The 950,004-nt window shown below is 46.4% G+C and overlaps 1 protein-coding gene across 1 annotated transcript; it reads right to left on the bottom strand.

The window, feature by feature from the left end:
* Window positions 1-227,882: 227,882 nt before the first annotated feature.
* On the bottom strand, window positions 227,883-860,206 carry ARL6 (ARF like GTPase 6). The gene is made up of 8 exons (XM_086922390.1): window positions 860,045-860,206; window positions 692,385-692,533; window positions 609,241-609,302; window positions 498,557-498,625; window positions 446,393-446,487; window positions 406,527-406,656; window positions 288,085-288,140; window positions 227,883-228,916 (listed from the first exon to the last, which is right to left on the bottom strand). Exons 2-8 carry the CDS (start codon window positions 692,505-692,507, stop codon window positions 228,891-228,893), a joined length of 561 nt encoding a protein of 186 aa, XP_086778516.1. The 5' UTR covers window positions 692,508-692,533; window positions 860,045-860,206; the 3' UTR covers window positions 227,883-228,890.
* Between the last annotated feature and the right edge of the window lie 89,798 nt (window positions 860,207-950,004).

Here is a 950,004-nt window from a genome sequence, read left to right as displayed (position 1 = left end):
AGTTTGTGATGAACAATCGTCACAGGGGCATAGTGATAAATGGTTAATCAAATGTGATTGAGCTGGGTATCCTACCATTAAAGTAAAAAAATTCAATCTCATCCTAGTCAATAAGTAGCGGCGCAAATTGTTGGAGACAAAGGAGGGACAAGAAGCATGACCCTTGGCCACACTAGGCAAGGTCTGGTAGGTTAAAACCGTAATTTTACATTAATTGTGTTGCCAAATTTCAAGTTCACACGTGGTGAGGAAAGCTGCTCTTAGCTTGGATATAGTGAAAGACAAGCAGTTTGAGGATGAGTCATACAAAAATGCTAGGCACAAATCTGAAAAAGACTGCTTAACATAAGCTAGCCACGGAATACTGTTAACTTGGTCTAGATTATTTATGTCTTTTATCACTGCTTGATTTATTGTGACCGAATCCCTTTTCCAGATTCTGAGCCATAGAAGGAGCGGAGCCATTTTAATAAAGTTGGTTAAAAAAGGAGACCAAGTTCTTTGTGAGCAACCAGGTTTGGACAAGCAATTTGTCCTCCACGATGTGCAAGGCACCCACCTGGGCTGTGCCCCATATTTCGGGCCAGGTAGACTTCTACCATTTCCCTGATTGGCTTTTTGCCTATATTAGAGGCAAATTTCCACAGAGCTGCTAGGCTTCTTTTCCTTTTGTTTGTTCTGTTTTCTATAATAGTAGTCCAATTTAATTTGGAGTCAAAAAGAATACCCAGGTACATAAAACTCTCTACCACTCCAGGGGGCTTGTCTGCTTTAAGAGATTTTGGCTTTTGCCTTCTTGACCCAGCTGCCATGACAAATGTTTTTGATTTATTAACAAACGGTCTCAGATCTGCCATATAGTTTGTGTATGAACCAATCAGGCACTGTAATGCCAATGGTGTTCTGGCCAGTAGGACCGCATCATCTGCGTAGAACAGAACTGGCAGGCGTAAACCACCTACAGATGGAACGTCCCTACTTTCTGCGGTTAGAACTTCGTTGAGGCTATTGGTGTACAATGAGAAAAGGGAGCTAAAACGCACCCCTGTCAGACCCCGTTTTCAATATGAAACGATTTGGTGCATTCCCCCTGTTTACCAAACATGACAACAGCCCCTGCTTCTCTATACAATTCTCTGATAAGAAGAATTATGGCTTTGTCCACGCCTATTGGCTCCATGAGAACCCACAATTTAGTGTGGCTGATACCGTCAAAGGCAGTGCACAAGTCTATAAAAGTCATGTAAAGCTGACCCTTTTTAGCATGAACCTACTTAGCTGCAATCAAGGCTAAATTTAGGCCTTGATCAACCGTGCCCCTCCCCTTTCTAAAAACACATTGAATCTCAGCTAATACATTATTTTTGTATGCCCAATCCTCTAATCTATTTAAAAGAAATCTCCCCATTAACTTGGTAGTGCTATCCAATAAGGAGATTGGACGATAATTTGCTGGGTTCGATGGGTCTCTCTTCTTGTATATAGGAATAATCAATGATTGTTTCCAGGATGCTGGCAGGGGCGTAACAAACATCCACGCAGCCCCCACGGTGTGGCGGGCCCCCAGTCTTCAGTAGGCGAAGGGGGCCCCTCAGCTGTTCGGTAGAGAGCTGTGAGAGAGAGGCTTGTTCTAAAGCAGCTGCAGTGTGCAGCCTGCTCTGAGCTCCTGCGCTGACCCCGGACTTAAGAGAAACAAAATAACAAGCTACATTGTTTCTCTTCAGTCAGAGCCAGGCCCGGAAAAAAGGATGGGGTTGGGGGCCCCAGAGAGAGCATTCTTCACAGGGCACAGCCTCTGAGAAGGGACGAGGCAGCGCAGAGCTGACAGGGGTAGGAGAAGGATTGCAGCTCCAGGAACAGGATCTGCTGGGGCGCATTGGAAGGTAAACAAGCATTTGCAATATATGGTTTTGCAATATATGCATTTGCATATATGCAAGTCATATATGCTTTGGATTGGAATTGTTAGTTGTGGAATTGTGTTGTGTGGATTGGATCTGTGTAGTGAAATAATGTGGCATGGTGTGCAGTGTAATTATGTGGATAGTAATTGTGTGGTATTGAGTGTACTTGAATTATGTGGAGTGGGATTGGGTGTCATGGAGTGGGATTGTGTGTCTAGGAGTGGGATTGTGTGTCTTGGAGAGAGATTATCTGGAATGGTATTTTGTGTTGTGAAGTGGTATGTAATGTAGTTTACTTATGTGGTATGCTGTTAACTATTGTAGCATAATGTGGAATTTTGTGGTGTAGATTGGATGTATGCCGTGTGTTGTGTAATTGTGTTGTTGGTTTGAATTATGTAGTTTGTTGTTGAATTATGTGGTGTTGAATGAAAATGTGTAGAGTTGAATTTGTGTGACGTGGAAGTGTACGCTGTTGAGTGAAAATTATGTTGAGTGGTATTATGAGGCATGGTGTGAAGTGTAGTTATGTGGAAGGTTGCCACGTGGCATAGACTGGATTTATGTGGAGTGTATTTATGCAATATGGAGTAGAGCATAATTGTGTGGAGGAAGATTATGTGGCGCTGAGTGGTATAATGTGGAGTGTAATTATGTTGTGTGATGAATTGTGTGGGGATGACTTGTGGAATTGTGTGACATGTGGAATTATGTGGCATGGTGTGATGTATAATTGTGCGGAGTGGAATGATGCAGCATGTTGTAGAGTTGTATTTTGTGGAGGGTAATTATGTGTTTCGGAGTGGAGTGTAACTATGTTGTGTGAAATATAATTATATAGGTTGAAGTGAAATTATGTGTAGTTGAATTGTGTTGTGTGGAGTGTAATTATGTGGTTTGGAGTGGTATTAAGTAGTGTGGAATGTTATTATGTGATTTGGAAATATGTGGTATGTAGTGAAGTGGAAATATGTGTTTTAATTTTTTTTATTTTTAGGATTCTAATTTTGTGGTATGGAATGTTGTAGGGTTAAATTATTTATAGTTGAATTGTGTGGCTTGGAATTATGAGATGTTCAAATGTGCTGTGTGTGGTAGACTAAGCATAGCTGCCAAAGTTTCAGATTGCGATGTGTGACATTTTCATAATTTCATTGTAATTATGAGTGACATTTCAACAACTATTAGTGACACTTTCTCGTGAGCAAAATCAAGCAATGAAGAGGAGGGAAACATATAAATATTAGAAATTACGCCCATTTGAGCAACTAGAAACTCTAAGGAAGTCCCTGAACTAAAGTGCGCTAACAGCAGGCTACTGAAAACTGAGCCGAGTCAGATTGTGTGAATGTCACCCATTATTACAGTTTAATTATGAAAACGTCACACTTACCAATCTGAAACCTTGGCATCTATGAGTGAATCAGTGTGAAAATGTGCTCTAATTGAGGTGTATTCCTCTGCACCCTCATGGTGACCAGCCGGCCTGGTGTTTTTCCAAACCTGCTAGCGCCAAGCAGTTTTCCATTAACTACATGTTATTATAACTCTACAAAATAAATACATAGGATGTTCTCTACAGAAATCAGAGGTTTGCCTGCACCAGGTTACACTTACTCCAGCACTTTAAAAGTGGCAGTTCATTCAAGGTCCAATCAGGCCTCCCATAATGTCTGGTTACTCTGCATAGAAATACTGCTAAATTTTTTTAAATGCTAATCTGTGGACAGATTAAACCTTTCAAAAAAAGCTGCTTTTATCTATGAGTAATCAGTCCGTTTCTGGGATGCTAAAATCACAGTAAGACCCAGTAACTTACCCTATAGTGCCTCCTCAGTGATCTTCTGTCTGAGGTAGGGTGCAACTGGGATCTAAAATATTTTAGGACTATGTGGTCTAGACTGCACTGGTCTGAAGTGTTTCGTCCATTTAGCTAGGAGTTTGAGGAGGGGAGATCCGAGCCTGAAGCAGTATGTGCAGTGGTGCCTCTGATGCTTCCAGACTAGAGTTAGACCAAAGCTCCCTGTGCCACGGTAGGCACCTAGACCCTCGGCACAATGAGCTTGTCTGTGGAGCAAGGTCTGTAGGTGCATTAATACAACACCTGCTGGACGGAGGGGGGCTTGAGGCCTCTTCTCTTTGTGTGTAAATTGAGCCTCACGGACCTGCGACCAGCAGGCAGAGGCCCCAACTTGAGAGGCTCGATGAGGCAATATAGTAGACTGTTAGAGCATGCCTCTCGATGGTCTCTAGTCAAAAGAGGAGCATTGAGGAGTGCAGGAGGGCCAACATGCGTTGGATGTCTGCGAGGTGACTGACCACAGAAACAGGTGGAACTACGACAGATGACTGGAGGCGCTAACCCTCTGAGGAGCAATAATTCATGGCAGTAAGGGGAGAGGAGGTTATGTCTATGCACTCCGAGAGTGTATTGTGCCGTATCAATACAATGTCACCTGGGTACATTAATGCTTTCGGAAACCATTGTCACTCATTTAGCAATTACTCAATGTAACACCCCTGTTAGACATGGGTAGCGTGGTGCAGAGCGGGCGGGCCACACTCCGGAGGAAATGTGTACAGGATCTGCGCAGCACACACAGGCGACACACAAGGCACACTACAAAAAGAGACAAAAACTAATTTTTATCAATTCCTCTCGGCAGTATGAGGTCCGCAAAGCGCCTGGACACCTACGGGTAGTAGTGTGCGCTATAAATTGGCATGGCATAACATAATATAACAGACACCACACCAGGTTAGAGGAAAATAACTTGTGTATTGTAAAATAAACACATCGGAAGGGATTCACAGGTGCAGATAAACTGTGCCAGCCGGCACTAGGTAATAATTCAAATGGGGACTATTTACAGGGCAGGGCCAATCGGGCCGCTGCCAGAATCATCACACAATACAACTAGGATAAATGTACAGTCCATTAATAAATGTGTAACATCCAGTTCCTACTGGCAAGTCAAGGTACTGGGCGACCTTGTTATAAGTATCAGGCCTAAACATAAGGCATCCTCATTAGCATAACCAACATTAACAGTGGGCAGAATCATCAGTAGTAAATGTAGAACAGCCAGTACCTACTGGCTGGGTCGGGAACTCAGCAGTGTCTCACGATAGGCATCAATCACTGTGTGAGCAGGCCTGAAACAACAACCCCTCAACACCTCAGACATAGAGACATACGTTTTGCAGTCTCATTAGGCCGGGGACACCCTAAATCAGGCCCATTATGCATAGAACCTTAGTAGTATTAGGTATAAACAGGTGAGCACCGAAACATGACAGTCCTGGAATATCACATGAGCATGAATACAACATTCCTAGACATAACTTACAATATGCATACCTGCATTAGCATGAAAACCACAACAGCATAAACATGTGAGCATAGGGGCTTATTATGCAAAACAGCCTTCAGTGTAAGGGCATCCACACATTTGCATAACATCAGGTATAGCATTAGGCATAAAATTAGGCATCACCATACTCACCTGGGGCCTAAACCATGAGCATGACATTAGCAATCAGTGTCAGCATTAGGGGAGAACCATTACCAGTAGCGTAAAAGCATAACATTAGGCACCCAACCCTAATTAGCCTGGGCGTTACTATTAGGCTGTAAGCACACTAGGCGTAAAACCACCAGCATTACATTGACGAGAAAACACCTTATGCATGATGGTGGAGCATAAACATTAACAGTGATGCAGTTATTTAGGGAAAGCAGCACACATTATAAGTGCCATCAGCCTTTGGCGCCACCGTGTCCTGGGAGCCCCTGTCCTGGGACTCTAAAGTACCCCAACAGTAATGTCTCCTGGTGCAGGTTAGTTTCAGACGCTACTACGTCGAGGGAGCCCCTCTCTGGGACTTTACAATCAAAAATTAGAGGGCCCACAAAGTTCTGGCCAGTTGTGGGGTCCCCTCCTGGGACCCGAGGCTTAAAGAAAAATGCCTCACGTTGCAGCGACCCGCCACTGCGGCGTCGCTGTGTAGCCCCCGGGGCACTGTGGCCCTGTCCATGGTGGAGCCCCACGGGAGCTTCAAAACAAATATGGCCCCAACATTAGGGCCCCCAAAACAACAAGGGGACGTCGGAGCCCCCTTGGAGCAGCTGTCCACTGTCAGGTGGGGCAGCTGTACAGCGCATCACCTGGGCCTTCCTGGTGCCCCTACCGGCACCCAAGAAGCTTCCCAGAGCCCCCACTCACCGGGCTCAAGGGAGGAGAGACTGGTCTTCACCGGGGTCCCTCTCCTGGGGCCCGGGGCTTCTCAGGCAGCACACGGGGCTCTCCTCACCACACGGGAGCCCCGCGTAGAGTGTGTGCAGGCTTCCGGGCTCCTCTTCTCTTCCGCAGAGGTCGCGGGGCTCTCCTCAGTGCATGAAAGCCCCGCCTGCAGCTGCCCCTCACCAGACTTCACCCGGGCCACCCCCGGGAACCGGGGCTTCAGTGGGCAGACGCGCGGGGCTCCCCACAAGGCATGGGAGCACCGCTGGAGTGCAGACTTCCTCCGGCCATCGTCTAGTGTGGGGTGGGCTCCCGCCTGGAATCCCTTTCGGTCGGCTCCTGGCATTGTCTAAGCCCTGCCCACAGTCAGGCAGAGGTCCCTGGCTTCCGCGTCGTCTCCGGGCCCGCGGCGGTGATCTTGGCAGTATCTCTGCGTAGCACTGAGGGGTATACTCTCTCCTGAGTCCAAGCACCACGCAGGTTAGGCACCCGATTAATTTTAAACAGGCAGTCCTTCTCGTTGCGGCTGGGCCGCGGTGGTGATTTTGCGGCAACCCTGAAGTGCGGGTAGGCTCCTGCCGGTTTTAAATCGGCAAAAGGGCAGCAAAACGCGGGGTGGGCCCCTGCTTAATCCAAAGTCATGCGAAGCGCCGCCACTATGCAGGATGGGCACCCGCTATTTACATATGCAGAAATGCGTCCATCACGCGGCTTCCAGATGCAAAAATGCTGCCACAACACGGACCAGTCGAAATGCAGCGCCCACCAGGCGCTAGGAAGCACCAAAAGCTACAGGGGTGATAGAGTAGCGCTCCCCCTTGGTAATTAAGAAACTAGTGCTCACAAGGTGCCAGGTAGCAGGCAGCTAGGATTGCAGCCCTCACAAGCAGAGCCCAGTCAATTAAAATATAGTGCTCTCGCAGCACAGCGCTGCCGGTGTCAGCTCCTCACCTCCTGGGTAGTAGGGTACAGCGCTCTGCTTCTCCAGGCGCTAGCCAGCAGGCAGGGCACAGTTGTAGCGCTCACAAGGGGCTAGGTAGGAGAGCAGCAGGCACTACTGGACAAGATCAGCTGTCAGTGGGCCCTCATCAGAACAGGGCTGTAGGTCCTAGGAACCATCATCCCCTGTAACGTGGCACTCCTCCTGATACAGCAGCCTTTAATCCAGCAGTGGGGCTCTCACTAGCCCTGTGGACAGCAGAGGGGTACAGTGGGGTGCAGGGGCCAGCACCCAGGCCCGTGTGGTGGTACCTCCTGTCAGCAGGTCCCCTCACATTCAGGTCCATAATCAGTCTGAGCACATGGTGGCACATCCCCCCTATTTATACGCCCCTCACCCCACCTACCGGACAGTGCCAGAAGCTCCTAGAAGCACCTGGGAAATGGGTCCTAACTGGTTTAGGGGGAGGTGTCCAGCACCCTGGGTGCCAGGTTTCCCTCCAAAAGCTCGGGTTGCTGGGAAACAACAACTAGACTGGTAACCCACCTCAGTCAGGCAGCACAACCCACAGCCATGGCATCCATTTTAAAAGTAGCATTTCTACACAACAGCGCAAATAAATCTGCGCACGCCATTGCGCAGCATGTATCACTGCATCTCGCACCACACATGGCCTATACATTTTTCTACCATGGGGGAGATATCCTCAAATGGGGGGGGGGGGGGGAATTCGGGGGGGGGGCGATAAAATTCTGGGAAAAGGGCCAAGTCCAACAACCCCTAATCAGTGCAGCTATATATCTATCTTGCATCTGAAAAAATCAACGCTCTGACACAAGTAAGAGTTACCAATACACCTAGGTCACAGAAGTTACGGGACCTTCACAATTAACATTTTTGTTTTTCATTCCGGTATGTCTGCTGCTGAAAGTAGCTATTACCACCATCTGAACGTTTTGAAGAAAACAAGAAGGAATCAGCCTGGAAACAAACTCCCACATGTTATTCCTTTAATACTTTCTCATCGTTATTACCGTTCCCCCAACAACAAAACAGCGCTATGGTGTCATCGTGTTGGAATCTTAGATATCGGCTCCTACATGCAGAGCGGCCGTTTTTGCACATCGCTCCCCGCAGGGAGGTGGAGGTTATCCCAGGTCACATCACCCACTCCAGAGTTCCGGTGTCCTTCTCAACCCCTTAGCTCCTTTCAGGAACCAGTCCTTGCATATGTCGCACTCGAAATGGCTGACATCATAGGGCTGCCAGTGCATGCCGCGCGCCTGTAACAAATCCTCACAAGACCTAACTTTATGGACATACTACGGAAATACGTCAAAATGTTGTGGGTATAGAATTGTGAAATTTGTTCAAAACTGACTCCACTTTGGGGGGGGAGTACGCTGAGAAAGATGGCAGCAAACTAAGGTCACAAAGTTAATAAACAATTTTAGTGCTGGAACACAAGCCAATTGTGGGTATAGAAAAGGGACATTCATTACAGGACTACCACACAGGCAGCTGTACTGCATATGAAATTTACTGCATCGCGTTTAGGAGACAGGGGAAGCATCAGAAAACAGAGGCGGCCACATGGAAATAATACTACACCAGCATTGAATAGCAGCACTGGTACCCGAGGAGGCGCAATGCCTGTTATGCTTGATTTTGTATTTCAGTGCGGTGATGCGGATCACCACACTTAAATGCGTTAGTCTAACACCAGATGTGTGGTACTTGGCAGGGCTGAATTAGGTGGCGTGCATTTGGACAATTATTGTGTGTATCATGCAGAGGATGAAAAGTAGCAGAAATGGCGTTGATGCCGTAGAGGCTAGCAGGAAGAACTGTTTTGGGTGGTCAGTTGAATAGATTATTTAACATGTTTTAAACTACAACAGTGGCATTGGCGAGGGCAGTGGCTGAAAGGCTCTGTCTTTACTGGTAGGCAGTGGTGAGATGGGGACCGGCCATCAGTCTTTCTGTCGGTGGTGGACTGGGGAGCAGTGGGTGGCGGTCACGGGTTCGCAGTGACATCTGATGGGTGGTTTTAATGGGGGCGAAAAAGCATAACTGTGGGTTTCGTAGGGGTGAGAGTAGAGTTAATGGATGTGTTGGTAGCAGGCACAAAGGCAGTGGTCTGTGTTGGGGGTGGTTAACTGAGCGGGCTTTGCTTGAAGGTGGGTCATCAAGTAGGAGGATGTGTTTGGTGATCCGGCTGGAGGCAGTGTTATGTAACTTTGCTGGAGGGTGCAACAGCAGTATTTACTGATATATGTAAATCACCCAATGAAAGGACGGATGTGACCAATGTAGGAACCAGAATCCTTTTTTTATGGCTGGAGTGAATCCTGCAGTATGAAGGGTCGCTGGCCTGAGAGCTCTTGACTGACGCGGAGAATAGGGGCCCCTCTCCATGTACTTTGCAGTGGGCCCCCCTCAAGGTTTGTTACGCCATTGGATGCTGGGGGCCCCATTTGACAACAGACTTAAAAACTTGGGCCAGGAGATGGCCCAAAAAATGTTTTGGGCAACAAAAATATCCAGTGGGACCCCATTCGGACTGCTGCCGATTAGGACAGTGCAAGCTCAGTTTCCTGTAAGGAGAATTCCAACTCCAGTTGAACCAGTGGTGAATCTTCAGAGTAATTAGTATCCTATCCTTCTGTGAATGAAAAATAGTCTGGAAGTGAGTCAACCAAGTGATCATATATTGTGGTGTTACAGAGACTTATGACTGATATTATTACTTTGGTCCAATGGATATCGCAGATAAGACTGGTGAGTATTAACCATGTAGAAGCATTTCGATTGGCATTATGGTCATGCTGGCAACCATGCCCTATGCACTGAGGAGATCACTGCTAGTAATCTTGCATGGGTGGCCACTAATGTAATCTTGCCTGATGTGGACACTATTACACCATTATAAACAATGGTAGCTCAGGATTTTTTTCACTGATCAAAAGTAGCTCTTATTATGGAAAAGGTTGGCGACCCCTGTGTTAGATTTTAGAAACAAATCGGGAGAGTATATTTTCCCCATTAACTTCTATTGAAATAGACCCAAATTCAGGTGGGAAACAGCTAACATTAAGTTTTTTTGGACTAAAAAAATTGCGAGTCTCCTGCTTGAATCGGTATTGGCATGAGAAAAATATTCCCTTTTCACCGGTTGTAACCGTCTGATTTATTCCTGCATTTCTACTACTGGTTCCTCTGGAGTATTTCCCGTGTCTTTGACATTTTCTTCAGAGTTGGAGTTGATAATTATTTAGTTGTCATGTTCTGCCTGCGAGGTAAATGTAGTGTCTTGTGATTTAAAGATGACAGGACCCTTTTGGTTCCTAATGGACTCCGTGGAACAGTGCCATAAGTGCATGGGTGTGGGTGATAGAATTCATGATGAAGAATGTTTCAGTTAACGGTTTCATGCTGACGAATAAAGATGTTTAATACCTCGCTCGTGTGGCATGATCATTGCATGTACCCGGGCAGGTGAGGATGCTACAACTGGCAGCGTGATAGGGGATTAAATAAATACCTCGATCAGAAGAACCGAGAGTGCTCTCCCAGAGAGTTTGCCGTGATCCAGCAACCTTCTTGTGCGTGCCACGTGTGCCTCAGTCGAAGTGGAATTCGATAATTGGCCTATGTGGAGTCCAAAGTGCCAATCCAGCCAGAGCAAGTCCTGTGAAGAAAGTGAAGGCCTTACAGAGAGTTTGTTTGTCATCAGCTAGAAGTGTGCTGGTAAAGTCGGAACAAGAGATACTGTGGCACAGTCTAAAACAGTGCAGTCACTCATACAGTATGACAACGCTAAGGGCAGCGACAACCAGGTACAGAGATGCGCTAAAGGCAGTAATAGTTGAGTTCAAGAAAGCGCTAAAAGCAGTATTTTTTTTTACACAAACACTAAAGCAGTAGAAACCAGATACAATGCACAGAGTTGAGAAGGGTGAAGAACCCATGCAAGAAACAAAGCCGCTAATCACTGCCATAGAAGACAGCGCATCACAACCAGAGAGCAGGCACGATTACCCAAATGTTAGCACGTGGCTAGTGCTTGACAAAGGTGCTTGTTCAAGCCGGAGGCAGACGCTGCGGAGCGACCTCCACTCCAGACAGCAGAAAATTCCACAGGTTATGATGATGCTGCATTCCTAAAACCACCACCTCCTTACGATACCGCCAAAAAGTAGAATATTGGTGACAGATGAACTGAATGAATTGAATCCTTCAAAAATTTCATTGATGCACTGATGCACTGGAAGAAGCAAATGACAGAAAGAACATTAAATATCTAAAGAATTTGGTGGGTGAAAGAGTAAAAGAAGTGATAAAGAAAATACAACACAGTGGTGAAGTGACTGTCATGGTCTCACAAAAGCCTACCATATCCTGAAGACGTCAATGATTATGAAGACACGTATAGTGTTTTGTCTTATTTCTCATCCCATTCCCCCTTCCCCTTGACGCTCTTTTACAACTTCATTTTTGCAAAGAACATTGTAGTTGAAAGGAGTTTCAGGAGACATTGGGTTCAATCATCTCCCTAAAGGAAGGCCTGGAGTTCAGATGAGTGGCTTTGACAGAAGGCCAAGCCACAAAATCTATCTTCCTTGTGGGATACATGGACCAAGACCCAGACCATATTGATGCCCACGATATGTCCCAAGCACTAGCAGCAGACATTTTAGATAAGCAAGATACGATGCAGTTGGTACATAACTTACAGTTAGAAATGCATAGATTACATACTGAAAATGAAGAGTTACGCAAAAAAGTTGTTTGTTTTAAACTAAGGGACAGTCCCTGGGCTACATCACCTAACAAGGGGGCAAAAATCCTTTCGATTATGGCTCTTGTCCTAAAATGTTTCAATCATCACATTTAATGAACATTCTAAACCTGTACAAGTAACAGCTGCAGTACCAAATCCTATTCGCTTAGCTGTGCCTAAAAAAGATTCACAGGAGATAGTTCAAAGTTTCCAATTTTTATTAATCAGTGTCAGTTAAATTTTTTATGTAAACCTCAATCTTTTCCTACTGACTCAGCCAAGGTTGCTTTTCTATTATCCTATCTTGGGGGTGTGGCAGCAAATTGGTCAATACCTCTAATGATGATCCGATTTTATCCAATGGGATGGCTTTCAAAAAAGCCATACATCATTTATTTGCAAAGCATGTTTTTGAAGGAGACAAGGAACTAAAGATTTGTTGTTTTTTTTTAAATCTGTTCTTATTAATTTTCACATTATGGCAAGTCATACATGAGCTTCACATATACATCAAACTGGTGCTTGTTAAAGATGCTTTGCACATAAATCCGCTAATCAGGTCCACAACATTATATGTATATGCACAGACATATTATCAGTTCACCATACAGTACGTATTTTATGTTTTAATCGTCTCATAATAGTTACGTGTTTTTGACTGTTGTGCAGCTTTTTTCACCTTTTTTCTTTTACTTTTTTACTTTTCAAGCTGGTCGGACCCTCTAAGGTGAGTGTAACTTGTGCTCTACTTCCATATTCTGTCAATGATTATGCATGCAAACAGTTTAAACCATGGGGGGCATAAGACAATGGTACCAAATAATAAATAATAAGTAGTGGTGTTTGATCTAGGCTGTGATAGTAACGCTTGGCCCCCTGGTTATTCTGTTTTATGAAGAAAGAAAAAAATATGTTCGGCCAGTGTTTATTTCTTGTTGTTGGTTGGATTGTGAGGGGATCCACCTGTCGTTGTTGTGTGTTCTATCTGCTCTATATCTTAGTCAGCATCTTGACTTATTCTTGTTGTATATCTCTTCATATTAAGTTGTTACTGTTGTTGGGGTGAGGTGGGCTTGTCGTTATTATGGACGTGGGACAGAGCTGACAGGATCTCATCCCAGCTGCTAGCAATGAGGATCTTGCGAAGACCTAGAAAGACCTAGCATGTCTTCCCTAAGGAGTGCTACACTCTCTGCTTTTGCCCATATGAGCATGGAGCGTATGCACATTATGATGTGTGGGGGATGTGGGGCTTTTCACTTTCTGGTGATCAGCTTCTTTGCTACCACCATCCCCAGATCCAGCAATCGGGCAGTAACTTTATTATTGCAGTTCCTGCAATATAGATATAAAATATATGTATGCCATTCTGGGGAGAGGTCTCTGCTCGTGCAGTGTGCTAGGTCTTCTGCTATTGCTTTCCAGTATTCGGTCAGAGTAGGGTATCCCCAAAGCATGTGTAGTAAATCAGCATCTGTGAGTGAGCATCTGGGGCATGGTGCGCTTTGGCGTTAGGAATATTGAATAATCTTTGCAAGTGGGTGGTAAGCTCTGTGTATGATGAAAAATTGAATCTGGTGTAGACATGTGTTTGGGGCTCTGCAAAATCAAAGACCAGTCTGAATTTGAGAGTTGTCAACCTATCTCGGCTGTATTATGCCTTAGCGAGCCACGAACCATTTGGTCAAGTGTCCTCCTTGACCCATGATGTGTACATATTGCACTGTAAGGTGCGTGGCTAGTTCTGTGGATAAATCACCTCATTTGGCGACTGGTGCTGCTATGAGAGAGCGGTGCAATAGTAATTGCCAGGGGGTAGTTCCTCTTCTTCCACAAGTGTGATGTACGGGAGTAAAACCCCATCGCGGTATAAGTTTCCTATGTCTTGGACTCTCGCCATTGCTGTAATTCTACCCTTCTACTGGGAGGGCGGGAGCATATTGAGTGGATGTATGGATTATGTATAGTGTCTGCAGAAGCATTCATACACCACGCAAAGCAGTAATGAGTATGAGGGTTTGGTTTTGGCACAGGGATGGAAAAGCCTCAGGGTAGAAATAGGATGGGGTGACGTATAGTTGGAAGTTCATAAAATAGTATAAGAAACGGGGAGGATTACCATCTTTGTCAGTGCCACCCTACCCGTTACTGATAGTGGCAGGGTCTTCCAAAAGGCCATTTGGGACTTGACTGCAGTTAGGGCTTTGCCTAGGTTTCCATCTAGTAGTTCTGATGGGTTACGATATATGCGTATCCCGCGATAACAGAATGTGGCTGCGCACCATTTAACTTGTTTTCCGTTCAGTGTGTAGACCGGGGCTATAGCACGTTCAACAAAGGAGTATAGGGGGGGCGTGGCCAGCAACATGGCCGACTAGGTTGTACCTCTCGTGAGCTCCGCCAAGCTCTTCTTCTTCCGCCTTACTACACCGTCCACGAACCATTATTTGGTGATCCGGAACATGTCCTGAGACCTGTGAATCTGGGGGCACCGTTTGCAGACTGAATACGGCGGAGGGGGGCGAAACGCGGCGCGCTGTCCCGGACGGCAAGAATAGAGGCCCGATCCCCAAGATGGCGGCGACCTAGGTCCCGGAACACGGAGGTCGGATCGGAGGAGTCGGAACGCCGGAGGGCACACCGGGAAGCGGCGCGGCTCCCTGTCGGGACTCCGGAGTTGCCTGCCTCCTTCCCTACCCCCAAGAACATCACCCCCCACCTGCGATCCCTCGGGCGGGGCCCCTGAGGCCGGTGCGGCGGTCATAGGAGCACGCTTTCCTCCGGTGCGGCGGGGCGGAGTGGAGAGCCCTGCGGGAGTTGCTGCTGCTGACCGGGGATACTCTACACGGGGGCACGTCTGCCCCGGCGCGGCTCGTGGGTGCCTGGCGGCCGACGCCACGAAGACATCGAAGGCGACACCGTTCAAGGTGAGGTCCGGCCGGGAGGCCCGTGGAGTCCCGCTGCACCGTCCCCCGCACCCTGCTGCTGAGGGGCCCGGGGGCGAAGAGACAAAGTGGCGGCTGCCACTGTGGGGGACTAGAGACGGCCCGCTGAAGATCCGTTCCTACCCCCCCTCCCCCAGCTGATGAAGGCAGGGGCGCGGTAGAAACACCTGCAGCCTCTCAAAACCCCGACATCAGGCACTGGCCAGCACCCAGGGATAGTAGATACATCAGGGGAGGACAGTTGCGCCTCTCTCCCCCCACCCTTCACCCGCCAGCATGAGATACAAGGGGACGGGACCGCTGGCGGCGATCGGTCGGATAGGCGCACACTGCTTTGCTGCTGGGGCGGGACCCTCTGAACATGGAGGCCTGAGGGTGGTCACCCGCGCCGTGACTAGTGGCACACCTGGGTTAACATCACAGACCGGTGGACACATCATGGGGAAGAAGGAGGTCGCCGCTCGGGCCCCGAGACAGGGTACCATAGACCGTTATGTGACGGCACCTCCTGCCACGGAGTCAGAGGCCCAAGGACCGCGCTCGGACACGGCGCTCCTGATGGACGCCATCCAGACGTCGCGAGAAGACATAAAAGCATCCAGGGCAGCCCTTGAGGTCAAGATTGGCGAAGTGGGGTTGGAAGTTATATTGCTACGCCAGGATTTCTGCAATTTGACTGAGAGGGTGACCACGGCTGAAACTCGGCTGGGAGGGCGGAGGATACGCTCACCACCCTTAAGAAGGCCATGGCAGACCTTCAGACGTCGCATAGGCAACTCCAATGGAAGGTGGATGACGCAGAAAACAGGGCACATCGCAACAACCTGCATTTTGTGGGATTTAGGGAAGGACTCGAGGGGACCAACACGGCGGCCTTCCTCCATACATGGCTGCAGAGGACCTTCCCAATGGCACGCTTTTCCAACTGCTTCATTGTTGAAAGTATTTACAACAAGGGGTGGTGAGGGACAGAGTCTCTGAATTAAGCAGAAAGCTCTCACCCAGTCAAGAGATCAGGGCTAGATCCAACACCGTTTTTTAGCTCACTGCACCATCCCAGTTTCAGAACCTGGCTGTATGCAAATTAGTCTGTTCCTGTCCCAGTGCATGATGGGAACAGGGCAAACCAAACTACAAAAGCCAATTCTTACACTGGGAAGGAAACAAGCTCCCGGGGACCGGTTTCTGGCATTACAGCCGTCTTCGGCCCGGTTTGCTTGAATCCTGATGGTGCAATGAGCAAGGGTCTCACATCTGAGAATACCCTTCCACGCTTAGGGTAGACAAAAATATTTACAACAAGGGGTGGTGAGGGACAGAGTCTCTGAATTAAGCAGAAAGCTCTCACCCAGTCAAGAGATCAGGGCTAGATCCAACACCGTTTTTTAGCTCACTGCACCATCCCAGTTTCAGAACCTGGCTGTATGCAAATTAGTCTGTTCCTGTCCCAGTGCATGATGGGAACAGGGCAAACCAAACTACAAAAGCCAATTCTTACACTGGGAAGGAAACAAGCTCCCGGGGACCGGTTTCTGGCATTACAGCCGTCTTCGGCCCGGTTTGCTTGAATCCTGATGGTGCAATGAGCAAGGGTCTCACATCTGAGAATACCCTTCCACGCTTAGGGTGGACAAAAATATTTACAACAAGGGGTGGTGAGGGACAGAGTCTCTGAATTAAGCAGAAAGCTCTCACCCAGTCAAGAGATCAGGGCTAGATCCAACACCGTTTTTTAGCTCACTGCACCATCCCAGTTTCAGAACCTGGCTGTATGCAAATTAGTCTGTTCCTGTCCCAGTGCATGATGGGAACAGGGCAAACCAAACTACAAAAGCCAATTCTTACACTGGGAAGGAAACAAGCTCCCGGGGACCGGTTTCTGGCATTACAGCCGTCTTCGGCCTGGTTTGCTTGAATCCTGATGGTGCAATGAGCAAGGGTCTCACATCTGAGAATACCCTTCCACGCTTAGGGTGGACAAAAATATTTACAACAAGGGGTGGTGAGGGACAGAGTCTCTGAATTAAGCAGAAAGCTCTCACCCAGTCAAGAGATCAGGGCTAGATCCAACACCGTTTTTTAGCTCACTGCACCATCCCAGTTTCAGAACCTGGCTGTATGCAAATTAGTCTGTTCCTGTCCCAGTGCATGATGGGAACAGGGCAAACCAAACTACAAAAGCCAATTCTTACACTGGGAAGGAAACAAGCTCCCGGGGACCGGTTTCTGGCATTACAGACGTCTTCGGCCCGGTTTGCTTGAATCCTGATGGTGCAATGAGCAAGGGTCTCACATCTGAGAATACCCTTCCACGCTTAGGGTGGACAAAAATATTTACAACAAGGGGTGGTGAGGGACAGAGTCTCTGAATTAAGCAGAAAGCTCTCACCCAGTCAAGAGATCAGGGCTAGATCCAACACCGTTTTTTAGCTCACTGCACCATCCCAGTTTCAGAACCTGGCTGTATGCAAATTAGTCTGTTCCTGTCCCAGTGCATGATGGGAACAGGGCAAACCAAACTACAAAAGCCAATTCTTACACTGGGAAGGAAACAAGCTCCCGGGGACCGGTTTCTGGCATTACAGCCGTCTTCGGCCCGGTTTGCTTGAATCCTGATGGTGCAATGAGCAAGGGTCTCACATCTGAGAATACCCTTCCACGCTTAGGGTGGACAAAAATATTTACAACAAGGGGTGGTGAGGGACAGAGTCTCTGAATTAAGCAGAAAGCTCTCACCCAGTCAAGAGATCAGGGCTAGATCCAACACCGTTTTTTAGCTCACTGCACCATCCCAGTTTCAGAACCTGGCTGTATGCAAATTAGTCTGTTCCTGTCCCAGTGCATGATGGGAACAGGGCAAACCAAACTACAAAAGCCAATTCTTACACTGGGAAGGAAACAAGCTCCCGGGGACCGGTTTCTGGCATTACAGCCGTCTTCGGCCCGGTTTGCTTGAATCCTGATGGTGCAATGAGCAAGGGTCTCACATCTGAGAATACCCTTCCACGCTTAGGGTGGACAAAAATATTTACAACAAGGGGTGGTGAGGGACAGAGTCTCTGAATTAAGCAGAAAGCTCTCACCCAGTCAAGAGATCAGGGCTAGATCCAACACCGTTTTTTAGCTCACTGCACCATCCCAGTTTCAGAACCTGGCTGTATGCAAATTAGTCTGTTCCTGTCCCAGTGCATGATGGGAACAGGGCAAACCAAACTACAAAAGCCAATTCTTACACTGGGAAGGAAACAAGCTCCCGGGGACCGGTTTCTGGCATTACAGCCGTCTTCGGCCCGGTTTGCTTGAATCCTGATGGTGCAATGAGCAAGGGTCTCACATCTGAGAATACCCTTCCACGCTTAGGGTGGACAAAAATATTTACAACAAGGGGTGGTGAGGGACAGAGTCTCTGAATTAAGCAGAAAGCTCTCACCCAGTCAAGAGATCAGGGCTAGATCCAACACCGTTTTTTAGCTCACTGCACCATCCCAGTTTCAGAACCTGGCTGTATGCAAATTAGTCTGTTCCTGTCCCAGTGCATGATGGGAACAGGGCAAACCAAACTACAAAAGCCAATTCTTACACTGGGAAGGAAACAAGCTCCCGGGGACCGGTTTCTGGCATTACAGACGTCTTCGGCCCGGTTTGCTTGAATCCTGATGGTGCAATGAGCAAGGGTCTCACATCTGAGAATACCCTTCCACGCTTAGGGTGGACAAAAATATTTACAACAAGGGGTGGTGAGGGACAGAGTCTCTGAATTAAGCAGAAAGCTCTCACCCAGTCAAGAGATCAGGGCTAGATCCAACACCGTTTTTTAGCTCACTGCACCATCCCAGTTTCAGAACCTGGCTGTATGCAAATTAGTCTGTTCCTGTCCCAGTGCATGATGGGAACAGGGCAAACCAAACTACAAAAGCCAATTCTTACACTGGGAAGGAAACAAGCTCCCGGGGACCGGTTTCTGGCATTACAGCCGTCTTCGGCCCGGTTTGCTTGAATCCTGATGGTGCAATGAGCAAGGGTCTCACATCTGAGAATACCCTTCCACGCTTAGGGTGGACAAAAATATTTACAACAAGGGGTGGTGAGGGACAGAGTCTCTGAATTAAGCAGAAAGCTCTCACCCAGTCAAGAGATCAGGGCTAGATCCAACACCGTTTTTTAGCTCACTGCACCATCCCAGTTTCAGAACCTGGCTGTATGCAAATTAGTCTGTTCCTGTCCCAGTGCATGATGGGAACAGGGCAAACCAAACTACAAAAGCCAATTCTTACACTGGGAAGGAAACAAGCTCCCGGGGACCGGTTTCTGGCATTACAGCCGTCTTCGGCATATAGCCAGGTTCTGAGCTGGGATGGGGCAGTGAGATAAATAATGGTGATGGATCAAGCCCTGATCTTTGGACTGGGTAAGAGTGGTCTGTTTAACTCAGACACTCTGTTCATCACCACCCCCTTTTCTAAATCGTTTTTGGCCACTATAGGTGTGGCAGGGTATACTCAGACATGAGTCCCTTTCTCACTGCTCCATCAGGATTCAAGCAAGCCGGGCCGAAGAAGGCTGAAATGCCAGAAACCGGTCCCCGGTAGCTTGTCTCCTTTCTGGTGAAGAATTGGCTTGGTAGTTTAGTCTGCCCTGTTCCCATGATGCACTGGGCCAGGGACAGACTGATTTGCATATAGCCAGGTTCTGAGCTGGGATGGGGCAGTGAGATAAATAATGGTGATGTATCAAGCCCTGATCTTTGGACTGGGTAAGAGTGGTCTGTTTAACTCAGACACTCTGTTCATCACCACCCCCTTTTCTAAATCGTTTTTGGCCTCTATAGGTGTGGCAGGGTATACTCAGACATGAGTCCCTTTCTCACTGCTCCATCAGGATTCAAGCAAGCCGGGCCGAAGAAGGCTGAAATGCCAGAAACCGGTCCCCGGTAGCTTGTCTCCTTTCTGGTGAAGAATTGGCTTGGTAGTTTAGTCTGCCCTGTTCCCATGATGCGCTGGGCCAGGGACAGACTGATTTGCATATAGCCAGGTTCTGAGCTGGGATGGGGCAGTGAGATAAATAATGGTGATGGATCAAGCCCTGATCTTTGGACTGGGTAAGAGTGGTCTGTTTAACTCAGACACTCTGTTCATCACCACCCCCTTTTCTAAATCGTTTTTGGCCACTATAGGTGTGGCAGGGTATACTCAGACATGAGTCCCTTTCTCACTGCTCCATCAGGATTCAAGCAAGCCGGGCCGAAGAAGGCTGAAATGCCAGAAACCGGTCCCCGGTAGCTTGTCTCCTTTCTGGTGAAGAATTGGCTTGGTAGTTTAGTCTGCCCTGTTCCCATGATGCACTGGGCCAGGGACAGACTGATTTGCATATAGCCAGGTTCTGAGCTGGGATGGGGCAGTGAGATAAATAATGGTGATGGATCAAGCCCTGATCTTTGGACTGGGTAAGAGTGGTCTGTTTAACTCAGACACTCTGTTCATCACCACCCCCTTTTCTAAATCGTCATTGTTGAAAGGACACACAGGGATCTGCTGGCAAAGCCCCCGGAGGGGGCGAGACCCCGACCAATTATTGCCCGCTTCCTGAACTTTGCAGACCGTGATCTCATTCTGAGGGAAGCACGAAAACTGGGTGAAATACGATTCGAAAATGCAGTGATCGTGATCTTCCCAGATTACAGCCAAGAAGTCCAGAAACAGAGACGCTCCTTTGATGCGGTGAAAGCAAAACTTAAAACTGCAATACATGCTACTCTTCCCTGCAAAGTTAAAAGTCATCTACCGGGACAAGTCGCACTTCTTCACACACCCCGACGATGCATGGCAGTGGTTGGAGGAGCGGCCCCCGCGACACGGAGCGACGGGGGAGCGACGGGAGATGCAGGATAGGCCTTAAATCATGGAGGCCTCCTGGGGGCTATCGAAGACTCCGAGGTCAAAAGGAGCGATGGGGCGCAGGAGGTTGACGACAACCCCGTATCTACAGTTGACTCGGAACACCAACCTGCGGCGACGATCGGCCTCCCCGGAGGTCAGGGATGACGCAGGATCCAGGTTTTGCTGCCTGGAGAGGGCCCCTCGATCGGAAGGAGAGGAGGACAGGGTCAGAGCTACATTTGGGGAAGAGGACAATGACACGCAGTCTATGCATCCGCTGGTGTCAGTGATCCGGGAGATGGAACAAGATGCACCCGGGGAAAATTCAACCCCACAGGACGCTGTCCAGGACTCTCATTCGTGATTGCGGGACACTATGGACAAGAAGTTTTCGGCTCGGCTGGAGTGCACGCAAGTTGATAAGCCCCCTACAAACTATCTTATTTCAAGTTATTTGATGTATATTGTTTTTCTGCACGTAATTCGGGTGCAAGACAGTTTTGGTTGTTATTGGACTACTGTCCGGGAAATGGGGTGCTAGGGATCTCTAGGGGTGGGCGATAGACCTTCTCTTCCTGGTAGTCCTTGACGATGTTGGCAATGGAATAGGGGCTGGAGGGAGGGGGAGGTAGGGTGGCGGGAGACAAGGTTTTTTTTGGCAGTTTCTTGGTTGTGGGTTTGTGGGGGAGGTTGCTGGGTGGGATGGGGGGTAGGGGGTGTTGAGGGGAGAGGGTTTGGTGGAGCATGTCTGGATGAGCATACGCACACACGACCCGTCGGCCCTAAATGACGGACTATGGCCGCGACTAACCCTTAATGAATGACATGAGGAGAGATGCCCGAGTGGGGGAAAGTGGGTAATTAGATGAGCTTCGAGTACTTGCTTGGAATGTTAATGGCATGGGCTGTAAGATCAAACGTGGATTAGTGAATATCTATGTGAAGAGGTCTGAGGCGGAGGTTATATTGCTGCAAGAAACACATTTACAGGGCAGAAACTGCACCTTCCTGGCGAGAGGGCACTATAGGGTACTGGCCCATGCGGGATTCACGTCTGGCTCAAGAGGGGTTGCAATCATGATTAAAAAATATCCACCCATGACCATAGCGCAGACCTGGATAGATCCACAAGGAACATACGTGGGGGTGCAGGGTCATTGGAAGAGAAAGGAATACACGTTCATATCGGCATATGCCCCACCCAAACTCCAGGCAGCCACGCTTCGGGGAGTTGTGACATACTCCTCAACACGTCTGACACAATCCAGGTCCTGGGAGGGGACTTTAATGACGTGATGGACTTGGGAGCAGACAGGATGGGAGATATGGACAGGCCGACTAGTCCGACCTTGCTGCCTGCCACCATGGGAGCCATTGGCCTGGTGGATGTCTGGAGGTGGCTACATCCAGAAAGCCGGCAATACTCCTTTTTTTGGGGGGCACATAAAGTGTATTCCCGCCTTTACTATATATTTATGGCTAGGCAGGCGCTGTGCATCACTGATGAGGCAGAATACCGGGCCAGGGGGATCTCGGACCATTCACCTCTGTTACTCAAGGTTGGAGGCAAGAAAGAAAAACGACCTATGGTACTGCGATTGACGGCATGGGACCTCCAAAATTTAGACATACTGAGAGGCCAACGGGCCGACCTGAAGGTTTATGTAGCAGAAAATGAAGGGACGGTGGCCTCCCGGGTGACATTATGGGAGGCACTCAAAGTGGTTATGAGGGACAGGGCACACAATCGGCTGGCGGAAGACAGGAAAAAAGTGCAAGCAGAGGTGCTAGCCTTGAGAATCCAAGATGCTGGCCTTAGAGCAGGAGTCTTGATATGGTAGCAAATCTGCCCAGTGTCTGTGGCATTTGTTGGGTTATTCGGTGGATGTCTCTTATGTTAGCAAGAAATCGTCCGCATGCAGTGATATGACGTGTGTGCCATCTCCCAAGGTGATGCCCTCCCCTATTTCCGATCTGAGCACCTCTGCTAGTGGCTCAATTGCTAAGACAAAGAGCAGTGGGGAGAGGGGGCATCCATGCCTCGTCCCTCTGCACGCTTTTACCGGTTCTGATACATAAGGGCCTGTTTTTACCCATACCGTTGGCGCGTCATAGAGTAGTCGAACCATGGTAAGGAAATAGTCCCCTAATTTGTATTTTTTCTAGTGCTGCAAAGAGAAACACCCTTTCTAATGAATCAAAAGCCTTCCATAGAGCTAAAATAAGGCATCCTGCATGTGGCCAGTGGGCGTGTGAGTAAGTGGCTAGCCTGAAGAAGCGCCTTAGGTTTAATGAGGTACTCCTAGAAGGTACAAACCCATTTTGGTCTGCATGAACTAGTGAGGGTACCACTTGTGTGAGCCTGTCAGACAGCAGCTTCGCTAATATTTTATAGTCGACGTTTAGCAGGGGTAGTAGTCTGTAAGATCCCGTATCTGTAGGGTCTTTATCCGGTTTTGGTAGGGATACCAGTCTCACTTCCCTCATGGATGAAGGGAACCTCTTCGTGTTGATTTCTTCTGTGTATAGTGTGTGCAAGTGGGGAACTAGTGTTGTGTGATATGCTTTGTAGAATCTGGTTGGGAATACGTCTGGGCCAGGCTTCTTCCCATTTGCGAGGGCCATGATTGCGCTTCTAATTTCTTCAGGGGTTATTTGTGCGTCCAATTGTTGTCTCTGTTCTAGTGTTGTTTCGGGTAAGCACACCGAAGCTAAGAACGTTAAGAGCGTCCCATGATCTTACAGATTGGTACAGTTTAGTGTAGTGTCGGGTCATTGTGTCATGTTTTTCATGTTGTGCATATACTAGCTGTCCTGTCTCGGTGCGTAAGGCTTCTATGGGGTGATTTGTCTGTTCCTGGCACGGGAGCCATGCCAGCATTTTACCTGCACAGTCAGCAGCAGCGTGTGTGTGCGCTGAATGTGCTGCGTAGGTATGGCAATGAATCATTTCGAGCAGGTCTGTGTGTTCGGCCCATAATGCGTCTAGCTTTCTTGTATTTTGGTTGTCCGCTGACTACTTAGTTTCTAGCCCTAACAGCTGCTGCTCTACTCAACTGAGTCTGCCATTCAGTTGTTTACAAATTTTCCAGGTGGCCCCCAAGCAGTGGCCTCTCAGGGTCACCTTAAAGGCTCTTCATGTGTCTACTAGTGACCAGTTTGTTAGTCATTCTGTGTGGGGCCTGTGCTTTAGATGTTGTTACGGTGCGTGTTGGGTGGGATATAACCTATACAGCTCCACATCTGGTACTGAATTTAAGTCACCTCCTATAAGCCAGGGGAGTCAGCTCCAGCTAGCTAGTATTCTTCTAAGTTTCCTGAGACATGAGTTTTGATCCACATTCAGGGAGAATATAGTAAAGATTATTGGTGTAGGGCTTGACCATTCAGTGTACCCTTCACAAACACATATCTACCCTCTGGGTCTATGACCACTTCATCTGCTGTGTGTGGGATGCCTGCCTTAACCCATTTCATTGCAAAAACACAGTTGATGGACAGAATGCAGAACAAGGTCTTACATTCACCCCAGTACAAAGATCTGGGCCTAAATCCATTGTTTTTTTTGTTTTTTGCACTCCACACCACCCTAGGTCAGAAAATGGCTATATGCAAATCAGCCTTGACCCTGTGCCTCATGGTGTAGGGCTTGACCATTCAGTGTACCCTTCACAAACACATATCTACCCTCTGGGTCTATGACCACTTCATCTGCTGTGTGTGGGATGCCTGCCTTAACCCATTTCATAGCCCCTCTGGCCGGGGAGGAATAATTTGTGCTGTAATCTTGCCCCCTCCATCGCTTGCAAAGGTGGTCTGCTTCTTTCTGATGAGGTGTGTTTCTTGTAATAGTGCAATGTTGGTATGCCTGCATTGGAGATATACGTATAGTGAATATCTGTGGCTGGGCATGTGCATGCCCCTCACATCCCATGTCAAGATATTGGTCTGTGCCATGTGTGTATTCTGTGCTTCCTTGTATGGGGTAAACTTTGGAGACTATCAGCAACCCGGGTGCCTAGTTAAATATCCAGTAACAGGGTAATCGTAACAGGGATTGGGGGTGTAATTGGGTAGTGCATAACTCTATAAGGGGAAGATCGCGGCCGATACTCATCCAAACTGTGGGGCCAAACAGTGGCAACTGTCATGTTGGGAATGACTGAACTCAGGGTAACGTGTGCTGTATTTGTGTGTATTGGGGTGCACCCTGTTTCCAAGTGGGGATAGTTGCAGAACAACTGCCCTTCTTCAATTTGTCCTAGGAGTGCAGCTGTCCTGGTGGGAAGAGCATGTTGTGGTAGGGGTGCGCTGTTTTCTAGCCTTAATTGTTAGCAACGCAGGGTGCTTGTGTTAACCTCTTCAAGGTTATGTTTGATGTTTGCTTGAGTGTAATGTGTATACCAACTTTGAAAGGATACATTATACTGTGCAATTGTCTATTGTCTATATTATGTTCTCCGATGTCTGCAGCGTGATATCAGGTAGCTGGATGGAGTCCCGATCTTCAGACCGCGTCGGTGAAGAGTTAGTGGAGCTCAGGGAATGGGCTGAGTGTGTGTCCAGCACGGAGAGTTGTAAGGCAGTTTGAATAGTTGTGGCTACTTGAAGGGCCTCCTGGCGCTCCATCATACTTTGCTCCTTGTCTGGTACGACCATCGGTGCTCTTGCTTGTCTGGGAGTCCCTCCTCTGCCTCGTCAGCTGTTCCTTTTGTTTTGGCACAGTGGGTGTGACTCTTCAGGCAGTCTAGGCTCTGCTAGATGGCTTGACTCTTCCAGCCAGTCCCATACTTCAGATGGTGTGTTAAAGAATCTTACTTGACCTTTTGTAGCTACTCACAATCTGGCTGGGAACATCAGGGAGTAGTGGATGTCTAATGCCCAAAGTTGTCGCTTGACTTCTGTAAATGAACCTCTGCGTCTGTGTACTTGTAATGTGTTGCCCGGGAACAGCATTAGGTGTTGGTTTTGTATTTTAATTTCTGTGAGCTTGCGGGTTTCTCTGAGCACTGTGTCTCTGTCTCTGAAATTTAGTAGTTTAAATAGCAATGGGCGTGGTTTGATCCTGGGGGCGGTTGATGAGCTGGCACTTGGTGCGCACTCTCCACTACCAATTGCAGCGAAAGAGAGTCCTTCGGGAGGAGTTCCTGTATCCAGTTTTCTATGTATCTGACTGGATGTTGTCCTTCTTCTCCTTCAGTGAGACTGACCACGTGTATGTTGTTGCGACGCGAGCGCCCTTCGGCATCTTCTAGCAGGTCTTCAAGTATGTTGACACGGTCTATGATGTCTTGAAGTGCTGCTGCATGGCTATGGGTGGTAGGTTTCAATTCTGATAGGGCCTGCTCGTGTGTTTGTACTTTAACTGACAATTTACGGTGATCTGCTCTGAGCAGGATGAAGTCTGACGCAACTTTGTCTATTTTGGATTTGAGCATTGTGCGAGTATGGTGTAGGGTGGCACCTATTTTTTCCACTGCTGCCAAAACAGAATCGAGTTTGGATGAAAGTGTTAAGCTTGGGACTTCCCCTGCTCCTTCCTCTCCTGTGTGCTGTCCTCCTTGCACCTCTGATTGCACAGCGAGCTGCTGCGTGCTGCTCCTTAGGTGACCCCATTGCTAGCTTCTGTGCTGTGGGCATGTGGGTTTTACCGGGAGATTGCTTTCTGCTGCGTGCAGTTTGCACTGGGCTGGTACCTGGCTTTGTTCTCCTTCGTTTTTCCAGTCGGATGTCCGGGAGGTGTCAAACTGCGATATTTTGCTCAAGGCTTCTGTCATCTGGTTGCTTATGAGCCCCACTATTCCTCTCTGTGGATAGGGAAGAACGTATCTGTTGGTGCCTAGTGCCTGTTGTAGGGCCAGGTCCCTGGAGAGTCCAACGTTACTCCAGAGTCAAGGGGCAATGTATGTAGGTTGGGGACTAATTCCCCTTGGGTTTCGCCTTAGACATTGTGTTGGCATTCTTTGTTATGGACTTGGGGATTGGTCGGATGTCTGTTGCAAATCAGCAGCATCTGTTGGGGGTCTCTTGCCATGCCGAGTCTTAGAAAGTAGTGTTTCTTCTGGAGGATGCGTATCGGGATAGGGGCAAGTTTCCACTTTCTATTAACAAGGCATTTGTTACCTTGGGTCTTGGCCTGCCCGATGAGGTATAAGTGCTGCTTGGTACCAGCTTATGCTGCAATTTAGCGGTGCTAATAGTCACGTGGCTTCCGGCTTGGCTCCGTCAGGTGTATCTGGGCTGCGGACACCGCTATGGGGGTTGTCGCTTAGTGTGCCCTTAATTTATCTGCGTGGTTGCAGTGTGGTCTGCGCCTGAAGTTTTTTGCATTTAGCTTACACGCTGCTAACAGCCTCTCTTTTTGCAACCCAGGTTTCACAACGAAGGCCTGCTTCGTCGTCTTGGGCCCGTGCTGGCCGGAGTTTATTGTATTTTATGGGGTACCTAAACTCCCTCTGCTATAGCTGACACTCTGTTGTGCAGGCAATTGTTTTAGTCCCAGGATGCAGAAAATGGAGGAGGGCGCTAATAGTACTTTGGCCCCGGTGAATCTTATCCTGCGATCTGGCCCGGCGGCTCCTGCTCCTCCAGCACGTCCCCCAGGGCTGGCATCTTACCTTTGGGAGGGAGGGCGAGGGGGGAGAGAGAAAAGTATACCAAAATATTTGAGTGTGAAAAAGGCCTCTTTATTAGGAAACAGGTGCACATTACAATATATAAAACCCTGGCAAAGCCTTCCAAAACTAGACCTCACAAAATAAATAATTAACTACAAACCCCGCCCCCAACCCCCTCCCCTAAAGTTCTTTGGCCCCTCCCCCACCCAATAATACAGCATTAAAACATTACATTAACATTATAAACAGAACATCATCAATAAACATTACATCATCAATTAAATCATTACGTCATCACTTAACACATTACATCATCAACAACCCCAATCACATAATGAAAACCAGGCCCTCGATAACCAAAACCCTGCCTGACCCTTCACCCCTGTCAAGACCCCCCAAAACCTGAACGGTCAAGCAATGACCAACTTCCCCTTTACCTGTCAATCAATGAATCAGACCAATACTCACCAAAAACTTTACAATAAACAGCACCGAAACAACAAAACCCCGCACCGCACCTGCTCCTAGCGACAATACAAACCAAAAAACCCCTTGTACACCTGTTAACAAGAAAACAGCCATTGAACACAAAAGTAGAAACTACAAAAAAGGAAGGAAATATAAAATCTCTACAAAAAAGAAGAGGAAAGGAAAAAATCCCCAAGAGCGAATAAAAAATTATTATAGGGAGGGAGGGACAAAAAACGCTAACTATCTTCCTAGCCACCAGGTCACCAAACCTAAAATGGTGGCTAGGAGGCGGGAACACCGGGGTTTATAATTGGGCTGGCAAAACCCTACTAGGCCAGCCCAATTCCAGAAAATTCTACTTTAAGATTAACCCCTCGCAGCCCTCCCAAAATGCCCAGGCGGAGGAGACCTCCCTTCGGTCAGCTCCCTCCCCCAAGCCCCCCTTGGGAGGGAGGGCGAGGGGGGAGAGAGAAAAGTAGACCAAAATATTTGAGTGTGAAAAAGGCCGCTTTATTAGGAAACAGGTGCACATTACAATATATAAAACCCTGGCAAAGCCTTCCAAATCTAGACCTCACTAAATAAATAATTAACTACAAACCCCGCCCCCACCCCCACCCCCTCCCCTAAAGTTATTTTGCCCCTCCCCCACCCAATAATACAGCATTAAAACATTACAATAACATTATAAACATAACATCATCAATAAACATTACATCATCAATTAAATCATTACGTCATCACTTAACACATTACATCATCAACAACCCCGATCACATAATGAAAACCAGGCCCTCGATAACCAAAACCCTGCCTGACCCTTCACCCCTGTCAAGACCCCCCAAAACCTGAACGGTCAAGCAATGACCAACTTCCCCTTTACCTGTCAATCAATGAATCAGACCAATACTCACCAAAAACTTTACAATCAACAGCACCGAAACAACAAAACCCCGCCACCCAGAAAGGTAGGGGGGGGGGAACTACACCACCCCCCCTTTCTGCCCCCCAACTAAGAAAATAGAAACAGATACTAACAAAAGTCAACGTTGCATCGTCAGTGATCGTGCCAAAGCTTCACGCAACTCCAGCAAATACAGGTCCATCCCTATTCTGGAAAGGTGAACACCATCGTCTCTGAAAAATTCCACTGTCTCAAAGCGAATCTCTCTATGAGAAATCCTGCTGAAACCAAGCAAACAGCAACATCTGGAAACCTCAGAATTTACCTTTTTCCTGGCTCTGTCTACAGCCCTGGGATTTATCGCTCCTCTCCAAATCCTACGCGGAACTAGTTCCGTCCAGAAAACATGGCAACCAGCCCAAAACTCTTTAATAAGACTCAAATCTTTCTTGATAGCTCGCAACAATACAACACCCTTAGTGGTACAGAGATCGTTCTCCCCCAAATGAATCACCAGAATGTCAGGACATAGCCCGCCCACCATACTGTTGTTGAGACATGGAATTAACTCTCTCCAGAGCATACCACCTTTCCCCTTCCAAACCATGTCGAACATGCGAGCATTAAAACCCAGAAGCTCTCTGAAGTAACTCTGCGCCGCCTGGACTCGGGCCCATTTCACAAAGGAATGCCCAACTATCCAGACTGTCACCACTGGAGAACTGGGCCCAGCTACAGATCCTATAAAAGAAAACACAGTTAAAGCTTATGGAAAGGAAGATGACGCATGCGCCTCCTCCGCCTGGCCTCTTACGTAACGCTGAAAGCAGTTCGAAGACCAACGCCCCAACCTCATGATATCCCGTTGCGTCCAACCTCTATTAAAAGCTTCAGTTGCAGCACCAATCCGAAAAGAATGTGTACCATATAAATTCCCATCCAGGCCCAAATGGTGTAACGCCTTGCGCAAAACCATGCGAAATTGGTATGCTGTAACAGGACTGTTATCAATATGCTGGAAAACAAGAGCATCATCACCACCCCCTGATAAAGAACGCCAGCGCCGGGCCAACAGCAAAGGGCAAGTGATCCTAGGAGAGCGCGCTTCCAACCACACTCCTTTCCCCAACTTCTTCTGATCAGTTTTGGAACTAGATAACGAAACATGCACCCCCTCATCAGAACAAAACACATCACGCCAAAAAATTCCACACTTACATTTTGAGCCCAACAACTCCGAAACCCTAAAAGCTCCAAAAAACATAAATGCCAATAACATGGAGAACAAGCAAGACTCAAAGTCATCTGTACAAACCGAAGGCAGAATAGTTATCAGCCGAGCCAGCATCTGCCAAGATAAAGGGGCCCTTAATCTACTGGAGTGACCTTGTTCTCTAGCCCAGCCCTCAAGCATCCTCCTGCCAATCTCACCCGCCGAAGGGGAGTAACCCCAAACCAACTTACCCATGAAAGCTATCCCTGCCAATTTTCCTGCAATAGTCACTCTGGTCAAACCTTTATCCATGAGATCTAAAATGAACTTCACCACATCCTCAGAACGACGCCAAACCTCCTCACGCCTGCAAGCGCCGGACTCCAGAAACTCCCTCCAAGCCAGAGAATAAGCTGAACGCGTAGACACAAATAAAGAACCTACCACCAGTTGTAAAACCCGACGTTGCCTACGTGCCACAGATGAATCGGCATCGGGGTTGGTGATCTGTCTGCCTCCCTCGCCAGTCCACGGAATCTCCCCCACTGTGAACGAGACAAAGCATCCGCAATGTCATTGTCCACACCAGGAATGTGCAAGGCACGAAAGTGAATGTCGTGTTTCAAACAGCCCAGCACGAAGACTCTCATGAGCTTCAAGACCTGTTCATCCCTAGCGTCTGTCGATTAACAATCTCCACCACAGCCATGTTATCCACACGAAAAAGCACCTTCTTGTGTGCCAAGACCTCCCCCCACAGAGTCAATGCCACCAGTAAAGGGAAAAGCTCCAAAAAGGTTATGCTGTGACCACCATTCAACCACTCATCCGGCCATCGTTCTGCACACCATCTCCCATTCCAATACAAACCAAAACCATCACTGCCTGCTGCATCAGAAAACATTTGCACATCCCACTGGAAGTCAACATCCCGAACCAAAGGTACACCATTAAAAGAAGAGAGAAAAAATTTCCACATTCTCAAATCTTCTTTGACACCAGCAGACAAGCGGACACGATGGTGAGGCAAATGCTGACCTGCAAGGGCCCTGCCCAATCTGCGACAAAATGTCCTTCCTGCTCTCACCACCCTACACGCAAAATTGAGATGACCTAGCAACACCTGAATATCTCTCACCAACACTTTTCGTTTTGACAACATGGTTTCCAGCAACTCCAGCATATTCACTTTTTTATCCTCGGGCAAGCAAGCCCGCATTGCCACAGAATCAATTTCAATTCCCAAAAAGGACAAAACAGTGGCAGGACCCATAGTTTTCTTGGGAGCCAAAGGAACTCCCAGATCCTCCATAAGCCCTTGGAAAGTGTCCAGAGCAGACTGGCACTCCGTGGAGCCCGGGGACCCGACAAAGAAAAAGTCATCTAGGTAGTGCGTTACCAGTGAGGGACCAGACTGATGAGTAAAGTACCATTGTAAAAAAGTACTGAAACACTCAAAAAGAGCACATGAAATGGAGCAACCCATCGGCAATGCATTGTCCACATACCATTTTCCTGAAAATTGTATGCCCAGTAGACACCAGTCATCCGGATGGACAGGCAGCAGCCGGAAAGCAGACTTTATATCACACTTAGCCATCTCAGCAGCTGCGCCCGCGGTCACAACAAGTGACATGGCCACGTCAACTGAGGAATAAGAGACCGAAGTAGCATCTGGGTCAATAAAATCGTTTACAGACGACCCTTCTGGCCATGACAAGTGCTGAATAAGCCTGAATTGTCCCGGGTCTTTTTTAGGGACCACTCCAATAGGTGAGATTATCAAATTAAGGATCGGCCAATCATGAAAAGGGCCAGCCATCCTTCCTTCATGCACTTCTTTATTCAACTTTTCTTGCACCACTGCGCCATACTCAGACGCTGATTTCAAATTGGCAGACCATCTCCTTTGTCTGGAACCCATGTAACCCAAATGGAATCCAAATTCAAAACCGTCCAACAATTTTTGTTTCACAGCTTCATTATCATAATCCTGAAGTGCAAGGCGCAACTTTTCCAACTTAACCGGCGTATGAGCCCTTGGGTCCAACACCCTGAGTACCTCTAGATCCCCTACCTCCTGAAAACTGCTGGGACGTCCCTGAACCACCTGCACCTGACTGTTTCCCCTGTTGACCACCTGCTGGCTTGTTATCCCAGCATCTGGCCAATGGGTGCCGCCTACCACAACCGGAGCATTCATGTCTGAACTTACAATACTCTCTACTACAGGACCCCTTGTTAAATTCCCAGCATGTGCCAAAACCAGACTGTGTGTTTGAGGTACTCCCCACCCCTCCCTGGGTGGGTTTGCCCTGAAAGGGCCGGTAAATTAATGGGAGACCACTGGCTGTAAAAATCGTCTTACACCCCGATGCAGATCCCATAGTATGCTGCCATAAATCAGTGTCCAGTTCCCCCCACTTGGCCTCCGGATCCCAAGCCATCCTGGCCCTAAACTCCTCATCATACTGGGACCAAGCAAACCCCCCACCAGTAAGCTGCGCCTTACGGATAACATCCATGTATTTAAAAAGAGACACGCTGCGCTCAGGAAATTTTTCGCAATACACACTCGCATAAATAAGGAATGCAGCCGTCCAATTCTCAATAGTTAATGGAACTCTAGGTCGTTTTGCCAGTTCAAACTCTTCTTCTTTTGACCCTTCCTTGGACCGGACTTCCCGGTGTAGCAGTTTAAGAATTTCAACATATTCTCCCTTCCAAATACGCTTTTTTGTAGCCAACATTAAATGTGCACCCAAAGGCATCGTGACTCCCATATACGGCAATTTCTTAATTTTCAATTCCTTGCTAGCCAATGGCTCTTTTACCCCGCTTGGAGCTTCAGTGCTAGTACCACTCTCCACTTTACCTGTTATCTCCAAAACATCGTCAGTTCCTACAGCAGTATCTTTAACGTAACGTCCCTTCAGCAACCGCCCTTCACCAACCCCAACAGCTCCTTCCCCTCCTGTGCCCACAGACACCATAGTAGGTTTGGCCTGTGCAGCTAACTGCTCACCTGGTAACAAAGAGACCACTCTCGCAGGCTCTGCCCGTGGTGCCGATACCAATGTATCCTGTCTTCGAGGCACCCTGACTGACGGACCGTGTTCTCTTCTCTCCTTTACTTGTCTTTGCACCGCCTGAGCCTGAAAAACACTACTAGACACATGAGAGGGCTCCCCCCCTCTACCTCCCGAAACTCTCCTTCTTCGGGACTATCTTCATCATAATCCAGGACCACTGAATCGAGGTCAGCAGGAAACACCACACTACGGGTCTTACCTAACCCGGCATCAACAATATTACATTTTAATTGTTGTGAAGAACCTCCAGGAGGGGGAGCAGACTGTACACGCCTGTAACACCCCTTGCGCTGACTCTGTGGCTCCATAGCCGACGGTAAGGTGGACCACCTACACCTGCTATTCGTTGGGGCCAGCGGGGTCACGCCGGACCCTCGTGTGCTGACCGTGGCGGGTTCCCTCGATCGAACAGAGAGGGCCGCGCTAGGCATTCTCCTCACTTCACCTAGGCGAAATTGGACTGGACCACGCCCTGCCAAGTCTGGACCGCCACACCTATCCCTGTCCTGAAAAGAAAAAGTTTGGACTGGTGTGCTAGGATCCCTAAATACAAAACCTGACGCAGACCCTGTCCCCTGCAAATCGGAACCAACAACCTTCTCTTGAAACCTATCCAAAGAACGCCCTCTAGTACTACCCCTCAAAGGCACCCCCCTGACCGGAGAGTCGCCTATCACCCCTTCATCCTCACTCCAATCCAGATTATCAACCACCACCGCTGAAGAAGAAGCCCGAAGAGGAACCCCTGTACACCAATCGTGACCCTCACCATCCTTCTGTAATCCACGCTGCGCCAAACCTGCAGCACCAAAATGCTCCCACCCCGGAGAACCAAACATCAAAGAGGGGCCTCCTGCACCCCCGAGCAATATGGAACAGCATCCCTAGGCCCTTGTACAGGCCCACCACTTACTTGCCTGAAACCCCTGTCATGCTCTGACGTTGTGCCAGGAAAACTAACACCCCCTACACTCCTTACAACAGGTTGCCAAACCCCTGCAGAATTACCCACCACTGCCCCTCCAAGCCCCAAACTCCCTGCACCGGGTACATGACCTGCAACATTGACATCACAAGAAAAAACACCATGGCCCACCTGTGGCACACCCCTACCCCTGAAAACGGTCATCCACCTCCATGAACCCAAAAGACCCAGAACCCCCTGGCCGAGAAGCCTCCCGCCCCAAAACAACACCAGAAACGGAACCCCCCTCCCCCATTTGAGCCCACTCTCCCTCTCCCCTGGAAGCCCCCCCCCACAGACAAAGCAGCACCCACAGAAGAACCAGGAGTAGAAAACAATAAAGGGCTGCCCACATTACCCTCCACCTCCACCTGACCAACACCAACATCATGAGAAGAAAATACCTGACCAACATGAGGCTCCAAACCCCCAGAGCCCTCCACCCCACCTGATACAAACCTGCCTGAAACCATCCTACCCACAACACGTTGTCCATGCACTAAATGTCTAGAAGGGGTTAATAAAACCTGAGTGCCTGCATCCAATGCAAACTGTGTCTCAGCCACAACCAGCTCTGAAGTATCTAAACTGGGCTCAACGTGCTCCTGGTATGCCCCCTGTAAATCGCCAAATTGAACAGAGCCCCTGCGCGCTCCTCGCGCAGTCACCACATTCTCAGGCTCCAACCGACGCTCAATCAGCGGGTCCGATGCGGAGCGCTTCTTGCTCCCTCTCCGCCCCACCCTCCCCCGCCTGCCTGTTGATGGGAAACCCGAAGCTAACGCTTCATCGTGAGCCACATTGCCCGCCCGCACCGCCGAAGGAACAAACAGCGAGCCTCCCGCCTCCCTCGCCTGCCCTGCAGTAGTGCCAGATACCGCCGGAGCTCCCCCCGCCCCCACCGCCACTCGTGCCTGCACAGCAGGGGCCGGTCGCGCCGCACTCGCGCACACCAAGGGAGCGCCAGACACCGCCGGAGCTCCCCCTTCCACAACCGCCACTCGCGCATGCACAGGAGGGGCCGGTTTCCTCGTACGGGACCGGCCCCTCTCACTTATCTGCCCAGAGCGTCTGTTCTTCGGAGAGGAGCACGCCATAACCGCGGCAGACATGCCAGCGGAGGCCTGGCGCTGAGGGCGCGCCGGCCCCCCTCCCACCAACAGATCCATGCGACCTGCCTCGGACAGAAGCCTCATCGCTTCTAATACACGATAATCCTCCATGTAGACGATGAAAACAGGAAAATTACACCAAAAGAGGGCTACCTAAAACTCTAGAATGAACACCACACAAAAAACGCTAACTATCCTCCTAGCCACCAGGTCACCAAACCTAAAATGGAGGCTAGGAGGCGGGAACACCGGGGTTTATAATTGGGCTGGCAAAACCCTACTAGGCCAGCCCAATTACAGAAAATTCTGCTTTAAGATTAACCCCTCGCAGCCCTCCCAAAATGCCCGGGGGAGGAGACCTCCCTTTGGTCAGCTCTCTCCCCCAAGCCACCCTTTGGGAGGGCGGGGGATCTCCTGCTTCTGTTTGTCGAGTGTTGTCTCTTTGATTTGGTGAAGTCTCTCTGCGGCCGGTGTAGTCATGGCTCCATTCGCCGCTATCTGCACGATGGTGATGGGGCTAAGTTGATTTCCCTGCTCTCGCAGCTCGTGTTGGCATTGGGAGGCTCCTCCCACACTCTTACATGTACGTCCCTGATGTTGGGCGGGCCAGTCCATCTTCTCGCCTGAGCCACGTACAGCAGACCGGGTCGGTGATACGGTGAGTCACTTTGTCTCTGTTTATGTCGAGACTGAGTCGTTGTGGCTCCGATGTCGCTTTTCCTTAATGGTTTTCAATGCTGATGGCGGGCCCCGGGGCTTTCTGAGTGTTTCCTTACTGGAGGTTGGAGTTTTGTTCATGGCGGCTCCGGAGGTTCGCGTCTCGCTGCAGGCCTTGCGTTGTGTTCCACTGACTCTCAGTAGCTTTGCACAGCTCAGTTCGTACCAATGTGCTCACAGGGTGTTCATTCTATTATGGCGCTCTGTTTTGGCGTTTATGGGGCGGTGATCTGTGTTGTAAATTACGGATAACCGAGGTTGCTGGGATGGAGCTCTACAGAGCTGCGTCCGCCATGCTGGCTGGCTAGCTAACAAGGAACTAAAGATTTGTTAACATATATTACAACCTTTAATAGACTCCTAATAGACACAAAGTGGCCTGAAGAAAAAAGAACTTCCCTTTTTTATTGTGGTTTAAGAGAAGATTTAAAAGATGCCCTTCCCCATATTGTGTTTCACCCAGATGAGTACTCAGAATTCATGATTTTAGTTGTAAAATTAGATTATAGTTTAAGAGAAAGAAAAGGGCAGCGTCCCAAATCTGACACACGATTTTATCAGCTGAAATCTGAAAGAAACAATACAGGTGGTAGGAATGCTGAAGTTGAACACATGCAGATAAGAGGCATTAAAGGGCCCTTAACGACAGAGGAGAAGGAACGTCATAGAAAGTTAAATTTACGTTTATATTGTGGCAAAGCCTGTCATTTTGCTCGAGATTGTCCCAAAAACCCTAAAAGTAAAAATGTAGTGGTTCTTTCCACTTCATCAGTAACGACTTTGGAAAACTAACTCTCTTGACTCCTAAGGAGATCGTCGAGTGCAGAGAAAAATTCCCAAGATCTTCCAGTATTTGGTAAATACAGTGGACTGTTTTCCTCGCCATTTCACAATACAGGTTTCATTGATTTTCATAAAATCAAAAACGACATATATTCAGTGCTTAATATGTGCCGGTGCTTTTCAGAGCTTAGTACCGGCACCTCATTCTCAGGGCCGGGTCTACATGGGTGGCTGCTAATAAGGGGCTGCCCCACTAAAAGTAAACAAGAGAAAACCCCCCAGAGTCACTTTCTGCTTTCATGAAAGGCTCCAGTGCTTAGTTTCAGCCTTCAGGCATTTTGTAACCTGAAACTCGTTGTAGGGCTGGGCGTAGTTTGTGTAGCGCCACTACGCAGAATTTTGGAGCAAAAAATCGCAGAAAAGGGGGGCGCGTCCTGAGGGTCCGTGTGCCTGGGACAGGGGTCCCTCATGCCTGGGCAGACTCCCTGATCTCCCCGGCCTGGTTGGAGCCCGGGAGCCATGCGGACCTGGAGCCCCGGGAGCCCTGCGGCCCCGGGAGCCCTGCAGCCCCCGAGCCCTGGAGTCCCGGAGCCCTGCAGCCCCGGAGCCCTGCAGCCCCGCAGCCCCCGAGCCCTGGAGCCCCGGAGCCCTGCAGCCCCGGAGTCCTGCAGCCCGAAGCCCTGCAGCACCCGAGCCCTGCAGCCTCGGAATCCTGTAGCCCCGGAGCCCTGAAGCCCTACAGCCCCAGAGCCCTGAAGCCCCCGAGCCCTGCAGCCCCGGATCCCTGGAGCCTCGGAGCCCTGGAGCCCTGGAGCCTCGGAGCCCTGGAGCCCTGGAGCCTCGGAGCCTTGCAGCCCGAGCCTTGCAGCCCCGGAGCCCTGGAAGGGCAGGCGGGAGCCCTCCCGCAGAGGCTCGGGGCAGGCAGATTGGCATCATGTCGGTCCCGGCCATCTGGTCGCACCTTTCCACTCGGCCATCTGGTCGCACCCAATGCTTCCCAATGGGGCGACCAGATGGCCGGGCTTCCCTGGAAGTCCCGATGAGGTGCCATTCACCTCCCGGATCCCAGCCAGGGCTCCAGGAGGTCGGGCACGTTGGTGCCCTGCGTCCCCTCCGTCACTCGGCACGCACAGGTTCCCAGAAAGAGGGGTAGCCTTCCTCCGGATTACTAGGGGCAAGGGTATGCCCGGACATCTTTCCGGGGCTGGCGGTTCCCTGCCGGGGACCAGATGGGCGATGACCGGGCAATACCTCCCAGGAGTCCGGGGCTCCCTCCTCCAGCCGCGTCGTGGCAAAGTACCCGGGACGGGCTTCATGGGTCCCAGGGCAGTCCTACCAATGCCTGAGGCCCAGCATGGGGTTTCAGAGCCCCCCCTGAGCCCTGCAGCCCCAAAGCCCTACGGCCCAGGAGCCCTGCAGTCCGGGAGCCCTGGAGCCCTGCAGCCCCGGAGCCCTGCAGCCCTGGAGGCCGGGAGCCCCGGGAGCCCCGGAGCCCCGGAGCCCTGCAGCCCCCGGAGCCCTGCAGCCCCGAGCCCTGGAGTCCCAGGGCCCTGCAGCCGCGGAGCCCTGCAGCCCCGGATCCCTGGAGCCTCGGAGCCCTGCAGCCCCTCAGCCCCGGAGCCCCGGAGCCCTGCAGCCCTGCAGCCACGAGCCCTGCAGCCCCGGATCCCTGGAGCCTCAGAGCCCTGGAGCCTCGGAGCCCTGCGGCCCCCGAGCCCTGCAGCCCCGGAGTCCTGGAAGAGCAGGCGGGAGCCCTCCCGTGGAGGCTCGGGGCAGGCAGATTGGCGTCATGTCGGTCCCAGCCATCTGGTCGCACCTTTCCACTCAGCCATGTGGTCGCACCCAATGCTTCCCAATGGGGCGACCAGATGGCCGGGCTTCCCTGGAAGTACCTATGAGGTGCCATTCGCCTCCAAGATCCCAGCCAGGGCTCCAGGAGGTTGGGCACGTTCGCTTTTGGGGTACACTGAGCCGTGCGGTGTGCACTTGTTTTCAGAAAGAGGGGTAGCCTTCCTCCGGATTACTAGGGACAAGGTACTCTGGGACCCCTCTCGGCCTAGCAGTCCTCAGCCGGCAGCTGGATGGGCCAGGATGCCGCCCCACCCCGAGTCCGTCCCTGGGCCTCCCGCATAGCAGGATGCCCTGGACGGGGTCCGGGAGGGCCTGGGGAGGTGTCCCCTGCACCTCCGGGCCTGGGGGCCCCCTTACTGGCTCCAGGGGACCCACTGGGCCCAAGGCCGGGTGCTCTGGCCCTGGGCCCCGTCCCCCGGCCTGCCGGCACTGCCAAAGGCCCGGGACATGGTTCCGTTGTGCCTGGGGAGCCTCCCCTTGCTTGGCTGGTTTCAGGAGCTCCAGCCGGGGCCCCACGATGGCCCTGGGAGGGCGGCCTCCCCACCCGGGGCTCCGTCCTGGGTCCTGCTGAGTGGCAGGGAGCCCGGGACGGGGTCCGGAGGGCCCGGGGAGGCTCCCCCTGCGCCTCCGGGCTCGGGCCCGGGACGCTCCTGCCTCTCAGCCCCTTGCCGATGGTCCTTTTTCTCTGAGTTTGCTCAGGCAGACCTCCGTGAGGTCTGACCATGCTGAGAGGGGGAATGCAGTCCCTGGGCCCACCCGCCGGGGCTCCCAGGGGCCCGCGGTTTGCTCCTGCCTCTCTGCCCCTTGCCGATGGTCCTTTTTCTCTGAGTTTTCTCAGGCAGACCTCCATGAGGTCCGGCCATGCTGAGAGGGAGAAGGCAGTCCTGGGGCCCGCCCGCCGGGGCCCCCAGGGGCCTGGGACGCTTCTGCCTCTCAGCCCCTTGCCGATGGTCCTTTTTCTCAGAGTTTACTCAGGCAGACCTCCGTGAGGTCCGGCCATGCTGAGATGGGGGAGGCAGTCCCGGGGCCCACCCGCCTTGGCCCCCAGGGTCCCGGGAACGCTCCTGCCTCTCAGCCCCTTGCCGATGGTCCTTTTTCTCTGAGTTTTCTTAGGCAGACCTCCGTGAGGTCCGGCCATGCTGAGAGGAGGAAGGCAGTCCCGGGGCCTGCCTGTGAGAAGTTGGCCTGATATATGATGCTCACTAGTTCTAGTGATCACCTTGTATCAGTCCAAACAACTCTTATGGTGATTGGTTGTAAGTCAACCTTATAGAGCAGCTATCCTAATGGTAGCATGGACAAAGCAGTCGTAGGCTAAACTCTTTTGGCATGTGAAGCCAGCTGTTTTACCACATATAACCCCTTGAATACCAAATGAAAGGACACCACACAGGTAGTTATGAAAATAAACAAGATATTTATTAACTAACAAACACCTCTGAACTCTTTATGAGATCAGAGGGCTAAGCACATGACAAGACTCCTAAGAAAAATACGTTTAAGTTGCACAATTACAATGTTGCCCTAGGGGCACAACATACCATATACTAAGTAAGTGGAATGTGAAAGTCGATAGAAGAAATCGAGCTGTCCAGAGGCTGTAGGATCGCTGGGACTACACTATCCTAACTCTAGGTAAGTAATAGGAGGCCCATGGGACGCGTGTGCAGAGTGTGAACTCACACGCGAGATGCGTAACAACGTCTATGGACAGTACAGTTCAAGTAAAAGGTGAGTACGGACAATCCTGACTAGTTAGGACTAAAACGACTGTGGAACTGGACACTAGGAGAGTCAATCTACCCTTGAGCACCGAAATGCCCTTGTTACCTCACCCACAGGCTGTGGGTGCATAGGTGCGAAGTCGTGTCGGGTTCCGACGTTGAAGTCTATGGAGCCTGAAAGAAAAGATGCTGCAGGCGACCAGGAGGAAGATGTCCGGTGTGATCCAAGGGTGGATCAGTGAAGAGGAGAACCTGAAAGCAGAGGGACAATGTTCAAAGTCACTAGCCAGTGACTGGAGTGGAACCAGGAGTGGAACCAGATGTCGTTGTCACGATCAGGTGAAGAGTGGACGCTTGTCTCTGCAGTTACGTGGACCAGGAGGTGTCTTCGATGACCAGGATGGAGGCACGAGCTGTCCCACGCAGGCTCTCGCTGTCGGCGGTGTCGGATCCGTATTTGGAGTCAACAGGCCTTGGCAAAGGCAACCCACGCTGTGAGTGGAAACGGCGTCTGGAGTGGACCAGGAGGGTCCAGGGTGCTTCTCCTTTGCAGGGAAGCAGGGGCCAGTCTGGAGCAACCAGACCAGCAGATTGGATTTCAAGGTTCGTCGTCTAGGAGGTCACTAGCCAGCCGGCAAGTGACCAGACAATGCGTCGAGCAGCAAACAGGCAGAAGGGCCACATGCAGATCTCGTGGATGCTGGAGGGCTGGTCTTCGGTGCAGGAGCTGCTCGGGGTCGGGGCTTCTCAGTCCCCAAAGCACTTGGTCGAGATTACCTCAGAAGTCGTGCTGGAGCAAAGTGCTGCTTCTTCCAAGATGGCTGGTCCCACGTGTCTCGTCGCACCCACGGATCTCAGCTGTGCTGCAGATGTAGGTAGAGGTCGGAGAGGTCATTAGCATCCTCATCTCTAACAGTGAGGAGCTTGTCTCTTCCTTTACCTTCAAAGGAGAGCCACAATATAGCTGCCCACTGACTCTGGGGTACCTGCTGTACTTTGCAGGCTCTCTCCAAAGCAGTCATCCATTCTGTCTGGGAATCCGGGTCTCGTCGGGCTCTGAAGTCTGGATCCTCGAGGGAAGACGACAAAGGGAAGCCGCTGGACGCTGATGGTGCCTGCTTGTGCAGGGTGGACACTCCTTGCCCACAAGGGAGATTTCTTCAGTCTTCTTGGCAGAAAGTCGAAGTCCAGAGTTTCTTCTTGTAGAGTTTCACTTCAGGATTATTCTAATTTGGAATGGGCCCAGCTCCTACCTTTATCCTGCTAAAGGGGGCTGTACTATCACTAGGTCCCTCCTATGGGTGGGACCAAGAACGGGGGTGGTTACACCCCCTATCCTTTGTCCGGTCTTGCGCCAGAGCTGGGGCTGGAGAGCCCCAGGAACTGGTTTAGACCGATGTATGCACAGGGACACCTTGTGTGCCCCAGGCATGTCTCATTCCTTTCATCCCTGTCCTACCCAATACACAAAATCCTGTCTGCCCAGGGTGGTGCTAGCACCTCTCAAGGCAGGAAACCCTTTGTCCAAGCCTCCCTCGCTGGAAGGACTCCCAGCAGCAGGAGGTCAGACTTGTGTCTGTGGTGGCAGCATCCATTTTGTGATGCTGAGGCTCGGGTTAACTTTAACCGGGGTTCACATTTAGGTACATGTCGTGTCCCTCTAAAAGGATGGAATGCTACCCCCGTCACCAGCACTGGTGAGGGGTAGTATTCCAATTCGTATGACACCTTACTCGACATGTTTGCTATGCCAAAGTTAGCAATAACCATGAGGATTATAATGCACTTAAGAGTATATGGTATAGCGTTATCATGGAAACAGCTAAAGGACTTGGCTCCGAAAGCTGTAGACAGGCTCAGCTCATGCCAGAGCACTATCTCACATAATTCCAAGCACTCTGCCTCCAGGATTGTTAAAGCCTGCCATAGGAGTGACTTATAGGAGTATATGTGTCCATTTTAGGGTTAGATATAGGTATACTATATCTAAAGCAAAGGGTGATTACACCACTTTGCCCCAGCTGATTGATCAGCCAGTTGTGTCAGATTTGGAGGGCCAGCCAGTGGTGGCATAATACATGCTGCAGCCCTGGTAGGCCTTGGGTTCACTTATGCCCTGGGTACCTATGGTACACTGTGCAAGGACTTACAAGAGTGATCCAATACCAATTGGTAAATGCACCTAAGGTACATGGATGTCAATTTAGAGAGAGAACAGCTAGGCTGTGGGTCTAATTAGCAGGCCCACAGCCAGGGAAAGTCATAAACCAGTGAAGCAAAAAGCAACAATCTGGGGTGACCATAGGATTGCAGACCCTACTATCCTACACCGCCCGCCCACTTTGCTGACATTAAAAGTAATTTTTTCTAATTTAGCAAAGAGATGATTTTCTTTTAACTTTGAAAATACTGCACGAACATGTTGGGTATGTTCTTCCGGGTTCGTAGAGTAAATGAGGATGTCGTCTATGTATACTATGACACAAACGTCCAGGAATTCGTGTAGGACCTCATTTATAAAGAATCGAATGGCCGCAGGGGCATTACACAACCCAAAGGGCATTACTGTGTACTCAAATAGACCAAACTTTGTCTTGAAAGCTGTCTTCCACTCATCCCCCTCTTTTATTCGGACCAGGTAGTAAGCTCCCAGCAGATCTAGTTTAGTGTATACAGTAGAATGTCTTTATTGATCCAATAACACAGGTATTAGAGGAAGAGGATATTTATTTTTATTGTAGCCTTATTTAGTCCTCTATAGTCGATACACGCGCGCAGAGATTTATCCAGCTTCGGGATAAAAAAAAGTGGAGATGACACCGGAGATGTGGAATGTCGGATGAACCCAGACTGTAGTAGGTCATCTAGGTAGGTTCTTAAATATTTGGTCTCTTCGTCAGTCAAAGCATATACTCTGTAATTAGGTAAAGGGGCCCCTGGGATGAGATCTATACGGCAGTCATATGACCGATGTGGGGGTAACACACTAGCCTTCACTGGATCAAAAACGTCTTTAAAGTCAGAATATTCAGGAGGGAGACTTGGTTCGTCTTGTGTAACACTAGCACAGTGTATTATTGAGCTCTGTTCTGTACCTGCTTCACGATAGCAATTGGTTCTACAGAATAAGGAATCCAAAGTAACTGTTCTGTTCACCCAATCAATTTTTGGGTTATGAGTTGTTAATCAGGGTACCCCGAGAATCAAGCCAAAATTAGGGGTATCTATCAGATCAAAGCTAATCATCTCTCTGTGCCCGTTTAGACAGACCATGACAAGGGGACTTGTTTGTTTTGTGATTAATCCAGAGGTCAATTCATACCCATCCACTGCACATACTGCTTCTAGACAAGGCTTTAGGCAAATAGGAAGACCTAATGTGTTAGCTAACTTATTATCCACAACATTTCCTGTTGCTTCTGAGTCCAGTAGGACAGGGAGAGAATGTATAACTTGGGTAGTAACAATTAAAAAGATCTGAATTATGAAATGTCTAGGTATGTGCGGTACCATGAAGGCGGCAGAATTAGAGGTTTGATTAAGATGTTTTCTCGAACAAGTAACCTCCCCCCTTGTCGAGCTTAATGTTAATGTTAATGTTAATGTTATATGGACTTATATAGTGCACGGCTGCCCCAGCCAAGGGGCGTCCCGACGCTTACTGTTCGTACCCGGGGGGGCTGCTGCTGATGGAACTGCAGATGACATAACATAACTAACAGAAGAGGTGGGTTTTTATGGGTTTTCTGAAGGACAGGAGATCTTTCAGTCCGCTTATCTGGGCTGGAAGTTCATTCCAGAGCTTTGCTGCTAGGTATCTGAATGAACGACCGCCCATCCGAGCTAATTTAATGCGGGGGACAGTGGCCAGGTTCTGTCCCTCCGACCGCAGAGTGCGTCTGGGAATATAAGATGAAAGGAGTGGGCACAGCATTGGGGGGGAGGCAGATTTCAGGATTTTAAAAGCGAGGCATAAGGCTTTGAAGTGGATCCTCTTTTCTACCGGGAGCCAGTGTAGTTTCATAAGGGTATTAGTTACTGACTTGTGGAGGGGGAGGCCCGTCAGAGCTCTCGATTTCTCTGCTACGTTAGTCCCTAGCAGCAGGGAGCTAGCGTAGTCCAGCCATGAGAGAATGGCTGACTGTACCACCAGTTGGCGAGTTTGGTGGTCAAAATATTTTAGGATAGGCCTTAGGTTTCGTAGAATCCCGAAGCAGGTGGCCGCCACTTTTTTCGTGTGATGGGTGAAATTCAAAGCAGAGTCCACCCATACTCCTAAGTTTTTTACATTTTTGAGCACGGGTGGTTGTCCCAGTGTCTCAGGCCACCAGTTATTCCCCCAAGCCGTTGTATCTTTGCCTACCAGCAAGATCTCTGTCTTGCGGGCGTTGAGTTGGAGGTAGTTTGATGTCATCCAGCTAGTGATGTCAGCGAGAGTCTGTTTAAAATTCTGCGCACTCAGGCCGCTCTCGTCTTTCAGTGCCACCACCAACTGGGTATCGTCGGCGTAGGACACTAGTGACAACCCGCGTTTCCTGGCTACCTCTGGTAGAGGTTGAACGTAAATATTAAATAAAGTGGGGCTGAGGGCAGACCCCTGGGGCACTCCCTGTTCGATGGGGCATTCTTTGGAGAGGTACGGCGGGATGGAGACCCTAAAGGATCTACCTGACAGGAAAGCCTTGAACCAGCTAAGGGCTTGACCTGATACCCCTGCTTCCTCCAGCCTGAACATCAGCACCTCGTGTGAAACCGTGTCGAATGCAGCACCGAGATCTAAAAGGATCAGTGCTGCTGTTCCTCCTGAGTCAAGTATAGTCCGAAGATGTCTATCACACTCAGGAGGGCTGTTTCGGTGCTGTGCCCGGCCCGGAAGCTATGTTGGGACCTGTCTAGAATGGAGCTGGACACCAGAAAATTGGTCAAGGTGGAATTAACATGGGCTTCCGCCACTTTGGCTGGCCAAGAAAGTAGTGATATGGGCCTGAAATTTTCGGTTAGGTTAGGGTCTAGCGTGGGTTTCTTTATGATGGGGGTGACCCATGCTTGCTTCCAACTGGGGGGAATATTGGCCGTAAGGAAGGACAGGTTTATAATGTCTCTAAGGGGGCCTAGTACTGTCTCGTCTGCTTCTCTGAATTGTTCAGGTTTAAGAGGGTCTGCGGGTGAGCCTGATTTAATTTTATTACAGAGTGTCAGAAAGTTTTCTTGGCTAAGTGCCGGAATGGTGGCAAGTTTGGGCCTATTCGGGTCAGCTGTAGGAGTGAGTTGTGGAGTGGCCGGAAAGGCGTTATAGATTTTCTGGATTTTGTCCATGAAAAAAGAAGCCAAGTTATCAGCAATTGGCTCGGCTGAATACCACTCGGAAGGCGGGGGGAGCGAGTGAGTAAGTAAATTAAAAACTGCTCGAAAATAAGGCAGAGTGCAGGAGGGAAGTTTCAGGTGAAATTAAAATAAATTTAAAATGAAGGGGAATCGCCGCGATAAAATCCGCGAGGGAGCCCCACAAATAGCACACTTAAATCTGGCTATTCACTGGCATATACAGAAATTCAGCAACAACCTCCTGGCTTTCCGCCTCAGGAGAAGTTCACACAAACAGCATATCTCGCGTCTGCACCGGGGAGGCTCCTTATATAGTGTCCCTCTAGTGCAGGGAATGAAGACTCCCAAGTCAAAATGGCCACTACAGGAAGCCCGGGACCTAGGGACTCAGCAATTGGCTCGGCTGAATACCACTCGGAATGCGGGAGGAGAGAGGGAGTAAGTAAATTAAAAACTGCTTGAAAATAAGGCAGAGTGCAGGAGGGAAGTTTCAGGTGAAGCTTCCCTCTTGTACTCTGCCTTAGTTTCAAGCAGTTTTTAATCGTTAATCGTTTCCCGACTCAGTTGAGGAGATAGAGGAAACAGTACCCTTTCGTGAAGTTTTAGGTTTTACTGGACATTCTCTGGCAAAATGTCCTGCCTTGCCACAATATAAACATAATTGAAGTTTTCTGCTTCTTTCTTTTTCCTCTGACGTGAGTGGACCTCTGAGTGTCCCTATTTGCATAGGCTCAGGTTCAGGGAGTTTATTATCTGTGTCTTTCTTCTCATGTCTAATAAAAGTTAACCGCGATTCAAGTTTGGATTTATCTCCCTTTCTTTCTCCTAGTCTGTGTTCCAATTTCACGACTAAATCTACATAGTCAGAATAGTCTTCTGGCAAATCAACGATATGAGCCAGCGCGTCTTTTTAACTCGTCTCTCAAACCTTTATAAAAAAGGGAGACGCGCTTTTCTTCTGGCCTACGTGTCTCGGTGAGTAAACGATTAAAACTAGTGAGATAGGTCAATAAATCCTTGTTACCTTGTTTAAGATTTAAAAGCTCATTATCGCTTGCCTGCATAAAAGTGTGTTTTGCAAAAAGGCTAGTCATAGTACGTTTACATTGATTCCAATTATGCAGGATGGGATCATCTCTATCCACAAAAGGAATTGACCAGTTGGCTGCTGTACCGCCCAAATAAGACAAGACGAATGCCACTTTCGTAGCATCAGTAGGGAAGTGTTGTGGTTTACAAACGAAGTGTAATTGACATTGATTGATAAAAACATGGAATTTGTTACTATCTCCATGAAAATGTTCAGGTGCTGCTAAAGGCACAGCATTAGGAACATTAACAGTAACCTCAAGTGGGGGGTAAAGTTGCATATTTTGCTCGCGCCCCTGTCTCTGAGGAGGTTTTAAACAAAGGCGTAAAAGCTGTGTTCCACTGAGATTCCCTAGGTTTATACCTGCTTAAATCCTGTTTTAAAAAGGTGTTTTCCAACTTTAATTTCTCTATTTCTGTTAGGGTTTGTGCACAGCAAAGAGCTTGTCCCCTCTCATTGCACTAGTGGTCTCTTTAAACATACTACTAAAAAGCCTTTCTTGTTATCTCAGCACCTCCCTAAGATTTCTGTGTATGTTGCTCAATGTATTCACAAGTTTGGACATTGCTGTCTTGTTTGTACATTGGACCTTGCTTTTACCAAGGCTTATTTAGAAAACATTGGACCTCGCTTTTACCAAGGCTTATTTAGAACACTCCTCCCTAGGCCATGTGTTACTTCATCTCATTAGCATAATAATTGAAGCTCTGCACACCTGCTTATGAGAACCACACCCAGTTCTTCCAGCTCTTCGAATCACACCCAGCTCTTCGAACCACACCGAGCCCTGTCTATAAAAGGCAGCCCCTGAGCCTCACGCAGTGCTTGTGCTCGTCTACCTCCCACTTACCTGAGAACAGATCCTTCGGTGCTGGCACTCCTGCTCTCTCCAGACCTTCATTGACTTCAACGGGCGCAGCTTCTGGCTCTTCCTTCTTCTGGTTTCCAGCTACTTCTTGCCTCAGCCCCTCTTCTGTCCACTGCAATCGACCTGCAAAAGAGAAAGAGGTCAAGGTTAGACTGATCAGTATCCCTTTTCAGCAACAAGTAAGTGCAAAACCTTTTATTACCTGAAAGAACTTTATCGGCGATTTCTGGATTCATGTAAAGACAATTTGGAACAAGATATCTCCCACAAACTTTGTGGTTCAAACCCTTTGTTACAAGAATACTTTGTGGAACTTTGTGAAATAAACATTGTTTTACATGGAACTTTTTTAAGAATCGAACAGAGGAAACCATTGACAGCAAGGCAAACAGTAAATCGAGGACTTGCACAAATTACCTGCTGTATTTTGATGTAAAAGTACAGTATTTGTTTTATATAAAGTCTGGAAATGTGTGAAAAGTGAGTTTGCTATTAAGAATTTAGGCTTTAGTTATATTAAGGTGAATGTTATATGTTGGTAATTCTGATAATGATATTCGTTTGATTTTGCAGAAGTTTTACAGTAATAGAAAGCACATCCCAGAACAGAAACAAATTCCAAACCTGGAAGCTTGACACCAGGATCCAAGAGGTACTTTTAGAAGAGAATTTCTAATAAGATTAAGGTTTAGTCAGGAACACATTTAGGGATAGGTTGCACTTATCTGTTCTTTGTTTATGTTTCATTAGGCACCAGTTTCTACAGAAGTCAGAGAGGGCTGCAGACTTTAGCAGTTTTTCTACAGTGGAAACACAAGAACGGTGTTTTCTCTCTTTTTTTATTTTATCCACTTCCCCCCTTCCCTTGAGCTTCTGGTTCTTAGTGCACTGTTTTAAAACTAGTGTGCTGGAACAAGCAGTTTCAGGGTGGGGTCGGACTGTCTTCAACCTCCATCAGAACTGAACAGAAACTCAGGTGAGCTGGGCTTTCACAATTTCCTCTTGCATATGTTGCAATATGCCAGACACTGATTCATTATGGGCCAAGTCCTCGTTTAGGGCCTGCGTCATATCTGTGGCGTCAATGCCCTCTGTTTCTTCCCCGGCATTCATCGTCCAACAGAACTGAATATTTTAAAGGCTTGTGCATCTGTCAAACAGTATGTTACTTTTTCTAAATATCAGATGGTGGATTACAGAGTCACATATTGACACTAGATTAGTCTGTATCATGTAGAAAAGAAGGCAGATGACCTGGATGCATATAGGACCCCAAAAATCCTAATGACATTTGTTCAAATATATTACTTGTGGATCTTGGGCCAGCAGAAACAGATTGTTGAAAATGGAGTTCTTCAGTTTAATCAAGAAGGCTTTTGACAGGGATTCTGTACCAAACAAGAAGAGAAGCAAAATCTAGATCTTTATGTAGTATTCACTTAGCTTGCCCAAGCTTTCTATTCTGTGACTCAAAACAGCTGTTGTCAAAATATGGAAAAGTTGGGGACTGACATGGGTATGATATCTTTAATTGGGATTTTGTACAATTATACCTCAATAACTATACCCAAGGCCTGGAGAGGGCATTTAGTAATTCTCAAAATGACATGGAAGGGGAGGGATAGTGCTGCTTGTGGGCTTCTGTTCTATTTTTTCTCTACATCACTGAATTTTCATATGGGTAGCATGACTGGGTTAAGGATGTGTCCATGTAAAGTAAAAGTGATGCCCTCCTCCATGCAGATTATACAGCCCAGGGTCTGTATTATGGATACAGTGCATTGTTCTATTCTGTGCCACCATGCACAATTTTATTCTATGTGCAGAGCAGGACAGATTCAGAAGATGCACATTTTTACAGTGGCCAACATTGTGAGGTGTGTGAGATGTAGACAGAGAGGATTTAAAGTGGAACTATATTATTATACATTATTCAGTTGTAATATTGCTTCTGAAAATATCTTTCAGGATTGGTGGGTACCTCAATTTATGTTCTACGCTAGTTGAGGATGTGGGTGGAGTCAATAGAGTAAGTGGATGGAGCCATTGGAAGAAGTGGGTGGACAGACCACTGGCATCACAGCGTGGGGCAAGATGGCTGCTGACAGTCCGTAGGGAGTAGCCGCTCCTCACCTTGCTCCTGCAGGACGGTGGAAAATCTATGGAAATGCCTTTGAGGCACTGCTGTCTGCTGTTGTTGCTGCTAAAGATTATGGGGGAATATTCTTTATCCATTTAAAGTGATTCAACGCATCTCTATCTGGGTAGTGAAGAGTGGACCAAGACTACCTGCTGTATTCTTTTGGTTTAACTAGCTGAGAACTGGTATTTTTCGCGCAGGAAGTGCGGTAAAACAAACCATGGCCCCGCGGGTCCCGAAAACACAGAAGGAACCGCAAAACGATAAAGAAACAGACAAGGATACCTCTAGTGATCCGGGTGTGGCCGCAACAACTGCCAACCTCAGATCGACACCGATGACCCAGACACGGAGAAATAAAAAACAAGATAATGCGGAAGTCGGCATCAAGAACACCGAGATGCCGAAAGATAAGGACAAGGAAAAGAAAGCCGCTATATCTAATAAAAAGGGCGTTAAACGCCAGAACTGTGAAGTTTCTAGTAAGGAGGGAAACCTACGGGAATCTACCCTCCGTTAGTCGTTTGGAGTCCAAGATACGGCTCTGGTAACCCCCGCATTATCTGCACTCATGGTAGCAAGCGGGACCGCAGGTGACCCAGCAGAGTTGGGAGAGCTGGGAGAGCCGTCCACAGAGCCATCCACAGACTTGCCTGATGCTGGGACTGGGACAGGGGCGGAGACAGGCTCCGCAGTCAGGGAGAGCGGCGTGCGGATACCAGAGGAAATGGTCCGAGTGGCGTCTCTCGCTGTGGCTTCATCAGGAGGGGTTCTGTCGCAGGCTGCATGGAGTGAAGAGACTTCCGAGCAGGGAGATCAGCTAGCGCCTGCGTTCGAACGGGGGAACTCAGTGGCTGGTGATGTGGTGAACGCTGGCGGTGTACAGCCGCAACAACCAGGCTTTGAGGATATTATCGATATCACTGAGCATTGCGGTAAGGATGGGGCCGAAGGGGGTGAATCATTACTACCGACTGTGCACGAGACTGAGAGCGGGACTGATAAGGGTAAAAAATTGATGCCAGAAGCTTTCAAAGTCATATTCCCTCCTGCTACATTAGTGTCTGTGCATGCACGCTCCAAGATACAAAGTAACTATGCGAATTCAGAGAGCAGGGCTGGTCCCCCCAGGCTCCATAAGGAAGGACCGGAGGACGGTGTGCCCTTACCTCTTCCCACAGAGCAGGCAACACGACTCAAGGACATTATTACTGCATCACATAGGGGCGATACTAGGCTAAAAAATCAGAATGTTTGTGAAGTCAGTAGGCTACAGCCACGAGATGAATCCCTTAACCCTGGTTCTCCTAGTGACGAGTGTTTCTACTCTGTGAATGACGAGGAGGATGAGGAAAAGACAGCCTCTGGCTCTGTAACAGAAAGCGACGAGGGCAGCTCAGAAGCAGAGGATGGTTCAGACTCACCAGTTTCGACACCAGAAAGTGACCAAACGCATAAGGCGTGTACCAAAAAGAGGGCTAAGAATTTGAGAAGCCTCAAGAGCAGGTCTCATAATAGGGCAAAGTTTAATATGAGCCCCTCACATCCGGAAATATCTAAAAAAACTAGACTGGGATTACTCAGCCACCTCCCAGCTCTATCAGGAGAGGAGCATTAATGTATCTCGAACCCAGAATGATACCCCAGGGCAGGCGACCACCATGGATATGCTATTTGCTACCCTGAAACAAATGCAGGGGGAGGCCAGAAGTGAATCTCGAAGGGCAAAGCAGGCCAATAAAAAAATACAGGGGTCACTGCGCAAGGTGAACAAACTCTATGTAGATATGGCAGCTAGGGTCACGGAGGTGGAAACAAGAACTGAGAGACTGGAGGAGTACGTTGGGAAGTGGAATGAGTTTAAAGACGAGCAGGAAAATATGGCGTTGGATGTGTACTGGAAACTTGAGGATTATGAAAATCGACAGCGGAGAAATAATGTCAGGTTTTTGGAGGTTGCGGAAGGGAAAGAGGGACAGGCCATGAGGGCTTTTGTTGTTAGCTTACTTAAGGGGGCTTTCCCGGAGTTGTCTGCCTGGAATTGGGAGAGCGAGATACAAAGAGCACATAGGTTCCCTATGGTACAAAGAAAAGGGTCAGCCACTGATAAGCCAAAGGCAATTTTGATATATGTAGGAAATTTTCTATTAAAGCAAGAAATCAAGGAAAAAGCCAAACCTGAGGCTAGGCGATCCTACAATGGTATGATGTTTTTTGCCCGGCCGGAATTCGGCAACGCAACAGTGGAAAGAAGGTGGCGCATGAGGCAAATGATAACCCCTTTCCAAAATATGGGCTGTGAGGTCTATCTAATGTTTCCATCCCGTCTCAAAGTCATAGATGGTGGGCAGACAAAGATCTTTTTCTCAGAGATTAAAGCTCAAATGTATCTGGATGAGATGAAAGAAAAAAGAAAAGGTGGCTCAAAGTCTATGACGGTGGCCTTGAGATGTCCAAAATAATGAGACGTACCATTAGGGGAAGAGATATGGTTAAAAGTGGTAGCGGTAGCCTGAAGCAGTGTACATTGCAGAGGCACACGAAGGATCTAAGAGGAGCAGGGGTAGGAGGGGCGGGCGCCACTTGGGGGCACAGCTGTCACGCATAGGTCAGGACTGACCTATTTGCCCGTAAAGGGGGGAGGGGGGGTACAGAGCACATTGTGTTTTTTAGGTTTGGTTATTACATGCAGGAAAGCACTGAGAAAGTTGGGATGTTTGAATGGGTGAATGGGTTGCAAAGAGGGAGAATTGATAAAATATTATTGGTTACTGATTTGAGCTTGATGGGATACCTACTTGATGTGCATTATTGAGTATGCGTATACTTTCGGTTAATGTTTGCGGCCTAAATGATCGCACCAAAATGCAGCGGGTTGCAGTATGGTTATGATCTTTAAATGTGGATATGGTCTGCCTACAGAAAACTCATATAGAGGGAGAACAAGGTCATCTATTAGAGCAGTTGGGATTTTCTGTATTAGCATATTCCAAGCAAGGGGCCAAAAATAGAGGAGTGGCAATATTAGTGAAATGTAGAGATGTTATAGTAAGGAGAAAGCTGGAAGATCGATGGGGAAGATGGGTACTTATAGAATATAAGGCTAACACAGAGTGGGTCACTTTAGGCAGTATATATGGCTCGACGGAAGATGATCCGGATATTTTAGACTTTCTAGACTTACAGCTAGCCACATGGCCCCCCACTGTTATTCTGGCCGGGGATTTTAATATCAATGGGGCAGGAGGACTGGGAATTTCTTCTGGCGGGGGGTACCGTGGTAGGAAAAAGAGAGTCTGGCGGTCATTGTATAACCTCACAATAAATAATGCGTTATTAGATGTATGGGGGACACTAAAGCCTGCTGAGCAGGGATTTACCTATTACTCAGCCCCACATAAAAGTTGTGCCAGATTAGATAACTTTTTTGTCTCAAACTCTCTACAATCCAAAGTTAAAATCGAGAGACTCCCTCGGATAGTTTCCGACCACAACCCCTTGATTTTAACATTAAATGCTGGTGGGATTACTGACCTGACTCGGGTCTGGACATTTGAGAGGGGGTTGTTAAAAGATGATGCTTATATTAAACATATGAATAATTGGATTAAGATCTTTTTGGATATTAATAGAGGAACTACTGCAACTGGAAATATGTGGGACTCTTTTAAAGCGGCCGTACGAGGGGAGACAATAAGTTTTAGAGTAGCAACCCGAAGGAGGGACAGACAAAGGGAGGGGGAACTTGTTCAATTGCTGGCAGAGGCTGAGGAGGAATTAACTCAGAGTGTGATTACTGGGGCCCCTCTAGAACAGGTTCTGATTAGAATAGCGAAAGATAAGATGGAGGCTGAGGAGAGTATAGCTAACAAGGCAGCTAAAATATAACTAGCGAATAGAGAAAGGTGTTATGAATTTAATGAAACTGTTGGCCGCACCCTTGCTATCCTCACAAGGCAGAATGTGTCGATGGGGCAAGTAAGGGAGATTCAGGATGATGCAGGAACAACTGTTGCAGATCCTGATGGGATTCAAGAAGTCTTTAGGAAATTTTATATTTCTTTATATGATCAAGAGTGTCCGAGTGACTTATCCAAAATATTTAACTATTTGCGAGATATACCGGTAGCTACCCTAACAGAGGGTGAGGCTACCAAGCTTGAGGCACCGTTTACTCCAGAAGAGATAATGATCGCTTTAGCCAGTCTCCCATCTGGGAAGGCCGCTGGCCCTGATCAAATTCCGCTAGAATTTTTTTTAATATTCTGGGATGTAATTAGGGAGGACTTTATCACCACAATGCAGCAAGCGCAGATAGGAACATTGATCCCAAATAGCTGGGCGGGGGCTGATATTGTAATTATTTTTAAAAAGGGCAAATCACCTATTCAACCTGGATCATACAGGCCAATAACCCTAATGAACGCAGACACAAAGGTGTATTCAAAGATACTTGTACTAAGAATAGCAAAGGTAATCAATACCCTGGTTAGTATTAACCAGCATGGATTTGTACCAGGGAGGGGTACTACTCACCATATTAGAAAGGTCATTACTTTATTTGATGCCACAGAAGTTGTAGGAGACCAGCTCGCAGTGATGTTACTGGATGCTGAAAAAGCTTTCGACCGGGTCTCCTGGGACTTTCTCTGGTTTATTATGAGAAGGGTGGGATGTGGGGGGGACCTGGTGAAAGCCCTAAAGGTATTATATACCGAACCAGTTGCTCGCATAAGAGTGAATGCAGGGTATACGCTACCATTTCAGATAAAGAGGGGTACACGACAGGGGTGCCCCTGCTCCCCACTTTTGTTTGCCCTCTACATGGATCCATATATAAGACGTTTAGATTTAAATGATAATATCTGCCCAGTAGAGACACGCAGGGGCCAATGCAAAATCATGGCCTACACCGATGACGTTGCTATTGTTACACCTAAACCCACAGAAGCTATAGTCTTGGTGGAGGCAGAGGCGCAATTATCTGGAGAAGTGTCTGGATATGCCCTCAACACCGCAAAAACACAGATCATTAAAAACAGTAAGGTGGTTTGCATAGATCATCGGGTGGTACAAAGTGGAGTATATTTAGGAGTAACAATAACACCAGATTTAGACAATCTTGTGGAGGTAAATATTTTACCGATAATAAATAAAGCACAGAAGGACGGCATAATATACACTTCTCGATAGTAGGCAGAACCAATATAGTTAAAATGATTTTTCTTCCAAAGTTTTTGTATATATTTAGGGCTATACCTTTAATGTTTGACCCAAGTGGTTTAACGCTCTAGAGCACTTGGTAAACCGATTCGTGTGGGGAAATGGAAAGACCCGAAGGGCGCTTAGATACATGGCATTGCCGAGAGAGCGAGGGGGTGGGCTTTGCCTGATTTAAAATTATATTACTGGGCAGCATCCCTCCAATATATGGCAGGCCTACTTGGTGGGACGGAGAACGAAAGGCATGACGAGCTAGAAACTTTGGCAATTTACTCACTGGTGTTAGGAGAACATGCAGAGAACTTATTATTGAAGTTCACAGAGTATAGCTATTTCAAGAGAATTAAATTTAAAACAGTCATGGCTGCTCATAAGATGTGGACTTCTTTTTAAAAAAAATTCGGATTAGGCAGGTATAATGCCTACACTAGACTGAGTAATAATCCTAATTTCCGTTGGCGATATATTTTCAGGAGCAGTATTCTCTGATTGGGGAAAGCAGGGTGTTATTAAAATGGGTGATCTGATAGGACCGCAGGGGGTCTTGCAGTTTAGTAGTATACAGGCACTACATGAATTAGACGCAACCCGTTTTTTTAAGTATCTGCAAATCAGAAGTTTTATCCTGACAAAAACTGGAGGGCCTGCGGGATTTGCAGAAAATCCCATTATGTATCTCCTACAGGCTGGTACAGATTGTACAATTAAAAGGTTTTATTCCGAATTAATAGAGCACCAAGCAGATGATTTTCAAAAATACGAAGGAAAATGGATGCAAAAACTGGATGCAGAGAAAGAAAATTTTCGTAGATCACTGGAACTAGGGCAGAAACATTTGTGTTCAGCACTGCTCTAGACGCAACATTTTAAGACATTTTAAGACACTATATTTTCTATATTATACCCCACTTAGGATTGCACAATGGGGAGGGGTAGCTGGTATTACGTGTCCCAGATGTGATAGCACTGAAGCTGATCTAGCCCATATGTTCGCCACTTGTACCCATTTAAAAACGACCCAGGAGGTAATTTAAGTATTTCTTAAAAGATCATTAAGTATAGAAATCAACTTAACACCTTCAGTTATACTCCTTGGGATAGAGGATAATGGTAGGCAGAGCAACTATGAATATTTTATCTTTGTGGCTATGGCTGTTTTAAGGCTCTGTATCGCCACAGCATAGTTGGACCGTATACCACCAACATTCCATCAATGGCTAGTGAAACTACTAGCTGCCTATAATCTTGAAGAAGCAATCTATGCAAGGAGGGGTGAAAGAGGCAAGAAACTAGGAAAGGAAATATGGAATCCTATACAGATTTGGAAAGAGAGATCCGGGGTAGGATAGAAAAATTAAAAGGATTTAAGAATCAATTTATTTAATTATTTAAATTAATTTCTCGTTTCTACCTCTATCTTTTCTTCTTTTTTCTTTTTGTCCTTTTTGTTATATTTGTATATCTGTATATTCTTATATGATTAACGACAAACCTTACACGTAATAATGTAATGAATGGTCATGTGCTTATGTGCTCTGTTCAATAAAATGGAGGACAAAGAAAAAAAGGAAGAAGTGGGTGGAGTCGGGGGAAGTGGGTGTGACCTCCTACAAACATTTGAGCACCTAGACTTAATAGTTTACAAATTAAGCACTGCCAATGCTTATAATGGTACACTCGCATACACAAACAAAATCGCATTCCTATTATCAAATTTGCAGGTCATGAACTCTGCATCAGCCCAACTCAGAAATACTTGGTCAGGCAGGCCATGGTAAGTGATTGATAGGTTACTGGTGGGGTGGCCCATAGCCAGCAGACAAACACACAAACAGGAAACTCAGGTCTATCCCCCAGATAAGGACAGAGACACCACAATGGTCCAGGGAAATTGGCCCAAATAAAGCATGGCCAGACGGGTGCACAGATTCCTAAAACACCATAAAGTCAGATGCCACATGAAGTTAGGAACGCACAACCAATCAGGACACAGCACACACAGTACACGCAGTGATCACGAGCCTCCCATGCCGGACATCTGGACACATTACCCACTGGCCCACATTGTGTCCATGAAAGGTCGAGGCCATCTACATTTGTTATTAGGGACCTTTTATTTACAACTCTACAAACAAGGCCTGCATTCTTTTGCCAAAAAAAGATTGCCAAAAGTACTTTTATAACATCCAAAACTGTATAAAACTCGGTCTGATTGATTGTACTTTGAGACAGTCCTCAGACCTGTTTCTATAAGCTATACTCTCAGTCGAAGTGTTTAATTAAAACAACTGTTCCTGTTTTGCCAAGTGCTTCTTGTCTTTTGTTTTTCAAGGTAAATTCATATTCAGGCAATATTTTGATGAGCCTGCCAGGATAGATTGGTACCCGGAGCCTGACTGCAGCTTAAGGTAAGGGACACCGCCCGGATGGATTCCATCTGCACAGCAAGGAAGGTGAGCAGACGGTGCAATTGATTGGAAGTTCCGTTGAATCTGCGGAGCAGAGGTCCTTCCTGAAGCCGCTGTCAGAGGGGAAGAGACCACATCTGATCCTTAGTCCCCAGCATTTGGCGTATGGCAAACTAGAAGGAAGCGCAAAAATGTAACCTGAATGCCCTGCTACTGACAGAAATCTGGCATGTTACCTATTTTATGTGCCCGCACTGAGAAGTTGCATGGTGGCTTAAGAGGAGTTCCGGCAGAGGTTACCTTTTTTCAATAGTAAGCATGCTAGGAGGGTGACTTGGTTGTTGCTTGGACTGTTGGGCATGACACAGATGGTACGCTTGTCCCTGGATGTGATACAAGGTTGAGGCCTCACCGCTTGGACCGCTGGGTGTGATACAGATGGTACACATGGGCCCTGGGTGTGATATAGGGCAGACACCTCAATCTTATTTTTCTGTCTAAAAGGGTTTTCTCAGTACTACTGGTCTCTTAAGTGCTATTGGTCTCTGAAAGAAGTGAGAGGTGTTGTTTGCTTAGACCACTGTGCATGACACAGATGGTACCTTAAGCCCCTGAGTGGGAAGCAGGATCCAATTTGGACGTAAGGGATAGATTTGAATCTGGGAGATCAGGTGTAGCTTGTGTTTCAGACTATCAGGCTCACTTAGTCCAGTGACCCGTGAAGGTCTCTCCCTGGTCACAGGATAGGATGTGCTAGGAGAGGGCTAAGGTATTTTTGACAAAGTCATCATTTTTTCTCAGTCAGTTTTTTTTAAATTATAGTTTTGAAATTGATACAAGGTATTTGATGTTGTGATTATTTGGTACTGTGGTGCTGGTAGATCAATGCAACTGTATATTTTCTGAATATTGCACTTTTGTCGACGTCTCAATGTGCTATATGAAAATGTTGCTAATTTCACAATCGTTATTTCATATCACAGTAAAGTCTGCTATTTGCGGCCAATTTTATGACACTTTAACAATTGCACTTTCTTCCAGGTTGTGACCCTTCCTATGCATTACTATTTTGTGAAATGTGTACATGATGCATCAGTACATAGCATTGAGCTCATAATAAGTAGTTAGGATCAGCAGTCTCACCGCATAATATTTTCCCCACGACCATAGTAGAACTTTAAAATTCCCAAACAATCCCTGGAAAACTAGGTGTCTCTGTCCCTTGAAAAGTGCCCAACCTATCATGGAGTCGCCACTAAAACACATGCAAACCAGGTTCCCCACACAGGCAAAAACAGTTAACAAGTATTGCCATGAATGGCACGCACACACTAAAGCAAACGCGTTTCCCTAGCCAGAAGAGGGAACCTACAACACTCATATATTCGAACACAAGACACACATATAAACTAAATACGAAGGACAGAAGAAGGACAGGAGAGAGGCACTATTAGAACTGTGGGCCATCTTTGAGGAGAGCCAGGCTGATAATCCTATCCCATAGACAATAGGAAAAGCGTTCGCACCTCCCCGGCCATATGCAGGTATGGAGGTGCTCTCCCCGATGCCAGCCATCCCTGCATTAATATACTCCAACCCGCCAGGTGAGGGGACCAGAGGATCCCCTACCGAACAACAGACTGTTAGGTCTGGGCATGAGGGCCTAAATGGCCGGCCGGCCCAGGCACCACCTCAGGCCAATGCTAGGGCTCCCCAAAACTCAACCACCCCGGTCCGTCGCTTTCAATCCATCAAGCCACAGTGGAACAAAAAGCACACACTCCTGCCACATCAAGTGAACACACTCGGGTAACAGGGAGAATCATAGCCCTTCTGGACAATGACAGAACTTGAGTAGGGAAACACAATTTTAAGTGTATTTACCTCCCACAAAGCTTTTTTGAGTCTCTTTGAACCTTAGTAGCAGAGATACAGCCGATACATGCACATATAGATGTGAAGTCAATGCCTTCTTCTATTTTGCATAGACTAATACTCTACAATTAGCAAGAGCGTAAAGAGAGCCATATGCCTAGCATCCAACAAGCACAATCTTTTTTCTGACTTAGGGAGAGTATGCCACGTTAATATCTGCCCTCACCTAGCTACGCCTACTAGGCTAACAGTGTCTATCATTGTGTCGAAATTTAGGTCTTTATTAGAGAAGTCTCAAATACCATAACCAGATCAAGCTCCAACGACCGAGGGACCCTGTGTTCCTGAGAGTTTGTATGTAGAGAAAATTGTGAAGTAATAGAATATATAACTCACGTATAAAGAGCAGCCATTAAGTAATACCATTTATGAATAGGCTAGACATTGTACCTGTGAATTACTGTAAAGTATAGTGTTCTCTCAATTCAGTCAATTAACTGTATGTATATCTATTGTAGGACAACCATAAGGATCCAGTAACACGACAGACAACAAATCAATAGTCTTGATAAAGGTGGCACATAATAATACGCAAACCACCGAAACGCGTCGACGCAAAAATTCATCTTTTTACCCCCCCGGTGTATATAAGATTGTAAGGTTATAAAACCAGGGGACGTTAAAATTTAAATTGTGAATGTACGCTTTGTAATTTCTAATTTGTATGTTTTACAATTGAGTTTTGTCTGTCCTTCATTTTTGTGCTGGTCACAAAATTATATAGTATTTTAATTGTTTTTTAACATTTTTTCCAGTGCAATTGTAAATTGTCTTTTTATTGTTTCAATAAATTGTTATGTAACTTCATTTTTGATTAATTTCTTTAGTTAGTGTGTTTATATTTGATTGTGGTTATAGCTAATTCCAAGCTTCTCCTGTACACGACCCAAGGGAATCATTCTGTTTGATTTAGGTTTAACACCCCAATTCCCTTGTTCACTTCAAGGGGTTCCTCTCTCTTTTCATAATAAAACATCTTTGAGGAGAGCCAGGCTGATAATCCTATCCCATAGACAATAGGCAAAGCGTTCGCACCTCCCCGGCCATATGCAGGTATGGAGGTGCTCTCCCCGATGCCAGCCATCCCTGCATTAATATACGCCAACCCGCCAGGTGAGGGGACCAGAGGATCCCCTACCGAACAACAGACTGTTAGGTCTGGGCATGAGGGCCTAAATGGCCGGCCGGCCCAGGCACCACCTCAGGCCAATGCTAGGGCTCCCCAAAACTCAACCACCCCGGTCCGTCGCTTTCAATCCATCAAGCCACAGTGGAACAAAAAGCACACACTCCTACCACATCAAGTGAACACACTCGGGTAACAGGGAGAATCATAGCCCTTCTGGACAATGACATGACTAGCGGGAGTGAGGAATGGGGTCCCAGTCCGCTGGGATCTGGCGATGAGGTGGGAGAGCCAAGGGTTTGCTCAGGTAGCTGAACAAACAACAGGTAGCGAGTTTGAAGGCAAGTTGCGACCAAAATAAACCGTGCAATACGCATAAAGAAGAAGGCAATCTTAGTGGCAATTAGAGCAAAGGCATGAACTAAGGAGAGAGAGAGAGAATGTGCCTGTGCCATAGAAGCTCAGCCAGAACGTAGAGCAGCATGCCCTCCTCCTGAGGGGAGCAGGGGTAGACACAGAGCTCTATTCGAGGAAGAGTCTGTGGCAGAACTAGAGAAGAGGCTTCCGGCTGGGATCCAAGCCTCACTAGATCATCAGCATAGGAGACGGACTGACCAGGAAATAAGAGACCAAGGAAGCCTGGTGAAAACTCAACTAAGACATAGGAGACGTAGGATGGCACCTTTGCATGCGCACCAGGGGAGCAGCGACAAAGACGTCTGCTGCTCCTCCAGAACGCGCAGGACAGATAGGCTGACCCCACAGGAAATAGTGGCCTGAGAGAAGGTGAGATCTTCACACAGCCATTTTGCCACTTGCTAATTTGGTGGACCAAGAGAAAGGCCCAGTATGATAAGCCCTGGCAGCAGTAGCAATCTTTCAACCCAGAGGACATGGCTGTTGCAGAAGACTGCATTCGGCATGGAGAGGGAGATCCCAAGTGGAGCTTCCCCTACAGCAGGATTGCTTGAGAGGATGGGAACACAATATTAGGGTAAAACCAGTGGAGCTCCCACAAACCAGCATGTCACCACTACCGCAGAAGAGCCCATCAGGGACCCTCAAGTATCCTTGTCTCGGATGGATAAAGAGGGGCTAAGGACCAAATTGCCGCCCTTGCTGGATGAAGCAGGAAAATGGATTCCATGCTTTGAGAAGAACACAGTGGGATTAAATCTAGCGATGTTAAAAGTCTGCTAAGCAGTCTCATCGGAGAACAGACTAACATGGTGTTCGCCCAAACTCGCATCTCAGTAGTAATGCTGACAAACTCAGAACATGATGGGGCCAAATTCAAGGCATCAAATCTGGACGGCCTTGAGGGCAATGTTCCCTCACTGCCCAGATGTAGGAGGGTGAATGGTGGAAACTATGAAACCTAGAGAGACCATAACTGTGTTTTTGGATAGAATGAGGGAATTATGGGGACAAGAGACAGGACAGCCATTGACTGACATGGGCCCGCAAGTTGCGTTCTTTTATTACATCCTCAAAAAAGCGTTTACCTACCGAGAGAAAAAGGGGTTTGGACTGTAGTAGGCTTAGATACCAAACCCTGGCACGAGATACAGGCCCACATATTGCACTATTACAAAAAGAAAACAAGAAAAGGTGATGGAAAAACAGGAGCAAACCCATATTTAGGTAATGGTTGGCAGCTGCCAGACCTCAAAGAATGTTACTATTGCCACAGGATGGGCCACATGGCCGACAGATACCGGCTAAAAGCATATCATGTACAGAGGTTAATGGACATGAGCCAGTCCCCACAAAACTCCCATCCACAAAGCCAAACACAGGGGGACTTGAACAAACCATGCACACAGACTCAGGGAAGTCTACCAGCTACTATACCACATAATAGAGATCCAGTAGGTTGGCAAGCGCATGGTAGCAGCAACAGACAGGAAAACAGCCCACCAGGGACCAGGGCCACTTCTACAGCAGGGAGGGCTAACTGTCTGGGGAGGCAATGCCTTCATGCAAAACAGAACTCAAATATGCAGTAAGTCAAAACCCCCAATAACTAATCATCCATTTCATGTGTACCTCACAATTCACTGTCTCAAATTTCAAATGGAGGACTAATGAGATAATATTAGGAATCCACACCTTTACTTGTGCTCGGGAAATCCTGGGCTGCTGGACGTGGTTTGTCGATCGGATATCCTCACTAGAGTTTGTCATTCTGAATGCCTGCGAGAGCCTAGCTCCTTTTCTGCTGCTGATTCCCCAGGGTGGGCTAGCTGACTAAACCTCAGAGGGAGGGAAGTCTGACAAGGGGTTGGGGGCAGGGCAGCTCCCCACCAGTCCTTAAAAGCAGGCACCCAGGCCCCAGCACCCACAAGTCAATTGGGAAGGGTTCCAATAACCAAATCGAAAGGACTCCATTCTCGGGCCCCCAGGCCAGGACCAAAATTGCTTCATTGCGTGAGGTTCCAACCGCGCCTCCAAAGGCTAGCAGCCTCAAACCAATGGAAACCCACTTTATGTTCCAAAACAAAGCTGTCCTCTAGTGTTGGGAGTCAGGGTTCCAATATTCTCAGGACAGTGAAAACCCATCACCTCCACGACATAGGATCCGACAAGTTGCAAGGCGCCGAACAGCGCCAAGTCAGTCGGGAGAGAAGGTCTGCCCGAACAGCCAACTATCCAAGTCCATCACTTTCATTGGACAAATTTTGACAAATTCTTGAAGTTAGATTACAGGTTCTCCATGCAGCAATGTTTTCTCCTCCCTTTCCCTAAACATTTTCCAAGCATCCAAAAGCCTACTAACCAAGTTGTAGGAATGTTGGATCCTTCTAGCATGGCTACTCCCACTTTTGCCTGGTGTCTATGTATTTTTGACTTAGTCTGCTGGGTTCCTGCTAATCCGGATCCCAGCTGCTGTGCTCTCTCCCTGAAATTGACTTGTGAGTACTTTAGTACCTTCATAATTTGCTACTGGTATAACCTTATCAGTCCCTAGTATATGGCACTAAGGCACTCAGGGCAAAGGTTTACCGGGGTCTCCCATGGGCTGCAGCATGTATTGTGACACCCATGGGATTCCACTAAAACTGTGACTACAGGCCTGCCATTGCAGCCTGTGTGAGTTGGGACTTGCACCTCTCAGGACAGATATATGTTTCCTTATATCTGAGGTCACTGTGCTTAAAACTTATAAGTCACCCCTATGGCAGGCTCTCCAGTCCTGAGGGAAGGGTGCTTGGTTCAAGTTTGAGGGTACCCCGGCATGAGCAGGACACCCCTCAAACCCTGGAGTCAATTCTCCAGGCTTTGTAAGTGCAGTCAGCCATCCTATTGTTATATAGTGGACATCAGCCATTACAAGATGTCTAAAGATAGAGTGGCTGCACCGAACCTGGTCATGTTTGCTATCTGACGTATTGGAACCATTCCCCAACACTGATTTCGGTGCTGGAAGTATGATCCCCTGTTTTGTGCAACTTCCTGTACTCCTGCCAACAATCTTTTAGGGTTTGCCAGCAAGCTACTGCTGCATCCGACCACATAAACGATTCTGCCCTCCTGCTGCTGAGCTGAGCTCAAGCAGGAGAAGGTAGAGCAATAGGTTTCCTGTCACAGGGGGGTGTGACTACCTCCCAGACAGGATTTAGTGTATTGGGTTAGGGTGGGGACACTTGCCAACACCACCAGACTACTTTGAAGGTCATATTTGGTGCCCTCCTTGCATACTCCAGTTTTAGCCAGTTCAGGAACCCTTGGTTCCTGCCCTGGTGTGGAACTGGACAAAGGACAGGCGAGTATCCCCTCTTCTGTCCAGCCCCTCCTATGAGAGGGACCGCCGAGTCATCCCAACCCTTTCCTTAGGGTATTCAAGGGCTCCCCTGTGGGTGGGTCCTCAGATTTGTTGTGGGACCAGACTCAACCCTGAAACTAGAAACCAATGCAGTTCACCAAGCGTGTGTGCTTGCAGGATTGTCTCGAGTAATTACAAAGTTGTACTGGCCATCTCTATACACGTGTTTCTGGATCATTATTCGTCGTCAGTAGAGATTAGACATCAAATATTTGGGGTTGCTGAGCAGGCTGCCAAAGTATTCTCAGGTCACAGTACCTCTCAAAGGCGCGCAGGTGCCTCTCCACGAGCTCGTCAGCTCAACCGGCTCGAGGGAGCCTTTTAAACAGGAAACCAATGTGGGATCACACTGCTTCACCTCCCAGCGGGTCTCCCCTGAGCATTGTGGTCAATGCAGTTAGTGACAGCTGTGCAGGGTTTTTTAGGAGGATTTCAGATACTAGGGGCGCTCTGCCTCAATTTCTACGTTAAAGAGTATTGTATAAGTAGGTAAGTAGGTAGTGCGTAAAGAGCGAATGGAAAAAGCCCTTAACCGTCCAAGAGAAAGTCAAATGACTTTAACAGCACATAAAACAGCAATGCTCTCGCACATACAACAAGGTCTAATTAGAAATAATCATGTGTAACACAAGCAGGTAAAATAAACAGATGCAGATTCTTGGGTATTTTTTCTTTTTAGAGATGATGGTTTAATGAGTCCACACTCGAGGAATAGTCCACAGTCAGCCGACACGTGTTTCGTCGTGTTATGGTGAGTCAACACGACTCTTCAGGGCTTGTGGCTCAACCTTGTTAAAGTGGGTTGAGATTAGTTTTAGTCTCGTTGGAATATTCAGTGTGTGGATGTTATCGAAACACGGCGACCGGGAAACAGAAGAGGAGGGATACCATACTCCTGTATCTTTCGGATGTGAAACGCAACCGTTTTGCAGTGCCAAGAGTTGGATCCCATCCCGGTACGGCTTAATACGTACACGTATTAAGTGTGAACTTTTGAAATCCCGCATTACTTGGCGGGTGGAACACTGAGAGAGGAACATATCCACGTTCTTAGGAGTTAAAACGAACCAATACCAGTAAATCTATTTGAATATCGATAACATCCACACACTGAATATTCCAACGAGACTAAAACTAATCTCAACCCACTTTAAACCATCATCTCTAAAAAGAAAAAATACCCAAGAATCTGCATCTGTTTATTTTACCTGCTTGTGTTACACATGATTATTTCTAATTAGACCTTGTTGTATGTGCGAGAGCATTGCTGTTTTGTGGTCAATGCAGTTCACCAAGCGTGTGTGCTTGCAGGATTGTCTCAAGTCATTACAAAGTTGTACTGGCCATCTCTATACACGTGTTTCTGGATCCTTATCCGTTGTCAGTAGAGATTAGGCATCAAATATTTGGGGTTGCTGAGCAGGCTGCCAAAGTATTCTCAGGTCACAGTACCTCTCAAGGCGCACAGGTGCCTCTCCACGAGTTCGTCAGCTCAACCGGCTCGAGGGAGCCTTTTAAACAGGAAACCAATGTGGGATCAAACTGCTTCACCTTCCAGCGGGTCTCCCCTGAGCATTGTGGCCAATGCAGTTCACCAAGCGTGTGTGCTTGCAGGATTGTCTCGAGTAATTACAAAGATGTACTGGCCATCTCTGTACATGTGTTTCTGGACCATTTTCCGTCGTCAGTAGAGATTAGGCATCAAATATTTGGGGTTGCTGAGCAGGCTGCCAAAGTATTCTCAGGTCACAGTACCTCTCAAGGCGTGCAGGTGCCTCTCCACGAGCTAGTCAGCTCAGTCGGCTCGAGGGAGCCTTTCAAACAGGAAACCAATGTGGTATCGCACTGCTTCACCTCCCAGCGGGTTGCCCTTTGAGCATTGTGGTAAATGCAATTCACCAAGCATGTGTGCTTGCAGATTGGTCTCGAGTAATTACAAAGTTGTACTGGCCATCTCTATGCACATGTTTCTGGATCATTATCCGTCGTCAGTAGAAATTAGGCATCAAATATTTGGGGTTGCTGAGCAGGCTGCCAAGTATTCTTAGGTCACAGTACCTCACAAGGCACGCTCCATGAGTTTGCCAGCTCAACCGGCACGAGGGAAGCCTTTTAAACAGGAAACCAATGTGGGATCACACTGCTTCACCTCCCAGCGGGTCGCCCCTGAGCATTGTGGTCAATGCAGTTCACCGAGCGTGTGTGCTTGCAGGATTGTCTCAAGTAATTACAAAGTTCTACTGGCCATCTCTCTACACGTGTTTCTGGATCATTATCCGTCATCAGTAGAGATTGGGCATCAAAAATTTGGAGTTGCTCAGCAGGCTGCCAAAGTATTCTCAGGTCACAGTACCTCTCAAGGCGCGCAGGTGCCTCTCCACGAGCTCGTCAGCTCAACGACTCGAGGGAGCCTTTTAAACAGGAAACCAATGTGGGATGACACTGCTTCACTTCCCAGCGGGTCGCCCCTGAGCATTGTGGTCAATGCAATTCACCAAGCGTGTGTGCTTGCAGGATTGTCTTGAGTAATTACAAAGTTGTACTGGCCATCTCTATACACGTGTTTCTGGATCATTATCCGTCATCAGTAGAGATTGGGCATCAAAAATTTGGAGTTGCTCAGCAGGCTGCCAAAGTATTCTCAGGTCACAGTACCTCTCAAGGCGCGCAGGTGCCTCTCCACGAGCTCGTCAGCTCAACGACTCGAGGGAGCCTTTTAAACAGGAAACCAATGTGGGATGACACTGCCTCACTTCCCAGCGGGTCGCCCCTGAGCATTGTGGTCAATGCAGTTCACCAAGCGTGTGTGCTTGCAGGATTGTCTCAAGTAATTACAAAGTTCTACTGGCCATCTCTATACACGTGCTTCTGGATCATTATCCGTCGTCAGTAGAGATTAGGCATCAAATATTTGGGGTTGCTGAGCAGGCTGCCAAAGTATTCTCAGGTCACAGTACCTCTAGGGGCCCGCAGGTGCCTCTCCATGAGCTCGTCAGCTCAACGACGCGAGGGAGCCTTTTAAACAGGAAACCAATGTGGGATCACACTGCTTCACCTCCCAGCGTGTCGCCCCTGAGCATTGTGGTCAATGCAGTTCACCAAGCGTGTGTGCTTGCAGGATTGTCTTGAGTAATTACAAAGTTGTACTGGACATCTCTATACACATGTTTCTGGATCATTATCCGTCGTCAGTAGAGATTAGGCATTAAATATTTGGGGTTTCTGAGCAGGCTGCCAATGTATTCTCAGGTCACAGTGCCTCTCAAGGCACGCTGGTGGCTCTTCATGAGTTTGTCAGCTCAACCGGCTCGAGGGAGCCTTTTAAACAGGAAACCAATGTGGGATCACACTGCTTCACCTCCCAGCGTGTCGCCCCTGAGCATTGTGGTCAATGCAGTTCACCAAGCGTGTGTGCTTGCAGGATTGTCTTGAGTAATTACAAAGTTGTACTGGACATCTCTATACACATGTTTCTGGATCATTATCCGTCGTCAGTAGAGATTAGGCATTAAATATTTGGGGTTTCTGAGCAGAATGCCAATGTATTCTCAGGTCACAGTGCCTCTCAAGGCACGCTGGTGGCTCTTCATGAGTTTGTCAGCTCAACCGGCTCGAGGGAGCCTTTTAAACAGGAAACCAATGTGGGATCAGACTGCTTCACCTCCCGGCGGTCGCCCCTGAACATTGTGGTCAATGCAGTTCACCAAGCGTGTGTGCTTGCAGGATTGTCTCGAGTAATTACAAAGTTGTACTGGCCATCTCTATGCACGTGTTTCTGGATCATTATCCGTCGTCCATAGAGATTAGGCGTCAAATATTTGGGGTTGCTGAGCAGGCTGCCAAAGTATTCTCAGGTCACAGTACCTCTCAAGGCACGCAGGTGCCTCTGCACGAGCTCGTCAGCTCAACCGGCTCGATGGAGCCTTTTAAACAGGAATCCAATGTGGGATCACACTGCTTCACCTCCCAGCGGGTCGCCCCTGAGCATTGTGGTCAATGCAGTTCACCAAGCGTGTGTGCTTGCAGGATTGTCTCGAGTCATTAAGAAGTTGTACTGGCCATCTCTATACATGTGTTTCTGGATCATTATCCGTTGTCAGTAGAGATTAGGCATCAAATATTTGGGGTTGCTAAGCAGGCTGCCAAAGTATTCTCAGGTCACAGTACCTCTCAAGGCGCACAGGTGCCTCTCCACGAGTTCGTCAGCTCAACCGGCTCGAGGGAGCCTTTTAAACAGGAAACCAATGTGGGATCAAACTGCTTCACCTTCCAGCGGGTCTCCCCTGAGCATTGTGGTCAATGCAGTTTACCAAGCGTGTGTGCTTGCAGGATTGTCTCGAGTAATTACAAAGTTGTACTGGCCATCTCTGTACACGTGTTTCTGGACCATTTTCCGTCGTCAGTAGAGATTAGGCATCAAATGTTTGGGGTTGCTGAGCAGGCTGCCAAAGTATTCTCAGGTCACAGTACCTCTCAAGGCGTGCAGGTGCCTCTCCACGAGCTAGTCAGCTCAGTTGGCTCGAGGGAGCCTTTTAAACAGGAAACCAATGCGGTATCACACTGCTTCACCTCCCAGCGGGTTGCCCTTTGAGCATTGTGGTAAATGCAATACACCAAGCATGTGTGCTTGCAGATTTGTCTCGAGTAATTACAAAGTTGTACTGGCCATCTCTATGCACATGTTTCTGGATCATTATCCGTCGTCAGTAGAAATTAGGCATCAAATATTTGGGGTTGCTGAGCAGGCTGCCAAGTATTCTCAGGTCACAGTACTTCACAAGGCACGCTCCATGAGTTTGTCAGCTCAACCGGCTCGAGGGAAGCCTTTTAAACAGGAAACCAATGTGGGATCACACTGCTTCACCTCTCAGCGGGTCGCCCCTGAGCATTGTGGTCAATGCAGTTCACCGAGCGTGTGTGCTTGCAGGATTGTCTCAAGTAATTACAACGTTCTACTGGCCATCTCTATACACGTGTTTCTGGATCATTATCCGTCGTCAGTAGAGATTAGACATCAAATAATTGGGGTTGCTGAGCAGGCTGCCAAAGTATTCTCAGGTCACAGTACCTCTAGGGGCCCGCAGGTGCCTCTCCACGAGCTCGTCAGCTCAACGACTCGAGGGAGCCTTTTAAACAGGAAACCAATGTGGGATCACACTGCTTCACCTCCCAGCGGGTCGCCCCTGAGCATTGTGGTCAATGCAGTTCACCAAGCGTGTGTGCTTGAAGGATTGTCCTGAGTAATTACAAAGTTGTACTGGCCATCTCTATACACGTGTTTCTGGATCATTATCCGTCGTCAGTAGAGATTAGGCATCAAATATTTGGGGTTTCTGAGCATGCTGCCAATGTATTCTCAGGTCACAGTGCCTCTCAAGGCACGCTGGTGACTCTCCATGAGTTTGTCAGCTCAACCGGCTCGAGGGAGCCTTTTAAACAGGAAACCAATGTGGGATCAGACTAATTCACCTCCCGGCGGTCGCCCCTGAGCATTGTGGTCAATGCAGTTCACCAAGCGTGTGTGCTTGCAGGATTGTCTCGAGTAATTACAAAGTTGTACTGGCCATCTCTATACACGTGTTTCTGGATCATTATCTGTCGTCCGTAGAGATTAGGCATCAAATATTTGGGGTTGCTGAGCAGGCTGCCAAAGTATTCTCAGGTCACAGTACCTCTCAAGGCACGCAGGTGCCTCTGCACGAGCTCGTCAGCTCAACCGGCTCGAGGGAGCCTTTTAAACAGGAATCCAATGTGGGATCACGCTGCTTCACCTCCCAGCGGGTCGCCCCTGAGCATTGTGGTCAATGCAGTTCACCAAGCGTGTGTGCTTGAAGGATTGTCTCGAGTAATTACAAAGTTGTACTGGCCATCTCTATACACGTGTTTCTGGATCATTATCCGTCGTCAGTAGAGATTAGGCATCAAATATTTGGGGTTGCTGAGCAGGCTGCCAAAGTATTCTCAGGTCACAGTACTTCTCAAGGCGCGCAGGTGCCTCTTGTCAGGACACACTCCGCTGAATCCGGATGCAGCAAGTATGTTCCACCTCCGGACCTCACCAACACACTGACGTAAATATATACACAGGGTGTTCGAGTGATCGGGCGAGGGAAGGGAAGGAAGGGAACAGCAGGGAAGGGACACCTCTAAACGAAAGTACACAAGTATTATTACATTCAAGTATACAAACTACTCTCTTTATTTCTCACTAGTGGTATTTCTATTCACCTGGAGCATGCTTGCAATGGCTCCTTTTTCTGCAGAGGTTTCAATAAACTCATAAAGTCTTCCTCCCCTATGTAACATAAGATATAGGTTAGTGACCTCAGCAAGTATACCTTCTTAGTATTATAACGAGTGTAATCTAGTAACATACCCTCTGATTCATGAGAATCAAACATAAATAGGAACTCTCCTTCGTAAGACACATTTCATCAGAGTGCTGAAGAGCTCCAAACAAAAACTGTAGTACTGAATCTATTCTCAGTAAAAGACAAGAATCACCAGTTTGTTCCTTCCTTCCAGGCTCCTAAATCAATGTTTTCTGAGTCAATGGGGTTCCTTCACCACACTGACAATATATGCCCCATATCGAGTACCTCAAGGTTATTGAATCCAAATACGGCAAGACATAGTTAAAAGCACCACTGTCTTCCGCTTTGGCAATTATAATCCACAGGGCTCAGAAATACTCCTTGACCAGTCCTCCAAACACGGCAAAGTGTAGTAAGGCTACTACCACTTTCCGCTTTGGCATTTATAATCCACAGGACTCAACAAGCATTCACTCATGCTTCTTTTCGTAATGGTAATGCGCGGTGACTCCACTGCATTCCACTCTCTCTGTATCCTTGCGATACTCAACAGCCGGTTACCTTGAAACACGCAAATCGGGCACCAAGTTAAAACGGACAAGCCTCTCCACTTTCTGCTCTATTTGGGGTTTCTGAGCAGGCTCCCAAAGTATTCTCAGGTCACAGTACCTCTCACAGTACCTTTCAACCCTGAAACTATGTCGCCTTTCAATCGTCTGGACACTTGGATGTCGTTAGACTTCGTCTGGAACCGAGACTGCACAAAGGAAGACTTCTACTGCTCCTGGACTTGCTGTTCTTCAAGTCTTCTGCGTTGCCTGTGTCTGTTCTTCATCGAGGTTCTCCAGAAGGCCTGTGGGCATCAAGGACATCCAAAGTAATCTCCCTTGGAGTGAAAAAGTCATCCCCCTGCATCTGCTCTCACCCCAACAAAGCTGACTGGCCGCTGCTCCTAAAGTCCCACAGACATCCAGAGGCTCAGCAACACAGGTGGTTGTTCTATGGCTCTCTAGATGCCTGACCTGTTTTCCCTGTAATTTGGAGGACAGTATCCCTCGTCTGGGCTGCTGGGAATGAACCCCTGTGCACCGCGTCAACTTGCTGTTGACATGGCTTGTTGGCTCTGCACGCCAGAGATCTTCGGGCTACAAGAAGCTCCAGCCTCCAGCACCTCACTTTCTGAGGAACAGAGTCCTCTCTGCATCTCCTGGAGGCCCATAGGATTGAATGTCAATTACCGAATCGGTAATTACTGATTCGGTAAATACCGAAAAATTCAAGGGTGGCAGGGTGTCACTTTGACACCCTGTTGCACCCCTGATTAGTGCTTGTGTGCCACATGGCACAGGTGTTTATGCACATATTTGCATTTACATTGGAATTCGTTATTTACCACCAACTAATAGTTGGTGGTAAATAACGAATCCTTAAAGCCCTATAGCACTGTTTACAGTGCTACCTACATCTCAAAACACAGATTCTGTAAATTTACTGATTCAGTCATTTTACAGAATCTGTAAAATTAACTATTCAGTAAATTTACCCAATCTCTGTTTTTAATGCCCTACATGTCAGTATCCAAATACCGGTCGGTAACGGCCGAAAATCGGTATTTTCGCCAGTTACCGACCGGTATTTGGATACCTACATCTGGCCCTAACTGTCTTATCCTAAAGTCAACCGTGTTATTCCTGAGGTCCTCTCAAACGATGGAACCCTCCACATGACTTCCGCAGCCATAGCACAGACTTTTGCTGACTTCTATGGGTGCCTTTATGCTTCTCGACCCTCAGGTATGCCTCTGGCCACCCTGCTAGACGGGGCTGGTACCCGACTGCCTTCTATCCCCCAGGACTCTGCAGAAGCTCTGAACCGCCCCTTCACCCTGGAGGAGGTTCGAGATGCCATCTCCCTCCTGCACCCCGGTAAGAGGCCTGGTCCCGAGGGATACCCGCAGGAATACTACTCAGCCTTTCGTGACATCTTGCCCCCCCGCCTGCTGGACCTTTTCTGCCATATAACGGAGACTGGTTACTTCCCCCCTGAGTCAGACTTGGCCACGATAGTGGCTATCCCGAAGACTCAACCGCCATCTCTGAGCTGTGCAGACTACCGCCCAATCTCGCTGATCAACACAGAGATTAAGCTCTTCGCAACAGTCTTGGCCCAGAGACTCTGGTTCCTCCTGCAAGAGCTGGTCCACCCCGACCAGTGCGGGTTCATGCCGGCTAGAGGTACCCGCCACTGCATCCGTCACCTCCACCTGGCCTTGGCCCACCTTGATCGACTAACGTCGTACCTAGTCCTCCTTTTCCTCGACTTCGAAAAGGCCTTCGACGCAGTGAACTGGGATTACCTGCAGGACGTGCTGGACATGATGGGCTTCGGCCCCTCGTTCTGCCGCCTCAACAAAGTCCTTTACACCAACCCCTGAGCCCGGGTACTTATTAACGGAGAGCTCTCCAAGACCTTCCCGATCCGTAGCGGCACACGTCAGGGGTGCCCCTTCTCGCCACTTTTGTTCGCAATGGCGATGGAGCCTCTGGCGGCGCTCGTCCGGCAGGACCCCCTCATTCAAGGAAGGGCCTGGGACACGAGCCAAGTGGACAAAATAGCCCTATAAGTGGACGACGTGCTGCTCTACCTGGCGGATCCAGCGGATTCTGGCCCCAGGTGCCTGAAGATCCTCTGGGCTTTTGAGGAGGTCTCCAGACTTCGTCTCAATGCAGCCAAGACCACTCTGGTCCCACTACACCCCTCAAGGGAGTGCTATGACTGGCAGTCGACTATTCCCCACAGGAGACACTCTGTCAAGTACCTCAGTGTATGAGTGGCTCTCTTACCTGAGCTTGAGTGGGCCCTGAACATTACGCCCCTGGTCGTCCGAATGAAGGCAGACCTTAAGAAGGGGCTGACTCTTCCCCTGAACCCCCTGGGCAGAAGTGCACTCTTCAAAATGATGGTCCTCCCCCGTTTCCTTTATATCCTGCAGAACATCACGATCCCCCTTCTGAGCAGTTGGTTCCGCGAACTCGACAGGGCCCTCACCCGGTTTCTCTGGGGAGGCAGGAGATCGCGCATATCCTTGGCACAGTGCTGCATTCTCCCCTTTGATGGAGGTATGGGGGTGACCAACCTCCACCTCTACTACCTGGTCACAAAACTTATCGTCATCCACGACCCTGCCTATGGGGTGGAACTCAACGCGATGGACTTTCCACAGGTCCAGGCACTTCTGTACGGCAGCCCAGTGCCACAAGCGATGGCCCAGGTCACTAAAACGGTGTTCCTGGCCTGGTGTACTGCCCTGAGAAACATGGGGTGGGACCGGAAACTCACTCGGCAGATGCCACTCTGGCAGGGGGCCTGGATGGGGGAGGTCTCGTCCCTGCGGGGGTTCCGACGTTGGGAACTTGTTGGAGTTTTGGTGCTCGGAGATGTTTGGGTGGGGGATCACATCCGCTTTTTCGTGGACCTACGGCAACGCCATGCTCTCTCTCACTCCCAACACTTTCGATACTTACAACTATGCCACGCCCTCTACACTCAACTCTCACCACCTGTTTCCCTTCCGGAGTTTAACCCATTGGAGGCACAAGTGATGATGGGGAATCTGGGCAGGGGGGGAGAGTCCCGCATTTACTGGTCCCTAGTGAATAATGGTCCTGCTTCCTTAGACCGGCTTAGGGCCCGCTGAAAGGGATGGCTGGGCCCCCTAGAAGAGGCAGATTGGAGGGATGCCCTTATGGCGACCAAAACCCTGACCACGTCCTCCAAGCTGCGTCTGGTCCAATTATACTACCTCCATGCGGCATACCTCACCCCGGCACGGCTATTCCGAGCCCGACTGAGACCCTCTTCGGAGTGCCTGAGATGTGGTACGGCCTCTGCCAATTTCTACCATATGGTGTGGCTCTGCCCGGCGCTGGCAACATTCTGAGGGGGGGGTGGAGCAGGAGCTCACACAGGACCTGGGGTGGGAAGTTCCACACGACCCACTGCGGATGCTGTTGGGAGTCTTTGATGGCCTAGACGGTTCTAGGATGGACAAACGCCTCTTGGGGGCGGCTGTGGCGGTGGCCAAGAGGGACATAGCACTGCACTGGTCACAGGCTAAGGCACCTACTGTAATGGGGTGGGGGAGGGGAGTGGACTGGTGTGGGATCCAGGAAGAGGCCCTATTTGAAGCCCGGGGATGCCCGGACTTATTTCACAGAGTGTGGGGTAAATGGTTTAATATGATGCCAGCATGATATTCTGTTTTCTCTCTGCTATACAAATTGCTGTGTTGGATTGTAATGGACTGACCCTACCTGTAACATCCATCCTCCATGACCAGCTCCCTTTGATGCTTAATGAACTGCACCCAATGAATTTTCTTTGTTTATGCAAAACCAATAAAGTTGATTATCAAAAAAGAAAAAGGATGGTCGACATGTTTCAGCCCTTGTGTTGCCTCTATGGGTCAGGTGGGCTTTCTTCAGGACCAAGGTGGTTAAGTGTGATTGAGACTGTGGGTGTCTCTGTGATTGGTTTTCCTCAGGAATGATGTTTCTTGAAGAAATTTGAGGATTTTAGATATATTAATCTGTGTCCGGTGGGGTCCAGTAGTACCTGTATAAATAAAAATAGAGGGTGGGAAATAAGAAGCACAGCTAGATAGAGAAGGGTGATATTGGTCAGCTTTCTATCAGTGCTGTCTGGAGTGCGTGAATTAATATAAAGCAACAACATTAAAAAGGCAATTCTTTATCGTTGGACCACCAAAAGTCCGTTAGGCAAAATAATTCTCTCTCATTCTAAATCATTGCACAGAAATCGGTATGTAGATGGCAAATTCTCTCTCTAAGTTCTACAGTTGTCTGCGAATTCCACTGTGTTTATTCTCATATGTGGGTCGCAATGTAACTGTTATTTGCTAGGCTATATCTTGTAAAAATCCTGGTGACTAATGTTATTTCTTGCTCAATAAAGTTCTTCTTGTTTAGTGCCAGTAATTTTCAATATTGACAATCCAGGCATTAAGTCACATAACGCACCACCTCAAGCTCCATAGTCAAGCTCTATATCTATGTAAATATTGAAAATTACTGGCACTAAACAAGAAGATCTTATTGACTAACTACTTGTTTTTTGTTTTTTTTAACATTTCTTTTATTTCCTTAAATTCAGTTTCACACCTTTCAGTCCATCCAAATTCTAGAAAATCAATCGAAGATGTTTTTCATTTGCACTTGTCTAATCTGACAGTAAGGCTAAATTGATCAAAGCTTTGCAATACCTGTCTTACTCTCAAATCATGTTCTAGTTAATCTTTTCCGAAAACTAAAACATCATCTTGATAAATCTTCACACCTTCCTGACCCTTCAAAACTTTTTCAGGTGCTCTTTGGAAAACTGAGGCTGCAGACACCAACCCAAATGTTAACCTGATAAATCTGTATGTGCAGAAGGGAGTTATAAATGTGGTAAGGTCTCTAGACTTCTCTTCAAGCATTATTTGGTGGTATGCAGACTTAAGGTCTACAGTAGAAAAAACCTTCGCACCCTTTAACAACATGAGCATGTCTGAAATCTTTGGAAGAGGATATTTATCGACTACAACCTCTTTATTTAACTCTCGCAAGTCAACACAAAGGCGAAGACTTCCATTTGCCTTCCTAGCAGCTACTACTGGAGCCAACCATTGAGTTCCTTCTACTACTTCAATGATACCCTCAGGCTTTAAGCTTTTCCAACTGCAACTTAATCACTTCTCTCACAGCAAAAGGCACTCCATGTACCTTTCCTGAGACTGGAATGGCTCCACTGATCAGTCATATACTGTCAACATAACCCTGAAGAAATCCTAGTTCATGGGCCAATACAAAAGGGGCCCCCTGCAACGAATACGGGCAGACGTCAGGGGAAAATAACACTATTGTCAGGAAAAAAGTCCACCCACGCGGATTCAACAATGGCTCATAAGGAGTCCACTAGTTTCAATGCATGACAAGGAACTCACCAAGGGGCGACATAAGGGTCACAGGGTGGAATACATTTCAAGTATAAATGTACAAAATCTTTATTTTCTTTTCTTCATATTTTGTTTGTGTACTAGTTATTCAAAACATTAGAGACCTGACGAGAGGAGAGTCTTACCTACTGCAATAGTGAAATCCTAGTTAATTTCTGAGTACTCTAGGAAAATCCTTTTTTAACGTTAGAGAGTAACAGTCATCAATGCCTTCTTCTACCTTCACCTCTCTTACTTGAAAATTCTCTTTCAAAATGATAGGGGGATCATTGTTGGGATCAAGTATCACACCTAGATCTCTCTGGTGAAACCAGCTCAAAATGCTGTCGCCTTTTTGAGAAATGTAAACTTTTCTAGAGAGATATCTTTCTTTGTATTCTAATATACCCCAAAAATAACCTAGAAGTTTTATAGGTTCTCCACCATAAGCATAGGGTTTGATATCAGGCTTCAATATCTTGATCTTGTCACTGAGAAAGTGTAAATAAAATTCTTTGAAACAATAGTAATCTTTGCTCCTGAATCGAATAGCACTCTGGTCTTATTCCCTTCAACTCTAATGTCATCTAATGGACTTTTCTTGTTATTAGAGGTCACTTGTAAACAATTTGCCCACAATCAACATCAGAAGGTTTGTCACTGTCACTATTATATCCTTGAGAGATTGCGTTAACTTTCCCTTTGTAAACCATGGCTTTACAAACTGTAGTATAGTGCCCCATCTTTTTACAATTCGAACACGTAGCTTTAAGTGCAGGGCACATCTTGTCATTAGCAAGATGACCAATGTTAACACATCTATAGCATTTGGGAAGAAAAGCAATGTTCTTTTTGTTCTTAACATAGTTTGTTTTATTTGGATTTGTTTCCCTAGAGAAATTCTATACCAACTGAACTGCATCTCCCCTCGATTCATGTTTTGTAATGACTTCTACACACTTGAGTGAGTGTTCGATCTGTTTTGCCGTCAAAAGTACTTCATCTAATGAGGGGTCATCCTTTTGCCATAAATCATCTCTCACTTTTTCTATATGGCAGCCTAGCATAAATTGATCTCTAATGCTTTCCTCTAATAAGACACCAAACATGCAGGATGAACCTAACTTTCTTAAGGCAGTGACATCTTTTTCTACAGACTCTCCTTCATTTTGAGTCCATCACCAGGAGATGTTAGAAAAAATGGAGGAGCTGTAACATTTTGAATGTTGAAATAACATAAGTAAATAAAGTAAGAATAAAATATAAGTAATTATAAAACATCTAACTTCAATGTGTAAGAACAGTAAATAGTGCAATGTTAAATAAAGCAAAGAGTTATTACTATAAACCAAGTGTATAATACTGGAATTGCTTATGTAAAAAAAAAATTATAAGTGTGGACACTTAATGTAATTATAATAATGTGCAACACTAAAATTCCAAAAAGAAGTGCAATGTGTGGATCACTGTAACACTATATATTGGAATGTGTAAGTGATCATACTGAAAGAGTAATTGCACCAAAAATGAAACGTGAAATATAGATATTTCAGACATATAATGTGTTAAACACGCAAGGTGTGCGTGCCACTGCAGAACATGTAATAGAAGAAAAATTTGCCATAAGATGAAAAATTGCCATAAGTATTCCGTGAATGTTTAAAATGCTTCACGCTAAACACGCAAGGTGTGCGTGTCACCGCAGGCCAGAAGCACAGAGAAAATCTTCTGGTCAAATAACTATGTAACCTCTACTTGTACTAATATGGCCACCACAGACCGTGCATTGCGTAAGAAGCATAGCTTATCGTGTGGGCATCAGAGGTTTCCTGTAAACGCGTCACTCAGATGGTGTGGCTGCAAATGAGGTGTTAGAGGCAGCGATGCTAAAGCCAAGAACAATAAGGCAGGAGTTCAACTTTTTAAGTGGCTTATGTTTAAGCCAGCACTGAAACAGTCTTGTGAGTAAAATGTTTATTTTTTAATGAAAATAACATAGGGGATGAGCCCGCGTCGGAACCTCTCAACCCGTAATAATATAATAAAGAGGCAAGTAAACGTGGCAAAAATCTCCCAATCTCAGATAAGCTAGCCACAGCGTCTCTGGAGAATTTTTATTTTTTTTAAATTTAAGTTAATTCAACCAGTTTAAAATATCTTAATTGTTGAGGAGAGAAAGCTTGTCTTGAGCATCAAAGAAACAGAACAAACAACTTTGAATAGACTCACGTATTTTCTTGAAGTGGTAAATGTTCAACTGAGAAATGTGAAGAGAAGTCCTTTAAAAGTAAGCTCCAGCAGTCGTCTGTTGTTAAGATGCTAATGATGTTGAGACCTTGGATCAAAATTATACGCTGGGGTCGTGCCCTTCGCTCGTCGCCAGTGTAAAATAGTATATTCGTAAATAATGAGGAATCCGACGTAGAGAAAGTAAAGTTTAATCCAAATTGAAAGGTTTCATCCAACCACCAAGGCTCAGCTGTATCAACTAATCTCAGTTACCAACATTCCCTTCACCAGCTTCTATTACCATGGTGCAGCTCAAGTAACACTAAGCATAGGTAAATGCCACAATACCGCAATCAGTGAATAGGTAAACAAGCTGAGAGACCTTAAAACCCTTCAATATCTCCAGTCTTTTCAAATTGTCCTACTGCAAGAGACTTGTTCACAGAAAGATCTCCAGTTGGAGGTCTACACAAATCACTTGATCCCTGTAATCAAACACCACAAAGACAGGCGCAGCAAAGGGTCTTCTTGCTATTTACATATCCATCACCAGTGCAATTGAGTCCTGGGAGCAACACAGCTATGATGCTGGGCTACAAGTAGTAGGAATATCACTCAAAACTTCCAATGGCCAAACCAAGGAAATAACCTTGATAAACGTTTGCATCCACCCAAACGCTAGATCAAGGACAAAGATCTCTGACAAGCTGATTGATATCACAATAGGCTTAAGGTTGGAAAGGCCCAGTAATAATCACATTATATCAGGTAACTTCAATATGTGGCTAATGAGTGCCCTACCTGCAAATAAGATCACAGACAAATAAGTCAGCCACTGGATGACATGCCTCAAGACACTTCTGGGTGGCAAAAAGACGACAAGAGAGAACGGTCCTTACAAGGTAATCTTAAACACTTTGGCATTAGAGCTTTAAATGGACGAATACTCTTGGACAAACCACCTGGCCTCTCATATTTAACATCTGGGACATCTTCAATTGATTACACTTTTGTCAGTCTCCCCCTGCTGAACATTGTCTCCTCCGAGCGACCCTTGACCTCCCAGGTAGGTCGCTCCCCCTCCGCTGCAGCGCGACCAGTGCTTGTGCCACCCTTCTGCTGCCTCCTGGTGCCCCGCACCCGAGTGCCGTTGCTGCCGCTTCCTGCTGCCTGTGTGCCTGTGCCCCCACCCATTTTCTCTGTACCCTGTGTGCCTGTGCCCTACTCTCCGATTTTCACCGATTTTTCCCGCCGCTGCCTCCCCTGCGGCCCGCCCCCATGCATATTCGCTGCCTGGCATCCCGCCTCCCGCCTCCCAGCTGATCCTCCCTCCCCACCTCCCCTTAAATGGCAGCCGCTGCATTGTAGAGAGAGCGACCCTTGACCTCCCAAGTAGGTCGCACCCCCTCCGCTGCAGCGCCACCAGTGCTCGTGCCACCCTTCTGCTGCCTCCATCGTGCTCCTAGTGCCCCACACCCGAGCGCCGTTGCTGCCGCTTCCTGCTGCCTGTGTTCCTGTACCCCGCCTGTTTTTCTGTACCCTGAGTGCCTGTGCCCTGCCCTCTGATTTTCGCCGATTTTTCCCGCCGCTGCTTTCCAGCTGATCCTCCCTCCCCACCTCCCCTTAAATGGCAGCCGCACGCAGCGGGTGCGCCGCTGGCGCACCGAAAGCGCGCCTAAGGCAAGCCCGTCTGCGCCCATCACGCCTGGACCGCGCCCAGCGCCAGAACCCCTGGCCCTCACACTACCCATGACACCCGCTACCGCTACAACGCCAGCCCCCTCATCGTACTCAACCACGGACGCACCACCAACTGCTACAAGGCCACCCCCAAGTGCACCCACGGCCCCTTCACCTGCCAGAACTGTAACTTCTCCTGCAACAACGACGCCGAGACACCCACAGCAACGGAACCCAACCAACTGCGATGCATCCTGCTCAACATCCGCTCCGCAAGCAAGCACGCCGTCGAGCTCTGGGACCTGCTCACCACCACTTCACCAGACGTCGCCTTCTTGACCAAGACCTGGATGAACGAAGCCTCCGCCCCAGACATCGCAGTGGCCATCCCCGACGTATACAAAATCTCACGCAGAGACCGCACCAATGGAGTGGGAGGAGGCCTCGCCATCATCCACAAGAACACCATCAAGGTCTCCACAAACACCGACGACACCCTCACCACAGCCGAACATATGCACTTCAAAATCAACACGGACCCCAAGACCAACCACATAGGCACCCTCGTCTACAGACCACCCGGCCCACGTCCCGATTTTGCAACTCCATCGCCGACTTCATCAGTACGCACGCTCTGACCTCCACCAATTACATCCTGCTCGGTGACCTGAACTACCATCTAGAAAACAACAATGACAGCAATTTCTCCACCCTGGTCGACAACCTCGCCACCCTCGGACTGAAACAGATCGTCACAACCCCAACCCACATTGCCGGCCACGCGCTCTATGCCATCTTCACCGCCAGCCCCCACATCACCTTCAGCCACTACTCCGAGCTCACCTGGACCGACCACCACTGCGTCCACTTCACCCTCCAGAAACCCGTCACCCACCACCGCACTCCACAGATCCCCCGCCGTCGCTGGGGCAAAGTCACCAAGGAGCGACTGGAAACTCACCTCTCACTCAACCCACCAACCAGCCCCACCGACCCCGAGGAGGGGGCCTGCACCCTCAGGCTCTGGTTGGAGGACTGCGCCAACACCATAACACCTATGAAACAACCCACCGACAGAGACACCAGCCAGAGAGCCACCTGTTTCACCCCGGAGCTCCTAGCCTCCAAGCACACCTGCCGGAAACTCGAGAATACTGGCTCAACGATAGAACTCCCGCCAACCACACAGCCCACAAAGACGCCATCCGCAACCACCACCACCTCATCAGGACCACCAAAAGAGCTGCATTTCAAAAACCGCCTCGACAACAACGCCCACAACAGCAAAGAGCTATTCAATATCGTGAAAGAACTCTCCACTCCTAGCTCCTGCACCAACGACATCCCGCCATCGCACGCCCTGTGCGACACCCTCGTGGCCTTATTCCACCGCAAGATCACTGACATCCACAACAGCTTCAACCCCCGGACGCAGTCTACGGACCCCACCACGATGAACCCCCCAAGCCCCACTGACCACAACCCTCTGACCACTTGGACCAACGTGAGCACAGAAGACATAACTAAGACCATGAGCACCACCCACTCAGGCTTCCCGTCTGACCCTCTCCCCCACCAACAAAGCCAACAGCCTCATCGCACCCCACCAGCTTAACATCATCAACCTCTCCTTCGAAACGGCGACCGGAGAGCTGGAATCACGCCAAGATCAATGCCCTCCTGAAGAAATCCAAGGCTGACCCGAGCGACCTCAAGAACTACCGGCCCATCTTCCTGCTTCCGTGCCCAGTGAAAGTCATGGAAAAGATCGTTAACACCCAGCTCAGCCGCTACCTAGAAGACAACAGAATCCTGGACCCCCCCCATTCAGGCTTCCGCAGCAATCACAGCATCGAGACCGCCCTCATCGCCGCCACAGACGACATCAGAATCCTACTCAACAACGGCGAGACAGCAGCCCTCATCCTCCTGGACCTCTTTGCCGCCTTCGACACCGTCTGCCACTACGCACACGCCTCTACGACGCAGGAATCCGAGACAAGGCCCTGGACTGGACCACCTCCTTCCTCACCGACAGAGCCCAGAGAGTCCTCCTCCCCCGTTCCATTCCGGAACCACCAAAACCATCTGCGGCGTCCCCCAGGGATCCTCCCTCGGCCCAACGCTGTTCAACGTCTACATGGCCCCCCTCGCTCGCACGCCAGACAACACAACCTCAACATAATTTCCTTCGCCGACGACACCCAGCTGATCCTCTCCCTCACCAAGGACCCCCTCATCGCCAAATCCAACCTACACCAGGGCATGAAGGCTATCGCCGATTGGATGGAGGCAAGCAGGCTCAAGCTGAATACGGACAAGACTGAGATCTTCATCCTCGGGCCTAACCCCTCAGCGTGGGATGACTACTGGTGGCCAGCATCACTGGGAACCCCCCCGGCACCTACCAACCACGCACGCAACCTAGGAGTCATCCTCGACTCCAAGCTCAGCATGACCAACCAAGTCAACGCAGACTCCTCCTCCTGCTTCCGCATGCTCCGCAAGATCTACAGATGGATTCCGATGGACACACGGAAAACCGCCACCCACGCTCTCGTCAGCAGCCGACTTGACTACGGAAATGCCCTCTACGCTGAAGCCCCGCCCAAGCTCATCAACAGACTCCAAAGAATACAGAACGCCTCAGCACGCCTGATCCTTGACGTCCCACGCAGGGACCACATCACCCCGCACCTGAGAGACCTGCACTGGCTCTCCGTCGACAAAAGAATCACATTCAAACTCATGATCCACACACACAAAGCACTCCACAAGACCGGCCCTGCCTATCTCAACAAGACTCGCCTTCCACGTACCGAACAGGAAACTCCGCTCCGCCGACCTGTCCCTGGCCGCCGTCCCGCGCATCCACAGAACCACTTCCGGGGGCAGATCATTCTCCCACCGTGCCGCCAAGTCCTGGAATGCCCTCCCCCTCCACCTACGACAGACCGCAGACCTCCCGGCCTTCAGAAGACTGCTCAAGACCTGGCTCTTCGACCACTAACGGCAGCTGCCCTCCTCCCCCCAGCGCCTTGAGACCCTCGCGGGTAAGTAGCGCCCTTTACAAATCCCTTGATTGATTGATTGCTCCTTAGGATTTGGAGAAAAAATGGATAGCAACCACCGACCACAAGAGATAACCCTTGATATTGTTCTGGATGACTATGACTGTGCAGCAGATCACGGGATCAAAGGGGACACAATCAATTTCTACACATCAGGTGCACTACAGACATCCTTTCAACCCTGGCCTCAGAAGCTAAACAACTACTGACATTCACTCATATACTCGAGGGAGACCCTCTGTCTTGTTGGGTAAGCTTTACTGAAAAATTCGCAAGTCAGCAGGAAAAGCCTGCCCTAGCAAAAAAGAAATCCAAAGCATAAAAAAAACACCGTCCCTCAAAGATGGGGAATCAACCACTCGATAAGGAGAGCCACTAGGAGGGCACACTCGCTGTGGAGAGCCCTTAAAAGATCACCAATGGACCCAATAACATTATATAAGCTAAGTGAGGCATTATGAAAGTTAAAAGAGGAGAAAAAAATAATCAAATGGAGAGGTGGAACCCCTTCTGGTCAAAATTACTGCATGACATCAGGTCAAACAGCTCTGCAAACGTTTGGCGGATAGTAAACTGTGTGGGCAGAAACCTCCCAAATGTGGCTTCCTCCAACATCTCAGAGCCAATCTAGTAACTACTTCCCGCTTGACCACTTCAATCCGCTGGCACAGTCTCGCGTACAGGGAGATGGCTCGGAGGTTATTACATTCCTGTAACCTCAGCCCTGGACAGTGAGCACAAAATATCCTGGTACTTTATCACTGAAAGTCTGGTCCAGAAACAAAGTTCAAATGGACGCAGCGAGGGTGTGGTAGCTCCCGGGCGGATTCCAAGCAGCAACATTCTGGGCTGCACAACTAACAGCGCTTTTCTTCACCATCTTGCAACTGAAACGCAATCACAACCTGCTTCTGTTGCCAGCATCATCTCTAGGGCTCCTTTGGCGAAATGGCCTGAACTTCCTGACAGAACAGGGGGATATTGTCCCAGTCAGCCGGTCGTACATAGGTGGCATGGGTGGTGCGGTTTCCAGAAAGGGAGTGGAGTAACCTTTCTGGATAATCTGGAGCACCCATTGGTCAGATGTTATGGACCTCAAGTAGTGCAGGGGATGGAGGATCCTGCCACCTACTGGATGCATATGTTGGTATGTGGGCAAGCTTTATGGGTTTGAAGGCTACGGTTGCTAGAAAGGGGGGTAGCGGTCTAGATCGACCTCTGGCTAGGGGTCCCATGTTGTCTGTGGGACCCATGGGCATGAAAAGACTAGGAAGTCTGTAGGCCTTGGTTGCTGAGAGGGAAAGGACATGGTTGGTAGCCCCATATATAGCCACAGAAGAATGAAAGGCAGACTGGGGATGGCAACAGGCCATGGAAACACCGAAGGGCCTGGACGTAGCCTGACTGTTCTTTTTTTTTTTAACCTGCCTTTATTGAATGTAGTACGGCACAAAACATGGTATTACAGCGCATTCGACCAATAGTCACCCTTTATTAGAGTGAATATAATAATACAACAGCTTTTGGGGTTGGGTATCGTGCCTCCCCTGCTATGGTCGTCAAATGTCTGCACAATTTCCCATTCAGTAATCAGCTCAGCAGCTACTGAGCTCTGACTGCCCTTAAAATGCTCCAGCGCTGAGTCTGCCTGTTCGCCAAAAAGGCGGGAGCCATCAAAGGGCATGTCCATAAGGGAAGCTTGAACATCCCTGGAGTAGCCAGTAGTTTTCAGCCAGGCATGGCTCCTTAAGGCCACTGACGATGCTATTGCACAGCCCAGCGAGTCGGTTGTATCCAAACTGCAGTGAACAGTGAACTTTGCTGAATCCCTTTCATCTGTAATTGCCTGTGATAGTACCTCATGAGCAGCACTCGGGTAACTTAGGCCCACATGCATCAAGGTATTTAGTAGTCGCAAACGGTGCGAATCGGTAAATTCGGCCGTTTGCGATTCCTAAATATCTTTTTTGGATGCATCAAACATTTTTGGGAAAATCGCTATTTTTAGCGAATTCCAAAAATGTGATTGCTTTTAAGGAATCGCAAATTTGCAATTCCTTAAAAGCAATGCATGATTGCATTTTAAATTGCGAATTGGCAATTAGGGGGTGCAAATTACCACGAGGTTGAACCTCCTGGTAATTTGCGAAAAAGTTTAAAAATGCTCAAAATTGCATTTTAAACTCTGTAATGTTACAGACACACATGTCCTTAGGACATGTGTGTGTCAAACATGCACTTAAAAATGCATTTCAGGGGTGCAGGGGGGGGGGGGGGTCCTTTGGACCCCCCCCTGCACCCATGTAATGCATGAACATTTTGCGAATCGCAAATAGAAATTCGCAAAATGTCAATGCCTTCCCATTGATTCCTATGGGCCTTTTGGCCCGTAGGAATCAATGGGAATTGCGAAATCGCAATTTAGAATTCGCATAATCCTTGCGATTCGGTAAAAATTGCGATTTTCACAGAATCGCAAAAATTATGCGAATAAATTAATGCATCCCATTTTGCGATTCCTTATTTGCGATTCCCTATTTTTCGCAAATAAGGAATCGTAAAATGTCCCGATGATGCATGTGGCCCTAAATCCTATACTTTGTGAGTGTATAGGCCCAAGAGACATGCAGTCTTTACTGACTGCAGTGCTAGGTTAATGGAAGAAAACATTGTCTTGCCAAAGGTATCAAGCCTCTTGGATTCCCTATCCGTGGAGTTTTTAATATTGTGAGTTTTAATTAACCGTACAATAAAGCTATTCTATTTTATTCTATCCGGTGGAGTGGCAGGGAATTCCCCACGGTCGACTCTGGAAGTAGAAACCTGGTGGTTCTCCTGGGTAGGGTGCTAAGTGAGCAAACTGGGGTCCCCAGGAGCAAGCTGATGGCAGCCGGTAATTCTCCTGTGCACAGGAGCACTTGTGCAGGGCTTGGACCAGGACCCAAGCAGTAGATCAGTGAGGACCTCATTAAATAGAAGGAGAGGTTCAGAGGGAGCAACTCCAGGCTTAAACAATTCTGTCAAGATGTTCGTCTTGACTGCCACTGAGGAAACCTGAAGGTCATGAGCTTTAGCTACCTTTTGCACCACCATAGCAAAAGAAGCCCCTTCCACCATAGCCATGGCAGGAGGAGAGACCAATGAGGTGTCAAATGAGGTGCCCAAACCACTGGAATCTGCCAGTTCCTTGTACCAGTTGTCCTCAGTTTCCTCAAGTGGGTTTTAACCGAAAGGGTCCTGAGACCCCTCCCAATTGTCCCACTCTCCAGTCCTATCATAAGGAAAATATACTGTCTCCAATTGGAAGGAATGGCCCTGGTTAGCAGCAAAGTCAGCGTCGGGTGACGCCTATTTGGCTGCGTTTCAGAGTCAGAAATGATAATGGGGTTAGTGGTGCCAGGAACGACAATACTGGAATGGACGCCACGGAGGGTCGAGCTCTCGCAGGAGAAGTTGCTCTGTATCTGACCCCAGATCCATGGGGCCCAACTGGCGCTGAGGGCGACCCAGCTGGTGTAAATCCAGTGGGGGCTCCCTCCAAATCCTTTGGGCTCAAAGGCGCTCCAGAGGGGTCAGAACGCCCAAATAAGAGGCACATGGCCTCATACAATTCCTTGAGTTGAGCGGGGTCACTCCAGCGCTCGGAATACACTGCGAGGCATGCTGCGGACCCTGGAACAGGATTCACGGAAAATAGGTGGGAGTGAGGCCTAGATATTTGTCAGCGTTCCTGTGCGTCGTTCGAAGACTTGCATGGTGAAGTCGAAGAGTGCTTTGACTTCATCCTTTCTGTGGTGGGACTTACCAGAGAAGATTTTGATCTTGAAACATCGAAATGTCGAGATAAGCTCCACAAGCAGCTCCAGGACCTTCCATGCAACTGACATCTTGATGGTGTGGGGTTGTCCAACATTAGGCGGCAAGGAGCTTGAGGGAGCGCTCCCTCAACGCCTCCAAAGACAAACCAGAACTAGATCTGTCACAGACATTGGCCTGAGACGTGCACCACAGAGTTTGAAACCCTTAGGTTTTTGGGGAACATCCTTGTCACACCACGTCTTGAGAAAAAACAAAAGTTGAGGAAAAAGTTAGTCGAAAAATGACTTGAGGTAGCTCTCTCCGGATCAGCGTGCTGGGGTGGTGAAATTGAACAACGCCACCTACCAGTACGCAGAGGTACTCCTTGAAAAGTTTCTGGATCCAGTCTGATGCCCGGGGATAATTCTAAGGTAAGGAATCTGCAGCTAGAAGTCTCTATCAGATATCCCTTTTATTGGGATATTTGATTTCCATAGCACCATTCACTAAGCCCTGCGCTACATTCAAATTCCAACATAGAATAATTCTAGAAATGTTACAAAAGTTTAGATTTTTCTCTAAACCACCTGTTTGTGAAACTGATTTCTCAAGTCCTTCAAGTCCTTCAAGCTAGTTTTTTTTTCACAACCAATTTTATTGAGCATAAGAGTATCAAGAATGTGGTATCTTCACACACCAAGATCACCACAACAGTATCAATGTAATGATGACATATACAGTAATGAATGAAACAAGTGCCAATGAAGCTCAGCTTTAAAGATGCCCTAGCAGCCTACCCTAAACCCCAACTACCCCCCCCCCCCGTACCCAACACCCTCCCCCACCACACGTGTACAGAAAGCAACACAAAGAAGATGCACAAAGAAAAAGCAGGTATAGCGCAGCCAGGGCTTTGCCACTCGAGGCCGGAAGTGTCACTGCGATCAAATGTCCTCCTCCTGCTCCGCCGGGGGTTCCAAGGACAGGCCACGGTAGTCGGCCCACCGCTTCCAGATCTTGAAGTGTTTGCGTGGGCAGCCCCGCGCCTCAAAGACCGGTTGTTCAAGGCCCATGAAATAGTCCAGCCCAGCCTTCCATGCAGACAGGGGGGGGCCCTCACAGACTTCCATGCCCGAGCTAGGTCACGCTTGGCCACCACCAGACCCAGGAGCAACAGATGGCGCTTATACATGTTGCCCCCAACCCCCTCCATGATATGCAGCAGGCCCAGCCGGTGGGTACGAGGAAGATCCCAACCCAGGACCTCAGCCAGGCAACTCCACACACCCCTCCAGAATCCAGCCAGGCGACCACACGACCACACCGTATGTATCAGGGAGCCAGGCACTTCCCCACAGCGCAGGCACTCCGGTGACGCAATCAAGCCAGCCTTCCACAGACGCTCACGTGTATAATAGGCACGGTGCAAATATTTGAATTGTATCAGGCGGAGCCGAACCGCAACAGCGGTGCCGCGCGGGGACTCCAGCGCCTCCCTCCAATCGTCCTCATCGAGGGCGCCCACGTCCACCTCCCACGCCTCCCGAAGGGAGCGGAGAGTGGAGGAGCAGTGAATAACAAGTGACTGATAGATCCTAGAGACCTTCTTGTCTCCCAAGTCTCCCATAAACACTTTCGCCTCGAGTGGGCTGAACTCCGGCAGGGAGTCGAGGCTGGCAATGCTCGGGGCAAGGGCATGCCGCAGCTGGAGGTAGCGGAAGAACTGGGACTGAGGCATCTGGAACTCCGCGCGGAGTTCCTCAAAGGACTTGAGGGTGGTACCCGACATGACCTGGCCCAGTTGCGCGATTCCAATAGCCTCCCAACCCTCAAACCCGGCCAGGGCCGCAAGTTCCGGAAGCATGCCATTATGCCACAGCGGCGTTTCAGCTGTTAATTTGCCCCACCAACCCATGCGGCGCAGAGACTGCCGCCACACTGCAAATACCACTTTAGTGACCGACGGCAACCCACGGAGTATACGAGCCGAGTAGAGAATAGTGTGGAGCGTGCGATCTCCCATGAGAAGTCTCTCCAGGGCATAACCCTTCAAGCTAGTTTACCACTGATCCACATAGTGATAAATGTAGGCCTTGATGCTCCATCTTGTAGTTACATGGGTGGAAGATCCTTTGTATATCTTGGTCCCTGTGCCTGGAATAGTCTCCCTCCATACTTGAGGCTGATAGACACTCTTGAACTGTTCAAGAAGAAACTCAAAACCCACTGTTTTAACAATTAGTACCCTTCTTGTGTCTGTCCTCCCTCTGCCATATTCAAAACATAATACCTCTGACACCATTGATACCGATCTTCTTTTCTACCAGTTGTATTTTTTATTTATCCCTGGATTGCAATTAAATGCACATCAAAAGTATTTTTTAGTTTCACCAAGACATGTTGTCCCTGTGCAGGACTTGCTAGAAACCTAGCTTGTTGCTTTGAATGGTGTAAACAGTATGTACAAGACGAAATCAATACTCAAGACATATAAACCATAATTGCATTCAACTTACATCAATACACTTCTCAAGATGAATGACTGTACAATTTATACAAGACAAATGACTATATAAATTACAAACATGGAACTGTGCAATTTTACAGGCCGAAAATAGCCCTACTCCTCTCTTAGATAGTGGTACGGGGACTCCTCTCGTTAAAGTCCTCACAGTACACTAATGTTTTTTAAGCCAATGGCAGGTCGCCTCAAGGTTTGAACCCAGATTAGAACTGTACCAGATGGGCTCTAAGCTGTCAACAATTCTGGACGCAAGTTTATCCTGGGTTCTTTTAGGCTCGCCTCTCGAAAGAGTATAACCAACGCGTTTTGACCTTCTCCGTGGCGCTTCTTATACCAAAGGTCTTGATCAGGGTGAGTATTTGACAAGGAGGACTGGTGGTACCAATTCTGGTCTTTACGTGACGTAAACCTTCTTGGCTCTACGATGGATAATGGTCTTGGACTGGACTTGCTGGCGTGTGGCTTGAATCGGGGCCTTGGGGAGAATCTCCCCATTCAAGAGCTTCCGCTAGTCCCCAGACTTTGTTCGAGCGGGACACGGCAGAGCAGTGAACTTCCCTCGGGCGCTCGCGTGTCAACGCATTGTGAAGCAGGCAATGAATCTCTATCTTCCTCTTGCTGCCAGTCTCTCGCTGTGGTCCTACATGTCCTCCCACTGCCAGCGCCGGGACACTCTGTTGAGTAGTCACGCGCTTTGTAAATGGTTGTAACATAGCATAACATAACATGTAAGGTTAATGATGTCCTCTTTCTCTAACATCAGCATTTCACTATTGAACTGTGCACACCCTTCCAATGTTGACATGAGGCACACAATCTGTTTGCCATGTTTAATGATCTTCCCTATTACAGCTGCAGCAGACTTGTGGTGTGGGTTGAGACTCTCAGAGGGGAAACAGCCTTTACAACAGAAGCATTACAACAAATGCCATTATAACGCATGTCGTTACAACGCAAAAGCCTTGTTGCCGGTAGTAGAAGGTGTTGGAGTTCACTCCAATACCTTCCCTACTGTTGCACACACTGGAGTTGGAATACTAAATTATACTATTCCAACTTCTAGCGCACCCCCGAAAGCAAGTCGGGGTAAAGGTATGCGTTGTAATGCATACGTTGTAATGGCATGCGTTGTAACGTCATACAACCTTCTCAGAGCCAACTTAGAATTTTTGGACACTATTCCTATTTTAGTGTCCTTCAGTATATTTCCATACTCCAAATCTGCAGGCTGTGTCATATTTCTTGTATTCTTTGTACAGGAAATTCAACCAAATGTTAACATTTTCAATGCTGCCTAAAGATCTTCTAGTTTGTTTGTGCAGAATGTTATTGAAAACTGGTTGATCTTTGACAGGTGTCATCTGTAGTACATCCCAAAACACTATATAACATGTTTCCCTCCAAATAGAGTACCGTAGTTGGTTCGGAGAACTTCTTGCATTCTCAGAAGAACAAAGGCTAGCAATAAGCTTGAAACCACATGAACCTCATTTATAATCAGGATCTTCCAATTTTTAGGAACCCTTATCACTTCATGCGTTTGTGACAAGCATCACTGGAAATCTTATGGTACTCCCGTTTGTTGTCATGCTTTACTTGCAACATTTTAAGTTGATGCAAAGTAATACCTTTGGAAGAGGTGTGGTGTCTCGGCTAGGGTGACTGTCTCCGGAATCTGGGGATCATGGTTCGATCGGCAATAGCTTGCTTAATCTTCCCGACGGCCCCTAGCGCCTAGAGACCCTTACGGGTGGTTGTGTGCTTTACAAATGTGGATTATTATTATTATATTATTTTATGTGCAGCTAGTCCAGTGGGTACTGTCACAACACAAGAATGGTTACAATCTGTATTTTTATTGACATATGCAGTAAAAGCTTTTATCAGCAAACCTTTTCCAGTGCCTGTTTGTCCAGTAACATAGTGGAGTGTAGGCTTGAATGTGGTGCATGCACATTCAGAATTATTGTGCAGAATTCGATCATCCACTGATACAGTTGCTTCTAGGTAAATCTGCATTTGTTCTCTATTTAGTTGAACTACTAAACTGTCCAAGTCAATACACTGATCCATTCACCTGATTCATAGAATTCTGCACCTCTTTCATAGCAATGGTGTCTTCATTCTTAATAACAGGCTGGCCAAGAAGATCTTGACTAAGAGTTCCTGAACTCTGGCTGCCTTGTGAACCATTTTCACAACCTTGGCTGCTATTGTCTTCTCTTGTGGAGTGTCATCAGTCAACATTTTCAAATAGCAAAAAACACAGTTGATGGACAGAATGTAGAACAATGTCATACATTCACCCCAGTACAAGGATCTGGGCCTAAATCCATCGTTTTTTTGCACTCCACACCACCCTGGGTTAGACACTGGCTATATGCAAATCAGCTCTGACCCTGTGCCTCATGGGAACAGTCCAGTCCGAACTACCGAGCCATGTCTTTCCCAGACCGGAATCAAGCATCCAAGGACGGGTTTCTGGCTATCAGCCTTCTTCAGCCTGGATAGCTTGACTCCAGTGGTGTGGAGAGCCTGGGACTCACGTCTGAGTATACCCAGCACACTCGGGGTGAAAATTGCAAAAAACACAGTTGATGGACAGAATGTAGAACAATGTCATACATTCACCCCAGTACAAGGATCTGGGCCTTAATCCATCGTTTTTTTGCACTCCACACCACCCTGGGTTAGACACTGGCTATATGCAAATCAGCTCTGACCCTGTGCCTCATGGGAACAGTCCAGTCCGAACTACCAAGCCATGTCTTTCCCAGACCGGAATCAAGCATCCAAGGACCGGTTTCTGGCTATCAGCCTTCTTCAGCCTGGATAGCTTGACTCCAGTGGTGTGGAGAGCCTGGGACCACGTCTGAGTATACCCAGCACACTCAGGGTGAAAATTGCAAAACACACAGTTGATGGACAGAATGTAGAACAATGTCATACATTCACCCCAGTACAAGGATCTGGGCCTAAATCCATTGTTTCTTTGCACTCCACACCACCCTGGGTTAGACACTGGCTATATGCAAATCAGCTCTGACCCTGTGCCTCATGGGAACAGTCCAGTCCGAACTACCAAGCCATGTCTTTCCCAGACCGGAATCAAGCATCCAAGGACCGGTTTCTGGCTATCAGCCTTCTTCAGCCTGGATAGCTTGACTCCAGTGGTGTGGAGAGCCTGGGACTCACGTCTGAGTATACCCAGCACACTCGGGGTGAAAATTGCAAAAAACATAGTTGATGGACAGAATGTAGAACAATGTCATACATTCACCCCAGTACAAGGATCTGGGCCTAAATCCATCGTTTTTTTGCACTCCACACCACCCTGGGTTAGATACTGGCTATATGCAAATCAGCTCTGACCCTGTGCCTCATGGGAACAGTCCAGTCCGAACTACCAAGCCATGTCTTTCCCAGACCGGAATCAAGCATCCAAGGACCGGTTTCTGGCTATCAGCCTTCTTCAGCCTGGATAGCTTGACTCCAGTGGTCCATCACCACCCCCTTTTCTACCGCTTTTGGCCGCCATAAGTGTGGCAGGGTATGCTCAGACGTGAGTCCCTTGCTCACTTTGCCACTGGATTTAAGCAAGCCGGGCTGAAGACGGCTGGAATGCCAGAAACCGGTCCTCGGAAGCTTGTTTCCGGTCCAGGGAAGACATGGCTTGGCAGTTCGGGCTGGGCTGCTCCCATGAGGCACAGGCTCAGACTAATTTGCATATAGCCATGTCTGAACTGGGGTGGCAGAGTGGGCTAAAGAGCGGTGATGGATTACACCCAGATCTTTTGACTGGGTGTGAGTGTTTGATTGATTCAGATGCTCCGTCCATCACCACCCCCTTTTGTACCGCTTTTGGCCGCCATAAGTGTGGCAGGGTATGCTCAGACCTGAGTCCCTTGCTCACTTTGCCACTGGATTCAAGCAAGCCGGGCTGAAGACGGCTGGAATGCCAAAAACCGGTCCCCGGAAGCTTGTTTCCGGTCCAGGGAAGACTTGGCTTGGCAGTTCGGGCTGGACTGCTCCCATGAGGCACAGGATCAGACTGATTTGCATATAGCCATGTCTGAACTAGGGTGGCAGAGTGGGCTAAAGAACGGTGATGGATTAAACCCAGATCTTTTGACTGGGTGTGAGTGTTTGATTGATTCAGATGCTCCGTCCATCACCACCCCCTTTTGTACCGCTTTTGGCCGCCATAAGTGTGGCAGGGTATGCTCAGACGTGAGTCCCTTGCTCACTTTGCCACTGGATTCAAGCAAGCCGGGCTGAAGACGGCTGGAATGCCAGAAACCGGTCCTCGGAAGCTTGTTTCCGGTACAGGGAAGACATGGCTTGGCAGTTCGGGCTGGACTGCTCCCATGAGGCACAGGATCAGACTGATTTGCATATAGCCAGGTCTGAACTGGGGTGGCGGAGTGGGCTAAAGAACGGTGATGGATTAAACCCAGATCTTTTGACTGAGTGTTTGATTGATTCAGATGCTCCGTCCATCACCACCCCCTTTTGTACCGCATTTGGCCACCATAAGTGTGGCAGGGTATGCTCAGACCGGAGTCTCTTGCTCACTTTGCCACTGGATTCAAGCAAGCTGGGCTGAAGACGGCTGGAATGCCAGAAACCGGTCCTCGGAAGCTTGTTTCCGGTCCAGGGAAGACGTGGCTTGGCAGTTCAGGCTGGACTGCTCCCATGAGGCACAGGATCAGACTGATTTGCATATAGCCATGTCTGAACTGGGGTGGCAGAGTGGGCTAAAGAACGGTGATGGATTAAACCCAGATCTTTTGACTGGGTGTGAGTGTTTGATTGATTCAGATGCTCCGTCCATCACCACCCCCTTTTGTACCGCTTTTGGCCGCCATAAGTGTGGCAGGGTATGCTCAGACGTGAGTCCCTTGCTCACTTTGCCACTGGATTCAAGCAAGCCGGGCTGAAGATGGCTGGAATGCCAGAAACCGGTCCTCGGAAGCTTGTTTCCGGTCCAGGGAAGACATGGCTTGGCAGTTCGGGCTGGACTGCTCCCATGAGGCACAGGATCAGACTGATTTGCATATAGCCATGTCTGAACTGGGGTGGCAGAGTGGGCTAAAGAACGGTGATGGATTAAACCCAGATCTTTTGACTGGGTGTGAGTGTTTGATTGATTCAGATGCTCCGTCCATCACCACCCCCTTTTGTACAACATTTTCAAATAAGTAGGAAACACAGAACATTCAATTTAGTCTTGAACTGCATTGAAAGCATCCTCATAGTAGTCATAATGACTCTTTACCCCAAAATGTTAAGAGAACTTTCTCTTACCTGCATTTTGGCAACTGAGTTTCCAGTGGTTGGTGAGACTCGTTTTGTTGTGTCTCACTAAACAACCATTTGACCCAGAGACAATACATTTGTCACTTTCAACATTTTCTTCTACATTGTTTCTGTATATATAGAACTGAACTATTCAGACAGAGGTTTTCTAATTGAACACTTCAATTTGGGAAGTAAGTGTCCAGCATATTTACTTTAACAATGTCTGTGCTATCAGGATCAGTGTGCAAGATATTGAATATCATCAATAGATTAGAAGCAAGTCCTAAACTAATACAAATGCTGGATTTGGACTTCCCATATACATTAGCCAAACTCAATGGGTCACATGACTCATAACAACTTTCTTCCACGTGGGAAAGCATCTTCAGGCTAAAGCTATACAACTTCTTTGTTAAAGGTTACTTTTCTGAAATCTCTTCCTACACCTCTTTTGTTTCTGCATTTTTAGACTTTGTAAAGTAAGAAGTAACATATCTAGCAACGGCAATAACATTTTCAGGTACAAACTGAATATGCATGTTTGCATTCCACATGGACAAAATGACAGGTTTGTAGTCATTGATAAGTTTGGATTCCTCGACTCTATTAAATGCTGTTTGTATTTTTTTGAGATTTGCCAGTGGCTGTATGTCTGACTGCAGACATGAAACCGTTACTCTTCCTTTAGAGATATAAGTCCAATCAGCACTTGGTGGAGTATTTTCCGTTAGTTATCTTTATGGGACAGCAGCATTTTCCACATTCATGTTTTTGAAATCACAATGCTTGCTGTCTAAGAGTTTGGTTCAAAGTCTAATTGGGAATCTCATGTTATATACTGCTCAATGATTGATAGTGTTGACACAAGAGAATCCTGTACAAAGTTTGGAGGAATGTTTACCCACAGTAACATGTTAATATGTAGAGCACCTCTAGCTTGGTATCATTTCCTCCAAAAGTAGTCAACAACGTCCCCAAGAGAAAGATTTCATTTGTTGCAGATAAAATGCAGTAGAGCTTGAAAACTGCGGTTAAAGTACCTCCAAACATTTGCTGGATCTACCAAGCACAATTCACCCTGTGTTTTAAAGTTGCTGGCAACAATTTTGGAGTCAGCTTCTCTGAGGATGTCATGCAAATAATCCAAGGGATTCTCTGCCCAGCTAAGATTTCCGAACTAGGTAGTTGTAACTAAGTTGTGCAAAATGCACTTCAGCTCACCATGCTCATGAGATTGCACTCAAGATTCTCATCTATCCCATGCACTTTCTAAACAAAGTATTGTGCACACATATTTTGAAACCATCCTCCTGTTTACACACTATGTGCATCAGCATATAATAAAAGACAGAGTTCACTTTCAAAGAGAACATGAAAAAGATAAGGAATGTTTAGTCTGAATAGCGGATCTTCAGAGTATAGTCTAGTTGGTTTGCATTCTAAAGCAGGGATATAACGGTTGGGTTCTCTTGTTGGAAACAGATGTTCAAAGCAGCAAACTTCTAAACCATTTTCCCACACACACCTTTGGCGTGTTTCATCTGATAGAATTCTCATGCATCTCCCATTAACATCCCTAGAATGTAGAGGGTAAATACTGTACTGTTCAAATATCTCTTATACAGAATCAACTTTTCCAAACTATTGACTATAAGTAGGCTCTGAATTGGGTGTGCCCAGTGAATTACATGCTGATCTACAGCTACATCTTTGTAGAACGTGTTTTCTTTTGAGGTCTTCTATGGCTTTCTTTACTTTCTCGGTACCAATAAATTCCTGCAATATTTTTTTAATCTTTGTTGCCACACCATTTACCAGAGTCACTAGTATTTCCTCTACATCTTGATCTACACCAAGTGTTTCAACATTCTCTTTAAAATCTAGTGGAATGTGCACAACTTTTCCTTTAAGACTTTTCACTCATTCACTTGGAGTAATTTTGCAGTTTTTGTCTGCATTCTCACTATTTCTTGGAAAGTATGTATTGTTTAGATCAGAATACTCTCACACACATTCAGCTCTTGTACTTCAGGCAGTATTGCCTCCTCTGCAATTAAAATACAGAGCAAGTTTATACCACTGAATAAGGTCTTCCTCTTCAGTTTTTGCACACATATAAACATTTCTAGTTTGTGCTTTGTAGTTTGTACGATGAAAAAAATCACATACCTTGTTTGGAATTGCAGCAGATGTGACACTAAATTCCTGTATTTTTTGCCAAAGTTGTCTAAACAAATACCTCTATTCTCTAACTAGTGGGGTTAACTACTACTTCGTTTACACAGGGTGACTTTCAAGTTCATCCAAAGTACACTAAGTGAATATCTTCTGAAATATTTGTAACTTCAGACAGAGTGCCAGGCTAAAAAGCTTTATTCAAAGCTTCTAAATGCAGAGCTGGATTTTTCACAAAATACAACCTTTCTAACTAGATTGCACATTTGTGTGTGAATCACAGATAGCATTAAAACATGCGGAAAAGTTCTGTTACATTCTCTTTTGTTAGGCAAGCCAACAAAAGTTCTTGAAGATTGGATAGTTTCCTTACTTACTACACAGAGATCCAGAGTTCACAAAATTGAGATTTTCTGTTTTAAAGTAGCACTGTTAAGCATAACCCAAGCTTCTCGATTGACTCTTGCCTTTTTTAATTATTTCATCAGTATATCTAGGTATTAGGTTTACGTTTGGTATTGCTATACCTTGTTTCACCTCATATGAGTGGTCATCTAAATTAACTGCAAACAATAAACTATTGGGTTGAAAGTAGCTTTCTTCAATAAAAGAAACCTTACTACTGAAAGTGTGTTTCCACTACCCCTCAATAATGCTGAAAAAGTTGGATTTGTTAATTTGCTGCTTTTGTTGGCACTTCTTTTTTAGACATTACACTAACCTTGCCAAAGGTCTAATTTGGTGGAGGATTGTCAAATTCTAGCTCTTCTCATCACTTGCTTCATTGATTTCATATTATGTACTACCCTTGTGCGAAAGAACTGACGTTGAATTTCCTTCGATTTTTTATACCTTACAGAAGAATGATCATATTGTCTACTTTAGATGTTCTACTTAAGCTGGGCCGGACTGGCTACCGTGCGTTTTTTGCTGGGGTGACAGGGTGGGGTCAAGGGTTCACTGCTGAGGGGCTGATTATGTTCCTGGGAGCTGCCGGCGTTTCTAAATAAACAATGCAAAACAAATAGCTTTAAAGTGTGCTTTTTTAAACATGAGTTTTGCATTGTTTATTAAGGAAATCCCAGCCCTGTACATAGGTCTACTTTCAATGAGGCAGATCGATCATTCTTTCTGTCACCTCCACAACTGACTCTTTGTTTTATACATTTTCTAAGAAACCTTTAAGAACTCTTAAAAATATTGTGGGTTTTTTCTTTTGACTTTTTTCTCTATCGATTTGAGTTGTACTTTCATTCCATTGATAATAGTATGCATGTCTGTTCTTCTCCCTCTTCTGCTCTTTGGTAGGTATTTTCCTAGAAACTGAACTCCTGGAGAACAAGGTTGAGACAATAAAAAATCTTTCTTAATATGTGTACACCTTTACTGGTACATGATGTGTTGAGCTTTGTTCACGGGGAAAGCTGAATATTGAAGAGGCTTGGCCTACTTATAGGTGATGTATGTTGTAAGAGACTGGTCTCTTCATGCTGAGCTTTGCTCAAGGTGACAGCTGTATGTGGAAGAAGCTGAGACAATTAGTAGGACATGTGTGTGCCGGGGTACTGGCCTCTTGATACAGAGCTTTGTTCAGAGTGAAAGCTGTTTGTAGAAGTGGCTTGGCCTCCTATTAAGTGATGTGTGTGGTGGGGGATTGACCCCTTCATATGCAGCTTTGTTCAGGGTGACAGCTGTATGTTGGAGAGGCTTGGCATACTAGTAGTTAATGTGTGTGGGTGGGGATAGGAATCTTCAAGCTCAGTTTTGTTCAGGGTGAACATTTTATGTAGAAGAGGCTCCGGCTACTAATAGGCGATGTTTGTGGTAGGGTACTGGCTTCTTCATGTAAAACTTTGTTCAGGGCGAAAGCTATATGTATAAGAGGCTCTGACTTCCAGCAAATGACTTGTGCGTTCCGAGGCAACCCTATATATCTTGAGCTTTGTTCAGGGTGACACCTGTATGTAGAAGAGGCTCAGCCGATATATAGGTGAAGTGTGAGGTAGGGCAATGGCCTCTTCTGGCTAAACTTTGTTCTGGGCAAAAAGTACATGTACAAGAGGCTTACCATAGTAATAGGTGATGTGTGTGTTGGGGGACTGGCCTCTTTGTGCTCAACTTTGTTCAGGATGAAAGCTGTATGTAGAAGAGTCTCAGCTTACTAATAGGTGATGTGTATGCTGAGGAACTGGTATCTTTATTTCCCAGCTATTTTCAGGGTGGAATCTGTGTGCAGAAGAGGCATGGCCTACTAATAGGTAATTCATGTGGTGGGGGACTGGACTCCCCATACAGAACCACACCACATACATCATTTATTATTTGACCAAGATTCTTCTGCACACTGCGTTGACCATAAACAGAGGAGTTCACCCAGAGGCCAGTCCCTTACCACAGACATCCTATATGATTTGGGTGAGATTCTTTTACATACAGTGTTTGCCATACAGCCAGCTTTTCTGTGAGAGGGCAGGCCCCACCACTGACATCACGTATGAGTTACGCAGGCCTCCTTTTACCCATAACATATATTCTCTTGGAGAAAGTAGCCCCAGCCACAAGAGACATCACCTATTACTCGAGGAAGCTTATTCTACATATAGTTTTTGCTCATAACTGAACTCTTCACAGAGATGTTAATCCCCCACCACAGACATCCAATTGCTTGGCCAAGACTCTTTTACATACAGCTTTTGCTCTGAGCAGATCTATTTACAGAGAGGCCAATCTCCTAGCAAACACAGCAGCTATTAATTGTCCAAGCTTCATCTACATATGGATTTCACCCACAACAGAGGCATGATGAGCTCTGGACAGGCCAGTTTCCCATCACGGACATCACCTATTGGTAGGCCAAGCCTCTTCAACATACAGCCTTCACCCTGAACAAAGGTCTTCATAGAGACATCAATTCCCTTCTAAATACATCACCTAAAAGTTGGTCAAATGTCTTCTATAAAAAGTGTTTGTCCTGGCTTGATCTCTTCACAGAGAGTGTATCATGCTGTCACCAGAACCTAATATGTTGCAACTACATGGGACCTTCTTTTTAAAAAGTGTCCTTAGCCTCATCATACAGACATTCAATTTATATGTGTATAAATGTTTTTTGATATCCTACATTTCGTTTTAATCAACCGTATTACCTTCAATAAACTCAGGTTCCTACAGAACATGTCTGCAACATAGCATACATTTGTACATAATATATGACACAAAAATTTGCTTAAACTCCATCTCTGTATGCAATTTAACCACTTGGCTGCTAAGGTACAATTACTCTTTCACTGTAATTTCCATTGAAATCAATGGAAAGTCCATGACGAGTTACCCTTGTCATTAGCAGCCAAGAGGTTAAAAAAACATACATTCACAATTTCTATATCTTCTATATCTTAAATTCTAATCAATTCCATTAAACGTACAGCAACAAAATACTAATGTCAGAACATACCTTTTATAGTTAAAGTGCTACAGATTTTTCCCAATATGTAACTGCTTATAGAAATACTGGAAATACATTAATATACTCATCAAATGTGGCCTCCTGAATTTTTCAAGTCTATAAAACTGTTCCATCCATACTCCACACATTTTTCATTGTGCTAAATTAATTCATACGTTTTAAAAAGTTTACAAAATAGTCATCACAAATACCTGAAAAAGAATCTGTTGGTTTAAGGTAGATGAATGAAGAAATTTGCACAACACTCAAATCAGCCCACTTCTGAAAACCAGAAGCAAAGGAGAGTTCACCTCCTCATCAATCAGAGATACACTTTGCTACTGAGATGTCTGTATCATAGTCCAGCTGATTACTCTCCTAATCAATGATAAACATGATGCATTGTTGGTTTCTAGAACCCTCTGTATAACCCAATAAAGTATGTTTTAAAAAAAATCAATCAGAGATAAACCCAATGTTAAAAATGGGGTATGTATCATATACATCTGTAGGGTTAAACTCACCACCCAATAACTTTGCAGCATTTTTCAAACAAATTACTGAGAACAATCACTATTGGTTGAACCTAATGTAACCTCTATTTACATTTTGAACTAGATTAGTGCATCCTTCGCAAATTCTCAACCTATAAACTTCATTCACTGAAGCTACTATATTGGGATCTGCGGATCCATCGCGCTCAGCAGAGCCCCTCCCTGTGTACCTCTGTGATGATCTGTGGATCCACAAAACACCCTTAATATGTACAAGGGAAAGGGAGAAACTGTCAAAACTCATTTACCTGCGTATCCTGTTATTTTCTGTTGGGAAGTTGAAGATAGTTCTAACCCTCCCCTGTATCTCTTGCTCCCCTGCACTGAAGGAAACAATGCACAGGTATCAAGAAATCAAAGGGAAGGGGGAAGTGGATAAAATAACAAACAGAGAAACAAACACAGCTACACTTGCAGTATTTTCATATGGAGTGAATTCCTGAAGTGTTGTTCCTGAAAAGAAAACATAACAAGATTCTAAAAATCTCCAACGCATTTACTTAGATATTTATAGAAACTACTTGGACTTCAAATACCTCTCTACTCTGGTTATATAGCTCACCAGAGCTGTGGACCTATGGACTTGATCAGGAATGACCTCTTCCTTTAAATGGAATAACACCTCATTATTATAAGTAAAACCCAATATATTTGAAGCACATGAATTTCTACTTTACGCCACTGGATGGCAGTACTCACTGATCTTTAGCCCACAGTGATTCTTAAAAGTTTCCTGTTAGCTTCGTATTGCTGTGATATATATTTGTCTCACAATATCACAAAGAAAATAACCTTAACTGATCAATAAAGTTCACAAAGTTCCATAGGTCGTTAGTCTGTAAAGTCTCAGTTCTGTGCCCTATAACCTTCACCAGGGGCGGATTGGCAATGCGGGCATTCGGGCATCGGCCGTCGGGCCGGTATCTCCGTGCCCTCTGTGGGCCGTTTTTTTTCTCCCTTTCCCAGCCGCACAGTGAAGCTGCATTAATTTCTCTGTCTCTGTCTCCGTGATCTCTGGACTAGGAAAGGGGAGAAAAAAAAACGGCCCACAGAGGGCACGGAGACAGAGACAGAGAAATGAATGCAGCTTCACTGTGCAGTGATTATCCGCTGTGGCCTCTCCTTCACCCCCTGCCCAGCAAAGCAATCAGGGGGTGATTGTTTGCAAAAATCGGCCTCCCTGGGGGGCAGGTGTTGCCCAGGCCTTTGAACCATTTTCACCTCGGGCCCATGCAGCACATAAACAGTGTTAGGTTTTTTTATTTGTTTGTTTGTTTTTAATTTAATGTGATTTTATATAGCACGATCTTTACCAGAAGGTTTCAGAGCGCTTTACATAAGAATCAGTTGCGAAACATAAGGACTTAGGATTACATGCGTTACATAAAAGATACAGGCAGAAAAAATTGCAAATGTACAAGATGTAAAGTCACACAAGGAAGAGATACAACCAGAATGAAAAATTGCAAATGTACAAGTAGTAAAGTCACTCAAGGAAGAGAAACAAATGGACATACTCTAAGAGTCACATAGGAATGGCAGAGAGTACCATCTTCACCTCAGCCTCCCCCTGGCTACCATGGATGACCCAGCAGCTGTGTTTTGTGCTCCCCTGCCAGGACTTTGCCCTGAGGCTTGGAGGGCTGGGGAGGGCTGGTTAATTTACTAATTGCAGGGGCCTCACTGATGTTCATGTGCTCCTGAGCTGAAGGTCTGGGGAGGGCTGAGTAGGTTAGTAATAGCAGGGGCTTCGCTGCTTATTAGGTGCTCCTTCCCTGGAGGGCTCGAATAACTTAGTGACAGAAAGGGGCCTTGCTGTTTTTTTAGTTGCTCAGCATGGCGCCATTGTCACCTTTCCCCCGTGTCTCCTGTGCAAGAACAGTATCCTCTCACTTTAAGTCATTTCTGCGCCAAACATCCTAAGGATTTTGGGGGCCCTGGGCCAAACATATTTTTGGGCCCCTGTTCGGAACAGATTTGAATTTATAATCCAATTTCTGATCTTTGATGCCCTCTTTCAGCTGGTCACTGGACAGTGCACTACCATACTTGTCCAAATTCCTAATGTATTTACATCTAATATTCAAGGACATTGACCTGTGTAACCAAATGGTGTTTCATGAAAGGGCACGCCCCTTGAATGGGGGCCACGCCCCTTAATTGTGGGCCACACCCCTTGAATGTGGGCCACTTTTTTCGTCAGTGCCCGGGCCAAATTGTGATCCCAATCCGACCCTGACCTTCACCAAATAACACTGGGGGAAAAAAAAAGCACAGTATCCATGAATGTTTTCCTGCACTTAATTGTAGAAACAGAACTATAGTTAGAGAAATCCTTCTTTCCCTTTAAAAGACAAAGTTTCTTTTATCGTCATGAACTTGGTCCGACTTTCGATCAAAATTTGCAGGAAATATCCTTCTTTAAATGCAATTAAACACTTACTTGCAGTGCGGTTGATTGTCGACTTGATACCTGATTAATGACTCTTCTCTGTTCTTTCTTTTCTTTGTAGGCGGAACCTTCGTGGCTAAGGATCGGGTTGCTGGAGCGCAGGAAATTCTGGGGACACGATGTGCAGGAGGACCGGTACCAGAAAGGAAGGTTTGGGACTAACAGGAGGAAAGAAGATGGACGGAACAACTCTAGAGAAAGACCGGAGGCAGGAGAAATTAGGAAGGATGCGCAGGTAAGTGGAGATCAAACGAGCACAAGCAACCAGCAAGGCTCGGGCAGGCTTTTATAGACTGAAGCGGGCGGGGCTCTCACGCGCTGCACGTTATTGAAGAAACAGTTTGAAAACGTGCAGCGCTCATTAATATTCTGACAGGAAGGCTTTCTTCGCCCACAAAATCAAGACCACTTGCTTTTCTTTATAGCATAAAAGGCCACTTTATTCAGGATATATGAATTCCCATCAGATAACCGTTTATTATTATTATAATATGCAATTTGGCAATTGAAAACGAAACCATTTGTCATCTTAACTTTTTAACTATAAATATGAATTCAGACCGAAACCATCAATATATTTTTCTTGTATTCCAAACTGAAATAAACTTCCCCAACATTTTCTTTACATCCTTCCCCTCAATTGTTCTCTATAAGTCCCCCTACCCCCCAACTAATGACTGGAGAAGCCCGCTCTAGACTTTTCCTCCCCGAAATTTTTGCCTCAAACTATCTGCTAGGGATGCTAGGGAATATCATGTCCTGAAGTGGCGAATATATATATATATATATATATATATATATATATATATATATATATATATATATATATATATATATATATATATTCGCCTTTTCAAGGTATTGAAAGACCTCACTGCCAAAAAAGTCACAACGACACACCAGAGCTCTGTTGAGCATTGTGAAAAATTGGCAGAGTTTTTCTTGGAAAAGGTGAATGCCATCTATCGGTCCTTTCCTTCGGTCACTCCCTTGGCCAATCCATCTTTTAAGCCATTACCATCTGAGGGACTATATTCCTTACCTATGTTAACATCAGGTAGCCTAGACACATTGGCCAGCAGAGTGAAGTCTGGGTCCCCAGAGGATCCACTTTGCCCTGATGTGTTCAAGGACCTAGCGGTACACGATATCTCACCGCTATGTTCCTTGATCAACTTGTCACTAACATCTGGCAAAGTCCCACTGAAGTGGAAGCGAGCCATGGTTCGGCCTATTCTTAAGAAACCCAGCTTGGACGGGAGCAAGCCGGAGAGCTATCGGCCGATTTCACTCTTGCCGTGGCCGGCTAAGGTTATGGAGGCGCACGTAAATGCCGTCCTCTCGGAACATCTTTGCCGCGCAGATATCCTCGACGCTACGCAGAACGGGTTTAGGGCTGGTCACAGCACGGAGACGGCTCTGCTTTACATGGTGGAGCATCTTCGCTCCGTGCTTGACGCGGGACAAACGGCAGCGCTTGTGTTATTAGATCTAAGCGCTGCCTTTGACACCGTCTCGCACCCTATCCTTCTGCTGTGCCTAGAGGAGGCTGGTGTCACCGGCACCGCTCTCGAGTGGTTCCGGTCGTTTTTAACCAACCGGGCCTTTAGCGTGACCGTCCCACCTTACCAGTCCAAATTCCATCTGTTAAACCTGGGGGTCCCCCAAGGCTCCTCGCTGAGCCCTACGTTGTTTAATCTGTACGTAAGGCCGCTAGCTGAGGTTGTCAAACAATGGGGTATGACCATGGTGTCATATGCCGATGACACCCAGCTGGCGGTCACGATCAGCGGGGATGCCGAAGTCGATGCCCCCAGGTTTCAGCAAGGACTGCGGGCGGTCGCCAGCTGGATGACGTCCAACTGTCTCCAGCTGAACGCTAGCAAGACCGAGGTCATGGTTTTTGGCAGACAGCCGGAGCTGTGGGGAGAGAGATGGTGGCCGGGGGATTTGGGTCCTGCTCCCATCCCAGTCGCCGAGCTTAAGAACCTCGGGGTCTGGCTGGACCCCTCCCTCACGTTTGTGTGCCATACCAAACGCACGGCTGCATGCTGCTTTGGCATCCTGCGCGGGCTCCGTCCAGTGCTTAAGTTCTTCGATGCCCCTACCAGGCAACTCATGATCCAAGCTACTGTCATCTCCAGGCTGGATTATGCGAGTTCCTTGTTGGCCGGTCTGAATCTGGCAGAGATCGGGCGCTTACAGAGGATTCAGAACGCCGCAGCTAGAGCGGTGGTAGGCCTCCCAAGATTCTGTCCTACTTCCAGTACCCTGCGGTCACTGCATTGGCTTCCGGTGGCCCAGCGGATCCAGTTTAAGGTCCTCTGCGTCGCCTATGAAATTCTGAAGGGGTCCCCAGCAACGATCCTTACGGCCCTCCTGGCCAACTACATCCCAGCGCGACCCTTAAGATCTGCAGACCTTGAACTGGCCGTTGTGCCGCGCTTCAAGCGGAGTAGGGCCGGTGGACGCTCGTTTCAAGTGCGCGCAGCTGCCCTTTGGAACTCCTTGCCCCCGGCGATTCGCGCTATGAGAGATTTGCTTTCCTTTCGCCGTGCGGTGAAAACCTTTTTATTTCCTTAGTCTGTATACATATGTTTGTTTTTTGTTTTGTTGAGTTGTGCAGCTGCCTTGTCGGGCGCCAGGACGCTCCTTAGCTGGAGCATCTGTGCGCCAAATAAAAACGCATAACATAACATAACATAACATAACATAACATAACATAACATAACATAATATATATATATATATATATATATATATATATATATATATATATATATATATATATATATATATATATATATATATGTATATATATATGTATATATATATATACTGACATATAACCATTATATATATATATACTGACATAAAACCATTGAAATTCCCATGTTATAGTTATTTGGACTTACTATAACTTGCGCGCCTGCAATGTACTGCTGATGACGTGATCAGTGAATTCATGAGTGATGTCACTGACCATGTCATGAGCGATGTAATATGTGACGTCATCAGCAGTGCATTGCAGGCGCGCAAGTTATAGTGAGTCCAACTAACTATAACGTGGGAATTTCAATGGTTTTATGTCAGTAAAATTTCCAGCTAACTATAACTGGTGTGAAACCTATGTTTTTTTCAGTGAATTTAATAGGTTTTTTAAATGCAAATTCCTAACTATAACTGGTGTGAAACCTATGGTTTTTTCAGTGAATATATATATATATATATATATATATATATATATATATATATATATATATATATATATATATATATATATATATATATATATATATATATATATATATATATATATGGAAACCAGATCCTGGAAGAAAAGCACAGTCCACCTTCACGAACTGCAAACCGCCACACACCAGGAACGGACCAACTCGAAGAGGTTAGAATTTAAAGTGCAGTTTTATTTTTAGCCATACACAACATGACGCGTTTCAGCCGGGTTTCCCCAGCCTTGATCACATGACGTGTTTAGGAAAGTAACACCCTTAAATACCATGTATTAATTTAGAGCCTTCCCTCTTTTCCATTGAGAGAGAAAACAGACTGAGTCATTTCTAAAGTGCATTGAACATGAGTGCAAAATATATATCGAAGTGCACTCCTATTTCTTAAAAAGAAACAAAAATAGTTCAAAACATCCAATTGAACATAAATTTCAAACATCGTTACCACCATATAAATGGTACTTGGAGAAGAATTAATTCATTATGTCATAAATATTAACATCTGAAAAAATCCGGGGCCAGTGCCCAAATCCTGCTCCAATAAATAGAATTGACAAAATTACACCAAATGACAAAAATTAATTGATCATGGTAAATTACCCAATGTGCAAAACGTGAAAATGTGGCTAATACTAGCCATACATTAAAGTGAGTTAAAATCAGATGATTGGGGATGCAATCAATAAGCGGGACAGTTAGAAGCATAAGGAAATACAGTAATTCATATAGTTACAATCAAAAACAAGAGTATGTAGAGTATCAAAAACGTGAAGGATCTTTTAAAACACATTATCAAATATATATATATATGTAATACAAAAGAACTTAAAATCTTATTAATTTTTAGTCGGATCATCACTAAGTGCAATAAAATAATTGGAATATAAAGAGGTCAGTATAAAACTGATAAAACTCTCATGGACAGTCATATTAAGACATACTAAAATATCCAAAGTTAATTTCAACACCAAAATTTTATGTTAAAATTCATTGCAGTCAATAAAACCAATGTCCGTAATAAAAAAGCTAAAGTTCATATATATACATACATACACATTCAACCCGTATAGAAATAGACCACAATCAGTTGAGGGTAGACACTTCATGAATATATAGTCACATAAATGAGGATAAAGCGTTGATGTTGCGCCCAACATCAGCTTTTTAGATAACCAATTCTTGTATAAGACTTATTGACGATAATGCTGTATCTGTACTTATAAGAAATGGGCCAAATCTTCCCCCGTATTAAGACCATTAGGTATCTTTGTATTAAGTCTTACTATGTAGTGACTCTCTAATTGGCGGAGTTTCTTTTCTCTGTCACCACCTCTTATAGATTTTGGCACAGAGTCAATTACATAATATTTCAAATCGTCCAATTTGTTTTGATGCACCAGTTTAAAATGCCGGGCAACCGGATAAGATGGATCAGAATTCACGATTGCCCGCAAGTGCTGGAGGATCCTATTAAAAACAGGGAGTTTGGTACTGCCAATATATTGGAGATGACAAGTACATTCTAAAACATATACAGCACAGTCAGTTTTACAAGTATAGTATCCGTTAATCTTATTCAAAGTTCCTGAGAAGGGATCAATAAAAGACTGTTTATTTATACCGAACTTACATGCACGACAAGAGAAGCATTTTACAAACCCCCTCTTGTCGGTCAACCAATTTGTTTTGTCCACCACTTCAGGATTAGTTTTAACTAATGCATCCCGCATAGACGGAGCTCGTCTGAAAGTGATGGTGGGTTGATTTTGAAGTTCAGGAGATAAAGTGATATCAGTGTGCAAGATAGACCAATGTTTACTGATAATTTTTCTGACAGCCTGCTCCTGATTACTAAAAGTAGTAATTATCCTTATCGATGGAGGAACAATTGTTGAAGCAGGACTCATGTCAGTTACTTCACTTTCGTCTAATGGGACAACTGCATTCATTTTATCCAAAGCCCATTGTAGATCTTTGTTCTTGTATCCCCTATTTAGGAATCTATTCCTAGACTCATTTAGGCATATGTCCAAATCCTCTTTCCTACTACAAATTCTCTTTATACGTAGAAACTCACCGTAGGGAATACTTTTTATAAGATGCCTAGGATGAGCGCTACTGGCGTGAAGGATGGAGTTTCCAGCAGTCACTTTATGGTGTAGCTTAGTGCAAATAATCATATCATCAATAAAAACCTCAACATCTAAAAATTCTACCCTTAAATCACTAACTTGAGCTGTAAATTCCAAGTTCTGGGCATTAATATTGATCTTACTGACAAATTCCAAAGCCGATTCTTTTGTGCCTTTCCATATAACAAACACGTCGTCAATGAATCTCCACCATTTGACGACGTGTTGTGAAAAATCAACCTTGTGTGTATGCATGAGGACGTGCTTCTCCCACCAGCCAACGTGCAAGCACGCATAGCTGGGAGAGAAGCACGCCCCCATTGCCACACCTCTAAGTTGTTGAAACAGTTCCTTATTAAAAATAAAGAAATTGCTAGTCAAACAAAGTTCAATCATATGCAAAAGCATTTTGTTGTGTTCATTATAACAAATATTTCTATTAGACAGGAAGAACTTAATGGCCTCAAGACCATCATGATGGCTAATACTGGTATAAAGGGAACAGATGTCCATCACTAAAAAGTGGTACCCATCTTCCCACATCACATCTTTAAGTTTTTCTAGGAAATGCCCTGTATCACGGATAAAAGAAGGTAATTCGGCCACATAGTCGTGTAAAAAGAAATCCACATATTTAGACATGGATTCTAGCAGGCTACCTTGAGCCGAAATGATAGGGCGGCCTGGCACCGGGATGATCCGTTTGTGAACTTTCGGGAGTAGATATAATGTAGGGGTGACAGGATGTTCAGTTCTCAAAAAATTGTACTCATCCTTATCAATCAATTTCTCCCTTTTCCACTTCATTAACTCCTTAAAAACCTGATCCTTCACCTTTAGTAGGATAGGAAAAGCAACTCGTTTATAGCAATTGGCATCACTAAGTTGTTTATTTGCCTCTTCCATATATGCATCACGTGGCCACAAAACAATATTTCCACCTTTGTCTGCTTTATTTATTATAATATTCTTCTCTTTACTCAATTTATCAATTAAGCGAAAGTACTGTTGCTCTTTAAAGTGGACTTTTTTGTGTGAAGAAATGCATTTAGTGTGTAAGGCCTTAAGGTCATTAATTACACAATCACCAAAAATATCTATAGCATCTCTTGCCATGACTGGCATAAAAGTAGAAGATGGACGAAAGGGAGTAAGAGCAGCACTGGCACTCGAAATACCCATACCTAAGAGATCCTCTTGTGTATTTGGAATATTGTCATCATTATCATCTGCCAAACCGCTAACTGTACGTAAAATTGGGACATCGGAAACTTGAAAACGAGAACTGGGCTGATTACTGGCAATGATAGATGTTGCTTTTGCATTAGCTTTTCTAAATTTATGAAATTTTATAAGTTTAAGTTTCCTAATAAACTTAAAAATATCAATACGTGATTGTACATACTTAAAATTACTTTTAGGACAAAAAGGTAGTCCCTATGACAAAAGTTGCAGTTCAGCAGTATTTAATTCCAGTTCTGTCATATTAATAACAGTATTGACAGTAGATGTACCAATATCCATTCCGTGACTTCCTTGGGTATTCAATTTCTCTTTTTGTAGCCTCCGCGCTTTCCTCCTCTCTTTGCGTTGCCTGTTGCGTTTGCTACATTTTGTTGCTGCGTCTGAGGTGCCCAAGATCTTAACGTTTGACGCCGGTCCTCGACCATTAACCCCAATTCTTCCGAGGGAGTAAAGCTTTGGGGTTCCGTCATGTTTAAATGCATCTCACTTTCATTTGAAGTTAGTTCATCATTGCTACTAGATGGTATGCTTAAACTTGAGCTAGATGCAACTTCAGAGATGGTTCCTTGATTTATGGAAATTAATGGCGGCTGGAATTTATTAGTGGCAAGCTTTTTTACATTATCAAAGCGTTTCGCAAATGTAAAAATACGTCCAGTCTCATAGTCGCGCTTGTCGCGCGCAAATTTAGAGATTTTCCGATTCATAATCACACTTTCATGTTTATCAAGGCGCTTTTGTATCTCATCCCTTCCTTTTTTAACAGCATCCTTTTGATCCAGTGCATCAAGTTCATTAATCAGTGTCTCAATTTCCGCCGCTATTTCCACTCTATCTATCTCGGCGTATTTCACCAACATTATCACCATATTCATTGAGCATTCCAGATTATTTGTAGCCCATTCCTTCAACATGAGTGGATTCGGTTTATCAAACGATGGGGCAATTAATACACGCAGTCCTCTAGGCACCCTGCCTGCCTCTTTATACTTCTCCAGGGATTTACGAAATATAAATATATATACATACATACATACATATATATTATTTATTTATTTATTTTTATTATTTTTTTTTTTGGGTAGGTGGGTGGATTTCGCTTGAGGTGAAAACCTCGCCATCTTTTCCATTCCTGTGCCTTAGCCTACGCCTAATCTCCTCACAGCCTAGCGCGCGCTAAACTTCCCTAACGCTCCCTTCCTATCTCGCGTATGGACTGTTCCATGTGCGCGAACACCCCAGGGGGAGACAGCTCGCGCCGCTCCCCCTAAGGGCCCATCGCCCACAAAATCAAGACCACTCGCTTTTCTTTATAGCATGAAAGGCCACTTTATTCAGGATATATGAATTGCCATCAGATAACCGTTTATTATTATTATAATATGCTATTTGGCAATTGAAAACGAAACCATTTGTTATCTTAACTTTTTAACTATAAATATGAATTCAGACCGAAACCATCAATATATTTTTCTTGTATTCCAAACTGAAATAAACTTCCCCAACATTTTCTTTACATCCTTCCCCTCAATTGTTCTCTATAAGTCCCCCTACCCCCCAACTAATGACTGGAGAAGCCCGCTCTAGACTTTTCCTCCCCGCGATTTTTGCCACCCAGGAAAACCAAAGAGTTTTCCTGGCCCCCACCCTCTACCTAATCTGAAGCGATTCACAATTTAGAATTACACCACAAATTGACTTGTAGCTCCTGAGCCAGCATATCCCTGATTTCCATTAAATAAGAAGCTATGCCTAAGTGTGACAAATGTACTCCGTCGTCTCTAAAAAGGTGACCTTCGGTGCTTGTGATATTCTCATGCACAATACATTTGATCTGCATCACTGTACAAAATACCCTCATTGCTTTATTCAACTTTCTCCTTGTTTTCTCTACTGCAGCATGACATCTGGCATTTCTCCAAGATTGTCTATCAAATTTTAGATTTTTAAATTTTTAAATATTTAAATATTTTAAATATATGTATCAGTGTTTCACTTTGTGTATAAGTGGCTGCATGGGTTGGTGACTGACTCACTGTTTGTATGTGTTTTTAAGACAGCGTATGTGCAGGACTGTATGGGTGGATGAGTGTGAATATGTGTGTGTTAGTGAGTGAATACCTGCCTCACTAGTGTTTTTATGAGTAACTACATATGTTTTAATCTAGTATATGTGAGTATTGATGTATATAAGTGAGTATATGTGAGAGTGAGAGATTGAAAGAGTTCCTGTTTAAATAAGTATTTGTTTCTATAAGTGATTGTTTAAGAGAGTAAGTATGTGTAAGTTTCCTTAGAAGTAATGTACTAGTGTGTGTATAGCTGTATATGCAAATAAATGGATGTTCAATAGTTTATTTGCATGTGTGAGTATGTGTGTGAGTAACTTTTGGATGACTGTCGGTGTGTAACAGGATGTATATGTGTATCACTACATATGATGAGAGAGTATATGTATGAGTGACTATATAGAACTGTTGCTGAATGAGAGGATGTGTATATAGATGGTGGAATTACTGAATTGGTTGTTGTAACTGGTATGGGTATCTCAATTTTTTTGAAAATGTTAGTTTCTATTTTTGAATATGTGTTTCAAGGGTTACATTACACCCAAAGGAGGTCTGTCAGTCTGTCACAAGGATGGTGTCATCAGTGATGTCATGAGTGATGTCACTGACCATGTCATGAGTGATGTAATATGTGACGTCATCAGCAGTGCATTGCAGGCGCGCAAGTTATAGTGAGTCCAACTAACTATAACGTTGGAATTTCAATGGTTTTATGTCAGTAAAATTTCCAGCTAACTATAACTGGTGTGAAACCTATGGTTTTTTCAGTGAATTTAATAGGTTTTTTAAATGCTAATTCCTAACTATAACTGGTGTGAAACCTATGGTTTTTTCAGTGAATATATATATATATATATATATATATATATATATATATATATATATATATATATATATATATATATATATATATATATATATATATATATACAGACATATATGTTATTTATTTATTTTTATTATTATTTTTTTTTTGAGTAGGTGGGTGGATTTTGCTTGAGGTGAAAACCTCGCCGTCTTTTCCCTTCCTGTGCCTCAGCCTACGCCTAATCTCCTCACAGCCTAGCGCGCGCTAAACTTCCCTAACGCTCCCTTCCTATCTCGCGCATGGACTGTTCCATGTGCGCGAACACCCCAGGGGGAGACAGCTCGCGCCGCTCCCCCTAAGGGCCCATCGCCCACAAAATCAAGACCACTCGCTTTTCTTTATAGCATGAAAGGCCACTTTATTCAGGATATATGAATTGCCATCAGATAACCGTTTATCATTATTATAATATGCAATTTGGCAATTGAAAATGAAACCATTTGTCATCTTAACTTTTTAACTATAAATATGAATTCAGACCGAAACCATCAATATATTTTTCTTGTATTCCAAACTGAAATAAACTTCCCCAACATTTTCTTTACATCCTTCCTCTCAATTGTTCTCTATAAGTCCCCCTAACCCCCAACTAATGACTGGAGAAGCCCGCTCTAGACTTTTCCTCCCCGAGATTTTTGCCACCCAGGAAAACCAAAGAGTTTTCCTGGCCCCCACCCTCTACCTAATCTGAAGCGATTCACAATTTAGAATTACACCACAAATTGACTTGTAGCTCCTGAGCCAGCATATCCCTGATTTCCATTAAATAATAAGCTATGCCTAAGTGTGACAAATGAACTCCGTCGTCTCTAAAAAGGTGACCTTCGGTGCTTGTGATATTCTCATGCACAATACATTTGATCTGCATCACTGAACAAAATACCCTCATTGCTTTATTCAACTTTCTCCTTGTTTTCTCTACTGCAGCATGACATCTGGCATTTCTCCAAAATTGTCTATAAATGAATTCAGTCCAGATGAGGCGAGTGGTCGGCCAATTGGTTTTCAAAACCGCTAAATCTAATTGCATCTTTTTGATGAGCGTTAGGCCAGATAAATCCACCAGATTATTTTCTCCTAGATGGATAATTAGATAATCCGGGCAACCTCGTACATGAAACATATTTGTTAGCATTGGGAACAAATCAGTCCATTTCATACCTCCTTTGCCTTTCCACACCAATTCATGCTGGGCGCTGGAAATACCAAGACATCTTCCGTAAATCTGTTTCTCCGCAAAAAGAGCTGCCCATTTTACAAAGGAATGACCTACCATCCACGTTTGCTTTTTAAATTTTGATGTAACTCCCCGAACATTACCTAAATAAGAAAACAGAAATTAACCTACTGCAAAACATTTTGACGATTGTCAATGCATATTTATTTGCGTACATATCTTTTGTAACAACTGGGTTTCCATCTGCCAACACGTTGCAATATGTCCAGTCCCAGCCCCAACCTAGCTGCCTCTGTAGCCGCCCCTATTCTGAATGAATGCGTGGCAAAATTTTGCGGGTTCTCTCCTAAGAACGTTAAGGCTCTTCGCAATACTTCTAAGAATTGTGCACTCGTTATTTTGTTTCCAGTCTCGTGAATGAAAATGTGGCCTTGCTGAAAAGAGCTTGAAGAAGAAAATCGTACCCATTCCTGTACTGGGCAGCAATGCGCTATCCTGCTGTCATTCAGAAAAACCCATGTACCCCTACCCAACTGATCTGTTTTGGACCTCCTAACCCATATAACTAGTTTGTGCTCAAAAACTGAAATCTCCTTGCTGCATAAACCCCGATCTCTCCCCAAACCCAAAACTTCTGACACCCTGAATGCACCAAAAAACATCCAAATCATAGCCAATCTAAAACGCCCCAATTCCAAAACATCATAACAAAATAACGCCAGCTGCTCTAACAACTGTTGTAGTAGCTCAAAAGTAATGGGGGCCCGTAGCTGTTGAAAATTAACTGTCCTCCTCTTGAGTCCCCTCAACATTTTCCTAACTAAAATAGTATCTACTGGATCAAAACCCCACAACAATTGTCCATAAAATGACATACCCGACAATTTCCCTGCAATGGTCGTGTGAGATAAACCTTTATACATTAACATTAGAACAAAGTCACAAATATTTACACTCTCCTTTTCTGCTGACCCTGTCCCACTTAAAACCTGTTTATAGTGTAAAAAGTATTCCCATGCTTGTACATAACTTCGTCTAGTCGAAGGGGCAATGGACTGCTCGACTAGCTGTACGATCCTCATTCCCCTAGGGCCCAAAGGTTGTGTGGCACTCTCATTTTGCTGACATCCGCCCCCGGCGCCAATTCTCGGAACTTCTGCCAATGAGAGCGGGAAAGGGACATGCTTAGCTTTGAAAATCATATTGAACTGCAAACTCAATAGCAAGAACATCCTCAGCAATTGTAAAACTCTCACATCTTTGGCTTTCTGGTTATTCACTAAATTTACCACTGCTGTATTATTAACGTGAAATAAGACAGATCTATTTTGGAATTCATGACCCCATGCCAACAGAGCAATAATCAAAGGAAACAGCTCCAAGAAGGCAATACTGTGGCCTTGATTCTTCCAATACTCCGGCCACCTTTCGGCACCTTACCTCCTGTCCCAGAATACTCCGAAACCACTTGATCCAGCAGCGTCAGAATAAATTTGTACTTGCCAAACGAAATCCTCATCCATGAATTGCAACGGTATTCCGTTGAAACTTTCCAGGATACACAACCACACTCTCAAATCCTCCTTAATTCCCTTAGTCATGCGAACTCTATGGCGTGGGAGAGAAGCACCTGATAACGCCATGCCTAATCACCTACAAAATGTCCTCCCTGCTCTCACTACTCTACACGCAAAGTTCAAATAGCCTAACAAGAGCTGTACTTGTCTCAACTCAATCTTCTGTGCGTCTAGGACCAATAGCAAAAATTATCTGATTTGTTGTATCTTACCCTCTGGGAGGCACACTGTCATCTTCAGTGTATCAATCTCAATGCCTAGAAAAGTCATTATCGGGCCAGGCCCCTCTGTCTTGTCAGGAGCCAATGGGACCCCCAAAGACTCTGTCAGTGCCTGGAATTGAGTGAGTGCTTCCTTGCAATGGCCCGATGAGCCTTCCCAACAAAAAGGAAATCATCTAAATAATGACAGCTGACGCCTTTGGCACACACTTGAGAAAATACCCACTGAATGAACGTACTAAACATCTCAAAAAGCGCACATGAAGCCGCACAGCCCATTGGTAAAACTCTGTCCACATAGTATTGGCCTTGAAAAAACATACCCAGCAGTTCAAAATCAGAAGGGTGTATTGGTAGTAAACGGAAAGCAGATTGAATGTCGCATTTAGCCATTCTTGCCCCTTCTCCCATCCGTGTCACTAACTTAATCGCTTCTTCTACTGTGGTGTAAGACACTGAAGTATCAATTGCCGAGATGAAATCGTTAATGGAGCCACTTCTGGCCAGGACTGATGTTGTATCATCCTATACTCTCCTTTTGTCTTTGTTGGAATGACACCTAATGGGGACACCATTAAATTTGGTAAAGGACAGTGCTGAAAGGGGCCCGCTATCCTGCCTTCCTTGATTTCTGCGTCTAACTTACGACGAACCTCCTCTGGCAACTCTTTAGCAGAACGTAAATTGTCAGCCCACCTACAATGATGGGGGCCCTGATATCCAAGCTTAAAGCCTTCATGGAACCCCCAAAACAATCTAGCCGCTGTTTCAGTATCTGGATACATGTCTAACCAAGGCGTCAAACTTGCCAATCTAACTGGTGTATGCGCCTTTTGGAAAAGCATGGAAAGGGGCGCCCCTTCCCCTATATGCCCAGTTGTTCTGTTCGTTAAATCTTTGTTGGTCACTGAATCTTTGGCCGCCGAAACCTCCTGCTGGGGAACCACACTGCGTGAGTGGATGACGTCCTCCACACTGTGAACATTCATGTTTAAAGCGGCACAATTGTCTACTACACATTCCTCTATTATAGTTCCAACAGGCCCCCGTCCGAGAGCTGAAAGCCCTTCCCCATGCACCCGCCCCAGATTGAGCGGGACGCCACAGAAAGGGCCAGTAAGGCACTGGCAATCCGCTTGCCGTGTGTGTCGTTGCCAATGGGTGAGAAGTGGACATCCATTGGAGCCAAAGTTCTGAGTCCACGTCCCCCCACGGCTTCTCAGCGCATATACTAATACGAGCTCTAAATTATTGGTCATAGTTCAACCATGAGTATGCCCCAAAATGCAGCTGCGCTTTCCTGACTATATCCATGTATTTATAGAGGGCAACTGACCTCTCAGGATATTTCTCGCAATAAATACTTGCATATATCAGGAAAGCCGAAGTCCAGTTTTCAATGGTACGAGGAACCCTCGGACGTCATCCTAACTCCCATTCCTCTTCTTTTGAACCTTCTTCAGCTTGCACATCCCGGTGTATTAACTTGAAAATGTCAACAAACTCATGGTTCCATATCCTCTGTTTGGTTTTGTCTGATAAGTGCATCCCCAAGGGCATCGCAAGACCCATGTAAGGAAGCCTTCGTTTAACATTAAGGGACACTCTTATCAGAAACTTCGTCTTGTGCCCGCCCTTCTTCTAAACTAGCTGACCTATTCTGTGACTCTCCTGTACCCGTTACGCTAAGCAGTGTCAGAACTCTCGATGATACAGACCCGTCTACCAACCCACTCTTCCCACCTTCCATCTCCCCAACAGGTTTTACACTAGGTAAAATTCTTTCATTCCTTTTTCCTTGCATCTCATCCCACGCTGCCCACCAATGAGGCTTACTGTAACTCCGTTCGAGACATAGGCTCTTGATAATCTCTCGGTGTTAGTTCTGTATTAGAAGAGTCCGCACTTGACCTCTGAAACGATAAAAAAGATTTTTGTGTTGCCCCCCCCTTTTTCCCCTTTTGCTTTATATACCATACCTGAAACTGTTTGTTTAGGAGCCTTTTTACTATTAAAATTATCTCTGCCCCTTAGCGACAGCCCATCCTGCTCCCTTGTACCCTGTCTAGACTCGTACAGCATCTCACTAGTACTGGGACATACCCCGTCCCCAACCCCGCCATCAAAGGTTTTCCAAGCCGAGCCAGAACTCCGCTCCAGAGGTCTGCCCGACCGCACAAAATCCGCTCTAGATTCGCTACTATTGACATAACTAAGCTCCTCAATGGACGGTGAAACATTAGAGGTAGCCACTTGAACAGATGGCACAGTAAAGAAACCACCCATCTGCGCGTCCGAAAGGTTGCGAGAACCTTGCAAAGAGCTGAAACTTTCTTTGTAATTTTTTCCCTCTGTCGTGTTGTCACCAGCAGAGTTTGAGTGCTCAACCCATACCCATTGTCCTTCCCAGCTCCTGTTCTGGGTGTCGCTCATGTCCTGCGTTGCAAACGGTGGCGGGCGAGCGCGTGGGAATAAATATTCTGTATCCCATCTCCTTACCGCCAAGCATGAACGAACTGTGTCTCTTCCTTCCCCAATTCCTTTGTCATCTCCTCCTTCCTCCTCACTGTCTGACTCTAGGTCAACCTCCAAGTCACTTGTACCCTGTGGCTCTTGACCTAAGTTCATCTGTGTATGCGCACGGGGTCCCCCATTTTTGCCAATGGTTGGCATTCTACTCCTGACTCTGTGTTTTCCTCAATCCCACTCCTGTCCAGTGGCATGTTACTCTGTGTCCTGGAAAGGGGCACCTCCTTAATAGGCTGCGCCGCAAACTCTTCCCCCTCCTTGCTGTCGCTGGAATAAGCAACCAATGAGCCTTCTCGCCCCCTTTCTATAAAAATCTGACTCATGGCGCTTGACCTGTTATCCTGACAAGAATTGTCAAATCCCTTCTGAAGGCGCATTAATGGGGGTTATGTAGGCATCCCTGGGACCCCCAGCCCGCTTTGGGTGACTACCAGTTTCTTCACAGCCTTTTCCTTCCCTTTTCTCTTGATGGCTGCCTGCTTAGCGCCACTAGAACCCCCCTTTTTAAGTACTGGAACCTGCGCACTCTCATCAACAAAGTCATGTATGTCATCCTCCTGACTCACCGCTTTCTGAGGTGTGATGGAAATGCCCCTGCGCATATCCACGAATTTCCTTGTTGCACCAAGTCTTGCTGTCCCTTCAGCGCCTGTGCTCAACGAGCGCGCTCTCCTGCCTCCTTTTTTGACATGCGCTGTCTGACAAGCTTCTATCGCAGACTTCACCCCTTCCGCCGCTTTCGGCTGTGGAGGACGTTTGGGAGGGAGCATCTCCTGAACGGCAGCCTGCGTCAGCACACTCTCTCTCCCTCCTGCTGAATGACTCTCAAAGCTGCCACCAGCTGCTCACTCATATTCATGTTGGCGAAAACTCTCTGTATTTATGGCAACCTCTGCACCCTATTATCTCGAACAAACGACCTTGTGGGGCTAATTTCGCTTGAGGTGAAAACCTCGCCTTCTTTTCGCTTCCTGCGCTTCAGCCTATGCCTAATCTCCTCACAGCCTAGCGCGCGCTGAACTTCCCTAACACTCCCTTCCTATCTCGCGCATGGACTGTTCCATGTGCGCGAACACCCCAGGGGGAGACAGCTCGCGCTGCTCCCCCTGAGGGCCCATTCCTCTTTAAACAACTGAAGGAGTTTTTAGCCCTTGCCAACAAGCTTTGTTAAAACCAAATGAATAACCACCTGATTCATCATTGGGCCGTTTTGCGAGTCTGAAATAGCGATTCATAAGGAACAGCTATTCCAGACTCGTAAAATGGTATTCATGTAGGAATCGCAAAAAAATATGCGATTCCTACACATTCCTTATTTGCGATTAGCAAATTGCTAATCGCAAATAAGGAAAAACTCCCCATTCATTCCTATGGGCCAAAAGGCCCATAGGAATGAACGGGGAGTATAACTTATTTGCGATTAGCAATTTGCTACTCGCAAATAAGATTGCGATTTGAAGGGTGCCAGGGGTGTCCAAAGGACACCCTTTAGCACCCCTTAAATGCACATTTGAACAGGTGTTGCGCACACACATGTCCAAAGGACATGTGTGTGTGTGTAACATGCAAAAGAAAAAAATGCACTAAAGTGCTTTTTACTCTTTTTTCGCAATTTACCACCAAGTCAGACTTGGTGGTAAATTGCGACCAAATATTGCGATTTCGCAATTTCTAAATGGTTGATGAATTGCATTTAAGGAATCTCTATTAGAGATTCCTTAAATCCAATTCCTCACAAATATGCGATTTCGGTAATAGCGATTTTTGCATTTGGGATGATGAATCCCAAATGCAAAAATCGCACTCGCAAAGGGCCAGATTCTGAGAATCTGGCCCTTTGCGAGCGCATATCAGCTTGATGAATCAGGCTGTAAGTTCAATAAACTTTGCTAATTCCTTTGCTATAATGCATATGCAATTTTATTCCTTTGCTATAATGCATATGCAATTTCCAGAATAGTTTACCAATTAACTCAGGATATCCTTGTAGAGAACTCCTACAAAGCAACCCATGACTATTACACATCTCCTGAATGCTGTGATGAAGGGCAAGCTCGCTGTTTAGAGCAAACCCTGACAGTCGTCCCCCTCAAAGGCCCCCTTACAGGCAGTGGTTTACACAGATTCCTCAAATAAAATGACCTGAGTAAACGGGGAGCATGCACATTAGAAGCTGGTTCCCATGAGTTTTCTGTGTTATCATAGCCTTTCCAAGCTATCAAATAAAATAAATGACCATGAATTCTTTTAGCATCTACAATTCTCTGAACTTCATATTCAAGATGACCTGCTATAGGGATGGGTGGAGGTGGGGTTCTTTTTCGGGTAAGGGAATTATATGGTTTGAGTAAGGACACATGAAACACAGGATGTACCGGATAATCATCTGTGGGGTCTAATTTTACAGTGACCGGGTTCAATAATGCTATAACAGGAAAGGGTCCTATGAATCTAGGTAGTAATTTTCGAGATCCTTCAATATTTAAGTTTCTCGTGGAAAGCCAAACTTTATCTCCTACTTCATAAATGGGTGCTTCGGTTCTATGTCTGTCAGCTTGTTTCTTCATTTGTTCTTTGTAATTAGTCTAATGCTTTTTAGCTTTCTCTTGTATTTTTAACAAATTTGTTAGTCTTTCCGTTACTTTTGGAAGGAGTGAGTCATTTAAAAGAACTGGTAAGGCCCTAGGATGATAGCCTTGCATAAAATAAAATGGAGTGCAATGGGTTGCTGTATGTATTGTGTTATTGTATACAAATTCTGCAATTGGCAATGCTTCCAACCATTCACTTGTATAGTATGCTAAAAGGCATCTTAATGTTTGTAGTAACGTCTGGTTTAAACGCTCTGTTTGTCCATCTGTTTCTGGATGGAAAGCTGTAGACAGAGCTGCTTCTATTTTTAATTTTGTACAAAGTGTTTTCCAAAATTTAGAATTAAACTGACTACCTCTGTCAGAAACAACTTTACTTGGTAATCCATGGAGACGTACAATTTCTTTAAGAAATATGTCCGCAAACTCTCGTGCAGTATGTAACTTTATCAGGGGAACAAAATGGGCCATTTTGGATAAATAATCTACTATTACAAGAACAGTAGTATATTTTTTAATGGGAGGCAAATTCACTCTAAAATCCACACTTAAGGTATGCCATGGTGTTTGTGGAATGGGCATTGGAATCAATAAACCAGCCGGAGCTTTATGTGATGTCTTTTGACAAGCGCATGTAGGTCAGGTTTTAACATAGTTCTTAATATCAGTATTCATGGTTGGCCAACAAAAGTGCTTTCGCACATTTTCTAGAGTTTTCAACCAACCCGGATGTCCTGCCAAAACCGAAGCATGATGCCAAGTTATATTCTGTTTTTGTAAACCAGAAGTTGGTACATACAAAAGAGTTCCATGATACATTAGACCATGTTGCACTGTATTCGACTTATCTTTTAACCAATCTTGAGGGTTGATTTGTAAATGTGAATTGTATAAGACATTCATGAAATCCTGTTGTATTGGCGCTAATACTTTCTGAGGTTCAATTATGGACTGTCCTCTTTTTTCTTGATTTGTATCCAAGGAATGCCCATACCTCGATAATACATCTGACTGAATTTGTTGTGTACCAGGTCTATACGTTATTACAAAGTCATAGGTACTAAAAACATTCAACCCCCGCATTTGACGTGGTGTTAATGCTTTAACTGAGCTAAAGAATTGTAAATTTTTATGATCACTGAAAATAGTGACTGGAAACTTAGCCCCATCAAATGATGATGCCACTCAGTAAAAGCTACTTTAATGGCCAAGAGTTCTCGCTCAGCTACCATATAATTCTGTTCTGCAGGCAACAGTTTTTTGGAGTAAAAGGCGATGGGATGCAATTACCCATCTTCCGGGTCACGTTGTGAAAGCACTCCTCCATGTGCCACCTGCGAAGCATCAGCTTCCACATAAAATGGGAGATCCGGGTCAGGATGCTTCAAAATGGGAGCAGTAATAAACTTGTGTTTCAAAATCTGAAAGGCCTGCGATGTTGCAGCATCCCACAAAAAGCGCTGTCCTTTCCGTAACAATTTAGTAATGGGGGCCACAATGTCTGCAAAGTGAGAAATAAATCGCCTATAAAAATTAGTGAAACCTAAACTTTTTTGTACTTCCTTAAGAGACGTGGGATCTGACCATTCTGAAATGACTCTTACTTTCTTTTCATCCATAACAATGCCTTGTGGTGTTAAACAGTATCCTAAAAAGTCAACCGTGCGGGCATTAAAAGTACATTTTTCTAGTTTAGCAAACAAATGATGTTCTCTTAATTTGGCTAAAACTGCTCTAACATGGAGGGTATGTTCTTCAGCATTCGTTGAATATATTAGAATATCATCTATGTATACAATAACACAGACATCCAGATATTCATGTAACACTTCGTTAATAAAAAATTGAAATGCCGCAGGGGCATTACACAGTCCAAAGGGCATGACTGTGTATTCAAATAAGCCAAATTTAGTTTTGAAGGCAGTTTTCCACTCGTCATGTTCTTTTACCCGAACCAAATGGTACACTCCTCGTAAATCTAACTTAGTATAAAAGTGGAGTGCCTAAGCCGATCTTGGAGTACCGGAATTAAAGGGAGCGGATATTTGTTTTTAATTGTCGCCTTATTAAGCCCCCTATAATCGATGCAAGCGCGTAGAGAGCCATCTGGTTTCAGAATAAAAAAAAGGGGAGAGGACACAGGTGACGTGGAGTGTCGAATGAAACCAGATTGTAGCAATTCGTCCAAATAAGTTCTTAGATAAGTAGTCTCTTTTTCTGTTAGTGCATATACTCTGCTACTTGGTAAAGGGGCTCCTGGAATTAAATCTATACGACAATCAAAGGAACGGTGAGGTGGTAAGACACTTGCTTTGATTGGATCAAAAACATCTCGAAAATCTAAATATTCAGGAGGAATACCTGTGACTTCTAGGGAAGCAGTAATTGCACAATGTAATACAGAAAGACGGTCCTGAGTTGCTTCTCTGTAACAAGCAGAACGACAAAAAGATGAATCTAAAGTAACCGTTCTGGCAACCCAATCAATCTTTGGGTTATGGGTAGTCAGCCAAGGAACGCCCACAAATAGACCAAAATTAGGGGTATCTATTAAATCAAAGCTAAGCTCTTCAGTATGTCCATTTTGACATACCATAGTCAAAGGACTAGTTTTTTTAGTACACAATCCTGAAGTTAGGTCTGAACCATCTACAGCGCATACTGTCTCTGGATGTGTTTTTAAAACTATGGGTAGATCAAGTTTTTTAGCCAAGGCAATATCTACAAAATATCCTGTGGCTCCTGAATCCAAGAGCACTGGGAGGGTATACCTCAATTGGGTGCTCACAATCAAAATGACGTGTATTAAGAAAAGTTTGGGAATTTGTGGTACTATGAAAGCAGCAGAGAAAGAGGTCTGGTTGTGACTTTTTCTCGAACAAGTGATCTCTGCCCTTGTCGAGCATTTTAGGTTTCCGACTCAGATTCTATTGCAGTTAACAGATTTACTTTCTTTGAGGTCTTAGGTTTTACAGGACATTCCCTGCCAAAATGACCAGGCTTACCACAATACAAACATAGCTGAAGCTTTCTTCGTCTTTCCTTTTCCTCAGAGGTCAAAGGTCCTCTGAGTGTACCTATTTGCATGGGTTCTGGTTCTGGAAGTTTATTCTCTACTTCCTTCTTATCATGTTTAAAAAAGGATAATCTAGGTTCTGTCTTACCTCTATCACCCTTTCTCTCACCTAAGCGATGTTCCAACTTGACCACTAAATCAACAAAATCTGAATAGTCCTCTGGGAGATCAACAATGTGGGCCAAGGCGTCCTTCAGATCATCTCTTAGACCTTTATAAAAAAGAGACACTCGTTTCTCCTCAGGCCATTGAGTTTCGGTCAGTAGACGATTAAAAGAGGTAAGATAGGTCAATAAGTCTTTTGATCCGTGTTTCAGATTCAAAAGCTCATTATCACTGGCCTATATGTAGATGTGTTTTGCAAACAAATGGGCCATTGTTCTCTTGAAACAATTCCAATTATGCTATATTGGGTCGTTCCTGTCAACATAAGGAATAGACCAATTGGCCGCTGTTCCTCCCAAATAAGAAAGGACAAAAGCCACTTTGATGGCATCTGTAGGAAACTGTTGAGGTTTGCAAACAAAATGCAACTGACACTGATTAAGAAATACCTTAAACTTACTGCTGTCTCCATGAAAACGCTCTGGAGCTGCTAAAGACACTACATTAGGCACATTAATCGTAACCTCTACAGGAGAAGCTAAGGGGTTTGAAGTTTTAGGTCTAGTACCTGTATCTAACGAAGGTTTAAAGGTAGAAGGAACAGGCGAACTCCACAAATTCTCTCTGGGTTTATAGCGAATTACTTCTTGTTTTAAGATTTTATTTTCCTGTTTTAAATGGTCTAATTCGAGCCGCATCTATTGTAAAAGAACTGTGACTGACTCAGTTTGAGTCAGATCGTCAGCCAAAGCTTGGGCCCAATTGGAAGCATCAATGGTGTCTTGATCTAATGCAGTATTCATCTTTCCAACAGAAGTAGGATGAGGCTTGTGCTTCTGTCAAAACTCGTTTACCTGCGTATCCTGTTATCTTCTGTTGGGAAGTTGAAGATAGTTCTAACCCTCCCCTGTATCTCTAGCTCCCCTGCACTGAAGGAAACAATGCACATGTATCAAGAAATCCAAGGGAAGGGGGAAGTGGATAAAATAACAAACAGAGAAACAAACACAGCTTCACTTGCAGTATTTTCGTATGGAGTGAATTCCCGAAGTGTTGTTTCCTAAAAAGAAAAGATAACAAGATTCTAAAAACCTCTAATACATTTACTTAGATATTTCTAGAAACTACTTGGACTTCAAATACCTCTCTACTCTGGTTATATAGCTCACCAGAGCTGTGGACTTATGGACTTGATCAGGAATGACTTCTTCCTTTAAATGAAATAACACCTCATTATTATAAGTAAAACCCAATAAAGTTGAAGCACATGAATTTCTACTTTACGCCACTGGATGGCAGTACTCACTGATCTTTAGCCCACAGTGATTCTTAAAAGTTTCCTGTTAGCTTCGTATTGCTGTGATATATATTTGTCTCACAATGTCACAAAGCAAATAACCTGAACTGATCAATAAAGTTCACAAAGTTCCATAGGGCTAGTCTGTAAAGTCTTAGTTCTATGCCCTCTAACCTTCACCAGATAACACTGGGGAAAAAAAGTGCAGTATCCATGAATGTTTTCCTGCACTTAATTGTAGAAACAGAACTATAGTTAGAGAAATCCCTCTTTCCCTTTAAAAGACAATGTTTCTTTTATCGTCATGAACTTGGTCCGACTTTCGATCAAAATTTGAAGGAAATATCCTTCTTTAAATGCAATTAAACACTTACTTGCAGTGCGGTTGATTGTCGACTTGATACCTGATTAATGACTCTTCTCTGTTCTTTCTTTTCTTTGTAGGCGGAACCTTCGTGGCTAAGGATCGGGTTGCTGGAGCGCAGGAAATTCTGGGGACACGATGTGCAGGAGGAGCGGTACCAGAAAGGAAGGTTTGGAACTAACAGGAGGAAAGAAGATGGACGGAACAACTCTAGAGAAAGACCGGAGGCAGGAGAAATTAGGAAGGATGCGCAGGTAAGTGGAAATCAAACGAGCACAAGCAACCAGCAAGGCTCGGGGCAGGCTTTTATAGACTGAAGCGGGCGGGGCTCTCACGCGCTTCACGTTATTGAAGAAACAGTTTGAAAACTTGCAGCGCTCATTAATATTCTGACAGGAAGGCTTTCTTTCCTCTTTAAACAACTGAAGGAGTTTTTAGACCTTGCCAACAAGCTTTGTTAAAACCAAATGAATAAGTTCAATACACTTTGCTAATTCCTTTGCTATAATGCATATGCATTTTTTTTCCTTTGCTATAATGCATTTGCAATTTCCAGAATAGTTTACCAATTAACTCAGGATATCCTTTTAGAGAACTCCTACAAAGCAACCCATGACTATAAGACATCTCCTGAATGCTGTGATGAAGGGCAAGCTCGCTGTTTAGAGCAAACCCTGACAGAAACAGTTTACTTTTAGCTATTCCTATTCTCTCATTTTCACTTGAAAATTGACTAGATAACATGTCAACCATTTACTTGCTTCAGTTGCAATATACCTGTGCACTCTCCATTATATGTATTGTTATGAGAGAGGCCCCCACACCAAAGGGACAGGGTACTGTGTAAACTCCAACATAAGACTGGTATTTCCTTTTGTCTTCAACCTAACCAGAATCTTATCTCAATCACAGTTCATGTATACATGTGTGCCCCACTATCAAATATAATGCCACAGAAATACAAATAGTATAAAAATATGTTGTATTTATTAAAAGTGATATCGTACTATTACCCCCACCACTATAATATAAACAATGTGTCAATCTAAAATAGAACATGGATTCTATTACATAATCAATCACACCCCATAATTAGAGCTCCAATAAAATATGAGGTGTAGATTTTGAATCCAATAAAACAACATATGTCCTGTATCATACAGAAAATACAATAGAAAAAAACAATATCAATTCATATAGATAAAAAGGAGAGAAGAGAGCTAGAACACATAAGACAGTACACGTTATCCTCAGTTTATCAACAAATCCATATATATAATCACAACAGGCAACTGATTAGTACAAAGTTTCCATCTACTATGCCAGTATGTTCCACAGATTTAGTCCGTTAAACGCATCGTTGCGTTTCGGTGGTATTGCACAAATATAGACCACGTTTATCAAGACCACAATTGTAACTTTCATTTGGGATCATTGTCATTGGAACCTATATATAAATGCACAAATATCACTATTATAGTAGTTATACGAACCAACTTTCTTGATCTTTTGTTTCAGTTTCTTCATTACATGTATATACAAAGAAATGTGTGAAGCACTATTCTACAAATTCCAATTGTATCAATTCTTCCCCATAGTTCATATTGTGGCACCATGATACCAATCTGGGGTTGACCCGTATATATCGATCATATGCAACTAGTCCCACTTGACCACACACAAGTATCATTGATAAAGACATCACCAACTTTCATTCTATTAAAAACCATTCCATATTTTCAAACTCTCATATTACTATCATGCTCTTCTATATGCGATGGTAATGTTTACATCTCACAAAACTCACTGATCAGGCTCTTTATTCAGTCCCCATCATGTATCGGTTGCACGCGTTTTAAATACTAAGCGGATAATCGGGCTCTGTCTGTCCTTCCACACTGTTGATAAGTCCAGCACCTTTTTTTCTACATTATAAGATGGACGACAAAGTAGAATGACAATATATATATATAAGTATTCTTCCTTTTTATAAGGAGTATCATATCAATACTGAAATCTGGGACAACCACAGTGGGGCTTCCACAAAACAAATTGTCAAAGAATATTTTTTTTTAAAAGGGAGATGTCCCACCTTATTATTGGGTTATAGCACCCTTTTTTATAATTAAATCAGGTTTCTAATTAGCGATTGGCCAATCTTTGTCTTTGATTGTTTGTCAATAGAAACAGCCTCCACTCGACCTCTATGGGCCCGTTCTCTGTAGATACATAAATAACAGAGAATGAATGGCTTGCAAATCGGGATTTTTCAAAAATGTATCTGAGATCATTTTTCAAAAGAAACCTGTCCTTCTATCCTGGGATTGAACCTACGCTAAGTCCTCTTACCTCCGCACTCGTATCACATGTGGCGTCCATACGGCTTGCTTTTCCATATGTATTTACCTCGTGGACCAAGTTTTCCAGCGTTTACAGCCCTGCCACTTCTCATCACGTCCACGTGGATGTCTGTTTCCTATTAACCCATGTGATTTCTAAAAAAGTTTGACTACCCTACTTGGTTTTAGTGCCGTCATGTTTTAATTGGTTATTATCTACAGCAAGGCTTACAGGAGTTCTCTATTTGAACCATTTGATGTAGGCACCGCCACATTCCACACACTTACCATATTTAAGTCAAAATCAAAAGTTTAAGGAGTGAATTAAAGTTGTTATTATCACCTCTTTTTGTATGATAGCTTTAAGTAAGTCAATTTTAATATTTATTTGCTGGCAACATCACAATGATCACAAAAAATATTAATTAGGGGTCAGAAATATATAGTCTCATAAGATCCCTTATCCTTTGCTACACCCACATCCTCCCGTTAGTGTTCATCATACATTTTGATGTGGTTAGACAAACTGTGCAACCCAGCCGTATAGTTCAGTTGGTGCATTCACCTAGTTCTTAAATTACATTCCCACTTCAAACTGATTATTTAAAAGTTATTAGAAATCTGTTGTACCTGTTCCTCATGAGCAGTGTTACCCTACATATAAGTACATTTGTCCATTCCTCACAGTATTAAGCCTCCAGATGTACCATTGTTCCCTCAATTTCCTCTTTTCCTCTAGACAACCAGCACGTTTATTTCCTGTAATCTTCTCTAAGATGAACCAGCGGAAATCAATATACCTGTGTTTGACTTGTGTATAGTGCTCTACCAATGGGTCATTTAGTTAACTGTTTTTTAATGCTGATTTCTTCTTTGTAAGGCGTAGTCTTAGCTCCCACCCGGGATCACCTACATAACCTAGAGCACACTAACATTGTAGGAAATATATAATATTGCTACTATGGCAATTGTTAAGGCCTCCAGATGTAACCTTGATGCCATTATATTCAATAAATTTACTGACTATGCATTGGTCGCATACTACACAGTGTCCACATTTGTGGTTACCAATGGCCCTACCATGATTTAAGTTCTCTCTCACTTCCCTATATGAATGAACCAAGGCATTTCATAAATTTTTGTTGCGTATAAAGGCAAAAATAGACTTCCCTAAAAGTGCATCTTCGCCCTTATTTAGAATATTCCAATTTTTATTGATAATGTTCTTGATTTGATTACTCACCTTGGAAAATTGACTAACAAAACTATGCTATTGTTTAGTCGTTCCCTATTGGTTCTATTGAACATATTTTCCCTATTGTAAAATCTTGCTCTTTTGAATGAATGGCTAATCAGTTCTTTGGATAAGTCCTATCTTTTAATTTCTTTTTCAAGGTATTTGAATGTTTGTAGAAATCTTCCAAACTGTCCAAATGGTGTGTTGTCTCACTGTAATCTAGGGTGGAAGATGAATAATGAAAAAGGATGTTCTTATCATTGGGCTTTGTATACAACTCAACCTCCAGAGTACATCCCTATTTTAATGGTGATGTCTAGAAAAGTGACCATGGTGTTGCTCCATTGTACTGTGAATTTGAGGTTTGGATCCTGCAGGTTTAACCACTCTAGGAATTCTGCAAGCATTTCACTTGTGTCTTCCCATATATCATCTATAAATCAATACCAGTTGATTATATTTTTTAAAAAAGGGCGCCATATCATTAAAAACATGCCTTGCTTCAAACTCACTCACATAGAGGCAGGCCAGACTTGGGACACATGTGGCCAACATGCTGGCCCCCTTGCATTGCATAAACAGTTCATATTTGAATTAAAAGATATTATTTTGTAAGACCATTGATACACATTGTGTGATGAACCACTGGTTGGCCCCCTGAATTTCTTCTTGTTGAAAATTCTTCTCTACCACAGCTATTGTATCATCCTGGGGGATATTGGTATAAAGAGCTTCAATATCGAGGTCATTAACATTTGTGTACTCTCGTTGAAAATGTTCCCCCTCCAGGATTGAGACAATATGTTATGAATCCCTAATATATGATTTTTGCTTAATATCCAAAGGTTTTAAATTAAAATCCACATATTTGCTTATTGGTTCCAATAAGGAATCCAAGCTGCTGACAATGGGTCTAAGCGGGGGTTTCACCTAATCTTAAAGGATTTTGGGCAGTCCATAAATGCTGGAGTGATAGGATTGTCATCCCGTGAAAATCTTAATTCCCCATCATACATCCAGTCATTATCTCTGGGAGTATTGAGTAGTGCCTACACCTCATTTCTCAAAGTAGTGAGACTACTGGAAGGTACTTTTATATAGTCTTTCTTCACCTCAAGGAGCCCCATCAAACGCCTATCATAGTCTGCTGTGTCAAAAACAACTACATCTCATCCTTTGTTAGCAGGCTTAATTGTAATACTATTGTCATCCTTTAGTGAGTTAATGGCCTCTCTTTGTCCTTTCAACATAATATTTGGTAGCCAGCTTGAATCCTGTAGGAGTTTATGTATATTAATCTCCACCACCCTCTCAAATAGCTCCACATTTTTATTTACCTGATTTATGGAAGGTGTAAATGTTGTTTTAGGTTTTAGCCCAGAGTTATTTTCCGTAGGTGGTCATTGTCACCCTTCAAAAAATCTATATAATCTGATTTTTCAATTTCTTTTTTATCTAAGATTCCTTTCTAATTCAAAAGTATTCACTTTGGCAGTTGGGGCAAAACTAAAACCCTTTTCTAAATCTTCTTGTTCAGCCCTATTTAATTCTCTCCTTGACAGATTAATGATGGGAAATGTATTTACCTCCAGTATCTTTGATTCCATCTTTTTTAATTATTGTGCGGGAGGGTAATTTCTTATAGATTGATCCCTTCCCCGGTTTAGGTTGTTCCCGTGCCCTCTCCCTGGCACCGTCTAAAAAAAGCCTCATGTGCCGAGCTCTAGTTCTGTCCCCTCTGTTCTTCTCTGTGGAGCACCTCTTCCTTACTGCTGGAGGCTGATGTCTCTGAAAAGGCCTCCTGTTTTCTACTGCTGTGAAGGATGTCTATCCCACCCTTGTTCCTTTCTCTGCTGGTAATGTTCTTTATTCAGGTATGGATATCCTATTTCAGAACTGAATCTATTAACATCATGTTTCAGTTTGTTAGTTTTCTTGTTGATCAAGTATTTCCTATATTCATTTACCTCTCTGTCCAACTCTTATAGTTTTCTTTTAACATCCTCTAATATTGTACAGTCTTTGAAGCTGGACTCTAACCCTTCAATGGCCTTTTTTATATTAATGCCCTCATGGGCTGTTTAAATAATTAGTGAAATCCAATCCCCACTACAGCGATTGGCTATTAATGTCCAGATTTCTAGGATTTTTTTATTCTCAACATATAGACCTGGTTCATTTCTAATTTGCAGTCCTACTGGCATTACTCCAGCTTTAACATATTCCACCAAGACGTCTGCATGAAGTTCAGTTTTTTCTTTACATTTTGAATCATTCCCCATTTGTAACTGTTGCAAGAAGTTATAGTGAACGTTTTTCCATTTTTGCAATTCATATTTATCATTTTATCATATTGGTTCTTCTAAAACCCGTAGGTCTTGAAGGAATCCATGATTAAGTAACTTCACAATTATAGAAACAATATATTTTGAAGTTTCTCGCTGGCGACGTTAGAAAATAACTCTTTGATCAGTCAATCATGCTATAACATGTAATGGTATGAGAGAGGTCCACCCACACCAAAGGGACAGCGCTCTGTGTAAGCTATAACTGTAACTGTTCACCCTAACCAGACGTTGCCAATACCACAATTCTTATCTCAATCACACTGCATGTATACATCTGAGCCCCACTATCAATTATAGTGCCAAAGACATACAAGTAGTATAAACACATTTTGTATTCATTAAAAGTGATATAATACTTTTAGTCACACCACCATACTTACAAAAACAATATGTCAATTTAAAATGGAAACAGGAATTCTATTATACAATTAATTACACCCCATAAATAGAGATCCAATAAAATATATGAGGTGTCGATTCTGATTCCCGTGAAATCAACATAAGTCCTATATCATATTTAAAATACAATAGAGAAAAATAATACAAACTTAAAATATTCTTTGACACTGTGATTGGGGGAAGCCTTATTATGGTTGTCCCCAATTTCAGTGTTGATATTATACTCCCATTAAAAAGGAAGACTACCTCTATATATATTATCATTCTCCGTTGTAGCCCATCTTTTAATGTAGAAAACAAGGTACTGAACTTATCAACAGTGTGGAAGGACAGACAGATCCTGAATAACCACTTAGTATTTAAAAGAGCGCGCAACAGATACACAATAGAGACTGATTAAAGACCCTGATCGGGGAGTTTTGTGATTTATAATCATCACCCTAGCATATAGAAGAGCATGATAGTAATATGAGAGTTCGAAAATATGGAATTGTTTTTAATAGAATGAAAGTGAATGTTTCCTTTATCGATGATATAAGAACGAATGAGATAGTAGTATTGATGTGGGTGCATAACGGTGAAGTTGAGTATGTTGAAATGTGTGTGTGTTGTCTAGTTTGACTAGTTACATATGCAGGATATATACGGGTCAACCCCAGATTGATATTATGGTGGCACAATATAAACTATGGGGTAGAATGATACAATTTGAATTTGTAGAATAGTGCTTCGCACATTTCTTTGTATATACATGTAATGAAGAAACTGAAACAAAAGATCACGAAAGTTGGTTCATATAAGTCCTATAATAATGATATTTGTGTATTTATAAATAGGTTCCAATGACAATGATTCCAAATGAGAGATACAATTGTGGTCTTACTAAAGGTTGTCTATATTTGTGCAATATCATGGAAACAATTCGACCCATCTAACAGACTAAATCTGTAGAACATAACGGCATGCTAGATAAAAACTTTTTACTAATCAGATGCCTGTCATGATTATGGCACGGATTAGTTGATAAACTGAGGACAAAGTGTACTGACTTATGTGTTCTATCTCTCTTCTCTTTTTTATCTATATTAATTTATATTGTTTTTCTCTATTGTATTTTAAATATGCTATAGGACACATGTTGATTTACTGGATTCAGGATCTGCACCTCATATTTGATCGGATCTCTATTTATGAGGTGTAATCGATTGTGTAATAGAATCCCTGTTCGATTTTAGATTGACACATTTCTTTTTAAGCATGGTGGTGTAACTAAGTGTACTATATCCCTTTTAATAAATACAAAATATGTGTATACTACTTGTATGTCTGTGGAATTATAATTGATAATGGGGTTCAGAGGTATACATGAAGTGTGAATGGGATAAGAATTGTGTTGTCAGCAGCGTCTGGTTAACTTGAAGACCAAAGTGAATACCAGTCTTAAGTTACACTCTCCATTATATTATAGCCTTCCCTCATAGACCTTTCCACAACCTCAGTTTCCATTGCAACCCTTTTGAAAGTTCTTACAAGCAAGCTGAGAGTCAACATTTCATAAAGCTTTGTCAGCACTGTAGGTCTGCTTAAGATTCTCACTGAAAGCCATCTTCGACTGTTAATAAATATAAACCTTTTACAAACAACATAACATTAATGATAATTCTTCTCCTAATAAGAATATGCAATGTAAGTAGCAGTTATTCACTACCTACCTACCGTTCATCATTCCCAACTTCAGCCAGCCACAACCTTTGCACTGCTTTTTTTTTTAGAATCCTCTTAAAACTCCATGGTATTGGTGAAAATGTATCATTCTGCTACTGACTCCTCCTTTGCAAAAAACACAGTTGATGGACAGAATGCAGAACAATGTCTTACATTCACCCCAGTACAAAGATCTGGGCCTAAATCCATCATTTTTTTGCACTCCACACCACCCTAGGTCAGACAATGGCTATATGCAAATCAGCCTTGACCCTGTGCCTCATGGGAACAGTAGAGCCCGAACTACCAAGCCATGTCTTTCCTAGACCGGACTCAAGCATCCAAGGACCGGTTTCTGGCTATCAGCCTTCTTCAGCCTGGATAGCTTGACTCCAGTGATGTGGGGAGCCTGGGACTCACGTCTGAGCATATCCAGCCCACTCTGGGTGAAAATTGCAAAAAACACAGTTGATGGACAGAATGCAGAACAATATCTTACATTCACCCCAGTACAAAGATCTGGGCCCAAATCCATCGTTTTTGTTTGCACTCCACACCACCCTAGGTCAGACAATGGCTATATGCAAATCAGCCTTGACCCTGTGCCTCATGGGAACAGTCCAGCCCGAACTACCAAGCCATGTCTTTCCCAGACCGGAATCAAGCATCCAAGGACCGGTTTCTGGCTATCAGCCTTCTTCAGCCTGGATAGCTTGACTCCAGTGATGTGGAGAGCCTGGGACTCACGTCTGAGCATACCCAGCCCACTCGGGGTGAAAATTGCACAAAACACAGTTGATGGAGAGAATGCAGAACAATGTCTTACATTCACCCCAGTACAAAGATCTGGGCCTAAATCAATCGTTTTTTTGCACTCCACACCACCCTAGGTCAGACAATGGCTATATGCAAATCAGCCAGATGTGAGTCCCAGGCTCTCCACATCACTGGAGTCAAGCTATCCAGGCTGTCTGGGGCGAGCCCGCCTTCAAGAACCAGTCGTCGAGGTAGGGGAAGACTGAAACCCCTAACCTGCGCAGATGAGCTGCGACCACCGCCATCACTTACGTGAACACCCGTGGGGCGCTGATAAGGCCGAAGGGGTGCACGGTAAACTGAAAGTGCTCGTGACCTACAGTGAACCTCAGGTAACGCCGGTGGGCCGGCAGGACGGGGATGTGAAAATAAGCATCCTGCAAGTCCAACGCTACCATCCAGTCTCCCGGGTCCAGGGCAGCTAAGACCTGAGCCAAAGTCAGCATCTTGAACTTCTCCTTCCGGAGGAAGCCGTTGACGTTCCACAGGTCCAAGATAGGGCGTAGGCCCCCTTTGCCCTTCTTGGGAACCAGAAAGTAGTGGGAGTAACAACCACACCCTACTTCTGGCCCAGGAACGCGCTCGATGGCCCCTTTGGCCAAGAGGGCCGTAACTTCCTCTCGCAAAAGATTCAAGTGATCCCCCGACACGCGGTGGTACTGCGGTGGCATGGCTGGAGCGGTCACCTCGAAGGGGAGCGAGTAGCCCCTTCGGACGATTTGCAGCACCCACCTGTCCGAAGTGATGTTGCGCCAGTGAAGGAGGTGATGGCGAACTCTGCCCCCCACTGGCGTCATGTGGGCCTGAAAGCTCGGACTAGGAAGGCTTTGAGGCGGATGCTGCGGGGGTGGATGTGGACTGGCCTCGCCGTTTTCCCCGGGCACCGCCACAGCAGTTACCACGTCCGCCACCGCGCTGGATGTTAGTCTGCAGCCCATGGCTGGCAGGATGTGTGGGGGCACCCCTTCCTTGGCCACAAAAGGAGCAAAAGGCAGCAGGTTGCTGGCGCGGGGCCAACAGGCCCAAGGACTTGGCCGTAGCCCTGGAGTCCTTAAAGTGCTCAAGCGCACTGTCTGCCTTGTCACCAAAGAGGTGACGGCCATCAAACAGCATGTCCATAAGGGTGTTTTGGACATCAGCCGAAAAGTTGGCGGACCTCAGCCAGGCGTGCCGACGAATCACCACAGTCGTTGCCATCGCTCTACCTAGCGAGTCCGTTGTATCCAGTCCATACCGGATGGAATACCGTGCCGCATCTCGACCCTCGGCAAGGGCTTGGGCGAGTGTAGTCCGGGCCTCCTCCGGACATTTTGGCAGCACGGCCGCATCCGTGTCCCATAGAGAGTGGGTATACCGGCCCAAGAGGCACACAGTGTTAACTGACCGCAACCCCAAACTCAGTCAGGAGAACATCTTCTTGACATACTGTTCGTACCTCTTGGATTCCCGATCGGGGGGAGCCGTCGGGAATGCGGTCTGGGAATTAGAGGCCTGGATGACCAGGCTCTCTGGGTGGGGTGGGTGGACAGGAATCAAGGGTTGCCCGGAGCCGGGCGGTGGCATCTGGCCACGTTCCTATCTACAGGGGGACCTGTAGCGGGCCTGGACCAGGTGCCCAGAAGAACGTCACATAAGGCCTAATTAAATGGCAGCAGAGGCTCCGAGGAGCTTGCCTGCGGTTTAAGGACCTCAGTGAGGAGGTTAGTCCTCACGGCCGCGACGGGGAGTTCAAGGGATAAGGCCTTGGCCGCCCGCGTCAACACCACACTATAGGCAGCCCCCTCCTCCGTAAGCACTGTAGGGGGGGAGACAAAACCAGTGTCTGGCGAAGTGTCCAGACCACTGGCGTCCCCAAGCCCACCTGCCCAGTCCTGATAAGGCTGACACTCACGTGCCAGAGGGTCCTCAGACCGCTCCTAATCCTCCTCGCCACCCATCTCCTGATACTCAGGGTCAAAGGATGGGGCCGTGTCATAGAAGTAAAAATCTCCTACCGGCGCCGGTCCTGAATCGAGGGTAGGACCGGGGGACAACGTCGTCCTGGGACGGTGTCGGGGGCGACACCCTGGGGGCCGGCGCCGGCAAGGTCGTAAGATCGACTGGCGACGACCCGGATCCGGAACCCGGATCCGGCGGGGCCCTGCGGCGACGGGACCGAAGTCGCAGACGGCGCCGGGGCCGAAGCACCCGGCACGCTTGGGGACCCAGTCGGGGCCGCTGGGCCCGAAGGCGCCACGGAACCTGACGGAGGAGCGAGCGACCTCATGGCCATGAGGAAGGCCTCGATCTCCTCCGGCGTCGCGTTCTGCCCAGGGACCGTCAGGTGTGGAGCAGGCTGCGACACCTGCGGCTCCGGTGGAACCGCGTGGGTCGTGTCACCCGAACCCCCGGCCGCGTCGCGCGAGCTTCGGGGGGAGTCAGAAGAGCGATGTTGCCTTTTCGACTTCTTGTGCCTCTTACCTGAGGACTTGGGGCCCTAGGAATGGTGTCGACTCCCGGAGCTATGATGACTCTGGCCCTGCGACCGGTCCCTCGACCTCCTTCCAGACCGGGACCTTGAACGGCGTTTGCTCGAGGCGCTTGCGGGACGGCTCCCGCGTAGCCTTCTACGTCAAGGCCCGGCAGTCGGGGCACGACTTGTCATCGTGGTCAGGCCCCAGGCAATGAAGACACCGGCGATGGGGGTCAGTAACCGACATCAGTTGGCTGCAGTCGATGCAGGGTTTGAACCCGGGCATCCCTACCGGCATCGCCTGAGTCGTTCGACTCGAAAAACAGATCAAAAAGATCCAAAAAGTTTAGTCAAAAATTGACTAAAGGGTACCACTTTCCCCGGACCTGCGCTGCTGGCGCGGTAAAAAGAAGAACTGACGTCAGCGCGCGAGGGCAGTGTCTAAGTACTCCGACGATGTCATACCGGCACCAACAACGCCAACGACGGACGCGGAGCTGCAGACGACGCCTACCGACGCACAGAGGTACTGCTACGCAAAATTTTCCGGATCCAGTCTGACGCCTCAGGATATTCTAAGGTGAGGAATCTAATACTAACCTGTTTCTTTCAGATAGTTGCGACAGGACTGTATTATTATTATTTTTCGATCATACACAGCTTCAATTGCCTACAACCCTGGGGCCGGCAGCGTTGAGTACTAGAAGTTATAATGAACATACACAGCTTAAACGCCGACATCCCGGGGGCCCGTCAACGAATGTGGGATAAAGCGAAATCTGTTTAAATGCTGCTTGTACGACAAAAGTGACACGAATGACCAATCAAGCGACCCGTTCAGTACTTCATATCTCAACCTTTGAGAATCTGGTGAACTTTAACATAACTCCCCCCTCCCCCCATCTGCTAATTGCACAGTAAGACCATCCATTTCTAGTGCCACGCTAGCTTTCTGGCTATCTCTGTCGTACTACCTTTGCAGCTGACATCTACAATAACATATCCCCTCCCGTGACCATGGGTGAAACTCAGGGACCTCTTTACACCAGCCCTGTGGAATTCTCTTTACCTGGATAATGTACCAAATCATTAACATCCCGTTAACTCTTCCGAACAATGATCATTACCCCCCGACTCCAACCATGTAACATACGGTTCCCAGATATCAACCTCTCAAGTCTCGAACGACTGGGCATCAGCTCACAATACTGGGTCAGTTGATCCTTACAATAAGTCACTGCTTGTAACCAGCCAGCGACTGCGGGTGGTCTCAATCTTTTCCAGTGAATTGCCACTTGGCGTTTAGCCAACAATAGCAGCATTGCCACCAGTTTTCGAGCTTCCTTTGGGACTTCTTGGACATATCCCAAAAGCACTACCAATGGAGTGGGTGGAATTCGAACAGTAGTAATATCCCCAATGTGCCTTGCTACTTCCAACCAAAATTGCGCTACCGGTACGCAAGACCACGCCAAACGTATAAACGTTGGATCTTGGCTCCCACACCGCCAGCATTTAGTATTGTGTATAGGCTCATTCGGTATAGCTGTACCGGTGTGCGGTATACCCTATGTAGAAAGTTGAACTGTATTAACCGAAGTCTGTAGTTTGGTGATAAATGCTCCAGCTGCGAGCACCAATACTCCCACTGTTTGTCTGTGATTGGTGTTGCAATGTCTCGTGCCCAATCTACCCTCGAGGTGTGTGTCGTCATTGGAGATGCACTTTGTGTGGTACTATAAATGCGTGTGATCAATTTTTTGGGGTAGGGATTAGACAAAATATTTTCTAGTGCAGGGAGGACCTGTGGTTCTCGGGGGTATTCAATATAGCGTGCCTTACAAGCTGCTCTGATTTGGTAATATAGTAATGTGTCTGCAACCGAAGGCGTCTGTTCTCCGCACATTTCCTGCAGGGTCAAGAAAGTGGCATCTGGATATAAATTGCTTCCCTTTACCAACTTGTGTGTTTCCACCCTTAGGGTGGTCGCCTTATCCATCAACGGTACTAACAGCGGGTTACCTCCTATGGGCATAGATGGTGCATGCCCAACGCGTCGCTTCGACAGTGTCAATTTCCTGATGGGGTGTTTTGTAACGCTTGTACTCCACCACGTTTATCGGGATCGGTGCGACTCTATCTATCTCAATCGCAACATGTGGTTGATACGGTGTTGAGTGGTGCCAGAAATGGAGAAACTGTGCCTGAGTACTATATGCATATAATTCAAAATCAGGGGCACACAGACCCCCTTGTTCAAAGGACAGTGTCAGCAAGCTCCAGGAGACGCGAGGTTGCCCGCCCGTACCAGCTCAAGTACCACTGTCCTGAGCCGTCTAAAAAAGTGCACAGTGAGTGGCATTGGGATATTTACAAATAAGTATAGTAGTTTCGGTAGTATAATCATCTTTACAATTGCTATAAGCCCCAGCAGCGATAGCGGCAAACATTTCCACCTCTGTACCTTGGTTTCAATCCAGTCTATGACTCTCCCATAATTTGCCGTCCACAGTTCCTGCATAGATCTGCTTCTGACGATACCCGGGTACCGTGTCTCAGACTCCACCCACTGTATGGGATAGTCAGTATCATATACATCCGTCCCGTCCGTAGGTGCTAGTATAGTCCGCTACCACTATCTCTCCCCACCTGGCATTTCCGAGGATGTGTGCTGCCGTCGACAGTAAGTGTGTCTCTTGTAGTAGGCATATGTCCGCCCGCGTCTCAACAGATAGGCTTGGACCAATTGCACTTTTCTACGGTCATTGAGCCCCCTGATATTCCAGGAGATGCATCTGAGTGATGTCACTTTGGTATTCGGTGCGAAAGTGCCCATAATATGAGGATATGGTCCTATGCGTGCAGTTACAATGGTTCGACTCTCCCGGCCATGTGGTCACACTATTGACATTCATTGTGAGTTCGGCTAGACTGTGCAAAGCAATATATAGCAAATCTAACTTGTGAAATATAGCAACCCAGTCCCCCCACCCACACCAACCCCCCAATCAGGTTGTGACTTCACCCTCCCTATCCCCAAAAATCTTAACCTATCTGTCCCCAACTGTGAACTTCTGGGATTCATCCCGTGGGGGTGTACATGAGTTCGCCGGCAATTCAGAAGCAACTATTTAGGAGAACTGTTAAACAATTGAGGCACAACTATAATAAGGATTTGAAAATAAAGTATGCCCAGACCTTAGCTACATACAAAAAGCTAATCATGGAAGAAAAAAACAACTATTTTACTAAGAAAATATTGACATCCAAAAACTCCAGTAAAGAGCTGTTCGCTACTATCAAAAAACTAACAAAACTTCCGACAAAAGAGTTATCAGATAACAACCCAGATTTTTGTAAAATATTGGGCCAGGCTTTTGCCGACAAAGTGGAACTAGTGTATAAAACCTTTACTAAGCCACCTGATGAATCTAATTCCCAAAGGAGCGCCTTTACTCCGAGTTCTCCTGGCTTTTCCTTCTCCCCTCCGACCATGGAGCAAATTATCAAAACCATAGTGGGTATTAAATTAGGGGCCCCGTCCGATCCTTGCCCCCCTAAAGTCTTTCATCTCTTCTCAGAGACCCTTGGCAAACAATTGAGTGATCTTTTCTCAGGAATAATACTGCATGGAAAATTCCCTGTTACCGCTACTAAACAAACCTCATCTAGTCCCTGCCAAGCCTAATAACTATCGGCCAATCTCTAGAATGCCTTTCTGTTCTAAGGTCCTGGAGACAGTGCTTAATACTCAGCTCACTGCCTTTGTCTCCTCGAATACTCTGCTTGACCACTCTCAATTCGGGTTTAGAGAGGGGCATGGAACAGAAACGGCCCTCATCGATGCAAGTGAGGAGCTAAGAAAGTCATTGGACGAGGGCGGGAAAGCCTTGATATTATTTGATCTGTCAGAGGCCTTCAACACCGCCAATCACAAAATTCTTATCAATAGATTGTCTGATCTGGGCGTCCAAGAATCCGCTACGACCCTTTTAACATCATATCTCGCAGAAAGATCTTTTTGAGTTGAAACAAGTGGGGTCAGTTCCCAAACCTTTAATCTTCATTGCGGAGTGCCACAGGGCTTGTCGCTGAGCCCCACACTGTTCAATGTTTATGTGTCCCCATTGGCTGCTTTGATTAGACAGTTTGGTTTTTCGGTAATCTCCTATGCGGATGACACGCAGATAGTCGTGTCCATAACCAACAATGAAGACGAGGTGGCTGATCGCTTTAACATCTGCATGACCCATGTCAATTCTTGGATGCAATCCAATTGCCTTAAACTGAACGGCACAAATACCGAAGTTTGGGGGCATGGCTTGGACGGCAAGCATGGCGGACGCAGCTTAGTTGAGCTCGTTCCCCGCCAGCCAAATATCCGCAGATTGATCCTGTACTTCCCAACAAGCAGTGACCCCGAGGGTCGAGTTCGGAACCGGAGACCAGCGGGCTGCCGCCAGAGATTTTTTGGCTGGCTGTGTGCCCTGGGGGCTGGGCACCAACGATCCGAAGCAGTGCGGCCTACGGGGTCAACGGCAGCTGGGGTACTCGAGTTTGGCGACCCCAGTGGCTGCAGCGTGGAGGCGGCTGAAGCCCGGACGGAGGTCGGCAGGCTAGCGGCGGCAGGAGGGCGCGACTGTCCCCCGGAGCGGCCCAGAGAAGCCCCAGCTCCCAGCCGGGGGGTGCGGACCTCGCCGACGGTCCTGGGAGAGACACGGAGCTGAGGGATCCGGCCCGTGTGTTGGGGCAGCACAGCAACAAAACGGCACTGTAGGCAGGAGGCAGCCCTGCTGAAAGCCCCCAGATCGGATCTTACCGGGTGACGCCACGAAACGGAGAGGGCAGCAAGCTGGGAGCCCTGCCGTACCCTTGGTGAGAAAGACAGACGGGGGAGAGGCCTGCACAGGCGGCCACAGCCGGGGACCTCGATTTTCACGCACCCCGGGAAGCAGCTGGGGGGCCTAGCCTTGGCAGACACTGGCGGAGCACTGTGCAGCTGAGTCTACACCACCTTGGGGCCCCTGCAGAGTAAGCGGTGAGTGAAGGGAGGGACTACTCCTGCAACAAGGTACGCGGGTGGAAGTTCGTGGGCCCCGCCGACGTGACTGCGGACGGGCCGCTCGCCCGACAGGAGCCGGCAGCTGCCGGGAGACTATAGGAGGTGGTGTGGGGCCCCGGAGACTCGGGCAGCCGCGGTAGAAGTGAGGCAGAGGCGGCCTGGGATAGCGGAGACAGCGGGGGTGGTGCCTCATTCAGCGTCCCGGCGGTCATCTCGGACTGCGGTGGGCCCCCTAACGAGGAGTGCAAACGACGCCCGGAGGCACTACTGAGTGAACTCAGACATTGACGCAGCTGGGCAGCCATGACCCGTGGAGCAGCTGGCAGTGGGGGAGGCCCCAAGCAGGGTCCGATGGACAAGTTTGCCGGCCCAGGGGCAGCACCGGGGCCCCCGGTGGATCTCAGGTGGCTGGGCCAGACAATGCGGCGCTGATGCCGGCCATTACTCAGTCCCACGATGTGTTAGATGCGAAGATCGGGCCGTGGGATCAGACGTTACTCTGCTGCGCCAGGATCTGCGCAACGCGGTCTCCCATATCACGGAGGTCGAGACACGCATCTCAGGGGCAGAAGACGACATAGTGACCATAAAACGTAAAGTGGCTAATCTGGAATCCGTCCTAAAAGGCTTGGCGCACCGGGTGGAGGATGCAGAAGGGCGCGCCAGGCGCAACAACCTCCGCTTTGTTGGACTACCCGAGGGCTGTGAGAAGGGAGATATGGAGGGCTTCCTGACGCGGTGGCTGGAAAGTTGGATGTCCCCGGACACTCTTTCTCGCTGCTTTATCATTGAACGAGCACACAGAGCCCTGATGCAAAAACCACCGGAGAGAGCGCGACCACGGCCTGTAATAGCTAAGCTCCTCAATTACCACGACAGGGATGTGATCCTTAAGCAGGCCAGGGCGAAAGAACCATTGCGGTACGAAAACCACACTGTCATGATCTTCCCAGACTATACCCGCATGGTGCAACAGCAGAGCCAGTCTTTTGCAGCAGCCAAGGCCTGACTGCGGGACCTGAAAATACAGTATGCCCTTCTATATCCCGCCCGTCTGAGAGTAGTGTTTCAATCCCGCACACATTTCTTCGACTCCCCGGAGGAGGTGTTTCTGTGGACAGATGAAATCAGACCGTTGAAGGTCACCCCACATCCCAGCCAAGAGACACTGACTCCCAACAAGATGAAGCACAGACAGAACCCTCTTGTGAGGGACTGCGCAAGGGCAATTGGAGATCCAGATCAAGGCAGCGGTCGGCGTCAGATGCGGCCTCCGAGACAGCAATGGGGGCGACCGAGAGACAGAAGAAGGGCACGTGAACTGACTTAGAGACATATAGCAGACCAACTGTTACAGCCCTCTGCTTCATTGAGGCCCCGTCCTGGGGCATATCTGGGGACCCTGTTAATACGGGGAAGAATGTGAGACTTTAATGCATGAATGAAGGTTCTGGAGAACGTCTGGAGGGTGACTGGGCATGGGGGGGGTTTCTAGCGGCGGGGTGGGGGATCTTCTGGGTGGGTTGGTGGGTGTAGGTTTCAGGGCAGTTGCATAGGGGTATGGGGATCCATTGGTGGAGAAGGTCGTCGACCCCGCGTTTGGGGGCTGTCATTGGTGGAGATTGGAATGATGTGTTAGATCAAGCGCGTGATAGGTACAGGCCGGGAGGGTGTAGGGAGGCGACAGGGCACACCAAATTCCATGATATGATTAGGAATCTTGGTTGGGTTGATACATGGAGACTTATGCATGGTACACGGCGGGAGTACACCTTCCTCTCTGCAGTCCACAAATCCTTCTCCAGGCTGGATTATATCTTTGCTCCCCTGGCGGCCCAGGGTAGGGTGGATGCCACGGATATTTTGCCGCGTGGGTTGTCGGATCACTCCCCCACGACAGTTAATATAGGACTGGATCAGCGGCGGCAGCCATTTCGTTGGCGTCTCTCGGTCTGGCACTTGCAGCTAGGGGACTATCAAGCACATATGAGAAAGGCTATCGTGCAGTACCTAGCTGAAAATGTAGGGACAGTGGCGACCAAGGGGACACTTTGGGAGGCTATGAAGCCCACGCTACGGGGCGTGGACATTGCATGGTGCGCAGCGGCTAAGAGGAGGCGTAGGGAGACCCTGACTCAGGCCGAAGCGGACATTAGGGAATTGGAGCGACGTAGTGGACAGGATGGGGAGGACCAACAGGTAGAGCAGTTGCTGCTGGCGCAGCAGTCCTATGCCTCATTGTTAATGGACGAGGTGCTGCAGATGTGGCTGGCTACCCGCAGCAGAGTGTATCAATGGGGGGATAAATCAGGGACGATGCTCCATAGACTATGTCAGGGACAGTTTCATGCTCAGACTCCTCCGAGGATTCTAGATGATTCCGGCTCCTTGATGACAGACCCCAAGTTGATAGCGAGGGCTTTGCGGCGTACTATGCGGACCTATACTCCCCACATGAAAGCATAGACGCGGACCTGATCACCAAATTCATAGACGACTTGCCGCCACGAGCGATCACAGATGAAACCCGCGAACGCCTAGACAGGCCTCTGACAGAGGATGAGTTGGGAGTTGCTCTTGTGGAACTGAACACTGGGAAGGCTCCGGGCCCTAATGGCTTCCCCAGCGAATTCTTTAAGAAATTCCATCTGCAGCTGGTAGCCCATTACAGAGCAGTAGTAGAGGAGGCTAGGGAGCAGGGTAGCCTGCCCCAAGACTGGAGACACGCCGAGGTGGTGGTGTTTCACAAACCAGGTCGACCCGCTGAGCAGTACGCATCGTATCGTCCGATTTCTTTACTAAATGTGGAGGCCATGGTTTTGGCCAAAGCGCTGGCCAATAGATTGCTACCATACATTTCTGAACTTATCCACCCAGATCAGGCCGGATTCATGCCCCGGCGGGCGACTCGGCACAACATCAGGAGAGCTCACGTCGCGGTTGCGGCAATTCGGTCCTCTGGGGCGCAGGCGGCGCTATTCCTGGCTGATATGGACAGGGCATTCGATTCCCTCAGCTGGACGTATCTGTTCTCGCTCTTGCCACGCCTGAACCTAGGGCCGGTCTTTGTGTCATATGTGAGGTTGCTGTATACCGAGCTGACGACCTCCGTTAGAGTGGCGGGGGCGGTGTCATCGAGATTTGCCATTCAGAGGGGCACCAGACAGGGCTGCCCCCTCTCTCCACACTTATTTGCCTAGGCAATGGAGCCCCTGGCAGCCTGGGTCCGGATCGATGCGCAGTTACGAGGATTTGAGTGGTCGCGGGACATATCAGACCGTATCGCGTTGTACGCGGATGACGTCCTGTTCTTTTTGACGGATCTTAATAGATCGGGGCCTCGCCTGCTACGTATACTGCAAATCTTTGGCGAAACCTCAGGCCTCTACATGAATCCCCGCAAATCTACACTCTGGGTGCTGGAGAGTGGTCCGTCGCTGGGAGACTGGGAGTCGGAACTGCAGAAGGCAATAGGGGGCTTTAAATACTTGGGAGTATTTCTGACAGAGATACCGGCAGTCGCATGGGAGCGCAATGTAGCACCGGTCTGAGAACGGACCCAAGCTGATTTTAAAGTGTGGTCCCGTATGCCGCTGACCATCTATAGTAGATCGGCTATTTTTAAAATGGTGGCCCTACCCAGACTGCTGTATCAGCTACAAAATTATCAGTATCCAATCCAGCCCTCTTGGTTCAAGCAGGTAGACTACACCCTGGGGAAATTCCTCTGGGTGGGCGGCTCGATTAGGGTGGCGTTGCGCAGGTGTTTTCGCTCAACATATTGTGGGGGGGGCTGGCGAACTCTGATGTTCATTCCTACTACCAGGCGTCACATCTGTTAGTGTTAAATGAATGGTGGTATGAGGAGAGAGGTGACCCGGCCTACGCACTAGAGAGGCTGCTGATGGAACCTCATACGCTCCACACATGGCTCTATGAGACGAGGGGGCGCAGGGCTCTGCCGCCAGTGACACAGGTGGTCTTTGAAGTTTGGAGACGTGTGTTGCGGCGGATGGGGTGGTGGCGGACCCTGATTGAAGAAACCCCCCTGTGGGGCAATGCCCGCTTACCAGGCCTGGCGGCCCTCTCGGGATTTACAGGCTGGGACGCCATCGGTATTTCCCGGTTGGGGGATGTTATGTCGGGAACGACGCTTAAGTCATTTCAAGAGCTAAGCACAGCGTTCCACATGCCCCGCACGCAGTTCTTCCGGTATCTACAGTTGCGCCATGCCCTGGCCCCGGATCTGGAGGGCTTGACATCCCTTCCTGAGTTTAGCCCGCTGGAGGGCCGAGTCTTTAATGGGAAATATAGACACAAAGAAAATCTCACGTATCTACCAGTCCCTGATCATACACTGCTCCTCAGACTTGCAGGCACTTAAGGAAACCTGGGAGGCTGAGGTGGGGCCACTGGAGGAGGACTGGAACGAGGCGCTGGGGAGTCCTAGAGGAGCGGCCATATTGGTCCGTCTTCGATTGATACAATTCAAATACCTTCACAGGGTGTACTATACAAGAAAGAGGCTTTGGAGGGCGGGCCTAATTGGTTCCCCAGATTGCACTAGGTGTGGACATGAGGAGGGCACCCTCTTCCTTACAGTATGGAGTTGTGAACGATTAAGTAGATTCTGGAGTGGCGTCTGGAATGGTATGGATGAGGCGCTGGGTTGGGTGCTCCCGCGCACGCCGCGTTTGAGGTTGTTGCATGTGCTGGAGGGGGTGGGAGGCAACATTTATAAGCGACACCTGCTTTTACAAGGTCTCACTGTGGCCAAGAGAGACATTGTGAGGGCCTGGAAGAACCTGCAGGCCCCATCGCTCATAGCATGGAAAAGGGGCCTAGATTTCTGTATGGGGGTGGAGAAACCCATATTTCTGGCTCGGGGCTGGCCCAGCAAACACTTCAAGATTTGGAAGAGATGGGCTGATTACAGGGGTATTTGGCTGGAGCCACCAGTGGAACCAGACCCTGATCTGGAGGTTTGAGTACTCTCAAGTGTGGGCTGTGTGTGTGTGCATGACCGAACATGTCGGGAACCGTGCGGGGGGGGAGGGATCCGGGTGGGATGGAGTTTGGGATAGTTGGGGGGGACAGGGGAAGGGTACAGGAGTCTGCGACTTTCTATGTGATCTATCAATAAAATGTGTTTTAAAAAAAAAACAAATACCGAAGTTCTACTCTTGGGTGCCAATCCATTGACTTGGTCTCGGAGGTGGTGGCCTGTAGTTTTGGGGGACTGCCCAATACCGTTCTCTAAGGCAAAAAATCTGGGGGTCACGTTTGACTGTAGGTTGACCTTCGACAGTCAAATTAATGGCCTTACTTCCAGCTTCTGGTCAATCCTTAAAATGATTCGGAAGGTTCACCCCTTTGTGCCTTTGGAGGCAGTAAAGACGTTGGTTACTGCGCTGGCGTTTTCTAGACTAGATTACAGCAATGCACTGTAGGTGCAGATTCAAACCCAATTTCTCAAAAAGATGCAACGCCTACAGAATGCAGCAGCCAGATTAATATTGAACATCCCTAAGCACACAATCAGTTTCTCAACAGTTGGGAGCATTGCATTGGCTCCCGGTTAAGAAGGGGATTGTTTTAAAGACTCTCTGTATCACATTCAAGGCACTTCACGGAAGAGGTCCTGCTTACCTAACCTCACATATAAAATACTATGCACCGTCCAGGAATCTTAGATCTGCACATCATAGACTGCTGCAACTGCCCAGGATTAAGCAGGTACGATGGGGTGGAAGGAGCTTCCTGTTGGGAGCCGCCAAGTTTTGGAATCGCCTTCCGCTCACAATCAAAAACAGCTTAGATCTTCCAGCATTTAGGAGGAAAGTAAAAACTTGGTTGTTCCAAACTGATATATAGTCATTACACTCTAGCTTCTCGCTCCCTGAGTCCCTAGCGCCAAGACGCCTCCGGGCATTCGTTGCGCTCTATAAATTGAATAATCAATTCAAATCAAATCAAATTCTCCCCTACACTTTTGGTAGGGTGGCCAAGAATGGATGACGTGTGGACCCAGCACCTCGCACTATCATTGCAACACTTTCAGCCAACCTGGCATTATAGAGCTTCATCTATCTGCCAGTGGGTATGGCGCCCTGCGACAGGCATAGTGGGCTACAACAGTCATGGCATAATTACATTAGCTAACATAACACTGAGAGCATATATACACGTATCTGAGGTTCCAACGAACATGTCACTCTCTTCAGTCATTATCACTTAAGGTTCTTTCTGCGTGCGAGTCAGTCCCTGTTACTTGCTGTATGTGCTCCTTTGCCATCTGTTTAGCGTAAGACAGGGCGGCCTTTGCGTCTGTAAAAAAGGTGGGTCTTCCGTGACCCTGAACTCTCAGTTTGGCAGGGTATATTAAGGCATATCTGGTGCCGGTCTGTTGGAAAATGTTCTTGGCCGGCAGGAATTCTCTTCGGGCGACTTGCACCTGCAACGTGAAGTCCGGGTATAACGCTATGTTGTCGCCCTTGTATTGAATGGAGCCTCTCTCCCTGGCGAGTCGCAATATCGTGTCTCTGTATTTATAATTTAGTATTCTCGCCAGGATTGGTCACGCTGGAGCTCCAGGTTTTGGTCGCGGGACTAGCGTGCGGTGAGCTCGTTCAATTAGGAACATGGCGGATAGGTCCTGTCCAAAGAGATCTTTCATCATCTCCTCTATATACCGCTCCATGTTTGGGATGTCTCTGGTTTCCGCAACTCCTGTAATACGGACATTGTTCCTCCTCAATCTCGCTTCTAAATCTTAATTCTTCTGTTTTATTAGTTGTAGCACACCATCCATCTCTCGTATTTTCTTGTCCATTTCCGTCAGGCCTTCCTCCGTTTCCGTGATCCTAGTCTCCAGCACGCTTACACGACCTTCTTGCTTCTCTACCCGATGGGTGATCCTGTCCATGCTTTCTGCCAAGGAATCCATTTTGGAATCTATACCCTGAAGGCTGGTTTTCAGTTCTTTAAACATTGTTCTGATATCTTCTTCAGGCGTTGGCGTCGTGGTATTTCCCGCTTGCTGTTCTTGATGTTCGGCATCGTTGTCTCCGGATTTGTTGACCCTCTTGTCAAAATTGAGCTTAGGCTGGCGTGTGTCAGGTTTCTCCATTGCAATCCCGCGTGCACTCCAGTGTGCGCTTTATGGCGAAGGCAGCAGAGCTAATGTGGTCAGCAATTTCTATCCTACGCCGTATCGTTTGTGCTTTTGGGCGTTGTAATTATAGTACCGTAACAACTGCCAATGGCAGCTACGACTTCTCCGGTGCGTACTAGAGCACTTTTCCGGGGCTGCTTCCTAGGCTTGCGTTTCTGGGGAATAGCAGTTAGGTTGGCATGCACACTGCCGTCGCTGTTTCTGCATCCTCTGCTCGCCGCTCATCAGGTTACACGCCAGTAATTGTGCCGCCCGATTCCAGCCAACCCCAGGTAACACAGTGCGCACTGTCAGGTTAGTAACCAATGTTTCACGGGAGCGAAGAAGAATCCCCACACCTCCAAGGCACAGAAGCAAGAATGCGAATAAATACACACTCCTGTCTACTGTCCCCTAAAAGTATGAGGGAATTTACCCTAGGAGTGTCCACCACTCTCCTCATACGAGGGGGTATGCAGGATACAGCAGGAGTCTTAGGCGGATGTCCAGGCTAGAAGACAAAAGAAGCAATACACACACTATATCCTACTTCACTAACCTGTACACAGCAACCATTGACATGCGTTATAATCAAGCTTGCTTACCCCAAATGTAGATCAGGCAGACTGTATCGAGGAGTTCAATAAGGGGAATCAGGATACTCAGTATAGGGATATGAGGATTAGAACTCTCGAGGGACATTCACACCACACAAAAACATAAACAAAAAAATGCAGGGATGTGAGGAGACACTGGCCGGCTGTTTGTGGGCAGGAACAGCGGAGCAACACTCACACACGAGGAGAGACACTTAGCCCTAAAAGTAGTCAAGGGCGGAGCGCTCTCGCTCAAAAGGAGGTATCAAATAACCAAGGGTTCACCCGGTATACACCATGCACACAGAGCAAGAAAACAAAGGAACCGAGCGAAATAACGCCAGCAATATGCGTGAACAAAGTAAGGGTAGACGCGATAAGATTCTCGCGTAAGAAATCAAGAAATGCCGAAGCTCGGCAAAGACACGCTCACAAGGTATGAGATCAGCCAGCAGTTGTAGGGTCAGGGCAGGAATGCTCCAACGCGGGAAAGGGTCCAAGGAGCCACGAAGAATCCACAGAACGCCAAGGAGACCTCGCGCTATGAACCAGGAAGAGGAAAGGGGGGCGTGGTACCGGAACAGTAAGCCAAGCGACGGCTACGTTCTGCCATGCCCCTTTTCAGCAGCTAAGGGAGCGTCTAAAAATTACCCCGCTGTTTGGTCTTAGGGACCGGGGAATAAGACCATAGCCCAACTATTTCGCATGTCAAGGGGCTACTTCCTAACAGTACCCCTCCTCAAAGGCCTATTCAGAGGGCCAGGCTTAGCAGGATGAAGTCTGTGGAATTGTCGAATCAATCTGATGGCATGTATGTTTTCTGCAGGTTCCCACGACCTATCTTCTGGGGGATATCCCACCCAATCTATAAGGTACTGAAGTTTGCCTTTTGTTTTCCGAGAATCTAGGATTTTTCTTACTTCATATTCAGATTCTCCGTCAATTTGGATTGGTGGAGGAGGGATTTCAGGGACAATAGACGGGATGTATTTCTTTAACAAGGAGCTGTGGAAAACAGGATGTATTTTCATGCAAGGGGGTAGTTGCAACTTCAGAGTGACAGGGGATATGACTTTCTCAATGGAGAAGGGACCTATAAACTTGGGTTGGAGTTTTTTAGATCTTTCCATCCTTAGATTTCTGGTGGACAACCACACCTTTTCTCCTATTGTATACATGGGTTCGGGTCTTCGGTGTTTATCTGCTTGTTTTTTCATGGCTTCCTTGGCCTTACATAACTCCGCCTTTGCTGTTTCCCACGCTAACTTGATTTGGGCATGGTGTTCATCTAGGGAAGGTACCGGGGAGCCTTTAGGAGGGATCGTAATAGGGATCATCCTAGGGTGTTGTGCTTGCACAAAGAAAAAAGGAGAGACATGTGTAGCTGAATGGTTAGAATTATTGTAGGCGAATTCAGCCAAGGGTAATGCTTGGAGCCATGTGGATGGAAGAGAAGTCAACAAACAACGTAGATATTGTTCTAGGGTTTGATTGGTCCTTTCTGTTTGTCCATCCGTTTGGGGGTGATAAGCAGTGGATAGTCTGTGATCTATTCCCAGCATAGAACACACTCCCCTCCAGAACTTCGAGACAAACTGTGGACCTCTGTCGGAGATAATGACCGTGGGTAAACCGTGTAATTTGACAATATCTCTAAGAAAGACAGATGCTAGTTCTTTGGAGGAAGGCACTTTTTTCAGAGGGATAAAATGACTCATTTTGGACAATAAATCTACAACCACATAGATCGTGGTGTAACCTTGACAAGAGGGCAATTCTGTCATGAAATCCATGCTAATCGTGTGCCAAGGATGAGGAGGAATGGCTATGTTTTTTAAGAGGCCTGTGGGAGCACAATGCGACGCCTTTTGACGAGCGCAAGTGGCACAAGCTTGGACATATGCTTCTACCTCCTTGAACATAGACTCCCACCAAAACCACCTGTTGCATAAGTCATAAGTCTTCCTGATGCCTGGATGACCAGCCAAGGTGCTACCATGACACCAGTCTAGGATTGTCCGTCTCAATTCAGAAGCAGGGACAAACAATTTGTTGTCATGATAGAACAAGCCTTCTCTAATGGTGTGTAGAGGATCCTTTAACCAGCCTTCCTGTGACAAATCTAAGAGTAGATGTTTGATTTGCTCAAGAAGGTTATGATCTTTTTCCCCCACTCCCAATATTTTGTTTTCAGGTATTATAGGACGAGGTTGTTCGGGTTCCACATATTGCTCATGACCAAGCCTTGACAGGGCATCAGCTTTTCCTTGCTGTACTCCCGGGCGATAGGTAATTGCAAAGTCATATTCGCTAAAGAATAATAACCAGCGCATTTGTCTGGGCGTGAGGGCTCTAGCTGCTTTGAAAAACTGTAGATTCTTGTGATCCGAATAAATAGTGACAATATGTGGTGATCCTAGTAGATGATGCCTCCATTCCTGGAAGGATAATTTTATAGCTAGTAATTCTCTTTCACCTATAGTGTAGTTTCTTTCCGCGGGCAACAGGGTTTTTGAAAAATACGCTATGGGATGCATGTGTCCGGTCTCAGGGTCTCTCTGTGAAAGTATGCCACCCACCGCGTATTGAGAGGCATCCGCCTCTACAAAAAAAGGTTGAGTGCTATCTGCATGATGAAGAATCGGCGCGGAAGTGAACTGGTTCTTTAAGTCACAAAAAGCTCTCTCTGCTTCCATTGACCAGTGAAAAGGTACACCTTTTTTCAGGAGTCTAGTTATGGGTGTTATAGTGTCAGAGAAATGATTAATAAACCGCCGATAAAAATTGGTGAACCCCAGGAATGATTGGATTTCCTTCACTGAAGTAGGACTTTTCCAGTTCACCAAAGCTTCAATTTTCTTGGGATCCATCTGTAGGCCATTGGGTTTGATAGTAAAGCCCAAAAAAATCCACTTCAGTAGTGTGAAACATACTTTTGTCCAATTTGGCAAACAATTGATTTTCTTTTAGTTTGGTAAGAATCTTTCGTACGTGTTCCACATGGTCTTTCTCGTTCTGTGAAAATATGAGGATATCGTCGATATAGACGATAACAAAAATGTCGATATATTCACGTAAGATGTCATTGATAAAATACTGGAACGCAGCCGGTGCGTTGCACAGACCGAATGGCATCACACAATACTCATAGAGCCCAAAGTTGGTGCGGAATGCTGTCTTCCATTCAACGCCCTGTTTGACGCGTATTAAATGGTAAGCACCTCTGAGATCGATTTTTGTGAAGATTTTGGCTCCTTTTATTTGCTCCAGCAGGACGGGAATCAGAGGCAGAGGGTACTTGTTTTTTATTGTTATTTTATTCAAAGCTCTGTAATCCAGGCAGGCCCTGAGACCGCCTTCCCGTTTATCAATAAAAAACAAAGGAGAAGACATGGGAGAAGTTGAATGTCGGATAAAGCCTTTTGCCAGCATGTCATCCAAATAATTTTTTAGATAGTCGTTTTCTGCAGGAGTTAATGCATAAATCCGACTACTGGGCAAATCTGCACCCGGAATCAAGTCAATTCTACAGTCGTAACTCCTGTGAGGAGGTAATTTAGTTGCTTCCTGTTCATTGAACACCTCTTCAAAGTCTGCATATTGTTCAGGCACTTTCAGATCTTGACCTGTTTGGACTGCAAGTATAAGGGGAGTTCAGGTTCTCGGGCTTCCACGTAACAGTGGGTTTTACAATACAGGGACATCAAGGTAACTGTTCTTTTGTTCCAGTCTATAACGGGATTGTGTATTTGTAACCAAGGTACTCCCAAAATCATACCAAAATTAGGAGCGTCAATGAGATCAAAAACAGGACTTTCTGAATGCCCATTCTGAAACACTATAACCACAGGCGGGGTTTGATAACTTATCATCCCCGAAGACAACTCGGACCCATCTACTGCTCATATGGATTCAGGCTGGGATTTTGCAACAAAAGACAGTCCCAACTGTGCAGCCAATTTGATATCGAAGAAGTTTCCGGTTGCTCCTGAATCAAGAAGGACAGACATAGCGAATTGCTTGTTACAATTGTACGTGATTGTAATAGGTAGTGTGAAATGTTTCACTAGCTGTGTTTTGTTGTTAGAGATCTGATGAGGGCTGTAGCTCGAGGAAGTGACCTCCCTTTTCCTCAAGCTTGCTAGTTTTCCAAACTGGAAAGACTGCTAGCCGATAGTCTGGGTGTTTTAGGGCGTACTGAACAGTCTTTAGCATAGTGGCCAGCCTTTCCACAGTACAGGCATAAGTTTAACTTTCTTCGCTTCTCTTTTTCCTCTGTGGATAAAGGACCACGTATGCCCCCGATTTGCATGGGTTCAGGACTATCTTTGGGTACTGGTTTCTCCACTTTAGGAAACAGGAACCTAGGTACAATGTTTTGTGTTCTTTCCCCCTTTCTTTCATGCAATCGATTATCCAATTTGACTACAAGATCAATGAAAGAGGCGTAATCTTCAGGGGGTTCACTATTTGTGAGAGTAGGTCTTTTAAGTCTTCACCCAGCCCACGATAAAACAAAGAAGTTCGTTTTTCTTCTGGCCAGTGTGTTTCTGCCACCAAACGATTGAAGTTGGTGATATAAGACAATAGATCTTTAGAGCCTTGTTTTAAATTGAGCAATTCAGTATCACTTCCTTGCATATAGGAATGTTTAGCAAAGAGGCTTCTCATTTATTCCTTAAAGAGATCTAAATCGTAGCGCTGGATCATTGTTCTGGACTAAGGGAACCGCCCATTCTGCAGCATTCCCCACAAGAAATGAAATTATGAAGGCTACCTTGGCTGAGTCATCAGGAAAAGAAGCTGTCTTACACAAAAACTGAAGTTGGCATTGGTTCATGAATACATTGTATTTGGTGCTATCCCCTGTAAATCGTTCAGGCACGGCCAGGGGAACAGGATTAGGGGTATGTACAGTGACTTGAACAGGGGAGGTGTGTGTTTCGCTGCTAGCCCCTTGGTCTGTTTCAGGGGAGGGCATGGTGAACCTAGCGGGTTGTATATATTTTGTTCTGGTTTTGGGTAAGGTGCCTATGTCTCTCTCTCCTGTTCTTAACTACTGCACTTCAGCCATGAGCCTTTGATTTTCGACCCCCAATCTACCCACTTCTGCCTGAAGGGCTACTAAGGCTGCCGTCATGTCTTCCACTGAATGAACCTGGAGGTCTACAGGAATTAACGAAGGGTCAGGATTCATCTTCGCTCAGGGGAATGGAAATTCGTGGGCTTGGCTTTCTGTCAGGTTAGTAACCAATGTTCCACTGGAGCGAAGAAGAATCCCCACACCTCCAAGGCACAGAAGCAAGAATGCGAATAAATACACACTCCTGTCTACTGTCCCCTAAAAGTATGAGGGAATTTACCCTAGGAGTGTCCACCACTCTCCTCATACGAGGGGGTATGCAGGATACAGCAGGAGTCTTAGGCGGATGTCCAGGCTAGAAGACAAAAGAAGCAATACACACACTATATCCTACTTCACTAACCTGTACACAGCAACCATTGACATGCGTTATAATCAAGCTTGCTTACCCCAAATGTAGATCAGGCAGACTGTATCGAGGAGTTCAATAAAGGGAATCAGGATACTCAGTATAGGGATATGAGGATTAGAACTCTCGAGGGACATTCACACCAGACAAAAACATAAACAAAAAAATGCAGGGATGTGAGGAGCACTGGCCGGCTGTTTGTGGGCAGGAACAGCGTTGCAACACTCACACACGAGGAGAGACACCCGGCCCTAAAAGTAGACAAGGGCGGAGCGCTCTCGCTCAAAAGGAGGTATCAAATAACCAAGGGTTCACCCGGTATACACCATGCACACAGAGCAAGAAAAGAAAGGAACCGAGCGAAATAACGCCCGCAATATGCGTGAACAAAGTAAGGGTAGACGCGATAAGATTCTCGCGTTGGAAATCAAAAAATGCCGAAGCTCGGCAAAGACACGCTCACAAGGTATGAGATCAGCCAGCAGTTGTAGGGTCAGGGCAGGTATGCTCCAACGCGCCACGAAGAATCCACAGAACGCCAAGGAGACCTCGCGCTATGAACCAGGAAGTGGAAAGGGGGGCGTGGTACCGGAACAGTAAGCCAAGCGACGGCTACGTTCTGCCATGCCCCTTTTCTGCAGCTAAGGGAGCGTCTAAAAATTACCCCGCTGTTTGGTCTAGGGGACCGGGGAATAAGACCATAGCCCAACTATTTCGCATGTCAAGGGGCTACTTCCTAACACGCACCAATGCTACTATGGTGGTCTTGATATGAGATCAGGGCCTCTTCATACTCCGCAAGGAGGGGGGGAGGCCCCGGCGCCCCTCTACCAACAGCGCGCTTCCCACACTCCAATCACGGCATCCACCATGCCCATCCAGTCAGCAAAGGTGAAGGAAAAGGAGGGGGAGGGCATACCATCAGTGCACCACCCTTGCGATGAAGGCGTTATTTCGGACAATTTGTATGTTGATTTATTTTATTCAGTTCGCCAGGTGGCCATGTATTTACTTGCAATTTGCCAATTTAATCCAGTTTTCCAGCCTGTTTCTGCAGTGCACAGCATATGGTCACTCCATCACCCACCCCCCAGCAGGATCTCCAGGCTGAACTTCTCTAATACTGCACAATGAGGGGTCTCCACCACCAGTCCAACACTTCTCACGGGCCCGAGTGTTATATGCAAAATGGCGGCTGGGCGAGTATCTCCCTGTGTCCTCCGCCACTATTCACGACGCACGGGCCCCGTACCTGCAGTCCCAAGCCAACGTCCCTAGATTGCTCCCGCGTCTACTTCCGCCTCGCGTGGCAGCTTCTCCCACGTCGGATGTGTCCGATTCCTCTCTGTTCAGGCGGCGCATGGGACGGGCCTCTAGACATCCACGTGCCGCACCATCACCGCAGTACAGCTGTCCCACCAGTCGTCCTCACTCAGTGCAGTAGGGCCCTCGGCCCCCGCTACCTGCAGCCACGTTCGGCTCCGGTGCCCGGGCCCAAGCCCGCCGATGCCGCAACTCGCCTCCGGCGCACATTTAGCACCCGCCCACCTGCGTCACAGCTGCGTCCTCCTGGGGCAGACGCAAATCCAGGTACGGGCTCCGCAGTCTCGGATCGGAAAGGAAGCCTCGTCGCAGCAGCTCCACCGCAACCGTCTCCGTCACAGCAGGTAGGCTGCAGTCTCTGGCACAATTGCTTAGCTGGGCACCAACTCCAGCATCTCCTCAGTACGGGATCAAGACACAGCACGTCAATGATGGATTTTGACGGATATTTATAGCTTCGGCCGGTGGAGCTGCTCTAACAAGTAGCTATACCGCAGCTCGGCAAAGCCACGCCCCCCGACAGGACCGTATTTAGTTGCAACAGCACTGGAGGGGATTTCTCCGGTGGGTAAGTCCTGAAGAGTCAAGAAACAAAAGAGGGTCCCTGAGAGTAGATAACCAGGAGAGGAGGCAGGGAATTACAGTCCAAAAAACGAAAAAGAACCTCTCCTAGAATCTTATATAACAATAGGTAATATATCCTTCAATTTATATATAACATCATTGTCCCACACAAGAAAATTTTATAAGAAAAACATGTAGATTTATTATTTCAAATTCATCAAAAGGCAGAAATTCATAAAAGACATAAATATATATAAATATACATTTCCAGGAAAGAGAACTGTATGGCTGACTTTGGTCTTGCACCTCGGTTTCAAAGTAAGGCAGTATCTTGGTTTAAGTGCACAACCACGTCTCGAGCTTGCCACACAAAAAAGCTCAACTGTGAAAACAGATACAGGAATTTTTTCAAGGTAGAGACGGTGCACGATAAATTCAGTCCAAAGAGCTCAAAATTTTCAAAGAAAGTTCTTTTATTGTATTTCAAAATTCTTTAAAAGGCCTCAGCCGACGCATTTTGTTCCCAATAGGAACTTCTTCAGGGCTTATGAACTGGTAAATAGACAGGTAAGTGTGGAAGTAGAGGGAAACTCCAAAGGTATATGGGTCCACCCCTTTGTCCTAGGCCACAGTGTTAGACTCTCCGTCAAGTGACCTTAATTAGAAATAATTGTAATATGTAGTCCCAAGGAATATATCGGAGACCCTCTTCAAATCAATCAATAGAAAAAGTAGAACAACAGACCTCCACCACAAACACCCATTTAATATACGGTAAGAAGTAGAGTGGAAGAAAGATCTGGTTCGCCCCAAGTGGAGTGTCCTCCGGCTTAAGAAAAAGAAGGGCATGTATAACCCCCAAGGTATTAGCCAGGAAACCTCCTTCCCTTGAGTTACGGGCGAGGAGTACCGAAAATGTGCAGGTCGAAGGGGACAGTTCAAGTTAATCAAAAAAACACAACATATAGCCCCTAAGCAAATTCACACATTCGGACATCCTCTCAGCCATTCACGATCACAACGTCATACAGTACAAGACAAAGGACAAAATAGTCAACAGACCACTCATCTAAAGAAAGAAATACAAGCAAAAACAATGCGCCGACGCGCATTTCGGAAAGGACTAAGGGCCAGATGTAGGTAAATCCGATTTACCGACTCTTAAATACCGAATCATACCGATTCGGTATTTAAAAGTCGGTAAATTGGAAGGAGGCAGATGTAGGTAAAAAATTACCGAATCTGTAAGAGTCGGTATTTACCGATTCTGTAAATACCGAATCTGTATTTCCCATTGATTCCTATGGGCCTTGAAGCATATAGGAATCAATGTGAAATACAGATTCGGTATTTACAGAATCGGTAAATACCGAATCCTTCAAGGGTGCAGGGGATGTCACTTTGACACCCTCTAGCACCCCAATTCTGGACTTGTGTGCCATGTGGCAAACAGACATGCCCTAAGGGCATGTCTGTGTGTCACATTGCACAGGTGTGCATGCACAGATGTGCATGCACACCTGAATTCGGTATTTTACCACCCAATAGGATTGGGTGGTAAAATACCGATTTTTAAGGGCCTGTGGCACTCTTAGGAGTGCCACCTACATGTGGTTTTTCCTGAATCGGTAAATATACCGATTCGGTATTTTACCGATTCTGTAAATTTACCGATTCGGTAACTTTACAGAATCGGTAAAATATAGGCCCCCTACTTCTGGAAACCCTAATACCGGTCGGTAACAGCCGAATTCGGTCGTTACCGACCGGTATTAGGGCTCCTACATCTGGCCCAATGTGTCCAAAAGTTCCTTCGTCAGGGCGCAAAGAGGGCCAATTTGTGTACATTAGTTTCTTCCAGGTGGAGGATTACTTGAATCTTTTCAAAGACCATAGTTTCTTTAGAACAACATTTCCGTGACAATATCTTGAAGTAGATGAACAAAATATAATACACTGTCTGTGGGGACAATGAAAGGAAAGCTAAGGCAATAATTAGTGTCATCATTACTAAACGCTGCTGGAGAAGCCACCACCGAGTACAAAAAGACATACTGAGACTCACAAGTGCACGGAAAATGAGTGAAGGAATAGGTGTATCAAATGAAGTGAGAATACACCAAGAAAATACAAAAATAGAGTCTGAATTTAATAAACAACCTTAAACCCCAGGTATCACCCAAAGGAGGCGACAAAACGCTAGAAGCCAACCTCCACCCAATTTTGACAGAACATGAGTTCAACAACCTACCAAGAAGAAGGTAGATCACGCTAATTCAGAAATAGCCCAACGCTATGGGGGTCCAGAGATAAAATCTAGTAAGAACAGGCTACAATTAGTGAAAGTAGAAGTTCTAAGGGGAAATAGATTACATCCCAAACTCTGGGGCCCTAATCCATGAGCCCTCTGTACTGAATAAAGGTCTACTTACTTTCCAAGGTAAGATCAAGGTAAATATGCTAGGTAAGAACAGGGGCTGCAGTCGTCCGGTCCAAAGAAACAACGTGAATTATATTAGTGCACACTAGAAAAGCAAACAGACAAGAACACGGGGATAAGTACTAGGAAAATACACTGTTAGAGGAATAGTCCTATATCCTAGTCCAAAGAGGCACGATACTGGAAAAGGGAAGAACGTTCCACCTAAGTAGAGATAGTACAAACCTAGGGAAGGCACCGATATCCTGCCGATGATTCTACGAGCCTCTCAAAGGTAGCGGGCACTCTATATGCGATTCCCCACCACTTTATAAAGTCCTAGGGGAAGGAACACCGAGGAAAAGGTAGCCATCAGGTACGTGTTCTGCGTGGCTGCAAACAAATAAGGCAAGGAATAAATCACTGACCACCCATGGGGCCACTAAAGCGCACTGACTCCCCTTCCTTAAACCCTCCTATAAGGCTCCCATAAGACTGAATCGTCGTGAACCAACTGACCTGTGAGAATAAACGTTCGCATCCGTCTCTTGATCTTCTTCGGTCGTGAGGTGTCCTGAAGAGGCCTTTCAGAAATTCCTTAATAAGTCTATGAGACCACTGCGAAGATTGATCCAGTTGTTGTCTGTATCTAGAAATTGCAGCAAGGGGGATCTTAATGGAGGAATGCAAGAGTCCCGCCTTGGCTAGGTGTGAGAAGTTGGCCTGGTATATGATGTCCACTATTCTAGTGGGCACCTTGCACCAGTTCAAATGACCCTTATTGATGGTAGGTTGTAAAGTCAACCTTAAAGAAAGCTATCCTAGTGGTAGCTGTGGAAAGCAGCCTTCAGGCTAAGACTTAGAGGCGAGTTAAGCAAATTGTTTTACTAGTTATAATCTCTTGAATGACCAAATGAAAGTACACCACACAAGGTATATATCAAATATATATGTATTTATTCTAAGCACAACCCCTCTGGTCTCTTTATGAGGTAAGAGGTAAAAGTACAATACAAGGAACTTAATAAGCATACAATAAGTTGCACAGTATACGTTTCGCCCTAGGGGCCTCACAAACCATATTCTAAAATAGTGGTATAAGAAACACGTGAGGGATAGAAAGCAGACCTAAAGCCTGTGGTACCGCTGTGGCAACTAGGAACTACCCAAGGTAGGGACGTAGGAGGCCCAAGGGGACGCGTGTGGTGTCTAAACACAGCCGCGGATCACCATTGACTTTCTATGGAGAACGAACAAGTTACAATTTTAAAGATTAAGGACACTCCTAGTTGAACTACGATGGAACCCTTTTAGACTTAGACACTTCGAGAGTCAAGACCCACGGGAGCACCCTAGTACCTAATGTACATGCAATCAATTTAGAGAGGAAAGCAGATAGGCTGGGGCCTGAATAGCAGGATCCCAGCCAACTAAGTAAAAAACCTTCAAAACACCAGGCAAAAAGTGGGAGTAACCATGCACTAAGATTCCACCTTCCTACACTAGGTGCAAGAGATAGTGGATGAAAGTGGATGTAAAGAATGAGCACTGCACCACAGACAGAACCATTTCCATTTTGCAGAGTAACATTTGAGCATGGAAGGAGCTTGAGAATTTGGAAAAATTGATTTGCAATCATTGGGTATGTTCAAATTTTCAAATTCAATGAAGTGAGGAGCCAAGCCAACAAGTGAAGAGAAGAATTTGAGGATGAATCACTTGCCCCTTGTCCATGTAAAGAAGATCCTCCCTTGGAAGAAAGAGAATCGGAGTACACTCTGATAGGCAAAGTAGCTCTGTGAACCAAAATTGCCTTGCCCACCCAGGAGCGATGAGAATGATGCGGCACAGCTCTAGTTTAATTTTTTGGAGAACTCGAGGAATGAGGGGAAACTGGGGGGGGAGGCTTTAGGCAAATCTTCCTGTCCAGGAGAGCAGAAAAACATCTCCCCACGTTCCCGGCTGAGGAGTCCTGCTGGCGTAATCGGTGTACTTTTTGTTGAGGTACATAGTGAACAGATCTAATGTTGGGGAGCCCTAAGACCGAAACACCATCTGCAACATCTGGTCGTTGAGCTCCCATTCGTGGCACTGTTTGAACAACCTGCTGATAGAGTAGGCCCACTGATTGTGGGCCCCTGGCACATGCTTCACCCGAAGTGAAATTTACTTGAGGAGATGTCATTCCCAAATCTTCTGCGCTTGAAGACAGAGAGAGCCTGAGATCTCGTGCCACCCTGTTTCTGGAGATAGAACATAGTGGTGGTGTTGTCCATCCGGACTAGAACTGGAGATCCCCGAATCCGAGGCAAGAAAGCATTGAGGCCCACAAACACCGCTCTTAACTCTAGAAGGTTTATGTTACATTTTGATTCCTCTTTGGACCATTTCCCGAGCACCTGTAGCTCCTGAAGGTGAGCTCCCCAGCCCTCCATGGACGCATCTGACGTCATCACAAACTGAGGAGTTGAGTGAATGAAAGACAGACCCTGCGTAAGGTTTTCCCTAGTCCTCCACCAAGAAATTGTAGCTTTCATAGTCGTCGAGATTTGGATCATGTTGTTGAATCTCCCCTTAGATTGAACCTATTGAGTCTTCATTTGCTTCTGCAGTGGGCGCATATGAAGACGGCAATTGGGAATTAGTTGATTGCATGAGGACAGCATCCCCAGCAAAGATTTGTACTTTCTGACAGAAAATTACCTTTTTGATGACAGGAGGCGTGTCATCTTCTGGAAACGCGAAACCCTTTTGAGAGTCTGAAAGGCTTTGCGAGATTTGTATCGATGCGAGCTCCTAGGAAAGTCAGAGAGTTGGAAGAATTTGAGTAGAGTTCCTGGCTGCCTAAAACGAAGGAGCTTTTATTAACCAATCGTCCAGGTAGGGGAATGCCTGGTGACCTGAACGTCTCATATAGGCAGCTATCAGAGCCATGCATTTGGTGAAGACCCTGGGGGCTGACTTCAAACCGAAGGGAAGCACTCTGAACTGATAATGGCACCCGCCACTTGAAACCAGAGATATATTCAATGCTTAGGATGAATGGGGATGTGAAAATAAGCTTAGGGGAAGAGATGACGTATAATAATCCTCTTTTTCCATAAGAAGAAGGATTTCCTGCAGAGACAACATCTTGAAAGATTGTTTTTTGATGAATTTGTTCAGTAACCGAAGGTCCAAGACCTGCCTCCATTTCCCTGTCTTCTTTTTGATTAAGCAGAAGTGGGAATAAAGTCCCAAATTGCGCTGATGTAAGGGTACCTTTTCTATGGCGCATTTGGAAAGAAGAGCTTTTATTTCCCTCTTGAGATCTGGTAGATGACGATATGGTACCTTTGGAGGGGTTAGTTGGAGGATACTGAAGAACTCTAGAGTGTGACCGTGACGGAAGACATCCAAATCCCATTTGTCCGACGAGATGGACATCCATTTTTGTACAAGGTTTGAGCAGGTTGGTTCGAGTCGTGAGACTGTAGTGGCAGGGGCCTGGAGAAACTCATTGCCTCTTGTTCGAATCCTGCAATCTTCTGGCAGATTGCTGCCTTTTACAAGCAGTGGGCCGTGAATAGGACGATGCAGTGCTGGACCTGAAAGGTTGATTGTATCCCTGATAGGTGCTTTGAGGGTAATGTTGAAACTGCTGTTGGAACTGCGGTCTGGGTGCATACTGCCCTCGAACTCTGCCCCGAAAGGACTGGAAACCACGTTGTTGTAGCAGGTGTCTGTGTCCTTTATAGACTGAAGGGTTTCATCTATATGACTGCCAAATAAACATTTGCCATCAAAATGCATATCTAGCACCCTAGCCTGAACCTCAGGATGGAAGCTAGTCGCCTTCAGCCACCCCCTGACGCACCGCTGGTCCTGCCATTTGACAAAATGAAGTAGAAGAAGTAGAAGAGATATCCGTAGCAATCTCTATAATTTCAGTGGAAGCCCTTTCTCCTGATAAGATATCCTTTGCTTCCTTTTTTTCATCTTCAGGAAGTGGCTCTAAAAGAGAAGAGATGTTGTATTTTCCCAGAATGGCCATAGCGTTGGAGGCTCTTGTGGAGGTAGCTACCAGAGCAAAAAACCTTTTCCCGATGTTGTCCAGCCGGCGTTCTTCTTTATCCAGAGGTGCAGAACACTGAGATGGTGGGGTTTTTGCTCTTCTTTGTGCTGTCTGCATGATTACAGAATCTGATCTAGGATAACCAATGCGGCATGTGGGTGAATTATCAGGGGCTTTGTACTTCTTGTTCAGTTATGGAATTACCACTAAGATAGCAGCTGGTATCCGCATGAATTTTAGACCCTCTTGGCATAAGTAATCCACTATGGGAATTACCCAAATGGATCGTTGAATGCCTGGCTTAAAGTCATACAAGAAACACTCAGTTTGCTTAACTGGCATAGGTAGATCAAAGCGCTTTGAGGCACGTTCTAGAAGAACACGAAAGTTCCCGATGTAAGCAGGGGGAGAGCCTGCAGGAGAAGGGATAGGAGATGATGGCTTGGGAGCTATGTAATCATCCTATTCGTTCGGGGTGTCAACATCATTGTGTATCTCTCCTTCCTCTGCTTGTTGTTGATCCACATTTTGGGTATTGTCAGGAATAACAATAGGAGGAGGCAAAACCCTTTCCCTTATGGGCCTAGGTGTTACTTGTCCTGCGTGCTCTACAGGAGAATGTTGAGGAGGCGGAGGATGTTGCAGAGCATTCGCCTGGTGAAAGCGTCTGTAGTAATCATTTAGCATGTGATGCAAGTCTGTTACCAACTATACTGGAATGTTTAATTCAAAATACTTTATTTTGGCCTAAAAGGCCATAAAAGTAAAGTAAAAATACAAGACATACATAGAGAATTAAAATACATTCATCTAATGCTCGCTACAACGCACAAGTAAGCATCTAATTTGTAGAAGGTCATGATGGTTTTAGACAGGTCCCACTGGGTTGTCACAGCAGTTTAAAGGTTAACCTATTAAGATAGCGCTATATAAAGTGCATGTGCAATATATAGGCATAATGTTGCTGTTTATCTACTGCCAAAAAATGATTTCCATTCAAATATATGTACAATAGATATGCATTAATGCAAATATTATGCTAGACCGTTGTGCTTAACCATCGGCATAAGCTGGTTGAATTACATGTGAAAAAGGTACAAAGGTTAAAACTATTTAGATGCTTTTAAGAGTAAGTTCAACAATCTAGCTTTGTCTAACCGGGACAATCCATTCATAACATATTAAAAATATTTCTAAAAATATAAAACCTGTAGAAGGGCATAACAGATAAAACTATTTTAGTAGTTACATCGAAACTAACAATTTGTCCTTCTAAAAACTGTGCATTTTCAGCTTAACTACTCATAAAAAGTGATGCACCCCAACTAATGAATATGAGCTTTGGCCAGGATTCCTGGCAATACAATTAAAGTGTTATATTCCCGGTAAAGCGCCGCTGCAGGCAGTCTTGTGGAGCGGCGATGTTGACATCGCATACGAACTACATTACCCAGCGGACCTTGCAGGACACGGGAAGTTACTTAGGGGAACCTCTTCCTGTTTCCTGTGTCGGATATTCTCGGACTTCGGACCCGTTTGGAAGTGCTGCGGCTGCAGTACTTTGGTGTTCTTTGTCCCCAGCTGGTAGACGGCGATTCCTGTGGCTTTCTAAAGCGTTCTTGTTCGTTCAGGTTACCGATATCTCTCACCCGCCCCCCCCCCCGTGTCCTCCGTTGGCGAGTCAGGTAGACTCATGCGGAGGACGTTTTTGGAAAGTGATCGGCTAGAGAAGCCCGACCCAACTTTGCCCTCCGTTGGTGGAGCTGTACCAAGCTCATGCGGAGGACGAGCGATCTTCGAATATCAGGCATAGGAGTATATCACATTGCGACTTTGCCCTCCGTTGGTGAGCCGACTCAGTGGCTCTTGCGGAGGACGAAACCTCTACATTTACCAGGCTTGGTAGTCAGCCTGTTGTTATGGGAAGTGCGCCTTGCTGCCCTGACATAGGATCACCTTGGCTTTGTTGAGATACGGTATTTACAGTCTCGTGGATACTAAGAACTAGGTTTTGATTCAAGTGCCTTCCTCCTTTCACTATTCGCTGATGCTTCATTGGATTAAGGTACTGTTTCTTCAAGTCTATATTTGTACATTCTGCTTGGGTGATTTAACCCTTACTGGATTACTTTGACTTACGTTTGCTGCTGCCTATGCTGTTCCTCCATGAGGTCCCTTTATCAGTTAGAACTATAACTAATGAGGGTATGTACGCTATTCATCTTGTGTTCTATGCATTCCTGCATTCTTAGTATTAGGACAGAGTTGAATGTTTGTTGTGCGTTATGTCTTACAGGTGGGAATAGCGTTGTGTTCAGCAGCACATAGTTCCGGATGTGTGTGAAGAGAAGTATCTTCCACGTTTCAGAGCCTTTCCTTTTCTTTACAGGTAGACATTACGAAGGGGCTAGAGCTGGGGCATGTCAAGTTGTATACTGCTATTAGGGACTAAGAGATTGATTTGACTCACGTATTTTTATGTTTGTCGTTTCAGATCTCCTTCCCCGCAGTTCCCTCCCCTCCCCGCGGGCTTTATTGCCCTCGCCTGATCCTTCCTTAACCCTTGGCTATAACAGCAATCGGGGTTTGGATAGATCAGGAGGTGGCCCTTGTTTTACATCACGCTGATTCCGAGGACTTGGAGGATAACATAAAGAATGTTTTAAAATTTTTGCCCTCTCTTTGTCCTGATAAAATTATTGGCTAGTAGGAAACGACTGAGGCCAAATACTATGAGGTGGGAATTGTTTGTTTTTAATATCCGCAGCATGTCATTTAGTTTCCTCACACTGGAATGTTAATAGATGGTTCCCTAAAATGACGAGGATCTTCTTCGTCATAGGGCTAACACACTTGAAAAGGTTCTGGCTGTGTACAGTAGCCATATCATTGAATGAATACTCTCCTGCAAGGTAAGAGGAAGGATTAATATCCTCTAAGTCCTCATCATGAGAGTCCTGACACTTAACTTTTAGTTGAGAAGGACTATACGCAGGCCAAACATTCTATCATCTTCAGGGTCCTGAAAGTCAAGCCAATGTGCTGGAGGCCGGAGGCACATTGAAAAATCCTGTATCTTTGAAGGTCCCAAATGGATTTTACTCCTGTTGAAGGACCTGTTGACGGTACCTTCAATGGAATCGACGCTGATACCACCACCATCAGCGGAAAGGAGGACAGCGTTGTCGCCGGAGTGGTCGTAGACATAGAAATTCTCGTTGCAGGAGGAAAACTCATCGATGAAGGTCACGTCGACAGAGATGGTCTTGTCGACAATGACGCCGTTGTCTAAGTCACCTGCGGGCCCGCTGATGCAGCAGCCGTCGACACTGTGACCATCGACGTTGTCACCGTCGCTGTATAAGCCGTCGACGGCGAAGAAATCGCCTCAGGTCTACTGACAGTGATAGCTCTCATCAACGACAACGGACAAGAAGGAAGATCTCTCACGAAAGTCAGAGAAGCAGAGACTGGAGCAGAAGATGATTTTAAAGTCTCTTCTACCTGTTTTCTGTGACGTTTCTACTCAGCTTTTTCCTGTTCCGGTGATTTAGATCCCTGGAGGAAGAATGGGGTTTTTCCTCAGTGTCAGAGCCAGATTCAGAAAGAGCTTTATTCTTCTGGAGCCAGAAGATCAGTCTTCCTTTCCTATCCTTGAGGGTCTTGGCCAAGAAGGTTCAGCAGTATTTGCATTCCCTGGGTTTATGGTCATGGTAGAGGCAATAGATACATTGCTTGAGGGGATCTTCTGAGAAAAGTCTAAATTTCCCACAAGTTTTACAGGGCCTAAACAACCCTTTTTTATCTGGCATGGTGAAGGTCAACCGCGAAAGATCTGCTGCGTAAAGTACACACAATTTTAAGTCACAGAAAGGAATACCTTGAGCAGCTGGAGGTCAAAATTTGAAAAAAGCCAACTGTCACTGAGCAGAGCTCAGAGACACTCCCAATCACAAGACGTGCGGTAAGAAATATGAGGTTTGGTGGCTCTGTGGAGAGGGTTACTCTGAGGTCTCTGCTGTGATTGGCTGAACTTTGGATGTTGTAAAATGAGGTTGATGGAGTGCTCGATTGAATTTTCTCTCTATGGAGGTCTATGTAATGTATTCAATAGTACTATTTCTACTGTTACCGTGGGACTCCCACCATGACAATGGGGAAAATTCAAGCATATGAATCTATAAAAGATAAAATACTGGAGAAGTGTGGGTGTGCCTGACTGAGCATGGGGTGTATACGTGGTTCTGTGTCTGAGCGTGTGGGTGTATCAGTGTAGTTGTGTGTAATTATGTTTGCAAGGAAATGTGCATAGAGAGTGTGCATGAGTGAATGTGCAGGGTTTGTGTTTGTGGGTGTAGTTTATGTGTCTGTGTGAGTCTGAGTATATGGGTGTGTGGTTGTGTGTGCAAAGAAATGTGTGGAAATGTGTGTTGTGTATTGTGTGTGTGACTGAATGTGTATGTGTGTCTGTATATATGTGTGTAGGAGGTAGGGAATGTTCATGGAGGTGTGTGTAGGTCTGTCTGTAGGTCTGTGTGCAGGTGTGTATATGGGTGTGTGTCTGGGGTTGTGGGTGTGTATGAGCAAGGTACTGAGTGTGAAGGTGTGTATTGGTGTCTGTCTTTCTCAAGTGTATGTATAGGTGTGCCTGTGACAATGTGTCGGGCTGTATCTGTGGTTGTGTGTGCGACTGAGTGCCTGGGGTGTATGTGTGAGTATAGTTGTATGTGGCTCTATGTGCATGTGCCAGGAAATGTGCATGGAGGTGTGTGTTTGTGGGTCTCTGAGTGGGTGTGTGTGTTTGTGCCTGTGTGTGTGGCGTGTATATGTGACTGATTGTGTGTGTAGGATGTGAAGGTGTGAGTGGTGTACTTGTCTGTGTCTGCTTTTTAAAAAACGTTTTTTGAGATCCCGCTGAGTTAACATTTTGGTGTGTATGTGTGTAATTGTTTAAGCATAGCTGTGTATGTGTGTCTTATTGTGTTAGTGTGTGTGGTTGTGTGTGGGATTAGTTTCCATAGGAAATGTGTGCAAGGGAATGTATGTGGAAGTGTGTGTTGGTGTGTTTGTGAATGTGTGTGTGTGTGGGTGTGTGTGACCGAGTGTGTGCTTGTAAGGTAAAGGTTGTGTGTGAAGGAATGTGTAGGTGAGTGTAATGTTCTTGGGTGCGTGTCTGTGTGTTTTTCTGAACGTTTTTATGGTTTAAATAGTTTTATTATTTTAAAGCGAGATCAAGCATAACAACAGCCACCACCTACATCCACCGGCCGGTGGGGAACTTTTATTAGAGCGGAGAGATAAAATGAATAGGAAGAAGAGAGAAGGAAAGAAGAGAGAAGTTAGTGGAGGCTATCCCTAAAGCGAGTGTGATGTGAGCTTGGCGAGTAGTCAGTAAGCGAACGAGGCGGGAGATGGACTATCATGCTCATGTCAGTGGGCGATTGGAGCCGGTGAGGAGCACTCTGAGGTATTTAGGGCATGTGAGTTCTGTAAATTAATTAGACAAGAATTCTATGGTAGACCACCATGTTTTCTCGAACTTGGGGAGGGAGTGGTAAGGCCTCCCGCTATCTTCTCAATACCCAGGAGTAACCACAACTTATATAGCCAATGAAGGTGAGATGGAACCTCTGTCTTGCCCCATTTAGCCAGCAATACCTGTTTGGCCGCCCCCAGTGCCAACGCTTTCGCTCTGCCTCTCCCAGATTTGAGAGGATACATCAAAGCATTCGGTAGTCCTAGAATTGTGAACGTGGGGAGTTTTGGTAGGTCCGTGTGGTATGTTGTGTCAATGTCCCAGAGACTTTACACCCAAAAATCCTGTATTATCGGGCAAGCACATAGGATGTGGGCGAGTATGCTAGATTGATCACAATTATGCCAGCAAAGCCCTGTACCCCCCGGTTTCCACTTAAGTAGCCGCTCAGGGGTGTAGTACCAATAGTGTGCGATCTTTAAGAACACCTCTTTACCTGCTTTACTACAAGCTGATGCCTTGGCTCTGTGTACAATATCACTCCATTCCTTGGGGGAGAACTCATATTCCAGTTCAGCCTCCCATCTACGATGCACAGGTGATTTGCCGGTCTGTCTGGGGATGTTTAAAAATGTGTAGATGTCCGACAGCAATCGTTTGTCCGATGTCCTAGTGATGAACCATTTCTCAAATTTTGTGAACTTGCGACTGGCGTGAGTGCTTATCTGTGGTTGTGTGACCCAATGACAAAGGGACAGATGCTGCCAGTAAGCTAGTTTAGGGATGCCGTAGCCCTCTGTAAGGCTGGAGAACTCCATTACCCCACGCACATCATACAAATCCCCAATATGTTTACAGTTGGCTTCTTGCCATGGGAGAAGCTGTTCCCAGTAGATGCCAGCAGGAAATTGGGGTTGCCGATAAACAGAGTCAGAGGTGAGATCGGGTTGGATAAGCCAAGTGGAACCCGTACTCTGTCCCAGACTGCTATGGTGGCCCGCAGGACCGGTGACATGTAGACTCCGCATGGGCGTTGCTTTCGGGGGAGCCACAGAACCTTCCAGATGTGCATGCCCGCAAGTGAACGGTCAATGAAGCACCAATGCTTTCCTGACTCTAACTTGAACCATTTAAGCATGTAGCAGAGTTGGGCAGCCTGGAAGTACTGTTCGGGGCATGGGGCCCCCAATTCCCCGTCCCCTTGTTTAAGGTATGTCAGCTGATGGGCCATTCACGGTCTCGTACCCCTCCAGATAAAGGTGCAGAGGAGATGTTGCATTTGTGCTAGCATGTTAGGAGGGGGACTAAGTGGTAATGTCTGCATAATATACAGTATCCGCGGGAACGTGGTAATTTGACGGCAGCCAATCTGCCAACCCAGGATAGGGTATACCTGTTCCAGCTCGTGAGCTCTCATCGAATCCCAGCTAGTACGGTGGCATAGTTGACTTGCGCCGTTTTGGAGACCGTAGGGAACATCTGCAAGCCCAGGTACTGGATGCCTTCTGTAGCCCATCTGAAAGGGAATCTCGACGACAGCACCAGCTGATTAGCCAGCTGGAGGGTGAGGGTCAGGCTCAGCGCCTGTCTTTTATGGGGATTGATCTTAAACCTTGAGGCCTGGCTAAACAGCTCCAGCTCCTCCATCAGGGCAACCAGCGAGAGCTCCGGATGGGTTAGGAACAGAACCACGTCGTCGGCATGTAATGAGATTTTGTGGAATCTGTCTCCCATTTTGATACCAGAGTTCCCCGGTTGTTGGCGGATACTTTCTGCAAAAGGTTCCATATATAATGCAAAGAGGAGGGGTGACAACGGACACCCCTGCCTTCATCCCCTCTGAATGCTGAACGGTCGCAAAGTGACCCCATTCACTCTAATCCGTGCTTGGGGGTCCGCATATATGCAGTCCACCCACTGTAAGTAACAGTAGCTGGCTCCATATTTGCGTACCGTCTGTTGTAAATACGGCCAGTGCACTCGGTCGAAAGCCTTTTCGGCATCGACGGAGAGGAGGACCGTAGGTGTCTGTATGTTGGGTTTTGTCCAGTAAACGGCACATTTGCCGGGTCCCATCGCTGTAGTTGTGTTCTGGAATAAAACCTGACTGGTCGGGGTCTATCAGCCCCTGCATAAGGGGCGCCAATCTGTGCGCTAAGATGCTCACAAAAATCTTAAGGTCGACATAGAGCAACGAGATGGGGCAGTCGGAGACACAGTCCATGGGGTCTTTCCCGGGTTTTGGGATAACGACCACTTCCGCCATAGTCATAGTCGGAGTCACCCTGCCCATGTCACTAAAGGAGTTAAAAAGTCTGGCCAGCACTGGGGCTTGGTCTCGGACGAAAGCCTTATAAAAATTGGCCAAGTACCCATACTCCCCTGGAGCCTTCTCTGAGGGGAGGCCGGAGATGGCCTTCAAAACTTCATTGATGCCAATGTCCGCATTGAGGTTTGTTGCCTCTGCAGGCGGGAGGGAAGCTACTGGTACGTACGGTATATATTGCCTGGCGGTGTCAGGGACTAGATCCTCTGCACCATAGAGTTCGGTGTAGAAGGATTCAAACCGGCCGGCTATGTCAGCGTCAGAGCTCAAAATTGCCTGATCCTGCGACTGGCACTCTGTGCTCACAGCAATGTCGCAAGAAGTTTCCCCGCTTTGTTGCCGCCAGTGTAGTACCGCTGTTTGGACCGTAACAGTGAGTATTCTGCTCTGTCACAATTTAACAAAACAAAAAAAAAACCACTGTCACAATTGAGGGCCTTTAGCTGCTTCCTAGCGGCATTGAGCTGTCTCCTGACTTGGACGGTCCCTGTCCTACGGTGCACCCCCTCTAACTCCTGGACCTAGGCTTCTAGCTTCCCCCTCTTCTCTTGTCTGTCTTTATTGACTCCCCCGCTATCACTTTGCACCGCCCTCGGATGACTACTTTGAGCAAATCCCAGAGGATGGCAAGCGAGGTATCCCCGTCTTTGTGAATCTCAATGTACAACGTGATTGTTTCCTGAATGGCCTTGAGATGCACCTTATACCACAGTAAATTATGATTAAGTCTCCACTGCTTGTGACCTTGAGGCACCCCTCGATCAGCCAGGTCCAGCCGAATTGGGGAGTGATCCGACAGGGCTGCAATCCATATTGAAGCATCAATAGTATCCCTGGTTACCCTGGGGGATGTAAAAAAACAGTCAATGCGAACGTAAGCCTGGTGAGCCACTGAAAAGCACATGTATTCCCTAGCTGTCAAGTTAAACTGCCTCCACACGTCTGTCAAGCCTAAATCCATCAGTCTCAGCCTCATGGAGTCTGAGAGCGCCCCAGAATGGCCCTGCTGCTGGGCGGAATGGTCTCACTGCACGTCATGTGTGATGTTGAGATCTCCTCACAAGACCAAGTCCTGGTCTGAGGAGGCCAGAATAGCGTCTAAAGTATCACTGAGGAACTGCTCCTGCCGCTCATTTGGGCTGTATAGGGATGCAATACTGTATGTGTGTGGGCCTAGGAGTACCCTAATGGCTAGCGCCATGCCTGGGACCTCCACCTGGGTGCCCACCACCTGACCCCGAAAGTGAGTGGCAAGTAAGATGGCTACCCCTGCCTTCTTATCCCCAGAGGAGGAGAAGAATTTCTTGTCAAACCACCCGGAGCGGAATCGCTTTCAGTCGGCTCGCAATAGGTGAGTCTCTTGTAGGAGGCAGATATCGCTACCCTACTTCTTCAAAAGTGTGAGCACCGCCCATCTTTTCACCGGGGAGTTGAGGCCTCTAACATTAAGGTTCAGTATGGCTACTTTAACTGTTGGTTCGGGAATAGAGCTTCAGACTAACAGTGGGCCCCAGTCCTACCCTAGCCCTGCCCCACCACTCCCAAGATCCCGCCCTGGTTTGTGCCGCCCCATCCCACACCCTGCTCCGTACTCTGTTGCTTACCTTCTGGCTAAAAGGATAGGAAAGACAAGAGGGAAAGAAAAGGAAGAAAGAGAGAGATAAAGCAAGAACTCAAGGATCGCCAAATAATTGGCAGTACTCGCACAATCGTGCTTGGGTCCATGTGTCCGATGGTCCTACATCTCGTCAGCGATGTGGAGCCCCAATTGCCGGAGCCGGTTGCCATCGGCCCTGGTCCGGACGCATGCCTGCCATCTTGGAAGAAGAGCGCAGTGTATGGATTCTACTCTTCAGCTTCTGGAGTGTCCACCGACCTTTCTCTGTGTTGGAGCTGTCGCAGAAGCTCCTCCCGCTCCTTCAGGCTTTCAGTAGCTGTGGGTCTGGAGGATCTCGCCCTGCTGTTCCTAGTTCGACCTCCTGTCTTCAGCTTTCCAAGCACAGCGGCGTCGTCCTCAGTAGCCCCCGGATCATCGTCTTCAGCTAAATCCAGGCCCAGCACTTCCTGTGCCTCTTTAAGGGCCTCCCGGTCCCAGACGAAGGACAAATGGAAGGGGTGACCCCAACGATATTGAATTCCTTTGTTCCATAGAAAGACAGTGGTCGCCTCAGGGCTTTGCGTCGTTGGAGGGTGAGTGTAGACAAGTCCTGATAGATGCTGATCTGGAGGCCTTCATAGGCTATAGACGCTCTGTCTCTGTTGGCCGCCATTATGATCTCCTTATGCTGGAAAGAGTGGAGACATGTGAGGATATCCTGGGGTTGTCCTGGGTCACGGGTTGGTCTCCCGGCACGATGGGTGCGATCAAGCACATTTTCTTTCTCCACTAACAGTGGCCCCACATGTTTGAAGAGCCGGATCACCTAGTCCTCCAGCTTACACTAATCAGCGAGGAGTGGAACACCCTTAATGCGGATATTGGATCTTCTGGAGTGGTTTTCGAGATCTTCTAGTTGGAGAGACAGCTCCTCGTTGCGGTCTTTGAGCTCCCCCACTGCTCTCGTATCTTGCGCTTCTGTGGCCTAGTATGTATAATCCCCGCTCTGTCTCATGGGTCGTTTTCCTCATGTCTCCCACCACATGGTGGCCTCTGTGAACTGCTGGGAGCCGCAGGTTCAGTCTTCCACAACCCGGCCTTCGGGAAAGGTCTGGGAGTGCTCCAGGTGTGTCCCGCTCCAAGACAGGTCCGCTTTCCAGAGCTATGTGGTAACACTCCTTTCCCGCTAGTTCTCTGCCATGTCAGGCGTCTCCTGGCAGGGATCCGCATCTCTCGTGCCCACCACTGGCCTCACACTGTTGGCTGGCCGTTTACTCGGTCAAAGCACAAGCATAGGCTCCCGCAACAACGTGCCGCTGTGTCATGGCTTCTCGCCCCCCAGGAGGCCTCGATGCTCCCAGTCTCTACGGGGCCGCACTTGCGCAGGTCGCCGAATGCCTTCAGTATCGCTCTCCACATAAACGGACTGCCACGCACTCAGAGGCTCTCAAAGCCGGGCGGCCACCACAATCTTCACCCTCCAAGGTGGCGTTCCAGACATTGAACCTGCCATGTGCCGCACCTGGGGTGTGTCTTCAATCCCGGGAGCCCCACACTCGAGCCCTGCGCGTCCTCACTCGGGGACCGCACTGCAAGCTGGGCCCCCGGAGACGGCGCCCCCGGTGCAGACTCAGGCCACAACACCAGGAGCCTATTTAGGCCCCAGGACGCTGCTGATCGGGATGGCGGGAACGGCTAGACACCGATCTGTGCCCAGAGCGCCATCCATGGCAGAGGGGACCGCCCACTACGACTGAGGCCTTCCCGGCAGCACCGTACTCGCCCGCATTTTGCACTGGCCTCCCTAAAGGTAATGCGATGCGTGGCCGAGCCGGCACCGGCCGAAGGAGCGTACCGATGCAGACCAGCTGCGTCAAAGTGCTTGCCGCTGCCCTCTGGCGCCCGAATCATCGCCAGGGAGACTCCCTGCAGTGGCACCGCTCAGGGCAGCCCAGCATTCCAGCTCAGCTCCTCACGGGCCGCGCCATGCGTCCCAGCCACGGTTCGCTACATTGCGTCCTTTTGGCTCTGGGGAGCGTCTCTGCAGGATCCCCAGGGGATCGGGGGTGGCACCGTATACAGGCGCTCCTCTGCTTAGTAAGGGTACTGGATATAGGCAAAAGCGGAGGCTTTTTCCCCCTGCCATGGGGAGCGGAGCTCCGTAGAAACGCTGCTACTCCGCCATCTTGGCCACGCCCCTCTTTCTAAATGTTTTTTAGGTTCTATGCAAAGCTACAGGGGCCTTGTTGAGTACCGCAATGAATCCACAGTTCTGCTTAACAGTAAAGAAAAAACCTTTTTTTATCCGTTTTCCACCTCTGAGGGTCACACTATGACCCCCCCAGCCCATCGAAGGGGTCAGGGTACTTCTAGCCGCATACTATTTTTTATCTATTTCTGCAGAACACGGAGACCAAGTCCTCAAGTCCTACGATGGCAGCTACATCTTGCTGTTCAGATTGCGGACAGCCAATCGCAAAGTGAGGTTGAACTCGCAGATCCGTAGATCAACCGCAAATGATCTGCTGCGTGAAGTACACAAAATGTTAACCTTAGTTTCTCATCAAAGACTACTGAACGCATTTACAACAAATCACAAAAAGCATGCTTTCTTGACCAAGACCTTGCTCTCTGCCAAATTTGGTGTAATTCCATTCGGCCATTTTAATGGTATCACTGTTCAATTTTCCTGGGGAAAGCTGCATGGGAAAGACACATTTTGAGACCACCCCTTTTTCTTGGCCTCCTGTTTCACGGATCACCCTGATATTTTTTAGGAAGGGGCGGCAGTGGATGAGACTTTAAAAATAAATGAAAAAGTTTCATGAAGATTCGTCTAATGGCACCAAAGTTATAAGTTATAAGCAAACCAAAAAATGCTTTTCGTGGTCCTAACTATAACTACCAGATGCTGATATATATTTATTATGCACCTCTTACAGGGTGAATACTAAGCCTGGGCAAAGCACTACGCTAGCGTAGTTTGCGAAGATTGCGCTACTTCGCACTCAGCGAATTGCACGTAGCACAGTGCAAACACATTTTTTGTTTGCTCGCAGTCCTCAACGTCAAGTTGGAGACCGCGAGCAAGCGAAATAACATCCCGGCGAGACTTTTTCCTCGTTTGCGATCAGCAACATCAAGTTGTCGATCGCGAGCATGGAAAATAAACCTCCCGGCGAGATTTTAAACGTGGGGAGGTCAGGTTTCTCATTGCGATTAGTCACGTATGCTCGCGACCGCTCGCGATGAGAAACTACCAGTCCGTGTTGAGAAAGCTGCAGCTCGAGTAAATATCTACTCGAGCAGCAGAAAACGACACCTCGCACTGTGCAAGATTCCGTTTTCAATGATTGCACAGTGCGGACAAGTATCCGGCACTGTGCAATAATCGCAAACAGGGTACTACGCAGTTTGCGGAGTGCTATGCGTAGCTCGCGTAGTGCGAAGTGCACTTCGCATAGCTACGCGTAGCATTACTTCGCGAACTACGCCCAGGGTTAGTGAATACCATAAGTCCCGAACAACAAATCTCTGCTTTCAACAAGAAGCTAGTAAAGGAACAAACGTTCATGTGGTAAAAACAAGGTTTGCTTCTTGCTCCAGAGTTATCGTAATACAGTTAGGTATTAGACAGAGTTCCCATACTTTTTAAAAAAAATAATTGTTTCAAGTCATGATAGAGACCTTCAGGTGCCTCTGGCTGAAATGGAAAGGGGAGGGGGTCTCTTATTCTGTGAAGCCACGTGAGAGGCAGACAATGAAAGAAGAAACACATTCTCGCCTGGGTGCCTGCTACCTAAAATACATTTTAATGTGCAATTGGTTAAACAGCAAATCGAAAGGCTGCTTGAGAGCCAGTATACAGCTTTAATTGATGCAGTAATTTGAGGGCTCATGAGGAAAAGATGTGTTTTCTTTTTTTAGAGGTAAAGTAAAGGTGTTATCATCTGCGTCTTTAATACAAATCTTACAGTGTCTTATTTAGACTTTGGTGTATGGGAAACGCCACCATGAATGTCTTATTAGCTCTGTTACAGGTACATTACTGCCTAAAGGCATTTGTAATCCAGCAGATGGGATATCCCTGGTATTTGGACATAGTAGCCCATCCTCTAAACTCTAAGTAAGCCCTTAATCTTTTTTCACATTTTGCAGCATAATTTCTTTTTCTGAGTGTAATACAGTTTTAAAATAATGACTTACATATTCACAGTGCTTTTAAACACAGATAAGGAACTTGCAGCACTTTAAACACGTCACTGTTTCCCAGTGCACCAATCAGTATTAATTTCTGGGACTGTCGGGTTACAGACTTCAGTAGTGATCGCATTAGCCAACTGAAATTTCATAACATAAAACAATGCATTTCCCACTTATTACTTTAACTTGCATTTATTTTTCATTTGAGGTGTAAATGTAAATTGATACTTGTATAGCGCACTACTCACCCGCAAGGGTCTCAAGGCACTTGTACGAATACCGCTGTGGAACCCATCCTGGCTTTCCCTGTGAGGCGTCCACTCCTGGGCACTCCCAAGGTGGAGGCCAGGCATCCTTAGCGTTGTGGGAGCCGTTGTGGAGATTAAGCAAGCTATTGCCCAGAGTTGCAGAGTGGGACTCCATGATTGGAATAGGCACCGAGGCGAGAATTATCAGGTCCGTGGAATTTTGAGCCCAAGACCCGCCAAGGCGGGGAATTGAACCCTGGTCCCGGGCCAGACCTCTGCATCAGGGTCTGCCGCTCTAACCATTGAGCTACACTTCTCCACTGCATGTTATACCAACAATACAGTTGCAGAATATTTTATTCTTTTTAAGCACATTTCAGGCCCTATCCCGAAACACCCTGACCTTACCCCATAGCTCTCAGGATCACAGTTCTCATAATTTTTTAATACACGCCAACCTCAGAATGAGCTGCAAAATACTTTGTGGGAGGATGTCTTTGAGGTCCTGCCTCCAGGGCAGCCAAGCACACATCAGATCGAGAATTGTGTGTCCCAGAAGCTGCAGCTGGAAACGTGGTCCACACTATAGCTACCCAGTGCTGATATATTTATTATGCGCACCTCTTACAGGGTGAATACCGTAAGTCCCAAACAACCCAGTTCTGCTTTCACCTAGATATCTAGTATAGGAACAAACGTTCTTGAGGTGAAAACAAGGTTTGCTTCTTGCTTTGGAGTTATAGCAATAGCGTTAGGAATTAAAGAGAATTCTGAGTTGTAATATACAGAATACATCCGAGACAAGCATTTCCTTTTAATGCTCTTAGGAAGATACACTGTAGGAAACCTGTTTGTAGGCCACCCACATAAGGCTGATCTAATATACTTTTTCTATTTCTTTGTCTTTCCTTTATAGTTTTTGTTATATCATAAGGTTTACATGTATATGTAAGTCAGCCTAGGTCCTCCTAGCTGCTCAGCCAGAGTGAGAGATGGTGACGGAATGTTGGTGTGACTGTGATGAATGGAATGCCTGGGTGCCTGTGTGGATGAGTGGTGACAGTTGGAGATGGGCTGAGCAGCTAGGTAGGCTGCTCCTGGTGGGGGTGGCGTAGGAGATAAGGGAGCTGGGTTAAGAGCTGTTATATAGCTGATCCATGTTTGCTACCACTTGACATGGATTAATAAAGAAGACTTTAAGAACTTACAACCTGGCTACCAGTGTCTTCATGTACAAAGTACAACAGGTTTTTTTCCAAAAATATAAAAAAGATGAAAAAGTGTTCATACTGCAAAGAAACCCACTTCAAACACAATGTACTTGAATAAATAGAAATTGAGAGGGGGGGGAGAGAGAGAGAGAGAGATAGAGAGAGAGAGAGATAGAGATAGAGAGAGAGAGAGAGAGAGAGAGAGAGAATACCATAGGCATGCTCTGGGCTACCTCTCCTCTCTGAATAATGATAGTATTTTATAGGAAGGGTTCTAGCAATTGAACACGGTGTAAGAACTATAGTGTTCCTTGCTATTGTGATGTAACTTTAAGAATTATGTCACAATGCAGGGGGCGCTAGAGGGCGCACTGCGGGATGGCTGACTGCTAAGTCAGCTCCGCCGGACGGGTGCGTTTTCACGGACCCCTTGGCCCCAACTTCATCCTGTTCTCCGTAAAAAACAGCGGAATGGACAGCTAAACGATCCGGCTCCGTAATGCATTGCCGCCGGCCAGCAACTATGCAGCACGACGGAGAAATCGGCGAAAATCCTCCCGGCGCTGGCAGGCTGGTCAAGATGGCGGCGCGCGGTCGCGGCGACCGCAGCTAAAACCGAGCGCTGTCGCCCTCGGAGGACCACAGGACTCTCCACATCCCGGCGCACAGTCGGTAAGAAACGGGAACTGGTGTAAATCAGCTCCGATGTGCGCATACACTGGGCAGATCTTTGAGAATGCACTGTGCGTTCCACGGCGACCAAAATGGCGGCGGCGGTGACACGCAAGATAGGTGACTCTGCCCCAAGCGCTGCCGGCCCCCCGTTCCACGGCGCCAGCAAGTGAACAGGTACGGGACAGCAAAACAGCGCAGCTAAGGGGGCGAGCAGAGGAGATAGGCGGCTGGGAGCTCGCCGGCGGAGGTATGGCGGTGCGAGGCTTCCCAACACTATAACGCGACGCACCAGAAGGCGCGAACCAGAACCGCCAACACTAACGGGACCACCTCACACGGACAGGCTGTTACGTGTAGTGCACAGCAGTCTCATAAGCATATCCACCATCACGAGACACGCCTGCGTGACACCGGACGCTGCCCTGGGCCAGTATGTGGCTAAGTGGCCATTCCAATGAATAGATCCCCAACGCAGGGGGTGGCTAGAGCGCAATTGCGACGCACACGGACAACGTCCAAACCAGCAGCCCCAACGAGCCCGACTGTCGCTAGCCCAGCCGCACCCGCGGGCACCATGGGGAAGCCCGATAGACAGCAAACGAAACTGCCTTTCGAGGCGAAAAAGCAAACGGCGAAAACGGGAGCTGCTATGGACACTGACGGAGACCAGGCTCTGGGAGACGGCGCCGGCATGGAGGCAGTACTAAGGGCTATCCAGCAGAGCTTGCACGACATGAATACCAAAATGGACAGCGTTGTGGCAAGGGTGGACTCGCTGTCAAACAAACTGGAAAATCACGGCGAGCGGCTGGTGGAGGCGGAGCAGAGGATCTCCTCGGTAGAGGACCACTCCAGGGACATAGCGAAAACACACAGCGCCATTGAAAAGACCCTGGAAACCCTGAAGGCGAAGGTGGAGGACCAGGAAGCGAGGTCCCGCCGCAACAACGTACGCATCTCGGGCCTGCCGGAATCCACCAACACAGGCAGGATGGAGACGTACGTGGAGAACATGCTGAAAGAAATCTTCGGGGCTGAAAGCTTCTCTGACGTCTTCCTGGTCGAACGGGCTCATCGTTCCCTGGCCCCCACTCCAAAACCGGGGGCTACGCCTCGGATAATCATCGCTCGAGTGCTCAACTACAGGGACAGGGACGCCGTGCTTCGAATGGCGAGGGAAAAAGGCGCCATCACCCACCAGGGCAACTCGCTGGAGTTCTACCCAGACCACACCATGGCGGTGCAGCAGGCACGGAAGGAATTTGCTCCAGTGAAGAAGAAACTTCGGGAACTAGACATTGGATACGCGATGCTGTACCCAGCAAAACTTAAAATCCTAACGGATGGCAAGCCGGTGGTTCTCACGACGGTCCAGGCCGCGCAGGATTATGTCAAGAACCTCACCAAACGTCGGAAGAATCAGGAGACTGCGGCCAGAATGAGCGACAACGACTGATGACAAAATAACTGCTCTGTGTGCGACATTGGAGTACTTTCTCGAACCTGGCAGCGGGCGACGGACACTTCTGACACAGTGCACCCGCACGTCGCGATACACAGGACTGATGTTGGCGCTGCTGATGAACTATGGAAGGGAGACGCCATCGGCAGTATCGCAGTGAGTACACTTGGGGAGTGTTGATGCAGTACCCGGACACGTGCTTTGGGTCTCACCCGATTAGAGACATGCGGCCGGCTGGCTGTACTAACTGCTCTATCACCGCGCTACCCTGAGACACTAACTACAAGGGTCTGTGACACTGCCTGCATGGGTATTGAAACCTCGGAGGGACATGAAGGGACTGACACTGATCGTGTCATGGTTGCGGGGGATTGGAGGCGGGATGAGGGGACTAGGGGGAGTTTTATTGACGCTATCATCATCTAGAGATCGCACCCGTCCACATCCACTATGTGGGTGGAGATGTGTGCTTCGGGCGGCACCCCCAGGAGGGTGTTCCCCACAACAAGTTTAATCACAGTTCTGAAGTTCGGGGGGGAATGGCTTTGGCAAAGTTTGGGTGCTAAAGTGGGAGGCGGGGGGTTGGGGAAGCTGGGTAGAGTTAATATGTTTGCACTGTGTCTGAGAAGCATTGCGACCTCCTTTATTGCCTGTATTCTGTGTGCTGTAAATGAGCTGTTCCACAGGTGGCCACATAGATCACGCGACGCACAATTTCACCTGTCTACGCACTAATGGCATGCTCTGACACACTCAATTTCATCACATGGAATGTCAGGGGGCTGGGGAATCCAAAAAAGAAACGGCAGATGTTTGCGTACTTTGACAGACTTCAGGTAGATGTGGCATTTCTGCAAGAAACACACATGGCACCCAATTCCACATCCAGGTTGGGCTCAAAATGGGCGGAATCAGCCACAGGCGCATATTACTCGACGTACTCCCGTGGCGTCAGTATCTTGATCAAGAAAGGTACACACTTCAAAATCAAAGACACGTACACTGACACAGGAGGGAGATATGTTATAGTGGCAGGTGAGACGAGACACCAGAAACTAGCCCTAGTGAATGTGTATGGTCCGAATGTGGATGATGCAGCTTTTTTTGAACGGTTGTGGCACACTATAGCGGATATACAAGCGGACAATGTCATCTGGGGAGGGGACTTCAACGTGACACTCAGGGACGGGCTCGACAGAGCGCCGCACACACCCGAGCAACATACCAAGGCGAGGGAAATGCTGCTGGACGCAATGCCCAATTTACATGTAAGCGATCTGTGGCGGCTACTACACCCGGGGGAACAGGTTGCCACACACATAAATGCTGCAAATAGAAGCTGGTCCAGATTGGACTATTGGCTGGCTACACAGGACGTCCTTGCATGGGTGGAGCAGATAACACACCTCCCGAGAACACTATCGGATCACGGCCCTGTACTTTTGAGGTTGCGGATCCCACACTATGTCCCGCCACCCTTCACCTGGCGCTTTAATGCACAGGCCCTGCGTGATCCGCTATATGTCGACACGGTCCAAAAAGCGATCACCGACTACTTTGAATTGAATGCCCCCACCACGGAGGACCCGTGCCTCCTATGGGAAGCGTTTAAAGCCACAATACGGGGCGTGTGCATTACCACGTCCGCTGGCATATTAAAAGATATTCGTCACCAACTAAAAAGAAGGGAGGAGATGCTTCAAGACCTGGAGCAGAGATACACAAACACTGGAGACACAGCACTGCTCAGTGACATTCAGACACTACTATTAGAACACAACACATTTGCTGACGACGAACTTAAATATATCTTCAAGAGAACGACGGCTAGGAGATATGGGGAAGGAGGCAGACCGGGCAGGGCCCTAGCAGAAAAGATTTGTTCGGGGAGGGCGCCACAGCATATAGCGACTATACATACCAAACAAGGCACTCGTGCACATGACATGCCGACCATTCTGGGTGAATTCAGAGACACCTACGGGGCACTGTATGAGGCCAGAGCTCAAATATCTCGGGAGGAAATTTTGGAATACATGGCTGACGTTGAAATCGCCTGGCTGGCTGACGGGCACAGGGAGTATTTGGCTAGGCCTCTCACGACACAAGAAATCATAGACACTATCAAACGACTCCCCAATGGCAAAGCGCCGGGCCCAGACGGCTTCGTCATAGAATTCTATAAAACATATGCAGACACACTAGCGCCCCATCTGGTGAATCTGTACGAGGCCGCACACGAGGCCCAAACACTGCCACCGTCCATGAGGGAGGCGTTGATCATCGCCCTACTGAAACCGGGCAAAGACGAAGAACACTGCGACTCTTACCGCCCCCTCTCCTTAATAAACATAGACACCAAGATATTGGCCAGCATCCTAGCAGACCGACTGAAGCCACTAATGCCGTTGTTAATAAGACCTGACCAAGCTGGTTTCATTCCGGACCGATCGACCACGCACAACACTCGCACCCTTTTCGCACTGGCACACTACTTGGCCCCGGATATCAAAGCTGTCGCTGTCTTGTTGGATGCGGCTAAGGCATTCGATACGATTGACTGGCCGTTCCTTCAAGCAGTCCTGATCCGGATGGGATTCCCCCCGCTATTCACCGGATGGATTACAATGCTATACTCGGGCTTGTCGGCCCGCATACGGGTTAACAAGCATCTGTCGTCCCCTATACCCATCGAGCGAGGCACTAGACAAGGGTGTCCATTATCGCCAATGCTGTTCGCCCTTATACTGGAACCCTTGGCTTGTAAAATAAGACAACACCACCACTATTCAGCCATTCAGTTGCCTACGCGACCCATACACATAGCCTTATATGCAGATGACATGGTCCTGTACGTAAAAAACCCCGAGACGAATCTCAATCCACTTCTTAGGGAATATATTAAATTCGGCCAATACTCGGGACTTCACATCAATTGGGGCAAATCCCTCATACTCCCGCTGACGGATGGAACCCGGCCCATTGCGCTGGACTACCCCCTGGAATGGCAGGAGGAACCGACGAAATATTTAGGCGTCTGGTTCCACAGAGACCCAGAGCTGGTCATTCGCACCAACTACGGGAGGACTGTCTCCACGCTAGAAGATAAGGTCAAAAGATGGATTGGGCTACCGCTCTCACTGGCAGACAGACTTGCCATTGTGAAAATGGTGCTCCTGCCCAAATTCTTATATCTCTTCAATAATATACCTATCAAGCCGCCGGCCGAGGTGTTCCGCAACATCAAATCCCTCATGCTCTCCTTAATATGGGCGGGAAAACAGGCTAGATTGGACCTGCAAACTCTGACTCTCCCGTACGCTAAAGGGGGCTTCAGGGTGCCAGATATTTACCTATACTACCAGTGCGCTCAGGCACAATTCGCGCACTATTGGTTCCATGAGGTTCCTTTTTTAACGCACGTAGCAGTAGAACATGGAGACGCTGATCCCGTCCCACTAACTAGTATATTAACACACAAGCGTCCCAGGTTACACGACCATGACATCAACCCAGTAAACACCACAATAGAGGCATGGCAGACACTGAGCAAGATGGCGCGCTGCACACCAATCTACGCACCGGCACTCCCGTTGGCGCACCATCCGGCACTATCTGTCACACAAGAACAGGTGGGGATGGACCTCCTGAAACGTGCTGGCATAGACACCCTAGGGGATCTATATAAAGATGGGCTGTTTGTGCCACTGGACCAACTGACATACATTCAGAATCCAACTCTGCTATTTAGTTTCAACTATTACCGTTTACAGAGGGCGGTGAAGGAGCATTATGTGACCTTCCCGGCAGAACCACAGGCACTCGCACCACTGACACTTGTGCTCAACACCCCCTCAGCGTCACACTTGGTGTCCCGACTATACCGCAGTGCGCAAGCTAGTAACGGGGGCAACACTGCCAGAGCCAGGGAGAAATGGCATGCAGCACTGGGGGATGACATTACGGAAGAGGAATGGGAGGCCACCTGCATTCTAACGGGGATGCTGACACCAAACGGGAATCTTAGACTGATTCACTACAAATACTTGCACCACATGTACCACACGCCTGCAAGGCTACACAAATATGGTCTGAGGGACAACTCTAACTGCACTAGGTGCGGGCAGGAACATGCAGATTTTATTCACTTGGCGTGGCACTGCGAAGCGGTGGCACAATACTGGGATCAGGTGGTGCAGACGCTCAACACTATACTGGGGGCACAATTGCCGTGTACAGCTAAGGTCTGTCTCCTGGGGTTAGTGCCGCAATTGAGGGCGAGACGGCGTAAACTTTGTGTGATTGCACTACTGATGGCGAAGAGGAGAATATCCTTACATTGGAACAGTAAGCGGAAGCCCACAGTAAAACATTGGTTGGAGGACTTGGCCTATTGTAGAGACACTTTAGTCACGTACGAGGAAGAGTTGCCTATGGGATCCCGCCCCAGAGACTTCTGGGAACCATTACAACAGTACCTGGTGTCAGTGGCCACTGTCAATGACGCGTGCTGAGCGCTCAACCGACACAAGATGTTTGCCACTCTGGGATTCTATTGGCGGGGCGATGAGGGGGGGAGAATGTTGTGACACAGTGCTTTGAGTTTTTGTAAGGGGTTCTTACTTTGTTGTTAGCATCATCCTCTCTAGTTTTTGGGGGGTTTGGTTGAAAATACTGAAAATGTAAGACAGACCTGGCGTTTATACTATGCGGATGCATTGTTCATAAAGACCGAGACTACACTGATACCGTGAGAGCGCCGCCGGACCCATGGTTGTCCGCTGATGGGCTGTGTATGACTAAGTCTCTGATTCGATCATGCGTGCTAAGCATAGCCGGCCTTTTCAGGTTGTAGGCGATATTGATTGTATTATTATTGTGACAATGTGCAATAAATGTCTTACCCAAAAAAAAAAAAAAAAAAAGAATTATGTCACAATGCAGGTAGGTAGGGCATTTGCCCTCTAACAAAGTGCAAAGAGTGAACCAAAAATGTAAATATCTGTACTCATAAACCCCCTTTCTCCTTGTGGATAGATAGATAGAAGAAGAAAATGATCCTTCATGGCACCAGTGGAACCCAGAGACTTGATCTTCTCTTATTCTCCTGGAATCCAGATGTCTCTGATATCTCTTATTGACTGCATGCTTGCCTTTGACTGTGTACAGTGCTCTGCTGTTTTATGCCTAGGTTGTGCTGCACAAATACCACATACATACTTATATACACACACACTGCAATCACATCATCAAACCACGCTCTTTTTGCACTTCTAGTAGGAGGATACCTCTTGAATCCAAAATACCACAGCGACAGTTAAATATTATGAACTCACATATGTGGGGTATAGAACGGAGGGGAGTTGGCCTAACGGCTATGGCGCTCGACCTTGGACCTGAGGAACTAGGTTTGAGTCTTGGTAATGACGCTAAACATCCTCTGATTCTGTGCAAATCACTTAATCTCCCCGTGCCTAACAAAAATGAATGTGTGTCCTCATGTAACAAAACCGGTGCTATGTGAAGCGCTCTGATACCCGATTCGGGTCAAGTTCGCGCTATATAATACTCTGCTAAAAAAAAGATAATATGACCAATTATCCAACTAGACCTTGACTGCCATCAAGGTCCTAAATCAGTATACATCCACCTTATCACCCTAATTGAGTTTCCATTGTCTATTTCGTCGGGCAACTGGTTGGTGAAATCGACCAGCAAGTTGTGTTTGGAGACACATGTCTTGCAGCATGGAAACACAAATCAAGTTGAAGGACTCTGGAAAATCCCTTCTTTTGGCAACAATTCAAATCTTTGTGACAACAGACAAATCCAGTGAAGGATATCTCACTTGCAGTATGGGACACGCATTTTACAAATACTTTGATCAACTCAATCCAGACGCCCCAAGATAGGAAGTTACTGCTGTTGCTGCAGCAAACACCTACTATTGTCATGGATCAGACGTCCTGAATGACAATATGCATATGCACTACAAAAAACACAGATAGGAGGGATGTGTCCCTCGAACTATGCAGCAAGTTCACAGAAATAAAATAGTGTGTTTAACTCGCAATCTCAACATCTCTGAAGTTTGCTTAGTGCGGAGAAGACATAGAACAGAAGCTATCAGTTGACTGCTATCAAGTACTCACAAGTTGGATATACTTCTGCGTATGGTGAACTAGATTTGGGAGAATCCTCAAACTGACCTCCGTGAATCTAGTGCTATAGTGGTTGTACGCACAAGGTGTGTTTGCACAGAGCCCTATACATTTTCATCTGAGGGAATTAGAGCACTCTGTAGTAGAGGCAGAGCTATCATTACACACCTTTTGTGAGGAATGCCATTCTGAACATTTGACGAGCACACATGCAGGACTCTGGAGAGAAAGGATGAAACAGGCTGTTGTTTGATATTCTTTCCTCAGAACGTCTTAGTAACTGATATGGAAATCTTTATAAATTGAGTAATGTATGGTAAACGTGTCATGCAAAAGAGCAAATTACTCACCTTCAGGAGATTTAGGACTAATACTTTATCTCCCTGTTATGATCTGTGGCTTCTGAGGATGTTGGAGGTCTCTTTTGATAATATTTTCTGTATTACAGGTTCAGCGCAATGCCATCTGACTATACTTTAGTATTCAAATGAGAAGTATGAAAATATTTCTGGGACCAGCTGATGCTGGGGATATTTTTCCAATGAATCTTTAGGAAGCTAGAACATGCATCAGAAAATATATTCAACGTTTAAATCTGTTCATGAAAGTAGATAGTTTAACACATACACTCACCAACAAATGCAGCAGGAGGGAAGGAGGGAGAGAGGTGGGAAGGAAGTGTGGTAGGGAAAGAGGAGAAAACATATTAGGAAAAGAGGCATTGGTCAGGAGTGATCCTCTTCCAGAATTTCTCTATAAAAAATGAGTGGGGGGTTGTCCCATTCAAGCCTCTGTGTGTAGCCACGCTGTCCAGCCTGCTTGCGAGCAGAGAAGCACAAGGAGTTAATCAATAGGGCCGGGCTATTACAGCTACCCTAGAAAACAAACAAAGTCAATTTGACACAATGTGTAATCCATGCTTAAAATTCCTTTCTCGAGAGTTTAGAGAACTTTCATGTCCTGTGTATCTACACATCCTAAGACTTGCTCAACAGCCAGATGGAACCTCAGAATCTTCTCCATGCCAAGGAGATCCCAAACACTGTGAAGCCATTCAGTGTGGGCCAGGATCTTGTCTATACCCCAACTGGCTGTAATGACTTGCCTAGCAGCACAGAGGGCAAGTGTAATAACTTTACCTCTGCAACATTGCCATGGGTAGGTTTGTAAATTTAGAAGTCTGAGGAGTGTGCAGCTAGGGAAAGGTGTCAATTATTCAATTTATGTCAGACCGTACCTCCTACCAATATCTCTTCAGTTTAGGGCATCTCCACCCACAACAGCAACTCCCTGTTACAGGGGACATCCATTGATCTATTGATCCATATGGGCAGTGGTGTGAAATTCTAAGAAGGGCCTATATACCTGCAGCATAGAATGCTGAAGTGTGGGCTTAGTGGACGACTTCTAACCATTCTTTGTCCGAGAAGGTACTTTCCAGCTTGGTTTCCCAACGCTTCTAGGTCGGAGTCTTCTGTCTGTGCATGATGTGGTTAAGGAATTTGTAGAGCTCATACAATATCCTTTTGTCAACTTTTTTGGTAAAGATCCACTATTCAAATGGGGCAAGGAGTCTACTGGCTCCAAATGTAATAGTAGTGAGTATAACCCAAAGTTGTATGCAAAGATAACATCAATGTTCCCCCATGGGATCCCACAGTTAATCTTTATCTGTTTGAACGAAAGTATTCCTTTCATATCAGCAAATCCCCTATTCCAGTGTTTCCCAAACTGTGGTCCGCCGACTCCCAGGGGTCCGTGACACATTCCCAGGGGGTCCGCGGGCAACAGTTTCAAAAGCACAGAAACGTTTCTTGTATAATTAGCAGATTTTCAGCAACAATAAAAGTGTCAAGAGAATGCCAGTGATTAATGTACCTGCTGGAGAGCGAGGAGAGTTTTATTCAGTGGCAGCTTTGATTTACCTAATGTAGCACAGAGGGTTAATGTGCCTACTGCAAAGAACGTGTAACATGCATCTTAAAAAGCAGTATTTGATGTGCCTAGGTTCGTAGTTACTGCTTTTGTCACAGAGATTCTTTTGTTACTGTGCACTTCATAAGTGACAATCATAATCTAGCAGAGGGACCTTTAAACTGTCATCAAAGAGCTGCTTGCAAACTGCATGGTACCAGTTAGTAACTTATATTTTGTCCCAGTTATTAATTATTCTGATGCTGCTAAAAAGATATATTTGGGTTGAAATACAATTTTAATGTTAAAGTCAAGGCTAGCCACTATGTTATGTTCTGAATCCTGGTTTTGTGCTTTTCCAGACCAAGCACTCTTTAAACATTTTATATACACACTGATTTACATGTATGATTCAATGTCTCTATATGTGTGTGATGTAAAGTGCTCTGACATCCTACAATGGTATGGGAGATACTATAAAACAAATGAAACATGTGACAGAGGGGCTATTACTTCATTATAAAATTCTAAGGGCTAGATGTACGATCTGTTTTTATATGTGCGAATGGGTTCGCGAGCCTGTTTGCGCATGCAAAAACCTATTGGGCAATGATCATAGCCTATTTCGCGAGTCGCAATTTGTTTGCGACTCTCTAAATAGGTTTTGCAACTTGCTATTTGGAAGGGGCATTCCCTTCCAAATAACGAGTCTCAAAACCATGTACAAATGTTTGCGGTCGCAAAACAGTCACAATTACCACCTATTTCAAGTGGATGGTAATGCATTCGCAAATGGGAAGGGCTCCATGCAAAATTATTTTTTAAGGGCAGGCAGTGGTCCCAGGGACCTCTGCCTGCCCTTAGAAAATGAAAAGAAAACGTTTCATTTTCTTTTTTTTTAAATGCAGGGTAAACAGGCTGCATTTTTTTTTAAACTGCTTTATTTATAAGCAGTCTGAGACATGGTGGCCTGCAGAGCCCAGCAGGCCACTATCGCTGGGAGGGCTGGCATTCCCAATGGGCTTGCAAATTGCGAGAGGCTCATTAATATTAATGAACCTCGCAATTTGCGACCCCATTGGGGGTCCTCGGCTTCCAGTGGTAACTCAATGGGGGTCCTCAGGAGTCAAAAGTTTGGGAACCACTGCCCTATTCTATTGTAATTGGATTCATGCCAGGTAGGTAGTGGTATCCAAGCACAACCGGAGTGTAGTTGGGGATAACTATTGTAGGTTTCACAGGAGAGGGGACCATTGTTCAGACCTCTGGAAATCCCGAACGCATCCCAGGCCAGCACTGTAGCTCTTATGATAGAGGAGGAATGTACAGCTGTATGTGATTTCAAAGAAAAAGGATTTAATGGAATACCATTACTGAGAAACCATTTCATCTAAACCATTTAATGGACTGTTATGTTGTGCTTTCACCTTATTTCATGTGTATTGCTTTAAGGCTCGTGTTAGAGCGAGCCACTCTGTAGAATGCCTTTGCTCCTTGTAAGTTCGAATTCTATGTTGGGGCAGTTGAAGCCTTCCTGAGCTACTGTGCAGCTGTGCTTCCTGGCTCCACCTGTTTTATCCTTTACCTTGAATAAACCTTGAGAGATGAAACCTGCCTCCACCTCTACTTTACAATTGGCGACGATCGGGATCAACACCCTACAACCTACAACTTCGTGAAGATTTTTTTTTTTCCTTCCTTTCACTACCTTCTGACAAGAAGAAACGAGAATCGTTTTTGGACTATCCTCCGAACCATCAACATTTCAACATCTATCAAAGATTGCCTGGTTCATATTTTTTTTAATTAAAACGAAGACTTACTTTGAGGCTTCGGTTGGTTGCGCATGCCGGCATCTTTCAATCGTGAGCTGGATTCTATGCACGATCTCCCGACGCGCGACCACGGAATGCCATACGTCAGTCACGCATTCCTTGTTTGATCGCGTGATGACACAATCGCGCTAGGTCACGTTGCTTGACCCTGCGTGGCGGCCATTTTGGATTGGTCGTGAAGCTTCTCGGTGGTTCCTCAGTCACCGAGACAGATATTTAAAAAAAAAAAAAAGGGAAACGAACATAAACGAACCAGCGCTGACTCAGCCTCTGGCTCATACTATTGAGTGACGTTTGTTTCAAGTAAGGAGGGTGAAGATAAACAGGTGAGACTGTCGGGGCACTTGTTTTTTTTTTTTACAAATTGTATTCTATTGAATATGAGGTGCTATTGAAAAAACCTTTTTACGTACTCTCTATATATGGATTCTGGGGATCAATCCCAAAGTGAAAGCGTTTCTGAAGAAGTAATGGCTCAACAAAGTTTTGTTATTAGTCCCCCACAACCCTTTTGGGCTACTGGTTCACAGCCAGACATGAAGTGGGTGGAATGGAAAGAATATTTTAATAATTACATTTGTGCAATTGATGAGAATGCTAAAATGAAACCGGAGCAAAAGAAAAGAATACTTCTGCATTCTCTAGGTCCTAAAGGATTAAAAACATATTCACGCATGCAGAAGTTAGCTGATGCTGATTTAAGTGAATTTGACAATGCCATTGCTGATATGGACAGATATTTCGCACCTAAAGTGTGTATAGGTGTAGTGAGGCACAAATTCTTCCAAAGAAAACAGAAAAAGGATGAATTGGTTGATGAATGGGTTGATGACCTTAAAAAACTTGCTATTGACTGTAAGTTTGGAGACTTGCATGACGATCTTATTCGAGACCAACTGGTTATGCACAGCGACAATTCTCCGATTCAAGATCGCCTTTGGGTAAATGGCGATGCACCTCTTGACGATGTACTTGCGATAATGAGGAAATCGGAAATGTCGGGGAGATGCGCCACTGTAGTTAAAGATACTGATAAGGATTCAGACAAAGCATCATCTGCTGTCTTCAAAATCCAAGGAACACCAAAATATCAGAATAAGCAAGTTCAAAACAAGAACTTTGGTCAACCTTTCAGGAATCAAGGAATGGATAACAAGGTGGAAGATAAAAGGTGTTACCGTTGTGGTAGCAGAGAACATATGGCTTACTACAAGTCATGCCCTGCCCTACGGAAAAAGTGTAGTGTTTGTGGTCTTATAGGCCACTTTAGCAAAATGTGCCGCAGGCGTACTAATGTCAAATGTATCTGGAATGAGGATGTGTGTGTTAATGAAAGTAGTGAAGATGAGGATGGTTGTGTAAAGAATGTGAGAGGCAATTACATGTTGAACATTACGGAGGAAGGCAATTACATGTTGAACATTACTGATGAAGCTATGGAGGGCAAACCTATCTGTGAAGTCTCTTTAGGTGGTGTTAAAGTTAAGGTATATGCAGATTCGGGATCTCCATATACGATTGTCAACGAAGAGATATGGAAAAAAAAATTTCACACAGAAAATAGGTGACAAGTTAAATGCCTCAGATGTTAGTCCTGTGAGTTATACAGGTGGAAGAATTGACCTTTTGGGTTTCAGATGGCTCACCTTCATTTTTAAAGGTAGGGTGACCAGGGGCAAGTTATACATAGCCAAAAAGGGACCTTCTGTTCTGGGGTGGTATGACCAAAAGAATCTTCACATCATCTTAGACCCTAATAGCAAGGAGAAAGTGCTAGTCGTAGATGAGTGCAGCAAGTTGGAAGATATATTGAAGAGTAAATTTGCCAGTGTGGTAAGCGGACAGTTAGGCAAGCTTAAGGGTTTTGAGCATAGAATCATGCTCAAAGGGAATGCACAACCCAAAGTGCATAAGGTTAGGCCTATTTCCTTGTTGATAAGAGACGAAGTCAGAAAAGAAATTCAGGGTCTATTAGCTAAGGGTGTTATCGAAGAGGTAGACTCTTCGGAGTGGATTAGTCCAGTAGTCGTAGCGAGGAAGCCCAACGGCAAAATCCGTTTATGTATTGATTTACGCCATCTTAATCAAAATATTGTGATTGAACGATTCCCCTTGCCCAAAATTAACGAGATGGTTTCCTCCTTAAGGGGAGCGACTTGGTTTTCCACAATAGACCTTTCTGCTGCCTACCACCAGGTAGTCTTAGAACCTGAGTCAAGGCATCTAACAGCCTTCATCACACCATTTGGTTGTTTTCAATTTATAAGGATGCCTTTCGGCCTTGCATCAGCCGCGGCAGTGTTTCAACGCTTAATGCACAAATTGTTTGGAGATATGGATGGCATTTGTTTTTTTCAGGATGATGTTCTAATTGCTGGCACTGACAAAGAAGATCATGACGCGAAGCTGTGGAAAGTTTTTAACACACTTAGTTCTGCTGGTTTGACTGTCGAATTGTCTAAATGCAAATTTGGTGAAAGAAGTGTCTCATATCTTGGCCATATAATTAGTGAGGAGGGTGTCAGACCAAAAGCTTCACTAATAGAGAGCATTGTTACCTCACCTGCACCCGATTCTAAGGAGGGAATCAAATCCTTTTTGGGAATGGCTGAGTATTGTGCCAAGTTCATCAAGGACTTTGCTTCAAAGGTATATATCATTAGGTCCTTGCTAAAGAAAAATGTGAAATTTGAATGGACTAAAGAATGTGAGAAAGAGTTTTCCGAAATCAAGTGGGAGTTGCAGAAAGTGAGCGCCTTGTCTAGTTTTGACCCTAATTTGGATAGTTCTCTGACAACTGATGCAAGCGACAAAGGTTTGGGCGCGGTCTTGTCACAAGTCGATGAGAATGGTAAAGAAAGAATCATCTTATTTGCATCCAGGGCTTTGTCACCAGCTGAAAGCAGATACCCTATTATAGAGAGGGAAGCCTTGGCTTGCGCTTGGGCCTTAGAACACTTTTGTGCATTTGTTTGGGGGAAAATGGTTCACATCAGGACTGATCACAAACCGTTAGTCCACATTTTATCCACTGATGGCACTGCAACTGCTTCTGCTAGGTTGGCAAGGATCTCTATGCGAATGAAAGAATACATATACAATATCATGTGTATTGCTTTAAGGCTCGTGTTAGAGCGAGCCACTCTGTAGAATGCCTTTGCTCCTTGTAAGTTCGTATTCTATGTTGGGGCAGTTGAAGCCTTCCTGAACTACTGTGCAGCTGTGCTTCCTGGCTCCACCTGTTTTATCCTTTACCTTGAATAAACCTTGAGAGATGAAACCTGCCTCCACCTCTACTTTACATGGACATTTTCAGAATGAATGGCATTTACCTTTTAGTAGAAAACAATTCATGGAATGTCTTTTTGGCCGAAATTGGCCTTTGAATGCATATTGTTTTAGAGTAAATACAATGGTTGCAGGTCTTACTTTCCGCAACAATTTTGTCGGAGATATTTATTTCAATGCATTACTTCAGGGGACATTATTTCATATTTATATCTTTTACATGGTCAAACAATTACTTCAGATGCTTTTAAATCCTGACCCATCACCACCCTATCACAATCAATACCTGCCCCCTACAACCCTTCACTATACCTAAACTACTCTCATCCCATGAAGCCTAAAAGCCCTTTCTACCCCAAAAAATCCACCATGCCCGAACCATAAAATAAGTCACAGCCCTAACTCCACACATTCCTCAACACTAAAAATCTCTTTCCACACCCTAACTCCACCCATCCAAGCCATCCATATCCCAAAGGCACACTAAACTACTCAGCCATGAACCCTAAAAAAACCTTTCTACATCTAAACCCCACCTATCCCTGAATTCTTAAAAAGCTATACCTTACTAAACTCTACCTCATCCTGAACCCAAAAGATTCTTCATCCCCCCAGTGATAAACCCATAATTGAACCTTAAACTAGCCCTAACGTTGCCCATCCATGAACCCATAAAACTCCTCAACACCCTTACACTCCACACATCCCTGAAACCTAAAAACACCCCACACAACCAAACTTCAGTCATCTGTGAACCCTAAAAACCCACACCACCCCCTACACATCACCCATCTCTGAACCTTAAAAACCCCTTTCTATGCCGGAACACCAATTGCTCCTGACCCCTGAAAATCCCTCATCACCCTAAACATTACCCATTCCTGAACTAAACCCCAACAGTAGTCCTGAACTGCACCAAAGCTTAATGCATTTATTTATTTATTTTTAAACCAAAAAAAACCAGCCTCAAGCCATCTGCTCCGGGACCTTTATCAGACGGCATGCTACTAATTACTTGACGCATGTCTTCTACTGTGACCGGCAGGTCTATGTATTCACGGGCCCCATTATTACATCACGCAAGCGCTACCGTGTCTAAGTAATCCGTTATGTTTTCCTCTGATGGGTTCGTGTTTGATGTGTATAGGCACCGATAGTAGCGGGACATAGTGGTCAGAATATCTTGTGGCTTCCTGGCCAAATCTCCATCAGCTGACCTCAGTTCAATGATGTACTCAGCACATCTTAAAGTACGCAATAGGCCTGCCAGCATCTTCCCCGCCCTGTCTCCCTCATCATAGCACCTAGCCTGCATGTATTTATGTAGATAGGCCGTTTCCCGCTCTGCCTCCTCCTGAAATGTTGTAAATTTTGACCTGATCAATGCAGCAGTGGAAGGGGAGGGGTTTGCTTGAAAATCTCTCTCTAATTCCCCGATTTCTTTCTCCAGCCGTCCCAGGGTATGGTGAGGGATATCTTTTAAGACACCAATTTTTAACGCTATGCAATTTCCCCTGATAACCACCTTAAAAGCCTCCCAGAGCACCCCAGGAGAGTCATTTAGCGCAAAATATTCCTCTATTTTCTCCCTTAAGTCTTCTCTGAAAACCTGTCCAGCAATGCGCCCGATGGAAACCTCCAAGCAAATGGCTGTATGTACGGCTCGAGGATTCTCAATGTCAGCACCGTAGGCGCATGATCAGAGAAAGTGCGAGGGTAATGTCTCGCATCTGAGACCCAAGTGTGAATATCTTTCGACACCGGCCACTAATCTAATCTTGACCACGAACCCCTGTGGTGTGTAACGCATGCGCCTTCCCTCACAGTTGGATGTAGTGCCTTTCAAGAATCAATCACATGGAGATCTAGTATAATATCTGATAGTGTCTGTGCGGCTCTAGGATGATGTCTCGGAACACCCCCTGTCTATCAAGTGTGGGTGACAATACTACATTGAAATCTCCATCCGAAAGGATCGCCATCGTTCCTAATGCTTGTATCCATTGACAAACATGTTGGAAGAATTCCGGACTGTCCGTGTTTGGAGCGTATATATTCACTATCAACATCAGGGTATCGTATACCGTGACCAGTAGGAGGACAAATCTACCCTCATGATCTGCGACCATATGGTGTGTTTTCCAATGGAGGCCTCTGCGTATAAGAATGGCCAGCCCCCTAGAGTAGGTCGAATGGCCCGCTACCACTATATCACCCCACCCTGCATTCCAGAGGATACCTGCCGCCGCTGTCGGCAAATGTGTTTCTTGGAGTAGACATATATCAAGCCAGCGTCTCAGGAGATAGGACTGGACCAATCTCACTTTTCTACGATCATTTAGACCCATTATATTCCAGGATATGCATTTGAGTGATGTCGAGTGAGCATTCTGTGCGTTAGAACCCGTAGTACCAGGTAGCTTTCTTGTGCATGCAGAACCAGCTGTTGGGCCGGGGTGACCATGTGGCCCCATTTGTGTCACTCATTCTCTGTAAATTTAGACAATTCGATGCAATATGGGGCAAATCCAACATGTAAAACCTAACATCCCTACCTCCCCCACCCACACGAACCCGCAATCAGGTTGTGACTTCACCCTCCCCATCCCAGAAAACCATAACCTATCAGTCCACAGTTGTGAACTCATGGATTCATCCCGTGGGGGTGAACGTGAGACTGCCGGCAGTTCTCCCCTACACTTTTGGTAGGGTGGCTGAATGTATGACGTGCAGCCTTAGCCCGTTGCGCAACGAGTGTATCTCACCCAGCTACCCCAGCAACATATAACCTATCTTGCTGACCTTTGAGCAGAGCGCCTTCCAATAATCGGACAGTGTAATCACAACTACATAAATACGCCCCCTACTTAACATAACATGTAGAACTATGTGCACACTTATCTGTTTGTCCAGCTATCATGTCCATATACATCAGTCGTTATCGCTCAAAGTCCATTCAGTCTGAGATTCAGTCATTGTTGCTTGTTGTCTGTGCTCTTTCGCCATCTGCTTTGCGTATGTAAGGGCGGCATTAACGTCTGTGAAAAATGTGGGTTTCCGGTGACTCTGAATTCTCAATTTGGCCCGGTAGATTAAGGCATACCTGGTGCTGATCTGTTGGAATATTTTCTTCGCAGGGAGAAACTCTCTGCGGGCGGATTGCACTTGTAACGTGAAATCCGGGTATAAAGCTATGTTGTGGCCCTTGCATTGAATAGCGCCCCTCTCCCTTGCAAGTCGTAAAATCGTTTCTCTGTCTCTATAATTTAGTACTCTTGCTAGAATTGGTCTTGACGGAGCTCCTGGTCGCGAACCCAATGTACGGTATGCTCGTTCTATTAGGAACATGGTGGAGAGGTCCTGTCCGAAGAGATCTTGCATCATCTCCTCAATATACTTCTTTATGTTCTGAATGTCCGTAGTTTCTTCAAACCCTGTAATACGGATGTTGTTCCTCCACGATCTTGCTCCTAAGTCTTCGTTCTTCTGTTTTATTAGCTGCAGTACACCATCCATCCCCGCAGTTTCTTGTCCATTTCCGTCTGGCCCTCCTCCGTTTCCGTGATCCTCATCTCCAGCACGCTCAGGCGTCCCTCCTGCTTCTCTACACGCTGAGTGATTCTGCCCATTCTCTCTGCCAGTGAATCCATTTTGGAATCTATCCCTTGAAGACTAGTTTTCAAGTCTTTAAATATTGCCCTAATATCATCTTCAGGCAGTTGAGTCGTTATTTTCTTTACAGGCTGTTCCTGCTGTCCGACTTCAGTGTCCGCAGCTTTGTTGAATTTCTTATCAAAGTTGATTTTAGGCTGACGAGTTTCTGGTTTCCCCATGTCAGTGCTGCACAATTGCTGGACTATGCGTTATAATGGTGGTAATGGAATTGATATATCCTGTGTGCTCCCGTTCTAATTAGTAGCCACTTTGCTCCGAAGATAATGGTACCAACGCATTCACCGGATTCTCAGTCACTAATGTCTGCCTCTGTCGACCATGTTGCCCACGTCCAGGGTTACACTCCAAGCACATACATCCAGAGAATGAGAGCTAGTTTGTTTGTTCTCTGCTGATCCTACCTTAGCAGCCTCAATCCACGCCCTCAGCAGTCAGTGTTGTCCTTCATGGATTAGTGCTCTATTTACAACATTACGGGTCCCAGGCTTATGACTATGTAGTGTGATCAAAGCAGGGTGTAGGCCATCAGGTCTGGGCTTGTACAGTAGTGGCAGCTGTTAGAATGAAACCGAGGTCAGCCAGCTCTCCATGAAGTATAGTCTCCAGCCCTGCTCCCCACCAGCATGCCCCTTTCGCTCAGGACTCGTCAATCTCCTTGATCAAGGAAAGGGGGGGGGCACCTCTATCAATCCTCCTGCAGGCAAATTTAGCGCTGCATTCACTTTTTTCACTGTATAGTTCTCCAGGCAGCCCAACATGTGCATTTAAACCATTCTGTTGTGACTATTACATGTTCTGTCTTGCATTGCACAACAGTTTGGTAGGGCAGCGATGTCCACGTTAGATTCCCCTGTGCAGTGGAAACACTGGGCCCCAACAGCTATATGATGTCTAGTCAGCGAAGCGCCGATCACCAGCCAGGCCCGCCGTGCGAGGCTCGGCCGCCTTCCACAAAATGGCAGCCGCGTGAGTGCTCTTCTAGCTTTCCCCGGTATGACGCTCGGGGAACGGGCGCCCGCCGCGTCAGCAGTGAGTCTCAGGCGCTCGGAGCCGGAGCGCGCTAATTCCAGTCACCGAACGCCTTCAGTAGCGCCACTCTTGCATTCTGGGTCCGCCTCACCTCATACACGATCCGAGCCTCCAGGCTCTCGCGCACCGAGTTGGCTCCCAGGAACGGCTGCACCACAGGTACCCCGCTCGTTCAATGAGGTTGCCTCAGTCTCTTACAGCCACAATTAATGCGGGTGTCCTGGCTTGAACTCGCTGCCGTTTTTCCTCGCCGATTGCGCAGTTTCGAGCGCCAGTCCACCGTCGTTTTTGTCACGCCCTCTGGGGGCACTCCAAACTCCAGGTCCCGGCTTCGCTTATTCAGATTAGGCAGGAGGCCTAGTATTGGCAATGCCACTTCACTCGTTGCTGTGGTCGGTTTTCTTATAGCTGGCTGAACATGTCATCCAGGTCACTGTCCTCGGCACCCCCGCAGCATCGGACCGCAGTCTAGCACGTCTATGTCGGATATTTGTCTGATGTTTTCAGCTTCGGCCGGCGGAGCCGTTCTAGCAAGCAGCCATTCCGCAGCTCAGCGAAGCCACGCCCCCAAGCTTAATGCATTTTTGATTTTTTTTCCTTAAATCTAACTTTCCTTCAACATGTTTCCTTTAATATTCTTTAAAATTACCTTTCCTTAAGATTTTCTTTCCATGATTTGGTTTTCTTCAACGTGGTTTCTTAGTTTTCGGTTTCTATTAATTTACATACATCAGAAATTTCCACCCAACGGTCTGTGTCACGTGAGTAGCCGCAGCATTTTCCAAATACATATTCCTGTAATCTACTGATCTTTGAAGCACCATTGTTTTTCGGAGGAGAGCCTTTTTCATTCTAGAAGATATCTTAGCTGAGCCGGCAAGCAGTAATTGGAGGAGTTGGGTACACCCAAACCCCCTCTGTTTCGTGGGAAAATGTGATCTTTCTTTCCATGCCTGGATCCCTATCCTCCCACCCCCCAAAATAAATATGTCCAAGAGGTGTTGAAGTTTCTCTATGAGTCGAGGAGGCTGGATGGGAAGGGTTTGCATTATATATATTTATCTTTAGGAGAAAGGATGCCCAGCCTCCTCTCCCATGACAACCAGCCCTGTTGGCAAGAATTAGAAACTATTTTTTTACCATAGGTGAGTAACAGGTTCTGCATCACATATTGGTTGGAAGGTGGTGAACCAATTCTTCCAGGCAGTTCATCCAAAGACATAGGTGAAAATATAAAACAGATGATATAGACTACAATTACTACTGAAAATAAGTACACATATTTCTTTTGACTGACTTATTAAAATGATTACATTCTTCAATCTTATTTCTGACTTTAACTCCATTCCTCAGTCAATAATGATAAGTGGGCTGGAATGTGCTACTTTTGCGTGACTGCCGCCACCAACGCTCTCTCCCTGTTTGCTGGCTACAAGAATATGATCATCAATATGAGACCTTGGAAGAACTACATGAAGTTCTACTAAGACATGCATAACATCATGTTTAAAACCATCAAGAGTTAGAGTGGCCTTGTTTTTACTGTTTTACCCACTGTGCATGAAATCTAAAACAATTTTCACAGAAAAAGATCAAAGAAGCTCTAGTTGAGCATCTAGTAGTATTAGAAACAGCGAGTAAGGATCCGCTCGAAATTTTGTGATCAATCGACCTGCTTTTTTCACATTCCCACTAATAAGATCAGATCTTTGCTGGGAAGCCCCTGGGGAACTAACTCATGGTATAATAAAGAATGTAGGGCAGCGAGAGCGAGATTGACTGTAGCTATCAAAAATACGGATCCTATTAGAATTCGCAACACCAGAAGGGATTATAAACAGGTACAGGGTAAAGCAAAAAAACAATGGGTTGAAAGGAGATGGGAAGATCTAAGGGAGGCCAACACCCTGATTCTCAACAATTTTGGTCGCTTGTGGCAAAAAACAATTTTGAGCGCACACCTCCCCATGCCAATAATATTCCGGCAATAGCATGGCACCAACATTTTAGTGAGCAATACTCCATTGGCAACATCACCGATAGATTCCAGATGCCCCACGATTTGGATACTCCAGCACGTACCATTGTATTCACTAGGGTACAGATCATGAGTTCCCTAGATGCCATCATACCTGCAAAAGCCCCTGGCCCAGGTGGCATCCCAGGGTGATCTCTTTCGTGCAGATAGGGCTAGCTGGACAACCTATTTAATGAATTTGGCCAATGATATTGCTGGAGGAGTGGAGTTCTGGACTTTTTGGTTCCGTCCAGAGGTGTCAGGGAACAACACCCAAAGACCCCGGAGTTCCACCTGCCTTGGTGCGCAAATGAACAGAAACACGGGCTTCTCGATGGTGGCGTCAAAGACCAAAGGTTTATTACTGCAGGGACACAGAAGTCACAGAAACTACGCATGGGCAGTAACCAGGAGCCTGTTCGATTCGTACATAGAGGGTTGCTCCTTATATACTGAAAATTGTGCTCTAGGCAAATATTTCACATGTTAGTACATTCCCAAACCTTTGTGTCTTAAACAATAAATATTTGGCGTTACACAGGAACTGTCGATAATATCTGATGCCAAACATCACGAAGAGGGGTTCCCACTAGTCCATCACAATCCCTTGTCAATATTGCATTCAAGAGCCGGACCGCCTCATCGTAAATTTCGTTACCTCCCCCTAATAAAGGCCCAGAAGGAAAGGAGCAGAGCCAGGTGCAGAAGATAGGAAAGCGGGATAAGAGATGTTTGTGGGTTGTAAATGGGCAAGGCTACCGGCTTCGGCCGCCTAATCATGATCGGGACAATGGACACGAGAACCAGTTCAGGTGAGCTGGCCTCGGGCAGAGGAGGCAGCCTTTGTTGAGTCATGCAGCTACAGCGTGATCTGGTTTAAGGTGCACGTGTCATGAAAGAGGTGAATCTCCGGCTAAGGCTACGTGTCCTTAATCGAAATGAAGTGATCAGAGGTTATTGCGTATGTGAGGGCAAGAAACACGAAATGGCGGCCATGATCTAAGATGGATGCCGTGGGTAGATCAGAAATGTGTTCATAACAGGAGTGCTCTTGCTCGTATCGTAGCGAAAACACCAGGATATGCTAAATGGATCATTTGCGGTTCGCTGATACTAATATTATGTATTTCCGACAATATTGAAAACACGGGTTCAAATCGTCACGGAACCTCAGACCCTCCTTTTGCCCTTACATAGGCAATTACTCAGTCTATATCAGAGTCTAGTTCTATACTCATCAGGTCAGTGACATGTTGTTGTATCATCATCCTTTCTCGTGCCTTTTCTCCAAACGCAGGTGGTTTCCTAAAACAGGTTGCAGCACAAAGACTACACAAAGCGGGACCACACTGGATAATCAGGCAGCATGAGAATAGGAATACTAAGATGACACCGATGATCATTAGAACCTTCCACCCCCACGCTGAGATCAGAGTCCAAAACCACTCCATAAAGGACCAGTTTCCCTTGTCTACATGTATAGAGTCGGAAATCTTGTGTAGCTTAGAGATCGCCTCATAGACCGTCGGAGCATTATTAGGAATAAAGACACAGCAGCTCGATTGGATCATTCTGCATACCCCACCTCGATCTGCAAGTATAACATCTAGAACCATACGGTTCTGCAACGTCATGAGTCTATCCGCCTGAAGCTCAGCTGTCAAATTACTAAGGGCACCAGCAGTTTCAGTAATAGTAGATTCAACTACCCGTGTTAGCTGACGTATGTTTCTACTATTGGCCATAGGCCCCCAGAACGGAAGGAAGCCTTTGAAGAAGTCTCCAGCTTCCTGACCAGCAGTATCTTCCTTGCTGAAGACACCTCTCGCTATTCTGGTTCTGTGGTAATCAGATGAAGCAGTGTATGTTGGAGGCAACAATCGAGCAATATAGCATGAACCTGAAAAGTCAGCAGGTAACCATGTATATGCCCGGTCTCGACAAATGAAGTAGGTACCCCTAGCAGTAAGGAAGGCAGGGGAAGAGTTAGCCGGAAACACATAAGTCTCAACGCACTCACTCCTCCCCAGCTGAGCTCTCGGATTTCTCCCGTTACCTTGCAAACAGACCTGACCTCGTGTGGTACGACCCAGATTGGAGTTGAGCTTTTACGCTTGCTTTCTCCTAAACTAAGGCGATACTCTGAAGTATTCCAACTTAAATACACTCGCAGTTCGTCTCTAGGGTATGATGGAGTATTATTGACATCCTTGATCATGTCAATAATTCCCTGGACTAAAGCTTTGTTGGCAGAGTTATATCTAGTGGAACGTGGTGGACGTGGAGGATAGGTCTCAAGGGCATAAGCAAAGATGGTTTGAAGGGCCTGAAATGATCCATTATAGCTGAAAGGCAAAACCAGATAGGGAATACCTTTATCCATAGTGTGGGGTATCAAGCCACACACCCAGCAGTCTGTAGTGTTAACTACCAGTTGGTGTTGGTGCAAGAGCTGTACAAAAGTGTTGTTCATGAATTCTGAACGTCGGGCTTGCTCATGTTCAGGAAACGAGTGAAAAGAGTGTATAGAAGAAACAGTAGAAGTGGCAGGATCAAGGGGAGGTACTGTAGTAACTGGCACAAAAATCAGATTTATACTAAAGACGATTCCACCCACCAATGTTGCTAAAATAATCAAAAATGTAATGGCACATTGCATCAAAAAGCATTTGCTACGAAGAATTCTGTAAAGTCTGTTTCTGCGAACGTAGATCACATTTTCTCGTTGCAGCGCAGGAAGCTCCATCTTCTACAATCCGCTCGCGACCACTGATGATGTGTACGTAGATGAAAATGCCTCTATCAGCCCTGGGAGTTCCCAGAACCAACAGAAAGATCGACCTTGTGTCAGACCCCTGCAAATTCAACTAGGCACACAGCCACGACCCTACGGCTACCCAGACGGCAAGGCAATTTAAAAAACAATAAACAATAGCAAACTTCCTGGCTGAAGGCAAAAGTTCAAAATTTCAAAAACATCACAGTATGCAGTTGCCTGCTTTATTTGTCCATGTTACGTTTTCTCAAGTTATATCTCTGCTTCGCAGGTACTGTCTGATCGGCAAATAGCGTTTCACTGGTAGTTGTTGCAATGTTCAGGTTCGCAGATGACAGAGTTCCTTCTGATGCAGGTGACAAACGTTCAGTGTTCAAAGGAGTCTTTTCTGAAGGAGAGTCAGGTTTTGAAGTGTCAGTAATCAATTCGGCATCGCTGAAAGAGATGAACTTCGGTGTACTTTCAGATTCGGAGGCACCAATTCCCTTCTTTACCCAGTCGTCGTAAGGGAGCGGCAGGGGTACACGCTTTACATGTGATGCGTGTACCCAGTGCTTGCGGCCAGCTACACGAACTGCTGTCCTCGTTGCCAGTAAGATCTGGAAGGGCCCCACAAATCTCGGTTGAAGGTTCTTCGTCCTCGCGAAGTTCTTGATGACAACGAAGTCTCCCGGTTTCAGCTGATGCCCTGGACTCTCCGGAGGTTTTGGCAAAGCATCGAAAACCTGTTGATGAATAAGACTCAATTTAGCAGTCAAGTCGTAAAGGTAGTCTATCAACATAGGATATTCTAGAGAATTAAATTCCTTAGGCCTTGGCACACCCCAGATATTTGCTGGGCGGCCAAAGACTATTTCATATGGGCTAAGCCCTACTCTAGAATGTACAGTTGCTCTCGTTGATAACAAAGCCAAAGGAAGTGCGTCTGGCCAGGCTAAAACCCGTGGATGCCTGTATTTTAGCTATCTTCAGCTTGAGGGTACCATTGTAACCCTCCACTAAACCAGCTGACTGGGGATGGTTCGCACTGTGGAATTTCTGTTTCAAACCTAGGCCTGCACATACACTCTGCATAACTTTCCCTATAAACTCACTTCCGTTATCCGACCATACAATCCGTGGCATTCCAAATCTAGGGAAATATTCTTTGAGAAGAATTTTGGCAGTCGATAAGGCAGTATTGTCCTTCAGTGGGTATGCTTCTATCCACCTGGAAAAAGCACAAACCACCACTAGGACATATTTTAAATTATTACAGCGGTCCATGTGAATGAAGTCTAACTGTATCACTTCGAAAGGGCAGGAAGGAGGAGCGAAATGACCAGCAGGAGTTGGAGTTCCCTTGCCAGGATTATGCATCAGGCATACCATACAGTTTTTCACCACTCTTTCTGCACACTTACTGATTCCCTCATTTTTCCAGACTGGAGCCAACATCTTACAGATACCTTTAGAACTTATATGTGCTACTCCATGCGCCATCGTCACCACTGCAAGCACATACGCATCGGGCAACATCCAACGCTGCTGTTCTGTCAAATCAATCCAACATCCATTCGAGTCCAACTTGCCCGTACTCTCTCTCCATACACGTTTCTCTTCCTCAGTTGCTTCTTTCTGAATCTCTTTCACACTTTCCATTGTGTCCTCACACATTCCAGACTCAGCGATCCATCTTGCAGTCGTTGCAACATACATTCTACTCATCATGTCTCTAGCTGTCTGTTTAGCAATTTCATCAGCAAAAGCATTCCCACGACCAACATCATCCGTGATTGCTTTATGAGCACTGCACTTTACAATCGCAACTTCAGTCGGCAAGGTTAGAGATTCCAACAAGTCGTTAACTAGCTGACCATGTTGAATCTTAGTCCCATGGGACGTAATGAAACCTCTTTCTCTCCATAAACGGCCAAAACTATGGGCCACGCCAAATGCGTACTGACTATCTGTAAAGACATTCACTCTCTTGCCCTTAGCTAAAACACACGCTCTGGTTAAGGCTATTAATTCTGCAGCCTGGGCAGAATTCTGACTCACTCTTGCAGTCTCCACAATCGTCTTCAAAGTCGTTACTGCGTAAGCAGCAGTCACATCACCATTCTCCAATTTAAAACATGACCCGTCCACATACAGCGTACCATCTGGATCTGATAATGGAGTATCCCTCAAATCAATGCGTCCTTTTGTCTCTTCCTCCGTTTTAAAACAGCAATCATGTGGCTCGGAATCACTCGACTCTTGATTAGCCGGCAACAGTGTCGCTGGATTCAATACATTACATCTTTTGATCTGAATATGACTCGCTAGTAATGTCAGCTCGTAACCAGATAATCTTGCACTAGTAAGGTGTTGTGTCTTCGTTCGGTTCATGAGTGTGTCCACTGCATGAGGAACCATGACCACTAGCATGTTGTTCATTACCAGACCAGCAGATTGTCGAATGGAAGCCGCAGCTGCCGCTGTAGCCCTCAATCAACTAGGTAACGCTCTGGCTACCGGATCCAATGTTGATGAAAAATACGCACAAGGGCGTTGTTTGTCACCAAATTTCTGTGTCAGGACACTCAACGCGCAACCTTCTCTCTCGTGAACGTAGAGCGTGAATGGCTTACTGTAATCAGGTGTACCCAATACAGGAGCTGAACACAATGCTTTTCGTAATTCAGTAAAACTCTCTTGACATTCATCAGACCATGGCACCGGACTCGGAACATTTTTCCCAGTCAAAGCTACCAATGGTTTCGCAAAAAGAGAAAAATTTGGAATCCACTGCCTACAGTAGGAGGTAATACCTAAAAAGGCACGTACTTCTCTCTGTGTGCGTGGAACACTCATTTGCATAATTGCTTTTATTCTTTCTGGGGTCAACTTCCTTCCCTCCTTTGACAAGAGATGACCTAGGTAGGTCACTTCTTGGCAGCAGTATTGCATCTTGGAAGGTGACACCTTGTGATTCAAATCAGACAAATGATGCAATAACGATACTGTAGCTGCTTTGCAAGTTTCCTTGTCATCGGCAGCCACTAGAAGATCGTCTACATACTGTACTAGGGCAGAACCTGGAGGAAGGACAAAAGAATCTAACTGACTTTTTAATGCTTGACTATAAATAGACGGACTTTCACAGTAGCCCTGTGGAGCGCGTTTAAATCTGAAACTTCGACCTCCTAGACAGAAGCCAAAAATATCTCTGCTTTCCTCGGCTATCGGAATGCTGAAAAAGGCATTCTTCAAGTCGATGACTGAGAACCAAGTGGCTGTAGCAGGAATCAATGTTAACAAGGCAGTAATGTCTGGCACTACAGGAAATTGCGGAACCACAATCTTATTAACTTCTCTAAGGTCTATGACAAACCTGTACACTGGAGGTTTCGTAGGATCAGTTCGTTTCAGAATCGGCAATACAGGACTATTACAAACATTTCCTCGAGTTTCTTCAACCACACCTTTCTTAATCAAATCTTGCACAATCAATAAAAGTGCACGTTCTCCTTCACTAGATATTTTATATTGAGGAATTCTTGGAAATTTTACATTTGCTTTCAAAGTGACTACATATGGTGGTATTTCTAAAAGGCCTACATCATTAGGACCAGTCGCCCAAAGAGAATCAGGGAGTGAGCGCAGCTCTGGCGGGAGTGCATCCATTGACAAGTACATTGGAGAAGTGATTCTTTTACCCAACGTAAGCTGTACCCCTTTGGGAGAACAGTACAATGTCGCATATAGTCGTTTTAACAAGTCTAAACCAAGCAGGTTTTCATTACAACCCGTCGTCAAAATCAAGGGTGCTTTCAATTGACACGGTCCAACAGAAATAGACAAAGGACCAGATATCGGGTTGTAAACAGGGGCGCCTGAAAAACCTACAGAAACATTTGTTGAGCCAGACAAAGGTGCGCCAGGGAGTTTCGCATGAATGATAGAACTTTTTGCGGCACCAGTATCCAACAGAAACGGTTCGACTACACCTGATGTTGCTACTGCGACATAAGGCCCACTCTGATCCACTGGAACTGATACTACTCCCTCTCTCTGTCCATGGCTGTCCTAGTACCCATTTTGCTGAAATCCCTCATCCACTTCACAATAGTCTTCAACAAGATATTGCTGAGATCTATTTTGTTGAGCTGACTGTCCATTTCGTTGATCAAAGTGATTGGAGGGACGATCATTCGTTTGCGGAGGCATAGCACCTCGTCCTCGACCTCTAGAATTCTGCACAAAACCACCACGACCTCTCTGAGCTGCTGCTGCATTATTTTGCGCTAAGATCGGACATTCATTTTTGTAGTGACCCTCTTTCTTACAGTACGCACACTGGTTCCACTGATATTGAGGCCTGGTTGAACTATAATCTGTCCTTTGGTACGAATTTTGTTGCATATTAGTCTGATTCGTGCGAGGCGGATACGCCTGCTGTAAAAGAACTTTAGTTTTTAAATCTTTCGTTTTCTTCTCTGATTTCTCCTTTTCCTCTTTATCCCTATTTTCGTAGTACTGTGCAGTCGCAAGTATTTGCGCAGTTGTAGAAACAGCCCACGCACTCTCTGAATCCTTTAATTTATTGCATAACTCAGGTAACAAATTATGCACAAATTTATCGACAAACAGTCTCTGTCCTCCTTCTGTGCTCATATCCTGACCACTATGATCTACAAAAGTCTCTTCGAACCTCGTGAAGAAGTCGGAGACACTTTCATCTTTCTTTTGCTTGCATGCGGATAATTTATCCCAATTAACACGCAACGCAGGCATCAGAGTCTTCATTAAGTCAATTATTCTACCTGGAAGATTAGCAATTAGGGGTTCGGGTTTTGCACCACCTACTTGCTGACCATCCGCTGCAGTGATAGCTGCCCAATCACCACCTAAGGCTACTTGATGATCCTCCCTACGAATTTTAGCCCACACTGGTTGTGGAACTACATTTCCAAATAACATGTCGATGTCCGCTAAGTTCATTATACAAGCCTCAACTGTCTGTGTTAATTCCTTGTAATATCCAGCAGGATTCTTGCGCGGATCTGGCAAGGCCTGTTTCACCGCTAGCACTTCAGCTCGCTTCCACGGAATGTGTATCCACACTCGTTGGAACTGTGCTGGAGCAGCTGCAATACCCGCATTATCATCACGTTGTATTGCTTCGCGCCAGATTGGAGGAACCTCCCTCATAGGATATTGGCGACTTAGCTTCATTTTACCTTTCTCTAAATCTCTCGGCGAACGAAGAGATGGATCATTCCTAAAACTTAAAATCAGTTCCATCGCTTCTTTTATATTATCGCCCACTATCATTCCAGCAGCAAACTCTTTTTGAATTTTAATTAAATCTTCCAAGTCTGATTCAACATCATCTTCCTCTATTTCCTCACGTAACAACGAGCACATCTCATCAAAGACGTACCGTTGCGTTGGTTCCTTCCACTGCATAAACGTATCTAGTACATCTCTCGTACTATATCTTCTACTTTTCGTAATCCATCTGAGAGCCGTGGAATCTAAAATTCCCCGTTCTTCAGTACTTGGTAGCTGACTACGTCTCTGAACTGAATCAGGAGTAGGAGTCTTAATTAAAGATTTATATAAAGGAGACAGTATATTAGCAACAGAATCAGTGATTTTTCGACGTACAGAAAGTGGAGCTAACACACTTGCAGACGTAGAGAACACAGTAGAGGTAAGAACAGATAGCGAGGCAGTAGGAGTATCGAGAAAAATAGTTTGTGAAGTAGTAGGTGTAAGCGAGACAGATACAGGTATAGAAGTCGGCAACCCAGGAAGAGGAGAAGCCGTAGGAATATTCACATTAACCACAGGAGGTACAGGAACTTGATTCTGAGGAACAGGAACACCAGGTTGTCCAGCAACCGGCAATTGAACATTCGGTACAAGTGGAGCCGTAGCACCTTGTGCATACGGTGGAGGTGACCGTAACAGATAAGACAACAGAGGATCGTTTTCGGGGTCCTCCAGTATCTTAGCTGTTTTCGATGGCAAGGCAGGATAGCACTTGTCAATCGCTAAATTATGCTCTCTAATGGCCACCTCAATAGCCTTTTCGCACTCATTATCTTGCAGCTGTTTAGTTACTTGCTCTAGAGTTAACTCTTCTTTCTCTTTCTGTTCTTTCTTAAATTTCTTCATTTCTCTCTGTTTGGATTCCTTTCGCCAGTAACGGAAAGAATCAAACATTGCCGGCCGGGCTTTCTTACTAAACAATTTCGCTTCTAAATTATCAAGAATCTCGGGTTCAAAACTACCATGCAGTGGCCAACTAAGGACACCATCCTTCTTAGTATAGCGGACCCATACCTCATTATAGGATATAGGACCCACACCATGTTTACAACATAAGTCATAAAGGGGAGTCCCAATCGGAGGAACCAGACAGGAATCCTCCAATCGTGAGTCACGGTTGCAACCAAAACAAGACAACATTTTCCGACTTACCATTTTCAATCCGGAACACAAAACAAACAAAACACGGAACAAATATGTGCACTCGAACCAAGAACTTAGGCCTACCAAAACCAAACTAATGTATCGATACCCAAACTGAACCAAATAGATTATCGTAACCAGAACAACTAGTGATAATCTTACAAAACCAAACCAAACCAAGAACCGATCAAGGATTTTAACAATCCTCACAAAGTAACCAGCTAGCTATCACTAAATACTTAACTGAGGCACTGAAGACGTCACCAAGGAGAAACCCGTCACGTTTCGCTGTACTAAGGGCTGCACCTCGGGTCCAAGACAGGGCGACGGTCAAGGCAACGGCCCACTGCAGCCGTCCTGAACGGGAACCCTCGTGGAAGAGAACTTCGGGCCACTTTTGCGATATGCCGGGATCGATGAAGTGGGGCGCCTCCCTCAGGAATCTTCACACGAAGCTTCTCGAACTCTTCAGGCTTTTGGACCGGTACCGAATGACGTCGCCCCACGTTGGGCGCCAATTGGAGTTCTGGACTTTTTGGTTCCGTCCAGAGGTGTCAGGGAACAACACCCAAAGACCCCGGAGTTCCACCTGCCTTGGTGCGCAAATGAACAGAAACACGGGCTTCTCGATGGTGGCGTCAAAGACCAAAGGTTTATTACTGCAGGGACACAGAAGTCACAGAAACTACGCATGGGCAGTAACCAGGAGCCTGTTCGATTCGTACATAGAGGGTTGCTCCTTATATACTGAAAATTGTGCTCTAGGCAAATATTTCACATGTTAGTACATTCCCAAACCTTTGTGTCTTAAACAATAAATATTTGGCGTTACACAGGAACTGTCGATAATATCTGATGCCAAACATCACGAAGAGGGGTTCCCACTAGTCCATCACAATCCCTTGTCAATATTGCATTCAAGAGCCGGACCGCCTCATCGTAAATTTCGTTACCTCCCCCTAATAAAGGCCCAGAAGGAAAGGAGCAGAGCCAGGTGCAGAAGATAGGAAAGCGGGATAAGAGATGTTTGTGGGTTGTAAATGGGCAAGGCTACCGGCTTCGGCCGCCTAATCATGATCGGGACAATGGACACGAGAACCAGTTCAGGTGAGCTGGCCTCGGGCAGAGGAGGCAGCCTTTGTTGAGTCATGCAGCTACAGCGTGATCTGGTTTAAGGTGCACGTGTCATGAAAGAGGTGAATCTCCGGCTAAGGCTACGTGTCCTTAATCGAAATGAAGTGATCAGAGGTTATTGCGTATGTGAGGGCAAGAAACACGAAATGGCGGCCATGATCTAAGATGGATGCCGTGGGTAGATCAGAAATGTGTTCATAACAGGAGTGCTCTTGCTCGTATCGTAGCGAAAACACCAGGATATGCTAAATGGATCATTTGCGGTTCGCTGATACTAATATTATGTATTTCCGACAATATTGAAAACACGGGTTCAAATCGTCACGGAACCTCAGGAGGAAGCATCCCGGACTCGTGGAAGGGGGCCGAAGTGATTCCAATTTTAAAAAAAGGGGTATATGGATTTGCAGGAATATACAGGATATTTGGAGCATGAATTTTGGTAGGGCAGTGGTTTGGCTCGAAGGGCAGGTGGAAATCTGGTCCCGGCTACCGCTTTCGACGGCGGGCAAAGTGGCTCTATTGTCGTAAATAATTAATTTACCGGTGCTTAATTTCTATAATCAATAAGAATAACTCATAATAAAATAAGAGGCAAAATCCGTGATATTTGAGGTTTCTCAAAAGGGTTTTATTCCTATAAAAGGAATTGGGTGATTAGTATATTGGCTCGAGCCAAGGTGGCATACCATTCCGTCACCACATAGGTTCGGGAAGGGACAGACTGACAGAGTCAATGGTAATATGCGGATATGCAAGTATGCGACAATACATAATTGACAGGCATTCATATATATAGTCAATGCATTACAGTAAAGGCATATGCAGGAGGCGTAACAGCTGAGAAGAGAGATAAGAATACATATACGTAATACAAGAGGCGTTACAATAGGCGTGCATGAAGGCGTGGACAAGAACGTCATTGTACATGATGTCACAAAATGGGTGGATCCATAAATGAATCCAGCAGTGTCAGCAGAATTACATGGCAGAGATGCGCGCGCAGCGGGGTGACGTGTAATGTACGTGTAACTTGAGGGGTGAAGGGGGACTTGACATTTAGTCCTACAAGTGTAGACGGATGTCTGGATGTCAGATCAACCTAATCCCCAAATCGTATCTAATATCTCATGTTTAAGGAACTGCATTATCTGGAGGGAAAAGGTCTCTCGGACAAGTGGTTATTTCTATACTGGTTATGAGTGCGTGTATGAGCGTCTGCGTGTCTACATGAGACGCGAGGGGGGCGAGGGAGGGCATGGGCCTACCATGGAAACAGGGCCATGAATTACTTGCATAGAGACAGTGAGGCCTACCCTCTGCCCTGCAGCTGGAAGGATGTTGACGTGAATCTACCAGACAGGAATGTATTTTCAAGGAGTGGAGCAGATAATTCGAAGGTTGAAGGCAGTCTTGGCAGGCAACGGGTTGAGCCGAGCACCGTTAGCCGTGCCAAAAAGTAAGGCAAGGGTCACTGGCACAGAGGCAGCCTGGGCTGAGGTTTTCGAAGTCAGAAGGCAGGAAAGAGGCTCGATGGCAGAATTCAGGCCTACTTCGCCAGAGCTGAAAAACGTGTAAGGTATACCACAAAAAGACGTTGGCATAGCATATTTAGGAACTGAATATCCAATCCGTTCATGGCGGATCGGAAAGAGAACATGTTAACGTTGGACGCAAATGTATTTGCGTCTTCATAACTAGCACAGGAGGGAAGTTACATGTACTTCAAGCTCGTACATGGAGTCGGTGGGGTCTAAGATAGGGGACACAATCGATCATATAATTTATATTACCTCATTCCCTCCTTGTCCCCTACGGACCCTTCATGATATATCGATCTGCATGAATCGATCAATCTGTTCATGTAACATCATTTGCTCTTCTTTCTTCTTTTGACGTTTTGAATGGGATTTTGAACGCGGAATACATGATGTGGCGCACAAGCCGCAAATCGCCGGCCCACATTGTAAACACAGGCAGCAACTGAATACTATGAGAAGGCCAATACCTAGGAAGGATAGGATCTTCCATCCCCAAGCGGTTAACGTTGTCCAGAACCAACCGGACCAAGTCCAGGTGCCTGGATTCTGATGTATCAGACTTGCAATTTTATGGAGACGTGTTATAGCTTTATATACCGTTGGCGCGTTTTCTGGAATGAAAACACAGCAACTTGACCCGATGACCTTACAGGCTCCACCCCTATCAGCTAGGATGACGTCAATAACGAGACGATTTTGAAGAACAACAACCCGCATAGCGGACTGCTCCTCTGTTAAGTTACCTAAAGCTGAGGTAGTTTCGTTCACTACTGCTTCAAGTGTTCTGGTTAATTTGCGTATCAGTTTACTGTTAAAAACAGCACCTAAGTAGGGGAAGAAACCTTTATTAAAATCTGTGTATTGCTCCCATGCTGTTTCAGTGTAGTCGACAATCGGGAGGTCTCTTCGGAGTCTATTGTTTACTAGATTGGTGTTTCTGTGATAGTCAGGAGGGGCTAGAAAAACAGGTGGCAGAAGGAATGCAATGTAACAGGTACCATCCCAATCTGGAGGCAATCGTATGTATGCAGTATGGCCACAGACAAAGTAGGAATGACGCGTAGCTCTAAACGTAGATTTGCCTTGATCACTGAATTCAATTACAGTAGTACATTTACTATGACCTAAGTGTATGGAACCATTTTTCCTGATACATAATTCACCTTTGACTGGTAACACTGACATAGCAGGCAATACTGGTGCAGTTTCGGATTCAACAGTAAGAATCATGAGGTTGATTGTGTAATTACCTAATCCATATACTTCATTTTCTAGATCAGTTCCTGTTCTAGTGGGAAGTCCTTTCCTGTCAGGGTAACAGACTTTAAGTAGAACTGAGTTCAGGTTTCCCCAAACCCAATTCCCATCGTAGACAGCAATATCAGAATTTAAGGAATTAATCAACCTAAACCATGCCCCACAGGAGCCATTGTGAGTGAATGGGTACGGAAAAAGAGGCAGAACTCCCTTGTATTTCTGGTAGGGAGGGAGGCGGCCACATATCCAACAGTTTGTAGCATTGTTAGTCTGATGAGAGTGATGTAACATACTAATGAATGTGTTGTTGCGCAGCGCAAGTCTGTAGGAAAGCTCATGTGGAGGTAATTCGCTAAAAGAATGTTCGGCAGTGACGTTATAAGCAGATTGTACACGCTTGAAAATAGGGTAGTAAATGTGCAGCAGGATACTAGCAGCGATTATCAGAAGACTCAGAAAAAGCATGATTAACAATGTCACTATACAGTGACTATGAAGTGATTTACAATATGCATGTTTCTTCAGTATTCTCTGCCTATCTCTCTCTCTGTCTCGATCTAGGGGATACATGTCAGAAACTAATTTAACCGATTCACCTAGGGGAGGACTTAAACAATTAAACTGTCTGACTTGCTAGATCGTAATTTAAGTCTATATTTTTCAGAGTCTGTTTTCTCAACCAAAGGGAGCTTTGAGTCAGTTTGTGTAGGAGGGCAGGGCTTAGAGTCCAAGTCCGAAGGGAGTCCGTGGAACTTCTTCACGTGGCTGGAATGTAGCCACCCCTTCCTGCCCTCTACTTTGACGGCTGTCCTCGTTGTTAGAAGAACCAATTTCGGGGTTTGCCAGCGGGGCTCCAACGGACTTCTCCGATCAAAGTTGCGGACAAAGACGTAATCACCCGGAACCACCTCGTGGGGCTTCACATCGGCATTGTCGGGAAAGGCTGCAGCTACCTGTGAACGACAAGATTGTAGTGCAGACATCAAGGAGGCAAGGTAATCTGTCAGCATAATACAGTCAACATCTGTAATCTTTCGCGGAACAGGCGTCCCCCACATATTCGGAGGCCTACCAAAGACCACCTCATACGGGGATAGCCCGGTTCGAGAATGGGCAACCATCCTCATATAGAAGAGGGCTACCGGCAAAGCAACTATCCAGTCAACGCCCTTCTCTCTACAGATTTTGGAAAGTCGGATTTTCAGGGTCTGATTATGACGCTCCACAAGACCTGCTGCCTCGGGATGCCGGACACAGTGGAATTTCCACTGATAGCCTAACAAGAGTGTAATGTGTTTCACAAGCTCGGATGAGAATGGCTGACCGTTATCTGAGTACACGATACGGGGCAAACCGTACCGCGGGAAGAACTCGCGAACCAGTTGCTTGGCTGTGGTTGGAGCAGTATAATCTGGGACTGGGTATGCTTCTGTCCATCGGGAAAGTGCACATACAACTACGAGGACATACTTGAAACCTCGGCAGCGGTCCATCTGGATGTAATCCATCTGGAGGACTTCAAAAGGGTGATCGGGTGGCTGAAATCCACCTTGCTCTACAGGGATGCTTTTACCTGGATTAAACTGACAACAAATCATGCAAGTACGCATTTTCTGTTTGGCTGCTGCTCGTAAGTTCTTGTTGTACCATATGTGTTGGATGCTATCTAGCATTGCCTTTTCTCCTAGGTGCGCTGGACTATGTATTGTGTTTATGATGACCTGAACCATAGAGTCGGGGAGAAACCATGTAGATTTTCCCTTCGTCATCCATCCCTGATCTGTTTGGATCCCTCCTAGTTCAGTCCACTTCTGGATTTCGTCTGGTGTGGCATGTGTCTGTATGTCAATTACATCATGGGCGGGATCCCTGACTGTCATGCAGTGTGATGGTGTCGGAACTATTGTCTTTGTCAAGTCAGTTGCATGCATTTGATTCTGAGCCGTTTGCTTAGCTGTTCGGTCTGCCAGGTCGTTACCCTGGGAGATCGTGTCGGTAACCTTTGTGTGTGCTTTACACTTCATTATAGAGATTGCAGTAGGTAGATGTATTGCATCTAATAAACCTTGAATGAGAGGACCGTGCTGGATGTTGGCACCGTGAGAAGTTAAGTAACCTCTCTCTCGCCAGAGGACTCCAAAATCGTGAACGACTCCGAATGCATAACGTGAATCAGTGTATATGTTGACTCTCTTATTCTTGGCTTGAATACATGCTTGTGTCAGAGCGATGAGCTCTGCGGCTTGAGCTGACAAGGTGTCAATACAATTTGTTTCTATAACTTCGGTATCTGTAGTGACTGCGTAGGCTGCCACTAATTCTCCTGTACCTGTTCTCATACATGAACCATCCACATAAAGTGTCAGGTCCGAATCTGGTAATGGGACATCTGTCAAGTCCTGTCTGGGTTTTGTTGTAATAGTAATGACTTCAATGCAATCATGTGCCAAGGGATCTACTCCGTTTACTGGCAACAATGTGGCGGGATTTAATGTGCTACAGCGTCTGATTTCTATGTGTGGTTGAAACAATGTCAATTCATAACCTGTCAGTCTTGCTATGGTCAAGTGTTGGGTCTGTGTGCGATTTAAAAGAACTTCCACGGAATGTGGAACTTGTACTGTCAACTGATGCCCTAATACTATGGTATCGCTCTGTCTGATTGCTAAAGCTGTCGCTGCTACTGATTTCAAACACGCAGGTAAAGCCTGAGCCACCGGATCTAATGTGCTAGAAAAGTAAGCACACGGTTTGTGTGAACCTGCTTGTTCCTGGGTGAGGACTGACAAGGCAGTACCTTCACGTTCTGTGACAAAAAGTGTAAAAGGTTTACTGTAACATGGTGTTGCTAAAACAGGTGCTTGGCATAAGGCTTTCTTTAAGTTATCAAAAGCTTGTGTATGTTCCGGAGTCCAAGGGAGGATAGTCGATGTCGCTGCCTCCTGGGTTGTCAACTGGATGAGTGGCTTTGCTAGAAATGCATATTGGGGAATCCATTGTCTACAGTACGAGGTGAGGCCTATGAAAGCCCGCACCTCCTTTTGTGTCTTTGGTGGTGACATGTTTACAATTAACTGAATGCGATCAGGAGTGAGCTGTCTCCCCACTTTGGACAGCAAGTGACCCAGGTACACAACTTGCTGAACACAGAATTGCAGCTTCGAAGGGGACACCTTGTGCCCCTTGTCGGCCAGGAAATTCAGAACTGTCAGTGATGCATTTTCACATTCGGGTTCGCTCCGTGCGGTGATCAGCAGATCATCGACATACTGGAGTAGGGCGGTGTTCGCTGGCATGTGAATACTGTCGAGTTGTCTTTTCAGTGCTTGACTATAGATGCTGGGGCTTTCTGTGAACCCTTGAGGTGCGCGTGCAAATTTGAAAGATCGTCCATTTAAACTGAATCCGAACAAGTATTGGCTTTCTGGATCAATTGGAACACTGAAGAAGGCGTTCTTGAGGTCAATTACAGTAAAGAACGTCGCTTCTGAATCAATAGCTGTCAGTAATGAAGAGATATCTGGGACCACAGGATACTGTGGTACAATGCATTTATTCAATTCGCGTAAATCGATAACTAATCGATAAACTGGTGGAGCATTTGGATCAGTACGTTTAAGAACTGGTATGATAGGAGAATTACATACATTGGAGTCAGTTTCCACAACCACTCCTTGTGCAATGAGCTCGTCAATAATCCTCAGTAAAGCCACTACAGCATCTGGAGGTAACTTATATTGTCGAATTCGTGGTAGTACCACTCCTGCTTTGAGTGTGACTCGATATGGTGTAATGTGCATACACCCTACATCAGTGGGGCCTTGTGCCCACAAGTGTGCAGGTACATTCTGTAACCGGGGATCCATATCTCTTAACACATAATGACCTTTAAAATCTCGCAAAAATAAACTGACTCCTTCCGGAGAACAGCATATTATAGCTCCTAGAGCTTTTAGTGTCTTTATTCCTAATAAGTTTTCTGGGCATGATTTTGTGAGTAGTAAATCTGTAGTCCGTGTCAGAGGACCTACTGCAAGGGGGAGTGGCTGTGATACCTCATTAATGATAGGTTTTCCTGAAAATCCAAGGGAAACATTCTGTGAGCCTGAGAGGGGTGCCCCTGGAACCTCGTTGTGACTGATTGTGGTCCTGCTTGCCCCTGTATCAATCAAAAACTTTCTGTCTTTTCCTAGCACCTGACTGTGTACATAAGGACCCTCTTGATCTACGGGAACTTCAATAAGGGGCAAGTCAAATTCCCTCTCTAGGCTGTTTCATGTGTATCGTTGATAATCAGGGTAGTCGTTCTGTGCGTATTGGTACATCTGTTGTGTTGTGTTCTGTGTTGCAGTTATAGGTTGTTGTTGTGGGACTGCCACCGTTTGTGATGAAGCTGGCATAGGCGGAATATGTTGTACATTCTGTGGTACTTGTTGCTGGACCTGATCTTGTCTGGGTACGCGCGGTCTCTCCTTGGTCTTACCCGTGGAGATATTGTGTTTCAGAACAGCACAATCGTTTACATAATGACCTGGCTGTTTGCAGTAGTTACACGTCCCTTTAACAGGGGCTGTCGTATTACTAGGCTGGGTCCCACCCTTTTTATGTCCTTCGGCGGGAACTGACTGGGCAACTAGCATTTTCATTTTCGTGTCTTTCATGCGTCTTTGTTCATGTTCTTGTTCTTCTCTAATTCTATTCTGGTGGTACTGTAACATTTGTAACATTTGTGAAGGGGTGTTCGCTTGCCAAGTACTTTCGACTTTCAATACTCTGCTCTTAACCTGAGGCAGTGAATTCTCAACTAATTTCGTTACGAAAAGATGTGGATATGACTCGCTACTTGCTTTCAGACCGCTATTAATGCCAAAACATTTTTCAAATCTGGTATAGAAATCACTGGTATCTTCATCGGGTTTCTGTTTACAAGCTGAAATGGCACCCCAATCTTCCTTTTTAGTACTTAATAAACGTGGCAACACTTGTACTAACAATCCTGGTAATGCTTTAACTTTATCCCCGAGCCCTTGGCCCGGAATTCTAGTACTTTCTTCGTTTTCTAATGCAGCCCAATCAATCTTTTTGTCTCCCACCTCCCACTCTTTTTCTTTGAGTTTCTCGTATATTCCGGGAGGCAGTAACACTTTCAATATTTTCATAATATCGGGATAAGTATAGTCACCCATTAGTATCATGTCTTTTATTTCACGGTGGAAACCTGCCGGATCTTTGTCATGACTAGGTACCAATTTTTTCATTTCCAATAGTTCTATTTTAGTTATGGGGGTGTACACAAACACACGTCTAAAGGTATTGTCTGCGTTCTGTACTGGGTGCACTTCTCGCAACGGATTTTGTCCGTCCATGTAATACATTTTTCTTCCCATGACATGCGCTGCGTCGGTCTGTGGACATAGAAAGGCGCTATATCTGTGTCGGTGTTCTAGAATTACTTTGATTAGATCAGTACCTAGACCTCTCCATTTATTCATGAGTAGTTCTATTAATATATCAGGCAAGGGGCCTGGATCAGAGTGTTGGCTTCTATACAATAAGAGCAGATGTTGTATCATGTATGTACCAGCTAAACGCTGTTCACTCGGTGTCAGGTTCAGGAACGTATGTGCTAACGCATCATCACCATATTTCTCAGAATTGTCAGCCCATTGCACGGCTGACCTGGCTAATTCTTGTTCATCCATAGAATCAAGTACATGGTACCCCATTCGTTCTCGAAGTCTGTTATCAGTAGCTTGGAATAAGTGTTCAGGAGTTCTTGGATTGCACATGGCTTCTTGGAATATTCTTTTACTTTCTGGACGCACTGGGCGCATTGAATTATTGAAGGGTCTTCCCTTACCTACATATGCTATTGTTTCTCTAACTGGTAATTGTGTCTGCTCTGGGGTCTGGTCTGGCTCGTCCTCCTCTTCTGAGGATTCAACTTTGTCTGAATCTATTTCCGGTGGTGGCTGTCTTTTCTCATGCATCTTTATTATTGCATTTCTTATTCTTCGGTACATATTTTCTACACAGGCCTCTTTATCGTGATTCCCGTCTGCAATATTCTGGCCCCACCGGTGGAGTGCTTTCACGTCGTCCGGGTTCATACCCGGCCTATCCACTTCCCTTATGAAACAGTTTATAAGAAACCGTAATATCTTGGCTTTCGTATCCACTTTCTGATAGGCCATGGCCTCCTTAATACTTTCAGGCCCTACTCCTGTCTGTACGAACTGATATATTCGATCTAGATGATCTACCATTCCAGGTAGTGTTAACAAAAAATTCGTAACTCGCCGCAGACGTACTGATGCGAGCAACATTCTTTCGTCATTCTTTTTACCAGGCACTGGATCATATCTACAGTCTGCAAGACGATCTCCATGTAGTGTAATATCGCCTGTTCTAGGTGTACGTTGTTGTGCTAGGTCTCTATAGGTCAGCCGATGGGCCGATGGCGGGGTCTGGTAACCTGTCGCTCCTCCGGACGCGCCTCCTGAGGCGCCAGCTCCGAAGGGGTTCGTTGAGTGAAAAGCGGAGGGAGCAGGCCCAGGAATAGGTGGAAGGACAGCTGGAAGACCAGGAGGAACAGGAGGAGGAGTGGCTTGTCGGGGAGGAAGGAGCTGACCGTCTTGGTCGGCAGGTGGAGGTGTGCGTGGCGGTGCGGTATTTGCGTATGTGGGAGCCACATCATCTAGATAGGACGCAAGAAAAATGTCCTTTGCTGTTTTCTGGTGTATTTTAGTCGGGAGCAGTGGGGGTGGTAGTTCTTTTGGTACCTCCGGGGTGGCTTTAGGCAAACCCTCAGTCAAGAGGGGGTACATGCCGTTCATGAGTGTGTTTCGCTGCCTGTCTACCTGTTCTAATTTTACTCGGATACCTTCCTCAACTAATACGTTTTCCTGGGCTTTCTCTGGATCCTCCCTCCTTTTCTCTTCTTTTCTAAGTGCTTTTTCTGTACGCCTATGTGATTCTTTACGCCATAATTCAATGGCATCCTTCTGTGACTGTCGGGCTTTCTTTTTCCACAATGCTTACTCTACCCTCATGATGCAATCTGCATCCCATGTCCCAGTAGCAGGCCATCTCTGATTCTCGGATAATTCTTTAGTGTAATCCACCCATAAGTCGAGGAATAAAACGGCATCTAGGCCATGTTTGTGGTACATAAAGTACCCTGGGGTGTCCCTAGGTGGAATGGGAACAGCTTCTTCCAATACCCCTTTTCTAGTTTTTATCTGTCTTAATTTGGAGAACAAAGGCATCTTGAAAACTGGCTACTTGGTTCTTACTCAGATATGAACATACTGAACACAATAATCCCAATAATTACGATCGAACAATCACTCATACCACGACATCTTAAGACACATTAAAACATTTTAACATGAATGATGACAATTAAAAGGTAACTTGCTAACTGCATAATACTAGATACACTGCTCAACAGTGTAGACTGGATATACTGCTAAACAGTACAGATACACTGTCTAAAACAGTGCAGACCAGGTCTGTGTACCCACACCTGTCTTGACCGGCACAAACTAATGCGCACGTCTATATGCGTCCCCAGCAACGGTACTCACCGGGAAGCACGAGAACGGAAGGCCTCGGAAACCCTGGACTGGATTCGGACTGGATTCGGACTCGACTCGTGACGCTGATACTTCGGAACGTCGGAACCTGGTGGGCCTCCGTATACCTCGGATCTTGCTCTCTCAGCTAGGCTCTGGTCGGGATCCTCCGCACTTCTCACCGCCTCGTCTGGGTGTCGATCGCAGCCTCAGTCACCTCCGTTGGCCTGAGGGAGATACAGGAAATCCTGCGGGTACGCGTAGTTGTCCGTCCGGCTGTGGCAGGGGGCCAGGCCTGCAACGCACCACCGGCGCGTGAGATGGGGGAGGGGTCCCTGTTCGGGCGCCAAATTGTCGTAAATAATTAATTTACCGGTGCTTAATTTCTATAATCAATAAGAATAACTCATAATAAAATAAGAGGCAAAATCCGTGATATTTGAGGTTTCTCAAAAGGGTTTTATTCCTATAAAAGGAATTGGGTGATTAGTATATTGGCTCGAGCCAAGGTGGCATACCATTCCGTCACCACATAGGTTCGGGAAGGGACAGACTGACAGAGTCAATGGTAATATGCGGATATGCAAGTATGCGACAATACATAATTGACAGGCATTCATATATATAGTCAATGCATTACAGTAAAGGCATATGCAGGAGGCGTAACAGCTGAGAAGAGAGATAAGAATACATATACGTAATACAAGAGGCGTTACAATAGGCGTGCATGAAGGCGTGGACAAGAACGTCATTGTACATGATGTCACAAAATGGGTGGATCCATAAATGAATCCAGCAGTGTCAGCAGAATTACATGGCAGAGATGCGCGCGCAGCGGGGTGACGTGTAATGTACGTGTAACTTGAGGGGTGAAGGGGGACTTGACATTTAGTCCTACAAGTGTAGACGGATGTCTGGATGTCAGATCAACCTAATCCCCAAATCGTATCTAATATCTCATGTTTAAGGAACTGCATTATCTGGAGGGAAAAGGTCTCTCGGACAAGTGGTTATTTCTATACTGGTTATGAGTGCGTGTATGAGCGTCTGCGTGTCTACATGAGACGCGAGGGGGGCGAGGGAGGGCATGGGCCTACCATGGAAACAGGGCCATGAATTACTTGCATAGAGACAGTGAGGCCTACCCTCTGCCCTGCAGCTGGAAGGATGTTGACGTGAATCTACCAGACAGGAATGTATTTTCAAGGAGTGGAGCAGATAATTCGAAGGTTGAAGGCAGTCTTGGCAGGCAACGGGTTGAGCCGAGCACCGTTAGCCGTGCCAAAAAGTAAGGCAAGGGTCACTGGCACAGAGGCAGCCTGGGCTGAGGTTTTCGAAGTCAGAAGGCAGGAAAGAGGCTCGATGGCAGAATTCAGGCCTACTTCGCCAGAGCTGAAAAACGTGTAAGGTATACCACAAAAAGACGTTGGCATAGCATATTTAGGAACTGAATATCCAATCCGTTCATGGCGGATCGAAAAGAGAACATGTTAACGTTGGACGCAAATGTATTTGCGTCTTCATAACTAGCACAGGAGGGAAGTTACATGTACTTCAAGCTCGTACATGGAGTCGGTGGGGTCTAAGATAGGGGACACAATCGATCATATAATTTATATTACCTCACTATCCAAAATGGTGGTGTTGCCAAAATTATTATATCTATTTGCGAATATCCTGATCCCCCTCACGCAACATTTTTTTAAGTGCCTTCGCACTCTCCTGCTGACATTGGTATGGTCCGGTGGACAGGCCAGGGTGTCCTGGGCCCTCTTGACACTGCCACTACGGCAGGGAGGTTCAGGCGCCCCAGATATGCAGCTCTATGCGCTCTGTGCACAGGCTCAATTTTTACATTTTTGGGTACACCGCACGCCATACCAGCCCCATGTAGCGGTGGAAATAGATTCAGTAGCCCCAACTTCGCTAGATGTCGCCCTTTATAAAAGGGCGTCGCGCCCTAGAGTTGATGTGGACACTGCGGATATGCTACGGTGGACTTGGAGAGAGTTGCAGCACAGAGCCCGCCTCCCACTGTTGTTTGCTCCTGCAATCCCCTTGAGAGGAAACCCGATGCTGGCCTGCTTAGAGGATGGTGGTGGAATGTTGGAGTAGGATGGTTTTCAGTTGAGGACATTTTCAGATCCATACCCTGAGGGTCAATTCCGCTCTCCACCTGTAGGAGACCGGGATGGGGAGGTGCAATTTAGAGAGAGGTTTGAATATCATAAATTGAAACTGGCTTGTACTACACTATCAGAGAATTTCCCAGAAGCCCCCCCGACATTAGCTGCACTGCAGGACATACTGGCGAGGGCGTCACAACGAAAGCTGGTCACTAGATTGTACAAAGCTATGCAAGACCAGGCCCCGATTGTGAAACCTAGATCGTTCCAGTTGTGGAATATGGATTTAGACCCCCAGCTGTCGGATAAACAATGGGACTTCTGTTGTAAACAATTGCTTGAGCTTTCCCCGCATTATAGGTTGTGTCTGGTGGATTTCAAGTTTCTGCAAAGATATTATAGAACACCGACTAGTCTGCACCGCATGAATCTTCGTGATGATGCTCGATGTTGGAGGTGTGGGTTTGAAAATGCTAATTTTATACACATGGCATGGAACTGCCCCAAGCTGCAGGAGTTCTGGCAGGCGATTTTTGATGCGATTAACCAAATCTTAGGCAGAGCAGACGACCCCGCCCCACATCAGGGACTATTAGGCCTTGTATGTGATACAGTACCCTCTACGAGGAAGTTACATGCACTCCTGCTGTTATATGCTAAAAGACAGGTCGCTTTAAGTTGGGGGAGGAAAAGGGCTCCTACATTCAAAGGATGGCTGGCAGATGTGGCCTATGGACAGGTACAACTGGAAACGTTCTGGGAACTGATGCCGGCTGCCCCCAGAACCAGGGATATTTCGGAGCCGTTTCTATCTTGGGCTAGGACCAGGGTGGGCTCCCCTACTGCTGAGGGATCCTTGGGACAAACATAACTACTGAGTGGATACTATGTTTGGCTCTGCAGGGTGTTAAAGATGGAGAGGAACCATAAGATTATTGACCTCAAGGTGTGCCTATTTACTGTATGTACGATACCTGCTCAAAATCTTTCATAATGTGTACTCTGACTAAGCTGACTTGTTCCAGGTAAACGAAATGTGTTAATAACATGTCGTCTTTGCGGCTATTGATGCCTCGTTTGTCTACTTTGCTGTTCATCGCTCTGAACCTAAGAGTCCATGACTTATACCATGGCTTAATTTGGATTTTTGCTCATTCTTTCATGTGCTGGATGTAATTGTGGACTTGACCGGTCCTTGTTCTATTGGTTGTATTACTGTTATCTGATCCTATGACCTGATGTAGCTCGTGAGAATTACATTTGGAGAATATATGTCTGTACAATTATATGAGCTGGATTGTTTGAAAATCTCAATAAAGACAAGCTAAAAAAAAACATTTAAAAAGGGGACACCCCGCCAACTACTGCCCAATAAGTTTAATAGACTGCCCAAAAGGTCTTCTGCCGATCGCTCCTATCTAAAATCCAGACCTGGATGGATGAGAATAATATCCTCTCTCCATTACTGGTGGGTTTCCTCCCGGAAGACCAGCACTATTGATCAGGCGTTTCACCTCCTCATGCTGTATTGGAAGGTGGTTGTGCTGGGCAAAGGCAGTTTATACCTCACCTTCATAGACCTCAAAACAGCTTTCGACCTAGTCTCAGGGATCTACTTTGGCAGGTCCTTATGAACATTGGAATGCCTCCGGGAATCCTAGAACTACTGGTTAGGCTACACAATGACAATTTTGCTTGTGTGAGGTGGGGAAACCAGGGGCAACTCACTGACCTGATTTAGATCCGGTGGGGGTACGCCAAGGGTGTGTTCTGACCCCTACCCTTTTTTCCCTTTATGTTAATCAAATTGCTGACCTGTTATGTTCGATTCCGGCTGATGTTCCATCCTTGGCGAACCAGAAAATTGCAACATTGCTGTTTGCCGACTATACCCTTCTGGTATCTAAAACTCCCATGGGCCCCCAAAACCTTTTGGATCAATTTAAGGCCTTATGCGATATGAGGGGTTTGGTCATCAATACCGCTAAAATTAAGCTGATGATGTTGAATCCCTGCAAAACTTTTAAACGAAATTTGGTCTTGGATAATGTTCCATTGGAGAGGGTTAGCTCTTTTGAGTACCTGGGTATAAAGCTGTCTGACAGTATGACATGGAATAATCATTTAGATAAGGCGTTCCTGAAATTTTCACAGCTAACCGGGCCTTGCGGCTGGCGATTGGCCTATCGTACACCAAACCAGCTCTCAAACTCTATAGCGCTAAGGTAGTGAGCAGTGTTCTTTAGGGGGCAGAATTGTGGGGTGTAGTAGACGTAAGCAAGTTAACTGTGGAAAACCATTTCCTTAGGAGCCTGGCACCCCCCTTCTCCCCTTGAAAATGGACCTGGGAGTTAGGTCAATCAATCACCAAGCAAGATTGCGCCCTTTGTTCTTTTGGTACAGACTGGTTACTATCCCTGATTTGGCCCTTTACGCTGCTGCTTTTAATGAAGTTTCTGCCCTAGATAGAAATAAAACAATCGGTGGATTAAATATGTGAATACCATCCGGTCAGCAATTGGTCTCGCAAATGAGTTTGTTGGTCCCCAGTCCCTGCATACGGAGGACCAAATAAATCTCCAATACTGGTCATGGGGAGAGCAGACAAAATATTTGAAAATCCATCATGGTAGTCTAACTGATGTTTTTTTAGACATTAAATCTGTTAAATGTTTTGAGAGCTACTTTGATATTATCAAGGAGCCTGGGGACAGGAAACTGTATAGTCAGTTTATATACGGCTGTTTACCTATTAGTGCTTTTATCAATTGTTGGTAGAACAACAACAGCCAGCATAAGGGCTGTCCCTCTTGCTCAAATCCAAACAAACCCGTTGGCCATGTATTCGTTGCATGTCCAGCGTATGCAAGACCAAGAAGGAACTGGTTGGCTCCTGTATGTAGACAGTTGGGGACCCACAGTCACTATGAAGCTATACGTATCTTAAAATCATATGCGAAACCACTATTTGTAATGCAGTCGCTAAATTTCTTGGCCAGTTTTGGGCTATTAGGCGGAGGCTACTGACTACCCCCTCAAGTGCTAGGATCCAACTGTTAGAATATATTATGACCTGAGGGTGTTTCAATTCCAAAGATAATGTCTACAAAATCTGGTTTTAAGCACTTTTAATGTGTTTTATTATTCTTACTCTTAATGTATAAGGCGCAAAGGGCCACCAACGAACAATATAGAGTTGTTGGGCTGTACAGAATAACAACTGTGACAATAGTTATTTAAACAATTGCACTTGCACTTTAGTCTTTATCCTAGCTATTTTTAATAATGATTTTAAATAGTTATGTTCCTTGTTGATCTTTTTCGTGTTTACATGACTGTATTGTATTTTAGGAAAATTGACTCCTTAGAATCTTGTGTACGGATTTTTTTCTGGGACTAATTCTATTTCGAGCACTATTGATAAAAAACTATATGTTTGTATCTTTTATGGTATTATAAACCGAAATAAAGATTTTATGAACAATTTCAACGGTCACCTTTAGGGATCTAGCTAGCTCGTGACCTATTCTTCATCAGATTCCTCTTAAATACCTAGAATCATTTTCTACACTAAACCCAACCCGTGCCACTAACCCATTTCTGTCTGTTGGTGAATTACATCATATGTCTTGATTAACAGCTGCACCTTTGAAGTTTAATGATCCATTTGTTGAATGGCTTTGCAGGCTGTTTCCTGGTTTTCTTCCCTGTCACCAGTCTAGCTCTCTTTTATTTCTTTAATCAAGTGTTACAAATTTAATGCAAAGTACACTAGGACATCAAGGCGAAGCAGCACCACATATACAACCTAAATAAACACACAAATCTGTATATAATAAAAAGGTAATTTATTAGGAAACAAGGTTTGTTTATTCTGTAACCTAATTATGTGCATTTCTCTGAAACAGAACTAGACTGGATTCCCAACTCCACCTTAAATTACATTGAAACAGACAACGTATTAAAGGTGCTTTAATTGAATCATTTCTGCATCTATTGGTTTCTCTCCTGTGTGTATTTGGGTCTATGGCTCAATGGCAAATCTATTAAGCAGGCATCTGGACCATGTTATATTTACAATATTTAATGCACCATCTCCACATTTGATGATATTTTATAGTGGGCATTTTGCAAAACTCACAGCTCTGAAGAACCATTGTTTACACCCGACACTCTCTCTCTCGATCTCTCTTTTGCGCCCCCTCCCCTCTCTCCGAGTCAGTCTGTGAAAATGTACAGTTCATTGGATAATTATCCTAGGAAGAATGCATTCATAATGTAGACTGTATGTTTTATTCACAGTAAGAACAGGGGATCTTGTATGTACAAAATGCACAAGAATCAAAATAATTGCATGAACATATTTCCCTAACAACATTTGAATTCATGTCCTAACACAATTTATATTTTCTCTAATAATATGGATGTTAAATTAAAAACGTTAACAGCCAATATTACATCTGTAGAAAAAAAATGAAGAATAAGTACAAAACTCTTGAAATGCAGTTTCTCTACACATTCAAATTGTTTAAACTCACTGATTTATGAAGCAACATAAATTAATAAATATATTTAATCTTTTGCAGTTCATCCACTTCTGTATTACTGTTTGCTCAAGTAGGGAGTAGCCTGATTTCTATCATTTATATGCTACATTATTCAAAACATAGCACTTACATGTTCATGCCAATGTTTAAGGGTCAAAGAGAAGATCAAGTACACCATTTACAGAACCTTTATACAACCGTTGGTCCTAATGGCTGAATAGCTTTTCTCTTTGATGTTAACAGACGCTTGCATTTAGTGTTCTTTGAAGGCGTACACTTTCCAAATAATATTTCAAGTCTTCACTGCTTGAATCTGGTCTGATGGTAAAAAAAAAAAAATATTTAGGGACATGCATAAAAATACTAAGTGCGCTGCTGTTAAAAATATTATTACAAAAGTAAAAGACAGAAACTCGGGAGTACGTTAGTAACTTATGTCAGGTACCCAGAAAATATTTGATAATCACAACATAAAATAAAACAGAAAAGAAAAACACAGAAAAACAAAAATGCATTCGCTACTTAACAAATGGCAACACAATTGTGCGCATTACCGCTTGCTAATTTTGAGTATTCATAGGGCCTAAAAGAAATTAAAGATGTTGTGAGCTATTTTGGGATTTCTTATTTAGTCTAGAGGGCCCAGATGTATCAAGCCTTTCTGTGTTCGCAAACGGGCAGATTTGCAGAATCTGCCAGTTAGCAAATGAAAAAATTGCTTTTTCTATGTAGCAAACCAAATTTGCGATTCAGTAACCTGTTACCAAACCACAAAATGGGTTTGTGATTCGGTATTAGGAAGGGGCGTGTTTAGGTCATCTCTTCCTAATACCAAATCTCGTTCGTATGTATGAATGTTTTGTGACCCACATGTGCAGTCGCTAAAATTCGCATTTTACCACCTACTTTAAGTAGGTGTTAACCCATTCGCAAATGGGAAGGAGTCCCCAGGGGACCCCTTCCTCTTTATGAATGTTTGTAAAAACATTTTTAAGAGCAGGCAGTGGTCCCACTGACCACTCCCTGTTCTTAAAAAATGAAAAGAAAACTTTAGATTTTTCGCTTTGTAAAGCTTCTCGTTTTCATTTAAGGAAAACGGGCTGCTTAAACAAAAGATTGCTTTATTTAAAAGCAATCACGGACGTGGTGGTCTGCTGATATCAGCAGGCCACCATCCTCGTGAATTTCGTGATTCCTAGGGGGTCGCAAATTGCAACCTACCTCATTAATATTCATGAGGTAGGTCATTTGCGACCCACTAGGAATCTCAAAAGATGTACTATACACCTTCATACATTGTATTTTGCGACTCCCTAATTGCGTATCCTTGTGATATATCTGGCACGAGATTCACAAAAACATATTTCATCGGTCAATAATAATGACCTGAAAATTGAGACATATCCTCAGGGGCCCCCTATTAATGGCACTGGCATTAAATGTAAATACATTAAATGTAAAAACAAATCACAATCATTTCCAAGAATTAACTCACTATATCTGTCTTTGCCTTTTATCCCTTCTTAATTTTCAATACAATGATTTGTCAAAGATATTTTCTCAAAGGAGACACAACAGATATGATGCGCTACTGAGGAGAAAGAGGGACCAAGCCCCGAGTCACAGGTAACTTTCATTTGCAATTTTATTCTACACATAGGCACAAAGTTAATAGCAGCCTAAATTTGTAGCGCTATGTATGTAGTCTGTGTAGACACAGTGGGTACCGGATGGCTTTTCTTCACATCTGAATGCAAAATCTGCAATGGAGAACTCTTTAGTGATCCTCAAGTTTTTTACCTCATGTTTTATACTTCATGTTTCTAACGAGCATGGCGCATTGCACCGGGAAAAAGCTTTGGTACACACTTCGAGCATTCACTGCAACTCATCTTAACAACTGATCACAAGCACTGAGAAACAGTAACATACCAGATTATGAAAAGGAAGGCAATTCAACGAATAAGAAAAATTGAGAAACGTCTTATTAAATTCAATGACTTTGCTGGACCAGTATCTTACATCTGTAACACAGCTCCACTAAAATCAAAAAGAGTTCGAAAGAAAGTCTTCTTTATTGTTAACCTCCAAGCTGGCAAAATTAAACGTTCATGTAGATGTCTGGAGGTGTAGTGGTGGATATCTAAACTCAAAGATCACCATCACAGGTTAACGACCAAGACAAAGGTTCCTAAAATACATGTATTCCACTGAATATTTATTTCAAGAGAAAACAACGGAGGCATCAAATAACTAATCCTAGAATATATTCGTGGCACAGACATGAGCAAAAGCAGGGTGTTTCTTAATTTGTCCCACTTCTTCTGAGGAAAAAGCAGAAACTTTTAGTAGGCATTCATACAGAAAATACTAGAAATAGGGCATGAAATGGGGCAAGCTACAACCTTAAGTAATTTTTTTATTGAATATTAATGAAATCATCCTAATATAAAAGCTCTAACCCACATCTGCCGCTTTAAAACAAGCTAAACAAGCATTGGAAAAGCATAAGCGAGATCTACTTGGCTTTACCAATGTTTTTTAGCCATGTCTCAAATGGCTAAAAGTGAAGCTAAAAAGATACACTGCCCTGTCTGATTCTCCATACTCCCATTAAGAAGCGAGACAGAGTAAACACAATCGGATGAATTTGATCTAAGGATTCTTGAAACAATCCTAAAATCCCTGATCCCCATGTTCCGACAGAGTGGCAGTAACTTCTTCCTGCGATTGTAATAACACTTGCAGAAGAACAATATGTGATCAATACATTCCTTGATCGGAGGGCAAGAGGGGCAGGACATGTTTTGGCTAGTATCATGGCACCCCCATTTAGCTGTAAAGTAGCGCAACAGTAGGGTTCCAAATCGAAATTTAAAGTACAAAGTTTTTGCCAAAGGGGTTCGAGGGAATCCATATATTCCTCCATAAGGTAAGAATCTTTGAATTCTAGGAAAGCTAGTGCAAGAGGACCCGAACTCCAGTTGCTACTCAATTCTCCATCTATGTATCTCCAGTAAATCCCCTTGAGTGCTGCCTTGGCACAACCAGAAATTGTTCCTGGGTTAGTTCACAAATGTTCGCATTCCAATTTTGCCAAGTAAGTCTTAATGTGCACTAACCAGGAAATCCTAGAAACTCCAGCCTACCTAAGCAGCATCGCGAAAGTAAACCTGTCTGATACAGTGCATGGTCCGCTGAAGCCCACAGCAGTCTCCAGTAGAGCAGAGGTTTGAGGGCTGCTTTATGAGCGATAGACCTGTGGCCTAAATCCAACCACATTGGCAGGAGTGGGGTACTAGTTGGAAGGTTTGCCAAAGATCGCAAAAATGTGTTCTCAACCACCTCCAATGTGGTAGTCCTCTCATGTTTCCACAGTTCTACCCCATACAAGGCCCCGCCTGTAGCTTGTAGGTTAAAGATTTGGATGGCTGCAGATACTGGTCGGAAGCTAGAACCCTTAAACCCCTCAGGATACCCTTTATTCAAATCGCAACCCTAGTGCCAGCAAGGTATGTGCACTTGTGACTGTTTGTTAAGTAGTAAAATACAGCTATAATCGGTGTTCAGTGGGTTTCCTAGAACTTTTGGCCCCAGTGCTACTGCTCTATTCAAATCATTATCCTAGTGCCTGCAAGGTAATTGATATTGATTGCTTGTTTAGCGTAAAATATAGCAATAATCAGTGGGTTTCCTAGACTTTATAGCCCCTGTGCCACTGGACCTTCTGTAACATTCAAACCATAACCCTAGTGTCTGAAAACTAACTGTACTTGTGACAGCATGTTTAGTAGTATAATATAGCAATAGTCGGTGTTCAGTGGGTTTCCTAGAGCGTTTGGCCCCTGTGCCACTTCACCTGCTACACCATTCAAATCATGACCCTAGTACCTGCAAGGTAATTGCACTTGGCTGCTTGCTTAGCTGTAAAATTATGCAATATTGGGTGTCGAGGGGGTTTCCTAGACCTTTCAGCACCTTGCCACAGCATCTACTGCACCATTCAAATCAGGACCTTACTTTCTGTAAGGTAATTACATTTGAGACTGTTAGTTCAGTAGAAAAATACAGCAATAATCGGTGTTCCGCGGGTTTTTAAGAGCTTCTGGCCCCTGTGCCACTGCACCTGCTGAACCATTCAAATCATGACCCTAGTACCTGCAAGGCAATTGCACTTGACTGCTTGTTTAGTAGTAAAATTAAGCAATAATGGGTGTTAAGGGGATTTTAGCCACTGTGCCACTGCACCTGCTGCACCGTTCAAATCATGCCCCTACTGCCTGCAAGGTAACTGCACTTGTGACTGCCAGTTTACATGAAAAATATAGCAATAATCAGTGTTCAGTGGGCTTCCTAAAGCTTTTGGCCCCTGTGCCACTGCTTGTTCATTCGTATAAATATTGAAATAATTGGTGTTCAGTGGGTTTCATTGACATTTTGACTCCTGTGCCACGGCACCATTCAAATCATGACCCTAGTGCCTGCAAGGTAAATGTACCTGGTACTGCTTGTTTAATAGTAAAATATAGCAATAAACAGTGCTCACTGGGTTTCCTAAACCTTATGGCCCCTGTGTCACTGCACCTGCTGCACCATTTAAATCATGACCCTACTGCCTAAAAGGACAAATGAGGAAACCGCTTATATACAGTAATATACATGTTCCAAAAAAGGCACAGTTGCAGACGAAATATATAATTATAGTATAGCTAAATATAAACACAAAAGGTTTCATAAAAAGAGTCTTTAAACTTATTGAACTCTCCAAAACGAGTTGCTACCGATTTCATAAATAAAGCATAGGCTTTACACATCAAAGTGAAAACCAAACACTGTAATTTGCCCCAGATCACTTTAAGTTAGGCTGAAGCTGAGACTGGAATGCGGTTTTGTACTTTGTTCCTAAAAAGGCAGTTTCTTAAATTAAACAGACTCACCAAAGAAGAGGAATTTTGAAAAAAACGTGTTAAATATGAGAAAGTCTCTGCAAAAAAATCAAAAAAGTTATTTCATTCATATGCAGAACGGTTTCATCTCAGGAGTACTAGTACATCATACTAAATCAGTGCACGTTTTTTTTGCAAGTAATAGTTTTCAAACATGATTTTTGAAAAGGTCATGCTTCCAACTACCCTGACAATACCAATAGTGAAGTTTATGTCCAACTAATGAATGCAAATGATTTGTGCAGCTTGAGATGGCTAGGTCTAAAATAAAATACATTTTTTAAAAAGGCACATGCAGGCTCCATGGATAAAATACGCTGCATTCCTCTTTCCTATAAATGCTCTCACTTTGAAGGCAGTGGAAAGCAAAATAAACACCAGGCTCCCTTGAAGACACAGCTTGACATTTGACCTCAGTCTTTGAATGCCCAGCAAATATGACTAGATAAGAATAAGATTTACCGGCCTGTTATTTACAGAAAACAATTGGAGGAAGAATGAATACTGTAAACACAGCTTTGGCATGGGGAGATACAAACTCGAGCTGGGGAGCCGAAAGCAGATAAAGCCAGCAAATGGAAAGCCAAAAAACGTGAGTTACAAAACACAAAGCCAATAGCAAACAACACCTGCTTACCAATACAAAAATATACATATTTAATCAAGTGACACTTCCGCCTTGGATCACTAAAATATTTAAAAATGACCTATTCCAACAAAGGCTTTACTAAGGTGTGAACAATGAGCAGAGAAGACTAAAATATTTCTCCGCTTGAGAACAATTTTATATTTCCAAAATATGTGCCCAATCGTTTACAAGAGTAACTTGTCAAATAATATCCCAGTATTTCCAGTAGAAGTTAAATACGCTCAATTTCCATTGTGGTCGAACAAATTAGAAAAAGAGCTTACAATTTTTTGAACTACCCTCTAGAACAGAGAGAGTGCAATAGGAGTGATTGTAGAGGAACAGCTGGACCCAAAAGTATTTGGCTCTCTTATTTTGGGGGCGTTGTGGAATTTGGACACCGGAGTGGTATCCAGAGAACATGAAGCGCTGTAACCACGTTAGGCTCTTTGGAGAATGTCAACTGATCCTGAATCCTCTATACTGGAAGAGATAGAGGCATTCTTCTCGAAGTTACTTGTCCCCATCTGAATATCAAGGCAGTCGCCTTCTCAAAACTATCAGGAGGCCAAATCCGCAGATTGGTGAAGGAAGGGTTCATAATATTGAGACCCTCAGACACGTTCACTAGATTCTAATTTGAAAAACACTTATTGATGAGACCCAATAAGACTTTGTCAGCAGACTCAGCCAAGGCTTCTTTAGAGGGTATTAAAAATGAGGCATCCCGGGGGGGCGTGGCCTGGCTTGTAGCCAAGCGCAATGGCCGCACATTAGAGGAGCTCCGCGCTCGTAACTGTTTAAAACTCGTTATCCAAAGCGAAATCCGTCCCTGGAGAAGACAAATACATGGGGAAAACAATTGTTACTCCATAGAGATGATAGGAGCCGCTGGAATCCCCTGGGAACGCAGTGTAAAAGTAACGTGAGCGGTGGCCGGCTGAAGACTGCTTGAACGCAGGGTGCAGAAAGAAAGCGAAAGTGTAGGCTGGCCTTGGAGTGTTTCGCCCAGTGGAGAGCTGGGAACTTTACTGAACTTTATCCGGCAATCTCCGGCAGCTGCGGGCTCTAGAATTAAGCCCTGGGACCCAAGTGAGACTGAAACATCAGAGTGCCGGCTGTGGCCGCAGCGCAGGCCCGTTAGTGGCCCGAAGGTAATCCCGCCTCGCACAGAACTCCAGTGTGTAGCTGACTCCAGAACTCGACTGAGACAGGACACTGAGGCAATTGCAGGCCCTTGGGATGTGAAATGCCCACATAGATATCGCTGTTGATACGTCTTTCAAACGTCAGCAGCCCAGACAGGGGAGGCAGGGGAGGCAATCGTGATCACCCAGTGTTAGAAAGGGGAAAAAAACCTTTCTAACACTGGGTGATCACGATACCCACTAGGTTTCATCCTTAGAGGAGTAACCTGTTGGGCATTCATAGGGAGATAGAGAGATTTCGCCTTGCGCATGCACGTGTGTGAGTATTGATCACATTTACAGCACAGAGCGAAATAACATCACACCTCACTATCTAAGTTTGATAGCACTTTATCTCATAGTCACTCCTTTGTTGTTAATTTACTATTGATTGGGGTATAGGAGTGCCTACTCATGCCCTTTCTCTCTTGTTGGTATTTACTGTGACGGGGGTAGCATTCCACCCTTCTAGAGGGAGAAGACATGTTGTTCTAACTATTCCCGGTTAAAGTTAACCAGAGCCTCAGCATCACAAATTGGATGCTGCTGCCACAGACACAAGTCTGACCTCCTGCTGCTGGGAGTCCTTCCAGCGAGGGAGGCTTGGACAATAGGTTTCCTGCCTTGGGAGGTGCTAGCACCACCCCAGACAGGATTTTGTGTATTGGGACAGGGAGGGCTCAAAGGATTGAGACATGCCTGGGGCACACAAGGTGTCCCATGCATAGTCCAGTTCAAACCGGTGCAGGGGCTTTCCTGCCCCAGCTCAGGAGCGAAACTGGAAAAAGGGAAAGGGGTGTAACCGCCCCCTTCCCTGGTCCCACCCATAGGAGGGACCTAGCAGGTAATCCAGCCCCTAAGATCAGTATATAGGTAGGAGCTGAGTCCCTAGGACTTTAGATTATCCTGACTGAAACTTTGAAATGAAACTCTGGACCTTCATCACTCTACTTTGGAAGAAGACGACTGAAGAATCTCCCTTGTTGTCAAGGAGTGACCACCCTACATAAGCAGGCACCATCCAGCGATCGACGACTTGCTTTGCCGCCGCCTCCCGCCGGAGCTGAGCCCAGAGCCTGACAAGAACCGGATTCCCAGACATCCAACATCCCGATCCACAGTCCCTGCAAAGCTGAGACCCGTGGAGGCGACGTGAGACGTGGGACCGGCCATTTTGAAAAGTGTACGACCTGCTAACTGTGCAGCCACCGAGGTCCCCTCGAAGCTGTGCATTGGGGTTTGAGAAGCCCCAGCCCCGAGCAGCATCTGCACTAAAGATCAGCCCTGCACACTCCACGAGTTCTGCGTGGGGCCCTTTTGCATTTTCCTGCCCGAGGCGTCTGCCCAGTCACTTGCCCGTTGGCTAGTGGCCATCTTGGCGACGATCCCGTGAAACTACACCGCTGGTCTGGTTGCTCCAGACTGGCCCTTGCTTCCCTGAAAAGAAGCAGCCCCTCAGACCTTGCTGGTCTGAGTAAGAAGCCTACATCGATTCCTGCGTGGGTTGCCTTTGCCAAGGCTTGTTGCCTCCAATCTTGAAGCCGACACCGCCGACAGCGAGAGCCGTCGTGGGACAGCTCGTGACTCCATCCTGGTTGTGGTCGATGACTCCTGGACCACGTGGCTGCAGAGACAAGCTTTCCATCAGCGCCTGATCGCATCCCGACTTCGCCTGGTTCCATCCTGGTTCCACGCTGGTCACTGGCTAGTGACCCAGACTCTGTCCCCTCTGCTTTCAGGTCCTCTACATCTTCGATCCACTCTTCTCTTCTGGCCGCCTGCAGCATCTTTATTCCAAGGCTCCATAGATCTCCACGACAAAACCCGACACACTTTTGGACCTATGCACCCGCTTCCTCTGGGTTAGGTAACGCAAGTACTACGGTGCTCCTGTAGAGGTTTACATCCCTAGTGTCCTAGTTTCCAGTGGTTAAGTTCTATTCCAGTCGGAAGGCTCCTAATTCTTTAACTTTATAACTTTTACACACCCATTGACTTCAATGTGTACACTTGTGTGCTTTTAGACTCTACACACTCATCCTGTGGGCCTCCTGCTCCCTAACCATTGTTAGCTCAGTGTAGCCCCAGCGATTCCCAAGGCCCTAGGCCTTACCATTGTTCGTATCGTGGTACTTATACCACTTTTTTAATACATGGTTTGACGGGCCACCCCGCCCTATCCACAATTGTGCAACTTTTGTCTATTCTATTGTTACTTGTTTTGCGCTTGTGCTGCTGTGCTCATAAAGAATTCAGGGGTTTGCTTAGAAATAAATACATATATATTTTCAATATATATCTTGTGTGGTGTCCTTTTATTTGGTATTAAAGGGATTTCATATGGTAAAACAGCTGGCTTCACATGCCCTCTTGAGTTTAGCCTAAGACTGCTTTGTCCATGCTACCCCTAGGATAGCTGGTCTATAAGGTTGACTTTACAACCATCACCATGAGGGTTGTTTGGACTGGTGCAAGGTGCTCACTAGAATAGTGAACATCATATACCAGGCCAACTTCTCACACTGCCCACATCAGGTGGGCGAGTTCATCAGTTTTGTTATTAATTATAAGCTCAGAGAAGTGAGGAACAGACACGCACACAGAATCAAGAGGAAGTATAGGCGGGCAGAGGTAGTTTGAGGGCGAAGAGATCACCTCCCAAAATTACGTTAACAATATTGACATGGAATGTCAATGGGTTGGGCAGTAAAGTCAAAAGAACGTTTGTTTTACAGTATTTGAGACCGCATGGCCCAGATGTGGTTTTGCTCCAAGAAACCCACCTGCAGGGTAACCACTGTAAAGCACTTGATGGGTATGGCTATAGGCTCCAGGTGCATGCAGGGTATACAACAGGCTCGAGGGGAGTGGGAGTCCTAATAAGGGCCTCAACACCGTTGATCGGTCAAAGATGCTGGTTTGATACACTGGGGAGGTACGTGGCCATTTAGGCAGGATGCGAAGAGCAGATCGTGAATTTTTGCTCAGTAAATGTCCCCCCACGCCTTCATGCAGATACCTTTGCGCAACTCGGTAAAGTTCTCCTGGAAATGCCACTAGGTACGATGGTGGTTGGGAGCTACATGAACGCAGTGATGGATCCCCAGATAGATAGATTGACGAATGCAACTGGGGCGACAGGGAATGTACCACTGAAGGGGTTCATAGAAGCTATGGGCATGACCGATCAATGGAGGGCACATAACCCAATGGGTCGTCAGTATACACACAAGCCGGCGGTGCATAAAACCCATTCCAGACTGAACTACATCGTCTCCGTGACCTCACAAATAGAACAATTCAGAGATACGACACTTAAAGCACGGGGTATCTCGGATCATGCACCCGTTACGGTTTAACTACAAGGTCCACATAGACATACCACCCTACCTCCCAGACTAGATACATGGCTTTTTAGAAACAAACAATTTGCACATAAGGTACAGGCACACACTGCACAATACTTTGACCTCAACGAGGGCACAGTAGACTCTGCCTCTACACTATGGGAGGCCTATAAAACAGTGATCAGGGGTTTTATCCAGGCCGAAATTGGAATCTATAAGAAAGAGCAAATTAAAGAGTAAAAAACCCTGGAACTTGAAATAACACAATTGGGGGAGGAACTGGGAGAGGAGGGAAGGACCGATTGTGAGGAGGCTTGTCAGCTGGTTTACAAGAGACAGGAACTGAAAGAACTGAGAGGTAATAAAGCAAAAGCACATGCACTAGCAGTCCAGAGGAAAATATATGATGTGGGGGACAAAGCAAATAAGCTAATAGTGTGGTTTGAGCGCAGGGACAGAGATAGGAGCTGGGTCCCAGAAATACAAAACCTTGGGTGAGGAAGTAAACGAGTAGGAAAGGAAATAGCGGAGGAATTACCTAAATACTACGAGGGCATATATACCTCCAGTACAAAGCGGACAAGGGGAGACTGTGATGCTCTGCTGTGCAAAATGAATCTCCTGAGCTTAGAGAAAGATGACAAACAGGCCTTGGACCAAGAAATAACGTGGAAGAGGTCACGAATGCCCCAGCTGAATTACAATATGGGAAGGTAGCCGGTCCTAACGGTTTGCAGATAGAATCTACAAAAGTGTGGCGAGCAAGATAGCTCCACACCTTTTAAATATGTACAAGGATGCAAGGGGAACTCCCAGTAGATTTGCGCACAGCTACTATCGTAGTAATCCCCAAAAAGGGCAAGTCCTGACTGAATGTGGGTCATATAGAGCCATATCGCTTTTGAATGTGGAGGCAAAGGTCCTAGCCAAGGTCCTAGCAAACAGGCTGAGACCAGTGATAGCCACACTGGTCCATCCAGATCAATCAGGAGTCTTGCCCCACCGGAGTATGCAACTGAATCGGAGGCGATTGTACAGGATTTTACACTGGCACAAACAAACGCCGGAGAGGGCCGCAGTCAGGCGCACAACGCCCATTGGACTCAAAGGGCTTCAGCCCCCCCGTTGTGTGTGTCAGCCCGGGTTGAGACAGCTTCCCGGGCACACAAAACAGCCGCACCCGAGTATTTCACAAGTCTTTTAAAGACCTTTTGTGTGTTAATGAGGCTTTGATGTCCCCCCCTGCTTAGAGCCCCTGCAGCTCCACTCTGCATTTTGCTTGAAGAATCATACCCCCTCCCCCGAAATTTTTTCTTAGCGACCCCCCCCCCCCCCCCCCACGAAATTTGACTCTAGTTGCTCCTCTGGCCGCAGTCTTCCTATTGTTAGACACGCATATGGCGTTTGATAGTATAGAGTGGCAGTTTATATTTGCCACCCTGGACAGATTAGGCTTTCGTCCTGAGTTCTGCTCCAGGGTGAAGCTTTTATATTCAAACCCACAGGCTAGAGTGCGAGTGAATGGAGAGGTTTTCCGCTCTTTTTCCCGCAGTAAAGGCACGAGACAGGGATGTCCGCTGTCGCCGATGATTTTTGCCCTCGCATTGGAACCTCTGGTGACATGGATGCGTAATGACGCTGTACTACAGGGGATACCGGGGGGAGGGGACTGGGAAGATAGAATATCTCTATATGAAGATGAGATCCTTGTGCATCTAACTGATCCATATAGGTCGGATCATAGGGTCCTTCAGGTCTTTCGACTGTTCTGCACTAACTCTGGGTACACAATCAACTGGACTAAATCTCATATGTTCCTGCTGGCCAGTGAAATCCCACAGAGACTAGCAACTAATGTTCCCTTACAAATGAAAACTAGATTTGCCTATCTAGGCATGCAGATTTCCACAAATGATGAAGACTTTCTTGTGGAGAATGTACATCCACAGACACAGAGGTTAAGAGAGGACATGGAACATTGGAGGAAACTGCTGGTGTCACTGATGGGAGAGCGGTCCTCTATAAAATGATGTCACTACCCCGGCTATTTTATGTAATACAAAATACTCCTCATGTGATCCCACAGAAAGTATTCAGAGATATAAATAGTGAGGTGCATAAACTCCTCTGGTTCGGCGGTAGCGCCAGAATAGCCCTAGGGAAGCTGCAGAGGGGAGTATTCGCATGGGGATTGGCTGTCCCTGATATCATCAAATACTACTGGGCTACACAATTGATTGTGGTCTATGACTGGACCTTTGAAGAGCGTGGAGACCCAGCATTCAGGGCAGATCACTGGGCGATGGGGACAAGGGGCTACATAGCAGCTTTATATGGCGGACACACAGATAAGTATTTGCCTACGCATACGGGATCAATTATCCAAGTCTGGAAAGAGCCGACAAAACACGTGGGGTGGAAGGGCAAGTTAACAGGGATAACGCCATTGTGGGTCAGTGAACAATTGACAGAACTGAGGGCTCTCGGGGAGACTTTCAAGAAATGGGAAGTGCTTGGGATTGAGAAATTATAGGATATATTAAGGGGCCAGAAACCACTTATATTTATGGAACTCCACGGGAGAGAAGGAGTTGGCGGAAAAGGAAAAATATAAATACTTACAACTCACACATGCATTATACCAGCACATAAGGGAGGGTGATACCCTTCCAGACATTACCCGCTGGAAGATAGATTACTGATGGACCCGATGGAGACTAAAGCCACCTCCTTGACATATAAAATGTTGCTCTATAACTCTCCTAATCCGATAGATCCTCTCCGGGCAGCATGGGAGACGGACTTGGAGCTACTAGAAGATGACGACTGGGAAGAGGAGGTACAAAGCCCCAGAGAAGTGTCAATAAGAGCCAGGTTCCGCCTGGTACAGGTGTGTATATTACATAGGTCATATGCCTCCAGATCACTAATACATAAACTGGGATATGGATTGTCCGAATTCTGTGTTAGGGAATGTGGAGAAATAGGTACCTTTTTCATATTTTGTGGGACTGTAAATATATACATGAATACTGGAAGGGAGTGGCAAAAGGCATGTCAAAAGTCACGGGGATAACAATTCCAGTTGACTCACGCTGGATGATTCTGTGTGTAACAGGGGAAGTGAAATGGCCGACGTACACAACGTACACAAAGTGGCTGCGATGGTGGCAAAACGAAATATAGCCCAAGGGCAGAGAAAGTGATCTACAAAGCCAAAGGTTGTCCACAAAAATAGGATAACATTTGGGGATGATGGCAGAAATACTATGGGTATTAGGTAGAATAGGGGGGAAGTGGCAATTCCAAATTAGGTTAAAACACTCCGAGAGTTCACTAGGGACTCAAGGAGAGGGCTGTGATTGTGGGTATACTGTCAATAACGACTATATGCTCTGTACATGTACCATGGAAATGGAGACACTGTTTTATACTGAGTTTGTTTAATACAAATATTAATAATGTAATGAGGCATTACAGCTAGATTTCTCTACTGGGAATTTACTCTATATGGAGCTTTCATGATTTTCATGCAAGCAGCTGGGAATGTTCTGCAGCTCCTCGTGTTACCTTCTACGTTCTGTCCTATTTCCAAATAACCCTGATTTTCTTCCTTCTCTTTCTCTGAAAACTATTGTTATTTTATTTTTATTTCATCATAGCTTTGCTTTATTCCCTTACTTCCTTTCTACAACCTTTCACTACAGTGATCTTTTGTTTGACCAGAATATTTGGATCACACTTGACTTTGCTAATGATAAAAGTGGTTCAATTTCTTGTTGGCATCAGGCGCCAATTTTTACAGTGATATCTATTTGATTAGACCTATGATATACGTTTCTGCATTGCGTAATTTATTGTTTAATAAATGATTTTAGCTAAAATAATGATGGACTGGACTTGTATATCTATAAATATTTCCAAGCAGCGCAGCTGAGGCTTAGCTAAGTGAATCCCAAAAACCTGAAATAAGTTTTGGCCCTCACAGTCTCTGCTACCCACAGGACATTGATCAAAGGGACCAAGCAAAATGCACAGTTGTGCGATTATTATACTGACTACTTCCCTTGTCAGTGTGTCTTTTTGCGCCACTATACCAGCACAAGCTAATGACACTGGTACAAGATAAAATATAATCCCTATATGAGATGCCAGAACCTTTAAGGATTGTCTTGTGCAAGGGATTAAATGGTTCAAGACAAGTTACGTTACTGCCAACTACGAGGAGTGAGACGACATGGTGCACACAGTGACACGCCATTGTGTCATAAGGCTGGAGCACCTTCACCACTCAACTCAGCCTGAAGCACTTTCTGAAACACTTGGTGAGAGGAGGGAGCCTTAATATTGGCTCTTGGCTAAATTCAAGTTGAGATATAAACACAGCAAGGACGATATCAACTCTGTCAAGAGTGAACAGGAGGCACACAAAGGAATTGAAGAGCAATAAAATCTATTACAAACCTTGGCATAAGTAGGCTGAGTTCATCAAGCAAACTCACTTCATCTTGAAACAAAAGAGTCTCACATTAACCCAGAGCGAGGCTCCAATGATTAACAACAAAAGGGTGAACATAATTTCAGAAAAACATCATGAAGTCAGGGCAGACTAGCTGCACAGCTGTCCAGCTAAAGATCTCCAAGTGGTGCTTACCAGCATTTCTCCTGTGCACTAAAGGCCATTGGCGAGCACAAAGATACCCATGATAGAATCTGTGGGGAAGTCCGAGAAGGTAGTCCCTCAAAGAGTCAGGACCAACTCTCAATGACTATCAAGCAGGAGGTGCGCCCTCAGAAGTGTCTTCAGGGTGGCATAGTATATATGTATTGTGACCCAGATAGGGAACAATATTAAAAACACTCATACAGACTCACTGACACCATGAAAAGATTGTGCTGCACTTTGGAAGCCATAGTTAGAGCCTGGTCTTCAGACAAACTGAGCACTCAAACTGAGATGCTACAAGGACCCTTACAACACCAAAACCAACTTCTGCAATGCCATGACCAACGTGGCAAAATAGATGAGCAGCAGCTGCTTCAAAATCACCTTGGATAAAACAGAGGCACTGATCTTAGGAAGAAACACCACCATATGGGACTACAGTTAGTGGCTGGCAGAACTCTGACCAAAACTCACATTGACAGACCATGCGCGCAACCTCAGCATCATCCCAGACAACCAACTCGCCATACAATGACAAGATAACACAGTTGCCTCCTCCTGCTTACACATCCTCTGAATGCGCAGACTTTTCAGATGGATCCCCATCGATACCAGAATGACCATCACGCAAGTCCTTGTTACCACTCGCCTCGACTGTGGCAATGCTTTCTATTTCGGAATCTCCACCCAGCTCCTGAAAAAACTTCAGACCATACAGAACACTGCGGCCTGACTCATCCTGGACTTCACCAAACAAACTTACATCACTCCTCATCTCAGAAACCTCCACTGGCTCCTCATCCAGAAGAGATGCCAGTTCAAGATCCTCACGCACCCATAAAAGCTCTCCACGATCCAGGACCATTGACTGAACTGCCACCTGCCTGCAAGACACCTGTGTTCCGTCTCACTTGCACACCCCCTGCATCAGTCGCAGCCACAGTGGAGGCTGCTCCTTCGCGTTCATCGCTACCAAACACTGGAACGACCTACTTCTCCACCTCCGAACAGGAGCGCCCTGGCGGACTTCATAAAGAGACTCATGACCTGGCTTTTCAACAGAGACCTAACACCCCCAGCGCCAATAGACCCTTAGGTGGTGACAGTTCTGTGCTATACAAATGCTGAGCAGGATCAGCTAAAGGTGTCAATTTACTGGGCTATTAAACTCAACATCTTTCTCAAACAAATAAGCCTGCATCTGTACCTTTTTCACCCTTGCTAGAAGTAATGCTTCCAATGCAAAAGTCTCTGCATGGTGTACGTGAAGTAATCATAGATATTATGATGGAATGAAAACACACACTGTGCTTTAAAAATCTATAGCTAAGGATATGTGTGTACTAAATTAATGTATGCCTGCTCTGGTAGGGCTAGTGGTACCCCCGCAGCCACCCATCTCCTCAAGAAGTAGTACGAGGAAGCAGAAGAAGGGCAGATAAAGGATTCCTCGCAAAGCTAATCTTCAATTTACACCTTAATTATTCCAATACTCGTTAAGAGATAAGGAGCAATCCAATAATTTATCCGAGGTATACCATATATGGTAGTAGATTCACCAAGGTCCACAAGCATTGTAAATTAATATTGAAATGTAAAACCAAGGGAGCTACAGAAAGAATAGAATAGAAAATAAGAGCATTAGAAGTAAAAATCAGGAAAAGCTTCAAAGATTGCCAAATCTGGGGACAAATAGAAGAGTAGCCCTGTCAAGAAGGATACTAAGTAAATTGAAAAAGAAAGAATGACTAGCAAGTTTTCCATTCACCATTAGAGGGATGAAATCGATGGTTGTAAGGAACCAGGGGAAATGAGGGCACAAACTAACATATATGTAGATCAGCTAGCACCTGTGAAGCCTAAGCTTCAGATGGTTACATCATCTTTAAAAGAGGACAACAGAAATCCAAAAGAGACAAATGTGATCCCCTCTTGTATTTGGATACAGTTCACACGGGTAAGAAAATCCTTAAATGGAAGCCGTTGAATAGCTCTCATCCCCAACAAACTTTTAAAATCTGCACCTCCCTGATGACAATATCCTTCAAAATTTGAAAGAAGTGGCTGTTGTTAGTACCAAGGCAGGGAAAAAGGTGTCTGAAGTAGTTTTTTCTTTCAAAGTTGATCCATAATCTGATACTGGAGGTAGAAAGGGAATTAAAAACCCAGGGGCTTAGAATAATGCAAAATGCGGACGCAATGCAAAGAATGGAGAAGATATTTCTAAATAATTATGCAGGGCTCTGCAATACGCAGATAAATCTATTAGATGCGGATGGCCCTGGGGAGGCGCAGAGTAGTTTTGTTGGGGTCAATAGAGGAAAGCAAAAACGTACTGTCCCTCAAAATAGTAATAACAGCTCAGGTTGTCATCTATGGCTAAGCAACAAATACTCCTGCTTACGTAAGCTTCACACGGAGGACTTCAACTTTAAGCTATATTTATTAGGAAAAATGCCTGCCAGATAATCTAGGAATTCTCTCCTGGAATGTTCATGAGTTAAAGAGATTGTTACATATGGGAAGTCTAAACAAAATGTTGTTTGAAAATCTAATACTTTGTTAACAGGAAGCATGGTTGTCTGGCACTATACCAGTTTTTGATAGGTGTTATACAAAATTGTAGAGAGGTGGAAAAATGGGAACATGGAGCCCAACGAATAAGTTACGTACCTTCCGTAATGCCTTATCTGGTAGAGACTAGATCTAGCTTCACATTTCTTCCCTTAGAATTACTCCTAGGCGCCAGACTGGATCCATTAATGTTTCTATAGTAGTACCTCTGCGCGTCAGTAGAGGGTGTCAAGCGACTCCGTAATGACGCTGTCCTCCGGATAAGACATTGTTAGAATCCATATATGCCCTCCTCTGACATGCTGACGTGAGTTCTGTCCGCGACTACTTTCCGCACTAAAACACAGAGCCACGTATAGAAACTGCCATGAAAACAGTGTGCCCAAAAATGATTCTTTTTTTGAAAGACACGTATATTAAGTATCAGTGGTTGTTTGATATATATATACAAGCAGCCTGTCCCGACGTTGTCCGAGTATGAATTGCTGCCGGCCAGTAGTATATTGTTTTGTAGGATTTCGTTTTGATAGCATTTCTTATCTGTGACAGGCCTGTGAAACGCTCCGATTCACAGTGCACTGCTGATGCACTTAAGAGTGCTTTTTCAGTAGTGTGTGAACTCGAGTTTCCCTACTTTATTTTTCCTTGCAATATTATATAGCGCAAACTTTACAATTACATTACAGAAGAACACATTCATTTGTGGTAGGCATGGGGAGACAAAACGATTTGCCTGGAATCACAGGATGTTGAGCTGATGCAGAGATTCGAATGTAGCTCCCCAGCTCTAAAGTTTGCAATTCTAGAACTTGTGGCAGGAGGTGCGTCTAAAAGTGTATGTCGGTGCTGGCCATCGATGAGAGAGAACTGTCCATTTTTCAAATGGGTGGTGAAAAATTATCAGTATGTTGCTGGAGATGTGGGCCGCCGTGCCAATCACAACACCCAATACAGCGTTGGAAAGGGCAGTTGCAGCAGAAGGACATAGGCTATGCAGACGCCCACCATATACATTTAAAAGGTAAAAGAACCGTGCCAGCAAAGTAGCCCCTTGTGGGTGTGTCTGCGTTGTGCTGTGGGCGTGTGCTGGGGGGCGTGACAAACGCTGGGGGCGTGTGGTACGTTCGGCCCTTCATGCCATGTCTCATATCGTGTGCTAATCCCACCCTGCTCCCTTTAAATACCCCTGCACCCCATAATCATAACCCACCCTTCCTCCTTAAAATACCCCAACACCCTTAAACACTAACCCATCTTAACCCTATAAATACCCCCTGTACCCCAAAACCCAAACTTAGCTCTGAACCCTATACATACTCCTGTACCTCAAAACCCAAACCTACCCCTGAACCCTAAAAATACCAATGCACCCCAAAACCCAAACCTACCCCTGAACCCTAAAATACCCCTGTACCCCAAAACCCAAACCTAGCCCTGAACCCTTAAAATACTCCTGTACCCCAAAACCCAAACCTAGCCCTGAACCCTAAAAATACCCCTGTACCCCAAAACCCAAACCTAGCCCTGAACGCTAAAAATAACCCTGTACCCTAAAACCCAAACCTACCCCTGAACCCTAAAATACCCCTCTACCCCAAAACCCAAACCTAGCCCTGAACCCTAATAATACCCCTACACTTTTAGACACACCTCCTGCCACAAGTTCTAGAATTGCGAACTTTAGAGCTGGGGAGCTACGTTCGAATCTCTGAATCAGCTCAACATCCTGTGATTCCAGGCAAATTGGTTACTTGTTATGCAGTCCGCCATGATAAACCAATTTTGCAGACGCAGATTTAATAATTTTGCCTGAGGCCTGCCACCAGGCTCCCGTAGCTGAGCTGGGGCAAGGCAAGCTGGAACTGCGCAGGTGCAGAATGAAGGCTTCTGGAAAGGCGCAACACAAGGAACAGCAAATTTAAAGTGCGCACTCCTCTCTGCCTAGAAATAAAACTGGCTGGCCATATTCTGCAAATAAACGTAAAGATTATACATCAGTCACAGTGAAATGCACTTAAATTGTGAATTGGAAAAAACTATAAAATGTAAATTAGTACAGCCTGTCAGCTCAGATTGCATATGTAAGAGGAGAAAGTGAAAACATACTACAAAGTGGCCAGGCAAAATACTCACACTTTAGGGATAGTGTGTATCCAAATATATAAAGTCCACCAATTTAACCTTTGGGTAATGCACCATCATAAATCCTCGATGGTGTAAGCACCATTCTATTGTGGGTGTAACAGAAATGTACAGTATATACACAATGAAGCAAATTAAAATACAGAGAATATCTTTACGCTCTCTGATAATAGAGCTGGTAACGCCCAAGTAGGTCTTCACTACCTCAGAAAAAAATGTAAACCATACATGCAGTGTGGTGGAATGCAAATCCACTATAAGGAATCATATCCCAACTCCTAATACATGGACTGATCAAGAGGTCATTATGCTTTTGTACTGAAAAATAAAATAAAATGTAAATAACACACAATAAGATGAGTATGAAACAGTGTGTATTTTCCTATATCTATTCAGCCAGGTTATAAGAGAGACAGAGAGCTAGAGGTGTACTGATAACTCTTCGTTGGAGTTTAACCCCCTGAGCAATCTACAAATTTAACATAAGTATGTATCTTGATTCCAGCCTCCTGAGCTGGAGCTGCCTATTGCCTTCCCTCTGGCTCTTGGGGACAGCGTTGAAGACAAAATAAACTAAATCCTTAGTAATGCCCTGATTGTTTTTTCAAATCTGTTTTATTGTTTGTTTTTGGTGCGACAATGTACAGGGAAACAGTTATTTATGTATTTTCATACATTCGGTATATCCGTATCGGTACATGTTTGTGCATTACTTATTTCAGTATAGCATCAAATGGTGTTTACACTCTACATGACAGACTGTCCATTGAGTCCTGACTGTCGTTTCTTCAACAGAAAAGAGACACATACATTACTAGAGTTTCAGTTATCTCTAAATGTTATGTAGAGCTGTGGCAGCTCGCAGTGAGCTATAAAATGTTACATATGTAGTGCTCTACAACAGTGCTTCCTGTTTCGACATTGTGATCTTATGAACAGATGAATCAAGCATGAACAAAGTAACGAGAAGAACAAGAACAATACCTGCCCATAATATCCTCTCCTTTCCAGCTTAATATTGCCCTGATGACATTGGTTAATGTGTCTGGCTACTGGATAGCTTTTGTCATTATTGGCTATTACCCTGAGGTGTTGCAATACTCTAATGTGGACTTGGTGTATACTGCTTCCCACATATCTCTTTTTGCATGTGCCCTCAAGCACATATACCACAAACTCACTTTTGCAGCTATATGTGTCTCTGATCTCAAATGGTGTGCTTCTGAAAGGTGTCTGTATAGTGTTCACATTGCGGCCATAGCTGCATGCTTTACATTTTGAGCTGGCCTGTGATGGATTGCGGTCCAGCTCACCCAGCATAGATTTCGCTCTCCTAAATTATATGAGAGGGACACGGGGTGCTGCGGGCCTATAACAGGGTCAATCTTAACAATATTCCAATTTTTATAAAGAATATTGTGACGTTTTGCATGGTAACCTGTAATGAGACGCGGTATGCCTGGACTGTCTGTTTTCTTCTTGTTTTTGCTCATGCCAAACAGCATTCCCTCTCTGTTTAAATAAAAAAAAATCGTAAATCCGGTATTTGTAAAGCGCTAACTATTCCCCCTTACGGGTCTCAAGGCACTGGGGGCCGTCATGGAAATTAAGTGAGCTACTGCACAGAGTCACATGGTGCTGAACTGATCTGTCACAGGAGCCGGGGATCGAACCATGAGCCCTGTGCTCCGAAGTCTGCTGCCCTGGCCGCTGCACCACACCACACCCCAGTTTTGTTTTTTGTTTCTGCTGCCATCAGAACCTCCTGACTATAGCTCTTGTGCTCTCAATCTCTTAAAGAGATCCTCTGTCACTTCTCTTAGAGCTTTTTCACCACTACAGTTACGTTTCGTTTCATACGCAAGCATTCAGCTGTTTTTAAGTTTTGTAGGGTGGAAGTTGGTGGCATGTAAGATGGAATTACTGAGGTGGACTTTCTATATGTACTGGTGTTTATTTTGTTGTCCTCTATGTATACCACCAGGTCTAGGCAAGTGTACTTGATTGATGCTGATGTCACAGGTGAATGTGAGGTTCAAATCATTGTTGTTTATCTCATGTGCGAATCTGTTAGCCGACTCAGGTGATCCCCTCCAAAGGATGAACAGATCGTCAATGTATCTGGTCCAAAGGACCACGTTTTTTGTCCATTCCCTGGCATGGCATGTCTGGAGTACCTTCTCCTCCCGCAGATTCGCACAGCTGGAGGCAAAGCGGATTCCCATGGCAGTCCCATGTATTTGCTTATAGATATAATTTAATTTGCGGGTTTCTAACGCGCTAGAATCGACTCCTGAAGGAGTATCTCTGCGCAATAGACCGCTGGGGAACCCGTCCTGGCTTTCCCTGTGAGATGGTCCCTACTGGGTATCTCCAAGGTGAAACCAGGCATCCCCGGCGTATGTGGGGGGCCGTTGTGGAGATGAGGCAAGCTAATGCCCAGAGTTGCCGAGTGTGATCCCTGGTTAGAGTAGGCACCGAGGTGAGAATTATGGAGTCCGCCGACCCTGGTCCACGACCCTGCCGCGTCGGGAATTGAACCCTGGTCCCGGGCCATCCTCTGCTCCCGGGTCTGCCGCCTCTAACCAGTGAGCCACACCACTCCACTTATGTATGCTGGTCATACATAAAAAGATTGTTATCCAGACACCATTCAGCCATACTAAGAAGCACCTGTGTGTGCTGGTGCAAGTATAAAGGTCTGGAACCTAAGTAATGAATCAAGGCTCTGAGCCCGTTGGTGTGCTTAATGCTCGTGTACAGAGCTGTAACATCTAAGGTCATGAGTACACACTGTTCCTCCCATGGCACATTGTATATTTTCAGCAGAAAATCCCCAGTGTCTTTTATGTATGAGGGTAATTTACATACATATTCCTGCAAGAAATGACCTATATATCTTGATGTATTTTCAAATAGCCCTCCTTTGGAGATGATAGGTCTCCCAGGTGGATTGCTTGTGTTTTTGTGCACCTTGGGAATAAGGTACAGTATGGGCGTTACAGGGTAATCCGTTTTTAAGAAATCAAATTCTCCCTTTAAAATCAACCCTAAACCTCTCCACCTGTACAGCTCTGTATGAAATCTTTCTTTTAAGGCTTGAATGCTCAAGGGACCCACCCTACAGTAGCAGGCCCTGTCCCGAAGTTACCTGGATACTTTCTTATTATACATTGTCAAAGGCCAGAGTAAAACATTGCCTCCTTTGTTGGGCCACCTTACGCCAATATCCTGTCTTTCCTTCACTTTGTTAATGACTTGCTTATACAGCATTGTTAAATTATGTTCTGTATGGAGAAATGTGTTACTTAATTCAATGGCAAGTTGTTTTAACTCTTTTATCACATTTTCGCCTAAATGTCCAATGAGTCTCCGGGCATGACAGGTAGAAATATCGATTTGGTTTGGAAAGGGGTTGTACGGATGCTGCCATATATGTCCAATCCCGTTTCTGCTGATAGTTCCTCAACTGGTCTATTGCTTTGCTCGGTTCCTCCTAGTAATCCATCCAGGACTTGCAGTAATGCCATATTCTCAACAGTTAAAAGTTCCACGCCTGAGGTGTTGGTAGTCACGTTTGGCATGCTGCTGGCTTTGTTCTTAAAATATTTTTTTAATTTTAATTTCCTGATGAAATGAAAAAAATCAATACGGGGTTGTGTATAGTCAAAGTTAGTTTTTGAGCAAAAAGTAAGTCCTAATGATACATGTCCTTTCTGTGACAAATTGTTTAAGATTATCAGTCAAATTAAGAGATACTAGAGGGACTTGCTGAGCAAAATATCATCATAATTTTGACCGACAGGCGGGGGGGGGGGGGGCGATGGGCCTAACAAATGAATTGTAGGATTAACAGCTCCTGTATCTCTCTTGTTTTCCTTTTAAATTGCATATCTTGTCATTTTTACATGGTACTTTTATGGCGTTAAATGTAAAATGCCGAATAAAGAACTTGAATTGAAAATTGAAGTCCTAATGATAAAATCTTTTCTTCCTGTTTGTTTAGTTCAATATCTGTGAGATTTATAACTGTGTTGTTGAAGTGTTCATCACTTTCTACTTCCTCGGTATTTGTTTGGCTGCGTTATTTATTGTACTTGACTCCCCAGTGTATGTATGTATGTATGTATGTATATGTATGTATATGTATATATATATATATATATATATATATATATATATATATATATATATATATATATATATATATATATATATTCACCCACCATAAGCTACAGTAAGTAACTCACGAACGGCCACTTCAAGCGTGCTGTTTCAGTTTCTTTTAATGGAGACAGCAGAGCAAAGCATTACGCGTTTCGCCTCCACGAGGCTTAATCATATGCAGCATTGCAGGGGATGGGTTCGTTTAGTATTTGAAGGTAAACGTAGCTTTAAACATTGAAAAGGGACTAGTGTCCAACATTTCGAATTTTAAGGGGACAGCAAGGTTTTCATGATTCGTTGTGCATCACAATGTCAGTAAGTACCAGTAGTTACATCAGGACACTTCCATGAAAATAAAGTATTTCCATAATACCTGTGTTCCGACATTGTGCAAATCTCTAATAATGTTTTACTCTGTGTTGATTGAACCACAGTATCCAGAAAGCACCCTTGCTGTGACTCTTTGTCATTGTAGTCCTTCAATGTAGTCCTTGGCAAAATTATCACTTCAGATCAGCCGACAGCCTCTTTCATCATGCCTTTAATAGGAAAGATTCCATGTGTGGCTTGTATTTCCCGGCGGCGGCGTTTACCAAAGTTCATTTCGCTACCATCCACATTTTGTTGTTTTCATTTTCGTCATCCAAAGAACATTGCTCAGCACGATGGGCTCGGAGACAGTCTCCTTCGCCAACCCTGGCTGTGACCGTGTCCGTCTCTCCAGTCGAGGTGGGCCCCTCAGTGAGGCCACTTCCATTCCCCTGTAGTAGATTTTCACTTCTTCACAGCCGGCGGGCGCTTTTTAAACTGGATACTCTCCAACGTTTCATATCCTGACAATAAAGCGCCTCCACCAAACGAGTCAGAGCCGTATATATATATATATTGCGAGGAGTGCTGTTTTTCATTCAATTCGCGCACATGCCAGAGGTGCGCTGGAGGCTCCGGTTCTACAAAGCGGCAGAAATCAACTGGCACCTGCTTCCAAAGCATCTTTGTTTCCCGTTTCCCGGACCAGTTTCTGCCCGCTTCGAGTGTTGTGTTTGCCTCAGCCTTCTGCCAGCTGGCAGCTTGTTACTTAACGAGGAGTCGGCTGCATTGTCTGTTCGGCTCGACATTTTGGCTTAACTTTTGGCTGCACTGCGCTCGAGGCTTGAACTGAGAGGGATGTGTAGGAGTGCAGGACTTTCTATCTACGTGCATACCCCACTTCACTACTGCATCTTTACCTTCTACTCTGTCTGCCGTCCCCTGGAATACTCGCCAGCAGCACTGTCTTCTGGGAGTTGAAGTTTCATTTGTGCCACCATGGTCGAATCAATATGTGACTTGGGGGCGGGAGCTTACTTACCTTCCAATGAGGGTGGTACTGGACATTTTGAAGATGCAGGTGGGGCCATCACGTGTCAGCAACAGCAACCGAAGAAGGCTTATTGCCGAAATGCATTTTGCTACGCTGTCTTTCAATAAATGGCTCCTGCACAGTTCCCTCGTGTGGCCTCTTCTCCTTTCCTAAACTGCGAGGAGTGCTGTTTTTCATTCAATTCGCGCACATGCCAGAGGTGCGCTGGAGGCTCCGGTTCTACAAAGCGGCAGAAATCAACTGGCACCTGCTTCCAAAGCATCTTTGTTTCCCGTTTCCCGGACCAGTTTCTGCCCGCTTCGACTGTTGTGTTTGCCTCAGCCTTCTGCCAGCTGGCAGCTTGTTACTTAACGAGGGGTCGGCTGCATTGTCTGTTCGGCTCGACATTTTGGCTTAACTTTTGGCTGCACTGCGCTCGAGGCTTGAACTGAGAGGGATGTGTAGGAGTGCAGGACTTTCTATCTACGTGCATACCCCACTTCACTACTGCATCTTTACCTTCTACTCTGTCTGCCGTCCCCTGGAATACTCGCCAGCAGCACTGTCTTCTGGGAGTTGAAGTTTCATTTGTGCCACCATGGTCGAATCAATATGTGACTTGGGGGCGGGAGCTTACTTACCTTCCAATGAGGGTGGTACTGGACATTTTGAAGATGCAGGTGGGGCCATCACGTGTCAGCAACAGCAACCGAAGAAGGCTTATTGCCGAAATGCATTTTGCTACGCTGTCTTTCAATAAACGGCTCCTGCACAGTTCCCTCGTGTGGCCTCTTCTCCTTTCCTAAACTGCGAGGAGTGCTGTTTTTCATTCAATTCGCGCACATGCCAGAGGTGCGCTGGAGGCTCCGGTTCTACAAAGCGGCAGAAATCAACTGGCACCTGCTTCCAAAGCATCTTTGTTTCCCGTTTCCCGGACCAGTTTCTGCCCGCTTCGAGTGTTGTGTTTGCCTCAGCCTTCTGCCAGCTGGCAGCTTGTTACTTAACGAGGAGTCGGCTGCATTGACTGTTCGGCTCGACATTTTGGCTTAACTTTTGGCTGCACTGCGCTCGAGGCTTGAACTGAGAGGGATGTGTAGGAGTGCAGGACTTTCTATCTACGTGCATACCCCACTTCACTACTGCATCTTTACCTTCTACTCTGTCTGCCGTCCCCTGGAATACTCGCCAGCAGCACTGTCTTCTGGGAGTTGAAGTTTCATTTGTGCCACCATGGTCGAATCAATATGTGACTTGGGGGCGGGAGCTTACTTACCTTCCAATGAGGGTGGTACTGGACATTTTGAAGATGCAGGTGGGGCCATCACGTGTCAGCAACAGCAACCGAAGAAGGCTTATTGCCGAAATGCATTTTGCTACGCTGTCTTTCAATAAACGGCTCCTGCACAGTTCCCTCGTGTGGCCTCTTCTCCTTTCCTAAACTGCGAGGAGTGCTGTTTTTCATATATATATATATATATATATATACCAAACAATTCCCACCACTTCCGACCACTTCCGTGTTCCGGCGAAGAAGGAACTCAGACCACCACAGCAGATCAGGCAAGATGTAAGTTTATTTGCGTTTCACCCGCAGCCTGCAACGACGCATTTCGGGCTTCACGAGCCCTTGATCACATTCCACATATATATATATTTACCAACGAAAGCACAAAGGTGCATAGAAGGGATTGGGAAGAAAATGGAGAACTAGTTTGCGGAGCAGGAATGACTGAGTGGGGCAGTAAGGAATCTGCGGCTAGATCTAGTCTCTACCAGTGAAGGCGCTACTGAAGGCAAGCAATGTATTCATCTGATACAGACGTCTAGCCGCAGATTCCTTACCTTAGAATAGATACCCAAGCAATATCATTCTGGAGAAGGGTCTGCAAATTGATTCCAAGACATATCCCAGAAAAGGTATGGCAGACAGGAGGGAAGAACACTCCATATAAACATAGCACTACTGTGCCCCTGGGAAGAGCAACCGGTCCAAGAGACCGAGGAGAAAGGCTAAGGACAACAGCTAAAACTACAGGGCCAAACTCTCAGCCATAGAATAGTGAAAGCAGAGGACTCCACCCAATAGCTGATAAAGCATCACAAACAATAGCAACAATCATGGCCATAAATCACATTAGGCAATGGAAGAACTTCAAGAGATAGAAGGCTCTCCGGGACTATGCAGCGTAGAATCCAGAGAAAAGAAGGAAAAAACACATAGATATATATATATGTGATCAAGGGCTCCAGGGCCCGAAACGCGTCATGGCAATCATGAGGGTGCACAGTGTGAAATAAAGACGCTTTAAAATAACCTCAATGGGTCCGTCTTCGTTATTTGGCCTTTACTGAATATCGAAGTTCCAGTCATATATATATATGTATATATCGTCACACGTTCCCAAGAATTGATGTCAGGAAAGAAAAACGGCCAGCACTCCGATGTCGTGATCTTGTTAATTATTTTATTTCCAAACCCCCCAGCACCCCCGACAGACGCGTTTCGCTCAAGGCTACGTCAGTGTCTACTGCTGATGATATCACATATTACATCATTCATGACATGGTCAGTGACCTATGGTTTTTTCAGTGAATTTCAAAGGTTTTGTAAATGTCAATTTGTAAATGTATTAATTGTTATATTTATTTATTTTTTATACTGCTTTACTACACTTTTTTAAACTATTTTTAGATATTTTATTTTTTAAATTACATTATACATTACATTACAAATATACTTTCTAAGAATGAATTACTTTACTTAAAATACTTTGCAAATAGGCAATAGACTTTTAACTACAGTAGTTACAGTTGTTGCAATGGGCAACACAATTTCAAACACAATGCAACATTTAGCTCAATGGGAATTTCTAGTTAAATGCAATTAGTTACTTTATGGATTACTTTTCTAACCACAGGACTGGATCATAGATTCAGTCCTGGGACATCTCCTGTAAACAGTTGAGTAAAATCGTTTTGCTTACAGTAGTGATTTTTTAAGGAATATTATTGTATTTTAAAAGTTGACACTTAGAAACTTTTTCACCAATGTTATCCTATGGGAGGAAATTCACTTCCCAGGTAAGTAGTGTTATTGTTACTTTTTCTTACTCAGTGGTGGATCCTGGATCGAGCACTGGTGCATCTCCTGTAACCAGTTAAAGAATGTGTTTAAGTTATACAGGCGATTTTTAAGGAATATTTGTAGTTTGCGAAAATTGACGCTTAGAATCTTTTCTTGTGAAAACCAGACAATGGATTCTTATGTAAAGAAATAGAAGTTACTGGTAAGTACGGTTAGAATTACTTTTCAGGGTCAGTGCTGGGCTAAAAGATGCAGCACTGGGTTCTCTCCTGATAACAGGTGAGTAAATCGGAATTCGTTTTTCGAATGATTTTAGGTGAATATTTTAAAGTTCAAAAATTCTACGCTTTGAAGAATCTCCAAGTGAAACCAGTCAATGTTAGCCTATGGAAGGAAATTCAAGTTACTTGTAAGTACGGTTAGAATTACTTTTCAGGATCAGTACTGGGCTCAAAGATGCAGCACTGAGGTATCTCCTGATAATAGGTGAGTAAATCGGAATTCGTAGTTCGGCTGATTTTAGAGGGTCCCTAGGGTCAAAGTAGCCCACTAGGTACCTCCAATAAGCGCCACAGAGCTGTGTTGCAGAGAGGAGAAAAAAGGGGCGTGGCCTCTGAACACCTGTCTGCAACGCAGCCCCCTGGTGCAAACTGAAGATACCTGTTGGGCTATTTTGCCCTCAGGGACCCTCAGTATTGAAAGAGAATGAATTCCCCAACTTAAATCCCGCAACGGGGCACAGTGGTGAAGGAAGGGAACGTGGCCTGAGGTGACATGTCTGCAAACACATCCTGTGGCGTGTTTTAAGTTAGGGAATTCATTTCTCCTCAATCCTGTGGGTCCCTGTGGGTTAACTAGCCCACCAGGTACCCCCAGATGTTCAAAGATGTGGCAATCAACTGTGTATAAGGGAAGGAACTTGCACATCAACAATAATGTATTTATTTTACCCCTTGCATGCTGATGACGGCACCCGTCCGTCATGCATCACGGTGGGCGTGTGCTGATGACGGCTGGGGGCCGTCATGAACCCACCCTTAAATTAAAACGGCCGCACAGCGCAAAAATTCGCCGCGCACGCAAGGGGTAATACTCGAATAAATAAAATAAAACGAATAGCACCTTTAAAAAAAATAAGGATAATAGGGGTTTTGGATTGGGAAGTATATTAAAATTGTGGACAGAAACTGTACACAGTAACCAATAAATATACTTGTTTTAAAAAATAAATACAAAGGTATTTATTTTAATACTCTTATAATAAAAGAGAGAAATAATTAAAATAAAAGAATGAGCGAATACGTATGAGGATATAAAACTAAACTAAAACTGTTTAACAAGTTTCACGTTTACCAAAACACGTGCGCAAGTTAAACAGTGGAAATGTGAGCACGTGTCAACTGAAAAACGTGACAAAAAATGGGAGGAGCACTAAATTGGTTCCATAGTGACTTCAATAACCAAAACGTATATAAACCACACCTGTAGGATGATTAGTTTTGTTTCTGTGATTTAATTACGAGTGACCAAACTACGAGCAAGATGAAGTATACGATCGTCGGATTCATCTTCAGTTTATCGTCCATTTCCTCAGAGAGAACATAAAGTTAATGTATATATTGTAATGTATAAAACATTATGTGCCCTCCAGAGGAGTTGGATGTATGTCGACGGAAGGAGGAAAGAATTTTAAAGAGAGGTAAATTAATGGTATAAGTTTATGCCTTATATATTTTTCTAATGCAAGTAGATTATTATGATTTCTAAATGAAGTATGTAAAAGTATAATTGTACTTAAGAAACTAAATGACGTAAGAACAGTTCATGTATTATCGTCGCAAATTGAAAATACTACGAAGACGCAGAAAAAAGAAGGTTTTAAATATGTAATTCTCTTTTTCTTCTAGAGTAAAAATAGGTTTATCAGTATGTATATTGTGTAGTACTGTGACGTATTTTCACTCATGAAGAACTGGAGGTTTATTGTTGCAAGCAGTAAACATGAAAAAAATATTAATGTCAATTAACAAATAATAAAATAATCCTTTTTAACAGTCACAATGTTTTCATAAAGAGTAGTTGAAAAGAAATGCACAAAAAACAAAAAAGAAAGATGAAGTAGTGAGGGAGTGTTTGTAGTAGCACTTCTATTCTACTTTATCTGAAAGTAAATCATGCCCTCCTATATTAATAAGAATTTGGGGCAACACTTTAAAAAAGATTTGTATAGAAAATAGGGTTTGCGGAGAAAAAAAGGAAGTGTGTGCATATTTCTTGTGAGAAAGCGGCGAAGGCTGCGAAACGCGTTGGGTGTTGTTGTTGCCGAATAAAAGCACTCAAACAAAGCTGAACGGGGCCTCGACTCTCTGTCATTGAACGACTGAAGACGGTAAACTTTGGATTTAACGGGGTGAGGCGAAACCCCGTCGAGGCCCGCCATTAACTAAGAGGCGCAGGCACGAACTTCGCCAAGCTTTTGGAATATATATATATATATATATATATATATATATATATATATATATATATATATATATATATATATATATAGATAGTCAAAAGTTTCTTCAATACCTCTTCAGGAGAAAAACACACGAACACTTAGATCTCCCAACAGCCTTTTAATTCGACAGTTTTAAGGCAATCACTCTACGCGTTTCGGGTCAGTGACCCTTGCTCACGATATATATCTATATATATAAGCCACAAACTGTTCCCAACTTGCCACAGAACAGGAGGAGACACAGCGGGATTTCAGGAAAGGACTTTCTTTCAAAAGAGCAGGCATGACGCGTTTTGGGCATTCCCTTTTTCAAATGCCAGCTCCAACAGAGTTACTCCCATCAGTCCTTTCTAAATACCTCCAGTCATTCTACCATTGGTGGCTGATCTACTGAACAGATCGCCTGACCGCACTGTGCTCGCCGTATTGCTGACGGCGTCCATAACCCAGGCACCCGGTTCAATTACGGAACCGCCCAGGGGTGCATTCCGTCCGGAGCAGTCCGCCCGGACCCGTTTCCTATCCCGCACGGCCTGAACGGGGCTCCGTTCACGCCCCCCCCACGACCCGCCGAGCCTTCCTTGAGGCCACACTACCTTTCCTGCCTCCTCCTTTGTCCTCCGCAGCACCTGCTCTATATCTTCACTCCCCTTGGACCTCACTCATTCCCTGTAAATCCTCTTGTCCCTTGGACCCTTCATTCTCCTTGGACCCTCTCTCCTCCTGCCCCCCACCAGTACGGGGCTCCGTATCTGGACTTGAATGCACACTCACTTCCTCGACTCGGCAACCCGGTCCTGATGAAGATCCTAAATCAATAGGATCGAAACGCCGTCGACCCGCACTACAGCGCACCTCATGGCACATCTCCTACTTCTGGTTCCAAAACTAATTACAATAATCTACTCACAAAGAAGGAACCGATAATTTGCATATACTGTGATCCAATTTACCTGCCTGCGCCATTTCGTTGTTTTTTCACCTTTGTCACTTGAGCCGTCACTGTTTGTTTCACTATCACGTAGTGCACAAAAGCCCCCTTGGGTTGCCACCGCATTACTTGCCACAAGTGCTGTTATACTGTATCTCCCTTAATTGTTTTTGTCTGTAAATATATGATGCAATATGCGCTTTTTGAAAATAAAAAATTGTGAGTCTCTTTTTCCTTTTTCAGGTGTTTTGCAATGTAATGTACATGCAAATATACCTGCTTTCTAATTAAATCCTTCTGGAGAGTGTCAGGGCGACGCATAGTCTCGTTCCTCTTCCTCAGATGTCCCGGGGTCTCATCCACAGGATCGGCATGGGCTCCGTTTCTTCGTGTCCTCTGGTGTTTGCTTTCGCTTCCTCTCTTGGCAGCGCATTATCCTTCCCCTTGCTTACGCTGCTTTCTTTTGATAGGGCTGTTGGAGAAGACGTCATCCGGTACGTCCTACGGGGCTCCCCCCCCAGGACGCTTAGTGAAGAATTAAAGGGACACTCCGTAGCCTGTGTATGGAGCAACAGTATTTCAGTCTCATCGCTTATCGGAAGTAAGGTACCACCTCTCCAAGTCCATCCTCAGCCCCATGACACATATTCAATTGAGTTATCAGTACATTCTGGAAACCTCTCAATATTTGAGCTAGTTTAAGGCTTGTTTTAGTAAGAGTAAGCGCTAGATATTCAAAAGTAGATTCCCTTTCGAGAAGGATACCATTCAGACGGATTGGTGCATGTAGATTTTAGCTGATTAAAGACCATATATTTAGTCTTGGTGATGTTAATTACTGGCCCTCTAGTGTTGCAAAAAGAGTCAAAGCTGTAGAAGATGTTCTGAATACCCATTGGAGATTATGAAAGAAGGGTATCATCAACAAACATCAATGCCTTTGTTTGAAAACATCAAACTTTGAAAACATCAAACATCAAAGTTTGTGTGAAGCAATCTTAGGGCGTCATTATACTTTACAATATTCAATTGATCTACCAGCCACTGATGTATAAGCAAAATAAAGTCAGGCCAGCATGCATCCCTGTCTGGACCTCTGTTAACAGTAAATGGTGCAGTAAGCTCCCCATATTTCCCGTATCTAACCTGGGCAAGATTTCCCTCATGAAGTTTCCTAATCATGTGTGTGACAAAGATATATATGTTTGTATTCTGTGGTGCTACAGCTTCATGTCAGCAGTGTGTGTAAGGCCGTATCTGTCTCTGACACCACATCAGGATCCCCAAGGCGCTGCATACTGCCAAGCGAGGTGGTGCATACATCAAGAATTGCCGTGCGGGGAGATAAAAAATGTGCATAATTCAATGAACTACAGGCTTGATAGACAGTGCGTCAAAAAATCTTATGCCTCTTTCTTCCACAACTCTATACTTTCTGCATCTTTCACTTTTGCATGTTAATTTTCCTCCTTCGTTTCTTCCTTTGTCACTGTTTTCATATCCTATCCAATCCAATTCAATTGATTGATATACTTTGATAAAAAAACAATAAAATCATCCAAACTGCCAACAGTCTAAAATAAAATAGCAACATTAAGAACAAATAAAAGCATACATACAATAAAATAATGCAACAATAGGTAATCCCTACATAAATAAGATATTGCCCCCAACGAGTGTTTCACATGTTTAATTAGCCTGAATTTTCCTTATGTGCCACAAGTAATTTAGAAATTTAAAATTTAGAAACAGCATAAGAACATAGAGATTATTCATTATAATAATAATAATATAGCTCATAGGCATCTCTTGCCCTTCTTACAATAACATCCCTAAACCGAAGCAAGTGAAATTCTGGGTTACCATATAAAACAAGTTACCTACCTGTACACTGTGGGTATCCAGTATTGATATCTTTTATCAATTCACATACTTGAATCTTCCCCGTTGTCATGGTGGGAGTCCCATGGTAACCGTAAAAACAGCAGTACTGAAACATTAGCATAGACCGCCATAGAAAAGAAAAACACAATTTAGTAACCTTTCAACATCCTTTTATAACATTCAGCCAGAGTAGAGACCTCAGAGTATCCTTCTCCTACATGGCCACCGTACCTCAGATTTTGAGTACGAGTGCTTATATAAATAACTCAGAGGTATAACATGGTGAGCTTAATCAGGGAGGAATGAGGGTTGCATGCTTAATCTATAAAAGATATCAATACTTGGTAACCACAGTGTACAGTTAAGCAACTTCTTTTTTTCCAGTATTGTATCTTCTATAGATTCACATGCTTGAATCAGACTAGTAAGCAGTACACCAAAACTAAGAAAATAATGGCGGAGGATAGGCAAACTATCCCACCGTGACATTAAAGAAAATACTGTAAGGCAAATAAAAGATACATAAAATCAGGTATATAGGATGAAAGGATAAAAACAGCAAAAAGAAATACAAAGAAAAAAGGCTAATAGCTGTATACCCTAAGCAAAGAGTTGTCATAGTGCAGCTTGTCCAACTGCTATTTCTGCCTTCTTCCAATCATGAGGCAGTAATGCTTCGTGAACGTGTGAGCGTTCACTCACGTTGCTGCCCTGCAGATGTCAGGTAGAGATGCTCATGCAAACAGGGCTGAAGAAGTTGCAACCATCCTTGTTGAGTGAGCCTGCGTCTTTGCAGGAAGCAGACGTCCACTTTTCATGGCAGAAAATTATCACTGAGGTGACCCAACGAGCAATACTAGCCACTGTCAAGGCTTGTCCTTTTTTAGGTGCAGAGAAAGTTATCAGTAATTGAGACAATTTACGAAAAACCTTTGTTCTTTGCAGATAAACCTTCAAACAATGTTTAATGTCCAGTGAATGCAAAGCTTTTTCCACCACCGAGGATGGATTGGGAAAGAAAGTAGGTAGAACTATAGGTTTGTGGAGGTGATACTTTAGGTATGAATGAAGGATTAGTATGCAGGATTACCCTGTCTGGTAGAAACTGAAGATATGGCTCTTTTATGGTGAACGCCTGGATTTTGCTGATACGTCTAGCTGACTTGATGACCAAGAGAAATGTCACCTTCCAAGAAAGAAGCTTCAACTCGCATTTGTGAACAGGCTCAAATGAAGGCAGCATAAATTGTGACAGAACTGTATTTAGCTGCAAAGTACTTAAGGAGGTTTAACAGACGGGTAAGCCATAAAAAGTCATTTCATAAACTCTTTGATAAATCGACTGGACCATAATGATGATTTATCCAAACATTGCCTATATCTAGATATGGAAGCGAGGGGAACTTTTATGGAATAATGCGGAAGTCCAGCTTTGGCTAGATGCAGAAGATAAGGCACCACCTGCTCAGGTGTGGAAGAAAAAGGGTGATATGTCTGTGTAGTACACCATGTACAGAATCTCTTCAATTGTGCCATGTAACACGAGAGTGGAAGGGGTTCGAGACTTCTGCAGTATATACCTGCATTCCTCTGATAGTTTCAAACTTTCAAATTTAGCGTGGTGAGGAACCAATCTGATAAATGAAGAGAGGGAATTTGTGGATGAACCACTTGGCCCTGGTTCATGCACAGATGATTTTCCTTTGGTGGAAAGACGATTGGAGCACACTGATAGGCAATACAGTCCGGTGTACCAGAATTGCCTCGCCCATCCAGGGGCAATGAGGATGAGACGACATGGTTCTCACTTTATTTTTTTGAGAACTCGAGGGATGAGAGGACACAGGGGAAAGGCATAGGCAAACATCACAGGCCATGAAAACTGGAAGGCGTCTCCCCAAGAAACCGAATGAGGAATTTTGCCTGCAAAAAAAGGTAACTTTTTGTTGAGGGGTGTAGCAAACAGATCTAATGTTGGACAACCAAAAAATTGGAAGACCATTTTCAGCTGTTAGTTGTTGAGCTCCAATTCGTGGAGTTGCTTGGATACTCTGCTGATAGATTCTGCCCATTCGTTGTGGACTTTTGGTATACATATTCCATCTGCCAGGAGACATGGTTGGCAAGACGCCATTCCCAAATCTGCTGAGCTTGAAGTGAAAGCACTCGAGATAGCGTGCCACCTTGCTTTCAAAGGTAGAACGTGGTGGTGGTGTTGTTCGTCATGATGAGGACCGAAGAACCTTGGATCCGAGGTAGGAAGGCTTACTGTCTGAGGAACACCGTTTTAATGTGGCATTACGAATCCTGCTTGGCCAATTGCCAAGAACCTGCAATTCCTGGAGGTGAGCCTCCCATCCTTCCATCGACACATCTGAGGTCATCACCAGCTGCAGCACTAAGTAAAGGTAGGAGAGCCGTTGGGAAAGGTTTTCATTGACCATCCACCAGGACATCGCAGCTCTCATCCCATCCAACTGTACCAGCAGCAGTCGCATGCAGAAATGGCAAATGGGGATTAACTAGGTGCAAGAGGACATCATCCCAGCATGGACTTGTATACTCTCACAGAAACTGACTTTTTTTTTTAAATAGTCTTTTCATTGAAACATAACACATCTGTATAACACAGAGCAGGGCCCTCCCAAATCAAGTGGAAGAATGACCCCATCTCCCCACAACCCCTGTGAAATCTAGAGTTCATACAGCGTCCCATTTTGAACATTGCTGACCTCATGTAATACACTCTGTGTAATATCTTGAGTTGTATCAGGCAGAACCGTGCCCAGATCGCCACTTCGCTTGGGACTTGTAACACTTCTGCCCATTGTTCCTACTCAAGTGCGCCAACATCTTGCTCCCAAACCTCTCTGAGCACGGTAGTGGGGTCTGGTGCGTTATTGATTATCTTTCTGTAGAAAAGGGAAATGGTTTTGCCCCTGATTTGCTCAGCCAAGACCCTATCGTCTAGTGACCAGGCGTCTGGTAGTGTATCACCTTCCCTCAGATATTTCCGAATTGCATGTTCCACCTGGATATATCTCAGCCATTCTCCCTTTTCATCTCGTAATCTCTCTCAAATTTTTTTTATTCTATATACGCTCCCCCCTCCAGATATCTCCCAGTTTTTCCAATCCTATGAGCTCCCATCTAGCAAAGCCCTTCAATTTACTGACTTCTCCAAGGCAGTCCCCCACATATAATGAGGTCATCCCCAATAGTTTATTTTCCCAACCCAAGTACTTTGTGGCTGTCTTCCATATTTTCACTACTGTTTTGGTATGTGTGGGGAGTTGTTTGCCTGTCTGTTTTGTGAATAACAGTCCAAGTGGGCCCTGCGTCCCCATAGTTAGTCTATCAACCCTGTATGCTGGCTCAGCTCTGTCATCGAACATCCAGCCATTCACATTTGCTAGTTGAGATGCCCAGTATTTTCCTCGTACATCTGACACTGCCAGTCCTCCCTCAAATACCCTCCTTTGTAGCTTTTTCAATGCAATTCTAGGGGCAGCCCCACTCCATATCAAGGATCGAATTTCGGAGTCTATTCTGCGAAAAAGGGAGGGAGGGACCTCATACAATGAGTTTTGAAGTACGTAGAGCATGTAGGGGAGAGCCATCATCTTAAACAATGCCGCCCGTCCCATAAATGTCAGCAGGAGTGTGCGCTAATGCTTTACGTCATTAATAAGCCGATCTACCTGTCACCCCAGGTTTTGGGTGTAGAATTCCACTGGGTCACGGGTAATATATATTCCCAAATATTTAAAGTCATTCTCCTGAATGGGCACGTTGCATCTCGATGTTAAAGTTGGGGCCTCTCGAGTCAGAGGGAAAAGCAGGGATTTACCCCAGTGTATCCGATATCCCGAACATTCACTGAATATCCGTAAGATATGCGCCAGCGTAGAGTGATATCCGGTCTTCCCCCTTCTCCCCAATCGGTATCCCCCAGATCAATGGGTCCTGCCTCACCCAAGCCTCCAGTGCAAAGAGGATTGGGGAGAGCGGGCATCCCTGTCTTGTTCCTCTCTGAAGATCAAAATGTTGCGAGACTGTTGCATTGACCCTTACTCTGGCGAGGGGTTGGTTGTATAAAAGGCTGACCCAACCAATGAATTAGGGTCCGAGACCGCAATGTTCAAGGACTGCATATCGGTATGGCCACTCCTCACTGTTGAACGCCATACTCACGTCTAATGATAGTAGTGCTGTCTGCTCCTGTGACTGTGCTTGTGCCTGAGTCATATGGAGAATTCTAAAAAGTCGACGGAGATTTAGCCTTGTGCTCCGATGTGGCATGAAGCCCGACTGGTCCGGATGTATAAGGGACTCTAACGTTTCCCAGCCTCGTAGCCAGGAGTTTGGCCAGCCCCTTTATTAAATAAAATAATTAGGGACATTGGCCTGCATGAGCTGCAGCAAGAGGGGTCCTTCCCCGGCTTTGGAATTACCGCTATTACTGCCGTTCTTTGGTCCGCCGGTAATATTCCGTCATCCAACGCCCGGTTAAACATGTTCTATATGTTTGGCTAAAACTTCAGCCATTGCATTATATAGTTTAACTGGCAGGCTGTTGGGGCCCGCAGCTTTCCCAGATTGAAGTGCTCGTGCCGCGGCACATACCCCGTGACTGACTTTTTTAAGGACAGAAGCTGTGTCGTGTCCTGAAGACGTAAAGGCTTTGCTGAGAGCTGTGTCGATGCATGTCCCTAGAAAAGTCAGAGCTTTGGAAGGGATGAGAGACTATTTTTCCAGATGGAGACAAAGTCCAAGTGACTAGAAGAGATTCTGAAAGGCTTGCGTTGAGATTCTGGCGTCCTGAAAAGTCAGAGCTTTCATTAACCAATCGTCCAGGTAGGAGAACACCTGGTGACCTGAACTTCTTCGGAAAACTGCTATAGGGACCATGCATTTGGTGAAAACTCAGAAGCAGATTTTAAACTGGCAGGAAGCACTTTGATAATGGCACCCTGATTCTTCCAACCTGAGAAATTTGTGATGCTTGGAATGTATGGAAATATGGAAATAAGCATTGAGGAGATCCAGAGAAGACAGATAATCCCCTTTTTCCATGAGAAGAAGGATCTCCTGGATAGAAAGCATCCTGAATGATTGTTTCTTGCTGAACCTGAGGCCCATGACCTGCCTCCATTTCTTGGTCTTCTTCTTGATGAGGAAAAAGTAGGAGTTAAACCCCTGATTGTGTTGGTTGAGGGGTACTTCTTCTATGGCATGCTTGGAAATAAGTGATCTTATTTCTTCTTTAAGATTGGGAAGATGACAGAGAGGAGCTTTGAGCAGTGAAACATTTTTGAGGTTGCTGAACAAACTCCTGGGTATGATTGTGCTGGAAGATGTCTAAAACCCATTTGCTTGCAGAAATGGAATACAATTTTTTACAAATTTGGAGAAGGCAGGAATGAATTAAAGTGGGACTTTGGTGGCAGGACCTGGTGATTCTCATTGCCTTGCCTTCTGTTGGAATTTTGAGATTTTCCGGCAGACTGTTGCTGCTTACGCCCTGTTGCTATTGAAAAAGAGGGTGCTGCATTGGATCCGAACATTTGGTTCTAAAAGAATGGTTGGTAGGTATGCTGTGGATAAGGTTGGTATCGCTGGTGAAATTGTGCCTGAGATAGGTATTGCACCCGAATTCTTCTTCGAAAGGACTAAGTGGCATTGCTGTAGACTGCCTAGTGACTTAGCCATATCTGAGTCTGATTTTATGGACTGTAGTGCTTCAGCTATGCGCTTACCACACAGACACTCCCCATCAAAGGACATATCAAGCACCTTGGCCTGCACTTCTGGACAAAAGGTAGTCGCTCTCAACCAACCCTGTCACCGCAGCACCGCTGCTCCTGCCATCTGTCGAAAAGCAGTGGATGACACATTCATGGCGATCTCGATAAGCTCTGAAGATGCTTTCCCCCCTTCAGACAGAATGTCCTTATCCGCCTTTTTATATGTTCCGGAAGGTATTTCAATAGAGCAGAATTGTCCAGACACATCTGTCGGTCATATCTTACTAGGATGGCCATGGATCGGAGCCTCCAGTAGATGTGGCTGCCACAGCAGGCAACATCTTTCCGATGTTGTCAAGAAGGTGACCTTCCTTTTCAGGTGGAGCCATACATGGAGACAATGGATTTTTGGCTTGCCGCTGTGGTGCCTGCATAATGACCAAATCTGGCCTACGAGGTCCAATGAGAAATGTGGGTGAGTTTTCAGGGACCTTTGGTTCAGCTTTTGTACGACAGCTGGTATGGGAGCAGGTGTTTTATGAGCTTGAGGCCCTCTTGCCACAAAAAATCCCACTGAACACTGAGTGCCTGGTATAAAGTCACCCACAAAACATTCGGCCTGTTTAGCTGGCATAGGTAGATCAGAGTGCTTGGGGGCAAGCTCTATTAACCATAAAAGCCACCAATATCTGCAGGTGGTGAACCTGCAGAAGGTGAGATAGGAGATGGCAGCATGGGATCTATTTAGTCATCTTACTCCTCATGAATGTCCAGATCAGTATGGATCTTACCTTCCTCCATTTGTTGCTGATCTGCATCTTAGGTGTCCTCCGTGATGATGATCGGTGGAGGCAATACCCTTTCTCTGGTGGACTTAGGAGTGCTTTGCCAGCAAGCTCAATAGGAACCTCTTGAGGAGGTGGAGGCCGTTGAGGAGCGTTAGCGTCCAGTAAGCATCTATAATAGTCATCTATCATATGACTTAAGTCTGACACCAAAGAAACCGGAACATTAACTGATGGTTCCCTAAAGTGATGGCAATGCTCCTCTCGGTCATCAAAGGATACTGCTCCTGAAAGGAATCAGGTTGCTGTATAGAAGAAGGATCTCTAGCCATGAAAGAACATTCCCCTGAAAGATAAGCAGATGAATAATGGTCCTCAATGTCCTCCTCATCCAAGACCTGACATCTGTCCTTAACTGGGATTGAATATAAGCAGGGCCAAACAAGCCTTCATCCTCAGACTGAAAATCTAATAGACGAGCTGGAGGTAAAGGGGATATCTTTGAAAAATAATCAAAAACAACAATTCCCTTTGTGTGTATTTGGACAAATCGATAATAAATCATACACCATTCATTCCAAGCATAGCAATATCATCAAAGAGTGCTGACCGTTTGCAAAAATCCATATATATGAATGTTTATTCTGTAAAATCAGTAAAAAAAGTCATATCATTTATTTATTTTGAAGTTTTATATAGCCCTGGCCAGGTCCAAGGGTATCGGAGCGCTTTACAACAGTCGTATTGCACAAGATCAAAACTACAGTAGTAGTATAGAACATGGACGGAGAGTTTCAGCGGGTTATGTCACCAAGGGGCTGTTGAAGGCTTGATTTATAAATACAATTAAATCCTGCTTGAAACTTATGCTTTAGAGAAATCAATCCATCTCCTCTGTGATTTTAATTTTCATCTCGAAGATGGCTTAGACTCACTGTCGCCCTAACTGATCTCATGACTATGGCAGGTTTAAACCAAATAGTTACAGGCCCTACACACCAAGCTGGGCATGCCCTTGATGGCCTCTTCACTAATAGCAAATTCATTACGATCAAGGAAATTCGGCCTTTAATTTGGACAGATCACTCAGCTATTATTTTTGAGTTGCATGATCCTCCCACTGACAAGATCACCTGCCCAAAGCAACTTACTAGGACCTACCGTAGTTGGAAACAGGTTGACAGCAATATGCTCAATGGTCAACTGTCTAAAACTCAAAATAAACGTCCGGAAGATGTGGAAGTAGCTTCACTTCAATTCAATAACTGGCTCTCATAAAAATAAGATAGCCCCATATAAAAAAAAACCTCAGACAAAAGAAAATCACCCACGGGTCCTTGGTTTTCGGAAACCCTCAAGAGCTAAGAAACAAAAGTGTAGGTGACAGTGAAGGCACTGGAGAAATAATTATAACGCCCTCAAACTCTCCATCCACAAATCTATATTGGCTGAATATATAAGCCTGATAACGACACAGAAGCGCTCCTATTTTTCTAAACAAATTAAGGAGGCAAAAAACTACTAGGAAACTTTTTCAAGTAGTCTCTAAATTGTCTGGACCGTTAGAAAAAAATAGAACTGAGCCATCACAAGAGTTTTGTAACTCCTTAGCGCAACACTTTTGTTTAAGAAAGTGGAGCAAATATAGATCATATTTGACACTAATACTCGCACAGCTAAAAGCATCTTAGCCAATGTTGGCTCTCCTGCTGACACAACTTTTTCAGAATTTAAGCCAATTACCAACGAGAAGACCACCACTCTTATTCAGCAGGCCAAATCAGGCTCTCCCCATGACCCTCTTCCCCCCATTGTCTTAAAGCAAGCCCCTGAGACTCTGGTTCCCAGCCTTACCACCATATGTAATTCCATGTTTGCTCAGGGTATATTTCCTACTATTTGGAAAAAGGCATCTATTTTGCCACTACTAAAAAACACACCAACCTTGATCCCACGGAACATAATAATTCTAGACCTATTTCCTGCCTTCCTCTACCTGCAAAACTGGTGGGAAAAGTAATGAATGAACAGCTAACCCACCATCTGCATTACAACAACTGCCTGTACGAACCACAGTTTGGAATTAGGGCAGGACACAGTACGGAATCAGCCCTAGTTCAAGCCACAGATGAAATTAGAACAGTTCTGGATACAGGGGGAGCTGCTGCTCTGATGATTTTGCTCACCTTGTCGGCGGCGTTCGACACGGTAGATCACAATCTCTTACTAAAGCATCTGGATTCCGTTGGCATCTCCGACAAAGCACTCACACTGGTTTCTTCCTTCTTGTCCGGTAGAATACAATCAGTAGCTTTGGGCAGCTACAAGTCTCCTCCCTTTGTCCTCCCATGTGGAGTTCCACAGGGCTCATCCTTGAGCCCCACTCTTTTTAATATTTATGTATCCGAACTGGCGACACTTAATAGATACTTCGGACTAGCTCTGACATTTTATGCAGACGATACACAGTTTGTCTTGTCTGTGTCAAAAAATACTCTACCACCGATGCTAAATTTTAGGGGCTGCATGCTGGCGGTCAGGTCCTGGATGATCTCTCATTGTCTTAGACTGAATTCAGATAAAACTGAAGTAATAATTTTTGGCCATTTTCTGCCAAACTGGTCACAGAGTTGGTGGCCTGACGAATTAGGGACGGCCCAATTCCAGTCACCAAGGCTAAAAACCTTGGCGTGATCATTGACAATAAACTGAACTTTGAGGCACAGGTTAATGGCGTTTCCTCATCGAGTTCTTTTTATGTTAAAATATTCAAAGAAATACTACCTTTTATTCCAACAGACAGCAGGAAAACGGTGATTACCTCACTGATTTTTCCCAACTTAGACTATTTTTTATTTTTATTTTTTTTTTAAGACAAACGGTCCCAAACTTTATTCAGTTTCACAGATAAGCCAGTAGTTATTCATACAGTGTCAGAACAACGGATTATTGCAACAAACATTAACCCAGCAGATAGTACTTGTCGACATATTAGTTACACATGAGTGAAAACAAACAATTGCTGGTGGAAGTGCATCAGTTCATAAATGACGGTGCCAGGAAATGACACATGGTGCAGTGCCTACGGTTCATAGCACTGCAGCAAGGAACTAGCGTGTTCAAAACGAAAAGCCAACAGTCATTGATTGAAATGGAGTTCCCTGGTCAATGTAGCAGGGGATAGAGGCGGCATCACACCCTCCGGTGTCGTGTGGGTCGCTGGGTGCCCGCTTCCTAGACCTGGGCGCATCTAAGCAGCTGTATATGAGATGCAGACGAGGAAGGGTGGTCGGGCGTTATCAAGAGCATAGTATGAACGGCCTCTGTGTCAACCAAAAGAATTAACTGGGTAGTCGAAAACAGGGGGGGGGGGGAGGAACATTTCAATAACCGTTAGACTAGTATTCGTGTGTGTGGTAGTGCATCTAGGATCCTGGCTGTGTGTGGTGCACCCTGTGTGGGTCGTGCAGGGGCGGGGACAATGGAGGAGGCGGCGTCGCCGCGGCTGCAGGGCAACAGGGGGGGGGGCTGAGCGGCGGGGGGGGCGAAGGCGGCAGGGGGCACCTCCATCGCGCAGGGTCCCAGTCATCGGGGGGGGGAGGGGGCGCGCGGGACAGGGGGGGGGGGGACGGGAGGGGGAGGGGGGGGAGAGGGGTGGTGAAGTCTGTGCCAGGTGCGGACAGCAATCAGGTGGGCCCTCCCTGTTCTGCGTCGAGTCGGTACTCTATGCCGGCTTGGGTACACGCGCGGTGATATGTAATCAGGGCAGCGTCCCAGTCTTGGGCGATCGGGTATTTCCGTAGGCCCGCGGTTTCCTCCCTATGGAGTGACACACTCTCCGCGCAGGCCCAGTTGGCAAAAGAGCGACGCCAATCTGCAGGGCGTGGCGGGGTGGGACTCTTCCATCGTCGTGTGATAAGACGCTTGGCCGTAATAAGGCCCAAGTCCCAGAAGCGTGCCCGTAGCTTGGTCTGCTTGGTTCTCTTGTAGAGTCCCAATAGGCATACTTCCCACGTCGTGGGGAGGGTTTCGCCCGTGGCCGCTGTTAGCATACCCGCGACCGCAGACCAGTATGAGGTAAGATGAGTGCAGCTCCAGAGTGCATGTAGGAAGTCCGAGTCCAGGAGGCCGCATCTGGGACATGCCGATGAAGTGAGCCCGAAGTAGCGGTTCAGTTTGTCCGGAGACAGATATGCACGATGGATGATGTAGTATTGGATAATCTTGAATCGTGCGTTACGGGGAATGACCCTTGCGCCTGCTAAGATAGCGTTCCATTGGTTGTCCGTCCAGTCTGAGCCATGGTCGGTCGTCCATTTTTCCCTCAGTTTCTGGGAAGAAAATTGCGTATGGCTGTGTAAGGCTTGTGCGAGCCAGTGCACAATGTGGGACCCGTCTCCCATCACATGCAGATATTGGATGAGTAGGTGAGTGGACGGCTCGTGGCTGAGGTCACCCCACGCCCTTGCCAGCTCATGAAGGAGTCTGGCGTGCGTCAGAAATTGACCCACCGGTAGCCCTGTGTCCGCGGCCAAGGTCTCGAAGGGCAGCAGCTCTCCGTCGCTGTACAGGCCGCCCAGGTCATCCAGGTCTGCTGCAGTCCAGCTGCGCAGCTCGGCCGAGGACAGTGTGCCTGCGCCCAGGGGTGTCCCCAGCAAGGGTAGGTTCGGAGCATAGGGCACCGTATGTTTGGTGAGCCGGAGACTCCGTGCGAAGCACCGCTTTGCCACTGCTACATGGACCTGCGTGGGGGGCCGGCCCAGCGTCAGTGGGTGGAAGAGTGTGAGTGCCTGTACGGGGGATAGGATGGTATCGGTCGTGGCCGTGTCTGCTAGGTTCTTATCGCTCAGCCAATAGGCAACCCACTGCAGCTGCGCTGCCAAGTAATAAAGCTCCTGATTGGGAACCGCCAGGCCTCCAGCGTCTGTGGGTGCATACAAGGTCTTTAGCGCAACCCGGGGTCTCCCCTTATTCCAGATGAGGCGTCTGGTGAGGGTGTCTAGCCCCTTAAATATACGTACCGGTACGTACACTGGTAAATTAGTATAATAATAGAGAAGCCGGGGTAGCATTATCATCTTGGTCAAAGCCACTCTGGCTGGCACATTTAAAGGGAGGGAGTTCCAGAATGTGACCTGGGCCGTGAGCGAGGAGATGGCCCTCACTAGGTTCCCCTCCAGGAGATCCATAGGGTCTCGGTATATTAAGATCCCTAGGTACCTAAATACCGTCGGGTGCCATCGGAGCGTCTCCCCCATCATACGCACATCGCACTGTGGCATCTCGCCATCGAATGCGTAGGTCCCTGATTTGGCCCAGTTGACATGGAGCCCCGACATGTCTCCAAACGTCCGAAAGGTGTCCGAGAGCGCCGCTGGTATGCGCGTGAGGTCTCTGACAAATAGCAACAAGTCGTCGGCGTACAGAGACACCGAGTGAATGCCGTCCGCCAGCGGAATGCCCCAGGTGTCTCCGGAGGTGCGGAGCATCTCCGCCAACGGCTCCATCGCCAAGGCGAATAAGATGGGGGAGAGGGGGCAGCCCTGTCTGGTACCTCTCCCAATACGGATCCTGTCCGAGAACAACCGTCCGGTCCGGACCCGGACCTCGGGTGCTTGATAGAGGAGCCCCACCATCTGGACGTAGGTATCTCCCAGTTCGTACTTCTCAAGGACCCGGAGGAGATACGGCCACTCCACTGAGTCGAATGCCTTTTCCAAGTCAAGCACAATGCATCCTGAGCGTGGTCAGGTCGGGGTTGCGTAACGCTGGACCCTGAAAAACCGGCGTTAGTTGTGGGACGTGCTCCGTGTGGGTACGAAGCCATTCTGATCAGAGTGTACCAGAGTGGGGACCAGTGGTGCAAGCCTCCGGGCCAGGGCCGCTGCAAGTATCTTGTAATCGGTATTGAGGAGCGCTAACGGCCGGTACGAGCCGAGTTCGTTCGCTTCTTTACCTGGTTTCAGCAGGGAGACGACGTTGGCTTCGTTCAGGGACGCCGGGAGTTCAGCGTCTTCCAGCGCCGCCTTGTACACCTTCAGCAGTTCCGGTATTAACACCAGAGAGTAGGCCTTGTAGAACTCCGCCGGGAGTCCGTCGGGGCCCGGCGCCTTGCAATTGGAAAGGGAGAAAATCACCTCTCGCAGTTCCTCACCAGTGAGCGTGGCTCCCAACTCTGCTTGTTGGGCAGCAGTAGCGGTCGGGAGCTGCAGTGCCGCCAGGTAGTCCGTGATCTCCGCTACCGTGGCTCGTAGTCGTGAGCTGTACAGGGATTTGTAATGCGATGTGAACGCATCATGGATTTGTTGCTGGGTATAGACCTCAACGCCCTGGGCCGTGCGGATGGATAGGACCGATGCGGACTGCGTGTCTTGTCGCACCAACCATGACAGGAGCCTGCCAGGCTTATCGCCCGTGCTGTGGGTGCGCGCGGAGTGCGCAGCGAAGTTGATATTCTTGAGGCGCTCCATCAAGGCAGCGTGGTCCGCTCTGGCCGAGATGAGTTGGGAGTCATCGCCCCCCACTGCCCCCGCTCTTTATCCAGCAGTGCCTCTTCCGCCTGAACCAGGTCTCGCTCTACTTGCCTACGCAGACCCGCTTGTACACTGAGGCAGCTTCCCCGGGTCACCGTCTTAAAGGCGTCCCACTCGAGTCTCGGGGAGGAGGTCGAGTCTACATTGTCCTCGAAGTACTGTAAGATCTTCCCGGAGATTTCCTCTCGGAATGGGGTGTCGAGCAGGAGGTCCGGTTGCAGGCGCCACGTTGGTACGGGCGGGCGTGGGCGTTTCCATCCATATACCAGTGTGTGCGGGTTATGGTCCGAGTGGGTCCGACCTAGGTAGTCAGTGTCGGACACAGAGGGGAGCAGGTCGCGGGACAGCATGAATCTGTCCAGCCTGACATGTAGTGAGTGGGCTCCCGAGTAGTAAGAATACACCCGGGCGGTGGGGTTTCTGACGCGCCAGGCATCCTGTAAGTTCCACTGCGTTGCCCAGTCAAGGAGGGCCTTGGAGGTCGCCTGTACCGGGGCGATTGCCGCTGGGAGAGACGAGCGATCAAGGGAGGCATTCAACACGCAATTGTAATCCCCGCCCACCATCAGAGGTACGTCCGGCCATGTCGCTATCGCTGTCGACAGTCGTGTGAAGAATTTCCCCTGTTCTACATTAGGTGCGTATATGGAGGCTATGACAATCTGCTGCCCGTCAAGTCTGCCCTGTATGAAGACGTAGCGTCCCTCAGTGTCAATATTGCTGTGTGTTAGCGCAAACGGGACCCCGGGCCGGACCCAGATCAGGGTCCCCCTCGCAAACGCTGAGAAGGCTGTGGCAAATATCTGTCCCCTCCATTTACGGCGAAGCGTGGCTACCTCAGTGGCAACTAGGTGTGTCTCCTGTAGTAGTGCAATCTGGATCTGATGCCTTTTAAGATAGGAATATACCTGGTATCTACGTGAGGGTGTGTGCATGCCCCTGACATTCCAGGTACAAAATTTAAACGTAGTCATCACAGTGTCGATTGTGGCCAAGCGTCCACCTCCCCCCTCCCGGACCCCCACCCGCCCCGCCCACACCCGTACAGCAGCGGCGAATAGTGAGCATTTTTACCTCACGCCCCCTCCCACAGACCCAAGGATGCACGCAATAGCAAGTCAGTACCAACACTAGTCTCAAAAGAAAGAACTTGAACATAAACATAATACCAAAAGGGCAACAACAAAAACAAGTCGCCGCCCAAACGCTCTATCGAGCTCAATCAATCCGTGAGTTCAATGGGGGGTTGACTAAGTACAGCACTGAAATTAGACAAGGTAGTTCGTTATGCCGAAAGAGCCGGAGCGGCTCCCCTCCACGGGCAGTGGGCCAGAGGAGCACCAAGAGTCAGTGATAGCGTCTGTAGCCAGTTTAGGGTTCCCAGTGTCACTTGACCCGGACAATTGGTCCCATGGCGGGGCCCCATCTTTCACTCCCCCGGGGGAGGGGCACTAACCTCTAGGGGTCCGTCCACCCCTTCAAAGTCATGTAATCCGGAAGGCGGGGGGGGGGGGGGGGGGGGGTTCGGTAGCAAAGCACAGGCCTCGGAGAAGGCGGCATTCTTGTCTGCCAGGGCCTCCAGGAGTATCTATGTGAGTCCTCGATCGGGCCATCGGTGGGGATGAGCTGACCGTTCCTCTGTGCGAGTCGCGTTGGTCCAGCCAGGGCTGGGTTGGGGAGGAGTACTTATGATATCAGATCTGATGTTTGGGGGGTGACGTCTGGCAGGCCCCCTGGGTTCGAGTCGTCTGGTAGACCGTACATGTAGTCGTCGTCCTCGCTCCCGCGCGAACGCGGGCTAGCGTTGGAAAGCAGTAGAGGTGATTGTGACCCGCTGATCACAGCTGTTATGCGGACGGCTTCCAGTTGTTCATTCTGTATTTGCTCCGGGGTTGGGCCTATTTCCGTTTCCACGGACGGCGACCCGGCCCTCGAGGTGCGCCGCTGCCTCCGTCTGCGTGTGCCTCGATTCCGGCGCTGTTCTCTCGGCGCGGGCTCGGGGTTCGTGTCCACTCCCGAATCCAGCCAGGCCATTGCCGCCTCTGGGGTGTCGAAGAAGTGGGTCTTGTCTAATGCCACCACTCTGAGGCGTGCCGGAAACAACAGCGAGTATTTGAGAGCCAAGCGTCTGAGTCGGTGCTTCACCTCGAGAAAGGATTGACGTCTCCGCTGAACTTGTATGGTATAATCGGGGAAGAACATCACCTTGGCGTTGTCTATCTGTATGTTTGATAGTTTCCGCGTCTCGCGGAGGATGGCATCTCGGTCGCGGTAATTCAATACCCGCATGAGCATTGGCCTTGGGTTGGAGCCTTCCGGGGGTGGGCGGGTTGGTACTCTGTGTGCCCGCTCCACTACAAAGTGTGGCGACAGTGTGCCTTCTGGTAATAGTTCTCTGAGCCAGGTCTCCATGTGTTCCGCCGTCTCTCTCCGTTCCCAACGTTCCGGCAGGCCCACTATGCGCACGTTGTTCCGTCTGGCCCGTCCCTCCGCGTCCTCCGCCCTATCCTCAAGGAACTCCACCCGGTTGAGCAGGTCCTGGACGTGCTTGTCCGTCTGCACCAGTTTAGGAGTGGCCTCCGCCATCGTGTGCTCCAGAGTCGTGGTGCGGTCGGACAGTTTCTTGTGGTCCGCCCGGAGGAGTGTCAGATCCACGGCCACCTTGTCGATCCTGTTCTCCAGCGACGTACGGGTCAGCTGCATGGATTCCTCCAGGCGCTCCATGGCCGCCAGCATGGTGTCCAGCTTGGAAGCAGTCTGGTCAGCCTCTGTGTTTTTCACCATTTTCCCTTTGCCGAGGGTCCCTCCTGTGCCAGTCTTTGCCCTGGTCCCCCCTGACATGTGGGAGGCCTTTGCGGCCGGTCAGGCGGGTGGGTATATTCTCGCAATGCGTGGCGGAGGGGCCAGAGCACGTGAGTCTCTCGGTCAGGTTCTCTGTGTCACCTGTTGTGGATGCCGCGTGGTCGTGGGCGGGGGGGGGAGGACCGCCCCACCGCAGGGTTCCGGGGTTCCGTGGTACGTGACCGTCTAGGGAGGACAGGGTGGTTGCGTGGCGGCTGTTGTGAGGATTCTCAATTGTGGCGGTCAGCGCCGTGGAAGTTCTGGTTGCTGTTCGCCTGTGCCACGTGGCGGTCCGGCGGGTCGGAGTAGTAGGTTTCTCCCGATGTGTCCGTCCACCGAGCCTGGGAGGACGCGCTCTGCTGGACGATGCCAGGCGACACCAAGCGCCGCGTGCGGGTCTACCTCGTTCGGTACAAGTCCATTGAACGTGGGGCGTGTGAGCTGCGCAGGCTTCGAGGCGCCAGGGCGGTAGAGTCTCTCAGCGTTGGGCTGGGTGTCAGCGGGGCCGGTGCAACGCGGCCACAGTTCGCGAGTGGCGCGGTTTAGGCCTCTCGGCGCCAGGAGGGTCCGGTGCCGAGCCGTGACGTCTTTTACAAGATGGGCAGGTGCAGAGGCCTGGTAGGATAGGGCCGTGCAGTCTCCGGCGGCGGTCCGCTGGGCCTGGTGGTGGCGATGTCTGTGTGGGCCTCGCGGTGGCCCAGCTTGGCTGCTCACTGGTGTCTGCTCAGCAGGTTCGGGTGACTCCAGCGCTGGTAGGTGCGGAGGGGCGGTGATACAGATCGCCACGGGCCGGCTCTGTGTGGGTGCTCGCAGCGCCTGGGGTCCTCGGGTGGCTGGGTCGCCGAGGGCTTCTGGCACCGTGTCGCGGGTTCCCTTCCTGGGCTGGGCCTATGCTGGGGCGGCAGTTGGGCCCGGGGGGTCCGGTGGGTCGTGCTGATCTGTGTACGTCGTGGGCCGGCAGGGCCCTGGGGCACCGGCGCCAATGTGGGTCTCTGGCCAGGCTTGCGCACTCACCCCCTGGTAGTTTCGGAGCTCGGCGGGGTGCCCCCAGCGGTGGCGGGCGAGGTGTGCTGGTCTCGCGGCCTACCGCGGGCCTTGGTGGTGAATTTTCCGCCGGTGTCCGGGGCCCCTGCAGAGCTTGGTCACTGGTGGGCGTCCGATTCATGGGACGAGGCGCTGTTTCTTTGCTGGGCTGCGCGTTGCAGGGCACTCGTTTTGCGGCCCACCCCGCAGGGCCGGATCCCCGGCCTCAGGTAGTTGGGCCTGCCGGCCGGAAGTGCGCTCCTGGCAGCCAGTCGTCAGGGCCGCTGCCGGTCGGAGGGTCAGTTGCTCCGATTCGCCCGAAAATTGCCCTGGAGGTGGGCCGGGCGTCCGGGTGCACTCGGTCCGAGTTTGGGCTCAGTTCCGTCGGGAATTCAGGATAAATAGCCCGTGGCAGGGGAGCTTCGCTCGGAGCTCAGCCCGGGCACGTCTTTCTACATCGCGTGCTTGGCCACGCCCCCTTCCCAACTTAGACTATTGTAATAGTTTCTATCTTGGTGTGCGTGAGAAACAACTCAATAAGTTGCAAACGATCAAGAATGCGGCTGCTAGGGCTTTGCTGGGAATTCCTAAGTATCATTCAGGTCGGAAACATTTGCAAAAGCTGCACTGCCTCCCAGTCAGGAACCATATTATCTTTAAGGTCCTTTCATTACCTACAAGGCACTTCATGATTCTGGTCCTAAGTTCCTGAGATGCTTGTTATACTGGTATGTCCCTAAAAGGCATCTGCACTCAGAAGGAGCTAAATTGTTAGCAATTCCAAGATTTTTCAAAGCCAGCTGGGGTGGCAGAAGCTTTAGGGTGACAGCCCCAAACTCTGGAATGAACTTCCCTTCTCCATTAGAACACTGCCAACCTTGTTTGCTTTCAGGAGGGTCCTAAAAACTTGGCTGTTTACTAAATAGAGATCTGTGCCTTTCATGAACTTGCTTCTCTAGACCTCAGCGCTAAGACACCTCTGGGTTTTTCGTGAGCTTAATAAATATATTAACATAACACATTGTTACAAAAATCTCAATAAATGAGCATGGGAGAATATCATAGACATTCATTTTTTGTCAGTTAGGATTTGAAACAAGAAAGGGACGATAACATACAAACCTAGGCTAGAGACACCTTAGGAGTGGATAGGACCCTTAATCAAAAATAAGAATGTACCCGTTAATCCTGCAAGTAGGGAAAACCAAAAAAACTAATTTCCTTAAGCAGGAGGAAGCACGGGACGAAAAAGGTAAAAAAGGCAAGGGTCAAAACTATGCAAATTGCAATAGCGAAGATCTGGAATATTTCACAATAATGATTATTCTTTCTTTCTTTACAGCAGCCAGCAATAGGATTACCAGAAAAATAAAGAGAAACCGAAGTTCAAGCAAGGAGTCAGGTAAACCGGGAATCAGAATATCGTGGGAGGCCTGGCGGGATCCGTGCTGGTACAGCAAGCACGTTGCCAGCACGGATCCCGATTTTAAGTACCACTCAAGCTCCCCTCTCGCCTGCTGGCAAGGAATGGCGGGCAGGGCTCTTGTCTCTGTGCTCGAGCATGGAAGCAGCTGGAGTCAGCACGCCCCACTGACCCGACAGTCCCGGAATTGATTTTAACTTGAAGAGGTCTACCTATGTAACCACAGTAAGGAGGAACAATTATTTTGCGATCGTTCAATCCCAGAACTCGAATGACAGAAATATATTCAGAATATATTAAGACTACATTGCATTGAAGGCTCACGGAGAGAGCCCCACATTTATGGGCATACCCTAAAAAAGGATCACTGAAAGAATATCGATGACAAAAATATAGACTTACCAAAATATCGAGTGAAAAATATAGAATGCAAAAATATCGACTCCTTATCTCCAAACAGGTAAGTACAAAAATATCGAATCAAAAATATCGTTGTAAAAAATATAGGTAGTCAAAATATCGAATTTTTTAAATGTCTTAAAAGTAATTGAAAATTAATTAAATAATAAATATAATTAACTTAAACATACTTAAAATACTTAAATAACCTTAAAATTAATAAATAATTAATGTAACTGAAAAAAACATAAATTTTTTAATACATATATATATATATATATATATATATATAGCCACAGATTTCTTCTTTCCACGTTTAGGTAGAGTAAAGACCACGGCACAGCAACAGATGGATTTCAGCGCTTTATTTACACACCAGTGCAAAAGATAACGTGCATCAAATGGACGGTCTACCATATATATATATATACATAATATTAATAAAAAATATACAATATTTTTACCGTAGGAAAGCGAAAGGGTTACATTTACTATTACCACTCCAGTGAGTGGAACAGTAGAGAAAACATTGGATAGCGTAGCAGTAAAAATTACTATTCCCACTACAGTGAGTGCAACAGTAGGGAAAGTGTTGGATAGTGGTAGGGTAAAAATTACTATTCCCACTCCAGAGAGTGCAACAGTAGGGAAAGTATTGGATAGCGTAGGGGTAAAAATTACTATTTCCACTCCAGAGAGTGCAACAGTAGGGAAAGCGTTGGATAGCGTAGGGGTAAAAATTACTATTCCCACTCCAGTGAGTGCAACAGTAGGGAAAGCGTTGGATAGCGTAGGGGTAAAAATTACTATTCCCACTCCAGAGAGTGCAACAGTAGGGAAAGCGCGGGATAGCGTAGACATAAAATTTACTATTCCCACTCCAGTGAGTGCAACAGTAGGGAAAGCATTGGATAGCGGGAGGGTACAAATTACTATTCCCACTTTAGAGAGTGCAACAGTAGGGAAAGGGTTGGATAGCGTGGAGGTAAAAATTACTATTCCCACTCCAGAGAGTACAACAGTAGGGAAAGCGTTGGATAGCGTAGTAGTGAAAAGTACTATTCCCACTCCACAGAGTGCAACAGTAGGGAAAATGTTGGATAGCGTAGGAGTAAAAATTTCTCTTCCCACTCCAGGGAGCTCAACAGTAGGGAAAGCCTTGGATAGCGTAGGCGTAAAAATTACTATTCACACTCCAGAGAGTGCAACAGTAGGGAAAGTAAATACTTCATATATGAATAAAAATAAATTAAATATTAATACCAATTACAAATTAAAAGTAATTAACAATTGTATATAATATAATATTAATCAATTACAAATACAAATAAAAATTAATTATTAAAAATAATTACTTACTAATACAAATTATTTACCAATTAGCAATTAATTATTAATTAAAAAATTACAAATTACAACAAAACAAAACCAATAAATAAAATTAAAATATTTAATTAATTACAATTACATTACTTCCCACCCTATTCCCCTACAAACCCACAACCCGCAACAAAAAATAAATTAATAAAATTAACATAATAATCGACTAATCAATTAATTAAAATAAATTACCAATTATATTTTATTTAATTACCAATTAAAAATTTTAATATCAATTAATTCAAAATAAATACTAATAAATAAATTTAAAAATGTAATTAATTATAATTAAATTACTTCCCACCCTATTCCCCTATAAACTCACAATCCGCTACAGGAAATACATTAATAAAATTAACATAATTTTCAATTAATCCATTAATTAAAATTAATTACCAATTATATTTTAATTAATTACCAATTAAACATTTTAATATCAATTAACTCAAAATAAATACCAATAAATAAATACAAAAATTAATTAATTATAATTAAATTACTTCCCACCCTATTCCCCTATAAACCCACAACCCGCTCCAGAAAATAAAATTTACATAATTATCAATTAATTAAAATTAATTACCAATTATATTTTAATTAGCACCAATTATATTTTAATTAATTACCAATTAATTAATTAACAATGAATTCAAAATAAATACCAATAAATAAATAACATATTTAATTATTTATAATTAAATTACTTCCCATCCTATTCCCCTATAACCCCACAACCCGCTACAGAATTATATTACGCAACAATTAAATACCATAAAATTAATTAATTAAAATAAATTATTAAATAAATATACACTTTTCACACATATACCCACATAAAAAAACACTTAAAAAAATTGGATATTATTAAAAAATGTATATTAACTTACTTACCTCAAATTCAATATTTTTGCTGTCTATATTCTGTCCATTCAATATTTTTGTCGTCTATATTCTGTCCATTCTATATTTTTGTTGACTATATTCTGTCCATTCTATATTTTGTCCATTCTATATTTTGAATTCGATATTACTGCTATTCTATTCGATATTTTTGTTGTCTATATTCTGTCCATTCGATATTGTGTCCATTCTATCGTTTTAATTTGATATTTATGTAAATCGATATTAAAAACTCAATATTTTGAGTGTATACCCCTAAAAACAGATGGGTGGCACTTGATCTTGAGGAGACAGTTCCCAAGAGTGATCATCGAATGATAACACTTCACCAACTCAGATCTGAAGTTGTGGGAGATACCAAGTCTTTTTCCTGAAGAAGGTGGTCAGATCATTTTAACCCACCGAAACGCGTCACACTGGTTCTTCAAAAGCACTAAATCAACCCTATCTTGGCCAAACAAGAAACTGTACAAAATAGTTGTCTGACCAACGAATTTCTTTGCGATTAGTGTATAACAATGACAAAAAAAATTAACGTCTATGATATTCTCCCATGTTCGTTTATTGTGATTTTGTGTAACAATGTGTATGATCTTTGTGAAATTTTGATGTGGCTCTATATTTAGAGAGTTATTTTATCTTGAAACAATCCGTATTTTTATTATATGCACTCTTTATATGACTAACTGATTTTACAGAATAAACGTTCATATATTGGATTTTTGCAAAAGGTCAGCTCTCTTTGGTGATATTGGTGTGCTTGGATGAATGGTGTATGATTTATTATCGGTTTGTCCAAAAACACACAAAGGGAATTGTTGTTTTTGATTATTTGTCAATTTGGTGTCCTGTCCCTTTGTGTAAGGTGGACCCCTCTCTTGTTGTTTGAGATATCTTTGAAAAGCCATGTATTTCTTTCTGTGGATGCAGGGAGCTGGTTTTTCCTCCCATCAAGAGGTTCGACAACAGCGCTGTCACCAAAACAGACGTCTGTGACAACTTCAAAGTTGTGCGGACGATCTTTGTCTGCGGGGCAGCCTTTAGCAGGCCGGTGGAAGGCGTCAAAATCCTCGTCGACAGAGATGGTCTTGTTGCCAAAGTAGTCAAAGTCAGTTGAGAGCACGACGATGCTTCTGCTGTCGACATCGTAGTGGCTGTCGTGCGTAAACGTCAGAATAAGCGTAAGCGGCGGAATCTTCGACGATGAAGCCATTGACGGATGAGATGAATGGTCCCTGACAGGAGTCAGGGGAGCAGAATTTGACGCTGAAGAACATTTTTGAGTCCAGTCTGAGGTTTTTTGAGGTGTTTCCCCTTAGACTTACCTTTTTCTGGGACTTGGATTTTTTTGAGTCCTCATGATAAAAAGAGGAACCGTCTTCCTTTGCCTTTCTAGAGGAAACATTAGCTTTTTCCTCTGGTTCAGACCCAGAGTCTGAGGCAGCCTTCTTCTTTTGGAGCGAGAGGAGCAGCTCACCCTTCCTATCATTGAGGGTTTTGGCTGAAAAAGTGCGACAATATTTGCATTCCCTATGTTTATGGTCAGGGTAGAGGCAATACAGAGACTGTTTGTGGTGGTCTTCTGAGAAATGTCTACACTTCCCACAGGTCTTGCAGGGCCTAGACAGCCCTTTTGTAGGCTCTAGCATTTTCATAAAAGAACATGCAAAGACACAGTTCAATAGTACCTTGAACGTAGCTGAAAAGTTGAAAGCTGGAGGTCAAAAGTTGAAGAAAAGACACTGTCACTGAGCAGAGAGACTCCCTATCACACAACGTGGGGCAAGAAATCTGAGGTATAGTGGCCCTGTAGGGGAAGGATACTCTGAGGTCTCTACTCTGATTTGCTGATCTTTGGGTGTTATAAAATTATGTTGGAAGGTTACTAAATTGTGGCTTTCTTTTTTTGTGAAGGTCTATGCTAATGTTTCAGTACTGCTATGTTTACTGTTGGACCCCCACCATGACGATAGGGAAGATACAAGCATGTAAATCTATAAAATATACAATACTGGAGTAAAGAGTAGAATTGTAAGAAATTGAGGCTGGTTTCAATCGTGTTGTAGTAACAAAAAAAGGTTTCGGACTGGGAGCGATCATTTTTACATTTCTGGGTCAAGTCCCTGATCAATGAAACTCTGAGACTAAGTGTGACATAACGTTAATGTGTGTGGCATTGGGGCTGGGGGGCGGGGGTTGGATTGTCAGGATGTACCCAGTCCCCAACACCTTGCAGAATTATGGGTGAGGTCACTTGCCTCATGATGTTGTTACAAAGGAATTCCTGGTTTAGAGGCTCAGTCCATTCTCTGTACTTCATCTAGGCAACATACCCATCCCTAGAAAATAATGTATAAGGGGAGAGCCTGATTTCAGAGAGGCCTATGTAATAAGACAGTTTTTTTAATGTGCAGAAACCATGGGAGTGAAGCGGTGCCCTCCACTGAAAGGCCATCTCTTGCAAGTATATCTAAATACTGCTCTGTGAGGATTTGTCCCGAGACGTTCTCAGTATAACAGGGGTCTCATATGGGCTTGGTGATAAATACCTAAATACAAAAATACTTGAAGAAGATTGTGTGAGGCTAAATAAGGATTTAAAAAAAAACATTTTTTATAGTAGGCAAATATTTTACATCGCTCTGACTTCATAACTCAGTCCCATATGTTGGACTACTAAAGCACGTTGAGTTGTACACAGCTAGGGTTGCTGAGAAAATGCAACCACCAAACTTCTGCTTGAAAGACTGCAGTCCAGCAACAGTGGTTAAAATATGTTATCTGTTTAGTCAATTTCCCGGATGCAGCTAACGAGGGGCCGGAGTAACTGAAGTCCCTAACTTCCATTCAAGCGAAACCTCTTTCTCGAATTTTTCTTGTGACCTACTGCTACAACTTTAGGCTTTTAGACATTAATGATAAGCTTCGATTCGAAGCAAAATTTCTAAAACCTTGCCAGAAGTGACTCCAAAAATGAATGTAATACTGCGTCAGTGGCTTACAGTAAAAATTACTATAACTTCATTAAAAAGGAAAAGGGCTAGGGTATAGCCTTGCTAAACACTTTTAAGAAGATCAAAGTCCTTGGTCACATTACCATCCTGGCCATGGCAAACATGCTACAGTGTTCAAAAGTAATAATTTTACAAGTTCAACTGGGCCAGGCTCAAACCCCAATCTTTTCATAGTATCAGATAATCAGGGTCTGTCCTCAACATCAAAGACATTTTTCAGATCGTGATATGCAAGATAGACATCTTTTTTAAGCTAGACATATTTTGCTTGGACTATTATTCCAATACCTTTAGAGAATCTGGATGGGCTTTAGTCAATATCTTATGATGTAAGTGATTTAAGGTGATAATTTGCTGGGTCTGTGGTATTTACCTTTTTAGGTCTGGCATTAGCGAAGACCTGATTATACTAAAACGTGTATAATATACTTACATATCGGGGATTTCAGCCACCTCTATTCATCCATTGGTCTGTTGCTGTGTCATTCACATTTTGCTTCCATCCATTGGAGATTAAATCATGGGGCAGTGGGCGAGCCTATATAAGCCACAGGTTAACTTCACCTTGAGTGACTGCATTTTGCTCTCTCACAAAGAGCACATCCACAAACAAGCTAGTTCCCTTCATTGCCAGTGTTTTTGTTTTTACTTTAGTGTTGCCTTTGTGTTTACAGCCTGAAGTGATAGCAGGCCACCTTGATACATATTCCATCTTTATCCAATCCCATCTCTTGCCAATGCTGTAGTAAATTCATTTTGAGGTGTTTAGCTGTTCTGATAGATGCTATTTCATAGCATACTAGATCAGATTGTGTCTATTTGAAACTGCTCTGAAATTTAACTTTTTTCTTTCTTATTCTTTCTTTTCTTTGTTATTTTTCCTTCTTTAGCTTTCATTCTCTCTTGCTTTCCTTCGTTCTTTTTCTTTCCTTCTCTAGCTTTCCTTCTTTCTTTCTTTTTGGTTTCCCTCTTTTTCCATCACTCTTCCCTTCGTTCTTTCTCAAAAGCAAGAGGCTTATAGCCAGCACTAGACTGGCTGACCTTATTTAGGTATGTGTTCGCCAAGACCTTTCGATTTTAATAAAATTAGGAGTATAACAGTTACATATAAGGGTTTCAGTCAGACTACATTCATTTGTCTGTGGCTGGTGTCAGTCTTGTTTTTCTTCCACCCACTCCAGCATGCATTAAGGGGGAATGTAGCCACCCACTTCACCCATTGGCTAACGTGATTATGAGTTTCAGCATGTTGCCCTTTTACAGGGAACACATCAACACACCAAGTAGTTCCCTTCAGTGCTGATGCTAGACCTATTTGCCTTGCCAATGTTTGTTTGAATATTGGGACTATTTCTGCTCCTTGCTATGCCCCTGGAATGTTTTCTGTTACAAGAATTACACTGGCAGTTTTAGTACAAACAGCAACCAACACTGAGGACTTTGGTTATAAAACCACATGGGGACTGTAAGGTCCGGCACTTTTCCGTAATGTTTGCATATCCTTTTCTTCCTTCTTCTCCCTCCTCCCTGTTCTGTCATGTTCTCTATTCCAACGGGTAGGAGTCTGATAATAAAAAATAAATCCAGGTCCTCAAAATGAGAGTACCCACACCTTTCAACCACTGGCACAATTTAAGAACTGGGTACAATAATTATGTTATCAGCAAAAATGTAGGAGAGATGTCAGATTTGAGTAAAAGGTACAGGGCCCTAAGCAATTAAAAATATCCTGTCTTGGTTGTTGTAGGTATTTATTTTTACTGCTGAAAATACTTTTTTAGGTCAGTAAAGGAAATTAGTTTAAAACAGAATTGTTTTAATATAAAGAAGAGGTCTTCAATGTAGAGTTTAAACAAGATATGGCCTAAGCATCTTTGTACTGGTAATACTTTTTCCACACAGGTTTGCTATTGGTAGTTGGTGTGCAATTTGTTTTGAGAACCGATAAAATGGAAATAAATAGTCTCATTAAATGCATAGAAGAAAAAACAATAACTGTTTTGGATAAAAGCCCATATGAATTGACATGAAGAACCTACCTTGAAGCCAATCTACTCCTTCTTGTAACCCCTCACCTTTAAGTCCGTCACTGGCACTGAAACACACATATAGGTGATAAATTAACAAAACTCTTAAAAGTAACAAGATGACCAATCATCCCTTAAATGCATTGGTTAGATTGATCAGTTGTGTATAATAATTTAAATAACAGCAAGATTATTGTTTCACAGTGAAGGAAATGGTAAACAAGTAGAAACTAACTTCCACGAAAATCAAGGTACTAACACTTCTGCCTATTACAGCATCTCATGTTAAATTCACTGAGCCTTTCGAAGACCCACTTTGAAAGAATATTGACACCTTTAGGAAGTGCCACAGACAGTAACTTATGTGCTTCCATGGTGCCTCATTCTCCCTAGGTCTGCGGAGCTGCGAGGAAGGTGAGGTGTGCTCTAAATGGTAGGAGCTTAAAAGAAAATTCACCACATATTTTGTGCCCATCAGTTTCTCTTAGGTGTGCAAAGTGCATAATCAGTGAATTCAAATGCCACATTTTACACTGAGGACCAACACACGTATACGTTCTAGAGGAATGTGAAAACTGGAGACAATACAAGCATGTCCAGGCCAGCGACCCGTAAGAGCGTATGTGCGGCGAGGTAATGTAAAAGAAACTGCAGACCCATGCTAGGGAGGAAAATTAAGCAAGTCAAGGTATCAAATATACTCTTCAGGATTGAGGACATGTGGCCTATACAACAGTTTCAGTTTTACATTTCAGTTTATTAACAATTTGCGTCATGCCTAAACAGGCCATACAAACAGTTCAGATATACACAACTCAAATCATGTCTGAAAACATATACTTTTGCAACTAAGATTTTTTTTTAGTACTAATATACTTTTACATGCCCACCTACAAGCATTTAAAATCAACAAGTACTTGTTTTAACCCCGACCCTTCTATGTCTAATAACAATAAAATCTCTCCTATTTCATAATAAAATGACTGACCTCAGCCTCCTACCACATGAACATTTCTTCCGTATTAATTCCATACAGGGTTAACATTATCTCTGTACAAAATTAAAACCAGTTTGGTGCAGACTAATGCAATCATTTCATGAATGTGAATATTTTTATCTCTTAGGCATGTAATCAAAACATTAGATAAAAGAATCACCAAGTACATAGAACAGTTTCTTATATTAAAAAGGTAATTACATGATAATAGGAGTGAAACTGTAATTCAACAGTCCTCTTTAAACCATATTCCCTTAAATAAAACAGACAAAAGAATGTTTTATTCTAAAAATTATCACTTATGAATCTATAGTGGGTATTTTTTCCTATGTGCAAGATTAGACCGAAAAGTGCATGTTCTATTTCTATTAGGAAAAACTACCCTTCCTCGTGATACCCTTTCTTATATTTGGGGGTATAACTAAAACATAACAACCTCCATATACCCAATCTATCTCCCTACTGCAGGGAGCCTTTTTTCTTAATTAACTGATTGTGAACAACAGCCAAGAATTTCCCTACTACATTACACACGAGCATGCTATCACATCCTACCATCAATTGAAGGAGATCCTTTGTATGTCAAATCTGAATGAATCAATGTAAAGCTCGGTAGCAACAACGTTCAACTCGCTGCGAAACTGGAGGAAATTATAAGTAAATGCAAAAAGGTCAATGGTCCCCTTAATAGAAGGGACAAATGGCTTTCTCCATACAGGGTTGCTGGGCCAGCTTCCACCGTATAAAAACTGTTACTTGCCCCAATCGAACATGTAATTCCCACCTCCTTATGTTTGTGCCCTTTATATCCCGCAAGTATGATTGGATATGCCCTGGTACTTTACATCCTTTAAATGGCGCAGGTTATCTTTCTTACACACATCTTCTAAATCAGTTCTCCTAGCACCCTCCTTCACTAAATGCTTTACTATTTGCTTATGATGTATAACGGACAGCCCTTGGAGTTTCTCCCCTACTGTAACATCTAATGAAGCCTTAATATTGAGTAGAAAGCCACCCACCTGTCAGACTGTTCTCTTGCAGGCTGGAATTTATAATTTGGCAAGTTTTTTCTTTTGTCAATATCTTTAGCACCGTTTGGCGAAATTTTCCAGAAACAAAGGTTAGCTCAGGTCAGCTCCTGTCCTAAAAGTTTCAGGGTGATTCGTCGAGAGGGGGCAGAGAATTTGCATTTCCATAGGAAACTTTAGACATGGCTACAGCCCAAACTGCTGAACGGAATTACACCAAATTTGCCAAATAGGTAGCTCTTGGTTCAGAAAGCGCCCTTTTTTTTAAAAATGGTGTAAATCGGTTCGGTAGTTCTTGAGAAATTCCAAAAATAAAATTATCGATAACTGAGCACCAAGCAACCATATATGTGAGTAAATGGGAATGTGATTGATTCTTTGCATGACTGACTAGGTGTGTGAGTAACTCTATGGATGAGTGGCAGTGTGTGAGTGTCTCTATAGGTGTATAAGTGCATATGATAGTGCTGTATTGATGAATGACTGCATGTATAAGTGACTGTATAGGTGAATAAGTGGATGTGTATGTAGACCTAGGAATCAGTGAGTGGGTATGTAGTAACTGGTATTGGTGTATGTGCATGGTTTCAAAAATGGTACTCTGTATTTTAGAGTGGGTGTATCAAAGGTTATATTAGGTTGTGAGGAGGTGCATCTGATTATCACATGGATGATGTCATCAGTGATGTCATTTGAGATGTCATCAGTGGTGTCATCAGTGATATCACTGACCATGTCATTAATAATGTAATATGTGACGTTATCGGCAGTGCATTGCGGAGGTGCGAGTTATAGTTAGAGGAACTAACTATAACGGCCGAATTTCACTGGTTTTGTACGAGTGAAATGTGTCCAACTAACTATAATGTCTCTGAAACCTATATTTTTTTCAGAGAATTACAAAGGTATTTTTAAATGCTAATTTCTAACTATAAAGTCCTGGAAACCTATGGTTTTTTCAGTGAATTTCAAAGGTTTTTTTAAATGCTAATTTCGAACTATAACGTCCCTGAAACTTATGATTTTTTCAGTGACTATATATATATATATATATATATATATATATATATATATATATATATATATAGGTCAAGGTAGGCTTTATTCGACTGCTGTTATAGCAATCATAAAAGCACAAGAATAATAACATTAAAACATCAATTAATCTTAAAACTGCAGTAATAAAAACCATAAAAATGACAAGAGTCAATTCTACTATAGTTCCTTCATCGTCATGATTTCCCTTTGTGCAAGTACCTTCTTGAACAACATAGTTAAGCACCAGGCAGTTATTTCATTCTCTAAAAACTGTAGCCTAATTAATGCTGGGCGGCATTGCTGCAGTCCCTGTAGTATTAAAATCAGTAAAATCCATGCTTTCCTCAAAACTACATAAAATTTACAAAATAAAACCAGATGACTAGTGGACTGAGAAGAGTGATTGTCTCATGGAAATAAAGGCAATACCTGTAACCAATCATTGGTTTTAGGAAAGGTCACGAGTCTGTAAATAATGTCCAGCCTGAACCAAGTTAATAACCGCCTGTCCCAAGTGCCAGGTACAAAAGTAAAGTAAGGTTCAATTTTAAAGCAGGTTACATTTAACTGATGTTGCCTTACACTGGGTTGAACAATTTCTCCTGTCATTCTTGTTGTGGGCAATAGCTGAAGGCACTTCTTTCTTAGGGCCTTTCTAATAATTGCCTTTATGGACCTAGGATCAGTAAAGTATTCTGGGTGATCAATATCATTCATAGAGTCACGCACTCACTTTAGCCAGGGGATCTTTAAAGCCCCTTCTAGTTTTAGGCAGTCCTGTAGGATCTCCCAATTTAGCTTTGGTTGATCCTTTGTTCACATCCTGTGCCACAGGAAAATTGGTTCTAACTTAATAAGATCAGAAATGAAATGAAAGAAAGACCCAGTTCATTGTGGCAGGCATAAGATGGTGAGCTGGCAGGTAGGGATAAAATATATCATAAAAACGAGTTTTCCACAGTTTGTATGGGGTAGGTATTAACAAAACCCCATAAACCTGCCCTGTATATTATGTTAGCAATGCATTAAGCCTTGTAAATTTGGATGAGCTCCCCTGGCAGCTTCCTTCCCAATTTTCTAGAGATAGATGCCAGGGCGGCCGTTGTCTTAACAAGTGGCAGGTTTTTTTGCAAGAATGGCTAGAGCCCTCAAGTAACCTTGATTGAATAAAATGCTGAGGTAAGAAAAACTCTTAGTCTGCTCTAATTTTTGCCTGTTAACAAACATACTTTTCAACCTCTCATGAACATGAACTATTTGATTGAGGTAACTGCAGGCAGCCCACTGGGGTATTATATTGGAAGACTACCAGTCCCAGCACACATCATGTTGATAATGTTCACTTGTGATGAAAAGTATCAGGTGATTTCTATGGTGCATAATGGCAATAAATAAGGGACTAAGATACTGGTTTGTTTTTTGCTTGCAGTTACTCAATTTGCAGACAGCCTATGAGGAAGAGTGGATAACTCGAAACGCGTCAGGCTCTGCTGGCGCTGATTGCATCTGTAAACCCCCCCTTACTGGAGAAAGCAAGCAGGGAGTGCACTCTGCTTTTGGGCACCTTGTGAAACTGTATATTTACGGCAGGTCCGGCCGGGGAGAGCACCGCCGAACACTGGAGCGGTTCCGCTGCTGGTGCAAACATCGGCAGGGCGGACCTGGTTTGCTGATAATTTGAACAGGGAGGTTATCATGCAAGTGCTTTCGTGAACATGAACTATTTGATTGAGGCAACTGCAGGCAGCCCACTGGGGTATTATATTGGAAGACTACCAGTCCCAGCACACATCATGTTGATAATGTTCACTTGTGATGAAAAGTATCAGGTGATTTCTATGGTGCATAATGGCAATAAATAAGGGACTAAGATACTGGTTTGTTTTTTGCTTGCAGTTACTCAATTTGCAGACAGCCTATGAGGAAGAGTGGATAACTCGAAACGCGTCAGGCTCTGTTGCCGCTGATTGCATCTGCAAACCCCCCCTTACTGGAGAAAGCAAGCAGGGAGTGCACTCTGCTTTTGGGCACCTTGTGAAACTGTATATATATTACCTACTGGCGGTCGCCAGTAGGTAATTATAGTTAGGATTGTTTTCTATAGGAAATCTGCAACATTCTATTGGGAATAACTTTGACGCCGGTTGAGGAATCTGCCTGTAATTTTCCTTAAATTTGCCTCGCTGCGCTCCGCTCCTTCCTTGAAAGTTTGGGGATATTCGTCAAGCGGGGGCCGAGATAAAAGGGGGGTCCCAAAACGTGTTTTCCCCATGTTAATTTCCATATGGCGGTTGGACTCACTTTTAGCCCGAACGGCTGAATGGATTTCCACAAAACTTGGCAAAATTGTAGGGACTGGTAGCCCGATGTGCCTTTGCTATGTCTCAAGATATGTGCTCCAGTGGATTTTGAGTAATTTAGGTTCAAAAAAATATATATATCTGGGCGGAGCCTAACCACACATCTGATCTGATTGGCTGTTAGCACTTCATCCAAGAAGTGTTGGCAGCCATCTTGGGACCAATATATATGATAGCACCTCATTAAAAAGCATTGTAGTTAATAGAGGGTTTTAGGACTTTAGTTACATTATAAATCATTTGTTGATGGTACCATACTCATTTTAGGAATTGTGGTGTGTTCTAAGGTGATTTTACCATGTGAAAAAGCCTTCTGCTGTGATATCATGAATCATGTTTGAAAGAAAACTAATATCTCATGATTTTCCCACAGTGGTTTGGAAGGGGATCTATAAGCTAAACTGAAAGCATATTTTCTGTAAATTCACATTATCTTTCTCAGTCATGTGAGAATGAAGTCTGACATTCTCAGTAAAACATGTACATCCAACAAGGACAGAGACTGTCAGTTGATTCCTTTGTGTTCTACTGCAGCCTCCTAGAGTGTTCTAAAGAATAACTAGAGAGCTAACAGTCCTACTTATTATAAAGGTATAGCACACCTGAAGCCATCGTGATGGGAATAAAGTGGTAACTCTTAAAACATTTAATTTAAAAAGGAACAAAATGAGGGGGTATATTATGCCATAGAAAGTATTATTAGTGCTGCAGAATGAAAAAATAGGGCAAATTTTGAGTGACTTCTCAAATCCTCTTCTATTTCATAAAAAAATTCTGACATGTAGTCTCCCAAGATGGCCACCAGAGATAAAAGAGCCCAAATGTAGCCCAAATATCACCCAGATGTAGCCCAAGTATAGCCCAATGACAGAATGTCCCAGAGTGTTCTAAAGAACAACTAGAGCGCTAACAGTCCTACTTATTACAAAGGTATGGCACACCTGAAGCCATCTTGATTGGAATAAAGTGGTAACTCTTAAAACATTTAATTTAAAAAGGAACAAAATGAGGGGGTATATTTTGCCATAGAAAGTATGATTAGTGCTGCAGAAAGAAAAATTAGGGCACATTTTGAGTGACTTCTCAAATCCTCTTCAATTTCATTAAAACATTCTGACATACAGTCTCCCAAGATGGCCACCAGAGACAAAAGAGCCTAAATGTAGCCCAAATATCCCCCAGATGTAGCCCAAGTATAGCCCAATGACAGAATGTCCCAGAGTGTTCTAAAGAACAACTAGAGCGCTAACAGTCTTACTTATGACAAAAGTATGGCACACCAGAAGCCATCTTGATTGGAATGAAGTGGTAAGTCTGAAAACATTTAATTTAAAAAGGAACAAAAATGAGGGGGTTCATTTTGCCAAAGAAAGTATGATTAGTGCTTCAGAAAGAAAAATCAGGGATCATTTTGAGTGACTTCTCAAATCCTCTTCTATTTCATTAAAAAAAATTCTGACATGCAGACTGAAACATGCACTTTGAATACAAGCAGCAGACTTCCCTGGTGAGCAGTAGCTTTACTACAGTGATCTAATGAGCAACTAGAGTGCTAACATTCAGAATTTATGGCAAATGTGTGACACATCTGAATGCCTTCTTGATGGAACCAAAGTAAACAAGCATTGAAAATGCAATAGATCTCGCCCTCATTTAAGTTAAAGCCATTCTGTTTGTAATGAGGTGGCTTTTTAGCTTTGCTTTTATTAGTGTTTTTAAACGTTCATGTAAATAACATGCATCTGTATGCATATATGTATACGTATGCATGCATTTATATTTGTATTTATATAGATATACAGATTATATATGTTATATGTATATATGCGGGCCACATTTCAACAAGGGTTGCAGTGCAAATGTATCGCCCATCCCGGGCTGCATTACTCATGAATTATAACTGGGCATTTTGCTTTTATATTTGTCTTCGAGCTATATTATGCAAATTTCATTTACAGTTCTCCTAACGATTGTGTAATAATGTAGGCGCTCGTTAATGTATACCGTTCTAATATGGCGGCCATTCATGACCATTTCACTGCAGTCCGTTTTCGCTTGTATTATACCTCATGACGTCCTTTTAAAGAGACAAGTTTTGATACTCTTTGCACAATTTGACAAAGCCCTATGGCGAAACGCGTCGTTGCTGTTTACTTCCCTGAAAATAAACTTGCTGTGGAACTACCCCCTGCGTGTGCTACTTTCCTTTGGATTTATTGTCCGTGGATTCTGGAGCTGTGATTTCGTAACGGGCACACCCCTGTTCTGTGTGCACCCGCTCACAAGTGCATCTGGCTGGTGTTTGGTAGCTGTGGAGATTTTTTACCGGCTGCACCGAGTTTGTCTACTTATATCCCGCATTGCCTATACCTGGAATATATTGCCGAGTGAAGAAACGAAACGCATCAAGGCAACCTCATTCTTTCCGGTAAGGCGCGGTGTGCGCATTCAGTGACTTTGTTATCATTTTTCTTAAAGCGCAGACATTAACTCAGAGCGAAGGGGGAATACAGTCAATTCTTTTTTGGTAGTTGCGGCTGCTCTACCATTTAAGCATGTTTTGCGAGGCAGAGAAAAAGAAGCTGAAAAGGGAATGTTCAAAAACAAGAAAAAACCTGACGGAACACAAAAGGCCGGCACTAGTCAAGCGAGTGGGGGCAGTACTACTCTGAACACGAAACTGGTCTCATTAGAACGCCTATATGAACGTGAGATCAGGAAATGGTGGGAGGCGACATCATTACAAAATTATATTGATGTTGACCGCGTTCCCAGAGGCCTGAGGATTTATACTATCCCAGCGTACGAGAACCCAGACCCCCAACTGCTGGATGCATGGGCAGAACACACTGCAGCATCCTATAAAGGAAGTTTGAAAATACTGGTTCGCTTTGCCTGGAGTGATAGAGAAAAAGCTTTGGCACAGATCAAAGAGTTGGAAGACGAATTACTAAAGGAGGAAGATCAGGTCACTTTAGGAGAAAAACGTGAACAAATTAAAAAACGTCTGAAAAAATACGAACAAAAAATTAAACAGCGCAAGGAGGAAAAATTCGAAAGGGATGAAAATGATTATCAGATGGGAAGAGTGCTTACTTTTGCTAAAAAATATGACTACACAAGGAAGCAATTGAGAGAGAAGGCAAGTGGCCCAGCCACTGTGGAACCTGCCACATCGATATCCGATGCCAATGCAGATGACGTGATCAGCGAAGATGGAAGCGAGGGAGCTTCTTCTTTTCACGTGGAATACAAAGTAATGTGCAACAACCAACTAGAGGGAGGCAGGGGCAAGCCCCCGGAAAACCAAGCGGCAAGAGGAAGACGAGGCGGGGGGCTGCGGGAAGAAATCTACCAGGTTCTCCACCCATCACACGCAGCATGAAGAAGTTCTACAAGAAGAAGAACTAAGCTCTGACCAAGAAAACAAAGATAATCTGACCATCATAAATTTGACCGATAAAGTACTCACGGAAGAAGAAAATTCCATACTGAAACTGGGCTTATCCTTTTGCCCACGAAAAAACTTTGAATTTGCGCAGACTAGAATTGACGTTTTCAAGTTCACGAGAAAATTAAAACTTCATAAATTTTTCAAATTAAAACCACACAGCGAGCATGCTGTTTCTGTTAGTGACACTGAAACTGAGGAACCCAGATGTCGGGATTTGGGAGGCCTCCGAGCCATGGAGGGCCTTTTTCAAGAAATTAACAGGGGAGGAGACGGCGAAGTGACTAATACTCAAACATTGGACAATCTTGAAGTATCACAAAAAAGTGGGAACAGTGCATTCAAACCAGTTTCCACTTTTATGCCCATCATGGGTACTGACGCGATAGATACTTTTTCGGATGCTGTTTTGAGGGATCTTGTAAGGCTTAGGAAAACCAAAACACCCATACCGGTACATGAAAATGTCACCAAATCTCAAAAAACCGCATTACAGACTTTATGCGATGACTCCGGCCTGGTATGCAAGCCTTCAGACAAGGGGGGCAATGTTGTCCTCCTTACAGCTGCCCAATATGAAACTGAGGCTCTTCGTTTATTGGGAGATACCAACACTTATAGTACTGTGAGCGACAAAATATATATTCAGAGCGTGATCGATTATCATGACATGATATTAAAATGGTACAATGTTAATATGTTGAGTACTGATGAATATCTATTTTTACGTTGCCTAAGCCCTGTGATTCCTACTTTTTACTACCTCCCAAAGGTTCATAAGGACATGTGTAATCCCCCGGGGAGGCCTATTGTAGCCTCCAATGGGAGTCTCACAGAGAACCTTTCTATTTATGTGGATTTGTTTCTCTCACCTTTGGTCATGTCGCTACCCTCTTATTTAAGAGACACAAAACATTTTTTGACTTGTATTGACAAAGTCATGTGGAAAGACACTTACTGTATGATGGTACTAGACATCACCAGTTTATACACTTGCATTGCACATGGTGATGGCTTGAGGGCCATGGCGAGTTTTCTTGATAAACGTCCAGTACGCTTTTATGAGCATAACAAAATGTTACTGGAATTCATGAGTTTTAGTCTCAATAACAACATTTTTCTTTTCAGCAAACAATTGTTTAAGCAGATGTCCGGAGTTGCTATGGGAGCCTGCTCCGCTCCCAGTTTTGCTAACCTCTTTGTAGGTTGGTGGGAGGAGCAGGCGTCCTGGAGAAACATTAACCAGGAGTGGGTCAACCGGATAATAGGGTGGTATCGTTACATAGACGATCTTTTCATCATTCTAGAAAGCCCTGTTGAAACTGCTAATGCCTTCATAGACGTACTTAACAACAATGATGTGAACCTTAAATTTTCTGGCAACATCAGCAGGACCACTGTTAACTATCTGGACCTCACTGTATATATTGACAAAGATGGGATGATACAGACCAAACTGTTCAGAAAAGAAACGGCGGGGAACTCCACGCTGTTTGCCACCAGTAGTCATCCTCGCCAATTGATAGAAAGTATCCCTTACGGAGAACTTTTAAGGTTAAGGCGGAACAATTCTAATGATGATGACTTCAAAAAGGCAGCGGATGCTAGCCTTCAGAGATTCAGGATTAGGGGCTACCGAGATGATGTTTTAGCTCGTGCCTACAACAGAGCCAAAAAGATGAAGAGAACAGATCTGTTGAAACCTAAAATAACAACTAAAAAATCTAGTAATGGGGCATTTCGCCTCATCACTACCTTCTCTCAAAATGCGGGACAAATTAAAAAGATATTCAAAAAGAATTCGAATATCCTAATGTCTGACAACATCATCAAAGCTGATTTACCTACCAACCTGCTTATTACTTTTAGGAAGGCTAGATCTCTTAGGGATCATTTGGTTTCTAGCCATTACCTTGCTCCTGAAAGAATCTCAAAATTACCTACACTGAGTGGTTTCTACCCCTGTGGCCGGTGCAAGGCATGTAAATATAGTAAGCGGACGCTTACTTTTAAGATACCAGGTCTGACTGTTCCAAGAAAAATCACGAAATTCTTGACATGTTCCACGCCTTATGCGATTTACTGCCTTACCTGCCCTTGCGGTTTGAACTACATTGGCAGCATGACTAATGCAGTGAAACTGAGGATTTTAGAGCATATGCGTGCCATTGCCAAGAAAGATGAAACCTACCCTGTAGCCAGGCACTTCGAGAGGATGCATAAAAGTAACAGGGATCTGTTATCCTACATTTGTCTCGATAGTGTCCCGGCCAATATCAGGGGAGGTGATCGTCTTCTTAAACTTAGACAGTTGGAATCGAGGTATATCATCGATTTACAGAGCAAAAGTCCTAATGGACTTAACATGCATGAAGAGCTTTCAGTACACTTGGGGTAACAGAGTTGTACAGTTTGCCTGTATCTATAACCTGTCTGAATTCATTGAACCATCTTTTCTGTTTCTTTCACAGTTTTTAATAATCCGTTTTGGACATCCATCTTGGTGTATACATTGACAATGTAGAGATGTCATCTGGTATAGGACTTTCAAGCATTGATTCTTGCCCATTCAGGGCTTAATACTTCCATATCCACACAGAGTGACGACTTTGAAACAGTATTTACAGCATTTATGCTTTTATTTTTATAAATGTTTCATCTTGTATTCTGCATATGTAGAAATGGCACAGGTTTGTCATTTTTGATGACGGGACTATTTCTCTTGTGTGTCATGTCATTACTGTTACTCACCTTTGGATATGTATGTACGAGTGCCCATTGCGGGCCACATTTCAACAAGGGTTGCAGTGCAAATTTATCGCCCATCCCGGGCTGCATTACTCATCAATTATAACTGGGCATTTTGCTTTTATATTTGTCTTCGAGCGATATTATGAAAATTTCATTTACAGTTCTCCTAACGATTGTGTAATAATGTATGCGCTCGTTTATGTATACCGTTCTAATATGGCGGCCATTCATGACCATTTCACTGCAGTCCGTTTTCGCTTGTATTATACCTCATGACGTCCTTTTAAAGAGACGAGTTTTGATACTCTTTGCACAATTTGACAAAGCCCTATGGCGAAACGCGTCGTTGCTGTTTAGTTCCCTGAAAATAAACTTGCTGTGGAACTACCCCCTGCGTGTGCTACTTTCCTTTGGATTTATTGTCCGTGGATTCTGGAGCTGTGATTTCGTAACGGGCACACCCCCGTTCTGTGTGCACCCGCTCACGAGTGCATCTGGCTGGTGTTTGGTAGCTGTGGATATATATATATATATATATATATATATATATATATATATATATATATATATATATAACCTACTGGCGGTCGCCAGTAGATATATATAGTTAGGATTTTTTCCCTATGGGATTTCTGAAAATTCTATGTCTAATAACTTTGGCGTTTGTGGACGGAATCGGCTGAAATTTTCAGGAAAATGGCACATTTTGTTTCTGAGCAGCTCCTGGAAATTTGGGGGGGGTTCGTCAAGGGGGGGCCGAGAAAAAAGGGGGGTCCCAAAACGCGTTTTTCTCATGTTAATTTCCATAGGGCGGTTGGACTCACTTTTAGCCCGAACGGCTGAATGGATTTCCACGAAACTTGGCAAAATTGTAGGGACTGTTAGCCCGATGTGCCTTTGCTAGGTCTCAATATATGTGCTTCAGTGGATTTTGAGAAATTAACGTTTAAATCAAGATATATATCTGTAACAGCGCTCCGGGCAGCGATCCGGTTCGCGTACTTTTCGCGTTTCGGAACTTTGCGCACGGAAAGCTGATTGGCTTTTCGGTGTCTGTCAACATTCTAAACAGTCCGGTGCGGCCGCCATCTTGTCTCTCGGTAGGATCGAGAGACAAGAGGAGGCCAAAACAAAGGGGGAAATTTCGATAAGGGGGCATAGTAGATCCTCCCTGACCCCCTAGGTTTTATGTGGAGGTTGTAAAAGGTCCCTGCAGGGCAAAAAAAACAAAACATATATATATATTTTTGCGTGGTGAGCGCCTAGTACGCGAACCGGGAAGCGTTCTGGGCAGCGTACTATAAGGATAACAGAATGATAGACTTTTCTAATACTGTATGTTAATTATTTGTTGTTTTTGTTGGTTTTTTTTGTTTTCTTTATTTTTAATTTTTTTTTATTATGATTGTGTTTCATACTTTATTAAACTTTCTAACATTTCATTGTCAGAAATGTCAAAATTGAATATAGGGTGTAACTTTTTTTCATTTTGAAGCAGGTTGTCCACTGCTTCAACACATTGTAGAAGTTTGTGGTCTCTACTTTCATCCATAAAGTCATCAATTTTGTCTTGGCTGCTCTCCTTCAGTTCAATTGAAAATGTAACTTGTTGTTCGCCTTCCATTTTGCCTGAAATTTTGAATAAAAAAATATATATTAGTAGAGATTGGGTACTGTTGGGATTAATTTTAGATAGGCAGTTTTTATCAGTGAATTTTTCTTTTGGCAGTGTATAGTATCAGAGTGGAAATATGACTATAAAAAAGTGTATGTAATTTAACGAAGAGAAGCCTAATTCCATTCATAACTATAACAGAGAAGTCTATCTAAATCCATAACTACTACAGAGGGATAGTGTATATCTATCAGAAAAAGTCTACCATATCAAGTTATAGTGCACAATATACTTCAGTTTTAAAAATAACAACTTACCTTCAGAAACAAGTTGAAGTCTTAGGTAAGTATTGAAATGTGATGTACAACAAGAAGTAGTAGTCAAAATGGCTGTGTTTTCTTCTCTTCCTTTATATATATTCAGGTATATAACCAATCAAATATCAGGTAATAAAAGTAGAAAATGAAAGTAACATTTTCATTGGTTGTCAATTCCAACACTTCAGATGTGTTTTGTGAAGTAATTTACCTCAAGGTATTTAGAGAGGTCTACAGGCTTAATGGCTAAATGGAATTTCAATCAAATTTGTGAAAATGAAAGGGATTGTTATGTAGTATAAGCTAATCTATATTTGGTGAGAGTGTCTCCAGTCCTTTTTCTGTGAATTACTTTCCCACCTTTTTTTTGGACCGCTTCCCGGGAAGCGGTTTAGTCCGCGAACTAGAAGCGTAACGGGAGTCCACCATTTTGTGTTTCGCTCGAATTAAGATATAAAATGGAGGTTAAATAATGTTCAGAAAGGGTAGAAGGGGACACGGTACAAGTATTTTGACCCCCCAGGTTTTCTGAGGGTGGCTGAGGAGGACCATATGTGCGGAGAAAAAACATTTTTTAAATAATTTTGGGCGGTTAGCTTCCAGTTCGCGTACCGGGTAGCGCTCTTTGAGCGTAGTTTGTTGAAAATTACAGAAATAAGTTAGAGAAAAGTATTAATTGTGAGTGATCAGATGAAGGGTAGCTCTGAGAAGAGCTTTTGGGTTTATGGTACATTTAGGTACTTATAAGTAGGTACCAATGCACAGTCTTAAATTCAGAATGAAAATTCTGTTGCCCTCATCTAAGAAGTGAACTCCATCTCCTCTGTAGATATCTTGCATGTAGTAACGCAAGTTATTGTTGTACAGGGAGCCCATTCCATGGTCTCTCATGAAAGCTGAAACAGATTTGTTTACATGCTTCCTCGCTTTCTCAATTTGTGGACCAAATTGGTTGGACCACCTCCATTTCTGTCTTTGGCATATATTGGAATATACCAAGGCAGTTTGAGGAAAAAGTGCCATTAATTGCTCAAAGGTGTCCTTTAAAAGCATTTCCAGACCTACTCCTGTTAAAGTGCCCAAATCATTACCTCCACAATGCACTATTAACAGGTCAGGTTTTGGCAAATGCATAAAGGTTTTCACCAATGGTATCAATTGGTGACATTTTAATCCTCTTTGGCCCAACCATTTAATTTCCACATCTTGTAAATTGAGGTTGTGTAAATTTCTGTTGTCAGCATACCTTTGAGCCCAGTGGATGTAACTATGTCCAACAATCCAGACCTTAAACATGGTGGGAGAAGGTTGGGCTGCAGTCAGATGAAGTGTGGTAATGAAAGGGCAGTTGAAACAGTAGGAGTTTGTAAAGAAAAAAAACTGTGGATTTCCAATGCTAATGATTCATTAGCAGTGATTGGTGCATTTCCATTTCTGAAAACAGAAAGTTAGGGTGCATGGATGTGTTCTTTGAAAGATGTAATTTGAATGGTCAAGGAAGAAACTTTTAATGAAAGATTGCACTGGATACGCAGGTGCACTGAGAGTTCAGAGTTCAATTGAAACATTGTTGTGTGAATTTGCAAACATGAGAGGTCTTCCAGGAGGTCGTTGCTATGGAAAAAAGGCAGAGAGGGCAGAGGGGGGAAGGGTTTTGATTTGAAAAAAGTGAGGGAAGAGTTATGATTGGCTAATATGAGAGATATGTGAAATGAATATCTGTATTTCTGTGCTTTCAATAGCTGCAGCCTCTGGAGTGCATCCTTTTTCTTCTGCTGAAGACAATTTGGTGTATTTCTGAGACTGTTTTCAAAACTCAAAAAGTATTTGCTAAGGTGAGAAAAGATTTATTTATTTTAGATAGAGAATAGTATGATTTAAGGAGAAAATGATGAAGAAAGCTGTGTTTTAAAACTGTGGCTTTGTCTGTAGTGATATAGAAATAGATTTTGTTACTTTGAGAAATTGTAATTGCATATTCGGTGTAGCATTCTGGTATGCAGTAACTCAAGTTATTGTTGTATATGAAGCCCATTCCATGGTCTCTTATGTAAGCTGAAACAGATATGTTGTTTTTAAAAACCATTTTATAAATCAATTACATTTCTGGATATGTACTGCTAGAGCTTCATAGGTTGTTTTGGGTCATATTTATAAGGCATTTGAGTGTCTTTGATGTTATTTTTTCCTTTTTAAATGGAAAGCATTCCTCATGGGGCAAGTGTCTTGTAAATACGCTCCCACCTGCGCTTGGCAAATTTAGATTTTGATTATGGGAGTTACATGGTGCTAGGGCATTCCAGAAAACGCTTTCATGTGTCTCAAGGACATTTTCAGTCATTTCCTCTTGAATGCAGGTATACAATTGATTTATATGCTGTGTTTAAAATCGATTATTTTCTATGATGTTATTTTTTCCTTTTTAAATGGAAAGCGTTCCTCATGGGGCCCTGAGCAGTTCTTAGTCATGTTATTTAATGGGAGGTGGATAACATGGCTAAGAGCATTTGCTGCATAATGCATGAATATCGTTGACTTTTCAGCGATATTCATGCATTGCGGCCGTTTTTTTTCGCATTTGCGAGCAGTTCTTAGCTATGTTATCCAATGGGAGGTGGATAACATGGCTAAGAGCATTTGCTGGATAATGCATGAATATCGCTGACTTTTCAGCGTGATATTCATCCATTGCGGCCGTTTTTTATCGCATTTGCGATAAACCTTGCTAAGGAGAAAATGATGAAGAAAGCTGTGTTTTTAAACTGTGGCTTTGTCTGTAGTGATATAGAAATAGATTTTGTTACTTTGCGAAATTGTAATTGCATATTCGGTGTAGCATTCTGGCATGCAGTAACACAAGTGTGCTTGGCAAATTTAGATTTTGATTATGGGAGTTACATAGCCATGTTAATAATGTCCAAAAAATGGTGCTGAGCAGTTCTTAGCCATGTTATCCAATGGGAGGTGGATAACATGGTTAAGAGCATTTGCTGGATAATGCATGAATATCGCTGACTTTTCAGCGATATTCATGCATTGTGGCCGTTTTTTATCGCATTTGCGATAAACCTTGTTAATAGCAATGTTTATCTACGATAAAAATCGCAGATGTGCGGCGATAAATTTTGTCTCTAAACAAGTTATCGCTAGTTGTTGGTAATATGCCCCCGGGTTTTTGTTTGCAGGAATCGGGATGCGGGAGAGTAGCACTGAAATCAGTAGTCTGACGCCTGAATCGGGAGGGTTGGCATGTCTTGATTCTCTACAGCTAGGGCCATAAACTACGGGGCATATTATCAAGCCTGTGCACTAAAATTATCGTCGCTTTATCGGCCGAAAACGGCTGATAAAGCGGCGATAATGGGCTTCATAATATGCTCTGTGGAATTCCAATCGAAGCCCACGTTAGATGTGAAGACATCTAACATGGGCTTCGATTGGAATTCCACAGAGCATATTATGAAGCCCATTATCGCCGCTTTATCGGCCGTTTTCGGCCGATAAAGGGACGATAATTTTAGTGCACAGGCTTGATAATATTTCCCTACATTCGCAGGGCTAGGTGATAGGCTGGGACCAGCCTGGCATGTAAAATGGCTGCCGTGCATGACAAAATTGTGGCATTGTAAAAAAGGCAAGTTGGCGCAGACATTGTTTATCAATAAGGATTCATTTATAACAATGGGGCATATTATCAAGCCTGTGCGCTAAAATTATCGCCGCTTTATCGGCCGAAAACGGCCGATAAAGCGGCGATAATGGGCTTGATAATATGCTCTATGGATTTCCAATCGAAGCACATGCTAGATGTGAAGACATCTAAAATGGGCTTCGATTGGAATTCCACAGAGCATATTATCAAGCCCATTATCGCCGCTTTATCGGCCGTTTTCGGCCGATAAAGCGGCGATAATTTTAGCGCACAGGCTTGATAATATGCCCCAAAATATTTTATCGCACTGAGAAATTGGTGGTCAACACTTCCTGATTTCCTTCGAATCGAACGTTAACAGACGTCACGCAGCAAAAAAAAAAAAAAAGCTCACGCACAGCCGCTGGAACACATGTATCAACATATATGAGACTCCTCAGCCACCCTCAGAAAATATAAGGGATTAGGATACGTCTCCCGCACCTCCTTATACCTAGTAATTTAATTAAAACGAAGCACAAAATGGCGTATTCCCGTGCAGTTTGCGGCCCAGTTCGGTGTTTGGGAAGCGCTTCTACCGTGAAAAATATATTTTTTTTATTTTCCCCAGGGGACCCTTTAAAAATCCCAACAACATTCCTAGGGGGTCAACAGGGGTATACCTTGCCCCCTTTCATTAAATTCCCCCTTCGTTTTTCACCTCTTCTTCTCTCTCGATCCTACCGAGAGATAAGATGGCGGCCGCTCCGGACTGTTCAGAATGTTGACAGACACCGGGGACCCAATCAGCTTCGCATTGCAAAGTTCCGTTTCGCAGGTGGGAGCGTATTTACAAGAAACTTGCACCATGAAGAACGCTTTCCATTTAAAAAAGAAAAATAACATCATACACACTCATATGCCTTATAAATATGACCAAAAACAACCTAAGAAGCTTTAGCAGTACATATCCAGAAATGTAATTGATTTCAAATAATGACTTACTTCATTGGTAGGCCTTCACATGTATTATTTCCTTTGTTTTCTTAAGTGAAAATCTTATCTGCAACCATGTGTTGGCCTTACCTCAAATAAACAAAACAGGCGATGGACTGAATGAGGATCAATGATACACTTTCACCCCAGTCAAAAGATCTGGGCCTAAATAAACCTGTAGATAGGCCACACCTTATCGTTATTCTGAATTAATCATTTAAAATATTAGGGAGAGATTTATGACTGTTGTATGCCTGTTTTGTAGCACTGTGTGTCATTTTTGTGATGCAGTGCTGGTGCAAAAGATTTGCTATGTTAAATAATAAGTAGGGCATTAAGTTTTTGATGACTGTTATTCATTTACTGTTTGGTAATAGTGGTTATTAACATTTTTTATTATATTTTTCAACAGATTCAACTGCAGATTCTTTCATAGTTTGGAAAATGCCTACAAAAAATAGAATTAGAAAGGCTAGAAAACGTCAAAGACAGCACGGTGATGTTTTATTGCAGCAGTCCTCTTCCCTAAATACTTATCAAAACACCAAGAAAGCTCCGGGTAAGAGCACAAAATCTTTCTTAAAAAATATTTGTAGTAAAAAAAGTATTTATCGCCAAAATGTTTCAGTTCAGAAAAAGAAGAGTAATTTAAATGCAAAGGAAAGACCCATGAAAAATGTTACTGGTAGAGGAAGAGATAACTCTGTGCATGATAGTAGAAGGAAAGAACAGTTTAGGGAGATTCGAAAACGAATGTTCCGTAATAGGATAATAGTTAATTTAATAAAAAATATTAAGAAATGCAAACAGAAAGCGGCATTTTATAAGAAGAAGAAAAATGTAGAGAAAATTATTGATCATGCTTTTGAAATTAAGCGAAAGTTGTTTATTTTGGTAATCAATAGAATTAGGAAACTAAGCAAGGTAATTTCTGATTTCAAAACAAACAGTAGATGGAAGAGAGTAGTAAATCGTAGCAACTTTTGTGAAGTTTTTTCCGGAGAATGGATGCATAGTTCAAGTTCTGAGGCATTTTTTAATGAGGAGAGTTATTTTCAGGATAATGATTTGGTGCATGCAGTTGACACCAGTGGTCGAGCTTATGAAGTGAAGGATGGTTGTGCAGTTGAAAAAGAAAAACTTGTGACAACAGAGACAGAAGAGGCGCTAAGTGATGAGGTTTTAGGAAGACGCCCTAAGGGTCCTGTGTACATTTGGAAGTGTAGTTCTATTTGCAGTGTGCGACAGGTTTCCATCAATTTGCTTTGTGATTTTATACGGACATTTAATAAGAAAAGTTTGAAGCAGAAAATGAAGTTGTTGCAAGATTTAGATCCTTGCAGAGTGAGACAAATGACAGGTTTGCGTGGTCATTCACTGGCTTGTCTTTCCAGGAGAGTATGCCAGAGTGTTTTTCATCATTTCAGGATGCTAGCAGTGCATCATAATAAAGTGAGAAAATTAGTGAGAATGTTGTATTATGCAAAGAGTCCAGCAATTATGCTTAAACAATTATGTGCTGCTCTTTTGCATGGTTCTGAAATAGATGTGAAGAATATTTGTGAAGAAATTGAGTTTTGTTACTTTAGTAGTAAAGATGAGAATGTTCAAATTGACCCTGAAGTAGAGAGTAATGTTGAAGATAATGTACAGGTTTACAGTACAGATAATTTTCAGAAAGAAATTGCCACGTTTCAGATGAAATCAAGTGAGAGGCCTAATTTCACTTGTGTATGTTGTCGACGCACTTACTATAAGAATCAGACTAAGGTAGTGGATTTATATGCAAAAAGTGAAAGGGAAAATAATAGTGAATGGAAGGATTTTGCCACATACTTGATGGTAGAAAATTATTTTGATTTGGGATCGGATCAACGTGTGTGTACTTATTGTTGTAATAAATTAAACCAAAACCAGATGCCTGCTAGGGCAGTTCATAATAATCTGGAATTGGTTGAGATTCCTTCTGAATTGAAGGATTTAAATACTTATGAATCTATTTTGATTCAAAGTATCCATCCCTTTCAGGCTATTGTAAGAATGGAGCCAAAGACAGGGAAGTTGCCTCCAGCAGATTTACAGAGAGGATTAAAGGGAAGAGTTGTTTATTTGCCTCTAGATTTGAATAAAAACATTAACACAATTGGAGTAGAAGAAGTGGAAGAGGAACCTCTGGTTATCTTGGTTAATGGGGTTCCGACAAAGAATAAGAAAATATGGCAAGATTTAGTGGATGTTAGGAAAGTGAAAAAGGCAACAGTGTATTTGAAGAAAAATAATAAGTATTATAAGAATGTGTATGTTGCAGAAGAGGAAGTAAGTGATGAAGAGGATAGCGATTTGTGTGCTGGCCAAATTGAGAAAGTAGAGGCCTCTAAAAGTGAAGAAATATATGAACATTATAGTGTTCATCCTTTGCATTCCAAGGAAGTCATGGGGAATGTTATTGAGTTGTTTCAAATGAAACAAGCCAAAGGGAGTCCCATTAGTGTTTGGGAGGAAAGTTTGGAAGCTCGGTGTTTCCCACAGCTATTTCCCACAGGTCGAGGAGGAAGATATGATGAGCGATCTCATCAAATTCCTGCGTCTGAATACCGGACTTTACGATTGTATGCAGAAGATCCTAGGTTTCGTCAATGCATTCCCTATTTGTTTCATCTCCTGTTTGAAAGCGATCTGTCTGGACTGTCATATGCAGTGAACCACATCTTAAAAAGTGGTTTACAGATGCGAAATATCTCGGCAAGGGACTTTATGCATAAAGTCAATGTCCAAGATAGTATTTTGGATTCTCACTTAATTAATCTCATGGCGTGTCAGCGTGGTACTAATGAGTACTGGTACCGTCGTCATGGTGATTTAAAATGTATGCTGAGGAACTTAGGAACTCCGACATGGTTCCTCACTCTGAGCTGTGCCGAGTATGGCTGGGAAGACTTACTTGAATTTCTACGAGAAGCAAATGGAAATATTGAAAACATTGAATTCAAGACACCTGGAGAACTGTGTTCTTTGGATCCTGTGAATGTATGCAGGTACTTCAATCATAAATTTGAAGCTATGATGTCTTTCATCACAAATAAGAAGAATCCACCTCTTGGAGAGGTGTTGGATTTCTTCTGGAGAAAGGAGTACCAAGCAAGAGGTGCTCCTCATATACATATGTTGTTGTGGATCAAGGATGCACCTAAATTTGGAACAGATCCGGATCACTTAGTGATGAATTTCATAGAACAGTATTCTACGTGTGCTGTCCAAACGCAACGGAGAAGAAAAGCCTAAGAGAACAAGTTCTACGTTTCCAAAGCCATCGTTGTGGAAAGTACTGTCGTCGTAAATTCAGAAACAAGGACAAGTTCTACACCAAATGTCGTTTCAACTTTCCACGACCGGTGATTTCTAAAGGAAAAGTGAACAGTTTGATGTCTTCACTACGACATAATGTGACGAGGAAATCACCCAAAAATACATACAATTTGAAAAGGAACGAAGAGTCCAAGTACATCAACGACTACAACCCAGTGATTTTGTCCATGTGGAATGCTAACATGGATATACAGTTTGTGGGTGACAACTGTATGGCTGTGGCTCGGTATGTGACATCTTACATCACCAAAAAAGAAAAGACAGAACTGAAGGATATGTGGGAGGACATTTCCCATGAAAAGAGCCTCAGCAAGAAGTTGTACAGTTTCAGTCTGAAGATGTTGTCGCATCGAGAAATCGGAGCTTACGAATGTTCAGATCGATTGTCTTCAGCAAGTCTCTATGCCAAATCCAGGAGTATTGTTTGGGCGAGTCTTGGTCTTGCTGCAACGCGAAATCGGGTTCTAAAACCTGTCCGGGAAATTGAATATTTGGCAGAAAAGGAACCAAACAGTACCGACATTTTGAAGACCAACATGTTGGATACATATTATCCAAATCGAAGCAGTCACCTTGAGAATGTTTGTCTATATGAGGTTCTACAAAATTATATATTCAAGAGGAACATCAAAGAAGATATTGAGAAAGGAGTGTATGCTGTAATTGGAAGTGAGGGATGCCTGGTCAAGCAAAGAAAATGCCAATTAGTAAACCATCGAAAATTGAGTGGCGAATCTCCAGAAAAAAAGGAGTTTTTCTATTTAGCACTTTTGCAACTTTTCAAGCCTTGGCGTGCAGAAGAGGAACTGCTTGGAGATTTCCTCTGTTACGAAGACTCTTTCACTGCTGCTAAGGAGACCATAGAATGTCCTGCTTTTCACAAATATCAAGAAATGCTAACTTTGGAAATTGAGCAGGAAGCAACGATTGCAGCCGAGATTGCCAGAGACAGTTCTCAGGACAGTCAGAGTTCTGTTTCATTGAGTCAAGATCCACTTGGAGGACCTATTATCGAAAATGAAGCTGCCACTGCTATGAATGAAGTGGAAAGAGCCATGGCACATGCTCAGGAGGATTCAGTTAAGTTAGAAGACTTGGAAAAACAACTCAACGTTGAGCAGAGGAAAATATATGATGAAGTTACCAAGCAAATTGAGCATGGATTAAGTCATGAGAAGAAAGAGTGCTCATGTACATCGTTGAAGCCTGTCCGACTGTATGTGAGTGGAGAAGCGGGAACTGGAAAAAGTTTCCTCATTAAAGCAATTTCATGCTATCTGCAGGAAAGGACTGAGTCATCGCTGTCTTGTGTTGTCACCGCTCCTACTGGACTTGCAGCACATAACATTAAAGGTATTACTTTGCATCGTCTACTGATGCTGCCGGTGAAGCATGACAACAAATTACAATACAACAAGTTATCTGGGGATGCTTGCTGTGAAGTTTCAAGAGTCTTGAGGAAAATGAAGCTACTTATCATTGACGAAGTAAGCATGGTTTCCAATGTCATGCTTGCCTTTGTGCATTTGAGAATGCAAGAAGTACTTAAAACTGAATATGATGTGTTATTTGGTGGCAAACACATCATTGTTTTCGGAGATCTGCTGCAGCTGACACCAGTAAAAGGACAACCTGTGTTCAAAATACTCACGCATGAAGATACCAGGAAGTGCTTAGGGAGCATTGGCAACGTCAATATATGGTTAAACTTCAATTATGCTGAACTGCATGAAAATATGCGTCAGGCAAAAGATGAAGATTACAAGAATATTCTACAAGATATTAGAATTGGAAAAGTGACCGAGCATGGAAAAGAAGCTTTAAATGCACGATTACTTTCAAATTTATATCCCGGACAAGAGATTGTGGCAGAGAATATTTTTCAGAAAATTACTGAGAAGAAATCCGGAATATGTTTGATGCCAACTCTTGCAGAATGTGCCATCTTCAACAACAAAATGTTGAATTTAGAAAAGCAAGAGATTGTGAAACTTGAAGCTATTGACAAAATAGAGCATATGGGATCAACAATTATTTTGTCAGAGAATTTGAAATCAAAATTGGATTCATTAGAGAAGACTATATCTAAAACAGCGGGTTTTGAAAAGACTCTGAATGTGTGTTTAAATTGCCGAATCATTTTGAGAAGGAATTTACATGTTGAAAGAGGTCTGGTAAATGGATCAATGGGTAATGTTGTTGATTTTGAGAAATACAAAAGTAGAGATGGAATTGAATTTTTTAAAATTAAATTTGATGGCATTGAGGAAGTACAGGTAATTGGTCGTTGTTCTGCTAGGTTTTTGCTTGTTAAAGACTTATATGTTCGCCGTAAACAGTTTCCTGTTTGCTTGGCATATGCGGTAACAATCCATAAATCGCAAGGTTTAAGTGTAGACAGTGCATTGGTGAATATTGGCAGTTCTGTGTTCAAGGAGGGTATGGCATATGTGGCATTGTCACAAGTTAGAACTTTATCGGGATTGTACTTGATTGACTGTGATGTCACAAACATTTGTGCGGATCTAGATTGTGTTAAGGAATACAATAGGTTAAGAAGAGAGTATGCGCCACATTTGCCTCAATATCCTTTGTTTGAGAAACGTGTGGTAGGCCGGAAACGTAGAAATATCAGTAATAGTAGGGAGGTTGTAGCAAAAAGACCAAAAGTCGATGAACCGAAAATTGTTAGCAGAAAGAAAGTGGATTCTGTTGAAGATGTTGTCGGTTTTCAATTTGAAAACAGTTCTGGTGTCAACTGCTATGCAAATGTAGTGGTTAATGTTCTCTTTTCACTAGAGAGTTTAAAAGAACAGATTCTGTTGAATTCAGAACAAATTTTATGCTGTTTGTTGAATTCTGTTTTCGAGAAATGTAGCACTGATCGTACAAAAGTAGAAAGTGTGTCTGAAGTTCGTTATCTGTTAGATGAATGTTCAGGTCAAACAGACTTCTCTGAAAATAATCAGCAAGATTGTCAGGAGTTTTTAATGTATATGCTTGATGTATTGCAAGATGAGGGTGTAGATGTAGATCACCTGTTTGGGGTTTCTTATCAATGGCAGTACTACTAGTGTAGACTCAGAAAGATTTATATATTTAACTTTGCCAGACAGTAAATCAGTCTCCTTTAATAAGCTAGTAAATGCAGCGGATCACAACATGGAGTGTAGCCAATGTAAATCTGAAATGATGTCAACATTATTTATACGTAGATATGGACAGTATGTCATTTTAATGATCCAACGATGTAGGCCTGATGGGTCAAAATTGTCAACTTTAATAAAACATTTTGTGGCTTCTCAGCTTTCAATAAACAGTGTTATCCTGAGCACTCAATCAATGTTTTAAATTGAAATTAGAAAATAAGTTCAGGTTGGTGCCCACGTCGTCGCACGTAGCCAGAGCGTGCCTTAATGAAACTATCGAAGTGGTGAGGATAGGAAGCTTACCTCTAGACTGAGCACCAAATTTACAATGAAAACGATGTTTTCTATTTTGAGTTCATGATGTTTTATTCAATTTCTCTGAATTATGAATCATAAGGCTTTTCCAATGTTATGTAGTTCAATTCACCAACATAATCATCATCTTGTCAAACTGAGTTTAGTGCATTAATCCACTTAGTAACAACACCCAATGCATTTCGGGTCGTATGAGAACCATGACCCTTCGTCAGGGGTCTGCAACAAATGGAAATCAAACAGGACCAAAGTTAGTCACTCACAAACTGAAATCGACTCGAGAAAGCTACGTGCCATACATTTACAGTGCTAACTCTAGAAACGGAAAACGGAAAAAACCGTGCGCAATAAAAGATCCCAATACACCAAAGGAAAGTGGTCGCTACACTTTAAAACAAAAGTAGTAAGCAGAAGGCGCTTCACCATAGTGTCAAACCAAAAAACACACTGGTTCTTTACATCTAACAAAATCAAACGGTCAATGCGGGGCACTTACGAGAACATACACGCATCCGCGCTTCTGTGGATTCAAAGGTTACTGAGCATACCAGCTACAAGAAATCTAATAGGATACGCAATAGATCATGTGACCGCGACCACAACCAATGAGGAGATGGTTCCCCAGTCACATGACACGAGTATAGAAGCTTCACAACAAATCGCGCGAACAATGCCTCAGCAAATACATGCAGATTAAACAAACGTAAAGACATAATGAAAAATACATTGATGGAAAATTGCGAATAAAGGCTCAACTACATAAGCAAAATAAATACAATATCAGCAAAAGGAGGAATGATTTCTATGGGAGCAGGATATTGCGAAAGTCAAAGCTGTGGATAAAGATGTTATAGGACCCACGAATGTTCAATGCGATCATTTAAACCCACAGGGTGGGTCGAGTTAAGTTTTTTGATCCAATAAAATTCAGCTTTAAGTCGTTGTTTTATGGGATCCATGTCAGGACGCTGATGGAGTACCTCAACCACCATGAATTTTAGTTGAGAAATTTGATGGTTCATCTCTTTCCAGTGACAAGCCACTGATGACTTAAGATTATTGAGCCTGATATTACTTTTGTGCTCAGTGATGCGCACTTTGATTTTACGTTCTGTTTGTCCAATGTATATCTTGCCACAAGGGCATTTAATGAGATATATACAGTTAGCAGTGTCACAAGTACTCGTGTGTTGTAGTTCAATGGGAAAACCTTTGGTGGGATGCATCAATGTTTTGCCACTCATAACGTTGTTGCAATGGGTACAATTAAAACATTTGGACATACCTTTCCATGTTTTCTTCTCCATGACTGGAGTATTCAGCAATTCTTTAAGATTTTTCGATCTCTGGTATGCAAACGTGATTCGCTCATTATATAGATCCTTTAAGTCAGGTTCTGATTGTACCAAATGCCAGTGCTTGTTGATGGCTTTTTTGATCTTTCCTGCATCAGATGAGTATTTGAGTACGCATACCGTTTTTTCTGTGCTTTGTTTGGTTTTGAAGGATAATAAATCAATCCTTTTCATTTTATCTACCTTCATCATGGCTTGTATGAGGATGTCTTCAGGATATCCCCTCTGTTTATATTTCACGGTTTGTTGTGAGATAGACTCTCTTGCTTGATCTTCGTTTGATGTGATTCTTTTAAGTCTGATGTATTGAGATACGGGCAAATGTTTTTTCAATGCCTCAGGGTGGAAACTTTGAAAAAGGAGACAAGAATTCCTGTCAGTCGGCTTATGGAACACTCTCGTGTTGATTTCTTGATTACAAATATTGATTTGCACGTCTAGAAACGATATGGTGTCTTTACAGATAGTGTGTGTGAACTTTATCCTTTCGTTCAAACCATTAAGAATCTTGATATTATCTTCCAGTTTTTCTTTCTCACCACACCATATCAAGAAAATGTCATCAATAAACCGCTTGAACATGATGAGACCTTCAATCCAACTTTCATTCTTCAAGATGTGATCCATTTCGAATTTTTGCATAAAAATATTAGCATATGAGGGGGCCCCCCCAAAACCCATAGATGTTCCGTTGATTTGGTTGAAAAATTGTCCGTTCCATTCGAAATAACTATGATACAGGGCAAACTGCATCAATTCTAATATCAAAATTCTTTGATATTCTTCCAAGTCGCTGTGAAGAAGACTCCATTCAAGTGCCTCTATGCCTTCCCTGTGCGGGATAGAGGTATACAGTGCAACCACGTCTATGGTACACAACCAATATGTCTTACCTGGTAATAGATTTACTTTACCCAACATGTTCAAAAAGTCAGTAGTATCCTTTATATGTGTCTCACTCCTTTGGACTAAAGGTTGTAGATATTTGTCCACAAATTTGCCCACTGGTTCTGAGATAGATCCACAGGTCGAGACAATGGGTCTAAATGGTGGTCTAATGGGATCCTTATGTATCTTAGGCAACATGTAGAGTTGCGGTCTCCTGGGATATTTTAAATGAAAGTAAGCATGGGTCTTTTGACTTATCCATTTCATAGTTAGAGCGTGATCCAAAATTTGATACAGAACCTTCTGAAACTCCTGTGTAGGATCTGTTGTTAGTGGTAAATATGTTCCTTGATCATTCACATGATTGTTTACACTTGAGGTGTAAAATTCTGTGTCCATTACTATAAGGGCACCGCCCTTATCTGCTTTTTGAAAAGTTAAATCTTTATCTTGGCTTAGATTTTTGAGAGTATTCCATTCTTTGGAATTCAAGTTGTTTCTCTGAGGTTTATTGAAAGGAATCTTTTGAATATCCGACATTACTGAACGTTCAAATGCCTCTAAGGTCTTATGCGTAATAGGTGCACAAAAGGTACTTGGTGGTTTGAATTCATGATCCCATGTGGGAATGTCAGTCGTTTGGCTGATGTCTTTAAAGAAATATCTTAACTTCAAGTTCCTGAAAAACTTAAAAAGAGTGATTTCAGTTTCTCCAGCATTAGATCTATAGGTAGGAACGAATGTAGTGCCTTTGTTCAATACTGCAAGCTGCATATTGGTGAGTGGTTTCGCAGAAATATTGATCACTAGGTTATCTTCTGCACTTGACTCCGTGTTCGCCTGGCGATTTCTTCCTCTGTTTCTTTTTCTCTTAGCCCTTCTTGTTGTGACAAACCTGGTGGCGCATTCGCTGCTGGACTTATGTCTAAAAAAGCCGGTTGTTGACCAATTGATTGACTGGTAGATGGTGTCGCACTTGGTTTGGTGGTCTTTGTAAGTGGTGGTCTGTTATGTGCGATATCTGATTCCGATACAACACTTTCTGTTGAAGATGTGGCTGTTGGTTGTTTTTTCTGGGATTGATTTTGCCATTTGCGTTGATTATAAATTTCAGCCCACGAGTACACCTCTTCAAGCTTGTAGTCTAAAGTATCACGACGATACTTTCGAATTTTCCTCTCATTGACCTCTTTAGCGTAACGATCAAGTTTTTGGTTGATCTCCTCTAACAATTTGTCAAGGTCTGGGATTTTATCTAGCTCTTCTTTTATGGTTTTGATCTCTTCTTCAATCTCTTGTAATACTTTCACTTTAAAACATTGATTGAGTGCTCAGGATAACACTGTTTTTTGACATAGGATTTCAGCCTCCACTAATCCTTCGAGCACCGCCTACCAATATGCAACTGGATGAAATAGCACAGTCGACAACCAATAGAGCTGAAACATTAGTATACTCCACAGATGCAGCTAAGGAAATCTATGGGCTCATCCAGGAGACCAAACGAACCACTCCTCACAAAACGACTACAGCACAAATTCTAAGGCAATTTGAATACATCAGTAAAAAAGAAATCAACCAAAGGTTGCATGCAACCACTTTGATACATTATCATCGGAACCAAAGGATCCCCAGGGGGCTCAGGATTGCGCTGAAGCCAATGCTATGCGCCAACAATAAACGATTTTTAGAGAAGTGGTATCAAATTCTGAACAAATGTTCTCTTGATCTTATTTTGTTGATAGTAGAAGAACTGTCCAAAGTATTACAAGAGATTGAAGAAGAGATCAAAACCATAAAAGAAGAGCTAGATAAAATCCCAGACCTTGACAAATTGTTAGAGGAGATCAACCAAAAACTTGATCGTTACGCTAAAGAGGTCAATGAGAGGAAAATTCGAAAGTATCGTCGTGATACTTTAGACTACAAGCTTGAAGAGGTGTACTCGTGGGCTGAAATTTATAATCAACGCAAATGGCAAAATCAATCCCAGAAAAAACAACCAACAGCCACATCTTCAACAGAAAGTGTTGTATCGGAATCAGATATCGCACAAAACAGACCACCACTTACAAAGACCACCAAACCAAGTGCGACACCATCTACCAGTCAATCAATTGGTCAACAACCGGCTTTTTTAGACATAAGTCCAGCAGCGAATGCGCCACCAGGTTTGTCACAACAAGAAGGGCTAAGAGAAAAAGAAACAGAGGAAGAAATCGCCAGGCGAACATGGAGTCAAGTGCAGAAGATAACCTAGTGATCAATATTTCTGCGAAACCACTCACCAATATGCAGCTTGCAGTATTGAACAAAGGCACTACATTCGTTCCTACCTATAGATCTAATTCTGGAGAAACTGAAATCACTCTTTTTAAGTTTTTCAGGAACTTGAAGTTAAGATATTTCTTTAAAGACATCAGCCAAACGACTGACATTCCCACATGGGATCATGAATTCAAACCACCAAGTACCTTTTGTGCACCTATTACGCATAAGACCTTAGAGGCATTTGAACGTTCAGTAATGTCGGATATTCAAAAGATTCCTTTCAATAAACCTCAGAGAAACAACTTGAATACCAAAGAATGGAATACTCTCAAAAATCTAAGCCAAGATAAAGATTTAACTTTTCAAAAAGCAGATAAGGGCGGTGCCCTTATAGTAATGGACACAGAATTTTACACCTCAAGTGTAAACAATCATGTGAATGATCAAGGAACATATTTACCACTAACAACAGATCCTACACAGGAGTTTCAGAAGGTTCTGTATCAAATTTTGGATCACGCTCTAACTATGAAATGGATAAGTCAAAAGACCCATGCTTACTTTCATTTAAAATATCCCAGGAGACCGCAACTCTACATGTTGCCTAAGATACATAAGGATCCCATTAGACCACCATTTAGACCCATTGTCTCGACCTGTGGATCTATCTCAGAACCAGTGGGCAAATTTGTGGACAAATATCTACAACCTTTAGTCCAAAGGAGTGAGACACATATAAAGGATACTACTGACTTTTTGAACATGTTGGGTAAAGTAAATCTATTACCAGGTAAGACATATTGGTTGTGTACCATAGACGTGGTTGCACTGTATACCTCTATCCCGCACAGGGAAGGCATAGAGGCACTTGAATGGAGTCTTCTTCACAGCGACTTGGAAGAATATCAAAGAATTTTGATATTAGAATTGATGCAGTTTGCCCTGTATCATAGTTATTTCGAATGGAACGGACAATTTTTCAACCAAATCAACGGAACATCTATGGGTTTTGGGGGGGCCCCCTCATATGCTAATATTTTTATGCAAAAATTCGAAATGGATCACATCTTGAAGAATGAAAGTTGGATTGAAGGTCTCATCATGTTCAAGCGGTTTATTGATGACATTTTCTTGATATGGTGTGGTGAGAAAGAAAAACTGTAGATAATATCAAGATTCTTAATGGTTTGAACGAAAGGATAAAGTTCACACACACTATCTGTAAAGACACCATATCGTTTCTAGACGTGCAAATCAATATTTGTAATCAAGAAATCAACACAAGAGTGTTCCATAAGCCGACTGACAGGAATTCTTGTCTCCTTTTTCAAAGTTTCCACCCTGAGGCATTGAAAAAACATTTGCCCGTATCTCAATACATCAGACTTAAAAGAATCACATCAAACGAAGATCAAGCAAGAGAGTCTATCTCACAACAAACCGTGAAATATAAACAGAGGGGATATCCTGAAGACATCCTCATACAAGCCATGATGAAGGTAGATAAAATGAAAAGGATTGATTTATTATCCTTCAAAACCAAACAAAGCACAGAAAAAACGGTATGCGTACTCAAATACTCATCTGATGCAGGAAAGATCAAAAAAGCCATCAACAAGCACTGGCATTTGGTACAATCAGAACCTGACTTAAAGGATCTATATAATGAGCGAATCACGTTTGCATACCAGAGATCGAAAAATCTTAAAGAATTGCTGAATACTCCAGTCATGGAGAAGAAAACATGGAAAGGTATGTCCAAATGTTTTAATTGTACCCATTGCAACAACGTTATGAGTGGCAAAACATTGATGCATCCCACCAAAGGTTTTCCCATTGAACTACAACACACAAGTACTTGTGACACTGCTAACTGTATATATCTCATTAAATGCCCTTGTGGCAAGATATACATTGGACAAACAGAACGTAAAATCAAAGTGCGCATCACTGAGCACAAAAGTAATATCAGGCTCAATAATCTTAAGTCATCAGTGGCTTGTCACTGGAAAGAGATGAACCATCAAATTTCTCAACTAAAATTCATGGTGGTTGAGGTACTCCATCAGCGTCCTGACATGGATCCCATAAAACAACGACTTAAAGCTGAATTTTATTGGATCAAAAAACTTAACTCGACCCACCCTGTGGGTTTAAATGATCGCATTGAACATTCGTGGGTCCTATAACATCTTTATCCACAGCTTTGACTTTCGCAATATCCTGCTCCCATAGAAATCATTCCTCCTTTTGCTGATATTGTATTTATTTTGCTTATGTAGTTGAGCCTTTATTCGCAATTTTCCATCAATGTATTTTTCATTATGTCTTTACGTTTGTTTAATCTGCATGTATTTGCTGAGGCATTGTTCGCGCGATTTGTTGTGAAGCTTCTATACTCGTGTCATGTGACTGGGGAACCATCTCCTCATTGGTTGTGGTCGCGGTCACATGATCTATTGCGTATCCTATTAGATTTCTTGTAGCTGGTATGCTCAGTAACCTTTGAATCCACAGAAGCGCGGATGCGTGTATGTTCTCGTAAGTGCCCCGCATTGACCGTTTGATTTTGTTAGATGTAAAGAACCAGTGTGTTTTTTGGTTTGACACTATGGTGAAGCGCCTTCTGCTTACTACTTTAGTTTTAAAGTGTAGCGACCACTTTCCTTTGGTGTATTGGGATCTTTTATTGCGCACGGTTTTTTCCGTTTTCCGTTTCTAGAGTTAGCACTGTAAATGTATGGCACGTAGCTTTCTCGAGTCGATTTCAGTTTGTGAGTGACTAACTTTGGTCCTGTTTGATTTCCATTTGTTGCAGACCCCTGACGAAGGGTCATGGTTCTCATACGACCCGAAATGCATTGGGTGTTGTTACTAAGTGGATTAATGCACTAAACTCAGTTTGACAAGATGATGATTATGTTGGTGAATTGAACTACATAACATTGGAAAAGCCTTATGATTCATAATTCAGAGAAATTGAATAAAACATCATGAACTCAAAATAGAAAACATCGTTTTCATTGTAAATTTGGTGCTCAGTCTAGAGGTTAGCTTCCTATCCTCACCACTTCGATAGTTTCATTAAGGCACGCTCTGGCTACGTGCGACGACGTGGGCACCAACCTGAACTTATTTTCTAATTTCAATTTAAAACATTGATTGAGTGCTCAGGATAACACTGTTTTTTGACATAGGATTTCAGCCTCCACTAATCCTTCGAGCACCGCCTACCAATATGCAACTGGATGAAATAGCACAGTCGACAACCAATAGAGCTGAAACATTAGTATACTCCACAGATGCAGCTAAGGAAATCTATGGGCTCATCCAGGAGACCAAACGAACCACTCCTCACAAAACGACTACAGCACAAATTCTAAGGCAATTTGAATACATCAGTAAAAAAGAAATCAACCAAAGGTTGCATGCAACCACTTTGATACATTATCATCGGAACCAAAGGATCCCCAGGGGGCTCAGGATTGCGCTGAAGCCAATGCTATGCGCCAACAATAAACGATTTTTAGAGAAGTGGTATCAAATTCTGAACAAATGTTCTCTTGATCTTATTTTGTTGATAGTAGAAGAACTGTCCAAAGTATTACAAGAGATTGAAGAAGAGATCAAAACCATAAAAGAAGAGCTAGATAAAATCCCAGACCTTGACAAATTGTTAGAGGAGATCAACCAAAAACTTGATCGTTACGCTAAAGAGGTCAATGAGAGGAAAATTCGAAAGTATCGTCGTGATACTTTAGACTACAAGCTTGAAGAGGTGTACTCGTGGGCTGAAATTTATAATCAACGCAAATGGCAAAATCAATCCCAGAAAAAACAACCAACAGCCACATCTTCAACAGAAAGTGTTGTATCGGAATCAGATATCGCACAAAACAGACCACCACTTACAAAGACCACCAAACCAAGTGCGACACCATCTACCAGTCAATCAATTGGTCAACAACCGGCTTTTTTAGACATAAGTCCAGCAGCGAATGCGCCACCAGGTTTGTCACAACAAGAAGGGCTAAGAGAAAAAGAAACAGAGGAAGAAATCGCCAGGCGAACACGGAGTCAAGTGCAGAAGATAACCTAGTGATCAATATTTCTGCGAAACCACTCACCAATATGCAGCTTGCAGTATTGAACAAAGGTACTACATTCGTTCCTACCTATAGATCTAATGCTGGAGAAACTGAAATCACTCTTTTTAAGTTTTTCAGGAACTTGAAGTTAAGATATTTCTTTAAAGACATCAGCCAAACGACTGACATTCCCACATGGGATCATGAATTCAAACCACCAAGTACCTTTTGTGCACCTATTACGCATAAGACCTTAGAGGCATTTGAACGTTCAGTAATGTCGGATATTCAAAAGATTCCTTTCAATAAACCTCAGAGAAACAACTTGAATTCCAAAGAATGGAATACTCTCAAAAATCTAAGCCAAGATAAAGATTTAACTTTTCAAAAAGCAGATAAGGGCGGTGCCCTTATAGTAATGGACACAGAATTTTACACCTCAAGTGTAAACAATCATGTGAATGATCAAGGAACATATTTACCACTAACAACAGATCCTACACAGGAGTTTCAGAAGGTTCTGTATCAAATTTTGGATCACGCTCTAACTATGAAATGGATAAGTCAAAAGACCCATGCTTACTTTCATTTAAAATATCCCAGGAGACCGCAACTCTACATGTTGCCTAAGATACATAAGGATCCCATTAGACCACCATTTAGACCCATTGTCTCGACCTGTGGATCTATCTCAGAACCAGTGGGCAAATTTGTGGACAAATATCTACAACCTTTAGTCCAAAGGAGTGAGACACATATAAAGGATACTACTGACTTTTTGAACATGTTGGGTAAAGTAAATCTATTACCAGGTAAGACATATTGGTTGTGTACCATAGACGTGGTTGCACTGTATACCTCTATCCCGCACAGGGAAGGCATAGAGGCACTTGAATGGAGTCTTCTTCACAGCGACTTGGAAGAATATCAAAGAATTTTGATATTAGAATTGATGCAGTTTGCCCTGTATCATAGTTATTTCGAATGGAACGGACAATTTTTCAACCAAATCAACGGAACATCTATGGGTTTTGGGGGGGCCCCCTCATATGCTAATATTTTTATGCAAAAATTCGAAATGGATCACATCTTGAAGAATGAAAGTTGGATTGAAGGTCTCATCATGTTCAAGCGGTTTATTGATGACATTTTCTTGATATGGTGTGGTGAGAAAGAAAAACTGGAAGATAATATCAAGATTCTTAATGGTTTGAACGAAAGGATAAAGTTCACACACACTATCTGTAAAGACACCATATCGTTTCTAGACGTGCAAATCAATATTTGTAATCAAGAAATCAACACGAGAGTGTTCCATAAGCCGACTGACAGGAATTCTTGTCTCCTTTTTCAAAGTTTCCACCCTGAGGCATTGAAAAAACATTTGCCCGTATCTCAATACATCAGACTTAAAAGAATCACATCAAACGAAGATCAAGCAAGAGAGTCTATCTCACAACAAACCGTGAAATATAAACAGAGGGGATATCCTGAAGACATCCTCATACAAGCCATGATGAAGGTAGATAAAATGAAAAGGATTGATTTATTATCCTTCAAAACCAAACAAAGCACAGAAAAAACGGTATGCGTACTCAAATACTCATCTGATGCAGGAAAGATCAAAAAAGCCATCAACAAGCACTGGCATTTGGTACAATCAGAACCTGACTTAAAGGATCTATATAATGAGCGAATCACGTTTGCATACCAGAGATCGAAAAATCTTAAAGAATTGCTGAATACTCCAGTCATGGAGAAGAAAACATGGAAAGGTATGTCCAAATGTTTTAATTGTACCCATTGCAACAACGTTATGAGTGGCAAAACATTGATGCATCCCACCAAAGGTTTTCCCATTGAACTACAACACACGAGTACTTGTGACACTGCTAACTGTATATATCTCATTAAATGCCCTTGTGGCAAGATATACATTGGACAAACAGAACGTAAAATCAAAGTGCGCATCACTGAGCACAAAAGTAATATCAGGCTCAATAATCTTAAGTCATCAGTGGCTTGTCACTGGAAAGAGATGAACCATCAAATTTCTCAACTAAAATTCATGGTGGTTGAGGTACTCCATCAGCGTCCTGACATGGATCCCATAAAACAACGACTTAAAGCTGAATTTTATTGGATCAAAAAACTTAACTCGACCCACCCTGTGGGTTTAAATGATCGCATTGAACATTCGTGGGTCCTATAACATCTTTATCCACAGCTTTGACTTTCGCAATATCCTGCTCCCATAGAAATCATTCCTCCTTTTGCTGATATTGTATTTATTTTGCTTATGTAGTTGAGCCTTTATTCGCAATTTTCCATCAATGTATTTTTCATTATGTCTTTACGTTTGTTTAATCTGCATGTATTTGCTGAGGCATTGTTCGCGCGATTTGTTGTGAAGCTTCTATACTCGTGTCATGTGACTGGGGAACCATCTCCTCATTGGTTGTGGTCGCGGTCACATGATCTATTGCGTATCCTATTAGATTTCTTGTAGCTGGTATGCTCAGTAACCTTTGAATCCACAGAAGCGCGGATGCGTGTATGTTCTCGTAAGTGCCCCGCATTGACCGTTTGATTTTGTTAGATGTAAAGAACCAGTGTGTTTTTTGGTTTGACACTATGGTGAAGCGCCTTCTGCTTACTACTTTTGTTTTAAAGTGTAGCGACCACTTTCCTTTGGTGTATTGGGATCTTTTATTGCGCACGGTTTTTTCCGTTTTCCGTTTCTAGAGTTAGCACTGTAAATGTATGGCACGTAGCTTTCTCGAGTCGATTTCAGTTTGTGAGTGACTAACTTTGGTCCTGTTTGATTTCCATTTGTTGCAGACCCCTGACGAAGGGTCATGGTTCTCATACGACCCGAAATGCATTGGGTGTTGTTACTAAGTGGATTAATGCACTAAACTCAGTTTGACAAGATGATGATTATGTTGGTGAATTGAACTACATAACATTGGAAAAGCCTTATGATTCATAATTCAGAGAAATTGAATAAAACATCATGAACTCAAAATAGAAAACATCGTTTTCATTGTAAATTTGGTGCTCAGTCTAGAGGTTAGCTTCCTATCCTCACCACTTCGATAGTTCTCAGCTTTCAATATCAGGAAGGACTTTTGTAACTCTAGCAATTATCTATCACGATGGTCCTTCAACAACATCAGGACATTATACAGCTTATTTAAAGGCTCGAAACGGCTGGTCATTCTGCAATGATTCCGTTGTAACTTTCAAAAAAAAATTGCCGTTTGACCTTAAAAATTCTTACCTGTTGTTTTTAAAACCAAAATTTTAATGAAAGAATCTCGGGATTTCCTGTGAAGAATTGCAAAAGATTCATGAAGTAGAGGGAATGTAAGTCTGCAATGCTGTCTAGATTATTGGTGCAAAAGTTTTAATTATAATGTCAATTTAAAAATCCAACTATATAAACCTGATGCAAGTAAGTCTGCTTCATAGTAAGCAGTATCAATGTCATAGGAAAAGGAGAACATGAGTGACAAAGAAGGGTAAGATATTAGTAGTCCTGGATTGTGAAAATAATCTTAAATGTTTTCTTTTTGAAAGTTGCGAAAACAGAAAATGTCGGGATTTGATTGGAAGAATTACAAGACTTGCGAATCGCGGCAACATGATTTGGCCTAGTGGAAACATGTGATAGAATGAGAGAAGTCTTTTCTTGTATGTAACATATTTTTCGAATCGATCGAGGTTTTCTTTCAGAAAGTGGCGGGCTGAAAATATTTATAGCACAACAGAGTGGAAGCTCTTCATAGGAGATCCTTCGACGTCATTGAAAGTAAGTTAATTTTAAGGAGTTTTGAATTCAGATTTCTTAGGTTGTATGGGTTTTTTAAACACAATCATTTTGATTGTGTTTTTTTTTCCCCGCTGTTACATGATGAATACCTTCAAGTCACTGATTTAAGTGAAATTTGATACATTCTGAGAACAGCAAAAATAAACCATTTAACATGTATAATTAATATTCTGCTTTTTGTACTTATGAAATACATTTAGAAATGTGAGGTAGATATGGAGAAACTGAGTCTTCTGTAAGTGTCAATTTTAATGCTTACAGTGCTGTACTTCTGTGTACTGTTTTTTTTGAAAACTGAATAGGCCTCACCTTAAAGAAACCTCTTGAAAGGACACATCTTATTTGCATCCTGAAACAATCATTTAAAATGTTAGACACAATTTTATGATAGCTTTACATCTCTTTTGTGCTGCTATTGCATCACTATTGTGAGACATTAGCAATGCAAAAGAAGCACCATGTTCCAAAATAGGCCTCATTTCTTCAGCATGAAGATACTGTTACTTTAAAATATATATCTTTAGGATTGTGTACGGGGCGTAGAGAAGCAGAGGCTTCTGTCAGTGTCAAAGTTGTTTAAAAACTGTTTCTTCTTGATCCTTTTCCCTTCTTTTTTCTAATTTTTAAATACATGTTCTAATATTTTTGGAAATGTTTGTTCTCTCTTTTACAGATTGAAAGTATGAAAAATTTTCTTTTACAGTTAACAAGAATTATAAGGTAAATGTTTTGTACTTTTTTAACCTTCATTCCACTGCTGCTGATGTCACTGACTATGTTATGAATGATGTAAGAAGTAGGCATGTTTTACTACAATGGTAGGCCTTGACAGCTATTATCTCCTCTGTATTCTTCAACAAGCATTAATTTTGATATGCAACCCTGAGTACGGTTCACTTTAAACAAACTTTTAGAGAGGACACACCTTATCGTGACCCTCAATCAATCATTTAGTCTATCACATTTAACATCTATCAGTTCTCCTGCTTCATTTCTTTAATCTTTACTTTCCTGTGTTTGCTACTTCTCTCATTCCTTTCTCTATTACTTAATTATTCTACTCCTTCCAGTATTTTTTTCACTCCCTCTCTTCTCATACTTCTTCATTATTATTCACTAATTCTGTCTCTATTAATGTTACTGTTTCTGAATGATCTCCAAAAATTTTTAAAACAAGAACAGTAAGTATAAGGATAGGAAACAGACATTTATGTTACAAGAAAGACAGCTATAGGAAGTAAACAAAAGATACTGTTACTCGCAATCCACTCCTGATGATGTCACTGACTATGTCAAAAATTATGTAATATATGACATGATCAGAAGTGAATTGCGGGTAACAGTATGTTTTCTTTACTCCCTATAGCTGTCTTTTTTGTAACATAACTGTCTGTTTCCTTTCCTTATACTTACTGTTCTTTTTTAAAAAAAATTTTTTTGGTTCGCTCATAGTTCGCGTACCGGAGTGCGAACTAGGAGCGAACTAAAAGAAATAGAGCTTGGCAGAGTTCAAAGACTTCTACCAATTTTTTTTTATAATGGGAAGGTAGTTCTGAAAAGAACTTTTTTTGGCTTTTTGTTATTTTAAATTTTTTTTATTATTTTTCTGAACATTTATTATATTTTTTTGATTTTTTCAGAACATTTTTTTATTTTTTATTTTTTGGGGGTAGGGGGGAAACAAAAATTATTCATCGAAGAGGGCTCAACAGGAGCAACAAAAAAAAGAAGAATTTATTTTTGGGGGCGTTTTGGACATACATGATTTTTGATTGCTCTATTTATAAGAGTTATGCTACTTTCTCGGTAGCATAATATTTGATTGCACCACACGCACATTTGTTTCACTTCCCCCATGTCCATTTGAATATTCGGGATCAACTCCCTTGCTTCTGGTCCCGAAACTTCTGGCACGACCGATCTTCTGGCTATTGCTGGGGAATTTTGTTGTTCGTCCCGAAGCTGAGCAGCACTATAATTATTTGGGTGCCACCTACTCATGTGCCTGTGCGTTGTAAAATTCCCAAAACTATATTTTTTGTCCGTCCCCCTTGAAAGGCGATCATCACAGATACGGCAGAAGACATATCTGGCGTTCACTTTCTTTTGCCCTGGTGGAATTTAAAAAAATTGCCAGATGAAATTTTCCTTCCTATTGTACCTCCTGGGCTCCTCTGGCAAATATTCAGGCTCTTCCTCCTCTTCCTGATCTTCCTCTTCTTGAAAGATTGGTTGAGTAGGTGGTCCTTTTTTTCCATGAGGAGGTGGAGGTGGTGGTGGGGGAACACTACCAGAAGCAACAACTGAAGCCATTTCTCTGGAATGTAAAAGGGTCTTTCTCTCACCAAGATGAAAGTCAGAGTGAGGAAAGAAGGAGGGGTTTTCATCATTTGGGAAAAGCCAAAGTTCTAAACCAATGAAAAGTGTTAATTTTAGATCACATGACCTAGTATTACATCATTAGGAAACCAAAAGTGAAATGAACTAATGAAAAGTGTTATTACCGAGTCACATGACCTGCTGTCTTTACGTTTCGCGCTTTGCGCCGCTATCCAATCCGCTTCCGGGTCCGCTAACTTGGCGCGTCGGATAACGTATTACGCGACAATGCAAAACGTCATGATAACGTAACAGTTACGCTTAAGGAACGATTACCGGCTCGCGCACCAAGTCGCGGCTTTGAATTGAGCTAACGGGAAGCTGACCGGTTCGCGGACTAAGAGCGGAACAATATTTTTTATTTTTAACAAATGTATAAAAGACATGTACAATATATTTTATGATTTAAAGAAGAATACATTTTACAGATACAAATATTAGCTTTCAAAAAACCATTGAAATTCAATGAAAAAACCATAGGTTATAGTCCATATATAGTTAGAATTTGCATTTACAAAACCTTATTTTACTCGCATAAAACCATTGAAATTCCATATATAGTTAGATGCGCTAACTATATATCGCGCACCCGCAATCCACTGCTGATGATGTCACATATTACATCATTCATGACATGGTCAGTGACATCACTGATGACATCACTGATGACATCTCAAATGACATCACTGATGACATCTCAAATGACATCACTGATGACATCACTGATGACATCTCAAATGACATCACTGATGACATCACTGATGACATCTCAAATGAAATCACTGGTGACATCACTCATGATATCATTCATGTGCTAATACAATGAACCTCTTCAGACTCTAATATAACCTTAGATACAATCAGTGTAAACAGACACTCACAGACTGTCACTCATCCATGGAGTTACTCACACAACTAGTCAGTCATGCAAACAATCAATCACACCTCCATTTCCTCAACTATACAGTTATACAAACTTTACTTATTCAAACATATACTAACACATATTTTCTCTCTTCTACAATCCCTGATACAAGTTCACAATGATCCATACAGCCACTCACACATTCACTAGCTCTTATGCACAGTTATTTATATATGTCAACTCTCACATGTACTGTGTTTTACATATGTACTTACTTTGACATGTAGCACTGAGATATCCATTCACTCACCAATACACTCATGCACACAGTTAACCTCCCATAGAGCTGTTTCCACATGCACTTTTGAAACCATACATGTAGTGAATCCACTGCTCACACATTTATGCACAGAGTCATACACCTCCCAGCCACCCACACACACACTCAGTGTCCCATACAAATACTTGGCCAACTAATGAATAACCCATATAGTTACTCATATAGCTACTGATCAACACATGCAGCAGTTTATAGAACAACAGACATAATGATGCACAAATTAAGACAGTTTAGTCACTAACCCATGCACTCAGTGAGACACATTTAATCACTCACTCATACAGTCAGTCATGCACCTACTAAATCCTTCATCCAGACACTTATACATCCACTCATTCTTCAATATGTAAGACATATTTTAACTTTACAGAAACATACAGTCACTGGATGTTGTGATCAGTGATGTCATCAGTGATGTCACTGACCATGTCATGAATGATGTAATATGTGACATCATCAGCAGTGGATTGCGGGTGCGCGATATATAGTTAGCGCATCTAACTATATATGGAATTTCAATGGTTTTATGCGAGTAAAATAAGGTTTTGTAAATGCAAATTCCTAACTATATATGGACTATAACCTATGGTTTTTTCATTGAATATATATATATACACATACACATACATATATATAAATGCATATGCATATATATATGTGTTTATGTGTGCGTGTAGAGAGAGGTAGAGGTGTAGAGGTAGAGAGGTAGAGGTAGAGAGGTAGCGGTAGAGAGGTAGAGACTAGTAGAGAGAGAGGTAGAGAGAGGTAGAGAGTAGAGAGTGAGTAATAGAGAGTAGAGAGTGAGTAGTAGAGAGTAGTAGAGAGCAGTAGAGAGAGTAGCAGAGAGTGAGTAGTAGAGAGTAGTAGAGTGAATAGTAGAGTAGTAGAGAGTAGTAGAGAGTGAGTAGTAGAGAGTAGTAGAGAGTAAGTAGTAGAGTGAGTATTAGAGAGAGCAGTAGAGAGTGAGTAGTAGAGAGTAGTAAAGAGGGAGTAGTAGAGTGAGAAGTAGAGAGTGAGTAGTAGAGAGTAGTAGAGAGTGAGTAGCAGAGAGAGAATAGTAGAGAGTAGTAGAGTGAGTAGTAGAGACTAGTAGAGAGAGTAGTAGAGTGAGTAATAGAGAGTAGTAGAGAGTGAGTAGTACAGTGAGTAGTAGAGAATGAGTAGTAGAGAGAGTAGTAGAGTGAGTAGTAGAGAGTGAGTAGTAGAGAGTAGTAGAGAGTGAGTAGTAAAGAGTGAGTAGTAGAGAGAGAGTAGGAGAGTAGGAGAGAGTAGTAGATAGTGAGTAGTAGGGAGTGAGTAGTAGAGAGAGAGTAGTAGAGAGTAGTAGAGTAGTAGAGAATAAGTAGTAGAGAGTGAGTATTTGAGAGTAGTGGAGTAGGAGAGAGTAAGTAGTAGAGAGTAGTGGAGAATATTCCAAAGTTTGGCACAGCACCACTTGCACAATAAGTCCAATCAAATCATATCACTTAGAGTCCTTATTGAAGTGCTGAATCTTGGTGTATATTCAAATGATTTTATTTTCCTTAAGTTTATGTACCACAGCCAGCCGAAACGTTTCATTCTGTACAACAGAACTTCTTCAGGGCGTTCTTATTTCCTTCAAGTTATGTCGGTATCCTGTTGTCATATAACTAGATATTTCTTCCAAATGTTAGACGAGACGCAAGTACATTCTTATTCAAAGTGACTAGGTATCAATTTTCCCCACACAATTCGAGCAGACTTGAGTAATTTATAGCATCCTCAAAGTCAGTCTTTCAAAAATTCCAAAGTATAGGACATGATAATCCAAATCCAAATGTTTCTCAAGAAAGGTCATTTTCAATCGTTCGGAATATCGGTGTTTGGGCAGATATGACCCAGGGACCCCCAGTATGCAAGGGGAATTAGTCTCCCCTCTGCAAACGCGCCAGTGGCCTGCGTTGCAGAGAGGTGTAAAAAGGGGCATAGCCTCATTACACCTCTGTGCAATGCAGCCCCCTGGCGCATACTGGAGGTTCCAGGTGGGCTAGTTGGCCCACAGGGGCCCCCAGTATGCAAGGGGAATTAGTTCCCCCTCTTCAAACATGCACCGGGGCTGCGTTGCAGAGAGGTGTAAAAAGGGGCGTGGCTTCATTACACCTCTCTGCAATGCAGTCCCCTGGTGCATACTGGAGATTCCTGGTGGGCTTTCAGGTCTTATATAGTTAGGAATTAGCATTTAAAAAACCCATAAAAATTCACTGAAAAAACCATAGGTTTCACACCAGTTATAGTTAGGAATTAGCATTTAAAAACCTATTAAAGTCACTGAAAAAACCATAGGTTTGACACCAGTTATAGTTATCTGGAAATTTTACTGACATAAAACCATTGAAATTCCCACGTTATAGTTAGTTGGACTCACTATAACTTGCGCGCCTGCAATGCACTGCTGATGACGTCACATATTACATCACTCATGACATGGTCAGTGACATCACTCATGACATCACTGATGACATCATCCTTGTGACAGAGTGACAGACCTCCTTTCAGTGTAATGTAACCCTTGAAACACATTTTCAAAAATAGAAACTAAAATTTTCAAAAAAATAGAGATACCCATACCAGTTACAACAACCAATTCAGTAATACCACCATCTATATACACATCCACTCATTCACCAACAGTTCTATATAGTCACTCATACATATATTCACTCATCATATGTAGTGAAACACCTATACATCCTGTTACACACCGACAGTCATCCAAAAGTTACTCACACACATAATCACACATGCAAATAAACTATTGAACATCCATTTATTTGCATATACAGCTATACACACTACCACCTTACTTCTAAGGAAACATACACATACTTACTCTCTTAAACAATCACTTATAGAAACACATACTTATTTAAACAAGACCTCTTTCAATCTCTCACTCTCACATATACTCACTTATATACATCAATACTCACATATACTAGATTAAAACATATGTAGTTACTGATAAAGACACTAGTGAGACAGTCATTCACTCACTCACTAGCACACACATATACACACTTATCCACCCATACAGTCCTGCACATATGCTGTCTTCGAATCACATACAAACATTGAGTCAGTCATTGATGCATCTATGTGCTAAGTAACACCCCCACCAAACCATACAGACACTCATACTGATACTAAAAAAACATCTAATAACCCATATACACACACATGTAGATACTCACCAACCCATGCAGCCACTTATACACAAAGTGAAACACTGATACAAAGATGTAAATATTTAAACAATACTTGCTAATATATGTATTCACTAAGATACACTTAATAAGCCAGTTAACTAATCAATTAAAAAAAAAAAACATCCATTAAGACACTTATTTAAACATTTATTCTTCCATCGACCTTTACATATACATATATAAAACATATTTCTTTTTCAGAAAGACACACATTCACTGGATGGTGTCATCAGTGATGTCATGAGTGATGTCACTGACCATGTCATGAGTGATGTAATATGCGACGTCATCAGCAGTGCATTGCAGGCGCGCAAGTTATAGTGAGTCCAACTAACTAGAACGTGGGAATTTCAATGGTTTTATGTCAGTAAAATTTCCAGCTAACTATAACTGGTGTCAAACCTATGGTTTTTTCAGTGAATATATATATATATATATATATATATATATATATATATATATATATATATATATATATATATATATATATATATATATATATATATATATATATATATATATATATATATATATATATATCCTACTGGGGGTCGCCAGTAGGTAGTTATAGTAAGGACCTATTTTCCATAGGAAATCCACAACATTCTATTTGGAATAACTTTGGCACCGGTGGACGAATCAACGTGAATTTCTCCAAGAAAATGGCCTGCTCGGTTCCGCTCCTTCCCTGAAACTTTGGGGGTGATTCATCAAGTGGGGGCCGAGAAAAAAGGGGGGTCCCAAAACGTGTTTTCTCCATGCAATTTTCCATAAATGTAAATGTACATGTATTTATATAGCGCAAATCGCCCACATCGCAGGCATCTATGCGCTTGCTTAGGGAACCCGTCCTGGTATTCCCCTGTGAGATACCCCGGCAGGGTATACACAAGGTGAAAGCCAGGCATCCCGCCGCGAGGGGCCGTTGTGGAGATTAAGCAAGCTATTGCCCAGAGTCGCAGAGTGTGAACCCGTGAGTCGAGTAGGCACCGGAGCGAGAATTATCGAGTCTGTGGAAATATTGAGCCCAACCCCCTTCGGGGCGGGGAATTGAACCCTGGTCCAGGGCCGATCTCAGCTTCTGGGTCTGCCGCCTCTAACCCCTGAGCCACTTTAGCCAGGGCTACAGCCCGAACGGCTGAACAGGATTACACGAAATTTGGCAGAGAGGTAGAGTTCGGTTCGCAGATGCTTTTGGTTAAATGGTGTAAATCCGTTCAGTAGTTTTTGAGAAAATTGCAAGTAAAGTCATAGCGATATCTAGGGACGGAGTTCAGCACGCGTATGGAAATCCGTTCAATTACGAGCGCGAGCTGCATGCTGATTGGCTGTCAACTATCTGTCAACACTCGAAACCAGGAAGTGTTGGCGGCCATCTTGTGCCTCGGTAGAACCGAGTCACAAGAAAACAGTAAAACAAAGTTGAGAAATAAGGGAAGGGGGCAGGCTAGAAACATTCTGAAACTCTAAGCTTGCTCAGGGGGTCGTACATTGATGTTTAGGCTCTATTTTTTTTTTTAAAGAAAAATCGCGGTGTACGTATACGGAAATCCGTACAATTACGAGCAGGAGCTGGATGCTGATTGGCTGTCAATACTCCAAACCAGGAAGTGTTGTCAGCCATCTTATTTGTCACGAGAGCCGAGTCACAAGAAAACAGTAAAACAAAGTTGAGAAATAAGAAAAGGGAGCACAGTAGAAACATTCTGAACCTATAGTGTTGGTCAGGGGGTGGTACATGGATCTTTAGGCTCAATTTTTTTTTTTTAAATAAAAAATCGTGGGGTACTCGTCCAGTACTCGTACGCGGTGGAAAAGGTGGGAAAAAAAACTAGAAGTCCGTTTTATTCATTAGGTCCCGGGGGGCAAATTACGGGGTCAAATATTTTGCATAATGGGGGCTTGTAAGGTACCTCGAGCACTGGGGAACGGCACTGCTGTGATTTTCTTTTGAAGTATGCGGGGGGTTACGGTCCTACTCCCAGCAGTCTCGGGGAGCGGCACCACTCAGGTCTTTTTAAAAAAAATATGTTTTGAGTTCTCCCTCCCTCTATCCCCGTACACATCGCGGGGAACGCCACATTTTAAGGGCAGTAATATGTAAAATGATCTTCCAGCTACGGGTATCTGCACTGTCTGGAGTTTTTTATTAATGTTGGGAGGGTGGGCTTGATAATACGTCCTTGTTAATTCCCATAGAAGCCCATGTTCTGGTGTTAACATGGGTTTCTATGGGAAATAACAAGGCCGTAATATCAAGCTCATTATCGCCGTTTTATCCGCAGTTTCCTGCCAATAAAACAGCGATAATTTTTACACCGGTCTTTGATAATATGCACCTAAGTTTACTGGTCAAAAAAAGAGCAATGGGCCATATTATCAACAAAAGTACATTATCGCCGCTTTTATCAGCAGGAGACGGCCGATATAGCGGCGATAAAGGGCTTGATAATAGGCCCTTGTGAATTCCCATAACAGCCCAAGTTAACACCAGAACCTGGGCTGCTGTGGGAATTTCCAAGGCCCTATTATCAAGCCCATTATCGCCGCTTTATTGGCAGTTTCCTGCCGATAAAAGCGGCGATAATGTATCGCCTTTTGTTGATAATATGCCCCTTCGTTCCGTGCCCTGCATCGCATTTTGCGATGCAGGGCGCAGGATACGAAATTCATTTTATTAATTTGATTGTTTACTTACCTGCAATCATCCAGATTCCGCTGTTTATAACCCCCCACCCTGCCCCTCCCCTGTGTACCCTTCCACAACTCCTCCCACAGGTCGCGGCTGAGTCAGTTACTTGTACTTACCTTAAGCATAATAAATAATAAAACAAATATAAATTATAAAATGATCACCTGTGGAAGATACAAAAAAACAGTTACAATATATATTTTACAACACAAAATAATTTGTAAAACATTTCATTTGCCTTTTTTGCTGTTCTTAGAATATATTGAATTTCACTACAAACAGTGGGTTCAATAGTACTCATCACATAACAGTGGGCAAAAAAAAGACAATCCATAAGAATATCTAAAAAAAACCCAGTCAAGATTCTCAATAACAATATAAAAAATAGAAGTAAAACATATCTTAAATGTTTTTTCTAAGAGCAATTACTTTCGTAAATATAACACATCTCAAATAATCATAAAATAACAAAACATTATGATAAATTTTCTTACACTGTAAATGTTACTTACAAATATATGCTGACAAAATACACAGCAAAAAGTCCTTAATGGTTTCACACACGTTTCTTTACAGCCAAATAGTATGCATCAAGTCCTTTGTTTGGAAGTTGTTCAATAGTAATCCTCAACGTCCGCCTCCCAGCCTTCTGATCCAAAACCACCAACATCATCTACGGGTCCCCCAGGACTCATCCATCAGTCCAACGCTGTTCAAAATCTATATGGCCATCCTAACACAAGTAGCCCACCACCACAACTTCAACAACATCTCCTAGACAAAGAATACCCAGCTCATTCTCTTCCTCACCAAGAAGCCACATACCATCAAAAGCAACCTCCACGACACAATGAAGGACGTAACCAACTACATAAAGAGCAGCACTGTAAACACAAACTGGCACAAGATGAAGGCACTCATCCTCAGACCCACCCCCTCAGCCTCAGACAACTCCTGCTACCTGACTGCACTGTGAACAGTACCAACACCTACCAACCATGTCCACAACATAGGATTCAACCTCAACTCCTCCCTCTCCATGTGTAACCAAGTCTACACCGTCTCCGCGTACTGCTATAACACCCTCCACATGCTCCGCAACATTTACATGTGGATCCTAACCAAAAGAAGAAGAACAGTGACACAGGCCCTCATCAGCAGCAGACTGCACTGTGGCAAAACACTCTACACATGAATTCCAGCCAAACACCTACAACAACTACAAAAAATCCAAAAGACCTCCACCTGAGTGATCATCAATGTCCCCGGCTGCATCCACATCACCCACCACCTGATACACCTACACTGCCTCAATATCAACAAAAGGATCACCTTCAACCTCCTCACCCTCACTTACCAAATACTCTACAACACCAGACTACTCTACCTTAACAGCACTAATCCTGAAGGGAAAACTTTGATCTTAAAATTTTGCCTTTAAAAATATTAGGTAAGAATTTGGTAACTCTTTGGGCAAACATTGCTTAAAAACTAATTGAGTATCATTACAATGTATCCAACCTTTCAGACATTTTAAATAAACAATGTGATGTCCAGATGTGGTAGAAGGTCCATCATGAAAAATAATAGCAACAGCTACAAAAGTTCTTCCTGATATTGAACCTTGACCAGCTACAACATCTTTTATTAAAGTTTTCAATTTTCTTCCATCAGCTCTACAACGTTGCAGCATTAAAAAAACATACTGTCCATATCTTTGTATAAGTAATGTTGATGACATTTCTGATTTACATTGGCTACACTCCATTGTTTTACTTGCTACTCTAATTAGATTGTTAAAGGACACTGATTCACAGTCAGGTAAAGTCAAATATATGAATCTCTCAGTGTCTATGTCAGTGCTACATGTAAACAAACAATTTCGACAGTCATGACGCCATTTATAAGAAAGGCCAAAAAGGTTTTCAACATCTATACCTTCATCTTCCAGGACACCAGGCATAAACATTAAAAATTCCTGACAATCTTGCTGAATATTCTGCGTAAATTGAGTACAACCAGAACATATGTCCAAAACATTTAGAATATCAGAAACACTTTGTATTTTACTTTTATCACTACTACATTTCTCATAAACAGAATTCAACAATGAACAGAATCTTTTGTCCCGATTTTCTACAATTTGCTGTTGCAAACTTTCAAGAAAAAAAACAACATTAACAACTACATTAGCATAGCAGTTGACACCACAACTATTTTCAAACCGATAACCAACATTCTCTTCAACACTGTCCTTTTTGCTTGCAAGCGCAACTTCAGCTTGTTTTTTTTTCTTTCTCTACAGTTTCACAACAGATATTCTCAAATCTTCTTTTTCTACCTACCACACGCTTTTCAACTACTGAATATTGACCTAAATTGGGTGCATATTCTCTTCTTAACCTATTATGCTCTTTCACACAATTTGCATCTGCACAAACCTTTGTCTCATCAAAATCAATCAAGTACAATCAGATAAAGTTCTGACTCGAGACAAAGCAACATATGCCATACCTTCTTTAAACACAGTACTTCCAATATTCACTAAAGCACAATCTACACTTAAACCTTGAGATTTATGAATGGTCACCAAATATGCCAAACAAACAGGAAACTGTTTTCCGCAGACATACAAATCTTTTACAAGCAAAAAACGAGTTGCACAATGACTAACTTGTTGTACTTCAGCAATTTCATCGAATTTGATTTTCTAAAATTCAATCCCACCTCTATTTAAATAATTAACAAAATCAATCACGCAGTTTTGGCATTAAGCAGATTACAGATTTGTTTTCTGCAATTCTCATGTATATTTTCTCTAGGACAATATTTGCATTTGGAAACAAATTGGAAAGTAATCGTCTCTGTAAAGCTTGTTTGCCATGTTTGGTCAATTTTCCAATTCTTATATCTTGAAGAATAGTTCCATAATCAACATCATTTGCCTGTCGCATATTTGTAGTAAGTTCCTTATACTGAAAATATGACCACATGTTTACATTGCCAATACTCCCCAAAGACTTTCTAGTATCTTCATGCACCAGGGTTTTAAACACTGGCTGTCCTTTTACAGGAGTAAGTTGTAGAAGATCTCCAAAAACTATGACGTGTTTTCCTCCAAATAATACGTCATACTCTGTTTTAAGAATTTGCTGCATTCTTAAATGCACAAAGGCAAGCATTAAGTTTGAGACCATGCTTACCTCATCAATAATGAGAAGCTTAATTTTCCTCAATACTCTTGAAATGTCACAAGAAGCTTCTCCAGATAGCTTGTGGTATTCTAATTTGTTGTCATGCTCTACTGGTAGCATTAATAAACGATGTAAAGTAATTCCTTTAATATTGTGAGCTGCTAATCCAGTTGGAGCAGTGACAACACAAGACAAATGCGACATAGTTCTTTTCTGTAGAAAACTTGTGATTACTTTAATTAAAAAATGTTTTCCTGTTCCAGCTTGTCCACTCACATACATACGGATAGGTTCAAATGATGAGCAAGAGCACTCTTTCTTCTCATGAAGTAATCCATGGTCAATCTGTTCTCTCACTTGCTCATATATTTCTTTCTGCTCAAGATTTAGTTGTTCTTCCAAGTTTCCTAAGTTTCTTAGATCTTCTTGACCTTGATACATTACTGTTTCCACCTCTTCCATAGCAGTTGCTGCTTCATTTAAAACAATTGGTTCTCCTAATGGGCCCTGACTCATTGGAGTAGAAGTTTGACTGTCTTGAGAACTGTCTCTAGCAATCTCAGCTGCAATTGTAGCTTCTTGCTCAATTTCGTCATTCGACATTTTCACATAATTAGCAAAAAGAGGACATTCTATAGTATCTTTAGTTGCATTGAAGGAATCTTCATAGCTCTCAAAATCTCCAACTAATTCCAATTCTGAAAGCCATGGCTTGAAAAGGTGCAAAAGAGCTAAATAATTAAAATTCCCTTTTGTCAGGTGTTTTGCAACTCAGTTTACGGTGATTAATCAAATATCCCTTTCTTTGTTTCACCAGACATCCTTCACGACCAATAACGGCAAATATACCATTATTAATGTTTTCGGTAATATTCTGTTTAAAAATATAGTTTTGCAGCACTTCATAGAGACAAATGTTCTCAAGATGATGACTTCTATTTGGATAATATGTATCCAACATATTTGTTTTCACAATATCAGTACTTTCTGGCTCTTTTTCAGCTAAATATTCAATTTCTTGTACAGATTTAGGAACTTGGTGTCGTGTTGCAGCAAGACCTAGACTCACCCAAAAGATTCTTCTAGATTTAGAGTACAGACTTGCAGATGACAAGCGATCCGAGCATTCATACGCTCCAATTTCTCGATGAGAACATCTTCAAACTGTAACTCTATAAATTCTTAGACTCTTCTCATGGGAAATTTCTTCCCACATTTCCTTCAATTCCGTCTTTTCTGACTTTGTTATGTACGATGTCACATATCGAGCAACAGCAATGGAATTGTCTGCAACATATTGAATATCCATATTAGCATTCCACATAGACAAAATGACTGAGTTACAGTCATTTGTGTATTTTGACTCTTCATTTCTTCTTAAGTTGTAGGTATTTTTTGAGACTTTCTTGTGATATTATGTCGAAAAAATGACACAAAACTGTTCACTCTTCCTTTCGATATTACAGGTCGAGGAAATGCAAAACAGCATTTGTTGTAGAATTTGTCCTTAGATTTGTACTTTCGACGACAGTATTTCCTACAACGATGGCTTTGGAATCGTAAGACTTGTTGTCTTAAGTCCTTATAACTTGTGTACTTTTGGGTACTTCACATGTAGCATATTCTTCAATAAAAGACAACACAGTATCATCTGAGTCTGTTCCAAATTTGATCCATAATAGCATATGTATGTGAGGAGCACCTCTCGCTTGATACTCCTTTCTCCAAAAGAAATCCAGAACCTCTCCAAGAGGAGGATTTTTTTTTATTGGTGATAAAAGACATCATAGCCTCGAATCTATGATTGAAATACCTGCATACATTAACAGGATCCAAAGAGCACAATTCTCCAGGTGTCTAGTATTCAATATTTAGTATATTTGGATATGCCTCTCGAAGAAATTGAAGTAAACCATCCCAAGCATATTCAGCACAGCTTAGAGTAAGGAACCATGTAGGAGTTCCTAAGTTCCTTAGCATACATTTGAGTTCTCTGTGACGATGGTACCAGTACTCATTAGTACCACGCTGACATGCCATCAGATTAATCAGCTGGGATTCTAAAACATTATCTTTCTGCTGTACTTTATCCATAAATTCCTTTGCCGAAACATTTTGCAGATATACACCTGTTTTCAATATATGGTTTACTGCCTAAGAAAGTCCAGACAAATCACTCTAAAACAAAAGATGAAACAAATACGGAATGCATTGTCGAAATCTTGGATCTTCTGCATATAATCTTGATGTCCGGTATTCAGATGCAGGAATCTGCACAGGTCGTTCATCATACCGTCCTCCTTTTCCTGTAGGAAACCACTGAGGGAAACAACGAGCTTCCAAGCTATTTTCCCATACACTAATGGGACTTCCTTTTGCTTCTTTCATTTGAAATAACTCTATAGCATTCCCCATCATTTCTTTGGAATGCAGTGGATGAACACTGTAATGTTCGTAGATTTCTTCAGTTCTGAACACATCCACTTTTTCAATTTGTCCAGATGGCAAGTCACTATCTTCTTGTACAGATAGTTCTTCTTCTCCCACATACACATTTTTGTTATATTGATTATTTTTTACCAGATACAACGTTGCCTTTTTCACTTTCCTAACATCCACTAATTCTTGCCAGATTTTCCTACTCTTAGTAGGAACGCCATTAACAAGAATAACTAAAGGTTCATCCTCTACATTTTCTACACCAATAGTTTCAATATTTTTCTTTAAATCTAGAGGCAAATATACAACTCTTCCCTTTTATCCTCTCTGTAAATCAGAGGGAGGCAATTTTCCTGTCTTAGGCTCCATACGAACAATAGCTTGAAATGGATGCACACATTGAATAAGAATAGACTCATAGGTATTTAAATCCATCAGTTCCGAAGGAATATTTACCAACTCAAGATTATTATGCACAGCTCCAGCAGGCATTTTGTTCTCATCTAATTTGTTATAACAATATTTACAAATATGCTGATCAGAACCCAAATCAAAACAATTCTCTACCAACAAATAAGTTGCAAAATCCTTCCACTCATTATTATTTTCCTTTTCACTTTTTAAATACAGATTAACAGTCCTGGTCTGATTTTTATAATGAATTCGTCGACAACAGATACATGAATAATTTGTCCTTTCACCTGAAATCACCTTAAACTGTATAATTCCTTGCTCAACATTTTCTACACTGCACTGTCCTACTTTCTCTTCCACGTTTTCTTCTATTAATCTCTCACTTTCTCCACTGTCTTCCTGAGGACCAAAGTAACTAATCTGAATTTCATCACAAACATTTGTTACATCTGATACAGATCCACGCAAAAGAGCACTGTTCAACTTTTTTAACATTAGTGCTGGACTTTTTGCATAATACAATGTTCTGACTAATTTCCTCATCTGAGTATGATGAACTTCTAACATCCTGAAATGGTGGAAAACACTTCGACATACTTTTTTAGAAACACAAGGCAGAGAATGACCTTGCAAACCAGTATTTTCTCTCACGCTGCAAGGGTCTAGTCCTTGCAACATCTTAATCTTTTGTTTAACACTTTTCTTAGTATAATTACGTAAGAAATTGGGTAAAAAAATCAATAGATTCTTGCCGTAGACTGCAAATACTGTTACAATTCCAAGTGTACACTGGAGCTTTAGGACGTCTCCCTAAAACTTCACCAGCTAACACCTCTACTGCATTTCTAGAAACAATTTTCTCTGTCTCAATAGGACAATCATTTTTAACCTCATAAGCACGACCACTGGTGTCAACTGCATGCAACAAATCATTACTCTGAAGATAACTTTCTTCATTGAAAAAAGGCTCAGAACTTGAACTATGTTTCATTTCACCCCAAGAAAAACTCACAAAAATTACTTCTGTTAATTAATCTTCTCCACCTACTTTTGGCCTTCATTAAATGGATTGGCTTATCTAGTGATCTAACTCTATTGATTACTAAAATAAACAATTTTCTTTTCAATTCCAAAGCTTTCTCAACTACATTTTCTTTGTCTTTCTACTTCTTATAAAATACTGTTTTTTTCTTACATAATTTATTTCTTTAATTAAATTTGTCATAAATCTATTATAAAACATTTGTTTCCTAATTTCTATAAATTGATTTTTCCTCCTTTTACTATACACAGTTTTGTCTGCACTTGATTTTCCATTATTCTTCTCTGTATTAGTATTTTTTTTTAGTTGCTGATACTCTAAAAACATTTTTCTCTTTCTGAACACTACTCTTAGTCTTTAATTTTTTCCTCAAAAAAGTGCTCTTGCTCTTACCAGGACTTTCTTTCTGTTTGTTAAGACATCTCTCTTCATGTAAATCTTCTTGATGACTTCTCTTCAAATACACACTTTTCTTTCGTTGCTTTCGCTTTTGGTACTTCGTTGGCATCATAGAGTATTTTCACTATCGATAAACACAACCTATAATAAAAAAATATATATAACATTTAAAAAAAAAATATATCAAATATTCTATTATATTATTTACAAGAACAGAGGGGCATATTACCAACAAGTAGCGATATTTATCGCTAAATAGGCTTAGCGACAATTTTTTTTTATCGCTGCCTATCGCTGGATATGTTAGCGGAGAAAACATGCTATTAGCATAGTTTTCTCCATTGTGCTAAAATATGCAGCGGTAGCGGCAAAATACGTGAATATCGCTGAGAATACAGCGATATTCTCGCATTAGCGACGAAATGCTCTTAGCCATGTTATCCACCTCGCATTGGATAACATGGCTAAGAACTGGTCTGGGAAGGTGTTAGCATTTGGAGATATTCGCGCTTAGAGCTAATATTTCCAACGCTACGCCTGCCTTGCTAATAGGCGATAGCGACGTTAGCGACTGCTTTCAGGCGCTAACTGGTTAGGTACACGCACTTTGCATGTCATTAGCGATAAACATCGCTGACATGCAAAGCGGGCCCCAAACTGCTCGCTATCGCCTAAAAGCTGTCGCCAACATCAGTTAGCGACAGCTTGCTAATAGGGCGATAGAATTATCGCCACTTAGCAGCCGAAAACGGCCGCTAAATCGGCAATAATTGCCTATCGCCCCCCTTGGAAATATGCACCAGAGGGAAGAGTATGAGGACAGACCTCGGACAATAAAAATAAAAGGACTTACGACAAAAGAACAAGGAGTATGAAACAAGGATAATATAATAAAAAATCAGAGAATAAATAGACACTGCAAAATAACGGAATAAAGAAACAGCTGCGGCCCGTGGAGGGAGTTGCGATGGGGCAGGCAGGCGGGGCGGGGGAGGGGCAGGGTGAGGAGTGATAAACAACGGAATCTGGATCATTGCAGGTAAGTAAACAATTAAATTAATAAAATGAATTTCGGGACATATTATCAACAAAAGGCGATAGATTATCGCTGCTTTTATCAGCAGGAAAATTCTGATAAAGCGACAATAATGAGCTTGATAATATGCCCTTGAGAATTCCCATACCATCCCAGGTTAACACCAGAACCTGGGCTCCTATAGCAATTTACAAGAACCTATTATCAAGCCCATTTTCGCAGTTTTATCGGTAGTTTCCTGCCCATAAAACATTGATAATTTTAACACCGGTCCCTAATAATATGCCCGTCAGTGCCATATTATCAGTAAAGGGCGATACATTATCGCAGCTTTTACCGGCAGGAAACTGCCACTAAAGCGGCGATAATGGTCTTGATAATATATCCTTGTGAATTCCCATAGAAGCCCAGGTTAACACCATAACCTGGGCTGCTATGGGAATTCACAAGGATATATTATCAAGACCATTATCACCGCTTTACCGGCAGTTTCTTACCGATAAAAGCGGTGATAATGTATCGTCCTTTATTGATAATATGGTCCATAATCCCTAAATGTACAGAGACGCACAAAATGATATTAAACAAAAAACATAACAGCATGCATTATAGCAAAACACATTCACTACTATAAAACGTTTGACAACGGACGAATATAAAAGCATATTATCAATAGAGGTGATAACATTATCAACATTTTATCTGCAGTTTCCTGCCGATAAAGTGGCGATAATTGTATCACCGAGTCGTGATAATATACCCCATAATTCCTTAATGTACAAAGATACACCGCACACACGCACTCCCATACAACTTTTCAACTCACCTTTCAAATTGAATTCTAGATTAACAACAATACCACTCACACAGTGGAAATTCTTCTACAAAATCTCTTTAGTTCAGTGTTTGCAGCACAACCGTGAAATTTAACATTTTCCCTCTCATTTTACACATACATATATATAAATAACCAATTACAATCCTGTACACATTAATTCAAAAGAACACACACATTTCTATTGGTTTAACATTCCAAAGCTTTCCAACTAACAAAACTTTCAACCCTTCCCCCATTCCACAATCTGCCAGTTACCATAGAAACACTTCAGGGAACACCTAACTCAGCACACAGGTGAAACGTTCATCATACATTGTTGCAAATTGAAACAGCAAGTATGCTTGACTGGAGAATATACCAGCTTATTTTATGTAAAGTTATTTTCTATCACTTTTTCCTAACCAATAAAAATAAGGCTTTTAAAAAACAGAAACATGCAACCTAGTTTTCTGTCAAATGTTGTCAAACAACCAATCATTTCTTTTGTTTTTTCAAAACGGCATGCTGTCCAGCATTTTAGAAAAATCTTACTTTTCAAACTACCATTTCATTTACAGACGCCATCAGAGTGCATCCAGACCTCTCTTCAAAATGCTTACAGTGTGGCTTGTGGGACACAGCTATATTTTCTGGAGCCAAAGGTACGCACAACAGAAACAAATTCACAAGAACCTAGGTTTACCAAATGTGGACATTAAATGGATCGGACAGAGAGGATTAAAGTGGCACCAATTGATGCCATTGGTGAAATCTTTTATGCATCTCCAACACCCTGACCTCATAATTGTGCACTGTAGTGGCAATGACCTAGGCACTTTGACTGGGGTAGCTCTGGAAATGCTTATGAAGGACACCTTTGCACAATTGATGACACTGTTCCTCAAAACTGCCTTTGTATATTCTAATATATGCCAAAGCCAGAAATGGAAGCTGTCCAACCACAATAGTCCACAGTTTGAAAAAGCTAGGAAACATGTGAATAAATATGTTTCTGCCTTTCTCCGAGACTACCGAATGGGGTCCATTTACAACAACAATCTGCGTTTCAATATGCATGGCATCTATAGGAGAGATGGTGTACATTTTACAGATGAGGGGAACAAAGTCTTCCTCATAAACTTAAGACTCTGCATCGGTACTTACTTGTAGGTACTAAAATTTCCCAATAAACACAACAGCTCTTTTTAGAGCCACACAACACATAAACAAATACACTTCATAAATATCTAAAATTATTTTTATTTTTCTTGCTTACGTACGCTTACGTGACGACTTTCAACATTCCAGCTGTACGTCGTCCATACGTGCTTGGTATTACCACCCCCTGAGCAACACTATAGGATCAGAATGTTTCTACCCTATGCCCTTTCCTTATTTCTCAACTTTGTTTTACTGTTTCCTTGTGACTCGGCTGTCGTGACAAATAAGATGGCTGCCAACACTTACTAGTTTGGAGTATGGACAGCCAATCAGCATTCAGCTCCTGCTCGTAATTGTACGGATTTCCGTACGTGTACGGCGCGATTTTTCTTTTTAAAAAAAAAAAGAGCCTAAACATCCATATATGACCCCCTGAGCAACCTTAAAGGATCAGAATGTTTCTACCCTGCCACCTTCCCTTATTTCTCAACTTTGTTTTACTGTTTTCTTGTGACTCGGTGCTACTGAGGCACAAGATGGCTGCCAACACTTCCTGGTTTCGAGTGTTGATATTATCAAACCCATTATTGCCACTTTAGCAGCACTTTCCTGCCGATAAAGTGGCGATAATTTTGTCACCAAGGCTTGATAATATGGTCCAGAGTGCGTAGTGTACAGCAGCTTCTCTGTAAAATCTATAATTACCTTCGAGCAGTGACAACAGATACCTTACAACAGTCTGACAAACAGATCCACAACCTTATTACACCACTTTTGAGTCACTTTTAACGTGGGTAAAGTGACACAAGGAGCTTGTAAATCTACGTCTCACTTTTCAAGAAAAAATCTCAACTCCAGACTCGGCGAGACAGTTTTAATGTTCTTTTCTGTCTCTTTCTCTCTCTCACTCTCTGTGACATCATTTCTCTTTCACTCTTAAACTTTTAGACACTGCTGTCTACTTGCACATGTAAAAGAACAGCCCAACTGAAGTTTTGAATTCCACTGGCTGAAGTCTTTGGCCGCAGTGTTTATACAACGGTAAGCACAGAGGCCTAGATCTACAAAGCCTTTATAGCATTGCATTAGAAATAAGTCGACATATTTACAATCCCGTTATGCCACTTTTGTGTCAGTAACGTAGTAGGCACTTCCATATAGACACCACTTGAACGCGGCATTATAACAAGTGAAATGTACGAGGCACACTGCACACGTAAAACCATAGTTACCTTGACTTGTAATGCTTCAGCTCATTTACTCACATCTACATAATTCTAAACTCTAATTTTTTTTTTGTTTTCCAGATTACCAATCGGACATCTTATGAAGTCCATTTAACAATTTGCTTATAATATTGTTTGTTATTAAACTTATTTTTCTACTTGTTTGCAATATAGTTATAATTAAGTTTTGTTTAGTTATTGTTTAATTAAAAGTTAATTTAAAAAAAGTACATCCTTCTTTTATTTTAGGGGGGGGGGGTGTATGACGGTCCACAATAGAAATAATGTTGAAATAGTATAGTAAGATATTTAAGACTAGGATTGAAAACTAATGACTTCTATTTCCTCTGAATAGACTACAACTTAGAAAAGAAATCAAAATAATACGAAACAATGTGTACCACATTTACAAACCTCTTGCAACATTTTCCCATGCAAACTTACCCCCCTACAAAATTAAATGTTTGGGCCTCAATCACAGCCCTCAAACCACGTAAACAATCACCCCACAAAGATTTCTATATTCCCCTGTTGAGAGAACTACATTGGCTCCCAATACGCCAACGGGTTAAATTTAAGATCTGCTGTACTGTACACAAATGTCTACTCGGAAACGGTCCCAACTACCTAGCCCAATTACTACAGCCTTACAAACCGGACCGAGATCTACGGTCAAGCAACCAACTCCTGCTTAAACCACCTTTTATCAAAAAGACCAGACAAGGTGGCCGAGCCCTCTCCTCAGTGGGGCCGACTTTGTGGAACAACCTGCCCCTTAGCCTCAGACAGACCTCCAATCACCTTACATTTAGGAAAATGTTAAAAACTAATCTGTTCATGGAAATATAACTAACTGCTGTCCTTTTTGCAATCTCAGGTTATCTATAAAGTAGTTTTTTACCACCTTTGTTGCAGTCAAAGCGCGGAGATAACCCAACCGGGCTCGATTCTTGCGCTATAGAAGCAAATAAATAAAATAAATAAATATTGTACGAGGAGCTGCGTGGCCCTCCGCCTACTGCCCTGGAGTCCACGACGCCCAGACCAGGTTGCTGCAGTGTCCTGGGGGGAAACAGCCATTACAACGCGGTCATAACCACACGTGATCGTCACCACGAAGTCATTAGCATGCATTTCGGGCCATATTATCAACAAAACAAGATAGATTATTGCCGCTTTATCGCCACTTTCCCGCTGATAAAAGCGGGGATAATGTATCGCCTTTTGTTGATATCGCGTTTTGTTGATAATATGGCTCGAAATTCGTTTTATTAATGTAATTGTTTACTTAGGTGCAATCATCCAAATTTCGTTGTTTATCGCCCCTCACCCTGCCCCTCCCCCGCCCCCCTGCCTGCCCCATCAAGTCCCTCCACGGGCCGCGGCTGAAAGACGCGGTTGCGATCTAGTAATTTACCACAGAGTTGTGGGGAATCCTTGGTGAGGCGCGCACTTCACCGAAGACATTCCGGAGTTCAGACTCGTTTTCAGTTGCTCCTTAGACATTCCTGAAGAGAAAGTGCAAATATTTCTGAGAGAGTTAAAGAACATTGTATGTCAAGTTAGTGAGTAAGTAAACTTACCTGACATTATAGACAATAATGAATGTACTCAGTCGATGTATTTTCTCTAACTTAAAACAAGAAACAATAAAATTTGTGTAAAGCAAGGTCTTAAGGGAAAAGAACACATTGAGTTAGGAATAGAAGGAAGACTTTTGAATTAAGAAGGAACATTAATGAAAAACACAAGATATTGAAGGATTGAGAGAATAGATAACAAGCAAATGCATAAAGAAAAGGACTCTCAAGGCAGCATGGTCACCTAGACACAGTAGACCTCGGCGGTCACTTCAGGCCCTGTCCGGGTGGGCTCAGGCGGAACTTTAAGTATGGCTGATCCCTCTTTGGAGTGTGATACATCTACACAAGATCAACTGGTGCCCCCTACATGACTCCAAATGAATGTATCCTTAAGGGTCTTAGGAGAGAAAAAGACTTCTCATAGTCACAGATAAGTCATGTGGGTTCTGTTGCGAGGGGGTTAGCTGCAAAGGGAAGGTTTATTATGCCATATGTCTACTGCCGGAGGAGGTGGACACGCTCCTATCAGATGTTGAGGTACGTACCAGGAGCTGGAGAATTATTTCTTGCACCTAGACAATGGCCTGACCACTGGCAAACCACTTTAATTCTGAAACTTCAAAGTTTTATTGCACAAAGCTAGCTGGTTTAGAGAGTGTTATTGTTTGTACTAAACTGTCTGACTATTGTATTGGAAGAAATTAGGAGGGATTGTATGGAGCGGGGGAGGCGGCTCCTGACACCTTGACCAGGGCGACTGGGGATCGCACCACTGCCCAAGGGTTGGGGGGTAAGAGTATGGGGTTTAAAAGGGAAAGGTCACGAAGGGAGGGGGAGGGACTTTAAGCTTATTAATGGTTTAGTTGTATCAGCAGCACTCTTTGATGAGGATTCGGATGTGGGAACAATGGATAAAAGAAAAGAAGTTCCTGATATGGCAACTGTGGTTCCCTCAATTATTAAGCTAATTACTTGGAATGTGCAGGGACTGGCAATGTTAAACAAGCGGAGACTGGTGTTTTCTTACGTTATAAGATTGCTGTTGCATGTTTGCAGGAAACTCATGTATGGGGGGATGCAATATCATGTATAAAACAAAGGTGGAGGGGGAAGCTCTATGCAACGTCCCATTCTGGGTTCTCCTGGGTGCTCTTATTTGTGTAATCCCTGGGTGCCGTTCCAGGATCTACATCATGTTGTAGACCCAGATGGTCAATTTGTTATCCTGCATGGAAGGTTGGATGGGCGGGAGATTTGTATTATTAATGTGTATGCCCTTGTCCGGGAAAACCCCGGGTCCGGATGGGCTACCGTCCGAGTACTAAAAAGCCTACCGGCCCTCCCTGGTGCCACATCTCAATGCGGTACTTGCAGCGGCCCTAGATACAGGACAGCTTCCTCCCTCAATGCGTGAAGTGCATCTGGTGTCACTGTTGAAGCTGGGCAAAGACCCAGAGAACATGGGCTCCTTCCGACCCCTGGCTCTGCTCAACACCGACTATAAGATACTTGCGAAGATACTTGCAAAGATACTGGCAGACAGACTGGCACAGGTCGTTCCGGGGCTGGTCCACACGGATCAAAATGGCTTTGTGCCTGTACGTAGTACCTCGCTCAATTTACGTTGGTTCTTCAGAGTGGCCACCTATGCAGCGGAGGAATGGCCCAGGGCAGGCTGCCTTGAGCTAGATCTCGAGAAAGCCTTTGACTCCTTGGAGTAGCCCTACCTGTTTGCGGTGCTCGAGAAATGTAACCTTGGTCCGGAGTTTATTCTACTAGTATGCCTTCTCTTTACTGGCCCCACTGTGAGAGTCAAGGTAGGCCCCTACATTTCAGACCCCCTTCCCATACAAAGAGGCACTCGTGAGGGGTGTCCCCTATCCCCGCGTCTATTTGCGCTCATGATGGAGTCGTTGGCGGAAGTGCTGCGCACCCAACCGGAGGATGGGTTGCTTCTGGGAGACGCTACCCACCAAGTCTCGCTTTACGCGGATGACCTCCTCATTTATATCAGAGATATTAATCGTGTTCCCGCCCAAATAGTACAGTTACTGGAGGACTTTGCAGCACTTTCCAGATTGACAGTCAGTGTAGCTAAATCATGTCTCTACCCTTTCAAATATGGGCTGCATGAACTGGGCTACACTATAGGTGGCAATCTGTTGCAATGGGCGCCCACTCCGTTTCGCTACCTGGGAGTCCAGATTTACCACCCCCGCAGGACCTCTTCGAGGGGAATCTCGGCAAAGCGGTGACATCTATCAAGTCGCAGATGCGATTCTGGAGTACGTTGCCGCTGGCTGCGACGGGTAGGATAGCACTCAGTATGTCAAGGTTCCAGACCCAATCCTCGGGAGCGAAGAAGGATCTCGACTCTCCCTCAGGGCACCACCAGATTCGTTTTAGTCCCGGGATACTAGTAACTACCCTTAAGGGAGAGAAGAGACAGCTCAGGACCACCAAGTTGAAGGAGAACACAATACACTCAGGTTCTGCAGACTTATGGAGTCAGCTCTGAAGTCCTATCTAGAGGCAAACAAAAATAATAACAAATTAAGTCTGACAGCAATTATTAATGATAATGTATATATCCCCCATACGCTATGTCCCGTCTCAGGTTGTGTAACCCACTAGACTCACCATCTTCAATAACGAGGATGCGTAGAATGAGGTCAAAATTCCACTCTGGAATATGCATCAATGTTCTGCGTAGAATCCAGTTGAAGTCAGAAAACACTCATGAGGGAAAAGGATCCTTACACCGAAGTCCCAGGATATTGAAGAGAAGAACTGCTCTCCTATTGAAAGTGTAACCTTGTACGTTTCAGAACTTCCATAAAAGTACTTTGCTGGCATACGAAAACCGGTAACACTGCTGTGAAGGAAGGCAACACACTCAAAAAGTTCCTGCCACCACAGAAGGAAGTGGCCAGGTTCGTAATTGACCAGAACAAATAACAAGGCGGCCGCGAGGGAAGCGGTAATGCTGCAGCAAGGGAAGTGACAATGCCCTCCAGGACAAAAAATAAGGCAGCCGCGAGGGAAGCGGTAATGCTTCAGCGAGGGTTGCGGCCCGAATCAAAAGAGGTAAATGCGGCAAGATGAAAGCTTTCAAAAATAAATGCTGCTAAGAAAACCAATGCCAAATTAGGCATAAGCAAAAACAGTAGTGGGCGTGTGCAGCACTATAAACAAAATACGAGATGGAATAATAAGAAGGTTCCCAAAACTCAGTAGTAAAAAAAAAATAACAGAAAGACAAACCAAAGTACAATAAACTTATCACCTAGAAAGTGTGCAGTCCAATCCAGGAATCCAAAAATGTTAAGAAGGAAATCCAAATGGGAACAAGGATCCAAACAGACACCAAAGCAAGGTAGAAAGGCGTGGTCCAACAGGAAGTCAGTTGCCAAGCACCTGTACTTGGGAGCAGGCTTCTTTTAAATGTTAGGTCATGTGACAAGTCATGTGACAGGTCATGTGACAGGGTTTAGGAGAGCACACAACCATATTCCTAAATGATGCATTCTGGTACATGTAGTATCTTTGTACTTCAATCAGGGGCAATACTAATTTGTAACTGTTCTCCCCCCCTAAAGGCCTTCCCACATGTCTAGGTGTGGAGGGATAAACTGCACGAAACTTCCTTACTAATGAAGGGGCATGTACATTCGTAGCTGGTTCCCATGTTCTATCTTCCGGGCCGTATTCCACCCAATCCACTAAATATTGCAATTTTCCTAGATATCTTCGAGAGTCTTTGATGTGTTTCAGTTCGAACTCTTCCTCCTCGCCATTTATAATAACAGGAGGGGGTGGAGTTTCAAGACATGAAGGGTTCACATATTGATTGAGTAGCTAGGTGTGAAAGACTGGGCGAATTTGTGTTTCTGGTGGTAAATTTATTTTTACGGCTATGGGGTTGATAATTTTCAGCACAGTAAAAGGCCCAATATACCTAGGTTGTAATTTTCTAGGACCTGCTAATCTCAGATTTTTTGTAGCTAGCCAGACTTGATCCCCTATCTGGTAATCAGGAGCAGGTTGTCTATGAGTATCTGCTTGTTTTTTCATTCTCAGTTGGGCTTCTGTCAGTTCTTGTTTAGCTTGATTCCAGATATGTGTGAGTTGTGCATGATGTTCTGAAACAGCAGGGATTTGTGAGATGGAAGGGGGTAAGTAGAGAGGCAGGAATCTAGGATGATAACCATAGGAGAAAAAGAAAGGAGAGATCTTGGAGGAGTGATTTGAGTTATTGTAAGCAAATTCTGCTAACAGGATTGCTTGTAACAAATCTCCTGTCACTGTACTTAAAAGGCACATAAGATATTGTTCTAGTGTCTGGTTAGTTCTTTCTGTTTGCCCGTCTGTTTGTGGGTGGAATGCAGAGGAAAGACGATAATCCATGTGAAGTGTTGTGCACACTCCTTGACAGAACTTCAACACAAATTGAGGGCCTCTATAGGGCACTATCATAGAAGGTAACCCATGTAGCCGTATGATATATGTTATGAATACTTCTACCAGGTCTTTGGCAGTAGGTAATTTTTTGAGGGGAATGACGTGTTCCATTTTAGACAGCATATCTACTACAACTAAGATAGTAGTGTAACCTCGTGACGCAGGTAAGTCAGTAATAAAATCCATACTAATCAAAGACCATGGAGTATGAGGTATAGGTAAGGGATGCAAAAGACCAGCAGGTGCACAATGTATTGCCTTTTGCCTTGCACATACAGGGCAAGCTTTAATAAATTAATGTATTTCTTGAGGCATGTTCTGCCACCAAAACCATCTCTTGCACAATTATAGAGTCTTCTCACTTCCTGGATGTCCTACTAAGGGTAGAGCATGACACCATTTAATGATTTTAACCTGCAGATCTTTAGAAGGGATATATAGGCGATTATCGTGAAAATAGTGACCGTTCTGTATTTTGTTCAAGGGGTTAGCCAACCACTCTTCTGCGTTAAGTGCCTGGTATATATCAATCAGTTCTTCATAAAATGATTCTTCTGTAAGGGTCTTTTTCACTCCAATTGCAACTATCTTATCAGGGGAGATTATGGGTGGTGGGGTGTCGATTACCATTTTGATTTGTTTTCCTAATCGTGATAATACATCCGCTTGTACTTGTTGTGCCCCTGGTCGGAAGGCAATGACAAAATCGGATTCACAAAATAAAAAAACCCATCTCAACTGCCTAGGAGTAAGAGCCTTTGCTGATTTAAAAAAAACTGAAGGTTTCTGTGATCTGAATAGATAGTGATAACAGGAGGGGATCCCAAGAGATATGTTTCCATTCCTGGAACGCTAACTTTATCGCTAAAAGTTCTCGTACCCCAATAGTGTATTTTGTTCAGCAGGAGAAAAAGTCTTTGAAAAACAAGCCACTGGATGGAGAGTTCCTGTCTTGATATCTCTTTGTAATAAAACTGCTCCTTCTGCGTATTGAGATGCATCTACTTTAACATAATAAGGCTGTGTTTCATCTGCGTGTCTCATGATAGGAGTGGAAGTAAATGTGTCTTTTAAATCTTGGAATGCTTGTTCTGCTGTTGCATCCCATTCAAAAGTTACTCCTTTCTTTAATAGTCTGGATATTGGAGCAATGAGGTTTGAAAAATGGTCTATAAGGAGTAGTTTCTGTCCTGTAACTCCAGTTCTGTAGTAGGGGTATCTCTGTTATAGTCATAATCTAGTGAATAGTCCCGCCCATGTGCGTGGACCCCGGCAATCAAAAATAATCTCTTAAGTTGTCAAAATAATGCAGAAACTGCAAAGACACTTAAGAGAGAATTTAAAGACAAATAATGCAGCCTATATCCACAGGCTACACTGTCCAGTACTTCAACTAGAAATTCCACCAAAAAAACACCACACACAGTACAGCTTGCTAGTTTCTACCATAGAGAAACCTGCCTCCCCCAGTCAAAGACTCAGGAATGATAGAGAGGAAGGTAGGGACAGACAAGCCCCATAGGCTGCCATTATGTAGCTTAAATAGGATACTGTGCCTTTAAGAGAACTTTCCAGAACTTCTCCCAGTATCCCAGAATGCATAGCAGGTCCCTCTACTTTCAGTTCTTTTTGAAGGCGAAGCACGCCAGACCTGTCGCATTCCTTACATGATGAGAAATCTCCACCGGGGAGGAGGGCAGGCGCTTATGACTATAACAGAGATACCCCTACTACAGAACTGGAGTTACAGGACAGAAACGACTCCTTCTGTAGTAGGGGATCTCTGTGTATAGTCATAATCTAGTGAATAGAATGGCAAGCCCATCCCCACAACAAAGCGGCGGTGGAGAATAAATACATAATGCCACTATTGTGCGAACAAATTCCGCAGCGAAGCCTGTCCAACCTGAGCGTCTGCCCTGGCGTCAGTGTCCAGGCAGTAATGCTTAGCAAAGGTATGAACCGACTTCCACGTGGCTGCCTTGCAGATTTCAGCAATCGGCACGTTACGGAGCAGAGCCGTCGTGGCAGCTTTGCCCCTGGTGGAATGAGCCCTAGGTCTTATTAGCCTTCTGATAACACAATTGTATGCAGGACACAATCCACCTAGAGATGGACTGCTTAGAGGTCGCAAGACCCGTCCTGACCGATCCATAATTGAGAAACAACTGGTCAGACCTACGAATATCTTTGGTTTTATCCAGATAAAATTTCAACACCCTCCTAACATCCAGAGAATGGAGAGACCTCTCCGCTGGGGATGAAGGGTTCTGAAAAAACGTAGGCAAAGTTATAGTCTGGTTGACATGAAAATCCGAAATAACCTTGGGAAGAACTTTAGGGTGAGTACGCATAACAACCTTAGCAGCATGAAATACAGTATAAGGTTCATTACAACACAACGCCTGAATTTCACTCACCCCGCGGGCCGATGTAATGGCCACGAGGAACGCCGCCTTCCAGGACAGGTGCTGCAACAAAGCCTTATGAATAGGTTCAAAAGGTTCCTTCATCAATCTGGACAGCACCACATTCAATTCCCATGAAGGCGAGGGAAGCCTGACAGGAGGGAATACTTTCTTCAATCCTTCCAGAAAATCTTTGATCACGGGGATCTGGAAAAAGGAAGTCTGTGAAGGGCATTTCCTGTAGGCAGTCAATGCAGCCAGATGAACCTTAATGGAATGCACATTAAGGCCAGACTGCGCCAAATGTAAAAGGTAAGGAAGGATGACATCTTCCTTACAGGTCGTAGGATCATGGTTCTTAGACTGGCACCAGATACAAAACCTCTTCCACTTGTAAGCATATGAAGTCCGAGTGGAAGGTCTCTTGGTCTCCTTCAGTATGTCCATGCAATCGTCAGGCAGATTCAGATGGCCATATTGCACTATCTTAGGAGCCATGCCGCCAAACTCAAAGACGAGAGGTTGGGGTGTAACATCCGTCCCCCGAACTTCGTGAGAAGGTCCGGCCTGCACGGCAACCGAATGTGAGGAAGGAGAGACCGGTGAAGTAGGTCCGTGAACCACCACTGCCTGGGCCACTCCGGGGCGATGAGTATCATCCGAGCCCTGGACCGGGCCAGCTTGATGAGCACCGCCGGAATCAGGGGAATGGGAGGAAAGGCGTACAGAAAGCTGTTCGTCCAGTCGATCCATAACGCATTCCCCAGCGTCCCTTGCTGGAAGTACCTGGAGGCGAAGTCTCTGCACTTGCTGTTTTCGGCGGTGGCGAACAAATCTACGTCTGGAGTTCCCCACCTTGCGAAGACTTCTCCTAGTACTTCGTCGTTTATGACCCATTCGTGGTTTTCCTGAACCAGTCTGCTCAGTGCATCTGCCTGAACATTCTGCACACCTGGCAGATGGGTGGCCGTTATCGTCAGTCCTCTGGCCAGGAGCCAGTGCCAGATCGTCTGCGCCTCCTGTGACAGAGTGCGCGATCTCGAGCCCCCCTGCTTGTTGAGGTAATACATCGTGGTGGTATTGTCCGTCTGTACAAGCAGAGAGTTGGTCTGGAAGGACGGAAGAAAGGCCTTCAGCGCCAAGTGAACAGCCCTGAGTTCCAGGAAATTGATGTGATACGTGGCCTCCATCGGGGACCACGTGCCTTGAATCTGTAGAGTCCCGGAGTGCGCTCCCCATCCCAGAAGAGACGCATCCGTCACGACAGTCTGCGTGGGAATGTCCTTGTGAAAGGGAACCCCTTTGAGGAGATTCTCCGCCGAACACCACCACTTCAGAGACTGAAGAGCATGCAGTGACAGGCGAATCTTGTCGTCCCAAGATCCTCTCCTCTGATCCCACTGGTCCTCCAAGCACTCCTGCAGCGGTCTCATGTGCAGCCGTGCGTGTGGCGTCAGGAAGATACAAGAGGCCATCGATCCCAGTAGAGAAGACACCGTCCTCACTGTTGTAGATGGAGTCGTCATAAGAGCCTGAGCCTTCCGAAGGAGTGATAATCGTCGCTCTTCCGAAGGAGACACGCTTGCTGACAGCGTATTGATGGAGGCTCCCAAGTACTGTATGCATTGGACCGGAGTCGGAACAGACTTGGCCATGTTGATGTGCAGCCCCAGCTTGTTCAAGAGAACGCACGTCTTCTGGAAGTGTGCTCGCGCTTCCGAGAAGGAGGATGCCTTGATCAACCAATCGTCCAAGTACGGGTAGACGAACACCTTGTTCTTCCTCAGGTGTGCTGCTACCACCGCCATGCATTTCGAGAATGTTCTCGGCGCAGACTTCAGTCCGAATGGGAGTACTGTGTATTGATAGTGATTGGTGCCGACTTGGAACCGCAGGAACTTCCTGTGTTTGTGTGCAATGGGCACATGGAAGTAAGCATCCTGTAGGTCTATAGCGCGTAGCCAGTCTCCCTGTTGCAACTGAGGGTAAATCTGATGCAACGACAGCATGCGAAACCTTTCTCTGCGAATCCATTTGTTTGCCTGTCGAAGGTCCAGAATGGGCCTGAACTCGTTCTTGTCCTTCTTGCGAACCAGAAAGAACCGGGAGTACAGACCTCTTCCTCTCTGAGACCGAGGTACGTCTTCTATCGCTCTTTTCCTCAACAGGATATCCGCTTCCGCCTGAAGCTCGCGCAGCTGAAACTGCGAGCTGACCGGGGGAATAGCTGGAGGAGCGCTGGTGAACCGAAGACTGTATCCATTGCAAACAATATTCAGCACCCACTTGTCCTGAGTAATTTTTCTCCACTCTGCCAGAAAAAATTGAATGCTTCCCCCTACCGGAGTGGGTAACAGATCCGGGGGAAGTAGGTTCCTAGGGCCTAGACCCCGCCTGGCCCTTGGGCGCTTGGGCCGACTGCTGGCCTCCCCTGCCCTTCTGGCGCTTCTGGAACGGCTTACGGAACTGGTGTTGCTGTTGTGATTGTCCCGAAGCCTGTCCCCGTCCTCGGCCTTGTCCGCCGAACCGCCGTTGGAATGGGCGGTACTGCTTCTTGGTCTCCTTATGCTTCTCCAGGCCTACAGCCGTCAGCGTCTCGGCCTCCGCCTTCGTGCGGGCCATCTCGTCGTCCGCATGCTTCCCGAAGAGGGTCTCACCGGAGAACGGTAGATTGGCTACCCTCTGCTGAGCATCCGGCTTCAGGGACGTAAGCCGGAGCCATGCGTGGCGCCGTTGGTTGACTCTGTGGCAAAATCCGTGAGTAGCCAACAGGGAAGAGTCCGCTGCCGCGCTGATAATCTGGTTTGCAACCAGCATCCCCTCACTCAGTACTTCCACGAAGTCTTCCCGCTGCTCCCGAGGTAAATGCTCCGCAAAGCGCTCGAGGGAGTCCCAGAGGGCACGGTCGTATTGGCCCAACAGTGCCGTGGCACTCGCCGCTTTCATGGAGGTAGCGGAAGTGCCACAGACTTTCCTCCCCGCCGAATCCATCCACCTTGACTCCTTATCCGGGGGAACCGTGGAGGACGGAGTGGTGGCATGCTGCTTGCGGGCCGCCGTCACAATGACCGAGTCAGGAGGAGGTTCCGTTCTTAAAAAGGCCGGATCCGAATCGGGGGCCCGGTACTTCTTCAGTAATCTTGAAGGGGCCGCCTTCGTCACCGCAGGGGTGAGAAACAGGGCCATCGCCGGTTCTTCCAGGCCCGGCACCAGGGGCAGGAGAGGACGAGACAGATGTTTCTGATGTAAAGTCTCAAAAATGACTGATGTCTTCGAAGTGGGCACCGTCAGGGATATGCCCAACTTCGCCGCGCCCCGTAAAAGGACGTCATGGAACGCCACCAGGTCATCTATCGGGGACACTCTCGTGTCCGGTGACCCCGATAGGGTGAGAGAATAGTCCCTGGTCCCCGAGGACCTCGTGTGTGAGCGAGACTCGCGCCTCCTACGGCGGTGTCTCGACCTCGTGGATGATCTGCGTCGCGATCTCTCCTTCCTCCCAGAGCGAGAACGAGATCTGCCTGCACGTGGACGCTCCTTCGGTTTACGTGGAGGGGTCTTCCTCGGTTCCTCACGGGGTTTCGTCGGTTCCTCACGGGGTTTCGGTTTTGGGGTCCCCTTAGGAGGAACAGGTAGGGACGGCAGGGAAGTGGACCTCGGAGGAGGAACCTTCGGCTGCGGGGTGGGCCCATGTGGAGGGACCGGAGGCGGAGGAGGGTCTCCTGAAGGCAGCGGTGGTTTGGGCGGAGGATCCTCCTTAGGAACAGGAGGAGGAGGCGGAGTCCTGGGCCGAGAAGGTGTGTATACCTCCGAGTACACCGAGCCCGGTGACCCTTTCGGCAAAGGGTGCGGAGAGCCAATCCCATCAGCAGGCGACCGCTTCCTCTTGCGTCCTCCGCTCGAAGCAGCGTGACTCCTGGGACTAGAATCCCTCTTGCGTCGTTTTGGAGAGGCTGACCGACTCCTAGACGCTGACCGCTGTCTGCTGTGCGCAGAGCGACGCTTCTCCGGCGTCGAACGACGCTTCCTTGACTCCGGCGTCGATCGCCGTCTCTTCGGCGTCGACCCTCTCGTCCTCGGCGTCGACCGTCGACTCCTTGACGTCGACCTCCTCTTCCGTGACGTCGTACGCCGTCTTCTCGACGTCGAGCGTTCCGTCTTCGACGACGAACGTCGCCGTCTTCTCGATGCTCTCGACGTCGAGGAGCCCCTCGACGTCGACCGGTGCCTTGACGTCGATCGACGGTGTCGCCTCGACGGCGAGCGTCGGTGCCGCTTTGACGGCGAGCGTCGGTGCCGCTTCGACGGCGAGCGCCGATGCCTGTCACTTTGCCTTCGACGTCGGTATGAAGACCTCGACGTCGACGAAGACGATGACGTCGACGGCGGCTTCGACGGCGGCTTCTCCTTCGACGTCGAGTCATCACGTCGTCTCGACCCGGAGCCCCGGGGAGAAGGGGAGCACACCGCCGTCATCCCTCTCGACGTCGTCGTCGATGCAATCGACGTCGACGGAGACCGGGACCGTTTGCCGGACTTCCTGCCCCTGGGGAGCCCCCCAGGGGCCTCGGCAGAGGCAGAGGGAACCTTCCCAGCCTGCCCAGACCCACCTGCAGCCTGCAGACGCCTCTCCTCCAGGCCAACCAGCCTGATCTTCAATCTGTCCCTCAGAGTCCGAGCAGAAAGCTGCTTGCAGATGACGCAATCCTCAGGGACATGATCTTCTGGGAGGCACACGATGCAGACATCATGATGGTCAGTCTTAGCCTTCTTCCTCTCACATGCTGGGCACTTAACAAAAAGGCAAGGCATTTTAGAGCCCTAAAACGCCTAAAACAGCACAAAACAGGAGAAGAGAACACCAAGAAGTAAACTGCAACACTTTTAGAAGTCAAAAGTGCCAAAAAATTCCAATAAACCCTTGAAAAAGGGAGAGCTCAATGCCAGGGTCCTGTAAGCAGGAGCCGGAAAAAAGAACTGAAAGTAGAGGGACCTGCTATGCATTCTGGGATACTCGAGAAGTTCTGGAAAGTTCTCTTAAAGGCACAGTATCCTATTTAAGCCACATAATGGCAGCCTATGGGGCTTGTCTGTCCCTACCTTCCTCTCTATCATTCCTGAGTCTTTGACTGGGGGAGGCAAGTTTCTCTATGGTAGAAACTAGCAGGATGTACTGTGTGTGGTGTTTTTTTGGTGGAATTTCTAGTTGAAGTACTGGACAGTGTAGCCTGTGGATATAGGCTGCATTATTTGTCTTTAAATTCTCTCTTAAGTGTCTTTGCAGTTTCTGCATTATTTTGACAATTTAAGAGATTATTTTTGATTGCCGGGGTCCACGCACATGGGCGGGACTATTCACTAGATTATGACTATACACAGAGATCCCCTACTACAGAACGTGCCTATAGAAATTAGCGAATCCTAGAAAGGATTGCACCTCCTTCACAGAAGTAGTGCTAGACCACTTGGTAATAGCAGACACCTTAGCAGGGTCCATGTGAATATACTCCGGAGGGATTACAAACCCAAGGAATTCAACTTTCTGCGAGTGAAAGACGCACTTATAAAATTTGGCAAAAAGATGGTTCTCATGTAATCGCTGGAGAATTAACTTAACATGTTTGACATGTTCTTGTTCATTCTGTTAGTAAACCAAGATATTGTCTATATAGACAATAACAAATGCATCAAGATACTCTCTTAATACCTCGTTGATAAAAAATTGGAATGCTGCAGGGGGCGTTGCACAATCCAAACGGCATTACACAATACTCGTAAAGGCCGAATTGTGTGCGGAATGCCGTTTTCCATTCATCACCCTCCCTAACGCGAATCCGGTGGTAATCTCCCCGCAGATCAAGCTTAGTGAAAATCTTTGCTTTGCGAACTTGATCCAAAAGACTTGAGATGAGTGGTAGAGGATACTTGTTTTTTATGGTGACCTTGTTCAAGGCTCTATAATCCAGACAGGCTCTCAAACCACCTTCATGTTTAGGAATAAAAAAAAGAGGGGACGAGACAGGAGAAGTCTAATGACATATAAACCCTTTTTAAAAAAATGTCTTGTAGATATTCATATAAATACTGGGTCTCGGGTCTGTTTGTACATACATCCTACTGACAGGTAAATCTGCACCTGGTACAAGGTCAATCCTACAATCATACTTTCTGTGTGGTGGTAATGCCACTGCTTTCACCTCATCGAAGACTTCTGCAAACTCTTGATTTTCTGATGGTAAGGCAGAAAAACTAGTATCAGTGAGTGTGCAACTAACAGAAGGGTTTATGAGTGAGGTGTCACGGTAACAATGCAACAGACAATAAGGGGAGCGGAGAGTGACTCTTCTGCTGGTCCAGTCAATGTGAGGGTTGTGCATTTGTAACCAGGGCACCCCTAAGATGGCGTCGAAGTTGGGAGCGTCTATCAGATCGAACTGAATCTTTTCAGTATGACCATTATCACAAATCATGCCAATAGCAGGAGTTTGATATGCTATTAACCCAGAAGATAGTTCTGTAACATCCACCGCTCTGACTTTTTCAGGGTGGGTTTTAGGTATAAAGTATATCCCTAAAGATCTAGCTAGGCTAATATCCAAGAAATTTCTGGTTGCCCCAGAGTCCAACATAACAGATAGGGTGGTTCTAAACTGACATGAAAGTAAGAATACCACAGATATAGTTAAATGTTTGGGTACTACGGTCGTGGTGTTAGCTAAAAATTGAGAGACCCGTAAAGCCTCAAGACTTGGGGAATCGGTTTTAGAGTTCTCCAAGTCTAACAGTTTTCCGAATGGACAGAGGATCCCATCTTAACAACAGGAGATCTTATTACTCCTTTTGGTTTAACAGTGCAATCTTTGGCATAGTGTCCTCCTTTACCACAATACAAACAAAAATCAAGTCGTCTACGTTTATCACGTTCTTCTTTTGACAACGGGCCTCAAATACTGCATAGGTTCCACATTATCTTTTATTTCTTTCTTCACATTTCAGGTTACAAGAAAGAGAGGGAAGTTGTTTTTGTTTCGTTCCGCCTTCCGTTCACTTAAGCGATGATCTGATTTGACCACTATATCAATAAACGAAGGACAGTCCTCTGGAGGGTTCACTATTTGTGATAGAATATCTTTCAACTCATCTCGCAGTCCTCTGTAAAACAGGGATGTTCGTTTCTCTTCTGGCCATGGCGTTTTGGCTACAAGATGGTTGAAAATAGTAATGTAAGTTACCAGATCTTTTGACCCCCGTTTCAGTCCCAAGAGTTCGTTGTCACTAGCCTGCATGTAGGAATGACGTGCAAACAGATTTTTCATGCTCTCTTTAAAACGGGATAAATCATACAAGATGGGGTCATCTTTTTCTACAAGAGGTGCTGCCCATAAAGCCGCATTACCTGTTAAGTATGATATGATGAAGGCGACCTTAGCGGCGTCATCAGGAAAGGAAGATGATCTACACAGAAATTGAAATTGACACAGATTCATAAATACGGCGTATTTGCTACTGTCTCTATTAAATCTCTCAGGCATAGCTAAAGGCTTTTGTGGGGTTGTAACAACTGTGAGATTAACAGGCGAAGATGGTACACCAGAAGGAGAAGTAGAAGAAGGGGATGGTACTAGAAAATGAGCAGGTTGAATATAGGTTTTCTTGGATTTGACATCTGCTGTGCTAGTGTCTGACTGTCGTTGGGTTTTCAACATATTTAATTCTGAGGCTAATCTCAAATTATCTGACTTCACAGTTCTGAGTTCGTTTTGTAAACTGGTTACGACTGCAACCAGTTCGTTCATAGTTAGGTTTTGAGTCTCCGGAGACATAGCCCCACCCATAAATGCACCAAAGGCATCATCCTTATCTATCTTCGCTCAGGGGATTAAATAAACGTGGGCTTGGCAAACTGTCAAGGTACCAGACCCAATCCTCGGGAGCGAAGAAGGATCTCGACTCTCCCTCAGGGCACCGCCAGATTCGTTTTAGTCCCGGGATACTAGTAACTACCCTTAAGGGAGAAAAGAGACAGCTCAGGACCACCAAGTTGAAGGACAACACAATACACTCAGGTTCTGAAGACTTATGGAGTCAGCGCTGAAGTCTTATCTAGAGGCAAACAAAAATAATAACAAATTAACTCTGACAGCAATTATTAATTATAATGTATATATCCTCCATACGCTATGTCCCGTCTCAGGTTGTATACCCCACTAGACTCACCATCTTCAGTAACGAGGATGCGTAGAAATGAGGGCAAAATTCCACTCAGGAATATGCATAAATGTTCTGCGTAGAATCCAGTTGAAGTCAGAAAACACTCATGAGGGAAAAGGATCCTTACACCGAAGTCCCAGAATATTGAAGGGAAGAGCTGCTCTAATATTGAAAGTGTAACCTTATATGTCACATCAGAACTGCAGACACATCTCACCATGCAGTACTTACACTTCATGGGACGGGGCAGACACTTGACACAGTGGTTTGCGGCCTCGCTACGAGCTCATGCAGCAGTCAGCCTCACAACGCTTCGCCACAAGTGGGAACAAGATCTGGATGCCCAGCTCACGGACAAGGAATGGGCCCAGATACTTGAAAGCGCCACATGCATCCCTCGGAAAATGCGCTTTAGGCAGATACAGACCTACATCATCCACAGAGCATACCTCATGCCGGCAAACATCAACAAACACTTTAATCGAGAGGATGCCACATGCCCGAGATGTGAGGAGAAAGGGGCTGATTTGCTACACATGTTTTGGCTTGCCCAAGGGTGGGTACATATTGGAGAGAAGTGGCCACCCTCCTACAAGAATGCACTGACCGGGAACTGCCTTTCATTTGGCCCACATATTTGCTGCATAAATTTCGCAGAAACCCTAACGCAAAAGATACATCCAGATTTATAGATCTGGGAATGATAGTGACCAAGCAGCTGATCAGCAAAAGATGGAAGGCACCAGACCCTCCCTCCCTACAAGCTTGGCGACACTCTATCCTTGCATGGGCCAAAGCGGAAGGTTTAGCCATTAAACAAGAGGAAACCCTGGGATTGCGGAAAACCCCTATTGCCACATATTGGGACACTATCTACTATGTGCTGCATCGCAGCCTTGACACACCACTCTCTGACCCCCCTGGCACGCAAGCCTTGGACAACGAGCGGCCTGGCAGGCAACTGTAGCGTATGAGCCACAACACTCTCTAGCAGATATGGACAGATTATCTGTGACACTCAATAGGAGCACATCCTGGGTAAGAGATGGTAGCTGGACGTTGTTAGCTGCATGAGCTGTAGGCAATTCTGCACATAGAAATGAGGAGGGGAGATACCGGTTGTTCATTTGGTTACATGTGTAGCGCATTCCCTCTCCTTTATTTTTCTTTTTTTCCCCTTCCCTGTCATGCGCACAGTTTTCAGTTTTTGTTCTCTTATTATCTATCGAATCTATGATGGACACTCAATTACGGCTGAACACCAGCATCCCTGCAGGATCTATGAGACAATACATGCAGTGACATATGGTAATAGACGTTAGCCAGTGGTCCTGCTCCGAAGGACTCTTAATGTTCAGGATCATTGTGTGTACTTACCCACTTGCATTATTACATTTTTTCCTTCATGCACCTGGTTGCTACTGTCAATTCGCAGAAGTGAATGTAACCTCTGTCCCTGATTATTTTGCCTACAGCACTAGGCATAAACTGTTTCTCTAATGTATGTATGCACTGAACCAAATATGCTGGATGTCTCCCCCAAATAGTTCTTGATCCTGTATACCTAATGCTATACCGTAACTTAAAACTCAATAAAATAGATTTAAAAAAAATAATAATGTGTATGCCCTTAACTCTTACTGTTCGCTTTTTCCTGCAGTGGTAGCAGCAGCGACCCCATACCTAGGATACAGAGTGATTCTGATGGGTGACGTTAACTGTATGGTTGATGGGGAATTAGATCTGGAGCCCCCCAGACAGAACACCAAACCAAGAATCACAGGCACACTGAGACACATTGCTGGGATTGGGGCTGAGAGATGTTTGGAAAAGTAGGAATCCGATGGGGAGGGCTTTTTCCTGGTATACGCCTGCATCAAACACTCATAGCTGAATAGATCAGTGTTTTTGTAACCGATGAGATGACACCGGAAGTTCAAGATATATCCTATTTACCCAGATATATTTTGGATCATTCCCCAGGGCTACTTACGCTGGATTTAAGACGACCACGAGCAACGATACCGACATGGAGGCTGCAGGTGGAGGCATTATCAGACCCACCATTTGCCAAGACAATTGAGGAAGGACTTACTTATTATTTTAGGGAGAGCTGGGGGACGGTGGCCAGAGGGGCCACAAATGGAAAGCGATGACGGTAGTGGTGAGGGGTGTGTGTATAAAAAATTCCTATGGAGTGAGACAGCAATTGGAAAGAGATGTGAAACTGCAGGAAAGAGAATTACAGAGGGTCGAGTCCCTGCTTCATTCACATCCTCAACATTTAGTGGCCTGGAGTAAGGCTCGCAGGGTCCTGATGGAATCCTTTCAGCGCCTAGGTAAATAAAACTGAGTGGCATATAGACAGCGACTCCACATGGAGGGGGACAGATCAGTTGCGTTGCTTGCGAAACTGATGAAAACCGAGAAATCACCCCCATTGTACAAATGATGGATTCACATGGAACAGGCAGCAATATTAGAGGTGCTAACTGCACATATGGAACAGGTATATGCCTCTGGGGTCTCTCCTCCATTGGAGAGAATAAATGAGTTACATGCGACGGTGGACCTGCCATGCCCGGATGGTGAGGCGGGAAACAGACTTGAAGACCCATTCACTAGAGAAGAAATCCTGAGTGCGATTCAAAGATTGAAACCCGCAAGCTTTTGATTCTGTAGATTGGGGGTATGTCTGGGCAACAATGAGGGCAATGGGGCTGGGACCAAAGTTCTGAAATTGTCTCCAACAAATTTATGCGGACCTACGAGCTAGGTTACGACAAGGGGGATTGATATCCTGAGCTTTTGAGCTGGTGAGGGGTACTAGGCAGGGGTGTCCCTTGTCGCCTCTATTACTTGGGACAGCTATGGAGCCACTGGTGGAGGCCTTACAACGTCGATTGGAGATATGGGGGATAAGATTAGGAGATACAAATCACGTGGTGTCTATGTACGCAGATGACACTTTAGTATATTTGCGTCAACCAGCCGAGACAGTCCTGAAAATGCAGGACATATTATACCAATTTGGGGAGGTTTCAGGCCTGCAAACTAATACCAATAAATCCAGGTTGCTGCCAGTTGATTGTTGGCACAATGCCCACGGATGGCACTCCAGGAGGATGGGCTTCCGTAGGTGGATTCTGACCCTAACTACCCTGGATCGATATTTGGACCTCAATATAGGGCAGGTGATAGAAGGGATAAAAGTTGTGATTCGCTTCAGGCAAAAGCTACCACTGTCCTTCATGGGCAGAATTGCAATTATTAAAATGATAATACTTCCTCGGTGTCTGTGTGCACTACAGCATTCCCTATACGAAGTACCGGCACACTTCTTTAAGTCTCTGAATGCATTACTAATAGAACTACTGTGGGGACCCAAAAGGAAAAGAGTGAGTCTTGAGACGTTGCACAGGACATGGCAGACATGTGGATTAGAAGTCCCACACTTAGAGCTATATTACATGGCGTCCCAGCTCCAGCATTCAATACATTGGCTAGTTGTGAATGACAACTGGGAGAAAAGATTACTAGCAGGCACATATGGAGGGCACTCATTAGCAGCGGATATAGGAACGAGTAGTTTAAAAAGTTGTGAGACACGCCCCTTATGCCCCAGACATGCCCCTATGGGTAGTACAACCATTTGCCAAAACAGAGGCCTCAATGTCGGTCCGAAGATGGAAGGAGGGTGGGTGCCTGACGATGGGGGATCTCTTCCACAACAAACAGTTCATTACTAGGGAAGATGCAGAGTCAATGTTTGAGCTGGGCACAGGGCAATTCTTCCAATATGAAAAGATACATCAAGTCGTCAGAGAGATCTGGACCTCCGAAAAGTGTGTCTGTATCTACCCACTGGATGAAAACCCTTGGAGTAAGTGTTTTTCATGGAGGGTGGGGGTGAAAACTCTCGCTCTCAAACTCCCTTTTGTGGGTCAGGGAGGGTTTCTGTGGATAGATCCTCAGAAGGTTCATGGATTTAATCCTGTGCCCATGTCGGCGACTTTATCTCCGCTCCCTTTGCCCCTCTCTCCAGGGCCCCTCTTCAGCTGCTCCGATAGCGCTGTAGATGTGGCACTTGTTGCTGAGAAGTGTAATTTGTTTCTCCGAGAGTGCAATACTGCTGCTGGGGACCATTCACGTAGCTTCAAGCCTGGGGTGTCCAAAGGCGGCCTGTGGTGCTCCACGCGCCTCTCTACCGTGCATGATGATACCCGGGGTTACGAAAACGAAACTCTTAAAAGTCCACATGATAAACTGACTTCGATCTGTACATAACGGTGAATTACGATATATTCCTCGTATTTGAGGGCTGGTTTTGCGGGGGATGCCGTTAGTTTTAAAAACCTAACGTAATTATGTGTGTTATGTGGGTACATGTTAACGAACAGCCCCCCCCTCCATCTCCAGTAAGGAGTACGTTGAGCCAGTCTGATCTTAGAATGTCCTAGCGATCGACCAACCCCCTGTCATAAGGAATACATGCAGGCGTGTTTTTATGTAACACAAAGCATTCTGGTACTTGCAGTGCCCTAATAATGAGAATGGTCCCAAGGTTGATGGTAGAAACCCAGAACAGGCTCAGACAGCCTCAAACCATGGGAGCTGTTCATATTGCCTTTGTGTGGTTTTTTAATGATTAAATGTAAAGGGCCACCTACTTGAGACTTCAACAAGCGTTTACCTGGCAGTGCTAACCTGTTAGTTGTACTGTATCTACTGTTGCAAATGTGCAGAATAAAAGTAGGGAAAATGTTGCTTTAAAATAGTAGCCCTGTTGCTCGGAAACACAATGTCTGAAAGCAGGAAATTAAGAATGATAAACAACCCCCCCCCCCCTCCTTTTAAGTAGACGTGATCTGCAAAATGCCAGGCCTGCAGTGCCAATGGTAATGCCTGCGATGTATGTTGTGAACAAAGGCACAATGTAATTGAGACGCTTACCGACTGTGGGCTAGACCCCAAAACTACAGAATCCATGGCCTGTGGCAGTGCCGCTTCCAGGAGGGTGGGAGGGTTCCTGAGCCCCTGCAGTGGTGCACAGGTGACCTTTGTAATAATCGCAGTGGTTGGGTGCCCACTATCCGGTGCTGTCCAATGCCAGGGTTGATTAATACCAGGGCTGCCCAGTCTAGATTCTGTTCGTGCCTTTCATCCACCCCCCCCCACACATTTCCTTATCTCACCCTCGCCATCCTTGTTTAACTTGGTAACACTGTTTGGGCTTTGATTGCACCTCGTTAGTATCAGTTTAACACTCAAGTATATGGTGACCAGTCCAGTTATGCAGAGGGCCTTCCAGCACAAGGTGACACTTGTCTTTGCATTTTTAACTCATTTTAAATCCTTTGAGCTAAAAACATTTATTTTTTAAATCGGCACATTATGCAACAGATGAAAGATTATGTGGCAAATGCGGAAGATCTATAATTGTGCGAAAATTGCAGCACAATTGCATGATTTAAGTGGCCCTAGATGGAAGCAGGCATGCGTCTCACATGCTGCTAACTCTGGAAGGACAGAGTGCTGGAGCTGAAACGTCAGGGGTGCTTGGTGAAGCGGAGGTTGCAGTGGGAATGCATCCTATCACATGTCACTGCCTTTGTGAGGCAGAAAGTACTGAGACAGACTTTTACTTCCAAACTAGCCGTCCTCTCTGGAAGGCTGTGTCTCTGTACAGGGAAACGCCCCTCATTTCCAGAATTAAAGGGCCTCTAGGGCCGGAGTAGTTGTAGACACATCTCAGTAACCTGTGACCACTTATCTATCTTAATAGAATGTCGCATACTTTAAACTTCCCAAGAGCAGTGAAAAGAGCTCAACCCTGTTGCTGGAATGTAAACTTTCTTTTGGGTTTTGTTTTTCTCAAGCGCCGGCTACTGTCTTGGGACCTTCAACCTTCTGTGCGAAGAACGGATCAGAGAGACGGGATATTCTCAGCCTAAAGTAAGAGTGCTTGGCGAACATATCTGCACAGTGAACATATTTTCCCACTGTATTTCGTGAGAGCTTGTTTTACTCAGTAGAGATTTTGTGAATATCCTTTTGTGAGCACACAACATAGTAATGTATTGCCCATCCAACAAAGGGGATTGACTCTTGAGGCAGAAGTTACTGAAATCCAACTGGCTATGTGACACTCCTTTCAACAACCTTGGAAGGATGAAAGGTTGAGATGTGCATGAAAGGTTTCCACTTTCTGCTTCATATTCCCAACCCACCGAGTTATCACTCTCATTTCCTCTTGGCTGCTCTCATGTTGTCTGGGAGGTGCGACTATTCAAAAAATCTTTTTTAAATGACTGTGTGAACTGTTTGTGCCCCCTTCTAGACACCAGTTATGAGCAGGAGGATAGAGTAAATGTGCAGAGAGGCGGCAGACCTGCCAACTCACATGATACCAGCCTGTGTCACACTATATTGGCTCCCCTCACATGGTCACACGGCGAGGAGCAGCTATCACGCGGTGGGAGGTAAAACAGCCGGAAACATGAGATGGGGGAAACTAAAGGGCACACAAGAGACAGCCATGGAAGCTGCCTGGTAAAAGAGGAAGAGAAAGAGGAGAGTAAGCATAGACAAGATAGATAGAGATGGAATCGTGTCTTAACTTCCATTTTTATTGAAAATGATGCCATGCTGCAAAGTAATGGATCTTGCCAATTAGTGCAACTGAAAATGTTTGCCTTTGTGAGACCAGAGATTCTACTCTGGAGAAGTTCCACTGCCAGGAACTTAAATATGCTGCTGACAAACTCTCCAATGAACTTCACATCTTCATGGCAGGAGTGGATGGCTTTCCATTCAGCGTGAACTGTTTAGATATATGATAAAGTTAATTATGAGTTTGGATCATATTAGCAACCGTATCACTACATTTATTTATTTTATTTATTTTGAAAGTTTTATATAGCACGAACAAGACCCTTGCGGGTATCAGAGCGCTTTACAAGGTAAGTGTCTAAGATACATAGGTACACGGTAAATAACAAAGTTCAATGCTAGTCAATGATAGTGTAAACACCCTATCGTAGATACATAGGTATATGGTGCAAAACAAAACGTTCCATGAAGAACTTTTCTCTAGGCTCCAGATATTGCAAAATACTGCCGCAAGAATGGCTCTGAATAAGCCCAGACGTACCCCGTCCCGTCCCCTGCTGCAGTCCCTGCACTGGATGCCCATTAGGAAGAGAGCAACCGTAAAACTTCTTATCTTGGTGTTCACATATTGCATTATAAATGCTATAGGTGTCACATTTGCGAAAGTTATAACTATTGGCATTGTAAATGACAAAGCTATTAATTTCGCTATTTTCAAAACCAACACATAAAAAAAAAATTGTCATTTACAATACCAATAGCTCAAACTTTCCCAATGCGAGACCTATTGCATTGCAAATGCTTGTTATTCAAGGGCTGTATATATTACATACACAAGAGAATGTGAAATGAAAATAATAAAATATTTAAAAAAGACTTAACCTTAAATTACACCATGAATGACAACTATAGGAAGTCATTGAAGTTTCAAAGTCTATAAAGACAGAGATGGCATTCAACAAATGATGAAAGTGCCCTTTGAGCAGAACTCATATGTGCAATCATGATAGTGTGATGGTTAAGATAACCATCAGATGGGGGACTAATAGAGTCCACTAATTAATACGAAAATGAGTTGACTTAGTACCTGAATGTGCAATGATAAATGTAAAATGTAATGCTGAAATGACACGCATTTCAAATGTGCTAATTTGCAATGGGCAGTCATAGTTATCTGTATAGGCCAAAGAAAAGCTAAGAAGCAAGTTTTCTATAACTGGGAGCAAATTTAATGCTGAAATGTGCATAACGTGAATTACAAGGTGGATGTTAAAGTGGCATGATTAGAAAAGCTTGTCATAACTGCCGGATGTTACGCTTTAACAAATACATTACTTTTCAAAAGCAACATTTGTATTTACTAATGACAAAGAACATCCTATTCCCTTATGTTTCATAGAATGTTTGAATAGAATAACTTGTGTATTTTCAAGAACGTTTCTTGAACCAATTAAATGGAATGCATTAGCTAACAGTGACTTTGCCTTTTAGTTAGTAGTTCATTGTTCTCGCAGTGAAAGAAATTGAGATGTAGATTGTCGACCTACACTCACTCACTACACTCAAGTGCCCATGGGAACTATGGGCCAGATGTAGGTAAATGGCATTTACCTATTCGTAAATACTAAATTTTACCGATTCAGTATTTACAAATCGGTAAATGCTATGTAGGCATTTTTACCGATTAATTTACCGAATCTGTAGAATTCGCTGATTACCGAATCGTTATTTACCGATTCGGTAATTGTCATTGATTCCTATGGGCTTTGAGGCCCATAGGAACCAATGGCAATTAGCGAATCAGTAAATACTGATTCGGTAAAATTACCGAATTGACAAGGGGGAAAGGGTGTCACTTTGACATCCTGTTGCACCCCTGATTCAGGCTTGTGTGCCATGTGCCACATGGCACAGGTGTACATGCACAGATGTGCATGTACACAGGAATTCGTTATTTACCATGCAATAGTATTACATGGTAAATAACGAATTCTTAGGGGCCTGTGGCACTGTTTGCCGTGCCACCTACATATAGATTTACTGATTCAGTAAATTTACCGAATCTGTATTTTACAGAATCAGTATTTTACAGAATCGGTAAATTTACAGAATCGGTAAATTTACCGATTCTGTAAAATGTAGGCCCCCTACATCTCAATCACCAAATTCCGGTCGGTAACGTCAGAAATCGGCCGTTACCGACCGGTATTTGGTGACCTACATCTGGCCCTATGTCTTATGTTTCCAGAATCTAACTAAGCAATACTGTCTGAGGCTAACCTGGTGATAAAGTTTTCAAGCTGCATGTATTTTTGTGGGAATGAAGAAGCTGAACCTGCTTACCCAAAAATGCTTCCCTCCTAATGGTCCACAGTTGAAGAAACCCGATACAATGTTTTCGACATGTATTCCTGACTTTTCTATTAGTGCATTTTCCTAGTTAGGCGCAATGCTTATCTATTTTCCCATGCCAGACTATTGACAGTTGTGGCTACTGCCTCTGCTGTTACTCCTTTATTTTACTTTCCTATTTTGCTGTTTAACAGATAGCTAATGTAACTGCACGCCAATTTACTTGGAGGTATTGAAACTCGGCTGAGTTTTATGAACTACTCTTTATGAGAAGTACTGCCGCTCTAATTTGGCTTCGAACCTTAATGCCCCTCTGAGCACACTCTTTTTTTTCCTAAATTCGAACACTTCATGGGATCTGCAAATCTAAAACTATGAGCCTGATCTTTCGAATAGGGAATTATTCCTTTATGGAACGCGATTAAGGCAATATTTGATGCTTTATTTTAACCATTTTTTTCAAAGATATTTCTATAAACATATTTGATTTATGGACTGATTGAAATAAAAACAACAAAAATAAAAGAACTTTACTAATCTCTTAACGAGAATAAAGGTTTTGAAATCATACTTCAACTTTCATCATTTATTGAACTTAAAACTGCTGATGCAATTTAAATTTGCGATGTTTTATTTGCTCCTTGACTTATAATACAATATTCAAAGAGCCATCACGGAAAAAAAGTGGAGGAAACGGGGCTTAACCCTGAAAGGGATGGTAAATTGGTAAAGGAACCAAATCTCACTTGTTTATGTAAGATTAGTTTGGGGCCTAGTCCATGTTATCAGTGGTAAAGGGGTGTTTGTGCCACCCTTAGTGACCCAAGTAAACTACTGACAGAAGGCCTGCCATTGCAGACTGCAGGAGCAGTGCAAACTGCTCAAAGTCGACTTTGTCTACACTATATGTGGCTAAGTCAATGCCAGTCACCACTAAGAAGGCCGCTTAAAGCCCAGGATGCAGTGTGCCTTTTATCAAATGTGTGTAAATGTGGGTTTGTATGACCCTATACTGCCTTTACCATTAAAGGACGCTATAAATGATAGACGGCCCATAGGATAACATAGGCTGAGACCCGGCACACCTGAGGCTGGCAGCTCCATTATGGCACTGCCTAAATATGTAGTGTTTGGCTTCAAACAACGTGCTTTCTCACCCCTGACACAAATGACATGTCGAGGGTGATGTGGCATGTACCCAGATGGCTACCTTAGAGGTTGCCTGCCTGGTTGCACAAGCGTCTGTGCCCTGTCTGGCAATCCTGCGTTTCCTGCATGTGTAGCTGCCAAGACAGGATTCTGCCCTCCTGCAAGGTAGTGTGAACAGGCCCAGGAGTCAGCAGCAGAAGCTTGGGCAGGAAGGAGGTCACACCTCCCTCCTACCAAGCAGACTAGTGAAGTGGCACCTCAAGGAGGTGAGCTTCAAAGGCTGCACTGCCTTTGATATGCATTTGGTCTGACTCCCAGAGGAGGAAAGAATCCGTCCCCCGTCCCAGGCACATTTGCACCCAGACAGGTGGGAGTCAAGGAGTTGTACAGACTAAGAAGGCTAGGCACACCTCCAGGGTGAGCAGCATTAGGAGTGGCAGAATGGAGGGTTCTGGGTAGAAAAGTTGACCTCATCCCTAGATGTGGTCATCTTAGGGGAGGATTAGCTGCAGGAAGTAGCAGCCCATTGGCTACTTGCTCCCACACCCCTAACTCTCCTTAATTTAGGTTTTAAGGGACACTCCTGACACCAGAACTTCAGTTCTGAACAACCTGCATTAAAGAGTACCGAAGAGGAGACTTCTGCCAGAGACAACATGACTTGCCCCAAGCAAAAATGGGATACCCTGCACATGTGGCAACACTCCTTGAAGGGCCTGATTGAGACTCATCCTAGGCTATCGCTTGGTTTGCCCAGACAGAGGGACCACTGCGAAACCCTTAAGCACCCTCAGACTCGGCTGGACTAGTGGCACTGGTCCCCAGCAAACTGCAGGTAAAACAATGCTCCGGATTCGCGGAATCGCTGGCAATTGGGCCACCAAGGGATCGTCCAAATCCAGATGTGTAGTGCATTGTGGGAACTGTAGTCTTGCCTTCCACAAAGTTACAAGCAGCTACCGCGTTTCCGGAACCACCGGACGTCTAAGTGATTTTCAGCTCCACTTACCTCTGCCAAAGCTTGTTGGTCGTCAGTCCGGCAATCAACCCCTGCATTCGATGCTGCACCTAGAAGGTATCCCATCCGACATCCTTCAGACATCAGCAGGGACCCCTTAGCTGTATTTTTGCATTCTTGTTTCCTGCAGCACTGTTTTAGGAGTAAAAGCAACTCTCTCGTGGCTCCCGTTCAGTACCAGGCACAGTCAGGACAACTCTGCAACCGGGCTCCATGGGCCAGGTAAAATTGAACTGAATGTCGTGGCTTGGTCCTGGGACCCGCATCCCCTTTACCCTGCAAGGGTACAATGCAGCTGGACCAACAAGTGACTGATTGTCACTAGGGGTTTTTAGGTCTCGGACCGGAAATGCTGGCTTGCCAGCTTCCGGTCAGAGAATTAATGATTTTGAGTACGGAGCTTGAACCCGCCTCTGTACTCGAACTCTCCTCAATTGGCTGGCTTCCTAAACGGAGGCCAGCCATTGGAGGAGAGATCCATCACTCCGATGTAGCCCCGTCCTTTTCGGATTTGGTGGCGTAATTTTTGCTGTTCTTTAGACAGTGACGTCATCCGTCACTCAGCACAGCAAAACACGCCCCCAAATCCGAAAATGGCCGTGCGTTTCTCCAAGGCATTTTCTCCTTGCCTCGGAGAAACGTGGTGGCGTTTTCGGAGCTGCTCGCCTCCTTAGGAGCTGCTCGGCTTCGCTCGCCTCCTCCCTTCCCTCTGCCCTCCTCGTTGCGCTCTCGCCTCCCTTCCCCCCCCCCCTGCAGCTCTCCTCCGTCGTGCTAAAGATCACATCGGACCGCATTTGGTCCACTTCTTCACTCCTCCCTAGGAGCTGCTCGGCTCCGCTCACCTCCTCCCTTCCCTCTGCCCTCCTCCGTCGCGCTCTCGCCTCCCCCTCCCTCAGCTCTCCTCCGTCGTGCTAAAGATCACATCGGACCGCATTTGGTCCACTTCTTCACTCCTCCCTAGGAGCTGCTCGGCTCCGCTCGCCTCCTCCCTTCCCTCTGCCCTCCTCCGTCGCGCTCTCGCCTCCCCTCCCCCTCCCTCTGCTGCAGCTCTCCTCCGTCGTGCTAAAGATCACATCGGACCGCATTTGGTCCACTTCTTCACGGAGAGGCTAAGTTTGGGTCCAAGCCAGAAGACTTTCAGCAGGTCAGGGAACCCGCAGTCCACTCATCTGTCAGGCGCTGTGCCCCACTAGAGGTACGCCGGAGGCGCGCTGTCCAGCGATGCGGTATAGGAGCAGGTGTCCCATGCAATGTGTGCCCTGGACTCCTCCTGCCAGGTGCGCACAACTCTCAAACACAGTGCCCAGGAAAGTTCGGCTCAAAATGGTCCAGACAGGGCCACTCCGGTACCTGCATCCTCCGACCGTCGCGCTCTCGCCTCCGGCCTCCCCCTCCCTCTCCCTCCCCCTCCCTCTGCTGCAGCTCTCCTCCATCGTGCTCTGCCGCTTCCTGGCCCCCGCCCTCAAATCCAAAAGCAAACAAAAAAACGGCCCACTTTAAGATAGGAGTTTTTTACCTGAGCTATGTTACTCCCTACAGCAGGCGCCTTCGCCTCTTGAGCTATGTTCTGCATCCCAGGGCTTTTGGTTAACAGGCTTCGCGGTTGAAGGGGAGCATTTAAAGTACAGCGCGGTTTTACTGAGAGCTGAAGCGGGGTCATGCCGGCTGTGCAAGCTGCGCTGTAGTTAACACGTGCAGGAGAGACGCCGCACTCGGCGTTACCAGGACATTAGTCGGTGATATAATGTCCCTTCCAGGCAGAGGGATTACCGACATCCTTTGTAATCTCACGCGGATGTGGCGCATTCTGCAAGTCCTCAGAGCTGCAGCTCGGTCTTCAGATTCCAATGCAAAAAATACGCGGGGCCATGTCAGCATGTGTGACGATTCAGGGCACAAGCAGGCAGCACCGCAGCAGCATACAGTGCCTTGAAACAGAACACCTGCAGAAACCACTTTTTCAATAAGACTCGTCTACCCTTTCGTGACAGCAGGAGATATGCCTTTCACACCGTCCCTCTCACCGCCCCCTCTTTCTCTCAATGTTCTCCTTATCTCTGCTTTCTTGACAGAAAGGCGCGAGGCGCGGATGTAACAAGGCAGGGGGGAGAGGGCAGGTGCAGAGGAAGGCAGAACAATGGGAAAAGTCAAGTGACTAGGGAGAGAGAGAGAATAAAAGCAAAAAAGAGAAAGCCCCAGCGGCTGTTAGGTAATGAGAAAGTTCACAAGATACGGGGGCTGAAAGAAACCCAGAAACAGGAAGAGACTACAGATAGGAAGAGGAGAAAAAACGTACGAAGGAGAGAAAAAAGCATGGGAGGAGGGATCAGGGGATGGGTGAATAGGTATACGGAGGACCGGACAGAGGAAAAACAGAATTTGAATGATGCCTTCCTATTCAAAGCACCCTTATCCTCGACCGGGTCTGTCTGGTGCTATGTAAGCCACACACACGAATATAGCACGCACAAACCATCAACACTACCCTCCAGCTGCTGTGAGCATAGTGCAACAGCTTTTATGAAAGGCCCAACGAGCTCCACCAGCCGAGCGGGTCCCCCATGGTTCCCTACACACAGCTGCCCTTTGCTCCGATTATGTCCCGGGCCAAACCTCATGTCTCCTATTTAATTATCTATGTGTCCCAGGTAGGCGCGAGACTTCTGCAGGCAGCTCCTGCACCCAGCTGGAGGTCGGCGCCCTGGGCGTGGGCACAACTTGCACCTGCTAAAGGCCGGCCAAGTTCCTGCAGGTCATGTGGCGCCAGTGTCTGACCTCAATACACTGACAGAGTCTGAGACAGACCACCACCCTCCCGCCTATATGTGCAGACACACACACACATATATATATTGGTATTGGCGATTGGTGCCTCGAAGTCCTGTGTCCAGTCGGCTGCTTCCCAGGATGACCCCACAGAATAGATGTGCGTTGTCTTGCCGGGACCCAGAAAGAATGGAGTGCAAGTAAATTGAATGAATCTTGCTTTTCTGAGAGGTTCTCGTGTTGGATGGTAAACTTGATTTTTTTTTGTCTATGCATGAAGATTGAACATTGGCTTCCATGTTCGGAAACTGCAAAAATACACTTAACCTGTGTTTAATTCAAAAGGTGGGGTCATGTCTTCTGTAACTGGCGCACGGGAGGGTGGCAGATCTGTATGTTACACATGCCAAGTTTATCTGGGTGTTTCCACTCTGCAAACATGCCTCCTCAGGGACAAAACTAGACAGAGCATTTCAGACTGGACAACCCAGTGCAGTAGACAGCGTACTAGACTATGATCAAAAGAAATATCATAACGGGACCTGCAGAGCAGCTCAAAGCTGCCAGCTTCCTGAAAACATAAACTGGGGTTTAACAGGTCATGCATTTGCGAGCTATTAAGCTATTGGCATTGTAAATGACACTGCCATTTATTTATGATTTAAAAAAAAAATGTTATGAGCAATGCCAATAGCTCTACCTTTAATAATGCCGAGACCATTGCATTGTAAATGCTTGTTCCTATTGACAGCACTGTTACATTTTAACAGTATTATTTTGCACTGATTTTATATTGGTTCAAAAATCTATAACTCCGGTTATATGTATGCTATTCCGTTCATTTTGGTGTCTAAATTGAAATAAAAATACACTCTATTTGTATAAATTAGTGTCGGATTTCTCTCGAGTTGTGTCACATACTTATCATCCATTTTTGGTACTCTGAAATGCTTAACAACACGTTTCTCTAGTAAAGCCTGACTGTTCTTTGCCACACTACCAGGACTGAGCTCAGGATCTATTAGTGTGAATCAAAGGATCATTTTTGGGATATCATGATAGTATTAGGTGGTGAGGTCTAACAATTACATCACATAATTCTCCATCTTCCTACAAACAGTGCTCTAGAAAGTTGTCCTTTAGATCCAGGGGCCTATTTTAGACACTTATGGCCAGATGTAGGTAATCCCAGTTTACCGACTCTTAAATACCGAATCATAGCGATACGGTATTTAAGAACAGGTAAATGGGATGTAGGATATTTTTCGTTAAAAATTACCGAATCAGTAAGTTTCGGTAATTACCGAATCGGTAATTGCCATTCATTCCTATGGGCCTGGAGGCCCATAGGAATGAATGTCAATTACTGAATCGGTAAATACCGATTCGGTAAAAGGGGGAAACATTGAAGGGTGGCAGGGTGTCACTTTGACACCCTGTTGCACCCCTGAATTGTGTATGGGTGCACATGTTGCAGACATACATGCCCTAAGGCAGGGGTACTCATAGTACGGCCTGCGGGCCAGTGGCGGCCCGGCAAGCCTTCCCTGGCGGCCCGCGGACCTTGCACACATCATACCAGTGTTTGATTTTTTTTTTTTAAAAGAGTGTCTGCAAACTAAGTTACAGCAGCGCGACTCCTAGACTCTGCTGCTCTGTGGGGGCCGGCCGGGGGATTCCTGCCATAGTTGGAGTGGAGCTGCAGGGGCAGAGGTGAACAACACAGCCTCATTTACATGCTAATGGTCTTTTAAAGACCTGTTAATGCGCTCGGTGCATCTGTGTGTGTGTGTGTGCTCCGAAGCTGTCTCAGCCCGGGCTGACACAGAGGCAGGGTGAGAAAAGAGGGAGAGGGAAAGAAAAGGAGACTAAGTGAGGAAGGGAAAGGGAGAACGGGTGAGGAATTAAGAGAGGGAAGGAGGGAAAGGGAGGGTGGAAGCAGGGCTCAAGTCAAGGTTCCACGCGGGTGGACAGCGTCGCCCCACTTATTTTACCGGGAGCTCGATAACTGGAGCACATGGAGCAGCACATTCACTATTTGGCCTCTCTGGGGTGAGATTGGAGCTCATTCAGAATGCTGCTCACGCACTGGCTTCTCTGATGCAATCGCATTTAAGGGGCGAGCAAGAGGAGGCAATGAATCTGAAGGTGCAAGCCACCTTTCGTGACATCACTTCTTGTTGTGACGTCAGCGTCCCCCTACTTCTTTTTTTATTTATTTATTTATTTATAAAGTTTTATATAGCGCGAACTTGATCCCGAAGGATATCAGAGCGCTTTACAATTTGAGGCAAAGGTAACAAGATGAACAATAATGGATGGTACAATTATATGCTCGGCCATCCATCATTCACCTATTACCCATCTACCTATAAAATCATCCAAGCATCCTCGCCAGCCTCTTCCCATTCATCAGTTCTTGTGTCCATCCCTGCCTCCATCCATCTATCGATCCATCCCTGCCTCCATCCAGCCATCCATCCATCTATCTATCCCTGCCTCCATCCATCTATCCCTACCTCCATCCATCATCCCTGCGTCCATCTAGGACTTGTGCCCTGGGTGGAAGGGAAAGGGAGGGTAAGGGGGGGGAAAGGGAGTGACAGAGAGGGAGTGAGGGAGGGGAATGGAGATCGGGTGAGGGAGCGAGAGAGTGAAAGGGTAGGGGGGAAAGGGAGGGAGGAAGGGAAAGGGAGGGGGAGGGAAAGGGAGTGACAGTGAGGGAGGGAAAGGAAGACCGGGTGAGGGAGGGAAAGGGAGACAGAGTGGGGGAGGGAAAGGGAGTCACAGATTGAGGGAGTAATGGAGGAAGAGAGTAAGGGAGGGAAAGGGAGACCGAGCGACGGAGGGAAAGGGAGACAGTGAGGGAGTGAGGGAGGGAAAGGGAGACAGAGTGAGGGAGGGAAAGGGAGACAGAGCGAGGGAGGGAAAGGGAGACAGAGTGAGGGAGTGAGAGAGGGAAATGGATGCAGGGAAAGGGAGGGAGGGTAAGGGAGGGAGGGTAAGGGATGGAGGGAAAGGGAGGGAGGGAAAGGGAGGGAGAGAAAGGGAGTGACAGAGTGAGGGAGTGAGGGAGGGAAAGGGAGACGGAGAGAGGGAGGGAAAGGGAGACAGAGTGAGGGAGGGAAAGGGAGACAGAGCGAGGGAGGGAAAGGGAGACAGAGTGAGGGAGTGAGAGAGGGAAATGGATGCAGAGGGAGGGAGGGTAAGGGAGGGAGGGTAAGGGATGGAGGGAAAGGGAGGGAGGGAAAGGGAGGGAGGGAAAGGGAGGGAGAGAAAGGGAGTGACAGAGTGAGGGAGTAAGGGAGACAGAGTGAGGGAGTGAGGTAGGGAAAGAGAGACAGAGTGAGGGCGGGAAAGGGAGACAGAGTGAATGAGGGAGTGAGAGAGGGAAAGGGAGGGAGAGAAAGGAAGGGAGGGAAAGGGAGTGAGAGAGGGAAAGGGAGGGAGGGAAAGGAAGGGAGTGACAGAGTGAGGGAGTGAGAGAGGGAAAGGGAGACAGAGTGAGGGAGTGAGAGAGGGAAAGGGAGACAGAGGGAGGGAGACATAGGGAGGGGGACAGAGGGAGGGGGACAGAGCAAGGGAGAGTGAGAGGGAGGGAGGGAGACAGAGAGAGCAAGAGAGAGAGATGTGTGTATGCCGGGTCTGGTGGCTCAGTGCATGAAGGTGTCCGCTGCAGGGACCAGTGACCAACCTCATGGTCAGTTTTTTTTTTATTGCTCTAGCCCCGCCCCCTCCCCCACTGACCCCGCCCCCACTGGGGCGGCCCTCGGACACAATTCACAGTGTAAATTTGGCCCCCGAGAGAAAGTTTGTGAGTACCCATGCCCTAAGGGCATGTATGTCTGCAACATGGCACTGTTGGAAAAGCAAAAACATGCTTTTTCAAAGGTTTTGATTATTTACCACCAACTTCTAGTTGGTGGTAAATAACGAATCCTTAACTGAGGATTGCACTAACTTGAGTGCTCCCTACATCCTGGATTCGGTAATTTACCGGATCGGTATGTTAAGAATTCGGTATTTAACCGAATCCTTAAATTACCGATTCGGTAAAATACCGAATCCTACAAAAATGCCACCTACATCTAAAAAGCCCAATACCGGTCGGTAACGGACGAAACTCGGTAATTTCGGCCGTTACCGACCGGTATTGTGCGACCTACATCTGGCCCTAAGACTGTATCTTCATCCACTGCAATCTCCATAGCATCTAATGGCAGTAATGTCTAGAGGCCCAGGGCATCACAAGCGGACCAAACTTATTACATAGCAGGAATAGATTGTGGGACGAGAATAAAAACACCCAACCCTCGAAGTAGACAAGAGATTGGACGTTGTCCAGCAAAGGCAGTGGTACGAGGTTGTGTTGGGAAGGGAGACACTTGGCGCTGATATACTGGGGCGGAGATTGCATTCTGCTATATTCTTGTCCATATCTACATAAAACCAGATAGCCAAAGCATAGCTGCAAGGAAGCTAAGGAGTAATAGGACAGACCGGCTTGTTTAAAAGTCTGACACACTGCCTCTCAAAACATCTAAGCAGCATTCACCTAAGAAGAGAAATAATAGGTCACTGAGTCCACAAACATCTTGCGATTCCTGTGAGCTGAACATAGAAATGTCTGTGGTTGAAGGTGAGAACATTACACGGGGAGAAGCTTTGCTGCTCGTCTTAAGAAAGACTTACAGGGTGAAATCTGCTACCAAGTGAAGAAAGTGAACTATATGGAAGATGTGTTAAAGATGGTACTCAGTGTTGCATCACTCAGACAGAGATAGATGTTACATCCCTGGAATCCCTGTACAATCAATGGAGATACAAAACAGAAAGCAGAGGTTCAGGGGTGCAATAAGTTTGAGGGCTGCATAGTCACTTCAATCATACCTTAATCCAAAGGTACAAAATTATCAGTAACCTATTTGATACAGGTCTTATTACATCATTCAAAAAGTGAGCTTTGATAAGCTATTTTCAACTTGACAAAGTGTAATCACATCATTCACACAGTTCCGGCTGCTGCTTCAAAATAATTTTGTCTCTGGTTGCACTATTCTAAAAATATACAGGCAATTGTTGTCAGATGGCAACATTCATCTCACCTGGAGTATTGGATGATGATGTTGGAATTGGTGGGAGGAGACCGTGATGCCCAACCAGGGTGAGGGATCACCACCACAAAAGAGAAGCTAAATAAACATATTTCACCATGCCAGGAATGCACAGTAGTCTCTCCTGGAGCAGAGAAAGAAAGCAATCAAAGGTTCTCCCATGAGGGCCAGACATGAGAGGGAGGAGCTGGAGGCAAGGAGAAAGAAAAAGGGTTGTGGGGAGTATTTTCCTAGCTTTAGCTAGGTCATGTGGTGCTTGGGTAGGTGGACTCACCTTCAGTAAGGACTGATAGGAGAAAAGGTTGAAAGAACAAGTTACTTACCTTCGGTAACGCTTTTTCTGGTGGATACAGTATCTGCCCATGGATTCCTCACCTTGTGATTCCTCACCTTGTGAATATCCCCTGCACCAGCAGCATTCAGAATGTTTTTGTAGCTCTCCACGCCGGCGAGGACGATGTCGTAGAACATTGGCTCCGCTCGCGACTCCGCTGACGTCACTGGAGCCATAAAGGAGCCTCGTTGGCGTGATGTCAGTTCTGCCCTTTTTTTCCGTGCCTTCGAGGCACACGGACGGACCAACATAAATATATATAGTATACATAGTATACAGAATTCAACCAACACACACAGAGTGAAAACAATGCTGTAAAACACTTACATTGAAAATAAAATAGACAATATTAACATTGTAGGTATAAAAAGGTGGACAACCGGGAGGAGGATGGGTCAGTGAGGAATCCACAGGCAGATACTGTATCCACCAGAAAAAGCGTTACCGAAGGTAAGTAACTTGTTCTTCTGATGGATACATCTGCCAGTGGATTCCTCACCTTGTGAATAGAGTCCCACAGCAGTCTCCACTCCCTTTTATACCAGAAAATCTTGAAGGACAAAAAGCGCAAAGTGACCGTCCCTCCTCATTTCTAAATCTAAGCAATAATGCTTCGCGAAAGTGTGGAGGGAGGCCCAAGTTGCTGCCCTAAAAATGTCCTCAACAGGAACACCTCTAGATAAGGCAGATGTAGAAGACTTTGCCCTGGTAGAGCTCTTAAACCCTCTGGAGGTTCCTTACTGGCCAAAGAGTAACAAATCTTGATGCAAAAGACAATCCATCTAGAAAGTGTGCGCTTGTGCACCGCTCTGCCCTTCCTGCAGCCAGCAAAGCCCAAGAAGAGCTGGTTATCCACACGATAGTCTTTAGTTCTATCAAAGTAGAAGCTCACCATCCTCTTTGGGTCCAAGCGGTGGAGCCGCTCCTCCTCCATGGAAGGGTGAGGGGGAGGATAGAAAGATGGAAGGGTAATGGACTGTCCCAAATGAAAGAGAGTTACCACTTTAGGTAGAAAAGCAGCCCTGGTCCTGAGAACCATTCTATCAGCAAGAATAGTCAAGAAGAACAGAAGTTACTTACCTGTAAACTGTGGTTCTCCAGTATTAATGTATTTCATAGATTCACATGCTTGAATAATTCCCCGTCTTCGAAGTGGGAGTCCCACGGTACATAACATAGTAGTAAAAGCATATATACATAACCATATACATGATATATACATATATATATACATAAAATAATATTCCATAATATGTATATTCTTTTCAAAAAATAAAATCTTAAAGTACCATAGAACAAAATAGGCCCATAGAAAGCATTGAGGGAGAGCTCACTTTAGTAACATATCAATGTCATTATAATAGTCCACTTCCCAGCCAATCAGGCTGTAGCACCCTCTAGAACCTTCTCCTCAGAAGCTCAAGCCCTCAGATTATCGTAGCACAGGAGTGACCAAGAGTGCATGAGGAGAAGAGAGCCTCTGACTGGAGGAAGGGCGGGTCGCATGTGAATCTATGAAAGACACAAATACTGGAGAACCATAGTTTACAGGTAAGTAACTTCTGTTCTTCTCCAGTATTAGGGGTGTCTTTCATAGATTCACATGCTTGAATAAGAGTAGAAAGCAGTAAGCCACAATAAGATCATAAAAGGCAATAAAGAAAGTTGCATCACATAAGCATATACAGGCAACAGTGCATAACCATATGAAAAAACCTTTTATGATAGGAGGCGGGAAGCAACAGAGGCTTACCTTATTTGAAGAGTTTTCGAAGCACCGCTTGGCCCACAGCAGTGTCCGCAGCATTGACTGTCTCCAGACAGTAGTACCCCGTAAACGTGTGCCGACTGGACCACGTTGCCACCCTACAGATCTGATGCAGAGGCACTCCTGCAAACAGGGCAGTAGAGGAAGCAACTGCTCACGTCGAGTGCACTCACACAGGAGCTGAAAGAGGCTTGCCAGCTCGTTGATGGCAGAAGGAGATGGCAGAAGAAATCCAACGAGTGATTGTTTGCTTAGTGACCGGATGACCCTTACGCATCCTTCCATAGGCCACAAAGAGTTGGTCAGACTTTCGAAATGCAGCAGTGCGTTGGATGTAGAATTTGAGGCATCGGTTCAGGTCAAGGGAATGAAGAGTACGCTCAGCTGGGGACTGAGGATTAGGGAAGAAAAGTCTTGAGAATGATTGGTTCATTAAGGTGGAAGTCCGATGGAACTTCGGAATAAACTTAGGGTTTGTACGATGAGTAACAGCGTCCTTCGAGAATTGGAGAAAGGGCCGCTGTATGGTAAAAGCGTGGATATCAATCACTCTCCTGGATGATGTAAGTGCGAGGAGGAGGGAAGCCTTCCAAGTAAGGAATTTCAATTCCGCTGAGTGAATAGGTTCAAAAGGAGGTTTGAGAAGTTGGGCTAGGACCAGATTCAGACGCCAAGCCCGTGGAGGACACCGGATAGGTGGAAACTTCCGAAACAGACCTTTAAAGAACTGGCGAATGATCCAAGAAGAGTACAGAGACGAAAACGGGAAAGTGCCGCCAAGAAAACCTTGAGGGAGGAATGTGAAAGTCCCGATTTTGCCAAAAGGAGGAAGAAAGGCAAGATCTGCTCAGGAATAGCGAGCATAGGATCAATGTTTTCTGAATGGCACCAGACACAAAACAGTTTCCACTTTAATTTATAGGTCTTAATGGTGGAAGGAGCACGTGCTTGAGCAAGGACCTCTCTGCAGTCCGGATCAAGATTCAGATGGGCGAACTCATGGTGTTCAGGTTCCAAGCGTGAAGCTGGAGAGATGCCGGGTCTGGATGGCAAATCTGACTCCGAGACATGGTGAGAAGGTGAGGCAGCGGATGAAGAGGGATCGGATCGTACTGAGAAAGAAGAAGTAGATCCGTGAACCACGGTCATCGTGGCCACCTGGGTGCTATCAAACTCATTCTGTGCAGCAGGGGAGGTACAAGAGGGATCGGCGGAAAGGCGTACATGAATTCGTTTGACCAGTTGATCGAAAATGCATTCCCGCTCGATCCTTTGTGGGGATGCCAACTTGCGTAGCGTGGGCATTTTTGGTTGACTGGAGTCGCCAATAGATCTATATCTGGCGGCCCCACCTGCGAAACACATACTCCAGAGCTGACTGATGGAGTTCCCACTCGTGGTTGTCTGTGGTCGATCTGCTGAGAGAGTCTGCAAGGGCGTTGGAAATGCCCAGGACATGAACAGCAGTCAAGTGAACACGATGTTGTATTGCCCACTTCCAGATCTGTTGTTCCAGTTTGGAGAGCAGAAGAGACCTTGTACCCCCTTGCTTGTTGAGGTAGTGCATACTGTTGGTGTTGTCTGTATGCACCAACAAAGACTTTCCTTCCACCAGTAGTTAAAATGATTTTAGGGTGAGAAAAATGGCCAGGAGCTCCAGTCGATTGATGTGCCACTTGCGCTGGTCGACTGTCCCTTTGCCCTTGATTGACATCTCCTCGAGGTGTGCACCCCAACCATCTAAGGAAGCGTCCGTCGTAAGGGTAAGGGATGTGGCCGGCTCTTGAAACAGACACCCTGTTGTGATGTTTGGAAGGTGAGCCCACCATTCCAATGCGCCCTGGATGCGAGGGATCAGGAAGACTTTGTCGTTGAACGACCCTGACACTTGCTGCCATTGCTTGTCCAGTTCTTCTTGAAGGACTCACATGTGCAATCTGCAATTGGGGATCAGTGCTATGCAGGACGACGTCATGCCCAGAAAGGATTTGAACATCCAGACAGAAAAAGACCTCTTTGAGCGTAACAGAGCCACCAGTTTGATGATGCGATCTAGGCGTTCTTGCGAAACAAACACTTTCGCTAGACGTGTATCTATCAATGCTCCCAGAAAGACTCTCTGTTGGGAGGGATGGATATGTGACTTTTCGTGGTTGATGGAAAGACCCAAGCTTTGGAACAGTGAAAGGCAAGTCTGAGTGTGTTGTTTTGCTGCTTGGAAGGTTGATGCCTTTATTAAGCAGTCGTCCAAGTAAGGGTAAATTTGTATGCCTTGTAGGCGTAGATAAGCCGCAACCGGGGCCATGATTTTTGTGAAGACCCTCAGCGCTGAGCGAAGTCCAAAAGGTAGAACATTGAATTGGTAGTGCTTTGATCCCACTTTGAAACGGAGGTATTTCCTGTGTCTTTGATTTTGATGGATTGACACATGGAAGTATGCGTCCTGGAGGTCGATTGTAGAGAGGAATTCTTCTGGATTCAGGAACTGAAAGATTTCCAGCAAGGTCAGCATACGAAATGTCTGGACAAATTTGTTGAGGGCTCTGAGGTCTAAGATCGGGCGCCACTCTCCCGACTTTTTTCTGATCAGAATAAAGCAGGAATAAAAGCCCATTCCCAGTTGTTTTCGAGGAACCACTTCGGCTGCACCCTTCTGGATCATAACGGCAACTTGTGCAAACAGTTCCTTTAGATGTTTTGGCGGAGGACCAGATGGCGGGCGGTTGGGTGGGAACTTGATGAATTCCAGAGCGTGACATCTTTGGATGACTTCCAAAACCCAACAGTCGGAAGTTATTGCTGACCAATCTAAAAATCTTTGGGAGATTCGACCTCCAATTTGCAGAATTGGAAAACACTTGAAGTTGCGAAAGTCATTTTTTATTGGTGGAGTTACCACCTCTGTAAGTGGTTTTCCGTCTGTATGGTCTGTGTTCGGTCTGTCGAGATTGCGTTTGATTTGAATAACGCTGCCTGTTGTCGCTGTAGGAGCAGTACTGGGAGGAGCCACGAAATTTAGAGGATGTACCTCTACCACGTGCGCCACAAAATTGCCTCTTCCGGTAGTGCAAAGAACCGAGGGCGCGAGCATTGTCTGTGTCCTTTTTAATAGATTCCAATGCGTTGTCCACATGTATACCGAAGAGGGACTCACCATCGAAGGGCAAATCAAGTATCTTCGCTTGCACCTCCGGTCGAAAAGACGTAGACTTGAGCCAGCCTTGTCTCCGTAAAACTGCAGCGCCAGTTAACTGCCGGAAACCAGTCGAGGAAATATCGACTGAACAGTCGATAATTTCAGAGGAAATTTACTCACCCTCTTGCACGATTCTTTGTGCTTCAGCTCTGGATGCTTCAGGGAGGAGGTCAACCAATGCAGCAATTTCCAACCACATTTGTCTGTCGTAACGGCCGAGGATGGCCAAGGAATTTGCAGCCCGTACAGTGGTTGCAGCCATGGTTGACATTTTTTTTCCAATGGTGTCCAGACGGTGACCATCCTGGTCCGGTGGTGATGTCAAGGAAGATGAAGGATTCCGTGACCTCTTTTGAGCTGCCTGAGTAATGACAGAATCAGGTTTTGGCTGGGAAACTAAACAGGCAGGCGAATCCACAGGAGCCCTGTACTTTTTGTCGATACGTGGAAGTACAACTGGCACAGAATTGGGCCATTCCATCAGTTTAAGTCCTTCTTTCCATATAAAGTCTATGATTGGGATGGAATGCACCTGCTGCAATGGCTGGTCTTTAAAATCATAGAGGAAGCAGTCCTCTTGCCGGACCTCCATCGGTAAGTGGAAGTGTTTGGCAGCCCTTGACATCAAAAGATGGAAACCCCCAATGTCAACTGGAGGCGACGCCAGAGGAGAAGTAGGTGGAAGCGACAGAGTCTGCGCCTGGTAATTGTCCCAATCTGCCATTGCAGCGTCATCATCTGGGTCTGTGTCCGTATTATTGCCAGTATCCACCTGAATTGTATGCTGTGGAATAGGAGATTGGACTGGTGCAAGAGAAACAGACGGCTGTGTGGATGCGGGCGGCGGTGAAGCCGGCGTGGAAGGTGGGAAACGACGGTTGTAGTCGAAGAGCATGTGTTGCAGATTGGAGATCAAGTACAGAGGCAACTGTGCCTTAGGAACATCAGGCGAATCTTCTGGAGCTAAGATACGCAAGTCTTGCTCCCGTCATCATCATAGTCCTGATACTTAATCTGTAACTCTGATGGGCTAGTGGCAGCCCTAAAATTATCGTCCACATAGTAGCCCTCGGAATCGCCCTCATCATAAGACGTGAATAGTTGAGGTGGTGGACCTATGCGAGGTTGCAACGGGCTCAAATCCAAAGGAACTGGACACTTGACCGTAGTAGCCGTGACAACTGTGCAGCTGGTTGCAGTTGCCAGTGAAAATGTTGTAGTCGCCGGTTCCGTCGACGAGGACTTCGATTCTGTTGTCATCGAGTGCCTAGCCGAAGACTTTCCTAACGTCGACGACAATGGCAATGTTTTCGACGACGAGACCACTGTTTTCGTCATCGTCGACACTGCCGTCGACGAAATTTTTGACGTGAACGAAGGTGTCGTCGACGAGGAGCTCGCCGTCGACGGGATGAAGGCCGTCGTCAATGAAGTTGAAGGCGTCGACCATGAGTGACTCGTCGACGAAGTCTTCGTCGACGAATGGTGTTTTGACTGGTTCATCGATGAGGCAGATTTCTTCGCCGTCGACGAGATCTTGATAATGGAAGCAATAGGCCGGGCCTCCTGGACCAGCGTCGACGAAGCGGTAGTCGTCGACATAGAGCAAGATGGCGCTCGTTTTGGAGGACGAGGGCACAGAGTGTATCTGCGACGCCAGAGAACTAAGTCCCGTAGGCGTAGAGGCCGGCATATCCCGTGGGGAGTCTGATTTTGAAGCGTCCACAAGCTTCTTTTTCTTAAGGAAAGGAGAAGGAACATCAGACTCAGACCCACGCTTGAGAGATGCCACAGATTGATGAGAAGACACACTCTCCATATCAGATGCAGGATTGTCTGAGGTCTTCAACTTCTGTAGCCACAGAAGGAGACGGGCCTCTCAATCTTTTAAGGTCTTATTAGAAAATGTCCTGCAAAATTTACAACTCCTCACCTCATGGTCCGGGTACAAGCAATAAATGCATTTCTTATGAGGGTCCTCAGAGAAAAGACAAAGTTTTCCACGGACTGAACAGGGCCTGAATAAAGATTTCTTTGTAGTAGACATACTTGAAGGTTGAAACTTGAAGTTGAGGAAAAAACTGAGTAGAGCTCAGGGAGACTCCCTTCACACGACGTCCGGTAGAAAGTCTGAGGGCTTGAGCTTCTGAGGAGAAGTTTCTAGAGGGTGCTACAGCCTGATTGGCTGGAAAGTGGACTATTATAATGACATTGATATGTTACTAAAGTGAGCTCTCCCTCAATGCTTTCTATGGGCCTATTTTGTTCTATGGTACTTTAAGATTTTATTTTTTGAAAAGAATATACATATTATGGAATATTATTTTATGTATATATATATATGTATATATTATGTATATATTTATGTATATATGCTTTTACTACTATGGTATGTACCGTGGGACTCCCACTTCGACGACGACGACGGGGAATTATTCAAGCATGTGAATCTATGAAAGACACCCCTAATACTGGAGAATAAGGGTTTTGAACTCAGAGCTTGAAGCTCACTTACCCTCCTTGCCGAGGTAATGGCAACAAGAAAAACTGTTTTTAATGACAATAACCTCAAGCGACACTTATGTAAGGGCTCGAAGGTAGAACCCATCAAATAGGTTAAGACAGGATTTAAGTCCCATTGAGGCACAATAAAAGGAGTAATAAAAGGAGTATGAGTTAAGGAAGGGGTAAGCTCTCAAGACTCATGGACCTGGGTCAATATGTAAGTACAAGAAAAGGGTGGTCCGAGTTGGGTAGATATATTTTACAATTATTTTACATTGGTATGTACTTGTAAACACCACAGTGGTGTTTACAAGTACATACCAATGTAAAATAATTGTAAAATATATCTACCCAACTTGGACCACCCTTTTCTTGTACTTACAATAAAAGGAGTTGGCGAATATTTGTTGGTAAGGCCCTTAATGAATTGTAACACAATGGGTGATTTAAACAAGGACGGCTGGTCCGGCAAGCAAAGGAACGCAGACAAAGCCGATAAATAGCCTTTCACAGTAACCACAGCAAAACCCTGCTGACCCAGAGACAGAGCAAATTGAAGAATGTCAGATAAGCGAGCTCTTAAAGGATCAATAGACTTCTCCCCACACCAATGAACAAATTTGGACCACCTATATGAATAAATTGACTTGGTGGAAAGACGTCTGGCGGACAAAATAACGTCCACCACGTCAGAAGGAAGAGAAAAAGAATTCAGGTTGCCCCGTTCAATCTCCAGGCATGAAGGTGTAAGGTCTGGAGGTGGGGTTGTAGAACTTGCCCCTGCGACTGCGAGAAGAGGTCTGCCCTTAGAGGGAGACGGTGCGGAGGGCACGTGCAGAGGTGAAGGTCTGTATACCACACCCTTCTTAGCCAATCCAGGGCGATCAATATGCCTTGGGCCCAGTCTTGACGAATCTTCCTCAGAACTCGAGGAATCAAGGGTATGGGAGGAAAAGCGTAAAGGAGATGTGAGACCCAACTCAACTGAAACGCGCCCCCCAAATCTCCCTGCATCGGAAACTGGAGACTGCAGAATGACGGGCAGTGAGCGTTCTTGTGAGTGGCAAACAGGTCCACCCTAGGAGTTCCCCACGACTTGAAGATAAGACGAACCACCTCTGGATGAAGCCTCAACTCGAGGTCGGCTGAAAACTGCCGACTGAGACTGTCTGTACGCACATTTAGAACTCCGACCAGATGATTTGCCATCAGACAAATCTGATTGTCCTGAACCCAGGACCAGAGACGCAGAGCCTCTCTGCAAAGGCAATCCGATCCCACTCCTCTCGGTTTGTTGACATACCACATCGCGGTAGTGTTATCCGTTAGGACTCGAACCGACTGACCGCGAAGGGAAGGGAAGAAAGGCCTTGAGTGCTAAACGTATCACCCAGTAACTCCAGAAGGTTGATGTGAAGCAACCTTTCCTCTGGAGGCCAAAGACCCTTGATCTCCAGGACCCCCAGATGAGCACCCCACCCTACAGTGGATGCATCCGTTATCACTGTGGCCACCGATGGAGGGAGATGGAAGGGCTTTCCTTGGGACAGATTGCCCTCCGCGCTCCACCAAGACAGATCCGCTGCAGCTTCTCTGGAGATCCCCACAGATTCCATGAGATCTGCGTTGTGCTGATACCACTGCCTGCGGAGACACCACTGGAGCGCCCTCATGTGCCAGCTTGCATGGTTGACCAACACAATGCAGGAAGCAAACAGACCGAGCAGGCGAAGGACCTTCAGGACTGGAACAACCGCTCCATTGTAAACACAAGGGAATAATTTCCTGAATGTCGAGAATCCTTTGTGGAGGTGGGAATGCTCGACAGACAGTAGTGTCTAGTACAGCCCTATAAACAGGTTGCGGTGAGCAGGCACTAGGTGAGACTTGGGCACATTTATCGAAAAACTCAAATTGTACAACAGCTGCGTTGTCACTTGCAGATGATGACACACCCTCTCCTGCGACCCTGCTTTCATCAGCCAGTCGTCTAGATAGGGGAAAACCGAAATCCCTGACCTACTGAGATGGGCTGCCACCACTGCCATCACCTTGGTGAAGACTCGAGGTGCAGTAGTAAGACCAAACGGAAGGACCGCAAACTGATAATGTTGCGACCCTACCGTGAAACGGAGATACTTCCTGTGCGACTTCAGGATCGGGGTATGAAAATACGCGTCCTGCAAGTCGATCGACACCATCAAATCCTCCTGTTGCAGCGCTTGAATAACCTGAAGAAGGGTGATCATCTTGAATTTTTCCTGCTTCAGAAAAAGGTTCAAGATTCTGAGATCCAGGATTGGACGTAACCTGCCATCCTCCTTGGGTATCAGGAAATACCGGGAGTAGCATCCCTGACCCCTTTCGTGCTCTGGAACCACCTCTATCGCACCTTTTTTTAGTAATGTTAGAACCTCCACATGCAGGAGAAGAAGGTGGTCCTTCGAGAAAACTCCTTGGCAAGGAGGGTAATTTGGAGGGAATTCCCGAAAGGGAAGAGCATACCCATTCAATCAATCAATCAATCAATCAAAACATTTATATAGCGCGCTACTCACCCGGAGGGTCTCAAGGCGCTTGGGGAGGGGGGGTCTGCTACTGCTCGAACAGCCCGGTCTTGAGCTGCTTCCTGAAGGCGAGGTGGTCTTGGGTCAGGCGGAGGTGGATCGGGAGGGAGTTCCAAGTCTTGGCGGCCAGGTAGGAGAAGGACCTTCCTCCTGCTGTGGCTCTTTGGATGCGGGGGATGGCGGCGAGGGCGTGGCTGGTCGATCGGAGCTGGCGGGTGGGAGTGTAGAAGTTGAGGCGGCTGTTGAGGTATCTTGGGCCTTGGTTGTGTAGGGCCTTGTGTGCGTGCGTGAGGAGACGGAAGGTGATTCTCTTGTTGACCGGGAGCCAGTGCAGGTCTCAGGTGTCCGGAGATGCGGCTGTGTCGGGGGATGGCGAGGATGAGTCTTGCTGAGGCGTTCTGGATCCGCTGAAGTCTCTTCAGGAGCTTGGCGGTGGTTCCGGCGTAGAGGGCGTAGCCGTAGTCCAGTCGGCTTGTGACGAGGGCCTGGGTGACATTCTTCCTGGTCTCGGTGGGGATCCACCGGAAGATCTTGCGTAGCATGCGCAGGATATTGAAGCAGGACGAGGAGACGGCGTTGACTTGTCTGGTCATGGAGAGGGAGGAGTCCTGGATGAAGCCCAGGTTGCGTGCGTGGTCTGTCGGTTTGGTTGCGCTGCCCAGGGCGGGGGGCCACCAGGAGACGTCCCAGGCGGAGGGCGAGGGGCCCAGGATGAGAACTTCCGTCTTGTCTGAGTTCAGTTTCAGGCGGCTGGTCATCATCCACTCGGCTACGTCTGTCAGCCCTTCGTGTAGGTTGGCTCTGGCGGTGGCTGGGTCGTTAGTGAGGGAGAGGATCAGCTGAGTGTCGTCGGCGTAAGAGATGATGTTGAGGTTGTGTTGGCGTGCATGGCTGCGAGGGGGCTCATGTAGACGTTGAAGAGGGTGGGGCTGAGCGATGATTCCTGTGGCACGCCGCAGATGACTTCTGATCTGAACGGAGGAAGGCGGACTCTCTGAGTCCTTCCGGCGAGGAAGGAGATGATCCACTCCAGTGCCTTCTCCTGGATTCCGACGTTGCTGAGGCGCTGCACTAGGGTGCGATGGCAGACAGTGTTGAATGCTGCGGAGAGGTCCAGGAGGATGAGGGCCGCAGTCTCTCCGTTGTCGATCAGGGCTCGGATGTCATCGGTGGCTGCGATGAGGGCGGTCTCGGTGCTGTGGTTGGCCCGGAAGCCAGACTGCGAGAGCTCGAGGGACCCTTTCATCTCGAGGAAGGCGGCCAGCTGCTTGTTGACGGTCTTCTCGATGACTTTGGCTGGAAACGGGAGCAGCGAGATGGGGCGGTAGTTTTTAAGTTCGGTGGGGCCCTCTGATGGTTTCTTCAGTAGAGCGCTGAGTTCGGCGTGCTTCCAGCTCTCCGGGAAGGTGGCGGTGTTGAAGGAGGTGTTGATGATGTCCCGCAGGTGCGGAGCGATGACAGCGCCGGCCTTGTAGAAGACGTGGTGGGGGCAGGGGTCGGTTGGAGATCCGGAGTGGATGGAGTTCATCGTACGGATAGTGTCTTCGGTGGTGATTGGGGTCCAGGCGCGGATTGAAGTGGTGAGGGGCGTTGGTGCGGTCGTGGGGAGCGTTGATTGCGTGCTGAAGCTGTTGTGTATGTCTGCGATCTTGTTGTGGAAGTAGGAGGCGAGGGAGTTGCAGAGGTCTTGCGATGGGGTGATGTCGTTGTTTCCGGCGTTGGGGTTGGAGAGCTCTTTAACGATGTTGAAGAGTTCCTTGCTGTTGTGTGCATTGTTGTCCAGTCGTTCCTTGAATGTAGTTTTCTTGGTGGCGCGGATCAGTTGATGGTGTTTTCAAGTGGCGAGCTTGAGGGTGGTCATGTTATCTGGTGTAGGGTTTCTGCGCCAGGCTCTTTCGAGGGTTCGGCAGTTCTTCTTGGAGCTCTTGAGTTCGTCGGTGAACCATGGTGCTTTCTTACTACCGGGTCTGCTAGGCGGGGTCCTCAGTGGGGCGAGGTCGTCTGCGCAGGTGCTGATCAACTTCGTGAGGTTGTCGGCTGCCTGGCTGGGGTTCGCTGAGCTGGTGGGAGGGTGCTGGCTCAGGGATGCGACGAGCTGGTCGGCAGTGATCTTGTTCCAGCTCCTGCGTACAGCCTGTTGTTGGTGATGGTGGGTCGTGGTTCTTCTGAAGCTGAAGTGGATGCAGCTGTGGTCCGTCCAGTGAAGTCCGGTGGTGTGGCTGAAGACAATGTCCTTGCTGGAAGAGAAGACGGGGTCGAGTGTGTGTCCGGCGTAGTGGGTGGGAGTGGTCACCAGCTGCTTGAGACCGAGGTTGGCGAGGTTGTCCAGCAGGGTGGTGGTGTTGCGGTCATTGTTGTTCTCCAGGTGGAAGTTGAGGTCCCCGAGGAGGATGTAGTCAGCGAAGGGGAGGGCGTGCGGGCAGATGAAGTCGGCGATGTCTTCGCTGAATTGTGTGCGTGGTCCCGGGGGTCTGTAGATGAGGGTGCCTCTGAGGGTGGTCTTGGGGTCAGTGTGGATCTGGAAGTGTATGTGTTCGGCGGTTGTGAGGGTGTCGTCGGTGTTGGTCGTGATGCGGATAGTGTTCCTGTGGACGATGGCGATGCCTCCTCCGGTCTGGTTGCCGCGGTCCCTCCGGGTGATCTTGTATCCGTCCGGGATGGCGATGGCGGGCGCTGAGGAGGCGTTCATCCAGGTTTCCGTGAGGAAGGCGACATCTGGAGATGTGGTGTCGAGGAGATTCCACAGTTCGATGGCGTGTCTGTGGACGGAGCGAGTGTTGAGCAGGATGCACTTCAGGTGGTTGCTGCTGGTGGTCGGCCTGGTGGGTGATCGAGTAGTGCAGGTCCGGATGCAGGTGAACTTGCAGGAGTGGCAGCTGAAGGGTCCGTGGGTGCGTTTCGGGGTGGCTTGGTAGCATCCCGGGATCCGCCCGGTGTTGAGTGCGTTGAGATCGGAGGAATCGTAGGTCCGGCGGGTGGGCTGGGATCTGCAGGGGCCAGGGGGTCTGGCACTGGGCGCGGTCCAGGCGCGGACGGGCTTACCTTTGGCGCGCTTTCGGCGCACAATCGGCGCGCCCGCTGCGCGTCAACGCTGCGCGTCAACGCTGCGCGTATGCCCGGTCTCCATTTATGGCGAAGTGGGATGGAGGGAGGAGCTGGGAGGCGGGAGCGGGGAGGGTACAGAAGAAAAAGGGGGCGTGGCCGCGAACACGGCGGCGGGGAGCGGGGCGGGGGGCACAGGGGCACAAGTTAAAACAAAACGACACGGATGATACAAGTACAACAAAGCAGAATCCCAAGGGGGGAAAACGGCAGTAAATACAGGGGTGGAACTAAGTGTTAGCACGAGGGGAGACAAAGAAACAAACAGTCAATGCAGTCAATGCGATCCCGCTAGGGCAGCGGGGGCGGGGTCGTGGCGGCAGGCTCAGCGAGACTGAGTGCAGCAGCGGGATGGAGGGGCACACTCTGCAGCTGGTGGCCGTGCGGTGCGGGGGTGTCCTGGGAGCAGGTCACCCATTCTCCATAAGATTGAGAACCCAAAGGTCTGTAGTGACCAATTCCCAATCTTGCAGAAAATAAGTAAGCCAACCCCCTACAGGATCAACATGATCCTGAATGGCGGATTTAGAGCTGCTTTGGTGTGGTAACAGGAGGGGAGATAGAGGAGGAGGAGGAGGAGGAAGAGGGCTGACGACCTCGTGGGCGACCTCTATTCTTGCCCCTGTAGGTTCTATACAAGGTGTTTTGCTGCTGCTGTTGCTGCTGCTGGGGTTGTTTGTAGGAGCGAAAGGACGATCTCCCAAAGCCTCTATACCTTCTAAAAGATGAACCCCTAGGCTGAGATTGAAGGCCCAAACACTTGGCCGTTGCCTTACTCTCTTTAAATCTTTCCAGGGCCGCATCAGCCTTCTTGCCAAAGAGACCAGAGCCATCGAAAGGTAGATCCTAAAGTGTTGCCTGTACATCAGGGGAGACCTCTGAAGATTTTAGCCAGGCACTTCTACTTGTAGCCACAGAAGATCCCATGATACTGGTGACAGAGTCTGCTGTATCCAAACCACTCTGAATCACCTGACGAGCAGCCGCTTCAGTGTCCTGTAACAGCTCATTAAAAATGTTTCTGTCATCTTCGAGCAATTTTGGGGCAAGTTGTTTCGCTGATTCCATAAGGGCATGGATATAGTGGACCATAAGACAGGTGGCATTAGTTGACTTAAGGGCGATGCTAGCTGAAGAAAACACCTTCTTAGCGGACTGGTCGCTAAGAAGGTGTCGTTTTTGACTGTGGGAAGGCACCAGTAAACTTCTTTGAACAGTCTGCCTGGACTACTAGACTCTCGGGAGAAGGGTGTGATGATAAAATACAGGATTGGTAATTGCCTCATTAAATGGTAGCAGAGGTTCTACAACAGAAGTAGGAGAGTGGAGAACTTCCGTCAGTAAGTTAGACTTAAATCAACAGAAGGAGGCTGAAGGTCCAAAAGTTATGCTGCCGTTTTAATAACTGAATGGTAGGGAGCAACATCCTTTGATGGAGCATCCGAAAGAGGAGAAAGTTCCTATTCAGGAGACATATCAAGTCCACTTGCCTCTTTTAACTCCATAAAACAGTCATCAGAGTCCTCAACCTCACCTTCCTCCATTTCCTCTAGATGAAATCTCTGCTCTTCCAAAACTCTCTGAGCCTCTCTCCTAGATCTTATTCTAGGGGCCAAAGCCGGTGGAGCCGAGACTGACTCCGAAGGACCTGGATCTGGCGTCGTACACGGATCTGTCGGCACAGCCTGCGCCGATCGAGGTCGAGCTGACGGCACCGGAGAGGATGGAAACGGCATCGACGTCCTCGGCACCGGGAAATGCCAAACACGGCGCCGTCGAGAGAAATGGCATGAATGGAGCCTCGGCATAGGCCTGAGGCACTCCCAAATTAAATGTTAATGGACCCATAGGACCCCCAGGTGCTCCAAAGGGGTACATAGCTCTATGGAATACTCCATACATCGCATTTAGATAATGCGAAGGATCTTGTCCTAAGCTCGGAAAAGTATATGCCCCAGGGACAGACCCAAATGCAGGCGTTACTGTGTTCGGGCCAACCGGCGCCAACAGCGGATCCGATGAATCGCCTGCTCATCCGGCACAGGAACCTCTTCTACCGGAGCTGGAGAATGTCCCGAAGTCAGTGAAAGAACCGGCGTCGGAGATCAAACAGGAGAAACTGCAGGTGATGCCAATTTCTCCAGAGAAGCTGGAATTGAGGGAGAAACTGGATTCGAGGGAGAAGCTGGATTCGAAGTAGAAGGAGACACGAAGTTCTTTTGGCGCCAATGGAATGTAGAAGCCAACTTCGGCGCCGTCTCTCTATCAGAATGATGTTTCGGAGAGTGCCTCTTCTTCTTCTTATGCTTCTTGACTCTTGAAGCATGCCCCGACGTCGATCGAGCCCGACCTCGACCTGGAGCGAGACCTCGACCTCGATCTTCTTCTTCCTCTTTTTTCTTTCATTTTTGCCATGAAGAGCTTCGCTTCTCTTTCTTTCAAGGCCTTTGGATTCATTTTCCTGCAACAGGCATATCCCTCGACGTCGTGATCCGACGATAGGCACCAGACGCAGTCTTCATGTGGATCAGTAATGGACATATGTCCTTGGCATTCCCTGCAGGGCTTGAACCCGGACTTCCTCGACGACATCCTTGAGAAGAAACAAGAAGAAGCACAGGAATACAGCCAGAAACACAAAGTATCAAGCCAAACAACGGAGAGTCCCAGAAAAACCGTTAGCGTCGACGGCACGGAAAAAAGGGAACTGACGTCATCAATCTGACGAGGCTCCTTTATGGCTCCAGTGACGTTAGCGGAGTCGCGAGCGGAGCCAAGGTTCTACGACGTCTTCCTCGTCGGCGTGGAGAGCTACAAAAAAATTCCGAATGCTGCTGGCACAGGGGATATTCACAAGGTGAGAAATCACAAGGTGAGAAATCCACTGGCAGATGTATCCATCAGAAAGGTAAAGCTTCATTTATCTGCAGCTGGCACCACTATCAACTATTCCATTCAGTTCAACCCCAGTTTCCTTTCATTTGAGGTAGCAACTCCTGTTTGGGGTGGTACCTGGAAAGTTTTTCCAATTTGCAAAAATATCTAAAATGGAAAGGAAATTTCGCAGAGGTTTCCGTCTGCCCCCACAGCTTCTGCGGTTACAACCACACTTTTGGAACTGGGTCACACTGCACATGCTATCCCTCATTTCTACAGGGTACTGAAGGCTGACAGACAAAAAATTGATCCCTTTGTTCGTTGGATATAGGACATCGACCTAGAGTCGCCACTAACAGATAAAGAATATAGCTCAACTCATGAGCAAGTGAAGCAGATTACGAGAAATGCCAAATTTTGGCTGACACATTATATTTACCTCCGCCACATTTACATGACCCTTCTGCAAATGCATGGGATTTACTCTAGCAGATCATCGACATGTCTAAAATGCAGAGGGAGGGCGTGGCTTGGATGCCGAGGAGGTAGGCAGCGTGAGCTCGGAGCTCCGCGCCCGATCCCGGAAAATATCCTGAAAATCTGATCGGACCCCGACGTGATTGATATCATCCGACACTGGAAGGTACCACGGAGGGTCCGGTGCCCACGGAGGACGACACCGGGCCATTCCAAGCCAGTTATCCGACTCTGAAAGTTGGACTCAGGCGCGAAGTCCTCGACCTAAAATGGCGGCGGTGGCATGAGACACGGAGACGACGGAGTCGCCGGGCTGGAGCCCTCCTAGGAGCTGCTACCCCTACAGGTCGGAGGAGCTAGCGGTTGCATCGCACCCCTCCCTGGGTGTTGGAGTGGACCTTGGGCGAACCCCGGGCGGTTGAGATCCGCCCCTTGGTAGTGGAGGCGACAGGGTGGCTGTGAACCAGTGACGGTGACCCCGGGCCTCTGAGCACGACTGGCGCCATCCGGGCTAGCGGTTGATCGGAGGCTTTGATCCCTAGATACAGCCTTGGATCCGGAGGCCTGAGCAGCGCCCCGGGCACGAAAAGGACAGGCTTTTCCGCTGCGGCTGCAGGGACCCATCCTGAGGGCTGAGCCCGGCGACGTGCGGAGGGAGAGCAGGGACAGAGTTGGAGACCACCGCTCGAGCCGGCCCAGATGGGGAAGCCAAATAAGAAGGGAGAAGGTGCGACCGATACAGAGGCTGCGGAAGGAGCGGATCGAGACCAATCGGCATTACAGCGGATGCAGGACCGTATCCTGGAGGCCATCGCCACCACAAGGGACGCTTTGCAACAAGATATAGCTCAGGTGGCGACGGGATTGGGCCTCCTGAAGGCCGACCATGATAAACTTAAGGACAGAGTGAAGTCCGTGGAGATCACGGTTAAGGAATTAGCCCCGGGCCATGCAGCGGTGAAGGCGCAGATGTCGGAGGTGATGGACCGCTTGAAGGTGCTGGAACGGAGGGCCGAAGATGCGGAAAACCAGAATAGGCGCAACAACGTACGCCTCGTGGGCCTGCCGGAAAAAATTGAAGGCGACGATATGGTGGGCTACCTCGATAACTGGTTGCGAACGGAGGTGGCACCGGAGGGACTGTCCCCCTTCTTCTCACTGGAACGGGCGCATAGGGTTCCGGCGCGCCCGCCGGCCTCAGGCCTCCCACCTCGCCCAGTGGTGTTCAAGTTGCTCCATTACCGGGACAGGGACTGGCTTTTGCAGAGGGCGAGAGAGGCAGGGCCCTTTCAAGTGGACAACAGCAGGGTCACTATGTTCCCGGACTATACGTTTGAGACGCAGCGGCTCAGGGCGAACTTTCTGTCCCTTAAGCGGGAGCTCCGCGATGAAGGCATCAAGTACTCTCTGCTGTTCCCCGCCAAGCTGAGAGTGGTGGTGGATGAACAATCTCTCTTCTTCACGTCCTCTGCGGACGCTTGGACCTGGTGGGACACCTATAAAGCGGGAACGGACGGTGCTAAGGCCAGGGAGGAGGAGGCCAAGGTGGCGCAACCGGTCAGGAAATCCCAACGGATCAGGAGGAACCGCAGGAGGACCGGCAAACCTTCGGTGTCGCAGACTGAGGCGGAGAGGCAGGCGGCCCTACAGGCGGTAGTGGACTTATCCAGGACTACCAGAAGCCAGTCCGGGAAGGGTACGGGCTCAGAGGACCCGGGCACGGGCTCGGAGACGGGACAATCGGAATTTGGTGGAGCCCGGGGCCCTATTGTGACGCCGCAGACTTCGGAGGAGATACTTGAGGCGTGTTGAACTGAACTAGTGGAGTGGACTCGCTGGTTGGACACCGGGGCACTGGGCCCGTGGCAGTGGGACGCTGTTACTTGAGGTCTTGGGGCGCTGTAATGTGGGGATTGTGGGGTGGAGTGCGCGGGGTTGATTTGCTTTGAGGAACTAGCGCATCGAGCCACGCCTTACTGGCCCCTAAGGTCACCGCAGTGGAGACTGCGGCCATTACTGCCTTTCTTTGAGGGGTGGTTGGGAGTGTTGGTTTGGATGGGGGTACTTCCAGTTGCGGGGGGGCCTGTCCTGGGGGGGTGGGTGTTGCGAGCAGTTGGGGTTGCTCAGGGGGTAGTTGTTGTTGGTGGGGTTTGGCTTCCTGTTTGGAGAGGGTGGGTGGGGTGGCCCGTGGTCGCGGAACATGCGGGGACATTGTTCTTTGTTGTCTGGTCCAGTTGTGTGGGGAGGGATGGCTAGTACCGGGGCATTGAAATGTGTGTCCTGGAATGTGCGGGGTATGCAGTCAATGACACGCAGGCATAAAGTTCAGGCATACCTCAAGCGTAGGGGGGTTCATATAGCGTTCCTGCAAGAAACGCATCTTAATAAGCAAGAGGGGGCTGCTCCGCAGAGACGCTGGAGGGGGCAGCTGTTTTACACGACGTTCTCAGCTTTTGCAAGGGGGACACTGATTTGGATACGGGCGGGGGTCCCCTTCCAGGTGACGAAAGCATTGGTGGACCCGGAGGGCAGGTATGTGGCGGTGGAGGGGAGGCTGAGAGGCAGGGTAATATCTCTCTGCAATGTGTACGCCCCTAATGTAGATCTGCCCGCATTTCTGTCTACAATCTCGGGCAAACTGGCGGGTTATTTAGCAGGGCCGGTCCTCCTGGGGGGGGATTTCAACTCAGTCGAGGATGTGTTATTGGATAGGTCCCATCCCCCACTGCGCGCGTCCCCAGTGTATAGAGTCGCCAAGCGCAGGTTGGAATGGCAGGAGAGCTGGGCCCTCAGGGATGCGTGGAGGGCGTTACACCCCACTACTAGGGACTACTCTTTTCACTCGTACCTGCATGATCTGCACGTAAGGCTAGATGCGTTTCTTTGTTCGCCTTGCGTGCTCCCTGCAGTGGGTGGGGCGGAATACTTGGCCAGGACGCTGTCGAACCACAACCCATTGTTGATATCTCTGAACTGGATGGTGACTGTTAACTGCGTGCCAACATGGCGCCTGCAACCCGACACCCTGGATGATCTGCTGTTTAGGGAGGCTCTGGGAGAACGCATTGAGAGTTACTTTGAGGAGAACAGTGGCTCGGCCTCCACGAGGGCGGTAGAGTGGGATGCGTTTAAGGTGGTGGTGCGGGGACACTGTATTGGGCACACGGCTGGGGCTCGCAAGACTTTGATGGACGATTTGGATAAGGCTGAAACGCGGCTGAGGGAACTGGAGAAGAGTCGCCCGAATCACCCTGAGTTGCAGGAGGGGCTTAGTGGTGCACGGGAGGGGCTGGCTGTAGAACTGGAACGGCTGCGCAGCTTTGACCATAAGGCGTACATGACGAGGGCACATGCGGAGGGCGATAAGGCGGGGTCTATGCTGGCATGGCTCGCTAACCCAGTCAGGAGGGGCATGCCGATCATGATGATCCAGGAGGTGGGGGAGGAGCCCTGCCATACTCAACCCGGGATCCTGAATAAGTTTCGTACTTATTACGAGGGGCTCTATGAAAGTGGTGAGACAGGAGGGGCGGATGAGCTAGGAGAGTTCTTGGACGGCTTACAACTGCCAAGGGTGGAGGACTCAGAGGCGGAAGAGCTGGGCCGGCCCATCACTCTTGGAGAGATAGGGTGTGCAGTAAAGCAAATGGCCAGGAACAAGACCCCGGGACTTGACGGGCTCCCGATCGAATTCTACAGTAAATATCTAGAGTACCTTGCTCCGCGGCTGCGCGAGGTATACAATGAAGCTCAAACGAAGGGTAGGCTCCCGACCTCCATGAGTGAGGCCCTCATGATCCCGCTCTTAAAACCGGGCAGAGAGGGGGCGGCTCTGTCCTCGTACCGTCCGCTGTCCATGTTGACGACGGACTACAAGATCCTGAGTAAAATTCTTGCCAACAGACTGCTGGTGCACATGACGGGCCTTGTTCATAGGGACCAGTGCGGTTTTATTCCGACACGCAACACTACCCACAATATTCGTAGACTTACGAGACTGATGGGTGCGGACTGGCCGAGCGCCGTTTCCCCATTTGTCCTTTCTATTGACATAGAGAAGGCCTTTGACAGCCTTGAGTGGGGTTACCTGTATGAAGTGATGCGACGCTTCGGACTGGGGGACGGATACATAAACTGGACTAAGGTCCTGTACACTGACGCGGTAGCGAGAGTTCGAGTGGGTACTCTGATCTCGAGGCAATTCCAGGTCAGGCGTGGCACCAGACAAGGATGTTCCCTATCCCCGCTCCTGTTCGCTTTGGCGATGGAACCCTTCGCTGTGGAAGCCAGGCTGGGCCGCCACTATGCCGGTTTATCGTTTAGGGGCAAACCGCACTTCATTTCTTTATACGCAGACGACCTGTTGATGTTTCTGGCCGACGCGGGCCCCGAGCTCGAGGGGGCACGGCGGCTACTAGGGCGGTTCGGCCGGTTGTCGGGCCTGAGGGTCAATTGGCCTAAATCCTGCCTGTTCCCCCTGAGGTCGGGAGAACCGTGCCCACTCACTGCGCAAGAACTTAGATGGGAGTCGCGCTGTCTGCATTATTTGGGGGTCTATGTTTATCATACCCCGGCTGATTTACTGGAAGGCAACATCACCCGCTGTATTAATGCCCTGCGGGGGTCCATGGACTTCTGGTCGACCCTGCCGTTATCCCTGGCTGGTAGGATCTCCCTGCTCAAAATGGTGGCCCTGCCCAGGCTTTTGTATTATTTTAGGACGCTTCCGGTGTGGATCCCGAGCTCTATCTTTAAACGCCTGAGATCTCTGGTCATAGCGTTCTTGTGGGGCACGGGAAGGAGGCGCATAGCGCTCGACACTCTGCTGCGCCCCAAGGATGAAGGAGGGATGGCGGTGCCGGACTTTGAAGGGTATTACCTGGCTGCGCAGCTGCAGATTTTTACTCAGGAGGTTGCGAGAGTGTATAGAGGCCCTGAAGACGCGAGAGTAGATGGCACCCCGCGGCATGTTCTGGCGTACATCATGCTGCACCAGAAGCTCCGGGTGGGAGACTTGACGGTCGAGGAGCAGACGTTTCGACTCTGCTGGGACCGGGCCCGTAAGCGGGCGGGAGTCCGCCTTATGTATGCCCCTGAAATTCCGTTGGGAATGGTCACGGCCCTCCCGCATGGAGGGGACTGGTCGCGCTTGCTAGGCTGGGAGGAGGCGGGGATACAAATGTTGGGTGATCTATATGAGGATGGGGTGTTGCTGCAGTTTCAGGACTTGCAGGAGCGTTTCGACCTGCCGAGGGGCGACTACTTGTTGCATGCAGCGGTAACAGGCGCTATGCAAGCCCGACGGGGGGGAAGGGTTGCAGGAGCCGGGCATCTCTATGGCCTGTCAATATACGATGATGGCAGCGGGGACCTATAGGGCTGTCACCTGCTTGTACTCTAGGATGCAGCGGGAAGCCTTGCAACCATTGACGGCCCTGAAGGCCAAGTGGGAGCTGGACCTGCAAGTGGAGATACCTGACACGACCTGGGGCCAGTTACTAAGGCGAGCACGGAAGAGCTCGAGAAACGCCAGGTTTCAATTAATCCACTTCTATGTCATTCACAGGGCATACCTCACACCGGGGAAAATACAACAGTATTTTGGGGTAGACAACGCTGCCTGCCCCAGATGTAACACAGTCGGGGCGGACCTGGGTCACATGTTATGGGATTGCCCCTCTCTGGGAGACTACTGGCAGGAAGTTGGGCGGGCCCTTAACAGCGCGACGGACAGAGATATCCAGTACACTAAAGCGGTTGGCATCCTCCATTGGTTCCCGCACACGCCCAGAAACAAGACTACTAGCAAATTTATAGACTTGGGACTTATTCTGGCCAAGCGGGAGATTACGAGGAACTGGAAGTCGAGAGTGGGGCCCACATATAAAAGATGGTATGGGGAATGCCTGAGGTGGGCCGCATGTGAAAGTACCTTGAGATACCAGGTGGCATGGAGGATGAATGACGAGAAGGCTCTGGAGAGGGCAACTGCATGGGAAATGATGGTGCAGGCGCTCCGTGACATGGACGCTGAGGAGTTGGAGGGCGAGGGTGAGCTAGATGGAGCAGGCCCTGTCACTGTATAGGAGAGCACACCTTAGCGAATGTCTGTTCCTCCTACAACGCACCAGGCACTTTTATACTACTGATACGGCGCAGAGCGACCACGGGGGAGGGTGGGAAGGAAGCTGGAATTGGCGGGCTGTTGGGGTACCGAAATCGGGGGAGGGGGAGGGGTGAAAATCATAAAAGCAACCCAGAAATGCTTGTCTACTACCACTGACAGACAATGTAAGATGCTACGAGAAGCACTCATGGATAAGGCCACCCACACCGGAGGAAGGGTGGGCCTCCCGGATAACTGAAAGACTAGTTAATACTACTCTTGTACACAGTGAATTATTATTGCTGCTTATCTTGACTGTACAATTATAAGGGTGTTGCAATAAAAATGATGTTACAAAAAAAAAAAAATGTCTAAAATGCAGAGAACAGAGTAATGACTTTCTTCACATGACATGGAGTTGTACGCATCTGCAAACATTCTGGCGAGTCGTGTTGCCTGAATTAATGGACATTATAAATATTCCTCCTAAGCTCGCAGTGCGACATTGCTTGTTTAATCTTAAACACAGGGATTAGTGCAGGAACACTGTGTGTTGCTATTCAAATGATGAGGTAGCTTGGTCCGTTACCACATCCTGGGCGAGAGATATGGGGAAGGGGGCTATCAGAGATGGCATTCGAATGAAGACGGTTATGACAGATACTAAACTCCTTGAAGATCTATAATTATGGTAGTGCTTGATACGCTGATACGCTGATACTAGAAAATGGAATGGAGCCAGTGGAAAAGTGATGTTGTGGTTGAATGATTTGCATTGGGAACTACAGATGACACCTGTGATTATTACTATGGTCCTAATTTATGTTTCCACTCATGTCGCCTGTACCATGGTTTATATTGAACTATATCAAGGTAAAACAAAACATAACAGTTAACATATTCCCTAATAAAGTTTATGCTCCCTGTAATGAAGTCCAGTAGTGACTGACTCATTCCAAATAGTGGGTTAGAGATTAAATGTTCTTCAAGTCTAGTCAGACTTTTGACCTGTCAAGTTTCTTTAGAACCCGCTGTTTCGTTTCAAACATTACTTGATGCCTTTAATTCATGAGCAGGAATAGGTAGTAAGTACATTCGTAACAGTAAATGGTAATCACGTTCAATACTACAAATACCATACAAAAGCAAATCTCAACAATTACCAGATGTGCCAAGGTTTATCCTTAATGTTTTCCAAAGACAGCAGCTGGGATACTTTCACAGATGACAGGGCATCCCTCAGGTCCATCTTGTTAGCGAAGAATAAAATGGGTATTCTTTTATGTTTTATGTCTGGGGATCAGAACAGATTAACAAGAGTGTCAAGTATGATTATGTAACAAACATAAAAGAAATGTAAAAAAGGAGGCCCTCAAGAAAATAATGGCCATATTTATCATTTCATGCAAAGCAGTAAGACACCTTGCTGTGCTACGCTGCTTGAAAGGGAGAGGGTGGGAAGGCTCCATATATATATAAAGATATGGCACATTCCGGCTCTCTGCTTGCACTGGAGCACAAACGCTGTCTAGCGCCAACACAGGCACTCTTTTAAAAAAAAAATGTTTTAATATATATTTTTATTGAAAGAAGAAAAACAAGAGGAAATATTACACATATCAGGTGTCATACAATAGAATATATTACAACGGTGAGTAGGCGAATAAGCGTGTGGAACGTCAACATGAACAGGTATATGAAAAAGGAGAAACAGTACGATCCACAACCCCGTTAAGCTGACGCCAGCAAGGTCCGTCCACCCACGATTCAGGATAATTAAGACCAGAGTAGACACCTAGATATGTGAGAAAGATCGACTCAGGATAAGCAACCCACCTCTCATAAAAAGGGCAAAGGAAAGAAAAAGGCCATAGAACTAAACAAAGACAAAATAAAACCCCTCCCCCCCTTCCCCTCTCAGTGCACCCCTGCAATAGCTACGGCCTAACCCCACTAGCAGCGTGCCTGTCGCCCAACAACTAATACCTAAAAGAAGGAAAAGAGTGGAGGAGGAGATGTCATACAGGCTCCCGGTCCCCCTCACTCCCCGCTAGAAGCAAACCACCCCTAAATATAGTCAACACATTGTGAAGCAGCAATTACAAAACAACCGGGGCAGTTTGTGAAAACCGCCCGACTCCCGCATAATTATAGGCTGCAAGTCCCGTATCAAATGAAGCCTTTTTATCAAACCCAGACAATCAAACTCAACCCTGGCCATCTGATTTTTCGTGCGAGCTCTCTCCAGTCGAACCGCTATCTCAACAGGAGAATCAAAACGTTCAAGAAAGTCAAAGTCAGTACGGTAGGATCGAACCCAAAGTATTAGTACTCGAAGTCCACAAGTCAAACGGAGATATCTGTCCACCAACAGTAAGTCACGAGAACGTAATTGAACCAACTGGGAGGAAAAGAATGATAAATCAATCCGATAGTCACTGAAGAAATTATCCTGGAGTATAAGATCAGCTGTGTCCATCTTGGGCGGTATCGGCATTGAGTATGATGAGCTTTTGGTAGTTCCAGGCTCGCTAGCTGTTGTTCGGGAGCCGACAAAAAACACCAGATCTGGTTTCCGCACGGGGCCCTCTGTCTCAGGCAACACAACGTGTTTCAAATCTATCGAAGGGTCGTAGTCCGGTCCCAGACACATATTTTCCGCTGTTACGACCATTTTATGGATGATGGTGGTGACCTGCGAGTGAAGCGCCCCAATGGCGGCCATTACGGTCTGCAACGACGGCGCACATTCCACCCGCTCCATATCCTCTCGTGAAGCGACAGATCAGATATTTGACCCCAGAGGTCGACTACTCCGGGGTAACAGGCACAAGCGGGGCCGACGTTAACGGTGGGCACCAGTCATTCTCACGGTCTAAACACCGTCGCCGCCAGAAAGGATCCAGGCCCGTCGACCCCGGGGGCTCTGCAGGGTCTTCGGGCGACGGACCCCCGTCCACAGCAACCGGTGCGTCTTGCCGCCGTATCCTCACAGGCACCCTTTTAACATGGTGCAAGTGTGCCCGAATTACAGGCAGGATTGATTTTGTGCAGGAAGGGGCAAATTCCTGAACAAAAACAATCTGAGACTTTTTTCCCTCTTTCCATGCAGAAAGAGTAAAACAATAGGAAGAAAAAGATATTTTGCAACGTTACGCCTCTGCTGGGAAGGTCCCAGGTCTACAAGTTTTGATAAATCTGGGAATGCGTCTGAATCCATGGGTGGATGCTTGGGAGGACCCACGCTCCACTCCTGGAATGCAAATCAGCAACTTTAGCTGCATTGTATTACTTCAGATTTACCAAACCATGCAGGGCCAAGCAAGGTGGCCTTGCATGGCCTGGTAAATCTCATTATATGTTTTGCTTTGCCCTGCGTCTTCTAGCGTGGGGCAAAAGCGACAAAAAACCCTCGATAAATACGCCCCAAGCAGTATATCAGTGCATGATATTTGAAGTTGCACTAACTGCCTGGGCTGTCAGTTCTAGTTTAAAAAGGCATTGGTCATCGGCAATCGAGGCACTTTTACAGCCAGCAGTACATCGAAGGCTATGCAGTACTTTGAGGAAAAATGAATTCAGGGAAGACAATATGATGCATTTGGAAAGCTAATGTCAACAAATTAATATCACTGTATTTCAAAAGTATATTTTGAAACTTGTGACTAGAATTAATATTTCAATGAATCCTACCTACCAGAATAAACTGATCTCATACTTCGGTGTATGATAACAGTAGAAGGGTTCATTTTCATTTTCTTTATGCAGGAGCTGTAGGCAAAATGCTAAAAGTGTTTACTCGTAGTGTAGAGTCAAAGACTTAAAAATTGCACTTGTCAAGCAACAAATAACAGTTTTTTCATGAGAAAGCAAAGTACACATGAAGATCATCCCACCATCACAGAAGAACAAGGTATTTGGTAACGCCTTATCTGGTAAAGACTCTATCTAACCGAAGATTCCTTACCTTAGGATATTCCCCTGGCATCAGGCTGGATCCAGAAATTTTCAAGCAGTAACTCTGTGCACCAGTAGGTAGGTGGTTTGTTTGGCTCTGTGTTAGGGTAGTCCGTACCGAAGTGACATGTGTGGTGCTACCCCAGCACCCTGACTTCAGTTTCTTTTCACGACTTTCCACGCCAGGAGTGTGGAGTCACAAGGAAAACTAACAACTGGTGTGAATGTCTAAGGTCCTTAGAAGGGTGTAATCAGTTTGCAGAGTGCAGGGGATCAGTAAGGTATCAGTGACTAGAGTCTCTACCAGATAAAGCGTTACTGAAGGTAAGTAACTCACTCATCTGATAAAGACTTCTAGGTGCAGACACCTTACCTTTGTTATAGATACCCAAGCAATACCTACCAGGGGGTGGGTCTGTAAACAGATTAGACCAAAATGTCCTGTGACTGAATAGGCAAAATGCCCATCATGAGGGACCTGACTGTCCAGACTGTAGTACCTGGTGAACGTGTGTAGTGATGCTCAAGTTGCTGCCTGACAGATTTCCAGGACAGGGGCTCTGCTAGTTAACGTAGTGGTCGTGGCATTGGCTCTGCTGGAGTAAGCTTGCAAACCCTGGAGGTTGCTTTTTGGCCAATGTGTAGCAGATCTTTATGCAGTACACAAGCCATCGCGAGATGGTCTGTTTCTGCACTGCCTTCCCTTTCTTAGCTCCGACATAACCTAGAGTTGATCGTCTACCCGGAATGTGATCGATGTGGTACAACATTGCTCTTTTTGGAAGCTGACGGTGGAGTCTCTCCTCTTCCTTAGAAGGATGAGGCGGGGAAAAGAAGGTAGGCAAGGTGATGTTCTGGCCTACATGAAAGTTTGTCACAACCTTAAGAATAAAGGAGGTACGAGTCCTCAGAACCAGCTTGTCTGGGTAAAAGACGGTACAAGGAGGGTGAACAGAGGCTTTTACTGACCCTCCTGGTCGATGTAATGGCCACTAAGAAAGCCGTCTTGGGGTTACCAGAAGTAATGTCTTGTTGTGCAGTGGCTTCAAAGGCGCACAGATGAGTCACAACCAGACTGAAGTCCCACGGGGGCATGATAAATGGTGTTAATGGAAACAAATATTGGGGACCTATCAGGGTCCTAGTCACAACAGGTGACTTGAACAAAGAAGGGTGGTCCTGCAACCATAGAAAAGTCAAAATGGCTGATACATAGCGTTTAACTGAGACCATAGCAGAGCAATACTAGGCCAAAGACAGCACAACAAGTAAAACTGGGAATGGAGGTGCAGAGAGAGAGTCGATATTCCTGAATGCACACCTTGTTACAAATTTGTGAGAACTGCAGGCGTTGACCATTGTACATGCATGCCTGGCTACCAGAATAGCATCGCAGATTTCAGGAGAAAGATTGAAACCTGGCAACTATTGCTGCTCAATCTACACGCAAGAAGGCAGAGGGTGCGCAGGTTTGGGTGCAGGACCATCCCCTGTTGCTGCAACAGAAGATCCGCCCAAAGAGACAGTCTGAACAGTCAATCAATCAATCATCAGAATTTGTAGAGCGCACTACTCACCCGTAAGGGTCTCAAGGCGCTGAGGGGGGAGGGGGGGGGGGGGGGTCGCCACTGCTCGAACAGCCAGGTCTTGAGTTGTTTCCTGAAGGAGAGATTGTCCTGGGTCAGCCGAAGGTGAGTGGGGAGGGAGTTCCATGTCTTGGCTGCCAGGTAGGAGAAGGATCTTCCTCTGACGGTGGATTTCCCAAATCGTGGGACGGAGGCGAGGGCGAGGCTGGCGGATCAGAGCTGGCGGGTGGGTGTGTAGAATGTGAGACGGCTGTTGAGGTACTTAGGGCCCGTGTCGTGGAGAGCCTTGTGTGCGTGGGTGAGGAGTCTGAATGTGATCCTCTTGTTGACGGGGAGCCAGTGAAGGTCTTTCAGGTGGGCAGAGATGTGGCTGCGGCGAGGGATGTCCAGGATGACTCGTGCTGAGGCGTTCTGGATGCGTTGGAGTCTTTTCTGAAGTTTGACTGTGGCACCAGCGTAGAGGGTGTTCCCGTAGTCCAGACGGCTGGTGATGAGGGCCTGGGTGACCGTCTTCTTGGTTTTGGTGGGGATCCATCGGAAGATCTTTCGGAGCATGCACAGGGTGTTGAAAGTAGGATGAGGAGACGGCGTTCGCTTGCTTGGTCATGGCGAGGGAGGAGTCCAGGATGAAGCCTAGGTTGCATGCGTGGTCCATTGGTTTGGGTGCGCAGCCCAGGGCTGGTGGCCACCAGGAGCCGTCCCAGGTGGAGGGAGATGGTCCGAGGATGAGGACTTCCATCTTGTCTGAGTTCAGTTTCAGACGGCTGATCTTCATCCATTCTGCGACGTCTCTCATTCCTTCCTGGAGGTTGGCTTTGGCGGTGGCGGGGTCGTTGGTGAGGGACCGTGGTTGCGCTCAATAACTCAGGATACCAGATTCTCCGTGCCCAATCCAGAGCCAAAAGAATATATCGGACTCTGTTGTTCCTGATCTTCTTGAGAACTCTGGGCAGGAATAGAATTGGTGTAAAGTCATAGAGGAGGCCAGACTTCCACTCGAGGCAAAAAGCGTGTCTTGGTGATGCTGCCTTGAAAACTCCAGCATGCAAAACTGCTGACACTGCGCATTCTCAGCAGCGCTGAACAGGTATAACCAATGCCCTTTCCACTCTTGGAAGAGACCTTGCGATACTGTCGGATAGAGACGTAATTCGTGATCCACTAGGTATTGACGACTGCATTCACCACCAACAGCTGGATCCTCTTCCCGCGTGAACCGCGCCCCCTTCCAGTGCCACGCCTCCCCTCTGCTAATTTGAACTTAAGCAAGCCCAGCAACGCGCACCGCGGGACGCGCGGGTCGGAGCCCGGGGCGAAGACCGGGCAAAGAGCGGGCCGTTAGAGGCCGTTCAATGACGTAAGAGACTGGACTGGGCCACCTTTCTTATTTCCCCATCTGGTTGTACCCCCCTCCATCTTGCTATTACCATTATCATAGTTTAGCAATAATGGTCGTTACTAGGGGAACCAAAACCAAAGCTCCGGGTAGCGTGGGCAAATTGCTTGGTCCTATGGACGACTTCATTACGAAGGCGAATACGTTCATAGACCAAAGCATTTCACTAATAGAAGAAAGGGTCTCCTTAGACCTGGCATTCGCCAAAAGATCCTCTTTGGGGAACTTGGCGGAGGCTAGATCACCTGCTGTAGGAGCCCCGAACGCTGAGGTAAACCAGAGTCGAGAGAGACGCAGTTTACCTAATACAGTTGACTTATCAGTGTTCCACCTTGGAGACTCACAGCTTAGCTTTGACCTAGAAAAAACACCGGACCTAGTCCCACAAACCTTACCACAAATCTCGTCCATAGACAAAATGATAGAAAGGGGAAGGAGGGAGGGGGCGATAAGTAAGAAAAGGGTTCCCCTTAATCACCCAATACCAAACAACCCGACCCACATACCTAGCGCCCCACAACATCGAGCGGATAGAGTAGAACAAATAGGAGTCCCAGTGTTAGTCCATCACTCAGAGAATGAAACACCTATCCTGGTAATCTTGGATTCTCCAACCACCACACAAACACATAAGGGTCCACGTGATACGGAGGACTCCCAGCTACTACTAAATAAGATAGCTAACATATTTAAACAATCTTTGCAACCCCTAGAACAACGATTAGCGCACTTGGAGTCACAGATCCTAAAACTCGTAAAAACCCAACAACCCAATCATCTTGCAGGGCCACAAAAAACAGGGGGAAATAATAATAAAAAACCACATTCCATAAAAACAACAAATGTTAATCCGAATCCATCTAACCCCCAAAAGAAGACTCTTCAGATAACACTCCCCAGTCCCACCCCTACCAACAATACACCAAAGCCAGCTAACATATCACATCCAACTACTACATCGACTATACCTAACAATCCAACAAACACTACCTTACTGACCTCGCCAGGACCACCAATCACACCTGCCCCAAATGTTGAGGTATCTAACAAAACTGCCAATAAAACTATAAACAAATCATCTATCAAAACTCCGGTCCCTCAGATTTCAGTTCCAAACCCCTCGTCCGTCAGGCCCAGGAGAAACACTGCCAAAAATCTAGGCCAGTCAAGAGCTCCAGCAGATTTTCCACCTGAGGCCTCACCGTACGTAGTGGTTATGGCCGGCGTTCCCGAGTTAACAGACCATAACTCGGAACCTGGCTGGTCTTTAAAAAAAAACAAGGCACAGCATTGGTTGCAGACCAATCGTCCGATCCCTTCAACCTGGCATGGAAGGATTAGATCTATTTCCAGGGTTCCATGGGTGGGCAACACCAGAAAAACGATCCCAGGGGACTGTATAGTGATAACTTTCGAGGACCCACGCATAGCAGACTATATTTGCTCCTGGGAAGACATCTCTTCAAACGGAGGTATTAAAATTAAGTCACTTTCTTTTTTTCTACCCTTTTAGACAAATAAACGGACCTCCCCAGGAACAAGAGCCTCCTTGGCCCATCCCACTCCCTCGACAGGATGATTTAGTGAACACCAGATATTATGGTCCCCCTAGACTCTACGATCCAGATTATTCCTGGCACACAGTGGGACCACGTTACCAGGGGGGAGGTTGGGCAGATAGGAGACCATACACACAAAGGCAGGTGACCAGAGATCAGCCCCGGTGGGACCCTTGGCATAATATCCCGCTGTTCAACAGGTATAGTGGACTTGAAATGGTCGATTGACCATCAAAAGAAAGCGTACCCACCAATTTGCATGTACTTTCTAGCCCTGGGAATCTGAATGTCTCTTCGGCACCCACGGACGCCGAAGCTACACCCAGAGCAGAACAACTAAAAGACGTGAGTCCTCCGATCTATATACTCTATTGGAACATAGCAGGCCTTCGTTCCAAAATTGAGGACGGGACCGCACAAAATTTTCTAAAACCTCATCAAATAATCTGTCTCCAGGAGACATGGTCAATACAAGAGCTACATTTACAAGGATATAAAACCTACTTTGTCCCAGCACTAAGTAGCACAATGGGAAGACCCAAAGGTGGGTTAGTAACCTATATAGCGAACACCTTACCCCACCTAAAAGTAGCCAGAATTTCTCAGGATTCTAATTATCAAATCCTTTCTCTCTCCTTTGCAAATAAGGAGACCATCTTCTTAATCAATTTATATAATAACCTTGAGGAAGACCAATTCATAAATCTCCTCAGTAATCTACACAAGAGATTAAAACAATCTTATCAATGGAGATTTAATCAGGGGATAACCCACTTAATATGGGGAGGAGATTTCAATCTCCATCCATGTCTAACGACTAATCCACTCTGTTGTGGGATGGTGGATGAATTTGATGCCCCATTAGTACACTTCACACATAATAAAGCGGGGAATATTCTAAACGCTGTCCTCTCGGACTTGGATCTGCAAATTGCTAACCGCCAAAATGCAGATTCTAACCTACTTAATCCGACCTATATGGGTAGAGGCCATCACACAACAGTTGACTATATCTTTTTATCTCCGGGTTTGACAGGCATAGTGAAGGATTTTCGGGTCATTGATAATCTACTTAGTGACCATTCAGCCTTAAGGATTAATCTTCAATTACCTGAACTCAAACCCCTAAACTCGGACATAGCAATCACGCTTGCACAGAATAAATTAGAGATTGGTAAACAGAACGGTTTCACAATCAAATGGGGAAAAATCAATCCTACTGAACTCACAAAAAAACTGATAATCCAGGCATACCCAAACATCTTAAAATGCCTGGATCTCTCCTCAAGCTATGAGGAAGTTCTAACGAACTTCAATCACATCTTAGAGTACATTAAGGATTTACTTCTGCTAAAACCCAGAACAAATCACCCTGCAAAGAAAAGATGGTTTAACCATAACTGCGCAACCGCTCTAACCAAACTAAAATCAGCACTTCATAATAAACCGAGGGACGCAGCCCAAATCCAACTCTTAAGGCGTCAATACATAGGGGAACGAAAATTGAGAATTGCACAATTAAAGCAGAAACTCTGGGACGATCTTCACAAGAGTGCTGTATCAAAAAACAGTGAGCTTTTCTGGCGTACTGTCAGAACCCCATTTCTCTCTGACACCGGCACCCCTAGAATAGAAGTTGCCATAGATGAGCACACATGGGTTGCACACTTCTCCAAGATCTTTAAAAGTACTCTACCCACAGACTTATTGCCCCCAAAAGTACAGTATCCCATTCCGCTCCTGTTCGATATTCCTGATCTTTTGGTAGCATTGCACAAAAGCAAACTGGGCACAAGCTCCAGGCCCCGATGGGGTCCCAGTGGACTTTTTTAAAAACAACCTAGATCTCTGAGCCCCCACCCTAACAAGAGTGTGCATAGCGGTGGCGAATGAGGGAGTTCTAAATTCCTGGACTAAGCCAATAATGGTCCCCATTTTTAAAAAAGGGGACCGCCAAGATGTGCTATCGGCCCATCTCTCTGCTGGACTCGCTCGGGAAAGTAGTGGGGAGAGTTATCCTAGAGAGTCTCCAGCAGTGGAGCGAGGATCGAGGCATTATCTCCGATATCCAATTTGGCTTCCGGGAGGGTTTCGGAACAGTAGAACAGGCCCTCAATCTCACCCTAATAATGGGAAAATATATACAGGCCAAGGTTACCAAGATCTACATGGTCTTTGTCGACCTCTCCGCGGCGTTTGACTGCGTATCGCATGCAAAACTGTGGACGGTCCTAGCACAAATGGGTGTAGAATCATCTCTTTTGGACTTTTTGAGGGAACTCTATTCCGGCGCAACGGCCAGAGTGCGATTCGGCCTGAATGGCGAGTTGACGGACCCGTTTACCGTAGGGCGTGGAGTCAGGCAGGGATGTGTCCTGGCCCCCTTCCTCTTCTCACTCTACACTAATGGTCTGGAGGGGGAGATGTTGAGGGGGGCTCAGGACCTCCCACGCATAAACCAGCGCCTGATTCCCTCCCTGCTCTACGCGGATGACGCCGTCATTCTCGCGCGCACACCACGCGAGCTCCAACTCTCACTGAATAGGTACACGACCTTCATGGGCAATCTGGATATGCGGGTGAATGTGAAGAAAACTTTTGTCATGACAGCAGGAAGGGGGAAAAAAAGAACAAAGGCCATCTACCTCGATAACCAAAAGCTTGAGGTCACCCCCCAATACCCTTACCTGGGCATCATGATAGATGATCATTTGACATGGAAGCCAGCAGTAGATTCAAGGGGACATCTCTTTAAGAGATCAATAGCCGCTCTAACGAGCTTTTCTCAGAGATTGGGAAAAAGGCCCCCAGTGGAGCTATTGAAAATTTATAATGCTAAATGCCAGGCTATCGCCCTATACGGAGCGGGAGTATGGGGATACACCGACACTAGCTCCATTCAGAAGGCTGAAAATGTTTTTCTTAGACTTCTCCTAGCCACCCCGAAAGGTACTTCAACCTATGCCATGCACCTGGAATTAGGAATACCCTATATAGAGGATATAATCAAAACTGAACCAGTGATGCTGTGGCGGCGCATCTGGACATCTGATAAAAATGCGCTGACCCAGTCCATCATTGCTGATTCGATGGCCCTCGACAAATCCTCTAAAGTAAAATGGCTCTCTTATGTAAGAAACTTCTTCAAAGATCTAGGGTTAGTGAACTACTTCCTTGAACCAGAATCTATAATGGACATCTCGAAGAGAGACCTTAAACAATTAGCACTAAGACACTTGGAGTCTCTAAGACTGGCATCTGAATCATTAAAAACTGCGGTAGTCCATGCAAACATGGTACAAATAGCCCCAGGAATTCACCCGTATCTGACACTCCAAATATCAACGTATGAGAGAATGTTAATAACCAGATTTAGGCTAAATACTTTTTTTAGATTGGTTACGTTTCCATCGAAAAACTGTTGGGAAGTTATTCTCCCACCTTGTCCGTGTGATGGACTATCAATACAATCCAATCTACATGTGAATATGCTCTGCGAATTCCATCAACCGCATAGAAAAATCTGGTTACTACCAATATTGAGGAACTGGGGACTGAGACAATGCAGGCCCGCTCTTCTTAGACTCCAAATGCTGGAAACTGAAAATGTCTGTTATTTTGTAAGTAACTTTTTAAAATGCATCATGAAGCACAGGAAAAATTTATAAATGCCCTCATTAAGGATATTCTGAGCTGATTTCCGATGACATTTTTATAATCAATCTTCTTCTATTGTATTAGCTCTCTGTATGAATTTTTTCTAAAATCGTGCGTCTCGACTACATTAGTTATGTAAAAATGTAATGTGTTTTATTAATTGTCTCTTTTATGGTTTTTCCTTTGTGAATAAGCCGAATAAAGAATTTTATATATATATATATATATATATATTGACAACTGAGTTTGTCCACCCTGGCGTTCAGTGAGCACGCCAGGTGTTCAACCACCAGAGAAATGCCCTGATGTTCTCGCCATGTCCAGAGGTGCAGGGCCTTTTGAAAAAGGGTGCACGACCCCACTACGTCCGGTTTGTTGCAAGTACTACCTGACGGTGGTGTTGTCCATGAACACCTGCACTAACCTTTCCTTGAACAAAGAAAGAAATGCTTTCAATGCCAACTGGATCATCCGGAGCTCCAACAGGTTGATATGAAGCAGGACTCAGCCGGAGACTTGAGTCCTCTTATAGCCACCTCTCTTAGAAGGCCGCCCCAGACTAGGAGTGGCACATCTGTCACTACAGTCAGCTTTGGTTGGGGAAGGGAGAATGGTCTACATTGACCCAATCGTGGTTCATCAGCCACCACTGCAGATTTTTTGCAGTTCCCTCAGAGATCTGAAACATGTTGGGGAGGTTCCCCATATGCTGTTCTCAGATTCAACTGCTGAACCCTGATAAGCCAAAGGGCATGTATCACAAGAAGGATGCAGGAGACAAGGAGGCCAAACAGCTGCAGAGTCAGTCTCTTCCAAAATCCAGGATAGAGGCTGAAACATCAGTTCTTAGCCTGAATATCCTGGACTCACTGCACAGTAGGATAGGATCGAAGCTGAACTGTGTTAGGAACAACCCAGATAAAAAAAAGGGAGCATCTGATAGGTGTGACTTTGGCATCTTTATAATGAATTCCTGCAGGAGGTCAGCCATAGTGTGAAGTTGGGGGAGTTCGCCTTCAATCGTTGAGGTAGGGGAAGATTGGAACCCATGACCTCTTCAGACGTGCTGCAACCACCACCATCACCATGGTGAACATTTGAGGTGCACAGGTAAGACCAAAAGGGAGCATGGTGAACTGAAAGTGCTAGTGGCCCACTGAGAACCACAGGTAACGTCTGGGCAAGCAGGAGGGGGGATCTGGAATTAGGTGTCCTGCAAGTCAAACGTTACCATCCAGCCTCTAGGATCCTTGGCAGAAAGGACTTGAGCTAAGGTGATCATTTTGAACTTCTCCTTTGTCAGTAGAGAAGATAAGTAATCGCACGCCTCATCTTTCTATGGCACCAGAAATTTGCAAAAATAACAACCAGAACCTACTTCTGATGCCAGCACCCTCTCGATGGCTCCTTTAGCCAAGACAGCAAACACTTCCTGACAGAGCAAGGAGAGATGGTCCTTGGTCAGCCAGACGTACATGGGTGGCATGGGTGGAGCGGTGTCTAGAAGGGGATGGAGTAGCCCCTTTGGACTATCTGCAAAACCCACTTGTTGAATGTTATATACTGCTAGTGATGCAGGTGATGGCGTATCCTGCACCCCACTGGATGCCTTTGTCGTATGAGGGCAAAGTAAAGGGGTTTGGAGGCTGCAGCTGCTGCTGGGGAGTGGGGACTGGCCCAACTTCTGGCTAGTTATCCCACGTGGTCTATGGGAACCGTGTCCTTGGCCACGAAAAGGCTGAGAAGCCTACTGACCTTGCTGCTGGGAGGAAAAGAATGCAGTAAGCACTTTCCGTAGCCACTAAAGGGGTGAAAGGCAGACTGGGGTTGTTAAGGACCAGGTATAGGCCCAATGACCTGGCTGTAGCTCTGCTATCCGCGTTCCAGCGCTGAGTCCTCTTTCTCACCAAAAAAGGGAGTGCCGTCAAAGGTCATATCCATGAGCGAAGCGTGGACATCTCCCGAAAAGCCAGTGGCTCTCGGCGAGGGCAACCAACAAGGAAATTGCTCTGCCCTGCGAATCTGTCGTATCTAGTCCACATCTGAAGATGAACCTCACCGTGTATCTGCCGTCTGCAATTGCCTGTAACCGTATGGTTCAGGCCTCCTACAAGAACATCAGCAGCACTTGCGCAACAGAGTCTCAGATTGTATTGGTATATCGGTCTAAAAAGCACACAGCGTTCACGGACCACAGTGCTAGGCTGACAGATGAGAACATCGTCTTACCAAAGGTATCCACCCTCTTGGATTCTCTATTCGGTGGAGTGGTAGGGAATGTGCCAGAGTTGAATCGGGAGTTGGAGGGTTGGACCACCAAGCTCTCTAGGGTGGGGTACTGCTTGAGGAAACTGGGGTCTCCTGGAGGGTGGCAATGGCGGCGGGCAATTTTTCTGTGCACTGGAGCCCCTGCCCCTGAGCAGGGCTTGTACCAGGCCCGACTATGACAGCGGTAAAGGCGTCATTAAATAGGAGTAAATGTTCGGAAGGGGCAACTCCCAGTTGAAGCCCCTCTGTTAACACTTTCCTTTTGAGTGCCACCAAGGATATGTGAAGGTCCAAGACATCATGTGACCTTAGCACCACCATGGCGAATGAGGCACTCTCCTCAATAGCCACGGTAGGGGGAGAACAAGCCAGTATTCAGTGAGGTGTCTAACCCACTCGCATCTGCCAGTTCCTCATACCAGTTGTCCTATGTGTCATCTAGGGGATGGATGCTGGGATCCATAAGGGTCATCAGACCTCTCCATTTAGTCTCCCAAGTTTGGAAGGACAATGGGGATGGCGCTGCTATGGGGCGTCAGTGGCACCGGGAGTGCTGGTATGGGATCAGGTGCCAAGGAAGGTTGCGGTGGGTAAAAAACAGGGGAATGATTCAATTCAGGACAAATCAGAGGTGGGAATCCTAATACATGTGAGAAAACAAAGTACCTCTGACACCATAAATCAAGAATTCACTTATTCCCAAAAGATTTTTTAATTATCCCTGGGTTATAATCATATATATTATATTACTTTGTGTTCATTTGTTTTACAAAACCTGAAATCCCATCACGAGACAAGCTAGAACATGACCCACTTGCCTTCTTTTATATACATCAAAAAAGAAAATGTTTAAAAAAAATTGTGATCAACAGTTATATACAGTGCAATCAAAGAAACTTAAACATACAGTGCTTTTTCAATGAAGATATATAAAACAAACACAGTGTTGCCAGACAAAAAATTCAAATTCCATATAACATCCTGAAAGTTACATCAGGCGAAAGGTAGTCCTACTGAATTCTATCAAATGAAAGAGTGCGAAGTGCAAATGCTACTTACCAGTATGCATCTGTTCTTGGCATGTAGGGCTGCTGACATTCATATCTGTGCATAGATCGCCGCCTAGTGTTGGGTCCGGATGATTGCACATTGTTGTCCTGGAAGAGTCTTCGAAGTATCACGAGATAGGTGGCTCCTCCCCTGGACTACAGTGCGCATGGGCATCGCCTCCATCCCCAGATTGTTTTTTAGCCATTGGCAGAGATGGAGTGAAGTATGTGAGTGATGACCATGCTATGAGCATATATATATATATGAATGGATACTGCAGCTGCTACAGGCGCCGGGGAGGAGGGTGGGCGATATGAATGTCAGCAGCCCTACATGCCAAGAACAGATGCATACTGGTAAGTAGCATTTGCAGTTCGAGGCATGTGGGCTGCTGAATTCATATCTGTGCATAGAATACATAGCAGTCCCTCCATTAGTGGCGGCTGCCCGTGCCAGCTGCAGCAGTCTGAAAAAGTGTTTTGAGAACAGCCTGACCCACAGCTGCCTGCTGTTTGGAGTGCACGTCTACACAGTAGTGTTTAGTGAAAGTATGTGTGGTAGACCATGTGGCTGCTCTACAGATATCTTCTAAGGGAATGTTACCTAGGAAAGCCATAGAGGCCCCCAACTTCCTGGTGGAGTGGGCCCTCGGTGGGATAGTGAGAGTGCGCTTAGCTTTAGCGTAACAGATTTGAATGCATTTCACGATCCACCTAGCGATCCCAGCTTTGGAGATAGCGTTTCCCTTGTGGTGTGTGGCAAAAGCAACGAAAAGCTGCTTGGTTTTGCGAAAATCTTTTGTCCTGTCTACATAGTACATCAAGGCTCTCTTAACGTCAAGGGTGTGGAGCATCCGCTCCGCCAGCGTCTCTGGGTTTTGGAAAAACACCGGCAACTCAATTGTTTGGTTGATATGGAATTGAGATACAACCTTGGGTAAGAATTTAGGGTTAGTGCGGAGCACAACCCTGTTAGCATGTACCTGGAAGAAAGGTTCTTGGATGGTGAGCGCCTGCAGCTCGCTAACCCTCCGTAGCGATGTAATTGCTACTAAGAACGCAACCTTCCAAGTCAGAAACTGAAGCTCACAAGAGTGCAGTGGCTCGAAGGGAGGACCCATCAGTCTTGTAAGAACCACATTGAGGTTCCATTCTGGAGCTGGTGGGGTCCTAGGTGGGATGACTCTCTTGAGTCCTTCCAAAAAACCCTTGATAGCAGGGACCTTAAAGAGTGACAGGTGTTGCCTATTCTGGAGGTATGCTGCCATAGCAGACAGGTGAATGCGGATGGAAGAGTACGCTAAATTGAATTGATACAGGTGGAAAAGGTAACAAATGATGTTTTGAATGGAAGCATCTAGCGGGTCAATATTGTGGTTAGCACAGTAGATGACAAACCTCTTCCATTTAGCCGCATAACAAGCTCTAGTAGTGGGCTTCCTTGCCTCCCGAATGATGTTCATGCAATCGGGAGGAAGATTGAGGTAGCCAAACTCTAGGACTTCAGGAGCCAGATCGCCAGGTTGAGCTGTTACGGATCTGGGTGCTGAATGTCGCCATGGCTCTGCGTCAGAAGGCTGGGAGTGAGATGAAGCCTTTGATGCGGTACCACGGAGAGTTCCAGAAACGTGGTGTACCATGGTTGGCGAGCCCATGTAGGAGCAACCAGGATGAGAGTCATCGAGTGCTGCCTGAGCTTGCGTGCCACCAGCGGTATCAGAGGTGCTGGGGGGAAAGCGTACGCAAATCTGCCTGACCAGTTCATCCACATCGCATTGCCCTGTGATTGCGGGTGTGGGAACCTGGCGGCGAAGCTTTGGCATTTTGCGTTCTCCTTTGTGGCGAACAGGTCTATCTCTGGATGACCCCACTTCTGGAAGTACGGTTGGAGTACTGATGGATGTATCTCCCACTCGTGCATTTGATGGCTGTGCCTGCTGAGCAGATCCGCCATCTGGTTGTCCTTGCCCGAGAGATGCTCTGCCATGAGGAAGATGTTCCTCTGAATGGCCCACTTCCACATGCTCTGAGCCAGATGAGACAGCTGTGGAGAGTGTGTGCCTCCCTGCTTCTGAATGTAGTACATGGCCGTCATGTTGTCCGTCCGGATCAACACGACTTTGTTGCACAGATGTACTTTGAACGCCTTTAAGGCCATGAAGATTGCCATCAGTTCCAACACATTGATGTGCATCTTCCTTTGCTGTAGTGTCCATAGTCCCTGCACAGTGTAATGGAGTACATGCGCTCCCCATCCCTGGAGAGAGGCGTCCGTTGTCAGGATAATCTGTGGGACAGGCTCTTGGAATGGTCGGCCCTTGCAAAGGTTTTGTGGATTCCACCAATGCAGAGAGTTGTATGCCCGACCGCTCACCAACACTAGGTCTGTCAGTTGCCCATGAGCCTGAGTCCACTGACGTGCTAGGCACTCCTGAAGCGGACACATATGTAGTCTCGCGTGCGGGACAATGGAGATGCAGGAGGCCATCATGCCTATCAACTGCATGAACACCTTCGCTGGAAGCGAGTATTGGGGTCTGAATCGTTGGATCAGCGCCTGGATACTGGCGATTCTCACTGAATTCGGCTGCGCAGTGGCTGCCAGAGTGTTGATTGTCGCGCCCAGATACTGTCGCACGTGGGCGGGCTGGAGATGGGACTTTGGGTAGTTCAGAGAGAATCCCAGATCGTGCAGGAGATGAATGGTGCGTGACACATGGTCGACGCACTGTTGTTCTGTTTTTGCTTGAATGAGACAGTCGTCCAGGTAGGGGTAGACGTGGACGTTCTGGCGACGGAGATGCGCCGCCACAGTCGCTAGGCACTTTGTAAATACCCTTGGCGCCGTGGTGACCCCGAACGGCAGAACCCTGAACTGGTAATGCTGGTCTTGAATCGTGAATCTGAGATACTTCCTGTGGGAAGGATGCAGGGGGATATGAAAATATGCATCTTTCAGATCCAGCGTAGCCAGGAAGTCCCCCTGCTGAAGCAGAGGGAGTACTTGCTGTAACATGAGCATATGGAAGTGCTCCGAGAGAATGTACCAGTTGAGGGGCCTGAGGTCCAGGATGGGCCTGAGGGATCCGTCCTTTTTTGGGATCAGAAAATACAGGGAGTAAACCCCTGTTCCCCTTTCCTGCAATGGAACGAGCTCTATTGCCCCTTTTTGCAGCATGACTAGAACTTCCTGCTGCAACAAGGTCAAGTGCTCGCCGGACATAGGACGGCTCCTTGGGGGTATGTTTGGTGGAATGGAAGTAAGTTCCAGACAGTAACCGTACTGGATAAGAGACTTGACCCACCTGTCCGTGGTGATGGATTTCCACGCGGGCAGGAACTGCTGGAGTCTCCCCCCGACCGGTGTTGTATGGTCGGGGGGCAGTGACAAGACGTCACTGCTTGTTGGCGGTGGTGGACCTGGAGCTGTTGTTTCCACGTCCCCTGCCCTTGACGTTATTGCCTCTGTAGCCACCTCTACCCTTGTTGTTGTATGAGGTTTGGGTGTTACTTTTGTAATACTGTGTGGACTGCGATGCCTGACCCCTTGAGGTGCCTCTGGAGTTGGAGCGGCGAAAGGAACCACTCCGAAACTGCTGAGACTGGAGGGCCCCCATAGACTTGGCAGTGTCTGTATCTTTTTTCATCTTTTCCAGCGTCGCATCCACCTCAGGGCCAAACAGGTGGTCATGATTAACTGTTTGGTTCAGTATTGTTTGAATATCGGGCTTGAACCCTGAAATTCTAAGCCAAGCATGCCGTCTAAGCAACACACTGGTGTTGATTGCCCTGGAGGCTGTATCGGCCACATCCAGCGCACATTTTATGGATGCGTTTGTGATGAGCTTTCCTTCCTGAATCAGCATTTCTCCTGCCTCCTTGTACTGGTCAGGCAAGTGTTGCAGTAGTGACTCTAAGGTGTCATAATGAGCCCTATCATAGCGTGCAAGTAGGGCCTGTGTGTTTGAGATTCTCCAAATATTAGCTGCCTATGCAGCAATTCGCTTCCCTGAGGCCTCGAAGATTTTGGACTCTTTGTCTGGGGGAGGAGCGTCACCAGTGGTCTGCGAGTTCGCCCTCTTCCGAGCATTGGATACAACCAACGAGTCCAGTGGCAAGTGTCCCTTGATGTATGTTGGATCCGAGGGCGCTGCCTTATATTTTTTGTCAATGCGAGGGTTGATGACACGCGCCCGGGTGGGCTCTTTGAAGACCTCCGTTGCGTGTTTCAGCACCCCCTTAAGCATTGGCAGTGTTTTGACTGACTTTTCGGCTACTGAGAAAGTGTCAAATAAAAAATCCACATCCACAGGGTCTGAGTGCAGCTCGACATCGTGGTTAGCCGCAGCTCTCTCGATTAGAGCGTTAAAGGCCGCCGAGTCCTCCGTCGGCGATGTCATGGCCGCAAAAAGCTGCGTGTCCTGGCTCGACTGCGGGTCCTCTGGGTCGCCTCCGGCCGACCAAGGTTGGTGTTCCTCCTCCGGATCCGAGTACGCCGGGTAGTTGTACTCGACGTCCTCATCATCAGCATCGCCTGCGGTGGAACGCGTTGGCGAGTGTTGTAGGGCTTGTAGAGACAGAGGCTCTATAGGAGCCGACGATCCCGCAGAGTCCCTCTTATTCTTCAGAGGGATCCGAAAATGTTCCAACACCGGCTTCGTGGTGATTTTCCTCTTGAGGAGAGACAGTTTTCCAGTATTGGCGTCGATGATGACCTCCCGACGCTCCTCATCAGCAAGTGGCTGGAGCCGAAGCTTCGACACCACCACGGCTGCTTTTGGTGTCAAGACCTCCTTCGATGGCTCGCCCTGTTTCGGCGCGAAAGCCTTCGGCGTCGACTTCGGCGGCAGGGTAAAGCGGATAGGCGTTTGCGCCTTCGCAGGCTTCGGCGTGTGCTTCGGCGCCACGTCGTCCGATTCGGGAACCACATCGTCCTTCCGTATCCGCTGCAGGGATTCCCCTACCTTCTTCGTTAAGGCCGGAGAGGGCTTGACCGGCTCGAGCGATCTCCCCGAGTCGGGAGTCGGTTCGATGAAAGGCACCTTCTTCGGGGCCGACACTTGACGCGCCTTGTCTCCAAGGGCCGGCGCCGGCCGTGCCTGGGTTGCGGCGTCGCCTTGACGCTTCTTCGGAGCCGTCTTCGGGTTTTCGACCCCGACCGTCGTCGGCGCTGACGCAGCCGCGTCAGACAACTTCGCCTTCGGCGTCGACCCCGATGTTTTCGGGTCGGCCATTTTGGCATGGCTCTTCAAGTCGGCCATTTTGAATTGTTTGGAAGTCGACGCCTCCAGACCCTTCTGCACCACCGCACCTTTCACTTTCGGTTTTGAAACCAAGGAAGCGTGGCCCGATGGCTTCACTTTCGTTTTCCTGGACGTGAGTGTTGCCTTAGAAATGTCCGTGACCGGGCCCGGAGGCGGGGCTGCTGGACTTATAACAAGGTCTTGGGTAAGGCCCGAAGGCGATCCCTCGACCTGGGCCGCATGAAGGGGATTGACCCCTGAGTCTGGTTGGGGATGCTCCTCCTCCGAGCTATCCCCCACGGTGGCAATAGCCCGATCGTCGTCCCCTACCTCGTCGGCGACTTCGTCAAAGTCCTCATCACCCGCGTCGTAGGCATCCCCTTCGGACGCGGGACTAGAGTCCGAAACTTGTACGTCGTCGTCGTCTCCAACAGATTCTTCGAATATGTTGTCTGGTGGGGGTGCCGGGGTAGCCGATAACTGGGCCTGGAGTCTAGCGGCCCGACGAATCTTGAGAGTTTTCTTGCACCGGAATTTCGAACACGCCATGCAGCTGTCTTCGTCATGGGCCGTGACAAGCATTTATTGCACACGGGGTGCACGTCGAGGTGTGGATATTCGGAGTTACACACCGGACACTTCTTGAACGGAGTCCGCTCCATAGCAGAAGTGTAGAGTAGGCCCGTCCGCGCCGAGAGCACGCGGAAGGGCAGCAAGAGTTCGGAGCTGAGAGTCAGACAAGAAACCCGAACGAAACTATACCGACGCTCAGCCTAAAGACCTTTTGGTCTCGAGTAGAAAAGTTGAACAACTATCGGTTCCGACAGAGGGAACCGAAACACATCCGAACCCAATGGCGGAAAAAAACAATCTGGGGATGGAGGCGATGCCCATGCGCACTGTAGTCCAGGGGAGGAGCCACCTATCTCGTGATACTTCGAAGACTCTTCCAGGACAACAATGTGCAATCATCCGGACCCAACACTAGGCGGCGATCTATGCACAGATATGAATTCAGCAGCCCACATGCCTCGAACACCGGTTTTACTTTCCTGTCCTCAACATAAATTACTCTCTAAGCCAAGGAGAGGTCAAAAATGATAATCAGAACTCAATGATATAGCCCTACTTAACGGGCTCTATTGTGTCCAATTTTAGGACCTAGCTTCTACTCGGTTCTGTATGGAGCCTCTCTAAGGATAGAACCAACACGTTTCGACCTGCTAAATGGCACGTCTTTATGGGAAGGTCTTCATCAGGGATGGAAAGTTTTCAAAAAGGACTTATATACCTAGGTGAATTAAAAACATGAAATTAAAACTACCGTTATTATCAGTGTCATGTGCACTATTTTACAAATGTGAATCTATTGTGAAATGTGAACTAACACATACCATGTATGTATCTTGTAGAGCGAAGCAGGGGAATTCCTTTGTCTTTGTTGTTTTCGCACCAATGTGGCATATGCTGGAAAAGGCAAATGACTACGTGTTAACTAAAAGGACAAATCCTATTCTTGGTGTTATGAGCGATTTACTAATATTCTTTAGATGTGGATTATTCTGATTGTATCGGGGGAAAGGCAGTGACATTATCGAGTCAACAGTGACTATCAGAGATATACTTAACTGAGAGCAGTGCAACCCTTTCGCTTCAGCGTTTTATTACACCGAGGGCATCTTTGGCTGCAAAGTGATTGGGTAGAAGCACCCGTGCCGCCACACAAGTGCTGCATGCACTGTGCGCATTACATGGTTTTTAAACAAGTTTTCCCTTATCTCGTTTGCTCCTTCAAATACGGTAAATTGTTAGGCCTCCGCCAGGGTTCCAATTCCAATGGAAGAAATCCAGGTTCTCAATTTATTACGCCGGCGTGCAGCGTGTTCCTGTTGTCTTCAATCTCCTCTAGCAGACGGGCTTCTGTATTCTCGGCTCGTTGTTTAACAGCAAGACACCACATGTCTGTCTTCTGTTCAATTATTACCCAGCATGGGAGCTGGTATAGCACTTCCGCTTTCGGGGCCGGAACTCGGGTTGCCTGACCTTGTCCCGTTTCCGGTTATTAATTTCCATATTTCCTGACATCTCGAACCGAATTGCCGGTTCGATCCTGCTGTGTGACTTGAAAGTTATATTAACTACAATCAAATAAAATAAAACTGATCTTGCATAGTAAACATTTCACCTGCAGTAGTACTGTTGTTCACTTGTTTTAGATATGAATCATTAAGTTGGAATATTAGTGAAAAGAGCAGTCCACAAGGATATACCAACTTGCTGGTTTTGCCCAATTCCAAAGTTGGATGTTTTATTGACTTGTAATGCTTAGCCACTGGTGGCGTTTCTTGAGGAATAGATCAGGAGGAGGAAAGAGGGTCCAACAGCCTTTCATAACCCATGGTTGATCTCACTCATCTCATTAAGCCCATTATCAAATGTGTTTAGATACATGATAGTTTTTGGCTCAAATCTTGATAGGAGGGTGTCAATGTTGTTGCCCGACACATGCTTCAAAATAGTCCATTTTATTTTGTCGGTCCATGATGGTATTCTAAGCAATGTGCTACTATTGGTGCTCTTGTGACGCTGCATCTTATTTTGGAGCAATGTAGCATTATTCTTTTTTTGATTGCCTGGGTAGTTTTTCCAATGTATGCTTTAGGGCAAGGACACACTATGCAATATATTACATTATGGGTATTACAGTTTGCAAACACCTCATGCTTTACAAACGTCTTGCCATATGTAAATATGGAACCTTCTATAGTGCTTGCGCAAGATGAACAGTTCCCTCATCTTTTATGCCCTTTGATTGGTGGTAACAACAGTAAATTCCGAATTGGCTGGCTGTTCTTTTTTTTCATAGTGTTTGCCCGAACCAATCTGTCTTTTATGCTCCTATTTTTCTTAATTGCAAAGATCAGAGCCTCTGCCAGTGGTTCCAGTGCTTTCACTCTGTTCCAATTCTTCCGTCCAATTTTCTTGACATCATTTGTACTGCCAGAGAAGGTGGTTAAACATACTAGGGGTAGACAGTCGCTTTTTTCTTTTCGTACAAGCAATGACTCCCTTGGCGTGTACCAAGCTCTCTCCATCGCCCTTTTGAGGAGTTTTCTTCGATATTGGCGTTCAACAAGTGTTTCCAAAAGTATTTTGGCATAACAGAAATAATTGTCCTTCATAGTGCAGTTTCGTCTTGTCCTCAAGAATTGGCTAAATGGCAGGTTTTCACGAAGGTTCCTTTGGTGAAAACTCGAGAAATGGAGTAGAGTGTTTTTATCCGTTTTCTTTGTGTATAAAGTTGTACACAGGATACCATCTTCGTGTTTTATTAGGAGGTCCAAAAAGTTCATCTCCACATTATTGACATTGATCGTAAACTGGGTGTCTCTATTCCTGTTATTCAGCCAGGTTTGGAACTCCATCAGTTGTTCTCGTGTCCCTCTCCACAACATAAAACATTGTCAATATAACGATACCACATTTTTAAGTGGCCGTCGTATGGATTATGGTTGTAAAAAGTAATGCCCCAGTGGGCTGCAGAACCAGCGCGGCACGTCGTCATCTCTCCTTCGCTGCAGTGCCAAATAAAAGTCCCGACTACGTGCTGCCCAGGTTCTGCAGCCCACTGGGGCGATACTTTTTACAATAACAGAGCAGTTTGACTGGGCCCACTGGGGGTAAAGTTGCTCCTTAAACAGGACTACAGGTACCAGCATGCTGTGTATTTACTCACCTGGGAACCCATGTGGGACTAATTGATGGGCGGTGCGCATGCAGTCAAATGGTGCCTGGGAGCGGTTACTAGTCTGCTGTATTTGCTTTCCACTGAAGAAGGAGCTGTGATGGCTCTGAAACGCGTCTGGAATCGATTTTAAAACTGACAGGGGAGGCATGTCTTTCCTGAATAAATGGTGAAAACCAGCTTGCAGTCGGTGTATCCTTGCCTTAGGGCACTTTGTTTTGGAGATATATATATATATATATATATATATATATATATCTCAGGAACACTCCAATCTTCACAATATAAGAAAGGCACTGACTCCGTGAAATTTCGAATTCCAAATAAGTTTTATTCCACTTTAGGCTGCTTTGACGCGTTTCGGCGGTTAGGTCCCGCCTTGTTCACTATATTTCTGCATTCTGTGACTCAATTTATACCCCTGTGACATTATATTACATCATGAATGTTTGACTCTTTTTTCACGGTATATTGCAGCTTGTTTCACATTTTGACTGCCCTGTTGCCATGACTGTGCTAGCAACGCTTGGTTTTGACAGACATAGAAGAGTTCTTGAGGCATGCACATTCCTACATAACGTCATCATTGCTTGCACGTTTTGCAGTTACTATAGAAACCTCCCCGCAATGACAGCCTAGTGATTCCTTAATTCCTTCCAAAGCGCCTGGCTGGTGTGGTTCGGCGGTCCCTGTGTGCGGAGTTTTTCTAACAGTGAGTTTTGCCGTGTGTGTTTCACAATTAAACGGGCTCCTTGAATTACGCGCAGTTAATTGGCGCTTGTGTCCCGTCATGTATTGTGAATAATCACTATGTATGGAACAATATCTTGTGGTTTGGTTAAAATATTAAACTGTGGAGTGGGTTTGGGGACTAGTGCCTAGGGTGATTCCGGTGCGTCATGTATCGGGCCCATAAAAATGCGGAGGCCCCAGGTTTATACCCGTGTGTAGTGTAATAGCCTAACTATGTGTATCGCATGCTTATAGTGCTTGGCTATTTCAAAGTACCGCTGGCGCTTATCCCTCTTCTCCAAGTGGACTAAACTGGGAAACTCTGATAGTTATGGTATGGTATAATTCTAGAATAGTGGTAGATTGTACTAGGTTAACGGCGCCACTGGGAGAGTTACACTTTTCTTGTATGTAAGTAATTGGGTAATGATTTTAACGGTGCTAAAAGGAGAAGAGAACCACTTCCCTCTTCTGGTTAGGCTATGCCACAGACGTTTGTTACTCCCTAGCACACGTGTGGTATTTTAAACAGTTAAATACAGGTGTTTTCACATTTCACTTCATACAGCAATCAAAATAAATTTCTAGATCCTTTTGTTCAGGGTTTTGTCGTTGTTTAATGAAGGAGACGTCACAGCCAACACGTGTTTCGTCGTACTGGGGAATGTAACCCCCGACTTTTTCAAGGCTATTCTTCGTTGCTGTAGTTCGTTGTTGATTGAGGTGATACTTCCAACCCTCAATGGGGTTCTGGTATGGCTATCGTTGTTTTTTATTGTTCCAGCTTCTTTGATGTGAACACCATATAGTGGTTCACTCTCTGCTAGCTTTTCGTCAGGTTCCTCGCGGGGATTATAATACGTCCCTTCTGCTTCGCGTAAGAGGCACTGCCTCTTACGCGAACAACGATAGCCATACCAGAACCCCATTGAGGGTTGGAAGTATCACCTCAATCAACAACGAACTACAGCAACGAAGAATAGCCTTGAAAAAGTCGGGGGTACATTCCCCAGTACGAAAAAATAGTTATGGTATGGTACCCTAATGGATGTGCGCTATGAATGTAACTATGATTTTTTACTCCACCTGTGTTTGTCACACGGAATCTTTCTTTTACTCCTCATTTAGATTAAAATGCATACAAATATACATATTTTTTAACTCCATATAGGTTTCCCATTGTCAAAAATCGAGAACAATGTTCAAAATTGAGTACACACGGCCAAATGCAATGATATTTAAATGATGAGACGACATGCCTGTCCGTAATAGCTTAAACTACCATTTGAAAATCTCCAGAGTCTAGGGGTGGTGGTTGTGCTCATATGTACAAAGTGATGTGAGGTTAAAATGCGAACAGCAGATGTTTACTGGAATGGAGAACGGGAACTGGGAAGAGGAAAGGAACTATTATTAATGCTCCTACGGCGACTTACAGATGTACGCTAAGAGCCTCATCTGCATTGAGGCCGTTAGGTATCTTGGAGTTTAAGAGGATTATATATCTTGACTCCAATCTCCTAAGTGTTTGGAGACGGTTCCCCCCCCTGATGTTTTTAGGGACACTGTCGATGACAAAGTACGACAGTACCTCAATGTCACCTGCGTGGACCGTATTGATGTGTCTGGCCACAGGATAGGCCGGATCATCATTTGTCACTGCTCGAAGGTGCTGGAGAACTCTCACATGTACAGGGTGAATTGTACTCCCCACGTACCGCTTCCCACAAACACAAACCAAAACGTATACCGCGTATTCCGTTTTACAGGTGTATTTGTCTCTAATGGAATATGGTTTTTGTCTGAAAGGCACATCCACCTTACTTGTGTTTATACCATGCTTGAATGCCTTACATTTTACACATTTTTTGAAACCCTTTTGGTTGGTAAGCCAATCTACAGGTTTTTTGAGGATTGGGGCGTTGCAGACCAGATGATTTCTCATCGATTTGGCTTTTCTGAAAGCAATAGAGGGTCTTTTTCCACATATTTCCCCGATGGCAGGGTCATTTTTGACCAACGGCCAGTGTTTAGTGAGTATTTTCCTGACCTGGGTGTGGTAGGCATTAAAGCCTGTGATTAGTCTAGGAGGCTCTTTGGTTGGTTGGTGATTGTGTGGCAGGGACCTGTTTTTGTGTAAACAGAAGATCTTTTCTGTTTAATGTTCTGCATTTGGTATCTGCTTTCTTGCATGTTTCTTTGCTGTACCCTCTTTATTTCAATCTAGAAAAAAGATTTTCTTTTGCCTCAGTGAGCCCTGTTTTAGTGCTGCAATTTCTAGTCATGCATAAGCATTCTGCATAAGGGATGGATTCTTTCAGATTGTGGGGGTGGAAGCTTTGTGCGTGTAGCACAGAGTTTCCCGCAGTAGGCTTGCGGTAGGTTTGTGTTTGGATTTTATTGTGTTCAGTGTAGAGTTCTAGGTAAAGGAATTGTATGGAGGTGGTATTGGTGGTGCATGCGAATTTTAAGTTCAGTGCATTGTCATTTAGCTGTGCAGCAAATGATTCAGCCTCCTCTTTTGGTCTTTGCCACAGTATAAAAATATCATCAATGTAGCGTTTATACATGACTACATTCTTGGTTAATGTGGCTGCGTGTTTGACTCCTAGTACCTGTTCCTCCCACCAGCCCATGTGTAAATTCGCATAGCTGGGAGAGAAACAGGTACCCATAGCTGATCCTTGTAGTTGTTTATAGTGGAGTCTGTTGAAAAGGAAGGTGTTGTTGGTTAGGCACCATTCTGTCATTTCTAATAACATTTTAGTGTGGTTGTACAATGTTATAGGTCTCTGCCCCAGAAAATGGTTGACGGCTCGTAGTCCGTCGTGGTGTCTGATACTAGTGTACAGAGACTGCACATCCAAAGTCATAAATACATAATCAGTTTCCCATTTGACATCGAAGATTATATATATATATATTCACATGTATAGCAAGTTACTGTATCGCCAATTACAAGGGGTGGCCATGGGGGCCAGCTTCTCCCCAAACTTCGCATGTTTACACATGGGAGCATGGGGGGCGCTGGTCCTCAAAACCACACACAAGCAGGCATATCTGAAGAATGTAGCAGGATGGTATCGATTTATCGATGATTTGCTTTTAGTATGGAGAGGCAGCAAAGAGGATGCTATAAGATTCATCCAAGATATCAATCAAAATGAACTCAACTTAAAATTTACTGCCTCATTTAGTCAGAGTTCAGTAACATTTTTGGGAACTGAACTATATATAGCTAATGGTCGATTGGAAACCAAATTATACCGCAAAACCACCGCGGGTAACAGCATTTTACATGCGGCCAGTGCACACCCCGCACACCTTGTTTACAGTATCCCTATGGGGAGATGCTGCGCATGAGAAGGGTGTGCGGCAATCCCATTGACCTAGAGAGGGCTCAACAGCAAAGCAAAGCTCGTTTTCTAGAAAGGGGCTATACAGAACAGTCAATTGAGAGGGCCAGAATCAAATCTTTGACAAGGACTAGAGAGGATCTGCTAACATAAAATGGCAACAGTGTTCAGAGTGATGTTGAGCCAGCTGAGGGTATTAGACAAACTGAAAAAGAAAAAACCTTCAGAATAATCACTGGCTACAGCAAACAACACAGAGATTTACAAAATGATAAATAAAAATTGGCCTATTGTAACAAGTGATCCAATTATTGGAACCAATTTACCTAAGAGGGTGTCATTAACATTCAGTAGGGCACCCTCTCTTAAAGACCAATTAGTTGACACTAACCTGAGCCAATTGAAAAAAGTACGTGGTGGCAGAATAACAAGGGATTCTTCAGGTGTAAAGCCTGTAAGGCTTGTAACCACGGCGTAAATGTCAAATCAAACACAGATGGGTTCAGTGGCTTACAACACCCTATATCTCAGGTTTTAACATGCAAAACTGAGTTTGCAATATATGTATTGCAGTGTCCCTGCTCACTGAAATATGTGGGAAGTATCAAGCTACCAGTACACAAACGTATCCTCCAGCATTTGAGGGCCATCACCAATGGAGATAATACGTATCCGGTAGCTAGGCACTTCCGTGATTTTCATCAAAGTGTAAACACTTAATTGAAATATTTTGTCATTGACGCGGTCAAGGCTACTAGACGTGGCGGAGACAGAGAAGCCAAATTACGAAGATTGGAAACCCGCTATATCCTCCTACTCGACACTAAGGTCCCTGGAGGATTAAATGTCACTGAAGATATGTATACATGCCTCCCATAACTTAAGCGACCTAACTGTTCTATTTTGGCCCCTTCACAGTTATTAATATCATGAGCCTGGTTCCTACTATTTTTCCCGGCTGGGAAAATAGCAGTATTCTAAATTGGGGATATAGCATTATGCTGATTGAATATATGCTTTCAATATTCTGTGATGATTTGAAGTAGATCTATTTAGCACTTTAGTTGCTGCTGTTTATATGAATTATGTTTCCTAAAAGAAGGGCTAATATCATCTTTTAGACCATAAGGGTCCTCATGCCTTATTAGTCTACAATAAGATGATCTTATTTATAGTTTTATTCACACTAAGGAATTTTTTCACTTGTAGGACAATCAAAGAGGATATTTATAATGACATATTTGTGGATTTGTAGATTTTATGCATATGGGCTTTTTTTAAAACTTAGAATTGTGATAAAACAATGATTTTATAATGTTTTATCAATACTTAGATAAAGAATTGTGGCTGTTTCTAATGTATTTTTTATCTATTAGAAAATGTGTTAGTACGATTGCAGTAACAAGTGAGATTCGCATTCTTTCCACATATTTATTACTATATGAACTTTAATTGTTCATATGAGTAGAACAAATTATTTGCACAGCTGCGTATTTTGCACAGAAATCCAAAGAGACTATTATCTGAGGATATGAATTTTGCACTATTGCGTAATTTGCAGTCAGCCTAAAATGTAGCAACATAATTTCACTGTACTGCCAACCAAATAGACATAACTGTATAGAATAATCCACGTCAAACAGCGTTTCTCTAATTGAATCAAATGATACATATATGATGGGGTATTTGACCGTGATTTATTTTTTTGTTGTTTGGAAAATTGCCCTTATTATTGCTTTTAATCCACAATATTTGGCTTTATTAATGCAGAGATTGAGATCACAGTATTTAACCGCAATTGATTTTACATTGTATTTATTCTCTGTAAAAAAACGATACTGACTCATATAATACCTCTGCTATGTCATCATAACTCCAGTATTTTGTCTATGTTTATTATCAGCCCGATCAGGTGACGTTGTTTTAACTAATTGCTGGCACTTTAAATGAGCGTTCTCTATACTAGAATGTTGTCATGTGAGCAAGGCTCCTCGGAGCCGAAACGTCATGCGGCTGAATTTGCACAAATAAAATCTTCAGCACTTACTTGGTCCATGTCCGTGCTGTCTCTATCGCGGCGCAGGAGATTGTTACTGGTTGGAAACTCGGTTTACCGGATATATATACATACATAAACATGCAGCCAAAAACCATTCAACAGGCTAAGATGCCAAGATTGCATTGGATTTTTCATTTAAAATAAAAATACGTTTATATAGTATATCTGTAAAATAGAACATGCAATTCTCTGGTGTTCTAATATAGCCTTTTATTTTCAAAGAAAAAGACAAGTAATAGCAGGCAATTAGCCAATAGGCTGCATAGATAAAACCACAACAGTAATTAATTGGCGCCATGCCCTTAAGACCTCCCTTCTCTCATCGTGTCCCACAGGTGACAGTTAGGTCAGGTCTTTTTTATGGCGTAACACCATGTGTAGGAATCAAGAAGAAGGAAAATGCTACTATAACAAAAGGTATTAGTCCGGGGAGGCGGGTGGGTTACTTATGACTTTGATGAGTATTCTCCTGGATGAGAACCAGGATTACAGGTAACTACTTAGCCTTCTCTGCCAGGGGATACTCAGCAGTATTCATAAGCACTGGATAGAATAGCCAGCCAATCCCCACAATCCTTTGAAAGAACACCAGTACAGTTACAGAAACTCTAGGGATACTTTATCCAAGCAGGTTCCTTAAAGAGGCTTGCCCAAAGTGAGCATCTGCCTGAGTTTTAAAGTCTAAACAATAGTGGTGAGAAAATGTGTGTACAGATTTCTGTAATTGGAATATTTTTGAAGAAGGCCGTAGTAGAGGCCTTTCCCTTGGTGGAGTGAGACTTTGGTTTACCAGTTAGTTGTCTATTAGCCAGGTGGTAAGACAATGTAATGCATGAAACTATCCATCAAGAGATGGACTGTTTGAAAGATGAAAATCCAGTATGCACAGAACGATAGTTCACAAACAAGTGGTCTGATTTTTTTAGCTCTTTGGTGCTGTCTGGATAGAATTTGAGATCCCTTTTGAAGTCTAGAGAATATAGAGCCCTTTAAGGGTGACTGGAACGGTTTGGAAAAAAGGTAGGAAGAGTAATAGATTGGTTAATATGAAAGTCCGAGACCACATTAGGTAAAAAACTAGGATGAGTGCTAAGACCACCCTGCTTGCATGAAAAATGAGATAAGGTTCTTTACAACACAGAGCTTGAATCTCACTCACTCTGCAAGCAGAGATCATTGCCCCTAAGAAAGCAGTCTTCCATGACAAATGTTGCAGGTACGCTTTATAAATGGGTTCGAACGGGGGGCCCATCAACTTAGAAAGAACCACATTAGCTCCCATGGGGAGAAGGAGATCTAATTGGTGGATACACTATCTTCAAGCCTTCAGGGAAGTGCTTACCCACGGGTATCTGGAAGAAAGAGACCTGTGTGGGAGATTTTCTGTATGCTGTAATAGCAGCCCAATGCTCGTGGATTGTCTCTTAGTCTCTTTCAGAATGATCATACAGTCTGAAGACAAGCCTCGATGTCCATACTGGAGGACCTCAGGAGCAATGCCGGCAATCTCAGAGATGGAAGGCTGCGCTGGAACACCGTCCCTCCGAATTTGGATAGTCGGTCCGGACGGCATCGTAAACTCCTGTGTTGGGTCTCAGATAGCTGAAGAAGGTTCGGGTACCACCACTGGCAGGGCTACTGTAGTGTGATCAGGATCATCCTGGTCTTGGCTCTGTAGAATTTGTTAATCATCAGAGGAATGTGCCGAATTGGTGGAAAAGCGTAAAGTAATGTCACTGACCATTCGATCAAAAGCGCATTCCCTCTGGAGTCTGGTAGATGGAATCTGGATGCGAAGATGCAGCATTGTGCATTGTTGCATCCGCAAACAGGTTGATGTCCGGCAATCCCCATCGCTGGAAGATGTCTTCCGCAACTTCGTTGTTTAACACCCACAGTGTTTGCATGAACGTTGATAGTGCCTGGTAGGTGAATCGCAGAAATGGTTAGCTTCCTTGCAAGCAGCCACTTCCATATATTGAGACTCCTGAGAGGGGGCTCTTGATCTGGCCCCTCTCACTTTGTTCAGATAATACATGGCTGGGGTGTTGTTTGTCTGAATCAACAGGGAGTTTGTCTGGATGGAAGGGAAGAATGCCTTGAGTGCAAGATGTACGGCTCTCAGCTCTAACATACTGATATGATATTTCTTTTCCGCCTCTGGCCACAATCCCTGTACATAGAAAGGGCCCATGTGAGCTCACCAACCCTGGAGGGAGGCGTCCGTGATGATCATCTGCTGGGAAGGTAATGATGGAGCGGCACTCCGTTCAGCAGGTGAGTATGTTTTGTCCACCATCTGAGTGAATCCTTGGCTACCTGAGGTAGAGCCACTGTGTCTTCCAAGCGGTTCGAGGTCTATGACCACTGATCCTCCACAGCCTGCTAGAGAGGGCGCATTTCCTGCCTGGCATTGGGGACAATGAAGATGCAGGACGCCATTGAGCCCAGAAGAGAGGACACTTGTCTGGCTGTGGAGGGGTGTGTGCGGAGGAGAGTGTGGCACTTGTTGGTTATTGAGGATGACCTCTCCTCCAAAGGACACACGCTTGTGCTTACGGTATCCAGAGTAGCCCCCAGGTAATAGATCTTTTGTGTTGGATTGAAAATAGACTTCATGTAGTTGATTTGTAGACTTAGACGGCCCAACACTCAAATGCAGCATTGGAGGTGTCTCTGCAGCGGACCGGGTGACAAACTTTTCAGCAGCCAGTCGTCCAGATACGGATAGATGAAGATTTTCTGCTTGCGTAAAGAAGCAGCTACTACTGCCATGCATTATGAGAAAGTGCGGGCGCTGTTTTTAACCCAAACGGGAGGACTTTGTACTGGAAGTGCTTCGATGCCACCTGAAAACAAAGGAATTTTTGATGCGTTATGAAAACTGAAACATGAAAGTATGCGTCCTGAAGATCTATGGAGCACATCCAGTCCCGTTGAAGGAGTTGAGGAAAAATTTGGTGCAGTGCTAGCATCCAAAATCTTTCTTTGCAGATGAATTTGTTTAAGCGCCTTAAATCGAGTATGGGTCTGTACTCCGGAGTTGGACCTTTATTTACAACCAGGAAGTAACAGGAGTAAATTCCTTGTTGTTATTGGGATAAAGGAACTTTCTCTATAGCGTCTTTTTGTAGTAGAGTATTCACCTCTGGCTGAAGTAAATGGCGTTGATGGACAGACACTCCCCAAGGTCGTATTGGTGTTGGAGGGGACTTCAATATGGGTAAATAGACATTCTGCACAATGTTGAGCACCCATTTGTCTTTTGTGATTTTTCTCCACTCGTCCAAGTGAAACCTTATACTTCCACTCACCGGAGTGTGCAACAGGGATGGGGGAAGCATGTGCTCATTGCTTTGCCCGCTGTTTTGATGAGGAGGGTGTTGATCTAAAGGCCCCTCTTCCTCGTCGACGTTGGTGCTAATGCATCCTGGATTGTTGCTGTTGTGACGACCATTGAGGGGTTTGAACGCTCTCCTGGAAATGCAGACGATCATAAGGCCGGTATCTGCGCCTGAACTCTTTATGTTTTTCAAAGCTGACTGCCTTCAGCATGTCCAATTCTGATTTTACTTTGGACATCTCATCATCGGCATGGGTGCCGAACAGGGAGTTTCCGCTGAAGGGGAGGTTCATGATCCTCCGCTTCACTTCAGGCTTGAGACCTTTAAGCTGCAGCCAGGCCGAGCGCCTGATACAGATGCCGTGCGAGTATCCATGAGCCGCAAAAACGGAAGCGTCAGCTGGCGCGCTGATCACCTGGTTTTGCCACAAGGTTACCTTCCTGTAAGATCTCTTGGAAGTCTTGTTGGTCATCCTTGGGCAGCTTATGGTGAACAATGCAAGAGAATCCCACAGCGAACTGTCGTATCTCCCTAGGAGCATGGAGGGACTAGCCACCTTCATATAACACGCATAAGTGTTGCACATCTTCTTCCCTAGGGAGTCCATATGTTTGCTTTCCTTCTCAGGTGGAACCGAAGAGGAGGCAGCCCATGGACGCGCCTTCTTAGCTGCTGCCACTATTAAGAATCCGGTGGTGGATCTGTTCTAAGAAACAGAGGGTCCCGTTCAGGAGCTTTGTACTTTTTAATAATGTGTGGTGGAGCCGATCCTACCGTGGCTGGAGTAAAAAGAATTGTAGAGCTGGTACAAGCAGCCCCAGAACCAGAGGGAGCAGAGCCCTTGCTGAGGACCTGTGATGGACTGTCTCAAACATTACTGATGAAGAGGTAGCCGGTGTAGGCATTTCAAAGTTCAGCTTATTGGCTCCCCTGCTTAGGACTTCATTGAAGGTGGTCATGCCATCCACTGGAGACACTCTAACTGGCGGTGTAGGAAATAGAGTCGGTGAAAAGTCCCGAACCGAAGACAGAGAGGACGCTGTAGACCAAGAAGGTGATCACAGAAATGCTATATAAACTTATTTTTATTTTAACTGAAAAATTCAATGCAATCTTGGCATTTTAGCCTGTTGAATGGTTACAGGCTGCATGTTTATGTATGTATATGTATATACATGTATATATTTGTATGTTTGAAGGTAAAACTTACATGTTTTTAGCTAGCAATAAAATTAAACTTGTAGTCTGTGAATACCAAAAAAACAGTAAACTTGCATCAAAGTATAAGTTTAACGCTATGAATCAGGACCCCAGTTTGCTTCAACAAACCAGGTGTGTATGATCCTCCCGCTTTTGAACGGTGGGCTAGAGCAGGATCTTGGGATTCAGGCACAGATATTATCAGATTAACTTAACAGCAGAGTGTGATTAAAATCGGGCTAGTCGTGCTTATTCTTTATAGCCTAATGGGTTGTTGGTCACAGAGTGAGGTAGGATATCTATGTTTTCAGGGAAGGTATATGCCCAGGTAGATGAAAACGGTCAGGTGTATTATGAGATAGTTTGACAGAGTCTGGAGGTCTCAACTGAGAATAATAGCCCCTTTCAGTGTGTTCAAGAGGAAGTGTTGTACTGTGAGCATATGTCTTCATGCCAACCCTAGAGAACAAATTGGGTGGTACCTGAGATTGCGCAATTATAAAAATTCAAGGGCCATTTTGATAACTGCTCTATGTATAGACTGGGATTAATTTGATCTTGTCATCTAATGTGGGGCAAGTCTCTAGCCTCAAAAACTACTTTATAAGGAGGCAAGGAGGTCTAGGCGGTTATGACTGAACAATGGCCATACTTACTAAGACTCTTTAATGGAAGGCACAACAAAGAAATGTTTGTCTTTGTTATGAGACAATAGAAGAAGACTTTGAATATGTTCTTAAATCGGGGCACTGAGAAAAAGACAGTGCCCAAGAAGACAACATGTTGAATACATTTCTTAGGGAACTGTGTAGAAACTTAAGTTATCCCCGAGGAAAACAATTCCAAACTTAGATTTAGCTATTTAAACGTGAGCCTAATTTTATTGTCAGCTACATTAAAACAACAGTTAAGAAATGTTGCCTCACCATGACTTTTGTGAGATTATTTCTTGCCTCTTAAGTGTAAGGCAGGAACTGGAAATCCGTGCTTAGAAGGGAATTGGCATCCATTTCCTGGCACTAGAAGCACAAATGTCTATTCTTACATTTTGTAAATGCAGAGATTGATATACATATTTTGTCTATGTTCATCAAGATTGGAGGGATGAGGAAAATTAGTGTCCGTTTCTTTCCCCTAAGTACTAGACGAGGTTAATCAGAAGTGAAAAAGGACACTTGTTACACCTTCTAACCTTCGGTTTAAAGGATGAAGAGTACCCTCAAAAACTCAATGCAATCGGAGGTGCGGTATATATGTTTCATCCGCCCCGCATTGTAGTTGTGGCAGTTATCATCGGGTTATCTTCTGTGCGTAAACTGCCAGCCTCACCCGAGGCACCTCTGGGTTATTTGGTGCAGTGTCCAGAGATATGAGGGTTTCCCCACTATGCAAAGTGCAAAAAGAAAAAGAGAAAAAAGTGATGTGCAAAAAATTGGTTTAAAAAGGGGAAATAGCCCCGGAGATTTATTAAGGGGTGTATTTCCACTGTTTTTTAAAAAAAAGAACTGTACTTTATGTAGACCGAGTTACTTGGTCTATAAGTATTTGTGGAAAAAACGTCGACATGTTTCAGCTCCTTCGGCCCTAGGGGTCTATGGAGCCTTCGTCAGGACTTATACAAACAAAAAACATAGAGATTATACTCACACTATTTGTGCAGTATCAGTTTATCATTTTTCGATTTCTGAAAAAGAGTTACATGTTAGTATAAAAATACATACTTGTAATCACAGTACAATTTCTTTGCATTGGGGGGAACGTAAATAAACATTGTCCTATTGTGGAACAAGGTTAAGTCATGCTCTACTTTCAAAGCAAGGTAGCAAGGGGGAGGGGTTCAGTTGTTGCAGATGGCAGGGAGATTTTGAAATACTCGGCAGGTGTTATGAGTAAGTATATCTTAGGTTAATGCATCAGACCAACGAATAAGTTTGTGTGTGTTGGCTGGTAAAATAGAGGAAAATCACTAAAGATGGATTTACCAGATCCTATAGGTGCAGAAAATTTCATATGTATAAGTGAAATGAGGTGACCCCCGCAGAGTGCAATTGTATATTGTATTGTATTTAGGATGCTTATATTTAGGCATGATGGATGTTTCTGCCGTCCATTCTTGTTATTAAATATGGCTTTGTAACAAACCATGGCCACGGGACGCAAAGAAAACAAATTGCGTAGTTTTTTAACAAGGCATTAGACGATAAGCATAATGCGTGGCGCGGAAAGTAGTTTGTTGAGAGCAAGCGTCCTGTCCAGATTAATCGAGCGCTTTGCCATATACTGAAAAAGTACTTCATGGTATTTTTTTATAGCGTGCAGACTAATCCGTAAGCGTCCTACCTTAATTACTCGAGCGCTTTGCCGCTTCAGGGGAGTTGGCTTTTTAAAGCCCAGAGCTGTTAAAAAAGAAAGGGATAAGTGCTGTGAGGAAGCGCGGCTTTAAAACGTACCTTACCGATATAGCGGGTGGTTCTCCCTCAGTCGCCATTACCCGCGTGTGGGAAGTATCCTGACTTGTGCTGGCTCTGCCCCCGGATACCATTGGTGTTCCGGTAGCTCTGTTTTTAAAGGAGCAAGGTTACAGATTGCAAAGTATTTAAAGGGGCCTCATTATTTACGGAAAAGTACGCCGTATGGGTTCTGGAAATACGGATATGCTTGTATACTCGTAAAAAGGGGGCCTCATTATTTACGGGAAAGTACGCCGTCTGGTTTCTGGGAATACGGATATGCTTGTGTATTCGTAAGAGGAATGCGCATTAACATTTGTTACGTTGGACACACGGTTATAGACAGAATTGTGTGTACAGGGGTGTACTTACAGTTGTTGATGGTTGATTTGACGGAGGATCTACCGTGCAAAATGGTGCCATGCAATGTCATCATTTAAACCATGCTAACAAGTACGTAATCGGTCAACCCACCGCTGCTCTTTTTCATATAGCACCTTTTCTGCATTGTTTGACTTGTCGGTCAACATCTCGATCACTGTCCAGTGTATGTCATCACAGGAATGATTCATTTCTATAAAGTGTGAACACAATTTGGTGGTATTTTTCTTCAGCCTGATGTTACTTTTGTGTTCGCTGATTCTTGTTTTAATTTTGCAGCATGTCATCCCTATATACTGTTTTTTACAGGGGCAGCTCACCATGTATATAACATGGGAAGAATTGCATGTAGTGTGCTGTTTTTGTGTCCATGTGAGACTTTCAGATAGCTGTAGTGTTTTGGAAGCAGACGTTGTCTTGCAGGCTGCACAACTCCCACAAGGGTAATGTCCTGTTACTGGCATCATTGTGGCATCTCTTATTTCTGTTATTAGTTTTGGTTTTTGGGGGCGTGTGTGCACTAGAGTGTCCTTTAAGTTCTTTGATCTGCGGTTTGCAAACCTGGGTCTTGGCCAATCAAATTTGCCTGTGTTCACAATATGCCAATTTTTATTTACAAGTTTCTGTATGGCATATGTTGCTGGATTAAAGGTTGTCACACAGGTTGTAAGGTCAGGTATTGGTTCCTTTTGGTGAGTTTGTAGGAGGCACTCTCTGGGTTGGTTGCCAGCTCTTTTCTTGCATTTCCTGATTGTTTTTTCAGTATAGTCTCTGTTTTTCAATTTTAAGCTGAGCTCCTCTGATTGAATTTTATAATCCTCACTTTTACTGCAATTTCTTTTAAGCCTTAAAAATTGGCTATACGGTAAATTGTCCCTAAGGGGTTTAGGGTGAAAGCTTTTATACGATAAAAGGCTATTTTTAGCCGTTGGTTTCGTATAGGTCTTGGTTTGCAGTATGTTGTTTTCGGTGAAGATGGTGAGATCCAGGAAATCCAGTTTTTGATTATTGCAGGTATAGGTGAAATTGAGCCAAGGGTCCAAGCTGTTAAGCCAAATTATGAAGTTGGGCAGGTCTTTTTTGATATCCCAAATCATAAAAATGTCATCTATATATCTCTTCCAGTATATAATACTGGAAGAGAATGGGTTGGTTTCATTGAGGACATGTTGGGATTCAAATTGGCTAACATACAACCCGGCCACCGAAGGCGCAAAAGCGCTGCCCATGGAAGTTCCATGGACTTGCATGTACAGATCGCCATCATATTCAAAGAAGTTCTCTTTTAAAGCCATTTTGCAACATTGTAGGATAAAGTGTCTTGGTGTGCTGTAGTGCCATTCTTCCATGTAGAGTACATCCTCCAGCATCTGTAAAGTTTCGTCCTGTGGTAGACTTGTGAATAATGACTCGACGTCTAGTCCTACCATAGTCATAGTGTTCGGATCAAAAGGAGTATCCATGATCTGCACTAAAAGATCCCTTTTCCTCACAGCACTTATCCCTTTCTTTTTTAACAGCTCTGGGCTTTAAAAAGCCAACTCCCTGAAGCGGCAAAGCGCTCGAGTAATTAAGGTAGGACGCTTACGGATTAGTCTGCACGCTATGCATAATGGCCATCACCCAGCACCTTGCCGAGCATGCCTAAAAAAATACCACAAAGTACTTTTTCAGTATATGGCAAAGCGCTCGATTAATCTGGACAGGACGCTTGCTCTCAACAAACTACTTTCCGCGCCACGCATTATGCTTATCGTCTAATGCCTTGTTAAAAAACTACGCAATTTGTTTTCTTTGCGTCCCGTGGCCATGGTTTGTTACAAAGCCATATTTAATAACAAGAATGGACGGCAGAAACATCCATCATGCCTAAATATAAGCATCCTAAATACAATACAATATACAATTGCACTCTGCGGGGGTCACCTCATTTCACTTATACATATGAAATTTTCTGCACCTATAGGATCTGGTAAATCCATCTTTAGTGATTTTCCTCTATTTTACCAGCCAACACACACAAACTTATTCGTTGGTCTGATGCATTAACCTAAGATATACTTACTCATAACACCTGCCGAGTATTTCAAAATCTCCCTGCCATCTGCAACAACTGAACCCCTCCCCCTTGCTACCTTGCTTTGAAAGTAGAGCATGACTTAACCTTGTTCCACAATAGGACAATGTTTATTTACGTTCCCCCCAATGCAAAGAAATTGTACTGTGATTACAAGTATGTATTTTTATACTAACATGTAACTCTTTTTCAGAAATCGAAAAATGATAAACCGATACTGCACAAATAGTGTGAGTATAATCTCTATGTTTTTTGTTTGTATAAGTCCTGACGAAGGCTCCATAGACCCCTAGGGCCGAAGGAGCTGAAACATGTCGACGTTTTTTCAACAAATACTTATAGACCAAGTAACTCGGTCTACATAAAGTACAGTTCTTTTTTAAAAAAACAGTGGAAATACACCCCTTAATAAATCTCCGGGGCTATTTCCCCTTTTTAAACCAATTTTTTGCACATCACTTTTTTCTCTTTTTCTTTTTGCACTGTGCATAGTGGGGAAACCCTCATATCTCTGGACACTGCACCAAATAACCCAGAGGTGCCTCGGGTGAGGCTGGCAGTTTACGCACAGAAGATAACCCGATGATAACTGCCACAACTACAATGCGGGGCGGATGAAACATATATACCGCACCTCCGATTGCATTGAGTTTTTGAGGGTACTCACCATCCTTTAAACCGAAGGTTAGAAGGTGTAACAAGTGTCCTTTTTCACTTCTGATTAACCTCGTCTAATACATATTTTGTCATCATAGTATCCCCACTTTGCGTTTAAAGAGGGAATCTTGTGTGTCTTTAGCTGGTAAGGGACACGGCTGCAATTGCTCCAGATAAAAAGCGCAACATGTGAACTAATGACATGTCTAACAATAGAAGTTTAGCCCAATCAATTGACACCCAGCATCTTATTATTAAGATTAATTATTGTCCAATCACTAACCCAAGGGAAAGGATAATCAAACAATCTCACCTGCATGGTTAAGGAGGGTATCAAGTTCTTCTTTGGCCACAACCATTCTTAGCCTGTCACTGCTGTCAATGACAAAGATAATTGCCTGCCCTTCTCTGCAAAAAAAATACATATTTAAGAGTTACTCAATAAATAGTACTGATTAATTGTAACAATGTATTGTACTTTCCTGTGATAGTGTTTTGCTGGTGGTACTACACACTTCCGCTAAGAGTTGCAATATGTAACGTTTTGCACAGTGGATACTACATGCCTTTGCACAACTTGCTTCAGCGCCTCATATTGCACACTGTGCTGCATCCGGTTCTCTTGTAGAGCTGGTCATTAATAAGACCAGCAGCGCATGTAGGAAGTGGTGGGTCAGTAGATAGTGGTAACAAAAGGGATGCTAGGACTAGGGGAGAAGTAGAGTATTTATGTTTCTTGGGGTTTGACACTGTCCTGTCCCCAATTTGGAAGAACAGTTTACAAATGTATGGAAAAGACAAGAGGGGACAGGCTTCAAGTCAACATGTTCAAAAAATGTACTATGCAGGGTTTAGTCTCTGCAAGAATTTCAGTCACTTGAAGATTAGCTTAGCTTACTTGATGCTGTGTGCCAATGTGTGCACTTGCTCAGAGATTCTTAAATGTAAGTTTTGCTAACATAAATGCTGCCAAGAAATTTCACAGGAAGCAAGAAATATTACGTGAGTTATCTTTACGTAGTTATCAGACTAAGGTTAGCAATCTTACCTGGAGGACAGGAAACCCTGATATGTATAAGCAAATACATTTTTGATGCGAACAGAAGCCTTAGCTAGGGACTTTGTAACTCTCACCAGTTTTTTTAGGACACGAAGAGAAGACAAACATCTGATTCATATGGACAAACAGCCAAAACACTGGAGCTTGCAACAACGAGCATGAATACATTAAAGTCTCCCCATTTGATCAAAGAGAAAGATTTCCAACTCATTAGCTTTAAAGGGCTGTATCACCGGACCCATGCAAAACTTCAACGCAAAGTAGTGTATATTGCTGTGTCTCCCGAACACTGCTCTCCTTCTACGGTGCTGCTTTTTGAAAAAAGCCAGCCAGGGGTTTCCGGCATTGCTTTACAGTAATGGAAAGTCTTTAACTGTTATGTCTGCACTCCCATGTCACTGATTGTCTAGACTTTGAATGTATGCAATGTTTTGGGAAATCAGCTTTGTTTCTATTATAGTGCTAATATTCAAAGAATTATTGCAGGAATTCATTAAATTACTTGGTGTGGGTGTTTCTGCTGTTTTCCGAATGGTTGTTCCCATTTGCCAGCCTGCAAATTTACATGCTACCCGAGCACACCTGTCCAAGACCACAAGCCAACTGGCCATTCTGAACATCATGCTAGAGCAGAACAGAGGGGTGTGAAATAGGAACGGAGGAAGACGTCCATGACAGATGAGCCCTTTAATTATGTTTGGACACGCTGACAGATTAGTATTTTATGGCCCCGAAGCTGTGTTTGGCTGGGAAACCGTTGCCCCTCTATTTTCTGATGCTGCTTAACTCCAGACATTCTTAATTATTTATGGCACTGACAGAATTCTCACATACTACACAGGTGGCGTTCTCTATTACAGCACAGCAGTCTTTAGTGCTTCAGTACAACTTATTCGAAAATACCTCTTCCTGGGCCAGAGTTTGACACTTTAGGGGGCGCTTGCTCCATTTATAAAGTGCTTATGCAATTGCAGCGGAAACACTTTGATCAAAACAGAAGGTTGAGTAGGGTACAAACTTGCTATGGCAAACTCAACATTTTTAGGTCTCACCTAGACAGCGCCTGCACTGTTTCTACGAGACATGCTGTATTCAGGATATGGGCTTTATACTCCGCCCATGTTCCACCTATGTATTTTACTGTCTCCTTTCAGTGCCTTTCAGACTTGTTGGTATTTCATTGGTTTATATCTTTAATAGTTCTTAGCGCTGCATCAGCCTCGCTCTTGCTCGTTAATAATTATTTAGGTATGTGGGCTTCAAGTTTAAGTTTCATTTTATATATTTATTTTAATAGATATTGGCTTTAAGTTTATGTTTTTTACAATAAATTAATTTTATTAGCATTTACAACACGCTGCGCTTTAGCTTTACATGTTGAAAGCTAAGCCGCGGCATGCTGCGATTGCTACTAAAGTAAATAAATGGGAAAAAAGGTGGGCCGCTGCCTTTCTTTTCTATTTATTTACTTTGGTAGCAATCGCCAAACACGCCTCTTTAGCTTCACACGTTTAAAGCTAAAGCGCTGTGTGCTGCGATTGCTACAGAAGTAGTCAAGTCAAGTCAAAATAAGCTTTATTTGAATTCCCACGTTAATCACAAAAGCTACATTATTGCATCCATAACAAAGTTGAATAAAAATCAGTATAAAAGATAAAATAATTTAAAAAGGTTTAAATACTACAGTACATAGATGAAAATACAATATTCCAGTACATTGTCAATTTAAATTTTAATTACAGCTGTAGACTGTAGCCTATAGATGTTTCCTACAATTGAGGACGGCACACAGAAATCAAGCATTTGCAGGTACAAGTAGGCTGGACGGCATTGTTTAAGGCACAGCTGCAGTAACAAGGGTTTGCTATGTTTCTTCCTCATCTCAGAAAAATGTTCACACAATAGGACAGTGTGCATAGTGATCTGCAAAGAGATGTCGTCACAAGTGCATTTCCCCAGGTCAGATGACCAGTTATCAACGATGGGGAAGCTGATTAATTGATGGAAAATATCCAAATGGAACTGAATCAGCATAACCTGTGGCGCGCGTTGAACACATTGGGTAGATAAAATTGCAAATTAAAACTAGTCAATATAATCTGATTCCTCAAAATTTCGGAATTTCAGATGCTAATCTTGTTTCCTCTAATAATGATAAGCATTTCTTTTTGAGTACTTTTCTTTGGAGGAAAACCAAGCTCTCAGGATGGTCGAAGTACTCAGGATGACCAATGTCTGCCAGAAGGTTGTGCACAAATTTGAGCCAGGGAACTTTGAAGGTGAGTGATGATCTAAGACAGTCAGTTATAATAGATCGGTTCAGTGTAGTATGCTCAGATGATCAAATGTTGTGCCATAATAACACTGGTTGTATCCTTATCAGGTCTGAGATATAAGGAACTCCTAATTCTGTATAACAGACATAAGTTGCACTACTTTTCGGAACAGCAAGGTTTCTTAGAAAAGCATTTTCTTCTGATTGAAGACTATTACTCTGCCCATGCCCCCCATAGTTCAGACTCATACATGGCAGTGGGTCTACATTTCCCTGGGATGTTTCAATCTTTGAGTACTAGCAAACTGCAGTAGTGCTCTTGTATTTTTAACGAAATGGAGGTGCCTAGATTTTACTGCCCGTTGCCGTTTCCCAGTATGACTGAATACTATCCCCAGGTAAGAGAAAGTAGTAGTGTACTAAATGTATACGCCCTCAATAAATATGTCACGACAAAGAGGGACTGTGTGCCGAAGTTTCATGGCAAAGGTTTTACTGGTGTTAATTTTTGGGCTGGGGTCCCACATAAAATTCACAAATTCATCGACTAGGCCTTGCAGTTCGAGAGGAGTATGAGCCATTAAAACGGTATAGTCGGCGTAAAGCAGAGCCGGGATTGGACGATGGCCTACTTGGGGTAAATCAGCGCACTTGCTTGCCAAGGTATCACTTCCACTGTTGAGACAGAGATTAAACAGGAAGGGGGCAAGTATGCAACCTTGTCGTACTCCTCTTCTTTTATTAAACGGCTGAGTACAGTTACTGTTGAGGCCATAGCGTACTCTGCCACAACCTAGAGCATATAAATCTCTGAGGAAATTTACAATGGTGCACTCAACTCCCAGGCTAGTCATTATGGACCATAGTTTCTCGTGGACCATAAAATTAAAAGCAGAAGATACGTCCTCAAAAACTAAAAACAGGTTCCCTTCCTTAATGTGCGTGTATTTATCAATGAGAAAATCCAAGTTAATGGCCTGTTCTACGGTCCCCAACCCAGACCTAAAGCCGTACTGCAGGTCCGAGAGAATATTATTAGACTCTGCCCAGTCCTGTAGGCGATCGAGAAGAATGCGCCGGCCACCTTCACCATGGATTCTAAAAGGGAAATTGGGCAAAATTGTGTCAGACTATTACAGTCACCCTTCTCATATATAGGGAAAATGGGAGACTCAGGCCAGGTTTGCAGAAATCCCTTTTCCCAACAGGCTCTGAAGAGAAGGGTAATGATGGGGCCCCACATGTCAGTGTTGAACTTGAACAAATCAATGGGGATCCCATCCGGGCTTGAGGCTTTGCCACCCTTGCTTGTCTTCAGTGCTACAACTACTTCATCCAAAGTGAAAACCGCGTAACTCCTTTGGTTGGGGGTTACAGATAGTGGCAGACTCACTAGTGAAGGGTGCAATGGGCAGGGGATTCGCAATGTCGTTCGTGGAGGAATATAAATCTGTGAAGTGGAAAAGCCAAGCAGCCCGAGTAATGGCTATCTCAGCTCGGGGGCAGTCCGCAGGGTCGTAAGATGGAGTATTAATAATATGACAGAACATAATGTTGTCATTAGGCAGACTGGTTTCAAGTAAACGATTCCAGGTATCCTCCTTTAGGCTTTTTGTCGGTTGGAAAATTGACAATTTATATGCAGATCTGCATTCTTGTACCTCCAAGACCTGTCTCAGTTTTTTTGCTAGAGCGAGTTTTACATCTCTAGGTGTTTTTGAACATGCTGAGTCAAACCAGCCAGGATGGGAAGCCCTAGGTTTACTCCGGTTGACGTTGAACCCTTCGCCAATGCCCTTTTTTATGTGGTCGAACGCTAGTATAAACTCGTCTGCCTCCGTGTTCTCATCGAGGCACAGTTCAAAAGCCTCCCTCTCTTTCCAAATTAATTTAGCTAATAAGTTGGGTGGGTCCACCAGGGACCATCTTAATACATACCCATTTCAACAGGAAATATTAATGTTCTGCAAGGTGGTGGCTCTATGTGCGTCACCCCTTATAGTCAAAATATTGATGTTCAGGGCAACACTTTGGGGAAAATGATCGCTAATTGCAATGTCATGTATAGAAAATCCTAAAACCAACTCAGAATAGCACTGGGAGTAAAGTAGAAAATCAATCACGCTGTTCTCACCTCTGCCATTGTAAGTGCAACTCACTGAAAATGGAGTACTAAGAAGCTTGTTACAAAAAGCCAGGTTATGTTTAAAAAGAAAATCATCTAGGGAGTCCCCATAGGCTGAATGGGAGAAGAGAGTAATATCATTATTATTGGGAGACGTCATGCCACAGACCCTATTAGATGGATGCAGGCAGGCGCGAATGTTAAAATCACTGCTCCATAGGATAATTGGGCTCTTGCAATCACCAGGAAAAGCTGTCTCTAAGTCATGATCTAAACGGTTAAGAGCTAGAGTAAATTCCTGAGTACAAGCGTTGTTAATAGCGATAGAAGAGTGTGCAGACATTTGTAGAATGACAATTTGATAAAAATGCACTGGTAGCAATCACAGTTGTGTTCAAAGGAGACAACAAATTCGAAATGTAAATACGCAAGCTCCCTTTGGGATGTTCACTGTTTGATTGAATCGCTGGACAATGATATGTTTTGAAGCCAGTTAGATGTATTGGGTCCAGTGACCAAGGTTCCTGTAGGCATAGGAATGTAAAATCGGGGGGGGGGGGGGGGCTGGCGTGGCTTAGTAAAATGGCCGGCTAGACGTGTTCTCGTTCAGCTCCTGCCCAATGCCTCCATAATCCTTCAAACTCCTGGCACTTTGGAACTTTTTAGCACAGCTCCTGGGGTGAGAAGCCACCCTGGACCTCCGCAGCACCGCAGCAGTGTGGTAATCTGCACCCCGATAGAGCTACGCCCAGTCGCCCGCGGCGGACCCGCCGGAGCCTGCAAATGGTGGCCGCCGTGTTGAGGAGCGAGTGAGGGGCGCCGGAGCAATCGCAGAAGCCCCGAGGGTCGTCGGAGTCCCTGCGTGAGGGGACAGAGCGGAGTGCAGGCCCCAGGCAGGGAAGTGCGGCCGGCCGGCGGAGATGAAGCGGGACCGTTGGGCGGATCGCCGCGGTCCCTTGGCGTCCGCACCTACGTGAGGCCGGTGTGGAGCGGCCTACTCGCGTCCTGGCTGCGGCTGCTGGAGGACACCGGGAGAGCCCGCGGTAAGAACAGTACCAGCTAGGACCGGACTGCCTGGGTGTCGTTTGTCCCCCCTCGTCCCCTGGGGGACGGCTGGACCCGGTGGAACTTCAGGGGTGAGATAATCCTGGACTGCTGGCTCTTGGAGGGGGGCGATTGGAAGAGATAGGCCCTGCACGGCTGGTGAGGTGTGGTCAGCCGATGCCACGGCTCCTGCTGCTTGGGGGAGACGTGAAAGCCCGCAAGTTTGATTACCCATATTGAGGAGAGACCCCCCCTGCCCGTCCTTGCAGCGCGGTGCCACGGAGGTCCCCGATTCAGTGACGGGGTGGACCGGTGGGTAGAGGATCCGCGGTTGCCCAGAGAGCGAGACTTTGGAGCCTGGGAGTGGGATCCCCGCAGGGCCGGGGTGTGGAGTGCGGCACCACGGCGGACAGTATATTCCTGACGAGCGCGATCATACCATAGGGCTGCAGCCGTGTGTTGATGCAACATCCGCCGGCGGCGCCTGGAGACGGTGTGATAGTTGGCCTGGACGGCGTGGACGCTGATTTGTGGCCGACACCGACGGAATCTGCGTGGCTGCCTCCGGGGTCTGGCCGAGACTTGCGAGGTTGTCACAGCTGTGGTTGCGCTGGACACTCGCGACCCCCCCCCCCCCCCTGCGAGCTGCCCTTTGAGACGCCCTCGGGCAGTCGCGCCACTATGGGAATGGACCGGCAGACAAGGGGAGCCCAGGTGAATAAGATTGTGCAATACACAGTCCCAGGCCCCACAACGGCGGAACGCCCCAGAGTAGACCGAGAGATGGAGGCCCACCAGGATACAGCAGCCCGGGACAAAGCCGATATCTTAGCTGCAATTCGCGACTCCAGGGTGGCGTTGGAAACCAAAATGGACGGGATGGCCATGGACATTAACCATCTGCGCCTAGACCTCAGGAAGGTGGCGGACAGGGTTACCACCACGGAGGGAGACTTGAGTGTATTACAAGCTGTGGTCCGTCAGCTGAGGGAGATGGTCGTGGCTCTCCAGGATCATACGGCCCGGTTGGAGGATCGGGCGGAGGATGCAGAGGGGCAGTCCCGGAGGAACAACCTTTGTTCCTGGGATTTCCGTAGCAGACAGAAGGGCCAGCGGCGGACCTGTTCCTTGAGGACTGGATTGGCAAGGTTTTTCCGACTCTGCAATTATCCAAATTGTTTGCAGTGGAGAGGGCTCACAGGACTCTGGGACCGCCACCGAAGCCGGGCTCCCCACCTAGGGCCATCATAGCCCGGTTCTTTAACTTCAGGGACACATTTGCAGTACAGGTCCGCCTAAATTTGACAATCATGACATCCATATATTCCCGGATTATACGAGGAAGGTTCAGGATCTCCGGAACGACTTTCTACAAGTTAAGAGACGGATGCATTAAATATAGCCTGCCCTTCCCGGCCAGGCTTAGAGTGCAACACGGCGACAAGACGCATTTCTGCGACCGTCCGTCGGATGCGGATGGACTCGCTGGGCCTGGCGGGCCACGACCACATGCAGGACTGGCAGGAGCAGAGACGTCGAAGCGGATGACGGCGGAGCCAACGGCACGGAGGGGAGGTTAGCCCATGGGAAGAAGTGCTATCGCAGAAAGCAGGCGTATCACAGTGGGCCCAGACGGTACTCTTCGGACGGAACTGGAGGCGATCCCAATCCAGAACCAGTTCTCCCCATTGTGTCTGGTACAAGAAGCACAGTCGGATTCGGGGGGTGCCCCTAACCCGGCTGTTGACACTGCAAGTGACAAATGACTGATGGACCTGGTGGCCAGAGCCAAATGCATGAGGTCTTGGGCTATGTGAGTACCTTTATTCTCCGACCCGGGGGGAGCTGTACAGGCCCGAATGACTTATGGAAGGGGCTGTTCTACTGGGGATGGGGGGGGGACAAGAAGAGGAGGGGTGCTGGAAACCTGGGGGTTTTCTTTTACAGTGGCTACACTATTGTGCCGAGCATAGAATTAACTGACCGGCTGTAGAGTGCTGAGTCGGCCGGCTAGACCATTGGTCGGGCAGGGCTGCATAGCACTAGTCAGTTGGCTGAACATCAAAGTAAGGGGAGGGAGACCCTTCTGGACTGCTACACATATCATTGTTGTGTTTTTCCTTCTTTCTATTCATTGAGTACAAGTTGAGGGGGATGGTTTAAAGGGGAGGCTGGAGCTTTGGGGCAGGGTTCAGAGTTTTCTGACCAGGATCGGATTAGGAGATGCAGTACTACCGCCTGCGGGTGGGGGGTGTTGGAGATCCATGTTTTGGTTGTGGGGGGAATGCTGCCGGGCCGGAGTGTAACCTTGCTTGGGGATGTATAGGTTGTCCGTTTTTAATTCGGAGGGTCAGTGGCACTGTGGTGGGGGGGTCATCTGTATGCGAGCTGGGTACTGCGATATCATGGACTACTGACTCAGGGCAGGTGATTAGTACAAATTTGTTAACATGGAATGTTAGTGGGCTCAATAATATGATTACGCGAATTAGGGTGGCTACCTACCTCCGGCGCTACGGCGTCAGCATTGCATTCCTACAGGAGACACACCTTTTAAGAGACTGTCTTAAGTATGTCCAGCGTAGGTGGCGGGGGCAATTTTTCGCCACGTCTTACTCCGGGTTCGCCAGGGGTGCATTGATATGGGTGGCACCGGGAGTCCCTTTTAAGACCCTGCACACTACACTGGATCCGGAGGACAGGTTTGCGATAGTAGTGGGGATGTTAGATGGTCGCAGTGTATGCTTGGTGAATGTTTATGCCCCGAACAGCAATGAAAGGGAGTTTCTGGGTCGGTGCTGGGACGGTTGGATATGGTCCCCGACACGGAGCTACTTGTCACAGGGGACTTTAACTGTGCCCTTGATGGAGAACTAGATAGATTTCCCCCTAAATTAGACGCCAAGCCTAAGATGAGGGAGGCGATGAACCATATGCTCCAGAGTTATGGCGTGTTATGTATGGAGGCACCGCAACCCGGCCCAACAGGTGTATTTGTGTTACACACCTGATGCCAATACCCATAGTAGATTGGATTACTTCTTCCTCCAGGGAACGGCAATGTATAACGTAGCGGAGATTCAATATTTGTCTTGCTACTTGTCCGACCACACCCGCACCTGCTCACGTATTCGATCGGCAGACCACGGCCCAAGATCACGCTCTGGAGACTCAACACAGAAGCCTTGAGTGACCCTACCTATAAAGAAGCTATTTCGCAGGGGCTCGAGAGGTATCTGAAGGTGAATTGGGGCTCAGCTAGCACCAGGGCGAATGATTGTGGTGCCATGAAAGTGGTTCTTCGGGGGATCTGTTTGTCTACGTAAGTAGGGGTAAAAAGGGTGCTAGAACTGGACCTCCGCAAATATGAGGACCGTCTGGCAGTGCTGGAAAAAGACTTTCCCACAGAACGGCAGCCGGAGTGGATGGCCAAACGCAACAGTTGGGGGACACATGGGCCTCACTCGGCAAATTTACTAAAACAGCCAGTAGACGGAGATGGTATTCGGAGGGCGATAAGGCTGGGAGGCTGTTGACGCGTCTAATTCGGGTGGAAACCCAGCCTCACCCAATTCTGGCACTGAAGAATGAGATGAGCCATTTGGTGTATACTCAACAGGCGATAAATAATGTCTTTCAGTCCCATCTATGTCAAATTTACCTAGAGTCTCAGTCCTCAGCGGACCCCTAGGGTGTGGAAAAATTTCCTGAGGGGGTGCAGCTGCTCTGTGTGGATGCGGAAAGTCAGGAGGAATTGGGGGGGTCCCTCCAGGAAGAGGAATTATGAGCTGCAATAGCCCAACTGCAGGCGTCGAAATCCCTGGGAATGGACGGCTTAGCTGCTGAACTATATAAAGAGTTTAAGGGGGTTTTGGTCCCGAAACTCCTTGAAATTGCGACGGAGGCTTACGACCGAGGCTCGCTCCCAGACTCTATGCGGGCAGCGACGATAGTCGTGATCCCCAAGCCGGGCAAAGATCCTCTTCTTCCCGGAACGTATAGGCCTATATCCATGCTGAACGTGGACTTAAAAATTATCAGTCAGGTGCCGGCCAGCAGACTCCTCCCCTACCTTAGGCGACTGGTCCATGAGGACCAATCGGGTTTTATTCCGGGCAGGAGGGGGTTGTTTCAGATGGAGACGGAGCTTCCCTTGCAGACGCCCGACGCCCTGGGTCTCTTGTTTTGCTGCTTTTTCTTGCCGGGAATCCTGTTTGCCGCCACTCAGCCCAGTTGCCGTTCTCCCCCGCCGCAGGCGCCGCAGGTCACCAGGCGCAGCCGCAGAGCGGGGGGAACCGAGCACTGAACACTACATCACCCAGGAGCCCTCATCTTGGCCACACCCCTAAACGCGCCCGGAAGCGCTTGAAAAAGGCGCCCCATCAGCTGGCGAGCGGGTTGTTTCAGACGGAGACGGAGCTTACCTTGCAGACGCCGGACGCCCTGGGTCTCTTGTTTTGCCACTTTTTCTTGCCGGGAATCCTGTTTGCCGCCACTCTGCCCAGTTGCCGTTCCCCCCCGCCGCAGGTCACCAGGCACAGCCACAGAGCGGGGGGAACTGAGCACTGAACACTACATCACCCAGGAGCCCTCATCTTGGCCACCCCCCTAAACGCGCCCGGAGGCGCTTCAAAAAGGCGTCCCATCTCCCGCCTCGTGGGACGTGCGCGGGCGACGCCGGGCTGAGCCCGGGCAGAGGGCGGGCCGTCTGTGGCCGTGAGGGGCCAGAAGAGGCCGGGCCTGGCCACTCCCCTAAATCCTTGGACTTTGCATGGAACATAGATCGGATGATTTTGATCCGGTTTCGTACCAAACGGACTAACTAACCACTCACTGTTGGACATTGTTATTATTGTTTTTCCCAAGCCTATAAACCCCCTTAGAGTAAATCATGCCCCGACGTAAAGAAAATGGGGGTTCACTTCCGCCTAAACCTAGTGGGGGAAGCCTTACTGGCACACTAGATAGTTTCTTCACCAGGGCAGTAGCTGTCCTGGAATGAGAAATAGCAATTACTGAGGAAAGGTTATCATCAGAGTTCCTCAGCGCCAAAATATCATCTTTGGGTAGTATTTCAAGCAGTGTAACCTCCGAGAGGCGAGTCAGCCAACGCCTCATAGACCTAGGGATACCAGAAAATAGTACTGTTTCGAAAGAGCAAAGCATTATCAAAATGGGGAACAGCACACAGGATAGCATAACCTGTAATGATGATAAAAAACAGGGTAACACACTCCCTATAAAGATCAACGTTTGCCCCACAGTAGAGAAAACTTCCATCTGTAGCAAACAACCAGGGAATAGAAAATGGTGTGGGGGTGGCCCAAGAGCTAAACGGGCAAAAATTTCCAAGCTTGCGGCTAAAAAGATTAACCCCCCAGGAACCCATAGCCAAACACAAGCTCCTGTCCAGCATAATAGCGCCCCAGCAACGCTTAATATTAGGCACCATCCCCTGCCCAAAAGATCATCACTGACCGCACAGGGAGAAGGTAACCTGATTGGTCAAGTAGAACAGCTGGTAAGGTCGTTTACACTCTCCCTCATAGAGAGACTTAGAGTGGTTAGTGCAAATGTAGAAAAGTTACAGCAAACCACCACAGATAACAATCACTTGCTTCAAGAGTTAGTAGGTAGCAAGAGGTCGTTAGGATATGAACTACATCCAAGCACAGGGAATGGTACTAATAATTCAATCACACTTACCACCAGCCAACCCCCCACAGCACAACTTAGCGGAAACCTGGACACGAGGGACAAAAGTCGAGTGGACAGAAAGGGTAGCCCCAAAAACCCTGGAGGCTGCTGTAGTGTACTGGGGGCCCCCCAAATTCCTTCTAGAAGAAGACCCTAAATCGGCCGGACAGCCCAACGGGCCCATATACCCTAGCAGTATGGCCCAAGGCCTGGGTAACCGTTCCATCCTGCACCTGCCCCCTCAGAGTACCCCACTAGTAATAGTATTGGGGAATGTTCCACCATTGCCCTTGGAGGGGAGGGAGGACTTTTTTCAGATCAAAAACAAAGTCACCCACTGGCTAGCAAATAATACCGATAGTGGACAAAATATTGGGCACAACATAATTATGGCACGTCGAGTAGCTTGGCTGGGGCGTACTAGGAAATGTAGAGAAGGTGACTGCATAGTAGTAAATTTTAACAGCACGATACCTGTAGAAAAGATTCTGAAGGAAGCAGAGACATGTACCGCTCCGAGGGGACAAGGCATAAAAATTCTACCTCTGGGGTTCTTTTATATGCCAGTGAAAGACTGTGCTATTAACAATAGGAACAGGATGCACCCTAACACGCACAGAAAAGGAAAAGATGGGTGGAATACAATACCTGTCAAGTCGTTCAGGGGACAAACGGGGGGGGGATTGGAAACCATCTCACATATGGAGGTCACAAATAGATTCAACATTCTCTCAGGTCTAAACGACTGTGATTGACTGAATGGTCCCGTTGCTAATCCCACTTCCTTCCACGGCCTTGGTCTTCAGCTCGACTGTCCCGTATTACCCAGGGGTAGTACGGCATTAACCGCTGCTACTACAACGGATAATGTTGGCTCAACGGGTCTATCAATAATGGTTGGAGACTGTGAGGATCACAATACTGGAATAACACGGCTTGGCACATTTAGTGCGAGCACTGGGGTGGCCATAGATGGCAATTTAGAACATAACATCTTCTCTTGGAATATAGCGGGGTTTGCAAGTAAGGCCTCAGATCCTTTATGGGTGCAGACTGCAAAGCATTACTCTATCATCTGTCTTCAGGAGACATGGGCAACCAATAGTAATATTGCACTTGAGGACTACAAATCATTTTGTGTTCCGGCAACAAGTTCCAGAAGTGGGCGGGCTTCGGGCGGCTTAGTCATCTTTTTTTCTCTGACACTAAGATGCAGCGTTAGGGTTCTTCCCTCAGGCAATAAAAAGTTCCAGGCCATCATTTTGGGGAAAGAAGAGAACAGTATGTGTGTGATTAATTTTTACAACGCAAACAGTCAGGGTGAGGGCTGTAGGATCACAGAATTGCACAACTTTATCACCCAATGTCGGGGACCTGCTAGAAGGAACTTGATGATTGCTGGGGATTTTAATGTCTACCTATGTGGTGACCCCATGTTATATACCATAGCGGACATGGGCTGTCCCCTGTCATCGGGACTTCATTTTGAACACACAACCCAGGGTAATGTCCTGAACCATCTAGTAGACGAGCAAGACCTTCTATTCTCTATGAACATTGCCCCACCAATGACAACACAAAAAGAACCCACCTTCAAAGGAGGAAGTCACGGAACCTTCATTGATTTTATCCTAGTCGACAGAAACCTTATGACACTCCTACTAGGTTTTCAAATAGCCCCCAGCGCTTACAGTGATCACAACCCAGTTTGTGTCTTGTTAGGAGGGAACCTCATGAAAAAACTAAAAAGGATAACACAATAAGAGATAACGTGCTGCAACCCATTAATGGCGGGCGACGCTTAAAATGGAACAAGGTGATACCGACCGAATTCCATGAAAAATTAAAAAAGGATTGTGAAAAGGACTTTTTAACTTGTCTTAGCTCTAACCCCGAGAGCGAAGGAGTCCTTACAGCCTTTGAGAACATTGCCCGAAATGTAGGAAAGATGTTGGAGGTACGGGGGGTAAAACCACCTCTGGTGGACCCAAGTGGTACTGCAACAATTGTTCCAAAGCAGAAAGAGATCTGAAAGAGGCCCTCAAAATACTTCCCCGAGATAAAGTCTTGATCAGCTCACTCCGACTAAATTATAAAAAGGTGCTGACAAAAGGGAAGACTGAGCTGAAGAATGTGTTATGGGAGGAACTCAAATCCCTTGACCCTATCTAACAGCTCTAGATTCTGGTGCACAATCAACCAATCACCTCTAGTATCGACAGGGGCTACTGAAGTGGGGTCAAATATCACGGAGGATGAATGGGTGAACCATTTTGTTACCATCTTCGAGGATAAAAATGTACAACCAGCATCCTTACACGAGAGGTTAGGGCAGGACGCGATGGTATTTTCAGTAGGTGAATTAATGGAGGGAATAAGTAACCTTTCCAACAAAAAGGCCCCAGGCCCTGACGGCATCCCTCCTGACCTTTATAAATCAGACCCAACATTTTGGGCCCAAATCCTCACAGCCGTGGGAAACGCTGCAGCAGAAAAGGCTTGTCCAGCTTTATGGGGTCTCTCAACAATAGTCCCCGTATTTAAAAAGGGAGGCCGAAATTGCACACTAAATAATAGGCCTATATCCCTGATAGACTCCATCGTAAAAGTCCTAGGGGGCGTTATCCTGAAGAGGCTGTCCACTTGGGCAGAGAAGAACCAGATCATCTCCGATATACAGTATGGGTTCCGCGCGGGTCATTCTACCATGGCCCAATGCCTCAATCTCTACCTAATCCTGGGTAAATACACCATCGCACAACCAGGAACCGTCTAAATGGCCTTCATGGACCTTTCCTCGGCTTTTGACTGTGTCAACCGGGGAAAGTTTTGGGAGTCCATGGAGGCCATGGAGGTAGAGCAACATCTGGTGAATTTCCTAATGGACCTACATAGTGACACAAAGGCTAACGTCAGATATACTAGGGACCTCAAGGTCACACAAAGCTTTAGTACCAGTCAGGCAAGGGTGTATCCTGGCCTCCCTTCTTTTTTTTCACAACCGTATTTATTGAGAGTTCAAGCATGATTTGGCACAGCCCTCCACAGTCAGGAGGAGACTGACAGCAACCGACAAATAGAAAGCATAGCAATGAACCCAGAATTTTAGAAAAACATACCCTAATCCCCTCCCATCCCTCCCAACCCCAGAAACACCCTCTAACACCCCCCTCAACTACCCACCCCTTATCCCACCCTAACCCAGTGCACGTGTTCACAGTGTAGCAACCGGAGATGGAAAGCAAAGGTGGCGTCAGTCAGCTGCCTAAGGTGTGGGGTCTGCATCAGGGGGCAGTACATCGTCTACAGCAGCCGGGGGATCTAAGGCCAGACCCCTGTAGTCCGCCCATCGTTTCCAAATTCTATAGTGTTTCCGGGGACACCCTCTGGCTTCAAAGACAGGTAGTTCCAGGCCCATAAGAAAGTCCAGGCCCGCTTTCCATGCACTGAGGGGGAAGCACGCTCGCTCTTCCAGGCCTGGGCCAGGTCTCGCTTGGCCACCACTAGTCCCAATAGCAGCAAATGACGTTTGTAGGCGTTGCCCCCAACATTCTCCAGGACATGAAGGAGACCCAGTCTAGGGGTACGGGGCAGGTCCCACCCCAGCACCTCCGACAGGCAATTCCAAACCCCCGCCCAAAATCTGGTCAGCCTCCCACAGGACCACACTGTATGGAGAAGCGTCCCTCTTTCAACACCGCACCTCAGACACTCCGGAGCGGCAATAAGACCCGCCCGCCACAGCCGCTCCCTAGTATAATAAGCCCTGTGAAGGTATTTGAACTGAATGAATCTAAGACGGACGGCTATAGCAGCACCCCGGGGGGATTCAAGGGCCTCACGCCAATCATCATCATCCAAGGGGCCAACATCATTCTCCCAGGAGGCCTTCAATGTCGAGAGAGAAGGGGAACAGTGCGTCACCAAGGAGCGGTATATCTGAGAGACCTTCTTGTCGCCTAGATCACCCATGAACAGTTTTGCCTCGATGGGACTGAAGTCGGGGAGTTGCTCCAAGTCCGCCAGGCTAGGGCCGAGGGCGTGGCGGAACTGAAGGTACCGAAAGAATTGGGACTTAGGCATATTGAACTCAGAACTAAGGTCTTGAAAGGATTTAAGTGTAGTTCCAGTGAGAACATGACCGAGGGACGAAATCCCAATCGCGTCCCAGCCGCTAAACCCGGACAGGGAAGCCAGTGCCGGAAGCAGGCCATTATGCCACAACGGCGTCTCGGCCGTCAGCCTGCCCCACCACCCCATACGGTGCAAAGCCTGCCGCCAGACCGCAAAGACCACCTGAGTGACCCTGGGCAACATCCTCCTCCGCCTGGCCGAGTACAGCAACGTGTGAAGTGTGGCACCACCCATCAATGAATGTTCCAGGGCATACGCCGGATCAGTACGGTCCCCATACCACCACTCGTTAAGCACCAGGAGATGAGAGGCCTGGTAATAAGACAACATATCCACGGACGCCAAGCCGCCGCAGTATGTAGAGAGAAAGCAAGTACGCAGCGCCACCCTAGGGGCACCTCCGGCCCACAAGAACCTACCCAACACCGAGTTGACACTCCGGAACCATCGCGGGTCGATTCTGTGTGGATGATTCTGCAGTTGGTAGAGAAGGCGAGGCAGGGCCACCATTTTGAAAATGGCCGACCAACCATAGATATTAAGGGGCATACGTGTCCAAGCCTTAACGTCCATCTGGACCCTGTCCCACACCGGCTGAATATTGCGATCCCATGCCACTGTGGCCGAGGCCGAGAGTAAGACACCCAAGTATTTTATACCATCCACCGCCATCTGAAGGGACGCAGCCCACGGGTAGCGCACCGAGTCACTCCCCAACACCCACAGGGTTGACTTGCGCGGGTTAAGAAATAGTCCCGACGCCCGACCAAACTCATGCATTATCTCAAGAACGCGGGGGCCCGTGTGATGCAGATCGGTCATAAAGAAGAGCACGTCGTCGGCATATAGAGCTATGCGGTCCGAGTGGTCTGCCCCCCACACAAAGCCCCGATAGAGCGCGTCTTGGCGCACCCGGGCGGCCATGGGTTCCATGGCCAGCGCGAAAAGGTACGGGGAGAGGGGGCATCCCTGCCGAGTACCCCTGGCCACAGGAAATCGCACGGAGATCGCTCCCGAGAGGCGCACCGATGCGGTGATATCAGTATAGAGCAACTTAACATAGGAGATGAAAATCGGACCCAGGTTTAGTAGCGGCAGAAGGGCAAAAAGGTAAGTCCAGCTAACCGAATCAAAAGCACTGTCGATGTCAGCCAACAACAGTGCCGCTTGGTCCCCGGTCTCCCCTATCGCGTCCAGCGCGGCCTGTGCCCGCCGAATGTTGTGCCGTGTCGCTCGGTGTGGCATAAAACCGGCCTGATCCGGGTGGACAAGGGCTGAGATGTGCGGAAGTAGGCGGTTCGCGAGCGCCTTGGCCAGGAGTTTGGCCTCAAAATTAATGAGGGATATGGGACGGTACGATTCATGACGATCAGGGGGTCTGCCCGGTTTTTGAAAGACCACAATTTCAGCATGACGCCAGTCCGGGGGAAGGCTACCATGCTCCCGCGCCAGCTCCAACGCCCGCCTGTAATGTGGCCCAAGCTGTAGGTGAAATTTCCGATAGAATTCGCTGGGGAACCCGCTCGGCCCCGGTGCTTTACCCACATTAAGCTGGCCCAGCGCGTCGCCCAGTTCCTCCGCCGTAACGGGGAGCTCCAACGCATCACGCACATCATCGGAAACCGCACTCGGGTGAACCGCCGCGAGGTATCCCTCAATGCCATCAGAGGGAAGACTTTCCCGAGGGGCATACTGACGCTCATAATAGCGTGCAAAGCTCGCCGCGAGGATCACGGGGTCCGTAATTGCCACCCCCGCGTCATCAACAAGCTCAGGTAAAGTGAGTGGTTGCAGAATCTGCTGACAAAGCCTGTGGAGCATGGTACAGGACTTGTCACCCCACTGATACACCCTGCTACGCGTGGCTAGCCACGCCTGGCGAGCCTCATCCAGCAGGACCGAGGAGTAAGACTGCTGCGCTTGTAAAAGCAGCCGCAGTGTCACATCCGCGGCCGCCTCCCTATGTCGTGTCTCCAGCGCCTCTACTCGCTCCGCGGCCGTAACGATGCTTTCCTGACGAGCCCGACGTGCGGATACGCACCAGGCTATATCCACACTTCTCAAGGTGGGCTTCATAGCCTCCCATACCGTCACCGCGTCCACACCAACCGTGAGGTTGTCCTGCCAGTAGCGGGCAATCGCCCCGCGCAGATGTTGGGAGTAGTCCGGTCGCTGTAGATGCCACGTAGACATCCGCCACCGGAACGGCTGGCGCGGTTTACATAGGTCAATTAGAACCGCCACAGGGGAGTGGTCAGACAGTCCGCGAGGCCGGATCGCCGCCCCCTGTACTCTGTCAAGGAAGGCCCCGGGTACAAACACACAATCTAGGCGCGAGAGGGAGCCATGCACAGCAGACACATACGTGTATTCCCGCCTCCCCGCATGCAAGTGCCTCCAAGCATCCACCCATCCAAGACCATCCATCAGGGCATTCAGCCGTGTAGGGGAGGCCACAGCCGCGACCCCCCGTCCCCTCTGCCTATCCAAAGCCACGTCTAACACATCATTCCAGTCACCTCCAATCACAGCCAGGGAACGGGGAAGCTCGGTCCATAATGCAAACAGCCGCTCCGCAAGGGTCCACTGCAGCGGGGGAGGGGCATACACACTACCGAACACCACCGGCTCCACACCAACCCTCCCCTGCACAAACACAAACCGGCCCTGGGGATCTAGCCATTGACGCTCATGTGTATAAGCCAACCGTCTGTGGACCAAAATCGCCATGCCCCTCGACCCCCTAGTAAACCCAGCGTGAAACACTTGGTGAAAGCCAAACCTCTGCAAACTCAGTGCCTTGGTACCCAACATGTGCGTTTCCTGAAGAAAGAGCACATCTGCCAGGTCCCTTTTCGCCCAGCGAAGTACAGCCCCCCGCTTGATCTTGTCCAGGAGCCCCCGGACATTCCAGCTCAGTATACGCATGGTAGTGCCCGAAGACACAATCTGTGGAGCATCAACCATTGTCTCGATGGGCCAGTTCCTGCCGCCCCTGGGATCTGACCCAGGCCTCCAACACCCCAGCCGCCAACATCATAAGAAACACGTGCACCCCCTTGAACACAGCCCCAGACCCAACTACCCCTCCAAACCCGACCCAACCCACAAGAGACCAAACACCTGAGTACCCCCCTCCCCCACCCCCATACCTCAATGAACAATGAAGTATCTGTCGCGGTATACGGTACTTCAGGCCCAAAACACAGCGCCCAAAGCCAGCCATACCAATGGATCCCAACCAGTCCCCCCCCCCGAACTAAACAGACACGCTCTCAGAACCACCCCCCAGTCCCAACAGGAGGAGGCAGCCCATAGTACGTGCCCCGAACCCCATCAAACATATGGCAAAGTCACAAGCAAAGCACCACAGGGAGGCACCAGACCACAAGGGCCCAAGTATACGCCAAAGAAGAGGTCAATACTGCACCAGCCAATGTCCGTTCCACCGACCAGGGCTCAGCAGCCGCAGTGCACAGTCACAGAAGCAGGCAATCAGCAGATAATCCTAGCGAATGGCGATCAGGAGTCTTTGCCAGATTGGTCCGTATCGGGCTGTGTGTCCCCCAGAAGGGGATCCCGGGACAAGGACCTCCGCCGGGAGCGGGACTTGCGGTGTCGTTTTCCTTTGCCTGACGGGTTGCTCCGGTCCTGTGATGAGCCACGCGACGACCCGGAGTGCAACCCCGGCTGGACATGCGGTTGAAGTCTGACCGCCTCATCGGTCCAGTTGAAGACGGCCTTCGGTGTATCAAAGAAAAGAGTCTTGGAGTTGAAGATCACCCGGAGGCGAGCAGGATAGAGCAGCGAGTATTGAATCTTCAGGCCACGCAGCTTGGCCTTAGCTGCCAGGAAGGAGTGCCTCTGCTGGTGGACCAGTTTGGTATAGTCTGGGAATATCATGATCTTGTGATTGTCGTAAAGCAGAGTGTCTTGAAGCCGTGCCTCCCGGAGGATAACGTCCCGGTCATGGAAGTTGAGGAACCTGGCAATGATCGGGCGAGGCCGCTCCCCGGCCGGCGGTTTCTGCGTCAGGGCGCGGTGTGCACGCTCCACTACGAAGCAGCGCGACAGGGTGTCCGGGGGTAGCCAGCCCTCCAGCCATCGGGATAGGAAAGCATCCATGGGCCCTTTCTCACAGTCCTCCGGAAAGCCAACAAAACGTAGGTTGTTTCGCCGCGCCCGCCCTTCGGCATCCTCCACACGAAGCGCCAGGCCCCGTTGAGTCTGCTCCATGTCGGCAACCTTCCGCTTGAGAGCGCCAACATCCCCTTCCATCGCCGCGACCCTGGTCTCCGTTTCAGTAATGCGGGCGACCGCATTGCGAAGATCCTGGCGCAGCAGCATCACATCGGCACCCACCGCGCCAATCTTCGCGTCCAGCATGTCGCGGGACTGAGTAATGGCTGCCAGCAACGCCGCGTTGTCCGGTCCAACATTTTGGCTCCCACCAGCCGCTCCAGCCCCTCCACCAGGGCCGGTAAATTTATCAATGGGTCCAGTCTTAGTGGCGGCTGACCCCCTGGTCATGGCGGTCGCAGGGATAACAGATCAGCAGCACGCACCTGAACGGGGGTCGCACCGTGCGGTAGTCCTCTCCTCAGGTCCCGTGCGGGGCGTCCAGAGCACACCAAGCCGCTCGGCATCCCTTCGCCAGCAGCCCGCAGATCACAGGTAGGCCCCCAGGTAGCACCGCTCACCAGCGCACAGCAGGTCGCTGCCGTCGACCCCCGCAGGGCAGGTCCCCAAGTGTCCACCCCTGCCGTCCGCTCCTGTGCACCCCCCAGGCCCAGGGCACCGCAGGGGACACCTCCGGTCCGATCGGCTGTTTAGGGCCCACAGAGAACTCCCGGGGCCCCACGTCCCACAACAGGTCCCGTAGCACGAGGTGGGAGGGAGGGGGGGGCAGCACTCACTGTTCGATGGACCCCCTCCGCAGGTCGGCGCCAGGCCCACACCGGGCCCACCAGTACTCCCGGCACAGCGCCGAAATGGGTCACTCCAGGTCAGTCCACAAGCTCTCCGGCCACTGCTCCGGGGACCACAGGGATAGGACAGGGCAACAGTCCAGGCCCAGCGCCCGACCGACCCCTCAGCCCCCGGGGGCGCCGATGCGTCTGCACTCCCGGTCCAGAAGATAGGGCCGACGACTCCGGGTGGGGAACCACCAAACTCGAGGTCACGGCTCCACCAAGGCCGAGTAGGCCGCAGGTCTTCCACGGCCCCCACTAGGCTCAAGCCCCCCACCGCTGGTATGGTGGGGAGAGGCGGGGGATTCTGCAGCCGGTCGCTGGCAGCAGGCAGCTCCTAATCACGGCCAAAGAACAGCGCCGCAGGCTCCGGGTCGAGACTCCCAGTCCGGGTGCGCCAAAATTGAGGCTCCGGCTCGTCCGACTGGCACCAGGCCGCTCACCGCTCTGGATCGCCGCAGCGCCGAGGAAGGTCCCAGCGCGTCACTCTCAGCACCGGATTGCTCCTCGTGTCATCCGACGCCGGTACCCCGGACTAAATACACAATTCGGGTCCGGGGGCCAGGAGAAATCACAGGATAAGTATCGGGCCGGCGGGAGCTCTAGCAAGCTACGTCCGCCATGATCGCCCGCCAAGCCACGCCCCCGCCTCCCTTCTTTTTAACTTATATAATAATGACCTAGAAGATCATTTGGTTAAGACGGGTAACTGACTACCCGTATGTGGGACGTCGGGGCCTGCCAGCCCTACTGTATGCCGACGATGCTGTCCTCCTAGCCCGTACCCCTAAAGGGCTACAAACACTATTGAACGCCTTTTATGGATTTATGTTAACACGAAATTTACATATAAACACTAAATCCTACGTGCTGCAGGTGGGGAAGGCAGCCAGAAAACAGCACCCATTCAGGGTAAATGGAATTAGGGTGCCTACATGCACTTCCTTTTCTTACCTGGGGGTACTTTTAGACCTCAATAGATCAAGAGGAGAGAGAGGACCAGGTAAGCTGGTCCGAATCCCCAGGGTTATATGTTCTATCAAGAAGGACCAGTACCATGTATGTATTTAGAAGGTGAAGAGACTCAGAGTTGTACGTTTTCCGAAGAAAAGGAACCGCTTGGATTTTTTCATGAAGCCCTCACCCACCGACCTAGTCGGTGACATGCTTCATCATCGGGCCCACCACAGTGACACTGAATGTGTCCCGGGTGTGCTGCGACGCCAGATGTTACTGCGGAGCTGGTATTCGTGCTGAGTGTGCAGTGAAAAGGTGAAGGAAGTGAAAGTTAAAATGCCATACAGGAAGTCCCAGTACCCGAGGGATCAATTAAATTTAATTTCTGGGCCCCTGTTAGCGGTTAAAAGACAATCGGATGCAGTGGAGTTAATTTATGAACTCCTGCATCCCGTGTGGTCGACATGTTTCAGCCAGGCCTTTTTATTAAAACTGGCTTTCCTCAGGACCAAATGATATGTGAAGAAGTGCAATTTAAATAATGAAACTAAATTATAGTGATTGTGTTAAATGATAACAATGTGTTGCACGCCCTAAAGTGCGTATATGTGTTAGAGGGGGATTCCCTCTGGTATTGATAGGCTTTATCTGTTGAAGCCTTCTTGGGTCACCTGGCAGAGATAGAGACCGGTAATGCCGGTCTAGATCCTCCTTGGAACCTACGTCCTTCTGCGGTGCCCGGTACAGTTGAACTGGGTTGCACTTATGAACAGGAAAAGGGGAGAAGTAGCCAGGGCCAACGCTGCGTTCTTTGATTTTGCAGCCAGAATGGGCAACAGACCGGTGGCGGCCATGCTAAAGGTCTATCGCTCCTAGAGTCCCGCGATAGCTACCTATGGGAGCGAACTCTGGGGAAACAGCAATAACGAGTGTTTACAAGTCGTTGAAAACAAATTTTTAAAACAACTCTTGTGTGTCCCACAGGGAACCCCCAACACATCAGTGTACGAAGAAACTGGCCTGCCTTTCATCAGTGATACTCTGTCATTGCGCCCCCTCATGTTCTGGTTGCAATGTTGGCTCAACAAACACCTTGGGCTAACACACAGCTTGCTAAAAGAAACCCTGAGCCTAGAACACATGTCTAAAATACCTTGGCTGAGATATCTTAGTGATAGTTTTGGCAAAGAGGGGCGACCAGACTTATTTCTAAACCCGGCAGGAATATCAAGAAAAGATCTTACATTCATAAAACAGTCATTTATTACTCGCAAGAAATTAGACAGAGAGGAAAGGGATTTGTTGAAGCCCAACCTGCGCCTCCATTTAATGTTAATAACTTCACCCGCCGAGGAGCAATACTTACTCTGACCATTACCAGCATATGAGCGTTTTCTTTTAATCAGGTTTAGGTTTAACCTGTTTCATATTTTACTGGCAGTCCCTAGAGGATTTCACAAGGGGACGGTGTTAGCACCCTGTGGCTGCGACAAACTGTCTCCACAGGATCTGCTCCACTTTATGTTCTTTTGTAAATACTACGAATTCCCCAGGGCTTTTTACCTTAAACCTATTTTAAAAAGAATGAATTTTGTACAAGCTCGCCCTGCGTTATTTTATTTACAAATGCTGAACCCAGAAAGTATACCTCATGTGGCTGGTTTTTTAAAATGCACTATGAAGTATAGGAAATGTATGGATATGTAAGACCGCTAAGAGTAAAACCTTGTGTCTTCTGTTCCCCTCTGACTGTGCAACAGTTTAACATCTTATGTTACGAACAGCCGGACTTTTTAAACTGTATTTTGCCTTGTATATTTTTATCTGATAGCTTGGAATGCTAGTTTTAATGTTATATGAACTTTTATGGTTTTGTACTAAAAAAAAACGAATAAAGTACTTTTGAATTTGAATTTTATTCCGGGCAGGAATACGTTGTGGAATATTTGTCGCCTGGCCCATGTCATGCAGGCCCTGGGGGAACGGGCCCAGCAAAAAACACTTGTATTTCTTGATATCAAACAAGTGTTCGACTCGATCCGGTGGGCATACCTCTGAAAGGTGCTTCTGAAACTGGGACTGGTGGAGGGGTTTGTAAAGTGGATACAACTGCTTTACACCCGACCGGTGGCCAGGGTCCGTACAGGGCGATACATAAATTGAGCCGTTTGGAGTTTGCAATAAAACTAACAAACACAGGTTTTTGCCAATAAACAACAACAACAACGTTTTTGGGCTTTAGTTAACGAGTCTCATCGAGCGGGTGAGTTTGGCATCAGGGTTCTTACCATGTCTGTAATTTTGTAAGTTTGTATGTTTTGTTTTTTTGGAATTGTTTGGGGGGTTTACGTTGTTTCGTTTTTTGTAGAATCTGTGGATTCAATACCTCTTGAAATCTCACGTCATTGAAGGACAGTGATATCGTTTTCATTAAATTGAAGGTTGGAGCACACCATTAATTGGTGAGTGCCTCTCTGTTTCTTCATGATTTTTTCATGATTTTGGGATATTTTGTTTTGTGCCCTCATTTGTTATGTGGGCAGTTAGGCCTTATGCGTTTCTCTTTATCTATAGGTGGCCAACCTCCTTGATTGGGGTGCTGTTTTACCATTATATAGGTAATGTACCCTAACCCATTTATTGGGCAACGTCTTCAGACATTTTACACCAATTTTAGTTGTTTTGCCTGATGCTCTATTTGGTTTCTCGTAGGTTCCCTCCCATTCCCCGTCCTGAGGAAGACCCGTAGCTGAGGTGTTGATCCTCCCACCAATGCGCAAGGGTCGAAACGTCGACAATCTCCCCCAATTGTGAAGCCTGAACCCCTTCTTCCCCTTCCCCTTCCTTAGATAACGTATATTTTGATCATTTTTGACTAACTACGTGTGTCAGGCTCCTACGAAGGGATTTGTACCTTTGTTTTTTCTTGAATTATTGACTTCTCTTTCAGAATTCAGTTTTCCTTTTCCTATCACTTGAGCACCACTTTTTTGCACTTTCTACTGCACCTGGCAGCATCCCTTAGATTTTCATAACTTCCTTGTTTTAATGAACATATTTATATAAATGTATAATAAATTGAGAAATAATATATCTCTATGCAAAGTTGTTCTCTGAATTAATTATGGGTACTATTTTCTTGCTTTACATTTGAAACGCATTTGGTCTTTTTCATGTGCTTTTCGTTTTTAGGATTAAGTCATATTAAGTAATTTTGATTGATTATCTGGTTAAACTTATGAATAAGAGTCTAGGACCATTTCTTAACTGTACCAATCGATACCCAGGTCCTGTGGCCTTACTGGGTGATACCCCATTTTCTTAATTGTGCAGCGCCATCAACACTTCCCAGAGGTGGTGCAGATGTTCCTCTCAACTGGCGCTGAACACTGCAATATCATCCAGGTAGGCAGCACTGAAATCCTCCAGTCCAGCCAACACTGGTTGACCAACCTCTGAAAGGTGGCAGGGGCATTCTTCATCCCAAAGGGCATAACCCGGAATTGGTAGTGCCCTTCTGGTGTGGAGAATGCTGACCTCTCTTTAGCCCCATCAGTCAAGGCGATCTGCCAGTATCCAGACATCAAATCAAACGTGCTGAGGTACCGTGCAGCCCCTAACCGATCAATGAGCTCATCAGCTCTGGGGATGGGGTGTGCGTCAGTCCTGGTGACTGAATTGAGCCCTCTGTAGTCCACACAGAACCGGAGTTCAGGTGTGGCACCCGGCGAGGCAGCCTTTGGGACCAAGACCAATGGCCTGGCCCAAGGACTGTGTGAGGACTCAATAACCCCTAAAGCAAACATCTTGGAGATTTCCTCCTTAATGTAAGCCCTAACCTTGTCAGTCACTCTGTAAGCCTTGTGCATCACAGGAGGACTGTCTCCACTGTCCACATCATGGACGCACCACTCTGTGACACCAGGAACCAAGGAAAATAGATGAAATGCGTTACTTACCTGTAACAGCAGTTATCCAGTATTGGTGTCTTTCATAGATTCACATGCCTGAATCATTCCCCGTCGTCGAGACGGGAGCCTCCGGTACATAAAAAAGTAATGTCCTATAGACATACATAGAGAAAATAGGCCTAAGGACCTCTCCTTAGTAGCCTTTCTTTGTCCTTATGTAAAAAGGACCAAACTCTCACAGTCAGCCAATCAGCTCCGACCTCCCTCTAGAACCTTCCTGGGAGGAGCCTCAGTCCCTCAGATTTTCGTACGCACCCAGCTAGGTTGGCGTAATATTGTCAGAGAGGGATGTGAGTCCTTCCAGGGGAGGCGGGAGGGTTGCATGTGAATCTATGAAAGACACCAATACTGGATAACTGCTGTTACAGGTAAGTAACGCATTTCTTATCCAGTATTAGGGGTGTCTTTCATAGATTCACATGCCTGAATCAGAGTAGCTAGCAATCAGATATGCACATGTGTGATGTAAAGTCGTCCTGCAGACATGTTAGACAATGCATATATTATCATATAACATGGGGACAGCATAATTGGAACATCACAAGAGCAAAGAATGTGCATACCTGGATGGCGGGATGTAGGAAGGCTCACCTCACTGAAAGAGATGGCGAAGCACCGCCTGGCCCACTGCCGCATCCTTCTGAAGTTCGATATCCAGGCAGTAGTGTCTGGAGAAAGTGTGCGGTGACTTCCAGGTCGCCGCTCTGCATATGTCCAAGATTGGCACCCCAGCGAACAGTGCTGCTGACGTGGACATTGCCCCGGTGGAATGAGCAGTAACATGATCAGTCAAAGGCCGTCCGGCCTTGTCGTGGCAGAATGCAATCGCCGAGGAGATCCATCTCGAGATGCTTTGCTTCGTAAGAGGCAGGCCCATTCTTGGTCTGCTGTACGCCACGAACAGTTGTGAAGACTTCCTGAGAGCCTTGGTTTTATCCAGGTAGAACTTTAGGCATCTCTTGAGATCCAAAGAATGCAGTGCTCTTTCTGCTGCTGTGGAAGGGTTCGCAAAGAAGGACCTAAGGACAATTGGTTCATTGAGATGAAAGTCCGAAGGCACCTTTGGTATGAATTTAGGGTTCGGTCTCAGCACCACCCTGTCCTGTCTGAACTGCATATATGGTTCCTGAATGGACAAAGCTTGTAGCTCGCTAACTCTCCTGTCCGATGTTAAAGCGAGCAAGAGCGCCGTTTTCCAGGAGATGTATTTGATAGATGCTCGATGAATGGGTTCAAACGGATGTCTCATGAGTTGGTGGAGTACCAGCTTCAGTTGCCATGTCGGAGGGACTTTCTGAGGCCTCGGAAAGGATCTGTAGAGCCCCTTCAGGAATTGCTTGACCAGCCTACTTGACCACAGAGAAGGTCCCGTGAAGGTTCTGGTGAACCTAGAGATAGCTGCCAGGTGAACCTTAATGGATGCATGTGCCAGTCCTGACTGTGCCAAATGTAGGAGGTATGGTAATATCTGTTCAGTGGTGACAGCGAGCGGTCGCAGGCCCTGGTCTGAACACCAAATGCAGAACCTTTTCCACTTGAGAGAGTAGGTTTTGTTTGTACTGTCCGCTCTCGCTTTTGCCAGGACATCTCTGCAGTCCTGTGGGATATTTAGGTCACAGAACTCTGTGCTCAGGAGCCAGGCCGATAACTTGAGTGATCGGAGGTTCGGGTGCTGTATCTGTCCGTTGGACATAGTTATGAGGTTCGGGTGCTGCCTCAGACGAATCGGTGTCCTGATGGAGAGGCGATGAAGATCCGAGAACCAGTGCTGCCTCGGCCAGAACGGGGCAATTAGGATCAGGGTACAAGGCTCCGCCTTCATCTTCCTGAGAACCCTGGGAATCATCAGAAATGGTGGAAAAGCGTACGCAAATACGCTGAACCAACCGATGGAAAAAGCATTTCCGAGTGACCTTGGTTGGGGACGCCAGCTTGCATAGTTTGGGCATTTGGCGTTCTCCTTGGTGGCAAACAGGTCGATTCCTGGGGCCCCCCATTCTGAGAATATGTGATCCAGCGTACTCTTGTCGAGCTCCCATTCGTGGGAGAGGGATTTCTGTCTGCCTAGGGCGTCGGCAATGGTGTTGACCTTGCCCGGGACATAGTCCGCCCTGAGCGTGATCCCGTGGAGTACAAGCCAGTGCCAGATCTTTTGCGACTCGCGTGATAGAGTGAGCGAACGCGTTCCTCCCTGTTTGTTGAGATAGTGCATCGTCGTGGTGTTGTCCGTTCTGCCGAGCACCTGGGAGTTCTGGATGCGTGGTAAAAAGGCATGTAGTGCTAGATACACAGCCCTTAGTTCCCGAAGATTGATATGGAGTTGCTTCTCCTGAATTGTCCATTTGCCGCTTATTTGGAGATCCTGGAGGACAGCTCTCCAGCCTTCCAGGGATGCATCCGTGGTGATCACCAGAGGTGCTGTTGGAAGTAGGAATGGCAGTCCTATAGACAAATTCCTGTGATTTCTCCACCATTCCAGGTTTGTAGGTTCGAACTCTTAGGGACTTCCTTGATGCCACAGCCGTGGCCAGAGATATTATCCTGTTTTTCCTGTCCTTTGAAGGAAATGCCCTTGCGCATTCCGTGTTCAAGGTCGCCCCGAGGAAGGTGATGTTTCTTGTTGGGGTCATGCAGGATTTCTCGTGATTGAGAGTCAATCCTAGCTGCTGAAAGAGATTGGTGCAGGCGTTGGAGGATTTGGTCGCGCCTGCAGCTGAAGGTGCCTTGACCAGCCAGTCGTCGAGGTAGGGGAAGACTTGGTGACCCATTTGACGCAGGAAAGCTGCCACAGGTGAAAGGCACTTGGTGAAAATCCGCGGTGCGGATTTGAGGCCAAACGGTAGGACTTTGAATTGGTAGTGCTGCCCTGCCACCTCGAATCTCAGGAATTTTCTGTGCCCCTTGAGTATCGGGATGTGGTAGTAGGCATCCTGGAGATCCAAAGATGTCATAAAATCTCCTTTTTCCAGTATGCCTAGTATTTCTTGGATCGTCACCATCCTGAACGACTGACTCTTCAGGAAAGAGTTTAGTGCCCTGAGGTCTAGTATGGGCCTCCACTTTTTCTCATTCTTGCGTATAAGAAAGAAGCGGGAATAGAATCCTTTCCCTATTTGAGACGAATGAACTGGCTCGATCGCATCGCTCCTTTCTTCAACATCGCAGATATTTCCTGGAGCAGCAGGCGTAGATGTTTGTGCGGAAGCCTGCGGGGAGGGGTTGCTCCAGCCAACTGGCGGAACCTTGTCATCGCGATATCCATCGCGCAGTCTATAGTTTCTGACGCCGATTCTTCACCATCTAGCAGAATCCTCTTTGGATGAATCTGGCAATTCCGACAGGTATGGGGCTATGTGTGCCCACAATTGTCTATGATAGCGTCCCAAGAGCGCTAGGGCGTTCGCGGCCTTTACCATCATTGCCGACATTGAGGAAAACCAGTTCCCAATGTTGTCCACTCTTTTCCCCCCTTATCAGGAGGAAGCGACAAAGGGGCCGAAGGATTCCTGGAGTTCTTCTGGGTCGCCTATGTCACTACGGAGTCCGGCTTAGGATATCCTGTTAAACACGCCGGTGCTGTATCTGGCGCCCTATACCCCTTCTGACTATAGGTAATCGATAATCGGTAATGACCTTAATGCTTTCTTGAGAGGTTCTATGAAGTCATACAAGAAGCAGTCCTGTTCTTGAGAGGCCATTGAGATCTTAAAACGTTGATCAGCCTTCTCTACCACCTTGTAATAGATTCCAGAATTGTCGGAATGTCCCTCGTCGACGAGCCAGTCGAAGAGATCGCAGTCATAGACTATGCCGTCGTAGACGAGCAGTCATAGACGAGGCCGTCGTAGACGATGCCATAGACAAGCCATCTTAGATGAGGCCGTCGTAGACCAGGCCATCATAGACCAGGCCATCATAGATGAGGCCATCATGGACGAGGCCATCATAGACGAGGCCATCATAGACGAGGCCATCATAGACGAGGCCATCATAGACGAGGCCATCATAGACGAGGCCACCATAGACTAGGCCACCATAGACGAGGCCACCATAGACGAGGCCACCATAGACGAGGCCACCATAGACGAGGCCACCATAGACGAGGCCACCATAGACGAGGCCATCTTAGACTAGGCCATCATAGACGAGGCCATCGTAGACAAGCCATCGTAGAAGAGGCCATAGTAGACAAGCCATCATAGATGAGGCCATCATAGATGAGGCCATCATAGATGAGGCCCTCATAGATGAGGCCCCCCTAGATGAGGCCCTCATAGACGAGCAGTCATAGACGAGCAGTCATAGACGCTCTCGTCGTCGACGCTCTCATCGTCGTCGAGCCGTCGTCGAGCCGTCGTAGACGAGCCGTCGTAGACGAGCCATCGTAGATGAGGCCATCATAGATGAGGCCATCATAGATGAGGCCATCATAGATGAGGCCATCATAGATGAGGTCATCATAGATGAGGCCATTATAGATGAGGCCATCATAGATGAGGCCATCATAGATGAGGCCATCGTAGATGAGACCATCGTAGATGAGGCCGTCGTAGACGAGCCGTCGTAGACGAGCCATCGTAGACGAGCCATCGTAGACGAGCCATCGTAGATGAGGCCATCGTATACGAGCCATCGTAGATGAGGCCATCGTAGATGAGGCCATCATAGATGAGGCCATCCTAGATGAGGCCATCATAGATGAGGCCATTATAGATGAGGCCATCATAGATGAGGCCATCATAGATGAGGCCATCATAGATGAGGACATCATAGATGAGGACATCGTAGATGAGACCTTCGTAGACGAGGCGTCGTAGATGAGCCATCGTAGATGAGGCCATCGTAGATGAGGCCATCGTAGATGAGGCCATCATAGATGAGACCATCGTAGATGAGGCCGTCGTAGACGAGCCCTCGTAGACGAGCCGTCGTAGACGAGCCGTCGTAGACGAGCTGTCGTAGACGAGCCGTCGTAGATGAGCAATCGTAGACGAGCCATCGTAGATGAGCCATCGTAGATGAGCCATCGTAGATGAGGCCATCGTAGATGAGGCCATCGTAGGTGAGGCCACCATAGATGAGGCCATCATAGACAAGGCCATCGTAGATGAGGCCGTCGTAGACGAGGCCGTCGTAGACGAGCCGTCGTAGACGAGCCGTCATAGACGAGCCATCGTAGACGAGCCGTCGTAGACGAGCCGTCGTAGACGAGCCATCGTAGATGAGCCATCGTAGACGAGCCGTCGTAGACGAGCTGTCGTAGACGAGCCGTCGTAGATGAGCAATCGTAGACGAGCCATTGTAGATGAGCCATCGTAGATGAGCCATCGTAGATGAGCCATCGTAGATGAGGCCATCGTAGATGAGGCCATCGTAGGTGAGGCCATCATAGATGAGGCCATCATAGACAAGGCCATCGTAGATGAGGCCATCGTAGATGAGGCCGTCGTAGATGAGGCCGTCGTAGACGAGCCGTCGTAGACGAGCCATCGTAGACGAGCCATCGTAGACGAGCCGTCGTAGACGAGCTGTCGTAGATGAGCCGTCGTAGACGAGCCGTCGTAGACGAGCCATCGTAGATGAGCCGTCGTAGACGAGCCATCGTAGACGAGCCATTGTAGATGAGCCATCGTAGACGAGGCCATCGTAGACGAGGTTGGCTTCTTAGTCTTTACCTCAGACGGTATAGAAGACGCCCTTCTGAAGGGTCCCATGACCAGAGGAGGTGATTTTGACGGCTCAGAAGTCGTCTTTTTTACATGATTTTTCTCCAAAAGCCAGGCCTTTACTCTCCTTTTCCACAGAGTGAGGAGATTTTGAAGGACTGTGCCCAGAAGACCCATGAGTGGTCTTTTTGAGGGCCTTCTCAGGACGTTCCCCTGAGGAATGAGTCTGAGGAGATTCTCTTCTCTTTTGAGGTCTCCTAGACGTTGAGGACAACGCCTCATCTCGGTCACTGGAGAAAATAAAAAACCTCCTTTCTGGTCTTAGTGACTCAAAAACTTACTTGAGAAAGTGCGACAGACTTAGTCTTTGGCCTGCGGTATAGACAGTAAATGCAGTCGGTGAGAGGATCAGAGCAGAGCAACCTCTTCCTTACCAGACCTTCTTTAAAGAATGTATTTGAAGATAATCCATAGTAGAAAAGAATCCTTGACAACAATGTCATTTAATGAAGTGAAAAAACACAGAATCTGAGCAGAGCTCAGAGGAGACTCCCTTAGCACAACGTGCGGTAGAAAATCTGAGGGACTGAGGCTCCTCCCAGGAAGGTTCTAGAGGGAGGTCGGAGCTGATTGGCTGACTGTGAGAGTTTGGTCCTTTTTACATAAGGACAAAGAAAGGCTACTAAGGAGAGGTCCTTAGGCCTATTTTCTCTATGTATGTCTATAGGACATTACTTTTTTATGTACCGGAGGCTCCCGTCTCGACGACGGGGAATGATTCAGGCATGTGAATCTATGAAAGACACCCCTAATACTGGATAACAGAGAATTGCCCCAACAGCTGGCGACAATCTTGCTGCTGATCAGGGGTCAGTGTGGCAGAGAGGCTGACACCATCCACTGACCCATCTTGCTCTGTCGCAGACTAGAGGTCAGGAAGAGACTCCGTCTCCTCCTCCATTCCATCATCCGTTGCTAGGAGCATGCCCACTTCAGACGTTTCTAAGTGGGGCTTCAGGCGGTTAACATGTAGGACCCGCAAAGGGTTCCTTGGAGACCGCAAGTTCACCAGATAGGTGACATCACTCTTGCGCTCCACCACCTCATATGGACCGGTCAACCTATCCTGGAGCGCACAAGGCTCCACAGGGGCCATGACCCAAATTTTCTGTCCAGGTTGAAGCTCAATCAGAGTGGCATTCTGATCGTACCACCGCTTCATCTCTTCCTGGCTGGCTTCCAGATTCGCCTGAGCGAGATCTGTGAATCGCCGAGTCTGGTTCCTGAAGACCAGCATGTAACTATATACATCCTGAGGAAGTTTCCTGGGAGATCTTTCCCAGCCTTCCTTGACCAGACTCAGGTCCTCCTACAGGGTGACCATACAAATGCTCAAAGGGGCTGAACCCTAGGGACTTTTGTGGCACCTCTCGGTAGGCAAACAGAAGGCATGGCAAGAGGACGTCCCACTCACGCCTCATTGGTTCTTCAAGACCCATGATCATGCCCTTAAGGGTCGGTTGAATCTTTCAACCAGCCCATTACCTTGTGGGTGGTAAGGAGTGGTGAACTTATAGGTAACACCACACTCCTTCCACAGAGACTTCATATAATTAGGAATGAAGTTTGTACCTCGGTCAGACACCACCTCTCTGGGGAACCCCACACAGGAGACGATCCCCATCAGTGCATGTCCCACCACGGGGGCCGTCACTGTCCTGAGCGGAATGGCTTTCGGGTACCGGGTAGCATGGGCCACCAAGACCAGGATAAACCTGTTGCCCATGGCTGTCTTGGGGTCCAGTGGTCCCACAATGTCAATGCCCACCCGTTCAAAGGGGTACTGACAACAGGGAAAGGTTGGAGAGAAGCCTTGTGCTTCCTTCCACTTTTCCCACTTGCCTGGCAAGTTTGACAAGTCCAACAATGAGTATCTGAACACTTCCGCATCTGGGGCCACTAAAAGTGGGAGACAAGCCTTTCAAAGGTCTTGTTCTGCCCCAGATGTCCAGCTAAAGGATCGTCATGAGCCAACCCCAGTAGGAAGGCTCTGAAGCGCTGGGGTACCACCAGCACACGGGCTGACCCAGGCTCAGCAACCTTAGGCTCGCTATACAGGAGACCATTCTCCAAGTAGAGCATGGACGATGGTGTGATGAGAAGGGCAGATGTGTTGGTGGTTCCGCTGAAGATGTAGGGTAAGATTTTGGCGTTGGCTCATGAGGGCATGTAGGAATGACATCCATGAAGGAGAGGAGTTGTTCTGGTGGCCAGGAATGGATTGGGTGTGGAGCATTATGTCAGGGATAATGTGGCATGTACAGTGAGTTTAAGTTGGGTTTGGACATCATTGGACCCATGTATGTTTTGAACGAATGGAATAGGAATGGGTTGGTTCCGGTGGATTATGACACACAGTGGCCAAAGGTACAGTTCGTGAGGTCAGCCAATACAGAAGAGGTGTTGGAGTTTTTGCAAACCTTGTTCTTTAGGGAGGGCGCTCCAGCTGAACTTGTCACGGACCATGGTGTGCAATTTACATCCAAAGAGTTTCAGGTGTTCATGTCTCATTTGGGGATAAAGCACATAACAACATCTCTTTACCATCCTCATAGTAATTGTCTAGTGGAATGCAGCAACAGGGCCATCAAGCATAACATGGTCATTGGGTTGAATTGGGAGAGAGAACTTATCGATTTGTTGTGGGCAATGAGCACCACTCCATGTGCTACCACCAATGTTTCACCTTTTGTTCTGTTGAAGGGAAGGATGGCAGACACCAAACTGGTCAGACCTTGGATGAATGATTTGAAGGTGTTACGTGTTAAACTATAGCAGGTCACGGACAGTTTATGAAGGCTCAGGAGAAGTATGCTGGCACAAAATTGATGAAGAGAAGACGGCAATCTGTTTTTAACAAAGGTGATTGGATAAAAGTAAAACTACCAGGCATTGTGGCAAAGGGTCTTTCCAAGTTCTCCAAGCCCATGAAGACTAAGGTGGTCAAGGACAGGATGGCGAAGCTAAGCGATGAGAAATGGTGGAACAAACAGAAATTGTCCAAGCAAAAAGGAACAACCCCAGCCGGGTCTGGTGACTTAGTGGACTAAAGCAGCCACTGTAGGGGCCTGTGCTTGACCTAATGGTCACAGGTTCAAATCCTAGCAGGTCCACTCAGCCTTTCATCCTTTTGAGGTCAATAAAATGAGTACCATTGAGTTGGGTAGCAATAAACATCTGTTATTCAGCATCAAGATACCCTTCTGGGTGAACATGCGCTTGCATATGCATGTTATGTTATGTTATGTTAAATGTAGTGAGGGGCATTGTAAAGTAGAGAAGGAGGCTTTGTATCTCATAAGGTTTATTGAGATAAAGGATGAAACAGGTGGAGCCAGGTAGCACAACTTACAGCTGTAGAGGAAAGCTTCAACTGAACACTCATGGAACAAGAATGCAAGAACAGTAATAGACATTCTACAAGGTGCCACGCTCTATAGCGAGCCTTAAAGCAATATACAAGTAATAAGGGAAAAACACAACATAACACATCCCCCCCCGTCACAATGAAGGAAAAAGGGGAACAGCAGGGGAAAGGTAAGGGACAAGGGAAAGAAGGTAAGGGAATAAATAATTACTTCACATAATCCTTAAGCCAATAAGGCAACACTCGTGTCCTATTAGAAACCTTAACTGAAGGTTGTGTGGGTGCTGACACGGCATCATTACCAACAGCAGGAGAAGTTACAATTGGGGAGGAAGGTACATTGTCCTGTACGTGACCAGAATCGACCAAGTTGGGTTGACCATCATGAGAAACAGGAGAAACGGTTACCCCATCCCCCTCCCTTACTTGAGGCAAAGATCCATTAGGCGCAAGTTGAGATTGCAAACTGCTGCCCTGGAAGTAATCCTCAACCCAATCAAAGTCAGTCGGTTGGTCTCTTCCACTCTCCACTGCACCATGGTTTGGACAAATATCCAAGGCCACATCCTTCAAGTTCCAAACTTTCCCGTCACTTAACCTGACTGAGTTCCTGAGAACCTCCAGAACTTGTTTAGGTGAATCAAATTTGTTCTCCCCCTTCAAAACTCTGTACGGTTTCTTAATCCTGACCCAGTCACCACATTTAATAATGATATTTTTCACGCCATGGCGCTGATCATAGTAGGCTTTACTCTTGTCATGCACCAATTCTAAACTTTTCTTGACCTCAATAGGTGACCACTGCTGGACATTATCTTTGAAAACCCAAGACGGGTTGAATTTACACCTAGGTAATCTACCACGCATCATCACAAAAGGGGAAACACCAGTACTGTTATTTAAAGTCACCTTGTAGGACCATACAGCTTTTTGTATTTCCAGTTTCCAATCTAAACCTTTGTAGTTTGCAGCTTGCAAAATCCCCTTAATAACTCTATTGAAACGCTCAACGGTTCCGTTCCCACTGGGATTGTACAAGGAGGTCGTTTTGTGTGTGATACCACACTTTGCAAAATAATTCTGGGCAACCTTGGACAAGAATTGTACACCATTGTCCGTCAGGATGTTAACAGGTAGGCCCTCCATAATAAAAATTTTATCCAAAAACTTTAACACAGTCTGAGTATCCACACAGTCCACAAACTTCACTACCGGCCACTTGGTGAACAGATCAATGGCAACAAGCCCATATTCCTTTGGGTCACCTACAGGGCCAAAAATATCCACTGCGATGGTTTCCCAAGGCATGTTAGGAATGAGTCCCTCACTCATGGCTGGTCTAAGGGTCCTCAAAGACTTGTCTGCAGAATTGCAAACCGAGCAACCTCTGACAAATGTTTCCACCTCACTGTCAACTTTGGGCCACCAAAACAAACTTTTGACTGCCAGTTTAGTCCTTACAATACCGAAATGTCCCTCGTGACATAACTCTAAGACTTTTTTCCTCAGCCCAGAGGGTGGAACAATCCTGTCCCCCCGCATAAGAACCTCCTTTTCAAATGATAATTCAGAACGTACCTCCCAAAATGGCTTCACAGTGCTCGTCAAAAATCCCTCTTTCGGCCAGCCGTGACAGATGAACTTGGTAACCTCCATTAAATCCTTGTCAGCATTATGTCCACTTAACCAATCTTCCCTGCTAATAGCTGGAAACCCGGAATCATGAATGAAAGCTATACTAACATCGCCCCAAGGATCATCAACGCACTCTTCTAAGGGAGAAGGGAGTCTAGATAAACAATCAGCGACAACATTGTCTTTACCAGGTACATATGTGATCTTGTAAATGTATTCCTTCATCCTCATAGAGATTCTTGCCAACCTGGCCGAAGCAGTAGCTGTGCCATCAGTGGATAAGATGTGGACCAGCGGTCTGTGATCAGTCCTAATGTGAACCATTTTCCCCCAAACAAATGCACGAAAATGTTCTAAGGCCCAAGCACAGGCCAAGGCTTCCCTTTCTATAATAGGGTATCTGCTTTCAGCGGGTGACAGAGCCCTAGATGCAAACAAAATTATTTTGTCTTTACCCATGTCATCCACCTGCGACAAGACTGCACCTAAACCCTTGTCACTTGCGTCCGTTGTCAGATAACAATCTAAATTAGGATCAAAGCTAGACAAGGCGCTTACATTTTGTAAATCCCGCTTGATTTCAACAAACTCATTTTCACATTCTATAGACCATTCAAATTTTACATTTTTCTTCAAAAGGGACCTGATGTTGTATACCTTTGAAGCAAAACCTTTGATGAACTTGGCACAATACTCAGCCATACCCAAAAAAGATTTGATTCCTTCCTTGGAATCGGGTGCAGGTGAGTTGATAATGCATTCTATTAGTGAAGTTTTTGGTCTGACGCCCTCCTCACTAATTATGTGACCTAGATATGAGACATTTCTTTCTCCAAACTTGCACTTAGACAGTTCAACAGTCAAACCAGCCGAACTAAGTGTGGTAAAAACTTCCCACAACTTGGTGTCATGATCCTCTTTATCATTGCCAGCAATTAGAATATCATCCTGAAAGAAACTAATACCATTCATGTTACCAAACAATCTGTGCATTAGGCGTTGGAAAACAGCCGCGGCTGATGCAAGACCGAATGGCATCCTTATAAATTGGAAACAGCCAAATGGTGTAATGAAGGCTGTTAGGTGCCTAGACTCAGGATCTAAAACTACCTGGTGGTATGCAGCGGAAAGGTCCACTGTGGAAAACCAAGTCGCTCCCCTTAAGGAAGAAACCATTTCATTTATTTTGGGCAAGGGAAAACGTTCAATCACAATATTTTGATTTAGATGGCGTAAATCAATACACAAACGGATTTTTCCGTTGGGCTTCCTCGCTACGACTATTGGACTAATCCACTCCGAAGAGTCTACCTCCTCGATGACACCTTTGGCTAAAAGACCCTGAATTTCCTTCTTAACTTCCTCTCTTATCAAGAGAGGAATAGGCCTAACCCTATGCACTTTAGGCTGTGCGTTGTGTTTGAGCATAATTCTATGCTCAAAGCCCTTAAGCTTGCCTAGCTGACCACTTACAACATTGGTGAATTTATGTCTTAAAATATCTTCTAATTTGCTGCCCTCATCTACAACTAGTACCTTCTCTTTGCTATTCGGATCCAAAATGATATGGAGACTTTTCTGGTCATACCACCCCAGAACAGAAGGTCCTTTTCTTGCAATGTATAATTTGCCTCTGGCCGTTCTGCCTTTAAATATAAAGGTAAGCCATCTGAACCCTAAAAGTTCAATTTTACCACCAGTATAACTTACTGGACTAACATCTGAGGCATTTAATTTATCTCCTATTTTCCGTGTAAAGCTCTTTTTCCATATCTCTTCGTTGACAATCGTATATGGAGACCCCGAGTCCGCATATACCTTAACTTTAACACCACCAAAAGAGACTTCACAGATAGGTTTGCCCACCATCGCTTCATCAGTAAGGTTTAACATGTAATTGCCTTCCTCAGTAATGTTCAACATATAATTCCCTCTAATGTTCTTTACACAACCACTTTCATCATCACTACTTCCATCAACACATTCATCCTCATTCCAAATACATTTGACATTAGTACGTCTGCGACACATTTTGCTGAAATGGCCAATGAGACCACAAATACCACACTTTTTCCGTAAGGCAGGGCATGACTTGTAGTAAGCCATATGCTCTTTGCTACCACAGCGGTAACACTTTTTGTCCTCCAACTTATTATCCATTCCTTGGTTCTTGTAAGGTTGATTAAACCCTTTGTTAAAAGATTGTTTGTTCTGATACTTGGGTGTTCCTTGGATTTTGAAGACAGCCGATGACGCCTTATCAGAATCCTTAACAGTGTCTTTAATCACAGTAGCACATCTTCCCGACATCTCTGATTTCCTCATTATCGCGAGTACATCGTCGAGAGGTGCATCTCCATTAACCCAAAGGCGATCCTGAATAGGAGAATTATCGTTGTGCATCACAAGCTGATCTCGAATAAGTTCGTCGTGTAGATTCCCAAACTTGCAGTCAATGGCCAGTTTTTTAAGGTCATCAATCCATTCGTCTACTAATTCACCCTTTTTTTGTGTTCTTTGGAAGAATTTGTGTCTCACCACACCTATACACACTTTAGGTGCGAAGTATCTATCCATATCAGCAATGGCATTGTCAAATTCATTTGAATCAGCATCAACTAATTTTTGCATACGTGAATATGTTTTTAATCCTTTAGGGCCCAGTGAATGTAAAAGTATTCTTTTCTTTTGCTCTGGTTTCATTTTGGCATTTTCATCAATAGCACAGATGTAATTATTAAAATACTCCTTCCATTCTACCCACTTCATGTCTGGTTGTGATCCAGTAGCCCAAAAGGGTTGTGGGGGGCTAATGACAAAACTTTGTTGAGCCATTATTGTTTCAGAACTATCTTCACTGTGGAGTTGATCCCCAGAATTCATATATGTATATACACAATGCAAGTATTTGAGCAGTAATGTCTTTTAAACCACAACCACAACACTTGGTTGATCAAAAATAGTAAGTGCCCCGACAGTCTCACCTGTTTATCCTTGTCCTTCTCTGTAGATGGAAACGTTATCCAAAGGTGTGAGCCAAAGATGAATAGCGCTGGTTCAATAAAGTTCGTTTTCCTTTTTTTTTTTTTAACTGTCTCGGTGACTGAGCTTCGGTAATAGCGTTTCCCGAGATACTTTCGACCAATCCAAAATGGCCGCCACGCAGGGTCACGCAACGTGACCTAGCGCGATTGCGTCATCACGCGATTATCCATGCGTGCGTGATTGACGTAAGGCATTCCGTGTTGGTCGCGCGTAGTTAGAAAGCGCTTGGAACTCGGCTACTCAATTGAAAGATGCCGGCATGCGCGACCAACCGGAACAAGTAAGTTAATAATTTCTTAAACACAAGGAAAAGAAAAATACATACGAACTAGTCTTTGAATCCGTTCCGCTGAAGGCTCAGGTGAAAGTAGATATAACTCTTCCAAGCAATTTTCTCCTTCTTTTTTTTTTTTTAAAAAAAAAAAAAATAAATAAATCCGAGGTTTTAGATTGCAGGGTGTCGATCCCGATCGTCGCCAATTGTAAAGTAGAGAAGGAGGCTTTGTATCTCATAAGGTTTATTGAGATAAAGGATGAAACAGGTGGAGCCAGGTAGCACAACTTACAGCTGTAGAGGAAAGCTTCAACTGAACACTCATGGAACAAGAATGCAAGAACAGTAATAGACATTCTACAAGGTGCCACGCTCTATAGCGAGCCTTAAAGCAATATACAAGTAATAAGGGAAAAACACAACATAACAGGCATGAGGAGTCCAAAAACGCTCCTGGACATTCAGAGGATCAGAAAGATTCTGGATCAGGAAGGTCTGTTAAAATGAGGAAAGCACCTACTTGTTTCAAGGATTATGTGAGGTTCCCTTTTTAAGTCTGGTATATTTGCTTTTTTTTGCATGTTTGGGGGTTTTGGTGTAATTAAAGATGCAAAGTGCTCACTTTAACGAGAATGCCATTATTCTCTATTCAGTACAGTTTCTACTGCGCATATTTGTAAGGTGATATTACTTACAGATATGCATTATCTGGTTATCATACTTGATTGCATTTTCTTTTTGTATTAGTTTTGTTTATAAGGTGAAAGATGTGTTAGGTTCTGGGTTTAGAACTTTGGGCACATGAGCCACCTTGGCAACCACAGTGTAGGTGGAATGAGAATGTTGGGGAACAGTCTGGAAGTAGCTTGTTGTTGTTTGCTCTGCCGGTCGTATACATGCTACTTCTGCAATACATTGTGAATAACCTACTTAGGAGTCCTGTGTGATTTGGTGATTTTTCAATAGTGTATTGAATTTGGGAAATAGGACGCTATTATTCAAATAATATAGGTGGATATGGCCAATGTTGTCCATTGGTGGCAAGTTTGTTATGTATAGACTATTCTCACATATTTTCAGTTCTGAATTATATATATTTTTTAATATTACTTGTCAATGTAACTAAAAGGCTAGAAAGGATGTTACAATGCATCAAGTATCTATGACACCCCTTCCGTTTGTTATCTTTTTCATGAGCTCACGATAAAAGGGAGGAAGATCAATGGGAGCAATGTTAAGGAGCGGGACACTAACTAAAATGTCACAGATCATAAAAATATATTTTTTCCTCCAGGATTCAAGACCCAAAAAAGTGAACTAGTATTCACACTTGCTGAAAATTATGTCAGTAGTTTGCAAAACAACTGGTCCCAAAGTTAACATCTCAAAGCCTAGTTAATGGGGCCATTAGGCATCTGAAACAGTTACTTTTCCAATTATTCTCCAACGTTAAAGACCAAACATGGGCTACCACTGCTGGGAAAGGACTGTCAAAAACATAAGTCCTTGGGTGAAAGATAAAAAATCCTCATGTTTCTCTTGGGGTGGAAAAGAGATGACACAAGTTCACACAGAGTATTTGCCAGATCAGGGTGATAAAGTTTCAGCATACATTTAGCCGTTTAATGTCACCATTTTGTGACCTGGAAAGCAGATGTTTGATTCTGGAAAGTTGGGCTACAGTTTAACTAAGGTTCCTGTCCATTTTACGCCCTTACAATGACCTTCATGTACACCCCTGTCTAGAAGGCGCTGCTTCTTGCTATGTGGTGTAAATGGCTAGGGAGTGGGGCCACTGTCATCTCCATGCTAAGCAATACAGCTTCAGCTTCCTCCACAACTGGTCACAACAGCACAGGAAAAATATATGGGTACAAAAACAAGTCACAATGGAAGTAGTGATTACAGACTCCTAAGCACTGAAATGTGACTATCCTGTCAAGGAAAAAAGTTGCTACTGTCTCTAACTTCACCTTTACCATCCAGATTTCCGATATGCCAACTGAAGGAGGATCCATATTTCCACAACTCTCATTGCGCTTGTTAACGCTTGAAGGTTACCATTTGACCTTTAGAACAATAAGATTTGTGTATGGACCTTGACAGTGAATGGACAAAGTTATATTGTTAAGAAATGCGAGCTAGAAAAAGCAAGCACTACAATGGTTAACCCAGCATAGTTCCCTAAAATAGGTGCATATATGTGAAAACTTTCAAGGGACCAGAGGAGACATTTCTCAGAGCAAGGTTATCTTAGCAATGGCATGGAGACATCAAAATAAAGTACTGATTTATGTATCCCAGGAGATGGACTATATGATTTTCTACATGTATCTGTTTTATCCAAATCACTTGTTACAGCTCAGTGCATTTCAAAGGGGTCAGGCCTATTACTGCGAACAAGAAACTGCATCAGAGAAGGTCAAAGGAGGTCCAGAGACTTGCACGCTTACAGGAGAGGTACAGCTCTCACCTTTTAACATAGTGAACTGATGCTTGTAGAAACTAGGCATACATTGATTCTCTTCAAGGCAACTTACTTCCTTTATAGTGGAATGCCGTCAAGCAGAAGGCCTTATTGCAGGCCAGCTGTTTATCAAGTTTCAATAGCAGATTTGGGAGACTTTCTCATCTTCCATTATTAAGGGTCTATAAGGGGAGATACCTTCACTGGGTTTATCCGTATACCTCCACTGGGTTTATCTCCTCCGTAGGAGAGGGTTTCTCGCTTGACCCGACATATGAATGGGACAGATTAGAAGGGGTAGTGCTTAGAAGGCTTCTATCCCTCCCCTAGGGTACTATGGTTCACACGATAAGGAGAGAGTCCAATCTGGACTCTTGGAGCCTGATGGTCTTTACTCTAGCCCTGATACATTTCAATATTTTGTAGAGAATGATGAGGTGTTAAAAGTCTTGAAATTGTGTTGGGGGGAGATTCGATGCAGCGAAAGAACTTGGGCAAAGGCTGTTAGAAATAGATTAATTACTCTTAGGAACCTCCATTATATAGAGGTACAATTACATCTCCGTCCCCCTTCCCAGGCAAGCGCGCCTTAAATGAATCAGTTGCTTCGGTGTCCGAATTGAATTACCTTATCTGCGCAAGAAACCCTCCATCAGTTTCACAATCCCTACCTACACTGGGCCAGGACACTGTTTTTCCTTATTTATTGCAGCTACCAGACCTAGGGCTGCGAAATGAAATATTAAGTGTCATGGTGGGTTGCAATCCAATTTATTAATCCCGCCTATACTGGTTCATGGCCAGGATGAGCGAGGTCTCTGCCCCTGCACCCTGAAAGTTAAATGTTCCCTACTGCATATATTGATGGATTGTATCTTTTATCTTGTAAATCGAATTACGTTTTTAAGACCTCTGTTTTTTAAATACGGTGTTGTCCATTGGAGGAAAGCTGTTGACAGAAATGCGTTAACTAGATGTAGCTGTTGGAACTGCTCGGTTTTTACGGTCTGTTAAACAGAGTTTTAATGATGAACTGTAGTGGGTCGGGGTGTTGGGTAGTTAGGATGGGACGTTTTTATGATCTTAATTATCATTTGTTTTTTAGAATGTTTTATGGACAACTGTCTAAATAAATAAACTTACTTTATAGTGCAAATGTATTAAGCAAAGGTGCTCCCAGTTCCCTCTTACTCCCTACTGTGCTGCAAGATCCAGAAAAACAAACATGGCTACAACAACTGAAAAGAAGACAAAGCAGATAGTGGGCTGGACCGGAAATATCACCGTCAGTTTTTCATAAAGCATTCAGAAGCATTTTGTCTGCATGTCCTCATTACAACCGAAATAATATTTGTTATGGTACGGTATTAACACTTACTGACCCTGACGAGATGCTGACGTTTTTTTGCCGATGGGTAACACACTACTCCAAGGATGTTCATCCATGCAAGGGATTGTCATGCGTAACGAAATACAGGCTATCATGCTGTTTATCACACAGTTGTAATTTGGTTTTTAATAATGTATCGTGCAGTTCTGATGTCCAATTGGCATTTATAGGAATTTATAGGAATTTAAGGCAATTTGAATTTTATGGGATGCTTAGGCTATAAGGAACGTGATTAAGTTTTAGGAAATTACAATTAATTATTAGAACATATTGTCTCTCAGTTTTACGACATTTGCAAACATTCGGCAAAAGCAATTGTCGTGAGATTTTATTATATATGGATGTAACAAACGGTCATTCCGTCAAACTGTAAAATAAACTTCATTCACAATTAACTGTATTTCCAACACAGATCAAAAGAATAGAAAATTATGCAGTTACAATTCATGCACTGTGTAGCGGATATGAACATGTCATGAATGGGCATAACACATGTAATATTAATTCCCGATTACCCAAGAGAGTCACTAAGAAGTTTATTACATTTCAGTAACAATAAGGGTATTCTTGTGATGGGGGATCAATATTTGTGGATATCCACTTGGTTATGTTATTGTGAGTTGACTGATTCTGATTCTTAGTTTCAACCATATCAGGTGTTGTTCCTTCAGTTGCTCTTTAAGGGAGATTAGTTATTGGATTATATGAAACTTTGTTGCCTTTTTGGTTCTGAGGGCTAAATGATATTGGAGGATGGAAGGATATGAGTTGCACAGCTATCGCAAATACTGATATATGACACTATTGTTCTTATCATTATGGAGTGGTATTTAGGTAGGTCTAGTCTGCCCTTTCCTATGGTTTCAGGTAGGAATCGCCAGGTCTTCATTATTTTCCAAAGTCTTGCAGCTTGCAATGAGAAGAAGGTACCACTTATAGCAGTTTTGCAAGGTGGTATAATTAGCTTAGGAGGTCAACTAGATTGCAGGTCTCTTATTTGAGTATATCTTAAGTGTCAGATGTAGGAAAGCTGAATCAGAGCTGCTTATTGCCTACCACATAATCCAAGACTCTAGAAAGTAAATGTTCTGGCAATGTGCAGCAAGTGAATGGCTTTTAAAGCAGAGGAGATCTCGCCTCATAGGTTAATGTATAGTTTTCACACTACTATTTTCTGAATTCTTTGTAGGAGTTTCATAAGGAAACCCAGTTATATACACAGTTGGGACATAATAAGAATATGGCTGCCTAGACCTTCTGCCGGAGTTCTAAATGCACGAAGGTACGATTGGTCGATGTGTATGCATGGTAAGAAATTCATGCTTTGTTACTTGGTTAATTTGAGGGTTCATTGAATGGGCAGAGTCCATGATGACTCCAAAGTTTCTTACTTTTGTTGCTATTGATAGATCCCCACATTCCTGGGGCCAAGCTGTCAATTGAAAAAGGATCATAGTCTTTTAAAACTCCATATAAGAAAATATCATTTTTTTATGCAAAACGTTTACGGTGAATTGATTTTATTAGGTATTTAATCACACAGTCTGTCACCTAGTCTTCACCTTTCGCGATTTCTAGGATTTTCCAGTTCTAGGACGGTATGTGTACCATCATCATTTTTATACCATGTGAGATTAAATGATTTCATGTATTCTGGCAGGGAACCAAGGTACACTTTGAAGTGAAATGGGGAATTGATCAGTTGAAATGATCAACCATTGAGGTACTACTGCCTTAATGTTGCATAGTGGGGAAGTGGATGTAGGTTGGTCATGATTTGTCCTAAAGTAGGAGGAGATCCAGTCCATGATGCATCATTTAAAGCCTCTTTCTTTCCAGCTGTTTAGTCTGAAGTTGTGATGCATGGCGATGAAGACTGCAAATAGGTCAAGAAGTAATAGTAATAGTGCTGCGACATGTTGCTATCTATAGTGGTTTTCTGACCATTCCAGAGGGAGAGCATTACATTTTCAGTACATCTTCTTGGGCAAAAAGAGACTTTTGCTGGTCAGATTGCAGGATCTTCCCTTCAAGGAAGTTTGAGATATAGGTGCGCACAAGACACTGTATGGTACTGTGCCAGTTTACATTAAGGAACGTCTGAGACACTATTTGCCCAGGAGCTGCCTACTGTCTTCCGAGGTGAATCTGCTGACCTGTCCACACTTTAGGAAACCAACCTTGAGCGGCACGGACTTTTCAGTCTTGATACCTCAGATTTGGAATGGATTGCCAGAGAGTCTGAGGAAAGAAACCACCCTCCTTGCCTTTCTTCGGAAAAGTCTGAAAACTCTTCTCTTTATACAAGCTTGGCAGTAGCATGTTATTACAGCCCTCAGGTAAGTGTCAAGAGACCAGTGGTAATGGCACGCTATATAAGTGTTATTAAAATAATATAACAGGTGAAGACTGCCCTTCGTAACAGATACAAGGAGTGGGACATTTGAGTTTGACCTGTACTTGTTTGAGTATGCCATGTCAATGTTGCTTTTTTTGTTTTTATAGAGTGACTTGAGCTCGACTGGAAATGTGGCTGTGAATAAGGAATTGTTGATTATGTTCATTGCAGGTATTGAGAAATGTTGTAAGAGTAGGATACATTTTCTTGATGTTTGTAGATCCTATTTAGTGTTTAAAAGCGGATTTTCGCTAGCGGATCTCCCTATTCATATAACTGAAGTTGAAGGATAGACAGTTAAGTCTTTTTCTTCCTTATTATGTCATTACTCGATGGCTCCTTCCATTTTAGTTTTGGGTGTGTGAAAGTTTTGAACAGATCATTTTGTTTAAAGTTTTGCTCGACCAATTGTTCTGCTTGATGATTATTATTTCTTTTAGATTTAACATTGCAGCCAGGTGAGATTCTTGTTATTCCATGTTTAGTTTATTCCAATGCTTTTATGTTGCAACGGACAGTCTACATGTGATAATAAGTTTCACAGGTCACGGGTGAAAGCAATGAGAAGAGTGAGGTTGCATGTTAATGGGTTACATTCTTTTGATCATTACAGTGTCTGGAACCCTGAACATTATTTCCAGTGCATATCCTGGCGTGTGTAGCCATGGAAACGAGTTGACAGAGAATGTGCCCTTCAACACTTGTTATCAAATTTCTCAGTTGGTCTGTCAAACCAAAAATACAGGTAACCAAAGATGCACAGGTTAACATATTTGGTGGATATACCTGATAATGAATCTTGGAGGGTACCTATGAAGGCTCCACTGGTTGCATCTCACGAGCAGCGATACATAGCCTGAAGGTTGCATATCTTAAGTTTTGAAGTTACTTTCAATTCTTTAAATATCAGTGCTCGGACTCATCCCGCCTTCTCATGGCAAATATGTATATTGATTCGACATTCTGGTGTGATTGCATTAAGGAATAGCTGTGTCATCATTAAGCCATGTTTCAGTGATGAAAAACGGACAGGTCTTGAGTCACTTATTAGGGCAAAGACATTTAGTCTATTCTTTACGGTAGAAACACATTAGGAGTCTGTTTGGAAAAGCTTTTAGTTACATCTAAAGACAAAGGCCAGAAAATGCTCTAGACTAGGAGAATGTTGTAATCCCATTCTTCTGGATAATCTTTCAGTTCAGTTTCAGAAATGTTTTCCTGTCGTACCATTATCATATTTTAAATTAAATTCTATGTCAGGACCGGAGGCGAGGATTATGCTATTTTTTCTTCACTTTATTGAATAGCAGCCATTCAAAGAGCTTCACAAAATCACTATTCCCAGAAACCCTAGGGAATAACAAGATTTAAACAATAGAGTGTCCCAGTACAGAATGTCCACATAAGTCCGCCAATCACAGGCCTCCGTGGTAACAATAGTCCTCTGTCAACTTCCATTCCCCCTCTTTCTTCTTAAGTCATGGTTCTTTGTTCTCTAGCTGTAATGCTGTAGTGATTATATTGCTTGCTTTATGCTGTTGTGCTTTATGTTAGCATTGTAATAGAGTCTATCGTGGTCACGTGTTGGCGGTTTGTCTGCCGTTGCGACTGCGGTTTTCCTGCCTCTGCCACCGCATTGAGTTTCACTCAGGTGGTTGTGGCAGGCAGCGCCGCTTCTTGCATTTCCTGGCACGCACCGGCCGTCGGCTGCCGCTCGCCTCATTGGTTTTTTTGTCAGAGAGTAGCCAGTATTTGTTCGGAAGTACTGTTTTCGCCTTACTTCTACCGCATTGTAAATCTTTCGATTTTCCCTCAGCGCGAGTCCGCATCTCGGAGGCGGACTCGCACGCGGCCGTGGGAGTGCTTGCCCTAACGGCCATGACGTAGTGCGGCTCACGGCATTCCTCCGGCTGCTAGAGGTCGCATTGCGTCCTCGGCGGGGGGGAATTTCTGGGATTCCGCGCTGCACTCCCGGAGCTGTCAGCTGTGTCGGAGCCTGCCTTGCCAGCTTCTCACACCCGGTGGGCCTGTGTTATTTTGCGCGCATGTAACGATAGTGAACGCTCTCATTGGAGTCTGTATCTCCAGTCATTAGACAGTGAGTGGCCTTTATTTTGCCACTTGAGGTCTGTTTTCCTGCAGCGCTTAAAACGATCCCGGCGAATCTGTACAGCAGAATTTCCTGCTAGGGCCCAAGAAGCAGGCCACCCTCCTAGAGTTGTTTGGGGCTGTTTGGGCCCAGGGCTTGCCCTTCTCTGGAAAACTGCTCCCCTTGATTTTGGCTGAGACCCAGCCTCCCACAGCCGAGGTAACCCCTCTTCTAGTAGCCCACTTACCTTTGTTGTGTCATCACCGTCTGGCATGGACTCTTACCAGGACAATGACTATGCTGATGACCAGTGGGAGGAGGACCCACTAACGGCACTCCAGTGGGATGAGGACTTTTATGACAAAGTTGATGAGTCCATTTACAAAGCGGTGACACAGGCTCTGGGTCCGTTAGAGGACTGCCTCTCTCGGCACATTGAGCAGGTCTGTGAGAAGTTAGCCAGGATTGCACAGCCCACCCCGGCCATCCCGGTCCCGAGCGTCTCCACCGCCACTCCTGAGACTAACGCCACCAACGCTGACCCGCAGGCCCCCCCAGCCAAACACCCTGAGGAGGCAGGGGTTGAAGGCGTTGGGTCGCTTATTTCCCCAGACAACCTCTCCGCCTGGGCCCAGCGCGTGATAGTGTTCCTTGGGAAAGTGAACTGTGTTATCAACACGGAGCGGCGACGGTCCCTGTTGATTAAGGTGGACCCAAAGCTTGGGGATCTTGCCAACTCTGAGGCTGGCGCCGTTGCTAGGGGCGGCCTCTTTAGGGATCCTTTTCTCCGAAAGCTTGGACGTTTCGTAAACACCTTTACATCTTTAGATAAGGCTCAGCCCTCCATTAAGAAGGTTTTTCACCCCTGGGTTTTCAGAGGGGCTGGCCGAGGCAGGGGCCGCTCGTCCGGCGGTCCAAATCAGACTAGAGGACAAGGCTCCAGGGGCGGGCAATACCAGGGTCAAGCAAGCTTCGGAAACTTCTATCCGACAAGAGGACGTCGTGGGAAGAACAGAGGCAGATTGCAGAACTTTCCACCTCAGAAATGTGAGGAAAATGTGTTTTTTGGACAGTTTTTTAGGTTTGCAAGGGATTCTGGGTAACAGAACCTGGTGAAAGCCAGTCAAGTCACCCCATCCTGGATTCCCCAGGGTGTCTAGTTTTCAAAAGTGTATAGGTTTGCTAGGTTTCTCTAGGTGCCGGCAGAGCTAGGGTTCAAAAACTACAGCTAGGCACAAAATAGGGTAATTTTTCATTGTGAAATTGTGATGTGTATCCGTTGCGTTTTGAGCCGTTTCCTGTCGTGGGCACTATGCCCACCCACACTAGTGAGGTACCATTTTTATCGGGAGACTTAGGGTAATTCAGATTTGTAAAGTAAATGTTATTACCTATTGACTATCGATGCATTTCTGCCTTCCAAATGAAAGACTATGTGTAAAAAAGAAGGCATTTTGAAAAACGACCGATAATTCTCATGCTAGTATGAGTATTTCCAATTTCGGAAATGTGCAAATATCTACTGTTTCTTAACTCTATATTTTTTTCCCATTTCAGAAATCCATAGGTGTCTTTCATACCGATTTTTAGATGTATACACTTTCCCAGAATAATTGCTATGTACCCGGTACATAATAAAAAAACAATGCAAGTCGCTGCTCAGTTTTTGGCGCTGGGTTCGTCGGGTTCTTGGTCAACCTACAAGTCCTATATATCCTAACAACCAGTAAGGTTCAGTGGATGTAACGGTATATTGCTTTTAAATAGCTGTCATAATTAGAAGAAGTTACAAGTGCAAACGTAGACACAAAAGGCTGTTTTTTTCAATTTTTCCTATATTTAACTGTTAGTTTCTATAAAGAAACCTTGAAGGATCTACATAAATGACCCATTGCTGAATTCAGAATGTTGTCTACTTTTTAAACATGTATAGCTTTCCAGGATCCATAATTGCTTTCATACCCATTTCTACCAATAACTGGAAGGAGGTTGAATAGCAACAATAGGCTATGCCCCAGAAAAATGCCAAACCTGTGTAAAAAATGTTGGTTTTCTGACAAAAGTTTGTAATGCCCTAAAAGCTGGTAAAATGGTGATTTCAGCCTCACAAGCCCTTTTTTGATACCATTTGCAGGGAAAAAACAGACGCTTTCATTTTGAGCAGTTTTTTCCCATTTTTCCCCCCAAAAACAAACATTTAGCTGTATTTTGTCTAATATCCCGGTCCCCTCCAGGGGAATCCACAAACCCTGGGTACCTTTAGAATCTCCATGATGTTGGAAGAAAAGGACGCAAATTTGGTGTGGATACCTATGTAGACAAAAAGTTACAGGGGCCTAAGCGTGAACTCCCCCAAGTAGCCCAAAGAAGGCTTAGCACAGGTGTGGAGGGGGGGGGGGTGGACTAGCAGCGAAGGGGTTAGTTCACTCACTGGTGTATGTTGTACTAATAAACAGTGTGGATTCCAAAAATTGTTGCAATAACTACCATCCATTTATCCTCACTTTGTAGTCCTTTTCCTTTTCCCATCTACTGCACAAACGAGCACTACTCTTTCACACCCCTTTCTTTTCAGCAACCTCTTGATTGATATACACTGGGTAATGTCTTTACCTTTTCTATTTATTTATGAAAAAGACACGATGTACCCTAAAGAAAAACAGTAAGCGTCTTTTCCTTTTCCAGGTGCATATTTGATTGTTATTTTGTCATGTATTAATTACCATGTGCTGATTCCTTCATGTATTAAATTGTATTTGAATTCTAAACCTCATTTGCTTGATGCACGCTAAAGGAGTCTAGAACCATCTGGTATTTATATTAACTTAGTTACTGCAGCATGGATTATTGGAACGATTGTCCCACCTCAGTATCTCCTTGAAAAGTGTTTGAAGGCTCCTGATGTATTAAACCTTTTTGTTGCTATTTGTGTACCAGGCGCATTCCAAAAGTCGCCCTTGCTGAGAGATGAGAGCACTTATACCACGTGTACTTACCTCACCTCTCGGCGCTCATTTTCTATCCCTTTCTCTGCTTGCTTCTGTCTCCTGGTTAATGATAGGAGGAGAGAGCAGGAAGCTCTCAAGAGGCAATGGACTGCATGGTGAGAGGAGCGATGAAGCAGTAAGGTCAAAAAGGTAGATGGGATGTCCTGGTACATTTCGCCTCGAATCTGGAGATAGTTGTGGGTCATGTTTGTTCACTGCAAGGCCCTGTTATATCTTGTGAGAACAAGCCTGTTGCCTGTAGAAAGTGGAAAGTTCTGATATGAAGCTAATAGAATAGCGGGTGGAAACAGAGAAAAAGTGAGACTGAGGTCAACAGTGTTGCCATCACCGTTTTTGATCTTGGTTAAAACTAATGCTCAAGCAAAGAAATTCTGTGGATATTTTCTTGCGAACCTTTGAAGGTTGTTTGCAGTATAATGGTAATATAGCATTCCCAAGTCTGTTGACTACTTAGCCACATGCTTTCTTAACCAAATGGACAAAAATAATGTTTTAGAGTCTACAATGTCTGTATGAATGAGCAGCATGTTTGCTGGTAAAAGTGGCAATGTACACAGAAATAAATAAACAAAAAACGCTTTGATCGCAAGGTCCAATGTAACCAACCCTCTTTTCAAATGCATTCTCAAGAAGTAATGAAAGTGTAGAAAATGTATTTAGCAATTATTTTTATTTATTAAAGACAAGCCCGTGTTATTTCCAATTTGCATGAAAACAATCATTTATACTATTCTTGTTTCATGGACCACCATTTTACTGTGAGGCTTATTTATGTAAACTATACTTCACACGTACATTACAACATCTGCACAAAGAAACTTCAAACATATAACCAAAATGCTTACTTGTAGTAGTGTTCCCAAAGACTTCTGTATCTGCCTTGACCAGACATATCAAACACTGTAAAAGACAAACTGTACAAGAGAAAAGATATCAGATTTGTATAAAAAGAGGCTCTTCGCCCAAATAATAGGTTCAGCTGTCACAAACAAGTTGATCAGTGATATCTACAACTGAACCTAAATGTGTTTTAGTACAAATCACATGCATTATACAACTTCTGTGATAAAATGTTACACCTTCTCCATAAAGGCATGTTTAGTGTTCCATAAAAAAGAAAAATATATAATATTCCTAAACAATAATTTTCAATAGATAAACGGAACTAGGTTGGTGCTACTGTGCTAACAAATATATTGTAGAAAGGTTTGTTCTTCGGACAGGTACAATTGTTCGAGCAAATCTTGGTGAACTTTAAATATCTTTTAAATAGGACGCACATTTTTAGGATTTACTTAACTATGTCCCAGATTGAAGCCCAATCAGCTTGGGAAAGGAGTGGCAGTATAGCAGAATATATATAAATTATAGGACCAGGTATTAAAACTCCAGTACATCAAAATGACACCATTATCAGCTAAATTGCACATTATAAAATGCCTCAAATATTGGATTCATCACAAATAAAAAAAAGAAGGCCTCAATTCAAACAGTAGTCTTTAAGGTCCAGCTAAAAAAAACATGAGTTGTGCTTGCCAACATAAAGAAAGAGAACGGTTGCAAGAAATGTTTGCTATGGCTGGTGATCTAGGACTTCGAAACAAGAGTGGTGCTTCAATATGTACTCGGGAGCTTCGTCTAATGAGACAGGGTAATGACTTCTATATGGGGTCTGCATCCGAGCCTCAATAATTGGCTTAGTTTTCAATTTCGTTTTCGAAAGAACCCAGCTCATCACACTGTAATATGCCGTAAATATAACCCCAGCCCACTGCACTTCACTGCACAGACACAGGGACACTGACATACTGAATCTTAGGGACTCTTACCCAAAACCACTGCACTGCACCCGAAGTTAACTGTAACTGAGAGCAATGCATCATAGGAACACTAGTCCAACACACAGCTCTCCGTCATAGTGACATCAACCCTGCAAGATGTACTCCTAATCTACAGATTTGAGTCAGAACTTATTTTAACAAGCATTGACAAAGCCAATAGGTCTCACCTATGTGAGATCTAATTGCTTTTTTGGAGTGCAGTGGTGTGGGATTGTGTGGCATAATGTGCGGTGGAGTGGAGTCGCATTGTGTGGTGTGGAGTGTTATTGAGTGGGCGCACAGATAGATGTAAATGTGGCTACTATTAGTGAGCATAGAAAGGTTGTATTTGACCCGACAGAGCTGAAATTGGGCTGTGGTATCTTTTTTCTGCAGCATTATCTAGCACCTGAAAAACACATGTTATTTCTTTATTTACAGTTTCTTAAATAGTACCACACTGCTCTGTAAGGAGCCAGTGGTCTTTAGGAAATGAGATAATGGAGGGGGAGATTGCTTTGCGAGACGAGTCTCTGTGGTAAAACTGCTGACTCCCCTTCCAGGAGTTAGGGTTGTGACCCCAATGCCTCCACACCACAACACATTGTGATCCAGGGCTAACTGGCTTACTTTAATTTGCCTCAGTTCCCATATACATTTAAGAGCACTTACAAAAAGATAGATGCGTGCATGAAGAGGTTATAATAAACAACTTACATTTTATTATATCCAAAAGCTATGTGAAAAGCAGAAAGCCTGCATACTGAGACGACGTGCTGCTCACTTTTGGGTCCAGATAAAATGGGCTGTGTTGAGCAGTCATCCAGCGAGGGCCGGATGAGAGCAGAAATGGGGTATTGAAGAACAAAAAGCAGCAGTAATGCAAGACACGCCTTTCGCCACTGTGAATTTACAAAGCCCATCCCTGGCAGCCCTGGGAGGAGTAGATGAATTCTTCAAGCCGCTTTAAATAGTTTTCTGACTGAGGCTGACGTGGGAAGTCGGGGATGTGCTGTAACCTGCAGGTTCAAGGCCGCAAACATGATTGTGTATAGAATAGAATATTTTAAATATATTCATTCACAACACAGAATGGTCTGTCGTCCGTCTTACAGAATTGCTTTTAATTTACCCTTTTTAGGTTTCGACCTGGCCGTAGGCCTGCGAAGCAGGGCTACGCCCAGGCGAAAACTTTTGTTTACAGTATGGGGGACTTGAATCCGCCCCTTCTACCATTGGCTAGCTCCATAAATGGAGGCTAGCCATTGGAAGACATCAGTGTCAATCACTTTCTCCCGGTCAGAACGCGAATCGTGGGCGTTTCTGATTCTTTTTTTAAGTCCCGCCCCTTGATGACGTGTGTCCCGGGCCGCGCTGTGATTGGCTGCCAGCCCGGGACACCCCCGTGACGTCATTCCCCGGGCCGCGCTGTGATTGGCTGCCGGCCCGGGACCTGACTTGTCTATCCGTGGCTGCCAGCTGGTAATTTCAGGATTTTGACAGGTTAGTATTGGTTTTCTGGGGGTGTAGAAAGCACCGGGTATAGAGGTGTAGAGGGTACCGTAGCGAAGCAGAGCATCCCCGAGAGGGAAGCAGGAGGCGGGAGGCTTGGTGCAAGATATTGCTGGCAAAAGAGTAAGGGCTCAGACTCGGGCTGGAGATAGGGGCGAATAGCGAAGAAGCCGTACTCACAGTTGCTCCCGGCCGCCCCCAGCTTCTCCAGTCTCAGGTCCGGTTTCCTAAATCGCTGTTCAAGGCACCCAGAGTTCTCATTTACTAGCCATCGTGTTCCGCTTGGTACGGCACTCCTGTGACTGCGACTATGAATCGATGAAGCTGTCCGTGGCCCTTTTTCACCCTCCCACCAGCCAGAGCACCTTCACATCCGAACGCTCCTCTCGCCCGTTGTCCGTGGCCCTCTCCCTCCCGCCCGCCCACTGTCCGTGGCCCTCTCCCTCCCACCCGCCCACTGTCCGTGGCCCTCTCCCTCCCACCCGCCCACTGTCCGTGGCCCTTTCCCTCGCGCCCGCCCACTGTCCGTGGCCCTTTCCCTCCCGCCCGCCCACTGTCCGTGGCCCTTTCCCTCCCGCCCGCCCAATGTCCGTGGCCCTTTCCCTCCCGCCCGCCCAATGTCCGTGGCCCTTTCCCTCCCGCCCGCCTACTGTCCGTGGCCCTTTTTCACCCTCCCACCCGCCCTATCCCAACCCCAGCCAGAGCACCTTCACATCAAACGCTCCTCTCGCCCGTTGTCCGTGGCCCTTTCCCTCCCGCCCGCCCACTGTCCGTGGCCCTTTCCCTCCCGCCCGCCTACTGTCCGTGGTCCTTTTTCACCCTCCCACCCGCCCTATCCCAACTCCAGCCAGAGCACCTTCACATCAAACGCTCCTCTCGCCCGTTGTCCGTGGCCCTCTCTCTCCCGCCCGCACACTGTCCGTGGCCCTCTCCCTCCCGCCCGCACACTGTCCATGGCCCTTTTTCACCCGCCCTATCCCAACCCCAGCCAGAGCACCTTCACATCAAACCCTCCTCTCGCCCGCACACTGTCCGTGGCCCTCTCCCTCCCGCCCGCACACTGTCCGTGGCCCCCTCCCGCCCGCACACTGTCCGTGGCCCTCTCCCTCCCGCCCGCACACTGTCCGTGGCCCTCTCCCTCCCGCCCGCACACTGTCCGTGGCCCTTTTTCACCCGCCCTATCCCAACCCCAACCAGAGCACCTTCACATCAAACGCTGCCTTATCTGGGTTTAAAATGCGGCAGGGGAGGGCGTGGCCAAGATGGCGGGGTGAGCGGACGCTTCTTCCCGCAGCTCCTCCGGCCCGACTAGGCCCGAGCCCTTTTTTGTTAGCTTCTCTCCCCCCGCTGAAGCTCAGCGGCTGAGAGACGGGCAGCGGAGACCCTGGGGCACACATTGATGCTACTTTGGCCCCGATCGCTCCGGCAGGAGCACGCTAAGAGACCGATAGCCGGACAGTGGAGCGCCTTGGAGGCGGAGCAGAACGGAGCGCTGTCCGGATGCCTCGGCTGGGGCCTGGTGCTGATGTCTGGCGATCTGGAGTGGAGCTCGCCCCGGTACTCGACGGGGATCGTCAGAGAGACAATTGCTGTGACATTGCTGTGACATCGCTGAGCGAGGACCCTGCCGTGTGATCGTGGTGGGGCTTGGACTTGCGGTGGTGGCCTCTCACGTTGTGTGGGCCCCGGCCCCTGGCCAATTGGCGACAGTGCTTAGGATTGGAGCCAGGTCTACTGTTTCTCTTCGCTAGCTGGACGGCCCTGGATAGAACTTTCCTCTGTGTACCTGGCTCTTGGAGTGGCCCTGGTGGCATCGCCGGGCCTGGACGATCTGCCCGGCCCTGCCCAACCGCCATCTTGTCTTCACGGCGACAGTGACGCAGCCCTCCTTCGGTGTCGCTTGAGGCCGTCTCCTGCACTTCTGCCCTTGCACGGCTCTCCCTTCCTGCGGGACGCGCCTGCCGGGGTCCCCCTGCGGGGGTCTCTGTTGAAATCTTGGCTGGGCGCTGTACGGCATACGGCCCTCTGTGACTAGACTGGCCCGCCATTTTGTCATCTATGGCGCAGGTCCCCCGGTGTCTTTATCTGGCCGGGCGTTCCCTCTGGAGGGGCTCTACCTACGGTTGGAGACTCATCGAGGGCCGAGCCTACTGCAGGTGGCCGAGACCGGTGTCCCTGCCTCAGTTGAGTGCGACAGTATACGGAGCACGAATGTCCGGGAAAGGAGGATCGAGGAAGGGAGATCGCACCCAGCCGGACATGCTTAGCAGGGCCCAGCAACAGCGAGACAGAGCGCAACCGTCTCCGGGTTCTTCCAGGGCGGCTGCGGATCCGACCGGAGGTGAGCCCCCCGTCACGAGGTCCTTCATGGAGGAACTGTTCAGCTCGCTTAAGGCTGACTTCCAGACGCTGAAGCAGGAGGTGGCCAGTGAAGTACGCGAGGTCCGCAGGGAGGTGGAGGGCCTCGGCGAACGGATGGAGACGGTGGAGGCGGCGGCCCAACGTCGGGACGACGAGATTGTCCATTTGCAACAGGACGTTCTCCGTCTCAGGGAGCAACACATTGAACTCCAGGCCCACAACGAGGACCTGGAGAACAGGTCGAGGAGGAATAATATACGGGTACGGGGTGTACCGTCTACAGATGAGGGAACAGACCTGGTGGGCTACCTGCAGGACTTGTTCCGGGAGGTTCTGGGAGAGGCCGCGGACTTCCCGATCCGCATCGACAGGGCCCACAGAGTCGGCCGACAGCGGCAGTTGACGGCACCCCCGCCGGACATCTTGGCCTAACTCCCTGACTTTCCGGTGAAGGAGCGCATCATGTCCGAGGCCCGCAGAAAACAACCGTTGACGTTCCGAGAGCGACCTGTGGCGCTGTATCAGGACCTGTCCGCCATCACGCTACAGAAGCGCAGGTCCTTCAAGATCGCAACCGATTTCCTACGTGAACACGAGACACCGTACTCCTGGGGGCATCCCTTTCGTTTGATATTCCGCTGGAACGGGGTACTGCATCAGCTGCGCTCCTTGCAGGATTTCAGCGGGGTCTTGGGTCTCGCGGCTGCGGAGGAGGATGGAGCAACACCGTCCTGGAGGCGCTCGGATAGAGGAGGACGACGGCGGTCGGCGAGGAGGAGATCAGCGGCGAGCGCTGGGCGACCTGACTCACCCACCATCAGAGCGGACATGGCCAGCGCTCTGAGAGAAGCCGCCAGGGACTCGGCCGCCACGAACGGTGTGGCCTTGACGGCGTAGACTCACTCCGGGGGGAGATGGACATAGCTTCTTCGGTGCCAGGTTTGGGGGTCGGAGGGGGGGAGCGGGGAGAACGAGTGGCCGGACGTCCACTTTTGGTACTTTCTGCAGACTTGTCCGTTTTGGGACTTGACTGGGACAATGGGTTGTTTGTGTTTGAGTGGGAACTTGGCTAGTTGCCTTTGGTTCGTTTTGGGTGGGGTTGAGGGTTGTTCAGGGGTTGGGAGGGAACCGTCCGGTATTTCATATGTTCACGCTTGGTCCTATTTTGCCTGTCCTGCGCTGCTGCCCTGCGCCCCTCCCCCGCCAGCTGCCTACCCGCGGCATAGCGTCTCCGGACCCTGGGAGATATGTCGTCCCTGAAGGTGGTGACCCTTAATGTTAAGGGTCTGAATAACCCTGTAAAGCGAAGGGCGATTTTGTCTCTGCTGGAGGGGACACAGGCTGATATATGCCTCCTGCAAGAAACCCACTTGCTGTCCAGTGATTGTCACAGAATGCGCTCTGCCAAGTTTCCCACCCAGTTTTTCTCCTCTGCTGCGTCCAAAACTGCGGGGGTGGCTATTCTGCTGTCGAGCTCCTTCAGGGGGGAGGTGTTGTATAAATTTGCTGAACAGAAGGGGAGGCTTTTGGCATACCGCCTCCGCCTGGGGGGCACGTCGTTTACTGTTGGCTCCTTGTATAGCCCAAATGACCATCAGGAACGCTTTTTGGATTCAGTGCTGGTGGACGTACCTGCCTCCCCTGATCATCATGTCCTACTAGGGGGTGACTTAAATATTGTCTTTGATTCTGCATTAGACAGGTCAGCGCAGCGATTCCCGCAGACTGGGGAACTTTCCCAGGCCGGGAAGGCGAGAATCACCGACATGGACTTGCATGACCTCTGGCGCACCCTCCACCCTACAGATAGGGATTATTCCTATTACTCGCATGCGCACCGGACCTACGCACGGTTGGACTACTTTTTGGTTAGTGGACCGATGCGTGCCGCTGCTACGGCAGCGGACATTGGGGTCCTGACACTGTCTGATCATGCGCCGGTCGTGGGCACGTTCGCGTGGCCGGCGTCCTCCCCCCCTCGGGGGTGTGGCGCCTTAGGGACACCCTTCTGCACAAAAAACAGTTGTAAAACATATTGAGGAGGCGATCCGGGAATACCAGGCACACAACAGTAACTCAGACACTTCATTGGCGACACAGTGGGCGGCGCTGAAGGCGGTTCTCAGGGGGGAGTTCATCTCCATCTCCTCGGCAGAAAACAGGGAGCGGCAGCGTAAGAGGGAGGAGCTGACCTCCCAGGTCCGGGAGCTGGAACAGGTCCACCGTCGTACGGGAGCCCCGAGGGTTTGGAGGCAGTTGAAGGCTGCCAGGAAGCTCCTGTCGGCGCTGGACATGGACAGGGCGGAATACGCGGCGCTGCGTCTGAAACATGCATTCTACACAGGGGGCGATAGGTGTGGCAAACTCTTGGCACATAGGCTTCGTGTCGCGCACCAGCGTAACGTAGTGAAGGAACTCTTGGGTGCTGACGGGGTGGCGGTTTCTGGTGATGCGGCGGTGGCGGAAACTTTTTGTAGTTTCTATGAGGCGCTGTACGCCGGGGAGCCCCCCTCGTCGCGGGATGCCGTGGAATATCTGGAATCCGTGGCCCTTCCGGCACTGGACTCCGCTCAGGCGGAATACCTTGAGCGCGACATCCACGTTGAGGAGGTGATTTCCGCGATCGCCAGACTTAAGCACGGGAAAGCCCCGGGCCCGGACGGTTACACGTCCCTGTTTTACAAAACCTTCTGCCCGGTTGTGGCCCCTATCCTCGCCCGGCTGTTTAACTCTTTCTCCGAATCAGGAGCCATCCCGCCGGATCTCCTGGGAGCGACGGTCTCAGTGATCCCGAAGCCTGGGAAGGACCGGGCCTTATGTGGCTCATATAGGCCCATCTCGCTCCTGAATGTCGACCTCAAGTTGTACACGGGGATTTTAGCTTCCAGGCTGGCCCTGCACCTCCCGGGTCTAGTTGAGGCCGACCAGGCTGGCTTTGTACCTGGCAGACAAACTGTCGACAATACTAAACGGGTAGTGCACATTCTGGAGAAGGCCTCGCGGACCCCTGGCGAGCGGATGCTGCTGGCGGTGGATGCCGAGAAAGCCTTCGACAGGGTTCACTGGTCTTACCTCGAGCAGGTGCTCAAGAAACTGGGCATCGGTGATAAATTTTGCTCGATGGTTTTCAATTGTTACAGGAACCCTTCAGCAACGGTGAGGGTCAATGGGTGCAGCTCCCGTAGTTTTGCAATCGAGCGGGGCACTAGGCAGGGGTGCCCGCTTTCCCCACTCCTCTTTGCTCTATACATGGAGCCGTTTGCCCAGAGGATTCGCCAAAACCCGGATGTGATCGGGGTCAAGATGGGGCGGTATGTTCACATGGTCAGTCTTTATACGGATGATGTCCTGCTGACCCTGGACGATCCCAGGAAGTCCCTTCCTGCCAGTATCCACGAGTTGGATGCTTTTTCGCGTGTGGCCGGTTTTAAAATGAACATGGGTAAATCGGTGGCTCTAGATGTGTCTCTGGCCACGGATACTAGGCGGGACCTTCAGCGGCTCTTTCCCATGCAGTGGTCATCATCCCTGGTGCCATACCTGGGGATTCTGCTGGCGCCGACGTTGCCAGAGATGGTAACGGCTAATTACGCCTCTCTTAGTAAAAAGATCAAGGAGGAACTTGGCCGCTGGAGCAAAGGTCTTTTGTCCTGGCTTGGCAGGATTGCTGCGGTCAAGATGACGGTTCTGCCCCAGATTCTATATCTTTTCCGAGCCTTGCCGCTCCAGCCTCCAGCGGGTTGGAACAGGCAGACGCAATCTGACATCGCACGCTTTGTCTGGCAAGGCCGAAAGCCGCGGATGAAGAGGGTTCTCTCCACGCTCGCCCCGGAGGCGGGGGGCCTCGGTATTCCGGACCTCCGGAAATATTTTCAGGCGGCGCAGTTGCGCTACCTTGTGGAGTGGAGCAGGTGGGAATCCGATAAGCACTGGCTCTTTCAGGACCAGGCGGTGGCAGGGCGTACCCTCCAGGAAGTTCCATTCTTGCGCCGGGTTCACCGCCCCCCCAACCTTTATGCTTCCTTTGTCACGCGGGTTCCCCTGAGGGTGTGGGACACAGTTTGTGAGGTTCGGGAGCTCACCACGTTCCCTTCGCCTTTTACGCCAATAGCGGGTAATCCTGACTTCTCCCCTGGGATGGAGCCGGGCGCTTTCTCCCACTGGAGGACGGCGGGCTGCCGAGTGCTCTTTCAGATTTATGGGCCGGAGGGAGTGGTCCCCTTTCAGCAACTTCGCCAGGAGTTCCAATTGCCGGAGTCGGGTAGACTACGATATATGCAGGTCCCGCACTGGGCGCTTCAACCCCAGGTGCGGGACACCGCTGATCGTCAGATAACACCATATGAGCGGTGGCTGGTGACCCGCGCCTCCGATGCTAAACTGATCACCGATCTATACAAGTTCTTACAGCCCCCTTCGTTTCACTACTATAACCCGGGCAGGGAACGATGGCACAGGGAATTGGGTAGGACACTTAGCCATAAGGAGTGGGACCAGATTGCACACCGTGCGAGACACTCGGCATATCACACTGGCCTCACTGAAACATTCACCAAGGTGTCCACGTACTGGTATTACACCCCAGAAAGACTGCACGAGATGAACAGACATATCGAGAGGGAGTGCTGGAGAGGTTGTGGTCAGGTGGGGACCCTTTCACATATTCTTTGGGATTGTCCCTTGTTGGCCGCTTATTGGAAGGAAGTTCTTGATGAGGTTGATATGCATTTTGAGATCGAATTACCGCGCTTTCCGGCGTACGTATTGCTGGGCCTTCCTAATGGCCTGATGTACCCGTTGAAGTCCCGCAGGGGCAGGCAAATCGCGATAGCGCTGGGCTCAGCGGTTCAGAACATCCTAATCCACTGGCGCACCACCACAGTCCCCTCCATCACTGGCTGGTTGCACAGGCTCTGGCATGTGCTGGGTATGGAAAAATTGTCACTCACGGTAGCGGGGGAGGTGGACCAATTTGATGAGCTGTGGCAACCCTTTCATGCGCTTTTAACTACGGAATTTAGGGAACTCACCTGTCCGAGGTACCTCAGGCTTCTAAGGTTGACGCCCCCGGTGGTTTCAGCTGACTAGGAGGGGCAACGGGGCTAGGCTCATGGGGGGGGGGGGGCGTGGTGGGAGGGCAGGTAGTGTTATTAGCGGTACATTGGACGGGGGGGTGGGGGGGAGTTGGGGTGCGTTGGGGTGTTTGGGGGGGGGTCCTAGGGGAAGGTGGGTTGGGTTTCTTTGTATTATTGCTTATTTCTCTTTGCTCGGACTGATGGTGTTGACTATGCTCAGATTGGAGATGTTGCTTATAATCAGCTTTTCTCATTTGCTGTTGCTTCCTTTTCCACAGCGGACTAGTCCACCGTCACACTTATGGTATCATGCTTATCTTCTTCGCTTGAATGTATGTAACCCTAACCTCCTATTCCCTCTCCCTATGTTTTTGTCTTAATAAAATGCTTTAAACCTAAAATGCGGCAGGACAGCGGCCGGCGGCCTTTGTCACAGAAATCAATGTTTATATTGGGATAATTCATTTAAATAAAATTGGACTGCATGTAGGATCATTATTTCAAGAGTGGCATTAATAAAGCATTGTTTTTTATAAACTGTTATGTCGTCTAGCATATTTTTGCATAGAAATAAAAAATGAGTGTGGTGGTCAAAAGGCTCACTGTGCAGCGGAGTCAGAACTCTCCTGTGCCATTTGTGTATGCAATTCTTTGACCAGATGTATTTTAATTTATTATGAAAAGGACTCTATATATTTTGAAAATCATAATTTCGTAGTGAATGTGCCACTGATAGCGTGTATAGACACAGAGTGCCAGGGAGTCCTCAGCCCCACTTTTCAAGAAATTGCTTCTAACCTTAATAGCCTAATGTTCTCTTCCAAAAGTAGTTTTCGAATCCCCAAAGCTACCTGAAAGCAGAACACTGCAAAGACAACAGTAAGAGATGATAGCGGAGCTTATCACATGCCTTACGGCCTCCTTGGAAGGTATTAAATGCAGAGAATCCACGCACTTGTGTGGTCCTGAGTCAGTTGCCTTTTTTCTCCTCATGCCACGTGGTACCAATGCTTGCATTATATCCCTGGGAGATTCCGAAGAGATTTTCCTGGAAACTGCCTACTGTCAGAGCATGTCTTCCTGAGGTTTGGGTTTCTTATGTTTAGATTTTGCAGAAAGTTCAGAAAAATTGTTACTAAAGCTCCTTGAAGCGCTTTCTTCCCAGTGGGCGAATACCACGCAGCTCCTTCAAGCCGGTGCTGCAGAAATATCCCAGGCCACTGAGGCTCCTCGAAGATCGTGCACAGGCCGTTCAGCTCGTTCACGCCTATGCTGACCCAGGGCACAGACAGTACAGCGCCTTGAAGCCAGACAGAGAACACAGGCAGCTGCTACTCATTGAATCCATTACTGCTTAGAAATCAAATCACCTGCCGCCGCCGGGCAGCACAGGTCGCTGAAGCCCCCTGAAGCCCTTGCGACCAGGAGAGCACAAACCACTACAGCTCATTGAAGCCCTTGCTGTCTAAAGTGCTTTACCGTCTAGAAATCGTCCGCCCCGGCCGGACAGCGCAGGCCATGCAGCTCCTTGAAGTCTACCAGGAGGGCACACACGATAACAGCTCCTTGTAGCCCTGCCTGCCTAGATAATTTTTGGTCTGAACCCCCTTCTAGCCCTTATGCCAGAAACAGCACAGGCCTCTGTGACACTTTAAAGCAGCGCTGCAAAGGAAGCAAAGGCGGCCCAAAGCGTACATGATGCTGCAGCTCCTTGAAGCCAGAATGCCTAGAGAACATAGCGCTGCTGGACAACGAGTAGCTTAGAGCACACATGCCATCTGCTGTCTTTGAAGGCCCAGCGGCCTAGTGAGCACCGGCTGCAGCAGCTCCTTGAACCCTGTACTGCTCATTGACACCCGTTGCCGCCTTCTAAACTCAGGCCCCGTAGCTCATTGAACCCCCTGCTGCCTAGAGCGCTTCAGGACGCCGCATCTCATTGAAGCTGCTGCCACACAATGAAGGTAGGCCGCTCCAGCTCTTCCACTCCTCCCGAGGCCCTGTGAATAAATGCAGGCCGCTGCAGCACTTTGTAGCAGACACTACCTGCCTACAAAACACAAGGCGCTTGCTGCAGCGCCTTGAAGTCTCCGCTGGCCAAATAGAACTTCTGTAGCTCTTCCGCTCTCGGATGGCTCAACAGCACAGACGGCTAAGACCGGTCCATCCCGCGGTGAACCGGAGAAAAAGCGCTATGCTTTAGCACCTTGAAGCCTGTTGCTCGTGGTGCTCCTCCCACTGTGTATCTGGATTCTGGGACCAGCCTTCAGTTTTTGGCTCGGGAACAGCCCGAACCTGCACCGCCTGCCGCCCCGCAGCCTCGCACGGCTATAATTATGCCGGTAATTACAGGGGCGAATTAAACCTTCACTTCTGTTCTTTCATATGATAGGTCTGAGAGCGGACATTTACTTGTGAGAGGGGGGGGTGGGGGCTCGCAGTGTGTGGGAGGGCTCTGTGTGGGGGGGCTCGCAGTGTGTGGGTGGGCTCTGTCTGGGTTTGTGTGGGGGAGGGGCTCTGTGTGGGTGTGTGGGGGGGCTCTGTGTGGGGGGGCTCTGTGTGGGTGTGTGGGAGGGGCTCGCAGTGTGTGGGGGGGTTCTGTGTGGGTGTGTGGGGAGGGGCTCACAGTGTGTGGGCGGCTCTGTATGGGTGTGTGGGGTGGATCTGTGGGGGGCTCTGTGTGGGTGTGTGTGTGTGGGGAGGGCTCTGTGTGTGTGGGGGGGCTCTCTGTGGGTGTGTGTGTGTGGCATTTGCGAGAGATTAAGCTATTGGCATTGTAAATGACAATGCCATTTATTTATCTGTTTTCAAAACCAACACATAAATAAAAATGTTGTCATTTACAATGCCAATAGCTCTAACTTTTGCAAAGGCGAAACCGTTGCATTGTAAATGCTTGTTTATTTTATTTTTGCTTTTAAAATATTGCAAAATACGGCTCACTGCCTTCTTTGTGTGGTGACGGCCTTCAAAGACCGGAATTGCATTGATGCTACTTAAAAACAAGCATCAGAAATGCAAGAGTCTCGCATTTTTTGGAAGGGTTACAGATATTGGCGTTGTAAATGGCAATGTCTTTTACCAGTGTGTTATAGAGTGGATGTATGTGGTTTCAGTGGAATTATGTGTGTTGGATTGGAATTGTTAGTTGTGTAATCGTGCGGCGAGGAACTGTGTGGTGTCCAGTGGAATTGTGTGGTGTGTATTGGATTTGTGTAGTGTAAATATGTGGTATGGTCCGCAGTGGAATTATGTGTATAGTAATTAAGTGATGTAGAGAGCAGTGATGTAGAGTAAAGTTGTGTACTGTATAGTGGCATGGAGTGGTGCTGCGTATATTGCAGTGGAATAGGAGTGCTAGACATAGTTGTATCATAAGCCATTACGATTAGTTTATCTTAAAGTTCTAAGTTTAAATAGGTTTATGTATTAATTTCCTGATAATTGTTCTGTAATAAAATGATGCTCCCGTTAATTCATTTATTAGGTATACCCCCACCCCATCAGTCAAATATTAAGATTTGCTAATCTTTCTATTGGAAACTGTTCATGTTTTCCAATATATATCTATCTATATATATATATATATCTATATATATATATATATATATCTATATATATATATATATATATATATATATATATATATATATATATATATATATACACATATATATATATATATATACACATATATATATCTATATATATATATATATATATATATATATATTACCTACTGGCGGTCGCCAGTAGGTAGTTATAGTTAGGATTTTTTTCAATGTTAAATCTCAAAATTCTATCTGGAATAACTTTGGCGCCGGTTGACGAATCTGCCAGAAAATTTCCTCAAAATGGCCTCGCGGCGTTCCGGTCCTTCCCTGAAAGTTTGGGGGGGATTCGTCAAGCGGGGGCCGAGATAAAAGGGGGGTCCCAAAACGTGTTTTCCCCATGTTAATTTCCATAGGGCGGTCGATTTCACTTTTAGCCCGAACGGCTGAATGGATTTCAACCAAATTTGGCAAAATTGTAGGGACTGGTAGCCCGATGTGCCTTTGCTATGTCTCAAGATATGTGCTCCAGTGGATTTTGAGTAATTTAGGTTTAAAAAAATATATATATCTGTAGGCGCGCCCCGGTACGCACTCCGGGGAGCGCCCCGGGCACGACACGCGAGGTGCGCACGGAAATCTGATTGGCTCTTGGGTGTCTGTAAACATTCGAAACAGTCCGGAGCGGCCGCCATCTTGTGTCTCGGTAGTATCGAGACACAAGAGGTGGCCAAAACAAAGGGGGAATTGACCATAAGGGGGCAGGGTAGATCCCCCCTGACCCCCTAGGTTTGATGTGGGGCTTAAAAAGGGCCCCGCGAGGCAAAAAATTATTTTTTTTTTGTTTGGCGCGGGGGCGTGCCCGGAACGCGCACAGGGGAGCGGACCGGGGAGCGTACCATGAGGAAAAATGAATGATAGAGTTTTTTAAAAAATGTTGCCTTTTTTTAGAAATTGGAGGTAGTTCTAAAAAGAACTGTTTTTTTTCTTCTTTTTGTTGTTTTATATTTTTTATATTGTTTTTTGAACATTTTGTACCTTTTTTGGATTTTCTGAACAGTTTTAGATTTTTTTGTATTTTTCATGGGGAAAAACGAAAAAACAGGGAATTAAAAATGGCTCAACTGGAGCAAAAAACTAAAAGAAAATAAAAAATTAGGATTGATTGGGGCATTTATGGTTGTCCCCAGCAAGGACGATGAGCTTTACGCTCTGTTCTCCGTAGGAGATGGTCTTCCCACAATATTTACAGATAATTCTGAAATCTGCAAATCGGGGCTGAATGCACAGCATCGTCTCACTTTCCTCTGGTGCAGACGCAGTGGGTGTTTCCTTTTTGAGCTGGTTCTTGTTGATCGGGGAGGGTTACTGGCCAGTTCCCTCATTTCTGCAGCAGAATAGTTTATAGGATGTTTGCGCTGCATGTGGCGTATCATTGTGTAGTTCCCAAATGAATATTTTTTATTTGGGTTTCCCCTGGAAAGTTCCATGCCACAAATTTTGCAACTGACCTTGGGTGCATTTACTTTTTTTTCCCCCTCTGGGAGAGTAAAAAACTCCCAAATAATGTGTGGTCTTGGCTGGTATGGGGTATTGTGTTCTTCCAGCCATCTTGAAGTCCCCTCCTCCTCCTCCTCCTCTTCCTCTTCTTGAAGACCACCAATGATATCTTGAGGAGGTCCTTTTGATGGTTGTGGTGGTGGTGGTGGTGGTGGTGCAGATGCACCAGCTGCTGTTACTACTGAAGCCATTATTTATGAGCAAAAAAGTAGAGAGAGCTACAAACAGGTCTTCCTAAGTCAAAGGACAAAGTCAGAATAAGGAAAAAAGGTGGGGTCTTTCATCCTTTTGAAAAAAAAAATGAATTGAACCAATGAAAAGTGTTATTTTCAGGTCACATGACCAGGGGCTTCATCATTATGAAACCAAAACTGTTATGAACCAATGAAAATTGTAATTTTCAGGTCACATGACCCGACGCGCTTACGCTACGCGCCCCGGGGCTCGTCGCGTAAGCGCGTCGGATGTTTACGTTGCGCGATCGTATTCGCTCGAGTACTTCCGGGTGCGCTTACGCCGCGCGTATCACGCGGACGCGGCTACGCGATACGTCACGATCATGTTTTCGTTCGCGATATTGGCGCTTACAGGACGCTCCCCGGAGCGCGCCCCGGGGCACTTTATAAAAGTACGCTTTTCGGGGCGCTTCCCGGGGCGCGCACCGGGAGCACTCCAAAGCAAAAAATAAAAAATAAAAATTTGGGAAAAATTGTAGGGACTGGTAGCCCTATTCTTAAGTGGTTTTACGAAAATTAACTTTGAAAAAATATATATTGTGCTACATTGGGCTATATATATGTTAGAGCCAAAATGTAGCCCAATGTAGCCCAAAGATGGCCACCAGAGACAAAAAAAAAAATAGCCCAAATATAGCCCAACTGTAGCCCAATGACAGAATGTACCACAGTGTTCTAAACAACTAGAGCGCTAACAGTCTTACTTATAAAGTGAGACTTATAGTTAGGAATTAGCATTAAAAAAACCTATGAAATTCATTGAAAAAACCATAGGTTTCAGACCAGTTATAGTAAGAAATTAGCATTTAAAAAACCTATGAAATTCACTGAAAAACCATAGGTTTCACACCAGTTATAGTTAGGAATTAGCATTTAAAAAACCTATTAAATTCACTAAAAAAAACATAGGTTTCACATCAGTTTTAGTTAGCTGGAAATTTTACTGACATAAAACCATTGAAATTCCACGTTATAGTTAGTTGGACTCACTATAACTTGCGCGTGTAATGCACTGCTGATGATGTCACATATTACATCACTCATGACATGGTCAGTGACATCACTCATGACATCACTGATGACATCATCCTTGGGACAGAGTGACAGACCTCCTTTCACTGTAATGTAACCCATGAAACACATATTGAAAAATATAAATTAAATTTTTTTTTAAAAATGGAGATACCCATACCAGTTACAACAACCAATTCAATAATTCCACCATCTATATACACATTCACTCATTCACCAACAGTTCTATATAGTCACTCATACATATACTCACTCATCATATGTAGTGATACACCTATACATCCTGTTACACACCGACAGTCATCCAAAAGTTACTCACACACATACTCACACATGCAAATAAACTATTGAACATCCATTTATTTGCATATACAGCTATACACACACTACCACCTTACTTCTAAGGAAACTTACACATACTTACTCTCTTAAACAATCACTTATAGAAACACATACTTATTTAAACAAGAACTCTTTCAATCTCTCACTCTCACATATACTCACTCATATACATCAATACTCACATATACTAGATTAAAACATATGTAGTTACTGATAAAGACACTAATGAGACAGTCATTCACTCACTAACACACGCATATACACACTCATCCACCCATACGGTCCTGCACATATGCCGTCTTCAAAACACATACAAACAGTGAGTCAGTCATTGATACACCTATGTGTTAAGTAACACTCCCACCAAACCATACAGACACTCATACTGATACTAAAAAAAAATCTAATAACCCATATACACACACAAGTAGCTACTCTCCAACCCATGCAGCCATTTATACACAAAGTGAAACACTGATACATATATTTAAACATTACTCGTTAATATATGTATTCACTAAGATACACTTAATAAGCCAGTTAACCAATCATTTTTTTTTTTTAAAAACATCCATTTACACACTTATTTAAACATTTATTCTTCCATCGAACTTTACACATACATATATAAAACATATTTATTTTTCAGAAAGGCACACATTCACTGGATGGTGTCATCAGTGATGTCATGAGTGATGTCACTGACCATGTCATGAGTGATGTAATATGTGACGTCATCAGCAGTGCATTACACGCGCAAGTTATAGTGAGTCCAACTAACTATAACGTGGAATTTCAATGGTTTTATGTCAGTAAAATTTCCAGCTAACTATAACTGATGTGAAACCTAAGGTTTTTTTAGTGAATTTAATAGGTTTTTTAAATGCTAATTCCTAACTATAACTGGTGTGAAACCTATGGTTTTTTCAGTGAATATATATATATATATAGATATATATATATGCATTAGCAACCCCTACAAATTAAGAAATGCTTCGGGGGTGATATGGGCATGAGAGTTTTTACCAATTGATACACAACTGGGTTATGTTCACATATGAAAAGTTTGCACTAGATCAACTTTTTAATATGCATTTTATCCAGAATTGTGGTTTTAATTCTCGTTTGCATTTTGACTTATATATTATGCAATGCCTATTTTAAATAAATAAATATTTATTTATATATTTATAAATATTTATAACATCGTTATTGACACCTATAAATGTGAATGAAAAAAGCATTTTAGTATCGATGGGATATACAGTTCAGACTACAATGTTTATTTCTTCCATGTCTATGATAAGATGTTACATCACGATTCAGAGCACCGTCACTTTAAAAATGTGAAGACACTCAACATGCGCGTCATGTTATCAATGCCTCCTGAATGCCGAAACGCGCTATGGCAGTGGTTCAGGGCATGAAATAAAACTTATTGCACTAGAACCTGTTTCCGCATTTGTCTGTTCCTGTCTGAAAGGAGTGTGAGAGGCGAAGTAAGAGATATGATTTACCGAGTTGGCTTCCTCGGTAGTAGCGCAACCCCTCCTTCAATGTAAGTGCCGTGCAGCAGGAAGCAGTTTTTTCTGCGGTGACCGGAACACACCAGTTTCTCCCACAGGGAGCAGCCGCGGTAGCCCCCCGGACAGCGGAATATGCCCAACATCGGAGCAAAAGGCAAAGCCTGTGTCGGAGGACTGGAGCAGCGCCTGACAACTCACGGAGGCAGGGACTCGTTAATAGTCCGGTGAAGGAGTGTGCGCGATACAATCACCTGTATTTATCCACCCGGTTTGTTTCTTAATCTAATTTGCCCTAAAGAAATACGCCATGTCCGCCAAAGCACTGAGGAGTCATGAGGCAGCAGCAAGCCAAATGTTTGACAATTCCCCAATCGGCGATATGGTAATCACTGCGCAAGCTAACAGCTCATCAAAAGGGAATCCTAATGCCAGAGCGCTTTTTAAATGGCTGGAAAAGCTTATGAAGGCGGAGCAATCCAAATGGTGGGAGCACCGATCCCTCAAAAGATATCTAGAGGTGGGGAGAATTCCAAGGGGGTTACGGATAATGCTGGCCCCCAGTTATGAAAACCCAGACCCGCGCATGCTCGCAGAATGGGCCGATTGTAATCTAGATTCATCACGCAAACTAGTTGAAATCCTCATTAAATATGGCAAGAGTGATCGTGCTGCACTTCAAGTGAAGATAGATGAAGTGAATGAGGACATTGAAAAATTGGAAGTCACGGGGGTGACCAACAAATTTCGTGAGGAGATGATGATACCATTACAGCGGGAGGAGGAAGTCATAAAGAAGCTAAAGGCTTTTAAATTCCAACGGGACAAGTTGGATTATGAACATGGCCTAGTGTTCACCTTTGCTAAAAAGTATGATACAGTAAAGGCATCACATAAGGTGGAACCCATCCTCACCACACCACCAAATACAAGTAGCTCTGTGCCCATATTCACCTCAGGGTCAGATCTTAGTTCAGCGCCAGAGAGTAAATCAGACAACGAACAAGCGAGGTCCCAAAGGTCAGGGTTTCCAAAACTCTCCCTGGCCCAGGAAGTAGACTGCCTTCGGCAGGACAGAAGACATATGTTGCGTCTACGTGCACCAAGTGCAAACACCAACAGAAACGCAACCAGAAACATCGGGAGAGACGAAAGTGTAGCAACCACCGGCAAGCAAACAGATGGAAGCACAAGCAGAATCAAAAGGAATGAGTAGTGACTCTCAAACAGTCATAAATCTGTCTAAAGTACCACGTAGTGAAAATTAACGGAAGATACTGGCGCTGGGACTCTCTTACATCCCAAAATGTAATTTCAACTATGCCAAACAAGCATAGACATGTACAGATTCGTCGGCAAGCTCTAATTGCCTAAGTACCATCTTCTGCAAGGATCACCAAGCCACAAACAAATTGATGTGCAGACAAGTGAGATCGAAAGCCCGTCAGTATTAACAGCGGGTGATCTTGAATTACTACAAGATCTTCAACAACTTCAGTATGAAAACCATACTGCTGAACCCAGCTGTAGCCAAGACATGACACCGTATGGGGGAGCTATAAGGACTCACTTCAAACCTAAGTCTACTTTCTGTCCAATTATGTTACGGGACAACATTGACATGTTTAGTGACAAGGTGACACAAGAACTCAAAAACCTAGACTTGAAAAATGCAGGCGCTCAAAGAAAATATACCAGACAAGACAATTCATATTTTCAACTTATGAAAAAATTGCAAACAAATGAGGATATAATAATTCGCCAGCCTGACAAGGGCGGTAACGTGTTGCTGTGGCCGCATGATCTGTATGTTATGTTATGTTATGTTAATTGATTTTATTCAGCGCAACAGCTACCCGCAGGTTTCCCGACGCTATAAAACCTAAAAACAGAGATAAGAATATAACCGGTGCAGACAATCTATTGGTTAAAGAGCCAGGTCTTTAAGTCCCTGCGGAACTTCTGGTACTGAGGTTCGATACGCAACGAGAAAGGCATAGAGTTCCAAAGTACTGGGGCCAAGTAGGAGAAAGATCGCCCCCCTATCCTAGTTCTTTTGATCCTCGGAACTTGAAAGTTGTGCTGGTTTGCAGATCGAAGGGATCGTGAGGGACGATATTGATGCACTAGCGCCTGAAGGTAGTGTGGTGCTATTCCTGCGTTAATCCTATGCATATAGCAGAGAGTTTTGAACTTAATGCGATTCTCAATCTTCAACCAATGAAGATCGCATAATGCAGCTGAGGCTGAGGTTCTTGCTGGGAGATTGCAGAGCATTCTGGCGGCAGCATTTTGGACTATTTGTAGCCCGTGTAACACCTCCTTTCCCACTCCTAGATACAGAATGTTACCGTAGTCAAGCCTAGATGTAATAAGTGCTTGGACTACCGTTCTTTGAGTGGGCAAAGGAATCATCCTGAGTATTTTTTTCAGCCATTTCAATATGACAAAACAAACAGAGGTTACTTTTCCTGCTTGCTGCCTCATGGTTAGTTGGTCATCAACCATAAAACCCAGATTCCGGGCAAATTGTACCGGAGTTGGGAGAAGCCCAATTTGGGGGGGGCAATGTTGGGGGCTACAAAGGGTTTTATCTTTGCCAAAGAGCAGAAGCTCCGTTTTATCCCCATTAAGGATACATGGAGGAGGCGCTTAAACAGCTGAATGACAGAGAGTGCTACAGACGCAGTACAATGCAAACAGTCAAGAACTCATGGAATAATTTTTACACAAAACTACTGGCATGCAAGAGTGCAGGGCTGTTAACCACAGAGGAGTTTAAGTTCTTAAAGAAAGACAATCCTGTTATGCCTGTAATTTATTTTATACCGAAAATACACAAGATGTGTCTAATCCACCAGGAAGGCCAATAACATCTGCCTGCATCACCATAATGCCTCGAGAGACGTTGACTTTTTTCTTCAAGAACATATGAAAAAACGTCCTTCTTTCGTTCAAGACACAGGTGACTTGTTAAGAAAAATAAGCTATGTCAAGTGGGACTCGGAATGCATACTCATTTCACTTGATGTCTCTTCCCTATATACTAGTATTCATCACAACGATGGGGTCAAGGCAGTCGAGCACTATTTGAATATAAGACCCATGTGTTTCTTTCTGCATAACAAAATGTTGCTCACTATGATTTCAACCTGTTTAGAGAATAACTTTGTCCTTTTCCAGAATCAGGTGTTCCAGCAAGTGAGAGGCGTAGCTATGGGGGCTTGTTTCTCCCCTAGCTATGCGTGTTTGCATATGGGACTATGGGAGGAACAAGTCCTCGGGTTGACCTATGGTGAAATAATGTCTAACCATGTTGAACGTTGGTACAGGCATATTGATGATTTGCTAATAATCTGGAGAGGTATGTAGGAAAGTGCCCTCCATTTTATTGAGCAGATCAACAGCAATAACCTGAACTTACAATTTACAGCCCAGTTAAGTAAGAGGTCTATTTGTTTCTTGGATGTAGAAATCATAGCTGCACAGGATAGGCTAGAAACAAGGTTACATAGAAAACCAACTGCAGGTAACACCTTGCTACATGCCACCAGCCATCATCCTCTACACTTGATTCGCAGCATCCCCTTTGGGGAGATGCTGAGGATTCGGAGGGTATGCAGATTAGATGAGGACTGTGAGATTGCAAAAAGAGAGAGTCGAGATAAGTTCCTGGCGAGGAGCTATTCTCAGATTGAGATCGATAAAGCCATTGAAAAAATGAACAAAATGGGTAGATCTCAAGCTCTGGCTTGTAGAGCTGACACCAAAAACCAGCATCAACCACAGTCAGAACTACCATCCCAATAGATCCTGACATATAGTAACCAACACAGAACACTGCGCAGGAAAGTCAATAAGAATTGGGTCCTGATAAAGAATGATTCAGTCTTCTGGGCCAAATTGACTAGAACACCTAACATCATCTTCAGAAAAGCACGCTCAATGAATAGTTCATTAGTCAAGAGCAGCCCGGAAGTAAAAACGAACAGTTCCTGGTTGTATTCTAGTAGAGGGTTTGTTAGATGTGGGACATGTAAGGCCTGTAAGCCTGGGGTGAGCAAATCAGAGTACACCATACCATTCAAGACAGATCCCTTGCCCATCAAAAAAAAAATTACCTGCAAAACAGAATATGCAGTGTATGTGTTGGAGTGTCCCTGTGGCCTGCGGTACGTAGGAAGTATGAAGCTGCGCTCAACAAGAGGATACTCCAGCACATAAAAGCCATGAACAATAGCGACATGTCGTACCTGGTTGCGAGGTATTTTAAGGAGCACCACAGCAACAATGTGAGCAATCTGAAATATTTTGTTGTGGACACGGTCCCCCCTTTAAGGCGGGGAGGCAACCGGGAAGCTCTCCTGAGGAAACTAGAGACCAGATATATACTGGAGTTGGATTGTAAAACGCCACATGGCCTCAACTCCAGTGAGGATTTTTATACTTGCCTTTGATAGCACAGCGATATGTATATGAATTCTCTTTTCACCACTGCCTCAGCATTATTTTTAGTCTTCACTATATGTACTGTATGCACTTTTGAACTTTAAGAACCAATTGGTGGTTCTGTAGGTGGCACCATATTTAGTAAGCACTAGCACTTTTTTATGCATGGCCATGGAAAACAGTCTAGACCCACTGGGGCAATATTGTTTAACACTGTATATGATTGCATTAGCAACCCTCACAAATCAAGAAATGCTTTCGGGGTGGGGGTGCTAGGTGGCGCACATATGGAATGGCCGCGCTTTTGTGAGGCTCCCGTAGTCCGGTCATTTTATTCTTCATTTATCCTGTGATCCTGCTAAAAGAGGGAAATAAGGTGACTTGCAGCGGGTTTGGAGGACAGTTGTGGTGCTGGCGGTGCTTTTCTCGCTGATCGCGGATGAGCGGATACCGAATGCCGACCGCTAATGAGATACGAGCAGTGTGACCCCTGGGCTGCCCTGGAACAGTGCCTGGGAGTGAGCAGCAACGGAAGCGCCGCGGCGGACATGAGGTGTGAGGGTCGCGCGCGTACATGCTGGGAAGAACGAAACTGTAAATGCGTTGATCGCGTGCTGGTAGGCAGAGGCACAAACTATTTTTGAAGTGAAATCCTCCTTGTGGCAGCACTCCCGGAGGAAGCTGAACGAACTGGGTGAGTGCAGAATATTCTACTGCTCTATGGGACACAACATGGTGGCTTGACGCGGTGAGGCGTGAGAGGCCGGTACAAGATGGTGACCGGGTTGCTGGCTGCAGCAGGGATATATCATTAGACGCGGCAGAGTGCTGGAGGTGCACTGCAATATAAATTATCAAGGAGCAAGACAGTAATGGCGATGGGCAGCGATGGGGGTGCAGGACTGGGATATTAATCAGGAGCCATGTACTCGCTGCTAATGCATTGGGTTTCCTAGCGATGCTGTGAGCGCATGGTGCACAGCCTACAGTGGAGCACTTTTAGGAGCACCTTCAGAGCCAAGAACCAAGGAATATAGAGCCAAGCGCCATTTAAGTTGCTCTAAGGAATTGAGGCTGGATAGTTTCATAGGAACAATTGCAGGTCGTATATGACAACGTTATTAGAGGGGGGCCCTGTCTGCATTAGCCCAGCTCTCAGGGAGTTCTGACCAGATATTGAAGTGACCAGGTGCTACACAGCTGTGAGCTGCAGAGTGTGGCATAGGAGCCTGCATTGAAGGGGTGTAAGCTACGTTGCAGTGATCTGTGGCACTGACAGCTGGGATTCGTGGCTGGACTGGGGCACTCTGTAGGACACTGTGGTTGCAGCTGCTGCCGTAGACGCTGTTATCGACTAGAGTATCTGCAAGAAGGGGAAGTGCGTCTGCTATCTGCATGATGGGGAGGACAGATGCGCGCCAATCGTGCCTCACGTTTGAAACCAAAAAGAACGGGTGCCAGCCACTACGGAGCCGGAGCAGGGTGTAGGAGATTCATCCACTGAGACAGATGCTGACATGACCAACGACATGCGCACAATCCTTTCTGAGATGCGCCAAGGGTTCGCAACAATGGCGGACAAGATGGATACCATCACGACGCGAATGGACGCCATTGCTCACAAGTTGGAAGGGCTTGACACGCACCTGAAGGAAGCGGAGCAAAGGATTTCGGACACGGAAGATGTCACTGCGCAGCTGAAAACCTCAGTGTCCCGGATGGACAAATTGATGACAATTATAAATGCTAAAAATGAGGATATTAAAGCCTGAAGTAGACGAAATAACATCCGAATTTTGGGCGTGCCTGAGAGCACAAACACTGGCAGGTTGGAGGGCTATGTTGAGAAGATGCTGGAAATGGTGCTTGGCAAAGACATACTGTCCCCACAATTTGTTGTTGAACGGGCACATAGATCCCTTGGCCCTAGACCGCTGCCCGGTAGCACACCTAGGCCCATCATAGCACGTCTCCTTAATTATAGGGATAGGGATGCTGTGCTGAGGGTGGCTAGGGAGAAACATCAACTGAACTATAACGGAGTGGCCTTTACCAACTTTCCTGATTTTACACCACTTGTGCAGGAAGAGAGACGCAAGTTCAACGCAGTGAAGCAGAAGATGAGACAGGCGCAAGTGGAATATGCCCTGTTGTATCCGTGCGCTTACGGATCACATATCAAGGTACTCAAACGATTTATACGAAACCACAAGTAGAAGAATTTCTAAAGAAACGGAAAGATACGGTTTTGGAGCAAGACGACGCCTGTGAAGCACACCTCTCGGATGTGGAATGACATACCTCCAGTAATACAAAACGCTGTCTTGAAGTACAGGGAGTGATTAACTGTAACACAGAGTGGTCTGACACTGTATTTCACACTTATTGTGCCACACCTGTTGTGGATAAATAAATGAACTGTAGAAGAGCAGGACAATGCGGAGGAGACAAACTGGACCCCCTCGCTGCCTAAACGGAGACGGCCTGGCTGCCGTAGGTCTCCTGTACTGGGGCGAGGTACACGTGAGCCACCTGGAGGGTTTCCCCAAATGGGAGGGCCCCCACTAAGTTGTGTTTCTTTGATGTTGGGGGGTGAGGGATACTGGCATGATTGGGATGCTTCAGTGGGTGAGGAGGTTGGAGGAAGGGAGGTTGCAATGTTGATGACAGTACATGTTATTATGCAGTGAAGGCATGGAACGTACAGGTTCGATTAGTGATACTTTATATCAAGGGGCTGGATTATCGATATAGGGGGTTGAGACATCACGGTAGGGGAGGGTAGTGACTCAGATCTGAGGATCTTGTCCTGGAATGTCAGAGGATTGAACAATACACGGAAATGCAGGCAAGTTCTGGCGTATCTAAACAGGCAGCAGACTCAGGTAGCAATGCTGAAGGAGACACATATACCTCCACAGTCACATAACACATTTGCTACTAAATGGGCGTTCTTCCGGGCGTTCTCTTCTTACTCCTCATATGCAAGGGGTATTGCCATCTTAATTAAACAACGTGTTCCCTTTGGGCTGGCAGGTACAATATCAGACCCTCAAGGACGATATGTTATTGTATGGGGGAGAATGGGTAGGGACTCTGTGACGTTGGCAAACTGCTATGCTCCAAATGTGGATACACCCCGATTTTTTCGAAACTCTATGGGGACAGATAGTAAACATAGGGTCTATGCATGTCGTATGGGGAGGTGATTTTAATGTTGCTTTGGTTCCTACCCTAGATAGGGCTGATGGTACAATGCTCTATCATAATAAATCGCGAGAGGTGATGGCTGGCATAATGGAAGATGGGAGCCTGGTGGATCGCTGGCGGCAATTGCACCCGATGGGGAGGGAGGGAACGCATTTTACCTCACACACGGGACGTGGGCAAGGTTAGACTATTGTTTACTTTCTAGAGGATTAGGCATGGGTCTTAGACATGCTGCACATCTCCCTCGAACATAATCCGATCATTGCCCTGTGAGTATCACGATCACTGTGCCTGGGTATGATAGGCCGAGGCCAACGTGGCGGATGCAGCCGAATGCCTTGCTTGACTTAGTATTTAGGACTGAATTGGAGGAGGAAATAAAGGACTTCTTCACACAGAATACGGGCTCTGTGGATAGTGTAGAGACTATATGGGAGGCCTTAAAAGTCACAATACGTGGGTATTGTATATCCAAGAGCTTTGGGTTTTGAGAGATAGTCAACGTACATTACAGACTCTAGAACAGGATCTGAGGCGCCTAGCAGACCGCATGGTAGAGTGAGAGTCTGGGCAGGTGCAGAGGGAGTTTAGGGTCAAACTGTCTACATATGAGGAAGAAGCGGCCAGGGAAGTCAAATTTAGAGGGCGACACTGGGTGGCACGTAGGTATGGGGAAGGGGAGCATCCGGGGAAAGCCTTAGCTGAGATCACCCGATGCCCGAGATTCAACAACACTGTCTTGGAGATAGAAACACAGGGGGAGTGCTACGTCATGATACGGGAGGCATCTTGGACACTTTTAAGACACACTACACTGCTTTGTACACCCCACAAAGAAATGATGACGTGAAGCTTGATGACTTCTTGGGTGATGTGGCAATATGCTGGCTTATTGATGTACATAGGCAATTCTTCAGTGCTCCATTAGAAATGGATGAGATCAGGGAGGCCATATTGTCACTGAAGAATGGGAAGGCGCCGGGCCTGGATGGTCTGCCTGCTGAATTTTATAAGTGTTATGTTTATATTATGGCGCCTGTCCTGCGGGAAATATTCCAGGAATCCTTGGAAATTGGGGTCCTCCCTCCCTCGATGCAGGAAGTGGTCATTACATCCTTTTTAAAGCCCGATAAACCTCCTAGGAAGCCTGACTCTTATAGGCCTTTGTCACTAATTAATTGCGACACAAAAATATTGGCAAAGGTCTTGGCTGCCTGACTAACATTACTCATGGGGAAGATTGTTCTCCCTGATCAATCGGGGTTTGTTCCGGGGAGGGCCACTACCCACAATTTACACACTCTGTTCTCCTTGATACAAACGGTGGCGCCGGAATTTCCGGTTGCGGCTGTCTTTCTAGATGCATCTAAGGCATTTGACTCTCTGGAGTGGAGTTATTTGTTCAAAGTGTTGCAACGGATGGGTTTCCCGACACTATTTGTGTCCTGGATCAAATTGCTATACTGTCGACCGTCTGGCAGAGTATTAATCAATGGACATATGTCTACTGCCATATGTATATCTGGGGGTACACGCCAGGAATACCCACTATCCCCATTGCTTTTTGCAATAACGATTGAACCATTATCATCCAGGTTGCATCAGATTCATCGTGATGGAGCATTTCAATGTTTTTCGCTGCAAATTTTGATATCGCTATATGCTGATGATATCACGTTATATGTTAGGGAACCTGAGCAAAATCTTAACCCCCCTCTTGAGGGAATTTTTGGTGTTCGGACAGCTCTCAGGTGTCAATATTAATTATGGAAAATCACAGTTTTTCCCGCTTACGCCTGCTGTCTCTAAATTCCCCATTAGATTATCCTATTGGATGGTGTGAATCTGATCTTAGATACTTAGGTATACAAATATCTAGGGATAGGGAGGAAACTCTCCGATTGAATTATGGCACAGCAATAACGAAGCTGGTGAATAAGATCACCTGGTGGATATCTTTGCAGTTATCGTTGGCAGGACGAGCTTCTCTTGTGAAGATGGTGGTGCTCCCCCAATTTTTATATTTATTTCTCAATATTCCATATTACCCTGGAGCCTTTTTTTCAGGACGCTTCGCACTGAATTGATACTATTAGTGTGGGGTGGTAAACAGCCTCGACTTAAATGGTCAGTCCTCATGCAGCCATATGATAGGGGAGAATTTGATATTCCTGATTTTGAGATTTACTATATTAGTGCGCAAGCTCACTATGCCAATCACTGGATGGCGCCTACGCCATTCATGCCCCAGATAGCCGTTGAAGACTGGGTGGCACGGCCTCTCCCTCTGTGGCATTATCCATGGACCTTTAATGCTGTTGAGACGCCTTTTATAACAGTTACCTGCACAATAGACGCCTGGAGGTGTATAGCACACCTTCTGGGAACGCATCTCTTATATTCACCACGACTTCTGCTCACATACCACCCAGACGTGGTCCTTCCATAGGAAGCGGGCTTCCGCGCTATGTGTAAGCGGTTGCGGGTAGGTACATGGGGGGACTTGTTTCGTGAGGGAAGGTTTCGAACAAAGGAACAATGGAACAATTATTCCAGGATACGCACCCCACACCACTGGAGTTTTTTCTATATGTAAGATTACGACAGGGACTGAGGGCGCTACTTCCGGACTTTCCATGCAAGCCGGAAACCTTCGACCCATTGCATCTCATTCTTAGCTCTCCTGATGGGAAACACCTAGTATCGGGACTATATCGCACAATACGGGCACATAAGGCAGGAGTAGATAGTTCGGCTCGTGCCTATTGGAATGAAGACTTGGACCAAGGGATATCGGTTGATCAATGGAGGTACTGTTGTAGTGTTACGGAAAGTGTTTCATCCAGTTGTAGATTTAAGGTCATACATTACAAATTTTTGCAACGTGTATATTACACTCCCGCCAAAAAACATCGCTTTCATCTCTCGGATCATGACAGATGTGACAGGTGTTGGAGAGATGGGGCGGGATTCATACATCTGGCGTGGGAATGTCCAGCTATTTGGGAGTACTGGACGCAGGTACATGAGGCCTTGGAACAAATGTTGGGCACTGGAGTGACACCCCTTGATGATGTTATTGGGATATACAGCACACATACCCAAACAAAGTAGGAAGTTTTTAGACATTGCTCTATTATTGGCAAAACGTAGAGTTGCTTGCCGCTGGGGACGGGGGAGAGCTCCGAAATTCAAAGAATGGATACGGGATATTATATACTGTCAGGGGTAAGCTTCTGTATATGCAGAGATGTTACCGATGGCCTCTCGGCCGAAGGATATCTGGGGGCCCTTACAAACTTATTTGCTACGTGGGGAGGGGGAGACTCTGATGAGCCTGCATTGCAAGGAGAGTTGGGGACTGAGGGCCGGGGTGAACCGTCCTGACTACATGACCACTTTCCATGACCAAAACACTGTTCCTGTACCTGAAAGCTGCAGACACATTCTATGTATGTTCTTCCCTTGTACTGTGGCATAGGGTGTGGACGGGCTGAAAAATGATGTTATGCTTATTGCTCTGCTGTGTGTTGCTACCTCTATGTTTCCATGAACCTGATTCCTGAGAAGTCCTACTAGTTGTCGAAATTTTGCCTCACAGAGGAGGACTAATTGGAGACCAGCTGTCGCAGATGAGTTTACTGATGGATATGAATTGAATATGAATCCAGTACCTATGCTAATGAATGAACTTTACATCACACTGTATGAATATGTATGATTGTTCTTGTTTGCAAAATGATATAAATAAACTTAATAATAATTTTTTTTTAAAAATGCTTTCGGGGGTGAAATGGGCATGAGAGTTTTTACCATTTGATACAAGATTGGGTTATGTTCACACATGAAAAGTTTGCACTAGATTAACTTTTAAATATGCATTTTATCCAGAATTGTGGTTTTAATTCTCATTTGTATTTTGAATTATATATTATGCAATGCCTATTTTCAATAAAAAATATTTATTTATATATTTATAAATATTTATAGCTTCGTTATTGACACCTATAAATGTGATTACAAAAAGCATTTTAGTATCGATGGGATATACAGTTCAGACTACAATGTTTATTTCTTCCATGTCTATGATAAGATGTTACGTCACGATTCAGAGCACTGTCACTTTAAAAATGTGAAGGCACTCCACATGCGCGTCATTTGATCAAGGCCTCCTGAAGGCCGAAACGCGTTATGGCGGCGGTGCAGGGCGTGAAATAAAACTTATTGCACCAGAACCTGGGTCCGCATTTGTCTGTTCCTATCTGAAAGGAGTGTGAGAGGCGAAGTAATATATATATATATATATATATATATATATATATATATATGTATATGTATGTATGTGTGTGTGTGTGTGTGCGCGCGCGTGTGTGTGCGTGCTGAAGATACCATTTGTTTATGTGGTTTTATGCTCTGTTACTATGTTACACCCTCATGTCACATCTGCACAATAAATAAAACAAGCATTTGCAATGCAAGCGGTCTCGTATTTGTGAGAGTTTAAGCTATTGGCATTTTAAATGACAGTGCCTTGTATTAATCTGTTTTTATAATTAACACATAAATAAAATGCATTGTCAATTACAATGCCTATAGCTCAAACTCTTGTAAATGCGAGACCAAATTAATCTTAAAGGAGCGGCCATCATTATCCCGGGCTACTTGGAAAGTGAAAGCACGCATGGTGTGCTGAATTTTGCAGGAAAGCACATTGTGCCTGCAGTAGGAACAAGCATTGAAAATGCAATAGGTCTCGCCTTTTATTAAGTTAAAGCCATTTGCTTTGCTAATGGTATCGTATAGCAAAGCAAATGGCTTTACCTTATGAAAGGCGAGACATAATGCATTTTTTTTTTTTTTTTGTAAAATTTTTATTTTGCAAAACACAGAGAAAAAACAATAAACAAAAGTTACCGCATCGGGTGCACAGATGATCCCACACAGTGGGAAAGCAATAAGGCAAGACGAGGCAATAATGCAATGCAAGAGAAGTGAGCAGATTCTAGGCTCCATCATCCGCAAGAAAGATGTAGTCTCATACGTAACCCCAAGGCGGGGAATTCTTCTAGTCCAGCCGGTAGGAATTCCAGAGTCACAAAGCCGTTAAACTAAGCCTCGTCCCAGCGGCACAGATGCCCCGATAGCGGAACACAAACTCAACTTCCCTCAACCCACCCCCCCCCCCTCCCGTGACGGCGCCTCATTCATTCCCCACTCATCCATCACACATACTTAGAGCTGAAATAGATGTAGTGTCCTCAACGATGCCGGGCACACTGCCGAGGGCAAACCAGTAGAGAGAAAGGACACCAGGGGACCCCATATGTGCTTAAAGTTTTTGTAGTTGCCTAGGAAGATGTCCGCCATTCTCTCAAGACTCAGGAGCCTCCACAGTCTAGCGTGCCAAAGTGAGATCGCCGGCGCCTCCTTCCGCTTCCAGGCTGCCGCCAGCGTGAGCTTGGCAGCGCCGAGGCAGAGCCATAGAATCTTCTTGTCCGCGCGTGTCTGGTGCTCAAGGCCAGGATCCCGCAGGCCCAGGAGTACGGATGCCAAAGAGTTATCGATGGGATACTGCAAGATATCTTTAATATGGGATAGGATCTCGTCCCAGAAGGGTTTGATGATCGGGCAATCCCACCAGATGTGGCGGAAGTCCCCCAGTAGGCCACAACCCCTCCAACATCTATCCGGGACGGCCGGGTAAATACGGTGAAGCCGGGCGGGGACCATATACCATTGTGTGAGAGTTTTTAAGTGCGCCTCCCTCAGGAGAATTGAGTGGTTAAATTGCGTCATGTCCCTCCACAACGCCGACCATTCGCCATCGGCGATGTCCCTCCCCACCATCTCCTCCCATTGTTCCATGTAGCGCGGTCTAGGGGAAAGGGCAGATCGAAGCAACAGTTGGTATAGAAAGGAGATGGCCCCCTTCATGGTAGATGTTTTCAGCAGGAAGGCCTCAAAGTCGGAGGGAGGCCTCGTGGCAGCCTCCCGTACTCCCGGTGACGTGGCCCAGTGAAGCAGTTGTAAATGCCTGTATTTTTCAGTTGGCTGCACATGGTAATCCCGCATGCAATTCTCAAAAGTCAGGGGGTCAGGGCCGTGGAACAGATGGAGCAGTGCACGGCATTCTCCCTCTCTCCAAGTATCAAAGGGGCCCTTGGCGAGTGCCGGCGGAAACGCCGGATTGAAATGCAATGGGGTGAATGGAGACGGGAAGGTCGTCCATCGCTCATCCCCCGCCAAGGTGTCCCATACTTTCAGCGTAGTCCCTGTGGGCGTACTGATGTACGCATTCACCGGGCGGTCACGCTTGGGCTTCCAGGCCAGATCCCAGACGGACCGGCCAGCCACGCTCCGGTCCATATGCAACCAGTGTTTTTCGGAAAATTGCTGTGACCATTCCACCATGACTCTCAGTTGGGCAGCTTTATAATAGAGGTGTAGATCCGGGAGGCCGACCCCCCCGTCAGCCCGTAACCGCCGCAGGAGTGCAAACGAAAGCCGTGCCCGACCTCCCTGCCAGACAAATTTTAAGATCAATGTTTTGAGCTGTCTAAAAAATGAAGTGTTCAGTGGAATCGGTAGGGCCTGAAAAAGATACAAGTATTTGGGGAGAAGGACCATTTTAATGGCATGCACCCTTCCGAGCCATGACAGGAATTTGGGCTTCCACTTCTCCAGTTCGGCCCGCGTCTTGGCCAGCAGGGATGGGAAGTTGGCTGCAAATAAGCCACCCACCGTGGGAGTGAGGCGGACTCCTAAGTAAAGTATCGAGCCCGAAGTCCAGGCCAGTGGCGTCGACGCGCTCACCCGAGCAACGTCGGCCTGTGATAAGGTTAAATTCAGGACATAAGACTTGCCGTAGTTCACCTTGAAGCCGGCCACTCCCTCGAATTCCAGCAAGATATCCCGAACGTATGGGAAGAGCTAGCGGGGTCGGCCACCGACAGCAGAACATCATCCGCAAAGAGAGAGATTTTGTGCTGCTCCCCTGTGAATGGTATGCCCTTCACCCCCTCATGCTCCCGGACCGCCATCGCCAAAGGTTCAATGCTGAGCGCAAACAACAAGGGAGAGAGGGGGCACCCCTGTCTGGTACCTCGCGAGTGCTGGAAGAAGGCCGATAGGTGGCCGTTCACCGCCACCCTCGAGCGTGGGCTACAGAAGTTAGCCCTCACCATGGTGATGAATCTGTCGGAGAACCCAAACGCCCGCATCGTGTGAAATAGAAAGCTCCAGTCCACTCGATCGAAGGCCTTCTCCGCATCTAGGCCCACCAATACCGCCGGAATGCGGAACCTGTCCGCCTTCTCAATGAGATGAATCACCCTGCGTGTATTGTCGTGCGTCTGGCGGCCTTTGATAAAGCCGGACTGATCCGGATGAACAATGGCCGGTAGCAAGTCCTGGAGGCGGCTCGCTAGAATCGCCGAATACAGCTTCGCGTCAATATTAAGTAAGGCTATGGGGCGGAAGGAGGTACAGTGCTCTGGATCCTTCCCTGGCTTCGGCAGGAACGTAATCACCGCCTCCGCCAGAGTCCCGGTATTCACTCCGGACGTAGCCATGTCATTAAAGAGGGCAACTAGGAAGTCGCACACCTCAGTTGCGTAGGTTTTATAGAAGACTGCAGTGTACCCGTCCGGGCCGGGGGCTTTATGTAATTTCAAGTTTTTAATGGCGGAGAGGACTTCCTCCCTCGAGATCGGAGCCTCTAACAGGTCGTTCCACGCCCTGGAGACCTGCGGGAGCGGCAAGCGCTGCAGGAACTCCCGCTGCGCTGTCGCATCCAGCTCCTCGCCCGTATACAAATCGGCATAGAAGCGGCCAAATATGTCCGCCTTCGCCCCGTCACGATGATAGAGAACTCCTGCGGGGTCCCTGATCCCCCCTATGTATTCACGTTCCCTCTTGTCCCGCAGTTGCCGGGCCAAGTGTCTGCCAATCTTATTACCACTAGAGTATGAATGCCGCCCCAGTCGCAGGAGAGTAAGCTCGGCTCTGTTTGCATAGTGTGCCTTCAGTTTGCCCCTAACCGCCGTCAGCGGACGCAGGGTCACCCTCGAGGGATTGAGCTTATGAGCCCTCTCGAGTTCAAGCACCTCGGCTTCCAGTGCGTCCCGTTCCTTCCTACGCAGAGTGTTAAGTTGCGAATTGAGGCCCAAGCACGTCCCTCTGATCGTCGCCTTAAAGGCGTCCCACGTAGTCGTCAGAGAAGTATCCGACGGGGGATTGCAGTCGAAAAATTCACGGATGGCCAGGCGCAAGGCTTGGTTGGAAACCTCGTCTCTAACCACCGACGCCGGGAAGTACCACTTTAAGTACCACGGTAAATTATATATATATAGCAGTGCCTAAAAATCATTAGTAGTAGGCTAGAAAAAAATATAGGCCCAACTAGGCCCAAAACTTAGCAGCCTATCTACCTCATTATGTAAAAAGAACTGAAAATGTAGCCTCAGCCAATCAGCTAACCTCACCCTCTAGAACCTTCCCAGCCCAGGCAGTTCTCCTCAGATTTTCCCAGCACAAGTGAGAAGTAGTATCCATAATAAGAACTGCCCAGCCGGGGAGGAGGGTGGGTGCATGTGAATCTATGAAAGATACCAATACTGGATAACTGTAGTTACAGGTAAGTAACTTGTTTTCTTATCCAGTATTGGGGTATCTTTCATAGATTCACATGCCTGAATCAGAGTAGCAAGCAGTAATAACCATAACTGTCGGTAGAGGAAGGTGGGAGACAATCCAAACCATATATCCCCACACAACCTGGAAGGTACTAGAGCAATAACATATTTCAATACATATGCAAAATCATGACAATACCTTCATATAAAATATATCTATATATAGAGCATTAAAACAGTATATTAGCACACATGTAGCAATAGAAACAAGAAAAACCATAACAGGCTGACCTCAGTGAAGAAGATGCTGCAACACTGCTTCTCCCACTGACGTATCTTCATGTAGCACCGGCTGCAGGCAATAGTGCTTGGTAAAAGTATGCACACTTTTCCATGTAGCAGCACGGCAGATGTTTTCCAGGGTGACCCCTGCAAATAGGGCTGTAGACGCTGACATCATCCTGGTGGAATGCGCCTTAACCGTTCTTGTCAGGGGCTTGTTCGCTTTCTCATGACAGAAGACAATGACAGAGGAAAGCCATCTGGCTATAGTTGCCTTCGTCACTGCCTGACCACGTGTAGCTTGTCCATAAGCTACAAACAGTTGGGTAGATTTGCGCAAATCTTTTGTCTTTTGTAAATAGAATTTGAGGCATCTTTGGACATCCAAGGAATGCAGCATCCGTTCAGCTGGAGTCTTGGGGTCTGGAAAGAAAGTTTTTAGTTTCACCGGTTGATTGATGTGAAACTGGGTCGGAACTTTGGGAATAAACTTAGGATGAGTTCTAAGTGTCACACAATCTTTTGAAAAATGTAGGAAAGGTTCTGATATAGTGAACGCTTGTATCTCACTTACTCTCCGGGCTGAAGTGAGGGCTAACAGAATAGCCACTTTCCAAGTCAAGAATTTAAGTTCTGATTTATGAATTGGTTCAAAAGGCCTTTTCAGCAATTGAGATAACACAATATTGAGATCCCACTCAGGAGGAGGAGGCCGCACTGGAGGGAAAACTCGAAATAATCCTTTAAGGAACTGTTTAATTAAAGAGGAAGAGCACAAAGATGGTTTGTTGTAACTCTTTCTGAATCTGGATATGGCAGCAAGGTGAACTTTGATAGAAGAAAAAGCGAGACCTGATCTGGCTAGAGACAGCAGATAAGGCAGAATCTTCTCTGGAGGAGCCTGTAGTGGATGGACGTCATGCTCCCCGCACCATAAACAGAATCTCTTCCATTTGAAGCGATAGGTTCTGATGGTAGACTGTGCACGAGCCTGAGATAGAACAGCTCTACAGTCTGGAGAAATCTCCAGGTCCTTAAACTCTAAGAAATCAGGAGCCAGGCGTGCAAGTGCAGCGACTGAGGATCTGGATGAAGTATTTGTCCTTCCTCCCTTGTCAGCATTGAAAGTGTTGGCTTGAGGCGCAGTGGAGGTTGATGGGAGAGTATCAGAAGCTCCTGGAACCAATACTGTCTCGGCCAGCGAGGAGCAATTAGGATTAGAGAGCAACGCTCTCTCTTCATTTTCTGTAGAACCTTTGGGATGAGAGGAATCGGTGGGAAGGCATATGCAAAGATTCCGGTCCACCTCATCAACAGGGCATTTCCTCTCGATCCTTGCTGGTGGAACCTGCTGGCAAAGTATATGCATTTGCTGTTCTGTTGCGTGGCAAACAGGTCCAGTGTTGGTGTGCCCCAGAGCTGAAAAATTGTTTCCACTTGGCGTTGTTCGAGTTCCCACTCGTGACATCCTGTGAACGATCTGCTGAGATCGTCGGCCAGAGAATTCTGAATTCCCTGAACATGCTCCGCTCTGAGGGAAATTTTGTGATGGAGTAACCATTCCCACATTTCCTGCGCTTGAAGAGACAGGGCTAGAGATTTTGTGCCCCCTTGCTTGTTTACGTAAAACATGCTGGTGGTGTTGTCCGTGCGCACCAGCACTGCAGAGCCTGCAATTCTTGGCAGGAAGGCTCGCAAGGACAGGAAAATGGCCCTCAACTCGAGGCAGTTGATGTGTTTGTGCTTGTACTGATGGGACCACCGTCCCTGCACTTGAAGGTCTTGGAGATGACCTCCCCAACCCTCCATGGAGGCATCTGTCGTTAGAGTAAATTCCGGTAGGGTCTGAAGAAAAGTGAGCCCCGGAGACAAATTGTTCTTTGCCGCCCACCATAGAAGAGCTTGTTTCATCTTGGGCGTGACCTTGATACGGTCCTCGAAAGATCCGTCTATCTGCCGCCACTGTCGATGCAATTCCTCTTGGAGAGGCCTCATTCTGAGTCGAGCCAGTGGAACTAGATGGAGTGCGGAGGAACACATCCCTAGCAGGGAAACAAACTGTCGGACCGAAAGAGACTTTTTTGACCGTATTTGACTTGCCAGCTTTGTGATCTTGTCCTGACGAATTTGGGTCAAGAAGGCCTTGCACTGAGAAGTGTCTAGTACTGCTCCTAGGAACGTCAGAATTTGTTTGGGTTGAAGTTGAGATTTTTTGACGTTGAGGGTCAGGCCCAGATTCGAGAACATTGATAGAGCACTTTTGACCGATTGCCTCGTTGAAGTCTTCGTTGGACTCTTTATTAACCAATCGTCGAGGTACGGGAATACTTGGATTCCCTGTGACCTCAACGCAGCTGCAACTGGGACTAGAGTCTTGGTAAAGATTCTTGGTGCAGACTTCAGGCCGAAAGGGAGCACCTTGAATTGAAAATGGACACCAGCCACTGTGAATCTCAGATACTTGCGGTGGTTTGGATGAATTGGAATGTGGAAGTAAGCGTCTTCCATATCCAGGGAAGCCATGAAATCGCCTTCCATGAGGCAATTGAGGACATCCGTGAGCGTCACCATGCGGAAACTCTGCTTTTTCAGATATTTGTTTAAGTTTCGTAGATCCAAAATTGGACGCCACTCTCCTGAAACCTTTTCCACAAGGAAGAAGCGAGAGTAAAACCCCAGATTTTTCTGGGATGTTGGGACTTTCTCTATCGCATTTTTGTGTAGCATTTTCATGGCTTCCATGTATAACAAATGAAGACGAGGAGGGGAGGGACCCCTGGGCGGTGATGTTGGAGGTTTCTGCAAGAACTCCAGAGTGTGTCCGTGTTTGACTATGTCCAGAACCCACTGATCTGAAGTTATCTTCCGCCACTGTTGATAAAAGGCGGAGATCTTGGCGCCCACGGGGAGGGAAGGAAGGGAGGATGGTGTCCGGCAAAACTCACTGGCGTTTATTTGAATCGCGTCCCTGGTAGTTAGAACGTCGTTTCCCTCCTTGACGAGAGAAATCCGCTGACGATGACTGCCGATAGGACTGTTGGTAGTACGGCTTATTCTGAGGTTGATACTGGCGGTTTTGCTGATTTTGATAATGTCCTCTGGAAGAAAAACCACGGCCTCTTGCTCCTCTGAAAAAACCTCGCTTATACTGTAGTGTACCAAGCGATTTGGCCGTATCAGTATCCGTTTTGATCGCAAGCAATGCTTCATCTATGTGCTTGCCAAACAATAACTCGCCATTATAGGCCATGTCAAGTATTTTGGTCTGGACTTCAGGTCTGAAAGAAGTCGCCTTGAGCCATCCCTGCCGTCTGAGAACTGCCGCTCCGGCCAATTGTCTAAAGGCTGTATTAGATACATCGAGGGCGCAATCGATAATCTCAGAAGCTGCCCGCTCGCCTTCCATGACAACCTTCCTGACCTCTTCAACACGGTCATCGGGAACCAAGTTGATGAACTCCGACAGATCTGACCACATTTGTCTGTCATAACGTGCTAAAATTGCCAAAGAATTAGCAATCTTGACAGTAGCAGCGGCATTAGCTGAGAACTTCTTCCCAATCGCATCCAATCTCCTGCCCTCTTTGTCTGGAGGCGTTGAAATTGGTGCAACCGGATTCTTGGATCGTTGTTGAGCCGCTTGTGAAATCACTGAGTCAGGACGCGGATGACCAATCAAACATGAAGGAGTATCCGGTGGTGCTCGGTACTTTTTGTCGACTCTTGGAAGAACCGCCGGGATGGAAGCTGGCGTCTTCATAATATTAATCCCTTCTTTCCAAATATAGTCAATGATAGGGATAGATCTGGACACCCTTCTATACCCTTCTTTGAAATCATGAAGAAAACAGTCAGTCTGCTCAACCGAAACTGTAATTGCAAATCGAGCAGCTGCCCGGTGCATGATGTTATGAAAACCTCCTATGTCTTCTGGCGGAGAATCTGAAGGTTGTGGCAAATTAGGAGAGGGCATAGGAATGATGTAATCATTCCATGGTTCCGTAGGCGTGGAATCCGGAAGTTCCCCATCCTCTCTTTCATCCTCATCTGGAGAGGAGACGTCAACATCCTGACCTCCAGTCCCGGGGTCAACATCCTGCCTTGGAGAGTGCGAAGGATGTGGCGGGGAATTTACTGGCATGTCTACTGGCACAGGATTTGAAGTAGGCAGAGTTGATGGAAACCTCTGACGATAATCAGCCAGCATGGCCTGCAAATCCTGAATTAGAAAAGACGGAAGATGAGTCGTGTCTTCTGTGTGTTGTTGCTCCTGATGATAAGGAGTAGTTAAATTTTCCTGATAGTAATGAACCTCATCATCATCCTCATCCTCTTGATATTTTATGTGTAACTGGGAAGGGTGATGGGCCACTCCAAAAGGATCGTCATCATCCCCTTCATTATCAGAATCTGCCTCCACGTAGTTTTCCAAAATATGCGAAGGCAAGAGGGGAGACAAATGAGAGTAACTCTGTCTCTGAAATGATTTCATCTGAAAATGGGTATACTGTACCCTTACCGGAGATGTGGGCAATAAATGCGTAGACGGCACATTCAAAGATGCCAGCGCTGCTGTCGATGGTAGAAGTGAGACAGATGTGTGAGTTGCCGGTACTGTCGTCGACGGTATCGTCATTGGTGTTGTAATCGTGGACGAGGACTTGTTTGAAGGCGTCCTAGTAGACGGATCCGTCGACGGACTCTTCGTCGTCGAGCTTGTCGTCGACGGTGCTGAAACCTACGTCGACGGGTTTGTCGTCGACGGGCCTGTCGTCGACAGGGTCTTCGTCGACGGGCTCTCCGTCGACGGGCTCTCCGTCGACGGGCTCTCCGTCGACGGGCCCTTCGTCGACGGGGTCTTCGTCGACGGGATCTTCGTCGACGGGGTCTTCGTCGACGGGGTCTTCGTCGACGGGGTCTTCGCCGACTGGATAGTGGAAGCCTTCGTCGACGGGGGAGCTGTCGACGAGAGCGTCGACGGAAGCGATGACGAACGCTTCGTAGATGGTGATTTGGTCGTCGACGGAAGACTCGTCGACGACGAGCTTTTCTTCGATGATTTTTTCTCAGAAGAAGAAACCATGACGGACATCACAGGAGAAGTAATTGCCGAGGTGGTAACAGTACTTGAAGAAGTAGAGGACGTAGAATAGGTGGTGACAGTGAGAGAGGACACCAAAGAGACAGCTTTAGTGCGGACTGTACTCACAGTAGAAGACTCTGTTGACGCAGCACTCCTTGTGGACTCAGAGGGTTTATGAGAGAATTTAGGTTTTTTCAATCTCTCAGGAGAACACCTCTCTTTGGAACTGGCTCTCTTACTTGAGGTAGAGGCTCTGTCCTCGTCATCTGTGGCAGACAACTTTAGCCACAAAAGAACTCTTGCCTCTCTATCCCTGGTGGTCTTAGGAGGGAAGGTTCGACATATCCTGCAATCCTTCACCACATGTGAAGGATGCAAACAATAAATACAGTCCGAGTGCTGGTCGTCCACATGGACCCTCTTCTTGAAGCATGAAGCACAAACCTTGAATAAAGCCTTCTTTTCCGACATCTTGAGAGAATAGAAGAAATTTTGAAGAAAAACTGAGTAGGCACTCAGGGAGACTCCCTTACACACGAAGTGCGGTGAAAATCTGAGGAGAACTGCCTGGGCTGGGAAGGTTCTAGAGGGTGAGGTTAGCTGATTGGCTGAGGCTACATTTTCAGTTCTTTTTACATAATGAGGTAGATAGGCTGCTAAGTTTTGGGCCTAGTTGGGCCTATATTCTTTTCTAGCCTACTACTAATGATTTTTAGGCACTGCTATATATATATAATTTACCGTGGGACTCCCGCCTCGACAACGGGGAATGATTCAGGCATGTGAATCTATGAAAGATACCCCAATACTGGATAAGAAAACAAGTTACTTACCTGTAACTACAGTTATCCAGTATTGGTATCTTTCATAGATTCACATGCCTGAATCATTCCCCGTCGTCGAGGCGGGAGTCCCACGGTAAATTATATATATATAGCAGTGCCTAAAAATCATTAGTAGTAGGCTAGAAAAGAATATAGGCCCAACTAGGCCCAAAACTTAGCAGCCTATCTACCTCATTATGTAAAAAGAACTGAAAATGTAGCCTCAGCCAATCAGCTAACCTCACCCTCTAGAACCTTCCCAGCCCAGGCAGTTCTCCTCAGATTTTCCCAGCACAAGTGAGAAGTAGTATCCATAATAAGAACTGCCCAGCCGGGGAGGAGGGTGGGTGCATGTGAATCTATGAAAGATACCAATACTGGATAACTGTAGTTACAGGTAAGTAACTTGTTTTCTTATCCAGTATTGGGGTATCTTTCATAGATTCACATGCCTGAATCAGAGTAGCAAGCAGTAATAACCATAACTGTCGGTAGAGGAAGGTGGGAGACAATCCAAACCATATATCCCCACACAACCTGGAAGGTACTAGAGCAATAACATATTTCAATACATATGCAAAATCATGACAATACCTTCATATAAAATATATCTATATATAGAGCATTAAAACAGTATATTAGCACACATGTAGCAATAGAAACAAGAAAAACCATAACAGGCTGACCTCAGTGAAGAAGATGCTGCAACACTGCTTCTCCCACTGACGTATCTTCATGTAGCACCGGCTGCAGGCAATAGTGCTTGGTAAAAGTATGCACACTTTTCCATGTAGCAGCACGGCAGATGTTTTCCAGGGTGACCCCTGCAAATAGGGCTGTAGACGCTGACATCATCCTGGTGGAATGCGCCTTAACCGTTCTTGTCAGGGGCTTGTTCGCTTTCTCATGACAGAAGACAATGACAGAGGAAAGCCATCTGGCTATAGTTGCCTTCGTCACTGCCTGACCACGTGTAGCTTGTCCATAAGCTACAAACAGTTGGGTAGATTTGCGCAAATCTTTTGTCTTTTGTAAATAGAATTTGAGGCATCTTTGGACATCCAAGGAATGCAGCATCCGTTCAGCTGGAGTCTTGGGGTCTGGAAAGAAAGTTTTTAGTTTCACCGGTTGATTGATGTGAAACTGGGTCGGAACTTTGGGAATAAACTTAGGATGAGTTCTAAGTGTCACACAATCTTTTGAAAAATGTTGGAAAAGGTTCTGATATAGTGAACGCTTGTATCTCACTTACTCTCCGGGCTGAAGTGAGGGCTAACAGAATAGCCACTTTCCAAGTCAAGAATTTAAGTTCTGATTTATGAATTGGTTCAAAAGGCCTTTTCAGCAATTGAGATAACACAATATTGAGATCCCACTCAGGAGGAGGAGGCCGCACTGGAGGGAAAACTCGAAATAATCCTTTAAGGAACTGTTTAATTAAAGAGGAAGAGCACAAAGATGGTTTGTTGTAACTCTTTCTGAATCTGGATATGGCAGCAAGGTGAACTTTGATAGAAGAAAAAGCGAGACCTGATCTGGCTAGAGACAGCAGATAAGGCAGAATCTTCTCTGGAGGAGCCTGTAGTGGATGGACGTCATGCTCCCCGCACCATAAACAGAATCTCTTCCATTTGAAGCGATAGGTTCTGATGGTAGACTGTGCACGAGCCTGAGATAGAACAGCTCTACAGTCTGGAGAAATCTCCAGGTCCTTAAACTCTAAGAAATCAGGAGCCAGGCGTGCAAGTGCAGCGACTGAGGATCTGGATGAAGTATTTGTCCTTCCTCCCTTGTCAGCATTGAAAGTGTTGGCTTGAGGCGCAGTGGAGGTTGATGGGAGAGTATCAGAAGCTCCTGGAACCAATACTGTCTCGGCCAGCGAGGAGCAATTAGGATTAGAGAGCAACGCTCTCTCTTCATTTTCTGTAGAACCTTTGGGATCAGAGGAATCGGTGGGAAGGCATATGCAAAGATTCCGGTCCACCTCATCAACAGGGCATTTCCTCTCGATCCTTGCTGGTGGAACCTGCTGGCAAAGTATATGCATTTGCTGTTCTGTTGCGTGGCAAACAGGTCCAGTGTTGGTGTGCCCCAGAGCTGAAAAATTGTTTCCACTTGGCGTTGTTCGAGTTCCCACTCGTGACATCCTGTGAACGATCTGCTGAGATCGTCGGCCAGAGAATTCTGAATTCCCTGAACATGCTCCGCTCTGAGGGAAATTTTGTGATGGAGTAACCATTCCCACATTTCCTGCGCTTGAAGAGACAGGGCTAGAGATTTTGTGCCCCCTTGCTTGTTTACATAAAACATGCTGGTGGTGTTGTCCGTGCGCACCAGCACTGCAGAGCCTGGAATTCTTGGCAGGAAGGCTCGCAAGGACAGGAAAATGGCCCTCAACTCGAGGCAGTTGATGTGTTTGTGCTTGTACTGATGGGACCACCGTCCCTGCACTTGAAGGTCTTGGAGATGACCTCCCCAACCCTCCATGGAGGCATCTGTCGTTAGAGTAAATTCCGGTAGGGTCTGAAGAAAAGTGAGCCCCGGAGACAAATTGTTCTTTGCCGCCCACCATAGAAGAGCTTGTTTCATCTTGGGCGTGACCTTGATACGGTCCTCGAAAGATCCGTCTATCTGCCGCCACTGTCGATGCAATTCCTCTTGGAGAGGCCTCATTCTGAGTCGAGCCAGTGGAACTAGATGGAGTGCGGAGGAACACATCCCTAGCAGGGAAACAAACTGTCGGACCGAAAGAGACTTTTTTGACCGTATTTGACTTGCCAGCTTTGTGATCTTGTCCTGACGAATTTGGGTCAAGAAGGCCTTGCACTGAGAAGTGTCTAGTACTGCTCCTAGGAACGTCAGAATTTGTTTGGGTTGAAGTTGAGATTTTTTGACGTTGAGGGTCAGGCCCAGATTCGAGAACATTGATAGAGCACTTTTGACCGATTGCCTCGTTGAAGTCTTCGTTGGACTCTTTATTAACCAATCGTCGAGGTACGGGAATACTTGGATTCCCTGTGACCTCAACGCAGCTGCAACTGGGACTAGAGTCTTGGTAAAGATTCTTGGTGCAGACTTCAGGCCGAAAGGGAGCACCTTGAATTGAAAATGGACACCAGCCACTGTGAATCTCAGATACTTGCGGTGGTTTGGATGAATTGGAATGTGGAAGTAAGCGTCTTCCATATCCAGGGAAGCCATGAAATCGCCTTCCATGAGGCAATTGAGGACATCCGTGAGCGTCACCATGCGGAAACTCTGCTTTTTCAGATATTTCTTTAAGTTTCGCAGATCCAAAATTGGATGCCACTCTCCTGAAACCTTTTCCACAAGGAAGAAGCGAGAGTAAAACCCCAGATTTTTCTGGGATGTTGGGACTTTCTCTATCGCACTTTTGTGTAGCATTTTCATGGCTTCCATGTATAACAAATGAAGACGAGGAGGGGAGGGACCCCTGGGCGGTGATGTTGGAGGTTTCTGCAAGAACTCCAGAGTGTGTCCGTGTTTGACTATGTCCAGAACCCACTGATCTGAAGTTATCTTCCGCCACTGTTGATAAAAGGCGGAGATCTTGGCGCCCACGGGGAGGGAAGGAAGGGAGGATGGTGTCCGGCAAAACTCACTGGCGTTTATTTGAATCGCGTCCCTGGTAGTTAGAACGTCGTTTCCCTCCTTGACGAGAGAAACCCGCTGACGATGACTGCCGATAGGACTGTTGGTAGTACGGCTTATTCTGAGGTTGATACTGGCGGTTTTGCTGATTTTGATAATGTCCTCTGGAAGAAAAACCACGGCCTCTTGCTCCTCTGAAAAAACCTCGCTTATACTGTAGTGTACCAAGCGATTTGGCCGTATCAGTATCCGTTTTGATCGCAAGCAATGCTTCATCTATGTGCTTGCCAAACAATAACTCGCCATTATAGGCCATGTCAAGTATTTTGGTCTGGACTTCAGGTCTGAAAGAAGTCGCCTTGAGCCATCCCTGCCGTCTGAGAACTGCCGCTCCGGCCAATTGTCTAAAGGCTGTATTAGATACATCGAGGGCGCAATCGATAATCTCAGAAGCTGCCCGCTCGCCTTCCATGACAACCTTCCTGACCTCTTCAACACGGTCATCGGGAACCAAGTTGATGAACTCCGACAGATCTGACCACATTTGTCTGTCATAACGTGCTAAAATTGCCAAAGAATTAGCAATCTTGACAGTAGCAGCGGCATTAGCTGAGAACTTCTTCCCAATCGCATCCAATCTCCTGCCCTCTTTGTCTGGAGGCGTTGAAATTGGTGCAACCGGATTCTTGGATCGTTGTTGAGCCGCTTGTGAAATCACTGAGTCAGGACGCGGATGACCAATCAAACATGAAGGAGTATCCGGTGGTGCTCGGTACTTTTTGTCGACTCTTGGAAGAACCGCCGGGATGGAAGCTGGCGTCTTCATAATATTAATCCCTTCTTTCCAAATATAGTCAATGATAGGGATAGATCTGGACACCCTTCTATACCCTTCTTTGAAATCATGAAGAAAACAGTCAGTCTGCTCAACCGAAACTGTAATTGCAAATCGAGCAGCTGCCCGGTGCATGATGTTATGAAAACCTCCTATGTCTTCTGGCGGAGAATCTGAAGGTTGTGGCAAATTAGGAGAGGGCATAGGAATGATGTAATCATTCCATGGTTCCGTAGGCGTGGAATCCGGAAGTTCCCCATCCTCTCTTTCATCCTCATCTGGAGAGGAGACGTCAACATCCTGACCTCCAGTCCCGGGGTCAACATCCTGCCTTGGAGAGTGCGAAGGATGTGGCGGGGAATTTACTGGCATGTCTACTGGCACAGGATTTGAAGTAGGCAGAGTTGATGGAAACCTCTGACGATAATCAGCCAGCATGGCCTGCAAATCCTGAATTAGAAAAGACGGAAGATGAGTCGTGTCTTCTGTGTGTTGTTGCTCCTGATGATAAGGAGTAGTTAAATTTTCCTGATAGTAATGAACCTCATCATCATCCTCATCCTCTTGATATTTTATGTGTAACTGGGAAGGGTGATGGGCCACTCCAAAAGGATCGTCATCATCCCCTTCATTATCAGAATCTGCCTCCACGTAGTTTTCCAAAATATGCGAAGGCAAGAGGGGAGACAAATGAGAGTAACTCTGTCTCTGAAATGATTTCATCTGAAAATGGGTATACTGTACCCTTACCGGAGATGTGGGCACTAAATGCGTAGACGGCACATTCAAAGATGCCAGCGCTGCTGTCGATGGTAGAAGTGAGACAGATGTGTGAGTTGCCGGTACTGTCGTCGACGGTATCGTCATTGGTGTTGTAATCGTGGACGAGGACTTGTTTGAAGGCGTCCTAGTAGACGGATCCGTCGACGGACTCTTCGTCGTCGAGCTTGTCGTCGACGGTGCTGAAACCTTCGTCGACGGGTTTGTCGTCGACGGGCCTGTCGTCGACAGGGTCTTCGTCGACGGGCTCTCCGTCGACGGGCTCTCCGTCGACGGGCTCTCCGTCGACGGGCCCTTCGTCGACGGGGTCTTCGTCGACGGGATCTTCGTCGACGGGATCTTCGTCGACGGGGTCTTCGTCGACGGGGTCTTCGCCGACTGGATAGTGGAAGCCTTCGTCGACGGGGGAGCCGTCGACGAGAGCGTCGACGGAAGCGATGACGAACGCTTCGTAGATGGTGATTTGGTCGTCGACGGAAGACTCGTCGACGACGAGCTTTTCTTCGATGATTTTTTCTCAGAAGAAGAAACCATGACGGACATCACAGGAGAAGTAATTGCCGAGGTGGTAACAGTACTTGAAGAAGTAGAGGACGTAGAATAGGTGGTGACAGTGAGAGAGGACACCAAAGAGACAGCTTTAGTGCGGACTGTACTCACAGTAGAAGACTCTGTTGACGCAGCACTCCTTGTGGACTCAGAGGGTTTATGAGAGAATTTAGGTTTTTTCAATCTCTCAGGAGAACACCTCTCTTTGGAACTGGCTCTCTTACTTGAGGTAGAGGCTCTGTCCTCGTCATCTGTGGCAGACGACTTTAGCCACAAAAGAACTCTTGCCTCTCTATCCCTGGTGGTCTTAGGAGGGAAGGTTCGACATATCCTGCAATCCTTCACCACATGTGAAGGATGCAAACAATAAATACAGTCCGAGTGCTGGTCGTCCACATGGACCCTCTTCTTGAAGCATGAAGCACAAGCCTTGAATAAAGCCTTCTTTTCCGACATCTTGAGAGAATAGAAGAAATTTTGAAGAAAAACTGAGTAGGCACTCAGGGAGACTCCCTTACACACGAAGTGCGGTGAAAATCTGAGGAGAACTGCCTGGGCTGGGAAGGTTCTAGAGGGTGAGGTTAGCTGATTGGCTGAGGCTACATTTTCAGTTCTTTTTACATAATGAGGTAGATAGGCTGCTAAGTTTTGGGCCTAGTTGGGCCTATATTCTTTTCTAGCCTACTACTAATGATTTTTAGGCACTGCTATATATATATAATTTACCGTGGGACTCCCGCCTCGACGGCGGGGAATGATTCAGGCATGTGAATCTATGAAAGATACCCCAATACTGGATAAAGATGTGATCCAAGCGAGAGTAGGAGTGGTGCACATGTGAAAAGAATGTGTAGTCTTTCATGGCAGGGTGGAAAAATCGCCATCCGTCTACTAGACCCAACTCCCCCACCCCTTGCTGCGTGGAATCAGAAAAGACCCCTGTGTCCGCCCTACGCCCCCCCGAGCTGTCCAAGTCCCTGTCCCACACCAAATTGAAATCGCCCAACAGGAACAAGAGCCCCTCCGCAAAGTCCCCAATCTTCACCAGCAATTCTTGCAGATACTTGTTCTGACCTGCATTGGGCAGATATACCACCACAAACGTACACAACCTGCCCTGAATGTGCCCCTTAACCATCAGCCAACGACCCTCCCTGTCGTGTCGGACCTCCACTGGTTGAAAATGCAACGTAGCCCTGAACAGAAGCGCCACCCCCCGGTGCTTCGTGACAGCAGAGGACCTGTAAACAATGGGGTACGCCCTATGGCGGAGCCTCAACTCATCCTTCCGTGCCAAGTGGGTTTCTTGCAGACCAACTACATCGAGTTGATGATCCATCACATACTTCAGTACTCTCTGCCGCTTCTGTGGCGAATTCATGCCCTTAACATTCCACGTCCCTACACTAAGCGGCATAGCGGATATAAAACCCAGAAACCGCTCTCAGCATGCCAAGTGCCACCCACCCCGCATTCAGCCCAGCCCTCAGGCAGTAGACAACCAGTAGCTTCCAGAACATTCGCGGCACGACATCGCCTACAGTAAAGTACGTACTCAGCAGCAGACACACCACAAACACCCCCTTCGGCCCTCCGTCACGGGTCCCCCCCCACCGTCCCCAACAACCCCCATCCCAACCCCACCCCAAGAGATATGCAAACCAAACATAGCACAAATCATGGAACCCCCCCGACCCCAAACCCCCAAACTCCCCAACACCCAACCCTACCCGTAGAGGAAAGAACAACAAGCAAAAGAAGCGGAAATCATAAAGGATAAAGAGAATACTCATCAGCTCCAGTAGTCCAAAGTACGTGAGGGGCCTTCCCAACCGGAAGTGGAGCAGGGGTGCCAGTTGGTCAACCCCCGCGGCCATGGTCCGGGGTGTCTTCCCAAAAAGTACATCCATACCCCAGACCGAGGCACCGAAGCCCCTCCGGCGCCGATCCAGGTCAGTTCAAATCGGTGGTCATGCCGCTCCAGAGCTGTGTTGCGTAGCCGCCAGAGTGGCCGAGGCCACCGAAGCCACTGCGTCGTCCCTTTCCTGCAGACTAGAGGCACGATCCGGCCGCCGCCGGTCTGGGGAAGCCCCCACCCTGTGCCAAGAGGACGAGCGGTGACGTCTCCGAGATGGCGAGGCATTCGCCTCCTGTGAAGAAGGGACATCCTGCAGACCCAAGAGGTCCTTTGCTGCTTGGAGAGAATTAATCTGTGCCAGCCGATTCTGCCATCGGAAGATGATCCTGAAGGGGTGTCCCCATGAGTAGGAGATGTTGCGTTCTCTCAAGAAGGAAGTCACCGGACGAAACTCCCTCCTCTTCCGCAGTGTGGAGGCTGCCAAGTCCTGGTATAGTTGAGGGGCATGGCCCCTGAATTGCAGTGACGGGATGTTCCTGGCCTTGCGGAGAATGCGTTCTTTGATTTGGAAATCATGAACACAGACGAGGATGTCAGGAGGGGGACCCCCTCCGCGCCTAGGCAGACCCACTCTGTGTACTCTGTCCATCTCGATTTCCCTCACCTCCTCCTCGTCCAGAATCTGTAAAAACAAATCCCGGACGTAGCCACGCAGGTCGCCCGCCTCGCCGTCCCATGGCACCGCCCGAATGCGGATGTTGTTCCTCCTGGAACGGTTTTCCAGGTCCTCCGTGTGCAACTGTAGGTCCAGATTCTGTTTGGTGAGGCGGATGATATCCTGTTGCAGCAAGTGCACATCGTTAGCCATGCTCAAATCATGGTCTTCCAGGGTCGCCACTCTTTCGCCAATGCCGTCCACGTCCCTGCGCACTTCCCTCAGGTCAGAGGCCAATTGAGCCCGGAGCTCAGAAATATCCTCCTTGATGGATGCAAAGAGTTCAGACATGAAGGCCTTAGTAGCAGGCGCCTCGTCGTCCGACACCTTCTGTGAGCCACTGGCCCCCGGGGACGCCGGCTGCTGAGATGACTTGGAAGCTCCATCCTTACCCTGTCGACCCCCCTTTCGTAGCACGGTGGACATCTTGGCTGGTAGCACGCAGACCGGGGGAACAGACCTCCCCAGTCAGACAGGGATCAGGTGCTATGGGAGCTCGTGGAGCCCGTGAGTCGCAACGCTTCCTCCCAGGCAGCTCAAATGGAACCCCCTCACTGTCCAGGGATCACCGGAAGGCAGATCTGAAGCAGGCGACCCAAATGCCGGGGGTCAGGGGTACCCACCACCAACTATGTGCGATCAGGAGGTAGGGCTTGTTAGGACAATGTAGTAACAGTCCACTCCGTGGTCAGCGCTATCCACGCCGTGGCCTCCGGGAAGCAACTGAAATGGAACTGCGTCAGACTCAGATGAGGCGTGGTCCCAGGGGCAAGGGTGCAGCAGTCCGGCCCCAGCAATCTGTCCCCCTAACGGGTTCCGTGATCCCAACGACCCTACACTGCTCACACGGGGCCGTGGATCTTGACGCCGGTCGCCCTGGCACCACGTGGCAAATGCAGTCGTCCAGCCAGCCCACGCCTATAGGCCAAATGCAGCGTCACAGCGGTTGTAGGTAGCGCCAGGGCCCGCCGCTCCAGGTATCATGGCCGCTCCCGCCCCTTCCTGGGGAGTCAATCACCCTGCCAACGAGCCCGCGCTCGGACCGGCACTGCCGCCGGGACCTTTCCTCGTCTCTGCACTGCCTGCTCCACTATCAGCACTGGGCCCCGCGTGATTCCACTCCCCTCCAACGGCCCTGGTCTGCACAGCCCGCCGGTAATCCGCCGGCTCTGGACGTTCCGGTGTGTGCTTACCGCACCTCCTCTGTCCGGTCGCTGCTGGAGTCACCTCCACGTTCCGGCTGTCCCCGCCGTCCTCTGCAACAGGGCTCCGATGCCCAGGCTCGTTCCCCTGCCGGCAGGACCTCTGCCCCTACCTCCGGCAGGCGCTGACTATGTACAGGCGGCACCTCTCCAATTACCGCGAGTGCCGCAGGTCACCACGCCGGCCCCCCGACCACGCGAGGCCGGTGCTTCACAGGCCCCAGAGGCCAGTTGTCCCCGCGGACGTTCCCAGGGTCACTCCGCTCCTCTGATGGCACCGCTGCACTCCGCTGCGTTGGGGGCACTTCCGCCACCCCTCTGGACCCGGGCAGCTACACCAGGACCGTGCTATCAGTAGCTTTTTCGGATCGGCGCCGGAGGGACCTGGAAAAGCGTCCTACTCCGACGCCATCCTGGCCACGCCCCCCATTGCATTTTTTTTTATAGCGGTAACCTCTACCGGAGTTATGAAAGTGCTGCAATGTCAGATCATGCTGGTACCCGATTCACTGTCACTCTTATCATGCCATCAGACAGTAGAGAGTGAGTAGTAGAGAGCAGAGTGAGTAGTAGAGAGTGTGTAGTGATTAGTAGAGAGTGTGTAGTAGTGTGTAGTAGAGTGAGTAGTAGAGAGTGTGTACTAGAGAGTGTGTAGTAGAGTGAGTAGTAGAGAGTGAGTAGTAGAGTGTGTAGTAGAGAGTGTATAGTAGAGTAGTGAGTGTGTAGTAGAGAATGTGTAGTAGAGTGTGCAGTAGAGAGTGTGTAGTAGAGTGTGTAGTAGAGAGTAGTAGAGAGTGAGTAGTAGAGGACCCCACTCACCTCAGTTTGAGCTTCTGCAGGTCATCGGTCAGGTTGTCCCGCTCCACCTTCATGCGAGAGCGTTGGTTGGTCACCATGTCCACCTGCCGCCTCAGCTCGCGCATCTCCTCCTCAGTAGATCTCGCTGATGCGGGTGAGCTCCTTGCCCTTTAGCCGGTTGTCCTCTTTGACCAAGACCTGGTTCTGCTGCTCCAGGAAGCGCACCTTCTCGATGTAGCTGGCGAAGCGGTCGTTGAGGTCCTGCAGCTCCACCTTCTCGTTGGTCGTGGTCTACAGGAACTCCTGGTTCATGGCGTCGGCCAGATTGAAGTCCAGCATGTCTGTGTCGGCGTAGGCAGAGAAGCAGGGCCGCCCAACTGGCCAGGAAGCTGGAGTATGAAGGGGCAGCCGAGCTCCTGGACAACTGGTAGACCCTGGAGGACAGGCTGCTGGTGGAGCTCCCCTTGGAGCCCAGGGAAGCGCGGGCCACCGAGGGCGAGGAGGCCCCCGAAGGCCCTGCGGTAGGTGGACGCCCTCTGGCTGGAGGAGTAGGACTGGCTCATGGTGGGGGCTGGTGGTAGTCCTGGAGGATGTGCTGGGTCCTGTGGCTGCTGAGGGCTCCCTTAGGTTGGCCGGTATTAGGTAAGGTGGAGTGAGAAAGATCTGGCCGGCCCAGAGACTATTTGTACTCTTGCTGACGTCAGCAGCGTCCCAGGACCACCCAGCTCCAGCATCCCCCCTCTCATTCCGATGCCTGAGCTGACAGTAACCTCACAACAGCTGTCAGGCTTTTTTGGGATACGAGGAAGTTAATGGACAGGGACACGCAGCGGGGAGGTGGGGGTGGCACGGTTTGGCCAATGCCAACCAGGACCGCTGCTCTGTGGGGGCTGGGAGCAGCCCTGCAGCCCAAGAGGCTTGTAGGGGCATGTGGAGATTGTCAGCAATGGCACAAAGGTTTACCAACAGGGAGGGGTCTCGGACAGGCTGGGAGGGCTGGGGCAGACTCTGGCACCTGTCTGACAGACAGCTCACTCGGGCCCCATCCATACCGGCCTGATTACGTCACAGCTGTGACCTGTGTTTGACCAGGGACCGGCTCCTCCCTCAACCCAGCCAGACTTCCAGAGGTGTCCTCGAGTAGCTTGTCCTGCCCCAGCCCTGTTGGCTGGCCACAAGCACAAGCCCATGGCTGCTTCTATCCCATAACAAACAGAAAGGAGCCTCGCCCATAGGTTGATAGGGGTCATGGAGTCCCAGAATACAACCGTGCATTTAATCTAGCGCCTGGATACCCTATCGAGTGATTTGCAGCGCTATATAAATCTCGATTGATTGACTGATTGAATCACGCGTCGAAGAAACTGCTGAAAATCCCGATTGAAAATGAAATTTAACTTCTGTGAAGAGCAGGATGCTTGAAGCTAGAATGGACCAGTGCAGGGGGCGGCCCCTTCCTCTCTAGGAGCTCCCGGGGCTTCTGTGTGCGAGGTTCAGCAGTATCTCGTGGTCTGCCTTCCATGCGACTCCCGGGGGTGTTGTGTTACTCTGTGCGGCGATGAGGTGCATGGATACATTAACATACAGCAGACGCATTAACCCGCAGAGCTATCTTGATATCAAATCCAGTGACCTACATTCCCCACACATATCGCTTGCAGAAGCTTTACCCCACAGACCGGATCGAATCAACTTACCTGCATTTGACCCTGTGACCCACAGTTTCCGCACAGGTGCATTCACCCACTGCACTATCTTTGCAGTTTGTAGAACTCTGCTTTTAACTCCGCCGGGAAGGAGTCAAGAGGAGCGGAGACAGAAGAGGGCCCGATAAAGACGGGCGCATTCCGAAGCGGATACCAATAGCGCAGCAGAAGAACTCCCTCAGGCCACGTGGTGTGAGTGTAAATCAGGGGCCCAAGAGATAGTGAAACACAGACCACGCGAGGACAAGTAGGGACTGAGTGAGAAGCACCAGCACAAAAGTTCCATGAGACGGGAGCGTGAAGCACAGGTTACAAGAGGACGAGTACAGACGGAGTGTGCAGACATCATTAAGCGCGTACCTTCATAGGACCCGCACCCTCCAGTTCTGCCCCCGCCATAACCCCAACTGAATACAACATGCAACACTCCACATCACATTTTATAATAACCAGCAGATTTCTGTGGGGTAAAAAAGGCCATGTTTAATTCTCAACATTGAATAAACATGACAAGCATCCATTATGCATATTGATATTCATATTTACATTTTAAAACAACTCTTGTACATTTCCTGTTCCCCCAGCCCTAAGGGAGGAGCCCCATCTGGTTCGCATCTCGCGCTGGGGTATCCTACGCCAGGTGCCGTGCACCTGCCCCCTAGAGTGGTAGGCCCGCACTCCTGTTCCTTGTCCGTGATTACCGGGGCCCACCCCTCTACCACCAGGCTGCCCTGGGACGGCCAGGAGGCTCGAAATCTGTCGCCCTAGCCTCCCCAGCCGGTGGTGACTTCCTCCCCGCGGAGAGCTTACCATATCCCCCCTCAGAGCTGGCCTATGGAGTCCGCCAGGCGGCCTCCCATCAATCACTGTTTAGTGCTCGCAGGTCTCTTTACCGCAACAACGCCCCCTCCAACCACTAATCTCAGGGACGGGTGGGTGGGAGTTTCAAGAAGGTTTGATCCAGTGACGGCGGGCAGCTGCGGGGCACACACGGTCCAGTAGTGGTGCAGGGAACAGAGACCTCGGTCAAGGGAGTTTGACCTTAAGTAGGCCCGAGGTCTCCGCCCTCCCACCACACCGGATGTGCGTCACCCGCGACCCGGAAGGACTCGGGGCGGCCGGCTGCCTATTGGCTGCCAGGCCACCCAACCAGCAGAACGGATGGCGGGGCCCGGAGGGGGCGTGCCCTAAGGGCGCGCCTCGTGATATTCGTCGCTTGGCATAGGACCCGCACCCTCCAGTTCTGCCCCCGCCATAACCCCAACTGAATACAACATGCAATACCCCACATCACATTTTATAATAACCAGGAGATTTCTGTGGGGTAAAAAAGGCCATGTTTAATTCTCAACATTGAATAAACATGACAAGCATCCACTATGCATATTGATATTCATATTTACATTTTAAAACAACTCTTGTACATTTCCTGTTCCCCCAGCCCTAAGGGAGGAGCCCCATCTGGTTCGCATCTCGCGCTGGGGTATCCTACGCCAGGTGCCATGCACCTGCCCCCTAGAGTGGTAGGCCCGCACTCCTGTTCCTTGTCCGTGATTACCGGGGCCCACCCCTCTACCACCAGGCTGCCCTGGGACGCCCAGGAGGCTCGAAATCTGTCGCCCTAGCCTCCCCAGCCGGTGGGGACTTCCTCCCCGCGGAGAGCTTACCATATCCCCCTCAGAGCTGGCCTATGGAGTCCGCCAGGCGGCCTCCCATCAATCACTGTTTATTGCTCGCAGGTCTCTTTACCGCCACAAGGGTGGCCAAGGCCCTCAGGTCTGACACCCTCCCCACCTGCGTTCGCAATGAATGACCAAAGTTCTCTTATGAAAGTGTCTGTTCCTAAGTCCGACAGGTGTACCCCGTCCTGGTGGTACATTGCTTCTCCACTGATCAACCTGTGTTGTAAGTAGCGCAAGCGGCCCTTCGCTGAGCACAACCTTGCCACTTCACCATTTAGTCTCCTCACTGAAACGCTCAAAGACCTGACCCGGACTCCTGGGCCCCATGTCCTGCGCGAGAACATGCCTGACCAAACAATCTTTGCTGCCGGGAACGTGTGCCCTAGCCAGGCAAATTCTGCCAGCAATGCCTCCTTGACGGCCAAGCGTCCTCTGTCGACCATGTCGTTGCCTCCCAAATGTATCACGATCCAATCCGGAGACTTGTGACGCCTCTGAGCTCTGAGTTCCTCGACTGTCCGCCTCAAATGTCGGATCCGCATCCCGCCGACACCATGCCATACAAATTCGGTGTCGCCCAAGTCTGCCGGCTTCACCACTTGACGTTGCTGCAAGCGCACCGCCGCACGACGCACGAAGAAGTGCCCCAGAACCCATACCACCGATTCGGGCATACTAATCAGAAGGAGAGAGAAGACATTGTTAAACATCGACCAGCATGAGGAGGACAATTCCAATTCTGGTCATACCAGATCTGGCCTAACGTATCTTTTGTAGCAGCCGGACGACCAACGCCCGACCCCCTTTACTGCGTCAGGAGAGAGGCCTGCCCCGGCCGCTAAGGTTGCCGCCCCAATTCTGAAGGAGTGAGAGGAAAACCCGGCAGACCCCAGACCCAGGTCCCCCAAGGCCAACCTGAACACGGCCTTGAATTGAAACTGTGACAAGCAGTGGCCGTTCTTGTGTACAAACAGGGCCCGGCCCCCTTCCGCTGGACGTACGGCTAAGTAGGCTTGCATCCGTGCTACCGGGCAAGCCGCCACCCCCGGGGCGGGGCGAAGGCGGATGGTGCTACCTTTCCCCCCCTGATCCGTCTTGGAACGCCTCAGTAGGACTACCAAAAACAACAAGTGATGGACTGAATGTGGATCAATGTCACACACTCCCCCAGTCAAAAGATCTGGGCCCAAATCCATCGTTTTTTTGCACTCCACACCACCCTGGGTTAGACAATGGCGATATGCAAATCAGCTCTGACCCTGTTGCCCCATGGGAACAGTCCAGTCCGAACTACAAAAGCCATGTCCTTCCCAGAACGGAATCAAGCATCCGAGGACCGGACCGGTTTCGAGGTAACACCTCTCATCAGCCCGGCTAGCTTGACTCCAAGTGGTGTGGAGTGCCTGGGACCCACGTCTGGGCATCCCCAGCGCACTTAGGGCGGCAATTGCAAAAACAACAAGTGATGGACTGAACTTATCGCCATTGTCTAACCCAGGGTGGTGTGGAGTGCAAAATAACGATGGATTTGGGCCCAGATCTTTGGACTGGGTTGAGTGTGTGACATTGATCCACATTCGGTCCATCACCTGTTGTGTTTGCATATTCCGCCCTAAGTGCGCTGGGGATGCCCAGACGTGGGTCCCAGGCACTCCACACCACTGGAGTCAAGCTAGCCGGGCTGATGAGAGGTGTTACCTCGAAACCGGTCCGGTCCTCGGATGCTTGATTCCGTTCTGGGAAGGACATGGCTTTTGTAGTTCGGACTGGACTGTTCCCATGGGGCACAGGGTCAGAGCTGATTTGCATATCGCCATTGTCTAACCCAGGGTGGTGTGGAGTGCAAAATAACGATGGATTTGGGCCCAGATCTTTGGACTGGGTTGAGTGTGTGACATTGATCCACATTCGGTCCATCACCTGTTGTGTTTGCATATTCCGCCCTAAGTGCGCTGGGGATGCCCAGACGTGGGTCCCAGGCACTCCACACCACTGGAGTCAAGCTAGCCGGGCTGATGAGAGGTGTTACCTCGAAACCGGTCCGGTCCTCGGATGCTTGATTCCGTTCTGGGAAGGACATGGCTTTTGTAGTTCGGACTGGACTGTTCCCATGGGGCACAGGGTCAGAGCTGATTTGCATATCGCCATTGTCTAACCCAGGGTGGTGTGGAGTGCAAAATAACGATGGATTTGGGCCCAGATCTTTGGACTGGGTTGAGTGTGTGACATTGATCCACATTCGGTCCATCACCTGTTGTGTTTGCATATTCCGCCCTAAGTGCGCTGGGGATGCCCAGACGTGGGTCCCAGGCACTCCACACCACTGGAGTCAAGCTAGCCGGGCTGATGAGAGGTGTTACCTCGAAACCGGTCCGGTCCTCGGATGCTTGATTCCGTTCTGGGAAGGACATGGCTTTTGTAGTTCGGACTGGACTGTTCCCATGGGGCACAGGGTCAGAGCTGATTTGCATATCGCCATTGTCTAACCCAGGGTGGTGTGGAGTGCAAAATAACGATGGATTTGGGCCCAGATCTTTGGACTGGGTTGAGTGTGTGACATTGATCCACATTCGGTCCATCACCTGTTGTGTTTTCAGTAGGACTACCAGGCCACTCGGGGAAAGAACCATGTCCCGGAACCGCAGGCCCCCCCATGGTCCAGTCTGGAGGCCCCGACCAACTCCCCCAAGCGGAACGCCACGTAAAAGGCTAAGCAGAAGGCTGCTCCCATCAAGGCCCCCTCAAACGGTGAGACACATACAGATGGCAAGACCCCCAGGATGTCAATCAAGGTCGGGAGATCCAGAGGCCTACGGCAGTCCCGCCTCGGCCCCTCAAGTCTAGCCCACCCAGTCAAGGCCTTTCTGATGAGGAAGGAGGTCCCTGGGTCCTGCACCCCCGCTACCTTGGCAAAGAAACCGATCGCCGATAAGTTGGCCCTGGCATAGGCAACGGCCCTGCCTTGCTCCCTTAACACCTGAGGAAAGCCATGTATTGAGTCTGGGGAAAACATTTTTGCCGCCCCTGCCCGCTCTGTGAAAGACCTGTACACGTTAAAATGCTGTTGATAAGCCCGCCTTGTACGGTCACTCAGGGAGGCACCTACCAGCCCCGCTAAAGCGGGGCTCCAATTGTCCACAGTGATGTAGGGAATGTAGTCATTCGCTCCTCCGCCTGTGGGTGGAACCTCCGGAACTCCTGCAACTTGGAACGAGACAAAGCATCAGCAGCATGATTATCAACACCAGGTATATGCGCCGCCTTGAAGGTTAAGTTCAATTTCAAGCAAGCCAGCACCAACAATTTTAGCAAGCGCAGTACATGCGGGCAGGTAGCCCCCTGCCTATTGATAACCTGGACAACGGCCATGTTGTCAGACCAGAAAGTCACAGCCCTGTCCCTGAAGCGCTCCGCCCAGATAGTCACGGCCACCGAGATAGGGAAGAGTTCCAGGAAGGCTATATTCTTTGTCAGGCCCCTCTCGTGCCAGGCAGGTGGCCACACAGCACCACACCATGCGGTCCCCAGGATGGCGCCGAAGCCAATGCTACCTGCTGAGTCAGTAAACAGGCCAAGTTCCGCACTGGACACCGGAGGGGCAGGCCACACCACCCGCCCGTTGAAGTCTCTAAGGAAACTACGCCATACCCTCAGGTCCTCCTTCACTCCCGCCCTCAACCGCACCCTGTGGTGCTTTTGGGTGAGACCCACCATAGCCCGGGCGATAGACCTGGAGAAGGGGTGACCCATCGGGATGATACGCAGCACAAAATTCAGCTGCCCTACCAGGACCTGGAGCTGGTGCAGGGTCACCTTGGGGCCTGCCAGCGCCGCTTCTATCGCCTGAGAGAACGCACGCACCTTATCCATGGGCAACCTGCACTCCCCTGCTACAGTATCAATTTCAATCCCCAAAAAGGACATGCAAGCCTCAGGGCCCACAGTCTTGTTGGGTGCCAGGGGGACCCCGACTCCTGAAACATGTGTACCAGGTCACTGAGGGCCTGGGCGCACCTGCCTGATGCAGCTGGGCCCATTACCATGAAATCGTCTAAGTAGTGTACCACATCCAAGCAACCAGACCTGTATGAAAAGACCCACTGCAACATGGAACTGAAGGTTTCAAAGTACTTACACGACACGGCGCATCCCATAGGCATACATTTATCATAGTAAAACTGATGATGCACCTGGAAGCCTAGCAAATGGTGATCCTCTGGGTGTACTGGCAACAAGCGGAAGGCCGCTTCAATGTCTGTTTTTGCTAACAGGGCCCCCTGCCCAAGGTCCCTCACTTTCTGTACAGCATAATCAAAAGACGAGTACGTCACTGTGCAAAGGGCAGGGTCAATGGAATCATTCACGGAAGATCCCTTCGGGGCAGAGAGGTTGTGGATCATCCTAAACTGCCCTGGCTTCTTTTTTGGTACCACCCCCAGAGGGGAGCAAACATAGTTGTCCCAGGGAGGGGCAGGGAATGGCCCAGCCACCCGACCCAGGGAGCGCTCTTTCTCCACCTTCGCTACTACCACTGATGAGTGAGTCCTGGCTGACAATAGGTTATTGCAATGGCTAACGGGAGTGACATGTAAAGCAGGGATGCGGAAACCTTCAGAGAAACCCTCACACAAAACTCTGGCCGCCACCCTATCAGGGTAAAGGTCCAGCCAGTAAATCAGTTGTTCAATATCAACCGGGGTAGGCAACTTAAGCCTGGGGGGTTTGATGTCCTTCGGGGCAGCACCTCCCCCCCGCTCCTTTGCTTTTTTATTGCACTTGAACTCAGGGTGGGAGGCGTGACCGCAGTATGAACATGCATGTTTAAACTTGCATTGTCCGGGAGGCCACGTGCGCCCTTTGCTATTGAAGGCCCAACAAGTACCTCTTTTTTCCCCTGGGCCCCCCCTGAGATGTCCGAAAGGGCTGCCTAGCGGGCTGGTCCCTTCTGCTAACACTCTCCAGCCAAGCATTCACCTCCACCTGGTCCCAGCCAATACTTGGGTTCTGCTCCTTGGCCCACCGGAAATCTCTGTCATAATTCTACCACACTGAACCCCCATGCGTCGCATGCGCTTTCACAATTTTGTTAGTGTAGAATACCAAAGGGATAGCTAGATCCGGGCTCTTCTCCAAAAGCACTGTTACAAAGACATGGAAACCAAAAAGCCAGTTGGTTAAAGTCTCCTCCACCCTTGGCCTCCTCTCCTTAAAAGATCCTTCTTTGCCCTCTCTCTCCTTGAAATCTATATCCCTCCTATTGGGCCTAATTAAAGAAAAGATGTCCACGTAAGCGCCTTTCCACATTTTTTCCCGCATCTCCTGGGTCACATGTGTCGCTAGCATGCCTGATTGTGATAATACATTACCCTGCATTCCCCCAAGCGACCCGCCAATTGCGCTGGCCCTCCCTGTATCGCTAGCTGGCTTACCTCCTGAAATACACGGTGCCAGCAGAGTTGCCGGGGGTTGTGATCCGCTCGCTCCAGAAGTACCCGCCCTGCGCGACTCTACCACCTGCGCAAGTTGTCTCTGGATGTCCTGCAGCGCCCCCTGCCCAACGGCCTGCTGAGGAGCCCATGGCGCTGTCGCCCCTGTGCTCACTCGCTCTCCCCCCCCACTTGGGGACGACAATTGTCCTACCAGGGTAGACAACGATGCTAGGAGGCCCTCCAACGGATCCTGCACCACCACCGGCTGCGGTGGGGGCAGAACCAACGAGCCCCCCCCGGGGCCAATGCATGTAAAGCCTCCCTGATTTCAGACAACAATGACCCCACCGGATCTGCTGGGGGGGGGGGGCAATAGGTGTCACGAGTGGTACTGGGGGGGGGGACCACTACTACTTCGGGTATGAGTGGTAGAGTATGGACGGGACCTACTGATCCCTCGCCCTCCTCCTCCGATACCGGGGTATGCCTACGCTTTTGGCTCTTGTCCCCCCCTTTGCCCTTCGGGTGTGCTTTGCCCTTCTTCTTCAGTGGGGGAAAAGCTGCTCTAGGTGGTACCCCTTCCCTGCGTGGCCTCTCTGGTAGTGGCTCTGGCTCTGTCTCCTCCTCGCTCCCTGTATCAATATCTGGGGTGTCCTCACCCAACTTGCGCAGCAACAGTTTCATTATTTGTGCCAACTCTGGGTCGGTGCCCTTCCTTTTCTGCCCTCCCTTTTTGGGCGCCATCTCGACACTGCCCCTTTAACGCGCGTGCTGTTAGCGTCTCCCTGATTTCCCCGGAGCGCGTCTGCGTCGCCTAGCGACCCTACCCAGCGCACTGCCTAGCAACCTTGCCGCGTGCTGCCACAGAGTTCCCCGCTCCCCGCACCCGGTCACCCCAGAGCCACCGCCCACACCGCCCGGCAGGAGCCCGCCCCCAAGAGACCCCGCGTGCAGCCGCAACACAACAAAGCGGGAAAGCAAGTACCTCTTTAACCCAACACTTCCCCCCCGCGCACTACGGCTGCCCACGAGGCCCCCTGAGGCCCGACCCCTCACCTGGCAACGTGCACGGTACCCTGTGCTCGATCTCTGCCGCCGATACCGACATCAGCTGGCCACCGCACTCCCTCGATCGTCCCACGGGAGCTGCAGGCTTAAGGGCCCCGACGCCTGCCTCGATCAGGATCCCCACAGACACCGCCCGCTCTCCCTCGACAATCCAACGGGAGACGCGGGAAAGTTTCAAGAAGGTTTGATCCAGTGACGGCGGGCAGCTGCGGGGCACACACGGTCCAGTAGTGGTGCAGGGAACAGAGACCTCCGTCAAGGGAGTTTGACCTTAAGTAGGCCCGAGGTCTCCGCCCTCCCACCACACCGGATGTGCGTCACCCGCGACCCTGAAGGACTCGGGGCGGCCGGCTGCCTATTGGCTGCCAGGCCACCCAACCAGCAGAACGGATGGCGGGGCCCGGAGGGGCGTGCCCTAAGGGCGCGCCTCGTGATATTTGTCGCTTGGCAATGCATTTCCAGTATAGTAGACAAATCTTTTTAATCATGCATTTCCGGTATAGTAGACAAATCTTTTTAATCAATGTCGCCGCATTGCAGGTCGCACGAAAGACACCTCTGTTGCCTCGATCAGGGAGGTAACCTTGGGGAAGAGTATTTTTATTTATGTGTTGGTTTTGAAAATAGCTAAATTAATAGCTTTGTCATTTACAATGCCAATAGTTATAACTTTCGCAAATGTGACACCTATAACCTGGGGTTGCGCTGAGTGATGCTGTGGTGGTGCTGAGTGATGCTGTGGTGGTGCTGAGTGGTGCTGTGGTGCTGCTGAGTGATGCTGTGGTGGTGCTGAGTGGTGCTGTGGTGGTGCTGAGTGATAATATGGTGGTGCTGAGTGGTGCTGTGGTGGTGCTGAGTGATGCTGTGGTGGTGCTGAGTGATGCTGTGGTGGTGCTGAGTGATGCTGTGGTGGTGCTGAGTGGTGCTGAGTGATGCTGTGGTGGTGCTGAGGAATATGTGACGTTATTCCGCAAACTATAATCCCGCATACCAGGATTCCGCATTTATTACAACGCATGAGCCATTACTCCGCAGTACTATCACTCCTCAATCTTTTACCCCGCATATAACTTTACCACGCATGCCTTTACAACGCAAAGGCATGTGTGGTGAAGTTATAAACTTAGTAAATGTACTTACCACATATATATCCATACTAATATAATAAAGAGATAGCCCAAACATTTGAGGCGGGTAATCTCACGAACCACAGCACCAATCACAACACCCAATACAGCGTTGGAAAGGGCAGTTGCAGCAGAAGGACATAGGCTATGCAGACGCCCACCATATACATTTAAAAGGTAAAAGAACCGTGTCAGCAAAGTAGTCACTTGCGGGCGTGTCTGCGTTGTGCTGTGGGCGTGTGCTGGGGGCGTGACAAACGTTGGGGGCGTGTGGTACGTTCCGCCCTTCATGCCATGTCTCATTCCATGTGCTAATCCCACCCTGCTCCCTTTAAATACCCCTGCCCCCCATAATCATACCCACCCTTACTCCTTAAAATACCCCAGCACCTTTAAACACTAACCCATCTTAACCCTATAAATATACCCTGTACCCCAAAACCCAAACCTATCCCTAAACCCTAAAAATACCCCTGTACCCCAAAACTACCCCTGAACCCTAAATATACCCCTGTACCCCAAAACTCAAACCTAGCCCTGAACCCTAAAAATACCACTGTACCCCAAAGCCCAAACCTACCCCTGAACCCTAAAAATACCCCTTTACCCCAAAACCAGCCCTGAACCCTAAAAATAACCCTGCACCCCAAAACCCAAACCTACCCCTGAACCCTAAAATACCCCTGTACCCCAAAACCCAAACCTAGCCCTGAAGCCTAAAAATACTCCTGTACCCCAAACCTAGCCCTGAACCCTTAAAATACCCCTGTACCCCAAAACCCAAACCTACCCCTGAACCCTAAAAATACCCCTATACCCCAAAACCCAAACCTAGCCCTGAACCCTTAAAAATACCCCTGTACCCAAAAACCCATACCTATTCCTAAACCCTAAAGCTACCCCTGTACCCCTCAACCCAAAACTATATCTGAACCCTTAAAATACACAAACACCCCAAAACATATACCTTAGTACCCCAAAACATATACCCCTATACCCATACTTACCTTATCCAAACATTTAAAAAAAACATGCTTTTTCCATTCATGCATTTACAACGAATTTCGTTGTAAATGTATGTGTGGTAAAAGCATATAAAATGTAATGCAATGCGTTATAATGGCATTGCGGAGTCATGGTACTTTCGTGATGAAAGTATGCAGAGTGATGGTATGCGGAAAGAAACTTGCAGAATAATGGGTGTTTACCCTCCCCTGGTAAGTACATTGGTGGCACGGCGGCCCACATCTCCAGCAACATACTTATATTTTTTCACTACCCATTTAAAAAAATTCACAGGTCTCTCTCATTGATGGCCAGCACCGACATACAATTTTAGACACACCTCCCCCCACAACTTCTAGAATACCGAACTTTAGAGCTGGGGAGCTACGTTCGAATCTCGGCATCAGCTCAACATCCTGTGATTCCAGGCAAATCGCTTTGTCTCCCCGTGCCTACCACAAATGAATGTGTTCTTCTGTAATGTAAATTGTGCTCATGCCATGTTGTCGAGTTCGCGCTATATAATATTGCAAGGAAAAATAAAGTAGGGAAACTCGAGTTCACACACTACTGAGTGAACGCACACTCTTAAGTGCATCAGCAGTGCACTGTAAATCGGAGCGTTTCACAGGCCTGTCACAGATAAGAAATGCTATCTGAAAGAAATCCTACAAAACAATATACTACTAGCCGGCAGCAATTCATACCCGGACAACGTCGGGACGGGCTGCTAGTATATATATATATATATATGCACAGGGCAACTTGGGGAAGATGTTTAAGCACAAGGCAGCCCGGCCGTGGGAGGATGCACCGCCCGTGTGAAGGAACGACGGGTCTACATGCCGGTACCTTACCGGCAATGGAAGCACGAGGATTGCTTTGAATGTACAGACAGCGTTTAAAATAGTGGCCCACTAGAGGGCTTTAAAAAGACAATTGAACAAGCATTATTGTAGTTTAATGTTCGGCGAATCATCAGAGACTACGAAATTGATACAACGACACCCAGCATGCCGATGGAAAGCCCATGTGGGAGTGGCTTGCAGAATTGGGAATAAAGAGGTCTGTAGTACATGGCCGCCGCTAAACTTGCTTTGCCCTATGAAGAAGAAGCTTGCCGCCTCGAAACGCGTCAGGGCTTCTTTGAACAATTTCTGTTTGTGAAGCTGCCTGTTGCCAATAAAGGTTTGTTGACCGAATCCCTGTGGAGTGGCGTCCTCTATGCACAGGGCAACTTGGGGAAGATGTTTAAGCACACGGCAGCCCGGCCGTGGGAGGATGCACCGCCCGTGTGAAGGAACGACGGGTCTACATGCCGGTACCTTACCGGCAATGGAAGCACGAGGATTGCTTTGAATGTACAGACAGCGTTTCAAATAGTGGCCCACTGGAGGGCTTTAAAAAGACAATTGAACAAGCATTATTGTAGTTTAATGTTCGGCGAATCATCAGAGACTACGAAATTGATACTACGACACCCAGCATGCCGATGGAAAGCCCATGTGGGAGTGGCTTGCAGAATTGGGAATAAAGAGGTCTGTAGTACATGGCCGCGCACTAAACTTGCTTTGCCCTATGAAGAAGAGGCTTGCCGCCTCGAAACGCGTCAGGGCTTCTTTGAACAATTTCTGTTTGTGAAGCTGCCTGTTGCCAATAAAGGTTTGTTGACCGAATCCCTGTGGAGTGGCGTCCTCTATGCACAGGGCAACTTGGGGAAGATATATATATATATATATATATATATATGTGCAGGAACTCCAAAAATGCCACCTCCACTCTTAAAGAACTGGCGAAGCAGGAGACAGACCACAGGTTTCAGGAAACTGGTTTTTATTTGCAGGTTTTTCTAGTACAACCGACCATGACGCGTTTCGGGCTTTGCAGCCCTTGTTCACATGCAAGGAGTAGCTGCATTAGGTGATTTTTAAAGTGCATTGTGCTCCGCCCTTAGGCCGCCTCCCACTAGGTCACATGGTCTATTGGCATAAACAACAGACTTAATGCGCCTGAATACACAGTTAAGCAACAGATTTGATGCAATGATGCAATTTTGTTGATGGTGTATTCATATTCATTAACCATAATGGAAATTGTTTATAGGCCAATTAATATATTAGTCCAATTTCTGCATAAATGCATTTACAGACTATAAACATCATTTTCTATGTACATTAACATAGGGTTCAAACCCACAAATGAAAAGAGAAAAATAACCGGGTAAATCCGATATGTCACCATAAATAGGGATGAACAACCTAGGAAACTAGAACAATGTCCTTTATAATGAATTCCAAAGGACCTATGTACATATGTGTGAGGGAATGGGCGGTTGGATGTGCAAATGAGCAAAAAAAGTGCTGTAGTGTCAAACACCTGAAGCTAAGACAACCTTGTCTAGTGTGCAAAGAGGCTAAATCTAAAGTGCAAATAAATATATATTTTACATTTTTATTTTTTAGCAAATATTTTTTATATATATATATATATATATATATATATAATATTTTTTAAATTACTCTTTTCGCCCTAACAACTAATTCCACCCTGCTCCCTTAAAATACCCCAGCACCCCAAAATCCTAACCCATCCTTACTCCCTAAAATACCCCAGCACCCTTAAACACTAACCCATCCTGACCCTAGAAATACCCCTGTACCCCAAAACCAAAACCTAGCCCTGAACCCTAAAAATCCTCCTGTACCCCAAAACCCAAACCTAGCCCTGAAGCCTAAAAATACCCCTGTACCTCAAAACCTAGCCCTGAACCCTAAAAATACCCATGTACCCCAAAACCCAAACCTAGCCCTGAACCCTAAAAATACCCATGTACCCCAAAACCCAAACCTAGCCCTGAAACCTAAAATACCCCTATACCCCCAAACTCAAACCTAGCCCTGAACCCTAAAATACCCCTGTACCCCAAACTCAAACCTAGCCCTGAACCCTAAAAATACCCCTGTACCCCAAAAACCAAACATAGCCCTGAACCCTAAAAATACCCCTGAGTGGTGCTGTGGTGGTGCTGAGTGATGCTGTGGTGCTGCTGAGTGGTGCTGTGGTGCTGCTGAGTGATGCTGTGGTGGTACTGAGTGGTGCTGTGGTGGTGCTGAGTGGTGCTGTGGTGCTGCTGAGTGATGCTGGGGTGGCGCTGAGTGATGCTGTGGTGGTGCTGAGTGATAATGTGGTGGTGCTGAGTGATGCTGTGGTGGTGCTGTGGTGATGCTGAGTGATAATGTGGTGGTGCTGAGTGATGTGGTGGTGCTGAGTGATGCTGTGGTGGTGCTGGGGTGGTGCTGAGTGATGCTGTGGTGGTGCTGAGTGGTGCTGTTAGGTGCTGAGTGATGCTGTGGTGGTGCTGAGTGATGCTGTGGTGGTGCTGAGTGATGCTGTGGTGGTGCTGAGTGGTGCTGTGGTGGTGCTGAGTGATGCTGTGGTTGTGCTGGGGTGGCGCTGAGTGATGTGGTGGTGCTGAGTGATGCTGTGGTGGTGCTGGGGTGGCGCTGAGCGATGCTGTGGTGGTGCTGAGTGGTGCTGTGGTGGTGCTGAGTGATGCTGTGGTGGTGCTGAGTGATGCTGTGGTGGTGCTGAGTGATGCTGTTGTGGTGCTGAGTGGTGCTGTGGTGGTGCTGAGTGATGCTGTGGTGGTGCTGAGTGGTACTGTGGTGGTGCTAAGTGATGCTGAGTGATGCTGTGGTGGTGCTGAGTGATAATGTGGTGGTGCTGAGTGATAATGTGGTGGTGCTGAGTGATAATGTGGTGGTGCTGAGTGGTGCTGTGTTGATGCTGAGTAGTGCTGTGGTGGTGCTGAGTGATGCTGTGGTGGTGCTGAGTGGTGCTGGGGTGGTGCTGAGTGCTAATGTTGTGGTGCTGAGTGATAATGTGGTGGTGATGAGTGATGCTGGGGTAGCGCTGAGTGATGATGTGGTGATGCTGAGTGGTGCTGTGGTGGTGCTGAGTGATGCTGGGGTGGCGCTGAGTGGTGCTGTGGTGGTGCTGAGTGATGCTGTGGTGGTGCTGAGTGGTGCTGTGGTGGCGCTGAGTGGTGCTGTGGTGGTGCTGAGTGATGCTGGGGTGGCGCTGAGTGATGCTGTGGTGGTGCTGAGTGGTGCTGTGCTGGTGCTGTGGTGGCACTGTGGTGGCACTGAGTGATGCTGGGGTGGTGCTGAGTGATGCTGTGGTGGTGCTGAGGGGTGCTGTGCTGGTGCTGAGTGATGCTGTGGTGGTGCTGAGTGATGCTGTGGTGGTGCTGAGTGATAATGTGGTGGTGCAGTGGTGGTGTTGAGTGATAATGTGGTGGTGCTGAGTGATAATGTGGTGGTGCTGAGTGGTGCTGTGTTGGTGCTGAGTGGTGCTGTGGTGGTGCTGAGTGATGCTGTGGTGGTGCTGAGTGGTGTTGTGGTGGTGCTGTGTGATAATGTGGTGGTGCTGAGTGATAATGTGGTGGTGCTGAGTGATGCTGGGGTAGCGCTGAGTGATGATGCTGAGTGATGCTGGGGTGGGACTGAGTGGTGCTGTGGTGGTGCTGAGTGATGCTGGAGTGGCGCTGAGTGATGCTGTTGTGGCGCTGAGTGGTGCTGTGGTGGTGCTGAGGTGGTGCTGAGTGATTCTGGGGTGGCGCTGAGTGATGCTGGGGTGGTGCTGAGTGGTGCTGTGGTGGCGCTGAGTGATGCTGGGGTGGCACTGAGTAATGCTGTGGTGGTGCTGAGTGGTGCTGTGGTGGTGCTGAGTGATGCTGGGGTAGCGCTGAGTAATGATGGGGTAGCGCTGAGTGATGATGTGGTGGTGCTGTTTGATGCTGGAGTGGTGCTGAGTGATGCTGTGGTGGTGCTGAGTGATGCTGTTGTGGTGCTGAGTGATGCTGTGGTGGTGCTGAGTGATAATGTGGTGGTGCTGAGTGGTGCTGTGGTGGTGTTGAGTGATAATGTGGTGGTGCTGAGTGGTGCTGTGTTGGTGCTGAGTGGTGCTGTGTTGGTGCTGAGTGGTGCTGTGGTGGTGCTGAGTGATGCTGTGGTGGTGCTGAGTGGTGTTGTGGTGGTGCTGTGCGATAATGTGGTGGTGCTGAGTGATAATGTGGTGGTGCTGAGTGACGCTGGGGTAGCGCTGAGTGATGATGCTGAGTGGTGCTGTGGTGGTGCTGAGTGATGCTGGGGTGGCGCTGAGTGGTGCTGTGTTGGTGCTGAGTGATGCTGTTGTGGCGCTGAGTGGTGCTGTGGTGATGCTGTGTGATGCTGGGGTGGCGCTGAGTGATGCTGGGGTGGTGCTGAGTGGTGGTGCTGTGGTGGCGCTGAGTGATGCTGGGGTGGCGCTGAGTAATGCTGTGGTGGTGCTGAGTGGTGCTGTGGTGGTGCTGAGTGATGCTGGGGTAGCGCTGAGTAATGATGGGGTAGCGCTGAGTGATGATGTGGTGGTGCTGTTTGATGCTGGAGTGGCGCTAAGTGATGCTGGAGTGGCGCTAAGTGATGCTGGGGTGGCGCTGAGTGATGCTATGGTGGTGCTGAGTGGTGCTGTGGTGATGCTGAGTGATAATGTGGAAGGCAAGGGAAGAAAGAAAGAAAGAACGAAAGAAAGAAGGAAGAAGGGAGGAAGGAAAGAAAGAAAGGAATGAAAGGGAGGGAGGAAAGGAAGGAAGGAATGGAAGAAAGAAAAGGAAGGCAAGAAAGGATGGAAAGGAAGTAAGGAAAGAAAGGAAGGAAAGAAAAGAAGGAAAGGAAGGATGAAAGGAAAGAAAGAAAGGATTCTAATTGCAAGTGTCAACATGAACAGACTTGTTTTGAAGATGTAGTCCTGAAATTTGAGATTCCACAACAGAGATGGGCTGTGAAGGACGGAGAGGCGACAGGCAGAGGCCACGCGCGGTGGACATCAAAGGAAGGGTGGGAGGGGAAAAAACGCATTAGCGAGCGAGAAAACCCATAAATACCAGGGGGCGGGAAGCAGATTGCCTTCAAGCTTTCAAGCCTTTGCGAGGCCAAACGCGCGCCTGGGGAAGCTTCATGGTTGAGTGCACAACATGCATTGCACGAAATCCGGCTGGTTTCATAGCTTTTCGTTTAGTAGTAATAGGTTCAGAGTTATAAATAACTGAACCTAAAAATGGTGTGCTGCAGGCAAACAGAGCGCCAACGCAGCCTCCGCAGAGCGGACGTTCCTGCCCCGTGGAGTCCGTTCCAAGGAGAACGGCAATAAGACTCTCGGCCAGTTGTGAAATGCACAGACAACTGCGCGGCATGGACCAGGCTACAAAGGGGAAGGAAGCACTGATTCACTCAGCTGAGACTGAAAGCGCGAAGGTTCCACAGCTTTTTAGGACTCAAGCGTTTTAACTTAATGATAATTGTAAAGAAAGGACACCACAGGCTGATGAGCGTCACGTAAACATTAAAGAACGCATCAAGTTGTGTGTGGGCTCAGAGTCTCATATATTCGAACCTCTATGTGTTTATAATACGCATGAGCACTACAATGAAAAGGAAACATCTAAATCCCCCCCCCCCGACCCTAGGATGAGTTGAAAGAAGGAAAACAACCACGAGAGAGAAAGAGTATACGCACAGGAAGGTAATAACAGAATAAAGAGCAGAAGTGAGGAAATACCAGTAGTAGGTGGGGAAGGGAGGGAACAATGAGATGGCCAAGAGGGGAAAAAATTGTGAAATAAAATATATTGAGAAAGGTGGCTAATCTGTTCCCGCCCTCTCTTCCCCGATTCTGGCATTCTGATAAAAAATCTCCTCTTGCTGTAATTGGGGCTCTGAGCGGCCACAGTACACGCTCCGCGCTTTCATTTTCGAGAACAAACATTTACCCAGGTCTCAGGCTGGCCTGCACTTTCCTGCCCAGGTTCGTGGTCAGTCCTGGATAAGGTTACCTCGGCCCGCAGCGGAGCTCACACTGCCCCGACTGTTCCAAGCGGGGCCGCCCGGGCTCTGCGGCCCGAACACTCACAGAGAGTGTTTCCAAGCAGATGGGAGGGAGTCAATAGCGCCAGCTGAACACAGGCACTCCGAAAAACACGCTTCATTGGAAAGGACGGTGATGCCGGCCAATGGGAAAGAGGGGCTGGGCTAAAAGGCCGCTAGCAAATCTCCTTCAAGATCATAAGATCTCGCCAGCGACACTGCGCATGCGCAGCCATGTAATGTAAATGTAAACCTAAAAACTCATTAAAGAAAATAGTGCTTACAGACTAAATTAGAGATGCTGTGTAACAACAGAAGTAAAAGGTCCAGTCCTCATGGGAGGTTACAAATGAAGACAAGGAAGTACTAGGGAGGATAACAGGCCTATTAACGAATCAGAAGCCAGCATTTACAAAGGGCAATGACACAAGCCAATTAAAAATATGGGCAGAGGGGGGGCGTGGCTAGCAGCCAAGCATGGCGGCCGCATAGCGTGAGAGCTCCTGAGGGCACTGTGGCCTTATAGCAAATTCGTCACACTTATCCGCTACCCAGCCCGCCTGAAGCGGCGGCGTTCGGGTCCGGGACCGAAGCGGTGTCACCGGTCCGATTCTAAAGTAATTTGGAGGTCCGGAGCCTAGCGGATTCCAGGCGACAAGTCTGGGCCTACTGACGGGAGAGCAGCACCCGCCTTGCGTAACACCCAGGCCCCGGCGGAAGTGCGACCGAGCCAGCAGAGAGGGGTGGACGCATCCCGGTACCAGCCTGACAGCTCACAACCTGCCTGCAACAACTGGTGGCATCACCCTGCGACACCCGTACGGACACTCCACCTGTGCGGGGCCGACACAACGCGAAGGGACGTGCGGATCCGAACTTGGCCGCGCTGAGCGGCGCTAAGATCTCGACCCTCCCCCTCCCCCCCCCCACCCCCCCCGGGGGCCTGGCGGACTGCAGGGAACGGCTGAGGCGATCTTCACGACTCGCTTGGCCGAAGGATCGCCGTGGAAGCACAGATCAGCTCCGACAAGAGGTGAGAGACATCAGTGCCCCCGGGGGACGGCGCCATACTGTGGATCAGCGCAGGAGCTCGCAAAGGGGCCTCGGGGCCCGCATACTGCCCAGCGGCATCATCAGCAGCCCTGGATTAGTAGGGACATAAATCCGATATACTAAGGCCCGCCTGGCCTATGGGGGTGCGACTGCCCGGGACCGGGCCCTGCACAGTCCGGAGTGCCTGAGAGTGGTAGACCAGCCCAGAGAACCTCAATTGGAGGCCGCTGTGACCGTTACTGCACAAGGTGGGGATATCGAGGGGTGAGAGCGCGGACCACAGAGAGCGGCTTACGGCGACTCAACCTACAGCCCACACAGTAACCGCCGGGACTATCCTGCATCACCACAACGGCCAGTGAGGCCTGCATAGAGGGCAGAGGGTGATACTCTGTCCAACGCACATCAGCCTATTGCTCCCTGGCTGGTACCTACAAACTGCGTAACAAAACGTGGCGCTGAACACGACTAAACAAGGGAAAAATCCGGATTTCACGAGCCCCAGCACCATGGCGGGCAAAGGCACTAGGAGTGGATCCACACAGGCCAAGTTGGACAAATTTGCATACGGACAACAAGGTCAGCCGCACAATGTAGGGCGCAACTCCACGGGTAATACGCAAGAAACGGAGGGAACGAAGAAAATAACGCTGGAGGACATTATGAAAACACTCTTGGAGGTAAAAACTACAGTGGGCGCCATCTCCTCCGAAGTCTCCCTGCTGCAAGCGGACTTTCACAAAATGGCGGAGAGGGTGTCGCAGGTAGAGGTGGTCACGAAGTCGCTTATGGAAGACACCTCGGAACTACAAGTGGCCATGGAAAGGATGCAGAAAGTGACCAAGCTCCTGCACGACAAACTGGACGACCAGGAAGGGCGTTCGCGACGCAACAACGTGCGCATCCTTGGAATTCCAGAGACGGAAGGGAAGGGGGCCATGGACCTCTATGTAGAGGATCTCATCAAAAACAAATTGCAGCCCAAAGGCCTGTCCCACTTCTTCTCGGTGGAGAGGGCACACAGAGTCCCGGGAGGCCCGACCAAGACGGGAGCAGCACCAAGACCTGTGCTGGCCCGGCTCTTCAATTTTAGGGACAGAGATGCGATCTTACAGGCGGCAAGAAACTCACCGCCGGTGCGGATCCAAAATGCAACCCTAGCCTTCTTCCCAGACTACACGGCTGAGGTGGCCAGGCGTCGTAAATCCTTCACGGAGGTTAAAAAGGCACTACGGGACAGGGAATTGCCATACTCCATGTTATTCCCCGCTAAACTGCGAATTGTGGCTGAAGGAAAGACTTGTTTTTTTGATACGCCGGAGGTGGCACAGGAATGGCTGGAGGGCTGGAGACCAGCGGGTCAACGGCATCGCCCGCATCGAGACCGGCTGCAACATCGTACCGAACAGACAGTGACCAGTCAGACCTCCCAATCACCCCGTCAAGGGGGCGCGGAAGAAACGGAATCAGATCTTGAAAGGGACCCGCTGGACTCTGGACAACCGGCTCCGGTTTGAAGCCGGACTATATTCGTATGGGACTGAGTATGCCGCGGAGGCCACGGATCTGGCGTGGCTGAGTAAGGTGGGCACAGGCAGTGCCCGTAAGGGACTCACCGACCCCACGAGCAAGTAAGATGTCAGGGGGAGGACTAAAGCACTCTGCAAAGTTGGGGAAACGGGCGGGGGTTGGTCCGTGGAGCAGGGTAGCAGGGTGGGGGGATGGGACCAAAGTTTTCTTGTTAGAAGTTATGTTTTTGTTCATAGTCATCATTCAACACATGCATCATACTGCCACCCCGAAATTCATATGTCTCCTGCACAGCATGACACGAAGCGACACATGTGCTAGCCCTAAGGACGTGCTAGGTGCAATGCTCTCTCACCGACTCAATGGCCAGACCACTTAACAACACGCCCACTGAGGGCTCCCCTGTAACTGGGGGGATACCCCCACTGCGCATGCTAACATGGAATGTCAGAGGCTTGGGTGACAAAATTAAAAGAGGCTTAGTACTGCAGGCCATAAAGCGACACAGCCCGGATCTGGTCCTCCTACAAGAAACCCACCTCACGGGGTCCACCTGCAAAGCACTTGATAGGCGCGGCTACACAATAGCGATACACGCAGAATTCACTACCGGCTCCAGGGGAACGGGTATACTGGTGAAAAAATCATCCCCCTTTATCATAACCCGTCGAGTGGCGGACGACCAGGGTCGTTTTGCTGCGGTCCATGGTCAATGGGAGGGCAGATCCTTTAATGTGGTATCGGTATATATCCCCCCAGCACTACACTCTGTGGCCCTGCCAGCACTAGGCAAATTCCTCCTTGACCTCCCTGATGGAGATACGATTGTTGGAGGAGACTTTAATGCAGTCATGGATCCACTTAAGGACACCTTCCCCTCTAGGGCCCGACCACGGGGAACTACACCACTCTCGGATTTTGTAGAAGCCCTAGGCCTTGTAGATCTCTGGCAACAATTGCATACCGAGGACGCTCAGTACACTTACTACTCAGCTGTACACAATAGCTTATCACGTATAGACTACTTCATGGCACTGGGGTTGGGGCTGGATATGGTGGACAAGGTGGACTGCCCAGGGGAATCTCTGACCATTCTCCAATTGTTCTGTCACTTGCCACCGGAGAGAAGAAATGTGCACGGATGTACCCAATTTACCCCAATTTTTTAAAGATCCCCAAGATTCGGAAAAAGCTCAAACTTGTGACGACGCAGTATTTTGCTGAAAAAACAGGCACGGTGGTATCACCGTCCATCTTGTGGGAAGCGTACAAAACAGTCCTCCGGGGGGCGGCCATTGCAACAATAACGGGGCACAAACGAGATTCCCGAAAGGAACTCACAGACTTAGAACTGGCACTTGACACGGCCAACAATGCACACATGACAGACCCCTCCCCGACCACGACACACACTCTCATGGTTCGGCAACAACAATACCTAGCTCACCTTAAAACGACGGAAAAGGGATACATCGCAAACACTAAACATAGAATATATGATGTGGGAGACAAGGCGGGTCGAATGCTGGCATGGTTAGACAAGAAGGGGAGTGGAGCGAAAGGTATTCAGAGATTACACACGGAGGATGGGCGGACACTGACACACCCAGAGGACATAGTTTGCGCACTAGCACAACATTATCAAACAATATATACACCAGACCGGAGGTTCACACCGCAAATGGCAGCAGCAACTCTAGTGGATATTGCCGTACCCAGCATCTCACAGGAAGACAGGGATACCCTAGAAATAGACCCAACGGAGGAAGAAATTCAGCTGGCGATCCAGGCGTTACAGTCTGGAAAAGCACTAGGCCCGAACGGGATACCAGTAGAGTGGTACAAGTCCATAGCTCCAGAACTCAGTACCCCATTGCTGGCCATGTACTTGGAAAGCAGGGATAGAGCTGAGTTGCCGCTGGATCAACGCACGGCCACGATTGTGGCGATACCCAAACCGGGGAAACCCCCGACTGAATGTACCTCGTATCGCCCGATATTATTACTGAATATTGAGGCCAAGATATTAGCTAAGCTTTTAGCCACCCGCCTGCTGCCCCACCTCAGCACCCTGATCCACCCTGACCAGTCGGGCTTTATGCCCCACCGGAGCACTGCGATGAATCTCCGGAGAGTCCATAGTGTGATGGCCCGTGCACACCTCCTCTCGGAGCAGGCTGTGATTCTCTCTCTTGACGCTAAAATGGCGTTCGACCTTGTAGAGTGGGAATACCTCTTTAAGGTACTAGAATGTATGGGATTTGGGCCAAAATATATAGCATGGATACGACTGCTTTATACGAAGCCAGTCGCACAGGTGGTGGCCAATGGCCATATATCGCCGAGGTTCCTATTAGGCAGGGGGACTAGACAGGGCTGCCCCTTGTCTCCCTTGCTCTTCGCACTGGTGCTCGAGCCCCTGGCTATTCAGATCAGGTCTACGCCCTTATTTGCAGGCATTAAATGGGAGGAGGGATGGGAGGACAAAGTCTCATTATACGCAGACGACATGCTCATCTACATGACTGCACCGGATACCGGCATCCCGGCCCTGTTAGACCTCTGTAACGCCCACGGGCACACATCGGGCTACACCCTAAATTGGTCGAAATCTATCATATATACACTAAAAGGCCCGGCACCAAGGTAGCAAGATGACTGTCCTCTGCTTACGACGACGGCCTCCTTCAAATACTTAGGTATTGTTATCACGAGCACGGAAGCGGACTTTTTTGCCAGTAACTTAAAACCGCCTATGGATCGCCTACGGGCGGACGTTAAGCATTGGGCGGCCCTGCCCCTGACCCTACTGGGTAGGGCAGCATTATACAAGATGATGGCGCTCCCGAGGCTCCTCTATGTCCTAGAAAACACCCCGCACCTAGTGCCACCACGATACTTCAAGCAGATCGTAGCGCTGGTCACTACCTTGCTTTGGGACACTGGCCCGGCACGGATAGCGTACGACAAGTTGGTTAAAAGCTGGTATGAGGGGGGAATAGCGCTCCCCAACATTCAACTATATTACTGGGCGGCCCAGCTTAAAATCGTAAACTACTGGATCCACGCCCCGAAAGAGGACCCGGCCTATCGGGCAGATTGGTCGCAGCTTGGGACGGAATGCATGCTGTCTGTGCTCTATAATAAGTCACAACTTAAGAACCTACTCGGTCCGACCAAACACACAGCGGCCCTGTGGCACATGGCGCAGGCCCGGTTGGGATGGGCAGGTCGACTCACCAAAATGACACCCTTATGGGACACAAAGGCATTAGGGAACCTCAGAAGCTGTAAGGGATTTGAGCGGTGGGATTCCATAGGCATATCTACGGTGGGGGACCTCTGGGACAATGACACGATAGTACCATTTTCACACCTACAACAGCAATATAACCTTGGACCCACAGAAACATTTAGATATGTACAAATTAGGCATGCACTACTACGGGCGATTCCTGCAGGCACCACTCTGCCGGACTCCTCCCCGTTAGAAGATAGACTGCTAACGGAATTCATGGTACAAAGCGCTACCTCCCTCACATATAAAAAACTGATCAATAATCTCAAAGACCCAACGCTGAAACTTAAAGAAAGATGGAAGGGGGAACTGGGTGAGACAGATGAATTTGAGTGGAATGAGGCGCTGGCCTCCCCGAAAGAGGTTGGAATCTCAAGTAAGCTCAGACTGGTGCAACTTAAAATCCTGCACCGCATCTACTATACCAGGACACTGCTGCATAAAATACTGAGAGCACCACATCCCTTTTGTTTGAGAGGCTGCGGGGAAGAGGGGACACTGCTTCACACACTATGGGAATGCCCACAAATACGAGAATTCTGGAGACAGATACTGCGCTCGATCTCCCAAGCCCTTAAACTCTCTATACTACCAGAACCACGCAAGTGCCTTTTGAACATCTGGGACCCCAATGACCTGGGTAGATATGAACTGATTTGGGCAACTTTGGCTATGACAGTGGCCAAGCGGGATATAGCACAGAAGTGGGGCGCACCAGAACTACCCACCGCAAGTAGATGGGCTAAGAACATGGACATCCTAATGGTAACAGAAAGGGCAGTGTATGTCCTACGCGCGGCGCCCCGCAAGTGGAACAAAGTATGGACGGCGTGGAATGTATACAGAGGAGATATCTGTGACCCCTTGCCGGAGGGAGACGACCTGGACTCAGAGGGGGAGGAGGAGTAGCAAAGCGGATAGGGGGTGTCAACCTTGTTCAAACTACATTACGGCATTGTTGGACTGGACCTGGCGATGTGCCGAAGTGCACGCTGGGAAAATGCTGTTGCGGGAAGTGGGTGGAGACACAATGGCAGTGATGACGCATGGTTGGGGGGGGGGGGAAGGGAAGTTTGTTATTTCTATACTATAAAAAGTGATACTAACGATGAATCGTAAACGAAAGGGGGGGAAATAGAAGACTACAATACAAGTGAATGGACCGCCTGTTGATGTACCTACAAGTCTTCAATGGTTTATTGCAGCACAGTCCTTACTATAATGATGTTTCTTGTTACATACGTAAAGTTAAAATGTAAAAACTGTAACCAATACCATATGACTGTATGAAGCTGACTAACCACTATTCCTTCCTAACAATAAAGATTTAAAAAAAAAAAAATATGGGCAGAGAGTGGGCAGAGCTTCAAATCCATACTCGAATACAGCATGCCTCGCAGAGCAGCGCATGTGCTGCCTAGGCTCAACCTAAAAATGTGTAATACTGTACAGGTAGAACTTCCTAGGGTTGCATTTCAATTCACACAATGCCAATGTAGCTTATCTGTTGGTGCATGGAGAGGACCAATGTATATTATATGAAATACATTTATGTTAATTATTTTACCCTTTTCATTGCATACATTTTCTTCACTTAAGTATAAGCATATTGTCATTATGGAGATTATTAGAAGATGCCATAGGCAAGCTGTCACTTCTTCAGTTGGAGGACAACACAACAGATTTTGCATCAAGAGAAGATATTCTGTTGTGTAAGGGGAGTGGAAATGTGGACCTGCAGTTCACTGACTGCAGGTGGAAGCAACAGTTATAGAGAGGATTAAGTAGAGAGATTGATTGTTATACAGTATATGTTGTCATAGGAGATGAAAATGGTTTGTTGAGGATGATGTAGAGGTAACACTATAGAAACCACACGTCCAAGAGAGGGCAGGCTTACTATGGCTGAGGAGGGACCCGTAGGCTTAACTAGGAACTAGGAACTGAGAAATTGCATGAATGGCAAACGTTGGGGAAAGCTAATGAGGGGAGGACAATTTTTGTAATGGGTGTGAGAAATTTGAGATGAAACAATGTATTATTTATTTCTGAAAGACGTAATAGGTTGTGCTGTAAATTAGGCAGCGTGCGTAAAAATGTGAATTTTAACCTGACTCAGTAATAAAGCAGGCTTTAGTGGAACAATATGCATTTTTCTTTCACACAGCGTCCACAACTGGGATTTAAGGCTGTGTCAGGGCGCTTATCGACAATATAAAGACAGAGGCGTACAAATGACAATAGCGCAGTATAGAACGTACAGACCAGTGAGGAGCACTGGAAGTTAAGTGTGCCCTTTCAAGCAGCAGCGCACATTCATTTCTTGATTTATGTAGAGCCAAAGCGCTTTGTGGCAGCAAGCAGAGTCGGATTGGCAGAGCAGGCAATGTTTTTAGTCTGTGGATCAAGCAACTCCACAAACCTGGGCTGATTTTTCCCAGAGAGCTGCAGCTTCAGGTGAGAGGTAGTCTGAGGGGGCCACATATTAGGCCAATTAATTGTTATTTGCAGAATGACAATAGGGAAGCTTGAGACGCACATCATGTGGTGCACCTCCTTCAATCCAGGGCCTCAGAAGGTGTCAGTGAGCCTTTGTCAATCAATCAATCAATCACAGCATTTCTAAAGTGCGCTAAATACCCGTGAGGGTCTCAAGGCGCTGGGGGGGGCGCTACTGATCGAAGAGCCAAGTCTTGAGAAGTCTTCTGAAGGCCAGCAGGTCCTGATTCTGTGTAGGCTAGTAGGGAGAGCGTTCCAGGTCTTTGCGGCGAGGTAGGAGAAGGATCTGCCGCCGGCGGTGGTTTTCCAGATACGGGGGACTGTGGCGAGGGCGAGGTTGGCTGAGCGGAGGCTTCAGGTGGGGGTGTGGAAGCTGAGACGGTTGTTGAGGTATGTAGGCCTGGTGTTGTGTAGTGTTTTGTGTGCGTGGATGAGGAGCTTGAAGGTGATCCTCTTGTTGACGGGGAGCCAATGCAGGCCTCTCAGGTGGGGTGTGATGTGGCTGCGTCGGGGGACGTCGAGGATCAGTACTGCCAAGGCGTTTTGGATTCGTTGTAGTCGTCTCAGGAGCTTGGGTGTTGTTCCTGAGTAGAGGGCGTTCTCCTAGTCGAGTCTGCTGGTGATGAGGGCATGGGTGACGGTTTTTCTTGTGTCGGGAGGAATCCATTTGAAGATCCTGCGGAGCATTCGGAGGGTGTTGAAGCAGGACGCGGAGACGGCGTTGACTTGCCTGGTCATGGAGAGGGTGGAGTCGAGGATGACCCCCAGGTTGCGTGCGTGGTCTGTGGGTTCCGGGGCTGTGCATAGCGATGTGGCCCACCAAGAGTCGTCCCAGGCTGATGGGGTGGGTCCGAGAATGAGGACCTCCGTCTTGTCTGAATTCAGCTTCAGTCTGCTGTACTTCATCCAGTCGGCTACGGCCTTCATTCCTCTGTGGAGGTTGGCTTTGGCGGTGTGGGGGTCTTCGGTGACGGATATGATCAGCTGGGTTTCGTCGGGGTAGGAGATGATGTTGAGGTTATGTTGTCGTGCGACGTGGGCGAGCGGTCCCATGTGGATATTGAACAGCGTCGGGCTGAGGGAGGATCCCTGTCGGACGCCGCAGATGATCTTGGTGGTTTTCAAGCGGAAAGGAGGGAGGCAGAGGCTCTGGGTTGTGCCGGAGAGGAAAGAAGTGGTCCAGGCCAGGGCCTTCTCTTGGATTCCGGGGTCATGGAGGAGAGCTGATAGGGTGCGGTGGCAGACTGTGTCAAAGGCTGCTGATAGGTCCCGGAGGATGAGGGTGGCTGTTTCTCCTTTGTCCATCAGGATCCTGATGTCGTCAGTAGCGGCGATGAGGGCGGTCTCGGTGCTGTGGTGCAGTGCAATTAACAAGTCGTCGGTGTGGGGAGGAGGCTTTTGTCCCCCACAGCAGCTCACAACGACCAGACACACAAGCCTCAGGTGCCTGCTGCCAGTTTTCTCGGATTGAGGTAAGGAGTTACAATTAAATACTGTGCAATGGAATGGGAGAAAAAAACATACCATAAAAGTTATAAATACCTTTGCAATTAAAAAAAAAGAATCTGACTAGAAACAGATGAGAAGAAATCACCTTCTTTGGCATGAATGGTTGCGAACTGCAAATGTGGGTCACTTTTGTTGGAGTGCCCGGGCCAATTTCTATTCCAATTTGACCCTGGCAGCAACCTCGGAACATCAAGGACACTTCCAGACCAGAAAACAGGTCCAGAAAGTTACCGTACCAAGCACTCTCTCCCCCATGCGGCTGACTACACGTGTGGATTAAAAAAACAGAACAAACAAACGGGCAGAGTGTGTGAGCTCTGCCGATGTAGTGATAGACGTAAAAAGTCATATTTACAGCCTGCTTCTGGGGGGACATCAGCCGCCTGTGTACTTATTACTGAGTGCAATGTCCTTCTCGAAGAAGGAGCTTCTCGCAGCTGCAGCAGAATAAATATCAATGATGCGCTATGTGCACACAGGGTGACTAACCGTCCGTAAATTTCATGGACCGTCCGTAATTTGCACCTCACGTCTGTTGTCCGTAAGGATCCTTTTTCGGGACGCCTTTTGTCAGTAATTTTGGGCCTTGTAGGGGGCAGAGCTGTTCCCCTGTGAGAGGCCTCAGCTGCCTGATGGGACCGCCTCGCACACATCCTTGGAGCACAAGAGCAGCCCCACCCTGCCCATTGTCATTCTGTATGCAGTTGATTGTCACATACAGAATCTCAATGGGCCAGTTTGGGCTGCTACAGCATGTGGTGGCCTCCTCCTGCCAGGTCTAGGACAAAGTTAAAAAGAAGCGGTTATAGCTCTTACAGTCACATGATTTCAGAGGTGAAGCATTTTTATTATTATATAAAAGGAAGCTATAGTTGTTGCTTTTTTATTTATTATATGCAACTAACATTCATTGACAAAGCCAATAGTCATGGCTTGTTTTAGGTCTAATGTCACTGGATGCAATGATAGCAACAGTACAATACCAGTCGGGCGGCACATTATTCTCAGCACATATTTCTCGCTGAGAAGTTTTAAGTCACACCCTTAATTACATCAGACACGCCCCTTGGAGCGACCCCCAGTTTTTTCATCCCACTTAAATCCCTGGAAACAACACCATGTCACATTCACCTCATGTCCTGACACTGTGCATCATGCATCATGCATGACTTATGACAGCCAAGTTTTCAGATTGCCTATGTGCAGGGGCATAGTGAACCCTCCTCCACCCCTTGCTTTAGGAACTACTGCGAGGGTGAAGTTCTTGATTGACCTCTTCTGTCTGCAACTGGATGGATGGATGAAGGGTGGATAGAAGGATAGATGGCTAAGTGAAAGGGGAATGGAGAGAAAAAGGGAGGATGGATGGATGGATGAGTGTACGCATGGATGGATGATTGACAGAATGGCTGGGCAAATGGGTGCATGGATGAGTGAAAAGAAGAATGTAAAGATGGATGAGTGAAATAATGCATACATGAGTGAAATGGAGGGTGTAGAGCTGGAAGAATGTAAATGTAAATGTACAGGAATTTATATAGCGCTTGCTTAGGGAACCCGTCCTGGTATTCCCCTGTGAGATAACCCCGGCAGGGTATCCGCAAGGTGAAAGCCAGGCATCTCGCCGCGAGGGGCCGTTGTGGAGATTAAGCAAGCTATTGCCCAGAGTCGCAGAGTGTGAACCCGTGAATCGAGTAGGCACCAGAGCGAGAATTGTCGAGTCCATGGACATTTTTTAGGACTCAAGACCCCGCCGAGCCGGGAATTGAACCCTGTTCCCGGGCTGACCTCTGCTTCCAGGTCTGCCTCCTCTAACCAGTGAGCCACACTTCTCCACTGCAGAATGGATGAATGGGTGGATGGATGAGTGAAAGGGTGAATCGGTGGACAGATGAGTGACTGGGTAGATGGATGAGTAAGTGAAAGGATGTGTAAAAGGGTAAATGGTTGGATGGATGAGTGAAAGGATGGATTTGGTGAAAGGGTGGATGGATGGCTGAGTTAAAGGGTTGGATGAGTGAAATGATTGATGGAAGGATAGATAATAGATAGGTTTGCAAATGGTTAAAAAGGTTTGGATATGGATGGGCACACAGATGGAAGGACAGAATGAATGGTGAAAGATTGGATGACGGATGAAAGAATTAATAGATGACATTTTGAGTGACACCCAAATGCTATTTGAATGTTACACTAGTAATTGTAAATGTTTGCATGGTTTGTTTTAGGTGTAAGGCTTTAGGGAGGGCCTTATAGTGCCCTGAGCTTTGCTTGAGATGTGTATTGTGTTTGTAGCAATAGGCAAGGCGTCAAAAATAAACTATGCAATATTGTATAGACAGTGCCTTCTTTAAGAAAGCTGCAGGGAAAAGCGCCTTTGAGACTTCTGTCAGCTAGTGCAACTCTCTGCGAAGCCCCCAAAAGCAAAGTCAGATTCCATATTTTGAGTCCTCCTTGCTGAAACACCCATAATGCGTTCCCTATAGTGGGTTCATCACAGCAATCCTCCCTTTAGTTCACCTATGCGTGCCGCTTTACATCTCACAAGGGTGTGGAAATGTACCCAAAAGTGAGCACACTGGTGCAGGGCCACCCTCTTGTCCACGCGTCCAAAGACTAACAAAAGAGAGATTGGTACTTGAGCTGAAGTAAAACAACAAGTTTATTAATCACTCATGAGTGAGACCATGTCCACACAACACTCTCATGTATTGTGGGAGCAGGTACACTGAACTCACAAACCATCGTCCGTATATGCAGTTTTGTTGCAAAGTAAGCATACGGACAGAAATGGAAAGAGCAAGTTTAAACACAGCTATCAGCAAACAAGGGCAGATGGATGACCACTTGGTCAGTCAATAGGGAGGGGGAGCAGGAATACTTATGGCAGCAATAAACGATCAAATGATAGTCTCTAAGACCAGGTGGACCGGCAGATACAAACCCCCCAGCACCTACATTGCTGAGTCATGTCAAAAGAGGTCAACTAAACATTTATCGCCAATACATGACTGGCTCCATGCCCCGGTGGATCACCCCACATTTAGACTAGAGACAGGGACAATGACGCAGCGCACCTGTCTACATTACTTGTATGGAGGAAGGGGTAGGGAGAGACTTCTCTCTGCAACGAAGTGACGGTGGAGACATGGGAGAGGGCGACTAAGAGGATTGGATGGGCACACAAACCAACAAAACAAATGCCAATTTGGCACTGTACATGGTTAAAGGACTTGCATAAATTAAAGGGATTCCACCGGTGGGATGACATCGGTATCTCGGTTCTGGGTGATCTGCGAAAAAGGGGAGCGCTGAAGTCCTTTCAGGCATTGAGGTTGGGGTATGGATTGCACCAGACTCAGTACTTGAAATATGCGCAAGTACGTCATGCATGGAGGGCGGAAAGGGCGCTTTCGGACCTCCCCCCTGGAGTATGCACCGCTTGAGGGTCGTCTGTTGCAGGAGCACGTCCCAACTAAACTGGTGTCCCTGACCTATAAAACATTGATTAACAATATGCCCGATGGCCTGGGGAAATTGAATGGCACAAGGGAACTCGATCTGGGAGAGATGGACTCTCTTGACTGGGAGACAGCCCTGATGCACCCTAGGGAAGTTGCGATAAAGTCTCAACTAAGGCTTATACAATTTAAAATCCTCCACAAGGTCTACTATGATAGACATCGTTTACAACGGATGGGGTGAGCCAGTGACCCTAATTGTCTGCGATGTGGGTGCGTGCAGGGAGACTTGTATCATACCATATGGGACTGCAGTGTCATTCAGGACTACTGGGCCAAGATATTGAGCGAATTAAGTTATATTCTGGTAATGTCCCTCCCGGTGGAGCCTAAACTGGTGCTGCTAGGTATCACAATCGAGGTGGATCTGACTCGCCAACTCTTGATCTTCCTTACACTGGCCCTGGTGGTAGCTAAGAGAGATGTGGCTAGAGTTTGGGGTGCTCCCATCCCTCCTCGACTAGATGAATGGAGAAGGTGCATGGATATTTACATGGCAGCTGAGAGGGTCACGTACAAAGCCAGAGGTTGCCCCAAGACGTTCTATAGAGTTTGGGGGAAATGGAGACGGTACTATGGCCTGGATGGAGGACTGTGATGGTGGGAGGTGAGGCCACCCTGTTGTCCCGGTACATGTGGGGGAGATTATGGATGGCACTGTGCAATGCTGTGATGGGTGAAGCACCTCAGTATCCATGTGTACGGGTTTCTGTGAGATGCGGGGAGGGGTGGGTGGGGAGGGGTGGGTGGTGGGTGGAAGGGGGGTAGGATATTGTGGACAGTCTTATGTGACATGCATGTTATGTTTCCATGCTTCAAAAGAGCAAAGAAAAATATAAAGAAAAAAAAAAGAGGTCAACTAAAATAGATGACACAAGCAGGGTGAAAGGACGAACAGCAGAGGATGAAGGAAACTAAATGGAAGCCACAGCCAAAATGGCTGTTGCTTATGCTAATACAAAATATTACACGTTTCCACAGACAATCCTTTTAGCATAAGCTAAGACATTTTCTTGTCCCTTCCACGGGGTAGGATATACATCATGAATATCAATTAACATCATTTCACAAATTTTTCGTTCCATTGCTAAATGGGCCTATGCATTTTGGATATTCGTTTTAGATGGTACACAAGTAGTACAAGTGGAAATACAGAGGGAGCAGAGCATTGGTCCACATTGTATGCATAAACAACAACAGAAGATAATTGCAATAAATATGAATAAGGCAGACAATACTTTCAGACACTAGACAGAAAATAAGTTCCAGAACCATCCAGTCCAGTCCATGTTCCTGAGTCTTGATGTATCTCAGTGGCTAATTTATGCAGTTTGGAAATGGCATCATAAACAGAAAAGGCGTGGTCAGGGATAAATACGCAACAGCTCCTTCCGATAATGCGACATGCTCCATCACAATCAACTAATATTATATCTAGAACCATTCTATTTTGCAAAGTCACAATTCTCGTAATTTGGAGTTCTTCTGTAATATTTCCAAGAGCCATTGCTGTTTGATTAGTTGCAGCCTCTACCAATCGGGTCAAGCGTCTTATTTTTCTACCGTTCAAAGCTTCACCAACAAAGAAAAATAGTACCAAATTAAAGTCAACATATTGCTGTAATGCAGTGTCAGTTTGATCCACTTCAACATTTTATAGTTCTTTTGAATCGGTTCAAGGAAATGTCATTAAACAATTTTTGATAGGATGCAGGTGCTAAGAACACAGGGGGGAAGCAAAAAGGAAACATAGCATATTCAGAACCATCCAATTGGTCGATGATAGTAACCTTTACTTCCACAAATGAAATAAGTGCTATGTGAGGATAGAAAACTGCTATTGTTTGTTCCAGTGATATTCAATACTGTAGTACAGTCACTTTTTCGCATTGGGATACTGCCAAAACTGCTCACACAAAGATTTGCTTGGGATCTAGTAACAGCGATAACAGGAGGCCCGTTACCCTTGGTCATTTGAGTGTTGGGAAAAACATAGCGTGTGGAGGAATTTCCTTTGCGATACTCCTCCATTTCCCATATAGTTCCTTTGGCCTGTGGGAGGCCTTCATCATCAGGGTAACAAACCTTGTTTAACTGTAAATTAAGTCTTCCTACATCCGGTGGAGCAATATTACTAACAGCAGAGGCTCACAACAGTGCGAACCAGGCTCTACAAGAGCCATTATGTGATAATGGCAGGGGAATGAGAGGTGTTCATCCCTTCTTCTGATGGGCTGGCATCATTCCACATACCCAGCAGTTGTTAGTATTTGTAGAATTATAAGTATGATGCAACATTTGTGTGAAATTGTTATTGAGATATGACATTCAATGCTTCTTTTCATGATAGGGAAGAGTGAAGTAATAATGTTCCATGAGGACAGGAGTAATAGCAGGCAGTAAGTTTCGAGCCGGAGTTACTTCCTCCACAACCCAAATTATCATAGCAATGATGACAGTAGTCAAAGTCAATACAGTAATAAACATTGTGTAGTCGCAACAGATCTTTACAGCTGTTGATTTCTTCTCCTCAGGCCTGTTCATCTCGTCGACAAACAACAAAATAGATGGCACCCTAAAGTACTGGGCAGGCGTTGGTTTCTTCACTAACGTTGAGACGAGTAGTCACTAAAAGGCTACCACCTTTGTAGTCAGTCTTTAAACACTCAGGAAAGTGGCCTAAACAGTCTCTTTTTGCAATGAAGTGTCTCTCTTCCTGGATCGAAGTAGGTATCTAGATGCGCCGGGTATCGTGTTGTCCGGGAAGACTTCCTTAGGCCCTTCAGGGGACGCAGCTCGCCCTCTCTCTGTGACCAGCATGTCGCAGTGATCTGTCAGCACAGCAGGGCTTACGAATGTATGCGGAATCTTTCAACAGTGGCTGGCGTGGACCCAGTTCTTCCTGTTGGTCACTCTGACTGCAGTTCTTCCTTTTTTTAATAAATCATTTTATTAAACAGACTCGACAGCAGGTACAGTGCCACAAAGGTCAATAAGTAAAGCACAGCGAAATCAAGTACATGTGTAGATACAACAGGACAATACATTGGAAATCATGGGGAGGGGGATCATCATTGTCCAGGTCGCGGGGAGGAGTACATATGTCACCACGGTATGCATTCCAGGGGGCCCATATCTTGGACCATTTCTGGGGACAGCCCCGGGCCACATAAACAGTTTTTTCCCTTACCATGCACCAATCAAGATCTTTTTCCCAATCAGTAACCGTGGGTGCATGTGAGGCCCCACAAAGTTGTGCTATGTTTCTCTTGGCGATCATTCAGCCGAGTGTGACCCACTGTGCGGCGTGTGTGCTGAGGTCGGTTAGCTCCCAGATGTTAAGAAGGCACCTGGGCGCTTCTGGCTTAACTTCAACCCCCAATACTTCGCTAATAACTGCATGGATGTTAGACCAATATTCCTGGATTGGTTTGCAATGCCAAATAATATGTATAAATGTACCCGTCTGAGTGAATCCTCGTCTACAAGACCCGTCTGTCAGCCCCCCATGTGTACCAGTTGAGGACATGTTATGTAAATTCTGTGCAGGATCTTTAATTGCACTAGGCGAAGCCGCATCGGGATCGCGACCATTTTGGGGGATGAAACCGCAGTCTGCCAGTTTTCGTTGTCTAATTCAATTCCATCTCTAATCCATTTCTCCCGTAGTGGCAGTAGGGGGTTATCCATGTTAATGAGTTTGATAGGTAAGGGATATTGCCTTTTCGGGTAGGTGACCATCTAATAGTCTGTCCTCTAATGGGGAGCTATCTGGTGGAGAGGGGTTGTCTTGCAAAGCTGTCTGTAGTGAGTGCCTGATCTTGAGGTATCGGAAATGCTCTGTGTCAGGGAATAGTGGTTTTTGAGAGCCTCGAAGGACTTCACGCCTTCTGTGTTCCACAGGTCCCTGATGTGAGAGATACCAATCAGGTCCCACCTGTCGAAGCCTTTGGAGTTTCCCAAATCTCCTAACTTTTGCGAGTCCCATAGGAGAGTGGTGAGGGTCAGCCTATTGCTCCAGCCAAGTGACTTTGTTGCGGAGTGCCATATTTTAACTGTGTGATTGGTAGTGCCAGTAAGTGGGTATCTATCAGGTTTGGAATATATTGCACGGGTGTAGGTCCTGTTCGGAAGGAGCCAACGGTCCATATTGAACCCCGGATTGTCAGGGCAGCCACAGGTGCAATGGTTTATTGCAGTAAGGTGCGCTGCCCAGTAATATTTTTTAATGTCCGGTAGCCCGATACCCCCATCGTACCAGCTGAGCGTACGTTTTTGGAAAGCAATAAGCAGTCTCCCACCCCATAGAAGGTCCGGCTGGAGCCCTTCAATCTCCTTAAAGTACGAGTTTGGGACAGGATAAACCGAGTTTTGTAAGGCGTATAGGAAACAGGGTCTGACTGCAGTTCTAGTAGCAAGGAGGACCTGCTCTGGGCCACGCCAGCGAGGTGCCAAGGAACTTGTCAGTTGAAACGATTTTGTAAAAACAAAATCTCCAGGCCACAGATCATGACCAACACCTTGCGACCTGTCTGGAAGAGCTTCCCGTACCTGCTGTTAAATAGAAGACAAGCTATCAGTTAACTGGGACAAATAGTCACTCATAAACACGTGGGGAACATCATGTATAGAGCGAGGCTTAGGGACCCCCCCAAATATTCATGGCCTCCCAAAGACGATCTCATGTGGCTTAAGGCCAGATCATGCATGTGGTATCGATCTGATAGAAACAAGGCTAGGGGCAGTGCATCAGGCCATTTCAAAGACGTGGAAGCCTGTATTTTAGCAAATTTCAGTTTCAGAGTGGAGTTGTAATGCTCTACGAGGCCTGCGGACATGGGTGAAAAGCAGCAAGAAATTTCTGCTTAATCCCCAACCCTTTCATGACATATTCTACAACTTGCCCAATGAAATGAGGTCCATTGTCACTCTATAGGACCCGACAAATGCCAAGGCGGGTAAAGAAGTCCTTTAAGAGACCTTTCGCTGTTGTGAGAGCTGTATTATCCTTCGTAGCATACGCCTACACCCATTTACTGAAGGCACAAACCACTACTAAAACATATATCATATTATTAAAGCGCTCAAACTGAATGTAGTCCATTTGCAGGACCTCAAAAGGTGCAGATGGTGTCACAAACCCTCCTGTTGGGAGTTTGCTTTCCCTTTCCAGGAATATACTGGAGACAGACCAGACAAGACTGGACTATCTTTTTAGCAGTGCCTGCAATACCAGGATGATCCCAAACTTGCATGAATTGTTTTGCCATTGAGGATGCACCAACATGTGCCGGCCCATGTGCCATGTGAATCAAGGGGTATAAGTATGCTGTGGGTAACCTCCATTTGGTCATATCTTTATTCCTCCAGCAGCACTCATCATCCAGTGTTCCCTCCTTAGACCATTGGTCTAGTTCGTCAGCAGAGGCAGATTGTTGGATGTCCAGCACTTCCTGCCTGGCATCATGCCAACGTTCAGCTTGTGACTTAACCAAATACACAGATGTGGTGCTTCACTGCATTGCGTCCTCACGGGCTGTGTGATCCGCAAAGGCATTACTTGCTCCTGTTTTATCAGTCACCTTCTTGTGTGCACTACACCTAACAATTTCCACTTTCTTAGGATGGGTTAGGGCAGTAAGAAGATTATGCATTAATTCTCCATGTACTATCTGTGTCCCATGTGAGGTGAGGAAACCCCTTTCTTTCCATAAGCGGCCAAAATTGTGTGCCACCCCAAATACGTACTGGCTGCCGGTGAAAATGTTTACATGTAAGTCTGTACTAAGCTCACATGCTCTCGTCAGTGCAATCAATTCAGCCGCTTGGGCCGGCTTCTGTGGGATGCGAGCTGTCTCAACTACTGTTGGATGTGTCGTAATAGCATAGGCAGCAGATGTAGTGCCATTGGGTAATTTCAAACATGACCCATCAACCTACAACTCCCCATAAACAATAAATAGAGGAGTATCTTGTAGGTCAACACGACCCTTTGTTTGCCCTTCAGTGAGAAATATGCAATTATGTGGTTCTTGGAACTGAGGCTGAGTAGCTGGAAATGGTAGTAGTGTAGCAGGATTTAGTGTCAAACATCTTTTTAATGTGATATGAGGGGCCAAAAGTATCAATTCATATCCTGTCAAGCGAGAACTAGTCAAATGTTGTGTTTTCGTTTGATTTAGTAAAGCATCAACTGAATGGGGTACTAACACCAGCAGTTTGTGTGACAAAACGATTCCTTCACTCTGACATATAGATACAGCCGTTGCTGCCACCGCTCGGAAAAAATTTAGGCAGCGTGCGAGCAACTGGGTCAAGGACAGCTGAGAAATATGCACAAGGACATTGTTTATCACCATGTATCTGTGTTAAAACCAAGAGGGCACTACCTTCCCTCTCATGTACATAGAGTGTGAAAGTCTTAGTGTAGTCTGGAGTTCCTAATACTGGTGCAGAGCAAAGAGCTGCATGTAGCTGTTGGAAGGCATTCTGACATTCAGTAGTCCATAGGAGGGGCATTGGAGGGATTTTAGTCAAAAGGGTCAACAAAGGTTTAATAATGTGCGAAAAACTGGGGATCCACTGCCTACAAAATGAAGTAAGGCCAATAAGTGCACAGACATTCTTCTGAGTACGGGGCACAGGAGTATCTAAAATGGTCTGAATACGATCTGGTGTGAGTGCACGTCCCCTCTTTAGACAGGAGGTGACCTAAATAGGTAACCTGCTATCTACAATATCGCAATTTCTTTCGCGAGACTTTGTGATTATGTAATGCAAGAAACAATAACAATAACAGTGTTCCTTCTTCAACCTGCTCAGGGGTATCTGCAGCTAACAAGATGTTGTCGACGTATTGGATAAGGGCCACCCCTTTTGGTACAGGAAAGGAATCAAGCTGTCTTTTTAATGCCCGACTGTAAATGCCACGACACTCTGTATAGTCCTGCGGAGCTCTACAGAATCTGAAGGATCTATTTTTCAGTGCAAATCCAAAAAGTTAAGGACTGTCTGGGTGAATAGATATTGAAAAGAACGCATTCTTCAAAACAATAACCAAAAATGTAGTGGTAGTGGGAGGGACCATAGTGAGAAGTGTTGTGATATCAGAAACTACTGAATATTGGGGCACTACAATTTTATTAACCTTCCGCAAATCAATAATGAATCTGTAAATTTTAGTGTCAGTGTCTTTTTTCAAAATAGTAAGTATAGGGCTATTGCAAGTATTATAGGGGACTTCTTCCACTACCCCCACTTTGATCAAATCCTGAACAATGTGTGCTAATGCTTCTTCACCTTCTCGGGATATTTTGTATATTTTGTATTGTGGCACACGAGGCAGTGTGACACCTTCCCTTACTTGAATATACACAGGTGGAATAACCATTTGACCCACATCAGTATCTGAAGTGGCCTACAGAGCACAAGGTAGGGATGCCAGAGTGGCATCCTCATTGATAAGACAGGACCTCTCAACCATTGGATAATTTTCATTCAGTATAAAACACACACCTTCCGGAAAACAATGTATTGTAGCACGAAAATATTTAAGCATATCGATACCCACAATTTTATCTGACATGCTAGGGTAAAGCAAAAATGGACATGCTGCAGTTAATTTGTCAAGTCTGAATTCAAGTGGCTCTGAAAGCGGTCTAGGTATAGGTGTTCCATCGAATCCTATCGATGTTATCATTGTGCTGGACAGGCGAGCCCTAGGAAGCAATCTTTTAGACAGAGCACTACGAGTGGCCCCTGTGTCAACTAGAAACCGATCAGTAGATCCCAAGACATTTGCGTCAACTAAGGACCCATTTGATCTACTGGCACCTCAACGGGTCCATTACCCTATCCTAGGCATCCGAGTAATTTGGCCCTTTTTCAACTGCCTCAAACCTGGGAAGAGCTCCTGCACCTCCCTTGTTTTCTGAATTCCCTGGACGTCCTCTCATTATTCCCCTTCCAAGCTGGCACAGCGGACCTCGCAAAAGAGGGCTCTCATACAAAAATGCCGCAGTTCGGGCTGGAATGTTCCCATGAGGCACAAGGTCAGACTGATTTGCATATGGCCATGTCTGAACTGGGGTGGTGTGGAGTGCAAAAAAACGATGGATTTAGGCCCAGATCTCTGTACTGGGGTGAATGTATGACATTGTTCTCATTCTGTCCATCAACTGTGGTTTTTACATCTGCAATCCAAGCAGAGGGAGCGCCCCTCCTCACAGGCAGCTTATGTCAGCCAGGATAGGTGTGGAATTATCAGGCAGGAAAGCCCACGGCAGCAGGCCCCATGTTTTAGAGTTAGGGCACCCCCAGTAGGTAATACATGTCCCACACTTCCGCCCCCACTAAGTGAGGACCTATCACTATCAGGCTCGGTCAGGTGCCGGACTGTTCCGCCAAGCTCTCATTACTCCCTTTGCTCACTTTGCCACTGGATTCAAGCAAGCCGGGCTGAAGACGGCTGGAATGCCAGAAACCGGTCCTCGGAAGATTGTTTCCGGTCCAGGGAAGGCATGGCTTGGCAGTTCGGGCTGGACTGTTCCCATGAGGCACAGGGTCAGACTGATTTGCATATGGCCATGTCTGAACTGGGGTGTTGTGGAGTGCAAAAAAACGATGGATTTAGGCCCAGATCTCTGTACTGGGGTGAATGTATGACATTGTTCTGCATTCTGTCCATCAACTGTGGTTTTTGCATTTGTCACCCCGAGTGGGATGGGTATGCTCAGCCGTGAGTTCCATGCACTCCACACCACTGGATTCAAGCAAACCGGGCTGAAGACGGCTGGAATGCCAGAAACTGGTCCTCGGAAGCTTGTTTCCGGTCCAAGGAAGGCATGGCTTGGCAGTTCAGGCTGGACTGTTCCCATGAGGCACAGGGTCAGACTGATTTGTATATGGCCATGTCTGAACTGGGGTGGTGTGGAGTGCAAAAAAACGATGGATTTAGGCCCAGATCTCTGTACTGGGGTGAATGTATGACATTGTTCTGCATTCTGTCCATCAACTGTGGTTTTTGCATTTGTCACCCCGAGTGGGATGGGTATGCTCAGACGTGAGTCTCATGCACTCCACACCACTGGATTCAAGCAAGCCGGGCTGAAGACGGCTGGAATGCCAGAAACCGGTCCTCGGCACGTTGTGTCCGGTCCAGGGAAGGCATGGCTTGGCAGTTCGGGCTGGACTGTTCCCATGAGGCACAGGGTCAGACTGATTTGCATATGGCCATGTCTGAACTGGGGTGGTGTGGGGTGCAAAAAACCGATGGATTTAGGCCCAGATCTCTGTACTGGGGTGAATGTATGACATTGTTCTGCATTCTGTCCATCAACTGTGGTTTTTGCATTTGTCACCCCGAGTGGGATGGGTATGCTCAGACGTGAGTCCCATGCACTCCACACCACTGGATTCAAGCAAGCCAGGCTGAAGACGGCTGGAATGCCAGAAACTGGTCCTCTGAAGCTTGTTTCCGGTCCAGGGAAGGCATGGCTTGGCAGTTCGGGCTGGACTGTTCCCATGAGGCACAGGGTCAGACTGATTTGCATATGGCCATGTCTGAACTGGGGTGGTATGGAGTGCAAAAAAACGATGGATTTAGGCCCAGATCTCTGTACTGGGGTGAATGTATGACATTGTTCTGCATTCTGTCCATCAACTGTGGTTTTTGCATTTGTCACCCCGAGTGGGATGGGTATGCTCAGACGTAAGTCCCATGCACTCCACACCACTGGATTCAAGCAAGCCGGGCTGAAGACGGCTGGAATGCCAGCAACCTGTCCTCGGAAGCTTGTTTCCGGTCCAGGGAAGGCATGGCTTGGCAGTTCGGGCTGGACTGTTCCTATGAGGCACAGGGACAGACTGATTTGCATATGGCCATGTCTGAGCTGGGGTGGTGTGGAGTGCAAAAAAACGATAGATTTAGGCCCAGATCTCTGTACTGGGGTGAATGTATGACATTGTTCTGCATTCTGTCCATAAACTGTGGTTTTTGCATTTGTCACCCCGAGTGGGATGGGTATGCTCAGACGTGAGTCCCATGCACTCCACACCACTGGATTCAAGCAAGCCGGGCTGAAGACGGCTGGAATGCCAGAAACCGGTCCTCGGAAGCTTGTTTCCGGTCCAGGGAAGGCATGGCTTGGCAGTTCGGACTGGACTGTTCCCATGAGGCACAGGGTCAGACTGATTTGCATATGGGCATGTCTGAACTGGGGTGGTGTGGAGTACAAAAAACAATGGATTTAGGCCCAGATCTCTGTACTGGGGTGAATGTATGACATTGTTCTGCATTCTGTCCATCAACTGTGGTTTTTGCATTTGTCACCCCGGGTGGGATGGGTATGCTCAGACGTGAGTCCTATGCACTCCACACCACTGGATTCAAGCAAGCCGGGCTGAAGACGGCTGGAATGCCAGAAACCGGTCCTCGGAAGCTTGTTTCCGGTCCAGGGAAGGCATGGCTTGGCAGTTCGGGCTGGACTGTTCCCATGAGGCACAGGGTCAGAGTGATTTGCATATGGCCATGTCGGAACTGGGGTGGTGTGGAGTGCAAAAAAAAGATGGATTTAGGCCCAGATCTCTGTACTGGGGTGAATGTATGACATTGTTCTGCAATCTGTCCATCAACTGTGGTTTTTGCATCAGTCTCTGTACAATAGGCACACTGATCAGAAGACAAATTTACTCGAGAAAGAGGGTGCGCTCGGGGTGTATACACTGGGAAACTGGGGAAGAGGCGGTCCAAGAACTATCACTAGCCTTTAATCAACTAGCTACTTCTGGTAACATATTAGCGACAAATTTGTCGACAAACAAATGCTTACCTGTATCATCGGCCAATGACTGGCCGCTAAAATCATGGAATATCTCCTCAAATCTTGAAAAGAAATCAGAAACTGACTCATCCTTTTTCTGTGTACAAGATGCTAACGTAGTCCAATCTATTTTCTTAGGGGGTTTGAGAGTCTTCAACTTAGTCACAATAGTTTTAGGAAGATCGAATATCTCCTTCTGAGGTTTCTGCACAGGCTCCCTGTCCACATCTTTCTCTTCTAAATGTTCCCAGGTATCACCAAATGCCACATTGTCATCTATTTTACATATTGTTCTCCACATATCAGGGGGCAAAATAAGCCTGAAGAACATATCAATATCTGGCAAGGTCATAGTTCAGGAGCTGATGTCTCCTTCCACCTCCTCATAGAAGGCGTCTGGATTTTTCCGAGGTTTGGCCAAAGCAGCCTTAAGGGCCATAAGATCTGCTCTGCTCCTAGGAGTATGAACCCAATTATATATAAAATATCCCTTTGCATCATTGAAAGTCTTATCATCATTTGTTCCCGCACCCTTCGGGGGAACATACAGGGGTGTAGCTTCACGCATTGGTCTCATAGCAGACTAACTACTGTTGGGATCATTCACATCCACCGGAATATCCGTCTTCTCTGTCTGAGATTCTGTTGTCTCAACGCCTGCTTGCTGCTTTTTAGCTAATTCTTTTTCCTTTTGCATTTGCAATGTATCATCCCGTAATTTAACCGCTCGTCGAATTGTGTCAGATATGTTTTTGAAAGGGTAGGTCCCATCTCTTAACTGCCTATAATCTGTCTTCAAATCATTTAGGCCTGATTCGTCAGAGATATGTTGCCAATTGTATAATATCCCCCAACAGAGCTTTCCTAAATAATATATCTATTTTGCATTTTCCCAAGCCTGAACTATAGTTGTGAGGATCATCGCTGTAGTTTTCTACCCTCAGGGGTACTTGGAGCGGGAAATTTATACGGGGGTGGGGGTCGTTTAATAGGATACCATCATCCTGGGGCATATTAAGTAGTGGATAGATAGGGAGCCTAATAGGATACTGGCGATTTACCGCTAATCGACGTTTTCTATCTTCCGTTTCTATTCTTTCCTTCATTTCCTTGTCTTTTAATTACACCCCTTTCTGATATATCATATTCAGCTGCTTTCTCTGCTATAGCTTCCGCTCTCTTTGCTCTTTCTTGCACTTCTTTATCCCACATACATATACAATCAAACATATCCTGTCTACTCTTTCTTTTAAATAAACACTGTTCTACATACTTAACCTTTTTAGAATCAAATGGCTAATTCACTGGCCATTGTAAATCGGACTCTTTCTTTGTGTATTTGTTCCACAATGTACATTATGGGACAAATACCATATTTGATATACATCTCTGTATTTGGCGTCCCTTCTGGAGGAGCCGGCAGAATTTGCTCTAAAGTATTCTTGGTACCACGAGAGCAGCAACACCACTTAAGGAGTGTGCTGAGAACAGACATGTTTTCACAAGTATATGTAAAATATTACTACTCCAAACAAATATTCCAAAAGGAGAAAAATCTCCACATTACCTGTCTTCAGTCTTTGCAAAGAATGAATACTAAACCCCGCCAAAAAAACAAGCAAATCAAGAGTGCTGCTTCAGCGACCTTACCAAACAAAAGTCTCCAACTCCCACCTGTCAATCACTGGTCAACCTAATGGTCACTGCAAAATACTCCAAAGAAAGCCCCAGTCTAGATCGGCTACTACCCGGAGGGTCAAATCACGAAAACCGGAAACGTCACGTCAGTCTTCAAAGCCAAGGGTCTCCTCATGCAGTGCGCATCCTCAGTAATATTTCGATCCTCTGTCGAGACCACTCCTTCGGACGTCCGTGTCTCCGATGGGGCCCCACGTGTCGGGCGCCAACTGTGGAAATGTACCTAAAAGTGAGCACACTTGTGCAGGGTCACCCTCTTGTCCACGGGTCCAAAGACTAACAAAAGAGAGATCAGCACTGGAGCTGAAGTAAAACAACAAGCTTATGATTCACTCATGAGTGGGACCACGTCCACACAACACTCTCAAGTATTGTGGGAGGAGGTACACTGAACTCACAAACCATCGTCCTTATATACAGTTTTGTTGCAATGTAAGCATATGGACAGAAATGGAAAGAGCAAGTTTGAACACAGCTATCAGCAAACAAGGGCAGATGGATGATCACTTGGTCAGAAAATAGGGTGGGGGAGCAGGAATGCTTATGGCAGCAGTAAACAATCAATAGATAGCCTCTAAGACCAAGTGCACCGGCCGCTACAATCCCCCAGCACGCGCATTGCTGAGCCATGTCAAAAGAGGTCAACTAAAATAGAAGACACAAGCAGGGTGAAAAGACAAACAGCAGAGGACGAAGGAAACAAAATGGAAACCACAGACAAAATGGCTGTTGCTTATGCTAATACAAAATATTACACGTTTCCACTATCGCACTCAGACATGAGATGCTAGTAACAAAGGGCCAGATGTAGGTAATCTCGATTTACCTACTCTTAAATACCGAATCATACCAATTCGGTATTTAGGAGTAGGTAAATGGGATGTAGGTCATTTCTCTTTTGAAATGAACGAATCAGTAAGAATCGGTAATTACCGAATCGGTATTTCCCTGATTCGGTAATTGCCATTCATTCCTATGGGCCTGGAGGCCCATAGGAATGAATACAAAAGGGGATGATGGACGGAGCGTTTGAGCCAATCAAACACTCACCCCCAGTCAAATGATCTGGGTTTAATCCATCACCATTCTTTAGCTCACTCAGCCACTCCAGTTCAGACATGGCCATATGCAAATCAGTCTGGCCCTGTGCCTCATGGGAACAGTCCAGCCCGAACTGCCAAGCCATGTCTTCCCTGGACCGGAAAAAAGCATCCTGGGACCAGTTTCGGATTCATAATCCTCATCAGCCAGGCTATCTTGAATCCAGTGGCCAAGTGAGCAAGGGACTCACGTCTGAGCATACCCTGCCAACTTAGGGCGAACAAAGCGATACATCCCCTTTTGTACCTGGCGGGGTGGTAGGATTCCAAGGTGTTTGACATGAAACGCAATATGTTTCATTCCAAAGTTAGCATTTACCGCAAGGTTATAATGCACTTAAGAGTATATGGTCTGGCTGCATCACAGAACAGCCTCAGAGAATAGATTCCGAAAGCTGCAGAGGGGCTCAGCTCATGCGTGGGCACCCTTTCACACAAAACCAAGCACTCTGCCTTCAGGATTGATAAAGCCTGCCATAGGAGTGACTTTTAGGTTTATATGTGTCAGTGATTAAGGGTAGATATAGGTAGCCTATATCTTAGTAAGGGGTGCAAGCACCACCTTACCCAGGCTGCAGTAGCAGACCTGCGGTGCCATTTTGGAAGGCTCCCAGGGGTGGCATAATACATGCTCCAGCCCCTGGTAGGCCTCTGGGGTACCTATGCCCTTAGTACCTAAGGTACCATATACTAGGGACGCACAAGGGTAACCCAGTAACCAATCTGGAGTGTACCTAAAGTACATGCAATCAATTTAGAGAGGAAGCAGCTAGGCTGGGGGTCCTGAATAGCAGGGCCCCAGCCAGACTAAAGTCGAAAAACTGTGAAACACCAGCAAAAAGTGGGGGTAACGATAGTAAGCAGATCCTACTCTCCTACACCTGGCACTAAGCACCTCTATCTATGCAAACTTCTATTTTTCTAGAGGTGACACACAAGCACTTTAATGTAAAACAACTGATAGTTGGCTATTACATCAGCCCCAAAACAAGAGGATGTATAGGGCAAATATTATGATTCACGCTTGCTGGGCAATTTACCTTTGTAGCACATTTTAACCTTTGAAATACCTAGATTGTTCTTCTCTTCCTTCTTCCGAATTTTCTCTTTTACTGGTGTGATCTCAATTTTCTATTAATTTTAACTTTCTGATGAATGAATTTATCTGTATGATGAATTGTTTCTAACTGGATCATGACAGATGGGTATGGTAATTCCTTAAGGTATACAAACCGGACTGTACTTACCTTTAGCTGGCTTCGGTACCAGCACTGAGCGATTTAAGTGGCCACTGCACGATGGACCTGATTATTATAATCATCCAACAGTCTGCATGTTGCACAAGCCATGTCCTAGTATAAGGAAGAACCTGAATATATATTGTGAAATGTGTTTTATGAATCGTCTATTTTTATGTCTTTTAATCATATTTTATGCTTGCTTGTTTCTTTGCTTTTATGACACGAGTTGTCCAAATAAAGCTTATATGAAGATGATGAGATTGACTATCCACCCTGCCTCGTTAAGTCCAGTTCATGTTCTAGGTATATATAGTTCTATACAGCACTATGCTTACACGGTTAATATACACAATACCAGGGCATTATGCATTACACCTTTATGACATACTATGTTAAACTACAATGTTCATTCAACACAAAGTCAAAGCCAGGTCAGTCTCCAAAGTGCTGCTATATTGTTTTAGTTAAGAGTTAATTGTTTTAGTCTATCTTGTTCTAGACAGTTGTGGATCTGATCTATTCGGGATTGGTTTGGTATAGTCTGGAATCAGGTTATTTAAAGGTACTCAGAAAAGCCAAACCTTGATTCTTATTGTTTTTGCCTAGAACTGTTCACGAAGTAAAATGTAACACATTTTCTAGAATCCTAATTGCCATGTTAGAAAACGTTTACAATGCACAGAAGATAGCAGGGTTCTGACACACCACTGATGCATTACATGTTACAATTACCTTAAAGCAATGGTCTGTATTATTGCACCAATGTTTACTCTTTTTCTCCTGGAGCTGGCTCGAACTCCCCACTTGAGACTTCCACAATTATTTTTATTATACATGTGGGGGAGAGGTTTAAATGGGGCAGGTGTATACCTTAGTTATTTACTACCTCAGTAAGTTACACCCTACCTGTTACCCTTTTTTCTACACCAATACTCTTAGAAGTCTGGTTCAGCCTGGGAGGCTTGAACATCACTTCTAAAAGACACAACATCTTCTACAATCACCAACGCACGGGAAAACTCTACATAATGATACTTTAATAACATAATGACAAACAACGCTTTGAAGATTCTATGGCTATACAGTAGGGGCCTCAACCATCCTATTAAACAGAAGAAAACCACAGATTACTGCTACAAACTTAAAGGGGACATTATCCTACTACAAGACTAAAAAAAAGGGGTGCCCTGAGACAGAGTATGCATAACCAGTGCATACAGAATAGGGCTTCTCTGTACCAAACGGAGGAAGAACAGAGTGATACCCTTGATCTTAAAGAGTTGCACTGAATAATAGCACACATGACAATGAAGGTAGATGGCTAATCACAATGTCAATAAAGAGAGAAGGGAGACCAGGAGCTAGTTAACGGTCCAGTACCCGTACTCCAAGCGCTAGACGTGAAGTAAAAAAAGGGGGACACTGTTCCTGGCGAGGGATGCAGTGAGTCACTCACTCACTAAAGAGGGGGTAAAGAAAAGAAAGGAGGAGGGGTTCGTAGGCGTGGAACTCAATAAATGAGAGGAAAGAGCAAGTCTTGCCTCTTGTAGCCCTCACACACCCCATGCACCAGACAGCAGTTCTCAAAAGATCTCCACTAAAGTGACTCTTTGGGGGACCCGTAGGGCATTCCAGCGCCGGCCCGACGAGGAGCAACTGCCTGATGATGAAGCAGGACATCCTTCGGGGTGTGTGAGGGCCACAGGGCCACAAGAGGCAAGACTTGCTCTTCCCTCTCATTTAGTGGGTTCTAGGCCTAGGATCCCCTCCTCCTTTCTTTTCTTCTTCCCCCTCTTTGGGGGCTTAGATGGCTAATCACTACAGCATATATAATAAATATGTAAGCCGAAACAACTGATGACCTCTATTTCTGGACAGATCTGAATTAAAACATCTGTGAACATCCTGGTGACTGAGATGGTAGTGGTTGGAGATTTTAATTTGTCTTGTGATATAACACAATGCAGGCTAGTCACATGCAAATACAGACCAAGTAAAACTCATACACAAATAGGACACCTCTATAAACGGGATAAGGTCAATGACATAAGGCACCTATATAATCTTATATAAGCATATTTACTGTCTTTTTGACCCCTAACAGCTCTCTAACCAGGATAGACTACCTCCTAGTTAATGATGTACTGACCACCATGGCTACCAACCACAAACTTGAGCCAATACTAGTCTTAGATCACTCCTATATTGCCCTAGATTTAGATAAACATACGTACACAAGTAACATTAAGTCATGGAAAATGAACGAGGGAGTGCTAGATTATCAAGAGGCTAGAGAACAAATCCAAAAAGCTATACAAACCTCTTCAATGAAAATGCATCAACAGGCCTCTCCCCTGATATGGGATACCATGAAAACTAAAATTAAACTAATAATGGTCAGTATTACAACCACTTAAAAAAACTGAATCTAAACTTTGATGAACTAGGAACATAAAATATATCCCTAGAACACGACTTCACACAGTCCCAAGATCCAGGCACCTTGTTGAAGATAAAATATCTGAAATAAGAATCTAATAAAATAATCAGTAAGAGAGCACATACGTAGGTCACTAATGGTAAAACAAAATATCTCAGAGTTAAGTAAAGCTGGAAGGACTCTTGCAAACAACGTATAGGCTAAAGGAAACAAAGGCAACTTTGCAGCTATTAAAGACAAAACCAGGAATATTAACATTTCAAACCGAGAATATACCAGTATGCTTTTGGGAATTTTACTCAAATCTTTACAACCCAAGAGAGCATCCTGCAACAGATGATTATCAGCATAACCTCGTAGTCTGCAAATCAAATTCAGAACTCAACAAACAAATAGATAAATCAGAGATTATTAAATCAATGAACTCATTACAAAATGACAAATCACTGGCTCTGGATAGAATCCTCTCATGCTTTTATGAAGAAAAAAAATCTAACATCCCTACTAGGGCACTATTCGCATATTACGCGGAATCAGGCAAAATAGGATCCAGGGCCTCTGAAGCGACCACTGTAGAAATCCATAACAAAGATGAGGACCCATAGGATACAGGCATGGATTCCTAATAAATGTAGATTTCAAAATATATGCTGAAAATCTCACAACGTGATTGAAAAGAGTAATTCCAATAATAATCCACCTGGATCACTGACAGAATATCGGAAACAGAATTTTGCATTGATATAATATCGTGACAAACATATCTAGGACCAAAATATCAAGAAGGTAAATCGAAATAGGTAAGTTTAGATTTACTATTCTTAATTCCACATCTACGTACCTTGAAGATATATATCGAGGTAGATATATCTTGAGCAATATACATTTAAACGTTTTGCTTGCCTATAGACCATTGTATGTCGTTAGATAACAATGCCCTTTAGTAATTTATGCTTCTTTGTCTCTTATAGTTTTTTTGATTTTAATATGTATGTCCTGATGAAGGTGATGTGACCCATTTTGACTTTCACTGAAACGCTGCATCAACAGATATTTGTAAAATATTTTTTTATTGAGCAGTGCAACAAAATGAAATGCTTTTATGTATTTGAATATTGTGGTAATGTATGAGATGTGTGTTTTTTAACATTACTATGTGTCGTGCATACCTTTTAATCATATAATAAATGAGCATTCTTGGAAGGATAGCGAGACAGAGCCTGTGATTTTTTAACATTGTTGCATATTGCCCTGGATGTGTACTCTTGCAAATATGATGCTGATGTGTCTAATTGTGGTGTAAAGACAAACGCAAAGCATGAAAGGGAACTCAATTTGTGTACAATAGGGATGAAAAATGACTTAGCAGTCTCAAGAGAGCATTTTGAAAAATGCCTATGCATCAAAATATAAGAATTACCCTAAGTAGGGTCCCAAAGATTCGTTACATGGTGGGGAAGTATAGGATGCACGAAAATGATGATTGCAACCCAAGTTAACTACATCATCAAAATGATTATATTATAAATATCTAAACGATTTTAGAAACTATTAGACAAACGGACCTCTGACTTCATATGGAAAAACAATATAGTTAGAATATCACCAATGACGCATAAAATAAATAAAGAGCAAGGTTGCATGGGCCTACTAAACTTGTCCAATTATCACATTGTGTTCCTAGTCAGACAAGCAACATGGTGGTTACAGACCAATAAATAAGATCTCCATAGTTCCAGACAAAAAGAAATCTACTAAAACCCAATATGCTTATCTCAGAACTAACAATGACAAATCTAAAAGTTAAAAACTCTTTTAACATTGTTAAAGAGTCAATTTATGCATTGAGATATCAGGATAAAAGATTCACTAATAAAATGCAAAATTCCACGTTTGTTTCCCTCTGGAATAATCAATCCTCACATCAGGAAATAATATTCTTGGAAGACAGGGGGAGAAAAGATATACTACAAATACAAGATTTTAGCTACCCGAAGGACCGATTAACATTTCAAGCACTATAACAGAAGAACATCCTCTCCATCGGTGGTTTTACAGAGTCCTCAAGTGCAAAGTAGCAATGAGCAAAATAAATAAACCACAGGCCCCAGAACTAATTAACTTCCTGACCAAATTAGCTCAGCAGTGACACATAGTTGCAAAATGGCACACACTCCTCAAATTTAAAGCCTTAAAAATAACATACAAAAAAGAGAGAAATGGGGTATTATTTGTTCCAAAATGTGCATTCAACCTCACCCAGAACAAACATGTTTAAACATCTGGACATTCTCAATCAAAGCAAAAAGATCTCCTTTATTATCCCACTGTACAATCTGGACTATAAATAGATTCTTCTGGAACTCATGTAAACTTCACAAACTAGGCTGATTCACCTTAGATGTATGCTGGAATTGCTTAAAAAAACAACAGAGACTTAGGGGCTGATTACGATTTTCGTCATAAAGCCTCCAAACGGGATTCAGATTTTCCCAACACATTGCAGAACCTATGTTTCCAACAAACTCGGAAACATTTCCGACCAACCGATTATGTTGGAAAGGTAACTGTTCAGTCTTTCCGACACGGTTCCGACAAGCATTCGGAGACTCCGAGTGGGTCGGAGCTGAATCGTACAGGTCTATGGACTGCATTTTCAACCGATGTTTAATAATGTCGGATTCGGACAGCCTTTCCGAATAGGTCTGTCTGACACGAAACTGACTTTGGGGGCCCATAGCAGGCCCCCCTACATCCGGAAGCCTCCGGTTGGGGCCATGGGGTATCCATGGGAACCCTCTTTACAACCCTGCACAGTGTGGCAGGCTCCATGGGGTACCAGGGTGAAAGGTTTTCCGCAAACCACCCCTTTTTTAAAGGGAGCCGGTGTTGTCGGTCGGAGCATTGAAGCGAATGGGAGTCTGACCGAACGGTGTTCGGAAACATCGTAATCGGTCAGACTCCCCGAATCCAAGTCGGCCGGAAATGATTCCGACAAGGAGTTGGTCGGAATGTTTTCCGACCAACATCGTAACAAGGCCCTTAGAGTGCTTGCTATATAAGGGCAAACAAATCAGAACCTTCTGGAAAGAAATAGAGAAAACCATAAACAACATATTCCTAACAAATATTTTATTAAACTTTATCAACATAGCCCTAGGCCCATGGACTCCACTCAACAAAACAGAACGTGGCTGTCTTCTTATGGACCTACTACAAACAATGAGATTAAAACTTGCCCATGGGAGTGGAACCGCTTTATAAATATCTTTTATCACACCTAGCAGGGTAGGTCTACTTTATACGAAGCTCGGACAATATCATCCTTAAAAAACATTCACAATCAAGTTTCCCCAATAAACCTGGAAGAAACAAGACCTATACCGGGAAAAATGGAAAACCTCAATAAACATCATACTCCATGATGCTGGTTGAGTATGTACAAGTGACTCCATCTTCAAGAGGCAGAATGGTCTGACTTTGAACCATTCCTCCATCTTTCTACTTCTCACATCTATACCTCTCTGTCAGTCACACTTCTACTGTGTACCCTCCTTTGAGCCCCCCATCCTGCTATTTCCTTTACCTTATTGTTATAATTAAAACTGTTCTTGATACTTAATGATGAGAGGAGAGGTGGAAAGATGCTGGTGGTGTGTTGATAACACATTTAATTATATAGATCATAAACAAAAGCAGGTGAAATCATCTTTGGAAAATAAAGAAGCCTAAAGTAAAGCAACGAAGAGAGGCCTAACACGAAAATGTTAAACTGAATACTTTTTTAAAAGAAAATCAATATTTTGCCTCAGGATACAAATAGCCAGTTGCAAAAAAATGATAACACAAGTTATCTATGTTTTTCCTTGACTTTGCATCACTTTATGAGCCAGAAGAACATACTTATCAATTTGCACTTGACTTAGAAAAATCTGGAACATCAATACCGGTCTCCTACATACTTATTATTTTTATTTTGCGCTGGTCTAATCCACATTGGAGTATGAATAAAAGGAAACTAATTTGAATCACGGTAGGGTCCAACTCGAAGTTATTATTATTATTATGGAATTTGGTAAAGCGCACGGCTACCCCCACCGGGGGTGTCCCGGCGCTGAGGACAGGCACAGCAGAGATTTAGACGACTAGCAGCGTGAGAACAGGTATGTTTTTAGTTTGGATCTGAAAAGGGTTTCTGATTCGGTGAGTCTGAGGCCAAGCGGTAGGGAGTTCCATAGCTTGGCGGTAACCACAGCAAAGGCTCTGCCACCTCTTCTCGTGCGATGAAAACGGGGAGGTAGCAAGAGACAGAGGTGGTTGGATCTCAGGGAGCGGACCGATTGGACCTGCTTCAATCTGGCTCTAAGGTAGCCTGGCCCGTGGCCATTGAGCGCTCTGAAGGCCAGGACCAGGGCTTTGAACTGTATTCAATGAGAGATTAGGAGCCAGTGTAACTTGACAGATCAGTCTTGCCGCCGCGTTTTGGACAATTTGCAGTCAATGGCATAAGTTTGCAGGCGCCCCTACATACAGACTGTTTGAATAGTCCAGGTGTGACGTGATGAGGGCGTGCACAACCGTCCTCATTGAGTCACCTGACAGATAGAAGGGTTTTTTTTTTAATCATTTTTAATTTGCCAAAACAGGCAGAAGTGACCTTTTGGATTTGAATTTTGCATGACAGTTCATTATCAAAATGGAATCCAAGGTTCCGGGCAGAGTGAGCAGGGATGGGGGGTGGGTTGAGCTCAGTTGGCCACCATATGGAAGGCAGCAAGGGGGTTTTTAGATTAAAAAATAGCACCTCAGTTTTATCTGTATTTAGTTTTAATATGTTTGATGTCATCCAATGAACTATTTTGGTGAGGCAGGATTTAAAATTGTCGAGACCTTTGTCAGAGTGGTCTCTAAAAGAAAGGATAAGCTGAGTATCATCAGCGTAAGAGACCACTCTGACACCGCAGTCCTCAACCACTTTTGCCAATGGTGACATGTAGACATTAAAAAACAGCGGGCTGAGCGCCGAGCCCTGTGGGACTCCACAGTCCAGGCGCATCTTATTTTTTGACAGGTGGTGACGGCACCAGACCTGTTGCGTTCTGCCTGATAGGAAGGATTTTATCCATGCCAGTGGAGTGCCCTGTATTCCTAGGTTATATAGCCTATTCAGTAGTATGGAGTGGGTCACGGTGTCGAAAGCCGCGGACAGATCGAGGAGGACCAACATGGCCACCTCGTCTCTGTCCACGTTCTCTCTTATGGTCTCCGATACTTCCAAAAGGGCCGTCTCTGTACTATATCCGGATCTAAATCCGGATTTAGAGTCATGCAGGAGGGAGTTGGACTCTAGGTAGTCGGCCAATTGCTCCTGTACTACTTTTTCCAAGATCTTAGCAGGCTTGGGTAGAAGGGAAATGGGTCGGTAGTTGCTGAGTACCGACAGGTCGGCATCCACTTTCTTCAGTATGGGGATGAGCATTGCCTGCTTCCATTCCGATGGGAATATACCAGAGGAAAGTGAAGTATTCCAGATGGAAACTAAGGGGGTGGTAATAAGTGGACCCAGCTGCGTGAATATTAGAGCTGGGACGGGGTCGAGGGGGGAGCCAGATTTACATTTTTGCATTCTGTGTAGGACTGAGTCTTTGATGATAGGGTCGAATGCGTCAAATGTGGTGGTGCTGGCCGCAGGAGGGGGTGGAGTCTGCAGGGCCTCATCGAGCCCTTTAGGTGGTGTAAATGCAGTGAAAATCTCCACAATCTTTTGATGAAAAAAGTGAGATAGGTCATCACAGAGTTCTTGACTAGGTGAGGAGGAATACGGAATTGTGGGGAAACTGTATTCATGCTAATTAATATTGCTGCAAGGTGCAGTATTTAGCGAGTGGGCAATTTGCACCAGATTCCAAAGTGCAAATGAAGAGTCATGCACAAACTGTGAACGGTTTCACCTGTTCCAAGCTAAGCTGCACAAACCGCCGTTGTACACTACCATCTCTTAACCTATCGAAAATCTTTATGGCAAACATCCATGTAATTATTACGAAAAACAGAGGTCCGTAGGATTAAGTTATCAAAAGGACAAATGCAAATATAGACTCCAATCAGTACTATATTTTGTTTTCAGTACCCAGCCGGGCCTGAAGTTTTATTTCAAAATATAAACAAGTTTAAAAGACCATCAGAGAGGCCTAATGCGAACGTTGATAGGGTACAAGCCTGTACCTATCCAAAAGTACACTCCAAAAGGATTGAAAGAAAATAGGCAAGAAAGCAAGGAAAAGAGGCTAAAGAATATCAGACAAAAAGAACATGGGAGCCAATTGTCCCTTGCATCAGTGGCATATTTGCATGGCAAGTTCAGACAACAAATTCATGTAACAATTTCAACACGATGGTAAGGTTACAGAATTTGACAAAGTGTCGACGACGTTTCGATCCCCGGCTCCTAGTGAACTGGGATCATCATCAGGACATAAACAATGTTTTGCCTGTATGTGCTTTTTCTGATAAAAGTGAGATTGAATAAGAATGGGAGAGAAGAGGGAAAAAAGATTATGTTTAAATATGGCACTAATTAAAGTTGTTCTTTACAGGTAAAATGCACAAACCATACATTGATTTCATGCCATTGTGACGTTGAATTTCAGACAACCTATATTCCAATGTGCCAATCTCATGCTGTACAGAGTGGTGAGAGCAGTTTGGCCTGAGTCGGTTCGGTTTATGGCACCGTGTGTATTTAGGCGCTAATGTGGTTGTGACTACCGTTGTTGCATTGGGCCAGTCGTGCCGTGGTGAAGATTCATGTGGGATTTATAACAATTTCAGGACATGCCGGTAGGGGTGCCTAATGAGCGAGTCCGGACATTGAGGGCTGTGGTCAAGACAATAAATCTTATAAGTGTCAAAGTCATGCATTGTGTGGGCGGGCGTGACAGAGGTTTCTATATGCCTCATGATATAAAAAGTAATACAGGCGAGTTGCGCACCTCTGCAAACGATCCTCACGAGTCTCCTATGTTGCTGGGAGAGACTGTGGGGTAGAAGTTGGTGCCTAAATGAGAAAGAATAAAATAAGTCTCAGGGCTTGAGTGAGTGAGTGCGCCCGTGAGTTTGTGGCGAGTGGGAGCAGAATATTACCTCGATGTCCTGTTATAATGAATATAACATGATGGCCGTTTGTTCCATAACCCGCTGTGGGCTTCCGCTGGAATTGGCCAGTATATTAAATTAGACCGCTTTTGGTTCTGCGTTTGATTTAGTTTCTGAAAACGGACAATGGGAAATTAAGGTTTGCAAGGGAAGGCACCACGGGTTCGTGGCAGGTAGAGCGAACGCGAAGTCAGGAACCCTTACCTTTCCGTTGAGACAGTGCTCCTTCACTCGCGATCCGAGCGAAGAACGGGCGGTGTGCTCAATGGCAATCCGCCGGCTTCCCGAAGTTGTGGAAGTAAGCGTCAACGCAGAGACGCGTGTAATAATCATTGTCGGTCATCGAGGCAAGAGTGGGAGTGGCGCAAGGTCGGAGTGGGAGTGGCGAGGGGGTAACATTTCATCAGTGCAAAGCACACAGAAAATGATTTAAAGTTGCCCCACTTATATTATGGGCAAAGGTTTGGCAATCTGAAGACCTGAAATTAACAAAAGATATTATCCAAGATTGTCTAAAACTTGATTATCATATCCAAATCCCGTGGCTACGATATGTTAGAGAGACCTTCTTTAAGATAGGCCTAGGTAAAATGTATACAAACCCAGAACTACTTGGTAGGGATGCCAAGGAGATTATTAAAAACGCCTTTAAATCTAGTTTGGGTTCTTTTAGGACAAATGACCATCTACTGAGCGCACAAGGAAAACCAGTTCGCCAGTTTTATTTGTCATATATTATGAACACACAATGGCGTTTTTATCTAACAAGATTTCGCCTTGGTACCCTACATTTCTTGTTCGCTTTTCCAAAACAGGGGGGTTGGTGGGAAAAGCTACCCCACTGCCCCTGTAATAATAGGGTTTCACAGAATACTCTCCATCTTCTGTTTTTTTGTACCTTGTATAAAGTACCAAGAAATGTTTTCCTTAAACCCTTATTGGCATCATTTCAAACACGTTATTATAAAGAAGCGTACGACTGTTTGCTATCCCTGTCAACTGTACATATTTGTAATGCCGTCTTAAATTTTATCAGATCAGCTCTGGTGATTCGAAATAGATATTGATGAAATTTGGTTTTTAGAAAAGCATGTAAATATGTGCAATGTCTGATTAATTTTTATCATTTTTATGAATTTATTATGTTTACTTTTATGGTTTCTATATGAAATCGAAATAAAGTTTTGAAATTGAATTGAATTGATTTAAAGTGGACTGTGCTGAAGGCTTTAAAGTTACCACCCAGAGGAGGCAGTTATATTCATTATAACAGGACATCGAGGTAATATTCTGCTCCCACTCGCCACAAACTCACGGGCGCACTCACTCACTCAAGCCCTGAGACTTATTTTATTCTTTCTCATTTAGGCACCAACTTCTACCCCACAGTCTCTCCCAGCAACATAGGAGACTCGTGAGGATCGTTTGCAGAGGTGCGCAACTCGCCTGTATTACTTTTTATATCATGAGGCATATAGAAACCTCTGTCACGCCCGCCCACACAATGCATGACTTTGACACTTATAAGATTTATTGTCTTGACCACAGCCCTCAATGTCCGGACTCGCTCATTAGGCACCCCTACCGGCATGTCCTGAAATTGTTATAAATCCCACATGAATCTTCACCACGGCACGACTGGCCCAATGCAACAACGGTAGTCACAACCACATTAGCGCCTAAATACACACGGTGCCATAAACCGAACCGACTCAGGCCAAACTGCTCTCACCACTCTGTACAGCATGAGATTGGCACATTGGAATATAGGTTGTCTGAAATTCAACGTCACAATGGCATGAAATCAATGTATGGTTTGTGCATTTTACCTGTAAAGAACAACTTTAATTAGTGCCATATTTAAACATAATCTTTTTTCCCTCTTCTCTCCCATTCTTGTTCAATCTCACTTTTATCAGAAAAAGCACATACAGGCAAAACATTGTTTATGTCCTGATGATGATCCCAGTTCACTAGGAGCCGGGGATCGAAACGTCGTCGACACTTTGTCAAATTCTGTAACCTTACCATCGTGTTGAAATTGTTACATGAATTTGTTGTCTGAACTTGCCATGCAAATATGCCACTGATGCAAGGGACAATTGGCTCCCATGTTCTTTTTGCCTGATATTCTTTACCCTCTTTTCCTTGCTTTCTTGCCTATTTTCTTTCAATCCTTTTGGAGTGTACTTTTGGATAGGTACAGGCTTGTACCCTATCAACGTTCGCATTAGGCCTCTCTGATGGTCTTTTAAACTTGTTTATATTTTGAAATAAAACTTCAGGCCCGGCTGGGTACTGAAAACAAAATATAGTACTGATTGGAGTCTATATTTGCATTTGTCCTTTTGATAACTTAATCCTACGGACCTCTGTTTTTCGTAATAAATGATTGCCCAAGGTCCTTAGGTACTTATTTGGGTCCCCCTTGTTTGTGAAAATATAAACATCCATGTAAGGCATAATTTACAACCAATTTGTGGTGTCATTTTATGGGCAAACAGGAGCTTTTCCCCAAAATCGAATCGAGACACACTTAATCAGTGCCTAAAGTGGTGTATAGTAGTGCTAGGTGTTCATAGCTCTACTAAACAACTACAACAGCAGAAACAAGCACTTTCTAAAAACAAGACTTACAATTGCTTTAACTTATGAAAGCATCCCGGAGCATTTACAATCACTCTATGCAAAATTAATAAATTCAACAGTGGGCAATGGTGCTACCATGTTATTTTTACTTCAGGATACATATGCAAAATTAAAGTTTCTCATATTCATGACCTCAGTGGCATTCTTACTGGTTTGCAGCAAAAAGGATTCATTAACAACTTACAACAAAGACAAATGTTCATATGCTTGACATTTTTTAGTTAATTAAACAAGGAATAGAAAAATCAATCAAGTTACCTGGACGTTTTGAATTTCTCTATACTGAAGCCTATCGTTGGGACTATATCCTGGGTTTGAGCCTTGGAAGAAAAAACAACACTCAATTACTGCAAAGAAAATAATCAAAACATTATAACTTGCAGTGCTTCAAAAACCACTTGATGAAACAGTTGCTAAACATTTCCCAATACCTATTTCTAGCGTGGCTATATATATATTGGACAATATAATGATATAATTCAGCAGAAAAGCTGTATACCATCTACTGCACAAATGTAAAGTAAATCTTTGATTGTGTAATTAATTAAAAAAAACATTACAGAAGAATATGACACAGTTCTAAGAATTGGTCATGATTAAGACATGCTTTAAGAATACATAAATGACAAACTAATTCTGGCCATTAGAGAGAGAAAGATAAAAAGATTCTTAAAATTGATCAGAATTAAGACATGCTCTAAGCAGTGTTGCCTTTGAAGGAAAGCGAGTTCTTCCCAAGTATGCTGTTGCAAAGTAGTCTCCGTGGTTACTTCTGTAAAACTTATCTTTGCTAAAGTTGCTGAAACTCAATGATACATTTTACAAAGCCGCTGGCCATGTCTATAGGATTAAAACATTCCTTTATTGATACGGAGCATGATCTAATACTTAAGCATCTAAAAGATGGAGATAAAAACGTAGTTTGTTCATATAAAATACATTGACAGCAACATATTAAGTGAGCCAGAGATTCCTTTCTAAAGAGGCAAAATTGACAGCTCAGGGTTTGATGAGTATTTTGCTTTAACTCACCCAAATCGAATAATCCAAAACTAAGTCCTGCAAGAGCTCTTTTTAATCTGATCGGTAGTGTTACTTCAATTATATAAGGTTGCACTAAGCCTTGAACATAGGTTTCCAATTAAATATTGACATACTCAATTGTAAGGCAGCAGGTATAGTTTAAGTCGAAGGAAAGCAGAAGGTTTTTTTTTTAACTGTGGTTTTAAAATGAGAGATAGGGGCGGAGGGAGCAGATGCGCTCGGCGATCTCTCCGCTCCGGCCACTGATCAGCAGCTGAAATAGAAGAGCCCGGCGGTTTAGTCGGGGGGATTTTTGCCTGGGAGGGCCTGGGACACGGGGCCCCACCAGCGGTGCTGGCCAGCGATGCCTGTGCCCAGTCCCAGGGATTGATATTGAGGCCTTGTGGTGGTACGCAGACCTCCAGGAAGACGAACAAAATGTACTTACCTGTAAACTGTGTTTCTCCAGTATTGGTGTCTTTCATAGATTCACATGCTTGAATAGATTCACATGCTTGAAAAAGTCCCCGTCGTCGAAGTGGTAGTCCCACGGTACATAAAATAGTCGTAATATATATACATAAAATATATCATATATATATACACATAAATAAATATATATAATAAGAATAATAAAAAATGTAAAACACTTTAAAGTACCATAGAACAACATTGGGCCATAGAAAGCATAGAGGGAGAGTTCACGTTGGTAACCTATCCATGTCATTATAATAGTCCACATTCCAGCCAATCAGGCTGTAGCACCCTTTAGAACCTTCTCCTCAGAAGCTCAAGCCCTCATATTTTCGCAGCACAAGAGTGACCAAGAGTGCATGAGGAGAAGAGAGCCTCTGAGGGGAGGAAGGGTGGGTCGCATGTGAATCTATGAAAAACACCAAAACTGGAGAACCACAGTTTACAGGTAAGTAACTTTTGTTCTTCTCCAGTATTAGGGTGTCTTTCATAGATTCACATGCTTGAATAAGAATAGAAAGCAGTAAGCCAAAATAAATAAAGTCATAAAAGGCAATAAAGAAAAAATGCAATCAAATAAATGCACATATTAACATTGCAGATAGCACAAGAAAACCTTTTATGACAGGAGGCGGGAAGCAACAGAGGCTCACCTTTATCTGAAGAGATTTCGTAGAACCGCTTGACCCACAGCAGTGTCTGCAGTGTTAGCTGTCTCCAGACAGTAGTGCCTCGTGAACGTGTGCCTGCTGGACCACGTTGCCGCCCTGCAGATCTGATGTAGAGGCACTCCAGCAAACAGGGCGGTAGAGGATGCAACTGCTCTCGTCGAGTGTGCTCGCACCGGAGCAGAAAGAGGCTTGCCCGCTTGTTGATGGTAGAAGGAGATAGCAGAAAAAATCCAGCGAGTGATGGTCTGTTTAGTGACCGGATGTCCCTTGTGCATCCGCCCATAGCCCACAAAGAGTTGGTCAGACCTTTGAAAGACAGCAGTGCGTTGGATGTAGAATTTGAGGCATCGCTTCAGGTCAAGAGAATGACAAGTACGCTCAGCGGGAGACTGAGGGTCAGGGAAAAAAGTCTTGAGAATGACAGGTTTGTTAGGATGAAAGTCAGACGGAACCTTTGGGATAAATTTAGGGTTTGTATGAAGTACAACAGCGTCCTTTGAGAATTGAATAAAAGGTGGCTGAATGGTGAAAGTTTGGATGTCGCTCACCTGCCTGGAGGATGTAAGTGCGAGGAGGAGGGAAACTTACCAAGTAAGGAATTTCAAATCCGCTGAGTGGATTGGTTCGAATGGAGGCTTGAGAAGCTGGGCTAAGACCAGATTCAGACGCCAAGCAGGAGGTGAACGCCGGATAGGTGGGAATATCCGGAACAGGCCTTTAAAGAACTGGCTAATGATCCGAGAGGAGTACAGAGATGTGGCAACATCATGGCGAAAGCGGGAAAGCGTGGCCAGGAAAACTTTGAGAGTGGAATGTGAAAGTCCCGATTTTGCAAAAAGGAGGAAGAAAGGCAGGATTTGCTCAGGGGTGGCGAGTAGAGGATCAATGTTTTTCGAGTGGCACCAAACACAAAACTGTTTCTATTTCAGTTTATAGGTTTTAATTGTCGAAGGAGCACATGCATGAGCAAGAGCCTCTCTGCAGTCAGGAGCAATATTTAGATGTGCAAACTCATGCTGCTCAGGTTCCAAGCATGAAGCTGGAGAGATGCTGGGTCTGGATGGCAGACCTGTCCATGGTTCATGGTGAGAAGGTGAGGCAGGGGGCGAAGAGGAATTGGCTCGCACTTGGAAAGCAGAAGAAGATCCGTGAACCATGGTCGACGCGGCCACCTGGGCGCAATCAACAGGATACGACATGGTTGTGCTCTCATTCTGTTTAGGAGACAAGGAACTGAGGGATCGGCGGAAAAGCGTAAGCGAATTCTCTCGACCAGTTGATCGACAATGCATTCCCGCTCAATCCTCTGTGGGGATGCCAACTTGCGTAACGTGGGCATTTGCCATTGAGTGGTGTCGCAAACAGATCGAGATCCGGATGGCCCCACATGCGAAAGACTATCAGCCAGATTCATCAAACCAGAATCGGCTCGCAAAGGGCCAGATTCTGAGAATCTGGCCCTTTGCGAGCGCTATTTTTGCATTTGGGATGCATCATCCCAAATGCAAAAATCGCTAAATTGCGATTAATTGAATTTAAGGAATCTCAATTTGAGATTTCTTAAATGCAATTCATGAACCATTTTTAAATTGCGAAATCGCTATCTGGGCCGCTATTTACCGCGAAGTCTAACTACGTGGTAAATAGCAAAAACTTAGAAAATTGCACTTCAGTACATTTTTCTAAGTTGTATGTTACACACACACATGTCCTTGGGACATGTGTGTGCGCAACACCAGTGGACATTACCATTTCAGGGGTGCAACAGGGTGTCCTTTGGACACCCTGGCACCCTTGGAATTGCTTCCCTATTTGCGATTCGCTAATTGCTAATCGCAAATAAGGAATGACTCCCCATAAGGAAGCTGTAGGAATCGCTAAAATGATTGTGATTTCTACATGCATCCCGTTTTGCGAGTCTTCAATAGCGAATCCTTAAAATTTGCTATTAAGGATTCGCAAAACAGGACTTTGATGAATCTGGGGGTGTAGTCCAGAGTTGGCTGATGGAGTTCCCACTCGTGGTTGACTGTGGCAGATCTGCTCAGAGAGTCCGCGAGGGTGTTGGAGATGCCGGCACGTGGACTGCAGTCTAATGGACTCTATGCTGTATCGCCCATTGCCAGATTTGCTGTGCTTGTCTGGAGAGCAGAAGAGATTTCGTACCCCCTTGTTTGTTGAGGTAGTGCATACTTGTGGTGTTTTCCGTACGCACCAAAAGAAACTCCCCTTCCACCAGCAGACGAAAGGACTTCAGGGCGAGAAAGATGGCCAAGAGCTCCAGACGATTGATGTGCGAACTGCGTTGGTCCGCAGTCCATTTGCCGTTGACGGACAAACCTTCGAGGTGTACGCCCCAGCCCTCCAAAAACACGTCTGTCGTAAGGGTCAGCGTGGGGCGGGTTTCCTGAAACATGCGCCCTGCTGCGATGTTGGGAGGGTGAGCCCACCATTTCAATGCTCCCTGAAGGCGAGGAGTCAGCGAGACTCTGTTGTTGAATGTGCCTGAGACTTGCCACCATTGCTTGTCCAATTCTTCTTGGATTACTCTCATGTGCAACCTGCAGTTGGGGATCAATGGTATGCAGGACGACGTCATGCCCAGAAAGGATTTCAATATGCGGACAGAAACAGACTTTTTTGAGCGCAGAAAAGCCACTAGCTTGGAAATGCGAGCTTGACGCTCCTGGGAAACAAACACCTTTGCCAGGTTCGTGTCTATGAAAGCTCCCAGAAAAACTTGTTGTTGAGACGGAAGGACATGTGACTTCTCGTGATTGATGGAAAGACCCAAAGTCTTGAAGACCGAGAGGCAAGTTTGAGTGTGCTGTTGAGAAGCGAGAAATGATGAGGCCTTTATCATGTAATCGTCTACATAGGGGTAAATTTGTATGCCCTGTAGGCAAAGATAAGCCGCTGCCGGAGCCATGATCTTCGTGAAGACCCTCGGTGCGGAACGAAGGCCGAAAGGCAGAACCTTGAACTGGAAGTGTTTCTTTCCTACTCTGAAACGCAGATACTTTCTGTGTCTGTGATGGATTGGAACATGAAAGTAGGCATCTTGGAGGTCGATTGTGGAGAGGAACTCCCCGGGGTTTAGGAACTGTATGATTTCCAGCAAAGTCAGTATTCGAAATGTCTGGGAATTGATGTACTTGTTGAGGGCTCGGAGGTCTAATATCGGGCGCCTCTCCCCCGATTTCTTTTTGATGAGAAAAAATCGGGAGTAAAAGCCCGTCCCTTGCTGTGATCGAGGAACCACTTCGACTGCGCCTTTTTGAATCATGACTGCAACTTGTGCAAACAGTTCCTTTAAGTGTGCTGGTGGGGGACCAGATGGTGGGCGGTTGGGTGGAAACTTGAGACTTCTAGGGCGTGGCCTCTTGAAATGACATCCAAAACCCAACGATCGCAGGTTATTTGTAACCAATTCAAAAAATTTCGGGAGATTCGACCTCCAATTTGCGGAGTAGGAAAAGACTATGTGTTGTGAAAGTCATTTTTTGTTGGAGGAGTTACCTCCTCTGTAAGTGGTTTTTCTCCTGTATGGCCTGGATTCAGTCTGTCGAGACTGAGACTGGTTGGAAAAACGCTGCCTGTTGTCCCCGTAGGAGCGGTATTGGGAGGAGCCACGAAAATTGGAGGATGTGCCCCTACGTGCTCCACGAAAGGGCCGCTTCCGGTATTGAAGAGAACCTAGGGCGCGAGCAGTGTCCGTATCCTTTTTTATGGATTCCAAGGCGTCGTCCACATGCTTGCCGAAGAGGGACTCTCCATCGAAGGGCAAGTCAAGTATTTTAGCTTGCACCTCCGGCCGAAAATACGTAGACTTAAGCCAGCCTTGCCTCCGTAAGACTGCAGCGCCTGCTAATTGCCTAAAGCCAGTCGAGGAAATATCAACTGTACAGTCGATCATTTCAGATGAAATTCTTTCACCCTCCTGCACGATCTTTTGTGCTTCAGGTCTGGAGGATTCAGGAATGAGGTCGACTAAAGCAGCAATTTCCGACCACATCTGTCAGTCGTAACGGCCGAGGATGGCTAAAGAATTTGCAGCCCGTACTGTTGTCGCAGCCATCGTGGAGAATGTTTTGCAGGATGGTGTCTGTCAAGACAGCAGCCTTCCTGGTCCGGTGGCGATGTCAAAGAGGAAGCCGGATTCCGTGACCTCTTTTGGGCAGCCTGCTAAATGCAGAGTCAGGCTTCGGCTGAAAAACTAAGAAGGCAGGCGAATCCTCAGGCGCATTATACTTCTTGTCAATTGGTGGGAGTACGGCCGAAACAGAATTAGGCCGTTCGATTAGTTTAAGTCCTTCTTTCCATATGAAATCAATGATTGGAATGGTGTGCACCTGCTTCAATGGCTGATCTATAAAATCATAGAGAAAACAGTCTTCTTGCCTGACGACCATAGGCAAGTGGAAACGCTTGGCTGCCCTTGTCATCAAAAGATGGAAACCCCCAATGTCCACTGGAGGTGATGCCAGAGGAGAAGTAGGTGGAGGAGACGGAGTTTGAGCTCAGTAATTTTCCCAGTCTGCCAGGGCAGCGTCATCATCCGGTTCTGTATCTGTTTGATTGTCAGCATCCACAGGATCAGGATATTGTGGAACAGGTGAATGGGCTGGTGCAACATGAACAGACGCCTGTGTTGAAGGAGGCGGTGGAGAGGCCGTGAAGAAGGTGGGAAACGACGATTGTAATTGTCTAGCATGTGTTGCAGATTGGAGATCAAAGACAGTGGTAACTGCGCCACAGGAACATCTTGGTCAACATCATGTTCCGGAACTGAGATGTACGACTCTCACTCATCATCGTCGTCATAGTCTTGATACTTAATAGGGAGCTCCGACGGGCTACTACTTGCCCGAAAGTTATCGTCTGCATAAGAGCCATCCGAATCACCCTCTTCTTCAGACGCAAACAATTGAGCCTGTGGACCTGAACGATGTTGCAAAGGGCTCAAAACCAAAGGAGCTGGACGTTTAACAGTTGTAGCCGTCACAACTGTGAAGCTGGTTGCAGTTGCCAGCGAAAATTGTGTCGTCGACGGTCCCGTCGACGAGGTCGTTGACGACGTCGTCTTCGAGGGCTTCGCAGAAGACGTTCCTGGTGTCGACAAGGAAGGCTTAGTTGTCGACGACCAAGCTGATGTTTTCGTCGATGAGGACACTGGCGTCGACGGTGACGGTGCTGCCGTCGACGAAACTTTCAACGTCGACGAAGTTGCCATCGACGAAGCAGCCGTCGACGAAGTACACTGGCACTTGGCCCTGTAGGGAGACAGACTTAGGAGAAAGGGACTAATCGCGGGCCGGATTCCGCGGAGGGTGATCAGTGAAGAGGAGCCGGCCCCACTTCCAAGTCTCTATGGACGACGGGCACGTGGCCCCAGATAGAGGAGAACAGGGGTGGAGGGCCCGGCACGCTGCCTGGCTCTGCTCCTGCGGGACACTGCCTGATTTAATAACAAGGAGTGGGAGATGGTAAACCACAATATCCTGATGGCCACCCCTGGGAGACCCATTGCCAGCCCACCCCCCCATTGCACTACAACGGCACAGGGAGGCCAGCCCCCCCATTCCCCCACAGAAGGGTCAGGACTGTTTGTTGGACTGAGCGTTCCCAGGGCAAAAAGTGCCACGATTCCAGCACCCCGTGTTACGCTATTGGCCCACTCCGCTGGACTGTCCTGAGCTGAGGAGGAGGTGACAGGTGCCCCGCTCCCACCGCTTCGCTCCTGTAAATGGGGGGCTACTCTCCTCCCTACCAAGGAGGCCCCCGGGCCCCATCCCAAGGAGCAGGATGGCGACGGGCCGTGTCAAAAAAGACCGCACGTTACAGGACATGCTAGTCAAGGCTCCGATTCAGGACTGCCTGATCCCCCGAGGGCACTGGCCGCACTGAGGGAGCGTAGCTGACGGGTTTTCCCTTCCCATGTGAAGATCAGGGGGAAGGGGTGGTGACCCCAGGTGTATGAAATTTCGTGATCCCTAAGGAAGGAGGTCATTGGTCGAAAATCCCTCCACATCTGGAGCCTGATCGCCGAGAGAGCCTGGTATAATTGGAGCGGGTGTCCTCGTAAATGTGTCTCTCTGCTCGCCCAGAGGGTATGGACGACGGAGAGACTTCCCATTGCTCGCTCCTACCTCGATTCCCTGTTACGTCGCTCAAAGAAGACCTGCAATCAATCAAAGGAGATTTGGCCTGGGATCTGCAAGGTGTAAGGAAGGAGCTTTCAGATATAGGGGACAGGTAGACACGCTGGAATCGAACGAGACCGCCAGAGAAGAGGAAATAGAGCAACTTCGACAAGAAATAATTCGCCCCTTTTCTCCCAGATCCTAGATGACACTCCTAAAACATTCGCTTGGACAGGGCCCACCGGGCTGGACTCCCCAGAGCCCTGAATATGCCACCCCCGGACATCCTGGCCGGTGTTCGCAGTTTCCCCCTAAAAGAAGGGGCCAGATGCTCCGATGAGACACATTTACGAGGAAACCCGCTCCAATTACACCAGGATCTCTTGGTGATCACGCTCAAGGAGAGGAGAGATTTTCGACCATCCGTATGGGATCACGAAATTTCATACACCTTGGGCCACCCCTTCCACCTGATCTTCACATGGGAAGGGAAAACCCGTCAGATACGCTCCCTCAGTGCGGCTAGTGCCCTCCTCCAGATCCAGCAGCCAGACGCATCGGCGGGTGGGGGACCGGGGGGGCAGATCGGAGACCAGAGCCGGTCGCTGGCAGCGACAAGGAAGGAGACGGAGGAGTAAGGGTAAGGGGGCCCTAAAACCTGATACCAAAGTAATGGCGCCAGAGAGGAGGGCAGTCCTGGAGAGTCTGGCGGGGGAGTGAGCGTCTAGCGGTGTAGACTGACACTGCAAAGCTTACCCTGCCTGCCACTGGGGCACAAACAAACGCTCTCCGGGGCTGTGAGGGGGTGATCCCCACGAAGACCTCTGGCCACCAAAAACCCAATTCCATGGTCCTCTCGTCGAAGGGCGGAGACAGCCTGGATGGCCTTCTTTCTTCCAGAGACTTTATCTTGTAATCTAGGGAGTATGATTTTTGGGTTTTAGTTTCTGTAAGTTTGCTAGAAATGTACCACTGTATTGCACTACTGAGGGACACTGCCGTACCACCTTTTACATTCCGGATTTCCGGATTACACGACAACACAGGCGGGGGGTTGATGGGACAGGTTAGTTCCCCACAGCAAGATTACACTCTCCCACAATGGCCATAGGCGACACCTTTAAGGTGATTTCTCTGAACGTCAAAGGGTTCAATATACCAGGCTAGGCTATCCTCTCTTACCAAGAGCACACTAGGGCAGATATCTGACTCCTTCAGGGGACCCAACTTTTGGTGGGTGACTCTCAGCGTCTTTAATCTAGATCCTTACCGCAGCAGCTGCCAGACGGCAGGGGTGGCCATACTATTTTCACGCACATTCCAAGGCTCAATCGTCCCCAAATTGATGGAACTTATAGGCTGTCTTCTGGTTTATCAAATACAGCTGAGGTTACAGATGCTATCACAAGGCACCCTCTACGCACCTAATGAAGGGCAAGAGTGATTCATCCAGGAGGCTTTAGCGGCGACCCTAACATCGCAGGACAGACTGGTCCTGATAGGGGGCGACCTTAACATAGTCTTTGATAAGAACATGGACCGCTCCGCACACAGGTAGGGGAGCACCAGGTCAATGTCAATGGATGGCCTCGTCTGGTTAAAGGAGGGAGGGCTAATAGATCTGTGGAGAGCATCCCATCCTGCCACCCGGGACATTACATTCTACTCGCATGCACACATATCTTACGCCCACCTAGATTATTTTCTAGGCACCTCAGACCTACGCCAACTCCTCCACACGGTTGAGACAGAGCCGAGAGCCCTCTCCGACCACTGTGCTTTGATACTCGAGATCCATTCTCCCCAAAAGCAGCACATGCATCGGCAATGGAGGCTCAGGGAGTCGCTGCTCCACAAAACCTGAGGTGATAGCAGGCTCAAGATGGCCACTGGTGAGTACTTGGAGACTAATGACAATTAGGAGGTGCAACTCCAGGTTACCTGGGATGCTTTAAATGCAGTGCTTAAAGGGAAGCTGATATCCCTTTCAGCCACCAAGAACAAACAGAGGAAGCTTAAGCAGATCAAGCTGCAGGATGAGAATAGGGAGCTGGAGTTTATCCACCACCGTACTGGTGCCCCCAGGGTTTGACCTCAGCTAGAGGCTGCACGGAAACCACTGGCTGGCCTGGACCTTGACAGAGGGGAATATGCTCTGTTGCACCTCAAACACTCATTCTACCTGAAGGGGAACAAAAATGGCAGACTCTTGGCCACCCAGTTCCAAACCCAACGACAAGCCAACACAGTCCATTCCCTCCTGACAACGAACGGGGAGGAACTGGTGGGCGACGATTCCATAGCTGACCTGTTTAGGGACTTCCATGCGACACTTTACTCGGAACCAACCCATCCCCACTGGAGACCTAGAGCGCCACCTCCAATGCCCTCCTGTGACCAAGCTGACTGACTCCCAAGCATCCTCCCTGGATGAGCCAATACGTGTGGACGAGGTTATTTCCGCTATCTCAAGGCAGAAGCCGTTAAGGGTCCTCGGGTACCGACGGCTTCTACTCCGGGTTTTACAAGGCCTGTGTGGAGCTTTCCACAATCCTCACCCAGCTTTTTAACACTATCGCTGACACAGGCTCCCTCCCGGCTTCAATGCTTGAGGCGACTATTGTCGTCATCCTCAAGCTTGGAAAGGACAAACGGTTCTGCGTTAACTACCGCTCTATATTTCTTTTGAATACGGGCTCAAAGCCCTTCACGGGCATCCTTGAAGCTCGCCTCGACCCCTTGATGCAGGGTCTTATCCACCCTGATCAAGCAGGATTTGATCCGCAGAGGCAATGTCCGGACAACACCAAACAACTCTTGCACGTTATAGTCCAGGAGCAACGCAGAGAGGGCTCAAGCATGTTACTCTCACTGGACGCTGAGAAGGAATTCTATGAAGTCCATTAGCCCTTCCTCCAGGTGACACTGGCGCACTTTGGGTTCAGGGAGAAATGTTTATTTTGGGGTTTTAGTGGCTACGGGGCCCCGTCGGCTTCAGTGAGGGTCAACAGATTGAGCTTGTAGAGCTGCCCCATGCGCAGAGGTACAAGGCAGGGCTGCCCGCTTTCCCCTCTCCTATTCACTCTCTATTTGGAGCCCTTAGCGCAGAGGGTGCAAGACCATCCCCTAATTAGCGGGATTCCCTTAGGAGGGGAAGAACATCCCATCAGCCTCTACACAGAGGATGTTTTAGTTATGCTAAGCAACCCAGTTAGGAGCTTGCCTCCCTTTTCTAACCGAACTAATAGAGTTCGGACAGGTATCTGGAGTTCGCACGAGCCTCCACAAGTCGCAGGCCCTCAACCTCACCATCCCCCCTCAAGGAGCTGGAGACGTAAGCGAGAGCACATGCGATCTGTTGGGAACCCAACTCTATTCCCTACTTAGGAATCCATCTATGCCTGACACTAGAGAAGACAAACGTTCTAAATTACGGAGCATTGACGGGTCGAATTCTAACTGAACTTGACACTACCCACTCTCTTTACTGGGCCGGGCTGCGGCCATAAAAATGACTACCCTGCCCAGGGTCCTCTATTTATTTCAGGCCCTACCATTGCCCCCCCGGCGGGTATGATCACAACCCATCAGACAGCCTTGAGCCACTTCATATGGGCTGGTAAACGACCCAGAATGAGCAAGGAGCGGAGCTGGCGTCCCCCAGGGTAGGGAGGCCTAGGGGTGCCTTGCCTTCTTAGGTACTACCAGGCCGCCCAGCTTTGCTACTTAGTGGAATATACAAGGCAGAGTCAGAGAAGCACTGGCTGTTTATGGACAGAGCCCTGGCCGGAACATCGGTGGTGAGGGTCCCGTTCCTGCCACAAGCCCATTGTGCTCCTAACTTATACATCTCACCAATAACTTGTTCTTTACTACAGGTGGGGGACGGATGCATGCGTAGGGGAAAGCTGACTTCTCTGTCGTCCCCCTTGACTCCAATTGCTGTCATCCCGGACTTTACGCCAGTATTGGGAGCACCATTCCAGGTATGGCAGGAGGCGACCTGCAGGTCTATAGGACACTTTTTAGATCAGGATGGGCTGGTCCCATTTGACAACCTAAGAACAGGTTATGCTATCCCCAAATCGGAGGGCTTTCAATACCTCCAAATTAGACACTGGGTAGCACACCCGTTGATTCGCCAGGGAGCGGGGAGGTTGCTGACACCGCACGAGAAATGGCTTCAGGGCAAACACACAGACAGACCTCTCAGTTTGAAGTTATATGTTTTATTTCAGGCCGCCCTGACCAACGACGAATACCCCTCCCAGAAGCGCTGGGAATCTTAACTGGGATGTTCACTTTCCTGTAGGGAATGGCGCAACATATACCACAGGCCAGATACAGCACCTATAACATAGCTAGTACTGAAACAGCTGTCAAACTTACTTCTTATCGGTACTTAACCCCGGTGCGACTTCATAGGGTTAACCCGGCCCGCAGCGATGCATTCGGGCGCCAATGTGGGGCAGAAGGCACACTCACTCACCAACACTGGGAGTGCCTGGGTTTCACAGCGTTCTGGGCCTCAGTATTGGATGACATAGACACTCACCTCTCTACTCTGCTACCTAGATTCCCATCATACATACTGCTAGGCCGCCCCAACCCCCTCACCTATCCTCTTTCATCTCGTAGAGTGTGCCAGAGTAGCATAGCCCTGGGGGCCGCCCATAAGACTATCCTGGCCCTATGGGGCACTCCCACTTCTCCGACCCACGTGGCTTGGCTGAGACGCCTATGAGACATATTGAGGATGGAGAAACTCACCCTGACATTAACGTCACTAGGGGAGACATTTAGAACCATCTAGCGACCCCTCCTTGAGTTACTAACTATGTAAATCAGAGAGCTGACCTGCCCTGTTATCTGTGGATACTCTGTCTGGCCGACTTAGAGACAACTTAGATCACAGAAACACACATGTACATCCTTCTATTACCCTGACATCATAGCTTTGCTGCAAGTGGTACTGGGGAGGGGTGGTAATAGGGTGGGATGGGAGGGGGTAGTTTTGTTCCTTTTGTTCTCTCTTTCCCTCTTTCATTTCTCCTTAAAGGGATTTAAAAGTTGAATTATTACTCTGTGATTCGGAGAGACCTTTTTTCTCAAAGTGTATAGTTATCTTTACATGCCAATGCAACAATGAAACCGATTTAAACCATAAAATGAGAGATAAATTTGAGTCCCAAGCTTGATATTGGACACTGTTGATGGGAGTTCTTGCGGTAGGAGGTAAATATGTTATGTCGGGGGCTGGAGGTCTTTATCTCGCACCCCCCCAAAGCTGTCCATTCATGTGTGCAGCACAAACGTTTGAGGGGCGGTATGGTTTACGATCCATTAAGGTAGAAATAGCAAAAAATGAAGTGAATGCAAAAAAACTGAATATTGAAGTGATTTTCAGTAAAGGGATTGGGGTGGAATGTTCCCCCTTTCTTAACTCCCTATCCTATACCTCATACAGATGTATGGATATTACTCTGCTCTCTTCAATTACGTTGGGGGGCGGGGAAAATGGATGTTCCTCCGGTGACCTCTGGTGGATGTACTGTCTATGCGATAACTTAAATGCCAATAAAGAAATATGAAAATGTTTTTTAAAACATCGACCATAAGAATGGTATGGTGTGGGAAACACTTCAAAATCCGTACAGCATAATCAATGGCATATATTTTGCTTTGATGATATTAAATAAAGACTTCCCTCAAGGACCTGTTAGGTTGATTGCCAGTTTCAGAAGCGCAAATGATATGTGCTTGCATTAGTGGCTATTTCCTCTTTTTGACTGGGTAGGGTGAATTGACTATTAAACCATAGGCCCACATATTTATTGGATTCTGCTAGCTTGATATTCTATATTCCAACTACTCTTTCTAATCTCCCTGCTACCAATGTGCTATATATTGGATTTTTCATAATTTAAAACTAGTTGATTGAAGATGGTTCAATATGGTCAAAAATCACAGTGCATACATCAGCAATTGGTGGGCATGCTCTTTCATTGATCAGTTCGATTGCAATGTTCGAAACACAAAGATGAAAGAGTAGTGAGGTAGGACACAGACCTGTTTTAGGCCTCTAGTCGCGTAGAACATTCTAGTTAGCAAAATGCTGTCATCAAATTTCACTAAAAACAGAACGTTCGTAGTATAGTACGCAGTCCAGAACACAATACAACACGCATAGAGGTCCGTTATATTGGGGACTATGTGTTTGCTGACTGACATCGGAAGAGTCCGAATATTGACCATGTCCATTGTGCCATGGCTATTTCTGAAACCTGTCTGATTCCAGGGGTTTAGCTCCAAGTTCTAAGATCATTCTAAAGTAAACATACATATTGTTTTGCTTCTGTATCTAACAGGGCAATCATTCTACATTTTTTAATTTTTTTATTAAAGTTTTGCATCAATAGACATATAACCAATATAATAGCAAAAAGAAAACATTACAACATTTTACCCAGTCACATTTTACCCAGTATGGCTGTCAATATAGTGATTCCATCATCCACATTGTGCCAAACGTTGTCCATCCAATGGTATTACAGACATTACAGAGGGCACTCACCACAGATTACATTTCAAATAGTTAGTCATGGCACTTTACAGGACCTTACAACCAATCTGGCAGATGATTCTAATTGCATAGTCCAGGTCGAGCTGTGCTTACTCAAGTATATCTACCCTACGTCGCCGTCAGCAATGCTGAGCCAACTGGTGAACGGGGACTAGATATCTTTGGGGCGGGAACCAGCCGGTAGGAGGTCCCAGTAGCATGACAGTTGATCCGTACAATAGGTGATATCTTTCACCCAGGCCTTTATAGTTGGGGGTGATAGGGTTCTCAAGTGCATGGCCACCTGTCTTTTGGCCAGAAGTAGCATTAATGCAGTGTTTTTCACGGATGCCTGGGTATTGTGTATGTATCTCAACAGTGCCACCAGAGGAGTCCTCTGCAAGGTTTGCTCAGTTATTTTCTCTATGTGTGTTAAGTATCTCCACCCAGAAAGTGGCTATGGGTCGGCACTCCAAAGCCAAATGTAGGAAAGTTGCTGGGGGGAGCCCGCATCGCCAGAAACTTGTGTCAGGTCGTAATCCCATGCAGTGTAATATTGTCGGGTGCCGTAGATGTGGTGTAAATATTTAAAATGAATTAGCCTAAGGCGGTAGTTGGGAGAAAGTTGCTCTAATTGACTGAACAGAAGGCCTATTGTTTATCTGTAATTTCTTCTCCAATGCCTACCTCCCAGGCGGTGCGTGATTGGGGGACGAGGATCGGGGAGTCTCTTTGTGTAATGGTATATAAACAAGTCACTAGCTTGTGGGCTGAAGGTACTGTGATTATGTGTTCCAGCGCCGGCAGCGGCGACGGGGTGGGAAATGTACTGTATCTTGCCCAGCACGCAGCTCGTAAATGGTAATAATACAGTAGTTCATTTAGTGCGGAGTGTTGTGGTGAGCTACACATTTGTTGGAGTCTAAGGAACTTCCCGTCAAGGTACAAGTCGCTTCGACGACGATTTTGTTTATCTGTGCTCGAGCCTTTGCAGCACTTTCCAACAGCGGGGGGGGATTCGTTGGCTATTTGCTATTGGCATTGATGGTGCGTATAATACGCTTAGTTTTGCCCACTTACAGAGACCTCTCCAGGCCCAACGCAGGGTTTCTGTGGTGTCGATTTCGTGTCAAGGGCGTTTGTAGTTTTGGTATAGTGCCGTGGTCAGGGGTAGGGGGCCAACTGGTCTATCTCAATGGCCACGTGTGGTTGAAATGGCGGTGGATGTTGCCAGAAGTGTAAAAATTGGGCCGGGGCCCTGTATGAATATAATTCAAAATCTGGAGCAATCATTCTACAATTAGTTGGCGAGGTACGTGAGCCTTTTTTTGCAAAGGACAAAGACCACTGGTTCTTGTATAAGGATGTTCTTGGACATGCTTTTGTAATCCATACATTAAGGCATTAGGTTGCAGCCCGTCTGGTTGTGAGAACTAAGAAGGGAGACATTCAAGAGTTTTGGTAAATCCAGTGGGTTTTATTAGCATAACAATGAAAGGCAGTCCAAAAAAGCAAACAGGATTTTGGTCTATAAACCAATGGTGGCACTATCCAGCCCCATTTGCTGTGCTGCAGGTCTGTGGACAGGTATATATTGAAAAGAAGAGGTGCAATTTAGGAGCCTTGGGGAACACCTACCTATTGTGAGAATGGCGATGATGAGAATGAAGGTAATGATACAATATGTGCTCTCTCATTCATCTAGCTTTTAAGTAACAATAAATGGGCCACGGTATCAAAAGCAGCTGACAGGTCAAGTAGGAGTAGTGCTGCAACTACCTTTGAGCTCCATGTTACTGATATCATTAGAGATCGCAATTAGTTCTGATTCAGAGCTGATTTCCCTATGGAATCCTGTTCATGATCTCTGAGGGGATTGTTTTTCTCTACAAAGTCTGAAACCTGGATAAATGCTGTCTGGTCGGTTCGATATAGGTATGTAGTCTGACAGATTCTCCAGTCTGTGCTTTTCAAACTTCCAATTTTTCTAGTTGATCGTGATTTGTTGATAAGTGTTCCGACTGTATAGCTGCAGAGGTAGTTTCAAGGACATTTTTTACTATATTAGCCGGGGGAAGGGGCAACAGGCAAGTTGGCAATACTGACACACATATTCACCTTCTTTGTTTATTTCATGGATAGGTGATTAACCCCTTAAGTGCAGGGGATCTGATGTTCATGTAACTATTCCACACTACCTTTCAAGTGTGGAGGGTGCGAATGTCACGCCCTGAGCACTACAGGGGGAAATCCTTCTGGTGCTATCACCAAAGGGATTTCGGGCAGATGTAGGTAAATCTCATTTACCGGTTCATAAATACCGAATTTTACCGATTCGCTATTTATGAATCTGTAAATGAGATGTAGGTAAAAATTCGGTATTTTTTACCGAATCGGTAAGATTCGGTATTTACCGATTCGATAAATACCGAATCGGTATTTGCTATTGAATCCTATGGGCCTTGAAGCCCATAGGATTCAATAGCAAATACTGATTCAATATTTACCGAATCGGTAAAAATACCGAATTGCTAAGGGGGACAGGGTGTCACTTTGACACCCTGTTGCACCCCTGTAACTGGCTTTTGCGCCATTTGGCACATATACATGCCCTTAGGGCATGTCTGTGTGCCACATGGCACAGGTGTACATGCACAGATGAGTGTGAACAACAAGGACCCCCTGTTCCAAAACTAGATAGTTCATACAGGGAAAAGAGCAATACGTGAAGAAATAACACATTCGATAATAAAACTAGGGAGTAAACCAGTATGTAAAGCACACAATTCAAATGGAAATTAAACAAATTAGATTTATTAAAAAAAGGGTACACTTTCAATTATTTTCTTAAAAACGACATAGTCAATACAGTGTAATTAAAATATGCACAAAAGCTTCTCCAAAATTAATGGATCAACAAATACGCAAACATTTGAACATACAAAATACATAAAAAGTTCGGTGGCAAACAATAGAAATTATCGACGCGCGTTTCGGCGTTATCAGAACGCCTTCATCAGGAGCCACATTCAATCTGGAGGACACAAGATGGGTGTTCTCTGTTAGTTTCTGGAATTAGTTCAACGTCTGTTTCAGTTTTAGAAATATGAGTCACCTGGTTATAGGATGTATTAAATCTAAGATCAGAGGGTTGCAAGTTGCACATTCGACTTTCAAACTGTCAGGAAGGTACTGGTCTTTCTCTATCAGCGTGTTACAAATAGTCAATATGCACGTGTATTCTAACTCCGAAAAGGGACTAATTCGGTCCGTGTTTTCAGAAATACTGCCAGTTAGATTTTTGTCTCTTCGAGATATTTACGGCGTCTAACAGCTAATGAAGCACGCGTTTATCTTCCGAAGGACAGTAAACATAGGTCCGTGTCTCCGAACCATGTGCGCCGTGCAGGTGAACACACTCGGCGTCCTATAGCCGTTGCAATTCAACGGGTGACCAACTTGATGTGCGGTCTCCCGAAAAAGATAGAGTTCGGTCCGTTGCTTCAACCTGTGGGACCTGCGCACGAGGTGTCGATCAGCGTCCCGCAGCCGTTGGAATAGGAAGGTTCTGGTGCTATCACCAAAGGGATTTCGGGCAGATGTAGGTAAATCTCATTTACCGGTTCATAAATACCGAATTTTACCGATTCGCTATTTATGAATCTGTAAATGAGATGTAGGTAAAAATTCGGTATTTTTTACCGAATCGGTAAGATTCGGTATTTACCGATTCGATAAATACCGAATCGGTATTTGCTATTGAATCCTATGGGCCTTGAAGCCCATAGGATTCAATAGCAAATACTGATTCAATATTTACCGAATCGGTAAAAATACCGAATTGCTAAGGGGGACAGGGTGTCACTTTGACACCCTGTTGCACCCCTGTAACTGGCTTTTGCGCCATTTGGCACATATACATGCCCTTAGGGCATGTCTGTGTGCCACATGGCACAGGTGTACATGCACAGATGTGCATGTACAAAAGAATTCGTAATTTACCATGCAATTGTATTGCATGGTAAATACCGAATTCTAAAGGCCCTGTAGCACTGTTAGAAGTGCTACCTACATCACAAAATACATTTTCGGTATTTTTACCGAATGGTAAATTTACCGATTCTGTAATTTTACCGATTCTGTAAAATTACCGATTTGGTAAAATTACCGAAAAATTACGTTTTTTTGGCCCCTACATCTCCATAGCCCTTTACTGGTCGGAAACGGCCGAAAATCGGTATTTTCGGCCGTTTCCGACTGGTAAAGGGCTACGTACATCTGGCCCTTAGTTTTTTATCCTCCAACTCAAGCTGCAAGGAAAGAGCATGCCTAACAGTACAAGTGCAGAGCATCATGTGTCCTGAGGTCTTAAGTTTGTTTGAATTGAAAGCATCAAGAGCCTTAGCCTCCGACTGATTTCACTGTTATTCATGCTCAGGAGCATATCAAAACCCCACCAAGCACCGACCACAATTGGAGAGGTACTGTTGTAAAGGGGAGGATGTCCTGTTTCCAATGTGACTTCTTCCTAGTGTATCCCAGCTTGGGGATCGCCACAGGAAGACCACCACAGAGCAGAGATCCACCCACTCGACCACCATGGATTTGAAAGGTGGATATAGCAGCCCTCCAGATATCAGGTTTTAATCCCAATCTGCCCCTGCAAGGGTACAATGCCCACTAGCCACCAAGGTTTGGTAATATGATAAAGGAGAATGGAGGTGAAGGCAGGCCCGTCATGACACTGTTCAATATCACCTATGTCTCGTACTCAAACAGACATTCTGCTGCCTCCAGTGTTGAAGTGGATCAGGAGGCAGAAAGACCACTAGACACCAGGGATATATGTATTTTTTTAGACAACAGAGTGGGGTGCGGCCTGCTACCGGGCCGCATTCCCCACTCAAATAAACTTTCTGCCCTTAGGGGAAGATTGAGGAGTTAACCCTAATCAGCAATGCCCACGGGGAGGGAGGGAAAGGGTGGCAGAAAACCCACTAAATAAGAGGGAAAGATGTTTCCCTCACACCCTCAGGAGCAGATTGATAGTTCCCATTAGGGGTTAGGCGGGTTGGGATGACAGAAAGTGCACTTGACACCAGAGGTGATATTACAGAAAGTACCTTCCAGGAAGGGGAGGGAAGAGGCAAAACAGGCATTAGCAACAGCTCCTTGTCCCCCCAGCACCACCCCCCCCCGGTATTAACCATTGTAGAAGGGGTTGAATATACTTGTGAACATGGATGATACCGAGAAACACCTTGCACTGGAGCAATCACTATAGGGCATTCCCTCATTTGCCTGAGGAAAAGGCTCCATGAGAACTAAGGAACACTATGATTTGCGCCATATTACTATTGTGGGAGCAGAAGCAAAAACATCTTGGGTGATGCAGTGGCAGTGCACCACATAGGTGTCTCATTGTCAATACACCCTCAAGGGCTGCCTTGCCAGGGGGTATATGGTCCCAGCATCCACCCAAGAGCAACCTCCTCTTCACAGAGAGGTCAGTCTGCATACAATGTAAGAAAGAGCTGCAGTTTCAACCTGAAGCCACGTATTTCCCTAGTGTCACCACCTCAGAGCTGTAGCACACTGTCAGAGTTCGCATATGTGCTGAGAACAGTTTTGTGGGTTTTTTGGCATTGGGCACATTGTCCTATTCTGTGTCACACAAATCTAATTACGGTTGCACAATGGAGCAAGCAGGGACACTGCGCCCAATGTATAATTCAGTCTCAGTTATTTTCTTGTAAAATAAATGGGGGAGGGGAATGGTCCGTTTTGGCATCGAGCCACATCCCCCATCCCAGGACCCCAAACAATATCCACCACCCCAAATACTGCAGCCATAACTATGACAACTAAGAGGAAACTTGAATTCTTTTGGGTGTTTTTTTAAATATGAGCCTGAAGGGAGGGTATAACCTCCTCCATTCGGCCTCCATGTGACAAAAAGACTTTCTGGTGCCTGGGGTTAGGATCTGAGGCTATGATTGGTTGATACCCCACATCGTTCCTTTATTAACTCCAATCCATGGTGTCTAGTGGGCTTTTAAACCCCTAGGACAGGAAGAGAGGAGTTCTCTACTGCTGGGGTGGATGCTACAACTGGCGACGAGTAAGGGATACATGCCCTGAAGAAACAAGACTGCTCTCCCTAAGAGTTTGCTGAAGTATAGCAAACTGCTCGTGTGTGCCACGTGCGCCCCAAGAAGCAGGCTACAGTTGGCATATGTAGAGTCAAAGCATTACTCTAGCTAGTACAAGACCCTCAAAACGGGGAAGGCCCTACAAAGGAGCACTGTCAGAAAGTCTGCCAGAAGCCTACTTGTAAGGTCGAAAAAAGAGATACTGCTCCACAGTTCAACGCAGAGCTGTCGCCTATACAAAGCAGAGACGCTAAATGCAGCAACAACCAGGTACGAAGAATTGCTGAAGGCAGCGGCAGCCAGGTGCAAAAAAGGGCTAAATGTTGAGACGACTAGTCACAAAAAACACTGAAGTCAGTGACAACCATGTACAGAGAGTACAAAAGTACTTACCAGCACAAGCGAGGGAAGTGCCACACAACCTCAAATCGGGTGTGACGACCAAGCCCGAGTGAGCCGCTGATGCGTGCAAAGTAGCAGGTTGCATCCAATACATCGAAAGGCCTTCGGAATCGGCAGCGTCAAATACAGTGCAGCAGCATTCCTGAAACCACCATCGTTATTCGACACTGCCAAATAGCAGAATATTGTCGCCAGATGGAAGGCATGGATCGAAACATTTGACGACTTCATAGATGCTCTAGAAGAAGTAGATGACAAAAAGATCCTCAAGTACTTTAAGAGCCTTGCAGGTTATGGAGTGAAAGAAGTGATATAGAAAATATCACAAGCTGATGATATATCGTACCATCAGATCAAGGAAACGTTGGAAACCTAGTTTAATCCAATGCCAAATGTCGACTATGAAAGTTACATTTTCAACCAGGCAAGACTGCAAGCTGCTGAAACGATGGATGAGTTTGTTGAAATACTTGATGCCCTCATCAAGCATGGCAAGTTCAGTGAGTTTAATGACGAACAAGTCATGCGCCTCAGTCATGAATGGTTGTCTCTCTTATTTGTTCAGACGATGTATGCAGAGAGAAACACTAGGTCTAGAAAAGGTACTCATGGCTGCAAGAGTTGAGGAACGTGCAGATCGGCAGGCTACAACCCAGAATGAATCAGTATTGATCTTGAAAAATAAGCTGAAACACAAAGCGAAGGCTCAGAAGATGATGTCTCTGATGAAAAAGAAATTGTGTTTCCGATGTGGATTCTCGATTCCACACTAATGTAAATGTCCAGCCATTGGACAGATATGTAAAGGCTGTGAGACAGAAAACCAATTCATAACAGTCTGCAAATAGAAAGAGAAACTAAGTGTGTCAAGACAAGAGAAAATGGGTGCCAGAAAGTTCAAGAAGCACTCTATCTACGCCCACATGGCCAAATGGCAAAATCAATTGAGGCAAGTAGATACCGTACAAAGTCGATCGTCATCAAATTCATCATCTAAAGGCTCTTCAGCATCATCATCAAGTGCAGAGAAGAAGATGGATGAGCAATGGTTACGTCAACTGCAGAAAGGCATGCTCATGTAAGATTAGCTGCTTGTAGAGAACACAAGCCAAAGACTGATTGCCACGTGAAGCAACCAACTCATTTGGACGATGCCCCAAGATCACACTAAAGGTGAATGGCTGCCCTGCAACTTTCTTTATGGACAGTGGTAGATCGATCAATATCATGCCGACAGAAAAATACAACAAACTGTCTCCGATACCACGTCTAATGCCATCGAAAACAATGGTGTACACATGGGCTGCCCTACACCATTGCAAAGTCAAGTGTAATTTTGGGCGACCACGAGGCATAAGAAAATGTTAGTACAAACAGCAATTCATGCCCTCCAAGGTACTTCGTTGAGTGCATATCCACAGTTTCAGCACCGCAGTTGACATGGAACTAATATCCATCAACTACAACCTCATGCACATTCTGAAATAGAAAGTCAATTCCCTTCATTGTGTCAAGACAATGAAGGTGCAACTTCACATTAATGAGGACATTCGTCCTGGTGCTCAGTGAGACCGTTGGATTGCTTTTCATTTACAAGAGGCCTTTGAGAAAGTACTAGAAACATTATTAAAGTATGACATCAGCGAGTGCTCTAGTGGTTCGAAGCCATGGGTTTAGCCCATAGTGGTTGTGCCAAAAAAGTACAGTGGAGGTGCGGTGCACTTTTGTGTTGATATGCGCCATGCCAACAAAGCAATCAAGAGAGGAATTCATCCATATCCACACATAGCGGACATTATTACACAGCTGAATAGTGCCAACGTCTTCTCCCGTCTTGATTTGAACAAAGGATACCATCAGCTCGAGCTGGAAGAGAACTGTGGGTACATTATAACTTTTTCAACTCATGTTGGTTTGTTTAGATACAAAAAACTTAGCTTTGGTATGTTGTCAGATGCAGAAATCTATCAGGATATAATTTGCTGAATAATTCAACCGGTCACACATGCTTTTAACTACAGTGATGATATACTAGTGTTTGGGAGCACACGAAAGGAGCATGACAAATCTCTTACACAAGTATGCCGTCTGCCCGCTGATGCAGGTCTCACTTTAAATGTAGAGAAGTGTGAGTTTCACAAGACCAAACCCAAATTCTTTGGGCATATTTTCTCTGAAGAGGGATTGACTCCTGACCCTGAAAAGGTACAAGAATTGTCATCCACCTGTCTCCCGCAAGATGTAACCATGCTGCGATCCTTCTCAGGCATGGCCAGCCATTACTCCAGATACATTTGTTTGTGACTTTGCCACAGAGAGTGACCTGTTAAGAGACTTCGCAAAGAAGACAATTCCCTTCCAGTGGTCCCCTCATGTGACCAAAGTTTCAAGAAAATCAAACATCCAATTGAAAATGTAACTGAAATGGCTTACTTTGATCCAAAGTTACATACTGAGATTGTAGTATATGGCAGCCCGGTGGAGTTGGGCACAATCCTTGCTCAACACAAAAGAATCCAAATGCTCAGGGACACATGTGGAAAGCATTTCACCCTTGTCGCTGACCACCAGTCGTTGCTCACCATTTTCGGTAATCCGAAAGCCAAGATGCCCCCTCACATAGAGAGGTGGGGGTCCAGACTGCAAGAGTATGATTGCCCTATTGTGCGTAAGCCAGGGAAGGCTCAAAAGTCGAAAGCGGCTAAGAAACATCTAAAGTGGCTAAGGCATTCATCAATTTCATAGTAAAATATAGGACTCCTGCAGCTCTCACCATTGAGCAGATCATTTTTGCTACCAACACAGATCACACTCAAGGATATCATCTGACCACAATCATAGAGAAAACATACTCGACCTCTCACAGATGACGTTGAATATCAAAAATTAAAAAATGTGCGTGGAAGAACTTTCTGTCACTCAAGAAGGCATTATACTAAGAGGTTAAAAAATGATCATACCTGGGAGCTTGAGGCAACAAGTCATTGAACTAGCGAGGGCGTGGCTTGGCCATCAACAGAAATGGACACGTAAGCACGAAGCTCCGTGCCCACCTCCAGTTTTATCCTGCACACCTTTGTCCTGCTGTCCCTAGGGAGTCGGGCATAACTATCTCCCGCTGCGTGGACCCTGCTGAGCCGCCCGGCGTGGCGAGCGCCGACCTGCAGCTGCAGAACGCTACACTTCCGAGGAGTTTGTTAGTCCGCCTCTGGCCCTCTTTTTGCGGCCCACAAAGCCGGGCTCATCCCCGGCCTCGAGTGCGGAGTTATCCGAGCCGGAGTGCGTGTAAGCCGGCCACCACCCACGGCGAGAGCCGGTGTACCGGCGGACTACTTGAACCGAAGATACCAGTGGTCTGAGAGGTCGCGGGGTGACCAGAGATTCCGGCGGTGCCCTGCAGTGGCCTCGATGGGCTGAGGAGGCGCTACACCCCCGTGACGCCCGGGCCTCGAGGTGAGGCTGGCAGTGTGGCCTGCTAGGCCCCGGCGGTTGCGGATACATCCAGCGGCCCATCCGCCTGTGTGCCCTGAGCGAGCAGGGTAGTGGAGAAGACCGGCTGCGCCGTGGAGGACCCCGCTGCTGCCTTTGGGAGGCAGCACTGCACACTTCCAAACCTGGAGCAGTTGGCCTAGGCCCTGACCGGGAAATCGCAGGGCCTATCTGGCGGAGCTGAATGGCTGCCCCATTTGGACGCGGTCCTGCCTGCTGACCCGAGGTGCCGGCGGGCACTGGGTGCCGGAACCACACGTTTTGTCCCACTACCCCAGTGCTGCTTCCTGCGGCTCCGGTTGCGGAGTTGGGCAATCAGTCGGCGGCCCTCGACGGACCGGGTACCGGCAGCCGGGGACCCGGGGACACTATCAACGGGAGGGGATCTCTGGACCGTGCGACAGGGCAGACATTGGTGCTATGAGTGCTGGGACCCCGAGGGGATAGCGCGGGCCCACCTGCACAGCTGGAGGATTGCCTGTAGCTCGCCATCACATCCGAATTGTGGCACAGATGATTGACTGAGATTGGCACTGTCGCCAGCACGGCTGCACGGCTTGGTCACCCCTGATACTGCTTCTGGGGCTTTTCGGGTCCTCTGGACCCTGGAGTGATCCTGAGTTTTCCTGAGACGCCCGACGAGCAGGGCTAAATCTGGACACCTTGGAGCCCTGAAGGTCATCCTGCGTGGCAGCGGGGAACCTGCTGATGGGAGAGGCCCTACCACCTCCGTGATCAGAGGTACGAGCTGCTGCTATTGAGGGGTGCTCCTGGCGAACCTATCTAGGGGGGACCTTCGTAGACACAGTGGCAGTACAGTGAATGAACGCCGTCGCGCGATGGGGAAACTGCGCCCGAAACCGGGCGCGATGCCCCCTGACCCTGTGGCGGATCTACCCGGAGCCAGGGACCTAGACCTGTCCGGAGACCCCACAGCGGGACTACAGCAGTGCCAGATGGAGCAGATTCTGAAGGCCATCGCTGACACGATGGAGGCCCTACACCACGACATCGCTCAGGTGTCCATGGGCCTGGGACTCTTGCGGGCAGACCACTGGAAGTTGTGCCACGCAGGCCGAAGCTACGCTGGATTCGCTGGCACCAGCTCAAAAGGCGACAGATGCCACCCTGGGGGACCTGCAGAGGAGGGTTCAGCTCCTGGAAAAAAGGGCTGAGGTTGCAGAAGGCCGCAACCAGCGTAACAACATACGCGTGGTGGGTTTGCCAGAAAAAGTTGAGGGGATTGACATGGTGAACTACCTGGAGACCTAGCTGCGTGAGGTGGTTGCTCCTGAGGGGCTGACTCAATTTTATACGCTAGAGCGGGCTCACCGGGTCCCGGCCCTTCCCCCAGCGCCTGGGCGACCTCCTCAACTAGTTGTAGCGCACCTTCTACACTACAAGGATAGAGACCTGATCCTGCAGAGAGCGAAAGCAATGGGACCCCACCAAGTGGACAATGCACGCGTTTCCATCTACCCCGACTATTCTTTCGAGGTTCAGCGCCACCGCTTCTCATTTTTAGCGGTAAAGAACGCTCTTCGAGAGGAGGGAATCCGATACTCTCACTTGTTTCCGGCCCGCCTACGAATAATGTTAGATGGCAAATCCTCCTTCTATAATACTCCTGAGGAAATGTGGAACTGGTTGGAATCTTACAAGGTCGGGACGTATGCTCGCATGGCAAATGGGGAACCGAAGAACACTGCACCTAAACCTAGGCGGAGCCGACGGAACAGGAGACAACCAGCGCGGATGCCCTCTCAGTCACAGACTGAACTGGAACACAAGGAGGCCCTCAGGGCAGTTTCCACTATCTCCAGGGCGGTGACCTCTAATTCTGCAGTGGATTCCGGGTCTCGAAGGGGGTCAGATGATGCGACATCTGAGGGCTCGGGGGGCGGTGACAAAAATCTACCCCATGTCACACCGCGGACAGCGGATGCCTTTTGGACGAGTGACCCCTGTACCCCTCCCATTGTGGTATAGTACGAGAGTGTGATTAAAGGTCTGGGACGGGGGAGGAAGGTGTGGTTTATGAGGTTGGAGGTTTGATGTGATGATGGCAACAATTGCTTGGAAAGTCTTTATGCTGGCTGCCTGGGGCTATGGGACAGCAGAGGAGTTGTTTGGGAGGTTTTGTTACCTGATCATGAGAGATTTGTTGCCCACAATGTTGTGGTGCCAAGCCCCCTCGCTCTCACACAAGCAGTGAGACTCTGGTGGCTACCAGAGACTTTCTTTAATTGGGGATTTTGACTTTGGATGGGTTCCTGCGGTTTAGTGCCCGTTCTGGGGGTCGGTGGGAAGGGGGTTTGTTGGGCTGTTGTGGGGATTCGTGGGACTGTCAGTGCGCCCGGGGATTTAAAGAGGAAACGATTCACATGTATAATTCTGAATGGGGACCCTACCTGAACTGAAATGTATCACCTGGAATGTGAGGGGATTAAATTCCATGATGAAGCGCCACAGAGTACATGCCTATCTTGTGCACAGGGGGATCCAGGTGGATTTTGTGCAGGAAACACATCTTGATCAGACTGAGGGGCGGGCCTTACAGCGCAGATGGCGGGGTCAATTGTTTTATACTACCTTTTCTGCCTTTGCACGGGGGGTTCTGATATGGGTGAGAGCGGGAGTTCCCTTCCAACCCCTGACTACAATGGTGGATCCCGAGGGGAGGTTTGTGGCAGTGCAGGGCCGGTTAGCTGGGAGGGACTTGACACGAAGTAGTGTTTACGCCCCGAATATAGAGCAGACTGCCTTCTTTGCACGCTTATCTGGTAAATTGGCAACAGTCTTGGCTGGCACGATCCTACTTGGGGGGGACTTTAACTCAGTTGTTGATATAGAGCTGGATAGATCACACCCACCACTAGCTCAGTCCGCAGTACACAAAATAGCAAAGGGGAGACGAGATTGGCAAGACATTTGGGGCCTGGTTGACACATGGCGAACGCACCATCCTTCTGAGAGAGACTATTCATTCTATTCTACTCCACATGACCTACATGACCTACATGTCCGGCTAGACAGTGTTTTATGCTCACCAGATGTTCAGGGTTTGGTCCGCCATAGTGAGTACCTGGCGAGAACGATCTCTGATCATAATCACTGTTTGGTGGTGGTCCAATGGACTAGGCAGCGGCAGGCGATTCCCACCTGGCATTTGAACCCGCTGGCGTTGGAGGACTCGGTTTTTAAATCAGGAGTGCAGGAAGGTATGGAGCGTTACTTTGCCGACAATGAGGGGATGGCATCGAGCAGGGCACTTGAATGGGATGCCTACAAGGCGGTTATCCGGGGGGTTTGTATCTCCTCCACAGCGGGGACTCGCAGGACTCTGTTGCAGGATCTTGCAAAGAGCGAGGATCGGTTACGTCAGGCAGAGCGGGCCAGCCACGCAGATTCAGTGTCTCACGACGCGGTTTCGGCTGCACGCGAAGAGGTCGCAGCACAAATGGAGAGACTCCGCTGTTTTGACCATAAGGAGTACCTCACCCGGGCTCATGCTGAGCGAGATAAGGTGGGCTCCCTGTTTGCCTGGTTGGCTAATCCTGCCGCCCGCGGCACTCCGATTCTGTCCCTGTCTACTGTGGAGGGCCATTTGGTATATTCCCAGAAAGAAATTAATGACCAATTCTTTGCTTACTATAAATACCTTTATAGGAGCGCGATGCCAGACATACCTGGAGACCTTGATGATTTCCTAACAGCTGCCCAAGTACAGCGCCTAGATCCGGAACTAGCAGTTAGCTTAGGAGGAGAGATAACGGAGGGTGAGATTCGCACAGCGATCAAACATATGGCTCGCCGTAAAACCCCTGGTGCGGACGGTTTACAGATCGAGTTTTACGCAGCATATGTAGACATACTGGCCCCGCGATTGCAAGCTATTTACAGGGAAGCTTGGGACACCGGGGTATTGCCTGCGACTTCCCGGGAGGCACTTATAATCCGGTTATTAAAGCGTGGGGGGGAGGCCAGCTCTCGATCGGCTTATCGACCATTATCCATGCTTACAGTTGATTATAAAATCTTGAGCAAGATCCTAGCGACACGACTCCTAATGCACATGAGGGCCCTGATTCATCCGGATCAGGCTGGCTTCATTCTCCAGGGCACCACGACGACATGTATAAGTCGGCTCCTACGGATCATGGGGGAAGATTTCGAAGGGGTCCCAGAGGCTGCGGTGCTTTCAATCGACATTGAAAAGACCTTCGACAGTGTTGAATGGCCCTACATGTTCCGAGTTTTGAAGGCATTTGGATTGGTTGACCGGTTTGCGAAATGGACTGCATTGCTCTATAATGCAGCTAAGGCTAGAGTGAAGACGGGAGCCACGATATCGGCCGCGAATTGGGTGGGCCGTGGGACACGGCAAGGATGTTCACTATCCCCCCTCTTGTTTGCGCTGGCCATCAAACCCTTAGCGTCCCATGCTCGATTAGGACAGGCGTACGAGGGTTTGACGCTGAGGAGTGAGACCCAATATATATCTCTGTACGCAGACGACCTGCTGTTTTCTTGGCAGATATAAACGACTCGCTACGTGGACCCAAACTCCTACTTCACAGTTTTTGCCAACTCTCGGGACTGAAGGTCAACTGGGGAAAGACCTGCCTTTTCCCGATGACCCCTAGAGAGCATGCGCCCCAGATCACTGGGAACCTTCGTTGGGAGCATCACTGTCTCCCGTATTTGGCACTCATATTTATCACTCTCAACTAGACTTGCTGGAGGGCAATGTGAATAGGGCGATCAGGAACCTACAGAGTAACATGGGGTTTTGGCGTACCCTGCCTCTATCGGTGGCGGGGAGAGTGGCCATGCTGAAAATGGTGGCGTTTCCTCGCCTCTTGTATTTTTTTCGCACATTGCCGGTGTGGATCTGTGAGGATGTGCAATCACAGGACGATGCTTCGGGACAATTTCCACCCTTTCTATCCCTGTCTCCCATTCTGTATTCACAGACCGGGCAAGGAGAAGACTGGCCCTTTAAGGAGTTTGATGGGGCATACCAGGTGACAGAGTCACGTGGTCCAGAAGGCAGCTACATCAAGGAAGACGCGAGAGAGTTACGGCGTTCACTGGGACCACACCACATCGCGAGCCAGGAGGAGACGCCAGTGATGACATTCCTTGTACCGCCGTGAGAGAGCAGAGGGACGGATCCCAAGGACCTGAAGGGTGCGACGTCGACGGAGGAAGCCTACGACGCCGGAGGAGCGAGGACCGGAACAGACGGGCAGCCAGACCCTACCTGGCAAAGCGAGCACGCCAGCCACGGCCACAGGGGGTCATGGCTGCACAAGGTACGAAGTCGCTTGCAGTTTTCTTGGGGTCGCGGAGCGGAGGAGGGAAAAGGAGGGGGTGAAGGGGGCGGAACCCAGTAGTTTGTGGTTATAACGGCGCGCAGAGGGTCGTTTTTGAGATAAGCCGCACGCACACTCGTGAAGGTTTGGTGGCAACTTACCTGGCTTCCTGCGTCGTTTCCATATCAGAACCCCTGCCTTACGGTTATTTTTGTTCTTGTTTTCTTTTTCCCTTCCCGGCATCTGCAAGCCTATCAGTCCTGTAAACCAGTCCGGAAGACCTTTTGTTTGGAAACCCAAGAAAGAAGAAGGATAACCGAGTGGGACTAAGCTACGTTCCCAGAATCCCTTGTTTGTTTTGGACTGCATAGCTACACCTCCCTGAATCCTTTGGTCTTGACTGTAAATAAACCCTAGCAAGCACAAATCACCCCAGTTGTCCTGGTCTGCTTCTCCACCGCGCTACACGTGGTGTCAGAAGTGGGATCGCGGTCGCCTCACCATGGAAAATCGCATTCAACAATTAATACGAGTCCAGGAGAAGCTAGAATGGGCGGTAGAAAAACAGATGACTTCTGCCTTGGCTGACCGGGAGCTCATCAAGGACAGTCTTGCTAATCATGCCGAACAAATGTTAAAAGTAGCAGACGACCGTAGAGAATTGACAACCCAACTACAAATACGGGCAGGAACCGGTCCGAATGTCTCCTTACAAAAATATGTCACCGGAGAAGACCCCGACGCATTCCTTCTCAACTTCGAGAGGGCAGCGAGGGCATCAGGCTGGCCCGAAGCAAAGTGGCCTTTCTTTTTGGCCCCTCTCCTTACAGGAGAAGCACAGGCTGCGTACCAAGTGGCCAATCCAAATGGTAATACCCCTTATTCAGAAATAAAAGAACTGATACTGGATCACATGTGGATGGATGCGGAGGCCTATAGGGTAAAATTCAGAAAAGAACGAGGCTCTCCCGCAGACAATCCCAAAACCCTGTATTTCAAATTAAAAGCTGTTGCTGATAAGTGGCTAAAGCCCCAAGCAAATTCTAAAGAAGACATAATGGCCATGATTTACCTCGAAAAGTTTTTGGAAGCCCTTCCCTATCCCATCCAGAGGTGGCTCAAACAACATAAACACCTCAGTCCAGAACAAGCGGTAGAGATGGCCACTACTTTCTTCCGGACCCAACCCAGAGCCTTACCTTGGGACAATAATAAACCTACAAAGCCAATGACTGTGCCAACTAAAACAGAGAAAAAACCAGTGAAACCATCTCTAGAACCCATAAAGCCTAGACCATTCCGACTGGAACCTCCTCCCTTACGCAACCCACAATGCTTCGAATGTGGAGAGTGGGGACACATTGCCAGGAATTGTCCTAGGAAAAAGCCCCAGGAGGAACCCATGGACATTGGTTGTATTTCACGTTCCATCCTGTACTCTGCAGAATCAGGACCTAGCTTTCACGTAAGTGTCAGAGTGAGGGGGGTGCCTATAAAAGCCTTACTTGATTCAGGGTGTAAACAGTCCGTAGTACTTCAGTCGATAGTAGCACCATATAAAAACAAAACCAGAGATACAGTGCCCATAAGGTGTGTTCACGGGGATGTCAAGGTATACCCCTTAATTAAACTCCCTGTCACACTTCATATAGGCCAAACCTTGGAGATAAGCGTTGGGGTTGTTCCTACCTTACCAGAACAAATGATCATAGGACAAGATAACCCTTCCTTCTTGAATCTACTGGAGGAAAAACTACATAGAGCTAGTCCCTCTAACTCTCCCCATCCCACCTTTTTAACTCAAGCCCCTTGGTTGATTGATAAAAGCGTTAGATGCGCCCAAAAAATGACCCAACACTGACATCTGCTTGGTAACAAGCCCAACAAAACCCACAGGCAGGGCCGATCTCTTACCCTTGCTTTTCAATACAGAACGAACTGCTGTACAGGGTAGGGAAACAAGGGGACTCGGCACAGCTGGTTGTACCTCAAGCCTTTTGAGAGCAGGTCCTTTTCTTCGCCCACTCGCACTTACTGGCAGGACATAGAGGGGCCCAAAAAAACATCCAAATGTTGTTACAACACTTCTATTGGCCTGGCATATTTGCCCATGTCACCCGCTTCTGCAAGGAATGTGAGGTTTGTCAACGGAAGAACCCTTACAGACCACCTGCAGTTCCTTTACAGCCTATCCCAATTGTAGGTAACCCATTTGAAAGGGTTGGAATGGACATCATTGGGCCACTCCCACGCACCAAGAGAGGCCATATATACGCACTGGTTGTGGTTGACTACGCCACGAGATATCCCGAGGCCTTCCCTTAACGGACTCCTACAACCCAAAACATATCCGAGAAGTTGTTAGAACTGTTTTCCAGAGTAGGATTCCCTCGCGAAATCTTAACAGATCAAGGGACCCCCTTCGTTTCGAAATTGATTAAACAAATTTGCAAAACTCTGGATGTCTCTCACATTAGGACGTCTGTATACTACCCCCAAACGGATGGATTATGAGAGAGATACAATGCCACACTGAAGCTAACGCTAAAAAAACTCCTGACCGTGGAAGGTAAGGAGTGGGACCTGTTGCTTCCATTGGCCCTATATGTCGTAAGGAGCCAGGTTCAGACCAGTTTAGGCTGCTCCCCGTTTCAGCTTCTGTATGGGAGAGAACCTCGGAGTCTTTTAGAGATCACCAAGGAAGTTTGGGAACAAGAGAGGAAGAGGAAACAAAATTCTTTCTGGAGTATACCAAAGGTCTTCGGTCAAGACTACACAAACTCAGAGAATTTGCAGATTCTAACCTGGAAAAGGCACAGGTGAAACAACAAATAGTGTACAACAAAGGCAAGAAGTGACAACAGCTCTCTGTTAATGATTGGGTTTTAGTCCTTTTACCATCAGCCATAGGAAAAACAAAGTCAGGATGGCAAGGGCCATACAAAATTGTAGAAAAAGTTGGTCTAACTTCTTAGAAGATAAGGGTAGCCCCTAAAAGGGTCCAACTGTATCATATAAACCTTCTAAAGAAATGGCTGGGTCCCCCTCCCCGGGACACACAGAAAATAGACCAACCACCACAGACCATGACCACCGTACAACAGTTGGTCATATACCCAGATTTGACCCCAAAGCAGAATAGAGACCTTCATGATACTTTGGCCCCTTTTGAAACCATCTTCTCTGATTTGCCCGGAAAAACCAAGATGGCAGAACATGCTATACATACAGAACCAAGGAAGATAGTAAAACAAAAACCTAATAGAATTCCAGCTGCAAGAAGGCAGGCCATTGAACAAGAAGTAGAAAACATGTTACAGTTAGGGGTAATAAAACCATCCACAAGTGAATGGTCTTCCCCTATAGTGCTCGAGCCAAAACCGGACGGGTCCGTCCGTTTTTGTATTGACTTTCGAGCTGTAAACACCATCTCAAAATGTGACGCATACCCTATACCGAGAGTTGATGAACTCATAGAGAAACTAGGGGAGGCCCAGTGCATCACTACCATTGACCTTACAAAAGGGTACTGGCAGGTGCCCCTTAAGAGGGAAGACCAGGAAAAGACGGCCTTTGTTACACCTAGTGGTCTGTACGAGTTCACGGTCTTACCGTTCGGCTTGCACGGGGCACCAGTGACGTTCCAGAGGTTAATGAATCAGGTATTGCGACACCATCAATCATATTCCTCAGCCTACCTTGATGATATTCTTATATTCAGCCCTGATTGGAAAACACATCTACAACATGTCACTCATGTGTTACCAGCACTTCAGGAAGCAGGTTTGCATATCAATGCAAAAAAATCAAGAGCAGGCTTTAGGAAAGTAAAGTACCTGGGTTACCTGCTAGGAAATGGGTTTATTGAGCCACAGTCCGAGAAAGTAAAAGCTATAGTGGAAGCCCCCTTTCCATCTACAAAAAAAAGAAGTAAGGGCTGTCTTGGGGCTTCTTGGGTACTATAGACGGTTCATACCCCAATATTCTGAACTAGCTACACCCCTAACTGACTTAGTTCAGAAAAACGTGAAAACCAAGGACCTCCAACAACCCAACCCTAGGGCAAGACAGGCTTTTACAGACCTCAAAACAGCGATAACCTCAGCACCTGTTCTCTGCTCTCCTGATTTTTCCAAACCCTTTTTGTTACATACAGACACGTCAGAACACGGGTTGGGGGCTGTTCTGTCTCAATCTTCACCTGAGGGAACAGAACATCCTGTAGTATTTATCAGTCGCAAACTGTTTCCTCGAGAACAACACTACCCTACCATAGAGAAAAAATGCCTTGCGATCAAGTGGGCAGTGGAAAAACTGAAATACGATTTGGAAGGTGCTCATTTCATGCTTTTTACTGATCATGCACCACTCCTCTGGATGAGTCGCAACAAGGGGAACAATCCCAGAGTCCTTAGGTGGTTCCTTTCCCTTCAGCCTTATTCTTACACAATACATCATCGGAAAGGTGAGGACAATGGGAATGCTGATTTTCTGTCCCGTCTTCCTTTGTTCCCCGATCGTGAACAATCTGGTGTAGGGGTGTGTGAGGATGTGCAATCACTGGACGATGCTTCGGGACAATTTCCACCCTTTCTATCCCCGTCTCCCCTTCTGTATTCACAGACCGGGCAAGGAGAAGACTGGCCCTTTAAGGAGTTCGATGGGGCATACCAGGTGACAGAGTCACGTGGTCCGGAAGGCAGCTACATCAAGGAAGACGTGAGAAAGTTATGGCGTTCACTAGGACCACACCACATCGCGAGCCAGGAGGAGATGCTGGTGAGGACCTTCCTTGTACCGCCGTGGGAGAGCAGAGGGACAGATCCCGAGGACCTGAAGGGCGCGACGTCGACGGAGGAAGACTACGACGCCTGAGGAGCGAGGACCGGAACAGACCCTACCTGGCAACGCGAGCACGCCAGCCACGGCCACAGGGGGTCGTGGCTGCATAAGGTACGGGGTCCCTTGCAGTTTTCTTGGGGTCGCGGAGCGGAGGAGGGAAAAGGAGGGGGTGAAGGGGGCGAAGGGGGCGGAACCCAGTAGTTTGTGGTTATAACGGCGTGCAGAGGGTCGTTTTTGAGATAAGCCGCAAGCACACTGGTGAAGGTTCGGTGGCAACTCCCCCCCCCCCCCCCCCCCCCCCGCTTACCTGGCTTCCTGCGCCGTTTCTGTATCAGAATCCCTGCCTTACGGTTATTTTTGTTCTTGTTTTCTTTTTCCCTTCCCGGCATCTGCAAGCCTATCAGTCCTGTAAGCCAGTCCGGAAGACCTTTTGTTTGGAAACCCAAGAAAGAAGAAGGATAACCGAGTGGGACAAAGCTACGTTCCCAGAATCCCTTGTTTGTTTTGGACTGCATAGATACACCTCCCTGAATCATTTGGTTTTGACTGTAAATAAACCCTAGCAAGCACAAATCACCCCAGTTGTCCTGGTCTGCTTCTCCACCACGCTACAGGATCCCAGCATCGATCTTTCGGAAACTCCGTTCCTTGACTACGGCATTCATCTGGGGATCGGGCAGGCGAAGAGTTGCTTTGACCACCCTGATGCGTCCCAGGGCTGAGGGAGGACTAGCGGTCCCTGATTTGGAATGGTATTACCTGGCAGCGCAATTGCAATGGCTTACGCAGGCAGTAGCTCGGGAGTTCAGGGCACCAGAGGGTCCACAGGGCAGACTAATTCCCAGACATGTATTATCTTTTATAGTATTGCGCCAGAAGATAGAATTAGATCACCTCACTCTTGAAGAACGTACCATTCGTCTCTGCTGGCATCGGAGTCACAAACGATCAGGTACCACTCACCCGTATTCCCCGGAGATTCCTCTGGGAATGTGTACGGCTCTCCCACACGGCGGCAGTTGGTCGGCGTTGGCTGTTTGGGAAGATCTCGGTCTGCATATGATTGGAGATTTATATAAAGATGGGGCCCTGCTGACTTTTCAAGAGTTGCACACTGCTTACGGGCTCCCGAGAGGAGGTTATCTGCTTCATGCCGCGTTGATAGCTGGCATCCAGAAACAATGGAATATGGGGCTCTCTGAGCCTCCGACCTCTCTGGGCTGCCAATACGTGGTTATGGCGGCTGGTACTTACAAAGCGGTGACTAAAGCGCTGCGAGGCCTCAGGGTAGTTACGCGCTATATAAGTTTAATTTTCATTTCATTTCACATGCCTTTACAGGAGACTATCGACAGAAAGTTTGTTGCCTCTGGAGGGTTTGCGAAGTAAATGGGAAGCAGATATCGGAAAACCCAATCCTGAGACGACTTGGCCCCAGTTGATTTGACGCACCTGGAAGGGTACTTGGAACGTTAGATTTCAACTAGTTCAGTTTTTTACGTTACATCGGGCGGACTTAACTCCGGTTAATATTTTGCAATATTTTAGCGGCGCCACATCACGGTGCCCAAGATGTAGAGTTGATGGTGCTGATTTCTCCCACATGTTTTGGTCGTGTGCAAGCCTAACAAACTACTGGACGGCAGTGGTAGCTTGTTAGAATACTGTAACAGGCCGACAGATAGAGGCGGACATGGGAACCGGCTTATTGTTATGGTTCCCACATACCCCCCGGACGAAGGTTACTAGCAAATTTTATGACCTGGGTTGGATTCTGGCCAAGAGAGAACTCACCATGCATTGGAAATCGAACGTAGACCCTAGCTATCTGAGGTGGAAGGCGAATCTACTGCACTGGGCGCAGGCTGAGGGAACGCTCCGATTGCAGCAGGCCAGGCGAATAGATAATGATAGAACCCTAGCAGTAGCTAGAGCTTGGGAGGCATTGGTGACAGCGCTCCAGACTCCTACGGAAGGTTCAAGCGAGGTAGAGGAGGATGTGGATTAGGGTTACATAGTCAACCGAAACTGGTCCTAGAGAAGGGAAGATGGGCGGAGATTTTCACAATGGGCTTATCTTGAGGAACAGGCCCCTCTACATTAACTACTGTGGAGAATTTACGGTTCAAGGAAGATACCCATGTAGGAAGTGTTTCTTATGTATTAGTCGCAGGCGCACTGACAGGGGGTGGCGGGTACGGGAGGGGGGGGGGGGGGGGAGGGTTTAGGTTTATCCCTGCGGGTCCAGAGTATCATTTAATGCTATGTGAAATTTTGGTAAAACGACTTGATGTGTTACTGTATATGATGCTCTTCTTGTTTGCAGATAACAATAACATTTGTTTACAAAAAAAAGTCATTGAACTAGCACACATAGGAAATTGTGGCACGACAGCCACCAAGAGAGCCCTTACAGACTGAGTGTGGTTTCCTCGCCTTGACGAGCGAGTTGAGAAGGAACTGAAAGCATGTCACCTGGGTAACTGCTTATCTCCCAAGATAACACAGTATCCGCTAAATATCTCGGACCTTCCCAAACAAGCGTGTTAGAAAACTGCAGTTGATTTCTTTGAACCTTTAAACAATGGCCATCCTCTCATGGTAGTCACTGACGAGTACTCCATTAGTGGAAGATTTATCATCGATCACTTCTGACAAAGTCATCAAGAGGATGGATGGTATTTTTGCAGCGTGGGAGGTTACCTCCATCCTCTTGAAAATTTGTGCAAGCACCTCAGCGACTCATTGAGGAACTCTAATGTATATATGTTGTCTGCATTTTTTAGTTAACAAAGGGGGAGATGTAGTGTTTCGTGATCATGTGCAGTAGGATACTTGTGGTCCTAGGCGGACTCTTTACAAATTAGTGAAATCAATTGGGAGGTATTGGCGTGTGTCTGGGTGAAGTCAATAAAGTCTATGACGCAGTGTGTTCAGTTACAGTTGCATGCCGAAGAATAAAGACGTGTATCACAGAGCTCCATGTGTAGTAGTCATTTGGGGCTACAGAGCTGGGGTGGAAGCTACAGGTTACCATCTCTCTGCAGGCCCATATGTCAAAACAGCTCAAAATAAAAAAGCTGGGCTTTGCCCCAGTCAAAATAATAAATATGTAGCAGTTTAGATTAAAGTTTGAACGTATAAAAACTTGCCCAGTTGGTCAGCAAACTACACGCTAGCATATCCACATAGTCAGTATTAATATGCATCTTTATCACCTTTACCGACTTTTGATTTCTATTGATTAGTAATATCTCCTGGGGCCTGCTTAATATCTTGAATTATATTCTGGGACCTATGCGTTATCCTTCCTCGTCGGGGAAGTTGTGGCAGTCTGCGTCCCTTTATTCGAAGATGTCACAAGCTTTGTTTATGATCTGAGGGACGAGAGAGTTGCATTCAGATCATTAAACATGTGTGCACCTTCCTATAGTGTATAATGTGAAGGCATACCAAGTATTGCATACAATATTCTATGTGTAGCTGCTGCAACTCTTTTTCCACCAGCAAGAACACTCTTTCTACACCTCTATTGTGCAGTCTGGACATATTGATAGAGAATTGCCTTTGTATACTAATTCTTTGCCTTATCTTACCATGCGAAGATTTGCATGGTAATCACAGTAATTAAGGATACATGCCAAGATCAGTCTCGAGCGAGCTCCAAGCACCAGGTGCACTGTTATTGTATGGAATCACTTTCCACAATACATACTGCAGATAGTTTGGATCTGCCATATACATACATGTATTTACATTCTGCCCAGGTACGTACAGAATAATACAATTTGTATGTAAAATGTAAGAATGCTGTACTGCATTCTTCGAAGATTATTAAGAGCCAGAAAGAATGACAACCAATGATAATAATAATAATAATAAATTTTATTCGGTTGTTTTTCTTAAACATCAAAGTATACATAAAAGATCCATCAGCTTCCAATCTTGAGATTATCAGCCTGATTCTTCAAGGGTAAATGGGCTCGCAAAGGGCCAGATTCTGAGAATCTGGCCCTTTGCGAGCTCTATTTTTGCATTTGGGATTCATCATCCCAAATGCAAAAATCGGTAATAGCGATTTCGCTATTTTGCGATGATTTACATTTAAGGAATCTCAATTTGAGATTCCTTAAATGCAATTCATCATCCATTTTAAAATTGCGAATTCGCAATTTCGGCCCGCTATTTACCGTGAGGTCAAACCTCGTGGTAAATAGCAAAAACTTAGAAAAATGCTTTTAAAAGCATTTTTCTAAGTTGCATGTTGCACACACACATGTCCTTTGGACATGTGTGTGCGCAACACCTGTTTGTATTTACTTTTAAGGGGTGCTACAGGGTGTCCTTTGGACACCCCTGGCACCCTTTAAATCGCTATCTTATTTGCGATTAGCAATTTGCTAATCGTAAATAAGGAATATGTAGGAATCGCTTTTGTTTTTGCGATTCCTACATGAATGACGTTTTGCGAGTCTGGAATAGCGATTCCTTATGATTCGCTATTTCAAACTCGCAAAACGGCACTATGATGAATCAGGCTGTAAGTTACAAGAGAAAAACGTTCATAAATTGATATTATAAATAAACGTGTATTGAAAAAAAAAGGATAAGAACTATAAAACAATCAGCTTGCGCCATATAAAAATATATAAAAATGCAACCTAATATACAGGACACAATTAATTAATTCCTATAGCCATAACTTCCACAGTCACGTTTAGTTCCATTATTACAACAATCAATTACTGTTTAAATTACAATCTTTTGGCGCTTAATCCAGAAGTAACATAAAAACGGCTTACTTCAAACTAGACTGACAACTTATTTTAATTTCTGTGACTAGGCTAGTCTCTAGGCCAAACAGTTTCAAAGCAATGTATTATTCATGGATGTTTTAATTGTGATTCTTTCGAATGTTCATTTTTATGGTATAATGGTATAATTTACAGAATGATAATAAACAAATATATATGATACAGTGGAGAACTACCTACTACCCAGGGGGGCCTCGGAGCCCCTTCCTTCGAGTCTTACTTCCTGGCGGCACAACTTCAATGGTTGTCTTACTGGACGGCGGGTCGACACGCACATGAAACATGTACCCCAACAGATAGGATTCCCACACCAGAGCTTACTCGCCTCCTCCTCCCGGGTACCAAACCGCGACGTACATATCCCCTACAGGTCACGGTGGCGCGCCAGTGCATGCTCCGGGTTCACCGCAAGTCACCCGGTACACCCCCATACTCCCCTTTACTCCCGCTGGCTGGCTGGCCTAGACTTGAGACCTACTTCCCGGCTAACATGCTGACGGCGTGGACGGCATGCGGGATCACAGACATAGAGTCCCTCTTTGAAGAAGGACAGCTTAAACCATTCCAGCACCTGGTGGACGAGTACGATCTCCCCCCGGGTCAGTTCCTGCAGTATCACCAACTCCTCGAAGCTTTCCGCCCCCATCACAACCTCCACGCTGGAGGACCAGACATACATCCAGTCATACATGCTATCCTGCGCATGGGGGTGGGACGACATTTGGTCACCTGGTTGTACAAGGCGCTACGTGAACTCGTAGATACACCCCTGGTGACCTTGCGCACCACATGGGAGGATGACATCGGACGTCCACTGCATGAGTCGGAATGGGTTCAGGCCCTTAAGGGCTCCAAAAAAGACATCTAGGAATGCCCGCTTCAAAAACATACAGTACAATATACTCCATAGGGCGTATTAGACGCAGGTGCGATTGCAAAAATTCTATCCCGACACTCAATTTCTCTGTCCCAGGTGCCACGCCCCGGACGCAGACTTTCGCCACATGTTCTGGAGCTGCCCCGATCTCCACTCCTTGTGGCGGACAGTCCATGATGTTCTGAGGGACCTCACGGGACTTACGACCCTGGCCACTTGGGAAGCTAGCGTGTTAGGCATATTGAGAATACAGAAGCATCTTAAAGCGCATAAGCGTTTCATCTCACTAGCATTATTACTAACAAAAAGGTGTATAGCCATGCACTGGCGATCCTTCACAGGCCTCCCTCTAGCGGCTTGGGTGGGGGCGGTATGTAAATGGGCAGCGGCGGAGGAGGACGCACTGCGCGAAGAGTAGGTTAAGGGAGCCCGAAAACACCCCATTTCCATGGAGTGGGCCATGCTACTCCACCGCTTTAGACAGTCGACGCACGGCAAAGACCCTGATGCCCACCCGTCCACCCCGCCACCCCTCATCCCCCCACGCAGGTACGCTCGCGGACCCGACCCCTGCTGATGGCACACCTGTGCTGCCTACAGTTGCCTCCTACATCCCGTGATTTTGCCAACTTGACCCTGCCAATGACCTGACGCAGACTCCCCCCCCCCCTCTAAGGACCCTAGCATATTATCGCACGACTCACTGACTCATATGTCACCCGACCCGTATCCTTCCTTATCTGCCTGCACTCTGCGCCTACATGCTTCTTTCCCGAGTTTACACCCCCAAATTCTCCAGCGATACTGGTACATGGACTCTACAGATTCGATCCGCTTGCCACCGATATAAATGGAATCTTGTATGAATGTTTTACTTCTTATTGTATTGTTCAAATAACAAAATGCCAATAAAAAATAAGTTAAAAAAATATATATATGATACAGTGGAGAAAGAGGTACAAGTATGTGATGAAACTGGAATTCACACTGGAGGAGGGATAATCTTATTTACATTTCAGTAAAGTATATTGCAAAGATCCAGAACACAAAGTGTTCCATACTAACTTTTTTCTTAGATATGCCTAAAAGTGTCCCATGAGCTATGTCACCAAATCATACCTCAAATTCTAACTATGTTTGCGTGCCTGCAGAGCATGAAATGTCAACAATGACATTTCAGGAGTAGGGTCACATATGTCCTCTTCTTGGATTATTCAGAGATTTCTGAATGTCTTAGCTGCCTTACCGTTCAGTCATTAACCTCCAATAATGATTAAATCATCCCATCTGGGAATTTCAGACGGGAAGAAAGGCTTGCATATGCAGTATCTGGATCTCTCAGTATGGAGACTGAACATCAGTGCTTGCAACAGAGATCTCTAGGGAATTTCTCAAGGGAATTAACCCAGAATGTATAGATAGTGGTCTCTCAGCATCCTTCAAACTTGTCTTGTACAGGCAAAGAAAAATGTTTCAGAGGCTGTGCACCTTCGATAGGTCTTCTCTACCCACTTGTGGTATTCCAGGTGTGTTGGAACTTTCTAAGGAGGTTTTCTTTGTGTCTCTTTGGGGGTCTTCATTGTCAAGATTGTGCCCTGTAGGTGGGACTCTTTGTTGGAGGTAGGGTGATGGATGTAAAACGCTAATCTCTGCTAGCATGATTATTTTCTACCACTGTTATCTCTCAACCTCCATATGAGTATCTATTGCCAGGTTGGGATCTTCCTTCGAGAAGGGATCATAGGAGGTTCATCTATTGAGAGCTGATCTTAAATGGGACCACAAAGGCTTTAAGTCTCATGGACATTTGTGCAGACTTTTCTCTGCATTCTGGGGCAGAACCCATGGTTGGTTGTGCTGTTTATCAGCACAACCAAGCTAACCTGGCTGATGAGGGCTGTTAGCCCGAAACCGGTCTCAGGATGCTTGTTTCCGGTCCTGGGAAGACAATGCTTGGCAGTTCGTGCTGGACTGTTCCCATGATTCACAGGGTCGAGAGTGATATGCATATAGCTGTATCTGAACTGGGGTGGCGAAGTGAGCTAAAGAACGATGAGGGATTCAACCCAGATCTGTGACTGGGGGTGAGTGTCTGAAAAGTTTCAGTGCTCCGTCCATCATCTTCCTGTTTTTGCTTTGTTTGCCCTAAGTTGGCAGGGTATGCCCATTCGTGGGTCCTGTAATCCAGCGCCCTTCGCGGGTGAGAATTCAAAGATGGCGCCCGCGACTAAACCGCCGGAACGAGAAATAGGCGGTCTAGTCTTTCTGGAAGAGGATCCAACAGCCCGGCAGAAGGAGGAACAAATAGCGGGAGGAGAGAACTTCAAGGGAGACGGAGGTTTGTTTTACGCCGCTTACCCAGACTGCTGTTTAGGAGACTGGACCGGAACCTCGACCCAGAAGAAATACGACATAGAGGAAACAGAGAGCCCGTCGCCAGAAGAACCGCCTAGTGGCAACGCGCAAGAGTCCAGCCGGCCCGGAGTGGAGGAGGGGGGCAAGACTCCGACAGTCACGACCCAGGAGGGCGGAGTTCCTAGACAAGTACTGTTTTTTAGTTATTTCACTGAGGGCTGGTGGAGGGCAGGACTGTGAGAAGCCCTTTGGTTAAGGCCCCTTCCCTCCTCCTCATCACGTGCACAAATCCCTTCCTTTCTAAGCTCAAGGCACATCCCTGATTGTGGGTGACGGTGGCGGTGAAGTAACCGACCCAAATCCTGTGTTGCTGACCTTGTTCTATTGTTCTCTTTGAGGATATGGGCCACACACACAACCTCCTGGCCTCCCGGCAGTAAGGAGAAGCCAGTCAAGGACCACAGAAGCCCCTCCCTGGCGAGAAGGCCACATAAGCTATCCTTCCTGTGACACTCTGACCGGACTGACACCCAAGGAGCCCTCTTGTTGTTTAAGCATGATAGATCTGTCCCCTTTTTCTTTGGGACCCCTCAGGACCTGTTCAATGTCCTATACCAGCAGGTCAATAAAGTATTCACTACCCCGCGGTCCCGACTCTGCGCCCTCTATATGGTGTGGGGGGAGGGGGGAGATGGGGGCAAGGGGACGGTTCGGGGATTGATCACAGTGGTGTCAGAAGTGGGATAAAGTCATTTAAGCCCAACATGACCCAACCCGTCACCATAGAAGCCACGATCACCCAGTTAGCTGAGGGACAGAGACACCTACAGTTAGTCCTCAAAAGCCAAACACAGGCAGCCCAGAAAGAAAGAGAAGCCTTCCAATCTGCCCTGAAGGAACAAGTAACCCTGTTGACTACGAACCAGCAAATCCAGGACAAGGCTATCCTACGACTCACTGACGCCAGGGTTCATCCTAATATTCCCAGCTTGGTGCTCCAGAAGTACCAAGAAGGGGAGGACCCCGATTATTTCTTTGTAAATTTTGAGAGGGTGGCCACAACTGCCAGCTGGCCTCCCGAACAGTGGGGTCAGTATATAGCCCCCTCCTGTCTGGTAAATTACAAGCTGCCTATCAGGTCGCTAACCCTGCTGGTCTCACACCCTACCCAGAGATAAAGAAAACAATCCTCGAAAAGCTGGGGTATGACACCGAATACTATAGGTCAAAATTCCGTAAGGAGAAGTGGGTGGCGGGCAACAACCCTAGAGCTCTGTACTATCGGGTCAGAGACCTGGGAGAAAGATGGCTACAACCTAGCCTCTCCACTATAGAGGAGGTTACAGAAAAGGCATATCTAGAGCAGTACCTAGAGGCTCTCCCTACCAACACCAGGTCCTAGCTAAAACAACACCCCCATTTGACTGCGCAAACAGCGGTAGAGTTGGCCTGTGCCTACCATAGGTCCCAGGACTTTAGATCCCAACACGTAAAAACACTTCCAACCCTCCCCCACAAAACACCCCTCAGACAGACCGGGAGTAGAAGTGATAGCGTAGGAAGAGGGATAATGAAACCAGCATCACAACCCTTCCCTTCAATTACAGGTCCTTAGTATTTTGAGTGTATGGAGTGGGGGCGTATAGCCAGACACTGTCCAGTGAAGAGTGAGACAGTAGAAGGTATGGAGGTTGGTTTGACCCGGGGCAGAGTACTAGCTACAGGGGGAGCAGAGCCCCGATATAGGAAGATCATCCGTCTAAACGGCCGGTCTATTAACGCCCTGTTGGATACCGGGTGTCATCACACGGTAATATCCAGCGACCTGGTCCCCATTAGACACATCAAAGGTGAAGGTCAAATACAGGTGTCCTGTGTCCATGGGGATGTCAGTCTATACTCTGTGGCCAATGTCCTAATGGAAATAGAAGGGGAGCCCCAGGTGCGACAGGCGGGCATAGTCCGGACACTCCCAGAAAAGGTCATACTGGGAACAGATCTTCCCTGATTTGATGAGTACTTGGCAAGCGTACCCAAAAAACTCCCTGAGACAGACTGGCTGTAAGAAGTGCCTTTTTCTACCTCCGAGTAGCCACACAGCGAACCCAAAGTCCCAAAGTCCAGGTCAGAAAAAGGAAGGAGCCGGTGGCTTACGCAAGGTCCTTGCGCCCCCCCCCCTGTCACTTGTCTTCTTTCCTCCTCAGAAGAGAGCGAGTGGCCAGTCCGTAGCTTCAGGACGGCTCAACAGGATGACTGCACCCTGGCCCATGCATGGAGCCAAGCCCACAAAGAAAACCCTAACAAGGTAGTACCATACTTCCTTATTGAGAAGAGACTCCTTTATAGAGTCAGTGGGACCCCTCCTTCACAAAACGAGCAACTCCTTGTTCCCCTAGCATTTAGGGACAGGCTTTACACATAGCGCACAGACAGGTTGGGGGTGGACACTACGGACAGGAGCACACTCTGTGCTATTTACTAGAGTAATTCTATTGGCCTGGGGTCTACAGGGAAGTTGCCAGGCTTTGTGCCTCTTGTCCCAGATGTCAGTTAGTCAACCCCTCCACAGATAAAAAGGCCCCTTTAAGACCCTTGCCTATCATTGATGTCCCCTTCAAACGGGTGGGTATGGACTTGGTAGGTCCCCTGTTACCATCATCTCGGGGTCACCAGTACATATTGGTTTTAGTGGATTATGCTACCCGATACCCCGAGGCGATACCCTTAACGAGCATGACCACCGTTGTGGTTGCTCAAGCCATGACCTCTTTCTTTTCAAGGGTTGGTTTTCCATCAGAAATTTTATCAAGGGACAGTCTTCATGTCCCGAGGGATGAAGGAAGTCTTTACCTTACAGGGTATTCACCAGCTCCGAACGGGCGTTTACCATCCCCAGGCGGACGGTCTGGTAGAACGTTATAACAGAACCATAAAGACCATACTCAGGAAGTGTATCACAGATTCAGGGAGGGATTGGGACCGTAAACTACCTGTGGTACTATTCGCCATACGTACCCATGAACAAAAGTCAACCGGGTTCAATCACTTCGAGCTAGTCTTCGGACGTAGGCCTCGTACCCTTCTAGACATGACAGTGGAACAGTGGACAGAGGAGGAAGAGGAGGGAAGGCCTGTGTTAACTTACTCAACTGCTCTAAAGAAAAACCTCATGGCTCTCTGGAAGGAGGTCCACCAAAACCTCGAGAAGGCCCAACAAAACAAAAGAAACACTATGACAGGGACACTCAAGTCAGACAACTGACAGTGGGAGATAAGGTACTCATATTGATGCCCACCTCGAAAAAGAAACTGTTAGCGACCTGGCAATGCCCCTACACCGTCATTAGTCATTATCATTATACCTTACGTTGCCTATGACAAACTGGGAACGAAGTCTCTTGTTTCGACTGAGGTCTGGGACTGTAAGATTTTTGTTACATTTTCCCCTGGGCTATTTGTCAATTGCTGACAATATAAAATGCCCCTGTGACGGAGTGAGCGCACAAACTGATTTGCATTTCTTTTACAATTGTAAATATTATTTAAAATATATAAAATGGCTTTTAATCCCTCTTTTTAAAAAATACAGACCAATTACAATGGGGGAATCTTATCAATTGCTGCTTTCCCTGAACAATGAGGAAACAATTTATCGCACTAGCACTTTCTTGAGGATTGCTGTTCGTGCACGGAAAATGATGGAGAATCCTCGACCTGTCTCTACTTAATAACTGGGAACTCTGTCTTGCCTGATTTAAATCTGTATGGTCTTATATTATATTATGTAATATTCTTATTTCTTCTGTGTGCTTTTATGAATTTGTGGAATTCGAATAAAGATTTTTTTTTTTTTTTGAAAAACATTTTTATTGCAGATGCATAGATACATGTGAAAGATACATTTCCATAATCTAGCAAACAGTAATCAATGCCTACACCGGTAAGAAAGAGGCCCATCAAACCCCCTGCTCTCAACATTGCGAAAAAACAGCAATCAAATCGCCATCGCACAAGGGTCACTTAGGCGGAGCCCCGCCCTAGCACAGAAGGTGGCCATAGTGTCCATCCGGGCATCTGCTTTTTTTTCCTTTTTGTTTATTAACTGTCCTCCGAACCCAAGTAGCAAAACCAACACCCCCCCCCCTCCCCTGAACACAACTAAACAATGCGGGGGAAAGTAAGAGCTCATCCCGTAAGTTAACGTGAGTCCGGATAACCATGAGAATAGTGCATTCTGTTTCCATCAGCCGCAGCCCTCCCTGTCCAGCCTCACACACAAGCCACCCCTGGACTGTCAAATTATTGGCACACTCCCAGCACACTGGGTCCCCTCCACATCAGGCCCACCGCCCATCCCAACATCCCCCCAAACCCCGGACTCCTGCATAGGCCTCCCTACCCCGTCCCACTCTCCAGCCCATGATACTGCCTCCATTTTGACCAAACCCTCTTGAACTTCTTGGGGCAGCCCCTAGCTTTATATGTCACCCGCTCCGCCGCCATGTAGAGGTCCAACCCCCTCCTCCATTCCTCCATGGTAGGCACCGACTCCGCCCCCCAATACTTAGCAATGTCTCGTTTTGCGACCACCAGGGCCAAGGTTAGGAACGTTAGCAGAGGGCGGGGGAGGTCCACATCATTGGTCATTCCCAGCAGGGCCAGTTTCGGCTCCTGGACGAGTGGCACTGCCAGGACCTCCTTCAGTTTGGTAAAGACAAGTGTCCACTATGACTGAATTTTGCCACATTCCCATAGAATATGGATCGAATAAAGATTTTTGAACTGAACTGAGTCTTCCAAGAAGCCAATTCTACTCTCTGCCTCTGCAATTTTGGTGTTAGCTTCTCTGATGTCTTGGCTGATAGCAACAAGCTCACTCTGCATGTTATCAGTGTTCTCTTTAGTGGATTTGGCTAATTCATGTACATCAGCGAGTTGTTTTAGGATTATTTCCATAGTGGCATTTATGCCCTGCTTATTTTTGACTGGTTCGGTGGATCGGCTTTGACCCTCTTTAGACTTGTTTTATTTTCTTTTTCTGTCATATTTAAACAAGAGGTTTGATTTCTTTTTTGTTTTTGTTTTTTGAGTAGGCTGCTTTATTACCTTATAACATTTATTTTCAGGTATTTAATAGAATCTCATTGATATGATTCTTAGAGCGGTCACGTTTGTTATCTATAATCTTGTTGTTTTGTGAACCTCAAAGATATTACTACTGGTTATTGTAGTGCAGCAGTCACCATAGCACTATAATATTGTGGGTACTTTAGGTTACTGGTTATCACTGCTAAATTAAGGTTTACCACAGTTTTTAATATGATTTTATAGCTATTGTAATTAGGATGTACATACTGTGGTGGTCTTTTGAGATTAGTGACAATTCAGTAGTCGATCGACAGAGCTCAGGGCGCTCAGTTCTGCTGGAATCTTCACTCTCTGTCAGTTGATTTCCACCCTACTAGGACTAAGAGCACGTTGTGTTGGGCATGATATCACATTGTACAAGGTGACAGATGTGCACGTTGTCCTGGGTGATAGATGTGCACTGCACGTTACACTTGACGTGAATTGTTAGGCGGACACCATTTTGGAAGAGTCACAGACCCATTTGTACCTCTTGCATTTCATGGCACCATTTTCATGGCAGTTTGTAATGTAGGAGCCGGGCATTTTAATATTTTTTATCCTGATGTTTGGCTGTAATAAGTAATCAGGCTGATGCCACACTACGTGGAGGATCTAGTAAAGGGCTATTTTACGGGTGCCATTTGAAAACACTTTACGCTGATGTGCTCTTTGTGCTCTCGGATTAAGCTGCAAAACGAACCGGCCTTTCAATTAGCGCTTTGTTACCTCGATTGACACCGGTCCTATGATTGCTTGGCTGACTCAAAATATGGCAATCTCCGGTGCGTCAGTAACTTTTTGTTAGTGCGCTCATGTGTTTCGATGCTTCAGGCGTATTGGCGATCAGCACAACGTTCCATTTTGTTTTTAGTCAGGTATATGCAGCTTTGGATTATTGCCACAGAAAGCTTTATTTCCCATTACAATGTTATTGTATTAGTATTCGCCATTATTGCATTGCCATATTCAACATTATTGCACACCAGATGCCATCTAAAGGTCAGGCAGAGCTCAGGACAGATTTATTAAAGTGTGAAAGCAGATATCCAATTCCCAGTTTTAGGTTGGAATTAGTATTGAGGATTTACTTGGTGATTTGTTGTGGTTGCTCTGATGGTATAAGGTTTTGGCAAGGATCGTAGTGATCACCGTTGGTCCACGTCCCTCTTCCCGTGCTGGGAGTTGCAAGGAAACCCAGTGGCACAGGCGTGCTTTGTGAACGGATTCAAGCAACCAAGTTAGGAGGGTTTGATGAAGTTATCTTGATCCCTACTATGAACGATGAATGTAAACCTCGTTTGCATTCATATAGGAGACCTGGTAGCATATTTTTTAAAGTTATTTGTTTCCCTGGTATGAAGCTGCAAGCTCGCGCCAACATCTTCCTCGGGCTTCAAAACCGCTTAACGCCAACTTTAGTAACACCATACAAAAAACATAAATAAACTCTAAATCCCAGAAATACTACCTTTCCATCTGGCAACTAACACACAAGACATGCTATATTAATACAAACATCACAGTAAACCAAAGCAGGAAATTTGTCTGGGCGACGAACATCAGGAGTTTATGATTTGGGACAAGAGAGAGGCAATCTGAGAAACTGGAATTATCTTAAGGAATCACATCAGTACCTTTCTGTTCTCTTCCCGGTTTAGTCCTTACTACGTGAGGATATACCACACTGGAACGCTCTCTTTATTACCAAGAGAGAAACAAGCATTGGCAATGCCAATAAATCGGGCTTCAAAAGAATGTCATATGGGAATATGAAGAATTACAAGTAAATAGCACAGAAATTGATGTATATTTGTGTGTAAGCAAAGACCTGTAGAATTATGTTGGTGTAAGTTAAAACTACAGATGACAATTGCACTGTCAAGCCAGACTAAAAATCCGCTGACCGCCTCCCATCTCCATTGCAGTCAGAGAAAAAAACATAACTTATCTAGTTATCTAAGACAGTTTAATAGCATTTCAATGCAATGTGTGTCCCCTGAAAGTTCAAGCATGGTTAGCTGGATAAACACACAAAATGATCACCACAGCTGCGTGGAGGGCAAGCACTTTAGCCCCTCTGCCTGCACTAGCAATGCTCACATAATTGTCTGTTCGACATCTGGGTTGAATATAATGAGACAAGCAAACATAATCAAATTTTCCGACAGCAGAACCTAGCAGGGCCTCATATGACGTTTTTTAATGTATTTAACAAAGTCTGAGGGGGGTATGCAACAAGATGCAGAATTACCTCAGGAAGTAACTACTGGGGGTACAGTCAGCGAGGATGAGGGGGCAAATAACAGGTCAGCAAAGCAGACTAGGATTTGAAGGCAACATAGGCTGCCTCTTAGATTGTAAAGCAACCCTCTGAACCATGAGGCCATTGATAATAGGTCAGACCTTTTTCATAGTCTTAAAATTGAAAACCTCCCTGCCAAGACTCCCTTAAAAAAGGTCTCTAGGCCCCTTCCAGAAGATCTTCAGTGGCATAACCTCCTACAATGTTAAACTGTGAGTGCATGGATGCATACGAAGACACACATATTTACAACCTTAATAACCCTTTTCTAGAGAATATTATGATGTGGAAATGATACAACAACAACGTCATAATGATCTGGACTGGGAGTGAAAGAAGTTGGATTGATTTTAGCAACTGGCGTAACGGTGGATCATCTGACATCCAATTAACTATGACCCAGAATAAGGAATCTATTTGCTTTCTTGACCACACACTCCAAACTGAAGATGGTATGATCTACACAACCCTTTTCTGAAAACCTGCTGAGCATAATACATTGCTAAAGTATGACTCCCATCATACGAGGAGCCTCCAGGATATTCTGCCCTAGGGGCAGTTTCTAAGACTGAGGCGCAACTGCTCCCGGAGATCCGATTTCTTTAGGGAGACTGACACATTTGTTCAGCGACTAAGGGACAGAGGTTACCCTAAGGGACTGCTTAAAAGAGCAAGAAAAGAGGATGGTACTACCCACAGGACTCTTGTCTAGAAATCAAGCCCAAGGCAACAACTATGGAGAAGTCAGTTTATTTCACCGCCTTCAATCGAAGGAGTCATGAAATAAAGAAGGTTTCGAAGAAATATTGGAACCTCTTGGCAACTGAAATTGGTAAAACGGAGGTCCCAATATTTGTTTCAAAAGAGGCAAAAACATCAAGGACTTTGTGGCCCGGGCCCATTTGGAAACCACACGTACTCCTGACATCAGGACCCAATTGAACCTTCCACCACTTGTGGGACACTTCAAGTGTAGCCACTGCAAAGCCTGTACACTGACAATTGAGGGCAATACATTCACATATTTGAATTGAACATATATGCTTTTTTTTCCGAAAAGACCAGCTAGTCACTGACAACATACACAAATGACGCTAGCTATGACGGAGCTAATTTTAGACAACAATTATTTTTTTTTCAACGGTGATTGGTTTAAACAAAAACAGGATGTGGCCATGGGCTCTAAATTTTCACCAGCGTATGCGAATATATTCATGTGCTGGCTAGAAGAGAAGTTTGTCTGGGGCCGAGGAGCGAGTGAGTGGAATGGATCCATCCTATTTTGGGGTAGATTCATTGATGATTGCATAATGATTTGGACGGGATCAGAGCAGGCCCTGGAAGGATTTTATGAATATCTTAACAGCAATGATATGAATATCAGATTCACCACGAACCACAGCACAACTAGAATTACATTTTTAGATGTTGAACTGTATATAAATAATGGTTGTATTGAAAGTAAAATGTACCGCAAACCTACCTCGTGCAACACGATTTTGCATGCAAAAAGTGCTCACCCACATCACCAGGTGAAAGCCATCCCGTTTGGGGAAATGTTAAGGGCCAGACGAAATTGTAGTGAAGCCCAGCAATTTAATGACTGTATTTGTGACATTGAAAAGAGGTTTATCAATAGGGGTTATGATAAACGCAATGTGAAGTTGGCAAAACAGAGGGTAATGAATGTCAAACGGAGTGTAACGCTCAGACCTATGAATAGGAAGATGAAGGATGAACAACCCATTAGACCGATCACAAACTATACCCCAGTGAGTAATGTGTTACTGTAGAGTATGAATAAACATTGGAGCGTACTGAAAATGGATAAAACCCTTGAGAAACACGTGGGAGGGAGACCACAAATAACATACAGAAGGGGTCAGACACTGGGATCTTTACTAAGCCCCAGCTGTCCAATATCTGAACGACCTTTAACATGGCTTGATGAACACTCTAAGGGGTTCTACAAATATGGCCATTGTGGCATGTGTAGATGTGCCAAAGACAAAACAAATTGTTTTCAAATAAATGATGGTAAAACATATGACATAAGAATGAACATCACATGTAGCACTAGATACGTCATTTACATCATTGAATGCAAATGTCTACGAATTTATGTGGGGAGTACAATTCGTATGTTAAAAGAAAGAATGAGCGAACATTTGAGAGCAGTTAAAAAGAATGATAAGAGGCATCCGATAGCGGAACACATACATAACTGCGATAAGCAAGATTGAAGCAAGAGTTTCAAATTCTATGGAATTGATCATGTACATGTCGACCCACGGGGTGGGAATAGAGAATTAAGATTAAGGAGGCAAGATGGATCATGCGTTTACGGGCCGTAGAAGATGGCCTCAATTTTGATCAGGAGCTCCAATATTTCCTTGGCGATTAAGATATAGACTAAAAATATTTATTGGGTAACATTTACTGAGGATATAATTATTAACACGGTTGTTACTTTGAGTACAACTGTATTTGTTGTTTATTACAGCGCGAGGTAGTAATAATTTTCAGTACTGCAATTATTACCTGTATCAGGAATGGGCAGGGTTGGAACACTCTATTTAACTGAATGAATTTGATGTATTGTTTATTTTTATGCATGAGAAGCCTGTATTAATCGCAGTATGAAACAGTCAGATCACCGAAATAACCCGTTTAAAGATGGCGGTTACCAAATAGTAGCGGTTAGTCCTTTGCTTATGTCTCTTGGGGCTGACTTAACTGGAACCAGGAAGTAGCTGAGTGTCGCCTGTACTCGGGATGAACACGCAACGCGAAAGGTAAGCGGCTTGAGAAAGGGACTGGGGTTAAGCTGAGAAGCAAGTTTCTAAGTAGTAATGGCACGCTATGCTTCTGAATTTAGCAGGGAGAATTGTTTGGTGCACAGGCGGCGGTGAAACACGAGACTTTGAGAATCGGCGAGATAAAGGTACGATATGGGGCAGTAAAGTGTAGCTCAGACAAGGTTCTGTTTAGCACGGGTTTCTGGAATTACGATTGTAATTTCTGTAATTTACAGATGGATCTCGTTTAGTCAGATACAAAAGTTGGATATTGGAAACTGAAGCTTTATTATCGTTTTGCACGCCCTGCCTGATTTATACAGGTAAGACCAGCCAATGATGGCGGCTTTTTCCATTGTTAGAATCTATAGCTTTAAGAGATATCAAATGTACTAAGACTTTGGTATGCCTTTGTTTGTCTTAGAACTTTGGATGCAATTGATTGAAAATTGTGACCTCATAACATAAGCAAGGATACTGGAGACGTTTTCACTTCCAGAATAGGAGGTAGGAGATCCTCGGGTTAATATGTAGTCTATGGAGTAAATGCACATTGATCCAAAATTGTCCTTCATGCCGGAACCTAAATGGTAAAATAAATGATTGTGTTTTCCTATTAGGTCCTAAAGCGAAACAAGTTTGAGGTAAATACATATATAAAATTCTCTATCACTTATGGGGCTGTAAAAAGAGCGGCAAAAGCAATCTCAGTTGTGGAATTTTAAAAGTGCACCAATTTGTTATATGTTCATGCGTTTAGCACCTCTTACAAGGATTTCATTGGTGTTTATATTTTTTCACATGCTGATTGTGTCACAAGGTGCAAAATGAAAGTAAATATAGATTCTGTGCATGTTTTCACTGAATATGAAATGTATGAAGAGCACAGGGTTGTTGTGGCCATATGGGGCTCTGCATTTTAAATTTATTGCGTTAGACAATGTTGTCTTTTTTTTAAAAGCGCATTTTGTATTATTGCCAGCCCTGAGGAAGTCGATGGGTTAAGAATAACCTCGGCAAAACGCGTTGGCATGGGATTGGAGTTGGAAACTAATTAAATAAGAAGAAACTTTCAAGAGCCTTTTGGGTTATTTTGTGTTTTGGACCATAAAGAAAAGACTGTCAATGTTGTTATAAGCGGTGTGCTACAAAACTTATGTGATTGTCATATATGCTAACACACCACACCAACTGTAACAGTTCTTACGTCATATATGCCATCAAGTGCCCATGTGAGAAAGAGTACATAGCCCAGACCACTCAAAAAGTGAAGACAAGAATTTTGCAGGCAATGTTTATACTCTGTGTTTGCTACTCTGCTTAATTTTAGATATGTAAAATACAAGAATTGCTATGTCTTCTGAAATGATTTCCAATCAGTCCTTGTACTGACTACGTCACATGAAGGAACACATACATCATTTAATACATTGGATTGTGGGTCGCATAAATATGATTATGTTACAAAGCAGTCATGTACTGCCCAGGATTAAGTTGAATCTTGTTACTGTAATATTCCTTTACATCCTAAAAATTTACAATTCAAGAATGTTATCAGCCAGACGTTGTCAGTACACTGTAAAGATATTTACGGATTTGAACAAATGCTTTAAAATGATTGAACTGTCGGTTTCTTGGTCTGATTAATGAAAACTGCAGCACTGAAGTCGTATCATTGCCCAGAACTAATCGGTATTACGTACTGTTATTATGTAATAATTTGCCAATTGTTTATAACGTACACTCCATTATCATTTATTTATACTGTGTAGTTGTGTGCTGTACTCACACATTTTGAATTTATAGATTAATCCTCGTTGAACATTTCTTTGAGTTTGGTGTTTGTTTAAGCAAGACGCTGTCTTGAAATCCCCAGCCGCGTGTCCGGAAACATTGTTTCCGATAGAACGCTTTGTCAGGAAGGATCGCCAGCTATGATAACTTATAGCCGTTTGTCCTTAAATATAAATGTACACTTCACAATTAATTATGTGTACTTGGTTGATTTGGTAGATCCACACAGGTTCAAATTTAAATTCCTTTTCAGATCAGTCTCCCCGATTCAACAAGCAAGCAGCTGTCTTTAAATAACTAGGAACTCTGCTCTCCTGGTTTTTTGGGTCTTGACCTGAGAAAATCTACTATGTGTTTATATTTATATAGAGATAACTCTAATCACTAGTATATGCAGTAGACCTTTGTACTCTCTACCATTCCTATGTGACTCTTAGAGTATATCCATTTGTATCCCTTCCCTATGTATATAGAGATAACTCTAATCACTAGTATATGCAGTAGAGCTTTGTACTCTCTACCATTCCTATGTGACTCCTAGAGTATATCCATTTGTATCTTGAGTGACTTTACTACTTGAACATTTGCAATTTTTCTTTCTGTTTGTATCTCTTCCTTGTGTGACTTTACACCTTGTACATTTGCAATTTTTTCTGTTTGTATCTTTTATGTAACGCATGTAATCCTAAATCCTTATGTTTTGCAACTGTTCCTATGTAAAGCGCTCTGACACCTTCGGGTAAAGTTCGCTCTATAGAAAATCGCTTTAAATAAACAAATACATAAATTAAACACCTACCTGCTGCCCCAGGCACGAGGGCAGCAGCTGACGTCCCGGCGACGTGCCGATTGTGATGCCCATAAAGATTAGAGTCTCTGCCCAGACGCGACCTTTCCGCGTACCGCAGGAGACACATTAAATGTGCAGTCCTTCTGAAGGTATGCAGTTCACGCCGGCTCTTGTGAATTGTTTCCCTAACTTTACAATTACGGAATTTAAACGCTCCAACCAATTTTTTAATCTTCTTCCTCCTTAGAATCTTACAAAGTAGACTACAAGTTGATTAAAAATCGGCACACGCCACCAAGGTGTGTCACGTGCTGAATAGCTTCGTAGATATACTTTTCTACTTGTTTGTACTAAACAAAGGACTTTCCCCCTAATTTTTGATTTATACCCTTTAAATTGAAACGGAGTTGGTGTTTTTTTTCTCCTCCTGTATGATTTACTCTGAAAAGGTAGGTCATGTGCTTTAACAAATAGCATGTTTTAATGCCAATTCTTCCACAACCCACTCATACATTTCCTCCTTTTTAACTCTCAGACTCCAATCCCCAAGGTGGTTTACCATCGCAAAGTATTGTGTGGTAAGTCCATGCACTATAACTGTGGTTCTCCCACTTTCAGGTTCAGGTTCAAAAACTTTATTCGACACTTAAGCCTCATTACTGGAGGTTTCATGGACATTTTTGCATGGTGAGTTTGCCCTCCTACCATGCAGTTTATTATCTGTTTATCTGGTCACAATTCGATATAGACTCTTACTTTTTGTTGATATTTGTTATTAAATAATTTGCCTCTCCCAAGGGAGTGAAGTTGTGAGGTAAGAGTAGAGATAGGTTGGCTATGAAGAGGAGTATTAAAAGAGAGGTGACGGAGGTGAAGCAGAAGGCAGAACCAGAGGTGGTGGTATGTAGAGAGATGTAGAGAGGCAGGCGCGACTCCTCTGTGGGAGCGGAGGACGGTCACACCACTTAAATGCCATTTTATTTTTTGTTATCTGTCCTGAACAGAGTGCCAGGACAAGTGACGGCAGCAGGGTGGAGGGTGGGTATTGTATGCACTTTTTAAAGTGTGTATGTCTTTTTAGCCGGTTGTCTTGTGACGGCAACACATGCACACTTAAAAATGTCTAACTGGTTAGAGCCAGTGCATGCCTCCAGAACGCTGCGGAGCACCGAGTGATGCTGCTCCTTCCAATCAGGACACTGCCCGCATGCTGGTGAGAGCAGCGCCCTGATTGGTCATGGGAGTTTTCTGGTGGTCGACTGAAGTAGCAACTAGGACGTCCGGAGCAAGGCAAGAAGGTCCTGTCGAGTAAGGTAAGGATTTTTTAACATTTTATATGCATGCGAGCGCACCACCGCCTCCTGTAGATGCCAGCCACCACTGGAGAGAGGAGGAAAATAGATGAACAAGTTACTTACTTTCAGTAACGCCTTATTTGCTAGAGACTCTATCTAGCCGCAAATTCCTTACCTTAGAATATTCCTCAGGCATCAGACTGGAACCAGAAAATCTTGAGCAGTCCCTATGCATGCCAGAAAGTGTTGCCAATCGGCTTCGTATCTGCTGCGTACATGCCGGATGTAATGTGCATGGTGCCTGTATGGATGCCACCCGAGTGCGTTGTCATCACTTTCTTTAGAAAGGCTCTTTCCACACCAGAAGCACAGAGTCACGCAAGAAGGATGTGTGGTCAGTGTGCAGAAACTAATGGCCTACAGGGACCTTTTTATGAAAACCGGTTCACAGAAATGGGGAGGCTGGACGAATCAGTAAGGAATCCAGTGCTAGATAAGAGTCTCTACCAGATAAGGCGTCATCAAATGTAATTAACTTGTTCATCTGATAGAGATTTCCAGCTGCAGATTCCTTACCTTAGAATAAATACCAAAGCAATACCTCCCTAGAGGGGAGTCTGCAAACTGGTTCAGATGAAGAAGTCATGGAGATCAAATTGGCAAAGCGCCTGTCACAACGGACCTGAATGTCAAGGCAGTAATGTTTGATAAATGTGTGCAAGAATGCCCATGTTGCAACTCAACTGATGTCCAGGACGGGAACTGCACAAGCTTACGGAGTGGTCACAGCTTTGGAACAGGTGAAAGAGCCTGAAAGCCCTCAGTGTGTCGCTTTTTGGCTAATGCGTAGTCTTAATGCAGAGTACAAAACATCTGGAGATAGCCTGTTTCTGCATTGATTGGCTCTAGTGAACCTGACAGAGCTGATCGTCCACCTGGTATTCTTTGGTGCGATCGATGTAGAACAACAACGCTCTTTTGGGTCCAAGCAGTGGAGTCTCTCCTCTTCCTTGAAAGGTGAGGCGGAGCAAAGAAGATAGGCAGAGTGATGCTTGGCTGACATGAAAAGATGTCATCACCTTCAGCAAAAAAGAGGCATAGATGCAAAGAAGTAGTTTGTCGGGTAAGAAGCTGGTGTATGGAGGCTTAACAGAGAGCACCTGCAGCTAGGTGATCCTGGCCGATATGATGACCACCAAGAAGACTGCGTGATCATAGTTTGAGGGGGCATCTATGCATGGGTTCAAAGAGTAAACACATTACGAAAGTTTAAACCAAATTAAGGTCCCATTGGTGTCACAACAGGTGACTTGAACAGGGAAGATTGAACCGTCAACCACATGAAATGGGTCTCTGAGCGAAAGTCACCTTGGAAACATCAACGTGCATAAGTGCCAACATTGAGCATTCTCAGCAGTGGTGAATAGATCTAAGGTTCTCCCCAGTCTTGGAAGAAACCTTGCACAACCTTTGGATGTAGACGCCATTGTTGTATTTCTATCTAGGACCCTAATTCGATATTCCCGATTCATGCCCTTATGCGGTTATAATTAATAATATCCTTATAAAGGCATAAGAATCATATCCATATTCAGTAATAGCCCATGCAGTCCAAAGCACAGCACGGCTACTCCCATCGACTCCTAGAAAGCACAACGCGTTCTTTAAACAAAACAAGCCTCCAGCAGCCCGGGAAATTCCCCCCTGCTTTTGTTTTGATTTGAACAAGAACTCCTGGAGTCCAGAAAGAACTGTTAGTTCTTAGTGACGTCTTATGTCCAACCTTACGTCAAACCCGGCACCTTTCAGGTATAAAATACCAACAGTTGCCTTAAGCAAACACATGGTGGTTTGGAGCAGAGCGGCTATCTACTTGCCCGAGAGCGCAGCTGATGCGAGAGCCCACGGAAGCCGCCCCTCCCCTTTGTCGCGCTGGAGAAGCTACTTTTTCTCACGCCGAGAAAATCCAGCTCCGGTGTTCCCGAGTCACCCTTGCTGGTTGCTGGGATATCGAGTCCTGAAGAAAGAGATACCAGACCTCCCACATTCTATTACCAAGGTACGGAACTGACTAAACCCGTAAAGAGAATTCTTGATTCAGATCCTTGGCAAAAAACAATCTTAACCAACTTAACTTAAACTGCTACTTACTTACTCCTTCCCAAGTATTAGGCTTAGGTCAGGTACATCGGGGTAAGCGTAGATAGAAACACCAGTTGAGTACCTTAGTCAATGGTTTTATGTATATATATATATTTTATCTATTTTAAAGTATCATATGGCTACGAAACCATATCTATGCTTTTACAGTATTGTTACATAATACTGCTTTTACTGTACGCACTTTACTTCATAATAAGTATTGCAATTGTGGCAATTCATTTCTCTTGCATGAGATAGAAGACTGCTCAATAAAATACCACCTTTTATTGAAAAACGCCTGTCTCTCTATTTCTCTGCACTCTGGTGAAACTAAGTATGCACGATTGACTGAGTGAAATAGCTGCCTATTGTTTTCACACGACTCTAGAGATACACTCTATTCTGAGGGAGCAAAGTTGTCATGTTTGTATGGTTGTCAGAAGCTAATCCCTTCTTGTCTAATCCGGAGAGTTAACTCTTTCCTGAACATTCGAGAAAGTTTCTAGTGACCTCTGAGCTAGCTGGTGAAACTAATTAAGTCTAATATAGTCAGTAGAGACCTAGTCGACCTCAGTCCTACGTCTACACTGCTGTTTATATTATTCCAATGTGCAGAGCCTATTGGGAATATAGGAACTACACTACACCATTTGTGATCCGCAAGGCATCCAGAGCTGAGTTTGTCTGCCCTGACGATCATAGGCCCCAACAGCTATTACATAACCAGCAAAATGTCCTGATGCGCTAGCCATCTCCAGAGGTGCAGAGTCTCCTGGCACAGAGTCCACAACCCCATCCTGCCCTGTTTGTTGCAGTACTACATGGCTTGGTGTTACTCATGAACACCTGAACCAGCCTCCCCTTGATGGATCGAAGGAAGGCTTTCAATGCCAAGCAAATCGGTTACAACTCCAGGAAGCTGATGTAGAGCTGAGACTCTGCCAGAGACCAAAGTCCTCTGATCTCCACCCCGCCCAGATTGCCTACCCAACCTATAAGTGATGCATGTGTCACTACTGTGAGGTTTGGGTGGGGAAGAGAGAGGGGTCTGCCACTGACTCAATCGCAGTTCATTAACCACTACTGCACGCCTTTTGCAGGTCCCTGCAATATCTGCACCAGGTTGGAGAGATTCCATTGATGCTGCGCCCATTGGGTCTTCAGATTCCACTGCAGAACCCACATATGCCAGCGAGCATGCTTTACCAGCAGAATGCAGAAAGCCGAGTGTGAGGAAAAGGGGTGTATTATATGGTACCAACTCCTTCAGAACCCTTAGGTTTCCATAACCATCCAGTTACTTCAACCAACTGGGATTTACAATCGATGTGTTAAAATCACATCTTCAGCCAGCCAAAACTACCTAGGAGCCACTTTAGATATTCAAAGAGCTCTGGTGTTTCCCACGCAGACAGGATTAGAAAAATTCAGGCATTAGTTCTCCTGTTTCAAGCCAATCTATCACTTCAGCTCCAGTTTATATGCAACTGCTGGGAATGATGGCGTCTTGCATCATGATCGTTCCCCATGCCAGGCTGCACACATGTCCACTTCAGGAATGCTTAGCCAGTCAGTCACAAGATCTATTAACCGATCTAGTGTTGGTAAGTGGCCATACTCCTCCCTCTCCGCAGTGGTGGAACACACAATTTGGTAAAAGGACGGCCTTTCTTAGACCCCGTTCCACAGACCGTATTAACAACGTACGTGTCCCTTACTGGCTGGGGACCACATATTCAGCAACACACAGTACAAGGTCTCTGGAGCCAACAGCAAAGGATGCTCCATATCAATCATTTAGAGCTGATGGCAATCTTTCTAGCTCTCAAAGCCTTTCAAGATCATCTGTCTGGCAAAGCTGCCGTGGTTCGAACCGTCAATGACAGCTATGTATTACATACAGAAACAGGGGGGTTGACACACTCTCTCCAGCTGTCCCACTTAGCCCAATACATCTGGAGGTGGACTATTAACCACAGTATCTATCTCCTAGCAGAATACCTCCCAAGAGTGAACAACTAGATTGCGGACGTCAGCAGGCAGAGGTATCAAATACTCTAATGGGAACTTCACCCTCAAGTTCTCCTCCCATACTTCCAAACTTGGGGAGTCCCCCACATAGTGATATATAGATATATATAGCCTGTATTCTGTGTTAAGTTAGCATGAGCTTTTAGGAGTTTAAACGCCATTTTGCCTTTCTGCTGCTTTTGCACACGACACATAGTTGTTGCTTTAGCTTTGAGCCTAGTAGAATGTTTTTGATTCATACGAGAATAATATGTTGTTACAGGAGGCCAGTCAACTGGCCTTTGGAGTTCTCTTGGCTTGACTGGGATCTGGAGACAACCCCCCCTGGAACAGGACACAGCAGGCAAAGTCCCTCTCTTCGCTAACCACCAGGTGCAGCAGGTGCAGTCTTCAGTACAGCCTCTCTTTGGTCCTTCTTTCAAGTCAGTTGAGATCTGATGTCTGGGTGCCAGGGGTTCCCTCTTGTGATCGGAAAATGTCCTCAGGGCAGGATGCGGTTGGCAGCAGGTTTCCACCATGTGACCACTTCCTGTGGAGTGTGGCATCTTGCTAATCCAGGATGCACCATTCTATCCACTCCCAAGATGGAGAGCCCCTCAGTGTTCAAATCTCCATAGCCCACCTCTGAGGTGTGGCTACCTCAGGGCTAGAGGCTCCTGTGGAAAACGGTTTGGCAACTGGTTTCGCCTCTCTTCTCCTCATGCCAGTCTGTCTGCCTAAACAATGGAGCAGCCCTCCTCCCTTGTGTTACATATCTGCTTTTCAAAGGCAGCTTCCCCTATGAAGCCTGTCTTTGGGGATAACACCTAAGTGGCTTCCCCTTTAGGAGGGAGGTAATACCTCCCTGGCCGGCAATTACTTATTGTTCTCCTTCCGGAGACTCATTGCCACATCTCTCCAGGAGGCCAGAAAGCAGACTCATGGAACAGGCTTTGTATGTGTCCGGGAAGACACAAGCGATGTAAAGGCAAGAAAGTGGCAGCTTGATCAAAACTGCACAATGCAACAAGTTTCATTAATTTCAACTTGAGATACAAGTCGGGCTTAATGTAATACGTTGTTTGGTATGTTGGAGTGCCCACCTCGGTTACACCGTTCAGGAGTTAGCACAACTGAGGGGTCACAATAAAAACAGTGGTTTCGGAGGAAGTAGTGGCTGTGCCTTTGATTGTAATGGCAATGTCGGACTAGCAGTGCACAACAACTCAGCAAGACTGCAGCAGCAGACTGGGGAACTCGTTTTACTTGTGGAATCTCCAGGTTGGCGCAACCAGTGCTTCAAGCCTTTGGGGACCCCTCTAACTTAAATGCCCTAGGTTCCAGGGTACTATATACTAGGGACTTACAGGGAAGTTAGCCATTTTTTGATTGGGTACAGCCAATTTTGAAATACACTTTAGAATCTGGGCACTGGCACTGAAGTCTGATTAGCAGGCCTCAGTGCCTGCTCAGAGTTGAAAAACCTGCACATCAGTCAAAAAACTTGGAGGTGACCATACACAAAGAGGCATTTCCTTACACCAAAAGACCCGGCAGCTTTAGAGTCAGTCTCACAGAAATCCAGGCTGGAAGCTGAAATATCGGTATCATCGCCTGAATATCATGGAATCGCAGCTCAGGAGAATATGGGTGGAATTGCATTGTATCCAGAATGGCTCTGATGAAATGGAGCACCTTAGAGGGAACAAGCTAATGGTGGTCTAGAAAGACCAATTATTCTTGATCATAGAAGTAGTCTCCCTTACAGAAAACCCATTAGGTTTTTTTGAAAACCCTATGCTTCATCATTGGGTCCGCACCTAGGGGGGGCGATTGCCTCCTAGGTGTGCTACGACATCTGATTACAGCAGAGCAGGATTCTTTTGAAGAGAAAAGGTGAGTGTAGTGAGTGCAAACCTTAAGACTACCTTCAGGATACTAACTCAAGCGCTAAGGTGCGCGTAGGTGCAGAGTGGTTTCGTAACTTACGATATCCACCAACAATGGAGATTTCTCAAAGAGAAAAGGAGACATATAACAACAAACAACATACACAATTGTAAAAAGTATCTGGCACTTCGTAATGGTTAATTAGTAGGGTACAGGATAACATTTACCTACACACAAAACTCAGTGCCATTCATTTTCAGGCTGTGTGATTGTGTGTGTGATTTGATCCCATCACCTGACGTGCAAATTGTGCAAACATAGTTCTCATGACCCCCATATGAGGTCATTTTTAGTTGTGAATATTACAGCAAATTTTGTGTAAATACTTGCATGTAGATCAATTGTGCCTTGGGGTGCTCCCATGGTCTAGTCTTGTTATGCTCAAGCACGTCACCCAAACGGTGGCAGGAAGAATCGTATTGTAATCATATACACAAGAAATCACATAAGTTATGCTTCTAGGCAAAAAAACATGAGTCTGTGTACATACATGCACCTCGATGTCACAGGGTCGTCAAATTACCATAGGTGTATATAATAGTGGGTAAAATTACTTATTACTATTTTTTTTCTTCATATTATTAAGTGCTTTACTTGATGCAGAAAACAACTACAAAAGATTAAAGGTGCAGGACATTTAAAAATGACATTTAAATCCTCCTATGAAACTAGTAGTACACAGACTAAAGCTTCAAATCTCTAATATCTTTGCATAGAACAAAATAAAGGGTACAGTTCTGCTGCATTAGGGAAAATGTAAATGGTTAGGCCAATTTAACTGGAAATGGTCACATAATTTTCACATGAACGAACCATCATGGGAGGTTTATCTTCGGCGCTAAAAGCATCAGCAACAGGTAACCATATCCTACTTTATAAATAAATAAATAAATAATGCAGTACCCATCTTGAAAACTAAAAATGGACTAGTTCACCTGCAAGGTGTACATTACCATTTATCTGCACAACCAAACAGCAGTGACATGACTGCCGTAATCAACTGATTGGTCGGAAGAGAGTGAGGATACACTTTGGCCTAGAAGTCAAGAGCCTAGCATTTGTGACTTTTTGACACTCACTCAAACATCTGAAGAGAAATCTCAATGCCTGTTCTTCTTTAGAGTTGAACGTAGCCGCCAGCACCTTCTAGAAAAATGCAATAAATATAGTGGGGGGATAGAGGCAAAGCGTAATTTTTCAGGTAAAGACTGCTTCGGAGCAGGGGGTCACATCGATGACACTTTACAACTAAGTGGTACCTGCCGCAACATGCCCACGAGATTAATTTAACAATGGTTTGTGGTGCTTACTTTAAAGAATTCCAAATAAGGGCAATCACCTTTTCTGCTAAAAATCAGAGTCTAGAAGAGCTTGTAAAAGTTAGCAAGACATTTCAAAATAGCTTTTTTTTAATCTTCTGCTACACAGAACTTCCAACGGCATGTTTTTCATTTGAAAAATTAGACAATCACCTTGAGGACGCTAAAAGGGTTATGAAAAAGGACTTAATTATTTTAACCAGCTAATATTGCCAAATCTATAGCACTTACTAAATTGTATCCTACACCCGACAAACAGAGGTCCTACTAAACAAATGTATTAATCGCAAGGGTAAACCTACTTAAGTTACGATAATTATGCATCACATAGATCCCGGCAGGAGGCGGTGCCTGTAGTCACACTCCATCTGAGAAAGTACAAAAAATGGCCCAAACATTAGTCACAGTACATTGGGATGGGCAGCCGTACCCTCCATATAGCTATGTTGTGTATCACTTTCTTATGGTTATTCATTCATTGTTTTGTGTTGTGTTTCCTTTAATGGCTCGTGGCAGTGCGAGCCATAGAACATCCTGTAGTGTCATTAGGGTTCCAGTCCTGGGCATTCAGTTGGAGTTAGTGCCTTGGACTGGAAGCCGTTCTGCTTGGCGCTTGCCTGTTTTCCTACATTGTATTTGGAATAAAGCCTTGAACTACAATTCTATGTCAGGACCGGAGGCTTCGGATTATGCTTTTCTTCCTTCGCTTTATTACATATACAAAAAACACAGCAGCCTTAGAAAAGCTCCAATCCATGTTCAAACTGCAGAAAAACTCAGAAACAAACGACTTTCCAAACTTTGTAAGTCCAGGACGAACTACAACTCCCATGAGCCTTCCTAGCATCCACAACATTAGTCCTTCCATTATGTCCACTCCAGGTATGATAGCCAGTCCTTCCTCAACCTTCCTCCTCTTTCTTCGCTGCTCACGCAGCAGTCAGATAAGTGATTTTTCTGGTTCTAGTTTTAAGGGTCTATTGTACTGTATTTCCCGTCTACAGAATTGACGGAGGTATCTTGGGCTCTGATTGTGATTCATTTGTGGTTTTATCCCTACAGAGCCCCCAGTCGCGGGAGCGTTCTCGCTCCTTTCGCGGCTCTTGTCCCGGCAGCGGTGCGGTGATTGAAGCACCCGCCAGAGGGCGCTCGAACGTCTCGCCTGCTCATCAGCGCGCTTCCCTTCACTCTGGGGAGCCGCGCTTAGGAGACGGTCTGCGGCGGAGCTTTGCCCTCTCCACCCTTCCTACGCCCGGTTCTCCGGGTCCGTATTTGGCCCTAATTAACTTACCTACGCCCTTCGGGGTCTGTATTTGGCGGCAGAGACCGTGGTGAACGCTGGTAGGCGAGTGTGCACATTTTTTTGTTTGTGTGGTTGGATGCGCATTCGGGGTGGACAGGCCGGTCCCTGTGTGGAGGGTCAGCGCGTTGGGGGGTTCGTGCAGCCCTACCTTGCATGTCATTTGGCCCAAAAAGTTATTGCAGCCTAATCGCCTGCCCATATCTTATTACCTGACACCCTCTGTAGGCGGGTAAGACTAAAAGCGCAGTCTTGCGGCAAGTTCAGTTCTTAGCTTGGCAGCCATGGAACAAAGCGATTATTTTGAGGAGGAGCCCCACTCCTACTTACAGGATGAGGAGTTTTATCAGGCAGTCGACAGCTCTATCTATCGCTGTGTGACAGAGGTGGTGGGTCCCATGGAGGACCGCCTGTCAGCGCGCATTGTCGAGGAATGCGCTAAACTTACGCAGGCGCATTTGGGAGCTCCTACTGGTCTCCCGGGCCCCTCAGGTGAGGGCCCTCCTGCCCTGAAGAAACCCTGCAGGGAGGGGGCACGGGAAGGGGGGCAAGAGGTGGACAGGGGCGCCTTTGAGCGTCTCAGAGACGCTTTTTTAGCCACGGTGACTGCTGTCCCCTCTGCGCCACTTTCGGGTCCTGAGCCTTCAGTGGTTTCGGAGACCGCACCTCCGTCTCCGGGGGTGGATTCCCCCGACACGGATGACGATGGGGAGTCAGTGCGCTCTTGGCGCCCCTTGAGCTCGGCCGCGGAGTTGCCCCGGGACAGTTCCGGCATGTTGGACACGGATGAGATTATGCATCCGCGGTCCGCCGCCTGGACGCCGGGAGACACAGTGGCGAAGTTTGTGGCAGGTCGCCTGCGTAAGCCTTTGGAGAAGGAAGCCAGGGGATGCCTGCGAGGGGAGTGTCCGAGGCCCACATTGGAGGGTAAGGTGGCCCTGACGCCCGAGTTAGACGCAAAAATGGCCACCTTCCTCGCAAAGTTTATGAAGGACCGGCGTAAGGGCATTGACCGTTCCTGGCGGTCGTGCCGAGATAAATTGTTGGACGCGGTTGAGCCCGCCACGAAGATCCTCGACATGGCGGAAGAGGCGAAGGTCAACGGCACGGGTATTTCCCCTGAGGTTTTGTCCAACTGGGCTCAGCAAGTAATAATTTTTTTGGGGAACGTCAACTGCGCCCTGTCCACCGAACGAAGGAGATCCCTGCTTATTAAGCTGGATCTGAAGTTAGGAGATTTGGCTTCTTCGGAAGCGGGGCGGTTGCCCAGGGCGGCCTCTTTGGGGAGCCCTTCATTAAAGAGCTCGGCAAATTTGTATCCACCTTCACTTCGCTGGATAAGGCGCAGTCCAGCATTAAGCGTGTGTTCCAGCAGCGTTTTTCCCAAGGGGCCGGTCGGGGCAGAGGCCGCCCGACCGGCCGAGCAGGGCAGTATGCCAATAATAGAGGGCAAGGCTCCGGCAGAGGCCAATACCAGACCTCAGCAAACTTCAACAACTTTTACCCCACGAGAGGGCAGCGCTTCGGAGGTCGAGGCTACCGCAAGAACCTTGGACCCAACAATTCCAACGGTGAGTGTCCTTTCTTCGGACCAGGTTCTCATGGGAGGCAGGTTAGCGACCTTTTACGAGGAGTGGGCGTCGCTTACTGCAGACGCCTGGGTTTTGCAAATCGTGCGGGGGTTCCACATAGAGTTCTACGACCGGCCCATTCAGGAGTTTTCTCCACGGCCGATAATTTTATCCAAGTCCGACGCGCGCTTGATAGACGGGGAGGTCTCGGAGTTACTCCAAAAAGGAGCCATGCGCCTATCAACGCGGCATCCCACTAGTTTCCTCAGCAATGTCTTCCTAGTAGACAAGACGGATGGAGGCAAACGTCCGATGATCAACCTCAAGGAGTTCAACGGTTGGTTGGTCTACCGGCATTTCAAAATGGAGGGGATTCACCTCCTTCGGGATGTGTTCCTCCCACGAGATTGGATGTTGAGGCTGGATCTAAAAGACGCTTATTTGGTAGTGCCCATCCATCCTCCGCATTGGCGTTTCCTTCAGTTTTGCTGGAAGGACAGAGTGTTCGAGTTCACCGCCCTTCCCTTCGGTCTTTCCTCGGCCCCTTGGTGCTTCACGAAGGTGCTGCACCCAGTGGTGGAGTTCCTGCGGGGGCAGGGTATTCGGATGATCGTTTACCTGGACGACATCCTTTTGATAGCCCAATGTCCAGTGGTCTTGACTGGTCAACTTCAGCAGGCGGTTCTGCTTCTCCAGAGGCTGGGTTTCATCATCAACGGATCCAAGGCGGTCCTGGTTCCGTGTCAGAAAATTACGTTTCTAGGTTTTGTCTTAGACTCTGTAGGAGCCTCTCTCAGTCTACCCTCGAGGAAGATAGCCAAGATCAGGCATACGTTACGACAGACGGTTTCACAGGTGGCCAGAGTGGTAGGACTTCTGTCATCCTCCATTCAGGCAATTTTCCCAGGGCTGTTGCACTACAGAGCGCTCCAGCGCCTCAAGGCCCAACATCTCCGAAGGGGCATGTCCTACAACCAGATGGTGCCCCTCTCAGCGGACGTGAAAGAGGAGATGTCCTGGTGGCTCTCACACATGGAAGCATGGAATGGTTGGGCGATCTTCGGGTCGGTTCCGGACCTTGTGATAGAGTCCAATGCCAGCAGGTCAGGTTGGGGTGCCCGTTGCGGGGAGTTCTCCACCGGCGGCGCTTGGTCATCCGGCGAACAACAGTTGCATATAAACTGTTTGGAGCTTCTAGCAGGGTCTTTCGCGGTCCGCTGCTGGACCAAGGATTCGGTGAAGTCCTGCGTTCTCTTAAAGATGGACAATGTCTCGGCGGTTCGATACGTCAATCACCTGGGAGGCCCTCGCTCTCGAGCTCTGGCGGATTTGGCGAAGAAGTTCTGGGACTATTGCCTCTCACATCACATATCGGTGACGGCGGAATATTTGCCGGGTCAGGCCAATCAGGTGGCGGACTGGCACTCCAGGCACCTGAGGGATGCAAGTCAGTGGAGGCTGAACATCCCGGTCTTCTAATGGCTGAACGCCCGCTGGGGTCCGTTTTCGGTGGATCTGTTTGCGTCCCGGCTGGACCACCAACTCCCAAGGATTTTCAGTTGGAGGCCGGACCCGCTCGCGGAGGCCACGGACGCCTTCCTCCAGGATTGGAGTCGGGAGAAGCCCTTTGCATTTCCTCCATTCTCGATGGTGGTGTGGACGGCGGCCCAAGTTTGCCGTCAGGAGGTGGCGATGGTGTTGGTTACACCGCTCTGGAGGTCTCAAGTCTGGTTTCCGGTTCTTCTGGAACTTTCTTGGGATTTTCCAATCCTACTACCCCAGTTTCCTCACCTCTTGCTCAATCCGGATCGGGAGCCACATCCCCTCATCATTCAGGGCTCTCTCCGCCTCATGGCATGGAGGCTTTCCGGAGACGTTGGTCACTCCCGGGCCTTTCGGGATCGGCTGAGGGCCTGCTCTCCAAAGCCTGGACTGATAGCACGGCGAAGCGCTACAAATCTGCTTGGCTTAAATGGATGCGTTGGTATCTTCGAAGGGACCTGGATCCCGTGGTCGCAGGACTCGTTCCAATCTTAAATTTTTTAGCTGAATTGGCAACTAAGGGCCTGGCTTATAGGACAATTAATGCTATTCGTTCCGCAATCTCAGCGGGTCACCAACCTGTGGAGGGTTCCCCGGTGGGAGAACATCCCTTTGTTTGCAGGCTCTTGTGAGGTGTTCGTCTCTCTTTACCTCCGGAGCCCCGGTATTCGGTCCTTTGGGACGTCAATGTAGTCTTGAACCTGTTTCTGTCCTGGCAGTCTAACGCATATTTGTCCCTGAAGGAGCTTTCAGCTAAGTTGGCTATGCTTCGGTGTTTGATTTCTTGCCGGCGTGTGTCGGATGTGTGCGCCTTGGACGTTTCGGCACAAGTTTTTTCCCCCGACGGGGTAACTTTTACGGTGGGGCGTCGCACCAAGTCCGCGTCACGTACTATCTCGTACCCGGCCTTTGTGGACACTCCCAAGTTGTGCGTCGTGCAGTGCTTGAAGGCTTATGAGGACATGACGTTGGATATCCGCCCTCCGGGCTAACAACAATTGCTAATTGCCCTGCGAAAACCACACAGAGCAGTCTCTTCCCCCACCATTGCAAGGTGGGTGCGTTGGGTCATGCAAGAGGCGGGCATTGATACTAAACGTTTTGGAGCTCACTCTGCCAGGGGAGCCATGGCTTCTAAGGCGTTTTCGGTGGGTGCTCATTTGGAGGATTTAATGCGAGCAGCAGATTGGTCCTCGGATTCCACGTTTAAGAGGTTTTATTTTAAACCGGTGGTGGATCTAGCTCAATTGGTGGTGAGTAAGCTTTGAACTAGCATAATCCGAAGCCTCCGGTCCCGACATAGAATCAAAATTTGCCTAGCTTACGTAACGGTAAGTTTCAATTCTATTAAGGACACGGAGGCAAGGATTATCCCACCCTGGAGTTCGACGTTACGAACCCGCCCGTATGCCAGTAAGTAAACTGTTTTCCATCTCTGCTTTTGTACATGTTCTGATGCCAGTCTTGATGATGTCCTCGGTTTGCATGCTGTCAGTGGGGTTGTGGTGCTTCACTTACGCTGTCGTTTTCCCGCTAGGAAATGACGGTTCCAAGCAAGTCCAATGAGGAATGTGTGTAACCAGCGCGAAGAAAGAGGAGGAAGGTTGAGGAAGGACTGGCTATCATACCTGGAGTGGACATAATGGAAGGACTAATGTTGTGGATGCTAGGAAGGCTCATGGGAGTTGTAGTTCGTCCTGGACTTACAAAGTTTGGAAAGTCGTTTGTTTCTGAGTTTTTCTGCAGTTTGAACATGGATTGGAGCTTTTCTAAGGCTGCTGTGTTTTTTGTATATGTAATAAAGCAAAGGAAGAAAAGCATAATCCTCGCCTCCGTGTCCTTAATAGAATTGAAACTTACTGTTACGTAAGCTAGGCAAATTTCGATTCCTGCCTCCTTTCATCACTACAATTGGCGACGATCACGGAAACGGAACCACGGATTTCAGCATTTTGTTCGTTAGGAGGATAAACCATGTATTATTTTTTTTTAACAGCGTGGTACCATTTGGTCATAACTGCTTATATTTTTCTTCTGGGAAAACTAGACCTTCAAACAAATTCCGGCTACTTCCGATCGACCAGCGCATATTTCAAACAGTTCATAAGGTAGGAATACCTTTATAACTTGATTCGTGACTGTTGGCAACCGCCATCGGCTCCGTCTTTCGAGCAGCGGCGGAATTCCATGCACAAGTGATGCCCCGCGATCTTGATGATGAAAAGGACCATGCGTAGCTGGAGCAGTTACGGAGTAATGTCATTACGCAAGGTCACGGTGCGTGACCTTGCGTAGCGGCCATTTTTAAAAAGGAAAATATTAGGGAATTGAGTAAACAAGAGTTTATAAACGCTCATAGGAGTGTCCGAGCTCGTGTTCAACTCTTGCAACGTGGGATCTTTATTATTGGCAGCACTTTTCAAAATTCGTAGTAGAAACAGGTGAGATTGTCGGGACATGGCTACATTTTATTTCTACAATTTAATCCACTTTGGCATTCTTATATTTTTGTGCGTCGTGACCCTACAGTGAACACCATCATTTGTTTTTCATTTGTAAACTGTTAAGATAGTCACTAATGGAACAAGGGGATCAAGGTGCTGCAGGTGTTGAGCAAGCCATGGCACAACAGAATGTCTCTATCAGTTCTCCTCATCCATTTTGGGCTACAGGTTCTCAGCCCAGCCCAGCCTCAGTATTTGGTGAACTACATTTGAGCTGTTGATGAGGCAGGGAAAATGAAACCGGAACAAAAGAAAAGAATACTTCTCCACTCTTTAGGCCCAGTGGGATTAAAAACATACTCTCGTATGACAAAAATTTCTGATACTGCCATGGATGTTTTTGAATGTGCACTTAAAGACAAGGATACATTTTTTGCTCCTAAAGTATGCATAGGCGTAATGAGACATAAGTTCTTCCAAAGGAAGCAAAATAAGGAAAAACCTGTAGAGGAGTGGCTTGGTGACTTAAAAATGTTGGCAATTAAATGCAAGTTTAGGGATCTCCATGACGATTTGATACGTGACCAGTTGGTCATGCATAATAACAATTCACCTATACAGGACCGTTTATGGGTGAATGGAGATGCACCACTAGAGGATGTGTTGGCCATAATGTTTGTCTTTTGTTTACAGTCTTTATTTCGATCAATATAGTTCATAAAAGATTACAACAATTTTAAAATGATTAAAAAGATGTCAAATTTAAAAAGAAGTTTGGAGGATTAGTAAAAAACAGTACAGGTAAACAAGAGTTAAAACATTACAAAAGCATGTTACAAAAGGTACAATTGCAGTGCATTACAATTAGGAAAGTCATCAGGCAATGCTTTTGTCAATATTTAGCTCAATGCGACGATTGCGAATGTACCACATAGCTGTTAAAAATGTTGCCACTGCAAACACAATAGGAGGGGATAGATCTGTCTTTAATATTCTGTAGGCTGGGAGATAGAGCCTGAAGCCTAGGTTTTTTAAGAGGGGAACAAACCAGTATTTCCTGGGTCTTTGATAGGCTTTGCAAAAAAATAAAACATGCAGATCATTTTCATGAGGATGTCGGCAAGCTGGGCACTGTGCGGAGGGATGGGACTTACCCCAACGATCCGTAAAAGGCCCCAAGGCGGAGAGTTCCGTAACGCCACTGCATGAATAGTTTCCTTGTCAGGACGGGACTAATTCCATCAAGGACAGGCTTTAGGAGGTATGAGTCCTTGGACATGGTGAACAGATTAGTTAGAGACCCCTCGTGTGTACCCTCAATCGAGACAAGCAACTTTTGCTCGTAGAACTCTCTCTCTCTCTCTCTCTCTCTCTCTCTCTCTCTCTCTCTCGAGAGAGAGAGAGAGAGAGAGAGAGAGAGAGAGAGAGAGAGAGAGAGAGAGAGAGAGAGAGAGAGAGAGAGAGAGAGAGAGAGAGAGAGAAGTTTGCGTGGGGTCCTACCACAAGCATTACCCGGGTCAAGCCATAGTTCCGGCCTTTCTAGGGACTCGCATGTTTGTCTAATATATCTCAGCCAAGGTATCAGGGTAGCATTCGGTAGGCGTAGGATATCCATGAGCTCGACCCTGTAGCTCAATAATTCAGGGGAGCTCCAAATTCTGCGCCAAAAGGTTAAAGGTTTCAGTCTCAATTCTTCAGTAATGGGTCTAAGACCCAAATCTAATCTCAGTGGGAGGCGGGGGTGCCAGGTGGTAGAGCTGCCAGCTGCCTCATGAAATTATTCTCACTAATCTGTAGTTTCTTGGCAATTGCATGGCCCCACAGTTTTCCGCCGTAGGTAACGGCCCCTCTTGGCCATAATGAGAAAGCCCGAAATGTCAGGGAGATGTGCCACCGTAAGAGTCAGAAAAAGACTCAGCGAAAGCTTCTGGAGGTGTTTTAAACTACAGAATCCTGCTAAAAGCCAAAATCAACAAGCTTCGGAACGTTGGTTGAACCGAACGCAAAGGAATGTAGGGAGAGACAAGAGACCAGAAGAGAGAAGATGCTATTGCTGTGACAGTAGAGAACATTTGGCTTTTAGCAGAGAATGTCCTGCTTTAAAAAAGAAATGTGGCATATGTGGTCTTTCAGGTCATTTTAGCAAAATGTGCCGTAGGTGTAATAATGTGAAGTATGTATGGAATGAAGAGGAGGGTACTGAAGAGGACCTTGATGTAGAAGAGAATTGTATTAAGAATTTACAAGGCAATTTTGTTTTGAATGTTAGGGATGATTCTTTGAAAGGTAAACCTATATGTGAGTTATCCTTAGGAGGTGTTACTGTAAATATCTACGCCGGCTCAGATCAACATATACTATTGTTAACAAAGAGGTGTGGAAAACAAAGTTTGTGGGTAAAATTGGACATCATTTGAACGTTTCAGATGTGAACCCGGTAAGTTTCACTGGGGGAAAGATAGACATGCTGGGTTTCAGATGGCTCACTTTCCTTTTTAAAGGGAGATCAACCAGAGGAAAATTGTATGTTGCTAAGGTTGGACCTTCTCTACTAGGCTGGTTAGATCAGAAACATTTGCACATTATACTGGATCCCAATAGTGACGAGAAAGTACTTATAATGGACGAGACCAGTAAGTTAGGCGAGGTTTTAAATAACAAATTTCCTAGTGTCTTTGGGAAGGATTTGGGAGCACTTAAGGGAATCGATCACAGGATTGTACTAAAAAAGAATGCAGAACCCAAAGTGCATAAGGTAAGACCCATTCCCATGTTAATAAAAGATGAAGTCAACAAGGAATTACAGGGTTTATTATCCAAGGGGATCATTGAAGAGATAAACACTTCGAAATGGATTTCTCCGGTCGTGGTTGCACGGAAATCTAATGGAAAAAATCTGTTTATGTATTGATTTGCGCCATCTCAATAATAATATTGCTATTGAAAGGTTTCCCCTGCCAAGGATTAATGAGATGGTGTCTTCTTTAAGGGGGGCGGCCTGGTTTTCTACCATAGACCTTTCCACAGCTTATCATCAGGTCATGCGTGAACCTGAATCAAGAAGACTTACGGCTTTCATTACGCCTTTCGGGTGTTACCAGTTTAGGCATATGCCTTTTGGCCTTGCATCGGCCGCTGCTGTATTTTAGCAATTGATGCACAGACTTTTGGGAGAAATGAAAGGCGTATGTTTTTTTCAAGAGGATATCTTGATCGCTGCTAATGGAAAAGAAGAATATGATTCTATTTTGAATTAGGTACTAGGGACACTACAGGGTGCTGGTTTAACTGTTGAACTCTCAAAATGTAAATTTGCACAAAGAAGTGTTTCATACTTAGGGCATATTATATGTGAAGAGGGTGTAGAGCCAAAGCCGTCACTTATACACACTATTGTTGGATCACCCGCTCCCACAACTAAGGAAGAAATCAGATCCTTTCTGGGCATGGCGGAATATTGTGCTAAGTTTATACCAAATTTTGCATACAAAGTTTACAATATACGTTCCCTCCTTAAAAAGAATTTAAAGTTTGAATGGTCTACTGAGTGCGAGAGAGAATTTTCGTTGATCAAAGCTGATTTACAACGTGTGAATGCTCTGAGTAGCTTTAACCCCAACTTGGAATGCCTGTTAACTACGGATGCAAGTGACAAAGGATAGGGCGCAGTCCTTTCGCAAAAAGGGAGTGATGGTAAGTAGAAAATCATTTTGTTTGCCTCCAGAGCTTTATCCCCTGCAGAGAGCAAGTACCCTAGCATTGAAAGGGAAGCATTGGCTTGCACCTGAGCCTTAGAACAATTCTGTGCCTTTGTTTGGGGGAAGCCTGTGGTCATCTGCACTGACCATCGACCTTTGGTACGCATTTTGACCACTGAAGGTAGTGTCTGGGCTTCTGCCAGGTTAGCCAGGATATCCATGAGGATGAAGGAGTATATTTTACAAGATCATTTATCAACCTGGTAAAGACAATGTGGTTGCCGATTGTTTATCTAGGCTACCTATTCCTTTGGAAGAATGTGTAGACGATCCCTAGGGAAACTTCAGTATAGCCTTCATTCATGATTCTGGTATTACGGCCCTCACTAAAACTGAATGGGTGGATGAACAACATAAGGACAATGATTTAGAAATGGTTTCGGTTTACATTTGTAAAGGGTGGCCTAGGAAACATAACATTAGTGCTGATCTGAAACCCTTCTGGGACGTACGTATGGAGTTATCTTTTGACAGATACTTGTTGATGAGAGGAGACAGGATTATTCCTCCTAGGGCGTTACGCAATAACAGATTACAATTATGTCAGGAAGGCCACTTTGGCATCATCAAAACAAAGTTGATTGTTAAAGGAATCTTTTGGTGGCCTGGGGTCGATAAAGACATAGAATGGTTTGTGAAAGGGTGTTCTATGTGCTGCTCTGCAGATAAGTCTTCAAAAACATTGAGACCCCCAATGAGTGAGAGGTTAATTCCCAGTCTTCCTTGGGAGACTATTGCAGTTGACATTTTTGGACCTGTGGGGGATTTGAAAGAGTATGGCCTAGTTGTTGCAATTGACCTTTTCACTCTAAGTGGCCTATTGTTGAGATTGCGGAAAGAGTGGACACACGTATTGTACTAGAATTTGTAGACAAGATTTGTGTGTTGGAAGGGTTGCCTGTTTGCGTGTTAACTGACAATGGTGTACAATTTTTGTCAAAGATGGTTAAGGAATATTTTGAGAGGTGGTGCGGTGTGAAGCATAAAACAACATCATTATATAATCCCAGTGGCAACAGCACTGTAGAGCGCTTTAATAGGGTGATTAAAGGTGTAATTCAGGCGTCTATGTGTAAACGCTTAGACTGGAAACTAGAAATACAAAAAACAGTTTGGGCTTACAGAGTTACAACTCAAACCACCATGTGGTTATCCCCTTTCATCATGATGAGGGGGAGGACACCCAGATGTAAGTTTAACCCAGGTTGGCTTTTGGAAAGCAGAGTACAACAATGGTCCCTTATCGAGGTGAAAAGAAGCCTGGAATCTGTACAAAAGATGTTCCAGTTATGGTGGGTGACTGGGTTCGCATAAAAAAAACGGTTAAAGTAGCCAAAGGTGAAAGCAAATTTGAAACACCGCAACAGGTGGTGGAGGGTCTACGCAATCCCATTAGAATTAGAGATGGTAGAGTTTGGAATCTTAACAATGTTGCTCTTGATTTTAATCAACAATGTGTTGAGGGCACTCAACAGCCTGAACGTTCATCCAATTTTGAGTGGGTGGAAGATTATTTTGATAATAGTACTCTCGAATCTCATTTGGGTTCTGATGGTTACCAAGTTTCGGAGGTCACTCATGGAGGTCACTCTATGGATTTTAGTCTTTCCACCCCAAATACCGCCCATAGTGTTTCAAACTCTTCTTTAACGGGGGGAAGGGTCTTTGGAAGCTGGTAATTCTAATATTGTTGAACCATTTCATGAGTGTACTAACTCTGGTGCTGATATGAGTATCAGCAGTAAGAGGAGGAGAGTCCTTTCGGCATGGTTGAAAGAATATGTTATGTAAATTTATAGGTTTTTTTAATGTTACCACTTTATGCTTTTTCCTTTCCCTTCACCTTCCTTTTGGTTCCGCCTTCCCTTGTGTTACCTCATCCTTTTTCCCTTTTGATGTAGCCACTACCTTTTACTTGTTCCAGATAGGGTGGATGTGTTGTGTAGCACTTTCTTATGGTTATTCATTCATTGTTTTGTGTTATGTTTCCTTTAATGGCTTGTGGCAGTGCGAGCCATAGAACATACTGTAGTGTCATTAGGGTTTCAGTCCAGGGCAGTTGGTGCCTTGGACTGGAGGCCAGCTGCCTGGAGCTTGCCTTTTTTCCTACATTGTATTTGGAAAAAAAGCCTTGAACTACAACTCCTGCCTCCTTTCATCACTACAAGCTAGGGTGCCTATAGATCAATCACCGAGTAGCACTCAAGACTCCTGTCTACTTACTGCGTAAAGGTCTGCCACTGCCCGGTTACCTGTGCCCACATCCCTTCTGGGATCATGGCATTGCCGGGTCTCCAGTCATTGTGTGTATATTGGCGGTGATGTGAGGAGGCGTCAACCTGCGTCTGGAGCACAGTGACGTCACAGCTGTAGAGCATCTCGTCCCATTAGTTCAAAGGGCAAAGTCCCTTCTAGGCGTTTTAAACCATTCTTAACCATAATCCTGGTGTGAGGTAACAATCTCACCTATATGTGCAACTGCCAAGTCATGCTGAATAGGTTTCATGTCTGCACAGGATCCTACACCCCCTATACAGTTCCTAATCAGATACAGGGCAAGACTCTTAAAGAGCTCTCTACTCGGGATGATGGCTTCATGCCAAATAATGTTTACATTTAAAAGCACAGGACCATTGTCAGAAAGGTGAATCTCCCTGAAAACGATGAAGGAGATATCATTTCCACAAGGATAATGTCCGGTTATGTTCAGAAGTCATCATGTAAAGAATAACCACCGAGTCACATTCTACTTTAAAGGCGGATACCATTATGTCTATACCTTCTTTATGGATAACATTGGGTCAGCATGCGGCTCGCGCCGCCTGGCCCACTAGACTACTACCCTGTATAATGCCCTTGGCTCTGCATGCTGCCTATTAGGGCCCACTTAGAGCACTACCATTCCTCTCTCTTGTCACATTAACTTTGATTATACAGCACCACCTGGAATCAACACTGCCTGTGTTGCTTTTAATGATTAGTCTGCATGGATCTGGCATTCACCACACATGATACGCTGAGTGTAGTATACCTCCTCCCATTGCCAATATATTGACTCTTGCAGTGTTCTCTTTCTAACCCCCACTTTTTTTCCCCTGTGTTTTTCCCTTGTCTCTAATAGGTTTTGAACTAGAGCATACGAATAAGACATTGCTCTTTAAGACATCTGATATCCTCATAGTAGGCACGGTAGGATTATAGGGTGTCCTTTTCCCTACTCCTCCCCTTTTTACACTTACATTCACGGTCCTGAAGAAGCGCTCTGGGATCCATTAGGGACCATTAGATAGCGCAAAACATGTCGACCACTCAATTTTAAACACACTGCACTACATGTCACACAGGTAGAGAGAAGTGGGGATCTATTTGTTTTTCCCCCCCTCTACCAGCATAAAGAGCATCTCCATCCCATTCATATTTTAACCTTACCCGAGGACCCTCTAATAAATATATTGGGGTACCAAAGGGTTATTTTATTCTCACTCACAACCTTCGCTTGGCCCACACACCCACATGCACAACTGTGGCAACTCCTAAAAAGATCTCCATCAAAGAGCCCTCTTTGAGGGCCTTTGAGGGACTGCAGCGACACCCCCACGAGGAGCAGTGCCCAATGATTATGCTTTACACTCGCAAGGGTGTGTGAGGGCACAACAGACACAGGAGTATCTCTCCTCATTCACTCACACTCATACCTTGTTCTTGGAGACTCACTGCCCTATCTTGCAACCACAATAGTCTACAACCTTTCCACTCCCTTTTAGGAACTGGTACCCCCATTAGTAATTATCATTACCTTTAGGAGTACTGGTGCAGGACCTCTTTCAATTAGCTCCTTGTCCCCTTCTCCTTTGAATTGTGGTCACATGTTCAATAGTCCCCAAGTATTCAGGACTGTGGTTTGTAGTTTAATCTTATTAGGACAGGTTGAGACCAATTGATCTTTCAGACTTCCATCTCTTTTAAAAGAAAAAAGGGGCCTATCCCAATTGAATATGCCTGTTTGTAAGGTCAGACAGTGTTTGTTTATGATTTTGGTTACCTCGTTAGAGATGGAATTGTAGGTGGTAACACAATTAAGGGGTGGCTGGGTTTCCCTCCTTTGGTAGTCTTCCAATAATGTGTCTCTATTCTGGTTTCAAGCTCTTTTTCTAGTGGTTCTGATGATCTTTTCCGGGTAGTTCCTAATCCTTAATTTTTTGAGAGGTCCCTGGCCTGCGTGTGGAAGTCTTCCATTCTGCTACAGTTTCTACTTAGTCGTATCAATTGACCATAAGGTATGTTTTCTCTCAGGGCCCTGGGGTGAAAACTGTCAAACTTCAGTAACGCGTTTTTGGCTGTTGGTTTGTAGTAGGTCTTTCTCTGTAGTCTGTTGTTATCATAAAAAATGGTGACATCCAAGAAGGTAATTTCCGTGGTGCTTATGGTGTGGGTGAATTTGAGGTTAATGTCACAGCCGTTGAGCCGGTCTAGGAATTGTTTGAAAGAGGTTTCCTGACCCTCCCATATCCAAAGTACATTGTCAATGTACAGTTTCCAAAATGTTATCTTGGTCTTGAAGGTATTATTGGTGTCCAAGACATTTATTTTCTCAAATACATAGAGCCCAGCTACACTAAGGTAAAAAATCATCACCACTGAAGTGCAGTATATCTGGAGAAAGAGTGTGTCTTCAAATTCAAAAACGTTTTCCTTTTTGGCCAGTTTGGCACATTCCATCACGATATTGATAGTGAACCCTAGTGAATGCAGGAGGTCCGCCATAGTCTGAAGGTCGATGACACCTGCTTTGAGTGAGCCTGCCTTTAACAGGCAATCACCAAGCTAATAGAAAAGTGAAATCCCTGACCTCCACAGATGGATTGTGACCACCGCCATCACTTTTGTGAACACCCAAGGGGAAGAGTGAAGCCAAAAGGGGTGCACAGCAAACTGAATGTACTTGTGGCTCAACATGAACCACAGGTAACTTCTGTGGGTTGGCAGGATGGGTATATGGAAATATGCAATCTGCAGGTCCAGTGCTACAATCCTGTCTCCAAGATATAGGGCAGACCGGACCTGTGCTAACATAAGCATCTTGTATTTCTCTTTCTCTAGGAAGTAGGTAAGAGGGTGCAGATCAAGAATAGGATGGAGGCCTCAGCTCTGCGTCGGCACCAGAAAGTGGCAGGAATACCAACACCAACCTACTTCTGATGCTGGTACAATCTCGGTGGCCACTGTGGATCCTCGGTCAGCCGATGTGAGGATGGTGGCATAGGAGGAGTGGTTTCTGTGAATTTGGAGCACCCACTTGTCCAAAGTTATGGAATGGAAGGGGCAGGTGGTGCTGGAACCTGCTGCCAACCAGTTGCTTGTGATGTTGCAAGGGCAAGTTAAAGAGATTTGGTGTCTGCGGCAGCCGGAGAGGTGGTAGATTTGGCAGATCTCTGGCTTTGGGTCCCACAAGAGTTATGGGAGCCTTGGCCAGGAATGGACTGGGGAGTCTGTTGGATGTGGTAGGTGGGTGGAAATGGACGCAACTGGCAAGGGGCCATGGAAAGTCCCAATGACCAGGTGGTGGCTCTGCTCTTCTTGAAGGGGTCAAGTGCTCAATCTGTCTTGATGCAGAACAGGCGAGGGTCGTCAAAGCACATGTCCATAAGGGAAGCCTGGACATCCCCTAATTAGTCATTTGATTTCAGCCAGGTGCTGCGACGGAGTGCCACCGATGAAACAATCGATCTACTTAACAAGTCAATTGTGTCCAGTGTGCAGCGTATTGTGAACTTTGAAGCATCCCTGTCATCCGCAACAGCCTGGGGCAGGATGGCTTGGGCCTCCTTCAAGACCATGGGCAGCCCTTAGGCAACCAAGTCCCACAATGTATGGGAATACCGGCCCAAGAGTAACACGGTGTTCACAGACAGCAGTGCAAGGCTGGTGGAAGAGAAAATCCTCTAACCAAAGGTGTCCAGCATCTTGGATTCTTTATCCAGTGGTACAGTAGTGAACGTGCCGCGGTTAACCTTGGACATGGAGTCCTGCACAACCAGACTTTCAGGGTGGGGGGGGGGGGGGGGGGAGCTGGCTGAGGAAAGCTGAATCCCTAGGAGTGGAGTGGTGGTGGCGTCAAATCACCCTGTGCACACGGGCACCTCTGCAAGCCTAAAGTAGGGTATCAGTGACCACTTCATTCAAGTGAAGGAGATGTTTCATGGAGGCTACCTCGGGTTGAAGCACTTCTGTTAAGACATTGATCTTGGCCGTCATCAAGGGCAGCATGAGGTCCAGGACCTCAGCTGATCTCTGCTCCACCATGGCAAATGTAGACCCTTCAGCTGTAGCCACACTCGGGGAAAGAACAGGCCAGTGTCTGGCGAGGTATTCAGACCACTGGGATCAGCATGCTCTTCACACCAGCTATATTCAGCCTAGACTTGCTCTACGCTTCATCCGATGACTTGGACGGGTGCAGGGAAGTCGAAGATTGCTTCAAATTTGTGACCTTCTTCTTCCTGTGGAACTTACCCGACAAAGATTTTGACCTCGACGACGATCGTCAGGAACGACTGCAACAGCGGGTCCAGGACCTTCCATGTGACCGGGACCTAGAGTGGTGTGAAGTCATCCATTGCAGAGTGACAAGGAGCTTCAATTGTTACTCCTGGACCCCTGTGGGGGTTCACCACAAGGCAGTCAGAACAGGCCTTGGAGCTGTGGTCCGGCTCCCGGCACCACAAGCCAATCAGGTGGGGGTTCTACATCTGCCTGTGGCAGGCCCCACAGGGTTTAAACCTCACATGTTTCTTAGACGACATCCCTAAGGTACACTGGGAGCGTAAGCTGAAAAAGCATTGACAAAAAAGCTGTCAAAAAGCAGCCAAAAAATGACTGAGGTTGCTCTTCCAGATCTGTGCTGATGGCGTGGAAAGAAAATAACTGATGTCAGCATGCAGGGTGGCGCCTATACACTTATATAGGCACTGACACATCACATCCAGCGTGGACAACACTGACACGCAGCGATTGCCATCACCTAACAGCACGCAGAGGCAGTGCTCAAGATTCTACGGATCCAGTCTGATGCTTGGGGAATATTTTATGGTACAGAATCTGCAGTCAGAAGTCTCTATAAGATTAGATGAATTAGAGGAGGTGAGGCGAAGTAAGGAGAAAGGAATTAATCAATAAGATAAGAAGAGACTTAGAAAGAAAGGCATAGGGTGCTTTCAGTGATTCGCAAGGTGCTGAGAGGTGATATACAATAAGAGAGAGAAGTAGATACAGACAATGAAGAAAAGAAAGATGATGTAGGGGTGAGGTTGAGAGACAAGTTAGACAAACCGAGATAACAGTATGTTAAAGGAAGGACAAAAGAGAAGTACAGAAATAAGTAAAGTGTAGTGTTAACGGATGGGGGCGATATGACCCAGCAAGAGGCAGGTGAGGCAGAGAAAAACAGGTGTACAGAAAGAGTGGTAATGTAGGGATAGGTAGAGAGAAACAGATGCAGAAGCTAGCCAAAGAGGGAGAATGTTAAGATAAAGACCGCAACAGAAGAAGTCTTTTGACTATCCTGTGCAGTTTAGTAGGAAGGCCCTTAGAAGGTAGGGGGCCCTGTGCAATTGCCCACTTGACCTAGCCTTAAAATGTCTCTAGGCTCAGATCCTAGACTAGCACACCGGCATTGATAAGAAGAGAACTGCAAATGTGGCTGGTTAGGATACTCATACTCCAATCAACTAAAAGAATGGGGAATAATGTCCTTGGACATCGTGTATGGTCACGTAGAACCAACAGCCGTCTTTTACATCTCTTAGCTTCACAACCCTACCAACTGTAAGGGAATACCCGTTTTCATACAGGCTACCTCGTTTGTAAAAAAACGAAAACTGTTTTTCAGCCTCCAGCGTGCATACAAACTAAATCACACAGCTTTTAACGAAACGCAATTAATCACTCCCTCTAGGCACCCAGCACAAACATTTTTGCAAAGTGGATATCGTCGTGGAAAAGACAAGTATGTTGTTTGCATTACATGAATAAAGACATAGTGATCTATATAACCTGGGAGTATATGCTCATCTTCGAATACGTTAAACATCCATATATATACACCCCCTTCCCCACCCCAAGAAAAGGATACTTACGTTTGAAGGTTTAAGTTTATTGATGATCGTAGTTTTACCGCTGTTGTCCAAACCAAGACACAAAACGTGAACCTCTTTCTTTTTCAGGCCAAGCCATCCTGCAAGCCTGTCAAACAGCCCCATGAATCCAACGCAGACACAGACACCACCTGGTAATTAATTAAAAAAAACCTTAGGGTGAAACACTGTATGTTCGGGAGACATAGCTTTTCAGCACGCAACGATCCATCGCCAGGCAACACGGAAAGCAAACAGATTCTATCCAAGCAAAATGGAAGGGGATTTAGCTAACATGGTAAATCAATGGTTTAAGCTGATTACAAGGAATGAGGCTTCATACTAAAGCAGATTGACTAATAAGCCTAGATATACAACGTCTTGCCCTTCAAAACACACTAGTTCTAAATATAGCGTCTTCAGAAAATGTGCCGATATTCACAGTGCAATAAAATACGGATAAGAATGCATATCAGATTTTTAAACGCTACTGCATGAACCAGCTAGCGACCATATACTATTTGCACATCACCAACATCCGCATCAATGCGAGAGCCGGCCCTTGCTTGGATAGTGCCCTGGACGGAAATAAATGTGTCACCCTCGTCCCAGCTGGTAAATAAAATGAGGCAGCAGGGGCCACCTTTCACAGGTCAGTTCCTGGTTGGCTGCATCAAAGCAGTGACTTGCCTCTGATCACATTTCCGCATCTCCCCCAACTCACCTGAATCACTAAGCTCACATCCTTCACGTTGGTGTCCCAAGTTGTTTGTTGGGGTGGGAGGGGGTGTTGGTGTGTGCAGGGCCGGTCCTAGGACTTGTGGGGCCCTGGGTGAAAGGGAAGATGTGAGGCCCCTCTAATTCGCATGTGACATCATAAGAAGTGACATAGAAAACCGACATCACAAGACAATTGATCTTTGTCATTGCTGAAGAGATAGTGTTGATATCAGTAACATGAATTAAAAGACAAATATCCAAATTAAATACGTCTATCTATTTTAAAACTGTATTAAGTGGATTACATTAGTCACATTGGACGGAAAAACTAGACGCAGATCTCACAAAGATGGCTATTCGAACTCTTATTTAACTCTGTGTTACCAGATTAGTGCATAGTAATAATTAGAGAGCGTTGGACTTGGCCCTTTTTGCAGGATCATCACTGAACTTTTTGATTTCCTCCTAGCCTTTTTTCTGACATGGTGTTAGTGGTTCTAGGACTCTGGGCACTTTGGCACTGCTGTCCAGTGTAAAGTGCGTGTGCTCTCTGTGGTAAATATGGTAAAGATTGGTCTACACCTGTTTGGCATATTTAATTTACCTGTCAGTCCCTTGTAAAGTGGTATCTCAGATACCCAGGGCCAGTAAATTAAATGCTACTGGTGGGCTTGCAGCGCTGATTGCGCCACCCACCAAAGTAGCCTTTCAAACCTGTCTCAAGCCTCTGCCATTGCAGGGCCTGTGCGTGCAGTGTTACTGCCATGATACCTAAAGTGTGTTTAACGTCTGTGACCCCCTGTTTACTGCTTGTCAGTCACCCCTAAGGTAGGTCCCAGCTAGCCCCATGGGCAGGGTGCATTGTAGGTAAAAGGTAGGACATGTACCTTAAGTGCGTGACATGTCCTGGTAGTGACAAACCGCTATTTTGATTTCTCACTGCTGTGAGGCTGCCCTCTCATAGGAATGCATTGGGGATTCCCTGATAAGTGTTTCAGTGGTAATACCTGATATGAAAGGAGCAGCATGGTCAAGTTTGGTATGGTTGGTATAGTAATAGTAAATGCTGCGCAATGGTGTGCGCAGATTTATTATACCTATTTTAGAAATGCCACTTCTAGAAGTTGGCATTTCTGTGTGCTATGTGGCTGCCTGCCTGATGTGGATTGCATGTCTGGCTTTGGAGTGACAGGAGCTGGTGAGGTGTGTGTGGCTCCAGGGAGGGCAGGGTGAGTCAGCGCTAGGCTGAATGGGAGATCTGCTGTTGGAGTAGTGGGAGGAGTAGTTACCTGACCCTGAATCGGTCTGTGCCTGCCTAGGTGAATGCTGGCTCCGCCCCCTGTGGTGTGTCTGATGACAGAGCCTCAACCTGACAAAAGAGGGTGGGAGCACTGTAAACAAATAGCTCCACACATCCCAGAACCAGTTGAGGTGTATAAATATCGGGGCTGTGACCCCATGAAAAGGTTGTGCTTCGTGTGCTTCCTTGTGACTTGTTGCTGCTGTGCCACAGGAGGAAATAAGGGACTGCCTCCCTGCTGGAGGGCCCTGTGTGATGGCCTGCCTGAGCCCAGCCTTTGCCCTGGGACTGTTGGGGGCACAGCGCCTCGTGAGCGCTGCACCTTTATTGTCGGTGGGAATCCCGTTGTGGTGATTCCCCCGCATTGCTGGCTTGGAGGCGGGAGCCCACCCCCCATTTCGTTTTTTATGGCAGGAGCCCACCCCGCATTTTGTGTTACACAGCGGGAGCCTACACTGCATTAGTGTTTTATTTTACGGCAAGAGCTCACCCAGCACTTTGCCTCGAAGACAGGAGCTGCCGAAAGGCACCGCCGAGGCCCGGAAGTCAGGCATCTTGCCTGGTTGGGGTCGTGATATAAAGCCCCGGAAGCAGCAATCAGGAAAAGGTTGCCTGCACCGAGGCGGGGCTCTCGCCACCGTGGCCGGAGAGAGCCCCGCGTGTGGATGGTAGGCGGGACCTCCAGTGTAGAAAAGAAGAAGCCCCGCGCTCCTGCTCTGACGAAAGACGCTGCCGAGCCTCCTCCCCGTTGGAGGAGACTGGAGGAGCCTGGCAAGCGCCGGGTGAGTGAGGATGCGGAGGAGGGGTTCGTCCATAGCCACGAGGACTCCATGCGCAGCAGAGCTGGTGCACAGAGATGCACCAGGAGGAGCCCCGTGAACGGAGCTCGCTGGGGGCTGAGTTCTTTTTGGGCGCAGTACAGTGCCTGTTGGTGCGAAGTTCCTCAGCTGTGCTGTAGTTGCGGTCAGCTGCACAGTGGGGGCAAGTTCGTATTTAAGAGTCCCGGAGTGGGGCTCAAAAGGCATAGTGGTGCCAGGCCTAATTTCCAGCTGCACCACGAGATAGAGTGGGCAGCTGCACCATGGGGGCATTTTGTTTTCATAAGGATATAGGAGTGAGATACGCTCCTCTGCCCCAGCTCATTGTGCACTTTGCTTTGGCAGCAAAAGGGCACTTAGATTGCCCTGGGGTCGTGCCCTGACATTTTGGACAAAGGGCATTTGAGCCCCACAGAAGGCCAGTTGGCCTGGGATAATTTCAGTGTGTATGCTAAGGTGCTGTGTGCACTTTATCGGTGGTACTGGGGTGCAGTACTCATGTCTTAGGCATAATGTGTTTATTCCTAATGTGGTTTATTCCTAATGTGTCTATGCCTACTGTGATGCCTATGACATAATGTGTTTATGCTTAGGATGTTTATGCATAATGTGTTTATGCCTATAGAGATTGCATAATGTGGTTATGCTGATAATTATGCCCAAATGCTAATGTGATAATGCGGAGTACAGTATTTTGCCAGTAGTTACTGGTTTTGATATTTTTACTACTTGTGCTTTTGACGGTTCTGACAGTGGCCCGATTGGCCCCGTCATGTATATAATCCACTGTGAATATTGCCCAGTGCCAGTTGGCACAGTGTATATGTGTCATTATGATTCTAATGTGTTTTGGATAATACAAAGGCTATTTTTTATATAACATTGTGTGGAGTTTCTTTTGTGGTGTGCCTAGTGTGTTGCTGCTGTGTGTGTGTGTGTTGAGCTTTACACATTGCCTCTGGGATAGGCCTGCATGCTTGTGCCAAGCTACCAAGGGGGGTGAGCAGGGGTTATCTTCAGCTTGTAACTCCCTTGCCCAGACTAGAGTGGTGGTTTCTGCCTGGATTAGGCGCAAGCCCTAGCCAACCAGAAATCCCATTTCTAACAGAGAGCATTGCAGAAAATAAATTGAATGGCATCACTGGAAAAAATAATGCAACAGGGTATAAGGAGATGAAGTTGAATTCAGATACAAATTCCTTTTTTATTCTTTTTGAGAGCTTCATAAATCAGACTAGAACAAAAAAGGACAGCAGAGTTCTATAGAAAAAAGCTTTCAGATTTAGGATTCAGAATGACTATATTCTCCTCACAGGGGATGAAGCCAGGTGAGGAAATATATATTTCTTATAAGGAGCAGATAAAAGGAAACATTACAATCAGACAACGAGGAGATAAGTATATTGATAAGAACATAAAAAGACAATTCCAGTGAAACATAAATAGAGTACTTTAAAGTTCTAGGTTATTCTTATTGGGTGGTTCCCTGGTATTGATTCATTACGTAAAGGTTAGTATCTGTGTATTTATAGTAAATTTATGCTGCAGATTTCAGGGGTTTTCATACCAAGGTTTTTTATTTGGTGTCAGAACTGTTGAAAGTGGTAGAAGCAGAATGGCACTATTCTGATGAAAATCCCTTAATCGCAACAAAAAGATAGTCTTATTCTTCTATATATTCCCAACTTTATGTGGTCGTCCAACTTGAGAAAAATATGAGATAGGGCAGGAATATGAAAAAAAAAGAAATTGCCATCTTCCTAATATGTCCTTTACACATCTGGAAGTTATTGGTAGAATGTGCCCTGTTTCGCCTACACCCTAATACAAACATATACATATAACAGGTTATCAGAAAGCTCATTCATAACTAACAGGGAAATTATACAAGGCAACAAAATTAGTGTTATACCTACCTTTTCCTTCAATGATTAGATAGTGACGATTCTCTGAGCCGATCAGGATACTCCTCAAGACATTGGAGATCAGAAGTAAAGTTAACTTGTGGAGACGCATAAAAAGTGTTTTTCACAAGGCTCTCGGGTCAGAGAAGAGCAGTTATATCGGGGCCGCAGGAGCGGTTAGGTCCAGTAGAAAAGCTCCTTACTCTATATAATGATCCAAAAGTTCTATGAAAAGATCTGTGGTAAAGTGCCCTCATGTGGGTGCCCGTTGGGCATTGCAGTGCTGGCCCAACAAGGAGCTTGCCCGTAGATGAAGCATGACACGCATACAGGTGTGTGAGGGCACTTGCTCCTATTGCAGCATATTCCCCCTCTGATAAACGGTATTTCTACACACTTATTCCACCATCTTCAAAATGAACTGCATACACTTGTTGGATCAGAAAAGAGCAGTGCCAAGATTGAAGAAGTTGAGAACTACAAATCTGTGCCATGATGCTCTCCTAGACAAAATAATGGAAGCAGTGTAAGTCTTATTTCTTCAATTGTGTCTTTTTTACCCTGATATGTCATTCCCTATTAATAATGAAGGTGAACATTTCTGGGAGAAAATTCCTAAAGGTCATGCAGAGGTTTCCTCATGTTAGCTAGAATAAACAAGGCTGCCTGGGACGCCAAGTAAAATATTGGGCTTGCATGGAGGGGTAATGCCAGCAAGGCAACACTAGGCAGCTCAATTTGCTCTTGCGCTCTCAGGGCAAAAACCTACCAAGCGCTTTGTCACTCACCCTTCCATGTGCAGGGTACTAGCCTGGTTGGGGTCTGAACCACAATCCGAATAAGACCCGTCCGACTGATGATTGTCCGACTGGTGATTGTCTGCTTTTGACAGCCTTCTGCGGCTTGAAAGAGGCTTGTGTGAAGTCCTGCTAAAAATGTTGGCTTTCTTGGGACCGTAGAAGTAGGTGGAATTTGGATGTTTTAAAGGCTGTGTTGTTTCTGCTGAGGTTGTCAGCCTTGATTTCTCTTCGGCTTCCTTCCTCCTTCATCCGGTGTATTTTTTTAGCATTAGGCCATATCTCTGCCTCTAAATAAATAAATAAAATGGTGCATGGCTACAGCTTATGTCACTAATTACCATTCTAGCGATTTTGGCGTCTTTTTACTCATTGAAAGCCTTTGCAGCCTGGCACATGCCGTCATATGAATTACTGGGTGTTCTGTGATTATCACCCTTTTTGGGGTACAGGCACACATCATTCCACTATCACTGTGACCGAGATGGGAATTCCTTATTATAATTACAGTTTGTGAGTCTCCCTCTCACATAGCATCACTCATCTCACCCCCTGGTGCTGCGTTCCATAATGTAAGCTGTACCTTGTTGGCCATCACGCATGACATAAAACGCATTACACATTCGCTCAAAACAACACAGCATCCTTCCAACCACACACTTCCAACTACATGTTGTAGCTTGATATCTATGTTAGTAAGGGCTTCAGCGCCTCACATATGGGTAGTAAGCGCTAAACAAATGCTACAATACCATACAATATCTTAATTGAACACATCGAAGTAAGCCACACTTGAAAAGCTAAAATCCCATTAAAATGAATTAGAAATGCTTCCAAATTGCTGCTGTGGGTTACACAGCATTGAATATTAATCTATAAGGCTGCTTGGTGGGGTAATGTGACTTCTGTTGTGATCAGTGTGCAATCTCGAGCAGGCTAGCTGACATAAGATTGGCATGGAAGTTCAGGCCTCTCATCTTTCATGTAGAATTTCATAAGTGTACCTATTTATTTGCTCACTTAATAGTCTGTCCAGCCTACGATTAACGTATCCTTCAACTTGGTAACAGTAATGTATGCTTTTCGCAACACTACAAATTATGTTTATCAATGATAAACCTTTGAAAAGGAAAGCTCTAAATAGCTGCCATCTCGCCAATGTACCAAAACCAAAATCTGAAGATGGGGATTAAGGAATGAGTTAGTGAGCATCATTGCCATACTATGGCTACACCTTTATAACTGCAAGGCCAATAAGAACCCCTTGCACAATGTTGATCTTCTTTCTGATCTCTCCGTAAAGTGGATTTGTGCTCAGTACATGCAACAAACAAGGTTAAATGAGTGCCCAGCCTTTATCCTTGTGTGTTGTTGCTAAAAATTGGGGCCTCGGATTGGATAGTAAATCTGTTGACAAACAAAGCCTGGTAAGGAGGCAAGCAAAGGTATCAGTCTGTTCACAGTTGGTAGCAGAATATTTTTGTGAGTTGCACCCTGGCTGCATAACTGCAGATCAGCAATTTGAATCTATGCATGGCACAATTGTCCTTCCAGGATCCAATATCTGAGCGTCATTAAATAGTATAATAGTAAAAAGTGGAATGAAACACCTTTATATATATGTGATAATTCAAATGACAGCTAAAAATCCCTTTGACGCACCACCACATATGTATTGTGCGTTTCACCACTGCATTAATATCCAATGTGTTGTGTGCCTCTTTTCATGCTAAATATTATAGGCAAAGGCTCAGAATACCATCTCCATTAACAAGCACTGGCAAAGCCAATAGGTCTCACCTATAAGAAATATTGGCTTTGGCAATGTTGAGTTGCCGTGTTGTACACTAGTGTGCCTGCTGTTCAGTATGGTTAAAAGTTAGTGGCATGTAGTGTCCTTGAGTGGAGTGGTAGGAGTAAACTATATATGGGGACCAGGGAGAAAACAAACCGAGGGACTCTATTTATGTGGGTAAGAAATATCTTCTAACCTTTACAGTTAGTGAAGTAGCAAAGGCTATAGCCCATATGTCTAAAAATAAAGCCCCTGGCCCGGACGGGGTTCCTGCCGACCTCCTCTTAACAAACATACCCCTTTGGTCTAAACTGCTTGCCAATGTTTTTAATAAAGCCTGTAAAATGGATTTACCTAAATCCTGGTCGTTGTCAGTGATAGTACCAGTTTGTAAACAGGGTTCTAGAAGTGGCCCGTGCCAATTTCTTTGATCGATTCTTTTGTGAAAGTGCTAGGACGAGTGGTTTTGGCCAAGCTTACAGACTGGCTGAATGATGCTAACATCCTCTCTAACCTTCAGTACGGTTTTAGGAAGGGGAGAGATACCACCGATCAGTGCTTTAACTTGCTCTTGTTGACTGGGAAATATACCATTGCGAAGAAGGGCACACTTCATTTAGCATTTATGGATCTTTCTTCGGCTTTTGACCGAGTGAACAGGTCCAAGTTATGGCATCTGCTCTTGAAATTAGGATTAGATGAAAATATTGTAAATTTTCTGGCAGATCTGCATCAAGATCTGGGCGCCACAGTACGATACGATCAAAGAGGGAACTTATCACGTAGCATCCGCATAATTAAAGGAGTGAGACAGGGCTGAATTTTGGCCCCTTTGTTATTCACTTTATATATTAACAATCTTGAAATTGTTCTAATGGGTGCTTGTAGTGATATCCCGGGTATAGGAGAGAGATTATTTCCGGCCCTGTTATATGCAGATGACGCTGCTCTACTAACTAGAACGACGAACGGCCTACACAGCTTTTAACCACTTTTGCTTCATTCATGAAGTCCTTGGACTTGGAAGTACATTTCTTTAAGTCCCACATTATGATCATGAGGGCCAAGCCAAAGAAATGTAAAAGTCACTATTGTGAGGGAAATAATCTCACACGGGTAACGTCATTCTCATATTTGGGAGTGTTATTTGACGAAAGGGGTTCCTGGATCCCACAAATGCAGGTCAAAAGAAATTTAATGGCAAGATCAACTGTTGCTGTTTTAGATTTTGCCCGCAGACTGGGATCTAAACCCAAACTAGCTATGTTAAATATCTACAGAGCTAAATGTTTGGCCATTGCGAGCTATGGTTCAGAACTTTGGGGCTACAGAAACACTGGAAACATGCAAATAGTGGAAAATACATTTCTAAGAAATTTGCTAGCCATACCGTCCTCGACATCCACCTATATTATTCATAACAGACACCATTGGAATGGCTCCTCTGCTCAAGTGGATAAGTATTTGGACAAATCCGGAGCTGGAGATGAACCGGTTATCATTCGTGACTATTTTACTCTTGACTTGGCAAGTAGCATCCCATGGTTAAATTATGTCAAAAGGACTGCAGCTTATTTAGGCAGACCTGAGCTTTTTGGTTCCCCGGAGAAATTGTTAAAAGCAGAGAAATTGTGGGTTAAAAGTATGTATGTTCAGGTATCTCAAAGTGATAGAGAGCAGAATGAGTTAAGCAAACCGTCTGTTCGGGCTCATCAGCTGATATGTACATCATTAACGATTGAGCAACACTTAACCATTGTGTCTAACCAGCACCATCGCTTCCTATTGGTTCGATTTAGGTTAAACCAACTACATTCGCTTTTTGCCGAGCCAAAGGGATGGAAAAAGCTGGAGGACTTAGATGTATGTTCTCTACTTAGGATTCTCTGCATTTTGTTTTATTTTGTGAATATTTTTTGATAATCCGTAATCGTTTTATAATACCAATTTTAAAAGGCAAAGGTTTTACTCATCCAAGACCGGCTTTCATTTATTTGCAAGTGTTAAATAATACATGGGAAACTTTTAATGTAGCTAGTTTTTTAACCGCAACTGTCAGGATTAAGAAGAAAGGAAGTGCTGCTAATAATGTGCATCTGGTGTCAGGACTTGTATGAAATTTTCGCCTTTTTATTCTGTATATTAATGAATTAATTATGTCTTTTTTGATAAATTGTGATGATTATGTTTATTTGATATTTTTGTAAATTTCTTTGAAATATATTTTTGTAGTATACTTTTATGGTTTTAATTAACCGAATAAAGTGAATTTGACTGACTGAGTAAACTGTCAGACTGGAATTGTTGGAGTAGTAGTTGTAGAGTGGAATGGAGGCGAGTAGAGTTCAGTGGCAGAGTGTTGTAGAGAGCAGTGTCATCAAGTGAAGAGTCGTAGAGTGGAGTGCAGTAGATTGGAGTGGGTTGGGTGGACTGAGGTAGTGGGTGGATTGGATTGAAGTAGATTGGGTGAATTGGGTTGAATTGGGATAGAGAGAGTTGGAGTGAGTGGAGTGAGGTGGACTGGGTGGGTGGGGTGGATTGGCTTGGAGTGGGATGGATTAAAATGGGGTGAGGTGGATTGGAGTAAGGTGTATTAGATTGTTTTGGGGTGGGGTGGATTGGTTTGGAGTAGGGTGAATTGGAGTGTGGTGGGCTGGAGGGATTAGGCTGAGTGGGGTGGTCTGAACTGGGGCGGGATACATTGGATTGAGGTAGAGTTGGGTGATTGGAGTAAAGTGGGGTGGACTGAACTGCAGTGGAGTGGGATGGATTGGAGTGGGGTGTACTGAATGTGGTGGATTAGATTGGAGTGGGGTGGATTAAAATGGGGAGGGAGGACTAGATTGGGGTGGGGTGGAATGTAGTGAGGTGGTGGGGAATGGATTGGGGTGAATTGGATTGGGGTGGGGTGGGGTGGATTGGAGTGGAGTAGACTGAATGGCAGTGGGGTGGATTGGATTGAGTTGACTAGGATTAGGGTGGGGTGAACTGGTTTGGGGTGAGGTGGGTTGAATTGGGGTGAGTGAGGTGGGTTGGATTGGGGTGAGTGGGTTGGGTTGGATTGAGGTGGGTTGGATTGGAGTGGGGTGGGTCGGATTGGAGTGGGATGGATTGGATTGGATTGGGGTGAATTGGATTGGATTGGAGTGGGGTGGAAAGAGTTTGGCGGATTGTTTTGGATTAGAGTGGACAGACAGGAGTGGAGATATTTTTTAATTCCACTTTTAAAGAGGCTGAATTTTAATCAGGTTAGCCCAGCGTTTTTGTATCTGCAATTGATTAAGGCAGATTGCATTTTTTTAATCGTAGGAAATTTAAAATCTACTGTGAGAACTAGGGCTTGCCTGGAAATCTAGCTATCTCATTGGTAGAAGGCACTTTTTGTTTTTATGTGTTGTATATGTGTTTGTTAACGGATCTATCTTCTTCTCTTTTTATTGATATTTATTTATTTATTTATTTAGTGTTTTATAGAGCGCAAACCAGACCCGTGAGGGTATCAGAGCGCTTTACAGTAGTATCAGGTGGGGTACAGAACAAAGGGGGGAGGAGAGTCCAGGGATAAGGGAACAAATAGAAACAGTATATGGTAAAACAAACAGTCATAATATTCAACTACTATAAGCGATAGGAGCAACGATGCAATAAACTAGAAAAGCAGTCTCATCACCCAGAAGGATTGTTCAAAGTGCAGGGTGGGTAACATAGGGGAAGACAGCAAATGAATAGTGCAGGTGATGATAGGTAAAGTCAGGTTGAGGGGGTGAATGTAGCGTGAGCTTTAGGAGAGGAATTTGCCCATTAGGAAAGATTTGGTCTCCTTTTTGAAGTGGGCTAGAGACGGTATACTTTTAATGGCGGGTGGGAGTGAGTTCCATATTCTTGGGGCCCCTCAGAGAAGGCCCGATTGTATGTTCTTTTTTTCTTGAAGCATGCAGGTTGGAGCAAAAGGGCTCTGGCGGACCGGGAGTTTCTGATTCCTCCAGATAATACACGTTTCTGTGCAAGAAAAGCAGGGTACTTGGAATAGAGAGCCTTGTGGGTGATGCAAGCCAGTTTGAATTGGATTCTGGCCTCGAGGAAGCCAGTTCAGAGCTTTAAGGTGGGGCGAGATGTGGTCAAACTTCTTAGAGCCAGTTAGGAGTCTGGCGGCGGCGTTGAGGCAGGCTTTCAAGGGTGCCAGAGAGATCTTGGGTAGGCCTGCGAGAGTGGAGCAAGTATATTCTAGTCGAGAGATGACTAAGGCCTGGATAGCTGATTTTAGATCAGGAGGGTCGAGGGAAGGTTTCAAGTTTCGTAGGTAGTTCAGGTGAAATCTGGCGGTTTTGGCCATCGCGTTGATATGGTCCCGCATGTTCAGGTTGCCGTCTAAGGTAATTCCCAGGGACTTAGCAAGTCCACAATGGGAGGAGAGCAGTTTAGAGCTGTGATAGTCTTGGTCCAAACTTGGATGTCTGTATTTGCATTAGGTGGCGAGATTAAGAGGAACTCAGTTTTTTGGGCGTTGAGTTTAAGCTGGTTGGATGTGAGCCAGCGAACAGTAAGTATCAAGGCCTCATTCAGGGAACGGATATCCTCTGGAGAAGAGATGTTGGTGCAGAGCTGTGTGTCGTCGGCATACATGTGGTAGGAGATATTGGCAGTGCGCAGGACCTCTGAGAGTGGTTCGAGGTACAGATTGAAAAGGGCAGGGGATAAGGTTGATCCTTGGGGGACTCCAACTGTGATCGGATAGGAGGCGGATAGGTTGCTGTTGATCAGGACTCTCTGCGAGCGGTTCTGGAGGAAGGATCGGAACCAAGCCAGAAATCCAGACCCATCCTAAGTTTGAGGCGATTCAGGAGAATTTTGTGGTTAACCGTGTCAAAAGCCGAGGATAGGTCAAGGAGGATCAAGAGACAGGTTTTGCCTTGGTCAAATGCTTGAAGGGCATCATCAACAATGTGGAGGAGTGTGGTTTCCGTGCTGTGCCCCGGTCTGAAACCAGATTGCAAGTCATCTAGAAGGTGGAAGTTGGAGATGTGTTGGCTTAACTGTTGCTGTACACATTTTTTCAGCACTTCAGCTAGGAGAGGGATGTTAGAGATAGGTCTGTAATTGTCAGGAGAGGCAGGATCTAAGGTGGGGTTTTTTAGGATGGTGACCACCTGGCCGGCTTTGAGAGAGTCAGGAATTGATCCCTGTAGGAGAGAGGAGTTGATTATAGTCGTCCAAGAAGGGATGATAGCCTGAGAAACAGAGGCAAGGCAGTTTGAAGGGAGAGGGTCGTTGAAGTGATTGTTGGGGCTTAAGGAGGGAAGAGTTTTTGAGATTGAGTGTTTATCATAGACTTTGAAGTTGGACCATGAAGCTTAGTTTTTGGGGGAGGTCTTGGAGGGCAACGCTGAGTGGGGATGGGGAACAGGAGGGGTTTGGGAGTTGGTAGCAGATATGAGTTCCTTTCCTAGGGCAGAGATTTTATCACAGAAGAAGGAGGAGAATTGCTCGCATGGGATTGTAGAAATAGGGGGTTCTTTGGATGATTTAGCAAGTTTGTTTGATTGGTGTTTGACCAACTCGATTAATTTGCGAGGTCTATTCTTAGCGTTATCCAGTTCAGCTCTGAAGAATTCTTTTTTAGAATGAATGATTTTTTTGTTGTAGGCGTTTAAGGCCAGACGGAGAAGTTTGAGATGGTCGGAGGTAGGGTGCTTTTTCCAGTTTCGTTCTGTTTGTCGGAGGGACCTCCTCTCATTGTTAAGGGATCCGTTGAACCATGGGTTTCTGTCTTTGATCTGTGTTTGTTTCAGTTTTAGAGGGGCAAGGTCATCAATTATGTTGGCTATCGTTGTGGAATAATGTTCAGTGAGGTGATATGGGGGGGGGTCAGTTGCACAGCGAGCAGCCAATTTCTCGTGATCCAGGTTCTTGGTGTCCCTGATCCATCTTTTGGGGATCACCGGTTGCGGTGTCCATATCTTGTGAGTGCCAGGAAGACAGAAGGTGTTAGCGTGGTGGTCAGACCAGTCGCAGGGATCTATGGAAATGAGTTTGTCCGCAGATTCCTTGGAGATGATTCAGTCTAAAGTGGCCCCTTTTGAGTGAGTAAGGAGGGAGCAGGCTTGGGTAAGGGCTTGGTCGGCCAGGAAGTCTCTGATGGCGTTGACCTGCAGGTCCTTGGGGTTGTTCCAGTGCAAGTTGAAGTCGCCAAGAAAAATGTCATTGGCATTCTGAGAGGCCTTGGCTGTGATGATTCCCATGAGGTAGTCTATGAAGGTGGGACTGTATTTTTAATGTATCATGTTTTAAATGAGTTTTGGATGCTGTGTAACTGTTATGGTTTTCTAAATGTAAAACCGACTAAAGTTTTTTTGATTTGATTTGAACACTATACGTTTAATATTGTTTGTCTGTAAGTTAGGAGTTTATACACCCTCATTACACATGGTAATATGGCCACCATCAGTCACATTGAATGATAATCATTTACTTTAGTCCTACTTTTATCTCCATATCAGGAAACAGAATCAAACGCATGACCCTCTGCTTCACCATGTCTATTTACAACTGACAAACACAGCATGCTGTACTTGAACACCGAATAAGCATGAATTTTCATCAGAGACACTACAGCGTATGAGTAAGTACCACCATGAGTAATACGCTAAACGTTGGGAACGCCCTGCCCCCGTACCAAGACTTTTCTTTGGTTCTTCATTAACATACTTTCTTCAATTTGGCTGCACTTTTGTCTTCACGATTGTTTAGTTTCCCGATTAATACCAGCTTCACGACTTGTTTAGGAGCACAAAAGTTAAATTTTGCGTTTATTGCTAATTCTTCGTGGCATGTTAATTGAGATTGAGCACATTTTACAACATTTGTCATTGTTATCGTTATATTGGACTCATCGCATGTTGTGATCTACATGAGTCAAAGCTATTTTGTCTCTCAACGTGTTTCACACGGGTTCACTTGAGTTTTCTACGACCGTATTCAACTTCTTACTCATCTTAGTTTTGCAACCACTTTTTTTTCACCCCACTTGGAGCACCACAGGGACTTTTTGTTATATTGAATGCACTACCTTAGGACAGAACACCCACTTTACATCATTCGCATGATTTTCGTTTACTTCCAACAGGAAGGTTTTCTCATTAAATGTATTTTTTCTTACACTACAGATTTGTCCCCTGAGGTAGGGCTACGTGCCCGAAATGCACTGGTATTTATAAAACTAAGGAGGACAACTTTAATTTTGAGAATAGTTATTGATGACTTACTGCTAACTTTCTGTAACGGATTGAAATTTAAGTCCACAAAATGTTGAAAATATATTGAAAAATGCAAGGAATATCTAATCACGAAATTCGGATCATTTTCTTCATTTTTAATTGTTTGAAGCGCTAAACCCTTCACAGGGTCTTGATTGGCCATGGGGGACTCACCCCATGCTGGGTGCGCTACTATAGATACCGCTAAAACAAATTATGACATCACACCCATACTGTTGTCTCTTTGTTGTCTTCCTATGGAAGCAAGGTCAATTTTCAAGACTGTCTGTATCACCTACAAAGCCTTGCACACCTTCAATCAACACTTTCTGGCTAATAAACTCAAAATTTCAGGTGACTCTAGACCTTCACGCAATGCAGAATACGTACTGCTCAAACCTCCTACCTTCAAAAGGGAAAGAATTATAGCTCAATCCTGTAGGAAGGTGGATACCGGACTATGGTTACCCCAGATTTTTTGCCTTGTGTTTAGCTGGTTTTCGACTTAGTTGGCCTGGTTCCCTGCTAATCAGGGCCCCAGGCTATCTGCTCTCTCCTTAAAATGGACTCCATGAACCTTAGGTGCATAACCAATTTGGTACTGGACACCTTGTCAGCCCCTCTACAGTGCACTATAGGTGCCAAGGGCATAGGTGCATCCATGGCCTACCAGGGGCTGCAGCATATCTTTTGCCACCCCTGGCTGGTTCTTAAATTGACACAACTGGCTGATCACTCAACTGGGGCAAGGTGGTGTAATCACCCCTTGCTTAGATATAGTATACCTATATCTAAACCTATATCTGGACACATATATACCTATAAGTCACTCCTATGGCAGGCCTTAACAATCCTGGAGGCAGAGTGCTTGGTTTTATGCGAGATGGTGCTCTAGCATGAGCTGAGCCTGTCTGCAGCTGTCGGGACCAACTCCCTTAGCTGTTCCGGGATAATGCCATACCATATACTCTTAACTGCATTATAATCCATCGCGGTTATGTGCTAACTTTGGTTTGGCTGTATCAAAACATGTCGTGCAAGGTGTCATACGATTTGGAATACTATCCCCTCGACAGTCCTGTCGACGGGGATAGCATTCCACCCTTCTAGAGGGAGAAGACATGTTACTTTACTAAAACGGGGTTAATCCTAATCAGAGCCTCAGCATCACAAAATGGATGCTGCTGCCACTGACACAAGTCTGACCTCCTGCTGCTGACCGAAACTTGGCAGAGGAGGCCTGGGCAAAGGGTTTCCTGTCGCGGGGAGGTGCTACACCACCCCAGACAGGAGATAGTGTATTGGGGCAGGGAGGGCTGAAAGAAACTAGACTGTGCCTGGGGCGCACAAGGCTTCCCCTTGCATAATCCGGTCAAACCGGTTCTGGGGCACATCAGCCCAAGTCCCAGCGCGACCCTGGACAAAGGGAAAGGGGTGTAACCACCCCCTTCCTGGGTCCCACCCATAGGAGGGACCTAGCAGGTAATCCAGCCCCCTAGATTGGTATAAGAATGGGAGCAGTGCCAACGCACTCAGATTATCCTGACTGAAACTTATGAAACGAAACTCCGGACCCTTCGACATCCTACTCGACGTAGAAGACTGAAGAATCTCCCTTGTTGTCATGGAGTGACCACCCTGTGCAAACAGGCACCATCCAGCACCTCGACGTTTGCTTTGTTGCAGTTCCCGCCGGAACTCGAGCGACAGAGATCGACAAGACCCAGCGTGCCTGCCTTCTAACAGCCCGATCCACAGTCCCTGCAGAGCTGAGACCCGTGGAGGCGACCTGTAGTGTGGGGCCAGCCATCTTGGAAAGACTACGAGGCGCTGACCGTGCAGCTTCCGAGGCTCCCTCGAAGCTGTGCATTGGGGTTTGAGAAGCCCCAGCCCTGAGCCACTCTTGCACCGAAGCTCACCCCTCTACACTCACCGAGTGCTGCTTGGGGCCCTTCTGCATTTTTTGGCTCAACGCATTGGTCCGGTCGCTTGCCCGTTGGCTAGCGGCCCCAGTACCGATGAACCTTTGAATCTAACTTGTGAATCTGGTTGCTCCAGACTTGTCCTCACTCCCCTGAAAAGGAGCACCCGCTCTGACCCTCCTGGTCCGAGTAAGAAGCGATCTTCGAATCCTGCGTGGGTTGCGCTTACCAAGGGGTTGTTTGCTCTGATCCGGAATACGACACCGCCAACAGCAAGAGCCTTCGTGGGACAGCTCGTGGTCCACTCCTGGACATCCTTGGTGCCCCAGAGTCCACGTGGCAGCGGAGACAAGCTTCACGACATCGACCTGATTGCGCCCGACATTGCCTGGTTCCTTCCTGGTTCCACCCCGGTCACTGCTGAGTGACCCAGACTCTGTCCCCTCTGCTTTCAGGTCGTCTACATCTTCGATCCACCCTCGGATCGCACCGGACACTTCTCTTCTGGCCGCCTGCAGCATCTTCATCTCCAGGCTCCATAGATCTACACGACGAAAGCCGACACTACTTTGCCCTGTGCACCCGCTTCCTGTGGGTGAGGTAACTCATGAAGGCCGGTGCTCCTGTACTGGTATACACCTCTAGTGTCTATGTCCAAAGTTTTGTCCTTCTAGGTCAGTCGGAAGACTCTTAAAACAGTAACTTGATAACTTTTACGCACCATTGACTTGCATTGGTGCATGTGTGTGCTTTAAGCGCTGCACCCGAATCCCGCGGGCTTTTGCCGACTTCAGCATTGCTAGTCCTGACTGCTCCCAGCGATTCCCCAGGCCCTAGGCCTGAACACTGTTCGATTAGTGATACTTATACCACTATTTTAGTATATGGTTTGAGTGGCCCCTGGGCCTCATCCATAATTGTGCAACTTTTATATGTTTAACTGTGCTTTTGTTTAAACGCTTGCGCTTCTAGACTCATAAAGAGTATAGAGGATTATTCTAGTAATAAATACATATATTTTTATAACATATAACTTGTGTGGTGTCCTTTCATTTGATATTACAGGATTGTGATTGGTAAAACAGCTTGCTTAACACGACCTCTTGAGTTAAGCCTTTAAGGCTGCTTAGTCCATGCTACCCTTAGTATAGCTTGTCTATAAGGTTGACTTACAACCAGACACCATAAGGGATTGTTTGGACTGATACAAGGTGCCCCCAGAATTGGAGACATCATATATCAGGCAAACTTCTCACAAATCCTTCTCTGGTAATGCAGCTAAAATCTGGAACTCACTTCCTCAATCCCTCCGAACCACCACCTCTTTCCAGACCTTCAAAACTGATCGTAAAACTCTCCTCCACCAAAGGCACTTCCTGGAATAATTCAACCCATTTCTTGACCCATACGGCCATCTAGTACTCAAATGAGGTCAACATTGTAAATATGTATTTTACTCGTTTTAACCTAACGATGACACCTTTTAATTTTTTGCAATACAGATGTGCAACTATCTAGCATTGGAACTGCATATTTGTAACTTTTTGGTGTGCTCAGTCTTTCTTGTGTACATTTGTAACTGTATATATGTAACTTTTTAGCATGTTTAGTCTATCTTGTGTACCTTATGTAACTTACCTTGTTCTTTTGTAAAGCGCTCTGGCACCTTTGGGTAAAGTTTGCGCTATATAAAACTGCATTAAATAAATAAAAAATAAATAAACTGCTCCATCTCATCCCCAGCGAGCCCACGTACATTATGTCGGTGTTGAGGGGCCACCCAGCCTTTCTACACCATGTCTCTTTCCCCTTGGATTGTGGTCTTCACACATATGAGTGCCTGATCACCGACCATCATATGTCGAGCCAACGATTAAAGTTCATTTCAGAGATGTCCTGGACTGGGGGAGGGGGTGTTTATGGTGGGGGCAGTGCTGAGGGCTTGGATATGAATGGCGTCATGTTGCAGGATAGGTGTTAGGTATGTTGGTTCACAAGAGATGCAGCCTCATGTAGGCCTTGGGGTTGTCCCAGACCGTCATCTCCCCATCGCCAAGATCAACTTTTCTTGCAACCCATGCTGCGCAACTGATGTTGCCACCCCTATCCTGAAGAAAGTGTATACCATATTTACCAGCAGGCAAACCCGCTTTTGCCAGGGCATAGCGTAGTACAGCTAAAAACTGCAAGCGTAGTACAGCTAAAAACTGCAATCTGCTCCGTAAGCCTCCAACCTCATGCATAATTAAGGGTCCTTCCCCTGTTGTGTACAGGGTCAAATACTTCCTTTTTCTGCACACTGGGCAGCAAGCTGGATCCATCACGCACATCAGGTTCACCCATTCCCCGTTCCTGGCTTGGTCTGTATTCAATCTCCTTTGTATTATTGCCGGAAGGATGTGTCCATGCCTTACAACCCCTTACTTGTATTCCTGCATTGCCCGCCCATGTTATGGATGGCGCCACTAACTCACTCACCCTGAATGCACCAAAGAGCGGTAAGGTAAGGTGAAGGCAGACTGGAACAATGCTATCTCGAAGTGGCCATTGGCTACCGTCTTCACCTCCAGCAGAAGATTGCACAGATGCTGAAAATCTGTGGGGAGTCTTGCGCCCTGGCTAGCGCCCTCCAGCCACTTTCATCCTTTCATGGATGCCCTGACGCAGTGAGTCTGTGGGGTCCCTGCCCGTCGCCAGTAGTGAAATGCGCAACCGTGGATAGGTGGGCCTGTGCCCATGACTTGTTCTTCCTACCCTCAAAGAAGGCCCACTTCATAAATTGTTCAACTGCCTTGCTGGTCAGCCCAATGTTCTCATAGGAATGTAACTTTGTTACCTGCTGCACAGTTTGGGCATATTTCTTGTACCACCTCGTATTCTGACACCAAGGCATGCTCAATCATGTACGAAAGGTCTGGCCCGCCTATGGCCATAGGTTGTCTGGGAATGGTGTAATCTCCTTGTCTGCCTCTGGGGCTAGCACCCAGAACCTGTGCATCTGGAAGTGAGAGAGAGCAGCTGCTTGAGAGTTGTACACCCTTGAAAGTCCCTGATCTCACGAATGTGCTGCAGCTGTAGTTTCCCTTGTTCACTTTGCCACTGGATTCAAGCTACCCTCGGTGATGGGGGTGTTACCCCGGAACCGGTCCCAGGATGCTTGTTTCTGGTCCAGGAAGGACCTGGCCTGGCAGTTTAGGCTGGACTGTTCCCAGACGGGACAGGGTCAAGACAGATTTGCATACGGCTCTGTCCAAACTGGGGTGGCGGAGTGAGCTAAGGAATGATGATGGGTTCAACCCAGATCTGTGACTGGAGGTGTGTTTGAAAAGTTTCAGCACTCCATCCACCCATCTCCTTGTGTTTGCTTTGTTCGCAGCTGTAGTTTAGCCATGGTTTGCATCAACCTCAGCACCTGGGTGCTCTGCTGTTGATCACATGGGCCACACCTTTATTGTCTGACCATAGTGTTATCTTTATGTCCTGCAGCCGCACCCACCAAATTGTTAAGGCCACTACTATGGGAAACAGCTCTAAGAAAGTATTGTTTTTGGTTAGTCCTGCATCTGACCATTCCTGCAGCCATTCCTACCCACACCATGACCTCCTAAGGACTGCCCCAAACTTCTGACTGCCCATTGCATCTGTGAACAGAGCTAGCAGTTTGTTGTTGGCCAGCCTTCCCTTCAGATCAGCATACTGTTGAAGCGTTCCAGAAACGACATCCACAATGCGAAGTCATGTTTCTCCCCTGCCCCTAATCTCACATGGTGGTGGTGCTTCTTTATGAGACCTATGGTGAACTGGCTGAGACGCCTGGCAAACAATTATCCTGCTGGAATCATCTTTGCCGCAAATTTCAGTTTTCCTACTAATTCCTGAATTTCTCCAAAAGGTGCTTTCTCTTTTTTAATCATGGAACCTATGTCCCTCCTGAAGGCCATTACCTTGTCCTCTGGGATGGGCCTGCATCCGAGTCCAGCACTATCCCCCAGAGTACTAGCTTTGTGGTCTGGCACACCTTTTTGTCCACTGCTAATGGAATCCCCCTATTCGCTGGCCAAATTAGTGCATTCTGGTAATGTGTTGCTACACACCAGACCCTGCCCTTCCCACAAAGAGGAAAACATCTAAGTAGTGTAGTTTGCCCCTAGCGGGGTGCTGCATTTGCAACTCCCACTCCAAGAAGCTATTGAAACGCTCAAAGTAGGAGCAGTATATTGAGCAACCTACAGGTACAGCCATGTCAAAATACGTCTGTCCCTCAAACTGGAAACCCAACAGGTGGAAGATGAACGCTGAATCTATGTCTGCCTTTGCCATCTCTGCCCCACTCCCTGCCACTCTCACTAAGTCTATGGCTTCATCTATGGTTGCGTAACCCAGAAAATATACATGAACTTCCTGCGCCATATTTTCACTTTAACTGCTATCCGGGTCATACTGGCGAGCCTGATGGCCCTTGTTATCATGAAAGGCAGTCCTGGCAAGGGCTTAGCTTATGCCTCCACTGGTTGCCCCACCAGTCCTGGGTTGTTTGCTTTATGCCCTATGCCTAGACCGTGCGAAGCCCCCATGCAACAAATGGAGACCCACCTGATGCGTTCGCTGATGTCCCCCATGTTGCTGGCTCCGTTTGACCTCTGTCACACTGTCAATTGCCAGTTTTTCCTTGGCCATTGGACCCGCATTTCCAAGATCCCTGGTACTACCCTCCTCCTGTCCATCCTGGCCTGGGACCCTAGTTACTGCGCTACTGCAGAGGATCTGTTGCTTAAGCCTGCCTGTGATTCCCCTTGTAACCCAGTGGTGCAAACAATCGGAAGCCTGCCTCCACATTCGCTGATTTGCTCACCATTTGTACTTTTACTTCTGCTGCGACTGACAGCTTTGTTCTTCAATTCTGGAGTAACCAGGTCTGCTTTTGTTGTGCTTTTGTTAGTGGCGTTGGGTCTTCTCTTATGTCTAGTTCTTCGATAAGTTCCTTTGTTGTTTCTGTATCGCTTGCATCACCAAGCCTGCCTCGCTGTGCTGGTCACCTGGAGTTTCTATGTGCAAGCTCCTGAGTTGTTTCATCAGCGGGTCCATCTCATGTTTGGCCACCTCAGCCCTGGCCCTTGCCATTCTCAGCATCTGCTCCAGTTTGTTTGCCTGCCTCTACTTTTTCATGCCCGGTGCTTCTATGCCAAGCTTGCTGATTCCTCCAGGCGCTGTCCACGTGGCTCATGTGTGCAAGTTGTCTGCAATTTGAAACACGGGGTCGCGTCACTGATAGGCGGTTTGTCCCTAGTCGCCCCTTAGTAATCCTTGTTATTATAGCAGTGTTGTGGGCAGCTGGGTCACGTCGCCACTAGAGGGTCCCCAGGAGCTCTTATGGTGACATGGTCTCCTCACCCAATTGCTTCTGCCTTTACTGCCCCTCTGTTGCAAGGCATATTGTTTGGAGTCCTTGCCTTATGTTCAGCTTGAGGGTGTTGTCCTGGCATTTTGTGATCTCCTCTCCCGCTTTATGTTTTACCCTGACCCTTGGCTGGGTTAACACTACAGCACCTTCATACCCACTTCGTGGGCGGGCCTCCGCTGTAAACAGCAGGATGTTAAAAACAAGCATTTAGAATGCAATAGGTTTTGCATTTGGGAGAGTTAGAGGTATTGGGGTTGCAATGGACAACGTCTTTTACCTATGTTTTTTGGTTTGGAGTGTAGTGGATGTATGAAGTGTGGAATTCTGAGTGTTCTTTTGAAATAATTAGTTGTGGAATTGTGTGAGGTGGAGTGTTTTTGTGTAGTGGAATTATGAAGCCTGGTGTATAGATAGAGGTGAGAGATGCATAGAATAGATAGAAAGGAAGATAGAGGGATCGGTAGTTTGTGCGGGAAGTCGTGAATGAACTTGAGAGGAGCAGAAAGTGTGTAAGAAAGAGAGAAAGAAGGGGAGAGAAGGCCACAGACGCAAAAAGATGGAGGGCCTATTTACAGGTTCAATTAATAAATCAATCAGGGTTTTGTAGACCGCACTACTCACCCGTTAGGGACTCAAGGCGCTGAGGGGTGGGTGTAAGCTGGTCCGTTGGGGTCATTCGGAGAGCCAGGTCTTGAGGTCCTTCCTGAGTTGGTGCGGTGTGAGGCTTCTCCGGTGGTGAGGAGGGAGATCGTTCCAGGTCTTGGCTACGATGTAGGAGAAGAACCTTCCATCTGCTCTGGTCTTCTGGAAGTGAGAGACTCTGGCTAGGGAGAGGTCGGCTTGTGCGTGAGTGACTGTTCTCCGGGAGTCAGGTGGCAGAGGAATCCACTTGAATGTCTTGCGTAGAATGTGGAGGATGTTGTGTTGATCTGGTTTATTTACTCAATTCAGCATGTGCAGCAGCAGCGTGAAATGGCCTGCGCATTTTAGCTGTAGCCTTCAACAGGGCCATAGAGATGTGTGTGCAGAGTGCCCATTTAAAAGAGCTAATGCTCCTGACTACACCTCAACAGGGTGGGCGTGGAGGATTCGGGCCAATAAACTCAGGGATTAATGACATGGTTATTCTACAGTGATTTTAGCTGGGGTTACTATGAATTGTTTTTACCCTTCTTTTTCTGTATAGTCTTAGATGCTGAGTGTTCTAATACGAACTACTTTTTGAGCATTAATTACTGTTTTAAACTGAGAGTCTTGGTTTGTGGTTTATTCCAATGCATTTAAATGGATTCATTTTATTGTTCGTATTTGTCTTTCATGATTTTATAATCGAAATAAAGACTCTATAGTGATGATATTGTATTTATTACCCTCCTTCCATCCTTTTTGCAAAGTTCTCTGATATCCTTCGGGATCTTGTTCGCGCTATATAAAACTTTATAAATAAATAAATAAAAACCCTGTGTATGCAGAAGACACCCTAAGAAGAGGAGAAGAGCATGGGTTTGAGAGACGGAAACCTTGGAAAGGCACAGGAAAGAAACTGTGCTTAGTATGTGTGAGAAGGCAGTGTAGAGAGGAGATAAGGCATGTGAGGGATAAGAGGGGGCAGTGGGATTGCAAGATGAGAGGGGGTGAGGAGGTGGATACATTTGTTTTAGGTGCTGGTGGTGTCCAAGGTTTTTCTCATAAGCCTGCAACAAAGAATGTCAAGGCCACCTTTTCTCTTTCTTCCACCACAATACACTCTCTGCGCCTTTATTTTATATAAAGCACCGGCTTTTCGAACCCTGGTGTCTATTCGGCTGGTGTTTTTCCCCTCATTTATTTTGTGCAGTTTTATAGAGCTTGAACTTTGCACACAGGAATAACTGCGTTTAACATGAGCACTAGATTGCATTATTTTGTAAGCATGTGGATATTTAGTGATTTGCCCAAGATCAAAGGATGTTGAGCGAAGCCAGGACTTGAACCAGATTGCTCAGTTCTGAAATCAGCAGCTTTGGCCTTTTTACATAATGTCTTTCTACACTACTCTTGCTCTGGGTCAGCGTTTGATGGGTAAAGGTACATGAAAGGTTCCCAAAAAATGAGTGTTGGTGGCCTACGCTTGCAGCCACAGCCTCAAATGGAGCACTGTGCATAGGGCCTGTTTCAGATCTTTTGACTGGTCGAGTGTTTGATTGATTCAGATGCTACGTCCATCATCACCCCCTTTTGGTTTAAATCTTTTATTGAAAATTTAACACAGTAGACATAGGATACATCAACATCTCGGGCGAGCATGCGGTCGCCTTGCCATGAACCGCTACCCCTCTCCTCCCATCGGCAGGGTCCCGGATGGCTACAAGGTGCATGCCCTGCCGCGCCGAATAGGCCCTGCATACGGAAGCGAGTGATTAGCCAGTCTTCCAAACATCCAACTCCCAACCCCCCCCCTGCCCTCCCCAGACCCACCCGCAATTCCCCCTCTCCGGCGTGGTAAGTGCTATGGCATCAGTTTGGCGCGACCGCAGCGCCTAGGTAGGTGAGCAAGGTTCCACCTGGAAATCCCTCGGAAGTCTAAGTACCCTAAGATATTTCGGGCAAGTGATTTCGTGGAACTCCGCCGACAGGAAGGAGACGAAGGGCTGCCAGATGTCCAGAAATGTGTCCCGTGTTTGGGTGATGGAGGCCTGTATTTTCTCCATTCCCATAACATACCATAAGCGATGAAGCCATCCCGTGTGTGTGGGTTTCCTGGAGGTGCCCCAGAGTGACAGGATATGTTGGGTGGCCGCTCCCATCGCCAGCCCCATCTGCTTGCCTCTGACCGATTTCAGAGGGAACGTGATGGCGTTGGGGAGGCCGAGGAGTGTGTAGGCCGGGAATCGGGGAATTTCTGTGTCGAAGTGTTTGTCAAAGCTGTGGAGCACCTCCTCCCAGTACCCCTGAACCTCTGGACAATCCCATAAGATGTGAGTGAGTGTCCCTCTTTGCCCGCATCCCCTCCAGCACCCGGGGTCTCTGCGTGGGTTGCCCTGATGTAGCCGGGCCGGCGTGAGGTGCCAGTAGTACGCTATTTTCACCGCTGCTTCCTTACTGGCTACATTGCGGGCGGTGTGGTGGGCCCTGAAATAGATGTCCTGCCACTCTCTGTCTGTGAAGGTGCGCCCTAGTTCGTGTTCCCATCTGTTCTGTCCCGCCAACCGAGCAGCAGGGGGAGGGGGGCAGAGCATAGTGTATAGATCTGTGATTGCGTGTCTGCCGTTTCGTTTCGTGTGAAGCCAGCGCTCATAGACTGTCTGGGGTCTGCCTACATGAGGTTGCACGTCTTTCTCTAAAAGCCAATGTCTAATCTGGAAGTATTGGAAGCGTTGTATCTGTGGGAGCGTATAATAGTCCTGCAGAGTGCCAATTGTCATAAAGCCCTCGGGGTTGAAGAGGTCGCCAGCCGCTTTGCATTCCGAGTCGCGCCACTGCGGGAATGACCGAGGGGGAACGCTGGATTTTCAAAAAGGGGGGACATCGGGGACGGGAATGTGGTGAGGCCTTTTGGCACCGCTACCTTGTCCCAAACCTGCATCCCAGTTCTCGTGATGGGGGACTTCTTGAGATATGAGGGCCTGTCCTTGCGGCTCAGGAACGGGATCTTCCATAGGGACATCTGGCCCATGGCGCGATCCTGAAACAGCCACCGTTTTTCAGATTCGGGTCTGTTCCATTCCAAGAGGTAGCGAAGCTGTGTCGCCTGAAAATAGCGAAGGAGGTCAGGCACCCCGAGACCGCCTTCCGCTGTGGTTCGTGTGTTGAGGTCTCTGCGGAGGCAAGGACGTTTACCCGCCCACACAAAGTGTGTAAGGGTGTCCTGCAATTGTTTAAGCACTCCGATCGGGGGCGTAACTGGGATAGTCTGAAAAAGGTATAGGATCTTGGGGAGCAGGGTCATTTTTACCGCTGCTACTCGTCCCAGCCAGGAGAGCGGCTGACACCGCCATCTCGCAAGGTCTCCTTTGAGGGCTTGGACCAACGACGCATAGTTCTCCTCAACCGTCTGGGTAGTGCTCGGGGTAAGAGAAATGCCCAAGTAGGGTATTGACATCTGCACAGATAAGTCCCCGTACGTGCGGTGTTCACGTCGCACCGCTGTCGCGTTCCGACCCAAGGGGAGGACTAGGGATTTCTCCAAGTTCATCTTGAACCCCGACACCTCCCCGAAGCGCTCCACCTCCGAAAGGAAAGCCGGTACCGATGTCGAGGGGTCCTCAAGGGCCGCCAAGATGTCATCTGCATACAGGCTCACGGTTTGTTGTTCGCCACCAAAATGAACGCCTTTTATGGACCCGTTGTCTCGGATCCGCGGGGCCAAGGGCTCGATGTACAGAGTGAAAAGCAGGGGTGAGAGAGGGCACCCCTGTCTGGTGCCCCTTCTAATGTCTAGGGGTTCCGAGCGTACTCCATTAACCGAGATCCTGGCCTGTGGGGTGGCGTAACAGCTAGCAACCCATGTGCGGAACCTGTCTCCGAATCCATAGCGCATCAGGACGGCATCTAAATAACCCAGTCCACCCTGTCGAACGCCTTCTCGGCATCCACGGACAGGAGGACCACGTCGGAGCCGTTGTAATGAGTTTTATCAATGACATGGAGCAGTCGTTTAGTGTTGTCCGCGCATTGTCTGTTGGGAACAAATCCCGCCTGATCTGGCTCAATAATCCCCGGTAGACATGGGCCCAATCTAGCAGCCAGCACGCTCGTGAACTATTTTAGATCGATGTTGAGAAGGGAGATGGGCCTGTATGCTTTGCACTGGGACGGGTCCTTACCCGATTTAGGGATAACCACAATGTCCGCGTCCAGCATGTCCTGGGGGATGGAACCTCTACCCTGGAATGAGTTGAACAACCTGGTTAACAGCGGAGCGATTTGGGGGCAGAAAGCTTTATAAAAGGTGGCCGAGAAGCCGTCCGGGCCCGGGGCCTTTAGAGGCTTGAGGCGCGCGATCGCGGAGATGACCTCTTTGGTTCTGATAGGAGCGTCAAGGGAGACCTTGGCGTGTTCGTTCAGGGGCGTTATGTTCGCGTCGCGGAGGTAAGTGTCGGTGAGTGTCTGTTCGGGTGGCGGTTCCGCTGTGTACAATGAGGCATAGAACCCGCGAAAAGCTTCTGCGATTTGGACATCGTCATGGGCGATCGTCCCGTCCTGAGCGTGGACAGGGGGTACTCTCGCCTTCAGGGTCTTAGCCTTGAGGCAACTCGCCAGTAGGCGTCCCGTTTTGTTCCCCCCCATGTAATACGTGTGGCGCAGCCGTAGGGCCGCGTACTCTGCTCCGTCCAGGTCCAAGCTGGCCAGTTGAGCCCTAGCCGCTTTAAGCTGTCTCCATATCCTGGGTGCCCCGGTTCGGCTATGGGCATGTTCCAGATCAAGCACCCGTGCCGACAGGGAGAGCCTTTTTTCCTTTCGAGTCTTTGCCTCTGCCGCGGCCACCGAGATCAGCTCGCCCCTCACCACCGCCTTAAGCGCTCCCCACACCGCAGTCAGGGAAACCTCCGGGGTGTCGTTAGTCTGTAGATAGTCTATGATGCGGTCTTGGAGTTTTTGTGTCACCCCCTCGTGTGCTAAGAGGCGGGGTCTGCAAGTGCAGTAGGAGTGCGTCGTGATCCGAAAGCGCCGCTGGGAGCACCTCTACATCCTCCATCAAGGAGGACACTTCTGCGCTGTCAAAAAAATGATCAATGCGTGCGTAAGTGCGGTGTACGTGGGAATAAAAGGTGTACCCCGGGGAGGTGGGATGGTGCGCGCGCCACAGATCCGTGAACCCCTCCTCTGACAGCCAGCGGCTCCCCTCTCGTGTGATCGCCCCCGCAAACCCCTGTCGGTGGCCTGACCTGTCCATGTCGGGATTCATCACTAGGTTTGCATCTCCTCCCACCAGTACCGCCTTAACATTGGGTTGCAGTGCCTCTGCTAATGCCCCTTTTAGAAATGGTTCTTGTTTGGAGTTTGGAGCGTATAAAGACCCAACCACCATGTCCAGCCCCCCTATGTGAAGTGTGTAAGCCAGGAATCTCCCTTTAATGTCGGCTACTTTATCTCCTATAATCCCCTTGAAGTGACGTGCTACCAGAAGAGCCACCCCCGCCTTCTTCTCAAGGGTCGAGGAATAGTGTTGAGTCGGGAATGCCCTGGAGCGCATCCTGTGCCAGTCTTTGGAGAGCAAGTGCACTTTATGGGATTGTTAAGCCCTTTCACATTTAAGGTGAGGATTTTCAGCGGAGGATTAGCCATTCACAGGGGAAATGTGGACCTGGCATTGCATGCTATGTGCCCTATGTGCGCCCGGCCTCCGTGCCAGTGTGCGTCGACGTAGATGAGCCACGCCGGGAGGGATCCGGAACCTCCCATCCCACCCCTCCCAAACCCCGACCTCCCTCGCCCCCGATCCCCTTCTCCCCCCAGTTCCCCCTCGTCCCCCAGCCCAACTCCCCATCCCCCCCTGCCCGCCCTAACCCCAACATGTAACTCCCGTCCCCAAGTCATAGTCCCAGGCCTATCCAAAGTCAAATCAGGCCTGTAGGTAAAGTAGGTGAAGAGGAATGTGGCAGTGGCAGCCATTGCGGCCCCCGCCCCTCCCCCCCCCATTACGGAGTAGCAATGCCCCCCATCAGTGCACAGTCCAGGGTATAACAGTGGTGTCTTTAACGACCTCCTCGATGGCCGCGGCTTTGTCCTTCGCAATCGTTCCTGGGTCCGGGCGGTGGGTGTGTCTGGGGCCTCGGCGTCTCCTCACTTGCTGCCAGGTGCCCTCGGTCGAGCGGGGTCGGGTTGCTTGCGATAACCCCGGAGAGGAGGCCCGGTCCAAGTTGTCGTCGGGGAGTTCAATACCCAGCAGGGCGCAGGTGTCCTGGAGCGAGCGGAGTTGGTGCAGGGTACCTTCCCATTTGAAGATCAGCCGGAATGGGTGACCCCATGAGTAGGGCACCCCCTTGTCTCTCAGGAACGTGGTAACCACTCTGAAATCCTTGCGCTTCTGCAGAGTAATCGCCGAGAGATCCTGATATAGTTCAATGGGATGGTCACGGAATCGAATGGGTTGTGCCTTACGCGCATCTCGTAGGATCCTCTCTTTCAGGGGGAAGTCCGGGAGGAACGCCAGGATGTCCGGAGGAGGGGCAGGAGCACGGCGAGGCAACCCCACCCGATGAGCGCGGTCAATGCGGATGGGGAAGTCGGCTGCTTCGTTGAGAACCTCTCGGAAGAGGTCTTGGAGATATTCTGTGACGCTGTTCCCCTCCGCTTTCAATGGCACACCCCGGACCCGTATATTGTTCCTCCGAGAGCGGTTTTCAAGGTCCTCCGCGTGGGCCTGGAGGCCCACCTGCTGTTCCTGAAGGCGGATGACTTCCTGCTGGAGGAGCACCAGATCGTCCCCCCGGGTCTGATTCGATTCTTCTACCGCCATAACTCTGTCCCCCAGGCCCTCCAAGTCCCGGCGCAGTTCCCTCTGCTCACTCATCATGTCCTGCTTCAGAGTCTGGAAGTCCTTGCGCAGCGTGTTGAAGAGGGACTCTAGGAACGATTTCGTGATAGGGGCTTCCGCAGGCTCCTTGGTCGGGGCGACAGTCTGAGTCGCCGGCATTGTAGGCTATTGGGTTTTCCCCGATTTAGAGGAGGATTTCAGGAAGAGTTTGTTGATCGGACGGCCCCCTCTGCGCGTAGTGCTCGACATAGGTGGGTTGGGAACCGGACTGTTCACGTCCCAGCGCAGTGAAGGTGTCGTATCAGGGGGGCCCACCAGCTCCGGCACCCATGTAGCCCAGAACGCTGGGGAGTAAGGAGTGCAGCCTACCGGGCTCGGTCCCCACCACGTGGGCCGGGATTGGCCGTGTAGAGAGAGGATAGCCGGTTCTCCTGGCTCCTATTGGAAAATCAGGGTGCAGTGCAAGCCTCGGGGTGCAGTCCAGGCACAAATCACAGCCCCCGCGCTCCCCCAGCTAGTGTCTCAAGGTCTTTCACAGGGCGGATCCCGGGCTCCCAACTCCTGTCCCTCCGCCGGGGGCGCGACCACAGGCCCCCCGAGTTCCCAGCTCCTCACCTCAGATAACGTTGGGTCGTCTGTGGCTCTCCCAGCCGCTTGCGGGGCCCGGTGGTTCAGCTCGGGTGGGCCTCAGCCAGTGCGTAGAGTCGGGGGGGGGGGGGGGCGGGCCGGGCACCAGGTCTTGTGTGTGCCCTGTTCCTCACCGCCTCAAGGCCCAAGCTGGGGCCCAGCGTGAGGTGTCCTTCAGGCCCAGCCCGCCTCAGCTGTCGGTCGCTTCGCCGATCGTGAGTCGGTATCGGCCCAGGGGCCCCTGGGGCGGCGTGCCGAGGCCCCCCCCGGTCCGCTGTCAGCCTCTTCGTCGGGGGAGCCTGGGCGCACACACCGCCGCTGGCAGGTCCGGGGCCCGCGTAGGCCCAAGCCGGGGACCAGAGTAGTGGCGCCCCCGGGCAGCACCGCGGGACAGTCCGGGGGCCGCCCGAGCACCTCGGTGGCAGCAGTTGGGGCCTGTTCTCGCCGGAGGGGGTCGCGTCTCCAGGCAGCAGTCCTCGACCCCCTCACGTCACTCCGCAGCAATGCCAAGCACCTCGAGAGCGGGGGAGAGCCGCTAAGTGCGGGGCCCGGTTCTCGGCGTCTTCCCGCCCTGTAGAGCGGCGGCGGCAAGGGTCAGCAGCGGTCGCCCTCCGCGGCGGTTTCTGGGGTCTCAGGGTGCTCCCCACAGCGTGTCGCGCAGGCAGCGACGTGTGGGGGGCCAGATGCGCCAAATACTAGGGCTTCAGCGGGGTTTTCAGGGGATCGGGGCGAGGAGCTCCGCGGCTACACGTCCGCTCCGGCTGCCATCTTAGCCACGCCCCATCACCCCCTTTTGTACCGCTTTTGGCCGCCATAAGTGTGGCAGGGTATGCTCAGACGTGAGTCCCTTGCTCACTTTGCCACTGGATTCAAGCAAGCCGGGCTGAAGACGGCTGGAATGCCAGAAACCGGTCCTCGGAAGCTTGTTTCCGGTCCACGGAAGACATGGCTTGGCAGTTCGGGCTGGACTGTTCCCATGAGGCACAGGGTCAGACTGATTTGCATATAGCCATGTCTGAACTGGGGTGGCAGAGTGGGCTAAAGAACAGTGATGGATTAAACCCAGATTTTTTACTGGGTGTGAGTGTTTGATTGATTCATATGCTCCGTCCATCACCACCCCCTTTTGTACCGCTTTTGGCAGCCATAAGTGTGGCAGGGTATGCTCAGACGTGAGTCCCTTGCTCACTTTGCCACTGGATTCAAGCAAGCTGGGCTGAAGACGGCTGGAATGCCAGAAACCGGTCCTCGGAAGCTTGTTTCAGGTCCAGGGAAGACATGGCTTGGCAGTTCGGGCTGGACTGTTCCCATGAGGCACAGGGTCAGACTGATTTGCATATAGGTGGCAGAGTGGGCTAAAGAACTGTGATGGATTAAACCCAGATCTTTTGACTGGGTGTGAGTGTTTGATTGATTCATATGCTTCGTCCATCACCATCCCCTTTTGTACCGCTTTTGGCCGCCATAAGTGTGGCAGGGTATGCTCAGACGTGAGTCCCTTGCTCACTTTGCCACTGGATTCAAGGAAGCCGGGCTGAAGACGGCAGGAATGCCAGAAACCGGTCCTCGGAAGCTTGTTTCCGGTCCAGGGAAGACATGGCTTGGCAGTTCGGGCTGGACTGTTCCCATGAGGCACAGGGTCAGACTGATTTGCATATAGCCATGTCTGAACTGGGGTGGCAGAGTGGGCTAAAGAACGGTGATGGATTAAACCCAGATCTTTTGACTGGGTGTGAGTGTTTGATTGATTCAGATGCTCCGTCCATCACCACCCCCTTTTGTAGGGCCTGTTTCAAACCAGACACTATGCAGCTCAGTGACAGTATTGCAGACAAAGATGGTGCTAACACTGCGTTCCTAGTCATGGTGAATTTAGTAAGACAATTATGCGTTAGTCGTGGTAATGCCAGCAGGTCACTGCTGTCTTAGATTTATCCTCAGATGAGGTGAGCAGTGCCAAATAGCTTCCCGCACTGGGGACCCTCGCCCCCACAGATGCACCACATGCAGAAGCACCACAGGGAGGCAAGCTCTGAAGACCAGGTCCCTAAAGAGTGTAAGTGCTTCTCAGACCTAGATATGCATGCGCACTGTGCGCGCCTTATGAATGCTCGGATTATCAGACATATAAGGTGTGTAGTGTACTAGGTACACTCAGGTATTTAGCTGAGTACAGATGCGCCATACTGAACCACAAACATGAGTTGAGTAGCCTACAGGTGTGAAAGAAATGTTACTGTCAATATAACCAATAATATAAGAAAGGCATCATCTTATGCTCTGTTTATCCATATTTATGAGGTGAAGCTCTCCAACTCTTCTGCATAATATATAAAAATGTATGGAAATGTTTTCAATTTTTTGCGGAATAAAAAACTAAAATCTGCGATTAATATATATTTGAAATCTGCAGAAATGACAGCGGAAGTGGATAGCAATTGATTTCAGCAAAATAATGATTAAGATAAAATAGGACAAAATAGTAGTTATATTCATTTTGATTATTCCTGAATATTTTGGAAGCAAGCTGATTAACAAGCACTAAGCAACTAAATGGAATAGAGAGCATCGCTAATGGGACAAAGATGGGATTCTGCATCACAGAAAGAGCAGTATCTTTTCTGGAACCGAAAACGTGAAGTAGGGACATCACTACTAAAGCATCTACAAGCACTGTCCCAAAGGCACCAATGAAAACTATTTGAAAATATGTAATCGGGATTCTGCGAAATGTAGGGGGTGTCCCTCAATTTGTCCATTCCCTTATGTCCTGTTTCAGTCTTTAACACCAGCAGTCAGCAGAGCCCGAGAAGCCAAATAATTTCAGTAGAAATCACTAGTTGTTATTGTTCGCTTTGAAGTGAACTTCAACTGTGTAAACGTAGAACGAGATTTCCACTTAACGTTCTAAAGGCGGGAAAAAATTGTGAATAAACCACATTAAAATATACAAAAGCACACCTGCAGAAACAGCAACATTATTCCGGCTACAAGCATGCCATAATAGAAGACATTTAAAATATGAAACTTGCTGTGAGAGCCCCATTACAGATTAGAATAAATCCATACCGAATGTGGTGGTGGCTGACTGTTGCCCTCAAGGATCGTCACCGGGAGATAAAGTACTGCGGCAGGCACGGTGGGGTGAGGAGGGAGCAGCAAAAATGGCAAGAATTTTCCTCAATCAGTGCAGCTTCAATTTAAAGGCACAGGCAAACACAAGCGCTTATTAAGGAACAACTAGAACAAAGCTGCAGGGTGGGACTACAGGGAGCATCTCGTAGGACAGTGGTTCCCAAACTTTTTTGACCCGTGGCTCCCTTGACCTAAATGGCAGCACCCCCCCTTGTTTTTAACGGTGGACGGGTGGGTGGGGATGTAAGCCCGACCTCGGGAGTACTTCCTGTTCTCTTCCTTAAATTAATTGGGAAGCAATGAAGGTATTTAATCATATTTGTAACAAAATAAAAAGAGAACAGTTGTAAAAGGGGAAAAACAAACTTTTGTTTTATGTGCTGATACGTTTTCTCTCATCAAGAATGTAAATGCGTTGTGAACTGAGGCGTGGGAGGCTGTATTGAAGCCAGTGACCATACTGATGTTTCAGTAATATTTGAATGCCTTACCCTTTCATGGACCATCCGAGAGTTCTACTGGGTTTGGTCTAGAATAGATTAGAAAAATGCGGATGGCCCGGTCTGTAAACGCACATTTGAAGATGTTTTTTTAAACAAAATACACTTTCTTTTTATTTAATTGTAAATGCATATTCCCTATTGAATATATGGAATATGCATTTACAATGAAATTTAAAAAAAGTGTATTTTGTTAAAAAAAATCTTCAGATTTGTGTTTACAGACAGGGCCATCGTCCTTTTTCTAATCTATTCTAGACCAAACCCAGTAGAACTCTCGGTTAATCTGGAGTTAAATTCCACCGTTATCATTGCATACTGGAGGAAAAATGCACCCAACAGGCAAACACGCGCGCCAAAATTAATTTAATACACCCCTGTCAACCCTCTCCCCCTGTCTGCCAGAACCCTGCCAACCCTCTACCCCCTGGCCCCAGATGATTCCCCATCTCTTGTTTTCTGCCTTGTGACTGGCCCTGCGCTAGGAGTGCCCGTTCTGCCCATGCTTGCTCCCTTTGTGACCTCTCCTGCCCCCTCTGCCCATGTCTGTCCCCCTCGTGTCTTGAGACTGTCACTTCTTTCCATGCCTGCTCCCTTCGTGTCCACTGACTGTGTCTTCTATCCAAGCTGCTCCCTTTGTGTGCTCAGACTACCCTTCTCTCTATGCCTGCTCCCTTCGCGCACTTAAGTCTGCTCCTAGTGTCCATGTCTGCTTCGGTCGTGCCCTCAGAATACCCTTCTGTCCGTGCCTGCCCCCATATCCCTGACTACCCCTTCTGTCCATACCTGCCCCCATGCTCTCTGACTGTCCCCCCTGTCCATGCCTGCCCCCGCACCCTCAGACTGCCCGTTCTGTGCATGCCTCCTTTCTTCGTGACCTCCGACTACCCATTCTGTCTATGCCATCTCCATACGTGCCTTCTGACTCCCCCTTCTATCCATGCCTGTGCCCTTCGTGCCCTGAGACTGCCCCTTTCCTCCATGCCTTCTCCCTTCGTGCCCCGAGACTGCCTGAGACTGCCCTTTCCTCCATGCCCGCTCCCTTCGTGCCTTGAGACTGCCCAATTTCTCCATGCCTTCTCCCTTCGTGCCCTAAGACTGCCTGAGACTGTCCCTTTCCTCCATGCCTGCTCCCTTCGTGCCCTGAGACTGACCCTTCCCTCCAAGCCTTCTCCCTTCATGCCCTGAGACTGCCCCTTTCCTCCATGTCTGCTCCCTTCGTGCCCTGAGACTGCCCCTTTCCTCCATGCCTTCTCCCTTCGTGCCCTGGGACTGCCCCTTTTCGCCATGCCTGCTCCCTTCGTGCCCCGGGACTGCCCCTTCCCTCCATACCTTCTCCCTTTGTGCCCTGAGACTGCCCCTTTCCTCCATGTCTGCTCCCTTCATGCCCTGAGACTGCCCCTTTCCTCCATGCCTTCTCTCTTTGTGCCCTGATACAGCCCCTTTCCTCCATGCCTTCTCCCTTTGTGCCCTGAGACTGCCCCTTCCCTCCATGCCTTCTCCCTTTGTGCCCTGAGACTGCCCCTTTCCTCCATGCCTGCTCCCTTCGTGCCCTGAGACTGCCCCTTCCCTCCATGCCTTCTCCCTTTGTGCCCTGAGACTGCCCCCTTCCTCCATGCCTGCTCCCTTCATGCCCTGAGACTGCCCCTTTCCTCCATGCCTTCTCCCTTTGTGCCCTGAGACTGCCCCTTTCCTCCATGCCTGCTCCCTTCGTGCCCTCTATCCATTATCTCCATGCCTGTTCTCTTTGTGCCCTCAGACTCGGGCGTGCAACACCCATTGGACTCAAAGGGCTTCAGCCCCCCCAGGCCCCACTCCCAGTTGTGTCTGGCAGCCCGGGGATAAGACCGCTTCCTGGGCAACACGCAGCCGCACTCGAGCACTTCACAGGTCTTTAAAAGACCTTTGTGCCCTGAGACTGCCCCTTTCCTCCATGCCTGCGCCCTTCATGCCCAGAGACTGCCCCTTCCCTCCATGCCTTCTCCCTTCGCGCCCAAAGACTGCCTGAGACTGCCCCTTCCCTCCAAGCCTGCTCCCTTCGTGCCCTGAGACTGCCCCTTCTCTCCATGCCTTCTCCCTTCGTGCCGAGACTGCCCCTTCCCTCCATGCCTTCTCCCTTTGTGCCCTGCGACTGCCCCTTCCCTCCATGCCTTTTCCCTTCGTGCCCTGAGACTGCCCCTTCCCTCCATGCCTTCTCCCTTTGTGCCCTGAGACTGCCCCTTTCCTCCATGCCTGCTCCCTTCGTGCCCTGAGACTGCCCCTTTCCTACATGCCTTCTCCCTTCGTGCCCTGGGACTGCCCCTTTCCTCCATGCCTGCTCCCTTCGTGCCCTGAGAATGCCCCTTCCCTCCATGCCTTCTCCTTTTGTGCCCTGAGACTGCCCCTTTCCTCCATGCCTGCTCCCTTCGTGCCCTCTACCCATTATCTCCATGCCTGTTCTCTTTGTGCCGTCAGACTCAGGCGTGCAACACCCATTGGACTCAAAGGGCTTCAGCCCCCCCAGTCCCCAATCCCAGATGTGTCTGGCTGCCCGGGGATAAGACCGCTTCTTGGGCAAACACGCAGCCGCACCCGAGCACTTCACAGGTCTTTAAAAGACCTTTGTGCCCTGAGACTGCCCCTTCCCTCCATGCCTTCTCCCTTCGTGCCCAAAGACTGCCTGAGACTGTCCCTTTCCTGCATGCCTGCTCCCTTCGTGCCCTGAGACTGCCCCTTCCCTCCAAGCCTTCTCCCTTGGTGCCCTGAGACTGCCTGAGATTGCCCCTTTCCTCCATGCCTGCTCCCTTCGTGCCCTGAAACTGCCCCTTTCCTCCATGCCTTCTCCCTTCGTGCCCTGAGACTGCCCCTTTTCTCCATGCCTGCTCCCTTTGTGCCCCGAGACTGCCCCTTCCCTCCATGCCTTCTCCCTTTGTGCCCTGAGACTGCCCCTTTCCTCCATGTCTGCTCCCTTTCTGCCCTGAGACTGCCCCTTTCCTCCATTCCTTCTCCCTTTGTGCCCTGCGACTGCCCCTTTCCTCCATGCCTTCTCCCTTTGTGCCCTGAGACTGCCCCTTTCCTCCATGCCTGCTCCCTTCGTGCCCTGAGACTGCCCCTTTCCTCTATGCCTTCTCCCTTCGTGCCCTGAGACTGCCCCTTTCCTCCATGCCTGCTCCCTTAGTGCCCTGAGACTGCCCCTTCCCTCCATGCTTCTCCCTTCGTGCCCTAAGACTGCCCCTTCCCTCCATGCCTTTTCCCTTCGTGCCCTGAGACTGCCCCTTCCCTCCATGCCTTCTCCCTTTGTGCCCTGAGACTGCCCCTTTCCTCCATGCCTGCTCCCTTCGTGCCCTGAGACTGCCCCTTTCATCCATGCCTGCTCCCTTCGTGCCCTGAGACTGCCCCTTTCCTCCATGCCTTCTCCCTTCGTGCCCTGGGACTGCCTGAGACTGCCCCTTTCCTCCATGCCTGCTCCCTTCGTGCCCTGAGAATGCCCCTTCCCTCCATGCCTTCTCCTTTTGTGCCCTGAGACTGCCCCTTTCCTCCATGCCTGCTCCCTTCGTGCCCTCTACCCATTATCTCCATGCCTGTTCTCTTTGTGCCCTCAGACTCAGGCGTGCAACACCCATTGGACTCAAAGGGCTTCAGCCCCCCCCAGTCCCCACCCCCAGTTGTGTGTGGCAGCCCGGGGATAAGACCGCTTCCTGGGCACACACGCAGCCGCACCCGCGCACTTCACAGGTCTTTAAAAGACATTTGTGCCCTGAGACTGCCCCTTTCCTCCATGCCTGCTCCCTTCATGCCCAGAGACTGCCCCTTCCCTCCCTGACTTCTCCCTTTGTGCCCTGAGACTGCCTGCGACTGCTCCTTTCCTCCATGCCTGCTCTCTTCGTGCCCTGAGACTGCCCCTTCCATCCATGCCTTCTCCCTTCGTGCCGAGACTGCCCCTTCCCTCCATGCCTTCTCCCTTTGTGCCCTGAGACTGCCCCTTCCCTCCATGCCTGCTCCCTTCGTGCCCTAAGACTGCCCCTTCCCTCCATGCCTTCTCCCTTCGTGCCCTGAGACTGCCCCTTCCCTCCATGCCTTCTCCCTTTGTGCCCTGAGACTGCCCCTTTCCTCCATGGCTGCTCCCTTCGTGCCCTGAGACTGCCCCTTTCCTCCATGCCTGCTCCCTTCGTGCCCTGAGACTGCCCCTTTCCTCTATGCCTTCTCCCTTTGTGCCCTGAGACTGCCCCTTTCCTCCATGCCTTCTCCCTTTGTGCCCTGAGACTGCCCCTTTCCTCCATGCCTGCTCCCTTCGTGCCCTCTATCCATTACCTCCATGCCTGTTCTCTGTGTACCCTCAGACTCAGGCGTGCAACACCCATTGGACTCAAAGGGCTTCAGTCCCCCCAGTCCCCACCCCCAGTTGTGTGTGGCAGCCCGGGGATAAGACCGCTTCCTGGGCACACACGCAGCCGCACCCGAGCACTTCACAGGTCTTTAAAAGACCATTTGCATGGTAATGAGGCCCTGCTGTTGTTTCACCCCTTCTAAGAACCCCTGCAGCTCCACTCTGCATGTTGCTTAAAGATCAAACTACCCTTTCTTTCCATTCCTGTTTCCTTAAAGCGGCGGATTTTACACGATTATGCAGGTGGCATTTCTAAATTTCTAGCGCTGCCACTGCAATTTCCCACATCATGCCGTGGCGCCCCTGGCAACTCATAACGGAGCACGGGGTGCCGCGGCGCACAGTTTGGGAACCACAGTCGTAGGACTACTACGCCCGGCAAGTAATTCCATCTGTGACACGGCATACGTCATCCATACGTTAACCGCGTAGCTAAATAAGAGACAGGCAGCAATGGGAACTAAACGAACAGAATGTCCGTCACTGAAAAAATAAAAGAATGCCACCAGGCTGGCGGCAGCGCCGAAGGAACAAAGGTTTGCAGGGGCTGGGAGGACATGAAAGTAGGGCGGGAGAGAGGCGCCATTGTCCCGGCTGCTTCAAAATAGAAAGCGAGCATGGCACGCTGAATGTAAGCAAAGCACGTTGTGCCTGCAGTAAGAAAAACGCAATAAAGAAAATAGTGCTTACAGACTTAAGAACACATTCCGTGTGACAACCCAAGTAAAAGGGCCAGTCGCCATGGGAGGTTACCGATGAAGGCAAGGCGGTATGAAGGAGGGACTAACAAGCCTATTTACGAATCAGAAGCCAGCATTTACGAAGGACAATGACACAAGCCAATGACAAACATGGGGGGGAGTGTGCGGGGCATCTATTCTATACTCCAGTACAACAAGTCTCGCAGAGCAGGGCAGGGGCGCTGACTCTAAGCTCGACCTAATGATTTGATGGACGTCAAATGGAATCACTGGAGCGGAGGTAGGGGGAAATTTGCAGTACAGTAATAGAGGGTGCTATATGAGCCCTTCTGAAGCGTCACAGGCATGGGTCCAGCTCCCCCATGCCCAAAGCCAGCCCTAATCAATGTAGTACATGTTGTGGAAGAAAGGATGGCGTCTTTCAAGGTCTGCAGAGCCTTGATCCATGGCTTTCCACAATTATCACAAGTACCCATGAACGGTGTTTGCCCTAGGGCAGTGAGTTGTTACTTGTCAGTAAACATGATAGTACTGCTGTTTATCACTGATGCAGGGCCGGCGCTGGGCATGGGCAGTGTGGACAGCTGCCCAGGGCCCTGCAGCCTTCCAACTATGACGGAACCCCCCACAAGTCCATCATTGTGTTGAAAATGTGCCATTGTATGAGTTCCAGGTGGGCAGCCCCTCCCTTGGGGTTCACAGGCATGGTGAACCATGAAAGACCCAAGGCAGGACCCCCCTCTCCTGGGCCATGCTAGCATGGGCTGAAAGGGCAACATGACTTCTGCATCACTTTGGGCAGACTGGGCAGGGCTGGGTTTCTGGACTCTATCGGATTTCCTTTACTGGCACCTCTTTCTCTTAGCCTAATCTCCGCAACTGCATGATAATAGCTAACCTATTGCTTTATATGCTGTTCTTCAAATGTGATTCTATGTTCTATGGTACATTTTACTTCAGTTAGTTGGTTTCCTCTGTTAGGGGATACTTCCATAAACGGTGTTATAACCCATACTCTTGACTCCTGTACTTACCAAATTTTGGCGACCATCTAATGCTGGAGATCGAAAATGGAGCATCCACTTCTATTAAAACGCCAAATTTGGACCATAGTGAAGAACGTATTGTCAAGCACCCTGTTAGGGATGTGAATCCTGGCAGGCCATCTTAAACGGCATACTGGCTTTCTGTTACAACTTCGAGGACACTACCATGGATCAGTAAGTTGGGTGTCTGTTCGCTGATTTAATTGTTAAAGCGAAGGCATACATGTGTAAGGAAGCTTCTGTTGGTCATTTATGTCGTTCTTTTGAGGCTGGGAGAGTTAAGGCATTATTGGCCGAAGTTCATGTGGATGGAAGCTGAAGATATATTTTTTTAAGATTTACCGCCTTTGGCACCGCCGCATGGAGAAGAAGCTGGAGACTATGATGGCATCTTGAGGCTTTAGATACACTTAAGTAGAGATATTCTGAAGAGCCATATATCGTCTTGAAAGGATTTCATTTTTATACTAGACAGCAACATCCAGATGAGTCAGTTGACTCCTATGTTTCACCTTTAAGGGCACTTGCAGGGATGTGTGCCTTTGTGGCTCAGGTGGATACTTGCATCAGGTATCAGTTGTTCATACAATGCTCTAACAAAAAGATCAAACAGCGGCTTCTACAACAGAATCCCCTTCTGCAGGAAGCAATTTATAGTGCTAAAAGTGTAGAACGGTCAGTGCTTTAAATGGGCCGGTACTCACCGGTACTGAGTACCGGCACTTCTTAAATTTACCGAGCCGAGTACCGGCACTTCTTTACTGTCAAGAAGAGTACCAGTACTCAGGGTCGGATTGATAAGGTGGGCACTGAACTGGTGCGGGCCGTTTTTTCTGGCAGCAAAGAACGGTCCATTATTTCTTTTAAAACTATTAATGTTAAAAATATACTGACCTGCATTGCTGCTTTGGCAATTAAGGACTCGGCTAAAACTGTTAGTGTTAAGGGAACATTTGTTAAGCCAAAGACAACACCCATGCTTTAAATGGGAAAAAATAAGTGCATGTACTCATCGATTTAAACATCGAATGGGGGTGGGGCAATTGTGGGCGGGACTAGAGGCGGAGCTTGGAGGCAGTCATTTAATGAGAGCCACATTTTCTTGGTGCCAATTGTGCTTGATAATTTAGGAATATTTCTGCTATCTGTAGAGCATTTGTTTTTTCCTCCCAAGTGCAAAAGGACACATTTATTATTTTGGTAGTTTGATACCAATGCAGATTGTCTCGGAGCCTATGCACATATGAAACATAAAAGTCATTAATTTTCTCATTGCGCACAACAACAGCTATTGTAGGCAATTGGACTAAGAAACCTGGATAACGATAAGCCTATTCCTTTTGTCCTCCATTCTTTGGCATCTTTACATCCTTTTATTCTCTGTTGCCTCCTCCACTTTTCACACAGTAAACATCAAAACTGAAGGCACAGAACCAACCCAAACGTAAAGGAACATTTTCAATCTGGCCTTCAACACAATGCAGACTACAATACTGTCTCAATCATCATTATACAGCAGGTACCTATTTGGTTAAAAAAAATCATCCACATCTCCTTCAATGAGAGCACAAGGTGCCTGACGTAAGCAGTGGGTAATTGAAGTAATTACAGGGAACTAGAGTGGTTACACGTGTGATGAAGGGCTTAAATAAATGGCAGAGATTAATGCAATGGGATGAGTTGAGTAAGCATATGTCAATTGAAGTGTGAATAAAATGACCAACGAGGCACACCAGCGTAAGCAAGGCAAGCACAGGGCAAATGTGCCTTGAACTGGCTGGGTTAGGTGAGAATTAACTGAGTAGAACAAGCATTGGAAATGCAATAGGTCTCGCATTAGGAAAGTTTGAGCTACTGGTATTGTAAATGGCACTTTTTTTATTTATGTGTTGGTTTTGAAAGTAGCAAAATTAATAGCTTTGTCAGTTACAATGTCAATAGTTTTAACTTATACAAATGTGACACCTATAGCATTTGTAATGCAATGTGTGTTGTATTTACGTGACTTAGATGTCTTGATATAACAATGGCTTTTAATTTTGTAAATAATTAATACTTAAATAAAAGTTATTGTAATTTATAATGGCAATAGCTTAAACGTTTGTAAATAACTTTTGGGAAGATTATGTTCAGTGTATTTTATTGTGACGAAAATCCAAGAACATTGCATTTGCACCTACACACACACACACACATAGATGTGGTGGTGGTGGATCTGGGGGATATGGTGGGGGTGATGGTGGTGGATGTGATGGTGGTGCATGTGTTGGTGGTGGATGTGGTGGTGGTGGATGTGATGGTGGTGGATGTGATGGTGGTGGATGTGATGGTGGTGGATGTGATGGTGGTGGATGCGGTGGTGGTGGTGGATGCGGTGGTGGTGGTGGATGCGGTGGTGGTGGTGGATGCGGTGGTGGATGTGGTGGTGGTGGTGGATGTGGTGGTGGTGGTGGATGTGTTGGTGGTGGTGGATGTGGTGGTGGTGGTGGATGTGGTGGTGGTGGTGGATGTGGTGGTGGATGCGGTGGTGGTGGATGTGGTGGTGGATGTGGTGGTGGATGTGGATGTGGTGGATGTGGATGTGGTGGTGGATGTGGATGTGGTGGTGGATGTGGATGTGGTGGTGGATGTGGTGGTGATGGTGGATGTGGTGGTGATGGTGGATGTGGTGGTGATGGTGGATGTGGTGGATGCGGCGGTGGTGGTGGATGTGGCGGTGGTGGTGGATGTGGCGGTGGTGGTGGATGTGGCGGTGGTGGTGGATGTGGCGGTGGATGTGGCGGTGGATGTGGATGTGGCGGTGGATGTGGATGTGGCGGTGGATGTGGATGTGGCGGTGGATGTGGATGTGGCGGTGGAGGTGGAGGTGATGGTGGAGGTGGATGTGGTGGTGGATGTGGTGGTGGATGTGGATGTGGAGGTGATGGTGGATGTGGAGGTGATGGTGGATGCGGAGGTGATGGTGGATGTGGAGGTGATGGTGGATGTGGAGGTGATGGTGGATGTGGAGGTGATGGTGGATGTGGAGGTGATGGTGGATGTGGAGGTGGAGGTGATGGTGGATGTGGCGGTGGTGGATGTGGCGGTGGTGGTGGATGTGGCGGTGGTGGTGGATGTGGCTGTGGATGTGGCGGTGGATGTGGCGGTGGATGTGGCGGTGGTGGTGGATGCGGCGGTGGTGGTGGATGCGGCGGTGGTGGATGTGGTGGTGGATGTAGATGTGGTGGTGGATGTGGATGTGATGGTGGATGTGGAGGTGATGGTGGATGTGGAGGTGATGGTGGATGTGGAGGTGATGGTGGATGTGGTGGTGGATGTGGTGGTGGATGTGGTGGTGGATGTGGATGTGGTGGTGGATGTGGATGTGGTGGTGGATGTGGATGTGGTGGTGGATGTGGTGGTGGATGTGGATGTGGAGGTGATGGTGGATGTGGAGGTGATGGTGGATGTGGAGGTGATGGTGGATGTGGAGGTGATGGTGGATGTGGAGGTGATGGTGGATGTGGAGGTGATGGTGGATGTGGATGTGGTGGTGGTGGATGCAGTGGTGGTGGATGCGGTGGTGGTGGATGCGGTGGATGCGGTGGTGGTGGATGTGGTGGTGGATGTGAATGTGGTGGTGATGGATGCGGTGGTGGTGGAAGTGGTGGATGTGGTGGTGGATGTGGTGGTGATGGATGCGGTGGTGGTGGAAGTGGTGGATGCGGTGGTGGATGTGGTGGTGGATGCGGTGGTGGATGCGGTGGTGGATGCGGTGGTGGATGCGGTGGTGGATGCGGTGGTGGATGCGATGGTGGATGCGATGGTGGATGTGGTGGTGGATGTGGTGGTGGATGTGGTGGTGATGGTGGATGTGGTGGTGGATGCGGTGATGGTGGATGCGGTGGATGTGGTGATGGTGGCAGTGGATGCGGTGGTGGATGTGGTGGTGGATGCGGTGGTGGTGGATGCGGTGGTGGCAGTGGATGGGGTGGTGGCAGTGGATGGGGTGGTGGCAGTGGATGGGGTGGTGGCAGTGGATGGGGTGGTGGTTGTGGTGGATGTGATGGTGGATGTGGTGGTGGTGGATGTGATGGTGGTGGTGGTGGATGCGGTGGTGGATGTCATGGTGGATGTGGTGGTGATGGTGGATGTGGTGATGGTGGATGCGGTGGTGGATGCGGTGGTTGTGGTGGTGGATGCGGTGGATGTGGTGATGGTGGATGCGGTGGATGCGGTGGTGGTGGTAGTGGTGGTTGTAGTGGTGTGGTGGTGGATGCGGTGGTGGTGGATGTGGTGGTGGATGTGGTGGTGGTGGATGTGATGGTGGATGTGGTGGTGATGGTGGATGTGGTGGTGGATGCGGTGGATGTGGTGATGGTGGATGCGGTGGTGGCAGTGGATGCGGTGGTGGTGGTGGATGGGGTGGTGGATGTGGTGGTGGATGTAGTGGTGGTGGGTGTGGTGGTTGTGGTGGTGGTGGATGCAGTGGATGTCGTGATGGTGGATGCGGTGGATGCGCTGGTGGTGGTAGTGGTGGTTGTAGTGGTGTGGTGGTGGATGCGGTGGCTGTGGTGGTGGATGTGGTGGTGGATGTGGTGGTGGATGCGGTGGATGTGGTGATGGTGGATGCGGTGGTGGTGGATGTGGTGGTGGATGTGGTGGTGGATGTAGTGGTGGTGGGTGTGGTGGTGGTGGATGCGGTGGTGGTGGATGTGGTGATGGGGGATGTGGCGGTGGATGTGATGGTGGATGTGTTGGTGATGGTGGATGTGATGGTGGATGTGGTGGTGATGGTGGATGCGGTGGTGGATGCGGTGGTGGTGGATGCGGTGGTGGTGGATGCGGTGGTGGTGGATGCGGTGGTGGTGGATGCGGTGGTGGTGGTGGATGCGGTGGTGGTGGTGGATGTAGTGGTGGTGGGTGTGGTGGATGTGGTGGTGGTGGGTGTGGTGGATGTGGCAGTGGATGTGCAATAGGTCTCGCATTAGGAAAGTTTGAGCTATTGGTATTGTAAATGACATTTTTTTTATTTATGTGTTGGTTTTGAAAATAGCGAAATTAGTAACTTTGTCGTTTACAATGCCAATAGTTTTAACTTTCGCAAATGTGACACCTATAGCATTTGTAATGCAATATGTGTTGTATTTACGTGACTTAGATGTATTGATATTACAAATAACAATGGCTTTTAATTTTTTGAAATAATTAATACTTAAATAAAAGTTATTGTAATTTATAATGGGAATAGCTTAAACTTTTGTAAATAACTTTTGTGAAGATTATGTTCAGTGTATTTTATTGTGACGAAAATCCAAGAACAGAAGTCAAATATTAACATCTTTTTGTGACGTTTGTAATAAAGCTTGAAACATTGAGAGAACATATTTGAACCTGTGGTTGTTGAATGGTTGCACAGATTGATGTTGTGGTGCCCCCGAGTGATGTTGTGGTGCCCCCGAGCGATGTTGTGGTGCCCCCGAGCGATGCTGTGGTGCCCCCGAGTGATGCTGTGGTACCCCGAGTGATGCTGTGGTGCCCCCGAGTGATGCTGTGGTGCCCCCGAGTGATGCTGTGGTGATGCGATAGATAGAGTGAGGGCCATAGATAGATAGATAGATAGAGTGAGGGCCATAGATAGATAGATAGATAGAGTGAGGGCCATAGATAGATAGATAGATAGAGTGAGGGCCATAGATAGATAGATAGATAGAGTGAGGGCCATATATAGATAGAGTGAGGGCCATAGATAGATAGAGTGAGGGCCATAGATAGATAGAGTGAGGGCCTAGATAGATAGAGTGAGGGCCATAGATAGATAGAGTGAGGGCCATAGATAGATAGAGTGAGGGCCATAGATAGAGTGAGGGCCATAGATAGATAGAGTGAGGGCCATAGATAGATAGATAGAGTGAGGGCGATAGATAGATAGATAGAGTGATGGCCATAGATAGATAGATAGATAGAGTGAGGGCAATAGATAGATAGATAGAGTGAGGGCCATATATAGATAGATAGAGTGAGGGCCATAGATAGATAGAGTGAGGGCCATAGATAGATAGAGTGAGGGCCTAGATAGATAGAGTGAGGGCCATAGATAGATAGAGTGAGGGCCATAGATAGATAGAGTGAGGGCCATAGATAGATAGATAGAGTGAGGGCCATAGATAGATATAGTGAGGGCCATAGATAGATAGATAGAGTGAGGGCCATAGATAGATAGATAGATAGAGTGAGGGCCATAGATAGATATAGTGAGGGCCATAGATAGATAGATAGAGTGAGGGCCATAGATAGATAGATAGATAGAGTGAGGGCCATAGATAGATAGATAGAGTGAGGGCCATAGATAGATAGATAGATATAGTGAGGGCCATAGATAGATAGATAGAGTGAGGGCCATAGATAGATAGATAGAGTGAGGGCCATAGATAGATAGATAGATAGAGTGATGGCCATAGATAGATAGATAGATAGATAGAGTGAGGGCCATAGATAGATAGATAGAGTGAGGGCCATATATAGATAGATAGAGTTAGGGCCATAGATAGATAGAGTGAGGGCCTAGATAGATAGAGTGAGGGCCATAGATAGATAGAGTGAGGGCCATAGATAGATAGAGTGAGGGCCATAGATAGATAGAGTGAGGGCCATAGATAGATAGAGTGAGGGCCATAGATAGATAGATAGAGTGAGGGCCATAGATAGATAGATAGAGTGAGGGCCATAGATAGATAGATATAGTGAGGGCCATAGATAGATAGAGTGAGGGCCATAGATAGATAGAGTGAGATAGATAGATAGATAGATAGATAGATAGATAGATAGATAGATAGATAGATAGATAGATAGATAGATAGAGAGTGAGGCCGGAGGAAAGTAAATACTTTGACAAAGGGCAGACAAAAAAAATTTCTGCCCAGAGGACATAAGTAACTAAAATATAAAAGTCTGAAATAACTTGAGTGCTGGTAAAGACCAGTCAGAGCTTGATTACGTTTGGAAGTTAAATTACTTTTTGAGGGCTGAAGTAACTCAGTCTGTTTCAAATGCCAGAAATAAAATGAATATTTTCGAAGGCCAGTGGTAACTCGTTTATTTCTGGGCGGCTCGGCGAGTTAAGCAATAGATTAGGGCATTTGGTGCGACCTGCAGGCCCGGGTCCGAGCTCTGCACGGCATGTCGGCCTTTCATCCAGACGAGGGTGATAAATGAAGTCTCATTAAATTGGGTAATGACAGGAACATCACTTTGTTACAGTGGAAGAAACCACAGCCACAGGCTCGATGTGAAACGCGATACGGTTATGAAATTGTTCATGTCGGTGCATTTTTCGTATATATGAAATGGCAAAAGATAAAGAGGCGGAGAATAGAGAAGGAGAGAGAAGAGGGCGAGAGGAAAGGAAAGAAAGACGATGAGATGAAAGCAAGAAATTCGAGTGAAGAAGTCAAAAGGGGAGTGAAATACCAAGAGTGAGAAAGATTAAAAAAAAAGTAGAAAAGGCACAATAAACGTACCCCCCATTATCATGTGCTTGGCTAGATGCTCGTGTGTTTCACACTGTCATTCCCTGTGCAGTGACCTCTCTTCTTAGCACTCTAGAAACACTCATTACCACATTTTAACAATAGCTATAATATGCATGTCAGTGCGAGCCGCTGTGCAATGGTTACACACTTCACCAGACAGAGAGAAACGCGTTGCTCTGAAGCCTGAGTAGTGTTAAAGCTCGGAGCTCTTTCCAAATACTGTAGTTATCTTGGCTACTGTAAGCTCTTGGCATTGCTGTGGGGGGGGGGGGGGGGGGAGAAGAGGAAGTAAAGTGAATAATTAGGGGAGGAGAAATGCCTGCCTGAGGCAGAGCGCATGCTGGGGGAAGCTTCAGATGCCAGTGGGAGGGAGGCTGATTGTTGCTTTGATGTGGACGCACAGATGGTGCCTGTGGGGGAAAAATGTTTCAAACATCAGACTTTTGCAACTGAACCTTTTATGTATAAGACATGGATACGTGTTTGATAAAATCCTTTTAGACTTAAGGTTTTATAACTGGGCTGTTTATTCTTTTATCTAAATTAATTAGATCAACCACCCGTTTAGCCTTGTGTTTCTTCTTTTAAGTGGACAAAAAGCTTCATGTTAGTTTGAAATGAAGTAGCCAAATAAATGTATAATTGGTAGCAAAAATATGAAAAGTAAAAATGGAGCTATCGTTTCCAGGGCTACCACCTAGATAGGGTTTTCTGCTCTCCGTGAGTGGCTTGTGAGATATTTGTAGCCTGCCCATGTGTGTCATTGTGTAAGAATTTTCCTGCAGGCTGCCTTCAAATTAGCATTAATTCCTTCTGGCCTATGAGCTCGTTAAGTGCATCAGTGCGTCGAGTAATTCCAGGGTGACATACTACATCATTGATGTTTAACCTGAAAAAAAGGCTAACATTCAGAAACTGAAACTGTTTCACGAATTATTACATCACACATAAAAACGAATGTGGAGAAAGTTACTGCATGTGCCTTTGAAAATGAAACAAACAGAATTACCTTAAAATGTCCACTTTTATTATTTAGCAGCAGCCAAGTCTGGGAGCCACTCAACCACCGCCCCCATGCCCTGTTGCTGCAGCCTGCCATGTTGAATGGTACAGTACGGCAGGGAAAATATGCAGTGCCAAGAAGTGAGGGCCAAAGCTTCCAGCTTCTGCAAAGTCGTGTGTGCTTCGCTGCAGGACTGGACACGGCTGGCCTTATCTTAATCTGCCCTGTGACTGCCCATAACAGTGAGCGCTCTGCTAAATATAAAGTGCGGTGCCCGAATATATACAAGTTTTGTGTGCACCATTAAATAAATGTTTTTAAAAGTGGACGCCATGCAGAATATCCACGGCGCTCGAAAACATACAATGAATTCCCGTGACTAAAAAATCAATCAAATGAAGTATTAAAGCACTAACCTTGGTGTTGCTCAGTGGAGTACTGTGCAGAAGGCATATCCAGGGCTAGACAATGTAAGTGTCTTGTATGAACTAAAATAATTCACGGAGAGCGGAAGGGGCGGGCAGAGAGATTAAACGAGCAGACATCCGTGTACTGTGCAGCCCCTGCTCGGCCTCGTGATTGTTGGAGCTTGTCATCGTCATCACAGTGGGTAGCCAACCGTGCGAACGCCCAGCACACTCTGTGATTGTTGAGCATTTTTGAGAGAAATCTGCCTTGACCCTGGGGATATGAAATGTTTCTGGGCAGCCTGTTGGGTACTGTTGAAGGGAAGGGTAGGTGTTTTTGTTCACATTCTTATACCCGCACCGTACACACGTGCTGTGATTAAAATCTGTGACGTGTGCGTTATATTGATATAGGTATCAGTGGGAGTAGAGACTAGAGAGGCCTTAGTTGGGTGGGGGCAGTGGGAGCATGAACATTTGTGTGAGAGAGAATGGAAGGGCAGTTCTATAGTTTATGCGTGGGTACAACTTGGTAATGCGCCCTATTGCCTCTTAAGCTGCGTCACCCTCAGAGGCAGGAGACGGTAAATGGGAAGAGATTTAACTGCACCCCGAACCACCGCAGTTTCTTGTAACCCGGCCAGACGAGGCCATTAAGAGAATGTTCTTTCTTTAAAAGGTGGTCATTGTTGGTGAAGGAGCATTTTTAGGTGGCAGCAATTTTTTTTAAAAAGCGCTTTGCCGCGCCGCCGATATGAAATAAAGTCGCTTCGGCATGCTGTGTGGAGGAGGCGGGAGGGGTGGGCATACTGTGTGGAGAGGCTGGAGGGGGCTGAAAGCACAGCTGCTATGAAATAAATAAAGGTGCTTCGGCATGCTGCGTGAAGGAGGCGGGAGGGGTCTGAAAGCACTGCTGCTGGGCTGTTGTAATATAAATGATGGCGCCGCATGTGGCAGATGTAGGATGGTACGTAAATATTAATAGTTTGGTGTAAAGGAGGTGCTATAAAACATGTTTGTGGGGGCGAAATGGAGGTCGGGTCGATGGAGCAGAGCTCCTGTCAGTCAAACACCTAATTAGGGGGAGGAGAAGTAAGTGAGGCCGAGCCCGCTGGGGGAAGCAACAGATGGCTTTGAAGTGACTGTTGGCCAGTGGGAGAGGTGAGGGGGGAGTGCGGCTGAGGGAACAGACGGCGATTTGGTGATGTGCACGCGCATTTTAGGTCAATGCGCTTGCGCATTGACCTAAAAGCCACGGGCACAGCACCAAATCGCCCAGTAAGTTAAAGTTTGTTTAAAGCCCTATATGCTCGCAAGCTCGATGCGTGCGCATCGAATAGCTCGACCTAAAAAGGATGGGTCAGTTCAGGTAGGTTGAGTAAATCAAACAAGGTGGGCCAGTGCAGAGTGGAAGAGTCAAGTACATCTTGCATGATGCAAGCAAGGGCTGGCTAGGTAAATAAAGGGGGGTGAGTCAAGCACAGGTGAGAACATGGTGGTTTGGATAATGACTAGTTAAGTAAAGCGCGTAATCTGAGTCTGTGGGAGAGGCAAGCACAGCTTCCATGAGGCAGAAGATGTGCAAGGGATGTACAGGCTGGATAAATCATGCACACTGTAGATACTGTGGGCACCTAAAGATCAGGAGACCATAGGATTTTCAAGTGTTTTTTGTAAGGTGGACCAGGCCTCCTGAGCATTGGAGAGATGCAAAAGAGATGTTAGTCCAATTTTCTAGCATTTGGGTGTCCCCTAAAACATCCCTCAAGGCAGCACATGCGTAGACATTGGGAAAAACATTTTAGTTTCAGAAAAGAGCTTTATATGGAAGGTGCGTGCAAAAAAAAAATGGGTTCATGCCCGATTCCCTTCTTTCTAAAACAGTGGACCACCAACTAAAGATTTTATGCTGGGTTTGGACTTTATGCGCGGTCTCAACTTTATGCGCAGCCTGACTTCCTCATACATCAACAGAGACACTGACTGTAATACTGTCTCAGAGTGCAAGGTCTGTGTTGCTTTTCACTAAATGTAATTAAAGCTTTGCTTCACTGCAATATGAAACACAGGCAAACTTACCACTGTGTCTTGATACCTCACATTGAAAAACACATAAGCAAATTAAAGGGCCATCTAATGAATACTGCACCCTAGATCTCAAAACCCTTCCTGACATCATCAAACATACCTTTTTTTAGAGAGAGATGCTGGCCTGGGCTAAGAGAATTGTGTTTTTTCTTAGACTAGAGAATCCCTTTAAGGGGTATGAGGTCATCAGATTTTCAAAAATCAGACAACACCACACTTAATGCATGATCACAACAGTTCAAGATCACCTACGGTGTGAGAAGCTCAGTTAAGGCAAAATGTTTTTTTAAAAAAGGGGGTTTGAGGAAGTGCCTGAACAAGAAGATGGAATGTGAGAGGGTTACACCTGGACACAATCACACTAGTCACAAAGATCAAAGTCAGTATGTATCATGGAAGTGTGCATTATTATGAAGACCAATGTTTGTCAAACCACTCATCTCCCTTTGTTTTCTTGGCCAGCTCCTTCTGGGTCTCAAAATCCATGAGATTTTATTTAGCATCTCTATTTCAGTGCCCAGGATATATATTTATTATCCACTGTCTGTTCAGTTCTAGCATCCATGAGTGACCCCCTCACTCCAACCTCTTGCGTTCTCACCTGTTGTGTTCATTGATTGACTGCGCTCCTATGCATGGGGGATCTTTATCTTGTGTTATGCGGTGCCTCTACCTCTCACGATCTGTTTGGGAAACCAAGTAGTATGGACTCCTGCTGCCTCTGGTTCACACACACATGGCTGGACTCCATTAGGAGGTTGTGAGCTCGTCTTCCCAGACTAAACACATTTATGCACAAATACTCACCTATTACATAAAAAACCCACACAATCACTCACACTCAATTTGATTCAGATCATTAGCTTGCACATATTACCTCATGTTAATAGCCAGAAAACAGGGACTTAAACTGGCCCTTCTGGACCTATGGTGGACACCCCTTGGCCACAGTAATCCCTCAAAAGTCAGAAAAGGTAAAAATTCATGCACACAGTGAAAGGCACACAAACATTAGGTGATGTTGCAGACTACTGTTACAAAACTGATGATGGAGTTCATTTTTTAATGGACAACAAAACCAAAGACATGTAACCCTGATTTTACGGGCAGGGGAATTTAATTAATTGTTGGTAGGTGGATATCAGAACATAAGATGATTGTTGGTTGGGTACTCCATGCCCCAAGGGGCCTTTTGGAATTTGCAGATCTTTTTATGATAAAAAAGATTAAACTCACAACTGTAGAATACGTTTTTCCTCCGAACCTCAAGTCTATCTAAATTACTCCATCCCAAAGTTCTGTTAGAGAAATGTGCAGTGGATTCCCATGTTGCATGCTTTAGCGCACTCTGCCCCTTGAAAATGGAATGGAATAAGTGGGGCGTGCACATCACTTAACTAGATTAATACTGCAGTTCGGATGACTTCATAAAACTTGCCAAATGGCCTCAGGTGGGCAGGGACAGGTAGAGCCAGAAGTGTGCATGCTGATGGACTGCCTGCCCTACAGTCGACTGCCCCGCTGAATGATGATCAGCCAATGTATGATAGCCAGTTGTTGATACACTGCCCCACCCTCCCCAACCCCGCCCTCCGCTTCGGCTACCAGCAGACTGCAGCTGACTGGTGCAGTCTCATCTCGGGAGTCACGCTGTAAGTAAATTAGATTTAATTTTCCCCAAGAAATGGTAGCGGGTAGACACACCTACAGTGTGACTGACTGGGCAGGGTCTGATTGGACCCTGCACTTTCATTCACAGATCGCCGCAGGGATTCTAAAACCCCAAACAGCCCTTAAGTGATGCAAATGAGCCGCTGCGGGAGTGCTCAGCACTACCTTGCCCGGCCCAGAGCAGGCCGGGCAAGGTAGTCATTGTGAGAAGTTGGCCTGATATATGCAGTCCACTATTCTAGTGGGCACCTTGCACCAGTTCAAAAGACTCTTATTGATGGTAGGTTTAAAGACAACCTATATAGAAAGCTATCCTAGTGGTAGCTGTGGAGAGCAGCCTTCAGGCTAAGTCTTGAAGGAATGTAAAGCAGCTTGCTTTACCAGTCTATAATCTCATGAATGACCAAATGAAAGGAGAACCTCACCAGGTATATATAAAAAATATATGTATTTATTCTAAACACATCCCTCTAGTCTCTTTATGAGGCTAGAGGCAAAAGTAAATTCAGTAAACTTAATTAGCCACAGAAAATTAGCACAATATACGTTGAGCACTAGGGGCGTACCAAATCATATATTAAGAAAGTGGTATAAGAACCACGACTGACATAGAGACAAGGCCTAGAGCATTTAGAACCGCTGGGGCCACCAGGAACCACCAAAGGTAGTGACACAGGGGACCCACGGGGACGGGTGCAGTGTCTAAACACAGCCGCAAATCACCATTAAATTCTATTGGGAAAGTTGCAGTTGGAATTTTAAAGATTAAGGACACTTAGAGGAGGACTTGGAGCAAACTCCTTTAGAACTAGGAGGTTCTAGAGTCAATACCCACGGGAGCACCGGAGTACTCGAGTTACCATACCCAGGGAAGCCAGGTGCATAGGTGGCTTTTCCTGTCGGGTTTCGTCGTCAATTTCAATGGCGATCTGCTGCAAAGTGCTGCTGGCGATCAAGTCGAAAGTGTCCGGGTGGATCCAAGGGTGGATCAGAGATGTGAAGAACCTGAGAGGACAGAGTCTGGGTCACTTGCCAGTGACCAGGAATGCGATGAGCGGATGCCCACCAATGTCGGGTGATTTCAGGTGAAGAAGGTGAAGCTTGATTCTTCAGCCACGAGGACCAGGAGGTGTCGACGATGACCAGGAACTGGATTCGAGCTGTCCCACGAAGGATGTCGAGTGCTGCAGTGTCGGTTTCCGGATTGGACCCAACAAGCCTTGGCAACAGCAACCCACGCAGAAAGCAAAGATTGGCTTCGGTGCAGACCAGCAAGGTCTGAGGGACTCACAACTTGGTGGGGAGTCAGGACACGTCTGGAGCAACCAGGGAAGCCCAAAGGAAAGAAGAGTTACCTTCGTGGGGACCCACCAGTCGACGGACCAGGGATCGCGAAGGGGCCTAGACCAGAAATGCTAGAGGCGGGCTCACAGAACACTCGTGGAGTGTAGGCCCACAATCTTCGGGGCAGATGGTGCTCGGGGCTTGGACTACAAGTAGCCCAATGCACAACTTCCAGAAAGCTCGAGAAGTTGATGCACTAGCAAATGTGCACGGTGTCCAGGATTTCCGGTCCCACGTCACTCGTGAGGGCTGCGGGTCTCAGCTTTGCTGGGATCTTGTGTCGGCCTCTGAGAAGTCTGGAAGTCCGTGTCCTGAGTCGCAAATACTTCGGGGTCCGGCGGGAGCCTCGGAAATGCAGACCGGCAAGATGCATCTTTGGTGCCTGCTTGAGCAGGGAAGTCACTCCTTGACCCCAAGGGAGATTCTTCCGTCTTCTAGTCATGTAGAATGCCGAAGTTCCAGGATATATGTATCAGCGTTTCGTCCAGGTGTACTCCGAAGTCCTAAGGATTGGGGTCCCATACTTATACTAAGTTAGGGGGTTGGACATACTCTGGGAACCCACCTATGGGAGGGTCTGGGGAGAGGGGTGATTACATCCCTTTCCCTTCGTCCAATTTCGCGCCAGAGAAGGGGGTGAGTGCCTCTGCAACCGGTTTGAACTGGGGTATGCAAAGGGACACCAAGTGTGCCCCCAGCACTGTCTGAAAATTAATCTCTGAATTCACCCACCCAGCCCCAATACACTAAAGCCTGTCTGGGAGGTGGTTACACCTCCCTGAGATAGGAAACCTATTGTCCAGGCCTCCCCTGCTGGAGTTTCGTCCAGCAGCAGGAGGTCAGACCTGTGTCTGTGGTGGCAGCATCCATTTTGTGATGCCAGGGCTCTTTTAAACTATTACCGGTTAGGGCAGTGTGTTCATGTCTCTCCATCTAGAAGGGTGGAATTCTACACCCGCCGCTGGGTTGGGGGGGATGTTGGGGGGGGGGGGGGGGTAGGATTCCAAAGTGTTTGACACCAAACACAACATGTTTCCATGCAGCCATTCCACAGTTAGCATTTACCGTGAGGTTATAATGCACTTAAGAGTATATGGTCTGGCTGCATCACAGAACAGCCTCAGAGAATAGGCTCCGAAAGCTGCAGAGGGGCCCAGCTTATGCATGGGCACCCTCTCACACAAAACCAAGCACTCTATCTTCAGGATTGATAAGGCCTGACATAGGAGTGACTTATAGGTTTATATGTGTCAGTGATTAAAGGTAGATATAGGTAACCTATATCTTAGTAAGGGGTGCATGCACCACCTCATCCAGGCTGCAGTAGCAGACCTGTGGTACCAGTTTGGAAGGCTTCCCAGGGAGGGCATATTACATGCTTCAGCCCCTGGTAGGCCTCTGGGGAACCTATGCCCTTGGTACCTAAGGTACCATAAACTAGGGACTCACAAGGGTAACCCAGTAACCAATCTGGAGTGTACCTAAAGTACATGCAATCATTTTAGAGAGGAAGCAGCTAGGCTGGGGTCCTGAATAGCAGGGCCCCAGCCAGACTAAAGTCGAAAAACAGTGAAACACCAGCACAAAGTGGGGGTAACCATAGTAAGCAGATCCTACTCTCCTACAGTCATGATCATTTTCACACTTTGCGGTCACAGGGCCCTCAAATCACAAACCCTGCAATCCGCCTCTGCTGCAGAAGGACCCATGCGGGGCCCTCCTGCATGGCTTAGGAGCATCACCATGCTGGACCAGTATGGGCAGGTCTGGGACCGATCCCCATATGTGTTAGCAGGGGACCACTCTGTGCGCAGGCGCAGTTTCTTTACACCTCGCATTGCCTTGTCTTTGGTAGTCTGGAGCAGGCCCGCGCCGCATCTGTGGTCACCCACAACAGGCCAAACAAGACAACCGCAAATCTCTCTGCTCCTCTCAGAGGGCCACAGGGAACACAGTTCACCTCCCAGCAGAGCGCTCTCCTCTACGAAGGGACCCACAAAGTTTCCCCTGGCACGGCACAAGATCCTCACCCTGCACTAGCAGGTCTCTAAAAATTCACTCGCCCACACGCAAATGCGAGTGAGATTTTATTCATGCTGCCAAGTAAACTTAAGCTGAAAGAAACAGGTGTTCTGTTCACTCAGAAAGTGAATGAGCAATTAAGACATCTTTAAATCCTGTTTTTATCTCGACACACTTGCCACTGCTTAAGGACAGAGGTCAAATGTCCAGGGCCGGACTGACTACCGGGCGTTTTGGAATGCTGCCGAGCAGGGGGCTGATTTCACTGCGGTGGTGGCTGATTTAGTTGATGGAGACCTGCGTGTGCTTCGAAATAATTAAAGCAAAATTAATTTTGTTTAGTACATGCAGGTCCCTACCAACGAAAGCAGCCCCCAGCTCAGCAGCATTCCAAAATGCCTGGTAGCCAGTCCGGCCCTGCAAATGTCAGTTTTTTTTTCTCTTACTACAGTTAATGCTTTTTTTTCAAGTGCGCTGACAAGAAAAAAGGATGTAAAATGTCAATTTTTTTCTCTAACACAGCATTTAAACAACTTGTAAATGAATAGTACAAGTATTTCAAAATATATCAAGAATTATGAAAACTTTTTTGTAATTTTTTTTGTAATTCAGAATTGTGATGCAAAGAAAGGAAAACAGTTAAAAAATAGGAGCAAAACAAATCAGAAAACTTTATTTAGTGATGTGCAAATGACAAATATTTGCAGAAACTTTATTTCCAAACATTGTACACTATCTAGCGGTGAAAAATTCTGTGGCCATTTCAATGTAAAATCTGCTGGTTGCAAATGACAGTGTGCTGCTACTTTATGCTTTAGTTGTGTATTTATTAATAGTGATAGTTTTTAAACATGATTTGAGAAACATTCCTGCCCTCGTCCTGATGACAATGCAATTAATAAACTAAGAGGCAAATCAGCAGTCATGTGTATCCTGTGTGTGGCTAGATTTGTTTTCTATATGGAGCTAATGTTTCGTTTACTAAATCAAACAAGAGTTTTCTGTATAGCAGACATTCTAAACTTGTGTATTTGAAGGTGCTCTTCTGTGATAAAAAAGAAAATGGCATCACAGTGAATTAAAATACTTGCCCAGGATCACATAATATGAAAAAAGTTTGTAAATTGATACTTGTATAGCGCACTTCTCACCCGCAAGGGTCTCAAGGCGCTTGTACGAATACCGCTGTGGAACTCATCCTGGCTTTCCCTGTGAGGCGTCCACTCCTGGGCACCCCCAAGGTGGAGGCCAGGCATCCTTAGCGTTGTGGGGGCCGTTGTGGAGATTAAGCAAGCTATTGCCCAGAGTTGCAGAGTGGGACTCCATGATTGGCATAGGCACCGAGGCGAGAATTATCAGGTCCGTGGAATTTTGAGCCCAAGACCCACCGAGGCGGGGAATTGAACCCTGGTCCCAGGCTAGACCTCTGCATCAGGGTCTGCCACTCTAATCATTGAGCCACACTTCTCCAGTTTATGGGTCAAGAGCATTATAATTAGGTTAAGTAGATTATTTAAGTCACTAGACCTACATGTCTAGTAACTTTTTTAGGACTTTTCGAAGCCTGGCTAGATGAAAATGAACATATCCCGGCCCAGCCTTCGTGGGCTTAGCAGTGGGCTGCTTGGAGCACACGCAGTCTCCTCTCACCCCTCTCACCCTGTCGTTGCCTGGGGCAGGCAAGGGCTCATTATTCTCCACCGGGTGGTTGGGTCTCTCGAGCGAGCCTTCAGTATAACAGGATGGTTGTAGATTTCTGGCGGTTGCTGATCAGAAGTTTTCTAAAGAGCTCTTCCCCATGACATACTTGCTGTTTGAAAACAACATAATATTTTAAATGTACTGTGGGAAGGAGACTTCAGCCTAACACTGGATCCAATGCTATAGATATCCGGGACACATAAGCCCTACATGAATAAAGTTTAAATGAGACAGACTGGTCCTTCTCGAGCAAGAAGAGATAATTCTTGGTAGGGCAACATCACATAACCCAAGCACTGTTTTTGGTGTAATTCATCAGATGAGGGTGGAGCAGAAGGCGATCTCACGGGCATTTCAAATGACCATGATGTGCAGAATGGGGCTTGGAGGGTATTTCATAGATTTACTCAAGTTTCTATATGCTGATCTGAGGAGTAGAGTCTCTTGAAAGAAGGAATGAGGCTGAAATCAATAAGGTAATTAATGGTACCCATCGACACCATAACACAGACATCACAGAGTCCACCTGGACAACACACATAGCTGCAGTTTACGCCCCACCAGAACAGAACCAGTCATCACTGCCACAACTGGTAGATCATTGGTCCAACTTTCCTGCACACAACAGCTCTAATTCTCCGGTACACAATTCCAAATCTTTCAACTGCTTAAGTTCATCAGTCTCAGAGGCGCACCATCCAACACTGAATCACTCAGAGGCCCTATGTTTTTTGAAAAACCTCAGGCCAATTGGGGCACCAGAGCCGAATGGCCTCCCTAATGCCTTATTCAAGTAAGATTGCTCCTTTTGAGCCACCCACTTGACACCACTGTTCAACTATGCATACTCAACTAATTACATTACGGATTCCAGGTGTGGCAGCAAATTGATCTAAAAATCGGGCACTCACTCAAATCCTGCAAAATACAGACTAATCGCTATAATTGACCTAGAGGTAAAACCTTATTCCCCAAAATTGCTCCTAGATCTGGAGGCCTGGGATAATCAGGCACATATCATTCCAAAAACACAGACTAGCTTCAGAGCAGGTATGAGCACTATGACAAACCTGTTGGCACTCACACTCCTCGTAGAAAAGGCCAAGGCAAAAATCACAAAAGCTCTTCGCCTGTTTCATCTATCTGAAGTCCGCTTTCGACAAGGTCCAGGGAGAATGGATGTGGGAAGAAATGGCCCATTGGGGAGTGCGGCCGAAGCTATTGGACGCAATTATCAACTTATATACATACGCACACTTGGTTACAAATCAAGGTCGGAGATGGTCAGAGAACAACACTCAAGAGCAGCACAAACATAGGTCTGAAATAGGGGTACGTCTTAGCACTCGGTTTAGTCAACATTTGTATGGACGAGCTCGATAGCCATCCTGCATCAGTGGTGAGCTATCCCTCCAGGCTGACCCAGGAACAACAAAGATGCCTCTAATGTGCAGATGACATCGTACTGCTCAGCCAAACGTCGATAGGTTTGCAGCACCTAATTGACCAACTGAGTGGTTACACCCAAAACCTACTCCTGGATCTTAACTACAACAAAGCTAAGGTGGTCAGCTTTGAGAGTTCCTTTGCCAAGCCAAAGCCCAAATTATTATGCTGTGTGGGCGTGTTTTAGAATCTGTCAAATTATATAAGTATCTCAGCGTCAACATGGATTCCCATTTAATATTCAAAGAACACCATGCAACCAGAAGCGCAACAGCAGCTAAACTCCTGTTTGCATTCAAAACAAAGCATAGAAAAGACATGTAACATATCAACCCACCACCTACTTCAGATTATTAATGCAAAGTGTATGCCATCAATCACCTCTGGCTTAGAACTACTGAAAGGTAAGGATGGAGTTGTCTTCATCCGGTTACAGTCAAACTTATTAAAAAATTGATCGGGAAACCCCAGTATGTCTCTCCAACTCAAATCAGGCTAGAGTTTGGCCTCCATCAGGACACAGCAAGAAATGGGGCCCTAATGAAATTATGCTGGAGGCAGAGATTTGTTAAACAGGATACACTGTCCAGCCTTTTTTGGCAGAAAATGGGAAACAACCACTACAAAGGGGACCCCTGAAAATTGATAATAGGTGGTAGAGCAGGGGAAAAGAGTACAACCAATCTAAAGGAGTAACCTGCCTATATGAGACAATTCAAAAAGGCCCCACAGGGAGGGTCCCAAACATAGCATGCCAACACCGGTACTGGCAATAGTAACGATTCAGCAAACAATTATGTTATCAAAATTATTTTTATATTTTATTTTCATGATATCAAAACCAACATCAGACTTTTTCAAGATAAATACGTACAAAATATAGTCCTAGACAATAGTTCTACATTTATACAATGTCCCACACACCTCACTCACAGCTAACAGTCATACTACCATACATTCAGAGTCGCACATAAGTACATACTCCATTAACAACCATATCAAAACAAGTACATCAAGATGGTGGAACTGCCACATGATGATCAGATGACAAGTTCTCATGAATCATCCTGTTGGAAGGGGTAGTTGCTGTCCAACTACTCAATATCTATTAAACGCCAACGCAACACCTTCATCAGGGCGAGGATGAACAAGAGGTGTGGGACAAACAAACACACCTAGAATCACGAAGAAATACATTGTCAATATACATAATGGCACAATGTTGTAACAACAATGATAATTATAACTAGAATTTTCTAGTGGCATGAGTCAGCCCCGGTGTGACACAGTAATACAAAGTTCAAACAATTAAGTTAAGTATGGCCAAACAGTCAGGAATGACCAAATAGAGTGCACCAAAAAAGTTAAAAAGAGCAGAGTGAAGATAATAGAAAGAGAAGACATGGCAGTGGGTATTTTTAATCATGCCTAGTTCGCATACAAAGCTGGTAAAAGAAAAACAGCAAGCCCGTGAAGAAAATCAGAGAAGTGCATATCAGTAACCCCCACAAATAGGGAAATTTGTAAACACAGAGCTCTCTAGTGAGCTAGAGCAAGCTACTGGTAGGACAAGCATTTACAATGCAATGGTTTTGCCTTTGTTAAAGTTAGAGCTATTGCCATTGCTCTTGACATTATTTTTATTTATGTTTTTTTAACATAAATAAATGGCATTGTCATTTACAATGCCACTAGCTTTATCTATCGCAAATGACACACACAAACACACACAGAGCCGCCCCACACACACCCCCACACAGAGCCCCGCACACACAACCCCCCACACACACAGCCACACAGAGCCCCCCACACACACAGCCACACAGAGCCCTCCACACACACAGCCACACAAAGCTTCCTACACACACAGCCACACAGAGCCCTCCACACACACCAACACAGCACAAGCAGGCAACAGGGGCAGACGGAGGCACAAGCAGGCAACAGGGGCAGACGGAGGCACAAGCAGGCAACAGGGGCACACAGAGGCACAAGCAGGCAACAGGGGCCCACAGAGGCACAAGCAGGCAACAGGGGCCCACAGAGGCACAAGCAGGCAACAGGGGCACACAGAGGCACAAGCAGACAACAGGGGCACACAGAGGCACAAGCGGGCAACAGGGGCACAAGGAGGCACAAGCGGGCAACAGGGGCACAAGCAGGCAACAGGGGCACGAAAACGGAGGCACAAGCAGGCAACAGGGGCAGGTGGAGAAAACACAATTTTCAACAGCCCACTTGGCTCTGCAACAGTTGCCTTTGAAAAGCAATATGGCGTAATGGGCATGATCAAATCCCGTCCCCTGCATAAAAAAAAACAACAGCCTGAGGCGACTGCTAACACAGATGTAGTACAAGGCATTACACGGCAAGGGTGCTGCTGCCGGCAATTATCCTGGTATTTAAACAAATCTCTCTCTCTCACACACAGAGCCGCCCCACACACACCCCCACACAGAGCCCCGCACACACAGCCACACAGAGCCCCCCACACACACAGCCACACAGAGCCCTCCACACACACAGCCACACAAAGCTTCCTACACACACAGCCACACAGAGCCCTCCACACACACCAACAGCACAAGCAGGCAACAGGGGCAGACGGAGGCACAAGCAGGCAACAGGGGCAGACGGAGGCACAAGCAGGCAACAGGGGCACACAGAGGCACAAGCAGGCAACAAGGGCACACAGATGCACAAGCAGGCAACAGGGGCACACAGAGGCACAAGCAGGCAACAGGGGCACACAGAGGCACAAGCAGGCAACAGGGGCACACAGAGGCACAAGCAGGCAACAGGGGCACACAGAGGCAGAAGCAGGCAACAGGGGCACACAGAGGCAGAAGCAGGCAACAGGGGCACACAGAGGCACAAGCAGGCAACAGGGGCACACAGAGGCACAAGCAGGCAACAGGGGCACACAGAGGCACAAGCAGGGGCACACAGAGGCACAAGCAGGCAACAGGGGCACACAGAGGCACAAGCAGGCAACAGGGGCACACAGAGGCACAAGCAGACAACAGGGGCACACAGAGGCACAAGCAGACAACAGGGGCACACAGAGGCACAAGCAGGGGCACACAGAGGCACAAGCAGGCAACAGGGGCACACAGAGGCACAAGCAGGCAACAGGGGCACACAGAGGCACAAGCAGACAACAGGGGCACACAGAGGCACAAGCAGACAACAGGGGCACACACGTGCAAAAGACACCCACAAGCTGACAGCCCAATTATCTTGAGCCACAAAATGTATACAGACCCTTAATTCGGATCACGTTTATTTTAGTTTCAAGTCACCATACCTAGAAAAGACATTATGTAAATGCAAAGATACTGGATCGATTTGAAATATTACGCTCTGCATCTGCACAGTTGAGCCCAAGTACCCACCCAGTGACACCCGTCCATTTCCACACGAAAAATCCACGTAAAGTATACACGAATATTAAGAATCAACCCGGAAGTAGAGTTGCTTTTGTGCCGTTTAAAGAACAAATAAATACTAGAGGTTCGCCATTCGTATAAAATATACGTTTATTCACCCCGGTATGAAACATCCTGTGGACAAAACGTGATCCAGTTTCCACTTCGCACCGGTGTGATGCGGAAGTTATGGGATCTGCGTTGATTAGGAAACGTCCTGCCTTACTTTCCGACGAATATAAAGATCTAGAAAGTATTGAGTAACCAATGTGGACTTAGTAAATACGCGAGCAGAAAAGGTCAGTTTTTTTTTTTTTTACAAACTGCCCGCGTCTTTACAAGGTACTTGAGGACAGACTACAAATCCCATGATGCCCACAGTCGGTTTCCATGCAGGAACCTTCACCATTCCTTACCCCCGTTTTAAACAAACAAGCCCCATTTAACTGCAAACCCCCCACAAGAACATGCCCTCACCGTATCCCACTCGACCAGTACGTGACCATACGAATAACTAATAACTATATCCGTTTGCAAGAGCGGAAGGGCGGGATTACGCAGAGAGGGTACTAGCCTCTAACCCCGTAGCCAACAGCCTAATCCTGTTTAGGACCCGAAACTCGCGTCCGTTTGGACAATAAAAGAACGGGCGGCAAGGTAATATGTCCTGTAGCATACTCGGGAGGTCGAGCGGCTTGTGGCCGCGCCCCGCCCTCCCCTCGCGCTCACCCACCTGCCGCGCGCTGAGCTCCTTCTCCAGCTCCAGGGGTCGGTTCCTCCAGACCAGGTGATGCAGCGGGAACCTGCTGCTGTCCGGAGCCTGCCCGGAGCCCAGCATCATCCCTGGAACATGCTGGGCCCGCCTCCGCCGGCCCCGGAGACAACCCGGCTGACGGGAGCGCGGGGGGCGCTGCGGGGAGGAGGAGACTGGAGGCCGGCGACGGAGACTGCAGGGGACGGGAGGGGAGACGGAAGGCAGAGAGAGGGAGAGGGCGGAGAGCTGGGAGAGTGTTACCATGTTCATGCAAAATGCATATACGTGAGCACAGGAATAGCGCAATGTCTGTAGTGCATTCCATAATTCAATGTTGTTTTTCTCTTTTCCTTTCTTTCAGTACAGTGACTATAGTGAGGTTTGGTCTGGCTCTAAGGCTTTGTGATTTGGTCTAGTTTCATTGGGTGTGAAGAGAGGTTTCACCTGGAAGCACAGTGACTGTAGAGAGGGTTGGGCTGGCTGTTTGCTAAGTGTTTGTGAGTATATCTGGCTGCACCAGGTTTGAAGTGTGCTTACATCGGCACAGTGGCTGTAGTGGGGTTTGTGGAGGGTTTTTGTTTAAATCTGACTGGAAGGGTTGAAATGATGAGTGGTCTTCCCGCGCAGCTTCTGATCTGCTCTACAATGGCTGTCACATCCCTCCACACGGACCCATCCTTGCACCCCTTGCCCCCAGACATCACTCCACTTACCACCGGCGGCTTCTTCATGGTGAGCCTTGTGCGGGGCGGCTCAGGCGGTGCTCCCCGGGCACCCCCGCCTCCTGGCGCCTTCCATTGTATGCTGTCCGCCGGTCTGGTGCTCCGGGAGCAGTGAGGCTGCGAGCCCTGGTTCGGAGCTGCTGCTGCTGAGCTGCAGATTGAAGGCAGCGTTCAGCAGCACTCTCTTTGGGCTTCCAGTGATATCCACACACACCGCCGCCTCCCGCCGTCTCTGCTGGGTCCTAAAGCCCGCCCCCACCATCAGCTTCGGTGTTTCATAGACACGCTCATCTCCAAAGCTAAGCATGTTTCCTAGAGCATTTCACCATGTGTGTGCCTTACCTAATGACGAGGGGTTATTACCTAACGTGCCTTTACTTTGACCAGTGTAAAACGCAGAAAAAACAGCATGCTGTAGATTTTACACTTCTACGTTTTATCTAACAGGAATGATTCTCGCAACTAAAATACCGACTTATTCCGATGATCCTTTTATAATTTGATTGGGTCGAGGCGGGGCTTTCTGATGTTTCCTGCAGAGCCGAAATTTAAATAAATTGTACTTCCGTTGTGAACTTGGCATCAAGTATTTTATTTTATGCATTTTCGCTGTCTCTCGTCATATTTACATAGACAGAGACTGTGTTCAATTGGGTCTATATTTAAGTACCGAGGTGAGCACTTGCTCGCGCAGCTCCAGGTGTGGCGGAGGGGCAGACGGAGGCGTGCTCTGCCTCCTCATAGCTGACAGACACCGTGTGTAGCCTCCATCAGCAGGCAGGTGATGTCTGCCGCAACCTCGGGTCTGCCGGATCATATCCCAGCAGGACTGACTCCCGGCCCCGCGGAGCGACAGCGGACTGCGCCTCTAATGGGGTCTAACCGAGAAGTGACATGTCAGCAGGGCAAGAAGGAGGGAGGCTCGGGAGGGGTAAGTGCTGCGGATTCAAAGAAAAGCGACTTTAGCAACTCTAGAGAACCAGCTGACACACGCAGTCCTTTCTTCTGTTATTGGGCGTTAGTGTTAAAAAAAAGTTGTTGCTCCTGCAATCATGTGTCCAGGGTCGTACTGGTTCATGGCACAATCAGGCAGTGCCAGTAGGGCTGGTCCCGGAAGTCTCTACGGGGGGGCGGGAGGGGACACGGACGGCAAAGCACTCACGCAAGCAGGAAAGGGTGCCGGCTCAATGCCGGGACAGATTCGGGGGCGTTCCCGGCGTCGCGTGACGTCGGCAAAAGCCAAAGAATGTCGGGAACGCCCCCGTGTCTGGTCCGGCATTGACGGACAGGCCCCTTATCCAATGGCTAGGCTCCATTTACGGAGCCAGCCAATGAATGACGAGGGCCGACCCAAAGCACACTACAGTTCTCATCAGGTTTTCGCCTGCGCGAAAAAGATGCGCAGAGCGCATCTTTTTGGCGAGGCAAAACCTAAAAAAGCGATAACAATTTCCACTAGCACAGTTAAAAGAAGCGATTAACCAGTCCACTCAGGGTACATCTGTAGTGGAGATCAGAAACACATTAATAGAGGTAACAAATAAGCACGGCCACCCTAAGGCTACAGCAGGGTGAGCAAACAAGATGGGAGGACTAAAGACTTTAGATAAAACCCACCCAATATCCTCCAGGTTCTCCAGAATCAAGTTTTCACTCCAGCGGGAATCAGTGGAAAGTGGCCAGGAACAGAGCCCGTCGATGTATATTAAGATTAAATGGCAGGAGACTCACGGTCGAAAATATTTCAAGCCAGCTAGGGCATTTCTACATAAGGCAAGAAAGAACAAACCAGCGATGTGATCAGCACGCAATAGAAATAAGGCATAGGTGGTAAATGGATCCTATGTGTTGTAAGCATTTTAATATGTATGCTATCTGCTCGCTCACTCGGGCGTTAGAAAACCTCCCTTAGAGTGCATGTGAACAATACAAAGAGCGTGCATCAAGATAAATTATCCAAGCATAACTTGGACCACGAGCTGCCCAGATATAAGCCGACGTCACTCTTAAAAGTTATTAGAGCGCCGATTAGAGCATATCTCGTCGGGATGAGATGCTCACATAGGCAGGTTACTCTTTTAGAAAATGGGAAACAGCCGCAAAGTGAGTGGCTCGCTGTTTTACACCAGTCAATTAAAGCCTTAAAACTAGGGGACGCCTGTGAGACACCAATGGAATATGCTGCCTTTAAGCAGATCACCAACAGAGCTGTTAAGCTCTCATCATCAATTCTTGACAAGACAGATTTTGCACACAAATGCCATGCTTGGGTTCATCCATCAAAGGACCTGGTCCCCACTTAGAGCTATAAACAGGAAAGCTTACTGCAACGGCGGTGTGTGTGCCCGGTATCCATAGTCCAAAGGCGAATAATTCTACAGTCAGCCTTAAGAGCCCTACAAGTCAGGACATGCAGCTCAGCAGTGATTGCTCTGCTAAAGGGGTCCTCAGTCCAAGCATCTTGCAAGGCAGCAAAGTTCTTCGCTTATGCATCTAGACAGTTAGAAGCACCCTGACACCCCACAGCAGGCTGAGGGGCTGACCCCACACCAGGACAGGATTGGAGACAGGGGGCCCAGCTATTATCCATCTCTTATGCACTAGCACTTTCATGCCCTGGCTGCTTTATTGGAAACTATCTCGTTGTCAGAAGATGTTCATATATTGCTATCAACATCTGCACCTGACGAAGATTCTCCTGTTGACGACCCCCAGGAGTGGCTAGGTGTTTGTGGCACTCAGGGCAAGAGGAGGGAAACCACAGAGTTGGCAATTTCAGACATGCATTAGTAATGTATTCTCCGGCCTGTACAAATGGAGTTTGCCTATTTACTCCCCAGGAGTAATCATGGTTGTTTTATAGTCTGTTTTATTATGGTTCGTTTATAGTCTGCTTAGCCACTTTTGCCCTAGTGTTTAAATGAGTTCAACCAAAAGTATCTCAGGAAACAGCAGGAATCCAGATAATGCACTGAATTTAATGCTATAGCACGTTATGCTCTGGATTAGATTGCAATTTTATTTTACTGTGACTTTTAAACCTCCACAAACATGTTCAGTGCAATGATTTTAATTACTCAAACAATAAAGTATTGAGTCTGTAGTAATACTGCTTGACCAGCATTAATATGGTTAGAAGAGTTTCTTGGATAGGCAAGACCCCTAAAATCATGATAAGCGACTGCATAGTGATACACTTTACTAACGTCTTCATGTTGCTGGTCACTTGTAAGGAGAATTCAATGTTAAACTGAGCCGCTGGTATTATGCCTTTACCTTTGTTATATTGTTTTACAGATATCTTTTACCAAGAACATCCGTTACACCTCATGCGTCAGCTGCTGAACACAATAATGTGACCTTAATGTCTCATCTAGCAATAACTTTGAAGCTCTGAGTTATTTAGATGCTAAAAAATGACTGTCCTTCGCACCGTCCATTTATAGGAACACTATTACGAGCAGGAGGTCAAGGACAGCTTCTTCATGGATGGTTATAGTGGCTTTTCAGTTCCAGCAAATAGCTTGCTTATTGGTAGACCCAACTGAGGTTTGTTAGTTCCCATTGCTATACGTCTTAATCTAAAAGTCCAACCGTTAGACTCTAGTTCACCAAACTTGCTTGCAATTTGTTTGACTTTTTCCAATTCATGCAGACTTTTCATCGTTAATTTTTACAACCCCATTAGTTCAAAATGCACAGTAGACAACATTCACTTTATAAATGTATTATTTGAAAGCAACATTAATATTAAAGAGGATCATACAACAGTAATTGTTGGGGGATTTTATTTTACATTCTTGCAAAAATTATTTTAACTTAGAAAATGACTTGCACAGGCATGTGAGGGGGCGGTGAGCACTAGACATATATGGACTAGATGTTCAATACCACAGCAGGGAAAAAGTTTGTTATCCCTGTGCACTCGCTTGATTTAAACTGGTTCTTCTGTGCTTGTGACTTGATAAAAAAGGCGCTCTAGTCGTCGCACAAAGTCTGACCGTGCCTTAAACGAAAATGTGGAGTGTTGTGGGTAGGATGACCTGCCCTCTAGACTATGCGCTCGGTCAACAACGAAACACGTTGGTTTCTTATCCAAGTTCGGTTTATTTTGATTCAAACCTTGTGGATTCTTCAATTCATTTTAAAGAACAAATAACAAACAATAGTTCCTTGCGTGCATAATGTCGATCTTATGTCGCAATATCAAAGTTCATCATAGTTTTACATCCACCCAATGCATTTCGGGTCTGCGAACCATGACCCTTCGTCAGGGGTCTGTAACCAGGGGTAAAACAGGACCAAATCAGTTACTCCGTCAATGTGTTCACGATGTTAACAAATGTTGATCATGCTCGTGAACAAACGTGCTGCCGTTAACTACCCACCGCAGTGTAATCAAATCATAACGTATGTAGTGCTAAAAACCAGTTAAAGTGCCATAAAGTGCAACAGATAGAATAGAATAGTGATTGGTGTATAGAAGTTAAGAATACGAGAGATAAGAGAGGGACAAACTGATGTGTCACAGTGCATTACGAATATCGCAGAAATCGTGCCTAGAGTAAAGAGTACAGGTAAATAAGAATAAACACTCATGAAAGGATCGGACAACGCCGCAACTCAGTGAACTCTGAAGAGTTTACGAAGTTCAACAAGATCGAATGTGATAAGTGAACCGCGGGTCATGTGATCGGGTTGATCCAACCAATTGAAAGACACAAGTTCTCTACCGCACCCACCACGTGATTTGAGTATCGACGCTTCACAATAAGGAAGTATCGATGTGCCGGATAATAAAGTTACGTGAAAAAGGACTCCAATGCCCAAAGTAACATACAATGTGAAACGGACTATGTGAAAACAAGCATAATGACTCGAAACAAAATACAACATGTTGTAAATCAAGAAACGATTAGCATGTGAAAGTATGAATTGCTGAAGGGGAACAGTGTTATTCAAAAGTCAATGCTATACTTAAATAGTGAATCATAGAAAACAAGAATGTTCTATACGATCATTCATCCCGATTGGATGAGCAGAATTAAGTTTTTTAATCCAGTAAAATTCAGCTCTTAGTCTTTGTTTCAAAGGATCCATGTCTTGGCGTTGTGGGATAGTCTTGAGAACCATGAATCTTAATTGAGCCCTGTGGCAAAGTATACGTGGGACAATAAGAGCTGAATTTTACTGGATTAAAAAACTTAACGTTTTATGCGCCGCAAAACACTCCATATCGGATACCGCCGGAGTTCTTCCAACTGGTAAATTAGATTGGTTTGACAGCTTCTGCAGGATGGGGGACTGGCCAGGATAGTGATGACCAAACTCACAAGGGGGTGGTATGATGGGGGCATCGCAATCCCTGACTTGCAAAAGTTCTATTGGGCATCACAACTGATACTGGTCAAAGAGTGGGCTTTAGCCCCTCTAACAGAGCCCTTGATCGGGGTGGACTGCAAGTACATATAGAGAAGGGACAACCGCTGGAGAATTCCTCGCCACTGGAAGACAGACTATTGACAGAACCGCTCCGCAAAAAAGTGATCTCCCTGACTTACTGTAAATTAATGCATAACACCCTGAATCCTGTTAGACGGACCGGGAGGGTCGGCCGAGTACTCAGGGAGAGGTCTCCAGGGAGAGCCGTCTCCGACGATCGTACAGACAAGTAACTTCCCCCCCCCACAGACGGACACCACACAGGAGTAAGGTCAAACGATACTTTATCAGCAATTCTTTAAGTACGGTAGAATGGTACAAGGAGGTCTGGACTCAGGGGTCCCCTCGGTTCTGGTCTCTGGTTGGGAAAGGGGGTAGCGGGACAGTCTTGTTACCACTCGGGTGGATGAATAGCTCTCAATCCTCGAGCTCGGCGTTCTAGATGATCGGGCCGCGGCGGAGCCAGCAGGTCCCGAGATGATCGAAGATGATGAACGGGCCGCGGCGGAGCCAGCCGGTCCCGAGATGATCGAAGATGATGAACGGGCCGCGGCGGAGCCAGCCGGTCCCGAGAGGATCGAAGATGATGAACGGGCCGCGGCGGAGCCAGCCGGTCCCGAGATGATCGAAGATGATGAACGGGCCGCGGCGGAGCCAGCCGGTCCCGAGATGATCGAAGATGATGAACGGGCCGCGGCGGAGCCAGCAGGTCCCGGTGAGGATGGAAGCACAAACGGTCCGCGGCCACGCCAGCAGGTCCCGGGGAGGATGAAGGATGTTGCAAGTTGCGGCAGCGCCAGCAGGTAGGACGATGGTTCACGAGGCAGGGCTACGGCAGCGCCAGTAGTCCGTCACGGATGAGTTCTTCTCGGTGTCTCTCGACTCCAGGATACAACTGCCTTCCTGCTCTGGAGCTGCCCCAGTTATAGGGCTGGTGCCCTTTGATGTCCGGACCCTCGCACTTGGAGGTCGGGAGGTCCGGGATGAGGGAGTCCAGACACCCAGCAGGGGGGTGGAGCCAGCGCTCGGGGGAGCTGGGGCGATCGGCACCTGGCGGTGGGAGAGCCATCGACACCTCCTTCTCCCATTGACCTGGCAAGTAGTCCGCTCACCTCCTGGGTGGATGGTGGTGCCGGAATGTCTGAGGCCCGGCCAGGCCCAGGGTTAGGGTCGATCGGAGGCCACGAGGCCTCGTGGGGCAGTGTCCAAGATGGCGCCCAGATCGGGCGCGAGGGCCGGAAGGGAATCTGGTCCGGGAGGTCACGATGTTCGGAGGCAGGGGTCCCGGAGGGGACGGAAAGCGGGGAGTGGTGGCTGGTAATGTTCGAGGAGCCGGGCTTGGGCTCGGTTGTGCAGAGGGGGAGCGGGCCCTTCATGTGGCCTGTCCAACATGCGTCCCCCCCAGCTGAAGGCGGGGAGAGTCACCCATCCTCTTGGGGACTCTCCTCGTCGAGGCGGAAAAAGCGTGACAGGCCATCCGCGTTGGCGTGGTCTTGCCCAGGTCGATGCTCCACAGTGAAGTCCATCCCCTGGAGGGAGATAGACCAGTGTAGTAGTTTTGGGTTCTCCCCCCGCATCTGCATCAGCCACTGCAGGGGTCGATGGTCGGTTTGCACCCGGAAGTGGGTGCCGAAGAGGTAGGGTCGGAGCTTTTTGAGGGCCCATACTACAGCGAAGGCTTCCCTCTCGATGGTGCTCCAGCGTTGCTCTCGGAGCAGGAGTCGCCGGCTGATGAAGACCACTGGCTGATCACGGCCTTCGGGGTTCAGCTGAGACAGGACCGCCCCAATACCGTGGTCGGAGGCATCCGTCTGGACGATGAATTCCCGGCTGTAGTCGGGAGCCTGAAGTACAGGGGCGGAACACATGGCGGCCTTCAGTTGCTCGAAGGCTGTTTGACATTCAGGGGTCCAGTTGACCTTCTTTGGGTGATTCTTGGATGTGAGTTCCGTGAGGGGCCCCACTATGCTTCCGTAGTCCTTTACGAACCGCCGGTAATAGCCCGTGAGCCCCAGGAAGGCGCGTACCTCTGTCTGGGTGATGGGGGGCTGCCAGGACTGGATGGCGGCGATCTTGAGTTGCAAAGGGGCCACCAGGCCGCTTCCCACCTGGTGTCCGAGGTAGGTTACGGACCCCTGACCAATTTGGCATTTGCTGGCCTTGATCGTGAGGCCAGCTCGCTGAAGGGCCTGTAGCACCTCTCGGAGGTGGTGGAGGTGGTCGGGCCAATGGTGGCTGTACACAGCGATGTCGTCTAGGTAGGCGGCACTGAAGCCTTCGAGTCCGGCCAACACTTGATTGACTAGTCGCTGAAACGTTGCTGGGGCATTCTTCATGCCGAAGGGCATGACCTTGAAATGATAATGGCCGTCAGGAGTGGAGAACGCCGATCGTTCCCGGGCCCGGGATGTGAGGCCGATCTGCCAGTAGCCCGCCGTCAGATCGAAAATGCTGAGGTAGCGGGCAGCTCCCATGCGGTCGATCAGCTCATCCGCCCGGGGAATGGGATGGGCGTCTGTTCTGGTGACCGCATTCAGGCCCCGGTAGTCGACGCAGAACCGAAGTTCCGGTGTTGTGCCGGGGGCGGCCGCTTTGGGGACCAGTACGACTGGGCTGGCCCAGGGGCTGTCTGAGGGCTCAATGACCCCGAGCGTGAGCATCTTGGTCACTTCTTCCTGGATGCAGGCCCGTACCCGATCTGGTACGCGGTAGGCCCGGTGGCGGATAGGGGGACTGTCCCCCGTGTCCACGTCGTGCACACACCAGGAGGTGACCCCTGGGGTGAGGGAGAACAGGCTGGCGAACTGCAGCAGAAGGTCTCGACATTCCTGTCGTTGTTCCAGGGTGAGGGCCTCCGAGAGCTGGACCCCGTCCACGGAGCCGTCTTTCTCCCGAGTCCGTAGGAGGTCAGGGAGGGGCACGGAGTCTTCCTCGGCTCCAGTGTCTGTGGCCATCAGGAGGCTGAGTTCTGAACGCACGAAATGGGGTTTTAGTCTATTAGCGTGGAGAACCCGGAGGGGGTTCCGTGCAGTTTCCATATCGATGAGATAGGTGACAGGGCCCTTGCGTTCGATCACTTTGAAGGGCTCCGTCCATTTATCTTGCAGGGCGCATGGCTCGGTGGGGGACATTACCCAGACTTGTTGGCCGGGTTCAAACTCGATGGAGGAGGCATTTTGGTCATACCACTTTTTCATGTCCTCTTGACTGGCCTCCAGGTTTGCTTTCGCCATCTCCCGGAATCGGCGGGTCTGGTTGCGGAGGGTTAAGAGGTACTTGAAGACATCCGGAGGGTTCTTTAGCGGGGGCATTTCCCAGCCTTCCTTGACTAGGCTGAGCGGCCCCCGGACTGGGTGTCCATACAACAGTTCAAATGGGCTGAAGCCGAGGGACTTCTGGGGGGCTTCTCGATATGCGAAGAGGAGGCATGGCAGTAGCACGTCCCACTGGCGACGGAGGGGCACTACTAGCACTCGACTGGCTCCCAACTCTGCGATTCTTTGTTCACTGTATAGTAGATCATTGTCCCAATAGACCCAATGTGTTCCGGACGTATCCCCTGCGCTCTGAGCGAGGGCTTGTTGGCGGAGTCCCTCGAGGGAGGGACAGGTCTTCTGCTCTTGGCGAAACTGCTCCTGGGTGGGCCCTCCCTCGTGATGCCACTGTTCCAGGCCGGAGAGGTCCGGAGGTTGGTCGAGTCCCTCGGGGGCTTGTTCCAGGGGGACGGTACAGTCGGTGTCTTCCACTGGAGCGACCGGGGGAGGAGGTGCCGGCCATTCAGGTTCCTCTGGTCGGAGATTGGCACGGGCGGCCATGGACCGGGTGGTGACACACGCCCAGTCCGGGACGCCTAACATCCCCAGGTGTTCCCTTCGTTCTACAGCTGCCCACGGGGAGCTTTCAAGGTCGTTTCCGAGGAGGCAGTCTACGGGGGCGTCACCTCGGACCGTCACCTTCAACATGCCGGAGACCCCTCCCCACTCGAAAGGGACGCAGGCCATCCGACATAGACTTTCCGAGTTATCGGCTGAACGGACAGGACAGAGAATATTTGGTAGGATCTGTTCCGGGGTCACCAGGTGACAGCGGACGGCTGTTACACTGGCCCCGGAGTCACGGAGGGCCTCGGCCCGGCGTCCATTGATGCTCACCCATTGACTGTACTTCCGGGTGTTAGCGGGTAGGGGGACCCGCGGGACCATGTCTCTCCCCCCTAAACAGGCTAGGGCCATAGCGGCTGGCTCCCATTCTTGATGCTCTTGCTCATATTCCTCCTGTTCCTCGGAGATCTGTTCTTTCCCCAGGGCAGCCGCGGCCACCTGGCGGGGTCTCGGGCTCTGGGCCTGTGGGCAATTTGGGTCGTTTGCGTAGTGGCCGACTCGCTGGCATCGGTGACACGTGACATTGGCTCTATATCCCGGTCGTGCCGGGGTGCTGCCCCGGTTGGCCGGGGGGGTGGTGCTGGCAGCGGGGGCGGTCGGAGCGCTGTCTTTTCCTCGTCCTTGGCCCCATCCTCCTCCTCCTCGGGGACGGTGCTGACCGGGGTAGTTCCGTTTCTGTTCATAGGTCCCCGGTCGGCCCACTCTGGTGATCTCCCACCGGTCAGCCTCGGCTGCGAGCTGCCGTGGATCAGTTAGTTTGCTGTCGAGGAGGTGCTGTCGGAGCTCGATGAAGCAATTGTTTGACAGATGCTCCCACACCATAAGATTAAAGAGCTGTTCGTAGGTTGTGACATTGCTGCCTTTAATCCACCCTTCGAAGGCTCAGCTGAAATAGTTCACGTATTCTACCCAAGTTGTACCCGGGATGCGGGTGCAGTCTCTGAACTTTTGGCGGTACATCTCGGGTGTGAGCCCATAGCGGGTGAGGAGGGCCGCTTTCATGTGGTCGTAGGAGGTCATTAGATGGTCCGGAAGCTGTAGCAGGGCGTCGCGGCCCTCATTGACGAATCTCCCCCATAGACCGGCCCCCCAGTCGCTTCGATCGATCCGGTGGGAGGTCATAGCTATTTCGTAGGCCTTGAACCATTGTTGGATGTCGTCGTCTCGGAAGTATTCTCGAACGACATCCTTGGGGATGTGCACTTTCTTATCTGTTGCCCCTGGGGTGCGAGGTTGCTCGGTCACCCCTGATTCCTTGTTCTGCTTGCGTAGGTCTATCTCAGCTAATTTGCGCTCGTGTTCATATGCCAGTCTCTTTTCCTCGAGTTCTATTTGCCTCTGTTTCTCCTCTCGTTCTTCTCGGAGCCTCAGATGTTCTAAGTTCAGTTTCTGTTCGGCCAACTTGAGTTCCCCATCCATTTTGAGCCGGGCCATTTCTAGTTCATGCAGTCTTGTTCTTTCTCGTTCCTGGATCTCGTCTTGCGAGAGACCCGTTCTTCGCTCCTCGGGAGCCGTGGTGTCTTTCTCTGTTACTGCGGCATTTTGGTCCGGGGGTCTGACGGTACCGGTTTCTGCCCAGGACTCCAGGGCATGCTTGAAGTCGTCCTTGGTACTCAGACCGGTGGTAGCGATACCCAGTTCGATGCAGAATTGTTTCAATTCACGATGGCTGTATTCCTCTAATTTCTCCATCTGGAATTTCTCAGCGGACATTGTGGTTTTGTTGTGGGGTGAGCTACTCTCTGTACGATTATGCGTGGATTCGGATCGCGCCGCTGGCCACCAATGTTAGACGGACCGGGAGGGTCGGCCGAGTACTCAGGGAGAGGTCTCCAGGGAGAGCCGTCTCCGACGATCGTACAGACAAGTAACTTCCCCCCCCCACAGACGGACACCACACAGGAGTAAGGTCAAACGATACTTTATCAGCAATTCTTTAAGTACGGTAGAATGGTACAAGGAGGTCTGGACTCAGGGGTCCCCTCGGTTCTGGTCTCTGGTTGGGAAAGGGGGTAGCGGGACAGTCTTGTTACCACTCGGGTGGATGAATAGCTCTCAATCCTCGAGCTCGGCGTTCTAGATGATCGGGCCGCGGTGGAGCCAGCAGGTCCCGAGATGATCGAAGATGATGAACGGGCCGCGGCGGAGCCAGCCGGTCCCGAGATGATCGAAGATGATGAACGGGCCGCGGCGGAGCCAGCTGGTCCCGAGAGGATCGAAGATGATGAACGGGCCGCGGCGGAGCCAGCCGGTCCCGAGATGATCGAAGATGATGAACGGGCCGCGGCGGAGCCAGCCGGTCCCGAGATGATCGAAGATGATGAACGGGCCGCGGCGGAGCCAGCAGGTCCCGGTGAGGATGGAAGCACAAACGGTCCGCGGCCACGCCAGCAGGTCCCGGGGAGGATGAAGGATGTTGCAAGTTGCGGCAGCGCCAGCAGGTAGGACGATGGTTCACGAGGCAGGGCTACGGCAGCGCCAGTAGTCCGTCACGGATGAGTTCTTCTCGGTGTCTCTCGACTCCAGGATACAACTGCCTTCCTGCTCTGGAGCTGCCCCAGTTATAGGGCTGGTGCCCTTTGATGTCCGGACCCTCGCACTTGGAGGTCGGGAGGTCCGGGATGAGGGAGTCCAGACACCCAGCAGGGGGGTGGAGCCAGCGCTCGGGGGAGCTGGGGCGATCGGCACCTGGCGGTGGGAGAGCCATCGACACCTCCTTCTCCCATTGACCTGGCAAGTAGTCCGCTCACCTCCTGGGTGGATGGTGGTGCCGGAATGTCTGAGGCCCGGCCAGGCCCAGGGTTAGGGTCGATCGGAGGCCACGAGGCCTCGTGGGGCAGTGTCCAAGATGGCGCCCAGATCGGGCGCGAGGGCCGGAAGGGAATCTGGTCCGGGAGGTCACGATGTTCGGAGGCAGGGGTCCCGGAGGGGACGGAAAGCGGGGAGTGGTGGCTGGTAATGTTCGAGGAGCCGGGCTCGGGCTCGGTTGTGCAGAGGGGGAGCGGGCCCTTCATGTGGCCTGTCCAACAAATCCCTTGCAAAAGTTAAAAGAGGCATGGGAGGCAGACATTGGGGAGTTAGAAGAGGAGGAGGCACTACAATCACCCTGTAAAGTGACAGAGCCCGATTCAGGCGGATCCAACTCCGTATACTTCACAGGTCCTACTATAAGACAATGCTCTTACACAAGATGGGCAGGGCCTATACAGATGAGGACGCTAGGGGCTGTGGGGTACAGGGGGGTCCTCCTGCATACATTATGGAATTGCCACGATTAGAGGGTTTCTGGAAGGGAGTCTGAGACAGACTTTGAGAGTGAGCTGGCGTATCGAAAAAAGTCTCACACAAAACAATTCATTAGAACATCTGGAGGGAGGAACATCCTGGAAAGTACACTAGATTGCTATCCACAATAGGATTTTCTGTGGCTAAGAGAAATGTTGTTTGCCATTGGGGTGCAGCCGAACCGCCGAGTGTTGAGGAGTGGAAATTGGACATGGACTGGTGCAGGGCCTGCGAACACCAGGTCTATAAACCTAGAGGATGGGTGGGGTGCATTACGGGGCCTTCTGGATGATAGCCAAGTTAGATAAGCAGGCGGCCCATTTGACCACAGCGGAGCAATGGATATCCTCATTGGAGGAGGAATGAAATAAAACTGCTGGTAAATGCAGGAGCATGGAGAAAGTGTTGGACCTAATCAAAGCAAGGAACAAAAAATTAGAGGTGCATTCCTGTTGCAATAATCTCTGCATCATTGGGGTACCAGAAAATACAAACACAGGACGCCTGGAGGACAACATCGAAACCATGCTAAAAGATATCTTCGGAGCAGAGCACCTTTCCCAGATCATTGTGCGGGCACACAGATCACTAGCTTCTAGGCCACCACTGGGAGCGCTCCGAGGCCCATCATAGCCAGGTATTGACTTACACAGACTGCAACACTGTCCTGAGATTGGCGAGGGACAAAAAGAACATTAATTACCAAGGTAATGAGGTGGCTTTTTATCCAGATTATACAATTGCTGTACAGACAGCACACAAATAATTAGCAAATGTAAAAAAGAAGCTCCGCGTGGCAAACGTCCCATACGCAATGATGTACCCGGCACGCCTCCGAATAACGCACAAGGGCAAACCCAGATTCTTCACGACGCCTGGCGCAGCCATGGATTTCCTGAAGCAAATGCAGCGGAAACAACCTGGTTCGCCACGCTCAGCTTCCTCTGAGCACTCAGAATAGCACCAGGACATATAGGTCTGCGCACAAACACCAGAACATTTTAAGAAAGCAGGAAGGAGGGTGCGCTGCGGACGAGGTGGGAACGCAAGCAATAATCTTCTGCAGCTGCATAACAATGACAGACTGGCGGCCATCTGCTGCAACATGGTTGTAATGGTGGTAAGTGGTGAGGCAAAAATACATGTGAGACTGTCAATCGCAAGAAAGAGCGAAAGTTTGCAGGCAGAACAATAATGCAATGCAGACAGAGTGTTATCAATAAGAAATCCTGAAGGGATCCGCACAAAGTTTAAGGACACATGGCTAGATAAATAACTTAAATTGCCATAGCACATTTAGAGATGTGGGCACCCTACAGTGTATACACTGGAACGACTCAGGTGCAATGCTATAGAGCGAGCACAATTATTATAACATGACATGATGATGCTTGCCGAATATAAATTGTCCACCCCCCCCCCCCCCCCCCTTACACCGAGGGGACCTTCAGCTCTCAGCTGCCCCGCGAGGGAGTACCCCACATTTAAAGCAACAAGGGGATAAGGGGGGAACGTAGTTTTAGCCAAGTGATTTTATTGTTACTTGTTGTATTGCTTATTCGGGGATGTCTCTGGCATAATCGGGATGCTAATGTGGGAGGGGGGATTGCTTGTTTTTCACACTGAATACGGTGCATTACAAATATAACTGCAGAAACGTAGCGCACATGGGGAGGTTGGAGTGCCAGAGTAAGACACGAAGGCACTATTATATAGAATACCATCAATGCTGAAATAAATTAGGTTCTTGACTTGGAATGTCAGAGGATTGAATAATCCCAAGAAGATTCAACAGGTGTTTGCATGTTTAGATAGGCATCATGTTCAAATAGTCCTGATGCAGGTAACTCATCCCACCAAATTGAGGGACACACGCGTGGGAGTAAAATGGGCAATGGTGAGGGCGGCAGCATCTTACTCCTCATATTCTAGGCGGGTTCTTATACTAATTAAAAAGGGTACTCCTTTCACATTCACACTATAGCCGAAGATAAGAGCGATGCATAGTCATACAGAGTAGTCTTGCGGAAACCGAGATCACTATTGTATACACATATGGACCTAACGTTGATGTCCTTGATTTTTATCGCCAACTCGAGAGCAGCCTATATCCATTGCAACCCACAATACTACTATGGGGGAGTGGATTTAAATACGTACTTAGACCCCATCCAGGACCCCTGTGCTAAGACAGAATGGGTGGGAAAAAGGGCTGCACGTATGATATACATCAGATTAGGGATACCCATGGGCTGGTTGCTATATGGACACCCCGCGACACGGGAAGGGACACGTCTCATCGGTACACAAAACATGGTCCTGGCTGGATTACTGGTTGATCTCCAGGGAGGCAGCTACATGGGTGAACACAGTAACTCACTTGCCAAGAACACCGTCAGACCACTCATCAGAGCTGCTAGAGTTGGTAATTCCCACACACACATCCCAACCCTTCCAATGGTGTCTACAGGCTGCATCACAGCTGGACCCTGTGTTCTAGGAGGGTATACGGGAGGCCATTATACAATACTTCCTGGAGAATAAGGGCTCGGTAGACAGCTGAGGCACGCTCTGAGAAGCTTTTAAAGCCACAATATGTGAAAAATGCATAGGGCTACAGGCCGGTGTGCTGAAAGCTCTGCGAAATAAGATGCACACTATAGAACAAGTACTAGGTGGACCGGAGAGGGAATATGAAGGAGAACCACAATATAGATACCCTAGCAGACATCAGAGACCTGATCACAGAATACAATGAAACTGCGGAAAAAGATATAAAACATATGTCTAGTCGCTGGGTGGCCAGAGCATATTGGGAGGGAGACCTGGTCTTTGCCTAGCTTCCAAAATTAGGACACCACGTACACAAGACCATATCACTGGAATGGATCGACCAGGTGGCACTAAATGCTATAGATCTCCTGAAATATTAACCAGATATATGGAATATTATGCAGAACTGTACGGTCTACGTGAGGCATCGGCTGAAGAAGAGATAACAGCATACCTGTATGAGCTAGTGCTTGCATGGTTGTCTTCGGGACAACGGGAGAATCTGGTACAACCAATAACTGAAGAGGTGAGAGAGGCCATACAATCGCTACCCAATGGCAAGGCGTTGGGGAGCGATGGGTTACCTAGCAAATTTTACAAAGCATTAACTGACCTGCTTACACCGCACCTGTATAAAATGTACGTAGAAGCATATGACAGAAAACAACTTCCCCCAACCCTAAGGGAAGCCATGGTGATAACCTTACACTGAAGCCAGGGAACAACTCAGGGAGCTGTGAATCCTATGGGCCGCTGTCACTCTTAAACATAGGTACAAAGATGCTTGCCAAAATTATCGCGTCCAGGTTACGACCACTCCTACCTGCACTTGTGCTCCCGGATCAATCAAACACACATAATCTAAGAACAATATTCGCTGTGATACACCAATTGAACCCAGATGTAAAATTGGCTGCAGTGCTACTTGACACAGCCAAGGCTTTTGATTCTATAAAATGGGGTTCTATGTTTGATGTACTGCACCGTCAAGGCATGCAGCAGGCATTTACACTATTGATAGACCTATTATACACTGACCCGGTTGCTAGAATCCGAGTCAACAGTACTCACTCCTCACCAATACTGATATGTAGAGGTAAGCGACAAGGTTGCCCATTATCCCCCATGCTATTCGCGCTTGCGCTGGTTTCCCTGGCATGTAGGGTGCAGCAAAAACATGCAGATGCGGCACTGAGATTTAGGCAACGATCATTAGCTATATCACTCTATGCAGATGATATGGTGCTATATGTCCGGAACCAGGAAGAGAGATTAAGCCCCCTGATAAAGGAGTATATTTGATATTAAAAACTCTCCGGACTTAGTAGAAATTGGGACAAATCAACTATATTTTCTCTAACGGGCAGCACAGTTCCGCACGAACTGGAGTTTCCACTGGAATGGAGAGTTGCCCCAGTCAAGTACTTGCGAGTAGGGATACACAAAGACCCGGAAATAGTGCTTTGGGAGAACTATGGCCGAGCACTATCAACCATGGAGGACCAAGTTTCCAGATGGATAAAGCTACCCCTGACGCTTTCAGACAGAGTGGCAGTAATTAAGATGGCGGTTCTCCCACGGTTCCTTTATTTATTTACCAATGTGCCCCTCAACGTGACTAAAGCATACTTTGCTGCAGTGCACTCCACTCTGACTAGACTGGTGTGTGCTGGCTAGCAGCCACATTGTTCGTGGGAGACACTCACTGGGCTGTACACACAAGGGGGTTCGGGGCTCCGGACCTATATTTATACTACTTTTGCACACAAGCAAACTTCGTACACTACTTGTTACTCCCCTTTCCTTCCGCACATTGCAGTGGAAGCGGACGGTGTTCACCCCATGCCACTCACGGCCCTATTGCCGAAAAAGCACCAATCTAGCCCAAGAGGGGAATTCAACACAATAGACAGTACGGTGAAGGCTTGGCAAACAATTGCAATCCGTGCAGGGCTATTTGCCCCGTAATGCCACTGACACACCACCCTGAGATATCTGTTGCACAACAACCGAAGGCGCTGGCTCTCTTGGAGGACGTAAGGGTAACCACTATGGGAGATGCATACCCAGATGGCAAGTTCCTCACACTGGAGGCGGTCTACGCACACCAAAACAGTACCCTTATGTTGCCATTTACTTACCGCAGACTAAAAGAAGCCCTTAGAGCCATGAATTCCCTACACCCAGCAGCACCACAGACACTTACTCCGCTGCAGGTCATGCTCGCTAGCTCATCCTGTACAAAACAAGTAACCCGATTATATAACACATTGCAGACAGAGATAGTTGCACAATTTAGTAAAGGAATGGAGAGGTGGAATAAAGTCTTAGACTTCCCAATTACACAGAAAGACTGGGAATACTACTGTGCACTAACTGGTCACCTGACAGCTAACTGCAAACTAAGAATCATTCATTTTAAATATATTCAACAGCTGCACTACACCTCAATGCAGTTGCACATGTATGGGCGGAGGGAATCCCCTACGTGCAGAAGGTGTAATGCACGAGTGGTAAACTTTATGCACCTAGCATGGTACTGCGAGAACTGGATACAGGTAACTGAAGCGCTGTCTGATATTTGGTGTGCACACCACTTCCTCCATCATCATGTGTGCCTATTGGGGCTGGTTGCGGGCCTCCAACCGCAGAACCAGAGATTAATGCCGATCTCACTCCTGCTGGCGAAGAGGAAATTAGCCCAAAATTGGGGTGGGAGAAAAACCCCACAACTAGCACAATGGTTAAAAGATACAGCATACTGTAAGGACCAACTGACACAATACGTGACATCTATGCCTAAAGACATATGGCACCTTTTATAGCATACCTATTGAAAACACAAAGTGAAGATCCACTAGATAGACCTCTTGATGACTGAACTGATCATGGTGTTTTGCTGTTATGTCTTGGCCCCAGAGGATTGATAAGATATATGTACAAAAAACTCTGTGTGTTGCCGATACCCTGTAGATGTGCTATATATGATGTTTGGATATTGTGATTGTACTTTATGCTGTATGCACTGTGTTTGTTATTATCTTTTTACTGCAAAGTATAACTGGAATACCGAAGAAAGAAAATAAAAAAAAATAATAATAAAACAAACTTGACATACAGGGACGAGTTCACAGTGATTGATTATATATTGGTGGCTTCAGTCTTAGCATTGCTGCTCTTTAAGTATGAAGTTATTTAGGATTACCGTAGTGATAATAACCCATTAACTGCTTCATTTTCTTGGGTACGTAATGCGGTACCTCTGGTCTATCTGATTAGAGAAATGATATCCAAAAGTGAACAAGGTCTGAAACTTAAATTAAAGAAAATCTGCCCTGACACTCTTCACACAAAACTGTTTTTAAAAAAAAATCTTTTTATTGCAAAGGTAACAAAATCAGTTGGTCATCACGTACAGGGAATACACTTATTACATGATTTGTATTGGAGAAACACAGTTAACACATATCTTTCTTATGCAGTACTAGTGTGATTGGTGCCAGTTAAGCTATAAGTCACATTGTAAGCAATTCGTCAATGGGAGTAATTCAAGGGGGTTCACATAGGTTACCACAATACTCATTCCAGTTGGTCCATACTGCCACACACAAAACTGTTTAATACTTGTCCTGATGCTGTAATGGTTTCTCTTGATGACAGAGATGAAACTGTAATTAGCTCCTTTAAGGAGATAAGTCAGGACGTTGGGACCTTACTTACCACTACAGGGATGTTATTGTCTGTACCACATAGGTGGTTTTATCATCCATGTTCGAAGCCCCATCGTGAACTTAGGACTGTGTTGAAAGCGACTTATAGGGACAGAGAAAGAGAAGCATATTGTCATGCTGCCTACAAATTATAAATTAAACAAAGGAAAACTTTCATGAGGGAGGAGGCCTGGAAAGACAGGACTGTTGCAAGTCATGGTAGAAAAAATTGTACATTTTTAGAACTAGTTAATCATCCTGACCTAAGTTCTCTTCTAACACAGCAGATTCTGCCTGACATCTGGGTTAGAAATTTTGAGGCTATCAACGAAACCATGGGTAATGACCTTTTCAGAAATTGGAAGTTTTTCTATATGGCCATCCTCTTGTAATTACACATTAGTTCTACAACGGGAGGAGGTTTGTGGTGCTACAGATGGGCTGCCCAAAAATAAAGCCCCAGGCCCTGACTGGGTCTAATGGGCCTGCATTGTTACCAATCACATAAATACAGCTATTAGATGTTGTATAAAACGCCTGGTTGACAAGTTTGTTAAGTTCATGGATGATCGGGACCTAGATACAAACACCTCAAAGACCCATTATATGGTCTGTGGGAGGAAGAAAGCTAGAACAAGAACCATTGACATTAAAGGGCCAAATATCTCTAGGGTTTCTACCTTTCTATACCTGGGGGTATCATTCGATCAATAGAACAGCTGGCTTTCTTGCATTTCCAGTCGCTGCTCCAAATTCACACAAGACTGTTGCGCCCTGTTTAGATTCTCACTTTCAGTGGGTAATAAGCCTATTTTGCCCCTGTTGCAAATCTACGGAATAAAATGTCTCCCAGTCCTGACATAAGGTGCAGCCATTTGGGGGTACTGCAAGTGTAGAGTAATTCACTGTGAAAAAGACCGATTCTGTAGAAAACTCACAGGGCTGAGTCCAAACAGTTCCTCGATCGCAACCTACAAGGAACCGGGTTTGAACTGTGTAGAGGATCAGGTTAAACAGGCTCCACTGTTACTCTGGATATCTGTTTGGGCTGACGAGAGACTGTGGTTCAACAGGAGTGTGATTGAGGACTGTATGGAATGCATGTATGGTCATAAGACACTGAGGATAAACTACATAAAATCCGGTACCTGTTCCCTAGATTGTATGGAAATCTTTGACCGGCCACACTACCTTAAAAAGAGTGATCATGGTCTTTTCAAGGAAGGAATCCTAAATAAGATTTAAGATGAGAGGGAAGCCTGGGCGTTGGAGAAAAACTCCATCAGATCCTATTTACTGCTGAAAACGGTTGATGGTGTTAAACCTTATCTCATAGCAGTTAAACACCCCAGGGACAGATCACTGCTTACTAAATTTCTGCTCTGAGCACTTTGCTCTAAAGAGGGAAGTCTGTAGGCAGGCTCCTTTTTTGCTCACTTTGTTAGTTAACAAATTGGAGCTGGTATTGGTAGGCCGGGACCAGATATGGCCATTATTAGTGGATGACCCGTGATAGTACTCCTCTACGCAGGTGCTGCTGTTCTGTTTTCGAGAACAGCTCAAGGTTTGCAGTTGCTTATAGATCATTTTACTAACTGCATGGCTAGTTTGGATCTGAGCACTAATATTAATAAGTCACACACCATGGTAATAGGGCATAGAGCTACTAAGAGTCATACATATTGGGGTCAAGGGAAGTGCTATCAGTAGGGTGAATAAGTTCCTGTATTTAGAACTTTTATTTGAAAGTGTGGCAGCTATGATGGGGACGTACAATGCAAAGTGTGTTGCTATAGCTGCACATGGAAGTGAGCTGTGGGGGAATACTAGCAACACTAATCTTCAGAGTGCTGAGAACAAGTTTCTCAAAATACTACGATTGCTCCCCATAAGCACAGCAACGCATATTGACCATGAAGAATTGGGGCAATATCATGCCTCAGATACTATCCTGCTGTGACCTTTGATTTTGTAGTCAGCTGTCTGGTTGAAAACTGAGTTGGATCTTAATAGGATGGTAATAAAAGATTGAATAGATGTCGATCAAGATTCTTAATACCTTGGCTTAGGTACCTATTGGTAGTTTTTCGAACATTTGTTCGTCCTGATGTATTTTATAACACTGATGGTATAATTGAGGCAGATCAAAACTGGATCAAATACACTTATGTTATGAAAGTGGGAAGAGTGAGAAAAACAACTGCTTTGTTGAAACCAACGATCAGATCAGTTAGGTTGCACATTATGGTAAAGACTAACACATTAACTGAACCTTACTTTTTATATCACATCTAATACCCATCGATTTCTTCATACTCGTTGTAGTCTAATCATGTTTCACCATTTGTTACGTGTGCCAAAGGGTTGGTCAAGAGATGAGGAATGTGGTCCCTATCAATTAAATATTTTATCTATACAGAATAAGTTGAACTTTGTCCTCTTCTAGAAACATCTGTATAAACGTTTTTTTAAATCTATATCGGTGGACAAGAATTTTAAACGAGTCAGACCAGCATTGTTGTACATGAAGTTGACAGACAATGTCAATATTTGTTTTAATGTTGCTTGCTTTTTAAACTGTGAAGTTAGATTATGTAATTAAATGTTTTTAGAATGATTAATTATTTGTATTTATTGAATTTCATAGTTATAACTCGTTTTCAACCGAATAATTATATTTGAATTTGAACTGCTTTTCCAGACCATTTCATATCAGTAGAGGCATGTGTCAGGGGTATATCTTGACACCTCTACTTTTCGCACTTGCAATGGAATCTATGGTCTGTCGGCTTAGTGAGTATTGTGCCCAAAGCGGTATTTCCTTCCCTATTGGGATGCTGTTCATATTGTTGTAAGCAGACAATGTTATTTTATTCACCAAAAACCCTGAAGCCAAATTTCCATTGGTTAATACAGAAATTAATAAATTCCGCAGTGTTTTTGAACTATGGATTACCTGGGGAAAATATGAAATGTATGCATTCACTAGAGCCACAAAACAGTCAGAGATACAATAACCCTTGTACTGGTGTGATGGTTGGGTAAAGTACCTTGGGATCTACATAAAAAGAGACTGAGATGGTGTTGCAAGACAATTGAGGGTCAGAAGTGGTGTACCTGGCAGCACAGGTAGAGAAGTGGAATAAATGACCACCATCCCTGGAAGATATGGTAGCTCTGATAAATATGTGGGCAATACAATTCTTTTTTAAACAATTTTATTTTTATTTTATGATATATAAGCACATACTGGAATGCATAAAAACTGTTTGGATAGATAAAACATACACCATGTCTTCAGCTGCAGGTTCAGAGTTGGCCAACATAAATCCCTGGCCAACCTTGTAAAGAAGTAGCACAGAGTGTTTGCAAAGAGTCGACCTTGGGGATGGGTGGATCATGAGAAAGGAGACCCAGGCTGTTTTGGAGCTCTGTCTTCTTGGGTGCGATCACTGTCCGCACTTTGAGGTGAAGGTAGATAACAAATTTGGGACCCCCTGAGTACCTTGGATGTGGCCCCTGGGCCTACCGTAGAACCTGTGATCGCTTCATATGTGTAATAAAAGGAAGTCATGGTCAATCAAATTTGTAAACCATGTTGTGAACCATGGCAGATAGTTTTTCCATCACAAATATGGACTAAGCCTTACGCCACCACAGGGCAAAAGGGGGCTCTGTCGGGTGCTTCCACATCTGACCTAGTTAGAGTTATGCAGCTATATACAGATGGGAAATAATTCAGCCCAGGGTCATCCTTTCGGGTGGGCTCTCTGCAGGAGTAATAGTAGGAGTGAGAGAAGGGTGGAGAGAACTACTGTTCCACCTGAATCCAAAGTGTATGATCTGGGTCATAGTTCCAGCCTGATGTCTGTATGTGGAAGAATATTTCGGGGATGCTAAGGCTGCTATCAGCTGTTGCTCACGTAAAGGTCGCTTTGGGGACTCAGCGCCTTTTTACCCTTCCACATACATTTTGAAAATTTGTATTGGATGTGAGAGATCCTTAGTGCATGAAGATCATTGTGGCTTTATGAAAGCCAGGAGTACCCTCATGAACATTCATAGACTTACCCACATCATGCACTCAGTACAGGGTTTAGATACTGCAGCTCTGCTGGTTGCCTTGGATATCAAAAAGGCATTTGATGCAATCTGCGGAGAATATATATTGACAGTGCTCTCCAAAATGGGATCTGGACCTAAATTCTTGAGATTGGTCTTTTTCCTCTACACGAACCCCACAGCCAGGGTGAGATTGGGAGGGTATGTTTTGAGTAAGTGGGACATGGAGAGGTGAACTAATCAAGGGTTCCCCCTTTTACCGCTACTGTTCGCTTTAGCGATGAAGCCACTAGCCGTTCCCTTGCTTCAGGTCTTGCGGCAGTGAGGCATTCAGGTGAATAACACAGAAAGCATAACCTCATTATATGCAGTCGAAGCTCTCAGGTATCTGCAGAAGCCAGAAACATCTGTACCACGGTTGTTGGCTGAGTTGAGAGGGTTTGGCCGAGCCTCTGGCCTGCATGTCCATCACAAGAAGTCATTGGTGTTCCCCCTAGCGGGATGAGTTGGCAAACCAGAGGGGCTACCACCTATTGTGGGACGATAGTGTGAGCTAGACAGGTGCTGGTACTTAGGGATACAGATGGCATATACGGCTGAAAAGCAGTATGACTACAATATGGGTAGGAAGATGTGGGTTTGCAGGCCTCAGTTACATTTTGGAACATATTGTTTTTGTCAGTCAGTTGTAGGAAGCTGGCTCTTTATATAGTGGATCAAAAAGAGGTATACTGTGTAAAGAGTCCAGGCAAACCCCAAAGGAATTACAGAGGCACAAATTACACCCCACATGCTCTCTTTTGTAGTAGTGTGGGCAAGCACTTAGGCATATCAGAGTGTAATACTAAGCATTTATTGCACACAAAGGCACACACTCAAAGAAATCGAAAACCAATTTATAAAAACAACACCCACTTCTATATGAATTTAGATACCAAGATCATCGGAATCAGGTAAGTACTTTTCGAGTTATCATTTTTCACAGTTTACAAAAGTTGAGAGTGCAATTTGTGGGTGCGGTAATGCTATCCTGTGAGGGAAAATCATGTACTGCATTCGGGCACTCAGCAGCGACTTAAGGGACTGTTCTTCAGGAATTAAGGTGAGTATGGGGCAAAGATCAAGGCCACAGCAATAGGCCCCCTTGGGAGACTCTGCACGTCTGTGTGCAGAGGTGTTACATCGTCAGGTGTCCCATTCACTTCAATGGGGAACGGTCTGGTTAAAATGAGGCTGCAATCAGGGACTGGGGGATCAGTCTGGGATAACCCACAGTGGGCTCTAACCTCGAGATCCTCGGCACATAGGGACACCGCTGGTCCACTTCTAGGGCTGTGGGTCTCAGTTGTAGTGGTGTATTGTGTTTCAGATTTGGTGCGGTCCTCATTTGCGATTGGAGGGGGCCTGCAGAAAAAGCCTGCAGGGGGCGATTGGAAGTCCAGTCTGGGAAAACCCAAGGGTGGGGTTAGCTCCTGTGGGTCTGAGGACCCCATTGGCACAGTCACTTCCCTTGGACTCAGGTTGTGTAGCGCAGGTGCAGAGGTACTTTGAGGTGCCAGATGGGCCCAGGGCGGCGGGGGGGGCACTTTCCCTCTCTGGGGATGCTTGGGGTCACATATCAAAGGCGGCAGAGGCCTTTGAAGCCTCTTGTCTTGATATGCTGATTTACCAGCCTTCTAGGGGGAGGAGATGATACCACCTCCCTCCAGAGCAGGCATGATTTCTGTCCTCTGAGAGCAGGGCTCTCACCACCTAGAGGGTCAGAAACTTGTCTGCGGTGGCAGGCCGGACTGGACCAGTCAGCCAGCACACTTGGAGGCTAGTAGGGTGCTGCCCCCGCCAACAGGCCAGGAGACTCAGCCACAATCTGAGAGACTTCCTAGTCTGTCAGGTAAACAAAAGTCAAGAAACAGGCTGGATTGTTACAAGGCCTACTCTCCCGTACATTACCTTACATACTCCTGTACAGGACATTTCCTTTAGGAAGCTGGCCTACAGGGACAGTGTTAGGACCCCCTTTAAAATGCACTTTGTCTGCTTCTTTAGTTTCCTCACCCATTCTCTTTTCTTTGGGGTTAGAGATGTCCCCCTCTGCTAACTATCTTAGCCAGGACAACCCCCAGCTCACCCAAAGAGGTTGCCCACAACTTGAGTAACCCCGCCATGACCAACAGGGTCAGGGGGCCTAGCTTGCGATTTGACATGGGGTCAGACCACCATACTGATGACACTGCAGCCATAAATGCTAACACCAAGCAGAGGCCACTGGTAGCTCTCAGTGCCCAGCACCGCACCTGTAGTTCTTCACTGACAGGTGAATGGGCTAACTTATAGGTTTTTGTGGGTTCAGGGGGCTTGTCTGCAGTTTTAGGTTGGGGGGTCACTACATCTGTAGCAAAACCCTCCTTTCCCTCTCTTTACTGTTAGCTGAGGGGCCACCATCTCATGCTGCACAGCTGCCTGACTAGTTGGGACTTCTTGTGGGACAGGTAGGGTTTCACCAGTGCCACTTAGGGAGTCCTCCCCAGCTGAGGCAGGATCTCATTGGCTTACTGGAACGTTTTCAAAAAGCTGCCCAACTTTTCTACACTTTCTCCTTTTTCTTTTCCTCTGGGGCCTACTTTTTGTTGTTGTTTCAGAGACCTTTATTGAAAATCATGCACATCACGTTACAGGGTAATCAGATAGTACTGCAGCAAATGACATGTGTAATTAGAAACATCACATCAGTCATAAACATCATAGAGTCAGGAAGACAATAACGGCACTTGGTGGAATGTAGGACCAAATGACAGGGTGCTGAGCTTGAGAGGGCAGCTAGGAGTATCAAACTGGGCGGAATATAGTCGTGAAGAGCGCAGGCTAGGGGAGAAGGAAGAGGTTTCTGAGTTATATTCATGATAGAAATTAGGGTGGGGTATGAGAATAGAACGATTTTTTGCAATCACGGTTTACTTTATAGTTGGTTCAGTTACCTTTCTCATTTTATTGTAGTAACCCCTGACGAAGAGCCTGTTAAGGTTTGAAATGCATTGGGTGGATTGTTAAGAACCTGCTCTACACGGATGCTTTGTGAACACGTGCCAGATGACGCCAGATGGCATTTGAAAATGTCAAATAAAACATTCAAGTGGAACTATGCTGTCTCTGCAGTGGCTTTATAAACATATGGTTTAAGATTTGGATGAATATGGATTTAAAGATTGGTTCATGAGATGAACATTCAAAGATACATTTCAAGAAGTGATAGAGTCTGATTCATTGAAAGAATAAGATACGTCATGTTTTTGCAGCAGACGTTTGGCCGGGAGAAACTCGCGACGGGCAGCCCGGACCATCATTGTATAATCAGGGTAGAAGGAGATCCAGTTCCCCTGGTGACAAATTTCTCCCTTCTCTCTGACAGCTCGAAGGACCGCCTCCCGGAAATTCAAATGCTTGGAAATGATGGGTCGAGCAGGAAGGTGAGGAGCGGGCCGGGGACCCAGAGAGCGATGGGCCCGCTCGACGATGAACACCGGAGAAAGAACATCCCCAAATAAGTCACGGGATCAAGTGTTCAACAAAATCCTCCATTTTGGCTATATTGGAGGATTAGGGCACGCCTGTGATACAGAGGTTGCTCCTGCGAGAGCGTGCCTCCAAATCCTCATTCTTGTTTTTAATAAGCTCCAAGACCTTGTTCATCTGCTGGAGTGTGTGATAATCTTGGGCGGCAGCGTCCTCCGCGTCTGACACCCTCGTCTCAACCTGGGTCAATAGCGTGTTGTGTGAGTCCGCCCGAGCCTTAACAGTGTCCAGGCAGGCGGAGAGTTGGTCAAGCTGGGCGGCGATACCGGTGACAGTGGACTTCACATCCAGCATTATGGCTTTGAGATCGTCCTCACGGGTGAAGTCGTGTTTGGGCTGGGTGGGGAGTTCGCCAGTATCCGTGACTGCCTCTTCCTGCCTTGACGATTTGCGTTGGTCGAACGCCAGCTTCGGTTGTTTGGGATCAGTCTGTCCCATGATCCGATACAGGTACGCCCCTCAGATCAGGGGCCAGGGAGCAAAGGGAGCAGCGTATGAAGAGACTGGGATTGACAGGAGAGGCAGAAATGGAGAGAGGGTGCCAATAGAGGTGGTAGCAGTCCGGCACGCCAGGCAGTCCAGAGAAGGTGAGGTGCAACGTGGCCAGCCGGGGCGCCCAGGAGGATTCCAGCACCAGGGAGCAGGAGTGTCCAAGGAGGGAAGAGTGAAGCAGCAGTGTGTTTGTGCGGGGCCTTATGGGGACAAGTCAGGCCATGCTGGAACGAAGTGACCCGAGGAGGTGAAACAGTCCAGCGAGTGAGCCCACGGGCTCCAGGCAGCAGGCCCTGCACCGGGTCCACGCAGAGGTAAAGGCACCGCGGTGTGGGAGGGTCCGGGCGTGATGAAGTCCCAGGTCTGGCAGGTGAGCAAACACAGTTGACCCGGGGAGTGACCACGCAGGCAAGAGAGTCAGGGGGATGGCGGAGTGGAGGATTAGAGCATCAGCCCTGGCGATCCGTCGCGGAGCCAAGCCCGGCGGGGAATCACCCAGTCTTGGAAGAAACTGGAGGTGAGCGGGCTCGTTGGGGCAGGCAGCAGAATCTAATGCGAGGGGGTAGAAGGCCGCCCCAGCAGCAGATGAGGCGCAGGGCCAGAGCAGCGGGAGGCGAAGGTGCAGGCTTCGATCTCGGCTGCCGGGGGCTGACATGGGTAGCCGGGAGTGTGCGCCCGCAGGGCCGTCGAGCGGCGAGGAGTCGCGGGGGCACACCGCCCATGTTGCGAGGCCCAGAGCAAGCGGGCCGCGGCGACGGACACCAGGAGGAAGAGAAAGGCGCCTGCGCATAGCGCCGGCCCAGGCCTGGCGGTACGGCGAGCAAGCCTCCGACCCGGCAAGGCTTCTGCGCTGAAAGTGTCTAACCGGGCCCAGAGTGGCGGCGTGGCAGGTCAACTCCGGTGAGATGTCCATGTCTGCAGGGTTCCGCTATGGCAGGATGGCGGATCGGTGACACCGCTGCAGCTCAGGCCGAGCCCCCTCTGCACACCAGCAGGGAGGCCCAGGCGCCGCACTAGGCCCCAGCCACAGATCTCGACGTGCCGGCACAGATGGGACAGATGGGAGCCCAGGGAGGCAGCAAGGGATGCCCCAAGGTGAGATGAGTCAGAATGATCTGGTGCCGGAGGATAGCACCGAGAGAGTCCGCAGGATTGTTCCGGATTATCGGCTTGGCCGGCAGAGCCCACTTAGAATGAAGCCATCTTACAACTGGCCAAGCCACGCGCCACTCTCTTCTGGGGCCTACTTGAAGTAACTGCAGGTTCAGTACCTCCAGACACCTTTGGGAGAGGACTTGACCAGTACCTCTTTTAGGCTCAGACTATCCCCTGGGAGGTAATTAGCAATGAAACAATCAAAGGGGAGGTCTGTACTGACTACCACCCTTTTCCGACTAAAGGGCCAGCTATTTCTAGGGGTACTAAAGCCACAGGCCTAGCAGTAACCTCCCCTGGGATAGCTCTTACTCTTCGAGTCTCACCGGGGATATACTGGTTTGAGAGTACCAACCTGTCATGGACAATGGTGTGAATGGCACAGGTATAGCTCGGGGCAGTGGCTAGGATTCCATTCACCAGTAGGTGGTGGAAGTGTCAGCTTCCCTCTGGAATCACCAACTCACCTTTTGGTCCACCTTTCCAGTTTAAAGCTACCAGGTTACCCTCATCTGACTAATCATCCTCAGAGGCTACACTGGCAACCTCTGGGGGGGGGGCTAGTGGGCTTGTTTTTAGGACAGGAAGTGTCCTTGGTTTTATGCCATGTCTACTTACAGTCAAAGCACCAAGCCTTTTTGGGATGCCAGGCCTTACCCTGGCACCCACTTTAGTTTTGTGAGTTGTCTTGGAGCCTTCCATCCTGGGCAGGTTTTTGGGGGCATGCAGGGAACTCCTTATCTTTGTTTTTAGAGTGGTCCACCTTTTTCTCTTGTGGGGGCTTCACAAACCTTTCTTTTGGTCATCCCTTCCATGACTCAGCCTTCTCCCCCAAATCGTGGTGACGAGACTAAACCCAGCTCCACCAGATATTGAGGCAGCTTTTCAGAAGTACAGTTACTTAACAGATGTTCCTTCATAAGCAAATTATGAAAGCCTATCATAATCTTTCACATGACTTCTCTTCAACCAACCACCTAGTGTTTTCAATTAAAAGTCTACAAAATCAACCCTGGACTGACTCGAGGCTTTCTGAGCCTCCCTGAATGTAATTCTATATTACTCAGTGGCGAGCCCAAACCCCTTAATCAGGGGGATTCCCTTCTTGAGGTCATAGGACTCAGCATCTGTCTCATCAGGTTTCAGGAGTCTATCCCTGCCCTTTCCTGAAAACAGCTCCCAGAGTAGAAAGCCCTGGTGTTTCTGGTGTAACCTCATCAATCTGCCAGCCTTCTGAAAGGCTGTGAGCCACTTGGTTACATCATCACCCTTAACATATTTGGGGACAAACTCTTTGGGGATTTTAGGGTCAAACGTTTCCTCTCTCTCCCCATTTAGGATTTCGCTGCCAGCAAAGATGGGGCCTAGGCCCATCTCAATTCTTTCTTTTTCTATGGCCAAGAGTTTTCCCTCTTGTGCTAGTCTCGTATCTAGTTTTTGAAGATCTGCATCTTCCCCATTGATTTCTTCTGGGCTACTGTTAGAGGTACTCCCAGTAGAGGTACTGTTAGTAGGTGAATTGGAGAATTCAGGCCTCGAAAAATACACTCAACCACTAACAATTGCAAGAGAGATTTTATCAGGTCGAGCTATTTTTAGCACTTACTCTTCTGTGCTGGCAAGTAAACTTAAGCTGGATGAAACAGGTGTTCTGTATATTCAGAAAGTGAACGAGCAATTAAGAAGCCTTTAAATCTTGTTTTTATATTGACACATTTGCCACTGCTCTCCTGGAAAATGGGTTTTACTTTTCTTTCTCTTATTACAGTTAATGTTTTTTGTCAAGTGAGCTGACAAAAAAAGGATGTAAAATGTCTGTTTCTTTTCTCGAAAATAACATTTAAACTGCTTGTAAATGAATAGTACAAGTATTCCAAAATATATCAGGAATTATGAAAGGGATTTTTTTTTGTAATTCATAAGTGTGATGTAAACAAAGATTTAAATAGGAGCAAAACAAATCATAGCACTTTACTTGATGTGCAAATGACAAATATTTGCAGAATCTTTATTTCCAAACATTGTACAATATATAGTTTTAAAACCTCATGTCAGTGACAAATTCTGTGGCCATTACAATGCAAAACTTGCTGATTGCAAATGACAGTGTTCTGCACTTTATGCCTTAGCTATGTATTTATTAAAAGTGATAGTTTTTAAACAATGATTTGAGAAACATTTCTGCCCTCGCCCTGATAACAATGCAGGTAATGAACTTGAGGTCAGTCAGCAGTCATGTGTATCCTATATGTGGCTAGATTTGTATTCTATATGGAGCTAATGTTTAGTTTACTAAATCAAAGAAAAGAGTTTTCTGTACAGCAGACGTGCTGAACTTGTGTATTTGAAGGTGCTCTCATATGCGATAAAGAAGAAAATGGAGTTGCAGTGAATTAAAATACTTCCCCAGCATCACATAATTTAAAACCAGTTTATGGGTCAAGAGCATCATAATTAGGTTGAGCAGATTAGTGAAGTCACTAGACCTGCAGGTCTAGTAACATTTTTAGGATTTTTCGAGGCCTGGGCTTGCTCATTAGCCTCACTGACATTCCCCTCCGGTGTATCAGTTTCCATTGTCATGGTCCTATCATGCTCTGCAAGAAGGTTCTGGAGGTAAGCTTTAGTAGGTTTAGGTCCAATGGCAAGTTTCCTTGCTTTGCAGTTGGGCTAACTTAAGTTTTCTGTAGGATCCAGGTTGAGCACCTGACTCTTACCCTCTTTCTCCGACATGGTTTTAAAGTAATTGAGACCTTTTTAGAAAATGCAAGAAAAAACCTAAAACATTTTAGGGCCTAACTAGCTAATTTATGTTTTAAGATTCTAATACAACAGGGCAGGGGGACTTAACCAAGGCCCTAACAGCTCCAATTAGAAATGTGACAAAAAACTAAGGGGGGGAGGGGGTAGATTGGGGGGTAATTGAAAAATATATTTTCGGCAACTAAAGTTAATTGTCGGTTCTTGACTAGAATCACAATACTGACAGAGTTGTACAGTAAATGCAAAGTCTAATATCCCTTCAATGTATTTCAATTTAATGGATTTTTTGAGATTCTGAATTAAAATTATAGATTTAAAATGTTACAAATGTAGAAAGAATTTTAATTTAAAGAACCTTAATCACAAGGGGCCAGATGTAGGTATCCAAATACCGGTCGGAAACGGCCGTTTCCGATCGGTATTTGGATATTGAGATGTAGGGGCATGTTAAATTACAGAATCAGTAATTTTACCGAATTTGTAATTTTTCCGGTTCTGTAAAATACAGAATTGGTAAAATTACCGATTCTGTAATTTAACATGTAGGTAGCACTGTAATCAGTGCTACAAGGGTTTAAGAATTCGTTATTTACCACCAACTAGAAGTTGGTGGTAAATAATGAAAACCCTTCTAAAAAGCATTTTTATTGCTTTAAAAAACGTGCCGTGTTGCAGACATACATGCCCTAAGGCCATGTATGTCAGCAACATGTGCACCCATGCACAATTGAGGGGTGCAACAGGGTGTCAAAGTGACACCCTGTCCCCCTTGCAAATTCGGTAACATTACCGAATCGGTATTTACCGATTCGGTAATTGGCATTGATTCCTATGGGCCTCAAGGCGCATAGGAATCAATGTCAATTACCGAATCGGTAAATACCGATTCGGTAATTACCGAATCATTCCAATTCGGTAATTTCAAAAGTGAAATTACCTACATCCCATTTACCTACTCTTAAATACTGAATCGGTATGATTCGGTATTTAAGAGTAGGTAAATCGAGATTACCTACATCTGGCCCTATATCTTTATTTATTTCCATTATGTTACTCTTGGATATCATTTAATTTGAATATAATCACAAAAAGAATGTATCAGTTTAACACTAAGTCTTTCCTGTGCCCGTAAAATATATTGTTTACCGTGTTTGCACATTTTTTATTAACATTAGTTAAGTTATAGGGGGCGTAGTCTCGCCAAGCAGCAAGATGGCCGCTCGTTGAGAGGGCTCTACCGGCTGAGACAAAATCCGATCACAATCCTGCTCTACCCAGAGCCAATGACACCGGGCAGCACCACTAATTGACTGCCGAAAGAACATTGCATCAGATTAGCACTCACTGTTACGCGCTGAGGAGCCGCTGGCTGAGAGTTGGGCTTGGCGGGCCTCCCCGCCGGAGAAAAGCACTGATCCGGGGAGCCAGACAGGGCGATCCCAGATGCTGCGAGGTAGGCTGCTGTGAAGTGGCGGAGGGAAGCACAAACCCTGGGAGAGGTCCCTCCTGCTTGCCGGCGTGTTCAGCCACTCCTGCTGTCTGTTATCGACATCGCTGCAGCCATGATCGGAAAATAAGATCGAGGCCCAACTTCGTTAGCAAGCCATCGGCCAAGAGTGTGCGGTCTGTGAAGGGATATCACGCTGCGGGCACCATCTACCACACTACCATCACTGGTTCCACTTCTCCCGAGCCGAGGGCGGTGCCCAGACGAAAGGTCGATTGGACGCCGGCGAGCCTTGGCGGGCTGAAGAAGGCCGCATGGCTGAGGCTCTGGAGCTCATCTGCAAGGACCCAGGCGAAGGGAGCGCAGCCCTGTGAAAGCGAGTCCTTATGGGGACCCGAAACCATCGGCCGGATGCTGAGGATGGCCTACGGGTGGCCCATGTGCAAACACACGCTTTATGATCTGTGTCAAAAAGGCCGCAAAGTGCAAATGGGCTTCCTCTGGCTGGAGAGAATTCTCCAGGACGCTTGGCAAGCTGCTGAACTGGTGAGTCTACACTACCCTATGCTGACACCCGAAGTGGAAGCTGGGAGGAGTATAAGCTAAGATATAGCCCGTCCTAGGCAAAGGAGTGAGAGCATATAACTTTCCTGACGAGGCCCTGCCGGTAGCGGGCGGCCATCTTGGGCACAGGCAGAAGCCCGAGATATAATTGGCCTGCCATCTGGGGATCAGACAGGATACTACCACTTTCCACACATCATACCGGGTCAGAGTCGCAGTAGCTAACGAAGTGGGTGCATTGGAGCTAGCGCAGCAAGGCGTTCCCTTGGAATTACTTTATTTAAGCCCATCGCATTGTAGATCTGAAGGCCTGGGTTACCCTTCCCACCCGGAAGCCACACTAGTCATGGGGAAAACAGACACAAAGCAGTCCAAGCTGCCCTTCGAAAACAAAAGACTTACTCAACATACTGACTCGGAACCAGACTTAGACACCGAAAATAGAGATGGGTCAGCTGAGAAAGGGGACGACCTTCGGTCCATCCTCCTGGAGGTAAAGTCTAGCCTAAAAACAATCAATAACAAAATTGACAACTCACAGATCGATTGGACCAGGTTAAAGAGCAGGCTGACACCCATGAACTGCGCCTAGACAAACTAGAAAACCGCGCTACAGTGCACACGAGTGCCAAACTGAATCCAGGGAGCAGCTGATGAATATGGAGAAGGTCTAAGAGGTCATCAAGGCTAAAAATGAAGACTTGCTCCCGTAGAAATAATATATGCATAACAGGAATACCGGAGACTGCGGCAATGGGCAAGATGGAAGACTTTGTGGAATCATTGCTGCAGAAGCTGTTCGGAACTGCACTCTCTGAGATGTTTATAGTGGAGCCGGCTCACAGATCTCTTCCCCCGAGACCTATGGTAGGGGCTTCGCCAAGACCCATCCTTGCACGCCTGCTAAATTTCCAGGATTGCGACGGGATCCTTCGCGCCACCAGGGAGATTGGACAAATAACACACCAAGGCACCCAAATCTCAATTTTTCCGGATTTCACCCAAGCTGTACAGTCGGCTAGAAGGGAGTTCATACCGGCCAAGCGCATCCTTAGACATGCTGGAATCACATATGCCATTCTATACCCAGCCAAGCTAAAGGTCACACATGAAGGCAATCATTACCATTTCGCGGATGCAAAGTCGTGCCTTAAGTTCGCCAAACATGTTGCAGGAAATAAACGCTTGACAGCCTCCGTGAGTCGGGCGGAAACGGTACTCAGTGACAACAACTAATATTTTAGTTTAAGATCGGAAATTTGACTGATGGCTGTCCCTGGAACTGTGGTAAGGGGAATATCAGGGGTATGGGGGTATATGCAAACTAGAGAATAGACACCGGTGCTGCCTTGAGCTTTGACTGTCAAGGGGAAAATTAATAATAGTGAGACTTGTCACTACAGTTGGTCTCTCATTAACTTCGCTGCCACCTGGCATCTGGGCAGGTTGTAAGTTGGAGACGCCATGCCCCCAGGGAGAGCTCCCACAACCGATATATTTGTCCACGTGTTGGGGTGTTGTTTTTTGGGGGGGGGGCGAATACTCAACCTCATTGGGGGGTTGGTGTGAGGGGGTGGGTTGAGTTTGGGGTCATAATGCAACATACTATCGAAATCCATGCAAGCTCTGAGTTTAAGTCTACAGATGCGCAAATTCCCACTTTTTATAACTACAGAGGATTACATATGCAAGGCTGGTCGCAGAATAACACACCACTCAAACTAGTTAGGGTGATCCAATCCAGGCCGAAAACACAATGGCAAAACTTACACAACACCACACCTCGCACTAAAAAAGACATTACTTCACATATAAGTTCAACATGGAATTTCAGAGGACTGAATGATCATAGGAAGGCCAGGCTCATTCAAGCCTATTTAACCCGGCACAAGCTAGATTTCTGCTTCATTCAAGAAACTCACTTGACCAACACATCAAAAGCTAAGCTACAACACAGATACTGGGGTGATGTCTACTCAGCGGTTTATTCCAGTTACGCTAGAGGGATGGCAATACTTGCATGTCGTGGGTTGGAGTGTGTAGGACTTGGCCCTTTCCCCAGAAATTTTTCGCCTTTTATTTCCCTTTTAAATCAGAATGCCCTCAGGGTTACAACAATGTATAGGCCTTGTGTAGTGAGGAAAGCCCTGTGTACTGTGAAACTGATGTTAAGATGCAGGTGTCTTATACCCCTAACATGGCTGCCACTGACCACTGCTGCTGCAGCGGGGTTTAGTGGGCGCATTCTAGTGGCTAGGGCCTGGCTGGAACCCTCCAAACAATGTATCAACTTAGCCTGCCAGCCTGCCCACAGGTAGAATGGTGGAACCTCCTAGAACCCCCTGGAACCTATTGGAACAGGTGAGGTGACACCAACTGCCACTGCCAACTGTCAACTGGCACTGTATAAGGAAAGGAAGGGAAAATTTCCTGTCAGAGTGACTGAGGGGAAGACCTGGGGAAGAACCTACGCAGGAGGATAGGCAGTGAGGGTCAGGACAGGGACTTATGATACCGGAAGAGACAGGGCCTAGGAGCTGCCTTTCAAGTGTTGAGGTATCCTGTACCCCCCCCTCTGACCTAGCCCCGCGGCAGTGAACCCCCAGGGACCACTTGAGGGGATTGGCTGAGGACATCTAACACCAGCCACCAACTTAACCCCCTTCAAGGAAACAAGAAACCAAAGGGCGCCAGAAACATCATGCCAAGAAGAAACTAAGCCTCTATTTACAAGGGCGCAAGAAACCTAAAGCGCTAAGAAGAAATTAAATAATCACAGGACTTTTGAAGAAGCAAACAGGTATTGGCGCGGTACTGACCCTGCGTTTCCTGATGTCACCTGGGGTCTCCCTTGCTAACCTGCTACTGGGGTGTCACCTGTCCTGTAAATCTAGCGCTACCCTTGCTGACCCTACGAAGAGCGCTGAAGTAAAGAAGGTATTTGCTGCCTTCTGAAGCGCTATATTTGCCTGAACTGCAGCACCCTGAACTGAATGTTATTAGACCTGCTGGTCTTGCCCCCACCTCGTGTGGGCCAAAGCGCTATAGCCCTGCACCCTGCTGTCTGTGAAGCGCTAGAATCCTGGGCGTGATTCCTGCCTGAAGCGCTATATTCTGTGGTGCCCTTCAGCAGCGCTACCTGGAATCAACTGTCTGCCGAGTGCTACCTCTGCTGTGAATTGCCTGCTATATTGTAGCGCTGTGAATCCTGAAAAGCGCTATCCCCCTGAAGCGCTGTGTCACCAAGAACTTCTGTGGCTCTAGAAGTTGCTGCCTTCTGAAGCGCTGACTCCCTGCTCCCCCAACGCTCCTTTGCTGTCCCTGTGAAGAGTGCTGAGGTACTGAAGGGGGTTGCTGCCTTGTGAAGTGCTGTACCTGCAGGGTGCTATTATCTAAACCTGATTGCCTGCTGAAGCGCTGTCCCCAGCATTGCCTGTGGCCAAGCGCTGTCATGTGAGGAACTGAGGTAGTGCCCAGGGAAGCGCTACAATTTCACTCCAAGCGCTTTCTTGAATGTCCCATAGAAGCGCTGTAATTGTGCCTCCAAGCGCTCTCTTGTAGGCCCCAGAGAAACGCTGTATTTTTGACCTTAAGTGCTCACCTGTTGGCCCCTATGTGCCTCTAGTGACGTGGAGGCCATTAAGTTACTGTTTATGCCTGAGGACAGGCTTGCCATTCATTAACTGTTTGGGCCCTGGTTCCAGCGTAGGCCTAAAGACATACTGAGTTCACCTGCGATGGCTTAGCCCTGCATAGGGGAGTCCAAGGCATAGTTAAATGCTCATTGAGAATGCTTTACTGAATTGCTTATTGAAATGTTTACCTTAATTAACAGAAATGTTTTACTAGTCTAAAGCAAGGCCTGTGCTTGCTTAATGAGATGTTGCTCTCTAGCAATGAGTAATGTTCTATTTATAAGTTACTTAATGAAATGCCAATGCCTGATTCCTTCCCTGTAATGTTTACTCCTGATTAGGGGGATGTTACCTATGATTGGGGAAGAGTTTTGAAGTGGTTATTCCTGCTTGGAACCCGGATTTTTCTGAACTATAGAAGTTTTATTACACCCCTGCCCCAGTGTTATAACCTCTACTTATTTAAGGATTACTCTTGGGTGCTGAAAGGTTTATGCCTGCTTAATGTAGGAATTAGAATGCTGATTCTGGCCTGGGGGTGGAAACGCCAACAGCTGCATAATGAACTGTGTCTGCTGACTAATGAAACATTTATTCATGTTGGTTGAAAGGTGGAGCACATGCCCACAGTTATGGAGTGAGGTGCTCCTTGCTTTAAAGAAATGTTTACATTTACTAAAAGGCTTTACATGCATAAACCAAGTCTTCTAAGCTCAGGCTTGCCTGTTAAAAATGGTTATCTCTGCCTTGAAGAGTTGTTAACTGTTGATTGCTGAGTAGGGGAACGTTAATGCTATAAGGATATAGTTACACTGCCTAATGAGATGTTTTATCCGCAGTGGCGTGCTTTTATTCCTGCCATAGGAGTTTCATTCCTGCCTAAGGAAATGGTTAATGAAATGTTTTACCCTCAGTGAAGTGTTTTACTTCTGCTAAACTGATTATCTATATTGCAGGAAATGTTTTACCTGTAAGCTCCTGATTAATAGGGGGAAGGCCCTGCCTGTTCAGGCATCAGGTAATGGGATGGTGTGTGATGCCTAAAGAAATACTTTATGCCTAATGAAAGGTGTTGTCCTCATTTGAGGCAATGTTTACTCCTGCCCAGGGAAGGGTCTCATACCCCTGCTATAACAGAGATCTACTTACACCTGCTCAATGTAGGGATTTCTACTTCCCTGATGGAATGTTGGTGTAGCCCTGATACAGTTAAACCTGCACAAGGGGATGGTTACCTAGATTGCAATGTTTTCTCCTAGTTAGTGCTGGCTAATGCAATGGTTATCTGGGCCCAATGAGAAGTTCTCCCAAAGGGATGCCCAACCTTGTTATATGGAATAATTATTCTTAATGAAATGTTTAATTCCTATTACAGGAGGAGAGTTACGTCCACATACTTTTGTGGCAAATGAAATGTTTCATATTTAAGGAAATCTTTGAACTACACTTAACGAATTGTTTATTCCTACAGCGGGGAGATGTTTCTGTTATGGAACTGTCCCTTTGTTTACCTGAGGAAATGGATATTGATGCTTAATGCAGTGTTGTTCTTATGACTTTGAGATGTATTCCTTTCAGGTACTGACCAAGAAGCAAGGCGTAGGTCGGGCCTGTGTCCCACTAAAAATTTATTTAACTATTTATTGATCCAATATTTAATATTTATTGCAGAACGGATATTTATTCATCCAATATTGATTGCAAGTCTTGAGACACATGTATTTTAAATGAATTTATGATTTCCCTGATCCTGCTCTATCTATCTGATTATTTATCTTAATACAAATCACTTGTTTTTATACAAGCTCTGGAGTGGAGTCATTTATTGCGTGCCCAGGTTTCTGTCTCAGTGTGAGTGTGTGCTGCATGATCGCTTAACACATGTGCTTTCGGATGCCTACCCACTCGTGCCATGCTACCCTAGGGGACTGGTGAACCCAGTTCCAACATATTGGTGTCGAGCGGTGGGATCCAGGACTTGTGACCATGCAGCACCCTCCATTGGGACAGGGTGCACAGCAATTGGGCTGCACAATTATTGTGTGTACAAGCCTTAGGAATTGACCCCTCCACTGTCTAGCCTGTGAGTGTATCAGGGCCTGTTGGACCTCATTCTGTCGCCACATCCTAGAACCTTTTCCTGAATTATCTGAGTCCTCACCTGGCACTGGAGTGTTGTGTCAGGGGATGGGGGTGCCTGTTGGGCGGAGGGAAGAAGGAACTCCGTACCACTTTGGGGGCACGGGTAAGAGCCCACCCAGAGGGGAGAGGGGATGGGGACAGGAGGGGCAGGTCACACCCAGGGAGGCGGGCCAACCAGAGAACCTTGGAAGGGGGTGTGTGTCGTCAAAGAGGTTAGAGCAGAAAAGGGAGAGTGTGAGCCTTGCAATGAAGGAAGGGAAGCTGGTGCACAGGCTTCAGCTAACAGAGACAGAGCTGAAGACCTTGAAATCATGTGTGCCAGGTACTTCCAATGGTGGCAGCGTACCCGAGGTTCGGTGCATGGACCAGTCACAGGGTGTAGAACCTGGACTGGGGTTTCAGGTGCAGGGACTGCCTGACCTGGAGGGTGGGGTACCAGTAACTAAGGACCCTACCAGTGTGACTTCCAGGGGTACCTATCCGGGTAGGAGGGTGCGGAACCCTGGGAGGGGGTGCAGAGGGAGGAAGGACTCTCCTCTGGCACCGGTCCAGCCACAGGGTTCAGATCCTGGGTTGGGTGGCCAGGTTCAGGGGTTGCCTGACCTTGCGGGAGGAATCTCTGTATTCAGAGTTCCCCCGGTTGTGACTTCCAGGGGTACCTATCCGGGTAGGAGGGTGCGGAACCCTGGGAGGGGGTGCAGAGGGAGGAATGACTCTCCTCTGGCACCGGTCCAGCCACAGGGCGCAGATCCTGGGTTGGGTGGCCAGGTTCAGGGGTTGCCTGAACTGGCGGGAGGGATCTCTGTAATCAGAGTCCCCCCGGTTGTGACTCTCAGGGGTACTACTCCAGGTGGGAGGGTGCGGAACCCTGGGAGGGGGTGCAGGGAGAGGGAGGACTCGCCCCTGTCACCAGGTCAACTTAAGGGTTTAGACCCTAGGTTGAGAGGAGAGTGGAAAGGGTACCACGGGCCTGGGGCTACTGCCCCCCACTCTGAGAGAGAGCAAGGGCCAGAGACCTCTGAATTGTTTAGAGGTCCGTCCTGGCTGCATCTCACTGGGGAACACCAGTGGGGTGGTTGGATTAGCGAGAAGCTGATGGTGGTAATGGGCCTGCGTCCACCTTTTTCCGCCCTAAGCAGGGAAGCCCATCAAGGGAATGATCGGTCTACCCTGACTTTTGGCTGGGGGGGAGATGTGTAGGACTTGGCCCTTTCCCCAGAAATTTTTCGCCTTTTATTTCCCTTTTAAATCAGAATGCCCTCAGGGTTACAACAATGTATAGGCCTTGTGTAGTGAGGAAAGCCCTGTGTACTGTGAAACTGATGTTAAGATGCAGGTGTCTTATACCCCTAACATGGCTGCCACTGACCACTGCTGCTGCAGCGGGGTTTAGTGGGCGCATTCTAGTGGCTAGGGCCTGGCTGGAACCCTCCAAACAATGTATCAACTTAGCCTGCCAGCCTGCCCACAGGTAGAATGGTGGAACCTCCTAGAACCCCCTGGAACCTATTGGAACAGGTGAGGTGACACCAACTGCCACTGCCAACTGTCAACTGGCACTGTATAAGGAAAGGAAGGGAAAATTTCCTGTCAGAGTGACTGAGGGGAAGACCTGGGGAAGAACCTACGCAGGAGGATAGGCAGTGAGGGTCAGGACAGGGACTTATGATACCGGAAGAGACAGGGCCTAGGAGCTGCCTTTCAAGTGTTGAGGTATCCTGTACCCCCCCCTCTGACCTAGCCCCGCGGCAGTGAACCCCCAGGGACCACTTGAGGGGATTGGCTGAGGACATCTAACACCAGCCACCAACTTAACCCCCTTCAAGGAAACAAGAAACCAAAGGGCGCCAGAAACATCATGCCAAGAAGAAACTAAGCCTCTATTTACAAGGGCGCAAGAAACCTAAAGCGCTAAGAAGAAATTAAATAATCACAGGACTTTTGAAGAAGCAAACAGGTATTGGCGCGGTACTGACCCTGCGTTTCCTGATGTCACCTGGGGTCTCCCTTGCTAACCTGCTACTGGGGTGTCACCTGTCCTGTAAATCTAGCGCTACCCTTGCTGACCCTACGAAGAGCGCTGAAGTAAAGAAGGGGTTGCTGCCTTCTGAAGCGCTATATTTGCCTGAACTGCAGCACCCTGAACTGAATGTTATTAGACCTGCTGGTCTTGCCCCCACCTCGTGTGGGCCAAAGCGCTATAGCCCTCACCCTGCTGTCTGTGAAGCGCTAGAATCCTGGGCGTGATTCCTGCCTGAAGCGCTATATTCTGTGGTGCCCTTCAGCAGCGCTACCTGGAGTCAACTGTCTGCCGAGTGCTACCTCTGCTGTGAATTACCTGCTATATCGTAGCGCTGTGAATCCTGAAAAGCGCTATCCCCCTGAAGCGCTGTGTCACCAAGAACTTCTGTGGCTCTAGAAGTTGCTGCCTTCTGAAGCGCTGACTCCCTGCTCCCCCAACGCTCCTTTGCTGTCCCTGTGAAGAGTGCTGAGGTACTGAAGGGGGTTGCTGCCTTGTGAAGTGCTGTACCTGCAGGGTGCTATTATCTAAACCTGATTGCCTGCTGAAGCGCTGTCCCCAGCATTGCCTGTGGCCAAGCGCTGTCATGTGAGGAACTGAGGTAGTGCCCAGGGAAGCGCTATAATTTCACTCCAAGCGCTTTCTTGAATGTCCCATAGAAGCGCTGTAATTGTGCCTCCAAGCGCTCTCTTGTACGCCCCAGAGAAACGCTGTATTTTTGACCTTAAGTGCTCACCTGTTGGCCCCTATGTGCCTCTAGTGACGTGGAGGCCATTAAGTTACTGTTTATGCCTGAGGACAGGCTTGCCATTCATTAACTGTTTGGGCCCTGGTTCCGGCGTAGGCCTAAAGACATACTGAGTTCACCTGCGATGGCTTAGCCCTGCATAGGGGAGTCCAAGGCATAGTAAAATGCTCATTGAGAATGCTTTACTGAATTGCTTATTGAAATGTTCACCTTAATTAACAGAAATGTTTTACTAGTCTAAAGCAAGTCCTGTGCTTGCTTAATGAGATGTTGCTCTCTAGCAATGAGTAATGTTCTATTTATAAGTTACTTAATGAAATGCCTATGCCTGATTCCTTCCCTGTAATGTTTACTCCTGATTAGGGGGATGTTACCTATGATTGGGGAAGAGTTTTGAAGTGGTTATTCCTGCTTGGAACCCGGATTTTTCTGAACTACAGAAGTTTTATTACACCCCTGCCCCAGTGTTATAACCTCTACTTATTTAAGGGTTACTCTTGGGTGCTGAAAGGTTTATGCCTGCTTAATGTAGGAATTAGAATGTTGATTCTGGCCTGGGGGTGGAAACGCCAACAGCTGCATAATGAACTGTGTCTGCTGACTAATGAAACATTTATTCATGTTGGTTGAAAGGTGGAGCACATGCCCACAGTTATGGAGTGAGGTGCTCCTTGCTTTAAAGAAATGTTTACATTTACTAAAAGGCTTTACATGCATAAACCAAGTCTTCTAAGCTCAGGCTTGCCTGTTAAAAATGGTTATCTCTGCCTTGAAGAGTTGTTAACTGTTGATTGCTGAGTAGGGGAACGTTAATGCTATAAGGATATAGTTACACTGCCTAATGAGATGTTTTATCCGCAGTGGCGTGCTTTTATTCCTGCCATAGGAGTTTCATTCCTGCCTAAGCAAATGGTTAATGAAATGTTTTACCCTCAGTGAAGTGTTTTACTTCTGCTAAACTGATTATCTCTATTGCAGGAAATGTTTTACCTGTAAGCTCCTGATTAATAGGGGGAAGGCCCTGCCTGTTCAGGCATCAGGTAATGGGATGGTGTGTGATGCCTAAAGAAATACTTTATGCCTAATGAAAGGTGTTGTCCTCATTTGAGGCAATGTTTACTCCTGCCGATGGAAGGGTCTCATACCCCTGCTATAACAGAGATCTACTTACACCTGCTCAATGTAGGGATTTCTACTTCCCTGATGGAATGTTGGTGTAGCCCTGATACAGTTAAACCTGCACAAGGGGATGGTTACCTAGATTGCAATGTTTTCTCCTAGTTAGTGCTGGCTAATGCAATGGTTATCTGGGCCCAATGAGAAGTTCTCCCAAAGGGATGCCCAACCTTGTTATATGGAATAATTATTCTTAATGAAATGTTTAATTTCTATTACAGGAGGAGAGTTACGTCCACATACTTTTGTGGCAAATGAAATGTTTCATATTTAAGGAAATCTTTGAACTACACTTAACGAATTGTTTATTCCTACAGCGGGGAGATGTTTCTGTTATGGAACTGTCCCTTTGTTTACCTGAGGAAATGGATATTGATGCTTAATGCAGTGTTGTTCTTATGACTTTGAGATGTATTCCTTTCAGGTACTGACCAAGAAGCAAGGCGTAGGTCGGGCCTGTGTCCCACTAAAAATGTATTTAACTATTTATTGATCCAATATTTAATATTTATTGCAGAACGGATATTTATTCATCCAATATTGATTGCAAGTCTTGAGACACATGTATTTTAAATGAATTTATGATTTCCCTGATCCTGCTCTATCTATCTGATTATTTATCTTAATACAAATCACTTGTTTTTATACAAGCTCTGGAGTGGAGTCATTTATTGCGTGCCCAGGTTTCTGTCTCAGTGTGAGTGTGTGCTGCATGATCGCTTAACACATGTGCTTTCGGATGCCTACCCGCTCGTGCCATGCTACCCTAGGGGACTGGTGAACCCAGTTCCAACAGAGTGGAACATGACACACACACACACAATTGGACACAGAGGGGAGATTTGTTATACTTAAGAGTTCGTTGAGCGGGTTAGAGATAGGGATGGTGGCTATTTACGGCCACAACACTGACGAGCCAGAGTTTTTCCACACCATATGGGCACATATCGATGGGATGGGATGTGATACTATTGTTTGGGGAGGCAATTTTAACGTCATACTACACGACACCCTAGATATGCGAGGTTTATCTCGAAGGCTGCACCCCAGAACAAGCGCGACTCTTAGTACACTCATAAAGGAGAATGAGTTGATAGATATTTGGAGGCACTGGAATCCCGATAGCACCGTAGGCACTTGCATAACCTCACACCGCAATGCTTGGTCCAGATTGGATTACAGGCTAGTTACCAGAGATGGGGCAGCATGGACGACCAACGTCCGTCTGTTGCCCAGAACCCTCTCTGATCATGCTCCTTCCTTACTGCAGCTTAGCGACCCAATGTCGCCTAGACAGGAATTCAACTTGAGGCTTCCACCTCTCGCTTTATTAGACTCGGCTTTCCGAGAAGACATAAGTATCAATCAATCAATCAAGAGTATTTGTAAAGCGCGCTACTCACCCGCTAGGGTCTCAAGGCGCTGGGGGGGGCTGCTACTGCTCGAAAAGCCAGGGCTTGAGTTGCTTCCTGAAGGAGAGATGGTCCTGGGTGAGTCGTAGGTGGGTGGGGAGGGTGTTCCAGGTCTTGGCCGCCAGGTGGGTGAAGGATCTTCCTCCGGTGGTGGTTCTGCGGATCCGTGGGACGGTGGCGAGGGCCAGGCTGGCGGAGCGGAGCTGGCGTGTAGAACGTGAGGCGGTTGTTGAGGTATTCGGGGCCCAAGTCCTGGAGAGCCTTGTGTGCGTGGGTGAGGAGTCTGAACGTGCTGACAGGGAGCCAGTGCAGGTCCCTCAGGTGGGCGGAGATGTGGCTGTGTCGGGGGATGTCCAAGACGAGTCGTGCCAAGGCTTTCTGGATGCGTTGGAGTCTTTTCTGTAGTTTGGTGGTGGCCCCAGCGTAGAGGGTGTTCCCGTAGTCCAGACGGCTGGTGACGAGGGCCTGGGTGACCGTTTGCCTGGTTCCAGTGGGGATCCAGCGGAAGATCTTACGGAGCATGCGGAGAGTGTTGAAGCAGGAGGATGTAACAGCGTTAACTTGCTTGGCCATCGTGAGGGGGGAGTCTAGGATGAAGCCCAGGTTGCGTGCGTGGTCCGTGGGCTTGGGTGGGGGCCCCAGAGCAGGGGGCCACCAGGAGTAGTCCCAGGCGGAGATGGATGGGCCGAGGATGAGGACTTCCGTCTTGTCTGAGTTCAGTTTCAGGCGGCTGAGCTTCATCCAGTCTGCGATGTCTTTCATTCCGTCCTGGAAGCTGGAAGCTGGCACTGGCAGAGGTGGGGTCATTGGTGAGGGAGAGGATCAGTTGGGTATCGTCGGCGTAGGAGATGATGTTGAGGTTGTGCTTGCATGCGATGGCTGCGAGGGGGCTCATGTAGACGTTGAAGATGGTGGGGCTGAGCGAGGAGCCTTGAGGTACGCCGCAGATGATCTTGGTGGCTTCTGCGAGGAAGGGGCGGGAGACGGACTCTTTGCGTTCTGTCGGAGAGGAAGGAGGTGATCCATTCCAGGGCCTTTCCTTGGATCCCGGCATGGCGGAGGCGGGTTGTCAGGGTGCGGTGGCAGACCATGTCAAACGCAGCCGAAGGGTCGAGCGGGATGAGGGCGGCGGTTTCTCCATTGTCCAGCAGGGTCCGGATGTCGTCGGTGGCCGCGATGAGGGCGGTCTCGGTGCTGTGGTTCGCTCGGAATCCGGACTGCGATGGGTCGAGGGAGCCATTCGTCTCCAGGAAGGCTGTCAGCTGTTTGTTGACGGTTTTCTCGATGACTTTTGCAGGGAAGGGGAGGAGCGAGATGGGGCAGAAGTTCTTGAGGTCTGAGGGGTGTGCTGTGGGTTTCTTCAGGAGGGCGCTGATCTCTGCGTGCTTCCAGCTCTCCGGGAAGGTGGCGGATATGAAGGAGTTGTTGATGATGTCCCGAAGTTTGGGTGAGATGATGGAGTCGGCTTTGTTGAGGATGTGGTCTGGGCAGGGATCGGCTGGGGAGCCCGAGTGGATGGTGTTCATCGTGTGGGTGGTATCTTCCGTGCTGACCTGAGCCCAGGCGCACACGGTGGTGGTGGGAGGTGTAGGTTCGGTGGTGTGGTACGTGTTCTGAGCGCCGAAGCTGTCGTGTATGTCGACGATCTTACGGTGAAAAAAGGTGGCCAGAGAGTTGCAGAGGTCTTGAGAAGGCGTGATGTCGTTGTTGCTGGCGTTGGGGTTGGAGAGCTCTTTCACGACGTTGAAGAGTTCCTTGCTGTTGTGGGTGTTGTTGTCCAGTCGTTCTCTGAAGGATTACCTTTTGGTGGTAAAGTAAAGACATAACAGATTCTTTTGCTATAAATGAGGGGTCGGTGACCTCTGCGGGAACACTCTGAGAAGCCTTTAAGGTGGTGATTCGAGGGAGTTGCATTGTCAAACAGGCTGGCGCATTGAAATCAATTAGACAGCGACTTCAGACCCTAGAAACATCGATCAAGGAGTGGGAGGTGAAGTTCTACAAGACAGGGGATAGAAGTCACTTGGCATCACTCAGGGCAAATATATCGGAGTATGAAGTGAAATTTTTGGGGAAATACAACACAGCCAGGAGATATGGGGAGGGAGATCGCCCTGGGTAAACCCTAGCTACCACTGCAAAACTCTGCATACATCACTGAACGTAGAGACGAAAACTGTGCACCAATAAGGTCACAGCAGGTACTCAATTACCTCTCAGACTTTTACGCAGAGCTATACTCTTCCACTGCCCAGATGTGTTGTCCGACCTGCAAACAGATCTAGACTCCCTAGAACTGCTATGGTTAGGCAAGGCGCACAGAGATTACCTGGATGAACCTTACACTACAGAGGATATTTTACAGGTCATTAACAGTCTACCTAATGACAAAGCCCCTGGTTTAGATGGCCTGACCACATCTTTCTATAAAACATATGACACTATACTAGCCCCAAACCTATTAAACGTCTACCAGGAATCGCTAGAATCTGGTCGCCTCCCACCAACTATGCTTGAGGTGGTGATATTAACGTTATCAAAACCTTGGGAAAGAACCGACGAGCCGGGACTCCTTTCGCCCGGTGTCACTTATAAACGTTGACAACAAGATATATGAACAAAGACTGCAGCCCATCCTTCCCCTCACTGTCAGACCAGACCAATCCGGTGTTTTACCTGGCAGGTCGACGGCCCACAATTTGAGAACATTCTTTGCTCTGCTTCACTACCTCAGGCCCCAAACACCCGCAGGGGCCGCACTGCTTGATGCAACTAAAGCATACGACTCCCTCGAATGGATGAATCTATTTGCCATACTTGCTAGATTAGGCATCAGCCCTGCTTTCGTTAGACAAATCAAGCTCCTGTACTCTGGACCTACCACCAGACTACAAATGAATTGTCTCCTGTCCAAGAGTTTCCCTACCACATGAGGCTCGAGGCAAGGGGGCCCGCTATCCCCACTCCTTTTTGCTATAGCCATGGAGCCCTTGGCCGCATGTGTCCGACAGCACCACACCTCTAGAGGGGTGGGATTAAAGTCTAGGGGCCTGATAGTCTCGCTATATGCAGACAATGTGACACTATATATATCAGCAACCCGAAGAACACACTCCCTTTACTTAGTGAAATGACCAAGTCTGTTGGTTTGTCTGGTGTCCGAATTAATTGGTCCAAATCAACAATGTTCCCCCTGACAGACTGTACAGCTCCTTTTGCACTGAACTCCCCTCTAAAATGGGCCGACGGTCCGGTTAAGTACTTGGGTGTCTGGCTAAGCCGCAATGTGCAATAGATCTGGGATATGAACTATGGACGTACGATGAGTTGGCTTGAAAACACTTGGTCTTGATTACCGCTGTCATTGGCGGGTAGAATTGCTATCGCTAAGATGATAGTTTTACCTAAACTATTATATCTATTTGTCAACCTCCCTCTCCCTCTCACTCAATCATTCTTAAAATCTGTGCGATGCCTGATGATTAAGCTGGTCTGGGCCGGGAAGCAAGTGAGAATTTCCTGGGAAATACTCACACTACCACTTAGTCAAGGAGGACTGGGCGCGCCAGATATCCTCACTATATGCCCTTTGTGCACAGGCCCAGTCCCTTCTCTATTGGATATACCCTACCCTATTTCAGTCGCATGTAGGGATAGAACTGGATAGAGACGCCCCTTCCCCACTGTATGTGGCAATATTTTCTAAATTTAGGAGACCTAGAAATGAAATAGACACTACCAAAACACTACGGTGGGCATGGGATGGACTTCGCACAAGAGCAGAGCTGGAGTTGCTATATGCTCCCTCTGCCCTACTGGTTCATAATTCCCAAATACCTGCGCTAGCTGACCGAGGTGAGGTGTTAAGAGCTGGGAGACTTGGAATGAGGACATTTGCTGATTTATATCCAGATGATACCTTTGTTTCACCTCCGTCACAGGATGGGGAAACCAAGTCACATTTTTCTGATCTGCTGTTAAATTACCGCATAAGGGCGACTTGTCACCAGAGAAATAGCTCCTTCCCTAATCCTCGACCCACACTAGCAGCCCTCGAGCAAACTTTAAATAACACATCCTCGCGCAGGCTAATTAGACATTTATATACTACGATGCAACACACGTCCACAATCACGCAGCCAAAGGCCCTCGTTGGCTGGAATGAGGAGTTACCCACAACTCTGACCAAGGAATAATGGGTGTTCTGCTGTGTCCAACTAAAGGCGTTATCCCCGAACTATAAACTTTGCCTTATTCATTTTAAGTTCCTGCATAGATATTATAGGGCGCCTACACAGCTCCACCACATGGGGCTTCAAGTGGACACAGGCTGCTGGAGATGCCGCTCTGCTCAAGCTTCTTTCCTTCACCTAGCTTGGCATTGCCACCCGATTGTGCAATATTGGTTAGAAATCTTTGATATAGTCAGTAAGATACTCCAAACACTGGTGAAACCATTGCCACTCCTGGGGCTCCTGGGTTACACAAAAGATGCCCCAATAGAAATCAGACGATTGCTTGGTATGTTGCTACTGCTGGCTAGGAGACGTGTAGCCATACACTGGGGGAGGTCAAAGGTCCCGAATGATAAGACTTGGATTGTAGATGTTACATATTGCCAAGAGCAGCTTACTGCTTACTACCTTCTGGGAGCTGATGCCAGAAGCTTCTAGGCCACGTGACATCTGGGTTCCTTTTCTGACATGTATCAGTACACAGGAATCATCAAATTCGTGACCACCTGTGCGTCTTGGGAATATATTTATAATACAAGATAATCTTGTTGACATATTTGTAGCCCAGTGGAGCGGTCAAATTGCTACTGAAGGTTTGTATGAGTCAAAGTAATCCTCAACTATGTGTCAGATCTTTTACCCTCTTTGCTTATGTAGTTGCTTATTTTATCTCTGCAATAGTGCTTGGTGCTCCATATTCTATGGGATTTTAACTTGCTGCAATGTTCTACCTTATGTTGTTGTTTTTTTTCTTTTTTTCCTCTCTTTGTTTTTCTTTTTTTGAATTCATGAATATGTATACTGCTATCACTGATAATGTGATACTTGACTCTATATGCTGTTTATGTTCTTGTATGGATTATACTTAAATGCAAATATAAAAATAAAATAAGGTTATGTTATCACCAATATGAAGGCCTCTAATTCAGTAAACATATTTATGAGCTCTACACTTGTATTTCCTCACCTTAAATATTATAGTGCTCCGCGTGTTGTCTGGAATTCAAATGAAAGATAATTCCAATGTTCAGCGTCTTTTTATGGAGCGCGATACCAACTGTGATGATCTTTTTTAACAATGATAAGATGAAAATAATATGCATTATATAATCCACCTATGCTTGATTTTAACTTTTTATGTATTTTATTGTGAGTTTTTATTGATAAAACCCAGTTAACATATTGTGAATAAAAGAAAGCTTTGTATCACTATTGAAGGCTTATAAAAGCGTTTGTGTGAGAAGCTGGCTTGGTATATGGTGTACACTTATGTAAGTGGGCACCCTGCAAATCCAGATAACCCTTATGGTGATTTTAGTTGTCTTAGACAACATTAGAAAGCTCTCTAAGTGTTAGCTGTGGAGAGCAGCCTTCAGGCTTAGTCTAGAAGGAGTGTAAAGCAGCTTGTTTTACCCGAGCATAATTGTATTGGTATAGATTACGTGAAAAAGAACCACACAGTGGATTTATAAAAATATGTACTTATTATAAGTCACTCACTAACATATACAGAAATCTCCTACCCGGAGATATGCACAATGAACAAAATACTTTGCAATAAAAACAGCTAAGTAGCATGAATACACAGTGGTCACCAGTGGAGACCAAACCATATACTAAAATAGTGGTATGCGAACCTTGACTCAAGTCAAGACTATACCCAGAAGATGTAGAAGTCCTGGGGACCCATGCAACCACCCAAGGTAAGTAACTAGGAACCCCACGGAGGCCGTGTGCAGAGTGGGAACACGACTGCAGGTTCAATACAAGTCATTGGGTAAGTCACGGTTGCTATTTTAAAGAAGAAGGACCCTTTCCAGTGGACCCTGAAGAAACTCTGTGGAGGACAGAAGGTTGAAGAGCCACCCCACCTGTGGATACCCTAGGAACCAGGATACCTACACCAGGGAAGCTGGGTGCATAGGTGTGAAGGTGAGTCGAAAACCAATGTCAAAATCAATGAAGGACTTCAGGAAGATACCGCTGTTGGCAAAGGTGAAAGTGTCCGGTTGAACCCAAAGGTGGATTCAAGATGTCGGGTGTTGTAGGAGAGCTGACAATGACCTTGGAGCTGCAGCTGTGCGGACCAGGTGACGCTGTGGAAGACCAGGAGGTGGTCACAAGCTGTCCCACATAGGATGTCGAGAGTTGAGGGGTCGGTGTCAGAGAGCACCAACAGCAACAGCGACCAACGTGGAAAGTGAAGAAGGTACAGTGTCGGAACCAACAAGGTCCAGGTGGCCACCACAAGCAGGGGAGTCAGGGCAGGCCTGAGCAATCAGGGGAGCCCGCTGAATTCAAATAAGACCCTCAAGAGGACCCACAGGCTTGAGGCACTGGAGTCCCCAGAGGACCTCGTGCAGCTCACCAAAGACACAGCACCACAATACAAGTGATGTGGTGAGGACGAAGATCTTGGTCACAGGAAATGCTTAAGGTTGGGGCTACTTCGAGTCCAAAGATCTTGGTGGAAGTAAACCAACAAGCCTTGCAACAGCAAGTCAACGCGGTGCACAGGAGTTTGGGTTCTGCAGCTCCGATTAGGGATACTGGCTCAAACTTGGTGCGAGGATAGGGCAGGCCTCGGGGGATGTGAAGAACCACCACCTGTTTTTCTGAACCTTTCGTAGTCTGTGGAAGCTCAGGACCAGCAGACCACTGAGCTTTGTTGCGGTGCAGGCAGGGTATACAGACAAAATATCGAGTACAAAATATCGAATTACACAAATATCGACTTCAAAATATAGAATGGACAAAATATTGAATGGACAGAATATAGTCATAAAAAATATAGTTTTTAAGGTAAGTAATGTAATATCGATTTTTATAAATTTAGAAAGTCAAAATATCGAAGTATAGGTTATTAAAATTATCGAATTTTTAATAATATCGAATTTTTTAAAGTCTTTTGTATGTTAGTATATGTGTGCAAAGTGTATATTTTTTTTGTAATTTATTTTAAGTAATTAATTTTATGGTATTTCATTTTTGCGTAATTTGATTCTGTAGCGGCTTCTGGGTTTATAGGGGAATAGGGTGGGAAGTTATTTAATTATAATTAATTAAATATGTTAATGTATTTATTGGTATTCATTTGGAATAAATTGTTAATTTTTAATTGGTAAATAATTAATTCTTAATTGGTAATTCATTTTTATTAATTGATTAATTGATAATTATGTGAATTTTATTAATTTATTTTCTGTAGCTGGTTGTGGGTTTATAGGGGAATAGGGTGGGAAGTAATTTAATTTTAATTAATTAAATAGTTTAATTTATATATTGGGATTTATTTTGAGAACATTTTTAATTAATTTTTAATTGGTAATTAATGAATTATTAATTGGTAAATAATTTTTATTAATCGATTAATTGATAATTAAGTACATTTAATTAATTTATTTTCCATAGCGGGTTATGGGTTTATAGGGGAATAGGGTGGGAAGTTATTTAATTGTAATTAATTAAATGTTTTGATTTATTGATTGGTATTTATTTAGAATTAATTGGTAATTACATTTTATTTTGTAATTAATTATTGTAAATTGGCAATTAATTTGTATTAATAGTTATTGAATTTTAATAAAAAAATTTTAATTGATTAATTATTATATTGTATTAAATTGGTATTTACTTTTAATTAATTTTTTATTGGTATTGATATTTAATTTATATTTTTTAATATATTAAATATTTACTTTCTCTACTGTTAAGCTCACTAGAGTGGGAATAGTAATTTTTACCCCTACGCTATCCAGCGCTTTCCCTACTGTTGCACTCTCTGAAGTGGGAATAGTAAATTTTACCCCTACGCTATCCAACGCTTTCCCTACTGTTGTACTCTCTGGAGTAGGAATAGTAATTTTTACCCCTACGCTATCCAACGCTTTCCCCACTGTTGCACTCACTGGAGTGGGAATAGTAATTTTTATTAGCAGGGCAGAAGATCAGTTGAGAGGTCTAAGACCTATCAGCGTATACATGGCACCAACGTCTCACAAAACACTCGATACATTCGAAATATTGGTAAAAAATGACATAAACCAGATGAATTGTCAACGAGTATCGAAACATAAAAACTTCACTCAAAAAGAAATGAGCATTCTCAAGACCATAGCCCTGAATCCTGATATAACGCGCGCCAAAGCAGACAAAGGAGGAGCTATAGTCATTATGAATACCACCTACTACAACAGTCAAGCAATCCTCCACCTCTCGGATCAAGAAACATACCTTAAACTAGAGGGAGACCCAACGACACGGTTCAAAGTAATCATCGACACTATTCTTTTGAAATCATTGCAAGAAGGCATCATCACAGACAAAACAAAAAAATATCTAACACAGGAATATCCGAAAAGCCCAAAGTTCTTCTTGGTACCAAAAATACACAAAAACCAAAAAACTCCTCCTTGTAGACCCATAGTTTCCACCTTTGGGAGCATACATGAACCAGTCGGAAAATTCCTGGATAAATACTTGCAACCAAGCGTGATATCAACACAGACATACATCAGAGACACCACCGATTTTTTATTGAAGTTGCAAACACTTGAGTTAACAAACATTGAAAATATACTATTATGTACCGTCGATGTTACAGCTTTGTACACCTCAATACCCCATTCCAAAGGAATCGAAGCCATAGAATATTGTCTATTGAGAACAGACTTGGAAAACAGTTTCAAAATATTTCTGATGGAACTATTAGAATTTATGCTATTTCATAGCTATTTTACATGGAACGGACAATGGTATCAACAAAAGACAGGAACATCAATGGGAAATTCGGCAGCCCCAGCGTATGCCAATATTTTCATGAGTAGATTTGAAGAAGAAAATATATTGAGCAAAACAACTTGGAAAAATCATACGAAAATATTTTTAAGATACATTGACGATATTTTTCTACTCTGGGAAGGTCCCAAAGATACCTTGGAAACACAACTCAAGCAATTAAATGACATAGATCCACGCATTCAATTCACCTATGAAATACAAGAGGAGTCGATATCATTCTTGGATGTGAGAGTCAAAAAAACTCCAACAGGATTCCAGACTGATCTGTTCAGAAAAAGCACGGACAGAAATAACACACTACACTATTCAAGCTTTCATCCTCAGCCATTGAAAGAACATTTACCATACAGCCAACTCTTACGAGCTAAACGAATAGTGTCTGACCCTAACACACTGGAACAACAGTCAAAAGACATGATACTCAGATTAAAAAAACGTGTGTACCCTGATCATATTCTCCAACAGGCCCAAGAACGCGCAAAGACTAAAACCAGAACTGAATTATTGACTAAAACACAACCAAAGACTAAAGAATCAAACACAGTAGTCTCAAAATATTCAACAACAAGCAAAAAATACAGAAGTATCATTATGAGACATTGGGAAATTTTGCGAATCGAACAAGACTTTCATCATATTTTTGATGAGGATCCTATCTTTGCCTACACAAGAGCCAAAAACCTAGGAGAACGGTTGAAACAATCACACATTGAGCCAATGACATACAAGGGGACACTCCCCTGTTGGAACTGCAATCACTGCAATAGTGTTATTAAAGGAACAACTATCAACCACCCAATGAGGGGTAATAAAATTCATATAAGAGCAACAGCGACGTGTGATTCAACCAGTGTAGTGTATATGTTGAAATGTCCTTGCGGAAAGATATATGTGGGACAAACTGATCGCAAAATAAAAACCAGACTAAATGAGCATAAATCAAATATTAGGACAAAACAATTGAAATCAACAGTAGCTCAACACTTTGTGGAAATGAACCACAACATCAGCCAATTGAGATTTTGTGTTCTCGAGAATGTACACAAAATGGAAGGACAAGATCACAAAAAAAGACTATTGCAAAGAGAAAATTATTGGATTTCTTTATTGACTAGCATGACCCCATACGGCCTCAATGACCGTATGGAATTTACCTGCTATTTATAAACATGTTTGTTGTTCCTTTAATCCGAATTGTGACTATTAAAACAATCAGTCTTGATGTACAAATAACCTATATATTCAGTATAGAACCTTATAGAAACGCTAGTTGTTAGAAATCACACTACATCTCATAGCCCTGTTTTTTTAGAATCCAACTTTATTGAGACACACTGAAACACGGTAATCATGTTTCTTCACATCATTTTTTTCACACACATTCAGCCGAAAGACCGCTTGTATTCACATGTAACACGCACTAGAGTTTAATTTATTAGACGCAGTACACACAATAGTCTCGTTTGAATTGTTCGAGCGTTGCTTAGCAACAGCCGTCATTTATGCACCCTCTGGAGTGGGAATAGTAATTTTTACCCCTACGCTATCCAACGCTTTCCCTACTGTTGCACCCTCTGGAGTGGGAATAGTAATTTTTACCCCTACGCTATCCAACGCTTTCCCTACTGTTGCACTCTCTGGAGTGGGAATAGTAATTTTTACCCCTACGCTATCCAACGCTTTCCCTACTGTTGCACTCTCTGTAGTGGGAATAGTAATTTTTACCCCTACACTATCCAATGTTTAGCCTACTGTAGCAGTTGCTGGAGTTGTAATAGTAAATTTTAACCTCTTGCTATGCTACAGTAAAAATATTGTATATTTTTAATTAATATTATGTTGTATATATATATATATATATATATATATATATATATATATATATATATTATATATATATTATGTGTTAAAATTCAAGTTGTATTTTTATTTTTTAACTTAAATTAATTATTTAATAATGTTTACAAATTGGTTTTATAATGTTTTTATGCTTCTATTTTTAGCTGTTTTTACTGTAATGTTTCCTTGTATCTTTTATGGCAATATGTTGCCGAAATAAAGATGATGATGATGAATAATGTTTAAGTTATTTAAGTATTTTTAAGTATGTTTTAATTAATGATAGTTATCATTTCATTATTTTTAAATTATGTTTAAGTTATTTTAATAAATTAGATATTTTTATTAAGTATATATATTTATTCGATATTTTTGATTCAATATTTTTGTACTTACCTGTTTGTAGATAGGATTTCAATATTTTGTCTTTCTATATTTTTACTTCGATTTTTTTTTCGTCTATATTTTTGTATTCAATATTTTTTCAGTGATCCGCCTGCAGATGCAGGGATGTGACTCCTTCACTTCAAGGGAGATTCCTCCAGGTGTCTTAGATGTCCACAGACCTTGGAAGGTTCCTTTATGGAGCACAGGCACGTTGCAGCAGACAAGCAGGGCGAAAAGATCAGGAGCAGCAGGTATCTTCTCAGTTGCAGTCTTGAAGCCCAGAGCGAAGTCCAGAGTGCCCAGACAGTCGAAGAAGTGGTATCTTGATATGAATCTTGTCCCACAACGCATCTAAGGACCCACCTACAGGTAAGCCCTTAAGTGCCCTAAGGACAGGGTTGGGACGACTCAGGGTCCCCTCCCAGGGGAGGGGTCAGACAGTGGGGAGGATACTCCCATGTCCTTTCTCCAGTTTCACGCCAGAGCGGGCGCCAACGGCTCCCTGAGCTGGTTTGAACTGGACTATGCAAGGAGTGCACCAAATGTGCCCCTCAAGCAGACTGAGTGGTGCTGACAAGCTTTGCCACCCAGCCCCAATACACAAAGGGCTAGATGTAGGTAATTCTATTTTACCACTACTAAAATACCGAATTTTACCGATTCGGTATTTAAGAAGTGGTAAAATAGAAGGGGGCACATGTAGGTATTTCAGAATCGGTAAATACCGAATCTGTAAGATTCGGTATTTACCTATTCGGTAAATACAGAATCGGTATCCCCCATTGATTCCTATGGGCCTTGAAGCCCATAGGAATCAATGGTGAATACCGAATCGGTATTTACCGATTCGGTAAATTCCGATTTTTGCAAGGGTGCAGGGGGTGTCACTTTGACACCCTCTGGCACCCCAATTCCGGACTTGTGTGCCACGTGGCACACAGACATGCCCTAAGGGCATGTCTGTGTGTCACATTGAACAGGTGTGCATGCACAGATGTGCATGCACACCTGGATTCGGTATTTTACCACCCAATTGGATTGGGTGGTAAAATACCGAATCTGAAAGGCCTGCGGCACTCAAAGATGTGCTACCTACATGTGCTTTTACAGAATTGGTATTTTTACCGAGTCTGTATTTACCGATTCGGTAATTTTACCGAATCTGTAAATACAGATTTGGTAAAATACCGATTCTGTAAAGCATGCTCCTACATTAGAAAACCCTAATACCGGTCGGAAACGGTTTCCGACCGGTATTAGGGCTCCTACATCGGACCCTAAACCCTGTCTGGGAGGTGGACACCTCCCTGCGACAGGATACCTATTGTTCTGCCTTCCCATGCTCAAGCTTGGCCCAGCAGCAGGTGGGCAGAATTGTGTCTCTGGTTGGCAGCAGCCATGCTGTGCTGTATGCGTCTAGAAGACTGGTGCCGGGAACACTTAGGGCCTCTCGAAGGATCTTTACAGTGCATGAAATCCTACCTCCCGGGTATGATTCCAACATGTTTGATACTAAACATGACAGGGTTCATTACAGCCAGTTTAGAGATGGTCATCGCGTAATGACGCATGGCCACTCTATGTATCATAATGGTTGAAGCACTTACAGCCCAGGAGAATCGACTTCGAAGGTTGTAGGGGTGTCCTGCTCATGCAGGGGCACCCTCACACTTAGAACCAATCACCCTGCCTCCAGCATTGAAAGGCCTGCTTTAGGGGTGACTTATACGTTTTAAGTGCAGTGACCTTAGAAATAGCTAAACCTATAACTGTCATAAGTGGTGCTAGTCCCAGCTTACACAGGCTGCAATGGCAGGCCGGTAGTTACAGTTTGGGTGGTCTCCCATGGGTGGCAAAATACTTGCTTCCGCCCATGGGGGACCCCTGGTGTACCCATGCCCTGGGTACCTCAGTACCATGTACTAGGGACTGATAAGATTACAACAGTATCCAATCTAGGCAGTGCCCAAGTAAATCATCATACTATCGCCCGAATCAAGTTTCAAGTCGCTGAAATAATTAAACCCACACCAGGCAAAGATCTTATTAGAGCACTGCTTCAGAGGGAAATATTTTGGATCAGGAGATTAGATACGTAGGATCCCAAAGGAATTAATGAGAAAGTAGATTTGGGTTTTTTATGAGGGTAACCTTGAAACACATGACTGTTAATATACATTGATGTAACAAACTGGTAAACGGCCCCAAACACGGTCATCTGTTGTAAATATGTATTCAAATTTAATTGGTATATGTTTATTTGCACACAGAATTTGACCAACATATTCACACTGTCTTGACTTTGTTCTCAAAAGCTTTTTCAACGCTTTTCATTTCACTTTTCTTTGTATGTTTTTGTTAGCTTCGGGATTGAGGGTTAAGCATGGTTTCATTTGGTTGAACACAACGTCAGAAAATCGGGTTAGACCCTAGTGATTTGGTTCCTAGTAGGCATTGGCTTTTGATTACGTAGTCTACCAGACACAGAGTTTCGTTTTTCAAATATGGCGCCCATAGAAGTCACACCGCAGCATCCAAGAGCGAAGGTTAGTCTGTTGTTGTGCTTTATTAGAAAGCACATGATTTGCATTCACGAACGTCTATTAGGCAAGTCAGTTGCAGTAAGAGTTATCACGGCTTAATGAGGAGCTGGTGTACACGTTAAGGATTCCGGTAAAACCGTTGAGAAGTGAGATTCGGAGCATTTTAGGCTTTCGTGGTGTGAGCAACGTGAGTTAAACAGAATCCGAGTGAGTAATTTTGGGGGACTCTGTTGGCGGTTCAGGTTCACGGTCTGTAGGAAGGTGGATATCTGACTATATGGTTACCCCCACTTTTTGCCTGGTGTTTTTCTGGTTTTCGACTTAGTTGGACTGGGACCCTGCTATTCAGGGCCCCAGTCTATCTTCTTTCTCTATAAAATGGACTCCATGTACTTTAGGTACATACCAGATTGGTTACTGGATCACCCTTGTGAGCCCCTGTATAGTGTACCCTAGGTACCCAGGGCATAGGTGCACCCTAGGCCTACCAGGGGCTGCAGCATGTATTGTGCCACCCCTGGTTTGCCTTCCAAACAGACACCACAGGTCTGTTCACCCAGCCTGGGTACGGTGGTGTAATCACCCCTTACTTAGATATAGTATACCCATATCTATATACCTATATAGACGCATATACACCTATAAGTCACTCCTAAGGCAGACCTCGACAATCCTGGAGGTAGAGTGCTTGGTTTTATGTGAGAGGGTGCCGTAGCATGAGCTGAGTCCCTCTGCAGCTTTCGGAACCATCTCCTTATAGCTGTTCTTTGATATAGCCATACCATATACTCTTAAGTGCATTATAACCTTCTAGCGGCGGGGGTAGCATTCCACCCTTCTAGAAGGAGAAGACATGTAGTTACTAGTTTACCCGGTTAAAGTTAAGCAGAGTATCAACATCACAAAATGGATGCTGCTGCCACAGACACGAGTCTGCCCTCCTGCTGCTGGACGAAACTCCGGCAGGGGAGACCTGGACAATAGGTTTTCTCTCCAGGGAGGTGCTGGCCCACCTCCCCAGACAGGCTCTTAGTGTATTGGCACAGGGAGGGCTGCATTCAGTGAATGCTTTCCAGACACTGCCTGGGGCACACAAGGTGCTCCATGCATTTCCCAGTTCAAACCAGTTGCTGGGGCACTCAGCCCCAGCTCTATCGCGAAACTGGACAAAGGGAAAGGGGTGTAACCACCCCCTTCCCAGGTCCACCCATAGGAGGGATCTTAAAGGTAGTCCAGCCCCTAAACTTAGTACAAGTATAGGATCCCAGCCCCTAGGACTTTAGATTATCCTGGTTGAAACTCTGAAACAAATATCTTGGACCTTCGACATTCCATTTCGACTAAAAGACGGAAGACATCTCCCTTGTGGTCAAGGAGTGGCCACCCTGTTCAAACAGGCACCAACAGCAACTTTGCCGGTCTGCATTTTTGAGGCTCCCGCCGGATCCCAAAGAATCTGCAACAGAGGACACGGACTTCCAGACATCTCTAACCCCGACCTTCGCTCCCAGCAAAGCTGAGACCCATGGTGGACACAAGAAACGTGGGACTGGAACTCCTGGACATCCTGCATTTTGCAAGCTGCACCTACTTCACAAGGTATTTCAAAGTTGGGCATTGGGGTGCTTGAAGACCCAGCCCCAAGCGCCATTTGCACCAAAGTTCAGAGGCCCCCACTCCACAAGTGTCCGGTGGGTCCCGCTTTTGCGTTTCAGCTCGACGCGTCTACGCGGTTCCATGCCTGTTGGCTAGTGAGCCCCCAGAAGACTTCTCTTTGAATCTAACTTGCTTTCCTGGTTGCTCCAGGCTTGCTCCAACGTCCCTGCAAAGGAGAAGTTCCACAGACCTTGCTGGTCTGCACTGAAACCCATCTCGACATCCTGCGTGGGTTGCTTTTGCCAAGGCTTGTTGGGTCCAATCCAGATACTGACACTGCAGTCAACTAGATCCTTCGTGGGACAACTCAAATCCAGCTCCTGGTCGTCGTCGACGCCTCCTGGTCCTCGTGGCTGAAAAGGACAAGCTTCACCCTTTCACCTGCAAGCACCCAACATCTGGTGGCATCTTCCTATCGCCGCCCTGGTCACTGGCAAGTGGCCCAGAATCTGTCTCCTCTGCTTTCAGGTTCTTCAGATCTTCGATCCACCCTTGGATCCACCCGGACACTTTTCCTCTGGTCGCCTGCAGCACTTCTTTGCAGATCTCCATTGAAATCGACGACGTAACCCGACACCAAAAGAGACCTATTCACCCGGCTTTCCATGGGTGAGGTAAAAAGAGTACCCTGGTAGTCTCGAGGGTATTGGCCCTCCTAGTGCCTAAGTCTAAAATGGCTCCATCGTAGTTCATTTAGAACTGTCCTTAAATTGTAAATTTGTAACTTGTTCATTTCCCATAGAAAGTCAATGGTAACCAGTGGCTGTGTTTAGACACTGCACGCGTCTCCCGTGGGCCTCCTACAAGCTAACCATTGGTTGTTTAGAGTAGCTTCAGCGATTCCACAGGCCCCAGGGTTGCTTTCTATTTCTCAGGTGGTCCTTATACCACTATTTTAGTATATGGTTTGTGAGGCTCCTAGGGCAAAACGTATACTGTGCAACTTATTGCATGCTAATGAAGTAACTTGTATTGCACTTTTACCTCTGACCTCATAAAGAGTGCAGAGGGGTTGTGTTCAGAATAAATACATATATATTTGATATATACCTTGTGTGGTGTGCTTTCATTTGGTACTCAAGGGATTATAATTTGTAAAACATCTAGCTTCATTCGCTCTCTGAAGTCTTAGCCTGAAGACTGCTCGCCATTGCTACCCCTAGGATAGCTTTCTATAAGGTTGACTTTACAACCATCATCAATAAGGGTCGAATAGACTGGTGCAAGGTGCCCACTAGAACTAGTGGACATCATATGCCAGGCTAACGTCTCACACGGTCCTCATTGGTGTTTATATTCTACGCATACCTCAGCGGCTCGCAGATAGTGGCAGCTCAGTACCCACGTGGAGGAGGGCTGTATATATGCCAAGGGAGTGTAGTTAGGGCCATAAAACGATACTAGAGTGTCTATTTTTTATGTTTTAGGATTCTATACAGCTTATGCAGGACTAAGGTACTTTGCACTTACACGTGGTTTAAGGTGTATAGTGATGGTTTTTAAATAAGTTGTGGCAGACACAGTAAATGGTGGTTGCGCACTCCATTGTTTTCGTTATTTCTGACTCAGCAGTCGGGATTCTTTTTGGTTTTCATTGGTTTTCTTTCTCTTTTTTCATTCTGTTAATCACAATTACACAAGTCTTCATGATTAGTTTCTCTTACTTTCAGAGCGATGCAGATAGGTGCGTTGGGCATAAATCTTAGTTTACAATCATTTTTTTCATGCACATTGAACAAAATTGTAACAAACAAACATTTTTGTTGTTTATAGATTCAGCCCCCAAAGAAGGGCCAGTAGGGCCCGAAATGCATTGGGCACGAGTATGAATAGGTTTCAAGCACAAATTGGAATTTCTGCTACATGATGTATATATTAAGAATGAGATTTCTGAGATTACAACAGATTAAATTATGTTGTTCAGAACAATGTGTTTGTGATAATAATTTGTTTGAACAATGCACAATCAAGAGTGTAATATTGACAAAGCCAGTTTTTTAAATTGAGTTAACAGTGGATATATGCTTGCAAAGGCACATCAGATATAGTGCACAGAGGTCAAGTAGCAGTACTTGAACATTGATGTGTACCCAAGTACTTACCATAACCAATTTTAGGGGAGAAAGCACAGAGACGGGGGTCCTGATTAGAGGGATCCCAGTCAGACTAGTCAGAAACAGCATAGCACCAGGCAAAAAATGGGGGTAACCATAAAAGCAGATTCTACTTTCCTACAATTTGGCTATTTATATAATTTTTCTGTCAAATATTTTGTTGAATTGCCAAACAAAGAGGTGCATGATTATGTTAATCTGTTTCCCGTGGTCGCCAGTAGTTAGTTATAGTTAGGAGCTAGTTACCATAGGAAAATCGCAACATTCTATTCCCAATAACTTTGGCGCCGATTGACGAATCTTCGCCAAATTCTCAAAACTTTAGACATGGCTACAGCCCGAACTGCTGAATGGAATTACACCAAGTTTGGCAAAAAGGTAGCCCTTGGTTCAAAAAGAGCCCTTTTTGTTAAACGGTGTAAATCTGTTCAGTAGTTTTTAAAATATTAATGGAAAAGAAATATATATCTGGGCGGAGCCTAACCACACATCTCATTGTGAGATCTGATTGGCTGTCAGCCCTTCATCCAAGAAGTGTTGGCAGCCATCGTGGGACCAATATACATGATAGCACCTCATTAAAAAGCATTGCAGTTAATAGAATGTTTTAAGACTTTAGTCACATTATAAATCATTTGTTGATGGTACCATACTCATTTTAGGAATTGTGGTGTGTTCTAAGGTGATTTTACCATGTGAAAAAGCCTTCTGCTGGGATATCATGAATCATGTTTCAGAGAAAACTATTTTCTCATGCTTTTCCCACAGAGGTTTGGAAGGTGATCTATAAGCTATTTTCTGTAAATTCACATTATCTTTCCCAGTCATGTGAGAATGAAGTCTGACATTCTCAGTAAAACATGTACATCCAACAAGGGCAGAGACTGTCAGTTGATTCCTTTGTGTTCTACTGCAGCTCCCCAGAGTGTTCTAAAGAACAACCAGAGCGCTAACAGTCCTACTTATGACAAACGTATTGCACACCTGAAGCCATCTTGATTGGAATAAAGTGGTAACTCTTAAAACATTTAATTAAAAAAGGAACAACATGATGGGGTTAATTTTGCCATAGAAAGTATGATTAGTTCGGCAGAAAGAACAATTAGGGCACATTTTGAGTGACTTCTCAAATCCTCTTCTATTTCATTAACAAATTCTGACATGCAGACTGAAATATGCACTTTCAATACCAGCAGTAGACTTCCCTGGTAAGCAGTAGCCTTACTACAGTGATCTAATAAGCAACTAGAGTGCTAACATTCTGAATTTATGGCAAATGTGTGACACATCTGAATGTCTTCTTGATGGAATCAAAGTAAAAAACTGAAAGTATTTCCTACTGAGGAGACTGTAGTAAAGGGGGAAATTAGGAAACTTCATAACAAATAAGTCTCCCAAGATGCCCACCAGAGACAAAAGAGCCCAAATGTAGCACAACTATCACCCAGATGTAGCCCAAGTATAGCCCAGTGACAGAATGTCCCGGGATGTTCTAAAGAACAACTAGAGCGCTAACAGTCTTACTTATGACAAAAGTATGACACACCTGAAGCCATCCTGATTGGAATAAAGTGGTAACACTTAAAACATTTTTTTGCACAGGAACAAAATGAGGGGGTTCATTTTGCCATAGAAATTATGATTCATGCTGCAGAAAGAAAAATTAGGGCACATTTTGACTTCTAAAATCCTCTTCTATTTCATTAAAAAATTCTGATATGCAGACTGAAACATGCACTGTGAATACCAGCAGCAAACTTCTCTGGTGAGCAGTAGCTTTACTACAGTGATCTAATGAGCAACTAGAGTGCTAACATTCAGAATGTATGGCAAATGTGTGACACATCTGAATGCCTTCTTGATGGAACCAAAGTAAACAAGCACTGGCATTGCCAATAGGTCTCGCAGTAGGAACGTTTGAGCTATTGGTTTTCTAAATGACATTTTATTTTTTTGTTTTGTGATTTACAATGCCCATACTTTTAACTTTTCGCATTAGGAAATTATAATTATGCAATTCCTCCGAATCAAGACAATGCTGATTCAAACAAAGTTGGCAGCCATGCAATCTAAACCAAAACAACTCCTGTATTAATAAGCTTAGCACAAGCCACGGCACTCCCTGTGTTAAAAAAGGCTGTGCCTAATTAAAGCAGAAGCTGTGGAATAAACAAAGACGCAGAGGTAAACTGCTGGAAATTACGTCTCTAAAGTTGAAAGAGGCATGCTCTCATATAGCGGATTAATTTCTTTGGATGTCAATGTGAAGATTTAATCATAACACAACTATCCGCTGGCAGTGGCACCACATGAAATAAATAGCTGTGCCCGAAGGAGGCAAAAGCTTTGACTGAAAAACACAGTGAAGGCCACTCTTGTGGTGCAATATATTTCGGAAACTAAAAACTTGCACTCACGGTATGAGTGAAAGTAATTACCTTGGGAGTAAATGCAACGCCTTCACGAACCGCAAAAAGAGTGTAGCAGCCTGAATGCCGAAACAACATTCGGTTTTCAAGTAGAACATTCACATGATTGAATGCAGGAGGTGTAATGGAAGCGGTAAACAGAACCAAACAAACACACTAAAGGCATGGAGTTAAAAAGCACTGCACTGCACTGAACGAAGAATATCATTTGCGTGAAAGTGTCAAGGCAAGAAATCAAGGACAGAAGAAACTACGCATGAAGCCTGTCTAGGCACCTAATGCCACAACAAATAAAGAACAGAGCTGCTGACTTTGGGACTAAGGAACCGGGTTAGAATCTCGGTGTCTGCTTTCCCACGGTCTGTATAAAAACAAAAAAAAGCTTTGTCATTTACAATGCCAATAGCTTAAACTGTGTAAATGCAAGACCTATTGCATTGCACATGCTTGTTTTTAATTTTGTTAGACAACTAAAAGAAGTCTTAATTCAGCTTTACATTATACATTGAAAATGCAAATGTTTGATGCATTTAATGTACTGCTGTATTACGATAGTTATTTTTACATTGTAGCTTTAAAGTATCGTAATGTGAGCGGAATAAAACTAAGAGGGTTGGACAGTTTATGAATTTCCCTGTAACTAAGCCTGTGTCTGGTACGAAATTATGGGTGTTCCGCTCTCAGTGGTAAAACTTCTCTCACGTTACTCGCAACAATAAGGATTTTCCATAAACGCCATCTCCAAATAACAGAAAAAAAAGCACCGCGATTCCATTCAGTATCTCTCGCCATGTACACCGAAAGCTTTTCAAATTGTGCATATCCCAAATCTGCAGGCTTTTATTTTTACATCCAATCCTGAGCCTGTTTCTGTGCTTCATAAAAGTCACATGTGTAAGGCCAGTACCAGCCTCACTGGTGACTTTAAACTCTTCTGTGGTAGACAGCACTCCCGCGATTACAATATAATTAATAAAGTACCTACAACGTGTACAAAACGTTACCTTTGTTTGATCTAGTAGTATTCACCAGGCTATATGTGTTCTTGCAAGTACTTTGACAGCACCTACGAACTCACAAAGGAGAGGGGACCCGGGAGGGAGGTATGTACGTTTCACTGATGCACAGTGCATTAAAAAAAAATAGACCTGCATTCCTAAGGGTGGAAAGTATTAGTCACCATTAAGTGTCCGCAGAACAGAGAGACACTTGCACTTGGTGATCAGTGGAAAGGGGGGGGGGGGTTGAATACATGTGCTTTCAGTGTTTTATAATGTAGGTATAGAGATACAAACTTTCTATTCTGGTGTACAGTTTCAAACTCTTGAACTGGCTAATCAACGTTGTCGTCTTTACACCCATATTGATTGATAGAGCATTTGTCACCTAATTCAAGTACCTACATTGATGGAACGTTTGTGTAGGGGAAACACGTCTTTCAAAGAAATAGAGATGTGTTGCCAGTATAAGTAACGCTGCACATTTGACACTGCAGTTATTAGGAAATGCTCGATATGGACCAATAAGGGGAATCTCTAGACTTGATTTTTGGGGAGGGGGCACACAATGGGCCGATAAAAACCGGGGGCATCCTACAATGGGCATTGTGTGTGTTATATAATTCTATACAAAGTAACGTTATCTTTTTAAGCAGGAGGCTTTGAATTAAACATCACTATATGCTGTGGTACGGTCCCGGGTGTCTCAGTCACTATCGTACTCCTCCTCACACCTCTGTCTGCGGAAGTCACCGTTAGATATTTACTGTTTTTTCTCTCGCATGAAACAATCTGCATCCCTCACACCGGATCCCTTTCCTTTAGCACCCTCTTTTCAGTCTCTCCTGTATTTTCTTCATTCACCAATGACCAATCCCCCACACGCACACACAATACACCCACTCACCTATACCGACTCATATGCACACACGGCATGTTCTTTAAATTTCGCCCTGTCAATAGTTTCTCAGCTGCACACCTCCTTCACACACTTTTGCATATAATCACAATTAAAAACAGGCCAAGGTCAGGATTAGAGGAGCAAGTATTCCTAACCCCTTTATGAGCCGCCGACAGAAGCTCAGCCTGAATGCAACTCTCAATAATGGGCAACCCACAAAACCTGCACACAGGAGCGACTTGTGTCACATTACGCACTACACATTAGTAACAAGATGCCTGAAAAAACTGCAGAAACACACCATCCAATATACTTCTGTAATGCAATTGTAAGCAAAACGTGAAATGTAAACAGGAACAGGCAGTCTGTTTTTGGGGTCTGTCTCCGGCAGTGGAGCCAGGATATTTACAGAGGGGGCACTGGCCCCACCTAGCCTTTCCTCACGACGCCAATAGGCCCAATTTCTTGGCTCTGAAGAGGAGATGGCCCATAAGAGAAAAGACAGCTTCGAGTGCAGCTGCACTGGATGCATTCTTATATTCCAGTGCTTGAACAGCTAAGGAAGGGCAAAGAGAAAAATTCGAATCATTGTGAGAAGATATAGGCAGTCGTCGGCTGAATCGGTGAGGTCGGAAATGTGAGACAGCAGAATGAAACAATTATCAGACTTCAAGTTTAAGAACTTGACGAAAAGTACCAGGGAGCGAGAGAATCCAAACAAGCGCTCACCATGACGTATACTTTTCTTTTGGCTTCAAAAATCGGGAGTCTCCCGTTTGAATCGGGTCTTTTGGAATGTACGCGTTAGGCTTCCATACATTGTTATTTAAATTTGCACTGATGTACAGGCGAGCTGATTGTCCACTGTCCGACATCAAAAGCGCTCCCTCATTTGAAAGCTCCTATGCGCCTACTTTATTCCCAGCTTGAGTCCCAATAAAAATAGTGAAACTACTGCATTTGTATAAAACTCTATACGTTGGTTAAACACCAGGTTGACTCATGAGCTCACATTGGGAATGTAGAAGTACCTCCGTGCATTCTGGCATGCCTCTTATTCACTAGCCCCAGCACAACAGTTGCAGATCGGTGCACGAGTGTCCATAGGAGCAACACCCCCCTTTCAGAAAACACATTGTCACGTAAATTACTCCCTATGTCTGTACGGTTTAGGTAAAGGGGACCGGCGGTCGAATTCGTATCCCAGAGAAGCAGATTATCTGCATAGCTACGAGGACCGTTGAAAGGTGTTTTATTCAAGAAAGAGCTGCAAAGCGGCGTGGCGGTGTCGCTGTGATTCTTCAGATGTGCCTTTGTGTGTATTTGTTATTTTATAAGTGCATGCGTCTGTGTGATCTTATGTGTATGTTTGATGGTCAGTGTACAATAAAGGTGTTACTAAAAGTATCTGTTTATTCTAGTGCTTTGTATGTGTGTGTGTGGGGGGGGGCTCCTATGTGTGATCTTTTCTGTGTGTGTGCGTGCTGGGTGCGTGTGATTATCAGTACGTGTTATTGTGTTTAATTTTGAGTGACTGTCTTTGTTTTAGTTTTGCGCATACCTATGTGCTTCCGCTTTGTGTGTGCCTGTGTGTAGATGTGTATATGCGCTTGCGCGTTTATCTTTGTGTCTGTATATCTCTGTGTGTCGTATGTTTGGGTGTGTTTACTCGTCTCATTTCCTTGAAGGTGCCTGTGTGTTCGTGTATTTCTGCGTGCGGAAGTCTCTGTACGCATGTACATAGCTGTGTGTGCTGCGCACTCACTGGTGACCACAAATACCCACAACACATGATGCAACTGCGGGTAAACACGTTGTAATCCACACAACCACAGCGTGACAGTCAAAGCAGCCCGACAGATGCTTCAAGCACTAATGGGCAGTCTTGTGCCACTCAAAATCTCTCTCCATTGTAGGCGCTTTACAAAGATTTTACGTCAATTTACAGTATGCGTGTTTATATTTACACACTCGGGTGTGAGTATGTTTACTTATTTGTGTATAATTGTAAGTCTTTGCAGTCAGATTTCGCCAAATAGTGGTGTTCGCTTGAATGACAGTTGTCTATCCATACACTATGACCCCGAGGAAAACAAGACGGAGGGAAGGCAGAGAAGGGGAGGGGGGAGGAGAAATGCGACACGGTGTGAAGCAGCAGGGGCCTTTGAAGTGAAGCTAAGCTTCACTTCGAAGGTGTGGGAGGAGTGCTGCTACGGCCTGGGGGAAGCTGGCTGGGGAGGGGGAGGAGAAATGCAAGTAAGGCTGTGTTTGCTGGGAGAGAGAGGGGAGGTGCTGGAGCTGGGGAACAGAGTTTATGGCCCAAAAGCGCGTGCCTGTGGCCACGTGAACTCGAAGAAAACCGCACCAAAAAACCCGTGGTTTCACAAGTATTTTGAGCACTTGAATTCTCACTCCGCTCAATGCGCATGCGCATTGATAGGTCGCGAGACTTAAAAACTGAAAGTATTTCCTACTGAGTAGACTGCAGTAAATGAGGAAATTAGGAAATTCATATCAAATAAGTCTACCAAGATGGCCACCAGAGACAAAAGAGCCCAAATTTAGCACAAATATCATCCAGATGTAGCCCACGTATAGCTCAATGACAGAATGTCCCAGAGTGTTCTTGAGAACAACTAGAGCACTTACTGACTTACTTATGACAAACGTATAGCACACCTGAAGCCATCTTGATTGGAAGAAACTGGTAACACTTAAAACATTTCATTTAAAAAGGAACACAATTGGGGGGTTCATTTTGCCATAGAAATTATGGTTAGTGCCTCAGAAAGAATAATTAGGGCGCATTTTGAGTGACTTCTCAAATCCTCTTCTATTTCATTAACAAATTCTGACATGCAAACTGAAACATGCACTTTTAATACCAGCAGCAGACTTCCTTGGTGAGCAGTAGCTTTACTACAGTGATCTAATGAGAAACTAGAGTGCTAACATTCAGAATTTATGGCAAATGTGTGACACATCTGAATGCCTTCTTGATGGAACCAAAGTAAAAAACTGAAAGTATTTCCTACTGAGGAGACTGCAGTAAATGAGGAAATTAATATCAAATAAGTCTCCCAAGATGGCCACCAGAGACAAAAGAGCCCAAATTTAGCACAAATATCATCCAGATGTAGCCCACGTATAGCTCAATGACAGAATGTCCCAGAGTGTTCTCGAGAACAACTAGAGCACTTACTGTCTTACTTATGACAAACGTATAGCACACCTGAAGCCATCTTGATTGGAATAAACTGGTAACACTTAAAACATTTCATTTAAAAAGGAACACAATGAGGGGGTTCATTTTGCCATAGAAATTATGGTTAGTGCCTAAGAAAGAATAATTAGGGCACATTTTGAGTGACTTCTCAATTCCTCTTCTATTTCATTAAAAAATTCTGACATGCAGACTGAAACATGCACTTTGAATACCAGCAGCAATCTTCTCTGGTGAGCAGTAGCTTTACTACAGTGATCTAATGAGCAACTAGAGTGCTAACATTCAGAATTGATGGCAAATGTGTGACACATCTGAATGCCTTCTTGATGGAACCAAAGTAAAAAACTGAAAGTATTTCCTACTGAGGAGACTGCAGTAAATGAGGAAATTAGGAAACTTCATATCAAATAAGTCTCCCAAGATGGCCACCAGAGACAAAAGAGCCCAAATTTAGCACAAATATCATCCAGATGTAGCCCACGTATAGCTCAATGACAGAATGTCCCAGAGTGTTCTCGAGAACAACTAGAGCACTTACTGTCTTACTTATGACAAACGTATAGCACACCTGAAGCCATCTTGATTGGAATAAACTGGTAACACTTAAAACATTTCATTTAAAAAGGAACACAATGAGGGGGTTCATTTTGCCATAGAAATTATGGTTAGTGCCTAAGAAAGAATAATTAGGGCACATTTTGAGTGACTTCTCAATTCCTCTTCTATTTCATTAACAAATTCTGACATGCAGACTGAAACATGCACTTTTAATACCAGCAGCAGACTTCCTTGGTTAGCAGTAGCTTTACTACAGTGATCTAATGAGCAACTAGAGTGCTAACATTCAGAATTTATGGCAAATGTGTGACATATCTGAATACCTTCTTGATGGAATCAAAATAAAAAACTCAAAGCATTTCCTACCGAGGAGACTGCAGTAAATGAGGAAATTAGGAAACTTCATAACAAGTAAATATCCCAAGATGGCCACCAGAGACAAAAAGAGCCCAAATGTAGCACACGTATCACCCAGATGTAGCCCACATGTAGCCCAATAACAGAAGTGTGCAAAACACTTTTTATTTTTTGTGTTTTTGCAGTTTTATATAGTGCAGACTTGTCAGGTATTGGAGTGCTTTACATGAGTATTGGTTACATCACACAAGAACAAATTCATTTTGGTTTTAGACATGGGGAGATTAAGTGATTTGACCAGAATCACAGAATGTCGAGCTGAAGCAGAAACTCCAACCTGGTACCCCAGTTGCAAAGTCTGCAGCTCTGGAAGTAACACCACATCCTCTCCCCTAAGTGCAACATTTAATCAAGTGGTCAACTGGATAAAAAAACATAAAGATAACAAATATTTTAAAAGTGCTTTGTCGCTATTTGAAAACTCAGAAAATATGTCCAAATTTTTGTTTTTTAGAGCAGTAACCATAATTTTGATGCAAATAAGACCCTCTCATATATGTAATTTCTAAAGGAAATGCTCTAGGTATTACAGTTTTGATTACATCAAGATGACGTCAGGCGTTCCACACTTTTGTAATAAATATAGAATGTTAGCGATCTAGTTGTTCATTAAGATACTGTTGAGAGGCAGAGGCCTGGGGCACTGACTCTGAAAATTGAAGGCAGGTAGGAGGGTGCAGAGGCAACAATTTGACCACACTGGGCAGGCAGGAAGGGCAGTGGCAGCACAACAGACTATGGAGGGCAGTGGCAAAAAACCAACAATACAGGACTGGCAAGAGAAGCTGTGGCAATATAATAGACCATTGTAGGCAGAAGGAAGAGGCAGTGGTAGTGCAACCATACATGGTAACAGACCCGATTCAGCCAGGAAACGTCCAATGTTTTTAAGCCCAAATGAGATTGTCTACAATCTCCTCTTTTTCAATGTAAGTCAAAGGGGAAAATCAATCCCACAGTTTTTTTTCAAAATCTCCCTCTTACCAAGTTCAAAATGTTAGCAAGTATGGTACATTGGATCATGGAAGGCAGGAGGAATTGGGGTAGGGACATGGACTCGGATAACAGAGGACAGGAGGGACATGGAGAGGTGTACCAAACTGACCCTACCGGGCAAGCATCAGGGTTTACAGCAGCACAATACACCACACAAGGCATGCGGGACGGGAGTGCAGCACAACAATCCATAGTAAGCAATAGGGTGGGGATAGGACCACGCACATGGACAACAGAGAACAGAGGGGAACGAGGCAATGGTAGCTAGCTGACCATAATGGACAGACAGGAGAGAAAGCTGCAGCAGAACGGACCATAAAGGGCAGGAGGGATGGATCAGGGGCATTACAATGGAACAGACAAGCCAGGAGGGAGGGAATAGGGGTCTGCACATGGAAACAGAGGGCTGGGGGCAAGGGGGCCGGGCAGGAGCAGCAAGATGACCATGGAGGTCAGGCAGAATGGGCACTAGAAGCAAGACACACCATGGAGAGCAACAGTGAGACTATAATGGCATACACACAGACCATGGAGGGAAGGTGGGAGGTTGCCAGGGGCAGCTAGCTGACCACACAGGGAAGGTGGGAGGGGCTGTGGCAGCACAGAAGACCATGCATGGCAAGCGGGGGGTAAGTGGCAGCACAATGGCTATGATGGGCAAGAAGAAGGGTGCAGGGGCATGCACAAAGGACCATGGAGGATAGAAGTGAGGGTCAGAACCTGGGCACAGACAAGAGAGTTCAGGGGAAGGGGCCTCACAACAGACCACGCGGGGCAGGCAGGAGGAGCAGTTGCAGCACAACAGACCAGGGAGGGCAGCGGGTTGTGGCAGTAAAATGGACCATGGGGACAGGAGGAAGGGGACAGGGGCATGGAATATGGACAGGCAGGGAGGAGGTGGCAGGGACAGGTTACAGTCATCTGACAATGCTAGATAGGTGGGAGGGGAGTGGCAGCTCAACAGAACATTTAGAGTAGATAGGAGTGGCAGGTCCATGGAACATGGTGGGCAAAAAGGATGGAGCAGGGGCATGCACACAGACATCAGAGGGCAGGGGGAAGGAGAATAGGGGCAGCAAGCTAAGCATAGAGGCTATGCAGGAGGTCAATGATGGGGCATAGAATTGGGCAATGGAAGGCAAGAGGAGTGGTCTGGTACATCATGCTAAATGGAGGGCAGTGGCAGCACATCAGACCATGCATGGCAGGAGGGAGGAGGCTAGTCCATGGATTCAGACAACAGAGGATAGGGAGGAGGTGGATGGGGCAGCAGGCTAACTGTTCAGAGAAGGCGGGAAGGCCAGTGGCAGAACAACGGCCACACAGGGCTGTAATAAGGGAGCAGGGACATGCACTTGGACAATAGATGGCTAGCAGGAGGGAAGGCAGGAGCAGCAAGCTTGGGTGGGGGCAGCACAATGCCAGGCCCTGCTTCCAACCCTCCACAATCCATTGTGATATGCATCTTACTTAATGTTAAAAAAAACTAGAAATTTGCTGAACAAAACAAAGATTACAGGGACTGTATAGTTAAGACTCAGATTTCACTCATACACAACCAGTGAAATTCAGCAGTTATAATTACCTGAGCTAACTATAACGTACGCCCCCACAATGTACTGCTAATGACCTGAGACATTACATCATTCATGACATGGTCAGTTACATCACTCATGACATCTAAAATGAGCTGTGAATGGAATTATAATCGCTAAAACTTTATTTAGGGATAGTGTGTGTATATTAACACCCCTTTTTAGGTTTCGCTGGGGGGCGGAGCCGTTAGGCTCCTCCTCCAGCGAAATCTGTAGTTTCTAGTATGGGTGACTTTAACCCGCCTCTCTGCTTCATTGGCTAGCTCCATAAATGGAGGCTAGCCATTGGAACAGAGAGGCGTCCGTCAATGCCGGACCAGACACGGGGGCGTTCCCGAGATTCTTTGGCTTTTGCCGACGTCACGCGACGCCGGGAACGCCCCCGTGTCTGGTCCGGCCGGCCGTGCTTGCTGCTGTCCTCCCTCCTCCCGCCGTCCCCACGTTTCCCTCCTCCCTCCCGACGTCCGTGTCCTTTCCCGCCCCCCTCGTCCTCTCCCGCCCCCCTCGTCCTCTCCCGCCCGCCCCCCTCGTCCTCTCCCGCCCCCCCCCCGTGTCCTCACAAATATTGGTATCCCGTCCCGCCCGGGGGTTTCTTCAGCCGGCCGGCCAATCCCAGCGCGGCCGGCCGGAAGTGCCCGCCCCCCCCCGCCGCCCAGCGCGAGAAGAGGAGCCACGGCGAGCGCTGGAAGTCTGCGCTGCTCCCGGCCGGGTGACAGCAGACTGGGAGCCCAGAGAGGAACTCCCGCAGCACCCGGGTGAAGCGAGGCGGGACTGGCCTGCAGCGCTGCCACCCCGGCCGCCTCACTTGGAAGGAGGAAGAAGCGGGCGAGGGTGGGGGGCTAACCGGACAGGAGCGGAGGGCCGGCCAGCCGAGGAAGTCCAGGTGAGTGGTTCCTTTCCTGTCCCCCCTCCGCTACTGACGCTATAATTTCCTTATTTTCATCGTGGGGAGTCTTGAGCATCTCCGCTTCGTTATTTTACCAGCTTCTCAAAAAGACTTCCTTTGGTTGTACACGCTGGTCTGTACTACACTGTGCGGGCCTAGTTCCGTTTTTACAGAACCTTACCCACAGAATCAGTGTCAGTCGCACGATCGCACGTACACCCACATCTACAAAAACAAACACGTACCCACATTATGAACACACTCGAAATGCCCCGAAGTCCACCCACACGTAGAAGCATACAGGTAGTACTGTAGAAAAAGATAAGTATCGCATCAACGTGCGCCGACAGCCAAACACACAGCTCACACATTTGCTTAACATACCCACAGACCGTGCCAGACCTTGCACACACACACATACACACACGGCACCACCCCAGTACTCTGGTACACTCACCAACGCATGGAAAACAAGCTTCCCCACTCGGGTAACTGCTGGAAGTGAAGGTAGGCACATCGGGCATGAGTGTGTGTGGGGCTTCAGAATTGGCACTTTCCCCTGTATGACGAGCACTGCTAAAAACACCAGCATACGGACCTGGAACCCTTGGAAAGCTGCAGTTTCTAATAGAAAGCACAAGCCCGAGTCTAGGAACTCGGCAGCACCCTCCCCCGAACCACAATCCGCCCCCCTCCACAACTATGTAACACCCGAGATGTCACAAGACAGCTCAATAAATCCCACTGCACGTATATTCCGTGGCCGCGTGGACAATGCCACCTTTTCATACCCACATCTGCACATATCCCATTCCCCCAGCAGAGCCAGCGAGGGAACCAAGCCACCAGGGGCTGCGTCCGTGCACTCCCTGCTCCTCCCAGAGCACCTTTCCCTCTAGAACTATGAAACATCAGAAAGGGTTTCTGGCCACCCCAGGCCTGGCGTGTCTTACCCTTTCTGCCGAAAGCAAAAATCTCTACGGTGAACCCCGATTTTCTGGAACCATATACCACGGCCTCAAGTGACAAGCTCTGCCATGCGCCCTTTCCTCTACCCTCCCAACTCTTACAGTTTTTCTCCTCCACAGGCTGAGATTTCTTTTAAGTATTATTCCCCTCACCCATGGCCCAGGTCTTACCCCCCAGTCATGTCGCATCTCGATTCGAGGCTCTATCTCACGCCCCTTCCCGGTGCTAGAAACCCTTCTAAAGGATGCCCCCATCCGAAGCTCTATTTATCCACTGCCCCCAGAGAGATCCCAACTTTGTAACATAGCGCTTTGTTTCTTATTTGGCTAGACTGTGTAACATAGCGCTTTGTTTTCTATTTAATTAGATTGTGTAACATAGCGCTTACTTTTGTATTTAGTTAGACCATGTAACATAGCGCTTTGTTTTGTATTTAGTTGGACTTTGTAACATAGCGCTTTGTTTTGTAGTTAGTTAGACTGTGTAACATAGCGCTTGCAAGGCTGTGCCTCTCACGCTGACCCGTGTGAGTACCTACCGACCCAGGGGGGAGCGTCAGCTCTGCTGTTGGTGACGTCTACTTGCCCCTCTCTCTCACAAGGTACACAGAGTCTACTCCCCTCTCTCTGCGTCTCTTCTCTCCCTCTCTAGCTCTTCATCTCTCTTATTCTGCCTGTTTCCTGCTCGCTCGCTCTCGTGCTCCCTCTCTTTCGGTCTCTCTTTCACATTGTCTCGCTCCTGCTCTAGATGTGTGTCTCTCTCTTACTCTCACCCCTTTCCATTCTGCTTTTTCTCCTTTCTCTTTAGCTCTTGTTCTTTTTTTCGTTCTCACTTTATCTCCCCTCTCACTTCATTGCTATTTCTCCTTCTTTCTTTTTCTTACTCTCTCTCCATCCCTTCCTCTCCCTCCCTAACTCTTTTCTTCCCTCCCTTCGTCTCCCCCTCTCTCTCCCTCCCTCCTTCCTCTCTCCCTCCCAGCCTCCCTCCCTGCCTCTCTTTGTCCCTCCTACTCATCATCCCTCCCTCCTTTCCTCTCTCGCTCCCTTTCTTACAGTCAGTGCTATTGTGAAATGTCAGTGCTTCGTGGGGGGTCTAGCTTAAACTGCATTTCTGGTCGGACCCTTTCTTAGCATTCCTTTCTCTTTTTCACGGGTGATTTTAATGTCAGATTCGTTTTCCTTAAACAATTTGTTTTGACTTTGGCTAGAGTGTGTAACATAGCGCTTTGTTGTGTATGTAGTTGAACTTTGTAACATAGCGCTTTGTTTCTTATTTGGCTAGACTGTGTAACATAACGCTTTGTTTTCTATTTAATTAGATTGTGTAACATAGCGCTTACTTTTGTATTTAGTTAGACCATGTAACATAGCGCTTTGTTTTGTATTTAGTTGGACTTTGTAACATAGCGCTTTGTTTTGTAGTTAGTTAGACTGTGTAACATAGCTCTCACGCTGACCCGTGTGAGTACCTACCGACCCAGGGGGGAGCGTCAGCTCTGCTGTTGGTGACGTCTACTTGCCCCTCTCTCTCACAAGGTGCACAGAGTCTACTCCCCTCTCTCTGCGTCTCTTCTCTCCCTCTCTAGCTCTTCATCTCTCTTATTTTGCCTGTTTCCTGCTCGCTCGCTCTCCTGCTCCCTCTCTTTCGGTCTCTCACATTGTCTCGCTCCTGCTCTACATGTGTGTCTCTCTCTCTCTTACTCTCACCCCTTTCCATTCTGCTTTTTCTCCTTTCTCTTTAGCTCTTGTTCTTTTTTTCGTTCTCACTTTATCTCCCCTCTCACTTCATTGCTATTTCTCCTTCTTTCTTTTTCTTACTCTCTCTCCATCCCTTCCTCTCCCTCCCTAACTCTTTTCTTCCCTCCCTTCGTCTCCCCCTCTCTCTCCCTCCCTCCTTCCTCTCTCCCTCCCAGCCTCCCTCCCTGCCTCTCTTTGTCCCTCCTACTCATCATCCCTCCCTCCTTTCCTCTCTCGCTCCCTTTCTTCCTCCCTCCCTCTCCCTCCCCTCCCTCCCTCCTTTCCTCCCTCCGTCCCTCTTTTCTTCCATTCCTCTCTCCAGTCCCCCTCTCTCAACACCTCCCTCCCTCTCCACCTCCCACCCCACCTCACTCCCTCTCTCCCTCACTACCTCTCTCCATCCCTCCCTCTCTCCGTCCGTCCCTCTCTCTACCACCCTTCGTCTCTCTACCTTCCTCCGTCCATCCCTCTCTCCCTCCCTGCCTTCCTCTCTCCCTCCCTCTCTGTCCCGCCCCCTCCCTCTCTGTCCCTCCCTCTCTCTCCCTCGCTGCCTCCCTCTCTCCCCCTCGCTGCCTTCCTCTCTCCCCCGTCCCTCTCTCTCTCCCTCCCTCGTCTCTCTCTCCCTCCCTCCCTCTCTCCATCTCTCCCTCTACCTCCCCCCTTCCGTCCCTCCCTCCCTCTCTCCCTCCCTCTCTCCCTCCCTCTCTCCCTGCCTCTCTCCCCCCTGCCTCCCTTCCTCTCTTCCTCCCTCACACTCTCCGTACCCCCCTCTCTGTACCCCCTCTCTCCCTCTCGCTCTCCCTCTCTCCCTCCCTCTCTCTCTCTCCCCCTCTCTCCATCTCTCCCTCTCTCCCTCCGCCCCTCCCTCTCTCCCCTGCCCCCCTCCCTTCCTCTCTTCTTCCCTCACACTCTCCGTACCCCCTCTCTCCCTACCTCTCTTCCTCACTCTTTTGCTCTCATTCGCTTTCACCCTCTGTGTCTCGGAGACTCCCTCATGCTATCGGTCCATAAGCCTGAAGACTACTTAAGGAAGCCTGGGACCCACAATTCCCTGGAGCTCGTGGGGGATCAGTACCACTGAACCCCCTGAGATGTGAAACCGAACCCACTGCACCCTCTTATGTGTGAGCTGCTGCTATGTTACGATATTCTAAATACACCTCACTGTCTCCGAATATTACATATAAACACACATTTTGAATTTGGACGAGTGCCCCTGTGCACTGTCAGTGATCTGGCCAAAGAGGGCACGAACTACCTGAAACTGGATCATAAATCCAAGATGTTCCAAACAGGGTCCCCAAAAATACGTTTGGCCCAGAGCCCCCAAAATCCTTAAAATGTCCCTGATGACAGCGCTGTAGTGATGGACTTCCATTCCTGGAACGTGCCAAACCTGGACCATAGGGCATCCCGACTGACCATACATCCTCCTCCCGGTGACGGGATCAAGTTCCTTCATAGCTCATCCTGCAAAGTGGTTCACTTCAAGGCGTTCAGGTGCGTTCATTGTGTCTGGTGGTTTTGAAAAGCGCCAGATTAGGAATATTGGGGTTTTAAGCGTTGTACAATACAGCGCCCCTACATTCAAATCACACAAGGTCAGGTAGGTGAAAGGAGAGATGAGACTTCATGCCCATTCAATCCACAGGGTTTATTCTAATACTGGCAGCGGGAGGAGCTTGTGTACCAATTACATAGATGCCGCCAAAAGGGAACAAGCATTTACAATGCAATGGTCTCGGCATTCTTAAAGTTAGAGCTATTGGCATTGCTCATGACATTATTTTTATTTATGCTTTTGTTTTTAAAACATAAATAAATGGCATTGTCATTTACAATGCCTATAGCAGGTCATAAGCCTCCTTTTGTTGGAGTCTCCTGGCTGTCAGCAGTCAGGAGCCTCACACCTGATGCAAATGGAGCGGAGGGCTCTGTGCGTGTGTTTGGGGAGCTCTTTGCGTGTGTGTGGGGGGCTCTTGTGTGTGGGGGGCTCTTGTGTGTGGGGGGCTCTTGTGTGTGGGGGGCTCGTGTGTGTGGGGGGCTCTTGCGTGTGTGTGGGGGGCTCTTGCGTGTGGGGGAATCTTGCGTGTGCGTGGGGGGCTCTTGTGTCTGTGGGGGGCTCTTGCGTGTGTGGGGGCTTTTGCGTGTGTGGGGGTCTATTGCATGTGTGGGGGGCTCTTGCGTGTGTGTGGGGGGCTCTTGCGTGTGTGTGTGGGGGGGGGCTCTTGCGTGTGTGTGGGGGGGCTCTTGCGTGTGTGTGTGGGGGGGGCTCTTGTGTGGTGTGTGGGGGGGCTCTTGTGTGGTCTGTGTAGGGGGCTCTTGTGTGGTGTGTGTGTGGGCCTCGTGTGTGTGTGGGGGGCTCTTGTGTGTGTGTGGGGCTCTTGTGTGGGTGTGTGTGTGTGCAAATGCAATACGTCTCGCATTTGCGACAGAGTAAGCTATTGGCATTGTAAATGACAATGCCATATATTTATCTGTTTTCAAAACCAACACATAAATAAAAAGTTTGTCATTTACAATGCCAATAGCTCTAACTTTTCCGAAGGCGAAACCGTTGCATTGTAAATGCTTGTTTTCTTTTCTTTCGTGTAAGAACCATTATAATACGCAAAGTGCCCAGATTAATATGGCTGATAGCCTTTCCCTTTAAAGTAATGTGTAGTCCATTGTTTATGTTGATGTTTGCAATCCTAAGTATGTTTATTATGAATAAGTCACGTTGAAAAACATACAGGTATCGCGGTCACGGGGCAACATATGCTTAAATGACATTGTGTGCATATTACCACTTGTTTTCTTTTCTTTATTGTATCAATTCCTGGATTTTCAGGACCACACCTGAGCACTACACTATACTACACTACACCGCAGCACTTAAGGATGTCTGGGAAGCGGACACGACACAGAAGGTCAGTTGGTTACAAAGGTTAAAAGCACATTGGTAATATGGGCTTGAGACATCTGTGGGAAGACCCTATGGGCCAACAGTTCCCCTCTAAAAGGGAATTGAAAGAGCTTTAATAGTCCACGACCGTAACCAACATCACAAGATCCATTGAGCACTCATCACTGAAAGGCAGATTCCTAGAGTTTAAACCTTGTCCCCTGTATGAACTATATTGGGATTTCATCTCCAAGCCTACAGACAGGAGATTATATTTTCAATTTCGGTGGGCCCTTACCACTAAAATCTTTTACCCATAAATGTTACAATACAGATGACAGTAGATGTCAACTGTGTGTACAACAAGTGGAGACTTATTTACATATCCTGTCTATCCTGCATACGAGGCTCCCTGGAAAAATGGCTAAAACCCTTATGTAAAAGTATGGGCACCAGGAGTGGCACTACTGCTTTCTAATACAAGTGAGCTGTGTGTTATATAAATTGCAAAATCCACATTGGACAAATCACAACCTAATACATGTTAATCTGTTGGATCAAAATATGTCAATTTTTTAATCAGATATGCTTCAAACTCAAGAATTTGTCAAAGAGTAAAGTCATGGTTTAATTGATTTTTTAACCCTTTTTTGAATTATATTGATTTTGGATCAATCGATCATCATTAATGTATTTATGCTTAGTTTTATGGATAACATTGGTGCTGTACAAAATGTTTTATGTACTTCTGCAAATGTTCTACTATGATCTTGGTGATCGAAATGAAGATACTGAACTGATATAGATATATATAACTTATTTTTTTCTTTTGTTCAGTATTTCACTGGAAAAAAACAAAGGTGAAAGGGAAGTTATAGTTAATGAGAATGTCGGGGCGTGGCTAGCCGCGCTGCGAGATGGCCACCTTCTGAGCGAGCTCCGCCGACCTGGGGAATAATCCTATATTTATCCTGCAAAAACTAAGCTTCTGCTGGCGTATTGTAACTGTTAACCCGTGGGGGAGAAGGATGTGCACGCGCTAGCGGAAAAGTGGTGAAAACGAGACGGTATACTGTGGACGGCGTGGTTAGACCGGGAGGAGCTGCAGAAGCTGATGCCGAGGACCGCTGCATTGCTGCCAAAATCGAGCCCGGGGAGGATAATGAGGCTGGAGGCCGCGGCTAAGTGAAGCTGTGGAAAGCGGACACAAACGCCTGGCGATTCGCGGAACCCGCTGCACGAGACTCGGAAAATGCAAGTATAAATTTGGTGCGAGTGGAAAGCCTGGAAAGTTTGTGTATAATTGCTGGAGACTACCGATGTGTGAGCGCCGGACTTTCAACAAAATGGCGGCGCCCCGGGGATCTGGATCCTGAAGGCGGATTCCGGGTAGCAGGTTGTGGCTGTTGGTAGACAAAACAGTTGGTAGTTCAAGGTGTCCCAGACGTATGCCGATACAGCCAGATTCAAGTTGTAGATGTAAATAAGGGGGAAGATCGACGGCGGACGAAAGGTGATTGACAGAATCGGCCGACATGCAGTAAAGCGAACGACGGAATAGAGCATTACTGGGATCGGATGCAGATAGAATCAAAATCTGGCAGTGAGTAGCGAAGGGATGTCGCAGCTGGCGTCGAATCTCAAGGTACGAGGGGCATGGATGTAAATTGAATGAGCAGAAACGGCATATATCTACCTCGACCTACGGGAAACTGTTAGCTGTATTGGCACTGTTGGGCTGCACTGGAAGCTAATAAAGTGAATGCTGCTGCTGGAGAGGTGGCACAAGTGACACTGACTGGTGGGAAATGTGGGGTTGGTCGTACCCTGACCCTGGCCATGCTGAAGACATACAGTGGTTGATTAAGGAGAGTGGCGGCAAGAGTTGAAAGTGCGCTGGCAGCATATTGAGTGTAGATAACGTTGCAGAGTGGGGCACAGGGTGTGGCAGCCCAAAGGAACTACGGTGGGTGCCTTTGATCCGCTACATCAACGTGATTGGCAGAAGGCCTTGAGCGGCTACACTTGTCCTACGTTTGGTAATATCTGCTGCAGGAAGCGACACTGTCACGGTGAACACCCGTGGGGATATAGGGAACTCTCAAGTTTCTTGCTTCCCTCACATGTGACTGTACTCCCAATAGCATAAATTGCTAAGTGACACCCCTTTTTGAGGCCAATATGGGTAAACAGGATCCCAAACAGCCAAAGATCACATTTGGTTCGAGGCATTCAACCAGGCAAAACGAGATGGATGCGGGAGCGCAGGGAGGCGCGGAGATGGATGCGCAATCTGGGACAGGGGATGAAGATGTGAAGGCTCTGCTGCTAGAGATGCGTTCGAGCCTCAAGAGCATAGACTCTAAGTTGGATACGCTGACACAACAACTGGACACAGTGAAGACTCAGGTATTGGTACATGAGAAGAGGTTAGATGGTCTAGAAAACCGACAGGTGGAGTTCCATGAGTTTCAGACGGAGACTAAGGAGCAACTGCTCCATATAGACAAGCTGCTGGGAGTCATACGAGAGAAGATTGATGACTTAGAAGCTTGTGCTCATAGAAGCAATGTGCGCGATCCGCACCTCTCACCGGTGTTCATTGTGGAGAGGGCACACAGGACACTGGGCCCGAAACCACCAGTGGGGAGTACACCGCGTCCCATAATGATAAAATTGTTGAACTACCAAGATAGAGACACAATACTGCGATTGGCACAGGAGAAAGATCAAATCAGGGAAATACTATTTCTTTCTATCCAGATTTTAAGGCAATGGTACAAGCAGCAAGAAGAGAATTCCTACCAGCCAAGCTTCTCCTATTACAAGCACAGATCCCGTACTCCCTGCTGTATCCGGCGAAATTGAAGGTGTCTCACAATGGCAAAGTGCACTATTTCACGGATGCAAAGTCGGCGCTGAAATTCGCCAAACATATTGCTGGAAAGGGGGCCAAGAAGAAAGGAGCTGCAGATGGGTCCGAATCCCGCAGGCTAAGTGACTGAAAAAATGTTGTAATCATGGCTAAAATTCCTGTATATTTGTTAAGGCTGTTCTTAGCTGTCTGATAAGTTGGGTTGAATTGCTCTGCCTCGGGACAGGCCCTGTGTGTTGCTGACTGTATGTGAGCGTCGCACTGGTATCCCTCCACATCTGCCTCTGCCTAGTAATCGTTAAATGTACAACTTCTACTACTACATGGTAAGCACTGGCTGTTAAACCCCAGTCACCCTGCGAAAGTGGGGGAGTAAGCCGGTCTACCCTCGCCCCCCTGGGAAGGTTCCCTAAGAGCTGTTGATGTTAGTAAATGTTACAAACGGGTGGGTTACACTACAACCTAATTGGGGGGTTGGTGTGGGAGGAGGGTGGAATGGGTTCTGGGGTTTTGTTTTAATTAAGCCAAAATGTCAGGATCATGCACATAGCGAAGTAGCAATGCCGATACGATGGTGTAAACATGAAAGTGATGGCGAATGCACTCCTTCCCTTTTAAGTCCTTCAATTTAACTTTGACTGCCAGAGGAATGCGTGCATAACAGTGCTGTGTGCGTCCCAACACAGCGTCTCAAAAGATAATAGTCAAAGGTGCGAACGTCGCAACACCAACTGCTGCATTGTTACGATGATGTAAGCAGAAGAGACATCACATTCTATTTGCTTTATTGCTAGGACATCTAACGGTACAATTTTGAACATTGTCACTTGGAATGTAAGAGGTTTGAATGATGGCAGGAAAGCGAGGTTAGTTCATGCATATTTAGTAAGACATAATGTAGATATTTGCTTTCTGCAGGAAACGCATCTGAATGTAACGCCTTCACAAAGACTTAAACATAGCAGATGGGAGGAAGTGTATTCAGCAATTTACTCTAGCTATGCAAGAGGAGTCGCTATCCTTATTAAAAGACGTTCGGATTGGAAATGTAAATATACACATGTAGACCCAGAAGGTCGTTATGTACTATTGAATGGGAGGTTGGAAGGTAAAGAGCTGACGTTTGCTGCAGTGTATGGTCCGAATACAGACTCCCCTGATTTTTTCCGACAGTTATGGTCCAAGATCAGAGCACTGGGGTGCCAAACAGTGATCTGGGGAGGAGACTTTAATGCAGTGCTGTCAGATGAGGCTGATAGAAAAGGCACAGCTAGATCGCTACACCCACAAGCGTGCACAGCCTTGCACGATATAATGTTGGATGGGGGGCTGCTGGACATATGGTGGTACAGACACCCAGACATACGGGAAGGGACATGTGTGATCACTCAGCACCAGGCCTGGTCCAGATTAGATTTTTGGCTAGTATCGAGAAACGTTGCAACCTGGACGATGGAGGTACCCATATGGCGCGTTCATTATCCGATCATGCACCTTGCATCCTTCGCTTGGCTTTGCCCGGAACCCCCTCGCGAGCTTTTACCTGGCGACTACCCCAGAACGCTTTATTAGATGAAGCATTTAAAGAAGAGATCCGGAAGGACATAGAGCTGTACTTTGAAACAAATGAGGGATAAGTAAAGACTGAAGCTATACTTTGGGATGCCTTTAAAGTCATTATACGTGGTCAACGTATTGCGAGACAGGCAGGAGTGCTGAAGGCCATTAGGGGGACGTTGGCTGGGTTGGAAAAAAGAGATAAAAGATCTAGAGAACCAGATGTTTCTGCAAACTGACCTTCAGACAGCTGGCATTTTAAAAACTAAATTGCTAGAGTTTGAGGAAGAGGCGAATAGGGAGGTGAAGTTTCTTGGCAAGTATGCAGAAGTCCGAAGATATGGGGAGGGAGATAGGCCGGGGCGCACGCTGGTGAATACGATTAGGCATGAGATTAACAGTACAGCGGGGGAGACTCTCAGAGGTCAGGAAGGAATACTGAAGGCGTTTCAGGAATTCTATTCTAATCTGTATAAAACTACTGGAATGGCTGATCCAGATAACATGTCGGAATTTTTAGATTCCATAGCTCTGGCGTGGTAGAATAATAACCACAGATTGTACATGGATCTACCCATAACGAAAGAAGATGTGGTGCAAGTGATTAAGAGCTTACCTCTAAATAAAGCTCCGGGTTTGGATGGCCTGACGACTGCCTTCTATAAGGCGTACGCTGTGGAGTTGGCTCCCAAACTACTGGCAGTTTATGAGGAGGCGCTAGAGACGGAAATATTGCCCCAATCAATGAGGGAGGCTATGATTATCACGCTATTGAAACCTGGGAAGGCTGAAAATGAGCTATATTCCTACAGGCCGCTATCTTTGATTAATGTTGATGTCAAAATATATGCCAAGTTACTGGCAAATCGTCTCCAACCAATGTTACCAATGATTGCATTACCTGACCAGTCGGGTTTATCCCGGGGAGATCGACGTCGCATAATTTGCGGACGCTGTTCTCAGTCATTCATTACCTACATCCTAGTGTTCAGGCTGCGGCGATATTTCTTGATGCCACTAAGGCATTTGACTCCTTAGAGTGGTTATATCTGTTTTTGATCTTGCAACGCATGGGATTTAGCCCCTTATTTACTAAGAGAATAAAACTGCTATATGAGGTGCCTAGAGCTAGAGTCCGGGTAAACGGCATGGTGTCAGATCCTTTCCGAATATCGAGAGGTACGAGACAAGGATGTCCGCTGTCACCATTGTTATTTGCTATAGCTATGGAGCCGTTGGCTGCACGGACACAGCAGCACCATACTGCCAGAGGAATAGGATTTAGCGCGCCTAGTCTTCTGATCTCTCTATACGCCGACAACGTTACACTTTATATTCTTTTTTTTTTTTTTAAACATGTTTATTAGATTTTATCACCATAAAAGTAAACATCCAGCATGTTAATATAGAGCAGCACACATCGTTCCCCACCTCCCCGTCCACATTTCCCTCCCCGGATCAGAAACATAGGTCGCAATGTTCAATAGTGCAGTTAGTCCTCCTACCCAGTTCTCTTCACATGATGGCCTCAGATCCTCCACCCTGATCTGCTCCTCGAGGAGTGCGAGTTCATACCCCCCATATATCTCAGACCCCTCCATCCTGTCCATGGTAGCGCCTCCACTTGCCCCAAACCCTGCCAAATGTTTTGGGGCACCCTCTCGCCTTATACGTCACTCTCTCTGCGGCCATGTAGAGGTCCATCCCCCTTCTCCATTCTTCTAGTTGAGGTGTGTCTGGCGCCCCCCATTTCCGTGCCACGTCTCTCTTGGCCACCAACAGGGCCAGCGCCAGGAAGATCAGTAATGGTCTAGCCAGATCTACATCACTTGTCATTCCCAGTAGTGCAATCTTGGGGTCTACAGATATGGTGGTCTCCAGTACTTTCCCCAGGTCCGTCAGTACCGCCCCCCAGAACAATCGGATATGTGGGCAGGACCAAATGGTATGGTAAAAGTCCCCTATGCCAATGCCACATCTCAGACACCCCGGTCCGTTATTTTCCCTATCCTGTGTAGGCGCGCTCTACGGGTGGGCTGCTGCGGCATGCAGCCATTCATTTATAGCGACTAGGTGCTCTGCCCAATAGTAGGCCTCTAGATCTGGTAGGGAGATACCCCCGTTATATTGGTGTCTTTGTAGTGTCGAGAGCGCCACCCTGGGCCGCTTTCCCAACCATAAGAAGGTTCGGAGCTCTGCATGTGTGTCCGTGAACACCTTAGCTCGTATCAGAAAATATTCATTTTGGAAGGCGTAAAGGAATCGTGGAAGCGTAATCATTTCAAACATTGCCACCCGGCCCAGGAGCGTCAGGGGCAGCAGCTTCCATCGCGCCGCGTCGTCCGTAAAATTGCGAAGCACCCGTCGAATATTCCTCTCAAAGGAGAGTACCTTATCTGTCGTTATGAACACCCCGGGGTACTGAAACCCCTCCCTGGTCGTTTGAAGCCTGTCTGGGAGCGTAGATCCCTCATTCTGGCTCTGGGGATCATACAGCACCTACACTTTATATTCTTGACTCGGAGGTAAATCTTGATCCAGTGCTGCGAGAATTCATAAGATTTGGGGGATTTTCAGGTATTTCTATAAACTGGTATAAATCTGTAATGTTTCCGCAGACTGATAGCACGAGGGAGGTCTGCTCTGAATTCCCCCTTCGATGGGAGGCTACTGAAGAGAAATATTTGGGGGGGTGGCTAAGCCGTAACCTTCAAGACATATGGACGTTGAAGTTCGGGAGAGCTTATGAATGGCTAGAAGGAAAGGTGGCTCTTTGGTCTACATTGCCTCTGTCTGTGGCGGGTTAGGTGGCATTGGCGAAGATGATAATATTGACGAAATTTCTTTATTTGTTTGTGAATGTGCCTATACCACTTACTAAACACTTTTTTGTATTGTTGCGTACACAGTTGCTGTCCTTGATATGGGCGGGGGGCAGGCCAGGGTGTCCTGGGATCTCTTGACTCTTTCCCTGAAACAAGGAGGACTGGGGGCTCCGGATATGCAGCTATATGCGTTATGCGCACAAGCACAATTCCTACATTTCTGGATACATGAGACCCCGTTTCAGCCCCATGTTGCGGTCGAGAGAGATGCAGTGGCACCGACACCGCTAGCTGTGGCAGTATATCGCACAGTAAGTAGGCCAAGGGAGGATGTCGATACAGCTGGGACGTTATGCTGGGCATGGCAGGAACTGCAGAAACGGGCAGGCGTAAAGACGCTGTATGCGCCATCAATGGTTCTGGAACATAATCCTATGTTAGCATGCATGCGCAGGGTGTCGATAAGACCCTCAAGACTGCGCTAAAACCAAATACCTTCGCTGACCTTTACCCGGAGGGAGTCTTCCGGCCCCCCCCCCGCTGGATACTGACGAGAGTATTGTGCCATTTGCAGAAAGATTTTTATACCACTGTGACAAGGTCCTCCACGGGACGGACCGGAAGCGATCAGAGAGCGGGCCGTTCTCTCATGGGCTGGAAACGGACAGCGGTCTAGTGCACAGACAGCTCGAGGGGGAGGAGCCACGGCCGGACCTGGAACTTTCAGGTCAAAAGGAACAGAGAGGGAAGCGGAGGTCGTGAGGCAGCATCGGCGGCGCAGAACAGGAGGCGAGGGAGAGAGCGAGCAGAGGAGCAGAAGAACGGGAGTCGGAGGTGTGTGAGGAGTGGAGCAGGAGAGAGGAGGCGACCATCGGAGGAGGAGGCGAGGCGTGTGAGGAGTGGAGCAGGAGAGAGGAGGCGACCATCGGAGGAGGAGGCGAGGCGGGTGAGAAGCGGAGTACGGAACAGGAGGGAGGAGGCGTGGCAGATCCACTGCGACGGAGCAACTGGAGGACCCATCATACACTGTGAACACCCGGCGGGCAGAAGGAGGTGGAAGACGCCTCGGGTCCAGACGCCACGGCCCTGAGGAGGGGTCGTGGCTCAAGGCGAGTACCGCTTGGGGGCTCTTTTTGGTGGGGAGGTCTGGGAAGATAGGGCGGCTGGGTACACGGGAGGTGTTTGTTTAGGGTTTTGATTCCTTCCTTTCAGACCCCCACACACTCCTTCTCCCTATTCACTCCCCACCTTGGTGACAGTTGCACTACCTTACTGTTGAAAGCTCACAGTACTGACCCTTCCTCGTTCTTTGCTTTCTTCTCCTACCCGTCGTGGCTCAAGGGAGAAGTCCCCGAAGACCCTGACAGCAGCGACGCTGGACCTAGAGGGCTGGGATACATGACCGCTTAGGTGTTTGGAACCGAGTGGACGCCACGAACATAGAGACTGGTGATTTATTTGAAACCCTTATATCAAAAAAATAAAGGAGTCACTAAACCTCATCCCTGATCCGTGTCTTCCCTCTCACCCTCGTGGCGGCCCAGACGGCCACAACCACCAAATACGCACTGCGTGTCGTGCGATGCATGCAGAGTTCCCTGATGCACCCCCGATTATGTTACCACTGGAAAATGTACTTAAGTCACAGTCGGCCAAAAAGCTGATTACGAGGCTTTACACTATTATGAAGTCATCTTATCCAGTTGTAAGGCCAAACTCCATGGAGCATTGGAATGGGAAATTAAGCCCGCAGATAACTGAAGAGCAGTGGGAATATTGCTGTGGCCAATTGACAGACTTGCCCCCTAACTACCGCTTGCGGTTGATTCACTTCAAGTTCTTACATAGATATTACCGGACTCTGGTTAGTTTGCATTGCATGCAGTTGAGGGAAGATGCTAGGTAATGGGAGGTGTGGGTATGATCGGGCAACCTTTCTCCACGTGGCATGGGACTGCCCGCACTTACATAATTACTGGAGCAAGATATTTGGTGCCGTAAATAGGATAATTGGCAGAGTTGACCAACCGTCCCCAATGCTGGGTATTTTGGGGTATGTGCGTGACACAGTGCCCAAGAGGCGTAAATTTCATGCTCTGTTACTGTTGTATGCTCGTAGACAAGTTGCTATGCGCTGGGGTAGAAAGCGCGTGCCAGAATATAAGACTTGGCTGCTGGATGTTACTTATGGGCATACTCAATTGAAACTCTTTTGGGAGCAGATGCCATCCACATCCCGCCCAAAGGATATATGGGAACCATTTTTGGAGTGTTCACGGGCAGCTGTAGACCAGGAAACACGAGATTTGGGGTGCATCGTGGAGCAGTCCAGTGAGTAATTGGACTTAGTTCGCTAACACAGGATGTGGATGCGCTTTACTTCCTGTGTCGGGGTAAAGGATTACGATTATTACTATATATGTGACATAAATGTAGTATGTAGAGCTCTGTAATAGAAAGGAAATGCTGACCTTGATTGTTGTACTTCTGCTGATGCATATTGTTTATGTCACTGCACTGTGCCCGAAATTTTGCTGGGTAGAGATTTTACTGTATAATACTAAAGCGGGTACTGGGATGCGAAATGCTATGTTATTCTTGACAACTTGTCATATGGATATGTTCTGACTGGCTACGAGTTGGCACATTGTGCCTTTGTTTTGTTTTATGTTTTAACCCCTTCGCTGCGGCCGCGATTTTACCGCTGTGCGGTAAACAAAAGAACAGGGCGGGCCGTGACGAACCCCAGCCGTCATCCGCACACGAGCACTGCGGAGCGTGACGGCTGGGGTTCGTCACCAGCATGGGAGGGGTTAAAAATCAATAAAAACAAAATACAAAAAAAAAGAGTTAATGAGAATGTCAGTAAAAAGATACCATATAGAAAAACAGTCAAATTAACCGGTTATAGTTATCTCAAAGAACTCTATCTCATGCCCTAAAGTAATTATAATGTGTGTCCCGCCATGCATAGTCTTGGTATCAGTGATGTCATTTCATACGTACAGTTATAGAACATGTCATGAATGATGTAATATGTGAGCTAATTAGCAAACCCAATCCCCGGAGCCTAACATGGGTGCCACTCGGGCACCCAAAACACACAGCATTGGTCCTGCAAGGTGTGCCCGCCGACTCCCCTGTATGCACCCACCCTTTTAGCAGCAGGAGCCGCTTTGTTGCCGCCCGGTGGGAACAGGTTTGTTTCTCTGCTCCCGCTGGGCAAGAGCAATCTCCGTTTCCCTGCTCGCAAGAGGATGGGTAAAGAAAAACATTTGTGCTCCCACATAACATGAGCATTTTTACAGCTCCCACAGGGTGGCGGTACACAAGAAACTGTGTCCTGAGGGCGGGCTCCCCAGGAGAAACAGTAGAGCCGGCGATGGAGTAAACCTGCCTTTGGAGACTTGAGGTGGAATGCAGTACGTCACCGCCTCTTTAATTAAACCTCAGCCCCTGGGGCTTTTTGAGGCTCGAGGAGAGCCCGTATGCCCTCTCCTATTTATAAAATGTTGGCTCATGCAGGCCTTACAAGGCTGCAGGAGGGGCGCCGTTCCCCCTCAACTTTCAGCCCCTGAGGATAGGGCTCAGGGACCCTACAAGGCTATAGCACGGGCGCTGTGCGCCCACTGTCTTTAAGACCGGGGAGGAGCTATATGCCTCCCACCCCAAAATATACAAATTGTTTTACTTGCTGCATATGCTGTCTTAGATTCTACGCGGTCATAAAAGTAATGTGCATTCTCAGAATGTTGATGTTTAAGAGTTGGATTTATATAGTCAGTTACTGCTGGACCTGGTGATGTATGGTCTCTGGGAATAAACTATTTAGACTACATCGAGTTGGGAGTGAATTACTTCAAAATGTATGGCAACAAGGATGGGATTTGAACCCACGCGTGCAAAACACAATGGATTAGCACTCCATACCACACCAAAGCCTAGACAAGGTCTTGTTGAAACTATTTCCAGTGCTTCCATACCTAAAGACAAGACTGTGGTTAAGTCTCTGCTTGGTTTGTTTGAGTATTACTCAAGTTTAATTTCTAATTTTGCATCCATGGTTCGACCCATCAGCAATTTACTCAAGAAGGGAATTAAGTTTGAGTGGTCTGGAGGAATGTAATGGTGCTTTTAATGATGTTAAATCTACTTTAAAGAACAGTGGGGGTCTCAAACCATTTGATCCTAACTTGCCTTGTATTGCCGTTGATGCCAGTCAGCTAGGATTAGGTGCAGTTCTCACACAAAAATGTGGGGATAAAGAAAACACTGTAGCATGTGCGTCAAGGGTGTTAAGGAATGCAGAGATCCAATATTCTGTGATTGAAAAGGAATTGCTCGCCTGTTCGTGGGCTATATAGGAGTATTACCCATATGTTTGGGGAAAACGATTCAAGCTTCTAACCGACCACAAGCCATTAGTTTCTAGTCTGGGTTCTGGTTCCAGTAAGTGTTGTACACCAAGAATAACGAGGATGGTCAGTAGATTGTTGCAATATCAATTTGATGTTTCACATATCTCTGGTGGAAAGAATGGTAGGGCAGATTATTTTGTCTCGCTTTCCGCAAATTAAAGATGAGGGTGAAAAGATACATTCCCAAGAGTTGTGTGATGAGGATGCTGAGGATTTTTCTGTGGCTGCCATAGATATTCCTGATCCTAATGTGGGTTCTGAAGAGGACTGGAGAGCAGCTTAGAGAGAAGATGATCTTCTCCAACAGGTGTGTGAGTTGGTGAGAGAGGGGTGGCCCAGAGAAAAGTTGTTGTTTCCTCTTTTACAACCATATTGCAAAGTGGAACCTGAAATTTCTCTAGAGGATGGTGTACTTTTGAGATGTGATAAACTCATTCCACCACATTCCATCATACATATTATCATCACGAAAGCTCACGAGGGGCATTTGGCTGCAACGCTCACCAAACGATGTATCCGAGAAGATTTCTGGGTGGCCAAGTATGGATGCTGAAATAAATGACTTAGTACAAAACTGTTCTTTGTGTGGTGCATTTGAAAAAATATTCAAAGGAATAACGCCCCCTTCATTGCCGGTCGAGTGTCCCTCTGGTCCTTGGGTCAAATTGGGTATTGATGTCATGGGTCCATTTGAAATGTTGACAGTTGGGTGCAGGTATATTTTAGTTCTCATGGACTATGCATCTAAATGGCCAGAGATTAAGATGGTCAGAGAAGCCAATAGTGCTAGTGTAGTTACATTTTTGAGAGAGGTTTGCATGAGGGAATGATTCCCTGAGTTTCCTGTTTCTGAAAATGGAACTCAGTTTGTGAGCAAGGAATTTGAGGCATTTTCAACTTTGTGTGGGGTGAAGCATTTAAAGAGTTCTTTATATCACCCAAAGACAAATGGTCTTGTGGAAAGAATGAATTGTGGGGTGCGTGAGTGCATCAAATGGGCAGTGGCCAGCAACTATGATGTTGTCAAGTCTTTGGAAAGCAGGTTATTGTTTTACAGGACCACGTCTCATTCTTCTACAAAGGTTTCACCCTTTGAACTTTCAAGGGGTAGAATGGCAAATACTTGTTTCAGTCCCGGATGGATGGGCATAGTTAAAGAGAATACTGAATTGACCCAAAGTAAACAAAAATCATGGTATGATAAGAAAAACGTGTTAAAATAGTTCATCTGGTTGTGGGGGATGTTGTTTGGATCAAGTCTCCTGTTCACGTCAAAAAAGGGAAGGGTAAATATGGTGAACCCACCAAAGTTGTGAAGATTGGCAGCAATGCTGTTCAGGTGGAAGATGGCCATTGGTGGAATCTTTCCAAAGTTGTTATGGTAAGACCAAAAGTGTCACAAATGTGGGCGTGTGTCTAATGACTGCGCAGGTAGTCAGGTGACTTATCTACCCGGGTTTGGTGAACTTAGAAGGAGTTCCAGGGTCATAGTGACAAAGATTCTGTGAGTGATCCTAGGGTTTTTCTCATTGTAGTTTCTACTGTATTCAGTTTTTTTATTTTCTCTTTTTGTTTTCTTTATTTTGATTTGATTCTTGTTTTTTCATGCAGAAGAAGGGAAGGTATGTTGTATTTACTGCATATGCTGTCTTAGATTCTACGATGTCATAGGAGTAATGTGCATTCTCAGAATGTTGATGTTAAAGAGTTGGATTTGTAGTCAGTTACTGCTGGACCTGATGATGTATTGACCGGCCAGCTGTGTAGTCTCTGGAAATAAACTATTTAACATACATTGAGTTGGAGTGAATTATTACACACATGCACCGCCCCTTGGAGCCTGGCCCATCCTAAGATGTGTTTGTTTTTGTTTTTTGAAGCGCAGGGCCTGTGCTTTTTTTTATTGCTATTTTAAATAGATTTAGTCAATTAGATTTGATGTATATTGAATATCTAAAATTAAATAAACAGAACTGAATAAATCCCTTAGAATTCACAAACATGCAAATAACTTACATTCCTTCTCCTTTCACACTTGAAACAGCTCCAGAGGGCACCCCTCGGGGGAGTCACTATTTTACTGAAAGTAAATATGCTTATGACTGTTGAAAAGATTACAAGACCAAATACATAAGCAACTTGCATGTTTTATAATCAGAAAGGAAGCGGTGAATTAATTATATTTAAGTTTTAAAATCACCTGTCTTTGCCCAAAGAAGAGATACAAAATTTGAGAGAGATCTGCTAGTAAATAAGGTTATCTTTTCCATCTGCCTTACTGTTGTTGGGCAGAGATTGGAAAGCACATTTGTTTAAACCCTTATGCGTTTATGGAGGAATTATGTTACGTTTTTTGCTTCTTTAGATAAAGAATCACATGCTAAAGAACGTGCATTGATGCAACTTCTAAAGCAATTTAAACTCTATACTTTGACTAATTGATTTGCTCTTAACTGTCCAACAAATGATACGTATTAGAATAGTGACTCTTTATGTCTTATAGACTTGGCATTAAAGATTTTGCAATATGCATGGATTTTAGGGTGCTATCAAGGTTTGTTAATGACCACTTTCCTCCTTTTTAGGTCTCGCCTGTTGATGCGCATGCGCATCGAGCAAGCGAGACTATGGGGGCTTATCCACTCTTTATCCACTGCAAGGAATCGTGGCGATTCCTTGCAGTGCCCGTGACTTTTAAGCTCAATGCGCATGCGCATTGAGCTTAAAAGCGCGTGCACGTCCGTCTTGTTTTACCCGCTCCGCCCCCTCCCCTTCCCGCCGTGTCGCATTTCTCCTCCCCCCTCCCCTCTCCTCCGTCCGTCTTGTTTGTTTAATTTAACCCGCTCCGCCCCCTCCCCTTCCCGCCGTGTCGCATTTCTCCTCCCCCCTCCCCTCTCTTCCCTCCGTCTCGTTTTGTTTATTTTACCCGCTCCGCCCCCTCCCCTGCCCGCCGTGTCGCATTTTTTTTTTAATCCCCACTTCCCCCCTACCCCCCATCAATGCCAACACTGACGCCGTGCTAAAGCCCGCTCTCCCTCCATTTACTGGCCTTTAGCAGCCTGTGGCACGCCTCTTTTCCTGCTGGAGGGATCTGCTTTAGCGCTTCCAACTAGTGCAGGAAAAAAATGTTTTTATTCCACGTCCGAAAACTCCTCTCTTGAAACAAGACACCAACCTCGCCTCTTTTCCTGCTGGAGGGATCTGCTTTAGCGCTTCCAACTAGTGCAGGAAAAAAATGTTTTTATTCCACGTCCGAAAACTCCTCTCTTGAAACAAGACACCAACCTCTAACCAGGGAAGAGAGTACACCGGAATTGAGGCAGCCTTTTAACACTGGTGAAATAAACACTCACCAACAGCAGGAACAGAGCGTGCCATGTCAGCAATCTCAGAGCTCTGGGAGGAGCGGCCTTTCCAGTCTTTATCCTCCGGCTCCCACAGCAGGGAGATGGGGGCTTTTCAAAGATTGCAACGGAAGGGGCCTGTATAAGGAGGGCTATTGAGGGTTAGTCGGAGTGCTTTAAACTAGCGTAGGGTAGGAGCCTGAACTAGGGTGACCATATTTTAAAAACTCCAAGCTGAGAAATGCTTCAAAAATAGACTGCAATTTTAAATTGACCGACGGACCGAACAATTTAATTAATTTCACGCACGAAAACACAGACAATGATACAGTGAATGGTTTAAATGTAACTTTTACTCACAGTATCATCTGTTTAAACTAAATTGATTTCTGCTAGAGCCTGATTTGTAGATCTAAACTCGAAAACATGAAAACATATCTCCTACTATCAGCCAGCCCTCTCTGAAAACTAAAATGTGATACATTTGCTGAACGGATAGTGAGAGACCAGGAAAAAAAACAAAGTATTTTTGTGTTAATCTCGTGACACAGTTTTAAAAGCTGCTAAAGGCCAGTAAATGGACGCAAGTAAAACAACGCCAGCGGCTTGTGTGAGCTTGGGCGATCCATTGAAATGCTTCTCTGCATCCATCTGCTGCTACGGCCTTAACAATGTTCTTGCTGTACTCAGGTTTAGCCCGCATGTTATTGGCTACGGCGCCAAGGGGGGTGGTTTTCAATGACGCATTATCTGAAGGTAAATTCACATTGCCATGGTGCCCTCTTGGAGTGAGCCTCATGCTCTGTTCTGCACCTTGCAAATTTGGCGAATGCTTGGTATGCGCAAGATTGCTTTGCACGTTCAAATCAACAAAAACATTATTTGTTTACTTGCATTTAATTGATGATAATACTTTCTAATGCACGCATCTGTTTATTGCTGCAAATCGGGTGTAACTTGGGCAAGCTTTTAAATAAATTGTCCAACAATAGCAACTTTGCACCAGCATGACAGGAATTTTGTCCCTATATTTTTTTATATATTTACCTTCACAAAAAATAGTGGTATTGCGTGAAACTTGCTGACTTACCTTGCCTTATGGACACTTGGGCTCCTGAACAAACAGCAATTAAAAAATGTTCATCCTGGTATAACTAAGTAGCCAGCCATCTTGTCTGAAATGATTCTTCAACCCCTCACCCTCAACCCCTCACCCTCAACCCCTCACTCACCCTCACTCTCACTCATCCTCACTCACCCTCAACCCCTCACCCTCACTCACCCTCACCCTCACTCACCCTCAAACCCTCACCCTCACTCACTCACCCTCAACCCCTCACCCTCAACCCCTCACTCACCCTCACTCTCACTCACCCTCACTCAGCCTCAACTACTCCCCGTCACCCTCACTCACCCAAAACCCCTCACCCTCACTCACCCTCACCCTCACTCACCCTCAACACCTCACTCACCCTCACTCACCCTCACTCACCCTCAACACCTCACCCTCAACACCTCACCCTCAACCCCTCACCCTCACTCACCCTCACTCACCCTCACCCTCAACCCCTCACCCTCACTCACCCTCACCCTCACTCACCCTCACTCACACTCACCCTCACCCTCACACAGTGCAATAGTTCTCAGACCATTTCAGTTAGAGCTTTTAGAAATGTTTATGGCTTTTTTTATTTGTAATACTTTAGCATTGGCTACAGGAAACAAAAATGCTAAACATTTACAAAAAAAACCCATAAACAATTCTAAAAGCACTAACTCTAATGGTGCGAGACCTATTGCATTTCCAATGCTTGTTTTTTTACTATTAATCTCAAATACTTACGTTCACTTTCAAGTAGAAACAGGAAAGAATACAAGCAATTTTCTACAAGCACCAGAAGGAAGAAAACGTGTCCACAGAAAGTACTTCAGAGAAATGAATCTTTTAATCACACATTTCTTTTTGACCATTAAAGAACTAGAAGCAAACAACATGAATCATGAGGTTGTCGAATCAGTTTAGCACCTTAGCTCCGAGGAAAATATGTCACCAACTAACATAGGGGCATATCATCAATAGGGCGATATAAAATTATTGCCACTTTTGCGTCTGTTTTCGGACGAAAAGCGGCGATAATTATATCGCCTAATCAGCAAGGTCACGCTATCGCGTGAAACCTTGCATCAGCGCCTGTTTACTGAAAGCCCAGCTTTGCATCTCTAATGAGAAGCAAAGTGGGCGTTCCTGCCCTGACATCACTGGAGAAATGTCGCTAAGCAACATTTCTCCAATTAACAAGGGGCACACTAACCTGCAGACCGACAAGCAAAGTAGCGATAACCTCTGCTATCGCTAATTTCCTTACGCCTGCTTCGAGACTGACTTAGCCATGATATCCTAGGTAAGGTGGAATCATGGCTAAGTATGCCTCGCCCTATCATTAAGCTAATGCCAAACTTAGCACTTGGAATTTTATTGCTTTTGAGATTAGCGTTGCTAATAGCACGCTATCTCAGCGATAAAATTTCACGTTACCCGGCGATAATTATCCTAGCGCTAAGTGCGCAGAGCGATAATTATCGCTGGTCCTTGATGATATGCCCCATAATCAGTACTTCAAAAGGGACCCAGGCGCCCGGACCCAACAGAATTCCTATCACAGTTAATATGACATTACCCAACTCACGGGCCTAGGGTCAGATGTACGACCATTCCAAATTACGACTCGCAATTCGCGCTCAGTTGCACGTCGCAATTTGGAATATACAACAGTGTCAGAGACACTGATTGCGATTTCCATTGGGGTCGCAAAATGGGAAGCTCATGAATATTAATGAGCCACTAGCAATTTAAAACCCCAGTGGGAATGGCTGACCCTCCCAGGGACGGTGTTGTTTTTTTTTTTTAAATGCAGCCCGTTTTCCTTAAAGGAAAACTGGATGCATTTTTTTTAATTTTTTTAAATAATGCGTTTTCGGTTTATTTTTTGAAGGAGAGGTGGTGGTCTCTGGGACCACTGCCTGCCCTTAAAAAATATTTTTAAATACAGACACAAAGAGGAAGATGACCCCTTCCCATTTGCAACTCCATTACCACACTCTTGAAGAGGGCAGTAAATTGCGAGTGTTTTGCAACCACAATTGAGGTTGCAAAACATTCATACATGGCTAGAAAGTCGCTATTTGGAAGGTAACACCCCTTCCTAATAGCGAGTCGCAAAACAATATTTTGCGAGTCACAATATTTTGCGAGTCGCAAAATAGTGTTTGTACATGGCCATGTAGGGTTTTTGCGTACGCAAATGGGTCGCAAACCTGTTTGCACACGCAAAAACTGGTCGTACATCTGGCCCCTAGATTTGCTCCAGTATTCGACTTTGTTGTGACACCTGGTGCTCTCCATTCATCTCAGAGAGATGGCATTACTAAACCTTTAAAAAGGTTCATCTCTATGTGCAAGTCCGGCACTCGCTTCTCTCCACATTGCCCAAAGGTGCCGAGCCCTCAGAGGCCTCTCCAATAGAGGACAGAATACTGGATGGTCACCTCCGCGACAAAACAATTTCATTAATTTATAAAAAGCTAATCAACCACATGGCTGATCCCCTTCAGAAGATGAGGGATAGATGGGTACAGGATGGGATAGAGTTAAACGACGAAGATTAGCAGACAGAGGTGTCATCCCCGAGGGAGGTCGCCATCCCGGCCCGCTTGAGATTAGTCCAGATTAAAATTCTACATAGGATCTACATCACAGGACCCAGAATGGTAAACATGGGTTTGTTAGATTCTGGGCTATGCAAACGACAATGTGGTCTCACTGGTACATTTATGCATATCATCTGGGAGTGTACACACGTTGCCACTTATTGGCGGAAAGTGCATGATACATTGGCTGGGGTGTTCGGGGTCTCCCTATTCCCGGAAGCTAGGAGATGCCTCTTGAATATCTGGGAACCCTCTGATCTTAACACCTCCCAGACACAATGGGCCACTTTGTGTTTTATGCTGGCCAAAAGAAACATCGCCCAATTATGGGGGGCGCCGCAACCTCCCACCCTGGAAGCATGGGAAGGTGATTTAGATTGGTACATGTTTAGGGAAAAAACTGTGTATCTGGCGAGGGGTCACTGGTCTGGGGCCCCTGGAACTGTCATAGAGGAGAGATCTGTACACCACCCAGAAATGCTGCTCTAGATGAGCCCCCCTCCCCGTGATGTTCCTATTCAATTGCGTGTATTGATTATCTGGTGACCCCCGAAGTGAAATCTGCAGTACTGAACGAACCTCTTTAATGTGTCTCTTTGCTGATGTTTTATTTCAATAAAAAGAATGATTTAAAAAAAAAAAGAAGGTTCATCTCAGAGAGATGGCATTACTAAACCTTTAAGAAGGATGTCACAGAGTCCCTGGTTCCCTTCGATTAACAACATTAATAGGGTGTCCATGTAAAATCTTCTCCCATTTTAAATTCGAGTCACATGAAGAATGGCCAGATGTAAATAACTTGACCCCCTGAAACAAGCTAGCCTCCGCAGGGGTACGAACACAATTTGATTAAATAAACTCATCTGATAACTCTTGTCCTCAATCGGGAAGGAGCCCCTCTGCTCCCTCTGTTACATAAGTAATATTAATCACATTCCAAGAAGAGAAAAGCAGAATCCGTTGGTAAAGTAAGAGCGCTTTATTCCACATGTAGATACATGAGCATTCAGGTATTGAATACCGGTAAACCGTCCGTCTACCGCTAAATACATCCGTAATCCATTCAAACCACAACACGCACACGATACACGAGGGCTCCATACACACAGCATGCGAAACACAACACGCGACACTCAGACATTCAAACAACAACCAGACACGCATATTGTTTGTTGATGACGCGCATGCATGCACGCGCGTCATTTCAAACAATAACACGACACCACACACCTCCCTCCTTTTTCTTTTTTTTTTTTTAAGTAAGAATAAAGTCCCTGAACTTTACAGGGGCCCTGCGACTTCTTGAACTTCTTAACAATTCTTGTGCATTAGAACCACAACTACTAGAAACAACAGTTGACTCAGACAATCTTGAATTATTGGTATTGACATCCAAAAAGACATTAGATGAATCATCTACATCCAAAAACACATTAGATGAATCATCCTCAGAAAAGTGCTTGCTATACTCAAACTTTGAAACTCTACTAAATGCCAAACGCTTCCATCCAGTACTCTTACAGCATTCTTAATTACTTCAACTACTTCAATTGGATCAGACCACTTGGCTAATCCCTTATGTACATAACCCCCTTTTTTTAATCTCACAAAATCTCCCACTTTAATAGGAACACAACTTCTTGTCTCTTTTTTTGACAAATCATTCTTCATTTTCTCTTTATAGGCATCAACTTTCTTGCGAATCTCCCTAAAATCAACCTCTGCAAAATCAATTCGACCACTATCCTTGTTCTTTAACCACCAAGGGACAAGATTGGTACTGGGTTTCCGCCCTCTTAGCAACTCAAAAGGGGACAATAAGGTAACTGCATTAGGAGCAGTTCTGTAGGACAATAACATGGACTGGAACGCCCTATTCCAGCATAGACCACCTTTGACAGCTAATTGAATGGCTTCCTTGACTACTCTATTAAATCTCTCAATCTGGCCGTTAGCCTCTGGATGGAATACCGCTATTCTTTTATGAGAAATACCACACCTACTGAAATAACTTTCCATTTGCTTACTAACAAACTGTGCACCGTTGTCCGTTACTACCTCTTGAGGAATACCCTCTCTACAAAAAATATCATCCAAGAATTGTATAATGACATCACTGGTAACCTCCTTGACCATCTTTATTTCTGTCCATTTTGAGAAGTAATCTATCAGCACTATGCCAAAAGAATATTGTTGTGGCAACACACTAAATGGTCCAATAATATCAATGCCAAGTTTGTTCCAAGGTGAAACAGGTAACTCAACAGGTTGTGGTACACTGGGCAAGGCCTTAGCTGTTTTATCACTCTTAGCACATAATTCACACAATTTCACTTGTTGTTCTACAAAATAATCATTACCAGGCCACCAAAAATTGTTTTTTAAACGCCTTCTAGTAATTGATATACCAAAATGCCCTTCATGAGCCAAATCAAGAAACTTCTTCCTGAGACCAAAAGGTGGAATAAATGTATCATCTCTTAATAAGATGCCATTTTCTATTGCCAGTTCCTCTTTAATTTTATGATAACTCATTAAACCTCCGGTAAAATTCTCTCCTTCAGGCCAACCCTTCAATATATACTCTTTCACTACTTTGAGTTCTAAATCTTTGTTCATTTCTTCGTCCCATGTCTCTTCTTGTACTACTGAATTCTCTAAAAATACTAAATTGACATCATTGAAAACATGTGCAACTTCACACTCATCTTTATCAATCACATCAGATTCCTTGCACGCCAATGGAAGTCTTGACATGCAATCAGCATGAACATTAGACTTCCTGAGGAAATATAAATTTTATGGTCAAGATTGTGTTCCCTAGCGTGTACCCCACCGACTCCATGTACCAGCTTAAAGTGCATGTAACTTCCCTCCTGTGCCAGCTACGAAGACGCAAATACATTTGCGTCCAACGTCAACATGTCCTCTTTCAGACCCACCCTGAATGGGTTGAATAGTCCGTTCCTAAGTATGCTATGCCAACGTCTTTTTGTAGTGTACCTTACACGTTTTTCAGCTCTGGCAAAGTAGGCCCTGAATTTCTGCCATCGAGCCATTTTTCTGGCTTCTGACTCTGAAAACCTCAGCCCAGGCTGCCTCTGTACCCGTGAACTCTGACTTACTTCCAGCGCGGCCCACCGTGCTCAGCTCAGCCTGCTGCCTGCCAAGACTGACTATAACCTTCGAGTTATCTGTTCCGCTCCTCGAAAATACATTCCTGCCTACTAGCTTCAGTAAACATCCCCCTCATCTGCAGAGCAAAGGGCCAACCTGTTTCCGTGCAAGTAATTCATAGCCTCTGTTACCATGCTCCCATGGAAGGCCCATGCCCCCACGCTTCTCATGCAGACACTCAGGCGCTTACACACGCACTCACAGTCAGTATAGAATAGCTTCTGCCCCAGAGACCTTTCCCTCCAGATAGTATGGTTCCCAAACATCAGATATCAGATATGATAGAAGTACAAGTTGATCTGACATGCCAGACTTCTGTCTCTTTCCGTCAGTGTAAATGTCAAGTCCCCTGCACCCTCCAGTTTCACGTCAATCACACGTCATGCAGCTGCGCGCGCATCCAAGCTTCCGATTTCTGCTGACATTGCAACATTTCTGTTAGTGCCACCCCTTCTGTGACACCTACCTGGTGACGTTTCTAGCACACACCTCTAATTCACGCCTAGTCCACGCCTTCTGATTACGTATTGTTAACACGTGGATGCTGTTATCTTGTCTTCTCTCAGCTGTTACGCCTACCATACGTTTTTCATGACAATGAATTAAGTATATAAGCTATGTACTGTCAATAAAATGCAGCGTGCGCTCTTTCTATCCCTTCCTGAACCCTGTGTGGTTGCGGGAACATGATAGCCAAGTCATGACCATTTCTTTTTAAGGAATAAAACCCCTAAGAACTCTAACACCACGGACTCTGCCTCTTTCTTTCCGATTGAGTTATTATTGATTAAGTACTTACCTGCATAGAAATTATGATAGTAAATTAAATATTTACGTCATTTCTTCGTCCCATGTCTCTTCTTGTACTACTGAATTCTCTAAAAATACTAAATTGACATCATTGAAAACATGTGCAACTTCACACTCATCTTTATCAATCACATCAGATTCCTTGCACGCCAATGGAAGTCTTGACATGCAATCAGCATGAACATTAGACTTCCCAGGAATATATTCCAAAGAATACCGAAAATTTTGTAATCTAGAAGAAAGTCTTGCTAATCTAGAAGAGAGTGTACGTCCCCCACCCGGTGACAATATGTGCACCAAAGGTTTATGATCTGATTTAATAACAAATTTTGTTCCCCACAAAAAGGGTCGAAAATGTTCCACTCCCCAAACACATGCCAAAAGTTCTCTTTCTATTACAGAATAATGTCGTTCCGAATCCCTTAACGTCCATGAAGCATATGCTACAATCCATTCTTTACTCTATTCTTCCTGAATCAACACAGCACCCAATCCACAATTACTTGCATCAACCATTACAATACATTTCTTCCCTATCACAAATGGTTTGAGACAAGGTGCACTAATGATCATTGACTTTACAGCATTGAAAGTTGCCGTCATAGAATCTGTCCACTCAAATTTTGCATTTTTCTTTAAAAGCAACCTAAATGGTTCAATTACAGTTGCATAGTTTTGAATAAACTTAGAATAGAATTCGACAAGTCCCAAAAATGCCACTAATTGTTCTTTGTTCTGAGGGATAGGTGCTTTGCTAATATTCTCCAAATGTGAAATTTTAGGTCTGATATCATCACCACTGATGCAGTGTCCAAGATATTCCACTTGAAAAATCCAATTTAACACAAGTAGGAAAGTGTTCCTGATCGTCGCCAGTGTTACATAAGTAATATTAATCACATTCCAAGAAGAGAAAAGCAGAATCCGTTGGTAAAGTAAGAGCGCTTTATTCCACATGTAGATACATGAGCATGCAGGTATTGAATACCGGTAAACCGTCCGTCTACCGCTAAATACATCCGTAATCCAATCAAACCACAACACGCACATGAGACACGAGGGCTCCATACACACATCACGCGAAACACAACATGCGACACTCAGACATTCAAACAACAACCAGACACGCATATTGTTTGTTGATGACGCGCGTGCATACACGCGCGTCATTTCAAACAATAACACCACACCCTCCCCTGCCAATACCAATAGTAGTACCTTTCGATCGCTGACCCTAAGAAGCCCTTGTCATCCTACGCCTCAGGCGTACCATACCCTCCTATCACAGACAGAGACGTTTTAAGGTGATCTGGCCCAGGGCCCCAAAGTTTCAGGGGGCCCCTGATAGAGCCAGCTCTTTTCTGTAGTCTTGCTCTGATTACGTAAATAATTCTCAAACAGTTCGCTTTAAATACCGTTTTTCTTTATTTTTAATGTGAATGTGGACTATTACAGACATTTTGAGGAAATCGGTTTGTATTTCATGCAAAGTCATTAGAAAAAGTTTCCTTTAGATCAAAACAGTTCCTCACAAATGAGAAATGGGAGGGGGGTCATAGAGATTATTTGCATTAATATTTGTGAGCTGCTGTTGTGTTACAATATTGAAAACACACTCCACTGTCCCTGAATATTAGATGTAAACACATTTAGAATTTGGCTGAGTGTGCCTGTGCACTGTCAATGACCTGGTCAGCTAGGCATGAACGAGCTGAAATTGGATCATAAATTCAAAGCTGTCCTGAAGAGGGGCCCCCGAAATATGTTTGTCCCAGGGCCCCCAAAATGCTTAAAATGTCCCTGCACACAGAAATTGGCCGCCGCTTGTTTTTCTGCCCCTTCCCGAATCAGGCGAGATGTTCTCAAGCACGAACCTTACCTCCCGGCTCCAGACAGAAACCTCAATCTGATTTCCTCTGCTTTGCTGCCTTCCTCTCAAATCCTACAATTCAGTACTGTAGGAGACAATCGAAAAGCTAGTGTATTCCGATTGACACTGTCTGTGCAACGGTAACTAGGAAGGAGCGAGCGCCAGTACTCCTCCCGGGCCACACGATTGGCTAGAATAAAATGACAGGCAAGGAAAAGACGGCCCACTCGCTCCGGAAGGAAACTTTTACATGTTGAGACGCACCAGAAGTGATCGCCCAGCCGTACGCGAGCCGTGCTTTGAGGCTGCGTTTGCTGGATATATGTATTTCTGTGTATATAGTATCTGCCGTATGCCGGGTGTTTGGCAGTTTAGTGGAACACTGTCCGCCAGATCTTTACTCCCCCTCCCCCTGTCACCTGCCATGGGCTGCGGTTGTTGGCTGGCATCCTGTCCCGCAAGTCAGGCGCTATGAGAGATTGATCTCACCTCACCGTAAAGTACCTTTAAAGCGAGACGTACCTTCATTTGTTTTATTTTTTCTCCTTCCAAGTTCCTTCTTCCACTCTCCACACTCGCTTATTCATCTTCCTTTTAAAGGACACAAGAATGTACCATACAAATACATAATCACATACCCGATGCAGGCGGGAGACTCTCGATTTTCAAAGTACCAAATGGCTTTATGTTGGGTGTCTCTCACGTAAAATCTCATTCTCTTCAGTGTAAGTTGTTGAAAGTGACTCCGGACACTTCGATGGGTGAGTAGATATAGTTTATGCAGAGCACAGCTAGAACAGACACAACGCAAAAGGGGATAAACAATTTCCCCGATTTCTTAAAATCACTCTTTTAATACGTTCAAAATCTTGGCTTTTATGTTATGTTATGCTATGTTATATTTAATCGGCTGCCACAGGGGGGTGGGGGTCCATGCACTACCAACAATCTGCCAGGCCAGTGCCCAACACTTGCATCACCCTCTCTGCCTGCCATTATGCTCCATGCTTCCGAAAGGTAAGAAAAAAACGTGCATTTACGTTTCAAATCTCCGATCCTGCAGCAGCCACTTCCAAAGCCCATACATGCCAGTAACCCGATTCAAAGCCCCATTCTCCCGATTTATTTTTTTAAATCTCCCACTTTGCTCTCCTGAAATGTTGGCATGTATGTAATTTATAAAGTGCACGGCTACTCAGGAGAGCTCCCGGCGCTTGCTTCAGAAAAGAGAGATATGCACACTCATCTGGTTGAAAGGGCAACGTTTTAAGTTTCTTCCTGAACAGCAATCTTGAGTGCCCCGCAAGGCTAGGGGCAACAGATTCCAGGCCAGACCTGCCCTGCGCACAAAGGAATTACCCCCGAGACGCTGGCGCTTGAACTTCAGGGTCTGCATCAGCAACTGAGCAGAGGAACGTAGCTGTCTCCCTGGTGTATAGAAGGCGAATCTCTTTTGCAGATAGATGGGACCTAGGCCATAGAGTGCCCGTTGAGCAACTGTCAACATTTTAAATTTCAGCCGGGATTCAACTGGGAGCCAGTGCAGGGAACGCAAATGTGTCCGAACACTGTCCCTGGATGACAAACCCCCAAGAAGTCTGGCCGCCAAGTTTTGCACCCCTTGCCGTTTTTTCACAAGGAAACCCGGACAACCGACCAAGAGGGCATTGGCGTAGTCCAAACGAGACAGAATTAATGCACGGACCACTATTTCTCTGGAAATGCTAGGCAAAAAGGGGAGAAACCTCCTCAAGCTTTTCAATGTGCCAAAGCAGGTGCCGGACAATATCTTATCGTGCGTCACAAAGTTGAGATTTTCTTCGAACCAGACGCCGAGGTTTTTTGCGGGGCCTTTTCTCTCAGAGGGGCGGGGGAATCCAGGAGGCCAAAACCTCTCTCTAAAATCCGGTGGAAAAGAGCCAAACAGCAGCACCTCAGACTTCCCTTCATCCCTTCATTATGCATTAGTATCTCTTACTTATGCAACACTTTAGTCCATGGATGAGGAGTGAAAGCAGCAGGGAGGAAAGCTGCTGATTTCAGATTCTGCCCTCATTTGATTTATTTGATTTGATTTTATGTAATGCATTTTTATAGAGCGCAAACTTTACCTGAAGGTGTTGGAGCGCTTCACAAAAGGACCAGTTACATCACATAAGGACTTCAGAGTACATGAGTTATGGCTGAGAGAAGCAAGGGTCCCTGAGGTAAGATGGCGGCCGCTTGCTTGGCCGAGTAAGCTGGATATTGACACTTTCCCAGATTAACCCCCCCTCCGCCGCTTTCTTCAACTCCAGCAACAAAGTGATGGAGCAAGGTTTCATACATACAGAAACTTGCTTGTATTCAACCCTAGCAAAATAACATATAATATATTAATCAACATGTTTTGTCCATTAATATTTGCATTACATGACATATTTAGTAAGCTGGGGAAGCTTGCGTATGTGCTTTTACTAACAGTAAATCAAATGCATTAAAATGGCCACTCCAACGCAGGAATTTCACTGCACATGCGTCTGCCACACTCAAGTGGTGTGACGTCTTTTCTGCTTTGGTGGGAAATCTTTGCTTCTGCGCACTAGTGCCAGAACTGGCCGCTTCAAACCTCACATGCTCACGTTTATGCTGCAGCTTGTACTAAGCTTGTTCGTCTTGCTTAACCATTAATGCAAAAGTTATAATAAAATAATGGGGTTAGAGTAGAGATAAGTGGTTTACAGTACATTCATTTATTTTTTTATTCTAATATGTTTCTCTTTGACTTTGCTGATAGCTCGTACTTTGGGCCTGAATACTGTCACATCCTCCATCTTTGACGATGCAGCGCAAGCGCACTCAGACTCTAAAATTGCTGAAGCATTGGCATTGAATAGCTACCAACACCCTTCTTACCCACGATGTTCCTGGGAACCTGCTCTACTGATCTCTAAAGAGGAAGCAAGAACTCAAATAAATACAATGTATATAATTTGTATGCCAATATTGGGTGGCGGAATAAAAACGTGAGAAAGTAAATTGTGGGTGGGAACTTGATCATTTCAAGTCAATTTAGATGATCTCATCTTAGTATGGTGTGATGACCTCTCCTCGCCTTTCTAACCAATTACTGAAGGGGAACACAATGATTTGCAACATTTAGGGGTGGTACATTGCCCTGGAAATGGTATAACTAAGGTAGGTTTAGATAGAGAATTTGTCCGAATAGCTGACCTGTCATTGACCCAACGCACTCAATAGGCCAGTGGTTCCCAAACTTTTTCGACCTGTGGCTCCCTTGACCTAATTGTTAGTTGGCCGTGGCTCCCCACCATTTTTTACCGGTGGGAGGATGTAAGCCCGACCTCGGGAGTACTTCCAATTTTCTCTCTGATATTAATTGGGATGAAGCCAATGAAGGTCAAATTGCTGTGTCTACAGCTACAATTAATCCAAATTAATTCCTATTGTTACACCATTTTTTTGCTTGAACTTGTTTCTTTAATTTCAACATTGTTTCATGTTGCTTTCCAATTGGAACTTCAAATCCCAACATGCATCACATCTGCATTATATAATGCGATATCTCCCCTACCAATGCATTTCGGCTTGTTGCCTTCTTCAGGGAAAAGTCTAGAAAAAGTAAAACATTACATTCCTTTATTCAGGAGGTTCTCCACCAAATAAACTGTAACCACCACCACACTCCTCGTTGTTTCTTAAAATATGCCTCTAAGTTTGTGCTCACTTTCAGCAACGTGAAAAGTTAGTGAGTGTCCTACCCATCGTACATAAAAAATAATGTGCACCGCTTTCGTTGTGGAAGTGTGATCTTTTAGCATAGCGTGAAATGTGTCTCTACGTTTGGGCTCGCTCTCAGCACTGTGGTTAGTTAATGTGTCTCATACACCTCATGCATAGACACTTATATTATCTCCGTATGGTCGTATAATCTTAAGCATGCCCTTTAAACGCTATGCGTTCCGCTATAAACTCTGTCCACACAATTTTGCAAACCTTCTGGGTACCAATATACACCCTCCCCCTCCGTGCTTTTCTTTATCAAAAGAGCCTTCCCTTGCACGAAGCAACAAAAACGCTGCCCACTCGCTTGCGGTTAATCGGGATGAACGCGCTCCTCTTTCCTGAAGCTACTGCATGGGTGCGAGCTAGTTAGTACGTGTGTGTTGGTGTTAAATGCTCGATATGCGTAGCGTCTTGATGTGATGTTATAAACCTAGAAAGTGGACTGATCGGCGTGTGCAGTGCGCGCTACCATGTGGATTAATAAAGTATTATTTCTACGAAGTGGATGTCATTGGCGGTCACTTCGTGTGCGGCGCCCCTAGCTACGCTTAACGGCGCACCAGGGCGCCGTGGCGCACAGTTTGGGAACCACCGCAATAGGCGATCGAGAGCAGAGGTGCTGGCGGAGCACTCTGTCAGAAGAATCGAGTACTTCTGACAGTACGGGGTACTAATTGGCTTATCCTAGAGAGAGGGGTGTAACGCTGGTGTTGCACTTAGAGGAGGTCACCTGTCCTGATATGCACCTGTTTTGTCCCGTGGGCACCTTAGTAGTCAGGAGCCTAGCCCTGGTCCTTTTGCCCCAGCCTCTGACCAGGATTGGTCATTGCACCATTCTAGGTAAATATAATCTATGTGGTATGTCCTTGTGCTATTTCCTTTTCTCACCCTTCTCAGGTACCAATGTCTAAAGGTGTTACTGTGATTTCTTACAAACTCTATGTCCTATTGGTTATATTCTTGCTTGTAAAATTCTAAGGCACGAGCGAGATTGTGGCTTTTCTCATTTTGACTCAGAAAATCTCTCATGGATAAATGTTTTAAACATTTCCCAGAGTCTGTGGTTTATTAGAGGAAAAGTAAATGCATTTTAAATACTGCTTATTTAAACTCAACTCCCTTTCCATCAATAGGACTTATAAGGTGACATGGATTTGTAAGTCATGGTTTACAGGTATAAGTCCTAAAAGAACTCAAAGTACAGATAGGGTGACTAAACCAAGTAATTAGTTAGGCAGGATTACGAGTTCAAAGTGTGAATGTTTTATGGGCCCAGGTGAATATGGTAAAACTGAGGTAGTAGGTCCCTTCGCGCACTATCAGTATACTTTTCTGGTAGCAGAGCTATGGTTAGGGATTAGTTAAAATTAGGTAGTTAGTTGTGTATCGAATATTGATTATTGATTTTTATGTACAAACCAATATCCGCTCGTGTTGTTTGTTGTCTGAAATATCCCGGGATAAAGAAAGCGGTTGGTAAATAGAAGCCATACTGCTGTGAGGTTACTTGCCTTGAGGAATAGGTGCGTAAAGTTAGGTAAAACTTGAAGCACTAGTTAGAGTTTATTTTTCCAGTATAAAAGTGAGAGTGATTGGTAGCAAAGGAGTTCGCTGATGAAAATTTGGTCTTATATCACCTAGAAAGGGTAATTCAGAAGGAGTAGCAGGTTCTTTTTGCTTAAGTGAAGAGTAAACGGAAAATTGTTTTACTCTCAGTGTTTGAAGAGTAGACGGAATTAGGTTTACTCATTGTGAAAATGTATCTTTCCTTTTGAATTTAGTCAATCAGGCACAGTAGCGAATGTTTTCATGTCAATTAATGAAATGTGTAATTTGAAATTTGAAAGAAATTGAATTATCATATTACCTTGCAAAGGAGGGAGTCAGTTGCGGTTACTGCACTGACGTCACAGAGAGCCGTGCTGGGATTGGTAGAAACTGCTGGTGTGTAACCGTGAGAAAATTGTAAAGGAGGGGTGAGTGCAGAAAGTGAGATTCACGTCACAGAAAAGCCGCGCAAATCATTGGTTATTGCTGCTTGTAAGGCTAAACCTCATTGGTCATTGAAATGAAGAGAAGCGCTGGTATTGGAGGAATATTTCTGCAAAGTAAACAAACTGAATAAATTGAATTGATTTTTTTAAAATAGCGGTATATGTGGCATTTAGATCCAGCATTTATAGGAAATCGTCCTGATAGAAAATATTTAGGATTTGCAAGAGAACAACAAATTAGAGGAAGACCTTATATCATGTACGGAGAAAAAAGAAAGATGTCGCTTTTCAGCAGAATAAATAATTATTTCAAAAAAAGACAAAGTTATGAAAACCAGAGAAGGGATTATTATTCCACCACCTAAGACACCCCCATCATACATGATGGTAGAAAGGGGCTACCACACATGTGTGTGGTTAGAAAACTGGATAGAGTACACTAAAGAAGATGGTATTTTGGCATTTCCAGAACATGGAACCTTTAATGGTACAATTTTATATAATTTAAGAAATCGTATGAATAAACTAGATCCTAGACCAAGATTAACGCAATATGAAGCTCTAGAGGGGTGGGAGACAGAGGCATTTGAGCGAGACAGGTCCAGGAGTGACAGAAATTGGAGTAAGTTTTATCCTAAATTTCCAAAAGAGACCAAAGATGAGCAAATAAAAAGGTGGAGACAATCTATGTTAGTAGAAGGATTATAACCTGTTTTTACCACAGAAGAACCATCACAAAGTAAAGGTACAGAGAAAACCAGAAATGTAATGACTAGTGGTGATTTGGATGATGATTATTTAGATGATTTGTTAATGAAAAGTCTGCCACCTTACCAAGAAGAAACTCCGAGGGTTACTCCTAGTGCTCCGTTTTTACAACCACCTTTAGTTCCGCAGGTTATACATGAAACCTCCTTAGAAAAGGTACTTCAAGAAAGAAAAAATGAAGCTTTAAATAAACAGCATAATGAATTAATTCAGAAGATTTCCCAATTAAATACAAGTCCAGAGGCTTTGACAATATCTGTAACAATAGGGCCTGTAGTTCCTTTATATGGAGATAAGCAATCTAATCCTAAAGCTCCCGTTTTGACTACACCCATAATTCAGCCAAGAAAAGAAACCCTAATAGTTGATGATCAAGCAAGTGAATGCGAGTCAGTAATTTCCCTACTGGATTTACCTATACGAGAACCAGTAATTGACTCAATTAGGAAAATTACACCCCCAAGTTCAAAAGAGGTACAGATTGAAACATCTTCAGGGTCGAGGCATGCAACTGTAGTAAGTCCAGAAGAATTAGACAGATGGACTCGAAACATAGAAAAGCCTAAATCACAGTCGAAAGTATTGGACATATTCAAATTGAGGGTGGAATTAGAAGAAATGGTAGCGGGAAATGTGGGACTGGACAGACTGAACTCATTTGATGAAGATGAATTATTGTTTATATGCAGGAGTATTACTCGAAATACAAAAATATACCATGAAAAATTAATGAATTTGGCTTTGGAAATGGGAATTGATATTGGCAAATCAAAGGTATTGCAGAAACCATATAGAGTTGAATTTTCTGACAAAGATTTGGAAAACATGAATGTGTCGGGTTGTAAATTGCAGATAAAAAAATTGTTGTTGTCGCAAAAATGGGGAGATTTGGACAAATGGAAAGTATGATGGACAAAGAAAAAGGAAGAGGCACAGGCAAATAAAATGTCTTCTGAGTATTTATTAAAAGAAGCAGAAAAGGTCGAAAGATTGTGTCCGATTAGAGAAGTGCCAGGAGGAGGTTATGTAGGAGGTTATGTGCATGTCCCATGGTCCTGAAAGGATATTTTATCATTTACTAATGATTTTCCAAAACTCAACGAAAAACCTGTAGAATGGTACCGACAAGTTGAAAGGTTTGTAAAAGTGTCAAAAGTGCTGTTAAAAGATTTAGATGGTTTATTTGACATTATTGTTCCCGCTGATTTGTGGACCGAGTGTAAAATTACAGTAGATTGCCAAATGATGAATACCCTAGAGATCCTTAAACAGGAGCCCCATCAGAAGATGTTATGAAGACGTACAATCAGGTGATAACTTACTTAAAGGGAAAGATTCCTCCAAAAGAAACTGATTGGACTAAAATAGACAGAACCACCCAAAATAAAGATGAATCTGTACATGCATATTATGAACGCCTCTTGCAGGTATTTAAACAGTACAGTGGTTTAGAAAACATTGATAATAAGGACATGCCACATTTTATTTATTGGTTTGTGTCCGGGTTAAAACCTGAAATCTCCCAGACAATTAAAGAGCATAAATTGTGTTGGCAAGCAAAGCATGTCGAGGAAATTCTCAAGTATGCAAAATACTGTGAAGATGAAATTGATAATAAACTAAAGAAATTAGAAGAAAAGGTAATGTGGGCTAAGGTAAAAATGGCAGAACAACAGGAACTTCAGTTAAGTCAGCAAGCAAATAATCATAAAAGAGAGGAAGGCCTAGGTGAAGGAAGTGGGGGCAAACCCAGAGGGAAAATGAGTAAAGAAGAGGCAAAGAAAAAGTTTCCTTGTCATGGGTGCGGAAAATTGGGGCATTGGAGAAGCAAGTGTAAATTAATACAGAATAATGTCCAAAATCAAAATTTGAATCCAGACGCAGACTGAGGTGTCAATGAGACAGCCGCAACAGGTAATACAGAATCAGTTACCTCAAGCCCCTATGCCAGATTTTGTGAGTCAATCCAAATACAGTGTGGACGCCGGATTTCGAGAGGGAAGTGGTAAGAAAAATACGGTAACACCACAATTTCTTTTACAGGACACATTTTTTGAATCGGAAGACTACTGACGGTGCCTGAGAGGTGGGGAAGAGGATTCCGTACTTGGCGCATCCTTACCGATAAATCTGTCAGGTCCTTACATTGAAGGGAAAGTGGAGGGAAATGATGTTACCTTTTTGTTGGACACTGGTGCTACCCGTTCTACTGTAAGAACAGCAGATATCCCAAACCTACCCCTCTCGGGAGAAGCGATCCAAGTAGTGGACGTTTCTAATAAACAAATTAGGACCCCTGTCACAGAACCTATGGAAGTCTGTATTGGCAACTTCCGAGAAATGCACAAATTCGTAGTGTGCGATTCTAGACCTGTAAACTTGCTAGGGAGGGATCTACTGTGTAAAATGAACTGCACAATCTTTTGTATACCAAATGGTGTTGAAATTCAGACTCCAGATGAAGATGGAGTGTATAGAATTATGCTAGACAGACAGGAAACAGAAGTTAAAAAGATGTGCCTAGAAGACTTACCAGGAGAACTAAAAACGTTTGTGAATCCTGATGTATGGGATTTTACAGGTAAAGAAGTAGGTCTAATGGCAGATGTCGATCCCATAAAAGTGACAGTAAAAGAAGGTGCAGTTTACCCAAGCATTCGACAGTACAAAATGAGTCCCGAGATAAAATCAGGAGTTGCACAAGAAATAGGGCGTTTGGTTGAACAAGGCATTCTAGAAGAAATAATGAGCAGTCGTTGTAATTCACCTATAATTGGCATAAAGAAACCAAACGGAAAGTACAGGGTGGTCCAAGACCTCCGTAAAATAATGAAATTGTTGTCTCATGTTGCCCAGTAGTACCAAATCCAACTGTGATTCTGTACCTAATACCCTGGGGAGCCGGATGGTTTACTGTAATTGATTTATGCCATGCCTTTGTTTCCATCCCCCTGCATCCAGATAGCAAGTTTTTATTTTCGTTCAAGTTTGACGACCATGTTTACTTTTGGAATTGTGTTCCTCAGGGGCACACGGAAAGTCCATCCATCTTTAATCAGATTTTGAAAAAGTGCCTTGAATCACTGGTGCTGCCCGGAAATTCTGTTCTGGTGCAGTATATCGATGACCTATTGTTGGCATTGAGAACAAGAAATGACTTTGTGATCGGTTCCATTGCATTACTGAACCATTTAGCAAAAGGTGGACATAAAGTATCCCCATAGAAATTGCAATACTGTACAACCTCAGTAAAGTATCTGGGACACCAGATAGAAAGAGGGGTCAGGAGAGTGACATCTGAAAGGATCAGAATAATTCAAAACATGAAATTACCCCAAACTCAGAAAGAAATCAGAATGTTTCTTGGAGTTGTAGATTACTGCAGGCAGTGTATTGTGGGATTTGCAGTACCTGCAAAGCCATTGATTCAAATGACAAAGGAACAAGCAAAAGACCCAGTCAAGAGGGATAATAAAAGCATGACTGCTTTCTTGAAACTGCGTAACAGTCTGTGTGAAGCTCCAGCATTAGGGATGCCAGATTATTCAAAAGAGTTTACACTATTTTGTGACACAAGAGACAATTGTGCTCGTTCAGTTCTAACCCAGACCCATGGATTGATGCGACGACCTGTAGCATATTTTTCTGCTACATTGGACCCAGTGGCATCAGCACTGCCAGGTTGTCTGAAAGCGGTAGCTACAACGTGCATAAGCCTTGAGCAAAGTGAATCCATTATCATGGGACATCCTGTAACAGTGTATGTTCCACATTAATTTGTTATTCTGTTAACCAGAACACGTACTCAGCACCTAACACCTAGTCGGATGACTGGATGTAGGAAGGTGGATACCGGACTATGGTTATCCCAGATTTTTTGCCTATTGTTTAGCTGGTTTTCGACTTAGTTGGCCTGGGATCCTGCTAATCAGGGCCCCAGGCTATCTGCTCTCTCTGTAAAATGGACTCCATGTACCTTATGTACATCTCCAATTGGATATTGGGTCACCTTATGAGCCCCTGTACAGTGTACTATAGGTACCCAGGGCATAGGTGCATCCAAGGCCTACCAGGGGCTGCAGCATATCTTTTGCCACCCCTGGCTGGCCATCCAAACTGACACAACTGGCTTATCACTCAGCTGGGGCAAGGTGGTGTAATCACCCCTTGCTTAGATATAGTATACCTATGTCTAAACCTATATCTGGACACATATGCACCTATAAGTCACTCCTATGGCAGGCATTAACAATCCTGGAGACAGAGTGCTTGGTTTTATGTGAGATGGTGCTCTAGCATGAGCCGAGCCCGTCTGCAGCTTTCGGAACCATGTCCTTATAGCTGTTCTAGGATATTGCCATACCATATACTCTTAAGTGCATTATGAACCTCGCGGTTAAATGCTATCTATGGTTTCTCTTTATCAAAACATGTCGTTTAAGGTGTCATACTCTTTGGAATACTACCCCCTCGCCAGTCCTGGTCACGGGGGTAGCATTCCACCCTTCTAGAGGGAGAAGACATGTTACTTTCCTTAAACGCGGTTAAAACTAACCAGAGCCTCAGCATCACAAAATGGATGCTGCTGCCACAGACACAAGTCTGGCCACCTGCTGCTGACCCGAACTCCGGCAGGGGAGGCCTGGACAAAAGGTTTCACAGGGAGGTGTTACACCACCCCAGACAGGAGATAGTGGATTGGGGCAGGGAAGGCTGAATTAAACTAGACACTGCCTGGGGCACACAAGGTGTCCCATGCTTAGCCCAGTTCAAACCGGTCCTGGGGCTCTCCAGCCCCAGCTCTGGCGCAAAACTGGACAAAGGGAAAGGGGTGTAACCACCCCCTTCCTGGGTCCCACCCATAGGAGGGACCTAGCAGGTAATCCAGCCCCTTGATTTGGAATAAAGGTAGGAGCTGTGTCCATAGACATTAGATCATCCTGACTGAAACTTTGATACGAAACTCTGGACCCTTCGACATCCTACTTGACGTAGAAGACTGAAGAATCTCCCTTGTGGTGAAAGGAGTGACCACCCTGCACAAGCAGGCACCATCAGCGCTCAAAGGTTTTCCTTGTTGTTGCTCCCGCCGGAGCTCGAACGACAGAGACCGTCAAGAACCAGACTTCCAGACTTCCAACAGCCCGATCCACAGTCCCAGCAAAGCTGAGACCCGTGTAGGCGACGTCAAACGTGGGACCGGCCATCTTGGAAAGCCAGCGAAGTGCTTCCTGTGCAGCTCCTGGGGCACCCTCGAAGCTGTGCATTGGGGATTGAGAAGCCCCAGCCCCGAGCAGCTTTTGCACCAAAGATCACCTCTCCACACTCACCAAGTGCTGCGTGGGGCCCTTTTGCATTTTCCTGCTCGACGCGTTGTCCGGTCACTTGCCCGTTGGCTAGTGACCTCTGTGACGACGAACCTATGAATTTTCACTGCTGGTCTGGTTGCTCCAGACTGACCCTTGCTCCCCTGAAAAGGAGCAGCCCAATAGACCTTCCCGGTCTGACCCAGAAGCCATCTTCGATTCCTGTGTGGGTTGCATTTGCCAAAGCCTGTTGACTCCGATTCGAGAACCGACATCGCCGACAGCAAGAGCCTTCGTGGGACAGTCCGTGTCCACCTCTTGGTCGTCCTCGATACTTTGTGGTCCACGTGGCAGCGGAGACAAGCTTCACGACATCACCTGATCGCAACCCGACATCGCCTGGTTCCTTCCTGGCCACTGACCCAGACTCTGTCCCCTTTGCTTTCAGGTACTCTACATCTTCGATCCACCCTTGGATCCAACCGGACTCTTCTCTCCTGGTCGCCTGCAGCATCTTTACCTCCAGGCTCCATAGAACTTCACGACGAAACCCGACTCACTTTGACACCTATGCACCCTCTTCCTGTGGGTGAGGTAATGAGAGTACTCCGGTGCTCCTGTAGTGGTTTACACCTCTAGTGTCCTAGTTTTAAGTGGTTAAGTTCTAGTCCAGTCGGAAGACTCCCAAAACAGTAACTTTCTAACTTTTACGCACCATTGACTTCTATTGGTGAACGCGGGCGCCTATAGACACTGCACCCGCATCCTGTGGGCCTCCTATGTCCTATCTGCCGTTAGTCCAGTGTATCCCCAGCGATTCTCAAGGCCCTAGGCCTTACCATTGTTCGTGACGTGGTTCTTATACCACTATTTTAGTATATGGTTTTAGGGGCCACCCGGGCCTATCCATATTTGTGCAACTTTTGTATGCTATTTGAAGTTCTTTGTTTAATGCTTGTGCTTCTGTCCTCATAAAGAGTACAGGGGATTATTCTAGTAATAACGACATATATTTTATGATATATAACTTGTGTGGTGTCCTTTCATTTGATGTTAAAAGGATTGCATATCGTCAAACAGCTGGCTTCACATGCCCTCTTGAGTCAGCCTAAGACTTCTTTTGTCCATGCTACCATTAGGATAGTTGGTCTATAAGGTTGACTTACAACCAATCACCATAAGGGCCGTTTGGACTGGTGCAAGATGTTCACTAGAATAGTGACCATCATATACCAGGCCAACTTCTCACACTAGATATGAAAGAATTATTCTTGGTTCAGAAAATATGACAATAGTGAGATGCACTATTCTAAATCCAGCGACATTATTGCCAAATTTTCACTTTGAGGAAGTGAGAGAGAAAGTCGAACATGATTGTATCGACTTAACTGAATTCAGTACTAAACTTTGCGCAGACATACAGGAAGAACCTTTAAAAGAGCCAGAGCATGAGTTATTTGTAGATGGCTCGTGTATGCGCCATGAGGAAGGAGGATTAAGTGCTGCTTTTGCTGTAAGCACACTATCGAATATAGTCGAAGCATCCTATTTACCAGGAGTCAAGTCTTCACAAGTAGCCGAATTGATTGCTTTAATAAAAGCGTGTAAAATTGGGAAAAATTGGAGAGTAACCATTTACACTGATAACCGGTATGGTTACGGGGTTGTGCATGACTTTGGCCAGCTATGGATGCAAAGGGAGTTCATGACTTCTTCAGGAACTCCTATTAAAAATGGACAATATGTGAAGGAATTACTTGAAGCAATTAAATTGCCCAAAGAATTGGCCATGGTCAAGTGTGCTGCCCACCAATCTGGGACTGATAGAGTGACAACCGGTAACCAATATGCTGACCAAGTGGCTCAACTTTGTGCCAAGTATAAAATGGGAATAAACAAGAAAATTGAAGCATGTGGAAACAGCTACCAACTTATGCTATTGAATGGTGTGAATACATGGGAGGAAGTGAGAGATCTGCAAGGTGAGGCAGAGCCCAAAGTTAAGGAAGACTGGCAGAAAATAGGGTGTCGGATGACACCTGAAGATGGCATAATAGTGTACCTAGATGGGAGACCAGTGTCACCTGACTGTATGCTTGCACCAATGGCCAGAATGTACCATGGGGACATATACATAGGGAGAGATGCAATGATGAGGTTGTTTAGAAGGGAACTGGTTCAATCCGAAGTTCAGGAACGTAGCAGAGAGTCTTTGCCAGAGATGCCTAACATGTCAGCGATTAAACCCTGGTAAGAAAACTGTATTGTGCTCTGGGAAAATTGGGAAAGCAGAAGGCCCTTTTATTAGATTAAAAATTGACTTCATTCAGTTACCTGCTTGTCGAGGATTGAAGTATATTTTGGTCATTGTCTGCCTATTTTCAAAATGGGTGGAAGCATACCCTACCTGCAGATATAATAGCTTAAGTGTAGCCAAACTCTTTTTAAGAGAACTCATACCTAGGTTCGGTTTTCCAGTAACGATTGAGTCAGACAGAGGAAGACATTTTAATAAGAAAATAATTAGTCTGATCTGTGAAGCATTCAAAATTGAGCAAAAACTGCACTGTGCATACCGCCCAGAGACTAAACGAATACCAGAACCTGATGAAGTTGAGGCTGAAGGTTGTGCAGCTGATGGGTCTCAAGAAGTTGATCCTGAAGTAGTTGATAAAGAGCAACCGTGCACCAGCCAGGATGAATGGGTCCCAGTGGTTGACATACCTGAAATAAGAGTGAGAACAAGAAGCCAGACATATTTAGATAACCAGACTGATAGTGAGGACGAGATAGGTATAGAAGAACGTACTCAGATTACAGAAATACAAGCTAATGGTAATCGTGAGGAGGACCAGTTAAGGAAAGAGCAATATACTCAGACCAACGAAACCCCTACCAGAACTCCATTGTCTGAGGAGGGACAGATAGGTACTAGTCGAAACGCACAGGCGAAAGACAATCAAGAATCTGCAAGACCTGTACAGGACCAGACAGGATTAGTAAAACGGGGTCAGGACGAAGAAAAAACTCCAGGCCCAACAAAGTCCTATCCTGAATCATGTCAGATTAGACTAGAAGAATCCATCCAGGCGGAACAGTCAACAGTAATAAGCCCTGGACAAGGTGATTTAGAGAGGAAACCTGAAGTTGACGAAAATCAAGTTGTGCCACAACTTAAAGAAAACAAAAGAACATTTGAAGAATCAGAAAGCACAATGCCAGCTGAAAGACTCAGAAAAGTTGATAAATGGCCTAGTTTTGTTAAAAGACTGAAATATCGCCTAGTCACAATAGATGAGGAGCCAGAACAAGTAGATGAAATTACAAGTCAAACTGGACCGCCTACAAGTAATCAAAGAAGGAGAAGTCCACGCCTGAAAATGCTGAACAATAAATTCAAAGGCCCTTAATGGACATACGTCATCCTTGAAGATTTTGAAAATCTGGAAATCAGTGATGAAGAATTGATTGCTGATCAAGATATTGAAGAAGTGAGGCCAACTTGAGATAAAACACAGGTGTCTTCTGTGTAAAATTCTCAAAGAGGAGTTAAGCCTCCTTAGTCAAAAATGACTGATAGAAGAGTTACTGGAAACTCGAAAATAGGTTGTATAAAGACATGCTGCAGGATATGTATCTGTAGTGTATTGACAGTACTACTAGTATGGTTAGGACTGACAATAACAATGCTGTACTTGATGGCTGCTAAGCAAAATGACACTAGTATACACAGAAAGATAGCGCACCATAAACAAGATAGAGTAGACTTAGAAGCACCAGATGAGATAGAATTACATCACTTTAGAAACAGAAACCAAACTGATATGAATGTATTTGCTAGCCTATTAGTACATTATGTAGAGACTATGCAGATTAGTGACTGTTATGTCTGTATGAAATTACCCACTTCAGTAGCTGAAGGTGTTACCTGCCATCATTTACCCCTGACCTATGGTATTTCCTGTAGCATATTAACTAGCCTGTTTAATAAAACTGAAAGATTACAGTATTATTATTCTAACATAGATATTATTTTCTCTGAGAATGAATCCTGTCCCTAGTAGCAAAGATTCACAGTTTATGGGTGAATATTTTCTAACGATGGAAACAAGAGATATAGCTGATGCACACAAAGACAATTTCAAAAACCACAGTTGATGGACAGAATGCAGAACAATGTCATGCATTCACCCCAGTACAGAGATCTAGGCCTAAATCCATCTTTTTTTTGTACTCCACACCACCCCAGTTCAGACATGGCCATATGCAAATCAGTCTGACCCTGTGCCTCATGGGAACAGTCCAGCCCGAACTGCCACTCTCTCTGTACTGGGGTGAATGTATGACATTGTTCTGCATTCTGTCCATCAACTGTGGTTTTTGCATTTGTCACCCCGAGTGGGATGGGTATGCTCAGACGTGAGTCCCATGCTCTCCACACCACTGGATTCAAGCAAACCGGGCTGAAGACGGCTGGAATGCCAGAAACTGGTCCTCGGAAGCTTGTTTCCAGTCCAGGGAAGGCATGGCTTGGCATTTCGGGCTGGACTGTTCCCATGTGGCACAGGGTCAGACTGATTTGCATATGGCCATGTCTGAACTGGGGTGGTGTAGAGTGCAAAAAAACGATGGATTTAGGCCCAGATCTCTGTACTGGGGGAAATGTATGACATTGTTCTGCATTCTGTCCATCAACTATGGTTTTTGCATTTGTCACCCCGAATGGGATGGGTTTGCTCAGACGTGAGTTCCATGCTCTCCACACCACTGGATTCAAGCAAGCCGGGCTGAAGATGGCTGGAATGCCAGAAACCGGTCCTCGGAAGCTTGTTTCCGGTCCAGGGAAGGCATGGCTTGGCAGATCGGGCTGGACTGTTCCCATGAGGCACAGGGTCAGACTGATTTGCATATGGCCATGTCTGAACTGGGGTGGTGTGGAGTGCAAAAAAACGATGGATTTAGGCCCAGATCTCTGTACTGGGGTGAATGTATGACATTGTTCTGCATTCTGTCCATCAACTGTGGTTTTTGCATTTGTCATCCCGAGTGGGATGGGTATGCTCAGACGTGAGTCCCATGCTCTCCACACCACTGGATTCAAGCAAGCCGGGCTGAAGACGTCTGGAATGCCAGAAACCGGTCCTCGGAAGCTTGTTTCCGGTCCAGGGAAGGCATGGCTTGGCAGTTCGGGCTGGACTGTTCCCATGAGGCACAGGGTCAGACTGATTTGCATATGGCCATGTCTGAACTGGGGTGGTGTGGAGTGCAAAAAAACGATGGATTTAGGCCCAGATCTCTGTACTGGGGTGAATGTATGACATTGTTCTGCATTCTGTCCATCAACTGTGGTTTTTGCATTTGTCACGCCGAGTGGGATGGGTATGCTCAGACGTGAGTTCCATGCTCTCCACACCACTGGATTCAAGCAAGCCGGGCTGAAGACGGCTGGAATGCCAGAAACCGGTCCTCGGAAGCTTGTTTCCGGTCCAGGGAAGGCATGGCTTGGCAGTTCGGGCAGGACTGTTCCCATGAGGCACAGGGTCAGACTGATTTGCATATGGCCATGTCTGAACTGGGGTGGTGTGGAGTGCAAAAAACAATGGATTTAGGCCCAGATCTCTGTACTGGGCTGAATGTATGACATTGTTCTGCATTCTGTCCATCAACTGTGGTTTTTGCATTTGTCACCCCGAGTGGATGGGTATGCTCAGACGTGAGTCCCATTCTCTCCACACCACTGGATTCAAGCAAGCCGGGCTGAAGACGGCTGGAATGCCAGAAACCGGTCCTCGGAAGCTTGTTTCCGGTCCAGGGAAGGCATGGCTTGGCAGTTCGGGCTGTACTGTTCCCATGAGGCACAGGGTCAGACTGATTTGCATATGGCCATGTCTGAACTGGGGTGCTGTGGAGTACAAAAAAACGATGGATTTAGGCCCAGATCTCTGTACTGGGGTGAATGTATGACATTGTTCTGCATTCTGTCCATCAACTGTGGTTTTTGCATTTGTCACCCCGAGTGGGTTGGGTATGCTCAGACGTGAGTCCCATGCTCTCCACACCACTGGATTCAAGCAAGCCGGGCTGAAGACGGCTGGAATGCTAGAAACCGGTCCTCGGAAGCATGTTTCTGGTCCAGGGAAGGCATGGCTTGGCAGTTCGGGCTGGACTGTTCCCATGAGGCACAGGGTTAGACTGATTTGCATATGGCCATGTCTGAACTGGGGTGGTGAGAAGTGCAAAAAAACGATGGATTTAGGCCCAGATCTCTGTACTGGGGTGAATGTATGACATTGTTCTGCATTCTGTCCATCATCTGTGGTTTTTGCATTTGTCACCCCGAGTGGGATGGGTATGCTCAGACGTGAGTCCCATGCTCTCCACACCAATGGATTCAAGCAAGCCGGGCTGAAGACGGCTGGAATGCCAGAAACCGGTCCTCGGTAGCTTTTTCCGGTCCAGGTAAGGCATGGCTTGGCAGTTCGGGCTGGACTGTTCCCATGAGGCACAGGGTCAGACTGATTTGCATATGGCCATGTCTGAACTGGGGTGGTGTAGAGTGCAAAAAAACGATGGATTTAGGCCCAGATCTCTGTACTGGGGGAAATGTATGACATTGTTCTGCATTCTGTCCATCAACTATGGTTTTTGCATTTGTCACCCCGAATGGGATGGGTTTGCTCAGACGTGAGTTCCATGCTCTCCACACCACTGGATTCAAGCAAGCCGGGCTGAAGATGGCTGGAATGCCAGAAACCGGTCCTCGGAAGCTTGTTTCCGGTCCAGGGAAGGCATGGCTTGGCAGATCGGGCTGGACTGTTCCCATGAGGCACAGGGTCAGACTGATTTGCATATGGCCATGTCTGAACTGGGGTGGTGTGGAGTGCAAAAAAACGATGGATTTAGGCCCAGATCTCTGTACTGGGGTGAATGTATGACATTGTTCTGCATTCTGTCCATCAACTGTGGTTTTTGCATTTGTCATCCCGAGTGGGATGGGTATGCTCAGACGTGAGTCCCATGCTCTCCACACCACTGGATTCAAGCAAGCCGGGCTGAAGACGGCTGGAATGCTAGAAACCGGTCCTCGGAAGCATGTTTCTGGTCCAGGGAAGGCATGGCTTGGCAGTTCGGGCTGGACTGTTCCCATGAGGCACAGGGTTAGACTGATTTGCATATGGCCATGTCTGAACTGGGGTGGTGAGAAGTGCAAAAAAACGATGGATTTAGGCCCAGATCTCTGTACTGGGGTGAATGTATGACATTGTTCTGCATTCTGTCCATCATCTGTGGTTTTTGCATTTGTCACCCCGAGTGGGATGGGTATGCTCAGACGTGAGTCCCATGCTCTCCACACCAATGGATTCAAGCAAGCCGGGCTGAAGACGGCTGGAATGCCAGAAACCGGTCCTCGGTAGCTTGTTTCCGGTCCAGGTAAGGCATGGCTTGGCAGTTCGGGCTGGACTGTTCCCATGAGGCACAGGGTCAGACTGATTTGCATATGGCCATGTCTGAACTGGGGTGGTGTAGAGTGCAAAAAAAGATGGATTTAGGCCCAGATCTCTGTACTGGGGGAAATGTATGACATTGTTCTGCATTCTGTCCATCAACTATGGTTTTTGCATTTGTCACCCCGAATGGGATGGGTTTGCTCAGACGTGAGTTCCATGCTCTCCACACCACTGGATTCAAGCAAGCCGGGCTGAAGATGGCTGGAATGCCAGAAACCGGTCCTCGGAAGCTTGTTTCCGGTCCAGGGAAGGCATGGCTTGGCAGATCGGGCTGGACTGTTCCCATGAGGCACAGGGTCAGACTGATTTGCATATGGCCATGTCTGAACTGGGGTGGTGTGGAGTGCAAAAAAACAATGGATTTAGTCCCAGATCTCTGTACTGGGGTGAATGTATGACATTGTTCTGCATTCTGTCCATCAACTGTGGTTTTTGCATTTGTCATCCCGAGTGGGATGGGTATGCTCAGACGTGAGTCCCATGCTCTCCACACCACTGGATTCAAGCAAGCCGGGCTGAAGACGTCTGGAATGCCAGAAACCGGTCCTCGGAAGCTTGTTTCCGGTCCAGGGAAGGCATGGCTTGGCAGTTCGGGCTGGACTGTTCCCATGAGGCACAGGGTCAGACTGATTTGCATATGGCCATGTCTGAACTGGGGTGGTGTGGAGTGCAAAAAAACGATGGATTTAGGCCCAGATCTCTGTACTGGTGTGAATGTATGACATTGTTCTGCATTCTGTCCATCAACTGTGGTTTTTGCATTTGTCACCCCGAGTGGGATGGGTATGCTCAGACGTGAGTCCCATGCACTCCACACCACTGGATTCAAGCAAGCCGGGCTGAAGACGGCTGGAATGCCAGAAACCGGTCCTCGGAAGCTTGTTTCCGGTACAGGGAAGGCATGGCTTGGCAGTTCGGGCTGGACTGTTCCCATGAGGCACAGGGTCCGACTGATTTGCAAATGGCCATGTCTGAACTGGGGTGGTGTGGAGTGCAAAAAACGATGGATTTAGGCCCAGATCTCTGTACTGGGGTGAATGTATGACATTGTTCTGCATTCTGTCCATCAACTGTGGTTTTTGCATTTGTCACCCCGAGTGGGATGGGTATGCTCAGACGTGAGTTCCATGCTCTCCACACCACTGGATTCAAGCAAGCCGGGCTGAAGACGGCTGGAATGCCAGAAACCGGTCCTCGGAAGCTTGTTTCCGGTCCAGGGAAGGCATGGCTTGGCAGTTCGGGCAGGACTGTTCCCATGAGGCACAGGGTCAGACTGATTTGCATATGGCCATGTCTGAACTGGGGTGGTGTGGAGTGCAAAAAACAATGGATTTAGGCCCAGATCTCTGTACTGGGATGAATGTATGACATTGTTCTGCATTCTGTCCATCAACTGTGGTTTTTGCATTTGTCACCCCGAGTGGATGGGTATGCTCAGAAGTGAGTCCCATGCTCTCCACACCACTGGATTCAAGCAAGCCGGGCTGAAGACGGCTGGAATGCCAGAAACCGGTCCTCTGAAGCTTGTTTCCGGTCCAGGGAAGGCATGGCTTGGCAGTTCGGGCTGTACTGTTCCCATGAGGCACAGGGTCAGACTGATTTGCATATGGCCATGTCTGAACTGGGGTGCTGTGGAGTACAAAAAAACGATGGATTTAGGCCCAGATCTCTGTACTGGGGTGAATGTATGACATTGTTCTGCATTCTGTCCATCAACTGTGGTTTTTGCATTTGTCACCCCGAGTGGGATGGGTATGCTCAGACGTGAGTCCCATGCTCTCCACACCACTGGATTCAAGCAAGCCGGGCTGAAGACGGCTGGAATGCTAGAAACCGGTCCTCGGAAGCATGTTTCTGGTCCAGGGAAGGCATGGCTTGGCAGTTCGGGCTGGACTGTTCCCATGAGGCACAGGGTTAGACTGATTTGCATATGGCCATGTCTGAACTGGGGTGGTGAGAAGTGCAAAAAAACGATGGATTTAGGCCCAGATCTCTGTACTGGGGTGAATGTATGACATTGTTCTGCATTCTGTCCATCATCTGTGGTTTTTGCATTTGTCACCCCGAGTGGGATGGGTATGCTCAGACGTGAGTCCCATGCTCTCCACACCAATGGATTCAAGCAAGCCGGGCTGAAGACGGCTGGAATGCCAGAAACCGGTCCTCGGTAGCTTGTTTCCGGTCCAGGTAAGGCATGGCTTGGCAGTTCGGGCTGGACTGTTCCCATGAGGCACAGGGTCAGACTGATTTGCATATGGCCATGTCTGAACTGGGGTGGTGTGGAGTGCAAAAAAACAATGGATTTAGGCCCAGATCTCTGTACTGGGGTGAATGTATGACATTGTTCTGCATTCTGTCCATCAACTGTGGTTTTCACAAAGACAATTTAACATGTAAACTACACAAAGAAGAGAAGATATGTTTAAATTTAGTAGAGAAAAGGAGACAGGATTTCCAAAAGAAAGTCCTGAAGTGAAACCCCAGATACCCAAATGGGCTGAAAGGGAGGAATTTATGGCAACTGGCAAACCTCATGCTGCTATGTCTTTGGACTTTGAAAAGAAGGGGAAAATCTGTCTCCATAGAAAGAAAAAGTATAAAAATGTATTAATCGGTTCCAGTGAATGTGAACACAATTTCCTCATAATTGGGTGTTGGGGACTAAAAGGTGGAACTCATCCAGTATTTCCTGGAGTTATTACATTTGTGGGAACAAAGCTTACTTTAAGCTGCCTCATCATTGGTATGGGAGTTGCTATTTCGGAATTGTATTCTTAAAAATGTGCCAGGTAAAAAGAATCACTGGAAGCAATGAACACGAAAATGAACTAACCCGATATAAAAGAGCTAGTTTTGCAGAAATTGTAGGTGATATATTTAGTGCATTGATACCTTCAGTGGGAGTAATTCTGAATACTCAAAGAATCTGTAAATTGTCTACAGTGGTGGATCGCTTATCAACCGACACTGCTGGGGGATTCTTATTGGTCAATACCGAATTGGTTGCGATCAGATCGATGGTTTTACAAAATCGACTTGCTCTTGACATATTATTGGCAAAAGAGGGCAGAGTCTGCAGAATGTTGAAAGCGCAATCTTGTTGCACTTAATGCCAGATAAAAGTGTTGAAATTGGAAGGTATGTAAGGAACATTACTCATTTGGATGAACTGAAACCACTGGAAGTTGATAGTGCATGTAAGAGACTAACCGATGGTCTCTCCTCTGTTGGTAATTAGATTTCTAATGTGGGTAAAAGTATTATAGGTAAGGTACTGATGCCAATAATGGGAATATCACTAATAATGTTGGTGATAATGATTTGGTGCAAATGCTGCAGACGTAGAAAAAGTTATACAGTAAATGAGAAAAACAAGAAAAGAAAAATTTACGAAATTCAAATGGAAGAACTAAAAGGGGACATATATAAGAGAATGAAAGTGTTCCAGAATGAGAGTGGAAAAAGAACTCCCAAAGTAATGGAAGAAATTGAACTGGGAGAATGTTGAAGTTGGCATCTAGTTCCTTAATTTGTGATGATATAAAATATCATCAAAGAGGGGATTGATGGAGCAAGGTTTCATACGTACAGAAACTTGCTTGTATTCAACCCTCTCAAAATAACATATAATATATTAATCAACATGTTTTGTCCATTAATATTTGCATTACACAACATATTTAGTAAGCTGGGGAAGCTTGCGTATGTGCTTTTACTAACAGTAACTCAAATGCATTAAAATGGCCGCTGCAACGCAGGGATTTCACTGCGCATGCGTCTGCCACACTCACGTGGTGTGACGTCTTTTCTGCTTTGGTGGGAAATCTTTGCTCCTGCGCACTAGTGCCAGAAATGGCCGCTTCAAACCTCACATGCTCACGTTTATGCTGCAGCTTGTCCTAAGCTTGTTCGTCTTGCTTAACCATTAATTCAAAAGTTAAAATAAAGTAATGGGGTTAGAGTAGAGATAAGTGGTATACAGTGCATTCATTTATTTTTTTATTCTAATATGTTTCTCCTTGACTTTGCTGATAGCTCGTACTTTGGGCCTGAATACTGTCACATCCTCCATCTTTGACGATGCAGCGCAAGCACACTCAGAATCCGAAATTGCTGAAGCATTGGCATTGAATAGCTGTCAATACCCTTCGTACCCAATATGTTCCTGGGAACCTCCTCTACTGACCTCTAAAGAGGAAGCAAGAAGACTCAAACAAATACAATGTATATAATTTGTATGCCAATATTGGTGGGCGGAATAAAAGCGTGAGAAAGTAAATTGTGGGTGGGAACTTGATCAATTCAAGTCAATTTAGATGATCTCATCTTAGTATGGTGTGATGACCTCTCCTCGTCTTTTTGACCAATCACTGAAGGGGAACACATAGATTTGCAACATTTAGGGGTGGTAAATTGCCCTCGAAATGGTATAACTTAGGTAGGTTTAGATAGAGAATTTGTCTGACTTGTCCGAATAGCTGACCTGCCACTGACCCAATGCACTCAATAGGCGACCGAGAGCAGAGGTGCTGGCGGAGCACTCTGTCAGAAGAATCGATTACCCAATCCGGGTACTAATTGGCTTATCCTATAGAAAGGGGTGTGACGCTGGTGTTGCACTTAGAGGAGGTCACCTGTCCTGATCTGCACCTGTCTTGTCCCGTGGGCTTCTGAGTAGTCGGGAGCCTAGTCTGGTCCTTTTGTCCCAGCCCATGACCAGGATTGGTCATTGCACCATTCTAGGTAAATATAATCTATGTGGTATGTCCTTGTGCTATTTCCTTTTCTCACCCTTCCCAGGTACCAATATCTAAAGGTGTTACTGTGATTTCTAACAAACTCTATGTCCTACTGGTTATATTCTTGCTTGTAAAATTCTTAGTCACAAGATTGTGGCTTGTCTCATTTTGACTCAGAAAATCTCTCATAGATAAAGGTTTTAAAACATTCCCAGAGTCTGTGGTTTAATACAGGAAATGTAAATGCTTTTTAAATACTGCCTATTTAAACTCAACTCCCTTTCGATCCCTAGGACTTATAGCAAAGGTGACAAGGATTTGTGAGTCATTGTTTACAGGTATAAGTCCTAAAAGGACTCAAAGTACTGATATTGTGATTAAACCGAGTAATTAGTTAGGCAGGACTACTAGTTCAAAGTGTGAATGTTTTATGGGCCCAGGTGAGTATGGTAAAACTGAGCTAGTAGGTGCCTGCGCGCTCTATCAGAAGGATACATTGGAGAATGTGAACAATTTGATATGCTGTGGCAGAATTGGTCTTGGTGTTTGACTCTTTTGCAATGTTCCAAGCACGTTTTTACCGGCTTTCTGTGTTGGCGGTGCACAGCCCTATCTGTCATACCTGCTACGATGCCTCCTAAAAGCATGGCCAAGGGCACTAAGACCTGGGCGCCTCCAGCAGGCACAGCCCCAGCCTCAGGGAGCCCGACGAAGGTCAGTCTCGGGAAAGGAGGAGACAGAGGTGCACGCCGACACGTAAACGGCTCCTCACCAGTTTCTGCAGTAAAAGATGGCATGTCTATTCGGGGCCGCCACACGGTTCCAAGTTTGTTTAAAAAACAAATTGGTAAAGGCAAGAATCCGGTGGAAGCAGCTGTTGCGGTCGACGCTCCGGTGGATAGTGGCAACAATTTCACGGAATGCTCTGGAAACAATGTTGGCGCGGGACCAACACTTTCGACAGTGCAAGGTATTGATTCAATTTCAGGGATGATTTTGGATGAGGCAAATGGTGGCAGGGGGCATTCCAGGGATGTTCGGAGGGCTTGAGAAGTGATATACAGTGTACTGGGATCATGGTTAAAGGAAACAACCAAGTGGTTATTTCTCTACCGGAGGATGAGCTGGGTTTGGCAGGAAATGAGACTGTTAGAGATGCAGCATCGGAAAGTGATCCTAAGATCGCTGTTTCTGCAGCATCCCCTATTGTTAACTCCTTGGTGACCGGTCAGGTGCTGGAGGTCAGTAGCCATAATTTTGAGAGTAGCCATCTGGAAAGTGGGGAAGAAGGAATTCAGGGCTTGCAGAATCCAGACCAATTGACCACAGTCGGCTCCAAAGAAGTAGATTCGGGTGACAAATTGAATTCTATGTCAGATCCCTCTAACTCTTCCGGGGATTAGAGCCATGGGAAAGATTGGGCAGAAGATAGAAGTGATACAAGCAGCGTACAGCTGGATGAAGAAGAGATGAGTGAGGAGGTATCTGTAAACTACAGGACTGTCCGGAAACAAAAGGGGGGCGCGATTCCTTGTTAAACTGAGGAGCTCTTGGGCTAGCAGGCTCTTCAGTTTGGGACTATTCGTTCTCTCCACAAATTGCTGACGAAGTGGGACAAGGAGAAACCCTTAAAGATGCTGCTGGGTTAGTCGTGCCACCGGAAATCACCCTAGCTACCATTTATCAAAACCTAATGGCCCACGGAGAGGAGACCAGGGTGGAAGGGCTCTAGACCCAGGGGGCGGTATACAAACTACAGAATGCTGTGCGCAGAGTAGCTAAGACTTGCTTGGACTTTGCAACTAGAATCGGGGAAGCCGAATCCAGAATATCATTACTGGAAGATGAACTGGCACAGCTGGAGGTCATTACTGAATCTTTAAAGGCTCAGGAAGATGATATAGTCTGGAAGCTGACCAATTTGGAAAATCGCTCTAGAAGGAACAATTTACGGATTCTGGGAGAACCCGAAGGATTGGAGGACAAAGATGTCCGGCAGTTTGTAGCTGAACTATTTTCAGAAGCCCTTCCAGAGCTGCAGCAATGGGACTGGAAAGTTGAGCTACAGAGAGCTTATCGGTTCTCATTCAATCAACCGAAAAAAGTGGGGGGATCAATTGAAAGGCCAAGAGCAATCTTGATCTGTCTTAACAATTTTTTGCTACGGGAAGCAATATACGATCTGGCACGACCAGACAGGAAGAGAGCGGGCAAGGGATGTGAATTTTTTGTCCGCCCTGATTTTTGTCAGGTTACAGTCCAATAGAGGTGGCACCTTTGGCAAATGATCCCTGTATTTCAGGCGAAGGAGGCTCAGGCTTTCTTACTCAATCCAGCCAAATTGAAAATTATACACAGGGGTCAGACACAATTGTTTGTGTCTGAAATTCTAGCTAAGGATTTTTTGAGTGCAATTTGAGCTGGATAAGGTGTTTAGCCTCTTATGTTTGCTTGACGTCTGCGCTGCCCTTCCCGGCTTCCTAGCTTTGTTTTTTCTGACTGTGCTATTTCCCTGTTCATACTAGGGGGGGAGGGATCCGTCTACTATCCGCTTCCCATCACAGAGAACTATGGTCCTTATGCCTCATGCGGGGGGAGGGGTAGGTTGGGGTGGGCATGGGTTGGTGTGGGGGTGGAGGGGAGGCACTGGCGGTGTAGGATGTGGTTTGCTTGTTATGGTACATGTTTTTTGTGAGAGAAGATAATCTTTTTCATGTTCAACGTACTTAGCTCCGGGAATGGGCCGGTCCGACTTGAGTTGATATTTTTTAGATATAATGGCGATGACTGGTAGATTACGTATCTGTTCATGGAATATATGTGGTTTGAATTATAGGAGGAAAAGAAAGGTGACCACTCAAATCCTGCAGGTTATGCATATTGACTTGCTTTGTTTACAAGAAACCCATATCCCTGGAAGAATCAGGGGTGGTTGAGGGATCTGGGTATGGATGTACTTGCCTGTACTAGACAAAGTACAATGGCGAAAGGGGTAGCTATATTGACTAAGCGTGGTCTAGGAGTCTGTAAACGTGTAAAAGAGGATATTTTGGGGCAGTGGGCCATTGTTGAAATCCTTTTTTTTATCTGTTTTTATTAGCATTTTAATAAACAAATACATGAGCAGTTATTTCATTTTTTTCTGCAGTTTGTAACAACATTAGATGGTATGCGTCACTGGGCATCAATATACATTAATACAGTAGTGTGACTTCAATAGCTGTTTTCAACACAGTATTTTAACTTATGATTGCTTATAGTATAGAATTTTCCACAATCAATACATCTGGTGTATTTGTACATGTTGTGAAGCAGGGTATGTTTAATAGTCAATTTGGTGCAGATAGACTGGTTGAGCTGTTCATGTGGCAATAACTGTGTACATGGGGTGTTAAACTTGGAGTAGGGTTGGAATACTCACGCAGGTTGGAATATGCAGAATGCTGTATTTATGCCTCCGAGGGTGCCCCTTAGCAACGCCATTGCCATAAGGTTATGATGCTCTAGTGCATCAAAGTAGCATCATTAAGCTTGCGGCGCATGATCGGTTGTGGAAATGTGCTCTATGATTGAGGGTCACGTGTGCGGTGTTGGCTGTTTAGGTCAGGTGCCTGACGAGACTGGGTTGGCAGGTCTATGGATTGCTGCAGTGTTGCCAGGATGTCATCCCAGCTTTCAGCTATAGATACTTTCCTGAGACCCACTAGTTCCTCCTGCTTGATCGCTATGCCGTCTGCTCTGGCCCACGCAATGGTGGAACGTTTCCAGGCCTGTATTTGTGGGGGGTCTGACGCTTTCGATCGCTTTGTAATTAGCCGTTTGGCAGTGGCTATGCCCAGGTCCAGGAACCGGGAGGTGACCTTAGTATTGCGTGTCCTACGGAAGGAGTAGTTTCTGTCCTGTAACTCCAGTTCTGTAGTAGGGGTATCTCTGTTATAGTCATAATCTAGTGAATAGTCCCGCCCATGTGCGTGGACCCCGGCAATCAAAAATAATCTCTTAAGTTGTCAAATCATGCAGAAACTGCAAAGACACTTAAGAGAGAATTTAAAGACAAATAATGCAGCCTATATCCACAGGCTACACTGTCCAGTACTTCAACTAGAAATTCCACCAAATAACACCACACATAATACAGCCTGCCCAGTTTCTACCATAGAGAAACTTGCCTCCCCCAGTAAAAGACTCTGGAATGATAGAGAGGAAGGCATGGACAGACAAGCCCCATAGGCTGCCATTATGTGGCTTAAATAGGATACTGTGCCTTTAAGATAACTTTCCAGAACTTCTCCCAGTATCCCAGAATGCATAGCAGGTCCCTCTACTTTCAGTTCTTTTTGAAGGCGAAGCACGCCAGACCTGTCGCATTCCTGACATGACGAAATATCTCCACCGGGGAGGAGGGCGGGCGCTTATGACTATAACAGAGATACCCCTACTACAGAACTGGAGTTACAGGACAGAAACTACTCCTTCTGTAGTAGGGCATCTCTGTGTATAGTCATAATCTAGTGAATAGAATGGTAAGCCCATCCCCACACCAAAGCGGCGGTGGAGAAAGAAAATAACGCCACTACTGTGCGAACAAATTCCGCAGCGAAGCCTGCCCAACCTGAGCGTCTGCCCTGGCGTCAGTGTCCAGGCAGTAATGCTTAGCAAAGGTATGAACCGACTTCCAAGTGGCTGCCTGGCAGATTTCAGCAATCGGCACGTTACGGAGCAGAGCCGTCGTGGCAGCTTTGCCCCTGGTGGAATGAGCCTTAGTCTTACCTCCTAAGGTCTTATTAGCCTTTTTTTAACATAATTGTATGCAGGACACAATCCACCTAGAGATGGACTGCTTAGAGGTAGCAAGACCCGTCCTGACTGATCCATAATTAATAAACAACTGGTCAGACCTACGAATATCTTTGGTTTTATCCAGATAAAATTTCAACACCCTCCTAACATCCAGGGAATGGAGAGACCTCTCCGCTGGAGACGAAGGGTTCTGAAAAAACGTAGGCAAAGTTATGGTCTGGTTGACATGAAAATCAGAAATAACCTTGTGAAGAAATTTAGGGTGAGTATGCATATCAACCTTAGCAGCATGAAACACAGTATAAGGTTCAGTACAACACAACGCCTGAATTTCACTCACCCTGCGGGCCGATGTAATGGCCCCGAGGAACGCCGCCTTCCAGGACAGGTGCTGCAACGAAGCCTTATGAATAGGTTCAAAAGGCTCCTTCATCAATCTGGACAGCACCACATTCAATTCCCATGAAGGCGAAGGAAGCCTGACAGGAGGGAATACTTTCTTCAATCCTTCCAGAAAATCTTTGATCACAGGGATCTGGAAAAAGGAAGTCTGTGAAGGGCATTTCCTGCAGGCAGTCAATGCAGCAAGGTGAACCTTAATGGAATGAACATTAAGGCCAGACTGCGCCAAATGTAAAAGGTAAGGAAGGATGACATCTTCCTTACAGGTCGTAGGGTCATGGTTCTTAGACTGGCACCAGATACAAAACCTCTTCCACTTGTAAGCATATGAAGTTCGAGTGGAAGGCCTCTTAGACTCCTTCAGTATGTCCATGCAATACTCAGGCAGATTCAGATGGCCATATTGCACTATCTCAGGAGCCATGCCGCCAAACTCAAAGACTTCATGAGAAGGTCCGGCCTGCACGGCAACCGAATGTGAGGAAGGAGAGACCGGTGAAGTAGGTCCGTGAACCACCACTGCCTGGGCCACTCCGGGGCAATGAGTATCATCCGAGCCCTGGACCGGGCCAGCTTGATGAGCACCGCCGGAATCAGGGGAATGGGAGAAAAGGCGTACAGAAAGCCGTTCGTCCAGTTGATCCATAACGCATTCCCCAGCGTCCCTTGCTGGTAGTACCTGGAGGCGAAGTCTCTGCACTTGCTGTTTTCGGCGGTGGCGAACAAATCTACGACTGGAGTTCCCCACCTTGCGAAGACTTCTCCTAGTACTTCGTCGTTTATGACCCACTCGTGGTTTTCCTGAACCAGCCTGCTCAGTGCGTCTGCCTGAACATTCTGCTCACCTGGCAGATGGGTAGCCGTTATCGCCAGTCCTCTGGCTAGGAGCCAGTGCCAGATCGCCTGCGCCTCCTGTGACAGAGTGCGCGATCTCGAGCCCCCCTGCTTGTTGTGGTAATACATCGTGGTGGTATTGTCCGTCTGTACAAGCAGAGAGTTGGTCTGGAAGGACGGAAGAAAGGCCTTCAGTGCCAAGTGAACAGCTCTGAGTTCCAGGAAATTGATGTGATACGTGGCCTCCATCGGTGACCACGTTCCCGGAGTGCGCTCCCCATCCCAGGAGAGAAGCATCCGTCACGACAGTCTGCGTGGGAATGTCCTTGTGAAAGGGAACCCCTCTGAGGAGATTCTCCGCTGAACACCACCACTTCAGAGACTGAAGAGCATGCAGCGACAGTCGAATCTTGTCATCCCAAGATCCTTTCCCCTGATCCCACTGGTCCTCCAAGCACTCCTGCAGCGGTCTCATGTGCAGCCGTGCGTGTGGCGTCAGGAAGATACAAGAGGCCATCAATCCCAGTAGAGAAGACACCGTCCTCACTGTTGTAGATGGAGTTGTCATAAGAACCTGAGCCTTCCGAAGGAGAGATAATCGTCGCTCTTCCAAAGGAGACACGCTTGCTGACAGCGTATTGATGGAGGCTCCCAAGTACTGTATACATTGGACCGGAGTCGGGACAGACTTGGCCATGTTGATGTGCAGCCCCAGCTTGTTCAAGAGAACGCACGTCTTCTGGAAGTGTGCTCGCGCTTCCGAGAAGGAGGATGCCTTGATCAACCAATCGTCCAGGTACGGGTAGACGAACACCTTGTTCTTCCTCAGGTGTGCTGCTACCACCGCCATGCACTTCAAGAATGTTCTCGGCGCAGACTTCAGTCCGAATGGGAGTACTGTGTATTGATAATGATTGGCGCCGACTTGGAACCGCAGGAACTTCCTGTGTTTGTGTGCAATGGGCTCATGGAAGTAAGCATCCTGTAGGTCTATAGCACATAGCCAGTCTCCCTGTTGCAACTGAGGATAAATCTGATGCAACGACAGCATGCAAAACTTTTCCCTGCAAATCCATTTGTTTGCCTGTCGCAAGTCCAGAATGGGCCTGAACTCGTTCTTGTCCTTCTTGCGAACCAGAAAGAACCGGGAGTGCAGACCTCTTCCTCTCTGAGACAGAGGTACGTCTTCTATCGCCCTTTTCCTTAACAGGATATCCGCTTCCGCCTGAAGCTCGCGCAGCTGAAACTGCGAGCTGACCGGTGGAATTGCTGGAGGAGGGCTGGTGAACCGAAGACTGTATCCATTGCAAACAATATTCAGCACCCACTTGTCCTGAGTAATTTTTCTCCACTCTGCCAGAAAAAATTGAATGCTTCCCCCTACAGGAGTGGGTAACAGATCCGGGGGAAGTAGGTTCCTAGGGCCTAGACCCAGCCTGGCCCTTGGGCGCCGGAGCCGACTGCTGGCCTCCTCTGCCCTTCTGGCGCTTCTGGAATGGCTTACGGAACTGTTGTTGTTGTTGCGACTGTCCCGAAGCCTGGCCACGTCCTCTGCCTTGCCCACCGAACCGCCGTTGGAACGGGCGGTACGACTTCTTCTTGTCTTTAGGCTTCTCCAGGCCCACAGCCGTGAGCGTTTCGGCCTCCGCCTTCATGCGGGCCATCTCATCGTCCGCATGCTTCCCGAAGAGGGTCTCGCCGGAGAATGGTAGGTTGGCCATCCTCTGCTGCGCGTCCGGTTTCAGGGACGTAAGACGGAGCCAGGCGTGACGTCGTTGGTTAACCCCATGGCAAAACCCATGAGCTGCCAACAAGGAAGAGTCCGCTGCAGCGCTGATAATCTGGTTAGCCACCAGCATCCCTTCATTCAGCACTTTCTGGAAGTCCTCGCGCTTCTCGCGAGGTAACAGCTCCGCAAACTGCTGGAGGGAGTCCCAGAGGGCGCGGTCGTAGCGTGCCAACAGCGCCGTGGCACTCGCAGCCTTCATGGAGGTAGCCGATGTTCCACACACTTTCCTCCCTGCCGAATCCATCCATCTGGACTCCTTATCCGGGGGAACCGTGGATGACGGGGAGGTGGCATGTTGCTTGCGGGCCGCCGTCACAATTACAGAGTCTGGAGGGGGTTCCGCCCTCAGAAAGGCCGGGTCCGAGTCGGGAGCCCGGTACTTCTTCAGCAGCCTCGATGGAGCCGCCTTCGTCACCGCAGGGGTGAGAAAAAGGGCCATAGCCGGTTCCTCCAGGCCCGGCACCAGAGGCAGGAGAGGACGAGACAGGTGTTTTTGATCCAATGTCTCAAAAATGACAGAAGTTTTAGGAGTAGGCACCGTCAAGGATATGCCCAACTTCGCAGCACCCCTTAAAAGGACATCATGGAACGCCACCAGGTCATCAATCGGGGACACCCTCGTGTCTGGTGACTCCGACAAGGTAGGAGAATAGTCCCTGGTACCAGAGGACCTTGTGTGGGAGCGAGAATCGTGCCTCCTATGGCGGCGTCTCGACCGCGTGGACGATCTGCGTCGTGATCTCTCCCTTCTCCCAGAGCGAGAGCGAGACCTGCCAGCCCGTGGCCTCTCCACCGGTTTCCGTGGTGGGGTCTTCCTTGGCTCCTCTCGGGGTTTAGGTTTTGGGGTCCCCTTAGGAGGTACAGGCAAAGACGGCAGCGAAGTGGACCTCGGCGGAGGAACCATCGGCTGCGGGCGGGCCCATGCGGAGGAACTGGTGGCAGTGGGTTGCCTGATGGAAGCGGAGGGTTGGGTGGAGGATCCTCTTTAGGAACAGGTGGAGGTGGCGACCGAGGCCGAGATGGCTTTTACACCTCTGAGTACACCGAGCCCGGTGACCCCTTAGGCGAAGGGGGCTGAGATCCAGCCCCTTCAGCAGGTGATCGCTTCCTCTTGCGTCCTCCACTAGAAGCAGTCTGACTTCTGGGACCAGAATCCCTCTTGCGCCATTTTGGAGAGGCAGAACGACTCCTAGACGCCGACCTCTTTCTTCTTGACGCTGAGCGTCGCTTTTCCGGCGTCGAACGTCGCCTCCGCGACGTCGACCTCCTCTTCCTCGACGTCGAACGCCGACCCCTCGACGTCGACCTCTTCCTCCGTGACGTTGTACGCCGCCTCCGCGACGTCGAACGTTCCGTCCTCGGCGACGAGCGTCGATTCCGTCTTCTCGATGCCCTCGACGTCGAGGAGCCCCTCGACGTCGAGGAGCCCCTCGACGCCGACCGGTGCTTCGACGGCGATCGGCGGCGACGCCTCGACGGCGAGCGCTGATGCTTGTCACTTCGTCTCCGACGTCGATAGGAAGACTCCGACGTCGACGATGACGATGACGTCGACTGTGGCTTCAACGGAGACCTCTCCAGGCCCTTCGACGTCGAGCCGTCACGCCGTCTCGACCCGGAGCCCCGGGGAGAAGGGGAACACATCGCCGTCATCCCTCTCGACGTCGTCGTCGATGCAATCGACGTCGACGGAGACCGGGATCGCTTGCTGGACTTCCTGCCTCTGGGGAGCCCCCCAGAGGCCTCAGCAGAGGCAGAGGGAACCTTCCCAGCCTGCCCAGACCCACCTGCAGCCTGCAGACGTCTCTCCTCCAGGCCAGAAAGCCTAATCTTCATCCTGTCCTCAGAGTCCGAGCAGAAAACTGCTGGCAGATGACACAGTCCTCAGGGACATGATCCTCAGGGAGACAGACGATGCAGACGTTGTGTGGATCACTCTTGGCCTTCTTCCTCCCACATGCTGGACACTTATCAAAAAGACCAGGCATTTTAGAGCCCTAAAACGCCTGAACCAACACACAAAAGAGAAGGAGAACACCAAGAAAGTAAACTGAAACACTTTTAAAACACAAAAGTGCCAAAATATCCAATAAGCCCTTGAAACAAGGGAGAGCTCAATGCCAGGGTCCTGTTAGCAGGAGCCGGAAAAAAGAACTGAAAGTAGAGGGACCTTCTATGCATTCTGGGATACTGGGAGAAGTTCTGGAAAGTTCTCTTAAAGGCACAGTATCCTATTTAAGCCACATAATGGCAGCCTATGGGGCTTGTCTGTCCATGCCTTCCTCTCTATCATTCCAGAGTCTTTTACTGGGGGAGGCAAGTTTCTCTATGGTAGAAACTGGGCAGGCTGTATTATGTGTGGTGTTATTTGGTGGAATTTCTAGTTGAAGTACTGGACAGTGTAGCCTGTGGATATAGGCTGCATTATTTGTCTTTAAATTCTCTCTTAAGTGTCTTTGCAGTTTCTGCATGATTTGACAACTTAAGAGATTATTTTTGATTGCCGGGGTCCACGCACATGGGCGGGACTATTCACTAGATTATGACTATACACAGAGATCCCCTACTACAGAAGACATGTAGCAGATATGTTTGCCACTCAAAGGGTAGCTCCCTTTCCGTACAGGTATGAAGTGCATCTGCCACTTCTCTTTAGTTGGCGCTGAGGTTGGGACAGCCCCAAAGCATGTGCACTAGGACTGCATCAAGAGTCACACAGCGGGGGGCAGGCAGAGTCGGCTCGATGGAAGTATCTGTTAATGTTAGCTGGCGTTAAGTATGCACGCTGCGTAACGAAGTATTGTATTTGCCTGAGTCGCATGTTTCGTGGGATACGGGTCGGGCTGGCCAATATCTGTGTTCAGGTTATATCTGAGAATTGGCGTCCCAAGTCATTCTCCCACTTGCGTCTGAGGGGATCTAGGTTGATAGCCGCGTGATGACGAAGTGAAGCGGCAAACCAACGTATCAGGTGTCTGCCCTGTCCCATGACATGGAGGTATTGGATAATGAGGTGCATCTGTGGTTCAGTGCCTAGATCTCCCCATTTCTCTGTAAGGGTGGCCACCAGTGAGCAATGTAGGAGGAATTGTCCTGCGGAAAGTTCCTTGTTTGCTGCTAGTGTCGCATAAGGAATCAGTGAGCCCTCATGATAGAGATCACTCAAGGTCCGTATCCCAGCTTCATGCCAATGGTGCAAGTCGGCAGCTGTGCACACCCCCAGAATTGTTGAAATCCTGGTTAATGGTTCTTTATTGTCAATCTGCTCTATTTCTGGATCTAACCTAGATGACCTGGAAGTGATGCATTACTTGAGTGTTGAACTAGCATTTTGGCCTCATCCCTTAATTCTTTGTGGAGATTTTAACTTACACTTAGATACTTGTTTAGACATAACTAGTAATCTCCCAAATAGGGGGAAACAAGCAAAAGTTTTTAAAGCTACTCAATGATTAGTTAAGGAGCTTGGGCTGCTGGATGTGTGGCACAGGCACAAAAGAGATGATCCTGGAGCTACACTCTATTCAGATCCTCATAAAAAATTTGTGCGTCTGGATTTTATTTTTGTTTCTGTGGAAAAAGCTGAGAATGCTTGTAGGGAAGTGGGTTTCTGTTGCAGTAACCCCTCCCCCCGCACTTTTTTCTTAATAACTGATGCACTTTTCCTTGGTGTGCCCTGAGTCCCTGCCAATCAGGTACCCAGGGCCTGTGTTCCTTCCCTAAAAACTGTACTAAAGCCTAAACCCAATTGGCATCTCTGGTCACATGTCAGCCCCTGGTAAATGGTACCCTAGGTACCCAGGGCATTGTGACCAGAGAAGACCCCTGAGGGCTGTAGCACTTATTGTGCCACCCTTAGGGGCCCTGTACCCTTACACACACACACTGCCATGGTAGGCTGAGTATCTTGGTGCAGAACTAAACAGAGAGTCGACATGGAACACATCCCTGTGTGCCATGCCCACAAACACACTGCCCTGGCTTACCTCAGTCACCCCTCTAGCTGGGTGCCCTGTGCCAGAGGTGTGGGCACAGGTCCATGAGTACTGTGCCCCTACAGTCACAGGGCCATTCCTGGGCACTGTAATTGCTGTGTTGCCATTAAGAGTATATAGTGCTGGGAGGTTGTCATTACGAACTCCACAGCACCATAATGGCTACACTGAAGACTGAGAAGTCTGGTATCAAACATTTCAGCACATTAAACCCACACTGATGCCAGTGTGGGATTTAATGTAAAATGCACCACTGAGGGCATCTTAGAGATGCCACCTGAAACCTAACCAACTACCAGTGTCCTGACTGAGAGGCTGCCACACAGCAGACATGTTGCTGGCCCCTGGGTAGAGAGCCATCCGCTCTCCTGGGCCTGCTGAAATAATGCACATCCTGGGAAGAGGTGCTAGGTCTCCTCCCCCAAGATGGGCAGGGGGAGCTTCAAAGGCTTCAAAGGGTGAGCTTCTCCAGACCACTTGCTGTACTCAGCAACTGACCCCCACCGGTTCTGACCCCCACTCTGGCGGGAAGACAGGCGGGAAACAAAGGAAGGGAAGGGGGTGTGCCAGCCTCTGCCAACCCCACCCCTCAGGTGGGGAGGCGAGGTAAAGCACAACTCCGGGCTCTGGCCATTTTGAGAATGGGGAGCCCTACCCAATCAGAGATAGGCTCCTGCCCCCCTCCCACAGGAGAGGAGCAGGATGTTATGTTATAATGGATTTATATCGCGCACAAATACTCAAGAGTGTCCTGGTGCGCAAAATAACAGTGACCTGTAGGAGCAAAAACTTTAGTACGTCTGCTTGAAAAGGAAGATTTTCAGTTGCTTTTTAAAAAGTCTGAGGTCCTGAGTGTTTCGTAATTCCAGGGGCAAGGAGTTCCATGCCATAGCTGTATGTAAGGTCCCTGCCCTTACCCTACCTGTAACACCCCTAAATGTATTAATTAGGGGCACCCTGAACCTTCCTTCCTTAGATCCCAATTTGAATCAAGAAAGAAGAAAAAGAATGAAGACCTGCCGTGCAGCTGCTAACAAGAGGACGACACCAACTGACTTGGCCCTAGCCCTACAGGCCTGTCGATCCTTGAGCCTGCTCCTGCTAAACCCCGGTGTCTCCTGCGGACAGAAACCTCGAAAACCCCGGAGGACCTGTCTGCCTTGCTGATCTAAAAGACTGGGACTCCCACAAGCAATGGTTCTGCTCAAAAAGCAACATCCCTGGTGCCAGCCAGGAACCGCGAATCCAGCACACTCTGCACCCGCCGAGCCCGGCCTGTGCCTGAGTGGACAAAGACCCTGAGGACATCCCCCCGGCGATTGTGACCTGAAATACAGTGCCCAAAGAACCTCCTTGACGACCCAGACAACACCTGCAGCCTCACAACGAGGGATCCCTCCAACCGCGACCAGCTGAGGGTAATATTTACCGTCATCAAAAGACACCCCGGCGCCCCACAGCCCCCTATGCCTAACTCCTGGGTGCCTACCTATCCTCCAAGATCCCAACTTACCTATCGAAGTGGTGGTCGCACCTGAAGAATCTCCGTCCCCGAGCCTGCAGCCTTTGTTCACCTTCCAGCTTTTCTAATAACATTGAGCGCCCGACGGCTCAAAAGCACCCTGCACCAGGCCGCCCGAGTGCCCCTGGGAGTGCAACCTCTGTCCTAATCTACTTCCCCATTTGCCCTGAGCAAGTGACCAGGAGCCCAGCTTCCACAGCCTTGTGGCCTGCTTGCCAGCAGCCACCAACCAAAGGCCCCCTGCCTCCAATAGGATAACAATGGGCCTACTTTCTCTGCACCCGGCTGCCCCTGTGCCGCTGAAGGTGTAACAACTGTACCTACCTGACCCTGGGAGACCCCTGAGTCTATGCCCAGAACCTTAACTCTGCCAGTCGAGTACTTACCCAAAAGCTGATAACTCACTTTTCTTCTGTAGGGTAACATTGACTAGTTTCACTTGGAAATTCTTTTAAGTGTGGAGTTTTGAAACTTTATAATATTCATCTAAAATCAGCCAAATCACGAAAACGAAAATACTCACCTGTTATCAGGAGAGATCCCAGTGCAGGCTCTTGGTGCCCAGCACTGACCCTGAAAAGTAATTCTAACCGTACTTACCAGTAACTTGAATTTCGTTCCATAGGATAACATTGGTCATTCTATGTGAAAAGGTTTTTAAGTGTCAACTTTTAAAATACAATAATATTCCTTAAATATCACTACTGTAACCAAAAACGCTTTTACTCAACTGTTTACAGGAGATGTCCCAGGACTGAATCTAGGATCCAGTCCTGTGGTTATAAAAGAAATCCATGAAGTAATTAATTTAACTAAAGTAACTCATTCTGAGAAAGTATATTTTGATACATATTGTTGGTTCTAAAATAAAACAACTATATATTTTTTTACAAACCATTGGCCTAGAGTTCAGTACTTGAGTGTGTGAGACCATTTGCTGACTGAGTGTATACAACAAATGCTTTACACTGTCCTATGATACTGCCTTACTGCTCGACCAAGCTACCACAAACCTCTAGGCACTGTGGACTCTGTGCACACTGCACCTTACTTTGGTCCAGCATATACAGAGCCACTTTCTTACAATGCTAAGGTAGAGATCGCACCCAGGGTTATTTCAGATCATAACCCATTAATTTTAGAATTATCAGTCAGCTCTAAAATTCAACAAAACCCTTAGACTTTTGAAAGAAAATTATTGCTGGATTCGGCATACTGTGCTCACATGGGAAACTGGATTCAAGAGTTTTTTTTAATTAATAGGGACACAGCTCCCGATCCCATTGTATGGGATGCCTTTAAGGCCGGGTTACGGGGGAAGACACTTAGCTACTCTTTATCTAATCAGCGGAAAATCCTTGGGGGAATCAAGGGTTGGATTGAACAGCTAAGATTATTAGAAATAGAACTCATGGGGAAAATAACAAGGCATCTAAATTATGAGGAAACTCATAAGGCTTTTTAAAAATGAAAATTCATCAGTACTTCGCCGAGATAGTAGCTGCCAAATAAGCCCTCTCCAGGGCTCAAGTATATGAAATCGGGGAGAATACAGGTAGAATATTAGCAATGAGATTGCAGCAAACGGAAGTGGCTAACCGAATCTACAGAATCAAGGATCATCTCGACCAGATTCAGGATTCCCCGAAGTTATAAGCGTGTTTAGCAGGTATTATCATCATTTATATACAGAGGGAGAGATTATTGCTGGAAATGATATGACTGAAAACAAAGGATCCCTTTGGTTTCACTTTAGGATGCACGCTATACAACAACCACACCACCAAACAATCCGCACTCCAATAGCACCAATAGGAACTCAAAAATAAAATGTCAAAAAGTTATAGATCTTTTATTTTATATTAAAACATACACTTCATTTAAAAATCTCATAGCATGAATAAAAATATATGTGTATACACACATTTGTTAGTCAGGGGACAACAAATTAAGTAAATTGGGAGAAATGCATATAAAAATTATATAAACACAGACAATACACAGAAAATGCAGATATTTAAAAAAAATATAGTTTGATTAAAGATAGTCCACACTTTCAAAGTCAGTCACATATAAGTACTTTACATGGAATATAATGTACACATTTATATTCAGGATCAATTATAATCACATATTATTCCTTAGATCCAATTAGAAACCAAGGATTTAATCAGATAGTTGTTAGAAGCAGAACCGACGCATTTCGGTGGCATATTATATTTCCCATCTTCCTCAGGCTAACAATTTTCTCGCGCTTTGAGAAGAAACCTTGAGCAAACCAGGAGACGTTTGGCGTCACGGTTACCAGTGGAACACACAGAAATGTATTTCAACTGCAAGTGAGGCACGTTTATAACTCTAGAGGATTGCATATGCTCTTTTGAGTAAGCTGTGTTTTTAACAAGGGGCAGGCGTGAGATGTATTCGATCCATGCTCGTGGATGATTTTGACCTTTTGGCAACTTCACGATAGACAGCCTCTCACCTAATAGAGGGAGAGTGATCCTGACCCCTGGTTTATTAGTCATTCCGTCATTGTATCATCGCTAGACAACCGGTCAGCTGATGTTGAGAGATTGTTTCCTCCGTTGACTCACCCATGAAATTGATTACTCGTGGGGAGATTTAGAAAATTGTTAGCCTGAGGAAGGTGGGAAATATCATATGCCACCGAAACGCGTCGTTTCTGCTTCTAACAACTATCTGATGAAATCCTTGGTTTCTAAGTGGATCTAAGGAATAATATGTGATTATAATTGATCCTGAACATAAATGTGTACATTATATTCCATGTAAAGTACTTATATGTGACTGACTTTGACTATAATCAAACTATATTTTTTTAAATATCTGCATTTTCTGTGTATTGTCTGTGTTTTTATAATTTTTATATGCATTTCTCCCAATTTACTTAATTTGTTGTCCTCGGACTAACAAATGTGTGTATACACATATATTTTTATTCACGCTATGAGATTTTTAAATGAAGTGTATGTTTTAATATAAAATAAAAGATCTATAACTTTTTGACATTTTACTTTTTGAATTCCTATTGGTGCTATTGGAGTGCGGATTGCTTGGTGGTGTGGTTGTTGTATAGCGTGCATCCTAAAGTGAAACCAAAGGGATCCTTTGTTTTCAGTCCTTGAACCTGGCGTCCTCTCCCTTTGGTGTAATTGGACCTCTCTCTTATACTTTTTGGAAATTATATGATGCAGGAATTTAGCTTAGAAGTAGAGACAAACAAGGTCACATTTGATCAGAATGAGAAATTAGCTACACATATTACCTTGGAAGAAGTGGAGGGAGCCATAATGTCTTTAGCCACAGGAAAAACGGTAGGTCCGGATGGTATCCCCCTTGAATTTTTCAAGACGTTTCGGCAGGTGTTTCGACCAGAACTTATGTTATTATTCCAATCTGCTCAAAGGGGCTCAGTACCGGATTCCTGGCGAAAAACCACTATAATTGTATTTAGAAAAAAGACAAACCTGAGCTGTACCCTTCTTCATACTGACCTATTTCTTTGATCAACTCTGATAGTAAGATCTTTTAAAAAATCATGGCCTGTCGCTTAGGGAAGGTTATTACTTCTCTACTTTCAGATTATCAGCATGGGTTTATTTCCGGAAGGGACACAGCAGATCATGTGAGACACGTAATAGCGCTGTTAGACTGGGCTCAGGCAACGTAATTTCCACTGGAGGTGATCCTGTTGGACGCCGAGAATGCGTTTACCAGGGCCTCCTGGCGGTTCCTGTGGGATGTTATGCACTGGAAGGGTTTCTGCTCGGAATTCATCCAAGCAGTGAAGGCTTTATACGTTAGCCCAGTGGCAGTCATACGTATATCTGGACAGGAGTCAAGACCATTCAGTATTAGTAGAGGTACCAGGCAGGGGTGCCCATGTTCTCCCCTGCTTTTTGCACTTTATATTGATTTATTCCTTAATAAACTCAACCTAAGTGCTATTATCAAACCGGTTAGAGCTCATAATACTGAATATAGAGCATTGGCGTATGCCAATGACATTGTGGTCATTACCAGTGACATTACCGCGACACTTCCTGTAATAAGGATTTTGGCTGTACAGTTTGGTAGATTTTCTGGTTATAAATTAAATATAGATAAAAACTCAGTTGCTTCATTCGCGTACTGTTTCTGGCAAATCTACCAATTGTTACTTCAGCAACATATTTGGGAATTAAAATTATGCCGGAAGTGGATCAGACCCCGGATCTGAATATCACACCGGTGATGGATAAAGTTAACAAAACCTTGGAAAGATTAGATCACTTACATCTCTCTCTTCATGGGCGCTGTAATGTTTTAAAAAGACTGGTTCTTCCTAAATTTCTTTATATGTTTAGAACAATCCCCCTTGAGTTTTCTGTTTCTTGTTTTACTAAGTTAGAGCGTATTTGCTCCAGATTTCTTTGGGTTATCGGAGACCGAGAAGGGCATTTAAAGAATGATCTTACAGAGAGACCGGGGAGGATGGGGCATCCCACATTTTTTGGTGTATTATTGGGCGACCATGCTAAAGCATATGGGCCCCCTCTTAGTTGGGGTTAAGGAGGAGATCCCGGTTTTTAACAGACCATCTATTTATGTTTTGGGTTTGGGGTACGATGCTAATAGCTTTTTGGTTAGGATACTGAAGCCCAGTTATTATAAAAAGACTAAGTTTAAGATACTTAAGGCTGCATATCAAGTCTGGAAACAGATTAGGTGAAATCTGAATATTCCAAACCTTAATGTCTATACCCCTTTTACCGCTTCAGACTTGCTCGCTACAATTTTTCGGGATCAAGTCACATTTAGATGGGGCTTGAAAGAACTTAGCTGATAGGGAGATTTGTTTGATGGGGGTCAATTTATGTCCTTCTCAAATTTGCAGGAGAGGTTCGGCCTAGCAATGCATGACTTTTTTAAATATCTTCAAGTTCGTAGCTTTTTAGGTCGACTTGGGTCAGGAGCAGAGCTACAGCTGGCTAAAATTCCCCTGATTGAAAAAGTGAGGAAAAAATCTTCAATTGGGCAGGTATACCTACAGATATTGGAAACATTCCCGGATGATATTGATGTATGGAATGTAAAATGGGGGAAGAAGTTGGGGCTCGTCGGTATAAATATAGAAGAATCTTTGGGTCTGGCAAACCAGATTTTAATGACTGGTAGACTAAGGAGCCAGCATTTTATGTCTCTTTTTGATCTGTACTATACCCCAGGGAAAATTGCTAAATTGGGGGCATCGAAGGTGGATAAATGTAATAGGTGCGGACTACAAGCTGCAGATTCGGTTCATATGTTCTTCTCCTGTCCTAAACTAGGGTCTTTTTTGCAAGAGATTGAGATTTTTTTGGGGTACGATACTTGGGACACCGATAAAAATCACCGGGATATCAGTAATTTTGGGCGTGGGATTTGATAGGGAGGGTAATTCAAAGTCAAGATCTATGACTGCTATATTGTGTATTGCTATGGCGATGGTTCGCTCATGTATCACCAACGAATGGATGAGTCCCGTTCCACCTACCTTTATTAATTGGCGGTCAATATTACTAGCTATATATAATTTCGAGTTTTCAATTTTTAAGACCAAAGGCAGAAGAAAAAGGGCCCTGGGCTGTAAAATGTGGGCTCCTGTCACGGACTGGATACAGTAAATTTAGGGTAGGCTGTATGATAAGCTGTTAAGGAAGCTCAGCTGCCAGTATTTGCTTATTGTTGCTGATGTTCATTTTCTTGATGAATTTTATGTCTGCGCTAATTATCAATTGGCTGTGTTTGAGAAACAATGTAAGGAACTATTGTAATATTCAGTATTCTGTGGTGGATAACCAGCCCAAATCGGGCAGTTTTTTCTTTATTCTTTTCTCTTCTCTTTACTCCTTCTGTTATTTATTGTCTTGAATGTACCATAACCGTGTTTCTTCAGTTTGTGCCATCTAAAAAAAAAAAAAGGAGCGAAAACGTAATATATATATTTTTTTTTTAAACGAGTACATGAGTTACATAAAAGATAAAAACAGAAAAAGTCTAAATTCACATAAGAATAGTAGTAAGTACAAAAGTCTACTACAGATACTAGTGGTTAGAGTTACATATATACAAGTTGAAGATGTACTCAAGGAAAAGATACAAACAGTAGGAAATTCACATAAGAATGGTAGTAAGTACAAAAGTCTACTACAGATACTAGTGGTTAGAGTTACATATATGCAAGTTGCAGATTCACTCAAGGAAAAGGTACAAACAGAAACACTCTAAATTCACATAAGAATAGTAGTAAGTACAAAAGTCTACTACAGATACTAGTGGTTAGAGTTACATATATACAAGTTGCAGATTTACTCAAGGAAAAGATACAAACAGAAAAACGTAATGCGTTTTTATATAGCGCAAACTTTACCTGAACGTGTTGGAGTGCTTTACAATAGGACCAGTTACATTACATAAGGACTTCAGAGTACATGAGTTACATAAAAGATAAAAACAGAAAAACTAAATTCACAAAAGAATGGTAGTAAGTACAAAAGTCTACTACAGATACTAGTGGTTAGAGTTACATATAAACAAGTTGCAGATTCGGAGCTGGAAAGAGCGACCCACCATGCTCTTCGGTTAGAGTTCACGACACATCCGGTACTGACCGCCGACGTTGACCGCGTTTGAAGCAGAGGTGCTGCGTTAATGAAGTGGATGCAAGTGTGGCAGTAATCATTGAAAGCGATTTCATTTTTGCTGTGATTGCCCAGAGGATGGACAAAATTTGAGTCAGGCTGTGACGGCTCGTTCCCTCACTATTCCACACCACAGCTTAACGGCTTGGCCATTAAGCCACAAGAGTGCAGGCTGCCCCACATATCTTTTCCATCCTAGGCAGTGGAGCGGCTGTTACTGTGACCTCGGACACTGCTTCAATATACAACCTGGATTTGGCAGCTCTGTTTGTGAGGTAGGAGGGGGGTCTTATTTTGTTGTTGCTTTTTTTCCTTTAGGGAGATTTGCTGGAAGCTGGCTTGAAAGCTGGCTCAAAAGTTCTGTATATCCCCAGTTCTTAGTATCGGTAGTGAGCCAGATAGGTAGCGGAGGCAGCCCTTCCTAGGTGTTGGGTGCGGCTTGGTACCATTTGGCCTACATAACCCCACCCTCCAATATCCTCAAGTGCTTTAGTGCAGTAGTCTCATAAAACCTTGCCAGAAGTAGGTATTATGAAGCAGCTGACAGCACGCAATGGGTCAGTCAAAGTTCACACCACAGCCAAGAATTAAAGGACTAATAAAACATCAAAGACGCAGGGTGGCAAAAAACAGATGGAAACACTAAGCCCATTAAGCCAGAGAATCTGGAAGCCAATACAGAGGAGAGTAATGACAACTTTTATCTCAGACATTCACGCTACAGACTACTGACGTCACCTGAGTCGGGAGAGCCAGGCTGCTCAACGGGACAAGACAAGGAGCTCTCAAATTTCCAGAAAAGATCTTTACAGGAGGATGTAGCACGACTTAATAGTTCCCTTCTAGAGGCACCAGTGATATCACAAACCTATGACCTTGGATCCAAACCCTCGTATCCGCTTTTTGGGCAGAAAGCGGTAAAGACAACAGCTCAGGCAGTGGCTGAATCTCCAGTGGCAGTTCAAGATGGACAATTGCAAGTTGAATCTTTTCCATCATTAAGTCCATTGCCTGAGGGAAGTAACCTCTCGATGATTGCAATCAAGGTGCAGGACATTTCTAAGGGGCAGCCAGAGTCTCGAAATGATATTTCTAATTCAGTAGCACCAGGCAAAGAAAATTTACAAACAGAGTCTGGGGGAAATAAGGAACGCCTGACAGAAGTAGTCGTAGATAACCTCCAATCACAAGTGACCCTGAGTAAAATCTTGCAGGAAATAAGGCAATTAAGGAATGCACAGGAAAAAGCCCACAATGAAGTCAAGGGCCAGCTAGAGAAGATCAATGAAAATATATTGCAGTTAAATCAGAAACTAGCCCTTGCAGAGTAGCGAATCTCTGATCTCGAGGACATCCTGAAAAAACTTGAACATTGTCGGTCTAAACATAGTAGAGAGCTTGAGGAAATCCAGATCAAGCTGGAAGAATTTGAGAACAGGTCAAGGAGGTCAAATTTGCGTTTTGTGGATATCCCGGAAAAGCAAGAAGCTGGGCAAGATCCCATTACATGTATTTCAGATCTCATCCAAAAGTATGCAATCCCAGTTGAAAAGTCTAGTAGTGACTATCATAAGATCATGAGAGCTCATTGTGTCCCATTCCATCAGCAGCCTAATGCCAAATATCCACGCACATTCCTTTTTATTTTGGAGACTATCGTATAAAGGAGTCAATTCTAGCTGCTGCAATTAAAATGAAGGTATTTCAAACAGAGAATACATTTCAGTTTAACATCTATTCTGACATTTCCGCAGCAGCCACAAGACGACGCCATGAATTCAGAACAATGCTGAATGAATTTAAGAATCAAGGACACCAGGCATCTATAGTCCAACAGTGTAAATTAAAAATACTTGTCAAAGGACAGATCGAATTCTACATTCTGTGGAACAGGCAAAATATATCCTCCAACAAAAACAGTAGTTGGGGACCCTCGGGCTGGGATAAGGATGAAGAGACTGTAAAACCGTTTTTTTCTTTGGTGGGTTTTTTGGGTCAGCGAATCAAGTTATGGTGGTGACCGTAGGGGAAACAACCTTTACAGCACTGTCATTACACAGTACCATTACTTGCTCTAGATGGTGCTCTAACCTAAGGAATAGTATTATTTCCTATTCCAACACCTTCCCTACTGTTGCGCACACTGGAGTTGGAATAGTAATTAATACTATTCCTAAATCCAGCGCGCCATCTAGAGCAAGTGGTTGTAACGACTTGCGTTGTAATGGTACTGCGTTGTAACAACGCAGTCATTGTAACAACTGCGTTGTAAAAGAGCGCGATGTAATAACTCGCGATGTAAAGAGTCATATTCCACCGTGGATGTGACGACCTAAGTGCCACACCAAGGCATAACAGCTTCAACATCACAGGGAAGGGAGCGAGACGGGCTCTCCCCTCCCTAATTGTGGTTTTTTGGAGGTGCCCTCGCGGTTTTCAGGAGGCACTTGTTAGGTGGTAAAATTAGCAGATGTAAGGAGATCAGAAAATGATTATTAGGTTATATGCAGCAAAACATGAGTGCCATTAGTAGGGCCACAAAGCGAAATTCAAGGAAGAATTATTTTCTTTTTAAATGTCTTTATCTTTAGAAAATACTATTCGGATTTTGTCATGCAATATTATGGGATATCCAATAAGCGAAAATATGCTAGCGTGATGTGTTGGCTAGCTTCCTTTACATTAGCTGTTATTTATTTTCAAGAGACCCATTTAAAGAGTAATAAACCAAAACTGCGAAACCCTCCGCTGTACTCACACACATTTTTTACGTCAGCAAGTTCTGCAGTTAGGGGAGTCGCCATATATTTGAGTAGTAAAGTTGACTGGGAGGTGAGAGAAGTCATTCGAGATATACATGGGAGGTGGTTATGGCTCAAAGTTTTAATGTACGGGCAAAGTATAAATCTTATGAAATACTATGGTCCTGCTAACAACGAAGCAGATGCCCTTGTTGATTTTTGATCTTGCTCTTGGATATGTAGGTGATTTGATTTGCGGGGGAGACTTTAATTTTTTACAACATCTTGTTAAAGACACCTCCAAAAAAACCAAAAAGCAACTCAAGCCTGTGAGAAGTTGGCCTGATATGTGATGTCCACTATTCTAGTGGGCACCCTGTATCAGTCCAAACAACCCTTATGGTGATCGTTATAAAGTCAACCTTATGGACCAGCTATCCTAGTGGTAGTATGGACAAAGCAGTCTTAGGCTAATACTTCAGAGAGCATGTGAAGCCAATTGTTTTACCAATAATAACCCCTTGAATACCAAATGAAAGGACACCACACAAGGTATAAATCAAATATATATATGTATTTATTACTAACACAACCCCTCTGCACTCTTTATGAGGTCAGAGTTCGAGATACAGCACAAGTTACTCAATAAGCATACTATACGTTGCACAAATACAATTCTGCCCTAAGGGCCTCACGAACCATATACTAAGTAAGTGGTATAAGAACCACTTTAGTAAAAGTGAATAGGCCTAGGGCCTAGGGAATCGCTGGGACTACACTGAGTAACCAAAGGTTAGGAAGCAGGAGTCCTACAGGATGCATGTGCAGTGTCTAAACACACACGCGGGTTCTCATAGACTTTCAATGGGAACGTAAAGTTTACAAAGTAGTTGATTTCAGGCACTTCCGGATGGACTATGGGAAAACCCAGTTAAACTAGGACACTTGGATAGTTATTACCCACAGGAGCACCGGAGTACTCGAGTTACCTCACCCAGGGAAGCCAGGTGCATAGGTGTTCTTTCATGTCGGGTTTCGTCTTCGAATCCTATGGAGAGCTGCACAAAGATGCTGCAGGCGACCAGGAGGAAGATGTTCGGTTGGATCCAAGGGTGGCTCGAAGCAGTGAAGAACCTGAAAGTAGAGGGGACAGAGTGTGGGTCACTAGCCAGTGACCAGGAAGGAACTAGGCGATATCGAGCTGCGAACAGGTGAAGAATGAAGCTCGTCTCTGCAGCCACGTGGACAAGGAGGCGTCGACGACAACTAGGAGCTGGATACGGACTGTCCCACGAAGGATCCGCTGTTGGCGGTGTCGGCTTCCGGATTGGAGCCAACAAGCCTTGGCAAAGGCAACCCACGCAGGAAGGGAAGATCGGCTTCTGTTCAGACCAACAAGGTCTGGGGAGCTTCCCCTCTACAGGAAAGCAGGAGCAAGCCCGAAGCAACCAGGCAAGCAGTGTTGTTTTACAAAGATGTCTTCAGGAGGGCCACTAGCCAACGGGCTAGCAACCGCAAAGATGCGTCAAGGAGAAATGCAGGCGCAGGCCCAACGCGGCACTCGTGAAGTGTGGAGGGCTGAGCTTCAGTGCCCTTACGGCTCGGGGTTGGGGCTTCTCAAGCCCCAATGCACAACTTCGAGGATGCCTCAGAAGCTGCACAGTTAGCAAAAACCAGGTACTGCAGGTAGTCCGGTTCCACGTCTCTCGTGTCCGCCACTGGTTTCAGCTTTGCTGTGGATGTGGGTCGGGGTCAGAGAAGTCTGGAAGTCCAGAGGCTGAGTCGCTAAGTCTTCTCTGTTTAACTTTAACCGGGTAAAGCTACAACTACATGTCTTCTCCCTCTAGAAGGGTGGAATGCTACCCCCGCCGCCAGGGCTGGCAGGGGGGGTAGTATTCCAAAGCGTATGACACCTTACACGACATGCTTTGATAAAGCCAAACCAAAGTTAACATTAACCACAAGGATTATAATGCACTTAAGAGTATATGGTATGGCTATATCATAGAACAGCTATAAGGACATGGTTCTGAAAGCTGCGGCAGGCTCAGCTCATGCTAGAGCACCATCTCACATAAAACCAAGCACTCTGCCTCCAGGATTGTCAAGGCCTGCCATAGGAGTGACTTATAGGTGTATAGGTGTCTATGTTTAATGGTAGGTATAGGAATACTATACTTAAGCAAGGGGTGATTACACAACCTTGCCCCAGCTGAGTGATCAGCCAGTTGTGTCAGTTTGGATGGCCAGCCAGGGGTGGCATAATACATGCTGCAGCCCCTGGTAGGCCTTGGATGCACCTATGCCCTGGGTACCTATGGTACACTATACAGGGGCTCACAAGGTCACCCAATATCCAATTGGAGATGTACCTAAAGTATATGGAGTCCATTTTACAGAGAGAGCAGATAGCCCGGGGCCCTGATTAGCAGGCTCCCAGGCCAACTAAGTAAAAAAACAGCTAAACACTAGGAAACAAGTTGGGGTAACCGTATAGCCACATATCCACCTTCCTACAAAGCCCCAAACCAAAAAGATACTAGAAATATTAAAGTCCAGCTTTCAGCTGATTGACCCTTGGAGAGAGGATTACTAGGAAGGTAAACAGTTTACATGTTTTTCGTTCCGATTTTAAACTGCGTCACATATTGATTTTTTTAAATATCTAAATCTTTAAACAGGGGCCGAACAGAGATTCTCTCCAATGCCTTTTCAGATCATTCCCTTGTTTCTTTAGAGGTCGAAATTCCGCCAAAAGATAGGAATGGATCTAGATGGCAATTCGATAGATCCTTGCTGTCAGATTCCGACTGGGTGGAAGAGGCAAAGCAATTTATTTTTGAGTTTCTTACCTTCAATTCCAATACAGCTCAGTTATTCTCTATTTGGGAGGCATTTAAATCAACCTTAAGGGGAAGGATCTTAGCATTAAAAGCAAGAAAACATAAGCAACATATTGAGCAGCTAGCAAACCTACAGGCCACTCTCGAAAATGCTATTAGAATGAGGGAACAAAACAAGGGGCCCAGATAGAGCCAGGTTCAATTGCCACTGCAAAACAAGATCTTAGGGACTTCTTTACGCTTGAAGAAATCCTGCATGTACCAACAAAAAATATATGAAGAGAATCAACACATCGGTAAGTTTCTAGCCTGGTCAACTAGACTAAAGAAAGAGAAGGAATTGGTCATTTCTTTAGAACATTCAGTCACAGGCCAGAAGGTCACTGACCAGGAAGAAATTCAAAACCTTTTATTTCTAAATTATTCTCAAATTGACCAGACTCAATATATGGTATCTGAGAGCCTTATCAGTCAGTACTACACTTCATTGACTTTTCCTATTCTATCTTAATTGAATTATCTGGCGATGTTGAAGTCAATAACTCTCTCGGAGATTCAACAAGTTTTTATGTTACTTCCCAGCGCAAAAGCCTGCTGTAATGACGGGCTACCTATAGAATTTTTCAAAACATTTTCAAATGAACTTCTTCTCTTTCTAGTTGATTTATTCAATTGTATTAAAAGTGGGGGCAAGATTTTCAGAACCAAATAAGTTTAATTTCTTAAAAATGATAAGAACCTGAAATCTCTGCGCTCTTACAGGCCGATAAGCCTGCTTAATTCAGACTACAAATTACTGATAAAGCTTTGGGCGATCCATGTCACTCCAGCAACACAACAATTAATACATCAAGATCAGACTGAGTTTGTTGCAGGGCGTTTGATGTCTTCCAATACCCAGTTTTTGATTCAGGCCATAGATTATTTTTCAGTAAATCAGGTAAAAGCCCTAGTGATGATGATCGATGCAAAGAACGCATTCGATCTGGTAAATTAGGACATCTGATTTTTCTGTTTATGAAAATTTGGATTCCCACCTCAGGTGATTTCAATGCTAACCAACTTATATACCGGTGCCCAAGCAAAGCTGTTGGTTAATTCCAGGGTAGCCGGTCTAATTAAGATCAAAAGAGTCACATGTCAGGGGTGCTCCCTTTCCCCGCTTTTATTTACCTTTTTTATAGAACCACTTGCTATACAAATTCGTAGCAAAGCAAATTTAAATTCACCATTGATGGGGATGGCAAAATTAAAATTATTTGCAGATGATAAGATTCTCTATCTTAATCCCAAAAAAGATAATATAGAACACGCTTTTAAGATTATTGCAGATTTTACTAAGATAGGAGGGTAAAAGATCAATCAGACCAAAACGGGAATTTTGCTTTTTAACGTTGCATTGGATGCTCTTCCGCCATCATTACAGTCCAGCGCAAAGGCACGGCTCCCAATCAGATATTTTGGTGTATTCGTTACAAATGACTTCCCTAGCCTTTTCCAGTTGAATTACACTAAAATGTTATATAAAATCAAGGGCTTGCTAGATAAATGTCCTCTTCTCCCCTTGACTATAATAGGCTGTATATCAATGCTTCAAATGTCAATTCTAGCGTTATTATTTTTTTTATTTTCTAACGTTCCAATAAAAGTTCCTAATAGTTTTTTTCAGGCACTAGATTCAGTAATGAGGAGCTTTATATGGAATTAAAAATCGGTGAGGCTTAGGTTATCGATTTCACAACTTGATAAATCACAAGGTGGTTTGGCATTTCCCAATATTCTTATTTAGTATCAGGCAGCATTACTCGATGCACTGTCATCCATATTAAATCGGGCCAATCCAGTAGGCAAGTTCTTTTTAGAGAGAATGATACAAGAAGCAGAGTTTTTATAAAAACAGTAAAACTACCTAAAAAAACTAGGTACGAAGTTCTTCGAGATATTGGTGGCCGAATGAATGCACTGGGAAAAGTCTATGAAACTCCTTTTAATATTTCCTTAGTCCAGCTTCAGGAGAGCAAAGATATGGCTTTGCCCCTTGCAGAACAGAAAATGAGATATTAGTACTCTGTAGGTTTCAAAATATTTGGCGACTTTTTTACACAAGCAAAAATTATTTCCCCTGCGGTGGCGTCCCACTTGCCTGATAATCTCCGCCCGGCTCAGCGTTGTCCAGGGTCCCCGCCCCAGCCGTCATCTCCAGACTGAGTGAACCCCCTGTAGCCTGGACACCGTCCCAAGGCTGAGCCGCTCTGCCAGATATTCTCCTGTTTCCACAAATACATAATAAATGTGCCCCGTATAACTCACATTACAATAAAACCTGCCTAGTAAGTGCTCATCACAGGGTAAGTTAGACACAGATGGTGATACGCTTGAATGATTTTGCCTTGGGAAGAAAACCTACGACCTACAGAAAATTAGACCTGTGTATGACATTACAACGTGAATATTTGCAGCAATTTTTTGTTTCATAGCAAATTTTATTGGGTTTTAGCAATGCATCAGGGCCAGGATGTCACACAGTTATCCATTAGAGATTGAAACATGAACCCACATAAACAACTGTAACACATAAACTTGCACAGTCAATCCCACGCAACCCACCTCCGCACCCCATGCCTGCTCGGATTGCAGTTGTTTTGTTGTCTTAGTGTTGTCGTTCGAGTGAGGAACGAGACGAGTCGAGATGAGGAAGACGCCGACTGCAGCACCCGGCTCCCGGCGTGGAAAAGCGTGGAAAAGCCTGCAAAGTGCCTGAATAATAAGGCAAACAGGAAAAAACACGGATTGAGCACACCCCGCTGCAGGGGCATATTCAGGAGGCCGAAAGCACTCTGGTCGCGGAAAGAGCAGCGAAAGGAGCCGCGAGCTGTGTCCTGGGTGCGGCCGGAGCCGCGAGAATCCCCCGGACGCAGCAGCAACCGCGAATGGTGTTCCGGCTGCGGCAAAGCCGCGAGGTCAGCGAGCGGTGACTCGGGTGCAGCCGGAGCAGCGAGAGCCCCTTGATCGCGGCAGTAGACGCAAGTGGTTTTCCGGGTGCGGCTAAGCCGCAAGGGCTCCCCGGACGCAGCAGGAGCTGCGAGGAGCTGTGCCCTGTAGTTCGGGTCCGACCAGGCGCGGCCGTAGCTGAAAAGACCCCAGAACATGGCAGGACTCACTACTGGTGCCAGGTACGTGGCTGAATCTGCAAGGATCATCCTTGTGGAGCTGCAATTCCCTCTTTTGACTGCAGCAGACTAAGGACTTTGTCAATGTACTTCAAGGAGCATAATCTCCTCTAACTGACCACTCGCACTTACTATACAATCTCTTCTAAGTGGACACCTGTATTCACCATATAGTTCACTAAGGCTTGGGTTGTGCACTAAAAACCCTCATTGGGAAGCAGACCTTAAGTTAACAGGATCTCCTCGTAGCAGGAGTAACGAGCAGTACTATAATTACAATAACCAAGTAATGAATGACTAGTAACTAATCTCTGATGTGCTTGAAAACTTTTTAATTACTTGAGAAACGGAGTCGGGGAGCGGGAACTGGGTGCTAGTTTCGGTGTTGCATGAGCGGCACACCGGTTTACTGGCACTTTGGATCTCTACCTCTCTGGCTGGATCGTCTGGTGCTGGGCAAGAATATTTTCTATAAAGCTGGATCAATAGTAGGGGGCAGCAAGGGACAGAATACTGAGCATACGGCTGGTCAAGACCCCCAGGGAGCAACTCTTTGCTATAGACAGGACGACTAAAATTATAACTAAAACAATATTAAGTGACTCACTATATTGTAATGGCTTACAAAAAACTAAGATCAAGAACCATCTTTATGAAGAGGATGGGAACGGAAGAGGCAATTAGAAGGAGTACTAGCAAGACGGTAAGAGCTGGAAAGTCTGTAGTAACTCCCGGGATTAAAAAGTACTTCGCAAAACTAAATCCAGATGATCAGGGGCAAGTACCAAAAGACCAGATAATTAAGGAAAAAAAAGGGAATAAAGAGGATGGAAAGGATGGATTACATCAAACTGAAATTCAAAATCAAAGAACACCTGAGGCTACTCAAAAAAGTATCTTAATCGCCCTGGATGACTCAATTTCGAACTACAATGTGTCAGGATCAATAATACTGGAATCACTCAAAACACAACAATCTCAAGAATAGAACATCACCTGGCCAGATATCAATATCAAGGACCTAATATTTCACAAGGGACCCCAAAAGGAGACCCAGAATATTCAGAATAGTACTCCGCAAAAACCTTCAGATCTAGAGGGATACCTAGAAAAATCGCCAGATCTCTCTCTTCTTAAAAATACAGGCCTCTCTAACAACTACACCCCAGTATCCAAATCTTTGTTTACCCTTCAAAATATCCTGGAATCAGTTCTCATTCATCTAGGGAACATACTGGAAAATTCTGATCAAACGCTTGATACCCAACTAGGAATATTAAAATTTCTAGTTGAGGAAAAAAAGAAGAAAGAGCAAAAAAAATCAACAATAATAACAGGAGTCTGTGGTAAATGTAAAGAGGAAAACTTTTATAATTCAAAAGTTGAATTAATAAAAACGCTTCTCCCTTTAAAAAAAGAAACTGCAACCCAAACCGGAAGGAAACTTTCTATGAAACCTAAGGTTAATCAGGATAATACCCAACAAGCTCCCCTCTTAGGACTGCACCTGCCGGGTGCAGTGATCACCCAAGGCCATCGTGAGGGGAAGGGAAAAATCCTTTCTTTTTGAAGGACCCTCACTCAACACTAGTTGGTGACATGCTTCATCATTGGGTCCCCACTGTGGTGACCGAATGTCCCCCCAGCGTGCTACAATGCCTGATTACAGCGGAGCGGGATGTGCTGAGTGTAACAGTGCCCAAATTAGAATGTGACTATAAATGAGTGTACAAGTGTGTTAAAAAATGCAGAGGTTGTAGCATTTACAAAAATCTTTAATAATGGCCAACCTGCATTGGATTAAAAACAATGTGAACGGACTACGCAAGGTTCTGAGTTAAGGAACCGGAGTCCTGTTGAATATCAAAAATTGGTCAACATGTTTCTGCTGCTTTGGTTGCAATTTGCTCAGCATTTTTCAGGACCTACCAAAAAGTCCTCCGGTGGTGTGCGCGCGCTAAGGCGTACCCTCCCGTGAGGCTCTAAGTGTAAAAAATATCTTATGTGATAATTCAGCGGACAGTCTCCGTAGTTATCTGCTGCTATTTGCAGGAATAAACCAAAAACCTGTAAGGAGAAAAAAGGACAGACAATAACACATAAGCGAACCTGAAAAAACCTAAAAAAACCATCTCTAGACCCGGCAGATCTATCCAACTATAGACCCATCTCACTCCTCCCCTGGATTGGTAAGGTCGCCGAAAAACTTGCAAACAAAAAACTGTCACACTTCCTGGAGTCAAACCAACTCCTCAATGACTCACAGACAGGCTTTAGACCAGGTCAGGGTACGGACACCACCCTCCTCGCTGCAGTAGAAAAGACCAGGGAAATTATCGATACAGGAGGATCAGTGGCAGTGGTCCTCCTAGACCTGAGTGCGGCCTTTGACACGGTCAGTCACCAGGTCTTAACCCAACGTCTCGATAACATCGGGGTAAAAGACAGGGCGCTGAAATGGCTCTCGTCTTTCCTCTCCCGACGCTCCTTCCAAGTATGGGAAGGTGAAAGCCGCTCCCCCTCCATCCCCCTCCAGTGCGGTGTGCCACAGGGCTCATCCCTGAGCCCCACGTTGTTCAACGTGTACATGGCCCCACTGGAGGAACTGGTCTCACCCTTTGGAGTCACTATCGTCAGCTATGCCGACGATACACAGCTGGTGGTGACGCTTTCACACCCCAAGCTAGAGCCCTCCAATCTCCACGACTGCCTCTCCAACGTACACCAGTGGATGAGTGACTCTGCCCTGAAATTAAACGGCTCCAAAACAGAAATCCTGCTCCTAGGGCATAATACCACGAGCCTCCCCCCTAACATCTGGCCCGCCTGCATGGGTGAACCCCCCACCCCCAAGACGGAGGTCAAGAGTCTCGGAGTGTGGCTGGAGACGGATCTCACCTTCAGGACACAGGCAAGAAAGACGGCCGGCATATGCTACGGACTACTTAGATCTTGCAGGAAGGTGATTCCTCTTCTGCCTTTCCAGTCGCGTCTCCTGCTGATCCAAGGCCTAATTTTATCCAGGCTGGACTACAGCAACGCCATTTACCTGGGATCTCCAGAATCCACTCTCCAAACTCTGCAGAAAGCTCAAAACGCCGCAGCGCGACTCCTAACTAACACCCCGGCCAGAACATCTGCCAAGCCTGCATTGAGGATGCTGCATTGGCTCCCTATCAGGGAAAGGGTAACTTTCAAGGCCCTCTGTCTGGCCCACAAGGTACTTCATAACTCTGGCCCCCCAATCCTAAACAACTGGATCACACCCTACAGACCCACGAGAGCGCTTTGTTCCGAACATGGTAACTTCATCACGATCCCCAAGGTGAAGAAGGCCCGCATAGGTGGCCGCCGCTTCTCGGTCAACACGGGAAAAAAATGGAACGCACTCCCCCTGAGCCTCAGAGCAGAACCAAACCTCCTGCGGTTCAGGAAATCACTCAAAACCCTACTTTTCCCCTGAGCCACTATCACTCTTGACTTTCTCCCCCTGTGTGTAAAAGGTTCAGCGCTGGGATACCCTCTGGGTGACTACGCGCTCTAGAAAAACCATAAATAAATAAATAAAAATAAATAAAAATAAGTCCTGTGATCAAATGCGTTAGTTATTAGTGATGGTCTTTGACATTTTGGGAAATGACGAAATGCATGCTTAATGTACATTTTACGATGGTGGGCCATCCAACTAATATAGGGTGCTTGCCCTGGTTATGGGGTATTGCACCAACGCCAGCCTAACTTAACCGGCCATCAAAGTAAACAGCCGTCACTTGTTTACACTGCTGCTTAATTCATCATGGAGTACTGCGAGCATTGTGCTGTTCAGCTCGTGACTACCATTCAATTAAAATTATACAATATTTATAGATTTTCGTCATGCAAGATGTGTTAGGATCAAACAATGGATAAGCCAGGAAACTCTCCTCTTATATAGGGGAGGTGTACGATGTAGTGGCAGCTATCGTGAATGCTGACAAAACTCACTTAGCAAGAGACACGAACACGCCCCTTCGGTGAGGACAGTGCGGGTTCCCTTCACGCGGTGTCTATCTGCAGAGGAAGAAGGGCAATGTAATGAGCACTCGTGGGGTTGTAGAGTGCCCGTGCCCCTAATGAATAGTAAAATAGACAAAGAAGGCTTACTTCAGCACTCGCGGCTCCCCGCGGTATACCTGCTCTCTCGGCTGCTGTCTCCCGGGAATGCCGGAGAGGGGGTGGGATCGGCTTTATGTTGTGTAATACCAAGAATGGCCAGGATTGATCACGTGGGCGGAGCGACATCATGTAACCACCGCCTAGCCCTGTGTCTTAAAGTGGTATTATCCAGAAGATGGGTTCAGAACGGGGGTTCGAATCCCAGTGAGGTCCCTGTGTTAATTAGAAGCCTGAAAAAGGGATTTTCATCTAATCATAATTCTAAAAACCCACTTTAGGTGTACAAAGGGGGGGATAAAAGTTTAATCTCACTTTTTGACCCGCAGGATCGGAAAACGATCCTCAAACTGGGGAACCACCTACAGTGACTCACGCAAAAAGCGTGAGACATCCAGGGAGGAACGACGGAAACCATCATTTTAGTAGGAAAAAGACCCAGATAAAACAAGTCCGTGTGATGTGACAGCAAACACCGATTGTGGAGTAAAATGAAGACATTGGTCTCACCTCAGGGTCCTTACTCAGTGATGTACGAAAAGAGGGGCTTTTTCCAGTGTGTCTTGTTACTGGTGATGATTCTCCAGTTTTTTGTGATACATTTACTTACTGCATTAGATAGTGAGTTAAAAGTGGTCACACATGTTAGGGGGATCATGACTTTTGCTATGCAGTTGACCAAGCATACTACACCTCAACGCACATCTAGGTCCATATACTCATATACTCTTTGGCTCTTTTTTATTGTTTGTCCATCACTGAGTAAGGACCCTGAGGTGAGACCAATGTCTTCATTTTACTCCACAATCGGAGTTTGCTGTCACATCACACGGGCTTGTTTTATCTGGGTCTTTTTCCTACTAAAATGATGGTTTCCGTAGTTCCTCCCTGGATGTTTCATGCTTTTTGCGTGAGTCACTGTAGGTGGTTCCCCAGTTCGAGGATCGTTTTCCGATCCTGCGGGTCAAAAAGTGAGATTAGACTTTTATCCCCCCCTTTGTACACCTAAAGTGGGTTTTTAGAATTATGATTAGATGAAAATCCCTTTTTCAGGCTTCTAATTAACACCGGGACCTCACTGGGATTCGAACCCCCGTTCTCAACCCATCTTCTGGCTAATACCACTTTAAGACACAGGGCTAGGCGGTGGTTACGTGATGTCGCTCCGCCCACGTGATCAATCCTGGCCATTCTTGGTATTACACAACATAAAGCCGATCCCACCCCCTCTCCGGCATTCCCGGGAGACAGCAACCGAGAGAGCAGGTATACCGCGGGGAGCCGCGAGTGCCAAAGTAAGCCTTCTTTGTCTATTTTACTATTCATTAGGGGCACGGGCACTCTACAACCCCACGAGTGCTCATTACATTGCCCTTCTTCCTCTGCAGATAGACACCGCGTGAAGGGAACCCGCGCTGTCCTCACCGAAGGGGCGTGTTCGTGTCTCTTGCTAAGTGAGTTTTGTCAGCATTCACGATAGCTGCCACTACATCGTACACCTCCCCTATATAAGAGGAGAGTTTCCTGGCTTATCCATTGTTTGATCCTAACACATCTTGCATAATGAAAATCTATAAATATTGTATAATTTTAATTGAATGGTAGTCACAAGCTGAACAGCACAATGCTCGCAGTACTCCATGATGAATTAAGCAGCAGTGTAAACAAGTGACGGCTCTTTACTTTGATGGCCGGTTAAGTTAGGCTGGCGTTGGTGCAATACCCCATAACCAGGGCAAGCACCCTATATTAGTTGGATGGCCCACCATCGTAAAATGTACGTTGAGCATGCATTTCGTCATTTCCCGAAATGTCAAAGACCATCACTAATAACTAACGCATTTGATCACAGGACTTAATTTTTAGGTTCGCTTATGTGTTATTGTCTGTCCTTTTTTCTCCTTACAGGTTTTTGGTTTATTCCTGCAAATAGCAGCGGATAACTACGGAGACTGTCCGGTAAATTATCACATAAGATATTTTTTACACTTAGAGCCTCACGGGAGGGTACGCCTTAGCGCGCGCACACCACCGGAGGACTTTTTGGTAGGTCCTGACGAATGCTGAGCAAATTGCAACCAAAGCAGCAGAAACATGTTGACCAATTTTTGATATTCAACAGGACTCCGGATCCTTAACTCAGAACCTTGCGTAGTCCATTCACATTGTTTTTAATCCAATGCAGGTTGGCCATTATTAAAGATTTTTGTAAAGGCTACAACCTCTGCATTTTTTAACACACTTGTACACTCATTTATAGTCACATTCTAATTTGGGCACTGTTACACTCACCACATCCCGCTCCGCTGTAATCAGGCATTGTAGCACGCTGGGGGGACATTCGGTCACCCCAGCGGGGACCCAATGATTAAGCATGTCACCAACTAGTGGTGAGTGAGGGTCCTTCAAAAAGAAAGGATTTTTCCCTTCCCCTCACGATGGCCTTGGGTGATCACTGCACCCGGCAGGTGCAGTCCTAAGAGGGGAGCTTGTTGGGTATTCACAGGGAGATAGATAGACATTACTTTGTACATGCACTTGTGGGAGTATTGACCACATAACAGTCCTGTAATATCTCATCTTAAAACAACTGCTGAGATTGAGCTACCTAACGATGATACACAGGGCCTAGAAAGTACAAATGGCAAAAGAAAACAAAAGAGGACCAAGTTGAAAAGGAGAAAGGCGCTAAGAAGAATAGAGAAAAAGAAAGCCCGTAAAATAAGATATCAGAATAATCCCCCTTTACCAATCGGATTATCAGATAAGAAGGAAAGAGCAGACCTACCCCAGATCACGAAGATAAAGGAGCAGAAGTCGCCGGCGAAAATCCAAACTGACAACTGTAACTAACTGAGTAAACTAAACCCAAAGGCAAAAAAACTTTTTCTACAGGACACGGTCCTACAAGTCCGGCATTAAGAGAGATCTCAAAAAGAACTTTCTCTACTCAGAAAAAGGATCCACAAGCAGAGGAAATCAGGCCTAATTATCTGGAAATCACAGAATTATTCCCTGCAGACGAAGCTCCACTTAATCGTGACCGAATTATTAGTCTGCTTCAAAAGATCCAAACGTTACAATCTCTTGTGTGAAACGAAATAAAATTAGTTATGTCCCCGGGAAAAAACAAAAACAACGACAGCAATTGTAGAATTTTGGTCTTCAGTAATACCAGGAATTATACTGAAGGAGAGCGAGACTCTCCACAGATATGGTTACGATCTGAACCCAGTATTAAATCACGAAGTTAAAAAAAAACATATAACAGAAGAATCTGTCAAAACTCAGCGATCGTAGCAAACCTTTAACACCATGATCAATCCCCCAGACCATGTTGTAGAAAATATATTTGTTTCCATAAAGAATGGCGAAAGAGAAATCTGGAGTAAAAGTACCCCCAGTGAGGAAACAACAAAGAGAGATTATTCATGGACCTGGATCTCGGAGACCCTGAACAGCAATAAACAAATTAAGGACAATACATTTTCTGTTTAGCACAGGCTTGACGATCGCCTCTTGGAACATAGCGGGAAAAACTAAAGAAAAAATGGCTGAAATAATAAAAAACTGTCCAGCTATAGTGGCCCTCCAAGAAACGTGGTCTACACAAAATTTCAATCAAGAGAAATATTTTGTATACGATACCCTTGCAGAGCAGGTTGAACGGGGACATGCGAAAGGAGGGATAGCGATTTTATTAAATGAAGAATACAAATGGGCCCAAGAAATAATTCCAACTAACTCAAATAACCACCAATGTATCAAGATCAAGTATCGGACAAATCCTCTAGAAACTCTAAAAGATTTACTAATTTATAACATCTATATCCCCCCTGGAGTAAAAATGGACATACTCGCAATAGAAATTTTAAAAGACATCGAACAAACAATAGAAAATCAAGGTTATCCATCGTTCTTTATTATGGGTGACTTTAATGGGAAAATAGCTAATGAGGTATTACAAAAATGGGCAAATTAGCGCAAAGAAGAGGCTCTGGGAATCTCCATTCCACTACTTCCTAAAGAAAACAAGGCGGATAAAAGAGGAAAAATCCTAATAGCATCACTCCCCATGTTAAATGGAGTAATATTGAATGGTAATGTAGAAGGAGACATTCCCGCCTCAAATACAAGACAGGGTAACAGTAGTTCCTCATTATTGGACTATATGATCTGGAGCTATGATTTGTATGGTTCAGTTTTACAACTCAAAATTAATTTTGTTCAAGGTAGTGACCATGCTATTCTACAAGTAAACACAGAGTGGAAAACACAACCTACCCTGTCAAGTCAAATTATGTACAATCATAGCACAGTTCTGGCAAATCCAATCCAAAGACGGATTCACTGGAATTCTGCTACATTTAATAAGATAATCAACATAATTGATTCAATGCAACTCCTGCAAGTAATACATTATACAAACCCGATAATAAATTTTGAAATGGTCATCAAAAACCTAACACAAAAACTACAGGAAAAATTGATGCAACCAAGAACAACAAAGAATCAAAATTAAAAGCGAAAGTTAGCGACTAATACAAAACTTTGAAATAAATTGATACGAGCACAGTTTCTAGAAAATTCACCATCCAAACAGTTAGAAATTAACAAATTAAAAAATCAACGTAGGAGAGAAAAAGAAAAAAATAAGAGAATAACCCAAGACAAAAACTGGGTAGACCTGCAGATAGCAGTGAAGCAAAATAACCTTGCCTATTGGAGTATAATCGCCAAAGAAAGGGGTACGAAAAAAGCACTACAAGCTATCCCGGTCCCTCCAAAAGAATGGGAACATTACCATGCCAATTTATATAAACTAAATACCAATTCAGAAATGAGCCATAATTTTGCTATGAATGCAGAAATAAAACCTCTAAATAGCGGAGTATCTAGTCCATTTTCAATTGAGCTACACATAAGAAAGGCGAGAACGTCAGGAGCAACAGGTCCTGACCAAATACCGATTAAGGTCCACCAGTGCAACCCCAAAGAATGGAGTAAAATGTTATCTCCCCTTTTCAACTATATTTTCACTACTGGGGAAATCCCCAAATCTTGGAAGGGGAGCATAGTAATACCCTACATAAAAAGGGTACAAGGCTGCACCCTGGCAATTATAGGCAGCTAGCCCTCTTGGATGCAACAGGAAAAATCTTTACAGCAACAGTATTAGGACATCTTAAGGACTGGGCCTTTTCATCTGGACTAATTCTGCTATACCAGGCTGGATTTAGACCAAAGCATTCGGTCACTGACAATATTGCTATGTTGCAAACCATCCTAGATAAATACGTGACAATTAAATCCCAGGTCGTATATGCTGCTTTTATTGATTTTTCCACCGCATTCGATAGAGTGAATAGAAGAACACTGGAGAAAACTTAGCAAAATGGGTATCCCGGACAAACTACTACATATATTAATATCACTACATACAAAAACTTGGTGCCAGGTTCAAATGGGAAGGGAAAAGGGTCTTACTAGTTCTATCCCGACTCCAAATGGCCTTAGGAAAGGATGCCTTCTTGCTCCCCTACTGTTTTCCCTTTATCTTAGTGATATGCCTCAACGTTTTCAGCAGATATGCAACTTTCCACCAAAAATTGCCTTCCACAAAATACATACTATGTTATATGCAGACGATGTAATTATATTAGACCTAACCCCATTTGGCTTGCAAAGGAGCCTCCAGGTACTCCACAAATACACGGAGGAAAATTATCTAATACCGAACATCGCAAAAACAAAAATAGTTCCGTTCTCAGGAAGGAAAAAGAGCACCAAATTCAATTAGTCCCTAGGGGAAAAAAGGGTGGAAGTGGTAAACGAATATACCTACTTAGGTCGAATCTTTACTAAGTCTTTACAGAATAGGCCCCATATTCTGAATTTGACCCGGAAATCTGACGTGGATGTGGGAGCACTTTCACGGTTATATGCTGCATCTGGACAAAGGCACTTTTTTTCCATGCTTAAGGTATACAGCGCTAAGATCCCACCAGTATTGTCATACGCTCTCGAATATATACCAATAAGCCAATGGAGCTTTTTAGATCTAAAAGAAGGAAAGATCCTACGGAAACTAACTAAGCTGTCCCAGGTGGTACCAGTACAAGCTCTCCGCCTTGAGTACTCATTAACTAGTTCCTATGCCCGAGGAATTGCCAATATCATCAGGTGGGCGTACAATCTCCTCCACGCGGAAGAAGCAACGTTCCGATCCTTGCTCAAAATAGAAACATTTGAACGTGAATCGTCGAAACATGTATTCTCAAGAAATTTTTTAACCGCTTTCAAGCTAGTTTTGATCTTGACTTTCAGTACTGTTTTAAATTGCCTTTATATAAAAATGTCGCAGAATCTATTGTTATTAAGAAACCTCAACAGTATATTAAATTTAACCTAAACCATGGGGCCAGGAGATCGATTGTCCTGCTCAGATTTGGAATACTTCCTGTAAAAACCGTTACATCTAGGTGGCACTTAAAAGAAAGCACTATTTGTAATCTGTGTAATGGTGGAGAGCAGGACTTGGAGCATTTATTGTTTACCTGCCCAAATACGACAGTGGTAAAGGCAAGAAAAAGGTTTTTACAACCAGCTTATACTAAATGTAGAATTCATCCAGTACAGGAAATGATTATTTTATGTAAAGCTCCGCCAAACGAATTTGTATGATATAATTTTTACCAATTTTTAAAACCATTTTTAACTTTGTATTAGAATGAAAACTTTTTAACAAGACGGTTTAAAATTGAATATGGTGTATTAAATATTTGTGGTCCTCAGTGGAGAACCAAATAAAATAAAATAAACTTAAACTTAAACTTGTTGTCTTAGTGGTGTGAGAGCAATCATAAAGTGCAGTGAGACATCGATTTGAAAAAAGTAACGAAAGGGGTCTAAAGTGCTATTAAATGCAATGTCTAATCATGCCAAAAATATGCACCTGGATGGCATACGCAAAACCTACCCTATGGGGAGCGGATGTCATCCAGGTCTCTTGGAACAAACACACGTCATAAAGGTCAACCAACTCCCCTCATTCTGGATCCACTAACTTGGTTCCCATCCCTGCTACATTCCAAGACCCTATAAGTGACACGCGGGGTTGGTGCCCTAAACTATCATCCACCAAGGGAGGAAACGGACTACTGGTCTGGGAGGTGCCTTCACCAGTTGACACCCCGTGACCACCCCATGATAGCGGGACATTAGAGGGGTCATTGGTTGCATCAAGAATTGATCCACTTGAGGGGTCCGGGTACTGATCATGCTCACCATCCCAGCATGCCTCGCTCCCTCGTTTTCTGCCCAATTCCCTGCTTAAATGGACTCATTATACAAATCCAAATGCCCTAGTGGGCGAATTAGTCAGTCTACATTCTCCAGGGCATTGAATCTATTCTCCTTGGGATATTATATTCCATCCTCGCACCCCTGTTACATAGAGGGGAAAATCTCTGTGAGCTTAAGTACCTTGAATGCAGATAAAAGTGCCCCAGATGGAGGGGAGTGATTGAACCCTGTTGTCGAGGACCACCCCATGCTAAAATGTGATTAACCACGCCCGGGTCCCTAAAGTTGATAATCACACAGTCTCCTGCTCGATCTTTGGGTTTGTTCCCGATCCAGCTTACTCTTCTAGCAAATATAATTTCTCCCTCGCCCGAATTCATTAGTGGTCTGTTTTTATTCAACCAAAAGATAATTTATTCTTAAGCTCGGAAAACGATTCTTCTCGCTCTCCAAACAGTGGTGGAACATCCCGATAGAACCACCACATATGGAGAAGCCTCAGGAGGCAGCTGTATGGATGGTAAAGATTGAGGGAGAGATTCAAGTGGGGGGTAGGGGCAGTATTGTTAGATAATGCCCGCGCTTTGGCAGCTGAATGCTAGGTCCTGCTAAAATTGGTAAAAGTGTTCGGGGAACAGTACTCTCACTCGTCGGGGGTTACTTAGAGGAATAGGGTTAGCAAGACTGGGATGGGTAGGGGCTGGAGGACATTTAATCATCCTCGAATGTCCCCTCCCTTGGACCTGGTTGTCTTGGCAAGAGTCTGCCACTTGACTGAGGCCTTGAGCGGGCTGTATAGTAATTCCTCCAACCAACTTTGCAGGAGTAATAGCCTTTAGTGTTGTCTGTGGGCCTACGGATCTCTTGTTGTTTAACATGGATACAACTTTATCAATTCTGCTCATCATGATTTTAAACTGCGAATTGATAAGTTGTTCCATGTGCGCTTGTAAATCAATTATTAGATGGGTGGCCCACAGTGGTGGCGTTGTTGGCGAAAAGGAAGGCCCTGCATCCACATATGGGATATCAGGAGCCGGTATATTCCGTCTAACCACTTTTTTTAATAAGATTTGGGCTTTCTTTTTCTGGGGCAGAGCTTGGGAGCCTTAATAGGCCCCTGGGGGCCGAAAGCTGATGGTGAGTTATTGCATGGGCTAGCCCCCAGCTCAGTTGGCCCACAAGGAAGCTCAGCAAAGGAGGACGCCAGCAGAGAATCAGATTTAGTTGTTGGGAAAGACTCATTAGCAGGTGACAAGGAACAAGTTGCGGTGGGTACATTAGGGATGGGCGTAGCTGGTGTCAATGATAGGCGTTGTTCTGTATTTTCAATGGCTGAGACTACAATCCCTATTGTCTTCTGCAACATTTTATCTATGGCAGTAAGGGTCGGGAGTTGGAGGTTGAAGCAGCCAGTTGCCGGGTATTAGGGCGAGTTGTAGGGGGATTGTTCTTGCCCATTTCCCCTCACCAATACAAACTCACCAAGCACACTACTATAGGGGAAATAGTTATAAGAAAAGTGTATGTTAACTACAGAGGAAATGGAAAAACCTGCTATAAAACTAAGTATAAAATTGGCCCAAGTAAATAAAATAAAGTAAATATTAATGACTGACTAAAGTTAAAAATAGAATTAAATTAAAATACATAGACAATAAATGCCAGAGTTCAGGTACATCCAAGGATAGAGGGCTCAGCTGTGTAACAGCGCAGGCTGCTGGTCCTCGCAGTCCCTATGCTTCGGAATCCGCCGAGATCCGCCTCCTTTCACTGACCCACAGAGTCCAAGGCAAGGTTACTGCTTCGGCAACGACACCCGCGGAGCAGTACTTAAACAGGCGGGGGGTGAGAACAGTCCGATAAGAGGGCTCAGCTGTGTAACAGCGCAGGCTGCTGGTCCTCGCAGTCCCTGTATGCCGAAATTCACCTCCTTTCACTGACCACAGAGTCCAGGGCAGTGTTACTGCTGTGAGCTTCCTCCGTCGAGTCCGGACTTGCTGAGCAGCTCACTCCCTCTCTTTTGATGCTCCACTCCACTCGCACCGCTCTGGCCAGCCACAGGGGTCACGTAGCTTTCCTCGCAATAGAGGAGATGAAAACTATCCTGCTTTAGCCCCCCCTCGCACTGCTCTCACTGACCCACACAATGGCGATGTTCGGTAGGGGGGCTCCTACTCCTCCTGCTCCGCCTTCCCAAATAAGCTGTATAGTGCAGGGGGGGAAAGTGCAGAAAACGTCATCCTGCCAAATACGTCGTCCTGAGTCCTGCGGTGGCGTGGGACTGACAGCCCCCCGCTAACCCCCTGATACCAGGGCGTACTATCCGTGGCACCTCTACGGCCAAACAGTAGAACAGACGATGAAAGGCGACGCGGCGTCCACACTCCAGCTCCCCTGAACCTCGACTCTCGGTCTCCACAATAAGCCGAAGCTTCGCTTGTAGTCCTCCCATTGGCGGCTAAGCTGGTCCCAGCACGGGACTATGGTGCGAGACAGGCGTCATAGATCAGTCCAGGGAGGACCCCAGGGCAGATATGCTCTAGTCACAGGACCCATACATGGTCAAGGATGGTCGCTGTTGTGCGTATACCACCGCTCACTCTTCTTCACAATACACTGAGGGCTCTCACTGCTATCCTGCTCGACTCTCCACCTAGAAAACTCATAATTGGTGAGAACTTTATTGCAGTCATGGACAAACAGAGACATGTGGTGGGCGGGATTCTTGGCGGTGCACCAACCCACAGGACTCCCAGACTGGGCTAACATCCTGGGTTTGATGGATTGCTGACATGGAGGGGAGGAGAGAATGTTGACCTTCCACTCGCCTGCACACTGCTCCTTTTTCTGCCTTGCCTAGTTCTTCCTGCTGTCAATAGACGTGTCAGACCACTCCCCTTTACTACTAGAACTGTCGGCGCAGGACTCAGGACCCAGAGATGACTGGGGATTCAGCCCATGGTGGGTTGCATGCGATGACTTGGCTGCCTCACTTTGAGTGGACTTCAAAGAAACATAATAGACATGAAATTCACATCTCTATGGGAGCGTTTGATCTCCTCGACACTGTAGTGAATAAACATACTCAACGGGGGGAGATAGCCCTAACTAACGTTGCTTCGGGGGGTGTCTACTTCTTCTTCATCCAGAGTTTTAACCAAAGTCAATCCCCCCACTATTGTCACTTGCCCACCTGTTGATTCCCTAGCTGTGTCCTCTTGTAATACATGCACCCGATTAAGGGAATGCCTCCTCCTCAAGGTCAAAATTGCAGCAAAATCCCCCTTTTATGATAATGGCTGTCCAGCTCCGACTAGGACTGATTCATCCGGGCCCCTTATCCCAACATTCGAACCTATTAACAGATTAGTTAGTGATCGACCAAACCCAGGCACATCTACCAGTACCATTCCTGATCCATCGAGTAGGACCCATCCCTGGCCCAATACAGATGTGCTGGGTCTGCCGCCATCAGCATGCCCTTATGTTTTGGTGTTGGCAGGGCAAGAAGGAACAGACAGAAACTTGGGATCAATTGTGCACTAAATACGTGGATTGGCTGTCCAAGAATACAAGGTTCAATGTGTTAAACATGCAAGAGATTATCATGGTACGAAGCGTGGGATGGGTAGGCGATTCACCCAAGAATATTGAGGGGGATTGTATTGTTATCAACTTCGTAGACCATTTGTAGTAAGGTCACTGCTGAGAAGCCAGGAGATCACAACTACCAACTTGCCAAAAATCTGGTCTCTACCACTGGGTTACTTTTACAAACAACCCCAGGTGCTTTTTGAACGAGCCTGTTCTTCTAGCTGCCCAAAATACATTTTTGGCTTTGTCTGCCCTGGATTTTCAGGATTGACCATCACCACCCCTGTGACTGACGGGGTCGATTACATACCCACACACCCTTCAAACATATCTGAGATACACAAGCACGTTGCCATAACTATCCCCAAGGCTCGCAATAACCCAGATCTGAACATACTTACTTGGAATGTTGCTAGCCTACAATTAAAAATAGACCTAGTATATTGGCTGGAATTGGTCAGACAGCAGGATATTCTGATGTTCCAAGAAACCTGGATCTAGATCTCGAAGGGTTTGAATGTTTTAATGTCGTGGACCCAATTCCTAAATCTGATCGACCATCTGGTGGTCTCTCTATCTGGGTGAACATTGCTGCAGGGGGTAGAATTAAGGTTTTACATACCCAAAGCAATACATTTTAAGCTTTGTTATATAAAATGGGGTATCTATCTATTTACTCAATGTTTATAACAATGATTTTCACAATTCCCCCAACACAAATTTTAATAATCTATTTGACTTTGTTGCTACCCTAGAGAACTGTAATGGCTCCGATACAAAAGTTGGCAACTGTCTGGGGGGAGGAGCCGGCGTCGATGGCGGACGCGTGAGCCTTCGGCTCCTCGCAAAGCCCCAGAATAATCCTGCTTAACTATCCTTAACTGTGCCGAAAAAATCGTAGCGGACTCTTGAGCATCTGCTGGCACCCCCGGCTGCACTTGAGGAACTTTTTGGCCGTTTAAGAGCAAGCTTTCCCGACCATTCCGGGGTCTTGTTCCAGGCGGCGCGGCAGTAGAGAACTAGGCCGAAAGCAGCGCACTATCCTGGAATAGAGGCCGGGCGACGTCACCGGACGTGCGGCCTCAGCACTGGCAGTTGTCGGGCTGCGTGCGAACTGTCTCACAGTTGGGTCTTGTTACTGATCAAGTCGTCCTCTGCTTACTAGTCGGCGAAGACCCCATGAGAGAAGGGCCTGGAGGCTCGGCGGAGTAGTGCAGCATACAACACCGGAGCCCTGCGTCACGAGGTGGGGCGGCCATTAGCTCGGAGCCACAGCCTGATCGTTTCCCTGCAGCGACGTACTGCCCTACCGACTGCTCCTATCCTTTTAGGGGCTAGGTTAACCGGGGCTGGCATTGTGGATCTGGCCGCCTTCTGAGCTGGGAGGCTTTGAGACTTGCATAGGTGAACGGAAGGGTTCTATCCGCCAGCACAGACGCCATCTTGGGCGCATCGGTCACTCGAACACTGGTAGCAGTATATCGACTGCCAGCGAAGATCCTGTCACTGCCTGATCGGTCTGCCCCCTTGTTCTGTACTGTCACACGTTGGAGACTACGATGGGGGAAGAACGAAGCAACCCAGGGGAAGATCTCCTTTGAACGGCGCCGGCTGAAAGGGTCGGAGGTAGCGGCGCCGGACACGTCGCCGAAGGGAGCTGCGGCGTCGGCCCCGGCACCCACGGAGATCCGAGACATGTTGGCTGCAATGGAGAAGGGCATTCAGGATAGCATTGCAGCGGTGGGCACCAAGATAGACGCTCTGTCCTACCGCATGGATCGAATGGCGGAGCGCGTGGACAAGCATGCGGAGCGCCTAGACATGGCGGAGCGCCGACTCACTGAGGCTGAGGAAGCCCAAACGGAGTGGGACAAAGAACGAAAGCAGTTTGATAGACTCCTGAATGTTATCAGAGACAAAACAGAGGACTTGGAGGCGCGATCACGCAGATCCAACCTCCGTATCACAGGAGTGGCGGAATCCACAAAACGGGGAAGATGGAGTTATACGTGGAAAAACTGTTGAAACTGCTACTGGGTGAGGAAGTCTTTTCCCCCATGTTCATTGTGGAACGCGCGCACCGCACGTTGGGCCCACAGCCTCAACCTGGCGCACCACCTCGCCCCATTATCGCGAAACTGCTTAACTATCGCGACAGGGACACTGCTCTAAGAGTGGCGAGGGAGAAAGGCAAACTACAACATGAGGGTATGGATATATCCCTCTATCCGGACTTCACAGCCAGGGTGCAGGAAGAAAGGCGACAGTTTGCGCCATATAAGAAACAGCTCCGTACTCTGGGCCTGGACTATGCAATGCTGTATCCCGCCAAGCTCCGAATCAATACCGGTGGAAGGTCGTATTATTTCACAGACCCTAAGGAACTCCATAAGTCCCTCAAGACTTGGACGCGGGAACGGAAGGAGGCCCGACGCGGCCAAGACGATGAAGCCGGCTCGACATCGAACCTGGAAGAACAGGACTAGGGGCGGCTATAGTGAGGCCTGGCACTCTTCACTGCAGGTAGTCCATGGGCCCTGACGACACGAAGACTCCGAGTTTGCAGAGGCGGGGGGCATACGTTCGCCTTCTTGTTTGGGGATGGTAACATTGATTGAATTATGGCCTCGTGCACTGCTGCTAAGGCGATAGAAGCAACAGAGGAGAGTACCCTGGACAAACGAGGCAAGCCTGGGGGGGCCAGTCTGGGTGGGAAGGGGCTATACCTCTTGATATGAGTAGGGCACTGACATACAAGTGGGGCTGGAAAGGGGGCGCTGTACAGACATTCTTTCGGAACCGTTCGTGGTGTACTATATTGGCGCGCTCTGCCCTGGTGCCTTTGGTTGTCTTACTCTCCGAGGGGTTAGTGTTGGACTATTGAACACTACACTTGTTGAGGGTATATGGGGGGGGTTCTTGGGGCCTGTCTGACCAGGTTGGGGGAGGTCGGCTGTGGGTGGGTTGATGTCCTAGGGGTGGGAACTAGAATTTGGACTGTTGGGGGGTGCGGTTGCTTGGGGTTGTTTGTGGGGTTTGATTGCGCGGAGTGTGAATTGTGGTGTAGTGCTGTACCTGTTCGGAAACGCCGGCTGGCGGCTTTGAGATTATGTGATCTGCTGTGTCCTGATTCGCTTATCCTCGATGATTATGCACTAACGAACCCTGGTAATGGCTAATGTTGCGCCGAATTTGAATGCACGTGCCCCGAGTGAGCTGAACCTAATGACATGGAATGTGCGGGGCCTGAACGACTTCCGTAAAGTAAGGAAGGTCCTTAACTATCTCAGTAGACATCATGTAGACATTGCCCTGCTGCAGGAAACACACCTGCCACTCTCCAGCAGAATTCTAAAATCCAGGGGTCTGGCCGGGAACATAGTTGCAGCGGGGTTCACTACACATGCCCGTGGGGTGTTAATTTGGGCCAATCCCTTGTCACAGCTGCGGCTCATTCCTGTGCACTCTGACCCGGAAGGCAGGTTTGTCCTCGCGAGATGTGTGGGTAAGGGGCTAGACTTGATGGTAGTGAATGTTTATGGCCCTAATTATGACCACCCTGAATTTTACGCGACTCTGTCCGCTCTTGCTAGAACATATGCACAGCCTTGGATGTTGTGGGGCGGGGACTTTAACTTTGTGTTCGACCCGACTCTGGACCGCTCTGCGGGCACTATTCGGCGCCCTGTGGCCTCGGCCTCGTACATGGCAGCTGAAATGATCAAATCTGACTTGGTGGATGTTTGGAGGGAGAGACATCCAACGAAGGGTGGTTTTACACATTACTCAGCATTCCACAATGTCCATACTAGGATAGACTACTGGTTGGCGCCCCCCCTGGTACTTGGCAACATTAGCGCATGCGCAGTCCTCCCACGCACACTTTCGGACCACTCCCCTATTCTTCTCCGCCTCACAACAGCCAGGAAGGGGATCCCGGCCTTTACATGGAGGTTCCCGCCTTTTGCGTTGCTAGATGAGGCATTCAGGGGGGAGCTTGCTGAAGACATAGAACAGTACTTCGCGACAAACATAGGCACAGTGGGCGACTTCTTTACGGTCTGGGAGGCCTTTAAGGTCTACATCAGGGGGGTGGCGATGTCGAAGCATTCGAGTGTGTTACGATCCATTCGGCAGGATCTCACTACCCTGGAGAATAGGATAGCGGAGCTTGAGGCTCGGCGACTGCAACTAGGCGGCGACACGGAGGGACAGGCGATCACCCAACTTCTGTCAGAGTTTCAGGCGCTGGCGGACAGGGAGGTCCTCTATATGGGCAAATATGCCACAGCTAGACAGTATGGGGAGGGGGAAAGGCCTGGCGCGCTGCTGGCACGCATGGTCCGCAGCACTAGACGCCCACTGGTCGTTGAGGAGCTGAGGACTCCGGAGGGAGACACAGTGACGGATGAGGAACAGATACTAGAAACCTTCAGGAGATACTACGCAGATTTATACCAGTCCAAAACGCAGGGAGTGGAGAGCGAGATGGATGACTACTTAGATCATATAGATGTGCCGTTCCTCAAGAACTCGGATAGAGAATTCTTGATGGCCCCCTTCCACCAGGATGAAATTCTAGAGGCGCTGGCGGGTATGCGTTCGGGAGGCGCGCCGGGCTCGGATGGCCTCACGGTTGGTTTCTATAAGGCCTTTAAGGACTTGCTGCTGCCACACTTGGTCGCCCTATTTGATGCCATCTGTGAGAACGGTGAAATGCCGACTACTATGCGTGAGGGGCTGCTTATTACTATACCCAAACCGGGAAAACCGCCTGATCTTTGCGGCTCGTACAGGCCACTCAGCCTGCTCAATGTCGATGCCAAGATTTATGCTAAGGTCCTTGCCACTCGACTAGCCTTACTGGTCCCTGGACTGGTCGCTCCGGAGCAATCCGGATTTGTCCCGTGCAGGAATTTAACTTACAACATACGCACAGTACTAGGCGCGATGCAGCATGTCAGGCAGGAGAACAGCGCGCTGGCAATCTTCCTTGACATGGAAAAGGCGTTCGACTCGGTGGAGTGGCCCTTCATGGTTCGTGTGCTGCGGAAACTGGGTCTAGGCGAGCCGTTCCTGCAGCAGATTGGGGCGCTTTACCATCGACCCTCTGCCAGGCTGCGTCTGGGAGATAGGGTGACGGAGCCGATATACATTGGGAGGGGCACGCGGCAGGGCTGCCCCCTGTCGCCGTTGCTTTATGCACTGGTGGCGGAACCCTTGGCGTGTGCCATACGAGAGTACCACAGCCTGGAGGGTATTAGCTTCCCCACCTATAAAATAGGGATATCGACTTATGCAGATGATACGTTACTGTAAGTTCGAGACCCGGAAGTCAACTTGGCCGCGGTGTTACGCGAGGTGGTCCGCTTCGGCTCACTGTCGGGCCTGAAGGTGAACTGGGATAAATCGATCGCGTTCCCGCTCACCCCGGTGACACGACCGTTCGCTATGGAGTACCCATTGCAGTGGTCCACCGACTCGGTTCGCTACCTGGGCATTCGCCTTCATACGGACCCTGAGATCCTAGTCCGAGACAACTACGGGGTGGCTTATAGCAAATTGGTTGATGACGTAGATAAATGGATCAGGCTCCCGCTCTCCCTTTCAGGCAGAATCGCTCTAATGAAAATGGTGATACTTCCCCGTTTCCTGTTTCTTTTCCTGAATTTGCCTGTGGTATTATCGAGGGCATTCTTTCGGCAGCTCACCTCGGTGATGGTGCGGCTGGCTTGGGGGGGCAAGCAGCCTAGAGTCCGATGGACGACTCTGATACTCCCTTGCGAGATGGGGGGACTGGGAGCACCGGACCTAGAACGCTATTATAGGGTCGCTCAGGCATCGCATCTACACTCGTGGGTGCACGGTGATGCTCGGACCCCGCACCTCATATTGGAGCGGTTGTTTGCAGACCCGCTTCCTCTGCCCACCACTGTTTGCCTGCCCACGGACCGCGCAGTTGGCCGGATGGACTCGCTGAAAGCGACCAATCATGCCTGGAACTGCTTGGTGAGTTCTCGTAGCTGTACTTTGCTGTACTCCCCACTGCTACCTGTGGAGTGGGCCCTTTGGCTTGACCCTCTAGGGGAAAAAGGAGTGATTATTGCCTTGCGATCTCTGGGCGTAGTAAAAATGGAAGACTTGTTCGCGGGGGGCATACTTAAATCCTGGGACCAGTTGACTGCCACTGAGGCAGGCCACACCCTGCTACAGAAATTCCAATATCACAGGCTCCGCTCGGCATTCCGTGAAATACTGGGCTCAGACCTGGAGGAACCGGAGGAGATCCCGGAATTGACCTATGTATTTAAATCCACCTCGTCGGCGAAGCTCATTTCGCAGCTAAACAAGCTGGGTGTGACGCAGCAGCGACTGCAGCCGTCTAAGGCCAGGGAGGCCTGGCAGGCTGACCTTCAATTCCCCATTGATGACGGGATGTGGCGATACTGCTGCTCCAGCACGCGTAAGATTTCCCTGAACGGCAGGCACCGCTTGGTGCATTTCAAATATTTACAGCGAGTGTACTATACTCCTGAACGTCTTCATCGCTATGGCCTCCGTAACACAGCTGAATGCGAACGCTGCCGGACAATGGTAGCAGACTTTTTCCACTTGGCATGGCTGTGCCCTGGGGTGCAGGCGTTCTGGGGGGAGGTCTTTGCGGAACTTGATCAGATCCTAGGGGAAACCCTGCCCCGCACTCCCGCCCTCGCGCTTATCGGTTATTCTAAGCCTCTAGCCCCGGGACTGCGTCGCCTGGTGGACATGGCGCTGCTGTTGGCAAGACGGGTGGTTGCGGCCTGCTGGATGCGAGGACCTCTCCCCACAAAATCTAGATGGATGAGGGATCTACAGTACTGCTGCACCCAGACAGAACTGTACAGCGACCTGCTCCCGCCCAGAAGTAGGCCCAAGAACTTCTGGGATCTTTACAAAGAGCATTTACAGAAAGGAGAGGAGGACAGCTCTGACACCACAGAGGCGGTGGAACTGCATGACAGAATAGAGGAGCTCGGTTCTGACACTGTACACTGTGATACAGGAGAGGGAAGGGGTGGGAATGTTCCTGGTTAAGTGGGGGTGGCTGTGAGAACCCGGAGCTGAGATAGTGGGGGCGGCCGAGGGAGGACTGTTCTTTATGGGGGGATGGGCACGGACACAGGGTAGGTACACACGGGGACTTGTTAGTTGGGACAGGGTAGGCAAACACACAGACACACTCTAGAGGATGGGGTGGGAGTTTGGCGGGAACTTTATTTTCTTGTTCTCGCTTCGATGTTAGATCGTTTTATCGCGATTGCAAAAGTTGATTGCCAGTTGACGCACCACACCAGCACGTAGCTTGCGATATGACCTCCTAAATGACACAGTTATAACTTTACTGCATTACCTCGCCGCCGGGCCTCCGGGATGCCGGCACAAAGGCTGTGTACGACTTGATAATTGGCTGCCTACGTGAAGTTGGAACTGTATGTGGGGGTACACTATGCTTGTATGATACATTTGGTGATGTCAATGGCTTTGCTATCAATAAAGAATTTTTTAATTAAAAAAAAAAACTGTCTGGGGGGAGATTTTGATGCCAGGGCTCCCCAGTGAAGACACCGTGGCTCGAAGGCCAAGTAAAAGAGGACAAACCTATCACAGGGCGTAGAGCTAAAGGAACATTTGCGGAACCATGCTTTGAGTAATGTCATGGACATTGCTGCAGTAACTAATGTTAACAGCTCACCCGACCCAATATTCAGAGGAAGGGGTAGTGCAACCACCATTGACTATATTTTTATTTCCCCCGCCCTTGAAGACTTCTTAGTGAAAGCCAAGGTTGTTCCTACACACCACGGTGACCGCAATCAGATTCAAGTAGTGCTGAAAATGTCCCCAAGGCCAATGTGTATACCAGAATGCAGTGCTAGGGATTTGGTACCCTCAACAGACAAATAAAGACTTGTGTGGCGAGGGGTTAATGGCGCTGATCTGTTCCACATGGTGGTCAGAGATAATTTGGGACTTTCTTACTCCTGTTTGTCCGGATGGGAACCCAACCCCAAGGTTATTAGTGCATTTGCTACACTTTGTAAGGCTACAACTTCTGTGCTATCAAAACCTGATGCCATTAGGCAGCATGGACCTAGCTGGTTCAGTAGCGAGTGTTCAGTGATTAATAGACAACTACGGAAGGCTCTATCAACTAACCCAAGGTGTCCCCCTTTAATCAGGTCGCTCAGACAGACGTACAAGCTGGTCATATCTCATAGAAAGGATGAATTATTAAATGATCAATGGGTTGCTCTTGCCAATGCTGCCAGCCTAAAGAATGGGAACAACTTTTGGGCTGCTGTTAAAGACATGAGAGCAATGGGACAACCACTAACACGAATCAGCTGTAACATAACCAGAGAGGTTTGGGAGGCTCATTTTTGGACGATACATACAGCTCCTACATACAGAGAAGACTCGTGAGGGCTTCGAGCCCCCACTGGGATATTAATATCCCTACCCGAAATTGAGGAAGCTATACATTAGAGCATAGGCAATAAAGCCCATGGCCCTGATGGGTTCCCATTGACCTCATTAAGCACAAACCCGATTTTTGGGCTCTGCTTTTGCTAAATGTTTTTAACAATTTAACCAATGCCCCACTACCTAGTCAACTAGTATTATCGTCCAAATTTTTAAAATGGGTGACGACTCCCAACCTAGTTGTTGCAGACCCATCGCCCTGATTGATAATATTTTGAAAATCTTAGGGAAGGTTTTATATATTAAGATCAAAACATGGATTGAAGACAATCTCATTTTACAACCATGTAAATTAAGTTTTAGAAGTAAAGGAGGTACCATTGAGTAATGTTTAAATCTTTTATAATGGATTGTGGACCGAGGAAGAGCCTTTTAAACTCTATTTCCATTGGTAATCAAAGTTTAAAAAGGCACTATCACTTTTCCCTATCTGGGGTTGGTCTTTGCTGCTAATGGCTCTTGGTCTGACTACATGATATGCTGTAGGAATACACTCTCTAAAGCTATTAACCCAGTTCTCAGCCTACCGCAACCTAGGATGATGGAGGCTATTTTAGCTATTTTAAAATGTTTTAAATTTCAGTGCATACCCACGGCAACCTATGGTGCGGAGGTCAAGGAGCTGTATCATTCCGTATTTAAAAAAAAAAAAGGTTCTGTCGGAAATGCCTAGCTTCCCCCGTCTCCACGTCCCAATATGCGTGCCACACCAAATTGAACTTACATTATATTGAAGACTACATACAGACCCGCCCTGCCCTATTCTGGCAAGCCATTTGGAAAAATCCAGCCGCGACCCTCACTCGAGAGAATATAGGAGATCGCCTCAAGTGTGAAAATGGAATGGACATTCTGTGGCTAGCAGAGGTGCTTTGAAGCCTAAGCAGGGCTAACTACGAACATATTTTTGTAAGCCCAAATGAGATAGATCCCATCAGCAAAGAAGAAGTTCGAACAGAACTCTAAACACATTATAGCAAGGCAAGACTAGATAGGGAGTCTAAGAAACCAACTGTAGCTGCTTTTATCTCAATTGAGAATACTTATTACCAGCTGGCCAGCTACCTCACAAAACCTGTAGGTCGTTGGGAAAGGGGACTCCTTTTCTGCTTAAGAGCGGGCACAGTGAAATTCTTACTTTGTATTCCCCTTGGTTTTCATGCTAATCTTGATCTTTTGCCATGCCCGTGTGATGGTCAGAGCGGGCAAACCATATCACACTTTTTATTCTTTTGTAAGTTTTATTTAAAGTATGCTAAATTGCTTTTAGGTTTAAAGTATTTTATTGCAGTAGAAAAGAGGAAAAAGGAACAACATCACAGACTAATAACCACAGGTGCTCCCCAAAGTCAGCGTGCATAACACAATAGATGCTTAAAGGCAGTTATTTCAATGCGGTGGGCACATTCGTGCCAAAGTCTCACAGCCAGTGCACCTGTGGGCAGGAACAAAGGAAAAGAAAGGGAAAAGAAAAAAGGGGAACAACTCCCTCCCTCCCCCCTCCCAACCAACTGTCCCCCCAACCCCCGGAGCCCCTCCCCCCACCCCCTGTACTGTGCTGTCAACCACTCGCTCTTTCACTGTGGCAGCTTGGCGTCCCCTCCTTCCAGCAGCTGCGTACATGGTCAGTTTAATCTGGCGGGTCTGGCGGCGGCGTCAGCCGTAGCAGTCTAAGATACCTAGGGCAAGTGATTTCTTTAAATTCTGAGCTTAACAAAGTATGGAATGGCGCCCACAGCTCCTCAAAAGTGTCCACGTCCCCCGCCACCACTAGGGACAACTTCTCCATGCCCAGGACATGCCACAATCGATGCAGCCAGCCAACAACAGTAGGAGGCGTGGTAGTGCGCCAGTGTATGAGTATGTTCTGTACTGCCGACCCCAGGGCTATCGCTGTCTGTCTACCTCTCTTAGACCTTAGGGGGTACATTAAACCATTCGGTAAGCCCAGTAGGACATAGGCGGGAAGGCGGGGTAGTTCTATCCCAAAGCACTTATCAATCTCATCCAGGACCTCCTCCCAGTAAGGGGCCAGCAGGGGACAGTCCCATAGTATGTGAGTAAGCGTGCCAGTCTGGCCGCAGTTGCGCCAGCATGTCCCAGGTATCGAGCGGTCCATGTCATGTAATTTCTCGGGGGTACGATACCAGTGATTTGTGATTTTGGTGAAGGTCTCTGTGAGTCCGGTGTGATAGGCAGAGTGACGCGCTCGGTAGGAGATGTGGTCCCATTCAGTGTGGCTCAGTACCCGACCAAGTTCCCGCTCCCACCGCTCCCTCCCTGGGTTGTAAATGTGAAAGGGGGGAGGCTGCAACATCTTGTATAAGTCAGAAATAAGCTTGGCGTCTGATGAGCGAGTCACTAGCCAACGCTCATAGGCCGTGATTGTCCGATCAGCAGTCGCTCGCACCTGCGGCTGTAGCGCCCAGTGGCGTGCTTGCATATATCGCATGCGTTCCGTCTCGGGGAGGCCGTAATCCCGTCGCAAGTCCTGGAAGGAGACTACACCCTCCGGGCCGTACAGATGAAATAAAGCGAAGCAACGGGCTGCACGCCAATGTCCGGGTTACCAACTATTGGCGTGAAGGGAGAGGGAAAAGTGGTGAGGTCGTGCCTGACGGACACAGAGTCCCACACACGGAGCGGGACCCACGTCACGAAGGAAGCATAGAGGTTGGGAGGGCGATGGGCCCTCCTCAGGAAGGGTACCTCCTGTAGCGTTCTGCCCGCCACCGCCTGGTCCTGAAACAACCAGCGTTTGTCCGATTCCCACAGGCTCCACTCCACCAGATAGCGCAATTGAGCAGCCTGAAAGTACTTCTGCAGGTCCGGTATCCCCAGGCCACCAGACTCCGGCGCCAGTGTGGCAATGGTTCTCTTGATCCTGGGCCTACGGCCCTGCCATACAAAACGTGAGATAGCAGACTGAGTCTGCGCTATCCACCCCTTGGGGGGTTGTAGCGGGAGCGCCCGAAACAGGTACAAGACTTGTGGCAGGAGGGTCATCTTCACCGCGGCCACTCTGCCCAGCAACGACAACGTGCCCCTATCCCAGCGGGCCAGTTCCTCTTTGATCTTAGCACTTAAAGCCGTGTAATTGGCCATGACCATAGCGGGAAGAGAGGGTGCCAGAAGGATCCCCAAATACGGTATCCGGTCCCTAGACCAGCTCAGAGGGAAGAGCCTCTGTAAGTCAGCCCTGGTGGCGCTAGACAGCGAGATGTCAAGGGCCGCAGACTTCCCAAGGTTCACCTTAAATCCCGCCACCGTCGCAAAGAGGTCCAGTTCAGCGACACACGCAGGTAGTGACCTCCGTGGATCGTCGAGCGTCAAGATGACATCGTCCGCGTAGAGACTGAGAGCGTGATGGAACTCTCCCATTCGGACACCCATGAAGTCGGGATTCTGGTGAACTCCTTGTGCGAACGGTTCCATATAAAGAGCGAAAAGCAAAGGGGACAATGGGCACCCTTGTCTGGTACCGCGCTCTATTGGGAAGTGCTGAGAGCTGCACCCGTTCACCCTCACTACCGCAGATGGAAAACGATAGCAATTGAACACCAGGTGTCTGAACTTCTCGCTGATGCCAAATTTGCCCAAGACCTTCTCCAAATAAGGCCAGTGCACTCTGTCAAACGCCTTTTCCGCGTCAATGGAGAGGAGCATGCGTTCCCCGGGTATACGCGAGGCTTTCTCCAGGATATGGGTCACCCTCTTTGTATTGTCGACAGTCTGTCGGCCCGGTACAAACCCGGCCTGATCCGGGTCAACCATGCCCGGGAGGTGGAGCGCCAGACGTGCCGCCAGAATACTGATGAAAATCTTCAGGTCTGTGTTTAAAAGTGAGATCGGCCGGTAGGACCCGCAAGCAGTCCGGTCCTTGCCCGGCTTCGGAATCACCGACACCGTAGCCTGAAGGAATTCCGGGGGGATAGCGCCCGGTTCCGAGAACGTGTTGAAGAGGCGCGTCAAAAGTGGTGCGAGTTCCTGGCAAAAGGTCTTATAGAAGAGAGGGATAAAGCCGTCAGGTCCCGGGGCCTTCCCGTTTTTGAGCCGGGAGATCGCCGTGACCACCTCCTCGATCCGAATCTCCCGCTCCAGATATTGGGCCTGATCCGGCGTCAGTGACGGGAGCGACACCGATTCTAGATAATCTGCTTCGGCTTGCGCGGAGGGGGGAACACCGGCGTAGAGATCAGCATAGTAGCCGCGGAAAACTTCCGCGATCTGCCCGTCCTCCGTGACCGACCCTCCTGCGGGGGCAACTAATTCCTTCACCCGGTGCTGTTGATGCTGCACCCTGAGTTTATGCGCCAGAAGCCGGCCGCACCTGTCCCCGACGGTGTAGTATTTATGCTTCAGGCGAAGCACTGCGTACTCCGCTCTGTCCATGTCAAGCGCGGACAGGAGTTTCCTGGCAGCCTTTAATTGCCTCCAGACCCGGGGGGCACCCGTCCGACAGTGCACCTGCTCCAGCTCCCGCACCTGGCGGGTAAGCTCGTCCCTCTTGAGCTGGCGATCTCTGTTCTCCGCCGAGGAGATGGCGATAAATTCACCGCGGAGCACAGCCTTCAGGGCAGCCCATTGCGTCGCACGGGTGGTGTCGTCGTTGTCATTAACGCGCTGAAAGTCCGCAATGGACGCACGGATCAGTTTCACCGCCGATTGTCTATGCAGCAGAGTGTCCCTGAGACGCCAGACCCCACTCGAGCGGGCCACCGGAGGCAGTTGAAAGGTGCCCTCCACCGGAGCATGGTCTGAGAGAGATAGGACCCCTATGTCGGCGCTCGAGGCCAGTGCAAACATCGGGCCCGTCACTGAAAGATGATCCAGCCTTGCGTAAGACTTATGGGCGTGGGAGAAATAGGAGTATGCGCGGGTTGCGGGGTGGAGACGGCGCCACAGGTCGTGCATATCAAGCTCCCCCAACGGGGTACGAACCGAGCCCGAGAGCTCCCCCGATTGTAGGCGCCTCTGCACCGACCTGTCCAAAGAAGCGTCAAAGACCACATTCAAGTCCCCCCCAAGGACAATGTGCCTGTCAGGAGTGGACGCCACATCTTCTAGTGCCCTGTGTAGAAACTGGTCCTGATGGTCATTGGGGCTGTATATGGAGCCTACAGTAAACACTAAACCCCCGGCCTTAATCCTGTACGCCAAGAGCCTCCCTTTCTGTTCCGCTACCTTTTGCAAAACCTCCCCCCTGAACCTTCTTGATATCAAGAGCGCCACCCCCGCTGTCTTGGAGGCACAGGAAGAAAAGAGCTGCGTGGGGAACTTAGGAGTCCGCAGCCTGGGGCAGTCCTTGGCCAGCAAGTGGGTCTCCTGCAGAAGGCAGATGTCGGCCTGCGAGTCCTCTAGTAGGGACAGTACAGCCCGTCGCTTGACCGGATTATTCAGCCCCTTCACATTCAGAGTAACAATTTTAAGGGCCATCAGTGAGGTCAATACCAGAGACGCACATTAAGGCGGGCAAGGCCCACCGGGCATAACTCAAAGGCCACAGCAGGCGGCTCCATCGCACAGAGAAAGCAAACCACCCCACAGCACAGTACAGTCCCCAAACCTCAAAACTCCCCAACTGTGTGGACCCCCCTCCCCCGGAACCCCACACTCCAACCTCCACACTCCCCCCAACCCCTTCCCCTCCCAGTGAACCCCCAAACCCCGAACTTCCCCGTCCAACTCCCTTCCCCACCCCCCTCTCCCCAAACCATTCAAAAAGATTCATTGTCCCAGTCCGGTCCCTAGTGGACAAGGCCGTGGAAAGTCGATCTAGTGGACGTCCAGCCACCGCCACCAGCACCCCCGTCACCCCCCACCCCCTGAACCCCCGCACCTGCGATGAAGATAGGCTATTGTAGACTCCCCCCGGAGCAAGTTCAGGCCGTCAAGGCCACATCGCCACTCGCCGTAGTCCTGGAGGCCTCCTGGATGGCATTAGACATTTCTGCTCGAATCGTGGGCGAGTCAGGCCTCGCGGGCGGCGGGGATCGCCTCTCTCCGACCAGCTGCCAGCCATCTCGAGTGCTCCGCCTGCGGCGAGGCGTCGGGGTGTCCGTGTCTGATGCAGTGATCCCTAGCACCCCGCAGACATCCTGGAGGGATCGAAGCTGGTGCAGGGTTCCGTTCCACCGAAAAATCAGGCGGAAGGGGTGCCCCCATGAGTACTGCGTGTCATGCTCCCTTAGGAAGTCCGTGGCGATCTTAAAGGTCTTCCGCTTCTGCAATGTGATTGTGGACAAATCTTGATAGAGAGCCACCGGGTGGTCCCTGAAGCGGAAAGGCTGCTGCCATCGCGCCTCACGGAGGATCCGCTCCTTCAAGGGGAAGTCCGGCAAGAAGGCCAAAATGTCCGGGGGAGGCGCCGAAGCTCTGCGGGGTCGGCCAACTCTGTGCGCCCTGTCGATCCGAATCTGGAAGTCTTCGGACTCTCCCAGGATCTCGCGGAACAAGGCTCCCAAGTAGGCGGCCGCGTCCTCGCCTTCTTCACTGGACGGAACACCCCGGACCCTGATGTTGTTCCGCCTGGACCGGTTCTCAAGGTCCTCGGCGTGGGCCTGTAGTTCGATCTGTTGGTCCCGCAGCCTCAGGACCTCCTGTTGCAAATGGGTGATCTCCTCATCCCTGGAGTGGCCAGCCGCTTTTACTGTGTTGACTCGCTCTCCCAGGGAGTCCACCTCTCTCCGGACTTCCCGGACCTCCCCGGCCACCTCCTGCTTCAAGGCCTGAAAGTCCTCCCTCAAGGAGCTGAACAGGGACTCCAGGAACGATCGAGTCACCGGGGGCTCTCCACCATCAGCACCCCGTGAGCTGGTCGGGGGGCTCGGGCGGGCTGGGTCCTGTCCTGCCTCGGGGCGCCGCGTCCCAGCATGTCCGGCAAAGTCCGATCGCCCCTCCTGTCCCCCCTGGCATTCGACATCGCGGAAAGGCGGGAATCACCGGAGTCCGCAGTCGCAGTGAATAGGTGCCACAGCCCGAGGCCGTGGACCAGCAGTGGTTGGCCGGTCACACAGCCGACGGCGTGGGGGCACTCCTAGCGAGGAGCCTTCGTATGAGGCCGGGCAGTTGCTCCGCACCCTCTCAAAATGGCCGCCCGTGTCGGGCCGGGGAGCCAACTCCCGGGGATCGCGGCAATGTCCCCCGACGGTTCCGCACGAAGGGTGCACAGCTGGGGGTAAGTTCTCAGGGTGCGCGGCCACCGGGGCCAGACGCCGCCGAGGTGGTCAAGTGCGCCGGAGGCCCGGCCGCGCTCCGCAGCGGCCAGAGGAGGGGCCCCGGCGGGACGGCCACGTGGCGCAGGCCCTCCTGATCCCCGGGCTTGCGTAGTTGCTTTAGGCCGACTCCGCTTCCGCTTCCACCATCAACACCGCTCCGCTCCGCTGATGAAAGCCGTCCCGGCACCCACCCGGGCGCCAAATCGCGTGCAGACCGGAGGCCCGCCCTCGTCGCAGGAGCACCACGTCGGAACACCAAGTCCTCAAGTCATGTGGTGCCCGGGCCTCTCGGCAAGTCCCCCGGCGGCCACTATGTCGGCCGGTTCTCCAGCTGTACCGTCGCCGCGGCAGGCCAACCAAGGTTCGTAGGCTGCTCCACACCACCACTGGGAGTACCGGGTGCGTTTTCCGCTCGATCTGGGGGAGATCAGCGGCGTAGAGCGGTGCAGGGTTTCCAGGGGCTCGGGAGCTCACGGCAAGTGCGCCCTCTCAGCCCGCCATCTTGGCCACGCCCCCCGCTAAATTGCTTTTAATACCTTTTTAAAGAAATAAGTCACCTGTCCACCATGACGCTACATACAGGTCTATCCTCCATTTGAAAGATGACAAATTGGTTTTCTGCGTAGGCGCTTTTCTGAAAAACCGGCATGCTCGCAATACGGTGTGCACATTATGAACAATGTTTTAACGTATTTGATTTTATATCTGATATTATGATGCAATTGTGTATTTTATATGCTGCAATGTGATTTGGTCTTTTATGGATACGTTTTTATCCGAATAAAGTAAATTGAATTGAATTAAATAAAAGGTTCTGCAAGTCTTTTGACTATCTGGGTTGACACATACAATTTTGATTAGAACCAGGAAGTGAGGTCTGACACCTAGACGTCTCTAACAGTACACATGCATGGACATGCAACTGAACAAAACTAACTTTGGAGATATTCACCTCCTTTTGACTCTTGACACTGATTAACTTGTCCTTACGGCCTTCACCTGCCAATTTTCAACAATTTTTAATGCTGGCCAATCCAGACACTGATTTACTTGTCCCAGTGGCCTTTGACATGTGGTTTTTCTAACAGTTTTTAATAAATTTTCGTTTTAAGGCATATTTACGCATTCACTTTCTATTGCGATCGGGTGGACTAACCCCACCTTAGACATTTCAAAGGGAAAAATGGTGCCCACAGTGAATCTCCGACTGGGGTCAGCTAGCGTTCTAGCTACCCAGGGCCGACTGCACCTGAAGCCAATTGAATGCATTAACAGGGTACATGATGGCGGTCACCCGACCAGCCCCCTCACTTCCGAGAGAGCAGGGCCCAGGTAGGCCGCCCCACACACCTTTGTAGCGGACTCCCTTAGTACTTACAAAATCCAAAGACATCCCCTACTTGGACACCCTTCCTGAGACAGAATGTTAAGTGCTGTTGTCCTAATTTTGGAGACATTTTTGTTTGTATTTCAGCACGCGTGTAGCTATGATCCTACTTGCGGAAGCCCCACCGCACCATAATAAGTTGAGTTGAAAACCCTTGGGGGCATAGTGGTTGGAATCTATATGTGGTGTTTGTGACGTCTCGTTTTAATTCAATATATGTGCCACAACTTGTGTAATGAGCACAGTTTAACAGCATGTTTTGCAGTGTCACGCATATCGCAATAGTATTTTGTTAATGTTTATTTGTAAACTTTTGCCTTTCTTGATTACATGTCGGTTTTTTCACATTGTGAGGAATTTATATATGCAGGCATTTGTCTGGTGATTGGAAATCGGGTTATTGAGCAAGTAACGATTCCAGCCATTGTGTAGATTAGGGTTCACTGGTCCTGAAGAATTTCCCCAGATCCATAGTGGACTGATCAGGGCAAGAAACGTGTCAACCCACTAGCTATCAAAGACCATCATTTCTGATGATAGCGCACACGTTTTTAACATAGGGTAAAGGACTCACTTATTAAAAACATTCTAGAGGACGGTCAGACCTATTTTTACTTGCACTCTATTAGTATTCATAGTTAAAAAATCCTTTTCACCAATCTACACTGTTCAGCCCCACACGTTAAAAAATTGCATACTGAAAAGATCTCCATTAAAGAGCCCCCTTGTGGGTGCCCATTGGGCACCGCAGCGCCAGCCCGACGTGCACGCCCGATGATGAAGCATGTGTAGTGGCTCTTGCTCCTGAGGAGTCGCGCTCCCTGCTGACTACTCAGGACTTGAGTGATCTGGTCATCACACTCCATCACTGTTCAATATACGAACTGCATACTGTGGTATGCGCTCTAGCCTCTGCGGGCGCATACGCGATGACGCGTAACGCCGCAGGCTAGAGCAGATAGGCGCGCATGCGCACCAGGCACAAAGAGAAGGCGCGAACGATAGAAACGGCAGTTGGCGACCGGAGCTGGAGGCAGTTAGTCGCTCGGCGCCCTTAGCTCAATTATACCTTGTTGTAATTTAATAAACGTGAGTGCTTCACTACACATGACTCAGAGTATCCTGTGGGGGAGAAGAAGAGCTTTACAGTGGCGACGAGGCTGAGATCTGGACTCCACCAGGTGCAGCGTACTGGAATAGGAAAAAAAAAAACCCAGCAAGGCACTGGTCCTACAAGGAAGAGCAAGGGCGTGGCAGCAGCGCAGCAGCACAGCAAGGAACAGAACCCCAGCCTTCCAAGGCAGGTTAGTGCGACCTAAGACCCCAGGAGCCCTTAGGCATCAACCTGGCAACCAAGGGAGACACCCCCAAGCTAGAGGAAGGGGGGAAGGCAGCGCAGACAGCGCCCACTACGAGGGACAATACCCCAGGTAGCCCGAGGGGCCAAGGTGACACGGCAGAGAACGCAGGAGTGTCAGGTGAGCCTACCCAAAGGGCCCGGGAAGGAGGACCTAGAGGCGAAGCCAGAATGGCGAACCAAGCGTCAGCCCTAATGGCGCCCGTCCCGTTCCTAACCAGACCTGGTGAACCCCAATTAAAATGGGAAGACTGGAAAGAATATTTCCTCAATTACATTGAGGCTCTTGAAGACGAGAGTGAAGGTGAATACAAACCCGAAAGGAAGAAGAGACTGTTGCTCCACAACTTAGGCCCAGAAGGGGTAAGGGTGTTTAAGAACCTGGTGCCCAAAGAAAGGGGTGCAGCGGAGACGGATGTCTTTGTGAATGCATTGGACGACCTGGACAGCCATTACCGCCCAGCAGTTTGCGTCTCGATAGACCGCTATAACTTCCAACAGAGAAAACAAGAGGCAGGAGAATCCATTGATGACTATGTGGCAGCTCTTCGCCGGCTTGCAATCACGTGTAGGTACGGAAACCTGCAGGATGAATACATCAAAGATCAAATTGTAATGCACACCACCAGCAGAGCAGTCCAAGACAAGCTATGGGCGATGAACGAGACAACCCTGAAAGAAGTAGTAGCGATGGTCAAGAAGGCGGAAATGTCGAAGAGAGGTGCAGACGCGGCTAAAAGGGAAAGCGGGCCGAGACAAATGATCAACAAGATCGACGAGGCACCACAATCCAGCAAGCCCAAAAGTGCATATGGAGACCGAGGAAGGACACAAGAGGGTCTGGGAAGCAGATGTCTCGCCCCAACCAGGGGACGAAATTCGCATGCTACAGATGTGGCAGTGCAGCGCACACGGCCCAGGACAGGCGTTGCCCCGCGTTTCGCGCCAGGTGCTCATTCTGCGGGTTGACTGGTCACTTCGAAAAGGTCTGTCGGAAGAAAGGGTCGAAGTCCACGGTCAAGTGCATCGACGCAGCCACGGCCAACGTGAGTGAAGAGGAAGACCCAGAGGAGGATGACCTGGTGCTGTGCATTGAGGATCAAGTGCTGGATGTATCCGGGAAGCGCAGGGATAAGCCCCGCACCGACATGCTCATCGGGGGCGTCAAGGTACATGTAGCCGTGGATTCAGGATCCCCATGGACCATCGTGCAAAGGTCGATATGGGAAGAGGACTTCGCACCAGTCATAGGACCCGACCTGTGGCCACCGGACATCAGACCCATCTCGTATACCGAAAATTCCATCCCACTGGTAGGATGCAGGGACTTGGAGTTCAAATTCAGGGGACGGGTGGCCACGTGCACCCTGTATGTAGCGGAGAAGGGCCCATCGGTACTCGGATGGAGAGACGCAGGTGATCTGGGCATCATACTCAATCCCGGAGGGAAAGAACAGATTTTACTAACGGACGAATGGCCCCTCTCGAAGGAGGAAGACTGGAAGTCAGCATACCCCAGAGTTTTCGAGGGCACGGTAGGCAAACTAGACAAGTTTGTGCATAAAATGGTTCTTAAGGAGGGAGCAGTACCAGTAGTGCATAAGGTCCGGAACATACCGATATCCACGAGTGAGGCGGTGCGCCAGGAACTACGGAAGTTAGAAGAACTAGATATCATCGAGCCAGTGGACAGTGCGGAATGGCTATCGCCCTTGGTGGTAGTTAAAAAGCCCAATGGAAAGGTCAGGCTCTGCGTGGACCTGAGGGAGCTCAACAAAAATCTCATCGTGGAAAGGTTCCCGCTCCCCAGGATAGAGGAGATGCTAGCAAGGACAAAAGGCATCAACCATTTTTCTACCATAGACCTCACGTCTGCATACTACCAGATAGAATTGCACCGGTCGAGCAGGAAGTACACAGCCTTCATAACGCCCTTTGGATGCTTCCAATTCAAGAGAATGCCCTTTGGCCTGGCGTCCGCTGCGGCCGTTTTCCAGAAGTTGATGCACAGGTTGTTTAAAGACATCTCGGGAGTGCAATATTTCCAAGACGACATCCTAGTGATGGGCTCCGACAAGGGTGAGCACGACAAGAAACTACATCAAGTGCTAGGAGTGCTGCAAAGCAAAGGAATGACGGCGGAATGGAGCAAGTGCAGAATTGGGTCTCGCTCAGTGACCTACCTAGGGCACGAGATAGGAACGCATGGCATCTCGCCGAAGGAGCAGAATGTGAAGGCGATAAAAGACGCCAAGGCCCCAACAACTAAAGAGGAGGTGCGGTCATTCCTTGGAATGGCCGAGTATTACAGTAAGTTTGTCAGACATTTTGCCACAAGAACGTACAGGATGAGAGAACTAATTAGGCACAACACAAAATTCGAATGGGACAGGGAGGCCCAGTCCGAATTTGAGTCCATTAAAAACTGTATCAGCCATGCCATCCCATTGCAGGGGTACGCCCCCACGGGCAAGACCATTGTGACAACCGATGCGAGCGACAAGGGCTTGGGGGCTGTGTTGGCGCAGGAAAGGGAGGACGGAACCAAAGAAACCATCAGCTTCGCATCCCGGGCGCTGTCCCCGACGGAACAGAGGTACAGCGTAATTGAAAAGGAGATGCTGGCAGTCACATGGGCGTTGAACAAGTTTCGTCAGTTCTTATGGGGCACGAGATTCAGGCTCCAAACGGACCACAAGCCACTCATCAAAGTGTTGACGTCATCGGGCCATGACACTGCCACCCCGAGAATAGCGAAAATGACTCTGAAGCTGCTTGATTATACGTACGATGTAGAATATCTTCCGGGCACGCAGAACAAAGTAGCTGACTATCTCAGTCGGGCATCAGCCATGGAAGAGGCGCCGGGAGAGGCACCGGACACAGATGAGATGGTGGCCAGCATGGAGGACCACGAGACATCGATCAGTGCGCAGGAATGGCAGGCGGCTTATGAGCTCGATGAGGTGAAGAAGGAAGTAAAGAAACATCTCACGTCGGGATGGCCGGACAAGAAGAAGCTAACGGAAGGGGTCCGACGTTTTTATGAGATAAGAGAAGAATTGTCCCTGAGTGACTCCGGGATATTCTTGTACAGAGGAGAGAGAGTGGTTCCCCCAGTGACAATAATACCTCGACTGCTGAAGTTGCTTCACGAGGGGCATCTGGGCATAATGAAAACCAAGGCGTTGGTCAAACAGATGTACTGGTGGCCAGGAATGGATGCCCTCATCGAGAGACAAGTGCGGGAGTGCGGGCAATGCCAAGGAGCGGACAAGGTGCTCCGCCCACTCCGACCAGCACTGGGGAAGTTCGACACCCCGCAGGGCCCATGGGAGGATGTGGCCATAGACATTCTGGGGCCCGTTCTGGACAGTAGAGGTGTGAACAAGTACATCTGTGTGTTAATAGACAAGTACTCTAAGTGGCCAGAAGTGGACATACAAGAGTCAATGGACACGGACACGATCTTGAAGTTTCTAACCTCGGTGTTCCTCAGAGAGGGAATACCCAAAACCATCCTCAGCGATAATGGACCGCAGTTTGTG

This window comes from Lissotriton vulgaris, chromosome 5 (assembly GCF_964263255.1).
Source record: "Lissotriton vulgaris chromosome 5, aLisVul1.2, whole genome shotgun sequence".
Taxonomy (NCBI): Eukaryota; Metazoa; Chordata; class Amphibia; order Caudata; family Salamandridae; genus Lissotriton; species Lissotriton vulgaris.
This window is presented reverse-complemented; position numbering and strand designations above follow the sequence as displayed.

Excerpts from the sequence above, each read along its gene's own strand:
- ARL6 (XM_086922390.1), bottom strand. The coding sequence starts at position 692,507 with ATGGGGCTGTTTGACAGGCTTGCAGGATGGCTTGGCCTGAAAAAGAAA. Across the intron at positions 609,303-692,384 it reads ATAAACTTAAACCTTCAAAC|GCTCAAACCCAGGATATAGT; the intron begins GTAAGTATCCTT and ends TTTTCTTCCAAG. Across the intron at positions 406,657-446,392 it reads TACCCTCCTTAACCATGCAG|ACATAAAACATAAAAGAATA; the intron begins GTGAGATTGTTT and ends TCTGATCCCCAG.